The sequence below is a fragment of the Pleurodeles waltl genome, chromosome 5 (assembly GCF_031143425.1).
Source record: "Pleurodeles waltl isolate 20211129_DDA chromosome 5, aPleWal1.hap1.20221129, whole genome shotgun sequence".
Lineage (NCBI taxonomy): Eukaryota > Metazoa > Chordata > Amphibia > Caudata > Salamandridae > Pleurodeles > Pleurodeles waltl.
In genome coordinates, this window is record NC_090444.1 from 703,122,462 (window position 1) to 704,176,186 (window position 1,053,725).

A 1,053,725-nucleotide genomic window follows, 5' to 3' on the forward strand; every position below is an offset into this window, starting at 1 on the left:
TTTCACAGAAACAGAGGTGTTTTTTGCAAAGTGCCTACCTGTGGAGTTTGGCCTCTAGCTCAGCCGGCCCCGGGAGGGGGGGGGCAGAAATGCCCTAAAATAAATTTGACCGCCTCCCCACCCCCCCGAGCCCCCCCTGCACGGAAACGACCCTTGCCTACGTGGTCGCTCCCCCTGCGTGACATTGGCGCCAAAAAACAAATCCCAGGTGCCTAGTGGTTTCTGCCCCCTTGGGGGCAGATTGACCTAAAATCGGGCAATCTGCCCCCAAAGGGGGCAGAAATGGCCTAAATACAATTTGCCCCCCCCCAGGGGAGCGACCCTTGCCTGATGGGTCGCTCCCAATCTCTAAAAAAACAAACAAACAAAAAAAAAAAAACACAACAAAAAAAAATGGGCCCTGGTGCCTAGAGGGTTCTGCCACCCCCTGGGGGCAGTTCGGCCTAATAATAGGCCGATCTGCCCACAGGGGGGCAGAAATGGCCTAAAATAAATTTGCCCCCACCACCCCTTGCCTACGGGGTCGCTCCCCCTGCGTGACGTTGGCGCCAAAAAACAAATCCCAGGTGCCTAGTGGTTTCTACACCCTTGGGGGCAGATTGACCTAAAATCGGCCAATCTGAAATGGCCTAAATACAATTTGCCCCCCAGGGAAGCGACCCTTGCCTGATGGGTCGCTCCCCATCTCTAAAAAAACACACAAAAAACACAAAAAAATGGGCCCCGGTGCCTAGAGGGTTCTGCCACCCCCTGGGGGCAGTTCGGCCTAATAATAGGCCGATCTGCTGGCCTAAAATAAATTTGCCCCCCCAGTCCCCACCACCCCCCCCCGGGAGCGACCCTTGCCTACGGGGTCGCTCCCCCTGCATGACATTGGCGCCAAAAAACAAATCCCAGGTGCCTAGTGGTTTCTGCCCCCCCTGGACGCAGAAATGGCCTAAATACAATTTGCCCCCCAGGGGAGCGACCCTTGCCTGATGGGTCCCTCCCCATCTCTAAAAAAACAAACAAACAAAAAAAAAAACACAGAAAAAAAATTTGCCCTGGTGCCTAGAGGGTTCTGACCCCCCCCCCCCGGGGGCAGTTCGGCCTAATAATAGGCCGATCTGCGTCCAGGGGGGGCAGAAATGCCCTAAAATAAATTTGCCCCCCCAAACCCCCCCCCCCCGGAGCGACCCTTGCCTACGGGGTCGCTCCCCCTGCGTGACGTTGGCGCCAAAAAACAAATCCCAGGTGCCTAGTGGTTTCTGCCCCCTTGGGGGCAGATTGACCTAAAATCGGCCAATCTGAAATGGCCTAAATACAATTTGCCCCCCAGGGGAGCGACCCTTGCCTGATGGGTCGCTCCCCATCTCTAAAAATACAAACAAACAAAAAAAAAAAACACAAAAAAAAAATGGGCCCGGTGCCTAGAGGGTTCTGCCACCCCCTGAGGGCAGTTCGGCCTAGTAATAGGCCGATCTGCTGGCCTAAAATAAATTTGCCCCCCCAGTCCCCACCACCCCCCCCCCCGGGAGCGACCCTTGCCTACGGGGTCGCTCCCCCTGCATGACATTGGCGCCAAAAAACAAATCCCAGGTGCCTAGTGGTTTCTGCCCCCTTGGGGGCAGATTGACCTAAAATCGGTCAATCTGCCCCCAAGGGGGGCAGAAATGGCCTAAATACAATTTGCCCACCAGGGGAGCGACCCTTGCCTGATGGGTCCCACCCAATCTGTAAAAAAAAAAAAAAAAAAAAAACACACAAAAAACATTTGCCCTGGTGCCTACAGGGTTCTGCCCCCCCCCCCCCCGGGGGCAGTTCGGCCTAATAATAGGCCGATCTGCGTCCAGGGGGGGCAGAAATGGCCTAAAATAAATTTGCCCCCCCGGGAGCGACCCTTGCCTACGAGGTCGCTCCCCCTGCGTGACATTGGTGCCAATAAACAAATCCCAGGTGCCTAGTGGTATCTGCCCCCAGGGGGGCAGAAATGGCCTAAATATAATTTGCCCCCCAGGGGAGCGACCCTTGCCTGATGGGTCGCTCCCCATCTCTAAAAAAAACAAACAAAAAAAAAAAAAAAAAAAAAACATTGCCCTGGTGCCTAGAGGGTTCTGCCCCCCCCCGGGGGCAGATCGGCCTAATAATAGGCCGATCTGCCCTCAGGGGGGGCAGAAATGGCCTAAAATAAATTGCCCCCCCCAGGGAGCGACCCTTGCCTAAGGGGTCGCTCCCCTTGCGTGAAATTCACGCAAAGAAAAAACTCCCTGGTGTCAAGTGGTTTCTACCCCCCTTGGGGGCAGATTGGCCTCATCAAAATAGGCCAATCTTCCCCCAAGGGGGGCAGAAATGGCCTAAATATAATTTTCCCCCAAGGGGAGCGACCCTTGCCTAGGTGCTCCCCACCTAAAAAAAAAAAAAAAACGTAAAAAAAAAAAAAATTCTCCCTGGTGCCTAGATGCCTAATAATAGGCCGATCTGCCCCCACGGGGGGCAGAAAAGGCCTTCCTGAAAATATGCCCCCCCTGGGAGCGACCCTTGCCCAAGGGGTCGCTCCCTTTTGTCAGTAACAGTAAAAAAAAAAAAATCCCTGGTGTCTAGTGGGGTTTCAAAAGCCGGATTGCAAGCAATCCGGCTTTTGAAACCCTCGGAGAGACTTCAAAGGGAAGGAAATACATTTCCTTCCCTTTGAAGCCCCTCCGGACCTCCCCCACGTGATTGAAAGAGAAATGCTTAGCATTTCTCTTTCAATCGCGCTGGAAGTTCTGCTTCCAGCGCGATGGGGGAGGCACCTGTGACTAAGCGCGCGCTCGCGCGCTGACGTCACGGGGGGGTCGGGGGTGGAAGGGGAAGGTTTTCCCCTTCCATCCCCGGTTTGGGGGGGGAGGGGGTGCACGGGGGGCACGCTAGCGCTCCCCCAAGTTCCCCTGTGCCATGGACGAGATGATCTCGTCCAAGGCACAGGGGAACTGTAGCCTTGGACGAGATCATCTCGTCCAAGGCACAGAACCGCTTAAAGCATAAAAAATGAAGTTGATTGCTAATTTTAAATGTGACACAATTTGTGAATGTTGCAAGCATTGTGGAAATTATAACTATTAGAGAATCAAAATTTGAAGGGTGCAATATCAAGACCAAGAAAATAGTTCACTGGGATAAAAAGAGGTAGATACATGTCCATGTGAATGTAGCCTTCACAAACAGAGGAACATAAACAATTGCATTCATTGTGATGCAAAAGGAATGACCAAAGAATTTAACCCACTGACCAATCAGAATGTCTTATTTTGTGAATTTGCTGGTACAGTGGTAATCCCATGGTACTCCTACAGGACCATCTCGTCAGATATACCTAACATTTTGTGAACGTTAACAACTTAACTTCTTGCCTAACCAAGCCCCTCTTTTAGCGCTAATTTCTTGAAAACAGCTAAATGGATTAATACCATATCACACTAAACACACTTTCTGATCTGTGTTCTGAGGTTATTTTACCCAGTGAAAAATGCAGAGATTTGATGAACCATGTTTGATAGAAAACTGTTTTCTCTCATTATTTTCAAATAGAGGTTATTGAAGGTGCTCCAGAAGCTAACATGCAAACACAGTTTCTATAAATTTGCATTATAGTCCTCAGCCATGTAAGAATAAAGTATGACACTGAGTAAAACGTGCACTTCTAAAAGCCACAGCAGCCTCACTTTTGATTCTCCAGTGTTCGAATGAACATCTAGAGCATCAACACTCTATGATGAGAATATGGCACACTTGTAGCCATCTTGATGGAAAGCTATAAAACCTAAATCATTGCCTTTAAAAATTTACAAAATGAAAGGGTTCTTTTTGTCATAGAAATTATGGTTAGTGCTCTAGAAAGCTAAAATGAGGACAAGCAGTTGGGAGGGGCAGTGGCAGCACAACAAACAACAGAGGGCAGGAGGTTTAAGAGGTGCTCAGAGTGGTCATGAAGGGGTTAAAAAATAGGTATATCTGCACTGTTGATCTCCAGATATATTTTGATTGGCCACTTTAAAAGGGACTGGTCAAGTCTGATTGCCTGGCCACAACTTTAACGATATGCTGTGGCAGCCATTACAGAACTCACAGACATGGTCCCTGCATCCTGAAAATGAATAAAAAAAGGGAGGGCATGACCAGTAAGATGGGGGGCTAGATGCTTCCGGACTGTTTGAGATGTAGGGGGCAGAGAGGGGATCTCTTTCATACATGCAGGGCGTGTCCATCACTACACATCTACTGGGAAAATATTCTCTCAGAGCTGGGTGCTATACTGGGGACTTGAATATCAGAGGACCCTAGGTATATCTTGCTGGGAATCCCAAACAACATAGACGTACCAGTCACAAGCTGATATTCTGCAATCTGGGTCTGATATTGGCAAAAAGACACCTAGCAAAACATTGGTGTAACCCTGAGACACCTACATTGCAGGGATGGGAAAGGGTTATGGATCTTTATTTGGCGGCGGAGAGAGTCACCTACAAGAGTAGAGGCTGCCTGCACAAATAAAAAAAAAATTGGGGAGCGTGGATGGAATGTTATGGCCTAGATACGCAAGACGCAACTCAGTAAGAGGGGCCTGATTGGGATATTTGATCAACTGGGTTGGACCCCATACCCTATTTACCCCACTTCCTGATTATGTCAACGGACTATGGCCCTCATTACAACATTGGTGGTAAATCCCGCTTACCGCTGTGCAGAAGACCACCAACACACCGCCGCGGCCGCGGAATTCCACCACAGCTATTACGACCCACAGCTCGGAATCCATCAAAATCTAGACACCCACACAAGTCCGCCACACCAAAGGTCAGTGATAAACTGGCAATAACAAAACCTCCACTGTCACGCCAACAGGAATACGCCCACACTATCACGACCCACGAATCCACGCGGCGGTCTTTCAACCGCGGTATTCCATTGGCGGTACACACCAACGCACTCAAAATACACACACATTTACAAAACACTACCACATTGGGCAATTCCAAATACAGACACCCGATACACATACACACACCACTCCCACACACCCAATCCAATATACAACACCCGCCCACATCACCCACAAACCCTTACTACCAAAAATGTTGACGAAGGCCAGAGAGACAGCACAGCAAAGACAACACCAGCATACAGAGGCACACAACACCATCACACATACACATCCATGCACAAAACACCACACACCCCTAAACATCACCCCACACATCGCAACACATACCACCTCACACATCACCCACACCACCCCATGGCACTGAAATGACACCCCAGGTTTTCTGAGGAGGAGCTCAGGGTCATGGTGGAGGAAATTATCCGGGTAGAGCCATAGCTATTCGTATCACAGGTGCAGCACACCACCATAGCTAGGAAGATGGAGGAATGGCGCAGAATCGTGGACATTGTCAACGCAGTGGGACAGCAACCAAGAACACGGGATGACATCAGGAAGAGGTGGAACGACCTACAGGGGAAGGTGCATTCCTTGGTCTCAAGACACCACATTGCGGTTCAGAGGACTGGCGGCGGACCCCCACCTCCTCCCCCACAACTAACAACATGGGAGGAGCAGGTCTTGGCTATACTTCATCCTGAGGGCCTCGCAGGAATAGCAGGAGGAATGGACTTTGGTAAGTCAAATCTTAACTATTACATCCCCCACCCTACCTGCATGCTATCACATACCCCCACCCTCGCCCTCACCCCCATCACTCCAACTCCTCGCATATGTCCCACTATCACAAACCACACATCCCAACACCAAGCCCTGCATGCAACAACAAAGCATGGACACCCATCACCAAAGCATGTCCACTACACATACCCACACAGACCCCTAAACAATTAGCACACAAGGTCCAGGAATGCAAGCACTGGGGTACAGGGTCACCCACCCATTGCACACCATTGCACACACAGATGCAATAATCATGCCTTTACACCTCTGCAGGACCCCTACCCAACGTCACCGAACAGGAGGTTCCAGACATGTCCACACCACCCACAGAAGAGGCCCACAGTGATGACAGCAGCTCTGTCCTACTGGATCTAGATGACCAGCCCGGCCCATCTGGGACCTCGGGACAGTCGGTTCCCCTCACACTGGCACAAGCCACCACAAAGCCTCCCCCCTCAGGAAACACCAGCACAGCACCCACCCAGAGGGCCCATACCTCTGTCCCCAGGACACGTCAAGCAGCAGTGTGTCCACCACTACAGGGAACCCAGGCTAACCCACAAACCCAAGAACAGCAGGGACCTGGGGGCAGTGGTAGTGGGCACACGGTTCAGGGGACAGAGGCCCAGGAACACAGGGGAACTGGGAGGGCTGCTGTGCGACAGGGGGAGGACAGGCCCAGGGAACCCACTCTCCACGAGGCCCTCTCCAACATCATGGGAGCCTACCATCATTCCCAGGAGGCAATGGCAACTGTACTGGCCAGGTTTCAGGAAATCCAGCGGCTGCAGGAGGAACAGTATTTAGGGTTCAGGGAGGAACTCAAATCCATCAATCCCACCCAGGGCACCATTGTAGGGGTGCTGAAGGAACTCGTGAACACCAGGAGGGACACTGTGGCACAACAAGGGACCCCTGACACCAGCCTGGACGATGAACTGCCAACACCTCCGCCGGCGCTAGTGGACAGGAGGCACCGCCACAGGACCACAACACCAGCACCCCACCCGCCTCCAGATGGAGAACCACCCCGCAAGCAGTCCCTGAGATCCAGGACAAAGACAAAGAACAATGGCAAGACCCCGCCAATAAATTAGACCACCCTGATTGTCATCCTTCTGTCCCACTTTGTCACCCTGTCCATCCTTAAACTGCCCCAGCTCCACTTCCTATGCCCCTTTGGACAATGCACCTGTGAGACTAATAGACTGGACTCTGTCATGGACATTCCTCCACTATCACCCCTGACAATTTTACAACCCCCCCCCCCACTATTTAGCACTTAAATAAACACCCTTAAATCACAAAACTATCTGGAGTCAGTCTGTGCTTTCACAAATGTGTATTTGCAATAACTGAGGGAAATAGCAATGTTCATTGTATTATCAACATACCTATGTCACACAGCTCTAGTCCATGAGGAAACATAGCAGAGGTCACACAGTGGGACCCACATCTGTGAAATCGAAAGGGAAAGTGACAAATCAGGGTCCATACACTGGGTGAAAGTGACAGACAGGTGAGAGGTAGAACAAGTGTATCAGATGTAGGAGGCAGTGATGTCTTCTTACCTGTGTCTCACTGCAAGTATTGATGAATCACAGTATTTCTGTTGTCTATGTCCTCTTATTTTGCCTCCTCTTCTTCACTGTCCACAGGCTCCACAGCTGCCACAACACCTCCTTCAGGACCATCCTCCTGCAGAAAAGGCACCTGTCGTTGCAAAGCCAAGTTGTGCAGCATACAGCAGGCCACAATGATCTGGCACACCTTCTTTGGTGAGAAGAATAGGGAACCACCTGTCATATGGAGGCACCTGAACCTGGCCTTCCGGAGGCCGAAGGTCCTCTCTATAACCCTCCTAGTTCGCCCATGTGCCTCATTGTAGCGTTTCTCTGCCCTTGTCTTGGGATTCCTCACTGGGGTCAGTAGCCATGACAGGTTAGGGTAGCCAGAGTCACCTGCAAATGTCGAGGGACAACTGTTAGACTCACACTAACCCTTAGGGACAACCCCAGACAAATATTCACACTGTATAGGGTCCATGTCCTCACCTAATAGTCACACACAGTGCCTCTGGAGCTGCCCCATCACATAAGGGATGCTGCTGTTCCTCAGAATGTAAGCGTTATGCACTGAGCCAGGAAACTTGGCATGCACATGGGAGATGTACTGGTCGGCCAAACACACCACCTGCACATTCACAGAATGGTAACTCTTCCGGTTTCTGTACACCTGTTCACTCCTGCTGGGGGGGGGGGACCAAGGCCACATGTGTCCCATTAATGGCACCTATGATGTTGGGGATATGTCCCAAAGCACAGAAGTCACCTTTCACTGTAGGCAAATCCTCCACCTGAGGGAAAACGATGTAGCTGTGCATGTGTTTCAGCAGGGCAGACAACACTCTGGACAACACGTTGGAGAACATAGGCTGGGACATCCCTGATGCTATGGCCATTGTCATTTGAAAAGACCCACTTGCCAGGAAATGGAGTACTGACAGGACCTGCACTAGAGGGGGGATACCTGTAGGATGGCGGAGAGCTGACATCAGGTCTGGCTCCAACTGGGCACACAGTTCATGGATTGTGGCACGGTCAAGTCTGTAGGTGACAATTACATGTCGCTCTTCCATTATTGACAGGTCCACCAGCGGTCTGTACACCGGAGGATGCCACCATCTCATCACCTGCCCCAGCGGACGTGCTCTATGGATGAGAACAGCGAGCAGAGGGTCAGCCAGCACTGAGGTACAAAAACACAACTTTATTCCACCCATTTGTCAATCCGCTATGTGCCTGTCTTAGTGTGTATTCCAGGCCTAGATTTGTGCGACGCATTTAAAATTAATGCATGTGGCCCCCTGAAATGGCGGCTGCCTGGCCTGTAAGGTGGGTCAATGGGATATGAGGTAACTGCGCTGGCGTTGTACACCGTCGCGGTAGGCTGTCGAAGACCGCAGCGCAATCCTGCATTGGTTAACATTGGACCCTATGGGTCCCAGGAGCCAATGACGATGTACGCCGGCGGTGACGGTACGCACCGCGGCAGACATGACTGCCATTTTCTCTCTGTTCACTCACTTGATACCTGATCTTCAACAGGAGAGAACGTACACTGCAAGTGCTGCTGTGACCTCAGTCTGGAAGCGACAATGGCTACAATGTCTGGGGAAAGGGCCCCTGCCTTCACTTTGGAGGAGTTGGACAAACTAGTGGATGGGGTCCTCCCCCAGTACACGCTACTCTATGGTCCTCCAGACAAACAAGTGAGTACACTGTGAGCATGCTGTATGGGCAATGCCTGTTTGGAGTGGTGTGGATGGGAGATGGGGGGGGAAATGAGGCGTTCATGAACCGACAGTGAGTGTATGTGCGTCAGGGCAAGGTTGGGAACGTGGGCCAATGACAGTGACGGTCCGGACGGTTATATTTTCTCCTTTTCCCCTGTACTATTCCTCTAGGTCAGCACTCACCAGAAGAAGGATATTTGGCGTGCCATCGCCAAGGAAGTCCGGACCCTGGGGGTCCACCACAGACGGAGCACCCACTATAGGCAAGGACCCTTTGTGAGGCAGGCTCAGTGACACCCCATCCCCACCAGTGGTAAGAGCCATCTACCCCTAGTCAGGCTCCTGTGACTTCCATGTGTGCAGCAATTGGGCATAGGCCTTGTACCCCATGGCCCTGTGATTAATTAGGGAACTCTAAGTGCATGGCGTAGTGCAGAGGGCTGCTGTGTCTGTAGTGTCCACCAACGGTAGCGGTATTGCATGCACTGAACATGTCTTTCTACTTTCTCCCCCCCCCCTTTTTGTGGTCTCCCTGTTCTTATGTGCATTAGCATCATCAGGTGGAGGAGCAGTACCACTGGAGCCGGAGGGAGCTGCATCCCACATGGCCCTGGAGGGCGAGACTACGGACTCCGAATTCACCAGTGGGACGGAGGGCGCGGGGGAGCTCCAGGGCGGGGACAGGGGCTGAGACCAGCGACACCGACTCCTCCTCTGATGGGAGCTCCCTTGCGGTGGTGGGCCCCTCTGTGCCCACCGCATCTACAGTTACAGCCGCTACCCCCCTACCAGCACCGCCCTCCCAGCAGCCCCTCAGCGTGTGTCCCGTGGCCGCTCACCCAGGAGGGTGGGCATCTCCTTCGCCCCAGGCACCTCAGCCCCTGCCCCTGTCAGCCCTGCTGCTCTCAGTGAGGAGGCCATTCTGAATGCCATCCAGGGAGTAGAGAGGCAGTTGCAACAGACAAATGCATACCTGGAGGGCATTCATTCTGGTCAGGCAGCCCAACAGCGAGCTTTTCAGACTCTGGCCTCAGCACTGATGGTAGCCATTGTCCCTGTGTCCAGCCTCCCCCCTCCAACTTCCTCTACCCAGACCCAATCCCCAGTACCTTAGCCTATCCCAAGCACACCATCAGACCAGCATGCACACATCTCAACACACAAGGGTAGCTCTGGCAAACATAAGCACCACACATCCCACAGGCACTCACACAAGCATCATACCCATGCACACATGCCAACATCCACTGCCTCCACTGTGTCCCCCTCCTCCACGTCTCCCTCCTCCCTCCCTGTCACATCTCCACTCACACCTGCATGCACTACATCTTCAGCCACTACATCCATCACCAGCACGCCCATCACCACACACCGCTCACGTGCACTCACCACCCCCACTACCATTCATACATCCCCTGTGTCCTCTCCCAGTGTGTCTGTGAGCCCGCCTCCCAAACTACACAAACGCAGCAACACACCCACCCAACAGCCATCCACCTCACGACAGCCTCCAGCCCATGCACCTTCACCCAAAGTCAGCAAACGTACACCTCCTACAACCACTACCTCTTCCTCAACTCCCAAATCCCCTCCATTTACCCCTCCCAGTGTGTCTAAAAAACTTTTCCTGTCAAACCTTGACCTCTTTCCTACACCTCCCTCACCCCTTCCGTCCCCTAGGGCCCGTCTGTCCAGGTCCTAACCCAGCACCTCAGCCACCACATCACAGGGAACAGTGGTGCCAGCAGTAACCGGCTTCTGGAGTGCGCCAAGCAGCAGGGCAGCCAGTGTGCCAAGGAGCCAGCACAAGGACATTCCCCCACCTCAAAAACTAAAGAAGTTGGCCCCAGCCCGGAGGGAGAAGGCCAAAAGACATGCCACTAAGGCAGTGGTTCCCAATCTGTGCGCCGCGGCTCGCTGGTGCGCCATCAAAACTAGCCAGGGGCGCCGCACACAGTTTGGGAACCACTGAGCTATTTATAGCCCTAACTACTCAGTTGTAGCAGCTCTTTTTTAATTTTGTCCTTGAGCGCCCTCTGGTGGTTAAACACAACTAAAGGGATTCTACATTTCACAATATTTAAACAGTTATGTTATAACTACATCAAAATGAGACCTGCCCATTTTACTAGGGTTACGTCAACCAATATTTTCCCCTTACTAAAAAACCCTATGCATGCTGTAATTAAACAACTGTTACATTTTTATTTTTTACAGTTATATATAGAATTACAATACCTTCATTGGCGTCATCCCAATTCTTTTCAGGGAGAAAAATGGATGTACTCCCTAGGCCAGGCTTACATCCCCCACCCGCCAACAAAAAGTAACATAATGGGGAGCCGCAGCCAGTGGCCAATAGATCAAGGGAGCCGTGGGTCAAAAATGTTTGGGAACCACTGCACTAAGGGCTCTCCCAGGACTACAGTTTTGAGTGACAAGACAGCTGCGCCACCATCCAAGGCGGGGAAGGGCCAGAGGAAGAAAGGGAAGTCGCCGCCAACCTGCACGGCAGACAAGACCGCCACCGGCACCAGCACATGCACCGCTGCCACGGGCACCGCTGCCCAGGACACCGCCGCCAGCAGCACACTCACTGAGCCACCCGCCAGCACCGCTGCCCAGGACACCGCCGCCAGCAGCACGCTCACTGAGCCACCCACCAGCACCACTGCCCAGGACACCGCCGCCAGCAGCACGCTCACTGAGCCACCCGCCAGCACCGCCACCCAGGACACCGCCGCCAGCAGCACGCTCACTGAGCCACCCACCAGCACCGGTGCCCAATGAGCGCCGCAAGCACCGCCGCCACTGAGGCCGCCGCCAGCACTGCAGGCGGCCATGCCACATCATATGCCAGTGGCACCACCGAGGACATGGCTGCCATCCCCAGTGGTCAGTCGTACGTGGCTGGTGGTCAGTTCCAGGGGCCGGGACAGCTTCCATGTTGGCCCACCATCAGTGGAGAATGACATCCACTACCTCAGTCCTTGGCAGGATGAAGCATTCTGGGCACAAAGCCCCCTCCAGAACCAGTGGATAATGACATCCACTACCTCTGTCCTTGGCAGGATGAAGCACTCTGGGCACAAAGCCCCCTCCAGAACCAGTGGAGAATGAAATCCACTACCTCTGTCCTTGGCAGGATGAAGCACTCTGGGCACAACGCCCCCTCCAGAACCAGTGGAGAATTACATCCACTACCTCTGTCCTTGGCAGGACGAAACACTCTGGGCACAAATCGCCCTCTAGAACCAGTGGAGACTGTTATCCACTTGAGAGACTGTGGCTTTGCACTCCCCAGGATGCAGCAGTGGGAAACCCACCCAACAGGAGAGACTTGAGAGACTGTGGCTTTGCACTCCCCAGGATGCCGCAGTGGGCAACCCACCCACTGGAGAGACTTGAGAGACTGTGGCTTTGCACTTCCCAGGATAAAGCAGTGGCTAAACCACCCACTGGAGAGACTTAAGAGACTGTGGGCCTGATTCTAACTTTGGAGGACGGTGTTAAACCGTCTCAAAAGTGGCGGATATACCACCTACCGTATTACGAGTCCATTATATCCTATGGAACTCGTAATACGGTAGGTGGTATATCCGCCACTTTTGGGACGGTTTAACACCGTCCTCCAAAGTTAGAATCAGGCCCTGTGTCTTTGCACTCTCCAGGATAAAGCAGTGGGCATACCACCCACTGTAGAGACTTGAGAGACTGTGACTTTGCACTCCCTAGGATACCTCAATGGGCATGGAGTCCCCTCGTGGAGCTGGCGTTGTGCACTCATCCCACTGAGGTGCCCCCCCTTCCCTTCCCCCTGAGGTGCCTGCTTTATTTCGATCTGATGCCCCAGCAGTGTTCTCTCCATTTGGATCTGGTATCTTGTGTGGGCCTCGCCCATGCATTTTGGGCCAAGTTGTCCACGGACTATGTAGGTGCAGTACATGGACTTGAAATCTTGGTGTACATATTTGGTATTAGTGTATATATATATTTTTGACTAATGGATTTTTACTCATTACAATTGTTCAAATCATTTCCTTTTGTCCTTGCGTTCTTCCAGGGGGTTTTGGGGGGTGTAAATGTAATGTTTCAACATGTATTTGTGTGCATGTTGTTGTGTGTGAGGGTGGGGGTGTTGAGTGTTGCATGTGTGTGTCACTCTCTTTTCCCTCCCCCCTCCCCTGTGTCATAGGTGCACTACTCACTGTGGTGGTCGCCGCCGTCGGTCGTGCTCCTGGCAGAGGAGCAGGAAGAGAATGGCAGGTAGAATTTGAAGTTCCGGCTCCATGGCGTCCTGGTTCCTCATGGGGTGTGTAGAGGTGAGTGTTTTCCCTTCCACGTCCTGCTTCCGCAGTGTTTTTGTTCGCATTGAATCCGCCGCGGAAAAGGTGGCGCATTGGCCTCTTATAATGGTGTGGGCGGTACATTGTCTTCCGCCCGTCTGTTGGCGGTGACCGCCATGCTGTTTGTTTGTACCGCGGTGGCGGTCGGAGTGTTAAAGTGGCTGTCTATGTTGGCAGTTTCCGCCCCGGTCATAATTCCATTGTTTTTACCGCCGGCCTGTTGGCGGTCTTACCGCCGCTTTAACACCGACCGCCAGGGTTGTAATGAGGGCCTATATATTGTCAGTATGTATAACGGTGTGTAAAACCTCTGGTGGTACAAATGTTCAACCGCTGTTAACTGATTTTTGCTTTGGACATCTGTTGCTGCCATTTTTTTTGTTACAACTCACAAAATGCAATAAAAATATTTTTTTTAAAGCAAATGAATTCAAAAAGTATATAAAGGGGCAAGGCTGGCACTCCCTCCCCTTGGGGCCTGAGGGGGTGTAAAAGGTACTTTGTAGTCAGTGCTATTTAGAAAGTTCTATGTAAAAAAGACATTTATAAGGTGTGGATGTTTATTTCCAGGACTTCTCTGAGGATTTTGAGGCATTGAAGATTGTTGAATAATGTAGAATGTATGGGTGAGCCACTTAGAGGTGGTTACGTCACACTGGGGTTGTAAACATGGTTCTATGGTTGTATGCCATTTTGCTCATATCAGGAATGTATGTACAGAATTTTACCAAACTATGAAGGGATTACCTTAGGGCCTGGCAGAAGGTGTCTTCCCAGTGGCCAAAGCATACCTGTCACCCTCTTGACTCATAACCGTAGGTCATGTGAATTCTTTAACTGGGGGATCCCATTAAGGTGATTAGAATTCCAACTCTTTTTGAAGGGGGTTCCAGGTTAAAAAGGGACAACCCCTATTAACACATATGGAGGCATTTTATTTGTTAAGTTAGGTTAATACTTGTAAAAAGAGGGTAAAATCCACCAAATGTTGGCGACCTGACAGATATGTTTTGTGTTCAGCATGTGATTAAAGATTGTGTACATTATCGCCTGACTGGTGCTAAAAAAAAAACTTGCCACAAGTATAGCTTGTTGGATTATTCCAAGTCCATAAAGCCTATAGGACGGTGTCACAATGACAGCATTATGTAATCAACAATGTAATTTACCATGTCATGAGTGGTGTAATAGATGGTTCATAAATAGGCCATGACAGGGGTTCAGTTTATAGTTAGTTCACTAAATAAAAATTGGTAAATTGTAGTTTTTTGGGGGTTTTAAACATTAGTTCTTGTCTTGTTTCAACACTTAAATATAAATTCATTTTTTTCAAAGAATTTAAGTTTTTTATAATGTAAACTAAGATGATATCACCATAACTAACTATAATGTAACTTTATCACCAATCTAATCCTAATCCTCTAGGATTCCAACTTTAATGGGGCTCCAGTGAAGACTGAAAAACCCCTGGAGCCCCCAAAAACCTTTTACAATACACTGGTGGTGCACCTGCCCACTATGAGGCACCATATGCAGAATATGCACATTTTATAGTGCCCTCACAAGGTTTTATGGAGTGGTCCAGGCCCCAGAAGATCAAAGCTCGCAATAGCCCTTTGATGCAGCTGCCTTGGAAAAAATGCCTTTTATCTATTTTTGTTTTTTTTTCTAAGTAGGTGCCCCAGTTCCACCTGGGGAATGCACAACACTTATTTTCATTGGAAGATGTGGCCAGAGCTTGCCAGCTCCCTGCATGCACGGACAGCTGTTCTGTGCCACACAGGAACTGACATCCTTCCCTGCTTCCACCTGTGCTGACTACGGGCTGAAGCATGAACCAAGTATTCTTCAAGCTCATGGTTAACATGAAGAGGACACTTCAGACCAGGAGCTCCAGCCTCCCCAAGACACAGGGGCAGGAGGAACATTCAGCCTTTTGCCTTCCTCTTCATCCCATGTAAGACGGGCAGGAAGTTAAAGGGCTCAGCGGCTCTGATTACTTTCTGTGGTTCCCAGGGAGACAAGGGTCCTGACTGAATGGAATCGTGGCGGGGGCTGCCAACATCTATCTTTTAAAAAACAAATCCCTGTGCCAACCTGAAGGGCTTGGCCCGCCCAGGGGTTCAAGAACCCATTCCCAGCTAGTCCCCAGGGGACTGAGCTTCCTGCGGTCTTTCCTCAGCCCCCGGTGGGAAAATTGGGAGCTTCTGACATCTTTTTGGTCCCACTGGCCCAATCTACCTACCAGGAGGTGGTCTCATGGCTTTGGGGATCGGAGTGTGTCCATCCTACCCCATTATGTGGCCTTAATGTTTTTTTCAAGGAGTCCCCTAATGGCTGCTACAACTGCTGGGGCATGAGGTCGAAAATACACAGGCACTTCAGGGGGACGGGGAATAGGGGGGCACCTCAGCTGGAAGATGGTACAACGCCACTGGTCCTGGATGGGGCTACATGCCCTGTGCGATGTCCTGCGGAGTGCAAAGCCACAGTCTGTCTATTGAGTGGGTTGCCCGCTGCTTGGTCCTGGGGAGTGCAAAGCCACAGCCTCACAAGTGGGTGGTTTGCCCACTGGTTCTGGAGGGGGCCTTGTGCCCAGTGTGCTTGATCCTGGCAAGGAGGGGGTGAGTGGATGGCTTCTCCACTGGTTCTGGAGGGGGCGTTGTGCCCAGTGTGCTTCATCCTGGCAAGGAGGGGGTGAGTGGATGGCTTCTTCCACTGGGTCTGGAGGGGGCATTGTGCTGAGTGTGCTTCATCCTAGCAAGGATATGGTGAGTGGATGGCTTCTTCCACTGGTTCTGGAGGGGGCATTGTGCCCAGTGTGCTTCAACCTGGCAAGGATGCGGTGAGTGGATGGCTTCTTCCACTGGTTCTGGAGGGGGCCTTGTGCCCTGTGATGCAGATCTTTGGGAGTACAAGGTCACTGTCTCTCACCTGGGTGTCAGACCCAGAAGATTTGCAGTGGGCAAGATGCATCACACTCCATGTAGGCAGGACTACAGACCATCCGCCGACGGTGACGGCTGCACAGTGGTGTCAGTGCCGGTGCTGGTGTTGGTGCTGCCAGTGGGGGGGGGGGAGACAGAGGATACACTTGGTCAATGCCAGCAACAACACCACCATTGGCGTACACAACACACAGGGGACTGCCCTACGCACTAGGCGATGCACTACCAGTCACAATGCTAGTCACCAGGCCATGGACAGTAATACCTAACGCCAGTTGCATCCCTGCCCAGTAGTGGATGTCGAATAGCTTGTTTGGAGGTGGAGTTCATCAGCCCCTGCCCAACATGGAACCTACCCTGTAATGTCCGGCCTGGCCAAGGGGCACCAACAGGCGCATATCTTCCACCCAGAGACCACCCCACTAGGCGCAAGTAGTATACTGGGAACTGTACTCACCCCCTTGTGGCTGCTGTGATGCCCTCAAGCGCCCATCCAGCTCTGGATAGGCCACCGCCAGTATGCGGAACATCAGGAGGGTCAGGGTTCGACGGGCACTCCTTCCTCGTAGGGAGGCCATCCCCAGCTTGGCCTCCGCAGTCTTCTTGCCCAGCGTCTCAGCTCCTCCCACCGTATGCAACAGTGGGTGCTCTGTCTGCCGTAGACCCCCAGGGGCCGCACGTCTTTGGCGATGGCACGCTTACCTGCAGACAAATAAACATAGAAAAAGGTATCAGTCATACCGTCCGGCCTGTTACACTCATGGCCCACCATATACCTCCCATCCCCTTACGTACATACATTGCCCACCATACATGCAGCATGCTGCCCAGGACCCCTCAACCACCCCCCCTTACACGAGGCCCTCCCACACAGCACTCCATGCATTCAAGCCCCATGCATCGTGCTCACAGTGTACTCACCTGTTGGTCTGGAGGCCCATCCAGCATTCGGTACTAGGGTAGGACCCCATCCACTAGTCCCTCCAACTCCGCAGCGGTGAAGGCAGGGGCCCTTTCCCCAGTGACTCGAGCCATGACCGGTTCCAGACACAGGTCACAGCAGCACTTGCAGTGTAGATCCTCTCCTGTTGAAGGTCAGGTAGCAAGTGAGTGAACAGATAGAAACTGGCGGTCACGTCCACAGCGGCGCGTACCGTCACCGCCGGAGTACATCACCATTGGCTACTGTAACCCATAGGGCCCAATGTAAACCCATGAGGCGTTGCACAGCGGTACTCGACCGCCTCCCGCAACGGCGCACAATGTCAGCGGCATTACCTCATTTCCACCTGTCCATACACACAGGACAGGCGTCCGCCATTTCAGTGGGGGGCAGGCCATGGCACCTAACTGCATCACAGCACACATAGGCACATTTTGGGGATAAACATCAACATATTGTTTCTGTCACAACATGCAATGCACTATACATTTAGGAAATGTTGAAAACTGACCAGATGCTTATCGTTTTGCCCCCGAGATTACAACCGCTGAGGATGAATAGGAGATGGAGACATCCCCCGTGTACAGGCCCCTGGTGGACTTGGCAACCATGGAGGACAGGCACATTATACTCACCTACAAACTTGATAGGGCCACAATCCAAGAGCTGTGTGTCAAATTGGAGCCAGACCTGATCTCAGCTATCCGTCACCCCACTGGGATACCCCCTCTTGTGAAAGTCCTATCTGTGCTCCATTTCTTGGCAAATGGCTCCTTCCAAGTGACAGTGGGTTTGGCAGCAGGAATGTCACAGCCAATGTTCTCAAACGTGCTGACCAGAGTGTTGTGTCCCCTGATGAAACACATGCGCAGCTACAACATTTTCCCCCAGGTGAAGGATTTGGCCACAGTGAAAGCAGATTTCTATGCAATGGGGCATATCCCCAACATTATTGGGGGAATTGATGGTACACATATTGCCTTTGTCACCCCCTGGAGAAATGAACAGGTGTTCAGAAATCGAAAGAGCTTTCACTCTATGAATGTGAAGATAGTGTACTTGGCGGACCAGGTGAATGAAAAGTATCCTGGGTCTGTGCATGATGACTTTATACTGAGAAATAGCAGTATCCCATATTTGATGCCTCAACTCCAGAGGCACTGGGTGTGGCTAATAGGTGAGCCCATAGTCCCCACCCAGTGTACGGGTATATGGGTGTGGGGTTAGCCCTAAGGGTTAGTGTCTGGCTAACAGGTATCCCTCGATGTTTGCAGGTGACTCTTGCTACCCCAACCTCTCATGGCTACTGACCCCAGTGAGGAATCCCAGGACAGGGGCAGAAGAATGTTACAATGAGGCACATGGGCGAATTATAGAGCGAACCTTTGGCCTCCTGAAGGCCAGGTTTCGGTGCCTCAATCTAGCAGGAGGTTGCCTGTGCTACTCACCCAAGAAGGTGTGCCAGATCATCGTGGCATGTTGCACAACCATGCCTTACATCACCAGGTTCTTTTTCTGCAGGAGGATGAGGCTGGAGATGGGCGCGTGGCAGCGGTGGAGCCTGTGGACAGTGACGAAGATGAGGCAGAGGATGAGGATGTGGACAACAGAACAGCAATATTTCGACAGTACTTTCAGTGACACACAGGTAAGACACTGTAACTTCACCTACCATTGCAGTTTTGTGTTGTAAATTTTCACTGGCAGGCTGATGTTCCCACTACTATGGCCACTTACTGTACCCTTTGACATGTCTATTCACAAATATCTGTACCCCACTCTGGCTCCTGGTGTATTAACTGCAGCTAAATACAGGTCATACCTATGTATACATTACTGTACAGTTTAATTGCAATGTCTACAGATTGTTAAACGAATACATAGTTCAATCACTTGACAGACTCAATACTTGTATTTTTTACACAGATGTTTATTTATGTGCTTATAAGTGGATGGGGTATTGCTATAGGCTGGGGTGGTGGTGGAGGAGAGTCTAGGATAGAGTCAAGTCTATTTTTATCACAGGTGCATTGTCCAAAGGGGCATAGGATGGGGAGCAATGGCAGTTCAAGGTGGACAGCGTGACAGAGTGGGACACAAGGGTGACAATCAGGGCAGTCTCATTTCCTGGCGGTGTCTTGGCAATGTTCTTTGGCTTCTGCCTGGTTTGCAGGGACCGTTTGTGTGGTGGTTCTCCTTCTGCAGGGGGAGGGGTGCTGGTGGCCTGTTGTTCCTGTGGGGAGGCCTCCTGTCCACTAGCGTCAGCGGAGATGGAGGGCTGTTCTTCGGTGTGGCTAGTGTCAGGGGCCCATTGGTGTGCCACTGCCTCCCTCATGTTGTTGGCCATGTCTGCCAGCACCCCTGCAATGGTGACCAGGGTGGTGTGGATATCCCTCAGGTCCTCAGGTATTGTCCCTCCTGCAGCCGCTGGGTCTCCTGTAACTTGTCCAGTATCTGGCCCATCGTCTCCTGGGAATGGTGGTATGCTCCCAGGATGTTGATGAGTGCCTCGTGGAGAGTCAGTTCCCTGGGCCTGTCCTCCCCCTGTCGCACAGCAGTCCTCCAAGTTTCCCTGTTGTCCTGTGCCTCTGTACTCTGAACCGTGTGCCCACTGCCACTGACCCCAGGCTCCTGATCGTCCTGTTTGTGGGGTGGTCTGGGGTCCCTGTAGTGGTGGACACACTGTTGATTGCCGTGTCCTGGGGACAGAGGTATGGGCCAGATGGGTGGGTGCTGTGGTGGTGTTTCCTGAGGGGGGAGGCTCTGTGGTGGTATGGGACTGTGTCTGGGTAACTGACTGTCCGGAGGTCCCTGATGGGCCAGGTTGGCCATCAAGATCCAGGCGAGCAGAGCTGCTGTCATCTGTGGGCCTCTTCTGTGCGGGACTGGTTGTTTCTGGCACCTCCTCTTCGGTGACGTTGGGTGTGGGACCTGTGGGGATGTAAATGCAGTGTTCATGTTTCTGCGTGTGACAACTTGTGCATGGGTGTGTTGGCCTCTATGGTTGTGAGTGCCCTGTAAGCTTTGCCTTGTGTGAGTAGTTATTTTGTGGGCTAGGGGATTCTCTCTAGTATGCATGCTGTGACGATGGGTGTAACTGCAGGGCTGTGAGTGGTTTCCATGCATTGTTGTTTTATGCATGCTCGGTACTGGGATGGGTGGGTTGTGATGGTGGGGTGTATGCGAGGTGGTGGGGTGATGGGGGTGAGGGTAGAGGCGGGGGTATGTGATGGCAGGGCATGCAGATAGGGGGGGTGATAGTAATAGAGATTTGAATTACCAGAGCCCAGTCCTCCTACTACTGCTGTCAGGCCCTCAGAATGTAGTATTGCCAAGACTTGCTCCTCCCATGTTGTTAGTTGTGGGGGAGGAGGTGGGGGTCCACCGCCAGTCCTCTGTACAGCTATTTGGTGTCTTGCAACCATGGAACGCACTTTCCCCCGTAGGTCGTTCCACCTCTTCCTGATGTCATCCCTTGTTCTGGGGTGCTGTCCCACGGCATTGGCCCTGTCCATGATTCTCCGCCATAGCGCCATCTTTCTAGCGATGGATGTCTGCTGCACCTGTGATCCGAATAGCTGTGGCCAGACCAGGATGATTTCCTCCACCATGACCCTTAGCTCCTCCTCTGAGAACCTGGGTGTCGTTGTGGTGCCATGAGTGTAGTGAGTGTTGTGTGTGAGGGTGTGTGGGGTTATGTGTTGGGGTGTGTGCTGTGAGGTGCATGGATGGTGTATGGATGATGGTGTTCTGTGGCTGTTTGTGTGAGTGCTCTTGCTGTATCTCTCTCTAGTGGCAATTTTTGTTAGTCGTAAAGGGATGTGGGTAGTGTGGGTGTGTGTTTTGTAGTGGTGTGGGTGTGGTGTGTGTATGTGTGTCAGGTGTGTGTTGTTTGAGTTGTCCAATGTAGTGTTGTTTTGTTAGTGTGTGTGTATTTTGAGCGTAGCGCTATGAACTGCCAAAGGCTTACCGGGGTTGAATGTTCGCCGTGGTGATTCATGGGTCTTAATGCTGTGGGCGTAGTTCTGTTGGCGTAACGGTGTGGGTTTTGCTACCGCCAGTTTATCACTGACCTTTGGGCTGGCAGACGTGTGTGTGTGTCTGTAAAGGGACGGATTGCTGTGTGTGGTACGAGACATGTCTGTATGGGTAGCGGTATACTACCGCAATCGCGTTATGTTGGTGGCAGTCAGCAAAAAATGTAATATAACTAAGATCCAAAAGCAGGCTTTTTAGTTTTGTGTTGGGCAGGAGAGTGTGCTTAATTCTTCTTTTTGATACATTGTTTTACTGTTTAAACCTGCCAACCCGGTTGCAGCGGTTACATTGCAAATCTACTACCCAAGGTCTAGTTGTTGGAGACCATACGGACAAGTTCATGATAGCAGACAGGTTTATGCACAATAATGCAGAAGGCAAGCCTGTCTGCACGAGTCCATGTCACGGCTGCAGCTGCAACCAGAAATCCTTGTCCTGCTAGACCTCATAACAAAGAATGGCAGGAAGATCTACTCAAGAGGCTATCTCTTGGACTTAGCACCGCCTATTTTTTTTTTTTTTTTCTTGAGGTATTGCCCCTTGGAGGGGACCCAGAATTCAGTTCTAGGTTTTTCAGTGTTATCACACCTTTGGAGATGGAGTTTCTAAGTTCTTAAATTTTGGTTAGTGTAACATCTGAATACACTATCTTTGTCAGCTTCTAACAACAGTCAGCCAGATAAATCAACATTTTGCATTCCCCTTGTGCCACGCTAGACAGCTCTGGATGATGCAAAACCTAGATTCGGATTCACCAAGCCACAGCAAGGACACCCTGCGTGGCTTGGTAAATCTGGAGTAACGAAAGGCAACGCAAGTCACCGCCTTGCATTACATTGCATGGTGGGGGTGTTACATGGTGGGAGTGTGGGTGTTCCCATGATCCACCCATGCATTATGACACATTTCCAGATTTACCAACACTGACAGACCTGGGAATGTGCCAGAATTGTATGCGTTCTCAGCAGAGGTGTAATGAGAATAAATAACTATTTCTCCATGTTCTTTCCTCTTTCCAACTGTGCAGCATTTTGGAGCACACTCAGGAAAAGGAAAAGACCTGTGATGAATGTTTTTGGGCAGGAAGGGACCAATTCCTGCATAAAAACAATCCTGTCTTCAATGTAGGCACCCTGCAGGCACCACGGTGCAAGGGTGTTTGCATTGGGGCTTGGCAGCACATTGTGTGCCAGTGCAGGCAGCAAGCAGGAATGTGTCATATAATGTTAAATATGGTGCATTTCTGCCCTCCCCCTTTCATGCCGCGTCACGCAGCAAGGTGTCTTGCTGTATTGCATTGCATGAAAGTTTCATATATCTGCCAGAGGCTGGCTCCCTGTGCTACCCTGTGGCTAACACAACCAGTTAATGAACCTACTCATACTGCAGGACCCAATTTGGACCTACTGTTTGTTTCTGAGGATTCTGTATTACATTCCATTTATGTAGCATTTTCTAGGCTAGCCTACTCGAAAGACACCACCATGCTGGTCTACTCTTCCTCCTTCTCTACTTAAACTCTTATGTGGTAGTTTTAATATAACCATTTCAGGGTCTTGCTTGAAGTTTGCGCAAATATTCAAATTAGGTATGCAAAATATCATTTTGGGGTTTCCTCTGCCCTTAATGTAAATACTCCTTTGCAGTTATTTTACACCATAAATGCCATGCATCTAACACAGCTGCTGCCAACTGTATTTTGAAAGATTGTGGTGCAAGGACTAGTAACATAAGGACAGACATACATCAACCAATCAAGGAGATTTGTAGAGCGCTAACTTGTCATCCCCGGGGAGCTCCAGGCGCTGGGGGGAGTCTGTCACCCCTGGCCGGCTGGTGATGGAGGTTGAAAAGCTGTGTCATGAGCTGTCTTCTGAAGTCTTCCAGAGAAAGGGAGGTGCGCAGGGGAACGGCAAGTGGTTCCAGGCATTGGCGGCAAGGTGAGAGAAGGAGCGGCCAACGAGGCATTCCCAAAGGATGAGGGGGACGTGGCCAGGGTGAGCTTGGCGGAGTGGAGCTCTCTGGTGAGACGGTGGAATGTGATTTGCTTGTTGCTCTAGGGAGGTCCAGCGTCATGGAGGGCTTTGTAGGCGTGCGTTTGGAGCTTGAAGTGGCATATTTGGTGGATGGGGAGCCAGTGGAGGGTCCTGAGGTGGGGAGAGATGATGGCTCTTCTAAGGAAGTCGAGGATAAGTCCTGCTGCTGCATTCTGGATGGTCTGGAGGTGGTTCAGGAGCTGCTCCGTGGTTCCGGCATAGAGAGCATTGTGTCGTTGAGGCGGCAAGAGAGGAGGGTCTGGGTGAATGTCTTTCTGGTCCCGATGGTGATCCATCAGAAGAACTTAACAGAGCATGTGGAGGATGTGGAAGCATGAGGAGGAGACGTCGTTGATCTGTTGTTTCATGGTGAGTTGGGTGTCAAGAATAATGTCGAGATTGCATGCGTGGTTTGTAGGGGTGGGTGGGAGGCCTAGGGCGGTGGGCCACCATGTGTCGTTCCAGGGGAAGGGCTTGTTCCCGAAGGTGAAGATTTCTGTTCTGTCCGAATTTAGCTTGAGGCAGCTGGTCCTCATCCAGATGGCAATTTCCATCATGGTGTTTTGGAAGATCCTTCATGTGCCGTCCGTGAGTGATAGGGTGAGCTGGGTATCACTGGCGTAGGAGATGATGTTCACGCTTTAGGTGTGTAAGATAGCAGCCAGTGGAGTCATGCAGGTGTTGAAGAGGGAGGAGCCCTGGGGAATGCCGTAGATGATATCTTTGAGTGCAGAGACAAAGGGGGGAGGAAAGATCCTCTGTGTTTGGCTGGAAAGAAAGGAGGCAAATCCAGTGGAGTGCATTGTCTTGGATGCCATTGCTCTTGAGTCTGGTGATGAGGGAAGATTGAGATGGGGGTGGTAGTTCATGAGCTCGTTAGGGTTTGCTGAGGGTTTCTTTAGGAGGGGCTTGACTTCGGCATACTTCCAGGCGTCGGAGTCGATGGCTGTGGAGATGGAGGAGTTATGGATTTCTGTGAGGGCAGCTCAGATTATTTCTCTTTCCAGGTTGTAGAAGCGTTGCAGGCATGGGTCAGTGGGGGATCTGGAGTGGATGGAGGTCATGATGGTGATAGTGTCTTCGGTGGAGAGCTGTTTCCATTCAGAGATCCGGTGGTGATGGGAGGAGTGGGCTGGGGTGTGGAGGTGGTCGAGGTCTGTGGGCTGGGGTCAAAATTGATGTAGATCTCAGCGATCTTGTGGTGAAATAAGTCTAAGAGCATGTCGCAGGGAGGGGAGGATTGAGTTCTCTGTGGAGGATGGACAAGAGAATTCTTTGACCATACTGAATAATTCTTTGGCGTGGTTGGTGCTAGCCTCGATGTGGGTGTTTAGAGCTTCTTTCCTGGTCTCCATGATGCGGTGGTGGTACCTGTCGGGGTGGTCCTGAAAGCGTTGAGGTTCGTGGGGGTCTTATTGCTTCCCCAGTGTCACTCTAGATTCCTGCAGTGGCGTTTGAAGCTTAAGAGTTCCAGGAAGAACCAAGTGGCCTGCTAGGTGGGTTTCTTATTGGTGGTGTAATTTAAGAGAGCTATGGTATCGCCAGCTGAGGAGATCCAGTTGGTGAAGTTTTGGACGCGGTGTTTTAGTGTGTCTGTGGCAATGTGTCGTGCTTCTTTGAGGGTGGGGATCCAAGTTGTTTCATGATTCTGCTAGAGTTGCGGCGAGGGAGGGTCGGTGATCTTGTTGGGGCTTCCGGTTGTCGCTAAATGGTGAAGTGGACGGTGTGGTGGTCAGTCCAAGTTACCTCGGTAGTGTGGGAGAACTTGGCTCTGTCGCTGGGAGAAGATGGGATCCAGAGAGTGTTCTGCACTGTGAGTGGGGGTATTGATGAGTTGAGAGAGGCCGATGATGCTCCTACATGGATGTGGTAAAAGATTACAGAAAGGAAATTAGACTCGCATGATTCGATTACTATGCCAATCTGATCATTATTAGCGACAACACGGTTTAAATTAGTGAAAGAATTCTATAATCTGACGACAACTCCTCCTCTTGAACTTTGTGAGTCTCTCTCTAATTTTTAGAGATAAAATGTTATCAACTTACCAGACTTTTCCTACTAATAAGATCAGTACTCATCAGGCAATCTCATGCCTCGCTGCTTTAACACCTGATACTCTTTCACTATTTTGTTCTGAAACTACTTCTCAGACTTTAATGATCATTAAATCTATAAAGTTTGGTTCTCCTGACTAGCCTTGTCGTGCATGGCTCTTACATATGACAGCAGCTATGGTACCACCTGCCCTTTGCAATCTGGTAAACCAGTCCTTTGTCACAGGTTCCATTCTTTCTGACTCCAAAAGGGCTTGTATTATTCCTATTTTAACAAAACCTTCTCACGACAACTCATAAGTAATAACTGTCTTATTTCTCTGTCTCTTTTTTGTGCCAAGCAGCCTGAAAAAATAATTAAACTCACAGCTAACCCAATTTTTGTGCTAGTTCCTTGCTCGACTCAGCTCAGGCTGATTTCAGGACCAAGCAGAGCACTGAATTGGGGCTGATAGCTGTACAAAATGAGCTTTGCATGATCCTCGATCAGGAGGAGTGGTCGCACTAATGACCTAGACCAGTGGTTCCCAACCTGTGGTCCGGGGAACCAAGGGAGCCGCAAAGCCTTATCAGGAGGTCTGTGACTCCTTAGAAAATTTAAAAATCTTAACAGATTAGGTCCCCAGCTTTAAGTAATGAGTCAGTAAGGGGTCCCTGGATTCCAATAATGATTCAGTGGTGGTCCCCGGATTCCAGTAATGATAAAGTGAGGGTCCACAGAAGTCAAAAGGTTGGGAACCACTGTCCTAGACATTTCCATGGCTTTTGACACGATTTGTCAATATATTCTAGTGAAGAGACTACAGAGTTTGGAGTTAGAGGGAAGGCCCTGGGTTGAATCCAGTATTTAATAAGGGACCACACTCAGGAAGTCTTCAAGCCACCATTTTAGTCACAGGGTACTCAAGTATTCTGCACAATCCCTAAGCCCAACTCAATTCAATCTGTACATGACTTCTCTTGACAGTCTAATTCAGTTATGTAATCTTTCCAGTGTATTATACTGATGACACCCAGCTGAATGATTTTGAGTCTTGATGGCAACATCTACGAGGCTCTTAATAATTTCCCAAGGGGCCTCAGGACAGTTGCAGACTGGAAGTCCAGAAACTCTCTTGAACTCATCTGGAACAGAACCGAGTCTTGAGGTTGATGGCCATACGCAATATACACCCACCCTTCCCCTACTGGGGCTCTTACAAATCGTGATGTGATGTTGGATGGGAACATTTATTCCCAAATAAAGTCTGCTAAGGTATTTTCTGCCTTCGTCTTTCATCTTAGATTTCTGAGGATAATTCTTTCCCTGCATGACACTGTCCACTACCTATTATTCAAAGCTACAGGGATAGATTATGCTAATGCACTTTATGTTGCTTTAGGTCCATGTACTCTTGCCTAAGTTACAAATTATATAGAATGCAGTTGCTCTGCCCTCGTTTAACTGCCTTACCACATTTCCATCTCAGGCCATTTGTGGTCCTTCCACTGGCACACTGTACAGAAAATAGTTTTATTTTGTGTTTGTTTCAAAGTCCTTAAAAATAAATGCCCTCTTTTTATTATGCAAATATTCTCCTGGTGCATGTTGTCCCGGGGTGTTAGACCTGGCATCCTTGGTGTGGTTTTCTCCTAGCTTTTTGCCTTCAAACCTCGTGTTTTTGCTGACTTTGCTTTTTACTGGCCGTAGGACTCTGAACATTTTACCACTGCTAACCGGTACTTAAGTGCTTGGGCTCTTTCTCAATAACATGGTAACATTGGCTATACTCAAATGGCATATTTCATTTACATGTGAGTCCCTGGTAAAATGGCACTACGTTTGCTGAGGGCCTGTAAATTAAACGCTACTAATTGCCCTCTAGCACTGCTTGTGACACCCACATAAGTAGCCTTCTAAGCATGTCTGAGGCCTGCTACTGCAGAACCTGTGTGTGCAGCTTAAACTGCTGAATCGATGTGGCAAAGCAAATCTCTTGCCAGGCACAAAGCCTCCTTTTTAATACATACAAGTCACCACTAAGGTAGGCCTTGGATAGCCCATTGGGCAGGGTTCAATGTATTCAAGAAGTAGGACATGTGCTGTTAAATTTTAGTATGTCCTTGTAGTTTAAAACTCTTAAATGCAGTTTCCACTACAGCAAGGCCTAACTCTCCATTTGAGTTACCTTGTTACATTTTATAAATGAAATTTCCAAATGGGAATAGGTTTGGTGGCACAATTCAAAATCCTCACTTATGGTGAAGTTGGATTATAAATTGCAATTTAAAAAATGAAATTTTTAGAAAGTTGTCATTTTCTTGCCTTAGCCATGTAGTGCTTGCAGCCTGTCTTTGTCACATGACTGGGTGTAGCTGACAGTTGGGCTTTGTGTATTCCTCAACAGCCACACACAATGGGAAACATAGGTGTGACTGGCTGGACCGTCACTGGCAGGATGGGTGGGAGGAGCTGGGCCCAGTCCCACTTACACTTGAATAGTCTGTGTCCTGTCTCTACATAACTGGCTGCCTACCCCATGTAGTTAATCTGGAGCCAGGAAGGAAGGGCATCTGTGCACTTCAAAGGCATGCCTCTAGAATATTCTCCTGACATCAAAGGCACAACTGTGTATAAATAATGGACCTCAAACATCAACTCTGCACTACACTTCTGGACATGTGGATACTCTGCCAGGAAGTAGGATTGCTGATCTAATACAACTAGGGCTACTCTGTAGAATCGTTGCTCTAAAGGAACTGTTGCCCTGCTGCCCACTTGCCTCTGGAAGGCAAACCAGACCTGCAAATTTATCTTGAACCCAGGACCGCAGAGTGACTCCATGAGTTAGTCTTCTGGCCTCCTGATCTCAGCCTCGTGGACATACTAGGCTGCTCAACATCATGAACCAGCTCCTGGACCCAGCTGCAAAGGGTTCCTGGCCACAAAGTTGTGCCTCTGAGGTGTCTCTCAGGATCTGGACCCTTTGTGTGGCTCACAGGTGCTGAAATCAAGCTTTTGGGCTCTTCACAACCGTGAACAAGCTCTTTGCACCAAGACCTCGTCACTCGCACCCCACATCTGCTCGAAGCTCAATCAGCCTGACTCTTGGCACTGCAATATCGACCACTCGCAAGGACTGCCATTGCAAAGCTCCAGCAACGCCTGGGACGCCGGCTGGTTCCTTGCGCTTTGCCATCAGCATCTTGTGCCACTCACCCTGCTCCTTGCAGCTCACTGCAACGTGAACTGGACTCTTGGCACAAATTCTGAGAAGGTAAACCTTAAGCAGGAATAACCTGGGACTGTATCTGATCTGTGCTCCATTGCAGTCGGTCCGAACTTCTGAATTTGACCCAGTCCAGTGCAACCAGATGTCCCAAGTTGCTGCTTTGTGATTTTTGGCCATATGTTCACTTTATTTGTTTTAAATTCATAACTCTGGTCCTACTGATTGGATTTTTGTTGTTTCGGTCTTCTTTTATTTAGTACATTTTGCTCTATTTTTCTAACTTGGTATTGGATACTTTTTGTGTGCTGTTATCACTGTGTTACTGTTTGAAGTGTTGCACAAATACTTTACACATTGCCTCTAAGTTAAGCCTGACTGATCTGTGCCAAACTGCTAGTGGACTGAGCACAGGTTAATTTGGAGTGTGCTTATCTTACCCTGACAAGTTGTGGTTTGATGCTTGATTGGGGTTCACACTCCAGTCAACAAGTAACTCAATTTCTCACAAGGAGCCTATGTTTTTCAGAGCATACTTGCTCAAGGTGCTTAAGATCATGAAATCCTGTCACAGTTGTACAGCTTTGTCTTCCAAGTAGCTTCTTCATGGAGTACCTCATCACTGGAATTTAAGAAGAAACTTAAGACACAGCTATTTAAGGTTAGTGAATGTCATGAGGTAATTGTGAGGTAAACTCAGCTCAGCACCAGGTCGGTGTTGGATATTTGCATGCTTTATAACTACAATAAATAAATGAAAATAAATACAGTGTCTGGCTTATCAATAGGAATGATCCGGATATGTCTGTTGGCTTCTTGTTCCCAAAGTCTTGGAATGTTACTCAACATTCCCGTATGGTACTCATAGTTATTGCTAGGCATGGCACTGATGTATCACGAGAGGGTCACTCTTACCACCCCTCACTCAAAATCTGAAGGAAGAGCTTCGTCCCAACCCTAACACCTGCTAACAACTACTTCTCTAATCAGTTTGCAGAGCTGAACTTACAAATCCTTTACTCAGCCACAAAGGCTGTACAGCCAGAAAAGTCAAAATGATAAACCTTTAGCAACAAACACACAAACAGATTAGGGCCTCATTACAAATTTGGCGGTCTTTTGGCACGAACGGCGTGGTTGCAGGTATCAAAAGACTGCCAGTGTTGGTGGTATCCCGCCCGCTGTATTAAGAGTCCACAATGAAGACCGCCAAAATACAGCCACAAATCTGACACCGCCAGGACAACTGAGAGTGGGAAAGAGGCATATCTCGCCCTCCATATTATGACCTACAAATCAGCACAGCGGAATTTGCATGGCGGAAAACCATTGGCAGTCCGAATCGCCGCACTTAAAACTCACCTTAGCCAGGACACAACACCACATTGGACAGTACGAATACCCCACACCTGAGAGACAAACACACACCACACACACCTACTCACTGCATTATATAACACACACCTACACACACCCACAATCCTTTGCAAACAGAGAAACACACAATGACAGAGAGGAGCGCACACATGGAAGACACAGCACTTCAATACCATGGCCACCATCACACTACACATGCATCACACACCAGACCACTGCCATAGCTACACAATACACACATCGCCACTGCACAAAAACACCACAGCGCACATAAGCAAACACGCCCACCCCACCAACCTCCACACACTGCACCCTTGCATACAACACACACCACCACCCATAACACAACCACCATGTCACATCAAAAGAACCCACGCTTCACAGACAATGAGCTGAGGGTCACGGTCGATGAAATTGCCAGGGTAGAGCCACAACTGTTCGGAACACAGGTACAGCAAACATTCACTGCCAGGAAAATGGAGTTATGGCATTTAATTGTCAACAGGGTCAACTCAGTGGGCAACCATCCACGCACAAGGGAGGACATAGGGAATAGGTAGAACGACCTACGGGAGAATGTGCATTCCACAGCATCACAACACCAGATCGCCATTCACAAAACTAGAGGTGGACCCCCACCTCCTCCCCTAGAGTTTGCATTGTGGAGGAGAAGGTCTTGGCAATACTGCATCCTGAGGGCCTGGCTGGAATACCCGGAGGACTGGAGTCGGGGAAGTGAACCTCCCCTGAACATTCTCCCTTGTGTGCCACTGACACACCCTGTTGACTATTCAGTGCCATAACTCACCTTTTCCTATGGCCCTTGGACACTGGGCCTGTACTACCTACAGCTAAGCCATCTACTATGAGGATATCATCCACCATGACCCCATTCATCAACTACTGAATCCAATATGCACAATAAACACTGAAGAACACAGAAAATGTATATGTGTCTTCATTGTATGATGTGTAAATGTTAACAAACATAAATGACATGTCTCGTACCACCTATCAACCCACATTCAAGGCAAATCACAGGTATGCATCTTCTGCAGGGAACTCAGGAGATCACAAATGGCTAATTAGTGGTATCAAAGGAGAGTCAGTAGCCCAACCACACACCAGAGTAGATCCAGTAGTCCAATCTGAAAAAACAAAAACAAAGGGACACAAATCAGGATGTGAGTCAAGGTGCCACCCTATGCCCATATGCAGGAAATTGCTGTGATGACCATTGTCAAATGCCTAGGCAATAGGGCACATCACATTGCACCCCTACATAAAAAAAATACAATAATTTCATAACCAAAAACATGTAGCTGAAATCTGGAATGGGCTGAAAACAACACCTCCAACAGTATGCAGACACAACTTACCATCAATGCCTCAACCAACAGGTAGGATACGTAATGAAACTCTTCATACAGTCCATTGCCTGCCTCACTTCTGGACAGGAGATGACATGACACATTGCACATAACAGGATTGTTCTAAGTAGATGTAAACCTGCCAACCTATAGATGGTCAAAATGGCAATGTTTTGACCACTTACACTGCTCCAAACATACAATCAGTCTTCTTTCATCAGCCACATATGGGAAGGGTAAAGGTGGCATCCATACTGATAAACCTGGCCAGGATGGACATTTCATTGTATCAAAGTGCTAGCATGTCATTTGCAAATTCACATAGACAACAAACCTGTAGGCCATTGGAAGTACTGATTGATCAACTTCGTCCTGGACTCAGCTGCACCATCCTCATCTGCCTCCTCATCACTCTCCATGTGTCCATCATCACCCACAGGTCCAGCAGCCACCCCCTCATCTGCCAGTAATGGGATGTGACATCTTAGGGGCAGATTGTGAAGCATGGAGCAGACAACAATTATCTCACACACCTTTTGGGGACTATAGAGGAGGGCACCTTCTGAGATTTGCAGACATCTAAATCTTGCCTTGAGTAGGCCAAATGTCCTTTCAATCACACGTCTCGTCCTACCATGGCCCTCAATGTAATGTGTCTCTGTAAGGGTACATCACTTGTGTCAACAGCCAGGGAAGGTTAGGATATCCAGAGTCTACTGTGTGAATAGAGACAGGACATGTTAGAAACCAGATACAACCACATGGAAGATAGTGTTGACAGGTGCAACATCAGAGACACACAACCACACAGATACCTACCAATTAGCCAAGCCCTCTCTCGTAGACGTGCCATTGTGTGAGGGATAGCTGTTCCTCATTATGTAGGCGTCATGGACAGATCTCAGAAACTTGGCAGTCACCTGGGAGATATATTGGTCCGCCAAGCACACCATCTGCATGTTTATAGAGTGGAAGTTTTTCTGGTTCCGATAGACCTGTTCATTGACACTTGGAGGAACCAAAGCAATATGGGTGCCATCAATAGCCCCTATTATGTGAGGGATGCGTCCCAGCTCATAGAAGTCCGCCTTCACAGTGGCTAAATCCGATGGTTGGGGAAATCAGATGTAACTGTCCTGGCACTTCTGCAAAGCTGACAGTACATCCCACAACACAATGCTGAACATGGGCTATGACATCCCTGCAGCCAAACCCACTGTAAACTGGAAGGACTCTGTGGCAAGGATGTGCATCTCTGACCACACTTGGACCATGGGAGGGATGGCACTGGGATTGCGAACGGCAGGCAGTGAGTCAGCCTCCAATTGAGCACAGAATTCCACGATGGTGACACGATTCAATCTGGAGGTCTGCACGATGTGTCTTTCCTCCAAGATGGTGAGGTCGACTACCGGAAGTTACACAGGTTCATTCCACCTTCTCCTCATTACATTTGTATCTAGGATGAAGAGGGAAATATCATTTAATGTGATGTACAGGTCAAACATGTTAGTACAATAGATCATGAAACACACTAAACAATGCAGACATGACAGAACGGGTGACAGTTACTACATAGGGTGTGTAAGAGTGTCATTAATGGCTTGCGTCCTGGATATATATTGTCATGTTCATGGTGTGTGTCAACCAATAAATCTGTGAAGGTGCAGGTCGTGTGCAGATACGTGTCCCTCATGGGACATACATGTACATATGACAGTGATACAGCTAGCAAAACAGCCAATGGGCCAGCATGTAGGGGCATATTCACTTCATGTTACATATATGTTGTATCCCACATGTACGTGGCTGTGTATGACATACATACATTGCCATGTGCACTAATCAGGACATTTCAGTGCCATGACGCACTTACATTTCCCAGATAAACCCATTAATTGTACATAAAATGGCAGCCGCCTGTCCAGCAGCACAGGATAGTTGGAAGTGATGCAATTCCACCGGTGTATGCCGTCATGGTGGTAGGCAGTCGTAACCACTGTGCAATTTCTCACTGGTTGCCATTACTGCCTATGGGGGACTGGGGCCAATGATGATCACCGCCGGCGGTGACGGTCATGTACGCTGCGGTCGTGACCGTCATTTTCTGCCAACTATCTCACTTGACTCCTGATACTCCTGCAAGCAAGTCCTCCACTACGTGAGCTGTTGTGTACTGTCTCTGGGAGCCGTAATGCCACACCCTCAGGGGATAGGGCCCTGGCCTCTATCCAGGAAGAACTGGAGAAACTGGTGGAAGGGGTCCTATCCCTGTATGGACAACTGTATTGGGCACCAAAGGAACAGGTGAGCTCCATGCCATTGGTATGTGTGATAGGGGTGTGTCGCTGTAAGTGGCAGTGCATTGCCTGCCACGTTGTGCACGCATGCTGAGGGCATGAATATATGGAGTGTGATCCATTTGGATAGATGTGGATGGCGATGTGTGTGTGTGGTGTATGTAGGCCACTGCTGTTGATGTAGTGCCACTCCTAATCACATTCTCCTCCTGTCTGTGTCACCCATCGAGGTCAGCGCCCATCAGATGAAGGGGCATTGGAGGACCATCGCCTAGCAAGTGCGGACCCTGGGGGTTCATAGCCAACGAAGCACCTATTGCATAAAGTGGTGGGAGGACCTGAGACGCTGGGCCCAGAAGATCACGGAGGCCCAGCTGGGGAGGTCATCCCAACGAGGCAGGGGTGCACATTGGACCGTGACCCCCCAATGGCCCGTATTTTGGTGGTAGTCTACCCTGAGGTGGATGGGTGCTTGAAAACAGCAATGCAGCCACAAGGGGGTAAGTACTGACTGTAACCTGCCACCTGACAGGCTTTGAATGGGATTGGGTGGCTGCATATTGGCATACTGTGAATGTGTACACTGGAAGGTGCAGTACGACAATGAGTATCAGTGACCGTGCCAGGGTAACCATGGAGTAAGGGTGACAAGGCAATGGTGCTAGTGAAGTGCACTTCCAAACTTGACATGGGTGGGTCTGTTTCGACAACCTATTCATTCTGACTGACCAGCTCCAAACGATTCAATTTTTGTATCAGAGCTGTCAATGCTGTTCCATCTATGTAAGTGCCCTACTACAACTACATTTGCATTGGCATGGTACAATAGCTGCCATTGACTGTATGTGGATCTGCCTTAACATGTCCTCCATAACAAGGACCTCAATGGAACTGGAGTTTTGGACTGACAGCTGACTATGCAATCATGCCTCACTGTCTGAATTCAGGGATGTGACACAACAATGGAAAACTGCTAATGGTTCTAAGATGAGGGCTGATATTAGAGAAGGTGTTGCTCATTTAGATGTCAGTGTATGGACTAGGCCTTACTAAAATGGAGTGCTACTGGTTAAGATGATGGCCCAGGGACCTAACTGATGTGACATCTTAATGACTCCATGTGAATTGTCATATGTACTAGGCATATCCTAGTAGTACAGCAAAGGCACAGCCTCCAAATGTCCATATTCCTAGCTGTGTGCACATATGATGTAAACTAAGACTTACAGCTTGCACTTGCAATGGGTATTGGCAGACTTGGAGAGTACTGGCAATGGCATTCCTGACATGAGATGTAATGTGTGATATGTACGTTTATATATGTCAATTCGAGTTAGGTTTTGACCGTTTCTCTACCTCTTTTTCGCTCCCCCCCTTCCTCTCCCTTTGTGGGCATCAGCATCATCTGGAGAAGGGGCACTGGCGAGTGGGGATGTGGCAGCCCAGGGGACCCAGGAGGCTGTATCCAGTGAGGCCGAGGGACCCAGTGGGACGGAGGGTGAGGGGAGTGCCACAGGGGAGACCAGTTCTTCAACATCATCATCAGACTCTTCCTCCAGTGGACACTTCCTGGCAGTGACGGACCCATCGGGGACCATCCTTGCACCATCTGTGTCTGCCACCCCCCTTACTACAACCGTCTTCCCAGTAGCTCCCCACCTAGTTGCCCGCTCACCCAAGAGGGTGGACGTTTCCTTTGCCGCAGGCACCTCCGACCCACCCCAGTCAGCCTTACTGCCATCAGTGAGGAGGCTATTGACCTCCTGAGGTCCATCTCTGTGGGTCAGACCACCTTCGTGAATGCTATCCAGGGACTGGCAGCTCAGGTGCAACAGAGCAATACGTTCCTGGGAGGCATTCACAGTGCTCTGGCTGGCCTGCAGAGATCTTTTCTGGCTCTGGCCTCCTCCCTGATGGCAGCCAGTGTCCCTTTGTATTCCGTCCCCCCTCCACCTACCTCATCCCAATCCCAAACTCCTCTTCCCACACCCATCCAGAGCACCCCGTCTCACACGCAGGCATCCACTTCAACACACACGGTTGCACATGACAAACACAAGCACCACAAGACCCCCTACTGGCATGCACCCAGATGGGTTGGGATTGGGACTTTGAAATAGTATTATGCCAGCAAAGACAATACTATCCAGACAAAATATATATTGAACAATAGGCAATTAGAAAGCAACATGACAGTGTAAACAGAAGCCAACTAAACAAACTATCTTAAAGGATACTTTGCAGGCTCCTTGGGAAGTGAGCTCTCTGTTAAAGGATCAAACAAAAGGAAAGGGGGACACTTCATGGAGTCTTGGAACACACTTAGCAGGTCTTTGGGGAAAATAGTGCTGGGTGAGTCTTTGTGCTTGCATTGTAAACAACAGCGTTGTTCTGGACTCGTTGTTCCGGGCGTTTGCCATGCAAGAGCCACCAAGTCTCAGAATCTCACTGACACCCTAAATAATAATAATCAAGACCAACATATCCACAGGAGAGGGGACAACGGAACAGAGCAAGGAGCATTGAAATCAGGAACTGAGATAATGGAAACGTAGGACTTGGCTTAAGGACATGACTGAACTCTAGATCTATGGAAATACGAACACTGAACTAAAGTCATTTGTGATTTTCAATATATTTTCTTTGCCATCATTTTTAACGTATTATATATTACTTCAAATGTTTCTCATATTTTTTCTACATCTATTTCTATCATTTTCTGGAGAGATTCTGAGGCAAATCTATGTGTTACTGGCATACCTGTTAAAGCAATTAACTCATATTTTAGGCTCGCCTGTCTCTTTGAATCTTTAAGAAAACATAAGCATTGGAATTTTCATGTAATTTATCTATGTGCTGACGTACTGCTTCCAGTGAGAAGTTATTCACCCACTCATGACATTATTTATTAATAATGCATTTGCTAATATGTATCTTGTTGTACCTAGGCTCTGGCTTATTATCCAATGACCGTATTACTCCTTTAGCAAACATTCATTTGTTTGTAAATTCCATTCACACATTTAAAATTCTTGATTTTTAAAAGTACCACTACTAATTAATGCTTGCATTTCGCTCTCCTTTAGTTTGAGAAATGAGAATCATCTTCTCTAGGTATTAAAAGTGTTCGCGGCCCACTTATTTCAGCAAAATCTGCCCAAAATCGGTTGAACTGTGTCATTCAAATATGTAAAGTATCCTGGAAAATAGCATTCTGCTAACTAAGCAAGTGACTCTTGAATCTGCCAACTTTTCCTTCCCCATAACAATTTTGCTAGCATGATTGTATTCCAATCTGAACAACCTTTCCCAGTCTACTCATCTAAAAATGCAAATGACTATCCTACTTTGCCAAGGGTTTGGTGCACTTTGGTTAAAGAAATACATTTCAGGGTTATTTCTGTACTTCAGTGAAAATGTTCAATTTGCTTTAAATTTGGGTTTACTCTTAATTACCAGAAATGGTCACTGTTCCCATTGTCGATATTTGTGTAATGCTATTATTGCGTTTATTATATGTATATATCATTCACGCCTACAGGTGCAGCAGGACATCTGCTTCTGATTCCCAACAGTGAGATGAGGGTTGGTACTGTACATCGAAGCATGTGTTTGTAGTTAAGTGAGCAATTTTTTCACTGTCTTTATTCCATTTACTTACAAAGGGACTTAGAGATGCACGTTGACATTTAAATCCTGACAAAAGATATGTGTAACCTCCACAGTTCTTGCTGGTCTTAAGATATGATGAGATACACTTTTTTGAGTCACTCCTTTAGTAACGCTCTGAATTGCACTTTGACAATTCAGTTTTTTAATTGTTTTAACTGGACACTTCATGTCTGGAATGTATTCCTGTGCACCATCCTTACAATGAAGACCACCATCATTAACCAAATTATAAGCAAAGTCGATGTTAATACAAGAGAGACATAAGTCCAAGGTGGTCTAGTATATTCTTTCATACATTATTTAAGTTCTTTCTATTTGTTTTGTAAAGAAGACTTTTCATTACCTTTAGTTCTTTGAGCATGCATACGTTCTAATATCACATCCTTTAAAAGAATAGTCTACCATTCTGATAATTATGTACTTGAATTTTGAAAGCTACAGTTAATGGATAATTCAAAATGTTCATCTAATTCTTTAATTGTACATTTGGTGCAGATTGAAACGTCACAGTATAACAGTTCTTTCAGTGCTTACCACTTGTTGATCTGTGCTTCGGACTAACCGCTCTTTATTTTAATGCGGGGCTCCGACTGGGAAACGTTCTGTAGCAGCATTGCTGCTTACACAGTAAGCAGTGGTTTCGGAAGTTGCTGTACAGGATAAGCCATGTGATACAGTTTCACTGAGCCCATTGACATCAGTCTTGTTCTCTTTTTCTCAAGCAAAGGTGGTATTATCTGGTAGTATGTACACTTTTGATTCCAAAAAATATCTGCAAGTGATTGGAGAGTACACATCTTGGCATATTATTTTTTGCTCTCTGCACACCTAACATGTTTTGGACCCACGACCCACAAATATCTAAGATTCTTACAGCCAATGCTTGTTTTAGCATACTGTTGGACATCCCTGTGACCCATTTTGAACTGGGCCCAGAGATGTATGAGAACTGGAGATTTACTTTCACTTTAGTAGGCGCCTCGACTAATGTCCTAGAGGTAAAGGATGACCCTTTGCAGGAATGAAATATGTGAACTCCACTCATTGCTGCTAAGCCTAGCAAGTGTTTTACCTCACCTTGGAGCATTACCCACATAAATTGGGTACACAACTCTACTGTTACTAGAATATATCTATACCTGTATATTGAGTGTGATGAAGCAATATGATCCAGTTAAACAATTTTGAAGGTCCTCTGCTTTCTCTATTGCAACCGGGAGCAGTCTAACAATCATAGAATGCTTTAATTGACAAATATCATAAATACTGCATACTTTGTTCTGACATCAATGGCCACCAGTAATGCTCCTGTAGGATGTGTATCATTGCAGATACCCCAGCATGCACAAAACCTACTTCTTCCTCTTATTTTAGGTATGGTTACAGTAGAGCCAGTTTTGTCATGAGAAACAGTTGTATTTTTCAGGAGGCAGTTTTTTATTTTGCTGTGCGATGATTGCACAGCCGAGTGTATGTCCGGGTTAGTTCTTGTTTTTGACCAGGCCATTGCTGCTACTTTGGAAATCTGCACTTCTGGGACTTGTTCTGCAATGTGAAGTGCAGCAAAATTGCCTTTAGAGTGAATTCCCTCCCACACACTAGTATGTCAGTGTGTGTTGGACCTCCACCACAAGAAGCTGTTGTTGGAGGGCAGTTATCCGAGCCAAAAGCTATTTAATTTTTATTGGCCTTCTCCTTGAGTCTTTCAAAATCACTTGTTTCCCAATGTCTTAAATCGACATTGAATCCATGCACCAAAAAATGATGAGTCGAATACCATTAACATAAGAACTTATTTGTTAGTATTTTGCACGACTAAGAGAAGTGCCTTTAATTCTTCAATTTTTGCAGTTGAGTCTACAGAGAGCTTCAAACGTATGAAATTAGGGCTTCATATGTATGTTGTTTATTTTTTATTGAGAACTCGCAAATCTCCCTTGCACTACTGCAACAGCATGAGAGTACCCTTGTTGTGTGCCTGTCACCGACTGTGCTGATCCATCAGTAAAACAAAATGCATGACGTTCATGCTACTGCAGAAGGGGCTTCTGGAGATGCCTGTTGATAATATAAGACAATACTCACATTGTACATCAGTACTGGTCTGACTTGTTTCCCGCTGAACCCAATGGATGTGCAATAAATGTGCATTTGGGATACTAGCCTAACTGGCAGTTTCCATGGATGGTATTGGTGTTAGAATAATTATTTAATTTCCTTGGCTATAGGTCCCTCTTTGATAATTGCAGTCTGTGCTGCAGAAAGTACTTTTTCTGTTGGTGCAAATGTATCCTCTTCAGAAGTATATGAGTGTATAAATGTGACTTACATGGAGTATGTAGGGTATGTCCTTCATTGTGCAAAATATAGGTATACCTGATTGGCTAGGTACGAATCTAATCTGTCTCTTTGTAAGTCTTTGAGTATCTGGGCATGGTCCTACTTTCAAGCCCTTCAGGAAACAATAGGGGTAAATTGGCTGGTATATGATTTTCAGTCTTTCAGCACAATGTGGGAAATATGTACTTTCAAAATTAAAAAACAACATTAATGTTTCCCCTTAGGGAATTTGGGGGCTCAAGCATTACACATATCTTCAATAACCCCTGTGCAATTGCTTTTCCTTTACTGAATATTTCTTATCCTAGCATATTTAGAAATTCTTGAGATTTCTTGAAATTCAAGTTTAACCTGCCTCTGCTAGCATGGTAACTATATAGTCTATGTGTTACAAACATTCTTTCTAAATAATCATCTGTTAGATATATATCATTCGAATATGAAACATATGAGACGTCAGTTAAACCACATTGTAATATTTCAATTATTCCTACTGAAAACACGCCAGGGCTATTTTCATGAAGGAAGTCATGAAAAGCTGAGTTTTAATTGCATCATTAGTTCTGTGCTGTTTGTGTTTTGTATTTCATGTGTTTTGCAACGGAAATTCAAACTGCTGTACTCTAGCACAAACCTCCAGGATTTGGACAAATGAGAGTATCCATTGTTAAAGAACATGGGAGTACTATTTAGGAGTACTGTAATTCAACTATGATTTGTTTAAGATCCTTCTGGGCTTCTGGTTTTATTGGATATTGTTTTGGAACTTGTAGGTTGCCACTCAAATGAATTTTGTGGGGTATTGCACTTTTATCCCACCCTGATTGTTTTTGTATAGTTCAGGAGCCAAGTAAAATACCCACTTTGTGCCAAATTTGTCTTCAAGAGAATGGGGTCCTAATGAGGGAAATACTCACATTATAACTCTCTCCTCCAATGGAGCATACATTATAACTTGAGGGAGCCATTCCTCTTCCTCCAGTATTATGTCATGAGAATCAAATGAGTCCAAAATATCATTGAGATTGATTGTTCAATATCTCCTTGAATATGTATCGAACTTTGTGGATCAAACCTGGTTCAATTAAATGTCCATCTAATCCACTAGTTTCCTCCACAATCATGAGCAGTTTACATTTCTGATGGGCTAAAGTTTATGTCTGCAGCACTGTCTAGTGCAGCCAACACCTATGTTACATTTCTCAATAGAACTCTTTATATGAGGCATGTTGTTTCTTTGCTACAGCTACTCTATTCTTCTGAAAAGGTGGTTTTGAGGGTATTGGCCCTTGTCTGTCACATCTTCTCTGCTGGTAGGTTGGTCTCTTGTCAGGACCTGGAGAAGAATGGGTATCTTTGTTAGACGCTGCTTTCTTATCACCAAGATCCTGTGAAGAATAAGAAGAGCGCTCATCAGAGGACTGATATCTCTCTGCAGCCTTTATTTCTCTTCTTTCAGATTATATTCTGTCTCCTCGTCACCTTTACTACAAAGTTCTGGCTTCTCATTTCAAGCATCCTGGAATTTCATGCTGTGCGCACGGGACTGCTGCGGCTCTGGCTTTTGTTATTTCTGAAGATTTACATTTTCTTGCATTGTTTTTAATTGATGTCTCTGTGGTGTCACTCCTAAGGTATCTCTCACCTCTGAGACATACAGTTAACATATTATTTTAGGTAACTCCACCTCTTTTTGATATTGTGGTTTTGAAATACATCTTTGGCAAACAGAAAATAATGCTGCATCATATTTAACATTAGCAAAAACTATCCCAACTATTGTGTCTAAATTACTTATAAACCCATTTGTAAATCCATTGTAGATGAAGCTGAAGGCTCCTCCTGAATCTGTTTCTTCTGGAAAAACGGCAATTGAAGTGATGCCATGAGTATTCGTGTATAGGGTAGCAAACACACTGTCCCGTTGCTGACACTGCTGCATATTTGGTACATACCCATGGCAAAACAAACATGTTTAGTATTAAATTGTTATCTTATTCAGTGGAATAAAGAAAAACATTTTTAACTAGTAGGTTTTTACTACTAACTAAAACAGTATTTTCTTCTGTTTGGTTGGACAACACCCGATTATTGCATTTATCATCTGTGGATTAATAGCTGCAGTTTGTGTTTGTAAAGTCTCTACTATTTCAGTACCTCAATACTGCTTTAACTGTTTGCATATATTTATAATCTCAGTGATCATCTCCTTAGTCTCTGCTACAGAGAGGTTGTCTCATTTTGGCTATGGTGTATAAGTGTTTCCTGTGCACTGCATGTGAGGGTTTTCCCTGGAACAAGGTTAAAAGTCCACTGCATGTTAAGTGCACTTTAATATACACCAAAAGAACATTTTTGAGATGGAGGATCAATCTAGACATACTTTGGGCACTGTCCTGCGCTAACAGAGTGTAATTCAATCAAAAAGTAAAACACATCTGTAGTATACACTACTGTGAAATAGGCAGTAAGAGCTTGGTGTGCATTCTGTGGAGTTTCAACCTTCACTAATTTAGCATCATCTAGGTTTCCAGAAATTGCTCACAAAGACTCAAACAAGGTACTCTTGATAAGGTCTAATAGTGTGTATCTGTAAATACTTAACAAAACACACTTGAAGTAGGGGGTACCTCTCAACTTTGAGGATCATAAAACAATTACAGTAATGTCAGGTTCAATTCTATCTGTCACCTACTTCAGGGTCTCCAGCCTTCAAAAGGACCCTAAGGTTCAAGGCATGTAGACAGGTGCCACGGTGTACCCCCAAATCAAAGGATCCCCCTGGAAAGATTTCCTTAGTCCCAAGGTTATGCTGTTTATCAGACCCCCTTCTGAGAAGAGGGAAACAGACAGGTGCCTCTCACTATTTTGAACAATGAGTTAGGCACATCTAGATCAGTGTTGTTAGGGGTTGTTTACAGATGCAGGGCCCTTCTCGGAACTTCTGATAGTAGCAGGCACACATGCAGTTGCGTTTTTATAGTGCTAGGGCAATAATTATGTCAGCCCACAAAGCTTGTGTATCATAATAATGGAAATTATTATTATAAACTTAACAGCCATAATATAGAATAAGATAAAATTGAAAACAAATCCCTGTTGCACATCCTATTATCTGTAATAAGTGGTCTACACTCAACATAATCCCTATGTCCATATTTGTATAAGCCTCATAATTATGTATTGGCTGAATGATTAGTATCCCTTCAATTCCTTATGCCAATCCATGTACTATTGCCACATATCTCTCGAAAGCACCCAGGTCTGCAGCTAGATATTAGCTCTCAGTCAGTTTTACCACATAAGTCAGGAAGTTTGGAAGGCAACTAATGACTAGTCAACAGGAACACCTCACAAAAGTAGAAACACTTTGAAGTAAATGTTGGTTGAAACAATGTTTATTACAGTATTGAAGCTTATGTATGAGCTACTGAACCAAATCTATTGAAAATATATGTCATGGTGCAAATGAAGTGTGTGTGAGAGTAGAAAAAAGATATGTACATTATAAATTTATTGGAGATTTAATGATGACTTTTTTAACGTGGATATACGTTGGAAATGTTTGCACTTTCAGTGATGCTCTCGGATATATGACTTTAGCTAACATAAAGAAAGACAACATGCAGAATGTTTTGTAAATATAGACTAAAAATAACTGTAATGATTGTTTTAAGTAATGAAATAGCTGAAATAAAAAATGTTTCAAACGTCCTAAAAATGTTCTCCTTTATTCATCCTCGTGAAAACAAGAATTTAGGCATGAAAGACACTTTTTAGTATCGTGCCAAAGTATAACGATTTCTCACAGCGAAAAATATTACTAAATATTCACAGAATTTCTACGGGATTCTACTTGTCACCACTATCAAGATGACTGGGCGTCTGAGCACAAATGAAACCAGTGAAGGAAAGGTCAATGAAGTCAGCTCATTATGATCTATGACATTTACTGCCAGTCACATGTATTGCTTAAATTACACCCGACCCCAAAAAATTAATTTACAGCAACATTCCTGATTATCAAATGAAGACAGTTCAGTAAATATCCGCTAATTATAAGCTGAGTAGTAAAATGGGTCGACACGTGTTATGAGTCGTTATGTGGAATTCTGATATTATTAAAAGTTTACAGTCTGCTGTCAAACAAAGAAAAATGCAATTCGTGTCCAGTTGTGCTGCAGGAATTCAGTAATTTTCTGCATACACCAAACATTTATCCCAGGTAAGAAACATGAACGCAGATGCAATCCGTAACAATTAATTTCAAAATTATTAAAATTTGACAAAAAATGTGAAAGATTCGTTTCCAGTCTTCTAAGTACGCGCTGAAAGGCAGGATGGAGTATAAACCTTCACTGTTTCATCCCAGGCACAGTCTGCAACCTGTAACGCAATAACAGTTTGTTACCATGAAGTTTAAGTATTGTACAATGGTCACTTCTCTTCAGTCTAATCACTTTAACCGGTCAATGGAACGGAATGCTAGGCCAAAGAATTTTCTCTTAAAATAGATTTCAGCTTTAAAAGAAAAGACTGTTCGACATCGGGAACCAAGATGTTTAGGACATAGGTCCTCAGAATGTAATATAAAAAGTTGGGTCAAATTGGCACAATTTAAACAGTACTTTAAAATAAATGTAAAAATCCATCGAACTTAGAGATCCTGAATGAAAATATTCATCATTAGGTAATAACCTAATAGGACAAAGTGGCCACTATTAGTATGAAAAAAAATAAAAAGAGAAACCGCTGCCAACAATAAATGGTACATTCGTAAAAAGCTCAACTCTCGGCCTGACGCACTGTACCATTGAAAGGGGAGGCTAGCAGAAGGCACCAACAATCACAATTAAAAACTTCCTTGTAAAATGTGTGAGCGAAACATCAAGCCATATAAAGGAAATCTCAGGATTTTGAAGAAATTATGGGCCTGATTCTAACTTTGGAGGACGGTGTTAAACCGTCCCAAAAGTGGCGGATATACCACCTACCGTATTACGAGTCCATTATATCCTATGGAACTCGTAATACGGTAGGTGGTATATCCGCCACTTTTGGGACGGTTTAACACCGTCCTCCAAAGTTAGAATCAGGCCCTATTTGTCTCAATATATCAAAGCCCAACAGCAGTGAAAGGGCGCATTACTCTTCTATTAATACAAAATTGCAAACATTTGCAAATTCATCATTCTTAAATGAGAGACTGAGTTGTCCTCCCTGTTGAAGTTGGATGGCAGGATCTCCAGACAAGAATCTATAACCATTCAGTTAGGGCATACGTTCTTTATTTCATTGTAGGCCCCTAGATTACAGCAGCAGGAGGTTGTTCCTGTCATGCCTTCCTTCTTCCTTCAACTGTCCCTATACCCTAGGCTCCACACCACATACCAACATTCCATTGCATTATTCAACCTTAGCATTCCAGACATGCCGGGAATAGGGACACAGAAGCCGAAGATACCACACTCTCCTCTCTTGACTATTTTGCCATCCATAAAGACAATGGTCACAACTTTCCTACCCACTAAAGAGAAAATAATAAAGTGGCTGATACAAAGGATTAAACTTTATATCTGAGGAGAAAATGCATCCTACCCAAACGAGATTTAAGTAAGAAATCCAAATGTGAGACCAAACCATCAGGAGTCACCCATAAACACCCAACTCAGTCCCGTTAGTGTCACCCTTCAGCCCAAAGCCAATCACCGCTACCCAGGCTCACCTAACAACATATCTAATTTTTTTTAAAAGCCAAAAGCGCAACCACCAGAGGCTGGTTGACAAGCCCAGCAGAAGCCCTATTGGCATCATCCTCAAGCCACTCGGACTGCTGCAAATTACAACCAGTGGTGCTACAGCCAATAGTTGCAGGGTCATCTCTCACCACAGCAGTACATTTCAAAAGATGAGTATGAGGCTCAATCACATACACCCTCCAGCCCGAAATAACAATATAAATCACAGCTCCGCTACCTCCTCTTTTAGCAGCTTTCAATGTTATAGTAGTAATGAAATAAACATTCCAATTAAACCTATCTATATTAGGTACAGGAATTAATCCACCACTGTGGCTGACCCCAAATCTTATTTCGAAGATGTATTACATTATTCTTAAACTACCTTTGACCACATACATTTCAATTTTTTGTACATAAATTACACCACATGTTTTGGAATTGTTTTATAAAAAAAAATCCACATTGCACCTCTTTGTCCCGTGAGAAAAAAAATACAACCACAATAAATAACCCAACAATTACATCAAAACAAAACAAGAAACATATTAGCTCACAAAATACCACTTAGTACCCCACTCGTAAACTACTGTCTCTCATTCATACCCAAACAACACACTCCAGTCAACAGTGGCATATAATCAGCTCAGCTATCCAGAGCAAATGGTGAGCACATTTCTGTTTTAGAGCCATTTGAGGCTGTAGAGGGGCACAGGCCTGAAACCCTGCCACTGCAACAGCAGTGTCAACCACCTTCCAGCTAAGGTATGATGTTGCATCTGACCCATCATGTAACACTACACATTCCGATATTAGCAATCATACCCAGACACCATGGGCACACACACATAGCAAACACTCCAAACCTCATTCCCATCACATTGTTCACCATGCACCTAGCAATAATGAACAGATCCTCCACCTCATGCTCATCAATGCTCATTCTGCAGTACTCCATAACACAGACATCAGAGATCTCACCATCCTAAACAACTTTGATGCTCTCTGTCTGACACCCAAGTCCTAGATTTCCTTGTGCCTATAGGCTTAAGTATTCATCACAAAGAATGCACGCACAACAGAGTAGGAGATCTTGCTGTTACTCATCAAAGCTCTTGGCCCTGTTCTCTAAACAAACCAACAAACTCTTAATCAATAGTTCCCCTCACATGCCATTTCCATTCTCCCCAGGAATGACTACTAACTTTCACTTATTGTACAAGAGAGAGCCAACCATTTACCATCACTTTGGCACATATGCTGAAAATCACATTAAGGCCAACAGAAGTGACAACAACAAATGTTCTTCTCTTTCAAGAACGTCTCCCAAGATAACCTATATCAAGCACGATGAAGGCCTTGAAAAATCTAAAAAAATATTCTCTGACCTGTTGGTCTAATGATTTAAATTCTCCACTCCACCTAACTGTAAAACACTCAGCCTAAAATACACACACACAAATACATATTTATATCGTAATGACATATTGCATCCCAATATTGGACCACGCAGCACACTGAACCTGATGATGACTTAAAAGCTATATAAAAAAAATAATGTATTAGCTATAATGTGGTTGCTCTCTGAAAGGGAGACAGATTTACTATTCACTTGCTATATGCCGCTACCCTTGCATAAATTATTGTAATAAAGTTGATGCAATCAAATGAAGGTTCAAAGGTATATATTTAGTTTGGTGCAGTACACCACAGCAATCACTTCTACGCTGCTTCCCATTTGCAAACTCCAGCTTCTACTGAATAACAATCTCCATGAAGTGTTAGGAAAAGGTAACATCAACATTTAAAGATCAAAGATACCTCAGTTTAAATATAACTCCAGGAAAACTTAGAAGCTACCATACAATATATGGCCAAGTAAGATGAAGACATGGAAAAAGGAAGACAATACAGCTTAAAATCGTAATAAAGATACATCTATACAAAATCATACAGGTACACAATTACTGTTTACACATCATTCACCTATTATGAGAAGCTACAGTATTACTTCTTCCCTTTAGTGTATGACAAGATCATACATCATTTTTGATATGAGAGGATTCCTTAAAACACTCCTCAAATCACTAAAAAATATGGTACACATAGCACCATCCACTTAATTTCTTCTACCTAATGACTTCTCACTACCAGATAGCTCCGTTCAAATTCTATATTCTGTGATCATCTGTCTTGACAGCATTTCAAAAAACGTTATTACCCTCATGAGAGCCAAGAATTTTGATTTTAAATTATTCTTCCTAGGATGTTTACCTTCCATGAAGTCAACAACTCCCATCTTAGTTTTCTTGACAGCTTTACAAACATGATTTTTTTAACTTTCACTTTTTTTTTTAAAACTCTCCAAGTATGCTTAACACCCTATTCACAATCATTCGTGACTTTGACCTTTACACATGAAGGATACATTGAGATATTGACTTTCCTTTTCTTATAAAATTTAAAAGGAGTAGCTCCAGTGGTAGTATGGCATGCCAGTATATATATCTTCACCTTGTTTTGTGCTTGCTGCTGCCAACACAACTCGTTTGAGGCTGCTCTTTAAATAGTTTCTTTTAGACTTTGTAAAAGTTAAAAAGATCAGTTCTCCTGTGTTTAATCCCTTTATCTAAGAAATATTTTGCCATCTGTTTGGAAACTGGATGTACTCGTTATCTGTTAATACAGTAGTAGGAAAACCTCTGCAAAAAAATTAGATTCAAGAATGTAATAATATCACATGGCTAACTGAATTAATAATGGTTACTTCAGGCCAACGTAAATATATATCCACAATGACATACTTTTCTATACTAGTGATCCTGATTGGATCCATGCTATCCATTGCAACATCATTCCAAGGTTCCTTAGGTAACCTCCTCGTGATCATAAGCTATACACTATATTTTAAATGTTTGTCACTATTGGTACATTCCACACATTCTCTCACCGATCTTTCAATCTGTATGTTGATTCCTGGTCAGCAAAACATTCTTCTAAGTCTCTCCTTGGTCTTTGAAATTCCCAGATTACTTTCATGAGCAATGCCGAGTAAATGTTTCCTCAGATTAACCAGTGGAACTAATGCTGTCCCACATAACAGCAAGCCATCTTTCTGGCAAAGTTCATCCCTAACATTTCCAAAACCTTTGTAAAGATCCTCATATTTCACATCACCTTTCCACCCATTCTTTGTTTCCTTAACAGCCTCCTGCAATACTGAATAGTTTCTTGTCTCCCTGTAATGATATTTGTGTTTTTAACCACTGACTCCATGTTGTGCTATGTTGCACTTAGCATAGCTTGTCCACCGTCACTTTAGCGGCTGCCAACTACAGTCTCCATTTTGTAATTATCTTAGCCCCAGCCTCACCAGCACGTTAAAACTGCACGTATTTTTCTGTGCACAACATGTTTTCGCTCATGGTTTATTCTACCTGTCTGCGTGTTCTTTCCCACCAAGAGCTAAGGCATAACATGGGGGAGTTAGTCTGATAAGAATGTACTAGGATGATATTTATGGAACAGGCAGGGAATGATTTAGTTTTGGGAGGGACACCTTGGGAACCTGGCCAGTTCCAACGTGTTTCTTTCAAAGCTGACCTGAAGTAGCTAGCATTTCTGAATAACAAGGAGCAGGGGGAGGAGGGGTTCTAGAAATCTCCTCTCTGGCTTGTTTAAGGTATATACGAGACCCAGGATTAACGGTGGAGGGATTCAGAGAATTCAGTCAGGATTGAGATGTCTGACATCCAGTGAGGGTAGATCTCTCTTTCTCTTCAATAGTTGATCTTGGAGTCTACGTCTTGAAGCTACTGAGGGAAAGATGAAGGAGCAACTGTGCCCAATTGTGATATATTTTTACTAATTATTTGTTTTGTACTGTGTATGAATATATATGTAAATATAGGTATCTGTATCTTCACATGAATACATTTGCTGTTTATAGATTGAGGATTCTTTGTACATGTTTTCATTTTATTACTGCGCACATTTTAAACGTGCACTTTCGGTTGTACTGACCTTCCTTTACGAGCCTTGCAGAGTGATTTAATAAATGTCTTCTTCAGGCTAAGAGGGGCATTCCAGAGATTCTTTTCAGTGTGTGTATTTCAGCTCGGTCAGTAGTAATGCAAAACGCTACCTCAACTAGTCTTCTTACATTATAATGCTTTATTTGTCAATGCAGAATTCATAGTCATCGTCTTCATCCTCCCCCCTGTAAACCAACTGAGTGATTTCTTTTCCACTATAAAACGTGAGCAGCAATCTGACAAATAGTTCTTTGCTCCTGTTACATATGTTACGTCATACTCAAATTCCCACCCATTTTCTGATTCTTGCTGAGATGGAATCAATCCATTTTTTGTGAACCCCTCTCCTAATGGCTTACTATTTGTTTTCACTTCAAATCTGCTGCACCAACCACATTTTTCTTAATTTCCTTATCGCCTTTAGTATGGTCAAGGCCTCCTCCTCAGTTAATGAATAATTTAATTCAGTACCTTTCAATACCTGAGAAATAAATACAATTGTACATTCAACGCCATCAGCATGTTGCAACAACAGTTCCCAGACCCACTAAACTAGCATCTGTTATTATTACTATGCTTTTACAAGGTTTAAAACTTAGCAGACACAGAGCTTTTCCAAGTCACACTTTTAACAATTTCAACTGTTTCTCGGATGCCCCATCTCACTGAGACGCTGCTCTTTTCTTCAACAGGCTTATCATATTTTTATGCTTTTCTGCAAAGTTAGGGTTGCATTTACTATAATACTCAGTCATGCCTAAGAATCGGACCACTTTATCCTTGCTGCTGGAACTTGGCATATCCCCTACCATTCTTACCGATTCTTGTCTAGGTTCAATACCTGCTGATGTAACCTTATGTCCATGATGTTCTATCTCTGTCAGATTGAACTTGCATTTTTCAGCTTTTACCTTTATATCCTAGCATTTCTGTACTCTCTGATCCTCCTCACTAATCGTGCTTCCATAAACCAATACATCACCCCGATATATCTTCATGCCACATACACTCTTCAGCACACTCTCTATAGCTCTCTGGAATAATGAAGTTGTCGAGATCAAGCCAAAAGGCAACCTCAGAAACTTAAATGTCCCAAAAGTTGTTACAAACGCTGTTAGATCCTGAGAGGCATGATGCAGTCTCTTCCATATGGTGATGCGCAATCTTACAACTAGAGAAGACAAGCAGGTAGCCCTGTTAACATTGACAGCATTTCTGTTATTTGCGGAAGTGGGTATTGATCCACTATTGCACATTTATTTAGCTCACACAAATCAACACAGAGCCAGGTTTCACCAATGGGTTTACTAGCCATTACTACAGGCTCCAGACAAACTGTGGCTTCCACCTCCTCAATTATTCCATTAATTTTCAACTTTTCTAGTTCTTTTAACATCACATATCTTATCGCGATAGGTACACTTCTGACTGCTTACAATTGGTTTAGAGTTTTCTTTTAATTTTATTTTATGAATGTAACGTCTAAGACAGGCCAACCCATCCTGAAACACCTCCAGGAAGCTTTTCCCTTCATTTTAACTGCCAGGACTTCATTAGGATGTAAGTATATCATTAAGTCTGCACCCTTTTGCTCAAATAGCAGAACTTATGGCTGTTGATAAATGGAAGGAGGGTGGCTGTATAACGTTATGAGACTTCTACCCGGAGGGACCCTTTATCACTATGCAAGAGGTGATGGAGAAATTTAACGTGGGAGGGGGTCAGCTCCTCCAGTATGCTAAAATCGTGGCCATGCAAAGATAGCTAGGGCAGACATTGCCAGAGCCCCCCCCGACTCCTCACACACACTGATGATTTTACTATCCATGGCAGGTAGACATAGGCTTATAGCACACTTATATAGGGCATTGCACACAGACAAGAGGCTAGTGCCGCTCTGTATAGACGAGACTTGGCAACAAATTAGCAATGAGCCTATTACTCCTAAAGCCTGGTGAAATATTCATGCTGGGGTTCGTAAGGTGTCAACCTGTGCTTGAATCAAACAGATTCAGTATAATATCATGCACATGGTGTACCTATCCCCTGAGAGATTGCAATCCATCTACCCCACTAGAGATCAGCGTTGCCCTCGCGGTGGAGCAGCAGCCGATTTCCTACATATACTATGGCACTGTACAGCCATTATGTCCTACTGGGTATTGGCACTGTCCCAAGTAAAGCATGCGACAGGGTGGTATGTCCCTCGTCAGCTTACCCAGTGTACATTGGGACTAATTCCTGACAACCCAAAAAAGACACTGAGTAGGCAATACACAATATTGGGGCTTACTGTGGCAAAAGAAAGTGTAGTGATAAGCTGGCTGGGTCTCTGACCCTTGACGGCTGGGGCCTGGAAAAGAGACTTAGTTGAGTGGGCAGGGGTAGAAGAGGCACATATGAGAAGAGCATGCAAAGAAGCAAAGTTGAGGATGCCCTGCTAGCCGCTAGCCTTGGAAGCAATAACGCAAGCATTACTAGAGCCCCCTGGAGATACCCGGTCGGAAGTGGGCGGAGATGGAAGAGTAGCCTTAACAGAAATGATAAGCACACCTGAACATGAGTGAATAACTAAAATCATAATACTCTCTGTTGACAGCAGAACTGTACACAATACTAAGAGCAACTCTTGATGAGCAATAAAATGTCTGAATGGAAGCTGGGGGGGGGATGTTGAACTATAAACACAGCTGTACACTGTTTAGTACTTCTGTGATTATATTGGTTATACCTTGCAATATCTGTACATTTCTTTTTCTGGGGCTATTTACGGTACTCTCAAGCTGCTATGTGGCAGGCACACCAACCATCATTTTGCCTTCTAGATTTTATCTGTTATATATTAATCTGCGATACATGTGACAGGTATCATCAACCATCGTTTTGCCTACTAGAGTTTATCTGATACATAATAATCTGCCCCTTTGTTATACTGGTGTTTGATATAGATATATGCCTACATTTGTTGCTCAGGGATCCATCAAGAATTATACTGCACCGTACGGTGCAATGTGCTTTTAAAAGCCAATAAAGAAATATATTATAAAATGTATATCATTAAGTCTTTCTGATGAAACCAACTTATCAAGAAGCCTCCCGTTACTGAGACATAAATTTTCCCTGTAGCATACCTGGCTTTAAAATGAATGCAGCCTGCAAAATAACCTAGCATCTTGATGGGTTTGCCACCATAACCTTTGGAACAAATATCGGGCTTATCTAATGTTACTTTATCCTTCGATTCCTTTTCAAAAACATCCTTGGATATTACTGGAACCTTAACTCCAGAATCAACCAACATTCCTAGTGGCATATCTTCAATTTGAACTTTGTCCACTAGAACGTTCATACCATTATCTATAATCTGGATAACTATCTCACCACAATCTAGCTCTTATTCATAACTAATCTTAATGAACTTCTTTTTCTGACTGCGACTTCTACAACATTTTGTAAAATGTCCTATCCTTCCATAAGACTTACAAACAGCCTTCTCGTTCATATAATCATTGCTGTTTGTTATGTGACCACATGCCCACACCTAAAACAATTACCTTGATTTTTTTATATACATTTACTCTATAAAAGGCCTGTTCTTTTCGAGAATATTTCGATTTTGCTGAATATATCTTATCACAATCTGTCTTAGAATATTGGTTATGATCTCCTTTTTATTACTTCCATACAGGTTTGGCTTTGTTCACAAAACTTGGCACTAGTTACTACCTCCATTAATGAAGGGTTTTGTGTTCGAAAAAAACTTTTCTTTGCTTTCTCAATGCTACAGTGCAGTATAAATTGAACCCTCACACGTTCATCATTATTCATATCAAAGTTGCAGGTGGAAGCAAGCTTCCTCTAAACAGCTATATAATCTTCTACTGTTCCCCAGACTTTTACATTCGTTTGCCCAAAAAAATGCAAATCAAGTTTTTAAAAGAGATTTCATACTTATTCAAAGGATGTGCATCCTAAATAAATAAATACATTCAGTAAATTCTCATAAATCTCCTGGCCGTCTGGTCCCAAACAATGCATCAATAATTATGTTTTATGATCAGCACTCAAGGAAGTACCACAAACACAGGCATAATGCAAAAATACCTTCTTCCATTGTAACCATAGTAAAACATGTTCCCCTGGATTTGATAAAAACGGAGGAGTACTAACATTCTGCTTTATTGTTTTTTTTTTAATCAGAAAGAAGCATTAGAAGTAAAAAAGAAGCAAATAAATATAAGCGTTTACCCCACTGAGAAATATAAGCGTTTACCCCACTAGTATCCAATGTGTTGCCAGAAGAACGATCAGACTAGAAATAAATTACAAATTAAATACAAACCACAGAACAATCTTCTTAGTCAAGAATTTATGATGTGCAGTCATGAAGCATCTGAAAAAGCTGAGTATTTTAATTATCTATCTGGAAGTGAGAAGACAACTGAAGCAAAGCGATTCAAAAATAGGAATGAAGACAAATAATGGCATTCCTCCGTCAAATGGAGTAGAGCAAATGTCATCAAACTAGCTCCAAGTATAAATACATTGAAAATTGCGCTCCTGGCACTAAAATCAAAACCAAACAAAACGTCTTTTAAGTGGCGGGATGTAACAAGAACTCAATAGGAACTAAACGCTGGTAATTCGCTGAGGAGTCCAATTTAAAACGGATGCACTACGACATAAAATGCTGCACCAACAGGCGCAATTTAAGATGGCTGAAACTCCAAATGACGGGAAGATCTCAGAAAGTCAGGATAACGCCAGGGCATCTGCAAGGAACCATGAACACCAAGGTCCTGATTTCTACTTTTATAGCGCCGCATTTGCGTCATTTTTTGACACAAAAGCGGCGCAAACTTACAAAATTCAATTATATTTTGTAGGTTGGCTCCGCTTTTGCGTCAAAAAATGACGCAAATGCGGCGCTAAAAATGTATAAATAAGGCCCGAAGTTTACCAACAAGCGCCGGAGTGCACATGTAAAGACATTTCACTAACACAGAGGCAGGTGAAATGTCACCTGTGCTTGCATTAATAGAGGGGGTTCTAAACCTTTCAGTGCACTGAGGTGTAACACAGCAAACAGAGACGGAGAATTGCTGTTTTGCACAATCAATATCTATCCCCTGAGACAAATTCAGGGTTGTAGCATTGATGTTCCACATCAATGCACTCAGAAAGAAAACTCCAGATGTAGTACACAACTTGACCACAAACCCCAGCCGCAACTGAATAAAAACATTCTACACATTGGACATGGAGTGTTAGTGAGCAACAACATCACCATTTCAACACAGAAGACACCGCAATTATACACAAAGACCTCTTTTTGTCCTTCTTTTTGTAATCGGCAAATTTTGTAACACAAATTCCTGCCCTGTCATCAAAAATGTCTCAGACTCAACTTGAGCAGTAGTCAGTAAGTATGGAACATACAGTAAAGCATATCAATAAATGGTTGCCAATGTTTGACAAGCAGATTACCAAAATACAACCACAGTAAAAACAGTTGACTGGGATTATCTAACTAGCCCTACTACCTTTCTGTATACACCATACTGTAACTTTCATTCTTTGCACTCACCATTGGGCCCTGGTCACCACCTGTTGCTATACATGACCACTTCACTGTGACAAAGGTAGGTTGATGGACACCCCCTGTTACTGTGAGGGGTGTTGATTTCGGATAAACAAACAAGAGCTATTTTAAAAGGGAGCATGCCTGGATCTGCTTAGCAAAGCCTTCCGAGGGATAGGAGGGCTGGACGTGCACCCTCGAAGGTGTACAGACACGTTTCTGAATGAGGCCCCTTTGAGGTGGGTGGAAAACACCCACCTGCACAGATAGGCACCAGAATAAATACTTTCACATTCAGTGCTGTCATATCTCCCAATGTTCTTGCGCACCAACAGAAGGTCTGTCTCTGTGTGGGTGGCACGGCGGAGATCCGGCGAGGGGGTGAGGTGTTCTGCAGATGCGGGTGAAAGAAGGATGAACTTTTTTTCTCAGATCAGAACAGATATTGCAAACTGTGAGTTTCCTTACTTCCGTTAAGTGTTATCCCTGGGCAAAAGCCACCAAAACAACTTTGCTCCTGTATAGTTTCTGCTTTTGCATTGAAAAGATCATTATCAAGTTATGGCCTTTAAAATGTGTACAGGAAATCCTGAAGATTTAGAGATACTTTTCTGTGGAAGCTCTCAGCAGACCCCACTGCCACAGTTTTACACAAACATTTTCATTAACACAGTCCTACAGCATCTGATGCGTTCAAGACCGCATGGTGTCACAGTTTAATGATCATACTCGAGGAGGACTTCTCTCCATATTGAGGAGTTGCATAAATAAACACATCATTGTCAAGTGGACCCATGTTATATGTAACACTATCATTTGACAAAATCACTCTGCTTTCTGGGACATGTAGGTTTGTCTTTACTTTTAGAAGCATGGAATTGAGAAAACAGAGTTTGCAAACATCTTTGGGAGAAAAAGCCACGACTGACAGAAAGTGGCACACATAAAAGTGAAATTTGGCTGCTCTGCACATCTATCACATCCCAGCTGCTCATGCTGCTCTGTTCTGTGGGGTAGGCCTAAATACTTACTGCCCATCAAATTCCTTTGTGAGAAGAAGACCTTGTTAGCTGCTCCCCGTGTTATATACTGCTGAGGGAGGATTGCACTCCTGCTTGCTTTCTGTGCTGCAATTGTTTAGAAAAGGATGATTCTGTAGATGCTGCTCATTGTTTTCATGCATTAAGGGAAGTTTGTATAATGCCCTCTCAGGTTGTCCATAGATGTGTTGAGAAGGAGGCATTTGCTGCTACCTCTACTTTTGTAAGGCCGGCTTGTTGCCAGTGCTGTGCATGATTTGTTTGAAAGCATTTATCACAGTTCCTGTCCATGCAGTGCCTTTTTCTGATAAGCTTGTACTATTGCTGTCTACAGTGTCTGTGTTCTGAGGAAGAAGGCACAAGTGCTTCCCACGCTATGTTTGTTTCGTGTCATGGAAGCTTTGAAAGCTGCTCTATTTATTGGCCCTGCTATGTATGAAGGAACAGGAACTAATTCTGCCCATGCCAGACCTATTTTATTCTAGAAAGTTTGCACTGTTGCTGTCTGTGGTGTACCTCTTATTTGTGCGGGGGAATTTTGTATTGCTTTTCAGAAAAGACTCAGGCCCTCATTACGAGGCTGGCGGTCATCAGACTACCAGCCTCGCCGTGGCGGTCCTACCACCGCAGACCCAATGGTAAAGACTGCCGCATTACAAGTTGTGGGGTTTAGCAGAAGCCAAACCATCACAACGCCGCATGGCCCGCCGGTGCGGTTGTACTGATGCGGCCGGCAGTGAGCACCTCCTGCAGGAGGCCTGAGCCTGTCGGCCGGATTACAAGGCTGCAGACCTCCAGGCTTTCCGTGGCGGTCACCCCGCCCTGACAACACTAGCAGTAACACACCCGGCGACAGGAATTGTCATTTCCGTCGTCTGCACACACATGCACACATGCCCCCACACCTCCATGCATCCCCCCACATGTCCACACACTTCCAAACACCCCCCCAACTGTACACATCCATTCAAACACCCCCACCCCCTCCCACACTGAGATACACACACACCCACTCACATATATGTGCTGCCCCTCTGTAAACATTCCCACCACCACTCCCCACCCCCCTGCACCACATACATACACTCACCCGCTCTCCCAACCACCCTGCACCGCATACACTCACCCACTCTCCCCATTTACGCACACAAACACACGCACACACGTACTCACAAACACCCCCAATCTCCCCATCCACACTCACTCACTCCCCACCCCATCCACAATTACTCACACATGCACCCCCATCCACAATCATTTACACCCTCACCCCCTCCACACCTGCATACATTAACACACTCCCCCTCTGCATACGCACACTTGGACACACCCTCCCTCACCCACTCACTTGCACAAATACATGCACTCAGACACCCACATTTGCACACATACTCGCACTCAGACACCAACATTCACACACAAACACGCACACACCACACACATGCACCCAACACTCCCCACCTTCCCCCTGTCGGACAACCACCTTACCTTTCGCAGGGAGCTGGTCGTCCGGGAGGGGATGGGTCCTGACGGTTTTGCACCGCCAGCACCCCCACGCCAGCAAGACTCCACCAAGCCCTAAGCTCGTAATACTGCCGGCAGAGTCTTGCTGGTGTGGTGGTGCTTTGCGATGCACCCGCCTCTTCAACTCTGACTTCCGCCCATAAACGGACGGAAGTCCTCCAACGACTCCTAATATGGCAGTCAGCAGACCACCAGCAATGGTGGTCTGTTGGATGCAGCGGCTTAGGCAGTCTTTGAAAAAGACTGCCAAGGTCTTAAAGATGGCCTCAATGTATTTATGAAGAAAGACAAAAAAAATAAGAATAAAAAGATTGTGTGTGGCAAAAGAAAAGGAAAATTGAGGGGGGAACAATGTAAAAGAGAAAGAAAAAGGGAACATGTGAGGGGTAAAAGATAAGGAAAAGAAAAATGGGAATATAACAATGAAGAAGAGAATAAAAGGGATGAAAGAGCTAAAATGAGAAAAACAAAAGAATGTGATAAAATGAAAAAGATCAAATGGTGAAAGAAAGTAGTGGGAAAAACAAATAAATATTGCAAGATGGGGAGATGAAGAAAGAAAGGAAGAAGACAGGGGAACGGAAAATACATAAACAGAAAAGATGTAATAATTCTCAAGAAAGGGTGGTGGCAGAAAGCAAGTAAAAGCAAGGGCAGGAACATACATAAATAGAAAAGGCACAACAGACAGAAAAAAGGAAAATAAAACAAGAAAATGGAAATACTGAAATGATAGAGACAATAGAAGAAAAGTTGAGAGGAAGACTATGATGTAGAGATCAAATCGGAGCAGAAAGCAAACAGGGGAAGGATGGAACTATTCAGCACCAGGTAGAATAGGATGTGATCCAGAGTGGACAGAGAAGTGACAGAATGTGTGGAGAGATCGCGGAGTGGTAGAGGATAAGAGTAAAAGACAGAAATAAAAATGGAGAAGACCTATAAAATAAACTGCGAACTGAGTGAGCTGAAATGAAAACTAGGAAAGATATAAGCAAGAGATCAAAAGAGAAATACTATACTGCCAGTTTCATGGAAGAAGCTGGAAGACACCTGTGAGAATGAAAGAGGTAGAGGTGATAAAACAGACGAAATAGGGGTCAGAGAATGAGAGGGGTTGAGCAGAGTGACAATTGTCACCAAACAAAAAAAGAAGAGGTGAAGGAAACCCAGTGCTTAATTTGTGCTTGTTGTTTCCGGTGCTAAGCACTGGCACTTATTTTTGAGGGCCGGGGCTTATTCTTCTGCCTCAAGCATTTGCTGCGAGCAAAAAACACGGATGGGAAAGACGGAGGAAGAGAAAAATGAAAAAGCGCCACAAAGGGAGAAAGTAGAAAGCTGCAGGAGTGAGCTTAAGGGGCAGGGAGTAGCTTTATATGGATTGAAGAGGCCCGAGAGGGCTTTAGGATTAGACCACCTCAGTATTCTGTGTTCGCACATTTAATTGCAGCAGCTGCATGTTTAAGAGGAGGGCTTTGTGCACCGGCACCTTTTTATTTCCAAATTAAGCACTGAGTGTAAGAAAGTAGCCTCTTTCTAGCCTTGTTCCCCCACTTTTGGCCTGTTTGCGAGTATATGTCAGAGTGTTTTCGCTGTCTCACTGGGATCCTGCTAGCCATGGCCAGTGCTCATAGTGAAGACCCTATGTTGTCAGTATGTTTGTTATGTGTCACTGGGACCCTGCTAGCTAGGACCCCAGTGCTCATAAGTTTGTGGCCTATCTGTATGTGTTCCCTGTGTGATGCCTAACTGTCTCACTGAGGCTCTGCTAACCAGAACCTCAGTGGTTATGCTCTCTCTGCTTTCCAAATTTGTCACTAACAGGCTAGTGACTAAATTTACCAATTCACATTGGCATACTGGTGCACCCATATAATTCCCTAGTATATGGTACTGAGGTACCCAGGGTATTGGGGTTCCAGGAGATCCCTATGGGCTGCAGCATTTCTTTTGCCACCCATAGGGAGCTCTGACAATTCTTACACAGGCCTGCCAGTGCAGCCTGAGTGAAATAACGTCCACATTATTTCACAGCCATTTACCACTGCACTTAAGTAACTTATAAGTCACCTATATGTCTAACCTTCACCTAGTGAAGGTTGGGTGCAAAGTTACTTAGTGTGTGGGCACCCTGGCACTAGCCAAGGTGCCCCCACATCGTTCAGGGCAAATTCCCCGGACTTTGTGAGTGCGGGTGACACCATTACACGCGTGCACTGTACATAGGTCACTACCTATGTACAGCGTCACAATGGTAACTCCGAACATGGCCATGTAACATGTCTAAGATCATGGAATTGTCCCCCCAATGCCATTCTGGCATTGGGGGGACAATTCCATGATCCCCCGCGTCTCTAGCACAGAACCCGGGTACTGCCAAACTGCCTTTCCGGGGTCTCCACTGCAGCTGCTGCTGCCAACCCCTCAGACAGGTTTCTGCCCTCCTGGGGTCCAGGCAGCCCTGGCCCAGGAAGGCAGAACAAAGGACTTCCTCTGAGAGAGGGTGTAACACCCTCTCCCTTTGGAAATAGGTGTGAAGGCTGGGGAGGAGTAGCCTCCCCCAGCCTCTGGAAATGCTTTGATGGGCACAGATGGTGCCCATCTCTGCATAAGCCTGTCTACTCCGGTTAAGGGATCCCCCAGCCCTGCTCGGGCGCGAAACTGGACAAAGCAAAGGGGAGTGACCACTCCCCTGACCTGCACCTCCCAGGGGAGGTGCCCAGAGCTCCTCCAGTGTGTCCCAGACCTCTGCCATCTTGGAAACAGAGGTGTTTGTGGCACACTGGACTGCTCTGAGTGGCCAGTGCCAGCAGGTGACGTCAGAGGCTCCTTCTGATAGGCTCTTACCTCTCTTGGTAGCCAATCCTCCTTCCTAGGTAGCCAAACCTCCTTTTCTGACTATTTAGGGTCTCTGCTTTGGGGATCTCACCAGATAACGAATGCAAGAGTTCACCAGAGTTCCTCTGCATCTCCCTCTTCACCTTCTGCCAAAGGATCGACCGCTGACTGCTCAGGACGCCTGCAAAACCACAACAAAGTAGCAAGATGACTACTAGCAACCTTGTATCGCTTCATCCTGCCGGCTTTCTCGACTGTTTCCAGGTGGTGCATGTTCTGGGGGTAGTCTGCCTCCTCTCTGAACCAGGAGCTCTGAAGAAATCTCCTGGGGTCGACGGAATCTTCCCCCTGCAACCGCAGGCAACAAAAGACTGCATCACCGGTCCTCTGGGTCCCCTCTCAGCACGACGAGCGTGGTCCCTGGAACTCAGCAACTCTGTCCAAGTGACTCCCACAGTCCAGTGACTCTTCAGTCCAAGTTTGGTGGAGGTAAGTCCTTGCCTCCCCACGCTAGACTGCATTGCTGGGTACCGTGTGATTTGCAGCTGCTCCGGCTCCTGTGCACTCTTCCAGGATTTCCTTTGTGCACAGCCATGCCTGGGTCCCCAACAATCTAACCTGCAGTGCACAACCTTCTGAGTTGTACTCCAGCATCGTGGGACTCCCTTTTGTTACTTCGGATGGACTCCGGTTCACTTTTCTTCTAAGTGCCTGTTCAGGTACTTCTGGGGGTGCTGCCTACTTCTGTGAGGGCTCCCTGACTTGCTGGGTGCCCCCTCTGTCTCCTCATCCAAGTGGCGACATCCTGGTCCCTCCTGGGCCACAGCAGCATCCAAAAACCCTAACCGCGACCCTTTCAGCTAGCAAGGCTTGTTTGTGGTCTTTCTGCGTGGGAACACCTCTGCAAGCTTCTTCACGACGTGGGACATCCATCCTCCAAAGGGAAAGTTCCTAGTCCTCTTCTTTCTTGCAGAACTCCAAGCTTCTTCCAACCGGTGGCAGCTTCCTTGCACCCTCAGCTTGCATTTCCTGGGCTCCTGCCCACTCTCGACACTGTCGCGACTATTGGACTTGGTCCCCTTGTCTTACAGGTACTCAGGTCCGGAAATCCACTGTTGTTGCATTGCTGGTGTTTGTTCTTCCTGCAGAATCCCCCTATCACGACTTCTGTGCTCTCTGGGGGTAGTAGGTGCACTTTACACCTACCTTTCAGGGTCTTGGGGTGGGCTATTTTTCTAACCCTCACTGTTTTCTTACAGTCCCAGCAACCCTCTACAAGTTCACATAGGTTTGGGGTCCATTCGTGGTTCGCATTCCACTTTTGGAGTATTTGGTTTGTGTTGCCCCTATACCTATGTGCCCCAATTGCAATCTACTGTAACTTTACATTGCTTGCATTACTTCCTTTTGCTATTATCTGCATAATTTTGGTTTGTGTACATATATCTTGTGTATATAACTTATCCTCATACTGAGGGTACTCACTGATATACTTTTGCCATATTGTCATAAAAACAAAGTACCTTTATTTTTAGTAATTCTGTGTATTGTGTTTTTTTTATGATATTTTGCATATGACACCAGTGGTATAGTAGGAGCTTTACATGTCTCCTAGTTCAGCCTAAGCTGCTTTGCCATAGCTGCCTTCTATCAGCCTAAGCTGCTAGAAACACCTCTTCTACACTAATAAGGGATAACAGGACCTGGCACAAGGTGTAAGTACCTCCGGTACCCACTACAAGCTAGGCCAGCCTCCTACACTGAGGAAACCAAAGTAATAGAGGCCATTCTTCCCTACCATCCTGATAGTAGAAACAATGACAACATCACGTCCTGGGATTTCTGGTTTTAGTGTTTCTGCACTGCCCAACAGAAAGGTCCAACCGAGTTTGATCCAACTGCCTGGCTGTTGGTTTCTGCAGCCAATCTAATCAATGATACTGGAGAACTGCTACGTAGTACCATCCACATTTTCTCTTGTGTCAGAACAGGCTCAGTGGGTGCTGGACGAGTCCACCTAAATTTCAACAGGCAGAGAAGTCAGATTCAAGTCAGATGCAAAACATTACCAAAGAGAGGGCTTGGTAAGCAATGGGGCACCTGCCTTGCAGTAGGTCTAGTGTTGCAAATATTGGTGCTAGTCCTGTTTGTGATTTGTGCATATGTTTTCCAAACCGTTTGTTTTCTCTTAATTTATATTCCAGTAACTGAAAACCTAATTGCATTCACACCATCTAATCCTAAACATCTAATAGTTTACTTATCACTTAGGTCAGTGGTGCCCAACATTTTGATTTCTGTGGACCCCCACTTTATCATTACTGGAACCCAGGGACCCCCACTGAATCATTATTGGAATCCAGGGGCCCCCCACTGAGTCATTACGGAAAGCTGGGGACCTAATCTGTTAATATTATTTCATTTTCTTAGCAGTTATGGACCCACTGAGGAGGCTTTGAGGACCTCCAGGGGTCCCCGGACCACAGGTTGGGAACCACTGACTTAGGTGATTGAGCTTTCAGTATCCTGGTTTTTGGGTCCATAATAATCCTAGTGGAGAAGTCCAGTCAAGAGAAGGAAGAGCATGGTTTACAAACTGTAAAGCGTGAGTACAACCATGGGAATCTGTGACTTTTTATGACCTTTTCAAAAAGCAAAAGCTACAAATATGGACCCAATTGGTTGGGAGTTGGGTGAGTTGGAGATATGGAATACCTCAAGAGAATCTAAAACAGTTCCTCATCTTGTATCATTATTTGTATTACAGCTTTACAGGCCGTCACAGAGCCAGAAATGGGGGCACCTGAAGAAACTTTCTGGGGGCATTTAGTCCTTAATCAAAGTATAAGAAAGAGTTATTAGACGGACAACCTAAGGACAACCAGAGAATCACAAAGGGAACACATTGGTACATCTGAATAATAATGTGTATGGAAATACTGGCCATAGTGAAATCCATAATAGATGAGTCCTCAATGTTCCAAGAAAAGCTTCATAACTGGTGTGCTGGCAATTCTTAAAATATGATTAACAGACCCAATTTATATTTTGCCCAGGCCTACACACAAGGGGGTCTTCAATAAAAATAAGAGGTGGAAACATATAAACTCCAGATTTTGACCCACGTGCAAGTGAAATTAGAAGTGAAAGAGCTCATCTAGACCTGAGTAATATAATGGGCCAGAAAAGAGAAATACCAAGGGTGTGGGATAAAAACATATTGCTCATATAAGCTATACCAGCCATTAAAGACCCGCTCCAGCATTAAAGTCCCAAGCTGACAGCAAAATCCTTTACCTGGGGAGCTGGCCTTTAATGGCCAGTATAGCCTATGAGGGCAGGCTATAGGGCTATTAGAATATTCTGCGTCAGGAGGGCAACATGCCCTAATTAAAAGACAAAGGCCTGTCAGAGATGAAACCCCCACACAGCTCTGAAGCATTTGTTTCACAGCTGTTGCTTTGAATGTTCAACAGATCACAGCCACACTCAGGAATACGGCTGTTGAAGTTTCACAGCAATAGCTGTGAAAAGGGGTGGAAATCAGCCCCAGGTTCTCCCTGGGCTCGGCTGAACTGGAGCTGAGCAGAATTCTGTCTTCCATCATTCCGAGGATCCAGTGATACAATGATCTACTGGAGGAGAGAGGAAGGAAGGCTCCTGTGTGCCCTGCTGCGCATGCTCTGCCCTTCGCTTTCACCTGCCCAATCCATATATTTTGGAGAGGCATGTGGCTGAGAGAGGCAGATGCTGTATAAAAGGGACATTGTAATGTTGAGAGTAGCAGGCCTATACCATTTCATATATACCCTTGCTGCCTCATCGTATTCAATGAATCTCTCAACATTCTGATGTACTAATGCTTGTTAATCAAGTCGGGATGTTAGTGAGGATGACAGTTTAGTCTTGATTTCTTGTTGAATGGCTTTCATTTATATCTGTAAATCCCTTACAAAAAAGCCCCCTAATTGTCCTCTTATTAGGTCTCAAATGATTTACGTTTCTTTCAGGGCAAACACACACACACTGTCAGTAAGTTGCTCAACCCAAGTTATGTAAATTATTATCACAGAATATGGATTTTGGGATACCCTGTTGCCACTCTTACTACAGGGCATGTTCAGCTCATTGACGTTAACTGTTAAAATGAAACAAAATGGTTACGTACCAGTAGGAGCAGGTTTTAAGACTTAAGAGTTTTCTGACATCTCACATGTCTGCATTATTCCGCATCTAGTGCTTGGGGCATCGTCGACCACCATTTGGTGGAATGTCCGACCCCTGTGTGATGTCAGATGGCACCCATGATGCTCCTGTGCCTGGTGGCCATTTTCAGATTCTTTTTTTTTTGGTTTGGAGTATATAGTTTGTGCTTTTAGTGTGTATTTCCCTTCCCACCTGATTCCATTGTCTCCCAATTCTGGGGAGGTCAGTGGGTCACATATGAATACAGAAAACTCGTCAGGCTGTAAAACTACTTCTACTGGTAAGTAACCATTTTGTTTTGCAGCATGAATTCTTTTCTGGATTCAGATCCTGTGTATTATATTATGTAGCAATTTCCTCTTCTTTGGGTGGCTGGAATTAAATAAGGAAGAACTTGCAAACAGGTGCTGCAATACTTTTTGTCCCACTTGCACTGCTTTGTTCATTTAAATGTCCACACAGTAATGTTTTGCAGATGTGTGAAGAGAGGCCCATGTTGCTGCTGCGCAGATTGTGTCTATAGACATGTTTACTAGGAACGCTAGAGTTGCGCCCTGCTTCTTGTTGAGTGAGCTTTGGGACGTGATGAAAGTGTTCTCCCTGCGGCTGAGTAGCAGATTTGTATTGTTTCCACAATCCACCATGCAACTGTTTCCTTTGTTACTGGAGAGGCCTTTGTTTGATTTTGCACAAGAGATGAACAATTGATTTCCCCTGAGAAACTGTTAAGTTTCTTACAAATAGTATGTCAAAGCTCTCCTTACGTCCAAGGTGTGTAGGGCTCTTTCCATTTGTGTTTGAGGTCCTTTGAAGAATACTGGTAGTTAAATGCTTTGTTTGACTTGAAATGTACGCACTACTTTGGGTAAAAACAGTACACTTGTTCTGACAACCACTTTGTCTTTGTGTATTTGCATGTTTTGTTCCCATACTGTTAACACTTGAAGTTCACTCACTCTCTGTAGTGATGTGATTATTAATTATGATTAATCATATTTTGTGTTATAAATTGAAGATTTGCTTTGTGCATAGACTCAAAAGGTTTTGTCAGTTGTGTTAGTGCTGTGTTCAGGCACCACATAAGTACTGTTCTTAGGGCAGCAAGTCTCTTAGAACCTTCTAAGAATCCTTTTACCACTGGCTATGTGGAGAAGCTTTTACCTGAAATGCCTCTGGTATATGCTGCTAGATGTACCCTAAGTGTTGAATAGTTTATCCTGCTGTCCAGTAGGTAGGAGAGGTATGTTAGTACAGTTTCCGGTCTTGTTCTTGTTTCCATTGTTTTGTTTCTTGTGCATCAGTGGAGATACCTTCTCCATTTTGCTGCAAAGCAGTGTCATGTGGTAGGCTTCCTTGCCTCCTATTTCTATAGTTCTGGGTGGTAGATGTCCAAAATCTATGTATTCAGACGTCATCCTGCTAGATTGAGGGTTGCCGGCTCTGTGTGGCACCTCTTCCCCTCCTGCATTGTAAAGAATTCCCATTCCACCCTGATCTCGATCATTTGTCTCCTGGACATATCCAGTAGGTTTGAGTACCACGTCTGCCTGGCCCATTATGGGGCTATAAAGATGACTGGCTTTCTCCAGTACCTTGAGGATTAGGGGAATTAGTGGAAAGGTGTAAGCAATGCTCTCTGATCAGTTTAGTGACAGACATTCCTTTCTGACTGGTGGTGCTGAAACCTGGAGGCGAAGCATTGTTATTTTTTGTCCTCTGATGTTGAGAACAGATAGATTCTTGGCTTGCCTCAGGTCCTGAAGAGCCTCTCCAGAGTCTGTCTGCCTCTGTGTTTTCTTTTCCTGGTAGGTAGACCGTTTGTCAGTTAATCCTCCTTGGGATTCCACAGTCACATATTTCTTGTGCTAGCTTTCTCACAGTGAATTACTCCGTGCCTCCCTGTTTGTTCAGGTAAAACACAGTTGTTGTATTGTCTGTTTGTATCAGTACAGTCTTCCCTGTTATTTATGCATGAAAGGCCTTCGGAGCTATGAACAATGTCTGCATCTCCTGAAAGTTGGTGTGTTTTATCGCATCTGTGTCGTTCCATTGTCCTCGCACCTTCAGGTTGCCCGTGTGTGCTCCCCACCGTTTGTGGGATGCATCTGTTCTGAGGGTCATAAACGAAGTTGTTGTCTTGAATGGTCTCCCTAAGGTTATGTTCTTTGATGTCCACCATTGCATCTCTTTTTGTATCTTTGCTGTTACAACCAGTAGATCCTCTCAACTCCTGGTGGTCTGTGACCAACTGTTGCATAAGTATTCCTGTAATGGGGGCATATGACGTCTTGCATATGTTTTGAGAGGAAAGCATGATGCTTTCATTCCCATTAGCTTCATGACTATCCTCACTGTTAAAGATAACCCCCTCTGATATAGGTGAGCTTACTCTACCATCTCTTTTACCCTCCTCATCAGACTCGGGTATGCCCATGCTATTTTGGAGTTCATTGTAGTCCCTTGGGAAACCTTTACTTGTTCTGATTGTGGAGACACTGGTTTATGGAAAACCCTACACGTTCTAAGATTGTTATCACGTTTTGAATGTCCCTTTGGCATTTTTGTTTTGTCATTGCCTTTATCAGCCAGCCATTTAGGTATGGGCAGTGCTTAATTTGTAAATAAAGAGGTGCCAGTGCTCAAAGCCCTTCTCTTAAACACGAGGCTGCTGTTATTAAATCTGCCAGCACTGAATACTGAGGCAGCGTAATCCTGAAGCAATCTCGGGCCTCTTCAATCCATTTATGGCCACCCCTGCCCCTCCAGCTCATCCTGCAACTTTCTACTTTCTCCCTTTATGACGCTTTTTAGTTTTTCCTTCTTCCGTCTTTTTCATATGTGCCTTTTGCTAGCAGCAAATGCTTGAGGCATAAGAATAAGCCCCGGCCCTCACAAATAAGTACCGGTGCTCAGCACCGGAAACAACAAGCACAAATTAAGCACTGGGTATGGGTATACTTGCATTCCTTTCCTTCTCAGAAAGGCTACAACCACTGCAAGGCATTTTGTTAAGACCCCTGGTGCTGACTTTATGCCGAACGGTAAGACTCTGAATTTGTAGTGTACTTTCTTGAGTATGAATCACAGGTATCTTCTGGCGCATGATTCATGGGTATGGGCAGATGGGCAACCCTCCGATCTTATGTTGCCACATAGTCTCCTTTTTGCAGGATCGGGATTACTCCCTGAAGTGTTGCCATCCTGAAATGTTGTGTGTGGATGAACTTGTTTATTGGTCTTAGTGTGAGGTCTTGTTTTGGAACCAGGAAGTATGGTGAGTAGTTTCCTTTGATTTGTTCCTTTCCTAGTACCTTTTCTATTGCTTGCTTTTGTGGAAGTTCTTTGACTTCTTTGCTGAGATGTATGAGCTTCATTTTTGATATCGTTTTGGCTTTGGGGAAATTGGTTGTGGTTTTTTGATCAGTTCTATGCAGTATCTGTGACGTATCATGTTTAAAATCCAACTGTCTGTGGTGATTTCTGCCCACTGCTGTGGGTAATTTCCTATTTTGCCTCCCACTGATGTTTTGTGGGGTCCTGTTTAAGTTGTTAAGCCACCTATTGTTGGCTCCTCCACCCTGGGGGAGTTTGCCGTCTTCCCCTTCCTCTTGCCCAAAAGGACTGCCTTGCAGGATTTTGCCACTGTTGGTATGTAGTCTGTGTTGTAGCTTGTTGTGAGCTGGCTTGGGCTTCTTGTGTTGTTGTTGACCGGATAGGAGGGAGGGATCTCCTGTTTGTAGGTCTTTTGAGGGTGCTTCTCCCCGTCCTGAATGCACTTCTGCAATGTAAGGGTCCCATCGCCATTGCGGTCTTGTTGTCCTTTTTGAATTGCTGCAAGGACTCATCAACCTGCTGGCCAAATAGTGTCTCCCCTGTAAAGGGTATGTTGATGATGTAGCCTTGTACTTCCTACCTGAAACCTGATATTCTGAGCTAGGCATGTCTCCTTAATGGAATGCCTCTGCACATCTGTCTGCTGGCAGTGCCGGCTGCATACAGGCACATGTTGGCAATGTTCTTGCCTTCCTGCATTTTTGCCTTGGCTCTTCTTTTGTCCTCTTCAGGAAATTTCTGGTTGAGTGTCTCAATGTCAGCCCAATGCTGGTGACCATATCTGTTTAACAGCATATTGGAATTAGCAATTTGTCATTGTGTTGCCGTCTCTCTTTCCATCTTTCTTCCCACCATGCAGAGCCGCTTGCTCTCCCTTTCTGGTGGAGGGCCTGTTGTGGTGTGTGTGTTGCTTCGTCTGGTGGTAGCAACAATGATGGAGTCTGCTGGTGTGTTTCCCCTGGATATATTTGGAGACTTTAATTGTTTGCTTATACTTCTTTCCCACTCAGGGGTGACTGCTTTGGCTGTGGCAGTTTCCTTAAAGGCCTCTTTGCCCTGATCCAATATGATAGGTAGCACTGGAAAGTATAGGTTCCTCCTATTGGCAGACAATAATATCTCCAGGGGAAAACAGGAATCTGTTTCCCCTTCACCAACTGAACCCCATATGTAACTGCAGCCCTTCTCACTAGACTGTTGTACACTGTGAGGTCCTTGGCAGGTGACGTCCTCGAGGGGTAGTTGTCTACCTCTTCCTCTGGAGATTCTGTGTCAAGGTCGTTCCATGACTCGTCAAAGCCTCCTATTCCTTCATCCTCTCCAGGTTGTAGAACTCCTCTTCAGCTTCCTCTTCATGAGGTTCAGGTGTTGCCACGGCTTCTAAGGCTGATTCCTCCTCTTCGGCATTGAAGGCCGTCAAAGGTTTACATGGGATCCAAAATTCCCTTAAGGAGTTGTCCAACTCCTTCTTTCACTGGGGAAGAGCTGCCATTTCTGCCTCTAACCATTACTTCTTCTTTTCCACATCTTGCGCCTTTTCTACGCTGTGCGTTGGTGATGGCCTTTTCTTCTGCATCAATGGTTTGATGTCTGAAGGTTTTGGTTTTTCCTTTGAGGTCTCTAGCCCTGATAAACCCTTTGGCATTTTCAGCGCTTTGCCACGATCAGTATTTCATTACTGGGATCCGTGGGCTTCTTCGCTAGTGGCTGACCTTCATTCTTCATTTTCTATAACATTAAAGCTGCCTTGTGTGGTGGTTTCTCTGAGGTTTTCAACTCTGAGCCTTTCGGCAGTTTGTTTACCTTAAGAGATTTCCTTTTGGTGTACTTCTCTGCTTGTCTCTTCTTGACGTCTGCTTTGAGGATTTCGACGTCCTATCCTCCGTGGCCTGCATCTGCTTTTCCGATGTTCACGTCGTCATCACTGGACAGACCCAGATCTTTAAGCGACATCTGTAACTTTTGGCTGCTGGACTTGGTGCTATAGTGTTCCAACCTTTGTTTTCGGGTTACCTTCAGGGTCTTAGGTATGAATGTGCCACAGGCCTCATAGCCCCCACCCCAATTGTCTTTTGGCAGTCAGAGGTTGTTGATTTTGTGGGGCTCTCGCTACGTGAACTTGTGGTGACAGTTGGGCAACATTTCAAGTTTTTTTTTCCCTTGACTCCTAACTTGTCTCATTTGCAAGGGGTCCCCATGGCAGGGGAGACTGAGGAGTCATCATCTTCTGCTTTGCCTGGTTTGACAACTCAACGATTTTTCCTTGAATTCTTAAATATGTTTTCAAACGTTTCAGAGCCCCTCTGTTTCTTCCAGACCCAACGGCAGAAATAAGAATCTGAAGATGGCCACCAGCCACAGGAACATCTTGGGCGCCCCATCTGACATCATACAGGGCATGGACATACCACCAAATGTCGATGACGCCCACAAAAACAACAAAAAGGAGAAAGGAAAGAAAGACAATTCTGGACCCAACAACTACATGACGGAATAATGCACAACATGTTAATCCAGAAAAGGATTCATGCTGCAAAACATGTTTTAATCTGTCAGGCTGTGGGTTGCAGTTCTTAGGCACTTGGCCATTGAGAGAATCTTGTAAACATCCATTCCCCAGTGAATGAACAAAACTGGAAACGTAAACCACATCCACAATGGCACTCCCAAAGTCATCAACAGTGGGAGACTATATACAAAAGAAATAGAAGAAAAGAAACTCTCCAAATGAATCTGCAAATTAACCCCTGGGGTGCTATGGATGCGCTAGACACATACTCAGCACTGGTTTTCTGGTGTTCAGGTGCTGCGGACATATCCAGCAAGTCCATTGCACCCACCTGTGGTGACACTGATCTGCTCCCAGGGGCAGACTTCATTGTGTTTTATTATGTTAACTGATTTATTTCTTATCACCATTTGCATTTGTCAACATAATGTAAAGCTTTTGATTTCCTCAGTGTCGACTCCTACTTGCAGTTTCGGCATTGACAGATCTGCAATTTGTGTAGTTGCATGTGTTTGGAAGGAAAACTTTTTTTTGTTATTTACTTCAAATGAGCATCATTGCTCCTGTATGCATGTTTTTTTCCCAAATGGTTTAATAATTGCAGCCTATTTAGCTTCTGTTCTATAGTGTGTCAAGTTCACTTTGGATTTGTGCAAGATGTATATTGTGCTGTTTTGTGTGTAATTTTATTTGGTTTTCCTTTCCAGTGGGATGTAGTTGGTGCTTGCTGAGTCTGTGTAGAGTAGGTGAGGTGGATCCTTAGTCTAGCTGTCTCTGGCAAGTGAGAGTTTTTTTGGAATATAAAGTTCATTGTGTGGTTTGTATTGTGTTGTCATGTGTGCAATTTTCTTTAGTTTTGTCTTTCTAGTGGGATATCATGAGTGCTTGCTGTGTCTGTGCAAAGTAGGTGCAGTTGACCCCCAGTCTAGCTGTCTGTGGCAAGTGACAGGTATGTTATGGAGTATAAAGTTAATTGTGTAGTTTGCATTGATAGTTTTCTTCTAGATCATTCTATGTCAATAACTATATTTACTGTTTGATACAGCCACAGTTTGTTGAGTTCAATTTGACATAGTGTTGTTTATTATGGTTTTGTTGTTGTGTTTCACTTTAAGCATTATGGCTGTACGTAGGCTGACTGCCAAGCAGGTTGTTGGTTTGCTTTTTGAAGCTGCCTCTGAACATGGCTCTGAGACCGACTATGTGTCTGAGGCGGAGGATCAAGTTGAAGATTCCGGCAGTGAATATTCTGTCTGAGAGGGATCACTTGATCGTGAATTCACTATTAGTGCTCATGAAGTGCTACTGTTAGAGGAGGACACTGATATGCTAGTAGTGCAGCAAGCTGGACTGCGGCCAGGGGTGGAAGGCTTTACTTTGGAAGTGCTGAACCCTGGGTTGCCCCTAATATGGTGCAGCCTCTTGTGCATACCAACTGTTTATCGATGATGTGTTTTTGGTGATATTGTTGAGCAGACTAATTTGTAGGCAGAACAGTTTTTGAGAGACAATGCCACTCTAGAGCTACCCGGGGGCCTCATACAAATGTTCATGTGATTAAGCAGTTCTTGGGTTTACCTTTGTTAATGGGATTGCTAAGAAAGCCATCCATGTCTTTATACTTGTCTACTAATCTCTTGATGGCAACTGCTATTTTTCCAGCAACTATGAGTCGAGACCAGTATTTGCTTCTGCAACTGATGCTGCATACTGTGGATAATGCTACAGCATTTTCACAAGATCATCCTGATTGTGACCATCTCTTCAAGAATCAGACCATCTCTTCAAGAATCAGCCTGTTCTTGACCATTTAGTAGATCGTTTCTCAGAGATCTATGTTCACAGAAAGATATCTCTTCGGATGAAACTCTGGTCCTATTCAAAGGCTGTTTGTTTTTTGGACAATACAGTCCCAGCAAGAGAGCATGTCATGGTATTAAGATGTATGTGTTGTGTGAAATTACCACTGGATTTGTGTATAATTTCAGGGTGTAACTGGTAGTGATTTTTCAGTTGATCCCCCTGGTTGCCCTTCCACTTTGGAGTCAGTGAAAAAGATGTGTGGGAACTACTTGACAGAGGACTTTTTTTATTAAGGTCACCATTCATACATAGACAATTTCTACACAGGTGTGCAATAATTTAAGGAATGGTCCAAGGTGGACATTTTGTACATGTGGCACAATCTGCTCTACCCATAAAGGTTACCCAAAAGAGCTTGTGTGTAAAAACCTCAAAAGGGACAGAGCAGTGCATAGTAATTAACTTCTTACTTTGAAATTTTCAGATAGATAGAGAAGATGTCCACATGCTCACAACTAACCATGACGAAAGCACTTCATCTGTGACTGTTTGGGATCAGGTAGAAGTAGTATGCAAACCTGTGCACATTTTAGACTGTAACATGCACATGGAAGTTATAGATAGAGTAGATCAAAGGTTGGAGCTATATAATGCTGCTCAAAAGTTGGCTATTCACTTGTTTCATTTGAAGTCCTTCAATACGTACATTGCTTTTCAAGATCATTCTTCAGATTCCAAGATGAGTTTTGTATAGTTTAGCGTTGATAGAGTCGGTGGTGGAGGATGTGGCTAGATTGGAAGATCACCACTTTCCTGAATGCATTCCTTCAACACCCAAAAAATACTTTTCTTGTCAGAAATTCTGAGTATGAGTCAGAGGAGGAGTACGAAAGGAGAGCCAAACAAACACTGCTACTCCAATGCAAAATTAGTTAATTTTTGTGACAGGAAATACTGATGTCTCCACATTTTATTTTCAGTCCTTTCCTGCTGCGCACTAGGCCTACTCACACAAGTGAGTTATTATTTTCTTTATCGCAATACTTGGAGGAAAAAGCAGGTGATAGGAAATTAGTTGCTCCCTGCAGATTCTAGAACTTTCTTTCATAAAAATGTGAGGAAAATGTATTATTTTAAGTCAAAGTTTGAAGTGTGCATGGGCTTCTGGGTAAGAAAACCTGGTGGGAGCCACACAAGTCACCCCACACTTGATTCTTCTAGGGGTCTAGTTTTCAAAGATGTGGAAGTTTGCTTGGTTTCCTAAGGTGCTAGCTGAGCTAGGGCCCAAAATCCACAGCTAGACACATCGCAAAAAAGGGTTCAGTTTTCAGTGAAAACATTTAATAAATCCATGTTGCGTTATGGGGCCTTTATCATCACCGGCACTAGCCCTACACACACGAGGTATTATTTTTATTGGGAGACCTGTAGGAATGGTAAGAAATTAGTTGCCCCCTGCAGATTCCAGAACTTTAATTCTCAAAAAAGTGAGAAAATGTGTTTTCCAGTCAAATGATGAGGATTGCAAGGGCCTCTAGGTAGGAAGAGCCACACAGGTCACTCCACTCTGGATTCCCCTAGGTATCTAATATCTTCAATGATGTGCAGGTTTGCTGGTTTCTCTAGGCGCTGGCTGAGCTAAGTCCCATAAAACACAGGAGGCACATTGAAAAAAAAAAAGGGGCAACTTTTAGTGGAAAAATGTGATATCGCCATATTGCGTTTTGAGCCATTTCCTGTCACAGGTACTACCCTACCCACACAAGTGAGGTACAATTTTTATCGGGAGTCTTGGGGGAATAGTAGGTGGTAGGAAATGAGTTGCTGCCTGCAGATTCCAGAACTTGCCATCACAGAAATGTTTGTAAAATGTGTTTTTAAGTCAAAGTTCAAGGGTTTGCAAGGACTTCTGGGTAAGAAAAGCTGGTGAGAGCCATTCTAGTCACCCCACTTTGGATTCCCATAGGTGTCTAGTTTTCAAAAATATGCAGGTTTGCTATGTTCCTCTAGGTGAGTGGCTGAGCTTGGGCCAAAAATACACAGCTGGAACATTACAAAAAAAGGGTCAGTTTTCAGTTGAAAAATGTGATGTGCCCATGTTACGTTTTCGGCCCTCTCCTGACGCGGGCACTAGCTCTACCCACACAAGTGAGGTACCATTTTTGTTGGGGGGCTTGGAGGAATAGTAGGTGGTAGTAAACCTGCTGTTTCCAGAAATTTCCATCACAGAAATGTGAGGGAAATGTGTGTTTTAGTCAAACTTGGAGGTTTCAGGGGCTTCTTGGTAGGAAAATCTGATGGGACCCACACAAGTCACCCCGCCCTAGATATCCTAGATGTCTACAAAAATTTACAGCTACCCACAGTGAAAAAGGGCCAGTTTTCAGTGAAAAAATGTGATGTGTCAATGTTATGTTTTGGACTTTTTCCTGTTGCATGCGCTAGACATTCCTACACATGTTGTGGGGTACCTTTTTTAACAGGAATACAGAATAGTAGAACATCTGTTATTACCAATTGTATTTCTCTGCATTTGTGCCATCCAAATGTAAGCTAGTGTGTAAGCAAAGCCCTCTGAATCACATGCTAGTATTGGTAGAGATGTACAAATAACTTCTGGTCCCAAACTCCACATCTAGTTTCTATTTTAGAAATAAATAGGTTTCCTTGATGCCCATTTTTTTGTCTATATATATTTGACCATAGGAATCACTCAATACCTGGTACACAATGAAAAACCATGGTAAGGTGCAGTTCAGTTGTTGACTCTGGGTTCTTGGAAAATCTACAAACCCTATATATCCCTGCAATCAGAAGAAGCTAGTGGACATAAGGATATACTGCTTTTGTAAATCAGCCATTGTGATGAGAAGTTACAAATGAAAACGTTGTCACAAATGGACATTTTTTCCTACACATATTTAATGTATTTTTATTTCAACAGTTAGTGTCTTTGGAAAAATCAGTCTTGAGGGATATACACAAATGACCCCTTGCTAAATTCAGAATTCTGTTTACTTTTCAGAAAACTATAGCTTCCCACAATCACCAATGGGTCTCACCCTGATTTCCACCACAATCTAAAAGTAGGTTAAAAGCACAGAAATTAGGAAAAATTGCCTACCTCGTTGAAAAATGCCAAAACTATGGTAAACAAAATCTGTTTATTTATTCAGCTCTGCATGTTCATGAAAGCCTGGAAAATATTGACTTTAGCACAACAGGCTCTTTTTTGGTGCAATTTCTAGGAAAAGGAACACTTTATTGTTGGAAAAAAGGACACAAATTTGGTGTGGATACTTTATGTAGTAAAAAAAGTTATGTAGACCTAACAGCAAACTGCCCAAAAATAGCCAAAACGGGCTTAGCATTCTAGGAGGAAAAGGCTTAGCAGCCAAGGGGTTAATGTATGTTTAGCAAAAAATTAACAAATTCCTTTAAAATTGTTATGGGAACTATACAAAAAACCTGTAATTGCCCAGTTATGGTTAAACCATGACACACCCCAAATGAAATGCTTTACCTTTACCCATGATGTAACTGGTGACATCACAAATTACACCATTGATATCACTGGTGACATTTAATATCACCTTGGTATTGACATTATCAATTATATCATGTCATATAAACTATCATTTGTCACAATATGTGCTGTTATAATATATAAAAATAAATAATTAAGTTATTTATTGGTACAAACACAGTGAGGCATAAGCATTGCATTTGGTGTGCATGTTAAGGTCTGATTGGCTATGGCCTGAGTACTGGTTTGTTCAGCTAACCATAAATGGCCAATTTCAAGGAATTGTCAGATTTGTTTAGTAACATACCATCGCCAAAATCATGTTTTTAATCACATTTTTAAGGTTTTTAAACATACATTAACGTGCAGAAGACTTTTGCTCAACAAAGTGTTTCTGTGTTTTTTTATGGTATACATCATACCCCTGTGTTGTGTCCAACCCCACTTGAGACACACCTTTTGGCTGTGCACAGATCTGTCTGGCTACGGTTTCCAGTCTGCAACCAAGTCCTGTACCCAACCTACTGCACACTCAATTTCGGTTGCACACATCATCCAAACAGACCTTTTGCCCTATCACACACTCAGCTCTACTTGTGCATAACCAGGCCTTACGACCAATTTCTTGCACAACCAACCTCAGCTGTCAACAGCCTTGTTTGGGCCTGGCAGAATGTGCTCAGCCTCCTGTGGTTCCAACCTTTCTGTGCTATGTCTAAGGGCATGCGCGGCAGGGCTTGGATGTAGTCCCCACTCACATGAATCATACCTGTGTAGTATTTGGCCATTCATAGCAGGCTCTTGGTGCATGTCCAACACTAGCCCTGGTGTTAATGAAGCAGCTGTGTATGGCGTGCTCTGGGTGCAGAAATAGGCTGCGTGTCACAGTCTCTGTGACACCAAACCAGCCATGTACTGCATATGGCCATGCATAGTGGGTTCAGGGAGCAGGGCACTGCAGCATTCGCAGATGCACAGACCTGAAATACTATCCGCAAATCCTGTGAGAAAAATAGGTGTAGTATCTTAAACTGCTCCTCTGGATCCCACTTATCTCCTTCGTTTCCTCTTTGCAGGGGAAGCTCCATTTCGGCCTGATAACCCCCTTCTGTTCACTTTATAAATCTAACAGAAAGCGAAACCTATGAAACAGCTGTCAAATTGTGTGCAGATTCGACATATGGTGCAGTGTTTATTAGCAAGTGAACACTTCTTTAACCCCATCTTTTAAACCCACCCTACTTAATGGACCTGTTTGAAATGTAAAAACAAGAGTAAGCTAAAGATGCTAAGCCTTTGTTACATTGCATGCGAATCTGTCTAATGGTGACAAAGTTAATAGTACATCAAAAATGTTCATACCCTTCTTTTCAACTTTGCTCCTTCATTGGATCTGCATGAAACCTTAAATAACTGCACTGTATGTAACTTGCTAACTGCCTACACATTTGATGCAGAATCACCAAACAGTGCTAACGTTATAACCAAGTGAACGTTGAATTGTCCCTACCTGATTTGAAGATCTGGTGTAAAATTCGAAATACCAATAGAAAATCAATCCTTCCAGGCTTCCGTCAAATACTGTACACATTCGCTGCATAGTGCCAATATTATTTGCAAATTAAAACTTTTTTCCTCCTCCCTTTTTAAGTGCTGCCTGATAGATTTGCATGAGAAGAGAAATCTCACCATACACACAAGTATGCCAACTTTTATGCATATTTATCAGATGGTGCACACCTTATAAGCAAATAAACAAATGTCCTTTCAACTGGCAAGCTATCCAAAAGCATTAACCCTTTGAAGTCAACCAGGCACCTGTTTCAAACATTAATATCTCTGAAACTGCTGAATGTATTTACACCAAACTACAAAAACACTCTTTCTGAGCAAAGTTCTACTCTCATGCTCAGTCTGGCATAAATCTGTTCAGCAGTTGTTGCTATAGAGCAGGGCAAAATTTCCTATAGGTTCTAAAATGGCAACAGCAAGTATCAACGATCAGTCAAGATTGTGATCAGTCATGTCATCAGTAATGTAATTTTAACATGTCATGAGCAATGTCATATGTGAGGTCAAAAGTGGTGCTGGTGGGAGTGCAAGTTATGATTAGTTTACCAACAATACCTGGAGAATATCAATGGTTTTAAAATTTTGTTTCGTAACCTTACCTACATTTTAACTGGGGATTTTTCAGTGAATTGCAGAGGTGTTTTTTTAAACTGTAATACAAGTTGTTATGAGCAAAGCTAACCATAACCACGTAACAATATTTTAACCACAAGTGTTAACTCTTACAAGAAATAAATTCAATGAACTGAATATGGTCTTGCCGAACATGACTTTGTTCCAATGATTGGGATCTGACTAATGGGATCGGGGCAGCCGTCAGATGGTTATCGTTCCATCTGTTGAAGATTATATATATATATATATATATATATAAATATTGCCAGTTGACAAATCTAAATCTTCACAAAATTTTCCCCAAAATTTGACGCTTACGTCAGCTGCTGTCTGGAAAGTTTTGGGGTGATCCGTCAATCAGGGACAGAGAAAAAGGGGGGTGGAAGTGGGGGTCCCAAAATGTGTTTTCTTCATATTAATTTACAAAGGGATTTTGAACAGGAATAGCGGCCGAACCACTGGACGGGTTTGCACCAGACAAGGCAAAAAGCTAGTTCTTGGTCCAGAAAGCAACCTTTTTGTGATTTGGTGTAAATCCGTTCAGTAGTTCTCTAGTTAATAAAGGAAAACACATTTTTGTATACATAGGGACGCGGATCCTTCTTGGATCCTCCTTGGATACTCTATGGATTCGAAGGAAAAGCAAGGGCCTGACTGGCTGGCTGCAACCTGACAGAAAAGTTGTGTCCACCCTTTTCTTTCTCAAATTGCCTGGGGGGTAGGAAAAACAGTGTAAAAGCATATAAGGGGTCAGGATACAGGTATCCTGACACCATAGGACACATTGCGGGGTCCCTTATGGACCGCTAATGGGCAAAATGTTTCCCTTTTTTTTTTAGCCAGTCCACGGTTTCGTGGATCCTCCTCAGATCCTTGAGAAAAGCAAGGCCCTGATTGGCTTTTATGCAACCTGACACAAATATTAACATGTGTGTTAAAAACAAACAGAAATTCACAGAAAAAAACAAAGGTTGCAGCGACGTTATAGTTAGGTTGACATTTTGCCTAAAAAAAATCGAAATTCAGCAGTTAAAGTTATACTTATCTGAAGAAACTATAACTTGTGCCACAAAGTCACTTTAGGCAATGAGTTATAGTTTCTTAACATAAGTATAACTATAACTGCTGAATGTCTATTGTTTTCTATAGGTAAAATGTCAACCTAACTATAACATCCCTGTAACCTTTGATTTTTTTCAGTGTTGCAGTTCAAGGGTGAATGAAGCTACTGGAACCCCCAGCGAGCTCAGCAGCTTCCTTATGAAGGTAATCACAAACCTCCTCGAAATACATACTAATAAATTCCACCAGAGACTAGGAACAGAAAGGCTGCTTACCAACCAAATAATGATGTCGTTCTAGTGAAGTTAATTTCGTAGCCACCAGTTGAAAGAGCTAACAAACAGGGTCCGAATTGTTTCAGCAAGGACATCCTGATCATAATCTTTATTTACGTTTTTTGTGATCGTCATATTTAAAACAGTGTGAGTTGTGGAAACAAAAGACTTATTGCATACACATAGAGAGAGGAATGCATTACAGTGTTCACATATACATGGAAAATGAATTCTCTGTATTTTTTAATTCATCATAATACAAAAGTAAATGTATGATAAAAACTGCTCAAAGTGCTATTTCCACAGTTCTTTATAACGGTTGACATTATGCTGGAAATTAATTCATGACAATATCGTATCTCAAACACAAATCAATGCATCGCATGAATACCCGAATGAAAACAATTCAAGTCATTTGTCAACCCGAGTGATAAAAAAAAAACAGCATTATTTCATTGTGGTAGAAGAAGAACTGGTTCCATTAGCTAGGGAACTCGATATCATCTCATCATAAATCATACTTGTTTGCTTAATCTTGTGCCACATTATCCGCAAAATCAAGTGGGCTCTTATTATATTTTGATGCAGAAATGACTGAATTGTGGTCGAGAGTCTTTGTATGATCCCACATCGAACTCGTAGAAATTAAAATCACAATCCAGCCCCAGTGGGCGAATGTTACTGGAGGTTTACAAGTCCTTTCAACAGCTTGCCTTAGAGAGGTGCCCATATGATGGAAATGTATATCAATCATTAACAGCCACCCACAAAAAGATTTAATATTACTCTTTGTACATACCTGAAGTGAAAGAAGAAACCCTAAAGCAGCAACACCTTATTGAGTTTTTTGGTAAGGCATGAAAATGGCTAACAAAAAAGTGGTATTCATGCCCAGTTTACAGGGTTGCATCTGCTGCATTTTTACAGCTGTTTTGTTGTGCAAGCCAAATCGTGGTTTGTTTGTTCGAAAGATGGCTCGATGTCAAGCTGTCTCTCAAAGATTGTCGTTTCGGAGGTTGTACATGGTCTATTTTCAACACAGTTGCCTAAAATTGGGTCTAATTGCAATAAAGAGCAATGCATGCATACTATATTCTTAATCTTCCAATGCTGTTGACTGTATGTGGTTATAAGTTTACATTTAGTGTGTCTGTTCCTTAACCATGTTGTCCAAAATTAGTTTGTCCCTGTCTTGTGTATCGCCTTTTTTTCCTGCCTCTCTCAAGACTTTCCTTGTGTATCCTTGGAATTCAAATCTGAAAAAATATATATGTATTTTTCTTTCTGATAATGTTCCAGTGTACTAAAATTCCTTTGTTCCCTCAGAAATTTCCCATTAGGGATGCATTTCAGTGGGTGTAGTTGAAAGCTGTTAAAATGTGGTGTACTATTTCCAGCAGACTCCTTTCTATGTGTGGTGGGTTGAATGGTGCCCCCCACTAACCATATATTTTACATCATAAACGTTATTTCTTCCTTGCTCATATAGTTGCTTAAACATATGTTCGGGGTCACAAACTGAGCCCTTTCTTCTGAAAAGCGACGTTCCACACTTATGAGAATAGATCCGAAGTTGGCAGAATTGGCAACAGTGGAGGCTGGTCCTTTGTCCAACGGTCAGTTGTTTGGGGACCATTTCGTCACGAACTTGGGTAAATACGTGGACACCTTTTCCAAACTGGAGAAGCCCAGTCCTCATTCAAAAAAAAAAAGTTTTACATGGCTCCCTGTTTGGCTGGGCCAGGTGCTACAGGGGCCGTGCGCCAAGCCGTGGATATAATCAAGCCTCCCTCAGAGGTTATCAGTACAGAGGACGAGGGGAATATAACAATTTCCCTAACCAAGGCACCTTCTACCCCACCAGCATTAGATACAGAGGTGGTTATCACAAACCAGCTATTGAGGGGAACCTGCCGGCTCAGCCGATTCCACAGGTATATTTGATAGGCACTTTACAGGTATCTTTTGGGGGAAGGATTTGCCACTTTCAACCTCAGTGGCATCTAATTTCAAGTGACCCTTCGGTCTTTCAAACTGTTTTGGGGTTCAAGATAGAATTTTACGGGAATCCATGTCAACAGGTGGCTCCCATGCCACTATCTTTATCCGAACAAGAAATGTCCTTCATTGACAACGAAATTTCAGACCTTCTGTGCAAGGATGCAATATTACAGTTATTTCCCCATCCCAAGGGATTCGTCAGCACTGTTTTTCTGGTGCAGAAGAAACTTTAAACTAGTGAGTGGTTTCCCATCATTTCAAAATGAAGGGTATTCACCTTCTCAGATTCCTTTTTCAGGTCAGCGACTGGTTAGCGTGCCTAGATTTAAAAGACACCTACCTTTCGGTTCCTATTTTTCCCCTCACAGATAATTCCTCCAATTCATTTGGAAAAATCAATGGTACAGATTTGTGGCTCTCCCATTCGGCCTGTCATCTGCCCCTTGGTGTTTCACCAATTTGATGAAACCAGTGGTGGAAACACTCCGACTGTCTAATTTATTTAGATGATATGATCATAATGGCTCAGAATCAAGACAAACCTCTTCTTCGTTTACATTGGACCATTCATTTACTCCAAGATCTGGGTTTCTTAATCAATGCTCAGAAATCTTATCTGACTTCAGCTCAAACAACAGAATTTCTGGTGTTCAGAATGGATTTGATTCAAACACAATTATTCCTCCCAGCTCAGATGATAGCCTCCATCAAGAAGAAACTGAGGAGAGCCTTATTTTCTTCGACGTTGTCTTTGAGATCCCAGGCTTGATTTGTGGGACTTTTGGTGTCCTCCATCCAAGCAATTTTTTCTAGTCCTCTTCACTATCGAGCACTTGAGTGCCTCAAGAGTGTCCATCTTCAGAGGAGGTAGACATATTCAGAACGGATTCCTCCCTCTTCAGAAGCCAGAACAGAGATCTCTTGGTGGACAGACCACATGGAGGCCTGGAATGGCAAGGCCATTTTGGGTAGTATACCGGATCTAATGATCGAATTGGATTACAGCCGTTTGGGCTGGGGAGCAGGATGTGGTCAAATCTCGACGGAGGGCAGTTGGTCACCCTTAAAACTTCAGTTACACACAAATTGCTTGGAGCTTCTGGCTGGGTTGTTCGCCTTCCAGACCCTGTCTCCCCTTAAGGCTCAGTGCTGCATCCTCCTACGGATGGACAATATTTCCGCAGTAAGATACATCAACAAGCTGGGAGACACCAAGTTGCACCCGCTAGCAGAGATTGCCAAAGACTTTTGACACTTCTGCCTCCACAACAAGATCTTAGTGATGGTGGAATATCTTCCAGGCAAAACAAATGTAGTTGCAGGTTGGAACTCCCGCTTTCTGAAAGATTCCAGCGACTGGAAAATTCACCCATCAATCTTTCATCAACTCAACTCCCTGTGGGGTCCTTGTGTAACAGACCTTTGTGCATCTCGTCTAAATGCTCAGCTTCCAACATTTTTCAGTTGGAGACCGGACCCTCTAGCGAGGAATTTGGATGCCTTCCTTTAGAACTGGTTCAGGGACCTGCATTATGCGTTTCCCCCGTTTTTCATGATTCTTCGGGCCATTGCTCAGGTCCGACATCAACTGGCCGAGCTGATTTTGGACACTCCAGTCTGGAAAGCTCAGCCTTGGTTTATTTTGTTGCTAGAGTCATCTTGTCAGACCCAGATTCAGATATTCCGGGACCTTCTTGTAGATCCATTAGGTCATCTGCACCCTCTAATTTTATCAAATCAACTAATCTCAATGGCTTGGATGGCTTCGTGAGACAATGGCAAATGCCGGGCCTTACGGAACTATCTTCTTTGTACTTCAAGCAATTATGGGCCCCCAGCATACACAAACATTATGCCTCACCCTGGTAACGTTGGGTTTGTTGGTGCGATGAAAGGTGTGTGGATCCCATGTTCGCAGACTTATCTTTCATAATTAATTTCTCTGTTCATTAGCTGACTAGGGTTTCACTTATAGATCTATTAACGACAGTAAGCCGATAGGGATACATCCATTAGTCTGTAAATTGTTGAGAGGCATTAGGTTACTTCACCCCGCAAAACCCAAATACTCTGTCTTATGGGACGTAAATGTTGTATTTGGAGTCATTTGGGCAAGGCTTGATAACAACGATCGCTCCAGGAAACAATTATCAACAAAACTAACTGTTCTTCTCTGCCTTATCTCATTTAGAAAGGTTTCTGATGTGCGGGCCTTAGATCTAACAGGTAGAGTATTTTCTGCTTCAGGAGTGCTTTTTCACATTTCTAACAGAACTAAAACTGATCACAAGCTGTGTGTGGTAAAATGTTTGAAAGCATAGGAGGATTGTACTTGTGAATGCCAACATAATCAAGGGGGCCAACTATTAATTTATTTGCACAAACCCTTCAGACAAGTCACTTCTGCCACTTTAGCAAGGTGGGTTAAATGATTGTTGCCGGAAGCTGGCATTGACACTTCTTCTTTTGGTGCACACTCTTCACAAGGGACTATGGTGTCTAAATCTTTTGTTTTAGGTTCGCATCAGAAAGACATAATGCCAGCCGCCGATTGGTCCTCCGATTCTAATTTTAAGTTCTTAACCTATTGTGTATGTGGTCTCTAAAGAAGTGAGACAGCTTTGAACAAGCATAAACCAAAGCCTCTGGTCCCAACAGAGAATAAAACATTTTCCAGCTATTGCAACAAAGAATTTTCAGTTCTGTTAAGGACACAGAAGCAAGGATTATCCCACCCATTTGTCATCACTGTAATTGTGAAATATTACATTGTGTACGTGGTTGCTTGTATGATATGTCTTACGAAAATATAACCCACCCTTGTTAGTTGTACAAGAAATGTAAAGCTGGATGTTATTACAAACCTTTTCCTTGTTCCTAGGTTCAGATGGTAAACAGAACTGATTTCAGTCCACAAAATCATTTTGATCAGAGGGGATTTAGCAGCAGAATGGTCATCACTCCTGGAGGATCAGGGTTGGTCTTCTGAATGGTTTCCAGTTGCTACTTGGTTTGTTTTCAACCGTTGGAAGGAGTTTCAAATTTTAAGAAAAACTATTGCAAAGAAAGAGGAAGAAACATGGTGGCAGCAGGTTATATAGGGTGCATTGGCATATGATTGGAGGATAAGTGTGATGTCATACAGTGTTCATAGGATGTAGTTCCCATCAAATGTTTAAAAAATGTAATTGGCTGCTGTATTTTTGCAGTAAAATGAGAAGCATAATCCTCACCTCCGTGTCCTTAATAGAACTGAAAATTCTTTGCGAAAATGTTTTATTCCCTGGTGTCCAGCGGCATTACTACAATGTTCAAATTAGCAGCTAAGGTGCTAACATTCTAAATTAATGCCAAAAGTGTGACACATCTGAACGCCATCTAAATTGAATTGAAGTTGAAAACCGAAAGCATTTTCTACTGTGGATACTGCAGTAAATAAGGAGATTAGGGAGCTTCATAACAAATAAGACTCACAAGATGGCCACCAGAGCAAAAAGAGCCCAAATGATGTACAAATATCACCCAAATGTAGCCCAAGTATAGAACAATGACAGAAGTGTGAAAAACACCTAATTTCTTTGATTTTTTGCAGTTTTATATAGTGCAGGCTTGACACAAAGATACTTGAGTGCTTTATATCAGCCTCACTTACATTACACAACAACATATTCATTTTGGTTTTAGGCATTGGGAGATACAGTGATTTGCCTAGAATCACAGGATGTTGAGCTGATGCTGAAACTCAATCCTGGTTGCCCAGTTGCAAAGTCCGCAGCTCTGGCCATAACTCCACATCCTCTCCCCTAAATGAAACATATAATCAAGAGATCAACTGGATAAAAAAACATAAAGATAGCAAATAATTTAAAAATGCTTTATCACTATTTGGGAAATCAGACACTATGTCCTCATGTTAGTTTTTTGGAGCACTAGCCATAATTCCCATGGAAATAAGACTCTTTTATTTTTATAATTTCTAAAGGAAATGCCTTAGGTATTACAATTTTCATTATATCAAGAAGACGTTGGCGTGCCTCACTTTTGTAACAAAAATATAGAATGTTAGAATCTAGGTGTTCATTAGAATACTGTGGCGAGGCAGAGATCAGAGGTACGTACTGGAAATTGAGGGCAAGGAGGAGGGTGCAGAGGCAACAAGTTGACCACAATGGGCAGGCATGAGGGGAAGTGGCACCACAATGGACCATGGATGGCAGAGGAAAGAGGGCGGGCAGCAAACCAACCATGCAGGATAGGCAAGAGAGGCTGTGGCAGTACAACGGATCATTGACAGTACAAACATACATGCCAACAGACATGATTCAGGCAGGAAACTCCCGATGCTTTTAAGCCCAAAAGTGCTTTATTTTATCTGTCTCCTGCCTACAATTTCCTCCTTTTCAATGTAAGTCAGTAGGGAAAAACAATTTATCGAGTTTCTTTTTCAAAATCTCCTTGTTACCAAGTTCAAAATGTTGGCAAGTATGGTGCACTGGATCACAGATGGCAGAAGGAATGGGGTAGGGACATGGACTTGGATACAGAGGGCAGGCGTGAGATGGGCAGGGGCACCAAACTGGCCTTAAAGGCAGGTGTCAGGGGTTGCAGCAGCACAACACACCACACCGGGCAAGTGAGGGAGCAGTGCAGCACAAAAGACCATGGAAAGCAATACGGAAGGGACAGGGCCATGCACATGGACATCAGAGAGCAGAGGGGAAAGAGGCAAGGGGGCAAGCTGACCATACTGGACAGAAAGGAGGGACAGTTGCAATGTAACGGACTATGAAGGGCAGAAGGGAGGAGGCAGGGGCACAACAACGGACCAGTCAAGGGAGCAGGGAGGGGATACAGACCTGCACATGGAAAACGGAGGGCAAGGGGTAAGGGAGCAGCAAGTCGAACAGTGAGACTATAACGGCATACAAGCAGACAATGAGGGGAAGGTGGGATGGGGTTAAAGGCAGCAAGCTGACTACACAGGGCAGATGGGAAGGTGTGCAGAAGCAAAGAAAACCATGCTTTGAAGTGGGAGGTGTAGTGGCAGCACAATGGCCATTGTGGGCAAGAGGAAGCAGGCAGGAGCATTCACAAAGGACCATGAAAGACAGAAGGAAGGGTAGGACAAATATAAGAGAGGGCAGGGGAAGGGGCTTCACACAGACCTTGCAGAGCAGACAGGAAAAGCAGTTCCAGCAAAACAGGGCAGAAGGAAGTCAAAGTAAAATGGAAGGGGAGGACAGGAGATAGGGACTAGGGGCATGGAACTCGGATAGGCAGGGTAAAGGTGGCAGGGACAGGCGGGAGACAATTGACCATGCTAGGCAGGTGGAAGGGATAGTGGCAGCTCAACAGAACACTCAGAGTAGATAGGAGGACCAGTAGTAGGTCTAAGGAACATAGTAGGCAAAAAGGAGGGAGCAGGGACCTGCAGAGAGACATCAGAGGGCAAGGTAACGAGGATAGGGGCAGTAAGCTAGGCACAGAGGCTAAGCAGGAGAGCAATGATGGGGCAATGAGGGGCAGGAGGAGTGAGCAGGGACATAAAGCTAAATAGAGGGCAGTAGCACAACATCAGACCAGGCAGGGCAGGAGGGAGGGGGCTGGTGCATTGATACAGACAACAGAGGTTAGGGAGGAAGTGAATGGGGCAGCAAGCTAATTGCTCAGGGCAGGTGGGAAGGGCAGTGTAGGAACAATGGTCACACAGGGCTGTAATGAGTTCAGGAGGGGCATGAACTTGGACAATGGATGGCAAGGAGGAGCGGGGGAAAGAGCAGCAAGCTTGGGAGGGGGCAGCACAATGGCAGGCCAAGCCCTGCATACAAGTCCACGCCCCTCTGCCTGGGTATTGCAATGGGCATATTAACGTTAAACAAATCCCTAGAAATTCATTGAAAAAAATAAAGGTTACAGGGAGTTATGGAATAGAATAAAAAAACTTTAAAAATTCACTAAAAAAACAAAGGTTACAAGGATGTTATAGTTAGGTCCAGATTTTACATGCACAAAACCATAGCAAATCAGCTAGTTAGAGTTATTTCAAGTAACTATAACTCACGCCCTAAGTTAACTATAACTTGCACTTTGCTATGCACTGCTAAATACCTCAGATATTACATCACTCATGACATCTTCTATGATATCATTAATAATAGCACTGTAACATTTGCAGTACAATCATTGATGAAAAAACTGTGCATGGCGGGGGTGCGATATAGTTGAAATCTAACTTGAGAACAAATCTTGTTTTTGCACCGAAATTATCTTTGTCCCTCCTTAACCAATTGGCACCAATCTTGAGGAAGCAGAGTTCGACATCTAAGCCATAGGATGCCATCTGCATGTTTGATTTGATTCAGACTGGTGAAGCAGTTCAAAAGTTATAGGGGCCCCACCTTGCTAGAGAACATTTTTTAACAGGCAACAGAGCAGATACACTGCCAGCCAGTGTTGTCTACTCTGTGGCCTTGCCTTAGGAGTGGGTTCTTGAATGTTGACAAAGTGCAGGGGAACTTTTATAACTCTCTGCTTTGCTCATAGTCTACAGCAGCATTTTGAAGCCCTGATGGAGAGAAACAACTAGAAGCTCTTGCCTTATGTAAGACAGCAGGAAAATAGCACAAACTATCCTTGCCTTAGTGTTAGACCTATCATCTTTAGGGTGGTCTTCCCCAAGACATTTAGCTTTTACCTCCTGTTTTGTTGCTGTATCTTTTTGATGATCTTAGGACTCTGAGCACTTTACCGCTGTTAACCAATGCTAAAGTGCATGCACTTCTCCCATAAACAATGTAATATTGGTGTATCCTCAACTGGCATATTTAATGTACATTTATGTCCCTTGTAAAGTAGTATACCATATACCCATGGCCTGTAAATTAAATGCTGCTAGTGGGTCTGCAGCATTGGATGTGCCATCCACTTAAGTAGCTCAGTAAACATGTCTCAGGCCTGTCACTGCAGAACCTGTGTGTGCAGTCTCACTGCCAACCACTTGGCATCTAAAACTTCTTGCCAGGCCCTATACTCCCCTTTCCTTTCATATATCTCCCCTGATGTAGGCCTTACGTAGCTCATAGGGCATGGTGCCATGTAAACAAAAGGCAGGACATGTACTCTTAAGTTTTTAATCACGTGTAATGAAAAACTCCCAAAGTCGTTTTTCATTACTGTGAGGCCTGTCCTTCTCATTGGCGGGCATTGGGAATTCCTTAACATACTTTTGAGCTGTAATTTCGGATCTGAGATGAGTATCTACAGTATGTTTAATACAATTGGAATGGTAATAATAAATCCTCTTCACTGGTAAAGTGGGCATTTCTCTGCACTCACTACCTTGTGTACCACAGCCTATCGATAATACACGTCTACAGTGGGCTGGGTGACAGATACACTTGTGCATTCCCTACAGACACCCACAGGATACTCAACTGCATATGCTCTATATTGATGGGTCTTCCTGTGAAGGAGGCTGGGAAGGGCTCACACTTACACTTCAAACAGTAGTGACCAGAGTCAACACCAAGGGGCTAATTACACCCCACTGGTAGTCTGGAGCCGAGGCTGAGCTGAAAGGGTGACCTGTGCACTTCACAGAAATTATTTGCACCCATCCAACACATCAAAGGTACTTTCTTGTACATGCACTGGGTCTCTGACCCACTCAGATCCAATCACCCCTGGACCTGGAAGAACCTCTGCTGGAGTAAAGGCTGTTGCACTGAAAGGAATTGCCCCATCGCTGTGACTGACTGCTCCCAGGAACTGCCACCTTGCTTTGCTGCACTGCCCCAAAGCCTGCTGACCTCTGCCCTGCTAAAGAAGAACTACAGACTTCACCCAGAGTGACTCCAAGGGCATGCTGGCTTGCCCTGTTTTCTCCCCTGAGGTCTCAGAGACATCAAAGACCTTGTAGAAGGATCTATGGAACTACTGCCCCAACTGCAACCATCCTGGGAGGGGTTCATCTGAACCTGCTATCCCTGTTCAACTACACCTCCGAGAGTGGTTTCGTTCTCCCTACCACCTTGATCAACAAAGAACTGTGAGCGGTTTCCGCCTCAACCTGCTGTGCTGCTTTCCTAAGGCTCTGCGAGCGGCCCCCACCGACACCCGCTGCATCAGCTGGGACCTGCTCTCGTTCCGAGGAGAGCCTTCATATGAGCTCAGTTGGAGCTCGGCGCCTGTCTGACTACACCCCACACTGCAGATTTTTCCAAGTGTGTGGTGCCCTTGCAGCTCTCTCCTGCGCTGACGTCCATGGTGCCCTGACTGGCTGCCTAAGCAACAGGGACACGCTGTACGCAGTGACAGCCTGCACTTCTGCATCACTCTGCTTCCTGCCGCACGCAAGCCCCAAGTATTCTCTTGATCACGGTCGCAGCGGTGCAATTACAAACCTATTAGATCTGAGAGGTCTTTACCAAATTACAAGCACAATTGTAATTTTTTTTACTTCAAACACTAAGGACGGACCCGAATGGTTATGACCAACCCAGAGGAGAACGCGTGCTCCTATAAGTACCGTAAATATTCTAAAACGAGCACCGCTCTTGCTTTGACAGACTCTTAAATTAATTTCTATTGGTATTTATTGGATTTTTGTAATTTTGGTCTTGATCTACACAAATACATAACTTCTATATTTTCATAAACGAGTGTGGAGTCCTTTTTATGGTGTGTTCATGGTGATTACTGTGTGTGGGTTGCACAAATACTTTACACATTGCTTCTAAGTTAAGCCTGCCTGCTCTGTGATAAGCTACCAGAGGGTGAGCACAGGTTAATTTAGATTGTGCATCTGACTTACCCTGACTTGGATTGTGGCCCCTAATTGGACTTTGTGCATACCTCTGCCAACTAGAGACCCCAGTTTCTAACATTTAGGTAATTAATTCAGGAGTATTTCCAAAATTGTATCCTTAATGTGCACCTGTTGTGTTTCTTTTATTAGTCTCTCCTGATGTTCACAAACAGTGGAAGAAATGCAACTCCCTTCAAGGATTTGGGCAATTCAAGGAGGGGAAAGGGGAAATATACACTCTCCTGCCAATGGGCATGGCAAGACAGGGGAGTATTTTAGATTGAACATTCCAATCCTTGGGCAAAGGAGGGAGCTTAAGGACCTGTTGCCCCTTCCCCCAGATTTGTGAACAACATAGGAAGAGATATTACAAAAAAAATGATCCCCTTCTGTCCTTAAGGAAGGAGGAAGTTTAAAGAAACCCTCTTTCCCTCCCCTTAAAGACATTTCATTTTAGACAAAAACTGCATGTCTCCATACAGAAACTGCAATTATGCCTTTGCTGGCAGAAAGAGAAGGTCAAGGAAGATAGGCAGAGGGACAGGGAGAGGTGACAGAGGAGCAGAACGACAAATGGACAGACCTACATAGGCAGAAAAAGAGACAGCATGAAAGAGAGAGGGACAGAAGGAGAAGGACATGGTCAGATATAGAGGAACCATGTACTCTAGTAGATCTATGGGCAGGAACAGAGACACAGGGGAAGAGACAGGGATCTAGAGACACAGGAACATAGGGACATAGAAAGAGACAAGGAGAAGGGAACGGAGAGTGGACTGAAGAGTGGTAGTAAGAATTAGCTACAAGACTCTTTAACCCGAGCGCAATATAGCCAATGAAGTCAGATTACCATTCTGGTATGCTCCCCAGGCCCACATTCACACCTGTTCACACTGAGATGATCACTTAACTTGAACTCCTAGTCGTACCACACTTCCAATAAAATACATCTATTCAGCTCTTTAATGTTACCATTATTATGGCTTATTATCATATCAACAGCCCAGTTTCAGACTGCGAAGAGGCACAGAGTCAGCCATCACATCCATTTGGGATGATCTAAAACTCACAGGTGATAAAACAGAGTTTCTGCCTTATTACTTTTGGATTTATCTGCTGCATTTGCCACTGCCCACCACCAAACACTACTGCAAGGATGTCACTGTGTAGAATCTGTGAAAATGCTTTAAAGTGTATTGCTTCTTATCTCACAGACAAAGTGTAGTTTACCGCTACACCATTTCACATCACCTCCTCACACACAACATTGGTGTTCCTCAGCAGTCCATCATATCATGTCTATTATTTAGCATCTCCCTAACCCCCTTACCAAATCTGATTAAATAATACAACCTCACCTGTTACAACTATACAGATGATACCCAATTTTAAAAATGGTTAGCCCCAAAGACTTCTATATTTCACAATCCAATGACTGCTTTCATGCCATAAACACATGGATGATGAATAGCCATTAAAAGCTCAATACCCCAAAGACACCGATTATGACATGCAGACAACAGCAAAACTACAAGCCTATTCCCATATACTATAACAAACTTGAACCCCTTTGACAACATCAAGAGAAGTGAGATACCTAAGAGTCACCATGGATTCAGATTTACTCTTGAAACCTCATGTTAACAAATGTCACAAAGGGTGCCTTCTACACAATGAAAAAACTATGTTGCACCTTCCCATACCTTGCATACCAACATAAACTGCAAGCCATCCTCATGCTAGTAATCACCAAGCCTGACTATGCCAACAGCCTATCCCTTGGCTCATCTACATTCATTATAGACAAAATATAACTCAATCAAAGTGTTGCTGTTGCCACAAGGCTTCTTCTCCACCTTCACTGAAGAGGACCTATGACCCAGTTCTGCAATCACTCAACCGGCTACCTAAAGCTAGAAGGGCAAAGTTCCAGGCACTCTGAACTGTCCACACAACCTCCCATGGAAAAGACCTCAAGCAACCAAGTAAGCAATACAAACCAAACAGAACACTGTGTTGCAGGACTGTACCACTTATCATTGTACCACCTTGGCATAAGAAATCTGCTTTCTCAGCACAAGCTGCCAAACTCTGAAACTCAATACCAGCCAGATCCAGCATTAGAAGCACCTAGGAGCATATACACTTCCAAAGACAATTGAAAACATGGCTATTTCCTGCATAACTGCACCAATCCACTGAATCCAGGCAACAGAAGTCAGAAAACAGTCACACCCTCAAGCATAATACTCAGTTTGCAACACATGAATTGCAAACAGCTCAACCAGCAAATTGCTTTCATTATGCAGGTTAGCAAAAAAGGCCTGACCTATGGTGGCTTTGGCATTATGTAGTTATGTACTTATATATACAACTGTTATGGCCCACAATAATTCTAAAACCATTATATGCAGCAGCTATTAATGAATTGTAACTTGTAATGTATTAAATACACATAATACATATCTGCTGTGAGGTTTATCCATTATCAGCATTGCACAGCCAGAAAAAAAACATTAACAATTGAACAGGCAGGGAATAACTGAAGAGATCTGACACACAGTACTGGACAATTTGGAGGACTTTAAATGAGTCAATTCCCTGCAGGTCCCAAATATCTATACATTGCGACAGCTTCTTTACATCTCACATAGACACTCAGATATGGAATGATAATAAGAAGCCCATTCCAACAGATCTCTCCCCTTCTCTCTCCTTTCAACCATGCCAGCTCAGGACTACAACACTACACAAAATCTCAGATTGGACAACCTGGTGCAGTAAACAGTTAAGCAGACTATGGTAGTCATTCTAACCCTGGCGGTAAAAACCGCCAGGGCGAATGACCGCGGTAGCACCGCCAACAGGCTGGCGGTGCACCGCTGGGCATTCTGACCGCGGCGGTTCAGCCGCGGCCAGAAACGGAAAGTCGGCGGTGTACCGCCGACTTTCCGCTGCCCTTGTGAATCCTCCATAGCGGCGGAGCGCGCTCCGCCGCCATGGGGATTCTGACACCCCCTACCGCCATCCTGTTCCTGGCGGGTCTCCCGCCAGGAACAGGATGGCGGTAGGGGGTGCCGCGGGGCCCCTGGGGGCCCCTGCAGTGCCCATGCCAATGGCATGGGCACTGCAGGGGCCCCCGTAAGAGGGCCCCACTATGTATTTCAGTGTCTGCTATTCAGACACTGAAATATGCGACGGGTGCCACTGCACCCGTCGCACCTTCCCACTCCGCCGGCTCCATTAGGAGCCGGCGTCCTCGTGGGAAGGCTGTTTCCCACTGGGCTGGCGGGCGGCCTTTTGGCGGTCGCCCGCCAGCCCAGTGGGAAACCCAGAATGACCGCCGCGGTCTTTCCACCGCGGTACGGTCTTCTGGCGGTTCCCGCTTGGCGGGCCCATCAGAATCAGGCCCTATATCATATAAAACACCATAAAGAGATCTGCAGAGCTGTTCAAAACTAACAGCATACTGAAAATCATAAAACTGCACATTTGTCTCTTACACTTCTTCATCCAACACACTGCTACATGCTGCGTTTCATAACACGATAACCGCGCCCCTGGGTGGTCATCACGCACAACATGAAGACACTTCCCACACTGGAGCAAAACAAAAACAACATCCTTCCAACCACAATCAGTACACAGTGTAGCGTGCTACTCATGTTGGTAAGCACTTCAGCACCCCACATATGGGTAGTAAGCGCTGCATAAATGCTGCAGTACATGTTTTCCAAAACATTGTTTCTACACATCATCATTCTGAATATGAGATGATTAAGGCCCGCATTACAAATATTGCAGATTTAGGTGAAGCGATACTGAGGGACTATGACCTCTCATTTGACAGGTATCCCTGTACATAAATCTATCAATTACAATGTAATGAGGATGGTATGGAGAAATGCACACCTGGTTTTATTAGTTCATTTCAAGTGTAAATTCCAATTATGGTAACGGGTCATTCTCTACTTCAATTTACCACCTACTTAGGAGAGGTGACCAGAAATGCTGGAGGAATCTGTATTGGTCAAGGGGTACTGCATGGGATGAGAGTGGCAGAGAGTGCACAGTAGGCAGTCTTAAGATGGGGGTACCATATGCAGTTCTCCCTGCTGCGCAGAAGGAGTACGTGCAGAGGTCTGGAGCTGCCTTCAGCCGCAGCAGCTGTGAAGAGAGGTCCAGCTTTAATGCTTCCAGACCAGGATCACCAGGTTCAATATTCACAGATCGAGTACATTCTGGTCCAAAGACACCACCAAACATGGAATGGGCCAGAGCTGCATTGCCTAATGGAAAACATCAATGATTTAGTATCAGATTGCTGCATGGCTAAAGGATCTTGCTACTGTTTACATCTAGAGATAGATTGGAAGCATAATGGTGACCTCTCATGTTTGCTTACTGGACACTTTTTCTGCCATACCTTGATTTAATTTGTGCTTGTCAGGAAAATGGGATCTAACCTGTGAAAGTTCATGGTTATTTCCTTTCTGACCACCACTATATGGATCTCTGCTATGTTGTGAGTCTCCCTAATGGAATCTCACACATTATAGGCTCATCTTAAACTGGATTATGAGTTGCAATCACGCAGTGTCCTCCTTTTTAATATAATCACAGCTGCCTGTGGCGAGCTAGGCTAAAAGGCTCTTGGCTGGTTGTGGAACATGTATTCATGGTCACTAAGGAGATGTGGAAGGGACGCAGGCCCTAATCCTACTGGAGAAACTGCATCTGTCTTCAGGAAAAGGGCTAAACTCACAGTGGAAAAGGATATCAGAAGTTTGCCTTAGTGAATACTACCATCTACGAAAAGAGAGACAAGCTGTGCATGAAGGACAAAGAAATGAGATCAACCAAGTGTGGGGATCAGGAGACCGCTAGAAGGTGGTGCTTGTTACTGAAGCTCACCACATAAAAGATAATACAGGTACCGGAATAAACAGTGTACTTGTTAAGAGCTTCCTATTTGGTCTATCAAAAGCCTTTGGGGAAGCTGATCCTGGCAGAGGCTATTGAGAAACAGAAGGTGGAAGTTGGAGTGGACCTGGGGGGACCACACTGTAAAACTGAGTCCAGCTGGAGTTATGCTTATCTCCTGGGTGAGAGCTCACTATTGGTAGCAATATGCATTTTTTTCAGGGCTGCCCAACTTTAATTTCTTTCTCAGCTGAGGAACTTTCTATTAATGTTTAAACACAGTGGGGCCTATTCACAAACTGCACACTGTAGTTGTTTAGTAATACTACTACTTACATACTAAAAATGCTATTCACAACCCACATGTGGAAACCTGTGCCTCTCTTTTTTATGTGGAGGTCTCTGCCAAGTGCACAGAGATCTCTGCACATGAGGGTATACATTTTAGTAGGTAATGTGGGAGAACAGGGGAGACAGGCTGGAAAGTAGGGAATACATACTACTAAATGGGAGAGAATTTAAGAAAGAGTAGCTTGGGGAGGAGTGGGTGGGGATTTAAGGAGGGACATGCAAGGACAAACGGCAACCCACAAAAAGAGTACGTCTATTGCTATTTACAAACGGAGCTTCAAAAGTTATTGCAACCAAAAAGGACCCAAAACAGTAGTACATGTACTCCAGTCATGGACTACGTCCAACACCACACATGGCCACTCTCAGGTAGTGCAACACACTTTCATAGAGAATAATGAAGGCGGGAAGTTTAACAACCCACAAGGAATAATCTAAAAAAGGAAGATTATTTTGAATATTAAATTACACATATTTTTAAGTGTTTAAAGTTATATTCAATGGAAAACTGTTTTTTAATTAACTATTTAACTTTTTATTTGTAAATCATTAATTACAAGTTTTAAACTTTTAATAAAAATTAAAATGAAATACAAGGAATTAAACAAATGTATTTTAAGGAAATTTACCAGATAATAATTGCATACAAAAATTATAGTGATTGTGGTTTCTTTTACTATTTGAACTAATAATACTAATCTATTTAATTTGATGAGTTAATCTACTGTAACATTTTATGCTTATAGATCTAAGTTAAACAAAATTATTATAAGTTCCGTTACACGTTTATTCTACATTAAAATTGTTTTTTTACGTATTGTTACCCTTTATTATTTTACCTCATTCGTTATCATAGGTAGGTTTCTGCCCCAGAGGTGGAGAACTCCACTAATGTATGAAAAGTAACCAGTTTTAATAATACACTTTGGAATCCTGTTATAGCAAGCTTCATCCCCAATTTTGAAGCAATGGAGACATATAAGTCTGCACCTAGGAACTTTACACGTGGAAATGAAGAATAGCAAAAGCTGGGTGCAGAAATAAGTCAGTAAATTTACGCATGTAAAGTTACGTCTGTGATTATGCCCTATTAAGTCTTGGATGAAGGTAGTTTTAGGTGTCTTTAGGCAGAAGAACAGGCTTAATATTTCTGTGGTGCTTGAGTGCAGGTGTGATTGTCAAAGGCAGTAGGTACTTTTTATTGACTGTGATGACACTGACAAAGTCTGGAGCCTAACTGTGTTGATGTGAAAGTTTAACAATTATAGGAATAGACCAAATCAGGAAGATTTTGGTTTTCCACGTTAGGGCTTACAGGAGCGCAATTTGTCCGTCTGTCTTGATAATTTCAGCAGACTAGATTTATGGTGTTTGTTCCCGTCTTTGATGAATCCTCAGAGTAGATGATTTGGACCCTGGTTATCTGTTAGGCTCAGTTTAGGAAATGTTTTATATTGTTATTCCGAGCAAAAAGGTGTGTACTTCATAAAAGGTCCTAACCAGATGGTCCTTGACTATTTTTAATATAAAATAAATATAATGTCTTTTAATAGTAAGGATGAAACACAAAATGACTCCTATACATATAACCATTTGTTGGTCGCAGCCTACAGACAGCACAGTTCCCTGGATTGCTAAAGACATCTTGGGGACATTCAGAAACATGACCTAGGAATGCTTTCTGCCTGTGGTTTGCCACTGGCTTTGTGGTTTGTAACTCACCTTTTCCTGCTTTCCTCTTGCTAACTTTATTTGTTTTAGGATGTCTAGCTTGAGTTCATACCTTCCATTGCCCAAACTTTATTACAGCATCCCTGTGAGTGCTCCCTTTCTGTAAACAGGCCTTTAAATCCTGTTATTTTCTTGTCACATTTGCTGTGCATTCAATGACCAAGGTCAACAGTCAGGTGCTGTCTTCCAAGTGAGGACTTTTGTGACAATCTTGCTGGATACTAGGGGTAGGAAAGAGTTTTTTTATGGCACACAACACATTTAAATTAACTAAGTATTTCAGAATATATCAGAATTAGGAACACAAACAAAGCACATTTTGTGTTTTTCTGAAGTGTGCTGGAAACAAATACTTCAATATGATCAAAACAAATCATTACACTTGGTGATGCAATTTCCATGCATTTTCATCAGTGCACTGTAAAGTTTTGTTAGCACAACTGTAATGGTCCTTTCAATTGAAAGTGTGTTGTCTGTACACTATACATCACTCCACTCTATGCCACTGCACTCTATGCCACTTCTTACTACAAGCCTCTACTCTACCCTGTACCACTCTACTGTATGCCAATGCAATCTTCATCACACTACTCTACCCTACTGCAGTCTTCACCACTGCACTCTACACCACTCCAGTCTAGGCCACACCAATCTAGTCTCCACAACTCCACTCTACACCAGTCTGCAGCACTGCACTCTACACCACAGCACTCTATGCCAATGCACTCTACTCTGTGACACTGCACTCCTCGCCATTTAACTCTATGCCACTCTACTCTGCACTGCTCCACTCTACGCTACTCCACTCTATGCCACAGCACTCTACAGCACTATCCTCTACTCTGGACCACCACTTAATGCTACTCCACTCTGCATCATTCTATGCCACTGCACTCTAGGTCACTCAACTCTGCACTTTGTGCCACTGCACTTTATACCACTCTACTTTACACCACTGCCCTCTGGATCACTCAACTCTATGCCACTCCACACCATTCTATGGCACTCAACGCCGCTGCACTCTACACCACTGCACTGTGTGCCACTCTACTCTACACCACTCTACTCTGTTCCACTGTACTCTGTGCCACTGCACACTATTATCCACCACTTTAATCTACATCACTGCATTTTACGATGCTGCATTGAACACCGCTGAATTCAATGTCACTGCACTCTACGTCACTATACTCTGGAACACTCTACAACAGTGGTTCCCAACCTTTTGACTCCTGAGACCCCCAATGAATCATTACCGGAAACCATGGACCCCCAGCAATTTGTATGATTTAATTTTCAAATATTAAAACAGTAATTTGTAAAACATATAACAAGTACACACCAAACAAATACTCAAATTACTAAAGATAAAATTCTTTTATATTGAAAAAATATGTAAAAATTGAAACATTTTATTGGGAAGGTTGGCGCTGCATCTCGGCAACTACCTTTTCAATGTTTGGTTTTATTTAGGAAAGGTGAATCCTCAGGTCAGATTCTACATTTCCAGAGCGAAGTCTGTTTTTATCTTTTAAGTATGCAAGATCTGAGAAAGATTTTTCACATAAATAAGTGAAGGGGAAAGGAAGTAAACCATAAGGGCCTCTCATCTCTCCCCAGCCTCTCTGTCACATGTACTTCATTTGTTTTATACCACTTCTCATACCACTGTAGGGTGTCACTGCACTTTACAGGGGACTACAAGGCGTAGGATTCCCATGCCATCCACACTGGTGGTAGGCATTTTCTCAGAGTGCTTTGTCCGGAGAAGCACAAACTTAGGATTCAGAACACAGCACAGTGATTAGCGATGACGTTATCACAGTACTTAATTTGTAAATAAAAACGTGCCGGTGCCAAAAGCCCTCCTCTTAAACACATGGCTGCTGCAATTAAATGTGTGAACACAGAATACTGAGGCAGGTAATCCTGAAGCCATCTCGGGCCTCTTCAATCCATATATAGCCACTCCCTGCCACTTCAGCTCACTCTAGCAGCTTTCTACTTTCTCCCTTTGTGACGCTTTTTTGTTTTTCCCTTCTTCTTTCTTTTCCATATGTGTCTTTTGCTCACAGCAAATGCTTGAGGCAGAAGAATACGCCACGGCCCTCAAAAATAAGTGCTGGTGCTCAGCACTGGAAACAACAAGCACAAATTAAGCACTGCGTTAGCAATAAGAATGTATTTCAACACAAGCAAACCTTCTTACCAGCATAAGGAAAATGAAAGACTAGGAAAAAACAACTTTATAAATTGTGCCATGCGGTTTGCAGGCCGCTCTTTAATGGCAGTTCACAGCTCATTGTGCTAGATTACGGTTATGAACTGCACAGTAACAAAAGAATCTCTGTGACAAAAGCAGTAACACACTCTGCCATGCACATAAAATACTGTTCTTTGCATGATGCACATTCTTTGCAGCAGGCATATTAACCATATGCGGTACCTTTGAGTCAAAACTGCCATTGCACAAAAATCCCATCTCTCTCCAGCAGGTACAGTAATCACTTGAGTTAGCTGGACGCTTTTATTTTTGTAGTACAAGGAGCTTTGCAGTGCGTTTAAAACTTCTCAACAAAGGAAGTAATAAATATGAAAACACGCATGCATGTATTTGTCAGAGGCCCCTGCTGGAGAAGTGCCGTCCTCCCAGCCCAGGCCTACGGACCCCCTGGGAATGTGTCACATACCCCTGGGGGTCCGCGGACCACATGCTGGGAACCACTGCTCTACACCAGTCCACTTTACTCTATGCCACTCACGTGTCTGCCACTCTATGCAACTCCACACTTTGCCACTCCAGTACACAACACTCTCTGCCACTCCACTCTACCCCACTCTTTGCCATTCTACTCTATGACACTCCTCTACACCACTAACTTCTAACCATGCTGAACAGCAGCCACATTATTGCACAAAATGGCTAAAACACATTGGCAAAGCCAATAGTTTTTGCATAGGCGAGACCTATGGCTTTGCAAATGCTTGTTAATAAAAGCATCCACTTGAGTCCATAACATTGTTTCCAACACACGAAAATCTGTTGCATTGCCTACGGTGGACGAATCACAAATTAATGTGAATTAGCTAAACAAATGAAGTAAGCAATGACACTGATATGACCCGAAAGTTGACCAGGCAGAAGAATGCTAAAAGGACACAGAGGGGATTCCTCGAATAAGATGCAGGCAGCAGGGGCAGAATAAAATATAAATACTGGTTAGGAACTTTGATAAAGTAACTGCATGCACGTTCATGCCAGAAGCAATATTTACCTTACAATGCATTTTTTGTACACTGTCTACTAAGGTATCTTATCTGCTCACATTTCTCTTGCAGTGTTTGACTACATGCCTAGCAACCCACTTTTACCACCCCCCTATGATACAAAAACAAGACTTTAAGAAGTATGACATGATAAAGAAGTTTGAAATATGTTTGCATTGATCTTTGAAGGTCACAGAGAGAGGTTACAGATATTGATACATTAAATTTGACACAGCATTAGGAGAAAAAGTCTTAGTCTTGTTCTATCCCACCATACTTAAACACCAGATCACAACGTATGTCCAGTGCATGAGAGTTTGTTTGCATGTTTTTCACATCCTTCATAACAGTGCGAAATCCACTGAATAGCACTGGGGTGAACTCAAAAATAGTCACTACACTAGAGAATCATAATTTTAGGAGTGAACTCAAAAACAGTCACCACAACAGAGAATGATAATATTGCTTTCTTCTCACCTAAAGGAACCAGACTGGGAAAACACCTCAGAAGAAATTGTAAGTGTGTGGCACGTGGGAATCAATGTAGGAGTAGAAATCCTGGCATACAAAATAAGTGTATGATTCTAAAGGGAATATCCCTACAAACATATCAGCAGGGATCCAATAAAATTGGTCCTGACGAAAGCCAAATGACCTGGTGTGGGCACAGCAGTGCCCAAACATGTAGACATTATCTCTGATGCAGAGTAGACTCTGTAAGCATCAAACTTGGATTTTTAACCTTGCCCAGGGTCCCAAGAATAAAGAAAGGACTGGAAGTGGATTAGGGCACCCTGGGACAACTTTGCAAGTGAAATCCGCCATTTTCCTTTCTAAAACTGCCTACCATACAAAAAGCTCCCTTGGACTGGCAAGGTTGAGCTCGCCCAGGTACATATTTGCATGTGTATTTGTAGAGTGGGCTCGATGATGAAGGATGCCACTGAGTGGGTGAGAGTCCTTAAACAAACCAAATAAGATTGCCTGTGGAAGTAGCATAGTGATATATACCACCACTAAGACATTGCCACTCCCTTTTGATATGAGTCTGTGAACTAATTGAAGTTCAACAGTGCTTGGGTTTGGGTAAAGTACAAAGAAGAGCTGTGAAACAGTTTGTCTAGTATCTGGATAGAATTTATTTATCCTGCTAGGGATTTCATATGCTGTATAAATAATATGAAAGTGAATCAATTTTAGCAAGCATTCTTACATATTGTAGAAGCCTGTCTATATCTTCCTCTGTTACAGGTTTCTTGATATCTATTGTTCATTTCTCCCTCAGGGAGCCAAGAATTTTTCATTGGGTGAGCATGGACCTGAACAATTAAGTAACTGCTATGCGCCTACCATATGTGGTAGCAATTATGTTAAGGCCCTGAATTTCCAGGGTTCTGGGAGTCCCATCAAAAGAAGAGTTCCAAGTGTGTTAGGGTATAACCAGAAGCCGCATTTCAGTATTAAAACCGTAACTCTTAAGGGACTCTACATTCTAGGTACCATCATAAATATATCTCAGAATTAATTTATGTAATTAAGAGAAAAAACGGAGATCATTTAGTGTTATGTGCTCGAACGCAACTTGGGGTAACTGTGTGCCATGTCATGCTCGTGTTTACATTAATAAAGTTATACGTTGTAATTGAACAGTCAAGAGCAGGACATGGGGTGTAACTATTTCACATATTGCCGCCTGGTTGGGGAAATGAGGGCCGGCTCGTGGATGCGTAGGGCGTCTTTTGAATAGGTCCTGGGAGGATAAATATGTAAGGAGGGCGGTTTATGGGAGGAGCTGTGGAGATGTAACTGACCGGGTGATATACCTTGTTATGAAATGAATGTTGAGCCAAAGCAAGGATTACACGTTCTTGGAGTGTTTCTTGTCCAAGAGAAAAGAGGAGAAAGGTTTTTTTTACCACATTTAGTATTATCAATTGCTTAGCTATCTCTGAGTCTTTTACTGTCACAAGTAGAACTTTGAGTGACAGTGGGTATTATGAAGGACAGTACTCTATTTAATGTGAGCCTGAGTTACATCATTAACACAATTGTAAATGTTGCTGTTATGAAAACACCCAGATATCTTTGGGAATTGGTGAAATATGATTTCAAAAGCCTGACTGAGATATGAGAAACTAGGTTTTATCAGTAATAACTTGATTTTCCTGATTTATTGGAAAAAACATCATAGCACATCAGACTCGGTTTATCTGAGTAAACATACACAAAACAACAAGAAACCTAAAAACCATTCTGTGTCTTTTTTTTTAAGGTAAGGGAGGCAGTGTGCCCCGTCACTGAGCATCATTAAGCCCTGGGGAGCCCATTCTCCAGGGCCCAATGAATTTTAAAGCAGATGGGGGGCCACGTGCCACTCTCAAGCTGTAATAGGTAATAAGGACCCCATCTGGGAGGCCTTTATAGACTCCGGTGAGCACATCTTTGGAGCTGAAACTTACAAAAAAGGGGAGGGGGCCTGCAGCCAAATTCCCAGCAGGCAGCCAACCCCATGTTGCACCTGATCTTTGCAGTGCGCAGCATAAGGTTGGCCTTAGGGCCCTAGCCACTTGAGGCAAAATACAAGGAATAAGGGAACGGTGCAGCATGGACCCTACTTGAGCCTTATCAAGCCCCTGGGACCCTATCCCCCAGAGCCTTTTTAAAAAAATAAAAAAAAGGAAGGAGGGCTGTGTGCCCCCCTTCCCTAGCCTCATTAGGTGCTGGGGATCCAATCTCCCAGGGTCCAATGTATTTTAATGGGGAGCCACAGGGCCCACCTTCCTGAGCCTTATTAGGCCCCGGGACCTACCCACCAGGGCATTTGGTTTGTAAAGGTCTGTGTCGCCCCCCTCTCCAAGCATCATTAGGCACCGGGGACTCAATCCCCCTGGGCCCTATGTATTTTTCAAAGGGAAGAGGGCCACGCTGCCACCTCCTCGAGCATTTTTAGGTCCCAAGGATCCCATCCACAGGGGCGTTTCATATATAATAGGTGGGTGCCTTGGTGGAATATTTTGTCAGACAGGGCCACCCTAATCAGCTAAACAAAAAATGTTTTTTTTTTTTTTAAGGACAGCTGACCTAACTATAACTACCCACTAATTATATATATATATATATATATATATATATATATATATATATATATATATATATATATATAAGAAAAGATGTCCTGATCTGCGTGTTACGGCGCACTTAATTCTCCGGTGGTGCTGGTTTGAGGCAGGACAACCATATTTTCAAAAAAACAAGATTCTCTTTCTGTTTTAGCAAGAGAAAACCGCACTCTGTCGTTGTGCCAAAAATACCTTAACGTTTAATTTTTCTTTGTTAAAGTATATATATTTAGTGATGTTATGGAGTAACTCTTGATAAGTGGTGTAACTTGAGTATTTTTTCTGTTACTTTGGAGAACTTTATTTTAAGCGCCGAAATTAGCACACAGGAAACACCTGTGAACAAGGTCTGGTGAGACCGAAACGCGTCAGGGGATTCCTGTTTGTTTGTTTATGATCTCACTAATGTATTAAAAGTTAAGGTATTTTTGGCACAACGACAGAGTGCGGTTTTCTCTTGCTAAAACAGAAAGAGAATCTTGTTTTTTGAAAAAAAATATATATATATATATATATATATATATATAGATACATTAGCTACTAGCGGTCACCAGTAGTTAGTTAAAGAGTTAGGACCTAACTATAACTACCCACTAATTATATATATATATATATATATATATATATATAGATAGATATATAGATACATTAGCTACTAGCGGTCACCAGTAGTTAGTTAAAGAGTTAGGACCTAGCTTCTACAGAAAAAACATTTTTTGTTTTGCCAATAACTTTGGCGCCGCTTGATGAATCTTCACGAAAGTTTCAAAACTAATATGACAGTCAGTTCAGCTGCTGTCTTGAAAGCTTGAAAGTTTCAGGTGATCCATCAAGCAGGGAAGAGAAAAAAGGGAGGGTCTCAAAACACTTTTTTCCCAATTAATTTTACCATACGGTCTTTAGACATGCCTACAGCACGAACCGCTGAACGAAATTACAATATATTTGTCAGGAAGCTAGGTCTTGGTGACAGATTGTGCTTTTTGTGATTTGGTGTAAATCCATTCAGTAGTTTCTGAGATATTCAAGGGGAAAAAATATAGATATATGGGGCTGCAGATCATCCGGGATCCAACTGTCCATGTGCGTCCAACAGCTCCCGCTTGCTGAAAGTGGAGATTTCATCTCTTTCCCTGCATGCAAACATGCGTGCAGGGAAAGAGATGAAAACATTGTCCTGCAAGCAGGGAGCTGCGATTTGAAGCTGCCGCCTGCTTGCCGGAGCAATGCCGGTTCCCACAGGACACGGGGAGCCAGCTAGGATGGCAGGGGCCTTCATGCTCCCCCGCGGTCCTCTCCTGGTAGCAAGCAGCTTGCTTATCTGCCGCTTTGAAGTGATTCTATGGAGTGACCATTGCAATAACGATAGACTTACTTCAAAGCGGCACACAAGCAAGATGTTTGGTTTGAATGTTATAATTATATTTTGAAGCAGGGCAGAACAGAGTGACATCTGGCCTAGTGCTAAAGCTCTTGAACTGTCACTCATTATGTTGAAGGTTCAAGTCCTGTGATCTGATGGCAGTGTGTCTGTTTATTTAGTTTTGAATGGTTAACATTCCTTGTGATGAAACATTAAAGTATTTTCCAAGCAAAATCTTTTAGTTGAATGTCATAGTAATGTCTGGACACTGCGTAGTCAGGAATAACCTGTGGTGCAGTGGGTAAGGTCTTAGACACTCACACTGAAGGTTGAGGGTTCAGGCGTGTCTGTGGTCATTTCCCTGCTTGAATTTATTTTCAACTTCAAATGTTTACGGTACATCTGAAAGGTGATCTGACTCTTTAACTGACAAATACATTTTTCTTTTCAATTTGTCCTAAAATATTTCATTGTAAGTATATCATTCATCAAAGTCTAGAAAATTTCCCTCCCTCCATCTCTCGCTCTCTCCATATCTCTTTGTCAAAGACTTCCTCTAAATGTCTCTCTCTAAACCTCTCACTTTCTCTCTCTCTCTCTTCCATCCCATAATGGGATGAAGTGAGAGCGAGAGAGATTGGTATTGCAATGGTCCCTCTTTACAATGACTTCAAAGTGTCACACTAGCAAGATGCTTGGTTTGAATGGTATAGGTATGTTTTGATGCAGAGTACAGAAGTCACTTGTGGCCTACCGGTAAAGCTTTCGGACAGACAATCAGTAGGTTGAGGGTTCAAATCCTCCTATCTCATGGTGGTGTGTCTGCTTATTTACTAATTTTTTTAGTGTTAAACATTCCTTATGATGGAACACAAAATCTTTGAGTTGTGGCCCACCCCCTATCACCACCCAAACCCAGTCCAACCCCTGTTGTGCATGGGCAAAGGCTGTGCGTAGCGCAGGGTTGGGTGGTTTTAGGGGGTTGGCCACAGGCCAGGCCCTGCCACCATCCCTTCTGTTTACCGCCAAAGGCCGTGCATGGAGAGGAGTTGGGTGGTTATAGGGGGTTGGCAGCAGGGCCTGGACACGTGAGGTCTTGTGAGCAACCTTAACCGCACACTGAGAAGGCCATGCGTGGTGGTGGTTGGATAAATGTGTAGTAATTAAAATTACGTTATGTTTAAAAACACCATAGAAATTCAGTGAAAAAAACAAAGGTTAAAGTGATGTTATAGTTAGGAAATAGAATTTAAAAAAACATAGAAATTCACTTAAAAAAACAGAAGATTCCAGGGACGTTATAGTTAGGCTCACATTTTAAATGCACAAAACCACAGAAATTCATCTGTTACAGAGTTATTTGAAGTAACGATAAAACGTGCCCCCCAGGTAATTAAACTCGCACCCTCACCATTCACTGCTAATTACATCAGATATTACAGCACTTATGATATTTTTGCTAACATTATTGAAAACATCACTGTAACATTTGCAGTAAAATTATCGATGTGATAACTGCATGGCAGGGGCGCGAGTTATAGTTACCTTAGGGCATGAGTTATTGTTACTTGACATAACTAACTATAACCTGTGAATTTTTATGGTTTTGTACATTTAAATTGTAAGACTTACTATAACATCCTTGTAACCTTTGTTTTTTAAGGGAATTTCTATGTTTTTTAATTCTATTTCCTAACTATAACATCACTGTAACCTTAGTTTTTTCAACGGTCGCCAGTAGGTAGTTATACTTAGGACCTATTTTCTATTTAAAAAAAAAAAAACGTTTTTTGACTTGCCTATATCTTTAGCGCTGGTTCACGAGTTCAACAAGGAAGTGCTGGCAGCCATCTTGGGACTTGGATGATAATGACTCAGAAGACAAAAAAGAAAAAGAAAAGGGGCTAAGGTAGGGACATCCGGACCTCTTAGCTCTGGGGCCCGTGTCCCAGAGGGACACCTAGGGCAAAAAAGCATTAAAAAAAAAAACATTGTCGACAATCACGGCAAATTCTGTGATTTTTTTTTTTTTTTTTAAACAAGGTGGGGCTCCTGCCCTTGTTTTTGTGGGCTAGGTCCCAGGGGCATTGATTAAGAAAATGGAGGGAGGCACATGGGCCCCCCTCCTCCTGAGGCTCATTGAGCCCCAGGGACCACCATCTCCCAGGGGCTAAATAGTTGTAATTGGGGGGCTGCCCAGACCTCTGTACCCGAGGGACCACCACCTCCCCGGAGCTAAATGATAGTAATTGGGGCGCTGTCCGGATCCCTCCCAGAGCCCTGGGGACCAGCACCTCCCCAGGGCTGTTTGTAATGAGGGGGCCACCCGGACTCCCCCTGCCCTGGGGACCACCATCTTCCCAGGACTGAAAGTAATGGGGGGGCGCAGACCCCCAGGCTCCAGGGACCACCACCTCCATGGGACCAAATTAACAGTAATAGGGGCCTAACGGACTCCTTGTACCCTGGGGACGACTACCTACTCCCCGGGGCTAAGTTAAAAGTAATAGGGGGCCTTGCCGCTGCCCCGGGCTCTGCAGACCACCACTTCCCCCGAGGCCAAAAGAAGTTTTGAACTTGGGATGGGGCCGTGTGGCCGCCCTACCTGGGCCATATACAGAATCGGGGACCACCATCAGGCAGACATGCGGGCAGGGAAACATAAGAAAGGAAAATAAATATATGTCAAATCAGGGACCCAGGGGATGGGGTCCCTGGAGCCGAGATTGACCAAGAGAGGGTGAGGGGTGTGGCCCACCTCCCTCCCTCCCCCAATAATATATAATATGTATTAAGGCCAGTCCCAGGGGATGGGGTCCCCGGGGCCCAAATCAGCCTTCCTCCTACCAATATAAAATATGAGGAAATCCCCACAAAACAAAGAAGCAATTATGTCATATAGCTAAGAGGAAGGACCCTGGTTTGGTGGAGATTTATGTCTCTGTAGTTTCGCTGGACTCCCTACAGGAGGATTCATGTTATCTCAGAATTTTTTAAAAAGATGCATGAGTCACAATCATATTGCCAGAAACACACAAGGTCAGCTGGACATTTCCTTGTGGTCCACAACGCACCTGTGCTGTAGAATACACACTGGACATTTACCCAAGGAGTCAGAAAGAACCCCACTTGGGTCGATATTTTGTGCAAAACTATGGACTCTTGTTCACCAAAAGGCAGGTGAGGATCCTTTGTAGTTACTCTCACAGCTACTAACACACCCCCACAGACACTCATACACCCACGCACAGATGCACTCAGAATCTCACTCAGACACTGACACACCACCTCACAGACCTACGCAGACACTGACACACCCACTCACAGACCCACTCAGACAGTCATGCACCCACTCAGACACTCATGCACCCAGTAACAGCCCCACTCAGACACTGATACACCCACTCACAGACTCACTCAGACACTGACACACTCACTCACAGATCCACTCAGACACTCAGGCATCCACTCACAGACACTCTCACACCCACTCTCAGAACCAGAGACTCCCTCTCATACCTACTCTCACACCAACATAGAACCTCTCACACCCACTCTCATACCCGGACAGACACTGTCACACCCATTCTCACTCTCAGAGACACTTCTCATACCTATTCTCACACCCAGAGAGACAGGCCTCGCGGCCAACCCTCACCGCTCATGGCCAAAGGCTGTGCATGGTGGTGGTTGGATTAACGTATAGTAATTAAAATTACTTTATGTTAAAAAAAACATAGGAAATCACTGAAAAAACAATGGTAACAGGGATATTATAGTTAGGAAATAGATTTGGAAAAAAACATAGAAATTTACTTAAACCAAAGGTTACAGGGACATTATAGTTAAGCTCTGAATTTACTTGCAAAAAGCCATAGAAATTCAGCAGTTGTAGCTAGAGTTATTTCAAGTAACTATAACTTGCGCCCTATGATAACTGTTGTCACGACCTACTCATTGTCTGTGTCTGTGGCCCACTGGAAATGTGGTGAGGTTCTTGTTCTTATAGGTTCTGCCTTGGCCCAAGTAGGGGCGACCCTTTCTGATAGCCACGGTGCTGCTGACAGAGGAAACGGCAAAGGGGATCAGTGCCCTCCAGAAGGAGTCCCCCAGGGGAAAAAATAAAAAAAAGGGAAAAAATCCTCAAATAGGAACTCCTGAAACAAAAAACAAAAGGTAAATAAATCTGAACAAAAGGCAAAAATGACAAGAAAAAAGCTGGAACAGGCTCAGACGCAGAAGAACAGGAGCAAAGATCACCACCCAAAGGAAGTGTTGCAGCGCAAAGAGGACAGAAATCACACACCTTACATACCCAAAGGACAGGAAGTGAGCGACAGGAAGTAAAAGACATCATATTGGATTGGGAACATAACACAGAATTCCATAGGAAAGGCACCATATTAAGTAAGGCTCCAAAGGCATGCAGGGAAAAGGAAAACATGCTGGGAAAGAGAAGGGAATCATGGACATGAAAGAAAGGCATAAAGTCAGGAACAAACGAGGAAGACAGAAAAGAAGAAAGAAAAAGAAACAGAAGGTAAATGGGGGAAAAAGGGAGAGTGGGGAGAGGCAGGAAACTAATGGGGGCGTGTCGCGCAAAGTCTTTAGCGAGGCCCCATGCCCAATTTGGGGCCTCGACAAAGATAATAAAGTGCAGGGGAGCGGCACATCCTACTGCCATGCGCCGCGTCCCGGGCCGAATGTTCGGCTCGCGCCGCGTGCTACGGCGCAACAGTAGGTCCCCCCCTAGAGCCCTGGGTTTGTGCAGAAACAGCTGAAAAAATTGACGAATCAGAAGAGGGGCATGAACAGAGGAGGCATCTTCCCAAGAACATTCACTAAGAGGATAGCCTTTCCAATTAATAAGATGCTGAAGATGGTTCGGAATATACGAGAGTCACATATTTCCTATACTTCATAGTCAGGTTCATTATCCACCAACAAAGGAGGAGGACATGTGTAATTTCGGGAAAAAGGATCAGGTGTATAGGGCTTCAACTGAGAGACATGAAAGACTGGATTGATTTTCCAGGTTCAAGGTAAACGGAGACGGAAAGTTACAGGATAAATTTTCTGAAGAATACAAAAGGGTCCGTAGTAACAAGGCTTAAACTTATTTTGGGAAAGACGTTGGGGCAAAAATGTTGAAGAAAGACAGACTTTATCTTGGACGTGGTAAGCTGGAGCCTCACTGTGTTTCTTATCCACCAGCCTTTTCATGTATTGTTTAGTGACTAATAGATTAGATTTAATCAGTCTTTGAATTCTATGTAGTCTTTTGGAAAGAGAGATGATAGCAGGAAGTGTACAGGAGGTCCTAGGAGTAGTAGGAAAAGTAGTGGGATGGAATCCATATGAACAGAAAAAAGGAGTGACCTTGGAGGCACTATGGCCCGTATTTATACTCCGTTTGCGCCGAATTTGCGTCGTTTTTTTCGACGCAAATTCGGCGCAAAACTAACGCCATATTTATACTTTGGCGTTAGACGCGTCTAGCGCCAAAGTATTGGCAAATAGCGTCATTTTTTTGCGTGAACGCCTTCCTTGCGTTAATGAGATGCAAGGAAGGCGTTCCCGTCTAAAAACAGACGCACATAGCGGTGCGTGGTATTTATGCTCCAGGGCAAAAATCACTCCCGCGCGGCAGGCGGCGCAAAAAAATGGCGCAAAGCATGAATAGCGTGACATTTTAACGCCTGGGTCAGGGCAGGCGTTAAAATGGGGCAAACACACCTGTACTTAATCAGAACACACAGAACAAACAACAGAGCAGCAGAGCAGCAACAGGGAGACATGGAGGTGCTTTTTCTTCAACGTGCACGTAGACGCAGAGCCCTGCAGCAACAACAGCAGCCACAACAACAACAGCAGGGACCCCAAAGACAGCGCAGAAGGCAGGAGAGGATATTCCGCCCAAGAACAACCCTGCATGGCCTCAGGGAACGAGACATCATCCAGAGGTACCGGTTGAACTGGCAGGCCATTCAGCAGCTGCTGACAAATATTGAACAGCAATTGGCCCCCACTTTAGTGACTCCACACACTATCCCAACAGAAACAAAGCTGCTTGCCGTACTTCACATGCTGGCAAGTGGCTCCTTTCAGACAACTGGTGCCCTGGTTGGTGGAATCTCACAACCATCTTTCTCCGCATTCCTGCCTAAAGTACTGGATGCCATCATTGGACTGACACCCCGCCACATCTGCTTCCCTAACACACTGCAGAAGCAGCAGGAAACAAAACAGGGGTTCTACGCCATCAGTGGCTTTCCGCACGTCCTTGGTGCAATCGACTGCACACACGTACGCCTTGTGCCACCTGCTGCGAGTGAACACCTCTACCGCAACAGGAAGCACACACATTCCATCAACGTGCAGGCCATAGTCGATCACCAAGGACTGATCAGCAACATCGTGGCTAAATATCCTGGGAGTGTACATGATGCATTCATCTTCCGTCACTCCACCATCAACCAACACTTCCAGGATGGACGGTATGGCAATGGACTACTTGTTGGTAAGGACAAAAATCTACTTATATACTCACTGCACAGAAACCCTCTAGGATAAACAACACATACACCACAATAGCAACACCTAGACAGGAACACACTGAGGTACTCACATCACTAGCCATGTGTCACAAGTCACCATTGAACCTCTCACACATTTGAATTTACTCCACAGCTTAGTGTGAAGACATTCATGACTGTGGTTGCCTAAATGTCACCTTGCAAATTGGAAGTCTCACAATAACCTGTACACTAATACAATGCATAACTTTTAAGGGATGGGATGGCCTGGCTATGTTCATATGGACGTTTCTAATACCCTTTCATGTTTCAACTCTGCATGGAACTATCATCACACCCCCAGTGAGGACACACGGACACCTGTGTCACAAGTCACAATGCAAGGGAGGGCACACTGTACTTGAGAAACCAATACATCCTGCTGACAAACAGTTAGACAACAAACACTTGCTCAGCCAAGGAAAAAAAACAATGCCAAAGTTTCCACCAACAACCATAGGTTGTCACATTAGTACACAAAATAGTCACAGACAACACAACACAACTACTGCCATCAAAGATACGTACAACAGTGCCTCCTACATCTAATTGATACCATTCAGTGTTTCTCTTTCAGCTGATCAGGGGTATGGCATCCAGCCTTGGATAATGACACCATATGGGAACCCAAATACTGCTGCTGAGCGGGCATACAATGACGCCCACAAGAGGACACGCAGCATTGTGGAGAGGACCTTTGGGATCCTAAAGTCAAGGTTCCGCTGCCTTGACATCACTGGCGGAAGCCTACTATACTCCCCAGAGATGGTATCCAAAATTATACTCACTTGTGCCATATTACACAATATTTGTGTACAAAGGAACATTCCCCTCCTTGAACCGGACCCAGACATGCCTGAGGATGATGATGAGGAGGATGCTGGCCTGCAACAGGAGGGGGAACAACCTAACACCGCAGCAGGAGTGCGTAGGCGCCAACAGCTTGTGAACAATTTTTTTACTTAAGTCATTATAATCACTTGTATTCCACACTTGTAAATAAACACAGATCACAAACACCACATCATGCTTTGGCCTATTCATTTCTGACCACCTTTAGTTTGAAATAGCTGAAGATGAATGTCGTCTCATTGATCAAGAATGCCATTAAAAATCATCACACCAAAAATAAACATCACAACTGTATGCACAGAGGGTAGGATGTGACATGTTACATTACCATACACAGAGCCCAACAAGAGTACAAATGTGACAATTAGACATGCCGGATCCAAACAACTGAAACAGTCTCTCATCCAGCCCAAAATTGGAGATCATTGGAAAGTCACATCACACGGGTTCAGAGACAGGGTGGGACCATCCATGTGTACGTGAACATGTCATCAATGGCTTCTCTCAAGTGTATGATGTGAGCAATACACAATTGCAACAACATCAGCTGCCACTAACTCAGGAGGAGACCTTGAAGTTACAGTGACAACATACACACAGACAGGTCATACTGGATCCACATTCCCACACACATGTACACATATGTCATACAACCAACCTAATATTTGAAAGTAGACCATCACAGTTGTGTCCCAGTTTGAACCTAGCAGGAAGATTGTAACATGACACTAAACCAGTTTATGCAGAAAGGGACACAGACAAGCAAAACAATCTTCGCATTATCACATCGTGAACGCTGAGAGTCTTGCAAACTTAGGGGGTCATTCGGAACCTGGCGGTAATTACCGCCCTGGCGGAGGTCGGCGGTAGCACCGCCAACAGTCTGGCGGTGCACCAATGGGCATTCTGACCGCGGCGGTTCAGCCGCGGCCAGAAACGGACTTCCCGCTGCCCTTGAGAATCCGCCATGGCGGCGGAGCGCGCTCCGCCGCCATGGGGATTCTGACACCCCCTACCGCCATCCTGTTCCTGGCGGGTCTTCCGCCAGGAACAGGATGGCGGTAGGGGGTGCCGCGGGGCCCCTGGGGGCCCCTGCAGTGCCCATGCCAATGGCATGGGCACTGCAGGGGCCCCCGTAAGAGGGACCCACAAAGAATTTCAGTGTCTGCTTTGCAGACACAGAAATTCGCCACGGGTGCAACTGCACCCGTCGCACCTTCCCACTCCGCCGGCTCCATTCTGAGCCGGCATCCTCGTGGGAAGGGTGTTTCCCGCTGGGCTGGCGGGCGGACTTTTGGCGGTTGCCCGCCAGCCCAGTGGGAAAGCCAGAATGACCGCCGCGGTCTTTCGGCGGGAACCGCTTGGCGGGCGGCGAGCGCCGCCCGCCGCGGTCAGAATGACCCCCTTAGTCATATGAAAATGGTATGCAACTTAGCTCCAAATCATCAATACTGCAAACGTCAAATGGGCTAATGAGATGAATGAATGGTCAACAGTCATTCATACCATATGGCCTTACATTCGCCCGCTGCTGCAGGTTTGCCAGGATATGATAAAAATACTCCATGGATACAGTAGCTATTCTGGATGGTCAAATCCTAGGGTGCTGGGGGCCTAACTCCACCTCTACCACCCCCAGAACATACAGGAATCATGTACTTGTGAACTAAACACATGCATAAGGCACATATGTGGCCTCAATGTCACAAGTCCTACACAAATATGAAACACAAAATCATAATGGGACATGGTCAGCCCCCTAAAAACTGAAAGTGACTCTCCCACTCCCTGTTAGGACTACAGATAAAAGCATCCCCATCATAAAGGTGGGGACATTTTGGAGACGGAATACATAATGGTATCAAAAACCTCATTTCAAAATAGCCATCAGCAATTACACCAAATATGTTGTCAAATATGGTCAATACATTAGTTAACGTATCCCAAACATCACAGTGTGAAGGCCGTCTATACATAAAAGTACGGACATTTGTCAGATACAAACACAAATGTGTCTCACATCGCACCGTTTTACCATGACAAATCACCTTTCCAAAGCTAAACACATGAAGACATTTGGATCAATTTGCTCCATATTCTACGCATACAGCATGGCCGTCATAATTTGTTCATGTACATGAGTGCACACAATGCAGAGTCAGATACAAATGTATTCAAAAGTGTCTTGATATTTCACCTTCAAATTATTATTTACATCCACAATATTTTTGACTCTGCATCATGTGCACTACTGTACGTGTAATAAAAACCACGCACATGATGTATGCGTGGTCAAAATGACGCTATATGCACAATATATTGCTCATTTCATGTACAGTATTAATTATTAATATTAATAGCATTTTTTTTGACTCCGCATCATGTGCACCACTGTACGTGTAATAAAAACCACGCACATGATGTATGCGTGGTCAAAATGAAGCTATATGCTCAATATATTGCTCATTTCATGTACAGTATTAATTATTAATATTAATAGCATTTTTTTTGACTCCGCATCATGTGCACCACTGTACGTGTAATAAAAACCACGCACATGATGTATGCGTGGTCAAAATGACGCTACATGGACAATATGTTGGTCATCTCATGTACATTATCAATTATTAATATTCATATCATATTTTTTGACTCCGCATCATGTGCACCACTGTACGTGTAAAAAAAACGACGCCCATGATGTATGCGTGGTGTAATTGACGCAAAATGCACAATATGTTGGTCATCTCATGTACAATTTGAAATATTAATATTCATAGCATATTTTTACACTCCGCATCATGTGCACTGTAAAGCGTCAAAAAAATATGACGCACATCTGTGTATGCGTGAAAATATGACGCATTACGCGAAAATAAAAACGGCGGCCATTTTATGCAGGAAGTGATGTAATAGGATATCCAAATCTGTACTGGGAGTTGACTTTCACTTTCACTTTGCAGTCTCAGAGTTATCTAGACTGTGTGGTTGTGTGAAAGGTGTTGTCCTGTGTTTTACTGCTTTAGTGTCCTGTGTGCCTTGTATTTTGTCTTTGTGTCAATCTTTTATTGTTGTCAAACATTGTCTCAGTCTGTTTAGTGTTGTTTTGTCTATACCTGTGATAGTTTGTATTGTCTGTGGGAGTCTGTTGTGGGTAGCATAGTTTGGGGTGTTAGTTGGGCTATTTTTCTCCTTCTTCTTTTTCTTTCACACCTCTACCTTTCCCCATTTCCCACTTTTTCTTTCATTTTTCTTTGGTACTATTTTTACACCTCGCATCATGTCAGGTAGGCCTCGCCTGTCCAGGATGGGTGAGGACGAATTGGGGGGCTTCATATGGCTCGTAAGCCATTTCCTCCCACTGATGCTGGAGGCTGGGGGCCGTGTGATACAGGGGTATCACACGGAGGCGAGGAAAATACGTTGGGAGAAGGTGCGCCATCACCTGGTCCGGGTCTACGGGAGTATGAGGAATGTCCATCAACTCAAGCACCGCTGGGCAGATCTGATCAGCAGGGAACAGGACCTGCTGGACCACCTGGGACTCCGGATTGGTGGCTATGTTGGTGAGTAATAATCAATTACATGGGAATAATAGGAATGTGTGCGTGAACATGTGATGATTGGTAGCCAATCTGCAAAATAAGTAGCTGACTGCGTGTTATACTAGGGAAACCTAGGCCCATGGGCATACACATAAATCCCCATTTTTGCTACACATGTACACCCAATAACAGCAGTAAAATGCAACATCTATTTGTATTTTGCTAAGTAGCCCCCTCTCTGCGTCACAAAATGATGCAAATGCTGCGCTACAAAGGTATACATATGTGTCCAAATGTGTATTTGTTGCCGGGTGTGTATGAAGACCTATGCTACCAGGCCGATGCCTTATCTTTGCAACACATACCAGATGGCTGTAGCTGCATGGAATGTAGTGTTGCATTTGTGTCTGAAAAGCAACACGTGAACTGCTCAATTTGTACTCTACTGGTCATAATGGCCAGTGAGTACGTCATGTAGAAACAACATACCTACATATGTAGACGCCATAGCTAGACCGAAAATTGCAAACACATGATGATGCAACACCTGTGTGTTGCCTTCACGTCACATGAAGTTAGTCATGTTGTCCACACATATGTCACATGTGTGTCTGGTTGCTGTGTGTTGAACCTGTCCCCATAGCCTGTTTGATTGTGAGTGGTCATGCAGTCCTCATGGAACCAGTTGTGAAATGTTTCTCTCTGGGATGCACATGCTGAGATGTATGGATCACATGATTGTTCGGGCCTACTAATGGAGGAGTAACTTGGACGACACATGACTGTCCTGGCCACTGCATGAGTGTAGTAGGGTGTGTCACTGGAGCAGGAGACTCATCCAATGATAATCTAGAATACAAAGTCAGCCAGGCAGGATGAGCATGTGTGAAAGTGTATCATTACCATGTAATATTCACACACTGTCATTGTAACAGAAATTATTTGTCTGTTCACCCAGTCTGAGTATAATCTTCCTTTCATGCTTTACAGGTGGACCAGCCCCGTACACCGTTGGTGAGGTAGCCCATTTTGACGACCCCGATACCTACAGTGAGTGTTGCCTAAGTGCTATTTACATTGTTTGGAAATGAAGCATGATGGATTACTGTGTGTTCAGGACAATTCATGATATGATGTGCTGGCCGTTCATTGGCTTTGTTGTTTTGGTGTGATATCAAATTTGAATAATGTTTCGGTAAAGCAATCCCTAGTCATCTCTCAGATTGAGGGGCAGTAGGTCATTCAATTAGTGCGACTATTGGGAATAGCATGACTCATTTTGAACACACTGGTCAATGTTAGACTTGGTCAGGAACTTGCCATTAACTGAGTCAGCATATCAGACTGACAGTCTCCCAGATAGCTTAGGCACATGGCTTCGATGACAAGTGCTTCTTCCTAGTTGAGGATGGACTGTGTACACTGTAGGTCGGATCTTCCGGGGGCATGTACTTCCACAAGGTGACCTCGAAGTGTGTGTGACTTGAGTGCAATGGCCTAGGTGTTCTGTTGAATCATGTGAATGGGTGTTCTACCTCCTCTGTGTGTGTTGTAAAACATGCCTCACTAATAGTATGTTATGTTTGGCTAAGTCATATCATTTTGACATGTGTGGACCTGGGATGTGACAAGGTTGGGCTGACTCCAACGTGTTGCTAGCCCTTCATAGGTGTTGTGTGTGAAGGCACATGCTTGTTGCACTTTCTGTACACTCCTGGTTGTGCATTGATCATGGGATTGTTGTTTGTTCTTCCCACACCACCCACAAAGACTGGGATGTTACTGTGAAACAGGGTACCTAGGACTGTAGCAACCAGTATGCTACACGTACTTAACACCTTTTGTGACTTGAGTTTGTACCTAGGTCCAGATGTAGCAAAATGTCTCCACATTGCAAATAGCATAATTTGATGTTAGTGAGTTGCAAACGTCTGTTTCCTAATCCGAAATGTTTTTGGTGGTCATGTACATATTCGCAAAATGCTTTTCTAAAGTAAAAAAATAAAGGAGTTTACCAGCCCTACTTGCAAATCACAGTGGTAGGCAATCCCATTTGCTAACGAGTACGTGGTTGCAAAGTGAGTAGCTGTTATCATCCACTTGAAGTGGCTGCTAACCAACTTGCTGACTGGAAGGGGTCCTCATTGTGAACCTTCACCTTTGTGAGTGGACCAAAATACTCCTGCACAAAACAGCCAGTGGTCTAGGGGAGCAATAATTATTGTGTAAATTACGAACAATCAATTGTTGTGAATTTAAACAAATCGCAGCTCATTTTCCTTTCAGATAAAGGGCCTACACTTGGTGAAAAATAACCTGCTTCATTTAAAAGCAGTCACGTCTATGGAGTTCTGCTGTTCCCAGCAGGCCTCCATCCCCGTGAGTGCCCATAGTTGCTAAGGTGGTGCAAGTTGGAACCCACATCATTGATGTTCATGAGGTGGGATTTAGGGACCCCATAGTGACTCGCAGACGGTGTCAGAGACACCGTTCAGCTTTGCAATTTGCTAGTTGATTTCCCATCAATTCCTACATCTGGCCCATAGTGTCGACATATGATTCATGGCCAGGGGTTCAATCTTAGCACACAACTATTTCGAAATGCCATTGAGTGAGGAGTGTGATTCTTATCACATAGAATGACATATGTAGTGAAGTCAGTATGCGGACGAGCTGGTGCCATAATGTATAATGGCTTAGGTATGAATTGTAGGAGTAGTTTAGGGTGATGTCATCCATCATGTAGAGACATGGATATGCTATATGTGATATGCCCTTCAGTATGCATGATTCACATGTACTTCCTCTGAGCCTTCCCGTGACATATGTTGTAACAATTGCTGCAACCAATACATTGCTAGTAATGGTCAAATTACCCATTGTGGTATTCAACCCACTGTAAATTCTATGCTCAATATTTGCCTTTTCCCTTCACAGCTGCAAACCTGAGTGCCGCAGCTCGCAACCAGTTTGAGCGCCGTGCAATGAGGTACAGGCACATCCTGCAGGTGCAGTGTGGGTATCGGAGGATGGCCCGCAGATACAATTCGGAACGGGCCTCCGGGGCGTGGTATGCCACACCACAGGCTCCACCAACGGTGCCACCTACAACCACCAGGTCTGCCCAAGGGGACCCAGCGACGGACCAGCCATCTTCCTCAAGACCTGGACCCAGCCGTGTGTTGGGAGCAGGGCTGTCCCGTGGCCACTCCACTCCAGCAACAATCTCCACCGGCACGCAGACCAGCAGTGACCCTCCAATTGACCCTGCAGCCTTCCAGGCATTGTCTAGGAAACTGGACAGGTTAATCCAAAAGGTTGACAACCTGACGGAGGACATGGCGGAGGTTAAAAAGAAGGTGCGCTCCATCCGGCGCACACTTCAGAGGGCAAATCCTTAGTTATTTTGCCCTCCTGAACTTTTACCACTCCCCTCTCCCCTCTTTCCTCTTTTCATACTGTTAGTTGGGTTTGGGGGGTTAGTTGTAGGATAAGTATAGGTAATTAGCTTAGTAAGTGTTAGGTAAGAGGGTGGGGGGTCCTTATACTTTCTATCTAATATTTTTGTGTGGGTGGGTGGATGGGGGGCAATGTTGGGATTCCTGTTTGATAAAAAATAAAAAAATAAAATAAAAAATATTTAAAAAAAAAGAAAACAAAAAAATATATGTTTGTTTAGGATAGTATAGTATGTGTGTAGGTTAGTAAGTGTTGTCCTGCATGTGTCTTGTCTCATAATGGTGGGTGGGGGGTTGATGTTTAGATCGTTTCGTTACATGTGTAGAGTAAGTTTAGCTTAGGTTAGTTAGGGACAGTTGTGGGTTAGTAGTAGTCAGGTTAGATTAGTGTAGGTTTATCTTTCCCTTAGTTGCCTCTTTTCTTACTTATTGGAAATAAAAAATTTGTTAACCCTTTACCAGATGCGTTAGGTGCTACCTTTTCATGGCCTTGACATCAGTGTAGCAGAAAGTTTTAGTATGACATTTGTGTCCTATGCTCGCTATCCCCAGGCTATTGAGGTTTAACATGGCAGCTACCCGTGTGCTAACTTGGTAAGTATCCACCGTGTGGGAGAGCCACCATTGGTAGTGTGCATAGATCATCCAGATTTGGGGTTGGTATGTATCCTACTTCACAAAGAGTGCTTCCAGAGTTGATTTTGTAGGTAAATAGATAGGTCGGACAGCATTGTGAAGTTCAGGGAGAGCTTTGTAGATGAGTATTTGTTCACACTCTTGTCTTGTTGCTGTCATTGCTGACCTACATCATGTGTGTACTGCTTGAGCATGACTTTCCTTCATGGTAGTATACGCTGTAAGGGTGATTGATGCAGTGTAATTTGGTTATCATTCCTTTCATTTTACAGCATAATGTATTGTGTTAGTATCGCAAGGTGCCTACATTTCTCATCCACCATTAGTTGTCTAGAATAGCTATGGATGGGGCCTCATTCTGTCCAACACAGCATGATTGTGTGTGCTTAGTCCCTACATCAGTTATTTTCCTCAGTCTAGTAAAGCTATGATGCAATCCTGGCCACTGCACAGATGTTTCAGTAGACATGAAATCAGGACAGTAGTCTAGAGAATCAACATGGTTGCCACACAGCCACTTTGGAGTTATGTACTGCACAGTTGAAGTGTGAAATGACACAGAGACACAATTGGTGTGCAAGTGATATTTATTTTTAGGTGGAGTAGTGCAAAAAGTCCATTAACAATGTTAGGTGAGTCCGTTCTGGTGCATTCTTAAATGGTGATCCTATTTACAGGGTGTGGATGATGCTCCTGACATGCTGGGGTGATGTCACAGACGGTGCAGAGGAACAGGAATTGCCAAATCGTAGGAGAGAAACATTTACAGCCAATGTGGACAAGTTAAACAGTAGATTGCCGAACAGTCATTGAGGGTAGTTGGAGTGAGGCTGGCATGTGTCAAAACGTAGGACCTTGGTCAGAGTGGGGCATGGTGCAGGGACTAGGGCTTCCGGGTACTCTTGCGTGTGAATGTTATCTGTTCCATGTCTTCTTCTTCTGATGTGTGTGTTGCCTGGTGTGTCCTTGTTGTTGTTGGTTTTGAAGGGGCAACACACACCTCAGTGTCAGAAGACATGGGGGCAGACATCCCGGGGGCTGATCCCTGTCCAGTTATGAAGGGCAGTACTGCAGCAAGGAGAGCGTGCTGGTTTTTCAGAATGGCAGCCACATCCCGATGGTAGGCAGCCAGGTCTGCCCTGAGGGGTTCGATGTTGCATTCGTGCACACGCTGACTGGCTTGCTGTTGGAGTTGTTTGGTCAACTGGATGACAGCTGTGCAGATTGCCTTCCGTGTTACTAAAAGTTCCTCCAACAGCGATGTTCTGGCTTGCATTGCAGCTGCCTGATCAGCAGTTGACAGCATGCACGAACGCACCCCCTCAAGGCTGGCTGCCATAGTTTGCATCCCCACCCGCACCTCCTTGGCCAGCTCCCGCTGGACCCCAACGACTGTTCTTTCAAAGCTGGTACCAGTGTCGTCAGAGTCCTCAGCTGTGTTGGAGCTGGCAGGTCTTACAATTGGGGTGGCGGGTGGTTCTACTGTGGTGGCTGCTTCATCTTGGCTCCTCCTTGTTACTGAAGGGGGGGTTTGGAGGCTTTTGAGGACCATGTCAATGGTCTCTTGTGTGAGGTTGATGTTCTCGTCATCCATGTCATCAGGGAACTCATGGACAGGCATATCGGCAGGAGATCCGTGTTCCTCTGCAAAGAAACAGGGTACAATTAGTGTGTCTGTGTTGAGATCATTTAGCACTAAGATACAAGCCTTTGGATGCCTTTACTTTGTACTCTGATTTTGTCTTGGTATCTGCTGTCTGTCATAGGGCATTGTTGTAGGCCTATGGCCCACCTGTGTGTCACATATATGATATGGAGCTATCAGACATGCCTGCCAGGACATCTCTAGGTGTTGATTTGTAATTATTTTGGAATATGCATTTTTTTGTCCTACTCCTCCCTCGGTGTTTCACTATTGTTATGGAGGGACATTTGTTTGGTTGGGCTCTCATTATCCTACATGTGATTCTTGGCTTTCTAGGCAGCAGGATAGCTAATGGTGTGGGGACTAAGTTTGACCCACTTGTAAATAACTCTGTCACCCAGATATTGTATTTAGCTCAGACAGACTGGCAGTGCCTCTGGTCTCCCACAACAGAGGAATGTTTAGAAGTCCAAGCCCATGACATCTTTGGGACTTCTCAGGGAAGTGGTGGTCACTCAGGTCCTACACATTTCTATCTTTTCCGGTATGTTCCCATACACAAATGACACAGACAGTATTTGTTGGATATGAAGTTTCATTGTACAACTGACTTGTAGGAATTTCGGTGTGAGCCCCAATAACCAAAACAATACACACAGTTAGAACTGAAATAGTCCGCAGGAGAGTAATACATTGGTACACAGCTACCATGGTGCCTAACAGTTTCTACTCTCCCTCTGCTTGTTCTATATATAGCACTGCATGTTAAGTTTGGAGCTTGGCTGTCTGAATCACAGGGGAGACATCATCCCTCATATCAGAGGAATGGGCTGGGATCTGGTTGTGCATCAGCAGCAAGGCAGGCAGCATCTAGATGTGATTTTCTGTTTGTAAACTCCCCCATGCGTGTCTTGGGACGAGGAAGTGAATTTAAAAGACATATGTCATTGTGATGACAAAGTTTCCCTACGCAGGAATGGCAAACCTTAACCCCTACCACATCTCTCATCAACGAACCAGACGGTATCCTTGACTGGGCCACAGAGTGAATATGTTCTGGCAAACTCCAGTGCAGAGGTAGGCAAAACAGGGTGATTTGACTAATTGCCAACACCTTAGGACTGACTATTTGCTACATTAACTGATAGGAAGGGCAATGAGATTCATTTAGTGCAAAGTGCTCTGAGGCACTTAGATGTGAGCAAATTAGTATAAGTACATTCAGGGTAAGATGCACAAAGGCCTCCAGCCTGAGGCTATTGCGCAAAGTATACGTTTCACTTGCCACGCTACACTTTGACTGACTGTGGGTGTTGTGACTGCCCTGCCAGCACACTTGCCTCACAGGCCCTGCACCATACACTTTTTATTCACATTGCATGATCTGTACATGTTAGGTGGCATGACCTATGTATGTCAATGTTAGGATGTGGTATGGATGTAAACATTGTTGATGTTTGTATCTGATGGGGTCTCATGTGTGTCTTACTGGATTGGCCTGTTTATCGTATGAATGTCCTATTTTTTGGTTAGACTGTGCAGATGTGTTTCATTGACCAGTTGCCTGTGTCCCCTCGTCAATGTTGTTGTCTGAGCAGTATGACATTTGTGATGTAGCATTGTTAGGCAGGCACGTGAGGGACCCTGACGTATGCAGCATGTGTGTGTCGTTAGTGCTGTGTGGCTCCTATTGCTGTTTACTTAGGCTTATGTATGTGTCAGTTATGGACATTCGGCATTTAAGTGTACTGGTAGCTTTGTCTTATTTCTAGGAGTAGTTGCAGATGTCATCCTCACCCCCTAATTTAGGAATGTATGTTCCAGGGTGGGGTTCCTGCCATTTGGTACTATAGCTGCCCAGAGATGAGAGGTGTTATTGTCAACTGTGGTGGCAGTTAAGTTGCAGTTGTTGTATTTGCTACTGCATTACAGGTAGGGACCTAGTTGATGGGGAATAGTTTGTGCAAAACAAGTGCCTGGATGTGGATTCAGGGTAGTGTCCTTCCCACCTGTCACTGGTTTCCCTTGGCTCTCTTGTTGTAATTACAGGATGTCCCCATGGGACTGTAGTGGTGGCAGTATTTTGTCGTGCCCCGGCTATGGTCAGTACTGGGCATTCCCCCCTGCCGTGCCCCTTTCCCCATGCCACTTCATATATGTGCTAAGTTACATGCATTGTGTAGTAGGTATCCCCCCCCTGCTTACAGTCCCCATTATTGCATTGTAATTCCCCATGCGACTTACCCTGCATGTGCGTAGTGTCGTGGTAGTCTGCGCTGTCCAGTCCTTGTATCCCTGTGACGATCTCCTCTGGGATGACGGCTGCGACCATCTCCTCCATGTGGTCCAGAGCCTCCTGTTGTGCTGGACTCCCCCCTCCAGTCTGCATTGCTGCCTTCCTGTTCCTGCCCATTTTCTCTTTGGTCCTACGTTTACAGTCATGCCAGCGTTTCTTACACTCGGTGACTGTCCGGCGTTCTTCAGCCACACTGTTTATCTTGTCCACAATTTCTTTCCAGATGGCCTCTCTCCTACTGAGTGGCAATTTTGAGGATATGAAAAGTTGGTGCTGGTGTTCCGTCACCTCTTTCACCAGGATTTCCTGCTCCTCTGCACTGAAGCGACACTTTCTTTTTTTCTTTAACATGTCCTGGTTCCTGTGTGCTTCCTCCTGGCTGGGTCCTGGTCTGCTCTCATCCTCCTGGGGTCTGTTGGGGCATCTGGGATCCATTTTGGGTCTCCTCTCCTGTAAGTGCAGTTTTCGCGCAAAAATGTCACTCAATAGCGTGAAAAAAAACGGCGTATTCACGATAGCGCTGTCGTAAATCGACCCACAGTGATTTGCGTCACTTTTACGTGGGTTTGCCTTACGACAGACCGACGCTGTTTGCGTCACGAAATAATGACTCCCACCTGTTGGTTGCGCCGCCGTACGTCAAAGTATAAATTTGACGCCCGAATGGCGCATCCAAATGGCGTTAGACGGCGCAAATTTTTTTGACGCAAAACTGCGATGGCGCAGTTTTGCGTCAAAAAGTATAAATATGGGCCTATGTACGGTATTATTGTAAGAAAACTCTGCAATGGGAAGATAAGTGCTCCAGTTACTCTTAGCAGAGTTACAGAAACAACGAAGATATTGCTCAGGTCTCTGGTTGAGATGTTCGGTCTGCCCATTGGTTTGGGGATGAAATCCAGATGATAACGCTACATTGATGTTCAAGATCTTACAAAAGTGTTTCCAGAACCGTGATATGTATTGAGGTCTCCTCTCTGATACAGTGCTTTGTGGGAGACCATGGAGACGGAAAATTTGTTAAATAAAGATCTGACTCAATTCTTGTGAGGTCGGTAATTTCTTCAAAGCGGTAAAATGAGCCATCTTAGTAAAGGAATCTACTGTCACCATTATAACTCGGTTTCCTGCTAATGGAGGTAATGAGCACATAAAGTCAGTTGATATTGTGTGCCAAGGGGCTGGTGGAACTGGTAATGGTTGAAGTAGTCCTGCGGGCCTAGTACGGGGTACTTTCACTTGGGCACACATAGGACAAAATTTCACGTATCTTTCGGTGTCTTGTTTCAACGTAGGCCACCAAAAAGAGCAGAGAAGTAATTCCTGCGTGGCTTTAATACCTCGATGACCAGCTACTGGGGAATCATGACACAACTGAAGTGCCTTTTCTTGCACTTTTTTAGAAGGTAGAAATAAGGTGTCCTTGTAATAGTAGTATTTTTTATGTTCAGGTATCTTGGGACGCAGATCCTTTAGTTCTTGTTCTGAAAGAATTTAGTATTCAGATTGTACTTCATCTAGAATGACTGGACTACACCAATTATCTTGTCTGGTTCAAGTAGATATTGTGACGGGGTATTAGAACTGTCAGGATAACGGCGAGATAGGGCATCGGCCAAAATGTTTTGAGATCCTGGAATATAGGTAAAATAGAAATCGTACTGACTAAAGAAAAATGCCCAACGAGCCTGTCGACTGTTTCAACACTGAAAATCAGCGTAAGCATTGCAAATTACGATGGTCCGTTCTTACTTCAAAAGGTTCCTTAGAACCCATGAGGAATTGTCTCCACTCTTGGCAGGCAGTTTGTAGAGCCAACAATTCGCTTTCCAGAACTGAATTATTTTGTTCAGCATCAGAGAGCACATGGGATAGATAAAAGATCGGATGTTCTAAACCACTGTCGTCTTGATGTTGTAGTAATACTGCCCTGATGGCTCTTTCAGAAGCGTCCGTAACAACTATAAATTGTTTATTGGTGTCCGGATGTCTCAGTATGGGTGCTTGAGTGAAGGCCTGTTTTAGGTTTTGAAAAGCAGTCTCAGCCATGTCTGTCCAGATAAACCCTTTTCGCAGACTCTGTTTTTTGAGAGTTTGTGTAATTTGACAGGTTTGTTTCGCAAAGTCCAGGATAAATTGATGGTAGAAGTTGGCCAGCCGTAAGAAACATTGAGTTTCCTTGATTGATGAAGGGGATGGCCAATCTAGAATGGCTTGAACCTTTTCCGGATCTATAGGGATACCAATTAGACTGATATGATAGCCTAAGTATTTCACCTCAGTCTTATCAAATTCGCATTTCTCTGGTTTACAGTAAAGTTGATGTTGCCTGAGTTTATTTAAGACTTGCTTAACGTGTGTGGGATGAAGTTCCCGGCATCTAGGATATATGAGGATAACGTCTAAATAAATCACTACAGTGTGGCTTAACAAGTCAGAGAATATGGAATCCATAAATCTTTGAAACACTGAAGGGGCGTTTGTTAGGCCAAAGGGCATTACCTTATATTCATAATGTCCAAAAGGAGTCCGAAAGGCAGTTTTTCACCCTCCTTAATGAGGAAGAGATGATGGGCTCAGCGAAGATCAATTTTTGTGAATCTTTGTGCCCCTCTGACATCAAAATGTCTTTGATGAGGGGTAGTGGATATCGATCTTTTATGGTGATCTTATTGAATCCACGGAAGTCTATACAGGGACGAAGATCTTTCGTCTTTTTAGGTACGAAGAAGAGGGGAGCCCCTGCCGGAGAGGAAGATGGTGTAATAAGACCACTCTGTAGATTTTCTTGAAGATAATCCTCGAGAATTTTTCTTTCTGGTTCAGTGAGAGAATACATTCTCCCAAAAGGAACAACTGCTGGAAGTTCCAGGGGAATGGTACAATCATAGTCTCTGTGTGGAGGCAGTAAAGGCTTTGATGGTTTTTGAAATACGTCTAGAAATTCCAAATATTGGCTTGGTACCTCCTGGACTGAATTTATGGAAAGTCCTACATTTGGTTCTGAGGTTATTATCTTTCTGGGAGACCAAAAGGTGTCAGAAGCATAACAATGATCGTGACAGAACTTAGAAGACAAAGAAATGGTTCTGGTTTCCCAGTTAATATACGGATTGTGTCTTATGAACCATGGGATTCCTAGGATTATAGAATGATTGGGGGAGGAAATTAAATCAAAAGAGACATCTTCCTGATGTTTCCCAAAGTGTAGACCTAAAATCGAAGTGGTATTAATAACAGGACCGGAGGATAATAAGGATCCATCTACAGTATGCACTTGTTCTGGAACATCTTTAGGCAGTATTGGAATTTGTAGTGTTTTAGCCCAGGTCATATCCATATAAAAGTCACTAGCTCCACAATCTAATAATGCCAGGGTCCTTTCTTCACGACCATCAGGTAATTGCAGGATAACAGGTAACATAAATAGAATAGTGGCATCTTCCTTGGAAGAACTGATGAAAGGTATTTCAGAAGATCCCGTCCCCTCCCTTCTCACAGAGGACGGGAAGTGGCGTTTCCCGAGGTCTTCATAGGACGAACCGGACAAGTGCGGCGCAAATAACCAGCTGCACCATAATAAAGGCACAATCCTCTTCTCCGTCTGTCTTCATGTTCGCTAGTTGAGAGTGGACCATGAGCAGGATCTACCTGCATAGGTTCTCCGTCTGGCGAAGAAGGTGGCGGATGCCAGACAGTGCTTGCACATCTGCAAAGCGTATGTCAATAGTGAAATCTGAGCGAAGTCATAAAATGTAAACAATATGGTGTTGGGTGCCAGGCTAGCCCTAACACCTGCCACCACAGGTGTCGGAGGACCACACACTGAAGAGTGAGTGGTTGCCTAAATATTGAAAGAAGAGTGGCCAGGGCACATGAGTAGCATGATTCCTGATCCTGATAATGTTCAAGAATAAATAGAAAGTTCGTTTTTGGAAGATGATGTGTAGATATTTATTATAAGTGCAGGTGGAAAGTAGAAATCTCAATCAAAAGACTGCGTTGTACAAAATGACCATGTCTTCAGAGCAGCCAGATGGTGATAAATGGTCAAAGTTACAATAGGATGTTCGAATGTAACAATAAGTCCATACAGCAAAACAGCCAACACGTGTTTCGTCTTCAAGACTTTGTCAAGGCTTCAGATGTATATAAAACATTATATGTAAACACGAAAGGTGCATAGATCAAGCTGCTGGTAGTCATGAGTCCTTGGGAGAAATCAAATAGTATTGGCAAATGATGGCCATGATAAGCCTCAAGTATTTGTGGAGCGAATAAACCCGTGGCGTGCGCGTCGGGGTTTTGGCACGTGAGATGCTTGACTGGGAAGGTCCACGATTCTTTCTTTTCTCTAAACAATGTTCTTGGAGACGGTATTCTATAGAGAGAGCTAAATCCATCAAACCTCAAAGATGTTCTACTCAGGTAGAGTGCACTAGTTCGTCTTTAATTTCTCCTCGCAACCCTTTACGGCAAAGAGTTACCAGAGTACGCTCTACCCATGTTGTCTCGGCAGCCAATTGTCTGAAGCGTGTGATGTATTGGAGAACATCTTGAGTGCCTCGGTGAATATCACAGAGTGCTTCTTCAGCTGATGCTTTCAATCCTGGGCGTTCAAACATTTGTTTGAATCTGCTCACAAAGGCGGAGTAATCAGACAACACCGGGTCGTTGGAGGCTACTATCGGAGTCGCCCAGGCCAAGGCAGGGCCTGGCAATGCACTGATGAGATAACCCACTTTCGTTTTATCTTGTGAAAATTGTGTGGGTCTGAAGGCAAAGTAGACAGTCAGTGCATCAAGGCATTCTCGCAGCTTATTTGGGTCTCCTGAAAACCGAGGAGTAGTAGCAGAGACAGTAGGAACATCAGTACTTCAGGATGGGCTTGCCGTAGTGCCACATTTTCATTTCTTAATTGTTGCAGTTCCTGGGCCTGTTGCTGAATAGTTACAAGTAAGGACTGGTTAGGGTCTGCAACAGCCGTTGCAGTATCTTCCATTCTGCTTGACGAAGTCTAGTTCGTTTGGCGCTGCAATCTATCATGACCTACTTGTTGTCTGTGCCTGTGGTCCACTGGAAATGTGGCGCTGTTCTTGTTCTTATAGGTTCTGCCTTGGCCCAAGTAGGAACGATCCTTTCTGGTAGCCATGGTGCTGCTGACGGAGTGAACGCCAAAGGCAGTCCGAGCCCTCCAGAAGTCCCCGAGGGAAAAAACCCCAAAAGGGGAAAAAAACTCAAATAGGAACTCCTGAAACAAAAGGTAAAATAAATCTGAACAAAAGGCAAAAATGACAAGAAAAAAGCTGAAACAGGCACAGAAAATCAAATATGTTACGCAGAAGAATAGGAGTGAAGATCACCACCCAAACGAAGTGTTGCCACGCAAAGAGGACAGAAATCACACACCTTATATACCCAAAGAACAGGAAGTGACCGGCGGGAAGTAAAAGACACCATACTGGATTGGGAACATAACATAGAATTCCATAGAAAAGGCACCATATTAAGTAAGGCTCCAAAGGCATGCAGGGAAAAGGAAGGAATGCTGGGAAAGAGAAGGGAATCGTGGACATAAAGGAAAAGCATAAAGTCAGGAAAAAAGGAGGAAGACACAAAAGAAAAAAGGAAAAAGAAAAAGAAGGTAAGTAAGGGGAAAAAAAGGGAGAGAGAGAAAAGGCAGAAAACTAACGGAGCGCGTCGTGCCAAGTCTGTAGCGAGGCCCCATGCCCAATTTGGGGCCTCGACAAAGATAATAAAGTGCAGGGGCGCTGCGTGTCCTACTACCACGCGCTGCGTCCCGAGCCGAATGTTCGGCTGTAACTCACGCCCTTGCCATGCACCGCTAATTACCACAGATATTACAGCACTCATGACTTTTATAACGAAACATTAGCAGTCAAATTATTGAAGAAAAAACTGCGCATGAGGGGGTACGAGTTATAATTACCTGAGGACGCGGGTTATAGTGACTTGAAATAACGCTAAGTATAACTGCTGAATTTCTATGGCTTTGTGCGACTAAATTCAGAAGCAAACTATAACAACCCTGTAACCATTGGTTTTTAAGTGAATATACATATATATATACACACACACACACACACGCACACATATATATTTATGTATACATACTAATATTACAGAGTGACAATAGCCACTCTGTAATATTGTAGCAAGGGTTACCACAGATAGAAATTCCTCAGATTTTTCACCTTTAATAACTTTACGTTTGTTTGACAAATCTCCAAGAAGTTCTGCAGACCTATTGTTCCTTAAACATTAGCAAATGATGCAAAGTTTTGCTGTGATTCGTCAAGTGGGTGCAATGATAAAAGAGGGGTCCCAAACATGGTATCCCACCAATGCATTTTCCATAGACTTTTGTTTCTCACGTAGCACGAAAACGGCTGAATAGATTTACATGAAATTTGGCAGGACTGGACATTATTCTGCACAGATGATCCTTTCGGGTACTACAAGTAGGCTAAGTATTTGGTAAATTATAAGGCAATTATAACTTAGTGATGTCTGTTCTCAGTGTATTTTTTGCAAAATTTTGCAGTATTTTGCAAAAGTACCTCGAGACATCCCGATGAAATGTCATTCTGTGATTGGCTAATGGTGGCTATTATAAAAGTAAAAGGCATCCATGTTTTGTTTTTGGGTACACTGTCCCTGTGTTCTGTGTTTCACCCTTAGAAAGAAATGTAATTTTAAAAACATGTACTCTATACGCCGGTACTGCCTTGGGAATACCAGGATTCCAAAAAAACAAAAAAAAAGTAAAAAAAATATATATGGTAAATATTTTAAAATATACTGTAGTACCTTATATTATAGAAATATAGAGTACTGCAGTGTATTTTCCATTTTTAACATATTTAGATCTTCAGTAAAAGGCTACACAGTACAGTGGTAATACCTAAAAATTACAGCACAACTTAAAACATAAATAAATAAAAATTTACTGGTCTCCCTAACCTGCTGTAAAGATATATAAAACAATTATAACTACATTTCTCTACCCATTAACACTTAAAGTGGTACTAGGTAGGGAACAACAATAAAACCTACTACTTCCCTACATATAAGACCCTAACCCAGAAGAAAGTTAAACGCAGAACGCACACAAAATGTGCTGAAAACGACATGGTTGCCTTTTATCTTTGGTAAACACAGCCACTAGTCAATCCATACTGTCTTATCAGGTGCATCTACAACGGTATACTGCAAACTTAGTGTGGCACAATCTATAATTAAATATTTTTAAAATCCTAACTTTAGCACTACTTATACTATTCACACATACTACCAAAAATTATCATTTATACAAAGCAATCTATTTTTTCTTCATCAGTACATCTACATCCGTCAACACACTTTCACTCTTCATCTGTTTCAATTACCACATTCCACTGTACGTCACTCCAGTCTATGCAACTCCAATCCACACCACTAGACTGTATGCTATTATACTCTATGCCACTCCATTTCATCACACTCCAGAGCAAGCCAATACACTGCACATCCTTCCACTGTATGTTACTCCACTGTACGCTATTCCACTGTATGACATTACACTCATTGCTATTCCACTCTCTTACTCCACTATACGCCTCTTCAGTGCACACCCCTACACACCATGCTATTTCTCTGCATTTTTCTGTACGCCACTGCACTTTACCGCACTCCACATTACACCACTCAAATCTATGACAATCCACTGTACGTTATTACATTGAACATCACTCCATTCTATGGCACTACACTCTACGCCACTCTATGCCAATCTACTCTACCCTACTACAGTCTACTCTATTCCCCTACATGGCACTCAACTCTATGCCACTCTATTCTTTGTTATTCTACTCTGTGCCACTCCAACCTGCATCACTACTTGGTACACCAGTAACACTCAACATTATTCCAGTCTACAGCAGCCTATTGTACACTACCCCACTGTATGCCATTCCACACTATGCCACTCCATTCTACAATAGTCCACTTCACAGTACACTGCAAACAAATACAGTCTACCCCACTACACTACACCCCGCTTGACTCTACAGTACTCCACTCTGAGGTATTCCACTTTATAACACTCCACTCTATGACACTATACTGTGCACCAGTCCACGCTATGCCACTACAGTTTACGCTATACCACTTGGTGTCACTACACAGTACCTCACTCTATTCTAGAAAACTCTATGCTATGTCACTGTAAACCACTCCACTTTACACTATTATACTCTACGCCACTCCACTGTGTGCACTATTCGGCTGAATGATATGCCAGTATTTGCCTCTACACTGCAAGCTATTCCAATGTCAGTCAGTCAGTCAGTCAGTCAGACAAGAGAACTTTATTTCGGCCACAAGAGCCATAAAAGTACATAGCAGCAATAAATAAATACACAAGGTTATATGAAATATGTACAGTACATATAACAAAATAAAAATAATACAATGAAATGCACACCCAGAGTGAATTGATAAATATTTTACTAAGACCATTATACAGATACAAGTTTTCCTCTAACAATCGAACTAACCCAAAGGAACTAACATCGGGCGAGTGTCTTATCTGAGAATTTGAAGGGCTATGTTGGACCTCCAGACTCCCAGCAGTCTACAAGCCGGGGCCAGCCATTTCCTACTAGAGGCAGCGTATGCAGGGCAGACAAACAAAACATGAGGGAGGTTTTCAATAGGTGCTTTGCAAGCTGAGCAGATGGTTGTTTCTTCATGTGACCAGCGGCTGGTAAGTAATCTAAGTGGCAATGTGCCTATGCGGAACTGGAAGTATAGTTTCCATTCTCTAGGCACCATGGTTATGTCCCAGAAGGCCTCGTATTTGCACGTCTCTTTTAGGTTGGCAAATCCACATGATAGTGTGGAGTGAAGTGTAATCCCCAGATCTTCAGAGTCTACCATATGGCAATAAAAATTTTGAGGTCAATTTTTGAAGGAAAGGAGGCAGTAGTTGGAAAGTCCCAGAGTTCTCTAAACCCACGCGCATAAAGTAACCCCTTGATGTGTCTGAGCCAGAGGATACTATGAAAATCGTCAGCTTCTAAAATGACCTGCAGGGCTACAGTAAAGGAAGCAAGCTCTGGGGATGTCCAAAGACACCGCCAGTATGAAGGGGACGTAGGTGGGCCTTATGGCCAAATTGTTTCATGCTTAGGTCCTTAAAAAGGGGGAACAGTGAAGTACTTGGTGGGAGGGACACGAGATTTCTTAGGAAATTATTTTCAGAAATCATTATTTCTTGGGCTTTAGCATAGCCCCATAGTTCAGGCCCGTAAAGGGCTGAGCTCACAGCCTTGGCTTCATATATCTGGACTGTAGGGCGTATTGGTTTGGTAAGCGAGAAATTAAAATCCTTTACTAAAACACCTGTTATTTGCCTTAGTTTTAGTGCTTGCTTTGTGATATGTGACTTCCAAGACATTTGTTCAGTTAACATTATGCCCAGGTAACTAAATGTGCCCACCTTTTCAAGTGAGGTACCCTCGAGGATAAACTTCCCTCTGAAGGATCTGTGGGGATTGAGCATCATTAATTTAGTTTTAGAAGCATTGATTTCAAGTTCCCGCACAGAACAAAATTCTTCAAAGCACATGAGGAGTTTCCGTAATCCGCTTGGGCTCTTGGATATCAGGAGTGTATCATCTGCAAAGAGCAAGACCGGAATTTTTTGTGTGCCTAACGATGGTGCGTCAGCCTCCACTCTGGATAGAGAGGGGACAATATCATTAATGTACAAAGAGAACAAGGTGGGGGCAAGGACACACCCTTGCTGTCCACCCTTGACACCTAGATTCTGTCAGTTAGCTGCCCCTTGTCCTCCCACCTGACACATGCATAATTACCCTCATGAAGCCAAATTAATAGTGCAAGAATGTGCTTGGGGATTCCCATTATGGAAAGAACTTCCCACAACTTGTTATGGGGTACTAGATCAAATGCGGATTTCAGATCCACAAAAGCAACATACAGATTCCCTTTGCCAAAAAAAACTGTCTTCCAGTATAAAAACAAAAACCTAAGGGTTTGCTCAATGGTAGATATTTTTTATGAAAACCTGCCTGGAGTGGACTAAGGATGTTGTGTTCAGTCATACAGTCTTGAATCTTGCCCAAAAGGCAGTGACAAAACACTTTCTGCACACAGTCTATTAAGCTAACTGGCCTATAGTTACAGGGAAGGGCTCTGACACCCTTTTTAAAAATTGGGACTACAATGGCACCCTTCCAGGACTCAGGGATTGGCCCCCCAAGATACTATTGCATTCGATATGATGGTGATATATCTTGACCAGATTGCAATGTCGGTTAAGAATAGGTCTGCTGGAACACCATCTGAGGCAGGTGCCCTACCACGCTTTAGAGTACCTATGGAATATGCTATATCCGCTTGGGAGAAGAGTTGCAGCACTGGAAGGGTGGGTGTGAGAGTGATATTTGAGGAAGGGTCCTTATGTTCAGAAATTATACTATCATGGTCATAAGAGTATAACCCACTAAAATGATCTACCCAGTCCTTTGGAGCAATAGTAGTTGTAATGTTCAGTTCGCTATTCCCTAGGCCGAGTGCTGCCAAGGACCAGAACTCACTACAGTTCCTCTCTCGTGCAGCGTCATTAAGTGCACCCCACCACTTGTCATCTTGTTCACGCTTGGCTTTGCAGACAGCTGATTTGTAAGACTTTCTAGCTGAACAAATGTGTTTACATCCTTAGATTTAATAGCTTGGATTAGATGCTTGTTTGAAGACCGACACTCTTTATTAAACCAGCGATGCCTACCCTTAAGCTTCTTGCCATCAGGAGCAATATCTACTGAGAAGTGTGCTGCAATACCCTTGAAGCATGAGGTGTGAGTTGAGCTTATTTCCTTGTTAGGGATTGCGGGACCCGGCTCTAAATCCATCAATGTGGTCCTCAAGGTGGTGTTAGCAGCACTGATGAGCGTTGGTCGAGCCAGAACCTTATTCCACTTTAGGTGATGTTTGTCACTAACCAGACTAATTCCCTCTGGTGCTGTTACTGATGTGTTAATCATGGTCATTTGGTTACACAAAGCAGACATATGAACTGAAAGAGGGTTATGGTTGCTCTCAGATCTCTCAGTAACCATCATGTCGATGGCTAGGGGCTATAATCTTATGTCGACTAGACAATAATCAATTCTACTAGCATGGTTGACTTTGTTATATGTATGGCAACCCTTTGCGTCTGATTTGGTCCTGCCGTTAAGTGCCCTGAGTCCAAATTCCACGGTCAATGATTTTACATGGACAGCAACCTGCGTCCACCTTTTGATGGGTGGGATATCCAAAGCAGGGATAAACCATGCCCGATCCTCCTCGTGGGCAAACCCAAGATCATCCGAGTCATTAGAATCAAATGTGACATTGAAGTCACCTGCCACAATGATTTTATGATGCCGGGGACAGTTTTGCAAAAACATCTCCAGAACACAGAGGGGTTTGGAGACCCGACCCCCCTTAACCCCTCTAGTGTAGATGTTAAAAAAGATCACAAATGTGTCTGTCCCGAATGATAGGTGAAGACCTAATAGGTTGGGGGAATCAATAGATAGCTGTGATATGTGGCAGTTTAGTGATGTTCTAGCCCACATGGTTATGCCCCCGGAAGGCCTACTCCTGGTACTGGGCAAAGCAGGGATTACAAAATTTGAGTAGCCAGTCCGAAAAAGTGGATCAATCGACCATGTCTCCTGAAGAAGACATATGTCATGCTCCTCAATAAAGGAGGTAAAGGACGGGAGGGGGAGGACAGATCTCAAACTTGCCACATTTCATGAGACAAGTCATACCCCAGTGATTAGAGGGACCGCCCTGTCCACTGATATGATATTTGCAGGTTTAGCTACCAGAGGTTGGTTTGGTAAGTGGAGTTGGTTGAGGGGAGGAGGGTCATTATCATTGATGCCCAGCAGGTCCTGGGTTGGCTGGTGGTATCCAATTATGGGAGCTAGCTTAACCATAGGTGTAGTGTTCGCATTCTTAGCTGTCTGTTCTTGGATTGGTAAGTGATGTTCATGGGGAAAGGAAAGTACGATGGTATCACGGTAATGAATGGGTCATAAGCGGTCTGATGGAATCTGTTAGAAAGAGGAACATGGGTGCTTGTGGAGACAATGTAGGGAACTACAGCCAGACCAGGGGCAGTTGTTTTATGTGAGTTGGAGGGTAGTTCAACATGTGTTGTGGATGGTACTACAAGTCAATCATTCTCACTGAGAGCAGATAGGTTACCTGTTGGACAATCGGTGGGGCGAACCCCATAGTGCGCAGGCAGCCTAGGGTATTTGAACTGGATACTGGATTGCCGGGGGGGGGGGGGGAACACTCGTCCTTGCGTCTAGGGCCACCAGATTATCTACCATGCTCCTGCCCCTAAATGTCAACTGTAGCATGTCAAAGTGTGTCTCTGGGTCAGGCCTTCTGACTGCATCAAATATATCCTCACGTATTACAGAGCAGCAGCTTCTCACATGGCAAATACACTGAATTGCCTTATTTCTGACAGTCTCCCCCTTCCCTTTGTGCCAGTGGGTGTAGTTTGGGAACGTTGACCATTAGAACAGTGTTTTTAAAGTGGAACCGGTCAATGGCAGGCTGTGCAGTGCATTTAGGGACAGTGTCGCTCGTAAATATAGGGATTTGGTAACAGGCACCAGATACCTTTCCTGCGCCTAAGCTGTTGTGTGGGGGAGGCTGATAAGAATTCTTGATGTTAGCACCTGCTAAAGGTTGGCCAGCACAACTAGTCGCTGGTAAATTGGGCAACTTCATCGGGGTACCTAATGGGTTTGGAATTGGGCTACAGATACGATTCATGATGGCTGTGGCGTCTGAAGGAATTAGCTGCTTGACTATTGCGATTAAGGAATTAACCATAGACTTGAGTTCTGACACCTCGCTCTTTAGATCTTGTATGCATAAGATGTACTGTGCATTTGTCTGGGCTGAATACACATTCCCCTCTACTGACCCACCCACCCTAATGCCTGGGTTGTCATGTGGGTCTGAGATATTTATTAAAGGGCTAAAGCGGTTGGTACACTGTAGAGTGTCACTAGGATCTAATGATGGCTCATTCACTGGTAATGAGGGAGCGTGGGTGACGACATTCCTACCCACCCCTGCCCTATAGCAGCTGTGACCTGTTGATCACGTTTTACAAATATGTCATCAATTTTCTTGTAACCCGTCCTCTTCCTGACTGGGGAGCACCCAGTGCTAGCTTTAGCATGAAAGCAGCACCCGGATTGCTGGGGAGCCTGAGCTGGTGTCCCAGCGAACAAGGAAGCAGGAGATGACAGCGGCAGCGAACTGTAAGTCTTTTTTATTTTATTTATTCCTCCCCCTCCCCCATCTTTGTACCCACCCCTGACCCTTCCATTGATATTCATGGCAGCCACTGCTGCGAATCACCCTGAAACTTTCCAGTCAGCAGCTAAATTAACTTGCACACTGATTTTTAAAATGTTGTGAACATCTTGTCAAACACCGCCAGTTATTAGCAAAACAAAAAATGTTTTGTCTATGGGAAAGTTGGTCCTAGATAGATAGATAGATGATCAGTTTTTATTTGTTGGGAATAAAGAAACAGAAGTTGTTTTTAATCCTTTAAGTGCTTAAAGCGCGAAGTGAAGTTCAATTGCATGAAAAAGGACATTTGATTGAGGCGTACAATTCAGCTGAACATGAATACTAGCGCTTCATAAGAAATAGTGCGATTTGTAGGCACATCCAACAACTACTAGGCGCCTAAAACATCGCAGCAATCGATCATCGTATGATCTGGATTTAGACGAATTTTTTGATCCGATAAATAAAATCAAGCTAATGCTCTGAACAAAATACGCATCTGCACTTTTTCAAACCGCCAAAAGCTTATCCTTCAGTGGAAAATTAAGTGTTCCCTTGGCGTGAAACAGCCAGCCTGGTGTGTTTACTGCAAGGCGACTCTATACAACTGGCCATCATGAGATCTCGCAGGCAGCCCTTCACACCACTCCAGCCCCCATCAGATTCACTCCAGATTTCCATTAATCTGTTACAGGCCTTCTATTGACCCATTAACTGATTTACTTCTCTGACGTGTCCCCCTTCTCCTATTCATCACCATAGCCTTTCTCCTCAATACACTTTAGTTTCCTCATGCGCCCAAAGCAATCAGTTAAGTGTAATTACCTGCCTGACACACGGTACTGTGTCTTTACTCCTTCAAAGGAGGAGGGCTCAGCCCTGCGGCGTTACTGTACTCCCAGAGAAAAATATGAGGGACTTGGAGTGCACTGTGCAGGACAAGGTTGCTACAACAAAGTGTTCCGTACATTATACAAGCATGCAGTTATTTGTCATACCTTACAATAAAACACACTGTGCTGCCAAGATTCGGAGGTTGTATGACCATGTTCCTGCTGGGTGGGGCTATATCAAGGGTGCCTACCGCAAAACTGACGAAAGTGATACTAATACAAAATCCAGACTACAGCTCCACTTCTGCATACCTTGAAGATATTACGGTGAAGGTGCACAAACCTAATGGTAAAAAGAAAATCTTTGTTTACATGTACTTGCGCGCAAAATACCGTGGTTGTGGAAATTCCGGAGTCCATAGTTTTGCCCACAGTTATTAAAATCCCTGATTAGCGTTTGGAGTGACCGCCAGGAGGCCTGCCGGTGCAGCAGATGCTGAAAACGTGGAATGAGGCAACAGGATACTTGCGCCCCATAATGGCAACTCTTCAAGTCATCAAACTCTATAACAGTTCCTTCCCAAGATGAATTGGCAAAGTAGTGAATCCCCATGCTAATATTAGTGGTTCGAGTTAATAAAGAGTTTGTGACTTATTATTGTAGAACATATGGTTTACTCCTGAATTGCAGGAGTAAGCTAGTAGTATTACAACAGTAATCACAACAAAAAGTATTTTATTATCTGCAGTAGAGCACAAAATGTTCCAGGATTACAGCACGCAAGTGGCATAGTCCTACCTAAGGAGCCACGCCTTTGGCTGTCTGTCTGGCCGGTCTCTTCCTCCGCCTTCAGGTTATATCTACATGGGTCGGGCAGGCCAGCATTTGTTGAAAAAATGTACAAATATTTGGGAACGTTTTTCAGGAGTCCCAGAGAAGTAAGGGATTACTGCGCTCAGGGTGTGCCAATCAGTGGCGTAGCTGGGGGGTGAGGGCCGGCCGCACCGGGCGCATCATCTTGGAAGAGACTAAATCCACGGGTTAGGGGGCGCAAATTACTTGCCTTGCCCCGGGTTAGGGGGCGCAAATTACTTGCCTTGCCCCGGGTGCTGACAACCCACGCTACGCCACTGGTGCCAATCAACACCTTGTACCACTGGTGGCCTTGGATTAAGTTTACTATTAAGCCCAAAGCGTAAAGCTGAGTACACCCATTTAGCTCCTTACACTCAGAGTAACGAAGCAGAGCAATCTAAGACTTATACAGAGAGGTAATGTGCGGTTTGAGAATGGGAACACCGAAGTAATAGGAATTAATAGATTTGAGTCCAGTTGGTACTTTGTTGTAAAGGAGAACAAGTTTTACTTTTCACGCGCAATACATACATTTCAGACGGCAACAGTTATTACTGTGGTTTCAAATAGTTTTTTAGTTGTCCCTAAGAGGCAATTCTCAAAGGTGTGCTAAGCAAAGCAGGCCAGTCTTGGGACTCTTCCAGGGATTCCAGAATGGCTGGTTTACGCGGAGTATGTTCGGGCCTTTGGGGATGGTGGTGACTTATCTCTCCTCTACATAATACGTTTTTTCCCCACTCTGGCATCTTTCCAACTGCAGGGTACCTTTAGTACTTTTAGTCTTGTCGGCGGAGGCAACACCTACGATCTCCATAAGTGCAGGGGAGCAGTGCCACTCGGATGAGGGTGTACTCTGCAGAGCCTGCTGTGAAGGGATGGCAGAGTCCCCCCCCCCCCCCCCCCCCCCCCCCAATCCCAACAGAAGTGGTTGTGATCCGCAACCAGCGTGGCAGCGTGCACTGTTTCAGGTAAGCAGTGGCAGCACCGGCTGAAATGGAGGTTGCGCTTGGGTCGCAGTGCTCATGATCCAAAGGTTCTTGCGGCTTGGATTCGTCCTCGGGCCGAATCACAAAACCCACCACTCCAAGCTAGGAGCCCACCTTTGGTTGCTGTGGTGACTAGGTAAAGACCCCTCAGTTGATATTGTACCTCCTCCATCACAATGGTTGTTTTGTTAATAAAACCAAGGGCTGCAGTCATCATTCCCAAGAGCCCTGATGCTTTGTAGCACTCAATCACTTTGGCAAGGCCCAATGATGCTATATCCTCAGGTTCTGGTGGCATCTGTCTTAGTTTACACTGCAGGATCACTCAAGGGCTTCAAGACCTGTTCTTTGCAAAACGGTGCAGGTCCTTCCCTGGATTTATAATGGATGGTTTTGGTGGTTCCACAAATGGACGTCAATTAGGGGCGCAGCTACAGCCCTATAATGCAGCTTGCCACCGGCGACCAGTTGCTTGCGATCCCTATTATTTCACTAATGTGGAAAAGCCTCCATCTGTTGCAGACCTAAACCCACAGGGTTTAAAGATCGAGGAGAGCAAGTCACACCAAGTAATACCAATAACATTTGATTCGTCCAGTGAATGCTAGCTTGATAGTATTAAAATCAGTCCTGTTAAATGATATGTAGCATCAGTTAATTTTGAGATACGTGTAACTGTCATTATGGAAAATACTTTCATATGCGGATATTATTCTATCAGATATTGTATATCATGAGAGAACACAAAGGCATGTGTCATGTGAAAAGCAATTCCGTCAACCTCTATTTACTAAAAGAAAAAGAGTCACTATTATCAACAAATATTTGCAATGCAATGAGTTTCGCATTTGCTCGAGTTAGAGCTATTGGCGTTGTAAGCTCCTAACCGGACTCTTCTTGCCACATAAATTGAAAATTAAAAGTAAAACAGTTGACATAAGGGAGCCGATTCAAAGCGCAAAGCCATGAGCATGAAGGAAACACACAAAAGGAAAAAAGATGTTCGCTCGCAGTCAAACGTATTGGCAAAAGGGCAATTATCCATGTAACAGGTTCGATGGCCAAGACAGTAACCAAACTGCCCCAAGGAGGGACAAATATAAAGTATTTACCAATGATAACAAAGGAGTTTTGAAGGGCAAACCCATGAACGAGCGATAGTGATGGGTGTGAAGTGGGCATGTTTAAAATCTCACATAGATAACTCGTTGGAAAGGCAGCACTGCTATGCTCAGCCTAAAAAGGGATGTCGTTTACCCCTACTCCACTGACTGCATTAGAAAGAAGTGAATGTTAAGAGGCAAAGATAATCTCTAAAGTGACAAACAACATAGGGGTGTGTGAAATTCACATAAAGTCCTTGTGTAATCATTTGAAATTTCAGGAAAATTACGCAAGAGGCGAAATTTGGAGTTTTGCACTAGATTTTAGCATGAGAAGCATCCGATGATCCATTTTGGATCTGAGAAGACATTTTGGTCTAAAAATGGTGCTAAATGTAGCACAATGTGAACAGCAGCTGTTCATGTACTGTTCACATTTTTCCCGTGCTCAAGTTTTTCCCTAAATGGTGGCCTAATTAAATGACCTGTTATAATTTCGGACATTTTGCATAGGAAGCATATCACAAAAATGCCAACAATTATACAAGATTACACCTGCGTAACAAAAGCTTTGCCCTAGCCTAAATCTATTTAGCACAGGGCTACTGGACAGTTTCCTTCTTGTGATGACTAAGAACATTGGATACAGTGGTAAAGGCAGTAGATGGCAATTGAAAAAAATGCAAAACAAGCTAATTTACTAAACAAATAGCACGTTATACTTCTCTTAGAACGATATTCAGAGAGCTACAATGCATGAGGTCGGTGGCAGGTAACTTTATCTCCAGATGTGAGAATCCCGGATGTAGTCTGAATAAGGTGGCAAATGCTGAGAACCATTTTCATAGTGAGACTTTACAATGCAGAACTCCTCCAGCCCTGACACAATCCATGCCTATTGTTTCATGCGTATACAACAGGGAGACAGGAAGACTAAAACAATTTCTGACCTTGCTTGTATTCCTTGTTCTGTATAGTATAGCTGTCGAACTGTGAGCATGTAACTGTGTTTTGTTGCATGTTTGAGGGATGGGTGTCTGATCGTACCTATGTTTGGAGAGAGAGAGAGAGAGAGAGAGATTTTTTTGTAATGTGCAGGTTGCGTGTGTTAAGAATATGTGTATGACTGTGATCATGTTATGAACACCTATGTCTCTACTTAATAGGAGAGGTGGTTAGGTGTACAGAATTGTGAGGGAACTACACGCACAGAGGTGACAGCAGGGTTAGATGCACTCAGGGTGACTCTAGAAAGCTAAAGTGGTTCAGTTTAAGTTTGAGTACCTGTGGTGATTCTGTGCAAATAATGCAAGATGAACAGAACTGAAAATAATATAGACGCACAAAACTGAAGAGGGTGTAGTAGCGCACAGATGATAGGTGCTGTGAGGATGCACGTGGTATAAGTGTTTGCACACAGTTAAGGGAGGCAAGGTGCACATACAGGAGTTGCATCTATGTGCCCAAAGGTGAGTGGATCATGTGCCCACACTCAGAGGAGATATAGGCAGAACATGCACACACATCAGACGTGAGCATTACCTGCACACCAGCAAGAGGTGTCTACATTTGTACATAGTAGTGCAAACAAGATGCTAGGTGAATACAGATTTAAAATTTAAAACAAAACATGGTTACTGGATAACATTTTAAGTACCTAGGGACAATTCAGTTAGACGCATGTACCAAACAATAATTATTGTATGCCAAGGATGTCCGAAGTAGATCTAGGAAGGCCTCTCCATGCCGGATTTTTAACATAGGCATAAAATATGTTTACATTGAATTAATCTTTCTGAACTCAGCTCCAGAGTTTAAGTGGTTGTCTGGTACATATAAACTTATGTTGGATTCATCTGGTGTAAAAAAATTACATTTTTAGTATTAAAAGGTACTTTTATGCTACACAAATAAGTGATTGAACTACAAAGTTGTTCCCAGAATAGGCACACAGATTTCCCGTGCGTGCAATCAGTTGTGACTAGAGAAAAACAAAGGACTGAAAATTATGTGTGTGCAGAGTAGCTGCGTTTTGGTGGTTATATCTGCACACGGGTGAGTAAATACATTGATTGTAGATTGGTCGTATAATGAGAGCCTATACATGTGTACCAACAAGGGTCAGTCTTTGATAAATGATTATGCTATTATCAGTCACCAAAGGCATATTGGTTTATGGCTGGACAGCAACTGGTTTTGTCTTGACACATTGAGATTCTGCTTGGGATTCTGAATCAGTATTGTGATGTTCGAGGCTATGTTTTGGCACGTTATGGTTGGGCGTAAGCAAACTATGGTTGGCACAGAATGACTGTGCCCAGGGGACATCTGGCTGTGTCGGAGCATTTGAAGTTATGTGAAGAGGAAGATGGATGAGAGTGATCCATGATGGTTGTTCCCATAATCTAAGCTGATGGCTTTTTGTGACTGCACTCTTGAAACATCTTCACAGCAGCCTAGACAATATGTGGCTAATAAGTTTAGTACACTTTTATCTACTTTAGCATACTTTTGTTGTTTTTCGTTATCACATTATAAATGTAAAACAGTGATCAACAGTGATGGATGGGGCTCTCTCCACCCGAATAGTTTTCAAGGTAGCTGTCGTCACATGAGCAACAGGTGCTCAGCACACATCCACTATACACAGAAGAATTGTATACACATTCAACTTCCATTTTCTACAAGTATGGGCGAAGGGCCCAGCTGCAGAGGAGATGCAAACTACTTTAAAAATGCAGGAGAGGCTAATAAGTTACTTCCTGCCAGAAGCAGGTAAAACGGCCTGCCTTGCCACCACATTCCTATACCTGTGACGACGGTCAGTCCATTACAGATAGCTCAGTGCAATGACAGCAGTCATGCTCAATAAGGAAGGTGCACATGGCGTGCCCCTCCAGACCAAAAAATACATGCTTTGGTCTGCAATCCAAAACACAAAAAGGCCTTCAGCATGCAAGTACGATTGTTGTGTGTGATGAGGCTGCGGTTAAAAATCTACTAAGCTGGCTAAAATGAACTAAACGCAGGACTGCTCTCTGCAAATAGGTTTGCTGGCGACCTTTCTCAATTTCAGCACACGTGAAAACACATCTTATTCCCTCTTCTCCTCTCAAATATTTGAGCATGACTAGTAGCACAGCACAGTCCCTAGTAGTGACATTTAGCGAAGAACTCCCAATTTCTCTTGCAAGGATGATTAAAGCATGTCACACCAAGCCTTGCGCCAAAAATCCAGATGCAACAGCAGACCTCCACACTAGTCCTGAAACTATAATTGTTCACGAACATCATTCCGACATATTGGTGCAAAGGCAGAGACGAGAGTACTACCCCTACTACTACTTATTACGTAGAGCTAGAATGGGACCCGTTAAAAGAGGAAACTATGAGGCAGTCATCTACACCTGTAACAGAGGGTAGGGATGCTTTCCCTTCAGTCATCATATTTTACCACCAAAGTGAGTTGCAAGCGTGGTCAAAATGGCATTTGGAGGGAAGACAGCATCACTGTGCTAGCCCCCAGTCTACACCATGACAATAAACAACAGGAGAGGGAAAGTGTCAAACGCATCCGGGTCATAGGTTGAGCTCCGCTTTTGGAACCCTAAGTCAGATGACAATGTAAGCAAGAACAGCTATCACAATATTAGCGGGTATACATTTTCCAATTTTAGTTGTGGACTTAAAAAAACACTGCTGCGAGCAGCCAGTGGAGAATGTGTAAGAATATACACATGAGACAAAGGAGAGATAATAGGGTCAATTTAACAAAGAAGTTTGCGTTTTAAATATACAGCTAAAATTCCTGCTTTTACGTCTGCCAGGAATTCACAAAACAAATGCTGACAGGAGTACACAGTTTTATTATGGTGTATTTCTCCTTGCAGACTGTGGCGAAAAATCCCAATAGTAACTACCAAAAAAGGGTGGAGAGGTGGGTTGAACAAAGAGGGGTCAGTTTTATAAGTTTGTGATCCCAAAAGACTTCTACTTTTTCAGGCATTAAATTCTAATCCCATCCTTTTCCATCCCGGAATTGGTCACAGACCTACTCCAGCAAAGGGCTAGAGTAACTCCCCTTCCAAGATGAGCATCATCAATCATATCCAAACTTGGAGGAGACACAAGGAAAGTCGGCTATTTCTTCATGGGAAATAATGATTCCAGACGGAGGTAGATATGTGGCATTGAACAATTTCCCCATTACCTACCTTTAGTCTGTGTAGATTTATGTACTCAGGAAATGGGAGCATAGGGAAAATGCCACATGGCATTCCCAGTAGTAAACTTTGAAACCGGCGCCCGGTAGAGCTTTCAAAATGTAATTCACATTAAACAATCATAAGCAAAGCCAATTGATCTAGCCTTTCACATAGCTACAGTAAATCAAGTCATTATTAAATGTCCTTTTGAGTCAGAAAAATACTTCAGAACTTTACTAGATGTTTCTTTTAAGTCAGAAGCAACTGCTTAACAAGTCTTTCATAAGGCTACAATAACTTATGTTGTTTCTAAATATCACTCTTGAATAAGATGCAGCTCCTTCAAATGGCCTCCACAAAGTCGAAGGGGTGTGGATTAAACATAAAAATGGGAATGTAAACCTTTGCTACTCCATTAAATTGTGCTTAATTTCAAAAGGATAAGTAAATATAACAAAGCCGATATATACTGATGAATCAATGTCACAACTTTCAATAAATGTCTTGATTAGTATACAACAACTGTAACAGCAACCTTTTATACACTAGCAGTCACTGGTTAAGTGTCTTCTACCGAAATGTCAAGCCCTCAAGTTGTTACTAGATGTGCCTTTCAAGCCAAAAGCTAAATCTTCAAAACTCCTGTCAAGAGCTGCAGTTCCTCAAGGCCCGTTTAAGCCAAATACAACAACATTTATATTTGTTAATGAAGCTGCAGCTCCAGTCATGGTTACTAGCTGTCCCTCATAAGTCAAAAGCAGAATCTTTGACATTTAATTAAGTTGAAGTTCCACTGTTACTGGGTGTCCTTCAAAAGGGAAATGCGAAAGCACTGAAATTCTTACATCAAGCCGCAGTTCCACTAGTCGTCACTAGGCGTCCCTCAAAAGTCAAATGCAGCTGCCCCCTTGCCATGCAGTGCTGATTACCCCACATATGCAACACTTATGACATCTTTAATAACATAATTGATAATATCACCGTAATACTTGCAGTAAAACGTTTGGTGGGGGCACAAGTTATAGTCACTGGCAATAACTCTAACTATAACTGCTGAATTTCTACGGTTTTGTATGTTTAAAATGTGAGCCTAACTATAACCTCCCTGTAACCTTTGGTTTTTTTAAGTGAATATATATATATATGCTTATACACACACACACACGCACACGTGTAAATAAATAGATCATGGTGGTTGTCACCACTAGGTAGTGGAAGTTAGGACCTAGTTTCTATATCTTGCTTGCCTACTTGACTATATCTATGGTGCCAGTTGATGAATCTTCACAAAATTTTCCCCAAAAATTGCCGTTCATTTGAGCTGCTGTCTGGAAAGTTTCATGGTGATACGTCAATCATAACACTTTTCTCCATTCATTTTTCCATAGGGATTTTGAACAGCGACAGAGCCTGAACCACAAGACGTAATTAAACCAAATTTGGCAGAAAGGTAGCTTTTGGTTCAGAAAGTGACCTTTTTGTTATTTGGTGTAAATCTGTTCATCTGTTTTGGAGAAACTAAAGAAAATTCAAATTTGTATATATAAAAATTGAAGGCTTCGCAACCCTCCCAATCTCGTACTGAGATATGAATGGCTGCCAACACTTCAAGAAGGAAGTGTTGGCAGCCATCTTGGGGCACGGCTTCAGCCGAGTCCCAGAAAAAAACATAAAAAAAGAAAACAGGCCAGGGTAGGACCCCCTCAGGGGTAAAAAGCAGTTTTTTGGGGGGGAAATCTCACTGCGAGTGAAAGCAGATCCAGCGACAAGTTTAAAAAAAAAAAACGTGATGATTCTGAGATCCCTGGGTGGACCAAGTCCCAGGTGCATTGCCTTTCTAATGCGTAGGGCCATTTGGACCCACGCAGCCCGGAGGATCGCCACCTCCCCGGGACTTTTCTCAAATGAAACATAGGGTTGGGTACCTGCCCCCCCTGCATTCCTACCGCCACCTTCCTGGTGCTTTAAACAACTGTAACGGGGGGGTCGCCCGCTACCACAACAGCCCCATGACCACAACCTCCCTAGGGCTTAATTCTAATTCAATACAGGGAGGGCCATGCAGCCCCCCCCACGCAGCCATAGGGGCCGCCACCTCATCTGGGCTTAATTCTAATTCAATGTGGTGGGTCGCAAGCCCCTGCAGCCCAGGGACCACCACCTCCCCGGGGCTTAATTCAAATTCAACGTGGGGGGCTGCGCAGTCCCCCAAACCCTTTGGGACCGCCACCTCCCTGGGGCTTTTGCCAAACGAAACACGGGGGCACCTGCCCCCCCTGCACCCCCAGGGACTTACACTCCCTGGGGCTTTTGTCAAATGAAACACGGGGTGGGCACCTGGCCCCCCTTGCAGCCCTGGGGGCCACCACCTTCCTGGGGCCTTAAACAACTGTAACAGGAGTGGGGGTCACCCGCCCCTCCAACAGCCCCAGGACTGCCCCCTCCCTGCGGCTTTATTCTAATTCTGTATGGGGAGGGGCATGCAGCCCCCCTTGCAGCTGTGGGGACCACCACCTCCTCAGGGCTTAATTCTAATTCAATGTGGGGGGGTCGTGTGCCCCTGCAGCCCCGGGGACCCCGACTTCCCGGAGTTAAATTCAAATTCAACGTTGGGGGCTGCGCAGCCCCCCGCATCCCTGGAGACCGCCACTTCCCTGGGGCTTTTATCAAATGAAACACAGGGGCCACCTGCCCCACCTGCAGCCCCAGGGACCACCACCTCCCTGGGGCTTTAAACAACTGTAACAGGGGTGGGGGCGCATCCCCAAGGCTTATTTCTAATTCTATGTGGAGGTAATACGCCCCTTCTCCACCCCTGGGGCCCCCCATCTCCCCGGGGGCTTTTGTCAAATAAAACATGGGGGCTGCTCTGCCCCCACCCGCAGCCCTGGGGACCTCCACCCATCTGGGGCTTTTTTCAAATTAAACATGGGGGGCATGCGGCCCCTCCCCCGTAGCCTCGAGGACACCCACATTCCCAGGACTTAGTTCTAATTCAATACGGGGGTGCCACGCAGCTCCCCCCACCTCCGCAGTCCTGGGGACCGCCACCTTTCTGGGGCTTAAATCAAATGCAATGCGGGAGGGGCACAAGGCTGTGCACAGTGCAGGGGTGGGTGGTTATAGGGGTTGGCCACGGGGCCTAGCCACAGTCCAGCATGGGGGTGGATTATTATAGGTGTTGGCCACAGGCTCTGCAGCCAGCCGCCACTGTGCACGGCAAAAGGCCATGCCCAATGGTGGTTGGATTAACGTATAGTAAAGAAAATGACTCTACATTAAAAAAACATAGAAATTCATTGTTTAAAACAAAGGTTACATGGGCATTAGAGTTAGGAAACAGAATAAAAAATACAAAAGACATAGAAATTCACTGAAAAAAACAAAGGTTACCAGGACTATAGTTAGCCTCATTTTTTTACATACCAAACCATAGAAATTCACCTATTATAGTTAGAGTTCTCTCAATTAACTATAACTCGTGTCCTAAGGTAACTATAACTCGCGCCCTCGCCATGCACTGCTAATTACCCCACAAATTACAGCACTCATGACATCTTTGATAACATCATTGATAATGTCACTGTAGCATCTGCAGTAAAATTATTGATCAGATAACTGTGCACGGCAGGGGCACGGGTTATAGTTAACTCAGGGTGCGAGTTACCTTTATAAATAGATATCCTGGTGGTTGCCAGTAGGTAGTTAAGGCCTACTTTTGATAGAAAAAGCATTATTTGTTTTGCTAATAACTAGGGAGGAAATACACACAGACACATATTTAAGGCCACTACCAAACCCACTCACAGACCCACATCCACTCACAAACCCATTCACACACACACACACATTCACTCAAAGAGCCATTCACACACACACACACACACTTGCAAACTGACAGACCCACAAAACTACTAGAGCAACCACTCACAGACCCACACAGCCCTTCATACCCCCACTCACACACCCATTCACATACACACATCCATTCACACACTCAAACACCCACTCACAGACCTATTCACACACTTACACACCCATTCTCCTACATGCACTTAGACTCATTCACACCCACATTCTCAGACCCATTCACACACCTACTCACACACCCATTGAGACACTCACACACCCACTCACAGATTCACATAATCACTACCCCACACACAGACCAACACAGCCACATACACACCCACTCACAGACCCAGAAAAGAACTACTGCAGCCACTCAGACCCACACAGCCACTCACACACCCATTCACACACCCACTTGAGTCCCATTCATACACTCCCACTCACACACCCATTCACGCACTCATCCACCCACTCACACAAACACACACACCCTCTCACACACACATTCAGTCTCAGAAAACCACTACTGCACCCACTCACAGACGCTTTCACACGCATACACACTCACTCACAGACCCATTCACACACACACTCACTCTCTCACAGACCCACCAAACCACTACCACGCCCTCACAGACCTACACAGCCACTCACACACTCACTCACAGACCCACCCATTCACATACACAAACCTATAAAACCACTACTGCACCGACTCATAGACCCACTGACAAACGTTTACTGTACATTACACATCCATTCACACACTCATACCCACTCACAGACCCACACACACACTCACAGACCAACAAAACCACTACCGCACCCACTCACAGACCTACACAGCCACTCACACATGCATTCCACACTCACAGACCCACCCATTCACACACACACATCCACTCAGAAACCCACAAAACCACTACCACACCCTTTTACAGACCCACACTGCCACTCATACATCCAGTCACACACCCATTCACACATGCACATCCACTCATAAACCCATTCACACACCCACTCACATACCCATTCACACTCACAGACTGATTCACACACCCACTCACACACCCACAAAACCAGTACCACACCACTCATAGACCCACATACCCACTCACACATCCAGTCACATACCCATTCACACACTCACAAACCCACTCACAGACCCACAAAACCACAACACCCACCCACAGCCACTTTCACACCCATTCACACACACACACTCACAGACCCACAAAACCACTATCACATCCACTCACAGACCCTCATTCACTCACATAGCCATTCACACACAGACCCATTCACACACAAACATACACACATACTCACAGGTCCACAAAACTACTAATGTATCCTCTCACAGACCCACACAGCCACTATTCACACAAACACCAACTCACAGACCCATTAACACACACATACCCACTTACAGACTGATTCACAGACACTCATACATCCACTCAGACCCAGAAAACCACTACTGCACCCACTCACACACACCCTCAGACCCATTCACATACTCAGACACGCACTCAAACACCCATTCACACTTACACAACCACTCACAGACCCATTTACATACTTCAACCTTCGAAGCAACTACCACACCCACTCAGAGACCCACACACCCATTCATCCATTCGTACACTCACAGACCCATTCACACACTGACACACCCACTCACACACACAAACCCACTCACAGAACCCTTAACACACACAGCCACTCACAGACTCACACAACCAGTACACATCCACACACTCACAACAACTACTTACAGATCTAGAAACCAACTACTGCACCCACTCAGAGACCCACACAGCCACTCACACACTCACTCACCCCCCGCTCAAGACCCATTCACACACTTACACACCCACATATCCATTCACTGGCCCATTCACACTCACAGACCCACTCACACACCCTCATAGACCCATTTATACACACACACACACATACACCTATTCACAGACCGTTTACAGACATACACACATTCACAGATGTATTCACACACTCACCCACCCACTCAGGCACTGTCACACCCAGTCACCCACCTATACAGCTATTCATGTACCCACCACTCAGTCAGTTACACATGCACTTATAAACCCGGTCCCCACCCATACAGTCACTTACATACCAATTTACAAAACCATACAGCCACTCACACAACCAGTCAGACAGTGACAGAGGCACTTATACATCCACTCACACACCTACAGAGCTACTCATGCACCCACCACTAACAAAGTCACTTGCACACACAGTTACACACAAAGTAACACAGCTAGTAACCAATCCATACAGCCACTTACATACATTTAGACACCAATACAGTCACAACACACCCAGTCACAGACCCACACAGCTACTTACACATCCAGTGACACACCCACAGAGGCACTGATACACTAACTCACATATCCAGTCACCCAACAGGACAGCAACTCAGATAACCCTTTGTACACCCATACTCAGACACTTACAGTGCCTTACACACTGATAAAAACAATCATGTAGCTACTTACTTGCTTCCAATATGTCATCTAATAGTACGTAATGTAAAGTTAAATGTATTCTATATTTGCTTCTTGGATATCTACTTGTGTTTACAGAGGATGATTTACAATGCAGAGAAAGACACAAAGGAGAAACAAACTGAAGAAAGAGTACTATCTCCTTAAAAGTCAGAGTGAAAAAGGACATGATGGGAAGAAGGTGTTGGAAAAAAAACAGCGGCTGGTTAGAGAACTAAGGAGTTTGTTAAAGCAATATATGTAAAAATGCAAAATGTGAAAAACCTTCAAATAAAAAGCAAGGTTTACGATCAACTCACAAAGGAGAAGGCGTAAGTCAGGATAAAAGTGAAAAATGTTAAAAAAATATCTAATTTGACGAGGAAGCAGAAAGAACCTAAAAAAATGCGATTGAGAATCTTTAGGTGTAGGGTAATACGGAATTTGGTGCATAACATAAAGCAGTATATGAGGAGAAGGGCAGCACTCAAACAAAAATAACATATTGAGAGTGTGATTGGTAAAGTGTTTTCCCTGAAGTGTGAACTATTTATTATAATACTGAGCAGAATGAGAACACTGGATAAAACAATGCTGTCTATAAAGAAAAGAAGCAAAGAAAGGCTTTTTAATAAAAGCAATTTTTGCAACATTTTCCAAGGAGAATGGAAGCATTTTTCTAGCACTGATGCTTTAATGAAGAATGCTATTTACAACATAACCCATTAGTTCATGGAGTTGAAGCAACTGGCCGATGCCATGCGGTAAAACAAGATAGTGACATTGTAAAAGAAGGGATGGGTCCTAGAAATGTATAAGAAGAGAAGTGAAGCAGTATAAGGAAGACTTAGACACGTTCCTATGTATAAATTAGAGTGCAGTAGCATTTGTAATATTTAACAGGAATCAATTGACACATTAAGAACTTAATGTTTTCCTCAACTATTTCCAACTGGAGCAGGCGGAGGGTATGATGACCACACTGTGCAAATACTTGCAGTGTTATATAGATCAACAATATTATATTCAGAGGATTCTAGATTTCGACAAACTACTTCATATGTATTCCATTTCTTGTTCGAAAGGGACTTGCCTGGACAGTCATATGCTGTGAACCATATTCTCATGAAAGGAGTTAATGCACAAAATATGTCTGCAAAAGAGTTTCTTGAAACAAACCATGTAAAAGATGACAAGCTTGAAAACATTCTGATGAATGTGATGGCATGCCAATGTAGGAGTAATGAATACTGGTTTTGTTATCATGATGAGCTGAAGTGTATGCTGTGAAATGCAGGTGCACCAACTTGGTTTGTAACACTGAGTTTTGCAGAGTATGCATGGGATGATTTATATGAGTTTTTGAGAAAAGCAAGCTCTAACATCTAATTGAATACAGCAGGAGAATTTTGCTCTTTAGATCCTGCAAGTGTTTGCAGGTACTTTAACCACAGATTTCAAGCTATGTTGTCATTAATCTACAATAAAAACAATTCACCTCTTGGAGAAATTATTGATTTATTTTAGTGAAAAGAATACCAAACAAGAGGGGCTCCTCATATTCATGTGCTGTTGTTGGTAAAAGATGCACCTAAATTTGTAATAGACACAGTTGAGTCTGTACTTGCTTTCATAGAACAGTGTATTATTATATGTAGCAATCCAAAAGACACAGAGGAAAAAAGCCTAATGCAGCAAGAACTGCGTTTTCAATTACATAGATACAGAAAGTACTGTTGATGGAAATACAGAGCAAAAGGAACATTTTACACAAAATATTGTTTTGGATTTCCAAGGCTTGTTTATTCAAATGGTAGAGTGAATAGTTTTATGAGAAATACACTTATTTGTAAATCACCAAAAACACTCACAGGAGAACAGAGGCTTCAAAATATATTAATGACTACATTCCTGTCATTTATAAAATGTGGAACGCCAATATGGATACTCAGTTTGTGGCAGATATCTCCATAGCTGTAGCCCGTTATGTTACTTCATACGTAACAAATTTAAGAAGACAGAGATAAATATGTGTAGAAAGAGACCTCTGCTGATAAGTCTTTAAAATAAAATGTACAGCTTCAGTTGAAGATGCTGTCACACAGGGAACCTGGATCCAATGATGTCACAATCGTTTGAGTTCTGCTAGTTTATATTCAAGGTAATAAGCAATTATTTGGTCGAGTCTATGCCTAGTATCAACTTGAAACAGAGTTTTGAAGCATTTTCCAGAAATTCTATATTTTGCCCACTATGAGACAGATAGTACAGGGATAGTAAAACAAATATGCTGGACACTTATTATCCAAAAAGAAGTGCACATCTTGAAAGTCTTTTTCTATATAAAGTAATCCATTACTACAGATATAGAAACAATGTGACAGAAAATGTAGGTGGAGGTAGATTTGCAGTAGTTGGTTGCAATTAAGTTTGGTGTAACCTAGCAAAGTCAGCCAAATTAACCATATAAAACTGAGTTGCCAGACTTCTGAAAAAAAGAGAAATTTTCTACTTGGCACTTTTGCAGCTGTTTAAAACTTGATGTTGTGAAACAGAATTACTAGGAGAGTGTGACTGCTATGCGGACTCTTTCAATGCTGCAAAGGATGGCACTTGGTACTCAGTGTTTGCAACTACTTCAAAATGTTGAATAATGCAATTCAACAGGAAGATACAATTGCTGCTGAGGTGGCCAAGGAGAGTTCACAAAGTAACCAAAGTTCAGCTCCTCAAGGTCAGCACCCACTTCAACAGCCAATAATTGAAAATGAGGCTGCTACTGCAATGAATGAGGAGACAAGACTGCAATGGAGCAAGCAGAGCAGGAAACAATTGATTTGGCGGATTTAGTTGCACAGCTAAATGATAAGCAAATGGAACTATAGACGGAGGTGAAAGCTACATTTGAGCATGGATTGCTTCATGACAAGAAAGTGTGCTTGTACAATATTTACACCTATACTGTTGTATGTCAGTGGTCAAGCTGGCACCGATAAAGGTTTCGTAATACCATTTCTTCCTGTTTTTGCACAAAAGACTACAAAGTGCAATTTATCATGGGTGGTTTCAGCACCTACTTGAAGAGTGTTAAAAAAGTTGAAACTTTTTATCATCAATGAGAGGAGTATGGTGTCAAACGTAATGCTTGCCTTTGTGCATTTGAAAATACCAAAGCGTTCTGAGAATGGATTATTATGTCATATTGGAGGAAAATATTTGATTGTTTTTGGAGACCTACTGCGACTTACTCCTGTGAAAGGTCAGATGGTATTCAAAACACTACTGCATGATGAAGGAATTCTTTGAGAAGCACTGGACATGTGACTATTTGGTTGCATTTCAAACACAAAGAATCAATCAGGAATAAGCCTCTGATAACTAAATATGGTAATATTTTGAAAGATAGTAGAATAGGTGTTTTTTCAAAAGAAGGAAGATGTCTTTTAAAAAAACTGTATATAACAATTAAGACTGCAGCAAAACTGTTATAGAAGTTGTAAACACATTGTGTGCCTAACATCTACATTGGAGGACTGTGCATGTTTCAACAATTAATTACTAGATTTGGAGAAAGAAGAAGTGTTCCTTCTGGAAAACGAAAAGCTACAAGCAAAACAGGATTCATTAGTAAAAACTGTTTAACAGACTGCAGGATTGGAGAGAAACTGTAGGGTGACTTTATGCAAAAATTTAAATATTGAAGAAGGTTTGATTAATGGTGCTATGGGTAAAGTTGTTGATCTTAATAATTTACCTAATAGTAAAGAGGTGCAATACCTTGTGATTAAATTTGATCAGACTGAGAACGCAAAGTAAATTGGACAATGTACAGTACATTTTTTGCTTGTGAAAGATTTATATGTTCAACTGAAACAGTTTCCAGTTGTCTAGCATATGCGGTCACTACTCATAAATCACAAGGTTTAAGCTTAGATGCAGCACTTAATAATATCGGTGGAACAGGCTTTAAGGAAAGGATGTCATATGTAGCTTTGTCTTGAATAGGGACATTGTCTGGACGTTTTGTGGTTTATATCTAGTTGCATTTGATGAGAGCAGAGTAAGTGCAGACTCAAGTTGCGTTAAAGAATACAAAGGATTAAGAAGTCTGTATGCTTCTCATTTACGACAGTATCCAGTTTATGAGAAAGGTTTCACCTGTCCAAAGCCGAAAGTTTCAAAGCAGTATAGTGATGCTGTTGCAAGGAAGAAAATGAAAAAGAGGAAGTTGTAAAGAAACAAAAAACTGAAAGCAAGGGAGATTTTGTTGTTTTTTGTTACCAACTGCCAAACCCCTCTGGTATGAAATACTATGCTAATGTTGTGATAAACTTATTGTTTGCATTACTACATGTTGTGGATGCAATTAAAGCGAAACAACAGAAGATATTTTGTTTTGTGCTGTGTTTTATTACAGCATCTGCATAGTGACATAACTAAAATACATTCTGCTTCAGTAATTGAAGACATTATAGATATATGTAGTGGATCTGTACAGTTTACTCAAAATACTCAAGAAGTGCACAGGAGCTTTTAATGGTAATGTTTGCTGATTTAGAAAAAAGAGGAGATGCCTGTTAATTAATTATTTGACTTGGTTACACTAGCACTATGAATGTGAAGTATGAACATACACATAAATTACACAAATAGAATTGGAGCATTTTATTGATTTAATGTTACTAAATTCCAAAAACTGTGCCTTTTGTGAGATTAGTGAGAAAAGCTACACAAAATAATGTATGTCTAAATTGTTGAACAGGTATTCTGACATTCCATATAGCAAAAACTGGCAACTATCCAATTTTATTGCTACCGTGATGTAGAGCAGATGGCAGTAAATTAGATACAGAGATTACTAACTTTACAGCAGCACAAATATATATTTCTGAAAAATCATACACTACTATCGCTATCGCCTTTCATGAAGAAATTAGTATTAGATCTGGTCATTACTGTCAGAATTGGGATAGTGCACTGTCTAGGGCCCGCCCCAATCATGGCTCCCACTCTTGTCACAAGATCCACAAGGTCCAAGTGGCATCGCAATAAGCTGACCCTGTGTGGGAATGCTCATGAGGCTGCTGGGCCAGGGCACTGGTGGGTGCACTGTGCCCATAGTTACCACTAAAGTCCATTTATCTAATTGGTGCAAAGCATACAATCACTGTACACCGACCACAGGAACTTACAGTTCATGAGCTCTGCAAGAATCTTCAACACCTACGCTTTTGCATTGGATGATATTCTGTGCAGAATTTGATTTTATAGTAACTTTCACGCCTTGAATTGACAACCAAAAACAGACGCATTATCAAGACAAGATTCACTGGCCACACATGCTGTGGGAGAACCAATGCCTATTATAACACTCTCAAAGGGTCAGTGTTTAATAGCTTAAGAGAAATGTTTTGATATCATTTGCAACCACTTTCATATCACAGAATGGCATAATTGACTAAAACAAGACACCAAAAGGTCTATAGTACAAGAACAAACTTTGCATGAATCTTGCATATTTTTACCCACTCTAGAATTAAGGCAAATAGGTTTTCATTTGTTACATACTCATCCACTGGCAGGACACCCAGGCCCACAAAAGACAATAGAAATTATGAAAAGGTACTTTCGGTAGCCCACCTTCAAAAGGGATCTCATAGACATGCTTCAATCATGTGAAATCTGTGCAAGATGTAAAAGCGATCACAGTAAACCAAAAGGACTTCTACAACCTTTGCCTACCCCAACATACCCATGGTCAACATCACCGGCCTTCCGAAAAAACAATGACATACTATTATCTTAATGGTAGTGGACAGTGTTACAACATATGCTCATTTCATCGCATGTAAAGGTCTTCCAACATCTGACCATTTGGCATCTCTCATTCTCCAGCATATCATTAATCTCCATGGATTACCAAAAGTTATTCTGTCTGATCGAGGTACTCAATTTTCAGCACGATTTTGGCAGACATGGTGCAAGGCCTTACAAATTGATTCCGCGCTATCTACAAGTTACCATCCCCAGACAGATTTTCAGACTGAAAGGCTGAACCAGACTTTAAAACAATATCTGCAATGTGATGCTGAGAACTCTTCTACGTCCTTGTTAGATCTCCTGTGGCTAGCAGAATTAGCTTATAATAACTCTCATCATTCCTCAACAGGGTCTACCCCATTCTTTGTTCTACGCAGCCGCAATCTTAATAATTTGCCAGTGACACTTCCTGCCCTTATCCATACGATGCTGGCGGATCTCATTTACAAAAAAATTTGTAGAAAGCAAAAGCTAAGTTTAAGACACAGTATGATAAAAAAACATTAACCTGGGCCAATATATCATCATAAAGCCAAGGTTTGGCTATCCACAAAAAACTTCATATTCAAACACAAAAATGTATTTCAACCTAAATTCATAGGCCCTTGTGAGGTGATACGTCAGGTAAATTCAGTCACATAAACTTCCACCATTGTTGCATATCCATCCGGTATTCCACACTTCTCTTCTGAAACCTGCCTCACCTCAATGTTCTGATCGTCCTGCTCCTCTCTTAGTTCAAGGACACTGGGAATACGAGGTACAGTCAATTTTGGATTCGTGCTACAGGGGTCTGGCTCTTCGGTACTTGGTATCCTGGAAGGGCTGTGGCCCTGAGAATGACTCCTGGGAACCTGCAGGGCAAATACATGCTTCTTGCTTGATTTGGCACTTCCACCTCAAGCATCCTGACAAGCTGGGCCCTACACCGCGCTTGGGGGAGGGGTACCGTCAGAACTGGAATATTGTGCACTCTAGGGTCCGCCCCAACCTGGTTCCCACTCCAAAGCTCATAAGGCTGCTGGGCCAGGGCACTGGTGGGTGTATTGTGTTCATAATTATCACTAAAGTCCACTCATCCTACATTAACGATTGGTGCAAAACACTGTGATGGGGGTTATGTCTTTTTCTTTGTTGCAGGGTCCCAATGGGCACGTAGACTACATTTACTGAGTTTACAGGGTGGCGGTCATTTTGGGCGTGACAGATCTATAAAAGCCAGCCACACCCTGGAAACGTGGTCAGTATTCGTTGACTCTTCCTAGTGATGAGGGTGGTGCTGGGAGCGGCTTCAGCGTTTCTTCCCGTTCTCTGGAGGCGGAGTTCTGGTAACATTGTTTCAGTTCAGCACTGCTACTTTCTTGCTTCGTGAATCCTGGAGACAGCGAATGGAACTTCGTTAATAGGGCAAGCCGTACTCTGGCGGTAAGCGTATCCGGGAGGAGGGAGGAATTGCGTTTTTATTAAAGCTGGAAGTCAGGGTGGCAGAAAGGTAACCTGAGGTGCGTGTTTACCTTTGTTTTGGAATGGAGATTTCTTTAGGAAAACAATAGAATTTTGGGACATTTGTTTGCACATTTTGTAGTTCATATTGTTGTCAAATTTAACAAGACTCTTACCTGTGTTCCACCAAATGCATTTGTATTTTATCCAATAGCTCTACTGTGGGGGTTTCCTTCACGGCCGATTACTCTGAGTGTAAGAGTGTCACAGAGATACAAGGAGATTCAGCGCTAACCGTTCATGTATTTTAACGACAGTCGTAGTGTGGATGTTTGTGAGTAGAATTAAGTGGTTGCTGTGTGATATTATGAGTGGAAACATAATATGAATTATTCTCTATGCGCAACCCAATATGTTGGGAATGATATAAGAGATCTTCTATCCATTCTTGATAGTACTAATCTTGACTGAACTGAAGATCAAAGAATTGTATATACACATAAACAGATTTTTCTCAAATCTTGAGAGCACAGTATTTTTTGTTTGTTTGTACTTTTCTTTTTCATGTCTCCTTCACTGCATTCCCTTTCCCAAAACCCTTCCCTTCACCTGGTAGCTCCAACAGTCAGCACTTTAATAGCCCTCTGAGTTGGTGGTGCCTGGAGGTGAGCCCCCTGTTAAGCATTGTGTGGATCCGGAGGAAAGGCTACTACTGACAAAATTACATTATCTATCTAAAAAGTAGAAGTGGAAGGACAGAATGTAAAAAGAGTGATAATAAATTCAAAGGTTGCCTTGGAAGTTACCAAATTCTTATCTTTTGGTTTTGGAACCAAAGTTCTAACAATGGTCATATAGGCACCATCCCGGTGAGCTGATGCCAGTTTCTTTTCAAGACTTTCCACGCCAGAAGCACAGAGCCATGAAGAACACTGAACTAGTGGTTCGTCATAACTAGGGCCCTGAAAGGTAAGTCACTGTACCTAGAAATCAGTTTGCAGTACAGGGAGGATGGGTGGGTCGGTAAGGAATCTACAACTACAATATGTCTCTTTCAGGTAAGGCGCTCTTGAAGGTAAGTAACTTGTACATCTAATAGAAACTTTTTGCTACAAATTCCTTACCTTAGAATAGTTACCCAAGCAATGCCATCCCTGGAGGTGGGCCGTGAACCAAGATCCTACTAAGAAGTCTTGCAGGACTGAATGGGCAAGGTACCCATCTATTCTGACCTGAATGTCCAGGCAGTAGTGTTTAGTGAGCGTGTGCAAGGATGCCCAAGTTGCTGCCTGACAGAACTGGAGCTCCGCATGCTAACACAGTGGCTGCAGCTGTTGCTCTGGTAGAGTGACCACGCAAACCCTCCGGGGGTTGTTTTTTAGCCAATGCGTAGCACATTTTATTGCAGAGAACAACCTATCTGGAGATGGTTCTCTTCTGCACTGCCTGACCTTTCTTTGAACCAATTTATCCAATAAAGAGTTGATCATCCACCCAGAACTCTTTGGTACATATCAAGGTAGAACTCCAACACCCTTTCTTGGGTCCAGGAGGTGGAGTCTCTCCTCTTCCTTAGAAGGGTGTGGGGGTGCGTACGAAGTAGGCAAGGTGATGGATTAGCCTACATGAAAGGGCGTGACCACCTAAGGGAGAAAAGAAGCCCTAGTGCAAAGCACCACTTTGTCAGGATAGATGGAAAGATAGCGTGGCTTAGATGATCATGTCTGCAGCTGACTCACCCTGCCGGCAGAGGTAATGGCCACAAGGAAGGCTGTTTTAACATCAGTAGCCTGAGAGGACTGTTATGGAGCGACTCAAAAGGAGTGCACATTAGGAAGGTCAGACTCAATTTCAAATCCCATTTGGCATGATGAAAGGGGATGTAGGAAACGTGGGTAAGACCCTTAAGGAAACTGCTAACAATACAAGCCTTAAACAAAGAGGGTTGTTCGTGTAATCTAAAACATGCAGAGATAGCAGATAGATAACCTCGAGGGTGCCCAAAGCAGAGCCCTTGGGGCCAAAGAAAAGCATGAAGAAGAGGACCTCGGAAAGAGGGGCAGAGAAGGGGTCAACAGACTTGTCTGAACACTAGGCCATAAATTTGTTCTAACGAAAGGTGTATACCATTTTGCAGAGGGACACTTGGCTGCCAAGATAATGTTAAATGTACAGACTTCGGGTGGAAGGTCAAAAGCTGTCAACTGCTGCCACTCAATCTCCACACAACAGGGGGAAGAATGGACAGGTTTGGGTGGATAACTCTCCCTTGCTGCTGCAACATAAGATCCTCCTAAAGGGGCAGTCTGATAAGAGGATAAATGGCACTGCTGAACAGCTTCAGATACCAGACTCTGTGCCCAGTCCGGGCGTGGTCGTTCTTGATCTTCTTGAGAACTTTGGTCAGAAGTGGTATGGGCAAAAAAGCGTACAACAGGCCTGAGCTCCACTCATGATGAAAAGTGCAGTTGAGCGAGTTCTGCCTTGGAAACTCCAAAGTGCAAAACTGCTGACATTGTGCGTTCTCTGCAGAGGCAAACAGATCTAACCAAGGATCTCCCCATTGCTGAAAGAGACCTCACACCACCTCCCGTTGGAGATACCATTCATGATCGACCAGACATTGTCGGTTGAGCTTGTACACTCTGGAGTTCAGAAAGCCCGTCAGGTGTTGAACCACCAGGGCAATGTCGTGATGTTCCAGCCATGTCCAGAGGCACAGAACCTCCTGACAAAGATTCCACGACCCCACCCTGCCCTGCTTGTTGCAGTACTACATGGCAGTGGCATTGTCCTTGAGTATCTGCATCATTTTCCATTTGAGAAAGGGAAGAAATGCTTTCAAAGCCAGTCTGATCGCCCGGAACCCCAAAGGTTGATGTGGAGTCTGGAATTCGCCGGAGACCAGATCCCTCTAATCTCCGCCGATCCCAGCAGGCCACCCCAGCATAGGCGTGACACATCTGTCAATAATGTCAGATCTGGTTGGGGAAGGGAGAGGGATCTGCCTCTGACCTGATTGTGGTTTGTTAGCCACCACTGCAGATCTTGTGCAGTTCTCGCCGAGATCTGGACTACATCAGAGAGATTCCCCTGATGCTGCCCCCACTGGAATTTCAGCTCTCATTGCAGAGCCTACATATTCCATCTGGGATGTTTCACCAAAAGGATGCAGGAGGCCATGAGGCCCAGCAGCCTCAGAGTTATTCTCACCGAACTACAGGATGGAGGCTGAAACATCGGTATCATAGCCTGAAAATCTTAGACTCACCATTCGGGAGGATCAGCCCGAACTTGCACTGTGTACAGGACAGATGAAAGGGAGCATCTGAGAGGGAGGCAGGTGTGACTTTGGCACTTTTATAGTGAACCCCAGCAAATGCGGTAGGTTCTTTGTAGTCAGAAGGTGTGAGACGACAGTCTGTGGGGAGCCCTTCGTCAACAGCCAGTCATCGAGGTAGAGGAAGATTGAAAACCCCTATTCTTCACAGATGAGCTGCTACCACCACCATCACCTTAGTGAATACCCGAGGGGCACTGGTAAGGCTAAAGGAAAGCACAGTGAACTGAAAGTGCTCTTAGCCCAAAGTGAACCACAAATAACCTCTATGGGCAGGCAGGATGGAGATCTCAAAATGTGCGTCCTGCAAGTCCAACGCTACCATCCAGTCTTCTAGGTACAGGGCAGTTAGAACCTGAGCCAGTGTGAACATTTTGAACTTCTCCTTTCTGAGGAAGAGATTGAGGGACCAGAGGTCTAGGATAGGACACAGGATCTTGTCCTTTCTGGGTACCAGAAAGTAGCAGGAATAACAACCACAACCTACTTCTGGCACAGGGACCCTCTCTATGGCTCCCTTGGCCAAGAGAGCCATAACCTCCTCGAGGAGAAGTGCCAAATGATCTTCTGTCATCCGATCGTAGGACGGTGGCATGGATGGATGGGTGGTCTCGAAGGGGAGGGAGTAGCCCCTTCGGACTAACTGCAAAAACCCATCTGTCTGATGCAATGGACTGCCAGCAGAGCATTTGATGGCAAATCCTGGTACCGACTGGTCCTTGGTGGGTAAGCGTCGGACTAGGAAGATTTGGAGACAGCTGCAGGGGGGGGGGGGCAGTGGGCTCACCAGACCGCTGGCTCCCTGATCCACGGGTATGGTTGATCTCACTTCTACGGCCATGCAGATGCCGGGTAGCATGCATGGCATGGTGGCTGGAGAGGAATGGACGTGGTGGGATATTACTTTGGTGGGCACAAAAGGGGTGAAAAGTCGACTGAAGGGGGAGGCGTAGCTGTGAGGCCCAAGGACCTGGCCGGAGCATGAGAGTCCTTGAAACGCACAAGCGCTGAGTCTACTTTCTCTCCGGAGAGATGAGCGCCATATAAGGACATGTCCAAATCAGTAGATTGGACATTCCCCGAAAAGCCACACGTCCTCAACCAGGTGTGGCGCCTCAAGGCCACCGTTGATGCAACCAATCCACCCAGTGAGTCGGTCGTATCCAATGCACATTGCAATGTGAACTTAGCTGCGTCTCTCCCATCAGCAACACAGGTGGCGTCAGGAGTGTCAATGTCAAAACCAGCATCAGGGAAGGTCTAGGTGAGGTGATACAACCGATGCAGGTTTGGATCTGGGAACAGATTTCTGGGACCCCTGGAGCCGAGTTACCGGCGTGGAACCCAACAGGTGCCCTGCTGACCTCATGGGACTGAATGCACTCGGAGGCAAGCGGAGTCGGGCTGCCCAAAGATGAGGCGCATGACCTCATAAAACTCTATACGTTGGGCAGGGGTTACTCCTTCTCCTGGAAACTCTGGGTGGTGCGGAGCTGGCCCAGAAGCATGTTCCGAGGACAGAGGCCTTGAGCAACAACACTCCCCTTCCCTTGTCACTTTGGCCAACGGTCTGGGTGAAGACGAAGAACACTTGCTCTTCTTGTGCTTCTTACCTGACCGTCCTGAGGATGTGGAGTGGGACGACGACGAATGGAGCTGAGTGCCAAGCCGCAAGAAGCTTTAGGGACCACTCCATGAAAGCGTTCAGATTCATGGTCCGACACTCGGAGCACGACTTCGGTTCGTGGTCACGCTCCAAACACTGCAAGCACACAAGGTGCGTATCCATCACGGGCACTGCCCGATGCAGGATTCGCAGGGCTTAAACCCTGTCTAATGTGATGACATTCTCAACCCACCAAGAATGTAGACAGTCAAAAATCTTCGACAAAAAAGTTGAAAAAGACCAGTCAAAAAGCGACTGAGGGGTAGCTCTTCTTCAGATCAGCACTGGTTAGTGCAGAAAGAAAAGAACCAACATCAGCACGCCAGGATGGCACCGACATAGGATCCGCAACATCATGTCCGACACGCACGACGCCGCTGATGGATGCAAAGCCAACCAATGCCACCTGACAGCGAGCAGGGGTATTGCTCGAGAAAAATCTCTTGGTCCAGACTGAAGCCTGGTGAAAACTCTAATGTAGGAATCAGCAACTAGAAGTCTCAATCAGATAGAATAGATAAATGATAATTTAAAAATGAAGTGTGTGAAATGCGCTCTGTTGCTTATTTGCAGGGACATACTGTGCAGTTGTGCGTTTTTTTATACAGTTTATATGACTGCTTTTGTCCCAATGCTCAAAGATGATTCTTTATATAGTACAAAGTCTGAGAACAGTAAAAAAGGGAACATCAAATGTTGATTTTTATTATAATGCAGCTTTAGAGCATGGGAAATATGTAGTGATTTACTGCTAATATAAAGTAATGCATTACTAAAATGTCTAGGTTTCATTTACAATTTTATACATTTTAATGATAATTCATGTTTGATTTTTTTCTTTTTTATACAGATGAATAGCAGCATCTATTAGAGTAATGTGATTTACAAATTAGGTCTTCCAGAGTTGTGTCAGATTACATTGTTAAGATGTGCTGGACTTCAATAAAAAAAATACATACACTTACATAGTCACAGTCAGACACCCACTTAGAGTCTAATACTGTCCCTCATACGCCCTTTCATGCACCCATAGAGACACTCAACTCACTTCTCACATACCTACAGTCACTCAGAGACCCATTTGCATACCCATACAGACACCCACAGAGCTACTCACACATCCACAGAGCCACTTGCACACCCAGTGATATACCCATATATTGAGTCGTACAGCCACTCACGCACCCACACAGACACTTAAACGCTTACTAACACACCAATACAGGCACTCGCACCCTCACCCACCCACTGAGCCATTTGTACACATAGTAGCACACTTATACAGCCAAACACACATCCACTCACACACCCAGACACCCTCTCACACATCCACTTACACACATAGTTACAAAGCAACTCATACACACATAAAAATACTCACACATCTACTTACACACCTAGTCATACACCAATGCAGATCGTAATACACCCATTCACACAATCACACAGCCACATACACACCCACTCACACACCCATAAACCCACTCTCACCCCATAGACTCAGTTACACAGCCACTAACACACCCAAACAGCCACTCACCGACCTATACAGCCACTCAGACACCCACTCACACATCCATACAGCTACTCTCACACCCACTCACAGACCAACGCACCCACTCACAGACCCACTTAAACACCCACACGACTCACACACCCATTCACACACCCGCTCACAGACCCATTCACACTGTTACACACACACTCAGGCACCCATTCACACACCCATTCACACTCACACACCCACAAATCTACTACAGCTCCCCTTCAGAAACCCACACAACCACTCACCAACCATTCACACACCCATTCTACCATTATTACACCCACACCCACTCACAGACCCACAAAACCCACTACCAAACCCACTCACAGAACCACACAGCTACTGATACACCTATTACCATACACACACTCAGAGACCTAGAAAACCATTACCACACCCACTCACAGACCAACACAGCCACTCACACACCTATTCACAAACTCACAGACCCATTCACACACGTACACACCCACTCATAGACCGATTCACACTCACCCACCCACTCACACAGTCATACACTCACTAACAGATCCACAAACCCACTACCACACCCACTCTGACTCACTCATCCATTTACAAACTCATAGACCAACTCACATAACCAGTCACGCACTCACATTTACATACTCAGTCACACCCACACGCTTACAGACCCCAAGGAACTACCACACACACTTACAGACCCATTCAATCACAAACCCACTCACACACTACACATCCATTCACAGACCCAGTCACACACGCATCCATTCACACACTCGTACACCCACTCACAGACCCACAAAATCATTACTCCACCCCTCACAGACCCACACAGTCACTCACGCACCCATTCACACACCTATTCTACCATTATCACACCCACTCACAGAACCATTCACACCCACACACACACACACAGACCCACATTACTACTACCATACCCATTCACAGACCCACACAGCCACTCAAGCTCCTGTTCACACGCACACAATCACACATTTGCTTACACATCCACTTAAGCTCTCACACACTCATACAGACATGTACACACCCACTAACAGTGATAAACTAACATATAACATATAGTTTTTCTTTCTTTAAACCAAAATGGGCGATTCTGGGAGTTATTGGAACAGATTATTTTTTTTAAATACAATGTACTATAAGTAGAAAAAAATAAAGTGGAAAAATGCACAGGACGTGGGCAAGCAGTGTTTTCAAAAAATAAAAATTTAACATTGGTGGTTGATGACAGTCTGAACAAAAGCTGCTCTCCCACATAATTTTATTGCACACTTTAACATGCGATTTGCATCAATCATCCAGGGAACCACTAGACGAATGTTGGCAGTTACTGCAGCAGGAACCGGATCTCTGGGAGCAAGTTGAGGATGACCACTCAATGTTGACGAATGTGGTGCATCTTTCTGGATCTCTGCTCACACCAATTGTTGGGGGGGGATGGGACGTTGAAGCTTCAACATGCTGTTCCTTGCATGAGGGTACTTTTTAGCTGTTCCTCTCAAAAGTTCGTTGTTACAAAGGTTGCATTTGACAACCTTTGCTAACCATTCAAATCAAAAGACGGGCCAAGGCAATCAATGCCGCACCTTATCACACTGATGGACAAATATATTTTAAATTACCCTCATGTAAATTGTGCACAAGTCTTGAAGACCAGCCTTCCTAGTCTTCAATACACCACGACAGAGTCATGGAAGTCCATTATGTACACCAGGCTCAGCACTCATATGGGTTCCATATCATAATAAATGGTTCAACAAAGTCTAATTCAAGAGTTATGGATGGCACAGATTCTCAACACTTCCCGCTCAGTGGAGCAAATTCTTTATTTGAACCATCTTCTATAATTAACTATATCCATAACAGTCGCAATTCGTAGTAATCATAGTAGCCAACCATCTTCTTCTATAATTCATTATATCCATAATAGTCACAATTTGTAGTAATCATAGTAGCCTGAAGAGATCGGGTGCATTCAGGGTGGTATTCTATCACCCTGAATGCACCCGATCTCATCAGGCTACTATGATTACTACAATTGTGACTATTATGGATATAATGAATTATAGAAGAAGATGATGTTCTGAACACTTATTATATCCATAATAGTCGCAATTCGCAGCAATTATAGTAGCCTGAGGAGATCGGGTGCATTCAGGGTGGTATGGCCTACCACCCTGAATGCGCCTGATCTCTTCAGGCTACTATGATTACTACGAATTGCAACTATCATGGATAAAATGAATCTTAGAAGAAGATGGTTGTTATGAACACTTATGAATAAAGAATTTGCTTCACTGAGAAGTAAGTGTTGAGAATCTGTGCCATCAATAACTTTGGAATTAAACTTTGTTCAGTCATTTATTATGATATGGAACCCATATGAGTGCTAATTCTGATGTAAACCTTTGCTACCCCTTTTCTTTCTTCAGATGGTACAGAGAAAAACTACCATGTAATGGATTCCTTTTTTGGTGCCTCTTCTTCTTCCTCAGCTTGCTGCTGCTCTTCTGCCTGCTCTCTTAGTTCTCCTGATGCCATTTTCTATGATGGTCAAGAAAAAAGCACCAGAAAAAAGGAAACACTCTTAGCTGAACCGCAAAGGTGTCAACAGTAGGGAAATACACCCAAAGAAGAAGAAATGGGAAGAAACTTCCAGTACAAGAGGTTATCAAGTGTTCTAATCAATCAAATGTATGTGTTATTGTGTCACAAATGATTTGTGGATCTGTTGCAGCAGTGTTGCGACATCACTGCTGATCTGAAAATATGAATTAAAACAAACTTGTAAGTTAGAATTACATATTGCAATATAAGTTACCATGTTATTTTACTAAATCACTGACCTCGAACATTAACTTAATAGTGCCCATTTATGTTTTTAAATGTTGTTAAAAATCACGCCAGATCCGCAGTTCACCTGCAGAGCCAGAACAGAAATATGCATGGGACTGGGCTCAAGGCAGATTTGCAAATCCCCCCCACAATTTTAAAAAACACAGTTTTTGTTTTTAAAAGAATTATAGGTATGTATTTAAATATTTGTATATATATATAATTTTTTTTTACCAAACACATTTGTAGATTAAAATCACTTAAAAAACTTAAGGTTAAAGTAATGTTGTAGTTAGGTGTATTCAAGAAATATATATATATTTTTTTAAAAACCTTAGGAATTCGCTGTAAAAACACAAAGATTAAAGTAATGTTGTAGTTAGGTGTGTTGAAAAGATATATTTTTCTTTGTAAAAAACCTTAGAAATTCACTAAAAAAACAAAGATTAAAGTCACGTTATAGTAAAGTGTGATAAAAAGACGCATTTTTAATTGTAAAAAAAAACTTTTAAAATTCACTGAAAAAAACAATGGTAACAGGGATGTTATAGTTAGATTCACTGAAAAAAACAAAGTTTAAAGACACTTTATAGTTAGGTGTCATAAAAAAATATTTTTCTTTGCAAAAAAAAAAAGCTTTAGAAATTCACTGAAATAAACAATAGCTTACAGAGGCATTATAGATAGATAAATATGACATAACAATGTTTTCAATTGAAAAACAATGAAGAGACGAAGAAATAGTTATAGTGAACATAGCTAACTGTAACTTGTGCCTCCACCATGCACTGCTTATGACCTCAACTATTACATCACTCATGATATGTTCTATGAATTCATTTATTACATCACTGCTGACATCAGAATTGGCATCATTGATATTACTGATGACATCCGAAATGACATCATTGATGACATCATCCAATGAGTGTGTTAATTTTTTTTTTAATAGTTTCCAAAACGGTGGGTAACAACTATCTTACTTTTCTACCTACTTTTGTACAACCTGGTTCCACCTAATTGGTATAAGTGTTTACCAAACCCAAACACTAATAATACATCATAGGTGTGTAGCGGTATTAAACAAGTTATACATGTTTGCATTGAAGAGTAACTTTGTGTGCAGGCAACAGTTAATTTATATTCATTATGGTCCACACAACTTTTTGGCTCTGCTAAAAATTTTGCAACAGGAGGCAAGACTCTAGACAGTAGATACAAGCTTTTGTAAGCATCTGAGTTATTAGAGAGAATTGTGTCAGCATACGCATTTGAACTTAACATAGAAGAGTATGTGCTCCAGATACTAACCTATGTTTGTTTGCTTGTAATGCTTCGGAAGATGCCCTACCTGTACATTTTCTCCACATTAAGAAGGGTGCAGGTAGTATGATCTTTAGCACTTTCAGGTCTTGTTTGAAGTAAATACTGTCTTCTTTGAGAACTGTTGCATAGAATGTACACTTTTCTTAGCATATTGGTGTGAATACTGTATGGTGTATTTCTACTGAGACTTATACTGTTTGTAAACAGTGTGGCATACAATTAACACTATTTATTGAGTAAAGACTGGTTACAGTACTCAGTTCCATACTGATATCAACATCTTATTTCTTAATGTACGTTAGAAGTTTGTCTGAGGTTAGCTATAGATAAAATCTGTCCCCTGTAGTGTATTTGTTTTGAAATTGGCATTCACTATTTTAGGTTTCTCTGAATAACTGTATAGATATAGAACACTTTGTGCAATGAGGGTTTCTCATACATCTGTAGCTGTTTGTTAATGTGAACTATGCTTCCTATAAACCGTATGGTATAAGTTTTCACATAATCTTTGCTTTCAACACCAAAGGGAGTACTTTCTGCATTGCCTGATCTTTTATTGAGCTACTTTTACTTACTGTGAGACCTCTAATGCAATAGTAATTTAAACATGTATATGCAGGAAAGAAAGTTTGGATGATGTCATCAGTGACGTCTTTAATGATGTCATCTGAGATGTTATCAGTGATGTTATCAATTATGTAATTTAAGATGTCATCGGTGATTACATAAATGGTGAAATAGAACATGTTATGAGTGATGTAATATGTTAGGTTATAAGTAGTGTACAGCGGAGGCATAAGGTAAAGTTAGCAATGCTAACTATAACTGCTGAATTTCTGTGTTTTTTTCAGCTGAAAGCTTTATAGTCCTGCCATATTTATCCACCTATAACATCCCTGTAACCTTTGGTTTGTTCAGTGAATATACATGTATATATTCACTTAAAAAACCAAAGGTTACAGGGACGTTACAGTTAGGTTCACATTGTAAACGTACAAAACAATATAAATTCACCTGTTTGAGTTCTTTCCTCAAACGTTTTAATGCAAATATTACACCAATATTATCAATTATGTCACGTGTGCTGTAATATGTGGGGTAATTAGCAGTGCATGGCGAGGCGCAAGTTATAGTTACCTAAGGGCACAAGTTTATAGATACTTGAAATAACTATAACAGCTGAATTTCTATGGTTTTGCACATTTAAAATGTGAGCCTAACTATAAGGTCTCTGTAACCTTTGGATTTTTAAGTGAATTTCTATGCTTTTCTTATTCTATTTCCTTACTATAATGTCCCTGTAACCTTTGTTTTTTTCAGTGAATTTCTAAGTTTTTTTTTTTTTTTACAATGCCAACCCCCTGCAGCCAACCCCATGTAAACACCCAACCCCGTGCCACTCATGGCCTCCAGCCGTACATGGTGGGGGTTGGCAGCAGGGTCTGGCCTGCTGTCAGCTCCCTATAGTCTCCCAACCTCATACTACGTATGGCCTTTCTTCCTTGGAAAATGGGGGAGAACACGCTGGATATCACTAATGTATATAGGGCAGTCCCAAAAGGGTGGGCTTCTAGACCATTTCAAATACTTGTATTTTTAGAAAAGTATAACACAATATCTGGTCTCAGCAGTAGTTGACAAAAAAGAACCCACTTGTCACAGACACTACAGAAGATATTGCGCTGAAAAAAAGGCAAGGATGCAAACACCTCTATCAAGGTTTACAGATAACCTTTCAAAGTCGAAATGCAGAGATAAAACACTTGCTTTGTCTTCACCATGCACATGAAATTCAGATGATTAGTACTTTAGAGAAGTGGAGCTTCAACTTGAGTACCTCCTTTGTATATATCTGTAAAAGCTTCCCATTGAGGTTTTATTTCTGTGATATGAGCACTGTGTCAGAATGAATCCTGCCCTGAGTATTTATCCAAGAAGAAGCCAGCATTTTGTGCAGTATTCCTACCCAACTGGAGTACTTTCTACTGGCTAATTAGTAAGTGCTACCTTGTTGGGTAAATGTTTATTGTATTGCCTACACTACAGCTTAGTAAAGGAAGCTGAGGTAATGTCTCCAGATCTTTGACCTTTACAGCCGGCCCCGGGGAGGTGGTAGTTCCCAGGTCCATATATGGCCCAGGAGGTGGGCTGCACACCCCGTCCTATATTTAAATTAAAGCTATTGGCCCCATGGAGGTGGTGGTCTCTGGGGGGTCCGCAAGGCCCTCTGCATCCTATTTTATTTGTAGCCCCGGGGAGGTGGTGGTCCACAGGGCATAGGGTGGGTTTGCATAACCATTGCTTTACTTTGTATTTGTATACCAGGGGAGGTGATGGTTGCCAGGTCCCTCTGGGGGTCCGCGTGGCCTCCCTGCATGTGTAATGTTCTTGCCCTGGGAAGGAGGGTCCGTGCAGCCCACCTGCAATTTTAGAACAAGCCCTGGGGAGATGGTAGTCCCCCGGGTCACTATTAAGCCCTTGGAGTAGGGGCCCCGTGCACCCCCTCCATTATTTTTAACATAAATCGACATTCCCCAGGACCTGGCCCACTGGAGGGCTACAATTATAACAAATACGGGAGCCTGTGCTTAATTTTGTTTTAATTATATGCGAAGTTCACAAATATTCACCGTGAATTTTAAAAAAATGTTTTTTTGCCCTGGACCATGGCCAGAGAGTTACAGTAACCGTACCCTGCCCCCTTCCATTTTTTTTTTTTTTGGGGACTCGGAAGGAGCTGAGTCCCAAAATGGCTGCCAACACTTCCTGGTTGAAATGTTTACAGCCAATCAAATCTCAGCACGAGATTGGCAGCATTCGTGAAGTTGTCCTTTCAAGTCAAATGCAAAAGCATTAAAATTCTTACATCAAGCCACAGTTCCACTAGTTGTCACTGGGTGTCCCTTACAAGTTGAATACAAAAGGATTGATTTTTTTTTTCATCAAACTGAGGTTCCACTAGCCGTCACTAGGTGTTGGCAAAACTTGAATGCAAAAGCACTCAATTTTTTCCATCAAGCTGCAGTCCCACTAGTCATCATTGCAAAAGGATTGGAATTCTATCATGAAGCTGCACTTCCACAAGTTGTGAAAAGGTGTCCCACACAAGTCAAATGCAAAAGCATTGAAATTCTTAAATCAAGCCGCAGTTCCACTAGTTTTCATTTGGTGCCGTCAAAAGTAAAATGATAAAAACACTGACATTTTTTCATCAAGTTGCAACTCCACTAGTCATCACTAGGTGTCTTTCAAAGTCAAATAGAAAAGCATTGAAGTGCTTCAATTAAGCCACATTTCCACTAATCGTCACTAGGTGTCCCTTTCTATTCAAATGCAAAATCATTGAAGTTCTTACATGAAGCAGCAGCTCCAGTAGTCGCCGTAGGTGATTGTCAAAAGTTGGATGCAAAAGCATTGAAAATCTTATATGAAGATATGTGTCCCTCAGAAGTCAAATGCACAACCATTGAAATTCGCACAAGTATGCACTTTCACTTGTTGTTAGTAGAGGTCCAGCTCAAGTCACAAGCAACTGCTTCAAATGACTAGTCAGCTGAGGGTGTATGGCTTTCGTATAGAAATTTACATACACTCTTTTGCTACAAAAATTATGATTGTTTTTTATAGGATTAGTTAGTGGTGGTTCCTAATAACCAGTAAAAATTACAGATTTCAATACATTTCTTTTTTTTTAAGTGTGTGATCACTCCCTACTATTTATAGAACATTTTATTTATTGGTACATTTAGATAAGCTTATTTTGGCTGTCTATATTTCACAGGTTGTAAGCTTTATCTTTGAGTTGTGAAGAGTTTAGAATAAATGTCCTGAGAGTTATCAAAATAGTTTATGTAACCCAAATATGCATAGGGCAGATGAGTCATTGGGAAGTGTAAGCACCTGACAATTTCTAATTGTGGGAAATTATTTGTAGGTCCATGAGTACTTATACAAGGGAAACATGCAGCCGTTGAAAGTGAAGGAAACCAATGGCTGGAATGTGCTGGTCTGTTGACCGATACCCTCTGCTGGGGTGGGAGGGAGTATAATGTGAATGGCGTCAACAGTTGAGCGCCTTTAAGATTATTATTATTTATACGATATGCTATGGGAAAGCTGCCTTCAGGCCTAACCAAAAAGTAGACACCTGAGCCTGCTTATGGAATTACTTTTTCTGGTGCATATTTAAAATTCTCTTTGAGAATTACCCCCACTGTGCAGGGGTGCGACTATTTGAAAGCTGGAAAGAGGGAGATCTTGAACAAAAAATCAGGGGAATTTATCTTTTTCAATGATTTGCATTCAGGTAGGAGTAATTTCGGGCCAGAGGAAGGTAAAATGAAGACATTTTTTGGCTTTAAAAATCGAGTCTCCCATCTAAATTGGGTGTGTTTCCATGTGTAAGTGTGTATCATTTTGGCAGAATCTGATCACTTCTGGTTTAACTAGCAATGCTTCCAAGTTTCCTGAAAGACACTTCGATATGCGAGGGAGGCCTTTTCAGTTGCTGGTTAAATTATTTTAGTGAATGAGGAAGACTTGCTAGCACACAGCATATCCTCACTTAAACGGAGGCCAGATAAAATATTAACCACACATAAGATGGAAGGAAACCATCAACTCTTTGCACAAAGGTCAAACTAAGCATGTAATTTGAAAATCTCAAGTGTAGCCAACATACAAATTAAATCAGGGATGTAAAGGCGAAATCTGCAAATACAGAATCATTCCTGCGCTAATGAATAGATGAACTGAAAAGGTCAGGAGAGGTGTGAAGAAAATGCCCAGAGATAGCGCTAAATTTAAATAGAATTCATTCAATAGAACTGCACCTGAAGGGAATGATCTTTCTGTAAAGCAGTATAGTTTTATTATTTATCCTTCATTAGCGGCTGCAAGTTTTCATAACACACGTTTCATATTAGCATCGTTCAACATTTGATTGGTAATACAGCCTACGTTTTGTGGGATGCCTAACTTACAATACTTTAAAATTCAAGTCCAGCTTTGTTTAGTTATGAACATATGAACGTTTGTGGTAGAAGTAGAACTCGGAGTCCCGCCACAGAAGCTAGATTTACAAAGAATCTATACAAAAAGTGGTTGTAAACTGTGCCCTGACTTTTGCTAATCAATTGTGAATACTACTAAGTTGGTTCACAATATCACCGCTTGGAGTGGGTCACAGCTGGACCTACCTCATTATTATTCATGAAGTAGCTCACAAAATGTGATTCACTCTGACTGGATGCCATCACAAGAAAGGTCGCCTGCTGGAGACCACCCGGTCTGTAGGTACAGTTAAATAAAGCATTTTTTAAACACGTCCCTTTTTCCTGAAAAGAAATGGGACTGCATTTAAAAAAAAAAAAAAAAAAAAAAAATCTTTTGAAAATTAAAAAAGGTTCGTTTACAAGTCAGCAATGGTCTCCTGGACCATTGTCCACTCCGAAACAAACTTTTTTCTCTTACATCCTCAAAAGGGAGGGAGTCCGAAAGGACAGGTTCTCCTTAGCCAGTGGGTTACCACCTCCTTTTAGGAGTCAAAACCTTAATGTTTAGTGTTCGATTTTGCAGTTGCAAACCACTGATACATATACCAATGCGAACTGCAGTTTAAAAAGAAGGACCTACACTTGCCCTCTCCAGATTGTGATTCATTGTGCATTCGTAAAGTAATTGTGCCCTTCAGTAATCACTTATCAAATCACAAAATAGGTGTCATACATTTTAAAAAACTCATTTAGAGGTCGCAAATTAAGTGATTTAGGGTCCGATGTAGCTAGCTGTTTGCATGGCGCAAACTGCGCCTCCCGCGATGCTCATTCCCAAATTGCGAGTCGGTACCGACTCGAAATTTGGGAATGCGACTCGCAAATAGGAAGGGGTGTTCCCTTTCTATTTGCGACTCGCATCGCAATTCAGACTTGCTTTGTGACTGCGAATGCGGTCGCAAAGCAACTCGCAGTTACCACCAGTGTCACACTGGTGGTAACTCATTCGCAAAAGGGAAGGGGTCCCTATGGGACCCCTTCCCCTTTGTGAATGTCGACAAAAATATTTTTTCCTTTGTGAATGTCGACAAAAATATTTTTTTGCCTACTCTGAAAAAGCGAAACCAAATGGTTTTGGTATTTTTTTCATTTTGCAACTCGTTTTCCTTTAAGGAAAACGGGCTGCAAAATGAAAAAAAAAAACTGCTTTATTGACAAAGCAGTCACAGACATGGAGGTCTGCTGACTTCAGTAGGCCACCATCCCTGTGAGTGCAGGGACTCGCTATGGGGTCGCAAAAAGCGACCCACCTCATTAATATTAATGAGGTGGGTCTTTGCAACCCCATAGCAAGTTGCAGAAGGTGTCTGAGACACCATTCCGCATATGCTTTTGCGAGTCTGAAATTGCGAGTCGCACTGACTCGCAATTTCAGACTCGCAAAAAGCATATCTTGCTACATCTGGCCCTTAGGGCCATATGTACGAAAGTTTTTTCCCATAGACACAGAATGGGTAAAATCCTTTGGTACATCTGGCCCTTAAGGCACTGCAGGTTTTGCGACCACTAAATGGCTTTGCACCTCTGGTCCCAGGTTCCTAAGCATGACTTCTTTATTTTTTACAGTAAAACCTTTATTTTGTTTTAATGTTAAGCACACACAAAGTGTACAATGCATATTACATAAACAAGCTTTCCACCTTAGCTTTCACAGATGTAGAAACTGAAACTGTTACGGTTGTCAGTATCAGCTCTTTCATTATATACCATAAGAAGACCACTGTATTTACGGACACATCCACACGCTGTGTATGTTATTTCTTCTTGTATTGGGCACCATAATGGAGACATACTTGTGAAGTGAGTGGGTCACTGGCAAATCGGAATTTATCAATCTAATAGCTGGCTGATGGTCCTATGTAACAATAATATACCAGCCAATTGGAAAAAGGAAGTTGGGTGATGCTTGACAGTGCAGGGCACGTAAATAACCACCAGGTTCTGAAAGATAACATGGCACAAATTAATGCACAAGCCATGCTGCAGGTAACAACGCTGGTCGTGTTTATTATGATACAATTAAAAGCGTTGAAAAGCAGGAACTATAAAGGTCTTCTACCCTTTGTACAATGCATTTATAATACTTTTTCGCTTTTGGACATTATTTATGAACAAGCTTTGGCAAAGTCAATACTTCAGACTTTCACGTGCTTGTACAGGTTTTCAGAAATGCTGTTTGTGTGTTGGCACACTAAAGATAGACAGTTTGGCTTTCCCAATGCTTGTTGGGTGATAGAGCGATTGAAAGGATACGGGAAGATCATATAGAGGCCATAATATATCCATTTTGTAGCAGGGTGTGAAAATACATTCATACGAATGGACGGACGGGGCCTTATGACTTACTTCCCTGTGAGGCATGTGTTCACTGTCATGATAGCCTAATCGCTTTACCATTTCAAATGCTTAAAACTAAAGCAAAGAGGTTCCATTTAGGTTTCATTTGACCACAATTAAGACTTATCTTCCATTGTTCAAAATAAAAGAAATTAATAGAAGGCAATGCCACAAATGATGAGGTCTAATCACCAAAGCAGTTTTCAAGGCATTGTGTGCATCAAAAAAGCAACTGTTTTAATTTTTTTCTTAAATCCCCCAAGAAACAAAACAAGTAAATATATACTTACTACGCAGGCCACATTTTCATCACATCAATAAGGAAGGCCCGAGATGAAAAAAAGTAGATAAAGTAAGCACTGCTAAAACATTGAACCTCTGCAAATGAAAACCGCTATCAATCCAAGCTTGTGTGTACTAAATGTGGAGGTGGGCGACCAACCGAAAGTTTAAGCCAGGCCCGAGCCAGATGCCCAGCTCCGGCTCAGCTTGAGGTCCTCCTGATCCCTCCTACAGCTCAAAACAAGCCGAGCTTTCGTGTGCCTGCCACCTGCCCCTCAGGCTGTCACATCATGCAACTAGATTTAAAGACAAAGCTTTGATGGCAAACCTTTGATGCAAAATGGACACGAGAGAAACAGGTACCCATCTAGCGGACAAATTGTAGTGTAAAACAAAAAATACCAACTTCCCAGCGTGTTACGAAATTGTGTGATCCTAAGCAATTTATTTTATTCCAACAATACTTGTTTCTTTGTAAGCACATTTGAGAGAGACTTTAATTACGTGATTTCAGGATGGGCACTATACAAAAAACACTTCTTTTTTATTTAATAGAAAATAGTGTTGCTCTGTCTTCAATTGCACACCACATATGCATGACAGCTTACTTGACTCTCACTGGACAAATGCCTTTGTCAGCGAGCAGGATTGCTTTTAAAGTGAAATGTTAAAAAAACTTTACATTTTAAGAAATACTTCTCAATGCAGAGATATAATCGGAAGTATTGAAACTCATACTTATATAAAAGAATATATAACTTTTTAATTTTTTAACTGACTTCATGAAATGTTAACATGATTTTTGTTGCATGATTCACATACCACATATTTTAAAGGCTTGGTTCATGCATGGGGTATTGGTGCCAAGCTAGACCCTTGGCTCGGTTCTCCCTGTTAATTTGTTGGCCTGCCCACCTTAACTATATGGTGCTTTCAATTTCCAGGTATGACTTGTGTTAAAGTAAGTTTAAAAAAAAAAAAAAAACTCTTTATTGAACGAGGTTTCATAAAGTACAGAGTGGTATATTACAATCCAGGGAGGCATGAGATATGCAAGAATTAGCATGTAGAACACCCAAAGTGACAAGGCATCGTCAATTCACGAAAGGTTATCAATCAAGCATTTAAATACATCAGATCAGGCAAATGTGGAACATATTAATAATTAAATCATATAAGGATCTGTTCTGTGATAAAATAACGAGCAAGCTGAATCATATAATACAAACCACAGTTATAGCCACTCCATAAAGAACGAAGATAAGAGATAAAACAGATGCGGGAAGGTGTAAAAGCAATCCTTTGATTAAGCAGCACAGCCTGGAAAAAAACAAAGGTAAGTGATAAATGTGTCAATCTTTTAAATCATTCTAACTCATCAGTTCATGCCACTGGAATGCCTGTCTCAGCCAGTGGCATAACCAGAGGTTAATTTGAGCCGGTGCGGGGCACAGCACTTATATCTGAGGGCCGGCACTTGTTTTCCTGCATCAGGCATTTACTGCGAGCAAAAGACACATATGGGAAAGACGGAGCAAAGAAAGACGGCAAAGCACCACAAAGGGAGAAAGCAGAAAGCTGCAAGAGAGAGCTGAAAGTGCAGGGAGTGGCTGTACATGGATTAAAGAGACCCGAGATGACTTTAGGATTACACTGCCTCAGTGTTCCGTGCTCACACTTTTAATTGCAGCAGCCGCGTGTTACAGAGGAGAGCTTTGGGCACAGGCATGTTTTAATTTACAAATTAACCACTGGGCGCAACGGAATTTGAGGGGACTCTCCTGCAAAGTACATGGAGGGCACCCTCTCCGGACTTACTCAGCAGCTCTCAGGCGTGGGTGCTGCGCTCAGAGGGCCCCTGGAGCCTGAGCCCCCCCGCACCGTGGGTGCTACGGGGGCCTTTGTTACACCTCTGGTCTCTGTCTCCTGATGAGATGCACACCGGCAAGCCAGAGTCTTTTTATTTCCATTCCAGAGCTGCCTGCGCTTGCATGCTTAGCAGCCCATTTCCGCTGCAGCTCCCATTGGCTCCAAGCAGGCTCTGAGCCATACCCGAATGGCCCCATCTCCAAGTCTGTCAGCTCAGCTCACCCGTGGACTGGGGCAGGATTCTATATTTTTCAAGAAGGGGTAATGATTGTAGAGAATACAAGACTGACGTGAAAATTACGCTTCAACAGCAAAATTGCCTATCCACAATGCTTGGCACAAACCCTTTGTTAATTCTGAGACTCTGGGTCTGATTACAACCTTGGCGGATGGGATACTCCGTCACAAACATGACAGGTATCCCGCCCGCCGTTTTACAAGTTCCATAGGATATAATGGAACTTGTAATACAGACGGCGGGATATGTGTCATGTTTGTGATGGAGTATCACATCCGCCTAGGTCGTAATCAGGCCTTTTGTATTTTAGAGGCAATACATTTATTGCCAGTGCAGCACAACTGTTAACAGAATTCTTTGTGAGCTAAAACCTCTTTCTTGGTCTCTGCCAGTGCTATTACTCAGAGGGATCCGGCCAGACTGAGCAAAATATGCTGAATTTGTCTCCATGTAATTTGCTGACAAATGACCACATTCTGCAACACCTGCACATTGTCTGCTTTGTGTTCCTAGCAGTGACCTGCAGGCCCTGAAAGGGGTTTCTTATTTCAGTTCCAGCTGGTCCCAAAACAAAGGTCTGATTTAGAAGGGCCATTAGCCTTTATTTTGATTGAGTATCATCATGGCAAGGAGTTTCTGTAGACAAGCACGTAGGTGCCAAAGGAATGGAAGGAAACAAAGGTGCATAGCATGAACACAAAAATCTTTGCAGGAGGTGTCTGCGAATACTGTAAGCTATTTTAAAATGCAGCCTCTTTGTGACCAATTAAGTCAGCTGGAACAGATTTACTGCCACATATATCCTTGTTGTCAATTTCTTTGCGGCAGGCCTTTGTAACCCCCTGGGTCCCTGGAACGAGCTGATCTTGCCCTCAGCCAAGGTTCTGTGTGCCAGGGACGAGACCAGCTCATCCTGCACCCGGCCCACACCCCCTTCATGGATGGAAGTGGAATCGCTTCCCCTTCCACCCGCGACCCTCTCCCTCTGGCAATCTGATTACATCAGCGCGCCAATGTCATCAAATGGTGCCTGGGACACGCTGGAAGCCATTTACTTCCAGCCAATTAGGAGAGAGGACGCAAAAGAGGTGAGTCCTTCTCCTGGGGGGTGGTTGGGGATGGAAAACAGACACAGGGGAAAGGCAACAGTTTTTCCTTTCCCCCTGTGCGTGTTTTCAATGGATTCCTGCTCCACGATCGTGAGCAGTAATCCACCACTCGGCACCAGGGATGTTCTCTTTGTGTATTTTGGGGGGCGATCTCTTGGGCAAGGGTCGCTCCCCTGGGGGGAATAATGTATCCATGTCTTGTCCCCCGGGGGGGCGAGGGGGATCGAAACCCACTAGGAACCAGGGATTAAGTTTATTGTATTGTTTTAGGGCAACAACTCCTTAGGCAAAGGTCGCTGCCCTGGGGAACATAAAGTAACTGTGTTTCAACCCCCCTGGGGGCAAGATCGGCTGTTTTTCAGCCGATCTGGCCCCCCGCGGGTGGTCGAAACCCACTAGGAACCAGGGATTATATTTGTTATAATGTTTTAGGGCAGCGACCCCTCAGGCAAGGGTCGCTGCCCTGGGGGCAGGATTTAAAAAAAATATGTTTTGGCCCCCCCTCCCGGGGCTGGATTGGTCATATTTCTGGCCGATCTCACCCCTGGAGGGGGGGATCGAAATCCACTAAGCCCCTGGGACTGTGCTGTGTGAGTGTGTATGTTTGTGTGATTTTTGTGTCTCGGGGGGCACCCCTTGGGCAAGGGTCGCCCCACCAAAAAAAGGAGCACATTAGTGATGGCCATTTCTGCCCCCCTTTGGGGCAGATCGGTCTACTATTATTTAGGCCCATCTGCACCCAAGATGCCAGGGGTTTTGTTTCCTTTTTTTTCTGTTGGGGGGCCCCCCTTTGGTAAGGGTTGCCCCCCCCCCCAAAAGGGGGCACTTTACTGTTGGCCATTTCTGCCCCCCTTAGGGGCAGATCGGCCTATTTTGTTTAGGCCCTAGGTCCATCTGCTCCCAAGGGAGGCAGAATGCACTTAGGAACCAGGGATCTTGTTTGTCTGTGTGTGTATGTGTGTGTGTTTGATGTGGGGGAGGCACAGACCTGTTGGCCATTTCTGCCACACTTACTACTTATTTTAGACAGTGCTGGTTGTTGTTGGCTCATTTGTCAAGTTACAGTTCTTAGAAAGGATCATGGCTAGCCACAGAGTGACCCCACACCAGGTTGTTGGCATGCTTTTTGAGTCATCTTCTGACCATGATTAGGAGACTGACTCTGCATCTGAGGCAGAGGAGGAAGTGAGAGATTCTGGCAGTGAATTTTCTGTCCAAGAGGAATCTTCTGATGAGGATGCCCCTCTCAGTGAAGATGAAGGGCCTCTTTTAGAGGAAGACACTGATGTGCCAACGGTGCAGCAGCCTGGGGCTGAAAGGTTTCCCACTGGAAGACCTGAACTCTGGGTGGCCCCAAACATGGGGCAGCCACAATTGCCTGCCTTTACTGGTCTCCCAGGGTGTAGAGTGAATACGGAAAACTTTTTGCCTGTCAATTTCTTTCAGTTGTTTATTGACGATGTATTTTTGGAAGAGATTGTTGAGCAGACTAATTTGTCTGCAGAGCATTATTTGAGGGACAACGCTACCAGACTTAAGCCTCAGTCTAGAGCTACCCAGTGGATTCCAAGAAATCTGGAAGAGTTGTAAAAGTTTTTGGGTTCGACTTTTTTGATGGGATTGAGCCGTCACTGGCTTCTTATTGGTCTACTAGTCCCTCGATGGCAAAATCTGGAAGAGCTGAAAAAGTTCTTGGGTTCGACTTTTTTGACTCATGACTTGTAATCGGTATTTGCTTCTTCTTCGAATGCTGCAATTTGACGACCATGCTTTAGCCTTGCCACAAGATCACCCTAATTGTGACCATCTTTTTAACATTAGGCCTGTCCTTGGTCATTTTGTAGATCAGTACTCAGAGATCTATGTTCCAGGGAAAGAAATATCTGTAGCTGAGCCACTTGGTTCTGTTCAAGGGGTGTTTGTTTTTTAGCAGGACATTCCAGGCAAAAAGGTACGGTATGGAATTAAGATGTATATGCTGTCTGAAAGTAGTACAGAGTATGTGTATAATTTCAGGGTCTACACTAGTAGGGATTCCAGTATTGATCCCCCCCTGGTTGTCCACCCACTACCATTCATGATGAGAGTAATTCCCCTGTGACTGTTTGGGGTCAGGTTGCAGAAGCGCGCAAACCTGCATGTATTTTGGACTACAATAAGCACATGGGTGGTGTTGATAGAGTAGATCAGAGGTTGGAACCTTACACTGCTCTTCATAAGTCTTACGTGTGGTATAAAAAGTTGGCCATCCATTTGTTTCATTTGGCAACTTTTAATGCTTTTATTGTGTTCAAGGACTGTTCCCCTGAGTCAAAGATTAAATTTGTTAAATTTCAGGAGTCAGTGATAGACAGCCTTATTGTGGTGGAACAGGCAAGAGTTCCGAGAGTAGCTCTGGTGGAGGATGTGGCTAGATTGAAAGATCTCCACTTTCCTAATCACATTCCTCCCACACCCCAAAAAGATTTGCCCACTAAGAAATGTAGAGTCTGTGCCCGGAAAGGTATCCGGAGGGAGTGCCGGATGCACTTCCCAGACTGTCCTTCAAAGCCTGGGCTGTGTGTGGCTGGCTGTTTCAGGAGTTACCACACACAGAAGAATTACTGGGAACTACTGTGTGTGTAAACTGCCGTTTTACATTTTCATATGTTCAGTTTCACGGCTGGCATCACTCTCATGTATTCAGTTAGAGCTTCTGTGTTTTCAGTTTTATACCTATTTATAATTAGTTAGTTGTTTCTTTGTTGTTTAAAAACGAAACAAAAAAGGTTATGGCAGTGTGCATGGAGTGGCGCTCAGCTGGCAATGTGTGCGGAGTGGCGCTTGGCTGGCGGTGTGCGTGAAGTGACGCTTGGCTGGCAGTGTGTGTGGAGTGATGCTTGGGTGGTGGTGTACGTGGGGTGGCACTTGGCTGGCGGTGTGCGTGGAGTAGTGCTTGACTGGCAGTACCAGCTAAACGCCAGTCCACACTCTCCCATCAGCTGGTGTGATTGCTGTATCAGGCATGTGGGCGTATGAAAGTGATGGGCCCCTGAATGGCACTGTCTGTTGATACGACTACTGTAATGTGCTGGGCCTGTGGCTGGCGGCGTGAATGGTCTTGTGCATGTTAGGTATTAAAGGTGTGTGAATGGACTGTAAAGTGGTTGGTGCCTTGACACGGCTTTACGGCTCAAGAGCCGTGAGTCATTGGTTCATTTTTCTGGCCTTTCAATTATTAACAGTGCATTGCATTTTTGTGAAATCGCATGTTAATAACATTTGATCTATTGAACTATCACTCACCCTCGTGCCAAATCCAACCAGTAGGTGTGGTAAAAATGACAAAACCTGCTCCGCTGTAATCAGTCGTCACAGCACACCTGTGACATGCCAGTTTTTTCGGGTGGGACCCCGATGATGAAGCATGCTACCAACTTGGTTGCTGGGTGAGGGGTCTTTTTAACATAATTTAGCGGCGTTTCTTTTCACAATTGTAGTGTTTTGGAACATCACAAAAGTACGTGGACACATCAAAATGATCTATTAAAAAACTACCTGTGTTTCGGGGGTTGGGGGAAAGGGGACCTAAGTTTTTGGTCCCGGGTGTGGCCTTCATCTAGAGAGAGAAACCTACCAAACCCAGTCATTTTTTTTAAACTAGGGACCCAGAGGAGTCCAAGGAGGTGTGGCTTGTGTGGATCCCCCAACATTTTCTTATGCAGACTCCTCTGCAAACATCAAAATTTGCTCAAAAAAGCATACTTCCCTCACTTTTCATGTATGATCACCGCACCGGCAGATATTTCCTAGCGCCCTGCGTTCCCTTCAGTCACACAAGTAAAATGATACCTCACTTGTGAGGGTGCCCAAAGCAGAGTCAGCCTAAAGATGTATAAAGAAATATTTTGCTTATCAACTCGCTGTGGTATCCCCTCAATCTCTACACGTTTTCGGCCTTTTCCTGTTGCAGGCACCTGGCCACCCACACAAGTGTGGTATCATTTTTACTGGCAGACCGAGGGGAACATTGGGTGGTAGGAAATTCATACTGGGACATAGATCCTACAAAGAGAAGTGTGGAAAATGTGTTTTTTTAGCTATATTTGAGGTTTGCAGAGGAGTCTGGGTAAGAAAATGTTGGGGGATCCACGCAAGCAACACCGCCCTGGACTCCTCCCAGTGTCTAGATTAAAAAAATGTCTGGGTTTGGTAGGTTTCCCTAGATGACTGCCACACCTGGAACCAAAAACACAACCAACAAAAACAGGTAGTTTTGTGATAGATCATTTTGATGTGTTCAGATTGTGTTTTGGGGCATTTCCTGTTGCGGGCACTAGGCCTACCCACACAAGTGAGTTACCATTTTTATCAGGAGACATGGGGGAACACTGGGTGGAAGGAAATTCGTGGCTCCTCTTAGATTCCAGAACTTTCCATCACCGAAATGTGAGAAGAAAGTGGGTTTGTTTGCCAAATTTTGAGGTTTGCAAACGATTCTGGGTAACAGAACCTGGTGAAAGCCCCACAGTTCACCCCATTCTAAATCCCCCTAGGTGTCTAGTTTTTAGAAATGTACAGGATTGGTAGGTTTTCCTTGGTGCCGGCTGAGCTAGAGACTAAAATCCACAGGTGGGCACTTTGCAAAAAACAGGTAAGTTTTCTTTAGGAAAATGTGATGTGTCCACGTTGTGTTTTGGGGCATTTCCTGTCATCGACACTAAGCCTACCCACACAAGTGAGGTGCCAATTTAATCAGGAGACTTGGGGGAAAGCTGGGTGGAAGGAAATGTGTGACTCCTCTTAGATTCCAGAACTTACCATCACCAAAATGTACAGAAAAGTGTTTTTATTTTGCCAAATTTTGAGGTTTGCAAAGAATTGTGGGTAACAAAACCTGGTAAGAGTCCCACAAGTCACCCCATTCTGAATTCCCCAAGGCGTCTAGTTTTTAGAAATGTCTAGGTTTGGTAAGTTTTCCTAGGTGCAGGCTGAGCCAGAGACCAGAATCCACAGCTAGCCACTTTGCAAAAAACAGGTACATTTTCTTTAGGAAAATGTGATGTGTCCACGATGTGTTTTGGGGCATTTCCTGCCGCGGACACTAGGCCTACCCACACAAGTGAGGTACCATTTTTATTGAGAGACTTGGGGGAGCGCTGGGTTGGAAGGAAATTTGAAGCTCCTCTTAGATTCCAGAAATTTCCATCACCGAAATGTGCAGAAAAAGTGTTTTTTGCCACATTTTGAGGTTTGCAAGGGATTCTGAATAACAGAACCTGGAGAGAGCCCCACAAGTCACCCCATTCTGAATTCCCCTATGTATATAGTGTTTAGAAATTTGCAGGTTTGGTAAGTTTTCCTAGGTGCAGGCTGTGTTAGAGGCCAAATCCACAGCTAGCCACCACTTTGCAAAAGACAGGTCAGTTTTCTTTAGGAAAATGCGATGTGTCCACGTTGTTTTTTGCGTCATTTCCTGTTGCAGGCCCTAGGCCTACCCACACAAGTGAGGTATTATTTTTATTGGGAGACCTCGGGGAATGCTGGGTGGAAGAAAATGTGTGGCTCCTCTTAGATTCCAGAACGTTTTATCACCGAAATGTGAGGAAAAAGTGTTTTTTTGCAAAATTTGGAGATTTGCAAAGGATTCTGGGTAACAGAACCTGGTGAGAGCCCCACAAGTCACCCCATTCTGAATTCCCCTAAGTGTCTAGTTTTTAGAAATGCCCAGGCTTGGTACTTTTTCCTAGGTGCAGGCTGAGCTAGAGGCCAAATCCACAGCTAGCCACTTTGCAAAAAAACGATCACTTTTCTTTAGGAAAATGTGATGTGTCCACGTTGTGTTTTGGAGCATTTCCTGTCACGAGCACTAGTCCTACCCACACAAGTGAGGTACTATTTTTATCAGGAGACGTGGGGGAATGCTGGGTGGAAAGAAATGTGTGACTCCTCTTAGATTCCAGAACTTTCCATCACTGAAATTTGTAGAAAAAGTTTTTTTTTGTTTTTGCCAAAAGTTGAGTTTTGCAAAGGATTCTAGGTAACAGAACCTGGTGAGAGCCCCCCAAGTTACCCCATTCTGAATTACCATAGGTGTCTAGTTTTTAGAAATGTCTATGCTTGGTAGGTTTTCCTAGGTGCCAGCTGAGCTAGAGGCCAAAATCCACAGCTAGGCACTTTGCAAAAAACAGGTCAGTTTTCTTTGGGAAAATGTGATGTGTCCATGTTGCGTTTCCTGTCGTGGGCATTAGACCTACCCACACAAGAGAGGTACAGTTTTTATCGGGGGACATGAGGGATCACAGAATAGAAGAACAAGTGTTATTGCCCCTTGTCTTTCTCTACATTTTGTCCTTCAAAATGTAAGACAGTGTGTAAAAATGTTGTCTGTTTAAGAAAAGCCCTGTAATTCACATGCTAGAATGGGGACCCTCGAATTCAGAGATATGCAAATAACCACTGCTTCTCAACACCTTATCAAGTGCCCATTTTGGAAATGCAAAGGTTTCCTTGATACCTATTTTTCACTCTTTATTTTTTACCAAATAAATAGTTGTATGCCCGGTGTACAATGAAAACCCATTGCACGGTGCACCTCATTTATTGGCTCTGGGTACCTAGGGTTCTTGATGAACCTACAAGCCCTATCTACCCCCCAACCAGAAGAATCCAGCAGACTTAAAGGTATATTGCTTTTGAAAATCTGACATGGCAGAAAAAAGTTACTTTGTAAAACGGGAGACAAATGGTTATTTTTATGCCTCACTTTCAATATTTTTGTATTTCAGCTGCTAATTTCTGTAGGAATACCTTGTAGGATCTACACAAATGACCCCTTGCTAAATTCAGAACTGTGTCTACTTTTCAGAAATGTTTAACTGTCCGGGATCCAGCATTGGTTTCACACCGATTTCTGTCACTAACTGGCAGGAGGCTGAAAGCACAAAAAAATAGTAAAAATGAGCTAAGTCCCAGTAAACTGCCAAAATTGTGTGGAAAAATGTGGTTTTCTGATTCAAGTCTGCCTGTTCCTGGAAGCTGGGAGGATGGTGATTTTATCACCACAAACCTTTTGTTGATATCATTTTCAGGGAAAAAAAACACAAGCTTTCTTCGGTAGCCCTTTTCCCCCATTTTTTTTTTTAATGAACTTTTTGCTGTATTTTGGCTAATTTATTGGTCTCCTCCATGGGAAGGCACAAACTCTGGGTACCTCTAGAATCCCTAGGATGTTGGCATGGGTAGCTTATGTGGACAAAAAGTTATGAGGGCCTAATCGTGAACTGCCTCAAATAGCCAAAAAAAGGTCTGGCACCTGAGGGGTGCAAAAGGCCTGGCAGCGAAGGGATTCAAAAATAAATGTATAAGTTGGCTGTCAGACTCTGCATTTCATGATTCCATTGGTCGTGACTTTACTTCCTTTCCTGTGCCAAACCTCGACCCATACTTTATGGTTTCTCAGGGTAAACGTTTCCCAGTTCCAGCATTGGTCCCCACATTCTAATATTGTGGGGAAGAAATGTACAGGTTGGTTTTCCAGTACGAAATGTTCAAACTGGAAAAGGTTGAAGATTTGTGAAAGGCTCTTTTGTGAAAAGCGATGTCTTGCACATGCCCCCTTTAACATCATGGATAATGGCTACATGAGGAACATGGGCCCGAAGTTCACCATCTACTGCAAAAGTAGCAGTATTTAACTGTTTAAAAAAAAAAAAGATGACTATCTGAGATAATTTTAGGATGGCAGGAAAGGCGTTTCTTGTCTGTTTTATTGCCCTCTTCCAAGGGCACAAATAATGTACTTCAATTTTCCTAAAACATTCACTTGGGACAGCCCCTCCAAAAATCCACGTCAGGCACATTGACTGATAGCTGTAGGGGTGACCTTGTCTGACACTGGACTGACACAACACCTGCACTACCAACTGACCTCTGTGCCTTAATCAACACCAACCCTTCTGACTGGAGAGTTAGCCATATGTCAGGCTGTCTCAGCTCTGGTGCATTGGCAGGATTGGAGTGTGTAGGGTGAGGGCAGGGGAAAGCCCAGGAGTCGCAAACCGTTCTCCAGAAATGGCAATATGTGCTTGCTAGTGACAGCAAAGGGACCTTCTTCTAATGGAAAGCAAAATGCCATTAAAAGGAACGAACCCTGGCGTCCTTAGCAACAACCACCACCATTCAAGTCCTACACTTCACATGTTTGACCACAATGTCCTGCAACAGCAATTCCAGGGGAAGAATAGGTTTTTCTGAATATTTGCCAGGAGTTCAACATGAAAAGAAACGGCCCAGTAGCAGCAACATTAGGGGGAGTGTGAAAGTGGCAAACCACAAGTTTCTGGTTTTAGGATGAAACATTGAAGTTTGATGGAAATTCAAGAATAGTCTCAGGGTGACTTCAATATACAGCTGGACTTGAAAGGAAAAATAGAAGAAAATCTAGACCTCCTAGAGCACAAAATACAAGGTCCAAGCAAATGAGCCTCTCCTCTTTCGAGGTATGAGTGGGGGCAAAAAATACTAGTAGAGTGATAGATTGCCCGCCATGGAAAAAAGTTACGACTTTTGGTAAGAAGGCCGCCCAAGTATCTCTTCATCAATTTGTCTTTGCATTATGTAAACGTTCAGATCTTTTAGACCTGTGGAGATTGTTAAAGCATAAGCGCTAGAATTTACCATACTTTCCTTCTCCCATACAGTTGTGCTCCCTTGTTAATCATTTTTCAATTGTTAAAGGTTTGATTTGTCCAGTAGGTGTGGTCAACACAGACCCATGTGCACATCTGACCACTCTAGAATTGGCTGCTTCTAGATCGCTCATCCCGGGGACAACGTTCCCAAGCATGCAGGTTAAATAGAGGTATTCTGAAGAACCTCAACATGTAAATATGATCCTGGAAAGCCTGTAGGATTATTTCTAGGTTCAACAGTGACAGTCTTCAGAGTCACAACACATTTAAAGATGCAATGCAAGCTCCCATTAGGGCCACTTAAGTTGGAACAGGAGCATTCGAAAACAAGTCCAATCAGTCTACCCTGTATAATATGGAAGCAGAAATGAAGGTATTAAAATAAGGGCACATTGATTCCAATGATGGAAAGGCATATGTTACATTTACATCATTCACATATGATTACAATACGTTTTTATCCATGAGGGACTATTGGTTCAAAGTGAGAAAGCCAGACAAATCTGCAGTGCAAATAGACCAGAGAGGAATTCTGGCCATCTACTTGAAATGCAGATGCAAATCACACAATATGGCGCTAACAACCAAAAATAAAAAGATGATCATGTCAGATGAGAAAATACACAATTCCTGAAAGACATCTATTAAGAACTATATACCTCAAAGAATCATGTTGATAAAACGATAACTGCATTCGCATACTTAGTGAGGAGGATAAAGTGGCTCTTGAATCCCACAGGTGACAGAGTGATATTCAGAGCCTCATAAGCTCTCTCCCATTAAAAGAGGCTCCTGGCCTTGATGGCTTGTTTAATTAATTGTATTAAGTGCTTTAGTACTGAAACATGTTTTGCAAAAGATAAACGGACTGGAGTAGAGGCATTGGTTATTACAATCTGAAAAAGAAAATAAGAATTCTTCTGACCTCGTTAGTTTTCACCCCACTTCACTGCTGATCTCGAATTGTCAAATGTATGCCTAGATCTTACAAACTGCAACCTAGAAACTGATCCACTGGTGCAAATCGGTTTTGTTAAAAATCACTTATCTAATGAAAATTCCAGATTTTTGGGGCATGTTGAACAAGTTACTTACATTTGGTAACCCCTTTTCTGGTGGGTATACTATCTAACTGCATACTTCTCACCTTAGAATATCCCCCAGGTGCCAGACTGGATGTGGAGAAGTTTTTTAGCTGTGCTCCTACCTACCGCTAGGTAGTATCGTGCACTTTTTGCTGTCCTGATACTGCCCAGATGTGACAGTGCAGAGCCCTATAAAAGCACCATCCCTGTGTGCTGATATCAGTTTCTTGCTGTTTCCATCTATGTGCATTCAGTCGCAGAGAGTCAACAGTAGATAACAGTCTATTAATCTCTAAATGATGGCCTTTCTAGATGTAAAAAAAGAAGCAACTCCACAGAATGGGGAATTGTGAGGGCAGTGAGGAATATGGAGTTAGATAGAGGATTCATCAGAAAGAGCGCCATCAAAGGTAAACAGTAAATTGTTCTCCTGATGGATACTTCTAACCACCGATTTCTCATGTTAAAATAAGACACCAATGAAGTACCTCCCCAAAGTGAAGGGTCTGTGACCGAAATGTCTTGCAGAACTGAGTGGGCAAAACTTATTTCCTGCTGCCAGACCTGGGTATCAAGGCAGTAGTGCTTCATGAACACATGTACTTTCTCCCATAATGCAGTCTGGCAGATATCAAGGTCAGGACGCACCCCACCTCCTCAGTGCCAACGAAGTGGTAGCAGCATTGCCTCTTTTGAAGTGGCCCATTAGACCTTCCAGTACTTCTTCTTTGACAGCAAGAAGCAAATCTTAATGCATAGGGCTATGCACTTTGACAAGGTGCTCTTCTGCAGGACTTCTCTTTCTTTGCTCCTGAGAACCCTACAAAACGTTGATTGTCTAATCTTTGTATGGTCTATGCAAAAGATTAAAGCCTTTTTCATGTCCAAGCAAAGAAGGTTCCCCTCCTCTTTAAAGGGATGAGTGGGATGAAAACACACAAGATGGGTGATGGTTTGCCCAACATGAAAAGAAATTATGACTTTTGGTAAGAAGGCCGCCCGAGACCTCAGTATCAATTTGGGAAAAACATGATGTAGGGCGGTTGCACTGACAGTGCCTGCAGTTCACTTACATGATGAGCTGATGTGCTCAAAAATGAGGAAAACAGTCTTCAACTTCCTGAGACACGGCGAGCAACTACGCATAGGCAGAAAAAGGCATACACATAAGGAATGTCAAGACCAAGCTAAGGTTCCTCAGTTGCATTACAAAGGGTTCGAAAAAGAACATATGCCAACCTTTTAATACATTTCATCACAATAGGTGATTTAAACAAGGACGTTGGTCCTGCAAATGTAGAAAGGCACAAAGGACTGACAAATAACCTTTTACAGTTCCCACTGCAAGACATTGCTGGGCTACGGACAAAGCAAACAAACACAAACAAAAGAGTGTCTCACAGCTTCGCTTGTAAGAGGTCAAGGTGCCATGTATCACCCAGGTTTCGAACATGTCCCAGCGCCAAGCATAGAAGGATTTTGAGGAGGGCCGTCTTGCAGCAAGGGTGATATCTACCTCCTCAGGCGGCAGATTGTAAGCTATTAACTGCTATAGTTCAATCTCCACAGGTGGAGGTGTAAGGTGAACAGATTCAGGTGGGGGACTCTGCTCTGCTGCTGGGAAGAAGTCTTCATGGAGTGGTAGCCTGACCGAAGGACAGATGCTCATTCTCAGGCGGTCCGGGTACTACATTCCCCTGGCTCAGTCCAGAACCACCAGGATAACTTAGGCCAAGTCATACTTGATCTTCAGAACTGTGTGCAGGAGAGACAGTGTTGAGAAAGTATACTGGAGTGCCTTGCTCCATTCCAGTCAGAATGCATTTCCTAATGAGTGCTCTTTGGGAAACCATTGTACAAACAGATGACACTGACAGTTCTCACCACTGGCAAAAAGATCTAGTCAAGGTTCCCCAACAGGGTGAAGACTCCCTGCACAGCCTCAGGATACAGACACCACTCATGATCTGCCACGCTCAGTTCAACCAATCTGTCATTCAGGGACACTGGCAGGAAAGATGCCTTGGTATGTTAGCCACCTCCAGTAGCACAAAGCCTCCTGGCACAAAACCCACAACCCCACTCCACCCTGCTTTTTGCAGTACCACATAACAGTGGTATTGTCTGTGGTAACCATTACTGGCCTCCCCTTGATGGACAGCAGGAAGGCCTACAGAGCCCGGAGAATAGACTGTGAGTCCAGCGCTCCACTGGAGATCAGAGCCATCTGATCTCCACCTCACCCATCGGTAATGCGTGGGTCACCAATGTCAGCCTTGGCTGTGGAAGGGAAGACTGGCTGGCCAAAGGGAAACTGATCGGTCAGCCACCACTGTAGATCTTGAACTGTCTCCTCCAAGACATGGATGATGTCAGAAAAGTAGCCTTGATCTTGGGCCAACTGGGATTTAAATTCCTCGCCAAGGCTTGCCTGTGCCACCTGGCATAGTTTAAATAGAGGATACAGGAGACTACGAGGCCAAGAATCCTCTGAGCCACCCTCATGTGAATCTAGGCTCACGCTTGGAACATTATGATAATAGCTTGTATGTCCTGGACTCAAGGAATGGGAATACAGGAACTTCTGACTTCCAAAGGCATTGACCATCACTTTCATGAACACCCAACATGAGCTGGTGAGGCCAAAGGGGAGCACGACAAATTGGAAATATTCCTGGCCCACTTTAAACTGCAGATAATGCTTGTGGGACTGCAGGACGGGCATTTGAAAATACACTACACGTTCTACAAGTTCAAGGACACTGTCCAATCCGCTTTGACTAGAGCATATAGGATCTGAGCCCATGTAAGCATTCTGAGTTTGTACGTCTGCAAGAAGATGTTGAGGGGTCAAAGGTTCAAGGTAGGCATGAGGCCCTCATCCTTTTACAAGATGAAGAAATTATGATGAATACACATTGCAAAAGGGAATGATTGCAGCTTCCATACTAAAATGGAATAATGGTCACATAAAAAACCTGGGTTTGCTAGTGAAAGATAATCTGATGAACACACTACCAGTTAATGAAGAGCATATCCTAAAAAGATCAAAGAACCGGCTCTAAAGTGGTCATCAACATATATTAGTTTGTGGGGGAAGGTTGGTGAAGAAATTACTTTAACACCCATTGATAACTATCCAGTCATCATGCCTCCTGTTCGTTTGTATAAAAAGCCTTTTTGATGTTGACGCAAAAATATTGTAATTAATATGGTCAAATAAAAAACGTATAATTGAACTGATAAAACTTACGTCGCAAAAAGATATTTGAGGCTTACACCTGGTGGCTTTTCATACGTGTCAAAGGGCTTTCCTACAAGCGAAGGCTGTGAGGTGCATATTTTTCAGCTCAGGAGTGCTATAATAGAGACAGACTGCAACTACTCAAAGCACAGTAGCTGATTGGAAACAGCTATTTTTTCATTACAGTGATACAGGTTAGAGGACACCTAAGAAATTCAGATGGGCACTTTCGTGCTAAAAAGGTGCAGTTAGAGGCAGAAAAGGGAGGAGTTGTACCATAGACTAGGGATCATAATTTAATGTTTGATTTAATGGATACCATCCAAAATGTTGCAATTATTTACATATATTTATTAATACCATGTTTATTGATAGTGTTATGTTTATTTTCATAGTTACATCTGTTCATGTACCCTGCACTAGATAAGGGGATTCATTTTTAATAAAGCCTTTTCAATTTATAGTGTGGATTTTCTGTGTATGTCCATGCATGAGGAAAGAGGTTTTGGAAATCACTGATTCCACCAATAATCTTATAGTCACACATAACTGACTGTTGCCCTATGCTTACCATCCTCAAGTAATATGTGATAGGTTCATGGGTTACAGTCCATCAGATTACCCGTTTTGGGTTGGTAAATTTGCTAAGCCTGCACTTTGCCAGAGTGTTCCAAATTTCTAAAACTTGACGATACATGCTGACAAACCTGCAAACATGTAATAAGGTGATTAAGTACTTTGCTCACAATCACAGGATATTGAGCCGAAGCCAGGATTCAAACCTCGGTCTCCATGTTCTAAAGTCAGCAGCTCCAGCCCTTGCGTGCATTTTCTCATATGTGATATTGAAACTTTCACTTCTCCCTGTGTCCTGCAAGGAGTGTCTTTGCTATCATATTATTGCCAAGTCTCTGTTTGTGGCACAGAATGTCAGGGAAGTTGTCAGAAGAAATATTGTGCATTTCGAGGGAGTGTTTAACTGCTGAGTAGTTAGCAGTTGCTTAGAGAATGGAGGGGATGTAGAAGAGGTTGAGTTCAGAGAGACTGCTGATGGAGTCAGATCAAAAGGGTTATTCAGAGTTCAACAAATCGCATATCTCGTGCGGGAGCATGAGATGTAGTTTGAAGGGTTTGTGTGTTTGGGGGTGATATGAGGTGCAAGATGATTATTTCTGGCATTTTCAACTCACAGGCAACAGGTTTATAGAACAGACTGACTCCTGGGTACCATGCACATGGTGGAATGGGAATGCGTAATATGCTAATTCATGAGGGTGTGAGAATAGTCGGGGGAGGGAAGTGCAGGGGGAAAGTGTCGATGAAAAGAAAGGTGGGTAAGGAGACAGCAAAAGGAGGATAGTCTTTGCCTAGGTTTGAAAGGCTTTCATTATGGAACGTACCAGGTGCAAACAGAACTAAAAACAACAGGGTTACATTGTGGAATTAAGTGTGAGTGTGAACTCAAAGGATGGGCTGCGCTCAAGAGACAGTGACTCTTTTGGTGACTAGGCAGAGAAGAAGTGCCTAAAAGGACGAGAGTGGAACAGATTAAAGTCTCATTGGTTTATAATTATAATATGGCCATCACACATATAGGGTGGTGATGGGAGCTCAATATGGTGGCCATGTGGAGACAGATGTTAGGTGGACTAGTTGCTTTGTGGGGCATTTGGAATGGCAAATTTTGAAAATGATGGCCTTTGGGAAGGGACACATTTTACTGAGTGACCTGTACATTTTCATATTACAGGATTACCCACACACCTCCAGGCAGTCGCCTCCTTTAATATACGAGGCATTAGAGACACAGAGGGAGCAACCGAGAGCAGCAGCTTAGTACCAGTAGATGAAAACAAGTCTTTGTCAGGGTAAGCCAAGGTTCTCAGAATGCTAGTGGCATGGATGTGCCCATCTGAAGTCAGCAATCAGAGGCAGCGACTTATGGCAGTGGGGCTGAATCTCTATGTGATAGGGGAAACATGAACCAAATAATATGTTAGAAAACATAATTTTACTGTTCCCATGCACAGTGAAAGTTTCCACAACTTGAGTGAAACGTCAGCAACCTGCTAAACGTTGGAGCCTCTACACGTGTTAAGAAGGAAATAACTATGGTGCAATTTTAAAATCATCTCTTTCGTTGAACTCATTTCAATAGCACTTTCAATCCTGTTAATGAGCTTGAACTGTATTATATTTAGTATTATTATTATCTTTATTAATATTTATTGAACATACGTTCATCGAGGTATTTTGGTGCTAGGAACAAAGAAAAGACGCAACAACATCCATTGAGAGTATGTAAAGTTTAACAGTTTAAACACTGAAATTAAGCGTAACAAACTTTTTCCTTATCTTCTTTTCGCACCCTGTTACTGTAACACTGAGCCAAGACTCAAATTAACGCGTTTTTAGTTTATTTTCAAATGGTGGATTCATGTTCCTTTTTAAAGATTTTTTTTCCTTTTTAAAAAGACTCTTCAAGCTGAAAAAGTCTACTCGCTTGTCTTCCTGGTCTGTAAATAAATAAATTTCCAGGAAATAAGTCAATTAAACTGCTGTGTCTTCTGCATAGATCAGAGAAATTAACCCGAGATCAATTAGCCTCATTCCACAGGGATCTTTCAAATATGTCGAGTAGTCTTAGAAACACTGAAGATGACAGTCCAATGCTTAATCGTTCATTAATACATAGTGAATGTAAAATATGAGATGAAAAACGTATTTGTACATTAGAACACTTGGGCATTCTTTTGTTTCATGGAGCATACGATTTTTTAAACAAACTATTGTAGAAAAAAATGAAAGCAATGGTTTCACATGCCTAAGAAAAGGGGGAGACATTTAATAGTTGCACGTCTACATAAAACGTGCTGTCGTCAAGGAAGACAACTCTCGCCTTACTCTAACAGCGGTGTGGTAATTTATTTTTCTTCCAATTATCTCCAAAGGAGCATTTTTTCACATGGCAATCAATGAGAGCTGCAATGGGAAAATATGTGGAAGAAGATTTCATTGTTTACGTAGGACCAGACTAAAATGGCGCAAGTTCTTTTTCAACTCACATTAACATACATATGTTTCGATATCACAAACTATTCAACTTCATCCTGGCTTTTCAGGTGCAGCCCATGAATGTTAAACCTTTCGAATCTCTAGAAATGAAAGAATTCAGGTCTTTAATGAACTGAAAACCTATCAAGTTGAGCAGAAACCTGTATGGAATCAATGCCTGACATATGCTAGCGGGTCTTTCTCAGTCGCTAGTCCTGCTCCTGTTGGCCATTGTGCTTCACAACCTTAAAGTGACCTCCCGACAATTTGTGTGACGCATATCACTCGTGTCAGGTAGGATTCTTTGTACAGTGACTGCAACTAAAGGCTTTGTCGCTATCATTCTGCGTTTTAATCACAGGGCGCACTCATTTCTTGAACCCGAATTATTCCACATCTCAGGTCTTCACTCCCAAAACTGCCACAGAGCAGATCCAACACTAATTTCAATACCCTAATGCGCACGGACAGCAAGAAGACGAACTGCCTCACTCAATACAATGCGTGCGATCGCATGGTAAAATAGAGGAGGGTATGACAGGCACTTACAAACCTTACTTGTATTGCACTGTTTTTAATATCTGTTTTAAACAAATATCTAACAGGTTTTGGATGTGTTTAATTTTAAACTAGAAGTTTTTTTTTTTATTCTTCATTTTTGCAAGCATGCTCCCCTCTCATATAGGAGAGGTATGCATCAGGATTTTAAGTGGTTTGTGGGAAAGGTGATGGTGAGATCATGTATTATACGGGATAAAATACCCTCTGGTGTACATGATAAAAATACTGCAAGTCACCTTGAAGTTCTATAACTTAATCAAGGAACCTGGCCTTCGGCCTCGTTCCCCTATATGGTTATGGAACTCCTTGGTGACTTGCAATATTCTTATACTGAATGGCAGAGGGTACTTTATCCCTTATAACATAACACTCGGTGATTGCGGTTGGTAGCAAACTGCAGCTCATATAGGCTGCATAATAATGTCCTTGTAGGAAGCTGGCCTGGTGTGTCGTGGACACCTATGGTGTTTGCACCTTATGCCAGGTCCAGACAACCCCTCTTAGTTAGTGAGGCAGTGTCTAGGAAGCCAGGACTCTAGTGGTGGCTGTAGTGAGCAGCTAAGGCTTATCTAGAAGGAGTGTAAAGCACTTGCAATACCACAGCAGTCACACAGTAACTTATCACAAATGAAAGGAACCACACAGTGTTAAAAAAATAAAGGTACTTTATTACAGTAACACTGAACTAGATTACTTATAGGCAGTCCCCCAACTGGAAATAAGTACACACTATATATACACAGTAAGCATGAGGAATTAGCATCGGAAAACAACAATCATTTGCAACAAACAGCAGAAAATAGCTAGGGCCCTATATGGGGGGGTTAGGGGGGCAAACCATATACTAAAATAGTGGAATGCAAAGTTAGGTTCCCCATCCAAGGATGTGAAATAGTTAAGAGGGAGCTGGGAAAACTCAGCATCCCAACAGGTGAGTACCTAGGTGACCACCAATGGCCAGGAGAGTAGAGGTAAGTTACATGGTCTTTCCAAAGACTAACAAGAGGACTTGGAAAAGGAAGGTTGTAAAACCAGGACCAGTCCAGTGGAATTCAATGGTGTATTCCGGAAGAAGAGGACTTGCAAGAGAAGGGTACAGAGTAGCCCACACAGATGTGTCCAGATGAGGCAGGAGACACTACCCACCCTTTTGTGGATGAAGATCAGGGTCGACGAGGGAAGATGAAGATCAGCTGCAGGGAGGTCACTGGAGTTACTCTGATGATGTCCCATGCCAGTCGCCGGCTCTCATATGGTTATTGGGCAGGAGGACCACCAACAAACCTTGGCAAATGCAAATCTGAGCAGAAGAGAATTTGCAGCAAAGAGGAGGACCAGCAAGGTCCAGAGGACTAGACCAGTGAAGGGAAGTCCAGGCTGACCCTCAGCAGTCAGAAGAGCCAGCAGAAGCAGTCATAACACCCACAGGCAACCCACTGGCATCAGGCACAGTAATTTGAAGTGAGGCTCAATCAGCACACCAGGAGAGGGTCCCATGTCGCTGGAGCAGCAGAGGAGAGACTGTCCTAGCAAGGATGAAGTGCTGGAAGCCAGGGCTACTTGGAGCCTGAAGATCCCTTGGAGCAGGAGTCAACAAGCCTTGGTTGCTGCACGAGTCTCTGTGCACAGGGTTACTGTCCTGCAAGGAAGGGCAAGGGCTCCTGTCTCCCAAGTTGGATAGGAGGCAGAGAGGACCAAGAGGACCACTCAGGACGACCACCTGTGTTGGAGGATCCACGCAGTTCCTGTGGAGAGCAGATCCAAGCAGCCTGATATCATTGCCTTGGGTGCTTGTGGAAGCAGGGAAGTGACTCCTTCACTCCAAGGGAGATTCCTTCTTGCTTCTTTGGTGCAGCTGAAGTTTTGCTGACCTCAGAGGATGCAGAGCCATAGAAATGTTGCAATTACTGGAAGGAGTCAAAGAAACAATGTTGCAAGGCAAGGTCATCTCGGGAGTTTGGCTTGTTTGGTTCCGATGAAGTCCAGCAGCGGTTCTGGTGGCCAGAAGCAGGAGACGTTGATGCAGAGGAGTCCTGGTGGAGTCTTGCATGCTGAATCTGGGGACCCACATGCAAGGGAGTCCCTAAATAGCCCTAACAGAGGGCTTTGTCACTCTGTAGGGTGAGCACCTATCAGAGGAGGTCACTGACATCAGTCACCTGTCTTGACCAACCAGATGCTCCCAGGGGCCTCTGCCCATCTTGTTTCCAAGATGGCGGAATCAAGTGGCCACCTGAAGGAGCTCTGGGCACCACCCCTAGGTTGGTGATGACAGGGGAGTAGTCACTCTCCTTTCCTTTGTGTGGTTTCATGCCAGAGCAGGCACTGGGGTCCCTGGACTGGTGCAAACCAGATTATTCAAGTAGGGCATCAAATGTGCCCTTCAAAGCAAGCCAGTGGCGTGGGGAGGCCACCTCTCCCAAGCCTCGTAACACCTATTTTCAAGGGAGAGGGTGTTGCCTGTCCTGCTGTAGCTGAAAGAATGCAGATGTATTTGGGGGCAGCGTGAGGGAGAAAAAAGGGAAATAACCCCACTAGCAGAGCACCACTCATGCACTGAAAACTGGGAATAACCCACATAAGGCCATAGACACTATTCTTTCTCCTCACAAGCAGGAACATTATGTAGAAAAAAGGAGAATAAAGAGTAACCCCTCAGGCCAGAGGAGAACGGCTTCATCAAGCGAAAGGCATAATCTTGCAGATGAGCCTGGGAGTGACGAATGGCGAGTTTCTCTAGCGCTCCGCACTCCTCCCCGCCAACTGCCTTCTATCTGGGGTACCCAGATGTGGGGGGCCACAAAACCATTGCTCCTGGACCTTGGAGATACCGGGTCGGCCCCTCCGGTGAGTTGGAAGGGCCTCCCGGGTCCAATCCTGGATGAGCAGAAGGCCAATTTAGAGCCAGGCCGCTGTAGGGCCACACTGCTGACGACTCTACATCTTGTCATCGGCTCCACATGTGGCATCGCCTGCGCTTCGTACTTTCATCCTTGTTGGGTGCTGGTGGCGGCGGTGGGGTCGGAGAGGCCTTGCTGACCCAGTGGAGCCAGCAGAGGCTCCTGATGGAGCAGGATCCAAATGGGTTGCAGACCTGCTAGACCTTGGGCTGCGTGTCGAGATCAGCCGGGGAGGCAGCCAACACTACTGCTCGTCGCTATCGGCCTCACTCGCTGCTCCCCCAGTGTATCAAGCCCCCCTGCATCCTCAAAATGACCTAGGTGGCCAGAGGGCACAAGATCGGCAGCCAGCCCGCCCGCCCACCCGCCTACCGCCACTCATCTGTCACCATTGGGGCTTACCCCGTTTCGTTGCTCGGATCAGGGTGTGCACCCTTGGGACTGAACAACCTGGCAGACCGGTCCAATTAAAAGCACTGGAGAACTGCCACCCCTTACCTGCCCTTGACTGGACTAGCACTACATATACCCTGCTTCGGCGCTCGGATTGGGGCATGCAATTCAATCGTCGGCCCTGGGCCCAGCTGGCCTAGTGGGCCAGCCCCTTTTGAACACATATGAAAAGGAGAAGGCTCCCTAGAAGGGCCTACACTTGCTCTTGGCACCATGGACTCACCGCTCCTGCCTTGGACGTGCCCTATGGGGTCCCTTTTGGGGACCCTTGTGGTTGACACTGCAGAGATTCCCTCCGTTGGATAATTGCCCCTTTGACTTCCCTTCTTAGTGAAGGGCCCTCTGCATACAGATTGGGGCATGCGGGTTGAGCAGGGGGCACTATGGGGTTTGACATAACTTCGTGGCTTCTGAAGGGGCCACGATGGTGGCTGCATCGAGACGGAACATCCACTAGTGCCCATGACCACCGTGGGGAATGTCAGGTGAAAGCTGCTGCAGCCTCGGACACGGGGACCCCCCCCTCCATACTTTTCTGAGGGGCTCCCATTATACACTGACCAGCAGATTTGTGACCCCCAGGGGCATTGGTGCAACACTCAAAGTCACTAGCCAACCTGTAAGGGGGGTTTTGGGGAAAGGGCTCCCGCATTGCCGCCACAATCTAGGTGCATGGCAGAGTATGATTTAATCTGGCTCGGGGTACCCGCACTGGGCGGCCGGGGTGCAGTGGCCCACCGGTCCTCTGATAGACGGCCCCCTGGTCCTCTCCGGCAACCATAATTCCTTGAACTGAGGAAAGCCCCAAGGAAATTACCCTAGATCATACCACCTGAACACCCTGATCAACACCAGCTATGGCTTACCCTGCACGGTGCCCTCCCAGGGTTCCTCTCTGGCCGTTCCATTCATCAATTGATGAGCATGGGGGCGTGGCCACGGAGCTGAGCATGGCGCACGCTTAACTGCTCAGCTCTGGAGGGGCCAACATTAATCGGAGCCTGGACGCGCTGGAGCGGGCGGTCCTACATCTAAAGAAGTGTGCGACGGCCAGCACGTGCGGACGAGGCTGCGGGGGTGCGGCCTCGGCCCCGGTGCGGACTCCCGGGGGACTCGGTGCGGCCCGAGGCTGGCGAGAGCCCACGGCCCTGTTGGTGATCGGGGCCCGAACACACCAGACGGGGCGGTTCCCCATCTTGAGGCTGAGGCGGCGAGTAGCAGGAGCAGATGGGACCGCTTGGGAGTGGCCGCGGCCGCGGCCCCGGTGTCGGCCCCCGGCGGACTCGGGCGGCCCGGCGTTGACTGGGACCCGCGAACCTGCTGCCGGATTGAGGCTGCGGTCCCGGGTAAGACCACGCGCTGCGCCCGGGGCTGGACGCGGACGCAAAGCCACCCTGACGAAGAGGTATAAACCGGAGCAGCCGTGGAAAGCACCTACCGGTGACGGGCCGGCCTCTCTTTCTGGGGGCGGGGCCTGATGCCTGCTGGCTGCGGGACAGCCTGCGCTGCGGCGGCGCGAGGACGGGGGGTCCCCCGGGGCTGCCCGGCGGAGAGGCCGCTGTGGGCACACCCCCTGGGGAACGCATACCCGGCGTGACTGTGACTGCTGCCCGGGAACCCCCGGACGCCGATGACGAGACTCTCTCCATCCTGGGCAGTTTAGACTGAACATTGATTATCCTTTGGGGGGCAGAGCAACGCGGAACCGCCCCGCGCCAACCAACATCGTCTACCGAGGTCGAAGGCCGGGTGCCCCTTTTGCCAGGTACGGGACCCCCCTTGGCTGACTGGACCATCACCGAGTTGAGGGTCTACTGTACCCGCCCCTTAAATATATAACAGCTCAAATTCATGAAACCCACCAACTCCGGATCAGCCCAAACTGTTCTTTCATGCAAAGTGTAGATGGGACGTGACCGGGGGGCTGAGCACAGCACACGCATGATCGGTTGGTCTGGGAGGGGCCACCAGCAGACACAGGCCCGAGCGCGCTAGACCAGGTGACCCTCTATCGTGGGACGGACGCGGTGACCCACGCGAACGAGCGGGGCCACTGGGACTCGACCGTAGCACCGGTGCGGACCTTCGGCGGAGCCGGACTGCATAACACTGACGGAGACCTACGACCCTGCCACTTATCACACTGGGAGCAGCTGGCGGAGCGCCCTGGAGCACCTGAGCCCAGAAACTGTGACAACAGAGGCCTGGATTAGTGGACAAATCAGCAGCGAACAGCATAAGCGCCTGAACTCTGTGCCAGACCCACTGGGACGCCTCTCCCTGCCTGGCCAATGCCCCCCAAGGGCAGACATAAGAACAAAGCCATGGACCCCCCGACACCGCCGGGGGATAATGAGCCGACCATACAGAACCAGTCACAAATCAAAGTACAAGACACCCTAGACAAGATACTGGGTGCCATCGAAGACACCAAATCCACATTACAGCGCAACATTAATCAGGTGGCGATAGAGGTAGGCCTCCTGAGAGCCGATCATCACAAATTGGCCGACAGAGTAAAAGAAACGGAAGCAACGCTAGCGGAAGTCGTCCCAAAACAAGAAGATGTATCAGCGGAGGTGACCTCCTTGGCTGGCAGAGTGGCAAAGCTCGAGCAGCGAGCTGAGGACGCAGAGGGTAGAAACAGGAGGAACAATATCCGCGTGGTGGGCCTCCCAGAGGGGGCCGAGGGGACGAACATGGTGGAATTTCTGGAGAAATGGCTAAGCACGGTCGTCGCACCAGGATGCCTGACCCCCTTCTACTCACTGGAGCGAGCACATCGTGTGCCAGCTAGACCACTTGCTCCTGGCAGGCCACCGCGGACTGTAATTGCTAAACTCCTGCACTACAGAGACAGAGACATCCTCTTACAGAAAGCCAGGGAAACGGGTCCGTTTAAAGTAGCCAATGGCGAAGCGACACTGTTCCCTGACTTCACCTTGGAGGTCCAAAACAAGCGCGCCTCCTTCCTAGCCGTTAAAAGAACCTTGCGAGAAGAGGGGATACAGTACTCGCTGCTCTACCCAGCAAGACTACGAGTGATAGCGGAGGGGAAGACCACATTCTTCAAAACCCCAGAGGAGGCATGGGAAACGGCCGGCGCGGCCTGCACCCGAGAATCGCGGGGCGAGCGGGACCCGCCGAGCCCCGAAGGGGAAAAGACCCAGAGACCGCCCACGACTGACGCCAACGCGGACACAGAGGGAAACTGGCAAGAGAGAAGCCCTGGAGGCGGCGGCCAAGGTGGGTGGAGAGACATCGCCCCAGGAAGGCTCTGAAGAAGAATCGGACGATACAGTGGTGTCCTCGCCTGGTGGCTCTGGGGACTCGACTTATACACCAAGGGTGACCCCGCAGACCGCTGACGAACTTGCATAGCCCGAACCTGCACCGGCGCTGAAAGGCGTGACAAACTGAGTAGAAAAATGGCCCCTCCGGACCTGGCCGCCCCCCCGGACTTGACTCTCGCCTGTCAGTCTTGGCTGGTGAGTATTGCATTGATGTGTTTGAATAATTTACAGTGTTGCATAACTTATTGGGCAGCCTAAAGTTCCGGAGGTGCCCTGGGGATGGGGAGTTGGGGTTTGCTGTTACTAGTTATATCGGCTACATGTGTGAAATGGACTGAACACAATGAAGGTACAAGCTTGTGGGGAAATCGGTCAGGGCCCTGGGCGTGCCGAGCCTACACACAACAGGCTTTGAGAATAGGATGGCGGACTACAATATCATAACCGGGAATGTCAGGGGGATGGGTACTCCAGCTAAGAGACATAGAATTCTTTCCTTCCTAAAAAGAAGAGGGGTGCAGATAGCTATGTTGCAAGAGACCCACCTGGTACCTGGAGAGGGAGAGAAGCTAAGACGGAGATGGAGGGGACAGGTGTTTGCCACAGAATACTCAGCTTACGCAAGAGGCGTTCTGATTTGGATTAGGGCAGGGGTCCCCCTTACGATTGATTCCTCCAATATAGACAGAGAGGGAAGGTGTGTCATACTGGAGGGGAAATTACAGGGGCTTCCGCTGATCCTGAGTTGTATAAACGCCCCCAATCAGGACCAAACCTCATTCATGACAGGCCTGTCTAGACACCTCACTCGTCAACACATGGGGGAAGTACTAATAGGAGGAGACTTTAACGCAGTGCTCGACATTGACTTGGACAGATCCACCCCCCCATTACAGGGAGAAACATCAACCAAAACAGCAAAAAAACTAGTTGAGTGGCTAGACACCTGGGTGCTGGTAGATGCTTGGCGGCTACAACACTCAACGACCAGGGATTATTCGTTTTACTCGGGCCTCCACCAGGTACACACTAGAATTGATAGGATAGTTTGTACTGCGGGATTGGCTCGAAGTATGACCCACTCTGAGTACCTTGCTCGCACAATATCAGATCACAACCCTCTATTACTGACACTGAGGGTATCACAGGACAGACCCCCCATACCGTCATGGAGAATGCTCCCGACAGCGCTAGAGGACCGGGCATACAGGGAGGAATTACGATGTTACCTAACAGAACACATAGATGCTAACAAGGGATCCACTTCCGCCAGAGCCATAGAATGGGAGACACTCAAAGTGGTGACGAGGGGTTACTGTCATGGACAGTCTGTGGGGATAAGACGCACGCTAGAGAGAGAATTAAACGCATTGGAGAGGGTCATTCACAAGGGGGAGCTGAGACAGGGCCCTGCAGTGCAAGTAGATGAAGAGTACGAACGTGCACGCAGAGAGCACTCCCAAGCTGAAGAGCGACTTAGATGCCACAGCATGCAAAGATATCTGACATCCATACAATCAGAGGAGGGGAGATACGGTAGACTCCTGGCATGGATGGTGCGCCCGAATGGAGACAGTGACCCCATTGCAAGTGTATTGGGCAGGGGGGTTAACACGTAGACTCAGCCCAGAATCCATTAATGACGCATTCAAAGATTACTATACCCATCTATACAGGAAGCCCACAGACTTAGGGACGGGGACTCTTGACAACTTCCTGACTCGGATACCCCTGCCGGTATTGAACCTAGAAGACAGTGTCAGCCTAGGGGGCCCAGTGACCACGGACGAGACAACTGAAGCAATTGCACAGCTGGCCCCTTGGAAGACCCCTGGCACAGACGGTCTTCCTATGGACTTTTATAAAAAGTATAAATCCTTACTAGTCCCTAGACTGATAGAAATGTATATGGAATCAGCAAAGAGTGGAGAACTCCCATGCACACTGCGTGAGGCATTGGTAGTGCCACTCCCTAAAACAAATAGTAGGGAGGCATCAGTAACCGACTACCGCCCACTATCAATGCTAAATAGCGACTTTAAGATACTCAGTAAGATCTTGGCCAACCGGCTATTACCCCATATGCCCACCCTGATACATCCTGACCAGAACGGTTTCATACCTGGTCGCAGCACCTCTCTGAATCTTAGACGTATTTTCTCTATCTTACATATGCCCAACGAATCGAAACCACCAACCGGGACCATGCTAGCGGTGGACTTTGAAAAGGCCTTCGACTCGATCAGATGGGACTACTTGAGGGCGACAATGTTAAAAATGGGCCTGTGCGAAGGCGGGGTCAGATGGGTGGACCTACTATACTCCTCCCCGCTAGCGAGGGTCAAGACGGGTAGGACAATCTCTGGTGCTTATCCAATACACCGGGGAACTAGACAGGGATGCCCCCTATTCTCCATTGTTGTTCGCCCTCGCGATGGAGCCCTTGGTGGCCTGGATACGCGGTGATGGTGCGGGCAGAGGGATTCAGTGGGGATCAACTGATCACATTGTCTCGCTATATGCAGATGATATTTTGATCTATCTCAGAGACGGGGCGAGCGGTCTCCCTTGGGCCCTGAAGGCCCTGGAGGAGTTCGGAGAGGTGTCAGGATTACGACTTAACCGTAACAAAACATATGTGTTCCCCCTGACGCCTGGTTATAGATGTCCCGCAACGTGCCCAACGGACCTGAAATGGGCCCCACGGACATTTAGATACCTGGGGATTCAGATCTACCATGACCTGGGAGACTTAAGAGAGGGAAACCTTGGTAGAGCGCTCCGATCCCTGAGATCCTCAGTAGAATTTTGGCGCTCTCTGAAGCTGCCAGTGATGGCCAGAGTGGCGCTCTCCAAGATGATCATGCTCCCCGACTTCTCTACTATTTCACCAACTTCCCACTATTGATTCCCCAGGCATAGTTCCGCAATCTGAACGCGTTGCTTAGAGAACTAATATGGGACAATGGACGTAGACGAACTACACTTACGACTATCTGCAGACCGCCCCAAGCGGGAGGACTGGGAGCCCCTGACTTTGAGGCATATTACCTGGCATCCCAACTACAGTGGATACCCGGTTGGCTTGCAGGCCGGGGCCAACTGGATTTATATACCGCCCAAGGAGTAACGGACACGGCATGGATCGTGGCATGTATGGCAAACAGAAAGATAACCCCCCCCCCCCGAACAATATAATGATAAAAGTTGCAATGGCATGCTGGAAAAGATGTACGAAAAGGGTGGGAGTGGGTCCTCCATATTCCCCAGCTTTACCACTGGCGGTGCTGTCCCTAGAACCTAAGGGGAGGGGACCGGGAAACATGGGACTTGGCCCTTGGTTGACAGCTGGAATAGAAGCAGTGGGAGGGCTCTTCAAGGAGGGAGTGATGAGGGGATTTGCTGAATTAGCGGAGGAGGGTGTTCCCGGGGGGCAGTTCCTACTCTATGGGAGGCTAGTACACACTCTTAAAGCTCACTGGGACACAGTGAGTGCGGAACCCGCTACCCACGAGGTCCTGCACTTACTGTTGACATTAGGGGAGGAATCACACCTGATCACCAAAATATATTGGGCCCAAGTTGAGGCAGCCTTAGACCCCTTACGGTCACTGAGAGGGCGGTGGGAGAACACGATTGGGCGGGAACTATCTGACTCAGAGTGGAATAGAGCACTGGCCTACCCCCAGATGATATCACGTAATACGCGGTTAAGATACATCCAATACAATTATTTGCACAGGACGTATCTCACGCCTCACAGACTGTTCCGTATATACGGAGGGGCCCCGGGGACTTGCCCGAGATGCGGAGGAGGAGGGGCGGATTTTGACCACATGGTTTGGACTTGCCCAGTGATCCAGTCTGGCTGGAGGGAAATATTACCCATCCTAACTGAACTGTTTGAGTGTGAGTTGAGACCTACCCCTAAATTGTGCCTGCTGGGCCTCAGACCAGCTGCGCTTTGTGGAAAAGTGAGGGGGTGCTTCCTGGACCTATCCCCGGCCCTCTACAAGAGACTAATCTCGAGGGGCTGGAAGGCCCCAGATCACCCTCTGCTGTCTGACTGGAAAAGGGATATATCAACATGGTCTAGAGCTGAACTACAGGTCCTAAAAGCAGAAGAAGCCAAGAATATCCGCCAGGTTCCTATAGCCCCGGGGTGGGAGAATTTAATGACAAACTGGGAGAGTATAAATAAGAGGCTGGCAAACCCAGCCGGAGAAACAAGTGAAATCCAGTCCACACCGAGGATAGAACCAAATGGTGAAAATACATAAGCAGGCACCCAAAACAGGCCCAAACCACAAATAGATCACATCAAGGGTAAGGTTGCGAAGACAATTAGCCCTCTGACCCCCACTCCACCGACAGAAGTAGCAAGAAGCGTGAGTGACTTGCCGCCCCCACTGTACGCCGGTGCGCCCTGGTTTGACCTTTTCTTCCACCCAAAAATTGATACGCTATCGTACATTAAACGCTAACAACTACAAAAGCCATTCACACAAAGCTGTAAAGTTGACCTCTCGGGGTCTTTTTTCCCCTTCCTCCTTTCCCTACCTCCAATTAGACCAACATTACTGTCACTTGGAGTTGTATGCCCACTACTTCGTGTTCTCCCTTCCCTCCCTCCCTCCCCCTCACTACCCTTGTTATCCCACCTCTAACCCCCACACCACCCTTCCAAGTTACAAGAAAGAAGGGGTTCAAGTTTGTTGAATGATTGTTGATTATACAGAACAGTGAAACGAAGAAAGGAAATACGCTTTAACAAGTAAATGAGCACAATTTATTAAATAAGGAACAAAAAGACTAACAACAATAAAAGTAACAAATAATGAGTAAAAAGTAAAGTATAAAAACAAAATGTGCAACAAATGAGGAAATGCAAAATGAACAAGCATGGAACTATGTAACAACAAAATGTTAATAAAAATATATAAAAAAAAAAAAAAATCAATTGATGAGCATCCCTTGGCTAGCCAGTGTGCCAGACTCCTAGCAGGGGGCGACTGAGGTCTGACCTCGCTTCCAGGCACCCACCGACACCTGAGGGGCAGGCGCTCAAGGGGTCCAATGGGCCTCATCCCACGGACAACTCCTCCCTCTCCACCTAAAATAAGCTGGACAAAGTACTGGAGGCCATAGAACAGTCCTGAGTCTGGATGGAGACCTAATTCGTCTCACTGGCAGAAGATGTGGGCTTTCTCTGCGACGATCACCACAAGCTAGCAGACAGCAGACCAACAAAAAGACCTTAGCCGCCCTGCAGCCCCAGGTGGCTGACCATCAGGCAGCACTGCGGGACTTAAAAGACAAAGTGGCCCAACTTGAGGATAAAATTGATGACCTGGAGGGGCGATCCCGCAGAAGTAACATCAGTATCCTGGGTCTCCCAGAGGGGATGGAGGGCACGATCCCCCTTGAGTACCTACAAACCTAGTTCAAATACTTCACTCCAGCAATCTTTCCATTCCACTCTTTACAGCAAGCTCCGAGGGTGCCTTCCCAACAACATCTCCCTGGAGTGCTCCCATGTCCCATGATAGCGAAACTCCTACATTTCAAAGACAGAGAGGCCATCCTCCGGGCGGCCAGAAGAACAGGGCCTCTATGAACAGACTGCACAACCATCATGCTTTTTCCAGATTACACACATACAGTGAAGAGCCAACATGCCTCCTTTGTAGAAGTTAAAAAACAACTGCATCACATGGGTGTGCAATACTCCCTCCTGTACCCGGCATGCCTCAAAATAATGTTCAAGAGAACACCACCTTCTTCACAAACCCTCAGGAGGCATGGGACTGGGCTGAACAACACCGGGGCAACAGGCCAGCTGGATCGAGTCGGTCCTCCCCTGCTCCACCCACTTCCAAAGGTCAGCGTTGGGGCACAATCAACTCTAAATCCTCAGCCCATTCATTACCATCTGCATCACCCAACCTTGAACAGATCATAGCGGACCCTGCTGGAGGCAGCGGAGCTGGGCCCCTCACCGGACACTGCTGATGACGACAAGGGGCATGCCTTTTCTCCCCAGAAAAGGACACTGAGTACTCTCAAGACTCCCCACGCAGTCCCCTCCCTTGAGGACACTGCAGACGGCGGAGAAACTGAAACAGAACCTCCCTCTGGATGGCTGTCACCTCCCGTTATAGTTTAGAAGGACCACCGACAATGGATATGTCCATCCCCACCTCGGGACCCTAGCTGACCACAACACTAGCAGACATGGGCAAAAGTCATGACAGTGTTGCTCCCCTTGTTGGACACCCCCTGGAGAACACTAGAGTAGTTTTGCTTAATGTTTGGACGTGTTACTGGTTGTGACAGGTCCCCCGCATTCAGTTCAGTTCACCCCCAAGTTTAGCTGACACCTCTTTCTCCCACATCAATGCAGATGCTAACCCACTTCAACCCACCCCCCGCAGCTTGTGCAGCAGCCTCCATCTGAACCCCAGTGCACACATGGAGGCGACGCTAACCAACAGCATCTGTTCCCCATTTGAGCCATATTGTGTCATCCTGCACACAATCCTTCCATCCAGGACAGTATATTCCTCATGTTAAACATTCAGGGATGCACACCGCTAGAAAGCGCTATGCGATCTATTCCTACATCAGGCGGTAGCAAGCGCCAAAAATCTTATTACAGAAAATGCACATAACACAACAGGAACTATGCCACAACGCACTCTGCATATGCTAGAGGTGCCTTGATTTGGGTCCGATCTGATGTCCCATTCCAAGAGCTAAATTCTATAATCGACAAAAAAGGTTGTTATGTTCTTCTGAAGGGCCACCTTGACAGCCAACCCTTACTCATCGGTAGTGTATACGCCCCTAACACCAATCAAGTTCCCTTTTGGGACTCACTCTCTACCATCCTAGCACGCAGAACGCATATCCCGTGGATCCTGGGTGGGGATTGCAACTGCATGCTAGACCTTGCTCTGGATAGATCGCACCCACTGTTGCCTCGCTCTCTTCCACATATGCAGATGCACCTTTTTCGCACATGAGCACACCACTGGTCGTTAATAATGGTGTGGCACATGCTGAACCCCTTTAGCCGTCTCTACTCTTTCCCTTCAGCAGTACATAGCCTCTATGTGAGTCTTGATAGATTCCTCTGTTCGCAGACACTGCTGCAACACCTCCACCATTCCATCTCGGGCATGTCATTTCTGACCATGACACCCACACTTTAGACATTTGCTTGCCACCTCCCTCCCACCAGTCCCCAGGTGGAGACTACCCAGGGATTGCCTAAAGACCCTATATTCCAGCAGGAACTGTGGAAGCACATTAGGCATTATCTTCTGGAGAACATGGGCACGGCCTCTTCCAGGGCATCTGAGTGGGACGCTTTCAAAGCCACCATTAGGAGGCTCTGCATACACAAGATAATGAGTGTGTGCTGCACTCTCCAGAGCAGGCATAGAAAAAAAGGAGCGCAACTAGTTGACCTCAGTAAAGCGGCAGACTCCCGTCCAGAGTTTGCTTCCCAACCAGCAGATGCAAAAAACACTTACAAAAAACTACTAGAAGATCTATGCCACTACAACTTCAAAGCTTATGGCTCCAGAATACACAGGGAGGGTGATAGGGCCAGCAGCCTCCTTGCTTGGCTGGCCCGAGAAGAAACCACACCTCCCCTAATCACGGAGGTGGTGAACCCTGAGGTGGTCACAGTATGCACTCAGCCTGAAGTTCTTCAGGCTTTTGTAGACTACTACACAAAACTGTACAGATCACCCAAAGACCCACAAATGCATCACAGGTGAACTTTGTTACCCGAATTTCCCTCACTACTGCCCCGGCCCCTACCAGGCAGACACTTGACGAGACCATCACCATGACGGCAATCCGGGAACTCACCCGGAACAAGGCCCTGGACCTCGACGGCCTACCGCTGGAAAACTACAGCACCTTCTCGACGGTGCTCGCACCCCGTCTTGTCACTCTAAAGTAGGATGCACGATGCTCCAGGAAGCTGCCCCACACTCAGCGGGACTCCTTGCTGGTCTCCATATCAAAACAAGTCAGGAATCCTGCAGCTCTGGCCTCAAACAGGCCAGAAACAGGCCTCAAACAGTAATTCTTGGTTTGAATTACAAAATACCCAGGAAGCTCCTGGCGGACAGACATTCCCAAATTTTTTTTCAGACCTTATACACACTGACCGCAATGGCTTTGTGCTGGGATGAAACATGTCCCACAACATCCGTCGCCTGTTCCACATCCAGGACCAGAACTGGGATCGCTATACCTGCTCGGCCTGCCTGGTCCTAGCTCTGGAGAAGGTCTTTGACACCCTGACCTGGTCCTACCTCTTTGAGGTGTTACATCTGGTGGGCATCGAATCCCAGCTGTTCGCATACACTAAACTCATATATACCAATCCGTCCGCCTGAGTTCGCCTGGGACACTACTACTCAGCGCCGTTCCCCATCAAGCGGGGTACCCAGCAGGGATGTGCCCATTCACCCCTGCTGTTCGGCAAATAGCAGAGCTGCTAGCGCTGCGGCTCTGGGACAGTGGTGGGGACTGGGGCATACCATTGGTGGACGGGGTCCACACAGCAATCCTCGCTGCTGATTGCCTCCTTTTATACATCAGAGACATCACCATGGACCTCACCCCAATCCAAAATATAATGCAGGTGTTTGCTTGTGCCACTGGTCTTTGAGTTAATTGGGTGAAATCAACGGTCTACCTACTGTGCCCAGGTCAGCCACCCAGAGATGTAGCTATCGGAGCTTACAGGACCAGGCAGAAGAGATGTTAGTCTAATTGTACGTGCTCAGGCTTTAGACAGCAGTAGAAACAGCACAGAAAGCTTTAGCAATACAAGTGACTGAATGTTACCCTCAAGTCAAGCAATAATAGACATGCTAGTAGAAGTCATGTTGTGCCAGGTGACCAAAATCAGCAATAAGTCCTGAACTCAGCATGAGTTATCTCTCATATACAGCTTTAATCATAATTTCGAAACACTTTAATTTTATCTGAAACATTAGCTTCTCAACCTCTGAAAATCATTCATCTCATTATCCAACACAAACTTTTCATTTTAGATAAATAAGGTCACTACCCCAATCAGAAGCTTCTCAGTTTCACGAAAAAGGTGCATTTTAGTCCTACCTGATTTTTATTTTAGTTTTATAAATATCATGCATTGCAAAATGGGTTCCGACCATTAAGTCGTCTGGATTTGTTTTGCTATTTGGATCACCCGGTTTTTGACTTTTCTACTGTGGTGAGTCTAACTACATGTGTTTCACTAGTCAAACAGACTGCACGTTTACCGCCATTGCCCACCTTTTAAGATAAGGCCACTGCAACATAGCTAGGATAATGGGAACTTGGCTGGTTACACTTGAACATATGTTTAGGCTACATGTGTGAGACGACTATTGTGCGTAACCTGTTAACTGCACATAGTTAGCCTTCTGCAAAGGGGACTCTTCACAGTTAGATACTGACCTAGGTTAGGCCTTAAAATATAAATGGGCTATCACAGGGAAAGTCAGTATGGTTTACTGCTTTGTCTGCAGTGAAAGTTTATTATACACATGGGGAAATGTGTCTTAGAGTGCACTTTGTTTCCCTTAGACTTCCAAAGTGCCATGAGGAAACTGGGGTAGAAAGTGTGTGACCAGGTGATCGATGCAGGTCCCAAGATCACACATGTACACTGTATGGGTCGCCAAGAATTTTCATATTACCTTGGCTCAGCTAAGGATCAGAGCCAAGGCCTTTTGTCACCCTCCTGGGCCAAGTTAATTGTCCTGCATCTCAGCAGAGGGAACACAGGCCTCTCCACACAAAAGTGGTAATTAACAGGTTTGAGGTTTTGGTGGGAGAGGCCCTTGCAGTGATGTCAGCGAGGGGTGGGGGCTGATTCTCCCAGAGGAGATGTGACCAGTGACTTCTAGATAGTACTATCTAGAATTGTCTCACTATGCTGTGCAGGAGAGTTGGAACATAAGTGGTGAGTTTATGTGGGACCCTAGCTTCTTGAGGCTTCCACCCCATTTAAAAACTCTAGCACGAGAGAGAGACAATGCTTTTGTGCTGCTCTTTTCACTGGAACTGCGATGTTAGCAGCAGCCATGGACAACTGGAAGGGGAATCCCCATAATGCCCTAATGAAGCACTCTGCCCACTAAACCACAGGACCAGTGATTCACTCCTTTTACACCTCCTGAGAATCAGTTGGGGAAAAGATCTGGACATCTGCGCCCAGAAGGAGGAAAGGAGCACCAGAGACAAAGGCCAGGAGGAAAGCTGGCATGGGGAGTCATGGAAACAGCTCCTTGCAAAGTACACCGCCTTGAAGGTCCATTAAAGTTGCTCCTGGTAATTAGAGTTCACCATTGGGAGTAAAACGAGCCCGAAAAGTTTGAAATCACCCTTTAGGGCTCGAATTAGGGCCCATTAAAGAATTTGCCCTGGGGTGGGTCAGGGCCCATGGATGGCAGAAGAACAAACTTTTTTATCTCTACCCAGGCAGGAGGCCGGTGTGGGGCCCCCTCCACAGGCCTATTCTGGCTCTGGGGCCCCAATCTCCCTGGGGGCCCAGAAACGAAGGGGAGTGGTGTTGCATCCTCCTAACAGACCAAAGGGGCCCAGCTACCCATCTTCGTGCCCCCAACAACAGAAACAAAAGGTGAGCATCACCATATTCGCCCCTAGCACTGGTGGGCCTGTCTCCTGCTCCCTGTGTCTGTGTCTGGTGGGAGCTGGGCAGCCACCATAAAGAAAACACCCTGCCCGCAAGGAATGAACAAGGGAGAAACACGTTGCTGGCTCTACACCGACAACTAGTTGTGCTGGTTGGGTGGGAAGCTAGCTGGGGCAGCCAGGGTTGGCTCCTTTAGCTGCCCCTAACCAGGAAGCAAGGCAAGGTTGCCCAGGTGGGACCGGCCATCCCAGAAAAAGGAAATAAAAACAAAAAGAGGTGTGCGATATGAGGCCTCACACCAAAAAAGGGAAACGTGTCTCTCCCCTGCACAATGAGAGAGCCACTCACCAATATTCACACTCTCTGTGAGGGAGCGCCTCATAATGCCTTGCAGGGCTAATTTGCTGATTTCCCTGCTGTTTGTGGGGGCCCCACAAGGGCAGGGGCACCCCCACCAATCCTGGAAATTGTCATTGGGGCCTGTAAAAGTTGCAGCGGCCTCCCCAATGAAATATAGACCTGACCCTATGTTTTTTAAATCACCCAACTTATGATCTCCCAGGATTTTTCATCATTATTTCTATCGTTCACCCAAGCTGGAGCTTTTGATCTACAGCTGGGATTTGCAGTGTCCTGTAGGAGCAGGTTCTATGGTTGCATTTTATATCGCCTGAAAGTGTATAAAGAAAACACGGGCACGTTATATTTATTTTGAATGCTTTGTTAACCATTTTAGTTGACCATGATTGTTGAACAATATTAAAATGAACACTATTAAAATGCTTTATGAACAAATATTGCATTTACAAAAGCTTATTTATTACATGCCTGGTATAGGTGAGAGGTGCTGTGATTTTGGGGGTCATGATCTGTTAGCGGTCAAATGTGAATTCAAAATGCAATCTAAGGTATTTATTTTCTGCCTTATGTATATATTTGTGACTTAATTCACAGAATTTAGTAGCCTGTCTGTAATACATGTATGTTTTGTTTCTAAAGAAACAACACTGACTGGACAATCATTTATTGAGTGTTATTATTGCACCGCATCACCTGAGTAGGCCTGGGAGTGATCTGCTTAGCTACCCTGAGAGACTCAAGTCTACAAGGGGTGCTTGGTTCCCAGAAAAGGAAATTGTGGGCCTACTACTTGTGCAGGCCTTACCTCCTGTACAGCTAATAAGCCAATTTCCTACATCATGTTTCTTCATTAAAAGACTGACTGTCCAGTCAGTGTTTTTTCTTTAGAAAATAAAAAGTACATTTATGACACACACACTACTAAATACGTCTGTTCTGGGTATCCCCTTTTTAAGATGCATTTAAGTATGAACGCTAAGGCCCTCATTACAACATTGGTGGTAAATGCCACTTACCGCCGCGCAGAAGACCGCCAACACACCGCTGCGGCGGCGGAATTCCGCTACATCTATCACGACCCACAGCTCGGAATCTGCCATAATCCAGACATCCACACAAGTCTGCCACACCAAAGGTCAGTGATAAACTGGCGAAAACAAAACCTCCACCGTCACGCCAACAGGAATACGCCCACAGTATCACGACCCACGAAATCCATGCGGCGGTCTTTCAACCGCGGTATTCCATTGGCGGTACACACAGCTGCACTCAAAATACACACACATTTACAAAACACAACCACATTGGACAAATCGAAATACACACACCTGATACACATACACACACCACTCCCACACACCCAATCCAATATAAAACACACAACCACATCACCCACAAACTCTTACTACCAAAAATTCCGAAAGAAGGCCAGAGAGAGACACCACCAGAAACAACACTAGCATCCACAGAGACACAACATCCACGCACCTCAAACAACACACAACACATCCCCTCACACATCACAACACACACTACCTCACACATCACCCACACCACATTATGGCACCACAATGACACCCCAGGTTCTCTGAGGAGGAGCTCAGGGTCATGGTGGAGGAAATCATCCGGGTAGAGCAACAGCTGTTCGGATCACAGGTGAAGCACACCTCCATTGCTAGGAAGATGGAGCTATGGCGCAGAAGCGTTGACAGGGTCAACGCAGTGGGACAGCATCCAAGAACACGGGATGACATCAGGAAAAGGTGGAACGACCTACGGGGGAAGGTGCGTTCCGTGGTCTCAAGACACCAGATTGCAATACAGAGGACTGGTGGTGGACCCACTCCTCCTCCCCCACAACTAACAACATGGGAGGAGCAAGTCTTGGCAATACTGCATCCTGAGGGCCTCGCTGGAGTAGCAGGAGGAATGGACTCTGGCAAGTCAACTCTTAACTATTATATCACCCCACCCTACCTGAATGCCATCACATACCCCCACCCTCACCCCCATCACTCCAACACCTCACATATGTCCCACTATCACAACCCACCCATCCCAACACCAAGCCCTGCATGCAACACCAAGCAGGGACACCCATCACCAAAGCATGTCCACTACAGATACCCACACAGACCCCCAAACCAAATATCACACAAGGACCAGGACAAGAATGCAAGTACTGGAGTACAGGGTCACTCACCCATTGCACATGATGGCACACACAGATGCAATAATCATGCCTTTACACCCCTGCAGGATCCCTACCCAACGTCACCGGACAGGAGGTTCCAGACATATCCAGTCCCCCCACAGAAGAGGCCCACAGTGATGACAGCATCTCTGCACAACTGGATCAAGATGACCAGCCCGGCCCATCTGGGATCTCGACACAGTCGGTTCCCCTGACACTGGCACAAGCCACCACAGAGCCTCCCCCCTCAGGAAACACCAGCACAGCACCCACCCAGCGGGCCCATCCCTCTGTCCCCAGGACATGTCAAGCAGCAGTCTGTCCACCACTACAGGGGACCCAGGCAAACCCAACACCCCTAGAAGATCAGGGACCTGGGGGCAGTGGGAGTGGGCACACGGTTCAGGGGCAGAGGAACAGGAAAACAGGGGAACTGGGAGGACAGCTGTGCGACAGGGGGAGGACAGGCCCAGGGAACCCACTCTCCACAAGGCCCTCTCCAACATCATGGGAGCGTACCATCATTCCCAGAGACGATGGCAACAGTACTGGCCAACTTTCAGGAGACCCAGCGGTTGCAGGAGGAACACTATCTGGGGATCAGGGAGGAACTGAAGTCCATTAACACCACCCTGGTCACCATTGTAGGGGTGCTGAAGGACCTTGTCAACCCTAGAAGGGTCACTGTGGCACCACAAGGGGCCCCTGACACTAGCCTGGATGATGAACAGCCCACCACCTCTGCCGGCGCTAGTGGACAGGAGGCACCGCCACAGGACCACAACACCAGCGCCCCACCCCTGCAGGTGGAGAGCCATCCCGCAAACAGTCCCTGAGATCCAGGAACAAGACAGAGAACATTGCCAAGACCCCCGCCAGGAAATGAGACCCCCCTGAATGTCACCATTCGGTCCCACTTTGTCAACCTGTCCATCCATCAACTGCCCTTGCTCCACTTCCTATGCCCCTTTGGACAATGCACCTGTGAAACAAATAGACTGGACTCTGCCATGGACATTCCTCCACCATCACCCCTGCCCATTTTACACCCTCCTCCATCTATTTGCACAGAAATAAACACACATCAATCACAAAACAATCTGGAGTCAGTCTGTGCTTTCACTAATGTGTAATTGCAATAACTATGGAATATAGCAATGTCAATTTAATTGTCCACATACCAATGAAACACAGCTGTAGGTCTTGAGGAAATACAGCAGAGGGCACAAAGTGGGACCCACATCTGTTAAATGGAAAGTCAAAGTGACAAGTCAGGGTCCATACACTGGGTTAAAATGACAGACTTATGGTAGCTCCAACAATAGTATGAGATGTGTGAGGCAGTGACATTTTCTTACCTGTGTCTCACTGGAAGCATTGCTGGATAACCTTGTTTCTGTTGTCGATATCCTCTTCTTCTGCCTCCTCTTCTTCACTGTCCACAGGCTCTACAGCTGCTACAAGACCTCCAGCTGGACCATCCTCCTGCAGAAAAGGCACCTGACGTCACAAAGCCAGGTTGTGCAGCAGACAGCAGGCCACGATGATCTGGCACACCTTCTTTGGTGAGTAGTAGAGAGAACCACCTGTCATATGGAGGCACCGGAACCTGGCCTTCAGGAGGCTGAAGGTCCGTTCGATCACCCTCCAAGTTCGCTAATGGGCCTCATTGTAGCGTTCCTCTGCCCTTGTCCTGGGATTTCTCACTGGGGTCAGTAACCATGACAGGTTGGGGTACCCAGAGTCACCTGCAAATTTCGAGGGACAACTGTTAGACACACACTAAACCGTAGGGACAACCCCATACTCAGACAACTATTCACACTGTATAGGGTCCTTGTCCTCATCTATTAGCCACACACGGTGCCTCTGGAGTTGCCCCATCACATAAGGGATGCTGCTATTCCTCAGAATGTAAGCATCATGCACTGAGCCAGGAAATTTGGCATTCACATGGGAGATGTACTGGTCGGACAAACACACCATCTGCACATTCATCGAATTATAGCTTTTCCGGTTTCTGTACACATGTTCACTCCTGCGTGGGGGTACCAAGGCCACATGTGTCCCATCAATGGCACCTATGATGTTGGGGATATGTCCCAGGGCATGGAAGTCACCTTTCACTGTAGGCAAATCCTCCACCTGAGGGAAAACGATGTAGCTGCGCATGTGTTTCAGCAGGGCAGACAACACTCTGGACAACACGTTAGAGAACATTGGCTGGGACATTGCTGATGCAATGGCCACTGTTGTTTGAAAAGACCCACTTGCCAGGAAATGGAGTACTGACAGGACCTGCACTAGAGGGGGTATCCCTGTGGGATGGCGGATAGCTGACATCAGGTCTGGCTCCAAATGGGCACACAGTTCATGGATTGTTGCACAATCAAGTCTGTAGGTGACTATTACGTGTCTCTCTTCCATTGTCGACAGGTCCACCAGTGGCCTGTACACCGGAGGATGCCGCCATCTCATCACCTGACCCAGCGGACGTGCCCTATGGAGGAGAACAGCGAGCAGAGAGTGGGCCTACACTGAGGTATCACAAAATGTCATTTACACACATTTATTAATCCGCAATGTGCCTGTTACTGTGTGTATGCAAGGCCTAGATAGGCGTGACGCAGTTATTATTAATGCCATGTGGCCCCCTGAAATGGCGGCTGCCTGACCTGTAAGGTGGGACAAGGGGATATGAGGTAACTGCGCTGGCGTTCTACACCGTCGCGGTAGGCGGTCGAAGACCGTGACGCAATCCTGCATTGGTTAACATTAGACCCTATGGGTCCGAGGAGCCAATGACGATGTACGCCAGCGGTGACAGTACGCACTGCCAGGGACGTGACTGCCATTTTCAGTCTGTTCACTCACTTGATACCTGACCTTCAACAGGAGAGGACTGCTGTGACCTCAGTCTGGAAGCGACGATGGCTCATATGTCTGGGGAAGGGCCCCTGCCTTCACTTCGGAGAAGTTGGAGAAATTAGTGGATTGGGTCCTCCCCCAGTACACACAACTGTACAGTCCTCCAGACAAACAGGTGAGTACACTGTGAGCATGCTGCATGGGCAATGCCTGTTTGGAGTGGTGCGGATGGAAGATACATGGGGGGGACTGAGGGCTACATGAGCGGACGGTGAGTGTATGTGCGTCAGGGCAAGGGTGGGAACGTGGGCCAAAGAGTATGACGGTCCGGACGGGTAAAGATCTTCCTTTTCCCCTGTACTATTCCTCTAGGTCAGCGCCCACCAGAAGAAGGATATTTGGCGTGCCATTGCCAAGGACGTCCGGATCCTGGGGGTCCACCAGAGACGGAGCACCCACTGCCGTAAAATATGGGAGGACATTCGCCGCTGGAGCAAGAAGATGGCGGAGGCCCAGCTGGGGATGGCCTCCCAACGTGGGAGGGGTGCCCGTCGCACCATGACCGCCCTGATGTTCCGGATCCTGGCGGTGGCATATCTGGAGTTGGATGGGCGCTTGAGGGCATCACAGCAGCCACAAGGGGGTGAGTACAGTCACATTCATCTGACTGTGTGCATTAAGAGGTGTCTGGGTGGTGGAGGTGGGCAGTGGGTTTCCCTAGGCCAGGGCGAGCTTGGTAGGCAAGGTCCCCTGAGAGGCAGGTTCAGTGGAACCCCAACCCCACTACTGGTTAGTGCCATCTACACCTAGTCAGGCTCCTGTGACTTCCATGTGTGCAGCAATCAGGCTTAGACCTTGTACCCCATGGGCATGTGAATAATCTAGGATGGCGTAGTGCAGAGGGCAGCTGTGTCTGTAGTGTCCGCCAACGGTAGTAGTGTTGCATGCACTGAACATGTCTTTCTTCTGTCTTCCCCACACCCTTTTTGTGGTCTCCCTGTTCTTGTGTGGAATAGCATCATCAGGCGGAGGAGCAGTGGCAAAGGAGCAGGAGGGAGCTGCATCCCACTTGGCCCTGGGGGGCGAAACAACAGAGTCAGAACCACCAGTGGGACAGAGGGCAAGGGGAGCTCCACGGCAGGGATACGAGGTGACAGCAGTGACAGCGACATCCAGGGTGTTGAGAGGCATTTGCAACAAACAAATGCATACCTGGAGGGCGTTCATTCTGACCAGGCATTCCAACAGAGAGCATTTCATGCTCTGGCCTCAGCACTGATGGCAGCCATTGTCCCTGTGTCAAGCCTCCCACCTCCAACTTCCTCCACCCAGAACCAATCCCCTGTACCTCAACCTATCCCAAGCACACCATCAGACCAGCATGCACACACCTCAACACACAAAAGTGGCTCAGGCAAACATAAGCACCACACATCCCACAGGCACTCACACAAGCATCATACCCATGCAGACATACCAACATCCACTGCCTCCACTGTGTCCCCCTCCTCTACGTCTCCCTCCTCCCTCCCAGTCTCGTCTCCACTCACACCTGCATGCACTACATCTTCAGCCACTACCTCCATCACCAGCATGCCCATCACCACACACCGCTCACGTGCACTCACCACCCCCACTACCATTCACACATCCCCTGTGTCCTCTCCCAGTGTGTCAGTGAGCCCTCCTCCCAAAGTACACAAACGCAGGCACACACCCACCCAACAGCCATCCACCTCACAACAGCCTCCAGGCCATGCACCTTCACCCAAATTCAGCAGACTTACACCTCCTACAACCACTACCTCTTCCTCCACTCCCAAACACCCTCCATCTACCCGTTCCAGTGTGTCTAAAAAACTTTTCCTGGCTAATATTGACCTCTTCCCCACACCTCCCCCCCATCCGTCCCCTAGGGCCAGGCTTTCCAGGTCCCAACCCTGAACCTCAGCCACCACATCCCCAGGCACAGTGGTGCCAGCAACTGCGGGCTATTGGAGTGCGCCAACCATCAGGGCTGCCAGTGTGCCACGGAGCGAGGGCAAGGACATTCCGTCACCTGCCAAGCTAAAAAAGTTGCCCACATCCTGGAGGGAGAAGCAGAAAACACCTGCCACCAAGGGGTCAGGGAAAACGAAAGGGGATGGTGGCAAGACAGCTGCGCCATCATCAAAGGTGGGGAAGGGCCAGAAACTGAAGGGCAGGTCAGGAGAGGGCATGGTGGCACCGACTGAGGGACCAGTGTCACACCTTCTTTCTACATCGACGCCAACCTGTACGGCGGAGAAGACCGCCACCTGCACCGCTGCCACAGAGCCCGCAACCAGCACTGCTGCCACAGAGCCCGCAACCAGCACCGCTACCACAGAGCCCGCCGCTAGCACCGCTGCCACAGAGCCGGCAACCAGCATCGCTGCCACAGAGCCGGCAACCAGCACCGCCGCCACAGAGCCCACGGCGACTGACGCCGCCGCAAGCACCGCCGCGACTGACACCGCCGCGAGCACCGCCAGCGGCCCCGCTACATCCTGAGCCAGTGGCGCCACCGCAGACATGGCTGCCATCCCCAGTGGTCAGTCGTCCGAGGCTGGTGGTGAGCTCCAGGAGCCTGGGCAGCTTCCATGAAGCATCACTTTCATAGGAGAAAGGCATCCACTACCTCTGTCTTTGGCAGGATGAAGCACTCTGGGCACAAAGCCCCCTCCAGAACCAGTGGAGTATCACATCCACTACCTCTCTGTCCTTGGCAGGATGAAGCACTCTGGGCACAAAGCCCCCTCCAGAACCAGTGGAGAGATACATCCACTACCTCTGTCCTTGGCAGGATAAAGAACTCTGGGCACAAAGCCCCCTCCAGAACCAGTGGAGACTGTTATCCACTTGAGAGACTGTGGCTTTGCACTCCCCAGGATAAAGCAGTGGGCAAACCACCCACTGAAAAGACTCGAGAGACTGTGGCTTTGCACTCCCCAGTATAAAGCAGTGGGCAAACCACCCACTGAAAAGACTTGTGAGACTGTGGCTTTGCACTCCCCAGGATAAAGCAGAGGGCAAACCACCCACTGAATAGACTTGAGAGACTGTGGCTTTGCACTCCCCAGGATAAAGCAGTGGGCAGCCCACCCACCTAAAAGACTTGTGCGACTGTGGCTTTGCACTCCCCAGGATAAAGAAGTGGGCAAACCACCCACTGAAAAGACTTGAGAGATTGTGGATTTGCACTCCCCAGGATAAAGCAGTGGGCAAACCACCCACTGAAAAGACTTGAGAGGCTGTGGCTTTACACTTCCCAGGATAAAGCAATGGGCAAAACACCCACTGAAAAGACTTGTGAGACTGTGGCTTTGCACTCCCCAGGATAAAGCAGTGGGCAAACCACCCACTGAAAAGACTTGAGAGACTATGGATTTGCACTCCCCAGGATACATCAATGGGCATGGAGCCCCCTCGTGGAGCAGTGACGTCGTGCGTTCATCAGGCTGAGGTGCCTCCCCTCCCCCTTAGGTGCCTGTTTCATTTCGATCTGATGCCCCTGCAGTGTTCTCTCCGTTTCCAGTCAGGTATCTAGTGTGGGCCTCGCCCATGCATTTGGGCCCAGTGGTCCACGGACAATGATTGGTGCTCTATCTGGACTTGTGTAGTTGGTGCACATAATTGTATATACTGGATTTTGAGTTTTAAACTACTGGATTTTTATTGATTACAATCGTTCAATTCATTTCCTTTTGTCCTTGCATTATTTAGGGGGGGGATGTAAATTTAATGTTGCAGCATATATTTGTGTTTATGGTGTTGTGGGTGGGGGTGGGGATGGTGGTGTTGCGTGTATGTGTCACTCTCTTTTCCCTCCCCCCTGTCCTGAATTGTAGGTGCAGTACTCACCGTGGTCGTCGCCGCCGTCGATGGAGCTCCTGATAGAGGAGCAGGAAGACCATCGCCGGAAGGATCTGAAGTTCTGGCTCCGTGGCGTCCTGGCTCCTCGTGGGGTGTGGAGAGGTGAGTGATTTTCCCTCTGTGTACTGTTTCCGCCGTGTTTTTATTCGCTTTGGTTCCGCCCCGGAAAAGGTGGCGGATTGCCGGGTTGTGATAGGGTGGGCGGTACATTGTCTTCCGCCTGTCTGTTGGCGGTTACCGCTGCGCTGTTTGTTTGTACCGCCGTGGCAGTCGGAGTGTTAAAGTGGCTGTCTATGTTGGCGGTTTCCGCCGTGGTCGTGATTCCATTTTTTTTTTCCGCTGGCCTGTTGGCGGCATAACCGCTGCTTTAACACCGACCGCCAGGGTTGTAATGAGGGCCTAAATCTAGAATGCATGTTTGTTAAATGTGGCTTTTCTTAACAATGTGATAATTAAGTCTATTCCAATATATATATATATATATATATAGACAGTATTTAATCTGCACATGTGGTCTCTGTTTTAGAATAATTATTGCTGAGTTGTGAACAAGATTTCATGAAAATTGATAATTTAATTACTCATTTTCACAGATTAAAAATAAATAAAAAGGCATCAGGCCACTTTCTGGTACTTGTTTATTCTAAAATATTCAAAATGATCAGATAATCTTATAACAGTTAGGAACAGAGAGTGGAGGGGAGAGTGGGACTTTGTGCCAGAAGACAGAGATGAGAGAGACCATGCAGAATTGCTTCACCAACTTTTGAAGAAGGCTAACGGGAGGTGCTTTCAGCCTTCAATTGCTTGGGGGTTATCAGCCTTCCTTCCAGAGAAGATGACAAAAGCAGACTAAGCTATTGTACTGAACAATAGCTTTAATTTTTTCACACTGGTATGAGAGAGTGAACTATCTTTTAAATTTGAATTCTGCTTTTCTTTTGGTGTAAAGTTTAGCTTAGTTCGCCAAAGATATGAGGGTGAGATAGATATAAAGTTAAACAGCCAAGGTGCTGGAATATTTTCTGCTTCTCACATTACTTGTACGCTGCAGCTAATATTATGTCTGTTTTTATTGTAGGTTTAATCTATATTGTGTGCACTAGGTTAGGATTGTAATTTAAAAAAAGGTTTTTAAAATGTATCTATTGTTTCCTAGTGTCCCATTCTATCATGAAAGAGGGTTTGGGCCCCACTAATCATCCCTGTGATAACTCACAAGATGTGATAATTGCCTGAAGAGCATCTCACTTAAGTACTGCTCAGTGGTTGAGTGGTGGTTGCAGTCCAATTGGCTTTTTGTCTTGGGCTGCACACTGACAACGTCCTTAGTCCATTGGTTCCAGAAAGCCTAATTTACTGGCCAAGCTCCAGAAAATCTAGAAAACCTATATTCTGGAACCTTCCTAAAGGACATTTTCATCTAGATGTTTGAGTAATGTTAAATGTCACACTCAATTATTACAGTTAGTGGAGAAGTCTATTGTAATATGAGATACCTTCTTCTGCTCATATTGGTGCTTCCTTTCTGCTCTGTGTTTGTCAGGCGCTTGACTTATAAAAGGTTATTCCCTGTTTTGATTTAACTTTTAAATCTTGTGTTCTAGATCTTTTTGTTGAAAATGGCAAAAGTTGTTCCTGTTCCAAAAGGGGTATATTTCAGGGGACCAGTCACACAACAGCTCCTTTCAAGGGGTGTCCCTACCATAGGGCATGGGTTAACTTTTGTTGTAAATGCACATGGTGCATACACTTTTGAAATATTCTATTCATGGGTGGAATTGGATGATGCAGGTCCCAATATTGACAATTTTAATACATACTTAGCTTCTGCACTTACAGCTAATTACGAACACTACCAGGACTTAGAAGTCTCTGCACAATACCAAGAATCTACTAAGAGAAAAAAGGGGGGAGAAAGTAGGCTCGACCACCTTCCCAAACTATAGACACCAAAACACCAGGGGGGAGACCGTCACCTATGGCTTTCTATATGTACCATATAACCTCTGATACCTGATTGCCTAGAAAGGCCCAATGGGTTTTTGAGAAGAACCCTTACCCACCAACATAGTTTGTGGCATGCTTCATCATCGGGTTTCCCCTAAGTTGCCAAGGGCAACTTAGGTGTGCTACAACACCTCCATTACAGCGGAGCTGGTAAATTGTTTGGGTTATGTTGCCAAGTGACGTGAAATCAGTGTAAGTTTAAAACTACCTTTAGGATATCCGTAGTTCTCTCTAACCAATTTAATCCAGGACTCCTGGGACAGGATTAAAAACAATGGTGGAGGTTGAGTGAAACCAAAATTACTTCACACATCCTAGTGATTGGTCAACATGTTTCAGCCTTAGAAATTGTACCAAAAAGAGATCACTGCGGCTTTCTTTCAGACCAAGCGTTCATGGACACACTCTGCCCTGTAACACGTAAACATGCACACATGCTAAGGCACGCGTCATGAGGGTATACCATCTGTAACTTACACTCTGCACTCTTCTCATCTTTGTAAAACCTAAAAAGACAATCAGACTCAAGATGGAAGACAATACAATCGAATAATTTAAAAAAAGCCCACACTGCATGCTAAATTCACTCAGTGGCATGTATCATGCTCCGCATGGCACCGAACCCACTCATGTGGTTCACAAAAAACATTTGTGTTCAAGTCAAACACATGCACCTCTTATGTCCTGCAAGGCACTCATATCACTATGACCACATCTGGTCAGTGCCATAATAGTGTCATACAGTCACCCGTTTGTAGTGCATATGCCATTATGCAGCACTTCTTTGTGCCTCCTCTCTCTTCGGTAACAATAATATCCCTAAAGATCAAGCTGCAGAGGGTATGTAGATTGAAATCCAGGCCACTGAGAACCATTTTAAGATGACAGTTACTTCATTCAAAAAGAAGTTGGAGGAAGTTAACAAAGAGATGACTGAGAATAAAGACTATTTGACACAATCTAAAATCCATAAGTTTCAGAAAGATCAAAAATGATTCTCTTCCACCAAGGCTTACCTATATGCGGACCCAACATATGTCCCCACAGACAAACAAGGGGAACAGTCAGAATGGTCAGTGTCGGATGGGAATACTTGAGACACAGGAAGTGGTTCGAGTGGGAACAGCACTTAGAGTAGACAGAGACGGAAAAACCCACAATGCTGGCCAGTACAGTGCCAACAATATCCCCCTTCCAAGGCCCACTGGGAGCACCAGAGCAATTTTATCCACCCCAACACCCACAAACATTGATGGGTTGGGGGCCCTAAATACCAAAACCCTATTACTCTCTGAACCAAAGGTTTCCTTTTTTAGGAAGGGGAAGAAGAAGCAGAGGGAGCAGAAGAACAACAGGTGCATTGAGCAGAGTGTGTGCAGGGAATGAACACCAGGAGCAGGTCCTGGGAGGAACAACCAGGGACCAGCACACAGATGGGATAGTAACCAATTTGTCCTCCGCAGCACTAACTGAGACCCAGGTACACGTCCTGACTAAGGGTTAAGGCTTTGTACCAATGGCTAAGGTGAAAAAAGTTTCTTCTACATTGTGAATTATCCAAAGTTTTCAGGAAATTGAGACTGAAAGCCTTCTTTGAAAAATGTGAGTCCATTAATGAGGGTAATCTGAATGTCGACACTGGATTAAGGAACACATCAACCTGTCCACCAAATACAACGGTACCTATCGAACTCCTGGCATTTGAGCAAGCAGTATTTAGGGAAGTAAAGACCATACAGGAGAAGAATACTTACCAGAACATGAGCAAAATGGGACAAGGAAGTCCTGAAGCAACTCACATTGAATGACACCATTGTCATTAAACAAGCTGACAAAAGCGGGCAGGTGTGCTGCTGGACAGATTTGACTATAGGGCAGAGTGTAGACGCCTACTAGAGGACAGGAAGAATTACAGGATCCTTGCCAAAGATCCCATAACAGATTTGAGGGAGAAAATCCTAAGCCTAGTGGAGGATGCCGAAACCAAGGGGCATATCTCAAAGCAGGAGGCAGGGTTTTTTGTGTAACCAATCTGAGGATACCTTACTTCTACATTCTTCCTAAGACCGATAAGAACAGGCAACCCCCAGCCCAGCGTCCCATAGTTTCGGGAATAGGCTCTTTATTACAGCCTTTGTAGTGATTTTGTGAAATTTTCAGAAAGCTCTGGTACAGGAGACTGCAACTTATCTAAAGGATACCAAAGATTTACTGGATTTGTAAGAAGAGGTTGAGTATGACCCTGAACAGAATTCCTTATAGATCATGGATGTAGAAAGCCTCTATACGAGCTTACCACAAGAAACAACCATCTGGGTAGTCAGTGAGACCCTGGAAGGGACAGTTTGGGGATTTAATACTCCCCGCAAAATTACTGTGAACTGTGCCTGACTAGCCTTAATGGAGAACTTCTTTGAGTTTGAAGGGACCCTCTGCTTACAAACATTTGGGACATTGATGGGCAGTACATTTGCCCCTAGTGTAGTACGACTCTATGTCTATGATTTTGAAAAGAAACACATTATGGGGGCGAAGAACCCTTATAGAGGGAGAATAAAATTGGGCAAACTGTATATTGATGACATTTTGGTGATCGGGGAAGTATAGGAAGACACTCTGAACCCTTTCCTCAAATGGAATAATGAGCTGCACACCAACCTGTGATTCATACACACTGTGTACATAAGTTCTATCAACTTTTATAGATGTTACCTTCTTTACCGAGGACAGCAAACTCCATACTAAAACATATTACAAACTGACAGATAGGAGCACTTTACTCCTTTTGGACAGTTTTCACCCAAGGGCGCTCAGAGAGAACTTGCCCTACGACCAATTCCAGTGGTTAGGAAGGAATTGAAGTAAGTTTGAAGATTTCAATACGCTAGCAGGGTCACTCTCTCAAAAACTGCGGGTTCGGAAGTACCCAGAAATGATTATAAGAACTACCAAAAAACAAGTGCAGAATCAGAATAGGGATGCTTTCCCAGAGCATCAAAGGACAGAAGAAGAGAGTGTCCCTTTAACATGCGTGACTACTTACAGCACCATCACCAATCGGGTGGTGAAGTTAATAAATAAATATAGGTGTATTTTACAGACAGGCAGGTGCCAGGGCAAGGAGTCTCAAACACTGCCTAGTACGCACACTCCCAAGACCAACTCCACCACGAGTAAACACATTGTTGGACAATTGGGGCCTACTCAAGGTGGTTGGTCATTTTGCTTGCGATAATTGCAGTGTGCATCATTTGATGTCAATGACCAAGGCACTGAACCTAGAAGAAGGGAAGATTTGGAGATTGAGCCATACCAACTGCAATTCCATGCATGTGATCTACATGATCTCCTGTACCTACCAGCTATGGTATATTGGAATGACGACTAGGATCTGTGAACACCGCAGCAATGTGAAGTGCAGAGGCAATACTACGAGTATGACGGACTATTTGATCAAGGAGGGACATGCACCCAATGACATGCACTGGGTGGTGATAGAAAAACTGGAAGCAGAACTTGAGAATCTTCAGGACTGGCTTTTTGAGAAGGATCAACATTGGAATTATCGCTTGTCAACACACAGATGGGGACTGAGTGACAACACCCCATGGAACTCTATTGCCAAAAGTTGATCTGAGTAACAACTTAGCACTGTACGGTGCTGACATCACTACTGTTGTTATCCACAGAATGATGACTATCATTAGTTGTGTTTTCTCCTGGGAGGTAAAGAACATCCTGGTAGATAGGAAGAGACTTTTGAGACACCACCTGGCAGTACAGACTAGGAAACTTGACAGTCTAAATGCACTACATAAATGATACCAGATTTGCAAGATTCTCTTATTTATATGAGTTCACGTAAGGGAATTTCCCTGCAATACCACATTCTTGCCAGTATGACACACCATTTCTTCCCTTAATCAGAGGTGAACTTGCAGGAAGAGTAGTTACAATACTTTATCCCCAGCGGGGAATCTTCTCCTACTCAATGCCTGCAACTAGGAGTCTTTCATTAATATAATTGAAATGCAGACCCCCCCCTTTTTTGTTAGCATCGGCAGCCACCAGGTTATACATTAGGATTAGGAAGGGTCAATGTGCTCACAGTAAGAATGTTTATTTGGAAAAATACCCACAGTGAGGGAATGCATTCTTACTTAATGCCTGCAACAAGAAGTCTTTTAATAATTATATTGAGATGCATCCCCCGTCCTGGTAGTAACAATAGCCGTCAGGGAGTGCATTAAGGCAAGAAAGGGTTATGCGCTCACAGTGACAAAATGGCAGGCAATGCCCTTGTCAATGCCTGCAACAAGGAGTCTTTTAATAATTACATCGAAATGCAGCCTCCCTGACTTTGTAGTGCAATCACCATCAGGGAACACATTCAGGCAAGGAAGGGTTAAGCGCTTGCAATGACAAGGGGCCAGTTCCTGCTAACCATTAGGAACACAAGTCCCCCATGTGCATAAACGTGTACGCATGTACCCAAAACTCCAATAGAATGCGGCTATTTAAAGAAGGTAAATGAGGACCAGAGCAAGATCCTGCTGCCTTGTAGGACCGCAGTAGGGGCTACCCCAGGTGGTGTGCCTTGATGGAGTAAGTGGGGGCTCAGTTGGGGAGAAGGATCATATGAGGGCACAGCCAAAGTTATACCTCAGGTGACATATTGTTATTCTCTCCTCATAACATTTTCCTTTCAGACATCCAGTGTGTGACTACGGCGCTGCCCCTGCTGGATCCATAAGGCCCACAATAAGAGTAATTTAAGTAGGTGTTATTCTCAATATATATTTGCGTAGTCACGAGTTTGGTGTCTTTTAAATGATTTTGCTGTCAAAAGGTTCACTGGTCCATCAAAGCTTTTTTAGGGGTACTATTGTTACAGAAGAGAGAGGAAGCACAAAGAAGCACTGTATAGGGGCATATTCACCAAAAAGCGGTACTGTTTGACACTATTATGGCACTGACCAGACGTAGTCATAGTGATTTGAAGGCCTTGCAGGACAGAGCAGGCTTGATTTGCATGTGTTAGACTTGAACATGCGTGTTTTTATGGACCACACAAGTGGGGTCAGTGGCGTGCAGAACATGAAACACGCCACTGAGGGGATTTAGCATGCAGCGTGTGTGTTTTTTTTACGTTATTCGATTGTATTGTCTTCCATCCTGATTCTGATTGTCTTTTTAGGTTTAAAAAAGATAAGAAGGGTGAAGAGCGTAGGTTACGGATGGTACACCCTCAGGACGCATACCTTAGCATGTGTGCATGTTTACATGTTTCAAGGCAGAGTGTGTCCACGATCGCTTGGTCCTGAAGAAAGCCGTAGTGACCTTTTTGGCACAATTCATAAGGCTGAAACAAGTTGACCAATCACTAGGATGTGTGAAGTAATTATGGTTTCATGTAACATCCACCATTGTTTTTAATCGTGCCACAGGAGTCCAGGATTAAACTGGTTAGCTATAACTACATATATCATGGAGGTAGTTTTAAACTTTCACTTTCACTGATTTCACGTCACTTGGCAACATAATCCAAAAAACAATTACCAGCTCTGCTGTAATTCAGGCATCGTAGCGCACCTAAGTTGCACTAGGCAACTTAGGTGGGAACCCGAAGATGAAGCATGCCACCAACTAGGCTGGTGGGTGAGGGTTCTTCTCAAACACCTATTGGGTCTTTCTAGGCAATCAGGTATAAGAAGATATATGGTACAGATGGAAAGCCATAGGGGATGGGCTCGCCTTAGTGTTTCAATATCAACAATTATTCAAGAGTGATTTGGTGGAAAGCTACCCCATTTTCTTTAAAACATTAGAATGGGTCCCTTAAGTACTGAAGGAACTATCTGGTCTGTATTGGCTGGGCATACACCATTTCCTGACACAGCAATCTGCCACCTGCAGAAGTAAGACCATTACTAAACCAGGTAGGGGCTATTCATAGGCAACTTCGACAATATGCCCCACAATCGACTAGGGAAGAATTTGATCCTTGTCCTGCACAGTATGCACATCACGCAGTGCAAGAGATTAGTCCACAGACTATTAACGCTATCATGGGCAAATTGATCACAAAGAGAGATGAGATTTCATTCTGGATTTCACACAAAACTAATCAATTAGAAGAGGTCTATCCACACACAACACCCCAGGACTGGGGCAAGGCACAAAATGTTATCTACGTGTCACTTGAGCGATAATATTTTCAGTTATATTACTACTCATGGCACACCGTCATTAGCAGAGCTACCAGAGATATTGAAGCACACACAGAATGAACACAGAGATGGACTGTGTTAAATCTGACATCCTTGATGTGGTTTCCTCCTAACGTTTTGCTTCCAGACTTCCAGTTTACTTGATTTTTGCACTTCACCACTGCTAATGTGCCTGTGCTCTCTGCTCAAACATGATAACATTGGCTTACACCCAAACGGCATTTTGATTTACTTATGAGTCCCTAGTGTACTACATGTGCTCATGGCTTGTAAATTAAATACGACTAGTGGGCCTGCAGCACTGATTGTGACACCCATATAGTGCCTGTGTGTGCAGGTTTAAATTGCCATTTCAACCTGGCAAAATAAATAATTTGCCAAGCCCAAACCTTCCTTTTTCATACACATAAGTCACCCCTAAGAAAGGGCCTGGACAGCTCCAAGGGTAAGATGCAGTGTTTTTGAAAAGTTGGACATGTACTTTTACGTTTTACATGTCCTGGTAGTGAAAAACTCTTAAGTTAATTTTTCACTACTGCTAGGCCTCTCTCTCATAGGATTACATCTGAGTTGTCTTGCTACATTTTATAAGAGTAATTTCCAAATGGAAAAAGATTACTGGATCTTGTTTGGTGTCTCTGGATTCCTAATTTAAAACCCTAATTTATCTTTTAGTCAGATTATAATTTACAATCCTAAAAATGCCAAAGAAAAGTTGTCATTATCTCGTCTTAGCCATATGATGCATGCAGCCTGTCTCTGGTCACATGACTGGGTGTAGCTGGCAGTTGGGCTTTGTGTATTCCTTCTAGATACCCACACACAAGACGAACTTGGGTGTGACTGGATGGGCCAAAACTGGCGAAATGGGAGAGGGATGAGCTGGGCCCAGCCTCACTTACACCTGAATAGGCCCTTTCTCCACACAAGGGGCTGCATACCTCTTGTAGCTAGTATATAGCCAGGGCAGGGAAGGCAGGGCACCTGAGCCCTTTAAAGGTACGCCTCTAGAACCTTCTCCCCTTTCAAAGGCACAACTATGAATAAAAGAAGGACCTCAGACACCACCACTTCAGTACACTTACTGACCTGTGGATACTCTGCCGGGAAGAGGGACCGATGTGCTGCTGCTACAAGGACTGCAACTCTGCTGAACTGCTGCTCTGAAGGAACTGCTGCCATGCTGCCCTCTTGCCTGGGTAGAAGGGCTGTATCTGCATCACTTGAACCCAGAGTGACTGCAAGGGCTATTTGTCTGGCCTCCTAATCTGAAGTCTTAGGGACATAACAGGCTTCCAACAACCTTGCATCTGCACCTGGACTCAGCCATCTATGAGCCTGTTGTATAGTCATTTTAATTCTAGTTTTACATACGTTATTTTAGCATACTAGGCCTGCCATTGTGCACTTTAACCTAGATATTTTTATTCAGCTTCGGTTTATTATTTTAGCAATAGCCACATTTGCGGTCCTGTTTTATTTTTCTCTATCTAGCTGTTCCTCACCTAGATCAGCACTGAGTTCTTAAACAAGACATTTCTTTTATTCTGTGCTTTTCGCAAGGCTGCAGTAAGATAGGTTGCTGGCAAACGTGGTACACTTTGTCTCCAATGTTCACAGAAACATACACACTCTTACATGGGGATCCTTTCTTGGAACATCAGCTCTGTTTTATTATAAAAACACTACTTTGACCAATGTACGTTACAGGGAGATTCCGGCCACATGACCACGTCTGTATGCTGATTGCTGATTGTTTCGCTGCAGCTGCCTATGCAGACTACAGGCCTCTTGCTCAGGTATGAGGGATGATGTCTTCCCAGGGGAACCTAAAGGGCAGAATTAGAGCCTAACATACTGTGCTCTAACATAGCTTAGGTAGGAACTATCCTTATAAACTTTAGTGGCAAGATGGTAGCATTATTTTCATGTTCCACTCTCCTTGTCACAATCTTAATCTTGTTGTGCTTCATAATCCTAGTTATTGCAATACATGCCTAATCTAAGGTGCAGTTACTTCAATAAAACCTTATTGAACTATACTCTGCCTCTGATTGTCCTTGCATATGTGAGACTAATGGAACTGAGAGAAACGGATGAGATCTGAGTGACCACGATTTCCCTGAGGAGTCATTTATGTCATGCCCCCGGCTGCCCAATCATCTCTGCTCTTGGGTGGAGATGAGGCACTGCTAGTTAGCCAGAATAAAACCGGGATTAGGCCGACAGGTGTCACATGGTGCGGGATCAGACTCAGTCCCCCGCAGTACAGGTGATTCTGCAGCGCAAATCTAGTAATCTCATTAGGATAATGAGAACCTACGCGACAAGCCTTCCCTGCCAAGTGGTGCCACCCCAGTCCTGGACCCTTGAAACTGAGCCTTAGTTGCTCTACCAGCCTCATACTGCACCCTCACTGCATCTCGGAACCAACGCACCACCTCAGCAGTGCGACACATCTTCGAGATGGATCAACACAATGCTCTGCAACAAAGGATTTAAGGTATTCTGTTCAGCGGGCCTAACTGGGTCCCTGAAACCAGCCTACACTCCATCACAGTCAATCTGAACTTGTGCCTTTGCCCCGATGTGACCAGATATGCACAGTTGGCGCTTTACAGCTTTTGGCTCTATTTACTCTAAAAACTTTAAAATTCAATATCTCTGATTCTACTAATTGGATTTTTTTGTTTTGGTCCTGTTTTATTTACTACATAAGTTCTATTTTTCTAACCTGCCGTGGGATCTTTTTGTCTGGTGTTTTCACAGTTTTACTGTTTGAAGTGTTGCACAAATACTTTACACATTGCCTCTAAGTTAGGCCTGACTGCTCTGTGCCAAGCTACCAGGGTGCTGAGCACAGGTTAATATGGGCTTTGCTTGTGCTTTACCATCACTAGGATTGTGGTTGCTCCTTGACCAGGGCTCACACCCCAGTCAACCAGTAACCTAATTTCTAAAAGACCTGCTCAAGATTTAGGAATTAATTTAATGTTTAAAGCAGTTTGATTTGTAGGTTTGTTTCCAGACTCATGTTCTCGGGTAGGATTGATTCAGTGCTTGGTGGTGGTTCATATTTCTCTTTATATGCCAGCATATGTATGCTGTTGCAGTACTGTTGGATTAAGATGCATGGCTTGGGGATGGTGTACCAGCACAATGATGAGAATTTTGCGGCGGTTCACATTTGCTTTAGAGGTTTAATCACTTATCGGACACTTAAAATGCTGTATTTGTAGTTCATTGGTTTATTAAGACACATTTTGTGGCACGTGGGTACTGAGAGGAGCTGCCCATCACTTTATTTTCTTATTTTATTCACTTTGAGCGGTGCTAAGATTTTGAGGAAGTCCTCATTTTTTCATAGGGCTCTCCTAAACATTGATCGATTGTTTAGTTTTCACAGTATCGTATTTGGTGAGGACTAGTAAACTGTTCCGATTGAGTCTCCTTGATTGATGTTGCTTCATTATTTGTTTTCAGCTCCTTTTTCCCTGATGAAAGGTACTCTGATGCCAGAAATGCACTGGAATGGAGCACTGAATTGTTCTTTTACATGATTTGAGACACTGGAGTGAAGTCTCTTCCACAGAATATATTAACTGTCATCCACTTTTCAAAAAAGACACTCCTAGATTTAACACTGAAAGAAAAATCCTTTTTGTTCTTTATGACTTCATTATATTGATATACTGAAAGAACAATTTCATGAGTTATGTACTACAGTGCTCGAGCAGTGGACACTTTACTGAAACATCAGAAACAACGTGAGAACATTTACCTTTTTAGTGGATTCTACTTCATTTTGATATTTTTTTCTATGAGTATCAATCTAGGAACACATTTTTGAAAGAAATACTGTAGACCACACTTGAGGTTTTTGACAAAGGCTTTCCAAACCCTCTTTAAAACAACTATACACAATGTATCCCTTGACCCCTAAAAGAAGACAAATCTTCTTCAACAATGACAACCTCAGGGTTAAATTGGACACTACAATCCTTAAAGGCTAATAGAGTGCTCTGGCAGCTCATAAATGAAAGTGTCATCTTTGACCCTCACAATTTGACCTCAAGGCAGATGATGATGGCTAACAAAGAAGCATCATACACTCTCTGGTCCATAGAAGAGATTGAGAGTACTTCATGTTCTGTAACTGAATCCCCCATCATATGTGGCTCATTCATCACTAATTGGTTTGCCAACCACTGACTTCTATTTCTATGACAATCAGAAAGGCATATCCTTAGACTGGTATGAAAAAATACAAAATGCCTTTTTTTCCATGCCTGAAAGTTTCCATTTGAGTTCCACTCCTAAACATAAAATGTTGGGGCTAATTCAAGTAAAAAGCAGCCTAGTACTACTGTTAACCTCAAGGGTGGGGGACACATCTAAAGGTCTGGAGAATCACATGCGGCCCCTGGGCAGTACTTTGAGTATCACTGGCCTAACAAAACAGGAATAGCCCAGGATTTTAAAACCAATGGAGCCAGCCTACTGACACACTTTAAGGCTATGTATGGCCTCATTCCTTTTCAGTTGACTGTTTTCAAATTTGGTAGATTTTGAACTACGCTTCTAATAGACGATAGTGCAATTCTCATTTTTTTCTTAGGAAATAAATGCTAACGTGAATGGACGTGATTTCTACTACGCTGAACAACAATATCATGAAACTCCAGCATTACACTTCATTGGAGAATCACTGAACCAGATAAGTGCAAACTGAACTTGGTTATTCCACAAATTACAAGCGCCTTGAGTGAGGCCTGCATTTTGATGCTGCATAAAGTGATTTGAAACAATCAACTAGGGTGTGTCATTCATCAACCACAGATACAATCGCTTAATATGAGAGAAGTGATTTGATTAATAAGCATTAAGCATTCTGACTGCAATGCAGTTGGTGATTATCAAATATGCAGCATTTGATGACCCACCAATGCTGGTGGCACTGTCACCTTCACCTGAGACAAAATCTAGTGAGAAACAGCCATTCAACAGTGACTGCATCCTCAGATTTTTTTGGTGCTGTGTTTCAATGTGCATGCCTCTTATCATCAACAACTATGTCAATACTTGCAGATTCAGTTTGTATGGCTCAAAATGCCATATCATCTACACCTTCACCATCAGCTGGCATTTCAAATCGGGTACATTTTGCGCCTATGGTCACAATGGAACGTTTGTGAATGCTGATTGACAGCGGGTTTGTGCAGTTACTTTTGACCCTGTGTACATATATGTGGCTTGTTGTCTATTAATTCAAATATTGTTTTGACTACTTGCTGGATATTGATGATATACTGGTATACATTTGATTAATTCACTGTATTTCAAATTCATTTTTCTATAGGGCTGGATGATATGACAACATCAAATCCCTCAAAGTCAATGACTAAGTTATTTCTCTAACCATGGGCTCGGGTACCAGAGAACTCTACACAGGGGTTTCTTAGTGTATCTTGGGCTAACACCTGCTAATTGTTTGACCTGTTGGCTACTCCGTCCTCTCCCACAGTCAACCTTGTGCTTAATTCTCTTGTCAACAGAGTTTTGGAGCGTAACCTATACCGTTTGCCAACACCTCATCCCCAAGTTCCACTTTATTAGTCTTTTTGGTCAGGTTCTCATCAAAATTTGTGTTAAATGTTTTGGACAGGCCCTCAACAATTATCTTACCCTTTGTTGGCTGGATCCTATCGATGTTTTCTGCCCCAGCCTCCACTGCTGTCCATTTTCCCACCTGTCCCGTCCTCCACCTTTCCCCACCCACCCCACTTGGACCTGGGACGCTGTGCTGAGCTTCCTCAATATCAGAGTGGATCCCACAACTACCACAATTGACGCTGTTGCTACAAAAAGTATCTTCCAGGGAGGCCTTAATTCCTCCGCTCACTTCCCCCAGCCAAGGCTCCGAATGCCACACTGTATCGGTGCCTGTGTCTCCCCTGCAAAAGCCTGAGCAGCCTGAGAGATGCTGCTTGTGCGGCCTCTGTTGATGCTTCCCTGGCGAGAACACGCTGTGCCGCTCCAGTGCTGCTGAGTGGACTCACTGCTGCGACCAAGACAGCCTGGTTGACTGCCTTCACATCCATGTGTTGGCTGGCTAGGAGGCCCAGCTAATTCTCAGCTAGCCCAGAAGTGAAAACAAACAAAAAACATAGCAGGTAAGGAGTGCGCTGCTCTGAGTCATCCCCCGTGGTGCAGAGCTCATGACCTGCTGCTTGCAGCAAGCTACCATGTTTCTCCAGTATGGAAGGCTAGTTTGATCAAAGAGCCCTCACTGTACTTTCCTGCCACTGGAGCACTCCCTGAAATCTTTGATTGTGGCTCCTGTGGCTTATACGGGTGAGTGGGTGTGTGTGTAAATCTGTATCTACGTTAAACACCCTCCGCCTCACTATAAGCATGGTGGGGGCGTGAGGTATAGTTACCTCAGTCATGAGTTATAGTTACTTGAAATAACTCTAACTGCAGAATTTTTCTGGTTTTGTGCGAGTAAGTTCAGAACCTAACTATAACTTCACAGTAACCTTTGGTTTTTAAGTGAATTTCTAAGTTTTTTAAAATTATTTTTTCTAACTATAATGTCAATGTAACCTTTGTTGTTTTCAGTGAAGTTTTTGTATATATATATGTATATGTATATATATATATATATACAGGGAGTGCAGAATTATTAGGCAAATGAGTATTTTGACCACATCATCCTCTTTATGCATGTTGTCTTACTCCAAGCTGTATAGGCTCGAAAGCCTACTACCAATTAAGCATATTAGGTGATGTGCATCTCTGTAATGAGAAGGGGTGTGGTCTAATGACATCAACACCCTATATCAGGTGTGCATAATTATTAGGCAACTTCCTTTCCTTTGGCAAAATGGGTCAAAAGAAGGACTTGACAGGCTCAGAAAAGTCAAAAATAGTGAGATATCTTGCAGAGGGATGCAGCACTCTTAAAATTGCAAAGCTTCTGAAGCGTGATCATCGAACAATCAAGCGTTTCATTCAAAATAGTCAACAGGGTCGCAAGAAGCGTGTGGAAAAACCAAGGCGCAAAATAACTGCCCATGAACTGAGAAAAGTCAAGCGTGCAGCTGCCACGATGCCACTTGCCACCAGTTTGGCCATATTTCAGAGCTGCAACATCACTGGAGTGCCCAAAAGCACAAGGTGTGCAATACTCAGAGACATGGCCAAGGTAAGAAAGGCTGAAAGACGACCACCACTGAACAACACACACAAGCTGAAACGTCAAGACTGGGCCAAGAAATATCTCAAGACTGATTTTTCTAAGGTTTTATGGACTGATGAAATGAGAGTGAGTCTTGATGGGCCAGATGGATGGGCCCGTGGCTGGATTGGTAAAGGGCAGAGAGCTCCAGTCCGACTCAGACGCCAGCAAGGTGGAGGTGGAGTACTGGTTTGGGCTGGTATCATCAAAGATGAGCTTGTGGGGCCTTTTCGGGTTGAGGATGGAGTCAAGCTCAACTCCCAGTCCTACTGCCAGTTCCTGGAAGACACCTTCTTCAAGCAGTGGTACAGGAAGAAGTCTGCATCCTTCAAGAAAAACATGGTTTTCATGCAGGACAATGCTCCATCACACGCGTCCAAGTACTCCACAGCGTGGCTGGCAAGAAAGGGTATAAAAGAAGGAAATCTAATGACATGGCCTCCTTGTTCACCTGATCTGAACCCCATTGAGAACCTGTGGTCCATCATCAAATGTGAGATTTACAAGGAGGGAAAACAGTACACCTCTCTGAACAGTGTCTGGGAGGCTGTGGTTGCTGCTGCACGCAATGTTGATGGTGAACAGATCAAAACACTGACAGAATCCATGGATGGCAGGCTTTTGAGTGTCCTTGCAAAGAAAGGTGGCTATATTGGTCACTGATTTGTTTTTGTTTTGTTTTTGAATGTCAGAAATGTATATTTGTGAATGTTGAGATGTTATATTGGTTTCACTGGTAATAATAAATAATTGAAATGGGTATATATTTTTTTTTTGTTAAGTTGCCTAATAATTATGCACAGTAATAGTCACCTGCACACACAGATATCCCCCTAACATAGCTAAAACTAAAAACAAACTAAAAACTACTTCCAAAAATATTCAGCTTTGATATTAATGAGTTTTTTGGGTTCATTGAGAACATGGTTGTTGTTCAATAATAAAATTAATCCTCAAAAATACAACTTGCCTAATAATTCTGCACTCCCTGTATATATATATATATATATATATATATATATATATCTTACCTATTGGCGTTCGACCATTTATCCATAGACAGAGAGTGTTTTGTTTTGCCAATAACTTTGAAGCTGTTGGATGAATCTTTACAAAATTTTCAAAACGTATACTTTGTCAGTTCAACTGCTGTCATGAAAGTTTCAGGGTGATCTGTCAAGCCGGGCGGAGAAAAAGGGGCAGTCCCAAAACACTTTTTCCCCATTCTACTTCAATGGGATTTTTCAGGGTTTTTTTTTTTTTAACACGTCTACAGCCCGAACCACTGAATGGAACTAAACCAAATTTGGTAGAAAGCTAGCTCTTTGTCCAGAAAGCAAGGTTTTGGTGATTTGGTGTAAATCTGATCAGTGGTTTTAGAGATATTAAAAGCCAAAAAATATAGCTATCTGGGAACCTGGATAATCCTTAGACCCAACTGGTTCCAGGCTGATTTCTGATTGGCTGCCTGCATTTCAACCAGGATGTGTTGGCAGCCATATTGAGACACAGCTCCAGCCAAGTCTCACAAAAAAGTGAGAGAAAAAAAAAGAAAAGCAGCCAGGGTAGGGACACTCTGGCCCCCTAGCCTTGGTTAGGGCTTCCTCTGCGACCCCTCCAAGGCTAAAAAGCATTTTTTTTAAATGTTAGGAAAATCTGTGGATCTGCAGATTTTCCTGAATTTTGTTTTTTATAGTGCGGTCTCCCTTCATAGGGCTTCTATAAGCCCTGGGAACCATCACCTCCCTGGGGCAATTACAGAGAAAAATATGGGGGGTGCTGCCCCCCTGCAGCCCTAGCGACTGCCACCTCCCGGGGCAGAATAGACTGTAGGGGGGGGGGATGCATGCCCCACCACAGCCCAGGGCACTGCCACCTCCCCATAGCAAACATACAATTAGGTGCGGGGGCCGCACCGCACCCGCAGCCCCGAGGACCACCACTTACCTGGGGCTTTTCTAACACATTGGAGGTGGGCCATAGGAACACCCCTACATGGGCTCTTTAGAGCCCGGGGATCACCACCTCCCCAGGGCTTAAAGTCTGTAATTAAAGGGGGGGGGGGCAGAACTCACCTCCCCCTGGGACCATCACCTTCCTGGTGCCTGAAATTAAAATAGAAGTGGAAGGGGGAGGCCGCTCGGCCCCCCTCTCTGGCCATGTACAGTCCTGGGGAGCACCACCTCCCCAGGGCCAGCCCGTGCAAAGTAAAGGAAGAGCATCACATGCCCCCCTCATCAGGTACTTTTAATAGCCCTGGGGACAACCACCTCCCAGGGCAAGCTCCCTATCTCCCAAAGTGCCCACCCTTGTAGGACAGCAGTTTGTTGTCTCTTGGTAGGTGCTTTAACAGCTGCCACCAAGCAAGAGTAAACTGTAAATCCACTACCAGCAGGCAGAGGCAGGAAAACAGGCTCCAGCTCGCTGGGGGCAGACTTACCATCTGTCTTCGGAAACAGATAAAAGGATTGATCCTGCATGCAGGAAGCTGCATTTTTTGCAGCTCCCTGCATGCAGGAGTAATGCCAGCTCCCGCAGGATGCAGGGAGACGGCAGGGTCCGTGGGGACATTCAAGCTCCCCCCAAATACTGGTGAGGTGGCTTGCAGTGTGAATCACAGGATTTGAATTTACGTAATGTAAGCCACACCCTTAATTACACATGCCACACCTCAGAAAATCGAGTCCTAGTTACGCTTCCTTCATCCCACCACTTTCAGAGAGTACACAACATATTTTTCATCTCTTTTAAAGCACTTTCTAAAGACATTCATGCAGCTGCTCCATCTGACATTAACTAGATTGAGTCAGAAGCTAGAGACTCTGCCCAACTACAAATGATTCGATATATTGTTTAAGTTCTTATGTGTAAACATTTTACTAAGATGTTCTTGTGAATGACTTTTGAACATGTAATGGAAACACACGTTTTTAAAAAAACATTACCTGCCCTGGGACATGGAGGCTTAAATCGAGTCCACACGCAAACTCCGAATGATGTTCGATGGTCTCGAGCAGCGACTCGGGTTTAGAAAAGTCCCATAATCTGTTGACAGAGGGAAAAATAATTCTCGTAATGGAAGGGCAGTTTATCACGATGAAACATGATGCTGCAGTGAAAATAAACAACGATCCACTTTAGAAAAGCAATTAAGTGATTCTCCCAAAGACTTTTCCTAATCTACATGAATACCTAGGAAGAAAAAATCTGTTAAAACAACAGCACGTTATTGAGAGTTATGTAAGAAACACCGAAGACGAGTATGCCTGGGTTCACTACTTAGTAACAACTTGGAATATGCATAAGTAAGAACTCCTGCCCCTGTGCACCAGCACCAGTTAAGAGGTGTTACTAAAGCAAAGTCACGCTTGGATGTTTTTTGTGAACATCGCGTTCGACAGGACACCCTTGTTAGGGTACCAGATGCGCTTTATAAAATCTTTCATCATCATTATCCGTATATTTATTTCGGAAAGTGATTAGGTTGTAAAACAAGTCCCCTGATGAAAGATGGGTTGTATCTGAAATGCATTGGGCTTGGTAATAATCGCAAGAGAAATATTCATCGTTTGTGGACAAGCAATAGATTGCATTTGAAGAACAGAGAATCGGATTCTACTACAATTTGAATTTATCTTCATTCATTTTTTTATAAACAAAGAATATTTAATGATTCGTTTGACGCTTCTGCTACTTAAAGTTGTACATCGCGGTGTCTCCTTAGTCGAAGGACAAGGGGCTTCCTATAAACATCTGGTAATGTTCTACATAAACGTTCAATTTCTCAGCTTGATTAAATGACTGCCACGTAATCAATATGCATATGTCTCTACTGGTTGCCCGTTTCTGGTGTGTGGATTTCTCCGTCGCCTCATCCCGACGTCTAACAGACTATGCTAGACAGAGCGTTGCACATTTGTCCAGTACCAAACAAACTCGCCGACATCAGCATACAACATTAGACACACCCCTTTGTGGCAAAGTGTTGCCAAATCAACAGCACCTCCATATCTTCTCTATTGATCAAAACTATTCAGATCAAGCCACACCCACACGCATAAAACACTAAACAGAACGTAGGTGATTGGCTAATGTGGCCTCTGAACAGAACAACTTACCCGTACCCATCAAAGCAGCTATGCATATAGATACACACAGCATACAACAGGGGCCCACAAAATATTCGAACATTATCCAAATAATCCAATAAAAAGCCATTACTAAGCAGTAGAAAGGACAGAGATTATTTTGTCTATCGAAATACAATCACAACAGACTGATTCACCTGAACCCCACAATGGTAAAAGATGGCCAAATTCCAGAAGTGCTATTGGACAAACAGTGGACGTGTGCTATACATAAGCTGTTAATAAATGGTAGAAGTACACGATGCATTAACTGTTAATAAATGGTAGAAGTACACGATGCATTAACTGTTAACAAATGGTAGAAGTGTGATTTACACAATCTGTTAATATAACGTAACTAGGTCTCAGAACAAATAACTGGTAGGAATGCCCTTGGTACTTAATTGTAGGGACAGCAGAGACATTTATGTAACTTCATATATTTGTTTGTAGCGGTGGACAAGCCAGTAAATGAAATTAAGAGGGAGGGCCTAGAAAGAGCTGAACTAAGGGTGTGGCTTGGCTCTAATATTTGGCATGTAAATCTAGCAAGCAAAATCATGTTAACACAGGATAAGTACTTCAAAATGTTAAAAAAGTGTATTTCTTTGTAACACAGGAGTTAGAAAATTTGATTACTGCACTGGACTGAGTGCCATTTATTATAGCTGCTAGTTTTGAAATGCGGGTTTAGAAACATTCATCAACGGCCCTCGCCATAATGATGCTATTAGTGAACCAAGAGGCAAATCGGATGTCACGTGCCCTGTGTGGCTCAGGCTGGTATTATAGATGAAACAATGTTATAGTCTATTACCCCCATGTACAGCAGAGGATTTTGTATACCAACCATGCTCAACTGATGTATTTTAATGTGCTCTCCGACGGAATGTTGTAGAAACAAAAGATGAACAAAAACAAAGCTATTGCTAAGGATCACACCAGTTGATCAAGCAAGGAAGCTGGGAATGAGTACGGGGTTTCTGGTTTCAAATTGGACAATTTAATCCACTAGATGGGCATCGCTTTGCCCCAAAACATCAGAGTACATTACACAAGGTCAGTTTTTTACAATCTTTTCAGACTTACTGAATAAAATGCCAAAGTTAAGTAAAGTGAAGGCTGGCACTCTATTTTTAATATTACAAGCTCTCCTGACGTTAGGTGAGGCTCGACACCACAGGAAAGGCAATTACACCTATCAGCAATACAAAAGATCTGGGAAACCAAAGTTGGTGTACAGGGTGTAATTAGAGCACTTAAGAAAAAGTAAGTTGGTCAAATCAAGTGCTGTCGTTTTTTTTATTTTAATTAGAGTGTCTGGTGGTGGTGCTGTGGGTGGGTAAAGGAGATAAATGGGTCTGTGAAGCGGGAGGCCCAGCACAAGTGTTGTGTCTCATAATAACAGGCCCTTAAATAAACTGGTCGGCCTCCCAGAGGCCTGTAGATTTAATACTTCCGGCGCTCCCTCTGCCCCATCCATCTTTTGTATCGCAAGGCTGTACTTTGATGTGCAAGAGAGCTGCTTTATTTACCTAACACAGGGAGGAGAGCTGCTGGGATTTATGGAAGAAACGCCGCACATCTTAAACGTGTCTATCTTTCCCAAGGAAAAGTAAGCTGCGAACCATGGACATCATTCAGGGGTCGCAGCTTCGAAATCTGACTTGCTCTTTGCACCCCTGGCCTTAGAGGCGGCAAATTCAGTGCCAGAAACACAGTGGCAGCTCGTTCTTATGGACGTCAGCTGGGACTCGCTCTCTTTGTTTTCTCTCATTGTTATTACACTAATAGTGGGTAATAATATATGATTCACTATAACTGTGATAAAAAGGAAAGGGACAATTAGCTTGAATATGCCCTTCTATGGCAGCTGAGGAAAGTAAACATGTATTTAAATGTGTGGTTTCCACATGCTTGCAGGTGAGAGTGTGTTTATGTGAGAGTTTGTGTGTAAGTGTGAATCTGTGTGCATGTATAAGTATGTGTCTCTAAAGTGAAAGTGGAGGTCAAAGGGCACGTGATGTCACTTCTGCTACCCCTGGCATTTTGGTGAATTGACGTCCATGCTTCGAATGCACCTTTTCTATACTGCTGTACAACATTTTGCTCAAAGGAACCTCAATCACACCTGAGTAGCTGTAAGAAGGAGGCAGTGAGCTGTCTCCTTGGAATGTGGTTCGATAAAACGTCATTGTGTCGACTCTACTGCTTCCTAGAAATAGAGTTTAAACACAGAAACGACTTTTCTTCCTACACTCTGATGTCTTTGCTTGTTACTGTCAGTTGCCGCCCAGGTTTCAGGATGGGTAGTGGATGAGTGTAAGGATCCTCATTCGTTTAAGACGGTGGGCTGCTTATCGGCTCGGCACGTTCTGGGCTTGAGGGTCTGAGGGGACTTCGATCTGATCCAGAGCCAGGCCATGGGCTTGAGCCCGGCCCCAGCATTAAGTGGCTCATCCACCTCTATTTGTTTGAGAATATACTTTAGGGTTTAGTTGCAGGGAGTCAGAGGTTGGCTGACAGAGGAAAAGAGCATTTTGAGATGGCGCTTGAGAGCAAAGCATAAACTTGCAGTCCTTTCCAGGATTGCTGAAGACGTGCGTAGCCATGACAGTCATGTCCACTGAGGAGGCTGAGTGTCGAGCATTTGTCAATCCCATGTCCAATACACACAAGATCGTTTGAAAAGTCTAAGGTTTGCTGAAATAACTACGAAATTGAGAGGTAAAAGGGTAATTTAGGCTGGCTGGGAAAATATTTTGCCCCTTGTCATGGCAGACTGAGGGAGGACCGAGCAGTAAATTGTCCCATTAGATCAAAAGGAATATTACTGAGCCTCATCTACAATGGACAATTGCCTGGCGTTGCAACTCCTTCGCAAAAATGTGCAAAAATTATAAGTCAAACTTTGCAATTCAAATTCATAAACTGGCTGAATAATTTTGATAAAGCAGACAGGCTGGCTTTATGGATGCAATTACAATCTCAGAGGACCTATAATTGATATAAATTCCATCAGGGCATGAGGGGAAAGGTCCAGGAAGGAAGTAAAAAGTATTTTACAGATAAAAACTATTGGTAAAGAATGGGTTGAAACAAGGATTCATCCGTAAACCACTACTGTTCTCTCTCCATATTGCAGACATAAGACCTTGTACATGCCCTGTTGAAAATCCACAGGAAAAAAAATAAATCTATTTAGAAAGGGTAATGACATTTACCTCTGGAGGGTTTTACCCGGACATTCTCCCTCCTCATTGACTCCCAAGTGAGGCCAGGCTTTATTTTCAAATACTCTTACGAATCAGTGGCGTAACGAAACTTGAGATGGGCACCCTGCAAAGTACAATGAGGGGGCCCACTGTTTTGCTTTACTTTTGACTGAGCCAAAATATACACACTAAAAGGAGTCGTAAAGATTCTCTGGAATGTGCTCCTTAATCTGAAGAAGACATTTATTATAGCTTTTTGCAAGGTGCGTGAAGGAAGACTTGAATAGTAAAAAGTGTACTTTTAGAATGTGCAACAATAACATAGGACCATGTATAAAGAATCTTCAATCTATAAACAGCAAAAATATACATGCAAAGATACAAACACTTATATTGATATACATATATATATATTGATACACAATGCAAAGCAAATAATTAATAAAAATGCATCACCGTAGGGCCTGTCAGGTGCTTTATCTTTCTCATGCCAGCAAGACAATGACCCCGTTCGACTGTGAGAAAGAGATCTCCACCCTCATGGGAAATATATCAGGCATTTGACGTCTAAAATCCTGAGTGAGGTCTTGGAATCTACGACTGCCGATCAGGGTCATCTTTTATATCTTAAAGAACTGGAGAAGGAGCTTTCTGGAAAAAAAAACCTCCCATCAAAAAGAAACATTAAAAAATGCTGGCTAGTTTAGGTAAGCTTTGAAAGAAACACATTGGGAATTGGGCAAAATCTTAAGGCATCCCTTTCAAAGTCAAACTGTTCCCTGCTGTATCATAAACATCAGTCTAGTACATCCTTATCATGCTGACTGACTCCTCCATATTATGTACTAGCTCTTCGGTGATAATATGTCCTAGCTCTTTGGTGAGAAAGAGAACACGCAGAAATAGAAAACACGTTGCATAACATGTTTGCACAGAAAACTACTCGCACCTCTAAAGTGGCAGTGAGGCTAAGCTGAATACAAAATGGAGTCTATAACTAGTGACCACTAAAGTGACAGTGGGCAACTAAGCCAAGCGCAAAGTGGTGCAACACAAATTTAGTGGTCAACACACAAATATCACTACAACCACCAACTCAGTCAGGAACTCTCAGGCAGGGGCCCGCTGAGGGGGGGACCCTGGAACTTGTGGGCCCCACACCACCACAGGGGCTGCAGGACTATTGTTACACCAGTCTGTCTAATTTATCTCTGTGTTCATGGATAAGTGCCACATTAAAAAAAAAAGTGAATCAGGAGATCTGCTCTGGCAGAAAGACTTCCTTCTGTTGACCAAAAGCTTCCAGTACTTCCACAGTTTCAATGCCACAGACAGGGAAGACACCTATTTGCTATTTTTTTACATCAGCCCTTTGGATCTCCATCTATTTTAAAATATGATTGATACCCCCACAGCCTCTTTACAATATTATAAAAACCTGACTGTTCAAGAAAATTCGATTGAAGTAAATTAGCTTAATGGGTATCTCATGTGTGGTAGGCATGAAACCTTTACTATAACAGATCATCACAGCGTTTTAGAAATGCTAACATACTATACCATATCATAGGTACAGTTTATCAATACTGATATACAATAACATATCATAAGAGTGCTTAAGAAATGCTAACATGCTATTACATATCTGTAAGAAATTGGTTTGTTGATTGACTGGTTGGGAGCTGTGATCAGGCAACAGCCACAATCACTGGCAGGGTGAACAAGAATTCATAAAATTAACCTCTGCTTAACCCTGAGTAGCATGGTTCAAACAGCAGTTGGGCTTAACTTAGAGGCAATGTGTAAAGTATTTATGCAGCAAACAAAAAGTAATAAAGTGACAATGCACCAAAAAAATCTAATACCAATTTAGAAAAATAGAGTACATTTCAATAAATTATTTGACATCAAAACGACAAAAATATCCAGTCAGTGGAACCAAAGTTTTAATTGTTTAAACTTTTTAGTCTAAACTAGTGCCTAAAAGACCAAAATGCCAACTGCAGACATCTAGTCACACAAGACTATGTCAAAATTGAAAAATATGGCTGACCTCAATGGAGCGCATTTCAGATTCAAGAAGTGGATTGCACCTGGTCGGCCCTTAACTTCAGACTTTGAAGAAATGTTGAAAAAATGTTCTGAGAAAGTAACGTTCAGTAGCAAAAGGCTGCAGAAGGTGTCCGAGGAGAAAGCGCCACCATCAGGGAGTCTCTGGACGAAGTTGTGGTGAATTTCAACATTCAGAACTAGTAACTTTTTGGGAAGTTGAAAATCTCCAATGGAACGAAGCAGGAGGCTGTAGCCAAAGACAACATTTTCTGTTGCGGAGAATAACATAGCAGGGGCAGTCGCAAAGTCAAGGTGACCAGTGATGCACCTTGGGCAGACACCTGAGCAGGGTGGTCCCAGTCTTCCCTCTGTTTTCAGAGCAGCTTTTAGCCAAAAAATGTATATGTCCAAGATTTGGATTCTAGCTATCTGGGCACATTTAATACCACAACGATGGGTCCAGGACTGGTCGGACAACACTTTGGGGTTTAGAACTCACTCGGACTGGGGCCAGGTTTAGGTTCAACATGGTGGGAGCCTTTTATGTCCCTGTGGCTCCAAACAGGAAGCCAGAAAACTAGCCCTTGGAGTAAATCTGGTAGTCCTGGTTTCAGGTGAATATGCAAGGCTTAAACAGCAGGGCTGGCCTCTAAGGATTTAAGGCAGCTCCAGACAGTAAACCGGTCCTTCCAAGTGCAGGAAATAAGGCATGTGGAGTACACATTCTGTCACAGCAAGAGGCAGTCCGACGACAGTCCTTCTACAGGTCCAGAAAGTACTGAAGAGTGGGTCTGAAGGCTCTATTTTTAAACCTGGTGCCTTTTTTTGAAGTTGTCAGAGGTTTCTAAAGGCTTGTACTTTCCTGACTCCGTTGTCCTAGCTCCAAGCTGCCCGCAGAGACAATGTGGAGGTGACAAGCCCTTTGTGTGAAGGAAAAACACAGCCTATTCAGTTGCAAGTGGGACTGTGCCCAGCTCTGCCCCCATCCTGCCAGCAGAAGGCCCATTCAGATGCACCTAATCCCTCTACTGGGTGAGGGTCTGGAAGGAATTCACAAAGTCTAAATGCCAGTTACACATAATCACATGACTCAGGGGAGGCTGAAATGCCCCAAACGGATAAGGGAAATAACAAACTTTCCAAAAGTGCCATTTTCAAAATTGTAATTTAAAATCTGACTTTACCATTTAAGAGGATTTTTTATTACAATATCTTAGATACCAAATATGAAATGCTTATTTGTCTTCAAACAAAACGTAGTGCTTATTAAATGTAATAAGGCAAATCAATGTTATCCTACAGGACAGATAGGCACTGCAAGCTCAAAGGGTGGGTAAGGGAGGATACGGCAAGATAGATGAAAAGACAAAAAAAATTAAAGTGTATGCTCCTTCAGTTGGTTAAGTGTTCCCAAGAGTGAAGCGGAGTTCGTATACAACACAAACATGCAGGACCCAGAACCGCCCACCTCTCTCCTCATGCCCCTTAATCTACTAAGGCTGCCATTGGACTGCAAGCATTCTGTCCAGACCCTGTACCTGGCCACACATCTGACTGAGCCACGCTCCTCCTGATGCATGGCTGGCAGATGTAGCCCCACGGCAAATGGCCTCCCAGGTTGTCTCTCAGTCTGTTCTGGGGTGCTTCATCTCCACTGATTCCACTCCTCGTTCCCAGTGGGGGCTGTGGTTACCGCAGCGTTCCTCTCTTTCGGTCTTCTCTGAAGGTGTTTGAGATGCCCTTTTCTCGTCTGGCTTTTCTGTGCCACTCTCTGATGGCTCCATCTCCCGTTGCCATAGCAACCAACCCGGCTCCAATGCTGGCTCCTCTTTTCTCCCTGATACCAGGGCCAGGACCCAGAAGCAATCTTCGAGTCCCTCCTCCTGGTCGGAAGGGACATTTCTCTTAAAGATATCGTCCTTGTCCTGGAGGTGAGAAGAGGGACGTACGCGGGTTGAGATCTTGCTCTCCTGACGAGTGGTGAGTTGCTCACACCATGTTTAAGGGAGTGAGCTCAAGCACTGGTTAGCAGGGGTAAAGTGCACAGAGTCCTAATGTAAAAAAATAAAAATAATCATCATCTAAAAAATGGAGGGAAAAAGGCACAAGGTTTAGGGGTGCCCCTGTAGAGGGAGCCAGGTCCAACAATATTAAAAGAGTGTTTTAGAAATGCTAATATAACAAAAAGTATCAAAAGAGCACTTTAGAAATGCTAATATATTATAACGTTTCATAAGGGTGCTTTAGAAATGATAACACATCATAAAAGCACTTTAGAAATGTTTATACACCACAACATATTGAAAGGGTGCTTAGAAATGCTAACACATTATAATATTTCTTAATAGCGCTTCAGAAATTATGATATTCCACAACATATCGAAAGAGTTCTTTAGAAATGCTAATATATGCTAACATACTATAACATTTCATAACATATTCTAAACTCTACAAATGCTGAGATACTATCACACGTCATAATATAATATCATGTTATAGCATGACACAATTTTTCCCTGACTGCCTTTAAAGGACCCACTCCGGGGGTGTGGCCAAGATGGCGGAGTGAGAGGACGTGTCTGTCCGAGCTCCGCCGCCCTGGCCCAGAATATCGTCGAACGGGCCAGCAGGGGGACGCCCTGAGGCCCCCCGAGGCGCGGGCGCTGCCACGGTCTGGTGGACACCCAGCGGAGCCCCAGAAGGATGGCGCTGGGCCCCACAAGCGTCGGGACCGGAGTAGGGGCCTAAGCCCCAAGAGTTGCAGGCGCCCCTGTGAGCGGAGGGTGCCCCATTTATTGGACTTGTTCAGGGGGTTGAAGGGGAGCTCCCCCCTCCGCAGCTGGTCCCTACAGGATAGCGGAGAGGCCTGGAAGCGGGGGCGGAGACACGAGAGGCCACCACCTTGCCCCGAGGTCATTGAAATCACTCGCAAGGTGGAGAAGTAGGTGCGGGCCCCCTGAGTGATGGTGCAGACGCTACAGAGACGCGACAATTGGTAAGAGGAGGCTCCAAATTGCAACGCCAGGCGCAATCTTTGACACAGCAGTGATTCAGTCCCAGACAGAGCTTGCGGAGAGGCCCAGGAGGGTGGCCCGGCAGACCGTGACCGCGCGCGCGGGCCATGGCGGCGTCCAAATCCAAGCGGAGCGATCAGTCAGAGAAATGTTGACGGGGTCCGTCTGGCATCGGGTGGTGTGGCTGAGGATCCACTGGCGACTAAATCCCTAGAAGGGCGACAGAGATGGACCCGGATGAGTGCTCCCCGGTCACAAAGGGCTTTTTAATCTCCCTGTTTGACTCGCTCCGGAGTGACATCCAGGAGCTTCGTAGGGACATTTCTCAGGAGGTGAAGGAGCTGAGAGGAGAGGTTACCTCCCTGGACGAGCGAGTGGCGCAGATTGAGGACGGCGAGATTTCTCAAGGTGAGGAGGTGGCGTGCCTGCAACAGGAGGTCGTCCACATCCGAGAGCAGCAGGACCTCCTCCAGATAGCGGTCGAGGATTTGGAAAATCGCTCGAGGAGACATAATATTCGCATCAGAGGGGCCCCGGTGGGGGCAGAGAAGGAGGACATTGGGGACTACGTGGTGGGCCTGTTTCGCTCACTGCTGGGTCCGGATGAGGCCCAGGTGATAGTCTTGGATAGAGTTCATCGTGTGGGCCGCGCTGGTGGCCCTGGAGACCGCCCCCCGGACATCCTAGCTTGTGTCTACAACTTTGGGCTTAAAGAGAATATTCTACAGTGGGCTCGCAATCTTCAGCAGGTACTTTTTAGAGGACACGAGCTCCAATTATTCCAAGACCTCTCTGTGCGGACCTTGCAGAGACAGAGAGAATTTAAGCCCATTACGGAGCACCTGCGGGCGCACGAGGTGTCTTACTCCTGGGGCCACCCGTTCCGCCTAGTGTTCAGGTGGGAGGAACAGCTCCGCCAAGTGAGATCCATATTGGAAGCAAATCGGATCTTGGGCTTGGAGGAGTGCTGCCAGGACGCGAGCGAGAAAGCAAGCTTGCCTGGTGGGAAACGCCCGCCTTGGCGGCGGAAAGAGAAAAGAAGGAAACTGCAGCGCCCTACGGCTTCGGAGCTGAGGTCGGAGCGGGAATCCTTTTCTGAGCAGCGTGGCCGCTGGAACTCATGCCTAGAGGAGAGGAGATAGGAGAGGCCCGAACTGCAGATGGCCACAATGCTTGCGGCCTGCTGGCCGCTGAAGAGAGTCGGGCGGCGGGGGCGACGGACCTGGTTCGCCAAACATGAACGGTTCTACTGCCCTGTGGAGACTTTTCCTCGTGAAGATGGACGTGCGAGGACTCCTTGGTAGTGAGCACCTGTTGTGCGCATTGGTTGAATGTTGGTGGGTTTCCCTGCAATGCTGGCTTTTGTGGGGAGATATTCTCAGGCCCTGGCGTTTGAGGTGGTTGATGATCTGGCCTGGGGGGTGGTCTTCCCGTGAGGTCTCTCCCTTCTTGATTACCGCTTGCATTTTATGGTATGATTATTAAATGTACAAGCTTGAATGTCCGTGGGCTCAATAATCCAATGAAGAGGCTAGCCATCCTGTCCGCCTTAGAGAGGTCGGGGGCCACATAGGCCTGCTGCAGGAGACACATCTCGTCCAAAAGGATATTTGTTGCATGCGCTCTAAGTGGTTCCCTAGGCAGTTTTGGTCTTCGGCATCATCTAAGCATGCAGGGGTTGTGATACTATTAGCGCCCTCATTCCCCGGGGAAGTGGTGACAAAACTGCACGAGGTGCAAGGTAGGCTTCTGGCCATGAGGATGAGGTTGGGGGCTTTCTCTTTTACTATTGCTTCCTTATACGGGCCTAATACCGAGCAAGAAGTCTTCCTAAAGCAGGCTTTGACCCCGCTGCTGCAATCTCCGGACGGTGCCATCCTGGTGGGGGGGGATTTTAACCTGGTGTTGGATGGTGATTTGGACCGCTCCGGTCACCGTCATGGGCAGACAGGGTCTTTGACAGCTGCTTGTCGTCAGTGGCTGGGTGAGTGCGGCCTGGAGGATGTGTGGAGGAGGGCACACCCCACGCTAAGGGATTATTCCTTTTACTCAGCAGCGACTAAGACATACGCTAGGCTTGACCTTTTCTTGGCCTCGCAAGAGCTCCTTCCCCGGGTTAGGGAGTCAGCGATTGAGCCTCGAGCCCTGTCGGATCACGCTCCTGTTACTGTCGAGGTTGTTATGAGTATGGAGCGGGTGGGGGCATCTGGGTGGCGATTCAGGGATTCAATGCTTCCGAACGGTGCAACAGGAGAGGCGATCCGCAGTGCAATAATAGACTACCTTAGCTTGAATGACAATGGGAGCACCTGCTTGGCGACGCTGTGGGAGGCACTGAAGGCGGTGGTGAGAGTCGAGGTGATGTTGTTGTCGGCCAGGGATAATAAAGCAAGGAGACTGATGAGAGAGGATTTAGAGCAGAAAGTGACAGTACTAGAGCGTTCACATGAACGTACCGGTGCTCCAAGAGTCTGGCGAGAGTTTGAGAAAGTAAGGAAGCAGTTGAAAAGGTTGGATTGGGACAGGGCAGAGTATGCAGTAGCGCGCCTTAAGCATAAGTATTATATAGGAAGTAATAGATGTGGGAAGCTATTGGCACACCAGCTACATGCGCAGCGCGCGGCGTCAATGATAAAAATGGTTAGTTCTCCCTCGGGAGCGGAAGCACGAATGAGCGATCAAATTGCGGAGGCGTTTGCGGAATTCTATCGGGGACTATATGGGGCTGAGGATCCTGGTAATATAGCTCCTGAGGCCTTCCTAGAGGGTATAGCAATTACTTCTTTGGCCAAGAGAGAGGTGACTTCATTAGATCAACCTATAAGGGCGGAAGAGGTCATATCAGCAATCGCACGTTTGCAGGTCGCGAAGTCACCTGGCCCAGATGGTTTCTCAGCACTTTTCTATAAGACCTTCTGTATGGAACTTGTACCGATATTAGTGCGGCTTTTTAATTCCTTTCGAAAGACGGGAGCTCTCACGGCCAGTATGCTGGATGCCACTATTGTGGTTATTCCTAAGCAGGGGAAGGATCCCGAGGAATGCGCCTCCTATAGGCTGATCTCCCTCTTGAATATTGATGCCAAATTGTTCACTGGAATACTGGCACACTGTCTCAATTATTATATGCCGGGCCTTGTGGATCCCGATCAAGCAGGATTTATACCGCACAGTCAGTGTAGTGATAATACCAAGCAATTGCTTCATCTTTTGGATAAAACCGATCGCTCACGCAGGGAGGCGCTCTTCCTTTCTATTGATGCCGAAAAGGCGTTCGATAGAGTCCACTGGCCATACCTGTTCAGGGTGCTTGAGCGCTTTGGGTTGGGCCCGGGTTTTATGGCATGGATCCGTTGTATCTATCAGGCGCCTCGGGCGGTGGTCCAGGTTAATGGGACGCTCTCTTTGCCGTTCTCAATCCAACGAGGGACCCGGCAGGGGTGCCCGCTTTCGCCTCTCGTGTTTGCGCTCTATATGTAGCCCATGACGCAGCAGCTACGGGATAACCCTCAGATCACGGGCGTGAAGTTGGGGGGCGATGGGCACATCATTTCATTGTATGCGGATGATGTGATCCTTACCCTGGCGGAACCTGCGACCTCACTGCCCGCACTAATGGGGATACTAGATGAATTTGGCTGGGTCTCGGGATTCCGGATGAATATGCTAAAGTCGCAGGCCATGAGCAGGTTTATTAGTGCTGAGCATGAAAGAGATCTGAAGGCCCGATTCCATTTTATATGGTCTTCCTCGAAGCTCCCGTATTTGGGGATTGATTTAGCGCCTTCTGTTGCTCGTACGGCGACGCTGAATTACACGAAACTGAACCGGGAGGTGCAGCACCATCTAGAGTCCTGGGGGAGACTTAAACTGTCTTGGTTGGGCAGGGTAGCGGCGGTGAAGATGAACATCCTACCACGCGTTCTGTATGTGTTTCAGGCGCTTCCGGTGGCGCCCCCGCCACGAATGATTGCAACCCTTCAAACAGCGGTTCTGAGATTCATTTGGGAGGGAAGGGCGACGCGTCTTCCACATCGGGTGTTGTACCGCCCCAAGGGGGTGGGAGGACTAGCGGTCCCCTGCCTTTTACGATACTTTCAGGCAGCGCAATTGCGTTTTCTATTAGAATGGAGTCGCCTGTCTTCCGAGAAACATTGGTGCTTTATGGACCAAGCAGTGGCGGGCTCCCATATATGGAAGGAGCCCTGGCTCCGGCGCCGCCATAGAGCGAGCGGGCTGTACGCATCCCCGGTCACGGAAGTAACGATGAGGGTGTGGGATGTGGTGGCTAGCAGATTGGGGCTGACGACGTTCCCATCCCCAATGACCCCCCTGGGTGCGAACCCTGATATTGGACGGGCCTGCAGCGGGAAGCGCTGCGCCGTTGGTACGAAGGGGGCTGTAAAAGGGTTGGATATTTTTTTGACGCGCAGGGGGTGATCTCCTTTGACCAGATGAGGGAGACATATGGCTTAACAGAGGCGGACAGGATGATGTATTATCAAATACGACACTGGGCCGTGTTGCCAGCTAATAGAGCATTAATAGATAGGCCGTTAACACCGTTTGAAAAATGGGTCCTAGGGAAAAAGGACGATAAGCGGGTGATCTCGGAGCTTACGGGGAGGCCCGCCCGCCTAAGACTAAGGGTCAGCTGCGGTGGGAGAGGGAACTGGAAAGGGAATTGTCTGACGAGGAGTGGGAGGGCATCTTCTACAGGGCACATCATACGGCTTACAATGCGGCAGGCACAGAGACAGCCTATAAGGTGGCCTTCTATTGGTACTACACCCCAGCAAGGATTCAGGCTTGGGATCCCACTAAGTCCAGCCTCTGTTGGAGGGGGTGTGGGGGTTCGCTTGTGCACCTACTATGGCATTGCCCTAAGCTTCATCAGTATTGGGAGAATATTATAGACACTATTGACGCAGCGTTTGATACTCAGATCCCCAGATTCCCTGCGTACACTCTGCTGGGCCTGCCTAACCCGCTCACTTTCGCCTTGAGATCATTGAAAGGACGGCAGATGGCCTTGGCCCTAAATGCGGCACTGCAGCTGATATTAGCTATGTGGGGTACTGACAAGATCCCAACATTTACGTCATGGCTTCATAAGCTGTGGTTCATTCTCGCTATGGAAAAGCTTACTTTGACTTCACAGCAGGGCAGTGGTGACTTTGGGGAACTCTGGCAACCATTCTTACAGATACTGTCCATGGAGTTCACAGAATTGACATGTCCGGCCTATTTGAGAGTGCTGGGGTTGACTTGAGCGAATGGGAGTGAGTAAGCAGTGGAGACTTTATGGAGGACCAGGATCACATAGGAGCAAGGCCCGGAATTGAGTGATTGCTGTATGATGTGTCAGTGGCAGGGAAACAATGTTAATGTTTTATTCATGTTTTATATCACTATACATGGAGTAGGCTTCATATTGCAGCATATGACAGAGGACGACCGCTTCCGGGGTCTGAGAAAGTAGAGGAGGGTGAAAGGTCACTTACTGGGGCAAGATTGTTTCGAAGTGGATTGTGGTGGCCTAACTCCGCACCTCCAGACAAGTAATATTGCCTTGTGATTGTCTTATTTCAACGAGCTGCAATTGTAATGTTTATAACTTGAAATAATAATAAATTTGATCCATAAAGGACCCGCTCCTTTTTAAGACATACCCATCTCCCAGTGATCCTGTATTGTAACTCTGCGTTTAAACCACTTAGTACCCCTGCCAAGGTATTTGCAGATTATACCTTTCTTCAGTGGGGCTACAAAGAAAATGAAATGCTCTGCATTGGTAGAGCGCCAGAATAAGCTGTTAATAAACTTTATTCAAAAAAATCCCTTGATCTTTTCAGCTAAGACTAAAAAAAACAGGGGTGTGGTAGTTACCTAATAAAAATTTGCTAATGTGAAAGTACGTTATCGTGGAAACTCATAAAAAGGCAGCCTGCTTCTGAGTGTTCTATCGGGAAAGGTACACAGAGTTTCTATAGGAACATGGACGAACAAAAAACTGGCAGTTGCTTTTGAAATAATCTCTGAATCAAATGTTCCGACGATGTTGCTTATTAAAGAGTTAGACGTGACTGAAATAAAACTATGGGAGGTTTTTTAGCAGTTTGAACCAGTTTATCAATCGAAGTTGGTCATCTGGAAACAGGCATGAGCAATGGGCCCATCAATGCCTACGCACAAATCCCACGACACTGGTAGCAATTTGGCTCTGCTGCGTCAAACTCAATAAGTAATATTATTAACACGGACCTATAACCCAAGCCACTGGGAATCTCTAGTTCAATAAATTAGTCAGAGCAGCTGCACATGTGATTAATTTTGTAAATTCAGTGAAGGGCGAGTGAAGCAGTACTTTACAAATTAAAAACAATTGAAAACGCAGAGGTTTTAAATTAGATTTTGCACACTGCTGCGAAATTAAAAGGCAACTGCCTAAATGTGCGGTTCTTAATTTGTAAAATAAGTAAATAAGTGCAGGGGGGGCAAAAGTTTTTATTGGCAGTGCTGCCGAACACCAAGGCTGACTAGTCTTGATTACGTCACAAGACTTTCTTTCACCAGCACCACTCTCTCGTAAAATGGCTACCCCAGACCCCTCATCTGTGCTTTCTCCCTTTGTCACTGTTTTCCTCTCTTTCTCTTCCTCCTAACTTCTTGCTCTTTCTCAATTGCCCTGAGTCAAAGTTTGAGGATGAAAAATAAGTCCTGGGACTCAAGAAATGAGCACCGTTGTCCACCACCTGCAACCACAGGTACAAACTAAGCACAGTAAAATGAGGTTTTATGCACACTATCAAAAACCCACCCTAAAATATATTGATTTTATCTGACCTTCCCACCCACCTACCCCAGACCAAAGACCTCCTTACCTTCAGGAAACTTCTCAAGACCTGGCTGTTCGATCAGTAGCAGCACCACCTCCCCCCTCACCCCCTCTCCCACCTCCCCGCCTCAGCGCCTTGAGACCCTCACCGGTGAGTAGTGCACTTTACAAATCCCTGATTGATTGACCTTTTTACCTGCTGGACTGCGATTCACCAGTGATCTCACCGCCAGGTTAAATGGCAGTAATCCTGGAATCATGGCACAGACATATACCTCACGATCCCTTTGTACGTAAAAGTTTACACATACCTACAATGAAATTTATCACACCAATTTTTTCGAAAGAATAGCACGTGAACCAGTAAGAGGCAGTAATTTATGTAAGTGAGGTGAACAATTAAAATTAATGTTTTTCTTTTTTAAATTAAAGTACATAGTTTTTATTCATGTATCTATGGAAAGGCTTGTAATTAATAAAAACTTGAAACTTAACTAAGCGATGTTTAATGCAATCTACCTCAATGATTAGTTTGAGACGCAGACCAGTCACTGTGCAGTTTTAGAACCAGGTTTCTATTTTTAGACGCTACAAGCAAGACTGCAACATCGAGCAGTTTGCAATAGTCTGTAACCGCAGTTTAGGGCTAGTTTGTATGTAAAATGGCCACATTCAGGACTCTTGCTTGTTCAATTCCCACAACTGAATGGAAATCAAAGACAGTTTAAGAAAATAATTCAGGAAGACATCTGTTACAAATATGTCCCACATGATTTAGCTGGGACTTTGGAGAAAAAAACACATCTCTTTCCTAAGGGTTAGGTACCACTAGAGCAACAAATCCCTTAGCTAGCTTGAGGCTGCAAATCATTCCCACAGTAGCAGATAAGTAACAAGGAAAAGTTTCAGAATACGACATCACTAAAAGCACAACTTCTCAAGAAGGCTGTCCATGAAAACATCTAGGGCCTCAGTATAAGTGCTCGGGAGACGAACTGCATCCGATAAAATTCAAATATGAGGTTTTTGAGAATTTACCGGTTATGATAATTATTGCTTATTTCAAATTTGCCCTGAGAATGGAGCATAACATGCATTTTGGTGCTTACCACACTTTAAAATGATCTCCTACTGAGAGCAACACCAAAAGGGTATCTGCTATAAATACTGACCAACAAACCTTATTTATTATCATCGGTGTTGACTTCAAAAGTGGGAGGAGAATGGGGGTGGCTAAATTAATTTTATTATTTGCAGCGCTGGGAGCCAAATCCTGCGCTGGCGCATTGAGATTCTTTTTTTTTTTGTTTATTTGAGTGCCTCTCCAGAGTCATTATTTTTTGTTTTGTTTACTAAACTAGTGGCAAATGAGGCGTGCCCCCTTCTGCGCTGATGAGCTGACTCCCCCTAACAGCCACATTCAGTGTGCACCTTGTTCCCCAGGTGCCAGGAAGTGGGAGCATCCTGCAATGTGGGTGGTGTGCGGCAGCACCCACCAACATCTAAGTGCTTCAGGGTTCCAGGTTCCCAGTGAAAATGCAGCAGCCCAATGGGAGGTGGTTACTCAATACTCTGAGAAGGGGCCCCACATACACTGACTTTACCCCAACATACATATGCTTCAGGATTTCAGGGATGGGGTCCCGGGACCTCTTTGAGAATGCAATAGCCCCAGGGGAGATGAGGACCCTAGGGGCACTTTATACTCCGAGAGAGGGGAGGCCACGCACGCCACTCATCTTTATTGCTTAATAAATAGGCTGTGATATCCTGGCCCTGGCCCACCTTGAGGGGAGTTTTTACTGGAAAACAGCATCCTGACCTATTTTTTTCCATGTTACTATTGTGGTACCGATAAAACATAAAACATTTTTGGGGGATTTTGGCCCAAGGGCCCATAATACCTAGGTGGTCAGGGTATCCATACCATGCCCTTATACGTTAATTTTTTCCAGGGCATTGGGACTGAGTCACCGAGTCCTAAAATGGCTGCCAAACATCTTTGTTGATGTGAGGCAGCCAATCAGATTTTTTCTTTTGATCTTAGGGACCCACAGTAATACAGTGGCCTGAAATATCTATACAGTTTGAACGTTAATTTCTCAAAAACGACTGAACAGATTTACACCAAATTACAAGAAGCATACTTTCTGGGCAAAGATCTAGCTTTCTGCACAAATTCAGTTGAGCCCTTTCAGCTTCAGCACTGTTCAAAATTCCTATGGAAAATTGCATGAGGAAAATGTGTTTTAGGGCCTCGCCCCACCACTACTTCCCAGCCCATCTGACAGTTCACCCTGAAACTTCTCAGGAAGGCATTTTGGGGGATGAGCCTTTTTTGGAAAGTTTTGTGAATATCTGTCAAGCAGCACCAAAACAAAAAATCAATGTCCTTTGATTACCAGGCCTCAACTATAACTAAACAGTGGTGACTGACACTGTGTAATATATATTCTTCTAGAAAACAGTCATCAGAGGTGAGTAGATTCAGAATGTTGGTGGTGTTGTATGGTGCTTCATATAAGGGAGCAGCTCTCCAATTAAACTTGGGAACTACCCAGAGTTCCCTGCATCCTTTTTTGCGTAACTTATGTGGCACTCTAAGACTCAAAGTTTATTTTCTTGATTTATACTTGGTGGTCCCATGTCTGGCAAAGTTATACTTGTATGATGAGCTCTAATTAGAGCAAAACACATGTGTCAGGGGTTGTTTTTATTCCTTCCAGGCTGACTTGGATGGATGGCATTTTACCAATCCAAAACTGTAAAACTTTTGCCATTTCTCAGCTTGGCCTGGATGGCATTGTGCTAATCCTGTTCTTAAAAAATACTCCAGAAAAACAGACATTTGAGGAGAGCTGATTCACAGTGTAGGTGGTGTTGTAGGGTGGTCCACATAAAGAAGCTTCCTTTTATAAGCACACACACACACTCTCTTATTTATTTCCACTGAAAAAACAAAGGGTAATGGGAGGTAATAGGTGAAAAACATACCATTTGCTGGGTTGATCACGCTCATCAAAAACACGTATCTCTGAGTGCACCCGAAACTGCAAGTGCTACATTCTGGGATTTGATGTACATACACACACCCTGAATGTGCTGTGGTACAATACAAAAGTACTCTGGATGTGACAAGTTAAAGGAGTTGATATAAACTAATGAAAAACAAGAAGGTGATAGATGGAATGTTTGAATTATTCTTGGTCACTGGCAATCAGTTGGGCCACATCCTAATGCATCATTTTTCGCCCACAAATCCACCTCAGTTTGGAACCAGCCATATGCAAATCAGTCTTGACCAATCTCCTTATGGGAATAATCCAGCCCGAACTGCAAGGCCAGATCCTCCCTGAACTGAACACAAGCAACCCAGGACCGGTTTATCCCTTATTATGCTGAAACAGCCAAGTTCAAGGTGGACCTGGCCTTGCAGTTCAGGCTGGACTGTTAAAATTGGAGCCGGGTAAACGCTGATTTGCATATTGCTACATCCAAACTGAGGTGGCATGGAGGGTGAAAAACTATGGATTGGGATGTGGCCCCAAGCAATTGCCAGTGACCAACATTAATTCAAGCATTCCAGCCATCACTTTGTTTTTGATGCCCTAAGTGTGTTGGTAATGCCCAGGCATCCATGGATCCCATGCTCCCTGAGCTGCTTGCATTCCTGTTCAGGGAAGGCCTGGTCCTGGCAGTTCTGACTGGGCCAAACCCATTGTAGCAGGACAAGGCTGATTTGCATATGGCTAAGTCTAAACTGTTGGCGAAAAACAATTGATTGAAATGTGGCCCGAGCAACCACCAGAGGCTTACATTAATTCAGGCATTCCATCCATCATTTTGCTTTTGGATGCTATAAAACTAATGAAGCAACCAAATGCCATCACACACTATGAAGAGTAGAAGAGTGGGGACCATAAGGAATTTGACAGCAAGTGTACCATCATGTGTTGTGCTCACTAATGGACTGAACTAACAATCATATTCAAACAGTGAGTTTCCTACTGTTCTGGAAGGATTGGTGATGTGATCTTTAATTTCGTTCATGAAATATGTCATGTAACATAGTTCATAACTGGACCTCGTCCATGTTCTCCTTCTTTTTCTGAAACAGCTGGTAATGCAGTAAATGGTTCTTCTATTCCTATCATAACTAAATGATAAGCTACCTCCTTTGTTCAAAATATCATGTGTATTGTTTGCATTGTTCTCAAATGAACACCTGGAACACTACATAAAGATGCACTATGGCACAGATAAGGCATGACCAACCACCACATCTTTCTAATCGCACGTCACGCAAATTATACCAAGCAATACAGGTTAGACAGATCTTTGCACACACATTCAACGCATTATAGATAGATTCTACTGTTGGGTGTCATCAAGCTCAAAACAGGACACATCTCTACTCGCAAGCTTTACATCCAACAGTTCAGGACAGAGAGAATCTCTAATGATAGTCCACCTGCATTAGATCCAACAGGGTAGGACAAACAGAGCACGGTGTACAGACACACCCTACACTGCACGGATGGAGATTGGGTATCACTGAGTTCACAACATCACTCCTCACTAGGAAACACCAAGTATTCCTACAACACGGTACATTGAGATAGAACTCCGAACATTCATCCAGTACTTGCTGCCATCTATTTTGTTTCACACACACACACATCCGTTGACATGCCTTCGAACACAAAGCGACTTGGTACAGCTCCTGGCTGTTGCCTATCGAATACAAAGACCTTTAATTCACATGCTTCTGAAGTTGACACATTCACTTAATTGAGGTGCAATATCATTCAGGCTTCTGACAGCACGACTTAACAAGACTTCAGTATTTGATGCAAACCCCTTGAAACGTTATGCCCAGATTATCAAAACCACTGCATTGCTATACCAATACTAGTAATATAACATAATGGTTTGGAAAGACATGGTTCACAATGTCACATTGCCTCCTCTTTTCAAGTTTTCCTGAAAAACTTTATTGTAGAGAGGGCACTTTTTCACTGAATTTCAATGAGCCTGTTCAGTCCCAGGATATAAGTAAATAAGACATATTCACCAAGGGAACTCTTAAAAAGTTCCTTGTCTTTTACAATATCTGTCAGTGATGGGAAGTTATCCGTCGTCGTTACTCAGGGCCTGATTACGATCTTGGCAGATGGGATACTCTATCACAAAGGTGACAAATATCCTGTCCGCCATATTACAAGTTCCATTATATCCTATGGAACTTGTAATATGGCGGACGGGATATCCGTCACGTTTGTTCCATTATACTTTATGGAACTTTAATATGGCGGATGGGATATCAGTCACGTTTGTGGCAAAGTATCCAATCCGCCAAGATCGTAATCAGGCCCTCAGTATGTAAAACGAATACTTCAAATGAGCTTTGAGGAAAAAATGTATTATCAAACCACACAGGGCTGACTTACCGTCAAGAGAATTCATTATTTCAGGTTACGTTCTGGGCCACTAAAATAGTGAATTTAATAACAGATTTGTAGTACAGTCTGAACTAGATAACTACGAGTCTATAACCAGCACTGTGTCCATCACTGTCCACCGACTACCAAATATTCTCTAAAACTAAGGCATAGACAGGCAGCGGGCCCTTGTATTTCCTATCTCAAATACCAGAAATAAGAACAACAGTGGCCCTTTGACAAGGAGGAAAACTGCACTGCCATAGCAAAGTTTACGCTAAATAGAACAGCATCCAGAGGACAGCACTAGTGCCACTATGTACGATGGATGATTTCTTACTGAAGCTGTTTAGCTTTAACCCTAGCTTTGCCAAACGAAGCACTCAGCAAATTTGCTTTTGATTATATGTAGCACAGACCCCTCTGATGATGCTGCCAGTCAAGCTGCTGGATTGTCAACATAAAGTTAACAACTTCCCATGTCCTTCCTTCCCAGCTACCTTCCTCATTAGGTATATTTTTGCACAAAAAATACAATACAGGCAAAAGACGCATTTTTATTTATTATGATGAAAAATAATGCATGTATACTAAATATGTTTTTAACCACATCTTCTGACAGCTCGCTTTTATTATATGAAGGGGCAGCAGTACTTATCAGCTGCAGGCCCTTATTAGCGAAGATAACCATGGAACTTGGGCAGTACTAGTATTAAATGTACAAAATAAAACATGATTACAGCCTAAACACATGCACCCGTTGTCCACTTCCTGCAGGCTCACACAGCCATCTCTGAGGTGCGCAGGGACGACAAACACTAGCACTGGAGAGAAGAGAGATTCACAGAAATTCTGGGCCATATTTATGTGCCCCTAGCGCCACAGGAGCACCACTAAAAGTTTTATTTACGAGGTTGTGTTAAGCCACTTTTTGTGGCTTAACGCCACCTTGTATATACGGCCCCTTCCCACGCAGCACTGTGCGGGGAAGGGGCGTGCAATGGGTGTTGCTGTGGGCGTGCCACCACAACATCCATTGCATTTTGACGCTGCCTGAGATTTATGAAACCTCGTAAACCTGAGGCAGGGCCAAAATCTAACACCATCCCCAGGGGTGGCGTTAGCTGGGCGCAAAGAGGAGGAATACTTTTATTCCTCCTCATTGTTTGTTTTTTCTATGCATGATGCATTCTGCAGCACACATAGAAAGAGCAAAATGCCAGAAATTATTGCTTATGTGCGGGAAGGTGTCCCTTCCTGCACATAAACAATAATTTGAAAATGACGCTTTGGCACTTCTGTGTGTGCTTTATTGTGCAGCACACACAGAAGTGCCAAAGCGCCATCAGTGATTGTTTATGTGGAGGAACGGACACCTTCCCGCACATAAACAATCACACCCCTCAACGCAGGTATCCTTCTAAGATGGTGTAAGGATGCCTGCATTGGCAGCTAAATTTAGCATCAGCGCAGGGGGTAACGCAGGGGTGCGCGGTATTCACTTAAATACAGTGCATCCTTGCGTTTCTAAGGTGACGCAGCGCAGCGCTGACAATTTTGGCGCAGCACCGGCTGCAACACTTTTCCTTAACTCTGGCCCTATATTTATTGAGGAATGCTAAGGCCTTCTGCTAAAGATACCCACCATTTACTTCACACATTCAGGGCCCATCCACTACAATCTGGGAAATTCAAACCCTATCCCCCGTGGCTCTTTACACTGGATAATATAAATAATCCTCACGCTTTTGCCCTACCTCCCCCACCACCGAACTGGAAGGCGGAGATTGTTCTTGTGTTTTGCCAGGCTGCTTGTCACATGGAGTCACATTTGACGTTTAATCTGTGCAAGTGTAGAGCGTTTCTTGATGAGGACTAATTGAAGCAAGCTTGGAGCGCGCGGGCTGCTGCGCCTCGCGGTGCGCGCGTATTGGACTTGCCTTTAATTGTGGCCCCGAAGAAGCGCACTCGGTTAGCCAGGCAGTGAAGCGCATGATGTCATTAACAGCCCCGTTTCGCAAACGGGCACACAACATACTTGTTAGTGGTGTGTTATTCATTAGTAGCATTTTTTTTGTTCGTTTCCCGCTAGAATCTTGAGTAGGAAATAATTTCTGATATAGAAAAGAGACATTCCTAACTTTGTCCAAATCCACTGAATGGAACGCGCGCAATTATCGGAAATGTGACAGTACTTTTCTTTATATTATGGAAACATATGAGGCGTTGGCATTTTCGGTAGGGTTGTGTGTGTTCAGAGAAAACAAATAATGGGACAATAGATGAAGAACGCATCTTGTACCCTGGTGCCCCCGATTCCAAAGATATGATTTCCAGCCCATTTACAGAGAACGAGCAGTTATTAAGAGGATTGATGCATTATTATGCATGGCTTGCATACGAAGTCCCTATCATTTACACCAGATTCCAGATCTGGTAAGCCACTGCTATGACAGTCACACAGGGCCACTCAGCACAGTGCTGTTTGTCTGCTTTGACTGAAATAGACAGCACCACTGCAGGATGGGAAAGGAAAGCAGGGAAAGCTTTGCTCTCGCTGTCTACTTCAAGTCACTCAGAAGCCCTCGGTGAAAAACAACACTGTAATTCACTATTACCGATCTATAATTCTATATGTCCCCTACTTATAAAACTAGATAACGCATAAACCTGACTGAAGAGAAATTAGCCATATTTCGTCTCTCTTTGTTGCCATCTGAGGCTGCAAAAAGTCTGACTCCCAGCATGACACAACTGTGTGTGCATCTCTGTCCCTGAGCAGCTCATGCGCTAACGCAGATACATTACAAATTCAATGTGTGTTAGATTTCTCTAACACCGACTACAGCATACACAATTGGGCAACTGGTCAGCCACTCTAGCCATTGGCTAACTCCACTATGAAAAACAGCTGTACATTCTTTCTCAAGAAGCACATCCACTGACAAGGCAGTTTCCCTTGGTGAGTTCTGCCTTGCACATCTACAAAGAAATCCCTCACACCACAGAAGAACTGGAAGAGAATCAAAGTGAGAATTGGCAGCAGGCCACCGACAGTACAGCCTGCTAGCTTAGGGGGAATTAAGCTAAGCAGAGCAAGTTAGAATTGAGCTACTCACACAGGATGTCCAACAGGGTCTTCCAATCAACCATTTCAAAGGCCACTAAGAAGTCAGTGACGCCCAGGGTCAGACTGGCATGCAGAGCAACCAGGCAGTCCCATTGGGCTGGTCTCACAGAACAGTGTGTGGGCCGTGTTTTGGCCGTTTGTAGGTCTACTTTATTTTCTGATGGGCTGGTTGTTTGCTGTTGGTTTCCATAATACAAAAAAACATAAGGTCTGCAGCAATCCCAAATCAATGCAGTTTTGCATACCTTGCAAATCACTTATACTGCGCCTTATTACAAGTTCAAAATTGCGAACATGGGCCACGTTTTTAGCTATTAACATCAGTAATGGGACCACTTTTATATTGGTGCCTGGGTCTATTTTCTGTCCTTCTCCAACCCTGGTGTGACCATAAGAAATGCATCTCCGTAGTCTATTATATGTAAAGCCTCATCAATAAAGCTTCCAAAAAGAGAACCCAGGTGTGTGGGAGGAGAGAGAAAAAAGAGTCTGTTATGGGGACCGTAGGACACTGTCTCCCTTACAAATCACTCTTACAATACGTATCTGTAGCGTGGGTGATGTACAGAGTACACGAAAACGAAAAGAACACTTTACATCCAAATTGTAGATTCTTCTTTATTCTAAGGTAAAGATCCACAACAGCAAAAGAAGTCCTGACAAGTCCAGAGCCAGAGTCCAACTGACCTTGATTCTGGAATCTCACCAGCCCTCCGATGCTATGTGGAATAGAGAACATAGAATATAGAACACAGACAAAGTAAATGTGACACAAACCAAGTAACATATTACATCATTTCCCCCTTTAAACTAAACAAAACTGACAACAAAAATAAAGCTATAATCTTTTCCTAATCAAAACAATGTAACACAAAATCATTAAACTTGGATGGTATTTTAACCACTCTGTTACTACGGGTACACTTCTCATTAGAACAGTCACGTACAATAGCATTGCCTGTAATATTAGGAGAAACATCCTTCTCAAAAGAGATGGGTAATTTGTCAGAATCAGCAGGATCACTTGCTTCACCAGTTTGCACTGTAATTTCCTCACCTCTTGAACAAGAAGATGTACTAGGGTAAGCAGGGCCAACATGATGAAACAGAACTCCTGAACCATCACTGTTTCTTTCTGAGTAAACGGTCTTAAAGATCTGAGCCTGTCTGTCAGTGATGGGAACCATACTATTTCTATTCCACCAACCCTTTCCCTCTAACAAAACAGAGGCTTTGGTCATTTTTAACACTTTAACTGGCAGGGAGTATCTGGATTCTCCTTTGGCAACTCTTTGAGGTTTCTTGATAAGGACCCAATCGTGTACATTCAACTCTGTGACCTTGACATTGTTTCTCATGTCATAATTATTTTTTTGAATTATTTGTTTCCCTCTGACACGATCTCTCATCACACTCATGGCAAGTTCAGACCTATCTGCCTTTTCGCTAATGGAGTTGGCTAACCATGCCGGCACAAGCTTGGACCTTGATTCCCTACCTCTTAGTAGTTTAAAAGGGGAAATACCCGTAGTGGAATGTGGTGTGTTTAGATAAGCCCATACTTTTTCTCTTAAAAAATCTCTAACATTACAATTACTAGCCAAAGCAGTCTGAATACCTTCTTTCAATATTCTATTAGCCCTCTCTACCAATCCATTAGAGGCAGGACTATAAAAAGCCACTTGTAAATGTTGAATACTGAACCTTTCAAGGAAAACTGCCATTTTCCTTGAAGTAAAATGTACTCCATTATCAGAAACAATCACTGATGGAGACCCTTCCAAAACAAATAAATCTGTCAAAAATCGAATTGCAGAATCTGTATCTGTACTATCCACAAAAGAATAATATATCCACTTAGAATGATAATCAATAGCCACAATGATATACTTCATATCTTTAGGTAATAGATCAAAAGGACCAGAGAAATCCAAAGCAATCTTCTCCCATGGTTTGTTTGGTAGAGCAACAGTATGCAAGGGCTTCACACTGTTTCTCCAATGTTTATCAGACACAAGACACGATGGACATAGATTGATGAATTCTGCGACTTGTTTATCCATATTGGGCCACCAATATTTTTCCTTCAAAATTTTACATGTGGCAGAAATACCCGTATGACCCTGATGTGCTACTTCAATTAATCTAGGTCTCAATCCTTTAGGAGGCACACACACAGATCCCCTCATGCAAAAACCATTCTCGCAAGACAATTCCATTTCAAGTTGTTTAAAAGTGCTTAACCCTCCAGGATATGACTTTTTTTTGGGCCAACCATGCTTGATATAATATAGTACTTGAGACAATAAAGTATCATTGACCATGGCAGACTCCCACTCTTTTTGTGAAAAAATGCCATCAGAAAAAGAAATTAAATCTAAAACTCCTATCACACATTCTGTGTCTTGATCATCTTCAACCTCTGTGGTGTAAGGCAGTGGTAGTCTGGATAAACAGTCCGCTCTCACATTTCTACCACCATTAATATATTTGACCTCAACATTGTACTCTTGCAGTTTAGATAAAAGACGCACCAGTCGGGCAGACGCTTTACCTAGACCATTGCCATTCAATAAAAATACCAAAGGTTTATGGTCCGTGAACATTTCAAAATGAGTTCCCCAAATATACGTTTTAAACTTTTGAACAGCCCAAACACACGCTAAGGCCTCCCTTTCAATAGTGCTGTAATTACATTCAGCACTAGAAAGAGCTCTAGATGCAAACGCAACAGTATGTTCCTGCCCTTCTTGCCACTGTCCAAAAACTGCCCCCAACCCCTTAAGGCTGGCATCCACTGTTATGAAAGACTTAGCAGATGGAATGAACGATTTCAAAGTAGGAGTAGATAAAACAACATGTTTGACATGCTCAAAGGCATCATTAGTTTGCCTATCCCAAACAAATTTGCTACCTTTTTTAAGTAGCGAACGGAGAGGTTGTACAATCATTGCAAAGCCATTAACAAACCTAGAATAATACTCGCACAGCCCTAAAAAGGAACGCAATTCATCTTTGTTAGACGGAACCGGAGCTTTTCTCACAGCTTCCAGATTACACATTTTGGGCTCAATGCCCTCAGCAGAAATGGAGTGACCAAGATAATCCACACTCCGAACTAAGAAATTACATTTTTCAGTCTTAATAGTTAACCCACACTTTTGAATAATGGTAAAAACTTTATCTAACACTTGCTCATGTTCCTCCAAGGTTGCTGTGTGAATTAAAATATCATCTTGGAAAGCACAAACTTCCTTAAGATGCCCAAACAAAGTATCCATCATTTTCTGAAAAACACTCGCCGCAGAGGCAAGCCCAAAAGGTAATCTGAGAAATTTGAAAGCACCAAAGGGTGTAACAAAAGTTGTTAGCTCCTGAGATTCTTTGCTAAGAGGAATCTGGTGATAAGCTGAATGTAAGTCTAGAGTAGAGAAAATTTTTGAATTCCCCACTGTGGTGATCAATTCTTGTATGTGTGGTAGAGGGTGACAATCTACTAAAATATTCTTATTAAGGGATCTTAAATCAACACACAAACGGAGGTCTCCATTTTTTTTCTTTGTAATAACTACTGGAGAAACCCATTCTGATGCATTTGTTGCCGTAATAATCTTGTCCAACACCAATTTGTCAAGCAACAATTTTAGCTGATCTCTAATGGAGAGTGGAACTGGCCTGACTTTGTGAGCAACAGGGATAGCTTCTTTTTTGAGTCTAATAGTGTGCTCGAACCCCTTCACATACCCAACTTTATCGACAAAGATATCAGGAAACTTTTGTGTGTATTGCTCAGGAACAATATTATTAGGAGACACATGCAAAACAGATTCTCTATCAACAATGTGTGGTCTCTCACCTAATCTAATGGGATTTTCCTGACCTGGGTATAATACAATACCCAAGCGTGCTAAATCCTTCCACCCAACTGTGTTCCTGCCTTTGAAAGCGACATAAATTTTAGTAAAAATGGATCTGCCTAGTATCTCCAAAGTAGCATAGAAAAACCCCAAAAGATCAATGTCCTGATCACCAAAAGCTTTTGGAGCAACATCAGCTTCACTTAGTTTTTTAGAGTCAGGCCACAATTGATAATAAGTACTGTCTGCCAATATAGTGATTGGAGCCCCAGAGTCTGCCATAACGACTACTCCTCTGGAGTCTATAGTTGCCTCACACACAGGACCCTTAAACTGCATTTTAGAACACCCCCCTTTACTTTGATTAACCATATCAACAGTGAGAACTAGAGTAGAAACTCTCCCAGAACACTGATCCAGCTCCTCTACCTCTTCAGCATTCACATTGCTGATTCTCATTTTGGATCCAGAATTTGTTTGTCTGCAAACTACCTGGAAATGGCCAAACTTACCACACTTCATGCACCTTTTCCCTGCAGCAGGACAATTTGGATTGTTCCCTAAGTGACTGCTGGAACCACAACGATAACAGGCCTTGCCTGTTTGTTTTTGCGCCTTCCTCATTTTAATAGATTTCTCCCTTACAAAATTCACTTCGGTTCCCTCCAGTAAATGATTGACACTACGCTCGCTGTGATCGCATAACGCATGCGCAACACTTTGTCCACATACAACTCTAGAAGTGACAATTGACCTTTCAATAGCCTTGGCTAAATCAATAACCTCATCCAAAGAGGGATTGCGACAAGCTAGGAGACGCTCTTGAATTTTCTTAGAATAGCAATGAAAAACAAATTGGTCTCTAATATACGTGTCAACCATGTTGCCAAAGTCACATTTAGATGCAAGCACCCGTAAATTAGCCAAATATTCATCTACGGATTCATCTAAAGACTGCTTGCACATAGCAAAGTTGAATCTTTCTAATAAAACATTTGAGTCATCCGAATACTGTTTTTTGATCCTCTCCTTTCCTTCGATGTAAACATCCCAAGTTGCATTGTCTCCTTGCGGTGGTTGAATTACTGGTAAATTGTCAAAAACACGCTGACCCGCTATTCCTAGGTGGTTGAAAAGAAGGGCCAATTTCCTGGATGGTGAATAACTAATAGCATCTATTGCCGATAAATAATTTTCCAAAATTCTCAGCCATTCATTCCATCTTATCTCCGGCTTACCTCCTTTTTGCAAAAAAGGAGGAGGCTGCATGACCAGATGATTTGATGCCATGTCAACTCAGTGATATTTGAGTCCAAGAAATACCCAAAATTGTCCAGAGTTGTAAAACTAGCAACTATAAGTCCCTAAAATGAAAATATATATATAAATATACATATATATATATATATATATATTTTTTTTTTTTATAAATCCACAAATTAGAAAACTTGCTTGAAGATGTCATAATTCACATTTAAACAATGTCTAAACGAAGAGCAATACTGTGCTTCCCAGTTTTTTTTTTTTTTTTTTCTTTATAAAACGGTGGCGTTAGCACGTCGTCCTAGCAACTAACGCATGAAACAGGAAGTAGAGCGCTGTTGTAGGACACCATTTCCATCACTTTCGTTGGCGTAAGTGCGTTGCCCCGGCAACTGACGCACACAACAAGAGACGCGCGTTGCCCAGCAACAATCAGCGCACTGGACGTACCCACGCATGCGCGCAGGACAGCTGTGCACGCGAGTTTCCACACACAGCACTGTGCGCTCGAGCGCTTAACGGCACGGGCGCTCCAAAACCTGGAAACAAACTTCACCAGGGCTTACCAGGCTGTAGAAAATCGCGGTAAGAAGGCGTTTTGTTTTTTTTTCTTTCCTTTAATCTCTATAAACTCTGGCAAAACGGCACCATTAAATCTCCGCTTCTGGTCAGGCCGCGCAGTCTCACCTGAAATAGCGGTCGGTGGATCAAAAACAATTCACCCCACTCCTGGTACCAAATTGTAGCGTGGGTGTTGTACAGAGTACACGAAAACGAAAAGAACACTTTACATCCAAATTGTAGATTCTTCTTTATTCTAAGGTAAAGATCCACGACAGCAAAAGAAGTCCTGACAAGTCCAGAGCCAGAGTCCAACTGACCTTGATTCTGGAATCTCACCAGCACTCCGATGCTATGTGGAATAGAGAACATAGAATATAGAACACAGACAAAGTAAATGTGACACAAACCAAGTAACATATTACAGTATCCTACTACTCAATACTCAATATCCAAAGTTCTCCCTGGAAGTTGGTTGAGCCAACACTGGTTTATAGGGACCAAGGTGCAACCCAATGATGAAGCATGACACCAATTGGTTGTGTGAGGGTCCATAATAAAAATAATTAATATTCCCATTAGAGATCATTACTTTTTAAATTTAGTATAGGGTGGTGGGATACCTATTGGAAGAGTTAGCCTCATCAAGAACTATGAGGTTCTCGCATAAAATGAATTCCAAGAGGAGTTGCAGATGTTCTGAATGCAGACATGCTGATGTCACATTTTTTCACCTCAGAAGGGAATTCTAGATGGTTAGTATATTTTGGCATAAGGTACCACACAGATGCATACTATTTGTTGGCCTCACTAGTCAACTAACAACCAAGTCATACCTACTGTGTGTACTGCAGCTCAAAATGAAGAGTATTTTGAGTAAGAAAGTGACTACTCTCACAACGGTCTTGGCCATGAGACGCAGAGCCATTAGGTGGATAAGCTCAGATGCTCATGATCTCAGGTAAACCTGAGATCATGAGGGTTGGCAACAATTTGTGCAAACTCTTCTGGATTGGAAGCTATTTGTGCATGCATTGCTTTACCCCTTGGATAGAATGCCTCCCCGATTGTAACAGCACCGTGCATTTGAGAACAACCAAGACTCCTATGACATGCTGAAAAGAAGGTTACCACCTATAAGAATGGAACACATATAATGTATTTCTCAAATAACCTTTTATATCAATCAATCAATATTTGTCGAATGCAGCTTATCACCCGTTATGGTATCCAGGCACTGTTATGATGAGCTAGTCAAAGAGCTAGAACTTGAGTTTCTTCCTGAAGTCCACCAGTGAGGGAGATGTTCAGAGGAGGAAGGAAGGGCGTTCCAGGACTTGGCGGCGAGGTGGGAGTTTCAGCGTCCCCCACTGTGGCTGTATTGGATTCGTGGGGTCTGTGCAAAGGCGAGGGAGGCAGAGTGAAGGTTTCTGGATGGTTGGAAGAGGGTCTGGCAGTGGTTCAAGTATGCTGGTTCTTGGTCATGGACGGCTTTATAGGCGTGTGTCAGTAGTTTGAATTGCCATCTTTTCTGCATGGGGAGCCAGTGGATGTCTCTCAGGTGCTGGGTGATGTGGGTCCTTTTGGGCAGGTTTAGGATGGGAAACAGCATTAACAACGCAGTCAATGCAACAATATGCATTGACCACGCACCCGTCACCACGCATATGTGTTTACTACGCATGCGTTTACCACGCATATGCGTGGTAAGGGTAGAGAGAGCAGTCGGGCGGAATGAAGGAAGCGAGCAGGAAGGAGCATCGACCAGAGGAGAGAGGTAAGTGGGGCCTGGGTTGGGGAGGGAGGGTTGTGGTAGTTTTTAGGACAGGGTGGGGGATCGGAGTAGGTTTCAGGGCAGGGTAGGTTTTAGGGTTTAGGGTGAGGTGGTGGGGCGGGGTAGGTTTTAGAACAGGGGAAGGGTAGGTCTTAGGGTTTATGGGAAAGGCAGGGTAGTTTTTAGGACAGGGTGGGGTAGGTTTTAAGATTCAGTGTGGGGCGGGGGTAGGTTTTAGGACAGGGTGGGGTAGGTTTTAGGACATGGTAGGGTAGATTTTAGGACAGGGTAAGTTTTAGGGTTTAGGGCGGGGGCCAGGGTAGTTTTTAGGACAGCGCAGGGTAGGTTTTAGAGTGAAGGTGGGGTCGGGCTATTTTTTTTTTAGGACTGGGTGGGGTAGGTTTAAGGACAGGGTAGGTTTTAGGGTTTAGAGCGGGGTCGGGTAGTTTTTAGGACAGAGCGGGGAGGTTTTAGGACAGGGCAGGGTAGGTTTTAGGGTGGGGAGGGGGATCGGGGTAGTTTTTAGGACAGGGTGAGGTAGGTTTTAGGATTCAGGGTGGAGCAGGGTGACGGGGTAGTTTTTAGGACAGGGTGGGTTAGGTTTTAGGGCAGGGTAGGGTTTAGAGCGGGGTCGAGTAATTTTTAGGACAGAGTGGGGTAGGTTTTAGGACAGGGCAGGTTTTAGGGTTCAGGGTGGTGCGGGGGCAGGGTAGTTTTTAGGACAGGACAGTGTAGGTTTTAGGGCCCAGGGTCAGGTAGTTTTTAGGACAGGGCAGGGTAGGTTTTAGGACAGGGTAGGTTTTAGGGTTTAGAGCGGGTCGGGTAGATTTTAGGACAGAGTGGGGTAGGTTTTAGGACAGGACAGGGTAGGTTTTAGGGTAGGGGATCGGGGTAGTTTTTAGGACAGGGTGGTGTAGGTTTTAGGATTCAGGGTGGGGCAGGGTGACAGGGTAGTTTTTAGGAACAGGCGGGGTAGGTTTTGGGAAGAAGCAAGGTAGCTTTTAGGGTTTAGGGTGACGGCAGGGGGTTGGGGTAGTTTTTAGGACAGGGTAGGGTAGGTTTTAGTGTTCAGGATGAGGGCTCGGGTAGTTTTTAGGAAAGTGTGGGGTAGTTTTTAGGACAGGGTAGGTTTTAAGGCTTAGGGCTGGGGTGGCGGGGCCAGGTAGTTTTTAGGACAGGGCAGGGTAGGTTTTAGGACAGGGAAGCTTTTAGGGTTCGGGGGGGTGTAGTTTTTAGGACAGGGAAGGTTAGGTTTTAGGGTTTAGGGCAGGGGGCGGGTAGTTTTTAGGGCAGGGCAGGTTAGGTTTTAAGACTGGGAAGATTTTAGGGTCTGGGGCAGGGGGTCGGGTAATTTTTAGGACGGGGGGGTTAGGTTTTAGGTTTCAAGGCGAGGATGGGAGTCGTTGTTAGGGCAGGGAAGAGTAGCTTTTTAGGCCAGGATACGTTTTACGGTTTAGGGCGGGGGTGGGGGTTGTTTGTAGGACAGATGGGGTCATATTTCAGCCAGGGTAGGTTTTAGAGTTTAGGGCAGGGTGGGGGGTCGGGTAGTTTTTAGGAAAGTTTGGGACAGGTTTCAGGACAGGGCAGTGTAGGCCAGGGGGTTAGGGCTTTGGTTAGGGGCCGGAAGGGGAAGTTTTAAGGGCTTGGGTAGGTGGGGTATGATGTCAGGTTTAAGGGGCAGGACGGGGGAGAATTTACCAAACATGCTTTTACAACTAAATTAGTTGTAAAGGCATGCGTGGTAAAGGCTTGTGTGGTAAAGACGCGGTCGTTGTAAAGACCACGTTGTAAAGGCATGCATTGTAAATGCATTAGTTGTTGTATCATACATCCGTTTAGGATCAGTCTGGCCACTGACTTCTGTATCATCTGGAGGCTTCTCACAAATTTGCTGGTGGTTCCTGCATACAGTGCGTTTCCGTTGTCCAGGCGGCTGGTGATAAGGGCCTGCATGACTGTTTTCCTGATGATTATGAGGAGCCATTGAAGATTCTTCAGAGTATGTGGGGAGCGTGGAAGCGAGCTGTGGAGACCGTGTTGATCTGTCATTTCATGGTGAGTTTGATGTCCAGGACGATGCCAAGGTTGTGGGCGTGGCCTTTGGATGTTGGAGTGGATCCATGTTCCGCAGGCTAACAGGTGTTGTTCCAGAGGGGAGCATGGTTGCCAAAGATCAGCACCTTATCCTTGTCCATGTTGAGCTTCAGGCAGTTGCCCTTCACCCAAGCGGCGACGTTCTTCATGCAGTTGTGGAAGGTGGTGTTCTTTGTTGGGGGCCTGCTGACAGCGAGAGGACGAGATGGGTGTCTTCAGTGTAGGATATGATGTTGATGTTTTGGGTTCTGACAATGTCGGCTAGTGGAGTCATGTAGATGTTGAAGAGGGTGAGACTGAGGGATGAACCTTGCAGGGCACCGCAGATGGTGCTCATAGATTGCGAGGCGGAGAAGAGGAGATGGATTTTCTGCATGTGACCCATGAGGAATGATGCCATTCATCTGAGTGCTTCTTGAGGAAAGGTCTGACCTCAGCCTTTTTTTAATGTGGCTGTGGTAATGGATATGTTGAGGATGGTTGTGAGGTGGTGGCAGATCTCATCGTTTCTGAGGTTAAAGAGGAGGTTGGGCAAGGGTCGGTGGGTGCTCCTGAATGGATATCATTAATTATGGCTGCGGTGACCAGAATGTTGAGCTGTTCCCATGCGGTGAGTTTGTGATCAAGGGTGGTCTCCATAGGAGTGGGGAGGCTGAGGAAGTCGATGGGTTGGGGTCGAAGTTCCTGTAGATGGTGAATACCTTATTATGGAAGTGATTTGCCAGAGTGTTACAGAGTTCCTGTAAGGGAGGGATCAAGTTTTCTGTGGCTGCTGGGCAGGTGAACTCTCTGACGATGGTGAAGTGTTCCTTGGTGTAGTTGGCACTAGTCTCAATGGAGTCTGCAGGGGCCTTGTTTTTCGTGTCTTTGAGTGGATGGTGGTAGTTGTTGAGGACTGAATTGAAAGGGGCTCGGTCTGTGTGGCATCTGGTGGAACACCATTTTCTCTCAAGTTGTTCGCAGCTGCATTTCATTGCGCTGAGTTCCGGGGTGTACCAGGTGGCTTTTTTGTTGGATCTCGGAGTTTTGGCTGAATTGATGGGGGTGACTCTGTCGGCGGCATTCGTGATCCAGGTGTTGATGTTCTTGACTAACTGATTCAGGTTGGTTTTGGTGTGGGGCTGGGTGGTGTTGAGGGCGTCTGTCCATTGGTTTTGTGCAACTTTGCTCCAGCTGTGAAAGAAGGTGCTGGGAGGGTTGGGGGTAATGTGTGGTGGTGCCTGCAAAATTGTCAAGTGGACGATGGTATGATCTATCAGGTGAGTAATGTGGTATGGCTGTATCTGAATCTGTTGCAGGATGTGAAGATTGGGCCTAGTGTGTCTCACTCTGTGTGTGGGGTCTGTGACCCGCTGGGTGAGGCCAATGTTGTCCATTCGTTCCAGGAGGTCGGCTGAGTTTGGTTCTGTGACATCACCCAGGTGGAAGTTGAGGTCTCCGAAGAAGATGAAGTGTTTGAATTTGATGGCGAGTGGGGTGATAAAATCAGTGATGGCGCCGCAGAGGCCAGTTCGTGATCCCAGGGGTTGGCAGGTGAGGTTGTTTTTGATGGTTGTTTTGTTATTGGTGTGGAGTTGGACGTTCAGGTTTTTTCATGAGGGCGTGGCTTTGTCTTCTGTGGTGGTGCAGCGGATTGATTCTTTGTGTATGATGGTGATGCCACCTCCCTATTTGTTGGTGTGGTCTCGGTATTTCATCTTGTAGTTGGTGGGCGTCACAGTGCCAATGTCAGGGGCTGAAGCAGGAGTGAGCCACATCTCTGTGATGAAGGTGACGTCAGGGCAGTAATGGAGATGGTGTCCCAGTCTTCAGTGGCATATTTGCTGAGCGATTTGTCATTGATTAGGAGGCATCGGAGTTTTTCTCAGTGGCGTCAGCTGGCGGAGTGGGAGTGGTGTGGGTTTCTGCGAGGGTGGGTGGTCCTAAGCTGCAGGTTGACTGGCATCGGTGGCAGGTGAAAGGTCCTGCTGCAGAGCGATGCAAGGCAGAAGTTGTTTCAGGGTCCAGAGCTCGGAGATCTGCGGCGGAGTACCTGTGGGTGTCCAGGGGGCCAGGGTCCCTGCCACTGTGCACGGTCCAGGGGCGGACGGGAGCATGCAGGCTTGCCTTTGGGGCGCCAAAGGCAGGACCCTATATAGATCCATGTTCCATGTTGTCCTATTCATTTCTAGAATGCCATCATGGAGGACTATAGTGAGTCATAAAGAAATTCCACAGACTGAAGGAAGAACCCAGGATAGCATATACCACTGCCCAAACCTCCACATACTTACAAGTCAATCTACGTAAGGAAAACCCTGATCGTACACCTCAACCCATCACTTATAATCAGCTCTATTACCCAAGAAGCTAGCATCGGTAGAAGGAAATTATTAGTAGAGGATCAAGACTAGATGGGCTCTAATAAACTAGTGTACTTCCAAATCCAAGATTGTATTTATCGGCCCTCTCCAAAGGCTTAGAAGTCCTCATTTTGCTGATCGCACTTGAACTATATGTTCAGTCTATCTCAACCAGCAAGCGATTAGGGTATAGTTTTCACAAAAGACATCCCAATCCTACACGTTTCAGCAATCATTCAGTTAGGGTTTTACAATCACACAATACTCAAATGCATATTTTCTTACCTACTTTCCTCAGAAGGGTCAAAGCATAGGTGATTATGCTAATGGCCTTTATCTTGGCCTGGAATTATTGTGTGCACTGGTTCAGTGTTTCCGAAATGCAGCAGCTCAGATGTTATTGCACCCAAGGTGCATGAATCATGTAATCAAGGGCGTACACCCCACTTTAGCAGCTACAGCGGACGTGGGGTTCTTTATGGGCATCTGTTATATGCAACTTGGCAGATAAAAACTCATAATTAACTATATAAGAAAAAAAGAAGGATGAGTTGATAGAAAAGGGAATGAAGAATGGATGAGTGGGTGAAAATATGGATGGATGAAAGTATTGATGGATGAGTGGGAGAAAAGATGCAGGATGGAAGGATGGATGAGTGGTTGAAAGGATGGGCAGGTGAAAGGCTACATAGGTGGGTTAAAGGATGGGTGTGCGAACGAATGGATGGGTGGGTGGGTGAAAGCATGTGTGGGTGAATGGATGGGTGGTAGGGTAGATGAAAGGATGGATGGATGGGTTGGTGAAAGAACAAGTGAGTAAAAGGACAGGTAGATGAGTGGGTAAAAGGATAGGTGGATGAGTGGGTGGGAGGATGGGTGGGTAAAAAGATGGGTAGATAAAAAGATTTTTGGATAAGTTGGTGAGACGAAGAGTAGATGGGTGGATGATAGGACTGCAGAGTAAATGGAAATCTGTGAGGATGGATGGATGAATGGAAGGGTGGATAAGAAGATGAATGGGGGGGTTGGTGAAAGGAGGGTAGAGTGAATGGAAAACAGGATGGATCATGGATGGATGGCAGAGTAAATGGAAATCTGAGAGGATGAATGGGTGGGTAGGTGGGTGAAAGGATGGGTGGGTGAAAGGATAGGTGGATAAAAGGATGGATGGAAGGGTGAAAGGATTTATGGGTTGGTGAAAGAATGAGTGGGTGAAAGGCTGGGTGGATGAGCAAGCAACAGGATGGGTGCATAAAATGACTGGTGGATGAGTGGGTGAGACTATGGGTGAATGATAGGATTACCGAGTTAATTGGAATCTTGGAGGTTGGATGGATGGTGGGTGGAAGGATGGATGGGTTAGTGAGAGAATGAGTAGGTAAAAGGATCGGTAGATAAGTGGGTAAAATGATGGGTGGATGAGAGGATGGGTTGTTAAAAGGACGATGGGTAGCTAGGTGGATGATGAGATTACAGAGTAAATGGAATTCTGGGAGGATGATGGATGGGTGAAAGGATGGGTGGGTGAGCATGTGATATTGAGTAAAAAGATGAGTGGGGGAGAGGATGCGTAGATTGGTGGATGAAAGAATGGCAGAGTAAATGGAAATCGAAGAGGATGAGTGGATGGATGGCATAGTAAATGGAAATCCAAGAGGACGGATGTCAAAGTAAATTGAAATCTGAGAGGATGAATGGATGGACAAACGAATTAATTGATGGACAAAAGGCTTTATTGATGGATAGGTAAATCAAACAATGGATGTAATGGTGGATGGATGCAGGCATAGGTGATGGATGAGTGAACATATGGATGAGTGAAATGACAATGAATGGCTGGAATGATGAAAGATTGAATGATGATGAAAGAATGAATGGATGACAGAATGTAAAGGTGAAATGGTGGATATCAACGGATAGATGGAAGGCTGAAATGATAGACAGATAGATGTTTTGAAGGAAGAGAAAAGTGAGGAGGTTCAAGATCATCTGCTTTGCTTACTTGGTACCATCATAGCTTTAGTTCCAAGTGGGCAAAATTTTAATGTTCTGGATACTATCTTGCTTGTAATAGCATGTCTTTGAGAACTACAAGTTACCATTCATGAAAAGCGTAGATTTCAAGGACTTGTTTATAACCCGGCATACTTTTATTTCATCTCAGGTGAACACAATGCTTACATTTAAGGCACCACATCAGATCCGAGCAGAAACTCAAAAGCTTATTTGATGTCAGATGATGGTAGAGAAGGAGGGTTGCAAAAGTTGACACAACACTGGAGAAAGCCCTCCCGCTATCTGTAATGAGCATATGGCAACATAATTGGTCGCTGCCCTGTGGAATGAATTAGAAATATGTAATCCAAAGCTGGAGTCAGTCAAGACTGGATATATAAGGTTGTCATATTCTAATACATTAGAAATTGTAGTAGACAGCATAAATCCTGTTTAGAATTCAATTCATAGTGCTCTAGGCATGGGATTAATATCTAAGAAGTAATATTCGAGGAGTAGTATACATGTCTAAGCATTCATCAGCGACTACTGTGCAAGTTGAAATAACTTCATCATTTTTAACTGAAGCCCGGAAGAACAAGTTTCTTACCTTCGGTAATGCTTTTTCTGGTGGATATAGTAGCTACCTGTGAATTCCTCACCTTATGAATACTCCCAATGCGCCAGCATTCTACAGAAATGTTCTTCCTAGCTCCTCACGTCGACGAGGACGTCACAATTGTACGGCTCCGCACGCAACTGTCTGACGTCATCGGAGCCATAAGAAGTCCTTGCTGGCGGGCTGACGTCAGTTTCACCATTTTTAACCGTGCCTTCGGGGTGAACAAGTGAATACTGACCTCACAAGCACAATATGTGGCAATCCAACAAAAAAAATATATATATATAGATAGATATATAGATAGATATAAAGATAGATAAATATATATATATATATATATCCTAATCCAAAATTGCTCCATACAGGGCCACAGACCCTCCAGGGCGGCCGCGGTAAAGGGCGAAGCATCCCAGTATTAATTGTAACAGAAAGCCGAAGCACCAATCCACAGTAAAATCAAGCGTTTTATTTCCACTTCAGTGCAGCAGAAATTGTGAGTTCTCAATCCTGACGCGTTTCGGCTAATGCCTTGATCACAGGTAATATGAAACAGATGTACTTTCTCACAGTGTTTTTCAATCATCAGCACGTGGTTTCTTAATCTGAAATACAAATCCCATAATACACCTTAATGTTAGTTATTGCGCTGGACAGTACTTAATCTTTATATTGCTCAAATAGCGTAAAAGGTATCACAGTTCCAAGTATGTTATACGGTATGCAGTCCATATCCACGTGCTGTGCCAGGCACCTGCTTAATGTTAGTTATTGCGCTGGACAGTACTTAATCTGTATATTGCTCAAATAGCGTAAAAGGTATCACAGTTCCAAGCATGTTATACAGTGTGCAGTCCATATCCATGGGCTGTGCCAGGCACCTGCTGCTCCCAAAAATAAAAGTTCACGTCGAAAGTCTGTGGAAAGCTAGGACAGAGATAGACATGCACACAAATATATATAGTTCACAATATCTGTTTATATAAAAAAATATATATACATTCTATCTATTATAAACAAAGTCTTGATATGACCAGACAGGCAACAGGGAGGCGGGAGGGACTGTGAGGAATCCAGAGGTAGCTACTGTATCCTCCAGAAAAAGCGTTACCGAAGGTAAGTAACTTGTTCTTCTGATGGATGCAACTACCGGTGGATTCCTCACCTTATGAATAGAATCCCAAAGCAGTCCCACACTCGGAGGTGGGTGCCTAACTGGTCAACCAAGAAGTCCTGCAAAACAGATCGGGCAAAATGGCCATCCCTCCTAACGGCTGAGTCTAAGCAATAATGCTGTGTGAAAGTGTGGAGGGAAGCCCAAGTTGCTGCCTTACAAATATCAACAACTGGTACACCCCTAGCTTAAGCCGAAGTGGCAGACTTAGCCCTGATGGAATGGGCCCTAATACCTTCAGGAGGCACCTTCTTTGCTAGTGAATAACAAATCTTTATGCAAAGAATGACCCACCTTGAAAGAGTTCTCTGGTGGACGGCTTTGCCCTTCATTTTGCCCACATATCCAATGAAGAGTTGATCATCAATTCTAAAGTCTCTTGTCCTATCAATGTAGAAACTCAGAGCCCTTCATGGATCCAAGCGGTGCAGTCTTTCCTCATCCTTTGATGGATGGGGAGGAGGGTAAAGGACGAGAGTGTTGCAGATTGCCCAGGATGAAAGGGAGTGACTACCTTAGCAAGGAAAGCCGCCCTGGTTCTCAGCACCACCTTGTCCGCATGAAAGGTTGTTAAAGGAGGTTTCACACTAAGGGCCTGAAGCTCACTCACACGTCTAGGTGACGTGATAGCTGCTAGGAAAACTATTTTTAAAGCTAAAAGCCTCAAAGGGCAAGAATGCATAGGCTCAAACGGTGATCCCATAAAAAAAAGTCAGAACTAAATTCAAATCCCACTGAGGCATTAGAAACGGAGTAGGAGGAAACTTGTTAGTTAAGCCTTTAAGGAATCTAAGAACTATGGGGGACTTAAATAAGGAAGGCTGATCAGGAAGCCAAAGAAATGCCGACAGCGCTGACAAATAGCCTTTCACTGTCGCAACTGCACAACCCTTCTATGCCAAGGAAAGGACAAAAAGCAAAATATCAGATAAGTGGGCCTTTAAGGGATTAATGTGTCTCTCTCCACACCAGGTAACAAATTTTGCCCATCTGCCGGCATAGATAGTCTTGGTGGAGTGTCGCCTGGCCGATAAGATAACATGCACCACTTCTGAAGGGAGAGAAAAGAAACTCAGATTGCCCTGTTCAATCTCCAGGCATGCAGGTGCAGGCTCTGGAGGTGGGGGTGTAAAACCTGCCCCTGTGACTGCGAGAGGAGGTCTACCCTGTGAGGGAGGCAGAGCGGAAGGCACAGTGGGAGTTGAAGAAGGTCTGTGTACCACACCCTTCTTGGTCAATCCTGGGCTATTAAAATGATTTCAGCCCGATCTTGGCAAATCTTCCTCAGAACTCGAGGAATCAAGGGTATGGGAGGAAACGCGTAAAGCAGTTGGTCGCACCAAGACAGCTGAAACACGTCCCCCAATACTCCCTGCACCGGATACTGGAGGCTGCAGAACGACGGGCAGTGTGTGTTCTCTTGAGTGGCAAACATGTCTATCTGAGGAACTCCCCTCATCTGCAAGATGTGAAGAACCACGTCCGGATGGAGATGTAACTCGTGATCGGTCGAAAAGTGCTGACTGAGACTGTCCGCACATATGTTGAGAACTGCAGCCAGATGGTTTGCTACTATGCAAATCTGATGGCCCCGCTCAGGACCAGAGCTGCAGAGTCTCTCCGCAGAGAAGGTACAACCCTAATCCTCCCTGCTTGTTGATGTACCACATTGTGGTAGTGTTGTCTGTCAAGACTTAAACTGACTGACCGCAAGTGGATAGGAGGAAGACCTTGAGAGCCAGACATATTGCCTGCAATTCTAACAGATTGATGTGAAACATCTGTTCCACTGGAGACCAATAGTCTTTGATCTCCTGGTCCCCCAGATGAGGTCCCTCAGATGAGCTCCCCACCCTAGAGTGGAAGCATCCGTTATGACTGTGGTCACCGGATAGACAGCCCACCATCTTAGATACACTGCAGCGTCTCTGGAGATCGGTATAGACTCCTCTAGATCCCCTTTGTGTTGAAACCCCTGCTTGCGGAGGCACCACTGGAGAGCCCTCATGTGCCAACGTACATGAGTGACCAACAGAATTCAGGAAGCGAACAGACTGAGCAGACGTAGGAACTTGAGGACTGGCACAGCCGCTCCATTCTGAAACATTGGAATCAACGCCTGAATGTCCTGAATCCTCTGAGGAGGGTAGGCCTGATTCAATGTTGTGTCCAGTACTGCCCCTATGAACAGGAGGCGCAAAGAGGGTTCCAGGTGGGGTTTGGGCACATTTACCATGAAGCCCAGGTTGAACACCAACTGGGTTGTCACCTGCAAGTGATGCAGCATGAGCTCTAGGGACCCGACTTTGATCAACCAATCGTCCAGGTAAGGGAATACAGATATTCCCTTCCTTCTGTGGTCCGCTACCACCACTGCCATCACCTTTGTGAAGACTCAAGGTGCGGAAGTAAGACCAAAAGGAAGGACCGCAAACTGGTAGTGTTGTGACCCTACCACGAACCGGAGATAATTCCTGTGCGAATTCAGAATAGGGATATGAAAATAAGCATCCTGTAAGTCAATAGACACCATCCTGTTTGAGGAACCAATTAAAAATCCTCAGATCCAGGATAGGTCTCAATCGACCATCCTGATTGGGAATCAGGAAATACCTTGAATAACATCCCCAACCCTTTTCCTGCTCTGGAACCAACTCCACTGCACCTTTTAACAAAAGGACATGCACCTCCTGCTGAAGCAACAGGAGATGCTTTTCCGTGTAAAACGAATGACAGGGAGGGAAGGGAGGGGGAAACTCACAAAAAGGAAGGCCATAACCTTTTCCCACTATACTCACCGCCCTAGAGTCCAATGTAATTAACTCCCACTCGTGGAGAAAATGTAACAGCCTTTCCCCTATGGGTAAAACATGCTGGAATATGGAGAGAAAACGAGTGCTGCTTTCCTTGATGGGCTCCCCCAGAAGAAGAGGATGAAGCAGAAGGCTGCTGTGTGGTTCCTCGCATTCTAACCCTCCCACGGCCCCTATAAGACCTGTAGAGAGGGTTGGTAGGCTGATGGGCGTTGGATTGTAGCCTTCCACGAAATGAGGACCCACAGCTAAATCCTCTGAATCTCCGAAAAGACCTGAAGGGTGCAGAAGATGATGCTTGAGGACCCAAAGATTTTGCAGTAGCCCTGCTTTCTTTAAATCGTTTCAAAGCTGAGTCCGCTTTAGTGCCAAACAGCTTCTCACCATCAAAAGGAAGGCCCATCAGCATACCCTGAACATCAGAGAAGAAACCCAAACCTCTGAGCCACGCATGCCTCCTGCTTGCTATAGAAGTGCCCATAGCCCTAGCAACCAATTCTACAGTGTCTAAACCAGATTGAATGACCTGCTTTGCTGCTGCTTGACTGTCCTGCAGGAGTTCATTAAAGTGCCCCTGCACATCCTAAGGCAAATTTGGTACAATTTCTCTTGCTGTGTCCATTAAGGCATAGATATACCTCCCTAGCACACATGTAGCATTCAGAGACTTTAAGGCCAACCTGCCTGAGGAGAAGCACTTCTTAGCTGTCTCCGCCATACGTTTAGACTTCCTATCAGATAGAGTTATAGGTAACGAACCAGGAGCCAACTGCGCAGAACAAGATGCTTGTGCCACCAAGATCTCAGGTGTTGGATGCTGTGATAGGAACTGAGGATCTCCTGGGGCAACTCTGTACCTCCTAGCCACAGTCTTGGAAACCTCCCGTGTTTGGACTGGCTTCCTCCGAATTTCTAAAATGGGCTCAGAGAGGACATCATTGAAAGGGAGGAGAGGTTCAGAAGACGTAGCCGATGGATGCAACACCGCAGTTAAAATATTTGTTTTTTGTCTCTGATGCCGGTAGTGGTAAGTACAAAAATTCAGCAGCCTTTCTAATCACACCATAGTAAAAGCTGCCTCTGACATGAGTTAATCTCCAGGGGATGAAAATTCACACCAGGGGATGTATCCAAACCACTCGCAGAGTCTAGGCCCTGAAATTCACTGACAGGCTCTGGAATTTCCCCTTTCTCCAATAGTAGTTGTCAGTACTTTTACTCCTCCTAGAGTATCAAGACCCTCCCTTTCGATCTCAGCCTGGACTCCAAACGTGGCATCGATAGAGAGTTAACCGACTTCGACAACGCAGGTTTTAAAGTAGAAAGCCACTCTGGCAGAGGAGAGGGAGGCAAATCCACACTGCGCGCCGTTTGGGATCCAACCGGCGCAGGTATTGACTGCGTCAGCGCCACTGGCACCATCAATAGGGGTAGAGGTGGCGACGTCATTGGCGCGGAACCAGTACCTTCACATGGAACAAAGGATACAAAAGGGGCCTGCTTCTACGGCACTGGTGACCCCAGTGTGAATGCCAAAGGACCCGTGGGCCCTGCGGGTGCAACAGAGGGGGCCATAGCTCTGTTACATATGCTAAACATAGCATTAAGGAATGCTGATGGGTCCACTCCCAGAGCCGGGAAGGCAGGAAACCCTTGCTCCTCCTGAGGTGGCTGGTCTGTCTCCGATGCTTGCACACCCGACTCCTGATCATGAGTGGATGCAGGAGAAAAATGTGCTATTGGGTTTGCTGGGGACTCGGAGATTCCAATTAAAGTCAGCACCGGAGAAGCCTGTGGAATCTGAGGAGACACTGTAGGGCTGAGCTCCCACGTCATGTGGTGCTGTTTCGGAGGAGACCGACACCGATCTCTAGATGAACAATGCCGAGATTCATGCTGTCGGCGTTGCTTCTTATGCGACCTCGAGGATACATGTGACGAAGTGTCCCTTGCCTTTAATCTTCAGCAACCTCTCTGCCTTAGCTTTTGCCAAGAAAAGCTTAGCCTCTCTCTCTCTTTCAAGGCCTTTGGGTTCTGGCCGAACACGCACCCCTCCACGTCGTGATCTGAGCTCAGGCACCACAGCCACTTTTTGTGCAGATCCGTCACCGACATGTGACCCCCGCACTCACTACAAGGCTTAAATCGTGAATTTTTCGGTGAAGACATTGTAGCGCTCTACAACAATTACCTCAAAAAAGAAACTGCAAAGAGGTAGGTAAAAAACCTTTAGCGTCGAAGGCGCCAAAAATATTGAACTGATGTCAGCACGCTGGCAAGGACTTCTTATGGCTCCGATGATGGAGTCACATGCGGAGCCGTACAACTGTGACCTCCTTGTCGACTTGAGGAGCTAGGAAGAAAATTTTCGTCGAATGCTGGCACATTGGGAGAATTCATAAGGTGAGGAATCCACAGGTAGTTGTATCCATCATGTTTCCATGGTCCAAGAGAGCAAAATTGACACAGACAAAACTTCTGAGTTTAAAGTAGTAGATGTACCCCCACAGGCTGCAAGAAAGTGGCAAAAAATTGACAACTACAGCAAGCTGAAATCGTATATTGGGGTTCAGGTCAAAAATACCATTAGCTCTTATGTTTGGTAACTTGAAAACTCCTAATACCCATTAGTGAGCAGAGATTGGGATTTGTCTTGGACCAACTACAAACTGCCTTCCACCCTAACGCCAACAGTATTGATTTTTGTTTTCTAGAGAATTACTTTCAACCTCTAATTTATTAGACAAAACTTGTCTGATTGGATTCGATTTCTGAGTTGTGCTGCAACAACCCACAGAGGTTTCTACCCTGGTGTGGGGAATATACCATATGAGGTAATAAATGCAAATAAACCCCACTCCCTCTGTGACTCTCTAGCCAACTAATCCACGACAAAAGCTTCGCCATCTACAGCAACTTCCACCCCAAACCCACCAGTATCTGCCACCTTCTGACCCCACCAGGTGACTCTACCAGCCAACTGATCACCGACTGGAAGCAACTATCCAGCCAGGAAAAGCAGCTCTCCCAATGACCCATGTCCCCACTACATCTGAAACCTGGGCCAGAAGGACATGAGCAGCATCCTTGCCATCATAATCAACATCTCCTTCAGGACTGCCACCATCTCCGAAGCTTAGAAGCAAGCAGAGGTCAAGCCGCTCCTAAAAAAAAACATCAGCCGACCCTAGCAAACTCAATATTACCACGCATTTTCTGAGCTCCCCTTCCCAGATAAGCTTCTGGAAAACACCATCAACCAACAGCTCAATGAATACTTGGAAACAATCAACTGGACACTTCCCAATGCAGCTTCCACACCAACCACAGCACCAAGACTGCCCTAATCGCCGCAACAGTTGACATCAAGTCTGTCCTCGACCATGGAGAGAGAAGGCTGCCCTGATCTCCTCAACCTCTCGGCTGTGTTCGACACCATCTCGCACCACACCCTTACTTCTAGACTGCACCACATCACGATCAGAAGCAATGCTCTCAAATGGATCCACGCCTTTCTCACAGGACGTACCCAGAGAGTCGCCTTCCACCTTTCACCTCGGAACCGAACAGCATCATATGCAGAGTCTCCCAGTGGTCCTCATCGCTGCTGACGACACCCAACTCATACTCTCCCTAACCGAAGGCCACGTCACCCCTAGAGACAACTTCAGCAAAGCCATGATCCATGTCGCCGAAGGGATGAGAGCAAATTGTCTGTAAATGAACACAAACAAGACGGAGGCGGTTATATGCAGAAACAACTCTTTCCCCTGGGGTGACTCATGGTGGCCCCCCCACGCTCGGACTACCCCGACTGACCACGTCCACAACCTTGCATCATCATCCACAGCAAACTCACCATCAAACTACAGATAACGCAGTGGCCTCCTCCTGCTTCCACAACCTCTGCATGCTAAGGAAGATCTTCAGATTGGTCACCATCAAAACCAGCAAGATGGTAATCCCAGACATCATCGCCAGCAGACTAGACTACAGAAACGCCCTTTATGTAGGACTCCCCGCCCAGCTCCTGCACCGCCTCCAAACCATCTAGAACACATCGAAGAAACTTGTCCATAACCTCCCCAGGCAGCCCTGCATCACCCCCCACCTCAGAGGTCTCCACTGGTGGCCTGTGCACAAGATGTGCAAATTCAAGGTTTTAACCCTTGCACACAAAGCCCTTCACAACATCGGGCCCCATCTCATCAACCATAGGCTCTACTTCCACAAGTCCTCTGTGGAACTCAGTTCTACAACCCTTGCCCAAGTTCCAAGAACTTGATGCAGTTGCAGAGGGCGGTCTTTCTCCTTCCTCACAGCCAAGTTCTGGAACAAGCTCCCACCCCTCCTGCATACCACTAACTCCCCCTCGACTTCAGCAGGAAGCTCAAGATCGTACTCTTTGACTAGAAGCTACAAGTTCTCAGCAACAACCTAAAATGCCTGGATACCCCCACGGGTGAGACATCCCTCTTTATAAATCTTATGATTGATTGATTTATCAGCAAAACCTAGCATTTGGTAGGAAATTCAATACACGTGGAATCAGTGTGGTAAACACTGATTTCACACGTAATTCACAATTTTCTGTACACAAACTCAGAATTGGAGATAATACCATACCTTGTAAATTTCACACCTAGGATTTACAGTATTTATTGGGTGCTTTAAATATGACCCATTGTTTCAACATGTTGGATATTGGGATATAAGGTTTGTTAATGAAAGGTTGGGGATCATCAACTGCAAACATTATGATAATTTCTGCTCAATGCCATACTCAAAGCCTTGTGTACACATATCAGTGCATCCTGAGGGCTCAAGGAGGTTCACCAATAAGGAAGTAACAACTTGCTTCAAAATCACCTTGAGATACCCCCAGACATTAAAATCTAGTGCTAGTTTCATCATAAATCAAAATGTTCTAATTGAGGTACCAGAGACCACATCTGCAGAAATGACCACTGAATCACACTGATCCCGTCTGCTTATTTATACCAATTTCACAAAGATCTTGGCAATGGTCTTTGCAGCACCTTTGATACCCCTTTTCAGATGTTTTGCACTGGAAGAAAAGGAGTATGACTGATCGGAAATGTAAATTTCCTGACACCTTTCCAAATAATGTGTCCCTCTTCATAACATTACAAGTGGCTAAGGATACAGTTGCATAAAGGAAATGCACTTGGTCGACACCAGATACTCAAAGAATATGACAACTGCCCATACAAGCCTGCCCTATCAAAGAGTATTAAGTAAAGTAGTCATTCTTGGAAGAAGAATCCAAATGACTGCCTGGATATTATAGGGCGAAAGGGCGGGGGACTAAAATGACTCACTTATGAAAGAACGGAAGTGGGCAAAAACTGAAAGATCCTACCCTTAACCCCATAAAACCACATCACTTAGTCCTATTGACATTTAAAAGGGTCTACAGAAAAATTATTATATTTGGGAGACAGCCAACTATAACTATTTAGGTGGTTTACACACTGCAATATCAGAAATCAATTGAGAAGTATCAGCACCATCAAATGTGGCCATCACTCATGTATGACCCTATGTCACCCTACCCTATGGGACCCAAGTTTTAATTGTGAGTAGAAGACCGGTTGGGTTATCTAGAATTGTCAAGTCTCCTGCTCTTGACATTCCCACTTCCATACTGAAGGTAAGTGTTCCTTACCTATCTTTGGTAATCGCTAGAATAGCCAATCATTTCTTTTCAGAAGATGACCTCTTTATCCCTCTCAAACATGCTCTAAGTATGCCATTAGTTAAAAAACAATCATGGACCTATTTTCTTTCCTTGCTAAACTGACGTAGAAAACAATAGACAAACAATGACAGGGAAACAAAACTCATTATAACATTGGCGGTAACAACCGCCTACCGCTGAGGCGACGGCTGCCAAAAGACCGTTGCCGCGGCTTCAAGCTGTCCACTGTATTATGACCACAGCTGGATTGGTGTGTTTGTGTGTGTGTGTGGGGGGGGGTGTACGTCTGTGCGTGCGTGTATGCGGGTGTGCGTTTCGTGTTGTGTGTGTGTGCATGTATGGATGTGTGTGTATATGTTGAGTTATGTGAATGCATGTGTGCGTGTATGTATATAAGTGTGTGTGAATGAATGTATGCATGCGTGGATGTATGCTGGTACGGTGTGTGTATGCGTGTGTGAAGGGAGGGGCGTGTAGGGGGTGGGGGGAGGTCTGGAATGGAAGGAGGGGTGGGGGGTTTGGGAGGTAACCAGGGGAGGGGTGTGGGGAAGACCCCTATCAGTGACACTGAAGGGAGTCCCTGTTACTGATAGTGCCTACCGCCTACCTACCTAGTAAGGATGCCAGGAAAACCATGGCAGTAGGCGGGGTCATAATCCTGCAGGCGGGCAAGTGACGACCGCCGAGCTGGAGAGTGAAGTCTCCAGCCCTGCAGCCGTTACCATTGTGGCGGTCGGTGTGGTACATTGGCGGTTTGGCTTTAGCCAAACAGCCAATGTCATAATATGGAGAAAAGCACCGCCAGTCTGTTGGCAGCACTTTCCTCCATATTTACGCCAGCCTCCAGGGTCATAATGACCCCCTATGTGACTTAGGCAGCTTTGCTCTACCTCTAGAGTCACTTAAAAGCTATGAACATAAAACAACTTCCTATTCTCTCCCTCACAGCCGTCTTAATCACAGTAAGCAATAATGTCTTCTCAGACGGCTGTCCCCAATAAAAGGTATTGAGTGTCTTCCAGTTGGCAAGATATGCAACAGATCATTGTCATGGGTTATTTAACAAGACAGCAGCATCAGCGATGTTACAGAGAAATGACAGCAAAACAAACACAGAAGGAGTGGGCTTTTTCGTATGAGTCATAGCGTACCAGTCCACTGTAATTAAAAAACTGGACATGTACATTTAAGTTTTACATATCCTCATAGTGAAAAACTCACAAATTTGTTGTTCACTACGGTGATGCCTACCTCTCCCATAAGATCACTTTTGAGTTACCTTATTACATTTACTAAGTGATAACCTTTGATTGGGAGCAGGTAGAGAAGCCATGTTTGGTGTCTGTGGAATTCTTATTTAAAATCCTCTTTTATGGTAAATTCACATCTTAAGTCACAATCTTGGAACTGCCACTTTTAGAAAGTTGGCATTTTTGTCCTAGCCATTTTGTGTCTGCAGCCTGTTCCTGGGTCACATGGCTGGGTGTAGGTAGCAGTTGGCCTTTGTGCATTCCTACAAGTCAGGCAAAAACAAAGGGACTCGTTATGGCAGGAAGGCTCATCTTAGGCAGAATGGGGTTCAGAGTTGTGCATAGTCTCACCTGCACATCAAAAAACTATGACCTGCTCTTCCACAAGTAAGTTCACACTGCAAACAGACTGGGACAAGGGCAGGGAGGCAGAAAATTCTGGAGGTGATGCCTCCAGGCATTTTTCCCAACTCTAAAGGAGACACCAGGTGTAAAAATAGGATCCTCAGATCCACTCTTCAATTCACTTTCTAGACCTATGGAAAGGCTCTTAGAGGGCTGCGTGCTGCTGTGTACTTCAGAAGGAGTACTTTGCTTCACCATGAAGGCCTGCTTTGCTGCCCGAAGCCTGCTTTGGCCTCCCAGAGGTCTACCTTGCTGCATGAGCCCTGCTCTTCTCCAAGAACCCACGATGTACAGAGCTATTCCAAGGGAAAACATGCCTGGCCTTCTGACCAGAGCCTCAGGGACACAAAAGGCTCTAAACATCTTGAACACTCACCTCAATCCTGGCTGACTGGGTACTGACCCTTTAAGTGGTGCCTCTGAAGTCCTAGACCTATAGAAGTAGTGATGAAGGTGTCCAGATAGCCCACATAAACTTGGGACTTAAAAACATTTTGGACAAAAAAGTGCTCTGAGAACTAAGAGGAGACCAGGACCTAACTGCTAGTCGATCTGCCCAAGGTACATCGCTAGTTGGTCTGACTTCACTGCAGCTTCCACTACGTTCTTCTCCGCAGCAGCAAAACCTGATCAGTGGCTCCTTGAATAAGGGTTATCGAGCCTTCTGGAGCCCTCGTTGACTACAGCATGTAGCTTTGCCCCGCTGAAGATTTCTGACTTCCAGTAAAATAGACTAAGTCCAAACACAGGAATCTTGTCCGTGACTTCGTCCAATGTTTCCCGAATGATGACACCTCCTCCTTGGCCAGCTGCCTTGCCCTGCTAAACTTTATCCTCTTAGACAGTTTCTTACAAAATTTCTTCTACGTCTGAAGGTTAACGGAAACCAACCCTAATCCACTTTGTGTACCTGAGCCACACTCAATTGATGTCTCCATACGTTTCAACTGTGCCCACGTCTTGGTTAACTAGATGCTGTGGTTGGTGCTTTGATATTTTCCACTTTTAACTTTCAAAATTAATCACTTTGGTTCTACTGATTAAATTTTTGTTGTTTTGGTGTCAAATAATAAATCAAATGTTACTATAATTTTCTAAATTGGTGTGGGATTTTTCTTGTGATGTGTTTTCACTTTATTAAGGTTTAAGAGCTGCATGCATCTTTACCATTGTCTCTAATTACAGCCTGACTGCCTTTCTGCCAAGCCAGCAGAGGGTTAAGCAAAGGTTAATTTAGAAATTTTCGTGGTTCATCTTGACAAGGATAGTGGCTGTTTCTAGAGAAGGGCTCACATCACCCTCAACCAATAGCCTAATGTCTCACAATGGGCTCTTGTATTTCCTTTTGTTCCAGATTGGCTATGTTGTCTTAGGTTATTAAAAGCAAACCATCAGGGTCACCTGTGGGGGTTGGAAAAGAGTAATGATTGGCTAAAGTATGGTGAAACTCCCCTGTGGGGTTTTTGGGTGTGTGACAAGCTCAAGCTGTCGAACACAGTTCCAGCACCTTGGTATTTGTATCCTGGCAGAGTCATTCAGAGACTAAGTAGGCATCCAGAATAGTGGCATCATACCACTAGCACAGAAAATATTTTGAAGATAAGTTCTTTGTCTCCTAATGTTATTCCCATTGACATCTCCGAGGCTCCACTTCAGTATACTGATTTTAAAACTGCCCTCTACTGTATTCAGTGGTGCTGATATCAATAACGCAGCAGGTGCAGTGGCACAGGGCCCAAGGGTCACAAGGTCCAGGAGCCCCTCGCAGCCCAAATAAAGCTGTATAGCTGTAGAGAGGTCAATTTTCTTTTTTTGACTTAGGGCCCATGAGACCCTTGTTACACCACTGTCAGCATTGACTCTTAGTTTGTACAGTGCCATTATGACCTTTTGGTTCAGGTCTGTGCCAATTTAAATTAAAACAAATGGTGAATCGTACATTAGCATCACATACAACTCGCTCTTGTGGTTAGTGGAGCATCTGAGGTTGCCATTGCTCTAGTGACCCCTTTAGGACTTACTGATGGCTATGTTGGTGCAATCAGTGTCCGCCTTGGATACAGGCAAGCAATTAATTACAAAAACATCTTCCTGCACTATTCGTATCTGCTATGTTGTGCTTTAAGATGTGCTGTTGCATGTCACCTGGTATCTGTGTGCACTGGTGACTTGCTGTACAGCTTTGCGCATTGACGGCTGTGAAATACCAACCACATTCCTAGTAATTCTCTGTAGGCACATAGTGGTATATAACATACTGTGCACAGGAACTTTTTCTTCGTGGTCACGGCATGAGGCACAGTCTTTGTGGGTGTGCTGCGAGTTTAGATGAAAGGCCTGAATCTTTGTATGGATTCATGGTCTGTGTAGTGCAGGAGTGTAGACCTTGCTTTAAAACTTCTTTGCTGTGTGCTCTCGTCTTCCTCCTCAGATGTAGGTGAATGGGTGTACATGCCAAGCATTCCTGCATGTGCAGAGAATTGATGTCTTCAATTAGTTTTCCCTCCCTGTAATTGTGGGTTGCTGCTTTGCCCATGTGATACAAAGATTTTAGGGGTTTGAAGCTAGCATCTGCACCCTCAATGGTCTTTTCAGGTGCTGGCGATTGGATTAATAAGTGATGGTGTAGGTATCCACATTTAGCAGGCATGCACTGCTTTGATTTGCGCTCATTTGCTGTGTTCTTCAGCTTTCTGTATTTGCTTTATTGCGAATACATGCAAAATTAGATCCATGTATTCATGGGAGCTGTTGATTTTATGTAACTCTCACCGTGTGTGTTTGAATGTCCGTGAGTGAATGACTAGAACGTGCTTTTAGAGAGCATTAACTTTAGTCATGTCTGTCAACGTGTGGTTGTGCAATTTAGGTCAGTTGTTAATTTTGGGTGACATAACTTCTCTCTTGACTGCAATGATCACATTCCTGAGTTGGACTGGTCATTGAAATGCATTGGTTACAACAGACCTTGAGTTTTCTTATTTTTTAACCCAGGTTCTGTAATCACAATCCACATTCCTTTTTGATAATTGTCTGGTTTCCTTTTGGTGCCTAATTCATGGGGTTTCCCTGTGTAGAATGATGGCTTCACCTTCGCTATTTTCTTGCGGTTATTCTATGGGGGGGGGGAACAAGTACTGCATTCAGGCACTTTACAACGACTTACAGGACTATTCTTCAGGACTTAAGGTGAGCATGGGGCAAAGTCCAAGGCCACACCACCGGTCACCTCTGGAGGCTCTGGTGCGTCTAGGTGCATAGGTGTGCTACGGCATCGGGTGTCACTTTCACTTCAATGGAGAACATTCCGGTTGCAAAGTTGCTGCAGGGATGGACTGGAAAGCCAGTCCTGGGGGAGCCCACAGGGGGGCTCAAGCCCTGAGGTCCACTCCTCCTCAGGATGTAGGGCGCAGCTGCAGTGGTGTCTTCTGGCATCATGTCCGGTACTGGAGTTCCTCACAGTTGCAGGGGGGCCCACAGAAACAGTCTGAAGAGTTGGACTGGGGGTTCAGTCTGACCAAGCCAAAAAGTGTGCTCAGGTCTCACGAGGCTTGGTGATGTGGGGACACCCTTGGTTCTCTTCTCCTCAGTCCAGGGCGGATAGGTACAGAGGTGTCCCCAGGTCACTCGCGGTTGCAAGGGGACACTACACCCTCTAGAAGACCTTTGCTGTGGCGAGTGGGCATCTCTCTGACCAGAGCTCCTAAACTCCACCATGTACAAGATGGCAACATTTCCTAAGTAGTGTCCACTTCCCTAGGGGTGTTCCCAGTCTGGAAATTTGACACACCTCCTGCATAGATAATTTTTCCATCTGTCCAGGTGCCAGATGGGCCTTGGGCAGGGGGGGTGGCATTTTCCTCTGATGGAGGCCAAATCCACCTACCAAAGGCGTTGGGCATCTTAAAAGCTCCCTACCTGGGAATGCAGGTCATCCTGTAGGGAGGTGTGTTCCACACCCCAGCCCGGACAAGTTTTTTTTCTGACCTACAGAGAGCAAAGGCCTTCACTTTGGGGGGTCAGATTCTTGCCTTTTGGTGGTCAGTGAGCTCACCAGCGGTTGGTAAGTTATCAGGGCACCACTAAGATGCCCTCTGGGTGCATGTATTGATAAATCCATCACTGAAATCAGTGACAGTTTATAACTACGAGATGTTTGATACCAAACATCCCAAGTTTCAGTAAAGCCATCACATAGCTGGGGATCTCATATTGACAGTGTCCAGCACATGTATTTAAAATGGCTTCACTGCACGACTACTATGACTAAGAATCGACAAAGACATAGCAGGGGCATATCTGCCTTTGCAGATATGCCCATACATGTAATATAATGCATCCTGCCTTAGGGCTGTAAGGCTTGCTGAAGGGGTGACTTACAAATATTTAAGTTTTAGGGGACATGGCACACAAAGTGTGTGCCATGTTGTTTTCACTTTTTGGAAGCATCTTGTCACACAGCCTCAATGGCTGCCTTAGAGTGGCACTAGTTTTGCTGCAGCTCTTAGGGGCCCTTTTTAGTACCAATGTCCTAGGTACCATGGGAACATTTACTAGGGACTTACAGAAGTTTTATAGGGCCTGGTCCTTTGGGGATCAAGTGACCAGGTGACTTGTTTTGGGGAAGGAGCACTAGCACTGGGGACCTGGTTAGCACAAACATTGGCACTGGGGACCTGTTTAGCAGAAACCCAGTGCACTTTAGTCAAAGTTGCATAACAAAAAACAAGCAAAAAGTGTTTGAAGAGGGTACTGCAACCAGGACCCAGCTTCCTCCATTCACCATTTAAGATTCAACTGTTTACAATGCGAGGTCAATATTTTGCCCAGTACTTAGAATCTTTGGTGCAGACACTCTCAATGCCCTTGTACAATTATTTCTCTCTACTGTACTGAGTTATGCATGACTTGTAAGTTCATTTTTTGTTATGTATGTACAGAGTAGGTGATCAGGGAGTGATTCTCAATCTTACTTCAAATAATGTTTTTAATTATGGAGCTATTACATTCTGTGAATGCGTTTTAGTACGTGCATTGTGCAAGTTATTCTGAAATTAGTACAGGCAGCAGAACTAATATGATTGGCATAAACGACTTGTGTATTTTATTTGACAACTGCACATCATGATAGTCTCTGGTAACATTGCTTGATATTTCATTCTCTAACCTGTACCTATGAATGACCACCTCCTTGGATTCCTGCACTACCACTCATCAAAAGTGCCCTTCATCTCTCCATAACCCCTCTAACACATACACTTCATTCATTTTAAAGCTCTCGTAAAAGCTAGCTTTACTAATCCACTCAGCCAAATCGATAAAAAAAAGATCTGTTCATTGTAGTAGGCATAGTCAGAGCTTCATTTGTAAATAAAAAGGTGCCGGTGCTCAAAGCCCTCCTCTTAAATACGCGGCTGCAGCAGTTAAATGTGAGAGCACCGAATACTGGAGCAGTGTAATTCTGAAGCCATCTGGGGCCTCTTCAATCCATATAAAGCCACTTCCTGCCCCTTCGGCTCACACTTGTAGCTTTCTAATTTCTCCCTTTGTGACGCTTTTTAATTTTTCCCTTTCTCTGTCTTTCCCATATGTGTCTTGCTCGCAGCAAATGCTTGAGGCAAAAGAATAAGCCCCTACTCTAAAAAATAAGTGCCGATGCTCCGGACCGGAAACAACAAGCACAAATTAAGCACTAGGCATAGTAACCTCTGAGCTACTTTATGGCAAGTCAAAACTGCCACTAGACAAAACTCACCCTCTCTGTCAGGAACTAAACAGTTACCTTGACATTTTTATTGTTGCCTGCCAGGTAGTTACACATGGCACTCTGCTTCAGGTGCTTTTAAATTGTAAATTATTGCTAAGCACAGCTATCCCCTCCCCCCCCCAAGGTGCGGCCGCACAAGTCGCACCCCACTAACCTGGGGCACTGCCTGCCTTTAAAGTGGCTTTCGTTCGAGACCAAATACATGTGCTTTACAGCACGAGTGGCTGGAAAACAATTTACATAGATATTTTATAGCGTATCAGAAAGTTGCGAAATTTCAAAGCAAAATCCATGATCCACTCCATAGTAAATGACGTGCCAGACACATAGGGTATGTCTTCAAATACATGTTGTTGGTAAATACAATTTACGTCCCTTGTGCGGGTCCAATAATGCTCGCTCAGTGGAGTTCTTGGATATAGAGGACAGATGGAGGGATGGATCACAGACCAGTACAGAAACAGTCTTCCCAGACCTAAGCGTGTTGGTAACATTTGATGCCCCTTTATCTCTTGAGATAATTGGCCAATCTCGCAACTGTTCTGTTGGGAATGACAGTAAACGCACTGATTTGCTCTAAAGACGCCATATTGCACGGAACTCACTGCATTGTCAGCAAACACTGCGAGGCAATACTGTTTGTTTAAGCTGCTTGCATTTTTTCTCAGAACAATAAGCATGGCGCCAGTACGCCGTGGCACACAAACCTTTACTACAGCTTTTGGGCAAAAATCAAAAACTAAAAGTGGAATTCTTCTACCAGCGTGTAATATTAAATAAATATAATAGGCATATTTTATGACGGACATTAAAATGCAGGGCGGCTGTGAGTGTTGTGTATGCATGCGCAGAACTCTCAGCATCGACGGTTAGTTCTATAATGAATGCTATACATTATGCTGGAAACTTCCCCAAAAAAGTTCTCATTTAAAAAAAAAAAAATATATATATATATATATATATATATATATATATATATATATATACACACACACACACACACACACATATATATATATATATATATATATATGTATATATATATATATATATATATATTTGTTAGCATTTGGAATATAACACAAGATTACACTTAGAGTGTACATACAGGGATTTATCCCCAGTGCTGTTTTAAAATTGTACATTTGCTTTCTCAGTTTGTCGGCTGGTTTAGGAAGCGTCACCACTTTACAAAATTAAATAGGTAGCATATTATGTTTCTTATCAAGCATACATCTGTTCGTAAATTTTAAGTTGAGAAGCCAAGCCATAGCTTTAGTATGAAAGGTGTAAGGTGTAAAAACTCTAAACCCAATAGTGAATACTAAATATAGCAAAACAAATATTCTAAAGACAATATAGAAGACTGAATTTGGGGATGGGCATTAGAATCACTCACATTGGGCATAGAATGTAGTTTTCAGAAAGAGCTTTCTAGAAGTTACATACAAAGGAATAATGTGGTAAGCTATAACCAGAGTGAACAGCATTAGTCTTAAAAAAGAGAAATACTAAAGAGCACCCACATTAGACTGATCAGAGTTGCAGCTGGACTGGCAGAGATCAGTGACGAGTACAGCCTGACCATCAATGATCGGTCTTTAGTGTTATTACACAACCAACATAATTTAGTACCAAACAACCCAACACAGAAAACAAGACAGTGGTCTGTAAATTACAATTTTCTTATTCTAGGGCACCCTTTTTTCTTCATTGGATTCCAATGGCCTATTCCAATAATCCAAGGGGTGTGATAGTCCAAAATTTGGAGCATTCTTAGGTAACGACTATGAGGTGGTGGTAATGGCTTGATTACTACAACTTAGGACTTTGTCAGGGAGCATGTCCTGCCTTCCCTACTAATGGACGGAAGCAGCCCTGTGCATGACTTCTACAGCGTTGATACTCAGCAGTTTGTGTTGTGAATTCTTAGAGAATGAGGAAGTGCAGAAGCTATTTCATGCAGAAAATAACAGTTCTTTGGTGAAGCAAGTGGGTTGGTCATTTCCAGGATGAGGCAATTAACGTGATAAGCAAAGCAAGGCATGGGCTTGAAAAGTACTTGGGCACTGCAGCGATAGCTAACAAAGCACAAATCAACTTCCACTGTTGTTCTGTTGCTGTCAAAATATTGATCTAGCAGAAACGACTGGTAGCGTTTCAACATTTTCGAAGAGGAATTGGACTATTTAAAAATAATCGTGAGGATGTATTCTCCCTTGGGCTTATATTGAAGCAAAGGCAATTTTGGATGATAAACCGTCCGAAGAAAGCCATATTTACTTCAAAAATCAACAGTCACCTGCCTGGATCTGGTCTATTAGCTGTATCCTCTAGTTACCTGCACATCTTAATCCTAATTGTGGTCGCCATACTGAATCAGAAGCAAGTGCTCAGAGGGAGCCCAGGCCTGCTATGCTGCTTCCCATAGCATTATTATGCAATCTGCAGCATGGCTTCCTGACACATATTTAATGAGGAGGTTCTCAGTGACGAAGAGCATCACAGGTACACGCGGTACTGCACGAGTATGGTGGCTCTTTTATTAAAAACATACCATTTTATTCTTGCTCAGTTGCGCTGCGCCGTGACAAATCAAGTTACTGGCAGCACAGTTACAGTCACAGCAACATTACCCGATGAGTAGAGGACATGACTTTGACCTTCAATGTCACATCCACACATGCTTCCACATACACACATTCACAAATACATCCTCTCTCTCTCACGTAAACACACACTTACCCGCAAGCAGGCACACAACATACATTAAAAAAAAATTTTTTTTTACTTACCTTAGCTACCAGGGAGAGCTAATCGTACTCAATTTTCTATTACACTAATGTTGAATAATGAAGTATTATTCACCATTATTGTAATAAGAAAAATGGGAGCTAACAAAGAGTGGAGCCCCAACTGATGTCCATATGGACGCGCAAGTTCGATTGTGTTCCTGGCACTCATTTTGCCACTTATGAAATCAGGGGTGGCAGAGGCAGTTCCAAGGATGGCAAGGGGCAAGCCAGGGTCGCTGCCTATTGTTTTCTTACCTACAAAAGCAGCTTGTGTAGGAAAATAGACACCTCCTCGTGAGCTAAGCTGGGCATGTTTGTAGTGAACTAAAAGGTTGCATAGTGATACAGCGATCAAATGCAATATTACAGATTGCTGGCGAGTGATTACCGCATAAACGCAACATCTTTAACGCCTCACTGATTACGCCACAGTCAAATATCACAGTAATTAACATCTTTTGCAAATAAAACTTCCGAGTGCACAGCGAGGGATTTAATAGGCTCGAGAAATGGTGCACCACGAAAGAGATACAGTGAGTCCATAGAAACACCTCACCGCACAACAGCATGTAAAACACTTGGGCATGAAATCAACTTCTGCCAAGCTGAGCGAATGAAGCATTTAATAAGATGCAAATGCAATAGGCAGCCCGCATGGTGGCGTTACAGAAAACAAAACAAAGGTTTTCTTTCTTCACATACAGTGTCTGGCAAGCAGGTTTTTGTACCTCTGCAAATACACTATACTGGAATTAGACTGACACTACCCATGATCATATCATGCAATATATACTCTCTATGTGTGCAAAAGAAATGAACTATGCTCCTACCCTTTTAGGAGGAGTGCGGTAATATCAATTCAATACTCCAGCACCAAGAATTTCAGTTGCCGTTGGTATAGGTAATACTTTCAGTGGAGATATCATATCACGTTATTGCAAGTGTTCCCTGCAGGGGTCCCTGGTAAATGGGAAAATATAACATGAATCACGAACTCCCCCTATAAAATGTATTTTTTTGTAATTAGTTGGGTACGGGGTCGGTAAGGTGAGGTGTCAGATTTCACCAGGATTATTTTTTATATGCACACTGTTAGACCAGACAGCCTTAGGGTGGTCTTCCCCAACTTTTTGCCTGCCTCCCTCAATTTTTCTGACCTCATTTTTGTTGGTTTTAGGACTGCACACTTTACCACTGCTGACCTGTGCTAAAGTGCTTCATTTCTCTCCCCTAATCATGGTGACATTGGCTCCGGCCCAACTGGCATATTTAATTTACCTATAAGTTCATAGTAATGTGCACTATATGTGTCCAGGGTCTGTAATTTAAATGCTACTAGCTGGCCTGCAGCACTGATTGCGCCACCCACACAAGTAGCCCCTTAACCATGTCTCAGACCTGCCATTGCAAGGCCTGTATGTGCAGTTTCATTGACAGTCGACTTGGCATTTAAAACTACTTGCCAAGCCTTAAACTCCACTTTTTTTACATATAGGTCACCCCTAAGGTAGGCCCTTGGTAGCCCATAGGGCAGGGTGGTATGTAAATAAAAGGCAGGACATGTACTTGTACATCTTGGTAGTGAAAAACACCCAAAGACATTTGTCACTATTGTGAAACCTCCTTCTCTCATAGGCCAGCATTGGAAATTCCTTATATAATTTTAAGTGGTAATTTCTTATCTGAAATAAGTGGCATTGTAATGTTTTGTATGGCTGGAATGGTAGTGAAAAATCCTGCTTACTGGTAAAGTTGGATTTAGCATTACTATTTTAGAAATGTGGCATTTGGTGTGGTGTTTAGAAAGTAGGCATTTCTCTGCAATTACTGTTCTCTATGCCTTGCAGCCTGTCTCCAATCCATGTCTGGTCTGTGCTGGTTATCAGATCCCCTTGTGCATTTCACCCAGACAGCCATAAACACAGGACACACAGCTGCATCTGCATTCATCTGCATACTGATGGGTCTTCCAGGGCAGGAAGGGTGGAGGAGCTCTCACTTACACTTCAAAGGCTAGTGGCCTGATTGATAACCCATCCAGCCCCCACAGATCACCTGGTAGACAGGACTGGGCTGAAAGGGGAACTAATGAACTTCAAAAACACTCTTTGAAGCGCCCCCACTTCAAAGGCACATTTGGTTATATATACTGGGTCTGGCCCCCCTAAAATCAAACACTTTTAAACCTACAACTGAACTATGTCAGAAAGATTGCCGTGCTGCCCAAAGGACTCATCTGGACAGGTTTTCTGGAAGCATTGCTCTCCTGTTTGTTGCCCTGCGCTGCTCCCTGACTCTGCTGGAAGGACTTTGCCTCCCACAACAAGTGATCTCCAAGAGCTTGTCAGCTTTCCTCATGCTAAGAAGTCTCAAGACCATCAAAGACTTCAGCCAAGGGAGAAAATCCACTGCACCAAAAAAATTGACCCAGCGTCTACAGAACTGACGCAGTACGATTTTCATCATCACAACGCGTTTGGATTTTCCAGGCATCGTCCCTGGGGGCCAATTTGTCATCTAACACCGCACCGCAGTAAGGAACCAAGGGTGTGTGCCTGGAACTTGTCGCATCACCTTGTCTGCGAGGAAAGAATCTCTGCAGCCCGTGTTATTTTTGATGCATCACAGGTACTTTGTGCTAAAGAGATACAACCATTGATTTCCATGGATTAAGACTTCCTTAAACCTCTAAAAAGTGATATCTTGACTTGTGCATATTGGCTTTTTGTCGTTTTGTTCAAGTTTTACTCAGATAAATAATATTTAGTTTCCTAAACTGGTGTGGAGTACCTTTGGCAGTGTTTTAACTGTGTCACTGTATGAGGTATTGCACAAATACGTTACACATTTACACATTGCCTTATAAGTGAAGCCTGCCTGCTCTGCGCATAGCTACCAGAGGGTGAGTACAGGATAATTAAGGTTCTGTTGTGACTTACTCTGACTAGGATTGGGGTCCCTACTTGGACAGGGTGCATACCTCTGCCAACTAGAGACCTAGGGCCAGATGTAGCAAAGGGTTTTACCCATTCTGTTTCTATGGGAAAATGTGTTCGTACATATGGCCCCTAGTTTCTAACACACAGAGACTAAAACACGAACACAATCTCTTCCTCTCTCTATTAAGAAAGCCCTAAAAATATGTTGGTTATTTTACAAAATATTGTGTTTTCTCTCACTTAGTACTCTTACTCCAGTCCACACTCTTCTCTTGTTTGACTGCCCCTTAAGCACCGTCTAATGCGTCCTGCTTGTTGTATAATGTATTTTAACATTAAATGCCATTGTGATTGTTAAAGAATCTGAGGCTCACACCCCCTCAATCTTGCTGGCTAAGCTGCTCCCCTCAGTACTACCATATTTGTCAGCCCATTTGATGCAGTGGTACACCAGCTTGTAGATGGTGATATGTCAAGGGGGAATTGCTAGGATTGTATGCTTACAAACCTTGTAATTTCTGATTCAGCAACAAGCACAGTTTCCTGACAGGGGTGTAATGCAAGTCCCTGCAGCACAGGAGCTCTTCAACCGTTCAGGTCCGAGCTTTAAGTGAGATGAAAAAAGTGGGAGGCGGGAGACTCAAAAGGTACATGGCCTGCATAGTTATTGCCCTAAACACATAAAGTACATTTATGTGATTCTCACGGATTGCCACTGACTGGTATTTTGGTTTCTCTTTGAGCTTTCTGTTACTATATCCTGATACAATAACACAACAACATATATACACCTAAAACGAGACAGGACTGTTGGCTTTTTCAATGGCTCCCTGGAGAAAAGCTGAGGACTGGTTGACCATGTACTCTGAACATCTTTTTGACCCACTGACAGGCACTGTAAGAAAATCGCACTGCCTTCAATCTCAGCTCCAGAGCTCTCAATTGTGGCTGTTAGAAACACCTGAATGTGGGTTGCTGAGTTCAAAGCATGCACTATCCAAGACTAATTTGCTAGAAAAATACAGATGTACAACATCCTGAGAATAGCTATTACTCCAGAAGAATGTAGGATTCAGAAAAACATGTAAAATAGAAGCAGCAACTTAATCACTGACATGGATTATCTAAACATTTGTTGCATTAATCATTGAGAAATCCCAGTTAAGTTAAGGGCATGAATATAGGGCCTGATAAGGACCTGTTTCAGTGTCTGTTCTAAAACACTACCAGGTCTGAGACCCAGAGCGACATGGCCCACTCAAAGTTCTGCTTCAGGGGGCCTTTAGGCCTTCAGAGTGGCCCCCTTTCGCCCCAAGGCCAATGACTATCGGTGAGGTATTGGAGGCTTAGGTCCCCTCATCACCTTCTGCAGAAGTCAATTCATATTGCGTTACGCTGCTGTTTTCAGCTGAATCGGGAATTACATGTTTACTTAATGAGGGCCTAAGTGCAGCAACACAACCACACTGGACACAGCTCGCAGAATCCTTTTGAGGTTAGGTGTACTTGGTCAAACTACTGAATTAGTAGTATTAAGATATGTACAATTTGCCTACAAATGGAAGAATGCATGCACCCAATACTGCTTATAAGTGTAACCAGGGAACAATGACATTTAAAGACTGATGTTAACCTACTGTGATTAGGAAAACTCCAGGGTGTGGCGTGGCCAGGCACAAGAAGGTCTGTGGTCAAAGTGCAAAACTAAATGCCACCAGGATGAACTGTTAAGAAATAAAGTAACATAAGTCTTTTTATAGTACACGCTTGTTAGACCTGTCAGCCTTAGCGTGGTCTTTCACTAAACATTTACCTTCCCCCTCTATTTTTTGCTGATCTTGTTTCTATTAGTCTTAGGACTCTGTGCACTTTAATGTTAACTGCTAACCAGTGCTAAAGTGTGTGTATTCTCCTTTTCACATAGTAGAAATGGTTTACATCAAATTGGCACATTTATTAAATTTTAAGTCCCCAGTAAAGGGTTACTACATGTACTCAGGGCCTGTAAATTAAATGCTACTACTGGGCCTCCGAATATCAAAGACTACAATGCACCAAAGGAGAACAAGACTTATTTACACATATCATAAAACAGCATAGGTGAACATACAAAAAAGGAATATTTTTATTCATTTAAATATAAACATTAAAATCCTATCTCTATAGTCATTCAATAGGAACAACCCATCCCAAAATCAAAGAACCGGAAGGACAAACCAGTGTAAAGTAAGAGTGCTCGTGATTGACAATGAAAAAGAGAAAAAGAGTAATCAATATCCCAATAATCCAAAGATTAAATAGAAGTGAAAGGCAGCTGGTTGGTTATTCTTTTACTGCATTAAATCAGTCTCAAGTCATTAAGGAATATAAATCTCTTTCTTGAGCCCTTCCTTAATATCCTATGCAGAAACCAATCCAGACTAAAATATATATACGTCGATGTTTTGACCCCTTAACATCCTGGGCCAAATCACTGCTCCACAATGGGTCTTCTTCAGGACTAACTGATGCGAGTCCCTAAAATAATACCAAGAATTCAATCAAAACAAGAAACATTTAACACTCTCACCTATGCTAGCCTTCAATTTCAAATATATTTACCCTTATCGTATGAAATCTTCTGGCCCCTTCATTTGTTCCGGATTGAGAAAAGAGTGAGAAAATATGGTAATAAGATGTCAAGTTAGGTTTTAAAGGTGTGCAAACGTATTTGGTTGACTACACACTGAGATGAATACTTGCGCTTGGTGCAATAACAACATGACTTTAGAAAATCTTGAGGAGCCAGAATTACATTACGGTGTAAAATCACCACAGTGCTTACTTTCACAGTGCTTCGTACTTCACCCAAAGTAAGCAGCACTGCGTGATTACATTTAAGAGCAAAATCACATTCAGGTTTAAAATCACCATCTGCTAGAACCAATCAAACCAAAGATCAAATCAAGATGGCCAAGGATCTTCTTTGTGCATGTTTTGATTTTGATGACATAAGTTCTGGCAAACAGCTAAAGCTTTTTGTAGCCAGATCAAAGGGTGGCTTTATGCCTGAGTCATGATCATTTCACTAAAAAAGTGTTTTTCATTTCTAGAACTCTCATAAAAAATTCAAATACAAATAAACCTGACTGTTTCCTCGATAACTGACTGTCTCTGCACCTGGCCCTCTCTTTCGGACTCGCACTGCACTTACTCCAGCGCTTCGATGCTAAGGCCGGAATGCGCTTTAGAAAAACTCAACTACAAATGAAAATGTTGAATGTCATCCTTTTTAAAGTGTTGATACAGCAGGACCCACAGATGGCTTCTTCTTCTGGAACGCAAACACGTCTTTAGCAACCCAAAGTAAGAAGAGATGTTTTAGCAGGATGTGGCCAAGGACGCACAGAGTCAGACATAAAAATCCAAGCTCCAGCACCCGCAGCCCACGGAGACAATTTTCGTGGCTGCCCCTTGTGCGAACTTTGGCCAAAAAAGAGAACAGAGGTTGAGATGCACCTGGGGTCCTTGTTGTGACAACTGAGTGAAGCCCACATGGACACCGCAGCACTCTGGATGAGCTAAGTGCCTGACTGCAGCACCCTAAAATTGCAGAGTTGCAGGCGGAAGGGCTGCATCAAGCTGTGTCCTGCTTGAGAGATAAAACGAGAGACACATAGCAGCAGTGGAGTCTGGGCTTTTGGGCACCACATGGGTAGTGTCCCCTCAAACCCCCGGGAGGCTTACAGTAGCATGGGAGGATTGGGTCTTGGAAACTGCCCTGGTGGCGGCCCCTCCAACACCCTGAGACCAGCGAATGCTCCAGCTTCGTCAGACAGAACGTGTGGGTGCCAAGAAAAATAAACCTGCGTGACAGGTCTGGTGCAGCCTAGGCATTGCGGGGCGGCGTTGTCCTGCTCCCTGAACCAGCTAGGGGCCTGAGAATGGGCATATACTGCACCAACAGGCCAGAGAAGCCATTGTCGTTAAGGTGGGGCCCTGAGAGAGGCCTGGACTCCTGCACTTCACCCATCTATTAAAATGGGGCAGTGAGGTGAGGAGGAGGGCCTAGATTGCCTAACTATACAAATCAATCCCAAATAAGCCCAGTACAAGGGACCTGCTGCTGCAACTCAGAGAGGTGAACTAAGAGATCCAGATTGGAAGCACACCGGACTGAGAATTGGCATTAATTCTCAATGCCCTCCAAGAGGTACGGAGGCACTAATGAGTGACTGGGATGTTCATGCATCCAGGCAAAGCTGCAGGGACCTGTCTGGGCTGGTGCGCCGCTGTGTCTGAGCTGGAGTCCAAGAGGGGTTGGGAAGCTGACTGGCTGGGGATGGACTGATGGGGGCACTGAGGCTCTGGCAGGGAGTAGCGGTAGGGCCCATAGATGGAAGCCCAGGTCTGCCCTGAGATGGAATGACAGGTTGGCCATGGTAACGGAACTGATGCGAGTGCTGGTGCTGCCCTACCAAATATAAAGTGGTGAAGTTGTCTGGACCTGCACTGCTTTCAATAAAGTATATACAGCTGCAGGGTCAGATATCGGGGCCTGAGGAGTTGTGTCCAGTAAATAGTCCAGCCAAGGGCTGCCAAACAGTCTCAGGCTAAAAACACTACTGATCAAAGGGGGGGGGGGGGGGGGCACAAGAGAAATCAAATGTAGGAATCTACCGACAGCAGCCTTGAGGCCTACATGGCTGCGCTCCTGGTGGCCATAAAAAACACTAAGACAGCGCTGAAACTTAAGACAGATATGGTAGCTCAGGACTTGGGCATCTTGAAGGCAGCTGACAAGAAATAGGCTGAGAGAGTCAGAATCCACCTTGACCTAGATGAGACCCACAGTACTGGAAGGCAATGTTTGATTGAGGGTCTTGTGTAAGGAAGTTGCCACCCTGACCAAAAAAATAGGATGATGCTGAGGGCCTCGGCTGCTGTAACAATGTCCAGCTGGTTGGGGTTCCAGAAAAGACTAATGACCAAGCATGGAACTGTTTATTGAGGAGTAGCTATCGTCAATGGTCTGGTGGGGGGTATGACCTCAAAATGCTTCATGATGGAACACACCCGAATTCACTGGAAGACCACTGGCCAAAGGGCTCTGCCAAGATCTATATTGGCCAGACTACTTAACTTTGGAGAGAGGGACAACATTATCAGGGTGCCCACATATGGCCCTTGGCAGTTGGAGGGGCTGCCTGTGAACATCTACCCATATTACACCACTGTGGTGCATAGGCAGCGAGAAACTTTCCATGTGGTCAAGCAATATTTGTGACATTTAAACTTCAAGTATGCTTTGTTTTTTCCACTGAAACTCCAGATAAGAGATGCAGATATTTCACAATTCTTTGCATTAGCAGCTATGATATAGAATGGGTGGAGATTTTCCAAAGGGGTAGGGATCATTGAGTGTAGTTCCCTACCAATGCAAATTACTAAAACCTGGGTAGATACAACCCAGCCTAGGGAAGACAACTCTCTGATTGGACAGATTGGGGTATGGCTCCGTGCTACAGCAGTGTACAATAGAGGTGTGGGCGCACAGTGGGCCAGAGGCCAGGTGCTTTGGCCCAACCTCTGCTGCGCTTGGGTAAAGCCAGCAGTGGGGTTGACACAGGGCTTAGTTTCAACCTAGGCCCTGCAACCAGCATCCTACTGTGCATGACCCTCCTGCAGAGGGTTGGGCGTACAGCCTGGCCTTTGGCCCTCTTCTAACACAGCCAATGGAAATGCACCATAAAGTGGTTGGTCATCCATGTAAGGGCAGGCACAAGGCCAGGCATTGCCACTGCCCCCCCCCCCAAATGTGTGGCCCTTGTGTGGGGCATTGGCCAGAGAGATTCTGGCTTGCTGCATAGGGGTGGGTTTAGGACCTCACTAGAGGCCAAATCGTGCTGTGAACCCTCTGTCAGGATGTTGAGAAGTGTAATCAGGGAATGTACACTGGAGATTTTGTTAGTTGCAGAGCAGTGGGCACAGGGCTTGGCAGGAGTTAATGAACTAAGTATAACGCGAGCCCCTGTAATGCAATGCTTATGACCTCACATAGTGCATCATTCATGACATGTCAAATTACATAACTGATGCCATCCCTGACACCTCAAATGACATCATTGATGATAACATCCAATGATTAAGTCAGTATATGCTACATGGTTTGTGGGCAGGGAGTATTCAACAGGTTAAAAATGAAACCAATCTTTTAAAATTATTGACCAGAAAATGGACATTACTTTGTTAATTTGCAATGATATTGCATATAAGCCGTTCTATGCTACACCTACCACAATTACATGTGGAGTTTCTCAAGGAGCTTCCCTTTCCACCAATGTATTTAACATGTGTGTAAGAGACACCTAATTAAAGAACTTGTAGTTAGTGTTTGTAGAGTGTACAGCTATGTGGATGACTCCCACCCTCTTATCTGCTTAGATAATGCCTGGGTTTCACAGTTGGAATTTCAGAACACCACAAGATTCATTTGGTGTTGGATGGCAAATCACCTCAAGCTAAATGCAGACAAAAGAAAGATCATGATTTTAAACAGCAATATAAACCTCTGGAATAGCCTTTATTGGCCAGTGGATATGGGTGAACCGCTGCAGTTTACGTCCTTGGTTAAGAGCTAGGGAGCAGTGTTAAATGGTGGACTAAGAATGACATCTCAGATTGGTGGGGTTGTGTCTAAATGCATTTTTACAATGAAACTGATTAGGAGGATTATCACTATTCTTCCTTTGGAAGCCTTAAAAATGATTATCATGGCTACTGGTATATTTCAGACTCCATTTATTTAGTCCTTCCAAAAAACGGTTTCCATAGGCTCCAGTTTATCCAAAATGAAGCAACCTGTCTTATATTTAGACTACCGAGGCATAATCCTGTAAATATGATTCTACAATAACTACACTGGTTACTTTTTGAGCAAAGGGTTCCTTTTAAAACCGGTTGCACAGCCCCTAATTTTCAGTAGAGAAACTCAATAAACACACTTCCTCCACGCAGATAAAATCTTCCAGTGCCAGCCTTCTCCAGGTTTCATGATATAAAAAGAAACAGATTTGAGGTCAAAGTTTTTCAGTTCGGTTCGGTTCCTTAACTACTTTTTATGCTCAAATAATAAGTTATCCACCTTTCAGGAAAGCTCTTAAAACCTGGCTGTTTAGACAGAGTTACACCTGCTAGTATGACTCCTAGGTTTCACTTCAATGTCTTTGTCTCAATAGCACAAAGAAACCACTGGTGAACATGTGCTTTAGCAAATCCTATTAACTTAACATCACAACTCAACCATATTTAGTGGGTATCACACTCTTTCTACATGTATTCACTCACCTTAGAAGCAAATTGCCCCTGCATATTTTATTGGGTTGAAATACTTTTTTAAGTTTCACCAATAACAAAAACAATGTTCATTATTAATTCTCCTTGATTTCAACACCACCAAAACAAGTCAGAAGAACCACAATTTACAATCAAAAGGTTGACATGCATGAATTAGTTAATGAAAAGCCACCTTTGGCAAGGTGTAATTCACAACCCACGGTTGTTTGGTAAAATACACCACACATATTGCTGAGTTGAAAAGAATGGCATACAGCTTAAGAGCCATGTTAAAACATGTGCCACCCCTACATTGTTGAACAATGTGCAATTATTCAAAAAATTCACAGAAGTTCCACCTACAATCTTGAACACCTTATAAACATTCACATCACATACAATTTGTCTATAACACTTTAAGACAACTTTTTCACAAGGGTTTGTGGCCAGATATGTAATTTGGATTATCTTTTGTTAACAAAATTGATAAGAAGATGCTCCACTTCTGGTAAGTCGATTAGAAGTTTCTTTATTACTCAGTACGATCCTACACATCCAGCAGGGCAGCCACCAGCACAGCAACTGCCAGCCACCAAATCAGCATTCTATAACCACCCTCCTAAATTCCATTCCCAACAGTTAAAATGCACGAGTCACAAAGCTGCATAGTACGCGCCAAATACAACACATCTTCCCCCTTCAGAAAAAATAGATAACACCACCCAAACAGAGAAAAATCTAAGCAAAGAGAAAAATTAGAAAACTAATAACACAATAAGAAATAGAAGATTACATGTGAAATCAAATTTGAACAAAATTTGATACCTACAATATAGCGTGACACCAAATTAATTTTCTTGACTATATTGCATCCCAACTATTTGATATACTCCTGCAACCACGTAGGTTTTCTCTTTTTCCTTCTTGATTTTCTGACTCACCCCGTGAACTATCCACTTCCATCTTGCCCTTTACTTCCTTTCCATCCACCATTCTTGAAATACCTCTCTCATTCTTTTGAACAGCTACTCTCTCTTTATACCACCGTTTGCCATCCTCCAATTTGACTACGCACCTTTTCACCTCTACCACTCTTTCTGGAACTGAAAATTGAGAATTCCCTTTGACAATGATTCCCGGGAATCTGATGCGAACCCAATCTCCTACCTCAACATCTCTCTCCTTGCTCTTTCTCATCTCCACATATTTACTTTGAGCATGCGCACGTCTCTTCACCACATACTTTTTTTCTCTTCCAACAACTCCATATTAATCATCCATGGTCGCACCAACTTGTTTGCCGCCTCCCTTCCTTTGAGTAAAGCAGAAGGTGACACCCCAGTGACGGCATTAGACGTTGTCCGTAACGCCCATATTAATTCCTCCAATTCTTTCTTCCATTCCAACCCATTCACCAAAGCCAACTGTATGTTATCCTTTACAACTCGATTACATCTCTCTACTAAACCATTACTTCCTGGATGATACAAGGAGGTCATCACATGCTTCACTCCCTAGTTCCTCATAAATACTTCAAATTCCTTAGATACAAATTGTACACCATTATCAGTAACAATGTCAGCTGGAACACCTTCCCTCATGAACAAATCCCTCAAAAACGTCGTCACTTCTGAAGTGTTCGGCACCCTGACCCACTTGACTTCAGGCCACCGTGAATAATAATCCACCATCACTATTCCAAATCTGTAATTTTCCACCAACAGATTCATGGGCCCAATTATATCCATGCCTAACTTATTCCAAGGTTTTTCTGGATATGATACAGCTTCTATTGGACTTGGCGTAGTTACCTGCGACTTGTCACTCAAAGCACACAATACACACTCTCTCACCCAATGGTCAACTTGTCTAACTGCTCCTGGCCACTAAAACGTTTCCCTTATCCTCCTTTTCATTGCACTCATCCCCACATGGCCCTCATGCGCCAAATTTAATACATTCCCTCGCATTCCTTGTGGCACAACCAACAAATTTCCCCTTCTTAAGATGCCATCAGAGCAACTCAATTCCTGAAATATCTCCTTATACATTTTCACCTTGTCACTCATTTCATTCCTGATCCCTCCATTACTTAAATTCCTAATCAATTCCTGCAACACTTTATCTTGTCTTACAGCACCTTTCCACTCCTGCTCCTCAATGCACCCCTTCTCCACCAACATAGTGCACACCACTACCTGAAGATGATCACTAACTTCCTCATCATCACCATTATCCACAGGAAAGCGCAATAAACAATCAGCAAAAATGTTTTTGACACCAGCAATATATTCCAACTTGATTTGAAACTCTTTTAATCTATAGTGTCAGTTGGCAATCCTGGGTGTCGCCTTGTATGCACCCTTCGTAGAAAACAAATTGACCAATGGCTTATGATCGGTCCTCACAATGAATTCAGTCCCCCAAAAGTACTTCCTGAAATGATTCACTCCCCACCAACACGCCAAAGCTTTTTTCTCAATGACTGAATAAGTACACTCAGCCCTTGCAAAGGTCTGGAACCATATGGGGAAGTCTTGAAATTCATGTTCAAGTTATTTGGCAAGACAGTCCTTTTCTAGGTTTCTTAAGTCTCTCGTTCATAATTTAGCTCTTTTGGGCTGCTTGTTAAGAAAGATTTGTGCCAAGTTAATTGAAAATGTGGTGATTGGCACACTCAACTAGTAGAAAGGAGATTATCTTCAATGTGTCTTTTTTTATCATAACAAGAATCAGTGGTACTTCCTTATTGTGAGTCATTCCTGTGCAAACTACCAAAGATTCTTGTCAAGATAAGGGTAGAAAAGAGACACTTTAGGGTTCTTTAGGTCAATCCAGTGTCCATTAAAGTCTCTTAGAAAGATGTTATCACTTGATTTGATCTTGCTTACTATGAAGAGTTCCAATCGCCCTTCTGCGAAAACTGAGTTGTTCTCTCCTTTGGTTAGGCTCCATCATTTTAGTTCTATGGAAAGATATTAGGACAATAAGAATTATTCTTTGGTAAGATGTCTGCACTTCAAAGAGCCTTTAGAAAGAGGGGCCACTTCCACTCTGCTGGATTTGTCTAGGAGGAAAACTGAGCATCCCTTAGGGGCCAATAGTGCTAAGGCTGGTTGTGAGGTTTCATGTAAGAAAGCTATTTATAGGTTTTGTTCCAAGATTAGATCTTTTATTTCGGGGTTATGTTTTACTGCTGATTTACAGTTATGCAAGAAGCACTTCTAAGAGACTGCCACAAAAGAGGTTTGAGAATGTTATTTGTTTTAATTCCTCACAGGTAGTTATGGTTTAAATCTTTCATGCAGTTGGGCAGAAGTGTTTTTTTCTCTCTCCTCCTGATGGTGGGTATGAGAAGGGCTGCTTTGATAAATGTTCATCATCTTATCAACGTTACAGTCAGAGGTTCGTCTTTGCAATTTATGGAAAGGAGGGAGGTTTTTCTGCTTTCATGAGGATCCGTATTACAGTTCGGTATAGCCGTCATGGTGTGTTCGTATACTAGCTGTACTTTGGTAACTTTTCATATACAATGGTTTGCTCATATATAGCATCGGAACTTTGAAAATGTTGTTTTGCATTTTAAGTGGAAGCAAACAGTGAAGGCAGGGCTAAATATGTATGTGTGCATGTTGCTTGGACTGAGCATTCTCAAGTAAGTCAATAACCCAATCGGCCACCAAGCCTTTTATGGGACGAAGTATTTTACATCTGCATGGAAAAAATAGTTTAGTTTTAATACGTAAAGAGCCAGTCACGAAGGCATGATAAATCTAAGGCTGTCTGAAGCAATCAATCAGTATAAGTTGGAAGCAATCAATATGTTTAATTAGTAAGATGCTTTTTTACTAAGTACTGTACTGAATCAAGCCAATATGGATAATGAAAATCAGCTGAGTCTACTGCTTGAGCCATTTTGATATCTTTGTAATAAGTCAATTATGTTTTCTTTTTAACAGCTGCTTTAATGTGAACAAACTGAAACTTGATTGATGTCCATATTTCCTGTACTCAACAACAATCTGCTGTCATTTACTAACAAGAGGGAGTTCAAAATGTGCCTTTCGTACAATTAATTTGAATAAAGAGGAAATACCACTTCTTGAGGTAAAAAAGAAAAAAGAAAAACTGAGCTCACATCAGATCAGTGTTTCGTTTTCATATTCAGCAGTTTTTTACTCCTCTTTATGCTGAATGCAGTAAGTAAAAGGCCTGCCCGATGGACTCTACATAATGCGCTTGATGAATTAAGGAAAGCTATTAGGCTGGGCATGAGCCAGCTTATGGAGATGCATTTACGGAGGATGTATATGCAGTTGTTGCACCAAACAATCAATCACAGTCTGCTGCACTGCTCCAGCACTTCTCAGAAGGGACTGCAGCAAAACCACGTTAGTAAGGCAAGTACCATGACACAATCATCACTGAAGCACTGTAATGCACAGGGCAGAGACAGTTCATTGGTTCGTCGGGCCAAATAAACTATCAGTCACCTGTAGGACTCGGGAATATTATTCAACATCGGATTTTGCTCTGGTGCAAGAGAAAGAAGAGGTATGAAAAGTAGGCGTAAGGAAGCGAATGATAGGGCAATAATGACAAAATGACAAAACGCTGTTCTTCCAAAACGGTGTCCCACAGGGGAGATTATTTAGAAGAAAACACATATGTGGGAAGTGGTTCCCTGCACATTGCTCTGCAACATTATTTGCATTAGATATTTTCACTGTCAATTTCTCAAAGGCTGAGTGCTAAAACATAGATTAATCACATACCAAGTATTCTAGCAATCAGTTACTATACAAATATACTGCATCTCATTAAAATTCAAATTGTCAATCGAAAATTCGAATATATTTTCATTATTATAGACAGTAAAATATATCGACAGTTTTGAAATGCTTCAGAAAGAGCACCACACTGAAAAGCCAGTATTTTAAACTTCCAGCACGGACTGTATTGATTTCAACAGTTCATAAATAAGAGTATCCTGAATATTATTATTTGCAGTCCTTCCATTAAAATCCCTAAATCAAATCTGTTGACATTTTTCTGCTCTTTGCAATTTTTTGCAGGCCTCCTCCGGACAGTGATCTTAGGACCTGTATTACAAGAATGTATATTTGCAGCCCATGTTGTACACAAAACTCCATATACAACCATGTACATGGATATAATGTACACATATTAAAAATCGTTTAGGAAATCCCTCACCCACACTATGTCTAGTCAGAAAGGAGTGCAATAACTATGCACTCACATACTTTTTTCGCATAATATGTGAGCAATAGGTCAAATACTTACAATGCGTTGTACACTCTAGTGCAGCTATGCAAATTATCCACTACACGGGTAAATAATAATAGATTAGAAACAGGTACAATCTGCAGGGATATGGCGTAACACTTTATGATTAAATGTTTTCATATTCTTTGTTTTCAGGCCCGTCGTATGTTTCACACAATATATTGTAACCGGAAAATCCTTCTTTACAAAGCGCTCAGTACACCATGTTTTTTTAACAGTAAGTTACTTAGAAATATACATGGCTGTTTTTAAATCTGTTCAGGTTTAATCAGGTCTACCTATTGTAAGATACTTAGGGATCACGATTAAAGTGTAGCTAATGTTTTAATGATAAACAATAGCAGACTGAGTTAGAGGCTGGTGCTGTACTAAAACAAGCGCAAGCAGCCTCTGTGTGAGATGTGGTGCCGATTTAGACTTGAGCACAAATAGAATTTGCTCTTGTTTTCAGCTTACTTCTTCCACCTGGTTGTAAAATCGAGCACAAAACCAGCAAAGTGCAGTAATAACACAAACGAGGACTAGCAGTGTCAACAGGTCACGCTTTGAAATGCTAACACCCGAAAACACAAGCATGGAGAAGTGAGCATAAATGCATAATTGTGCAGCATGCATTGTCACTTTAAAATCAGACCAGAAGCATTTCCAGTGCTTTCCCTTATTCCAGGTACAGACATCTATAAGAGCAGAAACATAGCTTTGAAACCAAACCAATATGGCCCATCAGACATGCGCTTTGGAATTCCTGGTGTCATTTAGGTCCACAGGAGCTCCAGCCAAAGGGATACAGCACCCATGTATGGCGCCCACATCATAATGGACGCCATAGCAGCTTTTCCACTCCAGATGACTGTGTAGAAGATGAGGTGGAAACTTCATTCACCACACCAGCAAACAAGCAGGCTCCCTGATAGTGGCAGAAGGTGGCATAGGAGCAGTGATATGAGGGTAGGTGCACTGGGGACAGATCATGTGGCCTTAATGGTGCAGTCAAAGGCTCCATAATCGTGACAGCAGCAGTATGGGGTCAATAGGGGAACGTTTTTGTTGCCTCAATAGTGTAATTGTACCTCAATTAAGTCACACCACGTAACAAAAAATGTAAAACATACATACTACAATCGAAAAACACTAAAAAGGTACCACTTCTTTTTTTTTTTAAATTACCACTTCGAGATGAACTGCTGAAAAATTTAACCTTCCCTAAATGCCTGGCAATAGCCAGTGACTGAAGTGAGCACCCCAAATCCCCTTTTTGTATAAGGTATATTGTATAGTGTGTGTTTTGTATTTTGTGGTGATATCAGATCAACTGTATAGCTACTACTGCCACTGACAGACTTAAGAAAATGCTGCTAAATCATTCTTACATAAGCTTCAATGGGGAACATATCAATGAAGAACATCGTGTGTTCACCAGTGTTTTTGACACGGTTTTAACTCTACACCAAGAGGCCCACACTCTGATAACATAGAATCATATGTGCGAAAAACAGCAAAAAACTCAAATATTTATAAAATTACAAAGTTTTACAAACTCAAAACACAGCCACTATAAGATAGGCCCTGGTGCTTCCTGTGCTTAACAAGTTACTTACCTTCAGTAATCATTATCTGGTTATGAGTATATCTAGCTGAAGATTCCGTACCTTTGAATTCCCCAGGCCTCAGAGGGGATCCAGAAGATCTTTGTGAGAGCTGTACCCTGCGCGCTGGTAGGTGGCATCGATCGGCTCTGCACAGCATTGTCTATGTCGTCCACGATGGAAGTGACATCTCCATTGCCAATATAGTTGCTACCTCGGCACGTGGACTTCAGCTATTTTTCCACAACTTTCCACACCAGAAGCGCATAGCCATGAAGTGCACTGACACTGGTGTGTCCAAATTAGAGTCCTAAAAAGGAGTATCCTTAGCTCTAGAAATATGTTCACAGAGCAGGGAGGATGGGTGGGTCGGTAAGGAATCTGCAGCTAGATATTGTCTCTATCGGACAATCCATTACCAAAGGCAAATAACTTGTTCGTTTAATAGAGACATCTAGCTGCTGATTCCTTACCTTTGAATAGATTCCCAAACAATACCATCCCTGGCAGTGGGCTGTGGACAAATTTTCTAAACTAAAACGTCCTGCAGAACTGAAAAGGCGAACTGCTCATCCCTACAGACTTGAGTGCCCAGGCACTAGTGCTTAGTAAACATGTGCAGGGATTATATTAAAACACCAGAGCACACTGCAAGAGTAACATACAGAGTCCAATAAAGAAGATCCAAGGTAAGTAGAAGTGCTGGTTTATTCCAAAATTATTGAAGTTCACAGCTATATGGCAGCCGATACGTGTTTCGTCCTCTGTACATTATCACGGTTGCAAAATGACATATATAAGACAACAAATGATACTATGATAACAAACATAGCCAGGATAAGGACACACCTTACAATCCATGAGTCCAGAAATTAACATCTAGTGGCGAAATGTAGGTCAAAAGGTAGAGACAAACCCACAGGAGTGCATGCAAATCCTGACACTTCCCCAAAATGGGAATTACCAACATGTAAAAATTGTCAACGCAATGTGGGACCATACAGCCAATATGCACTCCTTGTCATGTGACAAAGTGATCAGGACACCAGGAAATGACAGTGAACATGCAATGTGTTAACAAAATCAACTAAGTTGATGCAGTAGTATAACCAAGTGAATGCCCAAGCAACCAATCGTGATAAGCCAACATATGCCAAGCGGAAGAAGAACATCAGAACCCTCTTGTCGATTTACCTTATTGAACAATAAAGTCACAATTTTTTTGTAACACGAAATAAGTCCAAAAAATTGTGCAGAGAATAAGAGAAACACATTGTGTGAGTAAGAAAAAGGTGGCTATGTATTGGCAAGGCCACCTCTTGGGAACAGTAGTGATGAAAAGTAGGACTAAGAGTTAATCCAACCTGGAGTTCCAAGTCGATATGGGCATGTTAACAAGTCTTCAGAGTAACCAATAACAGTATGGCATTGTGTAAAGGCCCTAATAAGCCTATAAAGGTAAAGTAAAAAAACATTTAAATGACAAAACGTGTGACCTTACCTCAAAAGTTTGTGGTGACACGCAGTCTGAGTGTGCTAGGAAGAAAGTCAAATGGCGTGTTGCAGCCATAGTATATAAACAATGAAAGTAGAAAGAGGACTGCTGCATCCCAGTTAAGAGACACATATAGCACGGCCATCTTAGAATGCTCGCCCATGAAAGTGGAACAGTGGAGAATGCAATTATTATTATGCTTGAGAGTAAGAAATTACTGCAGGAGCCAGGTATAGGGGTGAACGTAAGGTGTTCTGCGACCACCCACCTCACCTCGGTGACCAGCTAAGGGGCACTGATAAGGCCAAAGAAGTGCACGGTGAACTGAAAGTGCTCGTTGCCTACCATAAACAACAGGTAACATCTGTGTACAGGCAGGATGGAAATATGGGAATATGCTTCCTGCAAGTCCAACGCTACCATCCAGTCTCCTTGGTCTAGGGCAGACAGGACCTGAGCCAATGTGAGCATCTTGAATTTCTCCTTTTTGAGGAAAAGATTTAGGGTTTGGAAGTCTACGATAGGTTGAAGACCATTGTTCTTTTTGGGTATCAAAAAGTAGCGGGAACAGCAACCATTGCGTACTTTTGATATCGGAACCCTCTCTATGGCTTCCTTGGCCAAGAGAGCCGTGACTTCCTCGCGCAGCAAGGCTAGATGATCCTCCGTCAGCCGATCATGTGTTGGAGGTATAAGGGAAGGGGAAAATTCGAAGGGGAGGGAGTAGCCTCTCCAAATAATCTGTGAGACCCACCTGTCCGATGTTATGGACTGCCAGTGGTGAAGATGATGGCAAATCCTGTCACCAACTGGAAGCCCATGATCTTGTAGGGCAAGATTATGAGGGCTTGGAGGCTGCAGCTGCAGGGGGGTTAGTGCTTGTAGCAGACTTCTAGCTACCTGACCCTTGGGCCGGTACGCACCGCGACCGCATGCAGCTTGGGGAGCTTGCGCAGGATGGTTGCTGGCATAGGGTTGGTGAGGTGGAACGCCCCTCCCGTATCCATGAAAGGGGCAAAAGGCAGACTCAGGACGTGTGGCAACTGAGAGGGCCAAGGACTTGACCATAGCCTCCGATCCTTAAAGTGCTCCAGCGATAAGTCTGCCTTTTCTCTGAAGAGATGTGTGCCATCAAAGGGCAAGTCCATGACACTAGCGTGACATCTCCTGAAAGCCAGAAGTTCCAGTCAGGCGTGACATCAAAGTGCCACCATTGATGAAACCACTCTGCCTAGCCAGTTGGTCGTGTCTAAACCACACAGAATGGTGAATTTGGCTGGCTGGGAGCAGGCCCATGCCAGCTCTCCCCAGCTGCTGCATTGCTCTTCCCTATATTCTGTCTCATTTTCACTGCTTTCTCCCCCATTCCCCCTGTTTTTCTGAGTGCTTTCTCCTGCATTTTGCCTCATTTTCACTGCTTGCGCCTTCCTTTCCCCCTTTTTCTGAGTGCTTTCTCCTCTTCTTGCCTCATTTTTTCACTGTTCATTATTTTTTTCCCCCATTGCTGCTCCGGCCTGCTGCCCATTTTCCCACCTCCCGCCTAGCCCTGCCCATCGCTTCCCAGTGCCCTGCCCCTCCATTGTTCCAGGACCTACTTAATGCAGACCGCAGTACAACCCCATTGAGAAGGTTCCAGGCCAGCTCTCCACTGCTGATGCATTGCTCTCTCCCGCTTTCTCCTTCCTTTTCCCACATTTTTGTGAGAGCTTTCTCCTTCTTTTCGCCTCGGTTTTACTGCTTTAGTTCTCCTTTACCCCATTTTTCGGACTGCTTTCCCCCTTACCCCAAAACCGGTCTCAGGATGCTTGTTTCCGGTCCAGGGAGGACCTGGCCTGGCAGTTCGGGCTCAATTGCTCCCAGGGGGAACAGGGCAATACTAATTTGCATGTGGCTAGGTCCAAACTAGGGTGGTGTGGTGAGCAAAAGAATTGATGGATTAAACCCTTATCAGTGACTAGGGATGAATGTTTGATTTGTTCTGCAATCCATCCATCATTTGGTTTGTTTCCTTTTGGTAAGTGGTCAGCTGCCCTGGAAAGCGCTGCCCCTAGAACTAAACTAATTAATTAATTTTGACCATTCAGAAAAGCCAGAAAACCATGACTGTTCCATCATTGTAGTTAGGGAACTGTACTCGGTCCAAGGCGTATAACGAGTTCACTGTGATATTATGTGTTTGGCACATCCAGGTCTCACAGGTTAGCACAGTTCAATATATATACCTTTATTCACCTAATATATACCTTTATTCACCTAATTTCTCTGATCTGTGGCTTCTGACAGCATCCACAAAAGCTTTACTTATTTTAGCAGATTACCACCTCATTGGGTATGTCCAGGAGTTAATGCTCTGGATATCAAAGAAAACGGCGCTGTATACTTCCACCAGCTCTAACTTTTCCAAACTATCAGAAAGTTATCTTTGACGTTGATCAAAGAATTTTCAAAACCACGCCATAATCTAAAGTTCACCTGACAAAGATCTAGAATGTTTTGTTCCTTCACATTATGTAGTCGAAGCCTACCGTGCATCTGTACACATTCTTTGCTACATAAACAATCCTAAAAATAGAGACATTTTTAAGGAAATGAAAGCGGCGCAATTATTGTTTTCTGCACGACTAAGGTGCACAGTAACTGATTTACATCAAAGTACTGCTGTTCTTGATCTATCACTGCTGATATGCGTTGAAGTTACTGCAATCCAATAATGCATTTTAGTTCTGCTCGATGTCCTTCAACTGATCCAAAGCCGGGATAAAAGATGGAATAACATTCAGAATGTAAGACTGATGGTTGATACTTAGGCCCTTATTTAGAGTTTGTCAGATTCAATACTGTCATAACAGTGGCAGATTTCTCGTCTCCCGTCTCATACAAGGGATAAAGCACCGCATGTCATCATAAGGCTTTTGCAAGTCACCGAGAGTTCCATAACCATATAGAGGGACAAAGCTGCTCATATTACCCACAATATGAAGTCATCCACAAAGTGTAACCATATACAATATGGTGTCAACCTATACTGATTTTACTGGAGCGTGCAACAGTCAGCTAAAGATCTCTGTACCGTAATGCTATAAAGTGATGGTTGGAATACTTGAGTTAATTTCAGTCATCATTTTGTGGCCACCATACCACTCCAGTCAGACCATCATATTACCAGGCCCTGCTCCAATAGAAGGCTCTAGCCTAAACTGCCAGGATAGAGCTCTTCTGGACGGAACACTCGCAGCAGAAGTGGGGTCTTGGCAATCATGAATGTCACAACATGTGTGGGGAGCTCACTCACATGCAATTTATCTTCTCCATCTCAAGTGAGTCACTTCTATTCCCTAGCAATGTCTGGTACACCCTTACAGCTTTCTTGGCTAAGAGAAATAGACATTGTGAAACCACTTGCACTGGTACCAGAGTGCTTTCGCTGCAAACCACTGACATGTAGCTATGAAAGCATTGTCTGTCCTGCAATCGGTGCAAACGATGAGTGATAAAGAGCAATCTTAATGTTCATTTTGATTAATGAGAGTTGATGAACAGAAGGGCTGAGAGAAAGAATAATCAGACTGGCTCATGAGGGATACTTTGGACATAGTAAGAATAAACAAAAGGACTGACGTGACTGTTGTGCAGGTTACCACACATAGACAGGCAGGCAGAGGTGATTAAAAGGAATTCCATGCTGTGCAATGAAAGGGGCAAAATAAACAGGAGTAGGAAATTCAGGCATGGCATGAGGAAAGGTGGCTCGGATAAAATAGGGCCTGTAAACACTTTTGGGGGACATTCCAAATGTTCAGGTGTAGAGTATTGCTGATTTGAAATGGTATCTTTCTGGATGTTGTCACATTTTATAGGAAGGATAAAGCTGAGAAAAACCTAGCCAAATCCTAGGTAACTCAGTAACGTTTTGCTCGCAATAAATAAAGGAGGTCCAGATGAAAATATCAGTTGAGCTTCATTCTGAGTCCGCATGGCCACATCCCTTTGGGGTGAGCAAAATATTAAATTAGTTGTCTTGTGCAGGCTAGAAAAAGACCTTGTTGCAAACATGACCCCATGGGGGCTCCAAACGATTCTCCTTTTGGTTACTGGTCAGGTTGCATAAATTATAATGACAGAAATTTACCGGAGACAAAAAAGAAGCCAAGTCATATGGGATGTTTGGAGTCATTTGCTCAAAGGTAAGTAAGTCTTAAACAAACAAAAGACGAACAATATTTTTATTAAAAACCGGAATGAAGGGGGGAAGCTATCTGGACTCCAAAGTGGTTACTCTTCAATGGAGCTGCAGTTCAGTTCCATATTCAGGACACTGCGTGGTATATGATGACGGGTCAGGATATTGGAAAAATAGTCTAGGGTGTCAGGGCCAGTGGGGCATCTGTTCGACACCGACGGCTAGGATAGTCCCCAAGTAACAATTATGGGAGCAAGCATAGCACTCCTGCATCTATCTGAAAACCTTACTTTTTAAGATGGTGGCTACATGTTGTAGATTGGGCAGTGCACTACCACCCGGAGAGAACCCTAGTGTCTACCTGCAAATTCCTTCGCAGAGCTGGCAGGAGAAGCACTTGTGGAGGCTGAATCATAAAAAAAGTTAAAGAAAATAGGATTTCTTTTTTGCTCCGATCCGAGTCCTGAGGCAGCTGAAGGTCCTTTGGGTGAGGTAGAGGGCACAAGTCATTCTTGTCTGGAATCCTTGTTGCAAGGAGAGCTTGTGATTTGGAAACCAAAACATCATAACTGATGATGCAATTTTGTACCCAAAGGGAGGATGTGCCTCTCTGTGCATCCTCCAAGAACTGTGCTATAACTTCTGTGGTACGCCTTGAACCGGGAGTGGGGAGGTTTTACAATATGGCCAAAACTGCAGAAGGAAGATTCCTGGGGGTGTCACTAAAAGAAGCAGAGAATTCAAAGTCCCTGTTGCTGCATTATTTGAGAAAGGTTGTCCGATGTGGAGACCCGGAAGAGTGTGTGTACCTTCACAGAGTGACTCCTCTTCCTATAACACTGGAACCAAGATCCCATGTGCACAGATGACTCGTGAAACTTGGGAATCCTTCTAAACGGCGGTAAGGACAAGGGCTTTGGTTAGGAAGAAAGACTTTATTTTTACAGGATACAGGATTCACGTTTTTCCACACAACCCAGAGAAGAAAGGTAAGAACTTTGGATCAACAAGAAGGTATTGTCTATGGTACTGGGAATCCCTCTTCAGTTGCTTGCTGCGCTCTGAGTGACTGCTAAAGGTTAAACTCATATTTTATACCAATCACTGATTGAGACTTTCTGGAATTCCAGGTGGGAGGTAAGTGGTGAGGAGGCTCTTGCTGGCTTCACAAAAAGTGCTGTGGACCTCAGATCTAATGTACACAGACAGATGATGTGCATTTTGGAAATCCCTTCAAAGGGAAGGCAGCGATTAGGGCAACATCTAGGAGGGAAGACTTTATTTTTATGGGCAGCAGTATTTTTCCAGCCTTGAGTCCGGCAACCAAGAGAAGAAGGAAGAACACTTGCTCAAAATGAAGGGAATGTCCGTGGCAACGGGAGTGACGCTTTGGTTACCCACTGAGCTCTAATTGGCAGCTCAGGGCAAAACTTGTGTTCTATACATCACATTCTTATCTACACTATCTGATGTTAGACATTCCAGGTGGGAAGACATCTGCAAGGAGACCCCTGCTACTCAAGAGCTCATTTTCAGACAAAGGTGAGCAATATTTGGCCCAAATGGTGAAGGAGGAATAGAGAGAGAGTGTTTTGCTCTTTAATATTTCCTCCGAGTGTGTATACAGTGCCCTCGTTGGGTACAATGGTGAGTGATATATACTTCCTAGATTGCCTGTTCCGTAGCTTCTGACTATGCTTATTCTTGTAGAAGGCACATTGTTCTCGGATCCATTCCAAGGTTTGCGCTTGATGTAATTATCTTGGGAACAACCATGTCTTCACCTCTTATTTGGACTTTAAATGTTCTTGAATGTTTCAAGGTTTGTCAGGCAATAATGTTTTTACTAAGACTTTAATTGTATGTATGACTATGGATACCGACCCCTCACACGTTAAAAGCATTTCTTCTAGCATTTGGTTTAAAAGTGTGGAGGAGCAAGCGATGAGTGATAGCTATGGCCTGCCCCTGTTGGCTGCAGTTTCCCACAGTGTTAAAGCAATGCCCAATACTGGACTAATCGTTCTGGACTCTGGCCTGGTGGTTCTGCTGCTACTGGGGTCAGCAGGGGTAGGGGGGTTCGAAAGGTGCCCAGTGGGCTTCACTGGGCAGGTAGCCAGGGGGCCTACTTGAGATCGGAGGAATGGTTGTTGATCCAGCCCTGAATGGCTGATGCATCACGTAGCACCCATCGGCTGGCCTCATCTGTGCAGTTCATTACAGGACCACAGAGCAATTGGATTGTTTCCTCCTGGGTGCAATCCATCTACCCACCACTAGAATGATACTCACGCAGCATGAGAGACCACCTGATTTGAATTCTCGCTGTGTGTTGACAGCCGCATTAACACACATATGGAACCTACATGGCAGATGGAATCTGGAGATGCTGGTGACTGCATACGGGCCAACACTCTGTGACCAAAAAGAGGTAGGCGTTTTCAAATGTAACCCCTTCGCTGCCAGGCCTTTTCCCCTCCTCTGCTGGGCCTTTTTTTGGCTATTTGGTGCGGTACGCGCTTAGGCCCTCATGCCAAATTTGCGTCCTTTTTTTCCAACATCCTAGGGATTCTAGAGGTACCCAGACTTTGTGGGTTCCCCTGAAGGAGACCAAGAAACTAGCCAAAATACAGCGAAAATTTCGTTTTTTTCAAAACAATGGGAAAAAAAAGGCTGCAGAAGAAGGCTTGTGGTTTTTCCCCTGAAAATGGCATCAACAAAGGGTTTGCGGTGCTAAAATCACCATCTTCCCAGCTTTCAGGAACAGGCAGACTTGAATCACAAAACCCCATTTTTCAACACAATGTTGGCATTTTACTGGGACATACCCCATTTTTACTATTTTTTGTGCTTTCAGCCTCCTTCCAGTTAGTGATAGAAATGGGTGTGAAACCAATGCTGAATCCCAGAAAGCTAAACATTTCTAAAAAGTAGACAAATTCTGAATTCAGCAAGGGGTCATTTGCGTAGATCCTACAAGGGTTTCCTACAGAAAATAACAGCTGAAATAAAAAAATATTGAAATTGAGGTGAAAAAAATAGCAATTTTTCTCCACGTTTTACTCTGTAACTTTTTCCTGCAATGTCAGATTTTCAAAAGCAATATACCGTTACGTCTGCTGGACTCTTCTGGTTGCGGGGATATATAGGGCTTGTAGGTTTATCAAGAACTCTAGGTACCCAGAGCCAATAAAGGAGTTGCACCTTGCAACAGGTTTTCATTGTATACCGGGCACACAGCAATTAATTTGGTGAAATATAAAAAGTGAGAAATAGGTATCAAGAAAACCTTTGTAGTTCCAAAATGGGTACAAGATAAGGTGTTGAGAAGCAGTGGTTATTTGCACATCTCTGAATTCCGGGGTGGCCATACTAGCTTGTGAATTACAGGGCATTTCTCAAATAGATGTCTTTTTTACACACTGTCTTACATTTGGAAGGAAAAAATGTAGTGAAAGACAAGGGGTAATAACACTTGTTTTGCTATTCTGTGTCCCCCCAAGTCTACTGATAAAAATGGTACCTCACTTGCGTGGGTAGGCCTAATGCTCGCGACAGGAAACGCAACATGGATACATCACATTTTTACACTGAAATCTGATGTGTTTCTTGCAAAGTGCCTAGCTGTAGATTTTGGCCTCTAGGGAAACCTACCACCTAGGGAAACCGGCACCTAGGGAAACCTACCAAACCTACGCATTTTTGAAAACTAGACACCTAGGGGAATCCAAGATGGGGTGACTTGTGGGGCTCTCCCCAGGTTCTGTTACCCAGAATCCTTTGCAAACCTCACAATTTGGCCAAAAAAACACTTTTTCCTCACATTTCGGTGACAGAAAGTTCTGGAATCTGAGAGGAGCCACACATTTCCTTCCACCCAGCGTTCCCCCAAGTCTCCCGATAAAAATGGTACCTCACTTGTGTGGGTAGGCCTAGTGCCCGTGACAGGATATGCCCCAAAACACAACGTGGACACATCACATTTTCCAAAAGAAAACAGACCTGTTTTTTGCAAAGTGCCTAGCTGTGGATTTTGGCCTCTAGTTCAGCCGGCACCTAGAAAAACCTACCAAACCTGTGCATTTTTGAAACCTAGACACCTAGGGGAATCCAAGATGGGGTGACTTGTGGGGCTCTACCCAGGTTCTGTTACCCAGAATCCTTTGCAAACCTCACAATTTGGCCCAAAAAAACCTTTTTCCTCACATTTCGGTGACAGAAAGTTCTGAAATCTGAGAGGAGCCACAAATTTCCTTCCACCCAGCGTTCCCCCAAGTCTCCCGATAAAAATGGTACCTCACTTGTGTGGGTAGGCCTAGCGCCTGTGACAGGATATGCCCCAAAACACAACGTGGACACATCACATTTTCCCAAAGAAAACAGACCGTTTTTTTTGCAAGGTGCCTGGCTGTGGATTTTGGCCTCTAGCTCAGCTGGCACCTAGGAAAACCAACCAAACCTGTGCATTTTGTAAAACTAGACACCTAGGGGAATCAAAGAAGGGGTGACATGTGGGGCTGTCATCAGGTTCTGCTACCCAGAATCCTTTGCAAACCTCAAAATTTGGCCAAAAAAGCACTTTTTCCTCACATTTCGGTGACAGAAAGTTCTGGAATCTGAGAGGAGCCACAAATTTCCTTCCACCCAGCGTTCCCCCAAGTCAACCGATAAAAATGGTACCTCACTTGTGTAGGTGGGCCAAGTGCTTGTGACAGGGAAGAGCCAAAAACATGTCGAAATTGAGGGGGAACCAAAGCGGGTCTAAAAGGGCAGTTTGAAAAAAAACATTTTTAGGCTGACAAGTGCAGCAGAATTTTTATCAGTATAGATGAGACAATGCTGGGTGGCAGGAATTTTGTGGATTCCTGCCGATTCTGGAAGGTTCCATCACAAAAATGTGGGAAAAAAGTGTGATTTCCAGCTAAGTTGGAGGTTTGCAGGGCATTGTGGGAAGGAAAATGGTGCGGGTGCCTGTGAAGCACACCACCCTGGAATCTCCCAGATGTTTAGTTTTCAGATGTGTCTAGGTCTCGTAGATTTTTCTGCATGGCAGAGTCCCAAAGTCCATAAAGTGCAGCCCTCACCCTTCCAAGTGGGACGATTTTAAGAGTTAGCCAAGCTCTCATGGCCCAAATGTAAAACAAAAACGCAAAATAATCAAATGTCTTCTTGCTTGCCGTGGGATAAGATGTTTTAGTGTGCTGGGGGAGAGATGAAAGACTGTTACCCCCTTCAGTTGGGGTGGGGGCATAACCAGTCCCATACTGGTTGGTAGCCACCATCCCACTATTTTTTTTAAACATTTATTTCACTGGCATCTAGTAGACTTTCTTCCCCCCATGGTGTGGATTGGGGGTAATTGTCCCATCTGCCCACTGGTGGGCAGAACAACTTTGTCCCCATTTATTTGGGGGTGGGGGTATGGCCATACCCCCACCCTTTTATTTTGAAAACAAAAATCTTCCTTGGTCTCTGGTGGGCTTTCTGCCCCCCTTGGGGGCAGGTATGGCCAACAGTAATGTGCCCCCATGGGGATCGACCCTTGCCCAAGGGGCTGCCCCCCCCAAACAAAACACACACATACACACACACCAATCCCTGGTGCCTAAGTGGTTTCTGCCCCCCCGGGGGCAGATCGGCCTACTAGAAATAGGCCGATCTGCTCCCAAGGGGAGGAGAAATGGCCTAAAATAAATTCCCCCCCCCCAGGGGAGTGACCCTTGCATAAGGGGTCGCTCCCCTTGCGTGAAATTGGCGCAAAAAAGAAAATCCCCGGTGCCTAGTGGTTTCTGCCCCCTTTGGGGGCAGATCGGCCTAATAAAAATAGGCTGATCTATCCCCAAGGGGGACAGAAATGGCCTAAAATAAATTTGCCCCCCAGGGGAACGACTCTTGCCTAAGGGGTCGCTCCCCTTGCGTGAAATTGAGGCAAAAAAATAAAGATCCCTGGTGTCTAGTGGTTTCTGCCCCCCTTGGGGGCAGACTGGCGTAGCAAAAATCGGCCGATCTGCCCCCAAAAGGGGCAGAAATGGCCTAAATACAATTTGCCCCACCCCCCCCAGGGGAGCGACCCTTGCCTAAGGGGTTGCTCCCCATCTGTAAAACAACAACAAAAAAATCCCTGGTGCCAGATCGGCCTAATTAAAATAGGCTGATCTGCCCCCCAGGGGGACAGAAATGGCCTAAAATAAATTCCCCCCCCAGGGGAGTGACCCTTGCATAAGGGGTTGCTCTCCTTGCATGAAATTGGTGCAAAAAAGAAAATCCCCGGTGCCTAGTGGTTTCTGCCCCCTTTGAGGGCAGATCGGCCTAATAAAAATAGGCTGGTCTATCCCCAAGGGGGACAGAAATGGCCTAAAATAAATTTGCCCCCCCCAGGGGAACGACTCTTGCCTAAGGGGTCGCTCCCCTTGCGTGAAATTGAGGCAAAAAATAAAGATCCCTGGTGTCTAGTGGTTTCTGCCCCCCTTGGGGGCAGACTGGCGTAGCAAAAATCGGCCGATCTGCCCCCAAAAGGGGCAGAAATGGCCTAAATACAATTCCCCCCCCCCGTAGGGGAGCGATCCTTGCCTAAGGGGTCGCTCCCCATCTGTAAAACAAAAAAAAAAAAATCCCTGGAGCCAGATCGGCCTAATTAAAATAGGCTGATCTGCCCCCCAGGGGGATAGAAATGGCCTAAAATAAATTTGCCCCCCCAGGGGAGCGACCCTTGCCTAAGGGGTCGCTCCCCTTGCGTGAAATTTGCGTTAAGAAAAAAACTCCCTGGTGTCTAGTGGTTTCTACCCCCTTGGGGGCAGATTGGCCTCATAAAAATAGGCCAATCTGCCCCAAGGGGGACAGAAATGGCCTAAATATAATTTGCCCCCTAGGGGAGCGACCCTTGCCTAAGGGGTCGCTCCCCACCTCTAAAAAACAAAACAAAAAAAACAAAAAAATTACCCTTGGCGCCTAGAGGTTTCTGCCCCCCCTGGGGGCTGATCGCCCTAATAAAAAGCCTTGAAAAAAAATGCCCCCCTGGGGAGCGACCCTTACCCAAGGGGTTGCTCCCCTTATACCAATTTCCTAGGTAAAAATAATCCCTGGTGTCTAGTGGACAATTTAGCAGCCGGATCGCTTCACGATCCCGCTGCTAAAATGCTCTGAGAGGCTTCAAAGGGAAGGAAATTCATTTCCTTCCCTTTGAAGCCTCTCAGGCCCCCATCACATGATCGCAAGAGAAATGTAAAAGAATTTCTCTTCCGATCGCGCTGGAAGCTGAGCTTCCAGCACAATGGGAGGCGGCCTCTGTCAAAGGGAGGGGTGGGGGGGTCGGGGTGGAAGGGGAAGGGCTTCCCCTTCCATCCCTGCCTTGGGGGGGTGGGAGGGAAGCCCACAGAGGGAGCGCAGAGCTCAGTGCCGAGGACGTAATGGTTGCGTCCTCGGCACATGAGCACTGTGCCGCGGGACGTAACCATTACGTTCGCAGCACAGAACCGGTTAAAACCACTTACTGCAATAATGTTGACATCGTTGGCAATTATATCAGAGAACTGTTGACACAAGCATGAAATCAGAAATGACATTACATCTACAGGACGTAGATCAGAGGAAAGGGATGTGCGATTTGCAAAAACGATGGTTAAATGAGTGATCATCTTTCTCTTTTTTCCTCTCTCTGAAATCGGTCCTTCTACTGTGTACTATTTTTCTCAACCCTGTGTCATAGGCATTTAGGTGCACCTAGCTCTTCCAGTGCTCAGTCCTGATAGTCATTAAAAACTGACTTTGAAAAGTGGCCCTACCAGGACCTATGTTAATAGTCTTAACTTCACAGGCAAAAACAATGATATATTTCCCAGCTATGATAGTAATAATTGTGATACTGTCTTTGTTTAAATTTCACGTTTACTTCAGCTTGCAGTCCATAAGAATATTTACTTTTTATATATGTTGTGATAGAGTACTGTGTTTTTCATGCAACATATGCTTCTTTATTGGACCTGACCTTTTCTGCAAGGTTATCCACAAGCTTGTTGCCTTCTCACTCCTATTTTTTCTGACCTGTTTGTGTTGGCTTTAGGACTCTGGGCACCTTATCATTGCTAACCAGTGCTAAAGTGCAAGTGCTCTCTGTCTAAATTGTATTGGTGATTGGTTTATCCATGATTGGCACATTTGATTTACTAGTATGGTGCACCAGGTGTGTCAAGGGCCTGTAAATCAAATGCTACTAGTGGGCCTGCAGCAGTGATTCTGCCACCCACATGGGTAGCCCTGTAAACATGTCTCAGACCTGCCACTGCTGAGTCTGAGTGGGCAGTTTTAAACTGACACATCTACCTGGCAAGGGCACCCACTTGCCAGGACCAAACGTACCATTTTACTACATGTAAGTCACCCCTAAAGTAGGCCCATGGGAAGGTTGTAGTGTGTTCAAAAGGTAGGACATGTCCTGATAGTAAAATACTGCTAAATTTGTTTTTCACTATTGCAAGGACTATCTTTCCCATAAGGCAGTGGTTCCCAACCTTTTGACCTTTGTGGACCCCCACTTTATCATTACTGGAACTCGGGCACCCCCACAGAATCATTAATGGAATTCAGGTACCCCCCACTGTACCATTACTGAAATCTGGGGACCTAATCTGTTAATATTATTTCATTTTCTAAGCAGTCACGGACCCCCTGTGGAGGCTTTATGGACACAGGTCCCCAGACCACAGGTTAGGTACCACTGCCATAAGGTAACATGGGGGTTTGCTCTGAAATATATTTTACGTGTAATTTCCCATTGGGAGCAGATAGAAATATGGAGTTTGGGGTCTCTGAACTCGCAATTTAAAAATACATCTTCTGGTGAAGTTGGTTTTTGAACTCTGAGTTTGAAAATGCCACTTTTAGAAAGTAGGCATTTTCTTGCTTAACCATTCTGTGCCTCAGCCAGTCTGTGGAATACAAGTCTGGGTCAGGATGACACTTGGGCTGTTTGTGAATTCACTCTAGATAGTCACACTAGCTGAGGTGTGCCCTGCATATCCTGATGGGTCTCCCTGAGCTAGAGTGGTGGGAGGAACTGACACTTGCACCTGACCCTTGCACATGACCAGGGCTGTGCCTATCTTTACACAAAGCTGTCTCCAACCCCCTGGAGTGTGTCTGGGGCCAGGGAAGGAAAGGCAGGGTCTTGTGCACTACAAAGACTTCTCTTTGAAGTCTGCCTACTTCAGAGACAGAAATGGGTATAAGTACTGGAAATCTGACCCCACAGAGTTAGAATTCTCTTGAACTGAGGGCATTCTGTCAGGAAAAGAAGAGCTGGATACTGTAGGGGGGACTGCCACTCTGCTTGTGACTTTGCTGTGTTAGCCTACTGCATGCTGCTACTGTCCTGGGAGTGAAAGGACTGGACTTTGCTTTCTACATTCTGCTTCCAAAGGTTCTCCAAGGGCTTGGACTGAGCTTGCCTCCTTTTAAGAAGTCTCAGGGACATCGAAGACTTAATCTGCCAGCACCTGGGTTCTCTTGCTGAAAGTCCTGACTTGCCAAGTGTTGCCAACTCCAGTTCCTGGTCCCTTAAGATTGAGATCTGGTGTATACAAGAAAAAACAAGCACGTCGACTCCAGAGCGACTTCGGAACCGGCGCCGCTGTCTGACTCTGCACCACTGCCTGCTCAGGAGCTGTGGTCCCCGCTGAGTGCGAGGACCGCGACCATGCCATAGGCCTGATGCTGCCACAGCACCTCCAAAGTCCAGCCACTGCCTGAGTCCTGAGTAGTGAGTCACTGACATCTGTGACACCCGACTCCGACTCATCCGCAGCACCTGTGGCCCTGTGGTATGATTGCGACATTGCGAAGTTGACACCTTGCGTCTTGACCTGCTCGATTCATCGACCCCCCTTGTCATAAGGAACCAATGCCTTGCCACCAACGCCGCCTCACCTCCCCTGCAACCATAAAGAACCGATGCCTCACCTCCTCTGCCTAGCAGTAGGGAGCCGATGCCTCACCTCCCCGGTAGCAGTAAGGAACCAACACTGCACTGGCTCCAGCAATGCCTCACCGCCCCTACTCTGTGCAACGTCTTTGTTTCCTCGTTTTCCAAGGTACTGTAACTGGGGTCCGTGAGACTCTGTGACCGGCCCGCACTCCCTTGCCAAGGGCGTTGGACTGTTGGGAACAACTGCATCAAAACATCAAGCTACCCCAGTTGGAGCTATTACGTTTAAGCACTATACTAAAAGTTAATCTTTGAAAGTTCGTATCTTTGCTTGTGTATGTTGGATTTTTGTCCCTTTGGTCTTGTTTTACTCAGATAAATATTGTCTAAACCTATGTAGAGTACTTTTTCAGCATTTTCACTGTGTTATGGTGTGTGTACAAATACTTTAGACATTGCCTCTGAAATAAGCCTGGCTGCTTGTGCCAAGTTATCAAGGGGGTGAGCAGGGGTTATCTTAAATGTGTGTCTCCCTTACCCTGACTAGAAGGTCCCTACTTGGACACGGTGCAAACCACTGCCAACTAGAGACCCCATTTCTAACACTCTTGTATACTGCATACTGAGACCATATTCACCTCTTGGTGCCTAGGTGAGTTCAGGATATGTTTTGGCCATGATTGAGAGCTCTGGAGTTGAGGCTGAAGGCGATGAAAGTTTTCACAGTGACCATCAGTGAGCCATAAAGGTGTTCAGATTATGGGTCCAATTATGAGTTTGGCGGGCCCAACCAGGGACCGCCAAACACGCAAGGATGATGCCATAGCCATGGTGGTGGCATTCCCCCTCACCCTATTACAAGGTTTCCACCGGTCTGACCCGGCTGACCGGCGCAAACCTTGAAATAGAGCATTCCTAATGGCAGGCCGGCTGGAACAAGGCTATCTTGTAGCACAGAGGGGGTCGATCAACACCTTCGGAATGTGCACTGTCTGCATAGAATAGTAGACATGGCGCAATCCAATGATGCTGGGCCGGGGGGCCCTTGCACTGCCCATGCCAGTGCAGGGCCCCCCCTGTGACACTCAGCACTTCCTCTCCGCCAGCCTTTTCATGGTGGGGAAACCACCATGAAGAGACTGGTTGAAGACAAGGTTGTAATCAGCAGGGTGGCGCTGAGTTCATTGCATATTTGAAAGGGTTTGTGGAATAATCTCTGAAAACCTTTGCACATTGCTCTGTTTTTTGTATTCTCTATTAGGTATCTTATAAATAGTTTTTCTTATTTTTAGCCTTCATTAAATTGTCTTTAACCACATAAGTGATACATGGATCTTCTGGACAGCAAAATGTTGCGGAATCCTGTGATGGTGAGACATTTCTCCAAAAAACACTTGACATATTCCTTTTTAGCACCACACTCTATATTCACACATTTCCCATTGGGTATGATATGCCCTATTGTGCGTTCATATACCTTCACAACCTGACTCAAACTCCAGATGCAGTTAACATCGATTTGGCTGCTTTTTCAAAGTTTTTTTACCTTTAAAGGCTAACAGAATTTTAAAATGGATTTGCCACTCATTGGCTACCTCACACATACCAAACCACCTTCACACACTTTCTTCACTCTCACAGCCTTTCTTGTATAAAACCATTTTTACCTTTTGTCAATTAGTTTTTCCTCTTGCACATGGCATTCCTCTTTATCTTTTCTGACCCACTACTGACTGACTAAAGTATTACATTTTCTATTGTTAAGCAATTCAAAGAGTATTTCCAGTAGAGGTGTGAGGTGTCAGCCTGTACATGGAGATTTTCTTTCTGAGCTCATTCTTTTATCTTACCACAAATTTTCACCTTTACAATGGTCTCTTTTATAATGCTATTCATATTAAACCTCTCAATCATACCAACTGATTATACAGTGAACATCGCTTCTACTTAATACCCCTTTCCAACAGATACTTAGCCATTGTGCCTATTGTCAGCTGCACCCCATTATCTGTACCTATACCTGGAAAACATTCCTTTTCAAATACGTCATCAAGAAACTATGTCCAAGGAGGTGCCAGTGATGTGCACCAACTTAAGTTCCGACCATCTTGAAAACATATAATTGAGGGACAAAATATAGGAATTCTCCTATCTCCCTTGTATTAGCCCAACAAAGGCAAGAACAATCACCCATTGCTTTTTGGCAACTCCCTCACTGTAATGAGTTGTACTCTAAACTTGAGTCCTATGTTGCTTAGGTTGCAGTCAATACAACCTCTCACTAATCTCTCAACCTCACTGTCCAATCCATGCCATCAGTAATCTAAGCATTATCTTTCCTTTGTTTTACAAATACCCATATGACTTTCATGGGCTAAGCCTATTAAGTTTGTTTATTGGAGGAAACAACCGTGTGCCTCACTACACTTTATTGTGAGGCATAGATAACTAATTCCTAATTCTCAATAACTTCTCACTCATCCCTGCATCATTTCCTATCACACCAACCATTTGTGTTTTTACCAATAAGCACCAGTAAAAATTGATCCTTAGTTAACTCACCCATTCTTCCTCTTTGATCACACCACATGTGATTACACAAACTTACATTGTCTTCAAACTAATCATCATCCAAAGACTCATCTTCCTTAGTTCCAGCTGTAACCACACATTCAGTTTTGTCCAAAAGCACAAAACAATCTGCAATATTAATCTTTACAATTGGAATGTACTTCACATTGAACTCAAAACCTTGTAAAGCCTCAACCCATTTCCAGACATTCTGCTACAGGCAACCTCCACACCTTACATACAGTAAGAACAAGTTACTTGTCTTCGGTACACCCCTATATGATAGAGACTTTATCTAGCCGCATATTCCTTACCTTAGACTACGCCTCAGTCATCAGACTGGATCGAGCAATACCATGTGCGCCAGTAGACAGCGTGTCTGTAGTGCCTATATAGGCGTCTGCCCTGTACGCTGCCATCAGTTTCTTTTTGCAAATTTCCACCAAATACGTGGAGCCACAACGAATGCTGACACACTTGTATGTATTGTGAAGCCCCTTAGAAGGGTGACTGTATGAAATCAGTTTAGTACATTGGGCGGATGGGAGGGTCAGTAAGGAACCTGCAACTAGATGGAGTCTCTATCAGTTAAGGCATTACCAATGAGTAAGCGGCTTGTTTGTCTGAAAGAAACTTCTAGAAGCAGATTTGTTACCGTAGAATAAATATCCAAGCAATACCTCCCCAGAGGTGGGTCTGCTACACAGATTAAATCAAAAAGTCCTGCAGGACTGAACAGGTAAAGTACCCGTCACAATGGGCCTGACCATCCAGACAGTAGTGTCTGACCCATGTTGCGGCCTGACAGATGTCCAGGACAGGGAGCCCACGAACCGATGAGGTGATTGCAGCCTTGGCTCTGGCATAATGAGCACACAAGCCCTCAGGGGATTGTTCCTTGGCCAAATGCGTGGCAAATCTTTATGAAGAGTACTATCCGTCCTGAGCTGGTCCAAGTTGGACTTGGCCCTTTCTACAAGGTCATCCTCAATCTTTTTGCCTTTATTCTTCTTATTTTTGCTGAATTTGTTTTTGTTGGCTTTAAGGCTTTGTGTACTTTACCAGTGCTAACCAGTACTAAAGCGGCTGTGCTCTCTACTTAAAACATGGTAACACAGGCTCATACCCAATTGGCATATTTAATTTACTTACAAGGCCCCCTGTTTAAATGGCACCACTTGTTTCCAGGGCCTGTAAATTAAATGCTATTACTGGGTCTGCACCACTGAATGTGGCACCCAGTTAAGTAGCCCTCTAAACATGTCTCAGTCCTGCCAATTGCAGCCTGTGTCTGCAGTTTTTAAAATGCCATTTCGACCTGGCAAATACACCTTTTGCCAGGACCAAACCTTCCTTTTTAATACATATGTCACCCCTAGGGGTAGGCCTTGGACAGCCCCAACGGCAGGTTGCAGTGTGTTTTACAAGTTGGACATGTACTTTAAAATTTTACATGTCCTGGTAGATCAAAACTCTTAAATTAGTTTTTCACTACTGCAAAGCCTACCTCTCCCATAGGATAACATTAGAGTTACCTCAGGGTAGGCCCTGGACATTTCCAAGGGCAGGGTGCAGTGTATTTAACTCCTTGGTCACCATGGACGTAATGGTTACGTCCGGTGGCGCAGCGCTATCGCTCCCCATGGGCCTCCTAACCCCCCAGGGCAAGGCTGGAAGGGAAATCGCTTCCCCTTCCACCCCTGCCAACTCCGATCCCCCCAGTGACGTCTGATGACGTCAGCGCGCGATCACGTGCTGACCTCATCAGAGGTCGCCCCCTTCACACTGGAAGCTCAGCTTCTAGCGCGACCGGAAGAGAAATGCTTGCATTTCTCTTCTGATCTGGGGATTGGGGAGGCCAGAGAGGCATGAAAGGAAAGGAAATGCTTTTCCTTTCCTTTCATGTCTTTCTGAGCATTTCTGCAGTTTACGATCGGGGTTGCAGATGCACACTACACACCAGGGACTTTTTTGTTGTTGTTGTTATTGACACGAGGGGAGCGACCCCTTAGTCAAGGGGCGCGCCCCACATGGCCAAAATACTTTTAGGCCATTTCTGCCACCCTTGAGGGCCTATGTTAATTAGGCCCATCTGCCCCCAAGTGGGGCAGAGACCTCTAGGTGCCAGGGATAATTTATTATTATTATTATTTTTTTTACAGGAGGGGAGCGACTCCTTAGGCAAGGGTCACTCTCTTGGGGGGCAAATTGTTTTTAGGCCATTTCTGCACCTCTTGGGGGCAGATCGGCCTATTTTTATGAGGCCAATATGCCCCCAAGGGGGGGAAAATCCACAAGACACCAGGGATTAAAAAAATTGCGATAATTTCATGAAAGTGGAGCGACCCCTTAAGCATGGGTCGCTCCCCTGCAGGCCAAATTTGTTTTAGGCCGTTTCCGCCACCCTTGGCGGCAGATCAGCCTATTTTAATAAGGGGGCAGAAACCACTAGGCACCAGGGTTTTTTTATTTTTATTATTTTTTTTACAAATGGGGAGTGACCCCTTAGGCAAGGGTCGATCCCCTGGGGGGAAATTTTATTTTAGGCCAATTCTGCCCACGTTAGGGGCAGATCGACCTATTTTTCTTAGGCAATCTGCCCCCAAGGGGGGCAGAAACCACTAGACACCAGGGATTTTTTTTTGCACCAATTTCACCCAATGTGAGCCACTCCTTAGGCAAGGGTCGCTCTCCTGGGGGGTTCAAATTTATTTTAGCCCATTTCAGCCCCATTGGGGGCAGATCGGTCTAGTTTAATTAGGCCAATCTACCCCCAAGGGGGACAGAAACCACTAAGCAACAGGGATTTATTTGTATTTATTTATTTTTTTACAGATGGGAAGTGACCCCTTAGGCAAGGGTCTCTCCCCTTGAGGGCAAATTTATTGTAGGCCATTTCTGCCCGCCCTGGGGCCAGATCTGCCTATTTCTATTAGGCTGATCTGCCCCTGGTGGGGGGGGGGGTGCGCAGAAACCACCTAGGCACCAGGGATTGGTGTGTATATTTTGTTTGGGGGGGCAGCCCCTTGGGCAAGGGTCGCTCCCCATGGGGGCACATTACCGTTGAACATTTCTGCCCCCCCTTGGGGGCAGATCGGCCTATTTTTGTAAGGCCTATCTGCCCCTAAGCGCGACAGAAAGCCCACCAGACATCAGGGAAGATTTTTTTTTTAAAGAGTGTGGGGGTATGGCCATACCCCCATCCCAAATAAATGGAGATAAAGTTGTTCTGCCCACCGGTGGGCAGATGGGGCAATTACCCCAAATCCACACCCCAGAGAGCAGAAAGCCTACTAGATGCCAGGGAATTAAAAAATATATATATTTGGGTGGTGGCTACCAACCAGTAGGGGGTAACAGTCTTTCAGCTCTCACCTGCACACTAAAATATCTTTCCCCAATGGCAAGCAAGAGGACACTTGATTATTTTGGGTTTGGTTTTATATTTGGGCCATGAGAGCTTGTTTAACTCTCAAAATCGTCCCACTTGGAATGGTGAGAGCTGCACTTTTTGGACTTCGGGACGCTGCCATGTAGAAAAATCTACGAGACCTAGACACATCTGAAAACCATACACCTGGGTGAGTCCAGGGTGGTGTGCTTCACATGCACCCTGCATCATTTTCTTACCCACAATGCCCTGCAAACCTCCAACTTTGCTTGAAATCACACACTTTCCCTACATTTTTGTGATGGAACCTTCCGGAATCTGCAGGAATCCACCAAATTCCTACCACCCAGCCCTGTCGCATCTATACAGATAAATATTCTGCCCCACTTGTCAGCCTAAAAAATATTTTTTTTCAAACTGCCCTTTTGGACCTGCTTTGGTTCCCCCTCAATTTTGACATGTGGCTCTTCCCTGTCACAAGCACTTGGCCCACCTACACAAGTGAGGTATCATTTTTATCGGGAGGCCGAGGGGAATGTTGGGTGGTAGGAAATTTGTGCCAGTGCTGTGCTCCCACACAGAAATGTGGGAAAAATGTGATTTTGTTTAGCTAAATTTGAGGTTTGTTGAGGATTTTGGGTCACGAAAACACTGGGGGATCCATGCAAGTCACACCTCCCTGGACTCCCTCAGGTGTCTAGTTATCAGAAATGTCTGGGTTTGGTAGGTTTCCCGAGATGACTGCTGAGCCAGGGCCAAGAACAGGTAGTTTTGCATTTGATAATTTAGATGTGTCCAGATAGTGTTTGGGGCATTTCCTGTCGCGGGCACTAGGCCTACCCACACAAGTTGGGTACCATTGTTATCAGGAGATTTGGGGGAATACTGGGTAGAAATAAGTTTGTGGCTCCCCTCAGACTCCAGAACTTTGCAGCACCGAAATGTGAGGAAAAAGTGTTTTTTTGCCAACTTTTTTGGTTTGCTAAGGATTCTGGGTAACAGAACATGGTGAGAGCGCCTCAAGTTACCCCATCCTGGGTTCCACTAGGTGTCTAGTTTTAAAAAATTCACAGGTTTGGTAGGTTTTCCTAGGTGCCGGCTGAGCTAGAGACCAAAATCCACAGCTAGGCACTTTCCAAAAAACACGTTAGTTGTCAATGTAAAAATGTGATGTGTCCATGTTGCATTTTGGGGTGTTTCCTGTCGCAGGCACTAGGCCTACCCACACACGTGAGGTACCATTTTTATCAAGAGACGTTGGGGAATGCTGGGTGGAAGGAAGTTTGTGGCTCCTTTCAGATTCCAGAATTTTCTGTCACTGAAATGTGTGGAAAAAGTGTTTTTTTTGCCAAATTTTGAGGTTTGCAAAGGATTCCAGGTAACAGAACCTGGTGATAGCCCCACAAGTCACCTCATCCTGGATTCCCCTAGGTGTACAGTTTTAAAAAATGCACAGGTTTGGTAGGTTTCCCTAGGTGCCGGCTGAGCTACAGGCCAACATCCACAGCTAGGCACTTGTCAAAAAACACACCAAATTTCAATGTAAAAATTTGATGTTTCCATGTTGTGTTTCCTGTCCCGCGCACTACGCCAACCCACACAAGTTGGGTACCATTGTTATTGGGAGAGATGTGGGGGAATGCTGAGTAGAAATAAGTTTCTGGTTCCCCTCAGATTCCAGAACTTTGCAGCACTGAAATGTGAGGAAAAAGTGTTTTTTTGCCAATTTATTTGCTTTTGGTTTGCTAAGGATTCTGGGTAACAGAACCTTGTGAGAGCGCCACAAGTTACCCCATCCTGGGTTCAACTAGGTGTCTAGTTTTCATAAATGCACAGGTTTGGTAGGTTTTCCTATGTGCCGGCTGAGCTAGAGACCAAAATCCACAGCTATGCACTTTCCAAAAAACACGTTAGTTGTCAATGTGGAAATGTGATGTGTCCATGTTGCGTTTTGGGGGGTTTCCTGTGGCAGGCACTAGGCCTACCCACACACGCGAGGTACCATTTTTATCAGGAGACTTCGGGGAGTGCTGAGTGGAAGGATAGTTTGTGGCTTTTCTCAGATTCCAGAACTTTCGGTCACTGAAATGTGAGGAAAAAGTGTTTTTTGCCAACTTTTGAGGTTTGCAAAGGATTCCGGGTAACAGAACCTGGTGATAGCCCCACAAGTCACCCCATCCTGGATTCCCATAGGTGTACAGTTTTCAAAAATGCACAGGTATGGTAGGTTTCCCTAGGTGCTGGCTGAGCTAGAGGTCAACATCCACAGTTAGGCACTTTCCAAAAAACATGCCAGATTTCAATGTAAAAATGTGATATTTCCATGTTGTATTTCCTGTCCCGGGCACTGGGCCTACCCACACAAGTGAGGTATCATTTTTATTATCGGGACCCTTGGGGAAACACAGAATAGCAAAGCAAGTGTTATTGCTCTTTGTCTTTCTCTACATTTTCCCTTCCAAATGTAAGACAGTATGTAAAAAAGACACCTATTTGAGAAATGTCCTGTAATTCACATGCTAGTATGGGAGCCCTGGAATTCAGAGATGTGCAAATAACCACTGCTTCTCAACACCTTATCTTGTACCCATGTTAGAACGATACCTTTTTTTCACTCTTTATATTTTACCAAATGAATTGCTGTATACCAGGTATAGAATGAAAACCCATAGCAAGGTGCAGCTCATTTACTGGTTCTGGGCACCTAGGATTCTTGATGAACCTACAAGCCTTACATATCCCTGCAACCAGAAGAGTCCAGCAGATGTAACGGTATATTGATTTCAAATATCTGCCTAAGTTGGAAAAAGTTATAGAAGAAAACATGGGCAGAAATGGCTGTTGTTTTCAACTCAATTTCATTTTTTTTTTATTTCAGCTGTTACTTTCTGTAGGAAAACCCTGAAGGATCTACACAAATGCACCCTTGCTGAATTCAGAATGTTGTCTACTTTTCAGAAATGTTGAGCAGTCCAGGATCCAGCATTGGTTTCACACCCATTTCTGTCACTAACTGGAAGGAGGCTGGAAGCACAAAAAATAGTCAAAATGGGGTATGTCCCAGTAAAATGTCAAAATTGTGCTGAAAATTTTGGTTTTCTGATTCAAGTCTGTCTGTTCCTGAAAACTGGGAAAATGGTGATTTTAGCACCGCAAAGCCTTTGTGGATGCCATTTTCAGGGAAAAAAAACACATGCTTTCTTCTGCAGCCCTTTTTTCTCATTTTATTTTAAAGACAAAATTTTAGCAGAATTTTGGCTAATTTCTTGGTCTTCTCCAGGGGAACTCACAAATGCTGGGTACCTCTAGAATCCCTAGGATGTTGGACAAAAAGGACACAAATGTAGCCAGGGTAGCTAATGTGGACAAAAAGCTTTGAAGGCCTAAGCGCGAACTGCCCCAAATGGGCAAAAAAGGCTTGGCACAAGAGGGGGAAAAGGCCTAGCAGCGAAGGGGTTAAAACGTTGGCCATGTATGTTTACATTTCACAGGTCCTGGCAGTGAAAAACTCTTACATTTGTTTTCCACTAATGCAAGGTCTGCCTCTCCCATAGGATAACATTGGAGTTATCTTATTACATTTTATAAGTGTAATTTCCAAATGGGAATAGGTACCAAGTTCATGTTTGTTATCTCTGGAATCACAATTTTAAATCCTAACTTATGGTGAAAAAAAATTGGCATTTTCTTGCCTTTGTCATTTGGTGTCTGTGGCCTGTCTCTGGGTCACATGACTGCGTGTAGCTGACATTTGGGCTTTGTGCATTCCTCCTAGACAACCATACACAATGAGGAGCTTAGGTGTGACTGGATGGGCCATTATATGCAGGATGAGAAGGAGGATCTAGGCTCAGCTCCACTTACACTTCAATAGGTTGTGTCTTGTCTCCACACAAAAGGCTGCATACCCTGAACCGCTAGAGCCAGGCCAGGAAGGCAGGGCCTCCAGGCACTTCAAAGGCATGCTTCTAAAAGCTTCTCCCCACTTCAAAGGCACAACTGTGTATAAATATTGGACCTTAGACATAAACATTTTTGCACACTACTGGACCTGTGGATGCTCTTTCACAAAGATGGCATGATGTGCTGCTGAAAGGACTGCAACACTGCTGGGCTGCTATTCTAAAGGACATGCTGCCCTGGTGTGCTGCCCTGCTGCCTGCTAACCTCTTGCCTGGGGAAGAAGAACTGGACCTGCAACTTCATCTTGAACACAAGACCCAAGTGACTCCAAGGGCTAGTCTGCTGCCTCCCAATCTGAGACACAGAGACATAAAAGGCTCCCCAACTAGATCCTTGACCCAGCTACACAAGTTCCTGACCCCCAGGTGGTGTCTCTGAGGTCCTGGACCCTTGCTGTGGCTCATAGTCCCTGAAATCAAGCTTTTGGGCTCTTTGCGACAGCAAATTAGCCCGTCTGAACAAAAAATGCACTGCTCGCACTGAAAATCAGCATCAACCGCTCCTGAGGGACCACCAACACGAAGCACCAACCCGCCCATTCGCAACACCTGGCCTGCCCTTTGTGCCACATTAACAGCTTCTCGCAATGCTCTCCTTGCTTCTTGTGTCCCGCTCCAACACAAACCGGACTCTTGCCACAAGTTATAACTTCAGTGGGACTAATCTGGGACTGTATCTGACCAGTGCTCTATAGCGGTCGCCCTGAAATTTTGGCTTTGACCCAGTCCAGCATGAACAGCTAGCCGTGGTTAGCACTTTATACTTTTAGGCACTATTTTACACTTAATTCTTTAAAAATGAATTTCTCTGGTTCTACTGATTAGAATTTAGTTGTTTTGGTCTTGCTTTATTTATTAGACTTTGCTCTATTTTTGTAACCTGGTGTGGCATCCTTTGGTGTGGTGCTTTTACAGTTTTACTGTTTGAAGTGTTGCATAAGTATTTTACATATTGCCTTTAAGTTAAGCCTGACTGCTCTGTGCCAAGCTACCTTAGGGTTGAGCAAAGATTAATTTGGGGTTTGCTTGTGCCTTACTCTACAAAGGACTCTGGTTGCTGCTTGACTAGGGCTCATACCCCAGTCAACCAGTAACCCAATTTCTCACAGTCCCTTTCTGGCAACTTTAAAAGTCTTAGTCCCATCATACCCCACAAAGAGTTGATCATGCACCCGGAACTCTTTGTGGGGTATGTCGGGGCTTACCTTTTTGAGCCCCGACATGCTCCACAAAGAGTTAATCATCCACCCAGTATGATTTCATGCAATCTAGGTAGAACAACAATGTTCTTTTTGGGTCCAGACGATGGAGTAGCTCCTCTTATTAGAAGGGTGAAGTGGAGCAAAGAAGGTAGGCAAGGTGACGTTTTGACCTACATGAAAAGGTGTCACAACCTTCTGGAGAAAGGAAGCACAGGTTTGCAGAACCAGCTGGTCTGGGTGAAAGATGGTATAAGGAGGGTGTACAAAGAGTACCTGCAGTTTGCTGACTCTTGGCTGATGTTATGGACACTAGAAAAGCCGTCTTGATGGTAAGCAGGCGAACTGAATAGCTTTGCCGCAGCTCGAAAAGCATGCATCTAATAAACATCAGGACAAAATTAATATCCCACTGGGCCATGATGAATTGCCTGGGAGGAAATATGTGTTGTAGACCTGTGAGGAATCTAGTCAAAACAGATGACTTGAACAAAGAAGGTTGGTCTGACATTTGCAAAACATGAAAATGACAGACAAGTAACCTTTAACACTGCCCAAAGCAGAGCCCTGCTGGGCTAGCAAAAGAACAAAATAATAGAACTTGTGGGAAGGGCTCAGAAAGGGGATCAATATCCATGGATGCACACTAGGCCACAAACATGTCCCAGTCGCAGGGGTATACTGTCATGGTGGAGTGGAGGGATGTCTGCTGTCAGAAGAACATCTCCAACACCACAAGAGAAAAAAGAGGCTCAATAAGGTCCCATGCTCACCTCTATTACAACAATCAAAACACAAAATGACATGGTGGCCTATTGGGAACCTTCAGCAATTTCCAAAGGTCCTCCAGAGACTCTGTCTCCCTACTGTTTTGTTCTTCCTACCCCATTCTGACTCCTGGTCCTTCCAGGATTAGGATGAGGTGGGCTCATTCACGTAATGTGACATGTTTCATCATCGGCCACCTCATCCCACCCAGGTAAGATGATACTACCAGGGCAGGCTCAACCTCAAGTTGAACTGCCTTGAGGGAGTTCTTAGAAGTACATTTTCTCTGGGCAAAATTCTGGGATCCCGTTAGTGCTATTAAAAATCCCCTAATGTAAAACACAAAGTATTCTTTATTAGGTAGTACCCTAAGGATCAGATAAAAATACTATAAAGTATAGTCAGAGGCCCTTACGTACCTCTGAGGCGCCAACACATTTCTGCTCTTGGTTAGCCTATCTATGGTAACCGGACAGCTACTCGAGAAGGAAAAGTAGGAATACTATGGGTGCTTCTCTTTAAAGAAAGTGTGACTATAAGAAACGCCCACCCGAACAGACCATGAGGTAGTGTACTCTTATCTATTAGGTAAAGTAACCTTGAGACAGCTATAAGAGAGGTAAGGCCTCTCTATACACTGGAATACCTGTAGCCTAACTTAGGGTAAGGTTACATTTAGAAGCCCTGATGAATGCCTGAGACCTAGATAGGCTGACCAAGGGCAGAAACATGTTGCCTCTCAACCTCCAAGCATAAAGGCTGAGTGTGCACAGGTTCCAGGGCAGGACCAAAAAGGCAGCACAAACAGAAGATCAATGACCACGCTTGGGATACCAGACTCCGTGCCCAATGTGGAGCTACAAGAATGACTTGGGCCCAGCTGTATCTGATCTTCTTGGAAACTCTGGGCAGGAGTGGTATTGGGGTACAGGAGGCCAGTGTTTCCCTCAAGATGAAAAGCTTATCAGAGCAAGAACCGCCTTGGAAACCCCAGCGCGCAGACCTGCTCTCCTCACTCTGGAAAGAAACGTTTCACCACTCTGGATGAAGATGCTATTCATGATCCGCTAGGCATTGGCGGCTGAGTTTGTCTGTCCTGGCGTTCAGGGAGTCTGCCAGATGTTCAACCACCAGGGAAATGCCCTGATGTTGCAGCCATGTCCAGAGGCACAGGGACTTTTGACAACTCCACTCTGTCCTGTTTGTTCCAGTAGAACATGGTTGTGGTGTTGTCTGTGAATACCTGTGCTGCTCTTCCCTTGATGGAGCAAATTAAGGCTTTCAATGCCAACTAAATCACCCGGAGCTCCAACATCATGAAGTGAAGCCTGGATTCCAACAGAGACATGAGTCCTTAGATTCCCATCTCTCCCACATGGCTGCCCCAACCCAGGAGTGACACATTTTGCACTAGAGTCAGTCTAGTTGGGGAAGAGAGAGAAGTCTGCCGCTGACCCAATTCAGGTTTGTTAACCACCACTGCAGGTCTTTTGCAGTTGACTCCAATATCTGGTGACACTGGAGAGATTCCCCTGATGCTATGCCCACTGGGACTTCAGGTTCCACTGCAGAGCCCTCATATGTCAATGGACATGCGTCAAAAGTACAAGTTACTTACCTAGGGTAACAAAATATCTGGTAGAGACACATTCTAGTTGCAGATTCCTTACCTTAGAATTTCCCCCAAGCATCAGACTGGATCCGGAGATTTTTCTTCAAGCAATACCCTTATGCGTCGGTAGGTGGCGTCGGTTGACTTCGCGGGCCTCGTTGGTGACATAGTCGCCGTGATGATGTCGGGAGTAGTATATAGACGCCGCCTTTGCGCAGTGACGTCAGTTTTTTTAAACGACTTTCCACGCCAAATTGCAGAGCCACTAAGAACACTGAGATTGGTGCGCCAGAGCTAAGGACTTGAAGGGGGAATCCCTGTCCCTAGAAATCAGTTCGCAAGCAGGGAGGATGGGTGGGTTGTAAGGAATCTGCAACTAGAATATGTCTCACCAGATATTTTGTTACCAAAGGTAAGTAACTTGTACATCTGATAGAGACTTCTAGTTGCAGATTCCTTACCTTAGAATAGATACCCAAGCAATGCCATCCTCAGAGGTGGGCTGCGAACCAAAATCATACTAGGAAGTCCTGCAGGACCGAACAACTAAGGTAGCCGTCCCGACGGACCTGACTGTCCAGGCAGTAGTGTTTAGCAAACGTGTGCAGGGATGCCCATGTAGCTGCCTGACAGATATCCAGGACAGAAACACCGCGTGCTAATGCAGTGGAAGAAGCAGTTGCTCTGGTGGAATGAGCATGCAAGCCCTCAGGGGGTTGCTTCTTGGCCAAAGCATAGCACATTTTGATGCAACGAAGCACCCATCGAGAGATGGTATGCTTTTGCACCACCTTCCCTCTTTTCGCACCCACATACCCGACAAAGAGTTGATCGTCCACCTGGAAATCTTTAGTACCATTAAGACAGAACGGCAACATTCTTCTTGGTTCCAGATGGTGGAGTCTCTCCTCCTCATGAGAAGGATGTGGGGGTGCGTAGGAAGTAGGCAGGGTAATGGACTGGCCTACATGAAAGGGGTAACCACCTTTGAAAGGAAGGAAGCCTTAGTGCGCAACACCACTTTGTCAGGGCGCACAGACAAGTATGGAGGTTTAGAAGAAAGAGCTTGAAGCTCACTCTCCCTGCGAGCAGAGGTGGTGGCAACAATAAAGACAGTTTTGAAGGTGAGGAGCCGCAAAGAACAATTGTGCATCGGCTCAAAGGGAGTACACATTAAATAAGTAAGGACAAGATTGAGGTCCCACTGAGGCATGATAAATGGAGTGGGAGGAAATAAATGGGTGAGAGCTTTTAGGAATCTACTCACAATAGGAGATTTAAAGAGTGAGGGCTGATCAGGTAACCTAAGAAAGGCTGAAATTGCAGATAAATACCCTTTAAGGGTGCCCAAAGCAGAGCCCTGCTGGGCCAAAGAAAGAATGAACAAAATAACCTCAGATAGAGGGGCAGAGAGAGGATCAACAGATTTGTTGGTGCACCATGCCACAAATTTATTCCAATGACAGCCGGATACAGTTTTGGTGGAGGGACGCCTGGCTGCCAAGATAACATCGCAGACATCGGGTGGAAGATCAAAAGTCGTCAACTGTCGCAGCTCAATCTCAACGCATGAAGGTGGAGGTTGGACAGGTTCGGGTGAAGGACAGTCCCCTGCTGCTGCGACAGAAGATCCACCGAAGAGGCAGTCTGCCATCACTTTTGTGAATACCCAAGGGGCGCTGGTAAGACAAAGTGCTCATGACCTACCACGAATTATAGGTAACATTTGTGGGCAGGCAGGATGGGGATGTGGAAATAAGCATCCTGCAAGTCCAACACTACCATTCATTCTCCTGGGTGCAGGGCAGATAGAACCCAAGCCAGGGTGAGCATTTTGAATTTCTCCTTCTTGAGGAAGTAGTTCAGGTCCCGAAGGTCTAGGATAGGGTGAAAGCCCTTGTCCTTTTTCGACACAAGAAAGTAGCGGGAATAACAACCACGACCTACTTCGGGCACAGGGACCTTTTCTATAGCTCCCTTGGTCAAGAGAGCTGCGACTTCCTGGTGGAGAAGTGCCAAATAGTCCTCTGGAAGGTGACTGAAGGATGGAGGCATGGCTGGTGGAGCAGATTCCAAAGGGAGGGAGTAGCCCTTTCGAACGATCTGCAAACCCATCTGTCAGTAGCAATGGATTTCCAGTGGAGCAAGTGATGGCAAATCCTGCCGCCAACTGGATAGGAGTGAGGGGACGGACTAGGAGGGTTTGGAGGCTGCAACGGGGGCAGAGGTGGACTGGGCAGACCTCTAGTTCCCTGTCTCACGCCCACACGGGATTCCGCTGTCCGGCCACGCAGAGGCTTGACAGCATGGGTGGCACGTGGTTGGGTGGAGAACACGACAGGGAGCCCCTTCTGTGGCCACAAAGGGGGGAAAAGCAGACTGCAGGGGGGTGAGGGGCAGAGGAAAGTCCAAGGGACCGAGCCGTAGCCCGGGAATCCTTGAATTTCTCAAAGGCCGAGTCTGCTTTGTCTCCAAAGAGACAGGAGCCATCAAAGGGCATGTCCATGAGGGACTGTTGGACATCCACAGAAAAACCATAAGTGCGCAACCAGGAGTGGAGTCTTAAGGCCACCGTCGTAGCAACCGATCTGCCCAGAGAGTCGGTCGTGTCCAGCCCACAACAGATTGTGAACTTTGCTGCATCGCTCCCATCTTTCACAACTTGGGAGACAATAGCACAGGCCTCCTCCGGTATCTGCGGCAGGACTGCGCAACCGTATCCCACAAAGAGTGGGTATCGCGGCCCAAAAGGCATGCGATGTTTACAGACCGCAGCGCAAGACCGGAGGAAGAAAACAACTTCTTACCAAACTGTCCCAGCCTTTTAGATTCCCTGTCCAGGGGTGCGGAAGGGAGTGAGCCTGAAGAAGAGGAAGCCAGGATGACAAGACTCTCAGGCGTGGGGTGTTGGGACAGGATTTTAGGGTCATTCGGTGCGGGCCGATGGCAGCGTGCAATAGTCCTATTCACAGGAGCCCTTGTGCTGGGTTTGGACCAAGTACCCAAAAGGACATCGGTGAGGGCCTCACTGAATGGCAAAAGGGGTTCTGATGTAGAAGCCCCAGGCTGAAGCACCTCCGTCAGGAGACTGGACCTGACCTCTACAATAGGAAGCTCAAGGCCAAGACCTCAGCTGACTTACTGACCACCATACCATAAGTTGCACCCTCCACCGTAGCCAGGAGGAGACAGCAGGCCAGCGTCAGGAGATGTATCCAGACCACTGACTTCACCCAATTATTGTGCCTAGTCCAAAGATGGGTCATCCTGGTATTCATAAAGGTCCAGGGACCCCTCCAATCCCTCCCCGAATTCGTAGCCATACGAAAAATGGTCCGAATCTGACCTGGGGCAAATAGGCCCCATCAAAGACAAAGGCGCATCGGGTGATGCCGCTCCGACTCTGAGTCGTCGGGGATAAGGATTGGTCCGCCGTTGATAGTGGGCATTACCGACGTCGGGAGCTTCGACAATTGACCCTGCGTTGGGGAAGGTCTCAAGTGTGCGCCCGGCACCGGTGCGGATCCACAAGCGGATCCAGAGGGGACCTCGGTGGCCAGAGCCGAAGCTGCCCATGCGGACCCCGAAGGCCCCTCAACCGAACCTCTTGGGCCCAAAGGCGCTGTATCGGGGTCGGTCTGCCCAAAGATGAGGTGCATGGCTCATAGAACTCTTTAAGTTGGGCGGGGGTCTCTCCGGCTCCGGAAAACTCAGGGAAGTGCAGAGTAGACCAAGACGCAGGCTCCAAGGATGGAGGCCTTGAGCATCGATGCTCTTCCTGCGTCGCGTAAGCCGAGCAACGGGGCGAATGGGACCTCTTTGACGTCTTCTTCCTACCTGCACCGAAGGTTTAGAAGACGACGAGTGGTGATGGCTCCAGGAACGGTCTTGAGACTCCTCTCGATTGAGACCAAGACTTACGTGGAGTTGAGTCCTGGGCCGCCATTAGCTTTAGGGACCGCTCCCTCAGAGCCTTCGGGTGCATGGCCCAGGACTCTGAGCACTACTTCGGGTCGTGGACACGCTCGAGACACCACAGACAAACCCGATGAGGATCCGTCACTGACATCGTGTGGTGACAGTCCTCGCACGGCTTGAAACCGGTCTTCGGGGACATCCTCGACGCACCAAAAATTCTCACAAAAACTCAACAAAATGGCCGAAGTCAGTCAAAAAGAGACCAGGGTAGCTCTTCTCCGGATCAGCGCGTGGCGCGGAAAGAAAAGAACTGACGTCACTGCGCGAAAGTGGCATCTATATACTACTCCCACCGTCATCACGGTGCCAACAACGCCTGCTTAGTTGAATGACCCCAAAATCTCCAGATCTAGTCTGATGCCTGGGGGAAATTCTAAGGTAAGGAATCTGCAACTAGAAGTCTCTATCAGATGAAGGATGCAGTTTGCCATGAGGCCCAACAGCCTCACAATCTGGCTCACCAAAATCCAGGCTAGATGCTGAAATGATGGTATCATAGCCTGAATATCCTGAACTCGTCATCTGAGAGGACAGTCCTGAAAATACACTCTGTCTAGAATGGCCCTGATGAAAGGGAGCGTCTTAGAGGGAATCAGGTGTGATTTCAGCATGCTGATAGTGAACCCCAGCGAATGCAGGAGGTTTGTCATAGTCTGGGGTGGGAGACAACTACCTGAGGCAAGCCTGCCTTCAACAGTCAATTATTGAGGTAGGGGGAAGAATGGAACCCCTGACCTTGGCAAATATGCTGCAACCACTGACAAAGGTATCCAGTCTTTTGAATTCCCTATCAGGTGGAGTGCTAGGGAACGCATTGGGATTGATCCTGGCAGTGGAGGCTTGGATCGCCAAGCTTCCCCAGGTGGGGTGCTGGGTGAGGAAACTGGGGTTCCCATGAGTAGGACAATGGTGGCCGGCAATTGTCCTGTGCCTAGGCGCCCCTTTACAGGGCTTGGACCAGGCCCCAAGGAGGACATCTGTAAGGGCTTTGTTGAACGAGAGTAATGGTTCACAGGGGGAAACTCCAGACTGAAGCACTTCGGTCAAGTTGTTCATCTTGGATGCCACTGTAGTTAAATGAAGGTTGAAGACGTCCGCTGCCCTACACACCACCACTGCAAATGAGGCACTCTCCTTCGTAGCCACTGTAGGGGGAAAGACCAGGCTAGGTGGTGCCTATATAAGTACCCTGCAGATCACTGCCGGCACAGAAGCCGCTGAATGACGCCACATACTGGCACACTGGGGTACTACTCGACAATTTCGGGATCCAATCTGACACTTGGGGAAAATTCTAAGGCAAGGAATCTGCTGCTAGAAGTCTCTACCAGACATGTCCTTCAAGGTCTTGTATTTAGTCCTTACACTAAACCTACAATCACACAAAAAGGTCTTCAGTCTTTTGATGGCCTAAAATATATAAAGGACTTCACGTTCAGTGTCTGAGTGTCTAGGCTCAGCATTCTTCAATCCCGTCAGTAAAGATTACAGTTTTGTCCTCCAACCTGAACAATGCAAAAGTACCTCCCCTAGAACCTCGTCACTGGTGTCGGTTAGCAAGTTGGATTTTAAAGACAGATCAAAACTCTGTTAACCAGAAGCTTTTTGCAAACAAGTCTCGATATCATTAAACTCTATTTGGCATTCATAATTCCATTTAAACAACACACCCTTCTTGAGAAGAAACTACATGCCCTGAGATCTCACCACAAAATGTGGAACAAATTTCCTATGAAGTTCAGCCGACACCAGAAATGTAGCAACATCCTCCACAGATTTTGGAGTAGGCATATTCTCAATAGTGCTGACAAGTTCTTCTTTTGCCATAACCCATCTTCCTGTGAGTTTGTGTCCCAAATAGGTTTTCCCTTTTCAAAAATCGGAATATCATTCCAATACACCTTTACTCCATCCAAGTTTCCCCACATCCTGTACGCCATTCTTTGAAAGACTGAGGTGGTTGAGATGAGGACAAATGGCATCCTCTGAAATCTAAAGATTCCAAATGGTGGGTCAAAGGCTGTCAGATGACACAACTCTTCATGTAGACACACTGATGTGAGGTCCAGTGTTGAGAAAAAATGAATCCTCTCATCTCAGCAATATTCGGTAAGGAGCACTTGTCAACTAGCACTCATACACTCAATGTCATGAGGTCTGCACAGTCATATATATCCCTTTGTTCTGCAGCCACTTTCGGAGCCAACCTTCTCCATAACACCTTTAGCCATTAATCTCCCCAGTTCAATGCTGGCATAGCCTAATTTAAAAAAGTATGTTCCTGCCTCTTCTGGCGTCAGAGTATGAACTTTGCTAATTTTGATTCTGCACTGAAACCCTTTTAAATACCCCAATTTCCTACTAGAAACACACAGGTATACCATTGCATAACAACATATATGGGCTTCTTGGGTTTGAACAGTACTATTTTCATAAGCCTCTTTCAGCTTTACCAGTTGTGGGGAAGAGGATCCAATAACAATTTTAAATATCCCTGATGAATCCAGTGGAGAACATTATCAGATACAGCTTTTTTCCCCACAGCAACTCTACCCTTCAACTCTATTGTGCCCAGGATATATCCCAGCGACTTAATCAGTTCAGCCCTTTAACTATAGGTTTTACGTCAGGTTTGTGTAATTTAACCTTCTGCCAAAGTAAGTTTTCAGAGAAACACTTAGGGGGTCATTACAAGCTTGGCGGGCGGCTACTGCCGCCCGCCAGGCGGTAACCGCCTTGCGGCCACCAATGCGGCCGCACTCCCGCGGACCCCATTACAACATCCCCACTGGGCCGGTGGGCGCGAACCTAGTTTATACCCGCCGGCCCAGCGGGGATGCGGCCGCAATATAGGAGCCGGCTCCTAATGGAGCCGGCGGTCTTGCGGCCGTGCGACGGGTGCAGTAGCACCCGTCGCGCTTTTCACTGTCTGCTATGCAGACAGTGAAAAGCTGCATGGGGCCGTTAGGGGGCCCTTGCACTGCCCATGCCAGTGGCATGGGCAGTGCAGGGGCCCCCAGGGGCCCCAGGACTCCCCTTACCGCCAGCCTCTTCCTGGCGGTGCAAACCGCCAGAAACAGGCCGGCGGTAGGGGAGTCATAATCCCCAGGGCAGCGCTGCTTGCAGCGCTGCCATGGCGGATTATCACTGCCGGGGCTAAAACGGCGGGAAACCGCAGGCCCCGGCGGTGCGACCGCGGTCGTAATACGGGTCTCCGTACCGCCAGCCTGTTGGCGGTACGGACGCCACATTACCCCTGGCGGTCAGAGACCGCCAGGGTCGTAATGACCCCCTTAGTTACTATGGTCATTCTGGCCCCTGAATGAAAAGCTATAGTCACAGGATACCCTGAAATTATCATCAGATCAATCCGACTTGCATTCAAACCAGCATTAATTTGTAGTACAATTTGCTCAAATATTCAGTAACTTTACTCACTTTTTTCATTCATTTTTGTGCCGGACACACCTTGCAAAATGCCATTTCCTCCCACACACGTTCCAAAACACTCAGACAGCAGGACATTTCTTATTAACGGAGTAGGCTCCTAAAATATCACTTCTGACGCATTTTATGTTCATTTTGTTAGCATCGGACTTTGGTATCAGTGTAACCACTTGCAAAGACTTTTTTTGATTGTAATCATTCTCTTTTCTCATGTCATTCGCTCAACTAAACAATGTTCAATGCTGTAGGCCTTTTGATTACTACAATCAATTTGGGATCATCCTTGAGTCAAAGCTCATCTCTAACTCTTGAAATATTTAAATCAATCAAGAATTGGTTACTAATCCTGCCTTCTAAAGAGGGAAATATTTCAACCAATCATGAATTGGTCTCTAATCCTGTTTTATAAAGCGATGCAGAATGTGCCATTATGTGTTAATTTCTGCAACACTGTGATGTTTCTTTCAAACACTCCCCCGCTTCTTGATGTAGTTTCCCAAAATGGACAAGTTCTAATACCGAACTAAGGGCCAGATGTAGGTAGCCGTTTGCATGGTGCAAACTGCGAAAATCGCAGTTTGCGCCATGCAAACAGCCTAACGCTATGCTCATTCCCAAATTGCGAGTCGGTACCGACTCACAATTTTGGAATGCGACTCGCAAATAGGAAGGGGTGTTCCCTTCCTATTTGCGACTCGCATCGCAATTCAGAATTGAACACACTGGTGGTAACTCATTCGCAAAAGGGAAGGGGTCCCCATGGGACCCCTTCTCCTTTGTGAATGTCGACAAAAATATTTTTTCAGAGCAGGCTGTGGTCCTATGGACCACTGCCTACTCTGAAAAAAACGAAACCAAATGGTTTCGGTATTTTTTTCATTTTGCAACTCGTTTTCCTTTAAGGAAAACGGGCTGCAAAATGAAAAAAAAAAACTGCTTTATTTAAAAAGCAGTCACAGACATGGAGGTCTGCTGACTACAGCAGGTCACCATCCCTGTGAGTGCAGGGACTCGCTATGGGGTCGCAAAATGCGACCCACCTCATGAATATTGATGAGGTGGGTCTTTGCGATCCCATAGCGAGTTGCAGACGGGTTCTGAGACACCGTTCTGCATCCGAGATTGCGACTCGGAAATTGCGAGTCGGATAGACTCGCAATTTCCGAGTCGCAATCTCGGACCTACCTACTTCTGTCCCTAAATTTGGGTGATTACTGTAGGTCAAGTTTCTTTATGTAAAATGTCAAATTTGTTAGGATCATTGGCCTCTTCTGCACATAACTCTGGGAGTGGGCAAAAAACTCCTGCACTCTGATCCCAAACAGTACAGTGAAAGGTAACACAAGAAAAAAAGTGACACACAAAATAAGGAAAGCAGCACGTTAAGGCATCCAGCCTATCCTGCATGATTAATAAGTAAGGAAGGGCCAGATGCAGGAAACACTGTGCGAGTCACAAACGGCAAAATCTGCCATTTGCGACTCGCAAATGCGTGTTTCCAATGCAGAAATGCATTTTGCGAGTCGGGACCGACTCGCAAAATGCATTTCAGAATCGCAAATAGGAAGGGGTGTTCCCTTCCTATTTGCGATTCGTAGTGGTATGCAATACCATTTGCGACCGCATATGCGGTCGCAAATGGTGTCGCAGTTACCATCCACTTGAAGTGGATGGTAACCCACTCGCAAATTGGAAGGGGTCCCCATGGGACCCCTTCCCCTTTGTGAATGGACCCAAATCTATTTTTTCAGGGCAGGTAGTGGTCCCTTGGACCACTACCTGCCCTGAAAAAATACCGAAACTAAAGGTTTCGTTTTTTTTTTTTGTGCAGCTCGTTTTCCTTTAAGGAAAACGGGCTACACTTAAAAAAAAAAAACTGCTTTATTTAAAAGCAGTCACGAACATGGAGGTCTGCTGACTACAGCAGGCCTCCATGTTTACGAGTGCCTATAGTCGGTATGGGGCCGCAATTTGCGACCCACCTCATTAATATTAATGAGGTGAGTCTCTGCGACCCCATACCGACTCGCAGACGGTGTCTGAGACACCGTTCTGCATTGCAAATTGCGACTTGCAATTTGCGAGTCGTAAGGACTCGCAAATTGCAAGTCGCAATTTGCAATTTTCCTACATCTGGCCCTAAATGTCTTGCCTCGTATGTTTGACAGGCCAGGGGGGACAATAAAGGGAAGAGCATACCCACTAAGCCACTGGCTATACCAGGACTACAGGCACTAATCGGAGACCTCCCCTGCATTGCCCAAGAAAACAGGGTTTAACTTACTCCCTTAAATACCTTGCCTGGGGCCAGAGAGAAAAGAATGATAACCCATCCTCTCGTGGGTTGTCCAAGGTCAGGAGGAGAATTTAAAGGTGCGCCATGGCAGTCACATCCTCCTCTGCATTGGCCAAAAATTAGTGGGGACATAAAACCCTGCTCCTCTCATCTTGATCAAGGCCAAAGGGGGGAAAAAATATTATACCCCCTCACCCTTCGTCAGTGACGTCCCTCTACTTGCCCAAGAGCTGGTCTAAAAAATGAAAGACGATCAGTTGAGTTGGAGAAATGACACTTGCTCTTGCACCTTGTTGTCATTTGGGGAACACGGTACACAAGCAGGTGCCATCTCACCCACTGTGGCCATGGGGAGCAGGTGATCTGGAACACCCCCATGTACTCTGTTCTCCATTTGGGATGAGGGTAAGGAATACCAGATAACCTTCTCCTCCTTAGTCTGTATCTTTTTGTAGGCAAGAGAGGAACAGGTCACTCACCACCTGCTTCTGTGCCCTGATCCCCAACAGGAGGCAGGACACTACAGTGGGTGGCAATATACCAGCTCCTAGGGGGCCATGTGACCTGCTTCCCATTGGCCTGCAGCACTGTGTTGCACACACAGAAGCAGGTCATGTGCACCTGCTCCTGCACTCTATTCCTGATAGGGAATCTAGGCACAAGAGCATGTGCAAGTTAGACCGCAACACTATGCGCTGGGGTGATTGGCGGCTCACCTGCGCTCTTCACTAGATCTTTTTTTCATTAGCAGCCTCGTCTTTGGCAAAGGAGAGAGGAGTAGGGGCTAATTTTCCATTGTTGACCAAGGCGAGCATGAGAGGGGTGGCACATGACCCCTGCCACTGGGCAAGGCATGTGCAGGAATTATTAAACAACAACCCCCTACTGTTGAGCACGGCAAGGCTGAATGCCTCTACCACCCAATTTTGAAAAAAATAATAATCTTTCCCAATGTTCGCAAACACTGAGAGACATTTTGTTTAATCAAGCCTGGGCACTGGGACTGTCAAAAAAGGACCACGACCATCCAGAGCGTGTAGTCATTGAAACTATTATTTAATGCCATACTTATTGAAAGAAACTGTATATTGCCTATCTTCTGGAATAATTTCCAAATTGCAAATTGTACAACACTCTTGTGCCTTTCTTGAAATGATGGTGCTATGCGCATGCATACTGCTGTCCATCAATAAACTATGTGAGGATAATTGACATTATGGAGTCCGCACGTGGCATATGTCTGACCCTAGCAAAATGATGCACTTTTTTGATCTATTGTTAACATTCCTTTCAGGTTGGTACCGAACCTCAACATATAACTGCCCTGTCTTAACATACCATGAACATTGTTGGTATAATGGAGCCCAACCATTGCATAATGGTGGCCCTGGCATAACTAAGCCTATCCCTGGTATATTACAATCATTCCTTACATTGTATCTATTTCTGCCTTTATGCAAGAAAGCCACATAATGGCAAAAGCGTATGTAAGGCAGAATGTGTTTATGTGCAGTGTATGCGAGTACTTGGTAGAAACGGTAGCCTAATGTTTGGGTACCAAATATGCAATTAATAAAAATATCCTGCCGGTGTTTCAGGACACTAATAGTGGATTTCATAAAAACTGCAGTATTTGGGGGAATTTAATTTATTTTTTTGGAAGGAAAAGCATAGCAAAATGTGTGTATTTTCAGAAACAAACTTAATAATCTTAAGGCTGGCTTGACTATTAATTTAAAATGGGTTTGGGATACTTATTGCATGTTGTGTAATTGGTAACATGCTTTCTCTGCTATTGTTGTTGTTTCAAAAAGCCTGTCGAGGTATGTCATTATCTACATTGATGCTTCCTTGGCATTATCACTAATGCCGTCAAAGGCTGACGTCTGGCAGATTAAAGTAACTTGTCTGATATCTGAACCAGTAACGTCTTGGTAAACAAAATAAACACACAGGACTGAGAATTTACTTGAAAGGGGCAGAGTGATAAATTGTAAATGTAGAAGTGAAAATGAATGCAATATACATTTTAAGAAATGACTGACATGAAATTGTGTCACCAATTTAAGTGAAATTTGTGCTGAAAAATACCACATGTGAAGGAAATAATGGGTTTCACTTCATCAGTGCAATATGTGGCTTGTTCTCCAAAATTCTGTAGGAAGGAAATGTTTGTTGTTTGCGCTAAAAGCTACTGGTAAATCGATGGGCCTGCCATGATCAAACTCGGTTTGCACTCAGTTCCTAAATTTGCACTACTGCTAAAATCACTGGCTCTTAATAAGAATATTTATGCTGTAAATATAATTTAGAAGTCTGATTGGCCTATTTACAGTGTATCGTGAAATCTCTTTGCAATCTGGTTTTTCTCTGTTTTCCCCCAAAATACCAAAATATTTTGGGCGTTTCAGGAGAAACTCGGTTGAAAAGAGGGCCCACCGTGACTAACCCTTGAACTTAAATACTTCCCTTGTAAGCAGGTCCCCTGACTGAAGCAAAGTGGCCTTGCTGCCTTCAGGCTTCGTGTGACATATGGAGGACATGTCCGCAGGCTCTTAATTTCCAAACGCCGCTGCGTCGGAAGAGGAATGGCGGCTTTACTACTTCTGCAGCTAAAAGGGTTTCCTCGCGGAATGTCAGAAGACACGTTTCTAATTCTACGTGCGTCTGTCTGTGTACCGAGATGAACTGTGCTGATGCGGGAGTCAAACGTTGGGCAGGTCTGAATAAGTGACGCCTACAGATTCATTATTGTGACTAACTGCCTTACAGATTTGATCAGGCCATTTGAGGAAACTGGTCACTCAATGCCCGCGTGTATTATAAGCCCTTCTTAGCAAATGACCGTCTCCTGACGATTGCCTGTCTGCTGGCACCTCCCTAGCAAATTCAATTAACCAAAGGCCAATAAAATAAGGAGGCTCAGTGAACCCGTCCATTAGAAATCTATTTTAGCTGCATATGAATTCAAGCTTTTTGTGGCAAGCGAAATGCTGACTCGGCAGTCTGAGGCTCTGACACACACTGGCGTAGCTTTGGGAAATTACGTGAAGCTGCGCTCTTTGGCACAGGAAGTCCCAGTTTGACAAACCATCATAAACGAGAAAGTGTGTGCTAAGCAGGGGATGAGATGCACTCAGACATTCACTTGGTCAAAGCTTCGGAGAAACGTGGGCAAATGTATTCTTGTTTTAGCTGAAGGTAAACTTCTGCATAGAGGTCACAACCTTTCTGACACTTTTTGTAGCATCTTCATCAGAAGAAAGGCTGCAGGTGTGGGGAGCTTTCTGCAGATTTTTTAGGTGTCAAATTCCCAACTGCTCTTCATTCAAGTGCATCAGGAGAAGTAGTGACTGTTTCGAAAATGCCCCAGGCACCCCACACCTTCCCCGGAGCGTTTTTTTTTTTTTTCTTAGCTAACAGAGTTTAACAAAGCAAGAGACAAGTTTTACACTGGTAATGTGATGATCTTTGCAGTTTGCTAAATAGGAAGTGAAACTATGTCTTTGTTCACATACAGACAAACATTTCCAGCTAGTATAGTTTGTTTTTCTATCTAGAAAGGAGTAGACATAATGGAAAAACAATGTAATCAGTTTTATTGGATGACACTAGAAACTGCACGAAAGCTAAGACATTAGAGGCCCAAGCACATATGTCCTGCTGAGTGCATAATGTATATATGTCTCTGTATCTCTGGAAAGCACGCAATATGCCTTGCCTCTAACACTCTACAAGAAGAGGCAGATACAGCTCCCCAGAGGAAAAGCACCAGAGATGCAGAGGCATTTGAAGAAGAAAGAGGCCTTTTGAAGCGTGCATGCTACTGCGTTCCCGTCATAGGTGACAAAGATACTGGGAGATTTATTGGTGACCACTGTCCTATCGAAGAAGGACTCCAATGACTTCAGACATCCAGTTCTGAAGTATCTCTTCTAATTCTGGGCATGAGACCGAGGAAAATGAGTGAGAAGATACACCTCCTGCGCTAAACATATCTGAAAGTACTGCAGGATTGAATATGGATAGATCCTACATCCTGGGAAACACGAAAAAGGTCTTCTGAGCGGAATGTAATTGTATCTCAGTCTCTTTGGCTGAACTGATAGTAATTAAATAGGATCCTGCAGAATTTCCCGTCCCCGGTTGATGTGGGTTCAGAAAAGATAAACCCAAGTGACCAGAAGAAAACTACATATCACAATGTTTATGGGCATCTTTGAATGCTGAAAACAATGGAATAAGGCAGGACAATATCTGTTAACTACCTCATTTTATAAAACGAATAAGCACTTTGGAGGCCTCAACACAGAATATTAATTACTGCCTTTACCAACTTTAAAAGAGGTGTTAGTAAAGCAACATTTGAAAGAACTGAGGACATTAAATTAGGATATTAGAGAATTAAACTTTCCCTGCAGGAAGCGACTTGATAAACAAAGGCCTGTGGAAATTGTTGATATAACTCAGAAAGGTTGAGGTAGACACTGAGTAAAACGAAAATCTTAACTGTAACAACTTACAGGAAGGATGAAGGAATTTTAGAAAGGAGGTACCGTCCATTGCTTAGAACAAGGAATGTACAAATACAATCCAAGGGCCTGATTCACAAAGGTAAACTTACACTTTTATGTAAATTTATGATTGTTTGCTATTCACAAAGGAATTCACGAGTAGCATCTTTACGCACATTAAAAGAATGGACATTCCTGCCAGCAGCTAGTCGAGGCTGTGCGACCAGCGCTGACCAGGATCCATCATTGCTTCCAAGGGGGCAAACTGGCACCAGAGCTGCCGGCAGAGAACCAGCAGGGGCCCCTCCCGAACCCACAAGGCTTAAAGGTGCACCCGAGGGAACGGGCCTCCCAAATATGAGGTGCATGGCCTCATAAAACTCTTTGAGTTGGGAAGGGGTCTCTCAGGCTCTCGGAAACTCAGGGAGGCACAAAGCCAGCCCAGGCGCTGGCTCAATTGCAGAGCCAGCCCTTGAATGACAATGCTCCTCATCTTATCGTATGACTTAAACGGACTTACCTGAGTGGCCCAACAACTTCACATAAGACAAGGATCTTGGACTCCACGACCCATCACAGGACCGAGACCATTCCTGTGGCGACCATCAAGCCGTCCGGAGTTTCCGGGACTGCTCCCTCAAGGCTTTCGGATTCATGCCACAGCAGACAATGCAAGTTTTAAGGTCATGGTCGCACTTGAGGCACCAAAAGTAAACAAGGTGCAGAGGTTTGTCACCAACATCGATCAGGGACAGGCTTAAAGCAGCCCTCCCTAGATGACATTCCTGTCACACCAGCAGAAAAGCTTCTCAAAAAAGCTTTGACAAGTAAAAAAAAAAACTCAGTTAAAAAGTGACTAGCGCAGAATGAAAAGAACTGGTGTCAATGCACAGCGATGGTGCCTAGATAGGCACTGCGCACATCACCTCTGGCACCTACGAAGACATGCGCAGCTGATCGATGACACCTACCGGCATGCAGGGGTACTGCTCAAGAAAAATGTATGGATCTAGTATGGCACTGGGGAAAAATTACAAGTTAAGGAATCTGCGGCTAGAAGGCTTTATCAGAAACAAGAGTCTGGAAAATAAAGGCAGGGACAGCATATCCATAATGTGCAGCATAACACCACCTCACTTTCAAGTGATCAGCTCATCTGTGGGAGTCCCATTCCCCCTACAGAGAATAAAACAGAAGAAGAAATAGGAACATAATGGAGAGAAGTCAAATTAAATACCGAAACCTGAGTAGCATAACAAAACATCAATCAGGCTTCCCAGGGCTCTCCAGTCTTTGTACTGAACAGAGGATTGCTTTGTTTGCAAAGATTCTATCTGCCCGAGTGCAGGATCTCTTTAATATTAGGTCTTGATGGTTTGCAAGTGTGACAGGGGTAGGAAGGGATTTTTGAAGAGAAGGCATCTACCTTATTATCTGTGTCGTTCTCATCTAGCCTCAGATTTTCAGGATGAAGACCTCTGACCAACTAAGGACGTGAAAGGAAGCTCTGGAGAAGGTTTCTCCACATAGCCACATGAAAAGACCAGGTGGCTTGCTAGGAAGAGGCAACTCCGAGAGGACCTTATCAGGGTTACACTTGGAACAGGAAGTTTAACCCAAACAAAATCAGAACTTCACGTTTGGCTGAGCAGTTACCTGCACCAAGGGAATTCAGTTGCCTACTCTCTAGCAAGCTGAACTCACCCCACACACAGCACGCACAGATGGTCCTCAAAATACTCAAATCAATTAAAACAAAAAAAGGCAAGCCTTCACATCTTTCACCCCCATCTGGAAAAGGCTTTCTCCAACCTTCAGATGCTTCTTAGCTTCAATATGTTCATATGTAACCTAAGGTGTATCTTTTTCAACGCACAAGGAGAGGTGAAAAATTAACTGATATATTATCATAATGGATCCTCCTGATGGCAAAACACCTTGGTCTGTATACAACCATATGATAATAATGATGAATGTGAAATATTCTCAAGACATGGTGTTAGAAATTGGGTCTTTGGTTGACAGTCAGGTTACCCCCTGTTCAAGCCACGACCCTCACTCTAGTCAGGGTAAAAGAGAATCACCCTCAGCTAACCCCTGCTTACCCCCTTGGTAGCTTGGCAGAGCAGTAGGCTTAACTTCAGAGTGCTAAGTGTAAAGTATTTGTACCAACACACACAATAACTTAATAAAAACACTACAAAATTGACACAACACAGGTTTAGAACAATAGGAAATATGTATCTAAACAAAACAAGACCAAAATGACAAAAATCCACAATACAAAAGTCAAGTTATCAATTAAAAATCAAAAAGAGTCTTTAAGTAGTTTTAAACACACACTAACACTGTTAGCGTGAAAATGTACCTTGGGTGCGTCAAAAATAACCCAGCACGGGCGAGTGTGCAACAAAAAAGGGCTTGCGATGCGTCGATTCCACTCACGAGCGGGACCTTGCGTTGTTTCTCCTTTCGTCAGGTCGGGGCGCGTCGTTACTTCTCTCCGCAGGAGAGCGATGCATGGATCTGGTCAGCACTCTCGGGTCCGGGCAGGCCTTGCGTTGTTTTTACACGCCCAGCGGTGCTTGCATCGGAGATCCAGCTGCACGATGATCCGAAAACCACGCAGCGTGGGTTTCGATCTCCGAGTTTCCGTCAGCGATGCTGCGCATTGTGTCTCCAGCTCCGTGCGTCGATTATTTGGTCGTGTTTCTGTCGAGCGTTGTTTCTTCAGCCGCAGAGCCGGCGGCCCATCGTTTCTTCAGCCGCAGATCGGAGTTGCGTCGATCTTTTCTCCGCACGGCACCCTGTGCATGGATTTCTCACTCTTGGGCTGCCAGCTTCTCCTCTCAGGGTCCCAGGAACTGGATGGGCACCACAGGGCTGAGTAGGAGTCTCTCCAGAGACTCCAGGTGCTAGCAGAGAGAAGTCTTTGCTGTCCCTGAGACTTCAAACAACGGAGGTAAGCTTTAAATCAAGCCCTGGAGATTACTTCTCAAGATGGAAGGCACACAAAGTCCAGTCTTTGCCCTCTTACTCTGGCAGAAGCAGCAACTGCAGGATAGCTCCACAAAGCACAGTCACAGGCAGGGCAGCTCTTCTTCCTCAGCTATTCAGCTTTTCTCGAGGCAGAGATTCCGCTTGTTTCCGGAAGTGTTCTAAAGTCTGTGGCTTTGGGTGCCCTTCTTATACCCAATTTCTCCTTTGAAGTAGGTATCCTTCAAAGTAAAGTCTCTTTTGAATGTGAAATCCTGCCTTGCCCAGGCCAGGCCCCAGACACTCACTGCATTGTGTGAGGGCAGGCACAGCCCTTTCAGGTGTGAGTGACCACTCCTTCCCTCCCTCCTAGCACAGAGGGCTCATCAGGATATGCAGGCTACACCCCAGCTGACCTTGTGTCACTGTCCAGTGTGAGGTGCAACCAGCCCAACTGTCAAACTGACCCAGACAGGGAATCTACAAACAGGCAGAGTCACAGAAATGGTATAAGCAAGAAAAATGCTCACTTTCTAAAAGTGGCATTTTCAAACACACAATCTCAAAATCAACTTTACTTAAAGATATATTTTTAAACTGTGAGCTCAGAGACCCCGAATTCCACATGTCCATCCGCTCCCAAAGGGAATCTACACTTTAATCAGATTTAAAGGTAGCCCCCATGTTAACCTATGAGAGGGACAGGCCCTAGAAAAGTGGAGAACGAATTCAGCAATATTTCACTGTCAGGACATATAAAACATATTACTATACGTCCTACCTTAACCATACACTGCACTCTACCCTTGGGGCTACCTAGGGTCTACCTTAGGGGTGCCTGACATGTAAGAAAAGGGAAGGGTTAGGCCTGGCAAGTGGGTACACTTGCCAAGTCGAATTTACAGTTAAAACTGCACACACAGACACTGCAGTGGCAGGTCTGAGACATGATTACAGAGCTACTTGTGTGGGTGGCACAACCAGTGCTGCAGGCCCACTGGTAGCATTTGATTTACAAGCCCTGGCACCTCCAGTGCACTTTACTAGGGACTTACTAGTAAATCAAATACGCAAATCATGGATAAGCCAATTACATGCACATTTTGTAAAGGAGCACTTGCACTTTAGCACTGGTTAGCAGTGGTAAAGTGCCCAGAGTAACAAAAACAGTAAAATCAGAGTCCAGCACACATCAACAACCTGGGGAACAGAGGCAAAAAGTTAAGGGAGACCATGCCAAGGATGAAAAGTCTAACACATGGGAAAAAAGTTGAACACGTGGTTACTGACTACTAAGGATTTGCTGACAAGAAAAACAAAATGTTTACGTAAATGTACCAAACGTGATTTGACTGCACTAGATAATGGAAAACATTGTTTATGTTTAGAAAAATGAAATACAAGTTTGAAAATGAAAAAAAGCTGTGTTTTTCCAATCTACCCCTCTTCCCCGCCATTCACTGCCAATCCTTTCCCTGCTTTCGACTTTGATTTACTCCTCTTGCTGCTTATATTTCTCTCTGTATTGTATCCCTCCCTAGTAACTGGACACCTGTGACAATCACCCTATCCATCTGCACATTTGTATTGTTATAAAATAAAACCTATTTATTTTCTTGTATTCAACTGTTTATTATTATGAAAACTTATACGAATCTGTTGATTTTTATGAAAACCTATAACTACATCTTCCCCTCCTACATCATACCAATATCCACTTCCTCTCCTTTTCCTATAGAAATTGTACCATTTCGCCTCATCCTCTGATGCTTTTTCTTAATTTGTGTAGCTCGGAAGTTGGGGTCCTGGTCTCGTCTGAGGTAAAACATTTGTCGATGAGCTGGACAATTTGTCCAGACATTTGCAGTGCGTGATGTAGCACAATCAAATCTGCAGAGACATTTGCAGGGCTTGATAAAGCATTTCTGAGGAAGCATTTTGCACACAAGATTTTTAGAAGTTCCCAAGGGACGCTAATTTAGAAAGCACTGGTTTCCTTACAGTTGAGCTCTCTCATTTCTTTCCAAGCAAAAGTAGGGAGATGACAGGCCCGCTTATCTAAAAGGGAAGGGAGATCACAAATGATGTAAGCGTAACATATTGTTTACGAGCTCTGGATATAGTTTAACCGATCCTCTGTACACTAACTAAGAAAAAAAACTATTCATTTTTCTGAAGAAGAGCGAACCCAGACAAATCACAAAATTCTGGATCACAAAGCCAAAAAAGCACAATTCACCTGACATTGTTTTTTTATACCTGAGAAGTTTTTTTTAGCAATATTCTCCTAGCAAACAAAACAAGAGAAACATTTTTGACCTCTTACAAGGCGTGCTGCTGAAAATCAGTTAGAAGGTCAAACTAGATTTTAAGGAAGGTTTTATTTTGGTATCTATGCACGGACTTTACCAGCAGTTCCGCCAATTAGCATGGAGCGAGAGAGAGCGGTTGAGATTTAATTGTATCCTTAAAGCTTTACAAAGCTCCAGAAACCGATTATGTTGTGGTTGAGGGTATGTTGGAGGCAAACTTATTTTTTTATCTGGGTGACATGATGTTTATGGCCCAGGAAGGAAGGTTTTAACTCCATTGATACATATAACTGTACAGGTGTTGGAGAAAATGGACTTCCTGATCAACAAAAAGAACTCCAATATAGCATATAAGAAAAGTATGGAAACACTGTAGTTCCTGGTTTATTCAGCATTGGTAACCTTCCAATTCCTAGTGGCTAAAATAACCTTAAGCAAGAAAGAATTGAAGAGGCTCTTGACAACAAAGTAGGTTTTTTTGAGGCTCAAGATCAAAAATATGGGACTTCTAAGTTTCAATTACAAGTAGGTGGGTATTTTACGACCCCCTGTGGAAACACCTGTTTGCACATTGGGACATAGTTCCAAGAGGTGAGGCTGTTACTGCACCCTTCAATTACCGGGTGTGATAAAGTCTGCACTGCAAAGTTTCCCCTTGCTCATGTTTAGCAGGTCAAGCAAGCCAAAATTTAACAGGTGAAAAAGGTTCCAGAACATGAAGACTGTAATGCATTTTAAAGGGGTAAAGTTATAACGGGAGATAATTATTGACTTGATAAACACCATACACCTCGGTGTATCAGATTTTATCTTGTGCAATAAATTCAGATTATATCTTGTCCAATAATTGTAGGAAACAACTTCAGGGGACAAGCAATCGAGACCAAATACTCTTTTATTCATTACATTTTTTTCCAAGGTTGCTACACTATAAAACTGCAAAGGCTGGACATTTGGTACCTCAGGAAGGGTCAATTGCATTCAAAGGTTGTCATAAGAGGGCAGGACGGCAATTCATTGGTTGCTGAATCATATGGATCAGGGAAGAGCAGATACATTTTTGGTTCCACCTCATATGTGGTGTTCAAGTAGGACACTAGGAGGATGGGCAGTGCAGCTCAATGCAGAAATGTGTGAACTGAAGAAAATTGGTCAGAAGACTAAGTGCATCACACATCAACTGCCTGTAAATTCTGTATCCCTCCAACGACCAGATTTGTGTTCTTGTAAAGATTAACAATGCATCCCTAGTACAATACGTGAACAATCCAGAAGGGACCAGACCTAGTATAGTGGCAGAACCAGTCAAAGACTTTCTATATTGTTGTCTGGAGAAGGAGAACTTTGTGACAACGGAATACTTCTCAGGGAAGCCAATGTGGTCACTGACTGAAACTCGGTATTCTTAAAGGACTCCAGCAACTGGACTCAAAGGGTTTGTTGGTGGTTGGTGGCCGTCAACCACACAATAATTTGTAGGTGTTGAAGATTAATGTTGAGCTTATGGTGTTCTTAATCTGGAGGCCAGATTCGGAGGTGGCAGCAGTGGATGCTTGGCTACAGAACTGGAGAGGAGATCTTTCCTTCATCATAATTCTAAGTCTGGCAGCTCAAGTTAGCTGGAAGACCAATTCTGGTGATTCCGATCGTGAGGTCTAAACTTTGATTTCCAATTATTCAGGAACTTTTGGGGATTACAATAGCCCTTTCATGTCCACAGAACTTCTAAGGAGATGGCAAAGAGAGATCAACATTGTAACATCTGATGGCTTGGCGAACATCAGAGACTTTCGAAGAAGGTTGAATTCTTCAATAATCAACCGTGAACTGCTTGAAGCCATAAACAAATGATCATGATACAATGTGCCAGTGGGCTGGAGAGGGACATCGATCCAGTGGAGCAGATATTGCTCATGCCTTAATTTTCAATAAGAGTAAAGAATATGGTATGAATCACTCTTACCATTCTACCATTTATGTTGGACGTTTTCTGATGGCAGGTATTCAGATACTGGAGGTTTCTTGATCTGTAAACAGCTTGGCTAGTGAAAACCCCCTTGAATGACTACCTGGCAGCCCATTTGATATGGATATCCAGGTGGCTAGGAGTAGTAACTGACCATGTACATATGAACCTTATATACAATTTTGTTACTGCTGATCATACGGGTGCTGTATTGCAGTTAGATTCTGGTGTCCAAGTACACTGTGCATGATCCAAGTATGCTGGCGGCCCTCACTGACTCTTCCATTATTGATTATCAGAATTAGCAGCTGCAGCCAATTCACCCTTCATTTAACGCTGGGGTCAGTGTGATCAAGAAGATATTGGATAAAAGTACTAATGAACTCCTGAAGCCAGAGGGATTATTATATACCCTACTCACACACAGGATACAACGTAAGGCAGTGACACTAATGCACAGAACACTAGTTATCACAGTTTATCTACCCACAGATGTACTAACAACAGTTTTGGAACAAAAATAGGGGGAGAAGATCCTGGACATAGAATGGGTAAGGACGCTAAAAACCTGCGCTTTAAATATTCTCAGTTTATTCATCTGCACTATAATTGTCCTTCCCTCAAACATATAGCTAAAATATACCCATGGCGCATTCAGCTTTCCCCAGATGCACAGCCTCCAACTTGGATTTCTTTCACATGGTATGGGATTGTTTCATTATTCATCAGTATAGGAAAGCACAGATTACTATTTTACAAGATATTACGGACAGGTCCCTCAACGCTGATAGGGCGACTTGTTTCTAGGGTCGATTGGGCAGAACCGACAAGAGTCAAGGGTAAACTCAGATTTCTGGACCTGGAGTTGCTTCTAGGTAAATGCAACATTATAATGCACTGGAAAGACCCTAAATCCCCCACAACTCACATTTGGATCAAAGGATTGTTAAAACGGACTAAAGCAGAAATAAATGTATTGACACTTTACAGAGACAAAGACAAGTGAGTGTGAGGATACCAGAATGGAACACAATACTACTAACATCCAAGGCAAATCAGGTGAGATGCCACCTTAGAGAGACAGGTCGAAACCTCCTAGTTGCACTAGATCTATTCTAACTGGTGCACCCTGAGACCATGAGGATTATATGATGATAAGTAGTGTCACATACACATTCTACGTACCTAAGTATGGATGAAGTACGGAAATGTACAGAACAGAAAAGGAGACTGTTTCTCTCTTGGATATGAGGATTACCCACACATCCAGAAAACGAGGGAGAGTGGTTGATCTATGTGATGATGGATATGTCAACGATACAGTGAAATCACATCATATTTGGAGTTGACATTGTTTATCTATAGCTTACTCCCTATTTCGGGTGATATTACAAAGATGAAGCCTCAGTTAAATTGTACGTAGTGATGTTTTTCCTTAAATATCATATGCATTGGATATGCTGATGGAATGCACATATGCCCATCTTTGAGACTGAAACAGAATATTGACTTGGTTCAGTAAAGATGATCATGCTCTTACATTTAACATCCTTTAGAAGGATTTTCAACGTTAGAGTGTTGGGTTTGTTTTGGAGAATGTTTGCACTGAATGGGATAATGTTTATGGTGTCAAGTAAGCTAAGTGCAATACTAGAGAGATACCATACCTGGCTTTCCCAGGTAATCCTATATTGTGTGTTGTGGGCTGCATTAAGGAGTATGAGAAAGTTATAAACTATATGAGGATTGGGTAGGGGGGCTGAAACAGTTGTTAATGTCGTTTTGTGAGCCTTTGCCCCTCTGTCCTTAAGCAGGTGGCAAGATGGGATTGTTGGGTTAAGCAGGAGGACAATTACATAGATCAGGTTTTGTAATGTGTTTGACTGGACAGGCTAAAACCGACACCTCTTTTTTTAACATGGAAATAATTTTGAAGATAATTTCACGGACACATGCTGGTCAGGAGACTATACTTTCAAGAAGTTGTAACTTAATGTATAATCAAGGCCTCCAGTCCGGTAATAATATAGAAGGTAAAATTTCCTTCTACCTAACATAAACGAAAATGAGGAGTCTGATTGTATCTTTTTGGATTGACAGTATTAGAGCAGAAGTCATTTTGAGAAGAAGCCAGAGAGAGTTTTCGTCCTTCGTTTGTAGTTTGCAGAATGGCAGAGGCCTTTCAGAGACTGGACTTATACTACTGGATATGGCTTATCACATCATTTATAGTTCTTTCTCACAAATAAGCATAATCCTTGCCTCCCTAGCCTTAATAAATCATAACTGTCTCTAACTTGGATATGGTACACCCTCCAAAGGTTGAAAAGAAAAATCAGAGCTCCTGAAAGCAGTTCCTATTCAGCCATCGGAGAAAATGGATCAACTGCTAAACAGTGGCATTTCTCTTTGAAGGATACATATTAATGACAAAGGGAAAGACAAAATTACTTTATCTAAATTGTTCATATGATCACTCCAAATTCCGTTAGTCTGAAATGACCCTGAACAGCAACTCCACCTTCTGTGCAGGAAAATAACCAGAAATCTACTACCGTAGCCCTACTTTGACAGTGGGGTAATTATATGCAGAATTATATATGGGTAACTGTGAATAACAGATATATTACTCACACAAGGGTTCTGAGTGACATATATGCAATGGGAGAGTAGTCCAAGTTGTCACAACTCACTCACTAGCTTTGCCCACGTTCTCACATCTCTGTGGAGACCCTGGAGAAAGTGAAAAGGCAGGTGAGGCCACCAACTGCCATTCTGCCCTTGCATAAGGGTCTCTGGAGACCTGGGAGAGGCAGCAAGGGCTTCCCCTGACGTCACAACAGTGGTTAACCTTTTTGGCTGACCTGTCATCCTCCTCCGCCAACCTCTGCAGCTGCCCTCCCTTTGCCCTTCAACAGTATTAAAAAACCTGGCCTTCCGCCAACCTTCCACATTACTCTCTTCACCTTCCCTCCACCTATTCTTCCCCTCTGATACCGCGCTGACAAGCAGCTTACTGAGAGCTCTGCCAGCCTGGCCTCGTAATCACCATCTGCACTGGTCTGCAGAGGCCTGCAGAAACATACAGCAGATTGCGGAGGCAGAATGCGACCTGTTATGCAGCCTCCATCACTTATATGAAGATGCAACAGATGCAGGAGAAAGCAGGTGAGAGAGAAGAACGCCATTCTACACCCCTCCCTCTCCGGTCTCGGTAGAACTATGTGAGGGTTGGAAACACCAAAAAGTGTTTCCTTTTGTAAAGCCGGGGAAGTGGGAAACAGTTTCTGTTCAAGCACCGTGATGCAGGAACATTAAATAACCAGATTTAGAATCCTGTTATGGTAATTCACACTGATGATTTACAATAAAAGCAATGCCACAACAGTGCAATAAAGGACAAGAAGAAATTATCTATGTATTGTGCAAGTAGGAATTCATCTCTGATAGTTATAAAGACTCTTCAGAAAAGTGAAGGCATGGTGCATTAAAATCTATGGTGTAGCTCAAAGCTGAGTGGGAATGCAAACACATAATAGCTTGATCCTATTTGTGCCTGGGGGCTCGCCGGAGCTTCTAACGAACCTAATCGCTCAGATATGCCTACATTTTTAACTCTAAACTCACAAAATCACTGAATAAATCTGGAGTAATTTTGTTTAGCCCTTAGGGCAGTTGTGCTGTTCAAAAGACCCTTGGAAGTTGCATGGGGAATTCGACTTTTGGGACCCTCTTTTTTCTCAGACCTCGGTTGACGGATCGCCCCAAAACTTTCAAGGATGGAGGTGAGGTAAAGGAACTTTTTTTGAAAAGTTTTGCGAAGATTCGTCAAATGGCGCTAAAGTTATTAGCAAACCAAAAAAACAATTTCCTATGGTTACTGGATCCTCACTATAACTACACAGTGGCAGCCACCACAGTGTTATATGTGTATGTGTGTGAGTTTGTGTGTGTTCTATAATGAGCCCTAGAATAATTCTGCAGTCTATCAATCAATTAGGAGAAAATCCCAGCTAGTTCTGATTAACTTTAATACATGGCCCTGCAGCACCAGGCTAAGTTAAATATGGATGCGTAATGAGGGGGGACTGCTCTACCAGAAATGGCATTACCTATGTGATGGAATCCATTAAGGTATGTATTTTAAATCTACAGCTTGGTTTTTGCAGGTTTTAATATATAATTTTTATACTGAAATGTCTTTCACGGCCTGAGACCTAATAATTTTTTGCTGAATGCAAGATGTGCGAATCTGGTTAATTTGGAGAATACAATGACAGACTATCCTAGTAATAATAATAGTGAACATCCTGATCAAACCCTGTTGTATAGTTTAAGAGGCAATGGTCATCTGCTGCAGCTCTGCCGGTGCAAGCGGCCCTTGATCATTCACTAAGACCAGGTTTTTTTTCTTATCTATATCTATAAGCTGTCCTGCCCAGGTTCTGAACACTTGCAAGTTGGCGGTATCCACCCAAGTGGCAGGAATTTCACAGGAACCAAAATCAGCCCTGGCAAATTTTGCCATACCAACCTCCATACTGGGAGGAGTGCGGGTACAGGTACAAGGACAGTTTACTAAAGTGCTATCCCCTAATAGTTGTGGAACCTTTTGGCTTTTTTCCATCTCTTTTTCTCCACTCATCCATTGTATCTCAAGCCACAAACTTAGCAACTTTCTCCTCACCCCTTCATCATTATGCTCCTTCTTTCCGCTCTTCCTTCCACTTCTCTGCGCATCTCACGTTCCAGTCTCATTTTTTCTCTATCTTTACCCTCTCTCATCTTTTCTACCCCATCTTCCTTCATTTATAAAGAAGAGCCAGGGCTCAAACATTATGTTTAGAGGATGCAACAGAACAACAGCCACTTTAGCACAAGTGATGCCCACCACTAATGGGGTAACTGTCTTTGGTGCTGCAAGTGGACCAGTTTGTTAGGAGGGAAAGGGCTAAAGCGTGTAGACGGATTACCTTCTTGGTGTATCCAAGTAATCACACAAATTAAAATACTTGTTTAGTGTATGTTAATATACATGCAGTCTCTTAAGTAAATCCAACACTGCCATTAGGAATCACTGACACACATTATGCTTCACTAACATACGATTAGTTATGAAGTTACGTAGGTTAATGTATTCACTGCGGCAACTTCTGTATAACCCAGAAGTCAAAGTAGTAACCATTTTTTAAATTGGTGAAATGATTACCACAAAACCATCTGCGTACACCATGCCAGAGTGGGCTTTAGCTAGAACTTGTAGTAGGTCAGTATATTGATTATTAAAATGGCTATGGTTATTAAAATGGTTACAATAAAGGCCAGATGTGATCAGGGGTTTCAACTGTGTGTGTTTGATACAAATATATGAGGCGTTAAATTTACTCCACTCTAATGGATGATTATGTGCAATTGGCAGTGACCAAACCTACAATCGGGAAGACAGGTCAACAGACAAATGAGAGCGTGTAGAGGGTTTAGCATCTGTTGCTGATATTTGCTTGTAACCTGCAAGTCTCAGCTACGAATGCCAATTCAACTTTCGTACTGGTTTGCTGTTCTGTAAAATTAACATTTATCCTTAGAATTTTCAAAAACTGTAACATGCATTGCCATTTTGGGACCGAGTCCAAATAGTTGTTATAGTGAGGAGACAGCAAGTTAGGTGTTGCGAGACCATCCATTTCCAGCCTCTGTTCACAGGCCTTACATGGTCTCTGACTTTACCCCACTCTGAAAATCTTGTTCGTTGGCTGTTATAGTACAAGAGTGCACTTCTGGATGTTACTCATCTGGGGTTTTGGTACCCAATGTGGTATTTTTCCAGCTTGGTAAGAAGTAAAAGACAACTGTCCTATGTCTCCAAGACACACCTACGCTGGGAACAAAAATTAATTTTGCTGTTTTTTATTGCTTTGTCTAACTTTAAAAAAAATCATATTGAGTATAATATATTGCAACTGCTTAAGTGCAAGTGTAAGTGTCAATAACAAAAATGAGAGGATAGGTGTTTTAAACAGGCTAAGCAAAAAAATAGAAAAGCAAGAGGAAGGGAAACTCCCAGGTAGACAATTCGCTGGCCTGTTTATGAAAGTAGAGAAGCTGCAGGTAAATACAGCCAGTTGATATGAACTGGTTACTTAAGGAGGATAAAAAAACATACCCTGGGTAAGAAATAACCATGCAACGCATTCTAACCGATCTCCATACCAGAACAGATACCAGAGCAACCGCATGGCTAGAGCGAGGTCATCGATGTCTCTGTTCTCTACTACCAACATACAATTCAGGTTTAAGGCACCCGATGCCCAGTATGGCCAGCCCAGGTGCACAGCCGACTCCATGTCAGCGTGAGAACAATGTTCCATTTCTGATGTTACCATTATATTACTCATCTGTTAGGTGAAATAGATGAACCAAAGGTTTATCATAACTACAATTTCCAGAATGCACTGGGTTGTTCAATGAAAGCACAGGACTGCAGCATGACATCCTTGGTGACATGGAGTCTAGGAACATAACAAAGCGTAGTGTAAGAACACCCTAAAGAGTATGACCAGATTTGGCATAGATACTAATGTGACTCCTTGGCATTTCTGTCAGAGAGCTAAACTGAAGAGTTAAGAAACAACGGCACCAGATTACTCACAGGGAAACCGTTTCCACCCCTCTGCTTTGTTCCTCTTAACAACGGGGTGCATTCTGGTTTTAGTCTTGGTTCATAACAAACAGAAAATAGTGGACTAGCACTGCTGAAATAAACAAGGATTTCTAAAATGAAAGCCCAGGACTCATTATGCCCCCGGTAGCATGGAGTCATGTGATAACATTTCTTTAAAAAAAAAAGACACTTAAAAAAAAAAAAGGCTAGCTGGTGTCCAGGCACTTTCACCACTAAAAAGTAGAGGCTCATGCAAAACTTACTTCAGGATGGTTTGTCACTTGGTTTAAATGTGGGCAATTTGAATATTTGGACAGGGTATACCTGGCACCAGTGAAAAGGAAATAAGGAAATTGAACAATCAGTAAAACATAAGTGATTGTCTTGAATGTTTGATGGTACAGGATCATACAAACTAGTAGTATAGTATTGGACTAGTAATAGTATTGGAAGTACCTTCAACCAAATAACAATCAGAAGAAAACAGCCACGTAATTCTAATCATTTTCATCCTTCCCACCAAACTAAAGGCTACTAATATCAATGCAAAGTGACGCCCCAAGTAATTGTGGATTGTGAATTGCTGATTGTTGGAATTAAGGTAAAGCACAGAAACGAGAAAACCTTCGATCTGATTGAGAACTTGGCGGATGAATTACTTACGAATTGTACAACAGTGACAGATTTCCCATCCGCAGAAATATAAATTCTCATACGATATAATGTGATTTGTATTTTGGCGGACGGGATATCCGTCACCGTTGTGACAGAGTAACTCGTCTGCCAAGTTTCTGACGGAGTAACTCGTCCGCCAAGTTATAAATCAGGCCCCTTGTTTTCAATCAGGAAATTAAAATGAGATGACCCCTGCACGGGTATGACCATTCAACAAAATTCAAGGGGTATCAAAATAGCCGCTGCACATCCATTGACCCCTGATGACATTAAAGGGTTTTACCTCTAGGCCCACCTTATCCTCTTCAAGCAAGGGCAGTGTCAAAAGGCAAGGATGGCAGCACTTATCCAAGAATGTGCATTTCTTTGATGTCCATGTACTGCCCTAGCTTAAAGAAGGCAAGCCCGGGCCCAGAGCTCAATCATTTAATGGCATCAAAAGTCAAATAAAGGACACATACAAAAATAACCATAAAAGGATGTATGTATTTAGATATGCGGAAGGTTGCATGCTGCGTATGTCATACATAGAAAAAACGAAATCATCGTTTGCTGTTAAACTTGAACTACTGGTGCTGTTTTTTAGCGCTATAGCTGTAGCTAAAGTTGACCCACAGACCACACTAAACCCCGGAGGAGACATAAGAGATGCCCCATCCATGAAGATGCCTAGCACTTTAGCTCAGCATGGGGGTCTTGAAAAGGCTCGGTCCCTGCTCGCAGAAGCCAGCAGGCCTGCCTGGTGGTCTACACGGCAGCAATCAGTCCGGACCGGCCACCCGCGTTAAAACCAGCCTCCTAGCAGCAAGCCGGCCCCAATGAGCCCGGCCTCCTGGGACAACACCCGGTGCCCAGTAGTGCCAGTCAAGCCACGTAGGAACCCCGCCACATTTCCATGCGTTGCAGCCAATCTGTTCTTCGCGACTGAGGGTTCCATGAATTTAGACTTTCCACACGTGTGCAAGTGTTGGCAGCCGTTCTGTCTTGAGGCTGTAGACCTGATGACATACAGAAGCTGTATGGACCGGTCATATAAACATGGTATTTCTCACGACTGGCCACTCAATCAGACCTTGGCTAAATCAAACCGAATATTACCCAGGGGAGTACTATGTTTCCATGCGAAACAAAAGGTCTCACTTAGCCTTATTGAACCTGAAAACTGGACAGAAGACTAACGACTCCCGAGGAAAAAACAAGTAAACATCTAAATCAAGCAAAGAAAGGATGTCGATGAAAGCAGTAATTTAGTGTTAGAGCTAATGTTGACCTCTCCTGGATGAAGGCCCTTGTTAGGAGGCATCAGTTAAAAGGTGTAGAAGCTACCAACTATCTTAAAAATACCATCGTCTATGTAACACGATTATCTGAGCGGGAGTCCTGAGTGCTGCCGTATTTAAATATCTGAATGTTACTTGTGAACATGCAGCACAAGGAGTAACATTCTGAGAGAAAAGAGTAATAGGTGATAAGTCACAAACACCGATCAAGAAAATAGAGATGTACATATTTCAGAAATGAAAATCACAATATAAAAACATGGTACTGCAAACTGGAATCACATCCTTTTAACAGTAGGAACATCACTAAACATAAATGACGTGCCACTGGCTAGCCACAGCCGCAAATCAGTGCGCGCACATGAAACTTGTGCATTCATGATTTTATCAGTCAACCTGTAAACTAACTTCTCAAATAGTAGTCTAATGGCTCGATTCTTTCAGCAATTTGTACAACTGTACCCCTAGGTTTACGACTATGATTGGATGCAGGTATTTACATTTTTAGAATACACAAAGTTTTCTAAATGTACGACCCTCGCTGATTTAAAGGAGTGATCCTGGGAAAATGTTTTCAACTCTCAATCATGCCATTCCATAGGGAGTACACTTTTGAACACTTCAGAGAAAATGGCAATTTTTCTTGTGGTGCGTATACTTTTCACGCATAACCAGGTGCGGTGGGCGAGCTACTAATGGCCTGAAGTGTCTGTTGTCTGCTTTCCATTGCTGTTACCTCATGCTCCAAGCCCATCCCCCATGCTCTCCCTCCTGCAGCAGAGGTGCTGCCCAATGCTGGGCTCTGCAGATGAGCAGTGGTGAATACCTGTGGGAGAGCTGTGCAGGTGCTAAGGAGAGAAAGGCTACGTTAATGGCCGGGTGTCAGGGCTCAGCCTATGTTAAGTGTGAGCTCATGCAACAAGTGCAGTGAGTGCACATTTACTGAGGTAGTATGCGTTTGTTATTGTATCGCATTGTATTGTATTGTAATCGTATTTATATAGCGCTTACTACCCCTGACGAGGCGTCGAAGCGCTTTTCGATGAGTAGCACGCTACTCTGGAACCCAACAAGAATTAGTGATGGATTAGTATTGTTAAATAATGAGTACAGTTTTAGTATTATTATGAGTTAATTTGAGCTGCGGATATGAGAGTTTGTTAGTTAGATTGACTGGAGTAATGGAGGGGTGGAGGAGGAAAGAAATCCAGAAGTGTTAATTGGGAGTATATCCTTCCTTTACTCAACCCAAAGGCTTGGGATGAGTAAAGGGGGGCGGAGGGGGAAGAGTATGTGGAAGGGTTAGGGAGAGCATAGTAGCAGGGTGAGATAAATGCAGGAGAATTTAGTAGGGTTGTGTGGGAGGTCACAGTAGTGGAGTGAGGTTTGGTGAGTTAGATGTGGAAGCGGAGGGAAGAGCTTAGGCAGAGATATTTAGGAGATGAAAGTGGTAGAAGGGATTTGGGATGAGTCAGAGTGAGAATGGAGGATAGTTTGATAGAGACATGACATAAGGGTGATTAGTAGATAAGTGTGATAAGATGCGAGCAGGAATTCATAGATATCTAGTATAACAACCCAAAAACCAGGAGCCATGCAATGAACGAACATGCCAAGCACAGAAACAACATATACACACATACATATATATATATATATATATATATATATATATACATATATATATATATATATATATATATACACACACACACATATGCACATACAATACATAATTAGAATCATGGGTAAAAAAATACTTAGTCAAACAGGTTTAAAGAGTGTGTGTGTATTTTATTGTTATGACATAGTAGCAATACATATTTTCTAAAGAAACCATAAATAAATAGAAATATACATATAATCTGAAAAAATTATTTATCAACATAGGCATATGCAGTTCATAGATGTTTGAATAAGGTGGTTATGAAGGAAAGAGCCAACTCTTGAGTAGTTTTCTGAAGACAAGAAAGTTATCTGTGGCTCTTATAGTTGGGGGTAATGAATTCCATAGTTTATGGAAATAGAGTTGGTTAACTGAGATCTTCCGGCATTGAATCTACATGAAGGGAGTCCTTTCTGCAAACCCTATAGTTCCTCCTACTGCTATTCTAATCTAAAAAAAAAAATGGTTCCATCTGTCTTCTTTTAACAAGCAGTCCAATGGAAAGTATGAGGAAGTATGATGAAGAAAAAAGGAATGCAGGGGGATATATGGGCGATCCCCTTTATGTTTGGGCACTTCATGAAGAGGGCAGGGCTTCCATTATAGTCCACAGATTTGTAAGAGTCAGCAAACTTTGTGGCAAGTTTAAGAGCAGTTCCTTTGTTGACTTTTTTGGTAACCTTATGCAGGCCATGACTTGAGGGCATTAAGTAGTGGAACAGCTTGTTTAGAAAAACTATACTGTGACTAGAGAGATTTAAATAATCTTCTGAGAAAATGTGTTACTGAACCGCACACTGTATGATATAACATGTGGCATTGAATTAATGTCTTGGACTTTCGAATGAGCTCCAAGTAAGGTATTACCACATCAAAACGTGCCTGTTTCTTAGTAAAAAAGACCTTCCCAGGAGCATTGCAGTTGCTAGTGGGAGATGCAGCTCTTTTTCAATTTACAGACATGTCCAACTCTGCCAGGGAATAGCTTCTAGGGTTATCATCTCAACCGCAACAAGAAAAGGAAGTGATGCGCACAAATGAGAATATAGAGAAAGAAGAGAACACTAAATACTCCACAGTTTGGGAGTTTTTCCACATGCCTCTGCAGAGAAAAAGCTGAAGGCCAGAAGGCTAGTGTACGCACTGTGAAACAAAGCACATTAGACAACGAGGTTTATAACATTTTGAAAGATCAATTATATGAAGGCACCTCAAGGTGAGGCATAAGCAGTAGTTTGAGAAATTCCTATGTGACCAACGCCAGAAGAAAACACAATACACATTACACAGGAAAACCAGAAAATGTCCTTGCAGAGATGCTGAAGCAACCTGAAAGCCAAAAGATCCAAGCCATCCTTTTTACCTTGCACTGTTTGCAGAGCATGACTAGTGTGTTCTGTGGCTAACAAAATCCTGGGATTAGTAATTAGAAGATGAAAAAGCACTACAAAATCTATCATCAATAGAAAGAACAACGTTTGGAGTGGTGGTTTGCCATTAAAGTTTCAACAAAGTTCAAAAAGACACTCAAAACTCAATCAATCAGTATTTGTATAGCACAGCACTATCATCCTGAGAGTATCCAGGTGCTCCAAAAACTCAAAAAATAGCTTTTCTATTTAGACCTAGGTCCTGCATGGGCACCCGTGGTAGGCTGAGCATAAATTCGGGCTGTAGGCCAAAAACTGCAGCTAAACGGTGATGCGCACAGCCGAAGGCCATGTACAGCAGGGCTGGGAGCCCGCAGTGGGTTGGCCACAGGGACTGGCCAAAGGCCAGGCCATGTTATACTGCTCTCGGCCGAAGTGATGGCCACCTATTGTGGACTGGTTGTCCACCATGCCGTGTGGCCAACCGCTGCTGCTAATGGACTTTGACCCTGCACGCTACTGTTGTCTGTGTATGGCAGGTTGGGTCACTCCAGCTGGTTTGCTGTCGGCTATGCCCTGCGGCCAGGTCATGCAGACAACCTCAGCTGCATTTGACATCTAGCCAGGGGCAGCAGGGCTTGGCAAGAAATGGTGGGTTGGTGCATTTGCCTTTCTACGTAGATTGGTACGTGGATGTAGTAGGTCATAAAAAAATTACTGAAACTCACTGGAAAAATCACAGCTGAAGTGAAGATATTGTTAGCTTTGGTTAAGGTACTAAACAAATATTCAAAAACATTTGATATTTACTTAAAAAGCAAACAGTTAACGTACAGTTATGGGTACGAATTATATCTATAAAATGACTGAAAGTCAACAGTTTTGTCATAACTCACACAAGAGCCTAATAATACCATTCTCACTGACATGGGGAGGTGTTAATGCTATGTCTTCTCTCGGGCACCATGTTGTCTGTAGTAAATACTTCTTCCTTTTCTTTTGCTCTTAATGAAATGACAGTGGTAGCAATCAGAGGGCCCAGCGAAATCATATGTGCAAATGTCTGTGTGGCAGTTGTTAGCACAGATGGCTCCAAAGTGTGGGCTTTGGGTAGATGGGAGTTCTTGCAACTTTATATGTCTGTGGGCTGAACATAAATAACCTTGAAAACCACAACACGAGGGTTGTCGGTGACCAACGTACTCTTTTAGGACCAATGGTGAAACCTGCAAAACAAAGACACCCCCAGGTTTCCTCCTGTGTTTGCCCTGTGCAACTTCTCTCACTACTGTAGCTTCTGCACACGAGAAATATAGTGTGAGTGCAGGTGTGTGCACAACCAGCGTGTTTCCTAATATGCAAATCGTCCGTGCAGGTCCCTTAACTTTGTTAATTTTTCTAGAAACGCTTCTTGTGTCAACTAGATTTTACATGTCACACGTGTATTTATTTTAAACATTGAACTGATTTACCTCCTCAAAAAATGAAACACAAAGGAACCTTTGAAGGAAATGAGGGACTAAGAGGTACTCATCTCTTGGCTTAGTGGCAAATTGGGAAACCAGAAAACCTGAGCTCAATCCCGGCTTCCACGCTTGAGAATGTTGTGTAATCCTATAGGAGGCACATGGCAACCAACATGCCCCTTGTTTCACCAAAAGCAAAATGAACACATGATGGACAGAATGCGGAACAAATCAAACATTAACCCCCAGTCACAGATCTATCTGGGTTTAATCCTTTGTTTTTTGCTCAACATGCCACCTAGTTATGACCCAGCCATTTGCAAATCAGTCTTAACCCTCCTCCCCATGGGAACACTTAATCCCAAACTGGCAGGCCAGGTGCTCCCTAGACCAGGAACAAGCATGCTGGGACCAGTACCTTAAAAGGCAGTGTAGATTGAATCCAGTGGCATAGTGAACAAGGGACCCACGTCTGGACATACCCGTCCCACTTGGAGTGGTAAAAGCAAAAGAATAGATTATGGATGGAATAGACCTAGGTTTAATCCTTTGTTTTTTTTGCTCACCATGTAACCCCAGTTTACCACCAGCCATATGCAAATCAGTCTTAAACCTGCTCCCCGATCTGCCAGGCCAGGTCCTCTCTGAACCGGAAACAAGCATCCTGGGACCGGTTTCGGGATATCACCCCTATCAGCCAAGCTAGCTTAAATCCAGTGGCACAGTGAGCATGGGACAAACATCTGGGCATAACCTTACCACTTAGGAAGACAAAAGAAAAAAAGAAAAAAAAACCTGATTATGGACAGACTGCGTAACAAATCAAACATTCACCCCCAGTTACAGATCTGGGTTTAATCCATCCCTTTTTTGCTCACTATGCCAACCCAGTCCATCACCTGTTCTCTTAGCTCTTGTTTCACCGGTGGCATCACAACCACGGCAGATGCAGGGAAAGGGCATGAATATTTTAAGTTAATGTTAGAAATTATCCCTTCTAATAACTGGCACTTCATGCAGAAATATAATCTAATGTACTAAGGTGACAGGCTTCTAAATTATATAAAAAACACTTTTTTTATTTTGAAGAGCTTGTATCATATTGTCACATGATGTTTAATGCACCAATTACATACCACATATTTTGACGGCTTGTGCTCCGGCACTTAGAACCAAGCCTGACTTGGCTTGGCTCCCCCTGTAAAATTTCCAACTTGCCCATCTATAATAACCTTTCCAAAGTGGAAAGCTTGGCTGATTAACCCCTTCTGTGCCGAGGACGTAGTGGTTATGTCCTTCGGCACAGTGCTTCTGTGCAGAGGGCGTAACCACTACGTCCTTGGCACACAGCCCAGAGGGAGCGCTCTCGCTCCCTCTGTGTGCTTCCCCCCACACCCCCCAAAGGCAGGGATGGAAGGGGAAGCCCTTCCCCTTCCACCCCCTACCCCCCACCCCCCCTGGGACGTCAGCGCGCGAGCGCGCGCTGATTTGTCACAGGGTCTCCCCCATCGCGCTGGAAGCTCTGCTTCCAGCGCGATTGAAAGAGAAATGCTCAGCATTTCTCTTTCAATCATGTGGGGGAGGCCCGGAGAGGCTTCAAAGGGAAGGAAATGTATTTCCTTCTCTTTGAAACCCCACTAGACTGTGGTACTTTAAATTTCGGAACCACACTGGAGGCATGGCCCTATCATGCCGATTTTAGTATCAGAGAGCCGCAAATGGCAAATACGATATGTACGAGTGTTTTTATCGCGTTTCATCAATGGAATGACCTTGTATATGATACTGCATATTGTTCCATTTAAACGACAGCCATTTTATGATTGCCCTCACATAGGCCAATGTCTAATGCTGAAAACGAGTCTGAAGGACACGTACATCTTTGCTGACTCCTCTGTGACCTGGGCAAGCTGACTCCACTGCCTGAAGCCAAACCTGTTCGGCCAGTTTCTTTCCCAGTGGCCGAATGAGATTAGTATCAAGGCACAACACATCATAAACCTTTCATTTTTTAAAAAAAATATTTTTTATTAACATTTTATTATTTAATAAACAGTATTATGTTTACAGCACCATCTTGTTTGCTTCGTGTTAGTGCATAACAGTGTTAATATCACTACTGTCTACATTGTTTGAATGTTCTACTTCATTAATTATTCGATAACCTTTATACTTTAAACTTATGCAAGAATATAACATCAGTGGCGCTTCTTCTCGTATGGGTTGCCCAATTGGCCTGGTGTAGCAGAGTCATGTTTTCCTAGCTATTATACAACACCTTTAACTCGTTTCAAACATTAATCAACTTAAACTTAAACACGATGGCAATGTAGGGGGTGGAGGCTGCTAATGCAGGGGGATGCCATTTCTTGGCTTTTCCAGTATGTATGGTGTCATTACTCATAGACTTGTCTGGTTTCAGGTGGGTGGGGCGTCTACCGGGTCCAACCTGTCTGTTACTCAATATCCTGGGCTCTGTCCCCTGTTGTCCGCCTTTTGTTCAATCTCGGCCTTATCGTGTCTTCCCTTATCATGTCCTAGAGGGCGAGGCAACATCTCCTCCCTTCCTATGTTTATCCAGTCTCCACTCCTGTTGGTGTGTCTGCGTCCGCTGTTCTCAATATATTGTCCCAGCTTGTCATTGCTACTTCCCATTTCTGTGCTATAGGGTGGCGACGCAGTCCCCTCCCCTCCTCGCTCTTCAGGACCTGGAGTTCGGCTCGAGCCCATGTTGTAACGTCTTGTCTCCACCCAACCCGGGGGGGCCGAAACTGTGCCTTCCAGTTCTTTGTGATCTCTCTCCTATATAATACCAGTGCCAGACTCAGAAATCGGGTCTCCACTCTTCCCCGCGGCAACCCATCCCCAAAGCCCATCAAACATCTGTCAGGGGTCGGAGTCAGGTTCATTTTAAGGAGTCTCGATAGGTCGGACATCACCTCTTCCCACCCCAGTTGGATCTCTGGACAGGTCCATACCATGTGGTCAAAATTTGCGTCTACATTTTTACATCTGGGGCACACCCTAGGAACTCCCCCATAGATTACTGTTAGCCGATGTGGGGTGAGGTACGTTCTGTGGAGGTAATTATATTGTATATATCTCAGTCGCGTGCTGCGAGCGACGGTCCGGGGGTAAGCCAAAGCTCTGTTCCATTCCGCATCTGACGGTTCCCTACCGACTGTCCTCCCCCATCTCTCTCTCAGTGGCCGCAGGGAATCTAGTGCATCCTCAACTTGAACTCGGTATAATTTAGATATCAGATGGGACTCATCTCCTGATGTCAATAGGAGATGCAGCACCCTGTGGGTGGCTGGTTCCGCGTTGACCGTGATCCAGTGCGTTTTCAGCACATGTATCAGTTTATGATACATAAGGAACTGACCCGGGGAGACTCCACTGTCAACAAGATTAGTGAAAGACCTCAACACTCCCTCCTGAAACAGGTCTCCCACCGTTTCTATTCCTGCTCTCCTCCAGGTTCCGAGGCTCATGCCTCCCAGGTTCCTCTCACCAGCCTCGATCGTAAGTACCGCCAGGGGTAGGGCCGGAGAGTACGGGGGGACAGTGCCATCCCTTTTCACGCACCTCTTCCAACATGCTGATGCCACTTTTGTCATCGGGCTGTGCATGTGGGGATTAAGCTTCCTATTTGTCATTCGAGCAATGAACTGATTTATGTCCTCCACTACTTGGTCGGTGTACCTCTCCAGGTGACCCTTACCTGTGAGCCACCCGGCAACCCATTGCAGCTGGGATGCCAGGTAGTAGGCTTCAAAATCTGGCACTCCTAGACCCCCCTGGCACTCCTAGACCCCCCTTGTTAGTTGGCCTGCATAGTATCTGGAGCGAGGTGCGTCTACGACCATCATCCCATATATTTGTTGGAGAAGTGTGGCTCAATGGTTAGAGCAGGCAGACCCTGAGGCAGAGATCTGGCTCAAGACCAGGGTTCAAGTCCCGCTTCGGCAGGTCTTGGGCTCAATTCCCCTTGACCAGATAATTCTCGCCTCGGTGCCTAATCTAATTCATGGGTCCCACTCTGCAACTCTGGGCAATAGCTTGCTTAATCTCCACAACGGCCCCAACAGCGCTTGGATGCCTGGCTTCACCCTGCTCAGGAGTGGGCGCCTCACAGGGAAAAGCCAGGAGGGGTTCCATAGCGGTATGAGTACAGCGCCTTGAGACCCTAACGGGTGAGTAGTGCGCTATACAAGTGCTAATTTACATTTACATATAAGTTCCCTGAGTAATGTGTTTAGTTCACGAAACCACGCTGTTGGAATCAGAAGGGGCAGGTTAGCGAAGTAGTATAGAAGCCGGGGCAGCATGACCATTTTGGACAATGCTACTCTGGCCATTATCGTCAATTTCAGCGATCGCCAGAACCCCGCCGAGGACTTTAGAGATCATAGAGCTCTGCCCAGGTTACCCTCGCGCAAGTCTGCCCTGTCGTGAAACACCTGTATGCCCAAGTACTTAAAGGTTCGAGGGGCCCAAATCATATCCCCAGGGCATGTTGTCAAGGCGTTCGCCGCCCGGAGCCATAGGGAACACGCATGTCTTGCTACGGTTGAGGCAAAGTCCAGATATGTTCCCATAGTTCTCCAGCACTCCCAGCGCCCATGGGAGATCCTTCTCTCCGTCCCTAAGGTAGACAAGTATATCATCAGCATATAGCGAGATGATATGTTCTTGGTGTCCCCATTCCACTCCTCTACCCACGCACTCCTGCCGCATCTGGGACGCCAGCGGCTCGATGGCCAGGGCGAATAACAATGGGGACAATGGGCAACCTTGTCTGGTTCCACTGTGAATTGGGTAAGTTCCGGACACTGTTTTACCTGTTCTCACTCTTGCCAGCGGTGACGTGTACAACAAGTCCACCCATTTGACCCAATCTTCACCCATTCCCATACGGAGCATCACTGCTCTCAAGTAGTCCCATCTGATTGAGTCAAATGCCTTCTCAAAATCCACCGCGAGCAACACCCCTGCTGCAGGTTTCGTGTCGCTAGGCATATTCAGGACCGCAAAGAGACGTCTCAGGTTTAAGGAGGTGCTGCGATTCGGGACGAAACCATTCTGATCTACATGTACCAGAGTTGGTACAAGAGGGAGTAAACGGTTGGCCAAGATCTTGCTTAGTATTTTAAAATCACTGTTTAGCATTGACAGGGGGCGGAAGTCAGTCACCGAAGGTTGCCTAGATTTTGTCTTTGGGAGTGGGACTACCATTGCCTCTCTCATGGTGCACGGCATTATCCCATTCTGTAGCGATTCTGTATACATCTCTACCAACTGGGGGGTCAATTGCTTCTCGAATTTTTTATAAAAGTCCATGGGGAGGCCGTCTGTTCCCGGGGTCTTCCCTGAAGCTAATTGAGCTATAGCTTCACTGACCTCCGCCACCGTCACTGGGCCCCCCAGCCTATCCCTGTCTCCGGCCATCAGGCTCGTTATAGGTATATGTTGTAGGTAATTATCAAAGACCTCCGTACTGATTTCAGCCGGTTTTCCATATAAAAAGGTGTAATATTCCTTGAATGCATCATTTACAGGGCCTGGTCTACTTCTGCATGACCCTTCCTTATCCAGCACATTTGTGATGGGCTCGGCCTCTCCACCCGGCCTCACCAACCAGGATAACATTTTCCCAGACCTACCCTCTTCAGATTGTAGGGAGGCAAAGTATTTTTGTGTGCTGTGGCATCTGAGTTGTTCTTCGATCTGGGAATGGTCCCTCTTTGCCTGATTATATTTCTCATTTACTAGTGTGCCAGCCCCCTGAGTAAGTTCTCCCTCATGTATTATCTTCTCTAGCGTAGTCAGCTCCCTTTCAAGTGTGCGTCTCACTCCGGCCGATTGTCCAGGACAAAAACCCCTTGTCACCACCTTGAGGGCCTCCCATTCCGTAGATCTAGAGGTGGTGGATCCACTGTTAAATTGAATATGGTCAGTCAGGTGCTGTCTCAGGGCGTCTCTATATGCTGGGTCCTCAAGTGCTGTAGGGGACAATCTCCAGGCCGGAATGGGGGGCCTAATCTCTGCTGCCATCCATGTTACCAATAGAGGGCTGTGGTCGGACAGTGTACGGCCCAGATATTCTGAGTGAACCATCCCACGTGCAAGGTCTGCCGTACACGCCACCCTGTCGATTCTGGTGTGGAGTCGGTGAAGGCCCGAATAATATGAGTAATCCCTGTCGTGTAGGTGTTGTTCCCGCCATATATCCACCAGCCCCCAGTAGCTCATCCATTCACTAAGTTTCCCAGCTATCTTACTTGACATTGCACCCTGCAGTGGGGGGGAGGATCTATCCAAGTCTACATCTAATATACTATTGAAGTCCCCTCCAACCAAAAGCTCTCCTCTCCTCTGGCGGGTGAGGTGGCTCGATAATTTCGTCAAAAAGGGGATCTGGTCTTGATTTGGGGCATACATGCAGCATAGGACAATCGGTGTGCCGTATAGCCTTCCCTCCAGAATCACGAACCTCCCCTCACGATCTATGTTGGAAGCTTCTATCTCTAGGGGAACCCCTGCACGGATCCAGATCATTACTCCCCTTGCGTACGCTGAGTACTCTGTTGCGAACACCCGCCCCCTCCACCTACGTCTCAATCTCTCAGGTTCACCAGCCGCCAGGTGGGTCTCCTGTAGCATTGCTACCTGTATATTCCTCCTTTTTAAATAAGCCAGTATTTTGTGTCGCTTGGCCGGTGACCCCATCCCTCTAACGTTCCACGTTAAGAAATTGTATTCTGCCATGTTGGTGATTTTTAAATTTACATTGGCTACTCTTTGCTACTCTTACCGTCTGCTGTCCCCTGGTCATTAGTGAAGCACTGTTGTTACGCAACCATTCACCACCCCCTGCCATCCTAACTTGTAACTGCTTATCCCAACTCCCCCTCCCCAGGGCACCTCTCAAACAGTAGGCTGCCCAAAAACAGAAAAAACACCCGTGCAACAGTGCAGCATGTTTCATCTATCATAAACCTTTCATCACACACAAACCATGCCTAATCTTACACACACCTGTCCCTGTTTCCTGCTTTATGGCTTGCTTTACGAGGAGGAGGTGCCCGGTTTTATTGGGGTCTACTGATATCTGAACCCTCGTGGGTAAATAATTGGAGGCTGTCCTAGCTGAAGTATGGGAACATCATCATGGCTCTGTTTTTGTCGTTTGTAGTGAAATATGTGAATGGTCAACTGTAATCCTGTTAAAACCCCAAAGGCTACTCACATGTTGCCTCTCTAGCTTTTCTCATTTGTTTAGGAATGTGACTGGTACAGCCCCCTTGCATGCCTAGGGCATAATAAATGATATAAAAGGTCTGAGCTAAGACCATTTCGGGAGACTGCCTCTTTCAGTTGCTATAGGTCAGCTTCTGGGAGACGTAGTCTCACTCATTTGAGTTTAATAAAGATGTCTTTTCATATTTCAGCTTCTTTGCCAAGTTCTTTGCTATATTACCCTGAGAATGAAAATCTCTAGTACTTCAAATGGCGCAGCCAACGCGGGGCTCATCAGAGAAGTGACTTTCTGTGGGAGTGATCTTGTCAGGAGACTGAAATCTACTGAGGAGGACAGAACAGGATTCTACCAAGAAGGTACTCTGTGCGCAGGGATTCTGGAGATTCTTTGATTATGCAGCCCAGTATATTTCTGATCTTCCTGATTTTGATCCTCCACATGATGTCACCCCTGACTGAGAACCTTTTTGGCGTAAGTAAAAAATAAAAAAAAAGACTGTTAGGTCATTTAGAACTTGGCAATTAGAATTTGGACAACTATTTGTTTGGTATAGCTTTGATAGGTTTGTATAGGTTTGTATACGCGAATTGCAATTTGTGTAGGCAGGTAATGAAGAGACTTTTTCTCCATCTGCTTTAGTTGAAGTATAAGTGGGTCGCTCCCAGTCCTTAGTTCTTTGGTCCTTTGGTTCTTAGTTTTTGGTTCTTGGTTCTTAGTATTGGTCCTTAGTTTTATTTGAAGATTTCAATTTTCAAAAACCGAGGGTCTCGTACATTTGCGAGTGTATCGATAGAGATAGCCCCTTGAAGTTTGAAGCTCGGTTAGTGAGCGAAGATGCCTAATCGTAGCAAATTTGGTACTTGGTTTGGTTTTTGGTGGCAACAGGGATTCCCGATTGGAGGATTCATGTCTGATACCTCCGATTGGAACTCCAACTTATGAGTTCTATTTTAAACACGGCGTGGGCCCCATCACGTTTAATATTAATAAAGTATGGGTCTGCTATTCTTGGAAATAAATGTCTGTGAGGCTGTTTTTGCAGTTTTTTGGAACACTATTGAGAAAAGTTTTCTTTTCTCTTGTAAATATGACTTACAACTAGGATCTGCAAACGGTTCTGTAAGTAAATTGCGACGGCGCTATTTATGAAAAATGGCTAAAGCGCGCTGTATTGTGTGTCCTGAGTGTTTTCTGTTTATATCTGAAATGAGCTCAATGTGTGTTTGTGGGTCTTCTTGATGTTTTCAGTTTGTTAAGTAAAATGTTGGTTAATTAATATTAAGTAGAAACTTAGAAAAAAAATCCAGAAATGAACCATGTAATGTGCTAACATAGCTATATGTTGCTCTTTAATTTATAGAATGAGCAATTGTGCACATATACAAAACTGCCGTTAAATGCATAATAAATTAGAAAATACATTCAATAGATATAAATAGGGCCCACCCAAAAAAAAGAAATTATCTATTTTTGCAAAAAATAAATAAATTTACAGCATTTTTCTTAGATGCATTGTATTAGATGTTCACAGGCAAACTTTTCAGCTGCAGTATATTTGATAGGAATGTTCAATTCAGCCAGCACTTTCCCAGTTAAACACGGGTGGAATTTTGCATAACCTTCCTTTTAAATGAAAGTGGCGCAAAAATGTGACGCATTTCAAGTTAGGCTTATGCGCTTAGGCTTGTGAGTTAATGTATCCCAAATAATAGGCAAGGGATGCAGCTTGCTTTTATATGTGGAATTATCACAAAAAAAAGAATAATTGGTTTTTAAAAAAAAGAAAATTATTAATTATGGAAAAATTATTTTTAAAAAAATAAGTGCCTTTCAAAATCGTTTTTTAATATTTATAAAGCTTAATACCTATACTATGACCTCCTAGCATTAAAATTTAATTTAAGTTATGTTGCACCGCTAAAATGACATTTGTATGTGCAATTTTCCCTTGGCGCAGGAGCAAACAAGCTCATTTCTATAAAGTATAAGTTAATATTTTCAATGGCTGACTCATGGATTGTGTAATAGACATTCTGGTAATGCATATTATGCAAGAAAATTGTAGGATATTGATTTTTTTAATGCCTAAAATATCAAAGTCGATTTTGGGCAAAAGCACTGTTTAAACTGCATTTTCTTTCATTCAGAGTACTTTTTAAAGTGTCTCAGGCTTCAGTAAATACATACATTTAGGTTTGATATATATTTGCAGGTTGTGCCTTCTTATGATTCAATGAGTCAATGTGCCAGTACAAAGGCTTGTTTTAATATCAAGGTTGAAGGTTCTAACTTCAGCTGGGCCTACTGAGACGTTCATTCATTCGAGGTTGATGAAATATGTACCATTGCATGGGATTGCAACAAGCATTTATTCTAACAACTGGTATGTGTGTTATTAAGGTTTGTGAATTATTCACAGTAAATGTAGTTTAATAATCTGGAAATAGAGATAATTTTTTTTAGCGCCTAAAAAGGAAAAATGATTTTTTAAAATAGAGTAAGTTATTGCAGGTTAGAAGGAAAATAGGAAGGCCTACTGTCTTTGACAGATTCAGAGTGGCAGAAGCTAGGAGAGCTACAGAGGCTGGCTCAAGTCACGCTGCTGAGATGCTATCTTTAGTTTTCCCATAAACAATGGAGGAGGCTGTCATGTTGACACTTGTGACCTTTTAAATTAGGGCCTTGTCTCTGTGAAATGCAGAATAACCCTAGGGCCTCTAAAAGTGGGATTTCTGGTTTCTCCAGAAGAACATCAATACAATTAAAGAACTTAATTCCAAAGGGAAAATATAAAAAAAAGGGGTTTCTTCGAAGGTCCCAACATCATGTTAAATGCTCTGCAGAACTGATACATTTGTGTCTCCGCTCTAAAAAAATAAAATGATGCCTGCTAGTTGCTTTTATTTGACAGAAAACGAAGTGTTGCATTAAGTCTTAGACAGAAAATAAGATGCAGCCCTTTTCTAAAATTTTGAAGGCTACATGCCTTAATGAGAACGATTTGCCAATTAAGACTTATTTTTCACAGTGGAAATTGTAGGTGCCAAATTAATATGGAGTGTCAGTGTAACAATTTTTACTTTTAGAAAGGTAAAACTAAGGTGGCTTGATGTTGCGAAGTAACTGACAAGAGGGTAACAGATAAGTAATGGAAATTTATTTTCGTGTATTTGGTCCTATCATGAATTGTTCTTGCTGGTCCTGTATGTTAGAAGAGAAACAGTAAAGCTATATTTGACAGCAGATTTCCATTGCCTGGTGATCTACTGTCAAAAGGAGGGTAAGGATTTTAAACCTGACAAATTAAACAGGCCCAAATATTGGGTTTTGGGCTGCAGGTTTATAGTGCATAAAGTACATGACATGGTGTTGTGTGTCACCGCTTATTCACACATGCTATTGTTTTGTCTATGCTTTTTGTGCTTGATACACAGCAAGTATATCTGATGGCTTGACGTTTTGTGCGTTTTTATTATTTTTTATTTGTTTTTTGCATGTTTGTTGCTGCTTTTGATACTATTACAAGCTCCCCTGTGTTGTGAGGGGATGGTCATGACGATGCCCATCGCTACGCAACAGTTGGTTGAACTTGTTCTGGTTACTAAATTCCACAGATAATGATATTTCATGCTGTGAACATAAGAGAAAACACTTCACCAGTGCATGTCTATTTGGCTATAATGGTATTGAAGGAAAATAAAAAGAGATATACAGGATCAAAGTGTGTCACCTGCAGTTAGTCACGTTACTGCCCCTTCCCTTAAAGGAACAGGCAGCCCTACATTTATGTAGCCTTGATTGGACCTAAGGATGAAATTATAGATCTGTGACTCAAGGTGGCCTAATTTCTATATTACATTAGTTAATGATGTTCTGTTTCCTAAGTAGCATATGGCTTTTGTTCCTTAAAAGAAAACCAGGTTTTAATTTTTTCCTGAAGAAGGAACTGAAACATTAGCTAGGAGTACCGTATATGGTGTAGTCGCCAACGGAAGAGTTAAAATTTGTGTAACTTTGGCCTTTGTGTATCACCCGTACTCTCGGTGTTGTGTCACATGCCTGACTATCACCCAAATAATTTTTTGTTCTTCCTATAGATTTTTTTCTTTTGTTACTTCCCCTGACCAATGTCGCATCATGCTTAGTTATTGAGATTTTAGCTATGTCCTAGTCCCATTTCTCTTTTTCGAATTCCTTTCACCAGTCAGCCCTTTTATTATTATTGATGTATTGTTCAGGTTCACATTTCCAGACTGCAGTGATGTACCAGGGACCCCCATGTTATGTATAATTCCCTTTGGTATGACCAGACTGGTTTTCAAGAATTTGCCTCAGGCCTGCTTCAATGTTTTCCAGCCTGACTGTCAGGGTAGCGATAGACTGGTTAACTGACTCAATATTATAGTAAGACAAGTTTTCCATCTCAATAGGAGATATCTTATGTTTACCTTTTTGAACATGACAAATTTTCAATGTCTATTTTAATTTGGTTTTCGGTTCCCTTCTGTTCCTGCTACTTTAATTTTTGGTGGGATCAGATGTGTCCTAATCATGCAAATATCAGGACCCTCTAGTTCTTGTCTTTTTGTTTGCACATTTGACTATTAGCCTGTGTATTGCATAGTGCACCTGATGCACAGTTTTTAAAGGAAGGTTTCTACATGTCCCTGATAATCGGTATCATGTGATTTCTCTATTGAGATGTTCTAAGATAAGGAGGAACACCTAGACTTAATCATTGAGGAAAATATGTGTTTACCCCATTAGACAATGCCACTGTGTGAGGAAATCCATTCAGATAGAATTCTCATGTAGCTATAGATGGCAGAGAATAATGGAAAGAACCCAATTAAAGATGCTAGAGACCCTGTTTTGCCCTTCTGCCTTTGTCTTTGTATTTTATGCCCATGGTGTATGGCTACTCCTTTGAAGATTGCAGACCACCTGCTTGCAGTCCCCTTGTTAAAAACCATGAACTGTTTTTGTACTAAATTGAAGGAAACTAACAACTGTGGCACATTTCCTACGTCACTAGATTCTGCGGGTATCAAGTCATAATAACCTGCAGGACATTGATTTAAGCCTAATTCCCATCAGTGACAGCTACAGATGAAAGACGGACGTCTTGGCCCTACAGTCTCAGCACCCAGAAAGTAGCAAAGCTGGACAACGATCGCCAGCGCATGGTATCGTACTTGCTCCATCAGACGGCGTTGGACATCACAAAACCAAAGTTTCAGTGTAAAAGAGCTAAAGAGAAGGATTCCTGTTGTTGATGGCAGAGCTGTTTTGAGGTTTCATTTCTCTACCTGTCATGTGCTGGTAACCTCTGACAGTGTGCAATCCCTTGAGACCCTTGGCCTGAGTTTTGGCCACACCCCCCCTTTTCTTTGCTCCAACAGAAGAAGGGCAATGAACTGGAGATTTCAAGTTTGGAAAAAGGCACTATATTGCGGTGCCCATGAAAGAGCAGCTTGAGCGTCCTCTGGCACTAAATAATGAGTGTTGGAGTCTGAAAGTGCTGCTGAGCTTGAGCTATTTCCCAATTAATGGTGCTTGGGTCTGCACGAGATGATTTGTGCCCTTGATCAATGAAGAGCACATTGTTTGTAGTGTCTGCCACAGAGGAGAGACACTGGTGCATTGCTTTAAGACATTGAGACTTTCGAGTGAGCTGTGGGTGTTTGCCAGGAGGACACTCCAACTAAGCAGTACTTTTCTCACGAAGAGGCCTGAATTGAGAGGCCCATGCAAAAGAAAACAACAAAAGAAAATTTGATGGACAATAGAAGCCTGCCAGAGAGGCTTTTTGAACGGACTCTGGGCATAGTTGGTTTCACAAGAGGTTTCCGTGTGATTGTATAGACTAGGTGTTAGGAGACTGATTGTTTTGCTGGCATTGTTTTAAAGTACTATTCTGTTTAGTAAAAGCAGAATAAAGTCCATTTTCTGTGGAAAGAGTACCCCCTTTTCACCTTAGAGCATTGATGAGAGTCACCACTGTTCCACCTGAACATACAAAAATTACTGAAATGCAGAGGAGCCCTAAAAATGTTACTAGATAATTTTAGGATTTGCTTTTTGGTTAGGGTTGTGAAAAATTATTATTTCATTTGTAATAGTGGTCACTACTTTCTCCCGTTGTCTATATGTTCTTAATAACGTGTTTTCTAGTGTCTTTTAAACATGACGTTGTCATTTATGGGTGGGATTGTTTTTCTCTACTCAATTGACTTCTGCACCCACTTCCCAACCTATGTCTTTTCCTACTATTGTTTCTTTGCACTCTTTTCACCCTTTTCCTGAACATGAGCAGGTTAGAAGATCAGAATTCGTAAGCAATTCTTTTGTACAGCTTCTGCATCAACACTAGTTAGTAGTGAACATCACTAATTGTTGGGTGTGTGATCTTATGCCACCTACTGCAGATAGAGGTATTCCTTATTTTGTCCTGCCATATGTGGCCTTTTGTGCTACTTCATGTTCGAGGAGACCTGTCCAGAAGAGAGTTACCAAGTACTAGAATTTTGCTCCAGCAACATCTCGATGGCCTTATGAATATAGACCCGGACTCAGATTAGTATGAGTATAGTGGTTGCCTATCTAAGGGCAAAAGGAGGGTCTGTGGTACTTTAAATTTCGGAACCACACTGGAGGCATGGCCCTATCATGCCGATTTTAGTATCAGAGAGCCGCAAATGGCAAATACGATATGTACGAGTGTTTTTATCGCGTTTCATCAATGGAATGACCTTGTATATGATACTGCATATTGTTCCATTTAAACGACAGCCATTTTATGATTGCCCTCACATAGGCCAATGTCTAATGCTGAAAACGAGTCTGAAGGACACGTACATCTTTGCTGACTCCTCTGTGACCTGGGCAAGCTGACTCCACTGCCTGAAGCCAAACCTGTTCGGCCAGTTTCTTTCCCAGTGGCCGAATGAGATTAGTATCAAGGCACAACACATCATAAACCTTTCATCACACACAAACCATGCCTAATCTTACACACACCTGTCCCTGTTTCCTGCTTTATGGCTTGCTTTACGAGGAGGAGGTGCCCGGTTTTATTGGGGTCTGCTGATATCTGAACCCTCGTGGGTAAATAATTGGAGGCTGTCCTAGCTGAAGTATGGGAACATCATCATGGCTCTGTTTTTGTCATTTGTAGTGAAATATGTGAATGGTCAACTGTAATCCTGTTAAAACCCCAAAGGCTACTCACATGTTGCCTCTCTAGCTTTTCTCATTTGTTTAGGAATGTGACTGGTACAGCCCCCTTGCATGCCTAGGGCATAATAAATGATATAAAAGGTCTGAGCTAAGACCATTTCGGGAGACTGCCTCTTTCAGTTGCTATAGGTCAGCTTCTGGGAGACGTAGTCTCACTCATTTCAGTTTAATAAAGATGTCTTTTCATATTTCAGCTTCTTTGCCAAGTTCTTTGTTATATTACCCTGAGAATGAAAATCTCTAGTACTTCAAGACACCAGGGATTTTTTTTTTTTTTTAAATGGACATAAGGGAGCGACACCTTGGGCAAGGGTCGCTCCCAGGGGGGGGCATTTTTTGGGGAAGGCCTTTTCTGCCCCCCCTATTATTAGGCCGATCTGCCCCCAGGGGGGGGCAGAAACCTCTAGGCACCAGGGATCATTTTTTTTTCTTTTCTTTTTGTTTTGTTTTCGTTCTTTTTTAGGTGGGGAGAGACCCCTTAGGCAAGGGTCGCTCCCCTAGGGGGAAAATTATATCTAGGCCATTTCTGCCCCCGTTGGGGGCAGATTGGCCTATTTTGATGAGGCCAATCAAACCACTAGACACCAGTGAGTTTTTTTTTTTTACGTGAATTTCACGCAAGGGGAGCGACCCCTTAGGCAACGTCGCTCCCTGGGGGGGGGAATTATTTTAGGCCATTTCTGCCCCCCTTGGGGGGTAGATCAGCCTATTTTGATTAGACGGATCTGCCCCCAAGGGGGGCAGAAACCACTAGGCACCAGGGATTTTTTGTTTTTTTTGTTTTACAGATGGGTCGCTCCCCTGGAGGGGCCAATTTTTTTTAGGCCATTTCTGCCCACCCGGGGGCAGATCGGCCTATTGGTATTAGGCCGATCTGCCCCCAGGGGGGGCAGAAACCTCTAGGCGCCAGAGCAAATTTTTTTTTTGTGTTTTTTTTTTGTCTGTTTGTTTTTTTAGAGATGGGGAGCGTCCCCTTAGGCAAGGGTCGCTCCCCTGGAGGGGCAAATTGTATTTAGGCCATTTCTGCCCGCTTTGGGGCCAGATCGGCCGATTTTAGGTCAATCTGCCCCCAAGGGGGGCAGAAACCACTAGGCACCAGGGATCTTTTTTTTTGCGTCGTCACGCAAGGGGAGCGACCTTGTAGGCAAGGGTCGCTCCCCAGGGGGGTTGGGGGGGCAAATTTATTTTAGGCCATTTCTGCCCCCCCTGGGGTAGATCGGCCTATTGTTATTAGGCCGATCTGTCCCCGGGGGGCAGAAACCTCTAGGCGCCAGGGCAAATTGTTTTTTGTGTTTTTTTTTTTGTTTGTTTGTTTTTTTAGAGATGGGGAGCGACCCATTAGGCAAGGGTCGCTCCCCTGGGGGGCAAATTGTATTTAGACCATTTCTGCCCCCCTTGGGGGCAGATTGGATGATTGTAGGTCAATCTGCCCCTAAGGGGGCAGAAACCACTAGGCACCCGGTATTTTTTTTTTTGGCACCAATGTCACGCAGGGGGAGCGACCCCGTAGGCAAAGGTCGCTCCCATGGGGGGGTTGGGGGCAAATTTATTTTAGGCCATTTCTGCCCCCCCGGGGGCAGATCGGCCTATTGTTATTAGGCCGATCTGCCCCCGGGGGGCAGAAACCTCTAGGCGCCAGGGCAAATTTTTTTTGTTGGTTTTTTTTGTGTTTGTTTGTTTTTTTAGAGATGGGGAGCGACCCATTAGGCAAGGGTCGCTCCCCTGGGGGGCAAATTGTATTTAGACCATTTCTGCCCCCCTTGGGGGCAGATTGGCCGATTTTAGGTACCGGGGATTTTTTTTTGTGGCGCCAATGTCACGCAGGGGGAGAGACACCGTAGGCAAGGGTCGCTCCTGGGGGGGGGGGGTTGGCGGTCAAATTTATTTTAGGCCATTTCTGCCCCCCCGGGGGCAGATCGGCCTATTGTTATTAGGCCGATCTACCTCTAGGCGCCAGGGCAAATTGTTTTTTTGTGTTTTTTTTTTTGTTTGTTTGTTTGTTTTTTTAGAGATGGGGAGCGACCCATTAGGCAAGGGTCGCTCCTCTGGGGGGCAAATTGTATTTAGACTATTTCTGCCCCCCTTGGGGGCAGATTGGCCGATTTTAGGTCAATCTGCCCCCAAGGGGGCAGAAACCACTAGGCACCGGGGATTTTATTTTTGGCGCCAATGTCACGCAGGGGGAGCGACCCCGTAGGCAAGGGTGGCTCCCAGGGGGGATTGGGGGGGTGGAGGGGGAATTTATTTTAGGCCATTTCGGCCCCCCTGGGGGCAGATCGGCCTATTGTTATTAGGCCGATATGCCCCCAGGGGGGGCAGAAACCTCTAGGCGCCAGGGCAAATTGTTTTTTGTGTTTTTGTTTGTTTGTTTTTTAGAGATGGGGAGCGACCCCAAGGGGGCAGAAACCACTAGGCACCAGTGGTTTGTTTTTTGGCGCCAATGTCATGCAGGGGGAGCGTCCCCGTAGGCAAGGGTCGCTCCCGGGAGGGGACAAATTTATTTTAGGCCATTTCTGCCCCCCCTGAGGCCGGCTGAGCTAGAGGCCAAAATCCACAGGTAGGCACTGTTTTCTATGAAAAAATGTGATGTGTCCACGTTGTGTTTTGGGCCATTTCCTGTTGAGGCGGTAGGCCTACCCACACAAGTGAGGTATCTTTTTTAACTGGAGACTTGGGGGAACGCTGGGTGGAAGGAAATTTGTGGCTCCTCTCAGATTCCAGAACTTTCTGTCACCGAAATGTGAGGAAAATGTGTTTTTTTAGCCAAATTTTGAGGTTTGCAAAGGATTCTGGGTAACAGAACCTGGTCAGAGCCCCACAAATCACCCCATCTTGGATTCCTCTAGGTCTCTAGTTTTCAAAAATGCACAGGTTTGGTAGGTTCCCCTAGGTGCCGGCTGAGCTAGAGGCCAAAATTTACAGGTAGGCACTTTGCAAAAAACACCTCTGTTTTCTTTAAAAAAAATTGATGTGTCCACGTTGTGTTTTGGGGCGTTTCCTGTCACGGGCGCTAGGCCTACCCACCCAAGTGAGTTATAATTTTTATCGGGAGACTTGGGGGAACGCTGGGTGGAAGGAAATTTGTGGCTCCTCTCTGATTCCAGAACTTTCTGTCACCAAAATTTGAGGAAAATGTGTTTTTTTAGCCAAAGTTTGTGGTTTGCAAAGGATTCTTGGTAACAGAACCTGGTCAGAGCCCCACAAGTCACCCCATCTTGGATTCCCCTAAGTCTCTAGTTTTCAAAAATGCACAGGTTTGGTAGGTTTCCCTAGGTGCCGGCTGAGCTAGAGGCCAAAATCTACAGGTAGGCACTTTGCAAAAAACACCTCTGTTTTCTTCAAAAAAATGTGATGTGCCCACGTTGCGTTTTGGGGCATTTCCTGTCGCGGGCGCTAGGCCTACCCACACAAGTGAGGTATCATTTTTATCGGGAGACTTGGGGGAACGCTGGGTGGAAGGAAATTTGTGCCCCCTCTCTGATTCCAGAACTTTCTGTCACCAAAATTTGAGGACAATTTGTTTTTTTAGCCAAAGTTTGAGGTTTGCAAAGGATTCTGGGTAACAGAACCTGGTGAGAACCCCACAAGTCACCCCGTCTTGGATTCCCCTAGGTCTCTAGTTTTCAAAAACGCACAGGTTTGGTAGGTTTCCCTAGGTGCCGGCTGAACTAGAGGCCAAAATCTACAGGTAGGCACTTTGCAAAAAACACCTCTGTTTTCTTTAAAAAAATGTGATGTGTCCACGTTGTGTTTTGGGGCGTTTCCTGTCACGGGCGCTAGGTATACCCGCACAAGTGAGGTATCATTTTTATCGGGAGATTTGGGGGAACGCTGCGTGGAAGGAAATTTGTGGCTCCTCTCAGATTCCAGAACTTTCTGTCACCGAAATGTGAGGAAAACATGTTTTTTTAGCCAAATCTTGAGGTTTGCAAAGGATTCTGGGTAACAGAACCTGGTCAAAGCCCCACAAGTCACCCCATCTTGGATTCCCCTAGGTCTCTAGTTTTCAAAAAGGCACAGGTTTGGTAGGTTTCCCTAGGTGCCGGCTGTGCTAGAGGCCAAAATCTACAGGTAGGCACTTTGCAAAAAACACCTCTGTTTTCTTTAAAAAATGTGATGTGTCCACGTTGCGTTTTGGGGCATTTCCTGTTGCGGGCGCTAGGCCTACCCACACAAGTGAGGTATCATTTTTATCGGGAGACTTGGGGGAACGCTGGGTGGAAGGAAATTTGTGGCCCCTCTCTGATTCCAGAACTTTCTGTCACCAAAATTTGAGGAAAATGTGTTTTTTTAGCCAAAGTTTGAGGTTTGCAAAGGATTCTGGGTAACAGAACCTGGTGAGAACCCGACAAGTCACCCCATCTTGGATTCCCCTAGGTCTCTAGTTTTCAAAAATGCACAGGTTTGGTAGGTTCCCCTAGGTGCCGGCTGAGCTAGAGGCCAAAATCTACAGGTAGGCACTTTGCAAAAAACACCTCTGTTTTGTTTAAAAAAATGTGATGTGTCCACGTTGCGTTTTGGGGCGTTTCCTGTCGCGGGCGCTAGGCCTACCCACACAAGTGAGGTATCATTTTTATCGGGAGACTTGGGGGAATATAGATTAGCAAAACAAGTGTTATTGCCCCTTGTCTTTCTCTACATTTTTTCCTTCCAAATATAAGAGAGTGTGTAAAAAAGACATCTATTTGAGAAATGCCCTGCAATTCACATGCTAGTATGGTCACCCCGGAATTCAGAGATGTGCAAATAACCACTGCTCCTCAACACCTTATCTTGTGCCCTTTTTTGAAATACAAAGGTTTTCTTGATAGCTATTTTTCACTCTTTATATTTCAGCAAATGAATTGCTGTATACCCGGTATAGAATGAAAACGCACTGCAGGGTGCAGCTCATTTATTGGCTCCGGGTACCTAGGGTTCTTGATGAACCTACAAGCCCTATATATCCCCGCAACCAGAGGAGTCCAGCAGACGTAACGGTATATTGCTTTCGAAAATCTGACATTGCAGGAAAAAGTTACAGAGTAAAACGTAGAGAAAAATTGATGTTTTTTTCACCTCAATTTCAATATTTTTCTTTTTCAGTTGTTATTTTCTGTAGGAAACCCTTGTAGGATCTACACAAATTACCCCTTGCTGAATTCAGAATTTTGTCTACTTTTCAGAAATGTTGCGGTTTCTGGGATCCAGCATTGGTTTCATGCCCATTTGTGTCAATGACTGGAATGAGGCTGAAAGCACAAAAAATCGTAAAAATGGGGTATGTCCCAGTAAAATGCCAAAATTGTGTTGAAAAATTGGGTTTTCTGATTCAAGTCTGCCTGTTCCTGAAAGCTGGGAAACTGGTGATTTTAGCACCGTAAACCCTTTGTTGATCCATTTTCAGGGAAAAAAACCACAAGCCTTCTTCTGCAGCCCCTTTTTCCAATTTTTTTGAAAAAAACAAGATTTTCACTGTATTTTGGCTAATTTCTTGGCCTCCTTCTGGGGAACCCACAAAGTCTGGGTACCTCTAGAATCCCTAGGATGTTGGAAAAAAAGGACGCAAATTTGGCGTGGGTAGCTTATGTGAACAAAAAGTTATGAGGGCCTAAGCGCGAACTGCCCCAAATAGCCAAAAAAAGGCTTGGCACAGGAGGGGGAAAAGGCCTGGCAGCGAAGGGGTTAAAGGTGAGCATCGAGAGGCATAGTAACGCCCAGAAAACGGGCAATCACTCTGGAATACTTCAAAAGTAACCTTGCTGAGTCTTAATTTCAATCTATCACATGATAAATGTTATTGAGGGTAACAGGAATCATGTGATTTTGCAGCTGCAGCATATCCTGAATAGTTATGGATTTGTCACCTTTGCCACATATTTCAACAAAATAAATTTGTTTATAGGTTAACAGGATCAAAAGTTACTAAAAAAACGTGGTGACACGTGTTATTGGAAGGCTCTTTGCAATAGTTAACTTGTCACTATTCTATTGCTTAGTTTTGAGTATCAAAGTAGTACCAGTGCTTTAAATGGGCCAGCACTCAACGGTACTGAGTACCGGCACTCTGACTTTTTCCCCCCTGAGTACTGGAACTTCTCCTTTGCCAGGGAGAGTACCAGTACTCTGATGGAAGGTAGCAAGGCTTATGTTACAAATGTGTAGCAACATAGGACAGGCGTTGCTCTGTTTCTGATGAGACTGCAGCTAATGGAACCATGAATGTGAGCACTGACAGAGGATAAAAAAAATTCTAGCTTATGCATCAAGAATTTTCAATTCTATTAAGGACACGGAGGCAAGGATTATGCTTTCTCTTTCTTTACTGTCTCAATACAGCAGCCAATCAACAGACAGTAAAAACAAAAAACAACAAAACTCATGATGCTTTGTCTCAGGTCACATGTACCAATCACCATCCGAGACCCCTGTTCATAAATAACATGATCTCTACAGTCACTTCCTCTTTCTTTGTCAGAGTCAGACAAACATCAAACATCCAAAATGAAACTTCTTACAGATGAACTGTTCCTACGATCATCAGAGCCGGAAGTCTGGAAAAACACAAGCCGAGCTCAACAGGAGCCATATCCAGAAGCAACGTCCAATGATAACGAAGCCCATAACGTCGTCTTCTCCAAGCACAGAACAGCGACAAAATTCATGTAGCATTCTGATCAGATCCTAGGATTGCAGAAAAATAATGAAAGGTAATACCTCTCAAAATAAATGTATCAATAATTCTGTAAGCAAATCTAAAATAAAATAAGGGAGGGCAAAATACATAACATAAATAACCATAAAATACTGAAAGTTCAATACAATTATATATCTGATAAGAGACATAAATGTGTGTATATAGGAGGGGATAATCCTCGCCTCCGTGTCCTTAATAGAATTGAAAATTCTTAACGCGTAAGCTAGAATTTCTTTTATTCTATTTCAGGACCGAAGGCTACAATTATGCTCGTTTAAAGCTGTCCACATACCACAGTAGCAACATCCACAACAGGTTTGTGATAACATTTATGAAAAATAGATTCAGAAGACCAATCTGCTGCCCTCATAATGTCCTCTAAATGAGAACCTGAACATATGTCTTGGAAGCCATGGCTCCTCTTTCAGAATGAGCTCCAAATGTTGTGGTATCTATACTAGCTTCACTCATTAATCATTTAATCCATCTCCATAATGTAGCTGACACAACCACCTTAAATGGTTTCTGTAAAGATATTAATAAGTGACCTCTAGAATCTTGCCTGAATTTGTCTGTAACCACCTCATAATCTTTCAAACATTGAACTACACATAATTTTGAATTATCAGGAAACATTGGATAAGTTACTGACCTGCAATTAGTCTTAGCCCTTCTGGTGATGGTAAAAGTAACACCTTCAGGAGAATAAGCTCTCCTAGCCAAATCCAAAGCTCTGATGTCTGATACCCTTTTACAGGAAATCAGACATAGTAACATAGTAAATTTTGCTAAAATCTGTTTTCGAGAAAGATACCTATTGGAGGGCCAAACGTCTAAAAACCTCAATATGATATTCACATCCCATAAAACAGAATATCTGGCTTGAGGATGATTTGACAAACGGATACCTTTCAATACTTTACAAACCAGGGGATGTTCCCCTACAGGCTTATCTTCAATATGTACATGTCCAGCCGAGATGGCTGATCTGAAATTATTAATCGTTCTATATGCCAAACCTGAACCCGCGAGTTCAGCTAAAAAAAATCCCAATCAACTCAACGTCCGACCCCACGGGATCTAAACCCCTTCCGTCACACCAACTACTCCATTTGCGCCAGGCTGATGAGTATCTCTTAGGAGTGCCTGCTGCCCAAGCCTGATTGATGAAATTTGCAGCTTGCTTTGAAAGGCCAAGGGAATCCCATCTTGACCTGAAACCACCCAAACCATCAATACCAGTTTCTCTGACATGATCAGTGGAAGTTTAAGGCCCTCCGAACTCATCAGAAGATCCTATCGAGGAGGAATGAGAAGCGGGGGAGCACAAGCTAAATGCAGAGCAATTGGGAACCATGGTTGAGCTCTCCAGAATGTGGTCACCAAGATAATCTCTACTTTCTGTCGTACATGAGACAGAACCCTGGAAATCATCAAAAATCGAGGAGGAGCATACCCTCTAAACTGCATCCAATCCTGGAGAAAAGAATCTGTCGCCAGTGCCAGAGGGTCCGGACGCCAGCTGATAAATTTTGTTATGTGAGAGTTGAGGCGAGACGCACTCGCAAAGGCCCCACTCTCTGATTATCTGAAGAAAAATAATTGGATCCAGTTTCCAATCGCTGGAATCCCTAAAAAATCTGGAATTCCAATCCGCTACTGTGTTCTGAACACCCAGAAGATATTCCGCTAAGACAATCAGTCCATGGCTGAGGCAGAAATGCCACAAGTCCTTGGCAATCTCTGCCAGAATCCTGGACTTCGTCCCCCCTAATTTGTTGACATATCGCACTGCTGATATATTGTCCATCTTCAACAATATGCAGCAGTCCATCTTCTGAGGGGATAGACTCTTTATGGCAAAAGAACCCGCTAGAAGTTCCAAACAATTGATGTGAAGAGTCTGCTCCGAACTCGACTATCAACCCCCTGTCACTAAGGAGCCGCAACAGGCTCCTCCGCCCCAACGACTAGCATCTGATTTGATCACCACCTCTAGGAAGGAACCAAAAATAGCCCTGCCTTTCCAGGCTTCATTGTGCTGGAGCCACCAATGAATCTCCAACTTCACCTCGTTGGTTAACGGAATCAGCTCCGAATAGCTCAGACCCTGCTGCAAATGTCAGATCTTGAGTCTTTGCAAAGCACGATAGTGAAGAGGAGCCGGAAAGATGGCCAGAATAGATGAAGCTAGAAAGCCCTATCCTGGCAATCTTCCTCAATGATACAGTCGGACTGATTAATGCAGAACTCAATTCCCACTTGAGGTTGCAAATTTTCTGAGAAGGTAGAATAAGTTGAGAGCGGACTGAGTCTATCTTCAAACCCAGGAAGTCTGGGACGGATTCAACAGTGATTTCTGCACATTGATAAGAAAACCCAGATCCTGTAAGAGACAAATGGTCCAATCTAAATGAGTCAGGAGAGTATGAATATCCTGAGCCATCAATAAAATGTCGTCCAAGTATATGATCAAACGTGCTCCCTTGGCACGCAGAAATTCCACCACTGGTCTCATCAGCTTCGTGAAGCACCAGGGAGCTGACGACAGGCCAAACGGTAGCGCACTGAACTCCAGACAATGGCCCTTCCACAGGAATTGTAAAAACTTCCTGTGTGGGGGAAAAATGGGAATCAAAAGGTAGGCATTCTTTAGGTCTAGGCGGACCATCCAGTCGCCTTTTAATAGAATATCTCTCAACATGTGAATCCCTCCCATTTTGAAGTGTCTGTATAAAATCCAAAAATTGAAATCTTTTAGATTTATTACCAGGCGATGACCCCCGCCTTTTTTGTCTACTACAAAAATGGGGCTGATAAATCCAAACGGGTAAGGAGAGGAAAAACGTACTACCCCTTTGTCCATCAAAGCTTGAACTTCTAAATCTATAAAGGTCTAATCTGCAAGAGAAAAACACATTTGAATAGGGGGTTTCAATTGCTTCGGAGTATTGATAAACTCCAAACGAAAACCCATGACCCTCTGAAGAGTCCAAGGATCCCCAGAAATCTTTCTCCAATTGTCCAGAAACAATCCCACTCTGCCCCCTAAGAAGTACCCTAAAATGTAGTATAATGCTCACCTACGTAACCAGCTTCTTGAATTGCTCCTGGTTGTCCACTTCATGGCTCGCTACGAAACCTGCAACGTCCTCCACTGGAGCAGGTGGGGTAGAATTAGAGTCAGATTGGTCTCCGTACCAACCTCCTCTCCCTCTGGTGTAGTAGTTCTGAGGACTTGCGAAAGATCCCTGGCTGGGCATTCACCCTCCATACTGACCAGACCCTGAGAAAAAGGCCTTGTTTAAACACCTTTTTAAGGGACATCTGTGCCTTGTCGAGGAAGGAGAAAGTAGAACAGAACTTAGCCAGTTCTTTAATAAAGGAAGAACCAAAAAGTAAGCCATCCGCCGAAGGACCCGTCACAGAAGAGGCTAAATCATTTAGTTTAGGATCAATACGCATAAGAATGGACTTTCTGCATTCAAAAGAAATTGCACAATTCGTATTGCCCAGTTGACAAACGGCTCATTGAGCCAAACCAATCAGTACATCAGTGTCCACAGAAGTCCCTGATTCCTTGGCGAGAAAAGCCATATCAAGAATCTTTGTTAACGGGCCAGACAAGTCAAGTAACTTATCTTGGCAGTTACGCCAAGACCTATCTAAACCCTTTTTTGGGTCTTTAGCAAAATTTTTCATGAAGGTGAACATGGTAGGGTCTATTTCTGGAGTGCCAGTAACCTTACCTTCCAGATATGGTCTAGGACATTCCAACCGAAGGCGTGATCGTACCTCTTTATCAAAGCTCCTACGAATATTCAATTGAACATACCTCACCACTTCTGGGGAAGGAACCCAATTGGATGCCCTGAAGTGAATAATTTCTGTAGGGTCAAAATCCAGGACCTAGAGAGGAGAAGCTTGCTTTTTAGGTTTCTTACTGGGTCCCGGATCATCCGAGTCATCGGAATCATCCGATGAGGAGTTTTTATCTGACGAGGATGGGGAAAAAGCAGAATCTTTTTTAGAACTATATCTATGTTCATTAGCACGCTTACGTTGAAGTTTCTCAAATGCATCAGCATGGACATTCCCTGAAACAGCATCTACTCCCTTATCCAAATTCTTAAATTTTGATTTAGATTTAGACCCTTCATTTTGAAGTTGAGGTTCCTGTAGCCAGCCCTGGGTGCAGACGTAATCAAACAATTGGCCATAAAAAGGTCCTAAAGCCCTGACAAGGGCATCATTGACAGACTGTTGCACCCTGTGTTCAAGGGCTCCACGAGGTTTACCTCCAATTGATTTCCAATCTCCTCAGGATAATAACCTGATTCATGCTCATCCCATTGAGCCATTTTCCTGGATATATATATAAAAAATTCAAGGAAATACAGGATAATATTATAGGGGGAGTGCAAACACCTCTGACAGGCTGGAAAGCCCAAAAGAATGTAGAGGGAGCACTCTAGGCCAAGCCTCTTTATATTATTACTGCCCATGTTTTCAGTTCAAACTGGGCATATAGGGAGTACAAAGGAGGAACAGAGGAGGGCCTCCCACTGCACACAATGCAAACACACAAGACGATCTCCCAGAGGAATAACTCTGTAAAGATCAGCTCGTACCACTCGCAGCACGACGCCACAAGGGAAAGGGGAAAAAAATAGGACTACGCGCTACACGCATAGACCGCTCCCGCTCCACATAAAAGGGCTATAAAACAGCAAGAAGACAAAAATTACTAAGCGTGCGAAGCGCTGATAAAAATAACAATATGCGAGCAGAATCGCTTCACGTACAAAAGCCTGAAAGAAAAAAGGTATCCACAAGTAATTACTATACATTTAAAAGCATCAAGTAATTAGAGTGAGTACTTATCTGCTGCGGAGCAGCAAAGAAAGAGTAAGTGACTTTTAAGGTCATGTTACTTATGTACAGGGGTCTCGGATGGTGATTGGTACATGTGACCTGACACAAAGCATCCTGGGTTTTGTGGTATTTTGTTTTTACTGTCTGTTGATTGGCTACTGTATTGAGACAGTAAAGAAAGAGAAAGCATAATCGTAGCCTCCGGTCCTGAAATAGAATCCTAGATGGTGTCCAGTACTGCTTCGCCCCAACTGAAACAAAACCTGCTGAGAATTTCTATTTACCTAGCTTCTCTCACTCTTATGTTGCACCAGCTAGGGTTTGGAGCGATTATTACAGCACATAACCTCAAGGTAAAACGGTTGTCCTGTAGTAGTTTTGGTATCATGGTTAAAGCAGCTTCTGAACCATTGGGAGAGGTTTCCCTAACTTGGGGGAGCCCTACATATGGCGGCAGGCCTAAGGCCTAAACCACGGTCGTGGCATCAGCTGCCACAACCTATGGTTGAAGTTGTGGCAAGATTGGCTGGCCGTGGCATGACCCTGGAAGCATGAGGTGCTTCTGGAGTCATTCCAGGTTGTATGGCGTACCGCCCTTAAGGGGCGCCCGAGGAAGAGAGTGGTTCGTGAAGGGTGCAGGATCAGGAGCTCTGACTCCTTGCGACCTTCCCTTAACTTGTTTTACACACACAAAATCCTAAATCAGTATGAATTTGAGACACGTTTATGTGCCTTTCTCTTTCAGTCATAATGTGGCTGAGTGAAGTACATGAGAAATGGTGAAATTGTCATGATGAGTGCCTGCCTGATTATGTCGTTTGTAAAAACAAAGCAGTTTTAGCAAATGATGTGCATGAGTGAGAGTGCGAGTACCTATGTGTATATGTATGTGTGTCTCATATGTGCACTGTGAACTGCTAGAGAAAAAAGTAATTCTATTTCAGCAGATTATGCTAATAACGTTTCTCTTAAGTGCAATAGAGTTCTGTAGAACATATACTGCTCATCAATACATAATGATTAGGGCATGCACAATGGAAATCTGCATAATAATACCTCATATATCAGCACTGTGAAGTTACGGGGAGGCTATGCACAGCGCTACATAAAAATCCCACATAAATAAATGAATAGGTGCTACTTACCATGAAAATGCAACCTTATATGCTCTATGCAGTTTTTATAGTAATTCTCACAACCAAAATTACCCTTTATTAAAACAATGTAACTACTTATGTTACCGAGGGCAACAGAAGCTAAGTGAGGGTGCTTGCATTAATGCAGTTATGCAAGTCAGTCTAGGAGGGACGGCCTTGATGGAATGGCATTACTTTGTAAGAATGCTTCACACACTTGCCAATAACCAGTTTATTGTTCACTGAAGGCTATTTGTTAGCGCTGGATATATATTGCTGCACAGTTTTGCTCGTTCTGCTGGTCTGATTCCAGTGATCTCATCCTTGAACACAACGTATGCAAGATGTATTTCTTCTGCAGTAAATTTACATTTATAAGTCTGCTGCTTTTTAACTGCTCCTCACTGTGTCTCTGAAAAGGTGGATATGTAACATGTGCCCATAGAAGACTTTCACAATAAATGAACTGACTGCAGCGATGGCAAATACGTATTTTAGGTCTGAGAATGCCAATTGTTTGGGAGAAGTATGTGTGAAATAACACCTTAATTCAAGGACCAGTATGTCAAGGGGTCAATGTAGTGACCAGGGTCCGAAAGACATACTGTTGACCAAAAAGGAAATAACTGTGACCTCTGGTTTGTCCTGGTAAGTTACTTGGGTGTCGGATATATGGTTGCTGAATACATATATGTAAGTCGGTCCCTGATTCAGCAACCATGGCCTGTCATCTCCCCATGTGGTATTTCGGTGCAAGAGTTGGTTAAGTAATACACACACAATATCTATTAGCCGCATCAACAATCACAGATGTACTCTGAGAATATCTAAATCTTATTGGATGCTAGCATCTTAGCCCCATCCCTATCCCCACCCATGTCCACAGCGCAATATGATGAGTACCTGCACTTATTTTTTCCCGTTTAAAGCACTGGGTGGTACTAATGACCAGAAGAACAAGTTACTTACCTTTGGTAACAAATTATCTGGTGTGTTTTTCTCAAATATATACACAATATGGTGGCCTGTCAGAAATAAGTTCTGATGTTGAGCAATGAGTGAGGTGCCAAGCACTGGCAAACACTGGTACAAATTAAGCACAGGGAGTGCTCCACCTGCCTCCAAAGAAAAGACCATATCTTGGAATTTCCTCTAAAGATGAGAGCCTTTGTTTTGTTGTTACTGAGTTTTAATTAGACTCGATCAAGTAGGTAAAGGGAACAATGCAGGACCAAAATTTCACCTGAGCGCAGCCCACATTATCACTGAGGAAAACAACGCTTTCGGTATCATCTACATAGGAATTTAGCAAGAGAAACCAGAAGATTGTAGGAATAACACCAACAAGATAAGTTAAAGCGTAATGGCATAGTGCTCTGAGAGAAGCCCTAAGGGGTTCCACAAGCGAGAGGTTTAGAACATGACATGAATTGGGGGATGCGGACTGTTTGTGAACTCTGAGACAGAAAATAGAGAAGCCACACCAGGGAAGTACCTTGAAAACTATACTGTTCCAGCTGATTAATAAGCCTCGTATGGTAAACACAACACTGACATCGTGTAGTATCTGGGCTGCTCTACCTCAACCAGGCACAAATTGCCTGATGCAGCAAGAAGAGATACTTCTGTCCCATTGAAAGGCAGCTTAAACACAAACACGGCAAAGAAGTCAATTACTTTTTGACAAAGGAGAAGTTTGGGCAGCGGACCTATTTTTCAGGGATTTTAGAGGGGACAGGCAGCAAGATGATATGTATGATATTGAATTAAGAAGACTGATTGTTAAATCACTTTTATATAAACTAACACCAGATTTAATATTGCTTTAATATAGATCTGGGCATTATCAGTGGATTCAATGTGATAAAAAACATAAAGGCTTATATTTTTAATGCACAATTGTTTCGTCTTCTGTCACATCACTTTCAGACTTTTAATAACATGTTTTGCCCATTCTGCCCATTTACAGCCTGTTCCCTTTTCCTCTCCTTCTTTTCCAAGCCGCTTACCTTTTCTCGCTGATTCTTTCCCTCTACTATTTACCCATTGCTTTGTCCTCTCTCACCTACAATCCCTTCCCTCTTCTTGTAGGTCTCCTCCCTTCCCTCTTCTTGTAGGTCTCCTCCCTTCCCTCTTCTTGTAGGTCTCCCCCCTTCCCTCTTCTTGTAGGTCTCCCCCCTTCCCTCTTCTTGTAGGTCTCCCCCCTTGCGCCTTCTATTCTCCTGCTCTATTCTATACCTTTCATTTCTCCCAAGCCTCTTACACTTCTTGCTGACTCTCTCCTTTTAAATCCACCTTTACACTCTACCCTCCTTTTCTTTTCTCTTGATGGTGCTGCCTCTTTTATATCCATCTCTCCCCCAACACCCCCGTGGTCCACTCTTCACCTCATCTCTCAACCAGCCTCCATCTTCTCTTGTTGGTTCCAGCCTCTTAAATCGACCCCACTCCTTCTCCTCTCACTCGCCCCAGTTTCTCATATTCTCTTACTGGTTCTGCTCTTTTAATTTCACCTCTTCACTTTCCTTTCTGTTAAACTGGTACTAATTAGGTGAAACCGTTGCCCAAACAGCATTTACATCTGAAAACCTGACACAGTTAAGAAGTAATACTATCACAAAATGGGCTGCACTTGGCCACATAATCTGCCTTTTGTTGACGCATGACTTAGTCAACCCTGCCACTTAATGTAGTCTTCCCCTGCCGCAAAGTTCCAGTAGCTGTGGTGATGTGGAGTGATCTACACAAGTACTTAGTACTCCTGTTTACGTATATATTCTTTAGTGGTATTGCCGGGTGTGGAGCAACCAAGGGAGTCAGAATCAGCCGGAGTGGTATCTCCAACAAGGATACATACCCGTCAACCTCTTAAATAAAAAATGTGGTGAAGCCAGGCAATTAATTGGGTTATTCCATTGAAGTGTATGAACACGAAAACAGTGGGTGAGTTGAGAGGTATAGGTAAATCACTCCGCCCGACTAGCGATCGGGCCCTATGTAAGGGTAACTCGAGCTGGTTACCAATCGGGTTTGATTACTAGAGAACAGGAAGAACGTGTGTCTTAACAACTGTAATATGGGCAGTGTGAAAAGGCAGGTAAGTTTCGTCAAAAATGCCACAATGGTCGTGGTTTCGCTCAAAAACAGGGGCAGCCTCTCTTCTTCAGTGGAAATCTGCAAAGCTCATACCCGGGCAATGGTAGGAGTTCTTGGAATGCCTGTGGGCTTACATTGAAAACACCTGCAAGTTGGACAACGTGAACAGATCAGAGTATAATGATAAAGTCAAATGTAAATATAGAAAGCAAAAAAAAAACCTTAGGATGGAGGAAGGGGAAAACGCCTCTTCTACAAATGCAAGTATTGCTAGTGTGCTAACTACTTTAAGGGTAATGGCTTTGGTGTGACCAGTCAGTTATGGAATAAAAGCCCAACTGCCGAAAAATGGTGCTTTCAAGAAATTCAGCCAGGAAACCTCAATAAAAGAAAAAAATGGTTCAGGCATGCATGAACAATGCGGATGAACAACGAATCAAGTAGGTATATTAGCAACCTACAATGATGAGCCGAAAGAACTCTTTTTTGTGGGTGGATCTGAAAAGAAGGCCTCAGACAATGGTATCTCGACAGAATGGATAAGGTGACGCTGCTGCTACTTCCCCAGTGCTTATCAAAATTTACCATGAGTAACGGAAATACCACACCCCAATCTGTGGGAAAATGTTCAGAGCAACACCTGCCATGACGGGTTTCCTTAAAGCAGACTGTTTGGTTAACCTTCCAGGGGCCATGGACATAATACGTGCGTGGTGGGTGCATTCGGCCGTAGGATGACTGTCGCACTTCTTTTCCTTGCGCCTAAGCATGCCACGCGGTAAAGATGTTTTATATTCCACTTATTAACACGGCTTGTTTGCAGGTGAGCTGTGACTCAGACGTAATATTCCTTTCAAAAGCCACAATGGCGCAAAAAAGTACCTGACGGTGAAGTCGTAGGAGCAGGAAGCCAGTATGGTCGCGTGGAACGGAGAGAACTGGAGGAACAGAAACAATAAAAGGACTAGTAAATATAGATAAGCACGAAAACCGTCATACAAGTCTACAGCAAAAAATAGATTTAAAAAAAAACATTGGACGTCATTTTATTTAATTTACAGTCTGGTTTTCAGAAAGAGCAGCACTATGGAACACATTTTATTGACAGCTGCTGTGCCCTAAGCATCTTGTGAAATCAGCTCTCACACAGTTCCTGGAAATTTCCTCATCAGAAAGCAGGGTTCACCACCGGCTGCGAGGGCACTTACTGTGACCAGAGCTAGACAGAGATTTGTCTACTGAAGCCCGAGTATTACAGTCATATGTTTATAATGTATTGTATATCACAGTAAGGGGCTTTTCAAAATTACTTCTGCTCTTTCGTGGGGCCTGGTTAATTGCTACAATTCAAGTGAATTAACGCATCATTTGTAAGAGAAAAACATTGAACATCAAGTTGTGGCCCCCAAGCAGTGCAATTGTAAAGGGCATTCAATGTGGGAAAAACCTATAGTAGACATATAATAGAATGGAACACGTGATGCCACTGGAAATTCTAAAAACGGAAAATGTGCAGTTTGTGCAATTTCCTAAACAAGCCAGTGCATATTGCATTTCACTACTAGACGTCTGAAGTGTTTGTCACCCTTCTGCTCCTGTGGCCGAACTTCCTCTAATCACCCAAAAAGGTGGAGCTCTTGACAGCAGTTATTAGCATCGATTTGGAATTACGTGTGACACATTTTGTAGGACCTGAAGCAGTCAGTGGGGACACAAAATCCTGGAGCTCTATGGATGTGGCTACTTCCAATCTGGGATCCCTTCCTCTCTCGGATCCATTCCAAGGCTCACTGTGGTTCGCCAACACGCTGAAGCCACTGATGTATGTCTTTGTTTAGCCCAATGCTATTCTCAAATCCTGCACTAGTGAATAAGAAGCTTGTTCCCACCATAGGTTATCTAATGCTATCTAATGCAGCTTTAGTGCAAACAAAATTGCTACAAGTATTCCTCAACTTGCGTTTTACGACAACATCTCTTTCACTGCATGGATTCATCAGACGGCCCCTGGAAACAGAAATGTGTCCAGTTTTTCCTGCAGCCCATATAGGTGACAAAAAGAAAAGCAAAGTGCATACTCTTAGAGGTGAGGCCCCTAGGTAAAATCATGTCAAATGCGAGAAAAAAAAGAGGAAGGATCCTATAAAACCTGTGTCTTGCCGTTGACTATGCAGAAGCTGGCCAAATGTTTTCTGTGAAAGGGTCAAACAGGTGCTGACTAGCAAAGGGGATGGTGTGAACGTTTGTCGGACTTGCTTGTGCAAAAATGTGTCAGCAATCACCCTCAGAAAGGATTTGCGATTGTGCCAGGTCCTAATGGTGAGTTTCACCTCTAGAGGGCATGTGAATTAGGCTGTGCGTTTATGGTTCCAAATTACCCTACTATCTACTTTCTCCAAGAAGGCTGATGACCCTGTCTGAGACCAGACATGCTACGATTTCCAGATAATTCTAGAAACACATGGTTTAGTTCTCTAGAACCGTGGCATTATGGACTTAATCAATGTAACAACCTGAAACTGCAACCATCCCACAACCAATTGAGCAATATTTGCGTGACAGATTAAAGCAGTGGTTCCCAACATGGGGTCCGGGAACCACTAGGGGTCCGCGAAGCCTCCTCAGGGGGTCCGTAACTGCTGAGAAAATTAAATAATATTAAAAGTTTAGGTCTCCAGCTTTCAGTAATGACTCAGTGGGGCGTCCCTATTTTCCAATAAAGATTCAGTGGGGGTCCCGGGCTTCAGTAATGATAAAGTGAGGGTCCACAAAAGTCTAAAGGTTGGGAACCATGGCATTAGGGGATAGGTAGTGAACCCAAACCAATCTTTCTTTCAGGAGTAACACGCTCATGAACACTAGAACACCAGGGATACAAACCCTGATCTAGTGCACACAATATTGATTGCAACTACAATAAAGGCAATAACAATGGAGATGGAGGTAGCAATGTTTACCAAAACTGTGAATAAGAGGAACCACTCCACCATATTTGCGGTTACACACCTATAGCAATTGTACACTAATTCTAATATTTTTAAGCACTAAGCTAATCCTAGCACAGCAAAAAATAAAAACCTATTGAGTTTCAGAGATGGTTCACACTTGCATACCTGTTTGAACAATAGGGCTTGTGTTCACTAACATAGCAAACTCTGCCATGCATGTAATGCAAGGAGACCAGTTGTACTGATAGGTTCAGCAAGCAAAGGCTAAGTGCCTGCCTTTCTGTTATCCTTCAGTTGGAACCGGTGACATGATTCTGCACTACATACCCTGTTATCGCCTGGCATGAAGATACCCCTTCAACTCCTCACCATTTGCACTCAGCTTTTATAGCATTATTACACTGTTGTTGAGACACTTAGAATAAACAAGCAGAAAGTGTCCGGTTGTCTTTTCACTTATTTTTATTCTGCGAGACCGTGTTCAACAACAATAAATGAGACACTTAGTTATCAACCTTCTAGAAACTCGCCAGAAAAAAAAAAAAAAAAATAACAGTCGGCGTTCAGTTTAAAAACTGATAATATTTTCACGTAAACTTGATTATCACATTGCATAACATAATAATACAAACCAAATACAGATTTTATTATTCACACACATTCACTTTTGACTGGCACATGTAATTTAAGAAAGGGAATACCCAGAAGAGGCTAGATATATACTATTCGTAACAGGTATTCTGCTAATTCCCCATTCTGTGCTTCAAAATCAGCTCCAGCATATAGGAGGAAGACAAGGTAAATATATAAATACAAATAGCTTTCTTCTTTGCGCCCTAAAAACTGGAGTCCACCATATCCTTTGTCTTGAAAATCTCAAGGGCATCCCCTCATCCTCATCCATGGAACTACTAGTTAGTTCTTAATACGAAAGGTTAGGTGTTGAGCCATGTAACCAAAGAGAAATGTGCAAGCAAACCCAGACTACTCCAGAAGCACAAGCAGGAGCTCCATGTCATAATGCTTGTTAGATTTAGAAACTTCAACCAAAGCCTCCCTGCCCCAAGGAGAGGATAAAGGAATCTAGGAGATACTTGCCTGAAACACAAATTCAAAGGATGGGATTTCAGGGTGGGCACAAGAGGTGGACACCCACATGAAAGCAGATCACCACCATGCTGGGATCAGAGAATCCGCAAGGTACAGCTGCAGGAAAAAAGGGGTCTCACAGAGATATTCCATAATGGGGAAAATCCTTTGGATAAGGAAGGTTTGTAAACTCCGTATCACAGCTGGAAGAAGAGGAATCACCTTCACTCTTGCCACATCCACAGGATGGTGTGGAAACTAAAACAGTATCTAAGACATGGCACGAAAGTGTTAAGGTTCACACTTGTAGGATGTTAACTAGGAAGCTGCTGAGGAGCCGTGACACCATCAGCTTTCCAGGGAGGCTATTGGGGCTTTCCCAGTAAATTTCATAGACTGGGCCCCACTCCATGCTCTAGAACGGGGAATTCATCCACTCTCTCTAGGGAAGAAAAATTCAAAGAAGCGTGTCAGCCTCTGGGCCACCCAGCCTCTGCTCAAGTCCCTATCTGGGAGAGCAGGAATTGTTTTGCATGAAACCAGAAGTTCCCCTTTAGATGGGAAATGGCACAATGATCCCTAGCCAGTTCTGATGAGAGAGAGCCTTGAGATGATTGATTCGGGTGGTAGCTAAAGAAACCCAAAGACGAGCCCAACACTTTCATTCAAGCTATTGTCCACTTCATGTCCGCCCACCTTTAGGTGAGGCAGACTCAGGGTGGAAAATAGTTTGAGCTACTCCTATACACATACAGATGGGGACACATTTACAAAGGGAATGATTTTAATAACCAACTCTTTTTTTATTAAATCTCTTTACTGGGTTCTAAGTTTTCTTTAAATATCTGCCTCTTACACCTGGTAATCCTGCCAGCTCTCCTAGATCTTACAATATTTTTGGGGACACCACCGGACCTTATATATCAGGAGCTAAAGTACAAGGCACCTGCTCATACCATGCTTCCATCTGACTATGCAAGGGAGTGTTGACTTCTTCCAATTCTGAGTAATGTTCTTTTCCCCAATACTAAACCCAGCCTAAGTTGGTACTTCTAAGCCCCACGATGCCCTCATTCTCAAGTATATGTTGTAGAGCAATTTTTGGATTTCGGTCAATTGGTCACTTCAATACTGCTTTAAATGTGTAAAATATCCCCTCCCAGAAAAGCCTGAGACCTGAACAGGACCAAATTGTATGGCTAAAGTTCCCCACCTCTGGCCGACATCTAAAGCATTCTGGACCAGAACCTCACCAGAAGCACCACAATGTCTCAGGAGGTTGGCTATACCATATATAGATTTTTGAACTTTATTATTTTGAGACTGCAGCCTCGCGCAAGGCCATAAGTGCAAAAGTCCACTCCTAGTCTTCGAGGTTGCCAATGTTTTCTTCCCAGGCTTCTCTAAGGTGAGTGAAGGTATCAGGGGAGTTAGTAAGCAGGGTTTCACACAGATAGATAATTGTGCCCTGCACAGGAAACTGAGAAAGTGTCATATTCACCTATAGTACACTGAAGTTGGATAAATCATGCAGTCGTAATAAGTAAAGCATAATAGCTAGTCTAACTTAGAGGTAATGGCAGAATTGCATATGGAGGAGTCCAAATTCCTTCTTGATTTCGGAAAAGGGTTTTAACGTCCCCCCTGCCACTATGTCCCCCAGCAGTAAAATCCCTAGCTGATCCCAGCCTTCAAAGCCCTCCAACAAGGCAACCTCCAGTATGGTGGATAGCAGGGGAGGTTGACTAGTCACTCACCCAGTCTATCTCAATTGTTTGGTTGAGGCACTCCCTATTTCCATCACCATCTTCGCTGCAGGGACACTCCTGGAGGGAGTTTCGCTCCATGTAGTTATTGGATTAGAAAGCCCTCACCAAAGGCCCACACATGAACTGCATTTGCTGGGTCTGGCATAGATCCGATGTCCAGGAGTAGATACATTCTTCATGACAATTAGGTGTGGAGTTCTGTGATATAATATAGGGTCGATCATTGTAGCGCCCTCAACTTACATTGATTTATAACACTTAACAAATCAGACATAGGGACAACCATTATGTCACAACAATATTCTCAATAATGAAGTCAAGGTGAGCAAAAGGCTTTGAGAAAGAATGAAAGGTTAGTTTTGTAGTGTATACAAGAGTTTAGGGAGAATAATATTTTTCATTAGCACAGTTCTACATAGTATTTGTAAGACTAAAACTAGCCTTATTTGTGTCTTAGCATACACAGTGAGGTATGTTGTCTGTTCGCGCTAGGTCGATATGTGGGTGAGTAGAATCCATATGTTTTTGATGCTCTGTGTTTTTACTCAGATCCCTATGGCCTCAACCCAAGCCTGCATTCTAAGTCCTGTGTAGAGTATACGTTTGTAGACTAGAAAGCGTAACACAAAGCTTATGCAACCTAGGAGTGCAAAGAGGTAATCCAATTAAATAGTATTGAAGGCCTTCTCAAAGTCAATCAGTAACAAAGCAGGTGGCTGAGACAGTCTATGTCCCATGGACAACGCATCAAAGGCACAACAGATAGTGTGTCTAGTGGCAGGTTAGGCATAAAGCTACTTTGATCAGAATGAACTAAATTAGTAATGACTGTGGTAAGATGTGCCACCAGTATCATGGCAAGGATTCCAGACCTACTATTTATTAGGGAGATTGGTAGGTATCACTCACATCTCTCTTAGGGACAATCAGGCTATGGTATGACCACTATGTCAGTCTCACTAATCTTTGTTGGGAAACCTTCGAGGACCCTAGCATTTAAACAGGTCCAAAAGTGCCTGTGCCAACAAGGTAGCTAGACACTTGTAGAACTCACAGGAAAGGCATCTAAGTCCGGCTCCTAATGGAAAGCCATTATCATTGCTGTGAGGAAGGCGAGGCAGGGTCAGGGTGACATCACAAACATGGGTGCATAATAAGTGTATGGGAAAACACATATGGTGCAGGGGAAAGGACAAGGCATACTACAGATACCAGATACACATGATAGACGGGCTATAAAGCTGTCCGGTAGAGGTAGAGAACTGGCCAGAGGGATCTGGGAGTAAGAACCCAACTGTGAACCAGCTTTTGTACTCTCTGCCGGGTTAGACCTCTCGCTTCCAGGGCAGTACAGGCAGCAGTACTATTTAAGCTCACAAGCAGAATGGAGAAGCAAACTGACAACTTTCCGTTTGTTGTTTGGCTTCCTTAATTGGGCAGTTTGTCACTAATATTTTTTTTGCTTTTACCCTTTTCCGGTTCCCCAGTGTTAGTGGAATTTAGGCAGGGTACTTGCTATTCTGTGCTTGTTTGTCTCATACAGTAGTCTGGCTCTCCATGCGCCCTGGAGTTCTACGCCTGTATCACGGTCAGTGCGGGAGAATATGTGAGCTGAGCAGAAATTCAACAGGCACATGCGGCAGGAGGAAGTGCAGGAGGAAGTGCAGGGGGACGGAGCAAGCGCCCGGGATTGATGGTGTTCACCATTTTTGTGCAGGGCAAAAATGAGCTGCGAGTCCCCATTTTGCAGCCTGGACCTTCCACAAGTCTCGACATACAAAGAAGAAGCAAAACTGGAGAGCAGAGGGAGGTGGGGCTTCTCTATGAGTAGCAAAGAGGATCTAGCATAAAGGATAAAAAAGAGAGGTTTCTTTTAAAAAATAAAAACGAATAAATTAAGGAAATGTATTTTGAACATCAATCACGAGCTTAGGTATCTGTTCCTGTTTTAAAAAGACACAACAATGACGATAATATATTTACCGGGTCACATACTAACTATTTTCTGCACGAAACCATCGACTGACAACCAGCGAGACAACCCTTATTACTTAAGCAAATCTTCAAACTTGTAAGAACCGAGTCACTCAGTACGAAGTTGCCCGGATTTTGGTGCGGGGCAGCAATCTCGGCCGTCCTTGCACCACATTGTGGCATGGATGAGTTTGGAATTTTCTGGAGCGGTGTCCCGTGCAGCGGTAACGCTCTGAGTGGGATGTCGCAACCGTGACGAATACCTACGTGTATACCGAAACCTAGTCAATATCTCTATCAAATTAACATGCAGATGATTATTTTGTACATTTTTTAAGAAAAAAAGCAATTAAAAAGACAACAGATGTGAAACAAAATAATGTACCTTTACTCTTCGGACAGCGTAGGAGTGGCCACGTAGGTCAAAGACAGGCTGCCGTACAGTTCTCAGGTCCCAGCCTCTCAAACTGCAGTCTACGGCCGCGGTTACAAGCAGTTTCTAAAATATGAAACAAAAATACATTTTCCATTACATTCTAGGTGAATATCCAGAGGTTATTTGGTGTGTTTATGTCAGGCCAGGTCTGCTGGGCTGAGGGAACTCGTTAGCAACTCAGCAATCTTTGGAATAATGATTGCTTGTTGTCAATAGAACCACAAGAACCAGATATTACTGTCTGGTCACTGCCTGCCAAGTCGCCCCCTTTATCAGGCCTTGACCACTTCGGGGTAGTGAAGGTGATTAGCCAAGGCTTACTCAAAAGCGGCGCAGAATACTCAGATACATTTACCATTAGAATGGTGCTCAATAAATATAAGAACCCTTGATCAAAAAAAGTCTAAGGCTTTAATTCAAAATTAGGACTTTCTTTAGGCTCGCACGATGTTGCTATCAAAACATGCGATATGGGTAATCTTGTTCTCCCATATACGTAAATGGGACACAATGGAATTATGTAATAATCTGTGTGTGAGGCTTCCAGCATACTAACAGGATTGCACACTTTTGCACAGAAACGTTGTCTAGTATGCAGGAGAAAGTTAGAGCTCTCTGCGGGAGCTTTGCAAATTCCTATTGTCTATATGGATGGAGGTATATATATACCTCCATCTATATATATATATATATATATATATATATATATATATATATATATATATATATATATACATACATATATATATATACATACATATATATATATATATATATACATACATATATATATATATATATATATATATATATTTATATATATTTATATATATATATATATATATATACACACACACACATATATGTGTGTGTGGTGCAGATGTGGGGAACTCAGGTAAGCATGCTCACAGTCCTCGACTTGGGGTAGAGAGCTCGCAGCTTTCATCAATGGCCAGTGCCTCCTAGCGAATACGTTGCAAGGAGGCTGTTCAAATAAAGCCAACAGCCTCCTTCTGCACCGGGCCAGCAAATTATTTGATTCTAGTCACATTCATCTCCCAAGGCCTCAAAATGTAAGGTGCTTTAAGTACAAACGTTTCAAAACTGTACAGTGTGCTAGCTATTATTGTCTCAAATATATGTTCCAACCCTCCCCTCCTTAGCACGTCCTCATTCTCGTAATGTTAACTGAGCCGAACCCATGCTGTACTATGTTCTGTACCCTATACCCTTGCTATAGAGCACTTACTGTTCACATTTTGTGGCTACTTATAATTAGTTTGGCCTTCTACTGTGTGTATGCAATGAATAAATGTGGGATGGACTGTTCCATTCCAAATGTAGATGAACGGACTGAACATGCCCCAAGTGCAGATAAATGTAGTACATAATGACAATTCACTGAATACAAATTGGAAAGGGAAGCTCTGTTTCACATTCCAAAGGAATGGCACCAATACCCTTATTATCCTATAGGGTTTTATGAAAGTACTTGTATATACTCCCTGAGCATAATAAATACTTTTATGAGAATGTCAACACATGCCACACTAACTCATTTCCTTTAATATTTCAATTATGTTCTGATACACGTCTGGTATAGTTTTAGTTAGCTCAGAATTTCCACAGGAAGAGCAGTTTTTGTTTCGCTAGTAACTTTGGCACCATTTGAGAAATCTTCATGGCACTTTACATAAAAAATGTCATCCCTCTCAGCACCTTGCTGGAAAGTTACAGGGTGATCTGTCAAGCATGGGGCAAGAACAAGCAGTGGGGGGTCCCAAATGTTGATGCCCCATATTTATTCTCATAGGACATTTGAGAAACGATACAGAAAAAAACAGCTTAACAGAACTGCATCAAATGTGGCAGAACGTTAGAACTAAAACCATGCTTTTCAATATTTGGTGTGCATCGGTTAACACTGATAAAATGTTATCGATATCTGGGTTGTTGGAATCCAGATATGTTATGATTGGCCCATTCCGCCAACCATCTTCATTCACTGGTTTGCTGTTGTGTCATCCATATTTTTCATCTCTAACTACTAGAGCATACAGCATGGAGCAATAGAAATTCACCCATTGATTAACTTCGCTCTGAGTGAGGGCACTTATTTCTTTCATAAGGAGCACATCCACACAAAGTAGCTCCTTTCCGTACCAAGGACTGTTATGGCAAAGTATGTTTTGAGAGGCAATACATATTTTTAGATTGGCGAAGGCCCGGGAGCTTCTCAAAAATACATTTTCACAAAACCCATAATAAAAGAAAACAAGCATTGACAAAGCCAAAATGCTAGCAGCCAAAGCAAGACCTATAGGTTTGCCATTGCAGGTTTTTTAATGATGGTGTCTGTTGTTGCATGGACTCTGTTTGTGTGGATCATTTTTTTGTGTAAAATCTGCCAACTTCCTGGCACATATTCCATTCTGCATGCAGCACATTGTGTGCCACCTTTCCTGCTTTTTTGCTACAATTTACTGCTCAGTCGTGGGACAGAACAAAATGGGTGGCAGATTTACTGAACGCTCCAAAGCAGCATAAATGTCATTCCTGCCAGAAAATGCACTACATTCTGTTTATTGGCTATTTTACCTTTCCAACCACCTTTAAATCAGATCCTTTGTGCTTGCCGGCTTTCACCCAAAATGGACTCTAGTATTTGCCCCGGCTATTGGGAACACAGAGCTTGGACTAACCAGACCCATGAACTCTTTTGAGAAATTATCACTTGCAGAAAAAAACAAAAGGCCACTCCCTGAATTCTTATGCATGCCTAAATTCCACAAATATAACGACCTGTATGCTAACCAAACTTCCACTTACATCTTGTGTAAGACTACTTATTTACTACTGTGAAAATCACTGTAATTGTATTTATATAGTGCTTACAACCAGTCGCAGCTGGCGACTCGGAATGGTGGCGGAGGCCAAACAATTACATGTATGTATAAAAAAATCTACTTACCTCATAGCCGCGCTGCCCCCACGTTGCTGCCGTTGCACTCCAGGCACTGGCTCCCACCCTGCCCTGCGCCAATCACGACGCTGCTCAGAGCAGCATTATGACTGGCCGGAGCGCCCCGACTGGACGCTCCAGCACAGACTGGGAGCCTGTGCAGGATATCTCTCCAACTCGGCACCACAGTGCCCAGTTGGAGAGAGCCCTTGTGCGCATGTGTGTTTGGCTGGCCCGAGACGGCTGGCCAAACATACATGTGCACTGAGGGGAGTGCTCTGTGCACTACTCTCCATGCTTGTCACCCCCATGGCCTTCCCCATTAGAAACAAAACAACAATAAACAGAGTTTATTGTTGTTTTGTTTCTAAAGGTTGCATCTCTTGCTGCTGCTGGCGGGGGGGGGGGCTCCTCCGCCCTAACGGAGGAGCCGCCCCTGCTTACTGCCCCTGACGAGGCGTTGAATCGCTTTTCGGCGAGTAGCTTGATACTAGGATACCCAAAAGGAGAAGGGGTGGATCAGTATAAGGAAATAGGAGTCAATTTGAGCTGTGGACATGTGAGTCGGTTAGTTGGTTGAACAGAATAATGGGGGAATAGAAGAGGGAACAGTCTAGAAAGTGTTAATTGGGAGATCATAGTAGTAAGATGAGGTTTGGGATGAGTAAAAGGAGAGATGGAGGAGGGAAGAGTGTATAGAAAAGGATTAGGGAGATCAAAGTAGTAAAATAAGGTTTGGGATTAGTCACAGGAGAGATAAATGAGGAAGAATTTAGAAGGGTTGTTTGGGAGATTACAGTAGTAGAATGAGGATCAGGGTGAGCCAGAAGAGATAGAGGAGGGAAGAGTCTAGAAAGGGTTATTTTGGAGATAATAGTAGTAGAATGAGGTTTTGGATGAGTCAGAGAGAGGATAAAGAAGATAGATTGAGAGAGGTATAGGGTGAGACAGAAGACGTGCAGTACTGTTTCTCTATATTACGAATTCTAAAGCCCGTAAGCAAGACCAGTCTGGATTGTCTAATAATTGTCAGTTGTTCGTAATTTTCTGTGGGAGGAAGGCTCTTGAGGCAAGAAACTACAAGCACCTCACTTTTTTGAATTTAGAATACAATACACAGCCTATAAATATGACAACAGATAAGAAGCTATGCTGGAATTCCACCATGCCATGATGTATCTTAAATATGATGGGTATGTACAACATGCCACATGTTTAGCAAGTTCCTTACAAAAGCACCTGTTCAAGTCCCAAAGCACACTTGTGAGAAAATCCAGCCAACGGAAGAAGAAAAGCATCGCTTGTGATAGTTCCAATTTTTCAATCAAACAGTAGCTCCCAGGGCGTAGCTTCCACTGGTGCAGCAGGTGACGGGCACTGGGCAGTGGAGGCCTGGGGGCTCAAAGAATCCCGATTATTACTGTATTTCACACTTTAAACAGCGGTTGGAGGCCCCATTTCCTTCTTTGCACTAGGGCCCATGACACACTGGCAGCTCCCAGTCGCACTTTACACAGCAGCTCAAGGGCTCACCCTCCTCTCCTATTTCATAAAAGGGACTGGAGGTTGAAGTGGGTGCAAGCAGTCAGCGAACTACCATTTCAGTGGCTTGCATCAGGGAGAACAACGGACACCCCTAATGCAATGGCTGTCCCCTAGAATATCCTGGTAAAGTTTGGCTGCTAGCCTATGTGCTAAAGAATGTTCTCTCGATACATAATTTGTATCCTGTTGCTAACTTGAAGGGAGCCTTGCCCCGGTAAATAAGTCAGAAATGTATTATAGCTGCTGAATTCTGACACATCCCTGGACAAGGATGCCCAACATTCTTACGTCCATGTCATGTGAAACAAGTTATGTCACACATGGATTGCAGGCCAAATCGTGTGAACGGGCAGCGAAAGCTCCTCGTGCACTTAACTACAAAGATCCCGTATGGTGGCAGATACGCACAGGCTCGAGTCAGGTTGCAACTGAGAATAAGGGAGTTGGAGGCAGAGGGATTTTTTTTTTTTTATGCATCTGGTGTCGTTGACTATAGTTTAACAGTATATGTTGCTGATAATAATAGGCAACATAGACAATGCCTGGGGTAAATTAGGTGTTGTCCATGCAGTGCCGGAAATGAAAGAAATACTCCGGGATTGTTTAAAAAGGGACCAAGTGTTGGCAGCAGAAAAGGGCGGAGTCACGTGCAGAGTCTGGCAGTCAACTTAAACATTTAGTTGTCCCAAAGTAATTAGCAAAATGGACAAATGTGATAGTAAGTAAGTGCTGGCTTACTTAACTGGTCGTGAGCAGACTGCACTTTAAAATATTGTAGATTTTATTGTTACCAACTGCAAAGATTGTTATATACATAGCAGTTTCCAAAATAAAATAACAGTATAATAGATCCTGTGGTTGATGCACATGCTGAAGAAATAGGTGTGCAGTCCAGGCACAGGTCTGGCTCATCATAAAACGGTGCAGAGGGTTAATGTGCATGCAGAAAAGCACAATACGTAAAATATTTGTATTTTATGTAGACAGCTTAGTGGGTTGCTACTTTCTCTTACTTGCCAGTCACAAGTTATAACCCTTGCAGCACTTATTTTTGAGGGCCGGGGATTATTCTCCAGCCTCAAGCATTTGCTGCGAGCAAAATAAAAACATTAGAAAGAAGGAGGAAAGGGAAAACGAAAAAGTGTCACAAAGGGAGAAAGTAGAAAGCTGCAAGAGTGAGGGGAAGGGGCAGGGAGTGGCTGTAAATGGATTGAAGAGGTCCGAGATGGCTTCAGGGTAACTCTGCCTCAGTATTCCGTGTTCCCACACTTATTTGCAGCAGCCGCGTGTTTAAGAGGAGAGCTTTGGGCACCAGCACGTTTTTATGTACAAATTAAGCACTGCAGCAAGTCCTCATGTGCTCACTGTGAGGATGTGGCATCATACAGACGCAAAAGAGCTGTCTACCTGGTGCCTTAAGTTCGCCGGGATGAAAGCTGAATGAATCCGCCTACCACCGAAGTCAAAAGGTTGTAAGTAACACAAAGTCTGATATGAAGTAGATCAACGTTGTTAACAGAACACATGGCCCTTCCTCCTCCTACTAGAGAGGCCTTTCCCCGCTGATCCCACCTCGCAAGGCACTGAAAATGAAATTACCAATGCTTTCATGTTGGCGGCAGCAGGTACGTGACTCCAATAGCCGAAGGACTGAGTCAGTTAGCTGATTTGCTGACGACCACTGGGTAAAATCCCTTCACCAGAATAACCATCATTCACCACACCATTTGGCACTTCTTACTTAACCAGATGCAAGAATCCTAATTTAATATTCCATCCTTTTGGCCATGCAAAAATGTGTCCTAAACTCCTGTTGCTGTCCTTGCTGTTCTTGCTGTTGCACTGCCATAACGTTCAATTATTATCCGATACATTAATATGCTTGCACCTTCTCCAGGCGTGTAAAAGCAGAATAAAAAACAGGCAGATTCAACCCAGATTACGAGATTCAAGCAGCCAAGATCCAGATGAATTGCCTAAACAAGCAACATTTGAAATAGTTCCAGTCAAGCTCGCCGTATTTGTTCTAAACTAGTTTCACCACTTTGGGGGTCATTATGAATGCTGGCGGTTTTTCCAGTGACCGCCAGCCCCCTGGGACCCCGCCAGCCATATTACAAACATTCTGCTGGGCCGGTGCCCGCCGGCCCAGCAGAACGCCTGGCCAGGACACTGCCGTCAATGCCTTCAAATGCCGTCAAAGATCACTGCCCGCGCGACGGCCACTGCACAGGGGCCCCTGAGAGTAATTCTCGATAAGAGCTGCCATTGAAGAGAAGCTGCAGAAGAGGAAGCTGGCTCGTTATCAAAGGAAACCTTCATGGCCAAGATAGTGCTGCTTACCTCTGGTGCCCTTCCGGCCAGTCCCTCACAACTTACTCTGAAAACCAACTTGGAATACATGAAATGCTACTCCATCATCCACAAGGCCCCGAAAATATTGAATGGATTATTTTCATACTAGGTTGTATTGTAGGGCTTTCTGGCAACTCAGGGCCTTATTATGACTTCAGCAGACATAAAAGCCCATCCGCCGAAGTCCCAACGGGTAGGTTGCCGCCAGTTTGGCTTCCCGCTGGGCCCATTACGAGTTTCCCGCTGGGTCTGCGGGCATAAACTAAATTTTTGCATGGTGGTCCAGCGGGAAAAAGCCTACAGCATCGTCGCCGGCTCGTAGCAGAGCCGGCAGAAATTCTATAGTGCATAGGGTGCACTAGCATCCATTGCAATGTTCACCATCTGCAAGGTAGACAGTGAACATTGCGACGGGGCTGGCCAGGGGGCCCATGTCAAGTGCATAGGCCCCCTGGGGCCCCCTGCACCCTGTCTCTGCCAGCCTTTTCATGATGGTGATTCTGCCATAAAATCGGTGGCAGAGAAGGGGGTCGTAATCCCCAGGGCAGCGTTGCCCTGGAGGATTTGAACTGCCAGCACTGCCAGGCCAACGTGGAGTCATAATCTGGCAATGCTAGTGGTCCGACCAGGGCACTACTGCTGCGGTTGTAGTATGACGCTCAAACCGCCACATTGGCGGCAGTCCGACTGCCACCACGACCCTGGTAGTCATTAGACCGCCAGGGTCATAATGAGGCCCTCAATATCTGCAGATTCATCTTAAAAGTTTTGAGACGCCTAATAATGAAGGGTTCAAGAAACAAGTCTTAGGGTTCAGACTGACAAACCATTGCATTGCCAGTAAAAGGATGCCTGATTACCAAAACTGGCAATACCAAACTGAGGCACTTAGGATCAATGACAAAAATTAACTGCTCCTGACCCTCTTGATTATTTTTGAATACTAACTGGAGACAGTGACATAGTTTTCGGACCAATTCAGAGATGAGTCATCTCTCGAGATACCTAGACCCTTCCAGACCAAGGTTAAAAACTGAGTGAACTGCTATCATGAATTGTGGAAAAAAAATTAATACAACAAGAGGAGCCCAAAACGTGCAAGCATTCTAATGTAACATAAAACTCTGATACAAGGGTGTTTACATACTAGTTTAGGTGTGGAAGAGAGGGATTTACTTTCATTTTATCCACTACATGAGAGGTTATGGAAGGGAATGCTTCTGCATTTAATGAACGATCATAGATGAGGGTGGTAGCATGTGACATGGGGGTGGTGCGCTCCCCAGCCAATTGCCTAGTTGTGTGTGTGAAGGCACACTAAGTTTCAGGGGGATCAAAGCAGCTACTTCGAAGGGACCTTAATTTATGGTCCTGTCTTGGAAGGCTTAGTTGCATGGCCTACCAGATTTCTGGTATGTGCAAGGCAACAAGGAAGCCATCCTGTACAAGTCAACATATTAGTTGGGGTTCTTTATGGAGAGAACTTTTCAGGGGTGGCATATGGTGGCTACACAGACAGGGGTTCCAAAAACAAAAAAGTGTTTATTATTTACGGAGATACGAGATGGTGGCAGGTTACTTTATGCCCTGGATCTTTCTAGGTAGTACTTTATAGTCTTTAGCAACGTCTTGTGAGTCCCTGTCCATCATTCCCCACGAGGTTCCAGATGAGTTTCCAGGCTTTAAGGCCAAGAGGACTGGGTTCCTATCCACCCTGTGGTGAGACATAAGGGAATTTCAGCAGGTCACGTCTTCTTACATGTAGGAATTATAGGGAACTAGCTCCACGCATGGCATCCTCCCTCATGTTATTATTCGTACATTTCCTAAAAGGGTATAGTGACCGTCTTAGTGGCGACCTGAGGTAAGTTGGTGTGTGGGATACAGAAGAAAGGATCACCCATCCTACAAAAGCACGTTCTCACTTTTTTGTTGTGTGGGAATTTGTAGATCAACACAGCAGCTCACTTACTAAATGGAATGCCATCAATGAGTCTCCTTCATCCTTTCTTCTCCAATGATAAGAGGTGGTGAAAAGGGCTGACACCCTTGCCTCCCAACCTCCAGTGTCTGCAGTATCCCAGGAGTCAGCTGTACAAGAGCCAACTATATACACCGCAGCACACAACCCAGTCTGTCATCATAACTTCATTAGTGGCATGGATGAATGCCCCAGAGAAAATATGAAGGGGTCCTCTAAACTGTGAAGGGGGAAGGGGAACAAAGCGGACACCCTATCCCACCCATTATCGCAGCTGTCCCGCCTGAGGGAGTCAGGGTCCAAGACACAGAGGGGCATATTTATACTCTGTTTGCGCCGGAATTGCGTCGTTTTTTTTGACGCAATTCCGACGCAAAACTAACTCCATATTTATACTTTGGCGTTAGACGCGTCTAGCGCCAAAGTCCATGGAGTTTGCGTCATTTTTTAGCGTGGACACCTACTTTGCGTTAATGATATGCAAGGTAGGTGTTCCCGTCTAAAAAAGTGACTCCGAGGCATGTGCGCCGTATTTACACTCCCGGGCAAAAAATGTCGCCCGGGAGTGGGCGGGTCAAAAAAAATGACATCCAGCCGCTTTTGCGTCGTTTTTTTGCGCCTGGTCAGGGCAGGCGTTAAGGGACCTGTGGGCTCGGAAGGAGCCCAGAGGTGCCCTCCCATGCCCCCAGGGACCCCCCCTGTCACCCTTGCCCACCCCAGGAGGACGCCTAAGGATGGAGGGACCCATCCCAGGGAACATAAGGTAAGTTCAGGTAAGTATTTTTATTTTTTATTTTTGTGGCATAGGGGGGCCTGATTTGTGCCCCCCTACATGCCACTATGCCCAATGACCATGCCCAGGGGACAGAAGGCGATAATTTTGCCTCAGCCTGACTTGCCCCATTTTTTGGCGCCCAAGCTCCATATTCCCCTACGCCGGCGCTGCCTGGTGTACGTAATTTTTTTTGACGCACACCAGGCAGCGCCGCCGGCTAACGCCGGCTAACGTCATTGAATAAATACGGCGCCCGCATGGCGCTTCAGAATGGCGTTAGCCGGTGTTAGATTTTTTGACGCACAACTGCGTTGGCGCAGTTGTGCATCGAAAAGTATAAATATGGCCCAGACTGTTTGGTATTAAGCAGACCTACAGTTTCTTCTGTATCCAAAAGTTGGTCCTGCATCACTCTAAAACCTGGTCTCTTTGGATACAGTTTCGGAAGGGATGATCAGTTGTGAAAAGAACTGGATTTTTTTAAACAACATTTTCTTAAAAATAGGTTCATCTGAATTCTCCTGTAAACTTTTGCTGTATATTTTTGTGCTTCATTTATCAGTTTTATACAATATAACACTATGATATTGGGGATGATGGTGTCTGTGTTCTGCTCACCTGGAGAAAAATACTATAACAAAATATGCTGTAACATAAGGCTTTGATTGCTTTTGCCACAGCTGTATGGAGCCTTCCCCGTAAGGTAGCACTTTCATACTTTGATTCTGCCCTGGGCTGAAAGCACAGCTCTATTTGTCTCTCCCTTCAAATGCAAACATTCCTGAGAAAATACAGAAGTAAAACATAAAATCCGAAACTTCAAACATATGCCCATGCCTAAACACCCGCCTATATGTGAAAAGTTGACAACAGTGTATGTGTCACAGATTCTTTGCCGTAATGGCCATTGTTACCCACACGCAGGCAGGCCGAGATACAGCAGCAAGAGGCTCACCAGGACTTGGCGGCAGAGACACACAGAGAAAGCCCAGTTTCAACTTAAAAAACAGAGAAGGAGGGAATGGGTTTGGCGGTGAAGTGTGCCACCAGCTAGAACCAGTGCCAGCCAGGGGAGGCAAAGCAGCTGAGGGGCACGCAAAATATTCACAACAGTCAATAGAGGGCGGAGAGGGAAGAGTAGAAAAACGATGTAAGGGACAGGGGTGGGAGTTAGGGGAATAGTTACCTCTCTCGTGGTAACCAAAAAAAATTGGCAAAACCAATAGATCTCGGAGTGTCTCACCTATTGGCTTTGCCAGTTCTGTGTAGCAAAATATATATTTTCTTTTTGTTAAAAAAAGATGCGCTGGCATGGTCAACGCAGGCGTGCACGTGTTTCATGATATATGTGTTCATGTATCACCAAACATACACACGTATATGAAATATAACTTGCATAAATGTGTTTTTGTACAGAAGTCTTTAATGAAAGTATCACACGAGTGGGGAGGAGCAGTGAGGAGTTGCCAGGGCGGAGATAAGATAAAAATAAAGCTGAGTGAGGGAAAGGGAGACATAGCAGCACACAAGGGAGAGAGCAACACAGGGATGGTGGGAAAAGCACATGAGGGAAGGAGCAGCACACAGATGTCACTAGGTGGAGGGAAAGGGACTTTGACCACGGCCATTGCAGTGAACCGCTGGTAGTGAAACCACTGCACCCTGCCCACTCTCCCAGACTCTGCTGCGGTCTCTGAAGGACAGCAGCAGTGGGAGTCATAAAGGCGACAGCTGTTGTTTTTCAGTGACCGAAGTGGATTGAACATGCAAATGCTGAGGCAGTGGGCCTCTACTGCTGTTTAATTGACGAATGGAGTCCTCTTTTTCAGACTGTACGCGAACTGAACTAGTATTGTTATTATATCTGAAGCTTGCGCAAATCATATTAGGGCAAACAGATCAGATCAATTATATAGGTTTATAGGTGAGTGACATACAAATCTAGGGAAAAAGAGAGATCTACAAACAACAACAAAATCTCTAAGCAAAGGACCGGCAATCAAACCTTTTTAGTAATGGTCCCAAAACTCTGTAAGGCTACCACCTGCTACAAGAAAAGCTCTACACAACAAAAAAAAACTAAAAATTCCCTAAAACAGAAAGCAATAACAGGATGCGTGGTAGGCACATTATGAGCCCTGTTAAAGGCATTATGAGCCTTATGATCATCGACCAATTGTTTCTGAGGAACCTCTGTGTTGCTTTTTAGCTTTCCAAATTATCTGAAAAAAGTTTTGTTATATTTACTAGTCCCGGTAAATTGGTCAACATTTGATTGTATAGCTGATATTTGAACAGTTTTCATGTTGAAGCGCGCACCTTCACCCTAGGGGGCCTGGCCTACATTTTATAAAAAACTTGTAAACACAATAAATACAAAAAAATACAAAAAAGTACAAATTAATGCAATTAAGATATGGTCATATGGAAGGCTAATTAAGCTCTGACATCCCTAGATTAAAAATGTATAACTAGTTCGGTTCTAGGAAATCTTATTTGAGTCCAGCCAATATTCCTGTAGGTTCCAGTACAATTCCATCTGTATTGTATTGTAACATTTATATAGTGCCTACTACCACTATGAATGGTGCTAAAGCACTGGCTTATATGGGTAGCATGCTACACTATCTACGATCTATGGTTTGAAGTCTGTTTTCTTGGCTTTGATCCTATGTGGGAAGTGTTTTCATGTAGTGTGTGATGAACACCGAAGTGTCGTTATGGTATTATGAGACGCAGCACCTAGCAGTGGTACACACTTTTGAGGTGTTTTCTCAACTCTCGCTTGTACTTATTTTAATTTATTTTAAGGGGGGGTCCCCAAATCCACTATTTTCTTCCTGTCTTTCTATTGCTCCTGTAGTATAAACTTATGTAACTACACCACTCTGTCCCCCGTATTTTCTGATTTTGAGCTTTCAGCACTATACTCTCGAATAATAACTCTCTCCTTCCTGTTCCATGCATGACTTTCGAACCATAATTTTTAAAATCTCCTGCTGCACGCAGCAGAGTTTTTTTTACATGCAATATAGAAAAAATAAAACAAAAAAGATATTGTTGTTATTCCATGTTACAGTTTTTTGCAGCACAAGTGTGCTTTATGATACAAAGAACATTGGAATTAAAATATGTATGCGAAATACATTAATGCATTAATTTTAAAATGTAAAAAAATATGGGTCCAAAGTTTGTAGGTAGGGTTGCGTTGGAGATTTTTGCACATCAAATGCTTTGAGACTCGACCTTATTTGTGATGCAACTGGTGGACTAATTAGTCACACAAATTAATAAGATTGTACTCCACATGGAGAAACATTAAAAAATGTTTTTAAGAGAGCCATTCAAAAATACTGTGTGATGACAACAGAATTATATGTGCAATAGATGCACAGATAACCAGTGTGTGAGATGAGAGTACTGCTTCACCGTATAATATTTGTAAATGTTGCAAATCTTCACAAAAACTGTTTTTCATCAGAAACTTTGAAAGCAAAGGTGGCAACAACAACAGTATCAGAACAATGTTAGCGGACACCGCTGCGGTTGCAAACCGTGGATACATTCCACTGCGAATGTGAGGAGTAGGAACACGTCCCTTTCCCACCACGTACCAATTCGCAGCGGGGTGCAGAGCGTACTGTGCAAGTCAGAACGACACTTGAGAATATAAAAGTACCCTTTCTACACTGGACTCCCTGGTTTTGGAGTAACACAACCTCTCTTTTTGTCAATCGCAGGCTTTAAAATTTATAAATTGATTTGTATGTTGAGCCCTATATTTTCAGGGAATAACCTTAACTAATGCCCTTCAGCCCACGTTAAACAACACCTCTGTAATCAACCTTGTTAGCACCAAATGACACAACACAAGTTGTTTTAGGAATTCTTTTGTCCCACTTCTTTTATTTAAAAAAATCATGGCCAGGAAAATGCCCAAACCCCCTAAATGTGGCAATAAAACAAAATAAGTTTTAAGATGCACCTTTTGACAGACATAAGAAGGTTCTGGCACCACTTGACCTCGGTCCATGCAGTTTAGCCTTGCCATCTACCAACATTGTGGTCTAGTTTTTGAATCAAAACTGAATTTTAATGAAGCAATGCAGCCTCGCGTACCGTACCACACATACTGGGGTTTTGAATATTAACATTGCTAACTATGATAACGGTACTAACAGCCTTTTTTAGAGTTTGGCGGACAAGATACTCCGTCACAAACATGGCGGATGTCTCTAGTCCCGCATTACAAGCTCATTATAGTCCATGGCACTTGTAATATGGTGGAGGAGATATCCATTGCCTTTTAAAGGAGCATCCCACCAACCGAACTCTAAATAAAGTTCCAAGTATTCTTTGTAAAGTACTTCGGTTCTGCAAGAGTGTGGCGTTCGCAGATCAAAACCATGACAAGTGAGTCAACCGACATGATGGCACCATTGCAACATCATGCCAACTTCAAGAAAAGCAGAAGGTGACAGCTTTCTTCAAATATTTTAACGTAAAAACATTAATTAGATGACAACATTTAATTATTCTATTAGACCAACTGTCAAATTCTAAAGTACGCCTGGTTGATTCAACGTCTTACTTGCACATCAAAGCCTGTGAATAATTTTTCATTTTCATCTCAATGTATTTAACAGGCTTGTCATTTTTAATTTGTGTTTAATGAGCATTGTGTTATCCATGCTGCAGAGTTCACAGTGTTTCTTCAAGAAATCTTGCATTTATCTTCATATTTTAGAAATAAACCCCCTTGCTTGATATCCGCTCCGAGGATTTTTTGGTCTTGGAAACGTTATACAGATTCATTTGTGAGGTAAACGAAACACAAGTTCACCACAAGCCAGGACAGCGGAATCGGAAACTCGTCTAGAGTCATGATTAAATAACCTGGAGTTGCCCACTTGCACTCCATTCCTTTTCATGGTATGAGCACATGGAGTATTTCCAATAAATATTGTTTACAATATTTTATGTCTTGTCCAAGGGGCACTCTGTGTGCTTGAATCAAAAGAATCTGTCCTCCATTCAACCGCACCGAGAAAGACAGTAGAAATGTAACGTATAAATGTAGCGCCAAAATGTACCGAATAAAGCACTATATGCTCCAACTGACCGGGGGGCAAATGTCTAGTCCTTTGATATAGCAATCTGCATATATTTTATAGGTTATTGCCTATTCTTGTATTAAACGTGTTAGACTTCAATGCTCTTTCCTAATCATCGAATTATTGTGTTTCTCGTTACTAAATCCAAGGAGAAAGCTCGGAATGCAGGAAGAATAAGTCACACTAACACACAACAAAGTATTTGTGAACCTGTTCTAATACCTGGTAGAACACTAGCGGAAAGAACAGTCTCACAAAGGTATATTCCTCGCTAAACATGCCATGTCCAGCCTTCAAAAGAAACAACACCAAATCTACTGGTGTTATATATGTCTACTATGTACAAACTGCAAGCTTTGTGTTATATAAAAGTTCGCAATTTATATTTATTTATGTATTATTATTTAGTCTTTTTTGTATAGAAAGTATTCAGTAGTTATGTAGTAGTAACGCTGGTAAAAGGTCTTATGTGATATGGGGTTAGCTAGCGACTAAGGGCCATATGTACGAACACATTTTCCCATTGACACAGAATGGGAAAACTCTTTGCTACATCTGGCCCTAAGTCTGCTAGTGCTCTCAAAGCTGTCTTAAAATGTGAGGCTAGGTGGTTGCTCAAGTGCAAGTCTTCTATGCAGTCAGAGCTGTCTCTATACCTTCTACAGCAGCGGTGTGCCTAATCACAGCACACGGTAACCACTATTACCCAAGGGGGAGGTATTGTCTGGGAATGTTGAATACTTGGTATTATAATTTTGTTTTCCTGTGAATTAGGCATGTGGTAGTTATTGCACCAAAATCGAGCTTGTGGATTTTTTTTCTGGGCATTTCCCCTTGATACTTTGATCCAGGGTTTTGACTATCAAATATATGGTGGTCTATCTAAGGGGGTGCGTTAATGATAACGTAATAATACTTGGTTCTCTTGGACATCCGTTTGGTTATTCTATGTTTTCTGTCTACAGTGTCTTGATCCTGGGTTTTCTGGCATTGCTAATAAAAGTAAACTAAACAACTTGTGATTCTGATCCTTGCGGAAACTCCCCTTAGTGCAGGGGTCAGAGTTTAAGCTCCAAACTTGTAATCAGGCTCTGAGCCACTAAAAATTAATCCCCATTATTTAAAGTGCTTCAAACAACAAAACTGTTGTAGCAAATACTGCCTGAAAGTTAATATCAACATTGACGTAAACACATTTATTATATTAGTGGAATTAATACAGCGCATGCCTGAACCGAGCTGTTCTGCATGCATACCTGGTGTACACACACACAGATTAGTGGAGGGTGCATAATACAGCAGCAGCGGTGCCTAAGCCGGGGGCTGCATGTTTGGCAGGCAGTGCATTGGAGCGTAAAGATGCGTCACATGTACAAACATGACATGCTGACTGCACAGCAGTTTCTGCCACGCAACACAGGAAACAACAGTCATCAGAATTCAGCCCCATGGCAATCATCAACAGCTGCTCCACAGCAAAAAATATGCAGGCCTCAAGCAACATAAAAATATATGGCATTTTCCTATTGGTCGCTGATAACGCCAATAAGGTAGCTTAATGGCACAAGGGGTGGTTTGTAAAGTAGGGGTCCACAAGTGAAAACTTAGATATTTATTAGGTGCAACACCACCTTGAATACACGCCTTGAGGTGTAACTGACATCTGTTAAATCAATATATTCTGGGATGGAACGTAAGAGAAGACATACTGCGGGAAGGAATGAAGTTATATACACAACACATCTTTCCCCTTTATAAAAATGTATTCCTAAAACTCTATGTATATGTATATAAAAACATATACGATCTTAAGGGAAACAATACAGACATCAATCTAGAAATAACAGTAATCATAGTAATATTTGAGGTGGTAAGGAAATGTAAACAAAGGACAATAAATTAGACTCTATAATCAGACATCCAGACAGGTTTCCTTCTGATTGATTTTCCTTCTGTAACTGAGCTATTACCAGCAGTTGCTACCTCAGAAACCTCACCCTCTTTACTTGTCGTTTGGCAAAACTCTCCTTGTTCACTTTGGACCTCCAAATCTTGCTTAATTTAGACATCCAAATCTTTCTCATCCTTGTCTTCACTTGAAAGATCTGCATCATATTCAAAATCATGTGTTCCATTAAGATGTTTATTATAGTACACCCACCTTTCTCTCTTTAAGATGGCAATACATTTTAAGTTCCAAACTTTACCATCACTCAACCTCACAGCATTTGCAAAACCTCAACCACTTCAAATGGTTCTGAAAATTGACTTTATCCCTTTTCTACTCTCAATGGTTTCTTCACTTCAACTAACATTCCCACTTTGTTGTGGTACCTTCCACGGCACCTCTCCTCTAGTCAAATTTGCTTTTGTAAGTGTTATGAGTGTTTTCTAATCTTCCTCTTACTGTATCTAAATCCATGGTGACCACGGGGTCCTCAAACAACCATGCTGGATTAGTTTTAGCTCTAGCAGTTCTTCCTCTAATAATCTTAAAGGGAGTGCACCCTATAATTCTCATAGATAGTAGTACAATACATCCAAAATGTCTTATGTATTTGTAATTCCCATTCATCAACAATATCCCCGTAGATTGAATGACTCCCTTAAGTAGTCTCTTGAAGCTCTCAATCATGCCATTCCCACTAGGATTATACGATGATGCTTTATACCTGCTTTCTTAAAATAGCTCTTGGCTTTTCCTAACAAAACTGGTATCCCATTATCGGTGATCACTTGAGTTGGTATACTCTCATATCGTATCCTAGAACTGAAGGACAATTTCTTTTCTGTGTCTACTTTGTCAACAATCTTAACAACAGGCCATTTAGAAAAACATCTATTGCAGCAAAAATGAATTTACACTCGTCACCTACAGGACCCATTATGTCTTGGGCAATCACCTCCCAAGATTCTTTGGGATACAACATGTACCCATATTGGGTTTCAGTGTTTTTAAAGTTTTATCAGCATTGGCACACTTTATGCAGTTCCTGACACAGCGCTCTACAAAAATATCAAGGCCTGGCCACCCAAAAACATTTTTGACTGATTGTTTGGTCTTCACAATTCCACCATGTCCTTCATGGCATAGCACAGTAATCAACTTTCTCAAACTGGTGGAGGGAATCACCTTATCTCCTCTCCATAGGATACAATTGACCCAAGATAGCTCATTCCTGACCTCCTAAAAATTTCTCAAACTAGACTCTAATTATCTTTTATTGGGCCATCCTGCAGTAATGTAATCCAAAACTTTCTGTATAGTTGTGTCTTTAATATAGTCCTCTTCCCAAGTTTTCTTCTCAATGAAAGAAATATCCTCATCATACACCAAAAGCTATGTGATATTCATCCCACTCACTGCTTATGTTATCCTTAATCTGTAAAGGCATCCTGGATAAAAATAAAAAAAACGGACAATTCATTGTCTTTTCTAGGTACATATGTTAATTTGTAAATGAAATCTTGGAACCTCATGGACATCCTAGCTATGCGTGCAAATGCTTTGCTCAAACCGCTGTTTGTGAGTAACTTAATTAACGGTTTGTGGTCACGCCTTTTTTCACACAATTTGCCCCAGACAAAAGCTCTAAAATGCTCTAGAGCCCACACACAGGCTAAAGTTTCTCTTTCTAGAACTGAATATTTCACTTCAGCTGCTGTGAGAGCCCTAGAAGCATAAGCTATTATAGCTTCTCCTCCTCCTTCCAATTTTTGGGATTAAGCCGTACCCAAACCTTTTGAGCTTGCATCAGTAGTACTGATACTAGTCAAATTGGGACACCCAGAAAGTGCAGTGGCACTTGCAATAGCTGATTTGACGCCTTCAAATTCCTTTCCACACTCTTCACACCAATTACATTTGTTTTTGCTCTTCAGTAACTGTCTTATATGGAAACTCCTATATGAAAAATTTCTAATGTATTTGGCATAAAATTCTGTGAGACCAAAAAATTATCTCACATCATCCTTACAGGTGGGTGCAGGAGCAAACTGTATCGCTTCTACTAAATCCGGTTTGGTCTTTACTCCATCTGCAGCAAAAACATGTTTTAAATATGTCACAGCTTGTACTCCAAATTTGCATTTTGAAAATTTGACTGTTAACTCCCTATTATCTAAAATTCTTAATACACATTCCAACAGTGATCATGTTCAGCGCTGTCTTTTCTATAAATTAAGATGTCATCTTCAAAACAGTGGATTTTAGTCAATTTACCAACGAGTGCATACATCTTTCAAACACTGCAGCAGCTGACGCTAGCCCAAAAGGCATCCTTTTGTATTCATAGCAGCCACCAGGTGTAATAAATGCAGTGTAATTCTTGCAACTTTCCTGTAATACAATCAGGTGATACACTGCAGAAAGGTCTATAGTCATGAACATTTTTGCACCATTAATTGAAGATAGCATCTCTGAAATGCGGGGCAATGGAAATTGATTTATAAGTATATTATTATTTATAGAACACAAATCAATGCATTATCAAATGTTGCCATTAGATCGTCTAGCAATTACAACAAGAGGAACCCACTGAGATGATTATATTTTTTATATTATGTCTTCAGCTTTTAACTTTCCACTTCCTTCCTAACAGTCATATGTATATTTCTTGTTTTAACATCTTTCGGGATAGAGTCTTTCTTAAGTACTATATTATGTTCAAAATTGGTTAGTTTACCTATTTTATCTCTGAATATTTTAGGAAAGTTCTCACCTGTTCAATTCGTTTTCATCAATTGCCATGACAGGTTCAGGACTACTGGGGTCCAGAACAATACCAAGCTCTCCTTGATCTTGGCATCCTAAAACAGGGTGTCCCTTTCTGTCCACATACAATTTGCACGCACTTTCGGTTTTTGAATTTTAATACGAGTTTTTGATACCCTAACATTTAAATTCTTTCCACAGAGTAACCTTCGGGAGAAATACCTGGGTTCTTTAGTCTAACTGCCAAGTTTTTCTGCAAATTTGGTATTCCAAACCTTCTTATTTATAATACAGTATGGAGATCCTGAAACAGCATAACTCTGAATATTAATACCCCCCATTTTCATGTCACAAACAGGTTTCTTTTTGACTCTGCCATTGTCTACATTCAAAATTTTGTCTTCATTATTTTTTATATTTAAAACAAATCTGTCATCCTCATGTGTATCAACAGAATACGTATCATCATTACTGGTATCTCCCTCAACTACGCACTTAACTTTTTGATTCTTTCTTCTTCTGAGAAACGTATGTGAAATGGCCTACCATGCCACACACAGGACACTTTTGTTTAAGTGCAGGACTCAACTTCCTGTTGGCTAAATGTGACTTACTATTACAGCTAAATCACTTAAAACCCACTCTAGAACTTTCTTTAAATCTTTCTCTACTTTTTTTCTCTTGTTTGGACTCCCTTTGCACTAGCTTAGCACTTCTGCTTGACATTTCCATCCTTCTTACAAAATCCACAGTTTGCTGTAGACTAGCATCCCCATTTACACATATTCTCGCCTGTATGGGTGTGTTTTTCAAATGCATAAACACTTGATCTCTCTTAAGATCTTCTTGCAAGGGTCCAAACTTACAGCCCAGAGATAATGTTCTTAGTGCTGCTATGTAATCATCAATATTCCCATCACTTTCCTGTTTCCTATGGAAACATTTAAATCTTATAATACCTATACAAACTTTGAGGGAAAAATATCTATCAAAATCACTAATAGCATAGTCAAAAACATTACTATCCCATTCTATCCCAGTATCCTTGGTCATTTGGTTGTAGGCCTTTAATCCTTCTGGACCCACACAATGTAGGAAAATGTGTTTTTTTGGTTCGGTGAAATATCATTTTGAACATCAATAGTTTCAATATAATTGATAAAAAACACTTTCCACTCAGGCCATTTCGTGCAAGGAACACCTCCTGCTGGCCAAAAAAATTGTGGAGAGATAGGAAAAAGCTTTGTGCACACATTTTGATACACTACTCAAAAGGGTGTCAAATCAACTGACCACTTCACAAATATACAAAATACCACAGTTATGCCTCAAAATGACAAACCTATCATTGAATAGATTTAGCAAAGATACAATAGAAACTGGAGAGACGCTGCTGTAAAATGCTATGAAGAGATGAGAAAATTAATCAATTACTGGCATAAATGTGATGGAAATTACTGCTATGTGCTAGAATAATTTTGGCAGTAAACGTGTTTAGTGGGCAAGACAGTGACTTGTCTGTTGATGCACCAAATCTAATGCAAAAAATAATTTTATATATATATATATATATATATATATATATATATATATATATATATATTTATTTTTTTCTGCCAATTTAACACTCAAGTTAAGGATGCCGCACTCACAGGATTCCGTCAATACTCTTTTATTCAGTAAGAAAAAACCCCACCAACTAACACCAACGCGTTTCGACCTTCCCGGTCTTGATCACCGTAGATTCATGTAGAGTCAGCAACAGGCAACTCAGAATGACGTGCCTGTCGCTAAGGAATACAGCTTTGTTGAAGGCAAATCCAACATATGACGTGATGCCGTATTGTGTGAGTAAACTTCCTGTACAGCCCAAATCAGACCATGCTCACCAGATCCACACCTCGCGCACCAGTAACAAAGGTAAGACGTTGGTAAGTAGTTTGAGGTAGCAAGTGTTGGAGCAGATATGGTAATTAGAAATTATTAATGAATGTTTACGTGTTTTGATTAACAAAAAGTTGTTAGAGAAAACTAATTATAGAAAAATGTATGTGCACGTTTGAAAATGTGCCTACGGAGAATGGCAGCCACTTATACGAACTTGTACTAAAATGATTAAAAATGCGTAAAATAATGAAAATATATGATAATAATGTAGTAATGTGTCACATTAAGATGTATAACTTATGTTTTGCATTATATTGTAGAGTTAACTTAGCCAAAGTTGTGTCTTAGTTTTCTGCCAGGCCTCATGCTTAAGCTGAATAATTTGCGTGCTGTAGAGAAGTTGAGATGTTGAACTAACCTTGAACCACCCAATGTTAAAGTCTGCTTAGCTAGAATTTTCTGCAATGTACAGACGGACAGGAGATGATGGAATCAAATTGATACAGTTATGTGTAGCGTAGACGAGATGTACTCTCCCAGGACTCAAACAATAGAGACACTGACTAAGGAGGAAGATGCAACATTTTCGATAACCCATGAGCGGGATGATGAGGACATCGTACAGTGAACCAAGCAACGAACTGAGAATGGCGTAATCTTAGAACTTATAGATTTGTAAAATAGACATTATTGGTTAGGGTAATAACTGGTGACTAATTGATCAATTAGGAATTAGGGGGATGGACTAAAAAACTCTAATAAAAAGTCATGACAAAGGGCTAAAACTTCAGATGAGATGCGAAGAGAGAATTGATGATGCTAGAAGATGCAATTCAAGATTCTGTCATTGGGCTCATGCTCTTGAGAGCCTGATGCGTTGCCGATCAATTGATGACCTGAAGACGAAGTCTGACTTTGTTGCTGATCCATTCTATGGATAGGTAGGTATGATAATATGACTGATTAACTTTTGTGCCTTTTCTTCTAGGTACCAACTGCGCTGTTTTTATAGTTTATCTTTTAGCTAGATGTTTTCCAAATCCATGTTTTCTAAATTATTTTTGCATGAAGTCCCACATGCTAAATGCTAATCTGTGTGAGGTAGGGTTCCATGGGTGATGCTGACAGTGACAAATGATTGACAAACTGATTGCTGAACTCTGCTATTAATGGCAATATATTCATCTTTGTTGGCTTATACTGAAGCATTTGAGTATATGTTTCCTCAAGTTCTGATTAGATTATGTTATTGGTGGTCATTATTGAACTAATTCTGAGCTGATTGAATAAAGTTTGAATTAACCTCATGACTTAAGCCCTCATTACGACTTCGGCGGTCTTACAAAAAGACCGCCAAAGCCATGGGCGCCACTATACCGCCAGTGCTGGCGGTATTTGTGGACCCTATTTTGACATTTCCGCTGGGCCACCGGAAAAGTCACATCAACATTGCAGCTGGCTCATAATAGAGCCGGCGGCAATGTTGATGCGCAGCGGGTGCAGCAGCACCCGTCGCGCATTTCACTGCCCGAAATTTAGGGGCTGTGCCTGGGGGCCCCCGCACTGCCCATGCCAAGCGCATGGGCAGTGTAGGGACCCCCAGGGGCACCGAGTCCCCCTTACCACCAACCTTTCCATGGCGACAGGCTGGCAGCTGGGGATTATGACCGCCTGGCAGAAGCCAGGCGGTCAAGTGGAGGGGCCGGCGGTATGGCCGTGGCTAATGTGACACGTCATAATACACTGGCGGTACACCACCAGCCTGTTGGCGGTGTTACCGCCAGTGTACCGCCGGCCGCCAGGGTCTAATGAGGCTGTTAGTATTGTAACCAATAGGGAAATAAAATTGATAAAACGTATAATTGAGTTGTGGTTATTTACAAAATGTTGATATATTCTCTCATGCTTAATGATTCTCTTAGTGGTTATTGATTGATTGATTACATTGATAATTGATGTTCACGGATTACTACATAGCTAGGATACTTCATGCGATCCAAAAGGTTCATCGGCCTATACGCGTCCCCTTGTAAGTTTACTTACTAAGGACCAGGCACGCTAGCAGTTTTTGGTAGCAGCTTGATGGTTAGTTTCCTTGGAGAACTAGTTATGTGGTGATTGGTGGTTATGGTGGTAGTTTAAGTTAGGGTTAGTTGTTTATTTTTATGAGGTTTGAATTTTGTTTTTCTGAAATGGCAATTGTAGCAAAGATGATGTCCTCTTAAGCCCAGAAATGACTTTCCCAGATCCTGGATCCTGCTAGTAAATTTGGGTATGATCTCAGCATATTTGTGATAGTATGAAAATGGTAGGTTGCGCTTGCAAAGGCTTAAGCAGACCGCAGGTGAATTGTGAGGTATGAGAGGGAGTCTGCGTATTCCAGTTGAGGTTTAATAGGAGTGTGCGTACTCCGCAGTATGAGAGTAGGGAAGTCGTCAAACTTCACATGTGTGTGGGGCTTTGAGCTAAAAAATTGTCCACAGGGTTGTTGGTGACGTGCGGACCCTGCGTGGTCTAAGACACCGGAATATATTGACAAGTGTAGGAGACACTTGGTTATATGTTGTAATCTGTCTGGTTTAGTAGGTTGATCGGGTGTGGTCAAAGAGTCAGTGTGTAAGTTAAGTGAGTAAGGGAAATGTTCGAATGAGATTTGCCGAGTTCTATGTGCACCAGGACAGACCCATTGATCAGTTCAAAGTGAAATTTGCGGGTCAAATTTTGCTTGCGAATGTGGGAGACTGAGAAAGAAGAATAGCTATATGAGCGAAAGGGCCATTAGTGAAAGTCCGTAAGGTTTTGAAGCGATTGTGCGCCTTCCTGTAGTAAACCAGCTGATTTGTTTTTGGTTTTTTGTTAGTCCTCGCAATATTTTGCATCAGTTATGTGTGAATCGAAGATTAGGAGGACAAGCCGCAAAACTTTGTCAGCTGCAGTGTGTGAGTGTGACGTTAGAAGAGCCGCACAGGGATAGGTTGGTTAGTGAGAGGAGTCGCGAACAGATTGGCAGCTGTCCGTAAGAGCCAATTGGTTGAGAAGGTGGGTGAAGGGAATCTCGGGAGTAAAAGCCATTTCCTAAATGAATCGAAATAAATACAACAAGAGAAGATGAAGTTTTTCAAAGCGTTCAGGAGTGCCATGAAGGGCAATAGTTACATTAAGGCGACAGTTGGGGAGCCGACCCCACCGGAAAAATTCTCCAGCATTTATTGTGATGGTGGAGCGTGGTGTCACGCCATGTCTTTGGTTAATGCAGTGGTGCACACTGACATAGAAACAGGGAGCTCTAGCGTTTCCGGAGCATGGAACGTTTAATTTGAGAATTTTGGATCAGTTGCGAATGACATTATATGAGATGAAGCCACTTCCGAGACCAGCACAGTTTGAGGCTTTAGCGGTTGGGGAGCTCAGACAGCTGCAAGAGATGAAGTTCCAAAGGAGAATAAGGAAGTTAGAAAAATCCTTGGCAGAAGCAAGGTGGGATTGAGAACAGAACAAGTGGAGAATGACAACATTAAAGGGCTTTAGGTTGTTTTCTGCTATTGCGGAGGAAGATGAGTCAGAAGAAAAAGAGGATACTGGCAAGAGTGATAAGGGTTCAGGAGCTAAGAAGAAAAAGACTTGTGTAGACGAAGAAGATTTCGATGTTGAGGATCTTATTACTTAGATATTGAGGGATCGACCTCTGCCATATGCGGAGCATGAAGAGGGTCCAAGTACTAGTTCTGTTCCGACTGCTCCAGATCAAGTGATGGGAACAGTGGGACCAGTGTAGACAAATAATGGGCAGGTACAAGGTGTAGTGCAGAGTACTCCTAATACAGTGACTGCTTCGGTGGTCCAAGCGCAGATGCATCCACCATTGATACAGATAATTTATCCAGATGTACCAATTCTTGAGACAACTCTGAACGTAGTGGTGACGTCAGAGCAAGTGGTTCCGAGGCCAATGCTAGTTCAGACTGAGCCGACTCCAAGGTTGTTGCCTCAGGCACAGACACAGGGTTTGCCGAAGTTCATGCCAATGAAAGGGACATAGTCAGATGTGACACCAGTGATGAATCAGAGTATGGGAGTAGCCCTTCCGCAAAATGCGGGTGTCAGAGCGGCACCGGATGCAATATCGTTGCCGATTACTGTTGGTCCAGAGGTACCATTGTTTGCGCAAAAGAAAACGATTGCAGGAGAAAAGGGTGAAATGTCACAGAGCCTCGTGAGGAGGGGGGTGAGTGATCATGTGCAGGTGGTATCATCTATGGGTCAGACCTTTGATGGATCTAGACCGTGTTGCGCTTCCAGATGCAGTAAATGGCCCGAGTATAAGTCAGAGCTTGAAGCTTTTGACACCACAAACTCCAGGTGCAGTGGTACAACAGGTGCCAATGCCAAATACGAGTAATATCTTATTACAGGGATTGACAGCACAGCAATTGAATGAGTGGTTGGATAGTTTGAATACTCCTCGAAATGCGTCCAAGGGTGAAGAGCAGATAAATCATGTAAGGCTGGCTACCGAAATAACCGAACTAGTTGAGGGAACGATGGGAGTGAATCGATTAGAATCCTATACAGAAGAAGAGCTGAGGTATTTGTGTCCGAGGATTACGAGAGAGGTGAGGATACATCAGAAATTGGCAGACCTAGCAGACAAGCATGACATAAAGAATGAAAAAACAAAGCACTTGAAGAGGAGTTACAGGTTAGATTTCGGGGCAAAAGACTTTGAACACATGAGGTCAGCAGGGATGAAAGCACATCTAAAGGAGTTATTGCAGAGTACTCAGATCTGGGGAGCATTAGAAAAGTGGGAAGAAAGATGGGCAAAGAAGAAGGATTAACGGAGACAATATTCACAAGCAGGGTCTGAAGGTGTTCAGAAAGAAAAGGATGCAATAAAGATTTTACCAATGAGGGAAATTCCAGGAGGGAAATTTGTTCACGTTCCTTGGCACAGGAGTGATATTTTGTCATTCACAAATGATTATCCAAAACTAAGAGAGAAACCGGTTGAGTGGTACCAGCAGACAGATATTTTTGTGAAGCTTTCTAAATGTCTGTGGGAAGATTTGAATACTTTGTTTGAAATAGTAGTTCCAGCTGACTTGTGGGTTGAGTGCAAGAAAGCAGTGGATTGGCCGATGAGTGAACCGGAAAGGGATAGAGTCACAGGAGCACCATCAGCTGAAGTGATGAAACACATAAGGTGGTTGAGTTCCTGAAGATGAGAATTTCACCTAAAAATATTGATTGGCAGAGAATTAACAGGACAATGCAGGAAGTAAAAGAATCAATACACACCTACTATTAGAAATTGCTGAAAGCGTTTAATGAGTATAGTGGTAAAGATGCGATTGAGCTGAAAGACATGTTGCACTTTGTGTTCAGGTTCGTGGAAGGATTGAGACCTGAAATAGGTCAGATGATTTAGAGTCATTTGATTTTTTGGCAAGCAAAGCCGATTGATAAGGTATTGCAGTATGCAAAATACTGTAGTGATGAGACTGAGTTGAAGCAGAAAAAGCTGAAGGAGAAGGCAATGGTGATTCAAATCAAGGCAGCGCAGACAGGAGTGCAGGGAGCTTTGGTACAACAGATACCGCAGCAGCAGGGAACTGTCATGTTCCAACCTCAGATGAGAGGTAGGGGTTGTGGAGTCACTATGAATCGTGGTCAGGATCTGAGTACTGTAGTGGTTCAAAATGATGTGCAAGTGATGAAAAAGATGTTACTGTGTCATCTGTGCGGAAACGTGGGACACTGGAAGAGTCCGCTGATGGTGCAGGATGGTGTTGTTCAGCAAGGTAGTGATGTCAATACATTTCAAACTGTGAAAGTCCCTAGAATGAGAGGACTTAATCCAGATTTGCAGAATCAAGTGCAGAATTTTCAACCCATTCAGCAAGTGCAAGTGCACAAGTGACACAGTTGCAACCAATGCAGCAGCAGGTTCCTATGGTAGGTAGACAGCAAATGCAGATACCTCAAGCCCCGATGGAACAGCAAGAAATAATGCTTACTCAGCAGGTCACAAGTCAGAGACAAGACAGAAGTAATGACACAGTACACCAATTCCCATTACATAGTGAGAATGAAATAAACGATGAATGGGTGAGTATTAGTTCAGATGAAGGGCCATGTATGCTTGCAGCGTCCTTAGAGGTAGATCAGAGAAGACCTTTTGTGAAGGGAAAGGTGATGGGTCACAGAGTTTCATTCTTAGTGGACACAGGAGCTACATGCTCTACAGTGAGAAGTGCAGAAGTCCTGAATTTACCTCTTTCGGGCAGAACAGTTCAGGTTGTGGGAGTAGCAAACAGACAGTTGACAAATCCGATCACAGATCCAATACAGGTTGAGATTGGCAACTTCCAGGGACTGCATTAGTTTGTAGTTTGTGATTCGAGTCCAGTATCCCTACTGGGAAGGGATTTGTTGTGCAAGACTAGATGTTCGATTAGTTGTTCGACTGCTGGAATAGAGGTTCAGACTAATAGCGATGATGAGGAAGAACAGACTCCTAAAACTGAGAATGAAACCATTAATGAAGAGTACCCATTGATTGAGTTTTTCCCAATGTTTACTGTGAAAGGATTGCATGCAGACTTGCAGGGTACAGTACAGGAAAATGTGTGGGATCTGGCAGGTAAAGAAGTGGGTTTAATCAAGGGAGTGGAGCCGATTAAGATTACTTTGAAGCCGAATGTGGTGCTTCCACAACTTCCACAGTATAACATGGCACAAGATGTTCTGATGAAAGTGGCGCAAATAATTGGAGATTTTCTGAAACAAGGAGTTTTAAAAGAAGTGTTGAGCAGTCCATGTAATTCACCGATAATGGGCTTAAAGAAGCCGCGTGGGAAAGTGCGCTTTGTGCAGGACTTGCAAAAAGTGAATGACATGATGGTCAAGTGTTGTCCTGTAGTGCCGAACCCAGCAGTGATACTGTTTCAGATTCCATGCGATGCAGAGTGGTTCACAGTGGTTGACTTGTCACAAGCTTTCTTTTCTGTGCCTCCTCATGAGGATAGTCAGTTTCTTTTTAGTTTCAAATTCCTAGACAGAGTCTACAGCTGGTGCAGACTTCATCAAGGGTATACGGAATCACCGTCTCTGTTCAATCAGATCTTAAAAAAGAATATGGAGTCATTGGAGTTACCGTACCAATCGACTCTAGTGCAGTACATTGATGACTTGCTGATTGCATCCAGGACAAGGGACGAGTGTAAGTATGACTCGATTGCCCTGTTGAATCACTTGGGAAAATCTGGACATAAAGTGTCACCTTTGAAATTGCAGTACTGTCAGAAATCAGTGAAATACGTGGGACACCAGATTGAGAAAGGGTCAAGGAGAATCTCCAGAGAGAGGATTACAATGATACTGCAGAGAAGTCCTCCAGCTTCACAGAGAGATGTCAGAATGTTTCTGGGAATGGTAGGTTATTGTCGTCTGTGGATTCCAAATTTTGCTGAGATTGCCAAACCATTGCAGCAACTGACACATAAGGAGGTTACTGACCCCATAACTTTAGATGAGGATCAGATGAAAGCGTTCACAGAGGTGAGAGAGAGTTTGTGCAGAGCTCCAGCGTTGGGAATGCCTGATTATACGAAGCCATTCACATTGTTTTGCCATGAACGTGATGCTTGTTCTTTGTCTGTTTTGACACAGGTCCATGGAGGTGCTTATCGCCCAGTAGCCTATTTTTCAGCTACGTTGGACCCAGTCGCAGCACCTTTACCAGGTTGTCTGCGTGCTGTTGCCGCAGTTGGTCAAGGCCTTTCTCAATGTGAGGGAGTAGTGATGGGATATCCTTTGATGGCAATGGTACTACATTCTGTTGAGTTTTTACTGACAAGGACGAAAACGCAGTATTTGACCGGAGTAAAACTGACAAGGTATGAGACGAGCATACTAGGTGCTCCAAATATAACATTGAAAAAATGTACAGTGTTGAACACGGCAACATTACTTCCGAATGACACTGTTCAGATCAGAAAAGAGGAAGACATTGAGCATGATTGTCTTGAGGTAACTGAGCTGTGTACAAAACCAAGACCTGATATCAGAGATACTTGATTGGAAGAAAATGACCAAATTTTCTTTGTTGATGGCTCATGTCTCAGAGATGGTACAGGGACACTGACAGCAGGGTATGCTGTATGTACTATCACAGGTAAATTAGAAGCTTCTTGGCTTCGAGGTATATATTCTGCACAAGTGGCAGAATAGGTAGCTCTTACTAGAGCGTGCCATGTTTCTGCGAGACTGAGAGTCACAATCTATTACTGACAGCCAATATGGATTTGGAATTGTTCATGATTCTGGTCAATTGTGGTCACAAAGAGGTTTCCTGACCTCTACTGGTACACCAGAAAGAAATGATGAAAAAATAAAAGAATTGTTGTATGCAATACAGTTACCTGAGGAAATTGCTGTGGTGAAATGCATTGCACATCAAAAGGCACAGGATTACATCTCATTGGGAAATGGATATGCGGATCAAGTTGCAAGGTTTTGCGCATTGAACTGTATATCGTTCAAAGACAAGTGAGAATTAATGTCAGAAGAAGATAGCACATGTACAAGTTTTGCATTGAAAGTGATTGATACTCTGGAGGAGTTGAAGACATTGCAAAGTAATGTTGACAAGGAAGAGAAACGTCTTTGGGCCAAATAGAAATGTGTACAATGTCCTGATAAGATTGGGTTTCTGAGGAGGGTAACATGGTCCTGCCCAATAGTTTATTGTCGCAAATGGCCAGGTATTATCATGGCCAGGCACACATTGGGAGGGATGCCATGGTTAGATTGTTTAAGATCGACTGGTTTAATCCTGGGCCTAGGCAGGCAGCAGAGGCAGTATTTCATCGCTGTATAATGTGTCTGCAGCTAAATGTGGGAAAAGGGACAATGGTGAATTTGAGCCACTTTGGAAGAGCAGGAGGTCCATTCAGCAGAATGCAATTGGATTTTATTGAGATGCCTGGGTGTGGAGGTAAGAAGTAAGTGTTGGTGATAGTGTGTGTCTTTAGTCACTGGATTGAAGCATACCCTACCAGAAGGAATGACAGTCTGACAGTAGTAAAATTGTTGCTTAGGGAGTTGATACCACATTTCAGGTTTCTGATCTCTTTAGACTCAGATAGGAGAACTCACTTCAACAATAAGATGATTAAACTCTTATGTGCAGCAATAAACATTGAGCAAAAGTTGCATTGTAGTTAGCGCCCTGAAGCATCAGGACTGGTGGAACAGATGAATGGTACCTTGAAATCAAGAATTGCCAAGATGTGTGCAGCTACAAATCTGAAATGGCCAGATGCATTGCCTTTGGTGCTGATGTTGATGAGAAATACACCGGACAGGAAGACAGGGCTGTCGCCCTATGAGATCCTCATGGGCAGAGCATTGAGATTATCAGCAGTTCCAGCCAATGCGCTTGTAAACATTACAGATGATACGGTGTTGGACTACTGCAAGGGTCTGGCTGATGTGGTTTGCTCTTTCTCTCAGCAGGTGCAGGCCACCAACCTGCCACCCATCCACAATCCAGGGCACAACCTGAGAGCCGGTGACTGGGTCTTTGTCAGAAAGCATGTTCGAAAGACATGTTTGGAGCCGCATTGGAGGGGTCCTTATCAGGTCGTGTTAACGACTACGACAGCTGTGAAGTGTGCAGGACTCCCAAACTGGATACACGCGCTCCATACAAAGGGAGTGATATGTCCACAGGATCATGAAGAAGCGTTGTTGAAAGCACCAACAACAGGAAAACAGGTTGCCACACCTGAGCCAGAGAGGGAGCCAATAGAACCTGAAGTCGAACTAGAGCTTGTGGAAGATGGTTCTATTACCCCTGTAAGAGACAAGAGTGAAGGATTACAGAAGGGTACGGAAGAACCAATCTCAACGGATACAGCAGGAGATCCCAGCTCAGCAGAGGTTCTCCCGGAAGCAGACGGTGCTGAAAAGCAGACAGAGCAAATGCCAGACCAAGAGGGGGAAAAAGCTGAGACGGATCAAAATCAAAGTGATGCAACTCCTCCTGAGCCCGTTGCAGGTCCATCAAGAGAAAACACCATAGAGAAAGAGAGGGAACAGAATCCGATCTTGAGAAAAATATTGACAGAAGGAACAAGAAAAGGAGATAATTGGCCTGAGACACAGATTGGGAAGAAAAAAGAATTGGTCATAAACAAAACAAGAGAGGAAGAAGTGGATACTACGAGAAAAGAAGAATTGAGTGAAGGAGAACTAAGTGGTGATCGAAAGTTGAAAAGAAAGAGAATAGCAAGTCGACGTTACGCAGGTCCTGAATGGGCGTATGCAACAACCAAGAAAAGGCAACACGAGTTTCTGTCTTTTTGTTTTGATAGTTCAGAGTCAGTACTTTGATGTAACCCGAAGGTGATCAAGGAACTGAATTGTTGAGCCAATCTGAAAAATCTAAAAGAGACTGTTGAAAATAAAACTGAAAGAGACATTGATAACCTGATTTGACATCGAAAGCTGGATGTGACAAGCTGCTAATCGATTTGACAAAGGATAAGTGTTCCTGGATGTGAAACTGAACTGTGAAAGAAGAAAATGTTCCTTATTTTAGATTTTTTTTTTCTGCACTGTATATACGAGTTACTTCTGCCTTCTGCGCTGTAGGTACATGAGGTTTGGATTGGCAGTTGTGTGTGGAATAATGTTTATAGTGATGATTGTGGGAATGTCTGTTGATGATATGAAAAGAGCTACTATTACTTCTGATCCTGAAACTACTACACTAACAGCTTTATAGAGGTTTAAGGTTGAGTGAGTATGTTGAAACAATGGATATGAAGACTTGTCTTGTGTGTACGCAAATTCCTTCGTCAGTAGAGGAAGGAGTAACGTACCATAGATTACCCTTAACCTATGGAATAAGCTGTAGCTTGCTACTAACAAGGTTCTATAACCATGAGTACATTCAGTATTTTTATTCCAACCACGATGTTGTGTTTTCATTTGTTCCTATTATGAGATACCAGAGTAAAATAGCTAGAGAGCATGATATAATGCTAGTTAGAGGATTCTTTGAGCCTACATTAACATTTGGGGCAGCCTATGCGCATCGTAGCAATCTAAGATGCTTGCTTACACCTTTAGAGAAAAGCTTTATAGGGCATACTGATGATAGGAGAAAAGCACTAAAAGAGAAATTAGAGAAGTGTTTAGAGAGGAGGACTTACAAGAATGATTATGCTTACATTGCTATTAAAACGCAAGGGAAATTAGCATTAGATGCATTACACGTAGGGAAGCTTTGTATATATAGGCCAAAATCACGCACCAACATTTTATTTGTGGGAACGAGTGAATGTAGGCATGTGTTTTTGTTTCAGAGTAAGTGGACTTTTATGTTGGATGGTCAGGACCCTGCGATTCCTGGGATCTAATATATTTGTGGACTTAATGCTTGTTACTGTCTTCCAAGAGGATGGTATGTGACATGTTATTTCGGGATAGTTTTCCCTAAAATTTACCAGATAGATGACTTAAAGAAGTTTCCGAAACTGACTGAATTACATCATAAGAAACAGAGAAGGGAAACATCTTCTGCAATTGTGGGAGATATCTTTTGTGCAGGAGTCATTCTGAATCCGATCAAGATATGAAAGCTGTCTACTATTGTGGATAACATGGTGACAAATTTTACAGGAGCATTACTCCTGATAGATACAGAATTAGCCGCGGATAGAGCTATGACGCTTCAAAATAGGCTTGCTTTAGACATTCTTTTAGCGAAAGACGGCAGAGTCTGTAAAATGATTAATGCTAGGCATTGTTGCTCGTATATTCCAGATAATGATAGGGAGATAAGAGATTTACTCACCAATCTGACTAACTCAAGTAAGGACTGAAAGAATTAAAGGAACCAGGTGTTTGGGAAAAGTTTGGAAAAGGATTTGCTTCAGTAGGAAACTGCCTTTGTCAGATTTGGAATGGAGTATTATTCAAAATCATACTGGGAATATGAATTGTGATTGCTTGCATATTAGGAATATGGGGTTCATGCAAATTATGTCAAAAGAGAAAATTGAAAAGATCTGAAAATAATCATAGGAGGGAAGAAAGAAGCAGAGAAAGAATCTATAGGGAAGATTTGAGAAGGAGACAAAATACAGCAGAAACCCAATTTTGAAATGAGTGTAAATAATGGTGTGATGACATATTTAGTCATCAGAGGAGGGACTGTTGAAGCAGATATGCTAATTATAAATTATTAATGAATGTTTACGTGTTTGATTAACAAAATGTTGTCAGAGAAAACTAACTGTAGAAAAATTAATGTGCACATTTGAAAATTTGCCCACGGAGAATGGCAGCCACTTACCCGAACTTGTACTAAAATGATTAAAAATGCATGAAATAATGAAAATATATAATAGTAATGTGTCATATTAAGATGTATAACATGTTTTTCATTATATTGTAGAGTTAACTTAGCCAAGGATGTGGCCTAGTTTTCTGTCAGGCCTCGTGGTGTCGCTGAATAATTTGCGTACTGTAAAGAAGTTGAGATGTTGAACTAACCTTGAACCACCCAATGTTAAAGTCTGCTTGGCTAGAATATTCTGCAGTGTACCGACGGACAGGAGATGATGGAATCAAATTGATACAATTGTGTGTAGTGTAGACGAGATGTACTTTCCCAGGACTCAAACAATAGAGACACTGACTGAAGAAGAAGATGCAACATTTTCGCTACCTGATGAGCCTGATGATGAGGACATCATACAGTGAACCAATCAACGAACTGAGAACAGCGTAATCTTAGAACTTATAGATTTGTAAAATAGACATTATAGGTTAGGGTAATAACTGGTGACTAATTAGCCAATTAGGAATTAGGGGGATGGACAGAAAAACTCTAATAAAAAGTCATGACAAAGGGCTAAAACTTCAGATGAGATGCGAGGAGAGAATTGATGATGCCAGAAGATGCGATTCGAGATTCTGTCATTGGGCTCATGCTTTTGAGAGCCTGATACATTGCTGATCAATTGATGACCTGAAGACTGACTTTGTTGCTGAGCCATTCCCTGAGTAGGTAGCTATGACAATATGACTGATTAACTTTTGTGCCTTTTCTTCTAGGCACCAACTGTGCTGTTTTTATAGTTTATCTTTTAGCTAGATGTTTTCCAAATTCATGTTTTCTAAATTATTTTTGCATGAAGTCCCACATGCTAAATGCTAATCTGGGTTAAGTAGGGTTCCTTGGGTGACGCTGACATTGACAAATGATTGACAAACTGATTGCTGAACTCTGCTATTAATGTTGATATATTCATCTTTGTTGGCTTATGCTGAAGCATTAGAGTATATGTTTTCTCAAGTTCTGATTGGATTATGTTATTGGTGGTCATTAATGAACTAATTCTGAGCTGATTGAATAAAGTTTGAATTCGCCTCATGACTTAGTACGGTAACCAATAAGGAAATAAAACTGATACAACGAATAATTGAGTTGTGGTTATTCACACAATGTTGATATATTGTCTCATGCTTAATGATTCTCTTAGTGGTTTTTGATTGATTACATTGATAATTGATGTTCGCCGATTACTACATAGCTAGGATACTCCATGCGATCCAAAAGGTTCTTCGGCCTATACGCGTCCCCTTGTAATTTACTTACTAAGGACAAGGCACGCTAGCAAAGGCATGATGATGTAATATGTTGGTGTACTCTCTGGAATTCCCAAGATTTGCAGTCCTGTCTCTCCAGTGCGCTAGAGATGAAGGCAGCGCATTAGTAAATAGCTCGAGGGGCGGGTCGGACAAGTTTTACCATGCACCTGGAATAGAAGGATTGTAATGACTTTCCAGGTAAATTTGAAGAATGCTGAAGGCAGTAACTGAAACTCTGTAATTTGAAACTCGTTGTCCAAAAATCACACTGAAATGCCTCACCCAACCCAAGAGGGTTGTAGTAGAGGCATAATGAAGCAGTCCAAAAATAAATCTTACTGTTTCCCCAATGTAAGGGAGACTGTATCATTCAGAAGAATCAGTATGCAATAGAAAGGGCTCACGATGGCTGCAGAAAAAACGGCATACAGCAGAATAGCTATAGTCCTTGAAAACTTGGTAGCACATGTAAAGTATAGGTCCACACATTCAAAATGAATGAGATATTTATTGGGTACAGCACCACCTTGAAAAACATGTCTTTCTGCTCCCAGCGCTGAGGTGTAACTGGCACGTGTTGCATCAATACATTCTGGGGTGGAATGTAAGGGAAGACAATACCGCGCGAAGGCGCGAATGTAATACATACAACATGGTTGCATTGATATATATGAAGCCTGCTAGTTCAAAGGTAAAAGCCTGACTGTGTTTCCTCACACCTGCTCTTCCATGGTCACGGAAAGCTGTGTATGCGTCTGGTGTGCTAACCCAGAAGCAAGCCTGTCAAAAGGTTTTGTGCGGGCCGGATCAAAAAATGGATACATACACAGCCCACTGTGCATTTCATACAAGTAGCAACTCATTCTATTAATGAAAACAAGTTTTCTGAGGAAATAATTCAACTTTAGCAGACGTCGGCAGAATTTGAAACCACTTAGTGGTGCAGTCGTCTTGCTACCTCAGAGGGAATGAAAAGGTTAAGACTGCCTTTTCCTACTATGAGGAATACAGGTCCTGAAAACCACAGGGGCCATGTCAGAGAGCTACAGATAGCAACCCTTGGGACAGTCCTAACAATAAGCACATCTTTATTTTGTTATATTATTCACGTTTTCTCATATTCCATTGATCCTAGCTAGTTAGTTTACGGTGTTATGTCCCACTGTCACCAGAGCAGCATTATAGCCCTTTACATAAAACAGACAGAGCAGCACATGTGTAATTGATAACAATGAGGCATAAAAAGAAATGGTAGGTGGCAGTAGGGGGCGCTGGAGAGCAGGAAGAGGTGGAATGGGGAAGAGAAGGTAATACACAAACAACTTGTGAACAAAAGTGCTCACAAATCAAGTATCAGTCATACATTAGTGGCAGATAGAAGATTCCGATCCGTAAATGACATAAGAGTCTGAGGCAGTGCTTAATTTGTGCTTGTTGTTTCCGGTGCAGAGCCCCAGCACTTATTTTTGAGGGCCAGCACTTATTTTTCTGCCTCAAGCATTTACTGCAAGCTAAAGACAAATATAGGAAAGACGGAGGAAGGGAAAAATAAAAAAGCGTCACAATCTGAGAAAGCAGAAAGCTGCAAGAGTGAGTTGAAGGGGCAGGGAGTGGCTTTAAATGGATTGAAGAGGCCCGTAATGGCTTTAGGTTTACACTGCCTCAGTATTCCGTGCTCGCACATTTAATTGCAGCATCCGCATGTTTAAGAGTAGGACTTTGAGCACCGGAACGTTTTTATTTACAAATTAATCACTGGTCTGAGGGATATGTTCCACCTAAGAACATCTGGAAGGAAAAAAGTCTTTAGACAAGATGTTCAGTGCAAATCTTAGGCTACGAGGCCGACAATTCCTATAGAGCGAGGCAGTGCCTGTGAAGGAATGTTTAAAGGCTTTGGAAGATTTCAGTTTCAGTTTTTTTTTTCGGGATAGAGCTCTTACTCCTCAACTGTCTCAGTCTACATGAGTTTGACAGGAGATCAGCAAGGTGAGTTGATCTTCCCAAAGGTAGAGCTTTATAAGTGATACGGCAAACTTTAAACTCAATTTGTGCCATTAGTTTCAGTCAATTAAGTTCTCTCAAGATAGGGGCGATGTTTTAGAAATTGGGTTGTTGGTTGACTGGTGTGTAAACCTTAGTCAAGCAGCAACCACATTCCTGGTCAGAATAAGTGCCAGACAAATCCTAAATTAACCTTTGCTCACCCTGTGGTACCTTAACACAGAGCAGTTAGGCTTAACTTAGAGGCAGTGTGTAAAGCATTTGTTCAACACTTCAAACAGTAAAACAGCGAAAACACCACACAGAAGATTTCTTACCAGGTTAGAAAAATAGAGTAAAATTTAATAAATAAAACAAGACCAAAACAAAAAAATCTAATAAGCAGAACTTGAGTTATGAATTTTAAAAGATGAAACTGTAAATTAGCACTTAAAATCAAGAAGCGCCAATCAAGGATATTTGCTCATGCCGGACTGGGACAAGGTCAAAATTCAGGCCGATCGAGATGGAGCACAAGCAGTATAGAGGGACCCAGTGAGGCCCGTTGAACAATAGTACCTTAATAATGGTTCGTCAACATCAAAGATGGAGGGTACAGCAGAAGTGATGCGCTGATGTTGATCCCCACAGTGGATGAGATGCGTCTATTTTCCACACGCAGAAGAGGAGATGCGTTGATTTTCTGCATGCAGTGCCAGCAATGCATTTGTTCCAGGATGCATTGGGTCTGGAGACGATGCGTCTGGCCTGTTCCTGCAACAGGGGCGATGTGTCGAAGTCAAACCTCGCAGCAAATGTGAAGCACCAGTTCCGATCCCCGCAACAGGAGCGATGTGCCAGTTCCGATCCCCACAACAGGAGCGACATGCCAGTTCTGAACTATGCAGTGGCGGCAATCCGTCAGGTTGACACAGGATACATTGGTTCTGCTACAGCAAGTACCTTAGGCCCACTTCCAAAGGTCCAGGACTGGGGTAGCAACACTTGGCACCGCAAACTCACAACTGGCAGGGCCAGGTGCAGAAGTAAATTGGTTAGAAGTCTTTTATATCCCTGAGATTTCAGACCAGGAGACCAGTCAGCTGGCCCTAGGAGTCACTCTGGATTCAAGTGATGCATGCAGGCCCAGTTCTTCTCACCCAGGAAGGAAAAAAAGCAGGCAGCAGGGCAGTTGTCATGTATGGGCCTTACAGGATGTCAGGAAGTCCTAAATTTCCAGAGAGGCAAAACATGGTAGCTTTACATAGTATTCCGATTACAAGACAATACTCCATGGAAAAATCTTCTTTTCCTTTCCTTTATAGGTCCTAGATATAGAGCTGTCGCCAAGGTAGCCTTGGAAGAAAGGCAAATATGGCAGGTAAGTTGTTTGTCCTATTTCTCTCTAGGTATATTTTTAGTGTGATGCCCCCTTTCTCTGTGCTCAGCACTATCAGGTATCACCAAAATTGGGTTGGGTTAGGGAACAGTGCTCAAACAGTTCAACAGTGTCACTTTCATCCCCTGCAAAGAAAACATAAGAGAAGAGGCCTGTGTCCGCATACAGAAACGGCTTCTGTCACAAGGTGCATGGAACCAAACACAGAAAGAGACCGTGCGGCTGCTCACACACTCGCTCCTTACGTTTGTCCCTGGTGAGACTTCCTTCCTCAACCCCAAGCCCGAACCCTGTCCTGCACCTGCGGAAGCAATGCTCCACCAGGAGCCTGGCTGGGACAAGTAACACACCGATAGGCCGCTCTCTCCTCCGGCGTCCGGAGTGAGACAGCGTCTCCTCACTCGAGTCGGCTTCTTTCCCTCCATGTGGGGATGGGTTCGCGTCCTTCAGGATTCCCTCATGAGACGTGTCAGTCCAACGTTCCTCGTCACCTTGCATGGCTTTTTTTCTATTCCTCCATGTCTATGGCTCTAGTTCTCCCTACCCCCATCTCCAGCAAAAGATGATTAAAGGGGCAGGATCCTGTTGCAGCCTGTGAGAAAGTGATACGTCCGCCTTTTGGTTCGATGTCATGAAGAGAGGGCCAGGCAATGTTTCTGGTAAATTCTCCTCCAAGTTACGCATCCCCTCCCCAGGATTCTCCCAATCAGGGAAAAAGGGGAAGTGAGAAAGGTAGTTGGCATTGTCATGATCTCTGCCCTCCCTATGTCTCACTTCAAATTGGAAAAGGTTGTAAAGACAGGAACCACTGCAGGACTCCATCGTTATTTCCCTTATTTCGACAAAGTCATAAGGGGAGCACGGTCAGAGCAGAGAACCAAAGGTCTTCTTTCCAAATAATAACCTAGGGGCTCATTACGAGTGTGGCGGTCTGTAGACTGTCACACTTTCGGTGCTGGACTGCCGCCAATGCGGAGGTCTGACCGCGACATTACAACCCTGATGTTCGGACCTCCAGCACCGCCAGGATCTTGGATCCTGGTGGTCTGGAGGTGGCGGATATCTTAATCTGTCAGGACAGCACTGCCCTGGGGAGTACGACCTCATTCCCTGCCAGCCTTTTCATGGTGGTAACACCGCCACAAAAAGGCTGGCAAAGAACAGGTGCAGGGGACCAAAGGGGGCCCCCTGCACTGCCCGTACACTTGGCATGGGCAGTGCAGGGGTCCCCCTGCCCAGCACCCTCGCAATGTTCAGTCTGCTTTGTGCCCCTCTTGCTACAGCATTGCCGCCTGCTCGATTACGAGCCGGTGACAATGCTGCAGTCTGTTTCCCCGCTAGGCCAGTGGGCGGTTTCCGCCCGCCGACCTAGTGGGAAACTCTTAATGAATCAGGCGGGAAGATTGCCACGTAGGCGGCAGCCACCCTGTCGGGAGTTTGGCAGACAAAGTTTTCCATCCGCCAAACTCATATTGACCCCCAAAGTGTTTCAATGGTGCACTAAATGGCTAGGTACTCTTTTCTATAGTGCGGCATATTCACTCCCCCGAAAAATAACTTCCTACTGACTATTGGTTTCTCATTACCGCTACAGTTGATTTGGGAAAGTACTGCACCTATTCCTATATCAGATGCATCCATTTGCAAAATGAAAGTCTTATTAAAGTCAGGGGACACTAATGTGAGACTGGTGGTGAGAGCTATTTTTAACCTCTGAAAAGCATTAATAGCAGAGGGAGTTGGCTGCTTGAATGTTCTGTTAGCGATGTTTTTCTTTAGGACATCCGTCAGAGGTGTAGCCAACTGCAAGCACTTTGGAATGAATCTCTTATAATACTAGGGTAGAACTAAAAAAAGTTATCATGTCTCTTTTTGTAGCAGGCGAGGAGGGTCTCTGTAATAGCACTGTCTTTTTCGTCCGGAGGCTCTATGACTCTTTCCCCCCCCGAAGATAACCCAAATACTTCACTTTACTATGTGTGAATTTGGATTTCTTAGCATTGATGAGCAAGTGAGTGTAAGAAGCTGGGTTCTGGTTGCAATACCCACCTCCCACAATTTTTGCCTACTTTTTGATGCACCTTTGACTGAAGTGCACTGGATTCCTGCTAACCAGGTCCCCAATGCCAGTGTTCCTTCCCAAAAACAAGACATCTGGTAACTTGATCCCCAAGTGGCCAGGGCCTTTTGCACCTCTATAAGTACCTAGTAAATGGCACCTCTGGTGCCCAGGGCGTGGGTACCAAAGGGGGGCCCTAGGGTCTGCAGCACAACTTGTGCCACTCTATGGGACCCAGCACCAACCTCATGCAGGCTGCCATTGCAGGCTGCGTGACAAGGTGCTCCCTAAAAGTGAAAACAGAACATGGCAAACAGACTGTGTGCCATGCCCCTTAACACTAAGTGTAATATTTGAAAGTCACCTCTACAGCAAGCCTTGCAGCCCTAAGGCAGGATGCATTATATTACATGTGTGGGCATATATGCAATAGCAGATATGCCCCTGCTATGTTTGTCGATTTTTAGACATAGTAAGTGAACAGTGAAGACATTTTAAATACATGTGGTGGACACTGGTCAATATGAGTTTCCCAGCTACATGATGGCTGCACTGAAAATAGGGATGTTTGGTATCAAACATCTCGTATTAATAAACCCTCAATGATTACAGTGACGGATTTATTAATACATGTACCCTGAGGGCACCTTAGAAGTACCCCCTGAAAACCTACCAACTGCTGGTGATCTCACTAACCAGTTCTAGTCAGTTAACCACCAAAAGAGGATAATCTGATCTCAAGAAGAGACAGCCTTCACTCTCTGAAGTTCAGAAACCAAGCCTGTTTGGGCTGGGGCATTGCACACACCTCTCCACAGAATGGTCTGCATTCCAAGGCAGGAAGCTTAAAAGAAGTCCATCGCCTTTAGTATGTAGATCTGGCCTCTCTCAGAGGGAGAAGCCGACCCTCCTTCACCAGAGCCTATCTGGCACCTGGACAGGCAGGAAAAATAGCTATGCGTGAGGTGTATTTCCTTTCCAGGCTGGAAACATCCTTAGAGTGGCCAGCCTAAAATGCGCACAGCTTAAGAAATTCTAACATCTTGTTTGTGGTGTAAATTAGGAATCCTGGGGTGGGGTGATGCCTACTCCCCAAGAGAAGTGGTCATCTAAACGGTGTAGTGCTCCCAAGGGGTGGTAGCCCATTGACTCCTGCCACTGGCTCCCCATAACACCCCCTAAATTGAGTATTTAGGGGACCCCCTGATACCAGATAATCAGATCTTCGCTGGACAAAAAGGAAGGAGTGGACTAGAAGCTTGCTGAACCCAAGAACCGAGCAGTGCAACTTACTTGGCGCCAGCCCTGTCAGGCTGCTGCACCCAATCCTTGAGGAGCAACTGACCTGTCCTGACGCGGCAGCCTCCAAGAACCCATGAGAGCTGCTAGTGCTTCCCAAATCACCAAGAACTCCCTCAGAGCTACTTCCCTGCATCTGCAGGCACCAAAGAAAGAATTGTGAGGACCAGGACTGCCAAAATCCCCATGCTACACATTACCACTGCATCCAAGCTACCTAGCCCGAGCTGAAGTGGGCCAGAAGTGTCAGCGTGGTACTCAGGCCCTCCAGAGAAGAAGCCCACCTAGAGTTTGCCCAATGTGGACTTCCCAGCGACCTGTTTCTGCAGACCCCCTCCAACCACGAGTAACTCCAGCACTGGACCCGAAGTCAAAAGACGCCACTGTACCTGAGCCCCACAGCCAGAGGAGGAGTGGACCAACGAAGTCTACACATGTCCGAGGACCTCAAGGGTCAAGCTCCCGTGGGCTCACCCAGATTGACTTTTCAGTCCCAGCTTGCAGCAACTTTGTGACTGAACCATTTCCCATTTAAGTGAATGGGACACTGGATGCTGTAACACACCTCTTCACCCAGATGCACCAAAGTCCCTCAAAGTGAACTGTTGGTGTGGGCTTGCCCAATACTCACCTAAAATCCAGAAAAACAGTACTGTAAATCACTGCTGAGTGCCCGTATGTAGTGTCTGTTTCTTTCCTAAAGGATGACATTAGGGTACCCGAGGTTGAAAAGCACCTCTGCACCGGGACATCTCGGTGCCCCCAAAGTGAACTGTTGGTGCTGCTTTGGACCTTGTCAAATACTTACCTTAACTTCAGAAGAACAGTCCTGTAGGGTGTTGCTAAGTGCCCAAATGCATTATATGTTTTCCCCCATAGAAAAGCATTGGCCAGCCGATGCTAAAAAGCACCTCTGCATCCGGATGCCCCAGAGCCTCCTGAAGTGACCTGTTGGCGCTGCTTTGGACTCACCCTATACTCACCTTAACTCCAGAAGATTGGTCCTGTATGTCACTGTTTGGTAACAGTATGCAGTATATGTTTTCTGCCCCAAAGGATAACATTATTGCTCTAAACATTGTACTGTCAACTTTGGAAAAGTGCAAAAATGAATAACTCGAAAAGTACTTACCCGATTCCGATGAGCTTGGTATCAAAATTCATATAAAAAGTATGTATTATTTTTATAAAATGGTGTTGGATTTCTTTATTGAGTGTGTGTCTTACTTTTGCCTATGTGTGTAAAATACATGCTTAGCACTACTCTCTGATATGCCTAACTGCTCATCCACACTACCACAAAAAGACAGAATTTGGGGTTTAATTTGCGCCTCTGCAATCTTTTTGGGGTTTGCCTGGACTCTTTGCACAGTGTATCTCTTTTTGGTCCACTATATAAAGAGCCAGCTTCCTACAGTGAGCCCACTTTAACTCTGACAGGATTACCTGGAAGGTCTTTCAGGTGTTCCTACCAGGTCTTATTATACACAACTATGTCATTTAAGAAAGCTGAGAAATAACCATGGCAATGTTGTAATAAGGAATTCATGAGCCCCTAGAAGGTGGCAGAGCTCCGTGGAGTCCAAACGGTAAAACAGTGAACTGGTACAGACCATTCTGGGGTGGCAAAGGCTGTTTTTTCTTGATCAGTGGGATTCAAGGGAACCTGCCAATACCCTTTCGTAAGATCAATGGTCGTGATGTAATGAGCTTCTCTTAATTTCACAACCAGCTCATGAACCTGAGGTAATGGATAACTGTCCAACTTGTAGACTTTATTGATAACTCTAAAGTCTATACAGAAGCGTATACTTCCATTGGGGTTTGGTACCAGCATATTGGGGAACACAAGTTACTGGTGGATGGCACTATGATCCCCATCTTTAGCATATGTTCCACTTCAACCAGAAGTGCTTGTCTCCAACTTGCAGGAACTCTATAGGTGCATTGTTTTATGACAACTTCCTCCTGAATAGAGATCGAATGCACAGCGAGACTTCTTCTCCCCTGTAACTCAGAAAAGATGTCTGAAAATGGTTTCACAACATTTAATGGGCTAACACTTTCTTCCTCTGAAAGGGCATCATTTATACCATTGTCCCCTAGGGTGTGACCTGGTTTTCCTGTTGGAACTATCATGTGAACTGTGTGGGGAGGGCGGCCTAGAACTTCTCCAGGAAGTTTACATGATAAATCTGTTCCTTGTTCTGAGGTAGCTGTAATTAGTAAGTTGTCCTATTTCTTGTATATTTTATAGGGGCCGTGCAACTCATCTAGAACCAGAACCCAATCCCCTATTGCATACGCCCTCCATTACTTTCCTTTGTCATAGAAGTATTTCTGCCTTCTTTGACTTTTCTCTAAATTGGCATGAGCCAATACCCTTAATTTGACTATTCAGGATTTGAGTTGATTGGTATAGCCTAAAGGGCACCCGCTTCGTCTTCCACGCCCTTCCCTCAGGCTTCTTATGTGATCTCAAGGAGGCTACGAGGTTGCCGACCAAAGAGAAATTCACAAGCTACTTTGTACTTGACCCCTAAAAACAAACAGTATCAAGGGCAGCAAATGATCCCAATTTTTGCCATCCCCAGACAACTTCTTGAGTATCAAAGGTTTCCATTCTATCTTTCTACGAGTCTGATGGTCTGAGATACAAGGAGAATTTTAGGTGTTCAGTATCAAGTTGTTTACAGACCGTTCTCATCAAATTAGAAACAAAAGGGGTGTCTTAACTGGTGAGGATCACTTTGGGAAAATCCATATGGGAGAATATCTCTATTAAATGTTGGCAATTGTTTTGGTGGCAGTGGCCCTTAAGGGTACCGCTTCAGGATAACGAGTTGCATAGTCAACTAAGACTAACACATACCTAAACCCCCTTGCAGAGTGGGGTAAATGCCAGATGAGATCAATCTCTACTCTATCAAAAGGTTTCCCTATAAAAGGCATTGCTTATAAGGGCACTCGGGGAGGCTTGTATGGGTTTTTCTCTGACATATCTCACACACTTGAACTATTTTCTGATCTGTGCAATTATGCCAGGCCAATAGGAATATCCTAATATTGCCCGGCTGTCTTCTCTAGACCACTATAGCCTGCTAATAGGTGGTAATGTGCACAGAATAGAATGTGACTCCTAAAGTCTAGCGGTACTAGAGGTTGGGGTTCTTCATTAGCCTTACCGACTCAACAGAGAAGTCCCTTTTTATGCAAAAATGAGGATACCCGGCAATAGGATTCTCTTTGCCAGGCATTCTGTAGAGACACATTGTTCAACTGGGCCAATCTGAAACCTCTATCATCCATGGTTCAGGAGCAAGAAGAGCATCTAGGTGCTGTTCTTTAGCTATCTCCCGATTTTCTCTATTGTGACGTACAATTTAGCTTCCTTCTCTCTGATAGCCTTTGAAAGCTTTAGGGTGCATTTCTTGCAGACCTTAAGAGTCAAGCTTGCTCTGAACCCCTAAAGTCCAATCATGTGTGTTCCCATATTGACATCTGATTGAAACTCACATTGCACAGCTTGAATCTTGTTTTCTGGCATCACATCACTGCATCATGGTAGTGGCTCCTATGTATGGTTCCTTGACTTAATGTCCAGAGACAGGATGGAGCTGTGAGAGAGTTGATGGTATCGCCCGCTGGTGTTTAGGAGCTGTTGCAAGAGTTTTCAGGATCGAGTCTGGTGTTTGAGGAGATTCACTTTGTGAAGAACTTGTGTCTGCATGTGCTTATTGGAATAACATTTATGAAACATATGTCATGCTATTTTTATAATTCTTTAAGCCCAAGAGAACGTACGAAAATCTCTTACTTTATTTTCAGCTACCACCCTTCTGCCTTCTGAATCACTTATAACCAACTGAAGAAGCCTGTCCACCACTCTGCACCATTTCAACATAGTAAGCTCAATTTTTACTGCAATTTGTGTGCATTCCATGCAAGTAGCCCTATATAAAAAGCAATCTGTCTCCACCTGCACTTCTTTAGGTCTGCTATTGACAAAAGTCATTGGGACATTTTAGAGTGCCTAGGGCCAGATGTAGCAAAGAAACATTTTGCGAGTTGTAAATAGCAAGTCATAGCGACTCGCTATTTGCAACTCGCAAAATGTTATGCAGAACGGTGTCTCAGACACCGTCTGCGAGTCGGTATGGGGTCGCAATGACCCACCTCATGAATATTCATGAGGTGGGTCGCAAATTGCGGCCCCATACCGACTATGGGCACTCGCAAACATGGAGGCCTGCTGTAGTCAGCAGACCTCCGTGTTCGTGACTGCTTTAAATAAAGCAGTTTTTTTTTTTTTTTAAGTGTAGCCCGTTTTCCTTAAAGGAAAACGAGCTGCACTGAAGAAAAAAAAAAAAAAACCTTTAGTTTCGGTTTTTTTTCAGGGCAGGGAGTGGTCCCTTGGACCACTCCCTGCCCTGAAAAAATTTTTTTGGGTCCAGTCACAAACTGGAAGGGGTCCCATGGGGACCCCTTCCAATTTGCGAGTGGGTTACCATCCACTTGAAGTGGATGGTAACTGCAACACCATTTGCGACCGCATATGCGGTCGCAAATGGTATTGCATACCACTAGGAATCGCAAATAGGAAGGGAACACCCCTTCCTATTTGCGATTCTGAAATGCATTTTGCGAGTCGGTCCGACTCGCAGAATGCATTTCTGCATAGGAAAATGGATTTGCAACTCGCAAACGGCAGTTTTTGCCGTTTGCGAGTTGCAAATCCTTTCCTACATCTGGCCCCTAGTTATTTTCTTCAAAAGGTAAGATTAGCAGCCATAGACAATGTTTACAAGTGAGGAAAAGGCTAGTATGATTTGTGTAGAAACTCAGAAATAATGGTCTTCTGCATCACGGACCTGCGGAGAAGCTTTTGCATCCGAGTGATACCTTTAAAAGACAGATTTTAATTTGTTTTCATCATTTCATAAAGGTGCCATAACCCAGTTTGGTTCTCAAGCCCATGCTTTAGCTGTTAGAGGGAGACAATTTACTGTCGGGAGTAGCACAAGCCACAAAAATATTTTTATGGCAAAGCGACTTGTATTGCTTCCACTAAGAAAGAGGTTTGTTAGCTGAGGTGGATTAGTGTGCATCACAAGTAATGAAGTAATTATCTTGTTAGGTACAGTCAAAGGTTTCAATAATTTAACCCTGAGCCCAACCCCTGGAAGCTATGGCACAGAGCAGACAAGCTTAACTTGACAAAAATGTAAAGCATTCAGAAGCATCAAAACAGTTAAAAAGTTGAAAACACAACACAATAAAAACTACACTCATATCTATGAAAATAGATACAAGTTTACAAAGCAAAATTCAATAAGGAGAAACGATCAAATTAATTTTTGAAGATTTAAGTGGGAATAGCACCAAAACGCACAAATTGCAAATAGTACTCAATGGCTGCAGTAGACTGGAGGCTAAGCGCGATTTGAGGCTGACCGCAGTGGGGCACTGAATGGATACACCAAATATATTGGCCATTAAGGCCTGGAAGTAGGAAGGTATGAAAAAGTTTCTAAATCCCAAACTGAAAAGGGACTGTCAGTTTTATGAGTAAAAATTCTTCTACATTCGGGACAAACTTTAAATTCAATTTGATGCCATGGAACTTGTGGTCGGATGCTTTTCGCGGTCAGTTCCCTCTAATCCCGGCTGCTGATATACTTTCCTAAAAAAATTGTGCTACAGAGATTTTCATTGTTGATTTGTGTTTTTCGCTTGGGTAGACATTGCTGATCTGGGCCAAATTTTTCTGGACAACATTTTTAAAAATGCCAGATGTACTGAAGTGATGATGTTATATTTCGGGAACCATGAGACCTATATACCTCCTTTTGGTGCCAAAACATAGGTTTTGGCGGTCAGGTAGTTTTATAGAGACAAAAATTACCTCCTCAGAGCAACCGTTCTGCCATTTTCCAAAATGGAAGATATAATAGAGGAAGAAGGGACATATATAGAAATGAAAAAAAAATTATGTTTTTTAATCCTTTTATGTATACACCAATGTTTATGATCTGAATATGAAAAAAATAATGCTTATCACTCCTGCTTTAGACACATTTTCATAGTTCACTTTATTTATTTGTTTCCGCGATCGCTTGTGGTACATTTGCAGAATGTTGAACATTTGAGAACAGCAAATCGACATGGACATCTTTTTGTAGCACAGGTTTTGCCAGTACATGTATGTTTAAGTTCTGTGGGTGGAAGCTTTAGAAGTTTTGTAGGGTTTAGCATCCCATCAATATCTTCTCAACCACATTCACACATTTGTTTCTCTATGTATGATCCATAACATTTACACATCTTCTGATTAAGTAGAACACTCTTTTAATTGTGTCCATGCACAGAATATGATGTCAGTGGAAGGTCACTCAGCAGGAATGATCTCTTGAACTGACTGTACCGAAGATAGTCAAATGTGTGACAGTCAGAACTCATTTTGCACACATGCTCAAGTTATTTTCTAGATCTTTAAAGTCACCTTCTTCTGTCCCAGCAAATCCTCTTAGAAACTTCACAGGTCCAAGCTTTGTTCCAAGTTTGCTCATAGTGTCATCACCTGTAAGAATATGTGCCTTGATAAGAACACTGGGCATCTCTGGGTTTAGTTTCTTGTACAGAATATGAAGCAGGATTAAGGCCCTCATTTTGACAACGGCGATAAAAACCGCTTACCGCCACGGCGACGGCCGCCAAAAGACTGTCACCGGTCTACCAGCTGTCCACCATATTATGATCACAGCCGTATTTCCGCCAGAAGAATGGCGGAAATCCAGCTGTGGCCATTCCAGCGGATGGCAGTAAGGTGGCGCTGCTGCCACCAGCAGTGCCACGCCAGTAGACCGCCGCCAGCCGTTTTATGACCCATAATACAGCCTGGCGGTGTTCTGCTGGCGGACGCTGCTGGTGGCAGCAGCGCCCCGTCTCCTACCAGTGGACCCCCTGGACACATGTAAATCGGGTCTCCGACACGGGAGGGGGTGGGGCGTGTTATGTGTGTGTGTGTGGGGGGTGTGTGTGTATGTTTGTGTGTGCGTGGATGTGGGTGTGTGTTGCGTGTTGGATACAAGCGTGCATGTATGGAGGTGTGAGTGCGTGTATGTTGTGTTTCGTGAATGCATGTCTGCTTGAATGTTTGCAAGTGTGTGCGGGTGTGTGTGTGAGTGGATGTATGCATGCGTGGATGTTTGTGGGAAAAGGGTGTGTGTATTTGTGTGTGTGTGTGAAGGGGGGCATGAATGTTGAGGGGTGTGGGGGGCTTTGGAGAGGCAGGGGGTGTGGGGGGGAGTAACTGGAGAGGGAGGGGGGAGACCCCTATCAGTGACAGGGAAGGGATTCCCTGTCACTGATAATGCCTACTGCCATGGTTTTCATGGCAGTAAGGAAGCCACGAAAACCATGGTGGTAGGCAGGGTCATAATCCCACCGGCGGTACAGTGATGGCCGCCAGGCTGGAGGTGGATATCTTCAGCCCGGCGGCTGTTACCACCGTGGTGGTCGGAGAGGTACATTGAGGGGTTGGCTTCAGCCAACCCACCAATGTCATAATATGGCGGGAAGTACCGCCAGCCTGTTCACAGTACTTCCGGCCATATTACCGCCGACTGCCAGGGTCGTAATGAGGGCCTAAGTGTCTTTTCTCACCTGTTTCATAATGTATCCATAATGCGGACAATCCCTGACTTATGAACATTGCAACAAATCTAAGTAGCACAATAATAACATCTGTGTCATTTGACAGTATGACTCGATTGGAACCATTTTGAACAGCCCACTCAACATGTAGCACAACACGAAGGTCAACTTCCTCCAATTTGCTGTCAAGTTCCTGATCAATGTGGCCCGGACCTTTTGAATATATCTCTTCAGGCACCAACTCCTCATTGACAATCATTTCACGTGCGATAATTGGAAATTCAGCATTCACTGAAGCATCAGCAATGTTTTGGCGAGTTAACATCTCCAAGTCCATCTTGTTTGATGTTGTTAACCAGAATTTATCAAGTTGCACAGGAATAGGTGTTGATGTTTGATGCAGGTAAGGTCAATTGTTCTACTTGTAGACATAAATGTGATTCTCTCACAAGATTCTCTCTCAAGATCACTGTCAAAGACAACGTGCAGTTCTTGCAAGGTGCACACTGACTTTGCTATCTGTAGAACAGTCTGAACGACCTCTCTAAAGTTTTGCATGGATGAAATCTTGACAAGTCGCAATTAAGACATATAGTCCACAACAACAGCAGTTTTCAATGAGGAAACCTTTTCAAATTGAAATTCTTCAGGTGACAGTTTTGTTTCTATCTTTTGTATGAGTGTGTGCTTCATTGGTTTGGTTGCAGCTTCTCAATCAAATAATGCATTTGTTGGAAGAAGATCATGCAACAGAATGGCCTTGATACATTCACCCCCTTATTTTGCTCCATCCATCTCCCATGTGCTTGTGAAAGTTGTTTTTTTGTAACCTGTTTTGTGGTGGATAGTTGGCCGAAACCCTTACTATGGCAATTGAAGCGTGGAAGTTTAGCTTTAGTGATTATGTCAAACAGTTTTTTCTCTTTCAATACAAATCTATACTGCTTCAATTCTGTGTATAGTTTCGATCCATGTTCCAGGACATCTACTAGACATGTCTTTATATCGTTATCCACATACTGTATGGTCACAAAGTTGTGAAGTCGGACCGGCTCACTCATTTCAAAGGGATTTCCTTGCTGATGCATGAAATGAAGAAGTCTGTCTACTTGTTTATTAAAATGTTCCCCTCAAGTCCGTGGTGAGGAACAGTTTCACGATGGTCCATTAATTCTGAATTTGTCATCTCTCTAGAAACATTGCAAATAGAAAGGACTTCATGGTAAACTAGCTGTCATTGAGCAACATATTCACTTTTACAAGTCTGGCCAACAATTCCCTTGGAGCTTTCCTGTGATCTCTGGATCGTCTGTTACAGTTTTATTTCTGGAGCCACAGTATTGAACCTTCCCTCTCTCTGTCTTTCACCACAAAATGTGTTTGGATTAATTTTCTGTGGAGATATGGTTATTCCATCTCTAGCTTCTTCACTCTCTCCAAATACCAGGATCCATATGTCAAGTAGTTTATGCAATTGAACTTGCAAAACACAGTAGTTGGTGATTCCACAGTCTTCACTTGATGCTTCACCTTCCAGATCAGCATGTACCAAGGTTTTCATTAGAGCTATCATGTGTAAAACATTTCCAGAGTACTTGCAAAGTTCAGATTTTTCTTCACATTCCTTGACAAATGCTAAAAACTTGGTTTTCTGATTTTCTGAATTTGAACTGAGTGTACTGAACATTGACTGGCTTTGCAGTATCTTTTGAATGAAGTGCATCATGTGCCTTGTTCACTTCTGAGATAAGATATGCAAAACCTAATTTGTCATTTTTGTACCAGAAAGCATTTCAAAACAATGTTTCTATAGCCTCAGATAGGATGAGCATATCTTGTAGCAAATTAACATAATGAGTTCCGCTCAGTACTGACTGGATAGTTTTGCTTCCAAATATTTCAGCCTCAATAACTGCACCGTCTATGCCACATTCACTGAGGTAACTTCCTGCACATCACAACACAACTTTTGTAATGTGGAAAACGCTAATCATTGGTTAAAGATCATCAAATTCTACTGGATTGCTCATAAAATTATCAGTTACAATACAGGAAACACCTTCATTGCAGAAAATTGGCAGGATAGGCTAGTCTTCATGCTGAGCACACACATTTTGGAATTTTTGTTTTTTAGAGTTGTGTATACTGTTGTGTAGTTTGTGACTGAAGATGGCATTACTGGTAAAAACCCAACCTTCTTCAGTGGGACAGTATTCTGGGAGATCAGAGCATGAGTTTCAGCCCACGGAGGAACTGGCTTTTCAATTAAATCAGCTTTGTGGACCGCAGCATCAGGTAAAAGAAAATCCATGTCCTAGGCCACTTAAAAACTTTCTGGTAGGCTGGGACATGTTGATGCCTTATAGTGATTTTGCACACGTTGGCAGGTTAGTTGGGTTATAAATTTGCAGCTTTGTTTGTTTATGCCAACAGCTGAAACAGCTTGTGTTCCAGCATCTACTTCATTGGTTCAGTCTTAAAAAAGCACCATGGCAGTATCATGTGTGCTGGATGTTCCAGACAAAGAGTGGTCTTCAAACTCCAAATCATCAAGAGCAGCAATTGTAAATCATTTCCTTGTAAAGTGATGTGGAAGTGGTGTGCTGTTGGCTTCACACGATTTTACAGCATGAACTGCTAACAAGTTCCTGCTATGTTCTATGTCATTATAACTTGTTGATATACTTTTGCACTTGTCATAGACTGAGTGGGCAGTCATCATGTGTAGCGGAGTTTTATTTTTCGGTGATGTAATTCATAAAACATGATTTGCAAAAGACAGTACATTTGCACAGCATAAGCCTGTCCGCTCATGGGACTGTCTTCCGCTTCTTTGCTTATATCTCCATCATAAATGCTGTCGGCTTATGTTCTGCACACAAGAACTTTAGTTTGCAATAATTTCGCTTTGCGTAAACAATGATGTAAAAAATGTTAAGACAACATCAGGCATTCCTGTTGACTTCCATGATTTAGCTCTGGGGCATCACAAAATTTGTCATTAAGTCCAAAATCTAAATCTTTCAGGACGTTTCTTAAAATGGTTCCTGCTGATTATACTGCATCTTCTGATCTTATTTTGGCAGCAAGAACTCCAGGAGTTAAATCAGCTGAGAACACCATAAGTGGCTCATTCTTTTTGTTAGACTGACAAAAACGAATTCTGTCTCTGTACATTCACACCAGAAAAATCCTAATTTCATTATTGTAGCTCAATACAGTTTCTTCAATATTGACCATTATTGCTCCGATCTCACTAAGTTTGAACCTGAAGCCAGCATACAGGAGTGGCTTTAAAACTTCATTTGCTTTTTCAAAGAGTGCAAATCTAACTATGTTGCTGATGGGAGCTCATTTTACATTCATATTTTTGAATGTATGCATGCATGCAGTTCAATTGGGCATACAAATCCACTGCAAATACAATCACCTCACAGTTTAGATCAGCTACTCAGCTGAAAACTTCATCTTCGAAGAAACTAATTGCAGATAAAAAAGTATTTGCCCTTTGAGACACACATTCTGTACTTTGTTCTTTCATCAATCTCTTTGGCCCTTGTTCTGGCTAAACCACAGATAACGCATTGAAGATCCTCAGCTTTCTGATCAGTTGCTGGAGGTGGACAAGGGGTAGCCATCAATCTTCCAAACGGATGGGCACTGGGTTTGGTTGTTGTAGCTTTCTCAGAAGACTTGGATTCTTGTGATTCACTGGTTTCTGCTATTTTTTTATTTATTTTTTTACAGACTTTTTCCCATTGTATACGACTTGAAGCACTTGTTACAATGACCGAATATTTGATCCTCTTCACTCATCAGTTTAAATCTTTTGTGAACTTTGTTTTGAAATATTTTGGCAGAATCTCAAACTCTCGTCTGTCCAGCCACAGTTGATGTTAGCTTTTCTTTCAGGTTAATTTGGCATTAGACACATTTTTCTGTGTTGAAGGAGTCCTCAGATTTTGTAGTTAGCAACACTCTGTCAGGAGGTAAAGCCACTCTGCAACCACCTGTTTCGCTCATGTTTACGAATTTAAATCAACAGAAAACCTGAAACAAAAACAATATTACAATAAATTACCAATATGATGGCTAAAACACATTAACATAGAGCTGCCATTTTGGAAAAAGGAGCTATTTTCTGTCTCTATAAGACTACTTGACCACCAAAACCTATGGTTTGACACCAAAATGAAGTATATAGGACTCATGGTTCCTGAAATATTACATCAGCACTACAACACAGCTGCCATTTTAAAAAATGTAGTCTAGAAATAAATTGGCCTGGTCTAGCAATGTCTACCCAAGCTAAATTAGTTCTCTAATGATACAAAAACACAAATTAAAAATGACAATTTCTGGACAATTTTTTTTTTTAACAGAGGTATATCAAGGAGCCAGGTTGATGCAAAGGTTTTAAACAAGTTCTCAAACTTTTTTTTGATACCCAAACCATCTAAGGAATAAACTTTCAAGGCGGCCCCTGCAACCACAGGGGCAGCACTTAGAGGCTCTTAGGGTGTCAGGCAGGAGGCAACAGCCAAGAACAGATCAATCAATCAATCAAAAAATGTCTAGAGCGCCCTACTCATCCGCTAGGGTCACAAGGCGCTGAGGGGGGGTGGAGGGGAGGAGGTTACTGTTCGAACAGCCATGTCTTCAGTTTTTTTCTGAAGAGAAGGAGGTCCTGGGTCCTGCGGAGGTCAGTGGGGAGGGAGTTTCAGGCCTTAGGGGCGAGGTAGGAGAAGGATCTGCCTCCTGTGGTGGTGCGTTTGATGCGGGGGACTGTGGCGAGTGCTAGGTCGACAGATCGGAGGTGGCGGATGGGAGTGTGGAAGTTCACTCTTCGGTTGAGGTAGGTTGGGCCGTCGTTGTGGAGGGATTTGTGCGCGTGGATGAGGATTTTGAAGGTGATCTTCTTGTCGATGGGGAGCCAGTGAAGGGATCTGAGATGTGGAGAGATGTGTTCATGGCGAGGGAGATCGAGAATGAGGCTTGCGGCTGTGTTCTGGATTCTCTGGAGTTTGCGTTTGAGTTTGAGTGTGATGCCGGCGTAGAGGGCGTTACCGTAGTCTAGCCTGCTGCTGATGAGTGCGTGGGTGACGGTCTTTCTGGTATCTAAGGGAATCCATTTGAAGGTTTTTTTCAGTGTGCGGAGAGTGTTGAAACAGGAGGAGTTGACGGCGTTAATCTGCTGGGTCATGGAGAGGGAGGGGTCTACGATGATGCCAAGGTTGCGTGCGTGGTTAGCAGGGGTAGGAGCGGGGCCTAGGGCTAGATCAGGTCTAGTTGCACTGGTCAGATGGGATTCTTCACAGTAATGTTGTCTTCAGTGCTTTTATGATCCAGGAGCAATCCAGGGGATAAGATTTATGATGATTAGAGATCTATCTTTCCTTGGAGTTCAAGAGGAAGTAGGTCCAACCTCCACAGGTCGCAGATGCCAAGTGCAGCAGGCTAAATCCATTGGTATCCTTTTATAAGTGCAGCAGTGTTCTGATGATGGCTAGGTGAGGGTCAAGCTTTGTAAGATTCAACTGCTTATGCATAGGTGATCCACTTAGGCTCTCCTAGCTTGTGTCTGCCCTATAGGGTAAAGGTTCCCAAGCCCTGAACTGCCTATTTCTGTAGTAGTTCCTGTTTACTGTACTGCAAACAGGCCCAAAATGCTATGTGAAGGGGTAAATTCAAGATAGTGAAGGTCTTCAGATACACTAAATTTGGGCTCTGAGGCTTAGGGTGTGCATGGGTAATTTCTTTGGTGCTCCTAGTGTCCTCCGACATCTAATATTAATATCTAATTTTAAGCTGGCATTGTACCCCCAACAAGCTCAGAGACACAGGTCTGGTAGGACAAAAGCATGGCGCGTCAGCAGCCAGTCACGGGATACACACAAATTGTCCTGGCATCCTATTCTCTACCTATCATGTGTGCCAAAGCGTTACATGTGGGTCAACAGAACAGTCAGGCTGGATTTGACATAGTGGTGTCAGCAGAATGCCCAAAACCCCCAGCCCTGCATACACTATTGAACTCAGCGGAGTCATCTCTGCCCATTCAGGTCAGCCTATGGTGGACTCCTAGGAGGAATGTCACACCTCTTTCCAGGCTGACCACAGGCTGGTAGTTTGCAGAGGTGAATGCAAATTAGCCTGACAGTTTAGGCATTGTATCAGGTAGCTTTCTAAAAGTTACTTTAACTTAATATTTATTAAAAATCAACTTCACTATTGAATTTAAGTTTTTAAAACAATAAAAATTGTGGTTTGGTTATTTTTCTAGCTTGTTTCATTCCTGAGGAACAGTAATAGTATTTTAATCTGTACTCTGGTTTTCTGCATAGGATATCTTGGCCTGCCACTGTGAAAATATATTTATGGGCCTTCTCACTATAGGGGCATGGTAACATTCATTTTCTACATGTCACACCTTTAAATACCACGTATCCAACCTAGTGTGCTACGAGGCTTACATGGGGCTGACTTACTAATATTTAAAAGGGAGGTTTTTACATGTCAAAAAGGGTTATTTTAACAGGTATACAGCACAGGTTATTTTAACAGGTAACAGTAGTGCAGGGTTTTATACTGCAGCAGTCTGGCTGCAATGGCAGACCTGAAGGCGTGTTTCCCTTTGCACACTAGCGGATGGCATGATAAGGGCTGCAGTCCATAGGAGACATTTTAGCTTTGTAAAGCCACAGGTGTATTTTCACCACTATATACTATGGCCTTATAAGAAATTTAAATAAGCCAATAAGGGATTAGCCAATTTCTATGTTTTATTAGTCAGAGGAAAGGAAATACACTGGGCAATGAACAGCAGTGCACTAGTGTACAGAATCGAAAAAGCAGCAAGAAAATTCAGGAAGAAAACAGGGACAAACATGTAAAAAAGCGGCATTTTCTTACACGTCTTATTCACTTATTTGTTATGTTGAGACTTAAGTTAAATTAACTCTCAAGTGAACATTGCACTTACTTAATTCTAAAGTACAGATCTAAGTGATGTCCTCACTTATTTTCAAACACAAGCTACATGTTTAACATCTGGCTATTGTTCGGATTGGTGTGCAAGCAAAAGTGTGCATTCTTAATTTTTTTTTATACTTCAACCCATACTTATAACAAGTGAAAATATAACTACATGTGCAAAACAAATTGTAATATTTCTGTAGCATTTTGATCGTTGATACATCTGCTTCTAGAGTTATACTTAAATAACACATGTGAGATTTGTAGTAATATAAATTGCAAACATTTCACCAATGTAAATCAATCCCTTCAATACATTGGAGATATTTAATGATTGCCTAAATCCAGTAACAACACATCAGATGTATGAATTATATCATTTTATCATTCAATGAAAAATCTCTATTAGTTGTAGGTTTCCTTTCATTTCCCAATGCGCTGCAGTTATTTTTTTTCATTTTGTATGTATGTTAATTCATTAAAAGGATGACACTCCTTTTTTGAGGGATTCATACAATTGCACAGCCATATGGTACTGTCACAGTGCCAGTGTCTATAATTTCCACCTCCTGCTGAACCACTGATTGTAACAAGTGTTTCTAAATATTCAATAAAATATTAGGTAATGAAAAAAAAATCATTATTTACCAATCACATTATGGTCTACAGCTCATGTAAAAAGAGATTGGCTATTACTCAATGTCACTCTCCACAATTACAAGAGGATACTGGTGTAACCTGATGCGAGGAGAGAGGTAGCCGCTCTCAACCGCAAGGCTGAAAGCGAACGCCTTGTATTCAACTTCTCAATGCAAGAATTTCTGCCACATAATAGGGCTTCACTGCAAGTTACCCAATATTTTTGGTAGGTATTACCGCACATCTAAACCACCACACACTACACCTAGTCCCCAGTGGTATAAGAACACGAAACTCAAGAATTCAGTTTTTGGGAACGGGGGATAATGTGCTAATAATTCATTTTCCCAATTTGCAAGCTGCAAATAGAATGTACAGTATTTTCCAGGCACTGATACCACCCGGCTTCCCGCAAGATGTTTTCTAGTGAAACTCGTGCATGGAAAAAACTCGTGCATGGAAAAACATGTGATATTACGGCACACCCACTTGGAATAAGGGCTGTAGCATCTATTAAAACCTAAACTGGATTGGGCCCCGCTGGTAATCTAATTTTTTTTTGTATTATCACTTTTTATTGAAGAATAAGAATACCAACTAAAAATAGTTTTTACGTTTCGGTTAACCAACATACAGCCAGCGGGAGTAACATGTTTATGTATTTATTTATATTTTTAGCGCCACCCCACATGTCACCTACTGGCCATTTTGCTGTCATTGAGGGTGTGCATTTAGAACTGCTAGACCCGGAGGTAAGCAGTTCAAGGATTCTGAGGACTTTACTCCTCTTTTTCTCCGCAACTGTAGCTTCCACATTTCTGAACAGGTGTGTTTGGTTGGTGGTGGTGGTGCAGCAGGTGAACACTCTTTTTTTAAGAGCTTTCTCTAAGAACAACAAGGTTAGGTTGTTATTCTGATGTGGGTTCAAGGAAATCTAGAGTCAGGGGCCCAACATTTTGATTACATTTCTCTGTGTTTTTTTATGGTTGAACTTTATGTGGATAACTAATGGATTATGTAACTTACCCTGTAAGCATCTGTCTGTGGCATGCAGGGGCATATTTATACTCCGTTTGCGCCGGAATTGCGTAGTTTTTTTTTATGCAATTCCGACGCAAAACTAACTCCATATTTATACTTTGGCGTTAGACGCGTCTAGCGCCAAAGTCCATGGAGTTTGCGTCATTTTTTAGCGTGGACACCTACTTTGCGTTAATGAGATGCAAGGTAGGCGTTCCCGTCTAAAAAAGTGACTCCGAGGCATGTGCGCCGTATTTACACTCCCGGGCAAAATTCACGGCCGGGAGTGGGCGGGTCAAAAAAAATGACGTACGGCCGCTTTTGCGCCGTTTTTTAGCGCCTGGAAAAGGCAGGCGTTAAGGGACCTGTGGGCTCTGAAGGAGCCCAGAGGTGCCCTCCCATGCCCCCAGGGACACCCCCTGTCACCCTTGCCCACCCCAGGAGGACACCCAAGGCTGGAGGGACCCATCCCAGGGACATTAAGGTAAGTTCAGGTAAGTGTTTTTTTTTTTTTTTGTGGCATAGGGGGGGCCTGATTTGTGCCCCCCTACATGCCACTATGCCCAATGACCATGCCCAGGGGACAGAAGTCCCCTGGGCATGGCCATTGGGCAAGGGGGCATGACTCCTGTCTTTGCTAAGACAAGAGTCATTTCTATGGGGGTTGGGAGTCGAAAAAAATGGCGCAAATCGGGTTGAGGCGAAAAATTTGCCTCAGCCTGACTTGCCCCATTTTTTGGCGCCCAAGCTCCATATCCCCCTACGCCGGCGCTGACTGGTGTACGTCGTTTTATTTCACGCACACCAGGCAGCGCCGGCGGCTAACGCCGGCTAACGTCATTGAATAAATACGGCGCCCGCATGGCGCTTCAGAATGGCGTTAGCCGGCGCTAATGTTTTTGACGCTAAACTCCGTTAGCGCAGTTTTGCGTCAAAAAGTATAAATATGGCCCGCAGTGCTGTAGATTAGGAGCTCTGCCTACTCCTGCCATCTAGTGTTGGGTCCAGAGATATGCAAGTTATTTTTCTCTGAAGAACTCTTTCAAGTCAAGAGGTTGAGTGGCTCCTCCTCTCGGTTATATTGCTCATGGGCCTCAACTCCATTGTTAGATTATTTTCCAGCAAGTGGGTGAGAAAGGAGTGTATGGTGTGTGTAAGAAAAGCTATGTCCATGCTAAATGTAAATGCATAATGTAACTACAATGGCCAAAGACGTCCAGTGAGGAGGGAGGGTGCATGTGAACCTACAGCCCTACATGCCACAAACAGATGCTTACAGGGTGAGTATTATAATCCGTTCAATGGCATGTGTGGCTGTAGATACACTTGCTCAGCATAGACTGTAAAAGTGTAGATGTGTTGGCTAGCCTGTGGGAGTTGCAGTAATCTGAAAAAGGGTACGTAGCACTGCCTGGCCTACATTGGCTTGATGGTGGGCTAAAACATCCACATAGTATTGCTTGGTGAATATGTGTGATGTAGACCATGTAGCTGCCTTACAAACATGATCTAGGGGAATGTTCCCAAGAAAGGCCATAGTGGCTCCTTTTTTACTAGTGGAGTGTGCTCAAAGAGACAAAGAGAAAAAGTTAAAGACCTTTTGGCCTTAATGTAGCAAGTCTGAATACATTTGACAATCCACCTGGCTATGCCTGGTTTGGATATTGGGTTGCCTTTAGAGGTGGAGTTGGGCTACAAAGAATTGTTTCGTTTTCCTTATATGTTTAGTTCTATCTATGTAGACCACGAGTGCTCTTTTGACCTCTAGGGTATGAAGAACTCTTTCTGGAACAGAATCTGGTTAAGGGAAAAACATTGAGAGGTCAATGGAATAATTGAGGTCAAACTGTGATACTACCTTGGGTAGGAATTTAGGATTAGTATGAAGAACAATTTTGTCTCTATGTATTTGGAGGAAAGGTTCTTCACTAACACGCCTGAGATAGGTAATGGCAACAAAGAATGACACTTTCAATGAAAATATTAAAAGGGGGTATGAGTGTTGAGGGCCAAATGGAGGACTCTTGAGTCTATTGAGAATAATGTTAAGTTTCCAGGAGAGATCTAGAGGAACCAGAGGCAGAATAACTTACTTGTGTCCTTCCAAGAAAGCATTGATGTCTGTAATTTTGAACAGTGAGAGATGCTGCCTATTTTGAAGGTAGGCCGCAATTGCAAGTTTAACCATATAGAAGTGAAAGCTAAATTTGCCTCCTGTAAGTGTAGCAGGTAGCGTACAATGTCTTGCACCTTGGTTTTGATAGGAGCAATTTGTTTCAATTGGTAGTAGCAAACAAAACATTTCCATTGTGCAGCAATACAGGATTTAATGGCGGGTCTGCATGCTTCCTTGAGAATGTCCGCACATTCTGGTGGTACGTCAAGGTAGCCAAACTCTATGACCTCAGGGGCCAAATTGCTAGGTTGAGATTTTTGGGGTCTGGGTCATGGACGTCAATTCACCGAAATGGCAGGGGTAGCGAGTGACATCACACGCCTCTTGACCGTCACTTTCACTCACACATACATACTTACACATGCACAAAAATTCACAATTGCATACACTATTGCTCACATAAGCACACTCATACCCGCAAGCATGCACAAAACATATATTTTAAAGCATTTTTTACTTACCTCAGGTGCCATGGACGGGCATGTTCTAACTAACTGCCCTACATTTTTATTACACTAATAGAGAAAAATATATTGTTATTCACTATTAGTGTAATAAAAAATTGACAGAAAACAAAGAGAGTGGAATCCCAGCTGACAGCCATACCAGGGACAGTGCCACGGACACCGGGGACGAGCTGACCCTGTGTCCATGGCACTGAATTTGCCACCTCTGAGGTCAGGGGTCGCAAAGGACAAACCCGGGGTCGCAGCTGCAACCCCTAGTGACACCTAAATGACATCCATGGTATAGTGTTGCATTTGTCCTTGATTCAAAGTGGGAAGGTCCGGCCTGTTGAGGAGCTTCTCACCAGGAACTACTGAGAGATCTAGCAGTGTTGTGAACCAGGGCTGACATGCCCAAGTAGAAGCTACGAGGATCATGGTGAGAGACGTTTGCCTGCACTTCCGAGTCAGAAATGGAATGAGAGGGAGAAGTGAAAAAGCATAAGCAAATATCCCTGACCACTCATCCATAGTGCATTGCTCCTGGATAGTGGGTGTGGGTACCTAGAGGCAAAGTTTGGGTATTTTCGCATTTTCTGCTGTGGCAAAAAGGTCGATATGAAGGACCCCCACTTTTGTAAGTATGGTAGAAGTGCTTGTGGCTTGAGTTCCCATTCATTGACTTGTTGCTGCATCCTGCTGAGAAGGTCTGCAAAGTCTCTGTCTGTTCCCAGAAGGTATTTTGCCTACAAGTGAATGTTGTGGTGAAGAGCCCACTTCCTTATGGTCTGAGAAAGGTGCAATAGTTGTGAAGACCATGCCCCCCCACCCTTTTGTAGATAATACATGGCTATCATATTACTCATCCTGACTAGGACAACCTTGTGAGACAGGTGAGGAAGAAAAGCTTTCAGTGTTAGGTAGACTGCCTGAAGCTACAGGTAGCTGATGTGTACAGACTGGTGTCTGGCATCCCATAGACCTTGTACAGTGAAGTCTTGCAGGTGGGCACACCAACCCATTTGTGACGCATCCATGGTGAGAGTGATGTGAGGAACAGGGTCCAGAAAATGCAGCCTCTTTAACAGGTTGTTGCTGTTCCACTGTTGCAGAGAATGGTGAGTGTGGCGGTCTCTCAACACTAGATCTTCCAGCTGACCACTGGCGAACTAGACATTGCTGCAGAGGACCCATGTGTAATCTTGTGTGGGGAACTATGGCAATGCAAGAAGACCTCATTTCTAGCAGAGGCATGACCATCCCAACTTTGAGTGTCTACACCTGGGGCAAAGATGCCTTAAGGTTCAGAATACGAGCAGGATTGGGGTAGGCTAATCCTAACTTTTAATACTGCTCCAAAGTAAGGTTAACCTTGTAGAGGTTGAAGGTGAAACTTGGATATATTGAGTAAACCCAAGCCTGTGTAGTAGGCCTACTGTCAACTGAGGGTGTTGGTGGCACTTCTGATGTGTGCTGAGTTTGGTGAGCCAATTGTCCAGGTAGGGAAATGCTTTCACATTTTGTCTTCCCAGATGTGCTGCGACTATTGCCAGGCACTTTATGAATACCTGAGGTGCGGGAGTCACCCCAGATGGAAGAACTTTGAACTGATAATGTTTGCCTGCTATGACAAACCTAGAATATTTGCCGTGAGTAGGGTATTTTGGTATGTGGAAGTAGGTCTCTTCTAGGTCTAGTGTTACCATAAAGTCACCCTGTTGATGAAGTGGAATGACATTCTGTAGAGACCATATGGAAGTGTTCTGATAGGATGTACTTGCTTGGAGGTCTGATCTTAGAGACCTGTCCTTTTTGGGCATCAGGAAGTATAGGGAGAATACTCCTGAGCCTTGGAGTTGAAGAGGAACAGGTTCTATGGCCCCTTTGAGAGAAAGGGCTTGGACCTCCTGATTGAGAAGTATTTGATGTTCCTGAGATAACCTGTCAGCGGAAGGTGGAAAGTTGGGTGGTGTGCTAATGAGCTCTGGACAATAGCCATGTTGGATAATGGCTAGAACCCATTTGTCTGTGGTGATGGTATTCCAGACAGAGTGAAAAAATCTGTAGTCTGCACTCAACAGGTGTTGTGTGGTTGGGAGAGGAGGATTTGGTAGTCACTGTTTTGCAGCATGTGTTGCTCTGCGTGCAGAGGCACCCTTGCCGCCTACTCGTGTTGTTAATGTCCCAAAGGAACCTCTATGATAACCCCTGGTGTAAGAGGTCTGGGGTTGTTTTTGTTGGGAAGTGGAGGCCTTTGTGGAGGTGGTTTTATATGTAAGTCTGTAGCCTGGGTGACTACAGTAGCTCCCGGGAGTGGACGTTTGCAATGCTCCTATTGCCTTGGCCATGTCGGTGTCCTTCCTCATTTTGTCATGGGTAGAATCTACCTGCGGGCCAAAAAGGTGTTCTTTATTAAAAGGGATATTTAGGGCAGCCCGCTGGACCTCCTGTTTGAATATAGAACACCATAACCATGCATGTCTCCTAAGAAGAACGCTGGTAGTGAGTCCTCTAACTACAGTATTGAGGGCACAGCCGATGGAATTATTTGTGATGGCTTGCCCCTCCATGACAAGTTGCCGGTGACTCTTCCTATGCTCCTCCCAGAGGTACTGTACAAATTCCTTAATCTCATCCCAATGGGCTATTTCATAATGGGCCAACAGGACCAATGCTAAAGTTGAGGTTTCTGTTATCTGTTGCTAAGCCTCGATTTACATATAACATAATCAGTGAGGCATACAGTTATGTTACAGTACTACACTCCCTGCCTGGCTCAGGTATCACGACTGCAATGTCTTTTCAATGCTTTAACCCCTTCCCCGCCACGGACGTAATGGTTACGTCCATGGCAGCGCCCGTGTGGCGCCATGGACGTAACCATTACGTCCTGCATGCTGCCCTCGGGAGAAGCGCTAGCGCTCCCCCTGAGGGCTTCCCCCCCAGGTCAGGGCTGAAAGGGGAATCCCTTCCCCTTCAACCCCCGACCACCCCCAACCCCCCGTGACATCAGCTCGCGAGCGCACGCTGACAATCACACAACCTCCCCCATCGCGCTGGAAGCAGAGCTTCCAGCGCGATCGAAAGACAAATGCTCAGCATTTCTCTTTCGATCACGTGGGGGAGGCAAGGAGAGGCTTCAAAGGGAAGGAAATATATTTGCTTGCAATCCGGTTTTGAAACCCCACTAGACACCAGGGATGTTTTTTTTTTTTGGAAAGTGACAAAAAGGGAGCGACCCCTTGGGCAAGGGTTGCTCCCGGGGGGGGGCATTTTTTTTTAAGGCCTTTTCTGCCCCCCCTGAGGGCAGATCGGCCTACTATTAGGCCGATCTGCCCCCAGTGGGGGCAGAAACCTCTAGACACCAGGGATACTTTTTTTTTGTTTTTTTTGTTGTTTTCTTTTGTGTTTTAGGTGTGGGGAGCGACCCCTTAGGCAAGGGTCGCTCCCATAGCGGGCAAATTATATTTAGGCCATTTCTGCCCCCTTTGGGGGAAGATTGGCCTATTTTTATGAGGCCAATCCACTAGACACCAGGGAGTTTTTTTTGTTTGTTTGTTTTTCACGTAAGGGGAGCGACACCTTAGGCAAGGGTCGTTCCCCTGGGGGGGAAATTTACTTTAGGCCATTTCTGCCCCCCATGGGGGCAGATCAGCCTATTTTTATTAGGCCGATCTGCCCCCACGGGGGGCAGAAACCACTAGGCACCAGGGATTTTTTTTTTGTGTTTTACAGATGGGGAGCGTTACCTTAGGCAAGGGTCGCTCCCCTGGAGGGGCAAATTGTATTTAGGCCATTTCTGCCCGCTTTGGGGGCAGATCGGCCGATTTTAGGTCAATCTGCCCCCAAGGGGCAAAAATATTTTTTTTGCGCCGTCACGCAATGGTCGCTCCCGGGGGGGGGGGGGCAAATTTATTTTAGGGCATTTCTGCCCCCCCTGGGGGCAAATCGGCCTATTGGTATTAGGCCGATCTGCCCCCAGGGGGGACAGAAACCTCTAGGCGCCAGGGCAAATACTTTTTTTGTGTTTTTTTTTTTTTTTTTTAGAGATGGGGAGCTATCCATTAGCCAAGGGTCGCTCCCCTGGGGGGCAAATTGTATTTAGACCGTTTCTGCCCCCCTTGGGGGCAGATTGGCCGATTGTAGGTCAATCTGTCCCCAAGGGGGGCAGAAACCACTAGGCACCAGAGATCTTTTATTTGCGCCGTCACGCAAGGGGAGCGACCTTGTAGACAAGGGTCGCTCTCCGGGGGGGAGAGGGGAGCAAATTTATTTTAGGCCATTTCTGACCCCCCTGGGGGCAGATCGGCCTATTGGTATTAGGCCGATCTGCCCCCGGGGGGGGCAGAAACCTCTGGGCGCCAGGGCAAATTGTTTTTTTGTGTTTTTTTTTTGTTTGTTTGTTTTTTTAGAGATGGGGAGCGACCCATTAGGCAAGGGTCGCTCCCCTGGGGGGCAAATTGTATTTAGACCTTTTCTGCCCCCCTTGGGGGCAGATTGGCCGATTGTAGGTCAATCTTCCCCCAAGGGGGGGGCAGAAACCACTAGGCACCAGGGATCTTTTTTTTTGCGCCGTCACGCAAGGGGAGCGACCTTGTAGGCAAGGGTCACTCCCCGGGGGGGGTAAATTTATTTTAGGCCATTTCTGCCCCCCCGGGGGCAAATCGGCCTATTGGTATTAGGCCGATCTGCCCCCAGGGGGGGCAGAAACCTCTAGGCGCCAGGGCAAATAGTTTTTTTGTGTTTTTTTTTTGTTTGTTTGTTTTTTTTAGAGATTGGGAGCGTCCCATTAGGCAAGGGTCGCTCCCCTGAGGGTCAAATTGTATTTAGACCATTTCTGCCCCCCTTGGGGGCAGATTGGCCGATTGTAGGGCAATCTGCCCCGAAGGGGGGCAGAAACCACTAGGCACCAGGGAGCTTTTTTTTGCGCAGTCACGCAAGGGGAGTGACCTTGTAGGCAAGGGTCGCTCCCCGGGCGGGGGGTGGGGGGCAAATTTATTTTAGGCCATTTCTGCCCCCCCTGGGGGCAGATCGGCCTATTGGTATTAGGCCGATCTGCCCCCAGGGGGGACAGAAACCTCTAGGTGCCAGGGCAAATAGTTTTTTGTGTTTTTTTTGTTTGTTTGTTTGTTTTTTTTAGAGATGGGGAGCGACCCATTAGCCAAGGGTCGCTACCCTGGGGGGCAAATTGTATTTAGACCATTTCTGCCCCCCTTGGGGGCAGATTGGCCGATTGTAGGTCAATCTGCCCCCAAGGGGGGCACAAATCACTAGGCACCAGGGATCTTTTTTTTTTGCGCCGTCACGCAAGGGGAGCGACCTTGTATGCAAGGGTCGCTCCCCGGGGGGTTGGGGGGGCAAATTTTTTTTAGGCCATTTCTGCCCCCCCTGGGGGCAGATCGGCCTACTGGTATTAGGCCGATCTGCCCCAAGGGGGGGCAGATACCTCTAGGCGCCAGGGCAAATAGTTTTTTTGTGTTTTTTTTTTTGTTTGTTTGTTTTTTTAGAGATGGGGAGAGACCCATTAGGCAAGGGTCGCTTCCCTGGGGGGCAAATTGTATTTAGACCATTTCTGCGCCCCTTGGGGGCAGATTGGCCGATTTTAGGTCAATCTGCCCCCAAGGGGGCAGAAACCACTAGGCACTGGGGATTATTTTTTTGGAGCCAATGTCACGCAGGGGGAGCGACCCCATAGGCAAGGGTCGCTCCTGGGGGGGCGGGAGGGTTGGGAGGTGGGGAACAAATTTATTTTAGGCCATTTCTGTCCCCCCTGGGGCCGGCTGAGATAGAGGCCAAAATCCACAGGTAGGCACTGTTTTCTATGAAAAAATGTGATGTGTCCACGTTGTGTTTTGGACCATTTCCTGTCGCGGGCGCTAGGCCTACCCACACAAGTGAGGTATTATTTTTATCGGGAGACTTGGGGGAACGCTGGCTGGAAGGAAATTTGTGGCTCCTCTCAGATTCCAGAACTTTCTGTCACCGAAATGTGAGGAAAAGTTGTTTTTTTAGCCAAAATTTGAGGTTTGCAAAGGATTCTGGGTAACAGAACCTGGTCAGAGCCCCACAAGTCACCCCTTCGTGGATTCCCCTAGGTCTCTAGTTTTCAAAAATGCACAGGTTTGGTAGGTTTCCCTAGGTACCGGCTGAGCTAGAGGCCAAAATCTACAGGTAGGAACTTTGCAAAAAACAGCTCTGTTTTCTGTGATGTGTCCACGTTGTGTTTTGGGGCATATCCTATTGCGGGCGCTAGGCCTACCCACACAAGTGAGGTACCATTTTTATCGGGAGACTTGGGGGAACGCTGGGTGGAAGGAAATTTGTGGCTCCTCTCAGATTCCAGAACTTTCTGTCACCGAAATGTGAGGAAAATATGTTTTTTTAGCCAAATTTTGAGGTTTGCAAAGGATTCTGGGTAACAGAACCTGGTCAGAGCCCCACAAGTCACCCCATCTTGGATTCCCCTAGGTCTCTAGTTTTAAAAAATGCACAGGTTTGGTAGGTTTCCCTAGGTGCCGGCTGAGCTAGAGGCCAAAATCTACAGGTAGGCACTTTGCAAAAAACAGCTCTGTTTTCTGTCAAAAAATGGGATGTGCCCACTTTGTGTTTTGGGACATTTCCTGTCGCGGGCGCTAGGACTACCCAAACAAGTGAGGTATCATTTTTATCGGTAGACTTGGGGGAACGCTGGGTGGAAGGAAATTTGTGGCTCCTCTCAGATTCCAGAACTTTCTGTCACCGAAATGTGAGGAAAATGAGTTTTTTTAGCCAAATTTTGAGGTTTGCAAAGGATTCTGGGTAACAGAACCTGGTCAGAGCCCCACAAGTCACCCCATTTTGGATTCCCCTAGGTCTCTAGTTTTCAAAAATGCACAGGTTTGGTACGTTTCCCTAGGTGCCGGCTGAGCTAGAGGCCAAAATCTACAGGTAGGCACTTTGTAAAAAACAGCTCTGTTTTCTGTGATGTGTCCAAGTTGTGTTTTGGGGCATATCCTGTCGCGGGCGCTAGGCCTACCCACACAAGTGAGGTACCATTTTTATCGGGAGACTTGGGGGAACGCTGGGTGGAAGGAAATTTGTGGCTCCTCTCAGATTCCAGAACTTTCTATCACCGAAATGTGAGGAAAATATGTTTTGTTAGCCAAATTTTGAGGTTTGCAAAGGATTCTGGGTAACAGAATCTGGTCAGAGCCCCACAAGTCACCCCATCTTGGATTCTCCTAGGTCTCTAGTTTTCAAAAATGCACAGGTTTGGTAGGTTTCCCTAGGTGCCGGCTGAGGTAGAGGCCAAAATCTACAAGTAGGCACTTTGCAAAAAAACAGCTCTGTTTTCTGTCAAAAAATGGGATGTGCCCACTTTGTGTTTTGGGACATTTCCTGTCGCAGGCGCTAGGACTACCCACACAAGTGAGGTATCATTTTTATCAGGAGACTTGGGGGAATGCTGGGTGGAAGGAAATTTGTGGCTCCTTTCAGATTCCAGAACTTTCTGTCACCGAAATGTGAGGAAAATGTGTTTTTTTAGCCACATTTCGAGGTTTGCAAAGGATTCTGGATAACAGAACCTGGTCAGAGCCCCACAAGTCACCCCATCTTGGATTCCCCTAGGTCTCTAGTTTAAAAAAATGCACAGGTTTCCCTAGGTGCCGGCTGAGCCAGAGGCCAAAATCTACAGGTAGGCACTTTGTAAAAAACAACTCTGTTTTCTGTGATGTGTCCACGTTGTGTTTTGGGGCATATCCTGTCGCGGGCGCTAGGTCTACCCACACAAGTGAGGTATCATTTTTATCAGGAGACTTGGGGGAACGTAGAATAGCAAAACAAGTGTTATTGCCCCTTGTCTTTATCTACATTTTTCCCTTCCAAATGTAAGACAGTGTGTAAAAAAGACGTCTATTTGAGAAATGCCCTGTAATTCACGTGCTAGTATGGGCACCCTGGAATTCAGAGATGTGCAAATAACCACTGCTTCTCAACACATTATCTTGTGCCCATTTTGGAAATATGAAGGTTTTCTTGATAGCTATTTTTTACTCTTTATATTTCAGCAAATGAATTGCTGTATACCCGGTATAGAATGAAAACCCACTGCAGGGTGCAGGTCATTTATTGGCTCTGGGTACCTAGAGTTCTTGATGAACCTACAAGCCCTATATATCCCCGCAACCAGAAGAGTCCACCAGACGTAACGGTATATTGCTTTCGAAAATCTGACATTGCAGGAAAAAGTTACAGAGTAAAACGTAGAGAAAAATTTATGTTTTTTTTTAACCTCAATTTCAATATTTTTCTTTTTCAGTTGTTATTTTCTGTAGGAAACCCTTGTAGGATCTACACGAATTACCCCTTGCTGAATTCAGAATTTTGTCTACTTTTCAGAAATGTTGCGGTTTCTGGGATCCAGCGTTGGTTTCATGCCCATTTCTGTCACTGACTGGAAGGAGGCTGAAAGCACAAAAAATCGTAAAAATGGGGTATGTCCCAGTAAAATGCCAAAATTGTGTTGAAAAGTTGGGTTTTCTGATTCAAGTCTGCCTGTTCCTGAAAGCTGGGAAGCTGGTGATTTTAGCACTGCAAACCCTTTGTTGATGCCCTTTTCAGGTAAAAAACCACAAGCCTTCTTCTGCAGCCCCTTTTTCCCATTTTTTGGGAAAAAACGAAATTTTCACTGTATTTTGTCTAATTTCTTGGCCTCCTTCTGGGGAACCCACAAAGTCTGGGTACCTCTAGAATCCCTAGGATGTTGGAAAAAAAGGACGCAAATTTGGCTTGGCTAGCTTATGTGGACAAAAAGTTATGAGGGCCTAAGTGCGAACTGCCCCAAATAGCCAAAAAGAGGCTTGGCACCTGAGGGGGAATAGGCCTGGCAGCGAAGGGGTTAAATTAGCTTCAAAGCACCACTATACCAAAATCAAACCGCATGAAGTTTTACTTTGCTCTTACTAATTAATGTGAGTAAATGAAACATACTGCACTCCCAGATGAGAAAATAAGATGTCTGTCATTGAGCTTGGACTGTTTCAGTTGACTTAAGAGAAGAAAGTATTTTGCTGGAATTGGGCAAAATGTGTTTTAAGTGTGGTCGTGCGCTGTTGTACTTCCTGTTTGGTAATTAACTTTTTCTGGTATCAAACCCGTAACTTATCTACACATGCACTGGGGGCCCAACTGGGAACCCAAAGCAGCCTTAGCAATTTTGTCTGACCAGCCCCCAGGGAAGGGGTGGGGGCAGTGCAACTGTGAAGCACTGCGCTTTTGTTACTGGAGGGCGGTATCGCAGCACTACTGCTAAACCGGCCCCCATCGCTGCCAAACCTTTCCCCACCCTTCCAGCCTCCCAGGAAAACGCCTGATGCCCACTGCGGCCAGACCGGCCCTGAAAGCAGTACATGAGTGGTTCCCAACCTTTTGACTTCTGTGGACCCCCAAATCATTACTGGAACACAAGGACCCCCACTGAATCATTATGGGAATCCGGAGACCCCCACTGACTCATTACTAAAAGCTGGGGACCTAATCTGTTAATATTATTTCAATTTTTAAGCAGTCGCGGACCCGCTGAGGAGGCTTTGCGGACCCCCAGGGGTCCTTGGACCACAGGTTGGAAACCACTGCATTACAGCATATATGCCGATCTCGTCAGAAGGCGATTATCAAAAGGCCATTTTCAAGCATGCGGTATTTAGAATTGGGAATACCCAGATGCTTATAGAGTCGTATTTTCCAATTATTATGACAGCATAAGCAGAAAATAAATATCTAATATACTGCAATTTTTTGTCAATTTAATTGCTACTTTTTTAATTAAAGGAGACTTAGCCAAGTAGACAAATATTTGATAGACTGTCGCAAAAAAATTTAGCAACTACCATACACCTTTTCGTTATATGTCTGTTTCTGGGTCCCAGAGGATGACTAGAAATTCCAGTTCAGCTTTCTGTAAGAGCGTCATTAAGAACAGTTAAGACAATAATCCTTTGCTGACATTTCTGAGAAGGTTTGTTTGGCTGGGCACTCTCCCGTTTTTAGTCAGTGCTGAGTCAAGTCAACTGTTAAACCTATGGAAGAAAGGGCACTCTGGCAGAGGGCAAAGCACGCCTTGTAGTGAAACATGTCTTTGAATTAGCGTTTCCTGAATCCTTGCTTGTGTGTTGCTCTGAGCTCGACCTTGTGATGGACACCCATTGGGGCTCTTTGTATTGAGGTTGCACCTCTAGATGTTTTCCCATAGCACTTCAAGAAATAGTACTATATTCAACAATTGGTCGCAAAGTCACAAAAGTAATAGACTAAAAGCAGTTGTGCCAAAATCTTGTTCACGGACCTCAACAGGTTTTCACAATTCCTAAAGATTTTCATAAACAGATTTGAAATTGTGACTCTTACCAGCACTCAGCTACAGCACGCCCTGCAGAATACATGAAACAGAACCCTGCACCAAAGAAACACCACAAACATGGCATACAGTGTGGGTCTCAACACTTCATGACTAGAGTGCTCACCAACACACACCCCCCATCACAGCACAACTCAACGTTACCACACATTCCCGCAGGAGAAATTATCAGCAGTTTATACAAACAACACAGTGCAGACACGCCATACAGTGTGGGTGTCAACAGCTTATGACTGTAATGTCCACCAACACATACCTCACAACTCCTTACCTCAGATCACAGAAATAACACACACATCGTTGTGTGCTGTAAAAGTGCCAGTTAACAACAGGTGGGGGACCGCAGCGAGACCAGTCAGATCTCAACCGGACATTCAATTATTCACCCTTCATATGGCAAATTATACAAGAAGAACCCAATGCAAGCCGATTTTCTTGCGTTAAGAGAATATAACATTCTCCGGCCATATTTATTACAAATCACAAACACGACAAATGTTTTGTTTTTCCATATAAATACGACAATAAGTAAAGTACCGCATAGTGGCCACATGGCCATATCCAATACATAAATTCTCCTATCAAATATTCCATAACTAATACATGAATGCATTATTTTATATCAAATGAAGGAGTCATGCTTGACCACCCTCAGGCACCTTGTGGTGTTGACTGATTCAATTGACTTGACGTAATTGACTTGGACCCAGGGCAAGACCCTGCCGGTCTCTCCATAAGTTGTCTTCTACAAGGTGAACTCACTTGCCCCCTCAAGACAGAGGGAGCTTGGGCCAGCATAACAGCTGTACCCCCAAACAACCATGCCAGAGCTACCCAATACAGGGATTCCCCTGGGCACCCATTGGGAGGTGGGCCTTGGCCAACTGGGGCCATATATTGGTCCCTATGCCAGCCCACCATCCCCCGTATCCCTAGGGCTGTGTGATGGAGTACCCGGGCTGGCTATGGACAATAGCAGTAGTGGGCATCCCCAGCCTTCCAGTAGTGACCGGAGTACCCCTGTCGTGGATTGAGCTAAATGCTTAAACAATCAAATTCCATCCCGAATTCGCCTACACATATTCTTGATGCGAATGTCGTCTACCAGTCTTTTAGTGTCCAAACAAGACTCCTCCTCCTCCAAACAATGATTGAACATTCCCCCATACAGCTAAACAGAGGAATGGGAGGGTGGGGGAAAAAAAAAAAGAGGAGCACTCCGTTGCTCGAAAGACAAAAACTGGTGGGCGGCTGCGGCGATCGTCGGGGGTGGGGGCCCAGGCAGCGATGTGTAAACTGGCGACCTTGGCCTGGTACTTAACATGCCCTGCCTCAATGTTGCTCACCGTGGGGGATAGGAAAATACAAAAAGTGGCCGCTGTCGGCCCCTGCCTCTGACCGGTCCGATCCGGCCCACACCTGTCTTCGTGCCTGTGACCTGGCGGCTTGGCCCCTTGTCCGTAACAGCTGGACAAGGCTGTCAAAAGGTGCCAGGTCTAGGCCTACCCTGACGCTCATGCCCCAGACAACAGTTCTCTCCTGAAGGACATGCATTGGCTCTCGCTGGTGCAAGTAGATGTACACTATGCAGTGATGTTCACAAGCGCAAAACCAACTGCCTCTTTACAACCGTGCCCAAGAAGAGGCAGTAAGAAAAGAGAAAGTAGAAAGTTAGTAAAAAATGGAAAAGGGGGCTCAGCAAGGAAGGGGCATAAGCGAGAAGTTAAAATACTGCAAGACTAAGGAATGGTAAAAAAACACAAAATGGAAAAAAGTAATGCAAACGATTAAAAGAAAGAGCAGGAAAAGATCAACGCCAGAAAACAGAAGAAAAAATAAGAGAAATAGGAAAACAACATTCAATTAGGTAACAGTAACATCCCATGGTAAGTAACAGCATTTAGGAATAGTAAAATGCAATACTAAGCAGTACCTAAAAATGATGAAATTATAATTTAAATTAAAATGGTTAAAAAAAAAGCAAACAAAAAAGGTTGACAGGTGAAGTGATAGAGAATCGAGAGCATATGCAGACACGCAAATTAAAGAATGAAAATAGAGTTGTTGAAAAAACAGAAACACAAGGGTAAAAGGTATGGATGGTGGTCAGTAAACAAAAAGAAACAGAGCTTGAAAAGGTAAAATAAGTAAAGTAGAAAAAAGACGAGAAATAAACAGGTTCTTACTGTTACAATGATAATGAGGGGGTATACAGATTACGGTAAAAAATAAAGAGTTTCATCTGCAGGTCAGTGGTTCCAGTCATTTTTACATTGTTTAGTGGATTAATATACCATCAGAAGAGACCTATATGTACCTTGCAAGCCACATGTTCTAATCCCAAACCAGAAACCTTAGAAGGTATAGTACATGCACCTATGGTAGATATATGTGGGTATTCAGTATGCTATCGACTGCAGTCACAATGAGAAACCGTAGTGGAATACTGTCTGCTCTACAGAAACGTGCGACTAATCTATAAAATATCTTATTATAGATATGTAATCTGGTTGAGATAGCTGACTACCAGAAGCAAATGCCACACTTAAATTTACATCAAATTACCAGGAAATACTCCACACCTGAGGCCCTCTGGCCCTCTGTCCGTCTAGCTTCAAAATGGCCTCAAACTCGTTTTTGTGTGAATTCCAGCAGTTGGGAGCACATAACTTCACACTTATGCAAGTCACGCAGATCCTGACAAGGCTGGCAGACAGAGGCACCTAGCTTGTAGGAGCCAGGATAATATCAGTGTTGTTGGTCTAGAAATTCTTAGTACTACCAAGAAGACATCTTGTTCTCAAGACAAAAACGAAAATACCTCATCATATTTACACCAGTCACAGCTCAAAATCTCTGCTTCGTGCGCCGGAATGACCAATTTCGATCCTGGTGATTTCACATCCCAAATTCGTAAAGTTTGGTCACCTAAAAATACAAAATAAACTTCATCAGACAAACCCTTATTGGTTAACAAAAAACGAGAAAACAATTTAAAAACAAACAGCACATGTTTCAAATACAAAGGATTCAACAACATAAACGCAGGGGAGCACAACAGAAGTCATTTGACAATACAGGAAACAAATGCTAGCAAGACTGCTCAATCAGCCAAGTCCTTGCCACTGACATAACCTATGATCTGCAAGTCATCAGGTTGGATCCCAAAGCCAACTCACCCTTCCGATAAAAAAAAAGAAAGGCAAACTCTGTACTATTAACTGGGTAATAGTAATACCTGTAATTTACAGCCTGAGAAACTGTGGGCATGTCGCACGATTTGGTGTATATAATAAGAGATGTTATAATTAGAAAAGACAGTGTCATACATTAGACGTTCTGGCACAATATAAAAAGCATAATCAAAGTATCGCAGAGGCACAGTTGTGCCACTGTATTTAAGATTAACATCTCACTCCAAGGGAAATCCATTTTATATATTTAATAACACAATTCATGCTGTGGTGTAGGTTGCAAACATAAAATGTTCTCAACCATGTGTCAATATATAATTATGCTCTGTATGCAAACATGTTTCAGTACACATACCTCTGCCCATGTGGGTTAAGACCACACCCGGGCGGTCCCAATCACATGTCCCCCGCCAGACATACAATATGTCAGTGTAACATACAATGTTTCAGTTTGCACCCTGCAAATGATCATGCACATCAGGAACAACACATACCCATATAACGCTCCAACAAAGCCAGCACCTTAGAGGCCTCAATCACACAATCCCTCCAGATATACTGTAAATCAGTGGATTATATACAATTTACTTTGCACCTCAAATGTGATCAGGAATATTGGAAACCATGGGCACACCCACTTTCAGCATTGGACAAGCCCAAAGGGCACCCTTGCCAATCACACTTCTTCTAGACATACAATATGCCAGTATCACCTAGATCTTCACTTTGCATCCCAGAAATGAGCACAAACATTGGGAACCACGGTCGGTAACATCATTGCCCACACTATAACTGTGTCAATCACATGTTCGCCATACAAACATCATCTCACTTCAAAAAATAGTCTTTCACTTTGCAAGAAGGAAATAATAGCTAAAAACGGGAGCCACCAACAATTGTGGCTGGCATGGTCTTCAACATCACATGTTACTTCAGAAATACAATATACCACTACAATATATACTCTTACACTCTGCTCATGTTTGTGAACATGTTCTGACTATTGACACACAAACTAAAAATCTAACAATCACCAACATTGGTGGTGTATAAGGAGCAGGGACTGCTAGAAGATCAGGTGGATGGAAGCTGTATGACCAAGAAAGAGCTGAACATGTCTCCTTCTCTCACTGTCAGTCGGCATGGGACATTAGAGACGATGGTTGTAGAAGACTTTCTCCCACTCAATAACATGTTCTGCACCTGAACAAACTGTGGCTTGACACATACTGCAGACTATATAAAACCTAATTACATAGTCAATTAATACAAAACAAAAACAATACATTTGCTAATAAAATAACATAAATATTTACATAACTCTAAGATTACATCACTGAAACAATAACTCGTGTTTGTTTTCAAAAGCAGAAAAGGAAATTATCAATTTTAACAAAAACAGAATTTCAAATAGAAGTTCACTACAACCTCAATTTCGATTAGCTGCTCTTACAGACTGACTGAATTGCATGACGCAACTTTCCAGTCTGTCTGAAGACTTTCTGAAAAAGAGAAAAGCAAGATGTTCACTTCATCTATGACTTCAACTTTAATGCAATCACACACATTAACGTTAACTGAATGTGCATATCTTTTCTCGCTTTCTTAAATACATCCAACTACAAATACATTTAGATACTCACATGTGCATATATTAACAGAGCACCTCCATCAAAATGACACACCATCATTAACGCATACTCACATGCCCATCTATTATAATATTTATATCCTCCACCATCCCTCCCACAGACTGCATACATGACGGCACTAATTCCCGACTCCCAGGAAACCGATATCCATTGGCCACGAAAGGTAATTTAAATGTTGTATTCAATTTTACTCAAATTTATTAAAAAGGACATACATTTTTCTGGCAGAAATGTGCTGGCCGACATCAGCACAGCGCTTTCTATTGGACCTAAATATAAATAAATAAATAAATATATAGACAAATACATACCAGTGGCAGTCGCCATTGGGTAGTTATAAAAAGATATGGATAGTGCACCACTGCGCAAAGTCAGTAAAGTCCAGTAACACAACGTTGTCTTTTAACCATCTTCATTTTTTATTTTTGCTTTTTCTTAAACAAACGAGCAATCAGCCAATGCGTTTCGTCCTATACAAGAGGACTTCTTCAGGGCCCATAACGTAAGGGATCAGCCATGTCCATCCCGGTCACTTTCTTTGCCGACCGGGATGGACATGGCTGATCCCTTACGTTATGGGCCCTGAAGAAGTCCTCTTGTATAGGACGAAACGTGTTGGCTGATTGCTCGTTTGTTTAAGAAAAATAAAAAATAAAAAATGAAGATTGTTAAAAGACAACGTTGTGTTACTGGACTTTACAGACTTTGCGCAGTGGTGCACTATCCATATCTTTTTGCATTTAATACTTTCAGGATTGCCCCTTTGGTGGCAGGTGCTGTGATTTGTGCACAGGTACAGCCATAGATATTGGGCGACAATACAGTTCACAGAGTTTTAATACTTATGGTAGTCCAAGACAGGTGCATTTGTAAAGTTTAACCCGCCACCAATCCAGTAGCAGTTCATTGGGTAGTTATAGTTAAGGCTAAGTTTCCACAAAGGAAATGGCTCTTTTGTTTTTTGGTGCCATTTGACACATTTTCACAAAACATTCCGAAAAAGGGCTCTTTTTTCTTCAGTTCCATCCTGGAAGGTTTTGGGGTGATCCGTCATGCGGAAGAAAGAAAAAGGTTTCTAAAACACAATTTCCCCAGGTAATTTCCATATGGTTTTAAAACATGCTACAACCAAAACAGCTGAACAGAATTACACCAAATTTGGTAGAAAGCTAGATCTTGGTCCAGTAAGTGTGCTGTTTGTGAAATTGAGGTTACTCAGTTCCATAGCTTATGAGAAATTAAGGTTTAAAGCTTTGTAAATCTGGAAGGTTGTATTTGCGGGACTCTTGAGGGAGTCCCAAAAGCATACAATTTTTAAAAAATAGAGTGTTCTGATTGGCTGAGGGACTGTTTTTTTCTCCCTTTGGCCTCCTCGTTCCAGCATGCGTGAGGATCCTATAGGAAATGTTGCAGTAGCCATTAGAGGACTCAGGGACATAGACCTGTGTCCTTAAAAAGTTTTTAAAGAACAATATGAGAGGCAGATTAGGGATACCCTGCCCCCAGCTCTTGTCGGGGAGTCCTAGAACAACTGGGGACCACATGCATTATTAAAGAAGGGGGCACACAAACTCCCTCCCTGATCCTCAGAAGGCCCTAGAGACTCCATCTGCCAGGGCCCAATATAGTGTAAAGAGGAGGGGGTATGCACATTTATATAATATGTTGAACTTCATAATAAAGAAGTCTAACATGTTCCACATCTGCACACAAAGTGACCCCCAAATAAATGGCTGAAGAAATAATTGGCTAATCTCAACCCCCATATCCATAATTAATCATTATTTGTGTTTTAGGTTTGTTAAGTCTGTACACTGACAGTTGTCCTCTGTGCTTAGCTTTTATTTCCAGTAATTTATTTGCTGATATGGAATTTGGTGAATAAACAACTATATTGTGCGCATAAGCAGATAATTTTAAATGTATTACATTGACTGAGGCAGAAGTAATTAATAGATTCCTAAGTATAGTAATCACGTATGTTCCAGGTACACAGTGAATAAACGTGGGGAGAATGGGACAGCTCTGTAGTGTACCCATTCTAATATGTACATGCCCTATCAAAAGAATCCTAGAAATAGGTTTTCATATTACACTTTATTACACTGAATAACCTTGACACTGAATCCCATCTTAATGATAAAAAGCACAACAAGACACAGTCTTATGCCTGTTCTGCATCAATAGTATCATACCTACCTGTTCGGACGAAACACTGACTGAGTCAAATAGAACAATAACACCGTTTAAGTGTGGGCTGGGTATCCCATCCAGGTATAAATCTATATTGTTGAAAACTAACTAAATGCTCTAGAATCCTTGCAAGCCAAGCAGCCAATATTTTTACTACATTTTAGCATCAGAATGCATGACTGAAATAGGCTGTTATGATACACAATCAACCACTTGACTTGTCTTCCTTTAAAAATCCAGCAATATGGATAGAACTCCATGATCATGGGTTTTTGTTACCTTCATTAATACTGTGTAAAAATACAGGGGGTACAATCTAAAATTAGGTCTTATAGAAATCTATAGGTATAGTTTCCTTACCACTGGCTTTTCCATTCGGCAGGGATTCAATACCACTAATTACCTCATAGTAGCTTCACGGTTTACTTTTTGATCAATATTAAGCTGAGAAAACTGTATTTGAGATATAAAAAGTTCTATCCCTTCATCAGAGCCTGCTGAGTTTTACCTATACAATTTTTTATAGAATTTCTAAAATGGTTGTATAATGTCTCTTATATGTGTATATTTAGGACCATGCTTATTCATAATACACTTAATAGGCGCACACATATTTCTTGGTTTCATTTTATAAGCAAGTATTTCACTTGTAAATTCATCATTTTATATATCCATGCTTTTCTCCATCATAAAAGCAGCTGCATTTTGGAGAATACCAAATATACACTGGCTCCTCCCCCGTCCATGCCCTCCATAAACCTCTTAGCCCATACACCTGAATTAGTCTGAGTAAAGCTGCTTGCTCCTTCTGCTTACTAGCTACAGCAAATTGGTTCATAGAGCCAATGTTATAATCAGTAATGCAGTCAAAATCTCCAGTGACAATAATGGATCCTCCCAATTTATTACTATCAAGGCTAAATAACAATGAATACTTGGGTCATCTGAATCTGAGTCCTATATAGCACAGACTCCCAAGGACACCCTTTTCAATGACATATTGAGCCAGTGCCCATCATCCATATTTATCTCAGCTGATTTAGTAACCTAAATTGATGTATGTATTTCTTTAAATCCATATTGTAACTCCACTGACATGACACTGTTGTGTAGTGCACACAGCTGAATAGTACCCAAACAGTATCAAGAATGTCCACTGCTTTTATAAAATGTGCAAACTGTTTGTTTTAAATTGACTTAATTCTCCATTAATAATTTGAAGCTTTCTTAGATTATTGAAACCTAACCCATTCTAACAAGTAATACTTAAGATCATCATTTTAATATTAAGCTATCATCACTTCCATGACTTCATGCCAGGATGCATCTTGTTGGAATCAATGTACTTTTTATTGAACCACATAAATACTGATACTATGGCATACATTGTTTATTGGAAGCGATAAATAGCATCTATTATAAGTTTCGAGCACATAATATACAGCTTTTGGTGTTTATCGCACAAAAATCAGCATAGTACACTAAAGAATGTACACTTTTCAACTCTTATATTCTGGCAGGTTTGACTTTCTGAAATTTAACGCAGGGTGTGATATTTAACACATTGGGTAATTACTAGATGCAGTAAATACCACCCCACTCATAATTCCAAACCCTGCGCAAACAGGGGGGTATGCACAGGTCACAAAAAATACCTACCCACTTGTAATCAGGGCCAAAAATTCACAATTTAAGCAAAATTTAAGAGAAAAGAACACTTTGATAGTTCCACTCCAAGGCTGACTAAAATATTGACCAAATCATTAGCAATGTCCCTCTTCCATTCCTTTTTAGAGATAATTCACCCCCAGCGGCCCACCCTACTTTCCCATTCCCATCACAGCTCTTCTTCATTATCCCTCTTTACTGGGTGATACGGCAGCACTGCAAGATGACACCTAGATGACTTACACCCCACTCAACACCTAATAAAAAATACAAAAAAAGAGGTTGCTCTCAGTAAAATATAATTCTTACATATATAAAGTGTATAGCCTAACTGAATGTTCTCTTAAATACTAATTAGACCCTATCAGCATTAGAAACATAAAGGGTGGCAATGCCATAGCAAGTCCCATTACTCAACATCACTAAGTCCATTAGTCTGACCACTGCCTCCTTTTACTTTCAATTTTTTCAAGATGTCCTTAGCAGCAGTGATAGAATCGCACAAGTCCACCCATGCCGGGTTCTCCTCAATCGTTTTGGTTCTTATAAAAATAAACCTGACAGTTAACTTCCTGAAAAGATGGTAAGAGTCTGTCGCCTCCTATCTACATTTAGATACTTTAAATTACAGTGTACTACAGAGCAATATTATTTTGGGTATTTGGGCAAGCCTCGGAAAATATAGACTGTCATAACAAGATACTGCCTGTGCATATCAATAAGGATTTTGTTTGAGAACCAGCATTCTCATGTCTGCTTGTGTGTCCTCTGTCCTAGGGATTCACAATCCTAGTCCACCAAATGAGTGGCTTTCTCAAACCGACCAATAAAAAATTAAATTATGTCTTCAATTGTGATTATATGTTTTATGGGCGATGCCCAAAATAAACGTATAACTTAACTAACTTATGTCTTTTCATTCTGGTCCTTGTCTAACACAAAGCACTCAGGAGGTTGTTCGTATACTGGTGATTCCCAGCGTCTTCCATTTTAGATTACATTACTTTAATGGCATTATCATGTGTATCAACCAAATTGACCCCACATGTTGTGGCTATCTCTTTCTCCACAGTTCACCGCTCAAGATCAATAATCCTCTTGGATATTGTATTAGTTGAATGTATGACACCTCGGATGCTTGTTGGGCTTTGAGATGAGATGCATGGGGTGTCTTTATGATTATTATTTGATTCATTCATTGAGTTTAAATCAAATGTACTATATTGCCAAAAGATGTATTGGATTTGCCATGATCTTCCACACAAGATGGCACCAATGTTCATTCCCATTATTTTGTGATGTACCTTTGTTCACCATCCACAGCCTCAAGTTGTTGGACAGGCTTAGCTGCCTCATGATCCTTACTGATTTATATTTTTAAAATGTGTAAATAAATCAATGCATTTTTATATTATTTCTTAATGGGTATTATTGCAAATCCCTAATCCCATTATTTTCTAAGGAAAGGTGTTGCAGTAGCAGTGGCTGGCCATGTGTGATGCTGGACCTACTCCATCTCTGAGCTGGAGTTCATTTACTAAATGGAGTACATTTACTAATGTTTTGGGTCCTTTTGTCTGTAGAAACTAAAAACATGCAGTCTTAAAAAAGCAACAGACTTAGGGAGTCATTCTGACCTTGGCGGTAAAAGGCCTATACCGCCGGTCAGAACTCCGCCATACTACCGCCGCGGCCGCGGTAAACCGCCACGGTCATTCTGACCACCAACTGTGAATCCGCCAAAAACCCGACATCCAAGGAAGGCCGCCTCATCAGCGGGCCGCGGAAAACTGGAGATGACCAAACCTCCACCGCCACGCCAACACAAACACGCCCATGCCATTCTGACCCACCAATCCACGCGGCGGTCTTTCAACCGCGGTATTCCATTGGCGGTACACACCGCCGCGGTCAAAATACACACACAGCTCCAAAACACTGCCACATTGGGCAATTTGAAATACACACACCTGACACACATACCAACAACACTCCCACACATCCATACAACTATAAAACACACACCCACATCACCCACAAACCCCTACGACCGAAGATCAGAGACGAATGAGAGAGAGACACATCACAGAATAGAGAGCTACATCACACAGAGGCACACTACACCATCACACACACCACATAGAAGCACAAAGCAACACACACCAACACACTCATCACCATATACACCACCCCACACCTCATCCACACCACCCCATGGCACCCCAAAGGCACCCACGCTTTTCGGACCAAGAACTCCGGGTCATGGTGGAGGAAATCATAAGAGTTGAACCCCAGCTCTTCGGCTCACAGGTGCAGCACACCACTATAGCCAGGAAGGCGGAGCTATGGCAGCGGATCGTGGACAGGGTCAACGCGGTGGGACAGCATCCCAGAAATCGAGACGACATCCGCAAACGCTGGAACGACTTAAGGGGAAAGGTGCGCTCGATGGTCTCGCGACACAACATCGCAGTGCAGAAGACTGGCGGGGGACCCCCACCCACTCCACCCGAATTCACAGCATGGGAGCAAGAGGTACTAAACATCCTGCATCCTGATGGCCTCGCTGGAGTACACGGAGGAATGGACTCTGGTAAGTACAATCTCAACTACTTCACCCCCCCCAGCATGCTAACCCCCACCACCACCCTCACCCCCAACCCCCCATCACACATCCTCCCTGAGAATGTCTCTCCAGCACAACCCACCCAACACCAACCCCTGCATGCCACCACAAACTATGGACACCCATCACCCAAGCATGACCACTGCACATCCCCCCCCCCCAAAACACCCCCACAACACCTCCCCCAAGGGAATGGCAGCACTGGGGGACAAGGGCACCAATCAATGGCACGCAATAGCACACACAGAAACAATAACCATACTCTCTTACCCCATGCAGGACCCGAACGCCAACACACCGGCCCGGAGGGTCCAGAAATGTCCATCCCCCCCCCCCGGAAGAGGCCCCCAGTGATGACAGCAGCTCTGTCGACCTGGAACCTGATGACCAGCCCGGACCATCGGGGACCTCTGGACAGTCGGTTCCCCACACACAGGCCACAGCAGACCCAACCCCCTCTGGGAACAACAGCACAGCTCCCACCCAGCGGGCCCATGCCTCTGTCTCTAGGACAGGTCAATCAGCGGTGTGTCTGCCACTACAGGGCACCCAGGTTAACCCACCACCCCAACAACAACAGGGACCTGGGGGCAGTGGTAGTGGGCACACCGTCCAGGAGACAGAGGCCGGGGGAAACAGGGCAACTCGGAGGGCTCCTGTGCGACAGGGGGGGGAGGAGAGGCCCAGGGAACCCACTCTCCAAGAGGCCCTCACCACCATCATGGCAGCCTACCACCACTCCCAAGAGACGATGGCGACGGTACTGGCCAGGTTCCAGGAGATCCAGGCACAGCAGGAGGAACGCTACATGGGGTTCACCAATCAACTCAACAACATCTCTACCGCTATGGGGAGCATAGTCCAGGCCCTCAACCGGATAGAAGACACGTTGCGGGACCATGTGGCACCACACAGGGCCCCTGTCACTAGCCAGGAACAGCCTACCACCTACGCCGGCGCTAGTGGACAGGAGGTCCCACCACAACGACAGGCCACCAGAACCCCACCTCCTGCTGAAGAACAACCACCCCGCAAGAGGAGCCTGAGATCAAAAAAATCGACAGAGTAGGATGTCAAGACCCCCGCCAGCATGAGACACCCCCTGAAGTCATCCCACTGTCCCACATTGCCACCCTGTCCAACCTTGAACTGCCCCTGCTCCATCCTTCCACAGGCATATGGACAATGCACCTGTGAGACTGGACTCTGCCATGGCCATTACTCCACCCCCACCCATCACCGTGTTTATATCATGTACCATTATCTAGCACAAAAAATAAATCACTCAATGCACTGAAATCAAACAGGAGTCAGGCTGTATTATTTACAAATGTATAACACATTACCGATCAATTATGTTCTGTTAACTTTGTGCTGAACACATACCGAGATCAATAAGCATTAGTCCATGGGCTAACCAAGCAGAAGTCACGCAGTGGGTCATACAGCACTGAAAAGGGAAGGGAAAATCAAACATCAGTTTAAAAGAACTGGGGGGTCATAGACAAAGTTGAGAAGCAGGAGGCTTTCAGGAAAAGTAAAATGGCGTGGGTGATTGTTACCTGTGTGCTACTGAAAATACTGTTGGATAACTCTGTCCCTGTTGTCTGTGTCGTCCTCTGAGTCTTCCTCCTCTGCACTCTCCGCAGGCTCCACAGCTGCTTCAACACCACCATCTGGACCATTCTCCTGCAGGAAAGGCACCTGACGTCGCAATGCCAGATTGTGAAGCATACAGCAGGCCACGATGATCTGGCACACCTTCTTTGGTGAGTACATCAGGGATCCCCCTGTCATATGCAGGCACCTAAATCTGGCCTTCAGGAGGCCAAAGGTCCTTTCTATGATCCTCCTAGTTCGCCCATGGGCCTCATTGTACCGTTCCTCAGCCCTGGTCCGGGGATTCCTCACTGGGGTCAATAGCCAAGGCAGGTTGGGGTAACCAGAGTCACCTATTAGCCACACACGTTGTCTCTGTAGCTGTTCCATCACATAAGGGATGCTGCTATTACGCATCACATACGCGTCATGCACTGACCCAGGGAACTTGGCATTCACATGGGAGATGTACTGGTCAGCCAAACAGACCACCTGGACGTTCATAGAATGGTAACTCTTCCTGTTTCTGTACACCTGCTCATCGTCTTTTGGGGGGACTAAGGCTACATGGGTCCCATCAATGGCACCAATGATGTTGGGAATATGTCCAAGGGCATAAAAATCACCCCTCACAGTGGCCAAATCAACCTCCTCAGGGAATATAATGTAACTCCGCATGTGTTTCGTCAGGGCAGACAACACTCTAGACAAAACTTTGGAAAACATAGGCTGAGACATTCCAGATGACATGGCCACTGTTGTCTGGAATGAGCCACTTGCAAGAAAATGGAGGACTGACAGAACCTGCACCAGAGGGGGAATTCCTGTGGGTTGGCAGATGGGGGACATCAGGGCTGGCTCCAGCTGGGAACACAGTTCATGGATAGTGGCACGGTCAAGTCGGTATCGTAGTATGATGTGGCGTTCTTCCATTGTCGACAGGTCCACCAGCGGGTGGTACACGCGAGGATTCATCCTTCTCCTCGCAAGTCCCAGCGGACGGTGCCTAGGAATGACAACATGGAGCACACAGTCAAGCCAATCACTGGTACGTTCACCACAGCTTGCATAGCACACGGTTATCTATGTTTTGAAAGGCGTTTATGTGTGGCAATGCAAGGCCTAGGCCTGTGTGTCGCAGTAGAAATTATGCCATGTGGGCCCTTGAAATGGCGGCTGCCTGACCTGTGAAGTGGGACAATGGGATGTGAGGTCAATGCGCTGGCGGAGCACACCGTGGCGGTAGGCGGTCGAAGACCGCTACACGGAGCCGCATTGGTTAACATTGAAGCCTATGGGTTTCAGGAGCCAATGACGAGGTGCGCCGGCGGTAGCGGTACGCACCGCCGCGGGCGTGACCGCCATTTTCTATCTGCCTAATCACTCGAGACCTGATCATCCACAGGAGAGGACCTATACTGCAAGTGCTGCTGTGACCTCGGTCTGGAAGTGACAATGGCTGCTGCGACTGGGGAAAGGGCCCCTGCCTTCACGTCTGAAGAGTTGGAGAAGCTCGTGGATGGGGTCCTCCCCCAGTATGCGTTACTCTACGGTCCTCCAGACCAACAGGTAAGTACACCGGGTGCACATGGAATGGGCGATGCCTGTGTGGAGTGGGGTGGATGTAAGTTGGTGGAGTGGGGGGCGAATGAGGAGTGCAACGCACAACAGATGAGAGCATGTGCCATATGGCAAGGTTGGGGAGGGGGGGCCTATCACATCTAACATGCAGTAAGTTGATGAATGTTTCCTTCCCACCCTGTACATGTCACATAGGTCAGCGCCCATCAGAAAGTCGAGATTTGGCGTGCCATCGCCAAGGAAGTCCGGGCCCTGGGGGTCCACGTCAGACGGGGCACCCACTGCCGCAAGAGGTGGGAGGACATCCGCCGCGGAACCAGGAAGACCGCCGAGTCACTGCTGGGGATGGCCTCCCAACCTAGGAGGGGTGCCAGTCGTACCCTGACCCCCCTGATGTCCCGGATCCTGGCGGTGGCCTACCCTGATTTGGATGGGCGCTTGAGAGCATCACAGCAGACACAAGGGGGTGAGTATCAGCACATTCTGCTATCTTTCTGCCCAGTGGAGGCGTCTGGGTGGGGGAGGAGGGTTGTGGGTGACATTAGGCCAGGGCGCTTTCTGTAGTGTAGTCCTCTCCCTTAGGCATGGCCCTGTGCTCCCGGCCCCCACCTCTGTAGGGTGACAAGTACAGCTATTGATGGTCCAGCCTCACACATCTGCACGTTTGTCGTCTCTTGACCTGTTGTCTTAGTCAGAAGTACTGAGTAGTGTACCCCGAATGCGCGGCTTAGTGCATGAGGCTCCTGTGTCTGTCCTCTCCGCCAACGGTGTTGACATTGCATGCACTCAACCTGGTCTTCTTTTTTCTCCCCCCACCCTTCTTCTTCATCTTCTTGTGCATGTGTGCATTAGCATCATCAGGCGGAGGAGATTTGGCATCGGAGCACGAGGGAGCTGCAAGTCACAAGGCCCCGGTGGGCCCAGGAACAGACACCGAGGGCACCAGTGATCCGGAGGGCGAGGGGAGCACCACAACGGGGACCGGTGGTGAGAGCAGCGACACAGACACGTCCTCGGATGGGTGCTCCCTAGCGGTGGCGGAAACATCCGGGACCCCCGCCTCTACAGGTACAGCCGCCACCCAGCGCACCAGCCCCGCCCTCCCTGCAGCCCCTCAGCCTACGCTCCGTGCCCGCTCGCCCAGGAAGGCGGGCGTCTCCTTCGCCCCAGGCACCTCAGCCCCTGCCCCTGTCACCCCTGCTGCCCTCAGTGCGGAGCTCATTGACCTTGTGAGGACGCTCATTGTTGGGCAGACTACCCTTTTGAATGCCATCCAGGGGGTAGAAAGGGAGGTGCATCGGAGCAATGCCTACCTGGAGGGCATTCATTCGGGTCAGGCTGCCCATCAACGATCATTCACTGCTCTGGCCTCAGCACTGACGGCAGCCATTGTCCCTGTTTCCAGCCTCCCTCTTCTGACTGCCTCCAGCCTGTCTCTGTCTCCTGTTCCTCAGCCTATCCCATCCACACCATCTGACCAGCCTGCACACACCTCAACACCCAAGGGCAGCTCATCCAGACACAAGCACCACAGATCCCACAAACACTCACCCAAGCAACACCCAGATGCAGACATTCCAACAGTCACTGCCACCCCTGTGTCCCCCTCCTCCTCGTCTCCCTCCTCCCTCCCTGTGACGTCTACACTCACACCTGCATGCACACCAACATCAGCCAGTGCTTCCATCACCACCACACCCTCCTGTACAGTCCGCACGCATGCAGTCACCACCCCCACTGCCATTTACACGTCCCCTGTGTCCTCTCCCACTGTGTCTGTCACCTCCAAGACACACAAACGCAGGCAGCCACCCACCCAACAGCCATCCACCTCACGACAGCCTACAGCACCAGCACCTTCACCCAATTACAGCACACCTGACTCTCCTACAACCACATCCTCTTCCTCCACTCCCATCACCACTTCTCCTACCCTTTACCTTGGCCCTAAAAAACTTTTCCTGGCTAATCTTGACCTCTTTCCCTCCGATGACCTACCCCCTCCATCTGCAAAGAGTCCCAAGAGCACCACAGCCACCACCAGCCCAGCTTCGGGTGTCACTGTTGTGCATGGGTTCTGGAGTCCACCCTTTGCCAGCAGTGACACCTCAATCAGCAGCAAGGACACATCCAGCCCCCCCCCGGCAAGAGGACCAGGAAACACAAGGGCCGCCGTGCGAGGACTGACACGGCTGCCCCCAAGGAGCAAAGTTCGCCCACTTCACCAGCCACATCATCTAGGGGAGGCAAGGGCCCGAGAGCCCCATCTAAGGAGCGTAAGGGCAGCAGGGCGGAGAAGTCAGGCAGCAGGAGCGCGGAGCAGGTGGGCCCCACATGCCACATCCCAGCTGGAAAGGAGGAAACCAAAGGGCCCAGGACTCCGTCCCCGAAGGGTCCAGAAGCATCACGGTCGGAGGGCGACTGCGCAGGGAGTCCAGGCCAGGTCTGGCTCCCTTGACCTACTGGATGTGCACCGCTGAACAGGGCCCGCCGTGGAGAAGAGCACCGCTGAACAGGGCCCGCCGTGGAGAAGAGCACCGCTGAACAGGGCCCGCCGTGGAGAAGAGCACCGCTGAACAGGGCCCTGCCGTGAAGACAGGCACCGTTGAACAGGGCCTGCCGTGCAGAAGAGCACCGCTGAACAGGGCCCGCCGTGCAGAAGAGCACCGCAGAACAGGGCCCGCCGTGGAGAAGAGCACCGCTGAACAGGGCCCGCCGTGGAGAAGAGCACCGCTGAAGAGGGCCCGCCGTGCAGAAGAGCACCGCTGAACAGGGCCCCGCCGTGAAGATAGGCACCGCTGAACAGGGCCCGCCGTGCAGAAGAGCACCGCTGAACAGGGCCCTGCCGTGCAGAAGAGCACCGCTGAACAGGGCCTCGCCGTGAAGATAGGCACCGCTGAACAGGGCCCGCCGTGGAGAAGAGCACCGCTGAAGAGGGCCCACCGTGCAGAAGAGCACCGCTGAACAGGGCCCGCCGTGCAGAAGAGCACCGCAGAACAGGGCCCGCCGTGCAGAAGAGCACCGCTGAACAGTGCCCGCCGTGGAGAAGAGCACCGCTGAAGAGGGCCCGCCGTGCAGAAGAGCACCGCTGAACAGGGCCCTCCGTGCAGAAGAGCACCGCTGAACAGGGCCCGCCGTGGAGAAGAGCACCGCTGAAGAGGGCCCGCCGTGCAGAAGAGCACCGCTGAACAGGGCCCGCCGTGCAGAAGAGCACCGCTGAACAGGGCCCGCCGTGCAGAAGAGCACCGCTGAACAGGGCCCGCCGTGGAGAAGAGCACCACTGAAGAGGGCCCGCCGTGCAGAAGAGCACCGCTCCGCTGGGCCCCGCCGTCTCAAACACCGCTCCGCTGGGCCCTTCCTGTCAAGCACCACTCCGCTGGGCCCCGCCGTCTCAAGCACCGCTCCGCTGGGCCCTTCCTCTCAAGCACCGCTCCGCTGGGCCCTTCCTCTCAAGCACCGCTCCGCTGGGCCCCGCCGTCTCAAGCACCGCTCCGCTGGGCCCCGCCTGTCAAGCTGCGCTCCGCTGGGCCCTTCCTCTCAAGCACCGCTCCGCTGGGCCCCACCGTCTCAAGCACCGCTCCGCTGGGCCCTTCCTGTCAAGCACCACTCCGCTGGGCCCCGCCGTCTCAAGCACCGCTCCGCTGGGCCCTTTCTCTCAAGCACCGCTCCGCTGGGCCCTTCCTCTCAAGCACCGCTCCACTGGGCCCCGCCATCTCAAGCACTGCTCCGCTGGGCCCCGCCTGTCAAGCACCGCTCCGCTGGGCCCTTCCTCTCAAGCACCGCTCCGCTGGGCACCGCTGTCTCAAGCACCGCTCCGCTCCGCAGGGCCCTTCCTGTCAAGCACCACTCCGCTGGGCCCCGCCGTCTCAAGCACCGCTCCGCTGGGCCCTTCCTCTCAAGCACCGCTCCGCTGGGCCCCGCCGTCTCAAGCACCGCTCCGCTGGGCCCCGCCTGTCAAGCACCGCTCCGCTGGGCCCTTCCTCTCAAGCACCGCTCCGCTGGGCCCCGCCGTCTCAAGCACCGCTCCGCTGGGCCCCGCCGTCTCAAGCACCGCTCCGCTGGGCCCCGCCTGTCAAGCACCGCTCCGCTGGGCCCCGCCGTCTCAAGCACCGCTCCGCTGGGCCCCGCCGTCTCATGCACCGCTCCGCTGGGCCCTTCCTGTCAAGCACTGTTTATGGTTCACTGTGCCCACCATGCCTCCTCCTTGAGCAGTGGACACTGTCATCCACCAGATGGACTGTGGCTTTGCACTCCCCAGGATGGTGAAGTGGGCAACCCACCCAATGTAGAGACTTGAGAGACTGTGGCTTTGCACTCCCCAGGATGGTGAAGTGGGCAACCCACCCACTGTAGAGACTTGAGAGACTGTGGCTTTGCACTCCCCAGGATACATCAATGGGCATGGTGGCCCCTTCGTGGATCTGGCGTCGTGGACTCATGTGGCTGTGGTGCCTCCCCCTTCCCTTCCCCCTGAGGTGCCTGTAATTTTTTCATCAGATGCCCCTGCAGTGTTCTCTCCAAAGGACTCAGGTCTCCTGTGTGGGCTTTGCCCTTGTGTCGCTACACTGTAGCCCACGGACTGTTCCATTTAACTTTCATGTACAGGACTAATTGCCTCGGTTCTCCATGGCAGTGTATATAGTATCATTTTGTTATGGATATTTTGCATAGTTGACCGCTCCATATCAGAGTCTATTTTTTATATAAATTTTTCGTCCCAATTCATTTCTGTCTTTGCATTCTTAAGGGGGGTTTGGGTGGTGTCACTGTGCATTGTTGCTCTGCATTAGTGTGTACATAGTTTGGGGGGGTGGGGGTCGCATATGTGTGTGCCGTAACCCTTCCTCCTCCCCCCTCCTGTGTGTCGTAGGTGCAGTACTCACCGTTGTTGTCTGCGCCGGAGTTCGTACTCGTGGTAGATGAGAAGGTAGACGAGAGCAGGTAGGATGTTTAATTCGGGTTCCATGCTGTCCTCCTTCCTCGTGGAGTGTGTTTTGGTGCGCGATTTCCCGTTCGTAGTCTGTTTCCGCCGTGTTTTTATCGGCGGGGCTCCCGCCCCGGAAAAGGTGGCGGATTGGTGAGTTGTGATACTGTGGGCGGTACATTGTCTGCCGCCTGCCTGTTGGCGGTGACCGCCACGCTGTTTGTCTGCACCGCCGCGGCGGTCGGAGTGTTAATGTGGCGGGCTGTGTTGGCGGTTCCCGCCAGGGTCAGAATTCCATTTTTTCGACCGCCGGCCTGTTGGCGGGTTGGCCGCCGCTTTATCACCGACCACCAGGGTTAGAATCACCCCCTTACTCTTTTGTGAGTGGGTGCTTGGCACTCCCTAAACACCTCCCTGGACCCCACTTAACCCATTCATACATCTCCCTAAACACCTCCCATTTAGTGGTAAGTATTCCCCATTTTCCAGACACTCCCTGTTTCTCCTACATTTACTGCTAAAAATTAGGTGCATTTGTGGGGTAATTTCTGTAGTTAGGACAGAGATCTCCACACAGAAAATATAAGTGAGGCGGAGACGTAGACCTCCGCATGTAGGTTTGTGAATAGCATTTCGTAGTATGTGAGTAGAAATATTAAAGTGCTACTACATATATTATAAAGCAGTTTATGATTAGGCCCACAGAGTACAACAGAATTGAGGGTATAGTGTGGATTCAAACAACAAATGAATCAATGAACACATTTCAATATTCAAGTAAGAATAATAATTACTCTCACCACTCATACCAAGTGTGGTTGAGAAATACTTGCAAATATTTCCTTGAAAAAGCACATTATTTTTGTACTTTATTTAATCTGGGTGCACAAATGACAGGTTCTCGCTAAGAGGCAAGGTAAAAATGGTCTTGAGCAAAACTTCTGCATACCCACAAACCACAATAAATACACCATATCCATATTGCTTTGCAGATATCTACATACCAACACGTCAGTGGTGGTCTATGCTCACTTTAGATACATTTTTCTAAAAATTCAAATATTGGAAAATAGGTGCATAATGTTCTTTGCTACAAAAAAACTTAACTGCTCACACTAAAGGTTACAAAGAACATACATGTCCTGTTTCAGCAACAATGTATATTTATATTTAGCTACATTTGCATTTGTAAAAATGAACAAAGGAATCCATGGAATAGATGTGCTGTTTGAAACTTTTCCCCACACTTACAAAAGTGATCCAGGTGGCTCATTATAGCCTTATAGCTACTAAAACATACTAGTAGCTATAAGCCCCAGGTCCTGGCCCACTTGTCCCTGTGCTGCTGCATCGCTCTTGCGCCTTTTTTCTCCTTGCTTTTTCGCCTGTCTTTTGTGTGCCCTCTCCTTGCTTTTCCCTCATTTTTACTGGTTTCTCCTTGCTTTTCCCCCTGTTTTTTGTGTGCCTTCTCCTTGCTTTTCCCTAGTTTTCACTGCTTTTCCCCTTGTTTTTTGTGCACTTGCCTTGCTTTGCCCTCCTTTTCACTGCTTCTCCGTGCTTTTTTCCCCACATTTTTTGTGGCCTTTCCTTGCTTTTCCCTCTCTCACGTTTCTCCCCTTGCTCTTTTCCCTGTTTCTGTGTGCCTTCTCCTTGTGTGCCATCTCATTGCTTTTCCCTCGCTCTTTCTTTCTCTTTGCTTTTTCCCTCATTGACACTCCACCTGCTACCTTTATTTCCGGCCTCCCCCCTAACCCTGACCACCAGCCCTTCCTCCTTCCAGCACCTACTTAATGGAGGCTGCAGCACAGCAGGTCTCAGGCCCATCTTTCCCTGTGCTGCTGCATCGCTCTTGCTCCTGTCTTCTTCTAGCTCCCCCCCTTTATTGAGTGCCCTCTCCTTGCTTTACCCTTGTTCTCACTGCTTTCTCCTTGCTTTTACCCATTTTTTGTGTCCCATCTCATTGCTTTCCCATCATTTTCACTACTTTCTACTTGCTTTTTCCCCTTGTTGCTGCTCTCGCCTGTTGCCATTATTTCCCACCTCCCACCTAGCCCCACCTACCACCCTTCCCTTCTCCCAGGACCTACTGAATGGAGGCCACAGCGTGACCCCATTGAGCAGGTCCCGGCCCAACTCTCCCTGTGCTGCTGCATCACTCTTGCACCTGTCTTCTCCTTATATTTTCACCCATTTTTTGAGTGCCTTCTCTGTGCTTTTTCCTACTTTCTCACTGCTTTCTCCTTTTTATGTTACGTCTCCTTGTGTTTCCCTCATTTTCACTGCTGTCTTCTTGCTTTTTCCCATTTTACGTGTGCCTTCTCCTTGCTTTTCCCCTCATTTTCACTGCATTCTCCTTGCTTTTTTCCTCACTGCCAGTCCCACCTCACACCCATTATTTCCTGCCTCCTTCTAACCTTGCCCACCTTACCCAGGGCCCCACCCTCCTCCCAGGACTTGTTTAATCGAAGCTGCAGCATGACTCCATTGAGCAGGTCCCAGGCCCAGCTCTCTAGCCTTCTCCTTGCGTTTCCCTCAATTTCACTGCTTTCAGCTTGCTTTTCCCTCATTTTTTGAATGCCCTTTCATTGCTTTCCCCTCCTGTTTTCTCTGCTTTCTTCTTGTTTTTCCTCCCATTTTTTTGTGTGACTGGCCCTTTTTTTCCCCTCGTTTTCACTGCTTTTTCCACATTTTGGTGTCTCTTCTCTTTGCTTTCCGTTGTGTTCACTGCTTTCTTCTTGCTTTCTCTGTTGTTTTTTGTGTGCCCTCTCCTTGTTTTTACCTCGTTCTCACTGCTCTCTTCTTGCACTTTATTCCGATTCTGTGTTCCCGCTCCTTGCTTTTCCCTCGTGTTCACTGCTTTCTCACTGCTTGTTCCTACATTTTTTGTTTGCCTTCTACTTTTTTATCCCTGATTCTCACCGTTTTCTACTTGCTTTCCCATTTTCTGTGTCTTTTCCTTGCTTTTCCTTCTTTTTCACTCTTTCTCATTGCTTGCTGTCACTACCGCCTGCCACCTGTCAATTCTCATCTACCTGCCCACCACCTACCAGTGTCCCTCCTGCCTCCTTCCTAAGAACTTTTTTAAGGGAGGGCACAGAACAACCCCAATGAGCAGATCCCAGGCCCAACTCTCCCTGCAATCTTGTGCCTATCTCCTCCTTACTTTTTCCCCTTTTTCTGAGTGCCTTCTCCTTGCATTTCCCCCATTCTCATTACTTTCACCTTGCTTCTTCCCATTTTTTGTGTGCCCTCTCCTTGCTTTTCCCTCGTTTTCACTGCTTTCTCCTTGCTTTTTCTGTTATTTGTGTGGGCCTCCTCTTTGTTTTTCCCTCGTTTATCACTGCTTTCTCTTTGCTTTATCCTTCACTTTTTGTGTGCCTTCTCCTTGCTTTTCCATCGTTTTCACTACTTTCTTCTTGCTTTTTGCAGCATTTTGTATGTTTTCTCCTTGTTTTTCCCTCCTTCTCACTTCTTTCTCCTTGCTTTCTCCTTCTTTTTTGTGTGGCTTCTCCTTGCTTTTCCTTCTTTTTCACTGCTTTCTCCTTGCTTTTTCCCCTGCTTTTCCTGTACCTCCTCCTTGCTTTTTCCTCAATTTCACTGCTTTCTCTGGATACCCTGCTGGATGATTTGCCTCGCTTTACAAATCCTGATTGATTGACTGCTTATAGCCCGCTGCCGAGGATATACTAATTGTTAAAGGCCCAAAACCCATTGGCGAGGGACTATAATGAGGGGGAGGGAACAAGTTGATGTGGTCCAATCTGCCTACTTCCACACCCATTGCATACGCTGCAAGATTTTCAGGCAGCTACCAGCAGACACCAGAAGGACCGTTACGCAGGCCCTCATCACCAGCAGACTGGACTACTGAAACACGTTCTATGTAGCAGCCATGGTACGTCTCCTGAAGAGACTCCACAATAAAGAACTCAGCTGCAAGACTCGTACTCAACCTCCCCAGAAGGACCCACTTCACACCCTATCTCAAAAAACGACACTGGCTCCCGATTCAGAAGAGATGCCAGTTCAAGATGCTGAACCACGCTTACAGGGCCCTGCAAAATGAAAGACCAGCATACACTAACAAATGCCTGACCTTTCACTAACCAACCAGGCACCTACGATCAGCATCTCTCTCCCATGCAGACACCCCATGGATCAGTCGAGCCAACAGCGGTGGACACTCGTTCTTGCAACTAGCAGCCAAGGCCTGGAACAATCTCTACCTGCACTTCCGGACAGTACTGTCACTCCAGCAGTTCAGAAGAGAACTAAAGACCTGGATGTTTGAATGTTCATTCCTCCATGCAGCAGCATACAGCTCCAGTGCCTCAAGACCCTCACGGGTTATTTGCTGCATTCTGTGATTGATTGACTGATTGATTGATTGAAAGGGTCTTCAACAACCGGTATAGCTGGAGGCAGATGGGCTAAAAGGCTACTAGAATATTCCGCCCACTAAGGGTAGAATGTTCTAAATTAAAGAGGGAGAAATATGAAGACGAATGTTGGCTCCGGGCTTGTACTAGGCATCATAAGCCAGGAGCTACTCCATTGTCTTCAATGGCGCTCTCAACATTCCAATGTTCTAATAATGGAAACATTTTTTAAATCTGCCAATTATTCATGTAAATTAGGAAATGTAACATATCCGATTTACCAGTATTTACATACTTTTGTGAGGTGGATGAGTAATGGACAGTATGGTCACAAAGACAAAGTGCTTCCCAACCACACAGCTGTGATAGAGTTAAGTTTGTATATTGTTTTATCTTTCAGTCATACAATTAAAAACATCTAATAAAGACATTAAAATCACATAAAACTGCAGTCTAACACATTTAACCTATAGAACATACAAAAGGTATCTGTCTGGCATGCAGCTGCCTACCATTATCCTAACAAAGTGCAGGTGCATAACAATTACTCATGAAGAGAGCATAGTTAAGTTATAGCTAGAAATAATTCCACTAGGGATTAACATTAAAAAGGTATTATTTGCAACCTGTTTCCACCGTCAGTATGTATAACCATTGTACACAGTCAATTCTTCACAGAGGCTAGCAATTCCTTCTTGCACGGTCATGTGCACATAAATAAGAAGCCACTGAACTAAAAACATGTTTATCTTCCGTCCTAGGACAGAACAATAATACAGATCTAATAAATCTGAGGGCATGTTTGTCAAGGTTTTCCACCTTGCGCCACGCAAAGGGGTGCTTGGGGGACGCAAAAACTAAGTGAGATTTAGCAAGCCATGCATAGTCAACTTGCATGGTCCTGCATGGCTTGATAAATCTAGAGTAACATAAGGTAAAGCAACTCACTGCTTTGCGTTATTCTGTGGCAGGAAGCTGGTCCATGCGTGGAGGGTAGGTGTTCCCATGCATCTACCCATAGAGTTTAGCGCATTCCCAGACTTACCATTAGCAGTAGACCTGACAATGCAGCAAAATGCTACGCCTCCCAGGTAAGGTGAAAAATATATTTATTTCAGATTGTTTTTTTCCTCTATGTGTGCTGCATACTGCAGCACACGTAGAAAGAGGAAAATGCATCCCAGTATTATTTTTGTGCAGGAAGGTGTCCCTTCTTGTCTTATAATGTTAAATATGGCGCATTCCTGCCCTTTCACGCAGCCCAGCCAGGTGGCTTGCTGCACCGTGCTGCATGAAAGATTGATAAATATGGCCCTCAATCTCGTACAATCTGAATAGAAGCAGAAGCCAGATATCTTTTATGTGCTACTTTGTCATATTTTATTGCAAAAGAGCAAAAAATGCAATAAATTGTCCTTCTCAATAAAACTTACAATCACAGGATTTGCTTCCCATACCACTCCTTTAGAAGCTCTGTGGTAACCTGCCGTATCCGACTCGGGTCAGTCCATTGGCACCTCAACTGTAGCTCATTTAATATACTTTTCTCATCAGTCAGCCAAGTACCCCTACTCGGACCACTGGTGTTATCAGCGTCTTCCGAGGATTTTAGGTGGATTATTGCCTTTGGGTTCCCCTCATCTGTAAGTAAATTGACCACTGGTTTTAGGGCTGCTACTTCTGTGATTGATGTGAGGCCGAGCTCGGTATAAAGGCTTAGCAAGGGGGTGACCAACCACAATCTTAATAATGTCCTAAGAAAGTTGATTTCAGCTACCTGCAATGGACGTAAGTTCCTGTCCCCCCAAAACCCTGCCCCATAAAGTGCTGCTGCTACTGCCTTCTGCTTATAAATTTGGAGGATGGTGCTGATGCTCTGGGCCTAAATTTGAATATTGCCCGAGGCCTGGATCGTGCTATAATAGGGGCATTAATTGGTTTTCCAATAAATCTACTACATTGTTTAGAAAAAGACTAAGAGGTAGAGGGCCCAGTACACAATGCAGCCGTACACCCTTTCCAACCGGGAAACTTTTGTTACATTCACCTCCTGGACCATATCTAACCCTGGCTGTATTACCGGTGTGATGCACCGTTATTGCTTGCCAAAGAATAATGTCTACCCCTTGATCTACCAGGCATCTCCATAACTTTGTCTGATCCACAAGATCGAATGCTGCCTTTAAGTCAACAAAGGTTAAATATAACAAAGACGTTCTTTTTATTACATACTTGTATGTGTTCATATATAGGCGTACTGATTGGTCTATAGTTCCAACCTTTGATCTAAAAATCAGCTTGTGCCTGAGTTAAAATGCTGTTCATATCCACCCAGCCTTGAAATCTATTTAATACAACTTTACTAAGGATATTTCACACTCCATCCAAAAGAGAAATTGGCTGGTAATTGGAGGGGCACCCTAAGTCACCCTTCTCAAATAGGGATACTAAAATGGAGGAACGCCAAGAGCAAGGAATGCTATTTGCAGCTAGGGATGAGTTAAATACTTTTGTGAGAACTCTATCCTACAGTTGAGGGTTCTCCTGATAAAGGTCAATGGGCCCTAAATCTGGGCATGATGCCTTGTGTTTTTCATACTCAACAATCCCCTTTCTGCTTCTGGTTCTAGGACATTCAATGGGTTATGCACTTTTTGTTGGTCCTCTCTGGGCAGCTGGAAATCTGTTGCGCCGTTAGTATCGGCCTTGTACAAAGCACAAAATGTTTCACCAATATAGCATTCTTGTATAGTTGCCAACCGCCTCTTTACGTGGGTGACAACTTCCCAGAACATTTTTGTGTTTTTCATATTTAAACGCTCCCTCAGGTCAGGCCATAGTGCATTCTGCTGAGACAATTTATTTCTTTTTAAGAGGTATTTGTACTCCTGCCTGCATGTTTGGAAGTATAATTCACTCTGTAAATTACAATGGCGCCGCTTTATGGTTTGCAAGACTATACTCTTCGTGCTACAACATTCAGTGTCGTACCAGCTACAGTGGTTTCTACCAGTGGACCTGGCCTCCTTGGACTCAATCGGTTTTGACCACAGTGCTTTCAATTCTTTGATCATGGAGTTGTTTGCAGCTAGAATATCACCACTGTTATCAGTTAGAGCATTCAAGATAGTAATATCATATTTTGCCATAACAGCTTCAAAGATTGGGCTTGATAATTATTTTTGTTTCATCTTGCACTTCCTCTATTTTTCATTAGGAAGATCTCAGGCCCATACTCTACATTGCTGGCGCATACCAACACAAAGATGCTTCCTGGTGCTCATTTGAATACATAATACGAACGGTTTGTGCCGCTTACAGCTCTTTCAGTAATTGCCTTATCAAGAACCTTTTTCCAACATTCTGGATTAATATATTAGTGATATCTTTCTACTATCATAGGTAATTTTTGCAGGACAATTGTAAGGGATATAGCTAAACCATAACCATTGGCTTACCAAGATTGAGGAGAACATCTCACTTTTTTAGCTGTTTTTGCAAATCGACTCATAGCTGGCTTTGGGATGCCTAAACAACGATCTTCAATCAGTAGCTCTCTGCCAACAATAGCATAAAATGGTTGCGTGACAAAATCACTGCATATCAATGTCAGATGCCTGCCCCCTTTAGTTCTCCCTATTTTGTGAGTAATATGTCCAACATGATTAGCAAAATTCCAAAAGATAGCCTGGACCTCAAGGGACCAACTGGGCGGAATGAAAAACATTCAGAATATCAACCACATCAACTTCTTGACTAATATTGGAGAGCCACACATGCAGAACATTGGGTGAATGATGTGCTACCCATAACAGCTTCAACTTACAGGACATATAGAAATGCCCTCTGATGAGCACCACTTTTTAGAGCATTTTGCTGGTTCACTCGTTTACAAAAAAACAGTTACACTGCTTTTAGACAAGGCCTATGTTTCCTGAAAGCAACAAATAGCATGATTATTAATAAACTTTAGCCAGTCTTCATTTCGTAATTTACTACCTAACCCCAGAGAATTCCATGATAAGATGAATAAGCAGCCCTCTGTAACATAACTAATCAGCTTATCCTTGTGTGACCCATGTAAACCTTTTGCAGTAGATGATGGTATTTGGCTCCTTGTTAATCAGTCGAGCTGCTCTTTCATAGCGGTTATCATTTTGTTTATTTATCCAACTGCCTGAGATTGAACTTCCAGGGGGCACATGTAACACTGTAATGTTATTAAACTTTCTTAGATGACTAGATCATTTATTGTGTTGTTCTCTGGCAGCAGCACAGATGGGAGGATAGTAATCATTAACCTATATGGATGTTAAGATATGGCTTTGCAGTTCATCAGCCATCGGACCTTTTAACCTACACCAATATTGTTCTGCAGGGCTTTGCTTTCACATGCATATATATATATATACATATATATATATATTCCCATGCTATTTACTTGTAATGCTTCACATTACCATACAACATTCCTTTAAAGCCAGACAGATTGCCAAATGTGTGTTTATAGATTTGCATAATGTGAATTTGGACCAAGAGCATTGGTGTGCTTTACATGAGCACCAACTTACATCACAGGTGATCGTATTCACATATTTTTCCTTTTATAGGCACCAGAATATTAAGTGATTTGCCCAGAATCTCAAAATATTATCACAACACCAGGACTCGAATTTGGTTCCCTAGTTCCAAAGGAGGCAACCAGTGCTTAATTTGAGTCAGTGGTTGCTGGTGTGGGCCACTAGTACTTATTTTCGAGAACCGGCATTTGTTTTTCCACTTCAGATATTTAGCGAAGCAAGAAAGGCAAAAACACTTCATTCAAAAAGATGGAGGAAAAGAAAGACGGAAAAACCAAAACAAAGAGAGAAAGCGGAAACCTGCAAAAGTGGGACAAAGGACAAGGAATGTCTGGTAGTGGTAGAGGCATGAGGTAGTTTAAGGCTACCAGCCTCGGTATCCTGCATGCTGATGTTTAATTGCCCCGGCTGTAGCTGCAGAGGAGGCACCAGCACTGAGAATCTCATTATGAGTGTGGGGGTCCGAGGACCAACACACTGGCAGTGACGATTTGACTGCCGCACTCCAGGCCGTCAGACCGCCACATAACGACCCCGACAGGCGGACTTGCCAGAGGGACCACCGACCCTGCCAGGAACATCTTTCTTGATGAGCTGACGGCGGCCCGAGTTGTATTCAGCCCCACTGTGCTGAATACAACTCAGCTTTCTGCCAGTCTTCCCATGGTGGTCATCCCGCCATTGACAGACTGGAGGAAAGGCAGTGCTGGGGATGATAGGGGCCCCTGCACTGCCCATGCAGACAGAGCGCATTACGATGATTGTTCTAGGGTATTAGCCTCAGCTCCCTTAAGGGAACAGTGACCAATGTGGTAGCATTGTTCCTGCCCGGCAAGAACGTGTGATACAATGTTCCCACCAGTCAGCCTGGCTAGAACATTTGACGCCACCGGTATGCCGGTGGCGTCCTCGCCACATGTTTGGCGGTAGGCTCGTCCAACCGCCAAACTCATAATGAGACCCTCGTTCTTTTACAAATTAAGTACTGGTATCTCTGGCCATTAGGCCACATCTCCCCTCCATTTGCCTTCTATATAAAAATAAAATAAGTTAAAAATACAATTTCATGAGTACATGGCTTTCTAAACAAAAAGTACACATTTATGTATAGTAAACATTTGTATTTCAGTTTTCAAGACCAATGGAGAACGTCATGAATAACCGACTCACTAAATGCCAACCAGGTGCGAAAGGATCACTTATTTCTAAAGAACTGAAGAGATTAAAAGCAAATGAGCTACCTGCTTTATTTACATTTGCGACAGTAGGCACACATGCTTGACTTAAACAGAACAAAAAAGACAAACATTTTGGAGCGGCACGACAAAGGAAACCGTAATCAAATGTTACAATCATAGTCTCGTTGTACGTATCCGCATTACAGTTTAGTACCTGCAATCCAAGTCACTTTAAAGGTGTCGATGTACAAGAGATTTGACAAAAGGGAACAGACTGGTAATGTCAGTACACACTGTAGGTTAAATGTGAACAGTCACTCAGAAAAAGAAGTACAAAGGAAAAAGCACTGGGAAGCAATGCGTTGTTTAACGATACCATACCTATAAGTAGGACCCAACAGCACATCACTGCTTCCAATTACAATAGACAACACAATAACTGTAGCCTTAACATTGTACTACAAATCCCACGGGTACAAACAGATGCTCTGTAGGACTATTCACTGTCCACCACCTAAGATGCAGTGCACATCTAGCCCCAAGAAATCAGCGCAATTACAAATGTTTTATATTATTATTGATGCATAACTGTACGCCATGAGTACACCTAGGCCAACATTACATGCCATATACATGTGCCAGAGTTTTTTTCATTTTGGGTCAGATGTAATACGCGATTCTGCAGACATAAAAGGTTAATTGTGACTCTTGCGACTGCAAAATTGCCTTTTCTAATGTACCATCCCTATTTTGCAAGCCAACATACAAATACTGACTCGCAAAATAGGGATTGCGACTCGTAAATAGGAAGGGGCGTCCATTCCTAACTGCGAGTGCAGTGGAAGTATGATTTCTTTGTGACCGCAATTGTGGTTGCAAAATAATCGCAGTTACCATCAATTTTAAATTGGTAGTAACTCATCCGCAAACGCGAAGGGGTCCCCATGGGACCCCTTTGCGAATAGAATCAAAAATATTTTTTCACAGCAGGAAATGGTCCCACGGACCACTGTCTACTCTGAAAAAATGAAAAGAAAACTTTTCATTATTTTTGTTTGAAATGCATCCCATTTTCCTCTAAGGAAATCAGAGTGTATTTTTTGAAAAAACTGCTTTATTTAAAAAGCAGTCAGACATGGTGGTCTGCTATCCCCCCACAGGCCACCATCCCTGTCGCAAATTGTGATCTACCTCGTGAATATTGGTGAGGTAGGTGATTTGCGATCCCATTGGGAATCGCAAACAGTGTGGTTAACACTGTTGTACATTTGGTTTGCAAACTAATCGCACATTGCGAGTTGCAAAACATACGATACGGTCTAAAATCTGGCCCTTAGTGCTGTGCATATACCATGGCTGACCCTTATGTAAAAAATAATCTCTAGTATGCCATGACTAGTAATTTTTGTGTTATCCCCTCCCATATGTCACAGTAGTCCTCCCTTATGCAAACAATTACCACCAATGTGCTAGCACAACCATTATCCTTGGGTGACCCTACGCCAAGTGTTGACTCCAGCATGCCAACATTTTGCCATGGGTGTCCCATATGCCAAGTATTACCTCTGGTATGCAAGTGTGAGTATTGTGTCCAGCTGAATGTCATGTTGATATTTGTCATGTCCAGCTGAATGTCATGCTAATATTTGTCTCCAGAACAAAAGCACTTTGTCATGAGTGCCTTTAACAAAAATGTACCTTCAGTATGCTAGGGGCAACTGCAAACTTGCAAGGATAACATCTCATTCACACCCATGCTCACTTACATACTCTCTTCACACTCATTCTCACTCACTCTTGCACACTCATTCACTTTGCACTCACTCTTGCTTGAAAACATTCTCACTTCCTATTACTCTCAAACTTTGTCTTACTCACTCACTCTTACTGTCATACTTTCTGTCATACTTTCTCACTCATTCACACTCACTCTTAGTCACTAATTCTCATTCATTCTGTCTCACTCTTTCACTCTAACTCAAATTCACCCTTACTCTCACTCCCTTATACTTATCCATTCTCACTTATTCATACTCACAGTTACACTGACTCACTGTCACCCTCTCCCATTCCCACTCACCATTCCTGTCCTGGTGCTACTTTTTTATCACATCAATAGTATAATTATTATTATTAGTGTCATAAAACAAGAGCAGAAAACAAGTAGGGTAGAACCCCCAAAGCCATTAACTGATTTTACCATCTCTGAGGCCAGGGGTCGCAAAGGCAGTTTCAGGGGTCACAGAGGGCAAGTCAGGGGTTACAGCTCTGACCTTTGGAGATAAAATAATACAAATTTTAAACAGACTTACCGTTCCGACCGCCGACACAGTCTCCTGCTGCCTTGCTCGTCACTCCTCTTCTTCTGGTGTCCCAGCCTTCACTGGGAAACCAGAACAGGCTCCCCAGCAATCCTGCCACTGCTTTCATGCTAAACCTAGCATGAAAGCAGAGTCAGGATTGGTCTGAGCGGTTCAGACTGCCACTGGGGCCTCTTTAGTTTCTCCAGCCCGGTTGTGTGTGTGTTTGACCGGCCATCACACTTAGTGCACTCCATTGCTCATTCCCCCTCCCACCTCCCATGGCTCAGCCCCGCTCCTCCATTCCCATGCTGGCTGAGCCAGCAGTAGAAAAATAAAACGATATTTAAGTATTTCTCTGCCGCTGGCTATTGGCCAGGGGGGGCGAGGCTTCTCCGGCACTGCAGAAGAGCCAACCGTGCCTATGGGTCATGATTATTAATAAACTCTAGCCAGTCCTGATCCTGTAGGGCCAAAGAAGGGGATACGCTCATGTCCTCTCACCTTGCTCAAGTGCAGAAGGGGCAAAGGAACATTTTATATAAGGCAACTTAATCCTGGCTATACTTTTCTTGCCACTTAAAATGAAAATGAAAAGTAAAACAGTTGACATAAGCCAGCCGATTCAAAGCTCCATTGCTGCCATGCGCATGAGCGCGAAGGAGAGACACAAAAGGAAAAAGAAGTTTGCTCACAGTTAAACGTATTGGCAATCGTACTATTATTCATGTAACAGGGTCGATGTCCAAGGCGGTAACCAAACCACCCCAAGGAGGGACAAACATAAAACATTTACCAATGATAACAAAGGATTTTAGAAAGGCAACCCCACAAATGAGTGATAGTGATGGGTGTGCAGTGGGTGTTGTTAAAAGCCCACAGATAGATTACAACAGGTCAAAGCGCTTGCGTGCTCGACCTATAAAGGAATAAGAGGAGAGTGTGTCAGCTGGTGTCCGATATTCCATGGCCTGCAATACACTCTGCACGCCACAGAGAAGCAGTTCATATGACACCCGCCCCAGCAAAAAATAAACAGGACAAGCTTTGCCAGCTTGGCACTGACTACTTGACTCCTGTGTCGTGCTACAAACTTTCCCCCACTGCCCACAATATAGTGCGCTTTGGAAGCACACAGCAAGAGAGTGCTGGGCAGCATACAGGGTCTACAGGAAACCATGGGCAGCCAGAGGGGTTTCAGAGTGGATACACACACTGGAGGCAAACACAAGAGGGAGTAAGGACAGTGTATAGTGATGAACTGGGGCTGCAAAGGTGAAGGTAGAAAGAGGAGCTTTAGGGGTCTGGGAGGCACCGGGAGAAGAAGAGGGGGTACGAAGGGATTGAATGGTCTCATTACATAATAAATAACAGAGCCCCACACTCCAGGGGAACGTGTTGTGACTCCGGTAAGGATAACACACCCATACTATATTTTTACATAATGTCCTTGTGGGAAAATACAATCAGTTCAATTCTCATTTCATTAGTCAAAAAAAACAAATGTTCCCTGTCTGAACACCCTCATGCCCCGACTGAACCACAAAGCTGCCGTTTTCTGACTGTGGGACGATGTGGAACATGATAAGGCACTCATGGTTTGGAATACTCTGTTAAGGAGTTAATGAGCAGGCTACAAACTGGTTTGTCGTAGGCCAGATCCGCAATGAAGTGAGAACAATGTAGTGGTTATCGAGGCCAGAACGTTTTTTAGGGGTTAAAGAGTTTTCCTGCAGGAGAGGAGGGTCAGAGGGCTAGAGGGCTTTCATAAAGAAAATCTAATAATAGCTCCAGAGTTAAAGAGCCTTTAGAATGTATTGGTCTTCCTGACCCATAAACCTTGAGAAAGTTTGGTTGGCAAGAAATCTTTCCTCGGCCAGAACATTACCTCCAGTAATAAGGACGTACTTCTTAATCTCCCCATATGGAACGTAGCTCATAATGTTCATTTACACCTCAATCAGATGATTTGCAGGTGGGCCATCCTCTAAATAGGCTATAGAATAATTCACAGGAAAGAAAGGTAATATTCAGGCCAGTGTTATCCATGGTAAACTGAGGCTGGTCAGATTTAGGCCAGGTTTTCATCATATCTACATAACACAGGTGTTAAAAGTAGCATTTTTAGCTTATAGTGGGCAGCTGCCGAAGAAAGAAACACATGAAACTGGGGTCTAGAGAGTTCAAGCAAAAATGAGTAAGAAGAGAACTGGGAGGAAGAGCCAAAGAGTGTAAAAAGAGATAAGGGTCGGAAATTAAACAGCAAAATGATTGAAAAATAATGCAGAGATAGGAAGCACAGATATCATGGATTCATTTTAAAACAATGATGTGGAGGTGAGCGAAGTATCATAGAGTGGATTTGTTGGATTGTTATAGAGTGGAGTAGGGAGAGTGGAGTGTTGTAGAGCTGAGTAGAGGGGCGTAGAGTTCAGTGGCAGTGTTTAGCAGAATGGAGTGGGGAGTTATAAGGTGGAGTGGGTTGGGATGGGATGGATTGGGAAAGTGGGGTGGACTGGATTGGAATAGAGTGGGTTAGAATGGACTGGAGTAGAGTGGGGTGGATTTAGTGCAGTGGGGTGCAATAGATTGGATTGTGGGTAGTGGTTAGGACTGGAGTGATGGGGTGTGGTGGACTGGATTAGGATGGATTTGATTGGATTGAAGTGGGGTTGATTGGATTGTAGTGGGGTGGCTTTGGATTCACAGGATTGGAGTGGGATGGATTGGAGTAGGGTGGATTGGAGTAGGGTGAATTGGAGTGGTTGGACTGAAATGGGGTGGGGTGGACTGGATTGGATTGGGGTGGGGTGTGTTGGATTCCACTGGGGTGATTTGAATTGGAGTAGATTGGAGCGGGTGGATTGGAGAAGGGTTGATTGGACTGGGGTGGTGTGGATTAAACTGGGATTAGGTGGGGTGGAGTGGATTGGGGTGAACTGTAGTGGAGTGGACTGGATTGGAGTCTGGTGAATTGGAGTGGGGTAGGCTGGATGGACTGGAGTGCGGTGGATTGAACTGGGTTGGGGAGGATTGAAGTAGAGTGGGATGGAGTGGACTGGACTGAAATGGGTGGGGTGGATTAGGGTGAGGTGGACTGGAGGGGTGAATTGAATCGGAGTGGGGTGGATTGGGTGGGGTGATTTGGAAAGCAATGGGGTGGATTGGAGTGGGGTGGATTACTTTGAGGTGAGGTTGACTGGATTGGCTTGGGGTGAACTTGATTAGTGTGGGGTGGATTGGAGTGGGATGGACTTAAGTGGGGTGGGGTGGGGTGGACTGGAGCAGGGTGAGCTGGAGGGAGATGATGGATCAGACTGGTGTTGGGGTGGGTCTTACTGAGGTGGATTGGACTGGTGTGGGGTGGATTGGAGTGGTGGAAATTAATTGGAGAGGGGTGGATTAATTGGAGGGGTGGACTGAATTGGAGTAGGGTGGATTAAAGTGGATTTTAATGGAGTGGGATGGATTGGGTGGTGTGGGTGGATTGAAGTGAGGTGGATTGGGTAGCAGTGCACTTGATTGGAGTAGGGTGGATTGGAGTGGGGTGGGCTGGATTGGAGCAGGTTGGGATGAATTAGAGTGGGGTGCTTTAGATTGGAGTGGGTTGGATTGGACTGGAGTGGGTTGGATTGGACTGGACTAGGGTGGATTGGACTGGTATGATTTAATGTGGGGTGAGTTGGATTGGAGTGGGGCAGACTGGATTGGGCTGGATTGGAGTGGATTGGATTAGTTAGTGTGGGGTGCACAGGACTGTAGTATGGTGGATTGGAGTGGGGTAAATTGGGGTGGATTGGACTGGGATGAGGTAAGTGGATTGGAGTCGGGCACATTTGTTTTGGATTGGAGAGGATTGTTTGGGATAAGAGTGGGGTAGGTTGGAGTGGGGCAGATTGTTTTGGACTGGAGTAAGGCAGATTGTTTTTGACTGGAGTGGGGTAGATTGGATTGGGAAAGAATGTTTTGGTTTGGAGTGGGGAAGACTAGAGTGGGACCGACTGTTTGGAATGGAGTGGGCCAAATGGTATTAGGGTGGAGTGGACTGGATTGGTGTGGAGTGGACTGGATTGGAGTGGGTGGACTGGATGGGTGTGCAGTGGGGTGGATTGGGTGGGAATGGGGTGATCTGGGATGTAGTGGGGTAGATTGCATTGGATGAGGTGATCTGGACTGGAGTGAGGTGTATTGTTTTGGATGGGAGTGGGGCAGACTGGAGTCGGGCGGATTGGAGTGGGACAGAATGTTTTGGATTGCAGACGGGCAGATTGTTTTAGATTGGAGTGGGGCAGACTGAAGTGGAGGAACTCAAGTGGTGCAGATTGTTTTGGACTGGAGAGAATCAAATTGGAGTGGTGAGGATTCAAATGGGATAGATTGTTTTGGATTTGGAGTGGGACAGGCTGTTTTGGATTGGAGTGGGGGGACTGAAGTGGTGCAGATTTTTATGGGCTGGAGTGGGGCAGATTTGAGTGGGATGGATTGTTTTGGATTGGAGTGGGGCAGACTTTTGGATTGGAGTGGGGCAGATTGTTTTGGATTGCTGTGTGGAAGATTGGAGTGGGCCATATTGTTTGGGATTGAAGTGCAGCAGAATGCAGTGGAGCAGATTGTTTTGGAATGGGGCAGATTGTTTAGGATTGGAGTGCGGCAGACATTTGGATTGGAGTGGGCAGACTGCAGAGCGGTAGATGGGAGTGGGGCATATTGTTTTGGATTAGTTTGGGGCAGATTATTTTGGACTGCAGTGGAGCAGATTGTTTTGGATTGGAGTGCAGCAGATTACAATGTGGCTGATTGTTTTCAATTCAGATAAATTGTTTTGGATTGAAGTGGGGCAGATTCGAGTGGGGTAGATCGGAGTGGTGCATACTGTTTTGGAATAGAATGAGGCATATTGTTTTGGACTGGTGTGGGGAAGATTGGAGTGTGGCACATTGTTTTCAATTAGAGTGGGGCAAACTGGGGCAGAGCTGAAAGGGTGGCTTGGGAAGATTAGAGTGATTGGGCTGAATTGGAATGTATTGGAGTGAGTGGTTTGGATTTATGTGGGGTGAGGTGGGGTGGACTGTAGGGAGGCAGATTGGAGGGGGATGGATTAGGGGGGAATGCGTGATTATGTGTTGAAGCATCACTTCAGAAATAACTTATAATAAAGAAACCATGTTGCTTTGCAATAGAACAAGATTAATGGCAACTTTTGAGAACAGTGCCCACAAGTAAAAACAAAAAAAATGTGAGGGCAAACTGAGCAATGACAAGAACTTTAGCTATAAAAAGTAAAGTGTAGCAATTGTATTTGTCATGCCGGGCACGTTTTTGTCAGTCACACATCTGTTTGCAGGGCACGAGAAGTTAAAAGAATAAAATAGTACCTCTTCACGCCAGGAGCATTGAACGGGCACTGATTAAGTTGAATCAATCAGTGCTTGGTCCCTGTTCCACAAAGAGGAATGGAAATGATGCCAGGCCCGCAGTGACAAATTATGAGGCTGTGAAGAAAACTGCCATGCACGCCAACAAATGATAAGCGACAAGCGGGCTTCAAGGCCTTTACTGTAGACAACAGAGTCTTGCAAGCGAGACGCATACACTAGCGCATGCATCTGCAGTCTCTACCCTAATAAATGACTGACTATCTGCCCACGTGTAGAAACAGAGTTACAAATACAGGAGGAATTAAATACAACTATGCATGGTGCAAAAAAACAATAAACAAAGAAAATGAAACATATTTAGTCTAATGGGGTAGTAGGGTACAACTTTATTGCAGCCGTTAATCAAGTATGATATAAAGAGAAATTCTTGGTAGACAGAAAATAATCGATATTAAATTCAGCTAACAAAATTGTTTATTTGTGTGGTTTCAAAAACTAGAGATCACTCAGGTGTTGTGTCAATCTGTCAGTGGAAAAAAGCACAAATAACTTACACTACGAAATGTCTTATCTCTGCTTCTCTGTGTTCCTATGGGATTTGTTAATTATGCAGAATAATTCCAGTCTGCCAGACCTGAAGTAATGCTCCCACTCCCCACACAACAGTAAATATTTTAGTTTGTATGGGGCACAACTACAGAAGAACAGACTAAAGAGAACAAACTGGGTGGGGTCAGTAAATGTCATAGTTGTCCGAAAATAGCAAAGTTTCAATCGCAAAATAAATTGGTTACTTCAGATGAAAGGACAAAGAAGAAGAATACTTTCACTGCAGGCAAAGCAGGATGTACCTAAACATGGATAGAAAGCACATAATGATGTGATACCAGGAGGAAAACAAGGAAAGATTGGGGCAGGACTAAAAAGAAAAACATTCTCAGAAAGCTCATGTAGGGCATCTCATGGACCACGGTAAGTAACCAAGTCTTAAAGTAAATAACAACAATGCAAGAGCTCAAGCTGAATGTTTACTAACTGAATGAAGTGATAAATGAGGTCGAAATCTTGACCATTTCACTTTGAGTTTTTCGAAACGTATTTAAGTTGATGAAAATGATTTTTACCATATTTGACATCCTGGTGTTATTTTGCATTTAACCATGATGCATTCATGGAATTTATTTTACCACGGATTATCAATTTTCTGGAATTTAAAGAATGCATTAGCAAATGGATATTCACTATATGTTTATGGTGATACTTTATAGTGTTAGAAACTAGGTTACTGGTTGAGGGGGCCGAACCCCTTCTCAAGCAGCAACCACAATTCTTGTCAGTGTGCAATTCAAGCAAACCCTAAATTAACCTGTGCTGAACCCTCTGGTACCTTGGCACAAAAGCAGTCAGTCTTAACTTTGAGGCAATGTGTAAAGTATTTATGAAGAACACAAACAGTAATAAAGTGAAAACACAACAGAAGAAAAATCCCACACCAATTTAGACAAACAGAATAAAATTAAATAACTTATTCAACACCAAAATGACAAACACCCAATCAATAGAAACGGCAATATACAATTTTAAAGGTTTAGGTAAAAACAGTCATTAAAAAGCACAAATTGTAGATATCTGGTTGCACCGTACTGGGATAAAGTCACATGTTCAGGCTGATCGCAATAGACCATGGGCTGGATACAGGGACCAATTAGCTCTGCTGAGAAATGTACCTTAAATTCTGGCTATGGAGTGTTGCACCGCACTGTGGCGGTCACAGGGAGGGATGTACGGTTCCGCATCGAGAATGCATCATGCAGCTGTAGTTCCAATGAGGAAGTGGGCTTGCATCGTGGCTGCATCGCACTGCATCTGTTTTGATAATGTACTGTGAAGAGTTGTGTTGGCTTGCGTCACACTGCATCATTTCTGGTAGGCAGAGTACCTACAGTCCCACTTCCAAGGGTCCAGGAATGGAGGGGCATCACTTGGGGTGTTAAGACTCATAGACGACAGAGTCCATGTGTGGGGTTCAAAATGACTGGAACCTTTTCTATCGCTGAGGCTCTGATCAGGAAGCCAGCCAACTAGTCCTTCTAGTCACCCTGGTGGACCTGGCTTCAAGGTGCATTTCCAGTCCTTCTCACTCAGGCAGCAGAGCAGAATAGCAGGGCAGCAGAACAGTCCTTCTTGCAGCAGAGCAGTCCTTCTTCTGAGTCTTCCACGGGTCCAGAAATACTACAGAGTTGGGGTTGAGGGTCTACTATTTAAACCTGGTGCCCACTTTGAGGAAGGAGAAGCTTCTAGAGCCCTCCCTCTACTTAGGTGTCTGGAATTTCCTGTCTCCCTGCCCTGGCCCCAGCTTGTCTAGGGCACAAAAGATTTGTATAAAACCCTTTGTAAGCGTGCTGAGGCAGAGCCTTTGTGATTTGTGGTAAGTGACAGCTCCTCCACCTCATCCTGATAGAGATGGCCCATCATGTCAACACCTATTCCACCTTTGTTTCACTGCCTGGAAGCAATACACAAAAACCAACCTTCACCTATTCACCCAGAATACAGGCCGCAGGCACCAAATGGTTAGGACAGGAAAATGCCAACTTCCTAAAAGTGGCGTATTAAGAAGTGTACCTTAAACCCAACTTTACTATAAAATAGTGTTTTTAAGTAAAATTCTTTAGAGGCCAAACTCGGCATTCCTACCTGCTCCCAATTGAAAGTTATCACTTATTAAATATAGTAAGGAAACCCAGTGTTATCCTATGAGAGAGTCAGTTTTTCACTACCAGCGCATGTAAAAGCTAAAAGCTAAAAGTAAATGCCCACCTTTTTAAATACACTGAACCCTACTCTATGAGCTGTTTAGGCCTACTGTAGGGGTAATATATATTAAAAGGGAAGGTTAGGACCTGGCAAAAGATATATTTGGCCAGGTTGAAATGGCAATTTAAAAATGCATACACAGGCTGAAATGGCAGGCCTGATATATGTTTAAATGGCTATTTAAGTGGGTGGCACAGTGAGTGCTACAGGCTCACTAGTAGCGTTTAATTTACAGGCCCTGGGTACATGTAGTACCACTTGACAAGGGATTTACAAGTCAATTAAAAGTGCTAATGGGGTGTAAGCCTTTTTCCCCCATGTTTAGTGGAGGCAGCACAAGCACTTCTGCACTGGTTAGCAGTGGCAAAGGGTGCAGAGTCCTAAGGCTAGCAAAAACTAAGTTAGCAAAAACAGGAGAACGGAAGGGGAAAAAATGGGGAAAACCACGCCAAGGTTGGTGTCTAATATATTCCAATGTTTTCACATCCTTCAGGCAGAGTTGCTACTGACACCTGATGGCAACAGTTAGTTACTGATACAACGTGATGTGAATAGGGTTTCCATATTAACTGTCTGTGCAGGTTTAAATCTGGGGTTGAGTTCTGACAAAAGGAAGCATGACAAATTGTGAAGTAGATCTCACACAAGACAACTTTGAGCTCTCTGGTTACAATGTGTTGAGAGGCATTACTGGGTATATAAATTTCAGAATATCTGGTCTCTGAATAGAGAGAAGGATATGGAGAAATAGCAAGGTGGCGTAAGATAAGAATTCTATTGAGCTGATGAGTAATCTGTTTTCAAGATGGAAAATGGGAATTCGATATATTGGCGATATCAGGTTTATGAAGAAGCATAGTTTAAGGGTATAGAAATCAGTGTGACTAATTGATCTCCAGGTAAAAGTGAGAAAAGAATGGAGTGGTAAGTAGATGTGGGGTCCTGCATTGGCGAAGTGGCAAGGTGCTTGGTCTGCTCTGGTGGGAAGCACTGTGTGCAGGCACAAATTCTGAATCGGGGTTGGGGGAGGCAAAAGGACAAGGACCAATTACTTAAGGCATTTCTTAGTCTGGTCAAAATCCATTACAACCTACAGACCTCTTTACTGACAGATATGACGAGGCAGTGTGCAGAATACAGTGATTTATATCTTACTCCATTCACTTCTACACTGGGTATCATGTCTTAGTGTGGTCATTGGTGGGGACAGTGGGCCTTGAAAAAGAACATCACTTTTGTAGGCTCTTGGGCAGAAAGTTAGGGTAAATTTGTCATCAGGTCACCAGTTGGCATCTAACATATTCAAATGTCACATTCAGAAGACGAAGTCACTGCTGACACCTCATGGCAACACCTCTGCTTCTGGAGAGCTATAGCTGGGAAAAGGGTTTCAGGATGCACTCTGACACCTGGAGGATATTTATAAGGTGAGGAAGCTGTATCCATAAGAACCAGTGCCCCACTTTTTTTTTTTTGTTTTCATCTAAGTATGCCCTCAGGGAAAAAGTCATGCGAGATACGGCAAACCACACCTGACATCATTTTTGTGAAATTTTGCCCACCCTTAACCACAGGCCTTTTTCCGTAATGCGATTTTATCTCAGTATGAAGGCTTAATACACTAAGATTCTGTTTGGCGATTCGCGTAATCTCACTGATTCAGACATAGCTTATTTGTGTTTTTACAAATGTCTCCACCGTGCGATGGATAAGACACATACAGAGGCCTACATCGCTTTCAATTTGTTATTGACTACTGGTGAGACTTGCTAATTCATTAAGTATTTGTGTTCACTGTTGACCGTATAAAAAGGCACATTTTAAAACTGCGACACTGGCGCAGAAACAGCTCAGCATCCGTGGACAGTGAGCCAGCCAATACCTGCATGTTCATGTTTCACAGACTCCAGTAGAGAAACAAAAGGCAGCCTTGAAGTCACCGAGTGATATAAGGGCCTCCTACCCGCAACATGAAGAGCACCACAGTTGTGTTTGAAATGGAGGGCCCTGTGAAGAGCAGACGCAGTCTAGTCTCTCCACTGGAGCTTTCAGGACTGGAAGTAGGTCAGGAGGACAGGGATTGGGGGGAGGAGTGTGGGGGAGGTATTAGGGAAAGGGTATAAAGAGGGGATTAGAGGAGGGACGAGCCTCTTCCGCGCCAGCCCTCGCGCAGTCAGAAGTTTGGCCACCCGCCCTACATTAGAAGGGAGGTAGGAAGGGATAGGCTAGTAGGGAGTGTGTGATGGGGGAATGCCAGCTGGGGCAGGTTGCTAGTGGGTTTCGGAAGCGGTAGATGGGGGGAGGTTGGGGAGTCAGATGCTGGCCTGGCCACCCTTCCAGGGGGAAAAAGAAGAAGGTGAAGGGTGACAGCATGGGGGATGCCCGAAGCGGGCAGGGGACGAAAGGAAAAGGGGGATGTGTGGGTGAATGGAAGTGGAAGCTGGGTGAACAGAGGAAAAGTGGGGGAATGAGTGAAAAGGAAGATTGGGGACACGTTTCAAAAGGTTGGAGTTTGAAAAGTTGGATTTGATTTCAATCATGTTAAATGTTATGTTACAAGATGCAAACCTGTCCTAAATAAATGGCCTTTTATACTACATGAAACTGTGTCACTGGCTGTGTCCGGATAACAAGTGAGGTACGAGCCTATTGGATGTTGTGCCAAAGCATTATTTCAAAATCCGTTTTGAGCGTGTTATCTTTAGAAGCCTCGCCAGCTGTTCAAGTGGAGGCGAAGCTAACATAATTTAATAAGTAACCAGGAGCAGTTACTGTCCTGGTGGCGTCGCCACAGATGCGTTCAATGTTACTGTTCTTAATGCACGCCATTGCGGTAATTACTTGGCTGGAACTTGCTGAGTTCGCATTACATAAGATTTTAAATTAATGTAATAGGTTATGCGGGCTGGCCAAAGCGGCGCAGAGCCAAGATAGGGTAGTGGACTCAAAAAGCCTTTTTTCGTACTTTCCGCGACAGTTAGGCATGCTCTTCCCATGCTTTATGTCTGTGTAACGAACAAATCTACGTTACGTATTCAAATATGTTATTTACATTTGCATAAATAATGTGAAATCCAAGTAAGATCTAGAATCATAATTTGCATGCAGTTTTGTAGATGTAGGAGTGCCAATGACAGTGGGGACGAGTGGAGAGGGGCAAGCAATACAAAGTATGAGAAAATGTACAAAATGTCAGGGTATACAAGAAACTGACGTGCATTTACCGAGTTTGAGAAATAAAATGGGCCTAGTATACAGGTAGTGCATATACTGCAGTAGAATGTGCTCAAGTGTAAATATTTTTGCAATTCACAAATTGCAGTATGTTATCCTTGGGAAAAATTTGAAGGGTTAAGGATTTTCAAAAGAAAAGTTAATCGTTTTCTTTATTTAAAATATAGGCACATGTACTATGCACTACAAGTATGCTTCACATATCTAGGTGGAAACAGGTCTAAATCGGATATATTTGTAAAAACCCTGCGGTTTTGCACCCCTCTGACTCAGGTAATTCACACATGGCTCTAAAGTAAATGTCTGTGAATACCAAAGCTGGTAAATTACAGCACGTTTTTCTAAGCTATACATCTCACGCTGTATGATGCTTTTGTGAAGCATGCTAAATATCCAGGTATGCACGTAAGCGTTGAACGTGCACCAACACTCTTCACAGCTAAGGGGTTTTTACATTCATTCACACACACTAACACTTCGGGCCTAACTTAAAATTGGCTACATTTGCAGCCCTAGGTTTAATCAAGTTTGGATACAGATGTACGTATTTTTAGAATTCACAAACGTTTAAACAGTACTCCTGCAAAATATTTCTGAATTCCCAATGGAACCCATGTGAAGGCAGTGGGACCTACCTAATTAATTGCACATAGCGTCCAACTGCAATAGGACAATTGGCACAATTGCCCTTTTCTATTTATTTTATTGCTTCTCCACAGAGAAAATGTCTCCAACGCACCCAAAAAAAGCACAAATTTACATCGGCCGATGACATGAAAATTATTTCTCTCTCTCTCCACGGGGGGAACACGCCTTAAAGAAGCCTGGACTTTCCACTTCCTGCCCCCAGAGAAAAGATTTACTCGTGTATGCTATTGCACCTTAATGAGGTAATGTGTGTGACCAAATAACTATACAAATTAAAACCTTTTCTGAATTTCACAAGGGAATTTGGTCTCCTGAGTCAAATCCATCAATCGTGTAAATTCGGCCTACCCCTGCAAATGGGTTTATGAATGTGTTGTTTAGGGGTAGCGAAGTAACTAAGTCAGAGACCTCACTATTTCATGAATTATTTTTTAGCCTGCATCGGCTTTGTAATTTCTTTACAGTTTGAACTTTGCTGGTGCAATGCAGGCCTCCTCAGGTGCTTATGTTTTACGTTTGCGTCACTGCGCTGTGACTCCGTTCTCCATAGCAAAAAGCCCTGCAGAGGGTAAAGAAAATGACGGACCCAGTAGGGTGACCACCTGGCATTTAGGCAAATTCTGGACAGGACTGTAAAAAATTCAGGACAAAGGGTCAAAATTTAGGACAAAAAATTCAAGGACAAAAAATTCAAGAACAAAGGTCAGTTTTATAGACACACACAAGAGAGGCCACGCCTCACTATGTTGTCAGTGCATTTATTTACTCTTTTTTAACATAGCACTATTTATTCACTGTGGTCTTTTTGTGATTGCCTCCTGGTATGCCACATAAGTCCATGTTCAGTAGTGTAGGCCAATCACCAAGGCCATCACCCCTGCCCAAATCTACCCAATCTTTCTTGAAGAGAAAGTAACAGCAACATTTTGATTCTGTTTCTGAACATTTTAAACCCCCTGGCAAATAGTTTGGGAAACATTAGGGTAATTAACCTTATGCTAGTTTAAACAAATTGAACAAAAACATCTAGCTTACCCCAAACGCCCATGGACTTTCAACCTAATTTGTTTTTAGAGAGGCAGGGCAGATGGCGTTGGCAACAGTCTCACACCTAATGTCAGGAACTGAGGTACCCACAACTTGTCTGTAGTCTCACAACACTAGAGGGTATGTCTGGGACTCTACTTTCTTCTCAGACCTGGGAGCCCGGACTGCCAATCAAAGATAATAAAAGAGGAGGATGAAACTGAGATCAAATGGGAGATCCACGGCAAGTGATTCAAAGGGTTGTTGCTCAGAGCTGGATAAATAAGGAAGAGAAGAACAATGTGGGACAATTCCTAAAATCAGACAAGATGGGTCCACCAAGACAATCAGAAGGTATTGGGTTCCTGGGGAGTTGTCTCTGCACACAGGAGAGAAACAGAAGAGGCACTGTCAACTTGTTGAAAAAAGCAACACCCATCCACTTTGGCAAACGCTTCTGGTGCAATGGTCAGTGCTTGTGAAGGGTGAGCAGGGACCAGACCCCTTGCAAGGTTGTGCAAGGCAATTGCCTGCTTTTTCCATGTCTTTAAATGGTTTTGAACTTGAGCAAAAGCCAAACTAGTGATCTGGGTTATCCCTAAGTGTCAAGTACACATAGAATCTTCAAAATATTTGGGATGTAAATTGCACAAACAAACTGTAAAAACTTTAAAATGTAATTAGTGATTCTTTAACATATGGAACTGTTTTTCCCTTTATATACAATTAGATCTCAGATTGAACTGGGAACCAGTTACCTTTTGATACCTCGTGATTAATATTTACCATTCTCCCACTGATTTACAGGATGGAAATCTTGGCAGAGCGTCACAGTCCATCCAAGCCCAGTTTGTTTTTAAGCCTTCTCTTCTGCTTTCTGTAGTGGGCCATGTGGCACTAGTGAAGATGGTGTGCTACCCCAATGATAATATTATTTTGCAAACCTTCCCCTGCTCGTCCTTCATTCCTTCTTCAGACATGCCACACATCCGATTTGGATGCTGTGGCGCCGTTGGGTAGCTCTTTACACTCTAAAGCTACCTGTGACTGCTGGTGGATTAGGTCTTCTGGACTTAGAATGCTATTATTCAGCTGCACAGGTCCAATGGGTGGCTCGCTGGCTTTCTGCCCAAATCCCTGCATGAGATGGGTTTATCAGCAAATACTTTAAAGGAAGGCTTAATGCTCTGCTCATTGTTTCCTACTGAACATTCTACGGATCACCATCCGGGGTTATCATGCACAGCTTTCTCGTGCCTTGCTAGAACCTGTAAACTCACTGACACGAAGAAACTCTGTGCTCCTGCACTACCTTTGCTAGGCCTTCCCACTCACACAGGACGGCTGTGCTCAGAGCAACTCCATCAGTGGCATGCTGCAGGTACCTTAAAATTGTGGGACTTGTTTCTGGACGGCGAGCTACTAAATTTCCAGACCCTTGCAGCAGACTACCATCTTCACCCAGGTCAACTCCTTACTAACAACCACCTTAAATAATAATTAAATGCCCTACTTCATGTCTGCCACCTAGCACTAACCCTACAAGATGTGTGTCAAAATCTTTACACCATAGGAACTGGTGGCCAATTAATAGAATCAGTGTACCGACCTTTACTGCAACATGGAACCCACTCCAGGTTTTCTTGTCATACTACCTGGGTGACTGATTTGGCCAAACCTCTGCAAGATACGGACTGGACTAAAATACTGGACTTTCCCCACAAAGTATCCCACAGCTGTCACTTTAAGTACATTCTTAGTGCTACCTTGGGAATGCATTCTGCCCGTTGCTTGCCATTGGCCTTGTGGTTTGTAACTCACATTTTGTTGCTTTCAATTTACTGGTTGTATTTGTTTTAGGCTATGCAGCTTGAGTTTGTTCCTTCCTTTGCCCAAACCTTATTTACAGTATCCTTCTGAGTGCGCCCTTTCTGTAAACAGGCCTGTAAATCTTGTTCTTATCTCATAAAATTTGCTATACATTCAAAGAACAAAGTCAAATGTCAGGCTCCGTCTTTGGTTGGAACTTAGTGTTTACTTTTCTTTCTCTGACTTCAAAGTGAGAGGATTTATGACACAATCTTGCTCGATACTGGGGTTAGGAAAGAGTTTTTTCCTATCACATGACAACATTTAAATAAACTTCAGAATATATCAGAATTAGGAGTACAAATGAAGAACATTTTTGTTAATTCTGAACTGTGGTGGAAACAAATACCTTTATATGATTAAAACAAATCATTGCATTAGGTGATGCAATTTCCACACATCATAGTCTGTGCATAGTATAGTTTGATTTAAAAAACTGTATGTCTGTGCAAATGTAATGGTCATTTCAATCAAAAAGGTGTTGCCTGTAATGGCAGTGTGTTACCAACCATGCATACTCCACTCAATGCTGCCCTGCACCACTCAACAGCACTGCACCCTACTCTGTATCACTCCACTTCACACTGCTCCATGCCACTGCACTGCACTCTTCTCCATTCTGAACCACTCAACATTTTGCCACTGCACTCTATGCTACTTCACACTATGCCTCTGTACTCTACTCTGTACCACTCTACTCTATGCCAATGCATGTTACGCCTCTATACACCACTGCGCTCTGCTCCTCTGCACGTTTTACCGCTCCTGTCTAGGCAACACCAATCTAGTCTGCACAACTCCACTTTATGCCACTCTGCAACACTGCACTGTACGCCACTGCACTCTAAGCTAATACACTCTATGCTAGTGCACTTTACTCTGCAAAACTCAACTTTATGCCCCTGCACTCTACATCAATACACTGTACGTCACTTTAATCTACTCTGCACCTCTGCTCTCTATGCCATGGCAATCTGCGCCACTTTACTCTATGCCATCACACTCTATGCAACTCCATTCTACCCTGCACCTCTCCACTCTAAGCCACTTCACTCTACCGTGAAACAATCTTCTTTACGCCACTGCACTCTGTGCCACCTCATTCTATGCCACTGCACTCTACCCTGCACCTCTCCACTCTATGCAACTGCACTCTACTCTGAACCAATCTATTCTATGCCACTGCACTCTACACCACTCTGACCACTGCACTCTAGTTCAATGCACTCTAAAAAACTGCACACTGACACTCTACTCTGCAACACTGCACTGGCCGCCAGTATACTCTACATCACTCTACTCTGTACTACCACATTCTGCACCAATGCACTCTATTCCACTTTACTCTATGCCACTCTACTCTGCCTCATGCCACTCTACGCTAGTGCACTCTGAACAACTGCACTGTATGCCACTGCCCTTTACTCTGCACCACTGTACTCTATGCCACTGCTTTCTGTGCCACTCTACTCCACTCTACATCACTGCACTGACACTCTACTCTGAAACATTGCACTCTTCGCCATTGTACTGTACACCAATCTACTCTGTATTACTGCATTCTACGCCACTGCACTCTATGCCACTCTACTCTGCATCACTCCACTCTACGCAACTGCACTCTACAGCACTATACTCTACTCTGCACTGCACCACTCTATTATACCACTGCACTCTCTGCCATGCAAGTCTACTCTGCACTCTATGCCATTGCACCACTTTACAATGCTACACTCTCTGCCACTCTATTGTATAACACTGTACTCTGTCCCATGCCACTTCATGCCACTTTACTCTAAACCGCTGTTCTCTATGCCAATGCCCTCTAAACAACTGCACTGTACCCCACTGCACTGTACTCTGCACTGGGCTCTAGGCCACTGCTCCTATGCCAGTGTACTCCACTCCACACCACTATGCCACTAACTTTTAGTCACGCTGAACAGGAGCCACTCTGGTGTATAACATGGCTAAAATACATTGGCAAAGCCAATAACTCTTACGTAGACGAGATCTATTGGCTTTGCGAATGTTTGTACTATGAGGTACAGAGGTCCCTGAAAGAACTGTGAATGTGTAAGTCCTTATTTTAAAACATGCATTTGACGCCTCGTCAGGGGTAGTAAGCACTATATAAATACAATTACATCATAATATAGGCTGCTACAAAATGTGCAAATAAAGTGGGGTTAAATAAAAAAAAGTGCTTCTCAAATACAGATTTGAATAATATACAGTTTATACCTAGTGCTAACATTTTCTTATAACAGTCCATTAAAACCACACACTCCACAGCCCACCTTAGAACACCATTACAGTACCGCTATAAAAGAAAATATATTTATCATCAGAAAGCTTCAAGTGACTGCTTTTTTTTAAGTCAATGCAGGTTTTCAAGTCGCTTTGTATTTGCAGATTTACCAGTTACCCACATTTGCACTTCTTTAGGGAGGGAGATCCCCTGGCAAGAAGGCCTTTTCTTCCCGGTCTGCCCCCTCCTCCCTAGGAGCACAGGAGACTCCCTGATTTTCAATCCAGCTGGAGAAACTGATCTGCCCCTAAGTTCGCCCTGACTCCGTTGTCCTTTAGGTGAAAGGCTAAAATTACGGACAAATGTTGTCCGTTAAGCCTTTCATCACGGACAACGGACGGCAGGGCGAAATTACAGGCAGTCTGTGAATTTACAGATGGGTGGTCACCCTAGGGTCCAGGGATGGCCACTGTGTTTCCTTTCTACCACTGAGGCAATTGAGGGGAATACAAATCCCTGTAGCCTGAAGGATCTTCCATGTTGGAACAGGACATCCGACATTCAGAGAAGGGTGAAGTGGAGTATACCCGTCACGGGCAATTTTAAGGAGCTTCATACTTTTTTTGCAAAGTTAAAATTTAGTCCAGCATTGCTGGATTATTAAAAATGTGCCCATCCCTAGCTGTTATATGATTAGAAACAAATAGTTCTCAAACCACTGGATAGCCAAACAGTTTATTCTTCTAGTGTTGTGTTTGAGGTTTGCCATGTTGTGGGCTCACAATTTTTTCAGTACACTGTTTTACCATGGCGGCAAAGGAATCCCTGGTCCATCAGCATCCTTTACCTCAACAAATAGGATACCGTCCCATGAGGGCAGGGTAATAGAATCCTCTGTAACAGCAGTGTACACAACAGTAAGCCAGAACATTTTCGTAGTCTAATTTCCTTGCCATAAGTAACCTTGATCTTCCAGTTCTAAGCTAGTTTGCTCTTTACTACCAGAATGGCAAATGTGTAGGTAGACATGAGAACAGAGGTTTGTGGCAAGGTCGCTTTTGAGAAGGGAGGTCGATGGGCCATGAGTAATAATCATTACCTAAGCCAGAATCTATCAGGTGCAAAGATGTCTTTATAGGCTGCAAGGTTTGGCCACAGATTTTATCGTCATAGCCTGGCCAAAGTGAGTATTACCACTACAGCTGGCATCCAATGCACAATGTTTAGGAAAGTGTGGACTGTGCCCAAGTGCCTGCCTCGTAGATCCCATCAATAAGAGTATGGCTTTCAAGAGCAAGCAATACAATCTTGGAGGATCGGACTGGGGAGCCAAAAGCATCCCTGGCAAAAATGCTCAAACCAGCCCCACTTACTTTCCTCGCTCCTCCTCTCCCTTTTAACCCATCCATCATTCTCTCTCTCCTTCTCTAATCTGTTGCTGGCTCTCCATCCCTGTTTCCCTCTCTTTCTGTCCGTTGATGCACCATGTGCAGGCTGCATACAATCTCTGGAAGCATTAGAAAGTGACAAAGCCGCCAGGTGAGGACCTGGGCTCCCAAAACCGGCCTCCAACAAGCCCACCAGGCAAATGTCTGGTGGAAAAAAGGAGAGTTGAGTCTTACTATACAGCCACTATCCTTATGAATACGAATCTCAAGACAGAGTGGTGAAAAGAAAGGCCTCCAATTGGATAACTTTCAAGAAAGCATGGTGCTACCTATGCAGCAATAATGTGGAGCAATAATGGCTTTAGAAGCCCTTTTTGCATGGGTAGAACAACCACATATGAAAAAGTCTGACAGAAAGAGTTGAAAGTCCTGCTGTGCTCGAATAAACACCACTGTTTTGGATAGTCCTTCGAGAAGGACCTCTCTGCTGCCAACAATGGATTAGCAAAAATGTAGAGGTAATCATCTCTAGAACTCAATAAATCCGAAAAGGCCTTGGTAGGGAAAAAAAGGCTTATTTTGGCTTTTTGCGTTCACCTGGACCAAGAAAGGCATCAAAAACTCTGTTTTCAATTTAAACGTTTAATTTTCACATTACAGAAGGTCACGTGTTAAAAAAGTTTATTGGCCACCAAGGCAACAATGTTCAAATACAGAAATGGTCTGAGTCTCTGCATTGAAGAAACTCAAATTGGAAATCTAATGTTATTCATAACACCTTTTTATTTATCTTACATTTCTATAAAGCACAACTTAACTCGACCTGTCAGTGCACTCACTATACATCAAAATAATATGGGGATTCCGGGCACTCTCTTCCAAAGAATTTGTGTGTAAAAAATAAATGTTCTTTGATTTCTCAGAAATGTTTCTCCCATTGTTTTGAACACAATTTATTTTTGCTCAAACAGTAACACTAAAAATCCTGCAGGCAAACCACTCATTTGTGCGCCCTCCATAGCTGGCAGAAAAGGGGTGGGGTAGTTATATCACTTTCAAACATGACATTGATGAGATCCAATGCAAGTCCAAAATGTTAAATGGTATACTGTGTCTCTTTGGCCCTTTGTATCAGTTTTTTGCACCAATTAAGCAAATAAGGGGTGACAAGCAGGACTGGGCTGTGTGAGTGCTAAAGAACAGGGGTCAAAGGCTAATTAAGGAATGCTTCGTAAGACAACATTCAAAGTTAAAACCACGAAGGTTTATTCAAAATTAAGAATGATTACAGAAGGCATAAGAGAGCTAGTATGTCAGTTTAAATCAATAATTCTTGATAAGCAAGAGGTTTCAACATAAGGTCGACTACCAGAAAAAACAATAGCTAGAATAAAAAAATATTCTAAGTACAGGGGTCGTGGCCAAGCCGGCGACCAAGATGGCTACATGGCATTGAAGCGCCAAAGTCAACTGCCTTAACAGTTGAGATTCATCGGTCATTCGCAGCAATCCCCTGAATAATGCTACTCATCCTCATAAATTGACCCCCTCTGCTATTTCCTGTGTCTAGAATCTTTTTTGGTGCTCTGCAGAGGTCAACCGGCAAATGGGGTCGCAGTGGCAGAGCACAATGCGATGCTCCCACTCATCTGCCTCCTTTCTATAGCCGGGACACCCCTGAAGCAGGGAATGGTGCATGGCTCTGAACGGCAGCCTGACCGTCGTCATCAGCCATTGGCGCCACCACCGCACTCATGCAATTCAATCTACATGCAACTCTGCCTTGGTACTGCCGCGGTTGTGCAGGGGGAGTGCCACGAGGCTGCAGGCCTGGAATCGTCCACATGTCGAGGCGAGGTTTGAGAGCTGTAGCCCCATTGCCCTAACGTTACAGAGACAGTACTGCATTTATGGACACTGCCTGGTCCCGCAGACCGCCCATGTACTTTGAGGCCCTTATTTTGCCTGCCCCTGCTCATGTGTGCCGCCATTGCTCCTGAGCACAATCCTGGCACCTTGGGCCTGTGACCTTCCCTGGGCCCAATGCCTTGATGCAATGTACTCACTGCTGGGGGCCTGGTCCTAAGGCCTGCTCACAGCCTTCTCACTGCTTTTCTGGCACACTTTGTGTTAGCTCTTGATCTCTCTGCATCTTCTTGCTCCTCTTTGTGACTGAGCAACACAATTGACATCAATAATGGGGCACTTTGACCCTAACCAAAAAAGCTCTCTTTCTAACCTGGCCGGGGTCCCAGGTGCAACCACTCTCAGTCGGACAGCGAGGAGCCTCCGTATACTGATTCTAGTGAAACACCGCTCAACGGTGCCTCCGCTATTGTTGCTGAGCTTTGCGCTGACTTTAAAGAGGTCCACGCCCACTTTGATACCCTCAACAGCCACCTGCAACACATGGATGGGCACTCGGATCACAATGGGACTTGGCTCGATGGAGCAGAGTGCAGAATTTCTGAGACTGAGGATGATGTCACGGACATCAGAAAGCATCTTGATAAGAGAAAGTGCAATGTTGAAATCCGCCGTCTAAAAATGAAGCGCCTAAGGCGCAATCACACCACAACAATTTACGAATCCTAGAGGTGGTTGAATCCATGAATACTGGCCACCCAGACGAGATAGTTGAGAAGCTTCTCACAGACCTATTCAGCAGACAAGATTTTACCGCTATATTCATGGTAAAGAGAGAGCCCATAGATCACTGGAACTGCTCCCCTCTCGGCTCCTCAACTTTCGGGACAGAGACACAGCATTGCGCCTTGCCTGTAAGCACAGGCCCCTCTGCAGGGGTGTGGAATTTATTAAAATATCTACTTGTCCAGGGGACAGGTTGCTTCTCAAATCTACTTGTCCTGTAAAAAGATCTACTTGTCCCTTTGGTGCCATGTAGTGTGGCGACAAATTATGGCAGCAATTAATAGCCTCTCTGATTATGCCAGGGCTACTACCATAGTAGGGCTTGAATACTTGCAGTTTCAATTCCTACTGTAGCAATTTCCTTATTTTGCCACCTTTCTGCAGATCTGCATACTGGGGCTGGAGGAAGCAGTAAGCAATAGTTCCAGGGCTGGAATGCCTTTGAGTCTGCAAGCCTACTAACCTGCATGTTTTAAAGATTTTTACCAGCTTCTCTCGAATATTTTCCCATAATAAGAAAGGTTGGACATTTACTCCGGACAATAGCAGAATTAGAACTTCTTTCAGAGTTGGGAAGAAAGGGGCTGGAGGGAAAATGAACTTGCAAATGCTTAATAGATTTTCACATGAGCAAATCTACACATCGTATTTACCCATGCTAAAATACAGTTCACAAATATTTTACAGGGGTACGACATATACAATGGGTGCACTTTTGTGACTTTCTTTAAAAATTTGGGGCCACATGTAGGTAGGTTCAGATTTGTGACCTGCAAATTGCGAGTCTCACATCCGAATGTAGGATGGTGTCCTTGACACCATCTGTGATTCGCAAGGGCTTCGCAAATGCCCACCTCATGAATAATCATGAGGTGGGTCGCAATTTGCGACCCCCTCGCGAATGGTGGCCTGCTGGAGACAGCAGACCACCATGCCTGTGACTGCTTTTCAATAAATCAGTTTTTTTTTGTAATGCAGCCCGTTTTCCTTAAAGGAAAACAAGATGCATAACAGCCTGCTCTGAAAAAATGTTTACAGTGACATTCACAATGGGGAAGGGGTCCCATGGGGATCCCTTCCCTTTTGTGAAAGTGTTAGCACCCATTTGAAATGGGTGCAAACTGCGATTGGTTTGCGCCCGCGTTCACGGTCACAAAACAATCCTACATTGCACTGCGAGTCGCAATTATGAAGGGAACACACCTTACTAATTGCGAGTCGCAAACCCGTTTTGTGATTCGGTAACCAGGTTACTGAATCGCAAAACTGGGTTTGTGCATCGCAATGTGCTTTTTGCATGTCGCAAACAGCGAAAGTCGCTGTTTGCGACATGCAAAAAGCTACCTACATGTGTGTCTTGGTCCCTAATTAGGTCTGGTGTGAACAAAGACATTTAGTTTTTATTAAACTTCTATTTCTCTCTCTTTCGGCTGGCTTTACTGTGAGTGATCGCATTCTGCTCTTCCACAAGGAGCATATTGCCACACAAAGTAGTTTTGTTCAGTGTCAGGAACTACAGTGGCAATCAGTGACGTAACGAAACTGGAGGGTGCCCCTTTGCAAAGAACATGGAGGAGCCCCCTCGCCAGACTCACTCAGGGAAGGTGCTGTGCTGAAGGGGCCCCCTGGAGGGCGGCTGCGGGCCTTTGTTATGCTGCTGGTGGCAACGTGTGCTTTTAGAGTTCAAAAACTTTTTGGGGGGGTTTTGCCAGTGTTTGTTACAATGTTGAGGGCCTGGTAGCTCCCACAACAATAAAGTGTTACAAAAGCCATGTCAAAACAAGACACGCATTGATGAAACTAAAAGACTTATAAAAATATGTCAGATCAGTTGGCTTTGTCAGTGTTTGTTTATTTTCATGCTTCCCATAATCGTGTTGAAAATGGTTACACTGATTTTCCATTAGAAATATTTTTGGGAAATACTAGCATGCATCAACACATTTTACTAAATGACACTCCATTTGCATATAATCAGAGAGCATTCTGGGAGCATTATACTTAGCCTCTTAGCCTAAACTTTTCGAACATGTATGTACACGTATTTTTTTTTGTACTGGAACAAACGTCAGTAGTGAAGCGTGACCTCAAAACATTTATTTACAGCACTCACTCTAATAATGAAGACTTTCAAATAATGAACCATAAATACAAGTTTGCACAGCATTATCTTTTGGAAACACATTACCTCAACTGCAGAGAGTTCCATACTCTGTAAACAGGCAGCCAAAGGGTTTGTGCTGCAGGGGGTTGGGCCTACTTGTCCCAAGGACAAAACAAACATAAAAACTTGTTGCCCTTGACCCCAAACAAGATGTCCCGGGCGTCGGGCGATAGGGAGGCCCGTCGCAAATTTTCAGATGTCAAAAATACTTTGAAGAAACTGGGCCTCAAATATAACATGATTTACCCGGCTCCTTTGTCTCATACCTCGCCTCGACACGTGGACGATTCCAGGCCTGCAGCCCCAGCCCCACGGCCTTCCACCTGCACAACCGCGGTGGCACCAATACAGAGCTGCATGTAGACTGGATTGCATGAGTGTGGTGTCGGCAAGTAGCTAATCTTCAACACTACTGGGGAAGTGGCCCAATTGTGCAAGCAGTGTGGAAGTAGGCATGCTCCCCACTCCATTCGCCTCCGAACCGGTCGCCTGCTGATTCCCCTTTTCAGACCATCCCACCTACCCAATAGATCTTTGGACGGCTGTTCTGGCCACTATTCTGACTCATAACCGCCAATAACTAGCTCAGCTACCTACACTTCTTAATGCAGGATGTTCTGACTGAATTACAATACTATGATTTCACACCTTACTTCACAATGGGTACTGACCCCTCCGACGTGTACATGTAATGTTAACATTTCTGCTCTCTGTTTGTTTATTTGGGATTCCCCACTCACAAGAGGCACTGGTGTGGGTGGTGGATGGGGGTTCTTTTGATCTGTTTGATGTTTGTTCAATTATGGCACTGATGCTACTTGCTTCTTTATGACATATTGCTGCTACGACACACATTTCACATGAGCTGATAAGCATGGGCAGTCAATCTGGAGAAAATAGTGGTACAGACCTACCTGGTATTACATGAAACAATCGAGGTTTAAACAAACCCAGGAAAGGGAAACCAGTTTTCTCCTACCTGCACAGGCATGGTATTAAACCTGCATTACTCCAAGAAACAACCCATCTCCTCGGGATAACTGCCCTTTTGCCTCTATTTGTGGCAACAAACACTTCTTTGCTCACTACAGCTCATGTGCTCGAGGGGTTTGTATCTTAATCTACAAAACAATCCCCTTTAAATGTCATGACCAGATCGCTAGACATGGATGGCCCATATGTACTCATCTCTGGCACTCTTGCTGGTAGGAAGTCCTGTTGGCCAACATTTATGCACCCAATGTCAACCCACCTGAATTCTAATAGGACATATGTATCTTACTGGGCTGCATGGAGGTACATTTTATACTCATGGGGGGCGACTTTAATATAGGATGTTACTGGACTCTACTGTCCGCAAACCGCACTCCCTTTTCGCCCTTCATGACCTTCTTGACACTTTCCAGCTGTCGGGCCCTTGGCCCACTCGCCACCCCCAGGCCAAAGGCTACACATTCTACTCAGCCCCACATAATGTCTGGACACGCATAGACCACAGGTTTATTTCCCGGGGCTCCCTCCTATGGATGACGGATGTCACCCACTTATATCATACTCTGTAAGACAATGCCCATGTTAAAATAACAATACGCATCCTGTATCAAGGCTACACAGCCAGGCAGTGGCAATTTCCAGAGAAAATGCATTACATGATGCAGTATTTAAATATGAGCTATGTGGCGCTATTAACAAATACTTTACAGTCAATACTGGGTCAGTGGATAGCCATGCTAAGGGAAGCCTTCAAGGCATATCCAGAGTATTTGTATTGCCAAACATGGTGGGGTTCAACACAGCATCTTAGGTGACCTGTCCAGGGTGGAAAGAGAACTGAGAGACATTGACCTAGGTGCAGTGGATAACCACAGCACACACAACTACATAGGCGCTCAATACTACTGCAGGAGTTCCACAACTTTGCAGATTGTGAAGATGTATTAGTGAGAAAAGTTGAGCCACAACCTGGTGCGACTTTTGCACCTCAACTTTCATTGTAATTATGCGCCACATCTACTTACAGAGGACAGTGTGCCTGTGCATGGTAACACCAGCATTACATGAACATTCCTAACTGACTACCAATGACTGTACACATCATGTGCTACCGGTGACAAAGAAATGATAGCTACATATCTGGCGGAGGTGTTCTTGGTATGGTTCACTGAGAGACAGGAGCAGTTTCTGTCTGCCGCTATGACCTGTGATGAGATGGCACAAGCGATTGATGCCCTGAGTGGCTCCAAGGTCCCTTGCCTGGATTGCCTTACGGGCCACTTTTATAAAGCTGAAAAGTATTTTCTGGCTGCTCACTTACTGGAGGTTTAAGATGAAGCACTACAAGAGGGGACACTCACCCGTTCTCTAGGAGAAGTCGTCATTACCATCCTGCTGAAATCTGGTAAACCTACCAATCTTTGCACGTCCTACCTCCCCCATCCTTACATAATCACAATAACAAAATATTAGCTAAAACTCATTAATCAGAGCCTATCACTCCTAAAGGAGCAGATAATATCCCTGATGCAGACTGGCTTTGTTCCAGACCGCTCAACAGCTCCTAATTTACACATTCTTTTCACAGTATTGAATCAAATTTCTCCAACACACCCTGCAGTCGCCCTCTTAGACAACAAGAAGGTTTTTTTTTTTCTGGAGTGGCAATTCGTGCAAATGACCTTGATTATACTGGAAGTGCTTTGGGGCTTCCGAGACCTCATCATGCTCTTATACAGGATAGCCCGCTTGAGGGTGAATGACACTCTCACAGAAGCCTTCCCTATATCTAGAAGAATGCGGCAGGATTGTCCCTTTTCGCCCCTACTGTTTGCTGTTGTATTAGACCCTGTGCAGTATAGGTCTAGATCACTGTAACCCGAAAGGGTTAATTAGCATGGACAGGGTTGATGAGTGAAAATGAATGTTGAAAAAAAAACTGTGCACCGCGCTGAGCTTGTATGATTGTTTTCGACATTCTACAGGTGCAACCACTAGTAAGGATATGCTGTTTATCGTAACAGGCTGCATTGAGCGTATGATGTTTGTTTTTAATGTCCCCTGGACACCACTCTCTTATTTACTGTGCCAGACAGTCATGTCAATCGAGGAAGAGACATACCGTGGAGGGTGTACTGACTTTGAAAGGGCTTCGGAGAAATCTAAAGGTCCTGAAAGAATGATTAATGAGTACTATTAATAGCAGAGTGGTAAACACTGAAAACAGGAGAAGAACCTGTGAGAAGTAAACAGAATGTTGTGCAAGCCAAATTTTTACTTATAAAAAGAGGTGGGGCCTACTTCTGAGAAGTTCACAGACAGAGTTGTGCAGAGCTGCTGTGGTCTACTGCCAGGCCCCTGTCACACTGTTCCCCGAGGGAGGGAGAGCAAAGTGCTCTAGGCGGGATTCCCGGTGTTAAGTCTCAGAGGAGAAGGGCCAAATTCTCATGTTTTATCTCGATTTATAGAATTATTGCTGAGCTTTTGATTTACTCCATTGTTAAAGATTCAAGAATATTTCCTTCTTAGGCTATCGTTGTGCCAGCACTGCACTGTCAACATACATGCCACTGTTCTCATGCCATTACATGCTGCTCTTTAACTATCAAAGTCATTTTAAAGGCCTGACACTATTGCTCTATCTTGATGTACTAGAGTATCTTTATTGCATCTCTGATTAACTGCATTGCAAGTGATTCCAGAAGAAGATTGCACTCTACACTTGTATATCATCTTGTGATTATTTTTGCCATTGGGGTCAGTATCCAGGGTGAAAGAATGGATTCTCCTGAGTGATTTCAGTCAGCTTATAACCTACCTATAAACATTCTGCAAATGTATAACCCTCACTGAATACATTATATATATATATATATATATATATATGTGTGTGTGTGTATATATATATATATATATGTATATATATATATATATATATATATTTGTACTAGTGTTGTCCATGCAACTAGTCTGCTGTCTTACTGTCATTGCCAATATATGTGCTTATGCTAGTGTTTTATTAAAGACATACTGCATCAGCTATGTGCGTGTGTTGCTCCTTACTGAGTGTTTTTATTGATATGTACCTCATTGACAGCGCTTGGGTTGGTTGCCAGCAGCCAGTCCAATATGGACCCCTTGTTCGGACACCTTCAAAAACGTCACATGCATAGGGGCCTTTGCTACCAGCAGGTCCCTCTCCTGGCATTCATGTATGCTAATGACATTCTATTGTTGGTCAGGGACCTTCCCACATACATTCCACTCATTATTCATGAGATTATACGTTATGGAAATTTGTTGGGCCTATCCATCAACTGGAGCAAATTGGGATTATTCCATTTAACGAATGCCACTGCTCCCGGTGATTTGGAATATTCTTTGTGCTGGTGCTTAGTCTCTTCCAGATATTGGGGGGATCATGGGGTAAAGTTAGGGGGCTAAAGTGATATGTCACAATTATGGCCCCATCACTAACAAGCTCTCCTCACACATGGAGAATTGGATCAAGTTACCACTATCTGTGGCAGGGAGGATAGCCATAATTAAAATGGCGATGCTTCTGCATTTTGTCTATCTTTTCATAAATATTCCCATTGCACTAACCAAAAATATATTTGCCACCCTATGTAGTCTCCAGATTTGTCCTGTCTGGGTGGGCAGACAACCCAGAATCCGGTGGGTGGCTCTGACCCTCCAGTATGAGCACAGCGGATTCAGTGTTCCAAAATTTCCAGTTCTATTATTAGGTGGCACAATGCCACTTTGGCTATTACTGGTATCATCCAGATGCCAGCCCCCCAACCCCCATCTAAAACCTGAATGACACCAGGCGCAGGATATCTCCTCACTCCTTCCCACAGGACTCCTGAGAGATCCTACAGATATACAACCCCTTACCATGACTTGCTGGGCTTGGTCTAGGCTTCAATGGTACTTGGGTGACGGGCCTTTATAATCTCCTAATTTGCTCGTGCCAAATAACCCCTCACTCCCTCTAACCCAGAAGCACCTTGTGCAGCGTGCGATGAAGACTCACTAATTGCAAATAATGGGAGATCTTTTTATGGTAGAGCCATGGTGCAGCCTACCCCTGCCCCTCCTGAGGGTTATACTGCTATGGATAATTTTTTTGTGTAAAATATTTGTATTTAATTTTAAGCAAACATTCCAAACAGACACCAACTTGTGTCCAGAACATGCACAATGAGCAACCAAGATGTGCAAGAGCATAATAAATATCCTCAGTTGTAAATTACAGACATCATAACATCTGATATATAGCACAACACTGCCTACTTTAATGTTTATTTTCACATCAGGTTCAGACAGGAGGATCATCAGACACATCATCCATTATCTCTAGGCAGTAGTATGTGATCTAGCCCCCTCAGATCTTCAGAAATTTACGGGGGTAACCCCTGTTTTTATAGGTATTTTTTTCTGCACTCTTATATACATCCATCCCCTATCTCCATTCTGCCAAGAATGGCCCTTCAGGTGACCTCCACTGCTTTGCTATATCTCTTTTGGCGACGACCAGGCGGCCAAGGTTACAGAAAGAAGTTTCGCCGGTGAAATATCCACATTGTTAGGTATGCCAAAGAGAATCTACCTGGCATTAGGGGGTATGGTTGCCGAAACCACTCCACTTAACTCTCCAATTAGCTACTGCCAATATGTATTAATGTTGGGGTATGACCACGGTGCATGTAAGAAACCCCCTCTTGGTTACCCACATCTTAAGCATTCCAGAGATGCTGCCCTCCCCATTTTATGTAATCGTACCCATTCAAAATAGACACGGTGAAAGATGTTGAATTTAATTAACCGCAGCCTGGCCAGAATGGCCACTTCCTTTGGGTGCTTCATGTGGCCTCCCAATCAAGGTCTTCCAACTCCCCCACTTTCACTTCTCACTTTGCCTCTAGCTTCCCCAGGGTGTCGGGTACATTATTATTAATGGATTTAAAGGTGAAAGAGATGGCCTTTTCCTCTAGTGCCTCCTGTAATAATCTCCCTTCCTACGGGGCATATTCCAGAATATCTGGGTTAACACCTTCTGCTCTTCATGCGTGGCTGAGATGTATATATCGAAGTACTGTACATTTTGGAGGTCATAACCTCTCTGAAGGGATTTGAAGGGTATAAAATCCCCATTCTCAATGAGATCCCCCACTTTAGAGAGACCGATAAGATTCTAGGCCTTGAATCCCTTGAGTTCCCTACTTCTCTGAGAGTCATCCTCAGCCATAGTGGGGTCTGTCGAGTGATCTTATGGGCCCACCCTATATACTTATTTGTTGCTATCCAGGCCCCTATTGCTGCCTGTGTTGCTGGCAGCAGATGTCCCATCCCATCCCCTCCCCCCATAAAGATAATGCTGAAAGGGGTATTCATAGAATGGTGTATGCTCAAGTGCGTATGTAGGAATGTCTCTCTGAAGGTAAACCCAATCGTTGATAGCTATTAAGTGGGATGCAAAATACTATGCTTGGATATTGGGGAGGGCAATACCTCCATTTTATTGGTTGAGTTGTAGTGTTTTGAAGGATATCCTGGGGTGTTCATCATTCCACAGCAATTTCCTAAGTACACCATCTATTTTAATGAATATTTCCTCAGGGATTTTACAGTATACGTTCTGGAGGGTATATAGAATCTTAGGAAGAGTGATCATTTTAAACATGGCCGCACTACCAATTATAGTGAAAGGAAGCCTCTTCCAGCACTAAGCATCCTCCTGAAATGCCATGAGTACCTTACCCAGATTCCTCTCTATACATGGCTCCGAGGTATATATTCCCAGATATTGGACACCCACACAATCAATATGGAGTCGCAAAGGGAGGACTGTTAGGCCTGGGTCACCACTTGCCAGAAAAAGAACCGACTTGTCCCAATTAATAGTATATCCCGAGTAGGTACCTTATTTTTCAAAAGCTTGAAATGACGCAGGGATCGACTCCTCCAGGTGAGTGAGATACAGGAGGACATCATCTGCGTATAGCGAGATTTTCTGTTCATTTATTGGGGACCCAGCAGCATGGAAGCCTCTAATACTTGGATGAGCCCGGATTGTGCAGGCCAACTGTTCCAATATCAAAGTTAACAGGAGGGGCAAGAGGGTACAACCCTGTCAAGTTCCTCTCCTTATAGGGAATTCCGCAGAAGACACGCTGTTGACGCGTACCTCTGCCATGGAAGCGGTGTAGAGCCACGCCACCCACCATAGGAACTGGGGACCAAATTTGTATCTTTGCAGGGTCTGCATCATAAAAGGCCAGTGAACCAAACTGAATGCCTTTTCGGCATCCAAGGATTTTGGGCCTTTGGTAGCCAGTTAGGGAGTCTGCGGAGGTTGTGTCTGGTGGCACCCCTAGGCATAAAGTCTGACCGATATGTGTGTATAAGTGGGGAGATAACCCTAATAAATCTTTACCGGCTAATAATGTTGCCAGTATTTTGGTCTCAATACAAAGTAATGAAATGGGTCGGTAAGACCTGCAAACTGGCTATAGGTTTCCCGGTTTTATTTATCACCATAATTGTGGCTTTGCGCAAATCAGGGGGGTGTATTCCATCTTCATGGGCTTGTAGGTACATGTTTACTGGGGGGGGCAATACGTTTGTATACTTCTTAAAAACTCCATGGGGATACAATTTGGGACCAGAGTTTTCCCCAAACCCAGTTTTGTTATAGCATCCTGTATCTCAGAGAGTGAGAACTCCTCTTCAAGCAGCATACAATTGTCCATTGCAATGGTTGGAACTGGGACTTCGAGGTACTCCTTAATTTCAACCTGCGTCGCCTGTGGGCAATCACTGTATAAATCTCATAGAAGGTTGCGTATGCACCTGCTATAGCTCTGTATTATAGATAGTACCATCTGGCCCCTATATCTGATGCATCCATTGGGCCTCAATCTCCCAGCGGTTCAGCCATGCAAGCAGCTTACCCGCTTTGTCACCAGTGCTGTACAGGCGATGCCGGGTTGCCAGGGCCTGCACTTAAGCATCATTATGTACCAGTGCCCGGAATTCCGCGCAAAGAGCTTCCGTGGAGTCCCTAAATTCCTTGGAATTTGGCAAGGCGGCGCATTCTCGTTCTGCCCATCATTTTCTTAGTTCTAGCGATTCGATTACTTTCATTTCCTTCATTTTTTTGCGGGCTATGATATTTTGGGCCTGATCCTTCAGCAACGCTGAGATCACAGATTTCTCGTTTTCTTTCAAATAAAGTTCAGTGGCACTCTGAGCTTGCGCCCTACTTTCTCATTGCGCACCATTCATGCGTTCAATTTCCAGCCTAGTCCTCCCTCTCGGGGTTTCTGTCCCATAGTGACCCACAATGGGGCATGGTCAGACAACCTCCTGGCCACGTATTCTGTCCATTTGATTGCTCGCACTGCGCCTGCCAAGGCAAATATATAGTCCAGTCTCTACAATACTTTATGCATTCCAGAGTAATAAGAGTATTCTCTAGCCAGAGGGTGATGACTTCGCCACTAATCAGTTCACCCCAATGTGTCTGCAAATCTGGCCAACAGCGTCTACTTACAAAGGGTAGTCACTGCATTAGACCTATAAATGTCAGGGGACATGGTGTCATTAAAGTCTCCCCCAAGGATGTGAAGGGATGATTCTGTTTCCAGCAGTATTGCGGCCAATTCCTATAGATAAGTTTGTGTTCCATCGCCTACACAGTACCCTATGCAACACTCTACACATACATCCTGAAGAACCACCTGATTTCACCCCCTTGGCCCTAGTGATAACCACCACTGACAGCAACCAGCTAATCTCCTGATTATATCACATTAGCCTCCCCTTGAAGCCTGCAGGACCAGGGAAAACTAGGGTGGCATGGGAGCAGGACTTAGGACACTCCATACCAGGTAGTACTTGACATTACTGTTTTATGCAAACTAAACTGATATCTCCTAATCACAGACACAAGGTGTCCCACTATAAATACCCCCACCTAGCATAAACCACACCCAAGGCCCTGGCAAGCCTGGATCCTGCTAGGTCACATAAATGCGCTGCTGAATATGCTGACTGTGCACACTTAACCTGGAACTGTCCTTTTATTCATGATTATTTGGGGCGGTGTTTACCCTAATCTCGACCATGCTTGAACATACTATTGACCATGACCTACTGATGGCTCTACTAGGGTATGTTAAACGGTTGCAGCCTGGACTCAGACCATTTGCGGCCATAGCCCGGCTACTGACTAGAAGACGAATAGCCCTCTACTGGGGAAGCAGCAGAGTTCCCGCCACTGGAGCTTGGCTGAAAGGCATGACATTTTGTGGCACTTCTAGCGAACTCTATGCTTCTTTTAAGCCTCCGTCCTCATCGCCAAAAGGTATTTGGCAGACTCTCCGTGACTACCTCCAGTCCTTTGAATCAGACTCTGTCAATGACTCCGATGACTGATCTCATTAACACATGCTATTTAATCTTCCTGCTAGGCCACTTTCTTTACCGTATGATGTGACTGTATGCATTCATTTATAATCTGTGCAGCACTGTTTGAATTGTTCATAAAACGTAATGAATACATTAAAAACATATATTCTAAGTACAGAATCAAATAATAGTCCGACATAGGGACTACTCAGTTTAAAAAGCAAGAAAAGCCAGGCACACATCCTAAATAAACAATAAACTATTTATGAACCAATCGAAAATGAAGATAGTGCATGGTGCAAAAGCTACTGACGTTTTCTATTCATTCCTAAATAGTTTGTTTAGCTTGTGTTGAGATTGCAATGTAATTTCCCTTGCTTGTAGGGTAAAGGGAACGATTAAATATTAATAATTTTCCTATTGCAATATTACGAGAACATTTTCTCCTTAGAGACACATAGTTACAGTACAGAATAAACATAACCATGAAATTAATCCCATTTAGATAATTTTATGAAGAAGAAAAAAACAAAAGGGAAAACATGCACATAGTGCTACTTTAAAAGCCACGATTGCTTCAGCAATATAAAGTAGAAACACTACATACAGGTCATAGGCTCAGTAAATTAGTTTTGCAGCCTAATTATGGTAACTTAAATACATACCTAAACATCATTTTCCATGTAATAAAGCACTCTCTCAACAGCGGTTGTCTGCCAGAGTGATGTGATGTTGGTGTGTTGAGAATGTATAATGTGTGTGGAATGTATGGTGTGTGTTTTCCAGGTAAGTCAGCTGGGCATTCATTCAACGATGGGTTGAGTGAGAGTCATCAAACCCCTAGTTAGACGTGGCAGCTCTTAGCCTGATTTCCCTGTACTTTTTGCTCCTGACCCCCTGTTTTTAGACCCTGTGCTGTAATTCATTTTTGCTAGTTTTGATACTCTGTGTACATTACCACTGCTAACCCGTGCTAAAATGCAAGTGCTCTCTGTCTAAAGGATATTGATAATTGGTTTCCCATGATTGGCACATTTGATTTACTGGTAAGTCCCTAGTGAAGTGCACTATGGGTGCCCAGGGCCTGTAAATCAAATGTTACTAATGGCTCTGAAGCACTGATTGTGTCACCCACATGAGTAGCCCTATAAACATGTCTCAGGCCTGCCACTGCAGTGTCTGTGTGTGTAGTTTTGAACTGTCAAGTGGGTACACTTGCCAGGCCCAAACCTTCCCTTTTACTAAATGTAAGTCACCCCTAATGTAGGCCATAGGTAGCCCCAGGGGCAGGATGCATTGCATTTAAAAGGTAGAACATATACTGGTGTGTTTTACATGTCCTAATAGTGAAATACTGCCAAATTTGTTTTTCACTATTGCAAGGCCTGTCTATCTCTCCCATAGCTTAACATGGGGACTCACTTTAAATATCTTTTACGTAAATTTTCCCATCGGGAGCAGGTAGAGATTTGGAGTTTGGGGTCTCTGAACTCACAATTTAAAAATACATCTTTTGGTGGAGTTGGTTTTAGGATTGTCTGTTTGAAAACGCTACTTTTAGAAAGTGGGCATTTTCTTGCTTAACCATTCTGTGCCTCTGTCTGCCTGTGGAATTCACGTCTGGGTCAGACTGACAGTTGGGCTGTTCGTGAATTCCCTCTACACAGTGAGACAAAGGGAGTTGAGATGTGTCCTGCATATCCTGATGAGTCTCCTGGGCTAGAGTGGGGAGGGAGGAGCTGACAATTACACTTGAAAGGGCTGTGCCTGTCCTCACACAATGTAGGCTCCTAACCCCTGGATTGTGTCTGGGGACTGGCTTGGCAAGGCAGGATCTTGTAAACAACAGAGACTTTCCTTTGAATTTTACCTACTTTAAAGGCACAAAGAAGTATAAGTATTGGACTCAAACCCCCAGACCTTTAGATTACTTCTGGATCAAGAGGAACCTCTGCCAAAAAGAAGAGCTTGATGCTTGAGGAAGACCTGCCACTCTGCCTGTTGCTTTGCTGTGCTGGCCTGCTGATGCTGCTTTTGCCTGAAGACGGAAAGAACTGGACTTTGCTTTCTGAAATTCTGCTTGTGAAGTTTCTCCAATGGCTTGGACTGAGCTTGCCCCTTGTTCTGAAGTCTCAGGGACATCAAAGACTTCACCTGCCAGTGTCTAGGCTCTTCTGCTGAGAGTCCTAACCTGCTAAGTGGTGCCATATCCAGTCTCTGGGCCCTTAGAAGTGGAAACTCCTAAACTGCTGGGGAAAATCCACAAACTGTTAGGTGCACCTCCAAAAAAATCAATGCACCACCCGTCCCTCAGCTGCAAATTCGACAACACCAGCCACGGAGCTGCAGAAATGACTCAGCGTCTGTTCTCAATGCGGACTCTTCGCACAGCATGTCAGAAATTTCCAAACACGTATCCTGGGTGTCAAATCTGCAAACATCACCGCATGGACCCGAGGCTGCACACCCGGCATCAACGCCTCCCTTGCGTGTAAAGAAGCGACGTACGGCCTCACTTGCGATTAAGGAATTGACCCATTGCTTGCTTTTCTGTCACACTGTCGCTCTATGCATACCAGGTAATTTGTGTTAAAACATTACATCCATTGATTTCTATGGATTTAAGACTCTATTTGCTTTTAAAAAATCATATCTTTGCTTGTGTATATAGGATTTTTGTTGTTTTTGGTCTTGTTTAATTTAGATAAATATTGGCTATTTTTTCTAAATTGGTGTGGAGTCTTTTGTGGTGTTTTCACTGTGTTACTGTGTGTGATTGTACAAATACTTTAGACATTGCCTCTAAACCTGACTGCTTGTGCCAGCTACCAAAGGGGTGAGCAGGGTTATCTGAGCTGTGTATCTCCCTTACCCCTACTAGAGCGAGGGTGCCTACTTGGACAGAGTGTAAACTGGCTGCCAACCAGAGACCCCATTTCTAACACTCCTGGTGTAATGTAACCTGGAACTAGACTTGGCCCTACTGGTTTGCGTTATCTGTGACGTTCAACCCAAAATTTAATTATTGTACATATTGCAAATAACTTACTGGTTAGCTGACAACACCAAGGACATTACCAACAGAAGCCAATGCTTATCGAAACGCTTCACTTAAACGAAAATCAAAGGGCAAATAAATGTTCTTTTTTCTTTGAATTCCTTCCATTCTTACTTTGAGAAATGTACCTTTTTTCTTCAAACCCCACATGTTGCCTACCCTTTTGAGGGTGAGCATAAACCAAAAAAAAAAGAAAAAAATGACCTTGTTGATATTTTTGCTTATTAACAACACGGATGGAATCCAATGCAGAAGACCATTAAAACCACGCCCTAAATAGGATGGATCTTCTTAGGCCATGCGAGCAGCCTAATGGTGGAAGCGGACTCCCTGCCAGAGTTGTGCTATGGCAAGGCAGGAAGAAGCTTTGCTGTCAAACACCGCAGTTTCCACTGCCTCTAAATAAGGCATAAGATCCATGAATTTGATGGAGGAAACTATGTGCAGTTACCACAGAACTCTAAAAGAGACTCGACGTTTTTAGAAAATGTGTTATTGCAGTTTCTGTTTACAGATATAAACTGTTTCACGTGGCTGCTTTTGTATTTCCACACATCTTAGAGCCTAGACTATTTTTATGCTGTAATAATTTGCAATTTTATTGTTCACCTGGGGCAATTCATAAAATGTGAATTTGGGCAGTTAACCCGGGGAGAGAAGTATTTTTTAATTTGTATTAGCAATATACCCCACCGGTATAATGTGTTATTTACTTAGTGTCCATCTGAGTTGCCTTTGGCCCTCTGAAACTGGGTTTTTTGTACTGCAGACTACATTATCGCTACCACCCTTTCAACAATGAGTCTCGATGAGTTACTGGGGCAATGCTGCCTCGAATTACATCTCAACATATTTGATTCAGTGATTCATTTATTCTAAGACTGTGTTCATCTCAATCAGTTGTATTCTTCGACCCTTCCCGTCTCTTCAGGGGCAGCCATCTATATGGTTAATCAATAAACAATTCTTTCACCTGCCCTCCCACAAGCACTTCCCAGCGGAATCGTTGGAAAAGTCAATAAAAGGACCAAAGCTCTGAATACCGAATTACACCCAGTCACAGACACCCACACCCGCCCATATCACCTTCGATATGCCTCCATTTAGTTAACATATTTGACTATTAAATCAAAATTTAAACACGGTGGAACAGTGGCAAGAAAGGCCATAGGTAAAATAAGGACCCGTTGTTAATGCTTTTAGGAAGAGGATGCTTTAAAAATCACTAGTGCATTTGTTTCACTTAGAAAGAACCACGCAATCAATTTTTAAGTGAGATGCATGTCTGCTCGACGCCAACTATGATATTAAACACAAAGCGAACAAAAAACACGCAGCAAGCCCAGAAACCACGAGGCAATCATCGGGTAATTGAATAAAGCCAGGCTCCGCTCTCAGGCAGAGTGCTGGCAATTTTGGGAACGCAAGGTATCTGCAAGACAGATGAACAGTCACGCTGCTCAAGGCAGAGAGGGCCCGAGACGCAGAAAGGGACGAATTTAATTTGCGGAATTGAAACATGTATTAGCCCAAAGGGTTGCCTATTCAGCCTAATAACAGCTTCTAATTGAAAGGGGGAGACAAGCTTCCATCTGTGCTTCTCGTCTAGCACCAACTACACGGTTTAACTAATATTTTTGAAGGTAACTAATATAAATTAAGCTCTGTGTGAAATGCCTACCCACATTCATTCCACCAATAATTTTCATATGGACTCTTATTGCGCATTCAGCTGGGACGTGGATACGTGTAAAGTAACCGACCCACAAATGTCAAACCCTAATCTTACAATTAGAGCCTGCAGGGTTTTACCTCTGAGAAGGACGGGTGTGGTACATCCAGCAGATGTGTGTCATTTTCTGCTCTCACAAGCGTAAACTAGGTGCGGGGCAGGGGTGCTGACAGGATTTTTAGTGTAAGTGATGGGGCCAACCACCACGGCCCTGATCACAAAGAAAGGATATGGTGAGATATTTACTGGACCTGGTAAATACCAATACCCCAGCTTGAGGTAGTTCACCAGTGTGGTAAATATCACTGAATCACACTTTCGCTCCAAAAAAAGGAAAACTTGCGTGCAAAACTGGAAACTTGGCAGCTATGAAAGCGCCAAGGTCCAAGCGTGAATAGTTAGGTGAATCACAGTTTTTTCCCTAGACTTCTGGGCCTTGTACTTTTATTTAACCTGGTATAAAACCAAGACTTCGAGTGCCAGAATTGTAATAAAAACCGGTACTGGCCTAACTAGTCACGTATGAACCTGGGAAATTTCCAGCTCTAAGCTACATATTATGTATGTTTTGGTATACAGCAGGCATTTTTCTCATGTGAAATCATAGCAAGTCTTTCTGTCAAACACAATACCGATCTGTGCATTGGTTGAAATGTAATGACCCAATTGCAATCAGCGCCTGTTGTACTTGGGCCTTTCTGCCGTCATCCCCAGACGTTTTACCTTCACCCTCCTTTTGTTGGCTTTTAAGCATCTGCTTACTTTACCACTACTAACCAGTGCTAACATTTTTGTGCTCTTTCCTTTAAACATGGGGAAATTGACTTACACACATTTTTCACATTTAATTTACTTGTAAGTTCCTAATAAAGTGGTACTACATTTACCCAGACACAACATTTACAGTAGTGCTACATTTACTACTAGTGGACCTGAAGCACTGTTTACACGACCAACTTAAGTAGCCTTGTAAACAAGTCTCAGGCCTGCCATGCAGCTGCCTCTGCAGTTTAAATTGCTATTGCGATCTGATTGCCCTACACTGGCTCACCTCCTTCCTTACCAGCAGAACCCAAAAAGTCCATCTCCCACCCTTCAAATCCTCCGCCACCAAAATCACCTGCGGAGTCCCACAAGGCTCCTCCCTCATGCCCCACACTCTAACATCTAGATGGCCCCACTAGCCAAAATCCTCAAACCCCATGGCATTACCATCCTCTCATACGCTGATGACATACAACTCATCTTCTCCCTCACCCGCAACCCCAACACCGTAAAATCCAACCTACACGCTGCACTCCTTGACACCGCTGCCTAGATCAAAGCCAATCACCTTAAACTCAACTCCAATAAAACCGAAATAATCACTTTTGGCCCACACAAAAACACTTGGGACTCCTCCTGGTGGTCCACTACGTTAGGCCCCGCACCCACCCCCGCAAACCACGCACGCAACCTGGGCATCATCCTGGACTCCTCCCTCTCTATGACCCAACAAATCAACACCCTCACCTCCTCATGTTTTAACACACTCCGCACACTGAAAAAAAACTTTCTAATGGATCCCCACAGAGACCAGAAAGACAGTCACCCACGCACTCATCAGCAGAAGGCTTGACTACGGCAACGCCCTCTACGCCGGTACCACACTAAAACTCAAGCGCAAACTACAGCGAGTCCAGAACTCAGCAGCACGACTCATCCTCGACCTCCCCCGACATGAACACATCTCACCACACCTCAAATCCCTCCACTGGCTCCCCATAGACAAAAGGATTACCTTTAAGATCCGCATCCACACACACAAATCCCTCTACAACACCGGCCCAACCTACCTTAACGAAAGAGTGACCTTCCACACTCCCACACGCCGCCTCCGCTCCGCCGATCTGTCTCTCGTCCCAGTTCCTCGCATCAAACACACTATCACTGGAGGCAGATCTTTCTCCTATCTGGCCCCCAGGGCCTGGAACTCCCTCCCCACTCACCTCCGCAAGACCCAGGACCTCCTACTCTTCAGGAAGAGCCTTAAGACCTGGCTTTTCGAAGAGTGATCTCCCCTCCCACCCCCCTCTACCCCCCCCCCAGCGCCTTGAGACCCTCACGGGTGAGTAGCGTGCTCTATAAGTCTCTTTGATTGATTGATTGATAGAATAAACCCTTTGTTGACCAAAACTTTCCTTTTTAATTCATATAAGTCACCCCTAGAGTAGACCCTAAATAACCCATACGGCAAGGTGCAATGTATTTAACAAGTTGGACATGTGCTTTTAACTTCTGCATGTGCTGGTAGTGAAAAACTCTTCGTTTTTCACTACTGCAAGGCTTACCTATCCGATAGGATACCACCGGGTTGCCCAATTACATTTAATAAGTGATAATGTTTGATTGAGAACAGATTAGCCTTTCATGTTTGTTGTCTGAGAAATTATAATTAAAAATCCTCTTTAATGGTAAAGCCAGATTTTAAAGTACAATTTTTAAAAAGCCACTTTTAGAAAGTTGGCATTTTTCTGCCCTAAATACTTGCTGCCTACACCCTGTTCCTGGGTCACATGACTGGTGTAGTTGGCAGTTGGACTTGATTATTCCTCTCAGACAGTCATAGAGGGATTAAGTGTGCCTGGATGTGCCATCAATTGGCAGCAAAGGGTGGGAGGGGCAGAGCTGGGTACATCACAACTTGCAACTGAATAGACTGTGCCCTAAATTTACACAAATGACTTGTCACCACTGCATTGTTCACATAGCCGGCTTGGAGACAAGCAGGGGAGGCAGGAAACTTCTAGGACTTCAAAGGGAATTCTCTAGGAACATCAATTTCAAAGAAGGCACCAGGTATAGCTAATGCCCCCTCAGAAACGTTTGGACCTCAGGATACAACAGAACATGGACTGATGTGCTGCTTTGCTGCCAGAAGAACTCCCACTCTGCTGCCCTGCTACTCTACTGCCCCTTTTGCTGAAAAGGAAGCCTGGACCTGCACTTCATCCCAGGCTGAAGTGACTTCAAGGGTCAGCCAACTGACCTTCTGTTATAAGCCACATGGACATAATACGCTTCAGAAGCTCCCTACAACTGTCCAACTGACCTGCTGCCTGGACCTGCCTTAGCCCTGCTGGTTTCTGCTGGAGTGTGTTCTAGATCCCCAAGAGGTGCCCCTCAGTTAACAGACTTTTGGTGAGGCTTCAGCTGACCTCTCTCTGAGCGAAAAGGTTAAATTTGGGCTCTTTGTGAACAAGAACGGGCCAGTTTGCGCAAAGATCATGCCCCTGCGCCATCAGCTAACATGAACCTCCGGTGAAGTCAACTATTCGCAGCACAGCAATCGCCAGCGATACCCATCAACAGAGGATATGCACTTTGCGCTACAGTATCAACAGCTCACAGTGACCCTCACTGCAATGTTCCAGCAAATACCACCTGCTATGCCCGACAGGATCTTTGCACTACAGGGGCGACTGTCTATGATGCCCTGCCTGTACGTCATGTTACATCGATGACCTTCCGTAACGCTCTCTCCCTACCCCTCGAGGCCCCTTCCACAGCAAATAGAACTCTTCGAGGTGGAGTTTGAATGCAACTCTTCCAGCTGGACTCACCTGGTCCCTGTATCTGGCCCCCACTCCATTGTGGTCGGCCTGAACTTGTGACTTTCACCTGGTCTTGCACAACCAGATAACCACGAGTGGCACTTTGGGCTTGTAGGCCCTTTACTTACCTGAAATCTTTAAAATTACATCTCTTTGTTTGTACTGATGGGATTTTTGTTGTTTTGGTGTCAAGTATCGTATTAAAGTTTACTCTATGTTCCTAAATTGCTGTGGTGGTTTTATTGTATTGTGTTGTCACATTATTACTGATTGAAGGGCTGCATAAACACTTTACACATTACCTCTAAACTATGACTAACTGCTTTTGTGCCATGCTACTTGAAGGTTAAGCACAGGTGAATTTGGGGTTTGTTTGTGTTTCACCCTGACAGAGATTGTGGTTGCTGCTTGAGTGTAGGGCTCCTCCCCACCAACTAGCAATCCAATTTCCAGCAGGGCACGATTTGGAACTTTGTGGAAATTCACTAACTTTTGCAGCGTTCGTCAACCTTGCAACTCCACAATTAAACTTGGACTTAAAAGTGAAGGCCTAAGTGGTGCAGTACAGATGGGAAATTGGAACTGGACCTTAAAACCAACACCATCTGTTGGTGTGCAGAAGAAGGAGTTTCACAATATGGAAAAATTTGTTCATGTTTCAAAACATAGCAAAATAATGTCCATTTGGAAATTTATCTCAGATATAGGACTGCACATTTGTACCTTTGTGGACAATAGGACTACATAGACTTAGATCTTATAGGCATCCTCTGGGGATATTACGAAAGTGAGTTTTATCAGAAATAAACATGGCTTAGTTTGACACAGTGGTTCCAGGTGGGGCCCGTCGATACCCATTTTTGGGGACCACCACTTGTTTTTCCTCAATAGAAAAGAGGGAAAGGTGGCAGAGAAAGATGGAAACACAGTAATAAAGAAAGCAATGATGAAAAATAACCTGGAAGAGTGAGATAAAGGGATAGTGAGTGTCTGGTAGTAGATCAAAGAGGCATGAGGTGGAATCAAGACTGGGTTGGCTTGGTATTCTCCATGCTAACAGTCAGACGCACCAGCTGTGGGATTTTGCACAAAACCTTGTGCCACCTCACTTATTCTTTTACAAATTAGGCACTGGAAATACACCTGTTAAATGTATGAACTCTGAAAACTGAGTAATACTATGCAAACCCACGGTGTAACAGTATTTGTGGTATTCCTCATTCTTCATAAATTGGCCTGTTTGCTGATACAATTTGTATAAATATGAAAAACATACAATCATTTCGAAAAAAGTATGCTCTAGGAAGCTGGTGTAAACGAATGCTACCTCAGGAAAATAGCATTCCAAGGCCACAGCCTCGGTCCAAGGGTGTAACAAAGGCCACCGCAGCCTATGCGTTGCAGGGGGGCCCCGAACATCTGGCACAGCTTCTGGCTTGAGTGAGTCTGGAGGGGGCCCCCCATTGTTAATAGTACTGCAACTATGCAGCAGGTATGGTTGAAAAAAAGCAGCACGGAAAAGGCAATTTATGCAGCATGTTACGTGACTAAAGGAAACTTAAGCAGTCCATTATGAGGCACTATTATTTACCTGCTATCACATTTTAACACACTCGGATATTAATATAAAATACAGTCCTCAATACGTTAGCCACTAAAGCTGTTCAATCTGAACTGTAATTTAGACTACTGAGGCAAACAATCAATGTTTATATTTGCAGATCCTAGTCAATAACTGTAGGGTCAATCTGGCACTCTGCAGTCAGTACACTAAGTACCAATACATTTCATATTAGTAATTTAATTATTCGCACTGGAAAACAGAGGAATTAGTATTCACTAACTGTTAATGGTTTCCTTGCATAAAAACCCAGGAACGCTGTTTAGCAAATCTCCATGTCCCTCAAGGTAAATTAATTTAAGAAAAAAAAAACACACAAGGGTTGCACTCAATGTAAAACATATGACATGCAACACCTCTTTTAATTTAATCCATGGGAGCTAGGTTTAGGAGAATAAGGTACTCCTACAAAGTGACGGCGCAGTGCAAAAGTGAGTAGGGAATGTAAAGTGCACCAGTGTTACACAGAAATGTGGCTGTCAAATGATTCCTTGTTCAAGTAATACAGCATCCATTATTTGCAAGTCACAAATCAACAGCTAAGTATTTATCAACAGTCCACATTAGATTATTGTCGACCTTTCGACCCCGGCTGTAGATCAATTACCGACGGTTCATCATCAGGACCAAGAAATACACTAAGAAGCACATAAAAGACAGAAATATGACCAGAACCTCATACACATTATCACATGATTCAGACAAGGCCTAAAACCTAGAATGAATGATTAACAAAGCAGTCCTTGGCCACATTTGCAAGGTCCTTCCACAAATCGAAACCTACAAGTTCTAGAGTGTATGTCTTCAGGAGTTACTTCAGATCAAACAGGGATCGCACCAGGCAGAAACACCAAATCACGCATTGTTACAAAACATTAGCTGCTCAAAATATCGCAAAGGCATTCTTAACACAGAGGCAGCTATGGAACCAATATATCACCCTAAAAAAACCGATTCACTTTGAGAGAGAGTTTGTAACACTCACCGCAACTTATTAGCAGACCAAGATTAAACGGGCTGGAGCATCTCACGACCAGACCAGTGAATAGAGAGACTCTATCGCCAGTGACAGACAGGGGATTACTGAATGCTGGCACGCAATGCAACGCCATTTTAAAAGCTTTCCAGCAGCACGTAACGTGCATGTTATAGACCCTAAGCCCTATCTAGTGGCCAGAGTCGGTAATAATGTATAATCCCACTGCTTCCAGTCCTCTCACGAGTGAATACTCTCCAAATCTGTGTGAGGAGGGCATCCAAACAATGAAAAAAGGCTACTGTCAATTCATGCCATTTTGTTATTGTATAATCTCAATGTTTCACGAGTGAATTCTCTCCAAGCCTACTTGAGGAGGGCATACAAAAGAAAGAAAACGGTCCAATCCTTCCATTAACACCTAAGGTTTGGGTATGAAACTGAAACCCCTAAAAAGAAACATATTGTATCATATATCAATTTACCAACTTCCAGGGATTGGGGAACATTAGCAATGAGACCGGCACCACTTTGCATCCACCCATACAAACCATCTGTGCCGAAAGTTAAAGCACTTCAAATGAAACCCTTAGCTACATTTCACTTCATAGTTGAATGTTTTTTTCTCTATCGTTAAAATTTTATCAATTTCAAGCCAAATTATCCATTTCAAATGCTACTCATGACAAAGCAGCTTGTCTCCAATCTGAGTGTATTTAAACCTCCTTCGATCGTACCACATCTGTCCATCCAAAACAATTCTCACCGACTTAGGAGGTTGGCTTTGTCCCTACCTCTGGGTCCGATGGAGATCACTTCAGATCATCACTGCTGTGTCGAAGCCTTTGGTAGTGTTCAACCAATGGTGCACCCACAGTACCACATCTGATTCCACTCCTGTGTTGTAGGATCCTACAACACAGGAATGTTATGTGTCGCAGAAGGTAAAACGTAGGTTCCTGCAACACAGGAGTAGAATCAGATGCGGTGCTGTGGGTGCACCAATGGTCTGTCTAGATGGAGCAGAAAGCCCGAGACTGTTGGATAGGACTTGGCTTAATTCTCGCTATTATCAAACGTGTAGGTGAGACATGACACAGGTACCTTTTTATCTGGCATTTTGTAAGTCATTATTTCCTCCAAAACACAGGGACACTGTTGTGCACTACTTCACCCGAGTTGGCAGGGTAGCCACTCCTAAACATCAGATAGGTTTTTATATTTTTAAATTGTTACATTAAGGTTGATCACCTAAATATGACATGTTTTTTAAATCAGATATGGATCATCTAAGATGTGGTTTACGCTCTGCATATTTGTGTGTCCTGTTTCGGCCTTGTCTCACATATAATTTGAGCTCCAGGCGGTACATATGGTGGCAGAGAAATCATTGATGGTTGTTATCCACTGTGACTCTGAGGTGATTTATTCACATAGCACATTGTTGGTAAGTCCACTGTATGCTGTAGTTGTTTTTCATTTGCTTTGGTACCCTGGGAGGGGCCTTCCTACTTGGGCCAAGCACTGTTGTGCAAATCATTCATTCTAGGTTTTAGGCCTTGTCTAAATCATGAGACACACGTGTATGAGCTTCGGGTTGATATTTCTTTCTTTTAAGGTGTTTTCTATTGTATTTCTTGGTCTTGATGATGACCCATTGGTAATTGCTCAACCGTTGGGGTTGAAACATCAACAACAATCTAATGTGGACTGTTGATAAATACTTAGCTGTTGATTATTGACATGCAAATACTGGATGCTGCATTACTTGAACCACAAATCATTTGACAGACACATTTCAGTGTATATATTTGTAAATAACACTGGTGCCATTTATGTTCTGTAACTCACTTTTGCACTGCACCATCACTTTATAGGAGCACCTTATTCTCATTTTTATTTTAAGAATTTTATGTTCACTTTGGACATTATACGTGGAGTCTGTTCCTGAGATGTATTTTTGTAATTTGGAAATAATTTACTAAATACTTTGATTGTTATAGTATAATAAATAGGACACAATTTTCTATAAAATCTATTTGTATGTACCTTACCTTCTGGGAGGGTGAATCTTGCAGTGGAAGTCAAGGCTGACACTTCCCATGTATGGACCACTTCTTTGTTCATAAATCTATTTACCTGGGTGCATGAGTTACAGGGTTTGCTCCCTTCATTTGTTATATATAGGTTTCACGAGGTCAGCTGCCCTGATTCACAAAGATTTTGCTGTGATTTACGCTTGTAGTAGTCCTTACTTAATCCTAAATTCCAGGAGTAAATCAGGAGAAGACCAGGACGACTCCTGATTTATATATAAAACTCAAGAGTAAGCCAGGACTCCTACTCAGGTACGTCACTCATACTGACAGATAAATATTTGTGAATTGGGGCTGCCATGTTTATTATTTCTTCTCATTGTGAGGTAGCTGGAATCAAAGCACTACTTTTCCAGTTTTTTTCCAAACAATGTCCTCATAATCGCTGTCTTGTTTAAGAATTCTTTAGTGTATGGCTTACTAGAGCCTAATTTATGATTGATCAGAAATCGAAGACACTGCATCTTCAAAAACACAAGTCTGCGTAGTGCTTTCTGACAATGTCTGTTGTCACGCCATATGTCATGTGTGTTTTCTACATTTCTTGTAACAGTTGGGAAGAACTAACATGTCACTCTTTGGGGAAGAACGCTGCTGACTTGCAAACTGCAAACATGGGTCGGGAACAAATGCCTGTATCTCCCTGTACCTTAAATTGTAAGTACATGTACTAACTACATAGTGTACTGTCTGGGAACATCTCACTGTCTGTCCAGAAGACCTCACATCTATTATTCAAAAACTTAATTAAGATGGTGTACAAATAGAGGGTGGACTTTGGGTTACTGGTTTACATGTGTTTTTCATGATTTGCCATTGCATGAAGAGGCTATACATCAGGCTAAGCTATTTCAAGGATGGTTAAAGTATCTATTTGTCTTTCCATTAGGGTTTTTTGATGTGCTCCGGGAATCCTATGGTTAAAGTGTAGATATTACATTTAGCTTGTAACTGAAACCCAGGGTGTGTTCTTTGGTATATTTAGCAGTTGAGCATATGAGGGAACCTCTACTTTCCCCAAACATGCCCCTACAGAGCCTTCAGGAAAGGAGAGTGTGTGACCATCTCAGGCATTGTGGACACCGTTTCAAGTCCTAGACATGTGGTAGTCTAATGCAATTTGGTTCCTGTACTATTGTTTTGACTCCACTGAACTAATTAGATTCACACACCTGAAATCAGATTTGGAGATGAAAGGTTCAGTAGTAGTGTCAGTGTCTGTAATGACCTGAAGTGAGGTGGTCAACCTAGATCAGATGCTTCAAACAGGCTGGGTCGGACAGGCAATGGCAGCATACTAGAAGAAAGGTGGTGCAAACCATCACACCATGCAACAAACTGGCACTTCTGAGCTGATCTCCTACTAAAGGTGACCTTTGTCCATCTTTGGTCAATTTTCTCTACACCCGGTGCAGAGATCCTAGTCCAGATTTTATACATCAACACTTTGGTCATATTGGACTCCTTTCTTTCCATGGAGAAACAGATGATTGAGACTGGAAAACATCTTAGTTTATTCATTACTATTTGAGAGAGAAAGGTCATTTCATGCAAAACATAAAAAAATATTGAAGCAAATACTGCTAAACAATCTTTATAGTGTTCGATTCCAATTATATAATTACCCAGTTTTGATTTGAATCATATAAAACATTGACTCTAGCTTTAGAAATCCTCGGAGCTCTACAATTAGTGAATTATTATTCACACAAGCTCAGGGCTAAAAAAAAAAAGGCCAATGTATGTGACACAACTTGTTAGGGAGCAGTATATTTATCTAACAATGTTCCATTTTAGATTCACTGGCTAGAGATCTATGTGATTTTTGAAAGACACATTAAATATGACCTGTTTGGCTAATCATCCGATTTCAAATGAGTTTTATGCAAAACCCAGGCTCCTAATCTGGAATTTTAACACTATGCTAATTCTATCAATTTCATAAACGTACTAATTATTTCTTATATACTTCTTTTCATGAATGTCAATAATACATGAATGCGCACAACAGAGTAGAACCTACCAAAATATACTTATGCCCTTATAATAAGCTAACCCAGATACCTCTCAGGTTTCATTATGAAGCGTCCTCAGCGTAAAATGTGAAGAACTGAATATTCAATCCAAGACTCCCAAATTTTTCAAATTTTCTGAAGACGCTCTCAATTTTAAAAAATTGATTCTCTAAAATGGCACCACTGTACATCCCCGCTGCCACTCATTTAGGGTTGGTATATGTGGGGAGGTCCAATGCCTAGCGATGTTGCATTTCGCTATTAGGTAGCATTGCTCTCTAAAGGCTTTCATATGCCTGAGATATCCCTTTTCATTTATTATTTCAACTACCATTATCTGCGGGGGGAAGACAAGGGGCAAGTGCGTAACCTCAGTCAGAGTTTTAGTAACAATGGACTAATTGTATTGTATCACCGATGAGGACCATGTTATATGAAAAACATCTGTTATTAGCCCGACAGCTTGGGTATCATGCGGATTATCTTCAAAGCCTCTCAAGTGTACAGAATACCCTGTGCATATAACTGAATTGTATTAGCCTGAACTTGATTGATAGTGTTAGGGTTTGCACCACCATCTTAGTCTCATTCCAGATATTCTTGTCTAGGGAAGCTATGATTCCAATGCCAGTTTCAAGGTTGCCAATCTGTCAAGACTTGATCAGCAGGGTCCGATGTATTTCAGAAATATATTTCCCATCCTCAGTGGGGTCTATCAGAAATCTGCACTCCAGTGGTTTATATTCAAGGATAATGTCTGGCACCTAATATGGCAATGCAACACATGAAGCTGCTGAAGATACTTATAAAATTGCATCTTGTGCAACTGGAATTCCTCTGCCAATTCGGAGAAGGCTTCATATGGCCACCGTCCTAGTATTTCAACTTTCAATTCAGCTGAGGGTATTAATGCGTTTGAGCCAATTCCCCCCACCAACGTGGTGTTTCTTTGGCTATTCACTTATTTCAACCCAACCACTTTAACACCTTGTAACATCTGTCAAAACCCACCCTAGAGAGGGGCAGGAGGTAGCAACTTCTGTAATGATCGTATAGTGTGCTCCAAAAAATCAAATCCATCAGTTATGCTCTTTCTAACCTAAAAGCGGGGTCATCTCTATTCCCAAATATCCATTTATGGAGCACTGCTAACTACGTCACTCAATAATATAGATGGGTATCCCCCATAGCCAGCCCTCTGCCCTCCCACAACAGAAAACATTTCTCATAGGCCACCCTGGGTGTTTTGTGGGCCCAAAAGAATAACCTTGACCCTTCTCTAATATTGTGAAAGAATCGATCCAGAGTTGGAAAGGGATTTTTTTTTACCATGTACAACAATCTAACAGAATAATTTTGTATAACACCATGCAGCCTGCTACTGATGGCAGCAATGGGTTCTTCTTCATTCTTGACGGTGCGGGTGAATTTGAAGTGTAATGCAATGTTTAATTCCCAGACTATCTGTGGATCACAGGTGATAAGCAGTGTTCCCTACTGTATCGGAAAAGGAGACCCCATTCACACTTGCACCATCAGATTTATGTAAAGTAACTTAAAATATTTTATGAATCTTTGACCGAAGTTTGGTCTGGCAAGAATTGGGAACAATTACTCCCTGCTCCGTGTCAAAAGCCTTCTCAAAATCGATCAACATCACAGTTGCCGAGAAAACAATGCTTATGCCTGCATCATAGCAAGGTACAATTTTCTTAAATTATGTCCTGTCTCTCTCCTTGGCATAAAACCGTCTTAATCTAAAAGAATGAAAGAAAGAATTACTTCGATCAATTTACTCACTAGGATCTCAGCTATCAATTTAGGGCCAGATGTAGCATGCATTTTGCATGGTGCAAACTGCGAAAATCGCAGTTTGCGCCATGCAAAATGCCGAATGCGATGCTCATTCACAATTTGCGAGTCGGTACCGACTCGCAAATTGTGAATGCGACTCGCAAATAGGAAGTGGTGTCCCCTTCCTATTTGCGACCCGCATTGCTATGCTAAATTGCTTTGTGACCGCGAATGCGGGCGCAAAGCAATTCGCAGTTACCACCAGTGTCACACTGGTGGTAACCCATTCGCAAAAGGGAAGGGGTCCCCATGGGACCACTTCCCCTTTGTGAATGTTGCCAAAAAGGGGTTTTCAGAGCAGGCAATGGACCACTGCCTACTCTGAAAAACCGAAACTAAATGGTTTCGTTATTTTTTTTATTTTGCAACTCGTTTTCCTTTAAGGAAAACGGGCTGCAAAATAAAAATAAAAAACTGCTTTATTTAAAAAGCAGTCACAGACATGGAGGTCTGCTGTCTTCAGCAGGCCACCATCCCTGTGAGTGCAGGGACTCGCTAAGGGGTCGCAAAATGCAACCCACCTCATTAATATTAATGAGGTGGGTCTTTGCGACCCCATAGCGACTCGCAGAAGGTGTCCGAGACACCATTCTCCATATGCTTTTGTGACTCGGAAATTGCGAGTCGCACCGACTCGCAATTTCTGAGTCGCAAAAGCATTTCTTGCTACATCTGGCCCTTAGTCTCTACATTTATGAGTGATATCAGGCGAATGCTCTACGTTTGTTGGTGGGATGTCCCAGTTTAGGAATCACAGTAATAATTTGTCAGCCTGAGATTCTCTGATAGGGTACCCTCCTAGGTCGCCTCTTCCCACACCCCAAAGAGGGACTGCATGATTACTGACCAGAATTTAAAAAACAAAACTGTGAGTAATCCATTAGGCCAATGGGTTTTACCAGTTTCGACCAGCTCCTCTATTGTAAGGGGCTGGTCAGGATCCAATGTGGTGACCAGCAGGTCTGTCAACATCTTCTTTTAATTATTCCTGTCTGGATGGGGGTGTTTTTGGTAGTAGTCTGTGAATGAATCTGCTACTCCCTGAAAATCAGTAACTACTCTTCTTTGAACTGTTTATAACCTCTGTAATACTGCAGTGGAACCATTTATCTGCCAACCAGTGTATGATATTCCATACTTGTTAGAAATGGGGTTTCTGGTTGACTAGAGTGTGCTCTTAAGCCAGACAGAACCCACCAAATCAGTTACACACCAAAGATAACCTGTGCTCACCCCCTAGTAGCTTAGCTCAGAGCAGTCAGGCTTATCCCCAGAGGCAATGTGTAAAGTGTTTGCACAACACGCTCACACCAGTGACACAATAATGACACCACAAAAGAGACTCCACACAGAATTGTATAAAAATATACTTCTTATATTGTAAATATATATCTATTAACTGAAAAAAACAAAGGTTACAGGGACGTTATAGTTAGGAAATATAATTTTAGAAAATCATAGACATTTAGTAAAAAAACAAAGTTTACAGGGACGTTATAGTTAGGCTCACAATTTAAGCATAGCAAACCATAGAAAATCACCTGTGAGTTATCTCAAGTAACTATAACTTATGCTCCAAGTTAACTATAACTTATGGCCCCGCCATGCACAGTTTTATCATCAAAAACTTTACTGCAAATATTACATTGATGTTATCAATGATATTATCAAAAATGTCCTGACTGTCATATTTTGTGCAGTAATTAGCAGTGCATGGCGAGGGTGCGAGATATAGTTACCTTAGGGCATGAGTTATAGTTACTTGAGATAACTGTAACTATAACAGGTACGCTTAAAATGTGAGCCACCCTGCAGCCTTTGTTTTTTTTTTTGTGAATTTCTATATTTAAAAAAAATGTATTTCCTAACTATAACGTCCCTGTAACATTTGTTTTTTTCAGTGAATTTCTACGTTTTTTAACGCAAAATGTTTTTCATTACTATAGGTTAATCCAACCACCGCCGTGCATGGCCTTTGGCCGTGCACGGCAGGGTTGATGGTATTGCTTGGCCTGTGGCCAACCCTTATAACCACCCAAACAAGCGCTGTTGTCCCTGGGACCTGGCGGACCCTGTCCAGGCCCATCTGGGCCCCGGGGACCCCAGGGCCCGGCCTAAATATTTAATTTTGGGTATTTGTTGGGGGGGGTCCAAGGGGGACCTTTCCCAAGGCCGTTCACGGCCCAGGGAACCCATCCCGCAGGGCGTTGCCTAAATATTTATATTTTTCTGGGGAGAGGGGGGCCACACCACCCCCCTCCCCAGGCCAATCTCGGCCCGAGAACCCTATCTTCCGGGGCCCGGCCATGAGACCTGGCTGCCCCCTAGGGCACCCAGTCACAGTGTTTGGGACCGTAGGGGGAACCTGAAGGCCCCCACAATCGCAGCTGGCTCCTCACCTTCTGTGGGAGCCAGCACTGCTGTCACAGAGAGACAGCTGTTAAAGCAGCTCCCTCTCTGTGAGAGCAATTGTTTCCTCTGTCTCCCTGCCTGCATCTACACGGGCAGGGAGACCGAGGAAACCTCTGCTTGCAGTGAGGGAGAGGTGTTTAACAGCTCACCCTCGCTGCGAGCAGACTGTTCGCTGTGACTTGCCGCCAAGCCACAGCTAACAGCTATGTCCCGGTGGTCAGTAGCCCAGGACATAGCAGGAGCCGGCCCTGGGTGGTCGCGGTTCCCATGGCCATCTGTGGCTCCACAAGTGGGGGCCCCGTGGCCCTCATCCAATGAGCACTGCCCCGAGGAGCAGGTGGTCCCTGAGGCTTCGAAATGGAACCTCTTCACTCTTTCATCCTAGCCTCAGGAGGCGGGGGTCCCTGGGGCAGCTGGCGGGGCCAGGCAGGCCCCATGTTTACATTATGATTAGTCGTGGGGAAGTGGATGTCCACAGTGCTGTGGTGTGGGCGCCCCCTCCAAAAATACATTAAAACTAGAGCCAAGGGGAGATGTCGGGCCCCAGGGCTTTTGGGCACGCACCCCCCTGCATATAGATTGTAATTAGTCCAGTGGAGTTGTGGGCCCCAGGGCTGTGGAGGGCTGGGTGGCCCCCAGCATCCATTAAAACTAAAGCCCCGGGAAGGTGGCTGTCCCTGGGGCAGCAGAAGGGGCCTGGCGATCCCTCTGCTTTTAGACTGTGATTAGCCCCGGGGAGGGGGTGGTCCCTGGGGCTGCGGTGGGGATGGGGGGTTCCCTGCATAAATTAAAACTAAGGTCCTGGGAAGGTGGTTGTTCCCAGGACAGCAGGGGGCGGAAGGCGGGCAGCCCCATGCATTAGATTATGTTGAAGCCCCAGGGAGGTGATGGTCCCAGGGGCTGCGGGGGACTGGGCGGTGCTCCCGCATTGAAAATAAGAACGCCCCCAGGACCTGGCCCACCCGGAGGTCTCACAGAAACAAGCACAGAAGTCCACGTTTTTTTTTTTTTTTTTTGCCACATCCACCGGGAATCGCAGTGTTTTTTTTTTTAATGCATTTTCACTCTGGGGGAGAGGGGGGGAGTCCCTCTGGGGACCCCAGCACCACAGCTGAGGAGTCAGGGTGACTCTACTCTGTCCCATTTTCTTATTTTTTTTTACTTTTTTCCTGGGACTCCTTGTTGAAGTGCTGCAAGCCAATAAGATCTGAGCATGCTATCGGGAGGGTTCGCGGAGCCTTTGTGCCCCTATATATATACATTTGGATTTCCTTTAATTTCTTAAAAACTACTGATCAGATTTACACCAAATAATAAAAAGGGTGCTCTCTGGACCAAGAGCTACCTTTTTGGCAAATTTGGTGTAATTCCGTCCAGTGGCTGTTCAAAGTCCCTATGGAAAAATGAATGGGGAAAAAGCATTTTGGGACCCCCCCCCCCCCTTTTTCTCTGCCCCCGCTTGACGGACCACCACGAAACTTTTCATACTGAGGCTGAAGTGGGCGTCGTATTTTTACTGGAAATTTTGTGAAGATTCATCAAACAGTGCCAAAGTTATTATAACAACAGAAAAATGTTTTTCTATAGAAACTAGGTCCTAACTATAACTACCTAATGGTGACTGCCACTAGGTTATATATATATATATACGTGTGTGTGTGCGTGTGTGTGTAGCATAAGTACTGTGCATTATTGTTAGACCTGGCAGCTCTTGCTGTGGGTTCCATGTACTTTTTGCTTCTGACCCCTGTTTTTAGATCCTGTGCTGTCATTTGTTTTAACTGGTTTTGATACTCTGGGCAGTTCACCATTGCTAGCCATTGTTAAAGTTCAAGTGCTCCCTCTCTAAAAGATATTGGCAATTGGGTTCCCTGATTGGCACATTTGATTTACTGGTAAGTCCCCAGTAAAGTGCACTATGTGTGCCCAGGGCCCGTAAATCAAATACTACTACTGGGCCTGGAGCACTGATTGTGCCACTCATACAAGTTGCCTTGTAAACATGTCTCAGACCCGCCACTGCAGTGTCTATGTGTGCAATGTTGCACTGCCACTTCAACCTAGCACGTATACCAACTTGCCAGGCCCAAACCTTCCCTTTTTCTACATATCGGTCACCCCTAAGGGAGGCCCTAGGTAGCCCAATGGGCAGGGTGTAGTGTATTTTAAACTGGGGTCTCCAAACTTTTAAGTGATAGGAGCTACTTCTGTTCAATGGAAATCACTTCAAGCTACTAATGTTATTAGTGTTGACATCAGAGGAGAATAAACTAGTGGCCAACATCTGGAAGATTAGCAGCTGTGATCAGTGCAGGGTTGCCAGCAGTGATGCAAAAAAGGATTTGTAAATTTGTGCTGCTTCTACATGGGTAATACATAGCAGTGATAACTGCAATGCCAGTGACTCCAACGTAATATTTTGAATAATTAGTTTCCAATGTATATTCATCAGTCAAATATTAGATTTAAATATATTTTGAAAATGATGAGTTCTTCAAATACACACTTTTCATTTTGATACACATACATATTAATTCAATTAAACAAAAGCTTCTAATTTAATAGGCTGAGCTGCATACAGAAGAGCTACTCACAGGTAGCTGGAGAGCTACCAGTAGCTCACAAGCTACTGGTTGGAGAAGCCTGATTTAAAAGGTAGGACACGTGCTGGTGTGTTTTACATGTACCGAAATACTACCAAATTCGTTTTTCAGTATTGCAAGGCCTATCCTTCCCATAGGTTAACATGGGGACTGTCTTCAAATATATTTTATGTGCAGTTTCCCATCAGGAGCAGATAGAGATTTGGAGTTTAGGACCTCTAAAATCACAATTTAAAAACACATCTTTTGGTAGTGCTGGTTTTTAGATTGTCTGTTTGAAAATGCCATTTTAGAAAGTGGGCATTTTCTTGCTTAACCATTCTCTGCCTCTGCCTGCCTGTGGAATCCACGTATGAATCAGATAGACAGTTGGGCTGTTCGTGAATTCCGTCTACACAGTGACACAAAAGGAGCTGAGGTATGTCATGCATATCCTGATGAGTCTTCTGGGCTAGAGTGGGGAGGGAGGAGCTGACACCAGCACCTCATAGGGCTGTGTCTGTCCTCCCACAACGCAGGCTCCAACCCCGTGGAGTGTGTCTGGGGCCCGGCCTGGGCAAGGCAGGATCTTGTGAACAACAGAGACTTTCCTTTGAAGTTTGCCTACTTTAAAGGCAGAAATGGGTATAAGTAGTGGACCTCAAACCCCAGATGTTTAGATTACTTCTTGATCAAGAGGAACCTCTGCCAAGGAGAAGAACTTGATGCTTAAGGAGGACCTGCCACTCTGCTGGCTGCTTTGCTGTGCTGGCCTGATGCTTCTGCCTTATGAGGGACTGGACTGAACTTTGCTTTCTGAACTCCTGCTTGTGATGTTCCTCCAAGAGCATTGACTGAGCTTGCCTCCTGTTAAGAAGTCTCATGGACATCAAAGACTTCACTTGCCAGCACCTGGGTACTCCTGCTGAGAACCCTTACTTGCCACCGGCACCAAGGTACTCCTGCTGAGAACCCTGACTTGCCAAGTGGTGCCAATCCAGTTCCTGAGCTGCTGCACTACCCCGCGCCACTGCCTGCAACCCGAAGCCGTGGTCCCTGCTGGAGTGCCACAACCCTACCGACACCGCAAGCCCTTTGCCGCCACAGCCTCACTGAAGTTCTGCAACTCCGTGAGCCCCGAAGTGCTGTTTCACTGACTTCCGTGACACCCGACTCCGCAATGGCACCTGCAGCCCCATAGCATGACCGCAACTCCTTGAGGCCACTCATGGCGTCTTGACCCGCCAGATTCATTGACCCCGCTGGATCGTCAGGAACCGATGTCTCGCACCAATGCCACACCACCTCTCCTGCTCCCCATTAAGGAACCTACGCCGCACCGGATCCAGCGACGCCTCACCTCTCTGACTCTGTGCACCGGCTTGTTTTCTTGTTTGCCAAAGGTACTGTATCTGGGGGTCCGTGTGACTTCGAGATTGGCGCCGCCCTACACGCAAGTGGCGTCGGATTGTTGGGAACGACTCCATCAACAATGTCGTGATAGCCCCAGTTGGAGCTATTGTGTTTCTAAGCGCTATATTTAAGTTTCATCTTTGAAAATTTTTATCTTTGCTTGTGTATGTTGTATTTTTGTCATTTTGGTCGTGTTTTACTCAGATAAATATTGGCTATTTGTCTAAACCATAGAAGTGATCCCATGCCTCCCTTTTTGTCCACGATTCTCCACGGATGCAATGTCCCCAAGCACTGCGTCAGGTAAGGCGGGAGCAAAGGGCACAAGCTTTGACCTATGCAGGAGACCTCGCTGAGTCCATCACTACAGCGTACCATTTCTGAGCTTCATGCGGGGTCAAGAGCTGCTTTGGTGGCGCGTCCCCACTGGAATGCGGAGAGGCGCTTGTTGGGATATCGTCCTCCCCAGGGCTCTGTGGGTTCTTCAGCAAGAGCCCAACCAGGGATCAGAACATAAGGCCAGCCTGCCTCCTTCTCCGTAAAGCGAAGGACCAAGCTGAGGATCAGGCGGCGCAGTCCTTCACAGCGCAGCACACTGGATACCTCTGAAGCATCGGTGACCTCACAAGCGGGACCCACGTTATCATCCCCTCACATATGCTTGATCCAGGGGGCGAGGCAAGGCCTGCTGGAATGAGCTTGGAGTGCCTGGCCTGTCCTGGGTCACAGAACAACGCCGCTTTCCGAGGGTAAGCCTGTCTTGCTGTTGCTGCTTCCGGGACATAAAAAGGTAAAAAGAGCACTTTGGCCTCATATGATCGTCCTGTGCAACTCCTGGAAAAGATGTGGGTAGCTGGGCTCGGGGAAGAAAACAAACCGCTCCACACTTGCTAGCAGGAGCTCACCACAAGCTAGCTGTCAAGTACGGAGTGTACCATCCCAGCTCCTCATCAGGGTGTAAATGTGGGGTTCATGAAGCAACAAACGGGGGCAATCTTTTCCTCAGCAAAACAGAGGGGAGGCGAGGTAACAGCTCTTAGACAACACTTGGGGGGAACACGTAGTGGGCAGCAGACAAGTAGGCCAGCACATGAGGGCAGATAGTTCACATGGCGGTCCCTCCTGGCCGCCCAACAGTACTTAGTGAAGCCAAAGTCAGTGAGCAGCAGGGCAACAACCAGAGAAATAATCCAGTGAGTCCTTTATGCCACCCAACAAGTAACAGGCAGCAGGCCAACAGCAGAAAAGCAGTCCAGATGAGTCCTTTGTGCAGCGCAGCAGACCTTCTGACAGAAGTTCAATCCCAGTCCCAAAAGTGCTCTCTCAACACAGGGTCAGAGCCTCTGTACTTATACTCAAAAATGTCTTTGTTCAAGGGGTGACTTCAAAGGAACCCTTCCAAGTCTAACACAACTCCTTTCAATCCAGCCCATGCTCCAGACATGAGTAGTGGGTAAATCAGCCCTTTATGTGAGGGCAGGACAAAGCCTATTGATAAGTAAGGTTTGAACGACCTCCCCCTCTCCCAGCCCAGGATACCTCTCAGTACGAATATGGATGCAGATGCCTCATCCTTCACACCCAGCCCCCTCTGCGCTGTGGCTGTCTGGAAAGTATGCACAAAGTCTAACTGTCACTCAGCCCTAGATGTGGATTGGAGACAGGCTGCAAAATACTAGAGTTATAAGTACAGAGAAATGCCCACTTTCTAAAAGCGGCATTCTAAAATAGTAATGTAAAGTCCAACTAACCCAGTCAGCAGGATTTTGCACTACCATTCAAAACATAATAAACATGCTCACGCTACTCCTTTCAGATCAGAAATTACCACTTAAACATATATAATTGCCAATGCTAACATATGAGAGGTTCAGTCCTCACAGTAGTGGAAAACGAAATAGGTTGTTTGTCACTACTAGGACATGTAAAACATAAAAGTACATGTCCTACCATTTACACACATAGCACCCTGCCCATTGGGCTACCTAGGGACTACCATAGGGGTGACTTAGGTGTAGTAAAAGGGGAGTATAGGCCTTGGGAAGTAGTTTGAAACGCTAATTCAATGTGGCAGTGAAATGAGCACGCAGGGCCTGCAATGGCAGGACTGAGACAGGTTTGAAAAGCTACTTCTGTGGGGGGCGCAATCAGCGCTGCAGGCTCACTAGTAGCATTTAATTTACAGGCCCTGGGTATATGGTATACCACTTTACAATGGACTTAAAGGTAAATTAAATATGCCAAACAGGTGTAAGCCAAGTTTACCTTGTTTTAGGGGAGACAGCCCATGCACTCTAGCACTGGTAAGATGTGGTAAAGTGCCCAGAGTCCTTAAGACAACAACAAAAAGGGGCAGAAAAATAGGAGGATAAAGGAAAAATGTTTAGGGATAACTCTGCAGAAAGGGCAATTTCCAGCACCACTTTATCAGCAAATTCATAAATTTAGCTTAGTGAAGCTCCACACCCAGCCCCTGCTACATCCAAAATTAGTTTGTTTAGCCATACTCGTGTCGCCTCCAGGATACTGCCGTAGGCACGGAGCGTATTTTCCTAAATTCGGTTTGTAGAGTTGCTAATTGTATTTCAAGATACGCAATGGCACCCTCTTGGAGTTTCTCCTTCCAACTAAGTTATGTCAGAATTTATATATCATTAAATGAAGTGACCAAGGAGCCCCTTGAGTTGCCCTGCCCCTCTACGTTGACGCAAATTATGTGCCATTGTGAAGAGGCCACTATATTCCATTTCGATAGGACCACACATTAACAAACAACAGATTTTGATTTAATACAATGAGTTGATTTGGAACCGAAACCTGAACTGTGAAAATTGCTACTATCTAAGTTCTATTGCAAAACATTTGCTATCAAAAATGTGCCCCATTGCAAGTCGCGGGAGATGTATCCAGGGGTGGAGGGGGGGATGCAAATACAAGTTTTCCAGCCTGGTATTATCGGATCCTTAAACTTCAGACATGATAACTACAGGCTACGGCTAGGAGACACTGGATCTGGGGCCCTCTGTCGAACAGCAATGGCTGCAGGAAATGCTGTGCTTGCCCCTGGCCCGCCCCACACCTTTCTCCACCCTCACCTGCATCATTCTGCATGCAGAACAGAAAAAAGCTCCCTCCGGCTGAGGAAAAAAAAATCCTTCCCTCCTGCCACACCTTCCCCCCTTTCACCATCCTATGCCATGCGCCCTAATGCAAGCAAAGATCAGAGTTCAGTGGGCACCTCAAGTTTCTGGGCCCCAGCTGCACCTGCTGCACCATCGATAGCTACGTCCCTGGCCTGTCTGTGGGACAAGGAAAAAAGCCCCAGTAACATTTACCACCAGTTTGCATCCTATTCCACATTCTGGAAGAAAAAACACGTAATCTTTGTTGTTGCACTGGGAGATACCACCCACGATCATCCATTCTGGCACCCGTATATTCCTGAGGACCTAAAGGGGAACTTGTGATGGGGTCTTCTATGGTGGCCCTCTACCTTCACTGTTATTAACGGTAAGCTTGCTGCTGTTCATTAGAAAAGGAAAACATATTTGCACAAAACGCTTGATCTAAAGGGATCCATGGGAAGCGCAACAGCTCACCCTGCTTTAATAATCCTACAGCCTTTACTGCTCCCAGATCACCCACCAAGGGTCAGTACTGTCCCCTTTCTTATCTTTGCATAATCAGTAACATCAGTCAGTCCGCGTCCAATCCTTAATAATTTCCGGTCTTTCTAGTCTCCACCTACTATTGTGACTGGAATAGAGTCCAAGCAATGTCATTGCCATGCTACTTCTTGAATCGGAGGCGCGTGCACACGTCTCACAAACAGGCCATTTTGTCACTGCAAAACAAATTTGAGTGGAAAGAGCTAGCACATTTTGTGAGAGGAAAATATACAATATTGTTAGTTTTGCTCTTCCAGTCTAGGCTTGCCGAATACGCTATGGTTCTGGCAAGGTCTGGGAGAAAACCTGGCACAGGTCGCTAAAATCAAGATTCCACGGCAGTGAAAATTACTAGACTAGACTAGGCATGCGGAAGAGTCCGTTAGGATCCTGTGAAGCCTAGGTTTAGGGATGTGAGAAGCTATGTGGAAGTGGGGCGATACTGAAGGTTAGGAACTGCCGGTTTAACACAGACGGGCTTTTCTGCGCACTAGGTTTAGCAGCAGTACAAAAGGATGTGGCAAATTTATGGGGAGGTATGCGGTGCCAAAAGATGAAGAATGGCAGTCCAACAGCGACTGCTGCTTCTCCACCCAAATGGCAAATTAGACAGCATGGAGGTGTCCGGAGAAATTCGAAAATAAATCGGGGTTATGCATAGCATCCTTGGGGTTAATGGCGTGACCCACCGGATGATGAGTTACAAGGTTCAGTTACTATTACTCCCTGGTAAATATACTTATATGAGACTAGTCTTTGCAGTTCTGACGGTAAGATACGTCCAGTACTGAAATTCAGATGTCTGCAATTGTACCTTGATATTACTGATGATGATCTACTTTTGATTGATAAACAAAAACAACAAACAGTGTTTAAAAAAAGACACGTTTTGTACCAAGAAAAGGGGGAAAGACATTCGGTATTACCACATTAGTCTCGCACCGTTGCCCCGATCTGCAAAACCTGCAATGATGGGTTGATACCACACTTAGGGGGAAAACGGATCCTACAGTATGAATGATTCACTGTGCAGGATTACGGCATCATTTTACCGGCACATCCAAAATGGCGTAAGCCTTTTAGATTACACAGTGGCAAATAAAGAGAGTGGAGAGACCGCTGTTTGGTTTGTCATGTTTCGGTATGTTTACAGAAGAGTAATATAACTGGCAGAAGCCCACTCCTCTGCAACAGAATAAATGTCCGCTGTATGGCCTCTTTACCTCTGCTGGTTGTAGTTGCTGAGTCAAGATGGGGCAGGCACAAATCTTGAATAAGGGATTCACAAAAGAAAATTGCAAATCTGAACCTGATTAATACCATGTGCATTGGGATTTTTTCCTAAAATCACTAAGAAGGAAGTAGACAGTTCTATTTACATTTCATAAATCCTCGTTGTGAGTTAGTTGAGAGGTCTTTAATCATAGAATTTGGCATGATAAATAATGTTGAATCAGATTACAAGGTTGTACGATTTCACCCAATTAAATTAAGGGCAAAATGAAAACATGCGCATATGTTAAAAGTTTAATGATTTGCAACTAAAATTGACTACATTTTGTAGAAATATTTTTGGAAAGAGAAATAATGTTGGGTAATGAAAGCCAATTAGCATACATTGTAATGTTTACAATTTTCAGCAATTCTTAATCTTTTCCTATAAATCGCTGATGTATACATATATGTATGAATGGGTACTTGAACCCTCCAGCATAGTTAATAAACAATGGAGCACTAAACTGTGCATACTGGTGAATAAGAAACAATTCAGGGCAGACTACAGGATGGGAGGAGGGACATTTTTTGTTGGGTAAGGAGCTTGGTGGATGCTGAAATTCTATATACATGGCTGATGAGGTGTTCCTGGAAGCAATGCATTTACAGCTCCTTTCTGAAATGGATAAATTAGTAAGCAAGCCCTGTCTACCCATCAATCAATTTTTGTAAAGCGCGGCTACTCACCCGTGAGGGTCTGAAGGTGCTAGCGGGAGGGGAAGGGCCTCATCTGAAGAGCCACGTCTTGAGGTTCTTCCTGAAAATGGTGAGCGACTGGCTTTTTCTGGGGTGCAGGGGGAGGTTGTTACAGCTCTTTGCTGGAGTGTAGGTGAGGGATCGGCCTCAGGCAGTAGTTTTGCAGATGTGAGGGATGGTGTCCAGGGCCATCTGATCTGGTCCTGCATTGTGTATGGCCTTGTACGTGCGGGTGGGAAGCTTAAAGGTGATTCGCTTCTCGACTGGTAGCCAGTGGAGGGTCCTCAGGAGTTGGGAAGATGTGTTGTCAGCGAGGGAGGTCCAGAATGAGTCTGGCGGCGGTGTTCTGGATGAGTTGTAGTTTTTTTATATTTCTAGTTGATGTGCCAGTGTGGAGGGCGTTGCAGTAGTCAAGCTTGGTAGTGACTAATGTGTGTGTGACTGTCCTGCGACAGTCTGCTGGGATCCATCAGAAGATCTTCCGAAGTCTGCGGAGTGTGTGCCTGCAGGAGGCGGCGACAGAGTTTACCTGGTGAGTCATGAATAGGGAGGAGTGGAGGATGATTCCTAAGTTGCGGGCGTGCTCAGTCGGTGCAAGGGGGGCGCTGAGGGATGTGGGCCAAAAGGAGTCATCCCAAGCTGTGGTGGCGTTTCCGATGATGATGAGCTCAGTCTTATCGGAGTTGAGCTTGAGGCAGCTTTCTCTCATCCAGGTGGCGTGGGTTACCATTCCTGAGTGGAAGTTCCTTTTGGCCATGTCCGGATCTTTGGTTAGGGAAATGATGAGTTGTGTGTCATCGGCATATGACACAATGTTTATACCGTGGCTTCTGGCGATGGCAGCGAGAGGGGCCATGTATACGTTGAACAGTGTGGGACTCAATGAGGATCCTTGGGAGACTCCACAGTTGACTCCTGTGGGACTGGAAGGGTAGGGCGGGAGTCTTGAACCTCTGCGTCCTCCCAGAGAGGAAGGAGTGGATCCATTCCAGGGCTCTTCCGCAGATTCCTATGTCATGGAGTCTGGTGCACAGAGTGCTGTGGGAGACCATGTCGACTGCTGCTGAGAAGTTTAGGAGTATGAGTGCTACGGTGTGGCTGCAGTCTCGGATGTTGTCGGTGACTGCCCGGAGGGCCGTCTCCGTGCTGTTGTTGCTGCGGAAGCCAGACTGGGAGTTAGGATCTGTCCACTGAGTTGTTGGCCTCGATGAAATTCCATAGTTGTACATTCATTGCTTTCTCCAGGCCTTTGGCAGGGTAATGTAGCAGCGAGATGGACCTGAAATTCTTTAGTTCTGATGGGTCGGCCAAAGGTTTCTTAAGAAGAGGGCGTATTTCGGCCTGTTTCCAGTTCTGGGGAAGGTGCCATGCTGATGGAGCAGTTGATATGGGAGATGTTTTTCCAGAGCCTTGATATGTAACTTGAGAATTCTTGTTTCCTTTTTTTGCAGCATTTTTTGATTTCCAGTCGCAGTCAGACAATCCTGTAATTTAGGGCCTGATTTAGATGTTGCCGGAAAATACTTTGTCACAAACATGACGGATATCCTGTCCGCCATATCACGATCACTATAGGCTATTATGGGATCGTAAAAGGGCAGATGGGATATCCATCATATTAGTGGTGGAGTAATCCCCTCCACTGGTTTCTAACTCAGGCCCTTAGTGTGTTGCTTTGGCCTCCTAATGGTGAGTATTTCAGGGAGGTTGTTTGGAGTGTTGATACTATTGGTGCTTAATTTGAAGAAGAATAAGGGCAGGTCCAAAGTTTGGTTCAGAATTCCACAGCCAGTGGTATCAAAGTTTGCGGTGCCGAAGACCAAGGATGCATAGTATCAATTCCACCTCTGGCCTTTTAGCCACAACCAAATACTGCCTGCCTGTTTATTTCACTCTTGCATTTTCTTTTTTAATTTTTTTTCTCCCTTTGTCACTGTTTTTCAATCTTTCACGTCATTCTTTTTCACTCTTGCTTGGAGTAAAAGTTTAATGAGGAAAAATAAGTGCTGGTCCCAGTTGCTGCTGGTGTAGGGGCAGAGTGGAGGGGCGGGGAAGTGGATGGCACAAAACAGAAACAGGAAAAAAAAGCTTACCTGCCCATTGCCACATCAATGCATCGTTGCTCGTCAGGCACAGGCTCTCAGCCTGCCCTGCAGTCAATCCTAATGCTGCTCTCATGCTGCTGGAAGTATGACAGCAGTGTCAGGATTGGCCTGAGTGCCCTTGATTTGGGCTCCCAGGCAGACTGGGAGCCGGTGCCTGCTGTCTCCAACCCAGCAGCTCAGCTCGGTGGGAGAGAGCGCAGAGCACATGTGGGTTTGGCCGTCCTGAGACGGACAGCCAAACTCATGTGCGACCTGAGGGGAGTGCACACCTCTCCCCCCTCCCTGCCTGTCATCCCCCATGGCCCACCCCCTTGAAAAATAAAAGGATAATAAACATGGTTTATTTTCCTTTTATTTTTCAAGTCTTGCAGCAACTGCTGCTGGTGAGAGTTGGGGGCGATGCTCCTCTGCTATAGCGGAGGAGCCACCCCTGGTTGGTCCCCAAACCTGTCTGCTGGGAGCGCAGCTGGCAACCCGAGGCTCAAATTAAGGACTGGATATTAATGACTCATAGGTAATATAGCGGGCACTGAAGATCGTACGGTCCAATTGGCAGAGTGTTTATGCTGTCTGGGTGGAAAAGAACCACAGATTGGATAGAGTTGCTAAGACATCTTCAGGGGGGAAAAGTCACATTTTTCACAGGGAGGGTAAATGACGACAATCAATCTTAGTTTTCTTAGTAATATGGTTTTTAATGAAAGGTCATCATCTCTGATAAAACTCTGGGATTTGTAATGTGTGAACTGGGGAGGCAATCCCTATTGTTTTATATCAGGCAGCAAGCTGCAGATCTTTGTTTTTGAACTGTTGGAGATGTTGATGAAATCGGCCTTGATGGGTTTAATTTAGGGTAAGCAATGAACAGGCCACATTGATACCGGCATTGTCATCTGCTGCAGGTTGAACAGACAAGGCAGCATAGTACAAAAGAAGAGGGCCAGTTGCAGAAGTCCCACTTTCGCTCACTGTGGCTGACAAGTGGGGTTTTCAAGGGCATTATGTACAGTACACATTGCCACCATATGACTTCAGAACAAGGGAAAAGATCAAGAATTGTTCAGGGTTGGTTGGAGGAGACGGGATGCTTTCAAAGAAAGTGTTCCTCTGCTACAAGTGTGCATTCGTTAGAGTCAGACAGTTTATATTCGCAAAAACAACTGTCTAGTCACTCAAAGAAAAAGAAAAATAATAATGTTGACTGTAAATTGGTAGCAATTAGAATTGACATTTAAATTCATATTTCAATTGTGTTCTTGTCCTCGGTCTTTTTGATGTTCTGTACCTCTAAGCTTTGTATCTGTTTTTGTAAACAAAGGTAATTCAGAGTGTAAGAGCATTGTGCTATCAAAATACACAACAAATCTAGGTCTCAAATTTGCCTTATTGGTGAAAACGTTCTGATGAAACAGACAGATGCAAATAATACTCCAAGTATCCATTTAGATTGATTCTGAGCAGGCCTAGGTAGAAGTGCCTGCTTCTAAGCAGAGTGCAGACCTGTAACGCAATCTGAGTATTATTAAAGCCCTATGTTCTACCAACAATTGAAAGTACAAAAAAGGCTTTGCGGCGCAGCAGGAACAGTTGCCATGACAAAGCAATGAATCAGTGGCCGATGCAATCGTCACACGGAGCGAACTTGCTGCCATGATTATCTAGACCCTTCCTCTATTGCTGTGGCTTGGAGCTCTTTGATCACAGACCATCCAATCCAAGATGGGAGTGAGGGAAACAATAACAGGCATATGAAATTGATCTGTCCAAAGAAGAATTTACACAGCGGCCTGAGGGAGGATTGCTTATGAGAGGCTCAGCTAACACTTGACGAACATGTTAAAATGTATTAGGTCTGCCAACACCACAAAAAATTGAACTCAGCCACAAATAAGCTAAGAAAGAAACTAACTATTGATTTTAATGGATCTGGAGTGATGTGTTGCACCCGCTCAGCTTTTCTAACACCTAGCAATAGAGCAATATCCACATTCAATTTTCTCAATCTACGAAGAATAGTGCAAACAAATCCCAGTTCCAATATTACGGAGCTCCTTGAGGCTCCGAAATAAGGCACTGGAATCATTTGAGTTTTCGCAAGCATTGACTGCCCAGAGATTAAAAGTGTCTGACCCTGCGGTGGTATAAGAAAGCATAACTGCAAGACAACCATGTTATTGTGCTGCGATTGTAATGTATTTTAACAAAAAAGATTGTTAAAGGAGAACAAAATATATTTTCTTCCACGAAATGCTTTATCTAATCTCACTTCATAATGGCTCTCCTTATGAGACGATCAGAGTGGTATGCCTATAGGCGGGGAGGGACTGGCTAATTGTGAGTGGCAAGATATTCATGCAACCAGGAATACTAGGTGCAGAAATACCAGGTTAGGTTCTAATGAATGCAGAAATACACAAGTGAAACTACTGGTGGTTTTGGATCTGACAGAAGGATGAAAGGCTATCTCTGGCCCCCACTCAACTTCCTCCCACATTACCGGGGATATTCAGCACTCTTTCAGTTGCAGCGGAGCCTGTCACGCCAACTTACAGTCCCTAAGACCCCTGCTACCCACAGCCCGCCATGGATCGTGCTCAGATTGATTCTCTGCTCTGAACTGGAGGTAAATAGGAGCTGGTAAGTCCCTGGAATCAGGGATAACCAGTTGAAAAAGACCCAGTAAACCAAATCCACGTGGTTATTCCCCATCCTGGGGATGAAAACCTGGGCTGCTCAGAATATGAGTGATGGAGATACACATTAGAATCAGTGATTCCGGTGCTGTAATTCCCCCATAATACTTGGGTCAACATTAATGAAGGCCACTGTGGTCGACAAATCAATAAAGGACTTCAGAACGTTTTTACCAAAGGACTTCCTATATTAGGTGTCCATAATACACCCTTCAAATGTGCCCATACATGCAGCTGTAGAGCATTAAAATGCACCAGACTAGGGGAAGCCAGTACAAGATTACAAACACGTTTCTTACCTTCCATAATTATCTTTCTGGCGGATACTCTTTCTAACTGCAGATTCATTCTTTACCTTGTGAATATTCCCAGGCGTCACACTGAATCTGGAATACTTCAAAGTACTACTGCTGCTAGCTGGTAAGTGCAGCTCCATGTGATGTAATTCCACTCTGGAAGTGAAGAGCAGAATCACACATAAGCGCCACCATTTGTAAGCTGTCTGTGCCCTAAGACGCAGAGCCCGTTAGCAGACTGGCATGACCAGTGGGCAGATCGCTGTACTGAGACCATTTTAGATGGAAAAAATTAGTCCAGTTCACAAAATGGGGAGGGGGAGGGATGGTGAGAAATCTGCGGCACCAGAAAGACTGTTTCCTACCTAACAAGTTTTTTTTGTGGATACTTCTAACCAAAGACTCCTGACCTTCGTGAAAAACATACCAGGGCAGTACCTCCCAAGGTTGTAGGTCTGTGAACTGGCTCAGGCACAAACAGCCTTGCAGAATCAAGCAAGAAAAGCGCCTCTCTCTAAGGACCTTCCTGTTGAGGCAATGGTGGTTCATGAACGTGTGTACCGATGCCCACATAGCCACATGATAAATGTCCAGTACAGGCACTCTACTTGCCAACACAGTGGTAGCAGCTTTGCCCTCGTACAATGAGTGTGCAAGCCTTCTGGGACTGCTTCTTTGCCAGTGCGTAGAATATTTATATAGGGAGAAGAATTCATCAAGCTATGGTCCATTTTTGCATTGCCTTACTCTTCTTTGCTTGGGAAATCCCTACAAAGAGCTGACTATCCACTCAATATTCTTTGGCCTGATCAGTATAAAAGTTAAGTGCCCTTTTAGGGTACAAAAGATGGATTCTCTCTTCTTCTTTAGGAAGATGAGGTGGAGCAAATAATGCCAAAAGGTTGATAGCCTACCTGATTTAAAATGGAGTGACCACTTTTGGTAGAAAAGAACCTGGGATCCTCAACATCAACTTATCCAAAAACAATTAGTAAAATGGTGGCCTGAAGATCGCTCAGGCCTGTCGCCAATGGCAAGGCAATGCAAAGGACCGTCTTTAACGTCAGACGCCTTAATGGACAATTGTGCAATGGCTCAAAGGGGATGTGCATCAAAAAAGTGAAGATTATGTTCAGTGTCCACTCGGGCATCATAAAGAGCTTTGACAGAAACAAATGTTTTCCAAAGCCTCATCATAACAGGTGATCTGAATAATGTAGGTTGATCTGGCAAATGCAAAAGCTCGTCACATGCCATCTCCATGAAGGGCCTTTGAACATCCTTGAAGAAGCCTGTAGCCCTCATTCAAGTGTGACGTTGAAGTGCCCCTAGTGCCTAAAGCTTGACCTAAGCAGCCAGTCGTGTCAAAGCCCAACAATATAACAAACTTCACTGCAGCTCCACCATCTTGACTCAACAACTGAAGGTATGTGAACAGAATTGGACCTTAGCAGTCTGACCTCTGTAGAGGAACTACCGGTTTTACAATTTTTGTGTGAACTTGTTAACAAGCAGCATTTGCCCTTGCCTGGTATAATTTCAGGGTCCATTGACAAAAGTGAGCATTCATGAGCCGGAATTCACAAATGAAGTCCTTGATGGCATACATGGATTTACTACAGTAGATTTCTCCGTTATGAGAGCCGAAAAATTCTCAGTTGTGAATCCCACTTAAGGAGTGAAAAGTGGATGTTGCAAGGCGTGGTTTGCCAAAGACATTTGGGAAAGCCCACAAACACGTTTGCGGGCATACTCAAACTCATACTCGACCCTTATACACCCTGGAAAAGGACCAGATATCCACTTTAGCCAATGGATTAACTCCCTGTTCGGAATGGAAAGGAGGACAGAACACTGCCAGATGTGGTGGGGTGTTTGGGGAACAGCTTTCTCCAATGGGAAAATGTTTTCCAAAATGTGCATTTTTTCAAGAGGCTCTATTCCCAGCGGGAAATTTTGCAACATTTACAATTACACACAGGTGGAATAGAACCCAGTGAGTCAGGTCACATTACATTCCCAGTATGCGTTGACACCGCCACCTGGTACAACTTTCCAGACATACTGCTAAAAATGTTGGCGAATAGTAACATTTTATAATTCTGCACCTGTATGTAGGCGCACTTCCATGAATACAGATTTACTACTTCTTTGGTGTACATTCTGCTTGCTCATCATTGTAAATATGAACTGAGTAACATCTCTGGTGCAGTAAATAATTTTCCATACTTTATTGTGTCGGGTAACCATCAACTGCAATTAATTTCAGAGACACACTTCTTTATAAAAGATCCTTAACATGCATGCCCAATTTAAAAGTTATTAGTAAGTATTTGTTTAATGTTTCAGATAGCCTTCTTTTTTGGCTACAACTGGTGGTGCATCTAAGGTTACTACCTCGGATCTTACTAGAATTCTGATGATGTTTTTGGTGAGGAGTGTACTTGTGATAACATGTCATTTCATGACTTATTTTACTTGTCATGAACATAGTGAAAGTTTAATGAAGTGCAACGTAAGTATCTCAAACTAGTTTAAATAAAACATGGAATAATTGTATTGATTTTTAAAAAATGATCTTTATTGACTTTTATGAAGAAAGAAGCAATAACAACAATGCGCATCCAAGTCCAAACATGGGCAGAGTAAGCATCTAATCAATAAGATCACATAGGCATGTATAACATCTTCGCACCCCCACCCAGCTCTTGTGCAAATTATCCCAGTTAATAGAATACAGCATAGAACCATGAGTGCATACAAGAGATGGTCATTCTACATTGTGACCCAGTCTTCAGTCGGACCCACGCCCCAATTGCATGACCAGTGCTACACTATGCTATGATAGTGTAGCATGAGAATTGTTATGTAGATGTTGGACCCTCCAAATGTCACTGAGGTGCAGTTCATGCATCAAGTCCCTTAGTGTTTCTGTCATAAGTGGTTTAGTGTGCTGTCAGGGTAGGGTCATGTCCAGCTTGCCATTCAGGACACAATTACGGTCCCCCATCATCAGTATATCAGCGGCTACGTATTCATAGGCAGCCTGTGCCACAACAGTGTAGTAATCAGGACAGTCGTTACTGGGTGCATATACATTAATTAAACTGATCTCGTGACCATCCGGAGTATCATGCAGGATTATATACCGGCCCCCAGGGTCCAAGACGTAATCTTGGCAAAGAAAGGGCACCCCTGAGCCACCCAAATGAACACCCCCCATCCGAGTGCAGTCGGAGTAAGAAGTAGCATATAGCTGTCCCTTTCAACGCTTCCATAGAGATCGTATCTAGTCTCCCCCAAATGTGTGTCTCTTGTATGAATGCAATGGAGACCTTATAACACTTTAAATAATCAGCATCCTCCCAACCAGCATCCTGCCAGGCGAAGGCCAGCGACAGCAGCCCCATTACCCCAAAGTAGAAAGCAAACTATATCAAGACCACAGGAAAAACACAAATTCTCTATGCTATGCTAGAGTTGAGGATGCGAGAGAGGGTGAGAGGCAAACCACACTCAAGCTCCCCCTCTGTATCGTTCATCTCTCACTTAGAGCCTCTCATCAATAGAATTAAACAACAAAGAGATAACCAACATGCATCACCATTCTTCATCTGGCTCCTTCCCTCCCAACATTAGTTCAACAGCAACTGCTGTCCACAAATATTAATGTCCCAGAAGCTGAGGCAGTTCCAGTCAGTTCAACCCTGGGAAGTGGAAAATATCGTGTAGGCAAGGCCCCAGCCCCTATTGCTCTCGGTGCTCACAGTTTGATGTAAAACCCCGCAATCTCATTCCACGCCAGTACTGTCACTAGCAGTACCAGGAGCACTGCGGAGTCGCTAGAAAGACTCCCTCGAATCTGTGTTCCCGTCTGTAGCACGGTGGGTGTCATCAGAGCAGGTTGTGATCCTTTCCAAAGCCTGACTGCTATCCAGACTCTTTCGCAGCCCCTTTTCGTCTACGGGGATGGGTAGACTGTCTCCGAGTGCCAGGAAGACCTCGATCCAGATAGCTTGAGCTTTAACCAATAGTCTGCGATAGGGTAGCCAGCCAGTTGCCAGCTTCCGCTGAGCTGGAAAAAAAAATCAGACTGAATCTTTCTGTTGGACTCAGAGCTTTGTTGGGAAAAGCAGACTGTACTTCAGGCTCAAATCTCTCATTCCCTTTTTTTTTTTTAAACAGCCAAAGAAAGTCTTTCTTTGGTCTTGTACCCTTTGGGTATAATCTGGGAATGTAGAAATAGGTTTTCCCTGAAACAATGGAGGCCCCTGTACCCTGACACATTGAACATTTTTATCCTGGTCGCAAATGTTAAAGATGCAGGCAATTATGGCTCTTGGGACGGCTCCCGGTTTTGGCCGAGGGGTCAGCACTCTGGGGCTCATTCCACCATAATGAAGTTGGAAAGTCTCTTGGGTAAAAAGGCAGTGGTTATTCGGTCCTCTAAGAACAGTTCTGTGGATAGTCCCTCCACCTTCTCTGGAAAACCCCCATATTGGAGTTTAACGGAGATCTAATAGCGAAGGGCAGAATCCTCTGCTCCATCCACATTTCCAACAGAGCCCCGGTTTCTTCCATCACAATCTAGAGAAGGAGGCTGCATCCACTGAGTATAGTTGACAATTTTGTTCGACTGTGCTGGTTTGGACCCTTTACCATGGTGTCAAAAGCAGCCAGCAGAGGACCAACCACACCGGCACCAGTCAGGGTCTGTCGGTATCACCAAACCCCTCAAAGGTCCCCTGATAATCCACAACAAGTAGCTGCCGCGGGGATATCCGACCAGTCTAGGATGCCAGGGGGCATTTAAACCAGGGGGGACATGCGGTCCCCACCATGAGGCAAGCAAGACCCACCAGTAGCACAATACCACCAGGTGACCACCCGCATGACAGTAGGTCTGAAAGGCCTTCAGCAGAAATGATGTCGATCCTGGGACCAGGTACACGGGGCTAATTTAAATAGCCAGGATTTAGAGGCATATTGCACATAGTTACTGGTTGCAGGCACTGTTGCATACTGTCAACTCAACTGCCCCTGATTTTCAGAAGCTGTTAGCTCCACCACCGGCCCTCGGTCTTCTCAGGAACAGTCAAATGTTAGGAGCAGGCTCCCGTCCTCCCTGCGCTCCCCCACCAGGGGATCCTCCTGCAGCATGACACCGAAAAGAGGATATACTGGCCACGGCTTCTCACCTGTATCGTAGGCTCAGGAACACACAGCAAGCCCCAGGAGGAGTCCAGTAGGACAGGCCCCGACAACAGCCTGCTGCGTAGCGTTGAAGGGATTCTGCTACCCGCTGATAATTCAGGTCCCATTGCCAGGCCGCTCTCCATGAACCCTCAAGTTATGGTGGGGGCCCACCTCTCAGGATCAGGGGCCCTTCATGGCCCGGGAGTTCAGAGGCGATCACACACCCTGATCCTAGGGCCTCAAAGGCCCTGTTTTGATGCTGTGCACCAGGCCGCCGACAGCCGCAAGCAAGCGTAATATCTTACAGGCCTGGGCCGGCATCTACTGCAAGTTTCTCCACCATCCTCCGATCCCATCAGAATCCATGGGCACCTAAAGAGCCAAACTAGACCAGGGAGCAAACCACAAGAGGGATACCACAGTTGCTAGCACGCCGGTTCGCCCTGATATCTCAGCCAACAGCTGTGGCCACCCTCCGTCATCTGAGCAAACCGGCCCCATGCAGGCCAGGATTCCAGAAGTCTGTAGGCAGCAAGTGAAGACCACAAAAAACACACCCCAGGGCCTACCTACACCATGGGCAGTTGAGGTGGGCTCGGGGGGTGGGTGGCGGGAATGGCCACAAACCAAGTAGGATTATTTCAGGATTTGTATAGTAAAGACCGGACCTCAGAAAATAACTTCTATTTAGCCATCTTGCCTGGCTACGCCCTGTGATATTACTGTTTTGATCTAGTAAGATGTTGCCATCTTTTATTTCAAAGAAGTATTGTTTTACTTATTTTAATGTTGATCTGTGACTGTTTAAATAGGCATTTATTTGTCTAATAAACTTCGGTTAACTGGAAACATAACATAAGATGAAGAGATTCCTAAAAAATATTCCAGCTTCACAACCTCAAGAGTAGCTGGGGTGTACCACTGTCCAAGTGGCATCAGAACTACATAATGTGGTTAGGGGTGCTTTTTATTAAGCTGCTTTCATTCTTCACATGTTCCTACAGAGGGCTTCAGCCATGGCATCAGTTATTTAGAACTAAACATACGTCCACAGGTCGACAGGTGGACTAGGGCTTTCGTAAATGACAATTACTTCCCCTCAGACACCCTCACTCAGTGCTTCTGTAACCTAATGTATTAGGTGGCCTCTCACTTAATGCAAGTGATTGTCCTCTTCACTGTTTGTCATCACAGGGTTTCTGGTACACAGTTTAGTCTATCACCATTTAGAATGTATCGAAAGACTCCTGATGTCCCCAGCAAGTCGTTATATATCTCCTGTTGTCTCTAAACCAACCGTTCATTCAATGGGTAATTGAGCAATTTACTATTACTTACTCTGCTGCATTATTGACTGCCTTTCTCTGTTCCATGTCAGAGTGGCCTTCTATTTTGCACTACATACAGGCAAGATAACCTGTTTGGTTCCATCATTGCTGCTATTATAACCATTTCTCAATTTGCTAATGCATTGGTTATTTCACGTTTTATAAATCTTCATATTACCTTTCCTCCTGTAACTAATACCACCCTCCTCTCTTCACTAACATTTCCTATTACTTCCTCTCCTTTGTAACTATGACCTCCGTTCTCTCTTCGTTAAGCTTTATATTATGTTTTCTCCATAACTAGGATCACCTTCCGCTTGTCACAAAGTGTTACTTTATCTTCCATAAGTAGGACCATTTTCCTCCTTTCACTACACGTCCTATTACTTCCGCTCCTATAACAAGGACAGGATTCCTCTGTTAACTAATGCGTCCTATTGTTTTATCTCCTGTAACTAGGACCACGTACTTCTTCTCTCTAAGCTTCCTATTACTTTCTCTCCCGCAGCCAGGAAAACATTCCTCTCATTACTAAGTTTCCTATTACTTTCTCTCCTGTAACTAGAATCACCTTCCCTCTTCGTGGAGCTTCGAATTACTTTCTCTTCCATAACTACAACTGGCTTCCTCTTTTCACTAAGATTCCTTACTGTCTCTCTATGTAGGACCACCTACTTCTCTTCAAAAAGCTTCCTATTACTTTCTCTCCTCAAACTAGGCCCCTTTCCTCTCTTCAACAAGCTTCATATTGCTTTCTCCCCTGTGAACAGGACCCCCTCTATTACTCACTATGGCTTCCTACTAATGTCTCCATTAAAATTAGGTTTACATTCCTCTCTTCACTAAGATTCCTAAGTATTTATCTCATGTAATTAGGACCACCCTCCTCTCTAACTCTTCTTATTACATTCTCTTATGACACTGGGACAACCTTCCTGACTTCACCGATGGTTATTACATTCTCTTTCTTAACAATTACTGCCTTGCCCTCGTCACAAAAGCTTTCTTTTATTTTCTCTCCTGTAACTAAGACCACCTTCCTCTTGTCACTAAGCTTTTTAATACTTTCTCTCTCATATCTGGACCACCTTCCTCTGTTCATTAATGCCTCCCGTTACGTTCTCTTCCGTAACAAGGCCCACCTTCCTTTCTACAGTAATGCTTTCTTATACTTTCTCTCCTGTATCTAAGACCGCCTTCCTCTATTTACTAATGTTTTGTATTCGTTTCTCCTTTGTAACTAGACCTGTCTTCCTTCACCAATGTTGTTATTGCCTTCTTTCCTATATCTGTGACAGCCTTCCTCTTCTCACTAATGTTTATCTTTTTTTTTGCTTTCCTTTCTACACAAATAACTATTTCTTCCTCTCCTGTATCTAAGACTGCATTCCTCTCTTCACTAATGCTCTATGTTACTTACTATTTCAAATCTACTACCACGTTCCTCTCTTCACTAATATTTTGTATTGGCTTCTCTTCCATAACTAGGACTGCCTTCCTTTCTACACTAATGCCTTCTATTACTTTCTCTCCTGTATCTAGGTCTACCTTCCTTTCCTCACTGCTTTGAATCACTTTCTATTCCGTAACTAGGCCCACCTTCCTTTCTGTAGTAATACTTTCTATTATTAACTTTCTCTTCACTGATGTAAAATTAGTTTCTCTTCGGAACTAAGACTGCCTTCATTTCTATTCTAATGACTCCTATTACTTTCACTTCTGTAACAAGGACCACATTCCTCTCATCACTAATGCTTCCTATAGCTTTCTCTTCTGCAATGAGGACTGTCCTTCTCATGATTCACCTTCATTTTTAGGTGGAGCTCGCAAGTGCTTTGACCTGTTGTAATTATTGTGGGCTTTTAACCACGCCCACCTCATGCCCATCATTTTTCACTCGTTCATGAGCTTGCCTGTCAAAAATCCCTTGATGTTCATTGGTAATTGCTTTACGTTTGTCCTGCCTTGAGATGGCTTTGTTACCGCCTTGCAGACTGACCCTGTTACATGGATAATTGCACTATTCCCGATATACTTCAGCGTGGGGAACTATTATTTTTTTCTTTTGTCTTCCCCCTTAGTGCTCCATTGCAGCCATGGCCCTCACAGCACGAACAGTGCAAACTCTATCAGCGGTACTGGAGCGCTGGTCACATTGTTCACACTGTTACCTAATCAGAGTAATTTGTTTTGGCTCTCCCCTTCACTCTCCATAGCTTTCCCAAAAACACTTATAATTGATAAATGCTTTATGTAAAAAACCTCCGGGCACAGCGGGAGAGCCGATACTACAATATTCACTGCACTCGGGAAACATCGCCCCATAATGCTTTGCAAGCATTCTTTTTCAAAACATTTTTGCCCATAACTCAGCCTGTGGTGTTCCTAGGACAATGGGACCACCACCAAAACATTCAGCACGATGCACTCTTTTGTTTAGGTATGGGTCCCTACACTAGGTTAGTGGAGACCCCAAAATAATAACCCCTCCCACCATTCAGTCCCTTTTTAAGCTCTCTTATGGCTGGGGAACATTTGTTTTACAGCTTGGAGAAGTTTGTGTTCTAAGGGCCTTAGTATTGCAGTAGGCCCGTTAAGCCTGAAATTGTGTAAGGCCTAAGCCCTCTAGGGGTTAAGTATATGGTTGTGTTACATTACTTTGTGCGTTCTATTTTCATGCGGTTATGCTCTCTAGGTGCTAATTATATAGTTACATGACCATGTTTCTTCAAATTATATTTTTACTGCGGTGTCTTCTAGGGGCTGTTCTGAGCATTACAGTCAACATACTACAATATTTGCTGCACTTAGTCGTACCATAATGCTTTGCAGGGCATTATTTTACAAAACATTAACATTTTTGCTCATAACTCTGCCTGTGGTGGTCCCAGGACAATGGGACCACGTTCAATACGCTCCCCAAAAGCTGCTCTTTCAGTATAGATCATCTCTGGGTCCTCACACTAGGCTAGTGGGGACCCCAAAATGATAACCCCTACATCCATTCATTATTTTTGTAACCTCTCTCATGGCTGGAACATTTGTTTTACAGCTGAGAGTAGTTTGTGTTTAAGGGTCTTGTTTGTAATAGCATTGCAATAGTCGTGGTGGCCCTGAAAATGTAATGCACTAAGGGCCATATGTACGAACACATTTTCCCATTGACACAGAAAGGGGAAAAACCCTTTGCTACATCTGGCCCTAAGTCCTCTCGGGGCTAAATATATGGTTATACTGCAATGCTTTCAGTCATTTTCTTTTCAAGTGGTTATGCCCTCTAGGGGCTAACTATATGGTAACATTACCATGTTTCTTCTAAATGCAATTTTTATTGTGGTTTTCTCTGGGGGGCTGTTCTGAGCATTACAGTCTAATTGCAAACAATCATTTCTGATAAATGTTTTTATTGGGTTTATATGATAATTGTATATTTTTTATTACTCTCTCCTTTTTGCAATTATGACCATGATTCAGGTTAACTTAACATCCTTATTACACTATGACTGTTTGAACACTCTTGATATGTTTGGGTGACCCTTCTAATTTATTTCTCGTTTCTCCTCTGTGACTGTCTTGTTTTGGGAATTGTGTTAGCCAGTCAGCAATTCTGATGGTGGGGTGGTTACAGTGCTATTCTACTGAAATTAACAAGGCATATTTAAATTGGGATGCAAAAAGGCAACTCTTTTATTTTTGGCTGCAGATAGAGGAAGGAGGTAAATTGAAGGGCTTTAGTTATATGCAGGGCCACTGGAATTATGTGGCATGAAAAGACCAAATTATAAGGCAGGGTTGACCAATGTATGTGGCAAGAAAAGTCCAGTTAGGAATTTACAACGCCAATAGCTTTAACTAAAGCAAATTCGAGACCCACTGCTATGCAAATGCTTGTTTTTCTTTCTCTCCTATAACCAGGATTGTCATCCATTCTTCTATAACCTTTGTTCTATTTTCTCCTTCTCTTGCATGCAGGTCCACCATTGTGTAACTGTTTTATGCAGTGCAACATTGTAGAAGGGAGATATATTACGGACTGATATTGTGTAACATCTTCAGCTTCCAAAACCCTCTTGGGCAACAAATGCCATGAATGCAGTACTGGAAGAGCATCAGTCAGAGGCATGCTTCATAACCTCATGCTCAAATTGCTAGCACAAAAAATACTTTCCCAATCATGAAACCCTTACTGCATGAAGTCTATCAATCCCTGAGTACAGGGTTTTCACTAGGACCCTATGAGCTCCCCATATTTCCAGGTGTCTCTCAGTCAGTAAGCTACTACTTTTATACGTCTAATCGGATGTCACTACATCCGTATTGGGTGTCATTCCTGTGCAGGACCATAACGAGATCCTGTAAAAAAAAAAAGTCAGGTGGTAACTCAAAATCCAAAATACCAGTATTTCTTGGCATGCCCTGAAAATTTCAAAAGTTTGCAGCTTTTTAAACTTTCCAGTTAACTAGGTCGTTACCTATGGTCATAGTACACTCCCAAATAGGTGCTTCTAGGTGGGATATGCTGATGTTTAATAACTTATGTACACAGTCCTAAATAGTACGCCTACTTTGCAACATGTTTGGAACCTGCATCCTCAAAGCTATACAGCTTAGAGTGCCCCTTCCTATAACGTACGTGATAAAACCCCAAAACAGGGAAGGTGAAAGAGTAATCTTTATTTCTACTATCTCAAACCTCTTCTCAGTTGTAACTCCAGCACCTCATACAAACTTTCTAAACGGGCTCCCAGAGGAAGGGAATGCACCATTGGGGACAATGAAAGTGGGGCGGGAGAAATCAAAAAGGGAAAAATCAGAAAATTAGTATTTAAATTAATTATGAAATTACAGCAGGATTCTTCGCAGGGCCCCTCCTTTACTTCTTGCACACCCCTGGAAAAAATCAACAATACAAGGAGCCATCATTTCGCGTCCAGATGACTGCATCTCGCTTTACCAGGAACGTCCGAAAACATTTGTACTAAGGCCCTAAAATATACAACAAGCATTTGCAATGCAATAGGTCTCGCATTTGCTCGAGTTACAGCTATTAGCGTTGTAAACTCCTACCCGGAATTTTCTTGCCACATCACATAAGCGAGCCAATTCAAAGCAACATGGCCGCCATGAGCATCAGTGATAAAGAGAGGCACAAAAGGAAAAAGAAGTCAAACCTATTGGCACAAGTGCAATTAGCCATGTAACAGGGGCATAGCCAAGGCGGTAACAAAACCTCCCGAAGGAGGGACAAATGTAAACCATTTACCAATGTCATCAAAGAAGTTTTAAAGGGCAATCCCACAAATGAGTGACAGTGATGGGCGTGAGGTGGGCGTTGTTAAAAGCCCAGATACATACCAACACGTCGGAAAAGCAGCGCTTACGTGCTGCTATGCTCGACCTAAAAATGCAGCAGCCCGGCCGGTTCTTGACCTGAAACGTTGCTTGCATATTTAATCCAGTTTGAAAGTATTTCATTGGCTGCCTATCCACAAGCCCAGCCTTTTTAAGTCCTGATGTCTTTGCCATAAATCTGTGTATGGCCATACCTCACTTTATCTTAAAAGACTGTAGTCTTTATATAAATAACTCAGCACAAATGTTTCGATGTACAAACCCCACTCTCCTCTGAGTATCCAGATTCAAACGTTCACATTTTGGCAATGGTGCCTTTATGGCGATTAAGATTAAGTCCCAGAACTGACTTCCTCCTCGGCTGTTGGCCAGGAAACCACAGCTCTTTCCAGAAACTTCTGAAAACCTTCCTTTCCTCCTCCCTTTAACCCTTCTGCGATCCGCACCTATACTAGCACCGGGATACCTTGTATCTTGCCAACCAAGCGGTATCCAAGTTTGTCATTCATTCAAAAAAATAAGTGGAACAACAGTACCGCCACGACAGTCCCATGAGTTTCAGCGGAATCACCTTATCCCATGTATACTTTGAACAGCCTCTCATCATTTAAAATGCAATGGCAGTCGACGACTAGCAGCCTTAGAGTTTCCACCATCTTCAGGAATTGCAGGATGCTCCACCCTGGCTGCTCACCTGGCTTTCGACATATGAGCACATTTTGTCAGTGATCTGACCTCTTTATAAGTTTGCATAAAGCATTTCATAAAAAGAACCCCGATTTACTAGCTTTTAAATGAGTGGTACCTCCAACCAGTCATTGAGTTTTGCCAACTAATCTCTTCACCTGGTCCGCAAAACAAAATCTGCGACTGCGGTGACAGGTTCTTTTCCATCACCCCAACCAAACTCTGGGAAACGTTGCCACTCACCCTGTTGAGCCCAGTTTTTAATAAATATCCTTATTTAGCCCCTTTTATTCAGGTTCTGATGTTCTTTATGTGTTTATTCCAATGGCAATTGCTATGTTTTAGCCAGAGCCAAGAAATCAGCGAACACCGCTTTATAAATAAATATAACGTAGCATGCATTAGACATGGTGAGTGGGTGCAAGTGGTAGGTGGCAGTCTGTGGACTGAGAATACTGGAGTTATTATACAAATAACTGTTGGACTTGCCCTTTTGGGAGGGTCACCCCCATCGTTTTGCTTTACCTCTAATGTTTTTCTAAATTTTATTTTTGTTGGCATTAGGACTCTGAGCACTTTACCACTGCTAACCAGTACTAAAGTACTCTCTTTTCCCATCCCGGTAAAGATGGTTTACATCCAATTGTCACATTTAATTTACATATAAATAACTAGTAAAGAGGTACTACATGTGCCCATGGCCTGTAAATTAAATGCTACTGTTGTCACAGTTTACCCCTTTGATGGGTTTGAAAGTTCACAAGTATCCTTCTACCTTTTTACAAGCGCTTGGATTTCCCCTAATATAAGGCAGATTAATGCCTTCTAAAATCAGTGATCCCAAGACAAAATTCATGAAGGTGTAAGTTATGTGTTCCCACATACCTTTGGCAGTATATGAGGAAATGTACCTTACTTTCCACAGGTCAAGCACACTTCGCGGAAATATCCAATCTAGCAAGGCTTTGCAGATGTGTCTGTCGGCACTGTTTAGACTTCCTTTTTAACTGAGCAGAGCAAAAGCTGAGAAGGATGCCTATGGTGCTACTTGGTTGCAGGGGGAGATCTGTGAATTTTGTTGGATTTCTGCACAGCTGTTCTCAATGACATCCTCAAAGAAATGTTGAGTGAAAGCAAGCAGTATGTTCTTCAGTATCTCTGGCTCAGTTGCGTACCTTAAGATTTCGCACAGCCTGATGTTGGATTTGTGGTGTAGCAGATTCCAGAGGGGTAATAAGACTCCTTTGAGCTTATGGCACTTGTGTATTTCACAGTTAGACACCCACTGGTTCTACCTAGGTCTTTATTCCATTTCACCATCTGTCCTAACCTGATCATGCTAGTTAGGTCTGATCTGAACTACTTGATATTTGGTTTTCTAGCTGGTTTTGGTTTCACTGGATGAAAAGCAACTACTGCTTCAAGTGACTTGGTGATGTTATGGGGAGTGATGGCAAGAACCCAAAAGCACATAAAATATTCTATTCAAGTTTATTCATCCACAACCAAAAAAACAGCATAGATAGCAATTTTGGGTACGAAAAAAAAAACATACCCCAATACAGGAGGAAATGCTGCAGGTATGGATCCTCACTACTTATCTCATGGTCCTGTGTAAAACTGAGTCACGTTTAAAACAACTTTAAAGTAACATTTAACAGAGTGTATGTTGTTCAATGCAAGAAACACCAGATGTGGTCATCTTTGGCCATAGAGGCAAGAGATCAAAACCCCTAAGTCAACCAAGTGAGCCACTTATTAACAGACACACACGGGAGAAAACAGAGGCACTAACAACAAGGGGATGCTACACTAAATTGTGGTCTATGTTGGAAAGTGGGGGCACCCGTGCAACTGAGTAAATTCCTATCAAGAGTGTGTGCGTGTTTGGGGGAGTGTTAGGGTAGAAACAACTTGATTTATTCTTGTTCAAAATTAGCTGGGACACAAATTACAGTACTCTGTCTACAGGTGAAATAGATTGTAATATATTATCTTAATTCAATAAAAGTGTACATGGTTGTGTAGCAAATACAAATGTTTTGCAAAAGCACCAATGTTTCCATGCTCGCATAAATTTTTACTAGTCTTTGCAAAATAAGGACACGTTTTAATATTCCAAACATTAAATTGAGTACTATTTGAGGTCACAAATCTAACTAAGAATTGAAAAAGGAAATCTTTGAACTAACGCCAACAACTGAAGTACCTTTCATTGTGGTGTGAGCATTAGGATCTTCTTGAGATAATGTGCATAGATATGGAATTTAAGGTGGAACTGAATATTTTTAAAGCGCTATGTGGCACGCCATGTCTCATCTTCGTACATATCTAATGAGACCACAAAGTCAATAGGAGGAAGTTGTTGTCATACTATACCATTTACTGGCCTTACCTGGATAATCACTTGGCAAATGTAATATGGAAGTAGGCGTAGGCAATGCGTACACCTCTCCAAACGTTGACAGGCTGCAAAGGCAGTTTGTAAGGCTCTCCGAATTAGCATACACAAAGACCGCACATTTCTGTTCTGAATCGTGTTTTTTAATTCTGAGAAACAGCTCTTCTTCCGCCCGCTTCTCCCCAGCTATTACGAAGTTTCTACCAAACCATACTGCCTCTCTGCCTCCATCGCATCTACCCACTTGGGGATCCCTGTGCATAGGATCTGTATGATCAGCAATGCTAAAGGCTTGGTTCATGCAGGATGTGTGGGGAAAGACAAAGACGAATCCTCCAAGGAGTGCCTTGCAAGTCATCCCCATGGAGATGCTGGATGTTTATTTCTTCATAGGACAGGGAGACATAAAGAAGAATCAGCCTCCTGACAAAACCTTTTAAGTAGGGAATCAATGTTTGACAACACTGCTAGAGAAATGTGGAAGGGGAGGGACCAGTAGAGGAGGATATTCGTATGAAACACATAATCACTGGCTATCCAAGAGAGAGGCTGGGTTTCACAGAGAACAGTCCAACCAGGAGCAGATCCTAGACCAAGAGGACGGGCTCAGCCCACAAAACAGGATAGTAAGGAGGGTTTTTCAGTCAGGTGAAACGGATGCAGAAAGTGTAGACCCACTTGAAGCAAGCTGTCCCTTTCTCTTCAAGTATACTCCGGATTCCAAGTGATGGACAAAGTTCTGCAGGAATGCGGACTTATTCAGCTAGAGACTCTCAGATGTTTAAAGAAACACTGAAGTGTCCATCAGGTGAATGGTGTTACACAAGATGTCAGAACCCCATTCACAGAGCCAAAAGGCATGCAGAGGCTACTGGCCCCAACAAGGATGTTTAGGCTTTTTACTTCTGATGTCAGACCCGCCCTATTTTTACTTCTGATGTCAGACCCGCCCTATTATGGATCCCAAGCAACTGAGCTAAGTACCCTTTCTGCACTTCACTGTAAGTGATAGCTATGGTTGAGCAGTCCAGGGCTCCCTCGGGTGGGGGGGGGGGGGGGAGAGGGGTGTTAGAAAGTAATGACACAACATATAAAACTATACCGCATTCCCCCATGAGCCTGGGACTCTAGTGTTTTGCTAGCAAACCCCTGTCCCACCAGCTTTTCATAATGGGGTAAGAGATATTCCCCATTCAGTGATGGCCACATACAGGGAATGCTCACTAGTAGGTCGTAACTCAGGAGTCTACTCTGATTCTTCGTAGAATAGTTAAAAGTGTCCTAGTGCCACAGGGCCCTTAGCAGCGAGTTCCTCTGGGACCTGTTAGGCCACTATCCAGTCTGACCAGCTCCAGCAGCGAGGAAGCTTGCAGTGTCTCAGTGGGTGCACTTAAAGTGCTCAGGTCCTGGTGGGAGGGTTGGCTGCCCGCTGGTAGCGAGCAGCACCCTACATGCGAGGTCTCTCTCCTGAGCTCACTTGGCCAGCTCCATCAGCAATCAGAGGTGCTCCGGTGCTCCTCCTGCTCAGTACATCTGATGATTCTCAATGGGGAGTTGGACTTGATCCTGATGCTCACAGCAGGGGTCCTGGTGAATGCATTCAGGGCCTCCTCTTTAGGTCACAGGTGCACACTGGTACAATGCTCGAAGCTGACTCACAGGTCACGCAACTCTGTCTTCGGGTGATGGCTCGATCCTCAGTAATCCTTAATGGACGCAGCCCCTTCTGGCATATGAGTTTGCCATACCACTACTGGCCAAGGCACAAGCCTTCTCTACACAGCAGTTCATACCACAGTGGTCCCTCCTGGCATATGGGATCACCGCTAAGCTCCACACAAGTTTCAGCTCTTGAACTCCAGCACTTGTACGGCTGCACAGCATTTTCTCACACCAAAGGGCTCTCTGCTCATGGCTCGCTTCATGACTGCTCTCTTCTGGCATATGGAGGTCGCCGACTAGAATCTGTACAGGGATAACTACCGGATCAGTGCAGCAGCTGTCTCCTCACACATCACACTGGGAGACTACTTGGTTGGGCTCCCCACAGGACCTCGCTCCCTACAAGACTCCCCTCTCCCTCACAGGGCACTCTGGTCTTGGCAAGCAGGCAAGCGCTGGTGCTCAAAGCTGCAGAGCCGGTGGACTTACTTTCCCAGGGTGATGTCCCCTCACCCATGGGGGAGACTAGCAGGCTTTGGCCCCAAGCGCTGGTCACAGGCAAAAGTCTTGCAGAACTTCCCCTCCTCTCACAGCCCATCTGGCTGCTTGGCAGATGCCTAAGTTTGGGGTGTCAATATCCCCTTCTTACAGTCCTTTTCCAGACACCTAATGGGATTTATGATCTGGATCTTTAAGTTTTATGTTGGGGCTTCTGTTTCTTTGTAACCTTTTCTCTCCTCTTCCTCTTGAAAGGCTATCCGTCACAGCTGGGGAGACTCCAAAGCTGACAGTGCCACAACACAGGCCATGGGAGTGACTAGTATCATACCTAGATGTCAGCCACAAAGATATGTCATCAAAAGGTTAATCCTGGGCTCCCAGCCCATACCCTTATGAGCCCAAACTCCTTCCTGATATGTGACAAGGCTCTTTCCTTGTGATCTATCACTGAATTAAAGACCACCCTTTTGAAGTGTATAGGGAAAGCCTCTCTCTCCCTTCCTCCAGTGTGTCCCACCCAGCTCACTGGAACGCAGCAATACACAAATCTATCTGGAGGGATTCCTCTACTTCTCATGTCTTCACAAGGCAGGCCTTGGCTTCAGAAAATGAAAACCAGGGTCCACCATGTTGTGTACCATTCCTCCATGTTATGTACCACTGCAGGCACACTTGCACTCAGTGTACACACACAGCACACATATTTTCCAGTACTGTCACTTCGATGTATTGTACCATCTCATTGCCCATACATCAGGCACACCTAATCACTCTGTGTGCATTGTTTAGTACTATAACCTTTCTGAATTATGCCACAGTGTGCTATTCGCAAAAACACACACTGCCAGCACACACACTCACCATGTGGGCTGCACAACACTTTACTCTTCATGTATTATACTTCTCGCAAGCACACATACACCCAGCACATGCTTTAATTGCAGGTGCACTGCTCAGGATTACATCTCTCATGTAACGTACTCATCTCTCATATACAAACACCCAGGACATGCACTCATCATGCACGCACTGCACAGCACAACTCTATCCCTGTACTGTATCCTTCCCAGGCACATATACATCCAGCGCACAGTCGTCACTTTGGTGCAGCGCGGCACTCTGCATCTAACTGATGTAGGCCAAGGTTGAGTTAAGCACATAGCAGCAGAACTTTATAAAGATGAGTGCACCTGTAGACCTCACTCCAGTGACACCAGTAACAAATGACCTGTTCACTCTTACGGATCACAACATTGTAAGCTAGCACCACCACGCTTGTGCTGCTTAACTCCTAGTGAAGGCAGTACCCTTCCACCACTATGAAGGTAGCACTTTGGGTTCCCCTCCTGATCCAACAACACTGCACTCTTTGAGACAGGCCTATGTCATGGGACACATATATAATCCGCGTTCGCCTAGGGCAAAAAAAAACGGCATTAGGGACTCAGTGCAGGGTTACAAGTAATTTACTATGCAGAGGACTTTTCCGTTTAGACACAAGGTTTCTAAATCCAAGCAGAAATCATCAAACAAAGGAAAATTCTGGATTGCATATTATTGGAGACTTTTTCGAGATGCAGAGCTGGGTATTGTTATCGTCACATATTACAAAAAAAAAAAAAACAAAGCAGCCCGCTATAATCACAATATAATCAGGGCCACTGGAATTAAGCGACTGTGTGGCTGCAGCGATTTTCACATCATTTTAGATTTGCCACATACTCCATCATCTGCCGCATATTCTGCAGATTCTACCAAATAAAATTTTGTTTCTACCTCAAAGGGTTCAAAAGTTACTAAAAATGCAGCAACACCTTTCTGTTGCATATCTCTATTTATGAGTGTTAAACTGATACTAAAGAGGTACAACCAATGCCCAGGCACTGTTATCAAGTTTAAAAATTATGAAATAATGAAGTAATACTCACAAAATAAAATTAAATTAAAAAAAAAAAAAAAAAAAGAACGCTTACCACTTCGGCGCGATCCCACGCCGCGCTCCTATGTCCCTTGTCGCTGCTGCAGGCACAGGCTCCCAGCCTGCCCTGCGACCAATCCTGACGCTTCCCAAAGCAGCGTCAGGAATGGCTGGGAGTGCCCAGCCAGGGCGCTCCCAGGCAGACTGGGAGCCTAAGCAGGCTCTTGCCGGGCTGGAGACAGCCTACAGCACGTGTGTTTGGCCGGCCGTCTCAGGCCAGCCAAACACACATGCGCTCTGATGTGGAGTGCACATCACCCCCGTGGCCTCACCCCTTTAAAAGAAAACAATAATAAACGTTGTTTATTGTCGTTTTCTTTAAAAGATTTTGCAGCTGCAGCTGCTAGTGGGGGGAGGGGGCAACGCTCCTCCACCCATACGGAGGAACCACCACTGGTAATACTGTTACAAAATGTGCTGCATTATGCCACACAATTTGCCTCTTCGTGCAGCATAATTTACTCAACCCTGCTGCATAATTTGGCCCTCTCCTGCAGCATAATTACAGTGGCCCTGAATAATCAAATCAATCAACCAATCAATCAGGAATTTGTAAAGCGCACTACTCACCCGTGAGGGTCTCAAGGTGCTGAGATGGGGTGGGGGGGGGGGGGGGGGTGGGGGAATGAGATGCTGCTACTGCTCGAACAGCCAGGTCTTGAGAAGTTTCCTGATGGTAAGGAGGTCTTTGGTCTGACGCAGGTGGGTGGGAAGAGCTTTGAAGGTGATTCTCTTGTTGACTGGAAGCCAGTGCAGGTATCTCAGATGGCCTGTGATGTGTAGGTGGCGGGGGATGTCCAGGATGAGGCGTGCGGAGGGGTTCTGAATGCGTTGCATCCTCTTTTGGAGTTTAGCCATGGTTTTTGCGTAGAGGGCATTGCCGTAGTCCAGTTTGCTGCATATGAGGGCTTGGGTACTGTTCTTATGGTTGCGTAGGGGATCCATTTGTAGATCTTTCAGAGTATGCGGAGGGTGGTGAAGCAGGAGGAGGAGATCGCGTTGACTTGATGGGTCGTGGATAATGAGGAATCCAAGATGAACCTAGGTTGCGTGCGTGGGAGTCGGAGTGGCTCCGAAAGTGGCAGGCCACCAGGAGTCATCCCATGGGGAGAGGGTGGAGCCGAAGATGAGGACTTCTGTCTTGTCAGAATTGAGTTTGAGGCAACTGTTTTTCATCCATTCGGCGATGGCCTTCATTCCTTCATGGAGGTTGGCCTCGGCGGAGACCTTGGTGAGGGAGAGGATCAGGTGGGTGTTGTCGGCATATGAGATGATGTTGAGGTTGTGGGATCGGGCGGTGTTAGCATGCGGGGCCATGCAGATGTTGAAGAGGGTCAGGCTGAGGGACGAACCCTGGGGTACTCCGCAGATGATTTTGGTGGCCTCCAAGCGGAAGCGGACTCTCTGGGTTCTGCCGGTGAGAAAGGAGGTGACCCAGTCCAGGGCTCTGTCACAGATTTCTGCATTGCTGAGGCGTGAGCGAAGGGTGTGGTGACAGACGGTGTCGAACGCAGCCAAGAGGTCCAGGAGGATGAGGGCTGCGGTTTCACAGATGCCCAGGATGGTTCTGATGTCATTGGTGGCGGCGATAGGGGCTGTTTCGGTACTATGGTTGCTGCAGAATCTAGATTGGGAAGGGTCCAGGGTGCAGTTCTCCTCGAGGAAGCGGGTTAGTTTTCTGTTGACAGCCTTCTCGATGGCTTCTGCCGGGAAGGGGAGCAGGGAAATAGGCTGGAAGTTCTTGAGGTCCTTTGGGTCAACCTTGGGTTTTTTGAGGAGGGTGTTGATCTCAGCGTGTTTCCAGCTCTCCGGGAAGGTGGCAGACTCGAAGGAGCTGTTAATTATCTTCCGTAGTTGGGGTGCGATGACGGAGCTTGCTTTGTTGAGGCTGTGGTGAGGGCAGGGGTCAGATGGTGAGCCGGAGTGGATGGGCTTCATGATTTCGATGGTGTCGTTGACGGGGGTCCAGGAGAGCAGGAGGTTGGTCGGAGGTGAATCTGTGGTGTTGGTGGTTGCTTGGGGGGTCTGGGTTCTGAAGCTGTTGTGGATGTCTTCAATCTTGCAGTGGAAGTAGGAGGCCAGGGAGTCGCAGAAGTCTTGAGATGGCGGGATGTCATTGGCGTTGGAGCTGGGGTTGGAGAGTTCCTTCACGATGTTGAAGAGCTCCTTGTGGCTGTGTGTGTTGTTGTTGATTCGGTCTTTGAAGCGGTTCTCTTGGCGGTTCGGATGAGTTGGTGGTGTATGATGGCATTTTTGAAGGCTGTGTGGTTGTTCAGAGACTGAGCTTGGTGCCACTTTCTTTCAAGTCTACGGCACGTTTGCTTAGATTCGAGGAGGTCAGCGGTAAACTCAGAGGACCCTTCTGTCGGTGCATCTGTTGGAGGTATTCTTGATCGGGGAGAGAGTATTGGCATAGGTGTCGATCCATTGCCTGAAGTTGCAGGCAGCTGCGTCAGTGTAGGTGGTGTCGATGGGTGGGTTCCGGGAGAGGGTCGTGATGAGTTGGTCTTCGGTGACCTTGTTCCAATTGCGGAAGGGGATCCGTTGTGGGTGGTGATATGTTGTGGGTTTCTTGAAGGAGAAGTGGATGTAGCGGTGATCTGTCCAGTGGAGTTCGTGGTGTGGCTGGAGACGTGATTTCTGGCAGAGAAAATAGGGTCAAGTGTGTTTCCTGAGGAGTGGGTTGGTGTCGTGACGAGCTGTTTGAGACCGAGGTTGGAGAGGTTGTTGAGCAGGGTGGCGGTGTAGTTGTCATTGGTGTTCTTGAGGAGGAAGTTTAAGTCCCCGAGGAGTATGTAGTCAGTGGATGCGACAGCGTGCGTGCTGATGACGTCAGTGATGGAGTCGTTGAACTGCTGTCAGGGGCCAGGGGGCCGGTAGACGAGGGTCCCTCGGAGGGTGGTGTTTGGGTCGGTGTGGATCTGGAAGTGCAGGTGTTCGGCGGTGCTGAGGATGTCTTCGGTGCTGGTCATGATCCTGAGGGTGTTCTTGTGGATGATGGCGATGCCTCCTCCTGGTTTGTTGGAGCGGTCCCTGCGGGTGATCTTGTAGCCATCTGGGATGGCTATGGCGATGTCAGGTGCTGAGGAGGGGTTCATCCAGGTCTCGGTCAGGAAGGCGACGTCTGGGGAGGCTAGGTTGATTAGATTCCACAGCTCTACTGCATGCTTGTGGACAGAGCGGGTGTTGAGGAGGATACTTCTGAGACAGTTGCGTCCTGCCTTGGTGGGTGGGTGGTTGGCATGGAGGTTGGTGAAGGTGCAGTTCTGGCAGGAGAAGGGTTTTGCAGGTGGTCTGCAGGGAGGCTTTAAGGCAGGCGGGAGAGCGGCCGGTGTTGAGGGTGCGAAGGGTGGCGGCATCGTAGTGACGTGTGTGGTGGTGGTGGGGGGACGAGAGCAAGGGGTTCTGGCGCTGGGCACGGTCCAGGCGTTGACGGGCACAGACGGGGTTGCTTTTGGCGTGCCTTCGGCGTGCCAGCAGCTGCCATTAAGTAGGGAGGTGGGGGGAGGAGAGGACAGCTGGGAGGCGGGGGTGAAAAACGGTGTGAAAAAGGGGGTGGGCCATGGGGGCAGCAGCGGCAGGAGTGCAGCGCAAAAGAGAGAGGAGGGGCGGGGCCGAAGGAAAGAGGGGGTAGAGCAAAATGAAAGAGAGAGGGAGATCGGAGTGAGAGAAAAACGGGGAAGAGTGAACACGAAGCAAAAGGAGCACAAAAAGGGACAGACACAGAGGTGAAAGCAGAACGGAGAGCAAAGCAGAAAATAGGAGGAGCGAGGCAGAGGGCAAAAGGAGCACAACAAGGGACAGACACAGAAGTGAAAGCAGAGCAGAGGGCAAAGCAGAAAATAGGAGTAGAGAGGCAGAGGGCAGCCTAGTAGGAAAGCAATGCTCTCCCAATGGACACCTGGGATGAAGTGCAGGCAGAAGCCTGCTGGTGGAGAACGGCCTCGAACTCCTGACAGGGGTCAGGAGTTCAGAGGAGTGAGGGATGAGGGCTCTACTTGCCGGGTGGAGCCACGGGAGGCAGAGCAGTGCACTGACCAGGTCAGTGGTATTGCTCGACCTACCACGCAGCGGCCGCCATTAAGTAGGGAGGTGGGGGGGGAGAGGACAGCTGTGAGGCGGGAGCGGGGGTGAAAAACGGTGCAAAAAATAGGGCGGGCCGTGGGGCAGCAGCAGTGGGAGTGCAGCGTGAGAGAGAGACGAGGGGGGGAACGGGGCCGCAGGGGCAGCAGAGGCAGGGGAGAGAGAGGGGGGAGAGCGAAGTGAGAGAAAACAGGGAAGAGTGAACGCGAAGCAAAAGGGGCACAAAAAGGGACAGACACAGAGGTGAAAGCAGAACGGAGAGCAAAGCAGAAAATAGGGGGGAGAGGCAGAGGGCAGCCTAGTATGAAAGCAGAGCTCTCCCATTAGACACCAAGGATGAGGCGCAGGCAGAAGCCTGCGGGTGGTTGAGGGCCTCGAACTCCTGACAGGGTTCAGGAGTTCAGAGGAGCGAAGGATGAGGGCTCTACTTACCAGGTGGAGCCACTGGAGGCAGAGAGGTGCACTGACCAGGTCAGAATATAATAATAAATAAATGTGAGTTTATCAATTCAAACTTACGAAATGTATCCTGGTTACATCTTTTTGTCTTGGCATTCCTAGAAAAACTACTTATTTTGTGTTTTCAACCTGAATGTCGAAACAGGCATCGCCCTTACAGTGTTGGCTTTGGTGTTCAAGCGCACACACTCAGCACAGATTCAGGGTGAGACGCTCAGATATCTGAGAACCTTTTAAACTTTTAAGACAGTCAGTAGTGAGAGGCCTGTCAGGTTTGCTTACTTCCAGAACTCTTCAAATATAGGAAGCCCTTCAGTGGAGACAGCCTTATGCACTGGTGACAGCAGCTAAAAAATGTGTCTCTCCCTGCCTTGGACCATAAAAATTGTTCTGATAAAATGGGAACTCGTACCAGCGTTTATAACATTGGGAAGGAAGAATTCATGTGACTGAACTACACTAAGGCCCTCATTACAACATTGGCGGTAAATGCCGCTTACCGCCGCGCTGACGGCCGCCAACTTACCGTGACCGCAGCGGTATACCGCTACAGGTATTATGACCCACACAGAGAAATCCACCACTATACCGACACCCACACAAGTCCGCCAGACCAAAAGTCAGTGATAAACTGGCAGTACCAAAACCCACACCGTTACGCCGACAGAAATACGCCCACAGAATCATGACCCACGAATCACCGTGGGGGGCATTCAACCGCGGTAATCCATTGGAGGTACACACCGCCGTGCTCAAAATACACACACACTAACACAACTACTCACATTGGACAATTCAAACTACACACATACAAACACCACACCCACACACCCAATCCAATATAAAACACACACCCACAATACCCATAAACCCTTACAATGAAAAGAAATATTGCCAACTGAGAGCGAGACAAGCCAGGAGCATCCACTGAATCTGAGCCACATAAAACCATCACCCATACACCATCCACGCACCTCACAGCACACACCCCAACACATCACCCCACACACCCTCACACACACCACTCAAACTACACCCATGGCACCACAAAGACACCCCAGGTTCTCAGAGGAGGAGCGAAGGGTCATGGTGGAGGAAATCATCCAGGCAGAGCCACAGCTATTCGGATCACAGGTGCAGCAGACGTCCATTGCTAGGAAGATGGAGCTATGGTGGAGAGTCGTGGACAGGGTCAACTCTGTGGGACAGCACCCAAGAACAAGGGATGACATCAGGAAGAGGTGGAACGACCTACGGTGGAAGGTGCGTTCCGTGGTAGCAAGACACCAGATAGCAGTACAGCGGACTGGCGCTGGACCCCCACCTCCTCCCCCACAACTAACAACATGGGAGGAGCAAGTCTTGCTGATCATGCATCCTGAGGGCCTCGCAGGAGTAGCAGGAGGACTGGACTCTGGTAAGTCAAATTTTTACTACTTTCACCCCCACCCTACCTGCATGCCATCACAAACAACAACCCCTACCCTCACCCCCATCACCCCACCACCTCACATACAACCCACCCATCCCAATACCATGCCCTGCATGCAACACCAATGCATGGACCCCCCTCACAGATCTGTATGGAACCCCATCACCACAGCATGCACACTAGTGACAATCACTTTTCCAAACCAAGCACAACTCACACAAGCCAAAGCTGCCTAGCTAATAACAACCATAGAGGGAAACATATCAATGCACAAGATGGCACACGCAAATACATTAATACTGCATTTACATCCCCACAGGACCTCCACTCAATGTCACGGAGAGGAGGTTCCAGCCACATCCAGTACCCCCCTGAAGAGGCCCACAGTGATGACAGCATCTCTGCACGCCTGGATCACGATGACCAACCTGACTCATCAGGGACCTCGGGACAGTCTGTGACCCAGCCACAGTCCTAAACCACCACAGAGCCTCCTAGGCAACCCCACAAACACAGAACGATCAGGGACCTGGGGTCAGTGGCAGTGGGCACACGGTTCAGGGGACAGAGGCACAGGACAACAGGGAAGCTGGGAGGACTGCTGTGCGACAGGGGGAGGACAGGTCCAGGGAACCGACTCTCCACGAGGCACTCACCAACATCCTGGGAGCATACCACCATTCCCAGGAGACCATGGGCAAGATACTGTGCGAGTTGCAGGAGACCCAGCGGCTGCAGGAGGGACAGTACCTGGGGATCAGGGAGGACCTGAAAGATATCCACACCACCCTGGTCACCATTGCAGGGGTGCTGGCTGACATGGCCAACACCATGAAGGAGGTAGTGGCACACCAACAGGCCCCTGACACTAGCCACACCGAAGAACAGCCCTCCACCACCGCTAGTGGACAGGAGGCCCCGCCATAGGACCAACAGGCCACCAGCACCCCACCCAATGCAGAAGGAGAACCACCCCGCAAACGGTCCCTGCGATCAAGGCAGAAGCCAGAGAACATTTCCAAGACCCCCACCAGGAAACAGGACTCTCCTGATTGTCACCCTTCTGTCCCACTCTGTCACCCTGTCCACCTTGAACTGCCATTGCTCCACTTCCTATGCCCCTTTGGACAATGCACCTGTGATACAAACAGAATGGACTCTACCATGGACTTTCCTCCATCAGCAACCCAGCCCATTGCAATACCCCCTACACCTATTAGCCCATAAATAAACACCCTTGGAACAAATTCAAGTATGGGGTCTGTGAATTCTATGACAAATGTATTCGTTTCACAAACTGTAAACATTGCAATTCAAATATACTGTAATATTAACATAGGTATGACTTGTAGTGGGCAGTAGTAAACACACCAGGAGCCAGAGTGGGGCACAGAGATCTGAAAATAGAGATGCCAAAGGGTACAGTAAGTGGACAAAGAAATAGGGAAATCAGGCTGCCATGTTCAACGTCCAACACAAAACTGCAATGGAAGGTGAAGTTACAGTGTCTTACTGTGTGTCATTGGAATCACTGTTGAATGAGTGTACTTCTATTGTCCACATCTTCTTCCTCTCCCTCCTCTTTGTCACTGTCCACAGGCTCCACCACTGCCACGCAACCAACGCTCCAACTCCCACCAACTACGCACGCAACCTCGGCTTCATACTGGACTCATCGCTCACCATGACCCAGCAAGTCAACGCCATCTCATCCTCATGTTTCAACACCCTCTGCATGTTTCGCAAGATCTTCAGATGGATCCCCATTGAAACCAGAAGAACGGTCACCCACGCCCTCGTTAGCAGCAGACTGGACTACAGCAATGCACTCTACACGTGAACAACGGCCAAGCTCCAGAGGAAACTTCAGAGCATTCAGAACGCCTCAGCACACCTCATCCTTAACCTCCCTCGCCACAAACACATCTCAGCCCACCTCAGAGACCTTCACTGGCTCCCTGTCAACAAGAGGATCATCTTCAAACTCCTGATCCACGCTCACAAGACTCTTCACGACGCCGGCCCTGCCTACCTCAACGAGCATCTCAACTTCCACGTCCCCTCCCGCCAGCTCTGCTCCGCCAACCTCGCCCTCGCCACCGTCCACTGCATCCACCGTACAACAACCAGCGGCATTTCCTTCTCCCACCTTGCCGCCAAAACCTGGAACTCCCTCCCCGTCAACCTACATCTGAACCAGGACCTCCTGACCTTCAGGAAACGTCTCAAGACCTGGCTGTTCGAGCAGTAGCACCCCTCCCTCCTGCCCCCCAACGCCCTGAGACCCTATGGGGTGAGTAGCGCGCTTAACAAATGATTGTTTGATTGACTTGATTGATCTCCAGGCTCAGCCTCCTGCAGAAAAGGCACCTTGTGCCTCAAGGCCAGGTTGTGCAACATGCAACATGCAACGATGATCTGGCAGACCTTCTTGGGTGAGCAGTACAGGGATCCACCTGTCAGATGGAGGCACCAGAATCTGGCTTTCAGGAGGCCAAAGGTTCTCTCAATGATCCTCCTTGTTCGCCCTTGTGCCTCACTGTAACGTTCCTCTGCCCTTGTCCTGGCATTCCTCACTGGAGTCAGTAGTCATGAGAGGTTGGGGTAACCAGGGTCACCTGCAAATATTCGAGGGATACCTGTTAGCCACACACTCACGTTTAGGGCCAAAACCATACCCATATATCTACATCAACTGGGTGGGGACCATGGGCTCACCTATTAGCCACACCCAGTGCCTCTGGAGTAGAGACATCACATTTGAAATGCTGCTATTCCTCAAGATAAAGGCATCATGCACAGAGCCAGGATACTTGGCATTGACATGGGAGATGTACTGGTCCGCCAAACACACCATCTGCACATTCAGAGAGTGAAAGCTTTTCCTATTTCTGAACACTTGTTCATTTCTCTGGGGGGGGAACAAATGCAATATGTGTACCATCAATGGCACCAATGAAGTTGGGGATATGTCCCAGGGCACTAAAGTCAGCCTTCACTGTAGCCAAATTGTCCACCTGGGGGAATACGATGTAGCTGTGCATGTGTTTCAGCAGGGCAGACAAGACTCTGGTCAGCACGTTTGAGAACATTGGCTGAGACATCCCTGATGTCATGGCCACTGTCGCTTGGAAGGAACCACTTGCCAGGAAATGGAGCACTGACAGGACCTGCACTAGAGGGGGGATACCTGTGGCTTGGCGGATAGCTGAAATCAGGTCTGGCTCCAATTGGGCACACAGTTCTTGGATTGTGGCCCTATCAAGTCTGTAGGTCAGGATAATGTGCCTGTCCTCCATTGTCGCCAGGTCCACCAGGGGTCTGTACACGGGGGGATGTCTCCATCTCCTATTCATCCTCAGCAGTTGAACTCTAGGGTGAAAAACAGTGAGCAGAGGGTCATATTCACACATGTCAAATTTAATATGCATTTCTTCCTTTACAGAAACAGTATGTGAACTCGAGAGTCAGTTGATATGCCAAAGTCTGCTGTGATGCAGTTAGGGGCCATGGCCTGTGCCCCCCTGAAATGGCGGCTGCCTGACCTGTGAGGAGAGACAAGTGGAAATGAGGTAATTCCGCTGGCATTGTGTGCCATTGCGGTCGGTGGTCACAGACCGCCGCGCAACATCTGATTGGCTATCATTGGGCCCTATGGGTTCCAGGAGCCAATGGTAATGTACGCCGGCGGTGACGGTACGCACCGCTGCAGAGGTGACCGCCATTTTCTATCTGTTCACTCACTTGCAACCTGACCTTCAACAGGAGAGGACCTCCACTGCAAGTGCCACTGTGACCTGTGTCTGGAAGCGACAATGGCTCAAGTGTCTGGGGAAAGGGCCCCCGCCTTCACTTCAGAGGAGTTGGAGAGACTAGTGGATGGAGTCCTAACCCAGTACACTTTTCTCTATGGTCCTCCAGACAAACAGGTGAGTACACTGTGAGCGTGATGTGTGGGCCATGAATCTATGGATTGCTGTGTATGTAAGACCTGTGTAGGGGTGGGTCTGATGGGTCCTGGCCAGAGTGCTGCTTGTATGGTGGGGAATGTATTTGCATAAGGGGATGGGAGGGATATGGTGGGCCATGAGTTAGAAAGTCCGGATGGTACGACTAATCCCTTTTCTGCTGTATTTTTTCTGCAGGGCAGCACCCATCAGAAAAAGGGTATTTAGCGTGCCATCGCCAATGAGGTGCAGACTCTGGGGGTCTTTGACAGGCGGAGCACCCACTGCTGAAAACGATGGGGGGACCTGCGCCGCTGGGCAAGGAAGACGGCGGAGGCCCAGCTGGGGCTGGCCTCCCAACGAGGAAGGGGTGCCCGTCGTACCCTGACACCCCTGATGGTTTGCATCCTGGAAGTGGCCTATCCGGAGTTGGATGGGCGCTTGAAGGCATCACAGCAGCCACAAGGGGGTGAGTACAGAATCAGAATCATAACTTTGTGCGCGTTTATGTTTTACCTGGGTGGGGGATCTGGGCTGAGGGTGCCCCTAGGCCAGGGCGAACATGGCAGGGTATGTTCAATAATGGGCAAGATCAGATGCACTCCAACCCCAATAGTGTTAGTGGCCATCTACTACTGGGCAGGGTCCTGTGGGTTTCAGATGTGCAGCTAATGGCGTTAGGCATTGTACCCCACGGGCTGGTGACTAGCATTGTAACTGGTAGTGCATGGCCTAGTGCATAGGGCTGTTCCCTGTGTGTTGTGTACGCCAAAGGTAGTGTTGTTGCTGGCATTGACCAAGTGTATCCTCTGTCTCTCCCCCCCTTCTTGTTTTGTCACGCTGTCCTTGTGTGCATTAGCATCATCTGGCGGAGGAGCAGAGGCACCGGCGACGGAGGGAGCTGCATCCCACATGGGCCTGGAGGCCGAATCCACCGACAGTGAGATGGAGGGTGAGAGGAGCACCACGATAGAGACAGGAGAAGACACTACCGACAGCGACTCCTCCTCCGATGGAAGCTCCCTGGCGGTGGCAGACACCTCTGTGCCCACCCCAACAACAGGTACAGACGCCACCCCCGTACCAGCAACACCCTCCCAGCAGCCCCTCTGCGTGTTTCCCATGGCCGCTCACCCAGGAGGGTGGGCACCTCATTCGCCCCAGGCACCTCAGGCCCTGCCCCAGTCAACCCTGCTGCCCTCAGTGAGGAGGCTATTGACCTCCAGAGATCCCTGTCTGTTGGGCAGTCAACCATACTGAATGCCATCCAGGGTGTAGCAGGGCATTTGCAACAAACAAATGCATACCTGGAGGGCATTCACTCTGGCGTGGCGGCACACCAGAGAGCATTCCAGGCTCTGGCCTCCGCACTGATGGCAGCCATTGTCCCTGTCTCCAGCCTCCCCCCTCCAACTTCCTCTACCCAGTACCAATCCCCTCAACCCCAGCCTATCGCAAGCACACCTTCAGACCAGCAATCACCCAAATCAACACACAGAAGTGGCTCAGGCAAACACAAGCACCACACTTCCTCTCACAGGCACTCACACAAGCACCATCCCCATGTAGACTCACCACATCCACTGCCTCCACTGTGTCCCCTTCCTCCTGCTCGTCCACCCCCCTCTCAGTAGCGTCTCCACTCACATCTGCAAGCACTACATCCTCATTCACTACCTCCATCACCAGCACGCCTATCACTACATGCCCCTCACTGGCAGTCGCCACCCCTACATCCATGCACATGTTCCCTGTGTCCTCTCCCACTGTGTCTGTGACCCCTCCTCCCAAAGTACACAAACGCAAGCACACACACACCAACAGGCATCAACCTCACAACAGCATCCAGCCCATGCACCTACACCCAAACACAGCAGACTGGCACCTCCTACAACTACTCCCTCTTCCTCGACTCCCAAACCTTCACCCTCTAACCGCCCCATTGTCCCTAAGAATCTTTTCCCTCCCCCTACCCCCCCTGTCCTTCACCTCGGGCCAGGGTGGCCAGAACCCAGCCCAGCACCTCAGCCACCCAGTCCACGGCCACTGTGGTTTCTGCAGCTGTGAGAGGCTCCAAGGAGGCACCCGTCAGCCCAGCCAGTGTACCAGCAACACCTGCCAAGGCCAAGAAGGGTCCGCCACCTGGCAAGGGCAAGAAGGGGACAGCATCCAGCAAGGGGAAGGAGGCACAACCAGCCAGCAAGGCCAAGTCAAAGACTCCAGCTGGCAGAAGCAAGGAGGCACCACCATCTGCCAAGGGCAGGAAGGGGCACAGAACACCAGCCATGGCACTTCAGCCGTCCGAGGCTGCAGGTGAAGGCCTTGAGGCTACCACCACAACTGCCAGCACCGCCACCTGCACCGCGGCCAGCACAGCCACCTGCACCGCAGCCAGCAGCACCAGCCCCAGTGGGCAGCCGTCTGAGGCTGCAGCTGAAGGCCTGGAGGCTACCACCACCACTGCCTGCACCGCCACCTGAACAGCAGCCAGCACCACCACCTGCACCGTGGCCAGCACCGCCACCTGAACCGCCGCCGCCAGCAGCACCAGCCCCAGTGGGCAGCCGTCCGAGGCTGCAGGTGAAGGCCTGGAGGCTACCACCACCACTGTCTGCACCGCCACCTGCAGCACAACTGCCATACACTGAGCAGCCGTCACTTCCGGAGAACAGTGTGTAGTGGTGACTGCATGGCCTACAAAAGCTGTCATTGTGACACCCAGGTGTGAGACTGTGACCTTGCACTCCAGAACATCTGCATCACAGTGTGCAATGCCCCCTCCAGAACCAGTGGAAGAAGCCATCCACTCAGCCCCTCCTAGCTAGGATGAAGCAGACTGGGCACAAGGCCCCCTCCACAACCAGTGGAAGAAGGCATCCACTCAGCCCCTCCTTGCCGGGATGATGCAGACTGGGCACAAGGCCCCCTCCAGAACCAGTGGAAGAAGGCATCCACTCAGCCCCTCCTTGCCGGGATGAAGCAGACTGGGCACAAGGCCCCCTCCAGAACCAGTGGAAGAAGCCATCCACTCAGCCCCTCCTTGCCAGGATTATGCAGGACCAAGCAGTGGGCAAACCACCCACTTGAGAGACTGTGGCCTTCCACTCCCCAGGACCGAGCAGTGGGAAAACACCCACTTGAGAGACTGTGGCCTTGCACTCACCAGGACCAAGCAGTGGGCAATCCACCTACTTGAGAGACTGTGGCCATGCACTCCCCAGGACCAAGCAGTGGGCATAGAGCCACCTCCAGGAGTAGTGGCGTTGTACCATCTTCCGGCTGAGGTGCCCCCCCCCCATTCCCCATCCCCCTCAGGTGCCTGTGTGTTTTCGACCTGATGCCCCTGCAGTGTTCTCTCCGTATTGAAGCAGGAGTCAAGTGTGGCCTTGGCCTATGTGTTTTGGCCCAGTGGGCCACGGACAATTTTTGAGTGGGCATTGCCCCTCCTTTTGTATATATTGTATATATTGTACATACTGGTTTTTCTTTATGAAGGTATTTCTTAAAATTACTAATATTACACTCATTTTACTCCATTGCTTTTGTCATTGTGTTATTCCAGAGGGTTACAGGGTGTATATGTAATGTTGTTGCATGTGTTTGTGTGTATAGTGTTGGGGGTGGGGGTGGGTGTGTTAAGCGTGTGTCACTCTCTCCTCCCCCCTCCCCTGTGGGCTAGGCGCAGTACTCACTGTGGTCGTTGTCACCAGCATTCATGTTCCTGTTGTATGAGAAGATACACCAGCATGGGGAACACCTGCAGCTCAGGCTCCATGGCGTCCTGGTTCTTCGTTGAGTGTCGAGAGGTGAGTCGTTTCCCTTCTGTTTTCTGTTTCCACCGTGCTTTTGATGGCGTTGGTACCGCCCCGGAAAAGGTGGCAGATGGGCGGGTTGTAATGCAGTGGGCGGTACATTGTCTTCCGCCTGGCTGTTGGCGGTTACCGCTACGGTGTTTGTTGCTACCGCCGTGGCAGTCGGTGTGTTAAAGTGGCTGTATCTGTTGGCGGTTTCCGCCCTTGTCATGATTCCATTATTTTTACCGCCGGCCTGTTGCCGGTATTACTGCTGCTTTATCACCGACCGCCAAGGTTGTAATGAGGGCCTAAGTTTATTGCTTGCTGTCAATCAGAAAATGTAACGCTTTTTTCCAGCAAACAAAGTGCTGTAGGCTAGTTCCTCATACGCCAGTTGACACCCTGGTTTCTGTCCTCTGTTCTTCTAGTCTGTGGACTAACCCACAGGCAGCCCATTTTTCCTGAATTAACCCTAGAAGGGTCCCCTACCTAGCTTCTCGGCTTGTAATGTTGGACATAAGGACAGAAATCGAAAATTGCCCTATATTTTGTACATATGCTAAGCTTTGTTAATTAGTATTTGCACGGCACCCTTCTGATATTTGTATGCCCTGGCAGTTTTATTAAAAGGGCAGGTGGTTTCCCCGGAACAACACGAACTTCAAACCGATGCTATACATCAACACCGACGATTAATTAGAACGGAGCTGGAGCACAAGGCGCCATCTTGGAAACCCCTGCCCATCCCGCCATATTGTACAACCTATAAATAGATCAACTGTATCAAAGGCAACGGAGAGTCTGAAAATAAAAAAAAACAACAAACCCAGCATTCAAGGAGGCAAGAAAGAAATAACTGCGAGGGTGGCCTGTCTTTTCGCTCCGACACACAAAAAGACAAACTGGAATTGTTCAACGGCGCTCTTGGTAAAGCAAATGCAAATAACCAACCACACGGTGAATCAATATTTAAATCCACTTAATTAGTTATTCCTTTAAACTAGCCTGAATCCGTTTCAAATGTGAGATATCATTGGGACACAGACCACTATAGAACTCACAGCTACATGTGAAAATGTATAAATCTACTACTATCCTTCTGAAGAGGGGAATCCAGTCGCGGTGGGACCCACACTCGTGGCATTTTTTTCTTTGCCTCATTCTCGTTATTTTACCCTTTAAATGGCTGTAGCGGGTATTCTTTCTCCTTCAATCATACGCCACCTTCACAGCTGGGCTGGCTCTTCCTGCACCTCTGTGCACTAATTCTCTGTCTGCCTGGGCTGTCACCGGGCCTGCCTCATGCGGACTAAAAATCAACTAACATTTCATCGAAAAGAAATAATCCTCTTTAAAAGATGCACAATGACTGGAAAGCGAAATAACTAAAACATTAAGGAGAAACAAACATTGGCAAAGACAATAGGTCTCGGCGTTGAGTACCAGCCTCTTGGCTTTGTCAATTATTTGTTTTCTTTTTTCCAATCTTTTCGTTGCAAACCTTATTGTTGAGGAAGCTGCCGGGCGTTCATGAATATAAAAACCCTTGGCTAAATGCATACATATTTTTTTATCTAAAAAAGTACACATTGGCATAGTTGTCCCTGATTAAAGGAAATACTTTGAGCGTGGATGTGATTTTTGAAAAAGGGCAGAATGTTGTAATTCACAGTGAGGTTGGCCAATGGCTAAAGTGGGGTGACCCACTCCCCATGCTCTCTGCTGCATTTGGAGAAAGAACAATAGGATTGGCAAAGTAACGAACCAATGGTTCAAATTGCCTGGCTCAAAGCCCCTATTGATATATTTTACATATATTTTTAGTAAAAATAATGGTCTTGGATAGCACCAAATATAAAAGTAGGGACAGGGGCACAGTAGGCAGCGAATTTAGGCAGAGGAGAAGAGCCCCACTAATCTCCAAAAAAGCGAGAAGAAAGGATGAGTGGGCTTCACTGGTGGAATTGTCTGATGGGTGTTATCTGTTGCCTTCACTGCCGTTCATTGTTCTCTGCTACGTACTATGACATTCAAAGATAATTTATGTCACACCTACAAAATAAAAATGGTGCAGAACTAATTGGAAGTGGCCATAACCATCAAAGATCTTGCAACTGATACCATTTTCAGACTTGAGACAACACTTTGACTTCCTTAAACCTCATCACTAACTTACTCAACTCCCAAGTCCGGGAAACACCTGGAACAATGACTACGAAACCACTAAGTCATAAAAACGAAAGCAAAACAACACTTTCGTTTTCCACGGCTTCCTGGTTTTGGTACCTTAACCACGCATGTCTGAAAAACGTACATGCGTGGTTAAGGTAGTCGGAGTCAACACGGTGAAGGAGGAGGTAAGTTGGGCTGGGACTGGGCCTGTTTTTTTTTTTTGGGGGGGGGGGCAGTGGAGGGGGGCTAGGGGTATTTTTAGTTTTTGGGGTGGGGTGGGGGGCTGGGGGTGATTAGGGTTTAGGTGGGGGAGGGGGGTCAGGGTTTAGGTTTAAGGGGTGGTTGGGGGGTTGGTGTGTTTAGATTGTAGGGGCAGGGGTGGGGACTTGGAGTATTTTTAGTTTTTGGGGTGCGGTGTGAGGCTGGGGGTGATTAGGGTTGGGGGGTCAGGGTTTAGGTTTAAGGGGTGGGTTGGGGTGGTTTAGGTTTTAGGGGAGGGGGTTGGGGTAATTTTGGGGGTGTGGGTTAGGGGGGGAAGCATGCTGGAACCTTGCATGCTGATTACTAATGCCTTTACCAGGAATGCGTTTACAATGAAAAATCGTTGTAAACGCATTCGTGGTAAAGGCATTAGTGATACCAACAAGGTCGTTGTTCTGACCTCGTTGTTGACCCATGGGTGCTTGAAGCACTCGTGGTTCCGACATATAACCCCTGAGTCCACATGGCCCGAAATTATGAATCAGAACACAGCAGTACCCAGTGGTTCATTGCAGTGGCTTAACCTGTGTGTCATGGGCCCTCCTTAAAGGAACCAAATGTCCCCATAGCTGATGTTTGAATTGTAAAATACTTCAATAATCCGGATTTGGTGAGCCCCTCAAACCTCTGGGCAGTTGTGCCACTGCTGCACCAATGGAAGCTACCTCCCATGGTTCACAGATAAAAGAACCTTATACTGGGCATGTATCACAATGTTTTACAGAGTTAGCAAATGGAACACAGATTACAACTAAAAGAGAGCAATGTTACACGTTGTAGCCCCACGGAAATAATACAGAACAGGAGTCCTAAAAAGTTTACGACCTGCAGAAAGTGCCAGGCAAACCTAGAACATGCACATTCTACAATCCGTGGGAGCAGGAAGAAATAACTGGGAGTGCAGTGTATGAGATGCTACACAGTGGCCATTTCATATCCAAATTTATGACTTAGAAGAAAACCTTTATAGAAGAGGACAACGTGAGATAAGACTCATGATGAGTTAGGCCCAGGAAAACTACAGTTTATTAATCTGTTATATATGTGACTTTTTCCCTAAGCCCTACACACAGAAAATAGCTACATTTATTGTACCCACATTGAAATTGATACTCCTTTTATCGAGCTCGGAAGAATGAATGGCTAAGTTGACCGTGCCAGGATTCAAATCTGCGATCTGCAGACCTCATACAGATCAAAACAGCCACAGCTCAGCTAGGTGAGCTCAATGTCCAGGCAACCAGGAACGTAAGGTTGGGAGACTATTGTCTCACTCACAATAAACGTCAACATCATGAACAGTTCCCATTTAAGCAATGAAAGGTTTTTAAAGAATACAATCAACAGCAATTAACTATCCGGGAAACAAAAGGGCTACATGCCAAGTTTAAACACTTTGGGGGTGATTCTCACCCTGGCGGGCGGCGGAGGCCGCCCGCCAGAGTTCCCCCCTCCAAAATACCGCTCCGCGGTCGAAAGACCGCTGAGGGTATTTTGGGTTTTGCACTGGGCTGGCGGGCGACCGCCAAAAGGCCGCCCGCCAGCCCAGTGCAAAACACCCTTCCCACGAGGACGCCGGCTCAGAATTGAGCCGGCGGAGTGGGAAGGTGCAACGGGTGCAGTGGCACCCGTCGCGTATTTCAGTGTCTGCAAAGCAGACACTGAAATACAAAGTGGGGCCCTCTTACGGGGGCCCCTGCAGTGCCCATGCCATTGGCATGGGCACTGCAGGGGCCCCCAGGGGCCCCATGACACCCCATACCGGCATCCTGTTCCTGGCGGGCGAACCGCCAGGAACAGGATGGCGGTATGGGGTGTCAGAATCCTCCATGGCGGCGCAGCGAGCTGCGCCGCCATGGAGGATTCATTTGGGCAGCGGAAAACCGGCGGGAGACCGCCGGCTTTCCGCATCTAACCGCGGCCAAACCGCCGCGGTCAGAATGCCCTGCGGGGCACCGCCAGCCTGTTGGCGGTGCTCCCGCCAACCCTGGCCCCGGCGGTCCATGACCGCCGGGGTCAGAATGACCCCCTTTAACTCCAGAATACTTTGACTGTTCCACCCAAGACAGCAAAATGGAGCTGCCCTAACCTCTATGCAAGTCATTACAGTTATGGGACTCTCCGGCCACAGTCGTACTATGGATTTATCACATTCGCCACAAAATTTACCATCCGCTGCATCATTTTTAGATTTTAAAAAACAGCACTAACGAGAAAAAACTTTGTACAGCAAACTCAATTTCGTGCTAAAATGAATAGTCAAACAGTACTGCCACAGAAGATGCAGCACTACACCACATAGCTTGTTTTTTGCTTATTACATAATGTACAGTCGCAGCTCGCTCCTATTTAAAGGGGCGGGTTGGGTGTGGCGCGCAGGGAAGGGGGAGCGGGACATTTAATATAAAAGAAAAATAATAAAGAAAAAAAACGTACCTCCTCCGTTGCCGCTCCTCTGTCCCTCGATGCTCCAGCTGCAGGCAGAGGCTCCCAGCCTGCCCTGCGGGCAATCCTGACACTGCTCAAAGCAGTGTCAGGATTGTCTGGCAGTGCCCAGCCAGGGAGCTCCCAGGCAGACTGGGAGTCTGTGGAGGTTCTCTCCAGTGCCGCAACTGTGTTGCTGGCCTCGAGAGACCCTTCTGCGCATATGTGTTTGTCCGGCCAAACACACATGCGCTCTGAGGGGAGTGCTCTGTGCACTCTCCTCCGAGGCTGTCATCGCCAATGCCCCGTCCCTTTCACCACGAAGGGATAATAAACCTAGTTTATTATCCCTTCATGTTGAAAGGGTTGCAGCTTCTACTGCTGGCGGGGGTGACGCTCCTCCGTCCTTATGGAGGAGCCACCCCTGACAATGTAGTCAACACTCTGGCATAATTGAGAACGAAGATAAAAGACAGAATTAAAGCGAAAGTGAGAAAGACAGAAAGGTAGTAGCAGAGGGAGAAAAAGAAAGAGGAAGATATAATTTCCAAAGTCTGTCTTCCCTTGTCCTTGAAACACTGGTCAAATGTCACTGCTATAGTCATATTTTACGCCTGGTTGCACGTGGGAACAAATGAAAAAGGGTAGAAAAAAATCAGTCCCATCACCCGGAATCCGCAAGGAACCACAGAACAAAACATAAAGGGAAGAATTGTGAATATGCCGTTAATGAGCACATGAAACAATAAGGCAACCCTCTTTTAAATGTCTGTACAAATACTGTCAACAATAAACACTCATGCATATTTATTTGTCCTAAAAAGTTGATTTTTATATTATTTTCGCTGTCAAAATATCGTCTTGATAATTGTAATTAGCTATTTGCTTTGGTTTTTGTGCATACTATAAACTGCAGCTGTTTCTTGGCAAACTCCTAAAACATTATAGGTTCTGTATGGAGAAAAACTTGTGCTCACAATAACTAAAGATGAATAAACAGTCTGTGTGAAACTGGCACTCTGTTGCAGTCCCCACCACACACATTTTGCTGGGTTTCTGGATGCAACTTGGACTGGAGTGCACTGGGATTCTGCTAACCAGGTCCCCAGTGCCAGTGTTCTTCCCCTAAAAATTGCAAAGGTACTGATACAACTGCAACACCTTTAGCTGCCACTGTAAGACCCTAATAAATGGTACTTGGGTACCTAGGGCTAGGGGTACTAAGGGTAGGCCCTCCAGATTGTGCTACCCTCTAGGGCTATGCATCCAGAAGTACCCAGCACTGCCGTTTGCAGGCTGAGTGTTCTGATGCAATCCTAAAAGACAAACTCGACATGGTACACAACCTGTGTGCCCTGTCCACCATACACTCCATGCACTATAGGTAAGTCACCCCTCTGGCAGGCCTTCCAGCACTAAGGTAGGGTGCACTATATGGTATGTGTGGGTATAGATGCATGAGGAATATACCCCTACTGTGTCCTTGCCAAACCTGGGACACAGTAAGTGAATAGGGCAGCCATTTTAATGCATGTGCTGGACACTGGTCAGTTCAAGTTTCACAGCTGCATGATGGCTAACCTGGGTTGTTTGGTATCAAACAACTCAGAATGATAAATCCAAACTGGTACCAGTATTAGGTTTATTACAAAATGTGCCCCGGGGCACCTTAGAGGTGTCCCCTGAAAAAGCTAACTATCCTGGCATTGTTGCTTGCTGGCCACAAAACAGCCTACCACCACCAGACCAGATTCTGAGCCCCCTAGGGTGAGAGATCCTGCTCTCTGGAACTCAGAACAAAGCCCTTCAGGGGTGGAGGTGCCAACACCCCTTCCCTCAGGAATGTGCACTGCCCTGCTAGCAAACTTCAAAGGGCTTACCGCCCTTGAAACTCGACCCCCAGGCCTGCTGCTAGCAGCAGATGGCTGCCCCTGTTGCAAACCCCCACTTTTGGTGAGAGCAACGGCGAGAAACTAGACAAAGGACAGTGGGAGTGGTCAATCCTGGCATGCACCACCACTAAGGTGTTGCATGCAAGATGACCTCTCCATTTAATTTTCCTCCATCTTGCATAGAAGGAAAATAGCCAATCAGGTGTAGGACACTGACCTCTACCCACAGAAAGTGGTCACTTAGTGGGTGTAGCCACACTAAGGTAGATGACCCATTGGTCACTACCAGGTACCCCCTAAAACACCCGCTAAGTACAGTATTTAGTGGGCATCTCTAGACCAAGAAATCAGATTCCAGGGACCAAAGAAGGCCAGCAACAAAGAAGACCCAAGGCTCAAGAACTGAAGTTATGCAGAACCAAGATGGCTCCAAACCCTGCCTGCTGCAACCAGGACTTGACAATCGCCCTTGAGGGGTTGTTTGGATGTTGGATGGACTCTACAAACCCCCAGACAACCTTCCCTAGTAATTCCTCTTTTTTCCAAAAAGTCCACCTTCTGCAGGTGAAAGGCAAGAGCTATATAGTGTTACGTTCACCATGGATGTAATAATTCTGATGGGCCCAGGAGTGTAGATTCCATTCAGTGTCGTAAAAAAGCAGAAGCGCCCTCCCAGCAAGATATGGTGAAGGCCCCACCCCACTCACATCAGAAGGGGGTGAGGGGCCCCTCCTCCAAAATGGGTAAGACCTGCCCCCCACAAACACACCGTGGGGGGCTCTGTTAAACCCCTGCTTCCATAGCAGCTGGTGCAGTGGCACAAAGGCCCAACTAAACACCTATTATTGCTATATTTCATGGTTCAAACAGCAGCCTGGGAACCCATTTCCTTCCTGGCGATAGAGCCCATGACACAGTGGCTACACCACTGAATGGGCCCTGTAACAAGAGTTGCTAGCCACATCGGAATTAAAGGGCCACTTGGAATGAAGGCCACAATACATTGGATGCATTGCTGGTTGTGCAGCCAGAAGACAGGCGTTCTAATCGCAACATCCCCGCTGGGCAACTTGTGATTCTGAGAAATGCGTGAACCTGGACAAACGGATTCACCAGCCTATAGCTCAGTGTCTTTTCCTGCAAAAGCTGTGCGACAAGAAACTGTTAAGGACCAGTGTCAAGGAACAGAAACACAAAATGTTTAGACTATCCCGGATACTGCGGTGTTCTTCCTTGAAGGGTGCAGCAGACATCACAGTCTACGTCTCTTCCCTCGGCACTCTAGGCGACAGAATAATTAACAATTCAGGGTTTGGACGTTCGCTGCACTGGGACACGACACTAGTAATTTTCATTTCATATTTACATAACACAGACAGACGCCAGCAGGACTGGGTGATGGGCTGTCACAAGAAAACCAATTTCAAATCGGATATGGTTTTCTGAGTAAGGGGAGCTTGGAAAACCTCACTGAGAACGGGTTTGATTAACTTCACACAGACCTGAATGTGTCTCCGACGCCATTACCATCCTCTCAGCCTAGCAGAGCTCAGGTGGTTTGACCTAGGGTCCTGGAGACGGTGTTCTGCTCGCACCCTTTCCATAAACCACAAACAAGTTACGTGACATAGCGGGAAGTACAAGACCATTCACTGAGGAGTACATTTCAACCTATGGAGCGCAAGACACAGGTGGTTCTCAACATTTTGAACAGGTGCAGCACCGTGGTTGGGACTGCACAGCACCCGGAGAGTTTGTATTCAAAACTTTCTCAAGAGGTTGCCCGCCTGTGTGCCTGTCTATGACTTGGTTAGGCTGTGGCTGGCTTGCTTCGATTAACACTGACCTACCATTTAACGCCTACTTCTCTATGTGCAAAACCTGGGACTTTCAAGTTGCTGACGTGGAATATTACCTAAGTGAGAATTATGGCAGAATTCACATTATCACTCACTACAGATTCCCCTCAGTCTGATAAGCACCCACTCTTGCAATCTGACTCAGTGATGAAAGCTTGGACTAGTCTGCCCTGCTGGATCTGTTCTGCTGGGAATGGAAAACTGCACCTGCTGCTTCTGTGAAAGTGGGAAGCCTGCTTTGCTAATGCCATCCTGTACTCTGAATCTTCTGGGATGTTACTCTTGACACAACTACCTGTCTTTTCCTTATTCTTTGCATCAGGGAAAACCGTGCTGCTACTGTCCATGTTCTACCTTTGTTGTGAACCTTTGCGCAAAACTTTCCACTACACAAAAGACAAAATAATTTGTATTGCCAATGACTGATTTAATGCACGGCATGCATGAAAGAAAGCACAGTTTACTTTTGTTTTATAAGTGAAAGGCACACATTTTAAAATGGGGTATTTGACTTTGTAACACTTTAAAACATACATGAAAAGTGGCTCCGTGACATTTATAACACCTTCGGCCAGTTTTTGCATTTTAGCCCATATCGCTTTGTGTTCTGGGGATTTGAACTTGTACAGAAAAGGTTAACACAAACATACTAGTCCCGCAATGCAATATGCTGTTATTTGGAAAGCAAGCGCTGGTTGATACATCATAGTAAGTGCCACTGGAAATATGCAATGGTGAGGCCGCTGGGTTTTCTGCACAATTATGTGTTTGTCGCACTTGTCACACAACGTATCATCTTCTGCATTAATCTGCAGATTTAAAAAAAAAAAAAATCTGAGGGCATATGAATCAAAAGTTATAATGCTACCACAAGTGTTGCGGCACAGTTTCACACCTTTTATTACATAGATGGTCACCTTTCAGTTTTTTATTACTCTATTGAGGTATTAAACTGATGTAAATGAGGCGAGACCTTTATCATACAGTGTTAACGTGTAAAAATGAGGAAATAGTGAATACCGCTTCAAAATGTGCTGCATACTCATAATTTGCCCTTTACCGCTGCATTATTTAGTGTACCCTGCCAAGTAATTTGGTCCTCTCTCAATGCATAATTCAGATGGCCCTAGTCATAGTGCACTTTACACACTAGTGAAATGCAAAAAAAAAAAAAAAAAATCTCCTAGAACTTTCTGCAATTTGTCTTGAGGGTTAAGCAGTGGGTGAAACGGCAAACACAACCATTCTAACGCGAATAAGAATCTCACTTCTAATAGGCCAGCATTAACACTCCTGGGGGGGGGGCGAAGGAGTGGTGGGGAACGACTTGGTTTCCCAAGCAGCAGCTACAGTACGAAAGGAAAAAATGTGCTTCCACCCAACTTTCGGAGTGCCCGCCTATGCTCATGCTTTCAAACGGCGAGGCACGTGCTGCAGGTACTGACCCGCAGGAGCTGCCAGTGACGCACCACACAACTAAAACGACGAATGGGCCAGTGGCCCTGTTTCACCACTGGTCCTGGTCTGCGCCTATGCATACCCTTATAATGAGGTGTCTGCTAGCTGCAGCTTGCGAGGGTGTTAGTCACATACCAGGACTATGCTCCCAATTATGGTAAAAATGTGGTTTCAAACTGTCAGTCCAGAATTCAATTTGGGGGCACTGACCTTAGCTCCAAGTTTAGACACGGATCCCCACAGACGACTGCAATGTGTGTCTGCGCCCGTCTGTGGGGACAGGACTGGGAGTTCCGCGGACCTGTATTCCCCTTCGGGACTGTGCGCTACTGCCTAGGTTGTACACATGGAGTGTGTATCCTGCCAGCTTTATTGTCCCTTCACTCTTGTCAGTAATACAGGTCGGTCACAGGGATAAGTCATTGCTTCCTTTGTATTGCACCTATGGTGCAAAAAACATACACAAACTCCCAGAGCATGTTGGAATTACAAGGGCGGTGCAAGCAGATACACTGTGTATGCTTAATCTCTACAATGGACAAACGTGGGCTTCATTCCATGAAACAACACACACGCCCTCCAGACATATGTCAAGGATTTCCCAATAACTGATACATGTTCCACACAAGTACGTCCTAATTGTATGGCAAACACGAAACATCATGGTGGCTGCCCAAGGAAAGAGCCACCTCCAGTCTGCACAAATCTGGCATTTAAATTGTACAGGTCGGGATAGTAACTGAACTGTGTGCGGTCGAAACACCATTTGTGGAAGTACCGCTATCGGAAGTGGGCAAGGGCATATCAATCACTGCACCCTGAAATTATGTGCCTGATTTTAGTCTTGCCACGCAATTCGTAGTCAAACCCTTTTTAGGCTGTGCCCTCTTCTTTTTTTTTTAAAAAAGACTTCATTTAGAATTCATGCAACCATTATAAATACATCAACTGATAGTTTAAAGACAGACAGTAAAGCAAGGTATTGCATAGACATTAGAAACGGACATGAGTGGAAACAAACATCAGCAATAGGCATGGATATCCAGTTAGCAGCATGTGATACATTTACCATCATCACATAGGCTGCATCTATATCACATTACAGTTGCAAAACAGCTGTGTAAGTTCACCATTACATCATACATTCGTCTGAGGGTGTAAAGCCAAATAGCCCTAAAGAGGGCCCCCATATGTTTTTGAGTTGTTCAGGATGGGACGCATCAGAGAGAAACTATACTCTGCATCACTGCAGCTGCAGCGCTCGGCAACCAGTGGTTTGTTTTCGGTGGGTATGGGGGCTTTGCGATCAGCATCCTGATGAATAATGGAATGTCCACTACCTACCCTAGTAGAGCAATTACCAGAGATAATTCTGATGGGATCTGAAGACATATTCAACAATTAGTTTCACCTTGTCTCAAAACAAGACTACAAAAGAACATTCTAAGGTCGGATGCATAGACTGCCCCCTCCCCTCCCCCCCACAAGTAGTGTCCATCCTCTTCAACAATACCGGAGCGTAGTACAGTCTACTTATGAAGTTAGGGCTAGATTTCATGTTTTGGTGGATGGAGTGTTTGCTGTCGGCCTGGCAGAGGACTTACCATCCGCGAGCCCGAGGATACTCTGTCTGGCAAATTTAGAAATGACTGTCAAGCCTGGCAGTTATATAATAAGCATGGCTTTTCCTGCCACTGCTTTTTTTAAAAAGTTTGACGCACAGTTCATGGTGGAGCAGCCTCACAAACTTTTGTTGGAGAATGAAAATGCTCCCTTCTACATGGATGGGAGTTCTCTGCCCCTTACCACTGTGTTTTTGCTGGGGGTGACAGGCAGTGAAAACTGCCCTGTATTTCCACCCATTTAAATTAGGTGAGGAGATTTAGAGGTCAGCCTCTGATGGCCCTTACTACATTGGAATGTAGGAGGGGTGTAACCACGTCAAAGACGGCATAGTGTCAGCTGTGTTTACACCAATGGTCCACCCACTTCCAAATCTGGAAGGGCAAACTATTATCTTGGCAGTAAGGATATTCCATTTCTTTGCGAGGAAGAATACTTATGGCCAAGATATAAATTTCACCTTCAACTTTAAGCTGTAACAATGTGTGTCTTTGATTCAAGGAGACCAAGCTAATTTGCACAGAGGAAAATTTCCGTATCTTAGCTGTAGTCAATTCAAAATCTCTTTCCACATACTTCTTGAAGGGATGTCAAAATTTCCTACCGGAGAGCAGTTTATTAAGCTTGCTACCCGAAAAAAAAAAACATCCACATTAGGGGTCAGTATTCCACAGGAGCTACTGGAAATGTGGTGAATTCTACCTTGGGCCATTTCAAAGTCTAAACTAAGTGAAAAGATCAAGTGAGCTAAATTCATAAAGCGACAGATAAGTACCATTCAGAAATAGATGACCAAGCTGGCTAATCTCTTTCTTCAAAATTGAAGTCATCACAGAGGGTTCCATAGTGGGTGGGAGCAGAGGGTTACATCCGAGGGGTGCACTGGGAGAGTACATAATATCAATCCTTAACCTACTGGCCTAGGACAAATATGCCCAGTGTGTGCACCTACCTGTATGTAAGTATTAAAGAGTCTAGGTTGAGGTAACATGAAATGGTATTTAGAGAGCGTAATATGACATGATCCCTCTCTATTGTTATATGTGGCAAGAGGGTGTCTGCTTTAACCTAATATATGGCAAAGTGGACTTGTGCAAATAATGATGCCTTTAAGGGGCTCCCCATCTCCCACCGCAAAAACAAACCCTGGGTGCGGTGCAGCTCATGGAGGACGAGCGCTCCACCACCTCGGCCAGGGGAAGCAACATGGGACCACGGTCATAGACAAGAAGGGTGTTGTTATAATCCACAAACTGTAAAAGGAGAGAATGAAGCATATTAAGAAATTGTAAATAGTTGTCACGAATAGGTAATTTATAGCTATAAGAAATATCTACATAATGTTGTTATATGTAAGAATAGTATCTTCTGTGGTCCCTTGGAATGTAGCGGAATGGTACACCCGGGAGCTCAAAGTAGAATGTTAAGAATGCAGGTTGACAGTGTGTGAGAAAGACGGAGCTCGGGAAGCGTTCAATAAATATCTACTGATCCAGTCATATTGATTCAGCCTTTATTTTGAGTAAAATACAACATAAAAAGTGGCGACGAGGATGGGATTCGAACCCACGCGTGCATGAACGGGTGCGTTCATGATTGAGGGTACCATACCGGTAGTACACAAAGTCAGAACCATCCCATTCTTGATGAGAGAACCTCTAAAAATGGAGTTGGAGAAACTAATAAAATTAGGAGTGATAGAACCCATAGAAAGCTCGTTATGGTTGGCTCCCATAGTCATTACTAAAAAACCGGGGGGCAGAGGAATAAGAGTATGTGTGGATTTGAGAGATCTCAATTCCAGCATATGGGTAGACAGGTTTCCCTTGCCCAGAATAAGTGAAATGCTGAGCACCATGGGACCAGCCAAAATCTTCAGCGTGATAGACTTGTCATCAGCATATCACCAGGTAGAACTTCACCCCTCATCCAGGTCACTTACCTCTTTCATCACCCTATTTGGAGCTTTCAGATACTGCAGGATGCCATTCGGGTTGGCTTCTGCTGCTGCAGTTTTTCAGCGTATTATGCAAAGAGTATTACAGGGCATAGATAAGGCATTGTGTTTCCAAGATGACATTCTGATATATGGGACGACAAAAGAAGGACACGATTCCACCTTGAGAGAAGTTTTTAAAGCTTTAGAGAAATCGGGTATGACTATTCGAAGGGATAAGTGCCAGATAGGAGTGGAATCAGTTGAATATCTGGGACACAAAATAACAAAGGATGGTGTTGAGCCAAAATGTGATCTGGTTGTGGCTGTAACAGAAGCCCAAGCTCCCACCAGTAAGCAAGAACTCAAGTCATTCTTAGGATTAGCTGAGTACATGGCTAAGTTCGTATACAACTTTGCTGATGTGACAGCCCCTTTAAGATCATTACTAAAAAAAATGCTACATTTGATTGGGATAAGAATTGTCAGGAAGCGTTTAAGAAAATAAAAGAAGCTATTGTTAAATCACCTAATTTGAAAAATTTCGATTTCAGGAAGAAAACCATAGTGACCACAGATGCTAGTGGAAAGGGGTTGGGAGCTACCCTATCTCAGAGTGCAAACGGACAAGAGGATATAATAGCTTTTGCCTCAAGGTCTATTTCAGATGCGGAAGCAAATTATTCCACCATAGAAAGAGAGACACTAGCATGCTATTGGGCCATAAAACATTTTAATTTTTTCCTGTGGGGTTTGCCTTTTGTTATCAGAACGGACCACAAACCTCTGACAGGGATGTTCACTACAAAAGGGAGGGAGCGAGCTACCCCTCGAATCTCAAAATGGATACAAGCTTTAGAAAGTTTCAATTTTAAAGTAGAATATGTTCAAGGTAAGAGAAACATAATTGCAGACTTCCTGTCCAGGTCACCTAGGGAGGTAGAAGAGGAGGAAGAGACAGACATATTGGAGCCAGTATTGTATGTAGACCTTGCTGGGTTAACAAAATGTGAATGGAGTGAAGGTGTCAGGAATGACCCAGTTTTAACAAAATTGAAAGAGATGATTGTTAAGGGGTGGCCGGAAAAATCAAAAGACTTGGAAGAAGAGATGAAGGGGTATTGGGAGGTAAGATCAGAACTAAACATTCAAGATAACATGGTGATGAGAGGTGAGAGAATTGTACTGCCCAGAGAATTGTGGGACAAGCTGGTTACATTGGCACATGAAGGGCATCTAGGGAGAAGCCTCACAAAAAGTAAATTAAGAGCCACGTATTGGTTTCCAACAATGGACAAAATGGTAGAAATCAAGGTAAAAGAGTGTAATAAATGTGCCACCAGTGACAAGATAAACATCACAAGAAAAGCACCGCTGTCACCAATAGAAGCCCCAAGCAAACCATGGGACAAGTTAGGACTGGATATTTTAGGTCTGTTAAACCAGGTGGGTGTTGGTGGAAAATTTGGACTTGTATTGGTAGACTACCACTCGCACTGGATAATGACCAAACCTGTAAACCAAATAACCACTAAAGAAGTGATAGCTTTCCTAACGGGTGCGTTCATGATTGAAGGTTTTCCTAGTATCTTGATAACCGACAATGGGGTACAATTCACTTCAGATGCTATGAAGGAATTCCTAATGAAAATTGGTGTCAGTCATTTTAGAACAGCCTTGTATCCTCCTCAAGCGAATGGTTTAGTTGAGAGAACCAATAGGCTGATCAAGGAGTGCTTACAAATGGCCAAGATGGCTCAGGAGTCGGCTGACATGGCTTTAAAACAATTACTATGGTCATATCACACCACACCCAATTTAGTAACAGGTATTTCTCCTTTCACATCATTAAGAGGCAGGTTGCCAAGTACCAAATTAAACCCCACCTGGTTGGGAGGTGGGAAACCCCAAATCGTTCAACATGAAGAGATAAAGGCTCGTGTTCAGCAAAACCAAAGTAAATACAAAAGTTGGTCTGACAGCAAATATGGCACCAAGAATAGGCGCTGGGAAGTAGGACAGTGGGTGAAAGTTAAACTACCGGAAAAAAAAACAAGAGAGAAGGTAGTAGGTTTTCAAGCCCCAAAAGAATTATTGAAGTACAAAGAAATGTGGTCAAATTGGAGGATGGCAGATTATGGAGTATGGACAATTTGGTTTGCTGTGAAAGACCAGGCATGGATCATGGGGAATCACAAGAGGAGGAATAAGAAATCGAAACCCATGATCCTACAAGACCTACAAGACAAGAGAGAGAAATGTGGAACAGAAGACATCCAATGTGGTACAAGGACTATTTGCTCAATTATTAAGGAAGGGAGATATGTTATAATCCACAAACTGTAAAAGGAGAGAATGAAGCATATTAAGAAATTGTAAATAGTTGTCACAAATAGGTAATTTATGGCTATAAGAAATATCTACATAATGTTGTTATATGTAAGAATAGTATCTTCCGTGGTCCCTTGGAATGTAGCGGAATGGTAAACCCGGGAGCTCAAAGTAGAATGTTAAGAATGCAGGTTGACAGTGTGTGAGAAAGATGGAGCTCGGGAAGCGTTCAATAAATATCTACTGATCCAGTCATATAGATTCAGCATTTATTTTGAGTAAAATACAACAGGTGTGGCAAAGAGACGGGCCGCACAGAGCCGGTCGGGCTCTAGAGCTGTGTCCCCATGTAGTACGGACCAAAGCTCGATAGCTGGAGAGACGTAGCGGCAGGGGTGCAAACCCCTTACCCCAGAGTATGCCTACATTTGGTATTGGCGCACAGTAAGGCCTAGCAACCTTGGGGGAACGGACTCTGCTATTATAAAGTACACGAGGCAAGAAGGGAGCCACGGTAGATGTGCCTAACCCTCCACCACATAGATTACATACCTCTAGGGAACACATGAAGGAGTAAAAAGGGCACTGTCCCCACACAGTCATCCTCTGAAAGGCACTGGGGCAAGCTAGGGCCTAACAACCCCGGGGGAATGGCCTCAGCCTTTATAAAGGACGCAAGGCTAGCGGCGAGTTGCAGTGGACAGGCCAGCCACCTCCACATCGATTACTGGCCTCCAGGGACAATAGGAGGGGGAAAGGGCACTGTCCCCACACAACCTTTCTTTTTAAATTTACCTACTTGTGCAGTGGAACCTCGTCAGCATTGGGGGGAAACATTAATCACCCCGAATGACTGGGAGCATTAGGCGCTTCCTCCCCTTATTCTCCGGACCACTGAGGGCGCTAACTAGAGGATAGCTGGTATGGCACCAAACCCATGGGCACAGTGTTGGGGAGAAATACTCCCGAAGCCCCAGTGACACAAACAAAAACTCCTTCTGGACCCCAGGGGAGCACTGGGACATTAGGGCCTCTGCACACCCCGACTACAAGAGATTGGGCCATGTGTGAAAAACTGTATGTAAGATACTGTCGCCAAAAGAGATCTGGTCACAAACATAGGCACCCACACTGCCAGGGGGGCCCTACTATAATAAAGAGAGGTAAACAGTGCTAAAAGCAAGGTGCTCATGCCTGGGGAGCAGTGGAGATAACAGCCGTAACCCAATGAAAACACCACAGCCCTGTCAGGAGCTACACTAAGGTCGCATAGCCCATGCTGCACCACCAAGGACACTGGAACACTCAATGATCAAGTAGACAATAACTGAGGCTTGAGGGTGAATAAAGGCTTTGGTTCCCCTGACGAGGAAGGGGAGGAGCTAGATGGTGCACCAAAACTGCACACCTGCCACGGGAGAGGACGGACAGGTGGGCGGCAGCTTCACACCCACAGCCGATGGCAGAAAAGGGGCTAGAACCACATACAGCACTAAACCTGGCAGCTATTAAAAGACACTAAAGAGGCGCTGAAGAGAGAGATCGAGACTGTAGCGCATGATGTGAACGTCCTTATGGAAAATAATAAGAAAGGGAGGCGGGGAGGAATCAGGGATGAGAGATCGGGGTCCAGAGCCCCGGGAGCTGAGACACCACCACCAGTGGTGACACCAACGACCTAGGGAAATAATATAAACATCGAGAAACTAGTTGGCATCATCAGATTCGGGGAACACATTCACATACCTCACAGGCCCTGTCTTGCTGCCGCTGTAATTTCGATAACCAATTAAGTTTGACTATTATTTCAGCCTGGGCGGGTGAAGGAAGTACCGTGAATTCGAGGTGGGCAGCTAGTTGTACAACCATGGCATAGTAAAGTAAGGAGGGGTGGGAGTTGGAGGTTTGTTTTTATGTCATTGTTCTGTTCATCAAAGGATTGCCTTGAGGAGGTCACCGAGCATAGGAAAAGCGATTGGTTGGGGGGGCAGCTAGACCATGACATACCACTGTGAATGTTAATAATCTTTCTTTACTAACAAGGAAAGTAAATGGGTTGGGTCATAAAATCAAACTGGGTCTGGTAGCCAAAGCCTTCTTAAGATACTCTGCTTATAAAGTATTATGGCAGGAAACTCATGAAAGTGGACCATGCACCACCGCTGGGGAGAGGGAAAAATAAAGTGCCAGGGTACACCACAGGATTTAGGGGGTGGCCACACTGGCTAAAAAATCCCTCCCTTTTGAGACGACCAGGGTGTAAGCAAACTGTTTAGGTCGATACATTGTGATTGTAGGACAATTGGAGGCAAGGTATTGGCACTGGTAACGTATATATCCCACCTGGACTCCAGGCAGAAATACTAAAGGGTGTTAAGTCGAATAATAGCGAAGATCCCACAGACCACAACACTAGTCTGGGGTGTCTTCAATATGATTACGGACCCAACCGTGAATGGGGCATAGTTAGACCCATACAGACAGCCCATGATGGGAGACTAAGCACCTTTAGGGATGGTAGATATGTGGTGATCCCTCCATGAACAGGATAGGAGCTACACTTATTAATCAGGAGCTCATACCATACACTTCTGAAAAGACCATGTCTTTACACCCGCACTGTCACTCCCCAGATATACAGATGCGAAATTCAGAGGAAGAGGATATCAAATCACTCCCCTTTGGAAGTTACATGGCAGGCCCCACATGTGAGAGGGGTGAGTGTGTGGCACATGGCAGCATGACGATTAACCTCCCAAAAGGAAGTAGTGAGTCTTTGCAAATTACGGACCAGTATTTTTTGGAGAATGCAGGAACGCCTAAAGATGAGATCATTCTCTGGGAGGCTTATAAAGCTACATGGGGAGGGAATAGGGGGATACTCAGGAAAAGTGGCAGATAAAAAAAGAGAGAGGGAATGCAGAGAACTAGAACAGGAGATCCTACTACTTGAGGACATACAGACCCATACACACATCAGAAGAGTCAACTCAACACTTGGTCCGGAAGTGGGCATGGTATAGAACGGTGGCGACCAATGAGGTAAAACTGGTGTACATAGCCTAACATCGGAGAATATATGAAGTAGGGGAGAAGGCCGTAAACTCTTAGCTTGGCTAGCATCCAGGGAAATAGCAAGATCACACATAAATGAGTTAGTGGATCCCCAGAGGAAAAGAGTGCAGAGAAGTAACAATATTGCAGAGGTCATGACAAGGTACTTAAGGGATTTGTATGTGGGCAGCCCCATAGGGAGGAAGGAGAGATGAAGAAAGTTGTTAGGGACTATCTGATAGTGAGAAAGCGCTGTAGTTAGAGGCAGATTTGACAGAGGGGGAGATCCATTTGGCGCTCTCCCAATTGCAGACAAGGAAGGCGTTGGGTCCAAATGGTCTGCTGGTGGAGCTCCTGCTCCAACTGTTCCAGAAACTGCTACTCCGCCACTCCCCTTCAAAAGATGTATACCATGGCCTGTGAACAAGGTGAACTCCCTAGAGACTCATGGACCACAACAGTGGTACCCGTCTTAAAATCAGGGAAACCCCCAGATAGATGTGCCTCCTACAGACCTTTTCACCTCTGATTGTAGACACAAAAATTCTAGCAAAAGCTCTATCACTTGTGGGGAGTCATTCTGGATTTAATACATGCAGACCAATGTGGGTTTATGCCCCATAGATCCACAAGGTTCAACATTAGAAAGCTAAAGAACAATATAGCCGCCTCTAGAGAGCTGGGGGTACTGCTGGTGGTAGCCTCCCTTGATGCCCATAAACTGTTCAACTCCATAGAATGGCCCCATATGTTTGCAGTCTTGGAGAAAATGGGTTTTGGACCGAAATTCCTGGCCTGAGTTTGACAGCTATATACAAAACCTCAAGCGCGACTCAAAGTGAATGGGAACCCCTCGGAGACATTTCTGATTGGAAGAGGTACACAACAAGGCTGTCCCCTCTCTCACCAATATTATTCACATTAGCACTAGAGCCATTAGTGGAATAGGTACGAGTTGATGCACAGATTGAGGGCTGGAGATGGGACCGCCCATGGGAGGATCGCATCTCGGTCTATGCAGGTGATGCGTTACCATATCTGGACAACCCAGATAAGACCCTGGAAAGAGCAGGAGAAAAGTTTGCACTCTATGGGAAATATTCTGGGCTCTGAATCAGTTGGGGGAAATATTTTATATTCCTGATGGGTACATGGATGGCGGGGGCAAACTTTCAATGCCACTGTGCATTGAAAGAACACTCTTTAAGTACTTGGGGATATGGATTTCCAGAGGAGCAACTTCATATTATGAGGACAATCTTGCACCACTACTGCAGAACCTGGAAACAGATGAAAACACTGTGAAGGTCTGCCCTCTTCTTAATGGGGAAAGAGTCATTGTTTAAAATAGTGGCCCTCCCACGCTTTACATATATACTAGAAGATTGCCCCATATGATTCCCAAACATGTTTTCAGGGAAGTAGATACAAAACTAAGGAAATTACTGTGGTAGGTGGGCACCCGGAGAATAGCACTCTCGACTTTACAATGCTGCACATATGAGGGAGGGATAGCTCTGCCTAGCGTGAGACAATATTACGAGGCAGAACATTTGAGAGTAATCAATGATTGGGCAGATGTACCAATGGAGAGCCCAGCATTCAGGATGGACAGGGAGGTGCTGGGAGTAAAAAAATAACTACATTTTCTCTATGGTGGGAAGCTAAAAGAGGATGCCCTTCCCCCGACGAAGGTGACATTAACACTATGGCATTAGCTACACAGGCAAATGGGATGAAGGGAACACAATACTCCAGGGACTCTCTGTTATGGTTGGGAACATGGTTGAAGGAGATGGAAGGCCTTAGGGGCTTCTGACAGTGGAATATGATAGTACTCAGTACCCTTGCGGATGTACAGGATACTAAAGGGATGGCACCCTTCTCTCTTCTTCAGGCAGAATATGAGATGCTGCTCTCTCAGATATTAAAATATTTGCAATTGCCCCATGCACTGCAGGCAAGGATTACACTAATGGAGGAAAATACGGAAGTCTCACGCCTAGAGAATAGATTATTAGAAGAACCAATACTTATAAACATGATTTCTCTCACCTATCAAACCTTAATGAGGAATACCCAAAGAGACATAGAACAGTTATGGGTAAGTTTACAGATACTTTGGAGACCTCAAGGATGAGGACTGGGGGGATGCGTTGCAATTTCCCAGAAGGGAGCTGTTAAGGCCCATTACAGATTGATACAACTAAAAATCCTACATTGGGTCTACTACACTAGAATTTTACTACATAAAATTGGGAAAGTGTTGGATAATTACTGTCTGAGAGGCTGTGGACAACAGGAAGCCTTCCTACATACACGTTGGAAATGATCTATGATCGCCCATAATTATCACAAATGAGTCTTCTCTTTGTTAAAACTTATTATTATACCCAAATAACTGACTGAAGTGGTAAACGACCTCAAAGTCAGTGTGGGCCTGGCAGAACAGGGGAGTAAGGGAAATCGTTCTGTTTTACCCCAGTAAATTGTGAGTCTGGAATACCTTGCAAAAGTAATAATCTTGTGCATCAGCTGGGCTTGTTTTTAATTATGGTGCTTGACAAAAAGCTGAATGTCATCTACTCGGTAAGAGAATAGTATACATCTGGGGCCATATTACTAATTAAACCCCAGGGACACAATGGGCGTGAGCGCCTGCTTTTTGCTCCGCTGAGACACTATAGTATTACAGAAGGGACCGCAGATGCTTGTGAGGACCTTCTATAATATTGATAGCGCTAGTGCACATGCAGCACTAGAGCTGTCGTCAGAGGCAGGTCCCTCATTTGCACGAGGATGTGGGTTCGTGCGAATTAGGAAATCACTTTGACTCTGCACCTGCATTGCATTATGGACACGAGCACTAAGGCAAACATGCCCTCAGGATGAACACTGACAGCGTGCCCCATAAGGACAGCCCTCTGGCGGAGTGAAAGAGGGTCCCATGGATTGCACAAACATCCACCTGGGGGAATCTCTAACAGCTCTTTAAAGTGCGGGCGTGTTGTCGCCTGCACTCTAAAACATGGAGTGGTTTTGAAGCAGCTGTTCTGCATTTCGCTGAATGTGCTGCCCTGAGAGCAACACAAGTTTACGGCTGTCCTGGGGGCACCGCATTTAAAGTAAGGGGGGGTGACTGTCCCTGTTTGCACCTGGTTCACCTGTTTAAATGTGCCCATAGAACAAACAAAGGCATTGCACCCTATCACTAATACGGGACCTGGTGTGGAAAGATATTCCTCTACATAGATGGTGCTGTCAAATTCTGCATGCTACGGGCTCCAGCACCAAGGCAAATAAAAAGGGAGAGATAGGACACCACTGTTGTGTGCCTCTATCAATTGGGAAGAGTGCAGACTTAATGTGATTGACTTATACTTCACCATGTGGGTCTGAGTCTAACAATTTAATGAAAGCAATAATGTATCCACCCAGGCCCATACGCTCCAATATCACTTGCAGAAATGACCACTCCAAGAAGTTGAAGGCCTTCTCAATGTCAACAAATACCGAAACAGCCCGGACATCCGTGGGGATCTGCTGCATCAGCACGAAGTACGTAAATTATGTCATATGGCTCTAGTCCAGATGAAGCTGGCCTGCTCAGAAAGCACTCGTTTCAGGCAAGCCTGATGGAAATAACTTTGGCTAATATTTTATAATCTAAACTGAGCAAAGAAAATGGTTGGTGTGATTGGCACTTCAAAGCATCTTTATCATGATTAAGGTGAAATGTGATCATTGCTGCTATACAAGACTTGGGCAGTTGACCCATTTCAGTCACCTCATTGAAGTCCTGTAAGAAACGATGATCCAGTAGTTCTTTATATTGTTTGTAAAATTCTATAGTACGCACATCTGATCCTGGTGCTTTACCCCCTGGGAACCTTTCAATCACATATATGATTTCTGCGGCACTAATGGGAGTCACCAAGGGTTACCTCGATTTGTCTCCCACCCATGCAAGTGCAATGTTGTTCAGGTACTCTATGATAGGTATTCTATTCATTAAGGAATTTTTTCCCTCAAGGAAATCCTAAAGTATCTTGAGTATAAAGTGCAGTAACTGTTAGGAAGTGCTGGGATGAGGCTCTAAGTAATCAGGCAAACGTTTTCTCAGGCTGGTCTTCTTCTTCATACTGTCTGCCTGGATGCATTTACCTCAATAGTTCCCCTCACATTCTGCCCACTCTCTAAAGTCATGTAGCAGTTGATTCATATTCACTAGTGTGCTTGGAGGGCTATATCGATATGCTGCTTTGCCAGAGCCTCCAGATCATTCTTGCGCTGCCAAGTAACCAGCGCTTGAATCTCCAGTACCATCAGAGAGTAGTCAGATAATGTGTTTGGAACACAGCTCACCTCTGCTTTTCAATGTGCAATCTGTTGGAATCCAATATTCTATTTTCAAATAACTGCCATATGCAGGAGAGTAGATAGAGAGCACCTTTTCACTACCTTGTTAAAGCCTTCAAGTGGCTAACAGGTTAAATACTTCATGAAGGTTAAGAAGTGGTCTAATCAGTCGCGCATGGCCCAACATGTGCAGGCCTGTTCTATAACGTGTAGTTTCTACAGCCAAATTGAAATCACCACAGAAGATTAATCAACAGTATCCATATATATGCAGTATCTTGTGCTTTCGAAGAATTCCATGGCCTCAGTGTTCAGAGCAAATATATTCATTAATTTGCATTGTTGTTCACATAATAAGCCAGTAATAACCAAACATCTACTGTCTGGATCTGCATATATGCTATATACGGTAAGAGGGGCAGATTTCTTATGAGGATGGCAATTTCACTTGATTAGGAACTAAATAAGGAGAGTTATCAACAGTGACCCCATACAGAGGCAAAGGTTTGTGGTCTCACTAGTTCCAGATGGGTTTCCTGTAAAAACGACAAATCTATTTTGTGTCTATCTAGATAGGCTAATGCAAGCCTTTCCTTCTTGGGGCTATTAAATCCCCTAACATTCCAGGAAACACACCTAATGCCATGCTGCCTTAACCCACTAGGACTGGAAAAAAAGTTAGAAAGTTAATCATTATTTCTCTCTTACTCAGATACTGTTGCCTGGCTATAACATTTTGGGTTGCAAAACATTTAACTTTGTCATAAACCCACTCTGGCTTCCCAATCCACCTCCCACTCACACTGAGAAACCCCACTGACAGTGTAGCTACCCCAAACTTACCCCACCCAAACATATATACTATCTTTGTGGGATGCACAAAGAGGTGTCATACCTCCTAACCACCCGCTGATCCACAACGCTATCCAGTTATAGAGGAGGAAGTTCTTGAATGGGACAGGAGTTTTTTAAGCTCTTATCAAGACTTTACATCAGATATATGTTTGTCATCAAACTCGATTAACATCATGGTAACTCAGAACGTTCAAGGCCAACTTATCATAGAAGTGACCAGCTACCTTATCTCTCAGAAGAGGACAAAGAATCAAAAAAGGTAATGTCATTTCACATCACTGAGTTTGGCTCAGGTGCTGTCTCTTGAAGGAAGAGATTTCGAAAAATGTTTCTGTTTGTTAAGCTTCTTGTAGAACTTAAGTGGCTCTTTTGGTTTGTGAAGAAGACTGGAGGACTTCCTGAGAAGATCCTAAGTTTAGCTGGGTAGAACACAGAGCAGGCCATGCCCAGTTATCACAGGATCCATTTGATGTCTGTAAAGGAGCAGGAGCATCTAGCTTCTTAGACCACAATTGTAAGTTCACAAAGAACGAGATGTTAACTCACTGTTATTCTTTAGTGCTGTGTTGCCCCAAGGTCCATACTACTACATCTCTGTCTCTAAAGTTTAAAAGTGTAGCAATTATTGGGCACTTGGGGATACCTGGGGATGGTCTAGGAGCAAAGGATCTATATGTTGTCTCCACTTCAAAGTATTGTACACATTTCTCTCTGCCATAAATGTCTGATAGTCTGTATTCTACAAAAGCCTCAGATTATTTAAAGCAGTTCTCTCGGCTACCTCCAGAACGTTAATATTTTTGCACCTTGAGCTTCTTCGGGATCTTTGCATTTGGTCTTATTCATCTCAACCGATTTTGTGAGCTGGTAAATGGGATAGCAAATGATTTCATAATATCTTGAAAATCTGATATTAGTTGTTGAAAGTCAATTAGCCTGGTTGCTTGCTTATCAATACGCTCCTTCATCTGATCCAGTCGAAACATCATAGTGTCAATCTTTGGGGATTATTTTTTAGGTCTATTTGTAGGCCTTTCATGCCTTTCATGCCTTCCATGGTGGACGAGGGATCTGAATGCACTTGATTGCCATTGGTATCTTCTGTTGTCTCAACTCCTTTTGTGGACTTTCTGTTAACGAAGAGAGCTATGCCTGCTTAGCATCAATTTTTTTCCATTGTCTCAGCAAGCTGGGTTCACATGTGAGGGCGAATTATGTACTTTTACTGGAGATCAGGACAGGGGTCGTCTCCCACCGAGGACCAATGACCCTGACATAGTGCAAATATACTGGCTTACTGTTTATATGTATATCTGGCCTGATATGTTGTATATCACCTAAGTATGCCAAAATATAGCGCAATGGCAAGGAGAGTGGAGCAATGATCGTCAAGATAACAGTGGCAGCCAACGACAATGATAGTTTTAGGCACTGTTGTAAAAGATGTTCAGACATGTACAGTTTCGTAGCAGTTATGTCTTATTATCATCATGATAGTAATATTTCACCTAGGCGTACTCCCTCCAACATCAGCAGTGTGATTGCGTCTCATTTTCCACCAAATTAATTGCTGCACTAATAGGAGTTAATGTTGGCCATGCAAGGCCTAGACTCAAAGATTACAGAGGGGCCTCAAGTGGGCTACTGCCTGATCTGTGCTGATAAATGTCAAAATGGTGCCCACCTCCATGCGGCAAAGCATCTCAGAGCAGTACCATCCCACAGGCGCCCATGCAGCCGAGCTGCCTACTGGGAGGTCAGATTCTGTGAGTCCCAGGCCCTCAGGTTTTGTGACCAGATCCAGTCTGAATGATCTGAGCAGTGAACTCTCTCTCTGTCTACAGAATCAGCTCAGCGGGGCTGATGAGTGAGCAGGCCACTGCCCATCCTCACAAAATGAGCCACAACAGTATTTCCGGGTCTTCTACAGCCAGCACAGTTGTCACATGCGGTGTGGCTACCCAACACACTTCAGGTCCTCCTAATAACAATTTATTTTCAAATTATTTGTGCAAGTGTGGGATAAAAACAACAGCCCAGAAAGCCATTGAAGGAGAAAAAGAGTCCAAATTTTATACAATAAGATACATTTTAAGAAAGATCATAACCTAGGACATGAGTCTAACAGTCTAACATGGTGGCAACATATCTCCTTTAGTTCTTCAGTTTCACAACTGGTTCCCAACCTCTGCTGCAAAGATACTTTCCATCATGGGCTCTCTGGCAATTAATTTAAGTTACACACTCCGCTGACCTACAGAACTGTCTTAATCTGATTCGCCCTTGGCCCTGTTAAGAATCAATATGCAGAACTGCCCCTAGCTTCATAAATAAATCTTACTGCGAGAAATAGTCCTAGTATGTCCATTAAACCACTGGTAGGGCTGCCTCCCACTGCCTGGCATCTTCCCACAGTGCACAAACCTACAGTGCTGCAACACAACTGACCGAAGTTCAAAATGTGCCCATATTGTAGGAAGGTTGCTGAAAGTGCTTCAGTGTCCATTTATTAAATAAATGTGAACGATGTCAGCTGTGCTGGTTGAGTTGCATCTCATAAACTCCAATTCAGTGGTATACATAAAAGATGTCAATGGAATTACGCAGCAAAGGCAAACCAAATTATGAGGCAGGGCCGACCACATTATGCAGCATGAAAAGGAAAATTATGCAGTGTAATGCATCCTGTTTTGTGATAGCATTACTTAGTACTTTGCTATTTTTACATATGGTAATGCTGCCTGGACAAATGTTTGCCTCAGTATCAGTTTAACACTCAAATACAGCAAAAACCAACTAAAAGGTGACCAGCTAACCTCTATGAAAGGTATTTCCCTGCGTCGCAAGTGGTGCAGCATTTTTAGTAACTTTTGATCAGTTTGAGTCAGAAACAATTTTTCTGGAAATCTTGCAAATGATGGTGGATTATGCAGCAAATTTATAATTATTAAAAAAACTCACAATTGCAGAATTGCACAATTACAGTGGCCTTGAAGTAAATAAATGTAGCAGTTCCCTGTAGAGATGTTTAAAGCTAGCTAGTCCAAAACCATGTCAGAGTAAGGCTGCAGTTTACCACCCGCTGCTTGATTTCTCTGACTTGCAGATTTCTTCCTCTTCAGGCATCTGTTCTGTATCCACATCTGAATATACATTTAGAGACTTCAATACTATTCAGGACTACAAAACAGATTTTATTAAACTGTTTGCAACTATATCTAACTCGCTGAAGGTAAATGAATATGCCCCACCACTACTGTTTACCACTTGATCAAAGCAGGTTATGAAAGGAAGCGGAATTGTCCCCGGAATCGAGAATACACATATAGAAAATTATCCAGTAGTTTTTGGTCCGCATAGGTGTACCCCATTTCTTGGGCAATAATTTGGTATTAGTTGGTGTACACAGTGCTTAATTTCTGCCTGTGGCTGTAGGTGGGGCCAACCAGCACCTATTTTTTGGGGATCGGCACGTAGGGCCAGATGTACGAAGCATTTTCCGGTCACAAGCGGCTCAAAATGCTTTTTTCTATGTACCAAAGCAAAATGTGACTCGATAACGTGTGTACTGAATCGCATTTTGCTTTTGTGATTCTTAGTGGGAATGGGCGTGTTTAGGGCATCCCTTCCTAATACTGAATCGCACTGGTATGTAGGAATGTTTTGCAACTGTGAATGTCGTCACAAACAAATTGCAGTTACCACCAACTTAGAGTTGGTGGTAACCCATCAGCAAACCCCTTCCCGGGTGAATGGAAGCGTAAATATTTTTTCAGAGCAGGTAGTAGTACCAAGGACCACTGCCTACTATGAAAAAATTAAAACTTCCTTTAAGGAAAACGGGCTGCATGGTGGGTAGCTGTCCCCAGCAAACTACCATTCCCGTGCGTACAACCATTCCCAATGGGGTCTCAAATTACGACCTACCTGATTAATATTGATGAGGAAGGTCTTTGCAACCCCCTTGGGAATCGCGAAATGTGTCTGAGACACATTTGTACATTTCATTTTGCGAGTCTCTAACTGCGACTCACAGAAGGTCGCAATTAGAGACTAGCAAAATGAAATGAACATACATCTGGCCTTAGCTTTTCTCAACAGATTTTAAATCACTGTAAGAGAGAGAAAAACACAAAAAAGGGGGAGGAAAAAGATGCAAAACCAGTGAAAAAGGAAGAAAGCAGGGATGAAAATGAACCTGCAGGAGTGAGGTAAGAAGGGCAGGGAGAGTCCGGTGGTGTATGAAAGAGGCATGAGGTGCAATCACGGCTTTGTGGCCTTGGTATTTGGCACCCCGACCTTCAATAGCGGGATTCTGGCCTACGAGACTTATAGTTTTACAAATTAAGCACTGGGGGCTGGGGTCCAATTGCCACTGGGAACCGGTGATTCTAGACCCGGTAATTTCATCACTTGGGCACCCTGCATCTCGAAATCAAGCCCAGAGATGAAAAAAGACAGCTCGACAGAGATATTTCCTTGAAATATTTAACATGAACGACTAAAATTTAACATTTTGTTTTTTTTCCAATATGAAAGACAGTAATCATAATGTTCATTACTAATCATTCTTTCTTCCACACTTTTCTTTAAATTAAAAAAAAAACAGCATTATCGGACCTAAATGAAAGAGTAGCCTCATTTTCCTGCACGTTATGAGAAAAGGGTACTTTGTTCGCAGGCAATTATTAACGCGCCTCAGTAAGCGAGAGGCGGATTCACATTGAACAAGTGTGTGCCTACGGAGGAAGGCGCTGTACTGTACATTAGGTAGCTAATTAGGTATGAATGTATTTCTTGTACAGGATCAACAGCTTGCGTGTTTACAGATTCACTGAGTCGGGGTTCTTTTAGGTGCCGGACTTACATTTATTCAATACTGAAGGCTCTATTCCTTACATATTTTTGCCACAGGCACACCACGAGGAAGAGGCTCCTGCTGGAGAGGGCCCCAAGATGGCGCGCCATTTGCTAATATTATGCTTGAAGTGAACGCACTAATTTAGCTTAAAATCAGGTTGATTTTTTTCCAAACATTGCAGCCATTTAGTAAGAATGCATGTCTGAAAAAAAAAACATTTTAGGAGCGAACCGCTTGGAAATTGTCAAAATAAATTGATAACACTTGTTATCAATTGTTATATGTGTTTGTAAAGCATACTAATGGTAAAGTTTGTTGGCGGTACTTCGGTGTATAAAGCATGAACTGATTACTGACTACTTTTACATCCTGAACAGCCAGGCTTTTGGGCCAATAGGAAAGGCTGGTAAGATCTACTCTTTATGTAACTGTGTCAGAAGTTCCATGAGGTAGCAGCTGCTGTAGAGTAAACCTTGCCCTACTGCCTCATTTCGTGTCCACCCAAGAGACTAGTGCCTTAGAGCCTAAATCAAGCAATTTTCATCCCCACCTGCTTCTCCCAAGTGCAGGACTTGCACATATGCCATATTATGGGCCCAACTACAAATCAGGTGGTTTCAGATGCTGCAATATTAGGTGTCCAGAATGAATGTTTCCACCCAATATACCCAGACCTAAATCCACTTATTCTAAGTTAGTGTCCCAAAAACATTCAGACCCAGAATTACCGTGTTCGTTTCTGCATTTGGAATCCCCTTAACTCTGCTCCGATTTACCTCGTGCTCTAAGCAGGGGGAGCCAGCTGATGCCAGTCAGGAAGGAGCAAACCATGCTCCCACAGGACAAAGGAGGATGTAAGGCAATGGTCAGGTTGTGATCGTAGCCCTTGCCAGATCCTCATGGAATTTTAGCAGTTGGATTACTCAGATTGGCCCAGGTGTTTCCGAACCTTGTAAATCCATGCCAGTTGTGACCATTGGAGCAATGTTCCATTTGGGACTACCACTCCACCTGGCTCATAACTAGGGTCTAGGCGTATTGTTTTTAAAGTGGCCAAAAAAGACTTCATGAAACTTCTATGAATCTGGATGAAAACCTACCCAATGGACGCCTACAACGAAGAAAGGTAAGCCTTACAGTCTCCAATGGTTTCAGTTCCCTATATGCTTCCTTCATTGGACTTTCACCATACAGCCAAATCACAATCTGGATTTGATAGAAGGTCGAGTGATGATGCATTAACAGTACGCCTAGAGACAAAGAAAGTTCACCTTGATGCTATATAAATAAAGACACCTACTTAAATCTCTATTTTCTACTTAAATCATCCAATGAAATTATTTTTTTTGTCTGCACCTTGGCGATCTTATTGATGTGGGTCCCTCAATGTATTTTCCAATTCACAAAATTATTCAAGCATATATGTCAAAGCTACTTATGTAAATTGCTGAATTTGTGAATGCACATTCATTTTCTGTAGTCATAGCTCATACATTTACCCTCATAAATCTATTTAATTACACATAATATTACACCAATGTGATGCAGTATCATGTGGGAGTGAATCTGCTACCATAAGTGACTACAGGGTGTTCGAAAGTTGGTGCACACTAACAACCTTGTCTTAAACTTGTTTTCAGACCATTCCCACACTGGAAGCGGTTTCACAATTAGAGCCTGACTTAAGAGATTGGCAGAGTGGTTACTCCATCACAACCCGTTTTATCTTATAGGATTTATACTTTGGCGGACGGGATATCTGTCACCGTTGTGACAGAGTAACCCCTTCATCAAACTCTAAATCAGGATCTTAGTCGTGCCAGGGGCATGTCTAAATCAATTTCAAAAGTTGGAATGAGTTGCCACTCCCAAACATTGGTGTGTGTGTTCTAGGGGAAGAGCTTTCTCCACTGTGAAAACTGAGTTCCCCATGAGGAAAACAAAATAAACTAATCAAAAAATGCATTTGAACTTCCTAGGAAGAAAATATACACCAAAACTGGTAATCTCAAAAGAATTCCACGAGCATGCAACCAAATTCAGTTCCAGTTCCAGGGTACTCCTTAAAACATTTGTGAAATCTAAAACAGTATGACTTTTATTCCAAGTGTAATAGGAGAGCTCCGCAAGTATATTTTCAAATTGTTTTTGAGAATCTGGCCTATAGTTTTCAATTGGCTATCTTTCCCTCTAACATACAGCGACAAAACTATCAAGAGCATCACTTCTAAATGGCAAACAATGCTTGCTTAAAACCAATGCATAATACCGTTGCATGTGGTTCTCATATGAAGCCATCACTCCTCATCTTTTTCATTAAATTAGGGTGGGTCCTTGGCATTTTTTTTAATGTCCCTTTTTCTGATATTTCACCATATAAGGAATACAAAATGTCTTTAAATTCCTGATGATTTGCCACAAAGAGTCAAGATGTTAAATATGGCTTTTATCACTGCAAATAAATACACTACGAAATAGACGAAAACCACTTTTCTAATGCCCAGCAGCATCAAGATGAGGTATTGGTTTTGGAAAAGGGAAATTAAGAGATTTGCATTTCTTACTTCTGCACATCTGATTTATGCCCCCTCCCAGAGCCCTATAAAGCAGATAGAAACCCACACCATGTAGTTTATCAAGATCATATATAAATCACATATCTCTTTTTGAAATTCCTTCAGTAGTTTTCATATCTATCTTTCTAACAAAGTCCCAGAATGGTTCATTGTAATAAATCAGGTATTGATAACCCTAACATCAGGTCAGGCGTCTTTAGGTAATCCAAATTTTGTACCTAGGAAATGAGAATATTTGTCTCCAGTTCCAGTGTAGCATAATGCCTGCCAGTGGACAGCAAAATGAAGATCAAAGCAGTATGTACTCTGCAATGGACTTGTTATGACCAAAGCCCATTATTACTTATGTAAAACATCTCTTGCTACCTTCCATGATGGATGCCCTGGCCTTCTACAAAAGTGTTGCTAATCGTCCTTCATGACCAAAGAAAGAATTGGATAGACCAAGCTGTCTCAATGGCAGCAGCCATCTTGAGGGAGTCTTTACGACTGTCATTCAGTGCAACTGAAATTCATTTGGCATTAAGACATCAGCTGGAACTAAGTCCCTGTTCGGAATAACTGCTACCCAATCAAATCCTAATGACACTCACAACGATAAAAATACTTTATTAGTTAATAAAAACCATAAAACGCATTGAAAAAATAGGCCAAGTTAGTAGTACCAAGGGTGATCCTGCCCATTCACCCATAAACCTCTTCTGTTAACATGCAAAAGCTCTTATATTCAATGAAGTGCAAGTGCAAAGGTGTCGAGTAAACATACACATACACATACTAAAAAATATCAAACACAATTGTGTTAAAAATACCTCCTATTAAGAACATCTAGCACCCGGGAACAATTCTTAGGCTGAAACCCACCTGTCCATTATGACATTACATATCACATTTAGTCTTTGCAAGCTGGACTATTGTACTCACAATCCCAGAGTGCAATACCTTATATTAAAAACACCAAAAACCCCAGGGGCGATTGCTAGGCTATGATCCTAGTGTCCATTACGACCTTACATATCATGTTTAGTCTTTACAAGCAGGACTGTCCAATGTTAAATCAATAATGACACAGTGCAGTGATACTGCTTATGACAACGGGACTGTAAACATAACATCACATGATTCTTTCATATTTTTCTATGGAGGTGAAAAGGCTCTCAAGGCTCATCTGAGGACTTGACCGGTGACAGTGGCTAAATTGTTTCACACTTTCCTGGTCCTTAGACTATTTGTTCACCGGTAGTCCACCTTAAGAAAACTTTGCTTACATCACACACTGTATTACTTAGATAGGGCAGAAGAGATCAGAGTGATAAGATGCTTTAAAATAGTAATGGTGACAGTAGTCTATTTGTAAAGTACCTTGAGATGGGTTTTGGTTTACAAAAAGTAAGTCCAATGCTGTCCAGACACCTTCTTTCAGGTGTCATACTACAAAAGGCAAGTTTGTGACACCACTACACCAAGGAAATAGTTCACTGCCAGAAGTTTGCAAGTCAGCTAAGAGAAAAATGTATACACATCTTAGTTAATAGCTAAGGTCTATTCCTGAGTAGCTTACAGCTAATTTATGTACATAAATACTTCACTCAAACTGCTTGAATAATTTATTCTAGCAGTTTTGCATAGTTCGAGTCAGCCCAGGAAAGTAACAGAGCACTTTACTTACAATCAAGGTAGCTACCTGTGCAACATAAAATCACATACAGCATAGATCAGGAAGAAAGATGACAGAGCGCGCTATACAGTTAAGGTAACAAGTTGTATGTGAAACATAAAACCATATACAACAGGTGAAAGATTTATAGGTGCAAATAGTAAGAAAGGGTGGAGAAAAGTGTAATTATAGTACAAATGATATAGAAATAATGACAGAAGCACCACAAGTCAGTTCTTGTCTAAGAGCAACACTGGCCTAGATCTGAACCTTTCACGAGGAATATTGATGCTGCAACAGAAGGCATTGTTTCAGTGCTCTTGAAAGATAGTATTTAAAAAAAAAGTATGTCAGTGCTCCTGCGCTGTCATAGGCTCACAGAGTCAGTTTCTGGGCCAGATAATTTAAAGTCCCAGGATGAAGAGCTCTTTGGGTTATGTAGGCCAGTGTATTGATACTTCTTGCCTCAAAAGGGAACTATTTTACTGTGTTCAAAGCTGGGGAGATGTGATTAAAGATTTTATCAAGCCAATAACCAACTATGATGCTTTAATGGGTGGTAGGTATAATTTGGGAAGACTTATTTGGAAGGGGTTTCCATAATCCAGTCTCGATTGCACCAGAGACTACACCACTACTCTGAAGTTATCTTCAGGGATAAATGCTTTGACACTACACAACAGCCTCAGTTGATGGTGTACTATCTTGGCCAATGATATGGCGCGTACTTCTAATTTTAAATTGTTATCAAGGTGGAAGCAGAGGGACATGGGAAAACTACTAATTGCAGGTCAGTAAAGCATTTGAACTCCGCCCGGTCTGCATACGGATGAAGTTTTGGGGAGGTTGGTGATCAAGAGGAACCCAATTTTGAGAAGGTCGAGCTTGAAGTGCTGTCTTGTTGTCCAATAATACATATTATCCAAGACTTGTGCTGTACAATTAGTAACTTTAGGGGAAATTATTTTCAGGTAAAGTTATGTGTCATCTAAGCAGGATTGGAATTCAATATTGGACTGTTTGAGGATGGAGGCAAGAAGGTTCCTCATAAATACTGAAGAGCATGGGAAATTAATAGAAGATTGCAGGACTCCCGATGGTGATTATATGGGCTTAAAAGACAATGTGGCAGTTAAATACTTTGTCAGTGAATCTACGGATAGTACGAAAACCACTTGAGGACGGCTCCATCTAAACCCTATCTTTTCTTGAGGGTGTTCAGGTGAGTGGTATGATTTACTGTGTCAAAAGCCACTGATGGGTCTAGGTGTATGAAGAAGCAGAAGTCTCTTTAGTCTAGCCAGACGGGTATTTACAACTGACTCTTAATGCATTTTGATGAAATTGAGGTGCATACTGTCTTAAGCATTTTGTTCTGCATTTTATTTCAGAAGTTTCCACGGGATATGGAGAGACAGTACTATTAGAGAGTTATCACAGTTACACTTTAACTGCCTATAACGTGTGAGGCTGGCACCCTTATCTTTTAGCAACAAGACAATCTAGCTGTAAAAAGATTGCAAACTTCTACACTATGTCCCGCTGTTCCTCCCTTCGAGGAAATGGGACCCATTAGTATTTCCAGTTCCAGTTTCCTGTGTCCAACTGTTTCTGATGTGCTTGTTGTCATCTTAACTTAGTAGACCATAGTGAGATGGGGTTATTAGTCATCAACTGCATTTGCACTTTAATTGCATATAATGCAGGATGTTTGAGTTTCTAAGCTTTGGCCTTTTATGCCAATTTTTTTAAAGTTAACTTTGTTTGATATTTATATGATTGGCCTATTTGTTACTTCAACAGAGGTGTTAATGAGTTATTGCAAGAAGGGTGCAAAGGAGAGAATGTTTCCTTGAGAAGTCAAGCATTCTAGCAAGAGTAGGAGGAAGGTCTTGAACAAGGGTGTTAAGTATTTCAATGGGTGTGATCGCTCTTAAATATCACTATCGCATGAATCAAGCTAATAGCTAGTGGTAGAAAATGTCACGAGTTACCTTTTGGTGAACTGCCGGTCCCCTTTGGTTGACAAAACACAGGGCAAATTGATTTAATGTTTCTCTTTTCTGCATGGTAGTCTTTAAACTTGGATCCCTAAACGCTGCTTAGTTAAAACAAATTCTCAACAGTGTTCTTGCTAAATCATATAATCCTGAGCGTGATAAATCATGTTATACATCATATCCATAGCACTGCTTCCCTCTGTTGCTAATTTGTACATTTATCACAAGAAGAGGGTTTATTTGTCTACATTCGCAGGTTTTATATACACAGTGTTGAAGAAACAGAGAGTCTATGACCCTAATATGATTACCTTCATAAAGGAGGTAATGAAACTAAAAAAGACGATAATATTGAGATAGAGTCCTTTAGGCAAAATACAATTTACAAACGACTGGAAAATTAATCCACTCTTAGCTTTATATTAAGTCCATATGTTAAATGGAAAGACAGAACGGGCAATTGCGGCTGAATTTCAGCGCATAATGTGTCCTTGGGAAAGGGGAAATGGTATTATGCACGAAGGTAGTTCACAGTTTGCATTTTAAAAACTTTTAAATAAGCGCCTAATTCCTATAACTTTTGGCACACTTAGGCTTTACTTTGGTGCAAGAAAGTGTTGTCTGGTGCAGCACACAACAGGCAGAAAATCAGAATCTAATAACAAGGTAACAAATGGGATTTATTTGCAGCTGTGGAAATACATGGTGCTGGATTTTCCTAAATTTAAGAAAGAGGCGAAAGCATAGGAGTACCCAATAGCTGGTCAGTGTGCCAACCAATTGGAATGGGTATTCACAAATATTCGGACCGGCATTTCCCAACCTCTTCTGCCTTTGCAATATCCAGAGCCATAGGGTAGGAGTATTGCTGGAAATGAACGATTTACACAGATTTCTGGGCACGCTGCAGGGGATTTTTGTAATTCCTCAAAAATGGGTGAATATATGCATGTTGGCGACTTAAGTAAATAAACCGTAGCTTTACACATTTTTGGAAAAAAACTTTCAGTCCCCAATACATTAATTGTAAGTAGGGAAAATAAAGAATTGATACAAAATAATATATAGGCAAGAAAGGAAAAGGCGATGCCAATTCCATGGTCAAATCATAAAAAAAATGAAGGGCAAAGCGCCTATCAACCAGACCACTAAGGATAGACTGATACTCGGGCGCTTCAGCCATTACAGCTGTTCTCCAGCAATGGTGCAGGAGTGAATATTCTTATTTCCATTTCATTCAGCATAATGTCAACCCTCCAATCCATATCATTATACGCAAGACATGTTTCAAAGAACCACTAACACCCGCTCTGCGGGTACCAAATCATTATTTCACCTTTACAAAGAAAAGCTGTTCATGTATGACATTCAATTACAAGAAATACTGTTAAGATCAGTGGCTAAGGTGATTAAATCCCATACAGGGTCTCTGAAACAGAACGAAACATCAGGAGAGGCAACGCGCATATCATAGAGGAGTTTGGAAATAGCATTCAGGAGTACCTACCGACTTGTATTTTATATAATAAAGTTATAAAATACAAGATAACATAAGATTAGAGACAAATATATTTTTTTCATTTTTAACAGATGGCACCAATTGTCCAGTTTGTATTTGTCCCAAAGAAAATGTTTTCCAAGGATCTATTTGTGAAGTGTTTCACAATTTCGACAAAAATTAAAAGTTAGATTATTACAATTGCCACCGCAAAATTTAATATTTATATCTTGTATGCATGTGCTAGTTAGTAAACACATTTGGTATCCAATTCAACCTGCTCTGTTGTGCATCCAAAGCTGTGACAGTGTGTAAACCATCTTAATCTTTTTTCAATAGAATAGTATAAAAGCCGATGCAACTTTCTCTTAGCTTGCTGGTAATGCTCTAGAAATGTAGAAATTGTACAGAAATTAGGTTACTGGACTGTTGTTATTCCTTGCAGCATTACAAACACTTCCAGAATTTATTGATTGGTGTTTGAGTGATGCAACACATCTACAGTTCATGTGCTTCCGGGGATTTGGGTGGCAAGGACCGCCAAGTCAAGTTTAACCCCTTGAAATAGAGAATTCCATGAGGTTTGACATCTGGTAAATCAGGGCCCACACAGTTATTCCCAATTCCCTTTGCTTTGTAACATACATTTTGCATGCTAAATCTTCACCCCACCAGAACTTTGCAACTAGTAATCAGGGCCTGAGTGAAAACAGGGAAGGAGATAAGCAAATTTAGCTCTCTGTAGTTTTTATTGAGGATATCTTGGTATGGTAAGAGTGGAACTTCGTTAAGGGACCACATTATTTGCCTTTCAGAATGTGGACTGGTGGACTGGTGATGGTAGCATGTGTGGAAATGGTTGGCAATCAGAGAAGCCTGTGTCCTTGTAGATGCATAATTAACAAAGGATATACTGCGCACTGTATAGTGTCCTATCTTAAGGACCGGTCCTGGTGCTGAGTGGAAACCAGTTGGATTCCAGTTCCAAAAGGTGTTCCCGTGTTGGAATCAGGACACGGGCTGATGTCATCAAATGGGCCACTAGTGTGCCCCAGTGCTGTGTGCTGACACCAGGACACATACACTGATGACAGCTCACATTCACTTTGGACATCAGAATGCAGAACAACCGATTCTAAAGAGGCTGAAGAGCATTCGTATACCTTTACAATGTGCCCCTCCCAGCAAATGTGTTCTTTCACAAACAATCACCTATTCATTTTTGTCCAATCACAGCAGGAACCTCACACCACCCGGATCAGTGCAAAGAAACATTTAGGGCCCGATTCACAAAGGTAACTTACATGTGTAAATATATTCACATATAGAGGGACCTACTCCGACACCTAGGGGTAATTTTCAACTACTTTTCTATTCACCATTTACAAGTGGAGACTTACATATCTCCGCCCACTCCAATGAGGAGTGGAGTCTCCTATGAAGGAAGATGCAAGTGTAAAGTTGCTAGAGGTAGATGGAGCTGTTCACCACTGGGGTGGATATCGCCTTATTGGATAGTATAAGGAAATACAATAAACTTTATTTATCTAAAAAAAAGTACATATTTTGCTGTACACATTTACCTTTATTTTCTTTCATTAGTTACAGGTTTATATTATTTTAAATTATTTCACATTTTCAAATATATCAAATAATTATTATTAACCAGGGATTAATAAAATAAAATTGAATGTGCACTATATAATAAAATAAATATTTTTATTTATAAATATTTATTGTTAAATAATAATTTTCAAAAAAATCTACCCTCACCAATATTTTTGTTTTGAATTGATAGTACATGTGGTTAATAAATATGCATTTAATTATTTTTTCCTCTAGATTTTTAAAAGAACATTCAAATTGAATTTTTTGTAAATGTCAAAAAATATAAAAAATGTTTTTTTTTTTTTTTGTCAATGTAAAGTAATGTTTTATTACCATTCGTAAAGCCAAAGCCCCCCCCCCGCCGCATCCGGCCTTCGATCATGCATGGCATGGGGTTGGCTTTGAGCAACCAACTCCATGCCCTCACGGTCCTCAGCTAAGTGTGGTGTGGAGGTGGTGGAAGGGCCTTGCTTGCGGCCAGGTCCTTACTCCAAACCGCCACTATACACAGCCTTCTGGCAAGCGCTGCATGCAGATGGTTTCCGCAGGTCCTGGACACACTGAGGCAGGCCCACCTCTCCTTTTTGTAGATATCTGGTCCTGGGGGATGGGGTAAGGATCCATTATTGATTTGGGCCACATGCCTAGCTCCCTTCTATTTAGTATTCAGCCCTAGGGGAGGGTGATCCCTGAATCCCATTGGTGGCTCAGGGAGTGGGGGCTTAAGCACCTCAGCACATTCAGTCTTGGAGATGGGGTCCCTAGGGCCAGGCCGGCTTGGATAGTGGCCCCACTCATACCACCCCCCCAAATATTTTAAAACAAAGACCCTCTGGGGTCAAATTATTAAAATCAAAAACTCCGGCCAGCTGTTTTTTTAATGCAAATTTAGCTATAATGGCTGCCGGCAACATTTTTTCTGAAGTTGCGGCCAGCCAAGCAGAGCGCTCGTTCCTGCGGGAGCCTTACTTCCCTGGAAGCGAGCTGTCAGTTAAAGAGGTAGCATAGTACTGTGGGATGTGTCAAAGTATAAACAAGGAGCATCTAGACAACTAGAGAACTTAGGATACCATGAACTGGTATGGCAATTGATCTATGAAAAAACACTACCTATTTTGATTTACTATAATTCCTGGAAGAAATATGGAATTTATCTTTGATGACTATTCATTTCTAAGAACTGAAAAACAGAAAGCAACTTGTTTGTATCTGCTTCCAAAAATACACAATCATCCTCCTAAATACTGATCTGTGTCGAATCGCCGGAGCCCCCGTAATTCCTTGAGTACCAATCGGCCTCCACGTTCCTCAGATGAGGAATATGCTCCACTTGCACTATACCATTTTGCCTTAGACAATAATTCCAGAAAACCTTTGCCATATCTGCCAGATCCTTTGACCTCGGACCCCCCCCAACTTGTTCACATACCTCACCACTGAAACATTATCCATTCTCAGAAGAACCAAACAACGTGTCTTATCCCTTGTGAAACTCCTTATCACTTAAGATCCTACGAAAAGCTGTAGATAATTTATATGAAGCCTACTCTCCTTCTCTGACTATAAATCTCCTGTCGAAATAGCACCATATCGTGCTCCCATCCTGCCAAACTTGCATCTGATTGTATGATCATCTCGTGATTCTCTCCAAAATCAGCTTTCCCATTCCATACCTCCATATTATGTAACCACTACATAAGTACTCCTTTTGTTTCCTCTGTCAGCACAATCTGCTCTGAATATTTCATACCACCTCTCAAATGCCTAGCTTTCAAACTCTGAAGTGCCTAATAATTCAAAGGCCTGGGAAAGATAGCCTGAATCGTAGAGGACAACAGACCTACTGATCTTGCTAACATCCTCAAAGATACCCATTGCATATTCAACACATTCTGAATCGCCTTCCTTATTCTTTCTGACTTCTCTTAGGGTAACTTCATTTGTTCTTGCATTGTGTTCACCAAAAACCCTAAGAACTGTGTTTCCTGACTCTGAATGAGACAAGACATCTGTGTGTCCATCACAGACCATAGATCCTCCAAGAATGACATAGCCATCCTCGAGTGGTCCTTCACCTTCAACCTGTCCTGATCCATTATCAAAATGTCGTCTAGGTAAATTATTAAATACACTCCACGTTCCCTTAAAAATGCCATCACTGGTCGAAGTTCCTTCGTAAGATACCAAGGGTCAGATGAAAGACCGGATGGAAGACAAATTTCCACATCTTTCCAGCCCACCTGAACTGAATACATCTTTGACGTGGTTCCCAAATAGGAATTGTCAGATAAGTGTCTTTTAAATCCAACTGTGTCAACCAATCTCGTGTCGGTAACACATCTCTCAACAAATGCATTCCTTCCATCTTGAAATGATGTTACTCTACCCAATTGTTCAGGTTTCTCAGGTTTATCACAGGTCTTTTTCTCCACCAAAACTATACTGCTTACAAACCCCTCTAGATGGTTCCTTACTTCCACAATTGTACCCTTTTCCTCCAACTCTTGGACTTCCTTGCTTACCAACTCTGACAGATCTGTACTGAATCTTATTATCTCTTGAGTATGGTACTGAACAGGCTCCATGTGATAGCCTAACACCATCTCTAGTACCCTAGTAGGATCCCCTCTTATTTGAGTCCAACTGTTGAAAAACTGAGCAAGTCTGCCACCCAGTTCTAACCACGACAGAGGGACCTAACTCTTGTTCGTCTAGCCGCACCAAAAACACAACCGTCAAAGACCTTCTTAATTTCACACTGTGACTTTTTGCAGAGAGCTAAACGCCCCAACATATGTAGACATTTCATTAATAAATGTGTCACAAAAAGCAATAATTTTGCACCCTTACCTGTCTCATTATTGGCCAATTTCACCAACTTTGGATCAATTTTCAACAAGATACTTTTTGCACGATCCACTGATATGGCTGTATTCGCATTGCCGAGCAGACAGACTGCCCTCTGAATCCACACTGTCTTCTTCCCGCATCCAGGACCTTTTTAGGAATATAAGCATCTTCTGCCATATTAAAGATCTTAGGGGGTGATTCCGCCAGGGCTGGGGTCGGCGGGAGCACCGCTAACAGGCTGGCGGTGCTCCTAAGGGCATTCTGACCGCGGCGGTATGGCCGCGGTCAGAAACAGAAAACCGGCAGTGTCCCGCCGGTTTTCCGCTGCCCTGAGGAATCCCCCATGGGGGATTCCGACCCCCTCACCGCCATCCTGTTCCTGGCGGTTTCGACCGCCAGGAACAGGATGGCGGTGAGGGGTGTCGTGGGGCCCCCGTAAGAGGGCCCCACAAAGATTTTCAGTGTCTGCCATGCAGACACTGAAAATCGCGACGGGTGCAACTGCACCCGTCGCACCCTTCCCACTCCGCCGGCTCCATTCGGAGCCGGCTTCCTCGTGGGAAGGGGTTTCCCGCTGGGCTGGCGGGCGGCCTTCTGGCGGTCGCCCGCCAGCCCAGCGGGAAACACAGAATAACCGCGGCGGTCTTCTGACCGCGTAGCGGTATTCTGGCGGCTCCCGCCGGCACCGCGGTTACCGCGGTCGGCGGGAGTCGGAATGACCCCCTTAGTGTGTGGTTCTGTCAGATCCAGTAATCTGTCATGACACATTCTTAGACCTATTTTAAATACCCTTCCTGGGGTCTTGTATCCCTTACCAATAATTGCTAAAATGTTATCATCAAGGTCCGGCGCCAAGCCAAAATAGGTCTAGGACATTCCAACAACAGCATCTTACGAACACTCTGGGAATCTTCTTCCACAGCCAGGTCTTCACATATTCAGCCACATGAGGTGCCAGGGGACCATTCAGGGGAAAGTGGATGCTTCAAAAGCACAGAATGGAACTTAAAGTCTCCTTACAGATCTGTTAGAGACTCAGCATCCCTACTTACATCTTCTAAGGTTCTGACCTCTGAATATTCCTATCCCCCTCATCAGCAGAATCAAACCCAGAAGAGCAACTCAATTCCACTTCTGCACTGCCTGAAGACTCATCACAAATGACAGCAGAATGTCTGTAAATCTTTTTAGGCTTTTTAAAAGCATTCTCCGGACCTTTCTTTTGGTCCCCATGCATGTCCTCGACACAACCATGTTTTGTGCGTACACAAAATCCAAAATCAGCCTCTGCGGATTTCCTTCTTTTCGCCTTGATCAGATCCACTTTAAGATGTTTCCTCTTCCTACTCACTTTAGCACCTTTCTTGTTTAGTGTCCCCTCGCCAGCTGACCAAAACCTCTCCTCTTGAGCAGTCAAATCCCTTGCCTGCAACAAATCATTAATCCTCTTTTCTATCTTGTCATCCTAATCTGCTAAAAATCTATACTGCATGTTATTTAATTTTTCCATATTTCCTAAAGAGTTTGCCTATGGCACTGCCAAATCCTACCTCTCTCAACTTAATCTAAATAGCTTCCCAATCCAAATCCTTAAAGCAGTTCACTGTGACCATGAGCACGTTTCTGCTCTATTTGGCAGCTCCTTCATGTCCCCACGCGCACAGCTGAAAAGATGGCCTCTCTTCAGGCACTTCTGCTCGTTCACGCACCTAAACGCTTGAGCTCCCAGATTCAAAACTGAGGCACAAGAGGTTCCAATACACTCTCCAACTTTAAGGTAAGTGCAAATTTGAAGTAATTCAAATTACATTTAGTGAAATAAGTAATGTTTTGAATCTTGAATCCTACCAAATCACATGGAATTATATATAAATGAGCCTGAGCACTAAGTAACCTCACATGCATCATGCGTCTCACAACATCCAAACCAAACATTAATCTCAAACTTAAAATAGTCCAAATAATTTCCCATTACACAATCTTTCAAACTATAATCACTAAATAGGAGATTACAAGAAAAGTATACTTATCTCCGTGAGCAGCAGCAAAAAAGAAGGAAGATGGCTGGGGTTCAGGCCTTTTATTATGCTGGAAAGTTTGTTAAGGTTCTATGTTCTTTAAAAGACTGCTATGAGTAGTAGCAATAAAGGAGATTGCAATAATGGTAGTTTCTGGTCTTGCCACAAAATTTGATTCTGGGATTTACGTACAGGATGAGTCATGCTGAAATAGACTCTCTTGAAATCAAAAATTTTAAATTTGTGTCAAACTCTTTCATAAAGAAATAGCAGGGAACAGCTTCTTACACGCACAAAGGTAACACCCTAATAAACTGTAATGGAGCATATTTTACAGATAAATTCGGATGTAACTGTAGCACCTCTGTATAATATGAAAAAAGAACCGTCCAGCATAAAAGTAAAATTTCTGAGGACCAAGAAAAAGTATTGAGAGGGGATGTGTAAAAGCTTTTTACCAGCAAGGGAAAACTGATTTGTTAATAAAAAAAAAAGCGAGGGAAACTTTTATAAAATGCACCTCAAACTTTTGTATATGGTTTGGAACGTCCATGCAAATGACGTTATGTTTAGAGTACAGTTTTTTTCTTTTGAAAAAGGATCTTGGAACATCTAAGGAAACATTAGAAAAAGAAACCAAAGTTGCCCACCCGCAATAAATTGTTAGGCAAAACATAATAAAAAACGGATGATTTGTTTTTGGTTTTGGCAGGATAAAACCTGAAGTTGAGACCGTGAGATGAATAGAGGATTGGAATCTCAATTCATCATTGTTTGAACAGTAAATTTCAAGACAAATTGAGCTCTGATATACACATTAGATGAAAGCAATGAAATGACTACTGTCCTCTGTAACGTGATTGCTCCTGTTTTTAAACTGTTTATCAATCATTTTGGTAAAATTCATGTTTTGGGAGATATATGGTGGCTGCTGGAAAGATTATCAGGTCCTTAGTGACAAGCAGATTATTCCAGAATAGTTATAATAGATAGTATACATGACTAATATAATGATGTGTGTAAATAAAGCACTCCGTCACCACAGAATGAGGCTGCACATATCTCCCTGCCCACTTTTCTTTTGTACAGTTTTTTCCTACAATTGACTAACAACGATATTGGTAATGAAGAGATGATATTGTGTTGGCATGTGTGAACATAAATACATTGGTGAAGGAATACCCCATGTCACCTTCTCAGTAGTGTAGTTTGATTATGAGCAAGAATAATCACGTGGCACTGTTTCTTTAAGGAACACCTTTTTTTTCTTTCTTTCGTATACATTTTGATACTTTAGTTCTTGCACTTCAGTGCCTCATTTTATCTAGTACTGGTTTCATAGTAGCAAAAGCAATTCTGATAAGGCAAATAGAAGCATGTTTGTCGATATGTTCATATCATTCAAATTCGGAAAAATATGTATGCTTTAAATGTAAGAAAAAGAGAACACATTGAATTAGTTTCTAATGTTAATCACATAAAATATCCTTTGATTCATACTGTGTTTATCTGTATATTCACCTTCCTTTACGACAACTGTAGTTCCCTCGAAGGAATTTAAACTGCTAAGAGCAAAGCATGACTATCTATGCATAATGAATAATTCGGTCATTAAGTAAATACGACATTTTCTCTTTTATTCAATAACTGCTGAAGATCAAGTTATAATGTGAAAAAAGGAATATATATATAAACACTCGATTGGTTATGTGAAAATTGGACCCGCACAACTGAATCGTCCAGCATATATACCCCTTTTCCAGGCTATCACAGATGGACAGAAGAAGTCACCATATAATTCCAAAATTCAGATAACTTATTTTTATGAGATCGAATAATGTTTCATGTATTTGCTATTTCAAGAATTTTAGATTGTATATATTCACCTTGTTACAAAATATGAGTATTTTTCTAACTTGTAGGAGAATACATTTTTTGTTTGTTTTTTTAAATATGGCAAGTGTGAGAAAATTCCTTGTTTGCAACTTCCAAAAATAGTTAAGCAGTGCTGACTTTCCTTTTCTGATGTCGAGGCTGATTATTGCCTTCAGATAGTGTAGTGAAAGAATTGTACCCTCAGTCTGGCACTGATGCCATTAAGTGGAAGTGACAGAAACCTGTATGTGAAAATAGTTATAGTTAGGTATGGTAATATTAAGCCACGTTATGTTTAAAAAAGTAAATAGAAATTCACTGAAAAAAACAAAGGTTAAAGTGATGTTATAGTTAGACCATGTCAAAATAAAAAAATTATTGTTTTAAAACAAAAAATACTTAGATTTAGTGATGCCATCAATGAAATCATTGAACATGTCATGAGTGATATAATATGTGAGGTGATAAGAAGTGCATGAGAGGCGCAGATTATAGTCAACTCTGTAAACAATAACTGGTGAATTTCAGTTCTTTTTTGTTTTAAAATGATTATTTTTTTTATATTATTACAAGGCCCAACTCTACGCATTTTAATATTGTTTTTGGTTCAGTCGGTATAGATGTAAATATATTACAGAGGGGGTTGCTATTATGCGGTTATAGTTTGCTTAGAGTCTCCATAAGAAGAATATTTTATTGTTTCACTAACAGCTTTGTCGCTGTTTGATGAATCTTCAGGAAAATTAAAATGAAAAAAGAAAAGTTCACCCACCTCAGTTTTTTCCTGTAAAGTCTGGGGGTTGATCCGTCAAGCAGGGGCCAGGGAAAAGGGGGAGGTCATAAAGCACTTTTTCCCCATGCCACTACCATAGGAAAAATTAGACAAAATTTATGGCAAATTTGGCAGAAAGCTAGAGCTTTACCACCAAAGTGTACTTTTTGTGATTTGTTGTAAATCAAGCCCCATGAGGTGGCCAAACCTCTATAACGCAAAGCATACGCCTTGTACGAAAGTCTTTGCGGACAGCCCACTCCCTCCAGACATCGCCAAGCCTCTACTACACACACACCCTTTACCTTGTACAGAAGTCTTCAGATAGAACCCACTCCCTCAAGACACTAGGTGACCACCTATGCACCACCACTTTCTCTGTACAGAAGTGTTCGTGGAGAGGCCAGTACCTCACCACACTCAAGTCCCAATACGTGGGCAAGCTTCTACTATGCGCAGCCTTGGGTTGTACAGAGCTTTTCATGGTGAGGCCAGTCTATCATTACAAGCCCCTACTACACAAGTCTTTGCTCTGTACGGTGCTCTTCATGCAGAGGCCAGTCCATCACCACACCAAAGTCCCACTGTGTGGGCCAGCCCCCATTACGCGCAGCCTTCCCCCTGTACAGAGCACTTCAAGAAGAGACCAGTCCATCATAACAAGTCCCTCCTACATACTACCTTTGGCCTGTTCAGTGCTCCTCACACAGTGGCCAGCCCCTTCCCACACCTATGGGTCATTAAGTGGGCAAGCCCCTACTAAGTGCATTCCCCTGTACAGTGCTGTTCAGGCAGAGGCCAGCTTCTCACCAAACCCAAGCCCCATTACATGGGCAAGCCCCAACTACCCACAGCTTCTACCCTGCACAGAGCTCTTCACACATAGGACAGACCCTCAACACGCCAAAGTCCCATTTTCTTTGTTATGCTAGCCTATAGGCGGTGGAGGACTTTGTTACAAATTCGCCTTTATAAGTTAAAGTAGATATGGAGTTGCATCAAAATCCATTCATGGATGTATGTCAATCCTCATACAACACCCAAGGCACACCACACTTGATGTAAACCATTGCAAGGCAATCCATTCCCTGTATTGAATTACTATTGGTTATAAATCAACATAAAGAAATATTTCAGTTGGTTTATGGGTCATCATTTAAGAAGTGACCTGATACATAATCTTTATAAATGTGAGACAAATTTACTGTTAGAAGTATTTGGCTTGTATTTACACTTAAACAACAGACTTACCTTTTATTATTATTATTAGTAGTAGTAGTAAGAACAGACTGCTGTAGTAGAATATCATGCTATACCAACATAAAGACAACACATGACTGTTACGCCTGAAATAGTCCTCAAGAAAAAGAAAGAAGGCCCACTTTGGTCAACACATGACTTAGAAGGGAAACATTCAGAAGTGTTTGTTGTGTGAGACAAGTACAGGCCTCAAACTGGGTACGATGTTAGACTGGAATGCAAGGACAGAAAGGAAAATGAAGGGAGAGGCCAGGTGCAGGACAAAGCAGTTACAGCCGGTCCTTGCATACCAAAGATAATTGAGAAGGTCACACACATGACAGCCTGAGTCACTTTCTGATACAAGTGCTAGGAGGAGGTGTAAATCATGGCAGATCTGAAAGGGAGACACAAGATGTTTGGGTAAGACTTCAGGGCATGGAAGTAGGGTAGGGAGGATACACAGACAGAATTCCAAGGGTGAGATAAAAAGACACTGTGCTTGTTAGAGGATGCATACGTATATTATCTATGTCACAGCTGCATTTTAGTGACAAGTAGTCAGATGCTTTTTAGAGAATTATTACTTTTGCTAAAATGAATAGGGATAACAGAAAGTTGCGCTATTGTGCTAATTGGGAATGTGATAAGTGATGTGGAACTTCAGTTGTGGACCAACATAAAAGATGCTGTTTGTAAGAGCTGAGCTGAGTGTGGTTTCAGTTACAGAACTGAGCTGTACTCCTGGCCGTATTTTTATTGGATAAATATACTATATTTCCATCAGAGTTGTGTCACTTCTTTATTTCTTGAAATCCGACTACACGCCACTGGTCGGTAATCCGGGCGTGGTGTTCCATTTTCGTCCCGCGGTCTGATTTTCAGCACGTCGGGCCTGCCGCGGGACGTCTGTCTGCCCGCAGCGTCCCTCTCTTGTGTGGTGGCGAGGTCGGGTGGCCTGGGGTCGGGACATGGATCTCGCCATGGACACTGCATGCTCAGTTCTTGCGTCACGGATGCCCCCGTGACGCATATCTAATACTTATCTGTTTCTTTGGTTCTGGGCGGTTCGTTCTTTGGTTTTGGAAGCCATACTTTCTTTGTCCTAGAATGCTTGTTCTTACCAGCATGTACTGTTCTTTTCGTTTTTTTGCCTAGTTTACCCTATGGCACTTCTCCAAATTAATATGGCGTTTTTCCTTTTTCCTGTTGGTTCACTTCCTCTTTTCAGGTATAGAAGGAGCTTGAGTTTCTTTCTTTCTTGCGTTGCAACAGTCTGGCTGGTGGGGATCCTCGCTCTTGTGTGTTCCTGTTGTGGATTGTTCCTGCCTGTTGTTTCCTTGTAGAGTCCTGATGTTCCAGTTCTTGGAGTCCTGAGTTCTACTGTGCCTTTTCTGATCTTCTGGAGGATTTTTTTCCCTACATGGTCGTCCTCGGGCGCTCCTTCTGGAGGGCACGGACTGCTTGGGCATCGATCTTGCCAGCATCACCATGGCTACCGGAAGAGGTCGCCCTTATCTAAGCCAGACCCGGATGTGCAAGATCTGAAGCCGTGCTCCATCTACAGCTGATAGAAGCGGTAAGAGAAAGGCGAATCGTGACAATGACAGGCAAGAATAACTTTTTTTCTATTTTTAAACCAGTAAATGTGGTTCTAAAAAGAATGTTTTTTCCCCAAAGAATTATTTTATTTCTTTGCATTTATTTAATTTGGGTTCAACACAAAAAAAAAAAAAACAAGGCATCAAACTAGGAAATAAAATTACAAAATAACATAGTACTAGTTGGTTCACATGTGCTCCATCACTATTTTATAAAGAATAGCGGTGATCTGCTCTCCGCTCTAAACAACCTTGGAGCACCTCTGACAGTAGGTTGTCATGTTGGCATATGGTGTCTTCAGGTCAGAGTAGCCTGACACGACCTGTTGTGGAAAAAAATCACCTAGCGCTAATGAGGGACCAGATGTGGAAGTAGAGGACTCAGCATCATGACGCTGTTGCTTTGCATAAGCTAGGCGAATTGGGTGTATTGCCCTCATGAGCATTTACATTCCTGTAGTTCCAAAACTACATTTTTTCTCAGAAGCCCAAAAACTGTTTCCTGCAATTCACAAAATGTGACAAGACCTACTTGCAGCCTTCTTAATTTAAAAAGAATTGCCAGACCAAAGTTTCATTTCCTGGCTGCCAAAAGTCCTCTCCTCCACCTCTTCCCCCCATCGAACTCCTGGCTATCACATGATGTCATGATGAACCATAACAATTAAACACAAAAAATACACAGTAGGCCAGCACAAGGTGTTGTCACAGCCATGTGCAAAAGCCAAATATGATTGAAAGAGTGGTATCTTCCTATAAATGAACCTGGATATTGATTTCAACCAATCAGATGTCTTCCATGTGCATCACAACACAACCATGTGACTCTTGCGGGGCTCTCACAAGTTGCTTGTGGGAATGTGAAAGATTTTCACACAATAAGACTCAAGGAATCATTATTAAAAGACCCAGCTAGAAAACCTGAAGGCTCACAATGAAATAAAAAAAATACTCTTTCATAGCAAATCTAACGTTTTAAACATCTCAGTGCTCTCTTGTACGACTCCTTTGGGATCCAGAACAGGAAGTAAAATCTACTTGGAGTTCTTGTGAGGGGGCCTTCCATTCCTCGGGAAACTCCTGAAGGAGCATTGAATGTGGAAAAAAAAAACACACACTTGAAATCACACAATAATTATTAATATTAAAGGCCACTCTTGAAAACTGACAACTAAATCCAAAAGCAAAATCACCAATGTAGATTACTTTAAAATTATTTCAAAATTATTTTTTGCACTATTAGCAAAGAAATTGACTAAATAGTTAGCTTTACAAAAAAGGCTATAACTTCCATTAGAAAAAACAGAAATTCACTGAAAACAAAAGGTTGACTAGACATTACAGCTAGGAATATAAAAAAGATTTTAACTTGCATAAAAAAAATAGAAATTCACTGAAAAAACACAGGTTAAAGGGACTTTATAGTTAAAATAAATTGGCCAGAGCACACAGAATGTAGTGTCCAATAGTGTTGCAGGGATGAGAAACCCTGATGGTATGTTGAAGGTGAGCGAGAGTTCGAGGTTGAAGAAAACGTCCAGAGTCTTGTTAGAAAAAAGTGCCTTTATTCGTAGGTGTTGTAGAGCATGATAATCGTCATGGATAAACAGCCAACACGTGTTTCGTCACACAAGTGACTTCATCAAGGCTGGGCCGTCCGGCCTGAGTAAACAATGTTAATTGGATCTGTGGGCTGGAATAGGTGATAAAGATCTTTAAAAATTGAGGAAATTCAGAGTGGTAAGGCTGCCTAAGCAGCAAAAGGGTGATTAGGTAATTGAGTACGTAGGTAAAAGATGATATGGAAGGCCTTGATAAGCCGTAGAAACAGGACCTTGATAAGCCGTAGAAAAAGGTCCTTAGCAATTCAGGCCGTGGAGGCGCGGTGAGTAGTGAAAGAGGACTTTATAGTTAGGTGACAATGTCAGTCATAACATTACATGTTAAACTAGAAAAACCACAGAAATTCGCCAATTACACTTCAGAGACCTAACTTTAACTCGCGTCACCGCCATGCACTGCTTATGACCTCACATATAACATCACTAATGATAAGTTCAATTACATAATCTATAACATACATTACTGATGGCATTACTGTTTAATGTACACTACAAACTAGTACAGCCTTTGGAATATGTAAATAAGTACTAAATGGCACTGAACCATGTAAAGCAAAATTACATACACATATGTGCTCATATAAAACAATTATATTGTAGCCCTCTCAGTCTACACACAGAAGCCCCATTAGATGGTCAGGGTTCTACTACACACATCATTCACCATGTGCACATGTTTTTATGGAGGGTACCCTACTTACAGACATCCAAGCCCCATAAAGGTGCCCAAGAACCAACTACACATAGGCTACGTGTTGTACAAAACTCTTCACAGAGAGCCCAATCCCATCAGACACCCAAGCCTGATTAGGTGGTCAAACTCCTACTATGTACAGATTTCCCCCTACGCACAACTCTTCATGGAGAGACCACTAATTCCCGATACCCAAGCACCATATTTTGATCTCATACTCTGTCAAGTAGTGAAGTCCATATCATGTACAGCCTTTGCCCTGTGGACAGTTCTTCATGGACAGCCCCGCACCCTTCACACATGCAAGCCCCTACAGGAGGTCAAGCATGGTGTAAAACCTTTCACACAATAGCAGTAAAGAAGCTATATATAATTTGGTTTAGATGTAGCTTGCTAAATACCTTTCAATTTCAGAAGCGTATAGCACATTTTCACACTCACTGTTGTCATATGAGATGTCATTTTTGATGTCACTGAACAATTCATGAGTGATGTAATATGTGAGGTCATAAGCAGTGCAAGTAATAAGTAGGTCTCTGAACTATAAATTGGGACTGTGAGTGTATTTTTTAGTTTAAAACGTTATGACCGACATTGCAGTAGCCACTCTGTAGGTATAGTTAGGATTCTGCAAGAGATAGGAATTCCTCACATTTTTGTAACTTTGCCACCGTTTTCCGAATCATCTCAACAAACCTTTGCAGACCTATTCCTTTTTCTCTCTGGACTGATGATGCAAAGTTTTGTGGTGATTAGTTAAGGGAGTCGAAAGAAAAAAAAGAGAGGTTCCAAAACACGTTTTCCCACCAATGCACTTTCCTTAGACTTTTTACTCAGATGTAACAGCAAAATGGCTGAATGGGTTTACATTAAATTCAACGAGAATGTAGATTATTGTGTGGAAAGGAGCATACTTTTTTGCTATTTGATCTGAATTGGTTCAGCAGTGTATAAGTTACAAGCGACATAAACTTAGGCCCTCATTAAGAGTCTGGCGGTCCCAGGACCGCCAGACTTGCGGTGGCGGTCGGACCACCGCAATGCGCCCTCCACATTATGACCGTGGCAAAAGCGTCATGGTTCCGACGTCCGCCACTTCTTCGATAGCTGATGGCCTGGCGGTGCTGGCGGTCTCAATCCGCCAGGGCAGCACTGCAAGCAGCGCTACCCTGGGGACTACGATTCCCATCTCCGCCGGCTTTTACATTTAAAAGCTGGTGGAGACAGGCGGCATGAGGGGCCCCATCAGGGCCCATGCACTTGGCATCGGCAGTGCAGGGGCCACCATGGCCAGCCTGTTGCGCTTTTCACTGTCTGCCCGGCACCTGACGCACCACAACATTGCCACCGGCTCTAATATGAGCCGGCATCAATGTTGTGAGCTGTTTCCCACTGGGCCGATAGGCGTAAACTCTGTTCTGCCCGCAGACCCAGCAGGAAACTCTTAATAGCCCTCGTGGTCAGATCACCGCACTGGTGGTTTTCTGACCGCGTGGCTTCGGCAGACGGGCATTTCCGTCCGCCGAAGTCGTAAGGAGGGCCCTAGGTATTTACTGGGCCGCAGTACACCCCAGTAGATGGCATTGATGAAACACAATATTATTGGTTTACCAAAGCCCTTGCAAAGTGAAAAAGCATCTATCTTGTTTGCACCACACTTTGGGCCTGATTCTAACTTTGGAGGACGGTGTTAAACCGTCCCAAAAGTGGCGGATATACCACCTACCGTATTACGAGTCCATTATATCCTATGGAACTCGTAATACGGTAGGTGGTATATCCGCCACTTTTGGGACGGTTTAACACCGTCCTCCAAAGTTAGAATCAGGCCCTTTATGTTTATTCTGTGTTTTGACATAAAAGATAGCTTAGTATTACTTGTTTAACACATAGGAAGAAATTAGGCAATTTAGAAAAGTCTGTAGAGGTAGGAAAAGGTATTGTATTGATTTATATATTTTTAAAAAAGTTTACAGAGTACTTCAGTACTTTCATGAAAGCATCTAGAAAGTACCAGAGTACAAATAGAAATTTTAAAAAACTTAAATCAGATATGACAAAAGACACTCTACAACACACAACAACTGCCATCCGTGACATGCTACTCCACTCTCCAACACTTCACTCTAAGACACTGTGCAACATGGCACTCTATGACACCCCACTGAACGAAACGCCACTCTACTCTATGCCACTCCAATCTACTCTATGACATGCCACTCCACACCATGCCACTCAATGCCATGACACTATGACACAACACTCTAAGACAGGACACTCTACGCTACACCACTCTAAGCCACTCCACCCTACTCCATTCTACGATGCTATACGCCCCTCCACTCTACCACACCCTACTCCACTCTATGCATTCCACTCTACAAAGCTTTATTCCAGTGTCAATGTACGCCACGCTACACAACTCCCTCTACGCCATTCAACTTTACCTCACTGTACTCTACGACAAACTACTCCACTTTACTCTGCTCTAGGGTACTCCACTCTACCACACTCTGCACGATTTTACTTCACTCTCTGCCACTCCACTTTGCTCTACAACCCTACACTCTACAACACTGCATGAAAGGGCACTCTACACCACTGCACTCTAAGATGCTGTATGACATGCGACTCTGTGATACGCCACTCTACTTTGACACACCACTGCAAAACACTCTACTCCACACTAAGCCCCTCTACTCTCCGCCACTCTAATACACTTTATGACACTTCACTTTATTCCACGACACTGCACTGTACAACCCAGCACTTTACTGTACAACACACCACTCAATCTACAACATTTCACTACATTGTGCGACACTTCATGCCACTCCTCTCTACGATATGCCAATCTACAACACACCACTATACTGTATGAAATGTCATTCCTCTGTAAGACACTCTACGACATGCCACTCCATGACACCCCACTCCAGTCAACTGTACGACAGGTCACTCCAATTTACAACACTATTCTCCACGCTAAGTCAATCAACTCCATTCTATGACAAGTCAATCCACTCCACTCTACAGCACACACTCCACTCTATGACATAGAACTTCACCCCACTCCAATCTAATACACTCTATGCCAGTTTATGACATTCTACTCCATTCTATGCCACTCTGCAACACTTTGCTCCCCTGTACGACACTGTGCAACACCCACTATGCCACTTCACACCACTTTACTCTATTCTATGACACACTACTCCACTCTACCCTGATGTACTCCATTGTTCCACTCCACAACACTATGTCACTCAACTGTGCCACAGTCTACAACACTCTACTACGCTTTACGACACTCTACTGTACAGGATTACACTCTAGGACACTCCACTGTATGACACTCCATTCTAAAACACTGCACTCCACTGTATGCCACTCTACTCGCCAACATTCTACTCAATGCCACTCCACAACACTCCGCTCTATGCCCCTTCACTCAAAGACACTTTCCAACACACAACTCTATGAGACGCTGCTCTACTCTACTCTGTGACACGCCACCACACTCTACACCACTCCACTCAACTTTACGACACATCCTTTTACTCTAGCCGCTCTACTTCACTCTATGCCACTGAATGACACTGTACTTGACAGCCACTCCATTTGGCGACACTCCACTCAAAAACATTCCACTGGACTACACTCCATTCTACAACACTGTATTTCACTCTAAATATAATCAGATATCACGGCAGTAGTCTTAACTTACCATCTACTATGAAGCCGCCAGAAGGCCCATGTTTAATTTATCTTCCCTTACCCTTACCATTTACCTCTATATTAAATTCAATGAGGTATTTCTGATACCTGAAAAAGATAATTAATATTTCTACAAGCTTTTTCTCTTTTGAGACATTTTATTAGCTCTTAAAATAACTTTGGTTTCTTCTTCTGCAACACAATAGTCTCAATAGGAGATCCGAGTATAATAAAAAAAATTAAAACAAAGGGATATGGGAGGACACTGGTGAGCCATGATCAGCTCCCAATGCATCGCCATGTCCTTCTCTCCTGAACAATCACAGTATGGCAGAGGAAGCAGCATGTTACAGTCCTGCCATACTGCCTAAGATGTGCATTTTCAAAACTGCCATTTAGGTAGAACAATGAGGAGCTGGTCTGAAATGCAAATGGAGGGCAATGGCTCTGGGTTGCACTATGTTCCATGATCTCACTCTAACACCTGCCTCCAGGAGTACAGAAATGTAGCCAGGTGATTCTATTCGAGAAACTACCAATCTTTGCAATAAATGTGTCCACAGCTTTGCCTAAGGAAGCTCATCTCCTTGGCAGATGCCATATTCGTCTATGATCACAGTCCTCTTATAATAAATACATGTGGCAGACTCATCCCAAATGCAGAGTACTGAATTATTCTTCAACAAATGCTTTCTGATTACAGCATTCAACATCCTCACCACAGCACCAAACACGATATCCAGCACATTCTACCTAGCGCACAGGTGCAAATACCACACACACTGGTTAGCATGGAGGTCCTTACACAGACTTGCTTCTCATTGTAATAGTGTTTAATCTTTGTCCTGGTAAAATCAGCATACACTTGAAATCCGGGGTCCTGTAGCTCCAGCGTTTGAACTTCTTCTAATATTGCATTTGGGGGTGGTTAAGATTACATGGTCATCCACCTCTCCATGCTCATGTTCTGTGGAGTTGGATCCACTTTCAAAAGTATCAAATAGGAACGTATCTTCAAAGGGGTACATCGGATGTCACAGTCCCCTAATAAATTCATTCTCTGGTTTGCAATCCAACTCATTGTGGTCAAGTCAGACTGAGGTGGTGTCTGGGTTGATGTGCACTGAAATTGCAGCCCTCACCACAAAGATGCCTACCCATTAATCAACCGAAGCGTTCTTTAAAAAAAAATCTTAACCCCCCCCACCAACAACTGGATAGCAAAAATGAATGGCGTCATTAACAGCCACTGATATCCGATGACTCTATGACAAGGTACTATCTAGAAATCTTTTACATTTGAAACGACATCAAGCAGAATTAGTTTCACTTATTTTTTGCTCAGCTACTTGGACATAAGCTCACAGACTTTTACGCACAACATATGTACATTTACCTCTAGCAGGAATTTACCAAAGGTTTCCTGACTGCGTAAATAGTTTTACTAGTTCGGATTTCTCCGTTACAAATGTGGAGAGATCCACAACAGTAACCCCTACACAAAGGGTGGGAAATGTGTGTTTTCCGAGGCATGGTTAGCCTCGAACATTTGATACGGTTCACACATTTTTTGTGAACATTCTCACACTCTGATTTGACCATTCCCCACCCAGTAAAATGTAAGAAATGTATTGCACGCGAAGGATGGAGTTATTTCCATTCTTTGATGAAAAGGAGAACATATTAGGGCTTTCTCAATGAGAAAGAACATTTTTAAAGTGTTAAGTCGTACAGCAAACTCCATCACCCTGTGTGTAATTCTATGGTACTTACAATTTCGTTCACATGGAATAGGAGCTCATGGAAGATTTCACATGATATTCCTGGTAGTATGCATGAAAAACTTTCCTGCTGAAGCTTCCCAGGCATACGCCTCAGAATCTATGTGAATTGCAAAAAAAAAGTAAATTTGAACCCTTAGTTAAAAATTATTTTACAAGAGCAGATTTACTGCGTTCTCTGTGGACAGACCAGAGAGTCTTCCCATATACTTTACGTTATGGGAAATGATGGGGATGGAGGGTGCTGCAATATCAGTGGTTCCTGGCTCAGCGCTCTTCTGGTTATAAATTACATATGCACAATGTAAAAACTAACTGTGCATTGCTCTGTCAACTATAATTGGTGAATTTCTGTGTTTTTTTTAGTTTGAAATGTTAATGTTGTCACTGACATTCACCTTACTATAACGCTACTTAAAATTTTGTTTTTAAAAATAATGAATTTCTAAGGCTTTTTTAAACAAAAACATATCTTTTTATTACACCTAACCATAATGTTACTTTATCTTTTGTTTTTTTTCTAGTGAATTTCTACGTTTTTTTAAATGTAAAGTATTATCTTCTTACCATAGGTAAAGTCAACACCCTGCCTGCGACAAACCCTCCACAGACAGCCAACCCCATGCTGCACACGGCCCTGCACTGCAGGGAGTTTTCAACAGGACCTGACCTGTGGATAACCCACTCAGAGGCAGCCAACCCCTCCACCCCACACACACACACACACAGGCAGCCAAGCCCACACTGCCCAGGCCTTTTCAACACACAGCATGAGGTTTGCTGCAGTAAGTCACTGGAGGCAGCCAACCCAACATGTTCACAGCCTTTGGTTGTGCATGGCAATGGGTTGTCCGCAGGGCCTGCGTGCTGCTGCCACCACACCGTCTTGCCCCCTGCCCTCTGTTGTTCATGTGCAGGCCCCATCACCCCCTTACTGCCTTCCATGGTCCCATGGTATCCCCTGCCCCCTTCTTCCTACTTTCCATGGTTCATTGAGCTGCAACTGCCCTTTCTGCCTGCCCTGTATGGTCAGCTTGCTGCCCTTGCCTCCTTTATCCCTGCCCTCTGTTGTCCATGTGCATGACACAGTACCCTCCCTGTTGCTTTCCATGGTCTATGTGCTCCACTGCACTCCTGCTTGCCCTTGTGGTGTATTGTGCTGGCACAACCCGTGGTGCTTGCCCTGCAATGTCAGTTTGGTGCCCCTGCTACCTCTCTTCTGCCCTCTATTGTCCGAGACCATGTTCCTACCCCATTCATCCTGCCCTCCATGGTCCATTGTTCCATACACGCCAACATTCTGAACTTGGTAAGAGGGAGATTTCGAAAAAAGAAATCAGAGGAATTGATCTTCCCCATTGAGGGCATTTTAGGTTGGAGACTGCTAAAATAAAGCCCTTTGGGGATTAAAGAAATCTGGAGTCTCCTGCCTGAATTGGGTCTGTTGGTATGTATGGTTGTCCTGCCACTACCTCTCTTTTCTGCCCTCAATGGACCATTGTGTAGCTACAGCCTCTCTTGCCTGTCCTGCATGGTTTGGTTTGCTGTCCCTGGTCCCCTTCCCCCTGTCCTCCATGGTCCGTTGTGCTGCCACTGCCCCTCCCACCTGCACAGCACGGTGAACTTGCTGCCTCTGCTCCCTCTTCCCTGCCCTCTATTGTCCGTGTCCATGCCCCTAACCTCTGTCTCTCCATAGTGTTCATACTTATCAACTAGATCACTAACATTCTGTATTTATTACAAAAGTGGGCACACCTGAAGTCGTCTTGATAGAATCAAAACTCTAAGACCTAAAATATTTCCTATAGACATGATAAAAATGAGGGGGTCTTTTCCCATAGAAATTATGATTACTGCTCTAAAAACTAAAATGAGGACACATTTAATGAGTCCTTAAGTAGTGGCAAAGCACTTTCAAATTATTTATTATCTTTATGTTTTTCTATCCAGTTGATCACTTGATTATTTGTTGCACTTAGGAGGAGAGGATGTGGTTTTATGTCAAAAGCTGCTGAATTTGTAACTGGGAAGTCAGGTTCAAGTTTCAGCATTGAGTTTTAGCTTCGGTCCCACATCCTGTGATTCTTTGCAAATCCCTTAATCTCCCAGTGCCTACAATCAAAATGAATGTGTTTTCATGTAAAGCACTCCAATACCTTCGGGTCATATCAGCGCTATATCAAACTGCAAAAAATACAAATAAAAATACAAATGTAAGCATTTTGCTTGTGTCTGTCGTTGGGCTACACTTGAGCTATGTTTGGGTGCTATTTGGGCTACATTTGGGCTCTTTTTTCTCTGGTCGACATCCTGAGAGCCTTTTTTGTAATGAAGCTCCCTAATTTCCCCATTTACTGCAGTATCAGCAATAGAAAAATGCTTTCAGTTTTCCTCTTAGATTCCATCAAGATGGAGTTCAGATGTCCCACACTTTTGCCATAAATTAAGAATGCAGCACTCATTAGAATGCTGTGGTAAAGCTGCAGTTGCCCACCAGGGAGCTAACTGCCAGTTTGCTGCTAGTGTTAAAAGTGCATGTTTCAGTCTGCATGTCGGAGTATTTTAAATATGTAAATGAGGAAGCTATTTGAGAACTCATTTCAAATGTTTCCTACTTTTGATTTCTATTGTACTAACCATAATTACTATGACAAAACAAACCCCAATTTTTTCCTTTCCAAATGAAATGTTTACAATTTCACCTGTTTAATTCAATTAATATGGCTTCCGGATTGCCACACTTTCACCATAACTAAGGCCCCATTTTGAGTCTGGCGGTCCGACTGCCATGGGACCGCCGCCACCAACAGGATCAAGGACCCCGACGGGGTGGATTTGGTCGGAGTCATGGTCAGCCACAGTGGCGCTGAGTTCAGTGCCACAGTGCTGATTACAAGTCCTCTTACCGCTAGCCTTTTTATGGCAGGGCCCTCGCCATGAAAAGGCTGGCAGTGCTGTGGACCACCCTGCCAGAACCCTTGGAATGCACCAGTTGTTGTTTAGACCACTTTGGAAGGCTGCAGTAGAACACAGGAAAATCAATTGACAGGTGCTGCTGCTGCTGGAAGTATATTTTACTGAGAATGGCAGGCTTTACTCTCACTTGGCTGAGGAAGATAGTGTGAATTTACAGAAAATATGCTCATTCCAGCTTCCTGAGCCCTTCCATAACTTCTAAGAGAAAATCATGAGAGAAAACAGATGACTCCCAAATATGATTATTGAAATTCCAGCAGAGGGTCAGCATTTTTAACAGGGTAAAATCACCTTCGAATGCACCACAATTCCTAAAATAGTATGGTACCACAAACAAATGATTTATATTGTAACTAAAATCGGTTATCAACCTTTATGCATGCTCCTTTTTGCGACCCTCAAAATTAGTCATTCACTACAATGCATTTCAATTGGAACCTTATCCCAGAGCCCTAGAACTGTAGCAACAGCATTTTGTCTATTTTGTGGGTAGCCAATAAAGGGGGGTTTCTATGGGAACTTTCCCCACATACCCTTTTTTGGGGGGGTCGATGTGTGCTCACCCTGTCCCCATACATATTTTTTTAATTCATTTTCAGAACACAGTGACCAAGTTCCTGAGTCTTGTAATGGCTGCCTAAACATATTCAGGCTGTCACCAACCAATCAGACTTGACTAGTCTTCTTTAAAGTAGACAATCAGAGTATATCTAAACACCAGCTGTATAGATTTAAAATTATTTTTTAACCTTAATTTCTCAAAAAACGCTGAATGGATTTCCCAACAGAATATGGAAAAACTTGGCAGGAGAGTCCTTCCCGTTACTACGGTTAATATGCAACCAATCTCTGGACCCTGGCATAGTTTCATCTACCTGGAAAGAAGCAATTGTATTCCCTATCTTGAAGAAATCCTCATCAGATGCAGCCATTCCATGTAGCTCCAGACCCATCTCTCTGTTGTCATTTCCGATTAAAATATTGGAGCGACAGGTCAGTAAAATTCTGTCTCAACACCCTGAGCGCAACCTCCTCCTGGAAGAAGACCAATTTGGCTTCTGTCTGGGTCACGGAACAGAAACAGCTCTTTTTAAGGCTTTTGATGAGCTTCGTATGATAGCTGATGATGGCAGATCAGCTATCCTGATCCTTTTAGATATGTCTACTGCGTTCGATATGGTAAGCCATAAGATGCTCCTAGAGAGATTTTCTAGAGCAGGAATACAGGGCATTGCTCTGATTTGGCTGAAATCTTACCAATTGAAATGCAGTCAGGCTGTGGCTTTTCCTCCGTATTGATCTGCCTTCAGAGAGGTGAAGCATGGTGTCCCACAGGGGTCTGCTCTTAGTCCCATTTAGTTTAATCTTTACCCGAGACCTCTGGTGATCCTAATTAAGACCAACAACATCCGTGTGGTGAATTACGCAGATGATACACAATTAATTCTGTCACTGGACAGAGACATTCAGGCTGAAACGGCATCCTTTCACAATTGCATGAAGGATATTGTCACACGATGTTAGACCTGACAGCCTTAGGGTGGTCACCCCTAACTTTTTGCTGACTCCCTCCACTTTTGAGATACAGTTTTTGCTGTTTTTTAGACTCTGCGCACTTTACCACTGCTAACCAGTGCTAAAGTGCATATGCTCTCTCCCTTTAAACATGGTAACATTGAATCATACACAATTGGGCTATTTAATTTACTTACAAGTCCCTAGTAGAGTGCACTATATGTGCCCAAGGCATGTAGATTAAATGCTACTAGTGGGCCTGCAGCACTGATTGTGCCACCCACTTCAGTAGCCCCTTAACCTTGTCTCAGGTCTGCCATTGCAAGGCCTGTGTGTGCAGTTTCACTGCCAATGCGACTTGGCATTTAAAAGTACTTGCCAAGCCTAAAACTCCCCTTTTTCTACAAATAAGACACTCCTAAGGTACGCCCAAGGTAACCCATAGGGCAGGGTGCTGTGTAGGCAAAAAGCAGGACATGTGCCTATGTAGTTTACATGTCCTGGTAGTGTAAAACTCCTAAATTCGTTTTAATCAATCAATCAATCAATCAATCATAGTATTTATAAAGCGCGCTATGTACCCGTCAGGGTTTCGAGGCGCATTGCGCTGCTGGTTTAGCGGTCGAATAGCCAGGTCTTGAGGAGCCTTCTGAATGCGAGGAGGTCCTGGGTCTGGCGAAGGGATGTGGGGAGAGAGTTCCAGGTCTTGGCGGCGAGGAAGGCGAAGGATCTGCCGCCGGATGTCTTGCGCTGGATTCGGGGTACGATGGCGAGGGCGAGGTTGGCGGATCGGAGTTGACGTGTTGGGGTGTAGAAGTGGAGTCTGGTGTTGAGGTAGGAGGGTCCGGTGTTGTGAAGTGCCTTGTGAGCGTGGGTCAGGAGTTTGAAGGTGATCCTCTTGTCTACCGGGAGCCAGTGGAGTTCCTTTAGGTGAGGGGAGATGTGACTTCGGCGGGGTATGTTGAGGATCAGTCGGGCGGAGGCATTTTGGATACGTTGGAGGCGTTTGATGTCTTTGGTTGGGATGCCTGTGTAGAGTGCGTTGCCGTAGTCAAGTCTGCTGCTGACGAGGGCCTGGGTCACCGTCTTTCTGGTTTCTGTTGGAATCCACTTGAAGATTCTGCGGAGCATTCGGAGGGTGTTGAAACAGGAGGAGGAGACGGCGCTGACCTGTTTGGACATGGTGAGGGCGGAGTCCAGGATGAAGCCGAGGTTTCTTGCGTGGCTGGCAGGGGTGGGTGGGGGTCCGAGGACGGAGGGCCACCATGAGTCGTTCCAGGCCGAGGGAGTGCGTCCGAGGATGAGGACTTCCGTCTTGTCGGAGTTGAGTTTCAGGCGACTGTTGTTCATCCAATCGGCGATGGATTTTAGTCCCTCGTGGAGGTTTGTTTTGGCGGTGAGCGGGTCTTTGGTCAGGGAGAGGACGAGCTGGGTATCGTCGGCGTAGGAGATGATGCTGAGATGATGTTGGCGGGCCAGTTGAGCGAGGGGGGCCATGTAGACGTTGAACAACGTGGGGCTGAGGGAGGATCCTTGGGGGACGCCGCAGATGAGGTTGGTGGCTTTGGAGCGGAAAGGGGAGAGACGGACTCTCTGCGTTCTGTCGGAGAGGAAGGATGAGATCCAGTGGAGGGCTTTATCTTGGATGCCGGCTTCCTGGAGGCGGGTCAGTAGGGTGCGGTGGCAGACGGTGTCAAAAGCGGCTGATAGGTCGAGGAGGATGAGGGCTGAGGTTTCGCCGTTGTCCATTTGATGTCTGATGTCATCTGTGGCGGCGAGGAGGGCGGTCTCAGTACTGTGGTTTCGTCTGAATCCGGATTGTGAGGGGTCCAGGATGGAATTGTCTTCGAGGAAGTGGGTGAGCTGAGTGTTGACGATCTTCTCGATGACTTTCGCTGGAAAAGGGAGGAGAGAGATCGGACGGAAGTTTTTGAGGTCGTTGGGGTCAGCCTTGGGTTTTTTGAGGAGGGGTTGGATTTCTGCGTGTTTCCAGCTGTCCGGGAAGGTGGCAGAAGTGAAGGAGAGGTTGATGATCTTGCGGAGTTCGGGGGCGATGGTGGCGTTGGCTGAGTTGAAAACATGATGGGGGCAGGGGTCCGTGGGGGAGCCTGAGTGGATGGTGTTCATGGTTGCTATGGTTTCTGCCTCGTCCACGTGGGTCCAGGCGGTGAGGCGGCAGTCGCGGGAGGAGACGTCGGGGGTGGGGTCTGGCGGTGGACCGGTGATGAAGCTGTCGTGGATGGTGGTGATTTTCTGGTGGAAGAAGGTGGAGAGGTCGTCGCAGAGTTTCTGGGAGGGCGGGATGTCGTTGGAGTTGGCTTTCGGATTGGAGAGTTCCTTCACGATGCCGAAGAGTTCTTTGCAGTCGTGGGCGTTGTTGTTGATGCGTTCGGTGAAGTGGGCGCGCTTGGCGGTGCGGATCCGTTGGTGGTGTTCGCGGTTGGCGTTTTTGAGGGCGGCGAGGTTGTCGGGTGTGCGTTCTTGGATCCATTTCTTTTTGAGTTTCTGGCAGTTGCTTTTGGAGGTGGTGAGATCGTCTGTGAACCAGGCTGGTTTTCTCTTTCCTTGGGTGGTGGTGGGTTTCTTGAGAGGGGCAAGGGTGTTGGCGCAGTCGAGGATCCATTGATGGAGGTTGATGGCGGCTGTGCTCGGGTCGATTGCGTCGGGTGGAAGGTTGTTGACGAGGGTGCTGGTCAGTTGTTCTTGGGTGATTTTGCCCCAGCGGCGGTGGGGAGGTAGCTGGATGCGGTGTTGCTCTGTGGTTTTCTTATAGGTGAAATGGACACAGTGATGGTCAGTCCAGTGGAGTTCGGAGGTGTGGCTGAAGGAAATGTGGTTGCTAGAGGTGAAGAGGGGGTCAAGGGTGTGTCCGGCGATGTGGGTAGGTGTGTTGACTAGCTGGCGGAGACCGAGGTTGAGGAGGTTGGAGGTCAGTGACGCGGTGTTGACGTCGTTGGCATTTTCCAGATGGTAGTTCAGATCTCCCAGGAGGATGTAATCCGGGGAAGCGAGGGCGTGGGTGCTTGCAAGGTCGGCGATGGTGTCGTTGAAGGGGGGTCTTGGTCCTGGAGGGCGGTAAATGAGGGTTCCTCTGAGGGTCGTGTTGGGGTCCGTGTGGATCTGGAAGTGGAGGTGTTCGGCTGTCCTGAGGGTGTCGTCCGAGTGGGTGTGGATTTTGAGGGTAGCTTTGTGAGCGATGGCTATTCCGCCGCCGATTCCGTTGGTTCGATCTCTTCTGGTGATTTTGTAGCCGTCCGGTATGGCGATGGCGATGTCCGGAGACGAGGAGTCGTTCCACCAGGTTTCGGTCAGGAAAGCCACGTCAGGAGCAGTGGTGTCGAGCAAATCCCAGAGCTCGATGGCGTGTTTTCGTGCGGAGCGGGTGTTGATGAGGATGCAGTTCAGGTGGTTGGGGTTGGATGTTTTCGTAGTTGGATTGGTCGTTCTGATGCAGGAGAAGTTGCAGGTACGGCAGGAAAAAGGTCCTTTAGTGTGCTTCGGGGATGCCCGGTAGCATTCAGTGGAGGGGCCGGGGTTGAAGGCGCGGAGTTCGTTGATCGAGTAGCGGATGCGGGGGGCGCAAGGGCCAGGGGGTGTGGCGCTGGGCGCGGTCCAGGCGCGGACGGGCGCAGACGGGCTTGCCTCTGGCGCGCCAGCGGCGCGCCCGCTGCGCGCAGACGCGCAGCGCCAGCCATTAAGAAGGGAGGGGGGAGGGAGAAGCAGCTGGGAGGCGGGAGGCGGGAGGGAGCGGCAAATGGGGGCGCGAGGGGGGCGGGGCCGCAGGGAGGCAGCGGCAGAGAACGGGGAGCGCACAAGGGGCAAAACACTGAAAACGAGCAAAATACAAGCAGTTACAATAAGAAAAGCACACAATCAGAAAAACAAAATGGCACAATATACGATCGGGGAGACAGCAATCAGGGGGGCACAAAGGGGGCAGAAGCGCCGGCGGCGAGGCGCTGAAAAAAGCGAGAAAAAAAACGAAAAACACTTACGGGATGGCGGAAAGCGGCACACGGGTCAAGTGAAGCTAGTCAGAGCCCACTAGACCCCAGGGATGAGGCGCAGGAGGATGCCTGCGGGTGGAGGAGGGCCTCGAACACGCAAACAGCAGCGTGGTCAGGGGACAGAGGCAGGAGGCAGCAGGTTGGTGCTGCGGTCGTGGGGGGCGAGCTCAGGACCTGAAACAGGTCAGAGGTCGCTCACTCCCGACGCGCAGCGCCAGCCATTAAGAAGGGAGGGGGGAGGGAGGAGCAGCTGGGAGGCGGGAGGGAGCGGCAAATGGGGGCGCGAGGGGGGCGGGGCCGCAGGGAGGCAGCGGCAGGGAATGGGGAGCGCACAAGGGGCAAAACACTGAAAACAAGCAAAATACAAGCAGTTACAATAAGAAAAGCACACAATCAGAAAAACAAAATGGCACAATATACGATCGGGGAGACAGCAATCAGGGGGGCACAAAGGGGGCAGAAGCGCCGGCGGCGAGGCGCTGAAAAAAGCGAAAAAAAACGAAAAACACTTACGGGACGGCGGAAAGCGGCACACGGGTCAAGTGAAGCTAGTCAGAGCCCACTAGACCCCAGGGATGAGGCGCAGGAGGATGCCTGCGGGTGGAGGAGGGCCTCGAACACGCAAACAGCAGCGTGGTCAGGGGACAGAGGCAGGAGGCAGCAGGTTGGTGCTGCGGTCGTGGGGGGCGAGCTCAGGACCTGAAACAGGTCAGAGGTCGCTCACTCGCGACGCGCAGCGCCAGCCATTAAGAAGGGAGGGGGGAGGGAGGAGCAGCTGGGAGGCGGGAGGGAGCGGCAAATGGGGGCGCGAGGGGGGCGGGCCGCAGGGAGGCAGCGGCAGGGAACGGGGAGCGCACAAGGGGCAAAACACTGAAAACGAGCAAAATACAAGCAGTTACAATAAGAAAAGCACACAATCAGAAAAACAAAATGGCACAATATACGATCGGGGAGACAGCAATCAGGGGGGCACAAAGGGGGCAGAAGTGCCGGCGGCGAGGCGCTGAAAAAAGCGAAAAAAAACGAAAAACACTTACGGGACGGCGGAAAGCGGCACACGGGTCAAGTGAAGCTAGTCAGAGCCCACTAGACCCCAGGGATGAGGCGCAGGAGGATGCCTGCGGGTGGAGGAGGGCCTCGAACACGCAAACAGCAGCGTGGTCAGGGGACAGAGGCAGGAGGCAGCAGGTTGGTGCTGCGGTCGTGGGGGGCGAGCTCAGGACCTGAAACAGGTCAGAGGTCGCTCACTCGCGACGCGCAGCGCCAGCCATTAAGAAGGGAGGGGGGAGGGAGGAGCAGCTGGGAGGCGGGAGGGAGCGGCAAATGGGGGCGCGAGGGGGGCGGGGCCGCAGGGAGTCAGCGGCAGGGAACGGGGAGCGCACAAGGGGCAAAACACTGAAAACGAGCAAAATACAAGCAGTTACAATAAGAAAAGCACACAATCAGAAAAACAAAATGGCACAATATACGATCGGGGAGACAGCAATCAGGGGGGCACAAAGGGGGCAGAAGCGCCGGCGGCGAGGCGCTGAAAAAAGCGAAAAAAAACGAAAACACTTACGGGACGGCGGAAAGCGGCACACGGGTCAAGTGAAGCTAGTCAGAGCCCACTAGACCCCAGGGATGAGGCGCAGGAGGATGCCTGCGGGTGGAGGAGGGCCTCGAACACGCAAACAGCAGCGTGGTCAGGGGACAGAGGCAGGAGGCAGCAGGTTGGTGCTGCGGTCGTGGGGGGCGAGCTCAGGACCTGAAACAGGTCAGAGGTCGCTCCAGTTTTACACTGATGTGAGGCCTGCTCCCTTCATAGGCTAATATTAGGACTGTTCTCATACATTGTTTGAGGGGTAGCTGCTGATCTGAAAGGAGTAGGAAGGTCATATTTAGTATGGCCAGAATGGTAATAAAAAAAAATCCTGCTGACTGGTGAAGTTGGATTTAATATTACTATTTTAGAAATGCCACTTTTAGAAAGTGAGCCTTTCTCTGCACTTAAATCTTTCTGTGCCTTACAATCCACGTCTGGCTGGGCTTAGTTGACAGTTCCCTAGTGCATTCACTCAGACACATCCCAAACACAGGATACTCAGCCTCACTTGAATACATCTGCATTTTGAATGGGTCTTCCTGGGATGGGAAGGTGGCAGGCCTGCCCTCACACAAAGGACTGCCAAATCCCCTACTGGGACCCTGGCAGATAGGATTGAACTGAAAGGGGACCTTGTGCACTTTTGCGCCACTCTTAGAAGTCTCCCCCACTTCAAAGGGACATTTGGGTATTTAAACAGGGCCTCTGCCCCTACCAACTCAGACACTTCTTGGAGAAGAGATCCTGAACCAGAACCTGCATCCTGACAAGAAGACCTGCCTGGCTGCTCAAAGGACTCACCTGTCTGCTTGCTGTGAAGGACTGCTGCCTTGCTGTTGCCCTGCTGCCTTGCTGCTCTCTGGCTGTGGTGAAGAAGTGCTCACCAAGGGCTTGGACTGAGCTTGCCTCCTGTTCCCTGAAGTCTCAGGACCAAAAAGTCTTAACTCCTGCAGCTGGAATCCCCGTCTGGTGAAAATTTTATGCATCGCCTGCCAAAAACGACGCACAGCCCGCTTGCGGTGAAAAATTCACCTCACGCCGAGACCCGAATGACGCAGTCTGACTTTGCGACGGAAGATCGACGCAGCGCCAGTGACGCGACCAGAACTTCGACACAGGGCCCTACTGGATCGACGCAAACTGACCAAAAACGACGCAGCCCGACTTCCTCAGAGGAATCGACGTAGCGCTTGCCGCGCGGGAGAAATTTCTGTGCAACGCCCACCAGAATCGACGCATCGCCTGTGACTTCCCTCCACAAGCCCAGGATTCCACGCATCGTCCCCGGGGTGTCCAAAAACCCCGAAACCCGAAGGGGATCCAAGTGTGCGCGCCGGAAATTGAGGCAACGTCTTCCCCGCATGGAAAATAACGATGCAAGTCCGTGTGCGAAGGGGCAAAACCGACGCACACCTACCGTTTTCCACGCATCTCCTCCTCTGCAGTCCCTTGAGAGGAGTTTTCAATGTAAACCAGGTACTTTGCAATACAAGAGACACTTGTTGTTTCTAGGAGCACTTAAGACACTTTTTATTACTTTTACAGTAATATTTCAATTCTAAGACACTTTATATTACTTTAACAGTAATATTTCAACATATGCTTATTGCATTTTGATCGTTTTGACCTGCATCTTATCAGATAAATATTATCTATTTTTCTAAACACTGTGTTGGTGTATTTCTTGTGGTGCTATATTGTGTTATTGTATGATTTATTGCACAAATACTTTACACATTGCCTTCAAGGTTAAGCCTGACTGCTCAGTGCCAAGCTACCAGAGGGTGGGTACATGATAATTTGGATTGTGTGTGACTTACCCTGACTAGAGTGAGAGTCCTTGCTTGGACAGGGGGTAACCTGACTGCCAACCAAAGACCCCATTTTTAACACGCGGCTTAATGGCAATAATCTTAAATTTAACGGAGACAAAACTAAGATTTTATGCTCCTCAAATGGCAAAGCCCCCTTTAATCTGCCTTCTAAATTCTAGCCTTTACCTATCCAGACTGAGCTGTGGCCTGCAGACACAGTCCGTAACTTAGTGGTAACATTTGATAACAAGCTGTCTCTAGAAGCCCACATCACAAAAGTAATTGGAACCTGTTTTTCTCTGATAAGGGGTCTGCATAAAATTCTCTCCCTGATACCACCATCTGTTAAATCTTTGGTGGTATGCAGTGTGATTATGAGTAGATTCGATTATTGTAATGGCTCCTTCTTGGAGCCCCAGACTATCTACTGCATAGATAACATCAAGTCCAGATAGTAGCTGCAAAACTAGCTCTGGATAAGCCCAGGAGATCCTCCCCCTCGGAGGCTTTAAGTTAGCTCCATTGGCTTCCAGTCAGGCGGAGGGTTGTATTTAAAGCCCTCTGTACAGTACACAAGGCTCAGGGCTCTGTTCTCTTGTATTTCCAGAATCATTTCTGGAAATATACTTAAGGGAGATTTCTCTGGTCTTCCTCATACAATCTTCTATGTATTGCTAAGTTCAAGAAGACTCGACAGGGTGGACTTGCCTTCACAATTAAGGCACCCCAACTCTGGAATCGGTTACCTGCTTCCTTTAGGTACCAATCCGATCTTCTTAGCTTCAGAAGAGCCTTGAAAACCTGGTTGTTTCCCACCAAAAAACTCCACAAATTTTTGTGAGGTGGGGCCTGGTTGTTCGGTTATTGTCATTTAGCGTCAAGATACTTTTCAGGTGACAGATGTACTCTATAAATGTCTAAATAATAATAATAATCACACAAACCACAAAATGTCACGGTTTTCAATGGGCTTACCGTCGAAGTTGAGAAGAGTTGGGGAACGACCCCAGTTCCGGCAGTTTTCTGCTCTGGCCGAGGTAGGGGCGACCCCTTCCGGTAGCCACGGTGCTGTTTGACAATAGCAAGCGACTACAGTCCGTGCCCTCCAGAAGGAGTCCCAGAGGAAAAACCCCAGTAGGGTAAAAAACCTCCAACGGGAACTCCCTGAAACAAAAGGAGGACACCAAGGCGTTAGAGTTGAAGATCCGGAGTACAGGAAGACTGGAAACGAAGACAGGTCAGGAAAATACTGGATTCGCAGGAAGAAACCAGTCAGAGCGTGACTACCACCAAGGAGTGTTGCAACGCAATGAACAAGCAGCTGAATTCCCCTTATATACCTCTAGGCAGGAAGTAGGAAACAGGAAGTAGAAACACCACCATCTTGGATTGGGGAAAAGAGTATAACAGTGAATCAGGTAAATGCGTCCAAACAAAGAAAAACAATGCATGCTGGGAAGAGAGGAAGTGGGCAGCATGCTGGGAAAGGAAAAGGCAGGCATAAAAACACCACCATGTGCAAGGGTTCGGCTTTTGACTGGAGACATTGGTAAGTGGTGAGCAGATGATAATTTATTGGTACAGGAAGACTTGATGTAAAGCGCACTAAATGCACTATGCGCGGTCAGGCCTGAAACCCACTCGGGGTCTCAAGCCCTGCCGCGTCTGCCTTTGCGGCAGAACTTAAAGAAAGGGGCGCGGCGAGTGCCGCAACCCCTGACCAGGCCCCCTGAACTCCCCGCGGCTTGCGCGCAAGCCGCGGCTTCTCCCGCGGCCTGTGTGCCAGCCGCGGCCTCTCCCGAGGCTCGCACACAGACCGCGGCATGAAGGGAATGCCGCGCCGCGGCGACCCGAGCCCGCGGCCGCAGCCGCCGTAGGAGCCGCGGCGTGACAGTATGTCCCTCCCCCGAGGCCCCAGGTTTGTGAGGGAAGAGTCGAAAAAAGCGACGGACCAAAAGAGGGGCATGAACTGAAGGGGCATCCTCCCAGGAACACTCACTCATAGGGTAACCCTTCCAATGAATAAGATACTGGAGGCGCCCATGGAAAAGCCGAGAGTCACAGATTTCCTGGACCTCGTACTCGGGCACATTATCAACCAACAGAGGAGGGGGACAGGAAAATTGTCTGTGAAAAGGATCAGGAAGGTAAGGTTTAAGTTGAGAGACATGGAATACAGGGTGAATCTTCCACGTCCGAGGCAGGCGAAGACGCACAGACACTGGGTTCATCTTTTTGAGAATTAGGAAGGGACCATAAAAGCGGGGTTTGAATTTGTTCTGAGTGAGTCGGAGAGCCAGACTTTATCCTGGACCTGATAATGAGGAGCCGCACAGCGTCTCCTATCTGCTATCCTTTTCATGCGGGACTTAGTGGCCACAAGGTTGGACTGGATAACACGTTGGATACCTCGTAGCTGTCGAACATAGGAGGAGATGGCAGGAAGATTGGAATTATCTCTCAGGGGAGTTGGAAAGGCCTTGGGATGGAAACCGTAGGAGCCATAGAAGGGAGAGAACTTCGAGGCGCTGTGTATGGAGTTATTATAGGAGAATTCTGCAAGTGGTAAATAGTTAGCCCAATTACTCTGCGTAGCATTGCAGAAGCTACGTAAATATTGTTCGAGACCTTGATTGAGTCGTTCCGTCTGTCCATTGGTTTGAGGGTGGAACCCAGATGATAAGGCCACTTTCATTGCCAATGTCTTACAGAATTGATTCCAGAATCGGGAGATATATTGAGGACCCCTATCCGATATAATGACCTGAGGTAATCCATGAAGCCAAAAGATTTCTTGTGTAAAGATTTGACCCAATTCTTTTGCCGTTGGTAACTTTCTTAAGGCCGTGAAGTGAGCCATCTTGGTGAAGGAGTCCACGGTTACCATTATTACGTGATTTCCCATTGAAGAGGGTAATGAGCACATGAAATCTGTGGAGATAGTGTGCCATGGGCCTGGGGGAACTGGTAGTGGGCGGAGTAATCCTACTGGTTTGGTACGGGGTATCTTAGCTTGAGCACATATAGGACAAGATGATACATATTCCTCAATATCTGTCTTGAGTGTTGGCCACCAGAAGGAGTGAAGCAGAAGTTCTTGAGTAGCTTTCATTCCTCGATGACCCGCGATATGGGAATCATGGCACATACGTAAGGCTTCAGTCTGTACTAATTTAGTGGGTAAGAATAGGGCCTTATCATGATAATAATAGCCTTGATCTATATGCAGTTGCGGACGCAACTTATTCAGCTCTGTCTCTTCTAGACGGGCATATTCGGACTTGACTTGGTCTAAAAAAGTCTGTACTACCCCAATGATCTTGTTATCGTCAAATAGGTTCTGTACAGTAGAATCGCTGCACTCAGGGTAACGTCGGGACAAGGCATCCGCCAGGATGTTCTGAGAACCAGGGATGTAAGTGATATAGAAGTCATATTGGCTGAAAAAGAAAGCCCATCGAGCCTGCCGGCTATTTTGACACTGAAAGTTTCTTAAGCACTGTAGATTCCTGTGGTCTGTCCGGGCTTCAAAAGGTTCCTTTGAGCCCATCAAAAAGTGTCTCCATTCTGTGCAAGCGGTTTTTAAGGCGAGTAATTCACGTTCTAACACGGAATAGTTCCGCTCGGAATCGGATAAAATGTGTGACAGGTAGAATACAGGGTGTTCTAAATCATCATCGTCTTTGCAATAAGGCAGCCCCAATGGCTCTTTCTGAGGCGTCTGCAACAACAATTAATTGTTTGCTGGTGTCTGGGTGTCGTAGAATAGGGGCTTGAATAAAGGCTTTCTTTAAATCCTGAAAGGCTAACTCTGCGTCTTGTGTCCAACAAAAGCCCTTCTTTAGATGTTCTTTTTTAAGGGTTTGTGTAATGTAGCTGGTTCTCTGGGCAAAGTCTGCTATGAATTGTCGATAGAAGTTGGCTAATCCCAAAAAACACTGAGTCTCCTTGATGGAAGAAGGAGATGGCCAATCCAATATAGCATGCACCTTGTCTGAATCCATGGCGACTCCAGTTTGGTTAATGCAATATCCCAAGTATTTTACTTCCGTCTGATCAAACTCGCACTTTTCAGGTTTGCAGAATAAATGGTGTTGTCGGAGTCTCTCTAAAACTTGGCAAACATGCGTAGAGTGTTCCTCTGGATGAACAGAAAAGATTAAAATGTCGTCAAGATACACCACCACTGTTTGTTGCAAAAGATCAGAGAAGATAGAATCCATGAACCTTTGAAAAATGGAAGGGGCGTTGGTGAGTCCGAATGGCATTACTCTATATTCGAAGTGACCAAAGGGTGTTCTAAAAGCAGTCTTCCACTCATCACCCTTTTTAATTCTTAGAAGATGGTAGGCTCCTCGGAGATCCAGCTTGGTGAATCTCTTTGCCCCTCTGACTGCTTCTAGGATGTCCTTTATGAGGGGTAACGGGTACCGATCTTTAATAGTGATCTTGTTTAATCCTCTAAAATCAATACAGGGACGCAAATCTTTAGTTTTCTTGGGCACAAAGAAAAGAGGAGCCCCTGCAGGTGAAGAAGAGGGAGCAATCAACCCGCTTTGTAGGTTCTCATCAAGGTATTCTTTAAGAATCTGCTTCTCCGGTTCTGTGAGAGAGTACATTCGCCCGAAAGGAACCACTGTATCTGGTTCTAAAGGGATGGCGCAATCGTATTCTCTATGGGGTGGTAGTTCAGGTTTTTCTGGCTTCTGGAATACATCGGCATATTCCTGATAATGCCTGGGAACTCCCTGTAGGACGTTAATAGAGCATCCCACTTTAGGGGGTGCTGCTAAGAGACTTTTTGGAGACCAATAATCCCCTGCGGGATAGCAGTGGTGTTGGCAAAAGTGAGAGGATAAGGAAATAGTTCTTGTTTCCCAGTTGATGTACGGGTTGTGCCGTGTGAGCCATGGAATTCCCAGGATCATGACGTGGTGTGGTGATGAAATTAAATCAAACGAAAGATTTTCTTGGTGTTTCCCAAACTATAGACAGAAGGTAGGGGTGGTATATTGTACGGGTCCTGAGGCCAAGAGTGATCCATCCACTGTGTCTACCTGTTCTGGTACTTCCTTAGGTATTTGTGCTATCTGTCGTTCTTTGGCCCAGGCTTCATCTAAATAGATGCCACTGGCTCCGCAGTCCAATAAGGCCAAGGTTCTTTCTTCCCGGCCATCAGTTAAATGAAGGATAACTGGTAAAAGAAAAAGAGCAGTTCCTTCCTCCCTGGAAGAACAAATGGAAGGTATTTCACGATATCCCGTCCTCACCCTTCTCACTGAGGACGGGAGTTGGCGTTTCCCAAGGATTTGGTTGGACGAATGGGGCAGGTGCGAATTAGGTGACCAGCTGTACCACAATATAGACAAAGCCCCTTCCTTCGTCTATGTTCTCTTTCACTAGCTGATAAAGGTCCTCGAGCCGTGTCAATTTGCATTGGCTCTTCCTCAGTATTCCCCTTAGGTTCAGGACGGACTTCCTCGGTACGATGAGAGAAGGTGCGAGACGTCACTGAGTGAGGTGGCAAACAACTCTTCTTTTTCTCCATTCTTCGTTCGTTCAACCGATATTCTATCGTCATAGTCTGATCCATCAATCCTTTAAGGTTCTCTATTCTAGCAGAGTGCACCAGTTCGTCCTTAATGTCTTCTCTGAGACCTCTACGGAACAGTGTTACCAAGGTACGTTCCACCCAGGATGTTTCTGCTGCTAATTGTCTGAAACGGGTGATGTATTGTAATACATCTTGATTCCCTTGTTGGATTTCGCAAAGAGCTTCTTCTGCAGATGCCTCGAGTCCAGTGCATTCAAACATCTGTTTAAAAGTAGTGATAAAGGTGGAATAATTAGATAGGCAAGGATCATTTCTTGTCACTAAAGGAGTGGCCCAAGCCAATGCTGGCCCCGATAAGGCGCTAATCAAATACCCCACCTTGATCTTGTCTTGTACAAATTGCGAGGGGCGAAAGGCAAAATAAACCGTCAAGGCATCCAGAAATTCTTTTAATCTGTTAGGATCCCCGGAGAAACGAGGTGTAGGGGCAGCTACTGAGGGTACATCTGTGGTCCTGGATGCAAAGGCTTGTCGATAGACGGTATTTTCAGTACGTAGCTGTTGGAGTTCTTGAGCCTGTTGTTGTATCGTCATAAGCAGGGTTTGGCTCGTAGGTTCCGTATTTGCCACTGGATTATCCATGGTTCCGGACTGCAACTGGATTTGTGGGCGTTGCAATCTGTCACGGTTTTCAATGGGCTTACCGTCGAAGTTGAGAAGAGTTGGGGAACGACCCCGGTTCCGGCAGGTTCTGCTCTGGCCGAGGTAGGGGCGACCCCTTCCGGTAGCCACGGTGCTGTTTGACAATAGCAAGCCACTACAGTCCATGCCCTCCAGAAGGAGTCCCAGAGGAAAAACCCCAGTAGGGTAAAAAACCTCCAACGGGAACTCCCTGAAACAAAAGGAGGACACCAAGGCGTTAGAGTTGAAGATACCGAGTACAGGAAGACTGGAAACGAAGACAGGTCAGGAAAATACTGGATTCGCAGGAAGAAACCAGTCAGAGCGTGACTACCACCAAGGAGTGTTGCAACGCAATGAACAAGCAGCTGAATTCCCCTTATATACCTCTAGGCAGGAAGTAGGAAACAGGAAGTAAAAACACCACCATCTTGGATTGGGGAAAAGAGTATAACAGTGAATCAGGTACATGCGTCCAAACAAAGAAAAACAATGCATGCTGGGAAGAGAGGAAGTCGGCAGGATGCTGGGAAAGGTAAAGGCAGGCATAAAAACACCACCATGTGCAAGGGTTCGGCTTTTGCCTGGAGACATTGGTAAGTGGTGAGCAGATGATAATTTATTGGTACAGGAAGACTTGATGTAAAGCGCACTAAATGCGCTATGCGCGGTCAGGCCTGAAACCCACTCGGGGTCTCAAGCCCTGCCGCGTCTGCCTTTGCGGCAGAACTTAAAGAAAGGGGCGCGGCGAGTGCCGCAACCCCTGACCAGGCCCCCTGAACTCCCCGCGGCCTGTGTGCCAGCCGCGGCCTCTCCCGAGGCTCGCACACAGACCGCGGCATGAAGGGAATGCCGCGCCGCGGCGACCCGAGCCCGCGGCTGCAGCCGCCGTAGGAGCCGCGGCAGCCGCGGTGTGACACAAAATGTACATTCTGCTGACAAAGATCTAGCTTCCTTCCAAATTTGGTATAATTGCATACAGCAGTTTTTGCGGTAGCCCGTTTTAAAGAAGTCTATGGAAGATGGATGGGGATATTACATTTTGGGCCCTCCTTATTCCCGTGCCCAGCTTGACGGATCACTCCAAAACTTTCCATGCACAAACTAGTCACAAATTAGCATCTTTTTCAATAGTTTTGTAGAGATTCGTCAAATGGTGCAAAAGGTATTGGCAACACAAAACACACCTTTCCTGTGGAACATCTGACCTAACTGTAACTACTTAGAGGTGACTGCCACCAGTTAATGTATATAAATATATATATATAAAAACACTGTGTGTTGTTCCTGCTGAGATTCCCTCTGCTTCTCCCCATTTGTCTGTTTTGCTGCTTAACATTCTTCTGTGTTCTAGAAGAGTAGAGATAAGTTGTGGTTGACCTCATAGTACAATTTGCCAACTCTGCCTGATGCTCTTTCAACTCCCACTGGTGGCCCACTTCCTTTTTGCTTTACAGATTCCCTCCCAACCCCACTCAATAATTCTGCTCCATTTCACCACCCCATTCAGGCATTTAGCCACCTGCGCATGCTGTTGTGATTTTTCACAAGTGGAAGGTCTGGTGGTGAAATTTATTTTGGCAGCAAGAATGCAATTGTAAGGCTGCATATCGTTATCTGGTACTACTCCTAGCTTTTATAAATAAGGCTGACCTATGTCCTCTGGTAGTGGTGTGACGTAAGTCCCCAGGCTCCAGGGGGCTCACTCAGCAAAAGTGGTAGGTAGTGGGCCAAAGGTAGGGGGACCCCTTTACATTTTGTTACACCCTGGAGGAAGGATATACAGAGATAGCAAGCCCCCAGCCAGGTGTTAGAGACAGTTGCCTGAACACCCTTTGGCAAAGCATTTGAGGCACTTAGCCAGTGTTTGTGATAGCTGTACAGTGCTGATAGTTCTCTGCTGAGAGCCATGTTATGGAGTGTAGACAGTGTAATTTTGTCCATCTTGGAAAACAAATGCTATGAGAAATGCAATTCAAATATGCCACATATTATCTTCATATTGCTAATAACATTTTTAAAACTATTTCCAATGAAGAGGGGTTTACTCAACTAGTCTCCATGGCTGAAAAAAAGGAGAAACAGTGATGCTACGGTAAAGGCATATCTGTAATGTTCTCTAGATTGCTGTACTCCCCTAAATAATTGAAAACTATGGAGCATATTCACAAAGTTAAATGTATATATGAGTAAATCCACATATCTAAATTTACTCTTACACTTGGTAGTAAATTCACTTCCTTTCACTATTTCCTAGTGTAAATTTACTACAAAGTGTAGATTTACATACATTTATCCCCTGAAACAGGCGGTGAAGCCAAATTTGCGTGTGTATAGACATTACAGAAAAAAGGCCCCTGGAGTGGTCCAGCACCACACATGGCCAATAACCGGTACTGCAACACCCTCCCATAGAAAAAAATGAGTAATTTAAAATAGAACCCTGTTGTACAAGTTACTTACCTTCGGTAACGAAATATCTGGTAGAGACATATTTTAGTTGCAGATTCCTTACCTTAGAATTTCCCCCGGGCGTCAGAATGGATCCAGAGATTCTTCTTTGAGCAATACCCTTGTACGTCTGTAGGTGGTGTTGGTCGACTCAGAGGGCATCGTTGGCATCGTAGTCGTCGTGATGACATCGGGAGTAGTACATAGACACCGCCTCAGTGCAGTGACGTCAGTTTCTTTTAACAACTTTCTACGGCAAATCGCAGAGCCCCTAAGAACGCTGAGACTGGTGCGCCAGAGCTAAGGACCTAAAGGGGGAATTTCTGTCCCTAGAAATCAGTTCGCAAGTGGGGAGGATGGGTGAGTCGGTAAGGAATCTGCAACTAGAATATGTCTCTACCAGATATTTTGTTACCGAAGGTAAGTAACGTGTACGACTGTCCAGGCAGTAGTGTTTAGCAAACCTGTGCAGGGATGCCCACGTAGCTGCCTGGCAAATATCTGTGACAGGAACTCCGCATGCTAACGCAGTGGAAGCAGCAGTTGCTCTTGTGGAATGAACGTGCAAGGGTTGCTTCCTAGCCAAAGCGTAGCACATATTGATGCAAAGAAGGACCCATCGAGAGATGGTACATTTTTGCACGGCCTTCCCTTTCTTCGCACCCACATACCCGACAAAGAGTTAATCGTCCACCCGGAAATCTTTAGTACGATTAAGATAGAACGCCAACGCTCTTTTTGGGTCCAGACGGTGGAGTCTCTCCTACTCCTGGGAAGGATGTGGGAGTGTGTAAAAAGTAGGCAGGATGATGGACTAGCCTACATGAAAAGGCATAACCACCTTGGGAAGGAAGGAAGCCTTAGTACGCAACACCACTTTGTCAGGGTGCACAGACAAGAATGGAGGTTGGGACGAAAGATCCTGAAGCTCACTCACCCTGCAAGCAGAAGTGAGGGCAACAAGAAAGACAGTCTTGAAGGTGAGGAGCTGTAAGGGACAATTATGCATTGGCTCAAAGGGAGTACACATTAAATAAGTAAGGTGAAGATTGAGGTCCCACTGAGGCATAACAAATAAAGTGGGAGGAAATAAATGGGTGAGACCTTTTAGGAATCTACTCACAATAGCAGATTTAAAGACTGAGGGCTGAACGGGTAACCTAAGAAAGGCCGAAATGGCAGATAAATACCCTTTAACGGTGCCCAAAGCAGAGCCCTGCTGGGCCAAAGAAAAAATTAACAAAAGAACCTCAGATAGAGGGGCAGTGAGGGGATCAACAGATTTGTTGGTGCACCATGCCACAAATTTATGCCAATGACAGGCCTTGGTCTGTGAACACTGCATGCCTTTTGGGCCGGTATACCCACTCTTTGTGGGAAATAGTTCCGCAAGTTCTACTGCAGATACCAGAGGAGGCCCGTGCTATCGTCTCCCATGCAGTCAACGATGGGAGAGATGCGGCAAAGTTCACGATCCGATGTGGGCTGGACACGACCGACTCTCTGGGCAGATTGGTTGCTACGACAGTGGCCTTGAGACTCCACGCCTGGTTGCGTACTACTGGTTTTTCAGGGGATGTCCAACAGACTCTCATGGACATGCTCTTTGATGGCTCCTGTCTCTTTGGAGACAAAGTGGACTCTGCCTTGGAGAGATTCAAGGATTCCCAGGCTACAGCTCGGTCCCTTGTCTTTCCACTGCCCCTCACCCCCAGCAGTCTGCTTTTTGCCACTACCATATTGGTGGAGGGACGCCTGGCTACCAAGATAACATCACAGACTTTGGGTGGAAGACAAAAAGTGGTCAACTGGCGCCGCTCAATCTCCAAGCATGAAGGTGGAGATTGGACAGGTTCGGGTGGAGAACTGTCCCTTGCTGCTGTGACAGAAGTCCCACCCGAAGAGGCAGTCTGAGTGGAGGATCGATTGCCATAATCAATAGCTCTGGATACCATACTCTCCGTGCCCAGTCCGGAGCCACCAAGATGACTTGGGCCTGGTCATTCCTGATCTTCTTGAGCACTGTGGGCAGAAGTGGTATAGGCAGAAAGGTGGCCGGAGTTCCACTCGAGACGAAAAGCGTCTCCAAGCGAGTGCTGCCTTGGAAACTCCAATGCGCAAAACAGCTGACATTAAGCGTTCTGTGCGGAGGCAAACAGATCTAACCAAGGCTCTCCCCACTGCTGAAAGAGACCTTGGGCCACCTCCATGTGGAGACGCTGTTCGTGATCGGCTGCGCATTGACCGCTGAGTTCGTCCGCTCTGGCATTGAGAGAACCCGCCAGATGTTGAACCACCAGGGTGATGCCCTGATGTTCCAACCATGTCCAGAGACATAGTGCCTCCTGACAAAGTGTCTAGGACCCTACTCCGCCCAGTTTGTTGCAGTACCACATGGCGGTAGTATTGTCCGTGAACACCTGCACTACCTTCCCTTTGAGAGAGGGAAGAAATGCTTTCAACGCAAGCCTGATCGCCTAGAGCTCCAGAAGATTGATATGGAGTTCAGACTCTGCCGGAGACCAGAAGCCTCTGACCTCCGCCTCTCCCATGTGGCCGCCCCAACCCAAGAGCGACGCATCTGTCGCTATAGATATATCTGGCTGGGGAAGGAAGAGGAATCTGCCATGGACCCAATGCGGATTCGAAAGCCACCACTGCTGCTCTTTTGCAGTCCCCTCCGAGATCTGGACCATGTCAGAGAGATTCCCACTGGAACTTTAAGTCCCACTGCAGAGCCCGCATATGCCATCTGGCATGTGTCACTAGCAGGATGCAGGAGGCCATGAGGCCCAGTAGCCTCAGAGTCAGTCTCACAAAAACCCAAGACAGAGGCTGAAAGATCAGATTCATAGCCTGAATATCTTGGACTCGCTATTCAGGAGGATAAGCCCGAATCTGCACCTTGTCCAGAACACCTCCGATGAAAGGGAGCGTCTGCGAGGGAGTCAGGTGTGACTTCGGCACATTTATAGTGAACCCCAGGGTGTGCAGAACGCTCGACGTAGTCTGAAGGTGGGAGATGACTTTCCGGGGCGAGTCCGCCTTCAACAGCCAGTCATAGAGGTAGGAGAAGACTGAGACCCCTAACCTGCGCAGATGAGCTGCAACCACCGCAATCACTTTCATGAAAACCCGAGGGGCGCTGGTAAGAATCGTAGGTAACGTCTGTGGGCAGGCAGGATGGAGATGTGGAAATAAGCGCCTGCACTTCCAAAACTACCATACAGGCTCCTGGGACTAAGGCAGACAGAACCTGAGCCAGGGTGAGCATTTTGAATTTCTCCTTCTTGAGGAAGTAGTTGAGGTCCCGAAGGTCTATGATAAGATGTAAGCACTTGTCGTTTTTCGGCACCAGAAAGCAGCAGGAATAACGACCACAACCTACTTCTGGCATAGGGACCTTCTCTCTAGCTCCCTTTGGTCGAAGAGAGACATGACTTCCTGGTGGAGATGTGCCAAATGATCCTCCGGGAGTTGGCTGAGTGATGGAGGCATGGCCGGAGGGGCCGATTCGAAAGGGAGGGAGTAGCCCTTTTGAACGATCTGCAAAACCCACCTGTCCATAGTGATGGATTCCCAGAGGGGCAGGTGATGCCGAATCCTGCCGCCAACTGGATCGGAGTGAGGGGACGGACTAGGAGGGTTTCGAGGCTGCAGCTGGGGCAGAGGTGGACTGGGCAGACCTCTGGTTCCCTGCACACGTGGGACAGGGAGGACCTTTCATGGCCACGAAAGGGGCAAGAAGCGGACTGCTGGGGGCAAGAGGCAGTGGAAAAACCAAGGGACCGAGCCGTAGCCCAGGAATCCTTGAATCTCTCCAAGGTCTAGTCTGCTTTGTCTCCAAAGAGACGGAGGCCATCAAAGGGCATGTCCATGAGAGACCGCTGGACATCCCCCGAAAAACCAGAAGTACGCAACCAGGCTTGGTGTCTCAAGGCCACTTTCGTAGCAACCGATCTGCCCAGAGATTCGGCCATGTCCAGCTCACAGCGGATCGTGAACTTCACTGCATCTCTCCCATCGTTGACAGCTTGGGAGACGATAGCACAGGCCTCCCCGGTATCTGCGGCAGAACGTGTGCAACCGTATCCCACAAAGAGTGGGTATAGTAGCCCAAAAGGCATGCAGTATCACAGACCGTAGCACATGACTGGAGGAAGAAAACATCTTTTTCCCAAATTGTTCCAGCATTTTTGATTCCCTATCTGGGGGTGCGGAAGGGAATGCGCCTGAGGAAGAGGAAGCCTGGATGACAAGACTCTCAGGTGTGTGGTGTTGGGACAGGAATTTAGGGTCGTTTGGGGCGGGCGGATAGCAGCGTGAGATAGTCCTATTCACAGGAGCCCCTGTGTTGGGTTTGGAGCAAGTACCCAAAAGGACATCAGTGAGGGCTTCATTGAATGGTAAAAGGGGCTCAGATGTGGAAGCCCCTGGTTGAAGCACCTCTGTCAGGAGTTTGGACCTGACCTCTACAATAGGTAGCTCAAGGCCAAGGACCTCCGCCGCCCTACTGACCACCATAGCATAAGCCGCTCCATCCACCGTAGCCACGGTAGGAGGAACCAGCATGCCAGCGTCTGGAGAAGTGTCAGTACACTGGCCTCGCCCAATTCCTGTGCCCAGTCCAAAGATGGGTCATCCTGGTATTCATAAGGGTCCCGGGACCCCTCCAATCCTTCCCCGAATTCATACCCATAGAAAAAAAAGGTCCAAATCCGACCTGGGGTGAGTATGTCCCATCGAAGACTGAGGTGGCGGTGGTGGATGCCGGTCACCCTCCAAGTTCGTCTGGTATAAGGATCGGGTCAACGTCGATAGTGGGCACTACTGACGTCAGGAGCATCAACAAACGAACCAGCTCTGAGGAAGGTCTCAGTGGTGCGACCAGCGTCAGTGCAGATCCACAAGCAGATTCGGAGGGGACCTTGGTGGCCGGAGTCGAAGCCGCCCGCACGCAACCCGAAGGCCCCTTAACCGAACCTCTTGGGCCCAAAGACGCTGTATCAGATTCGGTCCACCCAAAAATGAGGCACATGGCCTCATAGAACTCTTTAAGTTGGGCAGGGGTTGCTCCGGCTCCCGGAAACTCTGGGAAGCAAGGAGCGGACCCAGAAGCAGGCTCCGAGGACCAAGACCTAAAGCTCCTCCCACGTCGCATCAGCCAGGCGATGGGGCAAAGTCCAAGTGCAATGGGACCACTTCAACGACTTCTTTTTCTTACCTGTACTCGAAGATTTGGAGGAAGACGAGTGGTGGTGACTCCGTGAACGGTCTCAAGACCTTCCTCTCGAGCGAGACAGGACCTACAAGGAGTGGAGCGCCGGGCGGCCATGAACTTGAGAGAAAGCTCACTCAAGGCCTTCGGGTGCATGGCCCGGCACTCGGAGCACCGCTTCGGGTTGTGGTCGCACTCCAGGCACCACAAACAAACCTGATGCGAATCTGTCAACAACATCATATGGTGACAGTCCTCGCACGGCCTGAACCCGGCCTTTGGGGAAATCCTCAACGCACCAAAAGACTCACACAAAACTCGACAAAAGGGTTGAGATTGGTCAAAAAGAGACCAGGGTAGCTCTCTCCGGATCAGCACATGGCATGGAAAGAAAAGAACTGACGTCTCTGTGCTGAGGCGGTGTCTATGTACTACTCCTGACGTCATGTACATAATAGTCTATTATTATTGTATTTATTTTTTATGTGGAGCAAAAAAAGCAAATATTGTAGCCCTAATGGCTCAATTTTTATTTAAACATTTTATTCAAACATATTAGATTACATTACAATTATTTTGATAAAGATTTCTTTAAAAATTGCAACTAAGATAAAATGTTTACGTTTGCTTATTTTGTATAAAACTTACAAAACATTGTGTAAAATTAATATAAATTATTTTTTTCAAAACATTTACATTAATTTTTAACTTGAGACAGTGTATAACAATATTGTACCATAAAATACCATTTATTTTTTATTGATATAAACTTTAACATTGCATTAAATGTATATATGAATTTATTTTAACATTATTTGCTAAGGAGTTCTATTTGAAGCCCCTGCCTTCATTATTTTCTACAGGAGGTTACTGCAGTACCAGTAGTTGGCCATGTGTGGCGTTGGACCTATTCCCGGTCTGAGCTGGAGCACTTTACTACTGTTTTGAGTCTATTGTGGCTGTAGGAACTTTAAAAGTGCAGTTTGTGCTCTCAGCATCACTGGATCATCTCTGGAATCGCTGAGTGGGCTGACTGTGCCCCTTGGAAGACACAGACTGGCCGGATGGGCTGATGACCACCTGGGTCCTTGCCATCTCCTCCAGGCTACATCTGAGCCAGACCTATTATCTCCTTTGCGCATACCTAGCCACAACCCGGCAATTCCATGCCGGAACCTTATCCATCCCTTCTTATCCTCGCTGCACTCAGGCACCCGCTGACTTCTGTCATATGGTGTGGTTCGGCCCCAGAATCCAGGCTTACTGGACGGCTGTAGTGTCAGATCTGGCCGATGTTCTAGGCTGGGAGGAGGATCTCCCGCCACTAATAATCTTGTTGGTAGTGAAGGAGAGCTCTGGGAACTCAACAGCAGACCGATCCTTTTTGGGAATAGCGCTTCTGGTAGACAAACGCAACATAGCCACTACTGGAAACAAACACTCCTCCCAACCTGTCACGCTGGAGGCGATGGGTCAACTGGTGTGCACAACAGGATAAGCCTGTGTACGATGCCCAAAGAAACATGGCGGAGTGGGGGAGAAATGGTTGGGTCAACTGAAGTGAGCTATGTTCTCTCTCTTGTGTGGGTCCTGCAGCATATGGGCTGCAGCCTGTTCTCCATGTGTCTCTGTGGCCACTTGACCATAGTCTTTCTGATGCTCATTATGGTTCAGTTAAATGTGTGTTTTTTAGTGCACTGTTGTTATCTCAAAATCAATAAAATGTGTTAATCAAAAAATAGAAGTACAGTTTGTGGATAGCAATGGGTTTACTCTTTTGTTGGTGGGTGTTTGTCCCTCTCTACGCCCCTCCTTACACCTTGCTGTAGCCCCTCCCATTTAGTAGTAAGTATGGTCCTTTTTCCTAGACACTCCCCCTCGTCCCTCCCACTTTTACTACTAAGTAGCAAACTATCATGTGTGAAGGTCTCCCCACAGAAAAGATAGGAGAGGTGGATGTAGAGATTTACACTTTGTGAATTGCATTTCATGGTAACCTAATACTACTGTAGTACGCCTGTTTGTGCTACAAAATGAAGTTTGTGAACCAGACCCTACGTCTTTGCTTCTAACACCCATCATTTTTGGAGTAACAATGTCCTGTATTGCTAATTAATGCAGGGGGTGAGACTGTTAGGCGGCCCCACATTCCACAAACAATGACAAGAGCTTATATGTCATTTTAAGGACTGTGTTGCCCAATCTACTATATGTTAGTAAAGATTGTTGACTCCGACTGGATTATCAAGCCAAGCAGCACATCACAAGACTCCTCCTTAAAAGGTAGGATTAAATTAGAAAGCCAAGCACTGCATAAGATTTAAAATCTCAGAAGATATACTAAATCCATCAATAATGCAAGCCTGTAATACAAATATTAAGCAGTAAGGGTAAGAACACAGCTATCAGCTATTATGTTCTCCTAAATACATATAGACAGACCTTTAGTACAAAGGAAAGCATGTATTGCTTACACAGATCACACAGACTAGTACAATCTGCCAAATGCAACAATGTCTTTTTAGATCATGATTTATTACAGGAGTATAACAAACAAAATCAGACATTTAGTTTGCATCACATGTCAATTCAGATTACATTAATTCTATTAATAGTTGTATTTCACGTTACAGCATTACTTTTTCTCAACACTTATGGCAAAACCAGTGGACTACACCGTCCAACTAGCTGGTTTTTATGAGGAAGGAAAAGTGAGACTGAGGTAGGAGAGTGACACACATAAGTTACGCAGTCTTCACATAGACAGATCAAATTCGACAGGCACTACTACCAGTAAACTTGGTGTCACAAAGAAACATTATCACTTAATGCACACAATCACCAAATGTACTCATTCATCAGCATCCGCCTGACCTCCCAAAAAAGTATTGTCATCTCAGTCGGCAAGAGTATGCCAACTTTATTCTCGTGACTTTGTCCCAGTGCAGAGTGTATAGAATTGCGTGCATGTGGTGCCGGGAGATTGACATCCCAGTGCAGAGGGGGGGAGGAGGGAAGGGTGGAAAGAGGGCAGGAGGGGGCCCTTCTATGCTCGTGGTCAACTATTCTTAAGTGCGGGGCCCATCAACTATATGATCTATCCAGGGCGCAGCTGCTTAAAAAGCGTCTCGGGGCAAGGGCACCAGGCAGACGGTTATAAGGGCCATGGATAAGGAAGCCCAGATGATTATGAGTTAAGATGGGGTTTCCAACCTATCACACACCTTGAGAACATGTGTCCCATAGTGTAGCCACCCGTGCCGTCTCCCTGAGCCAAGCATCCTGCATCAAAGCATCAGCCTCTGCAACTGCCCATCAGTAGATCACCCTCAGTCAGCAATCAAGTGAGGGAGGTTGAGTGGCTCTCTAGGCCATAGCGATGAGGCGCTTATATAAGGTGATCGTTGGGTCTGCAAATTTCATGTACATTTTCGTGTGTTTTGTCAGTTTAGCAATGCCCAGCAGGCAGAGCAACGATTCCAGGGAAAAGGCGCACATCGATTATATCTGAGATATGGGTCATGACTTCCTCCCATTCCTGCGCCAGTGGCAGAAGTCCCAGACCATATGCACAAATGCTGCCCCACCCAAGCTAAATCACTATTCATTCTTCTGTGGCACCACAACCTCCTTTAGAAGCAGTAGCAGGATTAACAGGAATACAAATCCTAGAATGCAAAGGAAAATACCTGGACTGGATGGGCTACTCACATAAGGAGCTGGGAAGCTTGAGAGCCCTGGTAGCGCAAAGTGCGCATGTGTTAGATTACACAGTGTTTTTTGTCTGGGACAACCGGCAGAGTGAATGGTTTCCTATGGAGCACAGAGCAAAGGCTTGCCCTTCCTTTCGGACATGGCAGCTCTCACAGATGTATATCTGGGACCACATTGGAGTACGCACACGCATCCCACCAGCCCATGACATGGCAATAAGAGACCTTGGCTGATAAATTCTAGTTCTTACTAGAGCAAATCCATAAAGTTCGCCTAATTGCTACATTGCCTGATTCAAAAAGTCATTTTAAATTGGAAGAAGGCTTGGATTTTGGTCTGCCTTGAATTCTCATTCAAACAGAATAAGACTTTTTTGGGGGGAAAGGTTTGTGAAGATTTGTCAAACAGCAGCAAAGTTATTAGCAAAAGAGAAAAATATATTTCATATGGAAATGTGGTACTAATTATAACTACCAAGTGATGATTTGTCCACCTTAGCTCCTTCTTGGAACGTTTCGGGGTGATCCATCAAGTGGGGGCATAAATAAAGTAGGGGGAACTTGTTTTCCCCATGCAATAACCCAGAGGAATTTTGAACAGCGCTACAGCCAAAAGAGCTGAATGGAATTACATCAAAGTTTTCAAAAAGCTAGATCTTTACAGAGAAAGTGTGCTTTTCATGATTTGGTGCAAAACTGTTTGGTAGTTTTTGAGGAAATGAATGTTAAAATGTATAGATATTTCAGGACGCTATAGTATTGTGGGACCGGCAGCTCAAAAGATAAACTGATTGGCTGCTGTCAACACCAACAAAGATGTTTGTCAACCAATTTATGAGTCAAGAACTCTTTCCAAGTGTCCTGAAAAAAAACATATAGGGGTTAGGGTGGGAATAACGACACGTTAGTGTTGTCTGGGGTCCCATGAGGGACCACACAAGGGCCCAAAAATGTTTTTCTATTGTAATGCAGTAGTACCATGGGAAAGCATTTTTTAAAATGGGTAGGACCATCCTTTTACATAACGATTCCCACAGGGAGGGCCAGGGCCTAGGGGGTAGATGCATTCTCTTGCTAAAATAAGACAATAATATATATGCATATACTCCCGTACCTAAGCCACGTATTGGGCTTTGGGAACCCATGCCCTGGAACCTGACCACATTTTCATTTGGGTAGGGAGGGGGGCCTGTGTGTGGTCCTCCTCCAGAAGCCACTTTTTCACCCAGGGACACCATTACGCATAGCTGCTAAACAATATTGCTCCCTCCTCAGGCAGGAGTAGAAAACCTCTCTGCCTGCCCTCTCAAGGGCAGGGAACAATACCCACTTCTGCTGCAGCCTGGAGCACAAAAGCTCCCACCAGAGGGGAACTGAAACCAATCCCCCTGCCTGAAAGGGTCTGGGCAGGGAACAGTGAATGTGCTCCTGCCGCAGGAGAAGAAATTTAGGCTGCTCCGTTGGACAGGAGTACTGACTGTTGGTGCCTCCCACCAGCACCAAGGATGGGTGCTGGCTGGGAAGCCAGTTGGGAGCAGGGGCGTTAGGCCTCTCTCCTAGGCCTGCAATGTTTCAGAGTTGTTGAGACCGGGACACCCGGTTAAAAAACACAAAATATGGTGGGCTCCCATCAGCACCCAGATGAGTACAGCTTGACAGCCAGCAGTGCCACAGAGCCCTACGCCTCCCTTGCAGCCCGAACAATATCAAAAGGAGTTGGTGCCCAGGGTGGGACAAGGCACCCAGAAAATAGAAAAAGAAGTGTGCAGCACAATGCTCCATGTATAAAACTGCAGTAGCTTACCAGCTTATTACATATTCATCCTCTTGAGAGGAGGGCCCTATAATGCCCTGCAGGGGCATTGTTATTGCATGTTTTGTTTGTGGTGGAGTGAGAGGGGTACCACTAGTGATTTTTCTTAAATGTTATGCGTGGCTGCAGGAATTGCACCACCCCACCAGGAATGTTTGAAAAAATAAAACATTGTAAGTCTGCTGGGTCACTGAAAGCATCACCAGGGTGAGCTTTCCATAATTTTTAAAGCATTCCGAGCTGGAGTTGTATGTTCTTTGGCTGGAATGTGGGAACCCCTTAAGGTTGATCCTATGGCTGCATTTTATGGCCTCAAGAGTGGTAAATTAAGACTCAAATATGGCTGTTTGGAATTGAAATGCTTAATTTTTTATATTTTTTTATGATAATTTTTATTAAGCATTACCATGTGTACATTTGAAAATAATGCATTGAATTATGGGTATTGATAATAATATATAGGTCTGTATTATACAGTTTGATGTGCTGACCCCCTGATAATGCCAATAGGCCTGCCTTTAATATTTTGTTGTCATGACCTATTGCTGTAACCAGTAAGTCTGCCTTATTTAAAATGACACATTTCTATATTGTTAATTTACGTTAAAAAAATTATGTTTCATTAGGTATTTTGATAATGTCTTACTTTACATTAAAAAACAAACATTCACTGAAAAACGAAGGTTAAAGTGACATTATAATTAGGTAAAGATGTAATTTGAAAATTAACATTTTAGGGGGCGTGGCTACCGCCCGTAGAAAAAGGCTGCCTTATCGGAGAGCTCTGCTGTGCAGAGGGACAAGAACGGCCCACTCTGCTGATACACTGCCTCCATGGACACTTTAAACAGTGCCCAGCATATAGAAAGATGTGGTGTTTCCAGCAACCCTCTTTAGGCAAAAGAACTTCAAGAGAAACACCTCAAACAACCAAGTGCTCCAGAAGCTGCCTCCCAATGCCTGATCCTAAAATAGCCGACACCAGGACTCCACGTGGATGAATCTCTACTCGACTGCCCCAGCGTCACTACGAACATCCTACCCCTAGAAGTGAGCACTTAGTGGCACTACTCTGCAACGCTCTATAAGGGTAGGTATCTATAATATATAAAACTAACCTACCGACCAGAGGAAATATGGCACGGGCCCTCCCATCCTACACTTGACCCTAAAATGGCCACCCTTACTAAATACAGCTCTCTCAAAAGCATGCCCCAGAACTTTCTTACTTCTAAACTACACACATTGGGATCCTGAATTCCTCCACCTCAACAGCTACCCACATTTCAGACAGGAGGGGGCTGAGAATAATCCCTTACACTCCAAAGTGCTCCAGAAGCTGCATCACAATGCCTGAGCCTAAAATGGCAAAGCCAACACCAGAACTCCATGTGGATTAATGTCTACTCGACTATCCCAGCATCACTACTAACATCCTACCCCTAGAGGTGAGCACTTAGTGGCACTAATCTACAACGCTCTATAAAGATAGGTGCCTATAATATATAAAACGTAACCTATCAACCACAGAAAATATGGTAGAGGCCCTCCCATCCTATGGCTGACCTTAAGATGGCCACCTCCCTTTGATACATCTTCTTACTTCTAAACTACACACACTGGGATCCTGAATTCCTCCACCTCAACAGCAACAGCAAACCGAATTGCAGACAGAAGGGGGCTGAGAATAATCCCTTACACTCCAAAGTGCTCCAGAAGCTGCCTCACAACGCCTTAACCTAAAATGGCCGACACCATGACTCCATGTGGATGAATCTCTACTTGACTATCCCAGCGTCACTATGAACATTGTACCCCTAGAGGTGAGCACTTAGTGGTACTACTCTACAACACTCTATAAGGGTAGGGACCTATAATATATAAAACTAACCTGCTGAGCAGAGCAAATATGGCACAGGCCCTCCCATACTATGCCTGACCCTAAGATGGCCACCTCCATTTAACACAACTCTCCGTAAAGCATGCTCCAGAACTTTCTTTCTTCTGAACTACACACATTCAGATACTGAATTTACCTACCTCAAAAGCAACCCAAATTTCAGACAAGAAGGGGCTGGGAATAATCCCTTACACTCCAAAGTGCTGTACCTTGTTATTCAACAATCTGCATTGCAGCACCATAAAAAATATTTTTAAGTGTTACTAACCCAGAAAGGATATTGACTTCTGCTCCTCACTCTACCTACCAACATTCAGTGCCTCTGTCAAACATCTCAAGGACTACCAAAACCATACTATGTGCAGCCAACCAAAGTATACAGTAATGTCCACTCTCAAAATGGCAAATGGCAAACTACAAACTGCACGACCCCAAAGAAGCTAGGGAGGTCTGAAAGACACCAAACCAGCACATAAGAGACACAAGCAGGAACCACTGGCCCCAGACTCCCCTATAAAATCTAAATCTGAGATCTCTACAATTCTAGACCTAATTATGCAGAAACTTGACATGCTACAAATGCTTGCTCAATCAACAAAATCCACTACAAAAACTGTAAAAACTGTAACAAGAAACAATACAACAGGGTGACAGAATCTCTGAGAGCGAATCACGGAACAACCTCCTGGAAGACCACAAACACAAATCTACTAAAACTTTATCAACCACAACCGCAAGACTGGAAAGAAACATCACCAAGCTCGAAGATAGAAATACAAGGGGCAACTTGTGCATTTTGGACTTCCTGAATGTAGCAAAAACCAAGCTTCTGCCTTTGCAACCTTCATTAAAAATGGATCCCCCAAGTACTCAATATAAACCCGACTTCAAAACAACCGGAGCGCACAGAGTGCTCACACATAGGCCCGCAAATAACAAAGCTCCAAGAGCCCTTATTTTCAGACCCCTCCACTACTCACATACTAAAGCCATCCTCACAAAGATGAAGAAAATACAGAGAATTAAGTGGCAAGGCGCCTCTACTGGGATCTTTCAAAGACACTGTCAAGAAACGAAAGGCGTTCCTTTCCCAAAGGAAAGATCTGTCAACACAACATACAATGGCAAAACCATCATTTTTGAAGATCCTAATGAAGTGGACTCCTACGTTGCGGAAAGCCAAGACCAGAAAATTACTTCTTAAAAACTCTTAAGGAATGGCTAACACTTAACAAGAATCCTTCCAACTAACTTTCACTAACTTTCTACTCACTTAGTAACATACATTAATCAAGGCTGCTCACAAATGGCCTAAGCAATACCAAATTCAAGTTTTTCCAATAAAGCTGCAGAACTCTGATCAACCCATGGGATCGACACATGGACCTACAAGCTCATTCTTCCATAGTAACTGTAACAGGCCAAAATATTGTATGAGTTGCTTCAACTGCTTCAAACTGAGGCGGGATAAAGTGGTCAGCAACCTACAATTCCTTAACTAAAATAGCACCTACTAACCTACTAATAACTTAACAATAAACCTAACAACCTACTGTTAACCCTAATCAATGGTAAGATTTCTCTTCTCGTCTTCCCTGACTGGTACTTTATCTCTATAAAGACCTTCAAACTGCTGTGGTTAAATCAGATGTTTTATAATTGTCTTCAACCCGATAATAGATGTATTACAATCTTTCATCTTATCATTTCAACATAATTTAGAGTTATCAAATCTCATATTGACATTAATTAATATTAATACCATCCTCACATTGATAACCATATCATACAAACCTAGTGCTGTCCAATGGGTAATTAGCTGTTGTACAATTGCTATCGAAACTGGGGTTTGACCCACAGGTTGGACACTACAAAAATCACTAACGTTTGCCCGCACTACCTGCAATACAGTAACTTGGGGTCACTTGACCGACTCACTTCGATATATGTTGAATCTACGTTGAGAATATGCTGGTACTATGTTAACATTATGCCGGTACTAGGTTGATAATATGTTGGTTCCAGGGAGACACCTTACTGATAACTCGTTGAAACTCTGGTAACTCTAAGCTGAGACTATGTTGATATTATGTTAGCACTATAATGAGAGGTAAGTGGAGAATTTACTGCAAAATGAACATTGTACTCCATAATTAAGAAATTAATCAGGTACCATTTTCACAACCCTGACAGTTGACATAAAAACTTAACTCAGCAGAAATAATGACACGTGCCACCAACTCCCACCCCACAAATAGCCATCTCACTCACTTCAAATATTACACTTTCTTTTCTTTATATACTACAACTATTATACCTGCAAATACATAAATATAAACAAAAGAATACACACTACTATCCACTCCCACTAAATGGTAACTAACTCACTAGGCAGCACTATGGAAACAACGCAAGGCACTCCAGCCACCATACAATATAGGTAAACATTCCATACTTAGACACTACTGTAACTCTTAATACACACCCTAGTCTATCCAGGGCATCGCAAGACTGCACTTTGGACCTAGGCTTGACCACTCGTGGCCTCCATCGCTTCTCCTCAGTTAGATGTTGTCAGATACCTCTCAATGGTATCTAGATTCTCATCACAAATACTTAATCAATCACTACACTATCATTTTCTTCTCCATTTCCTTTTTACCTTTCATATTGTTCCTCCTGTTTTGTACTGTGCTACCCTACTATCTCCTTTCTCCTTCTCTCAACCCTCTCCCCTTCCTCTCTCACTCATTCCGTTTCTCCTCACCCATGCCATCTCTTTAAACCCACCTGCCCACTCCCCCTCCTACCCCAACCTCACTTGCAAACAATAACTGGCATTTAGCTGGTTACATCAATGAGAAGCCTCATCTCCCACAAAAATGCAGAACATAAAAACACCCTCCCTTAATGTCAAGGGTCTAAATCACCCAACCAAATGAGAGAAAATCCAAGACTATACATGCAAACTTAAGGGAGACCTCATTCTCCTTCAAGAAATCAAGGTGTCCATTAAAGAGGCAATCCTCCTAAAAAAAGCATGGGTTAGTGACTTATTATGCGCCCCAGCCTCAAACAAAAAAAATGGTCTGATCACCCTTATCTCGAAAGCCTCTGGACTCACTTTCATGTCCTAAGAAGTGGACACTGATGGCAGATAGCTCCTTGCTAAAATACAGAGGAACAGCACTGAAATCACAGTCATGAACAGCACTGAAATCACAGTCATGAACATCTATACCCCCAATACTGATAACCCTACCTTTTGGATTAATCTCGATAAAAGAACTATCAACTTTACCTCCCAATTACAGAATGATTCTTGGAGATTTCAATTTACCCTAGGATGCCATCCTTGACAGGAATTCTGCATGTCAATTTAAACCCAACAAACCCATAAACAAATGCTAAACGTGCAATTCTCTTAAACTTAAAGACATATGGAGACTGTTCAATCTCACAAAGAAAGATTGCTAATTTTTCTCCCATCCGCACAATACATTCTCTTTCATCTATTATATCTTAATTGAAAAAACTCACGTCCCTGCCACCTCTTTCCCAACCATTGAACCGATCCTAGTTTCAGACCATGCCTGTATTTCATTACTCTCTCTTGCAATGCATCAGGAAACAAAAACATGGAGAATGAACGAACTCCTCATGGAAGAACCCTCCTTCAAGGAAATAATCAAAATAACAACTGATGAATACATAGAACGAAATAGGTCTTCTGGTCCAAATGCACAAATCTTCTGGGATGCCCTGCAATACACTAACCGCGGACACATGATTAAACTTATGTCGAAGAAAAACAAACTAGAGAACTAAATCTTAGACCAACTAGAACTAAAGATAAAAGCATTAGAGAAAAAGCTCAAATGCCCCAAAGACAAAACTCAATTAAACAATCTAATTAAACTCAATTATTAATATAACAAGATTCCGGGTAACAAAGCCCACCTAACAATCCAAAAATACAAAGGCATCAGTTTCTATGGACATAATAAAGCTGGCCAAATACTTGCGTCTCATTTAAAAGAGACCCATCCGAAGACAAGAATATCCTCTATCACCAAAGAACATGGCGTCACATCGACAAACGAGGACATCCTAAATACCGTCGAAAAATATTACCATTCCCTCTACTCCAAAAGTAATAACACATCTTATGACATATGCTTAAACTACCTCAACAAAATGAATGCAACTAAGATAGATGTGTCAACTAAAGAATCACTAGAACAGCCTATTTCTCGCAAAGAAATCATGAACACAATCAAAACAATGAAAGAAAGGAACAGCGACATTCTATCAAACTTGGAGTACCTCCCTAATCACTCCGTTAGAGGACTTATTCACCCATTTTTCTTTCACTGGCTCCACTGAGGGCTCCGCCACAGAGGCAACCAAAAGAAGAGAAAGATCCATCCAATCCTACGAACTACTGATCCATATCCCCCATAAACACAGTCTGCAAAATATACGTAAGAGCCTAGCCCTCAGAATGGAGCCTATTCTCTAAAACATAATACACCCCTCTCAATCAGGATTTCTCGAAGGGAGATTCAGCATGGATAATACCAGACTTTTTAGCCATGCGACTGAAATAGGCAAACTCCTGCTCCAACCAACCTGCGTGATAGCACTAGATGCAGAAAAGGTCTTTGATAAGGTATCGTGGACCTCCTTTCAAGCCTCACTCACCTCCTTCAACTTTGGCCCAGCTCTCTCGAAAATTATCCTTGTCCTATACAAAGAACCGAAAGCTAGAATAAACATCAATGGAAAGTTGTCTAATCCCTTTTACCTCCAACAAGGAAACAGACAAAGAGGCCCTTTCTCCCCCTACTATTTCTACTAATGCGAGAACCCCTACTTACATTGATCAGAGAAAATCCATTCATCCCTGGTATCCCTTTCTCAACAGACCCACAAAAATTAGCCACCTACGTGGATGACATTCTCCTTTTTACCACTCAGGCAGACTCAGCCTTGCTGTACATCATATCTACCATCCAAGACTACTCTAAGATGTCAACAAGGAAAAGACAGAGGTTCTTCCTCCCAACGTGTACTGCAACAGTTCACACATCAGACCCTATGGACTCAAATGGGCCCCAGATAAGATAAAATACCTGAGTATATGGTTCACCCATAATCTTAGAGCCCCTATTGATCTCAATGAGAAAAAGACGCTAGATAACATCTAAAATAGCTTAGACAAATGGTCAGCCAGATTCATTACTTGGTGGCGTAGAATAGATTACCCGCTTCATTAACTTTTTAATCAGCATGGTACCCCCATATACCTCTCACACTTTTCACTAAAATAGACACATTACTTACCAAATTCCTCTAGAAGTCTAAAAAGCCCAGAATTATCCTGAAGAAACTGAGACTTCCCAAAAAAACTTGGCGGGCTAAACTTACCTGACTACAGGTGATATCAACAAGGCTTCCTAGCGAAAGGGGGGGAGCCACTGGCTCCTAACCACTACTAACCACTTCCTTCCATGGATCACTATTTAAATCGCCCTCGTTAAAGCCTTACCCCTCACTTCACTTCTAACCATCAAAAAAATTAAAACACACCACTATATAAACATGAAAACTTAAAACTAGAAGGGAGAATGATGTATATAGCGAAATTGGCAGAAAAATATATTCTGTTGGTGAGAGTTAATGGCACCCCCTCAGAACCCATACCATTCTCTCCACTTAGAGACAAATTTTATTAAAACAACCTAGACTTTTACCATTTCCTTAATATTAAATCACTTATAGCCAAACATAAACCTCCACCCCGACCTACCCAACACATTGGAAAAATGTACGGAAGGCGGTCATTTAGCTTCCAAACCATACTCCCTCCTATCCCCCCACAAATATCTCACTAAATAAACCAACACAAGACAAGTGGGAAACTCTACTATCAGACTCCAACAACACTCCAAAGGTCTCCCCGGACTGGCCATCTACCAGGAGTAACCTCACTTCCAACATAGTAACTCAATCACTAGCACAAAGCATATACTGGAGAGTGCCAATATGGCCCACTGGACACTGGCAAAACTTTATAAACTAGGCCTCAGATCCTCTAACACATGCTGGAGCTGTGAGAAGGAAACAGGAGACTTAAAACACATGCTAATGGAGTGCACCTCCATCAAAAAGTTCTGGCGGTACATCAGTAATACAAAATCTCAAATACTTCATACAAAATAGATTCCTACTTTAGTCTCTATAACACTGGTCATTCCTCCCTATGGCAATAAACAGGCATTAAACAAAGAGGTCTGTCTCCTATGGGACATTCTAGTCACAACTGGCCTTAAAGGTATCCCCAATGAATGGAAAGACTCATCCAAAATATCCCCCCACACATGGTGGAAATGAGTCCAATTCACCAGAACTGCCTGTAACTCACTAAACTTATACTTGATGACAACACCAATGAAGAATGGTAAACTCCGATGCAAAGTAGACAACTTTATGTCTCACTCTTCTGCGTAACCACAATCATCTGATCACTCGATTATTCTCCCACCCTCCCCCTCTTCTCCCTAGCCACAACCCTTCCCCATGTACTCTCTACTTTTCACCTTCTATTTCGTTCTTCTGCTCTTCTCTCGTCTCCACTCTTTTACTCTGACTCATTCATCTACAACTGAGGTACCTTAATCATTCACCACAACATCAAAAACCGCTCTGTCACAATACATACACTGATTAACCTCACCATTGCAAATAAATACACTTATTGATGCCCTCTACTTTTATAAATGTGGGCTGACTCCTCATGCTATACCATAAACTACTGTTCCTATTTGATTTGATGGTACCATACAATGTATTGTTTATTTTCATTTATGTTATTTAATTTTCCTGTTGTATAAAATCGCAATAAAACACTCTTAAAATAAAAAAATAAAAAAAATTGTAATTTAAAAAACAAAAAACTAAAATTCGCAAGTTACAGGTAACTGAAGTAACTATAATTCACACCCTCACTATGTACTGGTCATGACCTCATATAGTACATCACTCATGACACGTTATATGACATCATTGATAACCTCACTGATGACATCTGAAATTACATCACTGATGACAACACTGTGCATGGCAAGGATGCAATTTACAGCTACTTGTGTTAATCATAACTGATGAATTTCAATGTTTATTTGCTTAAAATGTTATGTTTTAACTTACATTCTAACCTAACTATAACGTAATTTTAAACTTTATATTTTTCAGTGACAAAGGTATATAGATACACACAGAAATGGCACACACGTTTACTCATCAAAAAATAAATATATACATCTCCCACGGCTTGCCTAGAAGTGTGGTGATGTCGACTCTTTTAACACTGGACGCACTATGATGGATGAGCAACCATAAAAACACTTTCAAAAGGCATCAGTCCAGTCCAATGAGCAAATTGTTGGGACAACTTGAGGGGTAAATTTTAATCGCTTTTACTTTGGAACTAAAATATGTATAATGTTCGCCTGGAGGTATACGTGTGTGTGAAGAGAAACAGATATCTTAATAGAAACAGATTTAATTGAAAAAACTAAATTAAATAAAAAGATATTAGGGGAAGTTCGAAATTTAAGAAAAGATGTTTGTGTCAAAATAATATACTACATAGAAAAACAACGCTATCAAAATAGTGGGATGTGAACCCCACCCAATACATGCTGTTCTATGTTCAGTTATTTCTTGAACACCTACAGCACAGGTTTCAAGCACCTTGATTCTATATGCGAACAAGTCATCCAATTCATTTTTAATTTGCGCTCTGGTATGTATAGTTCTGTTTAATCCGGGATAGATTCACAACTTCAAGTAGAAAACACCTAGACCAAATAAGCTACTCAGACATGCACCTGGGAAACTTGACAATTCTGTAGCAGTCATAGTCTGTGTCAGTTTGCTACGGGATAGTTTAGGTACTACTTGTAACAATCCCTGTGCTTGGATTTGCTTTGATAAACTTCAGGGGACAATACTAGGTATTTCTATTAGCTAGTCCACTTCTTCAGATGAATAAAGAGGTGAAAAGCACTCAAAGTGTCACACATAAGACATGAGAATGTTAGTCATAAGACTATTCACATAAGGAGCCATAAAACATGGCAGCTCTGTGCTATGAGCATCTCACCAGACCACAAAAGAGGCCCCAGCGGCTATAATCGTGGAAGCACAGGAATGGAATGGTAGATCCTGGATGCAGGAGCAGGACCAGATGTGCACAAGCAAACAGATACATGCAGGGATATCTGACTTACGCTGGTTTCATTTAAGGTTATTCTAACTTCATAATAAATCTACATGAGCACGGCCTAGAAACCACTTATCCTGGGCATAAGAGTATCAGAATAGAGCGGAGGACGGGGTCTGCGGTCACCAGGCAGTAATTATTTACAGACCTTCTTTTTAAACAAAACTAATTTATTCCTTGATTCTTCGAGGTAAGAGCATTCATTTAAGTGATCCGCAATGCTCCACGAAATGTAACACAATTACAGCAAATATGGATGACATGAAAATATACAAACTAACCTACAACAAATCAAGTCATGATTTCTCAGTAAAAAAAAGACTTCACTAAAACGTCCCCAGAAGCATAACAATGCTCATTCATTGCAGAGCTGTCCATGTACTGTGTAGTAATGGTTGGTGGGTGCCAGTACACCATTAGAATACTTGGATACAACATCTATGGTCAGTAAAGTAGCAAGAGTGACATTGGCCATAATGCACACAAGGAAAACGCGCCTCACAACCATTACTGGGCAGTAAATGACAGAAATAACTGGGATGCAGAAGGCCATTCACATTCCTTGGTCTGGGAGCCAAGGCTGACTGACAGCCAAGACTCTGCATGTGGTTTATTGAGACCACAATCACTAAGCATCACCCCCAACACAGAGCATAACGGCATGCTTGTGAAATTGTTGTTAATGCGCTTATGCTTCATGCCTGCATGACCACTTACTCGTAGAGACCCTCGGTGAAGGCGCAAAGCAATGTTCAATTGTGCAATTCCTTATCTAAAATTTACAGAGAACTCATCTTTACCACTGACAGAAAAAGCAGTAGGTAATGCCGTATCCACTGAGATGAAAGCTTGAGCGTGCACAAGACAATGTGCTGTTGATCTGCAATATCCTGTCACTTAACACAATGATTACAGCGTGACCACACAGATTCATCGGCCATGTCCTTTAACCCTGTAAAACTCTCCTCTATTAAGTCACCAACCATTTAGGGACTGCTGGTAGGAAATCCATAAGACATAGTGTCCAGATCCTCAATAAAAGTCAATGACTCCTGACAAAGTGCAGACCTACCAATAATTTGAAGATTGATGCTTTGCCTGCAGTTACCTTGTAAGACCTTTTGAAATGAGAAGTGGCAAGCCATAAAACTCAGCTTCTCTGGCCTATAAAACATTTTCTCCAACCTTGATTTGCAGCAACTGACCTTGGATATCCCAAAAGGGTCCTCTGTTTTCTGCCCAGATGGAGAAAATTCAATTGACAAAAAATCGATGTTCACAATCTGGTCGGGTAAATAATTTCCACGTTCAGGAATATGACATTTTTATAACCAAGACATGCTTCGAGTACATATCCTCGTTATCAGGAAGGTCAGTTTCCTTTTACTGTGGCCACTAGAGCTGTTTAGACACGATTAAATTAATTTACTCATGATCCGGCTTTTAGCCTTCTTTCCATTCCTAATGCAAAAATATTCATATAAACCATTGCAAAACGTAATAAAATATGTGGATGTTTTGATTTGACAAAACTATGCAACATGTTGGCCATATCAACTGCATATTCAAGGCCAGTGCTGCCCAACTTGCTTGCTTTAGAGAAGCGGGCAGTTTGAAACCACAATCCTTTACAGGTACTCCAAAGTTTTGCACTGGCAAAAATCAAGCCCACACGTTCTTGCCATCTTCCATGAATTAACATGTACTAAGAGGTAAGTGGCTGCCACACATGACGACTGCTTCATCCTAGGGCAGCCACATAACTTACTGAACAAAATCTGGGACTTCCTTTGGTCACTCCTGATTGAATGATGGTGCTTTGAAAAGCAGAGTTTAGAATGTCTGGGGTTCATGAACTAATTGCCATTACACACAGTGCGCCCTATATTTATCTTGGTCATTTCCTGTTGCTCTGTACTCTGCTCCCGGCAGCTCCTCTAAAACATCTGGCCACTGATGCTAATCTTTCTTATACCTTGGTGAAGGCAGGCAGTGCCGGGACCCAAGCTAGTCAAACGCCCATAGCCAGGATCATCGCAGGTCGAGGTACAGAACACCAAGGCTGCGTCGCCCTGATTCCACCTCATGCCTCTTCAATTCCCTCTCTGGTGTTTTTCTCGCTTTTGCTCTGGATCAAAATCTGCTGGGGAAAAATGAGTACAGTTGGCCACACCTGCAACCACCAGCTAAACCTAGGTGAGTGTGGAGTGCCTTAGAGAGCGACGGGCCCAGTCCTCTCCGTCAGGATAAGTATTCCTGTTTAGTTTTCATCTTTACTTTTAAGGGGCCTTAAGTCTGTCGCAGCATTTGATAAACACATAAAAAGGGTCATGTGGGTGTCGCGAGATTACCTATGTATGAAAATGGAGTACTGGGATATAGTTGAACTGTCTCAACTTGTCTTCTGCTACACAAAGTCAACAAATACTTAAAGCATTTCGCTTTCCTCTTCCCCTAAAACAGAGCCTGTTTCTGTTGCAAGATCCTCTTTGCTCATAAATGTGGCGCATCTTTCAATGGTCGGGGCAGGTTCACCAACAACTGTTATGTTATGCATGCAGTTTGGTAGGGAATTATAACTGATATATAGCCTGCACCTAATTCACTCCATCACACCAGCAACCCTGCAGTGTTCGTAATTCATATAAAATACAATAATGTGGCAATACTTATTGAAAGCCCCAATAACAGTTCAACTTATCTTCTCAATTCTGATTTTCTTCTTTGAATATGGACATCCGGCTGCATCTCTTGCCATGCGCAGCCTTCTTCTCCCACACAGGAGGCACATGATTTTAGGTTCATCACCACCGCTATCTCAAAACGTAAAATCCTTTAACCCTTCGCTGCCAGGCCTTTTCCTCCTCAGGTGCCAGGTCTTTTTTTTTTTAGCTATTTGGGGCAGTTCACACTTAGGCCCTCATAACTTTTTGTCCACATAAGCTACCCACGCCAAATTTGGGACCTTTTTTTCCAACATCCTAGGGATTCTAGAGGCACCCAGATTTTGAAGGTTTCCCTGAAGGAGACCAAGAAATTAGCCAAAATACAGCGAAAATGTTGTTGTTTTTTTAAAAAAAATGGGAAAAAAGGACTGCAGAAGAAGGCTTGTGGTTTTTTCCATGAAAATGGCATCAACAAAGGGTTTGCGGTGCTAAAATCACCATCTTCCCAGCTTTCAGGAACAGGCAGACTTTAATCAGAAAACCCAAGTTTTCAACACAATTTTGGGTATGTACTGGGACATACCCCATTTTTACTATTTTTTGTGCTTTCAGCCTCCTTCCAGTTAGTGACAGAAATGGGTGTGAAACCAATGCGTGATCCCAGAAAGCTAAACATTTCTGAAAAGTAGACAAAATTCTGAATTCAGCAAGGGGTAATATGTGTAGATCCTACAAGGTTTTTTTGCAGAAAATAACAGCTGAAATAAAAAAATATTGAAATTGAGGTGAAAAAAACAGCCATTTTTCTCCACGTTTTATTCTGTAACTTTTTCCTGCAATGTCAGATTTTTCAAAGCAATATACCGTTATGTCTGCTGGACTCTTCTAGTTGCAGGGATATACATGGCTTGTAGGTTCATCAAGAACCCTAGGTACACAGAGCCAATAAATGAGCTGCACCTTGCAATGGGTTTTCATTCTATACGGGGTATGCAGGCTGAAATATAAGGAGTGAAAACCAGGTATGAAGAAAACATTTGTATTTCCAAAATGGGCACAAGATAATGTGTTGAGAAGCAGAGGTTATTTGCACATCTCTGAATTCCAGGGTGCCCATACTAGCATGTGAATTACAGGGCATTTCTCAAATAGATGTCTTTTTTTACATATACTCATTTGGAAGGAAAAAATGTAAAGAAAGACAAGGGCAATAACACTTGTTTTGCTATTCTGTGTTCCCCCAAGCCTCCCGAAAAAAAGGAACCTCAATTGTGTGGGTAGGCCTAACGCTCACGACAGGAAACGCAACATGGACACCTCACATTTTTACATTGAAATATGACGTGTTTTTTTGCAAAGTGCTTAGCTGTAGATTTGGGCCTCTAACTCAGCCGGCACCTAGGGAAACCTACCAAACCTATTCATTTTTTTAAAACTAGACACCTAGGGGAACCCAGGATGGAGTGACTTTTGCGGCTCTCACCAGGTTCTGTTACCCAGAATCCTTTGCAAACCTCAAAATTTGGCCCAAAAACACTTTCTCACATTTCGGTGACAGAAAGTTCTGGAATCTGAGAGGAGCCACAAATTTCCTTCCGAACAGCGTTCCCCCAAGTCTCCCGATAAAAATGGTACCTCACTTGTGTGGGTAGGTCTAGTGCTCGCGACAGGAAATGCCCCAAAACACTATCTGGACACATCAAAATGATCAAATACAAAACTACCTGTTTTTGCGGGAGGGGGGCACCTGCATTTTTGGTCCTGGGCTCAGCGGCCATACAGGGAAAGCTACCAAACCGAGACATTTATGAAAACTAGACACCCAAGGGAGTCCAGGGAGGTGTGACTTGAGTGGATCCCCCAGTGTTTTCTTACCCAGAATCCTCAGCAAACCTCAAATTTAGCTAAAAAAATCACATTTTTACCACATTTCTGTGAAGGATCACCGCACCAGGACAAATTTCCTACCACCCAACGTTCCCCTCAGTCGCCCAGTAAAAACGATACCTCACTTGTGTAGGTGGGCCAAATGCCTGTGACGGGGAAGAGCCAAAAGCATGTCGAAATTGAGGGGGAACCAAAGCAGGTCCAAAAGGGCAGTTTGAAAAAAATAAATTTTAGGCTGACAAGTGGGGCAGAATGTTTATTGTTATAGATGAGACAATGCTGGGTGGTAGGAATTTTGTGAATTCCTGCAGATTCCGGAAGGTTCCATCACAAAAATGTGGAAAAAATGTTTGATTTCCAGCAATTTTGGAGGTTTGCAGGGCATTGTGGGTAAGAAAATTGGGTGGGTGCATGTGAAGCACACCACCCTGGACTCACCCAGATGTTTAGTTTTCAGATGTGTCTAGGTCTTGTGGATTGTTCTACATGGCAGAGTCCCAAAGACCAAAAAGTGCAGCCCTCACCATTCCAAGTGGGACGATTTTGAGAGTGAGCCAAGCTCTCATGGCCCACATGTAACACCAAAACCCCAAATAATCAAATGTCCTCTTGCTTGCCATGGGATAAGATGTTTTAGTGTGCAGGGGGAGCGGTGGAAGACTGTTACCCCCTTCATTTGGTAGTTATGCCCATACTGATTGTTAGCCACTACCACACTATTTTTTTTTTTAATTCCCTGGCATCTAGTGGACTTTCTGCTCCCCCCCCCCGGGGTGTGGATTGGGGGTAATTGACCCATCTACCCACTGGTGGGCAGAACAACTTTGGCTACATTTCTTTGAAGTGGGGGTCTTATTTTGCTAAAAAAATTCCCTGGTCTTTGGTGGGCTTTCTGCCCCCATTGGGGGCAGATGGGCCTTCCAAAAATAGGCCGATCTGTCAAACAGTAATGTGCCACCATGGGGAGTGACCCTTGCCCCCCAAACAAAACACACACATACACACACACCAATCCCTGGTGCCTAAGTGGTTTCTGCCCCCCCGGGGACAGATCGGCCTAATAGAAATAGGCCGATCTGCCCCCAAGGGGAGCAAATATGGCCTAAAAACAATTTGCCCACCCAAGGAACGACCCTTGCCTAAGGGGTCACTCCCCTTATCAATATAAATAAAAAAATAAAAAATCCCTGGTGTCTAGTGGCTTTTGGTGCCCCTGGGGGAGATAGGAGCAGATCGGCCTAATTAATATAGGCCAATCTGCCCAAAGGCCTAATACAAAAATTTGCCCCAGGGAGCGACCATTTGCTAATGGGTCGCTCCCCTTATCAATATAAATTTAAAAAAAATCCCTGGTGCCTAATGGCTTCTGCCCCCCGGGGGAAGATCGGCCTAATTAATATAGGCTCCTGGAGACAGAAAAGGCCTAATAAAAACTGCCTCCCGGAGAGCGACCCTTGCCTAAGGGGTCGCCCCCTTATCAATATAAATTTAAAAAAAATAAATCCCTTGTGTCTAGTGGCTAATTAATATAATCAGTAATAGGCCGATCTGCCCCAAGGGTGGGTCAGAATAGGCCTAATAAAATGATTGCCCCTTGCCTAAGGGGTAGCTCCCCTTATGACACAAAACAAAAACAAAAAACCCTGGTGTCTAGTGGATTCTGCCCCCCACCGCCCGCGGTGGCGGATCGGCCTAATCAATCTAGGCCGATCTGCCCCCAGGGGTGGCAGAAAAGGCCTAATTATTATTTTCCCCTCTGGGAGCGGCCCTTGCCCAAGGGGCCGCTACCTTTAGTACACAAATAAAAAATAAAACAAATCCCTGGTGTCTAGAGACCTTTCTGCATCGCGATCGGGCTGCAGAAATGCTCAGAATTGCATCAAAAGAAAGGAAAAGGCTTTCCTTTCTTTTGATGTCTCTGCCTGCCCCCTCCTCCCGGGCGGATGAGAAATGCTTAGCATTTCTCTTGCGCATTGCGCTGGACGCATGCTTCCGGCACGATGGGTGGTGACCTCTGATGAGGTCAGCACACGATCGCATGCTGACATCATCAGACGTCACTGGGAGGAGGGTGGAAGGGGGAGTGATTCCCCATTCCAACCCTGCCCATGGGAGTGGGGGTGGGGGGCCTACCGGGGGAGCGCTCCCCCCGTGGGCCGGATCCAGTACGAAGTGGTTACGTCCGTGGCGTCTGAGCGCCGCACCTCCAGACGTAACCATCTCGTCCTCGGCCCAAGGGGTCAAAGTCAGTTATATTCCTACGTTTATGTTACTTTGTCCTTACTCTCAGTCAGTCAAACTATAGTGAACTATGCAACACTGAAATGGTTTGTCATTACGCTTTTTTATTTAAATGTGTTCCATTATATCAGCAGTCCTAACAACTAAGCACAATAGTATACTGTAATGAGGGCCAGTGGAACTATGTGGTAATGAAAGGGCTACATAATGTAGCAGTGTTGACAAACGTATGCTGCAAGAAAAAGCAAATAATGTGAAACTAGCTGCAAGTGTATTATTGTGATTTTTTGTCCTTTCAAAATCTATCAATATTGTCTGTGCTAAATTCCACCTACCTAGTGCCAGTTTACAGCCTGAATACTGTAATTAGCAACTCCAAGGCCAACATTTAACCTTTACAAAACGTCTGCCATTGCACAGAAGGATGGTGTCTCTTTTATAGTAACTTTCGATCCGGTTGAGCTAGAAACAATTTCTTTTGGCCAACTTTGCAAATTACGTAGAAGATGGTGAATTATGTGGCAAATGCAGCAAATCCATAACTATACAGAAAGTGCAACAGCCATAGAATCACACAATTCCTCTGGCCCTGGCCATACTACAAGCTCTTCAGTACACTACAATGGAACATAAGTAATTGTACAAGTAATTAGGGGGAAGTTCTAGAGATTTTGCTGAGCGCTTTTGGGATTTTAAAAAAGTGGTGCATCCTACCTGGTTTATTGAGTTATCATACTATTTCATTACCATTTGTACAACATACAGACTGCCATAAGTATGGCCTCCAAGTGCTTTTTCTTTCTAGCGTTTAATCGTCTGAGTGGACTCCCCACGTGATGACGCACTTCCGAACGCAGTCTTGAGTCTCAGTCACATGATATGTTCTGTGTATTGTGTTCTGCTTCTTCTCTGCTTCAGTGGTAAAGTCGTGTTTAATGAGCTTTGCATGTTAAATTATGGTGTTGGAAAGGTCTTTTGGGCGAACTTTTATCAACAGCTTACTCTTCTCTTAGGACGGTAAACTGCCCTTTGCCAAGTGATGGGAAATAGTTTAGGTCTAGTGTTCCAACTGCTTTGCATCTTATACTTAAGATTTGTTAATGTATGTGAGACAATTCCTAAGAGGTGCTCTTCTGAAAGGGTGAATGTGGTGTGCCTTGGTGGCAGGTGCCGTTGAGGGCAACATGATAGTCAAACTATATCGCACATTTATGTAAGGTTGAATATAAATCAGCTTTTCTATCATGTACTGTTCAATGTGTGTGTGTGCTGTCTCAGGGTGGCAAGTGTTTTTGATTTCTCTCATTAGCTTTTTCTGTAAAGTCCAAACTTACCCAGAAGGACTACAAAGCACTATGCATGTTTCAAATAGGATTATGGCCCTCATTACAAGTATGGTGGTCTAAAGACCTCCACACTCGTGAGGGCGGTTCGACCGCCCTTTAATGACCGTGGAAGATGGGCCACGGTCCGACCGTGGGACCCACCAGGTTGCCACCTGTCGACAGCCTGGCGGTCTCAGCTGTCGCAATCAGCCAGAGCAGCGCTGCCCTGGGGATTAAGAGTCCCCTTTCCACCAGCCTTGCATGGAGTTTCATCTGAGTCCAGACTGGGTGCCCAAGAGAGACACCAGACTCCCCCAAAAACACCGCTAGGACCACTGTGGATGGAGACTGTTAGCCTAGCTGCAGCTGGACTCGTACTGTCTCAAAGAGGACTTCAAGGAACCCCGACCTCTGTTGCCAAAGTTGCCCCACCTTTGCAGTGGACTGAGGAATAGCTGCAAAGGCATCCCCATCGACCACACAGCACCCAGAGCATACCTGAGCATTTTCCTTCACCTACTTTCACAGCATCAGGACCATTCCTTTGAAGCCCATGGTGGTTGTGCTGTAAAGTTTGGAATTGAAATTGAAAATGCTTTGGTGGCCAGGTAACTGTCTAAATACTCCTTACTGCCCCCTAGACCTTCTCCCTGTCGGATTTAGTCACCCAGGCCAAGCTGGGATGGAGTAGTTGAACTCAACTCTTCCCAAAAGTTTACAAACTTTACAGTAAGCAATGCTTGTTAGCAGCTACTCCGATAAATACTTTTTCTTTAAAAATCTGTATATCTACAACCCTCCAGAGGATTTTGTTCATCTTGGACTCTAAAAATACACAAAACTATAATCTATTTTTATAAATTGATGTTTGATTTCTTTTGTGTCATGCAGCTTTCTTATTTTGTGGTTTGGTACTGTTAAATGCTTTACACTAGTTCATTTAAGCCTTGCTGCTCAAAGCCATAGCTACCCATGGTTGAGCTAGAGGTTTTCCCAATTAGTCTACTCGGCCCAGGACATTTTTTGTGAGTGTATTGCATGGTAAGGCCACATAGCCATACCATACAATGCACCAAATTCTCACTCTTTTAAAGAATCCCAAAAGCAAATGTGCCACAGCTGGATAAGCCATCATCAGGTCATGCCTATAACTCTTATCAGGCTATGATCTTAAGCATGCCATGGTGAGACACAAAACGGCTGGCAGGCTATAGACCTACCAGAACAACCCTGATCAGGCCCACCTAATATCATCCATTACTCTCCCATACAAAGAAGTTACTTACCTTTGGTAACGTCTTATCTGGTAGAGACAGTATCTAGCTGCAGATGCTTTACCTTTGAATTTCCTGGCGTCAGACTGGATCTGGAAGATTCTTTGTGAGTAGTATCCGTGCGTGCCAGTAGGTGGCGTTGATCTGCTCTGAGCGGCTATGGCGGTGCCCACGCCAGAAATGATGTCCACATCACCTATAAAGGCACCACCTGGGTGTGCTGGCGCCAGGTACTTTTCACAACTTTCCATGTCAGGAGCACGGAGCCATGAAGTGCACTAACGCTTGTGTGTCCCAACTAGGGCCCCGAACGGGATTATCCCTAACCCTAGAATCTGGCCGCAGAGCGGGGAGGATGAGTGGGTCGGTAAGGAATCTGCAGCTAGATATTGTCTCTACCAGATAAGGTGTTACCGAAGGTAAGTAACTTGTTCATCTGACAGAGACTTCTATCTGCAGGTTCCTTACCTCTGAATAGATACCCAAGCAATACAGTCCCCAGTGGTAGGCTGAGGACAAATTCTAAACTAGAAAGCTTGGCAAGGCCAAACGGGAGAAGTGCCCGTCCCTGCTGACCTAACTGTCAAGGCAGTGATGTTTGATAAAAGTGTGCAGGGAAGCCCACGTTGCTGCCTGGCAGATGGCCAGGACCGGGACTCCATATGCTAACGCAGTGGTTGTAGCTTTAGCTTTGGTGAAATGAGCACGTAAGCCCTCAGGGGGCTGCTTCTTGGCCAGTGAGTAGCAGATTTTGATGCAGAGGACGACCCATTGGGAGATGGTTAGTTTCTGCACCGCCCAACCTTTCTTCGCACCAACATATCCCACGAAGTGTTGGTCGTCCACATGGAACTCTTTTGTGTGGTCAAAGGAGAATGACAATGGTCTTTTTGGGTTCAGACGGTGGAGTCACTCCTCTTCTTTTAAGGGATGCAGAGAAGCGTAGAAACTGGGCAAGGAGGCAGATTGGCCGACATGGAATGGTATTACCACTCACAGGCCCAAGAGCGAAGCACCCGTTTTTCTGGGAAAACAGACAGGAATGGAAGCTTGGATCACAAAGCCTGCAGCTCACTCACCCTCCAGGCAGACGTTATTGCCACAAGAAAGGTTGTTTTGATGGAGAGCCGTCGGAGGGGACAATTATGGAGAGGCTTGAATGGAGCACACAGCAAGAGTGAGGGAACCAAATTAAGATTCCACTGAGGCACAATAAAAGGAGAAGGGTTGAACATATGTACAAGATCCTTAAGTAACCTATTTACAACAGGGAACTAAAATAAAGGGGGTTGGTCAGGCAGCCACAAGAAGGCAGACAGAGCAGAAAGGTAACCCTTCCTGGTGCCCAGAGCAGAGCCCTGCAGGGCAAGGGTAAGGATATAAAAAAGAACATCAGAAATGGAAGCAGAAAGTGGGTGAACAGAGTTTTCTGTACAATACGAATTTCTTCCATCGGCTGGCATTTACATCTTGGTAGAGGGATGCCTGGCTGCCAGAATATATGACAGACTTCGGAAAGAAGGTCAAAACCTGCCAACTGTCACTATTCAAATTCCAAGCAAGAAGGTGGGAGTTGACAGGTTTGGGTGGAGGATCCTCCCCTACTGCTGGGACTGAAAATCATCCTGAAGGGGAGCCTGATCGCAGGATCGATGCTCATGTTGAGAAGCTCGGGATACTAGACTCTCTGTGCCCAGTCCAGAGCCAACAGGATGACTTGGGCCTTGTCGTTCCTGATCTTCTTGAGAACTCTGGGCAGGAGTGGTATGGGCGGAAAGGCGTATATGAGGTCTGAGCTCCACTCAAGATGGAAAGCGTCTCTGAGTGAGGGCCACCTTGGAAACTCCAGCATGCAAACGGCTGACATTTTGCATTCTCAGTGGAGGCGAATAGATCTAACCAAGGCTCTCCCCACCTTTGAAAGAGACTTTGCGCCACCTCAGGATGGAGATGTAATTTGAGATCCACTAGGAATCGGCCGCTGAATTTGTCCGCTCTGTCCTTCAGAACCTGCCAGGTGCTGAACCACCGGGGAAAAACCCTACTGGTCCAGCTATGTCCAAAGACGCAGGGCCTAGTGACAAAGGGTCCACAACCCCACCCCACCCCACCCTGTTTGTTGAAGTACAACATGGCAGTGGTGTTGTCCGTGAACACCTGCACCAGCCTTCCCTTGATGGAGGGTAGAAGGGCTTTCAATGATAGTCAGATCGCATGGAGCTCCATCGTACTGGAGTCCGGATTCCACCAGAGACCTGAGTCCTCTGATGGCCACCCCATCCCAGGAGTGATGCACCAGTAACTACTGTGACATCTGGTTGGGGAAGGGAGAGGTTTGTTAGCCCTCACTGCAGGTCCTTTGCAGTTCCTGTTAAGATCTGGCCCATGTCGGAGAGATTCCACTGATGCTGTACCCACTGAAACCTCAGGTCACACTGCAGAGTCCGCATACACCATATGGCATGTGTCACCAGCATGATGCAGGAGGCCATGAGGCCCAACAGCCTCAGAGTCATTCTCACCGAAATCCAGGATTGTGCCTGAAACATTGGTATCACAGCCTGAATATCCTGGAGTTGCTGCTCGGAAGGATAAGCCTGAAACTGCACTGTGTCCAGAACGGGAGCATCTGAAAGGGAGTAAGGTGTGACTTCGGCACATTGATTGTGAACCCTAGAGAATGCAGGAGGTTCCCCATAGTCTGGAGGTAGGAGACGACAACCTGTGGGGAGTCTGCCTTTAACAGCCAGTCGTTGAGATAGGGGAAGACTGGCAACTCTGATCTCCACAGATAAGCTGCGACCACCACCGTCACGTTGGTGAACACCTGAGGGGAGCATGGTGAACTGAAAGTGCTCGTGGCCTACTGTAAACAGGAGGTAGCACTGATGGGAAGGTATGACGGGGACATGAAAGTAGGTGTCCTGCAAGTCCAACGCTACCATCCAGTCTCTTGGGTCAGGGGCAGAGAAGACCTGAGCCAATGTGAGCATCTTCAACCTCTCCTTTTTGAGGGAGAGGTTGGCACATCTGGGATAGGGCAAATACCTTTGTTCATTTTGGGAATGAGAAAGGAGAGGGAATAGCAACCACTGCCTACTTCTGACACCGGAACCCTCTCTATGGCTCCCTTGGCCAAGTGAGCTGCGACTTCCTCATGGAGCAAGAACAAATGATCCTCCGTCAGACAGTCGTGAGCAGGAGGCATAGGGGGAGGGCAGGATTCAAAGGGGAGAGAATAGCCCACCTGTAAGACTCACCTGTTTGATGTTATAGACTGCCAGTGGTGGAGATGACAGCTGATTCTGCCATCAACTGGACACCCACGATCTTGTAGGGCAAGATTAGTAGGGCTTAGAGGGTGCAGCTTCTTGGGGGAGGGCAGTGGCTGTCGCAGACCTCTGGCTAACTAACTCATAGGGTCAGTATGAATCATTCCCTCAACCATGCATAGGCTGGGAAGCTTGCACAGGACGGTGGCTGGAATATGGTTGGCATGGTTGAACACCCCTTCCATAGCCACGAAAGGCAGTCTGGGTATGATGCGGGACAGCTGAAAGTTCCAAGGCCTTGGCCATAGCACAAATGTCCTTAAAGCACTTCAGCATCTAGTCTGCCTTGTCTCTGAAAAGACAGTTGCCATCAAAGGGCATGTCCATGAGGGAAGCCTACACATCCCCTGAAAAGTCAGATGTTCTCAAACAATTGTGGTGTCTGAGCACCACAGTTGTGGAAATGGCTCTGCCCAGCAAGTTGTTAATGTTTAAACCACTGCAAATTGTGAACTCTGCTACATCTTTCCTGTCCTTGAACACTTGGAAGGGAATGGCCCGGGCCTCCTACGGAACCTGTGGAAGCACTTGCACAACCGTGTCCCACAAAGTGTGGGAACAGTGGCCCAATAAGCATGCGGTGTTCACTGAACAAGGCTATTGGAGGAAAACATAATCTTTCCTAAGCTAACCAGCCTCTTGGATTCCCTGTCCAGGGGTACAGCGGGAACGCGCCATGGGAGGCAGAGGCTTTAACCACCATGCTCTCATGGGTGGGCTGTTGGGTGAGGAAGTTTGAGTGCTCAGGTGTGGGGTGGTGGCGGTGGGCAATTTCACTGAAGCCCCTGTGCTGGGTTTGGACCAGGATCCCAGAAGGACTCCTGATCAGCACTAATTGGTGCAAAAAGAAAATAGCTCACATCAGCGTGCCGTGGTGGCACCTATATGGGTGATGCGGATGTCACTTCTGCAGCAGACGCCGCCGAAGATGAAGCACGCAGCCGATCCATGGCACCTACAAGCACGCAGAGGTACTGCTTACGAAAAATCTTCCGGATCCAGTCTGACGCCTGGAAAATTCAAAGGTAAGAAATCTGCAGCTAGAAGTCTCTATCAGATAAGATCAAATATGCTCTTGCAGCGTCTTATGTAAATATGGTGGAACTGTCCTTCCCAACTTAAGTGTCCACCCAGACCTTTCCTTTTACAAAGGGGGTGACATTTCAGGGCAAGTGAACCAAAGAACTTTCGCAAAGGTTAAGCAAAGCTGCTGTGAAGGAGCTGTGCCCTGCTTTTATTATGTGTTGGAGATTTGTGGAAAACTAATAAACATTCTACACAAAAAATTAGCCATGGAAGCACTAAGATTTCCACTGACTTTATGTTGGTATGCTATGAACAACAGCAAGGTTCACCAGGCACTCTTCTGTGCTAGGCACACCTTATGGCTACATGGAGGATCTCCAAAGGAACACTTGAGCGAAAGGCATGATATATAAGACTAGTAAAAGGCCTCTTTTTTGATATGGTAAGCCCCCACTTTTTTGCCTGATGTTTGATGTAGCCTAGTAGTTGTTGTGCCCAAGGTCCCTGCTAACCAGGTTCCCTGGGCTAGAGCTCTATCCCTAAAACTGCTGTGATGCATTGGCACAATTGGATACACATTTAACTACCACTATGAGTACCTAGTAAATGGGTACTTGGGTACCCGGGGCATGAGGTACTATGTGTAGGCCTCTGAGGGCAGAAGCACTGATTCTGATACCCTCTAGGGCCATGCATCCAGATGCACCCAGCATTGCCATTACAGGCTCAGTGTCCTGGTACAAACCTAAAACTCAAACTCGACATGGTACACTGCCTTTGTGCACTGTCCACCATACACTACATTTGCTGTGGGTAAGACACCTCTCTGGCAGGCCTTAACAGCCCTAAGGCAGAGTACACCATACTACATGTGATGGCATAACTGCATAAGCAATATGCCTCCACTGTGTCCTTGCCAAAGTTAGGACATAGTGAGTGAACAGAGCAGCCATTTTTAATACATGTGCTAGACATTGGTCCACACGAGTTTCCCACCTACATGATGGCCACTCTGAATCCTGGGTTGTTTGGTATCAAACAACTCAGAATGGTAAATCCAAACTGGTACCAGTATTGGATTTATCCCTAAATGTACCCAGGGGTCACCTTAGAGGTGCGCCCTGCAAAAGCTAGCTACCCTTGCATCATTGCTGACTGGTTCAATCCAGTCTGCCACCTCCAGAAACTCAATCTACAAACCTTGGGGGAGAGCCCTGTCTCTCTGGTTTGTAAAACAATGCCATTCCTGGGTGGAGGAGTAAACACCACCTCCCTGAGGAATGTGCACTGCCCTAGCGGTGAGCTTCAAAGGGCTTACCGCCTTTGAAATTCGACCCCCCAGGCCTGCTGCTAGCAGAAGGTGGTCAGTCCCTTTGCAAACCCCCACTTTTTGCAGGAGCAAAGGCAGGAAACCACACAAAGGGTAGGAGGAGTGACCCCACCTGGCATGCACCACCCCTAAGGTGTTGCCTGCACGGTGGACACTCCATTTCATTTCCCTCCATTTTAGATGGAAGGAAAATAGCAAATCAGGTTTAGGGAAGTGACCCTTCCCACAGGAAGTGGTCACTATAGTGGGTGTAGCCACCCAAAGGTAAGTGTTCCATTGGACACTACCAGGTACCCCCTAAAACACCCACTAAATTCAGTATTTAGTGGGCATCCCTGGACTAAGAAAGCAGATTTGAAGGACACAAACAAGACCAGCACAAAGAAGAACCAACGCACAAGAACTTTGGACCTGCTGCACAAAGAAAAGGAGCCAAACCCTGCCTGCTGCATCGAGGACCCGACAATCGCCACTAAGGAACTGCTGGACAACTGGACTGACCTCAAAATACCCAGAGGATCTCCAGACTTTGCCAATTGCCCAAGAAATCCCTCCGGAGTGGAGGTACCACTCTGCAACAACCAAAGAACCAGCAACCCAGTGAGGGTCACTTCACTGACCGGCTGCTAACTCCTGAACCGGAAGTCGCAGCAGGATTAGACGCCACATCGACGACCATGAGGACAAACCCTGGAAGTGTGCCAAGTTTAATGGCACTGCACCATCCAGTGGCCGAACCGTACCAATACCCTGGGTACTGGTCAGCTGACGTCAGACACCAGGAAAATCATCCAGCCCAGGCTTGAAAAAGGACGAGGAGGAAGCCCCAGTCGAGGGACTTCATGAACACCCAGGACCTCCCACCAGAGTGCCCCTGTTGTCCTGCAAGCGACCTTTAAAGAGTCTTAACTCCAGATCCAAAGGGCATCTTTGTGCACAGCTCCTGGATCACCAATTTGCGCTGCACCTGGCTGCCCTGTGCCCTGCAACAACCAACCTGCTGTGACCTAAGGGTCCCTCACCCCTTGCGACCTCGACAATCCAAGGGGATCCCAAAGAAACCACCTCTAAACTAACCTGACAGCCCTTTTCCAAGTGGTACCCCGCAGTGGCCCTGCACCACATCCAGAGATTTTCCACCACTGCTCCTGCCGGAACCGGGAGCCGCCTGAACTTCTCCAGCTGGCACGGTGTGCCCACCAATAACCTCAACCAACCTGTAAAAGTAGAACTTGGTAAAGCAACTGCATGATTTTATATGTATTTTTAAAGGTGACTTCCCATTGTTTACTATGGTGCGTAATTACGCACAGAAAGACTATTTTCTTTAAACTTCAAAAATCCATACCTCCAAAAGTACTTAACCAATTTTGATAATATTGATCTTAAAATGTATATAAAAATCTGAAGTATTGTTTTTAATTGGTCTCGAGTTATTCCTTTGAATGTGTGAGTTGCATGATTGATGCTGTGAGTACAACAAATGCTTTGCACTTCTCCAAGATTGGCCTAACTGCTCGACCAAGCTACCATAAAACTTAGAGCATAGGGTGATCTAGTTTTTACCTCTGTAAACTAACGTGTGGTTGCCTGGACCCCCTGCACAGTGTGCCTAACTTTGCATACTACATAGAGGGCCTGTTTCCTACAATGTATATTTAATCTTACCTAGTAAGGAGTTTTTAGGTCTGGATTTTGACAGTGCACAGCTAACAAAAGAATCTACTACTAACAATGCAGGGAGACTGGGTCTGGTCCTGCCTGATTTAACCACTGGCTTTCTTCAACCAGCCTTCTTCCGACATTGGCTTAAGAATTAGTCAATTACATCTCCACTCAGCTCAGGTAAGTATTTCTATCAGACCTAATGTTATTGCATCCTTGGGTATATCCAACTGTCTCTATTCCAGTGCTGGCATTTAACTGTCTGAGGAGCTATTCGACAAATATACCTTCCCTCTCATATCTGCTGGCTCCCTCTTGCATCTCCTTCAGATATGCCAAAGCTACATGCGTCAGCACCAGGGACGTAGCTTCATGGGGGGCTGGGGGGGAGAGGGGGGGAGGTTGGGGTTTTTAGGATGTTACACATCTTCAATAAATGTATTTTCTGCTAAGTAGTTGGGTACAAGTACTTTCAGTCAGGTATGGTGAGGTGTTCAGCAGTTTTCACCAGAAGTTCTACATACCCACGGCAAAAAATGCACTAAAAACCTCTCCCTCTCTATTATGAAGGTCCTCAAAAATGTTGATTATTTTACAAAATATTGTTTTGCTCACTTAGTAATCCTACCAATCTGCATTCCTCGCCCTTTCCACTGCCCCTTCAACCCTGCTCATGCATCCCCCTTGTTGTATAATGTATTTTAACATTATATGACAGCATGATTCTTGGAAAATCTGAAGCTCACAACCCTCCAATGTTACTGACCAAGATACGCTCCTTGTCAGCACATCAGACTGATATCTCTTGGCGTTGCCAATGCTTGTTAGAACCTGAGGTCGAAGTGGGTGGGATCAGAGGGGCACGACATTCTCATACTTTTTCATTTTTAGTAAAAAGACAACTGTACCCGGATGGTGAATTCCGATAGTTTAAATACTTTAGCTGAAGTGTCATTCAGTGAGTATCCTGTGCTGTGAAACCTAAGCTGGCCCAACAATTAAACAAACCTCCCTGCCAGCTTGCCTACTTGCCTGAAAGTAATACAAATGTGTGCCCCGAGTTAACCTGCAAATGTAAAGGATGCTTGGGAACAGGTACTGGCTTTAATTGGCTGAACCACTTCAAGATTTGTGATGACAACGATTTATTTGCTTTGAGTGGTAGTGCAAAGAGTTAACAACTGAGCTGTGAAGTGTGTGCTTTTAATTGTAATTGTATTTATATATCTCTTCCTACACCTGACGAGGGGACAGTTATGTAACGTTCAGTCTGGGTATTATTAAAATCTATAGTTTGGAAGCATCATTTTATCTTAACCCTTTTTGCGCACTCCTTAGCATTCTATCTTATACTGTGTGTAATGCAGGTTTAAAATAATAACTCACAAATTCACAGTGCTTTCTGTCAGACTGTGACCTCATAGCACTAAAAATTAACAAATCACTATCTTCCACTGCACATACTAAGATTTAATTATGTGGCTGTCCTGTGGCCCCTACCTGTGGTTGGTCACTTTCCCCCTAAAAACTAACAGACTTGGGGCTGGGCACCCATTATCGTATTCCCTCTCATATTGGAACACCAACCTTCTTTCCCCCACAACCACACCATGGTTCCATCTTAACTATCCTTTTTTAGAGAGGGGTCATGGACGGGGAAGAGGGAAGAAGGGGTGGTCACTTGGCAGAATAGAGATGTCCAATAAGAAACATGCTTAGAAAAGGAGGCGACCTCAAGTACCAACAAAGCTTAAACACCTCAAGAGATATTGTAATCAACCACAGCAGAAGAGAACTGGACAAGGCAGAAACATCTGTACTCAACAAGGGTTTGTGTTTTGTCCCCACCCAAAGAGTAATATCATTCAACTGAAGGTTGAAGTAGCAGAGTTGTAATGTAAAATCAGATTGAAAGTCTTTTTCCTTGACTATTCCATTACTGGAGAAGAAGAGCAAAGAAACACAACACTGCGTTTGAAATCCACATTTCTGCCACCTACATGTGGAATACCACCGGAAGTTCTGGCTTTTGAAAAGGCAGTCAACCGTAAAAATTGATAAGTTAGGGGAAGTTCATCATAGCGCCTTTCAAAACACAAGCAAGGCAGAGATGCAGGCCTTGAATAGATAGGCAAATGACAAGACTATTGTGATTAAGCCTGCTGACAAAGGCAGTGCACCATTGTGATATTACCTGTGCAAATGTACAAAGATGAATGTCTGAGGTTATGGAATAATTCCCAGTATTACAAATGTCTAGCAAGAGACCCAACCCCTGAAATCTTGGAAGAAATCAACTTTATTGTATCGAAAGGCCGGGACAATGGGTGGATTACAAAGCATGAGGCTGAGTTTTAACACAAAAGAAACCAAAAATGCCCTACTTTTATATTCTTCCAAAAATCCATAAAGAAAAATGTCCCCCTCCCAGGAGACCTGTCGCCTGAGGGATTGTGCCTGCTCTCGAACCACTGTCACAATTCTGCAAGACGTTCCTTCGGTCTCTGGTTAGAAAGATGCCCACTTTCCTTCAAGATACCAAGAATGCTCTGAAACTATTTGTCTTATCCAGGTGACTAGTTGACACCTGTTCGGTATAAGTCAATAAGGACGTTCAATGAAGGACCACACGCCAATTATGAATACAATTTAGCTTTACTAGAATTTCAGGTGAATATATGTATTTAGGACATCAACAATAGTAGAATAAGAATAGCAATGAAAAGCATCTATTTATATATGAGTACACTACAAAGAGCATCTATGCATATATATAAGCAAAGAGTTCATTGACAGATATAAGCTTTGATTAACTGTATACCAAAATGCATCACACTACAATGTTCAGGAAGCAAAATATAAATGAGATGAATACTTCAGATAAGCTTTGATTTACTACACACCAAAATGCATCTTTCAAGTACTGCAGCAGGCTCACACTACGATGTTCAGAAAGCAAAATATAAACGAGCTAAATACTTCAGATTAGCTTTGATTAACTGCATATCAAAATGCATGTTTCAATTACTGCAGCAAGCTCACACTACGATGTTCAGAAAACAAAATATAAACAAGCTAAATACTTCAGATTATAAACACAGTGCAAGCATAATAATCAATCATAATAATAGAGCAGAGAAACAAAGGCCTTTCATCCCTGTGTGGAACTTAACTTAGTCCACGAAATGCTGGGAAGCCCTCTACCGCCTGCTTGGACCTCTCTCCCCCTCAAGCGTCACGGTCTCTGAACAGCAAAACAGGGAGGCAGCTCTGGGCCATGGCAGCTTTCACAACCCCATCTGCGAGCTTCAAATCCCTCACCTGCACTTCAGTGCTTAAATAACTCGAAGCTTGGATTCTCTCTCTTTCTGGTATTTTCTAGCTATGTTATCAGCACTTGGCTGCTCTGCCCTTCCCCAGCCTTTGTTTTCATTCCATCTTCTCCCTGTACTCTCGTTCTCAAGGTTGAGACGGAGTCTTCTACACAAACAAGCTTGAAAATAATATCATGAACATTTTCCACTTTGTTCGGGGGTTTCAGCAGGCATCACGCTCATCTACACTGCTCAAACTAATTAACCCTTTGCGTCACAATGTCTTCTGCACCTTTCCCTATACTGATCACTATTGTAAGAAATGTTTTTTTGACAGTGAAAAAGAACTTTTGATCGGCTTAGATGTTGAATCATTGTACACCAGCCATCTCCAAGAGGCCACCTTGGAGGTAATCGAAATGATCCTGAACAAAACTGAGTGGGAGTCCATTATCCCCCGGGAATTTGTACTGGACTTATCACATCTGGCTTTAACATGGAAATGCTTTGAGTTTAAAGGTGAGTACTTCCTCCAGGTTCATGGAACATCGATGGGGAGCACCTTTGCTCCCAGCCTGTCGTTGCATCTACGTCCATTCCTTTGAAACAGAATATGTTTTAAACCCTTCTAATCTGTTTCAGGAGAAGATCAGACTATGGATATGTTACACTGATGGTGTACTGCTAGTCTGGACAAGCATCAGGAATTAAGCACTAAATTTTGTGAACTGGCTGAATGCTTTGAATCATTTTCAGCATTTTACTGTCACCACTGGAGGTAATTACTTACTATTCCTCGTCCTTCTTATCAAGGAGAATAATGGGTATTTAAGACGGAGGTGTTCTACAAACCCACTGACCGGAATAACCTGTTAAAGTTTGAGAGCTTTCATCCCCGAGCCTAAGGGAAAACCTACAGGTGGGGCAGTTCTTAAATTTTTGATGTAAATGCTATGATGTAGGGGATTATAAAAGAATGCAAAAAAACTCTCCATGAAACTCGCAGCAAATAATTATCCTCCCCATCTGATACCAACAGCCAACAAAAAGGCCCTCAACAACAACCAAGAACAACTACTAACAACCTTAAAGAAGGTTGCATTGTGTCCCCACCTTCAGCCCTTTATCAAAAGACTTTCAAAAAATAAATTTAAAAAAAACACTGGAGAATCCTTGAGTCAGGTAGCTTACCCCTAGCAAAACCCATCACTCTTTTAAGACAGCAAGAAGCATCAAGGATATGGTCATGCATACACGTCCTAAACTACTTTTGAAGAAGACTAATCAGCTGCCACTGTGGGATCTACGACCACCAGTGGGGCACTTCCCATGTGGGAAATGTAGTTTCTGCCCCTTCACTATAAAGATAAAAGACTTTGATCTCGGACTGAAAACCCATTGGAGACTGAAAAGCTTAACCAACTGCAACAGTAAGAATGTGATATATATGATTAAATGCCCATGTAATCTCAAATATATTGAAATGACGAGACAAATAGGAACTTGCATTTGTGAACATAGAAGCACCATTAGATGTAGACATGATTCAACTAGACTCACCGAACACTACATTGAGAAAGGCCACATTGCAGACAATATAGAGTGGTGTGAGATTGAAAAGATATGACAAACACGGCGAGATATGACACAACCACTGCTTTTATTTTTATTTTTTTAGCAAAGATGGGTATGGAGGCTTCGCACAGACCAGTATGATCTTAACGATGAGGATCCCTGGGGTGCCATGAGTACATGACCATGTTGACATTATTATCCTTACATGAACTTCCTGATACCTCAGTTTCCTCCACCAGGGATCTGCTGAAAGTTGAGTGGGGCACAAGGATCAATGATGATTCATAGTGTATAGTGCCCCCTACCCCTTGTCGGTCTCTTATATTAACATCATGTCTTGTTGCTCAATTACCTCCTCAGAGCAAAATTAATGTACAATTATTTTGTCCTTGTGACACACCATTGTTTCATTTGAACTCGTTCTTGTTTGGTTATCCTCACCTTATAAACCAATATATGTTTTTTGTATTCACATTGTTTCAACTTGTTGTGACCACCTTAATTTGCTGTCATGGGTTGGGTCACTTGCTAACATAATCTAAACTCCGTTTTTTAAATATCACTGTTATATTATACTGCACTAGAGAGTCTTATAATTCTCACCCTATAAATACTAGCAACCCCTCTAGATCGTCCATCAAATCCAACTCAAAGTCCGTGTTGAAAAACCACTGAGATCATTTTATAAATACTAGGAACCCCTCTGGTTGCTCTGATCAGAGGAACAATATCATAGTGAATCATAGCAATCCAAGTTTCCCATTCGGCATCGTCCGACACATGCAACGTAATGGCCTGTCTGGAAAACGCCCTGAAGGGCTTTATGTGGCCACCCATGTTTCTTGTCATGGAATGAACATACAGTTGTTGTGAGTGTGATTGTATGGTTTTGTGACTACAGGCAAAAAGTATGTGGATTTTGGTGACCAAGTCTTATGATATATAGTAGCACCAAATCAGTGGTATTTGATGAAAGTGTCAGCAATGTTATTTGGAACGCAAAATGTAGTAGTTTCCCAATAAGCGGGCTTCTGTGGTTTCACAATTATGGGTATATAGTAAGAGGCTATTGGTGAATAAGCCTTAATGTGGTACACATCCAGTACCCACCCAATGGTTTCTGAGGAAACTGTTACTATTGGTACCTTTCAACTCTAATCTGCCTCAATTTACTCACAATCCTCATCAACCAGTATGTGTATGCATATATGCTAAATTGTATTATCTAAGACACAATGGGAACTGTGAGTTCACGTTTCATACTATGAAGAATTATAAACTTCTTCCCATGATCCCTAGAAGGGTACACAACAGTGACGGGGTACATGATTATTTGACTCAAACACTTCCCTTATACACAGATGAGCATCTTGTGCCTCTCCTATAACATCTGTTACGTAGGGGTGTTTTCTCCATCATACCACTTAATTTTGCTCTTGGCTTTGATCTTTCTGGTATTTATTCCATGTCCATTAATGTGTGACACCATTAACATCAGTGATTACGTGCTCAAGCATTGGGTTTTTCTACCCTTACATAAGTACTGTGCCCATGTGAAGTTATCCCAACCTGCTAACCACGAAGGGCCCAATATTCACCTATTCAGCTCCCTCTCCCTCCTGTTTTTGCAGCAACGTGAATACATGAATACCCAAAAATTGTGCCTTATGTTAGTAACATGTAACAATTGAATACTGAGGAAGAGCTTTCAGTTATAATACCTCTTAGTTTAAGCATAAATCTGACCCATGAGCTTTGGAACATCTCCCTGTTACTAGTGTGTGACTATAAAGGACACCGTTTTCTTCCAAGACCAGGAGCAAGTATCCCCTATAATCAGTGCTTAATTTGTAAATAAAAACGTGCTGGTGCCCAAAGCCCTCCTCTTAAACACGCGGCTGCTGCAATTAAATGTGCGAACACGGAATACTGAGGTGGCGTACCCTGAAGCCATCTAATGGCACTCCCTGCCCCCTTCAGCTCACTCTTACAGCTTTCTGCTTCCTCCCTGTGTAACGCTTTTTTGTTTTTCTCTTTCTCCGTCTTTCCCATGCGTCTTTTGCTCGCAGTAAATGCTTGAGGCAGAAAAATAAGCGCCAGCCCTCAAAAATAAGTGCCGATGCTCTGCACCGGAAACAATAAGCACAAATTAAGCACTGCCTATAATCTAAAGTAAGGGATATTTTTATTTTTTATTTTGCTACTTAATTTGCCTCTGCGTCACTTACCTAACTGAGATATAGAATACAAGGTTGAGAGTTGTACATTTTACACCTTCATGTAAATATTGTAGCACCAGTAGTAAATATGGATTTTTACAAACAGTAATGCATGTCCCTGGCATAAGCACACAAGTTTCACTTGGTTTGCAGTGAGTTGCAGTGATGTTTCACTTGCATGTTCATGTTTGCGTGTGATCTAGGAACACTGCAGAAAAGAGGGAAATAATATATAGATTAAATAATAATTTAATTTTGTCTTTTTAAATAGGTCATTACACCAGCATCATCACTCAGGTAGGACTTGAGTGGTTTTATAGTCAATAAGTTAGGTTAATACGTCATTCCAGATAGAAATCCTTAGCCCTGAGGAATGCCCCATCCATGGATAGGCTGTTTGTGAGGGCAGAAACATGTCGGCTTTTTGAGATGGGTTCTGTCATTATTCTCAGCAGTACCCTCACACTCTTTTTAGTCATACCTGTGGACGCCACTATTAAAGGTATAGATAGATACCAGTAGTCCTAAAGGTATTTTTAGGATACCTGGATCCCCATTCTATACAGTTGCTTTTATCTAAGAACACTCTCTTGTCTAGCTTCACCAGGAGAGGTTGAGTCTTTCCTTTTTTTTTGTATATGTTTATTGAGAAGTACATGTCAATATACAGACTGTGTTAAATAGAGAAACAATACATCAAATTATGGCCATATATGAAAAATATTATGAAATATTAACTTCTCAGATTTCTAAACACAAAAAAAAAAACATTACACAAGGTTGAGTCTTTCCTGTTGCCACTGTCCTACCAGGGTGGGGAGAGGTCGCTGATGATGAAGCATGACACGAATAAGTGTGTGAGGTTTCCTCTTCCATGAGGAAAAGCTTCCCTCCTGTTCAAAAACTAGTATATCTGTAATTTCCCAATTTGGGGCTTTGATATGTTGACCCACTCTGGGCAATGGTCTGCAAGATGTATTGTGCTACCATACCTATTGTGATAAGCGCTGCCTGGTTACACACATACCACTGCAGTGCATTAAATAGTAGAGGTTTCATAATGCACTATAGCGCATTTCCCACTAACAACTTTTTTTATTTACTTTTCATTTCAGCTGCACTTTATTTTAAATGTAGCTACCCGACGGTGAAAGACCAAAAAAAAAGTTACAGAATATTTTGTGTTTTGTAGGCGCACCTTTGACCCCACTCCCACGCATGCATCACTGTTTCCATACTTTTTCATTGCACTTGGACCGCTGGTTAGAACAAGTGTTCTGTGCTGTAACTGTGCAGAGCCAGCTACAGCACAGTACAACTGTCTTCATCCGCAGCAGATATGTTTCCACTCCCTGCTTACTTGCTAATTCCAACTCCGCCGTAAGGCATGATACCCTGATGAACTGGAAGGGGGTCACGGCTGCGCCGACTGAGGGAAGGCCTGTGCTGCGCCATGGCACGGGCTGCTCAGACGAGCAGATTTGCTTGTGCTGTTTTTTCCGCTGATGCGGTGTGCGCTTGGCGCCTTCCCTCCTGCTCTGCACATCATCTTGATTTTCAGGTAGGGACGAGCCTTTCAGGGCAAACGGCACCATGACTCATTAAACTACTGCCAGGCATCAGCCCCTTGTTATTTATGTCATTTCTTTAATCACATTTTCCAGCTGACCGGACTCTCTTTGTCACCGAGACATTTATCAGTCCGCAGCGCGGCCGCCGTAGCACGTCCACCTGGGAGCTCGCTTATCTTATCGGTTCGGAAACTGCGACTGACATCAGAGCACGGTTTATTTAAAAATCGGGCAGAGATAAATGAACACCACTGCTTGTTAATATCCCTAATTTCGAGCACGGCAACCGCAAAGTGGTTGCTTCCAGGGCGCAGCTTCCGTGACCAAATAAAGGGCCAACGTTACAAGTGCGCGATGAACTCTTGACCGAAAAAACAGTTCAAGAAGGAGCTCTACATCTACACACTGGCGTAGCAAAGCCCCCCGCACGCCTCGCGGTGCATGGGCCGAGCTCCTGAGGGCCCCTTCAACACAGTCCCCGGGCCCGAGAGCTTCTGAATAAATCCGGAGGGGGGCCCTCCATGTACTTTGCAGGCCCCCCTCAAGTTTCGCTACACCGCTGCATCTACGGTGTAATTACTATCCAGCGCCAGGACCCTGGCTACCTCTCAGCCTGCGTGATGGCGCAGGGGCTGATTACAAGCTATGTCTGAGCTCAAAACGGCTGGGGCCACCTGACAAACTTGGAGAGGTCCCCTTTATGCCATTCAACCTACTGGCGCGCGAATGCAGAAGAGGGCAAATGTTCCAGAGGAGGGCAGATGTTCAAGAGGGGAATCCCGTTAAAATTAATGCCAAAGAAAATCTGTGCGAGGGTGACAGGTTTAAAGGAGAGTGACCTTACAGAGAACTCTCATCACACATTGCTTTTGCGAACGGACGTTCATCATTAAAAAGAGGGGGACATTCGCCAAATGAGGGAGAGCTAATAGATATACCCTCACATGTCCTGCCTGTAGTGCAGCAGTCGCAACTGCTAATACCAAGCATTCAAACCATCCTGCTCCCAGTTGTGGTTCTCAACCGCACCCCTAGAACCACAACTGTCTCCAAGAATGTTAGTGTCCTTGTGAGAAATCAGGTTGTTGGCTGAGGGGATGGGAGACCCTCTCAAGCAATAGCCCGAATCCTTGACAGGTTGAACTACAAAAGTCACTAAACTAACCTGTGCTGGGGTGACACACCGAAACCGGTCCCAGGATGTTTGTTTTCAGTCCAGGGAGGACCTGGCTTTGCAGTTCGGGCTGGACTGTTCCCATGGGTAACACAGTCAAGACTGATTTGCATATGGCTGGGTCCAAACTGGAGTGGCGTGGTGGGCAAAAGAACGCTGGATTAAACCCAGATCTTTCTGAAGGTGAATGTTTGCATTGTTCAGCATTTTATCCATAATTTGTTCTTTTTGCTTCTGTACAATAAAGGGCACCTTGCAATGAAGCGGGCGCAAGAGGCTACAATAAACCGATCATTTCAATTGTGAAGTGTAATTTGGATATGCTGTGAGAGTTATCTGGTTGTGATGCTGTTTGTGTTACCCGACTTGCAATCCAGAATAATAGAATTTACGTTTCTGTACACTGGAAAAAAAATCCCTGGCCTTTACTGAATGCAGGCCTGGAATTTCCAGAGGTGAACTTGAGGCTGCTGAGCTGCTACAAGAATGGATGGGCTGAGGAGCACTCTAGCCATGCATGCATGAAAACACCCTTTAATGAATTTCCCTCAATTCTTTTAACCACAGCCTTACGAACTATGCTAAATCATTAAGTGTTGGAATACTGCAAGGGTTTATGGTCAGAATTCCATGTGAAATGGAAGGGCACAAGTTAGAGTCTGGCGGACAGGGTACAATGTCACAAATGTGCCGGAGTACCTGTCCGTCAAACTGTGGGCCTACACATTCTTTTATGAGTCGAGTAGAAAGTTACGTTAAAAAAAGCGGTGCCTCCACTGGCTTCGCTGTCGGAAAACTTAACTCCAATGGCGTGACCATGTAAGGGCAATCAGAATAAGAGCACCGGACTGCCCATCCTATTTTAAGGAGGACGGTCTGATATCCTTTTTTACTGTCCGCCACCGGATGACCACTAACAGCAACAAAGTAATTACTCCCACACCCTGGGAGAAAATTCCCAGGGTGTCGTTAGGGTGTGAGGGGTCATTATTTTTTTTGTTTTTCACAAAAAACTCCAGTTTTAGAAGTTTGTTTCTGAAAAACAAAAGAAGCATTGTGGGCAGATGCCTAAAATACAAAGGGTGTGCCCCAGACTTTCAGTGTCGGCCTAGGAGCTAACACTGTCTGAGCACAGAGACGTAATTCATTGATGCTCTTCTCGTTCACCAAAAAGGTTGCCTGCTGCAGTGATAATGAAATAAATTATTTTGTAGTGGTAAGAAAGGATCTATTGCTTTTTCTTGACAATATATGCTAAAGATAGCGATTTAATTACACCAGATGCCTTAAAAAATATAAAGTCTATTAAAGCATGTGTGGTCTCAAAAGCAAATGTTCAAACTAACTTTTCTTTAAGAGAAAGCTACTTTTGAAACCTCCTAAAGGCCATCACTGGCTCCAGCTCATTTGGATTCATATCGTAACATCATTGCATATTCCACAGTATATCTGATACAGGCGTGCCCTTTAAAAAAGAAAAAGCACAAGCCTTATTATGTCTAGCATAACAGTCCAATGTTTGGGATCAGGGAACATTAGATGTCGTTTCCAGTGTTATTTGTTTAAAACAGGAATTATGTTTGCAGATTTTTGTATTTTTATTCTATTTTCCATATTAACATACTAATTATATAAGGAAAATAAGTACAGGTCTGCAAGTCTCATCTCAAGATGTTTCAAATGATAAGATTCATCACTTCCTTACATCTACTATTCTGAACTGTCCAAACTATTCTCCGCACTATGGGGTTTGAGTAAACTAGCAAACATTCACTGGATTTAACAACAGCCCTTTCCTAGCACAACCCATTTCATAGGATGACCACTCAAAGAGGAAACACCCAAGACAATTAGACGCACCATCTGCTTGGTGAGGAGGAGAAAAATATAATAGTTCTTTACCATCAATCCAACCCAACACAGCAGGCAGTGCAAATATGTCGGGGAGAACTACCATTAGCAACAGTGCTTAGTTTGGAAAAGAATGAGTACCGATGGCCAACGCTCTGCCCTGGTGGCGTTAATAAAAATCAGTGCACTGAATGCCAAGGCTGAATAGCTTTAAATCCACCTCGCGCCTCTTCAATCCACTACCAGACACTGTTGGCTGTTTATCTCACTCTTGCTAGTTCCTGCTTTCTCCTTTTGTAGTGGTTTTTATGTTCTTCTCTTCCTCCTTTTTCTACGGGTGTGTTTTTTAACCTCTCATGCTCGCTGTCAACATCTGATGAGAAAAATATGTGCTGGTCCCCAAAAATGAGTGCCTGTGGGCCTCACCTGCAACCACAGGCTCAAATTAGGCACTGATTAGCACACTACTGCTGCTTGATTTGTCCTTTGTGTCCTGGAGACAATAGTCTTAAATTCCAAATTCAGTGACTGAATCCAGGAAACTATGGGGTAAAAACAGTCCCCCAAACTTTTGACAGGGACCTTGCCACCACACAGGCTACCTCCCTGCCGGCCCCATTAAGAGTTTCCCGCTGGGTTAGTGGGATGGTAACCTGAGTTTCCGCCCACTGGCCTAGCGGGAAGCAGGCTACACCATTATCTCCGGCTCGTAATCGAATCAGTGGCAATGCTGTAGCCTGCAGGGTGCACCAGCACCCTAGCAAAGCAGACCGTGAACATTGCGAGGGTGCTCGCCAGTGGGGGCCCTGCACCCCTTCTCTGTCAGCATTTTCATGGAGGTGGTACCGCCATGAAACTGGTGGCTGAGGAGGGGGTTGTATTCCCCAGGGCAGCACTGCCCCGGCAGATTAGGACACACTACCACCTCCAGACCGCCGGGATCTCAGATTGGCGGTTGCCGACTATGTGGCGTTCGGACCGCTGCATCGGCGGCGGTCCAATCGCCATCCGCAAGTCTACTCGTAATGACCCCCTATGCCACTGGGCCAAGAAAACAGTTGATTCGTCCATTATCGCATGTGCACTTGCAGCAATATTACTGGGGGCAGGCCCAGCGCTATTGGCAGGGCCAAGTAGTAAGTCAGCAGTTGACTCTGTTATCAAATCCCTGCCCACCCAGTACAACAAAATGGAGTTTAAACAGAGTGCCCAACAAAAGGGACAGAGATAGGACATGTTTTCACACTCCAAGAAGGCATTCAATTTCAGAAGAAATCAAATTAAAATGCACATTTTACTGTGCTTTCATTTTAAGTGCTCGTTTCTGTTAATCCATGTCCTCTGGTGATACCAGAAAGCTGAATTAAACATCTGCACTAAACTATAGTAGGTCAATTAAACACACTTAAGAAAGATGAAACATACCACAAGCAGGCCGCACAGAGACACTTTTGACAGACTGCATTGATCTTAAGATGATTGATATCGACAATGGAGACGTATCGGAAGTTGATTCTCCTACCTAAGATACAACCAAGCCTTGAAAAAGCCCTAAGCATCCAAGCCACATATGGTTAAACACGTAGGTATACAGGAAATATTTGAAAACACTACTGAAGTAGAAGCTCTAGACGAAAAAACACAATACTGTTTGAAAAACTATCACCTTCTCATATGTCTGGTGTTATTGTATGAAGTTCTGAAAGTACCATGTGTCACTATGTTCTGCTGAAAACTTACAATTCAAATGTTCTATACTGCCATATGATCTGCATATGATAACTTACTTAAATACTTGATTTTTTCTGTCTTGGACCCCTTTGCACCTTCGCAGCCTACAGATACTGACTCTTACGCCTTGAAGACCAAGGCACGTATATTTTTTCTGAAAGATGGCTAGTATCCTGGTATCGCAACAAAAAGATGTGACTTTCATCAAAAAATGGTCTCCAGTGGGGCAAAAGTGTCTCTCTAATTATTTTATCTCATTAGGTTCTAAGGGTAATCCTTGTCAGATTGCACAGACCCTCACCCATCAAGGTGGCATGCTTCATCATTGGGTTGGGAGTACAATACCCAATGGGGCCAATCCTGGAGTTCTTTTGACACAATCATTTTCCTTGTATTCAGTGATTGGAAATATTAATAGAAAGTAACCCCTTTGAGGGTGGCAGGTATGTGGACATTTTAGGTTGGTTGATAGAGTTAAAATTACCTGTGTACCAGTAAACTATTTTAGTCTCAATCTGTTGAATCCATTATAACATGAAAAGGAAGGACAAAGCACTGGCAGGGCCTAATGATCCCATATGTCCAACAGGAGTGGTCAACATGTATCTTGCCTAATAATCAGGCAGGGTTTGTAGCATTCATCAGGACCTAATTATAACAACCCTTATCTAAACAAGGTAAGATGTACATCAAAGGAACTAATATTAATCAGGCTCATGCACTGCAAACATATGAAGGCAAAGAATTATATAAAAAGTAGGACCCAATAACATAATAAACAAAGGTCCCGCTCAAAAAGGTAATTTACACTTTTGAGTAAATTTACTACTTTTTGGCTATTTAAAAAAATCTCACTGTAAATTTACTCCAAATGTGTTATTTACATGTCTCCACTAACTTGCAGTGCCTCAGGGCTATACACTTTTGAGTAATTTATACTTTTGAGTAAATTTACATTTTGATTTTCTGAATTCCAAAAAGTAGTATTCATAGAGTATGGTACCCTAGCATGCCTACCTGCTGTGGGTTTAGTTTGACAGTGCAAATTCAGTGCAGTACAGCACAAGATGATGGATAGGAACAATAAATTAAATACATTTTGAAACCAGTTTGGAGCTTTTAATGTTGTGAAGACAGAAGTAGGCCTCGTTCACATATGAAGGAATGAACACCCAATACTCTTTAACCACACACATTTTCACTTACACTTGCTTTGATATGCTCCTGCTCTGGAACACCCTTCTTCAGATAGGCACTAGTATTTAAATTTGGGTGACTATCATATCGAACCACACTTAAGTGACATATAGAATGACAAAGATACCCATGGATAGGGTCTTCATCTGGGACTTAAACAATAGCTCACTTATTTATCACCAGTTTACAGTCACTGCAGAGTACATTGAAATCAATTACACTGGAGTGGTTGAGAATGTAGTATTGTGGGAAACTCCAAAAGAAGATTTTCGAGGTATCGTTATATCTGAATCTACTCATAGAAAAATAGAGCAGTGAGAAAAGGAATTTTACATACCAAGTCAAAAACCTGGAAGCACAATGCACACAGCATTTGACAAGGCCAAACTTAGCCAAGCTAGACTCAACCAAAGCTAAGAAAGCCTTGATGTGCACCCAACAATGAAGATAATAAGTCACAAAAACCTTTAGCACTGCAGCACAGACATAAACGTGCAAATACAACCACACTGAGCTGAGCTTTATAAGCCCCAAGGAAATGCCCACATTTGCAGCTATGTAGGTTACAGAAACCTTTCACAAGTTCTACATGGATTTATATAAATCTGATCAGACTGATTCACACAACGTTGTAATACTGATATGTTTAGCCAACAGGCAGGCAGGCAGACAGACGTACACATGTTGACACTGGAAGAACTAACTGAAGTCATGAAGGGACTTCCCTCTTTAAAAGCTCTGTGCCCAGATACATATACTTTGGAGTTCTACAAAAATATAGACATTTTGTGGCCTCTCCTTTTCTCCTCTTCTAAAAGCAATAAACACATTCTACGTCAATGGCAAGCAAATAGTTAAAATGTGGTTGGAGGACAGTGACTGTAAAACCCCATTAGAAGTGGCATGGCATCACTTCGTACCCCTTCTAAACCTTGATTACAAGATTTTAAAGAAACTGATATCAACCAAAATCGACAGGTACTTTCACATCTTCACACGTATGAAACGGGATTTATTCTCGGAAGAATGGTATGAGACAAAGGGAGACATCTCTTGTGGGTTCAAGCTCAGCGGTCTGAGATCGTACTCTTCAAAATCCTTTATTCGAATGGTGTTGGGCGATATGGGTTTCTCATCATGCTTCAGCAGCTTAATTGCTAAACTACATATTATCCCTCCCTCCAGAATAAGTCAAAGGAGTGTGCTCTGAAATACATAGATTTGAAAGGGGGGATTGTTATCTATTTTTATTCTAGCTTGGCATGGGGGCAAAAGGACAATGGGGGTGAAATGCAAGCATTTCTCCCATCACCTTTTGTGTGTCAGCCTAATCTTGAGATTCCCCCAAAAAAAGTAATTTGGGATAAAAGTGACAGTGAGCCCTAAACATCGCCCTCCTCTGCTTTTAGGATAGATGCATGACTTCTCCACTGATTCCTAAATGAAGACTAGGTACTACAAAAATGAACCTATTCCAGAGAATCCTTTTACTATTTCAGTGCCACCCAAACAAACTGAATACACGAGATTCACACACCTTAGACAGATGGGTTCGCTCCTTCAGAATGGCTACATTTACACCCAGAGAATGTAAGAAAGCACTCCGTGAAAATACATTTGATGGAGGTTTAATCCTTCCAAACTTTCAACAATAAAATGTAGTAGCCAATTGTTTGTACTGAGGAAAATTGCTCCAACAAGAGCTGCGGTAGGCACTGGTGGTATTGAATAAAAAATGTGTGGCCACTCTCCCAATATACACTATGGTCCTAACTAAAAGGAACACAGCAAAAGGGAATGTCATTTCTGATGAACTAATGGACAGTTATCAGACATGTATGTGCTCTTTCATAATGAGGCTCAATTTAAATGCAAAAATAAAAGTAATAGCCAATTTGAGGCAAGGCAGACTTTACCCCAGGTGTCAACAATCACGTTTTAGCCACTTTGGAAACAGAAAGCATAACATTCATCCTCCTTATGAGGGTGGAGATTGAGTGTCTTCATAGACAAATTAAGAAAGGGACATTTTCCATAAAGATCTACAAATCAGACATTATCTTCAGTATTGCCCCCAGTGAATTGGACGGCAGCGTAAACAGTAAAAGAAACCTCCCTTTGGAAGTCATGCTGTAATTAACACAAAAACACCAAAATACCAGGGGCTTATTTACGAGCCCCTGCGCCATCAGTGTGTCGTTTTTGGAGACTCACCAGCGATGCATTGTACAGGCCCATATCCTCAAGGTCACACAAAGCCACTTTGTGTGGCTTTTCCTGCCCTAGTAGATAAGGTCTAAGACAACGCAGCGCAAGTCGCTGCAGTGCCTTACACTGTGTCAGGGAGGCATTCCATGGAAGTTGCGGTGGGTTTTCCCACGCAAAACGCAGGGTTCTGGTGCATTCCCAGATGTACAAGGCATTGTAAACCTGAGAATGCGTCACAATCTTACGCCTCCCCAAGGGAGGCGTAGCAAGGAAAAATATATTTATTTCTCATTGTTTTTCCCTCTTTCTATGTGTGCTGCGTTCTTCAGGAATATGCTAGGCATTGGAGAATGGCCATGCATGTCATAGAGGAATGGAAAGAGTTGTTTCACTTGACCCACTCAATGATTTCCCCTTCCCTTTCATGGAGGGAGGCCCAATGAAGAGTGGTAATTAGGTATGTTCAAGTGCTCACCCAGACCTATCATTTGGACAGAAATGAGGAACTGGGTTGAAGAGGATGTTTCCAAGTGAACATATACGGCCAGGACTTCTGGACGTGATTAAAATGATATGTTTTGGAACCAAAAATAAACAGAGTCAAAGAAACTTGGCAACTGAATTACACATGAACCCTCCCCGCTCCTGTTTGGGAACTGGCAGTAGTCCACCTTCACATAAAAGGAAAACTACTGTTTCGCCATCTTCACAGCAGTGGCAAATACATGTGCGACTTACAGCTGGAGACTGAATGCTATTCCTATCTAGTAACAGGGGAACCGTACAGTCTAACCAAAAAACAGATACAGAGTGATTGAAACACAGAAGAACATAGTGTGCATCACAAGTTGCACTTGTTCTAAGGTTGACACCAGTGAAGTTTGAACATTTTTTTTTTCTGTATATGTTTTGTCTATTAATGGAACATGTAGGTTCAGGCAGATTGTTAATAGTAATTGAAAATATATTCGTGTGTTCGCTGTAACAATCTAATGAAGGTAGTAAAAACATCGCAAAAGATAATTAAAAGAAACAGCTCCGCAAAAACAAAATAAACAGTATGTAACATGGGCTGAGCAACGAGGAGAGGCTTGGACTATTGTCACCTAACATGTTTTACACAGTAGCTAGATAGCTGGGCAAAGAAACGGATTATTTGACTAAGCTGCATAACAAGAGGCACTCCAAATACATGGTAATATATTCCATTTCAGAGCTCTTGGGAAGAGGCTTTGACAATCTCACGCTTCAGGGCAGAGCTTGGAACAGCGACCCCCAGCTAGCTACCCTTCTTTCAGCGCTCATCTGACAGCACGGCTCTGACAACGTGAAAAGCAACAGGCTATATATATACCATTGTGGGCAATGGACATTAATTTCACTCACTGCAGCGGAATTGGCTGCAATGACATTGGAACATAAAATTAATTTGAAGAATTACAAGTTGGGGAAAATGCCCTTCAGGCTTGCTACATCTTTGATCAAAACAGCCTTCTCATTGCTAGTTCTGGGAAAGATGTAGGCTGCCTAAAAACTGTTTTCAAATTCTGTAAGCATACAAAAAATGATATATATTACAAAAAGTAACTTTAACAGAGGTGCTCCGTTCCCTTTAACGAGGAGCCAGTGACTAATCCGGAAGAAAACAGAAAAAACCCAAAATAATAAATTAAAAAAACATAAGCGCTGGTGCCCAAACATTTTTGTTAGGAGGCCTTCATCTACTTCCACTGCTTGCAGAGAGCACTTCCATCAACCAATCAATCAATCAACAATTTATATAGCGCGCTACTCACCCGCAAGTGTCTCAAGGCGCTGGGTAGGGGGGGTGGGGGTCCATTACTGCTCGAAAAGCCAGGTCTTGAGTTGCTTCCTGAAGGAGAGATGGTCCTGGGTCTGCCGTAGGTGGATGGGGAGGGAGTTCCATGTCTTAGCCGCCAGGTAGGAGAAGGATCTTCCTCCGGCGGTGGTTCTGCGAATGCGTGGTACGGCGGCGAGGGCGAGCTGGTCGATCGCAGCTGGCGGGTGGGCGTGTAGAAGGTGAGGTTGTTGAGGTACTTGGGGCCCAGGTCGTGGAGAGCCTTGTGTGCGTGGGTGAGGAGTCTGAACGTGATTCTCTTGTTGACGGGGAGCCAGTGCAGGTCTCTCAGGTGGGCGGAGATGTGGGCGTGGCGGGGGATGTCCAAGACGAGTCGTGCGGAGGCGTTCTGAATGCGCTGGAGTCCTTTCTGAAGCTTGGCTGTCCCAGATCAGCAAACCACTGGCCCTCAGGGCATACATCCCAGTGCCCTTATTTATGAAAACTGGGAAACGTTTATAAGAAGTCAATATAGCAAGCATGCCCTCCCCCTCTACAGTCCAAACTTTCTTTAATACAGCAAAATGTCCATGTAAAAAAAAAAACCTATGATATCACAGCTTACATTAGATGTCTACAGCAATCTCTCTGCAGGAAGGAATATCTAAAATGCACGTGGACCATTTTATAAGATCCACTATTGTCCTGAATAAGAACAAAACACATTATTAGGTTTCACTGCTGGTTTTAGAACAAAGACTGACTGAGCATTTAAACTGTACTTTCCATGGCAGGTGGACAAATCTTGGAAAGGCAGCATCTCTTCAGGTTTTCTGAGTACTTGAAGACGGCCAGGTAAATTAATACATATATTACACACACGCCAAGCCCAGTACAGCCCACCGGAGATGAACTGTAGCTGTAACTCCTGACTCCCTTCCAAACTAACTGTTGCATCGCTGTGAGTAATGTGGGGCCAGGGGTCCCCTCTTCCACCTCAGCCTATCCCCAGATTGCAATAACATTTATTAAAATACATTGACTGCAGCACTAAAGTGCATGAACATGAGTGCTATTTTCTAGGCAGATCTAATTTCGATAATAATGTTTGCTTGAAGTCTAAGTAGCCATCATCGGTTCTGGTGCATCTCTAATCAGTGTTGTTTATTGCAAGCACCAGAGCACATCTGGTAAGCACATCATGCTAAGGCATTCAGCGCATGCGCACTGGCATACTAACTGGTACAAGGCAAGAACTGAGGCACAAGTTAGTCTGATATGATTAATGAGTAAAGTCATCTAATGGAAACATTCAAACGCAACAATTAGTGCATGGCAAGACGTTCTGCCCATCCTGTCATAATTAGAATGTTTAAAATAATCACAAATGAACTGCACAGGTAAGCTAAAGATGTGGTGCCAGACAGAAATGCCAGCCAGGCAGGTGATGTCGGCATGAATCAACGATAACATTCTGATGAAGTGTTCTCATTAAAACATGTGCATGATGATAATTCCTCTCCTGAAAATGTGAAGCAGTTAGCACTTTAATACAAGCACTGGCAAAGCCAGTACGGCTAGCCTTTGTGACCTATGGGCTTTGCCAGACCTACTGTCTTTGCCAATGGTTTTAGCCAAGCTGCACAGCATATTCAATGCTGTGCAGCATGCCTAAAGTAAAACTTTTACACGGCCACCCATATCATTTTGTAGGTGTGCATCAAACGTGCACTTCTACAAAATGATATGGTTGCAAAAGCATTTTTTAAATGTTTTTAAAAGCGGGATGAGGTGTGGGTGCAACTGGAGAAACCAACAGGAGGCTGGAAGCAACACAGGGAGGTCGGGGACATGGAAGCAACTTTGGGAGGATGGAGAGCACAGAAGCAACAAGGGGAGTGTGGAAGATGCAGTAGCAACACAGGAGTGGGCAGTGGGCCATGGATGTGACACTCGGAAGACCCAGGGGAGCATATGCAGCACAGAGAAGCAAGCAAAGAAGCACAAAAGGGAGGGGTGAAGAAAACCACATAGGGTAAATCAGAAGCACAAGGGTGAATAGAAACGCACAGGAAGAAAACTCGAAAACGCATGCACTCTCTATGAGTGCTTACGAAAAAAGTAGTTCCCCAATAAGGAACACAGACACAAGGAAACACACATAGTAATGCTCCAACTGATGGAAAAACACAAAACTGAAAAGCTGGGGTGCAAATAGGAAGCAGGTAAATGAGAGTGACAAGGAAAGCCAACCAATGGTAAGCAATGGGCGGGCCCTAAGACACTCTACGTTCATGGTAAGTCACAATCTGCCTCGCAACAGACAGAGCATGCGCTGCCGTCTATGTGTAGCTTAATAAAAAGATGGTAAAAATAAATAAAAGGAATAATGCTCACCAGGTGGATGTATCTGATGATGGCAGTGGAAGAAACAGAGCTAAAGCAGCAACAAACGTAGGAATCACTTCCTGGGGGCTTCGCAGGTGTACACATGCCAGAACCAAAACTCTACAGCAGAATTCCTCTACAAGGTTGGATGCAAAATAGTTGTATGCTATTACATGAATACGTGTGACTTTGGCCTTCCAAATTCAAACAATGGGTGTCTTGATAAGACTATAAAAATGTGTTTCATAAGTAACAGGTGCTAAACATAGTGAAAGCCAGGGTGCACAAAGAGTAGAGTCTATCTGTGACCTGCGAAAGTTACACAGTGGGTACTGAAGAAGTTTTAATGAGTCAACATAGGACTAACTTGTAAAGCAGCCTTGGGTGAAACATGGAAGCTTGTGAGTGACACGATGTATACGTCAGGTGAAGTTTGTAGGGGCATAGGTAGATTGCCATTCGTTGGTAGGACGTCGAAGGACAAGACATTTGTGTGCACCCATGGGGAGGAAATTGAGGAGCAGCTATGAGTGTGGGCAGTACAGTGACATGGAAGGCTAAGGAGGGAGGCTATGACTTCTGTGTTCTCCCGGCTGCTGCCTCGAGTAGGGATTGCAGTACCATGCGGTAAAGCTGGCTACACATAAGTGACCTAATGTAATTGAATCAAGGGTCAAGACTAAGCTTGGGTCAGCCTAGTGAGACAGACCAGAGCAGACAAGACCAAGTGCTTAAATGTCACCAATGACTGGATTCCGGACAAAAAGGCTTATGTTTCCTTAAGCGAAAAATTATGCTTAAGTCCATTTACACTTTGTAGCTTGGTTTGTATCTCCAATGGAAATGTTTTTCCGCACAACACCCTCAAGTATACATAAAATTGGAACAAATATCCTTCTGTGAGCCTGAGTCATTTATAAAAATATAATCGGATCAACAGAGCCTAAACTACGTCAAAATAAAGAGTCCTTACAAAAAGTGTCACTAATAACTCCCATTCAGAAAAAGTCCCTAAAATGGATGTCCACAAGTGACGGACAAGTCAATGCACAGCTCCAGGCGTGGTGCTGTAATGCTAGCGTGTGCGCAGCATCACTTACAACTGATCACGCTTTACTCCTACAGTCAAAACAGTCAGCCACAAGTGAGCACATAAAACCGGGCTGCGGCACACAGGCCTGAATACTATGTATACAGTAGATGCAGGTCTAGTCCCCTGGTTCTTGAGGTCAGCACGAGCCATAGAGAAGGCAAAACAAATCACACCAAGGAAGGCTCTGAAGCAAAGCATTTCTAGTAAGTTCAGGAATATTGTATTGTGTTGCACTTTCTTTTGACATTGAGATTACTACACACGGCGAGTACTCAGTGACAAAGAGTTGATTTTTCCCTTTCCTCTTCCATTGACTGGCTTATTTAGGGATACTGAAAAGATATCATGTGGAAGAATTGAAGAGATGTAAAATACCTAAAGTGGGGTTGACAATAGTTAACAAGAAGGGTGGACATGTTGATATGGTCAAAAGGCATTATGTGGACTACTGTTTGTTCTGTACTACATTGTCTTGACCAATAAAAAGTGCAAAAAAAAAAAAGAAAAGAAAAAGAAGGAAAAAATGTGTTCGGCATGATGCCACATAATTTTTAATGTTTGCAAATTTCCCCTTAGCGTTGCAACCATAAAACAAGTGTGGGGCTGACCTGAAGGACGATCTTTCAGAAGTGTACCCATCACCGTTTCTTCTTTTGACCATATGCTATCGTACATATGTTTTTGCCTGTCACCTCTACACCATCTCCACAAAATTTTCAAAGGTACCAAGCATTTATTCTGACCTTCTCAATATATCTACTGTGTTTTACGTTTTGAATACAGTTTACAAAACTTTGAGCTAAGATTCTGTTGGCAAAGTGGACAACCTTTGTGGACCCACAAGGCAATGGTTCTGATAACAGCAAAACGACTCCGCTTCTCAACCCCCCAAGGATAGAAAAAAATGACCATCGCTGACACTCGAAGCAAGCTACAAACCTAAGGCAGTAAACAATAACTAAATGCTAAATTCTTTTTACTCTTATTCTTATCTTTATTGCATGCCTCCGCTCGCTGAATCTCACACCATACAAAAAAATCTATGTGTATCATAAGCAACTTCTCTTTCTGCTATACAGATAACTTCAAACTTTCGTCAATTTTCGGGAGCCTTTGTTTACTTGACTGGGTGTATTATTTGTTGAAGAAGCCCTGCACATTATTAGTCCTGAAATGAACTGGTATGTTTTATTTCTTTTTTCATATTTATAAAAAAGTTATTTATATTTATATTGAGAATAGAATTAATTTTGTAAGCAGAACTCATTGTAGATCTAAATCCTAAATACAACATTATAAACGTAATCATTCTATCTATTGCACCTTACCATTTTAGGACTACGTAGGTAAAATCGTTAATCTAATTTTTGAACTTTCACCCAGTTAATTATTTTCTGAAATAACATCGCTTTTTCCAGTCATCATGAAATATTTTTTTTAGCTCTAGCGAGAGTGTAATTCTAATACATTTAATAAATTCAACATTTGTGAACCAAACACCCGTATAAAATAAGAAGGGACAAAAAATGCGATTTCAGAGATTTTTAGGGCCTTATTTAGAGTTTGGTGGAGAAGAACATCTGTCAAAAAGTACCAAATGTGGGGAGGAGCCAGGATAATGGCATAGACAGAAACACAGCTCCTTGGTTCTGGGTGCCACAATTCCCAACGCCACTGAGACCTTTCTGTGGCCAGAAACCCGACCAACATAGGATTAGAGGGGAACAGGAAGCTGCCTAGGTCACTCAGGCCCCATATATTAGATAAAATACTCCTGCCGCATCCCCAACTGAAAGGTAGCGTTCTATGAAGGTGGACAAGGGCCTAAAACAAAGAGTGACAGCGGAGTCCACTGGAAGCGGTATACAGTGGGTGGGTGCAGGGAGGAAGAAGAGTTTGTATAGCCTCTGTCCTCCCCTCCGGAGAATGTGGTGCCCATAAAGGACTGCTGGGGATTCCTGACTCTGACACTGTTGCCTGGAGCAGAAGGCTTTGGACTGACCTGGCCCGGCAACAGAGAGAGCTGTCCCACTGGAGAAGGCCTGTGACCAAATGGACGCAGGCACAGCTTAGGCTACGGAGGCAGTGACTGGCACGGGTAGAAAGCTTGCCCTCCCCCAAATTGATTTATTTGTGTCCTGTAGAGGAATATTCATCTCCCTTTGGGGGAGAAGACTATGAGTGGTGCCAATGCTGACCCAAAGGAAGAAAATGAGCAGAGAACTGTGGCTCTCAAACACCCTAATAGCGTCAAACAATTTCAGAGTCTGAACATAAGGTGGTTTGTGGCAGATAAGGGGCCTCAAAGGAGTGCATGACATCTGGACTATTGTTTTTCCACCTACATCCCCTTGAAAAAGTGACTGTGAGTGACCCCTAACTTTGGGATCTAGCACCTTGGGAAAGTTCCCTGTAATGTGTGGAAGCCCACCACAGGAGCCAACTCAGATTAAGCACTGATTTAGAGTGGGGATGGTTTCATCTCTGGGCAGCTGAACTCTGTCTATGCTCCAACTGAGGACAGGTTACGACCTGTGGAGTGCTACTGGGAAACCCTGGAGGCTCTGGATTCCCCAGCCCCTCCTAAAAAAAAGTGTCTTCTGAGTGCACCCCTGGGCAGAGTAGTTGTTGCCCTGCTGATCTGAAATGTGATGCGCCCCTCGCTGAACCTGTTCTTTTTCCTGGCACACTGAAGCTTAACCACTTGCCCTAACAGCCAGATGATCCTTGTCAGGGAGAAGGAGGAGAATAGTGTCAAGGATATATGGATGAAAAATCAGGTCGAAACCCATCTTGGGTTGCTTGTTTTCCTGTTCAGAGAAGACCTTGCTTGGGAGGCTTGACTGTTATTATTGGAGCAGGGTCGAGGATGATTTGCAAACAGCTGGGTCTAATCTGGGTTGGCACTGGTAGGCAAAAGAACCATGGGTTGGAAAACTACCCTGAGCGATTGCCAGTGGTTAGACTTATTGCAAGCGTTTTACCATCACATTTTGTGTGTGAGATCAAATATTTTGCCCAATGTAGCAAAGTCCACAACATCAATGAAAAGAGTAGGCGGCAGTATTTATAAATTTGAAATTGGGTAATGCGCTCTTTAAAGAAGCAAGCGGCCACTAGAGATTTGACTCCTACGGAAAGTGTGTGAGAACTCATTTAGGCACCCGGAGAATGATTTTGGGTTTATACAAAACACTGCAGGAAGCCTCTTATGAAAATGTCTGGAATTCCATGAGTGACGGGCCCGAGATCTCAATAGAGACATTTCCAAAAAGGAGTGGAAGGGTGTGTGGGCAAATACTTAGAGGGCTCAATCAAGTGCCCCCCACCTGGAGTCAGCATGTAAGCTGCACTACTAATAGTATTTAACGCCTGCAATAATTTTATCCTAGTGTACCAGATGTTTTCTGGTGATGCAATCTAGAAAAGGGGTTACTTTAATGCACATCTGGTGGGGGTGTCGAGGCGTAACATAATTCTTGAAAGAAATTGTGAGACATATTAAGGAAGGTATGGAGACAGATAAAGCTTGTTGACCCCGGGAGTACTGTTGTTGAGCCACCAGGAGGAACATTTCAAACGCAGTAGATTTAGTCACATAACACTGCTATGGCACTTATTGGGATCAGCTGGAACCCTAATAGATATCAACTGGAAAAATACTGCTGTACTGAGTGCGAAGTAATGGCTTGGAAAATGATTGCCACTTTAAGCTCTTGAAAAACTGTCACATGATCTGAACTTTATGGAAAAGAAATTTGTACCCATATGGTTCCGCTGAGACGCTAAATCTAGAATGGACCACCGACATTTTACTCCACCTGAGCTTAGAGTACTGCAATCATTCATGTAATGCGACACTATGTATACCACAATCAACCCAGTCTGTGTACTCTTGGGGAAGACAGCCACCCATGAGTGGAGAAATATATATATGTGGGGGTTCAGAGGGAGTGGGGGAGGGAGTGTTTCTGCTGATGCTATCAGTTAATGTATGTTATTACCTGTTTTACTACCTTGCTGAAATACAAATCCAAATATTTAAGTAAAACTCAATGTGCCAGATGTTCCATCCACCCTATTTAGAGTCCCCCCTGACATCAATATGACCACTTTTTTTGGTGGCTATCCCACATCTACCAAAGACTCATTTTGGCCATTAGTCTGCTGTTTACCTCAATTCAACAGCAGTACTTAATTTGTAAAAAATTAAGTGCCATGGCAATTCTTGAGAAGCCACTGCAGCCTACACCACCCGTTGCCCCTGCCAGCACTGCCAATGACAGTACCAACACAACTAGAAAACACTGCATTCCTGCAGCTGTGGCAATTCAGACTATTCCAGGCCGACCAAAACTATAACAATGGTGTGAACGGCAGATATTATTAGTTTTTAATATATATTGACTTATTAAACACTGCTTCGGGCTCATCTCACAATTAGACAGACCGCACCACCATGTGGTGGACAGCCACTAAGGTGCTGGCAATTAAGTGTTGTGCGAAGCACCAGAAACCACTGGCTCAAATTAAGCACTGGCCTGCGAGAGTGATCTTATTTCTTCTTAAACAGTAATAACAGAATCAGTGAGCAGACAAGTAATCTCACAACTAGGTACCCTCTGCATTGTATCCTGGCCATCACATACAAAGTAAAAACACTGAAGATGCATATCCCTCTGCCGCATTATTGATCAAAAACAATGTAACAAAAAAAAAAAAAAAAACTGTCACCTCTTAGTATCACACATGTCATGATGCCCAACTTTAAACAATTATAGATTTGTGCAGAATCCACACGACGCCTTTCAGCAACAGCACAAGCTGTTGCGGTTGAAGACGCATATCCCTCTGCCGCATTATTGATCAAAAACAATGTAACAATAAAAAATAAAAAATAAAGCAGTCACCTATTAGTATCACACCTGGCATGATGCCAAACTTTAAACAATTATATATTTGTGCAGAATCCACACGACGCCTTTCAGCAACAGCACAAGCTGTTGCGGTTGATTCAATTTGGACAATACACAAGAAAGTACGGTAAACAGCTCTTCTGCTTTAAAAAGTGGCTTAGATAAAACATCCACCGCAGTAAGCCGAGATACCTGGATATGATACCAGACATTATGTAAGCGCAATTAAAAATCCAGGGATCTTGCCAAACCTTTCAGACAGCTGGCACTTGAACAAAAGCCGGAAGGCTTGTTCACTAATCTCATGCGCATGGACCAACATTAAGACATACAGATGGTAAATCGTCCAAAGCAAGTAAAAGACAGATCTTTAGTTGGTCTAAAAACAATGTATTTCCACTGACTTTTATCATAAGTTTAACTTCAGCAATTCCATACAATTCCTGCTAGCAGGAGGTCTCAGTGAATGGGATTGGGATAACAACTCTAGGGTATGCTTTCTCATTTAAAAGCACACACTAGAAAACAAGAACTCAGAGTCAGGGAAAGGGGGAATACAAACAGAATCGATTTCTTTCAAAACAATGTTTTAATATATAGGATGTCACAGAACCAACGAGATACGCATGTCATTATTCCAGCAAATAAACAGCACTCTGGCAGCAAACATGTGAGAGTCTTAGGCCAGAGAAAGAGACATAAACTTCCCACTGGAGAAGGGCAGATACACAAGTGTCAAAGACAGGAGAGAGTAAAACATTAAATTAGGCAGGCAAGTAGAATAACTTTTTTAGGTTCAGCTTAATGAGCGCTGCTTGCTATATTCAGTAAAGTCTTTGTAAATATAATAAGTGGAACCAGGGAGTGCTCTCTGAAAAAGTGTTGTTTATACAGTCCCCAGTTAGGAGTGTCATGGAGATATGGTATGTGGGTGCTTGTACGTGGATGTGCACGGAAGCTTTCAAATGTTCTGCTTTCTCTATATTTGTGTATGCATTTTATTCTACAGTTAAGAACCCTAAAGAGTGGTCCTACAAGAAGGCCTGGTAAGTGGTCCATACAAATGAGACATATACTGAAAGGTCTGGATATTTACAATATATTATGCGCACATTACTTAAGTTAAGTAAAAGGGATCTTGGTGATATGTTGTGTAGAAAAGTGTTGGGAAAGGTATTAAAGTACATGAAAATTCCAATTTAACAAGAGATGTGACAAGCAAGGACTTTTCGTGAAAATAAATTTTCCTCATGAAGAAAAAGGTTATATATTTGACTTACACAAGCAGATTTCAGGAGGACACATGTAGTGTTAGGGAAAACAGGGATATGACCAAAATGCATATGGGTATCATTCACTTATACATGTGAATTTTGGAATGGTGCAGGATACATACGTGTGTGTGTGTACATATATATAAATATATATATATATATATATACACACACACACACACACACACATATATATATATATTCACTACGCTAAAAAAACAAATGCTACAGGGACTTTATAATTAGGTTCACTTTTTACGTACACATAACCATAGAAATTCAGCTGTTATGCTTACAGTTATCCTCATGTTAAGAAACTATAACTTGTAGCCTAAAGTTATGTTATGGCACAAGTTATAGTTTCTTTAGATAAGTATAAAAACATGTTTAACTATAACTGCTGAAATTCTATGGTTTTGCGTGCATAAAACGTGTACCCACCAATAACGTTTGTTTTGTTCAGTGAATTCTATAGGTTTTTTAAACGTAATGTATAATTAATTACCCTATGTTAATACAATCATTGCTGCGCATTACCTTTAACAGTGCACAGTGGGGGTTGGCTGGAGAGCCTTGGCCAACCACCCCACTGGTAAACACCCAAGCCCATACTGCACATGGTGGAGTTTTGGTGTGTAAGTGGGTGCGTTTGTTTTCAAATGGGTTTCAGATCCATTGCAGATTTACACTGGGGGGTCACAATGAACTTCGTGGATCCACGAATCGGGCAAAAAAATAAAATGGGCAATTATTTGCACATTAGGGGTCCTCAGAGACTCCTGCATGTGCCTATAGGGTCAAGATACCTCTATCCTGACACCTTATGTGTTTTTACAAAATATGTTTGCCCTACTCCAGGATAAGTGGCAAAGAAAATGGCAGCCGCAACTTTCCCGGCAGGGTGTGTCCAGCCAATCATGGCCTTGCTTTTCCCCGAAATCTGCCGATCCACCGTGGGTGATCTGCAAAGGATCCGCATCCCTAGATATCTATGTATCTTTTTCCTTTAATAACTCCAAAGCTCCAGAACAGATTTACACCAAATTACAAAAGAGATCTTTCTGGACCAAGATCTAGCTTTCTGCCAAATTTGGTGTAATTCCATTCAGCAGTTCGGGCTGCAGTCATGTTCAAATTCTCTATGGGAAATTGCATGGGGAAAGGACCACTCCTTTTTCTCTGCCCTCGCCTAACGAATCACCCTGAAACTTTCCACACAACAGCTGAAGTAATTAGTGTATGAGTTCTGTAAATGTCATCAAGATTCATCAAATGGCACCATAGTTATTGGCAAAACAAGAAACACTTTGCCTGAGAGAAATAGGTTCTAACTATAACTACCTTGTTAATAACTTTGGTGCCATTTGACACATCTTCACAAAATGTTCCAAAAAAGTTCATTTAACTCAGCTCCCCACTGGAATGTTTTGGGGTGATCCATCGAGCAGGGACCAAGAAAAAAGGGGGATCCCAAAGACAATTTTCCCCATGCCATTTCCAAACGGAAAATTAGAGAACAATATAGAAAAAAATGGCTGAAAGGAATTATACGAAATTTGGCAGAAAGCTAGCTATTTACTAAGAAAATGTGCTTTATGTGATTTGCTGTAATTCAGTTCAGCAGTTTTAGGGAAATTAGAGTTAAAAATTAACAGATATCTGTTGCTGCGGACTCATGTGAGAAAATATTACAAAAAGTTAATTCTGATTGGTCGTGCACGCGGAGTGCCACGGGACCAAGCAATGGTAGTTGCAACATGGAGAAAAATGCTGAGGTCGCCTTTACCGGACTTGGGGCCAAATGTACCAAAGGATTTTAGCCATTCTGTGTCTATGGGAAAAAGCTTTCGTACATATGGCCCTTGGGTACTCGATCCCTATATCCTGAAAGTATTTTTATAAACATAAGGGAGCAAGTAAGGATACCCTGACGTCCATTGGAGTCCCAGAGTGGAAACCATCCACCCCCGAGGGAGCAAACAACAAAAACTGGTGAGATATCAAGCAGTCCCACACGACCCAGCTCGGCCTGTGTTGTTTCCCATGGGCCTCCTCCATGAGTCCTCGAGAGTACTTGGTGAACATAAAAAAAAAAAAGAAATGCGGCCCGTCCCACGCCTCGCACTTCCAAAGGCCGTGCGCGGCAGAGGGGTGGCCAAATTCACTGAATATATTCACTGAAAAAACACATAAGTTAAAGTGAGGTCATAGTGAGGTATAGTAGTAAGATCTGGGCTTATGTTATAATGAAAAAAAACAGTAAGTCAATGTAAAACACATGGGTTAACGTGTTGTTATAGTTATATGTAGAATTAGAATAGGATCTAACGTTTAAAAAAAACGGAATAACACGAAAACTTGCCAGTTATAGTTTAGGGAACTTTCACAGTTCTACCTGACACACACGCACCTGACTGTCGACGCGCAGTTTCATCGGTTTAATAGCAGCAGGATAGAGTTTAGAACTCACATACTCAGTTTCGGTAAAACATCTTCAAGAGTAAATAATAATGTAAGAAAACAAACAAATCCCGTCTACAGCATGTCCGCCTAATAATGGTAAACGCATCGGACGCTGTATGACAGCGCCATCTAGTGGCCACAATGTATAACACACCTAAACTTCAAACTTAAAAGCGTGCTTTCTCAACAATCCATTCGTACCTGAAGCCGATGCAAAGCAACCTGGGATGTGTGGGGACCATACTGTGCTGTATATGACGCCTTGGTGGCCCTTAAAAGTGCACAACGAACGTGCAACTGCAGGATCCCACTGTAAAACAGAGATAAGTCCAAATTAATTTAATATATTTATTGTGATGAATTTCAGAAACAGAGGGAGATGGACAAATAGCTGAAAGGAAACAAACAGGTTGTGACAAAGAGGATAGTTTTGACTTTTGCATCATGAAAATCGTGCGTACATTGAGACGTAGCGGTGGGATAAATTACTAAAGCAGAGTGTGAAAGAAATGGAATAGGATGTTTTAACAGGACTGTACAGTTATGGCAAAAATAGAGGACTTCTACTAGAGAATAAGAAGCCTGCTTAGATCTTTGACAGATTTTTTTTTTTTTATTGTTTATATTCTACAACAATGCATGGCACCATCTCCCAGAACTATTGTCAAGACCTAAGTCATATGCACGGCTCCACCATGGTCCGATGCTGTGCACAGTTCGCCAGACATCTAGACTCGTGCATCTGGACCCCTGAAAGAATGACAAGAACCATGGCTCACCCGAAGACCCCGCTCCTTGAGTCAACTATACAACGCCAGAGACACCTGCTGCCCCCTAACCCCAATAAAGAACATGGTAGAAGTGTGAACTTTGCACCTGTAAGAACTGAGATAATACATTCAGTGCTTAGAGTTGCAGGGAGCTCAGTTGGGGCTTGGCGGCTTGACGTGTATTTCTACAGCATATGTTCGCCCCTAGCACCATATCTTGGAGCTCAACACCACATGTTTACTGTTATCCATCACGACGGCATTCATTTTATCAACCTCGGAAAGTTAAACGGTACCAGTTTCTGTAACAACGTTTTGTTTCCCAGACTGTGGTTTTGGGCCCAGTAGTGGGTGCTAGCTGAATTTTGGTGGATAAAGAAAGTCCTGGTGTGTGATTATATATATGTAGATATATATTTCTTATTAGTCCTGCTTGTGTACCAGTGCAAAGGGTACAATATCCCTTCATCCAGTTTTAAAACAAATCCTTGCAAGTAATCCCAAACAATCTCAGATGTACCGTCCCCTATTTGTTGCTGTTTTTTTGTTGTTTTTTTTACTTCACAAAGCCATTTCAACAAAAAATGTGGACAGTATACGTGAGCGCAGACACCCATATCACTTGGGTATGACTTTCACAATTAATTGAGAAATATGGGTGGGGCTTAACGGCCACTGTTGCTGACTGCATGGAATGCTGCATGGCACAGCATCATCTACTGGCCACTATCTGTAATACACTGACACACCGACAAGCCTTGGATGAAGTGTGTATGTGACCAGTGGTGCCTGCTTGGAACCCAGCAATTATTATTGTACCGTTTCAGGAACCTCACCTGTCAAGGGATCCTATTGAATGGTAGAGCATTGACTTTACCTTGAACCCCTTGTCTCAAGGCCCGAGACATCAAAGAAGCTTGTTCGCAGACGGGAAACATGCACATAAGGTGCTGGAGGCAGTATCAATCATGTACCTCGACATTAATGGCTTGTGTTCTGAAGCATCTTTGCCCAAGGACTTGAACACATGCCGGAAGAATTTTGAAAGGAGAGCTTTGAAAGGGCTGCCTATCTTCCACAACTGGAACCTCTAGCATGATGAAGGATAATACTACATTAACCTTCATCTGTCCAGAGAAGTAAATCAGATTTACAAAGCTTCCTCCCACTGCTTTGCGAGGACTTAGCCACCTAGTCCATGCCCAAGGATGGCACATTCCCCTTTAAAGAGGCCGCATTCACCTTCACCTACTGAGATGAATGCTTGCCAGGACAAAATATGGTCTCCATTACGACGTCATGTTTGTTTTTGAGATATTTGGAATGGATGGTTCAGTCGGCGGCTATTGTCAACTCTACTGCGCCCTTGGGAAAATTGTCTAGTATGTCTGGTGTTACTTTCATCACCTCTATTATCGAAGCCCTGTCTGTTTATAATGTGGAAAACATTTGGTCTGATCACAAGTCATTTACTGAGGGTGATAAGTACCATCCAGGATTGGTGAAACTGAATGGAGAAGCATTGAAAGGTCATAAACAGTCATGTGCACGCTATTCAGGTCAGTGCTCAGGGACCTCAAGAAGCTGCCTCAAACACGCTTAAACGAGAGGGCTTTGACCTTTTCAGCCCAAGGCCTGAGCAAGGCAAACAACACTGTTGGAGTTCAAAGAATCAACCATCTGCCTACCTGGTCGTTACAGTGAACCCCTAAATAAAACTGTAGCAGCATTTGGGGTTCGCAAAAGATGGACTGGTGAACGACTACAGTGCTTGATGCTTCAGGCCCAAAAGAGGTTGGAGATGCACTGATGCACTGCTTTGAAGTCTCCAAGATTTAAGGAATATTCACCACAAAGGCGTTAAAGATCTGTTGTGATTGACCAGGAGGTTGACCAAGAGGCCAGTACGAATGGAACACCTTAGCAGAGATGTCTACATGTGGAGATGGCGAAATATGTACCTTACACTTCTTTCTGTGGCCATGGCTACCGGTGATGCAACAGCAGCCTCAGAGGCGTAGGGAACAGGGCCACCTTTCACTTACTCTTGTAAATAATATCATTGCTTGATTGAGAGCAAAGCTGATGTAGTTGAGGGATTTTCTCCTTTTCAGCTATGGCCGTACCGAGCAGGACACAGGCTCAACGACCACCAAGGGTGAACACATAGGAGGGGTGAATCCCTTGTCCATGTGGGTTTTGGAGGCCTGGCACCGAGATGAGCTGTTTTGCTCCAGGGTCACCTCGGATTGAACAAAATGAAGCTGCTGCCATCTTGTCCACACTGTGACATGCGCTGGCAGGAAGACAAAGCCGTATGGTGCAGCAGTTTCTCCAAAGTGGAGGAATATTTATCCCTTTGGCTCAAACTGCCTGGATATGGCTAGAACTCATCTTTGGTCTTTTACTGTTCTCACCACTTCTGGGTGCCGCAGTATACGGCTAAGTGGGTAACCTCCACACTGAAGGGGGTAAGGGCATGAATATGGTGCTTTGGTAGCACAATGGTTTGCAAATTACTTTATACAGCTGCTGGTCGTCGAGGCTCTATACTGATACTTAATAGGTTATATTTAAAACACATCATGAATGTGGTATCACACAGGGAGCAGGGTGGACTGGACAGATGTTTCTGAAGCACGAATAAAAAACCTGTGTGGGTCATATGTAATGTCACTCAGAGTACATATCAAGTGTTTTCCACAAATCTCATGGAGACAGTTGCATAGTGTGAGCAGACCTGGACCACACAGGTGTTATAAACGAACAAAAAGAAACTGTGTTGGTCAGCTCAAATAACTACATGTGCCTCAACACGCATCTGTTGAATGAAAAGGTTGCAGTATCAGGTGCGCAGAATGGCATTGCAGAATTGGAATCTTGGAGTGTAAAAGAAGATCTGGTTACAGAACATACCCACGCAGGTCAAGGGTATATGGTCATGTACTGAATACACATACATGCCCAGTGCTGCCTATGCATAGGGTGTATGCTCATGTACTGGATACACATGCATGTCCAGTGATGCCTACGCATAGCGATGGGTATATGGCCAAATACTGGATACAAAACAGTGACTGCCTATGCATTCAGGAAAGGTATATAGTCATGTACTGGATAAACATACATGCCCAGTGACCGTCTATGCATAGATGAAGGGTATATGGTCATGTACTGAATACAAATACATGCCTAATGATCACCTATGCATAGGTGAAGGGTATATGCTCATGTACTGGATACACATACATGCCCAGTGACCGTCTATGCATGGATGAAGGGTATAAGGTCATGTACTGAATATAAATACATGCCTAATGATCACCTATGCATAGGTGAAGGGTATATGCTCATGTACTGTATACACATATATGCCCAGTAATTGCCTAAGCATAGGGAAAGGGTATTTGGCCATGTACTGGATACACATACATGCCCAGCGACTGCCTTTGCATAGTGGAAGGGTATATGGTCATATACTGTATACACATACTTGACCAGTGACTGCCTATGCATAGAGAAATTGTATTTGACCATGGACTAGATACACATACATGCCCATAGACTGCCTATGCATAACAGAAGGGTATATGGCCACGTACTTGATATACATACATGCCAAATGACCAACTATTTTTAGGGGGAGGGTATATGGTCGTGTAGTAGATACACATACGTGCTCACTGACTGCATATGGATACGGTATATGGTCAAGTACTGGAGACACATCCATACCCAGTGACTGCCTATGCATAAGGGAAAGCTGTATGGCCATGTACTGGATAACATTACAAAAGAGGCCCAGCTAAAAAAACTACCACAGGATGGATAGGAAAAAGGATTTTCCTGTTAGAAAAACCCTCACCAACCAGGGTTACCCCTTGGTGGCATGCTTCATCATTGGGTTTCTTCCCGTCTTGCTATGGAGCGGGGCATGCTACGACCCACGGGATACGTGGGAGCACTGATGTAGTTTCGTCAATGTGAATCACAGGAGGGATAGAAGTGGTGGGGTCTTGGGTGAGTTAAAAAATACCTGTCCCCTAGTAATTCCAATGATTTAATAGATCTCTTGGAGGCAGTATGATTAGAAAGGGGCTGCTGAAGTGGGGGACGTCATGTACCTGAATTCCTAGTCTACATGTTTTGGAGCCTTACCCCGAGGCTCCTCTTCACGACCAAGGTCGACTCCCTGGTGCCACTTCTTGTTTGACTACCTCTAATGAAAGCATAAAAAATACATGCTCTGTGATATGGTGCAATTCACCTTACTAGTGTGGTGTCATAAGATGATACCTGTTGTTCATGGTGTCCGTCATCGATACCTGTGGAAATACAAGAGAGGCATAGTTATCATAGCCCCAATTGTTATAGGCCGCTATATATGTTGTTTGTGGGTGTGGTGCCGCCTATTTGCAAACTGCGCCCCACTCATGGGAAGCGGCACTCGTGAATATCAGGACTGAGAGACTAAAGTACTCTCACATTCAACAGTACATGACATACTACATTTAAAACTCTTAAGCATGTAAACACATGAAACACACCAAAACAGCACACACGTGGTGCATGCGTAACATATTATGATATAGTATTTGGATTCTCATATCATAGCTCCTCCTGGAGGGATGTGTGCTTGCAGTCACACTCTAAAGATTTGGCAAAGTTTTAGAATCAATTCATCTTAGCGTATCTGTAGCGCCATGTCAACAATGTTCAAAAGGCACTTAATTCCTCAAAGAGACACTCCCGCTCTGTACCTAATGTTCACCTCCCCTGGGTCTGAAACTTGAATGCTCACATGGGAGACGATTTTAAATGTGAAGCAGCTCTTGCATCTCGGCATGCTACAGCGTGCAGCACTAGACCGCTAACTTCCCCAAGATGACGGCCTCCCGTGGAACGAAGGGGGGTACACGAGGACACTAAAAGTAGGTATCCCTTGTGGGTGCATGTAATTGCACAGAGGTCATTGGGGCTTCATGAGCTTACAGAGGCAGAACTGGGGATTCCCATATCGTTTTGATAACTATTTGGGAGTTTCTTTCTTGTGTTTAATAAAGGGTTACTCGTTCCCTTCTTACTGTGATGGTGACGTATATGTGAGTGGCTAATATTTGTTGTTGAGGGTTTGATCTTTGTGACACTATGGAATGTAAAGGAATGAGATGGACATAGGGCCTTCTGCGCTGCTGAGGTGTACCATTCATTTCAGGAGATGTATATCCCACTAATGATTAATGCGATGTTAATACTTTGTCAGCTTGTTCCAAGGTATGTTCTCATTGAGGCCAAATTGGTGTGTGTGCAATTTAGAAACCCATCATTGTTCTTTTTCAAACAGTAGTCTCTTTATGGTGTTCTATGATAACCCACTGGTAATCCTCTACTATGTGTGCATTCTCTTTGAAATGGGTGGACATTTTAGTCGTAGCCCGTCCACATCTCAGGTTACTATGGTGTTCGCAGATGTGAGTCTTAACCTTGCGGGTGGTCATCCCCACATAATGTAGGTTGCATGGACAAGTGATCATGTATATTGCTCGGTGAGTGTTACAATTGGAAAAGTCTCTAATGTCCCATGTTGTACTGTCGTTAAAGGTGACCTGTTTAGTGACCTTTGTTAGATGGCCCACACTACAGTTCCCACAGGGATAATGTCCATTGGGTAGTGGTAGGTAGTTGATAGCTTCTGGTTTACTACGAAGATGCCGTGGGCGGGTGTGTACAAGCATGTCTCTAAGACTCTTTCCCTGTTTATGTGAAAACATGGGTTTGGGAATATTTAATGAAGCACAATTGGGTGACACACGTAACTACGAAAACCTCAGGGAGGACCCTACTGATTTCCTAAAAACGAAGATCCATAGCATGGTGGAGCAAGCTTTAGCGCACAACTGGATTTCCCAGAAAGAAGGAGCAAGGAACATTTGGTCTTCCTGGATTTAAACATTATAGCCACCAATGGTGCTCTCAAAACAAGCACCCATGAAAAACCAACAGTCAAAAACTGTTTACTCCTGTTTGATAGTGCTCACCCCCACCATTTGAGAGAGAACCTACCATTTGGACAATTTTTCAGATTGAGAAGGAATTGCTCAGCGATATTAGATTACAAAAACCAAGCCCAGAGTCTAGCATCTAAACTGGAGGATAGGAAATACCCCCCAAGAATAATTAAACGAGCCATGAAGTGAGCTCGCAATAAGAAAGAAGCCCTTCTGAACACCCCTCCCCAAAAAGAGAAGGAGGAAAGACCGATATGTATCACAACATTTAACACAGCCTCCAATCAAGTAAGCAAGATCATCAACAAACAATGGGGCATCCTCAATAGTGGCTCATTAAATATTCCCAAACCCATGTTTTCACACAAACGGGGAAAGAGTCTTAGGGACATGCTTGTACACACCCGCCCACACCACCTTCGTAGTAAACCAGAAGATATCAACGACCTACCACTACCCAATGGAAATTATCCATGTGGGAACTGTAGTGTGTTCCATCTAACAAAGTTCACTAAACAGGTCACCTTTAACGACAGTACAACATGGGACATTAGAGACTTCTCCAACTGTAACACTCAGCGAGCAGTATCCATGATCACTTGTCCATGCAACCTACATTATGTGGGGATCACCACCCGCAAGGTTAAGACTCGCATCTGCGAACACGGAAGTAACCTGAGATGTGGACGGGATACGACTATAATGTCCACCCATTTCAGAGAGAAAGAACACACACTGCAGGATTACCAGTGGGTTATCCTAGAACACCATAAAGAGACTACTGTTCGAAAAAGAACAACAATGGGTTTATAAATTGCGCTCACACCAATTTGGCCTCAATGAGAATATACCTTGGAGCCAGCTGACAAAGTATTAACATCTCATTAATCATTAGTGAGATATACATCTCCTGAAATGAATGGTACACCTCAGCAGCGCAGATGATCTTATGTTCATCTCATTCCTTTACATTCCATAGTGTCACAAAGAGCAAACCCTCAACAATAAATGTTAGCCTCTCACATATATGCCACCATCACAATAAGAAGGGAACGAGTAACCCTTTATTGAACACAAGAAAGAAACTCCCAAACAATTATCAAAGTGATATTGGAATCCCCAGTTCTGCCTCTGTAAGCCCATGAAGCCCCAATGACCTCTGTGCAATTACATGCACCCACAAGGGATACCTACTTTTAGGGTCCTCGCAGACCCCCCTTCGTTCCACAGGAGGCCGCCATCTTGGGGAACTTAGCGGTCTAGTGCTGCACGCTTTAGCATGCCGAGATGCAAGCGCTGCTGCACATTTAAACTCGTCTCCCATGTGAGCAATCATGTTTCAGACCCCAGGGAGGTGAGTATTAGGTACAGAGCGGGAGTTTCGCTTTGAGGAAGTAAGTGCCTTTTGAACATTGTTTACATGGCACTACAGATACAGTAAGATGAATTGATTCTAAACTTTGCCAAATCTTTAGAGCGTGACTACAAGCACACCTCCCTCCCGGAGGAGCTATGATACACTACCGAGTAGGTTACGCATGCACTACGTGTGTGCTGTTTGGTGTGTTTCACGTGTTTACATGTTTAAAAGTTTTAAATGTAGTATGTCTTGTACTGTTGGTTGTGAGAGTACTTCAGTCTCTCAGTCCTGATTTCACGAGTGCCGTTTCCCACAAGTGGGGTGCAGTTTGCAAATAGGTGGCACCACACCCACAAACAACATATATAGCAGCCCATTACAAATGGGGGCTATGATAACTATGCCTCTCCTGTATTTCCACAGGTATCAATGACGGACACCATGAACGATAGGTATCATCTTATTACACCACATTAGTAAGGTGAATTGCACCATATCACAGAGCGTGTATTATTTATGCTTTCATTAGAGGTAGTCAAACAAGGAGTGGCACCAGGGAGTCCACCTTGGTCGTGAAGAGGAGCCTAGGGGTAAGGCTCCAAAACATGTAGACTAGGAAGTCAGGTACATTACATCCCCCTCTTCCGCAGCCCCTTTTCAATCATACCACCTCCAAGAGATCTATTAAATCATTGGAATTACTAGGAGACAGGTATTTTTAATTCACCAAAGACCCCACCACACCTATCCCTCCTGTGATTGACATTGACAAGACTACATCAGTGCTCCCACGTATCCCGTAGGTCGTAGCACGCCCGCTCTGTAGCGGAACGGGAAGAAACCCAATGATGAAGCATGCCACCAAGGGGTAACCCTGGTGGGTAGGGGGTTTTCTAACAGGAAAATCCTTTTTCCTATCCATCCTGTGGTAGTTCTTTTAACTGGGCCTCTTTTGTAATATTATATGGGCTATAAGAGGAGGACAGACCCAGCCCGACAACCTCCTTCTCCCTCTTTGTTTTTGCATGTACTCGATACACATAGATGCTCAGTGACTGCTTATGCATAGGGGTAGGCTGTTTGGTCATGTATTGGATACAATACATGCCCAGTGACTGCCTTTGCATAGTGGAAGGGTATGTGACCATGTACTGGGTACACATACATGCCCAGTAACTAACTGCCTATGCATAGTGGAAGGGTATACAGACATGTATTAGATACACATACACACCAAGTGACTGCCTATGCATAGGGGAAGGGTATATGGCCATGTACTGGCTACACATACATGTCAAATGACCACCAATGCATTGGGGTTGAGTATATGGCCATGTACTGGATACACATATATGCACAGTGATCGCCTTCACATAGGAGAAGGGTATATGGCCACGTAGTGGCTACATATACATGCCTAGTAACTACCTATGCATATGAGAAGTGTTTATGGCCATGCACTGGAACCACATACATGCCCAGTGACTACCTATGCATAGGGTATATGGTTAAGTACTGGAAACACATACATGCCCACTGACTGCCTATGCATAGGCGAAAAGTGTATGACCATGTACTGGATGCATATACATGCTCAGTGACTGCCTATGCATAGGGGTAAGGGTGTATGCCCATGTATTAGATACACATACATGCCCAGTGACAGCCTATGCATAGGGGTAGGGTATATGGCCATGTTCTTGATACACATACATGCTTAATGACTGCCTATGCATAGGGAATGATATATGGTCATCTACTGGATACACATACATGACCAGTGACCTTCTATAGATATGTGTTGGGTTGAGTATATGGCCATGCACGGGATAAACATACATGCCCAGTGACTGCCTATGCATAGGGTATATGGTCATGGACTGAATACACATAAATGCCCATTAAGTGTCTATGCATACGGGAAAGGTATATGGGCATGTACTGGATACACATACATCCCATTGACTACCTATGCAGGGGGAGGGGTAAATGGCCATATACTGGGTACACATATAAGCCCAGTGATTGCTTATGCGTATGGGAAGGATATATGGCCATGTACTGGATACAAAAACATGTCCAGTGACTGCCTATGCATAGGGTATATGATCATGGACTGGATACATATACATATCGTTTGAATGTCTATGCATAGGGGAAACATATTTAGCCATGTACTGGATAAACATACATGCCCATTGTTTACCTACGCAGAGGGGAAGGGTAAATGTCTATATACTGGATACACATATAAGCCCAGTGACTGCCTTTGCATAGTGGAAGGGTATATGGCCATGTACTTGAGACACATACATGCCCAGAGACTGCCTATGCATTGAGAAAGGGTATATGGCCATGTACTGGATACACATACATGCCCAGTGTCCACCTATGCAGAGGGGAAGGGTAAATGGCCATTTACTGGATACACATACATGCCCAGTGACCCCCTAGACATAGGGGAATTGTGTATGGCCATGTAGTGGATACATTTCCAGTGACTACCTATGCATACAGAAAGTGTATATGGCATGTACTGGAAACACATCCATGCCCAGTGACTGCCTATGCATAGGGTGTATATATAGTTAAACCCAAGAGACACATACAGGCCCAGTGACTGCCTATGCATAGGGGAAAGATGTATGGCCATATACTGGATGCACATGCATGCTCAGTGACTGCCTATGCATAGGGGTAAGGGTGTATGACCATGTATTGGATACACATACATGCCCAGTGACCACCTATGCATAGGGGTAGGGTATACGGCCATGTACTGAATATACATACATGTCTAGTGACTGCCTATGCATAAGGGAAGGGTATATGGTCATGTACTGGATACAAATACATGCCAAGTGTCAGTCTATGCATATGGATTGTGAATATGGGCATGCACTGAATACATATAAATGCCCAGTGACTGCCTATGCATAAGGGAAGGGCATATGTTCACGTACAGGAAAAACATACATGCTCAGTTACTGTCTATGCATAGGGTATATGGTTAAGTACTGAAGACAGATACATGCCCAGTGACTGCCTGTGCATAGGGGAAATGTTTATGGCGATGTACTGGAAGCACATACATGCCCAGTGACTGCCTGTGCATAGGGGTAAGGGTATATGGCCTAGTATTGGATACATTCTCATGCCCAGTGACCGCCTATGCATAGGGGTAGGGTATATGGCCACGTATTGGATACACAGAAATGCCTTGTCACTGTCTATGCATAAGGGAAGGGTATATGGTAATGTACTGGATATACATACATGCCCAGTGACCACCTATGCATATCGGTTGGAATGGGTATATGGCCATGTACTGGCTACACATACATGTCCAGTGACTGCCTTAACATTGGGTATATGGTCATGGACTGGATACACACAGATGTTCATTAAATGTCAATGCATGGAAGGAAAGGTGTATGGCCATGTACTGGATACACATACATGCCTGGTGACTGCATAAGCAGAGAAGAAGGGTATATGGCCGTATAGTGTTTACACATATAAGCCCAGTCACTGACTATGCATAGTGGAAGGATGTATGGTCATGTACTGGATAAACATGCACGCACAGTGACTGCCTACACACAGGGTGTATGGCCATGTACTGGATACACATGCATGCCCAGTGACTGCCTATGCATAGTAAAAGGGCATATGACCATGTACGAGATACACCTACATGCCAAGTGACTGCCTAAGCATAGGCGAAGGGGTTATGGCCATGTACTGGATACACATACATGCCCAGTGGCTGCATATGCATTGGGGAAGGGTATATGGCCATGTACGGAATACATATACATGCCAAATGACCACCTGTTCTTTGGGGAATGGTATATGGCCATGTAGTGCATACACACACGTGCCCAGTGACTGCCTATGCATACAGGAAGTGTATATGGTCATGTACCTGATACACATACATGCCCGGTGACTACCTATGCATAGGGTGTATAGTCAAGTACTGGAGATACATACATACCCAGTGACTGCCTATACATATGAGAACGGAGTATGGCCATGTACTGGATACACATACATGCTCAGTGACTGCCTAGACATAGGGGAAGGGTATATGGCCACGTAATTGATACATATGCATGCCCAGTGACTACCTATGAATACGGGAAGTGTATATGGCCATGTGCTGGAAACACATACATGCCCAGTGACTGCCTATGCAGAGGGTATATGGTATATGGCCATGTACTGGAAACACATACATGCCCAGTGACTGTCTATGCATAGGGTATATGGTTAAGTACTGGAGGCACACACATGCCCACTGGCTGCCTATGCATAGGGGAAAGGTGTATGGCCATGTACTGGATGCACATACATGCTCAGTGACTGCGTATTGAGAGGGGTAATTGTGTATGGGATTGTATTAGATACACTTACATGTCCAGTGAGCACCTATGCATAAAGGTAGGGCATATGGCCATGTACTGGATACACATACATGCCTAGTGACTGGCTATGCATAAGGGAAGGCTATATGGTCATCTACTGGATACACATACATGTCCAGTGACCGTTTATGCATATGGTTAGGGTTGGGTATATGGCCATGTACTGGATAGACATGCATGCCCAGTGACCGCCTATGAATAGGGTATATGGTCAAGTACTGGAGACACATTACCCAGTAACTGCCTATGCATAGGAGAAAGCTGTATGGCCATGTACTTGATACACATACAAGCTCAGTGACTGCCCATGCATAAGGGAAGGGTATATGGCCATGTACTGGATACAAATACATGCCCAGCCAGTGACTGTCTATGCATAGGGCATATGGTTAAGTACTGGAGAAACATACATACCCAATGACTGCCTATGCATAGAGCAAAGGTTGTATGGTCATTTACTGGATGCACATGCATGCCCAGTGACTGCCTATGCATGGGGTAAGGGTGTATGGCCATGTATTGGATACACATACATGCCCAGTGACCGTCCATGCATATGGGTTGGGTATATGGCCATGTACTGGATACACATACACGCCCAGTGACCGCCTTTGCATAGGGTATATTGTCATGCACTGGATACACATACATATCCACAGAATGTCTATGCGTAGGTGAAAAGTGTATGGCCATGTCCTGGATACACACACATTCCCAGTGACTGCCTATGCAGAGGGGAAGGATATATGGCCACATACTGGATACAGATACATGCCCAATAATTGCCTATGCACAAGGGTAGGGTATATGGCTATGTTCTGGATACACATACATGCCTAGTGACTGCCTATGCATAGGGAAAAGGTATGTGGTCATGTACTGGATACAAACACTTGCCCAGTGACCATCTATGCTTAGGGGTAGGGTATATGGTCATGGACTGGATACACATACACGCCCAGTGACAGCCTATGGATAGGGTGTATGGTCATGCACTAAACGTGAATTTCCACCTCAAGGACCTCAACGACCAAAACACCACTTCCCTACTCGTCAATCTTGCCACCCTCAGCCTCGGACAACTGATCACTGTGCCCACGCATGCTGCAGGACACACAATAGACCCAATTTTTACCTCACGCAACTGGTTCACCCTCAAGAATATCTCCACCCCAGACTGGACTGACCATCACTGCCTACACTTTGCCAACACTGCACCTAACAGCCGCCTCTGCGTCCCCAGGGCTCCCACAGGAAATAGAACGAAATCACTGATGAGCAACTCACCACGACCCTTGCCAAATCACCCCCACCAACGAGGCGGCAACGCAGGACGCAACCTCAACTCCTGGATCAAAGAATGAGCCAACTCCTTAGCCCCTCTCCGATCAACTTCGGTCAAGTACATCCAAAGAAAAAAAGCCAGCTGGTTCACCACCAAACTCCAAGAATCCAAACGCACCTGCAGGCACCTAGAGAAGAAATGGAGAAACAGCAAAACCAGGTAAGACCTCGCCTCCTTCCGAGCCGCCATTGCCACCCATCACCAAAGCATCAAGAACGCAAAAAAAGCCACACTCTGTTAATGCATCAACACCTCCCCGCACAACACAAGAGAACTCTTCACGGTAATCAACAAATTCACCAATCCTGCCTACAAAGCCACCAAAATACCCCTGTCACAAGACCTCTGTGACAAATTGGCCACTTTCTTCCACCGCAAGATTAAGGACATCTATGACAGCTTTCTCCTGCAGAACCCACCCAGCATCTGAACGTATGACTGACCCAGCCCCAGAGAACCCACCCAAACCGTCCATAGCTGGTCCACTCTCACCACAGAAGAGAGTGAAATCCTCATAAACAGAACTCACTCTGGAGCTCCCACAAACTCCTGTCCTCACTACATTTACAACAGAGCCAGTGCATCCATTGCCACCGAAATCCACAAGACACTGAACTGCTCCATCAAAACAGCCACCTTCCGAAGATTAGAAACACAACAAAGGTTGCCCCCTCCTGAAGAAACCCACAGCCGACTCCTCAGAGCTCAAGAATTTCTGTCCCATTTCACTGCTACCTTACCCAGCCAGAGTCCTGGAAAAAAACATAAATTCACAAAAGCGACAATTCCTCGAGGACAACAACTCTCTGGATACCCCTCAGTCTAGCTTCCGCAGCAACCACAGCACGGAGACAGCTCTTCTTGCAGCCACCGATGACATCTGCACACTCCTCGACCGCGGCCACATCGCATCACTCATACTCCTCGACCTCACAGCAGCCTTTGACACACTCTCCCATAGAAACTTATGCACCAGACTCCACGACTTAGGAATCCGCAGAAAAGCCCTGCAATGGATCCACTCCTTTCCACTGGAAGAACACAGAGAGTCAGGCTCGTACTCTTCATATGCAAACCAACAGAAGTGAGCTGCAGAGTCCTTCAGGGATCCTCCCTGAGCCTAACACTCTTCAACATCTACATGGCCCCGCTTGCAGTCATCTTCAGAAAGCACAGAATGAATATTGTGTCATACGCCGATGACACACAACTCATCATATCCCTCACTGAAGACCCGGACAAAGCTAAGAGGAACTTTCACACCAGAATGGAAGCTGTCGCCGCCTGGATGAGAGAGAGCTGTCTCAAGCTCAACTCAGACAAGGCTGAGCTCATCATCTTCGGAAACTCCACTTCAGCCTGGGCCGACTCCTGGTGGCCCACACTGCTCAGCGCACTGCCTACTCCGACTGACCACTGCTGCAACCTATGAATCATTCTCAACTCTTCCCTATCAATGACCCGACAGGTAAACGCAGTCACCTCTTACTGCTGGCACACCCTCCACCAACTCCGTAATTTCTTCAAATGGATCCCAGTCGACTGCTGCAAGATAATCACCCTCGCCCTAGTCACAAGGAAGCTCGACTACAGCAACGCACTCTACGCTGGCACCACAGCAAAGAACATCAGGAAACTACAACTCATCCAAAACATTGCCGCCAGGCTGGTCCTGAACCACCTATGCCAGGCACACGTCTCCCTGAAGATCCCTGATTGGCTCCCAGTGGAGAAGCAAATCAACTTCAGACAACTCACCCACACCTACAAGGCCCTTCACAAGATTGGACGAGCCTACCAGAACCATCGCATCTCATTCCATAACCCCATCAGACCCCTCCGTTCCACCCAGCAGGCGTTAGCCACCATCCCACACACCGGGAAAACCACCGCTGGAGGAAGATCTTTCACCTACCTCGTAGCTAAGAGCTGGAACAGCCTGCCCACACACCTCAGGCCAAGCCCATCACTCACCATCTTCAGGAAGAACCTCAAGACATGGCTCTTCAAATGAGGCCCAGACCCACCACAAGCACCTTGAAACACTTGCGGGTGAGTAGTTGCACTTTATAAAAACTGAGTGGATGCCTATGCATAGAAGAAGGGTATATGTCCATGTACTGGACACACATACATGCCCAGTGACTGCCTATGCATAGCTTTCAAGACGTTTAGGAAAAGGGTGTTGAAAAATGTTTTCAATTCTCAAACTTTTGTTAGGAATACCCAAAATAGAAAGTTAGGTGTTAATACGTCTATTTTCATATAGCCACCCACAGTGACAATGCCTGTCAGAAGCAGAACAGATTAGAAGATGTGACTTCCACAATAACATTATACTAGTGTAAATTTATAAATATTTCGAAAATGAGCTTACCACTTTGGCTGTATGATCCCAAGAGCCAGAAACAACCAACTGCTCCCCTCTTGTTAGGCTCCAATCCACACTGTAAACCTAAACAAAAGAAAACTCAGCTTGGAAAAATATCGAGCAAAACATAATATTTTAATAAAAATAAACTCATGGGCAGACAGATCGGAGCAGATTAATAAACCGCCTATTATTACCCGGGCAGTAACTAAAAATGGTAATACACCAATTTAAGGTCTGTGTGGAGGCGGGCTGCAGGTCCAAATCGATGCATGTTTGACTTGACTTTCCGAAACAGACCCCATATATTGGGATCTGTTGCTAACTATGAACTGAGGTGACCCGTTGTAATGCTACTTCTTGCCCAATGATGAACAAAACAGTATAAGCAATATCTTATATATGTTAATATGTTATTGATCCCATATTATGCACGATCTATGCATTCATGACACACGAAAGTAATGCCACTCATCCAGTCATGGACGACTACATTATACTTTTTGAGAGGGTCCTTTAGTAAACGCCCTATGCAGTTCAACTTCACATGCTTAGGAGTATTTTAATTACCAAAAATGATGCGATGCTTGTTCTAGTCAATACCTCATTGTAAGGGCACATGTCAGAGAGGTAAGGGTCGCACTGCAAGGAAACAGGTTTCGTACAGCACTTATAAGAGTTTGGTGGATGGAGAAGGCTGGGTCACTAGTGACCACTGCACCATTACATACGTTCTAAGTGACAGTACCAGCGGGAACTGATGTGCAGGCAGCTATGACAAAAAATTCACACCCCAAAGTTACTAAGGTAGACAGTTATGTTGGGTGCGCAATTACTGGTGACAACAGGTCAAATCCTGAGGTTCCCCTGAGAAAAGAAGAACTACCAATGGAATTTGTGATCCTGGGTCTGACATAGATTTTGAACAGCTTTAGATGCGGGTAGCCTAGGGGGCAGATCTAAATGGATGTTTTCAGGGACTCTGGAAATCCAACAAGGCCGGTAGCTGTTACTTCTGACCCCATAAAAATTAAAGATGGTCTCCTGATTAGGCTATTAGAGGTCAGCACGAAAGCAAACCAGAGAAATACCACATTGAACAAATTAAAGGGCAGTGCATCAGAATTAAAACTTTTTGCTTTCCTGCTCCTATTTTTTGACCCTTGTTTTGTTTGCTTTAGGACTCTGGGCATCTTACCACTGCTAAACAGTGCTAAAGTGCACATGCTCTCTCCTATAAACGTGGTATATCTGTTTTACACCTGTTTGGCATTTTTGATATACTTGTAAGACCCTTTTAAAGTGGTATACCATATTCCTGGGCATGTAAATTCAATGCTACCAGTGGGTCTGCAGCACTGATTGCACCATCCACAGAAGTAGTCTTCCCAATCTGTCACAGGCCTGCCACTGCAGAGCCTGTGAGCCCAGTTTACTGCAAATTCGACTTGGAATTTAAAATTACCTGCCAAACCTAAACTCCCCTTTTATTACACATAGGTCACCTCTAGGGTAGGCCCTATGTAGCTCTATGGGCAGGGAGCTGAGTAAGAAAAATGTAGGACATGTACTTGTATGTCTTGCATGTCCTGGTAGTGACAAATAGACTATTTCGTTTTCAGTACTGTGGGCCTGATTGTCTCACAGGTTAGCATTGAGAATTCCCTTATACCCTTTTAAGTGGCAATTCCTGATCAGAAAGGAGTAGCTTTGCCATGGTTGCTATGTTTAGAATGGTAATGATAAATCCTACTTACAATGAAGTTGGATTTCACATTACTATTTTAAAAATGCCACTTTTAGAAATTAGACATTTCTCTGTGCTTATAACTCTTGTGCTTCACAGCCTGTCTCCAATACATGTCTGACCTGGATGGCAGCTACACTTTGTGTGCACTCTCTAGACAGCCACAGCACAGGAAGGGTTGGGTGCAACAGGGGATACATCTACATTCATCTGCATGCTGAAAGTCTTCCTGGGCTGGAAGAGGAAGAGGTGGTTCACACCACATGTCAAAAGGGTGTGTCCTGCCTGCACACAGAGGGCTGATTTACCCCCTACTGATCATCTGGAGCTAGGGCTGGGGTGAAAGGAATTGTTTTGCCGTTTTAAGGGCTCCTTCGAAGTCACTCCTACATCCAAAGCATTTTGGAGTATAAGTACTGGGTCTCCGACCCTATGTTTTTAGACACTGCGAGGGTCTTGTAACTAGGTGCTACTGGCTCTACAATCTGCACATTGCCAGGAGAAACTGCCATTTGGACTACTTGCTTTGTTGAACTGATCTGCTGCCTGCTGGGATGCTGGAAGGACTGCCACTCTGCAAACTGACCTCATGCGCTGGCCTGCCTGCCTGCTACTCCCTTTGTATCCCCAGGGGTTCTCCAAGGGCTTGTTGGCTTGACCCCTGTTTCCGTGACTTATAGTAATTCAAAGGTGGTTTATTAAGTTAAAATGTAAGTTATAGGTACCACTGAACATAGGTGTGTGACTATTGCTAATTAGAAGGTGGTGTGTAAATTTTAGATTTAAGTTATAATGATAACTTTAGAATTTCTAATGTTTGTGTAGTTTAAGTATGGTTTATATGGAAAGAATAAATAAAGTTTTTCTAAATATAACATATCTCTAACCTTTGTTTTCTTCCTGGATACATAAATATATCCAAACAACTGTAAACTAATTTGGTGCTTATGGTGAGCACTCTAATGTCCTTCGGCTAAGTATGTGCTAAATAAAACTGTAAAAAACATTATAACACATTTTATCAATAACTATCTATAACATCATCGAATTTCATATTAATTATGACTTTATCAAAGCTAATCAATATAAAGTTATAAACTATCTAACACGCTGCAAAAAACTGAAAATGATTCCGCTCAACTATGACAAACTACAGTCTCATGTTTTTATGGAATAGCACAACAACCCCAGATGGCCTTTAATGGCTGGAGACAATGAAACCCAATACACATATATGTTTGCTCAAGTTGAATCAAACAACTTTGCCAAACAAATGATAATTTATTCAAAACAATTTAGGTTCCTAACAAAAAAAAATCTACATCAGTGGAGTGGGTGTGGGTGACAAAAACATGCTTGATGCTCTCCCAACGGTGATACACACACACATGCAAATGATAATCAAAGGTTTTCAGTGAGTATACAATATAAGAAAGGGTCAGCGAGTCAAGTCGATGTTTCGATCCCCTGCAGAAGAACAAGTTACTTACCTTCAGTAACGCCTTATCTGGTAGAGACATATTCTAGGTGCAGATTCCTTATCTTAGAATTTCCCCAGGTGTCAGTCTAGATATGGAGATTTTTCTTGAGCAGCACCCTTGTGTGCCATCCGGTGGCGTCGGTTGGCTCTGCATCCATCGCTGGCGTCGTGCACGCCAGACATGACATCACGGGTCCTATATTGGCGCCACTCCAGCGTGCTGACGTCAGTTTCTTTTCAGGACTTTTCCACGGCATAAGCGCCAAGCTATGAAGAATACTGACCACTGGCGCATCACAACTAGGACCCTGAATGGAAAGTCCCTTTCCATAGAAATCATTATGCAGAGCGGGGAGGATGGGTGGGTCGGTAAGGAATCTGCAATTAGAATGTCTCTACTAGATAAGCGCTACCGAAGGTCAGTAACTTGTTCATCTGATAGAGACTTATAGTTGGAGATTCTTTACCTTAGAATAGATATCCAAGCAATACCATCCCTGGAGGTGTGCTGCGAACCAAGATCATACTATGAACTCCTGCAGGATCGAACAGGCAAAGTACTCATCCCTTTGGACCTGATTGTCCAGGCAGTAGTGTTTGGTTAATGTGTGGAAGGATGTCCAGGTTGCCGCCTGAAAGATGTCCAGGACTGGAACTAATGCACTGGATGCAGCTGTCACTCTGGTTGAGTGAGCGCAAAAACCTTCCAGGGGGTTGCTTTTTATCCAATGTGTAGCACATATTGATGTAGAACAACCCATCTGGAGACGGTACTCTTCTGCACTGTCCCATCTTTCTTCGCACCCACATAATCAATAAAGAGTTGATCATCCACCTAGAACTCTTTGGTACGATCAAGGCAGAACGCTAATGCTTTTTTTGGGTCCAGGCGGTGAAGTCTCTCCTCCTCCTTAGAAGGATGAGGGGTGCATAAAAAGTAGGCAAGGAATTGGATTGGCCTAAACGAAAGGGTGTGACCACCTTTGGCAAAAAGGAAGCCCTAGTGCGAAACACCACTTTGTCAGGATAGGTGGAGAGGTAGGGTGACTTAGATGACAATGCCTGCAGCTCGCGCACCCTGTGGGCAGAGGTAATGTCCACAAGGAAGGCTGTTTTTAATGTCAGAAGCCTGAGAGGACAATTGTGGACAGGCTCAAAAGGAGTGCACACGAGGAATGTCCGAACCAAATTCAAATCCCATTGGGACATGATGAATGGAGATGGAGGAAACATAAGAGTAAGGCCTTTAAGGAACCTATTTACAGTACAGGATAGAGAGATAGCAGACAAATAACCCTTAAGGGTGCCCAAAGTGGAGCCCTGGTGGGACAAAGAAAGATTATATAGAGGATCTCAGAAAGAGGGGGGGTCAACAGACTTGTCTGTGCACCATGTCACAAATGTATTCCATCGATAGGTGTGTACCGTTTTGGTGGTGGGACGCCTGGCTGCAAAGATAACGTTACAGACTTCGAGCGGAAGGTCCATAGCTGTCAACTACCGCCGCTCAATCTCCACCCAAGAAGGCAGAAACTGGACAGGTTTGGGTGTTGCAACAAAAGATCCTCCCGAAAGGGCAGTCTGATTAGAGGATCGATTACCATGCTCAACAGCTCAGGATACCACACTCTTTGAGCCCAGTCTAGAGCCACAAGGATTACTTGGGCCCCATCATTCTTGATCTTCTTCAGAACTCTGGGCAGAAGTGGTATGGGCGCAAATGCATACAGGAGGCTAGAGCTCCACTTGCGCTGAAAAGAGTCACAGAACGAGTGTCGACTTGGAAACTCCAATGCACAAAACTACTGACATTGCATGTTTTCTGCAGACGCGAACAGATATAACCAGGACTCTGCCTACTGCTGAAAGAGACATTGCGCCATCTCCGGATGGAGATGCCATTTATGACCGACCAGGCATTGTTGGCTGAGTTTGTCCGCTTCTGTGTTCAGAGAGCCCGCCAGGTGTTGAACAACCAGGGAAATGCCCTGATATTCCAGCCATGTCCAGAGGTGCAGAGCCTCCTGACAAAGGGTCCACAACCCCACCCTGCCCTGCTTGTTGCAGTAGCAAATGGTAGTGGTGTTGTCCATCAACACCTGGACTACCTTTCCTTTGAGAGAGGGAAGAAATGCGTACAATGCAAGTCTGATCACCCAGAGCTCAAAAAGGTTGATGTGGAGTCCGGAATCTGCTGGAGACTAGATGCCTCTGATCTACGCATCTCCCAGGTGACCGCCACATCCCAAGAGTGATGCATCTATCACTACAGTCAGATCTGGTTTGGGAAGGGAGAGGGATCTGCCTCTGACCCAATCGCGGTTCGTAAGCCACCACTGCAGATCTTGTGCAGTTCCCTCCAAGATCTGGAACATGTCGGAGAGATACCCCTGAAGTTGCACCCAGTGGAACTTCAGGTCCCACTGCAGAGCCTGCATATGCCATTTGGCCAGATTCAATGATAAGATACAAGAGGCCATGAGGCCCAGCAGCCTCAGAATCATTCTTACCGAAATCGAGGATAGAGGCTGAAACATTAGTATGATAGCTTAAATATACTGGACTCTCCGCTTGGGAGGATAAGCCCGAAACTGCACTGTGTCCAGAACTGCAACAATGAAAGGGAGCATCTGAGAGGGAGTCACGTGTGACTTCAGCACGTTTATAGTGAACCTCCTAAGAATTCAGGAGTTCCACCATAGTCTGAAGGTGGGAGACCACAGCATGGGGCGAGCCTGCCTTCAACAACCAGTCGTCAAGATAGGGAAAGACTGAAACCCCCGATCTGCACAGATGAGCTGTGACCACCGTTTTCACCTTGGTGAACATCGAGGGGTGCTGGTAAGGCCAAAGGGGAGCATGGTGAACTGAAAATGCTCATGGCTTACCGTGAACCACAAGTAACGTCTGGGGGCAGGTAGGACAGGAATGTGGAAGTCCAACTCTACCATCCAATCTCCTGGGTCCAGAGAAGATAGAACCTGAGCCAGAGTGAGCATTTTGAACTTTTCCTTTTTGTGGAAGAGATTGAGGGACCAAAGGTCTAGGATAGGGCACAGGCCCATGTCCTTTTTGGGCATCAGAAAGTAGTGGGAATAACAACCACAACCTACTTTTGGCACACGGACCCTCTCTATGGCTCCCTTGGCCAAGAGAGCCATACCCTCCTCGCAGAGAAGTGCCAAGTGATCCTCCATCATCCAGTCATAGGATGGTGGCATGGATGGAGGGATAGTCTTGAAGGGGAGGGAGTAGCCTCTTCAGACTATTTGGAAAACCCACTTGTCTGACGTGATGGACTGCTAGTGGAGCAGGTGATGGCGAATCCTGCCTCCGACTGGTCCCTGGTACAGAATTGTCAGACTAGGAAGGTTTGGAGGCAGCTGTGGGGGTGGGAACAAGTGGACTGCCGGACCACTGGCTCCCTGAGGATGGTGGATCTCTTCAGAGGTTGGCCAGCATGCACGGCATGGTGGCTGGAGGGGAACGGACATGATGAAACACCCCTTCCATAGCCACGAAAGGGGCAAAAAGCAGACTGATGGGGGTTAGAGGCAGCTGCGAGACCCAAGGACCTGGCCATAGCACAAGAATCCCTGAAGAACAAGAGTGCCGAGTCTGCTTTGTCCCCAAAGGGACAAGTGCCATCAAACGGCATGTCCATGAGGGTAGAGTGGACATCCCTAAAAAAGCCAGATGTCCTCAACCAGGCGTGGTGCCTCAAGACCACCGTCAATAGAACCGCTCTGCCAAGTGAGTCGGCTGTGTCCACCCCACATCGGATTGTGAACTTCACTGCATCTCTTCCATCAGCAACAACTCAGGAACGAATAGCGTGAGCCTATTCTGAGAGCTGTGGCAGCACTTGCGCAACCGTGCCCCATAGAGTATGGGTATAATGGCTCAAAAAGCACGCAGAGTTTATGTACCGCAATGCCAGACTGGAGAAAGAGAACATTTTCTTCCCAAGTTGGTCCAGCCTCTTGGATTCCCTATCCAGGGGTGCAGACGGGAATGCACCCTGGAAAACAGAGGCTTGGATAACCACTAGAAGTCTCTATCAGATTGAAAGGATCTTCACAGGACTCGAGTCCAAGAAGCTTTATTTGATATTAGCAAACCATAAAATAAGACATATAGATATAAACAGTTAAAAAGGAAAACACAACCAAGTAATATATTTGTTTGGCTTAAAATAAAGTACCACTGTGCAATTAAAAGAGGTTATGTTAAGAATATATTTCATGTAAAATACATTATCAGCAGATATGAGTAAGTAAAAAGAACAACCAAATAATTCATACTCAGTAAAAGGTGCTACTGTTTCCTAACAATTCTCCTGGTCTTCATTATGGCATCTTAGACTCTATACACAGTCTGACAAACTTCACCTGTCTGGAGTAACCGCAGGTACTCCAGAGCCTCTTTACATTTCTGAATACTTAAGATTCTAAATAGTTGTCTAAAACTACAAATACGCTGTTCTTTGTACAGCTCAAAACAGAAAAACAAATGGAGTTGTGATTGAGTTGCTCAGTTATTACAGGGACATGGCAGCAAAGATTTATTGGTAAACACATTTGAGGGATACGACACCAGAAAATGCACCAGTCCAAGCCTATATCTAACCAAGTGAAACCTTTGCTTATGAGGTATTTTAAGCAGATAGGGTTCAATATCTGGGGTAGTGCTCAGAGGAAGATACAATTTGACTAACCCTCTTCTTCCTGTCCAACGCCCATCTATTCTCAACTAAAAACTTAAATAATGCACCTTTTACTATAGATCTATCCAACTGTCTAATACACAATGAGTTGTCAAAAATATCCATTCTGTTGACTGCTTGAAGATCCTCTCTAACATGGAAAAGAAACCCTGCCAATCTGAGGCAATCAGACAACACTGAGTCAGGGCTGCTTCTGGTCTGGACCAGACTGACAGCTAGAGCAAAGTAGGCGCTAATCTCAGTGTATCCCCCAGATATTAGAGGCCTAATTCTTCATAAGCAATCATTGCTGGGACACTATTAGTGAGTGACAGAAGACCCTATTTTCACGTGTTTGCAAATCAGAGCACTGTATGTGTCCCCAGACCCCACCCTCCGTAGGAAGCGACTCTGACTGGTATTGTTTTGTATATTGTGATTGCAGCATCCAAAGGCATGGTCCCTAACTTGGCAGCAAGCTCAAACAAGGGGGCTGTTCAAACTGGGAGAGTCGAATGTCCCTCAAATGCTTCCAGGAGTTCAAACTATCAAACAAGACCCCTAGGTAAGTAAACATAGGCACACAGATGAGTGGAGAACCATGTATGTGAAAAGTTGCCAACATGCTCCGGGGACAGCCAAAGACCATGGCAAAAATTTTCGATTTGTTTAACAATAGACGTAAGTCAGACATAAATCACAAAAAAGAATTTGATAGTTTCTGCAAGCCCCGTTCTGTTCTGGCCTTCAGAACACAATAGTCTGCATACATAAGTACAGGTGGCAGACATTCCTCTGCCTTGGGCAGATTGGAAAAAGTATTTATCACGTGCTCATCAAGGTCATTGATATAGAAACTAAAAGGAACAATGCCATCATGCACCCATGCCTGACCCCTTTTCTGATGTTTATGTAGGGGGTGCATTCGCCACCTGGACCAAATCCGATGCTACCCTTGACATCTGTGTGCAACTGGGCAAGTAAGTGCAAAACTTTTGGGGTTAGCACCCTCATCCATTATCAAATTCCACAGCTTAGGCCTTATCACATTATCAAACCCCGCACTGAGGTCCATAAATGGCAATAAGAGAAATCCTTCTTTCGCAACAACTTATTTACTTATAATTAAATTAAGATTCAGACACTGGTCAACCGTCCCTAAGCCCCGTCTAAAGCCATACTGTGCCGATCTTAACATACCCTTATCATTGGACCAGGTTTCAAGGTGATCCAACAGCACTCTGCCCAGTAACTTGGCCGCTGAATCAATTAAAGATATGGGCCGGTAACAGTGCGTGTCACTCCTATCACCCTTTTTTAAAATTGGGACAATAATTGCCCTTGGTCAGGATTTGTGGGGATCATGACGGCCAGAGCTACACAACACATTTGCTAGGACAGGAGCCCAAAATGCCACATTGTACTTAAAAATATCTACAGTGACTCCATCCAGCCCTGGTGCTTTGTTACTCAGGCTTCTGTTTACAGCCGAGATTACATGCGTAACAGTAATTATGAGTTGATCAGCGCCTTCCTGGCTGGGTGTATCCCTTGTGAGGCTGCTCTCACTGCAAGGTGTTACTTGCAAATCATACAGTTTGGTAAAATAATCGACCCAGGTGTGCTCTGGGATGTTCACATCTGTACAACTAGTAGGGCAGTTGGAAAAAAAAGTGTAGGGTGTTTGTTAGTACAAGCAATGGTAAGCTGTTCCCAGGCTTCTCTTCTGATTTCATCTTTTCTCTTTAGAATAGCCTCTTTATAAAGCTTTCTAGTACTCCTGATTTCTACTACGTCCCTAGGGGTACTTGTAAGAACTTTGATGAGATTACTAGGAGCATGTGAACAAGACTGATCGAACCATTTATTAGGCTTTGGAGGGTATTTTCATTTGGGAACCATAAGGTGCTCAGACACTGTTATACTGTGCCGGGATGCACGATTGTTCTCTTGAGCCCGAGAGCTTATCTCGAGCCCGAGGGCGCTTGTGCTCTCGGATAGAACGTGAAGGCAGTTTTGAAATGGAGGGAGCGGTTGTGGAGGAAAAACGCATCTTCGCTCTAGTAGGTCGAATAAAGAGGAGTTACACTTGATATTTTGAGGAGTGTTATGTCGTCTTTTACAACATTATTTTGGCGACGATTCGTGTGGGTTTCGACCTACTAGAGCACGATCACCAGCCTGACGACATCGCAATCTGGACACTTGGTGTACCTGTACCTGTGCCTGAGCAGTGGGTTGCTGCTGACAGCTCTTGCTTCGACATCTCTGGTGAAAGAACAGCGCAGCGGAGTACACGCGTTGTTCCAGGCATTTGAAGAGCGTTGTGTGAGGTACAGGAGCGGCATCTCGTTATTGGCTCACGTTGTAAGGGGAGTGTGCTTCTTAAAGCAACACTACGTCTGGGTGGCATTCATTCCAGGCATTTCAAGATAGTCTTGTGAGGTACAGTAGCGGCGCCTTGTCATTGGCTCAGGTTTTTAAAGGGCACTTTGCTTCCTTAACCCCTTTGCTGCCAGGCCTTTTCCCCCTCCTGTGCCAGGCCTTTTTTTGCCTATTTGGGGCAGTTCGCGCTTAGGCCCTCATAACTTTTTGTCCACATACGCTAACCAAGCCAAATTTGCGTCCTTTTTTTCCAACATCCTAGGGATTCTAGAGGTACCCAGACTTTGTGGGTTCCCCTGAAGGAGGCCAAGAAATTGGCCAAAATACAGTGAAAATTTCGTTTTTTTCAAAAAAATTGGAAAAAGTGGCTGCAGAAGAAGGCTTGTGGTGTTTCCCCTGAAAATGGCATCAACAAAGGGTTTGCGGTGCTAAACTCAGCAGCTTCCCAGCTTTCAGGAACAGGCAGACTTGAATCAGAAAACCAATTTTTCAACACAATTTTGGCATTTTACTGGGGCATACCCCATTTGTGCAATTTTTTGTGCTTTCAGCCTCCTTCCAGTCAGTGACAGGAATGGTCATGAAACCAATGCTGGATCCCAGACACCTAAACATTTCTGAAAAGTAGACAAAATTCTGAATTCAGCAAGGGGTCATTTGTGTAGATCCTACAAGGGTTTCCTACAGAAAATAACAGCTGAAAAAGAAAAATATTGAAATTGAGGTGAAAAAACCATCAATTTTTCTCTACGTTTTACTCTGTAACTTTTCCCTGCAATGTCAGATTATCGAAAGCAATATACCGTTACGTCTGCTGGACTCCTCTGGTTGCGGGGATATATAGGGTTTGTAGGTTCATCAAGAACCCGAGGAACCCAGAGCCAATAAATGAGCTGCACCCTGCAGTGCGTTTTCATTCTATACCGGGTATACAACAATTCATTTGCTGAAATATAAGGAGTAACAAATTGCTATCAAGAAAACCTTTGCATTTCCAAAAAGGGCACAAGATAAGGTGTTGAGGAGCAGTGGTTATTTGCACATCTCTGAATTCCGGGGTGACCATAGTAGCACGTCAATTACAGGGAATTTCTCAAATAGATGTCTTTTTTACACACACTCCTATATTTGGAAGGAAAAAATGTAGAGAAAGACAAGGGGCAATAGTACTTGTTTTGCTAATCTATGTTCCCCCAAGTCTCCCGATAAAAATGGTACCTCACTTGTGTGGGTAGGCCTAGCACCCGCGACAGGATATGCCCCAAAACACAACGTGGACACATCACAGAAAACAGAGCTGTTTTTAGCAAAGTGACTACCTGTAGATTTTGGCCTCTAGCTCAGCCGCCACCTAGGGAAACCTACCAAACCTGTGCATTTCTGAAAACTAGAGACCTAGGGGAATCCAAGGAGGGGTGACTTGTGTGGCTCGGACCAGGTTCTGTTACCCAGAATCCTTTGCAAACCTCAAAATTTGGCTAAAAAAACACATGTTCCTCACATTTCTGTGGCAGAAAGTTCTGGAATCTGAGAGGAGCCACAAATTTCCTTCCACCCAGCGTTCCCCTACGTCTCCCGATAAAAATGATACCTCACTTGTGTGGGTAGGCCTAGCACCCGCGACAGGATATGCCCCAAAACACAACGTGGACACATCACAGAAAACAGAGCTGTTTTTAGCAAAGTGACTACCTGTAGATTTTGGCCTCTAGCTCAGCCGCCACCTAGGGAAACCTACCAAACCTGTGCATTTCTGAAAACTAGAGACCTAGGGGAATCCAAGGAGGGGTGACTTGTGTGGCTCGGACCAGGTTCTGTTACCCAGAATCCTTTGCAAACCTCAAAATTTGGCTAAAAAAACACATGTTCCTCACATTTCTGTGGCAGAAAGTTCTGGAATCTGAGAGGAGCCACAAATTTCCTTCCACCCAGCGTTCCCCCACGTCTCCCGATAAAAATGATACCTCACTTGTGTGGGTAGGCCTAGCGCCCGGGACAGGATATGCCCCAAAACACAACGTGGACATATCACAGAAAACAGAGCAGTTTTTAGCAAAGTGACTACCTGTAGATTTTGGCCTCTTGCTCAGCCGCCACCTAGGGAAACCTACCAAACCTGTGCATTTCTGAAAACTAGAGACCTAGGGGAATCCAAGGAGGGGTGACTTGCGGGGCTCGGACCACGTTCTGTTACCCAGAATCCTTTGCAAACCTCAAAATATGGCTAAAAAAACACATGTTCCTCACATTTCTGTGGCAGAAAGTTCTGGAATCTGAGAGGAGCCACAAATTTCCTTCCACCCAGCGTTCCCCCACGTCTCCCGATAAAAATGATACCTCACTTGTGTGGGTAGGCCTAGCGCCCGCGACAGGATATGCCCCAAAACACAACGTGGACATATCACAGAAAACAGAGCTGTTTTTAGCAAAGTGACTACCTGTAGATTTTGGCCTCTAGCTCAGCCGCCACCTAGGGAAACCTACCAAACCTGTGCATTTCTGAAAACTAGAGACCTAGGGGAATCTAAGGAGGGGTGACTTGCGGGGCTCGGACCAGGTTCTGTTACCCAGAATCCTTTTCAAACCTCAAAATATGGCTAAAAAAACACATGTTCCTCACATTTCTGTGGCAGAAAGTTCTGGAATCTGAGAGGAGCCACAAATTTCCTTCCACCCAGCGTTCCCCCACGTCTCCCGATAAAAATGATACCTCACTTGTGTGGGTAGGCCTAGCGCCCGCGACAGGATATGCCCCAAAACACAACGTGGACATATCACAGAAAACAGAGCTGTTTTTAGCAAAGTGACTACCTGTAGATTTTGGCCTCTAGCTCAGCCGCCACCTAGGGAAACCTACCAAACCTGTGCATTTCTGAAAACTAGAGACCTAGGGGAATCCAAGGAGGGGTGACTTGCGGGGCTCGGACCAGGTTCTGTTACCCAGAATCCTTTGCAAATCTCAAAATTTGGCTAAAAAAACACATGTTCCTCACATTTCTGTGGCAGAAAGTTCTGGAATCTGAGAGGAGCCACAAATTTCCTTCCATCCAGCGTTCCCCCACGTCTCCCGATAAAAATGATACCTCACTTGTGTGGGTAGGCCTAGCGCCCGCGACAGGATATGCCCCAAAACACAACGTGGACATATCACAGAAAACAGAGCTGTTTTTAGCAAAGTGACTACCTGTAGATTTTGGCCTCTAGCTCAGCCGCCACCTAGGGAAACCTACCAAACCTGTGCATTTCTGAAAACTAGAGACCTAGGGGAATCCAAGGAGGGGTGACTTGCGGGGCTCGGACCAGGTTCTGTTACCCAGAATCCTTTGCAAACCTCAAAATTTGGCTAAAAAAACACATGTTCCTCACATTTCTGTGGCAGAAAGTTCTGGAATCTGAGAGGAGCCACAAATTTCCTTCCACTCAGCGTTCCCCCACGTCTCTCGATAAAAATGATACCTCACTTGTGTGGGTAGGCCTAGCGCCCGCGACAGGATATGCCCCAAAACACAACGTGGACATATCACAGAAAACAGAGCTGTTTTTAGCAAAGTGACTACCTGTAGATTTTGGCCTCTAGCTCAGCCGCCACCTAGGGAAACCTACCAAACCTGTGCATTTCTGAAAACTAGAGACCTAGGGGAATCCAAGGAGGGGTGACTTGCGGGGCTCGGACCAGGTTCTGTTACCCAGAATCCTTTGCAAATCTCAAAATTTGGCTAAAAAAACACATGTTCCTCACATTTCTGTGGCAGAAAGTTCTGAAATCTGAGAGGAGCCACAAATTTCCTTCCACCCAGCGTTCCCCCACGTCTCCCGATAAAAATGATACCTCACTTGTGTGGGTAGGCCTAGCGCCCGCGACAGGATATGCCCCAAAACACAACGTGGACATATCACAGAAAACAGAGCTGTTTTTAGCAAAGTGACTACCTGTAGATTTTGGCCTCTAGCTCAGCCGGCACCTAGGGAAACCTACCAAACCTGTGCATTTCTGAAAACTAGAGACCTAGGGGAATCCAAGGAGGGGTGACTTGTGTGGCTCGGACCAGGTTCTGTTACCCAGAATCCTTTGCAAACCTCAAAATTTGGCTAAAAAAACACATGTTCCTCACATTCCTGTGGCAGAAAGTTCTGGAATCTGAGAGGAGCCACAAATTTCCTTCCACCCAGCGTTCCCCCACGTCTCCCGATAAAAATGATACCTCACTTGTGTGGGTAGGCCTAGCGCCCGCGACAGGATATGCCCCAAAACACAACGTGGACACATCACAGAAAACAGAGCTGTTTTTAGCAAAGTGACTACCTGGAGATTTTGGCCTCTAGCTCAGCCGCCACCTAGGGAAACCTACCAAACCTGTACATTTCTGAAAACTAGAGACCTAGGGGAATCCAAGGAGGGGTGACTTGTGTGGCTCGGACCAGGTTCTGTTACCCAGAAGCCTTTGCAAACCTCAAAATTTGGCTAAAAAAACACATGTCCCTCACATTTCTGTGGCAGAAAGTTCTGGAATCTGAGAGGAGCTACAAATTTCCTTCCACCCAGCGTTCCCCCAAGTCTCCCGATAAAAATGATACCTCACTTGCGTGGGTAGGCCTAGCGCCGGCGACAGGAAACACCCCAAAGCGCAACGTGGACACATCCTAAATTTTGGAAAAAAACAGAGGTGTTTTTTGCGAAGTGCCTACCTGTAGATTTTGGCCTCTAGCTCAGCCGGCACCTAGGGAAACCTACCAAACCTGTGCATTTCTGAAAACTAGAGACCTAGGGGAATCCAAGGAGGGGTGACTTGCGGGGCTCGGACCAGGTTCTGTTACCCAGAATCCTTTGCAAACCTCAAAATTTGGCTAAAAAAACACATGTTCCTCACATTTCTGTGGCAGAAAGTTCTGGAATCTGAGAGGAGCCACAAATTTCCTTCCACCCAGCGTTCCCCCACGTCTCTCGATAAAAATGATACCTCACTTGTGTGGGTAGGCCTAGCGCCCGCGACAGGATATGCCCCAAAACACAACGTGGACATATCACAGAAAACAGAGCTGTTTTTAGCAAAGTGACTACCTGTAGATTTTGGCCTCTAGCTCAGCCGCCACCTAGGGAAACCTACCAAACCTGTGCATTTCTGAAAACTAGAGACCTAGGGGAATCCAAGGAGGGGTGACTTGCGGGGCTCGGACCAGGTTCTGTTACCCAGAATCCTTTGCAAATCTCAAAATTTGGCTAAAAAAACACATGTTCCTCACATTTCTGTGGCAGAAAGTTCTGAAATCTGAGAGGAGCCACAAATTTCCTTCCACCCAGCGTTCCCCCACGTCTCCCGATAAAAATGATACCTCACTTGTGTGGGTAGGCCTAGCGCCCGCGACAGGATATGTCCCAAAACACAACGTGGACATATCACAGAAAACAGAGCTGTTTTTAGCAAAGTGACTACCTGTAGATTTTGGCCTCTAGCTCAGCCGGCACCTAGGGAAACCTACCAAACCTGTGCATTTCTGAAAACTAGAGACCTAGGGGAATCCAAGGAGGGGTGACTTGTGTGGCTCGGACCAGGTTCTGTTACCCAGAATCCTTTGCAAACCTCAAAATTTGGCTAAAAAAACACATGTTCCTCACATTCCTGTGGCAGAAAGTTCTGGAATCTGAGAGGAGCCACAAATTTCCTTCCACCCAGCGTTCCCCCACGTCTCCCGATAAAAATGATACCTCACTTGTGTGGGTAGGCCTAGCGCCCGCGACAGGATATGCCCCAAAACACAACGTGGACACATCACAGAAAACAGAGCTGTTTTTAGCAAAGTGACTACCTGGAGATTTTGGCCTCTAGCTCAGCCGCCACCTAGGGAAACCTACCAAACCTGTACATTTCTGAAAACTAGAGACCTAGGGGAATCCAAGGAGGGGTGACTTGTGTGGCTCGGACCAGGTTCTGTTACCCAGAATCCTTTGCAAACCTCAAAATTTGGCTAAAAAAACACATGTCCCTCACATTTCTGTGGCAGAAAGTTCTGGAATCTGAGAGGAGCTACAAATTTCCTTCCACCCAGCGTTCCCCCAAGTCTCCCGATAAAAATGATACCTCACTTGCGTGGGTAGGCCTAGCGCCGGCGACAGGAAACACCCCAAAGCGCAACGTGGACACATCCTAAATTTTGGAAAAAAACAGAGGTGTTTTTTGCGAAGTGCCTACCTGTAGATTTTGGCCTCTAGCTCAGCCGGCACCTAGGGAAACCTACCAAACCTGTGCATTTCTGAAAACTAGAGACCTAGGGGAATCCAAGGAGGGGTGACTTGCGGGGCTCGGACCAGGTTCTGTTACCCAGAATCCTTTGCAAACCTCAAAATTTAGCTAAAAAAACACATGTCCCTCACATTTCTGTGGCAGAAAGTTCTGGAATCTGAGAGGAGCTACAAATTTCCTTCCACCCAGCGTTCCCCCAAGTCTCCCGATAAAAATGATACCTCACTTGCGTGGGTAGGCCTAGCGCCGGCGACAGGAAACACCCCAAAGCGCAACGTGGACACATCCTAAATTTTGGAAAAAAACAGAGGTGTTTTTTGCGAAGTGCCTACCTGTAGATTTTGGCCTCTAGCTCAGCCGGCACCTAGGGAAACCTACCAAACCTGTGCATTTCTGAAAACTAGAGACCTAGGGGAATCCAAGGAGGGGTGACTTGCGGGGCTCGGACCAGGTTCTGTTACCCAGAATCCTTTGCAAACCTCAAAATTTGGCTAAAAATACACATGTTACTCACATTTCTGTGGCAGAAAGTTCTGGAATCTGAGAGGAGCCACAAATTTCCTTCTACCCAGCGTTCCCCCAAGTCTCCCGATAAAAATGATACCTCACTTGTGTGGGTAGGACTAGCGCCCACGAAAGGAAAGGGCCCAAAACACAACGTGGACACATCACATTTTTTTTATAAAAAGCAGTGCCTACCTGTGGATTTTGGCCTGTAGCTCAGCCGACACCTGAGGAAACCTAGCAAACCAGTGCATTTTTGAAAACTAGAAACCTAGGGTAATCCAAGATGGGGTGACTTGCGGGGCTCTGACCAGGTTATGTTACCCAGAATCCTTTGCAAACATCAAAATTTGGCCCAAAAAACACTTTTTCCTCTCATTTCGGTGACAGAAAGTTCTGGAATCTGAGAGGAGCCACAAATTTCCTTCCACCCAGCGTTCCGCTAAGTCTCTCGATAAAAATGGTACATCACTTCTGTGGGTAGGCCTAGCGCCCACAAAAGGAAATGGCCCAAAACACAACGTGGACACAACATATTTTTTCACAGAAAACAGAGGTGTTTTTTGCAAGGTGCCTACCTGTGGTGTTTGGCCTGTAGCTCAGCCGGCCCCAGGGGGGGGGGGGGCAGAAATGCCCTAAAATAAATTTGCCCCCCCAACCCCCACCCTCCCCCGCCGGGAGCGACCCTTGCCTACGGGGTCGCTCCCCCTGCGTGACATTGGCACCAAAAAACAAATCCCCGGTGCCTAGTGGTTTCTGCCCCCTTGGGGGCAGGTTGACCTAAACTCAGCCAATCTGCCCCCAAGGGGGGCAGAAATGGCCTAAATACAATTTGTCCCCCAGAGGAGCGACTTTTGCCTGATGGGTCGCTCCCCATCTCTAAAAAAACAAAACAAAGAAAAAAAAGAAAAATTCTCCTGGCGCCTAGAGGTTTCTGCCCCCCCTCCCCCCCTGGGGGCAGAAATGGCCTAAAATAAATTTGCCCCCCCAACACCCACCCCCCCCCGGGAGCGACCCTTGCCTACGGGGTCGCTCCCCCTGCGTGACATTGGCGCCAAAAAACAAATCCCCAGTGCCTAGTGGTTTCTGCCCCCTTGGGGGCAGATTGACCTAAAATTGGCCAATCTGCCCCCAGGGGGGCAGAAATGGTCTAAATACAATTTGCCCCCCCAGGGGAGCGACCCTTGCCTGATGGGTCGCTCCCCATCTCTAAAAAAAGAAACAACTAAAAAAAAAAAAACACAAAAAAAATTGCCCTGGTGCCTAGAGTGTTCTTCCCCCCCCCTGGGGGCAGTTCGGCCTAATAATAGGCCGATCTGTCCCCCGGGGGGGCAGAAATGGCCTAAAATAAATTTGCCCCCCCAACCCCCATCCCCCCCCCGGGAGCGACCCTTGCCTACGGGGTCGCTCCCCCTGCGTGACATTGGCGCCAAAAAACAAATCCCCGGTGCCTAGTGGTTTCTGCCCCCTTGGGGGCAGATTGACCTAAAATTGGCCAATCTGCCCCCAGGGGGGCAGAAATGGTCTAAATACAATTTGCCCCCCCAGGGGAGCGACCCTTGCCTGATGGGTCGCTCCCCATCTCTAAAAAAAGAAACAACAAAAAAAAAACACACAAAAAAAAAATTGCCCTGGCGCCTAGAGTGTTCTGCCCCCCCCCCCCCGGGGGGCAGTTCGGCCTAATAATAGGCCGATCTGTCCCCCGGGGGGGCAGAAATGGCCTAAAATAAATTTGCCCCCCCAACCCCCACCCCCCCCCGGGAGCGACCCTTGCCTACGGGGTCGCTCCCCCTGCGTGACATTGGTGCCAAAAAACAAATCCCCGGTGCCTAGTGGTTTCTGCCCCCTTGGGGGCAGATTGACCTAAAATTGGCCAATCTGCCCCCAGGGGGGCAGAAATGGTCTAAATACAATTTGCCCCCCCAGGGGAGCGACCCTTGCCTGATGGGTCGCTCCCCATCTCTAAAAAAAGAAACAACAAAAAAAAAAAACACAAAAAAAAAATTGCCCTGGCGCCTAGAGTGTTCTGCCACCCCCCCGGGGGCAGTTCGGCCTAATAATAGGCCGATCTGTCCCCCGGGGGGGCAGAAATGGCCTAAAATAAATTTGCCCCCCCAACCCCCCACCCCCCCCCCCGGGAGCGACCCTTGCCTACGGGGTCGCTCCCCCTGCGTGACATTGGCGCCAAAAAACAAATCCCCGGTGCCTAGTGGTTTCTGCCCCTTTGGGGGCAGATTGACCTAAAATTGGCCAATCTGCCCCAAGGGGGGCAGAAATGGTCTAAATACAATTTGCCCCCCCAGGGGAGCGACCCTTGCCTGATGGGTCGCTCCCCATCTCTAAAAAAAGAAACAACAAAAAAAAAAAACACAAAAAAAAAATTGCCCTGGCGCCTAGAGTGTTCTGCCACCCCCCCGGGGGCAGTTCGGCCTAATAATAGGCCGATCTGTCCCCCGGGGGGGCAGAAATGGCCTAAAATAAATTTGCCCCCCCAACCCCCACCCCCCCCCCCCCCGGGAGCGACCCTTGCCTACGGGGTCGCTCCCCCTGCGTGACATTGGCGCCAAAAAACAAATCCCCGGTGCCTAGTGGTTTCTGCCCCTTTGGGGGCAGATTGACCTAAAATTGGCCAATCTGCCCCAAGGGGGGCAGAAATGGTCTAAATACAATTTGCCCCCCCAGGGGAGCGACCCTTGCCTGATGGGTCGCTCCCCATCTCTAAAAAAAGAAACAACAAAAAAACAAAACACAAAAAAAAAATTGCCCTGGCGCCTAGAGTGTTCTGCCCCCCCCCCGGGGGCAGTTCGGCCTAATAATAGGCCGATCTGTCCCCCGGGGGGGCAGAAATGGCCTAAAATAAATTTGCCCCCCCAACCCCCACCCCCCCCCCCGGGAGCGACCCTTGCCTACGGGGTCGCTCCCCCTGCGTGACATTGGCGCCAAAAAACAAATCCCCGGTGCCTAGTGATTTCTGCCCCCTTGGGGGCAGATTGACCTAAAATTGGCCAATCTGCCCCCAGGGGGGCAGAAATGGTCTAAATACAATTTGCCCCCCCAGGGGAGCGACCCTTGCCTGATGGGTCGCTCCCCATCTCTAAAAAAAGAAACAACAAAAAAAAAAAAAACACAAAAAAAAAATTGCCCTGGCGCCTAGAGTGTTCTGCCCCCCCCCCCCCCGGGGGCAGTTCGGCCTAATAATAGGCCGATCTGTCCCTCGGGGGGGCAGAAATGGCCTAAAATAAATTTGCCCCCCCACCCCCTCCCCCCGGGAGCGACCCTTGCCTACGGGGTCGCTCCCCCTGCGTGACATTGGCGCCAAAAAACAAATCCCTGGTGCCTAGAGGTTTCTGCCCCCCCTGGGGGCAGATCGGCCTAATAATAGGCCAATCTGCCCCCAGGGGGGGCAGAAAAGGCCTTCCTAAAAAAATGCCCCCCTGGGAGCGACCCTTGCCCAAGGGGTCGCTCCCTTTTGCCAATTTCAAGAAAAGAAAAAAAAATCCCTGGTGTCTAGTGGGGTTTCAAAAGCCGGATTGCAAGCAATCCGGCTTTTGAAACCTGTGAGAGACTTCAAAGGGAAGGAAATACATTTCCTTCCCTTTGAAGCCTCTCGGGGCCTCCCCCATGGGATTGAAAAAGAAATGCAAAAGCATTTCTTTTTCAATCGCGCTGGAAGCTCTGCTTCCAGCGCGATGGGGGAGACCCTGTGACTAATCAGCGCGCGCTCGCGCGCTGACGTCACAGGGGGGGTTGGGGGGGTCGGGGGTGGGAGGGGAAGGGCTTCCCCTTCCATCCCTGACTTGGGGGGGTGGGGGGGAACCCCACAGAGGGAGCGAGAGCGCTCCCTCTGGGCTCTGTGCACAGGACGTAATGGTTACGTCCTGGGCACAGCAGCACTGTGCCTCAGGACGTAACCATTACGTCCTGGGCACAGAAGGGGTTAAAGCAACATTACGTCTGGGGTTCCTGATATTAAAGAGGAAGTACGGATTTAAAGGGACAGTGTTTATTTATCCCTTGGAGCAGTATTTGTAATTTTGATGATACTCTATGCTGCGTTGCTGACATTTGAAGTCTCAAAGAACACGGTGACACACACACGTGCGAAGCATGCACTAAACATTTGTGGTTATTTTCAAGTTTTCTGTCACGGTGACACGCACACCTTAGACGATTTGAACCAGTAGTTAATGTAATTTTTGTCGCACATCCGGTGATGTGCTCACCTTGACTTTCTGTTGAGAGACTGAGTTTTGCATTGGGCTTCCGCCATGGAACACATTTCAATTCCTGCACCACCATGTTTTCTTCCTCATCAAGGTGTACCTGTGATCCAGTGGGAAGACTGGATAGATATGTTCGATAATTATTTGTTAGCATTGGATAGTGAAGAGTTTACTGCTGCTCATAAAAAAGCAATCTTATTGAACTGTTTGGGTTCGGAGGCGCAGAGACTTTTTACATTTATGCCTGTGGCTACAGACAATGGGGTTCGCATTGCAGATGAGTACAGGGAGGCAAGGCTGAGATTAAGCAGTAGGTTTGCAAAGGAGACAAATGTGGTTTTGGCAAGGTATAAGTTTTATACCCAACCACAGAGAGTGGGAGAGTCGATTGATGAATTTGTATCCAGATTGAGAGAGTTGTCTGTAAAGTGCCATTTTGGAGAAATGATAAGGGATCAATTATTGGTCCAGTGCAAGAGTAGGAAAATTCAAGAAAGGCTGTGGGCTGCAAAGAATCCAAGTTTGAAAGATGCGATTGACATGCCCAAAGTAGAAGAAGAGTCAGATTTGTGCATGAGAGAAATGGGACGGCATAGTATTACAAGTAGAGAACAGCAGTTAACACAGGATGTTGTAGGAGACACTGAAACCAAAGGTAATTGTGTGGGTGCTGTGGAAAGGAAAACACAGGAGACTCAAAAATTTCAGAGGTCAAGTGTGAATAGGAAGAGGTGTAACAGATGTGGTAGTAGTTCACATAACAGTGAATTTAAGGGGTGCTTCGCTGTTGGCAAGGAGTGCAGAAAGTACTTACGTAAAGGTCATTTTCCGCGGATGTGTGCTGAATGGCCTAAGTCGAAAAGTGTGGCGGCATGTGAAGACAGATGTGAGCTGACAGATCGCATACGTAGCATAGGTGGGGATGACAATGTGGTCAGTGATAAGAGAGAGAGTAGGCCCAAAGCTTGGTTCACAGTTCAAAGAGCAAGTGTAGAGTTAATGGTGGATACTGGATCAAAATACACTATCATTTCCAAAGAGGTCTTCATGAAGAATTGGCCGCATCTTGAGCGAACAGCTAAGGATATTTGTCCTGGGGGATACCAAGGGAAGGAAATTGAGATCTTGGGTTCCTTTTCCTTTGTCATTTGCTTTAAAACGAGAGAAACCTTTTGGAAGGTGTATGTGGCCGAGTCTGGGCCACCAATATTAGGTTGGATGCACCAATATGACTTGAACATTATTGTGAATCCTAGAGGTTCTGAGCAGATATTGATTGTTGATGATGTGGATGGCAATGTTATCCTTGAGGAAGTAAAGGAGGTGTTTCGAGAGGAGTTGGGGGAGCTAACGGGTTATGTACACAAAATTCGTATGAAGCCGGGAGCTGTTGCAGTGAAACATAAAGTCAGGAAGGTACTTATTATAGTTAGGGATGAAGTGAGCAAACTGTTGAAGGATATGTTGAAAGAAAGGGTAATCGAACCTGTTGAAGCTCCCGATTGGATTTCTCCTGTTGTCATCACAAAAAAATCGAATGGCCAGTTAAGATTTTGCGTGGATCTTCTTAGTGTAAACCAGAACATTGTGACGGATAATTTTCCCCTATCGAATATCAACAAACGTATTATGTTGCTGAAGGGAGGAAAATTATTTCCCAAGTTGGACCACAATACAGAGACTGACCATTTTTTCGTCGCATGTCTTTCTCCTCTTTGGTCAATGGTGGGCGAACAGTTCCGATATCCATCGGTTCTATCATAGGATCTGAAGACAATTGAAAGTGTCTGGATCTTTCCATTCGCCAGTTGGGTTTTTCCCATTTTTTCCTTACTCCTTTTCTTTCAGAAAGTCTGTGATCTATCCACAGGGTTAGATTAATTAAATCAGTGCAAGTTTCTGGTTGTGGTTCAACTTGGGCCAATACATCTTTTAGTTCGTCTTTTAGCTCTTGATAAAATGCTGCTGACCTTTTTTCCTCAGGCCAAGCTGTTTCCGCTACTAACCGGTTGAAGTGTGACAAATACGTTATCAGGTCTTTGTTTCCTTGACGTAATTCTAGTAGCTCTTTGTCTGCAGACATAGTTATTGCGCGTCTGTCAAATACCTTTACAAATTCTTCTACAAAACGACGCCAGTTATATAAAAGAGGACTGTCTAATAGGACTAATGGCACTACCCAAGTAGCTGCATCAATATTCAGATATGATATAAGGAATGCAATTCTAGATTGTGTGTCTGTAAAGGCACTAGGCCGACACGTAAAATGTAGTTCCACCTGTGTGAGAAATTTTTTAACCTTATTGGGGTCCTCAGAAAACCTCTCTGGTGCAGCTAAAGGAATCTCTGTCGGCACATTCACAGCTATGTTAGTTGGTGCGGAAGGCGTAGGACGAGACTCAGATTCAGAACCATCCACCTTACTCTGTAACTGAGTTACTTTATTAACTAAATCAGCTGTAACATTTTTTGAGTCTGTCAAATCCCTTTGCATCTGAGTGACTACTTGCAAAAGGGTATCTAGGGTGGCCATTTTGTGCAGCTCATGTACAGACCAAGAGGAAAGTATAAACTTGTGGGCTCACTATTCTGTCACAGTGTCTTTTCCTCAGGATTTGCACTTTGCTGAACAAAAGGCCCACCTTCTTGCATCATCAACTCAGAAAGCTATTATAGCACAGAGTTATGATGAAGCCAGTCGAGGGGGAAGGGAATTAGGGTAGGGAGCAGCAGGGAGAGAGATCTGAAAAGAAAAAGGTTAGAACAAATATGCATTTACTCATTCATAGGAATATAATTCATCAATAGACTCTTGACTAAATGTGTCTCCGAGATATCAGATGGAGACCCCTTTTGAAATGAGGGCAAAGGCCCTTTGAATCATGGAACAAGAATAAACTATGACCTCAGAACCAAGAGCCAAGAGATGGCAAGAGCTTTGGACTATGATCATCCTCAGAATATCAATCTTGTAACATCTATGCATTCATAACATAAACCTTTGATCATGACCTAGAACATCTCAAAGAATTAAATATGCTTTTCACATATTATGCTTTCCAAAAAACAATGAAAACTATGGTTTGCTTATCTCCAAAAATACTTTCACATTCACAACTATAAAGGCCGAAACGTTTTTACTCATCGAACTTGAAGCGCTTTAATTGTAATACTAGGAAGCGCTTCTCACTTGTCTTGCCTGAAGCGCTACGCTTGTTATGCTAAGGGGGCGCTTTACTCATGTGGCCTGAATCACTTTGATTGTTGTGCCAAGAGCCTTTTACTCCTGTGGATTGAAGCGCTTTTATTGCCGTGCCAAGAGCGCTTTACACCTGTGGACTGAAGCGATTGAATTTCTGTGCCAAGAGCGCTTTACACATGTGGACTGAAGCGCTTGAATTGCTGTGCCAAGAGCGCTTTACATCTGTGGACTGAAGCACTTGAATTGTCGTGCCAAGAGAGCTTTACACCTGTGGACTGAAGCGCTTGAATTGCAGTGTCAAGAGCGCTTTGCACCTGTGGACTGAAGCGCTTGAATTGCCGTGCCAAGAGCGCTTTACACCTGTGGAATGAAGTGCTTGAATTGTCGTGCCAAGAGCACTTTACACCTGTGAGCTGAAGCGCTTGAATTGCCGTGCCAAGAGCGTTTTACACCTGTGCTCTGAAACGCCTTTGATCATCGCGCCAAGGCCGCTGTACTCTGGAAACAAAAAACACTTTGCTCGTTGTGCTAAGGGGCGCTTTACTTCTGGAAGTAACGACTTCTTCCAAAATTGGATTCATCAAGGCCTTACTGCTACGAGTACGGCCTACTCGTTTTTGAATTCACCATGGCAACAAGGATACTTCAATTGGATGTCCCTCTGCCATGCAGGAAATCTCCTCTTCTTCAGAGAAACCCCAACGAGATCTGACTGCATCGAAGTCTTCAAAATAGTGAGCAACGTGCTTGGGTGTGGCTGGGCTTTATAGGCCTGCCACACCCCAAGATGGCTGCTGCCTCTAAAAACATGGGATTTGTAGTCCCTTCTTGGAATAGCACTGATAAGTGCATCTTGTCCACCAATGTCCTGAACCTGCAGCTCTAGGACCTTTGCCACAGGGCAGACAACGCTGATGGCCACCTTTGGAACAAGTGGGGATGACAAGTGGTGCGCATAGAGCACCACAGAGCCGCACAGCGGAGTTTCGGGCAGGACCTGGACTGCGCATGGCCTTATTCCTGACATTACACCCCTCTCCGAAGCGCGATCCAGGGCCCGGTTTATCAGGATGGAGGAGTTGAAATCGTCGCACCAAACGTGGTGCATGAACATGTCATGCAGGTTCCCAAGAGTCATTTTCCGGTCCGTATCCTTTCCAGGATACCAGGTACCAAAGGGAAGACCCCCTATATTTAGAGTCTAAAATAGATCGCACCTCATACTCCCAATGACCTTGGACTAATAGAGGAGCTGGTTGTGTGACACTTGAGGGCGAAGCAGGTTTAAGAAGCGAAGTGTGAAACACCAGATGAATTTTCAAAGACAATGGTAATTTTAACTTACATGTTACTGGGTTTACTTGTCGTAGTACTTCATAGGGCCCTATGAATTTTGGATGAAACATATTTTTATTTTTGCATACAAAGTTTTTTGTGGATAACCAAACTCTATCTTTGTTTGTATACTGAAGATCAGGCTGGTGTTTTTTGTCATATTGCATTTTATATTTTTTCTTTGCTTGATGAAGATTTGTTTGCAATTTTGAATGTACCTTTTTCATGTGTGTTAGCATGTCCATGACTGCTGGAGTGGTTTGAGTAGAGGCAGGTAACGAAACTGGCAAAATGTGTGGATGACGCCCATATAAACCATAGAAAGGAGTTGAGTTTATTGAAGAGTGGTGAGAGTTATTATAAGCCAGTTCTGCAAGCCACAAAAGATCCAGCCAGGTTTTAGGAGACTTTGTTGCATAACATCGTAAATATTGTTTCAGAGTTTGGTTTAGTCTCTCTGTTTGACCATCCGTTTGTGGATGATAACTAGTAGATAAAGTCGAATCAATTCGTAAAGCCTTGCACCATTGTTGCCAAAAACGTGCAGAAAATTGTGTTCCTCTATCAGAGAGGATAACTCTTGGAAGTCCGTGAAGACAAACTAAATTTTCTAAGATGATAGTTGCTAAGGTATCGGAGGTTGGGAGCCCTTTACAGACAATGAAGTGAGAATACCTGGTAAGGCTGTCTACTACCACTACAATGGTTGTAAATTGTTTTATTTGAGGAAGACCAGTAATAAAATCTGTAGAGATATGTTCCCATGGATGATTGGGAACGGGTAGAGATATCAGTAGACCTTTGGGCTTGCTATGTTTGCTTTTGCATCTTGCACATACTTCACATGATTGTAGCATTTGCTTAAGGCCGTGAACGAATGTAGGCCACCAAAAATACCTTTTCATGAGTTCTATTGTTTTTTGAGGACCTGGGTGACCTGCCAGTGGTTGACTGTGTAGCCAATGAAAAGATGCCTCTCTTAACTCCTCAGTAGGCAGGAATACTCAGGATTCATGTAGAGGTAAGCCTTGTTAAATAGACCTCTTGGTGTCTTGTTGTAACCATTCTTGCCACTTGGTGATATGAAAATGGTTACGAATGAGATCAAAGAATTTCTCGGCAGCTACTAAACACAACACTTTTGAAGGCGTTATAATAGGCATGGGTTTTTGTTCAGTAGGTGTGATTGAAGAATCTTGTCTACACAATGCATCAGCCTTACGATTATCTACTCCTGGTCTAAAAGTCACTATGAAATCAAATTCTGCAAAGAATAGCATCCATCTTAGTTGTCTAGGAGTTAGTAGTCTGGCAGAACTCATAAATTGTAAATTTCTATGATCAGAATATACAGTTATGGTGTGTTTCGCTCTCAATAGATAATGTCTCCATTCTTTAAAAGCATTATGAATTGCTAGTAATTCTTTTTCTGCTATGGTATAATTCTGTTCCGCTTCATTCAATTTTCTTGACGCATATGCTATCGGGTGTAATTGTCCAGTTTCTCGATGACGTTGAGACAGGATGGCCCCAACAGCAACATCAAATGCATCGGCTTCCATGATGAATGGTTCCTCCACATTGGGGTGAGCTAGAATGGGAGCGGTAGTAAAGGGCTTTTTTAAATCTTGAAATGCTTTCTCTGTCTCTTGGGATCAGTTGAAGACGGCCTTTTTCCTTAACAATTTGGTGATTGGTGCCACCTTTTGGGAGAAGTGATGGATGAAGCGTCAATAAAAATTCGCAAAACCCAAAAAACATTAAATATCATGTACTGATTTTGGTGTGGGCCATTCGGATACAGCTTGAATTTTTCTTTCAGTCATTTGCATGCCGTCAGGTGTTAAAATGACTCCTAGAAATTCAACTTCTTTGGTATGGAATTCACATTTATGTAGCTTGCAAAACAAATTATGTTTTTGTAGAGTTTTTAATACCTTTTTAACATGTCCTTCATGTATATCTTCTGAGTTTGAATAAATCAATATGTCATCAATATAAACGATGACAAAGATGTCTAGATATTCTCTCAGAACATCGTTTAGGAAATATTGAAAGGCTCCTGGGGCATTACATAGACCGAACGGCATCACTAGATACTCAAAGAGGCCATAACGAGTCTTGAAAGCCGCTTTCCACTCATCTCCCTCTCGAATTCGAACTAGGTGATAAGCACCACATAAGTCAAGTTTGGTATAAATAATGGCGGATTTAACCTGGTCTAACAAGACTGGTATGAGAGGTAGTGGATATTTATTTTTAACTGTGATCTTATTTATCACTCTAAAGTCAATACAAGGCCTCAAATCGCCATTAGCTTTAGGCATGAAAAACATTGGAGAAGCCGCTGGAGATCGTGATAGCCGAATTAGCTTGTTGGCTAAACATTGATCAAGGTATTCTCGTAAGACTTGATTTTCTTTCTCTGGTAGTGCATAGATTCTACAATTTGATATACTGGCGCCAGGTACAAGGTCGATCTGACAATCGTACGGCCTGTGAGGTGGGAATGAGCTCGCTTTCTTTTCACTGAAAACATCAGAATACTCTGACTACTGTGATGGCAGATCAATTTCCTTCTCAACTGCAGTAGCAATAGAGTGATGAAGATTTCCTTCTTTGTTTCGTCTTGATTGAAAACATTTCTTTGCACAAGAAGAAGAAGAAAAACGCGAAACCTAGTTGTGCCAGTCTATGCATGGATTATGTAACATTAACCACGGCATTCCTAAGATAAAACCATACTTAGGTGCTTGGATTATATCAAAGCAAATTATCTCACAGTGGTTCTGATTCTTATCATCTTTCCAAGTCATTTGTATTTGTGAGGTTTGTTTAGTAACGGGACCTCCTGCCAACTCACTACCATCAACCGCATACACAACTTCTGGAACATTTTTCTTAACACTGGGTATATGCAAGTCTAGTGCAGTTTGTTGGTCGACAACATTTCCTGTTGCCCCTGAATCAATTCAAACTTGTACATTATGTATTTTTCCTTGCACAGTCACTTGTACTAAAATTTGAAAATGTTTGACATAACGATTTGTGCAAGAGCACACTGAAGGGACTGTTAATTTGCCCAAGAGGTCCCCTTCATTTTTTCTTGGGCACTTTAGTTTTCCTGTGAATTTTCCAAAGCAACCCCTATCTTTTTCTTTGTCACAAATGTTGGATCAATTTTACCATTGGGTTTCTTTTGACATTCTTTTACGAAATGACCCTTTTTTCCACAATACAGACACTGACCATTTTTTCGTTGCATGTCTTTCTCCTCTTTGGTCAGTGGTGGGCGAACAGTTCCGATATCCATTGGTTCTATCATAGGATCTGAAGACAATTGAAAGTGTCTGGATCTATCCATTTGCCAGTTGGTTTTTGCCCATTTTTTCTTACTCCTTTTCTTTCAGAAAGTCTGTGATCTATCCACAGGGTTAGATTAATTAAATCAGTGCAAGTTTCTGTTTGTGGTTTAACTTGGGCCAATACATCTTTTAGTTCGTCTTTTAGCCCTTGATAAAATACAGCTGACCTTTTTTACTCAGGCCAAGCGGTTTCCACTACTAGCCGGTTGAAGTGTGACAAATACGTTATCAGGTCTTTGTTTCCTTGACATAATTCTAGTAGCTCTTTGTCTGCAGACATAGTTACTGCGCGTCTGTCAAATACCTTGACGAATTCTTCTACAAAACGACGCCAGTTATATAAAAGAGGACTGTCTAATCGGACTAATGGCACTGCCCAAGTAGCTGCATAACCATTCAGATATGATATAAGGAATGCAATTCTAGATTGTGCGTCCGGAAAGGCACTAGGCCGACACGTAAAATGTAGTTCCACCTGCGTGAGAAAAATTTGAACCTTATTGGGGTACCCAGAAAACCTCTCTGGTGCAGCTAAAGGAATCTGTGTCGGCACATTCACAGCTATGTTAGTAGGTGCGGAAGGCGTAGGACGAGACTCAGATTCAGAACCATCCACCTTACTCTGTAAATGAGTTACTTTATTAACTAAATCAGCTGTAACATTTTTTGAGTCTTTCAAATCCCTTTGCATCTGAGTGACTACTTGCATAAGGGTATCTAGGTTGGCCATTTTGCGCAGCTGACGTACAGACCATGAGGAAAGTATAAACTCGTAGGCTCACTATTCTGTCACAGTGTCCTTTCCTCAGGATCTGTACGTTGCTGAACAAAAGACCCACCTTCCGGCGTCATCAACTCAGAAAGCTATTATAGCACAGAGTTATGATGAAGCCAGTCGGGGGAAGGGTATTAGGGTAAGGAACAGCAGGGAGAGAGATCTGAAAAGAAAAAGGTTAGAACAAATATGCATTTACTCATTCATAGGAATATAACTCATCAATAGACTATTGACTAAATGTGTCTCCGAGATATCAGATGAAGACCCCTTTTGAAATGAGGGCAAAGCCCCTTCTTTGAATCATGGAACAAGAATAAACTACGACCTCAGAACCAAGAAATGCCAAGAGCTTTGTACTATGATCATACTCAGAATATCAATCTTGTAACATCTATGAATTCATTTTTTTTTTTTAACTTTGTTTATTGGTATTTTCATGAAATCATATTATGCTGCCGGGTACAGAGTTTTATGTACAAGGTACAAACACATGTGTAAACTGTGCAGCTAGTTGAAAAACAATGATATATAATGGTTGTGGTTCTTTTAGATACAATAATGTTAATTGTCATGCATTCTATAAGTCTGCCTTTCATAGTACGGTTCAGCAGTTTTGTCGTTTCACATTTAGTGGGAGGTTGCTTACATCAAGGCACAAATCATTTACATTAGGAACATATTTAACCAATACTGAGAAAACTAAAATGAAAGAACTAGAGGTAACATCTATGCATTCATTACATAAACCTTTGATTATGACCTAGAACACCTCAAAGAATTAAATATGCTTTTCACATATTATGCTTTCTGAAAAACAATGAAAACTATGATTTGCTTATCTTCAAAAATACTTTCACATTCACAACTATAAAGGCCGAAAAGTTTTTACTCATCGAACTTGAAGCGCTTTAATTGTAATACCAGGAAGCGCTTTTTACTTGTCTTGCCTGAAGCGCTACGCTTGTTATGCTAAGAGGGCGCTTTACTCATGTAGCCTGAATCACTTTGATTGTTGTGCCAAGAGCCTTTTACTCCTGTGGATTGAAGCGCTTTGATTGCCGTGCCAAGAGCGCTTTACACCTGTGGACTGAAGCGCTTGAATTGCCGTGCCAAGAGCGCTTTACACATGTGGACTGAAGCGCTTGAATTGCTGTGCCAAGAGCGCTTTACATCTGTGGACTGAAACGCTTGAATTGTCGTGCCAAGAGCGCTTTACACCTGTGGACTGAAGCGCTTGAATTGCGTGCCAAGAGCGCTTTACACCTGTGGACTGAAGCGCTTGAATTGCTGTGCCAAGAGCGCTTTACACCTGTGGACTGACGCGCTTGAATTGCTGTGATAAGAGCCCTTTACACCTGTGGACTGAAACGCTTGAATTGTCGTGCCAAGAGCGCTTTACACCTGTGGACCGAAACACTTGAATTGCCGTGCCGAGAGCGCTTTACACCTGTGAGCTGAAGCGCTTGAATTGCTGTGCCAAGAGTGCTTTCCACCTGTGCTCTGAAACGCCTTTGATCGTCGCACCAAGGCCGCTGTACTCTGGAAACTGAAAACACTTTGTTTGTTGTGCTAAGGGGCGCTTTACTTCTGGAAGTACCAAATTCCTCCAAAATTGGATTCATCAAGGCCTTACCACTACGAGTATGATCTACTCGTTTTTGAATTCACCATGGAAACAAGGATACTTCGATTGGATGACCTTCTGCCATGCAGGAACTCTGCTCTTCTTCAGAGAAACCCCCACGACTGCATCGAAGTCTTCAAAATAGTGAGCAACGTGCTTGGGTCTGGCTGGGCTTTCTAGGCCTGCCACACCCCAAGATGGCTGCTACCTCTAAAAACATGGGAATTGTAGTCCTTTCTTGGAATAGCACTGCTAAGTGCATCTTGTCCACAAATGTCCTGAATCTGCAGCTCTATGAGCTTTGCCACAGGGCAGACGACGCGGATAGCCACCTTTGGAACAAGAGGGAATGACAAGTGGTTCGCATAAAGTCCCGCAGAGCCGCGCAGCGGAGTTTCAGGCGGGACCTGGACCGCGCATGGCCTTATTCCTGACAGTGGGGCTCACTCTAAGGAAGGAGAAGTGTGTTTTTTTTACCACGAAAATTGAATATTTGGGACATACTATTTCTGGTGAAGGAGTAAAGCCAAAAAGGGATTTGCTAGAGGCTATTAAACTCTCTCCGGGTCCGAGGAACACAGATGAATTAAGATCTTTTATTGGTCTCATAGAGTAGTACTCTAAATTTGTGGAAACTTTTGCTGATAAAACAGAAGGGTTAAGGGTGTTGTTGCCCAAGGGTTGCAATTTTGCATGGTCAGACTTGCAACAAGAATGTTTTGATAATATAAAACGAGAGGTGTGTGCTGCGAGAATTCTGGTACCCTTTAATACGTCTTTCCCTACCGTCCTCACTGTGGATGCGAGTGTGACTGGAGTGGGAGCGGTTTTGTCTCAATTGCACCAATGGGTGGAGAGGACAGTGGCTTTTGCCTCACGCTCTGTCTCTTAAAGTGAGAGAAATTACTCGGTTATTGAGCGAGAGGCTTTAGCGGCTGCCTGGTCAGTGGAATATTTCAGGACATTTTTGTGGGGCATTTGTTTTAAGTTAAGAATGGATCACAAACCTCTAGTTAAAGTGTTGTCAGCAGGAGGTGCTGGTAAAGGTTGGCAAGGTTGGCGGCTCATCTGCAGGAGTATGCATACAATGTTGAATACATTCAAGGATGGCGAAATGTTCAGGCTGATGCTCTTTCACGGCTCGCAGTGGATTGGAAATTGGTTGATGGCGAAGCGGTATTGACGAAGGGAGAAGAAGGAGCGGTGGCATGGATGGAGGATGTTGTGCAACATGGTTTAGGGGTCTTTTCCAAAGCAGAGTGGTTGCAGGGTATGGTGAATGATTCTGTGCTGCAGTGTGTGAGTAAGATGATTGTGGAGGGAGGAAGGAGATGGAGTGCTGTGGCGGTATCTGTGTGACCCTATATCAAGGTTTTGGATTAACTATTGTTAGGGGATGGCGGAGTGGTGATGAGAGGTGACAAATTTGTGCCCCCGGAGAGTTTGAGAAGGAAAATTATACAATTGGCACATGAAGGCCATTTGGGTCAAACACCTACCCAAAGGAGGGTTAAGGAAGATGTTTGGTGGCCTGGTGTTGACATGCAAACTGCACAGAGGGTGGAAAAGTGTGTACAGTGTAAGGAGAGTGAAAAAAGATTAAAACTGGGCAGGAAGTCAGTAATGGGATATATTGAAGATCCTGGAGAGGCATGGCAAACTGTCTGAATGGATTTTTTTGGGCCACTGCCTGGGGTAGGTCATGATCGAAGGTTTGCTTTAGTCTTGGTGGATGTATTTTCTAAAGGGATGGAGGTTGAGTTCATGAGGGAGGTGTCAACAAGTGGCACCATTTACGTTTTGAAGGGAATTTTTCGGAGGGAAGGTTGTCCCCACACCATTATTACTGACAATGGTACGCAATTGACATCTATTGAGATGAAGGAGTTCTTATTAGCTTATGGCATTGCACACAGACGTACTGCACTTTATAATCCCCAAGCCAATGGGATTGTTGAGCGTATGAATCATATGGTCAAAGGTACAATTCAATTAGCGGTACAGAGTAATCAAAACATTGGTTTGACAGTACAAGAGGTGGTCATACAACGCAGTTAAAGGACAAGGGAAAAACACAGTTTGAATTCATGAGAGGGCAGAAAGCAAGAACAAAGTTGATCCCTAGTTGGCTAAAGGATGACATGACTAAGATTGAGGATTATATGGAAATTTCACAGTCAGGTAGGGGTTCTGGTTGGAGATTGGGTGAAGGTCAAGGATGGACGTAGGGGTACTGGTTGGTCTAAGTTTCGGGGTCCTTTCAAAGTCAAACAAGTGAACAATTTCTATGAGGTTTTAGCAAATGGAGCTAAATGGAATAAACGCAATGTAGCCTTGTACCAAAAAGGTAGTATGCATGAAGAGAAAATGAATGTCACTAATACTTGAGAAGAATGTAGTGGTTTTATGTTAGCTGAGGGGGGCAATGAGAGAGATGGAGGTGACGTTTCTCCAGAGTTATCTCTGTGTGATGATGGGAGAGATGGACAACTCAGTGCAGGAAATGAAGGGGATAAGAAGGAGCGTAGAGTGGTAAGAGAGAGAAGACCACCTGCTTACTTAAATGATTATGTAACAGATATAATTGTTAAGTGAAAATCTTCTTGAAGTAATGTAAAGAGGAGAAATTTTATTTTTTGTAATTGTACATGTTATCTTTTCTTTTTATTTGTTTAGTTTATTGGAACACTTTTTCTATTTAAATTGTATTGCAAATTCCTGTATTTTGTTAGCAATTGACGACGGAGATAATTGTGTTATATCGTGCTGCGATGCACGAGTGTTCTCTTGAGCCCGAGAGCTTATCTCAAGCCAGAGGGCACTCGTGCTCTCGGATCGAACGTGAAGGCGGTTTTGAAATGGAGGGAACGGTTGTGGAGGAGAAACTCGTCTTCACTCTAGTAGGTCGAATAAAGAGGAGTTACACTTGATATTTTGAAGAGTGTTATGTCGTCTTTTACAACAGAGACCTTGCTACAAATTACAGCGAATGCAGCTAAAACCTCCTCCGGGTCAGATTCATTATTAAGACAAGTCCCAAGCTGATCCTTCTGCATTGTCGCAAGCTGACCTAAAAACACATTTGGGTCCATGTCCTGCCACCACATTTTTTGATGGCACTGACAGTCCTAGACTAAGGGGGTCATTACGACCCTGGCGGCCGGCGGTAAGCTGGCGGTAACACCGCCAACAGGCTGGCGGTGTTCCGCCAGCTATTATGACCGTGGCGCAATAGCCACGGCCATACCGCCGGCCCCTCCAACATACCCCCAAGCACCGCTGCCCTGGGGTTTATGAGTCCCCGACCGCCAGCCTGTCCGTGGCGGTAAACACCGCCATGGAAAGGCTGGCGGTAAGGGGACTTGGGGTGCCCCTGGGGGCCCCTGCACTGCCCATGCACTTGGCATGGGCAGTGCAGGGGCCCCCAGGCATAGCCCCGTCGCGAATTTCACTGCCCGAATTTCAGGCAGTGAAATGCGCGACGGGTGCTACTGAACCCGCTGCACATCAGCATTGCCGCCGGCTCTATTACGAGCCGGCAGCAATGTTGATGTGACTTTTCCGCTGGGCCAGTGGACGGTAACACTGTTACCGTCCGCTAGCCCAGCGGAAAAGTCATAATAGGGAGCCAGGAATACCGCCGGCAATGGCGGCATTCTGGCTCACGCAGCCTCGGCGGTCTTTTTGAAAGACCGCCGAGGTTGTAATGAGGCCCTAAGACTTAAAACCCACGGATTGTGGTGACTCTAAGGCAGAGGACATCAAACTGGGGGGTGGGCCCCCCTAGGGGGGCCTGAAGTGATCCCAGGGGGGGCCCCAGACTCTGGCCAAAATAAATATTATACAGATAACAGGCCTTTGTTTTAAGCAGAAGCATGTTATTGCAGTTTTAAAAAGCTAACAGTACTTAACTGCAATGTTTAAATAGGTTTAGACATATTTAAACATTGCCATGTTTATAAAATAATTGTGAAAAATTCTAAGGGGGGGCCCAATGATTTTTATTTTTCAACTGGGGGGGCACGCCATTAAAAAGTTTGGAGACCTCTGCTCTAAGGAGTATTCACAATCTGGAACTCACAGACCTTTCTGCTCAAATCTTGGACAATGAAATGAAGTCGATCAAGGATCCATTCCCTCGGCCCTTAAACTTTACCTGATTGAAGACTGTTCTCTGTGCTAGGTCTATACCGAGCACTAAATCATGAGTTTTCACTAGGCTATTAAGTTTGGCATTGCATGGAATATGAGCAAGATGTGAATAGTCACAAGGGTTATTATGGTCTCCACCGCATACACAATCATCAGTAATGGGACACAATGTTAAATTAAAATAACCACCCCTCCCAAAATAACAAAATCTTCATTAAGGTCTGATTACAAAGCACCCAGAGCATAGGCTAATTACTCTTTAACCTGTACATTATGGATCACAAAGTTGTTATGACAGAAATTGATAAGCACTACTAACGGTAGCCCAGCCAAAGACAAATAATCTGAAAATAGGCCAAATCCACAAGAGTTTTCAGGATTTTATCTCCTATTGTAGTACTCATTACGGTTAAGAATCTGCCACTATTATGCCCAGAGGAAGACGAGGCCGCAGGGACGATAGTTGAATAGAACCCATTGATGTGAGTAATTGTCTGGGACTAGGTCTCAGGCAAACAAACAGTTTGTTGTGAATTAATTCAAGTTACCCAGATTGCATCATCTAATTTGTCACAATGTTCAAACAGAGGTGACTCAAATTGGCAGCCAGGAATCTGTTGTTAGCTTTGCATGAATCAAAAGATATTCCTTTACGCTGAAGAGGTTAACATCCAGCAGATCCCATATAACACCTACTTATGCTTATTCCCTGAATAAAGTGTTGTCCATAGTGGCCAAACACATTCACATATATTAACAGGGCAAACACTGGGATATCCTGGACTGACTGCCACCCAATGGTTATTATGAGTGTCTGTCCTCATCGATGGTGGGTTCAGATTGCTCCGGACCCCCGTAGCTTGGTCTTCGGTGCCCTTGTGCATATGGCTCTTCTGAAGTTTAGTTATTTAACACCCACACCCTTTTTACTCACTTTCAACTTTGTACTAATGTTACTGTCAGGGTATTATTATAATGAGTGTTATCTGACCCTCTTTAGATTGTACTGTGGATTGTGATACAACTGTGTACTCCATTACACTGTGAGAGACTCCCCGTTACATGTCTGAGATGTCTTGTGATGACATCCCTAATACTGCGATTGTTACTGTTGAAGTATTCTTAATCAATAAAATGTATTTTTTTTTTTAAACTTTGCTTGAATCAGCTGCACAGATAGGATACTCAGTGACACTAAAAGGAACGGTGAGATTTAAAGGGATTTTATCAGTCGCAATCAGAAGTGGGAGGGAAACGGTACTCGATAGTTGGACCCCCTGCTCAGATGATGCTGAAAGGTGAGTGCTTGCAGGTGTCAGAACGATATCATTAGGGCAGTCACTAGACTATGGTTTGTAATGCCACTGTGCTACCTGTTGAGTAGATTGTATCAGGACTGTCAGGAGTAGCCACTGCAGAAGTAACGTCTTCCACATCACGGGGTAGTCAGTCTACTTCTCCTAAGGCATCAAAGCAGTTATACGTTGGAATAATTAAATGCCTGGAATTTCCAGAGTGCCTGCCTAATTGAGGTGAGACAACAAATCTTGGCTTATAGAAAAAATCCAGGGGGACATGAAGTATCCCTTGTGGGAGCCCATGCAGATTGGAGAGTCCATCCCCTATAAATCCCAACAGGTTGCTATCCCGAAAATTAACAATACAGTCACCATCATCATTCTTCTTGCTTTTACCAACTCACTGCACCCTGCGTACTCCAATTATATCATTTAACAGATCAGCACTACTGATGCATTCAAGAATAGAGTTGAGCCAATAGAGCACATTATCCCTCAGCTGAGCATCTGTTTCAGATTGGAATGACCTCAAAGGTGGAACATTTTTTAGTACTAAAACGTATGGAGTGCATTGTGGCGGGAGATGTAGGGTCTGGAAACTCTTTCAGCTGTCGCTCAATCCGTCGGGCGGGGTTTCTCACTTTGACAGTGTTAGTTGATATAATTGGACTCCATGTCGAGGCACCAGGACCAGGCTGTATTGCAGAGCCTTGGTTGATCCTGCATGTCTGATTTGGACCACAAGTATCCACCAAAGCCCTTTACAGAACTATAGGCAGAGCGGTCAGCTCGGGGCAACACGTTGCTGAGGTGCAGACTTTGCTAGGCTAGGTGACTCAGTTTGAGCCTGTACAATCTGTTCTTTCAGATCTTTCAGGGACTCGTCTATACTTCGTAGGCTCGACACCACGGAAAGCAGTAATTTGCCAAGGACTCCTTCCAGGGCCACAAGAATACTAGCAACATTTGCATCCCCTAATACCCCGGCTGGGGCTAGAGTTTGTGTTTTGCAATCGGACGGACTGCCCCTGCTCTTTGTCATCTCCGGGACCTGGTGTTTGATACCTCTGCTCTTAGGTACACACAGCCGGTACATGTTGCTTTTCTTTCTTTTGTTGGAGGGGGAGAATCTATAGCATTTGCAGGTTCTACAGGCAAATGGCTTTCAAAGTCCGGGTGATGCTCATGTGATGCTGCTACAGCAGTGGGGCTTTCTGCCAATGCACAAAAGCTACTCAGGCCTGGATGGTAAGTACTAACAGCTCAACCCATCAGCAATTTGCTCATTGTTGGTTATTGATAGCAAGGATATCCTTGTTGCCCCCAACCTCTCCCACACACTCAATTTCCAAATTAATAGTTGACTTTCAGTAGTATGATAGCTAGTGATCGATCCAGCCTCCTGTTGCTCAATTGCTGGTGTAACAAGGGTGCGTGCCCTTATTTCAATAAGACTTGGTGGCCATGTTGATCAGTTCCAAATATCTAAACCAAGAGGGGTGGCCCAGCGTGGCCTCCTACGGCCCTCACTTGTCTCACAGCACGCTATATAGCGCTTGTTGTTAGCATCATGAGCTCTGCCACCTGCCCCTTCAGTCAATGCTGGATGAACTGAGACAGATAGTCCTCAGTGCAGGCTTCAAGTCTCAGTGGCTTCCCCTCAGTTAGCTACAATTGAACCCAAGATTCATAATGGCTGCATAGGCCTTGTGCACACTTGGGGAGTGGGCTGGGGTGATGCTCCCCCCCCCAAGACAATGTGTGGAAATGCAAAAGGAAGGCATCCGTGGAAGACAGAGTTGACTGGAGTGCAAGGAAAAGCTATTGTGGGCACAGCTAAATTGAAACCAGCATCCCAGGTGCCCACAGTAAAAGCTGCAAGGGCACTCCATAGCTGGCTATGCAGTGCTTATTGAGGAGATATGCAGGCATCGGTGGGCAGTAGGAATGAGCCAAAATCAGGTGATATTTGTTGAACAGCCAGTTTAGATTCAGATTCACGATTGGTTGGTGTTAAGTCTCCCCATTAAAGACACAACACAAGGCTTCGCTGTTTCATAACCCTTTATTTCTGCCATCCTGGCATGAACATCTGCTGTCTTCTGAGGAGCTGGTCAGCTGCCCTCCTGCCTCGTCTCTTTTTCTGCCACCTGCCTTTTTGCCTCATCCCCTTCCTGGGAGTTCCTCTTCAAGGCAGAAACATGACTGCTAACCTTTCCTTATCCTGGAAGTCGACTAACCAGACAGCAGGAACCAGTAGGGCGTGGCACATGAACACAGTAGCAGCAGCAGTGGACCGACAGGCAGGCAGGCAGGGAGGTGGCAGTGGTTCTTGGCCAGCACCTGGAGTGAAGAAGGGAAGTGCAGCAGTAGGAGGAGGATCCCTGGTAACCCCCCGGTTTCGGACCCCACAGTCAGATACCGCTTAATGTTTCCCACAGGGCCATTCCTACAGGGAGTTAGGGAGACCAGGGCAGAGCGCCTGAGGGGTCCTCACCTGTCCTTGCCCCTTCACTCATCAGCCTGCCTGCCGGCAAAGGAGAAAGTACAGTGAGCCGAGGGAGCAGAGCCACAGCAGAGCTGAGGGACGAGACCGACAAATGTGTAACAAGAGATCACCCAGTGAAGGTGAGATGTGGTAATCGAGTCAGATAGGACTGTGTGGACGTTTTGCTTTATGCCTGGGCTCCAGCCCCCTGCTTCAACCTGTTGCTGCACACTGTGAACTCCCTTACAATGACTTTCCCATCTGTCGGCCTTCGCCGTCATTGTCCCCAGAGTGCAGGCCGCTAAAGGCCAAAGGTCGTCAAACGTGGTTTAAGGCCACCATACTGTAGACAAGTTAGTTTGGGCCACCGGAAAAATTAACAACTAGGAATTGGGCAGCACATGAGCATATTAGCAGCAGAACACTAAAGCAAGGACAAAGCACGACCTGCTAGACAGTGCAAGACAACGCATGAGTCAGAAATCAGAACGCCTCGTGCAAGGGAGTTCATGCTTGCTTTCATCACACAAATAACTGCACAGTCATTGGTTCCTCAATGGCACTAACACAACCTCTGCCTAAACCGTCAACCTGGAAGCGTAAAACACAACATCAGTCTGGTGCCCTCTGCGACAATTGGAAAGTCTCACAGAGTTTTTCAGGCTCCATGAACCTAAAAAGGGCACAGGGAAAAGGTGACCAGAGCTCAGCAGTAAGATCCAAATCAAACCCTGTGGCAGTAGAAATCATAACAGTCAGTGAGGACGGTGTGAGGCTTCAAGAGTGACAGAGTGGCATGCCAGGCCAGTGCAAGTCTTAGACTCACAACATTTCAGAGAAAAGGGTGCCGGTCAGGATCTCTACATAGCAGCCTCTGCACACGTCCAGCAACGAAAACTCTCTTATACAAATACTTCACAAGGATGAAGGCCGCCACTGCTGTAACGGGGGATTCAAGGGGACAATCAATGTAAGGGAAAAAGCAGCCTGAGTCATTTCCGCATATCATAGACAGCACAAGTAATCCTAGTACCAGCCTCAAAGAATCAATGATCCCAGAAATGGTGAAGTTGGCAGAGACCGAGCTGGCAGATAATGTGGAAGTAGAAACTGCGATGGACATTATATAGCTCACAAAAATCTTCTGCAATCAGAGTATAACTGAGGGAGTGTGAGAGGTCATAGAAATCTCATCATTTATGCAGGAGATCAAAGCAATAACATTCCAACACAACAGCAGTCATGGCTTTCGCAGGGTCAATGTCCAAAAGAACTGACTGGTGGGCCTAATCAACAGTTCGAAGTTCCAAGTGTAGTGGGTCCACCAAAACACAAGAAGGGCATGCTACCCTAATAGAGGCAATGGTCCACCTGCCAATAAAACACAACTTGATGTGCCTTATGTCTCAAAAAACATAAGGGTCTATCAAAACTGTTCTACACCCATGGACAAATCGGGGAAGGCACTATGGAATCAAACCAGCCTACCACCTTCAGTTGGTATGGTATTAAATGCCACCTGTGCAGAGTCACCACCTAGGGAGGGGTGGAAACCAAAGCAACTTGAGGATCACTCCCCAGTTTCCACATCCAATGGTGGTGAGGGTCCGAATCTTATCATCAACTCCACAAATTCATCCCTATTAGCCGTGGTAAAGGTCCTCACATGGCAATCCCACAAATTAGAAATGCAAGTTGAACCTACACACAGTTGGCAGAAAGTGTGCTGAACACAGATAAGAAGCTGGGCATGTTCAACTCCAAGGTAGACCTTTGGGCAAACAAACACAATGGCATGTGCTCCGTACCAAACAATGCAAGTGACATCATAATTGAAAAGCTGACCATGGGACTGGAACTACTTACGACTTTAATAAGCTATTACAAAGATACTCAGATGAGCAAGCCGCAATGGGACAAAACCCTCAATCGAAAAGAACTCAGGACATCTGAGAACTGCGCACCTCTAAGTTCCGGCAGCATCTCAGGTCCTGTAGTACTAACGAATATGTCAACTCAAGCGCCCTCCACTGCAGGTAAGCAGAGCACTACCAGTGGCAAAGAAAACTGTCTTGTCCTACAGATGGAAGAGGCACCTCTAAAGAGCCATCAGGCAAGAGAGCCCATAGCAGCAAATACAAACTAACAGGTACCGCTTTCTCAACGTCAAAAGAAAAAAAAAACTAAATCACTGAAAACTAATATAAGGAAAAATATGCAGATTCATATAGTGCAAACAAATCATCAAGCAAATCGCCAGCACCAAACATTATCATGAAGAAAGTAAAAGACAAAAAAGTGGAGAGTGTGGTGATTTATCCAATCTTTGAATTAAACAAAAGAACATCCAATCACTCTTCACCAGCAATAAAACCCAAATGCATGGGACAAAGTGAATCAACTTCAGCTGGCCCTAATTCGACATCACACTTGGATGCAAGGTGCAGAAATGAAACTTGCACCAAGACAATGCCACAATCTGTACATAATCCTCAAATAAACAAAACCTTGTCACAGGTTGTCACCCTTCAAACCAAAGACAGTACCAGTGCGCAACCAACATTGCACACTGTTGAATTATCAAATGCACTACACACAACTCCTGAGCAAACAGTAGCACGGCAAGGCCTAAGTAGGCCAGTGGAAAATCAGTCTGCCACACCACAGGGTAACTTACTCAGAGCAGTGGAACTGCATCAGGGCGTTAGAAGCCAACAAACAGAATTCTCAACACAGCACCGTGAGAGCTATTCTACAGAGAGGGAACTCGGGCAAACAGATCAATCAAACACAGAATGGACCAGTCCCTTCAGGCTGATCGAGCCCTCACTGACTGCTCAGCTCCCAATACAGCACCATGAACGGTCCTATGAAAGCGCAAGTACAAATGGCCACCCGACGCCAAAAAGCTCAAGGAGTAAGAGGACCCTCAAAAAGACTTCAGACCTGCAGAATTGATCTTTTCTCCATAATTTACAACAAGAGGGCCAAGTGACATTTTAAATCGGTCCAACATATTACATCTCTTAAACTGCATACCTTCACTATCCTATCATACATCAGCGCATCGAAGGTCATTGAAATGTAAGCATTGTCACAGGACCAGTCAAAGAGAGTCTACATTGTCTGAATGGTCAGACATGGTCGATGTTCAAAACATCATAAATGACAAGGAGCAATTCAAGGAATGGGGTGTACTCAAAAGCACCTTCAAGACTGAAAAATATCTTAAACAGATGTGCAAGTTATTAAATCCAACACAGAACTGAAAGTGACCAACACCCTATAATCATCAAGGTCAATATGAGCACAATGATTCATGGGGAACATAAGTCGGTAATTCAACAAACTTTCCACTACGTCGGCCTATTCTTAAAGGGAGTGAAATGGGGCTCGACATGTGCGACCAGATACTCTTGGTAGAAACTAATTAACGCTCTCCCGGATATGGGCTCTCGGAATCATTGGGCTACAACAAACAGCTATTTGAAGCTTTAACTGCACACAAACGCAGAAACCCGTGAGGAGTGCCTACTCGTGGCTGGCCGCACTTCAAATTGGATGATAATAAAGAATTCAACAAGAGCAAAAGGAAGTGCTGTTGCACTGAGCTACTACACAGACGAGAGAAGAATGCAAGCATGGAAAGTCGGCTGAAGGAGGCCAGGAAACAACATTTAAAAATCTACAAGATAAAGCAAAGACATATAGAGGAGGAATGGAAACAAATATACTCCTTGTTACCACCCTGCATGTCAAAGGAGTTCTAGGGCTATGTTAACAGTTTCACAAATAAACGCACAGGTGAAAACGCTGTCCTGGCAGATGAATGGGTGGCACACTTAACAAAACTTTACGCTGATCCAGTTAAAACTAACAACAGTTTTATGGGCGCTCTTAATGATAACCTGGAAGACCTGGAAGTGGTCAATTGTGCTCTCTGAAAAAGAGACATCAAGCTTCCTGAAGGGCACCCGAAAAGATGGAGCCCGAGGGCCGAACAGTCTACCAGGGAGTACCTTTAAGAAAGACTGGGAATTCTAGGCCCCCTTTATACACAGTCTGTTTAACAAATGTATCTCAGCATCCGTTATCCCAGATTCATGGAAAGGTTCCATCTTGCAGCCCATACATAAAAAGGGGAACCACTCCCGCCCTGAAAATGATAGGCTTATAACCTTACTAGACGTGGTTGGTAAGGTCTTTGCCAAAGTGCTTTTCCACAAACTGGTGGCTTTGACTAAAGAGAACAACATCATACCACAGTGTCAGTTAGGGTTCAGGCCAAACTCCTCTACCATAGATAATGTTATTGCCCATGCATATCTGGGTGTTAAGGCAATCGAAACAACAATGCCTCCACTCTATGCTCATTTCATGGCTGTAGTGCAGCATATAACGGCATAGACTAAATATCCTCTGGACAAAACTTGCTAAGCGAGGTATACCCAGAAAATTACTTGCGGCCATACTAGCACTGTACACAGACCCCTGGGTCTGAACTAAGATCACGCAGAATCATGTTACAGAAAAATCTTACAAACAGGGGCCTAAAACAAGGATGTGTTATTGTTCCCAGCCTGTTTAATTTATGCACTGCTGACTTGGGAGGGGAAGTGTTGACGGGGAATATGTTCCAGCCCAAGTTCGGCCTCCTTAGAGTCCCATCATGCGTATTCTGACGATCTTGTCCTATTGGACCAAACCTGAATCTGGATCAAAAGGGCTCTGGACATATAATGTTAAGAACACCCTACAAGCAAACGTCACCAAAGCCAAGGTCCTTGTATTTGGACAACGAACAGGAAACATTGGTAGAAATGGCATCTGGGCCCGTTAATCATTAATACCGCCAACAAATATAATTATTTAGATGTCTGGTTGTCAGACACGGATCTTGCAGGCCAAGGCTCTCACAGATAAAGTGGCCAACACAAAGTACACACTAAGTAAATTACATCACAACCTAAAAAGCCACTCAGCAGAGGGAATCCGAAGGGTGCTGCAGGCGAAACTCCTACCAACAATAATGTACGGCCATTTGGCCTCCCAGGGCATGACTACTGAGCCACTAAAGAGCTGCCACACAGCACCATACAGGAAAATATTCAACAACCCAAAATTCTAGCACAATTTGATCCACCTCTTGTGAGCTTATAAAAATGGATATCGAGTGGAAAAAAGATCTAATTAAGTAATATCAATGTGTGTTGACTGAAGATCAACATTCAATGAGAGGAGCATCGACTATGATTTTCCAGAATAAAAAAAAGAGCTGCTGGTCAACGTTTTTGGACTGTACTATTGCCGAACTGAATATGTCCCTAGAAGGCATATTAGACCCTCTCATAACAATGGGCTTAATAAAAAGGTTGATAAACGTGCAAGGTAAGCGCACATCAAGGGAGCAGGACATAGAACAAATCTGAGACATTTCGGGCTCAGAGGGCCTCGCTACTTGCATGTAGTCACTTCTTGTCAGCCATATATCAAAGCGCCCCTGGGTAGACAAGCACTAAGGAATATTCTGTTGACAAGGCTGTTAACCCTGCTGATATCGGAATTTAGGTCCCATTGGAAGAACATTTCTACTGGTCAAGTGCAATGCAGGTTGTGCCACTTTCATTCTGAATCAGCCGAGCATACTGTATGCTGCTGCCCCGCGCTGCTTCAGCAGAGGCGACTATACTTGAGAACCATTTTCATCCAAAATGGGATAAGAACGTTTAAAGAGGCGCTGGCATACATCTACACAACAGCAGCCCCAATGGACTTAGCACGCACTGCTTCAGCAGAGGCGACTATACTTGAGAACCACCTTCTTCCAAAATGGGATAAGAACGTTTAGAGAGGCGCTGGCATACATCTACACAACAGCAGCCCCTATGGACTTAGCACCGACTGGGAAGTTTTTGGCTGAGACTGGAAGGCGCCTACATGGTGTCCACCAAAACGGGGGGATGGATAATTAAATGTTCTCATTTTTATTAATGGAACGTGTAGACAATTTGCTGCTTCACGGGGAACGTGCTCCACGATAAAGCAGAGCACATTTGAATGTTGGCCATCTGGTCTCAGATTGTAGCAGGAGTTTCCCTCTAAGGACACCATGCGGTTTAACTCCATGCATGTGAAATGTGCTCTATGTCACAGCAGCGTGCACTTTATTTAATGTGGCATGTTCACAATGTGCTTGCCAATAAGGTCTTAGATTGCGGAAAGAGTTTTCCACCTTAACATTATGCATGTTTTCATTCACCATGCACTACGCTCTTTAATATAATGTAGGTTTACATACTAACCCGCATGTGGCACTTTAGTAAACATTTTGTTGAACCAGCAGGTGCTCGATTTATAGGCATTATAATCTGGTTTAAGACGTGAAGAGCAATTATGTTAAGGCACATCACACTTTATTGCATGAGCACCAGTTTGCAGCACTCTGTCTATCAGCTTGTCTGCACTTGTCCATGTTACCACATAGATCATAGTTTTCAACAGTCCACATGCCGCTTTGTAATCGGCAGGCATAAAGAGGTGGGTGTGGCTTGTGCATGCCTGATTTTCTTAGGATTTTAACTGTCAGTTTTATCCTTTGTTTTAATCTTTATGTGTGGCCCAATTGTATTTAATATTCCATTGTTGGCATTGTTTTGAGCTTCTAAGGTGCTATGTACGGGTTCAGTGTTTTTATCCTTAGATATGTTTGTAATGATTTTTAGTAATCACACAATAAAGAATGATGATGATGACTGGTAGCCTCGACAGGGAAAACAGGGTTGTTCACTGGCAACATTATAGTTGGACCAAACTGATCTCTTGCATACAAAAGGCATGCAATATTGTGTAATGTGAAATTTCGAATTACTTTGTCATTTTCACGTATCGTGGAATTCCTGAAATAAATACAGCACAATCAGCTTCAAAATAAAGTGCTACACATCCAAATGGGACTGCCTCCGTCTTCACTACCAGGCAGACTTACACCTCCTGGGTGAAGTTTTACACTGGTTTGAGCTACAGCCACACATATTTTTAATAAAGAATAAGAAAAATCCGTCAATTTAACGGTAGAATTTATTTTGCATTTCAGGTGTGCACATTTTAGCATTAGCATCATAATGTATAAGCATTACTGGGAAATACTTGAAAGCACGTAAAGTAGCATAGATTTCGGTGCTGTTCATTGATCAATGTGTTTTTTTTTTTAGCTTATTCATTGATTGAGGGGGCATGGCCAAGATGTAGTTCGCACGGATCGGAACTCCTCAGGCCCTAGCCCCTAAACACAGTATCCTGCCAAAATCACCCCCTCCCGACTACCCGGATCGATGCCGGAGATCTTGCGACCTCTGCTGCCAGCATCTCAAAGCCACACTCAAAAATAGTGGCCAGTACTGCGACTCTATGGTGCATCGACTGGGGGTGACAGTGCAGGCCTTAACTCAGAGGTGGCTGCCTGGAGCTAGGCCGCTACACTGCGCTCAGTGACTGGCTAATAAGAAGGCAGAAGAACCAGAGGAACACAAGAACCCTCCCCTACACCCTCGAGGGGCCCAATGGAGGGGCCCGCGGGGAGAAAGAGCTCTGCTCTAGTCTCCCTGCGGGCTCTTTCGGGAAGGGGAAGTGACGGAGCCAGGACGGGATTGGTTCCCAGGTAAGTGGGGGTGGGATGTGAGGGTGGGGATAAAAGGGGGTGGAGGGGAGGGACCGGCCTCTATCCGCGCAGCCCATCGCGCGGTTAGTTTGGCCGATCCCCAGGGAAAGTGCGTTAGGCAAGGAGAGTCGGGCGGGGCCGGGGGGAGCCTGAACTCTTTTTAAAAGGTATGGTTGTCGAGCAGGTTTCCCTGCTCGGATCAGCGAAGGGAACAGTTGGGCATATTGCGGAGGCGCGCTCAATTGCGAGGCGCCTTCCGCCAGAGCACACCCGCGCTTGTTGCCGGGCCGGGAGTGCGGCTACCGGCAGTTAACCTTTTTAGGGCCTCGGGAATTTTTTCTCGGTCGGGCCGGGTACCGGCCATATATATATTTTATAAGCAATCTGCAAAGAGAAAGAGAGCCCCGCCTGGCACCATGGCAACCAGCCATGACGCGAAGCGGAAAGGCCACGCTTAGGTTATTGGGTGAGGCTGGCTGGGCGGACCTCCTCAGGCCTGGGGTTCTGGACCAGGCCTGGGTGGGAATGGTACGGCCGACGCGCAGCGCTTCTGGCCGGGTTGCGGCAGTGGTAGCCGCCTGTACATCTCCTGAAAGGGCCAAAAAGCCCAAAAAAGCGGCGGCGGGGCCGGTGCGTGGCGCTGCTTCCCCCTCCAGCCATATGGGTGAAAGCGAGGCACCCACCAGTGAAACAGAGGCAACAGAGGAGGAGGCAGCACTAGAACATCAGGAAGGGGGCAGTGAGGCACAACAGGAGCAACTATTAGGGGACGGGGCCCCTTTGCAGGAGGTAGTGGTGCAGGAGCTCCCAGGCACGGGTATAGAGATGACACCTATGGACTTGTCCCTCCCCAGAGGGGGGGCTGAGACAGCAGGGGCCCACGTGACAGCGAAAAAGAAGGGCAAGGGCACCAGGCTAGGGGGTGGCCCGATGAAAGGTAAGGCCAGCAAGGCGCAAACCAAGAAAGTGGGGGAGGGGAGTGGAGCGCAGGAGCCCCTTACAGGGCCGGGGTTGAGTGGCCCCAGGGTCAGCAAGCTGGACATGGGCGAGGCATGGGATTTAGAGGCCAGAATCCGGGAGCAACGCCGCATAGTAGCAGAAACAGAAGACAGGTGGGCCCAATTATGTATGGAGAGGGAGATGGCCGCGCCATACGGCCGGCAGCTGAAAAGGCCAGCGGAGAGCGCTGGGAGTACAGGAGATATGCCACAGGAAGCTTGCAAGGGTAGCTGGGTCTGGGTACCGAATAGTAAGGGACAGGAGGCTGGTGCGGCCTGTGGGTTAGGGGGCGCGATGGGAGCCAGTGGCGCACACGGCCACACGTGGCGCGGAAGGTCAATGCTAACACAAGAGGTTGGCAGAAAGAAGGCGACGCCAAAGGGGCGCAACACGCCCCCAGCACGTTGGTCCGAAACGCAAGAGGGGTCTTTGGCGGCCTTCTCTACTCCGCAGGATCGGGGTTTCCACAGAGATGGTGGGCGCCATGAGGGTCAAGAGGATGTTTCAGCTAACTACATGATGATGAGTGGTGTGGACAAGAGACTGGATGTGGTCGAAGATGATGTTTTGGAACTCGATTATGAGGAGGAGCTGGATGAATGGGAGGAGGGGGAGATTCGGGAGGCAGAGGTGAGCAGCATGAGGGGGAGGGGAAGAGGATGCAGGAGCGGCGCAACCCCTGTTTCCCCTTCTATTTTGCAGGACCGGGCTATCAGCGGAGAACAACATGAAGGGAGGCAAGAACAAGCACGGGGCCGAGGGGCCCGGAAGGTTCCGCGGCCTGTGGGAACACAAGGAAGAGGTAAAGGGCAATGGTGGTCAGTTTGGGGGGATGGTGTAGGGGGCGGGGATGCTCCGGGACGGAAGTCCATTGGGGTAGGTGACTGTTCTATTCTTGACGCACTATTGGACAAAGACACTCAGGGCAGTGAAAAGGGGAAGGAGCCGCAAGGCAGTGCTTCAACTGAAGGTAACAGTGGGGCCAAGGTAACCGGGGAGAAGACAGGGGCAGAGGAGAAAGAAGACGGAGGGCACAAAAAGAGGCTTCCTTATATGGGACTGGCTATGCCCTTGGGATCGCATGTGGCAGATAAAACAAAGTCGAGGATATGGAGACACGAGTATGTAGACGTTTTTAAACTCTTACATAGGGACATACAGGACAAGGAGGGTTCCAAGGAGGAGGAATGGGAATTAGCCCGTAGGCCAAGGGTACCAATTACAGTGGATAATTGGACATCGGCATTCCTGATTTTCGCAAGCATATATTGCGAGAAATACCCAGACAGGGCCATAGCACTTTTCAAATATATAGACATCATTCGGAAAGCACAAATGCACTTTGGGGGTTTTGCCTGGTTGAGTTATGATGAGGAGTTCAGGGCTCGTGTGAGTGTCAATCCAGAGAAACCATGGGGTGACGTAGATCCAGAATTATGGATGCAATGGATGGCGTTGTCGCAATCCACGGCATCTACCCATACGGCCAGTGGTCTGCTGGTGGTTTATAAGCTGTTTCAGGCACGTCCCGCCCCAGGAGGGGCGGGCATGGGGCAAAGAACCTCGACTAACAGGACGGGAGCTTGCTGGAACTTCAACAAAGGTTTCTGTTCCAGACAGCCTTGTAAATTTAAACATGACTGCTCCAAATGCGGGGGCCGTCACCAAGTTACGCAGTGTTTTTCACTCTCCAGTCCAGCAGAGCAATGGAGAGCATCCAAGGGAAGAGGCACACAGGGCGCTCCTGCTCCAAAGGGGGCCTACACCAGTTAGGATAGACTTCCTCATACCATGGCTGCACAGATACCCGGATAGGGCCACAGCGATCAAGCTAGCAGAGGGTTTTCAGGAGGGTTTTAGGGTCAGCTACCAAGGTCCACGTACGAGGAGATGGGCGGACAATTTGCGGTCTGCAAAAGAACTGCTACAGGTAGTTAGGAGTAAATTGGATAAGGAAGTGTCATTGGGCAGAATTGCGGGGCCTTTTTATGATTGGCCGAGTCCAAGGCTGATGATCTCCCCGTTAGGAGTAGTGCCAATGAAGGCCACGGGTGAGTTTAGTTTGATACATCACCTGTCATTGCCGGAGGGCGCATCTGTCAACGATTTTTTTTGCAGCGGAGGACACCAGAGTAGTATATGCATCGGTGGAGGAGGCTATAAAACTGGTCAGGGGATGTGGCGCTGGGGCTGAATTGGCAAAGTGTGATATACAATCAGCCTTCAGGTTATTGCCTATACACCCAGGAGATTTTGACTTACTGGGGATGCAATTTGAAGGGGCTATTTATGTGTACAGGGTCCTTACCATGGGTTGCGCGATATCTTGCGCCCTGTTTGAGACGTTTAGCACTTTCATGCAGTGGGTTTTCTGCAAGATCAGTGGGAATTATGCGGTGACCCATTACTTGGACGATTTCCTGTTTGTAGGGTCGGGCGTTTCTGGGGCTTGCGGGAAGGCTTTGACGGCTTTTCAAGATATGGCACGCCATATGGGGGTGTCGCTGGCCCCGGAAAAGACAGAGGGACCTTTGACGGTGCTCACTTTTTCAGGCATCGAGCTAGACTCCATTACCTTGACATCCAGACTACCAACACAAAAAGTCAAAGAAATGCTGGAATTCTTGAAAACAGTAAAGGATGCACGAAAAATCGATTTGCGAACAGCACAAAAGTTGCTGGGTTATCTCAACTTTACTTGCAGGGTAGTCAGAGGCGGTAGGACTTTTTGCAGGAGGTTGGGGCTGGCTATGTCGGGAGCAGTGATGCCACACTACAGAATACGAGTTTCAGTGGGTCTGAGAGAAGATGTGAGGGTGTGGGAAACTTTTTTGAGGCAGTTCAATGGGGTATCTATGTTCTTCTGCGATGAAGTGACAGTATGGCAGGTGCAGATATTTTCGGATGCTGCAGGAGCGAAGGGTTTTGGAGTTTTTTGGGACGGCAGGTGGTGCGCAGAGCCGTGGCCAACTCAATAGTTGCAACAAGGAAGGAGTATTGCCTTTTTGGAATTTTTCCCCCTTTTGGTGGCAATGGCAGTATGGGGGTGGGAGTTAGCAAATAGGGCAGTCTTATTTAGAGTTGACAACATGACAGTAGTGGAACTGGTTAACAGACAGAAGGCAAGGGACCTCAGGGTGTTGCGCTTGTTCCGCCAATTTATGTTGCAGTGTTTATCTTTGAATGTAATTTTTAAAGCTGCTCACATACCGGGAGTATTCAATGAGATTGCGGATTCCCTGTCTCGTTCAAAGTGGCAGCGTTTTTGCAACCTGGCACCAGGAGCAGAGCAGAGCAAGACAGCGGTCCCGGCAGACATTTGGGAGTGGGGGCATGATGATCACAGGGCTGGTGGAGATGTCTTTAGCGGAATCCACTCGGCGAAGTTACCGGCTTGCCTGGTTGGATTTTCAATCATTTGAGCGGTTTGCAGGGAATTTTTGGCTACAGAAGGGCATACAGTTAGAGCGTCGTGCTTTGCATTTCGTGTTGTTCATGATACAGAAAGGTTTGTCAGCGGCGACAATTGGTGGAAAACTGGCGGGTGTTTCATTCTATGGGAAGCTGTTTTTCGATCACGACCCGGCTAGAAATGATTTACTGGGGAAGATGTTAAAAGGTTGGGACAGGGGTAGATCAGCTGAGGGTAGAGCGGCCAGAGAACCTATCAGTTTTTAATTGTTGCTGGAGTTGTTGCATGTGCTGCCGGTGTGTTGCGCAGACGAATAGGAGTTAGCACTGTTCCGTTTATGCATGGTGCGGATGTTTTTTGGCGCATTTCGGGTGTCGGAACTGTTAGGGGTTGGAGCAGCAATAGGGGTACGGTACAGGGAGGTTTGCTTACACGGCGAACGGTTGGGGATTTGGCTTAGACGATCCAAGACCGACCAGTTAGGCAGAGGAAAGTGGGTGTGGTTGAAAAAAGGGGGCAATGCTTTGGCCTGTCCAGTCTTGGAATGGATGAAGTTTCAATCTTTGAGTTTTTCGAATAAGGAAGCTGGGGTGTTTGTTCACAGGTCCGGGTCCAAGCTTACCAGTTTTCAGCTCTTACGTGTGTTGAGGATGGCACTGGGACGGACTGGCCGCCGGGCCATGGATTTTGGCACACATTCTTTCAGAATCGGGGCAGCTATGGCCGCGGCGCATTTGGGTTGGGATTGGGCAAAGATCAAGGCAATAGGTCGCTGGAAGTCACGGTGCTGTGAACGTTATGTGAGGCCTTGAAAGGAAGGGAATGACAACGGTGGGGGGCGGAAGGGTGGTACGTTATGTGAACATATGTTACAGTTATTTTTCCGTTACAGGAGATGCGTATGGTCAACCGCATGGCAAGATGATCACGTGGCTTGTAGGCCATTCATTTATCCACTGGGCGGCGAAGTTCGCGGAGAAGCAAATCTATGGTCGGGCCCTAGGACTTTCCAGTGAACGGCACGAGGTCTTATGGTGGGGAAAGAGCGGCATGCGGTGGGGTAACCTGCTTCCATTCATCACATCCAACTTATTGAACTGGGGATGTCTAGATTTGTTAGTCATCCACTTGGGTGAGAATGATCTTGTAAAACTATCAGGACTCACGCTACTGCAACACATGCAGAGAGACTTGTAAATTATCAAACAGAAATTGCATGGCACATGCCTGGTGTGGACAGAATTTGTACTTCGTAGGGTGTGGAGAGGGGCAGTCAAACAGGGAGCCATGGAGCGGGCTCTCAGGAAGCTTAACAGAGCGATGAGAGTTTTTTGTTGGGCACAAGGGATAAAAATCCTGAAGCACGAGGACAATACAGAGCAGGATGAAGCGCTTTTCAGGGGTGAGGTGTACATTTGTCCACTTTAGGAAATGCATACTATTTACTGAATTTGAGACTGCTGGTTGGGGATTTGTGGGGAGAAAACATGTGAATTTAGGATACGGAGTGAGGAGGTTAGGTTGCAGTAGAGTGTCTGCGGGGGTGGGGCAGCAAAACGTCAAATGGGTTTGTGCTGGTTGGCAGTAGATGGGGGAGGGTGGTGAGTCAGATGCGGGCTTGGCCACCCTTCCAGGGAATAAACAAGCAGGTGAAGGCTGTGAGTGGGGGTACGCAAGAACCAAATGGGGCATGAATGGAAAAGGGGAGTGTGTAGGGGAATGGAAACAAAATGAGGGTTTGGAGTGGAAGGATGAGCAAGGAGATGTAAAGGGAGGGCATTATTAAAGTTGCGGTTTTCAGAGTAAAAGTTAAAGTTGCGTTGCTTGTTGCAATCCTGTCCTAATAAATGACCTTTTACACTAAATGACTGTCACTTAATTATTTCCCGATGGAGGGGCCCGCGGGGAGAAAGAGCTCTGCTCTAGTCTCCCCACGGGCTCTTTTGGGAAGGGGAAGTGACGGAGCCAGGACGGGATTGGCTCCCAGGTAAGTGGGGGTGGGATGTGAGGGTGGGGATAAAAGGGGGTGGAGGGGAGGGACCGGCCTCTTTCTGCGCAGCCCATCGCGCGGTTAGTTTGGCCTCCCACCCACCCGGCAAAGGAAGGGAGATAGGAGAGAATTTTGATTTAAGTGAAAGAGGGGGTAGGGGCGGATCGTCAGTTAGGGCAGGTTGCAGGAATGAGCGGTAGATGGGGGAGGGTGGTGAGTCAGATGCGGGCTTGGCCACCCTTCCAGGGAATAAACAAGCAGGTGAAGGCAGTGAGTGGGGGTATGCAAGAACCAAATGGGGCATGAAAGGAAAAGGGGAGTGTGTAGGGAAATGGAAACGAAATGAGGGTTTGAAGTGGAAGGAGGAGCAAGGAGATGTAATGGGAGGGCATTATTAAAGTTGCGGATTTCGGAATAAAAGTTAAAGTTGCGTTGCTTGTTGCAATCCTGTCCTAATAAATGACCTTTTACACTAAATGGCTGTCACTGAATTATTTCCCGAGGACTTTACCCTCAACCTTGCCGGCATTCGTATCAACATTGGGAACGCGTCTGCGGCCCAGGCGCGAGGCGGCTGTTGGAGCCATCTGCACTCTGTGGCCGGCGGTAGGCGACGGAGGCTGGACTGTGAGTGTGCCGCCTGCCAGTAGCTGCCGGCTATGTCGAGGACCCCATCCCTTGCATCGAGCAGTAAGTTAATGCACGGTGACCAAGGGCAGCAAAATACATAAATTTGACCAACTGCCTGAGTGAGTGACTCCCGGCCTTGCATGATAAGTGATTCTTCAACTCCCCATGTCCCTCCTGCCAGCAGTGATCAGCAACAGGAGCGGGGAACATAGCCCTGGCATGATGCGGACCGGTGAGACATCTGGGAAACAAAAATAATGGGAGGAGGAGGGCAATGACCTGCACCTGATCTGCCTGACACCAGCTGCCAGGAATGGAAGATGGTGCCCCAAAGTTATATTCACACACTCCTCACTGAGCGGAAGGCCTGAGGCAGTGGGTGAGCGTGTGGCTACCACCGAGCCCGCAATTGACACCCTCCCCTGATATTACCTTTGTACAGCATATTTACCCCCAAAGACTTCTGCCTATCAGCAAAGTAGCATCTACCCCTCCAAATCTTCCTCTCCACTGGAAAATGTCTGTTAACCTGGGGACCAATGCACCAAGCCACCAGGACCCTCCTGCCTCCAAATCAAACATTGTTTCACATATCTGGGCGCTGCGCCCCTGGAGGAAGGTCACACCCTGTCACACAGGTAGACCGCATCATATACTCGATGGATGACTAAAAGGGCTTCTACTTTAACATACTCTTTAAGGGGTGCATTTCTCCTAGCGGGGCAGAAGGGGAAACTCAAACAAAGGAGGTGCTGGCCTGGGAGAAGGAAATTGCCACCTATAAGGGAGCACAAAACACTACTCATGATGCAAAAGCACCCAGGAAGCAAATTAACATAGTTCCTACCACTTCACAATCGCCACAATAGGTGGAGCAGGAAGACTTCCCCCATATCAGAGGAGTGACAAGCATATCAGACATACTGGTGTGGACGCCGTAACCAGAACCCCTAGTAGGGGACACTTAGAGATACTGGTACTACTCACCATCATCAACAGAAGCCCCAGCGCATTTGCCTAAGGAACTACTCCTCACGATTGCTAGCCATCGTCCTCTTCCCTCTTCAAGGAGAATAGTGACTAAGACAGGCCGGCCCATCGAAGATGGCAATCTGCAACCATTGTGCACACGAAGCAAGATCATTGCACAATGGCTGCAGCAGATGCACAGTCAGCGGAACAGATGAAAGACTCCTAACTTGTCGCAAGGGGCTCAGTGGAAACTACAAAGGTTTGGTGAGATCCTGGCAGCGGTGATGGACGTTAAGACCACACTTGGTCCCAAAATAGATGCTTTGCAAACTGATGAACATCTTCTTTGTGAGGATCATAAGAAACTGAAAGAGCGTGTCACAGACACAGAGAAAACACTAGACAACTTGGAGCCATCAGTATCAGAAACTGCTGTCCGCATCAAAGTACTGCAAAATGGAGTGGACTATCCCAAACAACGAGCAGATGATCAGGAGGGACGCTTCAGACGTAACAATGTCCGGATTATGGGTGTTCCACAAGCGGTGGAAGGCCCAAGCATGGGACAGAGAAATGGCTCTCAAAGGAGATTTTGAAAGGTAAACATGCATCACTCTTCTCTGTGGAGCGAGCCCACAGGGTCCCCGGGATACCCCACCCTCCTTGGCGCCCTTCCTTACCCAGTGGTTGCTCGGCTCTTCAATTACAGGGACCACATCTTGCAAGTAACGTAGGCGAGGGCCCCCTGGATGGTAGAAAATGCCCAGGTCAACATCTTTCCTGGCTACACCATGGAAGTACAGCACAAGCGATCTACCTTTCTCCCAGTAAAGAGATGCCTGCATAAACGTAACATTAAATACGCTTTACAATTCTGGGCCACACTCAGAATCATGCATAAGGACAAAACCACCCTCCATATCACCCCAGAGCAGGCCTGGGAGAAAATCGAAACAAAGGGCATTACCACTAAACCACATGAACGAATGGAAATCTCAGGTGGTTGGAAAGAACAGCACCGACCTTACTGGGCCCTACAAGAGAACAAGCAGCCCTGAAAAGAGCGCAAGCAGTTGCCCGAACTGGGTCAGAGAGTGTCGCCTCCCTCCTCTACAAGCTCGACACTGTCCGGACTCGAGGATGACACGCCAGACACCCCACACCCCCTTACAGATGCCCTGCTGGGGGAGAACCAGCTGTCACCCCTCAGACACCAAAGGAGTACTATGATAACAGAACAGCACCTCTGGACACACCCAGGGCTGAGCAGCAACCATGCGGCACAAGCAAGGACTTGGCCCCAGAAAGACGAACAGGACTGGGGGCTGCACGGCCTCGAGATGAGATGTTTGCCTCTATATACCTCGCTCTACCCGTGTACCCCAACGCTACCAACACCGTAGAAGATTTCATACTTTATTCTCTCTTGTTATAGAATGTCAGTGCGTTTAGCAGGATGCCCATTGGCGAGCTGGCTTAAGCTGGGAGTTCATGCATCAATATTAAATTGTTTTTTCTAGTTCACAAGGGGATTCTTATGGTTCATTATTTATGTAATTTCATGCACACCACAGATTAGGAGGGTAGCGACGGGTGGGAGGGGTTTGCCAGGATATCAGACACTGACTACTGTCACAGCAAATGACTACATCGGGAGCTGGACCAGGGACGCACTTCACACTGCTAACATGGAACACATGTGGGATAGCTAGCTCTATTGACCACTCTCTATGGCAAGTTTCATTTGATGACGTGGAGTTATTTTTAGAATCAACTTGAGTGGACAAAGAACAGGTGTTCTGTTCAGTCAGAAACTGAATTAGCAATTAAGATGTATTTAAATCTTATTCTTGTCACATTTGCTTTGTGTTCAAAGGCAGAGGTCAAAAGTCAGTTTACCTTCTTGCAATGCAAATACTTTTCATTGTGACTGCAGAGTTCCAGGAATTTGTAAGGTGAACTGTCTGACCTATGTAAAATGAAATGCTTTTGGTATCAGGATTTCCCTAACACACAGCATTTATATAATTAAGTCAGCTTTACAAACATTTCAAAATATATTTCAGTAGCTGTGAAAGACTGTTTTTTGTACTTCTGTAGGATGAAAAAAAGTCAGAACTTGGTGATGTGCAAATGTTAAATGTTTTCTGAAACCCAATTTTCACAGATTACTGTTAATACACTATATAGTTTTATAAGTAAAGCTGTAAGTTAGTGGGAAGATTTTTGGACATTTCTTGGAAATTTACTGTCTGTAAATGACGTTGCACTACCACATCATGTTTTAGTAATATATTTATTAAAAGTGAGTGTTTAAACATAAACTGAGAAACACTCCTGCCCTGATGGTAAAGCTAATAGTAAACTAAGAGGCAAGTCGTGCATGGATCATGTGTTCCCTATATGTAGGCTAGATGTATTATGCATGGAACAAACGTTTAGTGTATTTAATCAAACAAAAGAGTATTTTTTTTACAGCAGAAATGCTGAACTGACATATTTGAAGGTGCACTCATATGTGAGAATGAAGAAAAAGGTGACTGTAAAATACAATATTTGCCTAGGATCACACAATTTGAGACCCGTTTCCGGGTCAAGTACATTACAGTTAGGTCGAGTAGATTATTCAAGCTACTCGACCTGCCAGTCTGGTAACATTTTATGATTATTTTTTTAGGCCTGTGTATCAATATTTGCACAGATGGTGCATACAAGTGGCACTTTTACAGGAAACACACCTAACAGCACCAGATTTAGAAAGCTTGTGCAGAAGTCGGAAGGGCACACTGGTCGGCACAACCTATTCCAGATACGCAAGGGCTGCACCAATTTGGATTGCCCCGGGTACCCCAATAGCGATGACACACACCAAACTGGACGTGGAAGGTCGATATACTAGAGAGGACACTGGACTGACTGCCAATAGCTCTCAAATCCTTATATGCCTGCCCCCCCAACCAGGCACGCTACCTATGCTCCATTACTCCAGCCTTCCTTTATAATGAGGATGTACCTTGCTTCTGGGGAGGGGACTATAACTGGGTACCTAACCTCACCTTAGACCGCTCTCACCCACCACTACGAGAAGCACAGACGACAGCCCATTCCCAACATCTCCGATGTTGGGCTATCTACACATGTACAGGTTACGGATGCATGTCGTAGCCTACACCCTCTAACCAGGAAAAACTCAGACTACTCAAGCATACATGATCTGCTTACTAGGATAGACATTATTTACTGTAGTTCAGAGGTGCTTGCGTCAGTATACTATGCAAGTATTTAGGTCAAACTGCTTCAGACCACAGCCCACTGGTGCTCCGATTGCAATGGGGGCACGGGCGCCCCTGCATCCCCACCTGGCATCTCCCAACAGAGGCTCTTAACATTGAATCCTTCAGAGATGCAGTATCAACGCAGATTATTGGTTATTTCACAGACAATGAGGGCACGGTCTCTAACCAAGGTATAGAATGGGACGCTTTTGAGGTGGTCTTGTGGGGACATGCTATAAAAACGGTGTACGGCTCCAAATTAGTCCTGCGATGGGAATTGCATGTGATTGAGACACACATCCTCACCCTCGAACAGTGATGAACAGAGGACGGGTCGGTCGCAGCTCTACTGACAAGCATGCGACTAGAACACAAAAACCTAGCTCAGAAGCTAAGCAATATATACTATAGAGAATACATGGCTCGGAAGCATGCCAAGGGTGACAAATCCGGTGAATTATTGGCCTCACTGCTCCGCTTTGAGACACATGCGGTTCCTATCATAGCCATCAAAGACATATCGGGCTGACTACTGAACACACAGGATATAATCAATGAAGCCTTCAGCACCTATTACACAGCCCACTATGTGGTCCTACATTTAGCACAGGAGACTGAGACTGATGCATTCTTAGGCACCATCCCCTTACCCCGCCTGCAGGTCGGCCATCGGGAGGCTCTTGAGGCTCCACTGTCTGTTGAGGCAATTACAGGGGTGATTAAACAGATGGTGAGGGGCAAAGCACAAGGGATGGATGGCTAGCCAGTAGAGTTATATGTCACAGTCCACACCACACTGGTGCTGCACCTACTGAAAAGGTTTAATTCAGCTCTTACAACAGGTATACTCCTCACCTTCCTTAGAAAGGCCACATTGGTAATTTTCCACAAACCAGATAGTGACCCGTTATCAATGGGATTGTATTGTCCCATCTCTTTGTTATACACAGATTATAAGATCCTGGGGAAGGTATTAGCCTATAGACTGATATTCATAGTGCAGCACATAATACACCGGGATCAAAACTGGTTTATACCATGTAGGAATACCTTCTTAAATCTACAACGCCTTTTCATGTTAATAGCCTGGGAACAATCCGCGGGTGTCCACCTGTGGGTCGCCTCTTCGGACATCGAGAAAGCATTCAATACTCTCGGGTGGCCTTACCTCTTGACAGTGCTCGATAGGCTGGGCACATCGCCAATGGTCCTTAAAAGGATTGCCTTATTATATAACTCCCCGTTGGCAGAGAGAAAACAGGTACAATCATATCAGACTCTTTCCGCACAGAGCGGGGTTCTTGCCAAGGCTGCCCATTCTCACTGATCATCTTCGCCTTGTCAATGGAATCACTGGGTGTGAGGGGGGGTGGGGGAGGGGGAGGGGCCTCCAAATAAACAACAGCTGGCACATTATCTCACTATATGTGAATGATGCCTTAGTGTATCTGAGAAATGACCCTGCAGGGATCTCTGAGCTCACAGAACTCATGCAGTGAGAAATATCTCAGGTCTAAAAGTAAACTGGGACAAGTCGCATTTATTTCCTTTGACAGCACTAACAGAGTCAAACCGGACAGAACTCCCATACACCCTGTTACCATGGGTACAAAACACATTTAAATACTAAGGGGTCAGAATATATCATGCCATCAATGACTGAACTGACAGCAACATACGTCGGACCCTTACGAATGCACAGTCGTCCCTTTAGTTTTGGACATCCCTTCCGCTCTCACCGATGGGCAAGATAGCTATAACGAAGATGCTTGTCCTACCACGATTACTGTATTTCTTCTCTGCCATGCCAGGTCTATTACCATCCAAAATCTTTGCAGATATGCTCTTACTTCTCACTGCACTTATATGGGGTAAAGGTCGTAGCAGAGTAGCGCTCACTAAACTGCATGCACCAATCGAACGTGGTTGGCTTGGGTGCCCCGAACTGCATGTATTATTATTCAGGCGATTAAATGGCTGGCAGCCCAAAACATGCCGGAAATGCAGAGTGTAACAGCATGCCTCACAGTCCTGCAGGCACTACAGTGCTTAATGGATCCAATGATGGAGATACTATAACATGTTACCCGGGTAGGGGAGGTGTGTACCACATTTAGGGCCATATGTACGAACACATTTTCCCATTGACACGGAATGGGAAAAACCCCTTGCTACATCTGGCCCTTAGAAACTGTGAACATGTTTTTGGGGAGGTAAGGATATATTGTCCTGTGGTAGGTTCTGAGCTGCAGATACCTTTGTAATATATTAAGGAGCTGTGAGTGCAACTGAAACACTATGCCTGTCACTGGAAGGGGGGGGGGTGTGTGTAAATGTATGATTAAGCACAGTTGGTTAGCCTACACATTGTTCAACTGAATATTGCGAGAGTGTGGTCTTTAATTTCAATGGGCTCTGTACTATTTTTTTTTTACATATGTTTGACTAAATTGGCATGCTTGTTACCAACCTGTAGCATTTCTTGCAGTTTTATAGAACATAAACTTGCCCCAAGGGCATTAGAGTGTGTTACTAATGAACCTGATTAGGTTACACTTCTTTTTTACACAGAAAAATTAAGTGATTTGCCCATAGTCACAGGATGTTGAGCGAAGGACAGATTCAAACCTGGTGCCCCAGATGGGGAGCCCTTGCTGCTAGGCCATATCTCATCAATACCTTTGAAATATAGCAACTGTGTTAAGTGGATTGGTGTTCAACTCTACCTTATGCAAAGGGGTGTAGGCTGGCCCGCGCTGTTACAAGGCGTGGCTTTAATTAATATGCCTTAATATTTCCTTTCTCAGAGAAACCTTTTCTTCTTGACAATGTCTATATTTCACCATCTTTGCCCCTAAAATTAATTTCTTGGAGCCTAAACTATAGAACAATACTGGCACTGTCCATGCCAAATACAGAAAATCCCATCTGCGATACTCTGCATTTATTAAGGAACTATACCAATCAGTTTTTTTTTATGTTGGCAGGGTAGATGGCTGAACAATTTGGTAAAAAATTTCAGTCATTCCCTAAATTTCTGCCAGGCTAAAACAGTTTGCAAACTGTAGGCGTAGTGAATTAGAAAGACGAACAACTACCTCTCCAATACCCTCTGCCAAAGAGCAGTTCAATTAAACGTCCACAGACTGGTTGCCAATTAAAATAAGATTTTCTTTCACCCCTACTACCTGCAATTGAGCATGACACCGACTTCTAGCTTGCACTGTCTCTACTTGCTATGTACCTGATCTGTTAAGATATGCAAGGCTGCTCCATCTGACACCCTGCGAGACACAACGACACACAATTCAATCTACACACTAGCTCAAGGTGTCTGTGTGGGACGCACTCTGGTCAGAAGGCTTTTGCAAGTGCTGTGGAAAACATACAAGACAAAATGTTCTTTGACAGGTGGCGCACACACTGGGAAGAACTTCGAGTTATACAGCAATATAAACTTTGAATTTATTGGCGTGGGCCAGTGGTTTATACAGCTCCATAAATTGGTAATTCACTGTGGCACAGTATGTCCATAAATCAAGGACAAGGACAGAATAATCTAAGATGGACTAACTCATATATCTGGATGAAGGCATATACTAGTCTGGGGTGCATGTGACATTCAGCATAATGCAATGTGAATGCACACTTCCGACAGCATGTATCAAGTAAAAATAAACAAAGACAGATGCCTGAAAGTCATAGAAAGCATTGGCAGAGCCAAAAGGTCTCGCCTAGTTGACGACTGGTTTTGCCAATGCCGGGGTGCATCAGGAAAAATCAAAATGCTTTTGATAACAATGCGCATCAGTCAAAAAAAATATGAAAAGGAAAAAAAATAAAACGCCGTTGGCATTACACTACCATATGCCCATCTATGTCGCACCCAACATATGTATGTGCCAGCGTCATGACAAGAGTTCCATTTTCATTCATTTTTTTATTTAGCGATATAAGACGGCAGACTCCACAGTTCACCATTAATTTGCACACCATGCCACCTCAGTTTGGACCCAGCCATATGCAAATCAGTCTTGATACTGCTCCAATGGAACAGTCCAGCCAAACTGGTAAGCCAAATCTTCCCTGAACTGGAACACAAACAACTCAAGAGCGGGTTAGCCCTAGTTGGAGCACATCAGCTAAGTATAGCTTAGTTCCAGTGACACACTGTGCACAGGACTAAAGTGTGGGCAAACCTGTTCTACTTAAGGCGACACACCAAAGTACACAAAAAAGTGATGGTTGGAACATATTAATTAATCTCAGCCGCTGATAATTACGTAGGGCCGCATCCCAGTCCACTGGTATTTTGCACACCATGCTTACTCAGTTTGGACCCAGCCATTTGCAAATCATTCTTGAGCCTGCCTGAAAGGAAAAATCCCACCAGAACTGCCAGGCAGCACAACCTTGACTTAAAAGCTTCTGTTTCACTGCAGGAAATTGTGAATAGCAATAATACCACCAGAACAGTTCCAATACTATCACGCTACTTGGAGCCACAGGTACAAATCACTTTTGTGATTGAAAACCCTGCAGTTCACAAAATGACAGAGCCAGTGAAAGCAAAAGATTTTTTCTTTATGTAAAAAAAAATGTCCTTTTATGAGTTTATGTTTGCAATTCGTAAAAGGATTTTTGTAATCCTTTCCGAATTGCACACGGGAGGAGCGTGAAAGGGACATTCTCCTCCTATTTCTTATTTAAGAAGGAATGTATCAATGGTGTACAACCACAAATTTGGTCAGAAACCGGTGGCAAGTTACCCACCCCGAGTTGGGGTGGTAAATGATTCCCAAAGGAGAACAGGTTCCCCTAAGACTTGTTCCCATTTTTTAGTTGTGCTGCCTCAGAAGTTTTTTCAAAACAGAAAACATTTGTATTCAAAAGCAGAATATGTTTCTCTAAGGAAGACAGAATGTTAAAAAAAAAAAAAAAAAGCATTGGCAAAGGTTGCGATCGTTAATTATTTTTTAAAGAAACCATATGCCACAAAATAAAATTATACAAAAATCCAGCCACCTAAACGTTGCTGGCACAGGCTTGAAATACAAATTTAGAGACGAAAAATATTCAATGAGGTGGCAACTTTATTTGCAATGCCTTTAAATAGCAATTCTTTCTGTTGTGCCAAGGATTTTTATTATTTTTGGCCAAACGGAAAAGAATACATGAATAAATACCCACCAAACCAACCACTCACATTGCCGGGAGGTACAATGTTATCACGTTACTTAAACACTTTATTACAATCACTTTACAAAGGAGACGAACATAAATCATTGTATAACTGGGTACCAAGTCCAGGCCCACGCAATATCAGGCATTTAAAGTTAAGATAAAAATAGATAAAGCATACTTTGAATCAGCTTTGTCATTGAAGAGAAAGGAACTATTTTTAGGCGGATGTCAACAATATGCACGGGCTTTGCGCAGTCACTCAAAATGAAGTAAACCAATGGGTAAAGTGAGCCGACCAATTGCCCCATTCAGTATGCTATAGGCAGGCAGAAGAAAACGTGAATGACAATTTAACAGAACAGAGGATGAAGTCCAGTGACCAAACATTTCTCATAGAATTATGTACCTAGAATATCTATGTTTTTTTTTGGGAGAAAACAATAACCTGGCAAAACAGCAAAAGCTGTCTCGTAGGGTAATCCCCAAAACGTTTTCTGTTTTGGACTGAAATCATAGGGATGCTGGACTGAAATCATAGGGATGCCGGCCTGCTGTCCCTCACAGGCCACCATTACTATAATCAGATCGTAGGCAATGACATGGCGCACAAACTGAGTATTCTGAAGTTATGCAAAACCCCGTAAGTCGGTACATTGTGAAGCAACCTATCAGTACGCAGGTCAGTTCACGCCATACTACACCACACAAAATGTCGGGGCCCAATTTACGAGCCTTTTTTGCAAACTGAATAATAGTACAGGAGGCTTTTGGTTCTTGATTACCTAGAGAACAACATTCTGAACTGTAAAACCTATCCTAAAGATTCAAAATATATATGGAAAATAAGCCAGTAGCAATGCAAGAGCTTTCCCCATTATCAGCTCTATAAACTGGAATGGGGCTGCACTTTCAATCTGAATAGCCTTCGTAAATTGTTCAAATACCCCTGACAATGGAGTACAATTACAATAAAGTGGAAAGCAGTGAGGCTGGATTAACAAGGTACATTTTATAGCGGCCCCGAGAGCCCGGAAAAGTCATAATCTATATCACAAATCCTAGACGACATTTGCTTAAGCTTTCGCACTTGTACTTTTCACCTTCTCTGACCTTTCCGGAAATTCATGAAGGGTTCTGCAACCTTTAAATGGAGACACTTTGTGCTGAACGCACAGCAATAAATGGCGAAGCTACAGATTAGTCCTGCATTAGTCCAGTATTTAGCTAACAAAGTTGATGGAAGCGAGTTCACGGCGACCTACTGTTGAAGTAGAAGCAGGAAAGGTCTTTTCAAGTAGGCTTCACATAGGGTGAAAAAGAAAAGCGTTTATCAGAATTTTATATGCCTTCGTAATAGAATTTATTTTGGTTACATTTAGTATTAGCTATTGGACTGTAATGTGTGTCTGGTAATGCAGAGATTATGGAATATTAGACTATAAAGTGAAAAAGAAGCCAAAGATACGGGGTAAAAACTGGGGCCTATGCCCAAATCTACTTTTTTTGTATTTGATTTTAGTTACTTTTATGTAATAACTAGTCTGTCTATAAATGTATGCACGTATAACGATGTATTAATGAATGAATTGATTTCACAAGCTTTTTGATTCTTAGAGTTAAACGTTTCAGTTAGGTCTTAAAGTTTGTGATCATAGGGCCAGATAGACATTTCGCTTCTATTTACATAAAATCCATTGCTTACACTTTTCGAATTTAGGCACCATTTTGGCAGGTTTTAATTTTCAATTTGGGCCAGACTTTGACTGCCAACTTGAGAAGCTTCTCTTCTTTAGACGTCATGTGCAGTCAAACACACCAGAACTTAAATCCGGACATGACACTGCCACTTTAATTTTGTCCACACCATCATATTTGAAACCTGCTTTTTCTGCATTTGAATGTTTTTAATTTTGAGTAATACCTATTTTGTGCTGTTGGTTTATGTTTGGTGATTTAAAATACATTCACTGCTCAATTGTCTTCGCATTATTTTTGATTTTGCATGCCAAAAGTAAAAGTTTAAGAAAAAGGCTTACAATTTGTGCTGGTAGTCCAAGCAGAGAAAACCACCCATGTTCACATCTGCCAAGTATGGAATCCATTTTGAGAGCATTTACTTTTCATTGTGTGGCAAAATGTATTTTCCACTGTAATAAATAACTTTAGGCCTGATGTACAAAACAGTGCTCACAAATAATAGCTGCAATTTGTGACCAGCATTTTTGCGACTAGCATGGAATTTTGTGTACCAACCTATGTACTTATAGGTTAGTTCACAAAATTCCCATTCAGAGTCAGACCAACCTAAAATATTAATGAGGTAGGTTGCAAATTGCAACTTATTCTGAATGGATGCTATCACAGGTATGGATGGTGGGGTCAGAAGACCACCATTCTGTGATCACAGTGAAATGAGGCAACATTTCTTTTTAAATGTATATGGTTTTCTTTAAAGGAAATAAAAATAGTTGACTTTTTTCTTTACATAAATGTTTGAGAGTTGTTCCCCTGGACCACTGCCTATTCCCCAGCAAACCTTTTTTTCAATTCACAAAGGCAAAGAGATCCCAGGAGGGAGTCAGTAAATTTTCAATGGTTGCAACCATATTTCAGTCGCAATACATTGATACAGCTCCTAAAAAAATGCTATTTGTGAGGGACCTACAACATCCCCTTCCAAAAAGTGATCCCATATGGAGTGAGAACCCCATTTTATGAGTCAATAAAAACATCCCACTTTCTAAAATGGGGGCTGCAAACATTTTAAAATCGTTTTACAGTCACTAAGCCTAGCGTTGAAAACATGGATTTAATTGATCATCACTCCTTGTACTTTATCAGTCTTACAGAATTGCTGTTTTAGACAGTAAAAACGTATTGTAATCGGGTCCTTACTAGGCTCCAGATTTTCTTGTTCTGTTTTTATGTGCTACTTGGCACAATGGTATGTAAGCCGAGGGGGGTGGTGCAACCACTCACTCTGTTTGTTTTCTGATGTACTTCATTTGCCTGACGTGTACCGATTCGACACTGTGCACGGCCTATGGCAGGGCCCTGCGCCCAACCAATGAGGGTGTCCCTCCTGTGCTGTGCAAAGGCCCGCTAAAAAGCATGCATGCCCATACCCATCCACGTCCAGCTGCAGCGTCTGCCACGAACATTTGACAATTAACATTTTTACCACTCGATCCCCCTAAGTAAGGATGATTCCTGTTTCCTTTATATTAGATGCACCTGGGTGACTTGGAGGCAATGTTGATTAACATTAGCACCAAAAATGGATTTGACTAAACACCATTCTTTTGACTTTATCCGTAATACAGAAACCTAACTGATTCATGACTATGGTCAAAACAGAATATAGTGTTACTTGCAAAATGTATGGGTTTTTGACCGGAAGACAACCCCTTAAGTTCTAATCAGATGGCACATGACTGATAATAGTCACGGTAATTGAGTTGCTATTAAGAGATCAAATTTTGATCAGCCATTTTACCATCCAAAATAAACAGTACAAATTTTACCACATGCGAAACTAGATTTCGAAACATATGTTAATATCAAAGCAAAGCCACCATATAGATAATTTTACTATTTAATTATATTTTTAAAACAACAATAAAAATAGCTCATGTGAACATATTGAGAGCTAACTTTATTGAAAAATCAAAGGAGAAATAAATACAGGATTTAGAACTGGGAGTCACTAATTGAAGATAGCGCAATAGGACGAGAGAGCAATAGAGAGCAAATGTTGCAGCACTGAAATCCATAATAGAATTTTTAAGGTTGTCTGGGAAATCTGTTCCATGTCTTTAGAAATACCTGTCCCTAGTCTCTTGCATAGTTCTAGCCACTCTGTGATGCTTTCCCCAGATCACCTGTTAAACTTATGAAGTTTAATTCGTCTTACTCAGGTTTAGGCAAACGTTCTGATGTTTTAGTCACTCACATTACTAATTAAAGCTATCATTTTTTCAACAGTACCATCGTGAAAAAGCGTTGAAACTCAGCAGTTCCTTGGTCTGCACACCACTAAAGCCCATGTTGCAAAGTTTTGTTAACTATATTAAAACAGAATATTTCGTATTTTTATTTTACAAACTGTGTTCCGGACCACTGACGTGGTTAGGACCCAAAATACACAGCAAAAATGAAACAATTCTCAATTTTAACAAAATCTATAAAAGAGACATCAGTAAGTAGTCCAAAAATATCTACGAAATGTACACAATACACTTAAATGTACAAAGGTGTTGTTTTGGTAACAATACAACATAACAAATGCTTGAGTGCCCAAAATTGGAAGTTTCATCAAAAGAGCAGCATTCATGATGTCCGGTGATACCTAACGCTTTTCGGGGCAGAATGTCCCTTCTTCAGGGGTAATGCTACACAACAATACAATCAAAGAAGAGAGTAACAGAAAGAACAAGAAAAAAAAACAGGGAAAAAGAGAGATGTTAATCCCAATACCATCCAACCATCTAAGAGATCTCACCTACCCCTAAAGGTGAGATTATCACAGTTAACAGTTAGTTGTAGTTCTGTGAATGCAAAACCAACAAAAACTGAAATTCGCCAGTTACGGTGAACACCATAATTGATGCCACACACCATGTTTTGCTCCAGGTAGTGAGCCTTTTTCTCTTAGGCCACTGGTAGAGCGATATTCTGAGAATAGGGGGAGATGAAAGGTAAGGTGTCCATTCATAAAACAAAGAGTGAATTTCAAGGGTTTTCCAGGTTTGCAGTTGCTGGACCACATCTAACCTTTAGTTGTGGTTTTTTAGTGTACTTCATTTGCATGCTGTGTACCGGTTCGACATTGTGAACGGCCTATGGTAAGGCCCTGCTCCCAACCAATGAGGGTGGCCATCCTGTGCTATGCACTACCTTTGTCTGTGTGCAGCAGGAGTTAGCCGCAGGGTCTGCCTTCGGCTAGACCTGCTGCCCCTGTCTATGCATCATGCATGGGTCTTTTCCCAACCATAGCCCTTAACAAACTGTTCAATCAATTGGACAAAAACATACAGAGAAACTACTGGTTAGTTTCACTGAATATTCTGTAGCACTTAGGCAAGCTGAAAGACATTTTATTCTATTACTACATCCTTTTCAGTGCCGGATTTCAGCAGGGTGCTTAAAAAATCCACTTTGTCCCGTAATTTTCACCGAAACATCTGCAGTACACTACAAATAAGCACGCAAAAGTTAGGAAATACTAACATTAGATTTTCACCCAACTTAGAACTCATGATCATTACGCCTAGTAATATTTTGTAATGTAGTATTTTCCTTGTGATCCATGCTCCGACGTGCTACGCCTGAAGCAGTCCAGCAATTTACGCGTGTGGGACGAGGTGGGATAAGGAGTGTAACATAATCATTTAATGAGCATCCAGCCCACAGTGGAAAACCTGCAGCGTGATATATAGATGATGTGGGAATCTGTATCAGAACATAGCAGAAACCTTTTCATCCAGAGTATCTGCAAATCAACAGCAGTGGGAGAGGCGAAAGCCCAGACAACACTTCCTTTATATTTCCAAAAGGGTATTCTTAACTAAACTTTAGAATGCTGGAAACCCTCCCTAGGATTGACAACACCTCGAGTTGAAATACTAAATTCAAATCACTTCTGGGGACAGTTAACAAGGCACTAGAAAAAGGAGAGGCAGTTCTACTAAGAAAAGACTCACAGGTGTTCCCTAAGGAAATCAAATAGGTGCAGGAAGACACAAGTATGACAAGGGAGGAGCGGCAACAGTCCTGAAGCACTAGGGTAATGTGGAAGCAAAGCCTCCGAGCTAAAAATATCAGTCGGCTTTGTACCCTGAGGCGGAGGAAGAGGAGGAGTGGATGACCTGGAATTTTTCCAGCAACATTAATAATGAAGACCCTTGGCGCCTCCAACGAGTTAGGCCAAGAGGTCACAAAAGCTGGCTTCTTCAGCGCCTTGCACAAGGCCTACTGCCATGTTGATTCTTGAGAGAAGGCCTGATGATATAATGCCATGTAAAGATGTTATGAGCAGTCTGAGCCTTAGCACTGCAAAAGACTTGCAAATCCTTCCTGATAAAGACATTGATCACCGTGAGATACAAATCTCTGGCGTCATTAGTATTACTATTGTAGGAATCAGCATCGTGCCTCAAAGTGAACACTGGAAAACTCTGGGATAGAGGTTTCATAGGACAACCCAACTTTGTCAAAGTGCTCACAAGGTGCCAACATTGCGGCCTGTCCCTTTAAGAGATAGGTGTCACAATGCCACCAAAAGTGTAGTATTGGGAAGGTGACAAAGTGCGGCGGACACAGACATCTGTAGGAAGTCTTCTTCTCACACTTACCACCTGCCCTCGGCAGTAGGAAACCATTCCATGCTTTGCGACTGCACAAGTGGTTGCAAAGCACTGGCCCCTTCCATTGCGAGTCCCACTGGGGAGAAATGCCCGGTTGTCACTATCTTTTCCTTGAAACGCGCAAGTGTTTGCAATGTGTACACTGTCATAACTAATTACAATTAGTGATTGTAATGAACTTTTGTGCACTGGGAATTATAAACTTTGTATCCCTAAAGTCAACCATTCTGGATTTGTGAACCTTAAGTCTTTTCTGCACTAGTTCCGAGATGGCTTTTTGAAAATTCTAATAAAAAACGCATGTTTCCAAAACAGAAACTTCCTCGCTGTGATTTGTTTTCTGCGTTTCCCACATACTGGGAAGGAAGCAGCCATCTTACAGACTGGGAATTCTGGCTTGCGAGCAGGTGCTCAGTCAAGCACAGCTGTGGTTGGAGAGGTTCCCGCTTCTCATTATTTGTCTGGTGGATCTGCATCCAGCACTTTCTCATTCTTTAACGATGGCATGTTTAATTGACTGCATATGGACAAAAAACAGAAACATGACAGGGAGAAAATGAAGGTGGGGGAAGAGGAGGCGCACAGTACTGATGCAAAAATTGGTAATTTCAGGGCTGGTTGACTTAACAACACGCATAATCAGTACTGCCTTCCCGGGTGACTGCTCAGAGACGCCTTCCACAAACAGTTTCAGTTGTTTTGAGGATGAGAACGCTGTTTTTTTCAGTTTCAGTAAACTCACACTTTCAGAATTGCTGGAAAACAGCAGTAATGCCATGTCATCTGTACCATCAGTGGGGTAAAATATGGTCAAAGTGATGCTTAGGCAAAGTGTTATGTCCCTAATGGCAGACATCGCGATTTGTACTTTGCTATCAAAGTTCAATTATTTTGGGTAAGTGCAGAGGACTGCGAAGGTTTAAACATCTACGATCAATAAAAACAGTAGAAGCCGTTTAAAGGAGCAGAACAGGCTTGGTGCATATGGGAGGGAAAGAGGGAGGATGTGGAGCAAGACTCTTGATTAGAATATTATTTATTTTGGAGTTTTGTGAAGCATTGAATGACCAGAATCTTTTAATCCCATTACCGAATGTGGTTTGGCCCTGCCTTCAGGGTTGGGTTCATTGTACAGCATAGCCTGTGTGTTAGATATGAGGTCTCTAGTTGGCAGTTGGTTTGCACCCTGTCCAAGTAGGGACCTTCACTCTAGTCAGGATAAGGGAGATATCCAGCTCACATAACACCTGCTCACCCCTTGACAGCTTGGCACGAGCAGTCAGGCTTTTCTCAGAAGCAAAATGTAAAGCATTTGCACATAACACACAGTAATACAGTGCAAACACTACAAAAGGACACCACGTCAGTTTTAGGAAAATAGCCAATATTTATCTATGTAAAGCAAGACCAAATATGATAAACAAAAATCCAACATACAGTAATAAAAATATTAATTCTGCAAGAATTACTTAATCTACAGTTCCTTGACGTTGATAGCTCCACCTAGGGCTTTCACGCCGTCGTGATCAACAAAACCAACAGTTCATGCCGGCTATGGTGTCGCGGGCCAGCTAAGGTGTCGGGAAGCCCCGCAATAGTACCTTTGGATTTGCAGGGCGTCGTGATCCTCGCAGTGAGATCCTTAGAGCAGAGTTGGGGTGTCGGTTCCGGAGTCATCGGGTCCTTGGAGTCACACGCTTTGCAGATAGAACTCTGAGCTGATGAAGTCAAGAGCACCTGCATGGATGGCGTTGGGGCTGTGGGGCGAAGCAGGACAATGTGACGTGCGGTGCTTACAGGTCAGGGTGCAGGCAGCGACTCGGTGACGGCGCCCAGCGATGTCGGTGAGACCAGGGCTGCAGTGTGAAATGGGGCATGTGAGTTGCGGTGTCACCAGGTCACGGTGAAGGCAGCGGCGGCGTCGTTGCTGAATCGCTGTCGTCAGTTGGCCCAAGCCAGCTGTGCGGGACGGGACGGTGCTTCGTGACTCTCGCGAGCGGTGTCCACAGGCCACGGTGCAGGCTGGGATGCCTGGTGATGACACTGGAGTTGATGGTGCTGGCATCAGTGGACCGGGGCTGCAGTGCAGGACGGTGCTTTGTGTACCTCATGAGCGGTGTCCACAGGCCACGGGGCAGGAAGAAGAGAAGTCTTATCTGTGCTGCCTGTGATCCATTCAGTCACTCACTACATCAAAGGGGGTGCTCGCCGTGCGCCTATACCGTCCTCTCCTTGGACCGCTTGGAACAAGTGGCTGAAGGAAAACAGTCTTTTTAAGGCTGCTTGATGTTCCAGGTGCGCCCTATTAGCGCGGTAATTAGAGATTATGTGCAGTGAATCACCGCCGCGGGCCTTTAGGTGCGTTTCTAGCCTCGATGTGGTCGCCGTCATTACGGACGCCCCAGCCGAGCCGAACATCAAGCAGCCTTAAAAAGACTGTTTTCCTTCAGCCACTTGTTCCAAGCGGTCCAAGGAGAGGACGGTATAGGCGCACGGCGAGCGCCCCCTTTGATGTAGTGAGTGACTGAATGGATCACAGGCAGCACAGATAAGACTTCTCTTCTTCCTCTCCCCCCCTTCCCTCTATCAATGTTTACTTTCTATCTGTTTTTTGACTACTAATTGTAGCCATCCCTTGTTTCTACTTTACTCATTATGCAGTATCTTTTTATTTAGTAACGACAGTGGGTTCCTAGTGGGAACCCCGCCGCTAGTCCTGTTCTCCCCTGCATTTGTACTGGTTACACCTGTTCCCTTCCCTTCCTCATTTTGTCTTTGTGTCCATCTCTTTCTGTGTTTCTCCTTAGTGTTTGACTATAAGGGGACACTCCCCCTCCTGGATACCAGAGGCCAGTAGCCTCTATGAAAGGGTAAGAGTTGTAATTCCCTGCAGTGGTAGGACTGTCCACATGTATAGTTAGATGTACCCACTTGGTCACTCTACGCATGAATATTGCCTATTATGAACATATGTGTTATGTGCATGAATGCATCCCCTTGACACGTGTGTAGTTAGTTGGTTTTTGCAGTGTCGTGTGCCACTATTGTTCTAATTGTTTGTTTATCCCCCATAGGCCGCCTCAAGGTAATTCCTTGGGTAAGGTAGACCTTTTACTTCACACTCTTTGACCTTTAAATAGAGTAAATTTCCTCCAACGTGAGACGTAGGGATCCTAGGCCCTGACGAATGCCCCGAGACCTCTATTGGCTCACTTCTGAGGGCAGAAACATGTTGGCTATTAGTTAGGTGACCCTGTGAGTCCTTATCCTCACAGAGGTGTCCCAACCCCTGTTTTAACTACACCAATCAGACACCACCATTAAATTTGTCACTCCTTACAGGTGTCTGCTTAGGTGTTTTTAATTTTTTCACTAGATTAGCTGGATCCCGATCTTTCCAGAAACAAGTTTATTTACGCACTCCCTCCTGTTCCTTTAACAGTGAGGTTCAGTCCGCCCAGGTGGCACTGTCCTACCTGGGTGGGTCTAGGTGGTCAAATGATGAAGCATGACACTATATAGTGTGTGAGACCACCTAGTCCGTAAAAGGAACTCCCCCCAGTTTCTCTCCCCGCGCATGCACTCTGCAGTTACTTACTGACATTTCACTGACATTACCTTTCCAAATAGGAACACGTACAACCTAGGGCTACGCTGGTACCCGCGACACCCTCTTTAGAGAACCCCGTACTTTCTTGTGTACTTTGAGTTATAGAAATAGGGAGCTAAGTACGGTGGGTTCCTCCATATTTGTCCCTCCTTCTCCCTCCTCCTCTCTCCATGGGTATTGATAGTTGAGCAGCTGTTTAGCTGCGAGAGTCCGTTCTAGTGAGCAATTTTTGGCTCCTTCTTTCCAGGCTCACACGCCGACACTAAGGTTCTTTGTCTGTCTAGGGTATTAAACCCCCTCCCTTTCCCCCCCCCAGAATTTTTTTTTACTCCTTTTCTACCCCATCACTTCCCCACACCATTGTTCTTCCTTTCCCCAGTATGGTGGAAGGACTCTCTTTCAGTGATGAGGATTTGACAGCCATTCTGTCAGCCCCTTCACTTCTTGGTGATACAACCCTCTCCAAAAGTTTGTCCCAGCTGGGCGACTGGGACACACTAGTAGAACTAAAACGATCACATGTCAAAACTATTCTCCACGGAGCCGTTCTAACCGAATACCTCCGCAGCAATACAGCACCCAATGGGCTGTTGGTCACCAATGCCCCACGTATATTCCTTGAAGATCTGGAATTTAGAAAGGATTGGGCTTTAATAGCATGGAAGTGCACCAGAGATTGGCTCATCCTTATCATTAAAACAGCGACAAGGCTATCTGAGGCACTTCAAATTCAGATAAAAACGAGTGAGAATAACCGAAAATCAGGGTTGAGTATTCTCTCCTTTAAAAAGAAACTAGAGGAGGTAAACAAAAATATGAACGAGCATAAAGAATATCTCACCCAGCGAAAGATCTCTAAATTCCAGAAAGATCTCGACCGGTTCTCTCACGAGAGAATATACCCTTACACCAAATCCGACTACGTAGCAAAAACAAACAATATGTCTGACACTTCATCTGGCGGGAACACCAGCTCAGATAATGACAGCACATCATCAGACAATACACGGCAACGCCGTGGACTACGCGGGCAACGCCGGGGAAGGTGGAATCATCCACCAATGTTACCCCGTGCCCCCCATATCATAACCAACAATGGGGTTGGCCTCCTCAATATGGACTCCCACCTCAATACCAGGTGCCTTTTTTCCAGCACCCTGCACAATGGTCATTTCCTGAGCCACCGCAGCCTTTTTTAGACAGAGGCCACGGGAGGGGAAAAGGGAAAAGGAAAGAGGTACACTGGAGGCCAAAAGAGGACGCCCCAGAAAATACGGCACAAAGGAAACCCCTCCCAGGGACAAGCAAAACACTATAACTAGCCTGATGGATAATCAAACAGATAACATTATCAATCTGAGCAACCGTGTTCTCAGTGAACTTGAAACTAGGGCACTGAACAAGGGCCTAAATTTTGTTCCCACGCCTAAAATTGATTTATTTAAAACCCGAACAGAACTAGCAGGTCTGTTCCGTAAAATCCGCTTAAAGACTTTCTTTTTGGGCAAACATTTCGAGGCTCCTGAACTAAACACAGGACTACGCCCTAAGTCCACTTTCTGTCCAACCACTGGACAGATGTCCCCCGAGGTCCTGGCCTTTGAGAAATCAGTATCCCTAAAGGTAAACACACTTACCGGGACCACTAACAAAACATACCATAACATGAGTATGAATGAGCTCTCAGCTCTGAAAGGTCTAACATCTGACCCTACGATAATCATCAAACCAGCAGACAAAGGAGGAGCAACGGTAATTTCTCCACAAAAAATGTATAGAGATGAGTGCGAACGTCTATTGGGTAACACCCATCATTACAAACGCTTATCTCGAGACCCCACCCCTGACATTCAAGATGAGATTTCTTTTCTCGTGATGAAAGGCATTGAGAATGACTGGATTACTCAACATGAAGCAGACTTCCTGGTACAGGCTAACCCTAGGATTCCCTATTTTTATGTTCTTCCTAAGGTGCATAAAGGGCAAATCCCCCCTCCAGGTAGGCCTATAGTATCCGGTATTGGCTCGGTTTTAGAACCCCTCTCTCAATTCGTGGATTTCTCTTACGGGGGCCCCTGCCGTGCCCATGCCATTGGCATGGGCACGGCAGGGGCCCCCAGGTGCCCCGCGGCACCCCCTACCGCCATCCTGTTCATGGCGGGATAGCCGCCATGAACAGGATGGCGGTAGGGGGTGTCTGTCCGCCGCCATGGAGGATTCAGACAGGCAGCGGAAAGTCGGCGGTAGCCCGCCGGCTTTCCGCTTCGGCCGCGGCTGTACCGCCGCGGTCAGAATGCCCGGCGGAGCACCGCCAGCCTGTTGGCGGTGCTACCGCCGACCTCTGCCCTGGCGGTAATTACCGCCAGGGTGAGAATGAGGCCCTGTGTCTTTTGACAAAACTAGAGAACTGTTGATCACCCTGGATGTGGAATCCCTTTACACCAACATTCCCCAGGAGGCCACTTTGCAGGTCATCAGCGATCTCTTGGAAGCCAATAGAGGAGAGTCATGCACGCCCCCTGACTTCATACTGGACCTGGCTCATGTGGCTCTCACGAGGAACTATTTCAAGTTCGAGGATAACTTTTTCTTGCAAATACAAGGAACATCCATGGGCAGCACATTTGCACCTAGCCTGGCATGCCTTTATGTCGACCACTTTGAGAGACAGGTGGTCAATCATGATGACAACCCGTTCCTCCAGCAGATTAAACTCTGGAAACGATATATAGATGATATCCTACTGGTCTGGACAGGAACTAGAGAGGAGGCTATGACTTTTGCAAATTGGTTGAATGCAGCCAATCCTTTCCTGAACTTCACCATGACCATAGGTGACAACCGACTAGCATTTCTTGATTTACTCATCTATGAAAACAATGGGGCACTGGCCACAGAGGTTTATTATAAACCCACGGACCGGAACAACCTGCTTCAATTTCAGAGCTTCCACCCAAGGTCCCTGAAGGAGAACCTCCCTGTAGGTCAATTTCTACGTCTTCGACGGAATTGCTCCACCCTCACAGACTACCGCAAACATGCTGATAAACTGGCTATTAAGCTACAAACCAAAGACTACCCTACATATCTGGTGAAGAGAGCATACAAAAGAGCGCACAATAATAACAGGGACCAACTATTGCAACCACGTGCTAGGACATCTGACACTGAACAAATAGTGTGTGTGACCACTTTTAACCCGCTCTCCAACAAGATTCAGAAAACATTAAAGAGGAGTGGAAAATCCTCACATCTGGGGGTTTACCTTTTCAGCAGCCACTACATGCCTATAGGAGAGCCGCAAACATACGGGACATGGTTGTCCACTCAAGACCCAAAGAAAAAATCAATTCCCTCACCACACAGACCACACTATGGGGTCTTCCACCACCAACAGGCCACTACCCATGAGGCAACTGTAGTGTCTGTCGTTTTACTCAAAAATCGACAACTATAGACCTAGACCTTAAGCCCCCATGGGTACAAAAATCCCTAACCAACTGTAACAGCAAGAATGTGATCTACTTGATCAGATGTCCCTGTAACCTCAAATACGTGGGAATGACCTCGAGAAAGGTCACCACTAGCATCTGTGAACATAGAAGTACGATCCGTTGTAAACGAGAAGCAACGAAATTGACTAACCACTTCCTTTTGAAAAAACATTCTGCAGATGACTTAAACTGGACGGTCATAGAGCAATTACCTCCGTCGACCTCTAATATGACACAGAGATTGCTCCAGACCGAACAACGTTGGGTCTGGAGATTACACACGGACACCGACGGTCTTAATGACGAGATCCCCTGGTTCACACTCAATAAATGAGTCCTTTTACAAATCTATGAGTCCTCCAATCCTTCCTCCTCTTCCCGTGCCTTCCTTGCTTTCCCCCACGCCCCTCTTTCCTTGACCCCAAGCACTTGTTCTTCCCCCACTTGGCTTTACTTCCTTCCCCTTCCCCTTTTCTGTTTCCAATCCTTCGACTCCCCTGTTCCCCTGCTCTTCTCTCTCACCCCGTTTGTCTAACCCTCTACCTCGTCTCCTCTTCCCGCACTCCCTTTACCTTTGCTCTTTCCTTTCTTCTTTTTTTCCATTATCCCCTTCCTCGTCCCCTGACACCACCACCCTACCCTCATTCCGCTCTCTAGACCTCTCCCTTTCGTCTCTCTCCTCGCTCTCTCTTTATTAATTATAATTAAAAAATATTCTCTATCCTCTTTTCCTTTCCGCTGTTTCCTTCTTCTCCCCTCTTCCCCATACCTCGTACCACCCCTCCTTTGTTCTACTCTCTCTACCTCCCCACCCACGTTCCTTTTACATGCTCTCTACAACTTTCTCTCTCTCTCATGATTTTCCTCTTCCTTTTCCCCTTCCTCCTTTCTTTTCTTTCTTTTTTCTCCCCCCCTCATTACTCTCTTTTGCCCTCCCCCATGCCCCCCTGTTCCCTTCCCGGTTGTCACCCCCTCCCACCCCTCTCCTTCCCCCCTCCCTCTTCTGTCCCCCGCTTTTTCTTGTCCCCCCCCCCTCTCTGCTCCTGGCTCCTTCTCTCCTTTATTTCTTCTGTTCCTCAGTCTATTTTCCTTCCTTTCCTCGCGCCAGGTCACGTGACTGCTGGGAACTACATTTCCCAGCGGCCCGCACGGAGCGCGAGGCTTCTGGTTGTGACGCTCAGGCCGGAGACTTCCGGCCCGGGCCCCACCCGAGCACTCGCACGCATCCATGCCGGCGCCTCGGCTCGGCTGGGGCGTCCGTAATGACGGCGACCACATCGAGGCTAGAAACGCACCTAAAGGCCCGCGGCGGTGATTCACTGCACATAATCTCTAATTACCGCGCTAATAGGGCGCACCTGGAACATCAAGCAGCCTTAAAAAGACCGTTTTCCTTCAGCCACTTGTTCCAAGCGGTCCAAGGAGAGGACGGTATAGGCGCACGGCGAGCGCCCCCTTTGATGTAGTGAGTGACTGAATGGATCACAGGCAGCACAGATAAGACTTCTCTTCTTCCTCTCCCCCCCTTCCCTCTATCATTTTTTACTTTCTATCTGTTTTTCGACTACTAATTGTAGCCATCCCTTGTTACTACTTTACTCATTATGCAGTATCTTTTTATTTAGTAATGACAGTGGGTTCCTAGTGGGAACCCCGCCGCTAGTCCTGTTCTCCCCTGCATTTGTACTGGTTACACCTGTTCCCTTCCCTTCCTCACTTTGTCTTTGTGTCCATCTCTTTCTGTGTTTCTCCTTAGTGTTTGACTATAAGGGGACACTCCCCCTCCTGGATACCAGAGGCCAGTAGCCTCTATGAAAGGGTAAGAGTTGTAATTCCCGGCAGTGGTAGGACTGTCCACATGTATAGTTAGATGTACCCACTTGGTCACTCTACGCATGAATATTGCCTATCAGGAACATATGTGTTATGTGCATGAATGCATCCCCTTGACACGTGTGTAGTGGTTGGTTTTTGCAGTGTCGTGTGCCACTATTGTTCTAATTGTTTGTTTATCCCCCATAGGCCGCCTCAAGGTAATTCCTTGGGTAAGGTAGACCTTTTACTTCACACTCTTTGACCTTTACATAGAGTAAATTTCCTCCAACGTGAGACGTAGGGATCCTAGGCCCTGACGAATGCCCCGAGACCTCTATTGGCTCACTTCTGAGGGCAGAAACATGTTGGCTATTAGTTAGGTGACCCTGTGAGTCCTTATCCTCACAGAGGTGTCCCAACCCCTGTTTTAACTACACCAATCAGACACCACCATTAAATGTGTCACTCCTTACAGGTGTCTGCTTAGGTGTTTTTAATTTTTTCACTAGATTAGCTGGATCCTGATCTTTCCAGAAACAAGTTTATTTACGCACTCCCTCCTGTTCCTTTAACAGTGAGGTTGAGTCCGCCCAGGTGGCACTGTCCTACCTGGGTGGGTCTAGGTGGTCAAATGATGAAGCATGACACTATATAGTGTGTGAGACCACCTAGTCCGTAAAAGGAACTCCCCCCGGTTTCTCTCCCCGTGCATGCACTCTGCAGTTACTTACTGACATTTCACTGACATTACCTTTCCAAATAGGAACACGTACAACCTAGGGCTACGCTGGTACCCGCAACGCCCTCTTTAGAGAACCCCGTACTTTCTTGTATACTTTGAGTTATAGAAATAGGGAGCTAAGTACGGTGGGTTCCTCCATATTTGTCCCTTCTTCTCCCTCATCCTCTCTCCATGTGTATTGATAGTTGAGCAGCTGTTTAGCTGCGAGAGTCCGTTCTAGTGAGCAATTTTTGGCTCCTTCTTTCCAGGCTCACACGCCGACACTAAGGTTCTTTGTCTGTCTAGGGTATTAAACCCCCCCCCTTTCCCCCCCCCAGAATTTGTTTTTACTCCTTTTCTCCCCCATCACTTCCCCACACCATTGTTCTTCCTTTCCCCAGTATGGCGGAAGGACTCTCTTTCAGTGATGAGGATTTGACAGCCATTCTGTCAGCCCCTTCACTTCTTGGTGATACAACTCTCTCCAAAAGTTTGTCCCAGCTGGGCGACTGGGACACACTAGTAGAACTAAAATGATCACATATCAAAACTATTCTCCACGGAGCCGTTCTAACCGAATACCTCCGCAGCAATACAGCACCCAATGGGCTGTTGGTCACCAATGCCCCACGTATATTCCTTGAAGATCTGGAATTTAGAAAGGATTGGGCTTTAATAGCATGGAAGTGCACCAGAGATTGGCTCATCCTTATCATTAAAACAGCGACAAGGCTATCTGAGGCACTTCTAATTCAGATAAAAACGAGTGAGAATAACCTAAAATCAGGGTTGAGTATTCTCTCCTTTAAAAAGAAACTAGAGGAGGTAAACAAAAATATGAACGAGCATAAAGAATATCTCACCCAGCGAAAGATCTCTAAATTCCAGAAAGATCTCGACCGGTTCTCTCACGAGAGAATATACCCTTACACCAAATCCGACTACGTAGCAAAAACAAACAATATGTCTGACACTTCATCTGGCGGGAACACCAGCTCAGATAATGACAGCACATCATCAGACAATACACGGCAACGCCGTGGACTACGCGGGCAACGCCGGGGAAGGTGGAATCATCCACCAATGTTACCCCCGTGCCCCCCATATCATAACCAACAATGGGGTTGGCCTCCTCAATATGGACTCCCACCTCAATACCAGGTGCCCTTTTTCCAGCACCCTGCACAATGGTCATTTCCTGAGCCACCGCAGCCTTTTTTAGACAGAGGCCACGGGAGGGGAAAAGGGAAAAGGAAAGAGGTACACTGGAGGCCAAGAGAGGACGCCCCAGAGAATACGGCACAAAGGAAACCCCTCCCAGGGACAAGCAAAACACTATAACAAGCCTGATGGATAATCAAACAGATAACATTATCAATCTGAGCAACCGTGTTCTCAGTGAACTTGAAACTAGGGCACTGAACAAGGGCCTAAATTTTGTTCCCACGCCTAAAATTGATTTATTTAAAACCCGAACAGAACTAGCAGGTCTGTTCCGTAAAATCCGCTTAAAGACTTTCTTTTTGGGCAAACATTTCGAGGCTCCTGAACTAAACACAGGACTACGCCATAAGTCCACTTTCTGTCCAACCACTGGACAGATGTCCCCCGAGGTCCTGGCCTTTGAGAAATCAGTATCCCTAAAGGTAAACGCACTTACCAGGACCACTAACAAAACATACCATAACATGAGTATGGATGAGCTCTCAGCTCTGAAAGGTCTAACATCTGACCCTACGATAATCATCAAACCAGCAGACAAAGGTGGAGCAACGGTAATTTCTCCACAAAAAATGTATAGAGATGAGTGCGAACGTCTATTGGGTAACACCCATCATTACAAACGCTTATCTCGAGACCCCACCCCTGACATTCAAGATGAGATTTCTTTTCCCGTGATGAAAGGCATTGAGAATGACTGGATTACTCAACATGAAGCAGACTTCCTGGTACAGGCTAACCCTAGGATTCCCTATTTTTATGTTCTTCCTAAGGTGCATAAAGGGCAAATCCCCCCTCCAGGTAGGCCTATAGTATCCGGTATTGGCTCGGTTTTAGAACCCCTCTCTCAATTCTTGGATTTCTTCCTTCAGCCACTGGTTAAAAGAATTCCAACTTACCTTAAAGATACTACGGATGTGTTAGTTTTACTAGACTCTGTGTCTTTTGACAAAACTAGAGAACTGTTGATCACCCTGGATGTGGAATCCCTTTACACCAACATTCCCCAGGAGGCCACTTTGCAGGTCATCAGCGATCTCTTGGAAGCCAATAGAGGAGAGTCATGCACGCCCCCTGACTTCATACTGGACCTGGCTCATGTGGCTCTCACGAGGAACTATTTCAAGTTCGAGGATAACTTTTTCTTGCAAATACAAGGAACATCCATGGGCAGCACATTTGCACCTAGCCTGGCATGCCTTTATGTCGACCACTTTGAGAGACAGGTGGTCAATCATGATGACAACCCGTTCCTCCAGCAGATTAAACTCTGGAAACGATATATAGATGATATCCTACTGGTCTGGACAGGAACTAGAGAGGAGGCTATGACTTTTGCAAATTGGTTGAATGCAGCCAATCCTTTCCTGAACTTCACCATGACCATAGGTGACAACCGACTAGCATTTCTTGATTTACTCATCTATGAAAACAATGGGGCACTGGCCACAGAGGTTTATTATAAACCCACGGACCGGAACAACCTGCTTCAATTTCAGAGCTTCCACCCAAGGTCCCTGAAGGAGAACCTCCCTGTAGGTCAATTTCTACGTCTTCGACGGAATTGCTCCACCCTCACAGACTACCGTAAACATGCTGATAAACTGCCTATTAAGCTACAAACCAAAGACTACCCTACATATCTGGTGAAGAGAGCATACAAAAGAGCGCGCAATAATAACAGGGACCAACTATTGCAACCACGTGCTAGGACATCTGACACTGAACAAATAGTGTGTGTGACCACTTTTAACCCGCTCTCCAACAAGATTCAGAAAATCATTAAAGAGGAGTGGAAAATCCTCACATCTGGGGGTTTACCTTTTCAGCAGCCACTACATGCCTTTAGGAGAGCCGCAAACATACAGGACATGGTTGTCCACACAAGACCCAAAGAAAAAATCAATTCCCTCACCACACAGACCACACTATGGGGTCTTCCACCACCAACAGGCCACTACCCATGTGGCAACTGTAGTGTCTGTCGTTTTACTCAAAAATCGACAACTATAGACCTAGACCTTAAGACCCCATGGGTACAAAAATCCCTAACCAACTGTAACAGCAAGAATGTGATCTACTTGATCAGATGTCCCTGTAACCTCAAATACGTGGGAATGACCTCGAGAAAGGTCACCACTAGAATCTGTGAACATAGAAGTACGATCCGTTGTAAACGAGAAGCAACGAAATTGACCAACCACTTCCTTTTGAAAAAACATTCTGCAGATGACTTAAACTGGACGGTCATAGAGCAATTACCTCCGTCGACCTCTAATATGACACAGAGATTGCTCCAGACCGAACAACGTTGGGTCTGGAGATTACACACGGACACCGACGGTCTTAATGACGAGATCCCCTGGTTCACACTCAATAAATGAGTCCTTTTACAAATCTATGAGTCCTCCAATCCTTCCTCCTCTTCCCGTGCCTTCCTTGCTTTCCCCCACGCCCCTCTTTCCTTGACCCCAAGCACTTGTTCTTCCCCCACCTGGCTTTACTTCCTTCCCCTTTTCTGTTTCCAATCCTTCGACTCCCCTGTTCCCCTGCTCTTCTCTCTCACCCCGTTTGTCTAACCCTCTACCTCGTCTCCTCTTCCCGCACTCCCTTTACCTTTGCTCTTTCCTTTCTTCTTCTTTTCCATTATCCCCTTCCTCGTCCCCTGACACCACCACCCTACCCTCATTCCGCTCTCTAGACCTCTCCCTTTCGTCTCTCTCCTCGCTCTCTCTTTATTAATTATAATTTAAAAATATTCTCTATCCTCTTTTCCTTTCCGCTGTTTCCTTCTTCTACCCCTCTTCCCCATACCTCGTACCACCCCTCCTTTGTTCTACTCTCTCTACCTCCCCACCCCCCCTTGGTTTTCCCCCCCCACGTTCCTTTTACATGCTCTCTACAACTTTCTCTCTCTCTCATGATTTTCCTCTTCCTTTTCCCCTTCCTCCTTTCTTTTCTTTCTTTTTTCTCCCCCCCTCATTACTCTCTTTTGCCCTCCCCCATGCCCCCCTGTTCCCTTCCCGGTTGCCACCCCCCTCCCACCCCTCTCCTTCCCCCCTCCCTCTTCTGTCCCCCGCTTTTTCTTGTCCCACCCCCCCTCTCTGCTCCTGGCTCCTTCTCTCCTTTATTTCTTCCGTTCCTCAGTCTATTTTCCTTCCTTTCCTCGCGCCAGGTCACGTGACTGCTGGGAACTACATTTCCCAGCGGCCCGCACGGAGCGCGAGGCTTCCGGTTGTGATGCTCAGGCCGGAGACTTCCGGCCCGGGCCCCACCCGAGCACTCGCACGCATCCATGCCGGCACCTCGGCTCGGCTGGGGCGTCCGTAATGACGGCGACCACATCGAGGCTAGAAACGCACCTAAAGGCCCGCGGCGGTGATTCACTGCACATAATCTCTAATTACCGCGCTAATAGGGCGCACCTGGAACATCAAGCAGCCTTAAAAAGACCGTTTTCCTTCAGCCACTTGTTCCAAGCGGTCCAAGGAGAGGACGGTATAGGCGCACGGCGAGCGCCCCCTTTGATGTAGTGAGTGACTGAATGGATCACAGGCAGCACAGATAAGACTTCTCTTCTTCCTCTCCCCCCCTTCCCTCTATCATTTTTTACTTTCTATCTGTTTTTCGACTACTAATTGTAGCCATCCCTTGTTACTACTTTACTCATTATGCAGTATCTTTTTATTTAGTAATGACAGTGGGCTCCTAGTGGGAACCCCGCCGCTAGTCCTGTTCTCCCCTGCATTTGTACTGGTTACACCTGTTCCCTTCCCTTCCTCACTTTGTCTTTGTGTCCATCTCTTTCTGTGTTTCTCCTTAGTGTTTGACTATAAGGGGACACTCCCCCTCCTGGATACCAGAGGCCAGTAGCCTCTATGAAAGGGTAAGAGTTGTAATTCCCTGCAGTGGTAGGACTGTCCACATGTATAGTTAGATGTACCCACTTGGTCACTCTACGCATGAATATTGCCTATCAGGAACATATGTGTTATGTGCATGAATGCATCCCCTTGACACGTGTGTAGTTGGTTGGTTTTTGCAGTGTCGTGTGCCACTATTGTTCTAATTGTTTGTTTATCCCCCATAGGCCGCCTCAAGGTAATTCCTTGGGTAAGGTAGACCTTTTACTTCACACTCTTTGACCTTTACATAGAGTAAATTTCCTCCAACGTGAGACGTAGGAATCCTAGGCCCTGACGAATGCCCCGAGACCTCTATTGGCTCACTTCTGAGGGCAGAAACATGTTGGCTATTAGTTAGGTGACCCTGTGAGTCCTTATCCTCACAGAGGTGTCCCAACCCCTGTTTTAACTACACCAATCAGACACCACCATTAAATGTGTCACTCCTTACAGGTGTCTGCTTAGGTGTTTTTAATTTTTTCACTAGATTAGCTGGATCCCGATCTTTCCAGAAACAAGTTTATTTACGCATTCCCTCCTGTTCCTTTAACAGTGAGGTTGAGTCCGCCCAGGTGTCACTGTCCTACCTGGGTGGGTCTAGGTGGTCAAATGATGAAGCATGACACTATATAGTGTGTGAGACCACCTAGTCCGTAAAAGGAACTCCCCCCGGTTTCTCTCCCCGCGCATGCACTCTGCAGTTACTTACTGACATTTCACTGACATTACCTTTCCAAATAGGAACACGTACAACCTAGGGCTACGCTGGTACCCGCGACGCCCTCTTTAGAGAACCCCGTACTTTCTTGTATACTTTGAGTTATAGAAATAGGGAGCTAAGTACGGTGGGTTCCTCCATATTTGTCCCTCCTTCTCCCTCATCCTCTCTCCATGTGTATTGATAGTTGAGCAGCTGTTTAGCTGCGAGAGTCCGTTCTAGTGAGCAATTTTTGGCTCCTTCTTTCCAGGTTCACACGCCGACACTTAGGTTCTTTGTCTGTCTAGGGTATTAACCCCCCCCTTTCCCCCCCCCAGAATTTTTTTTTACTCCTTTTCTCCCCCATCACTTCCCCACACCATTGTTCTTCCTTTCCCCAGTATGGCGGAAGGACTCTCTTTCAGTGATGAGGATTTGACAGCCATTCTGTCAGCCCCTTCACTTCTTGGTGATACAACTCTCTCCAAAAGTTTGTCCCAGCTGGGCGACTGGGACACACTAGTAGAACTAAAACGATCACATATCAAAACTATTCTCCACGGAGCCGTTCTAACCGAATACCTCCGCAGCAATACAGCACCCAATGGGCTGTTGGTCACCAATGCCCCACGTATATTCCTTGAAGATCTGGAATTTAGAAAGGATTGGGCTTTAATAGCATGGAAGTGCACCAGAGATTGGCTCATCCTTATCATTAAAACAGCGACAAGGCTATCTGAGGCACTTCTAATTCAGATAAAAACGAGTGAGAATAACCTAAAATCAGGGTTGAGTATTCTCTCCTTTAAAAAGAAACTAGAGGAGGTAAACAAAAATATGAACGAGAATAAAGAATATCTCACCCAGCGAAAGATCTCTAAATTCCAGAAAGATCTCGACCGGTTCTCTCACGAGAGAATATACCCTTACACCAAATCCGACTACGTAGCAAAAACAAACAATATGTCTGAAACTTCATCTGGCGGGAACACCAGCTCAGATAATGACAGCACATCATCAGACAATACACGGCAACGCCGTGGACTACGCGGGCAACGCCGGGGAAGGTGGAATCATCCACCAATGTTACCCCCGTGCCCCCCATATCATAACAAACAATGGGGTTGGCCTCCTCAATACCAGGTGCCCTTTTTCCAGCACCCTGCACAATGGTCATTTCCTGAGCCACCGCAGCCTTTTTTAGACAGAGGCCACGGGAGGGGAAAAGGGAAAAGGAAAGAGGTACACTGGAGGCCAAGAGAGGACGCCCCAGAGAATACGGCACAAAGGAAACCCCTCCCAGGGACAAGCAAAACACTATAACTAGCCTGATGGATAATCAAACAGATAACATTATCAATCTGAGCAACCGTGTTCTCAGTGAACTTGAAACTAGGGCACTGAACAAGGGCCTAAATTTTGTTCCCACGCCTAAAATTGATTTATTTAAAACCCGAACAGAACTAGCAGGTCTGTTCCGTAAAATCCGCTTAAAGACTTTCTTTTTGGGCAAACATTTCGAGGCTCCTGAACTAAACACAGGACTACGCCCTAAGTCCACTTTCTGTCCAACCACTGGACAGATGTCCCCCGAGGTCCTGGCCTTTGAGAAATCAGTATCCCTAAAGGTAAACGCACTTACCGGGACCACTAACAAAACATACCATAACATGAGTATGGATGAGCTCTCAGCTCTGAAAGGTCTAACATCTGACCCTACGATAATCATCAAACCAGCAGACAAAGGTGGAGCAACGGTAATTTCTCCACAAAAAATGTATAGAGATGAGTGCGAACATCTATTGGGTAACACCCATCATTACAAACGCTTATCTCGAGACCCCACCCCTGACATTCAAGATGAGATTTCTTTTCTTGTGATGAAAGGCATGGAGAATGACTGGATTACTCAACATGAAGCAGACTTCCTGGTACAGGCTAACCCTAGGATTCCCTATTTTTATGTTCTTCCTAAGGTGCATAAAGGGCAAATCCCCCCTCCAGGTAGGACTATAGTATCCGGTATTGGCTCGGTTTTAGAACCCCTCTCTCAATTCGTGGATTTCTTCCTTCAGCCACTGGTTAAAAGAATTCCAACTTACCTTAAAGATACTACGGATGTGTTAGTTTTACTAGACTCTGTGTCTTTTGACAAAACTAGAGAACTGTTGATCACCCTGGATGTGGAATCCCTTTACACCAACATTCCCCAGGAGGCCACTTTGCAGGTCATCAGCGATCTCTTGGAAGCCAATAGAGGAGAGTCATGCACGCCCCCTGACTTCATACTGGACCTGGCTCATGTGGCTCTCACGAGGAACTATTTCAAGTTCGAGGATAACTTTTTCTTGCAAATACAAGGAACATCCATGGGCAGCACATTTGCACCTAGCCTGGCATGCCTTTGTGTCGACCACTTTGAGAGACAGGTGGTCAATCATGATGACAACCCGTTCCTCCAGCAGATTAAACTCTGGAAACGATATATAGATGATATCCTACTGGTCTGGACAGGAACTAGAGAGGAGGCTATGACTTTTGCAAATTGGTTGAATGCAGCCAATCCTTTCCTGAACTTCACCATGACCATAGGTGACAACCGACTAGCATTTCTTGATTTACTCATCTATGAAAACAATGGGGCACTGGCCACCAAGGTTTATTATAAACCCACGGACCGGAACAACCTGCTTCAATTTCAGAGCTTCCACCCAAGGTCCCTGAAGGAGAACCTCCCTGTAGGTCAATTTCTACGTCTTCGACGGAATTGCTCCACCCTCACAGACTACCGTAAACATGCTGATAAACTGGCTATTAAGCTACAAACCAAAGACTACCTTACATATCTGGTGAAGAGAGCATACAAAAGAGCGCGCAATAATAACAGGGACCAACTATTGCAACCACGTGCTAGGACATCTGACACTGAACAAATAGTGTGTGTGACCACTTTTAACCCGCTCTCCAACAAGATTCAGAAAATCATTAAAGAGGAGTGGAAAATCCTCACATCTGGGGGTTTACCTTTTCAGCAGCCACTACATGCCTTTAGGAGAGCCGCAAACATACGGGACATGGTTGTCCACACAAGACCCAAAGAAAAAATCAATTCCCTCACCACACAGACCACACTATGGGGTCTTCCACCACCAACAGGCCACTACCCATGTGGCAACTGTAGTGTCTGTCGTTTTACTCAAAAATCGACAACTATAGACCTAGACCTTAAGACCCCATGGGTACAAAAATCCCTAACCAACTGTAACAGCATGAATGTGATCTACTTGATCAGATGTCCCTGTAACCTCAAATACGTGGGAATGACCTCGAGAAAGGTCGCCACTAGAATCTGTGAACATAGAAGTATGATCCGTTGTAAACGAGAAGCAACGAAATTGACTAACCACTTCCTTTTGAAAAAACATTCTGCAGATGACTTAAACTGGACGGTCATAGAGCAATTACCTCAGTCGACCTCTAATATGACACAGAGATTGCTCCAGACCGAACAACGTTGGGTCTGGAGATTACACACGGACACCGACGGTCTTAATGACGAGATCCCCTGGTTCACACTCAATAAATGAGTCCTTTTACAAATCTATGAGTCCTCCAATCCTTCCTCCTCTTCCCGTGCCTTCCTTGCTTTCCCCCACGCCCCTCTTTCCTTGACCCCAAGCACTTGTTCTTCCCCCACCTGGCTTTACTTCCTTCCCCTTCCCCTTTTCTGTTTCCAATCCTTCGACTCTCCTGTTCCCCTGCTCTTCTCTCTCACCCCGTTTGTCTAACCCTCTACCTCGTCTCCTCTTCCCGCACTCCCTTTACCTTTGCTCTTTCCTTTCTTCTTCTTTTCCATTATCCCCTTCCTCGTCCCGACACCACCACCCTACCCTCATTCCGCTCTCTAGACCTCTCCCTTTCGTCTCTCTCCTCGATCTCTCTTTATTAATTATAATTAAAAAAATTCTCTATCCTCTTTTCCTTTCCGCTGTTTCCTTCTTCTCCCCTCTTCCCCATACCTCGTACCACCCCTCCTTTGTTCTACTCTCTCTACCTACCCACCCCCCCTTGGTTTTCCCCCCCACGTTCCTTTTACATGCTCTCTACAACTTTCTCTCTCTCTCATGATTTTCCTCTTCCTTTTCCCCTTCCTCCTTTCTTTTCTTTCTTTTTTCTCCCCCCCTCATTACTCTCTTTTGCCCTCCCCCATGCCCCCCGTTCCCTTCCCGGTTGTCACCCCTTCCCACCCCTCTCCTTCCCCTCTCCCTCTTCTGTCCCCCGCTTTTTCTTGTTTCCCCCCCCCCCCCCTCTCTGCTCCTGGCTCCTTCTCTCCTTTATTTCCTCCGTTCCTCAGTCTATTTTGCTTCCTTTCCTCGCGCCGGGTCACGGGACCGCTGGGAACTACATTTCCCAGCGGCCCCGCACGGAGCGCGAGGCTTCCGGTTGTGACGCTCGGGCCGGAGACTTCCGGGCCGGGCCCCACCCGAGCACTCGCACGCATCCATGCCGGCGCCTCGGCTCGGCTGGGGCGTCCGTAATGACGGCGACCACATCGAGGCTAGAAACGCACCTAAAGGCCCGCAGCGGTGATTCACTGCACATAATCTCTAATTACCGCGCTAATAGGGCGCACCTGGAACATCAAGCAGCCTTAAAAAGACTGTTTTCCTTCAGCCACTTGTTCCAAGCGGTCCAAGGAGAGGACGGTATAGGCGCACGGCGAGCGCCCCCTTTGATGTAGTGAGTGACTGAATGGATCACAGGCAGCACAGATAAGACTTCTCTTCTTCCTCTCCCCCCCTTCCCTCTATCATTTTTTACTTTCTATCTGTTTTTCGACTACTAATTGTAGCCATCCCTTGTTACTACTTTACTCATTATGCAGTATCTTTTTATTTAGTAATGACAGTGCGTTCCTAGTGGGAACCCCGCCGCTAGTCCTGTTCTCCCCTGCATTTTTACTGGTTACACCTGTTCCCTTCCCTTCCTCACTTTGTCTTTGTGTCCATCTCTTTCTGTGTTTCTCCTTAGTGTTTGACTATAAGGGGACACTCCCCCTCCTGGATACCAGAGGCCAGTAGCCTCTATGAAAGGGTAAGAGTTGTAATTCCCTGCAGTGGTAGGACTGTCCACATGTATAGTTAGATGTACCCACTTGGTCACTCTACGCATGAATATTGCCTATTAGGAACATATGTGTTATGTGCATGAATGCATCCCCTTGACACGTGTGTAGTTGGTTGGTTTTTGCAGTGCCGTGTGCCACTATTGTTCTAATTGTTTGTTTATCCCCCATAGGCCGCCTCAAGGTAATTCCTTGGGTAAGGTAGACCTTTTACTTCACACTCTTTGACCTTTACATAAAGTAAATTTCCTCCAACGTGAGACGTAGGGATCCTAGGCCCTGACGAATGCCCCGAGACCTCTATTGGCTCACTTCTGAGGGCAGAAACATGTTGGCTATTAGTTAGGTGACCCTGTGAGTCCTTATCCTCACAGAGGTGTCCCAACCCCTGTTTTAACTACACCAATCAGACACCACCATTAAATTTGTCACTCCTTACAGGTGTCTGCTTAGGTGTTTTTAATTTTTTCACTAGATTAGCTGGATCCCGATCTTTCCAGAAACAAGTTTATTTACGCACTCCCTCCTGTTCCTTTAACAGTGAGGTTGAGTCCGCCCAGGTGTCACTGTCCTACCTGGGTGGGTCTAGGTGGTCAAATGATGAAGCACAACACTATATAGTGTGTGAGACCACCTAGTCCGTAAAAGGAACTCCCCCGGTTTCTCTCCCCGCGCATGCACTCTGCAGTTACTTACTGACATTTCACTGACATTACCTTTCCAAATAGGAACACGTACAACCTAGGGCTACGCTGGTACCCGCGACGCCCTCTTTAGAGAACCCCGTACTTTCTTGTGTACTTTTTGCCTTTGATTATATCTGAATGAAAAGTTTCTAAGTTTTACCTTAAGAGGCTCTACATTTCACAGAGGGTATACTACCCTGCAACTATCATGATGGTGTTTCAAAGGCATCTCTATTTGTCGATACTCTTTTCTTATTGACTACCTACACTTCCCACAGGCTGCTCCTTTGTAATTACCACAGCCCTAATTAAAGGTTTTGCCACTTCCCAAATGTGTTCACCAAACGTTTATTCTGTGAACTTCAATAAAAATATTGCTGAATAATATCCACATTACATATTAAGGGGAGCTTAGAAGTAAAAGGACTTTAATTTTCCATGTCAGCGTCTAACAAAAGATGACTGCCAGAGGTTCTGTCATTAAGGGAAGTTGGTGTAGGGCTTAATCAGTATTGAACATCTGTGTTTAGGTTTCAACTGCACACTGCTTGAGCTGTAGAAAAATCTTTTGTACATTAAAAAAAATCTTAAAAGGGGCTTGCAGCCCACCCGTAGGCTTACAGCCTACCCACAGCCTTCGCATTAATTACCAGTATTAGGCTTCCCCGGTCACTCTTCTTTTCTTGTTTCTCATTGGTCAGGAGGAGTACTCATGTTGGGCACTTCCTCTCTTCTCCTTCTGCTGTTCGCTGGAGCTTGGACCAGGTACTCTTTCTGGTTGGCGATTAGTGGCTGGCGGCCAGTTGAGTTTCACTTGCCGTGCTGTTCTAAGGTACTACTTTTTAAATTTCAGCCCCGCAGCTCATACATCTGAACGTGTTCCCTCTTCCTGCTGTTGTTTTCCACAGTGCCTTGTGTTAGTTTACTACCCTCTGTTCATAGATTTTTGTTTTCATTTTTTTTTGGCAATTTAATATAGCGCAAACTGGACCGATTTGAGTCAGGTTTTTATTTATGGACGTTGTTCATTTTTTTCATTGTTCTCTATTTGCCTGGGATGTGTACTTCACAAAATTCTCTTTAGACTCTTCACTACATTTTGATATTTTTTGCTGCCTGAATGCTTATGCCATATTCTCTCTCCAGCAGTTGGACAATGATCAGTAGAAACCTAAGGACAGTGCGTCCTGCTCTGTTTAATAAACTATACTCCAGTGCAGGGACACTCCATGGGCCCCAAATGAGAGCGCTGCGGCTTGCCCAGGATGATGGCGAGACTTGCTCCTCAATGACGTGGGCTTTGTGAAACTATGGCGAGGTCTTTGGTTTAAAGTAGCACAGAGGACAGTACAGGGGGCTCCCAGATAGTCACCCTGTGGTTAGGGCAGGATCTCTACTGGGGCAGTGCGTGCTTATAGGGCAGGAGGTGAAGGGTTTCTGTGAGCACTGTGTCCCATTCAACCCACTCCGCCCACGTTTGCAGAAGTTTTCATGAAAGCTCAAACAATGCAACATGATGTAAAAGGTAGCATCTATTTACCACTGTAGAGGTTGAGTAATCAGTGCTAAAGAGCAGCGTAAACTTGATTAAATGTGACCCTCTTGCACCGTTGGGTCCCAAACTTTGCTTTCGTACAAAAGGCTTTTCAGCATCCTCTGCATTGAGCTCCAAAGCCTGCCCTATATGCCCTGCAGTAAACTCCTAAGAATGCCCTGTACTTCACTTGTAAAGGTAGTGCCCTGCTGAGTGCTGGCAAACGTGTTCTACAGCATGCTCGTAAATAGGCTCTGCAGCGTACTCTGTAGAGAGCCTGCAGTGTGCTTGTAAGTGTGCTCTGCAGTGAGCGTGCAGTATGTTGAAAAGTGTGATTGTTAGTGTGCTCTGCATTGTGCTATGCAGTGAGCCTGCTGTGTGTGTGTTATGAGGAAGATGATGGATTATGTGGCAAATGCAGCAAATCTATAATTATGCGGAAATTGACGCAGCAGTACAATTACATAATTCCAGTGTCCCCGACTCTAGTTTTGAAGACTGATTTCTATTTGGCAGAGAAGAGAACTGTCATGCTCAAAGTATGATGTTAAGCTGTTGCACAATCTAATACATTAAGCTTATTATGTGACATTCACATTCCTGTGACATTCCTGCTGCCAGAAAACAAAAAGCTTACAGAGCAGAAATAGGCTGCAAATAAGCATGAAAAAGAAAAATTGGAAAAGCCTTTGGTCTCCCCTACGTGAGGTATCAAACTTGTAAACGTTTTAGCCATGTTCCACATCATGGCTCAAACACTAAAAAAGCCAATAACTCTTGTAGGGAAGATTTATTGGCTTTTTGTCCAACATTCCTTTAAGTCACCCTGAGTCACATACTGTTCGGCTCTGTGTTTGTCATATTTCTGTGTTTGTTTCATTAGGTTAGCTGTCATTTCACACCTTAAAAAAGACACTTGGCCAAACCCTTATACCTAAGATTTGTGTCTCCATGTTACTTTCCTTTTGTAGTTCAATGTTTTACTCCATGCATGTTTCTTTTTAACATTTGTTCTCATTTAAGACACAACAGTGTCACAGTCACATCAATTAAGGGACCAAATACGGCTATAAGACATTAACACTGACAACACCAATAGCTTGGATCTTGGGCATTGCTAAGACCTATTGGCTTTGCCAGTGCTTGTTCCTGGTGCAAATACTGTGTGCTTCATGCCATGTAACACAAACTACAAAAATGGTCCAAATGGATTTACCCCACTCAAGTGCAGCAGGGCACATTTGAAACAATATGGCCTCAGTTCTCGGGGCCTTGAAGGAGAAGACTTCCATTCTTATGGATCACACTATCATGCTTCTGGCTCAACAGGACACCCTGCAAAGGAAGGTGGAGGACCTGGAAAACAGGTCAAGAAGAGATAACCTCAGCATTGTAGGCACGCAAGAGGAGGCAGAAGGAGCGAACATAGAGACCAACATACGGAGCCTCTTTGCTGAGGTGTTGGGCATGCCACCAGACGAAATCCAACTGTATAGGGGGCACAGAGTAGGACTGTGCTACACTGAAGGTTCGAGCAGACCAAGAGCCATTTGTCAAAATACCAGAATTATCAATGTAAGGTAACCATGCTCAAAGCGGCTAGGGAGTGTGTTTAAATTGCATCCGATGGGCACATCTGCTCCCTCTTTTAATACGTGGCCCCAACCATCCTTCTGCTCTAGCAAAAACTGAAGCCTCTCTTGGAGTATTTGAGACAATCTAACATAAAATATGGATGGCTCTTTCACTTTGGAATAGCTTTAAAAAAAAGACAATAAAAAATGTTGAGCAAATAATTCAGTTTTTTCAATAAGGTGCAGAATTAATGTGTAGGTTTTAATGAAAGATAAATGCAATTAAATGCAAACATTGTTCGCCTGAATAGTTAAAGCTAGGTTATTTGACAAGCTGACATGACTAAAGACTGATGGCATTGCACAAAATGTGTATTACTTGACTTTTCCATTAACATGCTTTTCAAAATAAATAGTAGTTGCACAAAGTGTTTTCTTTCAATCCTGCTGATGTATCTATTTACACAAAGACCACTTTTACATAATGAATAGAATTGCTATTTAGAAAGATAGATATGAGAGTTCACACATGGAAATGCAGTTTTGGACAGGAGAATGACTCCTGAGAAAAGCCAGGCTAAACAGTTCTTTGATAAGACATAGTTGGGGCATTGAATATTGCCATCTGAAGTTATTGTGTTCCTGGTGAGAAGACAAAGGAGTGATCCTTTTCCCATGAGTCCACTGAAAGCTGATTGGCTGACTGGAGAAAGAAGACACAACAAACTGTACCACTGAAAATATGTGTTTGACTATAATAATGTGTGTTCCTAAAGTAGGTGGCAGAGCCCCATTTGCTTGCTGGCTAGCTATTGTTCTCATTTTTTCCAGATATCTTTGTCTTTTGCTGGACACTCTACTGAGGTCCTAGAATGCGGTTTTGCTTTAATTGAATAAGATGACATTTAATGCTGAAGCTTTATGCTTATGATTCCCATTCCTATAATAGAGATTGTTTCATGAATGCGCATATTGTATTGTGATTTATTTTTTTGCACATTGATTATCAATTTTGATTTGGAATCTAATGAATTGAGTACTAATAAGGTTTTATTCTGTAACCTGAATAAAGATGAAATACTAAAAAGATCTGAAAATAAAACCTTTAACTCATACCAAACTCTCATTGTTGACCAAACAGAATAGGAAAATGATTTACAGATGAATGTGATATACGCTCCTTTTTAATCTCAGCCAACATCAAAGATCTATCGGCCTGAGAAGAAGAATAGCAGAGATTCTCCCTGATGAGTTCTATCTTTCTTGTATGCCAATTGAGATCCCGTTCTGACATTGACTTAGCATCAGTGGCCCAGAATCTGGACATCTTTTTGGAGCCTGAGTGAACACATCAATACGCAGAAGGAAGAGATCCATCGTGAAAGGACAAAAGATTGATAGTGTCATGGTAGATACAACGTTCCAGGGTTCACATGGCTTGGAAGAGAGATGGACAACCTGGAACACTGGAAACACAACCTCACAGCAACTTGGAAGAAAGAGGCAACGTTGCGCCTCCGAAGGCATCATCCTAAAGCAGAAACAAACTTTACTTGCTCTACTGCTGATGTACCTTTTGGGGCGGACTCAAAGTTTTATTTTATGGCTCAACCTGGAGGACCTTGATGTTATCCCGCACATTGTTCGGTCCCACAAGCAGGTGCACTGCCCTTCCTATGAGCAGAGAGACAGACCACTGGGACCTGGACTGATCTTGCATATGTGAAGTGAGAAACAACTACAAAATCTGTATAGTTTTACTGTTTGGATGGCAAGAGGGTTGGGAAAAGGGGAGGAGACAGACCAGGGGACATAGATGACATGCTAACAGTACACCTATCACCTCAGAAACACACCACAATGACACAACACATGCTACACTGAACACTGAGGATAGTTCCTAGCTAGGGAGCTTCTGCTGCTACTATAACTGAAAGGTTTGATCACTCATGGTTAAGATTCTTTTACCTTATTTAAAGGGGTTGAACAGCTCCCACAAGTGCTCCACGAAATGGCACTACATGAAAAGCTTGCAGCACAATGTAACTGCACTACAAGAAGCGCACCACCAATGCTCTGATGAATCGAAATTTAGACACAAGCATTTTCTGTTGGCACTCTATTCTTCAGCACATTCTAAACACAACAGGATAGTACTATTTATACATCGAGAACTTCCTTTCATGAAACAAGTTCACAAAAAAGATAGCAAGGGAATATACTTACATGTCAAAGACACCCCAGAAGGCCCCCCTCACGCAGTAATTTATGACCCAAATTCACCCGAAGACGATTTCACGGAGAGGAAGATTGAAGTCCTGGAAACATTTGCAGTAGGACTGATAGTGCTGATTAGAGACATTAATGCGGCATGGAACACTGCCAAGGATAGGAAGGAAAACTCCACTGTCTTCCTTGGAGCATTCTCCAAAAAACTCTGAGGCCAGATGGGAGAATTGGAACTCCTTGACACATAAAGGTATGTCCATGAGCGGGTCAGAGACTATACTTTTTCTCACACGTTCACAGGACATACTCACGAATAGATTATTTCTTCATTAGCTCATCCCAAACTTCTTCTGTGACAGACAGTGCTATAGGCATGACTGTGATGTATGATCATTGCCCAATCTGCCAAATAGTGGACTGCTCTATTTTGGGGCGCCGAAGGGGCAGGTGGACTCCCTCTCTCTCCCTTCCCTCATGTAAGACGAAGAGCTTTGGGAGGAACTAACAACCCAGATTACTACTTATTTCCAAGAAAATGACAAACCAGACACCCCAGAAACAACCTTTGGGATGTCTTTAAGACTGTCATACTGGGGACCTGTATAAGCAAGGTGACGCACCTCAAACAATTGAGGCACCAACATAGGGACCAATAAGAAAAGGTGCTAAAATAGAAGAAAGAAGCTTACCGACATTGACCCCCCCTTGAAAAACTACAGACACTCATCGCCCTACAGGGGCAAATACCCATCCTGGATTCTAACAAAGCTAAAGGTTCCCAAGTAAGCCTTAAACAAGCACAATATGCACAAGGAAACAAACTCAAAGCCCACAGAGTGCTCCTCCTCAGGGTAAAATAGGAGAGAACATTTGTTAAGGAACTAACCCAAGAAGATGCTACCAGGGCTAACACAGAGACAGATAAATTGTGCACCTTCAACTGCTACTATATGCAACTGTATACAAGGGATCCTACATCCGAGCAAACCCAAACTGATTACATACAAAACTGGGGACTACCACATATCTCGCCACCCCAGAAAGATAGCTTGGAAGCACCATTAACAGATGACAACATTTCTAGACGAATCAAAGCCATTAAACTCAACAAACCACCAGGATCAGATGACTCCACTGGCAACTTTTACAAGTGTCCTGCCCCTAGCTGGTCCCAATCCTGACCAGGCTGTTCAATCCCTTCCTAAACACCTCAACCGTGGCACCTTCCATGAACAACACTACCATTACAGAGATACAAAAGTAATGGAGAGCTTAGGAACTATGGGGTCTTTAAGGCCCATAGCACTCTTAAACATTGATGCAATAATCTATACTTAAACCGTGACTTCAGACAGGAAGGGATCTTACCAGGTCTGATACACTCAGACCACTCCAGCTTCATCAGGCTTCATACAGGCTCTACAGTATACAATACTGTTAAACAGGAGTGTCACCCTCCCTTTAAGACTCTTACGGTCGCGTAGGCTCTCATTATTCTAATGAGACTACTGGATTTTGAGCAACAGAATCGCCTGTGGTGTGGGAGATTGAGTCCAACCCACTGCGAGTGACCCCTGTCGCTCCAATCCAGGTTTTGCTCTGGCCAACTAGCAGTGCCTCATCTCTACCAAAGGATAGTGATGATTGGGCAGCCGAGCGCATGACATACTAGGCTTCTCAGGGAAGTCGTGGTCACTCAGGTCGCATCCGGTTCTCTCATTTACAATTCAGTCTCATTTACAATTCAGTCTCATATATAAATGACAAACAGAGGCAGTATATGTTTCAATAATGAGTTTAATAAAACAACTACATCTTAGATAGCAAAGTGTGAGCTGCAATAACCAGAACGACACAACATAACAGTATTAAAATTGTGACGAGAAGAGTGAAGCATAAAAACAACGCTATCATATTGTCACTATGATCGATGGACTATTTCCTATCTAGGTTCTAATTTGAGCACAGCATGTTAAGCTCTAATTCTGCCTTTCAGGTTCCCCTGGGAAGACATCAACCCCCATACCTGAGCAAAGGCCTGTGGTCTGCGTTAGCATCTGTAGCGAAGCATTCAACAATCAGCACACAGCCGTGGTTCCCTGGCTGGAATCTCCCTCTAACGTGTAAGGGACAAGGAAGTGTTTATATAACAACACAGCTGATGTTCGGAGAAAATGTCCCTACCTAAGATGTGTATTTTCTACGAATGTTGGAGACTAAATTTCTACCACGTTCACCGGCAATGTACCGAGTTGCAACTTTGAATGAAGCACAGAGTGATCAAGAATGTCTTGTTTGAGAACAGAGTGCTGGCTTAGGCAAAACAGTTAGATAGATGAAAATAAAATAAGACCGTAAAAATGGTTTTGTAATAATGATAAAGCGAAGCTGAATAAAATGTATCTGAGTTAAAGTGCACAGCGGCCTAGTGTGTTAAAACAACGTGCATGGAGCTACAACTAAAATGGCTACACCACATTACAAGGTACAAGATAGAGATGCCCTCTATCCTTTAGTTGTTTGTCGTGAGTAATGAGCCTTTGGCAGACCCGCTGAGAGGCAATATCAGATTTAAGGGCATGGCCTTTGGGAGGTGACAAACACAGAGTAATGCCCTTTGTAGATGATGTGTTGCTGCCGATCACTGAACCCTAGATCTTCCTGGCACGCTTGCAATATAAACTTGTTCACTACGAGAAGGTGCAGGTTTTCAGATCAATATGACAAAAAGTGAAATCCTAAATTTAACTTTGTTCTCAGCAGCAGTGGCTGAAGCCTAGAAAACACTTTTAAATAGGCACCTAATCACATTACTTGCTTGGAAGTCAAAATTACTACAACTATCACGGGCATACATATGCTAACAATTTCATACCACTGCTCGAGGAGCTACGTTGGGACTCGGGGAGGTGAGAATCTTTGCCACACTCGTGCATCGGTTGCATAAACTCTCTTAAGGTTAATATTTTCTCAAGGCTCCTCTACCTATTCCAGGCATTGCTTATTCTACTGCCACAATTCTTTTTCACTTCGTTGAAAAGCATGTTATTACAATACATATGGGACAACAGGAGAATGGAAGTGGCCTACAAAGGGGCCTGGCATTCCCAGACAAATTAAGTTAGTAAAGAGTCTGCCAATTACTGGTGCTGACAGTGGAGTGAAAGAATTGGAAAAAGCGTGGCTACATAAGCATAGCGCAATTGTTGGCCCTTATTAGTGGGACACGGTATGGAGACCTAAATTGGAAAGACTCTCCAACATATCTGGACACACCAACAAACACAACATTAAGAATGTGGGATGAGGCTACACAAAGAAGGCCCTAACCACATACCTGTCGCCCCACAACCCAATTCACTTCAATACCTTCTTCACTCTGACACTCACTTGGGGCCCGTTTGAGGGATAAAGGGTAGGAGATTGTTTTATGGTGGGATATTGCTTTAATAAGGGAACCACTAAAATTTTGAAAAATGTAAAATGAATGGACTTCAATCTGGGTGAAACGGGGAGACTTTGGTACACTCATATCAGACACTGGGTTTTACACACAACCTTCAAAGACGCTATCACAAGAGATTTGACGCTAATGGAAAAATACCTTAGAATGCCCACAGGTCAGAAAGTGTTACCTCTACTATATATACATTTCTCCTAGAAGACATTAGCTCACCAACACACCCATATAATACTAAGTGGGAGAGGACTCTGGACACACATCATCAGACAAACAGTAGATGCATGCATGGAGGGATCTTAATAAGGCAACACGCAGTGTACTAGGCAGGGCACATTAAAAAGTCCTCTACAATTAGTACATGTACCCAGTTAAACTGCACAAACTATATCCTACCACCAGCCCACTATGCCAGAGAGAATGCAGTGATATAGGAGACCTCATACATATATATTGGACATACCCCATAATACTCACTTTTTAGATCGAGACCCTGAAGGGCATATGGTCCATGCTAGGCTACCCCATCCCAAAGACGCCAGTTTTTTTTCTATTTGGGCTAACAATTAGAGACCGACTATACAAGAACAGAGCAGACAAAATACTGAACTGGAATTGTCTCGGGGCTGCGAAAACAACGGCAGCTTCAAAGGAAAAAAAAAAAGAATCAGCCAGACATGAACCAATGGCACTCATCATTATGTTTAATTATGGCTCTAAAGAAACCTTTGTCTCACCTCATGGATGATGTTGGGACTGCAAAGCAACATGGGACACGTTGCTGAAGTATCTTTCAAATGGCACACAAGACCAGAGCATTGCCACGGAGAATAAAGGTATTGAAACTATTTCGATTTAATATTATACAACAGGGTATTATCTATATGCGTATTGAATATTCTCTTCGGTTGATCATGCACGCACCTAACACATTTTAACTCTGACTCTCACTTATGTCTCCAAGGAAGCATGTTGCTTGAAGTAGTTGCATCAAATAAATGACCTAAAAGGAGATGTACTTCAACAATCTTCTAACAAGATCTAAAATAGTGCTTATCCAAATTTAAGTGTGCCTGGCCTGATTATAGCCATCCCTAACGTAATACTAGCCGTCCTTCTCATAATAATGGCCACAACTGATATATGGTGGGCATCCTGGCCATTAACGTGTTTGGCCTTGGCACTAAGGTGGCCCTGGTATAATGCTGGCCACTATCAGCATAACACAGATAATTCTTGATATTATGGTGACCATCCATGGCCTATGATTGCAATACCTGGGTTTGGGACGCAAAAAATGCCCATGTAAGGCATTTGTACATGTGAGTATTCAATAAAAATAATAAACTGATTAAAACTATGTATTTCCTAAACATTAAAATTGATGTTTTGAAGGCAACAATTATGTTTTTGCAGCAAAGGTTTTTCTTCTGGAAAATGTAGTTTGTTTACCCAAATTGGAAAGATGTATTATGTATTTTTTTTAAATGTGTATTTTCAGAAACTGATATGTTGATGGAGGCAAAAGGATGCAATCCAAAACACATATAAATGTAATAGTTGAATAATAATTCATTAGGAGGTTGGAGGCGTATTGCTTACGTTATATCCTTTGGCCAGAGATCACATGGTGTTTGGGCTAACATGTTAACAAGCAGGTGAAGGCATTTCATATTTATAAGCTTTTTCCTGGCTTTTCTGTTGGTAACCTCGCCTAAAATGATTGGAAGGTGAAAGAATAATGTTGGGATGAGATCACGAGAGGGAAAGAGAGGGAGAAAAACAACCTGGACATAACCTCCCTCCTGAATGAAGAACACACAAAAAATGTTCTGGTATCAAGGAGGCAGATCCAAAAACAATTCTATAGCAGGACCGCAGGCAAGGATTATGTTAATCTCTACTTCACTTTATTTCTACTGCAGAGCAGAACATATCAAATAACTTCCTTTCCCATTAACACCAGGTAAAGATAACAGTGACAACCAATCTGAGGCTTTCAGACCACACTTAGTCCACCAACAATTGTCATGCCCCCTCTCTTTTTGCTTCTCCGGCAGCACTTCAGCTAAGTGCTCCCTCTCTCTTATATAATTTTGTACTGTGTGGTTTCTATTGCCTTGTGTTTGTGGGTTCTCAATGCTAATTAACCATTTTTTTCCCTTTTAGGTGCCTGCAGTATCGTATTCATTGATCTTTTTGCGGGTCTTATTCAAGTATTCCTGGCGCATCCGACTGCGGTGTGGCCTACAGGGCGCTAGAGGGTAGACTCTGACCATAGAGTACTCGCCTGGCTTCACAGCAGCCATGCGCTCTGTCTTCGGCACAGTGGGAGAGCCAACAGTGAGCCGTGAAGTCTTGATATGCCTTTAGCCCAATGGCAGCCTGGAGGTTAACGCTTACTTTGGGGATCAGTACTGATGAAGCAGAAAATGAAGGTTTTACATTTATTAGCGCATAAACGTAGAGTGAAATAATCATGTGTGACTTTAACCGAACTAATAAAGATTGTACGGGGACAAAATGTGCCCTTAGAGTAGTTCACCAACATTTATAAGCGTGCTTTATATAACGTGATGTATTAGAATTGCACTAATCCGACATAATCATAAACGTATGCTACGATTTGCTTGTTTGAAATGCTTTAGCTTAGCATAACTTTAGTAGAGGCTTCGGCCTAGTTGCCTGGTCTCACGGTTTAGATGCTCGTATTTTTCCAATGTGCTATTAAACGTGTATTTTTGCTTGAAGCTGTACTTTTCCACTGAGATCGTTAACATGCTTATCTTAAAGTTTCGTGCCAGCTTGGCATTTTTCTCTTTACTCCAAGGTCGATCTGCAGGTGCGGACAATGGAGGCTCTGAAAGTGAGCTAATTGGTATAAAATGTTGCAACTTGCGTACCCATCTCCAAGGATAATGTATGCTTAAGTAAAAGCTTGAGAACTGTTGTTTTTGATTGGACAATTTGAAGCTAACCTATGAACCCTCCAATGGAAGACCCTACTGGATTTGAACTGTTGTCTATAAAAACCAGGTGCACAAGAGGAAAGCAGCCATTACTGGACATCCCGCCATTTTGCAGGACATTGCAGCTATTATGGCCCATCTTGCTGCGACGCCATTTTGAGAGACTTTGATTCTTTCTCTAATCGAGAGAAAGAGACTTTAAATGATTCTTACCCTAGAGACTTTAACTTTGACTTGTCCCCTTGCATGAAGTAGTAGTTTTACCTTGCCGCCGTGAGGCAATTGCCCCGTCCACCTTGCCCTTTGCCCCGTCCCATGCCGGTCGAAACGGTACCCAGGCTGATCGAGAAACGGTACCTGTGAGACGAAGACTTCCTTGTATGCTGATCGTAATTGGTAAATATGAAAGGAAATTGTACAATTGCATTGTGTTTCTTTTAGGTAACCAACTGCTGATTTTTGATAAGATCCCTAGTTAGGAGTTTTCTAAATTAATGTTGCTAAATTGTTTTTGCATGAAGTCCCACATGCCGATGCTAATTTGAGGTTAGACGAGGATTCCTTTTGTTGCACGATGCAATTTGAGACCTTGTTATGCTGACTAAATGTATGCAATTAGTTCATTACAGATTATCGTATTAGTGATTTGCATTGCCATTATCGAATGCCTTGTGATTCAAATGCTGCATAGATTGCACCTGTTCCGCCGTTATGGACAGCTATTAATGTTCATTTACGTATATCATTTGGTGTTGAGACACATTTATATTGTGCTAGCTTTGTTAATATAGGGAAATAAATTCACTAACTTTGAATAAACAGGTGTGGTTATTCCTGACTGAAAGGTCAGGGTTCGCCGAAATGTATTCTGGATTAATTGTTAAGTGTTATGTCGATCAAGGTATTGCTTATGTTCGTTATTGATTATTGATCTGATTAAATTGACTGATTAGGAGTACGGAGAGTTCCACTTAGTCAAAAGATTCATCGGCCTAAAGAGCGTCCGAATACAGGTAAATTATTAGTACGGGACGCTCTATCAGTAGATGGTAGCAGAGGACGGTTTAGTCTTTTGGGACCCTGTACTCCTAGAGTACATGGTGTTGAATTAACGGGTACGCATTTTGAGACCCCACTCGAGAAGTTGAATTCGATTTTTCTTGGGTAAAACAGATTGACAGAATGATGATGGGCTAGGTCCACCGCGACTTTCCCGGGATCTCGGAGCTTGCGAATGAAGAGAATGGAGGTGTGAGATCAGCGTTGGCGGTACTAGTGATGGTTTGAGTGAAGTTAGGGTTTTGCGCTTGCACAGCTTATTGCCGCAGGGTGTGTGAAAAGGTTGCGAGGATTTATTTTTTATTTTTTTGGAGGATAGCGGAGGTGCGACTCCGAGTGTAGAAGTAGAGAAGTCGTCGAACTTCATAGAAATAGCGGAGGTGCGACTCCGAGTGTGAGAGTAGGGAAGTCATCGAACTTCATGTGCGTGTGGCGCTTTGTGCATAAAAAGGTCCACGTGGTTGTTGTTGTTGAGACGGGCCCTGCGAGGTCAAGAGACTCCAGAGTATGTTGTTTTATGTTGTGGTCAGGGCGGTTTAGTAGGTTGATCGGGCGTGGTCAACGAGTCGGTACGTGTGTTAGGGAGTGAAAGAAACTTCGACTTCGGGCTTTGACAAGATTCTAAGTGCACTAGAATAGATCATTGACAAGTTGAGAGTAGGTCTGCGGGTCAGATTTGCTTGCGAAAGTGGGGACCGAGAAAGATGGAATAACTGCCGAGGCTAGTGAAAGATCCCTAAGGTCCTGAAGCGATTGTGTTACCCTTCCTGTAGTAAACCGACAGATCTGTTTTATATTTTTGGTAGCTCGCGATACATGCAAGAAGTTGTTACGAAAGGAGCTGAGTGAAGGAGGACTAGCCGCGAGGCTTTGTCAGCCGCAGTGTGTGTGAGTGTGACGTCACTAGGAGCCGCGCTGGGATAGGTTGGTTGCAGAGAAGGGTCACGCACGGATTGGACGCAGTCCGTGGGGCTCGATTGGAAGGGGAAGGGGAAAGGCAAGCGAAGAGTATTCCGGGAATTAAAGTCACCTATTGATTACAAACTTTGTGAAATAGAAGACGAGAAAATGAAATTCTTTAAAGCATTCAGGAGTGCGATGAAGGGGGAGTCTTACATTAAAGCGAGCATAGGAGAGGAGACGGCGCCCGAAGGCACACCAGCTTACATTGTAATGGAGGAAAAGGGGGTAGCTCCGTGCCTTTGGTTAAAGCAATGGCACAAACTGACAGAGAAACATGGGAGCGTAGCATTCCCGATCCATGGGACATTCAATATAAGGATTCTGGAGAATTTGAGGTTCACGATGTATGGCATGAAGGTGCCTCCAAGGCCAGCCCAGTTTGAGGCTCTAGCAATTTGGGAACTAATGGCTAGACAGCAGCAGCAAAATAAGTTCGAGACCAGGATAAGAAAGGTAGAAAAGACACTAGCGGACGCTAGGTGGGATAATGCACAGTAGGTGTGGAGGTCAGATGTATTGCAGGGGATAAAATTGTTCCCCGCAATTACTAAGGAAGAAGAGGAGACAGGTAAGAAAGCTACCTGTAAGACAAACAGGAGGTGTTCCAAGGATAGAGAGGACGAGGAAAAGTTGAGAAGAGAAGAGGAGTTAGAGGATGAGGAGTTGATAATGCAATTGCTGAACGACCGTCCACCACCTTATGCAGAGAGTGGACAAGGTCCAAGTACCAGTTCTGCCCCTCCGGCACCGGTACAGAACAGCGAAAGTCAGAGTTCAGGAGCATCATCGGGATCTAAGGACCCGAGTCTACTGTTCACCCCGCAGATACCGCAGGTTAGGAGAATATATCCAGATGTACCCATGTTGAAACCCGCAGAAAATTATCAGCCGCAGGTCCCAAGATATTACAGCAGTGACAACAGTGCAGGAATGATTCTAGATCCAACCGTAAGAGGAGTGCAGAATGGTCACAACCAGACATTGACACAAGCTGAATCAACTCAGTTTTTGATGCCTCAAAAGCAGATGCAGGGGGGAAACGCACATGCTCAGATGACGGGGAGTCAGATGGGCATGCCGGCAATGATGACCCATGGTGTGGGAATGAACATGCCTCAGAACACGGGAAATGGACAAAACCCAGATGCGATATCGCTACCCATTACTGTAGGTCCACCGGTACCTCTGTACAGTCAGCCTAATATGGGTATGAGCGGTCAGGGATCAATGCTGCAGAATGGGACTGAAAGGAGGTGCATAGAAAACACTCCAGGGATAACTCCTATAGCGGCTCAGCCAAATGGATCCGGATCCTTGATGGAGTTTAGTCCCATATGTGCTCAGTCGACACTGGTGAGGTCGAGTCCCCCACTGATAATACCTCTAACATCGAACACTGAAAAGTTGCCGCAACCATCAATGGCAGTCGATGTGAACGCTACACTGATGGGGTTGAATGCGCAACAGCTGACACAGTGGTTCAACAGTTTGAATTCCACACAAAGCTCAGACAGTGGGAAGGGAGAAGATTATATGAATAGGATGAGGTTGAACATGGAAGCACAAGAATTGGTGGAAGGGACTATGGGTGTGAATAGGTTAGAGTCCTACTCGGTAGAAGAGCTGAGATACCTATGTCCAAGGATTACGAAAGAAGTGAACAAGGTACATAAAAGCTTGCAAGAAATAGCTGACAAAAACGGGGTTGACATAGACAAGACAAAACACTTGAGCAGGAGCTACAGGTTGGATTTTGGGACCACAGACTTTGAACACATGAGGTCAGCAGGCATGAAGGCGCACCTTAGAGAACTGCTACAGAGTGCACAAGTGTGGAGGTGCTTAGACAAGTGGGAAAGCAGGTGGGTAAAGAGAAAGGAAAAGAGGAGGGACAGTGCTACAGAGCACAATGAGAAAAGACCACAGAGTAGCGAGGCAGTAACCATGTTACCAATGAGGGAGACAGCAGGGGGGAAATTAATACATGTACCATGGCACAGAAGTGACATTCAGTCTTTTACGGATGATTTTCCCAAACTGAGAGAGAAACCGATTGAATGGTATCAGCAGACTGATAGGTTTGTGAAGCTTGCAAAATGTCTTTGGGAAGATCTGAACACTCTCTTTGAGATTGTGGTTCTGGCAGATTTGTGGGAGGATTGCAAAAGAGCTGTAGGTTGGCCAACGAGTGAACCAGAGAGAGACAGGGAGACGGGTGCACCATCACCTATGGTGATGAGCCTGTACTATAAGGTGATTGAGCACCTGAAGACGAAGGTTGCCGCGAAAAATGTGGATTGGCAGAAGATTGATCGAACTGCCCAAGAGGTTAAAGAGTCGATTCATAGTTACTATGAGAGGTTGTTGAAGGCGTTCAAGAACTACAGTGGCACGGAAACAATAGAGGCGAAGGACATGCTTCATTTTGTGTTCAGATTTGTGGAAGGGCTGAGACCAGAGATAAGTCAGATGATAAAGTTGCATTTGATTTGTTGGCAATCGAAACCGATTGATGAGGTGTTGAATTATGCGAAATACTGTAGCGACGAAATTGAAGTGAAACAGAAAAGGTTGAAAGAGAAGGTGATGATGATGCAACTTAAAGCAGCTCAGACAGGTCTGCAAGGTTTGCAAGGGATGCAAGGGTTCCAACAACAGGCACCGCAATCGCAGCCGCAGTTGCAGGGAAACATGGGGTTTCAGCCACAGGCCAGAGGCAGAGGAGGTTTTGCGAATAATGGTCCGGATTTGAATACTGTTGTGACTGGTGTGCAGGCAATGAAGAAGGTGATGCCGTGTCACGTATGCGGAATTGTCGGTCATTGGAAACGCGAGTGCCCGATGGTGGTGCAGGAAGGTGCAGGTGCAGGTGCAGGTGTTAGTCAGCAAAACAATGATGTCAATGCATTTCAGACAATGAGGGGACCGAAAATGAGAGGTCCAAACCCAAATTTTCAGACCATAAATCAGTTGCAGGGATTACAACCTACGCAGCCGCAGCAGATGCAGATGCCTCGTATGCAGATGACGCAAATGCAGCCAATGCAACAGCAGTTACCCATGGTACCTAATCAGCAAATGCAAATACCTTTGGCACCAATGAGTCAGCAGCAAGTGATGGTTCCTCCACAGGTCTCGGGTCAGGTAATGAGTACAAATGGCACCGTACAACAGTTCCCACTACACAGTGAGAGTGGAATAAACAATGTATGGGAGAGTGAAAGCTCAGAAGAAGAAGGAGATTGTGTGCTTGCAGCATCCTTGGAAGTTGATCAAAAGGGTCCGTACGTAGAGGGAAGAGTAATGGGTCATCGTGTTTCATTCTTGGTTGACACAGGAGCCACACGTTCAACTGTTAAGAGCAGTGAAATACCAAATCTGCCACTCTCAGGGAGGACAGTTCAAGTGGTGGGAGTAGCAAACAGGCACCTGACGAACCCAATAACAGATCCGGTACCAGTTAGCATCGGTAACTATCAAGGGGTGCATCAGTTTGTGGTATGTGACTCAAGCCCGATAGCACTGTTAGGAAGAGACCTATTGTGCAAATTGGGTTGTTCGATCATGTGTTCGAACGAAGGAATAACAATCCAGACGAGCAGTGATGGGGAAGAAGAGGACAGTGTAGAGGGGGATGAGATGGAAACTGTCGATGAAGAGTATCCTCTGATTTGTCTTTTCCTGATGATAACTGAAGAAGATATTCCAGCCGAATTACGGGAAACAGTCGGAAAGGAAGTGTGGGATATGACAGGGAAAGAGGTGGGATTGATGAAAGGAGTGGAACCAGTGAAAGTGACTGTAAAGCCCAATGCGATCTTTCCCCAGACCCCACAATACCACATGGCACAAGACACCCTCATGAAAGTTGCCCAACTTATTGACGAATTTGTAAAACAGGGGGTACTGAAAGAAGTGTTAAGCAGTCCATGTAATTCACCAATAATGGGACTAATAAAGCCAAGTGGAAAGGTCCGACTTGTGCAGGACTTGAGGAAAATAAATGACATCATAGTCAAGTGTTGCCCTGTCGTACCAAATCCAGCTGTGATAATGTTTCAAGTCCCTTGCGATGCCGAATGGTTCTCAGTCATCGACTTGTCACAAGCATTCTTTTCTGTGCCTCTTCATGAGGACAGCCAATTCCTCTTTTGTTTCAAATTCCTAGATAGAGTGTACAGTTGGTGTCGAATTCCTCAAGGGTTCTCTGAGTCACCGTCAATCTTCAATCAGATTCTAAAGAAAGATTTGGAAGCATTAGAATTGCCATTCGAGTCAACTCGAGTCAACCAGTACATTGGTTACTTACTGGTTGCATCGAAGACAGAAAGTGGCTGCACAGCCGATACCATTGCTCTGTTGAACCATTTGGGAAGGAATGGACACAAAGTGTCTCCTTCCAAATTGCAGTTCTGTCAGAAGAAAGTGAAATACTTGGGTCACCAGATAGAGAAAGGGTCAAGGAGAATAATGAAGGAAAGAATAACGAGTGTACTTCAAATGAGTCCACCAAAGACAAGGAGGGAGGTGGGGAAGTTTTTGGGAATGGTGGGCTATTGTCGCCAGTGGATTCCCAACTTCTCAACTCTAGCAAAGCCTTTACTGAAGCTGACCCAGAAGGATGCCTTGGATCAAATTGAGCTGAAAGGAGATGAGATGGATGCTTTTGTTGAATTGAAAGAATGCATGTGCAGGGCTCCAGCTTTAGGTATGCCTGATTACACAAAGCCTTTCACATTGTTTTGTCATGAACGTGATGCATGTTCTTTGTCTGTCTTGACTCAAGCCCACGGTGGCATAAACAGACCAGTAGCGTATTTTTCAGCTACTTTGGATCCGGTCGCAGCAGCACTCCCAGGGTGTTTGCGCGCCGTAGCAGCAGTTGGTATCAGCCTCACTCAGAGTGAAGGAATAGTGATGGGACACCCAGTAACAGTCATGGTCCCTCACTCAGTTGAGATACTTTTGACCCGCTCCCGAACGCAACACATGACCGGAGCAAGACTCACAAGGTATGAAACGATAATTCTGGGCTCACCGAACGTGCAGCTGAGAAGGTGCACTACGTTGAATCCAGCAACCTTGCTCCCTGGTGAAAATGCTGAAATTGAGAACGCTGAAGACGTCGAGCATGACTGCCTTCAGGTGACTGAATTTTGCACAAAACCTCGACCTGACATTAAGGATACTAAGCTTGATGAAAATGACCAAATTGTTTTCGTTGATGGTTCATGTCTAAGAGATGGAATGGGAATTTTGAAAGCAGGATATGCCGTATGTACTGTAACAGGTGTCTTGGAAGCGGGATGGCTTCAAGGAGTCTATTCTGCGCAAGTAGCAGAACTTGTAGCCCTTACAAGAGCATGTCAACTGTCTACATTGATGAAAGTCACCATTTACACTGATAGTCAGTACGGGTTTGGGATTGTGCACGACTTTGGACAACTATGGTCACAGAGAGGTTTCCTGACTTCTTCAGGATCCCCAGTGAAAAACGGGGAGAGAATAAGGGAATTGTTACACGCCATTCAAATGCCAGCTGAAGTTGCAGTCGTAAAGTGCAGTGCTCATACAAAAGGACAGGACTATGTTTCTCTGGGAAATGCATATGCGGATCAGGTCGCAAGATTTTGTGCCTTGAACTGTATATTACTCAGGGATGAATGGAATTCGATAAGTGAGCCAGAACTCGAACCAGCTGAAGCATTTGCCTTAAAGGTCGTAGATACAATAGATGAACTAAAAGCATTACAGAATAACGTCAGGGAGGATGAAAGAGAGTCCTGGATTAAATCACAATGTATAAAGAGACCAGATGAGTTATGGGTTTCAAATGAGGGAAAATTTGTTTTGCCAAATAGTCTCTTATCGCAGCTTGCGCGGTTCTATCATGGGCAAGCTCACCTAGGGAGAGATGCCATGATAAGATTGTTCAAAACTGATTGGTTTAACCCCAGATTTCGTCAAGCTGCAGAAGCAGTTTGCCATCGATGTGTCACTTGCCAGCAGATGAACCCAGGAAAGGGAACAGTTGTGAACGCGAGCCACATTGGCAGAGCCAGTGGCCTGTTTAGTCGAATGCAGATAGACTTCATTGAGATGCCTGTGCATGGAGGTCTGAAGTATGTGTTGGTGATTGTGTGCATTTTTAGTCACTGGATTGAGGCATACCCCACACGTAGAAATGACAGCCTTACAGTTGCAAAGCTATTGTTGAGGGAGTTAATACCACGTTTCGGATTCCCGATCTCTTTAGAATCAGATAGGGGAAGTCACTTCAATAACGAGGTGATAAAGTTACTCTGCGAAGCGCTGAACATTGAGCAAAAACTGCATTGTAGCTATCGCCCTGAAGAGTCAGGACTGGTGGAGCAGATGAATGGTACACTGAAATCAAGAATGGCGAAAATATGTGCATCGACAAATTTGAAATGGCCTGACGCATTGCCCTTAGTGCTAATGTCAATGAGAAACACCCCCAATAGGAAGACTGGATTGTCTCCGCACGAAATTCTCATGGGCAGGGCTATGAGACTTCCTGCAGTTCCTGCAAATGCGCTTTTGAATATTACAGATGATATGGTGTTAGACTACTGCAAGGGTCTGGCTGACGTGGTTCGCTCTTTCTCTCACCAGGTGGAAGCAACCACCTTGCCACCGATCCAAGGTCCAGGACACGCACTGAAAGCAGGTGACTGGGTCGTGGTAAAGAAGCACGTGAGAAAGTCGTGTCTGGAACCCCGTTGGAAAGGCCCTTTCCAAGTGATCCTGACAACAACTACCGCTGTGAAGTGTGCGGGGGTTCCCAACTGGATTCATGCCAGTCACACAAAGAAGGTGTTGTGTCCCACAGATGAGGAAGTTGAAGCGCTAAAACTGCCAGTCCCTGATAAAACAGTGCTGAGACAGAACAAAACCGAACTGAAAGCGAACAGGCAGAAGCAGGAGAGAGAGGGATATTATTGGAGGACGAAGAGACTAACTCACTTGGGGAAGACCAAGGAGAAAGTTCAGACAGCGACGAAGCAGCTGAAGGTGACAAAGAACCTGAAGCAGCTGAGGGTAGCAAAGAACCTGAAGCAGCTGAAAGTGATAAAGAGCCTGAAGAAAGTAACGGTGACGAAGGGCTCGAAAAGGGTGAAAAGGCAGGAGAGCCTGATCAGAGGAGGGCTTTCCCAGAAGCAGACGATACAGAAAAAGAAAAAGAGAACGTGATTGATTCCCCAGAAGGAGGGGACAAGGCAGAACAGAACGAAACAGTTCAAGCTTCCACAGAAAAGATCGCAGGTCCATCAAATGGACATGGTGCAAAGAGGAGACTAAGCATATCACCAATAAAACAAAGGACTGAAGAAGGTTTGAACGACGGAGAAAGGCCAAAAGTGAAAGAGAAAAGAAAGGAAGTATCTGTCGTGGTACCATCCCCGAGTGAAGAAAAAGACTTGACAAAAGTGGAAAGTACCAGCGAAGCAGAATCGAAAAGAGAAGCAAAATGGAAAAGGAAAAGGATACCAAACAGAAGATATTCCGGTCCAGAATGGGCGTATGCAGTCAATGACGATTGGACTGACGAGTTTGTATCTCTAAGCATCGAGAACGAAGAAGAAGAGATACCAATAGAAAAGAAAAGTTTTATGGACAGTGTTGATTGAAAGGGTGATAAATGACATTGCCTGCTACAATCTAGAGTGATAAAACCAGCTGAGATTTGCTAAACCGATAAAGACTGAGTTATTGCCGAATTGAGACAAATGCTGCTAACCGATAAGTGACTGGCCTCCTGAAGAAGACGGTGTGAACATTGCGCTCGTTCAGCTTTGTAACTGAATTGCTAAATAGTTTCTTTATAGGTGCTTCTAGCTCTCTGATTCTATACAGATCATGACGCAAAACAGTAGAAAGAAATATTGTAAATATGTGTGTATAGGCTTGATAATTGCATGTGTACTAATAATAATGGCAATAGTGCTTGCAATGCATGGAAAGGGTGAGAATGAGAAAATTGATGCTTCTACTTTTGCTCCTGTTACTGTCACTGAACTAACCGCATTGAAAAGACTAGAATTAGATGAGAGGCTCTTGCATGATAAGAAAGAGCTTTCATATAATGTTTTCTATTGCTTGCTAACAGAATATGTTGAGACTATGGATGCGAAAGATTGTTATGTGTGTACACAGATACCGACATCAGTAAAGGAAGGGGTGACTTATCACCACATGCCTCTTACATACGGGATTACATGTAGTATAGTAATGTCTAGATTTTATGGTCAAACTAACATACAGTATTTTTACTCAAATTATGATGTTACCTTTGCATATGTTCCTATAATAGCGCAGCTAAGCCAGATTGCTAAAGATTGGGATGCTAAAATAATGAGGGAATTCTTCGAGCCAATGCAACCTTTTGAAACGGCTCACGCTCATAGGGAAAACCTTACCTGCTCGCTCTCTGCAGTAGAAATAAGCTTTTTAGATCGCACAGATGATAGAAGGGCACAAATGAATGCGAAGTTAGAAAAGGAGCTACATAAGAGAACTTCAGTAGACAATTATGATTTTGCCGCAATAAAGACACAAGGGAGAATAGCTTTAGATGCTTGGCATGTAGGGAAATTTTGTATATATCGAGGTGAATCTTATTATGACAACATTTTTGTAGGAGCGAGTGAGTGTAAACATACGTTTATCTTTAAGGCCAAATGGACATTCATGATGAACGGACTTGACCCTGTCATTCCAGGTGTATATTACATTTGTGGGTATAATGCCTATTATCGTCTTCAAAAAGGGATGGTGGGGGAGATGTTATTTGGGTATAGTGTTCCCAAAGGTTTATCAACTAGATGACCTATCGATGATTCCAAAGACATCTGGATCCCATCGTATCCAGAAAAGAGAGACCACAGCTGCTGTGGTAGGAGATATATTTGGAGCCATGATTCCTTCATTGGGAGTTGTGCTGAATTCCATCAAAATAAGAAAATTGTCTACTATAGTGGATAACATGTTGACAAAGTTTTCAGGTGCTATAATCCTGATAGATGCTGAACTTGCAGCGGAAAGAGCTATGACTCTTCAAAATAGGCTTGCTTTAGACATTCTTTTAGCAAAGGATGGCGGCGTTTGCAAAATGCTTGGTGCACGACACTGTTGTACGTATATTCCCGACAATAGTGTGAAGATTAAAACTATGCTTGCTAATCTAACAAAAGAGAGTGCAGATTTGAAGGAATTGAAAGAACCAGGAGTGTGGGAGAAGGTGGGAAAAGGACTTGCTTCAGTGGGAAATTGGATTGGGGGAATTTGGAATGGAATATTGCTAAAAATAATAGAGGGAATTTTAATAGTTATAATTTGCATATTTGGAATTTGGGGAATAAAAAGGGGAATAATATTGATTATGGAAAGAATTAAAAGACGGAAGGAAGAGAAAATAATGAAAAGAATGGCAGAAGAATACAAAGCGAAAACTAGGGGAATTAAAAGGAAAAGAGAACTGACAGAATTTTAATGGAATAAAATTTGTGGGCATGGTTTGGTGTGATGACAAGTAGTCATCAGAGGAGGGATTGATGAAGCAGAAAATGAAGGTTTTACATTTATTAGCGCATAAACGTAGAGTGAAATAATCATGTGTGACTTTAACCGAACTAATAAAGATTGTACGGGGACAAAATGTGCCCTTAGAGTAGTTCACCAACATTTATAAGCGTGCTTTATATAACGTGATGTATTAGAATTGCACTAATCCGACATAATCATAAACGTATGCTACGATTTGCTTGTTTGAAATGCTTTAGCTTAGCATAACTTTAGTAGAGGCTTCGGCCTAGTTGCCTGGTCTCACGGTTTAGATGCTCGTATTTTTCCAATGTGCTATTAAAAGTGTATTTTTGCTTGAAGCTGTACTTTTCCACTGAGATCGTTCACATGCTTATCTTAAAGTTTCGTGCCAGCTTGGCATTTTTCTCTTTACTCCAAGGTCGATCTGCAGGTGCGGACAATGGAGGCTCTGAAAGTGAGCTAATTGGTATAAAATGTTGCAACTTGCGTACCCATCTCCAAGGATAATGTATGCTTAAGTAAAAGCTTGAGAACTGTTGTTTTTGATTGGACAATTTGAAGCTAACCTATGAACCCTCCAATGGAAGACCCTACTGGATTTGAACTGTTGTCTATAAAAACCAGGTGCACGAGAGGAAAGCAGCCATTACTGGACATCCCGCCATTTTGCAGGACATTGCAGCTATTATGGCCCATCTTGCTGCGACGCCATTTTGAGAGACTTTGATTCTTTCTCTAATCGAGAGAAAGAGACTTTAAATGATTCTTACCCTAGAGACTTTAACTTTGACTTGTCCCCTTGCATGAAGTAGTAGTTTTACCTTGCCGCCGTGAGGCAATTGCCCCGTCCACCTTGCCCTTTGCCCCGTCCCATGCCGGTCGAAACGGTACCCAGGCTGATCGAGAAACGGTACCTGTGAGACGAAGACTTCCTTGTATGCTGATCGTAATTGGTAAATATGAAAGGAAATTGTACAATTGCATTGTGTTTCTTTTAGGTAACCAACTGCTGATTTTTGATAAGATCCCTAGTTAGGAGTTTTCTAAATTAATGTTGCTAAATTGTTTTTGCATGAAGTCCCACATGCCGATGCTAATTTGAGGTTAGACGAGGATTCCTTTTGTTGCACGATGCAATTTGAGACCTTGTTATGCTGACTAAATGTATGCAATTAGTTCATTACAGATTATCGTATTAGTGATTTGCATTGCCATTATCGAATGCCTTGTGATTCAAATGCTGCATAGATTGCACCTGTTCCGCCGTTATGGACAGCTATTAATGTTCATTTACGTATATCATTTGGTGTTGAGACACATTTATATTGTGCTAGCTTTGTTAATATAGGGAAATAAATTCACTAACTTTGAATAAACAGGTGTGGTTATTTCTGACTGAAAGGTCACGGTTCGCCGAAATGTATTCTGGATTAATTGTTAAGTGTTATGTCGATCAAGGTATTGCTTATGTTCGTTATTGATTATTGATCTGATTAAATTGACTGATTAGGAGTACGAAGAGTTCCACTTAGTCAAAAGATTCATCGGCCTAAAGAGCGTCCGAATACAGGTAAATTATTAGTACGGGACGCTCTATCAGTACTGCAGTATCTTCCTCGTCTTGGAGCATATTTCCTTTGTCGGTGACTGCAACACCCGTGCCCTCGGGTCAGTATTCGCTGTCACTTTCCATACTTCTGCACCTGCCCAGGCTGCGAGACCCTAATTAATAGGTGTGAGGTCCCTTTCAATTGGAGTATCAGACTCACTTTATACTGCTAGCCTTCGCTAGCATCACAGTTCATTAAAATGCAGGCATGCCAATCTACCTTCATAAAGGAGGAGTCCGCCTCCTACCTCTCGCTGGATGAGGAATTCTGTGAGGCTGTAGACGCCTCTATCCAGCATGCTCTGCCAAAGGCTCGAGTGCCTCTGGGACAAAAAATTGCAGTGTCGCTCAGGCACAGCAGACAACTCTCTCTCAGCATGGTGACCCCCCCCTGCCAAGTGCATAATGTCCAAAAGACCACAGGACCGGGGTGTTGACATGGATGCCTTTCAGCGCCTTAAAAAAACATCCCTGCTGTCCTAGGTCACAGGGCAACAATCCTGCACCTTCCACATTGGTCTCAAATGGCTATGATCCCTTAGGGGATTATGATTCCTAAGGTGATTCAGAAAATGACCCAGGCCCGTCCAGGCCTTGCCACCCACCTTCAGATGCTGCTTCCCAGGAGCAGGTGGGTTCCCGTTGCCACACAATACATTTGGTCTCCGGCATCTATGTGGTTCCCAAGTGATAAGGTGGCATTCTATGAGGCAGGTAACTTACGGAAGCCTCTCGAGAAGGAGGTTAAAGCCTGCCTACATGCGGAATGCCCTCACCCTTCCCTAGATGGGAAAGTTGCACAGACTCCGGAGTTGGATAGCTGCTTGGCCACTTTCTTAGCTAAGGTCATTCAGGACCCTAACAAGGGCATTGATCGCTCCTTGCATTCATGCCAGGATACGTTCCTTCTTGTCACAGGTCCCTTGACCAAAATACTGGACAAGGCAGAGGAGGTGAAACAGTTTGGATTGATAATTTCTCCGGAGATACTTTTAGGTTGGGCTCCAAGGACAAATATTTTCCTTGGCAATGCAAACTATAAATTGTCAACGTAGAGACGCCCCTCTCTGCTCATCAAAGTGGATCCCAAACTGCAAGATCTGGCCTCTTTGGCGGCAGGCCACTTGGCTCAGGGAGGATTGTCAAACCCTTTCTGTACGAATTCATCAAGTGTGTCACCACTTTCAACTCCCTGGAGAAAGCCCAGACATCCATAAAAAAGATCTTCAATACAAAGGTTTTTGCCAGGGACAGATGAGGTCGGGCGCTTGTCCGGACACTCCTTCTCCAACGCCACTCCAAGAAATAAGGGCTTTTGCTTGGCACAGTGGCAGAACCAAACCAAATTTGGTGGATCCTTCCCCTCCAGATGTTCTCAGGGCAACTGTGGAGCCAGAATCAGTGGCCATGGAACCCAAGGATCTGACCAAGGTGAGAACTTTCCTTTTTTCCCAACTAAAAGTTGGAGGGCGCTTGGCTCTGTTCCTAGCAAAATGGCTAGCAGTTACCCTGGATGCATGGGTGCGCCAGATAGTTCAGGATTTTCATATAGATTTTTTAGAAACCCCCTACAGACATCCAGTCTCCTTCCTATTCTCCATAGAGGACTCAACACTTATCGATCAGGAAGTGTCAGATTGTCTGGCCAAAGGGGCTATTGTCCCTACAACACTTCATCTGACAGAATTTGTCAGCAATCTCTTCCTAGTGGAAACATTGGAAAGAGGCTTCCGACCAGGTATCAACCTTCAAGACTTCAACAAGTGGCTGGTATACAGCCATTTGAAGATGGAGGGAATTCACCTCCTAAGAGATTGTTTGTGCCCAGGGGACTGGTTGGTGTGGCTGGATTTGAAGGACGCTTATCTGACTGTCCCCATTTTTCCTCTGCACCGCCATTTACTACAGTTTATTTGGTGACAACAGTTTTTCGAGTTCCAGACAATATCCCTCGGTCTGTCATCAGCCTCTTGGTGCTTCACCAATGTCCTGAAGCTGGCAGTCGAGATGCTTCACAGCCGGGGTGTCAGAATAATTATATTCCTGTTGATGCATCAATGTCCTCTGGTGCTTTTGGCCCAGTTTCAGATGACAGTGAATGTACTGGAACAACTGTTTTTTTTTTAGAAGAAGTTTCTGTTGGTTCCAACTCAGTGCACAACATTCCTAGGGTTTATCAACAATTCTGTGGAATCGACACTCAGTCTGCCTTCCAAGAAAGTGTCATAAATCAAACACGAGATCTGAAGAATGCTGTCACAACAGAACACATCCCTCCATCAACTGGCACGTCTGGTGGGCATGCTTTCATCATCAATAGAGGCAATTTTTCTGGGCCTTCTACATTGCAGAGTGCTCCAGAGATTGAAGTTGTTCCATCTCTGTCAAGGCCTGAAGTATTCAGAGTCTATCTACTTAACGGCAGAAGTTCGGGAGGAGATGCAGTGGTGGCTCACGCATATGGAGGCATGGAACGGTACAGCTTCTTCGGGTCCAGCCCCAATATCGTGATAGAATCCGACGCCAGCAAGACCGGTTGGGGTACCAGCTGTGGCCATCTGTCTACAGGAGGAAAGTAGTCATCCGAAGAACGGAGCTTTCACATAAACTGGATAATATATTGGCTGTCCGCTACATCAATCGCTTGGGGAGGGGGGATCTCAGATCCAAGATGCTTGTGAATCTGGCAAAGGAGATCTGGCAGTACTGCCTGGACTATCGCATCTCCGTGTCAGCTGAATATCTCCTGGGTACAGCCAAGGAGGTGGCAGATTGGCACTCCTGATTCTTGTGACATCTGAGTGCGTGGAAGCTGCATCCATAAGTTTTCATAGTGATCCAAGAATGCCGGGGACCGTTCTCGGTGGACCTCTTTGCCTCTCGGCTGGATCATCAGGTTCCTAGGTAACTCAGCTGGAAGCTGGACCCACCGGCGACAACTATGGATGCCGTCCTCCAGGATTGGAGCGTGGAGAAGAGTTATGCCTTTCCTCCATTCATAATGGTCATGCAGTTGTTAGCGCAAGTTCATCTCCAGAAGGTGGATGTGGTGATCTTCGCTCCATTTTGGAGGTCTCAAGTGTGGTTTCAGTGATGATGGAACTTTTCTGGCATTCTCCAATCCTTCTATCCCTCCAATCGAATCTCCGTCAGAATAATCTGGGGCATCCCATGGCAATATTCAATTGGGGTCGCTCAGTCTAATGGCTTGGAGGATTTCCAGAGTCGAAAGAAGATCAGAGGACTTTTAGAGGAGGCTGACTGCCTCTTGGCAAAAGCACGGACAGAAGGCACGAATAAGAGGTATGGACCATGGCTACCTTGGTGTACTCAAAGAAATATCAGTTCCGTGGAACCCTCGGTGGTCCACATTTTGAATGGAATGGCCTATCGCTCGGTCAATACATTTTGATCTGCTTTGTTGGCAGGTCACGTTCCTGATGATGGTGCCCGGTAGGGGAACATCGCTTGGTCAGGAAACTGATGAGGGACATTAGATTATCGATCCAGCTGGGGTCTCGATACTCCATCTTTTAGGATGTCAACAAGGTTCTTAATCTTTTCCTTTCATGGCCTCATAATAAGTATCTTACGAGGAAGCAATTGTCAGGTAAGTTGACTATGCTATTGTGCCTCATTTCATGTAAACAGGTCTCGAATGTGCAAGCCTTAGATATTATGGGTAGGATTTTCACCCCAGAAGGGGTTATTTTTCATACATTCAGAAGATCAAAGTATAAGACTGGCCTCATACCCAGCTTTTCGTACAAACTCTAAGTTGTGTGTCGTTAAATGCCTAAAGACTTACGAGGCAATGGCAGTAGAGGTCCGCCCAGCAGTGGAACGTCAACTCTTCTTTTCTTTATGTAAACATTTAGGGTGCTTTCGTCCCCAAACAACTGCCAGATGGGGGAGGTATGTTTTGTAAGAGGCAGATATAGATGTTTCGTTTCTGGGTACTCACTTGGCATGAGGGGCCATAGTTTCCAAATTTTTCTTTGGAAGCTAAATTGGAGGATATCTTGAATGCAGACCGCTAGTCTTCAGATTCTACATTCATGCGATTCAATTTTAAGCCAGTAATTGATATGGCTACAATGGTCATTGATATGCTTTAAACTAGCATTATTCTCGCCTATGGTCCTGACATAGAATGTAAAATGTCCAATCTTTAGCAAAAGAAAGTTTCAAATCTATTAAGGACACAAAAGTGAGGATTGTCCCTGTCCACAAAGTTTGACAATTGACCTCCTCCCCCGCTGTGGACATCTGAAGTTCCAAGACGTATGGTGATAAGTATAACACATTTTTTCCAATGGTTCATGAAGTACAATGACCAGTTACAGAACGCGCAATGATGTTCTTGTATGTTTGTTTGTCCTGTTGCTATTTAACGGATTCCTGAGTACTGTTCACAAGATACAGGGTTTGTTTTGGAAGGGATAATGTTGATACACATGTTTATTATGTTATTATGCATATTTGTTTCTTCCCTTTTCAACCTTGTTTGATTGGTGATTCATGATGTTTTTCATTCTGTTCATGCAGGGAATGATCTTTCTAAACAGGATTGAGCATTGTCGAACAAACGCTGTTTGTTGCACTAAGAAAGAGGGGGCATGACAACTGTTGATGGACTGTGTTTGGACTGAAAGCCTCTAATTGGTTGTTATTGTTGTTATTGATCCCTGGTGTTCAATCGGAAAGGAAGTTCTTTGATATGTTCTGGGCTGCTGTAGAAATAAAGTGAGGTAGAGATTAGCAGATAGGAAATTTTACATTCTATGTCAAAATACCCTGAGATCAGCAAATAACCTTCTCCCAGTTTCTGGGCAGTGTGCATATGGACACTGCATCATCAATTTCTCACCTAGAAAAGCAAATCAACTGGATTTAGGTCTGAGTACTCAAACTCTGAAATACCATCCTAGCTCTGACTCAACATACGTCATTACCATGATTATCTGACCCTGCGGTCTTAAGTACATAGAAATGAAAACTCACAAGGTTTGCACCAGGATAAACAAGCATAGAAGTACAATAGGATGCAGGAAGACAACAACAAAGTCAACGAGACTTTTTTTTTAGAAAAATAACCATCCCGAGAAAACCTTGATATGGTATGTCATTGATAAAAATAACCCTAGGAACAGGCAACCTTTTATTTTGAACAGCGCTGGATATACCATCTTCATAGCGCCAACCATGGCTTAAATTATAACATCCAATGGATACATCTGTACGCTAGTCAACATTAGCATTATGAATGTATCTGGCATCCACTTTCTGGCCCCTTTCACTATCTTCATATAGATGAAATATTTTCTTACACATGATATGTCAGTCCACCAAGTACCTCTTGACATGGGGCTTGTTTACCTTATATAAGGACTCCAAGAATCTGACTAAACAGATTGGGTTACTATTACATCCTGATCAGCACATCCCTCAGAGCCTCTCATACAATCACAGATATGAACCCCCTATCTAAAACAAAAGTACAAGTTAAAATAATCAGGAAATGAACAAAAGTGTTTAAAAAGTTTGAGAAAATATTATTAGGACAAATTCACCATTTGCTGTATTTTAAATTATTAAGTTGAATTAAGTCCCACTTTTCTTGTGTTTCCCTTTTAACTCGGTCTGAGAACAATCTATGTCCTCAATATGTACAAAAGCTCACATGGTAGCCAGTAGCTCCCATGCATTTGAGAATGTAGGTGTTCTAGTTGTAGCACCGTAGGACAATGTCACAGTGCTGCCACGTCTTGACATCACTGCATCGCGTACCCATTAACTACAGCCAATGATATATATCCTGCCCCAGTTACTTCACCATTCAGCTGCCAGCAGACGGGTCACATATTGGTTTGATTGAAGGCACATTCTCTTGACAGAGTAAGTCGGGGACAAGGAGGTGTGCATCTATACCATTTTGTTCGCACTAGGGATTCCGAATGACTATTGCTGCTCGGCACAAAAACCAGACACTCACAACTTTAAAGCAGCAGTACAGGACGTATATTCACAAGTTTTGATATGTATTTGATTTGTTTTCCGAGGACTTTGAGACTAGACAGTCACAACTCCGAGAAAGCAAGATAGAGTATCTGTCAGCATGTTTGTTTTATGTCAGTTAGTCACAAAGACCTCATGTTCCTCAGACTAACCAATCTTTTCAAAGGTTGCAAGTATACTCACTAGAATCTAAAGTAGTTGAGTGAAAGTTCAATTTCAGAAAGCGATATAGGGGTTTGGCATAGAAATACAAACAAATATTTTACACTTAGAGGGCATTGTGATTAACCTTATGAAACTTCCTTTTTTCATCTTTTCTACCTCTGAGTTTGAAGTATATGACTAAAGGGGAGTGTCTTCCCGATCTGACAGTATTACTCTGAACCCACCCCTGAGTTAGAGTAAGTGATGTATATATGAGCACAGATAGAAATGAGAAGCAACACAAGAGTATGCTGGTGTGTGGAGTGTTTCTGTTGTATGTTGTGGCTCATCACAAGTGAATTGAGATATGGAGACGAATTCACCTCTCAGGATGATGCAACGTCCAGGCCTGAATTGTTAGCTTCCACATGTGTGGGTTAAGGGATTATATATTCGTTCATATTAATTAACTATTTTTCCCAACCTGATTATTCCTACAGGTGCCTATCCAAAAATGAAGAAAAGGAAAGGTATGAGAGCATTAGGCTTCATGGGTAGTTCATGGCACAAATTCTGAGATAGAAAGGGAGTATAGGAGCCCTGACGAGGACCGGTCAACCTTAAGGGCATATTAAGGGCCTCATTACAACATTGGCGGGCGATGCCCGCTAAGTTGTAACCGCCGTGCGGCCGCCAAAGCGACCGCACTCCCGCGGTGCCCATTTCGACATCCCCGCTGGGCCGGCGGGCGGAAACAGAGTTTCTGCCCGCCGGCCCAGCGGGGATGTGGCCCGCAACATGGAAGCCGGCTCCAAATGGAGCTGGCGGTGTTGCGGGCGTGCGACGGGTGCAGTTGCACCCGTCGCGCTTTTCACTGTCTGCATAGCAGACAGTGAAAAGCCGAATGGGGCCCTGTCAGGGGGCCCCTGCACTGCCCATGCCAATGGCATGGGCAGTGCCCCTACTCCCCATACCGCCAGCCTTTTCGACCTTGGCGGATACGCTGGCTGGGAGGTCCCGGTCAACTTTTTACCTTCGGACTTAGTCTCTTTTTCTGAGATTTTCTTTACCGGGACGAACCTGCAAATCAGGCCGGGTCGCGGTTGAGGCAAGCCGGCTAGAGTTGCTGTGGCGGGTCGGTCCCTCGATGGAGATTTTTTTTCAAAAGTACTCCAAACTTCTGGGGCTTCTCCCAGATGCTCTTTTAAGGTTCTTTTGGGGTCCACAGCTCACCCTAAGGGTCCAGAAGCTCTGAGATGATCCTTGGGGGTGCGGACTACAACTCCCAGAATGCACCTGGCGCAAGCTCCTTTTTGGCCACTGGACAGCGGTCAGCTGGTTGATTTCTTCAGGAGTTGTTGCAGGTGACTCTGGTTAGCAATTTTTCACCTGTAGCAAACAGGGAGTCCCTCCTTGAACCAGTTGAGGCCAGGCAAAGTCCTTCTTGTGGTGAAGCCCAAGTGTGCAGCTGGTGCAGTCCTTCTGAGTGCAGGTTCCAGGTGCAGGCCAGGGGTCCAGCAGGGCAGTCCTTCTTCTTCTGTAGTTCTTCATGGTAGGGATGTGGTAGGGAACTGAGGTGTGGGTGCAGCTCTGCCAGTAGTATCCTTGCTCCTGGGTGAAAAACAAGGGGGTCCTGATTCTCTAGTCAGGTGCAGGGTCCTTCCCCCTGTGATGACCACTTCCTGGGAAGTGTGGCATAAACCAATCCCAGGAGGTAACATTCTTCAAAACTCCATCATGGCTGAATCTGATTTTTGGAGGTTACATCTGGCTGAGCCCACCCACTGGTGTGGCTAAAAATCATAAACACACCCCTCTCCTGCCCTCTTCTAATCTAATCAAGGGGGCACCTAGTTGTCTGGGGTTGCAAGATGTGGGGGTGTTGCTGGGGTGCTCCAAATGTCCTTCTCTGCCTTTGAAGACCAGTTTGGCAGCCCTCCCCCTTCCTGCCTCACCATCTGCTGAGGGGAAATTCCCTCCCACAGGCACATCTCTTTGTGTGAAGCCAGGCCACTTCACACCTCATCAAGGCAGCCTGGCCAGGCTACCAGAGGCTGGCCAATCAGGGCACAGCAGCAAAAACAATGCAGGGCTGAAATTGGCAATTTTCAGGTAAAGTTTAAAACTCTTTACCTGAACAAGTTATATTAAATCCAACAACTGGAAGTTGTGGGATTTATTATAACAATTAATTTGATACCAAACTCTTGGTATCCATTACTTAAGGGGACTTTTAAAATTAAAATAAAGTCTCCCCATTCTAGCCTATGAAGGCCATTCACTACAATGAGGGGAAAACAAATGTGGCTGTTTTTACATCACCAGGGCTTATAAAACTATTTTTATAAGGTCCCTGCTTATAGTTACATGGCACCCAGCCCTAGGGCACATAGGACACACGTGACTTATATGTAAAAATAAGGTGGTTCAAGACTTTGGAACTACTTTTAATTCCAAAGTCGAATTTGCATATAACTTTAATTTAAAAGCAGGCCTGCCTTTAAAATGACACTGGGCACCTCAGCAGTGCACCTATGGGTGCACTGCCTATGCTGTGGTCCCTAAACCTACATGCCCTACAATATACTAGGGACTTATAGGTAGGTTGACTTAGCCAATTATAATTTGCCTAATTTGCATATTGATTTTACACACAGCACAGGCCCTGGGACTGGTTAGCAGTACCCAGGGCACCATCAGAGTCAGGAAAACACCAGCAAAAAGTGGAAAATGGGGGCAAAAAGTTAGGGGGCCTCTGCAATCAGCCCTGTTTTCTCACAAATTGCAAGACCAATAACAGGTAGGGTGCTACATTTGTATAGACAGTAGTTTCTTTGCGAGTAACTGAAAATCTTGTTCACGAAGTGGGCAGACTTATTAACCACTTACTAATTGTTTACAGTTTAGATTTCAGTAACACTATTTATGCCATATGGACACAAAAATATTAAGTGTGTTCAAGGTGAAATTCAGCCACATAAAGTTTTATAAAATTAAAAGTATCAGTTTAGATTTTCGATAAAACACCAGTCGTATTAAGAATTTTAAAAAAGCTTGGCTTGTCGTTGCAATTCATAAATGCGCACCACTATTCATAAATAGTGAGTCTAGTACAGCCAACTCATTCCTACTTTGATCAACCATGAGATCCTGTAGGGCACTATGGTCAAGGAAAATGTGGGATATCATTTTAGCTGCAAAGAGTCTGCATAGTTTATGGTCATAAAAGACATGAGTTCAGGCCACAGTACTTCATTATATCTAAAGATGCCCAAAGCAGAATGTCAGGTATTTATTTAAGAACTTTGCACATGTCAGTAGTTTGTACGTACACAGATGAATTTGGTTTAGCATCATGAGCTTCACAGTGCACAGCATTTATAGGTTTTGTGCTCAACAATGACAAATTTGCCTTGTTACGCTTGATGTAAATATTTTTTTTAAAGAAGCCTGAACTTGGTACATGTGATAGTGAATGATATGTTTAAAAACACATCAAATTTCTCTGTAACAAAGTCATAATCTACGTTAAGTGGCATTTACCTCCTGAGTGTGTTCCTTGAAAACTTGCAGAGGGCCTTCAGGCTTTGCAGTATCCCACAGTTGCAAGGACCCATCTCCACTTGATGTCACCAGGATATGCTCGTTGTTTTCGCTCCATGTAACATCAAACAGGCCATCATTCCAGTCAAAACTAAAACAGAAAAACAAAGACATTATCATTGTTGAAGGCTCAACAATGGCAGAGGAAAGAGTATATACAGTACACTGCAGCTGAAATGTATTAATAAGCTATTTGCTAGATAATAACCTTGCTAATGCTCAAGGAATAGTAACTCCTGTTTGGTGGGGGGATTACCCTGCACCTATGCCTATGACAAAATGTTACCTTGGAATATGGCTTATGGAAGTAAAAAGAATGATTTAATTGGACATTCTCTTACAATGGAATCAACAGAAATACAGGATAATCTTCAACTAAAGCACAAACCTATTTTGAATCATAGGTGTCATGCAAATTGTGTTTTACATGGGGGTTTTGCAAGTGCAATTTGTTCCCAGAAAAATAGTGTGGAAATCCTTGGCACTAACGTGAAAACAGCGATTGGCACTACAATGGGACACTGTTGATTTAGTCATGCTTGGGCTGAAGAACACCAGCCATCTTCCACTGGTGATGACAATGTGAGGCTATGGGGTGTATTATATGGTGTGGTTGTGTAATCTCACTGTGTAATACACTTACCAACCTCTTTAGAACCAGTAGTTTTTGTTTTAAACCTTTAGGCTCAACCCAGGGTAACGTTGGCTCTGAGCAGTCAGGCTTACATAAAGGACCAAGTGTAAAGCATTTAAACAGTCCCAAAACAATTGAAGAAGAAAAAACGGAGACACACACAAAATTTGACACCAATTTATAAAAATAGAACAGATTTTAATATATTTTTAGACACCAAAATGAAGAGTTTTGGAGATACAGATTTTACAAGGTATAAGAAATCACAGCTTTTTACACAACCGTGAACAAGCACTTGCAAGTTAAACAAATTTGACACTTAGAAACTTTTTAAGGAAAATTTTGGGAAAGTTGTATTGCAGTTACTTAAAGTTACTTTACATGACCAACTCTGACAGGGAGCCAGTCGGGTGAACAGCAGGGTCCTCAGAAACAGTTTCCTCAAGAAGAAAAGCAGTCCTCGGTGGCTCCTTGACACTGACTTTGATGGAGTGGTCCTGATGCAAGGGATACAGGATGCTGTGGACACTAAGGATGCTGAAGATGCTGCAGTCGACAGGGATCTTCCTCAGGCTACTCTTCGGTCAGTGGGCCTGGTGAGGCAAACCTGGCAGCAGGAGCTGATGTCTCTCGAAGTCCTTTTGAACTTGGCAGAAGTCTAGTCACCACTGGGATGCCAGTTGCCTGGTACATCGATTCTAGTGGTTCCCTTTATTTGGCAGTAACTTGCCTTCTGGGTGACCAGGCTGCACTCTGATTACTCTCCGGCATCAAGCAGACTCAGGGGCAACATTTGAGCGTCTGGTCATGTTCCTTGGTGCCTCACAGTGGTGAGAAGCAGCAAATCAGGGATCTGAGCTACCAACACGCTTTCAACAGGCTTTTTATGTGGCCCTGGGCTCCGACAGGAGGTAAGCCAAGTGACCCATGGTGTCCATTGCTTCGGCTGAGCTCAGGAGCTGACTTCTCCACGAGCAGGACAAAAAAAACACAGTCCTTTCTTCTGCTAGCCACCGAGTGAGGTAGGTGCAACCTCTCTCCACCGGGTCCTTGGTGCAACAGGGCAGTCCTTCTTCAGTCTTCTTCCCCAGTCCAACAAGATCAGATCTGGGTGCCAGGGGTGCCACTTTTATATCCATAAAATGCCCTTGGGGAGAAGATGGTAGCTAGCCAATGGGCTACAAGGTCCCCTCCCACTTGATGACCATTTACTCTGAAGTGTGGCATCAAGCTATCCCAGAAGGTTCTGTTCTGCCTAATCTCAAGATGGCAGAACCCCTCTCTCAGCGTGCAGAGCTCCTTGGCCCAACCCAGTGGTGTGGCTACCAAGTGGGGCTATAAACCCCTGGAAAACTGGTTTGACAACTGGCTTCCCCTCTCTGTCCCTAGTGCCAGCCTGCCTGTCTAAACAAGAGAGCAGATTCTCTTCCAGGTGTTTCCTATTTGCCCTTTAAAGGCAGCTTCTCCTTAGAAGCTCGCTTTTTGGGCTAACACCCATTCGGCTTCCTGCCAAGGAGAGTTAACACCTCTCTCCCATGCAGGCTTCTATTGTGTCCTTTGCTGGGAGTCGTTCACACATCTTCCCAATAATGCAGAAAGCTGTCTGTGAATTCAATATTTGTGTGGAACTATAAACGGGCACCGGATACCTTGGACAACGAAAGTGGCAACTTCTTAAGTTGTACTTTTACCACCAAGGACCAGTGCAATTTAACCATTAAATCTGATCTAATCCACTGAGTCTTTTGATACCTTACAGTACCAACATTAGTAGCCAGAAGTTAGTGGAGCTTAGGTGTCAACCTGTAACTCTGTACTCGCCAATAAGACAACTAGCCTTTCCACAGTAAAAACGTCATTTGAGGGTTTTTACTATTGAAACTTGTACAAGTACATGTTCTGCCTTTTAATATGCAGCACCCTTCATGTACAGCACACTTCCTTATGGCTCGACAGTTCCACCTTACGGATGACTTATATACATGAAAAAGGGAGGAAGTGAGATCTGGACTTTGCCGTTATCTTAAATGGCAAAGTCGAGTTAGCAGTTTTAAACTGCCCTTCTAGTCTGCAGTTGCAGACTGGGAATCATATTTTACCTTAACCCAATGAGGGTGGCACAACAACAGCTACAGTCCCTGAGGGGACACGCTAACACACAGGCCCTGGACACTCCTGGTACCATATACTAGGGACTTACACAACAGAATCTTACCACACACCCACATAATTCCCCTTGCCAAAAGGAAATCTGTAAACTCCAATAATTATAATGCTGAACAACATTATAGTCTTCATGGGTGAATGTCCGGTTTCTTTATAACATGTAAGGAAATAACTGTTGCCATGCACTACCAGTTGAAGCTCATGCTGTCAAGGCCTAGAAAGTTAGTAGTCCACCAAGATTATTTTGTACAATGTTCTCTACAATGCACCATCTCCACTTCTTCCCTCAGCACGGCCACTAAGATGGTGTATTCCTTTAATTATATTTCTTCACTAGGCTCTGTGATACTAAAATGTTCATACAGATCATTCAACCTACTCTAGCCTGCAAAATCCCATTCCCCCTGGATACATGGTAAGTCTGGGCTGCTTCCTCACCAGTGCCTGGCACAGCATGCAGAACCTCGTCCAATGCCAGGGCTCTGCCTTGTTTTCTCAATCCCTTCTTCTATTGCATGTGCAGTATATGCTCTCAATTTCGGTCCATTTCAATACATCAAACCTCCATCTCAACAAGCACGAACCTCCTAATGACTTCGAGGCCGCTGCTATTTTTCTCCTTGTTCATAGCAAGGCAAAAGCTATACATTTGCTACTACGTTTCTTGTTCTTGGCATGGAGACATATGCTCAATAGAAGGCTCTCTGGGTGCACCAGAACAGATCTCTCAGTGGCTTCTATCAATGATTGTTTAATATCCCTCTAACGGTGTCAGCAAATTTTGCTCAATTTAACTTACTTACTTATGCATTCTACCTCTCTGGGGTATAGGTCATCAACCAGAACTATCCAGCCATCTCTGGCCTGGGCTGTTCTTTTAATCTGAATCCAGGTGTAACCCATTTCCTTATAGTCAGCCTTGAAGTCTTGGCACCAGGTGTTCCTTGGCCTTCCTCTTTCTCTTTTTTTTCAACAACTAGGATGAAGTGTATCCAATGGCTTTCATCATTCATTGCATCCTTCCCTTAGAACAGAACATGTGCCAGCTGAGAAAGAGCTTTACGCTATAATTTGTGCAATGATGGTGTTCTTGTTCTATTTATTTGGAATCATTTCAATAACCAGACTGACATTAAGCCATTGAATTGGCTAGTGTAGCTAATGGATTCCACCCATTTAGTCCCCCTTTTTGGACTTTTACTGTGAATGAGTCTCACAACCTGAATCTCACTAATAGTAAATTCTATGGAAATAGACTGACAGTGCCACCCGCCAGTGCCAGCTTGACAAATGAGGCCGCTGGTGCGCAGCTAGGGTAAGAGGCTCTGGGCTGGTTGCACACGTGAGTGGGCTGCATGTGTGACACTACCATCTTGCACAGCCTACACACAAGCAGTTTGTTGCAGAAGAGGCCCTTCAAGAATACCTGCTGACCTGGAGTATGCCTTATAATGTTGGTGGGCATTCATATGTTAGGTCTCTGGCACTCAAATAAACTAAGCATTATAGGTGAAATCTGCACCAAAGTACAGTTTTGCCTCACTGATGCCTACAATGTCCAGTGAGGCATCAATCTAGGGTGAACATGATTCAGAGTGTAGACTCACAGTCGTATTTACACTCCTTTTGATACTTTGAGAATGTTCATATTTCCCTGACTCAGCCATAATCAGATTCCACAACTTCGCCCCCATTGGGCCACGTTATTTAATCTGCAGGCCATCAGGAGGATCAAAAGCCTCACGCCAAGCCCCCAGAAACAAAGGCAGAGGGCCAGAAGTCTGCAGCCGGACCCAGGACGGGATCCCCTTTGAAGTTAAGGTGGAAAGGGATCAGTTGTAGCAGTTGAGGGTTGAGCTGAGGCTCCCAGGGAAGGTCTTTCCACAGACACTTGAAGTAGTCATGTTTAAATGTCTCAGAACTCTGTGCAGGAGGGTCAGAACAAGGGTGGACTCAAATGTGGCACCCCAGTACTGTGCAGAGGTGTATACCATCTGCAACTTTCCAACCCCACTTAAAAAGCCCTGCAAAAGGGATAGACACTGAAGAAGACACTGGACCTGGGAGCGACAACTGCAAAAGAATGCCCAGCTATAAGGAGAAGCCAACGTTTGCTACTGCAAGGATGTACTGAAGGACTTCAACTCCAGGTGACCCGAGGCCTAGTATGGGTCTCTCTAGGCCCCCTTATACACCTAAGAAACATTTGGTGAATGGACCTGGTGGGGGACCCTGGATTGTTTTTCTGGGACTTCTGTTGACTGGCCCTTGACTCAGCTGAAGCGCACAGGTGCCCTTCAAGTAGAAAAGAGGCTGACGGACCTGGGGAGTGTGGCAAGGAGGGTGTTCTACTTGCTGGTAATGGAGAGACTGTGGAATGCAGTCCTCAAACAGGAGACAGCACAAGCAGCACAGGCAGAGAAAAGGTCTGGGACAGAGAGCCATAAAATTAAGTTTCAAACAAAACGTGTCCATTAGAGGCCAGAAGTCCTGATTAAAATGACCTTTGTGGCTAGTACTGACCACTAGGCGCAAAACGAGCTCAACATCAGCATGTTAGAAATCATGATTTAAAGCTCAGTCCCAGGGGGACAGAGTGGGAACCAGAGCAGGTAGCGCTCCACTGTATCTTTGAAACTTCCCAGAAAGAGTCAAGTCCCAGGAGTCAGTGCAATCTCAATTATGATATTTTCACTGGGAAGGGGGCATCATCACATATGGCCTTGTGGACCCTTCATCTCCGTAGCAAATATGAATTGTCAATAACAGACACCAGGGCACACCAAATGTATCCAATACGCTATGATGTATACCAATGATGAATCCAATGCAAGAAATGGTGTAGAGACACGTTTATTGGTCATCCAAAGGTGTTCCATAAAGCAATATCCATCATACGTCACAAGGAACAATAGCCATGGTAGGATATATGATGGACAACTTTGGCCCCACTTATTTGCGGTGGGGGTATGGCCATACCCCACCCTCTTATTTTGGAAAAAAATCTTCCCTGGTCCCTTGGGGGCAGATGGGCCTTCAAAAAATAAGCTGATCTGCCCCCAAGGGGTAGATATGGCCAACAGTAATGTGCCCACATGGGGAGCGACCTTTGCCCAAGGGGCTGCCCCCCAAAAAAACACACACACCAATCCCTGGTGCCTAAGTGGTTTCTGTCCCCCGGGGGCAGATCGGCCTAATAGAAATAGGCCGATCTGCCCCCAAGGGGAGCAGAAATGACCTAAAATAATTTACCCCCCAAGGGGAGCGACCCTTGCCTAAGGGGTCGGTCTCCTTGCGTGAAATTGGCGCAAACAAAAAATCCCTGGTGCCTAGTGGATTCTGCCCCCCTTGGAGGCAGATCGGCCTAATAAAAATAGGCAGCTCTGCCCCCAAGGGGGGCAGAAATGGCCTAAAACAAATTTGCCCCCCCAGAAGAGCGACCCTTGCCTAAGGGGTCGCTCCCCTCAAGTGAAACTGAAAAAAATATATATATTAGGCCGATCTGCCCCTGGGGGGGGGGAGGGGGTCAGAAACAGCCGTAAAATTATTTGCCCCCCTGGGGAGCGTCCCTTGCCCAAGGGGCCGCTCCCCTTATGTGTACATATAAAAAAAAAAATCCCTGGTGTCTAGTGGCCGATCTGCCCCGAAGGAGGGCAGAAATAGCCCAAATATCAGGGGAGCGACCCCCATATATAAAAAATAAAACAAAACTAAAAACAAAGTGCCTAGAGGGTTCTGCCCTCGTCCCACCCGGGGGCAGATCAGCCTAATTACAATAGGCTGATCTCCCCCCAAGGGGGGCAGAAATGGCGTAAAACTATTTTGCCCCTCTCCCCCCCCCCCCCCCCAGGGGAGCGACCCTTGCCTAAGGGGTCGCTTCCCACATATAAAAAAAAAATAAAATACCTGGGATCTAGGGACTTTCTGCCCCCCCGGGGGGGGGGGGCGGGGGGGGGTTTGAAACAGCCATAAAATTATTTGCTGTTATGCTATTAATTGAGTTTGACCAACGACTTTGTGTTTCACCACTGCGCATATTAGTTGTGCAATGTTCACCAGTAGCACATTGCATGTTGTATTCAGTGTAGCTGCCTATTGGCTTTAACATGGCATTAGACATTACATTTGGTATGTAGGTCAGCTCTATATTGGCTTTAACATGGCATTAGACATTACATTTGGTATTTAGGGTAGCTGCCTATTGGCTTTAACATGGAGTTAGACATTGCAGTTGAGCTGTTTTTCCAAACTGTGTTTTTCCACATGATAGACCAAGCTGTGTTTTTCACACCAAACCCTAGCTGATAAGAGAGCGTAGATTTTGTGTTTACCTCTCAATCCAGTCTGGGAACGAGTGAATTATGGAGAAATGGCCACTCTCCAAGTTTATTCGGTTCTCACACTGAGTTTGCTTTTAACGATGGCCCTGGGCAACAGCGAGGGGGAGAAATATCTTGACTTCAGACAGGAACGGACGTCAGTTGCCTCATCAACTTGCAGGCCCCAGAAAGATGAAGCGGAGTGATAGGCCCTACGGTGATGCAATTTTGACTTTTATGCTTTGCTTTGAAGTTATGCTATAATATAATCACGTATTTGCTGTGTACATTGCAACTGAGAAGTACTTTGATACATTTTGCTTTCATTGCTGCGACTACTTTTGAACGTGTGCTTCCAACCTACTAATTTTGTCTTTCAGGAACCTTGTGGTGAAGAAATAATAACAATAAATGTCTTCTTTAAACTAAGAAGTGCATTCTAGAGAGGTTTTGTAAGCTTGGTCATAAGATAAGAGAAGGAAAGCAAAACATTTGCCCCCCTGGGGAGCGGCCCGTGCCCAAGGGGCCGCTACCCTTATGTGTACATATAAAAAAAATAAAACTGTTGTCTAGTGGTTTCTGCCCCCCATGGGGGCAGATTGGCCTAATAAAAATAGGCCGATCTGCCCCCAGGGGGGCTTAAATGGCCTAGAAAAAATGCTGCCCCCAGGGGAGCGACCCTTGCCTAAGGGGTCGCTCCCCACAAATAAAAAACCACAAAAACAACAAACAAAAAATCCCTGGTGCCTAGGGGGGTCCAAAAAACAAATTGCCACCCTGGAGAGCGGCCCTTGCCCAAGGGGCCGCTCTCCTTATGAAATAAAAAAAATCCCTGGTGTCTAGTGGCATTTCTGCCATCGCATCGCAATCGGGTAGCAGAAATGCTCAGAGAAGCTTGAAAGGAGAGGAAAGCCCTTTCCTCTCCTTTCAGGCTGCTCTGCCCCCTCCACGTGATTGGAGGAGAAATGCTTTGCAAAAAGCATTTCTCCTCTGATCGGGCGCTGGAAGCTGAGCTTCCAGCACCGGAGGGAAGGCCTCTGATGAGGTCATCAGACACCACGGGGGGTCACGGGGGCAGGGGTGGAAGGGGAAGCGATTCCCCTTCCATCCCTGCCCAGGGGAGGGGTGTGCCTGGCGCCGGGGGCCCATAGCAGGACAAGGTGATCTCGTCCAAGGCACCAGGGAACCGGCACCTTGGATGAGATCACCTCGCCCTAGGCACACAAGGGGTTAAACGCTACTGGAGCTGAAGCTTATTGCTCATAAGCTCTTGGATGCACAGACCCTTGTTGATTAGTCCTAAAGTTGCAGTAGTAGCATCAACAAAATAGAAATAAGACTCTGCAACACGTTTTATTGGCAATGGTAATGATTTATAATGCAAAGCTGCATATTACAATGGATACTACTAGATGTTGGCACTCTCCCCATTGACTTTAATGTTGCTGCAATGGTGAATTATACCTTGTGGATGCTTTTGTTAATGTAGTGACATCCTCACAAAGCCAGTAGGCCTGCCTTATTGATTAAGGCACCCCTTACTATTGTAATATTGCATCTAGAATAGGTGAGGGTATTGTGAATATAAGAGTGAAGACCCGTTAGAGGCTAAAGTGTTATGGAGGTGTCACCAGAAGTATTTTCATCTATCTGAATATATATTTGTAATAATTAATATGCATAGTATTTAGTAGTGTGTGTGTAATATAAGTACTTTTCTTTTTTATGGGCGAGCACGAAGTGCTCCGTCCATTCTGTAATCTCTCTTTGGGCTTGAAACCACGCCCATGCCACGTCAGTCACTTACACTGGTTCATGGGCTTGCCTTTTAAAATCTGCTTGCTTTCATTTGTGAAAGGCATGTATACGTCATGCCTTTTCCGGTGTTTAGCCCACCTACACAGCACCGATAAAGTACCAAAAACATACGAGGCTCGATGTATCAGCCTGGAGTCCGGAGTACTTCATCTGTTTATTTTCCACACAGCGCGATCGCGCTGCATTTTACATAGCGCAATCGAGCTGCATTTTTTTTTTTTTTACAACGCTAATAGCTCTAACTCAAACAAATGCGAGACCCGTTGCATTGAAAATGCTTGTTATAATAAAAAGAGGAGTCTGGACAATGATTTATTGAGTGTTGTTGAGGTTTAGGCCGGGACCCTACATTGTTTCATTATTGGTCTAATGTAAGTGACTGGACAATCGATGTTTTTGTGTTGTTTAGGGAAAGGCTCAGTGTTTTGCGATCATGTTGATCCAATTTCATCAAAATTAAGCATTCTTTGCTATATTACCTGAGCCTCAAGGTTCCTGGAAACCCTTCTCGTCTGCAGATAAACTACTGCTGTATTTTATCACCTCTATGGAGGGGTCCAAGTTTTGTTGGATACAACTTTCTGAAGAATATGCTTTACAAATGGACTTCGGTTGACTGTTGTTCTCTTCAAGGTAGTACGGCAGATGTTCATGATTTACTCAAACAGTACCACACAGATACTTTATCCTTTACAAAAAGATGATTGGAAAAAGCTTGTGTAATCATGAAATGTGATGTTCAGAGAGGCCAGAAATGAACTCATTAGTTCGATACTCAAAATGTATACAAGTATTATCTATGATCTGATCTGCCCCACAGGAAAGCAAGGAAGAATTATTTCAGGGACAAGAGTCCTCACCCACCAAGGTGGTATTCTTCATCATAGGATTCTGTCCCGTGCTAGGCAGGGGGTGAAATGACTAGCAGGCTCCTTAATGGGGTTCTTTAGTCAAGACATTTTCACTACCCATGTTAGGTGCTCATGTGTTCGTGATAATGAGTGTAGTGTAAAATGGATTTGAGAATGAAAATTGTATATAGATCCCCACTGGACTTTAGACTTGTATTTATAGGAACAGGGCATCCATGGCAGGATTAAAGACAGAGAGGATCAGTTGAATCTGAGGTGTTCTGTGGTCCCTCTCCTGTGGTCTACATGTTTAGGCTCTATTGCCTCATATGGTCAAGCAGCATTTCTTCAGGACCTTTTGGTTGCACCCTACTGTATATGATTACTGCCTAAGCCTGTAGTGATGTGATTTTTACAGTAGTATATGTGGCCTACCAGATGAGTCCCTCTAATTAAGGGGTCACTGCAGCTTGCACCACTCATAGCTGCTGCCAGCGCTGCCAATAACATTACCAGCACAACTAATAACCATAACTCACCTACAAGTGTGACAATTCAGACCATTCCAGACCACAAAGCTATAAGAATAGCTTGGGTGGCAGGTATCAGTAATTGTTAATGTATATTGAATTTAACAAAAATAACAGCTGACCTCCAAAGTAGTGAAACAGTGCCACCATGTGGCAGACTGCCATAAGTGCTGATGTTGACAATTAAGTGCCGGAGTACTGGACACCATTGGCTCAAATTAAGCCTTACCTTGCTCCCACTTTTGGTGACTCACATGTCACAATTGTGATACCCCTTATTTGAAACTTATGTGTCTCTTTGGGAAACGGATGAACCAGCAGCCATGGAAATGAGTTACCCTTGTGCCATATGATGTGCCTGGCAGTGTCCTACCAATACTCTCCAGTCCCAAAAGAGCCCCTGTTGCATGAATGAGTGAGAATTCCGTGTGGATGAGTGACTGATAAAGACAGCACAGAAGAATATATTAATTTAAAAGTTTACAGTTTTTCAGTGCTAACACCATGTGAACAAACTCCAACTCTAAGGCTGCCTAATGACGGATTATCAGGTACTTATTTTCCAGTTGTGGCCTATTATTTAACAAATTGTGCATACTGGAAGTTTTTTTTCATTGAATTGGATTAAAAGAAATGTGAAAATAATTAATGGAAAAAGGAAATCCTAAAACTGAAATGTTTTTCCAGTGGCATGCTATAACCCTACCAACTCCTGCTTCGCTGAGCCCTCTCTCTTTTCATCAAAAAAAAAAAATCACAAAGCAGCACAAATTCAGGTTGAGGAGCGATTAAGCACAGCAGTCTGTACAATCAAAATAATAACAAACAAACTGAGTTTGTTACAGAGAGAGAGTGTGTGTTTAATCCAAAGAGAATATAATAATAAAAATAAAAATGTTGTGTTGCATTTAATAGAGGTTTTCTGATTTAATAAAACTGAATACTTTGTAAGTTTGAGTTAGTCCCTCAGAAGAATAAATCTGTGGGCTGCAGGCCAAACAGATGTCAGTAGTAGTGTTTACGGCATGGCGCTTCCTTACCTGGTTGACCTCGTGTAGTGTGTGATATGGGATATCCTCTGCAAGGGCCACCTGGAGTGGTTTAAGGTACGGCTCAGCTTAACCTTAATGGGTTTAAGGCTGCCAGCTGGTCCCATTGTGAGACTCCATCAGTCATCTATAAACTTGGGGGCACTGCAGCACTTCACACTCTGGATCGTGCAGATGACTGTCCTCCGTGGTTTGGGACCATCAGTTCATGCTCCACATTCACACTTACTATTTTTATACGCATGGCATGCCACAGCTACTACCTTGGTAAAGTTAAATGTTTTGGTGATTTATACACTTGCCTCTGATATGTGTGGTCTGAAGTTCAATGTTTTGATTCCAAGAAGAGATGTTATAGAAGTGCTCCACATGTAAACTAGCAAGACTTGAAATGCCAATATGTTATGACCTTGTTAGAGGCCTCAAACATGTGTGTCATAGGTTTGTCTGGATGACACTCCGTCTAATCTAGTCATTATAGCAGATTCCTAAACCCCTTCAACTACCTTGGTGGAGGCTCTAACGATTTGAGACTGTGAACTAGAAAGGTCAACATACCTAATATTTACTGGGGATTGCTGGGGTCTGGATATTAGCAAATGCCTTCGTGGGTAATATGCACTGTGACTTTCATGCAGCAATCCATCCATGGGACTTAGTCTGAGTGTGTTAGACCCACATATTCCTGCCCATGGAGACTGCCAAGCATTAACTGAGCAAACAGTCACATGGGAATCACAGCACAATCATTTGAGTGTCAGGGAGCTTCAGCTCAGCAATATAGTGTCTGAGGAACTACAGCTCAGCCAGTCAACTATGCTGCTCTCTGCTGATGACGGGCTAAACCCAGAAACACGTGTCCAGAGGCGCACAGTACTTGCTGCACGTACTAAGGTGAAAGACTTTGATTACTTTTATCAATATGAAACAAATTTGACTACATTTACCATGACGCATTGGGGCTAACTCTTCGCTGGAGTGTGAGACAGTGTGCTCCCTTTTTTTGCCCTGTGTCGAATGACGGCTCCCTTGAGCTAACGGGCTGACGAGCTTTGGTTTGAGGCACCTCTGCGCCAGAGTGGTACATAAACCTGAGAAGACTTTTGGCAGCATTCCGAGCAACCCCATATACTATGCTGCTGCTCTCTGCTGATGACGGGCTAAACCCAGAAACACGTGTCCACAGACAGACAGCACTTGTTGCACCTACTAAGGTGAAAGACTTTGATTACTTTTATCAATATGAAACTAATTTGACTGCATTTACCATGATGCATTGGGGCTAACTCTTCGTTGGAGTGTGAGGCAGTGCGCTCCCTTTTCTTTGCCAAGTGTCACAGGCGTTACAGCTTAGTCAGCCATGCAGATGGGCATGTGCCCAATCATATCACTGACTGTGCCAATCCAAGTTATGATTAGCCAGCAGGTAGGAGTCAGGACAAAATGTCAGCACCATCCAGAGAAATGTATTTGCTGAGCTCATCGATTGCCTGCGTAATCTCAGGTCTTGCTGTGATGCAGGAAATGATTCTAAATTTGCACAATTTCCATTCGTCTAACACAAGGTGAATGACATATGGCAGTGCTGAAAATAGTTTTTTCTAAAAGGGGATGCCCCTTTTCTATGCCAGCTGATCTAACTGCTGCATAGATTAAATGGCCATACGGTGTTAGCAAAATTCCACGTCACGAATAACAGTATAAAGCAGGCAATAGCCGATGACTCCATATTTAATGAATGCCAGTTACAATAAATTAATGTCTGACGAAGACTGGCTGCTCAATGTGTGAATAACACAACAGCCAATGGCTGAAATGGGATGACAATTTTGCCCCTCTATCTCTCGTTATCTTTCTCTTTACATAGAACATTTAAGTGCTACAAGACTGACCATTAGTAAATCTTTGAAGTATATTGTTACCTTCTGAAAAGACTGATCCCCAATTCAGTTTGTTCCAGCACTATCAACGTTCCACAACCTAAAACAGAAAAACGAGACCATATCATGAAAATGTCTCTACTTCTAGCCAGGCGTCAATTTTAAATTACTAATATTCTGTGCAAACTGCTATTTTAAACAGTGGTTATACCTACCATTACAACTCAGAATACATTCTTTGAAATTGTAAAATATGAGTGCAGTTACTGAAGTCAAATTTATTGATGGGTCGAAATAAAATATTTCATCATCAGAATGAATAAAAAGATCACACTAGAAAGTCTAAAAATAATTATGATAAAATATACACAAGTGTGAAAAATTGACAGATTTTAAATGTTAAAACATGTGTCTCCAAAAATCCGTTCTGTATACAACAGATCAACTACCTTATAGAACTCGACCTAGGGAGCTGGCTAGTAGCTTCTGCATCGTTGTCCAGGCTATGTACAAAAACGTCGACACCGTTGCGACAACTATCGTAGAAGTGTCGCTCTTACAGATGTGAGTGCATTTAGTCAATAAAACCTTAACCCTTATAACATAATTGCCCATAAATAAACGAATTAAAAGTGAGCTGAATCAAAATGAGAAGATCTATAATCTCCTTTTCTAGAGTGTTTTTTTCCCGTTTTAAATCCTATTGCTTATCTATACAATAACCTGGCTCTTTGGCATTTGCTCCATATCTGGTTAATAATATCCTAAAGCCTAATGTACAGAATTTAACTATCTGAACGTCACGCGAGTGTACCGGAACCACCCAATAAGGGATTCCTTACAGGGAAATACCAATACGGTTTGGTATTTTCCCTAGCAAAATTCCTGTGGGATTCCAAGCTGCAGTCCCTGTAATGAGGATCACAGTTTGCGTGCAGATTTCCGAAGGCTATGACCTCATTCTGAGCCTTTTCCTGGGTACATTTCACCTAGCAAAATCTACAGAGGGCGAGAAATCACGAGTGTCATTTCCCACAAAACATAATTCAGATTTGGATAGAATGACCCATTCTTCCGGAAACGGGATTTCCTCCAAAAAGTGTTACGATGCCCTGCGTCTCTTGCAACCTTCATTATCAGGTATTGAATCAGGTGGCAAAACAAGATATATAATGGCCAGAATCTGCACCGTAATTGACATCAATTTCGGCAACAAATAGTGCATAACGATACTGTGTCGAAATGCTGTACTGATGGTCCCAATGAAGGGATTCTCTTTCACAAGGTTAAATATTTTCATAGCAACACCCCAAGTAGTAGCGTGAAATGTCTTTCAAACACCCATGTTATGCGGAAGAAGGGAAACGCACGGTAAATGAGATTGGTGGTGAGACACTTTCACATTCAGCCTGGCACGGGGTGTATTGAACAATTAGTAGGCAGATGTAAACTCTCTTTAATATTCACTGGCAGTTTGGAGTCCCCGGTTTGCTAGAAAAAACAATACACTAAGATTTGAAATACAAAGTACGACTTAAGATTTTTTTGTTGTTGTAAAAAAAAAAAAAAAAAAAAAGTTGACAGAACATCTACAGTGAAACAACTAAAACTTAACCTGGCAAACTGACAGCAATGGGGACTGATTTCGGTAATTCTGAGCAGGGCATAGGGACTCAACTTCGGATGCCTATCAGTTAGGATAGCTATAGAAACAAAGGTTTACGTTGTAACAATGGGAACTAAAATAAATACTTCACTAAGGATGCTGCCAGCCGCAAGTCAGCATTAACTAAAAATCCTATTACACTGGTAAATAACTCAGGGTTTTCTTAGTTAAACTATAGAGAGACAAAAGCCATTGGCAAAGCCAATAGGTCTCATCCATGCAATACCTATTGGCTTTGCCTATGTGTTTTAGCCACCAGTGTGGCTGCTGTTCCCCTTGGCTAGTAGTTAGTGGCATGGAGGAGAGTGCCATGGCGTATTGTAGAGTGGAATGCCAAATAGTGGAGTAGAGTGTTGTAGAGTGGAGTAGAAGAGTGTTGTGTACTGGAGTGGCATAGTGTGGAGTTGAATGGAATGGCTTAACACTGGAGTGGCATAAAGTAGAGTAGGCTGGTAAAGAGCGCACTGGCGTAGAGTGTAGCAGAGCATAGTGGCATAAAGTGCAGTGACACTGAGCGCAGTGGCATTGTATTCAGCGGAATACAAATCAGCACTGTAGAATGCATTGGCGTAGATTACAGTAGTGCAAAGTAGAGTAGGACAGAGCAGAGTGGCACAGAGTGCATTGGCAAAGAGTGCAGTGGCATAGAGCAGAGTCTCAAGTGGCAAAGAATGCAGAATAGAGTTGAGATGCATAGAGAAGAATGGTGCAGAGTAGAACAGCATATAGTGGTGCAGAGTAGAGTATAGTGCCATGGAGTGCAGTGGCATAGAGTTGAGAAGTGCAGAGTAGAGTGGCTTTGATTTCAGCTTCAGAAGGTGCGGTGTTTCGGAGTAGAGACAGAGTACAGGGGTGTAGAGTGGAGTAAAGTGGCATAGAGAGCAGTGGTGTAGAGTACAGTGATGCAGAGTAGATTGCAGTGACATAGAATGCAGCTGTGTACAGTGCACTGGTTTAGAGTGCAGTGGTTAAGATTAGAATGGTGTAGAGTGTAGTGGCATAGAGTGTAGTGGCATAGAGTGAAGTAGAGTGGCCTACAGAGCAGTGGCGTAAAGCAGATTGTTTCAGAGCAGAGTGAAGAGGTGTAGAGCGGAGTGGTGCAGGATAGAGTGCAGTTGCGTAGAGTGACGCTGAGTGTGATGGCGTAGAGTAAAGTGGTGTAGAGTGCAGTGGTACAGAGTAGACTGAAGTGGCATACACTGGTTTGGCATGGAGTGCAGGGACCTAGAGCTGAGGGTCAGAGTGAAGTGCATTGGCATTGAGTGGAGTGTTGCAGAGTGGCATAGATTATAGTGGTGCAGAGTGCAGCTGTGCTGAGTAGATTGCTGTGGTGTAGAGTACAGTGGCAAAGAATGCAGTGGTCTAGAATAAAGTGGCGAAGAGTGCATTGGCATAGAGCACAGTGGTACAGGGTAGAGGGTAGAGTAGAGAGGCATAACATAGAGTGGCATAGAGTAGAGTGGCGTGGAGTGGTGCAGAGTGCAGTCGCGTGGAGTGGTGTAAAGTGGTGCAGAGTAGAGTGCAGGGCTGTGTAGTGGTGCAAAGTGGAGTGGCGCAGAGTGGAGTATTCATGGTGCGGTAGCAAACTGCCATTAGACAACACATTTTCAATTGAAATTACAATTACATTTACACAGACATACAGTTTTACTAATAAAACTATACGGTGAACAGACGAAAATGTGTGGAAATTGCATCATCTAGTGTAATGATTTGTTTTGATCATATTAAAGTAATTGTTTCCAAAACACTTCAGAAATAACAAAAAATATGCTTCATTTGTGCTCCGAATTCCGATATATTCTGAAGTACTTACAGTTTGTTTAAATGTTGTTGTGTGCTAGAAAAAATCTCTTTCCTACCCCCACTACCCAGCAAGATTGTCACATAAATCCTCTCTCTTTAAAGTCAGAGTAGGAAAAGTAAACAAGCACCCTCCAAAGACAGAGCCTGACATTTGACCTCAGTCTTTGAATAAACAGCAAATGTGACCAAATCGGAATAAGATTTACCTGCCTGTTTACAGAAATTAAGCACTTGGAAGGATACTGTAAATAAGGTTTGAGAAAGGGAAGGTATGAACTCAAGCCGGAAAGCCTAAAACAAATAAAGTCGGCAAATGGAAAGCAAGAAAATGTGAGTTACAAAGCAACGGGCAGAATGCTTTCCTAGGTCAGTTTTTGAATGTCCCCAAGATGTCTTTAGCAAACAAAAAGCTGCACTGTCTGGTAGGCTGTGACCTAACCAAGTTGCTACTATTTTTATATCTCTTGATCTGAAAAAGAGATTAGGAATAGATCGGGGTCTATATAGCTTGGCTCAATTAAAGGAGAGCGTTCTGTGAAAACTAATTTTTACTCCACTATATATTTTATAAGTGGCCCTTAACCTACCAAGTTGGGATAGTTTAGTAAAAATAGTTCAAGCAATACCAAAATTGAGACATCTGAACTCTAACATATAGATCAAGTTGAGTTTATACTGATAACAGTGGGTTGACATAATCATCTGTTTCCTTTTAACATTTAGAGGGCACTGAGACCACCCTCCTCCAAATGGAGAGATAAGATGGACTTATTGCCAAAGGAGGCCTACCCAGAGGTACTGCAAATGATAAAAAAGACTCATACTTGTGAGCAACGCAACAGATTGAGTTAATCAGATGAAGTATTATGCAATTGTACCCAATATGAACTGTTACCTAATCTAATCAAATAACTCAGCAAGGTCGTGAATTGCTTAATAAATTCACTCTGAAGGAAGAGTATCCGTGGCACATGATTAGGGCGTCGGTTTTATGCTATTTTGTTCCCATTTCTGTCTATATTTATCCATATTTATATTTTGTTAATTTGATTTGTATTTATCCATTTACTTTGGTGTTTGTGAAAAAAGACGCGGAAACTAGCATATTTCCATGTTTCCTAAACTGGTTTCATTTATATGAACACCCACAGATGATAAATCCATATACATGCAATTTGTAGGCTCGCCCTTATGCAGATTTATTGTTCTTTAAGCATATTACTAAATTATCTTTCTTTTCTAACCCCCTTACCTATCAATCAGCACAGCTATTGGCCTGGCATAAACCAGTAAACCAATATTATTTTTTTCCACTTATAAAAATAAATAAATACAGACAGGAAAATGAATTATTTTGTCTGAATTTAACTGTAAAAATCTATAAAAACAGAAAACAGACAGCCTTACACATGATGAGACGGAGAACACAGAGAATGCCAGAGGAGGTATTTCTGAAACAGTGAAAATAACTGGAACTGGTTAAATGTGTTTTTTCAAATGGAAATACTCCTTTGTCTACTTTATCTGGGGTAGAAACGGCCTTAGCCTGACACTGATTGAAACATTTCCAGTCTATCCAGCTTGTACTGATCAGCTGCACCTGGATTCATGTAGAAATTTGACCAACAAGTCAATGATATAGGATGGTGCGATGGGGGTGGAGGGTAGAAAAAAGGGCTGATCAAGTTAAAACACGGCAGCCAGAATACACAAGACCTATAAGGCTCTTCTTTGAACTGGTTGTTACATACAGTTCTGCTTAACAAGTGATTCTAGAAAAGTGGGATTTTAACATCCTGTAAGAAATCCATGGACGGAGGTACCCTTCGGTGTTAAGGTATCAGACCAAGGTGGCCATCCTCTAGATGGTTTCAAGTTAGGCCCCTGAAAGTTAGTCCCCATTTCATAAGGTCCTTTACTCTAGCCTTAACCCTCCAACACGAAATCTAAGACTATCTCAAAGGCCACTTCAAAAACAGCCTAGGGTGACTCAGTATTTAGACTTCAGCTGGACCTTTAGGGCCACAAAAGGGCCAAAGTCAAGATTTCAGGTACTCACCACATCCAGGCATTTGCAGACTTTATCACTTACACACACACACTTGCAATAAGACAAAATATGTCTCCAAAACACACACAATTACAACTACATCGCAACACAACATTCCTTTACAACAATTCAACACTCACAAAACCATTGCAGTTATGCTTCTTAAGGCCTGCTCGGCACACAGACCTGCAGCAGACACTGCAAACCTCATTGTACAAGTTGTAGAGACATGGGCCAATCCCATTTTAGGGCATATTTTTAATGAGTCCATTCCAGGTGACTAAACAATCACACAGCAGACCTGACCCAAAAACACCCTGGAGGCTTGCCATTATCCCTACATTCACAATTTATTTCAAAATAACTCTCACAGCTTTGCCTGAATGTATGTCAGTGTGCATAGCACTCCGGCCAGGCCACACAGCTACCTGCCACCTCAAACACTGGTCCAACTGAAACACCAAAGGATTGCACTCCTACTTTTCATAATTTATAACTTCTGTCACCATCACAATCTCTCACATTATCTTTCTCTGAGACAAGGGAGTCCCAGCATCTCGCCACCATGGAAATTATTATTAAGTTAGCATACACAGAATATAAACCAATACCTCAAAAAGCAACACCCTAGACTGTACTGATAACCATGTTTTCTCATCTAACTTAAAGCCCCACTACATCCCACACTATGGCCATCCTAAACTTACAAAACTCACTTCTGCAGTCAACAGGAGTCAATAAGCAATTATTACACTCCAATCCAATCGACAATCACACCATTACTCTCTTTGACATCTTCTCTTTATTTCTATTCCCACTAGGAGATATCTATGCTCCTGACAGACCAAAAAAAGCCTAACTAAAATCCTGCCCCTCTCAACAATGGTACTCCCAGAAAATCAAACAGAAGAAACATGTGCAAAAGTAACCAAGTGTGGTGAATGTCTTAAGCACCACAAAATCTTGCAGCACTCACAACACAATCAAGTACAGATTTAACTAGTCCCTCAAAATCACCTTTGAAGCTAACAATGAAAATAAAGCACACTACAAGGTCTTCAAACACTGCATGCAATCCATTATTACCTCACACTAGGCTATGATTCTAAACATTCTGTAACATAAACCATTAGTTTGTCATCAGTTCAACATCATCAGGCACAACATTCACATCACAAAGACTGATGCAGGCAACCATCCGATAACTGTCTGGAGCAGCTCAACCTGGGACTCATTTGAACCTTTGGCTCCTCAGTCCTTAGCAAAAATCATCAAATCAGTAGGAGCCGTCACCAATTTGGAGGACATCTTACCCTCTTACCTCAGCAAAAATATCTTCCATAAAAGCCTGGCCCCTTCCCATTTTCACCACAAACAGAAATGATCCTCTTGACCCTGAAGAACTCCCCAACTACTGCCACATTACCCACCTTCTCTCCTAGGAAGAGCATTTGGAAGATCAGTTGCTCTTCACCAACATGACCAAACAGATCATTACCAACTGGAGGAAACATTACCTGTCTAGGTGCCATCTTTATGAAAAACTGACATAGTAATACTAAAAACAGTCAATCCCTCACCAAACTCACACTAGTGTAACACAGACCTGTTCAGTGGTCTTTGAGACTGTACAGTTCAAAGTCCTTCTTACTTCTCTTGACTTCCTTGAGGACGTCTCTTACACAGACATGGGATGGTTCATCTTATTCCTCTTCCATCCATTCCATCCAATCCTGCCGGCCTCGTGCAACATTCTGCTTGGTTCAATTCTAACTTTTATGTTATTCGATTTAAGTTCATGAACATCAGTATACTTCAAGGTCATATTCAGCTATGCCTCTACAATAGGAACATTAACAGCCTCAAAAACATCCTAAGCTCTTGGGTCAGGCCACTTGGCTTTTACCAACCAAACATTTTATGACCATGGGGAAAAGAAAGCCCATGTAGATTGATAACAGCTCAGCCTTCAGTGTAGAATAAAGCCTTCCTACCCTTCAATAATTTCCATCCAAGCCTTCACACAATTTAAAATTATTGGAGGTAACACTCTTCTCACCAGCCCTCCAATACAACCCTGCAATCAATGAGGGCCACACTATATGTAATCTTTCACCTAAACAAAACAAGTAAAAAACAATCATGTCAGTGGTACTCTGGGGCATCTGCAATGGTTCCTTTTACCTGCCTTGATTAGGATTTAAGGCATACTGAAAAATGTCCACGGCTATAATTTTCACTGAATGGTGGCAAATCCTTACTCCAGATGACGGCTATAGCTCCACCTACATGGAAACTCTGTAGTAAACCCAAGGTTCGTCTAAACGAAGGGCAATATAGGCAGGAATGTCTGAGGTTACGCAGTAACAAAGACAATTACAGAATACTAATGGACTGAGATCAAACAGATGAAATCATTTAAGAAATTCAAAATGGAAAACCTGGTATTTTAAGGGCTCAAAACGGTCTCTGGAAGAAACAGGGAGACTATTTAATAGCAAAAGAACCTCATTTCCACGTCCTTCCGGGAGACCTATAGTGCACGTTATTAGATCAATTTTTGAACCTTTATCATGATTTTGCAACCACATTTTGAGACCAAAAGTTCAAGAAATTACTTCATATATCCAAAGACACAAAAGAGGTGCTTGTGATTTTGAAGGGCATGCATTTTGACCCTGACAAGGAACTAATCATCTCACTAAACACAGAAACAATCTTCACTAACATACCCTAAGAGGCGACACTGAGCATGACTGTGAGAACACTACATCAATCAAATTGGAATTATCAAGCACCGGTCATGGTTTCTAGTCATGGCCGTTGCAGAAATAGCCCTCACAAAAAACTATTTCAATTTGAGAACACTCTCACTCATCATACTGGAGGCAGTGCAAGGGGTAGCATCTTTGCACGAAGTCTAGTGGGTGTTTACAGGCACAACTATTAAACACAGCATGTATAAATTGATTTAAATCCCTTCAGAAAAAGCATTAAAATCTAGAGACGATACAGCAACAATATTTTCATTATCCGGCAGGAAGAAAAGGCACTGGCTGAAACATTTGTACAATTAGACCCTCACCTTTGTTTTACATAACATATCAGCCAGACAGAAATATATTTTCTAGACCTCTTGGTAAAAGCGGACAATGGCAAGTTGCTAAGCCAAAGGCTGCACTAGAGAAAAACACAAAATATGCGCTTCCTTATCATGCTACGGTTCGGTGAGTGCAAAATACGAAAAACACAGCTTGGTTTACCATGTGCAAAAACACAGCTCATCTGCAATGTCTCAACTGCAATGTCTAACGCCATGATAAAGCCAATAGGCAGCTAAACTAAATACAAAATGTCTAATGCTACGTTAAAGCCAATAGGCAGCTAAACTGACTACAGAATGTAATGTCTAATGCCACGTTAAAGCCAATAGGCAGCTAAACTGAATACAGAATGTAATGTCTAATGCCACGTTAAAGCCAACAGGCAGCTAAACCGAATACAGAATGTAATGTGCTACTGGTGAACATTGATCAACTAATATGCACAGTGGTGAAACACAAAGTCAGTGGTCAAACATAATTATTTTCACTACAGATAGCCATAAACCATGAGCTCTAAGAAGAATCTACCATTTGGACAGTTTATAATACCTTGCATAAGAGGTACACATTTAACAACAAGTGATAAGCAGTATGAAGCACTTTTCAAAAAAAAAATAAGATCTAGAAAATATCCTCCTAATCTAATAAAAGAGTCACACAAATGTGCAGGTAATAGTAAAAGAGACACCCTACTGTAAACAAGCATACAAGAACCTATATTTAGACTTACATGAGTCACTGCCTTTTGGACTTTGTCGAACACACTCTAAAAGGTTATTGAAAAACATTGCAACATTCTATAGTAGTCAGCACAGATTTGGAAAAAAAAAAAATTCTCATGCAAAAGATATTGAAATTTGTTGAACATTGTCATCCATTTTAGGCTTCCGAAAAAACATAGTACTTTAAACAGAGGACCTTATGGCCCCTTCCATGAGTGATGGGACATTATCCATATGGAAACTGCAGTGTGTGTGTGTAAAGTTACATCAAGTACTGAGCAAGGTTTAGGACTCAAGTATCATTGGCAGCAAAGAACACACTGCAACTGCAACACTGATTCAGTAATGTATATGATAATGTGTCCCTGCAACCTACATTACATAGGAATGATGAGTAGAAATGTGGAGATCCAGACCATTGAATATAATAGAAATAAAAGATCTGGAAAACAAACTACAACATTTGTTTCACACAACCAACAAATTGGTCACACTCAGGATAAAATGGACAGTCCCCACTCAGATACAGATGGAATGTATAGGCTTCAGCAGCTAAAAGAGTTCATAATGGGCATCCATAAAGAGTGTCTCAACAATGACATTCAATAGGGTCAACTGTAACATGAACCTATAACCACCATGATCAGGAATCAGCTCTCGCTTCCATTAGTTATATGTGTCAACCCTAAGCATCATAATGACAAATAACTTATCTCGGTCCTACTAGCTTCCTAAACATGAAACACTTCCCTAAACCACCTTGAAACATCTAAGATTGGGCTTTTATTAGAAGGAGTCCTTTCACAATCTAAAAGCATCCAGAACACATTTATGATACAGCATAATACTTAATGCAAGGTCCCCATCACTAGGCATTTTCAAAGATAGCCACTGTGTCCACCACCAACAATGCCTACGTAGGTTAATCACAGAATCTTGCAATACAATTCCAACATACTATGATGCATTTTTATTAGGAGGTGATTTTTTCAAGAGTATTTGCATTAATAACATGCTTATGCTATAATTGAAAACATAATTAAGGTAATTTTTAGGATGGCCTCCGAAAGTCTCACATTTAACCTGATAAACAAATATCTCTAGTTTGTAATATGCCTGACGTGCACGTTATCACTGCACAATTATTCACTGAACACCAATGTGATGACGTAGTGCGGTGCAGATATCCCACATTAGCCAATCACTTAAATATTCAAACACCGATCCGTGTGAGTACTGTTCACAGATCAGCTCACAAGAAGCCTAGGGTACCCAACATTGACTTAGTCTGTGACTGCTGAAATACAGGACTGTCTGGGAGTCTCCTCCAGCTATGGATTATCATTGTGAAAATTCTGTTTAGAAAAAGTGGTAATTTCTGACATGTTCATGTATATAATCTGTGACTGAATCAAGCCAGGTGGCTCTTCCACACCATTTTGTAGAGCATGCCAATGAGACAGATAATGACTGTTCCATCTCTCCACTATTCGTTTGAACTTCTCAAATTGAGCTGTTTACTGTCCTGCAGTAGTCTAATGAGTGTATTTCCAAATGTACTGGGTCCCAAAACCCTGTGTAAATGACTTTGGGAATATATCTCAAGAGAAATATGTCTACAATGTGTGCTTTTGGCGAATTCTGTGATTTTTCCTGCAGGCCTTTGACTATTATGTAAAATCCCAAAAAGAAGAACTAAAAAAAAAAAATATTTTTTTCCCTTAACAATGACAATCAAAAGTGTACTGTGGCAGTCCTAACTGTCTTATGCAGAAAACCAGAGTATAACCTAAAATTCTAAGATTTTATCTTGGACTGGGACGAGCTGAGAAAATAATTAATATTAATAGTTAATACAAATCCAATTCAATGGTGAAGTAGGATGTATATAATTATTACAGAAAAGTAACTTTTAGATATATGCATTGGCTCTCCAGTTTCTTCCAGCCAGTAATTAGCCTCAAATATATTTGAATATGCGTGAAATGCTTCTCAGGAGTAAAAGAATAGGCTAACCTAAATGGGCAGGGATCACTCCTCTGAACTCCACAGAATATGCAGGATGAGGCAGTGGCATCCTTTTTGACAAATCCTGCTCCAGAGTCTAATTCTGTTAGACAGGTCTGCTGAGTTCACGTATTTCACTTGAACACTTGAAAGGGGAGAGAAAAGGATGCCAAAAGAATTATTGTAGACCCACTGTCTAGTTGCGGACGGACTACCAGACCCCTATCTCTGGGTTTATTGGGTGTATAGTCGGTTCCTTGAACTGTATTTTAGTGTTCTATGTGGGAAGATACTAGTATTACTGCAGGACTCTCCCCACAAACACCCCCATCGCTCAGAACCCAAGTTCAGAGCAGTTGAAGAATTTTGCCATCTTGAAAATGCCCGAAGTGGGAAGGGGTTACTCTGGGAACTTTTAACCCATTGTTTAGGGCGTGACAGTGTTGTGTATTCATGTTAGCTATAGCTTTATACACGTTAATTTAGCAAACTAGGTCCTGCTGTTGTGCACTTTAACCTAGATATGTTTTATTCTAGCTTCGTTATATTATTTTAACAATAGCCACATCTGCGGTCTTGTTTTATTTTCTCTATCTAGCTGTTCCTATCCTAGGTCAGCACTGCGTTCTTAAACAAGGCATTTCTTTCACTCTGTGCTTTTCTAAAGGCTGCAGTAAGATAGGTTGCGGCAAAAGTGGTACGCTTTGTCTCCAATGTTCACAGAAACATACACACTCTTAAGTAGGGATCCTTTCTTGGAACATCAGCTGTTTTATTATAAAAACACTACTTTGACCCATGTACGTTAGAGGGAGATTCCAGCCAGATGGCCATGACTGTGTGCCGATTGCTGATTGCTTTGCTGCAGTTGCTTATGTAGACTACAGGCCTCTTGCTCAGGTATGAGGGATGATGTCTTCCCGGGGGTAACTTGAAGGGCAGAATTAGAATTTAACATAGCCTAGATAGGAATTATCCTTCACTATCTTATTGACACAATGGTAGTGTTATTTTTGTGTTTTACTCTCCTTGTCACAATCTTAATCCTATTGTGCTTCATCGCCTTAGTTATTGCAATACATACTTTATTATCTAAGATGCAGTTACTTCAATAAAACTTTACTCTGCCTCTGGTTGCATATGTGAGGCTAATGTAACTGGGAGAAACGGATGAGATCTGAGTGACCACGATTTCCATGAGGAGTCATTTATGTCATGCGCCCGGTTGCCTAATCATCCCTGCTCGTGGGTGGAGATGATGCACAGCTAGTTAGCCGGAACAAACCCAGATTAGGCCGACAGGCGTCATATGGTGCGGGTTCAGACACAGTTCCCCACAGTCCAGGTGATTCTGCCGCCCAAATACAGTAGTCTCATTAGGATAATGAGAACCTACGCGACAACAGGAGTCATTCCCATCCACTAGCTAGTGCCAGGAATAAATGTGGCACTTCCAGGCACCCACTTTATAACACTTTCTGGGCCTGCAGAAGATCAGAAGAGGACTGGACCTGCTGTCTGTGACCAGAGAGAATCCCAGATGGTTTGGATCTGCTCCCTCTAGTACCCGGGACCAGGAAGCAGACTCCAAGGGTCATAAGGCTGACCTCTTGTTCAAGCTACATCGATGCAACAGTTTACAATGGGCATTTTCCTGGAAGTACCGAGCTGACAAGTGGCAACTGCACCAGGCTGTCACATTCGATTTATTATCCACATTCTGCAAACCACGGATGTCATCCACAGTATATGCCACTTCACAATCTTCCATCACTTCCTCTTCACCCATCTTCAATGCTATCAACAGTAACAAAAAAACAGCATGCACATTAACTCTCCCTGGTACTTATTTGACAGTGAATTGATTCGACTGAAGTTTTGCTGCCAAACAAGCCAGTCTAGTAGTCTAACACCTGCCACCACCAGGAGAACATGCGCCCTATTAGTATCTAAAAGACTCCTCTTAGGTCTTGGAGGGCTTTAGAAGTCTACTCCTGTGGTGAATTGGGACTTGAAAGACTAAGTCAGAAAGTAAACTATTTGACCAGGATGATCCTAGTTGGAGTATCTGACCCATGCACCATCACAGTCAGCCTCAAACTGCGCCTAGGTCCGCAACCATTGACTACTTTTGGCACTTTGTGCTTTTTTTGCGCTCTTTCTACCTAAAACCTTAAAAGTTCATACCACCGGTTACCTCAATTGAAATTTTGTCATTTTGTGTTTTACATTTTACCCTATTTTTCAAAACTGGTTTGGGATTGTTATTGTTTTGCATCTTGACTTTATTACTGTTTTGGTACTGTTGTGTTGCTCATTGCCCTATGTGAAGCCTGTTTAGCCTGTCTGCTATGTGCCATAGCTACCAAGGTGATTAATTTCAGGTTAATTTACTGACTTTGAGGGTTAATCCTGGACAAGGTTGTTATTACTCCTTGAAGTGGGTAGTCACTGTAAATAACAATGGGATCCTGTTCATCAACATAAGTGTTTATTCCTTAATATGTACCGGAGCAGATGCAACAACCTCTGACTTCACTAGTAGCTTATGGCTCCTCCCAGACGCCTCCATCAAATATCCACCAACATTCCAACCCATGGTTCCCCCCAAGTTCCAGGCCCCACCTTCTATGCTTTATCAAGAACACAAACCAATTCTTCCCTTCGGGAAACAAACAAACACAAAAAACATAAATTGAATAGCTCATAGTAACACAGTATTACACTTAATGTCATAGCAACAATTTAGCATGCAATCAATACTTAACATATTCCAGATATTTTGCAGGTGTCTCCAACCCTTTTTTTCAGTAAAAATTACTTATGTTGATGAAAATCAGTTAGAGATACAAATATTATTTGAATTTTAATACTGACCACGTCAGACAGGTTTACATGTTTGTTTTAAATATAAACCTTATTGTTTTGGTAGGCTGTGGTACACACAAGAGAGCTACTTATGGATACCTTGATAGCTACTAGTGGCTCACGAGCTACTCGTTGGAGACCCTAATTCAAACTCCTTCTTAAACCATTTCCAACACTCTCAGAAATATTTTCACTACCTGGAGCAACTCCATGTTCATCAATAACATTTGATTCATACGCTCACTTTTGCCTTGACACATCCAGAAAATAGATTTCTCTCCTCAGACTCTGTAACCTATGGAAAGTCAACCACACTCAATTCAGCACACTCGTAAATTCTACAAACTGATATTATGCTCATATTCCAAACTATCCCTCCTGTAATTTTCACTGACTTATCATAGACCTCCATAACTATAATTGGACCAGACCATTTGTGCAACTCTTTGCCAGACACCACCAGCACCTGAACAAATCTTAACTCTTAAAGGTTTTCCTTTATTCCTGTTCACCATTTTTCTCATCTTTTCTTGAACGTTTTCTACACACTCTCCAATCTTCTTATAGTCAACAATCTCACATTCTCTACCACGTTCCTTCAACCACCATGGAACCAATTCAATTCCAGGCTTTCTACCCCAGAGCAATTCAAACATGGAACATCCATTAATCGTATTTGGCATAGTATGATACAATAACAAAGTGGCGTGCAACACTTTCCTCCAAGATAATCCACCCTTACTAGCCAACTGAATAGATTCTCTCATGACCCGATTAAATCTCTCAACTTAGTCATTAGATTGGGGATAATATTTAGCAGTCCTCTTATATTTTATACCACATCTCAGCAAATATTCCTCAAACTTCTTATTCACAAATTGAGGTCCATTATCTGAAGCCAACTCTGCAGGCACACATTCTCTGCAAGATACAGCTTCTAAAAATTAAATCACAATTTTCGAATTCACTTTCTCTGTCATTTCAGCTTCGAGCCAATTGAACAAAATGAATCAATTAATACAACAGCAAAAGCTTCTTTCTTGGGAACAATACATAATAGACCTAATATATCTATCCCCAATTTACTCCATGGCCCTGTGACAACACTTGATGGTTAAGCATTCTATTACACAGGGTTTTGCTGTTTTGTCATTGTTGGAATAAGGTTTAGAATTCCTCCCCCACTCATCCACTATTCCGTCAATACCTGGCCACCAGTAAATTTCACAGATGTGCCTCTTGGTTGCTGGCATTCCAATTTGTCCTTCATGACCCATAACAAAATTTCCCTTTCAAACAAACATCATTTCAACCTCACCATCCATGTGCATCACCTATATATATTTAGAACTCACATCTGATTCATTATCCATGTTATCCCCACCATTGATGTCATTCAAAGTGTTTGCCACTTCACAATATTCCATCACTTCCTCATCACCCATCTTGAATGTCATTGGCAATTGTGACAAAAAATCAGCATGTAAATTGACTCTCCCTGGCACATATTCAACCTTGAATTGATACAATTGAAGTTTTGCTGCCAAACGAGCCACTTTAGTAGTCAAACACCTGCCACCACCATGAGGAAGTACAAAGACAAGAGGTTTATGATCAGTTATCAAAATGAATTGTGTGCCCAATAAAAATTGTCTGGAATGATCAGCAGCGCAAGTACATGTCACCAACTCTTTCTCTATCACAGAATCGTTTTTCTCCAACTCTCTCAATTTTCTTGATGCATTTGACAGTGCTCTATAAATGCATACCTTTGCAAAAGGGCTCCACCCAGATCACATCGACTTGCATCTACTGCAACAACATACTTGCTGCCTAATTCGAAGGATTTGAAAAATGGAGCATTTACCAATTCAGCTTTAAGACCAATAAAGGAATTGTTTTGTTCAACCCCCACGTAAACTCATTCCATTTTCTTAGTAAACCTTGCAAAGGTTCAACTTTTGTAGAGTAATTGTCAATAAACTTCACATAAAGTTCTGTCAAACCCAGAAACAATAGCACCTGTTACCTTGCTTTCAGTACTGGTTTATACATCACAGTCTCTGCATGATGTTGCTTTGGTTTTAGCCCATTTTCGGTGATACTATACTCCAAACACTCCAGCTAATCACATTTTAATTTCCATTTTGATTCTTTGACCCCTTCTGTGCCATTCACGTAATGGTTACATCCTCGGGCACAGCTCTGCTGTGCCAAGGATGTAACCTTTGCATCCTGGGATTGATCCACTGGGGGAAGCGCCAGCGCTCCCCCCCACCGCCCTCAGGAGCGACCCCGCCCCCCTTCTGGGAGGGATAACAGCAGAAGCGCTTGTACTGCCACCACTGACCACCCCCGTGACATCTAATGATGTCAGCACGCAACGCACGCTGAGGTCGTCAGAGGTCGCCCCTGATGCAATGGAAGCTATGCTTCCAGTGTGTCACCGGAGAAACTGGTGAGTTTTTCCTCCGGCAGGGGGAAGAGGGAGGTCAGAGAGGCATCGTAGGGAAGGAAAGGCTTTTCCTTTTCTCCGATGTCTCTTTGAGCATTCCAGCTGCACGATTGCATACCGATCGTGCAGCAGGAATGCCCACTAGACATCAGGGAGGTTTTTTTCTTCTTATTTCACATAAGGGGAGCGGCCTCTTAGACAAGGGTCGCTCCCCATGGGGCACATTACTTTCTGCCATTTGGGGCAGACTGGCCTACTTTTCTTAGGCTCATCTGCTTCTACGGCATGCAGAAACCACTTAGGCACCAGGGATTGCTGTGTGTGTCTGTGTTTTGTTTGGAGGAGGCAGCCTCTTGGGCAAGGGTCACTCCCCATGGGGCACATTACTGTTGGCCATTTCTGCTGCCTTTGGGGGCAGATCGGCCTATTTTTATTAGGTCCAACAGGCCCCTAGGGGGGCAGAAACCATTTTGGCACCAGCGAGTGTTTGGGGACGTTTTTCACCCCCCCCCCCCCCGGGGCAGATGGGGTAATTAACCCTGATACGCCCCCCCCCCGGGGGTGGGGCAGAAAGCCCACTAGATACAGGGGAATTAAAAAAAAAATAGAGGGTTGGGGCCTGCCAACCACTATCGGCATGATTATGCCCTCCCACCCCAACTGAAGGGGATAACAGTCTTTCAGCCCCCTTGCAAACTAAAGCATCTCATTTCTATGGCAAGCAAGAGGACATTTGACCCTTCTCGGTTTTGATTTTACTTATGGGCCAAGAGAGCCTGGCTAATTCTCAATTTCGCCCCACTTGGAATTGTTAGCGGCTGCACTTTTTGGACTTTGTGACTCTGCCTCCTAGAAAAACCTACCAGACCTAGACACATTCTAAAACTAAACATCTGGGTGAGTCCAGGACGGTGTGCTTCACCTTTTCTTACCCACAATGCCCTGCAAACCTCCAACTTTGTTTGAAATCATGCATTTTCCATACATTTTTGTGATGGAACCATCTGGAATCCGCAGGAATCCACAAAATTCCTACCACCCAGCATTGTTGCATCAATACCGATAAAAATTCTGCCCCACTTGTCAGCCTAAAAACTTTGAAAAAAATGGCCTTTTGGACCCGCTTTGGTTCCCCCTATTTCTACATGTCTTTGGCCCTTCCCTGTCACAGGTACTTGGCCCACCTACACAATTGAGGTATCATTTTTATCGGGAGACAGAGGGGAATGCTGGGTGGTTGGAAATTTGTGCCCGTGTGATGATTCCCCCAGAGAAATGTGAGGAAAATGTGATTTCTTAGCTAAATTTGAGGTTTGCAGGGGATTCTGGGTAAGAAAACGCTGGGGGATCCACACAAGTCCCTCAGGTGTCTAGTTTTCAGAAATGTCTGAGCGTGGCTAGGTTTCCCTAGATGGCTGCCGAGCCCAGGACCAAAAAATGCAGGGGCTACCATTGCAAAAACAGATCGTTTTGTAATAGATAATTTTGATGTGTCCATGTTGTGTTTGGGGCCCTACCCTGTCGCAGGCACTAGGCCTATCCTCACAAGTGAGGTACCAGTTTTATCGGGAGACTTGGCGAAATGCTGGGTGGAAGAAAGTTTGTGGCTTCCCTCAGATTTCAGAACTTTGCATTGCTGAAATGTCAGGAAAATGTATTTTAGACACATTTTGAGGTTTGCAAAGGATTCTGGGAGACAGAACCTGGTGAGAGCTCCAAACCTCATCCCATTCGGGACTACCTTAGGTATCTAGTTTTCAAAAAATGTATAGGTTTACTAGGTTTCACTAGGTGCTAGCTGAGCTAGAGGCCAAAATCCACAGCTAGGCACTTTGCAAAACACACGTCCGTTTTAATTGGGAAAATGTGGTGTCCACGTTGTGTTTTGGGGCATTTCCTGTCACGGGCACAAGGCCTACCCACACAAGTGAGGTACCATTTTTATCGGGAGACTTGAGAGTATGCTGGGTGGAAGGAAGTTGGTGGCTCCTCCCAGATTCCAGAACTTTGCAGCACTGAAATCTGAGGAAAAGGTGTTTTTTAGCCACATTTTGAGGTTTGCAAAGGATTCTGGGTGACGGACTCCAGTGAGAGCCCCACCAATCACCGCATCCTGGCTTCCCCTAGGTGTCTAGTTTCCAAAAATGTATAGGTTTGCCTGGGTGCCGGCTGAGCTAGAGGCCAAAATCCACAGCCAGGGACTTTGAAATAAACACATCTGTTTTCATTGGAAAAATGTGTCCACGTTGTGTTTCAGGGCATTTCCTGTCACAGGCACTGGGCCTACTCACACAAGTGGGGTATCACTTTTATCATGTGACTTGGGGAAATACTGGGTAGATGGAAGTTTGTAGCTCCCGTAAGATTCCAGAACTTTGCAGCTATGAAATGTGAGGAATAAGTGTTTATAGCCAAATTTGGACGTTTGCAAAGGATTCTGGGAGACAAAACACAGTAAGACGCCCACAAGTGACCCCATTCTAGATTCCCATAGGTGTCTAGTTTCCAAAAATGTATCGGTATGCTGGGCTTCCCTAGATGCCGGCTGAGCTAGAGGGCAAAATCCACAGCAAAGCACTTTGCAAAAAAGACACGTCTGTTTTCAGTGGAAAAATGTGATGAGTCCACATTGTGTTTTGGGGCATTTCCTGACACGGGCACTGGGCTTACCGATGCAGGTGAGGTACCATTTGTATTGGGAGACATGGGGGAACGCAGAATAGAAGAACAAGTGTTATTGCCAATTGTCTTTCTCTACATTCTTGCCTTCCAGATGAAAGATAGTGGTTAAGAAAGAAGTTATTTTGAGAAATACCCTGTAATTCACATGCTAGAATGGGGACCCCTAAATTCAGAGTTAAATAACCACTGCTTCTAAACTCCATGTGTTGTGCCCGTTTAAAAAATACATAGGTTTTCCTGATACCTATTTTTCGCTCTTTATATTTTACCAAATGAATTGCTGTATACCCAGTATACAATGAAAACCCTTTGCAAGGTGCATCTCGTTTATTGGCTCTGATGAACCTACAAGCCCTATTTATACCGCGACCAGAAGGGTCCAGCATACGTAACTGTATATTGCTCTAAAAAATCTACCATCGTTGGAAACAGTTACAGAAGAAAATGTAGACAGAAATTGCTGTTTTGTTCAACTCAATTGTAATTTGTTTTTATTTCAACTGCTACACTTTAATGGAAATTCTTGAAGGAGCTACACAAATGACCCAATGCTTAATTCAGAATTGTGTCTACTTTTAAAAAATGTTTAGCTATCCGGGATCCAGCATGGGTTTCACACCCATTTCTGTCACTAACTGGAAGGAGGCTGAAAGCACAAAAATAGTTAAAATTGGGTATGTCCCAATAAAATGCCACAACTCTGTTGAAAAATTTGGTTTTCATATTCAAGTCTGCCTTTTCCTGAAAGTTGGGAAGACGGTGATTTCAGCAGCGCAAACCCTTTGTTGATGCCATTTGCAGGAGAAAAAAACAGATGCTTTCTTCTGCAGCACTTATTTCCCATTTTTTCCAAAACAAACAACAACTTTTAGCTGTATTTTGGCTAATTTCTTGGTCTCCTCCAGAGGAACCCACAAACTCTGGGTACCTTTAGACTTCTCAGGATATTGGAAAAAGAGGATGCAAATTTGGCATGGATAGCTTATGTGGACGAAAGGTTATGGGAGACTAAGCTCAAATTAATCCAAGTAGCCAAAAACAATCTTGGCACAGGAGGGGAAAAGGCGTGGCAGCTAAGGGTTTAAGAGTTAAACCCTTCTCTTCCAAACGGTGGAGTACTTTTCTCAAGCTGAATAAATGCTCTTCCTTGTTCTTGCCAGATTAAAATGTCATTCTGGAACGTAATGGCTGTATTAATGCTTTCTAAAGTTTCTTTCATTAAACGTTGGAAGGCAGATGCTACACTGGCTAATCCAAAAGGCATCCTGCAAAACTGGAACATGTCTTCTGGAGTTACAAATGCAGTTAAATGTTGGGATTCTTCTTTTACCTCGACCTGGTGATAGGCACGAGCAAGATCTAAAAGTGGAAAAAAACTGTAGCCCCAGCCAACAAAGAAACTAACTCATGCAAATTTGCTAAAGGATGCCTATCTATCCATATTGCATTGTTAAGGCTACTAAGATCTATGCACAATCTAAGCTCACCTGAATGTTTCAAAACAATCACAATGGGTGAAATCCATGGTGATGACACTTTTATGTATGACCTGTTGTCACATAAATCTTTTAACATCGCTTTCAATAATTCTCTTTAAGATGCTAGACTAGAACTGCGTTGTCCAGTAATGTGCTTCAATTCCACAAATGTTCCCAACTTGTCACAAAACACCTGAGGAAATTCATTTTTCAGGTTTTTAACAAATTGTTTATCATTCACCCCTTTTACTGCATAAACTGGTGGTACAACATCAGGGTCTTTTGTTGATGAGGCCATCCCAAAATGGGATCATCTTTGGCAGCAACATAGATCTTGCCATTGGTTACTCTATCCCAAATTATGTTAGCCCAAAGATGAACCAACAATTCATTTGGACAATCATCTCCAAAACATCTATGCAAACCACAAATACTGGAAACGAAAGTTCCCAATCTATTGGTGGTTCTCCTTTAGATTGTTGGAATGAAGGTGGTGGTGCAATACTGGCCATATTATAATTGGAATGTACCCAACATAATCAAGAAGAAAAGGAAAACAAAACAATTATATTACAATTGCCACTTTGAAATACGTTCCATCTAGTATAAATATTTCCTTTATACCTAAGCTGCTGACCACAAATAATATAAAAGAGGATAATTGGGTGTGCAGATCACCATACTCAGTTAGACAATTATTGTCTACGAATTAAATGTGTAAATGTTCAGGAAGGTATGTTAATCACCGTAGACTCTGCACCATTCAATATGGTTGCCCAAATATAGAAGATATGAACTAGTTGTGGATGAGAAAAACTGGCGTGCCTAGTACTGATGACAGGCAATACATGTTGTGGACTTCGTTTGTGACCCCGTCACTACATCTTTAACATTGCATGCTTAATGTGATGAAATCATAATCTTCCTAAAATCTTAAAATGGCGACCACGTATGCTGTGTTCATGTGCTTTCTATGGCTGGTCGAACTTACATTATCAATGTAGAATCCCTTTTTTAAATGGCTGCTGGCAGACTGTCCAAAGTTTTAGTGGCTGGTTGAGCTTACTGTGCAGACCACGTCTGCGCGGCACTTGCCTTGAATTATACAGTGCTTCGGAGTCTGCAGCTCTCCCTCTTCTTTACTAAATTACACCTCTACTAGCACCAAAGGTCTGGCTCCATTCATTTGCCACCACACTGGACAGCATTCACAGCAATCACAATCTCTACATATGTCTGTCTGCTCCTGCTCTTCACATTACACAAAGGGAGAGTAAATGGGAGCAAGAGGAACACACGCCGTACTCGACTCCCAAAGAAACACAATACTAAATCACAAATGAGAGTACGGGGGTTCTTGTAACGTAAGTAGGTCAATAGTGTATCAATTGTGACACTAGACCACTCGTATACCTCGACTAGAGGTGAAAAGTGGGTGAGCTGTGAAGTGGTGTATGGTCTGAGGGGGGGATTTCCTTTACGGACTAGGTGGTCTCACACACTATATAGTGTCATGCTTCATCATTTGACCACCTAGCCCCACCCGGGTAGGACAGTGCCACCTGGGCGGACTCAGCCTCACTGTTAAAGGAACAGGAGGGAGTGCGTAAATTAGTTTAATTTCTGGAAAATGGGATCCAGCTATGCTAGGGAAATAAAAACACCTACTCAGATACCCGGGTAAGTTTAATAGAGGGTTCTGTGTGGTGTGATTAAAAAGGAATGGGGAACCGGTGTGAGAGCAATGACTCACAAGGTCACCTATCTAAAAGGAGTAGCCACATGTTTCTGCCCTTGTAATTGAGCTATGGAGGGTCTCTGGGCATTCATCAGGGCGTTGGATCCCTGTTGCATATGCTTCTTAAGCGCTGCAGAAATAATCACATTTGAAAAGGGGAAGGGCCTACCTTAACCAAGGGATTACCTGGGGAGGACCCTAACACTTGAGGCTAGTGGCCTCTGGTATCCTGGAGAGGGAGCGTCCCCTTATAGTCAGACTTGCATCAAAGGTGGGCGCTCTCTGTGCGCCTATACCGACCTCTCCTTCAGGACCGCTTGAGCTCCTGCTCTTCACCAGCATGTAAAAAACAAGGAGTTCCAGTTCATCAAGATAAGCGTTTATTATTTGTTTAATATGTACAGGAGCAGACGCAACAACGTCTGACATCGCTAGTAGCCAATGTCTCCTCTGAACTGTCTACATCAAATCTCCACCAACATTCCAACCAACAGTTCCCCCATGTTCCAGGCCCCACATTCTATGTTCTATCAATAATACAACAGTCACCCAAAGTAATAATTCAATTTCCAACAATAGGGAATGTGCATCAAAGCAGAAGTCTAGGTGGTTGTTTACAAGAACGTTACCATGTTCAATACCCAAACATTTGAGTACACAGTCTCCTTGTGTGCAGGGTTTTATCCACAGAAATGGCAACAAATGTATTAAATGGAAGTTTGTTCAGGTACCTTCCTCCTGGCCAAATTACAGGGTACCAAGGGATGGTCACACAGACACAGGTCCCACCTCCTTGTCAGGGATGGAGACCTATTAGAAACATCATGCACAGAAGGTCGAAAACAATCTGTTAGTGTTGTAAATGGAGTTAGAGAATTTTTTTAAAAAAATTGCAGTAGATAATTGGCTGAGCTTGAATCCAGTGACCACACCGACTCTGAAAGAAGAAATTATATACCATGCACCTTTGTGTCTTTTTATCGGGACAGTTGCTACGCATATGTTAACAGTGACTCTCCATGAGCTGCTTAATAATCTCTATTTGGTTTGAAACAGTTACAGAAGAAAATGTAGACAGAAATTGCTGTTTTGTTCAACTCAACTGTAATTTGTTTTATTTCAACTGCTACACTTTAATGGAAATTATTGAAGGATCTACACAAATGACCCACGTGCTTAATTCAGAATTGTGTCTACTTTTCAGCAATGTTTAGCTATCCGGGATCCAGCATAGGTTTCACACCCATTTCTGTCACTAACTGGAAGGAGGCTGAAAGCATAAAAATAGTTAAAATTGGGTATGTCCCAGTAAAATGTGACCACACCGACTCTGAAAGAAGAAATTATATACCATGCACCTTTGTGTCTTTTTATCGGGACAGTTGCTACGTATATGTTAACAGTGACTCTCCATGATCTGCTTAATAATCTCTATTTGGTTTTTGAAAATATCAAGAAATGCATGTGAAAACGAAAATTGCATAATAGAAAGAGTATAACAAATGTCAAAATGCCAATGTGTGTCAGTTCTTGGTAAATAAGTAACTAAAATCCAAACTGAAGTTCAGGAGCCAACCAATCTCCCCCATCCTTACCCAAAACATACACAACTGCAAACATGTTGGTATCCACATCGAATCCTTGCTCCCTCGCCACTTCCACATACAGAATCAACTGTGCACACAATCATGGATGGTATGCTAGAAGGATAGGAAGCAGTATATGCATGCTTGTGATACACAGGGAGCAACTTCAGCCCTCCGCATTGAGGATTAGTGCAGCCCTGGCTAACAGTAATTGAGGAATCAGATTTGCTCAATCTCCTCCAGTGGAGTTTGGTGTTAAAAAAAGTGTCTGCAGAAACCAATGTAAACTTATCATTTAGGTTTATACAGGCTTTCTTTTATCTCAGCTAACTTTTTCACAGATACTTGTACCTTCAGGCTAACCTGACCAATTCTACCATGCCTGTTCTGAGCTGTTCACTAGAATGCGTCTCATTGTAGTAGTAAAACAGGTTAATTAGATGTTAGTATTATTCAGGTACAGAACGTTTTGAAATGCTCTCAAGGTAGTGCATATCGATTTAAAATTGCACATTTTAAATATCATCAAATTCATCAACCTATCAACAGAAATTATCAACTCTTAAATCCTCAATAAAACATCATGTATCCACACCATTCAACTCCAAATAAAAGACCAGTCTTCCTAAACATCCTATTTTCTGTTTTCTAAAGTGTCATTCATAAATTGGCATTTGTTTTTAAATACAGAAATAACACACAAGGCTCTCTTGCTGTCAATCATGACTGAATTGTAAAAAAGGAAGCAAGCAGCCCCGCAGCATTTTTCAGCTGTTGGCCTCATATAAAATAAAAATAAAAAATGTAACAATGGGAGTGAGAGTGGCAGCGGGACAGGGTGCAGAGATAGTGGGAGAATGAAAAAAGAGAGTGCACAAGGGTAGCAGTGGAAAAAGCAAGGGGCAAGAGCAAGGAAACACATACACTCCTGTGGAGTGCTGACGCCAAAATAAACTGGCAAAGTTAATAGGTTTCGCCTATGCTAAGTTTATTACCTTTGTCAATGTTTTATCACATTTTGCATTAAGCCACTGAGTTACACGACACACATATAAAGGTCCTTAAAGTTCTGTGGGATTAGTGGCATATATTTTTTTTGCACGTGCTGCCACTCCAAAGTTATAAATGGCAGACAGTGTTTTGTGTACGCGCTAGCGCTTCGGATTTATAAGATAACAGTCAGCGCTATCACCCGTATAAAGAGAAAACTTGGTAAATAAGTGCTGTCTCCTATGAGTGAAGCTAAGAATAAGTCAAACCTACAGACCAGTTCATCCCCGAGGTTGTACGTGAGCTGCAGACTAGCCAGGCGCTTGCGTAGTCATGGTTCGATTTAATTTTTACTGTGCTGTTTTACTGCTATAATTGACTGTTTCTTCACCGAGTTACGCACTGCTTTCACACACTGCCTCTTTAAATTGAGAACTACATTGTTTATTCGTTTGGCAAGCTAAATATACGGAGTGTATTGATGGTGGAAGAGTTGTGCTTGTTGTCTTTGTGAGTTGTTGTTTTAAAGGAAAAAAATAAACACAACGATTGCTACCATTTTATAGGAGTCCAGAACAAAACAAAGTAAAGAAGCAAGAAGGGTTGGAAACGCAATTAAAGAGCGAGAGAGGTGAGTGAGTGAAACAGGAGGGTGGGTTAAAAACAACAAAACAGTAGGATGGCTGGGGGAGTTTAGAAACAAGGAAAGCAGGTGGGTGGATCAGAAACTGTAGAGCAAGAGGAGGGCAGGGGTGGGTTAAAAACAAGTGCGGCGTGAGTTAACAGCAGAGGGCGGGAATGAAGGAGGGGGACTGCAGGCACATGAACTCTAAAGGAATGTATGTGAAAAATATTAAGAGTACCTGCGGCCAGTGGAAAGACACTGGCCACAGGAAGCACAATGTGGTCCATGCTCCATGGCATGGACAAAGACTCTGAAGCCTAAGAGAAAGCCGGCGGTTAGACTAAGCCATAGACCATAAGAAGGCAAACAAGTGAATGAGGAGCCAACCAATTGTAAGAAAAGGTATGTAACGGGAGGGCACGGAGCCGCTTTTTAGATTTTTTTTCATTACAAGAAAGCTAGCAAGACCCGAGTAGGCGAAACCTAAAAAAAAAATGGCCCCTCAAGTTTGCAGTAGACATTTACTACTCATCCTATCAGAAAACCGTGAGACAAAAATGCCTCTGGGTGGGACAAACACAAGAAAAGGGAGGAAAGCCACTGGATTAAGAACAAGTGGATGACCCAAAGCCTACTTTATGTACCTGTTATATTTTGAAAACAGATCTGCCAACAGACTACTAAAACTGTCCAAAGCCGAGACCCACAAAGGAAGACAAGATTTTCTAATGAAACATAGCCAGTTACAAAGATGCAACAATCCACTATTTTCATATAAGAGCATGTTGTATTATGTATATGACTGCTTAGAGAGAACTAAGACCCAGTAGGCACATGTGATTCCACATTTATCAGTTAAATAAACATGACAATACACTGTTTGCAACTTCACTTAACAAAATAAAAATGCACATTTTCATCATAATTCCTCGAATGCTAATACTACTTTATCTGATGCTATCTTTCCTCTCAGAAACCAAGTTATATAAGCACTACATATCTCTAGAATGTTCCTTCATCCAACCGTTCTTTAGTCAATCTACAGACAGCAACAACAACACAGTCCTTGCATACAAAGTCACGTGGTGATGAAAATCTAACATATAACGGCTTGTGGTCACTGGATATTACGTTGGAATGAGATCTCAAAAAAGCAAGTGACGATCTAACACAAAATACTCCGAACACTATTTGGTGACAAAACCTACTATTTTCCTAGCGCCATTACTATGCCTTGTTATTTAAATGGCACATACCATGGATGAACAGTAAGCAGTGCAATAGGGAAAGAGCGTCCGTTCCTGTTGGAACATCTCTTTGGCATGCACAGTCAATATCACCGTCCCAGAGCTCAATTGATTAAAAAAAAAAACAGCCTCACGCTTCCTGAAACTCACTGGATCCAAAGCACAGATCCTACTCTTGAACTTTAAACAAAATAATGTTTTTGCCCTCATTTAGCCCCAAAGATCTCTAACCAGACTGTCCAAACATGCAGCAAAACCATGAAACGTGGGCCCTTCTAAACTCAAAAATAACCGTAAATTCCTGCAATCGTGCCACAATTTGGTCATGTCACCCTGTACTCACATTTACCATGCTATTAGTTACTGTTTATCTAGTGAGGAGGTTCGTGCTTCCTGGGTCACCAATGAACTTAAGTTTGTACTATAGAATCACCCCTGCTTACACTCAAAATTAGAATTAATTCGTAACGCCAAAGACCGCCTAGTGATTGGGGAAAATATTTTGAAATCAATCACCCAAATCATGGAGAACCATCAATGGCTCTCAACCAGTGTTTATACTGACCTTTAAAAACATCAAATGAAAATACCTTTTATATTTACACAGCCAAACAAACTCTACTCATAAATCTGAGCTCTCTGCTGCCCAGGTTTAGCCACAACAACTTATCTAGCAATTAACACACTACTGAAGAAGGTCATATACTGAAGAGCTTCATAGAATGTCAATCCACCACACACAATCCTAAACACAGCCAGCTTTCTGAATAGGGCTGCATACATGCCCGTTCTAGTATCTTCTAGCGCAGGGGTCTTCAAACTGGGGGGCCTCAAGTGATCACGGGGGGGGCGCCAGGCTCTGGACAAAAGAAGCATTACATTTTTAAAAAGGTAACAGTACTTAACTGCAATGTTTAAATACGTCTAGACAAATTTAAACATTGCGATCTTTATAAAATATTTGTGAAATGCTCTGAGGGGGGGGGCAATGATTTTTACTTTTCAACTGGGGGGCGCAGCATTAAAAAGTTTGGAGACCACTGTTAATCTAGAGTGTGAAATGTCTCATACAAAATAAGGACTGGCGGATATCTGGAATTCAGTGTTCCGTTATTTAAATCATTTACAAACATCAATATGCAGAATCACTTTGGTGTGTTTAAAAACCAGCGTAACGTATGAGCAAGCCTGCATTGTCTATTCAAGACACACCTATTTGTTAACAATTAACACCACTCACAACCTTCATCACATGAATCACCACTAGAGCATGGAGGATTATGTATACAGCTATGGGTCTTAATACTATTTAGCTACACTATCACCAATATATACATGCACAGGATGTTTGTACCCCTTGAAACTAGCTGCAATACAAATGACAGGTTTTAGTCTATAAATACAATGAATACAATAATGCTGAGATTGCTTCTTAGCTGAGGTCGTTCTTAGATTCTATTCCCCATATTTGTGGCAATGAATTAGATATTCTACTATGAGAGTGGAATGTAAGTACCATGTTATAAATGTGCCTACTTTGCAGCCAAACGCTGCCCAGTCGACAATTTTAAGTGATTTTACGAGCAACACATACCACAGAAGACAAACAAGTGGGCACCGCTTAAGATCTGTAGCATCAGCAACTCCCAGAACGTTAAAGCTGGGGACATGAAAGTCACTATTCTCAAATGGCTTTCATTTTACCCTCAACTCTGCAGACAACAAAACTGCCTTTTCACCATGCAAACCCTGACACTTGCATGCATGGTCTGACTCGATGAGCACGCACGTGCCAATAGCTCAGCTGCAGCTTTAAAATGGAGAGTTGGCAAAATGTGAATCCAACCAAAACAGTACTGAAAAATCGTGGTCACTATAGCAGTCTTTTAAATGGGAATGTGCTGCTGCCTTACTAGCATGTGTAACTAGAATTTTCATAAGTTCAACAAAGTTATTTGTCAGCAGATATATTGAACATTCTTTTGACAGGCAGCAAGTTTGCATTTTAATCCAAAAAAGGTGGTTTACTGAAATTTATATGAGAAAAATGGCTGCTGTTCTCAGAAAAGATAAACCACCTGCAAGACATTCATTAAATGCCAAACTTGCACACGGGCAAGAATGCTTGTATGCAAGTAAGATCTGATGGTGGCAAATGCATGGAGAGAAAGGTCTGACTGAATGGCAAAAGGAATGAGATGAGGCAAAAATGACCAATTAACATTTTCCTCCGGACCTGGCATGTATCATTTGGATATACTGGAGGTGGAACCTGAAAATTAGCTTGCAAATGCATGCGATACAATGACAGAAGTTGCCACCAAAATAGGCTCTTTTCAGCGAAATGCACTTTCTGTAATGGGTGACTGGTTTGCTATTTATGGACTGTAGATGCTTATAGACGAATTAAGTAACTCACACCAAGAGGTTTCCTACCAAGTTTAATAGCAATACACTATTAACCAAAATAGATGACTCCAGCTTTTGTGCAAAGGGTGATTTGCGTCATCTATACGGGGTGATGGTTCTTTTATAACTTCCTGCTAGGGACTTCTCTCTAAGATCAAGTACATTTATAGCCCTGAAGAAGTATGCTGTGACATTGCAGCATCAGATGAAATACGTGTTAGCATGGGAGCATTTGAGTTACCCTGGTGGAAATAAAGATTGCTGATGCTATGTACTCAACACTTATTCATTAGAGTGCACATAGATCTCATTTTATTTCAATTTCTGTAATGCATGTATCTACTGTGAATCGTGATCACCCACAATGGCATGCCCCCACAGTATGGGAGTTGCCAAATGCTGAAAAATGCACTACCTACAGCAGTAATGTACTGCTCTTGTTATTATGCTCTGACAAGGGGCTACTGTGTCTCAAACATCAATTTTATGAGGTCTCCATTACACCAATTGCTTGCAAGAGCATACAGGCTATTGGCTGGCCCAAAGAAAGAGGACCTTAGGAAGGACAGTTTCAGGTTCTGGCTTGGAAGACAATCATGTTGTATTTCATGTGAATGCAGCACACTCCAAAGATCAATTGAGTGAAATATTTAATTTAATTTAATTACTGAGCCTTACCATCAATGACTACGTCCCAATGTGTGTGGATTTGACTGCCTTTTCTGGGAATTGGATGACCTGGCTATCCGAGGACTCTGGTCCCGATATAGCTATCGCTCTTCCCCATAATTATCATATACAACGATTAGACAGACCTCACTCCAAAGGAGGTGGAAACGCAATAATTGTTAAAAATACTATAAATTGTACTACCCAATATTTGTCTCTTCCAGACAGTGAAAGTCGTTTTTTCTCGTTAACAATCAATCCTACCTTTACTCTCTTCGGAAGATTAATTTATCATCCTCCTGGTCCGGAGAGGACATTTCTTCAGGCTTTACCAGAACTAATATCAGACTTTGCCTGTAGGAACTCTAACTTCACCCTTTTGGGTGATTTTAATATTCATGTTGATGATGAATATAACAATCTGGCAAACACTCTGTTGGCGGATCTAGCAGCTTTAGATCTGCCACAGTTGATCCAAGACCCCACTCATATTAAAGGACACACCATCAAATTGGTGTTAAGCAATTTGTCAAACCTTTCGGTTTTGCCTCTACTCCCTCTAGTTTGAACTGATCACTATCTAATTTCTCTTTCACTCCCTCCTACCCAGCACCCCAACAGTCCTCATCTAGCACTACCACCCATCGCCCCTGATCTAAGTTAACTCGCAAAACCTTGATAGATAGTTTAGAACTTCATCGTCCGTTCTCCACTACTAATGAGACTTGCTTGGCGTCAACATTTAATGAATGGATTTCCAACTCCCTGGACAATGTACTTCCAGCTAAGACCGTCCATAAAATTGCACGTACCAAGAAGTCCTCTTGGTTTTCTCCTAAGATACGGCAACATAAAAAGATATGTAAACAGTTAGAAAGGAAATGGAGAAAAACCTATGACAATGACTCTAAACGTGAATATAGGGCAGCAATTAGAGACTATCATGTGGAAATTAAAACCGCGCAAGGACTGTTCTATGCTGCCAGAATAGAACAATCCTCCAATTCTCCTAAAGAAATCTTTACAATTTTTAAAGAATTAACTCAAGACCCTTGTCCTTGCAGCCCAATTCAAGCATCTTAAGAGCACAGTAACAATTTGGCAGCTTTCTTTCATGAAAAAGTTCTTGATATTCCACAAGGCTTTTCCCACCTCTCCCCACAAGAAGCCACTACAGCATTTCAAGACCCTTCGAATGTCACTTTCATATCGTTTCAGCATCTGACTGAGAACCTAGTTCTTGATCTCCTACACACTACGAAATCAGGCTCTCCCCTTGATCCAGCCCCACCACCTATATTAATCCTCGGCGCAGACGTTATTGTGCCTGTTCTAACTAGGATTCTCAATAATTCTCTCACCTCTGGTCAGCTCTCACAAAACTGGAAACATTCTGTCATCAAACCTTAATTAAAAAAAGCCTAGGCTTGATCCTACGTCACTGAGCAATTACAGACCAATTGCTGTTCTGCCGATAAAATCTAAAATTATCAAAAAACATGTTAACAAACAAATTTCAGGCTTTCTCGAGGATTACAATCTTCTACATCACACTCAGATGGGTTTCAGACCTTTGCATAGCATGGAATCTGCCCTGTTGGCGGTTACCGAGGACACCCGTCAATGCTTGGATTCAGGTGGCTATGCAGCAATTATCCTTTTGGATCTGAGTGTTGCATTCAATACTGTAGATCATAATATTCTCCTTCAGAGAATTTCCCGGATGGGCTTTTCAGGGACCCCATTTGAGTGGCTCTCTGACTTCTTGAAGGACAGGACCTTTCAAGTCCTAGATCAATCTTTTTTTTCTAAACCTCTGCCACTCGGTTGTGGGGTGCCGCAGGGCTCCTCTCTGAGCCCTACTCATTTTAACATTTATATGTCACCCCTGGCAAGAATTATTGAGCCACATGGACTATCTCTAGTATCTTTTGCGGATGATATTCAATTGGTCTACTTCTTCTCTGCTAAGAATACCCAAGAACAGGCTACCTTATTTTGCTGTCTCTCAGATATCACCAGATGGATGATAGAGAGCAAGCTTAAGCTCAACGATGGGAAAACAGAAGTTATGATTGTCGGGAATCCTTCCTTACTTAGGTCCCCATCCTTAGCAGTGAACTTGCCTAAGGATCTACCTCCGCCTAAAGATTCCATAAAAAGCCTGGGCTTTTGGCAAGACCTGCACCTTACAATGGAATGACATCCTAAGAAACTGGCAGCTACCTGTTTCGGTTTTCTAAGAACCCTTAGGAACATCTTTAAATTACTTCCACTTTCAGCCAAAAGACTTCTTACTCAGGCTCTGATACTTTCACATCTCGATTATGGGAACGTACTGCTCCTGTGCTCTCGTTCGCATGTTCTAAAGAGACTTCAGGTGGTGCAAAAAGCTGCTGCTCGCCTACTCACAAACACCCCTAGACATTCATCTGCCACTCCAGCCTTGGCTTCCCTCCATTGGCTTCCGATTGAACAACGCATTATTTTTAAAGCTATATGTTTTATTCACTGAGCCCTTAGAAACAAGGGTCCAGTCTTCCTCAGATGAATGATCACTCCTTATACACCCTGGAGAATACTCAGATCTTCTTCAGCTTTTTTTATTAACTCCTTTCGTGCTAAGAAAGTTAGATGGGGGGTAGATCCTTTGTCTGTTATGCAGCTAAGATCTGGAACTCCCTCCCCTTGGAACTTCGTCATGACATGTCAGAATCTTCTTTTCGTAGAAAACTGAAAACTGTATTGTTCCCTGTCTAGGTCTGTTCCTCTTACCTAGTGATCTTCCTCAGCGCTGGGAGGCCTTCGGGTAGCCATGCGCTCTACAAATCCTCGAAAGAAAACTAAACATGCCTATCTGCCAAACCAACTCTCACAACTATGTGTAAAATGGAATACAACATAACTACTCCCGATATGGCTGAGCCAGATATTGCTGAGCCACGGGAACTGTACTGTCTACAATGGAGGTTTGTGCACAAATGCATCTCGGGTTGCTACCCTTGTGGATAATAAACTTGGTACATGTGCAGTCCTGTGTTTGTACTTGGTTCATGCATCAAAGCTCCGCTCAGGGTCTATTTGAATGTACCTAGAGGCATGCATGTTACTGTACAAATTTAACAACCACTACTCAGGGTTAGCATTTGTGACCTTTCAGTAGTGAAGCATGTGGCATCAATGAGAATCGCTTCTAGACTCACTACAGCTCACAAGCGTCTCACAAACGTTTGACACAGCGCTCTCGATATTCAACTTAATTAAGAAGCTAAAATGTTAGCACACTGCATAAATTACCCTACACTCTTCCACCTGTTTACATATTACAAAACAAGGAAGTATTGTTTATTTCTTCTATTACTTGTCATTAGCAAGTAAAGCTGTTAAACAGTATTGTGAGCTGTGTCGGCAGTGTTTCACTATGCAACTCTAAGCTGCTTTGTGTAAATGTTAAACATATAGTAGCAAACATGACTACTGTGAGTCAGAAAGTGTATAATAAGTCAGAGATCATAACAGCTGATATGCTCCAATCAGTGCAAAATCGATTTTGTGGATGCTAAGAATGCATATTTAACAGAGCATTGCAATGCGAGCTGAGGACATGTCCCTAGCGTCATTTCTTTAACGGAATGATTGAGTAAGCGGAAGAAGGAGATGGGAAGTGATGCTTCACCTGCGATCCCATAGTACTGGGAGGTGGCGCAAGCCAAGCGCGAGGGAAAGTACGGTGAGAACTCCACCGCGTAGCCATGGCGGCCAGGGACCCGGAAGCTCTGCATCACCCCTGCTACCCAGCCATTAATTTCTCAAACTGGGCGACATTGAACCTAAAAGCAGCAATTGGACACAGAACATGGGACAGCAACAAGGAAACAGAAAGAGGACTTAGGGAGTACAGATAATGCTGCCTCCCCCTTCCTATTCCCCCCTCCATATTGCCGAATATGGCGGCCATATTGTAATTTTGCTCAGTAGTACAAAACAAACGGGGACAACTACTTTATGTGTTATTGCAGACTTCTAGAACATCGGAGACATTACAACTGTAGATGAAACTATGACTATCTCAATAGTCTTTAGATTATTATGGTCATTCTCACAAGTTTCCCGTTCCTCAGCGAGTATTATTGTGTATTGATAAAATGGAGATATATGTTCACGATGGCAACCGCTCTCATCCATGCCTCCACACGGACGTCTTTTAAACATATTAACATGGAAGCACACGTCCTTTATTTGACTCCTAAAGGGCGACTCTAAAATCAAGAGTGGAGGCCACATTAAGATCAGGTAGGCAAGCCTAAGGTACAGTTGTTTCCCTACAGTGTACCTCGCTAAGACAAACGCAAGATGGAGCCATTTACTTAATAGCGACTTTACCACTTCACAAACAGTGAATGAAGGAAGATACGTCGAATTCCAATTTATTGGAGAACCTTACAAATGCTCTGAACGATAGTATCTCCAACAGTAATTAACAAGCATTTACAATGCGACGGGTCTCGCGTTTTCTCATGTTAGAGCTGATCGCGTTGTAAATTCTTAACCCGACTTTTCACCTATCGGGCAAAAGTGTATTTATGTACACAACCCGAAAAAGTGAATTCAAGTATGTAAAGCGCTCGACTTCTGCCAAGCGAGATCGCGCTCTAAATTAGAGAAAAAAAAAGTCCACGATCCCGATGGAAAACAGCGAGCCTCGCATGTTTTCTGTACTTGGTCGCTGCGCTCGAGGAGGGCTTGCCACCGGAAAAGGCATGACATATGGGTGCCTTCGACTAATGAAAGCAAGAAGGTTTTATTAGGGAAGCCCACGAACCAATAAAAAGCACTGACATGAAGTTGACAGGGCTCGGAGCCCTTTTCTAAATACTAAAGAGTCTCCCTGCGTTACGCATGCGCGAGCGCATGCAACGCAGGCTCGACCCTAAAAAGGCAAACATGCTGTTTTAGTGTCATTTGCTAGCTAGTAATATAGTTTCGACTGATAAATCTGTTGGATTGGGGGCGTGGCCAAGATGGCGGCGCGCTAGGACATGCCTGTCTGACCTCCGCCGCCCTGGCCGGAACACCGACGCCTGGCCTGGCAGGGGGACGTCCTGAGCCCCCCCCCCCGAAGCGCCGGGCGCTGCTGAGGGCTGGTGGCAGCCCGACGGGGGCTGAGCGGCGTGCGACGCTGCTCCTGGGGAGAGAGGTGCGGCCGGCCCCGAAACGTGTTCGGGAGCCGCGGTGCGGCTTGGGCGGTGGCCTGGGCCACAAGGCGGGCCTCTCTTCGGCGGCTGCCTGGGCCCCGCATCGGAGGGACCGGAGCCCCAGAAGGTTTGCGCTGGGCCCCGCGAGCTGCGGGACCACAGAGGGGGCCTAGACCCCAGGATTAGTAGGCACCCTGGGCGCGGAAGGCGCCCCGTTTGAAGGACCTGGCTGGGGGCTGGAGGGGAGCCCCCCTCCCCATAGGGTCTCTCCAGGACTGAGGAGGGGCCTGGAGGCGCGGGCAAAGAGAGGAGAGGCCATCATTTTGCCCTGAGGTCACCATACTCACCAGCAAGGAGTACAAGTAAGTGCGGGCCCCTGTGTGAGGCTGCAGAGGCGATACAAGGCGAAGATTCGTAGGAGGAGGCTACAAAGTGCGAAGGCCAGGCGCAATCTTTGACACGGAGACACCTGGTGATTTACTCCCGAGCGGAGTTTTGGGAGAAACTCAGGGGGGGGGGTGACCCGGCGAACCGAGTCCGTGCCCGCGAGCCATGGCGGCGTCCAAATCCAAGCGGGAACGCTCAGTGAGAGAAATGTTGACAGGGGCCCGCATGGCATCGGGTGGCATGGCTGAGGATCCATTGGCGACGAGACCCTTGGAGGGTCGGACGGAGATGGAGTCGGATGAGGGCTCCCCAGTCACGAAGGGCATTTTGACCTCCCTGTTTGATTCGCTTCGGAGCGACATCTAGGAGCGTCGTAGGGACATATCGCAGGAGGTGAAGGAGCTGCGAGGAGAGGTTACCTCCCTGGGAGATCGAGTGGCGCAGCTGGAAGATGGCGAAATTCCTCGAAATGAAGAGGTGGCGGGCCTGCAGCAAGAGGTCGTCCGCCTCTGAGAGCAGCAGGACCTCCTCCAGATAGCGGTCGAGGATTTGGAAAATCGTTCGAGGAGACAAAATATCCGCATCAGAGGGGCCCTGGTGGGGGCAGAAAAGAGGACATTGGAGAGTATGTGGTGGGCCTGTTTCGCTCTCTGCTGGGCCCGGATGACACTCAGGAGATAGTCCTGGACAGAGTTCATCCGGTGGGCCGCGCTGGTGGCCCTGGAGACCGCTCCCTGGATATCCTAGCCTGTCTCCACAATTTTGTGCTTAAAGAAAAGATCCTACAGCGGGCTCGCAATCTTCAGCAGGTACTTTTCAGAGGACATGAGCTCCAATTATTCCACGACCTCTCTGTGCGGACCTTGCAGAGGCGGAGAGAATTTAGACCTATCACGGAGCACTTGCGGGCGCACAATGTGTCTTACTCCTGGGGCCACCCGTTCTGCCTGGTCTTCCATTGGGAGGAACAGCTCCCGCAGGTGAGATCCGTTTCGGAAGCAATTCGGATCCTGGGCTTGGAGGAGAACTGCCAGGACGTGAGCGAGAAGGCAACCTTGCCTGTTGGGGGCCCCCCACGTCTGGCGGCGGAAGGAGAAAAGAAGGAAACTGCAGCGCCCTACGGCCTCGGAGCTGAGGTCGGAGCGGGAATCCGTTCTGAACAGCGTGGCCGCCGGATCTTCAGCCTAGAGAAGGGGGGTAGGAGAGACCCGAACTGCAGATGGCCTTGATGCTAACGGCTTGTCGGCCGCTGAAGAGGGTCGGGGCGGCGGGGGCGGCGGACCTGGTTTACCAAACATGGATGGTTCTACGGCCCTGTGGACATTTTTCCTTGTGATGATGGATGTGTGAGGACTTCTTGGTTGTGAGCACCTGTTGTGCGCATTGTTTGAATGCTGTTGTGTTTCCCTGCAATGCTGGCTTGTGTGTGGAGATATTCTCAGGCCTTGGTGTTTGAGGTGGTTCATCATCTGGCCCGGGGGGTGCTCTTCCTGTGAGGTCCCTTCCTTCTTGAATACTTCCCTCATTTTAGGGTATGATTATTAAATGTACAAGCTTGAATGTCCGTGGGCTTATAATCCTACGAAGAGGCTAGCCATCCTGTCGACCTTAGAGAGGTCGGGGAGTCATATATGCCTGCTGCAGGAGACACATCTTGTCCCAAAAGATATTTACTGCATGCGCTCTAAGTGGTTCCCTAGGCAGTTCTGGTCTTCAGCATCAACGAAACATGCAGACTGGGTTTTTTTCCTTCACTATTGCTTCTCTATATGCACCTAATTCCCAGCAGGAAGTCTTCCTAAAACAGGCTTTGACCCCGCTGCTACAATCTCCGGACGGTGCCATCCTGGTGGGGGGCAATTTTAACCTGGTGATGGATAGTGATTTGGATCGCTCAGGTCACCGGTATGGGCAGACGGGGTCAATGACAGTGGCGTGTCGTCAAGGGCTGAGTGAGTGTGACCTGGAGGATGTGTGGAGGAGGGCGCACCCCACGTTAAGGGACTATTCCTTTTACTCTGCAGCGACCAAGACATACGCTAGGCTTGACCCTTTCTTGGCCTCGCAGGAGTTTCTTCCCCGGGTTAGGGAGTCAGTGATTGAGCCTCGAGCCCTGTCAGATCACGCTCCGGTTACTGTTGAGGTTGTCATGAGTATGGAGCGCGTGGGCGTATTGGGGTGGCGATTCAGGGACTCAATGCTTCAGAACGGTGCAACAGTAGAGGCAATTCGTAGCGCAATAATAGACTACCTTAGCCTTAATGATGATGGGACCACTTGCTTGGCGACGCTGTGGGAGGCACTGAAGGCTGTATTGAGGGGTGAGGTGATGTCGCTGTTCGCTAGGGATAATAAAGCAAGGAGACTGCTTAGAGAGGATTTAGAACAAAGAGTGAGAGTATTGGAGCGTTCACATAAGCATACCGGTGCACCGAGAGTCTGGCAAAAGCTTGAGAAAGTGAGGAAGCAGTTAAGGAGGTTGGATTGGGACAGGGCAGAGTATGCGGTAGTGCGCCTTAAGCATAAGTATTATATAGGAAGCAATAGATGTGGGAGGCTATTGGCACATCGGTTGTGAGCGCAGCGCGCGGCGTCAATGATAAAAATGGTTCGCTTTACCTTGGGAGCGGAAGCGTGCACGAGCGACCAAATTGCGGAGGCGTTTGCGGAATTCTATCGGGGACTATATGGGGCTGAGGATCCCGGTAATGCATCTCCGGAGGCCTTCCTAGATGGTATAGCAACTACTTCTTTGACCGAGAGAGAGGCGACTTCATTAGATCCACCTATAAGGACGGAAGAGGTCATATCAGCAATTTTACATTTGCAGGTCGGGAAGTCACCTGGCCCTGATGGTTTTTCCGCACTTTTTTACAAGACCTTCTGTGTGGAACTTGTACTGATATTAGTGCACCTCTTCAATTCCTTTCGACAGATGGGGGCTCTCACAGCCAGCATGCTGGATGCCACTATTGTGGTTATTCCGAAGCCGGGGAAGGATCCCGAGGAGTGCGCCTCCTACAGGCCGATTTCCCTCTTGGATATCGATGCCAAATTGTTCACTGGCATACTGGCACACCGTCTCAATTATTACATGCCGAGCCTTGTGGATCCCGACCAAGCAGGATTTATACCGCATAGGCAGTGTAGTAATAACACCTAGAAACTGCTTCATCTATTGGATAAAACTGACTGCTCACGCAGGGAGGCGCTCTTTGTCTCTATTGATGCCGAAAAGGCATTCCATAGGGTTCATTGGCCATACCTGTTCAGGGTGCTTGAACGATTTGGACTGGGGCCGTGTTTCATGGCATGGATCCTTTGTATCTATCAGGCGCCTCAGGCGGCGGTCTGGGTCAACGGGACGCTCTTGTTGCCGTTCTCAATTCAAAGAGGGACCCGGCAGGGGTGCCCGCTGTCGACTCTCTTGTTTGCGCTCTATATGGAGCCCATGGCGCAGCGGCTTCGTGATAACCCTCAGATCATGGGAGTGAAGTTTTGGGGAGATGAGCACATCATTTCATTGTACACGGATTATGTGATTCTTACCCTGGCGGAGCCCGTGACCTCACTGCCTGCACTAATGGAGATATTAGATGAATTTGGATGGGTCTCGGGATTCCGGATGAATATGTTAAAGTCGCAGGCTATGAGCAGGTTTATTAGTGTTGAGCATGAAAGAGATCTGAAGGCCCGATTCCACTTTATATTGTCTTCCTCAAAACTCCCGTACTTGGGGATTGATTTAGGGTCCACTGTCGCTCATACGGCGACGTTGAATTACACGAAACTGACTCGGGATGTGCAGCGCGACCTAGAGACCTGGGGGAGACTTAAACTGTCTTGGCTGGGTAGGGTGGCGGCGGTGAAGATGACCATTCTGCCACGCGTTCTGTACGTGTTCCAGGCACTTCCGGTGGCGCCCCCGCCACGGACGATAGCAACCCTCCAAACAGCGGTACTGAAATTTATTTGGGAGGGAAAGGCGACGCGGTTACCACGTCGGGTGTTGTATCGCCCTAAGCAGGAGGGAGGATTGGCGGTCCCCTGCCTTCTACGATACTTTCAGGCAGCACAATTGCGTTTTTGATTAGAATGGAGTCGCCCGTCTTCCGAGAAACATTGGTGTTTCATGACCAAGCGGTGGTGGGTTCCCATATATGGAAGGAGCCCTGACTCCGGCGCCGTCATAGAGCGCGGGGGTTGTATGCGTCCCCGTTCACGGAAGTGTCGATGAGGGTATGGGATGTGGTAGCTAGCAGACTGGGCTTGACGACATTACCGTCCCCAATGGCTCCCTTGGGTGCGAACCCTGATTTTGGCCCGGGCCTGCAACGGGAGGCACTACGCCGTTGGTATGAAGGGGGCTGCAAAAGGGTAGGATACCTTTTCGACGAGCAGGGGGTGATCTCCTTTGACCAGATGAGGGAGGCATATGGCTTAATGGAGGCAGACAGGATGATGTATTACCGAATACGGCACTGGGCCATGTTGCCAGCCAATAGAGCATTAATAGATAGGCCGTTAACACCGTTTGAAAAATGGATCTTAGTGAAAAAGGACGATAAGCGGGTGATTTCGGAGCTCTACGGTCTCCTAAGGGGGAAAGCCCGTTCGCCTAAGACTAAGGGTCAGCTGAGGTGGGAGAGGGAACTGGAGAGAGAGCTCTCTGATGAGGAATGGGAGGGCATTTTTTACAGGACTCACGACACGGCCTACAATGCGGCAGGCACAGAGACAGCCTATAAGGTGGCCTCCTATTGGTACTACACCCCAGCAAGGATTCATGCTTGGGATCCCACTAAGTCTAGCCTTTGTAGGAGGGGCTGCGGGGGCAGAGGGTCGCTTGTGCATTTACTATGGCATTGCTCTAAGCTTCATCGGTACTGGGAGAATATTATAGACACTATTGATGCAGCGTTTGATACTCAGATCCCCAGATTTCCTGCGTATACTTTGCTGGGCCTGCCTAACCCGATTACTTTCCCCCTGAGATCACTGAAGGGACGGCAGATGGCCTTGGCCTTGAATACGGCACTGCAGCTGCTGTTGGCCGTGTGGGGGACTGACAAGATCCCGACAGTAATATCATAGCTCCATAAGCTGTGGTTCTCGCTATGGAAAAGCTCACTTTGGCTTCACAGCAGCGCAGTGGCGACTTTAAGGAACTCTGGCAACCATTCTTACAAATATTATCCACGGAGTTCACAGAATTGACATGTCCGGCCTACTTGAGGATGCTGGAGTTGAACTGAGCGAAAGGGAGTGAGTGAGCAGTAGAGATTTATACGGAGGACCAAGATCACATTGGAACAAGGCTTGGGATCGAGGGATGGCTGTATGACCTGCCAGTAGCAGGGAAACAATGTTAAAGTTTTGTTCATGTTTATTGTCACTTTACATGGAGCATGTCTCATACCACAGCAACTGTACTATTTTGATGCACTGCATATGTGATGTTTATAATTGAAAACAATAATAAACAGATTTGATCCATAAATCTGTTGGATTTATGATACTGAGCATAATCCTCAACATTTTCAGGTAGCTGTTACACTGCTGATACCAATTCTTCAAAGCATACAGTAAGAGGGGTTTTAGCTCTACCATATGTATATTGTTCTCGCACGTTATGCTATTGTGTTTTTGATGTGTCATTCTGCCTCCTACAGAGTGCTTACTTTCTAGTCCATGAGACTAGCAAATGTGTTCTTCTCATTTAACCCCCCCGAATTTTGACTACCTAGCTTGTAATTTCACTGCGAGTGAGTCCCACTAATTGAGTCTCCCTAGCAGTAAATTCTGTTGAAAAGGACTGAGAGGTAACTGCTAATGTCTGCCTTCTAAGATAAGGCGGTTGCTGTGCAGCAGACCTGCCAACTTCATCAACAAGCATTTTCAATACAACGGGGTCTCGCATTAGTTCGAGTTAGAGCTATTAGAGTTGTAAAGGAAAAAAAGCGCAGCGCAATCGCACTATGTAAAATGCAGCGCAATCGCGCTGCGTGGAAAATAAACAGATAAAGTAGTCCGGACACCATGCTGAAAACATCGAGCCTCATATGTTTTTAGTAGTTTACCATTGCTGGGAAGGTGGGCTAAACACCGAAAAAGGCATGATGAATGCAGGCCTTTCACAAATGAAAGCAAGCGGATGTTAAAAGGAAAGCCCATGAACCAATGTAAGTGACTGACGTGACATGGGCATGGTATGAAGCCCAAAGAGAAATTACTGAATGGGACAGAGCGCTTTGCCCTCACGCATAAAAACCTCACAGTGTGAGGAGGGGTGGGGTCTCGGAGAGGGTGTGGCCTCGTGCTGAGAGGCACTTTTGCCCCCACCCGGCCCCAAATCCCCTCTTCTAAAAAAAAAAAAAAAAGCTTGCTGAGGCTGCTGCCAATGTCCTGGGGTGTTTTCATACCCATTAATGGACATTGGCATTTTAAAGCCCTCAAAAACGTGCTGAAAACCACTGTTTACAGTAGTTTTCAGCTCGTTTTCCCTGTCACCGTGTAATATTGGCTCCTCACTGGGTGACTGTGTGAGGTGAGACAATATCATGTGTCACACAGTGGCACAGTGTGAATTGATAGATCTGGTGTAGGTAGGGTAAGCAGCTGTGGGTTAGTATTATAAGTGAGCATATACTTTTTCACATGTGTGCTAGCCTGGTATCTGCACACAGGTAGCTTGTCGCAGAAGGGACCTTTCAAGGATTGATGCTGACCTGCTGTAGGCCTTATCAGGTAAGTCGGCATTCATAATGGACATCTATAATGATTACTGAAAAGTCTGTGTGCTTTACTAATTTATACATTATGGGTGACATCTGCACCACAGCTCAGGTTTGCTCTCTGTAGGCCTAAATATACCAGTCAGGTATCAACCCTAAGGAAAATATGTACTCAGAGTGCGGATCTACTGTTACTTTTGTGATAACTATATTCCTTATGGCACTGAGATAATTGTCACCTTTCCCAGGCTCAACTTGTAATAAGTTTACAGACCTTTGTCCCCCTTATTTGGCCAAGGTAATTACTTTGCAGACTTTTGGAGCCAAAAACTGGAGGGGTTCCTCTTTGAGGTTTTAGTGGAAGGCAGCTGTTTCAGTTGGGGGGGTTGCTGAAGCTCTAAGGGAAGGTCTTTCCATAGCACACTTCAAGCTGCCATGTTTAAATGTAACAGATTGCTGTGTAGGAGGGTTGGGGAAGGGGTGGCATGATGATGTGGCATGCTAGGATTGAGAAGAGGTGCCTCATTTCTAGAACTTTCAATCACCACTTAAAAACTTCTACAAAAGAGAGAAAAAAGGTAAGAACTCACTAAACCTGAGAGTTGGAAAGAGAAGCTGTCTGACCCAGCTCTAAGAATAAACTTGGTGGGAGTAGGCTCCAACTGGCACCCAGACTCTGGGAGCATTTTTTCTAGGGCTGGTGATGAATGCCACCTTATGTCTCTGAGGGACAGTAGATGGAGGAATCTTCATTGGGGGACTCTGGAGGGTTCCCCTGGATCTTCTGTGGATTGGTCCTACAGCTGGATGAGTTCTGTCAGGAGGGGGCCACTGACCCCATTGCTGACTTACCAGTATCCTGCAGATGGCCAAAACCATGGAGCATAGGGAGTGCTGCAGGGAGGGTCTACTGCTGGTGGACTGCAGAGGATCTTCTAAGAAAGCTTCCGGGCAAAAGCAGGTGTAAGGAGACCAAGCAGAGTACAGGTTCAACAGAAAACCAAGCTCTAAAAATAAAATCACAATTTAGGGTGTCAGACACCGGAAGAAAATGCTCCTGGTGGCTCGAGCTGGAAATCAGAAGCAAAATGACACCAGGATTGTTTAAACTGGCCAAATGGAACTGGACAGGAAACAAAGCACATTGTGCAGTAAACCCTTGCAAGGACCCTGGGGAGGGCTAAGTCCCATGTGAAAGGTGCAGCCTTCATCATTATTTTTAATGTGGTGGGCTCATGCATAAGGTCCCTTCACAGAGTCCCATTTGCAGCAGGGACTCAATACTATTGGGGCTGCCACACAAGTCCTGTGCAAGGCACCCCATTTCACCAGGCCAGCAGGAGAACCATTGTAGTCTTATCAGAGAAGCTCCCTGGGTGAGCTAAAGCCCTAGGAGCATTGCAGAGTGCCTGCCTCCACTCCACCAGTCCATATCATGGTTGATATCCCCAAAGAAAAGGGTGCCAGCTTCATGCTGGCTCACAATATCGGTGCTGGCTATGAGGCCTGCAGGCTGAGGATGAGAGGGCACCCAGCATGGCCCCCGAATTGTGTAGTCTCTGGATGCCCTTTTAAAGGGGCAGGAGCACCCATTAATAAATCTTCCAATAGTGGTGTGAGGCTGCATACTTAAAAAAACACAAGCACGCTAAGCCACTCATTTCAAATTCACAATACCAGGGAAGGGAGTGCCCCAGAATCCTGTGAAGTCACCTAAGGGCACCACTAACCTTATTAATATTCATAATTGGGAGGCTACCAGGCGTACAGAAGCCACCCAGAAGATGTCCTCAAAAGGTTGCCCTAAGACTCCCAGGGGATTATACGAATTCCCTGGGAGATGTGTTTGATGTTTTTAAGCAGACACACAGCCTCTCTATTGCACATGGGCTCTGGAATGTGCAGACCCTGCTGGTTCTTTGGCCTGTTGGTTGAAGTGACAGCAATTTAAAAGTGAAAATAAGACTTTAGACATGTGTCCACTTCTAATTATTATTATAATACTTTTTGATAATTATTGACATTGGCAATGAAATGTTATTTGTTTTAATGAATACTATTGAATGATGGTACAATTTTTCGTAATTTCAATAGTGTTTATATAAGTTTTAGTGTGATCTGCTTTTACTTTTTATTAAAGTGTTACCACTCTGACAATGACAATAAGCTTGCCTTTTGATAACAACAGCACCTTTGATTGTGTCTGATGTATGTGGTGGGTGAGTACTATGGTTGTATTGTTCAGGGCTTTTTAGAGGTGTAACTTGTTTTGAGGTCGGCACCTTGGGAATCTCCATCTGCCTCTATGTACATATTTGTAAATTAATGCATAGTATTTAGTAGTGTGTGCTATAAAGTTTCCGTTTTAGAAGAAAAAGCATTGAATGGACAATGATTTACTGAGCGTTGTTTACTGTGTAATAGCAAGTGGGGTATACTAGCTCACCCCACCTCCCCTAAGTAGGTGTTGGACTGCATTGCTTCACCATCGTGAGAGATTCAAGATCTGCAATGGTGTGCATGCGTCCACTGTTATTTTTTTAGCTATGTTGTACAGCAGTGGACCTGGTGTGCAGAAGAGATAAAAGTAAAACAAGCATCTGCAATGCAATGGGTCTCGCGTTTGATCCAGTTAAAGCTATTTGCGTTGTAAACTCCTAACCAGACTTTTCTTGAATCATAAACTGAAAATGAAAAGTAAAGCAGTTTCACATAACTAACCGGACCTTTCTTGCCACATAAACTGAAAATGAAAGATAAAAAAGTTTCACATAAATGAGCCCACGGCCGTCATGAGAGCAAAGCAGACACACAAAAGGAAACAGAAGTTTGCTCGCAGTGAAACGTATCGGCAAAAGTGCAATCATCCATGTATCCGGCAAAAGTGCAATTATCCATGCAATCGGCAAAAGTGCAAATATCCATGTAACAGGGTTGATGTCACGCAAAGAGCTCGACTACTGCCCAGCGAGATCGCGCTGTCTACGGAATTAAGAGAAAAAGTAGTCCAGAAACCATACCGAAAACATGGAGCCTTGTATGTTTTCAGTACCTACCCGGTGCGCTTGGGGCGGGCTAAACACTGGAAAATGCATGATGTATGCATGCCTTTCACTAATTAAATCAAACAAATTTTAAAAGGCAAGCCCACAAACCAACCAAACTGATGGGCGTGGTTAGAAGCCCACAGAGAGATCACACCAGGGACAGAGCACTTTGAGCTTGACCCTAAAAAAGGGCTATGATGTGGTCCACGCTGTCCGTTCCATAGCACACACAGCTGCACAACATGGCAAAACAATTTGACAAAGCAAATAGATAAAGCATAGATGATACTTAGTGGCTTTGCCAATGTTTAGAGGAAAAAGCCCTACAACGCAGCCAGGATTGACTGTGTTGTAGAGATTTTTGTTTAATCTCAGCCATGATAAAATTTACAGCTTCAAGATCACTTCATTGCCTCTAAAGTAAAACAGATTAATTTAAGAATAAATGTATTTGAGTTGGTGAGAAATAAAAGAATTCAGATTTATAAAAACAAGTGATGTCCAGCTGTTTTTTCAGCGCTGGTGTGTATTACCCATGAACACAGTGCAATCTTTGTCTTATAAACCATCTCTTTTTATGTACTGTGGTAAAAATGGGGACTCTAGTTGGCAGTGGTTTGCACCCTGTCCACGTAGGGACCCTCACACTAGTCAGGGTAAGCGAGCCACACACTTAAGACAACCCCTGCTTAGCCCCTTGGTAGCTTGGCACGAGCAGTTAGGCTTATCTCAGGGGCAATGTGTAAGGTATTTGTACACACACACAGTAACACAGTGAAAACACCACAAAAGTACTCTACACCAGGTTAGGAAAATAGCCAATATTTATCTAAGTAAAACAACACCAAAACAACAAAAAATCATTCACAAGTAAAGATATGAATTTTTAAAGATTAAATTCCAATAAAGTGCGTAGAAACACAATATCTCTAGCATGAACTTCCATGATGTCATTGACACAGTCGTTCCCAACAGTCCGACGCCACTCGCGAGGTACTGCGGCATGTCATTGAGTCTCACGGGCCCAAGGTACAGTACCTTTGAAAATGATGGAACGAAGATGTTGCATGGAGTCGGGGAGATGAGGCATTGCTGGAGCCTGTGTGGCATCAGTTCCTTACTGATACTGTGGATGTGAGGTGTCAGTTCCTTAATGCAAGGGAGGGGAGGTGAGCCGTTGGTTGCTTACAGTTGCAAGAGAGGTGATGCAGCATCAGTTACAGGGTCTCGGTTCCTTACAATCTGGTGGGGTCGATGAATCCAGTGGGTCAAGATGCGATGGGGCAGTCTCTTGGGGTCGCAGTCACACCACAAGGTGACAGACACTATGGCCGAGTCGGGTGTCTCGGATGTTGGTGACACGGCACTCGGGACTCACAAAGTCGTGGGACTTCTGAGGCACTAAAGCTGCACTGGGCCTGCGCGGTAGTCACGGTCGTCGCACTCCAGTAGGGTCCACAGCTTTGGTGCAGGCAGATTCGGGCAGCAGCACCAGATCTAGAGTCGTCCGGAGTCGATGCGCCTGGTTCTTCTTGTTTAGGCCAGCTTTCACTCCCAAGGGCCCAGGAACTAGAAAGGGCACCACCTGGCAAGTCAGGGTCCTGTGCACGAAAACCCAGAGGCTGGTAGGTGAAGTCTTTGCTGTCCCTGAGACTTTTTAACAGGAGGCAAGCTAAGGCCATGTCCTTGAAGAATCTTCACCAGCAGGATACACAGCAAAAAGCAAGAAGCAGCAACTGCAGGGCAAACCAGCAAAGAATACACAGCAAAGCAGCAGTACTCCTCCTCACAGCTCTTCAGCTCTTCTCCTTGACAGAGGTTCCTCTTGATCCCGATGTGCTCTAAAGTTGTGGGGTAGGCAGTCTAATACTTATGTACATTTCTGCCTTTGAAGTAGGCAAACTTCAAAGGAAAGTCTTTGTAGTGCCAAAGACCATGCCTATCCCTGTCCTGGCCCCAGACACATTCCAGGGGGGTTGAGACTGTATTGTGTAAGGACAAGCACAGCCCTATTCAGGTGCAAGTGTCAGCTCCGCCCTCCACTCTAGCCCAGGAAGACCCATCAGAATATGCAAGACACACCTCAGTTCCCTTTGTGTTACTCTCTAGAGTGAATCCACAAACAGCCCAACTGTCAGTCTGACCCAGACATGTATTCAGCAGCCAGGCAGAGGCACATAACGGTTAAGCAAGAAAATGCCTAGTTTTTAAAAGTGGCATTTTCAAACTTACAATCTAAAAAACAACTTTACCAAAAGATGTAGTTTTAAATTGTGAATTCAGAGCCCACAAACTCAATATCTCTATCTGCTCCATATGGGAAATTACCCTTAAAAAATATTTAAAGGCAATCCCCATGTTATCCTATAGGAGAGATAGGCCTTGCAATGGTGAAAATCGAATTTGGCAGTGTCTTACTATCAAGACATGTAAAACACACCAGCACATGTCCTACACTTTAAAAACACTGTGCCCTGCCCATGAGGCTACCTAGGGCTTCCCTTAGGGATGCTCTACATGTAATAAAAGAGAAGGTTTGGGCCTGGCATGTGGGTGCACCTGCCAGGTTGACATGCCAGTTTAAAACTGCACACACAGACACTGCAATGGCAAGTCTGAGACATGTTTACAGGACTACTCATGTGGGTGACACAATCAGTGCAGCAGGCCCACTAATAACATTTGATTTACTGGCTCTGGGCACACATGGTACACTATACTACTGACTTACTAGTAAATCAGATTTGCCAATCATGGATACCCAATAATAATCACAATTTACACAGGAAGCACTTGTGCTTTAGCACTGGCCAGCAGTTGTAATGTACCCAGAGTACCAAAACCAGAAAAAACGAAATCCAGCACACAGTCTAGAATACAGGAGGCAGAGGCACAAAGACAGGGGAAACCATGCCAAGGATGTCAGGTATAACGTACTGCCACTGCGGAGTTTCTATGTTCATCTGAAATAACTTAAGAGCTATATTTGTAAATGTGACTTACTAGCTGCAGTGAAAACATTTGTTTAATGAACACAAAAAGCTGCGATTGAAGCACCTCGGGGCAGAGAGCCTGTGCAAAAATTACAGAACTGAACAGTCTGAGAGAGTTATCAGCACAATATCTCATATGTTCTGTACTAAAGTGAAAAATACAGTTTTACACTTAAATACATTAAAATCCTTGCTTTTCTATCAGCATTGAAACATCACACAAAATGGATTCCCCTGCCAACAACCCATTTGAAACAGGCAGGAAAAGGAGAGATTGGGAGTGGTTCATCTTCGTATATAAAACTAAAATGGAGTGTCAGAAATAATGTTAAAGAATCAACAAGAGCAGGGAGGACAAGTTATACAATGAACAACACAAAAAGCATTATGATGCTGCCAGCACTGGCTATGCATTAGTAAAGTTTTCTGGCTGGAGGGGGCAGGGAAGGGGTGCAAGCAAGAGACAGCAGTTCAAACAAGGGCTACCAGAAAAGTAAATAAAAAGAAATATCAGGTAGATGAAGAGTGCTGTGCATTGAAGTAATAGTGACTCTGCAATGAGTCACTATTACTGCAATGCACGTATGTCTGCCTGAAAAGGATCCAGTACAAGGAAAAAGAAGTGCTGTGCAGTATATGTGTGCTGAGTGCATGTACTGAGTGTATGTATGCCTGCTAGGAATACATTATATGAGAGATGTAGCGCTGTGGAATGCATGGGCAATTAAATCATGTGCTGCGCTTGTGTGTGATTACGTGAATTACAATACATGAAGGGTGAAGTGTTGGGCAGTGCGCACCTGGTGAGTGTGTGTGCTGGCAGTGTGTGTGATTGTAAATAGCACACTAACATATTACAGAAAAGCTATAATACTAAGCAGTGCCTGCAGACTGAATGTGTGCACTGAATGCTTGCGGGCTACAGTAGCAACATTCTTGGAGGTAACAGTACTGGACAGTAAGCGTGCTGTGAAAGTTTACTGAGTAAATTTGCCTGCATTGGTACATTTCATGGAGGACCCGTGGTTCAGTTTTGGGAAGCTCAGGCCTGTGTGGTGAAGGCATGAGGAGTGGTGGAATCCCCTCCACAAGAGATTTGGATATTGCTGCATTCCTATGAACTGGGTGTGACACACTGAAGAAAAGGAAAGGAAAGGAGAGAAGAGGAAAGGAAAGGAGAGAAGAGGAGAGGAGAGAGAGAGAGACTCTCTCTAATGTGCTCAAAAAGGTTGCTCTTTGATCAGTACAGATCACGAGGAGGTGGCCTGGACACATCTCAGGAAGAGAGAGGGTCTGGTAAGAGAATGATAAAGAATAGGGCTCGGAGCCTGGGATTAACCTTTTGATGCACATATCACTGTATCTGTCATCTGGGTTTGTCAATCAGCTTTGGAGTCCTGCCTGCTTTGACAGACATCCTTTCAAAGGGAAAGAAGAAAAGAGAAGTGTCCACTTCAAAATCCGAAGAATCCCAACATTAAACTTCAAAGATTCAGACCCCAAATTACATTTTGGTGCCTGCAAATGGTCTATACGAAGGGGAGGTTGAGACCCCAAACGTTGTCATCTGCCAAGCAGCCAGACAAGCTGTGTGAGGAGGGGAAGTTTTGCAAGACTTCTGCATGTGACCAGAATTGGGGGAAAAGATTTGCTGGTCTCCCTGCTGGATGAGAAGTCATCACCCATGAAAACACCAAGTGCCCTGGAGCTCCAGGCCCTCCTTGCATGTCAAGAACAGTGCATCAGTGAGGAAGATGAGAGCTGTGTAATGAGCTTGCTCCAGGGGGGACCTCTGCCAATAGGACTCCCTGAGGGAAGTGTGTGGAAACGGCTGTGCACCGATCGTGTTGTTGCCTACATGCAGTGTCAGTTCAGCGATCTCCAGGAGAGGGCCGCAAGGGACTGTGCCATGTTGAAGTGCTGTAAGTCTTGCTATGCCTGTGCCTCTGTGCTGCAATGACACAATGTGCAAGGAGGGGCTACCAGTAAAGCAGCTCCTGAAGGAGCACTAAGACTCATAACCACAGTGGTGGAGGTGCTTACACTGAAGAAGTCTGGCCTGGTTTAAGTTTGCCAGGAAGGCCTGCCGATACCTACATTGGCAAGAAGTTTGGACCGTCACCTGAGGAAAAGACTGAGACCGCGTTGGCGGGTCGAGCCTGCACAGTGAGCAAACTGCCTCTAACTGACCCCCAAGGACTCAGAGGTCGCTGCGGATGCTGCTGCAATCTCACTGGGCTCCAGGCGGACGCTGAAGAAGGGACTTCCTTGCCTCGCTGGGGAGGGTGACTTATTGTGTCTTTGTGAGCTGGGAGCTGCTTCGATAACTGGGAAAGAAGCAGTGCCATTCAGGGATGGCATCCTGTGCTGCAGCATGTGCCGCAAACAGACCAACTTTGAACAATATCAGAACTCATAGGTACCCGCGATGAGGCCATCTGCTGCAACGTTGAACGTTCTCGTGCTGGCAGAGTGGGTGAGATATGAACTGGGCCTGTTGGGTCCCAGGAGACTTGCTGCTAAAGATGTTAAGGCACCATAGACACTTTTGACTAATTCCTAAAGAATCAAAGGAAAACTCTTGAATATGGCCTAATACTGAAGATTCCGTGGGTGTGGCTACTAGTGAATGGGGAATAACCCAAACACATTACTAGGTAAAGGGTGAAGCAAGGATTTGACTGATAGCTTTTAGAGCCCCAACATCACTGTGTTATTGCTTGTGCATATTGTTATTACTTTGCATTTGTAGAGTTAGAAATAAAATACTTTTATTTTCTTTAGAAAAGCAAAACCTGTGTGATATTTCACCTACTGCTCCTTGTGCTTTTGGGAATACTGAAAGTAAAACACAGCACAGGCTACACAATAGAGGCGGAAAAGTACTAACTTACTGTGCTATCTTACATCAAATCCACCAGCAAATATGTTTTGTCGTAGACTTCGTGCCCCCAAAGTACCTTATCAAATGGAACAAGTGATAAATCCTATTTGCACCACCTTTTGTTAGTGATAGGCCCGCTTCAGGAAAATATTATCTGGCAATGATTTTCATAAGCATTCCATAAACATCTACCATCTCCAACTAACGCTTGTGGCAACACAATCTATAAACACTTATAACTACAGATTTGTAAAGGATGGGAAAAAAATCAGTAAATAACTATTGGAATTTGCAACAAATAAGCCCTGAAAACAGGAAACCTTGTTTATATGCCCTGTTAAACTCTTTTCAGTGTGTGGTTTTGTCTGATTTGTTTTGCTGGCACCTGCTCAATTTGCCACATCCTCATTCTTGAAGACTGTGATGAGCAAGAGCAATGAGGAAAAAAAATACCTGGATTAGGTTCATGTGCTTCCCAGTGCCTGGCTATGGGAGGGTGGGAACACATTCTTGAGGACTGTGGCGAGGAGAATCTAGACTCCAATACTAGACTAATCAGGATTACCAGTGGGCGATCTGGGCATTAAAATGATTTTGTCTAACTCAGTTTCAGGCAAAGGATTGATTCTGTTTGGTAGTTCACTGTATCTGTAACCAATAACAAGGCTTAGCTTCTAAGAGAATTACTTTTTTATTTGCCAAACAAGCAGTATATGCATGCTAGCAGCAATTAGTCTGTGATTAGGTAGTAAGTAAGCCTTCCTAGTTTCCTGTGCCTATATGCAATTTGCTGCTTCACTATAGGCTTTTTCTTTGCACTCTTGGACTTCTTTGCGGTTTTTATGATGGGGAAAGCAAGACTACAAGTCAGAGAATGCAAAGAAAAACCTTGGACTGGAGTAGCTAGTCACACCTGGAGCTGGCAATGGTGTCAGGGCGTGGCATTGGAGGGGTTACTCTGACCACGGTAATATGTACATACAATTGTTTTCTGTGGGACATCTGTAACTGTTGTGACGGAGTAATACCTCAGCCGAGATGTAAATCAGGCCTTAAGGCCCTGATTTATACTTTTTGATGCTAAACTGTGCTAACGTAGTTTAGCGTCAAAACGTATACAGCCGGCTAGCGCCGTCCCAAGACACCGGGCAGCACCGTTCCAAGACGCCAGCTGGGCAACATATTTATGGTATGGCGGTTACCGGTGGTAAGGGCCGGCTAGCATCATAAAAAAGTATGCTAGCCAGGTGGGGGAGGCGTAGGGGGAGCAGGGGGTTTAGCGTCAAAGGATGATGCTAGTACAGGCAGAGGTATAACAATGCCGCTAACCAGACTACCGTCCTTTATTGACGTTAAAACCCCATGGACATGACTCCTGACTTAGTTAAGACAGGAGTAATGTCCACCACCCCAATGGCCATGCCCAGGGACATATGTCCCCTGGGCATGGCCATTGGGCCCAGTGCCATGTAGGGGGGCCCAAGTTAAGCCTCCCATGGCACTACAGAAAATAAAAAAATAATACTTACCTATTCTTACCTGGGATGGGGTCCCCCATCCTCCGCTGTCCCTCTGGTGTGGGAGTCCCTGGGGCTAGGGAAGGGCACCTGTGGGCTCTTTCCCTGGTCTCTGACCATGGAAAAAGGACCACAGGTCCCCTAACACCTGCCCTGATCCAGGCATTAAATAATGGCTCTAAACAACCATTGTGCCATTATTTAAGGCCCCTATCCCCCCATGCTTGATTTTAGCACAGGGGGATAAATATGGTGCTAAGGCCATATCGTCATTTTTTTGCCCAGGAACGCCTACCTTGCATCTCATTGACACAATGTAGTTTTCCGCAGGAAAAAAATGACTTTAACTCCAATATTTTGGTGCTAGACATGTCTAGGGCCAAAATATAAATATGGAGTTAAGTTTGTTCTGAATTACCGTAAAAAAATGACACTAATTAATCTCAAATAGAGTATAAATATGCCCCTAAATTTCCAAAATACAGACATGTATATGTAATCCAGGCTACTTTTTTCAATGCATGATCATATTTATTCACGTTGTTTGTAACGGGATAAACAGTTGTATTCCAACAAAAAACTTTGACCCCGGTTCTAAGTTTAGAAGTGTTTTCAGACCCCTCCACTGTTTGTGCAGGGGTCAGAATTCCAAGTTTGGTAATTACTTAAAGTGTTAAATACGTCACTCTTAATTAAACTTTGACAGGTCATACCTGCCAGATTTTAAGAAGGGAAAACAGTACAGTATTTACTGTAACATGCTGAGTTTGGTGTTTTGAGCAACAAATTCAGCGTGAACCTGGAACGTGGGCGCTGTTCTTCAAAACCAGCCATACCCATGCTTAAGGGTCTCACCTCCGAGAGCATGTATACCTGAAGTAACAATGCTACCATCTATGGCAAAATTTGAGAACATAAAAAGAGGGTTTTAGAAAAAAATAGTTTTCCTATTAACTTGCCTTGGAATAAAGTACGTTTTAAGTAGGATAGATTTGGAACAGCATTATTTTTTGCTTATAAAATTGCGGTGTAAAGCAGCGTTTCTTCCCTAGGTGAACCTACGTAGATATGCAAAAGAATACATTTCGAGAAGCGTTTTGTAATTGTGTAGGAGCTATAAAGGACTTATTTTAAACTTGAACAAAACAATAGCTTTCTGACAGCGAAATGTAAGTATTACAGTAAACGAGCAAGACATAAGTAAATTAAACGTACTGAAGGCATGGTGAAAACTTCATACCACGACTCTCAAAAGTATGAATTGGGCTGAAACTGCTCACCCGCCGGATGAGCGTGAAGGTGGAAGTGATCATCCCCATATATTGTCCGGATACTAAACGCTTCCTTCATAAATTTTAAAACGCAGCCTGAAAATTGATCTTCTATATTGAATCACATTCCAGATTGCAAAACACTGTCTGGATTCACTTCTTCACATGGAATCAGTCTTCATCTGATAAGCCTCTACACATTTTTCGCCTTGTCACCTTTCTTTTTAATCTCAACACTGTTTCACTAATTCACGCTCTCACACGTTTATTTCATCCTTCTCAGATGCCTTGGAATTCTGCTTTCGTTTTGATGATGACCCTCTGAGTGTTGAAACATAAACTTTCAATAAGTGGCTTTGATAATGCTTTGGTCCTATATTCACCAATGGATCAGGTTCCTGGTCTAAATGATGGCTGTAATTTATTTTGATTTTCCATACTCGAGGTCAATATATCCATACTAAGTGAATTGTTTCCTATATATTGCTTTTGTAACACTATCACTGCTCCGAGCTACGGAGCTTTGTTCCTTCTTTGCATCTTTTGGCAACGTTTATTCATCTGAAAGTTGGAGTATACATTATCATATCTGTAATGATGGTCTTGTATATCTCTTAAAAATTACATTGTTTCTGACTGTTTAATATGTATTCCTTTATTAATCTAAGTAACCTTAAGAGAACCCACGTGTTGCTTTAGATGTTCATTTCACATGCCCCTCTTAACCAATGGGTTGACCAGTTCTATACAGAAAAAACAGTCCCGCCACCTGCATAAATTGAGTGCTGCTGACATGTATGTACCGTATCTCTCCTGAAACATTATAAATAACATGAGGTCAGGCTCCAACCAATGTAATGATTAGTATTTCATGAGAAAAACAATATGTGGAATACTCCAATTAATCTTAGCCACTAATCCCTCTAGGCTGCATTTGACCAACCCTATAGAAATCTGCTTTGATTCTGGTCCAAATTGAACAGTTCATCCCAAACCGCTAGACCATATCTCAATCCAGGGAGGACCTGGCTTGGCAGTTCAGGCGAGACTGTTTCCATGTGGTACAGGGTCAAGACTGATTTGCATATGGCTAGGACCAAACTGGGTTAGCGTGGTGAGCAAAAAAACGATGGATTAAACCCAGATCTTTGTGACTGGGGGTGAATGTTTGCATTGTTCAGCATTCCATCCATCATCTGTTCTTTTTTGCAGTTGTCATCCTAAGTGCGCCGGGTATGCCCAGATGTTGCTCCTGTACTCATTGCACCACTGGATTGAAGCTAGACTAGCTGATGAAGGGTGAAACCCTGGAACTGGGTCCTAGGATGCTTGCTTCTGGTCCAGGGAGGACCTGGCTTGGCAGTTCGGGCTGGACTGTTCCCATGAGGAACAGGGTCAAGACTGATTTGTATATAACTAGGGGCCAGATGTAGCAAAAATAAAAATTGCGAGTCGCATTTTGCGAGTCGATGCGACTCGCAAAATGCGAGTCGCAATTTGGTATGCCAGGAAATAAACCGGTCCGATTTAGCGACTCGCAGCCGGACTCGCAACGCTGTGTGCGAGTCCGCAGATTGCGAGGTCGCTGTTTGCGAGTGTGCAAAAAACGAACTTGCAATTAGCGAGTGGGTGTCGCAAATTGCGAGTACCTTCAAAATTGCTTGCAGGTGCAGCAGAACACTCCAGAAAGCACACCAGAACACTCTGGAAACACTTCCTGGCACATGATGATGACATCACAGCCAGGAAGTTTACTAATACACCTGAGAGGAGGCTGGACCACACCCTTTTATAACTGCCAGTCTTCACACTGAACAAGCAGCAGCAGCCATGGAGGGAACCCCACGAAAAAGGAAAATCAAATTTTCTGAGAGGGAGCTTGAGGTGCTGACCGAGGAATGTTGTCAGCACCATGATGAGCTCTTTGGGAGAGCAGCCCTCACTGTTCCTGAGGCCACCAAAAAGAAAATCTGGCAGGAAATGCAAGAAAAAATTAATTCCCTGGGTGTGAGCCACAGGACAATTGAGGACATAAGGAAGAGGTGGTATGACCTCCGCTCCCGGACCAAGAAGAGGGTGGCAGAAAGGCTCCGGGAGATGAGAGGCACTGGAGGGGGACCATCATCTGTGCCACCACCCACACCCCTTGAAGAAAGGATTGAGGAAACATTTGAGCCGGAGGCAGTGTGTGGATTTGGGGACCTGGACACCTCAGAGCCCAGCACATCAACCGGTGAGTACCATGTGATAAGCCTGTACCCCTATCAATGTCATACCCCACCCACCATGTACACAGGTGCATGCACAACCAAATTAGCTCCATTTCAGTGTAGAAAAAGCCAGAATGATGCATTATGGGAAATGTAGTCAAATAGGCAGTTCATAGGCAAATGTTTATTAGGAATTGTGCAATAGATACTAGACACTGACAGTGTGTTCCCCATGTCCCACAGGTCTCCAGCAAGACACCCCCAACACCCCAAGCACCCAGGCCCAGGAGGACACCCCAGGACCCTCCAGCACCCCCACCTGCACAGTCAGCAGCATTCCTGCAGTGGTAACGCCTGCTGCAACAACAACGGCAGGAGCTGCCCCAGCAACAGCCAGGGAGGATACAGGTGGGAGCACAGGGCAGCCACCACTGCGCAGGCGTCGCAGGGCAAGAGCATCTGGATCCCGGATACTTCCTCCAACCAGCAGTGAGGCACATCTGCTGCGGGGCCAGCACCTGCAGAACAGAATATTGGGCAGGATTAGTGGGGTGCTGCACCGCTTTGTAAGACACAACCATGCAAGCATGCAGCACCTCAACAGACGCATGGACCTGATGTGCCAGAACACTGGGGACATTGCCTTTGCCATCAGGGAACTGGCGGGCGGACTGCTGGACCAGGCAGAGGCTGGGCGGCGCAGAGATCGCCAGATAATGCTAAGACTGGACAGGATGGTCACATCGATCGGCAGGCTAGCCATCAACACAACAGGTCTGTCGAGGAGGACAGTTGGCCTGCAAATAGAGATGGGCCATTTTGCTGGGGATGTTGCCAGGGGCCTGGGAAGTCTCACACACATAATAGAACTAATGGAGACACGGGAGATGTCGAGGGCCACCGGGGAAACACCCCAAGACAGTGAAGAGGGCTCCACAGTGAGCAGTGTATCTGCCACTGACAGTAGGGTGCTAAGGAGTGGTAGGCAGAGCACCATGGACGCAGCAGGGACCAGCCAGGCTGGCAGGAGGGGCAGGAGATCTTAGAGAACAGCCAGGAGAAATAAATGTGGCACATGCCGTTAATGTGCCACAGGACTGGTTGGCATTTCCCTGCCCATGGACAATTTCATCTTGTATATAGTTCATTCATTACATTATTAAAACAGTTATTTTACTTCCACTTAACAAAAGGAGTGTTTGGTTAATGGGTGAGTATGGTGGGAGTTTACACGTACCGTCCAAAATATTGCGTTGCAATGTGGTCCCGTCTCAGTCTGCCTTGATTAGCTAGACTCCTATCCCCATGATGGCGATGTGGTTGTTCTTTCTCTTCATCATCAGGATCTGGGTCTGCAGGGGTGAGAGGTAGCCCACGTCGGGTGGCTATGTTGTGGAGGATGGCGCATGCGACCACGATGTTGAATGCGGTAAGGGGGGTGTATTGGAGGGCGCCTCCACTGCGGTGGAGGCATCTGAATCTTGCCTTCAGGAGTCCGAAGGTGCACTCGATCAGGTTCCTGGTCCTCTTATGCGCACTGTTGTATTGCCTCTCAGATTCATTTCTTGGTGTTAAAAACGGAGTCATGATCCATGACCTTAGAGCATATGCACTGTCACCTGTTGGGCACAAAAGTACACTGTTAGGAAGTCCAGATAGTCGTGCACAGTGACCTGTGTGTATGTCTGCAAGTGTCTGTGGCTCTACCTAGGAGGTATCCGTCTCCAAATTCCCCACGTTCCAGGCGTTGATGTATCCCACTATGCCTAAAAATGTATGAGTCATGGGTACTGCCTGGAAACTTAGCTACGATGTCCGTGATGACGTAATGGGCATCACAAACAACCTGTATGTTGAGTGAGTGGGTACACTTTCTGTTGTGGAAAATGTGTCCCAGATTAGCAGGGGGGCATATTTGAATGTGTGTCCCATCTACACATCCAATGACATGGGGAAAGTGGGCAATGCGGTAAAAGTCCAGCTTGGTGCTGTTAATTTCTGCCTCATTCCTTGGTAAGTATATGAAGTGAGACCTGTGCGTGACTAAGGCATCTAGGAATGCCCTGAGGAACCTTGACACTGCACTTTGGGATACCCCACCTGCCACGGCAATGACCCTCTGATAGCTCCCTGAGGCCAAGAGGTGCAGTGCGCATAGTACTTGCACATGCGTAGGGATGGCGCAGCCACGCAGGGTCTTGTGTTCTAGCTGTGGCTTTAGTAAATCTATTAATTCTAGAATGGCTGCGCTGCTAAGGCGGTATTTATCATAGATCTCCTCTTCAGTTTGCTGGAAAAGGGTCTGCCTTGTTCTATATATCTTCTGCTGTCTGTGGCCCCTCCTCCTCCTCTGCTGGGCTGCGTAGACTCTCCTCCTCACTGCTATCAGGTATATCTCCGCCATCTTGAGTAACCCAGATGGCTTCTGGGTCTCCTTTTATACTTTGGTAATGGTTACCACCTGCTCTGAGTTAGTTGTAAATGGGACATGCAAACTGGGCTTTTTGCGACTAGTCGCAATTTGCGAGTTGCAATTGCATATGGGTTGCGACTCGCAATTTGCGGGTCGCACAATGGGGTCGCAACAGATGCGACTTGCAAACGGGTCCCATCTCTTTTTGCGAGTCGGAAATGGGCTTTTTGCATCCCATTTCCGATTTTGCACTGTCGTAAATTGCGATTCTGCCCGTTTGCGAGTCGCAAACGTTTGCTACATCTGGCCCCAAGGTCCCAACTGGTGCATGCATTCCACCACTTTGTAACCGCATACTCCACATTATGCCTGCGCCAGGCATAATGAATGCAAGGGGGGGCGCTCCCATGCAGGGAGGCCCGAAAAATTGGTGCTGTAAAGTTTACAACACTTCACTGTGCCATTTTTGCATCATTTTTAACACCTGTCCAAGGCAGGCATTAAAATGACTCACCCATGGTAATCTCTGGGCCTCCCTATGCTTTACTGTACTAGTGTGAAAAATATTGAGGCTAGTGAAGCAAAGCACCACAATAGCATAACAAATGTTGATGCTTTTGTGCTAATGACTGGCATGGTGCACCGTATTAGAAATATGGCACAACCATGGTGTCATTAGGTTGCGGTAGAGGAATGCAAGAAAAGTGGCGTATCGGGACGTATGACTCACTTTCTTGTAAATCAGTTTCCTGCTGGATCGCATATTAAAGTTCAGTCTGGAGTGAAGGTTCAAAGTAGACCATGTCATTTGCTTGTGCAATGCATCCTTTGACAACCTCAAATGGTGCTTGACAATCCAGGGAAAAGGGCTAAGGGGCATATTTATACACTGTTTGCACTGAATTTGTGTCTTTTCTTTTTTTTTACACAAATTCAGTGCAAAACTAACTCCATATTTATATTTTGATGTTAGACACATCTAACATCAAAATATAGGAGTTTGCACCATTTTTTGGATGCACCTACCTTGCGTCAATGAGGTGAAGGTAGGCGTTCCCATCTAAAAAACGGTGATATCCCCATAGCCCCATATTTATCCCCATGCTAAAATGATGCACAGGTGGGAGGAGGTGCTAAATAATGGTGCACAGCTTGCTTTGCACCATTATTTAACTCCTGGGTCACACCAGGTGTTTAGGGACCTGGGGATCCATTTCCATGGTAGACACAATAGAATGGGTCAAAAGGTGCCCTCTCCAAGCCCCAGGAACACCCCCACCCCTACCAGAGGGACACCGGAGGATGGGGGACTCCATCCCAGTAAAGTCTGGGTAAATATTTTTTTATTTTATTTTCTTGCCATCAGGGCCCAACCTTGGGTCTGCCTGCATGGCACAGGGTGCAATGGCCATGCCCAGCGGACACTTGTCTCCTGTGCTGGCCATTGAGGTGGTGGGCATGACTCCTGTCTTTCCGAAGACAGGTGTCATGTTTTTGGTGGGTGTGCGCCAGGAAATGGCACTAATCTGGTCAGAGGCATTTTTTTGCCTCTAACCAGGCTAGCGTCATTTTCGGACGAACAACCCAGTCCTTCCCTACTGCCACCCCCACCCAGCTAGCATCTTCTTCTAAGATGCTAGCCCAAGTTTAGCGCCGGCTTGCACCATTCAGTAAATACGGCACCTGGCAGGTGTTGTTAAATGACGCAAGTCAGCGCAAAAGTTTTTGCCGCAAAACTGCGTTAGTGCAGTTTTGCAGCAAAAAGCATAAATATGGGCCTAAGTATCTAGGGATTAAGAGCTTGGTGTGCAATTGTAAGCAGACACAGAAAACTGTGTCAATGACTGCCTTTGCCTCTCTGGCAGAGAGACTCACTCTGGAATTTCTGACTGTGATTCATACACCAACATTTGGGTGTACCAAAGAGGTAGATTTAAAACGAGAGTAAAAGGGACAGTTATATTTTACTATAGATAAGCACTGGAGTAATGACTGTTAGAGGAGGAAAAAAGAATGTTTCAAATCAATCGTAAATTTTCTCTATGTTTTTGGGTACAAAATATGTCTTCCTTCCAAATATCAAGGGTTGGCATATATAGATTTTGGATATCAAGGCTCCAAAATCATAGCTATATTGAGGATTAAGTTGCTAGGTTTATAAATTGAGAAAATGAGGTAGAACAAATCATGTCATCCTTAATCTGTTCCTTCGAATCATATTGAAAAAGTGCCAATTTGGGTTCTTTCAAATCAAGTACTCTCTGCTAGTCAATGATGAAAATGAGTCACACAAATCAATGCATTCATTTAATCAAGTTGAATATGACATAATGCATGGGTACTCGCAAACATTTTCCCGTGGGGCTACAAGTCTGGTCTGTAGTGTGACCGAGGTCCACATTGGTGTCAGCAGGGTAGAAGTGAAAACGGCAGGGAGGCTTTGAGGAGGGGGTTATAACAGTATGGTGGGTGTAGAGGACAGCAAAGTGGAGTCACATCTCCTGGCTGAATTGCATAATGTGAAATCATATTACCTGTGAGTAATCCCAGCTTCCCTACTTTACCAAATTGTGTGATCCTAGGCAATTGTTCTATTTCACTTCCCCTCATTTTCTACATTATTGTATGTAAGAGATCCTTGCAATGCATGATGCTAGAATGTGCGACGTACAAACCCTTCTGTGTTTGATTTAACTATAATGTTGTTCATGTATAATAGGAAACCAGTTCACCCACAAAGTGCATGTAACACTTGACTTGCCTCTGTTATCAGGGTGGGGGGAAGAATAAGGCCCAGATTTGCGCAGAATTTCCATTAAAGAAAATGACACAAATTCGGCACAAACATAGTATAAATATGCCCCTAAATGTTTCTGAATTTATGTTTGAAAACTATCACTTTTAAAAATACTTCTCAATGCCTTGATATAATCTGATGTACTAAGGTGAAATGGTTCTGCGTGTTAATGAAATACACTTCCTCAATTTTTAAGAGACCTTGTCATAATTTTACACTTTTGCTGCAAGAAATCCTTAAGAATGCAGGAGTTCCTACAGCTAAGCAGTGCAGGACAGCCTAGTTACTTCCTTTCTTTGTCTTCAATTAACGTTTAAGTAAAGGATTGTCTTTTTATTTAATGTTTTTAGTTCGAGCATAGCAGCGGGTAAGCGCTGCTTTTCCGATGTGTTGGTATGTATCTGGGCTTTTAACTACGCCTACCAGACGCCCATCACTATCACTCATTCATGGGTTTGCTCTTCAAAAATACTTTGTGTTTACCTTTGTCCCTCCATGGGACAGTTTAGTTACTGCCTTGGACATCGCCCATGTTAAATGGCTAATTGCACTTTTGCAGAGATGTTTGACTGCGAGCGAACTTCTTTTTCCTGGTGTGCTGCTTCATGCTGATGCCATGATGCTTTGAATCGGCTCTTTTATGTGAAACTGTATTACTTTTCATTTTCAATTTATGTGGCAAGAAAAGTCCAGTTAGGAATTTACAACGCTAATAGCTCTAGCGAGAAAATGCAAGACCCATTGCATTGCAAATGCTTGTTTAATGTTCGTTCTGAGTCAAGTAAACAGCAGCCCGGTGCTGCTGCTGCCCTGGGGGCTGCATGTAAAGGTCAGGAGGGCTGCATGTGGCCCCCACGCCACACTTTGAGTATCCCTGGCATAATGCTACCTCAGCAGAGTGCCAGAATGTTCCATATAAAAGTATTTAGACTTTTTCTTGAACACAAGTTAGAACATATTAAATCTGTCCCCAAAAAATAATCTGAAGTTAATAAAGGAGTTGCCCAAACTAAGGCAGGTCCAGTAAGGCAGCCCATCAAATACCCTACCTGTGTTCAGTTTGTATAAACTGCACACTCCCCTTCGTGAATGTCCATTGACTGCTCCCAGTAGTCATGGCGCCACTCTCACTTAATATATAAATGAAAGGTATCAGTTGTGTCATAAGAAGGGTCTAAATTGAGAAAAAAAACAAAAACGCACAAAATCCTCCTAGGTAGCTTGATAGTTCTTGCTAAAATATGAATAAGCAAGGCACCAATTCATCCCTGAATCAGGGTGAAAAAAAAAACCATCAAGGTTCTTCCAAAAAATAAAGAAATCCAAATACAATCTAGCTGCAGGAAAACTGAAGCAAAAATGGGGACATAAATGGGAGCAAATGGACGAAGTACTCAATGCTAAGGGAACCAATGCATTGTTATGCATCTATCTCGTTAGTCTCTCCTTCTATATGATAAAAGTGGTAAATGACATCACACGAAATGATCCGCGTGAACGGAGAAAAGTGAACAAAAGTCTGGGTAGCACAAACACTGACCCATGCACTGAGCACAAAGTCCAGAGATGATCAACCGCACCACACAGAAAGCACAGAATAAAGGAACATGCTCTTTTCTTTGTAAACTCTTTTTATTGAGGTTTCACTTGGAACAAACATTAACATCTGTGGGAAAGCAAATACATTTTAATTGCTTCTTGGTGCTTGTTTTACACAATGAGATAACGATAGTCACGAGACTAAAGGGGTAAAGCAGAGTATACAGCAGGCAGAGTGTCTATATAGTTTGTGCAGTCTGCATGGGCTGGAAGCGAGCCTGTGGTGCGATGGAAACAAGCTCAGACCGTGAGATGAGTATAAACCCCAGGGAACGATAGGGGAGATTGGGGGTGGGCAACTAAACAGCAGCATGAGCCAGAGTCACATCGGTCATCACGGGCGGGCAGTGCACAAGTGAAGGTGGGGGCGGGAGGGCTGGGGAGGGGGATTTGGCCATTCCACCTGCAGTGCACACTCAGGCCCATATTTATGTCATTTTTTCGACGTAAAAGGGGCGCAAACCTACAAAATATAGGCCCATATTTAAACTTTTTTAGCGCCGCATTTGCGTCATTTATTGACGCAAAAGCGGGGCAAACTTAAAAAATACAATTATATTTTGTACGCTTGCGCTGCTTTTGCGTAAAAAATGACACAAATGTGGCAATAAAAAAGTATAAATATGGGCCATAATTGTATTTTGTATGTTTGTGCCACTTTTGAGTAAAAAAAATGACGCAAATGCAGCGCAAAAAAAGTATAAATATGGGCCTCAGTGTTTCTGACTCAATGTCTATGAGGTGGTCTATATGGCTATCATTCTTCAGGGGGGAAAGGGGCCTCGATGTGCACCAGTTCCTGAAACAATGTGAGCATGGTGTCCCAGGGCGCTAATATAGGTTTCTTTCAAACGTGCTGAGCATCCTCCTTATGTAAGTGAACACTCTCTGCCTCTCCCCATCGTAGGAATGTCTTATGCCATTGTGTTACCACTGGGGGGTGGTCGGCCCTCCACTGCAGTGTGAGGGTCCTTTTGGCCAACAGTAGAGCCACATTTGTGAGTCACACCTGTACCTTGTAATCTGTTTCTCGTTAATGGATGCACAAAACAGGTGCCACCCACCTGTTCGGATTGGGGAGTTCAGTGACAGTGGCAAGAGTGTCATGTATTGTGTGCCAATAGTGTGTTATGGTGGGACCGGACTAGAGCATATGTTGCAGGGTGGCTTTGCTGGAGTGACATCTGGGACACAGAAGGTGTGCTTCCGGGAGCATCCAGTTTAGTTTAATGGAAGTTAAATAAGCCCTGTGGAGTATAGTGTATTGTATAATTGTGACTTTTGTGTTGCGGGAGGCTTTATGTGGGCACTCCAATGCTGTGGTCCATTCGGAATCATGTAACAGACGTGTGATATCTTACTCCCATACAGTTCTGATGGATGCTTGTAATGTCCATATGTGTTCTCTGATAGCTTTATAAAGCCTTTTGACCAGGTGGCGCCCACTGTCCATGGTGTATAGAGTTTATATACCAGCATACAGTGGAGGTTCTTCATCCAATGTGTGTCAGAGACTGTACAACATGGCTAGTACTTAACCATGAAGAAGGAAAAAGCCTGGTGGCACGCCGAAGTCTGAGTTGATCAAATGTTAATAAGTGATGGTACTGAAATAGATCACTGGCTGTTTCTATGGAGTTGTCATGCCAGCCGGATAAAGGATTATACTGTTTACTTCTAAATGCACACTACCTTGAGTGAGTACCTGGCACAGCTGTAGCAGATTTTGCAAATCGGAGAGTTTGAGACTGCCTATGTTTTATATTTACCTGGGCCCTGGTCTCCTAGTGTTAACTGCAAAAAGTTGGTAGATATGCTTGAAACATATGGTACTTTGAATTTTGGTTGTTCATAATAACAGAATGCCTTGCATTTTGGGAAATTGAGTGTACAATAATGTACATTTGTGGCTTGTAACAGGTGGTCTGTGAAAGACGCAGATTGGCGAACACTGAAAAGTATATTTTCAAAAATTCAGGGCCAGTTGTATAAAGCATTTTTCCAGTCGTCAATGGCCGATTCACAGAATCTGGCTGTTTGCAACTGGAAAATACTTTTTCTAATGTACAAAATGTGATTCGGCAACTTGTTACCAAATCGCATTTTGCATTTGCGATTCGGTAGTTGTAAGGGGCATATTTAGGGTTGTCCCTTCCAAATCCCGAATTAGTATGGCATGCATTACTGTTTTGCGACCAAATTCTGGTTGCAAAACCGCAATAATTTACTGCTAGTTTAAAACTGGTGGTAACCCACTCGCAAAGGGGAAGGGGTCCTTTGAAGACCCTCTCCCTTAGAGAATGTTAAAAAAATATTTTTAGGAGCAGGCAGAGGTCCCATGGACCACTGTCTACTTTTAAAACATGAAACTGCAAAGTTTCATTTTTTTCTTTTTAAATGCACCCTTGTTTCCTTTAAGGAAAATGGGCTGCATAAAAAAAAAAGATTGCTTTATTAAAAAGCAATCACAGACACAGTGGTCGCTGATCTCAGCAGGCGACCATCTATGTGATGGCTGAGACTCCTAATGGGTCACAAATTGCTGCCTACCTCATTAATATGCATGAGGTAGGTCCATTTGCAACCCACTAGGAAATGCTAATGAAACTCAAAAGAGTTTCATACATTAGGAATACTGATTTCCTAATTGTGATTCAGAGAGAATCGCAATTAGGAAATCGGTATTCCTAATGTTAGCATATCTGTGTAGGAGGCTGGTTTCTGGTTGCAGAAGCCCCCCAACCTTTTGCCTCGTTTTTGATGCAACTTTGACTGAGGTGCACTGGATTCCTGCTAACCAAGTCACTTGATTCCAAAGAGGCCAGGCCCATTAGCACCTCTATAAGTCCCTATTAAATGGTACCACTGGTACCTAGGGCCTAGGTACTAAAGAGGGTCCATAAGAGCTGCAGCATAACTTGTGCCACTCCAAGGGACCCAACACCAAACGCATGCAGGCTGCCACTTCAGGCTGCGTGACCAGGTGCTCAAAAAAGTGAAACCACAACATGGCACACAGCCTGGGTGCCATGTTCCCTAAACACTGCGTGTAATATTTGTAAGTCACCCCTTCAGCAGGCCTTACAGCCCTAAGGCAGGATGTATTATATTACATGTGTGGACATATCTGCAAGAGCAGATGCCCCTGCTATGTCTTCGTTGATTCTTAGATATAGTAAGTGAACAGGAAAGCCATTTCAAGTACATGTGCTGGACACTGGGCAATATGGGTTCACCAGCTACATGATGGCTTCACTGAAACTAGAGATGTTTAGTATCAAACAGATCATATTAATAAACCCTCACTGATTCCAGTAATGGATGTATTAATACATGCACCAAGAGAGCACCGTAGAGGTGCCCCTGAAAACCTGCCAACTGCTGGTGGGCTAACTGACTAGTTCTAGACAGCCTGCCACAAACAGATGAGTTTCTGACCCCCAGGGGAGAAAGCCTTTGCACTCTGGAGGTCAGGAACAAAAGGCTGCTCTGGCAAGGGTGTTCCACACTCCTCTCAACAGGATGACCTGCAAATCTGCATTCGAAAGTGGGATGCTTCAAAGAAGCCCACTGCCTTTGGTATGCAGATCTGGCTCGCTTCAGAGTGAGATGCCGGCATCCCTGCCCCAGGGTCCATCTGGCACCCAGACAGGTGGGAAAATTAGCTATGTAGGAGGCATGTTGCTTTTGAAGGCTGGACACACACCTCTGGTGACCAGCCTGAAGTGAACACAGCCTTAGGAATTCTGCCATCTTGTGTGTGGTAGAATTAGAATTAGTAGAATTGGATAGAGTGATGCCCACTCCCCAAAGGAAGTGGTAATTTAGGGGGTGTAGTGGCCCCAAGGGTAAGCAGCCCATTGGCTACCACCCTTCACTATCCTTAACGCCCCCTAAATTGAGTATTTAGTGGACTCCCTGATACCAGGAAAACAGATCTTCATGTGACACAAAAAAGGAGTGGACAAGAAGCCTGCTGACCTGAGAACTGAGGAGCACAGCAGATTTGGCACCAACCCTGCCAGCCTGCCTGCTGCACCGGCCCCTTGAGGAGCGATTGACCTCTCTTGCTGCATACTAGAAACTGGGAGAGCTACCAGTGCTTTGCAAATCACCACAAAAAACTGCCTTAGAGCAGAGGAGCTGCTGCCTTGCATGTGCAGGCAATGCAAGAAGAACTGTAAGGACCCAGGACTACCAAAACCTGACGTCAGACGTCACCACTGCCCCTGAGCCACTTAGCCTGTGCTGAAGTGAGCCAACAGTGTCAACGTAGTCCCCAGGCCCTCCAGAGATGAAGCCCACCTTGAGTTCACCCACTGTGGACTTCCCGACGGCATCTGCAGCCTCTTTCTGCAGACCCCTCCCTTCATCGCCTCCAGTGACAGAGACCCCACTGTACACTGTATCTCTGTACCCGGCCACTTCGGACCAAGGAGAAGAGGACCACTTGTTTCCTTACGTCTCATCAGGAGACCTGAGCCCACTTGTTGGTTTAGCCAGACTGCTCCCCAGTCCACGCCTGCAGTCTGTTTCTGCAGGCCCCCTCTACCATGACCACCATCAGTGTCTGAATCCCGATGGTCCAAACCACCTCTGCATACGGCCGCCTCGGAACAAGGAGAATAGGACCATGGTGTCCCTATGTCTCCAATCATCACAAGCACTGAACCCAGTTGGTAGTTCACCCAGACTGGATTCTTAGTCCCTCTCTGCAGCCTCTTCGTAACTTGACCAATCTTCATAGACTTACACGGGGCACCCAACGCTGAACTACACTACTGCATCCGGATGCCCAAGTGCTGCCCGGGGTGAACAGTTGGGGTGGCCTAGGACTCTGCCCCATACTCACTTTAAGTCCAGAAGATTGGTGCTGTGAAGTACCTGTTTGCCGTGCATGTTTTCTCTCCCATAGAGTAACATTGCAGCTACAGAAAAATGCCGACTTATGTAAACTCTAAAACTTTCTATCTCAAAAAGTACTCATCTGTTTCTGGTGATCTTGGTATCTAAATTTATATAAAAGTACATTTTATTTTTATAAATTGGTGTTGGATTTCTTTATTGAGTGTGTGTCTCACTTACTGCCTATGTGTTTGCCTTACATGGTAAGCACTACCCTCTGATATGCCTAATTACTCGCCAACACTACCACAAAAGAGACCATTGGTCATTTGTGCATCTGTGTCCCCTGGACTCCTTGTACAGTGTACCTCTTTTTGGTCCACTATATAAAGAGCCAACTTCCTACATCATGTGGCCCTACGTTTATGTATCTGTGTGCTTCAGAAGTGCACTAAATGAAGCCAAGATCACATAAAACTGGCTGAAGTTTTGAGACAGTACTCTGAAGTGCCAAAGTTGCTCAATGACAAGCCCAAATTAAGCCAAAGCAGACCAGTATTAGCTTAAATGTAGCCCACAGGAGATACTCCGAAACAACTCAAGCATAACCTTGAAGAAACAATTCTAATTTATTTTTCAAGACTTAAACATATATACATCACCATGCTCAAAATAGTAGCTGTGCCTGATAGTGGGCAGCAGAACTGAAAACTGTGTTGTGTTTTTGTAACACTACAGATCTGCATTTTTGCTTTAGTAATCATTGACAGATAGTTGTTGCAGCTCTCCACACAGCTGGAAGTGGGATAGACACATGCAGTAGCTAGGTGACATCCTTTTTTGTACTTTGTACTCTGCACAGGCCTATTTAGAAAGTTACACTGGCAGTTTTCAGTGCTTCACAGGATTTTGGAACCTTAAGTACTGCAATGGAATGTTTGTAAATACAAACGTCAATTTTTTTGTAACTTTTAACAATACAATGGAATGTGTATAAATACATAGATTTCGCAGTACATATGTAAGGGCTACAGAAACAAAGTGGCAGACGTGGCTGGTATAAGAGCATTTTGGGCCAGATGTATGTAAAAAGTGGTTTGTGATTCCCTAATAGCAAATCTTTGTGATTTGCTATTAGAAAATCGTAAACTGGGATGTAGTACAGTGTGTTTGACACTGTTAGCGATTCCCAAATGGGTTGCAAGGGACCTGCCTCATTAATATTCATGAGGCAGGTCTCAATTTGCGACCCATTTGAAAATGGCCACAATCTGAGGAATGTTGGCCTGCTGAGGGCAGCAGACCGCAATGTCTATTATTGCTTTTAAATAAAGCAGTCTTTTTTTGTAATGCAACCCGTTTTCCTTACATGGCCCTGCGACAGGGATGCCCTTGACACTCCCCTTCCTAATAACTACTTGCAATCCCTATTTTGCGAGTCTGTAACAATTTACTGAATCGCAAAACAGGGATGGTACATGGCCAGAAGCTTTTACCAGTTGCAAACAGCCCATTAGGCAGTTTGGTGCTAGCAAAACTGCTTCATACATCTGGTCCAAGAAGTTGAAATGGATCGCAAAACCCATTTTTGCGAGTCGGAAAGGCTTTTCCAACTCATAATACAGGTTTAGTAAATACAAAAAATTCCATTTTGTGATTGTAAACAATATGGTTTGTGATCACAAAATGGCTTTCATATTCCATATTAATTCCATTAAATAATGTAGAGTCTCCACACATGTTGGAAAGCCATTCTGTGAAGTGTTTACAGTTCACCCGATGCTCACCTTGTGATACTGGCTTTCCACAGGCGACCTTGTGAAGCGTGTTGATGCAATGTGACGCACAGTGCACCCTGGGAGTTTGCACATCTGATGATGCCATTCCGGAGTTATGAGATCAGGTTTAGCCCACCCACCAGCACAGTTTTTCTCACAAAAATGAGGAAAATAGGGTCCGATGTACGATGCAATTTTGCAGTCACAAAAGGCACATTTCGGCCTTTTCCAATGTACTATCCTTATTTTGCGAGCCGGCATGAAATACTGACTCGCAAAATAGAGATTGCAACTCACAATTAGGAAGGGGTGTTCCAGAAGTGTTCCTTCCTAATTGGAGTCGCAGTGGCATGTATCATTGTTTTGTGACCGCTATTGCGGTCGCAAAACAATTGCAGGTACCTCCAATTTCAAATTGTGGTAACCCATTCGCAAACAGGAAGGGGTCCACATGGGACCCCTTCCCCGTTGATAATGGAAGCAAAAATATTTTTTCAAAACAGGTAGTGGTCCCAGGGACCACTACTACCTAATCTGAAAAAGTGATAAAACTTTTCATTTTTTTGTTTGAAATGCATCCCGTTTCCCTTTAAGGAAAACCGGCTGGATTAAAAAAAAAATACGCTTTATTTAAAAAAACAGTCACAGACATGGTGGTCTGCTGTCCCCAGCAGGCCACCATCGCTGTGAGTGCAGACATCCTCAATGCCGTTGCAAATTGAGACCTACCTCAAGAATATTGATGAGGTAGCTCATTTGCGACCCGATTGGGAATTGCAAACAGTGTCATTGACACTATTGTACATTTGGTTTTGCAACTCGCAAATGAATCACAAATTGCGAGTCGCAAAAAATACCTTTGGATACCTGGCCCATAATGCTTACTCGTCTGACAAAAAGGTACCATCATTTACCACCTGATGGCAGTGATTTCAAGAATTTGAAGAGATACCAATTATTTTCCCTTGTTCAATTCTTTAACAGATGTTAGATGGATTGGGAATCGCTTATCAATATAATAAGACTGTAGATTATTTCAAAAGAACACAAAAACCAATACACATTTAAATATCTTTTTAAAACCAAAAGACCTGATTGCCAAATGGAAACTTACACTTTTGAGTAAGTTTCCTACTTTTTGGCATTCACAAACTACTTGTGGAGTTTTATGACTCCACGCTTTCTATAACTTATGTGCGTGGTGTTTTCCACCCTGACTGTAGAGTCAGGGGAACTGTACACACATTAGGAAGTGCGGAGTCGTAAAACCCAACACATAGTTTGTGACCACCAAAAAATAGTAAACTAACTGTAAAATATAACTTTATTTACCTTTGTGAATCATGTCCAAAACTTGCATATCATTTATAACTTCCCACTCCGCAGCCCAGAAGCGAACTGGGATGCATCCTTCGGGCTGGCAAGGTGCCTCCAGGAGCTTGGCCAAGGTACCTGTTGTCTAGGACCCTGTAGCGGTGAACATGAGCTGTGCTGAAGTGGCTGTCAGGGGCCAACATCGGAATGGATGGAGATTTTTTTATTTTATAGCGCTAAGTCGACCAGAAGGTAATGGAGCGCTTTACATGAGCACGAGTTACATTACACAAGGTCACATTCAAATTTGTTTTTTTAGACAGTTTAATAAACACGTTTACCTTTAGAAACGGTAATGAGGCGGGAAGTGAACATTGCATGTTATTTAATGCAGCTGGTTTGTATTTTTTTGGAACAGATAAGCTGCGGGAAAGTTTGAAAACCACGGTCCATATTTATGGAAAAGTGGCGCATCAGAGCTGATGTGCCACTTTTTCTGCGCTCCTCTACCGGCACCCAATAACACCATGGTGGTCATTAGCACAATAGCATCAACGTTTTTAACGCTATTGTGACGCTTTGCTACACTAGCGTCAAAAATGTTGATGCTAGTGTAGCAAAGTGCAAGGAGGTCCATAGGTTTCTATGGGTGCGTCATTTTAACGCCTGCTCTTAGCAGGCGTAAAAAATGACACCAAAAATGGTGCAGTGAAATCTGTTAAATTTCACTGCGCCATTTTTGCAGGCTTCCTAACGCTGCATGCATTGCCCCACTTTGTAAACATGATGCGAGGAAAAGGCTACTTTAGTGCACTATAGCGTAAAAAAAGAAGCTAAGGCAGATAAGGGGCTTTTAAATATGCCCCTATATATTTTATCACTGTTGAAGGGTCAAATAAGTACAACCTAATGCGCCTTTTCAGATGTTCTGTATGCATTCCACATATACAGAAGCATTTTCAGTTTCTTCATTTTCTTCTGTTTGAGCGCCCTCACAAGGCTGTTCCTCATTCCTATCATGCTTGATCACTATAAAATTAGGAACTGACTACCAATCAGGCATTAAGGGGGTCATTATGACCCTGGCGGTATCCTGACTGCCAGGGCAAAGGTGGCTGTTTCACCGCCAACAGGCTGGCGGTGAAGAAAGCCACATTATGAGTGTGGCGGGTTGGCCTCAGTCAGTCTGCCACATCTCCACTCATACCGCCATGGGAGTCAGAGTTGCTGGGCCGGAGATGTGCATCTCTGACCTAACGGTCCACAGAAGACCGCCACAGATTTAGGAGTCGTCTTTCCACCAGGGTTTCCGCAGCGGTAGCACCGCCATGAAAAACCTGGCAGAAAGGCTACGGGTGACAGAGAATTTCTTCCCTGTCACCGGTAGACAACTCCCCCCCAAAAAGCACTAAACCCCTTTCCTGCCCTCCAGACACAGTGCCCCCTCCTCCACCCCTCTCTAGATACAGCAACCCCCTCCAGCCACACCACCCCCTCCCCTACCCACCTCCATACACAGCACCCCCTCTCCGCATACATACACGCACACAGACACCCACACGCACACACTCATTCATCTACACTTACATACACGGATTCACTCACACGCATCCATACTCACATTCACCTCAGCACTCATACACACATTCAATCACACATACTCACACCCATCCAAACACACATACTCACACCCATCCAAATACGCATACTCATACCCATCAAAACATGCATACTCACACCCATCCAAACATGCATACTCACAGACAGACAAACATGCATTCACCACAACACTCATACTCGCATACACACATGCATACACACTTACATGCATGCACTCACTTCTACATTCAGACACGCATACAACCACCATAGAAACATTTAAGCACACACGCAGACAAAACACACTCACACTCTGGGGAGGAGGTCATCCGGCAGGGAACGGGAAAGGACGCTTCCACCGCCGGCAGCGCCCTGCCAGCAGGACACCGCCAGGCCATATTATTGCTCATAAAACGGCAGGCAGTGTCCTTCTGGTGGGGCGGGGCTGGAGGTGGAACTGCCCCAGTACCTCCTCCGCCCGCCAGCATGACTACTGCAGGATTTCAGCCCAAAGTGTGTCAGAAATCCAGCAGTACCTGTAATATGGTGGGCGGAAGACCCCCAGCACTGGCGGTCCTCTGGTGCCCGAGGCTTTGGTGGTCTTAAAGGAAGATCGCCACAGTCATAATGACCACCTAAGTCTGCATACCTCATTGATACTTCCGGTCATCCAGTAGTGGTGAGCAATCTGTCACCTTTAGGGTTGTTGTATGTCTAGAAAGTTTCTATAATTTATCATTGACATGTTCCATGTTTCCCACCATCTGCATTTTTTTGGTGGAAGCCTACCAGACAGCAAAGCTGTCTAGTTTGCTAAAGACATCTAGGAGACATTCTGAAAACTTCCATTCAGCCCACTGCTCACCATTGCTTTTTTGGATTGTACCTCACATTTGCTTGCTTTCTATTTGCTGGCTTTGTTTGTTTTAGGCTGCTCAGTTTGAGTTTGTCCTCTCTGTGGAGCATAGACCATTTACTGTATTCATCCATGAGTGTTTGCTTTCTGTAAACAGACCTTTAAATCTTGTTCTAGTCACATTTGCTGTGCATTCAAAGACATAGGTCATATGTCAGGTTTTGTCTTCCCAGAGTGTTTGGTGTTTATTTTCCTTCCTCTGACTTCAAAGCGATTGGATTTATATGACAATCTTGCTGTGAAAGCAAATGCCTTTTTCTAGAGCGCGACAAACTTTAAATACCTGTAAATAAATTTTGCAGGTATTTTAGAATATATCAGAATTAGGAAAATATAAAGAACATTTTTTGTAATTCTGAAGTGTGGTGAAAACATGTATATTAATATAATCAAAACAAATCAATACAGTAAGTGATGACATTTCCATATGTTGTCGTTTGTGCTCTGTATACTATTTTCATCAGTAAAACTGTATGTCTGTGCATATGTAATGGTAATTTCCAATGAAAATGTGTTGTCTGTAATGGCAGTGTGTGATCACACAATGCATACTCCACTCTACAGCACCCCACTACTCCATTTCACTCTATGTCATTCTACACCCTTCCACTCTACGACACTCTATGCAACTCCCTTGCACAACACTCTAAGCCACTCCACTATGCGCCGCTCCACTCAACACCACTCCACTCTATGCTACTCCACTCTCTGCCACTCCACTCTCTGCCACTCCATTCTGTGACACACCACTCTACTCCACTCTGCTTCCCTCCAAGACACTCCACTTTACAACATTCCTCTCTATGACACTCCACTCCACAACACTCCACTCTATGACACTCCATTGTATGACACAGCCCTCTTAGCCCCTCTACAACCGTCCACTCCACAACACTGCACTCTAAGACACTCCATGCCACTCTACACTACTTGACTCTATGTCACTGTTCTCCCTTACACACCACTCTAATATATCCTACTCCACTCCATGACACTCTATGACCCTCCACTCCACAGCACTCCACTCCACTCTATGACACTCCTCTCCACTTTACGACACTCTACTCTACGACATCCCACTCCATGACACTCCATGACACTCCACTCTACGACACTCTACTCCACCTAACAACACTCTACTCCAGTCTATGCCACTCCACTCTACAAAATCCTGCACCCCTCCACTCTACACCTCTCCACTCTATGCCTCTCTACCAGTCGCGGTTCGCAATGCACTGGAGGGTGGGGCAGCACGTGGCGGCGGGAGGGCGGAATAAGCGTTACATTTTTTTCAAAAACCACTTACCTCGATTGTGGCCGCTTCTGTCACCACCGCGCCATCCTCTCCTGCAGGCAGACTGCAGGTACAGGCTCCCACCCTGCCCTGAGGTCAATCCTGACACTACTCAGATCAGCATTAGGATTGGCTGGAAGCTCTCAGCCAGGGAGCTCCCAGGCAGACTGGGAGCCTTTGCCAGCTTTCTCCAGCCCGGCAACACAGTGCCAGGCTGGAGAGAGCCTAATGCACATGTGTGATTGGCCGGCCCGAGACGCCTGGCCAAACATACATGCTCAGTGAGGGGAAGTGCTGTGAATTTCTCCTCAGTGCTCGTCAGAGCCTGTGGCCCGCTCCTTTACAAGAAAACAATAATAAACTCAGTTTATTATTGTTTTCTTGTAAAGGCTTTGCAGCGGCTGCTGTTGGCGGGGGAGGGGGAGTTGACGCCGCTACTCTCTACACCATTCCACTCTGTACTACTCCATTCTACACCACTGCACTCTACTCCATTTCATTGTACTCCACATTACACTTTACAATTCTTCACTCCACAACAATCTGTGCCACTCAACTCTACACACTCTACACCACTCTAGGCCACTCCACGCCATTCTCCTGTACGCCACTAACATTTAGACCTGCTGAAAATGGGTATGCACCGGTGTACAGCATGGCTAGAACACATTGGCAAAGTCAATGGCTCTTGTCTAGGCATGACCTATTTAATTTGCCAATGCTTGCTGATTCATTTAATCACTTCTATATGACAAGAGCACATATAATTAGATCTCTAGCCCAGCACAAAAACGAAGGACTTTGTTGCACCTTCACTGCATAAGTAAATAAGTTATTTTAACTACTTCCAAAGGTAGACTATCCAATTTCTTGATTCCCACGTCAATTCCTTGTTAGGCCAGCATGCCAAATAAATCTGTTGGACTGATTCTTAGGTATTGCTACTTTGGACTTCATTTCGAGTTGAGGGGTAAATGGATGGCAACTAGGGTCAAGAAAATATTTTGTGGTGATTCATCTGGAGACAGAAGTAAATTGTGATGCAATTACATGACATAACATCAACCACTGAAGGAAAAAAAGCAAACAACAGCTTGCCATTCTTCCCACAAAGCGAACCGTGACCTGTCTGGGGCGTATAGTTCATGTGGCTTTCACTAGCCAAACAATGTCCGAAGAGAACTACCCAGACTGGCCAGTTTATCACAGTTCAGAATTTGGGTGGTTCTCCCTGGACTTCGTTTTACCAAGCAGTATAACAAACACATAGTGCAGAGTAACCAGCTGAAACACCATTTTCAGGCTTGCCCGTGGACCGACTAAGGCTCTTTTTCTTGGCCAGTACCCCTTTGCAGCAAAATTACAAAAATTAGTGGATTCTGCCTGCTTCACAATTTGCAAAATGCTTTTATCCAGTCCTAGTGGTCACTACCCTGTCTGTTGAATACCAGTATTGCTGGGTGTTGTAGTGTAATGACAGCCTATTCCAAGCCCTCTAGATAAAATAGAGGCATTACTCCAAATACACTCTTTGTCGTACTGATACTTTCTACATGAGGTGTACAATCTCTACCTAGGCACACATGACCTAGCTGGAACCCATCATCAACTTACAATTGAGACACCCTCCTTCCCTCCTCCATTCCCCTACTACCAGCACTGCAATAAAGAAAGGTGGAGCCCTCCACACTTATTGTATCTTTGCCAGCTAACATGATCCATGTTGTTAATGGGAACCAGGAGGGAGGGTTGTAAGGAATGCTACAGGAAAAGATGTATTCAGAATAATGACAATTACCAGTAGGTAATTGAATCATTATGTCCTCAAACCTTTTTCTGGTACCATTATGTACTACATGAGGATATCCCAGAGCAATCAACGCAACCTGATTCCCTGACTAAATAAAAGAACCCCCAAATAATGCAAACCTATTTTTAATGCAAACTTAAAAGACATAATTGTTCAGGGTATAGTGGCTGCCAATACTCTGGAACCAAACTTTCTAGATGCAACATTTTCTATATCCAGGCGATAATGAGAAACAAAAGTAGAATGTGTAACCCAAGTGGCAACTTTGCATATATCAATAATAAAAGCCCCACCATCCTCAGTTTAGGAAGTAGCCTCACCTCAAGGGAACCGTCCCTAGATTATATCTGGCAAGGCTTTTCCTAAGAGGAAGCAATAGAAATGAGTGTTCTTATCCATCTACTTCAAGTCTGAGTGGAAGCTTTCTGTCCATGACAGAAAATACAAAGGCTCATAAACAAGTTATCACAATGTCTATATTCACATGACCTAAGCAAGTAAATCTCCATAGTCATTAACATGCCCAGTGTTTGTAAAGCTTTCTCTACAGCAATAGAAGGTGCTTGAAAAAATAAGGTAAAATTATCTCTTGTTCCTGGTGAAAGGAAGTCATTACCTTAGGCCAGAACCCTGAGCCCAACGTAAGAACCAACCTGTCAGCAGAAGTCCTTAGAAAAGGGGCTTAATTGACAAAGAACCCAATTCCCTAGGCCATGGGCTGATGTTATGGGCACCAAAAAATATGTCCCAAGATAAATGTTTCTAAACTACTTCCTTCAGTGGTTCAAATGGATGGGTCTGTACAGCCCTGAGAACCACATGAAGACCCCAAGAATGGGTGGTAACCTTGAAATGTGGCCTTATTTAGGAAAAACATTTCAACAACCGCGCCCCAAAGGAAGCCATCTTAGGAAAACCCCAAAGGAGCTCCAACTACTCCTATTGTTGCCCACCGTACTATACCCTTTTCAAACCCTCCTGCAAGATTTGAAGAGTCCATCTGGATTAACAATCAGTAAGGCTTAAAGATTTTTCTGTACACAAATTAGCAAAAGATGACCAATGATGGTCAAAGGGTTTCCTAGTGGACAACCTCCTTGATTGCTTAACTGATTGAACTACAGGTAAAGAAAGGCTCAACCTCTTTAAATCCTTCCTCTCAAAAGCCAAGCCATTAATTGCATTCTCCTGCTTGTGGATAGAGGCAGATGAGGTGACCAAAGGGGACACGGCATGAAACATTGCAGTACCCTCAACATCATTTTTAATAATGGGAACCACCTCATCCTCTGGCAAAAAGGGAGCTATCAGAATAAGGTCCACCCTCTCTTTCCTTAACCTGGCTAACAATTTGGGAATCATGGGAAAAGGAGGGAAGGCATACAGCAGAACATGAACAAGTCAAAGCAACCATCCCCAGCAACACTGTTTCTACAATTTGGATAGAAGTGTATTAAGTAGGATTTTCTCTCCACTGGTGGAAAAGAACAAGCTGAGGAGTACCAGCTCTTTGGCATATCTGTTTCGAAAATACTGGAAGCTACAAGAAAGTTGTGGGAAGAAGGAAATATCCTGCTTAAACTTTCTGCCAGAATACTGTCCTTCCCTCAAATGTATATTACTGTTGGGGGGATCAGACGCTCCTCTACCCAACTGACTATTTTGAAGGTAAGATCTGTAAGACTCTGGAATCCTTTGCTGACTGTTGGTTCCAATAGGATTTTGTGACTGTGTGGTCTGCTCTCACAAAAACCTGATTCAGCAGAAAGTGGGGAAAATGGAGAGCATTATAGACATATTTCATTTCCTTTCAATTCAAAGAGTGAGACCTCTTCTCTGGAAGCCATCTGCACTGAATTCCTTGACCTAAAGTAGCCCCCCACCACAACCTGATTGCATCTCTGGTTAACACGCAAAGGGGTGGCATAATCAATGGGACTCCCTTGAAGAGATGCCTGTGATCCAATCAGTACTGCATCTTCCCAGAAATGTTGTTTGTTACAGGTACCATTTGTTCCAGGCTGTGGGATACTGAGTTCCAGTTCACCACAAGATGATGGACCAAGTTTCACAGATGTAGGTGAGCCCAAAAGATCACAAAGAAACACAAAAACTGCAAAAGAAAGAGATACAAATAATCATGTACTACCTATAAAAGAGCTAATTTTCCAAACAGGAAATTGTTTACCATGTTACCCTGGAAACACAGCAAGTCTTTTGCTGACATCTCTGACTCTTGTCCCAGGGAAAGCAAGAGACTCTAGACTTTCTTAGCTCTTGACTGCGGTAAGGCCACTATTCCCAAATGGGACTAGAAGCATGCCCCTATGAACTCCAATTCCTAGTCAGCATTATGTGAGACTTCTCCAGACTTATTAAGAGACCATAGTCCTCTAATGTTTGGAAAACTATTTTAATGTGTTTCTGAGGAATTGTCTTTGAGGGAGAATGGATGGGCCAATTGTCACAATAAGGGTGGATCAGTATTCTTCTTCTGTGTAGATTGGCCATAATTGGCGCCAGACCCCTTGTAAATACCCTCAGGGAGGATGTCAAGCCAAACTGAAGCACACTTAAGTGCCAATGATGCCCACTCACGTAAAATCTGAGGAACGTTTGAGAAGGGGAAAATTGGGATGTGCAGATAGGTATCTCTTAAGTCCAGAGGTGCCCTCCATTATCCCATTGTCACAAGATAAATTATTCTCAGCAGCATTTCCATTTTGAAGTGAGTTTTCTTGAGAAACACATTCAACATTCTTAAGTTTATTATCAGTCCTTTCCTGGAGATTTGTGCACCAGGAAGACATTGGAATAAAATCCTTTTCCTTTCTGCTCCTTCAGAACCAGACATATTACATTGTTCTATTGGAAGTTCTGTTAGCTCTTGAGATAAGGCCAAAGTTTGTACTGTCAGCTGAGAATGACAGATGGATTGGACCCAAGTCCAACATTCCTGTTAGATATATTCATGATTGTTTTTTATTGTTAATTGTTTTTATTTTTATTTTGTGTATTATTGTTTTAATGTTTTATGAATTGTGATTTGGGGGGCATCTCGAATTATTACCTGTTTTGATGTAAGATCTTGTTAAATATTGATAATCACACCTCACCGAAGTAAAATGTGTGAAACAGTTTTTAATAAATAAGAATATTTTTTAACTAAACACAGGTGTGCAAGTTTAGTGACATATTACTACTGAAAAGCCTCACATCTGTAAAGGAGCAAAAAGGAATACATGCTAATCGCAATCACGCTGGCATATAATGTTAAAATACATCATTGGACAAGCAGGGCACATGAGAGGGGCCTAATATGTAGTGAAAGGGGGAAGAATTCGGATTGGTAGGGGGTAGTAAGTGAGAGAGAACACAATATCTTGTAACATAACCAGCATTTTTGAAGAATTTGAAAGCAGAAAGGGAGAAATTGTATGTGTATGTTTTTAAATGAGTTTATGTAAACATTCCTGGTGAAATCCGACAGACACCTCACCATAACTGACTGAAGCACCTGAACTACCAGAAAATACATTAGCCAGGGCAGTGAAACACCCAAAACACACTCCTCCCTCCCCCCCACCACTTCCCCAAAGCTACACCCATGCGCCCCCCAGTGGCGTAGCGTGGGGGTGCAAGGGGGGGCGGCTGCACCGGGCGCAACATCTGGGGGGGGCGCGCTCGCACTAGTGAGTGCTAAAATCCACGGGTTAGGGGGCGCAAATTACTTGCCTTGCCCCGGGTGCTGACAACCCACGCTACGCCACTGGCGCCCCCTATCATGTACTCCAAACAGATGCTGGTCTGGCAGCACATGGACTGTTGAGCACCCTACCAATGGCACTGTAAACATTTTCAGAGTGGGGGTGCTGGCCAGTGACATCAACTTTCTCAAGTTTTAGGGTTTGAGAAATCCAAATACTAATTGAAAAGTAATTGTAAATAGGCAAATCCCAGGTTGCGCTAGGGACAGGGAGTTGTAGTGTGAGGTTCAATGGTATATTTTGGTGCACAATTTCACAAACTTATGGCTAAAATGTGCAGTGGATTGGAATTGTTATTTGTGGATAATTCGTCGCCCTCTACAGAAATGTTACCCTTTGTGCAGCTAACGTACCATAAGTACCAACCAGAATTGTAACTCAGTTTCCACTGAGCAAAAAAACATGTTTTTGATTTTTACAGTTTATAATATTCAATGTGTCTTTACACAAACTGTCACTGCTTACCTAACTCTGTTGGCGGCAGAGTAATAATTTGCAATCCACATTATTCTGTTCTTAGCCAGAGTACATAGAAAACCCAAAAAACTTGAAAAACAACATATCTGATAGTAGTTACGACAAAATGTTTAATACTTTGCAATGTTCAACAGTGCCTTAGATGCATTCGCCATTCATATCTCCTAAAGATTGTATATTCACAAATAAACATTTTTACTCAGTTTGTGTAGTGCTAGAAATTGTCTCGTTCTGAAACACAGGGCCACAGTAGAAGTGCTGCCCATCAGAATTATTGTTCCAGAAGAAGAGCCATGAAGAATAGTATGCTACTGAAAGGACAATAAACTCTATTGTGCCCGATAAACATATTTATCAGAATTATTATGTGGCCAGTAGAGTAGTGTCTAACGCTACTCTGCAATGGAGTAATTGCCCCCTCTATACTTCCTCTTGGAATTGTACTTCTTGGAATATTCGACCAAGAACAGAGACCAGATGGTGTCATAGGAAGTAAAAGATTTTAGATCACAGAATGTACTTATTTGTTGAATGAAAGCATATACTGGAACAATGGGTACTACCAACTGGAAGCAATCCAAATCCAAATCCTCAACACTGCTGTGGGCAATATCAACATTAAATAAGCTCTAGCTGCCTGGAGCCCATAGGAAGAAGTACCTTTGGCTACCTTCTATGGTTAGTACATGAAAATGTCAAGATGAAAATTGGGGGCGTGAGTCACAAAGGTAAACTTCCATGTTTGTGCGCTTATGATTGTTTGCTATGCACAAACATTCAAAAGATAGGTCTTTTTATGTGTGGAGACTCCACACTTGTAAAGATACTACCTGTCACAGACGTCAACTCACTAAAATGCCAGAGGTAGTGGAAGTGACATCACACACCCTTTGACCTCCACATTCACTCACACACACATTCTTACATATACACACACATTCACACTTACACACACACTCTCACAAAAAACACACTTTCACCTGCGAGCACGCACACAAAATACATTTAAAAGCACTTTTAAAAAGGCATATTCCAGCCAGTTGTATTTCATTTTTAATCACACGAATAGTGAATAACATGTTATCATTCACTATTTGTGTAGTAAAAAATTGACAGAAAACAAAGGGGGTGGAGCCCCAACTGAAGGACGAACTGCCCCTATGTTCCTGGCACTGAATTTACCACCTCTGAGGACAGGGGTCGCAAAGGCAGTGCCAGGGATTGAAAAGGGTAAGCCATGGGTCGCAGCTGCGACCCCTGGGGGACTCCTAAATGACGTCCATGCTACTCGTAACTCCTTTTGTGAATACCAAACAATTGTAAAAAAGTGTAAATGTATCTCTGTGAATCAGGCCCATAGGCTGATGCAGACTCCTACTGCGGGAGGCGAAATTAACCCATCCTAACTCTTATCAACCCACTGACAACTTCTCATCTCCCAAGTCAGCTGTGAAACTTGCATATTCAATGTTTCCTGTTTAAAATGTATTTAATGATTTAGAATAGCTTTGAAAACTTGTGGTCACCTACTATTCGCTACGTGGCTGTTCTAGTTAATAAACAAAAGGCATTTTACTTGCTGCTGCAGTTAACACCATGCAGATTTTGGCAAGTGCCTATAGCAAAGGACTGAGACCATCTTAAATGGGCATGAGGGACCAGGAACTGATCCCCACCGAATGATACAGTAGTTCGGTGGTTTAATGCACCTACGGGATGACTACCAATGGTTAAAAACATAACATGATACTTTGTAACTGTGTTAAATCATTCCATAGCCCTGCAGGAATTTGTTAGGAGGCAACTTCCAATCGTGGTAACATTTCGCTGAGTTCTTCCCAGGTAAAAGTAAGTAGTGGCACTGTGGCAAGCAGTAATGAAATGACTGTTCTTTAACACATTTCTGTCTATACATTTATCGCCGGCATGTTGCTGTTGCGGATGGGCAGGGACTCTGTGCTGTGGTTTTTATCATTCAATGGGCCATAAAGTGGTTATCGCGCAAACTGTATTGCACAAATATTGCATGCAAATGGTCATGTGTACGGATGCCAGGCTTTTTACATAACACTACATAAATTGCATGACATTGCATTGCAATAATTCATTGGACTTAGCTGTTGTCTCAGAAAATATAGGAAGTTGGGGTTTGTGCGGGGCCATTGTGTCTAGGCTTGGGCAGAATTTCAATTACAGGGGAGCAAAAGGAGTAATTTTAGTAATTTCACATTATTCTTTCATGCGGAATTACAGATAATTACACAATTATTTCTGCTCCTGTAACTAAGAGTAATTTGGGGGAGGGAGGGTGAAATCCTATGGCAAGAGCACATTTTCCTAGCCCTGTTCTGCTGAGCTGAGAAAATAGTGCTAAATGTCGGTAGTAAGATAGAGGAAAATGCTTCTCTAAGAGCACATTAAGAGAGTGCAATCAGCAGCTTGCTATTCGTCTTCTGTTGCATTTAGCTCTATTTCTTGGCGCAAAATGCATTCTTGGGTCCATTATCGATGCAAGGGGGCATTTTTGCACTAATAAATAGTACTAAACGCAGAAGTACTCTTCTAGCATAATTGAAGCATAATCTTGTGGAATAATTAGGTAATTCTGCCCTTTTACACTACACTGAATTATGCAAGTTCCACCACCCATAATTGTGTACATTTTAAATCAAAGTGCTAGATTTTACAGTATTCATCAACCAAAGTGAAGTGGATGAGTCTGTTTTTTTATTGATCCCACTAACATTATAGTTCCCATCACACTTCTGAATTAAGAGAGAAAATACTGACAGAGGACCAAATTGTGTTTCTTTCTGGATCGGGAATACAGCGTGTGCGAACATACTGCACTTTTTTACCTGCTCAGGTTTGCTGGAAAAAATCTCGCAGAATGTGTCTTTAAGAATACAACACTATTCGGAGTTTTGCTGTTGGGAACATGTGAGGAAAGGTGGTATTACCATGTTACCCCTCACTCCCAGGGTAAGGAACTTGAAAGGTAAGTAGGTAATAGCACACCAAATAATGATACATTTTGAAATACTTGAATAGTTGCTAAGTTTAGTGTTGAAGCAAACATTTGTTCTGATTTACATGTGTAATAAAACATTGACATAGTGTATTCGTCTCCATTCAAACTTGCCTGTACCGCAGCGAGAGTGCAAAGGTTTTGGGCCAACTATCAGCATGCCCTCGCTGCATAGTGAGATCAAAGAAAGCCTACACAGTAAAGAATTATCAGCAGCTGGTCAGAGCAAGATGTCAGACATTTGAGTCTCATCCACCCATGAATGCACCTGCCAGAGTCCCATGGTGAGGTAAGAGTGCTTCATGGCACCCGACACATTAATGGATCTCATTATTTGGGTCTGGGGCTCCACCACCACCACGAGCTGAGCTATTGGACTGACATCACCATAGACATAGCCGCTCAGCCCTTTGTACTAGAGCTCAGACTCGTGCAGAGTCTGTCTGTAGGTGCAGCTCTTTCTGTACTTACAGCAGGACTCTCATATTCTATTGAGTTCTGTCTTCCACCCAGCATACCACCCTACAAGTTTCTATGGCAACACCCCTTACAGTGTTTACAGTCTGGTCCTCAACCCCTCGAGTCTTGCTTATCACCCAGCGGAGCACTCAATGAGTGGGCACCATCTTTCAGTGACAACACAGCTAATTGGGTAGAAATGTCCCTGGCAGATACCATCAAAACCCTGAGGAACCTGTTCATATTCTCACACAGCACATTATTCAGGGGTCATATTACCTGTATACAGACTGCCCTCGTCTGTACCTCAGCACAACCTTAAATATGTGCATTGGGCATCTACACTGGGAAAAGCACATTAGTGAAAGGTGGACCAGATGTTTAAACCCACCAGTCTGTCTTTCACTGAGGCCGTAGACCCTGTCTCAGGTTAAAGGGGAGAAAAGGGGAGAAAAAGGGAATCACCCCTCCTGTGGAGGGCAGTAAGTGACTTTAAGTGTGTGCTCTGGGGTCTGAGACCGCACATACCCCTACGAAATGGAATCCACAGAAGGACACTGACTGCATGCTGCCTTATCCATGCCCAGATGGACAACTCCTTGAGACTGCAACAGCACACATGTAACACTAGCATGATCTTTATTACAGAGAGAGACGTGCAAGAATCTGAAGGCTCTTCTATAGTACCTAAGTGTACTGGGTGTGCAGAAAGTAGTTGAACACGTCTGTTGCTCCCCCAGAGCACTTTCCATTATACAGCCCCAGATGCACTGCCATCTGCACCATTGATGTTAGCTGTGAATCATACTATCAAATACTAGACTCTGAGAAGGTCTATTAATCCATTGTCTTAATTGCTTGAGAAGAGGACAACTCCTCCAGTAAACACAGTGCCAACCTGTACCAAACAGCACATACCCACCGAAACCAGAAGAAGTCACCCAAGCCCTTGTAAGCAGCAAACTGGACTACGGCAATGCCCTCTATGCAGGAACTAAGGCCAAACTTCAGAAGAGGCTGCAACGCATCCAGAACGCCTCCGCACGCCTCATCCTGGACATTCCCCGCCACTGCAACATCACAGACCACCGGAGAAACCTGCACTGGCTCCAAGTCAACAAGAGAATCACCTTCAAACTCCTCACCCATGCTCACAAAGCACTGCACAACACCGGACCAGAATACCTCAACAGACGGCTCTCCTTCTACACCCCGACCCGGCATCTCCGCTCCGCTACCCTCGCAACCATCTCACACGTCCGCAGAACTACAACTGGCGGCAGATAATTATCGCACCTCACCGCCAAAACTTGGAACACTCTTCCCACCCACCTGCACCAGACCAAAGATCTTCTTACCTTCAGAAAACTTCTCAAGACCAGGCTGTTCGAGCAGTAGCAGCCCACCCCCACTCCCCCCATTTTCTCTCCCCTCTCCTCAGCGCCTTGAGACCCTCACGGGTGAGTAGTACGCTTTACAAATTCCTGATTGATTGATCAGCAAGTTGTCAAGTGTCTCCCTAAAAGAGTCGCAGTTTAGGGGAAACCCCACAAAGTGGAAAAACTTTTATTAAAGATAAAGATTTTATTTAAGAATAAAAGCCAGACACTTAACTCCTCCTGACATCAGAAAGGAGAAAGAAGCCAAGCAAGAGCGCTAGGTGAAGAATTTCAAAAGACGGCTGAATAGCTATGAGCAAACATCTTAGAAAAAAATGGAAGAGAAGCAACTGGGCGAAGAAAAAAGCAAAAAAATAACGGAACAGTGTGCTGAGCACTTGAAATAGTTTCTTAGACATCCTACTCACAGAAACTGACATCACAGGAAGAACTCACCAGCATTTTGAATTGTGATCCTCTGATAACATCCCCTGGGAAAACCAGCCTCTTGGATAGGGTGGATTATAAGACTTGCCTACTTTTTGGTATCCATAATATTTACTGGGTAGGTGAAAAAGAAGCCCTAATTTGACAACTCTTGGCCAGGACATGCCCGCTGGTCCTACTCGTCACTGAATACATTCTGTGATTGAGCACAGGCATGAAGAAATAAGTGTTAATAAGTGGCACAAGTACTCACCAATGCACTGAGCCCTAACCTGAGGACACGCTGCTCAACAATGAAAACCATGCTTCCACCTCTGCACTTTACTTGAGGCCTCTGGTGAGGTCCTGTCCGCTGTCTTGGCATGGGTACATCAGAATGCTTCCCCTCTTGAAGCTCTGGGTTTATCAGGGTATCATCAATTTAAAGAAATGAAGCAAGGAAGTCTGCACTTAAGAATGCTCACAAAAAAGGATATTCTAGTGGACCAAGAATTCAAGACTGCCTTGAAACATCTGAGAACCAGGGTTGGACTGGCCTATAGGTCTAACAGTTCTCGAACAGCTGGTTTGACAGGTCAGACTGTGAGACCTTTTTAGGCTGTTTGATGGTCTGGTGGGCCAGTTTTTACTGATGATTTCTCCGATAATAAACGAAACATTGTTTGAATAAAGCACAAATGCGTGCAGTCTGCCATATTTTTCAAAACACAAATATAGCGTGTCTGTACAAGCCATAACTGCCCGATTTCAAGACATAGGGGACTTTTTTACCTATCTAATTCGTTAATGGGGCCACTTTTATTTGGGTGTCCAGACCCATTTTCTGACCCAGTCCGGCCCTGCCGAGAACCATGGATTTCTTGAATTTCATGCATCATTTTTTGGTGTCAGGGTGATTGTGCATAGACCTATAAAAGGTCGTCCTTGCCACACCAGAACGACTGTGCCAACGAGAAGTAGAGTCTACTCTCATTCAGTAGCAAACCGGGGGAGGATGGGGAAGAGAGAGAGAGAGAGGGAGAAACATTGGGCTCTCGGACTGGACACTGCATAGTTTGGGAGTGGTACAAGAAGCCTGGCTGGCAGGAGTTTGGGAGCTCGCTGCACCAGCAGCAAGGAAGAGGCAAACCATATGTGAGTTTCAGGTATGAATTGGTGGAATATTGCAGTAGTACAACAAAGACTCAGGCTTACAAATTGTAATAGCAGATGTTGCACTGACCCAGCCAGAACACCTAGAAGGAAGAGGTTGAGAAAGCAGCAGTAGACCAGGCAAAAAGAGAGGCCAAACAAATATCCAAAAACAATGGTTCTCTCTTTTCCTGAACCACAGAGACTATTTTTATTCTGGGTCTGTGACCTCAATAAAACATCAATATTCCGAAACCTACACAGCTTCCATGTATTTATATCCATACAGCCCTCCTACATTTGATATCAGAAGTGGGATCTGGTGATATGGGGGCTGTGGTCAACCGCATGGCAGAGAGCCAACAAAAACTGGAGAAAGCAATGGAACAATTCTTGACTACTGTGACTGAAGATCGAAAGAACCTCCATAAAGCCCTAACCAGTCAAACAAAGACCCAGGACACTGCCATAGGGAAATTGGCAGATTTTCTTGGTCAACAAAGAGGACTCACTGCTTTGCCCTCTGTGGTTCTGCAGAAGTATGTCACCTGAGAAGATCCAGATTTCTTCTTTAATAATTTGTAGTATTTGGCTCAAACTGCTTTATGGCATGTCAACAGATGGGGTGAGTTCTTGGGTCTCTTATTGACTGGAGAATTACAGACGCCTATCAGGCCACTAATCCTCAAGGCACCATTCCTTATGCTGATATAAAGAGTAGCATTCTTGAGAGGTTTAGAGTGGACGATGAAACCTATAGAGTAGAGTATGACAGATTAAGGAGGGACCACAAGAAACTCCTCGAGCCTTTTACTACAGAGTTAAGAATGTGACGTAAACTTCTTACATCCCCAAAAGAGAAGATTCTAGAGAATATTTACCTGGTACAATAGCTTGCCTCTGTCTATCCTCTAGTCCAGAAGTGGGTACACCAGCAGGCACATCTAACCTTAGAGAGTGCAGGCATGATCACCAGTGCCTTCAACTGAGCTCACAATATCCAAAAGGGTTGGAAAGAAACTAGCTGGGGAAGCAGTGGCTCCGGGCATGCTAAAACCCCTAGGCCAGATGTTAAGAAAGAAACCAAGGGCCAGATGTATCATACCATTTTGCATTCGCAAACGGTACGAATCACAGAATTTGGCCGTTTGCAAATGCAAAAACGTGGTCTGCGATGCATGAAAGGCATTTGCAGCCCAAAAATAAGGAATCGCAAAAATTTCGATTTTTTGCGAAGCAACATGGTTTTGGTTCTCGTATTTTGTGTCTCGCAATTTGTGACATGAAATACTGAATCGCAATTAGCATTTCGCAAATTGCGAGTCTGAATAGCGACTCGCAAATACCGTTTCGGTATTTCAAGTCGAAAATTGCGAGACGTAAAATGCGACACGCAAAACTGCAATGCCGCAATTCGAAGCATCAAAAATTCGCAAATTGCAAATTTTCGCAAAATGGCCTTTTGCACATGCAAATTACCCCGGAGTGAAACCAGGTGGTAACCAGGTGCAACCTATATAAAGAGGCCCAGAATGCCTCAGACTCTTTTCCACAATGGACGTCATGGCGGGGAGAATGAGGATCTTGGCAGGTTTGAGGAGAGGGAGGAGGAGACAAGAGCGCATTTTCAGAGTGCGCATTACCCTTTTTTACCAGACTGAGGAGGAGATATATGATAAGTACAGGTTGAACTCAGCCATGATACTTGACCTGATAGCTGAGCTACAACCCATACTGCAGCGCACAACACATAGGACAAATAGCATACCCACTCATGCGCAGGTATTATGCTCCCTCCACCTACTTGCCTCAGGGAGCTTTCAAGGGGTCATAGCAGCAGCTTGAGGAGTATCACAGAGTGCCCTCTCGAGATTTTTCAATGCATTTATCAACGCCATGCTGAGTAGGATACACCAGTACATCAGATTTCCCCACACCCCACAGGAAATACAGCAGACAAAAATAGATTTCTACCAGATAGCACAGTTCCCTCACGTCCTAGGTGCCATTGATGGGACACATGTTGCAATCTGTCCACCATCGGCCACAGAGTATGTGTACCGCAACCGTAAATACCAACATTCCATGAATATACAGGTGATATGCAATGCGTCCTACATCATAACTGATCTCGTGGCCAGGTACCCAGGGAGCACACATGATTCATACATCTTTCGTCACAGCAGGATTCACACAAGACTACTAGCTGGGGAGTTTGGTGAAGGATATCTACTAGGTATTGTCCCTCTGTACACTGGTGCATTGATGGCGTTGTGACGTCAGATGGCTCACTTACTCATTATACCCTCTGTTCCTTCCAGGAGACAGTGCCTGCGCAGTGCGCACCTACATGATGACGCCCTACCTAAATCCTACAACACCAGCAGAACGGAGATACAATTCAGCACAGGGCAACCCACAATGTGGTGGAGTGCAACTTTGGCCTGCTGAAGAGTCACTTCCGGTGCATCATCAAAAGTGGAGGGGCACTACAGTACAGCCCGGACACGACCTGTAGAATAGTGGCCACATGTGCAATCCTGCACAATATAGCTACCACCAGGGGCAAACCTGTGGAAATATCAGATTCAGAATCAGATGAGGATGATGATCCCATACCCCCCCTACAGCCAGCAGACAGGACCAGTGCAGCAGAGGGCAGGCAAAGGCGTGCAGACATCAGGCACAACCATTTCAGATGTAAGTAATAACAACACAACTTCACTGACATGTGTACTGGTAGTTAGAACCTTTATTACCTTAACGTCAGGTAACATAAGTGTCACTAACAAAAAAAATAAACACATGTGTCATAGAATAAGCAGTTAACAGTGTCTCACTATTTATTCATAGTTCACTGTAAAACTAAAAAAACAGACAGTCCCCTGTGGCCATTACAGTCACTTTTTACAGCCACGCAAGCCACTCAAGTGTGCAGTGGCCTCACCGGCACCTCTGGTATCTGCCTCAGTGGCAGTGCTGTGCCTGGCACTGCAACGCCTAGGATCTGTAGTGGGCACTGCTACGCTGCTGAGGCTAGATGAGTCCTCAGTCTCCCCTAATCCAAGTTCACTGGGTGTAGCAGAGCAGTTACCCAGCATATTATCCAGCACATTAGTTATCTGGACCAGTCCCTGGGCTACATCCCTACTGCTGTGCGCTGCCTCCACCTGTGCAGCCACAGCACGCTGTGATTTGAGGGCCGCTGATGTTGCAAGGCGATTGACCGATCGACAGAATCCACCAAACATGCCCATAAATCATCTCTCATGCCTGCGGTGGCTTACTCTGTCATGCCTTAGCTCTGTGCAGAGTTCCCTCACTGCATTGGTCAGCTCCCTGGTGTTCTCGGAAGCTGTGATCTGTCCCTCATGCAGCTTGGAAATGTTAGAATTAAGGCACTCCAACTGCGATGCAGCCCCCTCATGTTGGCATTGTGTGCCTGCATCTGCCTATGCATTGCCGTTATCTTCTTATTTTGCAGGCGCTGCAGTTTCGGCATAGAGGATTCCAGGCCACCAAATACTGATAGGCCCTCTCCTCCTTCCACGTGCTGTGTGCCTGCATATTGAGGCCTCCTGCGGGGTGTTGAGTTACGCTGGGGTTGGGACTCCTGCATTACAGTGGATCTGCCGTCTGTGGATGGAGTGTGGCCGTCATCCCGCATATCATCAGAGTCCTGGCTCAATTCGGGGAGTGGTAAAGCCCTTGCCCTGCGTCTGATAGGCGCAATATTCACTGACTAACTGGTATTGGAGTCTGATGGAGGGTGGGTTTCAGCATCCTCACAACGGCACATGCTGATGCTGCTGGGCCTGGGCCATCTGCAACGACAATGTGCAGCATGTCATTTATGTATGTATCACCAAAGGTTACACAATGGTAATAAATGTACAGTTACATCATATCACTATTTAGTGGGTGTTGTGTTCTTCAAAGATGTGGAATGGACTACTTATCACAATGTTTTGCACTAATTGCTAATTCCTAAGGGGCATTTGTACACACACATATGGGGTTACATTTCAATATTGCACTTACCTTTGCTGGTGCTTGGTATGCCGGATGTGTCAATGTCAGTGACCCCACTGACAGCTTCAGGGAGGAGTGTTGACTCCACCAGGTCTTCCATGGGGGTGGAGGCTGTCTCAGTGGATGGTCTGCCTCCTGTACTACTTGCCTCCTGTAGTCTTTTGGCCACCCTCTCCTTGGCACGGAAACGCAGGTCGTACCACCTCTTTTTGATCTCCTCCACTGAGCGCTGCGCAACCCCCACAGCGCAGATTTTTGTTTGTATGTCTGCCCAGAGTTTGTGCTTCTCACTCTCAGGGACCTGGAGTGAGCTCTTCCCGAACAGCCGGTCAAGGCTCCTCACCACCTCCTCAGTGAGCACCTCCAGTTCCTGCTCACTGAACTTGAGTTTTCTTTTCCTCTCTCCCTTCTCCTTTCCATTTGCAGAGTTGTCCACACTGATGTACAGTCCTGCCTTGTTCACAGACTTGCTCCCTGTGGCTGGGCTGTGTCTCTCTCACTGCTCCTTTGGGTGTGGCACCTGCAAACTGCCTGGGATAACTCACTTCCTGCTTGTGATGTCATCAGGCTCTGCCAGGTGTGCGTTCTCGCAATTTGCAATTTTCAAATACCTTATCGCAATTTTTTTTCCAATTCGTTATTTGGGCCTCGCAAATAGCGATTTTTAAGAAATCGCTAATTCCGAATTGCAAATATGTTACATTGCATATTGCGACTCAGAAATGGGGATTTCTTAAAAATCTCTATTTGCGATTCGCAAAGGGGTTTGATCTTACATCTGGCCCCAAATGCAGTAATGTTTGTTCCTACTCTAGTATCTAGGCTTCCTAATCCGGGCTGGGCCTGCAATGTTTTCACTGTGGAGGATTTAGACATATTGCCCAGGACTGTCCCCAAACAGGAGAAACCATGGAGGTTGGAATGGTTAGATCATCATATTGTACGATACCTGAGGCTCAGAGCCCGTATCACTGACAGATGAAGGTAAACGGTGAACCTGTATCAGTCCTGGTGGACACATGATGTCATCAAAGTGTTATGCAGCCTCAATTGCTTTCTGGGGGAGTTAAGAACCCTCAGGAATGCTAAACATTCAGTGTGTTCACAGGGTCAACAAGATGTATCCTATGATGGAGGTTCTTCTTCAGCATCAAACAGATTAGGTAGTACCTCTAAGCCTGGGGCTCATTTTAAATTACCAGAACAATTGATTGTGGGTAATGATTATTCTGACCTGGACTCTTTGGTGCAGGAGACATAAAGGGAAGGCGACTCATGGTGGAGAAATGCTCCGTTCTCCCAAACAAAAGACAGTGAATGGTCCGCATTAAAGGAATGAAAGAGCAGGAAACGAATAAGAGAAGAAAAGAAAACACCCAAAAGGGTGTTTCCTGTGCCTACTGATGAATTTATATGGGACTCTGATCACAGCTTCAGGGCTGCCCAACAGGAGGATCCCCTGTTTAGAGAGGCCTGAAATACTTCAGAAAATGAAGACCGAGAGAAAGTAGGTCCCCAATTATTTTTTTAAAATGTGCTGTTACACAGGAAAGGTGAAAAGAACCAACTCATCAACTGTTGGTGGTGGGCTCTTTTAGAGACAAAGTATTATTCCTAGCCCATAGCCATTTGCTCTGTGGGCATTTTAGCACAGAAAAGATGGAGCATTCATCCTAGGCCATTTTTATTGGCCTGGTACATCTCAGCAGGTAAAGAAATATTATAAGTAAAGTCCCATATGTCAAAAGAATAGCAGTTATCGAACCCATGAGGTGCTCCTACTTCCTCCCCGAGTAATTGAGGAGCCTTTTTCTCAGGTTGGAATGGACATCATTGGGCCCCTTTTACTATCACATTGTGGGTGTTGATACGTACTGGTAGTGATGGGTTAAGCTACGTGATATCTTGAAGCTGTAGCGTTATGGCAGCCCAATGTCACACACATAACTAAAGTCATGATAAACATATTTCCAGAGTAGGATTTCCCAAAAAAATTGTAACCAATCAAGGGATCCCTTTTGTTTCATGCATGATGAAGCAGCTATGTCAGAAGCTAAACATCAAGCAAATATGTACCTCTGCTTATCACCTCCAGACGAACGGCCTAATTGAGAGGTACAATGCTACTCTTAAGAGCCCCCTAATAAAATTACTGGACCTGGAAACTTGAAAGTGCGAGGAGATGATACCTCTGACCCTTTTCACCATCTGGGTGTAAAGTACCAAAAAGCACCAGATTCCCACCTTTTGAGCTCCTCTTGGGCCGTCAACCTCACTCTTCATTGGATATGGTCAGAGAAGAATGAGAACCAGTAAAAGATGAAATCCAGCCCCTTTTGGAGTATGTTAGCAATCGTAAAAAACTCACTCAGGTCAGATAAGGGGCATACTAAGAATGTATCTAGAGAGTGCCCAACAGACACAAAAAGCTCAATATGACTAACATGAGAAAGCACAGACTTTGGCAGTGGGAACTTGGATCTTATTAATGATGCCTCCTAAGAAAACAAGCTCTTGGGACAATGACAGTGTCCATACAAAGTATTAGAGCAAATAACACCTGTCACTTATCGTCTACAAATGGACCCCAAGAAAAAACTTCTCAAATATATCACATCAACCTTCTGGAAAAAATGGGAAGGACCCCTACTTTCCCCTAGTCGGGTCTACCTTGGAAGACTTCCCGTTTTACATTCAGAGTATTGATTCTGCGCTTTCGGCAAGCTTGAAGCAGGAACTTCAATTCCATCGACGACTTCTTCAGGAGGTGTTTTCCCTTGTCCCTGGAAGACCCACTGTTCTGGAACACCCCATGGACACAACTCCAGAAAAGATAGTGAGTTTGAAACCCTACCACATCCTAGAAGCCCGTCGAGAAGTAATCAAAACAGAAGTAAAGCAGATGTTACAAATGGAGGTCATTGAGCCCTCACTTTGCAAATGGAATTTGCCAGTTGTTTTGTTTCCAAAACCCAACGGTTCTATCCACTTTTGTATCGATTTTAGAGAAGTCAATAAGATTTCAAAATTCAACATATATCCCCTTCTCAGGGTAGATGAGCTGGTAGAAAAATTGGGGAAGGCCAACTACTTTAGCACATAGACCTCTGCCAGGGCTACTGGAAAATCCCAGTGAGGCAACAAGATAAGGAGAAAACAGCTTTTGCCACACCAGGAGGGTTGTATCCTTTTACAGTGTTGCCTTTTGGGCCCCAGGGAGCCCCTGCAACGTTCCAGCGAGCTATGAATATCATCCTTAAACCTAATGAAAAGTGTGCTTCTGCTTACACAGATGACATTGCCATCCATAGCCCTACATGGGAACTGTATTTAAAACACCTGAAGCCAGTGATTCATGCTTTAGGTTCGTGCGGGATAAGAATCAACCCAACCAAAAGTCACCTAGCTGCAAAGAGAGTGGAATACCTTGGGTTTCTTTTGGGAGAAAGTCAACATACAAGTGGAGAAGGTGGCAGCCATATTTAAAAAAATCATGCCAAAAACCAATAGGGATTTATGTGTTTTTCTGGGCCTCCTTGGTAATTACTGACAGTTTAGTTTCAAGTTCTCTCATTTGGCTACTCCTTTAACAGATCTCTTAAGATAATCCTGAGATGCTGAAAAAGAGCTAAAATATCCTTCTCTGGTGGTTCTATAGGCATTTCAAGCCCTAAAACAGTCCCTTACATCTGAACCATTACTTGTCAGTCCAGATTATAGCTGGCCCTTTATTCTCCAAACCGGTGCTTTAGGTGTGGGTCTTGGGGCCGTTGTCTCACAGTTAGATGACAAAGAAGAAGAACGACTGGTTGTATACCTAATTAGAAAGTTATTCCCAAGAGAACAGAACTATGCTGTAATTAAAAAAGAAGCTCTGGCAATTAAATGGGCCATAGAAACTCTCACATCCTATGTTGAAGGGCGAAAGTTTACCTTATATTCGGATCATGCTCCCCTGGAGTAGATGGCATGCAATACGAGGAATAATCACCATATTTTGAGGTAGTTTCTTGCATTACAACCCTTTCAGTTACAGACATTCCATCAAAAAGAGGTAGAACACACAAATGCTGATGTCCTTTTGAGGTATCCACAAGAAATGTTTCTTACGAGTAAGAAAATATGAGAGGAAAAATGTGAGGAGGAGTCCATCCAAGTCCCTTATTTACCTGGGGGGGGGGGAGTCCTGAGATTAACCCTGTTATCTTTAAATGCCAGGAGATACCTGTTACAAGGAAAAGAAGGATGGGGTTAAGCAGAGCAGGACTCCCAAAAGGACACAGACAATAACAATGGACTACTATGTTTTAGAACAAGCTGGCAGGATGGCAAAAGGCACAAACCAATCAGAACTTAAGACGGCGGAGTCAAAAACACAAAGTCTGCCAGAATCGAGGATGTGAGGATGAATGCTGAAACCGCAGGTGGAGAAGACATCCGGTTTCCAAAGTGGAACGAGAAAGAAGGAAGGAAAACACCAAGAGAAGACGATTCCACTGACCTCAACGAAGCCCAGGAGACCTGGACGGGGTACTGGTGGATGCCGCCGGAGGACACTGAACAGCCTACTGCAACTCAGGACAGTTGAGGCAGAGCAGGTGAGTGATTCTGGCATGGGGTAGGAAAACTATCAGGTTGGTGTTGTGAGTGAGGATCTTTTTTTGAGGGGAACCTAGGCAGCAGCTATCCCGAAGGCCTTGAAACCCTTCCCCACCATTTCCTTGTCACAACTGGTCAGACGCTCTGCAGGAACAGAGTATCAGATATTGTTTTTTTTCTTGTGATGTGGGTGACTATTTGCCATGTGTGTTTCACTTACTTAAGAATCAGGAGAGAGAGAGAGAGAGAGGTACTTCCGATTAGTGGTTGATAGAACTGGACACATACCCTGGTTTCCCCTTATGTGTGCATGAATCGCGAGGAATGATAAAACCCCTAGAGGGGTCATCACCATTAAGGTATAAAAAGGAGGAGCCTGAACAATACCAGATTGCAGTTGGAGATTTGCTTGCACCCAGGGGCAGGCATGCACGATCCTCCATATTTGAAAACACTATTGCGTATGAGGAGATGGTTTAGACGTTATTGCAGTGAATGCAACTATCATACTTACTGCTCTGTCTTTCCTCGAGGACTCTGGTGGTGCTGCCCCAGCGAGAATCCCTAGATGGAAGAGGACGAGAAAGACACAGTAGACCCGGCAGAAGGAGGGGACAAATAAATACCCAAAATAACAATTCTCTCCCTTTCCCAAACCCCAGAGACACTTTTCATTCTGGTTCTGTGACTACACTAAAACATCAAAATTCAGAAACCTAAGCAGCCTCCGTGTACGTATATCCACCCATCCCTCCTATACCACACAATGGTGGGAACTCTATGGGAGTGGCCAATGTGGCCTTTAGGGTAAATAGTCCCCAGGGGCAAGTCATAGAACATGCCATGATCGCCCTCAGTTGGGAGGTGGTCTCAAAGGGTGAGTTGGTGATTCCTGGGAGTGGGAGTCATCACTTCCACCAGGTGGCAGTGAATAGGGTCCTAGTCACTGCTCTAAGGGACAACGAAGCTAGCCATTCCATGGTAGTGAAAGGACAAGTTTTCCCAGAGTAGCACACCGGCCAGGTGTTCAGGGTGACACCAGCCGAAGGGCAGGACTTCTTCCTGCTATTGCTAGAGTGGGGTGGGGTGGGGAGGTGACCCAGAGGAGGGTCATAGCTAGTCCCCAAATGCCCATAGACTGCCTTCTGTGGAATATGTTGCCACCGGTGTCAGGGGAACTGGGAGGGGCGGGCGCCACAGACACACTCACAGTTCTGTTTTCTAGGGGTACCACCCCAAAGAGGAGGGTAGAGGACCCCAGAGGGAGGAGCAGGGAGAGCCCACTCTTGTTTCCTGGGAGATTATAGCTTGGACATCTTTCCTCTTAATTGTGGTGTTCCTCAAGGTTCTTCACTAAGCCCTACTCTTTTTTAATATATACATATGCCCTTTGGCAGAGTGTTGTGGGTTACTCGGTAAGGTCCTTAGCACCATCTGGGAGGCCTTTCCCTTAGATGTGAAAACTCACAGAACCAGATAACTCATGTTAGTCTGTCCGAAAAACAAAAATATTTATTCTTGTTTGTGTACTTTTTACACTCCTTAATAGCACTCTTTTAATAGTCCTTTTTATGTTTTTATTTTAGTCTTTCTATCTCTGTTTTTCTCTTCTGTCTCTTCTTTGGTGGTCTTGTACATTATTTTCCCTCTTGTCTCTTTCAGATGTGCCTCACAGTTGCATTACTGCCATACAGGAGCATGAGAAAAGAACAGAAGACAGAGCGGCAGAAGGTGAGTGTATTATTCTTGGGATATGTATATTTTACTGTGTTTATAATGGGGAAGGTAAGTGAGGGTCTAGTGCCAAACGTGATCACTCTGTGAGGATTCACTTAGGTTTGTGCTAATATATAGTGTAGTTGTGAAATGTGCTTCACACATCATGTGTTTCCCCTAGGAATCCAGTTCTTCTCGTAGTTGCCCCTTTCCTTTTACTCCTATTGTGGAGCCCCTTCCACCCCCTCTTTTATCATTATTCCTTGCTTCCTTTTCCCTTTTTTTAACAGTGCGGTATCAGAGCCCTGAATACGGTCACGTACCTGGGCCAGCCACGTCCCTCCTGGGACGGGGTGAGCTGCTGGTTCCCAAAACTGGAGCTTTCCCATTTCGTCAATGCTTTGTTTTCCCTTAATGCCCTTCTTGTACCTCCGTTCCGTGTCCTCGTTGGCTTGGTCCGCATTTCCTCTATTGCCACACGCGTCTCCTCCTCCCTCCTGGTGTTCGCGCTCTTCGTTTGTCTTCTCAGCGTCCTGTTCCTCTTCCGCTCATGCTCACGCCTCCCCTCTTCCCTTCCGCATCTCCTCTTCCGGGTTCTTGTTGGGGACGTGCTGATGCAGGCACAGGATTCACTCTACCGTGCCCCTGGGGCACGATCCTATCAGCCCTGATCCATCGTGTGTCCCCACAGGGCCAATAACCCTGTTACACAGAGGTTGTGATGGCATTTGGGATTTCGATAGTATCATCTGCCGATGACACACAACTGGTGTTTTCTATAAGTCACAAGCAGAATGTCTTTACTACTACCCTGGGCCCGTGTATTACGGCGGTGGTCAACTGGATGAACCACTCAGCTTTAAAACTGAATGGAGAGAAGACCAAACTTTTGGTTTTGGGCAATACCTCACCATCTTTGCTAAATTCGTAATGGCTAAGTGTCCTGGGTACCCAGCCTAACCCTAAGCCTGTTCTATAAAGCCTACGTATGGCTGGATAAGGACCTAACTATGGATACCCAAGCCACTAAACTCTCTGCTACCTGTTGTGGGCTGTTGAGTACTTTTAGGAAAGTCCTCCACTTTCTTCCTCCCTAAAAAGAATAGCTATACAGGCGCTTATCCTTGCTATCCCGACTGGACTATAGAAACTTGCTATACCTGGGAGTCCCTAAATCAACGAAATTATAGGTGGTTCAGAATTCTGCTCCGTTTACTCCATAATATTCCTAGACATCTATCTGCCTGGCACGCTCTAAAAATGCTTCATTGGCTTCTGGTGGACCAAAGGATTAAATTAAAATGTCTTTGTATTGCAGGCACGGCACTTACCCTCACCGGCCCTAAGATCTGTCTCTCGTGGGTTACCCCCTATTTTCCAACAACACGCTGGTGCTCTTACAATGCCCGCCTAGTAGGGGTTTACTGCATACATAGAACTAGGAAGTGTGGTTGTTCATTCCAGTACAATGTCTCAAAGCTTTGGAACTCCATGCCTATTGCCCTACCGGCTTCTGATTCGGAAACGCTTTCTCATAAACAGCTTAAAACTTGGCTGTTTACCCAGTCCATCTGATTGCTTTGCCTTTGTAGGAGTTGCTCTTTGCACCTCCACATCCTAGTTGAAACTGAGGCTTACTATAGCGCTGGGAAGCCTATTGATAGCCATGCACTCTGAAAGTGCCGATGATAATGATGAGTTTTGGAACTCAGAGTGCAGTCCCCCGGCTGGGTAGCCAGTTTCAGGATACCACCCCTGAACTGGTGGGCAGGTAGAGTGGAAAAAGGGTGCAAAGCATCTGGGCTACTGCACCCCCACTCTGAGAATCCACAGAGGTCCGAGACTCCTGTATGTCCTGGGACCTTGATGTTGACATTGACAGCTGTCAGTGGCCTTTGTTGGTTGCTGTCCTTGTGGACAGAGTTTCCCTTGGGATGGGGACAGAAGTCAGACCCAAGAGTTGGAATGGCCACATCACTTTGTTGGCCTTGGTGGTACTGTCTCCCTACTGGGATGCATCTGTGAGCAAGTTAAAGTTATGTGCTGCACATATGGAATCCACAGATGAGGAGAAGCTTTCCCCATGGGTCAGTTCAGTGGCTCAGGATCCAAATGGGTTGAGAGAGGCGTGGAACTGACACGTGTCCCCGCTGTAGTGGGCCATTGTCCATCTTCTATCACCCTCAGCAGGGAAGCCCATCAAAGTATTAATTAGTCTACCCTGGCTTTAGGCTGGAGGTGGGTTGTGTTGGACCTGGCACTTTCTGCAGGGTCATCTCCAGACGTTTTGCTTGTTCCCTTCACTTTTTGCTGAATGTTTTCATTGGCTATAGGACTCTGGCCACTTTACCACTGCTGAGCACTGTTAAAATGCAGATGCTCTATACTCTAAACATGGTAACATTGGCTTATCCTCAACTGGCATATTTAATTTACTTGTATGTCACTAGTAAAGTGTTCCAGATGTGCCCAGGGCCTCTAATTTAAATGCTACTGGGGGACCTGCACCACTGGTTGGGCCACCAACTACAGTAGCCCTTTAAACATGTCTCAGGCCTGCCACTTCAAAGCCTGTAGGTGCAGTTTTAAACTGTCATTTTGACCTGGCAAGTGTACCCTCTTGCCAGGTCTAAACCTCCCTTTTTTAGTACATATAAGTCACCCCTAAGCTAGGCCCTGGTTAGCCCCAAAAACAGGCTGCAGTGTATTTAAAAAGTTGGACATGTACTTTTAAGATTATGTTTAACATGTCCTGCTAGCGAACAAAATATTCCGTTAGTTCCTCACTACTGCAAGGCCTATCTCTCCCATTGGTTAACATTGAGGTAACCTTAAAGCAACCTTTAAGTGTAACTTCCATTTGGGAAAATATACAAATTTGGAGTTTGATGTCTCTGGACTGACAATTTAAAATTGCAACTTATGGGGAAGGTGGATTTTAAATTGTAAGTCTGAAAGGTCCACTTTTAGAAAGTTGCCATTTTCTTGCTTTAACCATTCTGTGCCTCTGCCTCCTGTCTCTGAATACATGTCTTGGTTAGGTGGCAGCAGGGATTTGTACACTCCCTTCTAGACAGTCACACACAAAGGGAGCTTGGACGTGACATTTGCATTCTGGCAGCCCATCACCATGCTGATGGGTTTTCATGGGCTAGATGGGAGGGAGGAGCTGATAGACTTTAATAGGGCTGTGCCTCTCCCCACCCAAGGAGATGCATATCTCCCTGTAGAGTGTCGTGAGCCAAAGAAGGAAGGACAGGAACTTATGCATATCAAAGCGCTCTCTTTGAAGTCTCCCCCACTTCAGAGGATCAACTGTGTACAGGCACTGGACTCCAAACTCCACCAAATCAGTAGACTTCAGGAAGAAGGACTGCTGTGCTGTCAGGAGGGACTGCCACTCTGCTCAACTGCATTGCTGGGTTGGACTGCTGACTGCTGTCTCTTGCCTGGGAGTCAGAAGGACTGGCTTTTGCTCTCTAGATCCGCTACAGAACCAAGTGACTTCAATGGCTTGCTGGCTTGCCTCCTGTTCTGGAAGTCTCGGGGCCAGCAAAGACTTCCCCTCAACTCTACTACAGCTCCTGGACCCGTCTTCAACCAGCCCCTGACCCGCAAGAGGCTCCCATCCAGTCCTGGGCCCTTGGAAATGTTTTTGGCTCCTGAAATAAAGCTTTTGGGCTCTTTGCAAACATGAATGGGCCTGTTCGAACCAGAGCCACACCACTCGCACGAAGGATCAGCACAAGCAAGCACAAGTTTGTCTTTTCGCTCGACAAGGAACGCCACTCGCAACCGCAAGGCTCCAAATTGTTTGTCCATGTCGCCTGGCAGCTCTTCGCACCCCACGGACTACTGCCAGTAACGCTCTCCTTGCTCCCAGTTAACTTCCTCCATGTGAACGGGGCTCTTGGCACTCTTCTTGAGAAGGTAGAACTTCAACAGGACTTACCTGGGACTGTATCCGACCTTGGCTCAATTGCGGTTGGCCTGAACTTTTGAATTTAACCAAGTCTAGCGCGACCTGATATCCCAGGTTGGCGGTTTATGCTTCTAAGCACTATATTGCAGTTTAATCTTTAAAAATCCATATCTTGAGTTCTACTTATTAGATTTTTGTCTTTTTGGTCCCATTTAACAAAGATAAATATTCTCTATTCTTCTAAACGAGTGTGGAGTCTTGTGGTGTTTTCACTGTGTTACTGTAATTTAAGTGCTGGACAAATACCTTACACATTGTCTCTTAAGCCTGACTGCTCTGTGCCAAGCAACCAGAGGGCGAGTACAGGTTAATTTAGGTTGTGTATCTGGCTTACCCTGATTAGGATTGTTTTCCCTTCTTAGACAGGGTGCATGCCCCTGCCAACTAGCAACAACATTACTAACAGTGGACATCTGCACATGCCTTGGCAGGAAGATCAGAGATCAGTGAGGACACCTTTTCATTGGCCATTGCCCTGGCAAAACACCCCCATTTTTATCTATTTTAAGGAGAAAAAGCAAAATCTCAATGATTCTGAAAATCTCCCAAGAAATTAATTTAGATCTGGGCTGGAGTTTATGGAGTACAGTGTAAACGCCTTCAGCTTAAGGAAGTTTTTTTTTGTGTAATGTTTTGCATTAACAGGATATTAACACATAGACATGCTACTGTTAGCAGTAGAGACAAATCATGTTCCGATAGGTTTGTATTAACTATAGCTAACGTAGGCCTGAATTTAAAAATGGATAATATTGTTTGCCATTTTGTTTTGTGACACGTGAACATTTTGGGGGTTATTCTAACTTTGGAGGAGGTGTTAATCCGTCCCAAAAGTGACGGAAAAGTGACGGATTTACCACCAGCCGTATTACGAGTCCATTATATCCTATGGAACTCATAATACGGCTGGTGGTATATCCGTCACTTTACCGTCACTTTTGGGACGGATTAACACTCCTCCAAAGTTAGAATAACCCCCTTTATTTCTAGACGAGTTGGTGTTCTAATTGGCAAATGTGATGCTTTTTTCCTTCTTTTTCATGTGAATTTTTTTTTTTCTTTTCTTTGTAATTATCGTTGAATATGTTAATGAATAGCGCATTCAAGAAGACACCTGCAATGTGCAGACTAGTCCACGTATCTTATCTATTTACAGATAAACTAGAATGTAGGACTCAGAGAGAAGCTTATATTGTGAGAAACCTTGAGCACCTACCAAGCATATAATTTAAAATGTCACTTTCACCTGATTGAGTAGTCTTAAGAGAACAGCGTGAAGGTGCGTAAAGTGTTAGAATTTGTGTGTCTTTAGTTCTGAATAGGGATAAGCTGCAAAAGAGAGAAGAGTAGGAGATCTTAGAGTTCTCTCAGAGAGAGGACTGACTTTACCATGTCCTTCCCTTTTGAGATGACTATGCTGGTTCGTCCTCTGATCTGTAAGATTTTGTGATTGACATAATTGGAATTGCATATTAATCAAAGCATAACTGCTAACTTGTTTTTTCTTTCTGTAAGTCAGTAACCTTTAATGAACCTTCATAGTTTGAAACTAAAAAACTCTCTCTGTCTTTCTTGCGGAGCCTAGCATGCTTCACATTTCTTAACCAGGCTTAGCTGTTGTACACCAAAATCCTTAGTGGATTACCAACGCTCCTGGTCAATCAAAAGACACTCTTTATGTTCCCTGAAACAGCACATGGAAAACCGCTAAAAAATCCATTACATCTTACTATGGCGTTGATGTCCTTTTACTAATTGAATAATAAAGTGAAAAAGAATAGTGGTGTTTCTTCTATTTAAAAGGTTTTAAGATTATACGAAATAAATTGATAGAATGAAATATTGATGTAAAATATTTTATGCCTTTTTTTCTTCCATGTCCTTAGCTTTTGCTCTTTTGTCATCAGTTTCTTATGGAAACAATGTAAGGTACACCAAAAATCAGTTGTTAGAGGTATAATGTAGATTTTCCTAGTTTTAATGATGGAAAGTCTTCAATTTATTAGACACGGAGGCGAGTATTATGCGTTTCTTTTCTTGCTTTAATTAAACAGCAGCAAGTGAATAAAACTAGAAATCCCATAAGCGAAGAGAAAACGAGCCAATAGGAAACAAGTTGTAGCTCATTTACAACAACCAATCAACACCAATGTATGCTATTATGGCGTAACTTGACTGCGAACAGCCCTCTTTTCTTGCGCTTAAGAATCAGCTAGTACGAACTAAAGGAAAAATAGAAGCCAAAATAAGAATTGCCATAATAAAGGATAACAATTTGGAACAAAAGTTCATAAGTCCAGGAAACTGTAGATGAAGAGAAGGACACTGGTGGTCCGGCAAACCAAGGAGTGAAGTAGGAGGAAGACTAGACGTTGGTGGAGCATCCAAACCCTGAGACAAAGTCTTAGGTAGCAGGTTGAACAGACGATGTTGACACTGAAGGGATGGGAGAAAAAGAAAAAAGACAACACTTACTAATATCAGAGGTGGGATAATACTCGCCTCCGTGTCTTTAATAAAATTAAGAATTTCCATCATTAAAACTAGGAAAATCTACATTTTATGACAAGACCGGAGGCTCATATTATGCTTGTTCAAAGCAAATTAATGACATTCATAGAAACATTATCAACAGGTTTACAATAAAAAATTCTAAACACATTATCATTAGACCAATCTGTGGATCTAAGAATGTCCTCAAGGCGGGAACACGTCCAAAAGGCTTTGGATGCCATGGCACCTCTGGAAGAGTGTGCTCCAAATCTAGAGGTGTCGATCCCTGCCAAAGACATAATCCATTTAACCCAGCGGGCTAAAGTAGCCGAGGACACCGGCTTGTAAGGCTTCCTGAAGGAAATAAGGAGTTGGGGAGTTGAGAACGTTCTTAGTGAGCCGTCATCTGCTCATAAACTTTCAAACATTGTGCAACACATAGTTTTGGGTGATCTGCAAAATATGGGTAAAAAACAGATTGCAAATTTGTTTTTGTTCTTAGAGACACAGTAAATAACACACCAGAAGGAGTAAACTGTCTAGAGGAAATATCTCAAGCTTTGACATCGGAAAGATGTTTAATAGAAATAAGACACAACAACATAGTGAGTTTGGCTGATAACATTTTCAGAGTAAGGGAAGAATTGTCGGGCCATGAGAGAAAGAAATTTAAAACTACATTAACATCAAACAAAAATCTATACTTAGGTAATGGTGGATTAGTGAATTTTACTCCCTTTAAAAGTCGACAAATAAGTGGGTGTTCACCCACCGGTTTTCCGTTGCCGAACTAATGATTAGAGGAGATGGCTGATCTGTACAAATTAATAGTACGAAAAGCTTTTCGCTTGCTAGCCTCGGCGGCAAGAAAATTTACGATAAAGGTGACATCTGCTGAAAGGGAATCAATGTGTTTTCCCAGACACCAGCTGTGCCATAAAGCCCAGGCTGACTTATAGGCCTTTCTTGTTCCAGGAGCCCAGGACTGTCTGATATATTCCGAAGCTTGTGACGAAATGAGAGGAAAAAATTGGGAATTCCCAAACTTTTCCATGCTGAAAGAGAAAGAAGGTTGTCCAAAACAAGGTTGTAAGGATGTTGAAGAGGGTCCAAGAGGAGATCTGGAAAAGGAGGAATGAGGAAAGGACAATCTATGGCAAGTTCCAGAAGCGTTGGAAACCAAATCTGGGATTGCCAGAATGGAGCAATAAGAATTAAAGTGGCTTGTTGATGCCAAACTTGTGCTAGCACCCTGCTGATCATAACGAAGGGGGGAAAAGCTTAAGAGAGGGACTTGGACCAATCTTGAAGAAATGCATTGGAGGCCAAAGCCAAAGGATCCGGACGCCAACTGTAAAATAGAGGAAGTTGGGAATTGAGGCGAGACGCAAACAAATAGATCATCAAGGGGCCCCATTTGTTCTGTAGTAATTGAAAGATCGCAGGATGGAGTTTCCAGTCGCTTGAATCACGGAGATGACGAGAGTGCCAGTCGGTGATGGAGTTGAGGGTTCCTGGAAGATAGTCTGCATGAACTGAAATTTGGTTTGCAAGGCAGAATTCCCAAAAGCCCTTTGCTAATTCTGCTAGGGGTTTGGATCTTGTGCCTCTGAGATGATTTATGTAGCGAACTGCCGAAATATTGTCCATCCTTAGTAGGATAGCACAACGGACCCTGTCCTTTGCGAGGCTTCTGATTGCAAAGGAGCCCGCAAGCATCTCTAAACAATTGATATGCAATCTGGACTCCTCTAGCGACCATGTACCTCCAGTCGAGATTGGACCACAACGGGCTCCCCAGCCTGTTAGGCTTGCATCTGACTCTAATACAAGATCTGGGGCTGATGGAAAGATAGCTCTTCCGTTCCAGGCATCTAAATGGTCTATCCACCATTGCAGTTCTGTGCGAGAATCGTGATCTAGCAGAATGGTGTCTGTGTATGAAAGCCCTTTGCGTAAATGTTGAATCTTTAAATGCTGAAGGGCCCGGTAATGTAAGGGACCTGGGAATATGGCCTGTATGGAAGAGGAAAGAAGACCTACGACGCGGGCGAGGGTTCTTAGTGAAATGGAAGAGTGACGTAATATTTGAAGAATCTCCGACTTTATAGATTTTATTTTTGCAGAAGGAAGTAGCAGAGTGGCCGAAAGTGAATTGATTTGGAAACCTAATAATTCTATAATTTGGGTAGGGAGAAGAAGAGATTTTTCTTTGTTGATGATGAAACCGAAGTCAGATAGAAGAGAACAGGTTAAGTTGAGGTGAGTTAAAAGAGACTGCGGTGATTGGCTCATCAGAAGAATATCGTCCAGTTAATGAGAAGTCTTATGCCCTTAGCCCTGAAGTGCGCTACCACTGGCTTCATAAGCTTGGTGAAACACCATGGAGCTGATGAGAGACCGAAAGGTAGAGATGTATAATGAAAGAATTGGTCGAGCCACTGGAATTGGAGGAACTGCCTGTGTTCTGGGTGGATTGGGACGACCAGATAAGCGTCTTGTAAATCCAACCGAACCATCCAGTCATTCTGAAGAAGAGAGTCCCAGAGATGGAGGATAGTTTCCATCTTGAAGTGGCGGTAGACAACAAACTGGTTGAAGAACTTGAGGTTGATAACCGGTCACATTTTGTTGTTCTTCTTTTGGACCAAGAAAATGGAGCTGGTGAAACCGGAAGGATCTAGATGAGTAACTGCTATGGGTTGTTTTTGCAGGAGAGACTGGACTTCCGAAGAAATAAGAGCAGACATATCTGTAGGGAAACGTGGAGGAGGAGGAATACGAACTTGAACTGGGGTTGAGTAGAATTCTATCATATACCTTTGAATTGTGTTTAGAACCCAAGGATCTGAGGTGATTAACAACCAATTTGGGAAAAAATGACAAAGACGTCCGCCAACGGGGACATGGCAAAAGGATGGATTACCTGATTGATTGCTATTCCAGGAATTCCTGTAACCTCTGAAGCGAAATCCTCTGGCCCTCTGTGGATAAAACTTCAGCCTGAATTCCTGGTAAGCTGTGTTGTAGGCGCCACAGGAGCCTTGATTGTAGTATGAGCGGCCGGCAAAGCGGCTCCTGCCTCTCCCAGCCCTGGCAAAAACCCGCTGGTTGAACATTTTCTTTAAAGACTGTTGAGCCTTGTCCAGGGAGGTAAAAGTGGCTACATATTTGCCCAGCTCTTTGATAAAGTTGTTGCCAAAAGGTAAAACCCTCTGTTTTGACTTGGGGTTGTATTGTAGCCAGGTTGACAAGTTTTGGGTCTAATTTGAGCAGGAGACCTTTGCGCCTTTCATGTGAAAGAGCAGCATTAGCATTCCTGAGAAGGCAGACCGACCTCTGGACCCATAAAGAAAGTTCTTCGGGATCAATAAAAGAGCCATCGATTCTGGCGGACTCAGCAATATCAAAAATACGGGTGAGAGGGCCAATGACATCTAACAATTTAGCCTGGCAGGAAGACCAGGCTTTATCAATTCCTTTCCGAGGATCTTTGCCGAATTTAGTGAAAATTTTTAAAATGGGTTGGTCGATGGAAGGCGTAATGGAAGATTTGTGTGCAAGAGAAGGGCGTGGACACTCAGATCTGAGCTTGGCTCGTGTTTGTTTATCCAAAGGACAGAATAGCTTGGCGGACACATAATCATCCACGTGAGCAGCTGGAAACCATTCAGTTGAATTGGGATGCGAAATGAAGGAGGGATCGAACAACGGTAAACCCTCACAATCTAGAAGAGGTTTGGGGGTGAAAGGCTGAGAGGAGGAAAATGTAGGTTTCTTTGAAAGAGGAGAAGAACAAAGATCATCGTGATCAGAGGGGTCAGCATCTGAATCTGCGTCAGGCATATCATCGTCAGTGTCCGGAATGGACGAAATTACCAAAGGAGACATGATATGTTTGGTTTTGGATTTACGTTTTTGTGAAATATTCGAATTATCTGGATTTTTATTCTCCTTAGATGGAGCCTTTTGAGGAACCGCTTCCTCTGCCATGGGTGAGGGAACCTCACAAATCTTTAGCGCCAATTTCTGAGTATTTTTTGACTGGGAAATGGGTGAAAGGCGATGTTTGCATTCCCCTGCAGATTGGGCTGATATGGTTTTATTAAGCATTTTTAAAACTGAAGATTCCAGATTCTTGGACAGTTTATTTATGAAACTGTTCACTGCCTGTTGGACAGAATTTTGAATGAACACATTAATGTCCTGTTTTATAGCAGAAACGTCCTCAGGGTCAACCTGAAGCGAAGTAGAACTGCTAGATTCCATTGTGTCTGAAATAACCAGGAGTAACAATAGATACCAGAAAAAAGAGAGCCAGGAGTTACAGGGTTAATCCTTTCACAAGGGAAACAGAGAATCCCGCCCCTGGGCGTGTACAGACTCATCCTGCTGTGAGGCGTCAGGAAGAAAATGCTTTGTTTAAGCTCCGGAGCGTCTCCGGTAAGTGTGGCAATTCAAGCAATCCTTTCTTCCTGAAGCGCGGTCCGAGAATGACGGTCCGGCGCCTGAGGAACGGTTAAAACCGTTTAGAAGACGAAGTGCACGCGAGTGAAGGCGCGCAGAGATAAAATTAAACTGGGAAAAAAAAACATATGCGGCTACTTGCCGTCTAAACTTCAAAGACGGAACAGAACATGCAAATAAGCGGCGCACGAAGCGCTTAACGTTTTATGAAGAAAAACACATTATATATTAGAGAAAACATATAATAATAACAGTAGAATGAAATGAAAGTACTTAACTTGGCTGCGAGCAGCAAGAAAAGAGGGCTGTTCGCAGTCAAGTTACGTCATAATAGCATACATTGGTGTTGATTGGCTGTTGTAAATGATCTACATCTTGTTTCCCATTGGCTCGTTTTCTCTTCGCTTATGGAATTTGTAGTTTTATTCACTTGCTGCTGTTTAATTAAAGCAATAAAAGAAACTCATAATAGGAGCCTTCGGTCTTGTCATAAAATGGCAACACATGTTTGCTTGAATATCATACGGTCAGGGGCAGCTTGATCCTCCTTTATTCATTTTATTAATGTTCATATTAAAGTGCACACTTGGTTGAAAACTTTGATTAAGTTTGACAACCCATACTCTAATAGTTTTCCCTGAGGATACAGTTCACTACAGAATAGGTATCCTGCCTTTCCAATGTAACAGCAGAGTATTTCAGAGTGTCCCATTGATAATACAATATAGGGTCCTCAGGAAGCTTCAAATTCTAAGTGATGATAAGCCAAATATGGCAAAGGTCTTTTAATATTTTAGCATGATTCCTTTGAAAAGGCATTTGGTCTGAGAATTTAAGTATACACACACATATTCCTCCTTTGAGTAAGGAAGCAGTAGAGTAGAGTACACTTGAACGGTAGCATCTGGTTCATCTTCCCCTTCCATGGCCAAAACTGGGATGCATTGTCTGTGCAAAGTAATAGATAGAGAAATCTTCTTAGGTTTTGACCCATTATCAGAGGTTTGGAGACGAATTTTAGTAACAACTGACAGACGCATAAGAAAGAAGGATGTTGGAAAATACCATATATTTACATAAACATAAAATTAGCCTGGGGGGATAACAATCTTCATTAATGACATGAGATTTCCTGCCACATGACTATCTTTTTATGTAAAAATCTGGCATAACAGGCCAGGAGACAAAATGTAATTTGCGTCATATCAATTCAGAAAGTACACCTTATATTCTCATATGAGTGAGAATATGAATATATATCATATTCTCACTCAATCTGACTCACTCCTTCAGTGACACTCTCTCAGTTTCACTCACTCACCCACACACAAAGACATGCTCACACATACACACAGTCGCTCAGAGACCCACACTCGCATGCATACAAACAGCATTTAGAAGCCTATTTACTTACTTGTTTCCTGCATAGGTCCCGTTTGAACACTTGCTTCTTTCTGCCTCCAGTGCTGGAGCATGATGAAACTGAAATCTTAAACCTGCGCTGCCATGGATTTGAGTTGTCAGTCTCTGTCTGCTCTTTACTCAATCCTTTCCCAGCTCTGACAAGTTGGGAAAGGGTGAGGTGACTGACTCACTGGTATGTAGCTACAGGCACTGCAGGCTTAAGCCTGCAGCACCTGTGGCTATCTTTAGCTGTGCCGCTTTAGATGTCACAGATAGGGAAGGCAGTGAAGTGTGCCATCGCCTTGAGGCCATGGCTGGAGGTTTCACCAGGCCTGGATAATCTCTCTGAGGGCAGGTGCCTTGGTGGGCATGCTCCAGCCATCAGACAATATTACAATAAACTGCCTCAAGCAGTTCTTGGACAGCATTTTTTAATCATATCAAGAGTGAATAATAGATTATTATTCATTTGTAGTATCATAAAAAACGAAATTGGGACACAAACAAGGAAGGAGTATCCCTAGAGACCTTACGGGAGAACTGCCCCTGGTCAGGGGTGGCTGGTGTTCAAGGGCTAAGGGGCTGCACCCCTAGCCTTTTCTGGCCTCTCTAGTGAAGCATGTATTTAAATACATTATGAAAGTAAAACATTTTCTGCACAACATTTTCCGAGTGAAAGTTGTGCACTTTCAAAGGCCCCACTGCGCCTGTGTGAGTATGTGGCTGAAAGCTGCACAGTAGGGCTGACAGGGCTTGCCCACGCAAATCCCGTATGTTTTCTCAGAAGGCAGTGACGTCCCTGGCTTATCTCCTCCTCCACTAGGAGTGCTGATAGTAAACAGCCTGGAGCTGTTCAGTCCAGGTTTCTAAAAACTTCATGCCACTCAGATATTATTACTCCACCCTTTCCTATATACTCAAATAGTGGGGTGTGATCAGAAGGCCTTACTGACCACGCCCCACTCTATGACGAAATGGTTAAGGGTCAGTTGAGAAGCATGTTACCAGAGGTCACATTTTATTAAGAGAATGTGGCATTGGGCAACAGAAATCCCCTTTTCCTGCATTACAAGGAGTCTGTAGCAGAGAAATTGAATAAATACAATAAATAACTTCATCCAGGGCTCTCTGGGAGATTGGAGTGTGACCTGAAGACCTCAAGTCATAAATATGCCAAAGACAACCATGCACACAAGTAAGTTGGAGCTCTATCTTTTTTACAGACAATAAGAAAAAAATCTGTTCTCTCAGCTCTCCTCTGCCTTCCCTTCACTGCCTCTGCAGGTGATTTTGTCTCTCAAAGGCAGTAATGGTTCCAGTAATTTATCATGGCTAGTTATGCTCGTTTTATTTCTTCTGCACACTAATGACGTGATATGTCATATTAAACATGAAATCTGCAGCTCAAATAAAAGCGTACCTGTTATCACTGAAACTGCTGGATACTGGATGGGTGAGGCTATGTGTGTTTGTTTGAATAAGTGTTTACAGGGCTTGCCCGAGTGTCTGAGAAAATGTTGGTGTCTATGTATAAGAGTTGTGTGAATGGCAGTGGATGACAATGTGGAGGAGTGGATGAGTATGCGACCAAAGGCAGTGGGTGAGTAGGTGAATGGAAATAAGTGGGTAGTGAGGCTCACTCACAAGGTGCAATTCCGTCTTTTATTTGTGCTCCACCACTGCTTTCAATCACCAGCCACCACTGCCCCTGGTATTTTATTAGCTGCTTTAAATCCCTTGACCCTCCAGGGCCTTTGTAATCAGGCTGCAACATCCAGCGCCAAGACTGAGGGGGTGGCCTCTGAATGGCAGGTTGAGGTGAAATATGAGCAGCCTGCAGAGATCTTCATGTGCCTGGTATTTTTAAAGCAATATATAACAATGTCATGACAACTCTAAAGTAGAATAGAGTGTAAATGTTCCTGTTGCAAAGCAAACCATGTAACATGCAGATCACAGATTTGTATTAAATGTAGCTAGCTGCGTGAGTTACTGCATTTGTCAAAGGTCCTTTTGTTACAATGAAGGTCATAAGTTACAATCTTTCTAACAAAGCACATTGACCGATAAACTGGCATTGAAGCACTGCATGCAATTTGCACGCATTGGTTTAGAACCCTATTGGTTTTTTTTTCAATCTTTCATTATTCTAAGATTACCAAAGAGTGTTGCTTCTTTGGGTACACTTTTATTAGTATGACACCACCAATCATTGTATTGTATTTCAAATCCTATATTTGCTATCCGGATTTATAAACATTTTTCACTGGGTTCGCAAGTTATGCAAAACTGGTGCAAAGTGGGGGATGTTCGAAGGACGAGGGGAACATGGCGGCTGGCTAAGCATGCTGGGCGCGAGCCTCCACACTTTGTGTGTGCTCGCTCGCGTTGCTCAGTTGCGGGGGCCTCTCGGCCTTGTGGAACACCGTGAACGCACCCTCATCGGATGGGATTCCCAAATCAGAGGGATTCATCCGGGGGGCCTGGATCTCCGCTGCGCCCGCTCCCCTTGCTGCCACAGTGGTCTCAGGCAGCCTGGCTGTTCCGCCAGAGCAGAGGTGCGGTGGCCAGGTTGAGATTCCAGGGAGGCCTGGGCAGAGTCAGCACAGGCTCATTGCTGGCTCTGCCGAGAGGAAAGCTGGGAGGGAAGCTGCCTGCAGAGCCTCTTCCTGTCAGTGCGAGTTAGGTTCATTTTCATGCTCTCCAGGGTATCCAGGCTGAACATTTCTGCATGACCCTCAGATGACCATTGGGGTCCGGGGCCAGGACATTGCAACAGGGGCAGAAATCTTGTTTATCCAAGCCCATTTTGGACCATCCGGGCCCACCACCTGCCTTAAATTAGTTACTATTGGGCAATGGGGAAAGAAGTAAGCAAACTGCTAAAGGTAAGCCCCCTAATTTACTATTACCCCCACTACACCACAAAGGAGGGGCCCCTTCTCCAAGTCAACAAGCACCGTCAACAAAAACTATTAAGGAAGCTGGGGATATAGCATGACTTACTACCGGGAGAGTGAAAATAACCCCTTAACTTAGATCCTTCTTCAAGGTACAAAAAACTCAAGGCCATATTAGACCCCCAATCCATCAGGACATGTCAACCTCCATACCAAATATGGAGCCTAGTTCGGCAGGAGCACCCTCAACACCGCTGGATCTACTACAGAGCTCTGTCACCCAGGAGGCAGGACCCCGAGTAACTGGGGAGTCCCTGTACTGTCACACAAGGCAGAGAATGTGCAGAGTAGCATAACCCATACCGACATTATATTACATTCATTATTAGAAGACACAAGAGACAAGTTTGCAACTACAGAGTCTAATCAAGCTAAAATCCAGGGGGTCTGTGACAGCCATGATTCAAAAATTACTAATCTGACGGAGAGACTAGGGGCTATGGAGTCTTCCATAACAGCTTTGCAGGCAGAGGTAGAATCTAATAGGCACGAAATTCAAGCTTTAAAATGAAGTGAGAAAGACTTGAGAGATAAACTAGAATTCCTGGAAAATAACTGCAGGCGGAATAACCTTAGTTTTTTTAATATCCCAGAGGGAGTAGAAGGTAATAAAATCAAAGACCTTGTCATAACTTTAATTAAAGAACATATCCCCACGGTAGCTTCCATCAATCTTGACCTAGAAATATAGAGAGCCCATCGGGATCCCTTAGGAGGAATCCTAATAGGGATAAACCCAGGAAGGTTTTGGTTAATTATGCTTCATACTGAGTAAGGGAGCAGATTCTTACGGATGCTCTTAAAGTTCGGGGCTTCAAGCATGAGGGCTGGTCTTTTTCAATAAGATCAGATATTTCCAGGGCAACCCAAGATCGACAATGGGAATTGGGGAAGTATTTGCAGGAGCTTAAGTCTCTAGGGGCTACTCCACAACTGAGATTCCCCGCCACTTAGAGAGTAATGTGGAGAAATAAAATGCATAATATGATGGCTCCCCAAGAAGTTGTGGCATTAATTGAACAGATAAATGAGGAGAGCTAGCTGGCTTCAGAAAGATGGGGCTCAAGGGTAGGATAGATTACCCAGTATGGTCAACAGGAGGGTTCCCCAGGGAGAGTTGGAGGAAGGGTAACTCAGGGGGTAGCGGGGTGTTAGATTTTTCTCCCTTCACTTTTTGCCTCTGTTCCCCAGGTTGTTGATGTGTGATGGACTCTGATTTTGCTGTTTTTGTTACTTTGAGCACTTTACCACTGCTAACCAGTGCTAAAGTGCAAGTGCTCCTTTACAAAATGTGTATGTAATTGGCTTATCCTTGATTGGCATATTTGAGTTACTGGTAAGTCCCTAGTAAAGTGCACTAGAGGTACCAGGGCCTGTAAATCAAATGCTGATAGTGGGCCTGCAGCACTGGTTGTGCCACCCACATAAGTAGCTCTGTAATCATGTCTCAGACCTGCCATTGCAGTGTCTGTGTGTGCAGTTTTAACTGTCAATTCGACTTGGCAAGTGTACCCACTTGCCAGGCCTAAACCTTCCCTTTTCTTACATGTCAGATACCCCTAATGTAGCCCTTAGGTAGCCCCAAGGGCAGGGTGCAATGTATGGTTAAGGTAGGACATTTAGTAATATGTTTTATAAGTCCTGACAGTGAAATATTGCTAGATTAGTGTTTCACTGTTGCAAGGCCTGTCCCTCTCATAGGTTAACATGGGGGCTACCTTTGAATCTGATTAAAGTGTAGATTCCCATTGGGAGCGGATGGACATGTGGAGTCCGTCCGCTCACAATGAGCTCCCAATTTAAAAATACATCTTTTAGGAAAGTTGATTTGGGGATTTTGTGTTTGAAAATGCCACTTTTAGAAAGTGAGCATTTTCTTGCTTATACCATTTCTGTGACTCTGCCTGTTTGTGGATTCCGTCTGGGTCAGTTTGACAGTTGGGCTGGTTGCACCCCGCACTAGACAGTGACACAAAGGAAGCTGGGGAGTAGTCTGCATTTCCTGATGAGCCATCTGTGCTAGGAGTGAGGGGAAGAGTGGTCACTCACACCTGAAAGGGCTGTGCCTGTCCTCACACAGTTAAGTCTCCAACCCCCTGGTGAGCATCTGGGGCCTAGCCTGGGCAATGCAGGATTTCACATTCAAGAGAGACTTTGCTTTGATGTAGGCCTACTTCAAAGGAGAAATTGGGTATAAGAAGGGCACCCAAAACCACAGGCTTTAGAACACTCCTGGAGACAAGAGGAACCTCTGCCTGGAGAAGAGCTGAAGAGCTGAGGAAGAACAGCTGCCCTGCCTGTGACTGCTTTGTGGAGCTATCCTGCAGTTGCTGCTTCTGCCAAAGTAAGAAGGCAAAGACTGGACTTTGTGTGCCTTCCATCTTGAGAAGAACTCTCCAAGTGCTTGATTTAGAGCTTGCCTCCTGTTGTTTGAAGTCTCAGGGACAGCAAAGACTCCTCTCTGCCCTGTGGTGCCCATCCAGTTCCTGGGACCCTGAAAGGAGAAGCTGGCAACCTAAGAGGAGGAAATCCAAGCACAGAGCGCTGTGCAGGGGAAAGATCGATGCAACTCCGATCTGCGGCTGAAGAAACGACGCGCCGCTGCCACTGCGGCTCAAAATTGATGCTCGCCGGAAACGCGACCGAAGAATCGACGCATGGAGCAGGAGAAACAACGCACAGCATCGCTGACGGAGGCTGGGAGATTGCAACTCGCGCTGCGTGGTTTTCGGATCATCGTGCGGCTGGGTTTCTGACGCAAGTACTGCTGGGCGTGTAAAAACAACGCAAGGCCTGCCCGGACCCAAGAGTGCTGACCGGATTGATGCATCGCTGTCCTATGGAGAGAAGAAACAACACACCCGACCCGACGAAAGAAGAAATGACGCGGGGTCTCGCTCGTGAGTTAAATCGACACATCGCAAGCTCTTTTTGACGCACACTCGCCCGTGCGGGTTATTTTTGATGCACCCAAGGTACATTTTCAAGCTAACAGTGTTAGTGTTTGTTTTAAACTACAGAAAGGCTCTTTTTGCTTTTTAATTGATAACTTGACTTGTGTATTGTGGATTTTTGTCATTTTGGTCTTGTTTTGTTTAGATAAATATTTCCTATTTTTCTAAACCTGTTTTGTGTCATCTTGTAGTGTTTTCATTAAGTTACTGTGTGTGTTGGTACAAATACTTTACACCTAGCACTCTGAAGTTAAGCCTACTGCTCTGCCAAGCTACCACAGGGGTATGCAGGAGTTAGCTGAGGGTGATTCTCTTTCACCCTGACTAGAGTGAGGGTCCTTGCTCGAACAGGGGGGTAACCTGACTGTCAACCAAAGACCCCATTTCTAACATAGGGCATGTAGTAAAATTAATTGGTTCTCTTTGTTAAGTTTTCACAATGTGGGAGCATATGGGGGAAAAAAAGGAGTCCTCATGTTTAAACACAATTCTTTGGTTGGACTGGAAGCAAACACTAGAAACTGGAATAGTATGAAGGGGTCAGGGTCAGTCTTAAACTTAAAATTCTTATCTGGAATGTAAATGGTCTTAGAGTAAGTAGTAGAAGGAGAATTTTAGAATTTTTAAGACTATCAAACAATCAGAATATTCTACTGCAAGAGACACATTTAAGACATGAGGAGTGGGTGAACATTCTCAAGGCGCAAAGATGGATTACTCAGTTTGCTTCTACTAATCAAACCTGTAATGTGAAAGGGGTGTCAATTATTGTAAAGAACATGGTCCAAGGTCGCTTGGCTAATGTAAGGGCAGACCCCGGGGGAGGTGGTTGTACTGCCATTTGTTAAATTTTGTTTTGACCAATGACTTTGGGTTTCACCACTGCGCATATTAGTTGCTCAATGTTCACCAGTAGCACATGGTATGTTTTGTTCAGTTGAGCCGCCTATGGGCTTTGACATGGCATTAGCCATTACTTTCTGTATTCAGTTTAGCCGCATATGGGCTTTGACATTGCATTAGTCTGTATTCTGCCTATTGGCTTTGACATGGCATTAGCCATTTCTTTCTGTATTCAGTTGAGCCGCCTATGGGCTTTGACATTGCATTAGCCATTACATTCTGTATTCTGCCTATTGGCTTTGACATGCTGTATCCAGTCTAGCCGCCTATTGGCTTTGACATTGCATTCCTATTGGCTTTGACATGATGTATTCCGTTTAGCTGCCTATTGACTTTGACATGCTATTAGATATTCTGCCTATGGGCTTTGACATGATATTATATATTGCATTTTGTATTCAGCTTAACTGCCTATTGGCTTTGTCATGATATTATACATTACATTTTGTATTCAGCTCCGCTGCCTATTGGCTTTGACATGATATTATATATTGCATTTTGTATTCAGCTTAACTGCCTATTGGCTTTGACATGATATTACATTGCATTTTATATGCAGCTTAGCTGCCTATGGGCGTTGACATGATATAAGACATTGCATTTTGTATTCAGCTTAGATGCTTATTGGCTTTGACATGACACTAGACATTGCATTTGATACTTAGGTTAGCTGCCTATTGCCTTTAACGTGGAGTTAGACATTGCAGTTGAGAATCCAAGCTGTATTTTTCCAAGCTGTGTTTTTGCACCAGAGAACCAAGATGTTTTTCTCACAGTAGACTAGACATGATAAGAGAGAGTACATGGGTGTTTTTCTCTTCGCTTGAGCTTGGGAACAGGAGTAGTCTTGGAGACCTGGCCAGTCTCCAAAAGGCTTGCTCAGTTTCCCAGGTCTGGGAGGAGGGGGCACACCGTTGTAACAAATGTAACAGGCTGCAGAGAGTCAGATTCGAATCTGCCGGACCTCGTGCTGGAGCTTGGCGCCAGCTGCCAGCAATCCCGTGTGGGTAGATGAATCTCTTTCTCGCGGCTGACAGGGGTCATCAGCTTGCAGACCTTAGAAAGATGAAGCTGTAAATAGTTCCCACACGGTGAAGTATTTGTTTTGCTTTGCATTCAATATCTTATAAATATAACCTGCTGTGTATATTGCAAACTGATATATTTTGTTTGATTAACGCGGACTTGAAAGCTACTAATTCGTCATTCATAAATATTGTGGTTGGGGACGAATTAACAACAATAAAAGTCTTCTTTGACCTCAGAAGTGCATTTCTGTTGTGTTATGTTAGTGCTTTAGAAACTAGATAAGAGGAAAGCACTACAATTGGTACCAGAAGTCGTGGGGTCGGTCATTAAGAGGTGATTAAGAGGGTGTTGACGAGTTGGTAGATTTCTAAGTGCACACTTTAAAAGTGTAATTGTTTTTGTTGTTTGGAGAATTACAGAAATTGTTTTTTTTTGGAGAATCACAGTAGCACGGCAGACCATGTCTGGGAATGCATGTGTTGATAAACTGCCTGATGGTGCTAAGAAAAACTGTGAGTTGTTTTTTGTTTGGAGAATCACAGTAGCACGGCAGACCATGTCTGAGAATGCATGTGTTGATAAACTGCCTGATGGTGCTAAGAAAAACTGTGAATTGTTTTCTGTTTGGGGAATTACAGAAGAAAATGCATGTGTAGCTAAAATGCCTGATAATGCTTTGAGAAATAATTTCTGTTGTACATATGTAGAAAACGTGTGTTTTGGAAGTAATGATGACAGAAAGGTCTGGATACCTTTATCTGCTTACAGAGAAATGCAGGAGAAATGTAGGAAGTTGGAACATGAAAATAGGAATTTAGTGAGCAAATTAGCCCGACTGAAAGTTATAAAAGGGCTGTTTTAGAAGAATCTTTCTTGTCCCATTCCAGTAATGAGGGGGTTAAGACAGCTCCGAGCTGCACTGAGTTTTCGTGTGAGCCAGGGTTTTTGGCAGACAAAATGCATTCCTTAACTGATAACACGGATGAGAGAGACCAGAATGTGATTTACGAGTTACCGTTGCAAAATGCACAAGTAAAACGAAGGATTTTAGAGCAAGACACCCCGAGTTTCATTAGCTTGTTTGATTTTTGGAAAAAGAATAGCCCTCATTTGAGTGAAATCCTAACACTTTTGTATATGGTCACTGTGAAAAATTATATGCAGTTGCGCGCTTGTGATTTGGCAAATGAAATAATGCAAACTTTAGGTTTCTGCGCAGTGCAAGAAGGAAATACTTATGTACATTTAAATCATGAACAAGGAAAGAAAATAGTGCCCCTAGCTAGAATCATACAATGGATCTGGTACTTGCAAGACAGGGCTAGAGTACCACAGATAAAAGAGTTATCAATGAAGTTGTGTGCACCATTTGAATTCGTGTCTACTGAAGATAAAAAGCATGTTTGTTTTACTAATGATTCATTGACTGAAATGTTGCTTTCTGGCACAGTAGAAGGAACAGCGTTGTATAATGTGTGTCAGATTTTAAAGCAAGAGCTACGTGAGATGTGTCATTTTTACGCTGATTTTTGGTTCATTGCTAATGTTTTAGCACCTAACTGGTTCAATTACCTTGCAGATGTTAATGAGAAAAATTCAGAGAGAGAAGTGTACACCCAGAATTCTGCCTTAGTGGGGATGGCTAAGTGGGTGCCCCAGAAATGTGAACTGCTGAGAGAAAAAGCCACTTACAGGTGGGCAGAGATGAGAGAGATGCACATTCCCCTAGTTTTGATAAAAACTGTGCAGCACTCACAAAAGCAATCTGTCATGCAAGCAGTCACAGAGCAGTTGGGGAGAGGAAAGTTACCAGGGCAGAAATGGCAAATTGATCAGGTTTTAGGGAGAGTGATTGCTGCAAATTACCAAGGAAAAATCGAAATTATGCTGATACCTAGAAAAGAATCTGATTCATTCATACAAATTGGAGACAGAATGGCCCAACTTGGCAAAAATGCAGTAAATGGAGGTTTGGTAAAGAATGAGTCTGCCCCAGCCCTTCTGACAGTGCAAGAAAAGGGAAGCTGTGGCGCAGCAGATAAAAACCTCAGTGCTGATGTGTGGGCTGAAGCCCCAAGTGATCCTCCAGAACCTGCAGTGAATATAACAAAGGGCCCCAAAAACGTCCTGCTGATTATAAAACAGGGAAAGAAAGAGGAAGGGTGCAGTTTAAATGAAAAATGTTATTTGCAAGAAAAGTCATACTTGTTTCTTTTGCAGATCCTACCACGTTTCGCCACTGTCCCTGAGTGTGCTGTGTGGTCCCCTTTCCAGTGTGTGCGTGTGGGGTCGGGGAAGGGACCGAATCCCCAACCTGAACCTGGCTGAGTAAAGTGCCAGCACCATGGATCCATTTTGCGCAAACTGCGCCTTCAGTTCAAGTTCAACTTGTTTGATTGCATTCTTCCACTGGAACTAAGCTGTGTTTTTTTTTTTTTTTTCTTTCCCTCTCGTATGGAACTCTGACTTTTGCTTATCTTCCAGCAAACCTTTCAGGTGGACCGTGCATCTTTACATGAGCAGAACTCATGCCACATCAAATTGCTAACACTGTTGAATTAGAGACTCATTCAGAGTACAAATTGCTCAGTCTTTTCTATGTAGATGTATCTGATGTGAAAGGTTATGAGATCAATGTGTTAATTCACTTCTATTGCTTTACAGGGATTGTTTTGATCATTCAAATGTGACTTGCTGATAATGTTTTTTTGAGCTGATGCTTTTTTTGTTTTTGTTTGAAACAAGAGATATGTGAAACAAAAATTCATTGGTCAAAGGGCGGAATGTACTGCCATTTGTTAAATTTTGTTTTGACCAATGACTTTGTGTTTCACCACTGCGCATATTAGTTGCTCAATGTTCACCAGTAGCACATGGTATGTTTTGTTCAGTTGAGCCGCCTATGGGCTTTGACATGGCATTAGCCATTACTTTCTGTATTCAGTTTAGCCGCCTATGGGCTTTGACATTGCATTAGTCTGTATTCTGCCTATTGGCTTTGACATGGCATTAGCCATTACTTTCTGTATTCAGTTGAGCCGCCTATGGGCTTTGACATTGCATTAGCCATTACATTCTGTATTCTGCCTATTGGCTTTGACATGCTGTATCCAGTCTAGCCGCCTATTGGCTTTGACATTGCATTCCTATTGGCTTTGACATGATGTATTCCGTTTAGCTGCCTATTGACTTTGACATGCTATTAGATATTCTGCCTATGGGCTTTGACATGATATTATATATTGCATTTTGTATTCAGCTTAACTGCCTATTGGCTTTGACATGATATTATACATTACATTTTGTATTCAGCTCCGCTGCCTATTGGCTTTGACATGATATTATATATTGCATTTTGTATTCAGCTTAACTGCCTATTGGCTTTGACATGATATTACATTGCATTTTATATGCAGCTTAGCTGCCTATGGGCTTTGACATGATATAAGACATTGCATTTTGTATTCAGCTTAGATGCTTATTGGCTTTGACATGACACTAGACATTGCATTTGATACTTAGGTTAGCTGCCTATTGCCTTTAACGTGGAGTTAGACATTGCAGTTGAGAATCCAAGCTGTATTTTTCCAAGCTGTGTTTTTGCACCAGAGAACCAAGATGTTTTTCTCACAGTAGACTAGACATGATAAGAGAGAGTACATGGGTGTTTTTCTCTTCGCTTGAGCTTGGGAACAGGAGTAGTCTTGGAGACCTGGCCAGTCTCCAAAAGGCTTGCTCAGTTTCCCAGGTCTGGGAGGAGGGGGCACACCGTTGTAACAAATGTAACAGGCTGCAGAGAGTCAGATTCGAATCTGCCGGACCTCGTGCTGGAGCTTGGCGCCAGCTGCCAGCAATCCCGTGTGGGTAGATGAATCTCTTTCTCGCGGCTGACAGGGGTCATCAGCTTGCAGACCTTAGAAAGATGAAGCTGTAAATAGTTCCCACACGGTGAAGTATTTGTTTTGCTTTGCATTCAATATCTTATAAATATAACCTGCTGTGTATATTGCAAACTGATATATTTTGTTTGATTAACGCGGACTTGAAAGCTACTAATTCGTCATTCATAAATATTGTGGTTGGGGACGAATTAACAACAATAAAAGTCTTCTTTGACCTCAGAAGTGCATTTCTGTTGTGTTATGTTAGTGCTTTAGAAACTAGATAAGAGGAAAGCACTACAGTGGTTGATGGCAAATATTAGATTAGAAGGGGTCGAGTATACCCTGGTCTCTTATTATGGCTCCAATATGGATAATCCAAGCCCACTTATGGAACGCTGTAACCAGTTGTCAGATGCTAGGAGTCTGATAATAGTTGGGGGGGACTTTAGTGTCTTGCTAAACCCTATTCTAGATAGGTCCACCTCTAGACCAACAGTTAGTACAATCAGGATGAGAAATTGTTTATATCATATAATAATAATAATGAAGAATGTGGGCCTGATAGAAGCCTGTCGAACTAGAATGGGGCAGACTAAAGAGATTACTTTTCGAAACAAAAAATATGGACATGCTTCTAGGATAGATTTCTTTTTGATAGATGCTAGGCTTTGAAGTAGCTTAGTGGGGGCCACCCACCAGCCAAGCCACCTTCCGGATCACTCAGCCATACAACTCGAGCTTTCACTAACTAACCCTCATGCACGTTCTAGATGGACACTTGACAGGTCACTCTTGGATGAGGAAGAGATTAGACGACTGTTAAAAAGGGACTCAAAGGACTTTTTTTTGGATGAATGACGGTTCAGTGCTGATAACCACAGTTTGGGAACCATATAAGGCCTTTTTTCGTGTCTGGTTGATTAGCTATGCAGCTTTCAGGACAAAAAAAACCAAAGCCATAGTGGACACTCTGCACTCTGGAGGATAAACTTTGTAAATTACAGGCCCTTATGGATATCTCTAAGGATCCGATAACACAAACTGACCTACAGAACCAAATTTGGGAAGCGAAGAAGTCACTTGAGGTATTTCTGGAGTCAATAGTAAGGAGTAAATGGGAAGCTAGTAAACTAGCGCACTTTGAGAATGGTGAAGGCTGTAGGAGGTTACTAGCTTGGAAAAACAGGTCTGATAACACCAGAAATATTACTAAAGAAATAATGATCGACGAGTCAGGTAGTATGTCCCCAGAAGATCGAGATATTGCAGGGGCCTTTGTTAAGTTTTTCACAGAACTTTAAAGACAAGATATATCGGCCTCAGAGGAGGAGATTAAAATTGGTGGATGGTAGATACTCTCCCTAGGCTAAAACAAAATAAGAATCAGATTCTCAATCAACGGTTCCAAATTGTGGAAGTAGATAATATTATTGCTGGATTAAACAAGCATTTGCAATTCAATGGGTCTCACGTTTGCTCGTGTTAGAGCTAATAACATTGTAAACTCCTAACCAGACTTTTCACTCGTAAGGAAACCTATCGTCAAAATTGCAATTATGTACGTAACAGGAAAAAGTGCAATTAACTGTGTAACAGGGTCGATATTGTGCAAAGCGCTCAACTTCTGCCAAGCGAGATCGTGCTGTGAAAATAGAGATAATGTAGTCCACGAGCCGGTCGGAAAACAGCAAGCCTCGTATGTTTTCTGTACTTGGTCGATGCGCTTGAGGAAGGCTAACAACCAGAAAAGGCATGACGTATGCGTGCCTTCCACTAATGAAATCAAGCAGATTGTAACAGGCAAGCCCACAAACCAATAAAAGACACTGACGTGATGTGGACGGGGCTCCGAGCCCTTTTTAATTCCTAAAGCGTCTTGCTAGCAAAACCCTAAAAATGGGCAGGCAGCGGGCCCGGATGGAATACCAGCCGAATTATATAAAGATCTGAAAGAAGAAGTTGCCCCTGATTTAACTCAGTTGATGAACTTGGTGTTTATAGAGACGACCCAGGCCCCGATTTCATGGAACAAAGCTATTATAACACTTATATTAAAACCACAGAAAGATGCCAGGAGGTGTGAGTTATGTAGACCTATCTCATTGCTTAATAATGACTATAAATCTTTGCACAAGTACTTGCCAGGAAACTGGATAAAGTGATTAGTGGCCTGGTACATAACAATCAGAACGGCTTTATGAGAGATAGGCATTTAGGAGACCTGATCCATGACCTGGTTTCCGCAATTGACATTGCTACCACTACTAATTCTCCTTTTGCCATACTGACAATTGATGCCGCAAAGGCTTTTGATAGAGTGAGTTGGCCTTTTCTGCAGGCAGTAATGAAGCAAAACAACCTAGGAGATAATTTTCTTAAGGCAATTAAAGCAATGTACAGAACACCCACAGCCAGGATTCTTGTTATTTGTTAATGGTAATCTTTCGACACACTTTTTAATTAAATGAGGAACGCAACAGGGATGTCCATTCTCCCCTCTCCTTTTTAACTTATACATTGAACCATTGGCTAGGAGAATTAGATTAGATCAGAGAATAGTAGCCTTTCAGTATCAAAGCTGGGTTTTGAAGGAAGCCTTGTATGCAAACGATCTCCTGATTTATACATAGAGCATTCAAAGTTCCTTTCCAGCACTTTTAGAAATCATAACAGGTTTGGGGAAAATTTCTGTCTATTTAGTTAATACTGACAAGTCAGAGCTAATGACTTGGAATGGCCCACAAGACAATACTTTAGAGAAAGATTAAATCAGATATCTAGGGGTAAATGTGGTTAAGAACTTGGCAGAGATGGCCCAGGTGAACTTTTCAAATCTTTTGAGAGAAACAAAGCAACTGCTCCATTAATGGTCACATCTACAACTCTCTATTGTAGGTAGAACAAACTTAATAAAATTGTTGATACTGCCTAAATTTACATTTATCTTTAATGCTTTGCCCCTATTTTTCAAGGATGATTGGCTACGGAAATTGCAGGGGAAAATAATTAGTTTTATTTTGTCACATAAAAATCCAAGAATCGCTTGAAAGAAACTGAGGAAAAAGAAGCTAGATGGAGGAATTACACTCCCAGACTTTCAGCTATATTACTGGGCATTCCAACTGAAAAACATCAGACCACTATTCTCCAAGGAATATACATCTTACTGATGGCGGGCCTTAACAAAAGGTTTCCGAGAGCAGGGCGCAACCTTTCTCTATAAATTTGGTCATCCAAGGTACTACAAAAAAGTAAGATTAAAAGTTCTCAGCACAGCCTGTAGAATGTGGTTTTTAGTGAGAAAAAAACTAGGAATCCCGTATTACAGAGAGTTGGCTCCAATCTGTGTCTCGCCTGGTACACCGATATGTCTACAGGAAGCACTAGCTATCCCATTAATAGAGGCGGGAATCTTACGATGGGGAGAAGTAGTCATGGGGATTCGGTGATTTCATGGGAGGCCCTATCAGAAGTGACAAATGCCAGGCTATCTAGGTTTAAATAGCTACAAATTAAAAGTTGGGAACAAGGAGAACTTGAGATAGGGCTCGTCACGGACTGGGAAAGCGCAATAATAGATACTCAGAAATTAAAGAAAGAAGTTTAAAAATGGTACTGGTCATTAATACAAGCAGAAGATGTTTCTCTTCCATCACCTGTAGAGGTTTGGAAACTGACCTGCCGGCCCTTGGCAGGTATCAATGAGTATACTTTGTTCTGTGGTGAAATCTGCCCCCCAAGGAGGAATCACCTGTTTACTGCATATAGAGCCTACTGGACTCCCCGAAAGTTAGCTAAATTGGACTTCAAAGGAAGAGTACCTGCCCCAAGGGTGATTTGGAAGATGCAGATGAAATACATTTTTGGTGGCGGTGCCCAGAAATTCAAACCTTCTGGAAAAAAGTGGGTAAGACAATTTCATCCATAACGAACAGCAGAATAGATGTAAACCTACCAATGATTCTATTTGGACTATATGAGGGGTTTGAGAAGAGCTCACATGATAAACTGGAAAAAAATCAGGTTCATCTTATCTTTTACCTGGTGTTAATAGCTCAGCGGGAAATATTTATTAAGTGGATATATAGATCTCCCTCTCCTCATACAGAGTGGCTATTGTCGGTGAAGAGAATCTCTGACCTAGATCGCATAACGGTTCAGTCAAATGCCAGGGAATGTGGGAACCCTTTCTAGTCTTCTATAGAACTAACTCTTCTATCTTCAGACTGGGGAATGCATAACACGACTATGCCTTTGATATTTGATTAGGTAAAAGTCCAATGATTAAACATTAAGACACAACAGAGAGAAGGTGAGGGTACGGGACTGTTTCTGCTCTTTTCCCACTCACGCCTCCTTTCTTTAGGCTGATGGAGGTTGCCTCTCTGGTGTCAACTTTCCTGGTTAGGGGTCAGACCAGATTTGGGACACAAATCGGGTTCCTCCTGTCTTTTGTTATAAAATGAGGACAAAAAAAAAAAAAAATCTGGTGCTAGGTGTTGTTTTTGGTTTACTTTCCAACTCAAATCCTAAATTGCATTAGAATGGTAGTCCTACAGTAACACAAAGTAGCACTATGCACTACTTTACATCAAGGAGGCGTACCTTGGGTGGTACACTGACATTCTGATGCACCCACCCATGGATTTTGATGCTAATACCAATTCACAAACAATGGTAGAAAGGGATTTGCATCACAAAATTACGCCTCCCCGAGACAGGTGTAAAGTTAAAGCAAATATTTATTTTCTACAAAACTTTTCAGTTTTGCATGTATGTTACACCGTACAGCACACTTACAAAGTGTTAAACTTTGTTGAAGCTTAGAATTTTGTGCTGGAAGGTACCCCTCTAGTATACAACCCACCCTTGACATCATGCACGTACCCTTGCACTATGATGCAACAGTGTGAGTATTAGCATAGGACCTAACGTGTATCAGCACTAAAGGAGAAAGCAACAGCACCTCCTTTTCATGCAAAGCTGCGCAGGAAATTTGGTTACTAGACTGCATGATATCATAGTAAATCTGCTCCTTCTATTTTCCAGGCCCAGCATTCTGAACATATAGGGGGTCATTCTGACCCTGGCGGTCATTGACCGCCAGGGCCAACGACCACGGAAGCACCGCCAACAGGCTGGCGGTGCTTCCTGGCCAATTCTGACCGCGGCAGTAAAGCCGCGGTCAGAAAAGGGAAACCGGCGGTTTCCCGCCGGTTTTCCCCTGGCCAAAGGAATCCTCCATGGCGGCGCTGCTTCCTGGCGGTAAAACCCGCCAGGAACAGGATGGCGGGAACGGGTGTCGTGGGGCCCCTGGGGGCCCCTGCACTGCCCATGCCACTGGCATGGGCAGTGCAGTGGCCCCCTAACAGGGCCCCAGCAAGATTTTCAGTGTCAGCTTGGCAGACACTGAAAATCGCGACGGGTGCCACTGCACCCGTCGCACCCCAGCAACTCCGCCGGCTCCATTCGGAGCCGGCTTCATCGTTGCTGGGTCTTTCCCGCTGGGCCGGCGGGCGGCCTTTTGGCGGTCGCCCGCCGGCCCAGCGGGAAAGTCAGAATGACTGCCGCGGTCATTTGACCGCGGTGCGGTCTTCTGGCGGTCTCCGCCTGGCGGGCGGCGCCTGCCGCCCGCCGGGATCGGAATGACCCCCATAATGCCTACCAGTATGGATGACATGTGACTCTCACACCTTAGTCCTAATTGTCTGAAGTAACATTTCCTATACATTGATTTATACATGGTCCTTTATATTCCCAGTGCTCGTAACCTCATTCTTCGAGCGGCTGGGACACGGACCATAGGTACTCCTGCAGGGTATTTCCTTTGACGTGGTAAGTGTTCTCCTCCCCCCCTTTTGAATAACCTGACAACAATACAATGTATGAGGACACACTTACTAGCATCCTTGAGTGTTGGTCATCCAGGCACTCTTAAGTGTTTTTATTCAATATTTAATTCAACGCCTACACTTAGCATTATACACTTGGCGTTTAGCACTTTCTACTTCTGCCTTATTTATCAAAGCATCTATATGTACTAGGCTTGTTCTCCTTCTAGCCTGAGTTGCTCTGGTGTTTCTGTCAACCCCCTAACAGAGTGTGACTATAAGGGAAACCCTCCCTCTGTAAACTCCAAGACCAGAGGCAATCTGCCTTCAGACACTGGGTAAGTCCTAATTTCTGGGCCCCCTAGTCTATTTCTTTAGTGCATGTGTGTGTGTTGAGTGACATTCACAGTGTTTTTTGTCATTTGTGTGCTTTGTTTTGGTTACAGTGGCACCTCAGTTTTCAACACTGTTTTTACTTTCTTTACCCATTAGGCCTACTAGCAGAGAACAGAAGTTCAGGTAGGCCCAACCTTTCCTTATGTGTTAAGCATGTTTGATGCTTCTCTTCTTAGGGGATCCACGACCCTGACGAATGCCCCAGACCTTCCAGCTCCTAGTGAGGGCAGAAACATGTTGGTCCCTGTCTTTTAGACTCCGTGAGTCATCAATCTCAATTGACTCCCTAGTATCGTTTTTAACCTTACCTGCATACACCTACATTAAATTTATAATCGTAATAAGTGACTTGTAAGGTAATTTTATTATCTTTCCACACCTCATCTGGATCCCTGAAATTATACAGTCAGATTTCAATCTCAGCACTCCCTCAGTGTTTTTTTTAAACAACGAGGTTGAGTCCGCCCAGGTAGTATCATCTTACCTGGGTGGTGCTAGGTGGTCAAATGATGATGCAAGACACTATAATGTGTGTGAGACCACCTAGTCCGTAAAGGGAACGCCCTCCTATAAAACACAGCCTCGCCCACATCCACTGCCTTTCTTTATCTTTATCCGAAAACTACGCACCTAGGTAGCGCGCCCTGAACCAGACTTAACAGTCGAGTTCTTCCCAGATTATATATTATAAACACCTTTTTGACCCACTGACAGGCACTGTGAGAAAGTAGCTGACACTGTCTTCAGTCACACCTCCAGGAGAATTGTGGCCTGTTATACACTCCCAGAGGCGACCAAGTACAGGTATGCACTATACAAGAATAATATACTACACAAAAAATACAAAAACATATCATCCTGGATATAGCTTACCTAATCCTGCATTTCCTGGGAGTGTTAAACATGTGGATATATTTGGGAACTGAATCGCGGATATGGGTTACTTTAGCATTTTACATGCATTGCTCACAAATGTATGCAGTGCTCTTGCCAGTAAGGTTAAGGACAGGAACATAGGACCTCC

General features: G+C 44.6%; 1 protein-coding gene across 3 annotated transcripts; it reads right to left on the bottom strand.

Moving 5' to 3' along the window:
• Nucleotides 1-42,991: 42,991 nt before the first annotated feature.
• On the bottom strand, nt 42,992-958,639 carry PEX7 (peroxisomal biogenesis factor 7). 3 transcript variants are annotated; one of them, XM_069234649.1, is made up of 11 exons: nt 958,437-958,624; nt 924,701-924,758; nt 911,352-911,502; nt 785,406-785,483; nt 769,317-769,425; nt 494,692-494,798; nt 420,771-420,884; nt 413,488-413,543; nt 242,167-242,266; nt 178,484-178,574; nt 42,992-43,997 (listed from the first exon to the last, which is right to left on the bottom strand). In XM_069234649.1, exons 1-11 carry the CDS (start codon nt 958,540-958,542, stop codon nt 43,975-43,977), a joined length of 993 nt encoding a protein of 330 aa, XP_069090750.1. In that variant the 5' UTR covers nt 958,543-958,624; the 3' UTR covers nt 42,992-43,974. The 3 variants fall into 3 exon arrangements, with proteins under 3 accessions (XP_069090750.1, XP_069090751.1, XP_069090752.1); XM_069234650.1 differs by lacking the exon at nt 178,484-178,574 and having other exon boundaries at nt 958,437-958,639; XM_069234651.1 differs by lacking the exons at nt 178,484-178,574; nt 242,167-242,266.
• Nucleotides 958,640-1,053,725: the final 95,086 nt, after the last annotated feature.

Excerpts from the sequence above, each read along its gene's own strand:
- PEX7 (XM_069234649.1), bottom strand. The coding sequence starts at position 958,542 with ATGCAGAGCTTCCGGGTCCCTGGCCGCCATGGCTACGCGGTGGAGTTC. Across the intron at positions 911,503-924,700 it reads GGGATCAGTCTTTTCAGAAG|TTTTGACTGGAATGATGGCC; the intron begins GTAACAATATAC and ends TTTCTGTTTTAG. Across the intron at positions 413,544-420,770 it reads ACGCTGTCCGAAGAGTAAAG|TTCTCTCCGTTCCACGCGAC; the intron begins GTACATTATTTT and ends CTGTTCCTCCAG.